This window comes from Leuciscus leuciscus (assembly GCF_965113295.1).
Source record: "Leuciscus leuciscus genome assembly, chromosome: 1".
In the NCBI taxonomy this organism is placed as follows: Eukaryota; Metazoa; Chordata; class Actinopteri; order Cypriniformes; family Leuciscidae; genus Leuciscus; species Leuciscus leuciscus.
Window position 1 is genome coordinate 28424180 of NC_138725.1, and position 991080 is coordinate 29415259.

The 991080-nt window shown below is 38.7% G+C and overlaps 24 protein-coding genes, 8 long non-coding RNA genes and 1 pseudogene across 71 annotated transcripts in view; 14 read left to right on the forward strand and 19 right to left on the reverse strand.

The window, feature by feature from the left end:
• The window catches only part of LOC309498123 (GTPase IMAP family member 8-like), a 64329-nt gene extending 31411 nt beyond the window's left edge, over positions 1–32918 (reverse strand). Inside the window, exons 1-6 of one of the 2 annotated variants that reach the window (XM_082168645.1) lie at positions 32801–32918; positions 32437–32475; positions 32309–32344; positions 19123–19845; positions 18631–18672; positions 17913–18515 (exon numbers count right to left, since the gene is read on the reverse strand). In XM_082168645.1, the coding sequence (XP_082024771.1) occupies positions 17913–18515; positions 18631–18672; positions 19123–19845; positions 32309–32344; positions 32437–32475; positions 32801–32816 (1459 nt within the window). In that variant the 5' untranslated portion in view covers positions 32817–32918. The remainder of the gene's footprint in view (positions 1–17912; positions 18516–18630; positions 18673–19122; positions 19846–32308; positions 32345–32436; positions 32476–32800) is intronic. The other variant, XM_082168646.1, reaches the window with a different exon arrangement.
• The window catches only part of LOC309497856 (uncharacterized protein), a 606947-nt gene extending 512696 nt beyond the window's left edge, over positions 1–94251 (forward strand). Inside the window, exons 1-9 of one of the 2 annotated variants that reach the window (XM_082168194.1) lie at positions 47194–47242; positions 57978–58073; positions 62522–62581; positions 62757–63326; positions 63392–63970; positions 66560–68818; positions 78251–78937; positions 91249–91275; positions 92315–94251. In XM_082168194.1, coding sequence (XP_082024320.1) covers positions 58052–58073; positions 62522–62581; positions 62757–63326; positions 63392–63970; positions 66560–68818; positions 78251–78937; positions 91249–91275; positions 92315–94026 — 5916 coding nt within the window. In that variant the 5' untranslated portion in view covers positions 47194–47242; positions 57978–58051 and the 3' untranslated portion in view covers positions 94027–94251. Of the gene's footprint in view, positions 1–47193; positions 47243–57977; positions 58074–62521; positions 62582–62756; positions 63327–63391; positions 63971–66559; positions 68819–78250; positions 78938–91248; positions 91276–92314 lie in introns of those variants that run through there. The other variant, XM_082168195.1, reaches the window with a different exon arrangement.
• On the reverse strand, positions 33123–46214 carry LOC309502842 (DNA-directed RNA polymerases I, II, and III subunit RPABC2-like). The gene is made up of 5 exons (XM_082175393.1): positions 46022–46214; positions 45671–45740; positions 38641–38771; positions 37232–37303; positions 33123–34561 (listed from the first exon to the last, which is right to left on the reverse strand). The coding sequence occupies exons 1-5, from the start codon at positions 46039–46041 to the stop codon at positions 34471–34473; spliced, it is 384 nt and encodes a 127-aa protein (XP_082031519.1). The 5' UTR covers positions 46042–46214; the 3' UTR covers positions 33123–34470.
• A 24772-nt stretch (positions 94252–119023) lies between the features above and the next one.
• On the reverse strand, positions 119024–124062 carry LOC309502503 (uncharacterized protein). Its single transcript, XM_082174888.1, has 4 exons — positions 122508–124062; positions 122194–122417; positions 119599–119758; positions 119024–119361 (listed from the first exon to the last, which is right to left on the reverse strand). Exons 1-4 carry the CDS (start codon positions 122569–122571, stop codon positions 119237–119239), a joined length of 573 nt encoding a protein of 190 aa, XP_082031014.1. The 5' UTR covers positions 122572–124062; the 3' UTR covers positions 119024–119236.
• A 4323-nt stretch (positions 124063–128385) lies between these two features.
• Positions 128386–150826, forward strand: LOC309498331 (uncharacterized protein). 2 transcript variants are annotated; one of them, XM_082169036.1, is made up of 6 exons: positions 128386–128467; positions 130789–130848; positions 131112–131669; positions 131744–132340; positions 142753–143361; positions 148775–150826. In XM_082169036.1, exons 1-6 carry the CDS (start codon positions 128443–128445, stop codon positions 149599–149601), a joined length of 2676 nt encoding a protein of 891 aa, XP_082025162.1. In that variant the 5' UTR covers positions 128386–128442; the 3' UTR covers positions 149602–150826. The 2 variants fall into 2 exon arrangements, with proteins under 2 accessions (XP_082025162.1, XP_082025161.1); XM_082169035.1 differs by having other exon boundaries at positions 128387–128467; positions 131738–132340.
• A 22165-nt stretch (positions 150827–172991) lies between these two features.
• On the forward strand, positions 172992–204114 carry LOC309498394 (GTPase IMAP family member 8-like). Its single transcript, XM_082169104.1, has 6 exons — positions 172992–173075; positions 174951–175060; positions 186421–187083; positions 190378–190419; positions 195300–195971; positions 201934–204114. The coding sequence occupies exons 2-6, from the start codon at positions 175027–175029 to the stop codon at positions 203031–203033; spliced, it is 2511 nt and encodes an 836-aa protein (XP_082025230.1). The 5' UTR covers positions 172992–173075; positions 174951–175026; the 3' UTR covers positions 203034–204114.
• Positions 182761–185881, reverse strand: LOC309503776. The gene is made up of 2 exons (XR_014207850.1): positions 183425–185881; positions 182761–183333 (listed from the first exon to the last, which is right to left on the reverse strand). It is a non-coding gene; the product is annotated as an uncharacterized lncRNA (long non-coding RNA).
• A 17321-nt stretch (positions 204115–221435) lies between the features above and the next one.
• LOC309474053 (GTPase IMAP family member 7-like) lies at positions 221436–226321 on the forward strand (the record flags this gene model as incomplete). The annotated part of the gene is made up of 2 exons (XM_082136319.1): positions 221436–221460; positions 222452–226321. The coding sequence occupies 2 exons, from the start codon at positions 221436–221438 to the stop codon at positions 223240–223242; spliced, it is 816 nt and encodes a 271-aa protein (XP_081992445.1). The 3' UTR covers positions 223243–226321.
• Positions 226322–234033: 7712 nt separating this feature from the next.
• On the forward strand, positions 234034–645090 carry LOC309503446. Its single transcript, XR_014207645.1, has 3 exons — positions 234034–234793; positions 441352–442598; positions 643999–645090. It is a non-coding gene; the product is annotated as an uncharacterized lncRNA (long non-coding RNA).
• On the forward strand, positions 237151–392349 carry LOC309503749. The gene is made up of 3 exons (XR_014207843.1): positions 237151–237545; positions 391190–391822; positions 392316–392349. It is a non-coding gene; the product is annotated as an uncharacterized lncRNA (long non-coding RNA).
• On the reverse strand, positions 246755–255482 carry LOC309502807 (GTPase IMAP family member 9-like). The gene is made up of 2 exons (XM_082175345.1): positions 254868–255482; positions 246755–247573 (listed from the first exon to the last, which is right to left on the reverse strand). Exons 1-2 carry the CDS (start codon positions 255263–255265, stop codon positions 247537–247539), a joined length of 435 nt encoding a protein of 144 aa, XP_082031471.1. The 5' UTR covers positions 255266–255482; the 3' UTR covers positions 246755–247536.
• LOC309503813 lies at positions 265219–266053 on the forward strand. Its single transcript, XR_014207879.1, has 3 exons — positions 265219–265562; positions 265746–265810; positions 265977–266053. It is a non-coding gene; the product is annotated as an uncharacterized lncRNA (long non-coding RNA).
• Positions 275395–296888, reverse strand: LOC309498178 (uncharacterized protein). Of its 2 annotated transcripts, XM_082168728.1 has the most exons (7): positions 296747–296888; positions 283207–283342; positions 282477–282577; positions 280613–282300; positions 280445–280472; positions 278081–278674; positions 275395–277008 (listed from the first exon to the last, which is right to left on the reverse strand). In XM_082168728.1, exons 2-7 carry the CDS (start codon positions 283248–283250, stop codon positions 276248–276250), a joined length of 3216 nt encoding a protein of 1071 aa, XP_082024854.1. In that variant the 5' UTR covers positions 283251–283342; positions 296747–296888; the 3' UTR covers positions 275395–276247. The 2 variants fall into 2 exon arrangements, with proteins under 2 accessions (XP_082024854.1, XP_082024855.1); XM_082168729.1 differs by lacking the exon at positions 283207–283342 and having other exon boundaries at positions 296747–296880.
• On the reverse strand, positions 308372–395203 carry LOC309503689. The gene is made up of 3 exons (XR_014207820.1): positions 395120–395203; positions 358131–359181; positions 308372–308995 (listed from the first exon to the last, which is right to left on the reverse strand). It is a non-coding gene; the product is annotated as an uncharacterized lncRNA (long non-coding RNA).
• On the forward strand, positions 309994–343909 carry LOC309503037. Of its 2 annotated transcripts, none has more exons than XR_014207474.1 (7): positions 309994–310121; positions 310222–310290; positions 310373–310445; positions 337789–337879; positions 337972–338070; positions 341381–341504; positions 343517–343909. It is a non-coding gene; the product is annotated as an uncharacterized lncRNA (long non-coding RNA). The 2 variants fall into 2 exon arrangements; XR_014207475.1 differs by having other exon boundaries at positions 309995–310121; positions 310218–310290.
• LOC309499796 (GTPase IMAP family member 8-like) lies at positions 428922–437822 on the reverse strand. The gene is made up of 5 exons (XM_082171279.1): positions 437661–437822; positions 437247–437282; positions 435829–435861; positions 430961–431548; positions 428922–430658 (listed from the first exon to the last, which is right to left on the reverse strand). Exons 1-5 carry the CDS (start codon positions 437674–437676, stop codon positions 429742–429744), a joined length of 1590 nt encoding a protein of 529 aa, XP_082027405.1. The 5' UTR covers positions 437677–437822; the 3' UTR covers positions 428922–429741.
• On the forward strand, positions 450298–481273 carry LOC309498206 (GTPase IMAP family member 8-like). The gene is made up of 5 exons (XM_082168770.1): positions 450298–450341; positions 469594–470160; positions 470231–470833; positions 474501–475721; positions 476957–481273. Exons 1-5 carry the CDS (start codon positions 450317–450319, stop codon positions 477637–477639), a joined length of 3099 nt encoding a protein of 1032 aa, XP_082024896.1. The 5' UTR covers positions 450298–450316; the 3' UTR covers positions 477640–481273.
• Positions 537530–559246, forward strand: LOC309498094 (uncharacterized protein). 2 transcript variants are annotated; one of them, XM_082168606.1, is made up of 6 exons: positions 537530–537613; positions 541242–541277; positions 545948–546048; positions 551770–553460; positions 553584–553611; positions 553950–559246. In XM_082168606.1, the coding sequence occupies exons 3-6, from the start codon at positions 545949–545951 to the stop codon at positions 555725–555727; spliced, it is 3597 nt and encodes a 1198-aa protein (XP_082024732.1). In that variant the 5' UTR covers positions 537530–537613; positions 541242–541277; position 545948; the 3' UTR covers positions 555728–559246. The 2 variants fall into 2 exon arrangements, with proteins under 2 accessions (XP_082024732.1, XP_082024733.1); XM_082168607.1 differs by having other exon boundaries at positions 553953–559246.
• Positions 558993–564606, reverse strand: LOC309503682. Its single transcript, XR_014207815.1, has 2 exons — positions 562606–564606; positions 558993–560128 (listed from the first exon to the last, which is right to left on the reverse strand). It is a non-coding gene; the product is annotated as an uncharacterized lncRNA (long non-coding RNA).
• On the reverse strand, positions 560136–562574 carry LOC309500443 (uncharacterized protein). 2 transcript variants are annotated; one of them, XM_082172068.1, is made up of 2 exons: positions 561191–562574; positions 560136–561130 (listed from the first exon to the last, which is right to left on the reverse strand). In XM_082172068.1, exons 1-2 carry the CDS (start codon positions 562143–562145, stop codon positions 560637–560639), a joined length of 1449 nt encoding a protein of 482 aa, XP_082028194.1. In that variant the 5' UTR covers positions 562146–562574; the 3' UTR covers positions 560136–560636. The 2 variants fall into 2 exon arrangements, with proteins under 2 accessions (XP_082028194.1, XP_082028193.1); XM_082172067.1 differs by having other exon boundaries at positions 561167–562574.
• Positions 567814–614608, reverse strand: LOC309498324 (uncharacterized protein). 3 transcript variants are annotated; one of them, XM_082169010.1, is made up of 6 exons: positions 614361–614608; positions 613849–613970; positions 612884–612922; positions 612246–612284; positions 610850–611527; positions 567814–572025 (listed from the first exon to the last, which is right to left on the reverse strand). In XM_082169010.1, the coding sequence occupies exons 3-6, from the start codon at positions 612885–612887 to the stop codon at positions 570011–570013; spliced, it is 2736 nt and encodes a 911-aa protein (XP_082025136.1). In that variant the 5' UTR covers positions 612888–612922; positions 613849–613970; positions 614361–614608; the 3' UTR covers positions 567814–570010. The 3 variants fall into 3 exon arrangements, with proteins under 3 accessions (XP_082025136.1, XP_082025137.1, XP_082025138.1); XM_082169011.1 differs by lacking the exon at positions 614361–614608 and having other exon boundaries at positions 613849–613987; XM_082169012.1 differs by lacking the exons at positions 612246–612284; positions 612884–612922; positions 613849–613970; positions 614361–614608 and adding an exon at positions 582703–583388 and having other exon boundaries at positions 610850–610988.
• On the reverse strand, positions 616298–660241 carry micall1b.2 (MICAL like 1b, duplicate 2). Of its 4 annotated transcripts, XM_082170041.1 has the most exons (15): positions 659614–660240; positions 658835–658883; positions 658415–658556; positions 658250–658317; positions 657926–658044; positions 657607–657787; positions 657255–657489; positions 648544–648707; positions 647391–647507; positions 646728–646854; positions 645302–645380; positions 645104–645177; positions 641816–641930; positions 641688–641734; positions 639976–641616 (listed from the first exon to the last, which is right to left on the reverse strand). In XM_082170041.1, the coding sequence occupies exons 1-15, from the start codon at positions 659754–659756 to the stop codon at positions 641498–641500; spliced, it is 1779 nt and encodes a 592-aa protein (XP_082026167.1). In that variant the 5' UTR covers positions 659757–660240; the 3' UTR covers positions 639976–641497. The 4 variants fall into 4 exon arrangements, 3 of the variants coding, with proteins under 3 accessions (XP_082026166.1, XP_082026167.1, XP_082026165.1); XM_082170040.1 differs by lacking the exon at positions 639976–641616 and adding an exon at positions 616298–616846 and having other exon boundaries at positions 657255–657787; positions 659614–660241; XM_082170039.1 differs by having other exon boundaries at positions 657255–657787.
• A 10848-nt stretch (positions 660242–671089) lies between these two features.
• On the reverse strand, positions 671090–729686 carry LOC309499953 (uncharacterized protein). Of its 7 annotated transcripts, XM_082171518.1 has the most exons (6): positions 721427–721987; positions 720002–720710; positions 681171–681465; positions 673501–674851; positions 673334–673415; positions 671090–672686 (listed from the first exon to the last, which is right to left on the reverse strand). In XM_082171518.1, the coding sequence occupies exons 3-5, from the start codon at positions 681295–681297 to the stop codon at positions 673370–673372; spliced, it is 1524 nt and encodes a 507-aa protein (XP_082027644.1). In that variant the 5' UTR covers positions 681298–681465; positions 720002–720710; positions 721427–721987; the 3' UTR covers positions 671090–672686; positions 673334–673369. The 7 variants fall into 7 exon arrangements, with proteins under 7 accessions (XP_082027644.1, XP_082027640.1, XP_082027645.1 ...); XM_082171519.1 differs by lacking the exons at positions 673334–673415; positions 673501–674851; positions 681171–681465; positions 720002–720710; positions 721427–721987 and adding exons at positions 701755–703048; positions 703109–703153; positions 719514–719960; positions 729021–729686 and having other exon boundaries at positions 671127–672686; XM_082171514.1 differs by lacking the exons at positions 673334–673415; positions 720002–720710; positions 721427–721987 and adding an exon at positions 683795–684067 and having other exon boundaries at positions 671093–672686; positions 681171–681390.
• A 26224-nt stretch (positions 729687–755910) lies between these two features.
• Positions 755911–776225, reverse strand: LOC309498916 (uncharacterized protein). Of its 4 annotated transcripts, none has more exons than XM_082169892.1 (5): positions 775878–776213; positions 769659–769692; positions 769409–769626; positions 757820–759569; positions 755911–756599 (listed from the first exon to the last, which is right to left on the reverse strand). In XM_082169892.1, the coding sequence occupies exons 3-5, from the start codon at positions 769533–769535 to the stop codon at positions 756533–756535; spliced, it is 1944 nt and encodes a 647-aa protein (XP_082026018.1). In that variant the 5' UTR covers positions 769536–769626; positions 769659–769692; positions 775878–776213; the 3' UTR covers positions 755911–756532. The 4 variants fall into 4 exon arrangements, with proteins under 4 accessions (XP_082026018.1, XP_082026019.1, XP_082026020.1 ...); XM_082169893.1 differs by adding an exon at positions 773127–773319 and having other exon boundaries at positions 769409–769692; positions 775878–776209; XM_082169894.1 differs by having other exon boundaries at positions 757820–759437; positions 769409–769692; positions 775878–776225.
• Positions 776226–777263: 1038 nt separating this feature from the next.
• LOC309498426 (uncharacterized protein) lies at positions 777264–807366 on the reverse strand. 3 transcript variants are annotated; one of them, XM_082169175.1, is made up of 3 exons: positions 807040–807366; positions 793461–795714; positions 777264–777447 (listed from the first exon to the last, which is right to left on the reverse strand). In XM_082169175.1, exons 1-3 carry the CDS (start codon positions 807095–807097, stop codon positions 777441–777443), a joined length of 2319 nt encoding a protein of 772 aa, XP_082025301.1. In that variant the 5' UTR covers positions 807098–807366; the 3' UTR covers positions 777264–777440. The 3 variants fall into 3 exon arrangements, with proteins under 3 accessions (XP_082025301.1, XP_082025300.1, XP_082025299.1); XM_082169174.1 differs by lacking the exon at positions 777264–777447 and adding an exon at positions 780808–781429 and having other exon boundaries at positions 793461–795684; positions 807040–807363; XM_082169173.1 differs by lacking the exon at positions 777264–777447 and adding an exon at positions 780808–781429 and having other exon boundaries at positions 807040–807363.
• Positions 807367–829021: 21655 nt separating this feature from the next.
• Positions 829022–870357, reverse strand: LOC309498904 (uncharacterized protein). Of its 2 annotated transcripts, XM_082169869.1 has the most exons (5): positions 870206–870357; positions 845103–845385; positions 830515–832252; positions 830348–830429; positions 829022–829722 (listed from the first exon to the last, which is right to left on the reverse strand). In XM_082169869.1, exons 2-4 carry the CDS (start codon positions 845260–845262, stop codon positions 830384–830386), a joined length of 1944 nt encoding a protein of 647 aa, XP_082025995.1. In that variant the 5' UTR covers positions 845263–845385; positions 870206–870357; the 3' UTR covers positions 829022–829722; positions 830348–830383. The 2 variants fall into 2 exon arrangements, with proteins under 2 accessions (XP_082025995.1, XP_082025994.1); XM_082169868.1 differs by lacking the exon at positions 830348–830429.
• LOC309502227 (uncharacterized protein) lies at positions 845404–865310 on the forward strand. Of its 3 annotated transcripts, XM_082174495.1 has the most exons (5): positions 845404–851466; positions 861348–862970; positions 863148–863190; positions 863287–863440; positions 863542–864316. In XM_082174495.1, the coding sequence occupies exons 2-5, from the start codon at positions 862491–862493 to the stop codon at positions 863672–863674; spliced, it is 810 nt and encodes a 269-aa protein (XP_082030621.1). In that variant the 5' UTR covers positions 845404–851466; positions 861348–862490; the 3' UTR covers positions 863675–864316. The 3 variants fall into 3 exon arrangements, 1 of the variants encoding a protein (XP_082030621.1); XR_014207206.1 differs by lacking the exons at positions 861348–862970; positions 863148–863190; positions 863287–863440 and adding an exon at positions 864425–865310 and having other exon boundaries at positions 845404–849807; positions 851385–851466; positions 863542–864378; XR_014207207.1 differs by lacking the exons at positions 861348–862970; positions 863148–863190; positions 863287–863440 and adding an exon at positions 864425–865310 and having other exon boundaries at positions 845405–851466; positions 863542–864378.
• LOC309502892 (uncharacterized protein) lies at positions 855495–859720 on the forward strand. 4 transcript variants are annotated; one of them, XM_082175484.1, is made up of 10 exons: positions 855495–855654; positions 856191–856220; positions 856309–856392; positions 856478–856531; positions 857012–857098; positions 858055–858093; positions 858245–858305; positions 858468–858565; positions 858652–858771; positions 858878–859720. In XM_082175484.1, exons 3-7 carry the CDS (start codon positions 856377–856379, stop codon positions 858271–858273), a joined length of 225 nt encoding a protein of 74 aa, XP_082031610.1. In that variant the 5' UTR covers positions 855495–855654; positions 856191–856220; positions 856309–856376; the 3' UTR covers positions 858274–858305; positions 858468–858565; positions 858652–858771; positions 858878–859720. The 4 variants fall into 4 exon arrangements, with proteins under 4 accessions (XP_082031610.1, XP_082031609.1, XP_082031607.1 ...); XM_082175481.1 differs by lacking the exon at positions 855495–855654 and adding an exon at positions 855692–856026; XM_082175483.1 differs by lacking the exon at positions 856191–856220.
• An 11903-nt stretch (positions 870358–882260) lies between the features above and the next one.
• Positions 882261–890696, reverse strand: LOC309501490 (uncharacterized protein). Its single transcript, XM_082173638.1, has 3 exons — positions 890453–890696; positions 885349–885671; positions 882261–883843 (listed from the first exon to the last, which is right to left on the reverse strand). Exons 2-3 carry the CDS (start codon positions 885404–885406, stop codon positions 882771–882773), a joined length of 1131 nt encoding a protein of 376 aa, XP_082029764.1. The 5' UTR covers positions 885407–885671; positions 890453–890696; the 3' UTR covers positions 882261–882770.
• On the forward strand, positions 885919–887849 carry LOC309503783. The gene is made up of 2 exons (XR_014207857.1): positions 885919–886228; positions 886291–887849. It is a non-coding gene; the product is annotated as an uncharacterized lncRNA (long non-coding RNA).
• A 33859-nt stretch (positions 890697–924555) lies between the features above and the next one.
• Positions 924556–942349, reverse strand: LOC309499123 (uncharacterized protein). 3 transcript variants are annotated; one of them, XR_014206155.1, is made up of 4 exons: positions 942177–942349; positions 931251–933069; positions 930334–930516; positions 924556–924976 (listed from the first exon to the last, which is right to left on the reverse strand). XR_014206155.1 is itself a non-coding variant. In XM_082170159.1 (3 exons), the coding sequence occupies exons 2-3, from the start codon at positions 933062–933064 to the stop codon at positions 924925–924927; spliced, it is 1866 nt and encodes a 621-aa protein (XP_082026285.1). In that variant the 5' UTR covers positions 933065–933069; positions 942177–942349; the 3' UTR covers positions 924556–924924. The 3 variants fall into 3 exon arrangements, 2 of the variants coding, with proteins under 2 accessions (XP_082026285.1, XP_082026286.1); XM_082170159.1 differs by lacking the exon at positions 930334–930516; XM_082170160.1 differs by lacking the exon at positions 930334–930516 and having other exon boundaries at positions 924556–924973; positions 942177–942348.
• Positions 942350–947061: 4712 nt separating this feature from the next.
• LOC309487378 (putative nuclease HARBI1) lies at positions 947062–951047 on the forward strand (annotated as a pseudogene). The gene has a single exon. The product of its transcript is annotated as a putative nuclease HARBI1 (transcript).
• An 8407-nt stretch (positions 951048–959454) lies between these two features.
• The window catches only part of LOC309498713 (uncharacterized protein), a 170939-nt gene continuing 139313 nt past the window's right edge, over positions 959455–991080 (reverse strand). For 6 of the 8 annotated variants that reach the window (XM_082169583.1, XM_082169595.1, XM_082169596.1 and 3 more), the window contains 2 exons: positions 972544–974245; positions 959455–960953 (listed from right to left, as the gene is read on the reverse strand). In XM_082169583.1, the coding sequence (XP_082025709.1) occupies positions 960860–960953; positions 972544–974245 (1796 nt within the window). In that variant the 3' untranslated portion in view covers positions 959455–960859. Of the gene's footprint in view, positions 960954–972543; positions 974246–987549; positions 987782–991080 lie in introns of those variants that run through there. The other 2 variants (XM_082169597.1, XM_082169598.1) reach the window with 2 other exon arrangements.

Below are 991080 nucleotides of genomic sequence, written 5' to 3' on the forward strand. Positions count from 1 at the left end.
GGCTGCTAAATACGCTGGACCAGTCACATTTCCTGGAACTGGACGAGCGGCAAGCTTTGGTGGAAGTCCGGCCGCAGCGGGACTTGGACACCGTCGCTTTCCTAGGCGTGCTAGGAGGATTTCGGGGCCTCTGGCTTCAACGCAATCTTCTGCCGCGAGCCACGCGGGGCGGGGCGGCGGCCGGATGAGCGAGAGCGCGGTCTCGAGCTCTGGGTTTGGCGGCGTTGAGAAGAGGAGGCGGCGGGCGGAGGCTTAGGCTGTGAGCTCTGAGCAGACGGTTTCGCACGGCCTGCTGCAGAACCGGAGCGCTTCGGGAGGAAGTGCTTCATGGCCTGGGTCGCTTTCTGCACCTCAGCGAACCTATCGGCGAAATCTTTGACCGAGGTTCCGAAGAGGCCGGCAGGGGAAAGCGACGCGTCGAGGAACGCGGTGCGTTCTGACTCAGTCATGTCAGAGAGCGTAAGCCACAGATGTCTCTCAGACACGGTAAGCGAGGCCATGCTCCGTCCAATGGCCTGTGCTGCTGACTTGGTGGCGCGAAGAGCGAAGTCTGTAGCGCTCCTCAAGTCCGGCACGCAGATTGCGTCAGGTCCTCTCTCGTCCAGCTGGCGGAGGAGATCGGCCTGGTATATCTGGAGCGTGGCCATGGTGTGCAACGCTGACGCGGCCTGCCCGGCGGCGGAGAAAGCGCGGCGGAGCAGGGCTGACGTCGTGCGGCAGGCTTTTGAGGGCAGCGTCATCTTAGCACGCCGTCCAGCAGAGGGCGGGCATAAGTGCGCTGCAATAGCCTCTTCGACCGGCAGTAGGGAGTGGTAGCCTCTGTTCTTTGCGTCGTCGACAGCGGAGAACGCCAAAGAGACAGAGGATAGTGTCCTGGCCGAAAAAGGGGAGCTCCAAGACTTAGCGACTTCTTCATGAAGCTCAGGAAGAAAAGGCGCTGGCTTGGATGCAGGTGAAACGCGCTCCCCAGGCAGGAAGTAGCCGTCCAGCCGGTTGTGAGCAGGCTGCTCAGGCGTAATCCACTCGAGGCCGAGGCTCGCCGTGGCCTGAGTGAGCACGCGCATGAGCTCCGCCTCAATGCTCGCTCTCTTTCCCGTGGAAGCACGGGCAGGGGGGGCGGGATCCTCAGAGCTCGCCCAATCCTCACTGCCTGATGCTATGAGAGAGCAGGAATCCCCCTCTCGTAGCAGCGCGTCAATCTCATCAGCGTCATCGACAGAAGCGGCGGCAGACCGCGGCCGCTGTCCGTCCGGAAGTGAAGCTGATGAAACCGGAGAAGCAGGCGGGCGCACCGGCGAGCTTTGACGGCTGAGAGAGGGCTCCAGGATTCGCTGAGCGCGGCGCTTTTTACGGCGCGGCACAACAGCAGGTGTGGGCGCAGTCTCGTTGAACAGTGCCAAGCGAGTCCTCAGAGTTGCTAATGGCAACAGCTCGCAGTGATGGCAGCCGCCATCAGCGAGCGCGAGAGCTGCATGTTCTTGACCCAGGCAGGAAGCGCAGATGACATGGCGGTCCCCGTCGCTGAGTGTGGCTTTGCACGAGCCACAAGCAGGCATCTTGAAAAAGACGCAGCTCTTTTAGACAGTGTGAGTCGCGCCGGCGAACACACACACACAGTGCAATAAAAGGATATGGGCGCTGGATAGCGCAGCAGGAAGGCGATGAAGGCGGCGCGGCCAGCAGCTTCGTCGACTCGTCCCGCTGAGGTGCTTCTTCAACAGCGCGAAGCGCCCTCATTGGGTCTGACGTCACTCTAGGTCTCGCTCGATAGGCTTAAGCAGTTGCCAGCAGACCAGCCAATAGGCGCGCGAGCTGCCTCGCCTATGTCTGTATGCTGCCGCAACGCGTTTTACATTAATACAAAATTAAAGGATAATTTTTTTGGCTTCAGTATTCTCGTGGAAAAGGATTTTCCCCTAGCGTATTCTACGCAGTACGAGAGTATCTCTCGTAAGAGAACCTGACAAGTTACAAAACAATATGACCTTTTCAGCTCATCATTAACCTGAACTTGGGAGGCCCCTTGGGAGGGCCCCTTCAGCCCAGGTAAGCCCGTGCATTAATGGGGCCTTGACTGCCCTCCACAGTGTGTATCAGTGCAATGCCAATCACAAAAAGTTACATTTTGACTGTGCTCTCTACAGATGTTCATTTACTTTTTTTGTATAAGCTGTTTTTGATTGTGGTATACAGCAACAATTTCAATTCATAACTCTTTATTATATATTTGTGTACAAGAGCAGCTTTGTATGTTACTAATTATTCAGAATATGTATAAGTCCACAAGCATTATTATTGTATGAGAGCTGCTAGTACATAATTCTAGATTTTTGTATGAATTTTGTGATTTTGCTACAGGAAAATGTTTATTCATTTTTTTGTCTGAAGGATTATATTGCTCATTGCACATAACAGGAGGATGTTGGATAGAAGTCTATTATTTTATATTAATATTTTTTATACCATGGGCTGTTTAAATACTCGATTCTGATTGGCTGGAAGGTGTGCAGTAAAACCGTTTAATGCACAGGTAGTTCCAGTCAGTTTGATTACAGTTCAAAATTAATCCGCTACTATAAACATTGGTAACCATAGTAACACAGTTACACGTGCAAGCAGAGTGAGAGATATGAAAACGTTTATTTAGGTAGGCTAAATGGATGATTTTTGCATATCGTTTAATTTGTATGGTGAATATGGCAATTTTGAGAAATGGGCCCAGGCACAAGATGAAATAGAAGACTTGGAGAAGACGTTGAATGACAAAAAGCGGCACAAAGAATTGACACCGGCAGAGCTAGCTAGATAAGATCGAAGACGACAAAGATGAGGTCAATACGAAAAAGACAACTAAATGGGCAGTTAACACTTTCAGTGACTTTTTGCGCCAAAGACAGAACAATTGTGATTTCGAGACCTACTCTGCTTCTCTTTTAAATTGCGGGAGTTTTATGCCTCTGAACAGTCTACCACTGGACGCGAATACAGTGTTGCAAGTTTGATGTGTCTCAGAGCAGGTATAAACCGTCACATTACAAAATACAACATCATAAGTGATAAAGACTTCAAGTCAAGCAATGCCGTCTTTAAATCAGTTTTAAAGCGCTACAGGAAAAATGGAAAAGACACCAGCGTTCATCATCCGCGTATTACTGAGTCTGACTTGGAGAAAATTAGAAATGCACCTGCACTCTCCCCTTTCACACCCACAGGACTTAAGAAAAGCTTGATTTGACATACAGCTGTGTTTTGCACGGAGGGGAAGAGAAGGAAACCGTAACCTATCAAAAGAGTCTTTCGTTCTCCGGCAAGATGAGAATGGGAAAGAGTACCTGACCCTGGCGCATAACCCAGAGACAAAAAACCACAAGGATCCCACTGCCTCGGATAGGGAAAATTTACGAGGATTTATGTTTGCGAGCCCCGGCAACCCACTTTGTCCCGTGGACAGCTTTAAAAAATATCTGTCAAAGTGTCCAGAAAATGCCGGAGCGTTCTATTTGCATCCGAGACGCATCCCTCTGTGCAAACTCGAGAGCACCGAAGTGTGGTTCACCAGGGAGCCGATGGGGCTCAACTACCTTGGCAATATGCTAAAAAGTATTTGTGAAGAGGTTGGTAATAGATATTTTGTTTTTGCCCATGAATTTAAACTGTGTTTATATTATTTTCCAAATCTAAATTGTATACTTTAAATTCTTGTTGTTCAGGTGGAAGGTATCTCACAAATGTACACAAACCATAGTTTGCGGAGCACTGCTGTTGGACGACTCTCTGATGCAGGATTAGAAAGTCGCCAGATCGTGACAGGCCACCGATGTGAGGCGAGTTTGCGGTCATATTGGGCCCCATCTTTGTCAGAGAGGAGGGCATGGAGTGACATACTGACATCTAGAACCTCAACAAGCAAAGCGAAGCATAATTTCACCTCCAAGCCTAAACCTGAAATAACCCTACCCTCTTCCATGTCTAACTTCACGATAAATGGAAATGTGGAGTTTAACATCAGTTAGTATAATGATGAGTAAAACAATCCCCTATCGAAATTTCCAACTGTTTGATTTTTTTTATTTTTTATTTAATTTAATGCATTTTATTAATTAAATTAAATTAACCAGTATTATTACACACTCTACATAATTCATTTAAATAAATGACATTAGTTCAAATAAAGATTGCCTTGTCGCTGTCAGTGTTGCCTGTCATTCATAAATAATTGTAATAAATCCATTAAAGAATCATTTAGTTAGCTATATGCTTAAACAACGAGGGGACTGTAGACTTTAAAGGACAAGTTCGGTATTTTACACTTAAAGCCCTGTTTACAGATCGTTTCTGATGAAATAGAACGGTTAAGATTAAAATTTGGACACATGCTGCTGTCCCGAGAATTTTAGGTTCCCTTTCGTCATCAGGGAACTCCGACGCCTCGTCGGGGGAGTTCCCCTGACGAATTGGGATCACACGTTTCACTCGTGTGTTTCTGGATGTGATCGTTTCCTGTCCTCATTTGACGGCCACGTTCATTGTTTCACATGCCTAATCAGTGTGTGAGACTACGTTCGTGGGTGGTGCATGTTCTCTCAGGAGTGCATGACCACGTCTGTACGTTGTTCGTCTCCCCTTTTTTAAAAGGCTCGAGCCGCTCAGCGTACCGTGTGCCGTCGAGCGCCAGCTGACAGCGCGGGTTGTCATGGCAACCCAGCGAGCGTCATTCGGCGCTCTAGATGCGCGATCGAGACTCGTGTACCTCTACGAGGTTGAGTCCCTTTGCTTATTCCCCATCTAGTTCCTTTTCAAAAAAGAGAACTACTTTGGCTAATAGCATTGGTGATCTGGGGGTTACAGTGCGGAACGTCTCGCCAGGTGAAAGACCCTCACGAGCTTCCCACTCCTCTAGCGCATCGCAAACATGCTGAGACTGTGTTCGTGGGTGGTTTATGCTTTCTTATGAGAGCATGACCACGTCGGCGCGTTGTTCGCCTTGCCTGAAGGCTTGAGCGTCCAGCGTGCCGTGTGTCATCGAGACGATGGCCACGTTCACTGTCTTGCATGCCTGGTTGACGGCCACGATCACTGTCTCACATGCCTAATCAGTGTGTTGAGACTGCGTTCGTGGGTGGTTCATGTTCTCTCATGAGTGCATGACCACGTCAGTACATTGTTCGTCTCCCCTTTCTCGTAAAGGTGTGCCGTCGAGGCTTTCGGATGGGATTCTGGTCTTTCTTATGAGGGACCAAGTATTTCATTCGGGGCCCCAGGGGAGGGCAGATGTCGATCGCTACGTCGGAGAGAGGGCTGTTATAGTCTGAAAATTATGCCGAGTTCCTACTATAATGGTGTGTTCTCATGCTGAAGATTCAGACTTGACAGCCACACTTTCCTGGGCTGTTCTAAAGTGCCTGGATGGGTGTGAAATTTTTTGGCAGTATGGAAGCATTTTGGTGCCAATATGGCAAGCCAAACATGCCTAAATCTGCAGAATTTTTTCCTCTCTCACTACCCCTGCACATTCAGTGCACGTGGGTAGTTCTGACTCGGAGTAGAGCTGCGCTTTATGACTGACCGTGATTAGTTACAGCGCTGGCCTTCGGTCAGATGATGTCCACATTGGTGGTCCAGAAGCGCCTTGAAAAACCAGCCTGCTCGGAGTTCGTTTCCCCCCAGCAAAAGGAAGGGAAACGACCCTGAGAGGAGCGACCCAGAGTATGTGACGTCTGCTCTTCTGGAGTGTGTGTCATCACCACTCCTTCCCCCGGAGGAGGGCCGGGGGGAGAATCCTTTGTTGAATTTTCTTGTTTCTGTTCCGCCGCCGACCAGCCGGTTGGTACCCAAAACCTCATTAAAGGAGCAGTTTCTTCCTCCTCTGGGTCATTCACGGTTGGGACTGCCAAACATGCAGTCTCTCCCGCTCGAGAGTGGGGAGCCTCTCCCCAGCTCTCAGATAGCAGTGACGCCACCTCGGTCACGCCACTCCTGTCTGCCGCTGGGCGGGAAGGCGGCGAGACCAGCAGCCGCCCTCGGGCCTTGCTCCTTGTCTCCTCCCCTTCCCTCGCCAGGCGACAGCCCGCAGCAGAACACTCTCGGGTCTTCTCTGCCATCTGTCCCCCCAGTGGAAGCAGGTAGGTGTTGTCCAAGTACACACCCAGACCCCGCTCTTGGCCGCTACAATGCCACCGGAGCCGTGTCCCTGCCTTCCACCTCGCTGCCCCTCGGCGGGTACGCCGATGGTGCGGGTGGGCTCGTGGCGGCGGTTTCTCGGAGCCTGGTTAGCGCTCCTGGGGCCGTCGCGCTGGCTCATCCGCACCATCCGGCTCGGCTATGCAATTCAAATCGACGCCCTGCTGGCGAAGGACGCGATCGAGCCGGTCCCTCCAGCCGATATGAGGTCAGGGTTCTACAACAGCCCTTACTTCATTGTACCCAAGAAAGGCGGTGGGTTACGGCCAATCCTCGATCTGCGAGTATTGAATCGGGCCCTGCACAAGCTCCCGTTCAAGATGCTCACGCAGAAATGCATTTTCGAATGCATCCGTCCCCGGGATTGGTTTGCAGCGATCGACCTGAAGGACGCGTACTTTCATGTCTCGATTCTTCCCCGACACAGACCATTTCTTCGGTTTGCTTTCGAGGGTCGAGCATATCAGTACAAGGTCCTACCCTTCGGGCTGGCCCTGTCGCCCCGTGTCTTCACGAAAGTCGCGGAGGCGGCCATTGTTCCCATGAGAGAACAAGGCGTTCGCATTCTCAACTATCTCGACGACTGGCTCATTCTGGCACACTCGCGAGATGTGTTGTGCGATCACAGGGACATGGTGCTCCGGCACCTCAGCCAAGTTGGGGCTTCAGGTCAACTGGGAGAAGAGTTCAGAGGTTATCCTGAATGGCGGGACCAGGTGTGTCAGGTGTAGCTGCAGCGCTCTTTACCTATGTGCTGTTGTCAAGTATCTTCTGCTATACCGACACCGGTCAAATCTTCAATGACTACTATTTTAATAATAGGCTTAACACAAAACTACTCTCTGCGACCGTTCTATTGACAAATCAAGCAAAAAAACATCTTGGATTCGGAAGACACGTCCTGGCCACCACCTTCTTTCAATTACATCTCTCCAACCGAACAACAAAACGCTTTAAAAGCAAAATAAAGCCACAACAAAGCTACGTGTTTCTAATAATCATCTCACTCTTGCTGTCCGGAGACATCCATCAGTGCCCCGGTCCGCTCAACAACCAAAAAGAACAAAATAGACCGTACACCACGTCCGCGCATAGCGCGAGCATCACCAGTAACAGTCAGGTACGCTCTTTATGTAATTTAAATTACATTAATGGGCAACAATCTTATCTGGATGGTTTTGTCTCTCCGATGAGCGCCGTGGAGATGGCGGTGCCTGATGGGGATGTGACGGCTGGCTGGACGGAGATCGGGGCCGGGCATGGCGTCTCGGCCTGTGCGGAGCCGCGTGCGCCACCTTCGCCGGGAACGTCATCGGCGTCGGCTTGGAGTCGGGATGGCGGCGTGTTGAGTGTTCGGGAGGCATCGGTCCGTCGGAAGCTGCCGTTTCTGTCGGGTGCTGCAGGTGGGGGCTCACCAACTCTCACGCCAAATGAACATGATGCTAATCAAATCAATAGCGAAATATCCGGAAGTCAAACTCGTCAACAAAGGAAATGGACTACAAATCCAGCTGTCATAAAAAACAGGAAGTGGAATGTTTTTCAGACTGTTAACCATTCAAAAATAATATGGGATTCAAAATCAAAACCAAATGGATTATTTGGGGGCCACCTCAATATACGAAGCCTTATATCTAAATCTGATCAAATTCAGCATATTTTAACAGAGTCAAATCTAGATTATCTTTGCTTATCAGAAACCTGGCTAAAGGCAAATTCACCATCAGCCGCAATCATGGTACCAGGCTACCAGATCTATAGACGCGATAGAGTGAAATCTAAAGGAGGCGGAGTTATGGTGTACATAAAGAACAGTATTCAGTGTGAAGAGATAAACTTGGCGAATTGTGAACTAGAATGTATTGAGCTGAAAATTATTTTATCACCACAAATGTATTTTAGCCTCATTGTAATTTACCGCCCACCCAGCTCAAATATTGATTTTTATGAAGGGTTACAAAGTATGCTGGCAAATTGCAATTTTGATAAAGAGATAATAATAATGGGGGATTTTAATATAAATTGGGAGGATAGATCAGTCAGGAAAAAACTTAAACAAATAACAGATCGTTTCGACCTCACACAGGTAATTAAGGGCCCTACAAGAGTAACCCAGTCAACCAAAACCCAGATTGACCTGGTATTCAGCAATAGACCAGAAAGGGTTACAAAGTCACTCAACATGATTACGGGACTATCTGACCACAATTTAGTACTTTTGGTGAGAAAATTAACAAAAAAGAGATTTGGTGTCTCTAATGTTAAAGACCAGGAATCATTTAGAATACCTAATAAAGATCAAGAACATTTTAAAAACACAGTGAATAATTTTAATTGGGACTCTTTGTTAACTGGAAAAGATGTCCATGAGGGAAGCAGGACACTCTCAAGTAAACTACAGTGTATTATTAAAAAATTCACTTGTAGGTATACACATAGGAAAAAGAGAAGTAGTCTCCCTTGGATTAGTGCAGATATCCTGAAGAAAATGAAAGAGCGTGACCTTGCATTGAAAAGGGCTATTAAAACAAACCTGTCACTTGATAAACATCATTTTGGTATGCTAAGGAATGCCGTAACATCCATGTTGAGAAAATCTAGGGCTAACTTTTTTCTGACCATAATTAGCGAGGCAAGGGGTAACACAAAGTTAGTATGGGACCAACTAAAAAAATTAATGGGCCAAGAATATAAAACAAGAAAACCTGTTGAACTAATGGTGGATGAAAAGCGTATTAGGAATCCAGCGCAAGTAGCTACCACATTTAATCATTATTTTGTTGACTCTGTTTCAGCCGTTGCCCAGAGCTTCCAACCTGTAAATGTTGCGGTATGTAAAACCCCATCAACAGAACCTAGTCTCGTTTTTACATGTGCCACAACAGCAAATACTGAAGTAATCATTAAAAAACTTAAATCGTTCAAAGCGAAAGATGTCCATGGAATGGACACAGTAATGCTCAAAAATCTCAGTTTATCACTTGCCAGTCCCATTACAATAATTATGAATCACTCCATATGCCAAGCAGAATTTCCAAACACATGGAAAACAGCTATTGTATCACCTATTTTTAAAACAGGAAACCCACAATTCGTCTCTAATTATAGACCGATCAGTATCCTACCTGTAATGTCTAAGGTCCTTGAGAAATGGACATCTGATCATATAAAAGACCATTTAAATAATAGCTGCTTTCATCTTCACCCACTACAGTTCGGATTTCGACCTAACCATTCAACTGAGTCAGCAAATTGCTATTTTATTGATAAAATCAAGTTATCACTTGACAGCAATAGCATTGTAGGAGCGGTCTTTCTTGACCTTAGAAAAGCATTCGATACAGTAAACCATCGTATCCTATTGGCTAAATTATCCTCTTTTAATCTCTCAGATAAGGTATTAAAATGGATAAATTCATATCTCTGTCAACGATTACAAACTGTTCGTGTTGATAATAGTCAGTCTGAGCCCCTCCCTCTGTCGACCGGCCTGCCACAAGGCTCCATATTATCCCCTGTCTTATTCTGTATGTACATTAACGATCTACCACTGGTGTGCCCGGAGGTTAACATTCAAATGTACGCGGATGACACAGTTTTGTATGTACATGGATCTTCAAAAACTGAGGGAGCTGAAAAGCTTACAAATGTGATGGTTAAAGTAACAAAATGGTTGAATGAATCATGTTTACAACTTAATATGTCAAAAACTGTGGGTATGTACTTTACAAAATCACATAAGGTAAACAAAGATGCAGATATTTTAGTGTCAGGGGAAAAAATACAAATAGTCCAAGAATACAAATATCTTGGCATTTATCTAGACACCAAACTAAATTTTAGATCACATATAAAGCAAATGTGTAAAAAAGTCCAATTTAATTTAGCTAACTTCCGATTTATTAGAAATTCAATGTCCATTCAAGCGGCCAAAACCTTCATGCACTCAATGATTCTATCTTATTTTACTTATTGTTTAACGAGCTGGTCCCAGTCTAACTCGACTACTCTGAAACCACTACAATCTCTATACAAACAGACACTCAAAGTACTTGATAAGAAACCGAAACATTTTCACCACTGCGCTATTTTATTAAAATACAATATTTTAAGCTGGGAAAATTTAATAAAGTTCACAAATTGCTGTCAGGTCTATAAAATCTTACATGGAATGGCCCCGCCACCCCTTGGCGATTTTGTTAAACTTAGAACAACTACACACAGAATCACCAGAGGAGTGTCAAGAGGTGACTGTATTATTCCACTTAGAAAAAGTGCTTTTAGTCAGTCCGCCTTCTCTGTTAGGGCTTCTCAGGAGTGGAATACCATTCCGTCATCAATCAGAGACATTAATACATATAGCCTTTTTCGATTACATCTGAAACGTTGGCTTATTAGTAATCAGACCTGTCAACACTAAAGTCTTGTTTTTGCCCGTTTGTGTTACAGTTGTGAATGTGTGTTTTTGTTTTGTGATTTAGATTTTTCATTTTTGTATAAACTTGCAATGATGTTAAAACTGATCATCTTCATATGCATCTAACAAATGGTTTAATCTGTTACACCGACAATGCATGCTACTTGCTGCTACTGCTTGTGTATATTATTAGGATGCTTTTCAGAACAAATTTTAGTGAGATTCTATATTTTTATAATTATCTTCTACTGCAGCTACGCTGTAGCAGACATATTTGTATTTACATGCAAACTCTTAAAAAATGTGTATTCTCCCTAGGGTGGCATCTGGCAACCAGGACTACAGATGAAAATTAGCCACTGGCTAACTCTGGCATGTTACAGGCATACTGTTGTTAATATGCATTGTCCTGGTAAATAAATAAAATAATAATAATAATAATAATAATAATAATAATAGAAGAGCAAACTCTGCCCCGTGCAGAGGATCTCTTATCTCGGTATGGAACTGGACTCGGTCGCCCAGACTGCGCGCCTCACGGAGGAACGCGTCCAGTCGGTGCTCAACTGCCTCAAGTCTTTTCGAGGCAGGTCAGCGGTTCCACTGAAACAATTTCAGAGGCTCCTGGGGCATATGGCAGCCGCAGTAACGCCGCTCGGTCTGTTGCATATGAGACCGCTCCAGCACTGGCTTCGCGATCGATTCCCGAGGTGGGCGTGGCAGAGCGGCACGTTCCGGGTCAAAGTCACCCCGCACTGTCGCCAAACCTTCACCCCTTGGTCGGATCCTGTGTTTCTACGGGCCGGAGTGCCCCTAGTCCAGGTTTCCAGGCATGCTGTGGTGTTCACAGATGCTTCTGCCAAGGATTGGGGGGCCACGTACAAAGGGCATGCAGTCTCGGGTCTGTGGACGGGGCCCCAGCTGCATTGGCGCATCAACTGCCTAGAGTTGCAAGCAGTACGCTTAGCCTTGTGTCGCCTCAAGGGGCTTCTCAAACACAAGCACGTACATCAACCGACAAGGTGGTCTGCGCTCCCATCGTATGTCGCGACTCGCCTCCCACCTCCTCCTATGGAGTCAGAAGCATCTGAGGTCGCTTCGTGCCGTTCATGTCCCAGGGGAGTTCAATTGTGTGGCCGACGAGCTTTCACGTCAGCCTCCCCTTCCGGGAGAATGGCGACTCCATCCCCAGGTGGTCCAGCTGATTTGGCGAATCTTCGGAGCCGCACAGGTAGACCTGTTTGCCTCTCCGGACACGACCCATTGCCAGTGGTATTACTCCCTGACCGAAGGAGCTCTCGGCACGGATGCCCTGGCACACGGCTGGCCCCGGGACTTACGCAAATATGCGTTTTCCCCAGTGAGCCTTCTTGCACAGACCCTGTGCAAGGTCAGGGAGGACGAGGAGCAGGTCCTTTTGGTGGCCCCGTATTGGCCAACCCGGACTTGGTTCCCAGAACTCATGCTCCTCGCGACAGCCCCTCCTTGGCCGATTCCTCTGAGGAAGGACCTACTTTCTCAGAGACTGGGCACTCTGTGGCACCCGCGTCCAGACCTCTGGAAACTCCATGTCTGGTCCCTGGACGGGACGCGGAGGTTCTAGATGGCCTGCCACAGGCAGTGGTGGAGCACCATCTCTTCAGCTAGAGCCCCCTCTACGAGGCGCCTCCACGCTCTGAAGTGGAACCTGTTCGTCGGCTGGCGTTCTTCCCACCGGGAGAACCCACGAACTTGCCCGATAAGAGTCGTGCTCTCCTTCCTACAACAGGGGTTGGAGCGAAGGCTGTCTCCCTCCACCCTCAAGGTGTATGTTGCCGCAATAGCCGCACATCACGATGTAGTTGAAGGTAAGTCCGTGGGGAAGCACGACCTGGTCATCAGATTCCTCAAGGGTGCTAGGAGGCTAAATCCACCTCGCGACTTGCACCCTGTTCCCTCTTGGGACTTAACCTTAGTGCTTAGAGCACTCTAAAGTCCTCCTTTTGAGCCTTTGACGACAGTTGAGCTTAATATCCTGTCCATTAAGACAGCGCTCCTGTTAGCATTGGCTTCCTTCAAGAGGGTAGGGGATCTGCAGGCTTTTTTGGTCGACGAATCGTGCCTAGAGTTCGGGCCTGGCTTTTCTCATGTTATATTGAGACCCCGGCTCGGATATGTGCCCAAGGTTCCTACCACTCCCTTTGTGGACCAGGTGGTGAACCTGCAAGCGCTGCCCCAGGAGGAGGCAGACCCAGCCCTAGCTTTTCTCTGTCCCGTCAGGGCCCTCCGGGTTTATATAGACAGAACGCAAAGCTTCAGGACCTCAGATCAGCTCTTTGTTTGTTATGGAGGCCAGCAGAAGGGGAAGGCTGTCTCCAAGCAGAGGTTAGCCCACTGGCTAGTGGATGCTATCACCAGGGCTTATGAGTCCCAGGGTGAGCCCTGCCCTCCCAGGTTGCGGGCTCACTCCACTAGGAGTGTTGCCGCTTCTTGGGCTTTGGCACAAGGCGCCTCGCTAACAGACATTTGTAGAGCTGCGGGCTGGGCGACACCGAACACGTTCGCTAGGTTTTATAGCCTGCGTGTGGAACCTGTTTCCTCCCGAGTACTTGCTACGGCCAGTAATTAGAGGGAATAGGTGTGTCGGCTTGCGACGCCATTCCGTGAGCGGATACGTGCGTCTTTTGCTCCATTGGTTGGAGCAACCAATGGCTAACCCAACAAACGGCTAACCCCGTGAGTTCCTCCATCACCCCCTCCGGTGCCAGGCATTGCGGACCGCCTGGCACCAGCTCTGCTACCTTCAGTAAGGAGTTGCTAGTAGACTGGGTGCCCTTTCCAGTGGTTCCTGCGGCGAACCATGATTGCCACGTGCAGTTCAGCCCTGTCTTCCCCTTGACAGACTCATTCTGTCGTCCCTGTTGAGTACGCCCCTCACTCCTCCGGACTGGGACTACCTTCAAGGACTGCCATATGTTTCACTACCCTACGTGGTTAGTACATGTGTGTATTTGAGGGCCTTCCTCTAGGTTGCCTCAGCTTCCGCAGCGTCCCCCCCCCTTATTATTTTCCTTGGGGTCGGGCACGCTTTCCCAGTGTTATCCAATATCCACTGATTGGGTCTTGCGGAACAGCAGTGTGATTCCCTAGCTAGCTCCCGCAAAATTTCTGGAAACTGCTGCAGGGCTGTAGCTTAGCTGGGCGCTGGAAGGGGCCAGCACCATGGCGTTTTGGTAGGGATCCCAATTCGTCAAGGGAACTCCCCCGACGAGGCGTCGGAGTTCCCTGATGACGAAAGGGAACGTCTCGGTTACGTATGGTAACCCTCGTTCCCTGAGTCCAGGGAACGGAGACGCCTCGTCCCGTCGCCATGTTGCTGTACCTTCGCGGAGGACCGGACACCGTTTGGCTCCTCAGCGAAAAGCACTATGCAATGCGTTGCTTCCGCCTTTATACCCGCGCTGGTAGGCGGGCTGCGGAATGCAAATCTTGCTTGCCAATTTCATTGGCTCGTTTTAATTCACTCGTAGGCAATTGACCTTTCGCCGGCCCCTCCCCCAAAATGGCCATTGTCCAATCACACATCATAGCAACCGTTACTATGTGAGCAGGTCCGACAAACATTAGCAAGATGGTGAAGCGTGCGCCCACGGCGTTTGTAAATCGGACACTAGATACCCCGAGAGATTGTCTGGAGGAGTTGTTCTTTCCATTCCCAAAGCCGAAAACACAACGTGAGCGATGCCTACAATGGATAAAACAGTGTGGACGGCCCCACTCCCAGTTAAATGTGTCGAACATTACGAAGCATAAATACGTCTGCTGGCTGTGGTGTCGATGGCTACTTAAAAGTTTTTTTTTTTTTTTTTTTTGATCTGAAAAACTATCCTATCTGTTACTCAAAAAAACATAATATTGTCTGAACCGCGAGTTTTATGATCTGTTGCCCCACTAATAAATATTATATAATATATGATTTCGTTTATTGTGCGTTGTCAACTTGAAGCATGAATTTGAGAAAGAAAATCATTTTTGGAAGAAAATGCACCACATACTTTTGTCAATGATATAAGTTATAGCTAAAAGATTGTAAAAGCTTTCAGTTCACCCAGCCTAATTGTAGTTAAAGTCAAATTAAGCTTGATTAATGATATACTGTGACTGATCAGATAAACTACAGCATCGAGAATATAACTCCCATGTGTTTTGCAGCATTTAAAATTTTAGTCATAGTGTGTTATGCGAAAAAACACACATAAGAAATTGTTGCTGACAGCACTTTTATTTTCAGAGAGTTTTTTCTTTCACACAAAAACACAACAGTGAGTGTCTTTCAATGCTTTTAAACACTTGTTTTCTTGTTCACAATTATGTGTATGAACACTGGTAAGCATTAGCCTCGATAGAGACGTAGATAGTAGTTGTGTCTCCTTCATTGCGTATTTTTATATTTTGAATATATCCACTGCATACTGCCTCGATCTGGAGGATATCGCGGAGGTATTGCTCCAAAAATGGTCACTGACACGCACGGGTATACCTCTTCCCGTCATGGCAATCTGTCGCGCTGGTCTTGTTTGACCATTTGTTTGTCGGACATAGCAACAGTAACTAAGGGGGGCGGGGCTCGGCGAAAGGTCAATTGGTCTCCCTAGCGTGATCCCAATTCGTCAGGGGAACTCCCCCGACGAGGCGTCTCCGTTCCCTGGACTCAGGGAACGAGGGTTACCATACGTAACCGAGACGTTTCTTTTGCTTCTCCCCCCCACCTACACAATGGCAGCCTATGGGCACTGGAACAATCATTCATAAAACGCATTAAACTTTCGTTTACAAAGACGTGAAACTCACCGAGTAGTCAGGGGTGTTCACTGATATGCTCACACAAAAATCGCTGCAAAAGATGCTTTCCAACAGGTGTTTTACCATTCGTTGTAAAACTGTGGACCTATTTTTCCAAACGTCTCACACCCGTATTCTTCCGTTGAGAGCGAAATAAACCTAAAATTCTCGGGACAGCAGCATGTGTCCAAATTTTAATCTTAACCGTTCTATTTCATCAGAAACGATCTGTAAACAGGGCTTTAAGTGTAAAATACCGAACTTGTCCTTTAAAGAAGAGACGCACACAGGTAACTCACGCACGCATCTCTCTCTCTCTCTCTCTCTCTCTGTTCCTTCTCTTTCAGTTCTCTGTCTCTCTCTTTTAATAATGAATTTAAATAAATGTGATAATTCATTCAAATAAAAGCAATCCGATGGCTCTACTTTATTTAAAGCGGACGGAGTGCTAGAACTAACGAGCCGTAACTTAAGAAAATAACCGTCATTTTTACCCATCTGTTAAAAAATTACACTGTAAACATCAGTTACAGCTGATGTAAAAAAAAGTATTCATTTACTACAAGTATGCTGCTAGTACAGTGAAGTGTTAAAATTTAAGAATCTATTTCAGATATGCTTCCTTACATAACATCACAGTGAAGAATACTGATTTTAGCTTTTAAAGTTAAGATCTCAGCAAAGTTGCAATTCCTGTTTTCTTTAATGGCTCTTCGAGCCCCAGTTTCACTCAGACTGATGGGATTAGCACACGAATGATTCACTGAGAATCTCACCTTTTGTTACCTTAACCTGTATACTCATTTACATGCTTTGTTTGAATTTGTCTCCACCCCCAAAAGTCCCTCCTCCTAAAATGCCTATAAGATAACATGTAAAGTTATGTTAGATCAGATCATGTTGGATTCCTGCAGCCATGAACAGCGGAGTTCTCAATAAAGAATAACTTCTGTTGAACGCGATCCCAACTGTCTCCTGGTCTCTGCTTCGATGAAAGAAAACTTTACAACAACAGGCACACATTTCTTTTCATGTTGGTTCTTTGCAATGTTGGGAAATATGCTGGCAAATGTAACCTTAGGCTACAATTGACTTGCCAAATCACTTCCATTTGTTTTATTAATAAAATATATTGGAAGTAAATTCTTTATGGGTCATTATAAATACTTTGCTTTAAAAGTACCAAGTTGTCACACACAAAAAAGGCACATCGTTAGCCTAATCGTTTTAACATCGCATCCCTCTGAATCGTAATCGAATCGTTAGGTGCCTACTAGAGATTCCCACTCCAAATCATCAAACCTGCTCTGGCGGCTTTTACAGTCCAGATATTAGGGCTTTGATGGTCCGTTTACGATCGAATCTCTTTATTGGCAACAGAAATGACAGTCAGAGATTTGAATATTAATTGAAATTGTGGGCATAGCCTACTCAGTAACGAATTGTGATTTCCAAAGTAACAAAGTAGATTATTTAGCTTAATTTGTACTTAAGTACAAGTAAAATTACAAATTAAAAAATAAAATATACTCAAAAAAGTACAAGTACCTGAAAAACCGACTTAATTACAGTAACGAGAGTACACTCTCAGAAAATAAAGTACATAATTGTACCTTTAGGGGTACAATGGGTTGTCACTGGGGCTGTACCCTCAAGGGTACAATATTGTACCCCTTGGCATAGGGTACATATTTGTACCCTTGTGAATTGTACCTTAAGAGACCAGGCTTGTACCTGTGGTGACAATTTTGTACCTTTATTTAACAGTACAAAAATGGACCATTCAAAAATGGTACAAAATTGGCTTTGACAGGGTACAATCATTGACTATAATGAGATTTATATATATATATATATATATATATATATATATATATATATATATATATATTACACACGCAGAATTCAAATAAAAATGTATTAAATCCTTTTCATTTTCACATTTTCCAACATTGCATTTTAAACTCAATGTCTAACTGTGACATATAAATTATCATCTGAGTAAGTGTCATTTGCCTGAAAGTCCATTTTTCATGTCCTTTCATCTCAACGCCGGTTACTTCTATGCCTGCTTCTGATATTTTCTGAAGGACCTCCTCGGTTGAAAGCCCTGTAAGAACCATGAGTAACCGTGCTATGACTTCTCCACCGATGGCCAAAAGAAAGAAAGACCGCGAACTGAACGTTCTTTTAAATTGAGATTCAAGCAGCCAATCAGGGCTGGCTCTACATAATTCGTTACTTCCACCTCTGATAGGAACAACACTTTTAGACCATGCGCCTGGTGCGCCGACCATTTTACCCATCATTAAACAAGCAAAAGTGGATTTGGCCGCTCCCCAAAACGCACTTGCGCCGTGCACTTTAGACCATGCGCTTAGATCATTAAAATATGGTCCTTAGTGTCCACATAAATTTCGTAAATATTTGAGTGCAGTAAACTAATTTTTTTATAGTACATAACTATTAGGTTTTACAGTGCACTTTTATTTACCTGATGTTGATTGAGTTTTCATCATAGATCGTCTCAGTTCCTCCATTTCATCTCTGTGTTTGTTTTTCTCTAGTTCTATTCGAGCCTGAAGGTACATGAAGGTGGTGTAGAAACTTCCTTTGTTCTCTTGTACCATGTTCTCCACATCCTGAAGTAGAGCTGGAACCTGTGAGGGGTTCTCCAGAACAAAATGATGACCTCCAAATGTCTGGACAGAAGTCTTAGTAACTGAAGTGTGTAATATATTCAGATTGCTAATCATGCTCTTCTCTTGGAATATAACAACCATGAGGTGGTTTTTGATTCTTGAACCGAATATCTTCTGGATCTCATCCATTTCTGTTTTGTGTTCATCAGTTAGTGGACCATCAGGAATAATGAGGAGGAAAACATGAACTCCAGGATCACAGAGAGACACACAGCGGAGAGTCTGACGCATCACTTCCTCCTCTGAAAGCTGATTGACAGCTGGAAGCTCCACCAGACTGATCACACGATTTTTCTTTTTTCCTCTTATATATTTTGATACAGTGGCCTTCAGTGCATCATCACTTCCACACAGCACCAAGTTCAGCTTCTGTTGTCTGGTGACACTTACAACTCCTTCAACAACAACAACAAAGTATTTTAATCGCTCTTTTTAAGATTGACATTTTATTATTCAGTTTTATTATGTAGAATCAAATGGAAACTTCATATACTCTGTTTATAAACGTACCCGTAGGCTGATTTTGCTTTGCACTTTGTCCTGTAAACCCCCCTGTAACAAAAAATAAATAAAAACAATAATAATAATTTTTCATCATCTTAAACTCATGGTACACAACAATTGAGATGATAAACACTGCAGTACAAATGTCATGATTCAGTACATAAGGCATCATTACTGAAACCTTGTTTAACTGTTGTCCAATATCTGTTGACGTGTCTCATAGGAGCATCTCTGCCCACACTAAATATTTAAATGACTGATATTTAAATGTCTTTTTATATGACATGCTTTTTCCATTATTTAAACTATGGAAAATTATAAATATAGGATCCCTACATTATACTGTATATATTATAAAGTGTAAAAACAAACAAACGTGTTTTTATACTTATCCATTAACTTGAAATATCATGTATTATCTGTCCCTGATGTTCAATAACCTGGTGTCAGAAAATAGGTTATGAATACATTGTTTAAAAAAATTAAAATAAAACTTACAATAGGATCCTTTTATTGGTATATTATGAAGAAAACGTTTTGTTTTCTTCGTCTCTGTATGAGTGTCTTGGTGTTGTTCATCATTCTTTGAATCTTCCTCTTCCTCCTCTGTTCTGAGTGAAGCAAAATATCTGCTCTGATCTTCATCCTCCATTGTTTCTTCTGCATAATCATATAGTTCACATGAGAGAAAATCTTCATTGTTTTCTCTGAGAATCTTCTCTAACTGTTGAGATATTTCAGAGAGACATTCCTCTGTTTCATGTTCAAGCTGCAGATGTCCTCCTCCACAGTCAGCATTAAACTGTTCAATGAATTCATTAGCTTTCACAGGTGCACCTTTAGCGTTGTGTCTCTCTTCATCAGTCGTGAGCACAATGGTGCGTTTAATCGCCTCTTCACTGAATTCTTCTAGCACTCGTTTGACTAGTCTCATGTCCTTCCCAGTGAAGTCATTATATTGCAGCACGAGTATGAAGGCATGAGGTCCTGGATTAGACAGAGACACACACTCTCTCACAGTCTGTGTGATCTGATGATCTGAGATGTTTGTCTGGAGCAGCTGAGGACTGTTGATGACCATCACACGTCTGTCCTTCAGTCTTCCTCCGACTCTCTCTACAACATCTGGAGGAGCTTCACTTTTAAACGCTGCTCTTCCTAATATGAAGTTTCTCACTCGACTGTTTTCTGACACACTCTTCCCCAGCAGAACAATCCTCACTGCAAAGAGTATAACCATACATTTTAGTATGCTTAATTCTCACATCACACACTCCTAACACAGCACATTCCATAAAGAGAAATCTTATCAAACATTGAACAGAGTTCAGACAGTTTCACTGCTATTATACCTGATGCTTTCATGACAAAACAAGCGTAAACATAATGTCTCATTTAGCAACAATCACTGGCGGAGCTAGGGGGTGGCCAGGTCTAAGCTTGGCTACCCCTCTCACAACTGTTGTTTCTGTCTCTTTTTTTTTGACAAAAATAGCGTTTTTTTTAAACGCTGAACCGTCTCTTTAAGACCACAAAAAACGTGAGACTTTTCAGACGCACACTCCAACTTCACCTCAGCGCCAGGCGCAAGTCAGTGCGGAAATGTGCAAGTGCCGAATGAGCTTCAGCAGAACATCAGACAGTGATATGCACATAGTAAATATAGAGTCAATCTTTCTCAACTGGTGGGTTGCAAGACCGTTTTAAGTAAGTCGAATAGTGTGCAGTCAACAACAAACGTAATTCTCTTTTTTTCTGATGCTACTTTTATTTTAGAAGATGTGTCAGTGTGTGAAAGCTTGTGACACTTCTGTCAGATGCTGAGAAAAGCGCGTTGTCCTTATTCAGTTGGCTATCTTCGGTAAGATGAGATGTTGTCAGGCCAAATGTCAGTAAAACGAACTAACTTTTCTGTCATACGGCTGACAGCCGTTGTACTGTGCTTGCGGTACGCACATCACGCGCAAATGCGGCGTGCTGTAGCCGTAGTTGTCGTCAATTGTAAGAATCAAAAAGGCTATTAAAGCTGTCAAAACTGCATGCATGTATTTGTTATATATGCGTCACATGTGTCTGGATTAAAATAATCTGCTATTTGAGATCACAGTATAAGGCACAAACTGATATCCCAGCTAGAAATGTTTTGTTCTAAAAACGTTCTGAGAACATTACCATGAAGTTCTAATAATGTTTTCAGTGGGTAGTTTTATTTTGGTTCCCAGAATGTTCTCCTAAAAAGTACACAGCAAAAACTCCAGTGATAAAAGTTCATGAGATAATTAAAGGGTTAGTTCACCCAAAAATGAAAATTCTGTCAGTAATTACTCACCCTCATGTTGTTCCAACCCCGTAATACTTTCGTTCATCTTCGGAACACAAATTAAGATATTTTTGATGAAATCTGAGAGCTGGATCACTCCTCCTGCAGGCTTCCCAGCCAGCAGAGCCATGTGGGGCCCAAATGGGTTTGACCTGGGCTATCTAACTGGGACCCAGCCAGTTTTGCACCCAGTTTCCATGTAGGCCCCACATGGGTTTGCCCAGATGAAATGAACACTGCTTAGTGTGCACACTACAGGCTGTTTAATGTAACACTTAATCAGTGTTGGAGGTAATGAGATAATTAAGTGATTGAATAATGATAGTGCATTATTGATGAACACCTGCTGTTAACAAGCAGAATCACTGAAGGAAAGAGAAACACAAGAACTACTTCCAGCCACAGCCTTGGATGAAATCAACTGAAGATAAAATACATTACATCTCTCAAGATCTGATTAAACAACTCCACAAACAGCATTACCAGCTTCACTTATTACTAACCAGACTGACTTTATTTATGTCAGACATCTACAGAAGTTCGTATTAAGAATTAAGAATTAAGAAGAGGTTTAGATGTTGATTACTTATTTGAAAGTAATAGTTTGATTTGATGTTACCATTGTGGCGATCAGTGTGTGCTTTAGTCGGGCTCTTGACTTTTTAACATTAGTTTCTCTCTGGCAGCTGTGTCTGTTTGTTATGGTGAGAACAGCAAGAAAAACTATAATCAGATGCTGTAAGCTGATTGATGATAAGAATATAATCATCATATATCGGCTTAACTCATTGATATTATGTGTGAGGTTTTTACGGGTAGTATGTTATTAATTCTTTTTTATTGTTGTGATTCTACAGCAAGAGAATAATAGAATTTAATCAGACCATCAAATGATTTTTAACACACCATTTACATATTTTGGGCTCTAGTGAGTTTTACTCGCACACAGACATCAAGAATCAGCATATGAATCTCAACAATGGTGACATGCTTCATAGTGCAATGCATTCTGAGTTGTGTTTGCTCCCAGAATGCATTGCACCATTGAAGCATGTCACCATTGTTGAGATTCATATGCTGATTCTTGATGTCTGTGTGCGAGTAAAACTCACAGGAGCCTAAAATATGTAAATGGTGTGTTAAAAATCGTTTGATGTTCTGATTAAATTCTATTATTCTCTTGCTGTAGAATCACAACAATAAAACAAAATGAATAACATACTACCCTTATAAACCTCACACATAAAATCAGTGAGTTAAGCCACTACATGACGATTATATTCTTATCATCAATCAGCTTACAGCATCTGATTATAGTTTTTCTTGCTGTTCTCACCATAACAAACAGACACAGCTGCCAGAGAAAAACTAATGTTAAAAAAGTCAAGATCCTGACTAAAGCACACACTGATCGCCACAATGGTAACATCAAATCAAACTATTACTTTCAAATAAGTAATCAACATCTAAACCTCTGTTAATTCTCAATAAGAACTTCTGTAGATGTCTGACATAAATTAAGTCAGTCTGGTTAGTAATAAGTGAAGCTGGTAATGCTGTTTGTGGAGTTGTTTAATCAGATCTTGAGATATTTAATGTATTTTATCTTCAGTTGATTTCATCCAAGGCTGTGGCTGGAAGTAGTTTCTCTTTCCTTCAGTGATTATGTTTGTTAACAGCAGGTGTTCTTCACTAATACAAAATTCAATCACTTAATTATCTCATTACCTCCAACACTGATTAAGTGTTACATTAAACAGCCTGTAGTGTGCACACTAAGCAGTGTTCATTTCATCTGGGCAAATCCATGTGGGGCCTACATGGAAACTGGGTGCAAAACTGGCTGGGTCCCAGTTAGATAGCCCAGGTCAAACCCATTTGGGCCCCACATGGCTCTGCTGGCTGGGTTATGGACACTATAACTTGCTGGCCCAGAAAATGTATTAAAGACATTGTTAATATAGTCCAAGTGACTCCAGTGGCTCAATCTTAAGTTTATAAAGCGACGAGAATACTTTTTGTGCGCAAAAACAAACAAAAATAACGACTTTATTCCACTTTTCATTTCCTTCTCTCTGGACCTCAAGTCTTTTTACGTAGTGTTTAAGCGTAGCGCATCTGTGTTTCACGTCACCACGTAGGCTCACTATTGGGCGACTCTGGTCATGTGTGATACGTGGTGACGTGAAACAGACGCGCTACGCTATTACACTACATAAAAAAAAACTTGAGGTCCAGAGAGAAGGAAATGAAAAGTGGAATAAAGTCGTTATTTTTGTTTGTTTTTGCGCACAAAAAGTATTCTCGTCGCTTTATAAACTTAAGATTGAGCCACTGGAGTCACTTGGACTATATTAACAATGTCTTTAATACATTTTCTGGGCCAGCAAGTTATAGTGTCCATAAGCCTGCAGGAGGAGTGATCTAGCACTCAGATTTCATCAAAAATATCTTAATTTGTGTTCCGAAGATGAACGAAAGTCTTACGGGGTTGGAACAACATGAGGGTGAGTAATTACTGACAGAATTTTCATTTTTGGGTGAACTAACCCTTTAAGTGATTAATTGAGCGATGAGTGACCATTATTGAAGACACCTGATGTTAACAAGCAGAATCACTGAAGGAGAAAAATCACTATTTTAGTGTGTTTGCTTTAAATTTTGTTTGGCTGTTGTATCTGAGTTATAACTGCTAGATGAACAAAGAGAAAAGATGATCAGACGTTGTTGATTATGTTTTGACATAATCATCATTTGACCTGAATCACAAAACTCATTTCGAGCCTAATCTCTGACTTAAATTTATATTGTTGATTACATCATCAAGTGATTTTACAACATAAGATCCAGAATTTTCTATTTATTTCAAAGGATTTCTTAAAAGTTGTTTGATACATTTTTTTAAAAAAAAACACTGTTTAGGCACAAACAGACATCAAGAATGAGTGTATGAATCTCATCAATGGTGACAAACTAAATATTTAATTAGGAAAAGGAAATTACTAAGACAATTCAGATCATAATTTATTCATTCCGCAATGCATGATGGGAGCCATGAATGAGTTTTGATTGGTGGCAGCCACTGCAACATGCTTTATTACTGTCACCATTGTTAAGATTCACAGGCTGAATCTTGATGACTGTGTGTCTAAATAAGATATTTTGAACAGTACTTTTAAGAAATATTTTTGGATTCTATAGAAAATGCTACAAATCATATGTTATAAAACCACCAGGCTGCTGCAATCAACACTCTTTAAACTTTAGTCATCTGTTGTAATTCGCTTTGGATAAAAGCATCTGCTAAATGACTATTTGTGAATGTATTTAGTCTTTCATGTCAAATGATGATTTACGTCAAAACATAACCAACACCACCTGATCACCTTTTCTCTTTGTTCATCTGACTGTTATAACTCGGATACAACAGCCAAACAAAATCTAAAGTTAATAGTTTAAGGGTCAAGAGCCCAACTAAAGCAAACACTGATCACCATAATGGTAACTTAAAATTAGATTTTCTCCTTCAGTGATTCTGCATGTTAACATCAGGTGTCTTCAATAATACTTAAAGGGTTAGTTCTCCCAAAAATGAAAATTATGTCATTAATGACTCACCCTCATGTCGTTCCAAGCCCGTAAGACCTCCGTTCATCTTCGCAACACAGTTTAAGATATTTTAGATTTAGTCCGAGAGCTTTCTGTTCCTCCATTGAAAGTCAATGGACGGCATACTGTCCATGTCCAGAAAGGCAATACAGACATCATCAAAGTAGTCCATGTGACATCAGTGGCTCAATCTTAAGTTTATCAATCTTAAGACGTACGTACAACACAGACGCGCTACGCAAAAACACTACATGAAATAGCTCGAGGCCCAGAGAGAAGGAAATGAATAGTGGAATAAAGTCGTTATTTTTGTTTACTTTTTGCGCACAAAAAGTATTCTCGTCGCTTGATAAACTTAAGATTGAGCCACTGATGTCACATGGACTACTTTGATGATGTCTGTACTGCCTTTCTGGACATGGACAGTATGCCGTCCATTGACTTTCAATGGAGGAACAGAAAGCTCTCTGACTAAATCTAAAATATCTTAAAATGTGTTGCGAAGATGACCGGAGGTCTTACGGGCTTGGAACGACATGAGGGTGAGTCATTAATGACATAATTTTCATTTTTGGGTGAACTAACCCTTTAATCATCAGACAATTAATAACTTATCTCATTAATTTTAACACTCTTCAGTGTTCATTTAACACTCATATTTTAACACTTTAACCCTTTGAGTGTGGAGTCAAATAAACTCCCAGGAGAGTTAATTTAACACTGGAGTTTTTGCTGTGTAGGATAACATTCTCTAAAAACATCCTCAAAATGTTAAAGTTAAAAAGTTATATCTTAGTTTACATTTAACCTTATAGAAACATTATTTGGAATGAGAAAACATCCTCAAAACATTCTTCGAACATTACATTCAAATGTTTTCTTTAAAACATTAACCAAACTTGTAGGGAATGTTAGCCAACATTCTGAGAACGTTCCCTGCTAGCTGGGATGTAATGTTTTAATGTCCAAATAAATGTGAGCACTGTGCATTTGTACTAGACGATAGGCATGGATAATTTTTACATCCAAAAAATAACTAATTTTACATTCTGGCAACAATACATTATGAAAAACATAACATTTTACATTATGTGCTGTTAACATCCGCCTTGTTCACATTCTTGCACATGAGGATTCAAAAGAGATCGAACTTTTGGTTTCCTTTTTAATTTAGGTATGATAGAACTGTTGCAATTGTTTATTTTGACAACTAATATATAAAGTTACTTTTTTTTTTGACTAACTCAGAATTGGTTGAAGAGTTCATTGACTATATAAAACGCATTGAAGGTTGAATAATCTTTGGACTACAGTAGTTATCTGCATGTTATCTCATCCATGAAGATGCAACAATGTAGAACAACACTGTAAAAAATGTCCGTAAAATTTACTTTGAAATGCTGTAAAATAGCTACATGGAAATACTGTAAATGAGAATACAATTGAACATTGTTAACTTAACAATAATATGTTGTAAATTAAATGAAACATTGTTAACTTAACAGTAATATTTTGTAAACAAGTAAATCAAATATATCTGTTAATTTTACAGTAAAACTATGATTATAAAAACATATATTTTTGTAGAAATTATCTATTTCTGTAAATTGTACAGACTAAAATTGTATATTCAATTACAGTACAGTTTAAAAGACAAGAGCATAATGTTAAAATGTAAAAACAAATATTGCATCACAATAAGTGTAATTGTCAAAATATTTGGTAACTAAATACAATTTTATGAAGTTTAGTGACAACATGTTACAATGTTTACATTGTACAATGACTGGTAGGATACAGTTTTTATTATTGCTTGACAAAAATTTCAAGATTTCAATTCCATTCTTGTGATTTGATTCCGATTTTGATTCAATATTGACTAATTTGGATACATGTTTATTTACAATTTTATTGATTTTGCTGTAAACATAGAGGGTCCAATCTGCTGGTATTATTAAAGGTTAAAAATTAAATTAAATATAATGCAGTTTTTGTTATAATAACAATTATTTAATGACATAAGAAAAATATAATAAATATGTAATATAGTGCTCAGCAAAATCTCCTCTCTAGCTATTTTTTCTATTCAATTAACATGGACATTAAATGGCTTTCCTGAGGTAAATGTAACGTTATGTGACATAATTGTTCTCCTGCTATTATATATTGACCTTTTTCCGTGGTTGAAAAACACTAATTGGTCGATATTATGTATACTTTCGGTAAGTTGTACTGCATCTTTAAATAAAAGAGTAACAGATGATCGGTTCACGTGCACTTGAACTGAGGAGGCGCTCAGCGATCTGTCACGTCACATTTACAAGCGCCAAACGTATTTTTGTCTGAATTTCGTAATAAAATTGACGGAATCTAAGAGCTGAGAATTAGTTTAATATTAAAAGTACCTCCTTGCTCCGCAATTTTTCTGTGCGTGAGAAAATGGATGTGTGGCGTGAGAGCGTGTGCAAAGTGTCAATTGCGTGAGTCTCACGCTCAATGCGTGAGAGTTGGCAGCCCTGGTATCATACTGTAAAAGGCATTGCATTGTGGGACTGATTTCTTTCGCGCTCAATTCAGTTCAAATGTGACGCGAGCAGACAGTAGCTATACAGGCGAACTTGATTTGTCAGCGGGATTCAACTGAACAGAATAATCATTCATGTTATCAAGATAAACAGTGTCTGCGAATCTGTGAGCAATTTTTAAGCTTTTGTGAGCTTCGGTTCGTGGTTCAAACAGTTGCCTGTGACGCAGCAGAAAATGGACGACGTTAATGTTAGCTGCTACATGAAGACGGATGGAAGAATTTGTCATTAAAATAATCTAACCTGCGCCTGTGACGATAAGTGGGATTTAGAGTTTGAGAAGATGGAAAACTGTTCAACTGAGTGATACGGTAAGCCAATATTTTTTTGTGTGTTCGCATTTCTGCATTGTTTCCACGTAACTTATTTGGTTTGATTTTGCGGTTTACTACCGCGGCCGCGCAAGCAATTCACTCTGTTCCGCCTGTTTACCAGTAACTTCGATATTTCATATAATAGGCAACATTTACCATGTTATTTGCATGACGTGCTTTTATATATATTTTTCGTTTCAGGCTTTGTAATCTGACGACGGTCCAGTGCTAATGTAAGTGATTTTAAGTAACTGTTAGTGTTACAGTTATAGTCTATCTATGTGTATGTATAATCTATGTGGTAAAAAATATGCTATCAAATGCTGTCAGTTCTGTGATCGTGCTTTTGTTCCTAATGTTGTTTTCAAATGTAGTATTCCTGATTGCCATGCCATGGTCCTACAACTACTCCCACAATTCAAAGAGAAGTTAGACGGTGTTATCCTTCAAGCAGATAAGTAGAGATTATTCAACAAATCTCATTAATCTGTAAAAGTTTTTATGTTTTGGTTCTGTTGATCATGGTTGTGCTGTCCTTTTTAAAAATTGTTTCAGGAATTTGCAACGCTGATGTCCAGCAATCTACATTTGCCAGAGAGTCCACGCCTTATATTTCTTGGTATGTAAACATTAAAATGGTAATTTAAACCTAAAATGAAAAGCCATAATTTACTCACCCCACTGCAAAATATGTTTTTCTTAATTAGTTTTTTTTTTTTTTTATTGTTTCCAGTCCAGATATCTAAAATTCTTATTTGAAGAAGCATTTAATAGACAAGTAAAAATTGTCTTGTTTTCTGAAAGAATAAGTCAAAATTAAGTGAGTTTAAGCTTAAAACAAGCAAAATAATATGCCAGTGCGTTTTAGCGTTCTAACCCTAATCAATTTGAATTTTTAGGTGAAAATGTAATTCATATAACTATGAATAGACAACTACATCGAACCACAGTGGAACCCACAATTGTTATTTTAATTATGAATATTATTTATTAATTCTTTTTTTTTTCATTTTTTTTTATTACATGTCAATCTCTAAGCAACCAGTGCTGGATATTACGTTTGGAAGGTCAAGGTGTGTGTGGAAAGGATCACAGCCTAACTTCATCACTGGCCTGGCAGCGCTGTTTGCCTCCTCCTATAACTTCAGCTTGCAGTACCAGGAAGAGGCTGCATGCACCCTTGAGTTTGTTCAGAGGTTAGTCATTATCATATTTTCCATTCATATAAACTAGTGCAAAATGCCCATGCAAAATCAGTTTTTGTGTGTGTTTTTAGTAATTGTTGGTTTGGTGCCCGTGAAAGAGACTGTGAACACATTGAATTCAGGGAGCAGGCTAGGTTACTACAAATGATGGCTGTGAATAAACTATAATATTCAGAAGTAAACAGTGTAGCTGACTGAGTGTTTATGTATACCACAACCTTCTAAGTGCTAGTGCAAAATGCCCGTGCAAAATCAGTTTTTGAGTGTGTTTTTAGTAATTGTTGGTTTGGTGTGTTTGAGTGTTCATTGTTACAATTACACAGCAAAAGTTCAGTGACATTTTTTATTTGTGCATGGTAGAAAGCACACAGTGAACTCCGAGAAAACGCTATGCTTGAGGAAACAGTTTGTGAATAGGCTACTACAAATGATGCCCGTGAAAGAGACTGTGAACGCATTGAATAGGATATGTTTAGTTGGTGAAAAGCATAGGCTACTATTACACAGTATTGATAACTTTAAGCGCACCAGAATGAAATAAAATATTCAGAAGTAAACAGCATAGCTGACTTACAGATTCAGTTAACATCCACAAATGAATAAGCGCGTTGATTCAGGGAGCAGTGCAAAGTGCCCGTGCAAAATCAGTTTTTGTGAGCTGATCGCCGTCAAAAAAAGTTCAGGAGATATTTCTTAGTGATGGCTGATTTCAACAGTTTCAATATGATAGCATTTTGAAAAAAAAGTGTCATGAATTTATTGCATTTTTGGGGGGAAATAATCCGTTTTTATAATAGATCTTTGAAAATCCAAATCTGGATTTGATGTTTTTATAACCTAAAGATGCTATGTGAAAGTTTGAAACAGAAAATAGTGGTTTTCATCTTGCCACTTTCTTGGTAAAGAAAACACATTTTTACTCAAATTAATCTAAATGGATTTATCACGTTCTGGGACCAAACTATAATATTCAGAAGTAAACAGTGTAGCTGACATAGTGTGTATATCAGAATGTTTATTTTTAAACCACAACCTTCTTGGGGCTTCTTTGACCGATACAACCCTCTAATGTCAGAATGTTTATTTTTAAACCACAACCTTTTAAAAATGATATATTTAACGATATCTTTAGCATTTCAGCCATCATTTGTAGTAACCTAGCCTGCTCCCTGAATTCAATGCGTTCACAGTCTCTTTCACGGGCACCAAACCAACAATTACTAAAAACACACACAAAAACTGATTTTGCACGGGCATTTTGCACTAGTTAGACTGAATTGTGACTTGTCTTGACAGTATTTATTAAGCTGACTACTGGTATGAGTAGTCAGAACACAAAAGTCTTGAGACAAAACAATGGCAGTCACATATTGTAAGATATGTCAGTGCAAGTTGTTATCAGTTAAATGATTAGTGAAAATTCTGTCATTAATTACTCTCCCTCATGTTGTTCCAAACCTGTAAGACCTTCGTTCATCTTCAGAACACAAATTAAGATATTTTTGATGAAATCTGAGAGGTTTCTGAACCACCCATAGACAGCAACGTCTTTGCAACTTTCAAGGCCCAGAAAGGTAGTAAAAACATTGTTTAAATAATCCATGCAACTACAGTGGTGCAACCTTAATATTATGAAGCGACGAGAATACTTCTTGTGCACAAAAAAACCCCAAATAACGACATTATTCAACAATCTCTTCTTTTTCACGTCATTCTCCTACGCTGTTGACGTAGTGTAAACAGTGTCAAGTCACCTTCATTTATATAGCGCTTTTAACAATATAGATTGTTTCAAAGCAGCTTTACAGTGATAATAGGAAATTACAGTAACATAGATTTTGGGGTTATTTTGCGCACAAAAAGTATTCTCGTCACTTCATAATATTTAGGTTGAATTACTGTAGTTATATGTACTATTTACCGGGGGGTTTTTTTTACCACCTTTCTGGGCTTTGACAGTTGCAATGACATTGATGTCAATGGAGGGACAGAAACCTCTCAGATTTCATCAAATATCTTCATTTGTGTTCTGAAGATGAACGAAAGTCTTGAGGGTGAGTAATAATGACATAATTTTCATTTTTGGGTGCAAACATGCATTTTAGTCTGGTAAATGTCATGTTTAACATTATCATGTAGTCGTGTATGCAATAAACATTGCAAGGCTTGCAATTATTCCATTGTTATTATTTCATTGTTTTTTTCTTCTTTCTTTTCTGCCTTTTAGACGTGTTCTTGACATCAATCCTGAACGTGGATCAAAACAAAGAAAGGATAAGTAACTTGTAACCAAGTAACCAAGTTGTGCAAAAAAAAAGAACACCACTGTAAGCCTACAGGTGTCCTCACTTCTGCGAAAACTTGCAGACTTTGAATGGGATTTCGTTTGCACTTTTATGGACTTCAAAACAGAAACAGCAATTCAGTTCCATTATAAAGCTTGGAAGAGCCAGGACATTTTTTAATAGAACTCCGACTGTATTCGTCTGAAAGAAGAATGTCGTATAGACCTAGGATGACTTGAGGGTGAGTAAATCATGTGCTAGGCTAATTACAATTTTTGGGTGAACTATTCCTTCAAGTGCTAACTGTTACCTGTTTGTTGTTAAGTGTTAAAATTGCATTTTATGTTTAAAAAATTATTTAGCCACCATGTTCACAGAAGGCAATTTTCTGATCTTTGCTTTTAACCAAAATAAATGTTTCAAAACCCAGAAAATGTTGTTTTCTTTTTCCTAGTGTGACTACTTGGTGTAATGGTGTATAACATTATTATATGTCTGCTAAGGAAAGTAAGCAGCTCAAGTTTCTCACCATGTCTTGCTTCTTTCACACTGTCTGTCTCTTTCACACATATTTATCCCAAAGTGTCAAAGTGGATGTGTGAAATGTTGGTTACATTTATGCATTTAACAGACATAATTATCCAAAGCGGAGCAAAAGCTACATGGCAATATGGTGCATACAATTGATTTAGAATGGGGGGGGGGGGGGGGGGTCCAATGATGGAACATTGTTCGTTAACCATTAATTCATATTTCACATAAATTCAGTGAAATTAAATGGGTTTTTATGTTAAAAAAACAGCAGCTGAATGTAATTCTTACTGAAGGAATGTGTTCATTAACTTTATGGCCATGTCAATGTTGCTGAAATCCATTGTTAAAAATACCAGTTTAAAATGTTAAACTTACATGCTGCTCTGTAAAGGTGATTACAGTTTTAATGTATTTTTTACAGCATTGTTCTGGCAACCAAAGTTGCCAGCATTATTCCGTAAAAACTACAGGATTTTTTTTACAGTGAAGCTATTGGAGATTTTGAGAACCAGAACCAAGCTAACTGAACAAGTTGAACTTTAGCTGTTAGTAGTGTGTGCCCTTTTATTACTATTTAATTCATTTTAATATGAGGTGGTGGGTTATAATAAAAAAATATATAAAATTCACTCAGTTTTCCATGATTCCTAATTCACTACTATCTCAATTACATTAAGCACAAATTAACTTTATTCGGTTGTGTAGGCACTAAAACAGTCCAACATTATAGTCAAATTATTTTTTATGATAAAATAATTAAGATTTCTGTGCCACCCCTTGCCTTTAAAAAAATATTACTTTTCTATTGCTGTCAAATCATTTAATGACTTACAGTTTGGGCGTCCGAAATCTGGACTATGACTTCCCACTACAAAACAAAAGAAAACAAACTGTTTGTGAATCTAGGTAAAGATGAACTGCATGACTGAAATGATTCAGAATTGTTATTCCAAAACTCACGTTTCTTCTCTCCTCTCATAGTCGAAATCCATCGTATGTCTGGAAAAGACCAAAAAACAGCACGAAATAACCACTAATAAATGCAAACACAACTATATAAAGTACAATTAGTTTAATGACAGAAAACGGCACAACAGACTACACGTTTTATGATTTTTACGTATTGAAGGCCTATATCTGTGTGTTAATATGCGTAAACCGTGTTTTGTTTTGGCCTTGCTTGCTATTAATAGCCTACCTTTAGAATAGCTAAACTTAAGTCGCAGCGTTTAATGATTAGTGAGACGCTTAGTTGCCAAGATTATATTATGATGGGTCATTAAAGACAATTTTAACATGCTAACATACTTTATTCAAACCTTACCAGAACTATAAGCCATTTTGTCAAAGCGTTGGTGATATTTTCTAAGTCGAAAGTTATGAGGAACACACCATACCGTCTATGGAACAAACATGAATGCCAATGCGGCCCCTTGTGGAGGCTTTTAAAACACATCGACAGATTCTACAGCGTAGGCCTGCTTAAAAATAACTAAATATTCGCTTATATATATATATATATATATATATATATATATATATATATATATATATATATATATATATATATATATATATTGTGGTTTGTGGCTGTCTTGAGGCTTTCAGCTGATCTGCGGTCAAATAAATATGCAATTTAAATATGCTAACATTAGGTAATAAATGACTAACGCACACTAACGCTACTATTGCACTTCCAACAAAATGTAACAGTTGGAATTCTTCTAATTCAGACACCAAATCAGAGTCAGTGAATTAAAGGAAAAATAGTAACATGACACAAACCTGTTAAGAGGCTTAATGTCTCATCTGTGTCTTACTCATAGAGGAACTCAGATAGATTTCAGTCTCTCATGAAATATCAGAAAAGAGGAAATAAAAAGACAAACCAATGTGCTTACTTTAATACGGCAGGTATTTACTATGGTAAAGATTTCAGTCCAGTTTGCCACATGAGAGTGTGTAACAGATCTTTAAGGCATGTCAGTCATTAATCCAGTTGTCACACCAGAATTACTTAAGTGTGTGTGAACAGAACCGGATTAAGCACTAAAAGGTGAATCAGCAACCGAATTCAGCTGCCATACAGAGTATTTATTGTTGCCATTATACACATAAATAAAATCCACTCATGTTGATGAACACCAAACTTGTGTGTAAAGGAATTGCTGATCTTTACTTTCCTGGTTAAATAGCGTAAACCTGTTATTGATTCACAGATGTCTATTCATGATTATAATTTCTGCAAAAGCTTCTGAATCAGCAACATGTAAGGAAGATGTAGATTTATGTTTGCTTTCTTAATGACGTAAACTGCGTGCGTACAGAATTGTGGTGTTTTATGAAACGTTTGAATGACATTCAGGCTGATCCAGCATGTGACTAATAAAAATACTATAATAAAATGAAGAACTGATGACTATGAATTTGGTCTTCTGCTTCACTCTATTTTGACCCAAAACCATAATACAAACGAGCCTGATTTCTGATTAAGATTTCCTCCTAGTGTGGATTGCCATGTTAAAATTCACAGTAAAATTAGTGAGTGTACTTAGAAGACCTCTGAAAACGGATTGCCTTAAATGTATCAAGTAAATTACCTTGTAATTTTTCAGTGCCTGTATGAGAACAGTATGATAACTTTCTATACTCATGTATCACAGTCATCAGTGTGCTGAACTTCATTCTCACATTGTGTCTCAATGTTGTCTGTGTGTCCATCAGGAGCAGAAAGATCTAATGACATTACAGTATTTTCCCAACAACAAAGATAAAAACAAAGGGCGTCATTTACTACAAAAAGTTTTAATCTCGCATGAATAAAACACAAGTGTGTGCTGCCCTCATGTGGACGAACACCAGACCTGCAGGATGAAACCAAACCTCCACTATAAACCAGAGCAGAACACACACACATGAGGAGACCTGCGCTGTGAACACTGATGAGACACACACAGATCTGCTGTCTGATCTGAGCGTGTGTGTGTGTGTGGGTCAGTCGGTGATGATGAGCTCGTCGCAGCCCCAGTCCTCATAACTGCCATCAGGAAGATACCGGCGGATGATGATGGGGATCTTCCTGCTCCTGAGGGACAGTAAAACACACACATCAATAACGCGCTTTATCAGTGTGTCTTTGTCCATACAATGAAAGTCAATGGGGTCCAATGTTCTCAATATGTGACCCGATCTGGCGAAATGAGTCGGAAGTCGCAACGTTCCATTTTAAGATATGGGCCGTTTATGTGGAAAAACAATGAAATAATATTTTTTATTTTATTTATTTTTTTGTGCTAAATTTCAAAGAACAGACATTCAAAAATAATCTCCTAAAGTTTCGTAGTCCAGATAATTAAGTAAAGGTATTTAAATGACTATTAAAGTTTACAAAGTTTTACTAAATTCGCTGGAAATGAATATTGCTTTTCTCAACTCTCATCACCTCTGAGCATTTCCCGGGCATCCCCTGAAATATCTCTGCTCTTCAAATATGGTGTTACACGTTGTATAGAACCAATCAAAAAGCTTAGAAATGTACACAAACGCTGATCATTTGTCAATAGCCGCGTTTCCACTGTCGGGCCAGGGCCGGGCCGTGCTAGTGCGTGCCAGGGCCAGTCGCGTTTCCACTGTCACTTCCGGGGCTTGATCGGGGCTTACTCGGGGCCAACGGCCAGGATTTCTGGCCCATCGAATACCTTGGGCCAGCTCGGGCTAGAGGCGTGGTCAAGGTAAAAGGCGGAGTTTATCGGTGTTAGGGAAAGTTATGGTCTGCGGCAAGATGCACATTTCACTTTTTTATATCGCGAAAATTAAACGCTGCTCGAAATGGAGAATCGCCTGTACTGGTCTGTCGAAGATACCAAAGCTCTTCTGAGCATTTGGGCAGAAGAAAGGGTACAACGTCAATTTGACGGCGTGTGCAGAAACGAGGACGTTATAAAATACATCGTTGTTGAACTTGCTAAGCTAAGCATTCAGCGAACAACGCTTCAAGTTCGGGAAAAAATTAAAAAGTTGCGGGCGCAGTACAAGGCGATTAAAACGCACAATGGACAAAGCGGTGCCCAGAGAAGGAACTTTCCATGGTTCGACTTGATGGACGGTGTGCTGGGTCACCGTCCCTCTGTTAGTGGAGAGACAAGTCGGGACACTATGGCAGCCGCGGACGGTGAGTTAATACATGCTATCTTCTTAAAATCTAAGTTTTCTAACTTCCTGCCTGAATGAACATCATAATTCCCGCTGAAATGGATGGGGTTGTATGACGTTTGATCCAGGAAGGCGTGTTAAGGGCGGGGTTTAGGGCAGCGCTGCAGGGCTAATGGCCCGGCAGTGGAAACGCAAGCCTGGTGCTTGAGGCCCGAGGCCACTGGCCCGGCTCGGCTCGCTGTTAGCCCTAGCCCGGCCCTGGCCCGACAGTGGAAACGCGGCTAATGGGAAGCCCCATTTCGACTGACCGGCACGCGATTGGTCCAGCCATCCTCCTGTCAGACTCGCGGCGCTCTGTGTAAACAAGCTAGCAGATCTCCTCAGAAAGATTAAATATTATTAATTTGAGAAATGTCGCTTTCAAAAGAGAGCAAAGTCGCCAAAAGCGTTGAACTCACTGGAGGCTTCTAACCTAAGCTCTGCTGCTGGTCATCAAGAGTGGCTAAGGCTAACGTTATAGTCAGTGATTTTTTTGGATCTGGAGACGTGTCATCCTCTGATGACAGCGACAGCCCTGTGGTATTTATCGTGTATGGATGTGAGTGAGTGCAATTATTCTGTGAGTGTATTTATCTGCAAGGAGAATCCATTACAATGTGTTTGATTTATTTTAACCCAATATTTAACTGTTGGTATCTCCGTTATGAATATGTTACACTGTTATTGTCATCTAGCCTACACAAAGATATGATTGCATAGGCTAACATTGTTTGTTCTCTGTTTCCTTGTCTCTCTGCCTCTCTCACTTTATCTCTCTCTCTCTCTCTCTCTCTCTCTCTCACACACACACACACCCTCTCTCAAGCAAAACTGTAGCACCTCTGTTCAATCTTTCTGATTTTAGTAAATGTTTGTAAAAGTGCCTTTTAAATTATTTATTCAAATAAAAACTTTAAAATAATTTGAGCTTCAGCCTGGCATAATAGCATATATTAATGTCTTTGGTCAAATTAAGCTGTACAATAAATAGTTCATCCCTTTAAATGCAATGGATTTTGAAAGATATCAACAAAAAACGGGCAAAAAACTTTAAAAGCGATTTTCTCAGGTTTTCAATTGGAAAAAGAGGGCAGACGACCATAATTCAAATGTGTATATATTTACAACCATTCAAGGTATGACTTTGACTAGGATATCAGTTGAAAGCTTATGGTCTCCTCTTTCCATTAATACCAAAATATCAGTTTTGAAATTTGGGTCACTGTGACTCATTTTGCTGGATCAGTTCACATATGACTAAACACACACACACGACATCAACATGACAGATGAGAAACACACAGACATCACCATGACAGATGATAAACACAAACGAGAAACATACACACACAGAACTGCCATGTGTGTATTATATAACACAGACATGAGCTCTCAATATGACTTTCACATTTACATGTGTTCATTTCTCAGACACTTTTCTACAACAAGCGCTTCATCCGAACAGATCCTGGAGTCAACAACAGTCGTGAGTCTGAGATAAGGGTGTGTGTGTGTGTGTGTGTGTGTGTGTGTTTGTGCGTGCTTGTGCGTGCGTGTGTCGTACTTGAGCTCCTTCATGGCGATCTGCAGCGGATCCGTCTCTCCTTCCAGCTCCACCATCACTGGCGCACACATCCTGTCACACAGGAAGTGATGTCACTGAGCACATGCTGTCACACAGGAAGTGATGTCACTGAGCACCACTGTAGCGCTAGCACAGCAAACCCAGACCTGCCAAACTTGAGCACCATCAGTGTGAGACGGGACACACACAGACACACGCCCATCTTCATAATTCTAGTTTTCTTCTAAAGTTTTTAATTTAAATCAAAGATGTCACTGCACTGACTACATTATGAGATACAGTGAAAGTCACTTTTTTTTTCACATCATTTTTCATGATTAATATTGCACTGCATAATGTGAGCTGGTCAACTAGTCTAAAATTCAGAAACCCCTAGAAAACAACACCACCACCACAGGAACATTGAGTGCACATGTGATTCATTTAAAAAAGCTACTTAATTTATCATTCCAATATCCAAATATGATCCTAAATCCCACAGAAAGAAGGGTTTATATGTGTGACGTGCAGATTTGCACATTATAAACCGGACACGCATTAGCGGAACAAACGTTAGCCAATACAAACACGTTTATAGAAAACGGTTCACAATGAATAGACAGGACCAATAATAGCAAAAAGAGTCCTTTATATTCAAAAAGAACATCAAGTACAAGTTAGCCGAGTGGTAAAAAGTGGTAAAGTGTCCATCATTTAAAAAAAAATTTTAAAAAATGGATGAATAATACAAAACGCTTTCTGACAAAAAACACAAGCAAGAACAAAATTTAAACCTAGAACGTCAATTTTCACTTTACAATAATCTTCTCTTTCTGTGTGTGCGTGCGCAGTCGTGTTTGTGTTTGTGTGAGAGAGAGCTCGGTACTTTTTAGACCCGCGCGTTTGTCGCTTATGGATGTCATACACAATACATGTAACAGAATTAGGTACTTTAGTTATTATTAAAGATCATCGGATGTAAAATTCACTTTCATATGGTGTCTGCATATAAATGTGTGTTTGCAGTGTGTGGACACAACCACCATACAGTGAAGAAAATCCATTCACTCCTCTTTTTTAATCCTCAAAAAGTATAAACACTCAATAATGAAGCCTTTGGATTTTCTGAGCAAAATATAATGTCACATTGCTCCACCCACGACCACTGACGGACTGTCCCGTATTAGCATATTTTCACCCTCAGCCAGTCGAGTTGTGGCGAGTCGACACAAGACACGTATAAAGTGCTGGCGTGGCGGACAGTAAACAAATGGCTGAGAGTGGAAATTGAGGTCAAAATGCGTACAGGTTGGCAGGTCTGCAAACCTCAGCTCTATAAACTCTTTAAAGTTTAAAGCTGTAAACTGAGGCATGTTTGTGCAGGAGGTCAGAGGTCAGAGGTCACTCACGCGATCTGCAGTGCTCGTGTCCCCAGGACTCGCGCGCGCTCGTATTTGGTCATGTACGGTGTGGTGATTCTCTTCTGATTGGCCTGCTGACCTTCACCCGCCGGCAGAATCTGGACGTTCTCCTGGTCCTCCTACACACACACACACACACACAGCGTCAACACGTCAGATGAGAAACACACACAAGACTGTCAGAAGAGACTGAAACTAATCAACTGAGAGTGAAATTATGAGCCGAGAAACTAGAGAAACAACTTTATTCTCACTACAAACACTCACGTGTGATTATGCACTGAAGAGTGAGAATCAAACAAAGTCTGAACAATAAATACTATCCTGTAGGGCTGTGCGATATATATCGTGAGATTGTTATGCGCATCTCGTCAGTAAAGCCGGTTCCTTGATTAGTAGTAAATCACCATCACCTGCTTTCAGATGAAGCGGCATTTAGGGCTGAGGAGATAATTAAGTGATTAATTTAGTGATGATTGAGCATTATTGAAGACACCTGATGTTAACAAGCAGAATCACTGAAGGAGAAAATCACAAATTGTAAGTTACCATTAAGGCGATGGGTGTTTGCTTTAGTTGGGCTCTAGACCATTATATGTTTACTTCAATATTTACTGTTGTTTTTCTGCTGTTATTGATTTATAACAGTTAAATGAACAAAGTAAAATGTAGTGTTATAGAGTTGGTTATGTTTTGACATAATCATGCTGTGATCTGAAAAGGGAAACTTATTGAGATAGTTTGGTCTAACTTGTTAGCAGCAGTTTAGTGATTCTTCAGCCTATGATTATCAGTATTTTACTTATAATTTAAAATATTTAATAAACATTGTTCTGATCAAAAGACATTCAAATAAATTCATTTAAAACACAGACATCAATAATCAGCCTGTGAATCTCAACAATGGTGACAATAATAAAGCATGTTGCAGTGGCTGCCACCAATCACAACTCATTAATGGTTCCCATCATGCATTGCGGTATGAATAAATTATGATCTGAATTGTCTATGTAATTTACTTTTCCTAATTGAATATTCTGCTCGTCACCATTGTTGAGATGCATAGACTGAAGTTTGATGTCTGTGTGTGCCTAAAATAAAGATTTTTTTTAATAAAAAAAAAAAAAATTTTAAACAACTTCTAAGAAATCCTTTATATTATATCAAAAATTCTGGCCATTTATGCAGATTCATTAACCAACAACATAAATCGAAGTCAGAAAGAAGGATTTTAATGAGTTCAGTGATCAAGTTCAAATGATGATTGTCATAATATAACCAACACCATCAGATCACTTTTTTTCTTTGTTCAACTGGTGATTATAATTCAGTTCTAAAGTTAATAATATAAGGGTCAAGAGTCCAACTAAAGCAACCATTGATCGTCATAACGGTAACTTACAATTTGAGATTTTCTCCTTCAGTGATTCTGCTTGTTAACATCAGGTGTCTTCAATAATGTTCAATCATCACTAAATTAATCACTTAATTATCTCATTAACTTAAACACTTTTGAGTGTGGACTCATACACTCCCAGGAGTGTTAATTTAACACTGGAGTTTTTGCTGTGTACAAAGAGCCGTAGTTAACTGACAAGCTGAGCCATATCGCATTAAATATCGCTGGCGATATTGATGCGATATGGCTCAGCTTGTCAGTTAACTACGGCTCTTTGTAGTAAATGCCGCTCTATCTGAAAGCAGGTGAAGGCGATTTACTACTAATCAAGGAACCGGCTTTACTGATGAGATGCGCATAACAATCTCACGATATATATCGCACAGCCCTACTATCCTGTTTTATTTAACATTAAATATTGTACTTCACTGATGTGAAAATGTCACAGTAAAATCGTAATAGTCCTAAAATATGCACTTATCAACCTTACTACTTTATGGGACTGAGATTACGAGCTAAAAAGCAACAGAAACTAATATTTTCATAACAAAATGTACATTACAGTTAACATTTGAAGCACTTATAAAACATCTCTAAAACTGCTTTTTACCATCTGAGAACCGTTGCTCGACTCAGACCTTTCCTCTCTTTTGCAGACACAGAAAGGCTCATACATGCCTTCATTACAACTAGGTTAGATTACTGTAATGCCTTGCTCTCCGTCCTTCCAGCTAAATCTCAGTATATTCAACATTCTCCTCGTGAATACATTACACCAGTGCTTTCACAGTCGCACTGGCTTCCCATAAATGTGAGAATTGATTTTAAAAACTCTTATTTTAACATATAAGACACTGCATGGGACTAAGTATCTATGTGATCTCATTAGCCCTTATACTCCATCACGATCTCTCCGTTCTGCTAACTCTCTTCTGCTACATCAGCCTTCATGTAAGCTCAAGACTATATGTGACCCGTCATGGAAACCAGGGACACAAGTCGGCAGCACAACTTTCGAGCAAAATGAGAAAGAAGCGTTTTTTTTTTTTTAAAATTGGTGATTTTCGTTTTTTTGCAGAATCTGTTAGTTGAGATCACGAAGAAGCCTCTCCATGTTTGAGATAGCAGTATTGGTATATTTAAAAGCGTACATTTTGATGTTGAAATCGGCTTGTTTTTCGGAGATTCTAGCACGCAGTAGGGGCGTGTCATTGTCGGTGTGTGTATTTCCATACTGAATAAGCCGGCGTGGCTACTTATTATGCAGCGCTCTGGCCGGCTCTATCTGATTTCAAAATTCAATGAAGATGGACGCCAATAACATTACGATGTCCAGCAATCGATTTAAATAGTAGGTTACATGGGGTTTAATTTGTCGTTTAAAGGTAGGGTAGGTAATCCTGTTCAGAAACACTTTTTTTTATACTGGGTGAAATGGTCCTTCCATCCTGATAGTAGTCAATACATTATGTGTTTAGAAAAAGGAATGAAAAAAATCAGACCTCTGTAGCAGCTGCAGGACAGTAAAAACTCTGACCAATCACTGCCATTCGGTGCGAATGTAAAGAACCAATCAGATGCCTTCATGTCTCGTGCCCGAGCCCCACTGCGCGCGCTGCCCTGCATGCACTCATCACATGTCACCGTTCCCGGAAATATTCAGCTCAAAGCACCTGCATATGCAGTCAGCGAAGGCAAACAAGCCAAAAACTACTTCCTCGGACCCTGCCCGCACTCTTGAACGACCTCCTCTGCTTCGCCCTCAACCCCGGACCTGTCCTCGAACCGACGATGCGGTACTTGTCTCCGGACTCGGAGTGTACGTTAGTCTTCATTATGAAAGTTGATGAATCTTTACACCCCTAATATGTATGGTACAGTGGTAGAGCTTTCGCCAGCCGTGTCAGAGGTTGAGAGTTTGAATCCGCCGTTGTATAGGTTTTTTTTTTTTTTTTTTTTCGTATAGTTTTTTTTCTCTCATCAAAACGATTATGTTCATCAGTGGTTGTATATCAAGCAGGGACACGCAAACGTTTGAATTATTTTGTTATTTCAACAGAACGAATCTAGTGTCCGCAACGCAACTTATTGAAGCGCGCGTCGAGTGAAGACAATGCAGTGTGTGCGCGAGCCACACGAGTAAACACTGTATCTGCGCCACTGATCGCAGCGGCAACGAGCACTTTGATCACTTGATAAAAAAAAAAACACATTTCAGCGCTAGTATCTTATTTAAAAAACGAACGAAGTGAATGCTCTGCCAGTTAACTGGAGATGTTTTATTTAGAGAATTTGTAGAATTGGTACATTCAGGGGGGAGGGGGAGACGGGGGATCTTTACAGGGGGTATGACTTATCTAAATGAGATGTAAATGGCTTATTGTCATTCCCAGAAGGGCGAGAACTTGCCAATCTTTAGAAGCAGATTTCTACCATTTCAGTTTTTTTGAGTGCCTACCTTCAAATGGCCACAACTTCTCCAAATATTATCAGATTTCCATGTGTTACACATTGTTGGAAAGCTTGAATACTACACTTTCAGAATATGTGAACAACTCAAAATGCCCCAGAACTAGTGCTGTAGCGGTGTGTCGATGACGTCGACGTCATATTTTTTGCATCGACGCTTCTTTATTTATTATTTATTTATTTTTTTGCGCCATTCCCAGAGGTACAGCTCGCCACACACACATCGCCCGCCGTGTTATTCTGCCATGTTTTCTCCCTTTCTTTCCAAACCGCGACAAACGCCAGTCTCCTTTCTCTGCAGAATGCCATAAATCCGCTCAACCAATCACAGCGCACCATTCCACGCATTGTAAACAGTAACGGTGGCGCTCTGACACCCGACATCCTAGTTTTCCTTATCTACTTTGCACTTTTTGATCAACAAACAAACAAAAAAATTAATACATTTGACGGCATTGATGAACCTGTGGTGGACTCTGCCGTAGGGAAGAAACGTAAGCCATCGAAATCTAATCATTTACGTGAGGAGATTAAGAAGATGAGGCACGCGGGAGGAAGAGAAATGCCGACTGTTGCTTGTTCTCACACGACAGCGTCAAACTTCTGTCGAATGCTGACACGTTAACCCCAGGGGATCTTTTAAAAAACTTTCAATTCTTGTACTCAAAGTCAATGAAAACCGAGCAGGACCTAAGCCATTTTACAGCTGATCGCCGTCAAAAAAGAAGGTCGCCATCGTTCAGAAGGTATTTCTTAGCGATGGCTGATTGAATGTAGCCTATGTTTAGTCCAGATTAGTATTGACCGAGTTCAGAGGCTGTCATATGTGGATCAACTTACTTTGTTGTGTATTTTCAACAGTTTCAATGTGAAAAATAACTTTTATATTGATTCAATGGATTAATTGCATAAAAAAAAAAAGGATTTATCACATTTATACTATATTATTCAGAAGTAAACATTGTAGCTGACAGTGTGTTTATGTCAGAATGTTTATTTTTAAACCACAACCTTCTAAGTGCTTCTTTTACCGATATATTTAACATATCTTTTGCATTTCTCATCCAAACAACGTCAAACTTGGCACTGCACTTACTCGTGCCCAGACAGCTGTCGAGTTTCAAATCCATAGGAGTAACGGTTCGACAGAGATATGCGAATAACAGACAGGATAAATAATTCCAATTAGTCGTTAGATTAGTCGACTAATCGATAAAATAATCGCCCGACTAATCGTTTAATTAATAATCGTTTACCCCAGCCCTACCCAGAACCGACTTGTGTCCCTACGTTCCGTGACTGGTCACATATGGGGGAAAGAGGCTTTTCATACAAAGCCCCAAAGCGATGAAATGTGCTTCCTCTTACCATCAGAAACGCACCAGCGTTGGGACACTTTAAAAAGCTGATTAAGACATTTATTTAAGGCTGTTTTTCTTTAATTAGTTGTTGTATTGCCCTCATTGTTTCTGCTTATTTTACTTTAACGCTTTGGGTTTAAGAAAAGCGCATTACATATAAAATGTATTATTATACTAACATAAAAATAAGAATAATTTATAAATATATACTCTGCTGTATTACTATTTTTTTATTAATCACAGAATTAAATGTACTATAATGTGTTGTAAATATTGTCACAATGCAATAAATAAAATTATTATAATAGCAAATTAGCCTTCATATAATTTATATTAAGGCAAAATACAACGACTTTCCCATTTCTTTCAATTTTGACATGAAATATCAGCCGGAAATCTTTACATTAACTTAGGGCTGGGCGATTTAAATCGCGATATTGTTATGCGCATCTCGTCAGTAAAGCCGGTTCCTTGATTAGTAGTAAATCGCCATCACCTGCTTTCAGATGGAGCGGCATTTACTACAAAGAGCCGTAGTTAACTGACAAGCTGAGCCATATCGCATTAATATCGCGGACGTATCGCCAGCGATATTTAATGCGATATGGCTCAGCTTGTCAGTTAACTACGGCTCTTTGTACACAGCAAAAACTCCAGTGTTAAACCCTTGACCCATATATTATTAACTTTAGATTTTGTTTGGCTGTTGTATCTGAGTTATAACTGCCAGTTGAACAAAGAAAAAAAAGTGATCTGATGGTGTTGGTTATATTATGACAATCATCATTTGAACTTGATCACTGAACTCATTAAAATCCTTCTTTCTGACTTCGAATTATGTTGTTGGTTACAGCATAGCTGTGAATCTGCATAAATAGCCAGAATTTTTTATATAATATAAAGGATTTCTTAAAAGTTTGTTTAAAAAAAAACTCATTCATTTAGGCACACACAGATGTCAAGATTCAGTCTATGCATCTCAACAATGGTGACGAGCAGAATATTCAATTAGGAAAAGTAAATTACATAGACAATTCAGATCATAATTTATTCATACCGCAATGCATGATGGGAGCCATTAATGAGTTGTGATTGGTGGCAGCCACTGCAACATGCTTTATTATTGTCACCATTGTTGAGATTCACAGGCTGATTATTGATGTCTGTGTTTTAAATGAAATTATCTGAATGTCTTTTGATCAGAACAATGTTTATTAAATATTTTGAATTATACGTAAAGTACTGATAATCACAGTCTGAAGAATCACAAAACTGCTCCTAACAAGTTAAGCCAAACTACCTCAATAAGTTTCCTTTTTCAGATCACAGCATAATTATGTCTAAACATAACCATCACTATAAGATAATATTTTACTCTGTTCATTTAACTGTTATAAATCAATAACAGCAGACAAACAACAGTAAATATTGAAGTAAACATATAATGGTCTAGAGCCCAACTAAAGCAAACACCCATCACCTTAATGGTAACTTACAATTTGTGATTTTCTCCTTCAGTGATTCTGCTTGTTAACATCAGGTGTCTTCAATAATGCTCAATCATCACTAAATTAATCACTTAATTATCTCCTCAGCCCTAAATGCCGCTTCATCTGAAAGCAGGTGATGATGATTTACTACTAATCAAGGAACCGGCTTTACTGACGAGAGGCGCATAACAATATCGCGATTTAAATCGCCCAGCCCTACATTAACTTATATGAGATTAGAATACATTAAGAGTTATATTTGTCAAGGAACACTAGTGAGAATATAGTCATAATAAAACAGACCTCACATCCTCCAGATCATCCAGAGGCTCTTCATCTTCAACATCATCAAAATCTCCGTCATCAAAACTGATCAACAACAAACAAACACAAACTGAAGTCAATAAACAAACCGACAACAGATCTCACGATGTGAACTAAACCCTAAACTAAAGATTTACTAAAGCACGATGTAGAGAGTTACGGAGTTACTCTTGTTAAAATATCGTTCACAGTTATAATGTTTAAGTTTTAAAATAGATATAAGAATACTAGAGAAATATGATCTCATCGTGTTGTTTTCACACTCACACACTTTAAACTACAGTAAACATTTAGAAACCACTGTGGCCGACGCGTTCAGAACTCACTTGTCTTCGTTGTCAGACATTATTAGTGTCTTATGTGTCGTAAAGAAGATTTAATTGTGAATTTCTCCTATATTTTCAGTGTGCTGTTGCGTCTCGCGCCTGATCACAGGACGAGTCGAAGCGTGGAATGAACTTCCGGCGGTGCGGCAGCTTTCACAGTCCGTGCAGAAACACCAGCGCCACAACACTGACCTTCCCCAAACACTTACACATGGCAATCAATCCCCCTTCAAAACGCAGCAGAAGCCTAACTTTATTTATATGACACATTTAGAAACCCTGTTTGATAGAACACTGATGCACAACTAAAGCTTCACGAAGTTTCGCAACCTTTTATTTTGAATCAGTGCTTCGAAGTGCATGTCGAACTGAAGTCACGTGATTTCAGAAATCACTAAAGTTGTAATTTCCTATAAAGTTCTTAACATTCTATCTATACGTGTTTTGCTACAAATCTGTTTGCACAGATTTTAAGAGAAAATAATTTTGAATGATGTTTACACATGGCATAGATTACACATTAAAGACAACGCTTGTAGTTTTTGCAGAACATTATATTGATTACATTGTTCTGTGTTCTCGTTGCATTTACATCTTTAACCAGCAGAAGGCCTCAGTGCGCGGAGCCTCGAGAATTTATAAAATTATATACCCTACTCTGTCGTTCTCAAATCTAGGATCTGGAAGATTTTTTTTATGTTTTTGAAAGAACATTCTTATAAAGGCTGCATTTGTTTGATAGTCAAAAACAGTAATATTGTGAAATATGATTACATTTTAAAATAGCCCTAATGTTTCTCTATTTGAATACATTTTAAAATGTGACTGCAACTTAACCGAAATTGAAAAACAATCGTTCATACTCTGAATAAATGAGAAATATTACCTCAGGCATTAAAAATATCTTTTACATGTAAAAATTAGATTGTGCTCTGTAATTAAAACATGAATGAAAGTCAATGGAAACATATGACTAGTAAAAATTCCTTTGTAGAGCTCTCTGGTTGTAATTTTTACTAGCGAGAATTAAATTGTTTTGCTCTCTAATTTAATTCTAACAAGTAAAAATACAATTATGACGAGTAACACTGGGAACATTTTAAGCTAAAATGTCTTCCCATGCTAGGATTGGTCTGGATGACTGTGACGTCACTAACCCCGCCCACCCCACACATATTTCTTCCTGCTTTGTTGAAGGAAAAGACAAACCTCGACATGCAGGTATCACTATTACTGTAAAGACACTGTTTGTGGAGCGTAATTTAATATGTAAATATGATAGCACAAAATGACGATGTTAGATTGATTAGGAGTGTAATTGTAACTGTATGAGCTGCAGAAATGGTTGGTTTCGCTTTCATGTAACCAAAACACAATCTAAGATGGTGCGTCTAGATTAGACATGTGCCGATATTCGGGTAATGCGATAAATCGCGGTAATGAATATGCACGATATTGTTATCGCGGGCACTTCAAAATACCGTGAAAAATAATAGATCTGAATTTAGATATTTAGAACGCGCATATAGCTTATTTTCCATCAACCGCTTAAACAAACACTGCGTATGCTGCGCGAAACACGTGCGCACTCTGATGTAAACAATCGCCACGTGTTTAAGCACTAAGCATGAGGCCGGTGCTCACTTCTAGTCTAATGTAAACAGTCCTCACATGGAGAAGCAGCATGGCGTAATACGTTCACACGGGGCGTCAGCGTCAACGCTTGACGGAAGGCGTGGCTGAAGTTTGGCACTGACGCCATGGTCATAGCAGCGTCAGCCAATGAAATTTAAAATGTATCCTCAGTTTGCTGCTCTTGAACAGGATGAACGTGATTGGCTGCCGCCTGCCTACTGTATTTGCATAGAGCGATCCTATTGGCTGACGCTTCCGTCTGCGGCGCTTCACTGGCGTTGCTCGCGGCAGAAGTTGAAAAATTCTCAACTTCTGCCGCGAGCAACGCCAGTGAAGCGCCGCCGACGGATCCACAATTCTTTTCGGCAACGCTTGACGTCACCCATTCAAAGTCAATGGGAAGCGTTGACGCTCACGCCCCGTGTGAACGTACCGTAAGGAGGAACGCCGCCGCCTACAGTCTATGGCCGCCGCCGATCTATCCGGATCCATCCCGCTTCTAAAAGCAGAGCTGCCAACTCGACGCATTCAGCGCGAGACTCTTCACACGCTCACGCCACACATCAGTTTTCTCACGCAGAGAAAAATCGCGAAGCAAAGAGGACACGAAGACCGTCAAACAAGACAGAGGCAGAGCAGGTTACTTTTGATATGAAACAGGAGAACAATTGTGTCACAGAACGTTACATTTAAACCATTTAATGACCAGCATCATGTTAGATGACTAAAACAAATAGATAAAGAGGAGTATTTTGCTGAATATGTGCACTGCACTTTTTTACATATTTATTATATTTTTACTTGTGTCATTACATAATTGTTATTATAATGAAAACCACATTATTACATATTTATTATATTTTTACTTGTGTCATTACATAATTGTTATTATAATGAAAACCACATTATTACATATTTATTATATTTTTACTTGTGTCATTACATAATTGTTATTATAATGAAAACCACATTATATTTGATTTAATTAGTTATTTGTAACCTTTAATAATACCAGCTGATAGGGCTCTATACACTGTAAACCCCAACACTCAAAATCATTAATTGGTTTGAGTAGGACAAACTTAAATTCAACTAATTAGTTCAGTCCAATTAACTTGTTTGAGTATTTAGCACTTTCTTTTTCTTTCAAGTTCACAGAACTGATATATTTTAACCACTCTAACTCTGCGGCCTCCCGCGGACCCACCGGTGGGTCCAATATTGCATCATCATAATCATTTTAAAAAATCTATAAGTTGTGCATCACAAACATAAATATATATGGTATTGTTTGAAAGCTTAGAACCTCAGCTTTCAGGAAAACTCCATCACTTTTGCATTTATGTTACATAGAAGAAGATAATACGGTCTAAATTCGACCCCCCCGCAACGACCCCCACTTGAAAAAATGGTATGAGCGATATTAAATTTAATATTTATATCACATAAACTCACCAAAAATAGACAAGTCATATATCAAATGAAAGCTCTCACTCTCAAGAATATCACTGTGCAGTTTATTTCACCGATCCAACACTTTACAGTAACATTATTATCAAAAGATTTACGAAAACTGAATCGATTCTTTTGAACAAGCAAACACATGAGTCATATTCCTGTTCGGATCACTTACTCTGAGTGAAGCTTTTAGCCACAAACTCTATATCAGCTCGTTCCTTAGGTTGTTTGCTTCAAAATGAGAGTATTTTCACATGTCTGTGAGCATGCATGGCCAAATGACATTGTAATATGTCAGCGATGTCCAGATGAAAACATGCGTTGCAGACAAAAATCCTTATTATCCTTAGTTTTGTTTCTTTTTGTTAGCTGCGATTTCCGATGACGTCATCACGTATTGCGTCATACGTCTGAAAAGCTGAGCTTCTAACCTATCCAGAGACACGTAGATCATGCTTCTAGGCCATTCACAGGCCGAGATATCCTTTTGGAAAGTTGAGGAGGCGGGTCTTATTTATGATTTTTTCGCGGCTGGCAAAAAATCATCGCAGATGAGTTGGCGTTGAGTTTGGGTTAGTTGGAGAGTTTGGACAGTGATTTTTCGAGTAATTGCGAGGTTTTTACAACTGGTTGGAGTGTTTTGTCTTTGGACAATGGCTTCAAGAAAGTTTTTTGTCTTGGAGGAGCAGAGTGACACTGAAACTTGCAGTGATGCCAGTTTCGATTCTGTAAGACAAGCTGCCTATAATGCTGGCGAAGATCCTGAATTTGAGTAAGTACACATTTCGAGCTTATAAACGTTGTATCTGTGTATTTCATGGACAAATGCATGCAACAATACAAATTATGCATGCAACAATACAAATTATGCATGCAACAGAAATCGAGAAATATCACTACCCATGCACGCGCTAATTCAAATTAGTATGGTTGGTATTGCTAGCATGTGCGTATTTTTTTGTGCGTCGCGTAATTGTTTTTGCATGTCTGTTGCATGCATATTTGAGATGATTTTTGCACTAATAAGCGTGCACAGGCATGCATATATTCATGCCATAGTTCAAATAAGCCTGGTAGCTTTTTGCTAAGCTTTGTGTGCTGTTTGTCGCCCAAATGTGCTAAAATAATGTTACATGCATATTTGTAGTTTTGCACGCGTTGATCATTAGTTGCTTTGATTGCATGCATGTGGGCAAGAGTTGTTCATCAATTGCAGTGATGCATGCTTGTGTGTCATGCATCCATGATACAACTGATGAACAAATGCCTGCTAAAATACAAATCTGCATGTAACATTATTTTAGCACATCTGGGCACCTGTAAAAGCACATGCATCACTTGCATTGATGCATCATGTGTGCACATATTTGTTCATCAGTTGCATTGGTGTGTGTGTCAAAAAGCAAGCTTATTTGAACTGTTATGCATATGTGCATATATATATATATATATATATATATATATATATATTTTTTTTTTTTTTTTATCTATACATGAAATGCATTCTACATGTCTCTGTTACATTCATATTTGAATCAGTGCATGCATGAGTGGTGCTCAATCATTTTTGCACATGTATTTGTCTTGTGTGGATTTACAAATATATTATATTCTTGTATCTGTTATATGCATATGTGAATTATTTTTGTGCATGTAATATTAGCATGCATTTTTGAATCGCAATGTGGATTTATAAATTACATTTATGCATTTGGCAGACGCTTTTATCCAAAGCGACTTATATTCTCACAAATTTGTTTTGCTTTGCAGTCTGGACAGTGGTGATGAATGGCAGCCAGATCTGCCATGCACCAGCAGCAAGGAGGTTGTTTGCCCACCTCACACCTCCAAGACCCCGACACCCTCTGTTGGTGATTCTGTGAGGCCACAGAGAGCTGGAACTCCCAGCAAGAAAAACAGAGGGAGGTCTCATTCTGTACGGGGGACAAAAAGGTCAGCAAGTGTGATGTCAGAGGATGGTGGCACAGAAAGGTGGAATGACTGCAGTGTGGAGGATGAAGTTCCAGCCCTACCAAATTTCCTTCCAAAAAGAAACCCAGGAGCGCAGCTTGTAATGGACAGGATCTATTCCCCTCTGCAGCTCTTTCAACTCTTCTTTACAGGCTCTGTGGTGGACACCATTGTGAAAAACACCAACACCTTTGCACAAATGAGGGCGGAGGCTGGAAAACGTTTCCTTTGGTTGCCTTTGAATGCACACGAACTGTATCAGTACATCGCACTTGTCATCTACATGGGGCTCCTCGGTGCAAAAAACATTGTCGATTATTGGTCTGGTAAAGAAATGTATCGCCTACCATTCCCAAAATCGGTCATGTCAAGGTCCAGATTTCAGGCCATTTCTTGGAACCTGCATCTTAGCAATCCTGAGGATGATCGAGACAACTCGAGAAAAGTGGGAACTGAAGCCTACGACAGACTTCACAAGATCAAGCCCCTGTACAATGACATCGTCTTGGCATGCAAAACCTATTTCCATCCAGACAGACAGCTAGCAGTGGATGAGAGGATGGTGGCTTCAAGGGCGCGAATCGGCATCAAGCAGTACATGAAAGACAAGCCGACCAAGTGGGGCTACAAACTTTTCGTGCTGGCTGATTCTGCCTGTGGTTACACATGGAACTTCTTCGTTTATGAAGGCAAATCTTCACTGCCCACTGGAAAAGGGCTCAGTTATGATTCTGTTATGCAGCTTCTGGATCTGTCACTTCTCGGCAAAGGCTACCAGCTTTTTATGGACAATTTCTATACGAGCCCATGCCTTTTTATGGACTTGCTTGCCAAGAAGACTCTGGCGTGTGGCACTATACGGACCAACCGGCGGGGCTTCCCCAAAACCAAGGCGAATGACATCAGCCGCAGAGCCCAAAGGGGAACCATTCGATGGCTTAGAGACGGGAAGCTTCTCTTTGTAAAGTGGATGGACACAAGAGAGGTGACTATGTGTTCAACAATGCACAAGGCATATGGTGGTGATGAGGTCCTCAGGCGTGTCAAGAGTCCCGAAGGTGTATGGGAAAGGCACAGAGTCCCGATTCCAGCAGCAGTGAAAGACTACAATAGACACATGGGAGGTGTGGATCTGTCAGATGCCCTCATCGGGTACTATAATGTCCTGCACAAAACGAAAAAATGGTACAAGACTTTTTTTTTTCATTTTGTTGACATTGCAGTAGTAAACTGTTTCATTCTGCACCAGCACCACTGCAAGTCCCAGAACAAAAGTCCTCTCAGCCAGAAGGAATTTAGGGAGAGGCTTGTGTCTGAGCTGGCTACACAATCCAGCACCTCAGATGCCCCGGAGCCGTCCACAGCACATGCCCCGGAGCCGTCCACAGCGCATGCCCCGGAGCCGTCCACAGCGCATGCCCCGGAGCCGTCCACAGCGCATGCCCCAGAGCCGTCCACATCAGCAGGTGAGCAATGTTGTCCGGAGTACTTTGGGTCAGATGCCGCAAGTGGGAGGAGAATTTGTGCTTTGTGCAAACTTTCAGGCCTCAAAGTAAAGACTCCATTGTACTGTACAAAGTGCAATGTACCCTTGTGCTTGGTGCCATCTAGAAACTGTTTTAGAAAATGGCACACTGATGGACACTCGTCTGCATAATGTGCAGTTCCGTCAACAATTGCAAAACTACAAGTTGTGCTTTTTTCTTTTCTTCTATAGTAACTTGTTGACTTTTTATAGTTACTGTGTGCTGTATATAGTTATTTTATATCTTAGATTTGTATATTGTGTTTTGCACTGTTTTTTGCACCTTTTCCTCTAAAACATTTAATTTATTTTCTTGGAGTTTATTATCTTTGTGTATAATAAAATACAAGAACTGCTACTTTCTGCTACTTTTCATCATTTTGTTAATATATTACATGACATGGGTTAAGTTAGGTGATAAAGTGTTTATTCTCTTGTCAAATGTAACATGGTAAAAATAGTATTTTACAGGTAATAAGCCTGTTTTTGCATAATTTGGGTTTATGGAGTAAACGTGGAGACTTCAGAGAAGACATTGCCTTTCTTCAATTAAATCTCAATAACTTTTGTTAAGAAGGTGATAGAAAGATAATTCTTTTTTTCTCTATTCACTGCCACATAGAGGATTCAAAAGAAACCTTCCACAGGGAAATACACCAAACAAGTCCTAAATTACAGACTCTCAAATAAAAACTTAAAAATAAAAAATAATCACTATCTGACTTTTTATCCTTGTTTATCATAAAATTGTGAATAAATACAATAAAATATATGACATAATCCACCACTGGGTTAAAATGTAGAGTGTTTTCTGTAAAATGAGACCATTTTTATCCATTTACTCCAATGTATGTGAGAAGGGCGCCCTTTTAAATTCAGGTATGCCCAATTCTTCTAACAATCAAAAATGGAGACTGTAAAAGTAGACTTGGAGACGCTAGTGACTCCTTTCAGTTAAATCTTAATAACTTTTGTTAAGAAGGTGATAGAAAGATAATTCTTTTTTTCTCTATTCACTGCCACATAGAGGATTCAAAAGAAACCTTCCACAGGGAAATACACCAAACAGGTCCTAAATTACAGACTCTCAAATAAAACCTTTTTTTTTTTATTAATCAATATCTGACTTTTTATCCTTGTTTATCATAGAATTGTGAATAAATACATTAAAATATATGAAATATTCCACCTCTGGGTTAAAATGTAGAGTGTTTTCTGTAAAATGAGACCATTTTTATCCATTTACTCCAATGTATGTGAGAAGGGCGCCCTTTTAAATTCAGGTATGCCCAATTCTTCTAACAATCAAAAATGGAAATGTAAAAGTAGACTTGGAGACGCTAGTGACTCCTTTCAATTAAATCTCAATAACTTTTGTTAAGAAGGTGATAGAAAGATAATTCTTTTTTTCTCTATTCACTGCCACATAGAGGATTCAAAAGAAACCTTCCACAGGGAAATACACCAAACAGGTCCTAAATTACAGACTCTCAAATAAAACCTTTATTTAAAAATCAAACAAAATCGGACTTTTTATCCTTATTTATCATACAATTGTGAATAAATACAATAAAATATATGCAATATTCCACCACTGTGTTAAAATGTAGAGTGTTTTCTGTAAAATGAGACCATTTTTATCCATTTACTCCAATGTATGTGAGAAGAGCGCCCTTTTAAATTCAGGTATGCCCAATTCTTCTAACAATCAAAAATGGAGACTGTAAAAGTAGATTTGGAGACGCTAGTGACTCCTTTCAGTTAAATCTTAATAACTTTTTTTTAGAAGGAGATATCAAAAAAAATTTTTTTACCCCTGTTTACTGCCACCTAGTGGAATCAAAAGAAACTTTCTGAAGGGACATAGAAAAAAATTTTTTTTAATTTTTTTTTTTATATATAAAAAATTTATTAAAAACTGTATCAAAAAATGACTTTTTATATGTGTTTATCATAAAATTGTGAATATATACAATATAATATATGCAATATTCCACCACTGTGTTAAAATTCAGAGTGTTTTCTGTAAAATGAGACCATTTTTATCTATTTACTCCAATGTATGTGGGTAGGACGCCCTTTTAAATTCAGGTATGCCTATTTCTCAAAAAAATCCAAAATATGTTGCAGAGCTTAAGTGGTTTAAGTAAACTGAACTGTTTCATTGTTTTGAGTTTTATGAAATTATTTATTTTAATTTAGACAAACTTGAGTTTAACTGAAACGGCTGGGATGTCTATTTCCAAGCATGCTTTGCCGATGGCACTCGAAAGGGAGAGTAAATGCTAAAATTAAGTGTAATATAATGGGTTGTGTGTGTGTGTGTGTGTGTGTGTGTGTGTGTGTGTGTGTGTGTGTGTGTGTGTGTGTGTGTGTGTGTGTGTGTGTGTGTGTGTGTGTGTGTGTGTGTGTGTGTGTGTGTGTGTGTGTGTGTGTGTGTGTGTGTGTGTGTGTAAGATTAATGTTAAATGTGAGATTTAGTAGTGATTAATGTTTTGTTATGCTAATTTAGAAGAATTTCTGTTAATGTTGGCTTTACACTGTAAAAAATAAAATCTTAAAAAAAGGGTCAATGACTGTCAGCTATGGCTGACAAACAAAAACCGTAAAAATAAAGTAAAATATCCTCATTTAAATGAAGTGCAAAAAACTTTTACAGAAATTTCCCTTAAATGTTTTACAGAAAAACACTGTTATTTTACAGCTATTTGCTGAATTATTACGATCAAACACCTTCACTGTAAAAAAAATCCCATAAAAAAACAGTCAAATGGCAAATTTATTTCATAAAACTCAAAACAATGAAACAGTTCAGTTTACTTAAAATATATCAGTTCTGTGAACTTGAAAGAAAAAGAAAGTGCTAAATACTCAAACAAGTTAATTGGACTGAACTAATTAGTTGAATTTAAGTTTGTCCTACTCAAACCAATTAATGATTTTGAGTGTTAGGGTTGCCAGTGTAGCAATGTGAGATTTTTTTTCATGAGAAAAAAATTACATGTGGGCTATCTTCTGTAACCTTCCTAATATTTATCCAAAATTAGTCAATATTGAATCAAGATTTAAATCAAATCCCAAGTATTGAATTTAAATCGTTAAATTTGTGTTAAGCGATACAAACAGTAGCCTACCAGTCATTGTACCATGTAATCATTGTAACATGTTGTCACTAAACTTAATAAAATTCAGTTTAGTTACCAAATGTTTTGACAATCACAATTACACCTTGTGATGCAAGTTATATTTTATTTTTACATCCCCCCCCCCCACAATCCATCTGTTTCTCTTAAAATATCGTGATAATACCGTATACCGTGATAAAAGCTCACTCAATTAATCGCAGCATGAAATGTGATACCTAGTCTAGATACTGTATATTTTAAGTGCAAAATGTGCAATTGTATTCAGTTGTAAACTGTAAACTGTAAAGGTACAGCGTTTATTATTGTTGCATACACTTACACTCAATAATTGTCCATGTTGCAAATTTCTCAAATGACCCTTGTTTTGTGATTTAATCAAATATGCTAAGTTATTTTGATGTCTTTGAGCAAATCATTGTAATAAGATGCTCAAATACACAGAAACACCCCAAAACAATCATTCAGTTTTGATCAGGATAGCAATTTATGTAATGTGTGTCTATTTTGAAGAAAAATAAACTCCCATACAGAATAGTTTTAAACAACGGTATATTAAAGGGATACTTCACTTTAAAATGAAAATTCTGTCATCCTTTACTCACCCTCAAGTTGTTTGAGGGTATGAATTTCTTTCTTCTGCTGAACACAAAGGAAGATATTTTGAAGAATGTCAGTAACCAAACAGTTAACTGGACCCATTGACTTCCATAGTATTTTTTTTTCCTACTATGGAAGTCAATGGCTCCAGTTAACTGTTTGGTTACTGATGTTATGGGAAAATTGATATTTTCTCTATATTTTATTTTCAATGATTTAACAAAAGAATGCCATGCGTTCTTTTGTTGTATTTTGAGTTTTGTGATGTTGATACAGCTGCAGGGTGTGTGTGTGTGGGACTTCAGAGGTGAGAGGATTCCCGGGGTCAAGGGGGGTCCCTTTTGTTCCTTGTGTTTGGGGTGGGTGACAGGAGATAGCTTTGAAAAGAACACTATAAAGAAGCTGGCCAACCCCTGCTCTGGGTCTCACTCTGCCTGCAGCTGGACTGTGGATGGACTGGGAACATTCTTGCAAGAATAAATATATTTTAAGGACAATTTGAATCATGAAGTCTCTTATGCCTGATGCTGTTTTGTTAGTTGTTTGTTTTTGCCTCAACACTGACATTCTTCAAAATATCTTCCTTTGTGTTCAGCAGAAGAAAGAAATTCATACAGGTTTGAAACAACATGAGGGTGAGTAAATGATGACAGAATTTTCATTTTTAAAAGGACAAGCTCGGTATTTTACACTTAAAGCCCTGTTTACAGATCGTTTCTGATGAAATAGAACGGTTAAGATTACATTTTGGACACATGCTGCTGTCCCGAGAATTTTAGGTTTCTTTCGCTTTCCCCTCCACCAGTAGACTGGCTGCATAGGTGCACTGGAACACTCCTTCCTAAAACTTTCGTTTACAAAGACCTGAAACTCACCGAGTGGTCAGGGGTGTTCACTGATATGCTCACATAAAAATCGCTGCAAAAGATGCTTTCCAACAGGTGTTTTACCATTCATTGTACAACTGTGGACCTATTTTTCCAAACGCCTCACACCCGTACATTCTTCTGTTGAGAGCTTGAATAATAGACACTCTAGCCCAGTTGGTGGCGATAATGCACCTTTGCAAGCAAACCACTGGCATTTCATTGTTTGCGATTAAAAAAAAAAACAAGAAGAAGAAGAAGAAAACAACCCCTGAACCCCATTTCAGTTTCCGGCGCGGAGTAATACCGTACCTCACAGCACATCCAATGCAAGTCAATGGAGTTGGACAAAAACTACGATAAAACCTGTTGGAAAGCATCTTTTGCAGCGATTTTTGTGTGAGCATATCAGTGAACAACGCTGACCACTCGGTGAGTTTCACGTCTTTGTAAACGAAAGTTTAATGTGTTTTAGGAAGGAGTGTTCGAGTGCACCTATACACCCAGTCTACTGGTGTTTGGGAAAGCGAAAGAAACCTAAAATTCTCGGGCCAGCAGCATGTGTCCAAAATTTTATCTTAACCGTTCTATTTCATCAGAAACGATCTGTAAACAGGGCTTTAAGTGTAAAATACCGAACTTGTCCTTTAAGTGAACTATCCCTTTAAAGTATTATCATATTAAAATAAATGTTGTGGTGTGCTAACATGATCTCATTAGTGTGTGTTAATGAAATAAATCATTATAATCTCTCACAGGATGATGAAGAGACAGACGTCAGGAGTCAGAGAAGATGATCCACTGAAGACTGAAGAAAGAACAGAATATCAACATGTCCAGCAGAGAAAGCAGAGGTCAGAGATTATGAATCTATGAATGATATCAATAGTTGAATCAACATCAGTCATATCAGTTAGTCATCTCTGGTTCAGATAAAAACTGATTATCTCCAACTATAAGCAGCTGGGCTCAACTCAAACAGGATCATCATATAGAAACAGAGTCAATGGTTACATTAAAAACAATCACTTGAAAAATGTGTGACCGACGAAAGTTCAAGAATACAAATAAGTTATAAGTGTTCTCCTTCAGTGAAGGAGTGTGTAGTGTAATATTGAGATCTCCTGTGAACAGCTGGTCATTGATCAGTTCTTTTAACACTGAGAACCATCCAGATGTTTGTCACTGTTTCCTTTAAGAACTGGAAGTCTGATAGCACTCATTCATTCTGTCCCAGACAGCATCATAGTGTCGACCCAGAACCGGCCCACATCTGGACCTTGTGGAAATCCTCCGGTACCAGATGTGGGCCAGATCTGGGCCGACACTATGATGCTGTCTGGGGTAGTTGGTCTCTTTGCTTTGTACAAGTTATTTATTTATCTTTGATCCGTTCAAACCTTGTCTCAATGAGCCTAGGTCCATTTGTATATTGGATGACAGCTTTTCTTATGTTAATATGATAATATAAATTGTTTATGCTGGAACATATAAACTAGTTTGGGATTGTCAGGGTCTCTTCTGGCAGTCTGGAGAATATGAGGTTTTCTCTCTGTGACACTGTGAGTTTTAGTGTAGTTTCTTTCATTGGTTTATTTTTTAGGTTAAACTGAAGTGTTTTTCTAAACATATATTTCTTTTTAAACTGTGATTTAAACTCCATTGCTGAGTTGTTATTTCTCACCTCTCATTAAATATATTTCCTGTAGTTTTGAATTGAGGGACTGTGATTGTTTTATATCTTTTAAACTCTTTCCCTGCCACCAGAGTGTTTGATCATTTTCACAAACTGTTCATGGCCCCCAGAATATTTTGTTTTATGAATATCTGAACATGCAATATATCAAAAGAAAGAACACAGCCTCTGCTTTTAAATAACAACAAAAATATTGGTTTCACTTTATTTTGATAGTCCCTTCAACACATTTGTTTGGTTGCACCTTTATGCATACCAACTCTCATTAGAGTATTAGTAGACTGGTAGCGTCAGAATAAGTACATGTAGTTGCAAAGTTTCTTATAGTCAATGTATTCTCTGTCTGAGGAGGAGTATCAGAATAAAGAGTGAGCAGATATTAAGGAGACACTCTATTAATACTCTAATGAGAGTTAGTTGATATAGGGTTGCAAACAGAATGTTCAAAGTTACCATTCAAATATAAAGTGTTACCGAAACATTTTATTCTAGCTTCATGCATTAATGCATTTTTAATCAACATTTGAATATGGGTAAGTTTAAGAAAAAGCAACATTTTGAGCAAAAAGCTGAGAAAATCTTGTTTTCATCAAAAACTGCAATGTGCGTATAGGGCTGTCGCGGTGAAGGAATTTCCCTTGCGATTATTTTGAGTGGCTCAATAGTGCGATACACAGCAAAATCCCCAGTGTTCAATTAACACTCAGGGCCCTATTTTAATGATCTGAAACGCAAGTGTCAAAGCGCAAGTAACTTTGTGGGCGGGTCTTGGCGCTGTTGCTATTTTCCCGGCGGGATAAATGACTCTTGCGCCCGACGCAAATCTAAAAGAGGTTGGTCTGAAGTAGCTTCATTATTCATAGGTGTGGTTTGGGCGTAACGTGAAATAAACCAATCAGAGCGACATCTCACATTCCCTTTAAGAGCAGGCGCGCTTGTTCTAAAGCGAATTCCTATTATAACGGCGGATTTGCCAGGCGCACGCGAGGAGCGGTTCACAGCCGAGGAGACCGACGTTCCCATCAGGGACGTTGGGGATGGAGAAACACACCCAAATTAACTTCGGTTAAACAGGCGTATGATAATTTGGGTAAATGTGTCAGCTAGATGTATGCTTTTATAATAAACTGTCTATCTATCTATCTATCTATCTATCTATCTATCTATCTATCTATTTATCTTTCGTAATAATGTATGATTTGCAAAAATGATAACTGCTGCGTCTGTGTGTAGATGAGAGAATCAAAGTGTATGCGCATTGTGCACACGCTACATTGATTAAGGCCAAGCATGCGCCCTTAAAATAGCATATTAATAACATGCGCAACGCGCCACTGACTTTAAACTGTTTAACAACAGTTTAAAGTCTAAAAATGTAAAAAAAATTCGGTTAGTGGCGCAATTGTTTTCTAAACCTGTAAAATAGCATGAGGGAACGTTTGCGCCGGAACACGCCTCCTCTTTGCGCTGAACCGCCCCGGGGAGCGCAAGTGTATTTCTTAGTTAACCGACGTGCTTCTGTGGAGGGAAAAGTCCGCTTTGCGCGGGTGCAAAATAGGAATGATACATGCGTCCGTGTACAAAGTCAATTGCGCTGGGTGCAAGATAGGGCCCTCAGTGTTTATATGAGTCCACACTCAGAGTTTTATAGTAACACTGAAGCAGTGTTAAAGGTAATGAGATAATTAAGTGATTAATTGAATGATGATTGAGCATTATTGAAGACACCTTATGTTAACAAGCAGAATCACTGAAGAAGAAAATTAAAATGCACGAGTCATCATTATGGTGATCAGTGTTTACTTTAGTTGGTCTCTTGACCCTTAATTTATTTATTATTTATTTTGTTTGGCTGCTGTAACTGAGTTATAACTGCCAGATGAACAAAGAGAAAGTGTGATCTGATGGTGTTGGTTGTGCTTTAACATAATCATTTTTTGACCTGAAACACTGAACTCATTGAGAGCCTAATCTCTGAGTTCGATTTACTTTTTTGATCATAGCAGCTCTGTCCTTGTACAGCATAACAATTTTAGCCTTTTCAAAGAAATCCAAATGATTTCTTCTTAATAGTTGTTCAGATAGCAAAAAAAGCTTTTAAAGAATTTTTCATGTAGGCACACACAGACATCAAGATTTAGTGTATTAATCTCAGTACTGGTGACAAACCGTATATTCAGATAAAGAGATCACCTCTAAACATAAGCTCATTATTTATTCATGCAGCAATGCATGATGGGAGCCATGAATGAGTTTTGATTGGTGGCACCCAGAATGCACTGCAACAATATAATTCTTTATAATTGTCACCATTGTTGAGATTCACAGGCTGATTCTTGATGTCTGTGTTTACAATTTTTTATTTTTTTTTTGTATAAGAACAATTTTTAAGAAATCATTTGGATTACATTGTAAAAGTTAAACATATTATACTTTTCAAGGACAGTGCTGCAATAATTAGTAAAGTAAATCTAACTCAGAAATTGGGCTCTTTATGAGTTCAGAGATTCAGGTCAAATGTTTGTGAAATAATGATTATGTTAAAGGAGAACTTGGTAACTTTTTTAACTTAATAAAACTGTCTAGAAATCATTTGGATGGTTAAACAACCTGTTCTGGTGATATTGGTGACTTTCCCCGCTCCCCCCAGCGTTCCCAGGCGGAAAACCAACCTTGCAACTTGCGCACTGCCGTCCCGGCAAAGTGAAATTGGAAGTCTCGTGAGAAGCGAGAACTAGAACGAGAACGAGCGCGAAACACAAATTGCTTTACGGCAATTCGACATAAACACACACGCATGTATGATGTATTACCAGATTACCCACCTCGGTAGACATAGCTCCACGCGATACAGTTGGCTTGCTCCGATCAAAACAAACGCACATGAGCAGCGGTAGAGAGGGGGAGGAGGCCGCCGCAAGTGAGTTTTTTACGACTGTGTTGTGAAATATACGCCCCCCCACAGCTGTAGGGGGAGCTCGTGGGGAAAACATGCGACAACAAAAGGGAAAATCAGCGAAGAAGTGACTAGAGTTCGCTAGAGTTACAGAGTTCTCCTTTAAAGCACAACCAACACCATCAGATCACCTTTTGTATTTGTTCGTCTGGCTGTTATAACTCAGTAAGAGCAGCCAAACTAGATTTAAAGTTAATGATTTAAGGGTCAACAGCCCAACTAAAGCAAACACTGATCACCATAATGATGACGTAACATGTTTGATTCTGCTTGTAGATGTGAAAGATATGAATAAAAGTGATATTAATTCAGCCAGCGCACATACCTGTATTTACTTCCAGTTTTCGGTCGAAGTCCATAGTAGTCTATTGTCAAGTTCACGCGCATAGGTTTAGTTACCTATGATCACGCGCGTGAACTCGACATCTACTCTGGGTTGGTAGATGCACCGGGGAACTGATTATAGCACTTAAACACAGAAAAAGTCAGATTGTCCCCTTTAAGCATTTAGAAGTAAGTTGAAGTACTTGGCTTTACAATTGTTGCTTTTTGAAAAACATGAAAAGATAAAATGAGAACCTACAGAAGCTGAAATGTGGAATTATTGAGTCATAATCAAGATCCAAATGCAAGTGTTTTATTTTCTGCAGCTGTTGTTCGCGGTTCTGCTCGCAGGAGAAAACGCAGCAAATCGATAGACCCACCCTCCAGTAAGTCTTTATATAGATGAACACTGATTAACTTTCATGAGCATATGTGATTAATATGGTCAGTTTTAGTCCCTGTGAAATGTGAAATTCAGACATTGAAAGCAGCTTCTGCTGATGTTTTTTAGTTTGGTAAAGATCTTGATATCATAACAGGTTGCTCATGTATGTGTTTCAGTGAGCAATCTGAGGATTGTTCTTCTGGGGAAGAGTGTGTCAGAAAACAGTGGAGCGGGAAACTTCTTATTAGGGCGAGCAGCGTTTGACAGTGAAGCTCCTCTAGATGTTGTAGAGAGAGTCGGAGGAAGACTGAAAGACAGACATGTGACCATCATCAACAGTCCTCAACTGCTCCAGACACACCTGTCACTCCGTCAGATCACACAGACTGTGAGAGAGTGTGTGTATCTGTCTGATCCAGGACCTCATGTGATTGTTCTGCTCCTCAAACATGAGCAATGTTCAGCAGAAGATCAAGAGTGTGTGGAGAAGGTGCTGGACTCTTTCTCTGAGCGGGTTTATCAACACATCATGGTTCTCACAACACAAGAGCCGACTGAAACCAATGACATCCTACAGAAAATCATTCAGAAATGCTTCAACAGACACTTCAGTCTTCAGAGAAGCAGCTCTTCTGATGATCTTCTGCAGACGTTTGAGGACATTGTGCAAATGAATGATGGACGGCACCTGGTTTGTGCTGAAGCTTCACAGTATTTCACAATGAAGCAACAGGCAACAGAAAGATGTGAGTGTGATGATATTTGATGTTTCTAGTGATAAATTAACAGTTTTTAAATGTTCTTCTATCAGTTTCAGAGGGAGAGAAGCTGAATCTGGTTGTGTGCGGGAGCGATGGCACATTAAAGTCCTCCATATCAGAGCTGATCCTGCAGCAGAAAGACAGAAGTTCAGACGTGGAGCTTCATGGACTTCCAGCTCTCAATCAGCTCTCAGAGGAGGAAGTGATGCGTCAGACTCTCCGCTGTGTGTCTCTCTGTGATCCTGGAGTTCATGTTTTCCTCCTCATTATTCCTGATGCTCCACTGACTGATGAAGACAAAGCAGAAATGGAGGAGATCCAGAGGATCTTCAGCTCAAGAATCAACAAACACATCATGATCCTCATAATGCAGAATTCAGATCATCAGACAGCAGAACTCAGTGAAGAAACACAGTCGGTCATTGAGAGTTTTGGAGGACGACATCATTTCTTTGGTCCCATCACACAAGTGTCCACATTGATGGAGAACATTGAGAAGATGCTGGAAGAAAACAGAGGAGAGTTTTTCTCCACAGAGTCATTTCTGGAGGCGCAGATGAAAAAACTGCTACAATTTGAAGAGATGAAAAAGAAAATTCATTCACTAGAGACACATATACTGCCACAAGGTAATGACCAGAACATCAGTTCAGTTAAAACTATGGAGCTAGAAAATTATTATTATTTTAATTAAAATTCTGCAGTAGAGTTTTATTCTATAGTGTTTTAGACATTTGTATTTGTAAACTCAAATTCAAACTTAAACATTACGATTGTTATTCAATTACTCAAATTGATCATTTTATTACAGATCTACTGCATTTTTTCTGGAAAAAATCCAAATGTTCATTTAAGATGAATATTATAATTAATTAATCAATAATATGATAATCTATAAAAAAATTAATATATCTGATGTCTGGCCGATCCCACTTACTACTGCCTTACTACTACTGCTAATCTTACTACTGTCAGAGTTAAGTATAGCTCTGTTTAGTTTCAGTTTAGTTTAGTCTTTAGTCAGTACTATGTTCCAGTTTTTCCTGTATTTTGTGTTCCCCAGTTAGTTTCCTTGGTTGTTAATTAGTTTCACACACCTGTTTCTGTTCAGTTGATTACCTCTCCTTGTATATTTAAACCCTTAAGCCCAATACTTCCTGTGTCAAGTGTACGCAGTAGGTACGGCGTAGCCTATGTATAGTTGTGTACCCTTCGCCATACCCTGACACGCACCCCCACGAAAATGTAACTACATGTCTCGACGACGCAGACCGTAAGATCTGTGATTGGTCGGCTTGGTAGCATCTCATTTCCTCCTACGCTTTTCACGGGTTGTACTTACCATCTCCTCTGATGTTCCTCTGATTCTCCTGTACACGCTGGTCCTGCCCAGCTCCAAGTCTCCTGTGTCCCTGCTGGTTTAGCTCAGCTTCAAGTCTTCTGTCTCTCCACTGGTCCCACCGAGCTCGAGGTCTCCTATGTCTCTGAGGATCTTGCCCAGCCTCCATCTTCCACCTCCTCTTACAGTTCCTCAGCCATGCCACCACTGTTTCCCTTCAAGCCCTTGACTTCTCCTCTGACGCCACTCCGCTGTGTGGATTTGCCTCAGATCTTCTGGTCTCCAACTCCGTCTAATCAAGAGGATCCCCTGGCTCCGCCTCCAGCTGCCAAACCCATCTCACCACCTCGGTTCATTGACCAGTCCGCTCCATCTTGGCTCCTCCCTCCCTCTGCTGTACCTGGGCCCAACGTCCTTACGGCTCCACAGGCTCCCTTTTCCCTCCAGCTCTACCTTGATCAGATTTTGCTCTGCCTGCATCACGATCTTCTGGGCCTTCAGCTGATCTTTGTCCCTCCACCCTTATGGCTACGTCAGGCTTCGCTTTTCTTCCGGCTCTGCCTTGGTCGTCAGTCCCACCGGCTCTGCCTCAGTCCTCTGGCACCCTGGCTCCACCTTGCTCTCTAGAGCCATCAATGTTTTGTGGTCTTATTTGCTCTTTGTCTCCTCCTGGGTCTCCACTTCCTTCGGCTTTGTCTCCGTCAGTTGTCCTCCTGCTTTCATCAGCCAAGTCTCCCCGATGCCCCCCCAAATGCTTGCACAGGCAAGGGGGTAATCTATCAGCCGGAAACTGAAGCTTCCCTGGGGGCCGCCATTGATTAGCGTCATTTTGGCGTCACTTTGACAGCGAATAACTTTACATCTGAGGTGTTTAAAGACTCCATTTGCCCATTATTTATTTCTAAAGAAACACGAAAGGGGACGTGGAGGCAAAATGACAAAATAATTAATCAGAATACTTGCTCCTGCTCCTAGCTCATGGACACCTCCTACTCACGCTCTCCGTCTCTGCAAGATTCGGAAGGGAATGATTCAAATTTCGCTTGGCATAGCAATTAGAAGACAGACGGGCTGCTCATGTCACATCTACGTCGTCAGGCTCAGTTTGAGTCTGCGCAGTACGGTCAGCCATCAGGAAGAGAGTGCTTCTAATTGACTTCACTTTTCTCCGTTGAATCGCTGTGTCCATTTCTTTTACTGTCTATGTGCACAGGTCATATACTTCCTGAACAAGTGCGCACCCGAGTCCTTGTTGCTTTCACCATTCACGCGAACCGCAGCACGGTTCAGGAGTAACCGAACTCAGAACACCTCCAGATAGTCTCGGGTTCGGTACCCCAGTGCGCACTCGGGTCCACATGACAGCGTTCACATTAGCGTTTTTTCGTGTGAACCGTCCCGCGTTTCGAACTAAACTGCCAGTGTGAAAGCACCCTTAGTTTCACACAACTGTTCAGCTGATTACCTCTCTTTGTGTATTTAAGCCCTTAGTTCTCCCCAGTGTTGAGTCTTGCATTGATGTTGCATGTTTGGTTAGTGGTTATCATTACTTTTCCTGTATTCTCCTGAGTGTCAGTTTTTTAAAGAAATTAAATAAAATTCTCCATTGTTGTGGTTACTGACCAGCATATTATAACAACAACAGGCATGGGGTAAGTTGTGCTAGAGCTTATTAAACGTTTTTAGTTATGGAACATAAAAAGGCACTACATTTTAGAGTTTGGTATAAATTTAAGAAAGAATATGTTTGACTCATCAAAATAATGAAACGTTGAAAAGTGACTCATCTTATCCCAATCCTCTGATAATCTTGTCACTTGAATGAATGAAAGACGTTTTCTTAAATTTTAGTATGATTTGTTCTGTTTTTAATTTTCAGGTTCACGTGAAAACACAGATGAATTGAGGATTGTGCTGCTGGGAAAAACTGGAGTTGGAAAAAGCGCAACAGGAAACACAATCTTAGGAAGAAAAGCGTTTACAGCTGAAACATCTCACCGATCTGTGACTAAAGAGAGTCAGAGAGAATCATCTGACATCAACGGCCGACACGTTACTGTGATCGACACTCCAGGACTGTTTGATACTGAACTGACCAATGAAGAGATCCAGAGAGAAATCAGCAACTGCATCTCCATGATCCTGCCTGGACCTCATGTGTTCATCATTGTGCTCAATTTAGGACAACGATTCACTCGAGAAGAAGCAACATCAATGAAGATCATCCAAGAGACGTTTGGTGAGAAGTATTTAATGTTCACCATGGTACTCTTCACCAGAGGTGATTATCTGAAGGACAAAACCATTGATCAGTATCTGGGAGAACCTGGATCTCCTCTGATGAACCTGATTGAAGCCTGTGGAAACAGATATCATGTGTTCAATAATAATCAGACTGGAGACCGAACACAGGTGTCTGATCTACTGGAGAAGATAGACGACATGGTGAAAGCAAACGGAAAGAGTTTCTACTCGTGTAAGGTGTTCAGACAGATGGAGAGAGAAAGACAAGAACAACAGATGAAGATCCTGATGGACAGAGTCAGAGAAACAGAAGAACTGAAGGACAAACTAGAAGAAGAGAAAGAGAGAATGAGAATGATGATGGATGAAGAACAACAGAATCAAGACAAAGAGAGAAAGAGAAGAGAAGAGGAACTCAAAAGAGAAATAAGAGAACAAGAGAAACATCAGGGAGAGATACGAGACGAGATGAGAAAAGAACGAGAGACATTTAAACATGAAATAGAGGAAACAAGACAAGAAAAAGAGAATGTGAAGAAAGAAAAAGAAAATCTACAGATCAGATTTGACACAGAAATAGACAGACTGATGAACAGAATAGAGAATGAAAGACAGAATCAAGAAACAGAAAGAAAGAGAAGAGAAGAAAAGTTGAATGCAAGAGTAGAACAATATAAAACACTAATGAAAGAGAAAGAAGAGAGTGAGGAAAAGATGCGTGAGGAGATGAAGAGAGAACGAGAGACATTTAAACATGAAATGGAGGAAATGAGACAAGAAAGGGAGAAAATAAAAACAGAAAAAGACCAATTTCAGATGGAAATAGACAGACTGATGATCAGAATAGAGAATGAAAGACAGAATCATGAAACTAAGAGAAAGATAAGAGAAGAAGAGTTTAATGAGAGAGCAGAACAATTTAAAAGAGAGAAAGAAGAACTGATGAAGAAACATGAAGAAGAGAAAGAGAGAATGAAGATGATGATGGAGGAAGAACAACAGAATCATGATGAAGAGAGAAAGAGAAGAGAAGAGGAACTCAAAACAGAAATAAGAGAACAAGAGAAACATCAGAGAGAGATACGAGACGAGATGAGAAAAGAACGAGAGACATTTAAACATGAAAATGAGGAAATAAGGCGAGAAAAAGAGAATGTGAAGAAAGAAAAAGAAAATCTACAGATCAGATTTGACACAGAAATAGACAGACTGATGAACAGAATAGAGAATGAAAGACAGAATCATGAAACAGAAAGAAAGAGAAGAGAAGAAGAGTTTAATGAGAGAGAAGAACAATATAAAACACTAATGAAAGAGAAAGAAGAACTGATGAAGAAACAAGAAGAAGAGAAAGAGAGGAATGATGAAGAGAGAAAGAGAAGAGAAGTAGAGTTTAATGAGAGAGAAAAGCAATATAAAAGAGAACTTAAAGAGAAAGAAGAGAGTGAGGAGAAGATGTGTGAGGAGTTGAAGAGAGAACGAGAGGAATGGGAGAAACAGAAACTAGAGGAAAAGATTAGAAGAGAAGAAGAGGATGAGAAAAGAAGAGAGAAAGAACAGAGAGATTGTGATGAATTTAATGAGAGACTGAAAGAAGAGAGAGAGAGAATGGCAAGAGAGAAAGAAGATCTTCAATCTAAACATGAAGCAGAAGAAAACACATTCAGAGAGAGAGAAGAACGATATAAAACACTGATAAAAGAGAGAGAAGAACGATATAAAACACTGATAAAAGAGAGAGAAGAAAAGGAGAGTGAAATGCTTGAGCCGATGAAACTGGAACGACTGCAGTGGGAAAAAGAAAAACAAGACGAGAGACAGAAAAGAGAAGAAGAAGAAAAACAGAAATCTGAACATCACCAGAAACAAAGTCCAGTTACTGATCACACAGAGAGTAAGTTGAACACTCTAAAAATAGATGTGTTAAAAACAACACACAGTATGTGGTGATGGTATTTTGACACATGTTGTGTAGATTTTTAACACACAATGTGTGTTAAAATGTAACTCTGGATAGAATAGCACTGGGTGGACGGTAGTTTGTGTTTATGAAAATAATTATAGGTATATTTTATATGGTAGCCCATTAAAAACTCTAAAATAAATAAAACAATACATAAAAAAACCTAAAAAAAACCAGCAATGCAGGTTTGAGAGGTGGTGCCCCGACAAATCTCGCGAGAATCACGACTTGCTTTACGGCACGACGTCACATACATGCAAATACACATACAACAACAAATGAAGCAGCCTCTAGGGAAGACACTAGCATGCATTTCAAACGTGAATCATAGCAGAGTCGACGAAGAAAACAAAGAAAGCGCGATGGAAGAGTGCAGAGACGGCTCTGCGTGAGTGGTATTTATGACAGTAACATTAAATGCAAGTACTCCAGAGCGACTCTAGGGGTAGCTGTTTGAGAAAAACGTAAACTGCATAGTGTGCTTTTAACATTAGTTCTCTTACGAGAGGTCTCTCGTACTTGCGTAAGATATCTTACGCTAGGGGAAAACCTCTTTTCCTCGAGATATTGAAGCCAAAAATTATCCTTAATTTTGCAATAATGTAAAACGCATTGCAGCAGCATGCAGACATGGGCGAGACAGCTCGCGCGCCCATTGGCTGCTCTGCGGCAACTGCACCAGCCTATCGATAGAGGCTCCTCATGACGTCAGAACCAACGAGTGCGCTTCGCGCCCATTACGTCATGTCCCGCCGAAATCGGGTGGGGCCAGGGCTATAAATACGGCCCAGAGAGGCTGGTTTGGTCAGTTTTTCATCTCTTCAGCGGGCCTTCGCATCGCTGGATCCTGAGAGGAAGCCGCGCCGTCTGAGTCAAGCACCCAGCGGGATTAGTGCATCTGAAGCTGCTGGTCGACATCTCGCCGCCTTCAGTCGCCGTTTCTGCTGACGCTTTCCGGCGTACATATCCTTTTCTCTTCTACTGTGTTTTGTGTATGTGTGTGTGTTCGCCGCCGCGACACACACTCTCATTGCACTAAAAGAGCCGGGCGTCTTTTTCAAGACGCCCCCCTTCCCCCCCAACCCGCAAAGCTCGCCGGTGCGCCCGCTTGCCTTGCCTGCTTGGAGGATGATACCTGCTCTCCCTCTGTTCGAGCCGCGCAAACCGCGCCGTTCACAGGGGATGTCAGGAGCGGACGGTCACGGGGCTAGCTTTCTCTCTCCCTCTGTTCGAGCCGCGCAAAATGCGCCGTTCACAGGGGAGGCTGGAAGCGGACGGTCGGGGTTAGTTTTTCTTTACGTACAAGAAAGCTACCCTGCCTCTGCGCCCCATTCACGCGTCAATCATCTCACACATTTCTCAGTTCCCTGATCAGGCGACTGGAAATATAAATATTGCAGCGCCGGCAAGCAAACGCCGAAGAAAACATGTTGACGCTATTATATGCTCGTGCATCTGAAAGCCTTTGTGTTCCCCCCTGTGGCTCAGTGGCGGAATCTTTGGTTTTTCACACGAGAGACCGGAGTTCGAATCTCGGTCTAACGGCAGATTAATTATGCCTCCAATGCTTCGCTCTGTCAGTTCCCTGAAAGGCGACTGCAGATGTGCATTTTGCAGCCAACGAGCGCGTTGTACAACCCGCTCGCCTGCACCCAAACACCGTTTCTATGGTTCCCGTGCGTCACTGGCGAAAGGAGAAAAGAGTGTTAATGTCCCGCTGCGGCCGGGCCGAATTCTATTTCTCATTCCCCTCTGAAGTTCGGGCGACTGGAAATGTCATACTGCAGTGAGCGAGCCTGTTGTAATGCACGCACCAGCATGTTGACGCTCTCTGTTTCTATGGCAACTTCTCGCTCGTTCAGTTCCAGTAAATGCGACTGTTCCAGTGTATTCTGCAGTAAACAAGTCGGCGACACAGCCCGCTTGCCTGCTCACAAACGCCGCTTTACGGCTACCCAGATAAATCCCCTAGAGTGTATTTTCTGGTGTTCCGGCCACGGCCGATGGTGTTATGAGTGTAGACAAAATGCCCACTGCCTGCCCAGTGCTCATTCCTACACAGAAACACAGGTTTCTCTGATAATATTCGTGCTATATAAAAGCCTTTGTGTCTTCCCCTGTGGCCCAGTGGCAGATTCTCAAATTTTCACGCGAGAGACCCGTGTTCGATCCCCGGGTCTACCGGCAAAAAAAAAAAAAAAATTTGCCGTCAATGCTCGCTGTCAGTTCCCTGAAAAGGCGACTGCAGATGTGTATTTTTGCAGCCAACGAGCGCGTTGTACAACCCGCTCGCCTGCACCCAAGCACCGTTTCTATGGTTTCCGTGCGTCACTACCTCCATTCTCACACATTTCTCTGGAAAATGTCAATATTGCAGTGGACGAGTCTATTGTAATACACGCACACCTGCAAACAAACGCCAGCGTGTTGACGCTCTCTGTTTCTATGGCAACTTCTCGCTCGTTCAGTTCCAGTAAATGCGACTGTTCCAGTGTATTCTGCAGTAAACAAGTCGGCGACACAGCCCGCTTGCCTGCACACAAACGCCGCTTTACGGCTACCCAGATAAATCCCATAGAATGTATTTTCTGGTGTTCCGACCACGGCCGATGGTGTTATGAGTGTAGACAAAATGCCCAGTGCTCATTCCTACACAGAAACACAGCCCGTCACACAGGGCTCGCGCACATGAAATCGACCCAGATCGATTGCGCATTAAATGTGGTAAATGTGCCCACTGCCCAGTGCCCACAAACACTACGTTCTGCATGTCTCAAGGTTTCTGTAAAACGAAACCAACATGCATTCGCTCTGCTCAGGCAGACAATGCTCTCAGTGTTGTAAATGTGCCCGCTATCCCACGCCCACATTCACACATAGACATAACAGGTCTTACGGGACTCGCCCAGCCCTCCCCCTCTCGATTGACCACCGCAGAGGAGTCGAGCGCGGGCAATCTGCCCGCTGTTATCAGCGCGCCCCCTGCCTCAAATGTCATAAGCTTATGTTGCAGCACACTGAAGCCCCTCTGTCGCTGAGCGACCAGAGCGCGCTTCGCATTCAACCCCTAGCCATTCGTGCAAATGCATGGGCAAGGCTACCCGGGGTTTCGAAGTGGGTGCTAGACATTATAGAAAGAGGCTATTCGCTACAGTTCGGTCGACGCCCGCAACGCAAAGCGGCGCGAATCGAGCTACGGTGGAAAAGGAAGTAGCACACCTACTTCGGGCCGAAATAGCGAAGTTACTGAGCAAAGGGGCTATTCTGGTACCAAAAAAAAAAAAAAAAAAGACGGGGGTCTCAGACCCATTTTAGATCTAAGACGACTAAACAAAGCACTTCTGAAACGACCGTTCAGAATGCTCACGACCAGGAAAATCCTCTCGCAAATTTGCCAAGGGGACTGGTTCATGTCAATAGATCTGAAAGACGCTTATTTTCAAATACAAATAGCGTCACGTCACAGGCGATTTTTGAGATTCGCCTTCGAGGGCCAGGCATATCAGTTCACAGTCCTGCCATTCGGCCTATCCCTGGCACCTCGCGTATTCACGATGTGCATGGATGCAGCGCTCGCACCCCTCAGGCTCCGAGGCATACGAGTGCTGAATTATTTGGACGATTGGCTGGTCCTAGCTCGATCACAGTCGGAGCTCATAGAACACAGGACCATATTACTCGATCACCTCGAGAATTTAGGTCTCACAGTCAATTGGGCAAAGAGTTCACTGTCTCCCAGTCAGAAAATATCTTTTCTGGGCACAGATCTGGACTCGCTGTCTATGACAGCACAGCTGTCGCCGCAGCGCAGACTAAGTATTCAGCGCATGACAGAGATTTTTCGCCACGGCACTTTAGTCCCGCTCAAAAAGATTCAAAGGATGCTGGGTCTCATGGCTTCAGCATCCTCAGTGCTTCAGCTGGGTCTGCTTCGCATGCGCCCGCTGCAGTATTGGTTGAAAGCGCGCGCCGCGCAGAGCTTGGACCTCCGGTCTCGCGCGCCTCAAGGTCGATCAGAAATGCGTCGCAGCTCTGAAACCTTGGACAGTGACCGACTGGTACCGGTCAGGTGTAAGCCTGGGGACTTCCTCGAGTGTAAAGTTGGTGTCTACGGTCGCCTCAACCTCGGGATGGGGAGCGCTGCTCGAGGGCAGACCGTTATTCGGCCAGTGGTCGGAACGGGAAAAGCTTCTGCATATAAACTGCCTGGAAATGATGGCAGTCGACAACGCGCTGAGGCGTTTTTTGTCCCCAGATAAAAAGACACCACGTCTTGGTCCGTTCGGACAACATGTCAGTGGTGGCTTATATAAATCACCAAGGAGGTATCAGATCCAGAATCCTTCACAGGCTGACGGAACGCCTCCTGGTCTGGGCTCAGCACAACCTGCGCTCGCTCAGGGCAGCGCATGTGCCCGGCCATCTGAATGTGGGACCAGACAGACTGTCCAGAAACAATCTGCCGACAGGAGAATGGTCTTTTCATCCACAGACAGTCAAAATGCTATGAAGGACATTTGGCAGAGCGGAAATAGACCTATTTGCGTCTCAAGAGAACGCTCATTGTCAGGAATTCTTCTCCAAGAGCAGGGATGCGCTGGCTCACGCTGGCCCCGCTGCCCGCTCTATGCGTTTCCCCCTGTCACGCTCCTACCCCAGGTGTTAGAGCGAATCAGGGAGAGCAGATGCCCAGTGCTACTCGTCGCCCCATTTTGGACAAACCAAGTCTGGTTTCCAGTCCTGATGCAGCTGACGAGTCCCGCCCCGTGGCCGATACCGGTGAGGAGGGATCTCCTCTCGCAGGCGAACGGCTCGATCTGGCATCCTCGCCCGGAGCTTTGGTCCCTACATGTGTGGGCCATCAACGGGTACCCGTTAACCTCCCAGCGGGAGTGTTAAACACGATCACGCAGGCTAGAGCTCCATCTACGAGGCGGCTCTATTCCTCAAAATGGTCTGTGTTCACTAGCTGGTGTACAGCGAGTGGCACTTCACCCTCACGCTGTGGGGTGCCAGAGGTTCTCTCCTTTTTACAAGAGCTTCTGGATAAGGGCAGAACCCCATCCACGCTCAAAGTTTATGTGGCGGCCATAGCAGCGTTCGCTGAACCGCCGCTTGGCCAGTCATTAGGAAGGAACGATCTGGTCATTCGCTTCCTTAGAGGAGCTAAGAGGCTGAACCCTCCCAGACCACCCTCAGTTCCCGTTTGGGACCTTTCCACGGTTCTGGAAGCCATGAAAGGTGCCCCATTCGAGCCAATACAGTCAATAGACCTGAAACCCTTGTCTTTCAAAACAGTGTTTCTTCTGGCTCTCGCTTCAGTGAAGCGCATAGGGGATTTGCAAGCGCTCTCAGTGAGCACGACGTGTATGGAGTTTGGGCCGAATGACTCGAGAGTCATACTCAAACCAAAGCACGGATATGTTCCTAAATCCCTCAACACACCGTTTAGGGCACAGGTTATCTCCCTGTCGGCCCTGCCGGTATCTGAGGAGGAAGGGGACGCAGGCTTCCTTTGCCCGGTCAGGGCGTTAAGAGCCTATGTGTCTCGCTCATCTGTTTTCAGACAGACGGAGCAGCTCTCTGTTTTGTTCAGCTGACGTTCTAAGGGACTAGCTGCGTCAAAACAGAGTCTATCCAGATGGATAGTTGATGCTATAGCGCTAGCTTACACATCCAAGGGCCTGCAATGCCCGATAGGTGTCAAAGCGCACTCCACAAGAGGCATGGCCTCGTCGTGGGCTTGGTCCAGTGGGATTGCCTTGCAAGATATCTGTATGGCGGCAGGCTGGGCCTCCCCGTCTACATTTATAAGGTTTATAACCTCGAGGTTCCCGCTTTGCAAGCTAGGTTGCTCTCGGTTTAATTTTTCAGTATTGCCCGCCCGATGCTATCGGCTCGGGATGCTGAAACTGCTAGAGCGTCGATCACTGATCGCCTATATACTTCTGTGGGCAGTACGTAAGTCCCCCATATTTACCAGTCCAGGCTGAGTTCGCCCTGGCTGTGTGGAACACTTGATATAACATGCTCTTATCAGAGCTCAATATTACAGGAATGATGCTATTCTAGCCCCTCTTCCCGGATTCTCTGTGAGTCCCTTGTGATTAGGCACTGTATGAGCCCCGGGCACCTGCCCTTGGGACTTTACTGTTATGTCTCAAGCACGCACGGCGTTTTACATTGTGTTCCCCTAGCGTAAGATATCTTACGCAAGTACGAGAGACCTCTCGTAAGAGAACGTACTCGGTTACTAACGTAACCTCGGTTCTCTCTAGAAGAGGGAACGAGTACTTGCGTATCTTGCCGTGCATGCGTCATGTTCTGATTCGCTTCAGCGATGAAAACTGACCAAACCAGCCTCTCTGGGCCGTATTTATAGCCCTGGCCCCACCCGATTTCGGCGGGACATGACGTAATGGGCGCGAAGCGCCCTCATTGGTTCTGACGTCATGAGGAGCCTCTATCGATAGGCTGGTGCAGTTGCCGCAGAGCAGCCAATGGGCGCGCGAGCTGTCTCGCCCATGTCTGCATGCTGCTGCAATGCGTTTTACATTATTGCAAAATTAAGGATAATTTTTGGCTTCAATATCTCGAAGAAAAGAGGTTTTCCCCTAGCGTAAGATATCTTACGCAAGTACTCGTTTCCTCTTCTAGAGAGAACCGAGGTTACGTTAGTAACCGAGTACGTTTTTCTCTGTTTACTGGAACTTTGTATTTATTTTGAGAATAACTATAGGATCTTACTAGCCGGGGTGCCAGCCCGAACCCCGCCCACAACATTTTTTGGTCGGGAAGTTCGGTCTGGACTCGATCCGTTGAGGAGTAATTATGCTCGGCTCCCAGAAGGCCGAGCCAATCAAATTGCCAGGGTGGGCTTTAATCGATGATGGACAGATGATCTGCGGTTACGTAATCACCACGGCATCAAATAGCGCTTGGGTTGAATTGGTTTTCAACAAAGATGACTGGCGCTGGAGAATTAAGATGTTTAGATTACGCTATCGCGTCTGTTATAAAAGAAAACGACAGCGCATTAATTTTAAAAGACGAACAGAGAACTGGTGGTGGGCAGATCGAGGCTTCGTGAAACAATGAAACAGTTGAAGCAAATGTGCCATATTGTGTCGAGGCTTCGAAACAATCCTACACCCGTCTCAACGAGCGACACTTGCAGGTGCTGATCTGAAACAACCTTGACGAGCCATTAAAAATGTGTTTTTTTTTATTATTGTATTTTTCTAATATGTGAAGCTTGTAACCTGTAGACTCCTCACTGTACATAATGTTATTTTGGTCATGAAAAATGAATATTAATAAAAGAAATCAAGCCACAATGTCTCACTTTTTTTTATAGATTTTTATTTAAAAATATTAATTTCTCTGCTGTGGAAGGACTTAGCCTAATTCTTTTTTTAAAGATAATTTCTACAGCCTTTGACACACTCCTCTCACAAAAACCTACGAGGTCAAGATGCGTTGATTTCACTTTTATACAGATGTGCGAGTGTATGGTCTGTTCCCGACCCTGTTATATAAACTTTGACATATCCTTTTATTGAAACAGGTGCTTTTCTGTGCTTTTACTTTCACTTTTGCCACAGAGACCCTTTTATGTCCTATAAATGTGTTGTATTTTTGATAATTCGTGCAGATTTCAGCTGATGATTCTGTTTAAAGTTATTAATAACAAATCGTGAATGAAAGAGAACTTACTGCGTTGCTCTGATTGGTTGTAGGTTTATTCAATTGAGTGCAGAGTTTTTTTTTTTTTTTCTGGTTTGGTTAAGACACGCCTTATAATCAAAGCTCTATGGAACAGTATCAAACTCACATTCTGACTAGAATATGAGTATGACGAAGTCAGGCTAGGATCTAACAGACTACAGTATCAAACAGACATCAAGAATCAGCACATGAATCTCAACAATGGTGACAAACAAAAAGCTTCATGCCGCAATGCATGCTGGGTGCCACTATAGTGCAAAATGTACATAGTAAAAAATGCACCATAGTACACCATTGTACATCCATGACTCCCAGCATGCATTGCTGTATGAAGCTTTTCGTTTGTCACCATTGTTGAGATTCATACGTGATGTCTGTGTTTAACTAGTTTCTGCTGCAGATCAAAACTTTCTGAAAACCTTTTTTTTAAGAAATTATTCTGCACGTCTCGATAGTATGATGTATTTTCAGAAGACCGTTATAACTAACAACACATAAATAAATTAAATGCACACATCCATGTGCTCAAAAAATTGATCAGAACAGTACTTGCTGATTATGACATCATCAGTTAACATCTGATCATATTTTCTCTCACCATAATAAATGTATTTGATTAAAACACAGTTAAAGCAGCCAGAGAAAAACTAAAAGAAGAGTAAAGGGTCAAGAGCTCAAATAAAGGAGCCATTAATCACGATTCTGGTGACTTCAAATAAAACATTCAATGAAACATCAACATCTAAACCTCAGCTAATTCTCAATAAGAGCTTGTCTATGTAGATTCATGATGTCTAAAACATCCAAATGTTCAAACAAACTCTTTATTAAACGTCACTGGACTCCATAAACACAAGTTAACAATACGTTTCAGTGTTCGTCCAAACACTCAGTTGTAAAAACACAGGAAGTAACTCTGGCAAATACACACCGACTACAGTCACATGTGACACATATCTGACACAAGTTGTGTATCTATAACACATTAGTGTGTACAAGGTTTCAACACACTTCTGTGTAAGAGGAATAACACATTAGTTGTGTTGTACACTGTAAAAATGAATACGCTTTACTAATAAGTTGAAGCCGGGCAGGGTTAGGTCTCCTTTTGCTATACAAGCTGAACTTAGTACAAATTTGATAGGCAATGTATAATGATGGATATAAATAAACAATTTGGATAATGATGGATAAAAATAATAAAACTAAGTGTTTATAAAGACCATTGTTTTTTTCTGAGATGCATGTATATCGAGTGCCGTGTGTTTTTATAAAGTCCCTCACAGCATCAAGGTTTGACTGAGTCTAGGAAAGTCCCAGCTTGAAATTTGCAGCAATTAGTCATAAATGAAGTCCATCTCAGATCCGTTTGTCTTTGGACACACTGAGCAGTGCTTAATCTGGTGCTGGTGTTAAACTTTGACCTTGTTGCTTGTGTTCTGGAAAATTATGCAGTGTTGCTTAGGATAAAATAATGAATTGAGAAACAGGGAACAGGGTGTGAACACTTGAAGTGGGAGAAAAACCCCAGCATTTACACTTGTATTATATTAGAGATGCATGCAGATTCAAAATAAGCAATTGAATGGTTGAGTGTTAACATTTTATTTGAAGGTCTCTTAATATGTTCTTCAGTGTCAGAAAATGTCTCTGGAAAACAGAAGCTGAATCTGGTGCTGTGTGGAAGTGATGGATCACTTACGGTCTCTGTGTCCAAACTTTTACAAGGGAAAAAGTTAAATCTTTCACATCAGGAGGCGATTAGTGAAGAGTGTGTGAAGAGAGAAGAGAGGATACATGGTCGTGTGATCAGTCTGGTGGAGCTTCCAGCTCTCAATCGACTCTCAGAGGAGGAAGTGATGCGTCAGACTCTCCGCTGTGTGTCTCTCTGTGATCCTGGAGTTCATGTTTTCCTCATCATTGTTCCTGCTGGTCCACTGACTGATGAAGACAATGCAGAAATAGAGAAGATCCAGAAGATATTCAGCTCCAGAGAACATTTCATGGTGCTCTTCACCTCAGAGCTTTCTGTTGAAGGACCCGTGACAAAGTTTGTCAAATCCAGCCCATCATCTCAGAGGTTAATCAGTCTCTGTGGTGGTCAGTACAGAGTGATGGGGTTAAAGGAACCTGAAAACTCAAGACAGATCCCAGAACTGCTGGATTATATAGAGAAGATGAAGACTGAACCATATTCACCTCAGATGTATGCGAAAGCTCAAGTGAACAGAGCTAGACATGAAACTGAGGAGAAATATAAAGAAGAACTGAAGAGACTGGAGACTGAAAATAAAGAATTACAAGCAAGGATTCAATCAGACGGTAAGTTGATGGACCTTCTTGATATGAGGAGACAGTTGGTCTCATTCACTAATAATTGCATGGATTATTTAATATTTGTACACACTGAAGAACTTCCTATGAAAAATCTCTGCCAACAAGTTCGTTCAACACATAAATTTGTTCTTAACCTTGTTCTGATGTTAGTGAATTTGGAGTATTCGAATGACCGGCTCCGGCTTGTTATGGCAAGTTCACACTGCACGATTTTCAAAGTAGTCAGGTCACTGTTCTTTTCACACTGCATGACTAGCTGGGGTAACATTCAGTTGCTGCTGTGTTCACACTGCACGATGGATCAGCGGCAGGGGTTTCACACTGCATGACTTTACAAAAGAAAGAATCGCCGACAACTTCTGTCTGGTCCGCAAACTACGTTTCACAACCAAACACACGCGTATAGTCTTCACTGAATAAATTAAACATAATTAATGTAATTAAGTAATACATAATTTTTCTTTGTTAAAGCTACAAAAGTGATGTTCTCTTTCTTTTTTGTTGTTTGATTAACATTGGTGACACACACAGCTGTGGGTATATTAGGCTGCTGTCTCTTTAAGACGAACGCATGGACCCAGTATACGCATCCGTTTTTTTTTTTTTTTTTTTGCAACACATAACCCACTGTGTTTATGAGGATACTCGCCAAGACAGGCATTTTGACATAAAATAAATTCATTGTCTGATAGGGTTGTGTACCGAAACCCGGTTCCAATAGGGAACCGATTCCGACGTAAACGGTAGTAACGAGACCGAATAAGAACGGAACTTTCGGTGCCTGACGTTTTTTACCGCCCCCTATAAAACATCTCGCGGCACGAATGATCCAATAATAAAACATCTCCAGTTAACCAGCAGAGCATTCATTTAGTTTGTTTATTAAATAAGAGACGATCTAGCGCTGAAATGTGTTTTTTAAATCAAGTGATCAAAGTGCTCGTTGCCGCTGCGATCAGTGGTGCGGATCTCTTGTGGCTCGCGCACACCGCACTGTTTTCACTCGGACGCGCGCTTCAAGCGGATCTATTTATGAGGCGCCGTCTATATGATTATGTGCGCGCGTCTCAGATGAGTATGTGCGCGGAGAGTTTGTGTGTGTGTGTGCTCGCGTCTCAGATGAGTATGTGGGCGTAGAGTTTGTGTATGTGTGTGCTCGCGTCTCAGATGAGTATGTGCGCGGAGAGTTCTGCGCGTCGTGTGTGTAGAGTTTGCGTGTGTGTGCGTGAGCGACTTTAGATGTGACGTTGTGCATTTCATATGTATTAGTTTGAGCATTCAGCAGTATAACATGTATGTGCAGTGTGCAGGCTTGGGAGGGTTACTTTAAAAATGTATTCCGTTACAGTTACAAATTACTTCATAAAAAAAGTATTCAGTAACGTAATCCAAGTACTATAATATGAAAGTAATGTAACTGATTACTTTTGGATTACTTCAAGGTCACGTATATAAATAAAGTCAAGCAAGAAGACATATTATAAAAAAAATACTAAAAACTTTTATTTATTAAGAATTTGGTCCAGTGTACAATATTTGCAAAATATACACACAGGCCTGAATATATATTTATGTAAAGGACTATACAGACATCTAGTGGCTAATGTATGGTATTACAGATTATTTTGTTTTATTTTTAACTAATTTTTAACTAAAAAATAAAAACACAACATTTAACTTTTTACACAATCTACATATTAGTTTATTTTAAAATAGGCCTACATGTTGACTAAAGCCGTGATCTTTCTTAATTTGCCTGACTGAACTTGGGGCGTTGGCAGTGGGAGTTCCCCTACGTTACCTAGACAGCGAACATCCCGTTACGTGAGAAAAGATTAAGAAAGGACATTTTGGGTACTAAAAAAGATACTCTCCCAATTTCTACAAAATAGCAGCGGAATTTCCATGAATTAAAAGTGATTTTACCCGCAGGCAGCATCGTTTCTACTAGCAGCAGAGATTCAATCTGCGTCTGAGGAGATTGTAGACAGCTGTTATTTGCACATGCACCAGCGGGTGGCACAAGTGAGTCATTACTGTCAACAGAACCAGGAACTACTGTATAATCAAGCAGCGCTTAATATAGTGTTATTATGCCAAAATACTTATTTATTTAGTTTTAAATGAAACCATTGTAATCCTGAAAGTATTCCCCCTTTTTTCAAAATGTAACTATAATCTGATTACTACATTTTGTGACGTAACTGTAACGGATTACCCAGCCAGCAGAGCCATGTGGGGCCCAAATGGGTTTGACCTGGGCTATCTAACTGGGACCCAGCCAGTTTTGCACCCAGTTTCCATGTAGGCCCCACATGGGTTTGCCCAGATGAAATGAACACTGCTTAGTGTGCACACTACAGGCTGTTTAATGTAACACTTAATCAGTGTTGGAGGTAATGAGATAATTAAGTGATTGAATAATGATTGTGCATTATTGATGAACACCTGCTGTTAACAAGCATAATCACTGAAGGAAAGAGAAACACAAGAACTACTTCCAGCCACTGCCTTGGATGAAATCAACTGAAGATAAAATACATTACATCTCTCAAGATCTGATTAAACAACTCCACAAACAGCATTATTACTAATAGAATTACTTTACTAGATTATTACTTATTACTAACCAGACTGACTTTATTTATGTCAGACATCTACAGAAGTTCTTATTGAGAATTAACAGAGGTTTAGATGTTGATTACTTATTTGAAAGTAATAGTTTGATTTGATGTTACCATTGTGGCGATCAATGTGTGCTTTAGTCGGGCTCTTGACTTTTTAACATTAGTTTCTCTCTGGCAGCTGTGTCTGTTTGTTATGGTGAGAACAGCAAGAGAAAATGTAATCAGATGCTGTAAGCTGATTGATGATAAGAATATAGTCATCATCATGTAGTGGCTTAACTCACTGATATTATGTGGGAGGTTTATACGGGTAGTATGTTATTAATTCTGTTTTATTGTTGTGATTCTACAGCAAGAGAATAATAGAATTTAATCAGAACATCAAACGATTTTTAACACACCATTTACATATTTTGGGCTCCTGTGAGTTTCACTCACACACAGACATCAAGAATCAGCATATGAATCTCAACAATGGTGACATGCTTCATAGTGCAATGCATTCTGAGTGCATCATACGAAACTTATCCATGGCTCCCAGAATGCATTGCACCATTGAAACATGTCACCATTGTTGAGATTCATATGCTGATTCTTGATGTCTGTGTGTGAGTGAAACTCACAGGAGCCTAAAATATGTAAATGGTGTGTTAAAAATCGTTTGATGTTCTGATTAAATTCTATTATTTTCTTGCTGTAGAATCACAACAATAAAACAGAATTAATAACATACTACCCGTATAAACCTCCCACATAATATCAGTGAGTTAAGCCACTACATGATGATGACTATATTCTTATCATCAATCAGCTTAAAGCATCTGATTACATTTTCTCTTGCTGTTCTCACCATAACAAACAGACACAGCTGCCAGAGAGAAACTAATGTTAAAAAGTCAAGAGCCCGACTAAAGTCGGGCCTAATTAAGTGTTACATTAAACAGCCTGTAGTGTGCACACTAAGCAGTGTTCATTTCATCTGGGCAAATCCATGTGGGGCCTACATGGAAACTGGGTGCAAAACTGGCTGGGTCCCAGTTAGATAGCCCAGGTCAAACCCATTTGGGCCCCACATGGCTCTGCTGGCTGGGTACAGTTACTGGATTTTTGTATCCTGATTACATAACGCCGTTACTCCCCAACCCTGTGTATGTGTGACTACTTAGTATATGTTTATGCAAGGGTTTCGTATGTGCGTGAATGAAGTTTGATTTAAGCCCTAGACGGCGCCTCATATCTATTCGTTCTGGTGAAGTCACAAAATATAATGGACACAAAGTGTCCCTGCTTGATATACAACCACTGATGAGCATATTCGGTTCAATTTTTTACATTTTTTTTTTACTACGAAATGCGGATTAGAACCCAAACCTCTGACACGCTTGACTAAAGTTCAAGTTCAAGTTCAACTGCCAGTGTTCCTCTTCGGGTTAGTCTAGTATTTTAATGCCAACTGCAAATCTTGCATATAGTATAATGTATATCAATATCAAGTATATTTATATGAGGCTATACTGTGTGTGTTAAATATTTCTGTCAGATATTTCTCTGTTTTGTAAAAGTCATAATATGAGAAGACAACATTTTGATCTTTACTCAAGTGTTTTCGGCTACATCAGTAGCCTTTTAAACGGCACAATTTTTTCATTTAATCAGAAAATCACACGCACACGCACACGCACACACACACACACACAACACACAGGTATTATTTTTTTGATAACGTGTGTGCAGTTTAGTTTTCTTAAGTACCGTTTCAAGAACCGTTTAAGCACCGGAACCGTTTGAAAAATACAGAGTAGGTACTGGTATCGGATAAAACCCAACCAATACCCAACCCTATGCACAACTAAAATAAAATAAAAAAGCCATTTATGCTTTCCAGATTTAGAAGGTATAGGTCTGGATAGGGTTCAATTAGAACACCTTCCGTTTATATGTTTCACAAAAATATATACCAAGATTAAGAAAAATTATATATTGAAAAATATCTGTAGATCTCTCAGTGCTGTCCGTAAATATTTTGGGCTTGACAAATATTCATTGTTGGCTCCCATTGCTAATAATCCAGATTTTAGACATACCTCCTGTATCGATGCTGGTTTTAATGAGTGGAGAGAAGCTGGTATCATAAGAATATTAGATGTTTATGCAGACAATGCTCTTAAGTCTTTTCAACAATTACAGTATGAGTTTAATATTTCTCAAGCCCACTTTTTTCGATACACAAATGAGAAGCTACCTTAGTTCTATTTGTGGCGGGGCGGTGTAATTTTTGAAACACAAGAGCAAGTTTTTATTCCCTAATAAAGTAAGTCCGACTACGCCAGGGATTAAACCCGACTACGCCAGGGATTAAACCCAGGGAAAATACTCAAACAATGAGCAGAGCACACAGGTTCGGTTCCCTCATAGAATTAGGCAAGAGACGTGAGTAATACAAAAATACAAATGTTTATTAATAGAAAGATACTTTTAAAATGTTGGACACTGAAACCCACTTTAAACTAAACAATAAGAGAAACATACAGAAACAGAAACTAAATACCGGCAGGCCTGAGGCTCCCAACGGCAGGAAGCAACATGGAATTTGATTTTACGGAGCACACTTCCACACACACACATACACATACACATACACATACACACATACACACATACACATACACATACACATACACACATACACATATACACATACACACATACACATACACACATACACACATACACACATACACACACACACATACACACATACACACATACACATACACATACACACATACACATACACACATACACATACACACATACACACACACATACACACACACATACACACATACACATACACATACACACATACACATACACATACACATACACATACACATACACATACACATACACACATACACATACACATACACATACACACATACACACATACACATACACACATACACACATACACATACACACATACACATACACATACACATACACACATACACACATACACATACACATACACATACACATACACATACACATACACATACACATACACATACACATACACACACACACACCTGTGTCACTTAATCACACAATCACACACTCAACAGTGTACACTGCACACGATAAAGGACCACCACCAGGAGGAGGAAGAGCAATCCACCCGTGGGACCCCAGCGCCTGCAAAATAAAGATATGAAACTATAACAATGTTCATAAAAATTACCAGATGGACATCAATAAAGCAAATCCTCACAACAATAAATGTCAATGACAAAAATAAAAATAAAAACCATTCAAGCGCAGAAAAGTCAATTAGTTGGTCACCTGATTAATACAAGACAATTTTAGCTCAGTGGAGGTTCACACACACACACACACACACACACACACAAATAGCATTGTACTAATAGATAGTTGATCACATGAACCAAGCAATTAACTGGCTTGATTAAATATTACACACAGTTAAATGGCTTTACAATAATAAAGATGAAAATAAAATAAAAATCAAGTTAACTTAACAAACTATACTTCCAAAAGATTAGAAGCAAGTTAACAGGAAACAAACAAAAAGAGGTTTCAAATCAAACAAAGACACAGAGGGCAGCTAGCTCCCCTACACGTGGAAGGAACCAACTAGTCCCCCACACAATCCAGGAATATGAAACGGGTCAAAGATAACGCCACGATAAGAACCAAACGAGCAGTCCCCTTCTCTTTAGTGATGATCGCGTCAGCGCGGCCGTATTAACCGCCGCCCTTTAATAGTGCGAGGACAGTAGCAACAATCACGGCATAGAACGAGAGGGAGAATCCTATAACAAACAAACGGAGATGTTACCAATCATAATACTATCCCCACTCCCAGTCATAGTAACGTATAAACACTTACCATCAGGAGATCACGCTAGATAGCACGCTTAATAGACACGGATTGGTCAGTCATGCCCACCGGTTACGCAATGGAATACAGGGAATCACGCCTATTTGATATCCGAAAAGAATGTTAACCCCACACAGCCATTTCAGCACCATATCACAAGCTCTTAACAATAAACATTACCTGTGAGGTGAACAGTCATCGGACCCACTAAGCAGCACAAAGGGCACCGCATCAAACCCAGCCAGCAGAGCCATGTGGGGCCCAAATGGGTTTGACCTGGGCTAGCTAACTGGGACCCAGCCAGTTTTGCACCCAGTTTCCATGTAGGCCCCACATGGATTTGCCCAGATGAAATGAACACTGCTTAGTGTGCACAGTACAGGCTGTTTAATGTAACACTTAATCAGTGTTGGAGGTAATGAGAAAATTAAGTGATTAAATAATGATTTTGTACAAGTGAAGAACACCTGCTGTTAACAAACATAATCACTGAAGGAAAGAGAAACTACTTCCAGCCACAGCCTTGGATGAAATCAACTGAAGATAAAATACATAAAATCTCTCAAGATCTGATTAAACAACTCCACAAACAGCATTACCAGCTTCACTTATTACTAACCAGACTGACTTTATTTCTGTCAGACGTCTTCAGAAATTCTTATTGAGAATTAAGAAGAGGTTAAGATGTTGATTATTTATTTGAAAGTAATAGTTTGATTTGATCTTACCATTGTGGCGATCAGTGTGTGCTTTAGTCGGGCTCTTGACTTTTTAACATTAGTTTTTCTCTGGCAGTTGTGTCTGTTTGTTATGGTGAGAACAGCAAGAGAAATTGTAGTCAGATGCTGTAAGCTGATTGATGATAAGAATATAATCATCATATATTGGCTTAACTCACTGATATTATGTGGGAGTTTTATACGGGTAGTATGTTATTAATTCTGTTTTATTGTTGTGATTCTAAAGCAAGGGGATAATATAATTTAATCAGAACATCAAATGATTTCAGCATATGAATCTCAACAATGGTGACATGCTTCATAGTGCAATGCATTCTGAGTGCATCATACTCCATGGCTCCCAGAATGCATTGCAGCATGAAGCATGTCACCATTGTTGAGATTCATATGCTGATTCTTGATGTCTGTGTGCGAATAAAAATTCCAAGGAGCCCAAAATATGTAAATGGTGTGTTAAAAATCGTTTGATGTTCTGATTAAATGATATTATGCCCTTGCTGTAAAATCACAACAATAAAACAGAATTAATAACATACTACCCATATAAACCTCCCATATAATATCAATGAGTTAAGCCAATATATGATGATTATATTCTTACTATCAATCAGCTTACAGCATCTGATTATATTTTCTCTTGCTGTTCTCGCCATAACAAACTGACACAGCTGCCAGAGGAAAACTAATGTTAAAAAGTCAAGAGCCTGACTAAAGCACACACTGATAGCCACAATGGTAACATCAAATAAAACTATTACTTTCAAATAAGTAATCAACATCTAAGCCTCTTCTTAATTCTTTTCTGTAGATGTCTGACAGAAATAAAGTCAGTCTGGTTAGTAATAAGTGAAGCTGGTAATGCTGTTTGTGGAGTTGTTTAATCAGATCTTGAGAGATTTAATGTATTTTATCTTCAGTTGATTTCATCCAAGGTTGTGGCTGGAAGTAGTTCTTGTGTTTCTCTTTCCTTCAGTGATTATGCTTGTTAACAGCAGGTGTTCTTCACTAATACAAAATCATTATTTAATCACTTAATTATCTCATTACCTCCAACACTGATTAAGTGTTACATTAAACAGCCTGTAGTGTGCACACTAAGCAGTGTTCATTTCATCTGGGCAAATCCATGTGGGGCCTACATGGAAACTGGGTGCAAAACTGGCTGGGTCCCAGTTAGCAAGCCCAGGTCAAACCCATTTGGGCCCCACATGGCTCTGCTGGCTGGGAAGGACAGAGACTTGCAGGTAACGTGATTGTCTTAAAAAAATACATTGCAAACAAGTAAAATGTAGAATTGAATTAAGTGAAATTTCATTAATCTTAATGTTTACAATGCTTATGCACCCCATGCACTTATTACTGTATAAATTAATACATAATATATTAATGTATAATATTACATTTTCAAACAAAACATGATTATACACACACACACACACACACATTATTTCATTAGTGTCCATGTGCATTTACTTTTAACATAATTTGATAAATTCATGACCTACATCACTTTAATCTATAAAACCTATTTATTTGGTTATTTTATTATAGTAATTAAAGTATACATGATAATGCATCGTCCAGAGGAGCCTTAATGATGAGTGAAAAGGGTTGTAGATCTCTCAAATACTGGTAAAAACTGCTTTCAAGTAGGTTGGTACACTTTCCATGTCAGGTGAATTTAAACATTTAGAAATGTTTACAGCTGAAACTTGTTTAAATTTCAAAAAGTCAAAGTTCACTACTCAAAAATATACATTACATCAGTTTTAATATATATATATTAGGGCTGTCAAAAGATTAATCGCGATTAATCGCATCCAAAATAAAAGTTTGTGTTTAAATAAGATATGTGTGTATACTGTGTATAATTATTTTGTATATATAAATACACACACATGCATGTATATATTTAAGAAATATTTGCATACATATACTGTATATATTTATAGATCATTTATATTATATATAAATATATATATATTTTTATATATAAATAACAAATTTTTCTTAAATATATACATGCGTGTGTGTATTTCTAGATACAAATTTAATTATACACAGTACACAGTAAATTCCACAGTGTTAAATCAACACTGCTCAGAGCAAATATGGTCCCACTCTACAGAGTGTTAAAGTAACACTAAAGCGGTGTTAAAGTTAATGAGATAATTAAGTGATTAATTTAGTGATGATTGAGCATTATTGAAGACACCTGATGTTAACAAGCAGAATCACTGAAGGAGAAAATCATAAATTGTAAGTTACCATTATGGTGATGGGTGTTTGCTTTAGTTGGGCTCTTGACCCTTATATGTTTACTTTAAATTTTACTGTTGTTTGTCTGCTGTTATTGATGTATAACAGTCAAATGAACAAAGTAAAAGTGTGATCTGATAGTGTTGGTTATGTTTTGACATAATCATGCTGTGATCTGAAAAATGAAACTTATTGAGATAGTTTGGTTTATCTTGTTAGCAGCTTTGTGATTTTAACAGCATATGATTATCAATACTTTACTTATAATCCAAAATATTTCATAAACATTGTTCTGATCAAAACACTTTTAAATTAATTTATTTAGAAACACAGACATCAATAATCAGCCTGTGAATCTCAACAATGGTGACAATAATAAAGCATGTTGCAGTGGCTGCCACCAATCACAACTCATTAATGGCTCCCATCATGCATTGCGGTATGCATAAATTATGATCTGAATTGTCTATTTAATTTACTTTCCCTAATTGAATATTCTGCTCGTCACCATTGTTGAGATGCATAGACTGAATCTTGACTTCTGTGTGTGCCTAAAGGAAAGATTTTTTTTGTTTTAAACAACTTTTAAGAAATCCTTTATATTATATAAAAAATTCTGGATATTTATGCAGATTCACAGTTATTTTGTAACCAACAACATAAATCGAAGTCAGAAATAAGGATCATAATGAGTTCAGTGATCAAGTTCAAATGATGAATTTCATAATATAACCAACACCATCAGATCACTTTTTTTTTCTTTGTTCATCTGGCAGTTATAACTCAGATACAACAGCCAAACTAACTCTAAAGTAAACATATAAGGGTCAAGTAGGGCTGTGCGATATATATCGTGAGATTGTTATGCGCCTCTCGTCAGTAAAGCCGGTTCCTTGATTAGTAGTAAATCACCATCACCTGCTTTCAGATGGAGCGGCATTTAGGGCTGAGGAGATAATTAAGTGATTAATTTAGTGATGATTGAGCATTATTGAAGACACCTGATGTTAACAAGCAGAATCACTGAAGGAGAAAATCTCAAATTGTAAGTTACCATTAAGGTGATGGGTGTTTGCTTTAGTTGGGCTCTAGACCATTATATGTTTACTTTAATATTTACTGTTGTTTTTCTGCTGTTGTTGATTTATAACAGGTAAAAGAACAAAGTAAAATGTTATCTTATACTGTTGATTATGTTTTAACATAATCATGCTGTGATCTGAAAAGGGAAACTTATTGAGATAGTTTGGTTTAACTTGTTAGCAGCAGTTTAGTGATTCTTCAGCCTATGATTATCAGTATTTTACTTATAATTCTATATTTAATAAACATTGTTCTGATCAAAAGACATTCAAATAAATTCATTTAAAACACAGACATCAATAATCAGTCTGTGAATCTCAACAATGGTGACAATAATAAAGCATGTTGCAGTGGCTGCCACCAATCACAACTCATTAATGGCTCCCATCATGCATTGTGGTATGAATAAATTATGATCTGAATTGTATGTAATTTACTTTTCCTAATTGAATATTCTGCTCCTCACCATTGTTGAGATGCATATACTGAATCTTGACATCTGTGTGTGCCTAAAAAAATGATTTTTTTTTTAAACAACTTTTAAGCAATCCTTTATATTATATCAAAAATCTTGGGCATTTATGCAGACTCACTAACCAACAACATAAATCGAAGTCAGAAAGAAGGATTTTAATGAGTTTAGTGATCAAGTTCAAATGATGATTGTCATAACATAACCAACACCATCAGATCACTTTTTTCTTTGTTCAACTAGTGATTATAATTCAGAAACAACAGACAAACAAAATCTAAAGTTAATAATATATGGGTCAAGAGTCCAACTAAAGCAACCATTGATCGTCATAACGGTAACTTACAATTTGAGATTTTCTCCTTCAGTGATTCTGCTTGTTAACATCAGGTGTCTTCAATAATGTTCAATCATCACTAATTAATCACTTAATTATCTCATTAACTTCAACATTAACTTCATTGAGTGTGGACTCATACACTCCCAGGAGTGTTAATTTAACACTGGAGTTTTTGCTGTGTACAAAGAGCCGTAGTTAACTGACAAGCTGAGCCATATCGCATTAATTATCGCTGGCGATACGTCCGCGATATTAATGCGATATGGCTCAGCTTGTCAGTTAACTACGGCTCTTTGTAGTAAATGCCGCTCCATCTGAAAGCAGGTGATGGCGATTTATTACTAATCAAGGAACCGGCTTTACTGATGAGATGCGCATAACAATCTCACGATATATATCGCCCAGCTCTAGGGTCAAGAGTCCAACTAAAGCAAACACCCATCACCATAACGGTGGCTTACAATTTGTGCTTTTCTCCTTCAGTGATTCTGCTTGTTAACTGCAGGTGTCTTCAATAATGTTCAATCATCACTAAATTAATCACTTAATTATCTCATTAACTTTAACACCGCTTTAGTGTTACTTTAACACTCTGTAGAGTGGGACCATATTTGCTCTGAGCAGTGTTGATTTAACACTGTGGAATTTACTGTGTACACACACATATATTATTTAAACACAAACTTTTATTTTGGATGTGATTAATCACGATTAATCTTTTGACAGCCCTAATATATATATATATATATATATATATATATATACTTTTGCATTGATTTAGCACAATGGGATTTATAAATGTCTAATAAACTGCACGTCAAGCATGTTGTCTGTCATTTCCTCTATGTTGTTCTTGTGTCTGACACAGAGAGGAGAAAATATGCTGAAACTGAAGGTGAGGGTACAGCGTCAGTACAGGGAGTCTTCATGATCCACTGAATCCCTGCTTCTTGTGTTGAGAGAGATAAAGGAGACAAATTATATACAGTAGTAGTATATATTACATGTTGTGGTATTTAGTATGATTCCCCATTAAGTCTAGTGTGATTTGTTTTTAAAAATGGCTTGCTGCTTTTAAGCATTGTTTTTAATCTCACAAATAAACTTCCATTTCCCTTTCCCATCAATCCAAAAATCAGCTGAGCTGAAACATAATATAGACAGCCTAATAGTCAACAGAAACAGAATGTCTAAAAAACTCCACCCATACGTTTTTTGTTACTCAAAAATGCAATCTAAAATAATGTTTTTTGTTTTGTTTTGTTATTGCACATTTAATGAGGAATGAAACGGATATTCTCATTTTATCACTTCCACATATCACACTCCCCAATGTTATATTTAACCCCTGTTTAGAAGCCTTTCCCTCTTATTACACAACAAAGGATAAAACTGCATTAATAGAACGGGTTTAACCATTAATAGGCTGTTCGTGGTTTGTTATGCGCTACTAACTTTATCCAATGACCTATCTTTTATCTGATAACGTCCCCTAAAACTACTAATTTAGAGAGCAATAATCAACTAGCATGCTTTAATACAAGTTAATTTGATTCAGATGTACTGATAATATACAATCGTATTCTTTAAACGTCTCACCTTTTATAAAAGTCCATCACAAACGGTCCGTTCTACCGCGCTGCTGCTACTTCCGGGAACTATTGAGAGGCTCCACGAGCCGCCATTGCTGTAAAAAAGCGTTCCATTGTTGTCAATGGAGTTGTCGCAACTCTCTCTCTATATGGCTCTGCCCGGAACTTCTCTGCAGCTGTACACCCAATAGAGTGAATGGATTTTTTCATTCTTTTTTCTCTTCATATTGTTAGGATTGTACTGTAGAACCATAACCAGCATCTAAACGAGGTAATTAATAATGAACAATCTTTGAAATCGTAGACCATAGCTTTAATACATGAATACTTGCATGATTTCAGGTGCTGATGATCAGGAGTGTTTGAGGATTGTGCTGATCGGGAGGACAGGAAATGGAAAGAGTGCAACAGGAAACACTATTCTGGGAAGAGAGGAGTTTGAGAGTGACTTAAGCTCAGATTCAGTGACGACTGCATGTAAGAAGGGAGTTGGTGAAGTTGATGGTCGATCAGTAGCTGTTGTTGATACTCCAGGACTCTTTGATACGGCACTGTCACATGATCACGTGGTGGAAGAAATAGTGAAATGTGTTTCAATGTCGTCACCTGGACCTCATGTGTTTGTCATTGTGTTGAGTCTGGGAAGATTCACTAAAGAGGAATCAGACACTTTGGATCTGATAAAGAAGATCTTTGGCCCAAAATCTGCTCAGTTCAGCATCGTTCTGTTCACTAGAGGAGACGAACTTGATGATCAATCTATAGAGGATTATGTGAAGAGAAGTAACTCTGCAGAAATGAAGAAACTGATCAGAGATTGTGGAAACAGATTCCTGGTGTTCAATAATAATAAAAAACAAGACAAAACTCAAGTGATTCAGCTGTTAAACATGATAGAAGACGTGAAAAATAGTAATGAGGGTCGATACTTCACTAACAGCATGTTTGAGGAGGCAGAGATGTCCATTAAAAAGAGAATGGAGGAAATAATGAAAGAGAGAGAAAGAGAAATTCAGAGTCAGAGAGAAGAATTACAAGCTAAATATGAGATGGACATGGAAAACATTATGAAGAGACTCGAAGAAGAGAAACAAAGAGCAGACGAGGAGAAAAAGAAAATGGAGAATCAAATCAGAGAAAAAGAGGAAAAACTCAGAAAAGAGTTTGAAGAGAAAGAAAAAATGGAAAAAAAGAAATGCGAGATTGAAAACCAGAAACGATCAGAAGAGGGAAAACAGAAAAGAGCTAAATATAAACAAAAAATAGAAGAGGTGAAGAGAGAGATTGAAAATCAGAGATCACTGTATGAAAAACAGCAAAAAGAAAGAGAAGAAGAAGATCGAAAGAGAGAAGAGAAATACAGACAAGATCAAGAAAAGATGAAAAATGAACAAGAAAGAATTATAGCAGAATTACAGATGAAGCAAGAAGAGGAAACTAAAAAGAGAGATTCAGAGGAGAAAAGGAGGAAGAAAGAAGAGGAGGAAGAGAGACAAAGATGGGAGAGAAAAATAAAAGAGGCCGGAAATGACAGAAAAGAGATTCAAGAGGAAATTAAACGACTGCAGAGAGAATGGGAGGATGAAATGAAACAACAGATGAGAGAACGAGAGGAAGATGAAAGAAAGATAAAAGAGAAGCAAGAGAAACAACTGAGAGAAAAACAAGGAGAACTGGAGAAAATAAAAAAGAGATTTGAAAGAGAGAGAGAAGAAGAAAGTCAGAAGATAGAGGACGAAAGACAGAAACAGAGAAGAGAAAGAGAAGACAAAGAGATAGAATATGAAGAAAAGAAAAGTGAAATGGAAAGACATGAACGACTGGAGCGAGAGAGAAAAGAGGAGTGGGAGAGAATAAAACGAGAAGATGATGAGAGACGAGAGGAAGAGAGAGAGAGATGGAAGAAAATTATTGAAGATCTGAAACGAGAGCGAGAAGAAGAGATCAAGAGAAGAGAAACAGAAGAGAAGGAGAGAAAAAAAAGAGAAGAGAAAGAGAGAGATGAAATTAAAAAGAAACATATAGAGGAAATAAAAATCATAAAGAAGAAATGAAGAAGCCAGAAAGCAAGCAGAAGAAATTAATGATTTCAAGAAGAGAAATGAGCAGCACGTTCAGGAGCTCAAAGAGATGCTGGAAAAACGTCAGAAACAACAGGAACTACTGGAAAAACTCTATAAACATATGCAGGCCCAGAAAGAAGAAGAAATTAAAAAGCTGCAAGATCAGAAAGAAAAAAAAAGAAAAGAGCAACAAGATCAGAAAGAAAAAGAAAGAAAAGAGCTACTACACAGCAAAATCCCCAGTGTTAAATTAACACTCCTCAGTGTTTATATGTGTCCACACTACATGGTGTTAAAAATTAACACTGAAGCAGTGTTGAAGTTAATGCAATAATTAAGTGATTAATTAAGTGATGATTGGCTATTAGTGGTGACACCTGATGATAACAAGCAGACTCACTGAAGGAAAGAGAAAAAACAATAACAGAAAAAAGAGAAACACAAGAACTACTGACTTCGAGTCATTACACATTGTTGCACTTATTATTACCAGTTTGACTTTATTTCTGTCATACATCGACAAAAGTTCTTGAGAGTCAACAGAAGTTTAGACAGTAATATTTTATGGAATTTTTCTTTTCAAGTTACCATTTTGGTGGTCAGTGTTTGCTTTAGTTGGGCTCTTGACCCTTTTCAATTTTTAATATTAGTTTTTCTCTGGTTGCTACAACTCTGTGTTTATAAAGCACATTTGTTACTGCAAGAGAAAACATGACCTGCTCACAATATGTTTTGATGGTAATGACATTATCATGTAGTGTCCTGATTCACTGATGTCATACAGTCTCTAAATCTTTGACTATATGCTTGATGTCTCGTTTTAGTATCGGTGATTGTAGCTCTGAGATTCTACAGTTTGAGATCCAACAGCAATATCAAAAATTTTGAAAATACTTTGAGCAAAGATGTTATTGTGTTTAAACGCACAGACATCAAGAATCAGCATATGAATCTCAACAATGGTGACAATAAACAAACTAGTGACAAACAGATCAACTCTGAACATCACAAAACAAGCTACTAAAGTCAGAACAAAACAATAGCAAAATAAAAGCCAACAGAAAAAAACAACGAAAATGACAGGACAATTCAGCTGCATAATTTATTCATGCTGCAATGCATGATGTGAGCCATGGATGCGTTCTGATTGGTGGCTCCCATCATGCACTGCAACATTAAGCATTTGTTTGATTGTCACCATTGTTGAGATTCATATGTAGATTCTTGATTTCTGTGTGTGATTTTACATCCTTCAGATCTTTAAAACATTGCTGGAAGTAACTACTGTAGTGAACAATTAATAAAACATGTGGATAATCAGTTTATAATGCTGGGTGACATCATTGAATCAAGTCACTAGTAATTTCATCATTGAAACTTAACCAGGGCTGCATTACCAAAAGCATCTTAAACATAACTTGATTGCAGACCAACTGCAACATATGGTCTGTACGATCAAATTAGGCTTGCAATGTTTTCAGGAAACACAGCCCATGTCATAGTTTCTCTTGCCACAACACATATGCTTTATAAGCACAGAGTTGGAGCAACCAGAAAATTACTAATGTTACAAAGTAAAGGGTCAAGAGCCCAACTAAAGCAACCACTGGTCACCATAATGGTGACATGAAACGAAACATTCCATAAAACATTACCATCTAAACTTCTGTTAAATCTAAATAAGACCGTGTGTAGATGTATGACAGAAATAAAGTCAAACTGGTAAAATAATAAGTGCAATAATGGCTCGAAGTCAGTAGTTCTTGTGTTTCTCTTTTTTCTGTTCTTGTTTCTCGTTCCTTCAGTGTGTCTGCTTGTTATCATCAGGTGTCACCACTAATGGCCAATCATCACTTAATTAATCACTTAATTATCTCATTAACTTCAACACTGCTTCAGTGTTAACTTAATTAACTCATTAACTTCAACACTGCTTCAGTGTTAATTTTTAACACCCTGTAGTGTGGACACATATAAACACTGAGGAGTGTTAATTTAACACTGGGGATTTTGCTGTGTAGAAGAAATTGAAAAACTAAAAAACAGAGATTGTGTTATTCTGTGATTTTTCAAAGCATTTTAAAATAATAATGTCATTTTCTTTCAGTCTGGCTCATGGCATCCATTATTGTGGGAATTTTTAATAGATTTATTTGATTCGCTATATGTTCAGTTATCTGCCAATGATCTATATCTGGAAATAACAGATTTGGTGTCGAGCTTTGCCTTAAGATTGAAGAACATACTTTGAATTTTACTTTGAGTAGCACATAGCTCAAGAAAGCAACCTTACATTTGTTTTTACAGTTTCTTTATGCTTTTATGTTTTTGTGTTCCTTTGTCAATAATAATAATTGAATCATTAAAGTCATTCAAATTGCTTGCTATTGATATGCTTGCTATTGTTGTTTCAGAATACTTCATGTGTTAAAGATAAGAGAATCTAATTCAAGGTTTTATGGGATGATGTTGTGATGAAGTGAACATTTTTCAATAAACTGAACATTTTGACTCTCACTTTGTCTCCCTCTTTCTGCCTTTTCATGGCTTCCTCTTCCTACAGCAACCTCTCGACTCAGAGAAGGCAAAGACAAAACCAATATTGTGGGACTATAGGTAAAGAGACACTAGGGTTTTGTTTTGTGGAGTTCAGATTAGAACAGAAACATTTACTGAGCCAGTAACTGTGATATAAATGAAAACAGATAAAAGCCCCATATCTGTACAGCAAGCAGGATCACAAAGTAACTTGTTTAGGCCTACAAACACTGCAGAACATGTAGTGGTCAGCAGAAAGGATGGCAACCTTTCACATTTCCTTTTCACATAACAGTGTTATACATGTCCTTTTATTCTGAGATAAGCAGGGGTAGGGCTAAAACCTAACCTTGTCTTTACTTAATCATGAAACCATGACTAAACATAGATTTTTCCAGAACATGAAAGTTTAAGTTTGTTTTGCTTATTTACCTAAAAAAAATACATAAAAGATTTCAAGTGCAATGAACTCAAAATCATAATTCACTAAAATACCTCTGGTGTTTCTTTGATGTGATTTGCCATGCAAGGAGTTCTGCTAGGCAACAAGATTGCAACCTGTTTGTGTGTGTGTGTGTGTGTGTGTGTGTACCAACCATACATTTGTGTTGTGGTTTATTTTATTTTATTCATTTATAATCATTTATCACTTGATTATATTTCTTTTAATCCTAAACTGTCAGAAAAAAATGTGCAAATTTTGTACCTTCAGTACAACGGCTTGTCACTGGGGCAGTACACTCAAGAGTACACCCGCTGTACCCTTTCACATGGGTACAAATCAGGACCCTTGCAGTATGTAATGTATTTATGTGAACATAAATGTGAAATGTAAAAATATTTATGTGAATGACTGCTCAGGAGAGTAAATGTTCAAATGAAGTGTTATTTTATGTGTTTTTGCACATAATGATATAGTGGAGACATGTTAGTGTTTAATGTTCTTTTGGGATTTAAAGGGTTTCTGTTGAGTTTTGTGTGTCACCATTGTGTTGAAGAGTAGAGCCTGTGCTTCAGCCCAGATAACAACATTATTTTGGCCCACATGCAGCGTAGAATGACGGCACTTGACTGGACCGCTCCTGTTTGCCAGATCTGGGCCACAAACAGGCCATAGCAATGCCACATGTCAGCCAAGAGCAAAGAAATAAACCAGAACTGGACCTTATCTGAGCCACAAAATCTGTGTATATTAAATATGGAGTCATTTCAGCCTTAATAAGCCTGTTAACAAGCAGAATCACTGAAGGAAAGAAGAGAACAGAAAAAGAGACGAGCAGAAACACAAGAACTACAACTGACTTCAGATGTCATATAGCGTATGAATCTCAATAATGGTGACAATCAAAAGTGCCATGCTGCAATGCATGCTGGTACCCAGCATAGTACAAAACTCCCAGCATGCACTGCAGCATGAATAAATGATGCAGCTGAATTGTCCTATTATTTTGTTTAATTCTAAATATGTGCTTTTATTTTTTGCTGTTTTTTTTTTTTTGTAGTGACATTTAGTAGCTTTTTTGTGATGTTCAGAGTTGATCCGATTATCTTATCGATTATCACACCTTGTTGTTGATGGGAAACATTTTATTCTCCTCAAGAGGCATTACCGCAAAACTTTCAAATTTGTATATAAAGTGATTTTGCTGACAGCAAAGCAACTTTAAAGCAAGTGCGCCATTCAGTGAACTTGAGTGGATCACCTGTAAACGTGAATGGCTCTGGAGCTGGAAGTTTAGTCATTGCCAGGGATTCTTTTAGTGCTTTCGTCTCTAGCTCATTTTCAGAGCAAGATCTTGGGAAGTTTCTTGGGAAACTTTGTCGCATGAAGGGTTATTGTGTTGCAGTGTATGCTGACATGAAAGCAAAGTGATTCTTTCTTTAGTATCTTCAATTTCAGCATTCAATCTTGATTCCTCTTCTGCATATGTCACAGGTCGGGATGGGCCAAACCAAACTACACCCACCCCTAGACCAAGAACACTTTGAGGAGCGTGCCAGAGACGAGACCAGAGACGGAGGATAAAAGTAACAATTTTATTGAGAGTAAAATAATTTATAATCCTAATCTAAAAGTCTTCTTCTCTCCCTCGTCCAGGGAGGATCCCAAGCGGGGCAAGCAGACACACCCTTCCCCACGGGCGGCGATTCCCAGTGAGGAGTGCTGGACAGGTAAGTATTGGACAGGTGAGTTCCTCACAGGTGGGTAGATGATCCAAGTTTCCTTTCCTCTTGCACGTGAGGGGAACAGTTCACAGCAGTCAATGTGTAGGTAAGTATCTTACGGTAAGTAGGTTGTCGACGTTCCTTCTCCCAGGCTGGTATCAGGTGCACGGTGGGGGGTAAATGGACAGGTGAGTTCTCCGATGAGCGGATGGTCAAAGCTTCCTCTCCTCTTTCACGTAGGGGACAGTTCACAGCAGTCGATGATGGACAGGTAAGTATCTTACGGTAGATAGATTGACCGAGCTCCTTCTTCCACGCTGGTATTAGGTTCACAGCAGTCAATAATGTGTAGGTAAGTATCTTACGGTAAGTAGGTCGACCAGGCTCCTTCTACACCAAGGGCAATTACAACGGTAAGAAGTGGACAGGTAGACTGCAGCTGGTCCTCCGTAAACACCATACGAGACTTCCCCTAGGGCAGGAGGGGGCAAGCTCAGGAGCGGTGCACAACTCTCACGAGTGTCTTGGACGGGTGAGTACTTCGCACCCTACAGATGAACTTCAGGGCTGTAGCGGACTCACGGTCACAGGTAGAATGGCTCACGTGTGTCGCAAGAAAGACAGGGACTTCACACCGTACCGATGGCTTCAGGGCTGTAGCGAACTCACGGTCACAGACCCAGCTGGGCTTTAGTCACAGACTGAACTGGGCTTTCTCTAGGACGGACAGAATCATAACTTCACACAGCAATATAATGTTCTCACAGGTGTCGTGAGGAGGACAGGAACTCCACACCGTACAGGTGGGCTTCAAAGCTGTAGTGAACTCACCGTCACAGACTGAACTGGGCTTTCTCTAGGACGGACAGAGTCGTAACTTCACGCAGCAGTATAGTGTTCTCATGGGTGTCGTGGGGAAGACAGGAACTTCACACCGTACAGGTGGGCTTCAAAGCTGTAGTGAACTCACAGTCAAAGACTGAACTGGGCTTTCTCGGTGGGCTTCAAGCTGTAGTGAACTCACAGTCACAGACTGAACTGGGCTTTCTCTGAAACAGACAGAATCATAACTTCACACAGCAATATAATGTTCTCACAGGTGTCGCGGAGAAACCAGGAACTTCACTCCATACAGGTGGGCTTCGGGGCTGCCGCACACTTACAGTCACAGACTGGGCTGGGCTTTCTCTAGGGCAGACAGAGTCAATACTTCACACAGCAATATAATGTTCTCACATGTGTCGCGGAGAAACCAGGAACTTCACTCCATACAGGTGGCCCTCAAGGCTGTAGCGAACTCACAGTCACAGACTGAGCTGGGCTTTCTCTAGGGCAGACAGAGTCAATACTTCACACAGCAATATAATGTTCTCACAGGTGTCGTGGGGAAGACAGGAACTTCACACCGTACAGGTGGGCTTCAAAGCGGTAGTGAACTCACAGTCACAGACTGAACTGGGCTTTCTCTGGAACAGACAGAATCATAACTTCACACAGCAATATAATGTTCTCACAGGTGTCGTGGGGAAGACAGGAACTTCACTCCATACAGGTGGGCTTCGGGCCTGCAGCACACTTACAGTCACAGACTGGGCTGGGCTTTCTCTAGGGCAGACAGAGTCAATACTTCATACAGCAATATAATGTTCTCACATGTGTCGTGGGGAAGACAGAAACGTCACTCCAGCTGTCCTTCCCAAGCCTTCCCGCAAATTGGACGTACTCGATCTCTCCAAGCTCTGAAGATGTACAATATACCAGCCTGCCTCTTGGGCGAGCACACGGCAGTTAAAAACAGACCTTCACACACTCACAGGAATTTCCACTCCAATATACCACACGGGGGAAGAGACGGAACGTCAATTCAAACACTGCAAATCCACTCATCAAGTATACTTAAGGCCAGCACTCACCCTGGGTCTCGGTTCACAACGCAAGGGACCGGCAGTGGGAGGAAGGAGAATTTAAACACTTCATAGGCATAAACTGGATTCGTTTCACCATCCGAACGGGAAGAGGAGATAAGAATGGCAGAGAATCAGTTTAATTCACTCAGTGATATCCATACAGTACACTCCAAGCACTTCAACCCACATCTATCTCAGTATCAAACGTGTGGTAGGAGATTCAATAATCAGTTACTTATCTTCACTCTTTCATCCAGACGATGCACTTCCCTCTTTAAATCCTCTCTCCCTCCGTCTTCACTTCCTCATACACACGACGTTCCTTTTTCCTCACAACGAGCCCTCAACGACACACTTCAGAGAACACTTCCCAACAGGAGCCAGCCACATCCAAACGAGAACAAAAGCACCACAAGCAGGAGAGGAACCACACCTGCTTTCTCTTCCTCTGACTTTTTATATTCTCATGAGCTAGCGTGGCCCCATTCAAACGCTCAGCGCAAATTACCCACACCTGCTATCAATCCGCCACTCGGTTACCATAGCGACAGGCACTCACCCTGGCTTTGGAATGGTGTTTCACTTCCCAGACCTCAACAAGGGCATTTCTCTGGCGGGGATAGTCCCGGGCTTATTTGTCACCCCGTGACATACCCCCCCGCCAACCCGTTCTAGTCCCGAGAACGGTCTCCTGACACCCAGTCCCCATACCTAGCTGGCGGCTGACCCCGATTCCCTCGTTGAGACCGTCGGGGAGGGGAGTCAGGTACTTCCGGCCGTGGTCCCAGGCCTAAACCTCTTGGGATTACTGCCCACCCTACCAGCGGGGATGTCCATGACGTGTCGGCCGGCGGATCTCTTACCACTGGCTTTGGGAAATACGGGCAAGGGCGAATCAGATTGCGATGTAGCACCCGTTCGGGGCCTACCCCTCCTTCTGGCCGCAGTGCGTATACCGGTTGGTCTGGACGGGGTTGTCGCTGAACGACGTACGGCTGAGCCTCCCATCGATCGCTCAACTTCCCTTTCCCCTGCCGGCGATTATCTCGCACCAACACCCTCTCACCGGGCAATAACGGGGCCTCTCGAGCCGTACGATCATACAACCTCTTATTCTTCACTGCCGTTTGGTTTATCCGGCCAGCGACTTGCTCGTATGCCGACTGCAGGCGTTGATGGTGATTTATCACCCAAGCAGATAGATTTCCTCCCTCTTCTTCCCCGGTGGTCCCCATAAGCATATCCATTGGGAGTCTCACATGCCTGCCAAACATTAGGTAAGTAGGGGCATAACCAGTGGTACTATGTATGCTATTATTATACGCCTGTAGCATCGCTGGAAGCCTGTCAGCCCAGTGGCCCTGCTGTTCCTCTTCCAAGGTACCCAGTAAGCCCAATAAGGTCTGATTGAACCTCTCACACCCCCCGTTCCCTTGAGGATGATAAGGGGTCGTGTGGGTCTTCTTGCATCCGTACAGGAGGCACAGTTCGCGGATCACCTTGGACTCGAAATTGGCCCCTTGATCAGAATGGAGGATTTCCGGACAACCAAACGGCTGAATTACATATCTCCAGAGGGCATTAGCGGTAGTAAGAGCAGTTTGGTCCACAGTGGGGACGGCCCAGGCGTATTTAGTAAACAGGTCAGTGATGACAAGAATGTTCTGGACCTGATCCACCGGTCGCCCCAGAGTGAGAAAATCCATGGCCACTATATGCAGAGGCGCCTTGGCCTGGATCGGGACCAACGGTGCCCGGGCCTCCTTCCTAGATTTAAACAAGATACAGCGTGGACACCTCTGGAGGTAAGCCCTGGTAGTGCCCTCCATTCCGGGCCAGTAAAAATGTCGTCTCAACAAGGCCAACGTCCTCTCTTGCCCCTGATGTCCCATCCGGCCATGATAGGCCTCCAACAGAGCTTGCCAACGCCCTTCAGGGACCACGATCTGACGGACCTCCTCTTCTCGACCGGGCTCCTGCAGTGCCCTACAAAGTACCCCTTCTTTTAGGCACAGCCTCGCCCTCTGTCCCAGCAAGCCTCGCACAACTCGAGTCTCAGCTCGACGTTCCGCCCCCTCGGGCCAAACCTCCTGTTCTACCCACGTCCGTACCTTCAGCACATCCCCATCTTCACCCTGCCACGACCTCCAACGTGATGGATCCCACCCCCAACATGGAGGAGGGTCTTCGGACTCCTGTCCCGGGGCTTCGATGACCCCCACCATCAATCCCTCATCGGACCCCGCTCCGGGAGCCTGTAGATGGCCTGCCGATCCTTCACCCGGTAGCCTAGATAATACATCAGCATTGGTGTGTTCCTTTCCTGGTCGATACTGGATCTGGTAGTCGAAATTGGCCAGTTGTGCCACCCAGCGTTGCTCTACTGCCCCCAGCTTGGCCGTTTGTAAGTGTACCAGCGGATTATTGTCTGTGACAACCTGTACCTTGGCCCCCCAAAGATAGTCTTTGAACTTTTCGCTTAGTGCCCATTTCATGGCTAACAGCTCGAGTTTGAAGGAACTATAATTTGAGTCGTTCTTTTCGGCGGGGTGTAAGCTTCGACTAGCATAAGCAATGACTCTTTCCGCTCCTTGCTGTTTCTGTGCCAGTACTGCACCCAAACCAAGCTGGCTGGCATCGGTGTATAGAATGAATGGTTGCGTGAAGTCGGCATAGGCTAGGATCGGGGCCTGCAACAGCTCTTGTTTAAGCCTCTGAAAGGCAGCTTCACAAGCTGGGTCCCATTGGATCGTCGGAGACCCTCGACCCCGGGTTCGCCCGGTGCCTCCAAGCAGTTGGTTAATCGGTTTGGCAATCTTGGAGAAGTCTTGTATGAATCGCCGGTAGTAACCCACAAAGCCCAGGAATGACCGCACTTGACGCACCGTCTGGGGTGATGCCCACTCTTGCACTGCCACCACCTTCTCTGGGTCAACCGAGATCCCCGCCGCACTGACCACATGTCCCAAGAACTTAACCTCCTTACGGAAGAGCTGACACTTGTCGGGCTGTAGCTTCAACCCGTAACGCTCAAGGGAACGGAAGACTTGCCCCAGATGTTCCAAGTGAGACTTAAAATCAGGAGAATACACGATAACATCATCCAAGTAGACGAGAGTGGTGTCCATCAACTGACTGCCCAAACAACGCTGCATCAGCCGTTGGAATGTGGCTGGAGCGTTGCAAAGCCCGAATGGCATCCGTTCCCATTCATAGAGGCCAAAGGGGGTAGTGAATGCCGTCTTCTCTCGGTCATGCTCGTCCATTTGCACCTGCCAGTAGCCGCTGGCTAGATCGAGGGTAGAATACCAGGCAGCTTGAGTGAGGCTCGTGAGGGAATCTTCGACTCGTGGTAGTGGGAAAGCATCTCTTTTAGTTACCTGATTTAACTTCCGGTAGTCCACACAGAACCTCCAGGAGCCCGTTTTCTTGCGGACCAATACTATAGGTGCGGCCCAAGGGCTGCTGCTCTCACGAATAATCCCTCTAGCAAGCATTCCCCGCAACAAGGTACGAACCTCCGGGTACAAGGTCGGGGGTACAGGTCGATAACGTTCTCGGCTCGGCGCCGCATCTCCAGTCGGAATTTGGTGTTTCACCGCATCTGTGCGGCCATAGTCCTCCTCGTGGGTGGCGAACAAGTGCTGCCAATCCTTCAAGAACTCGTGGAGTTGACCCGTTTGTTCTTCCCTCAACCCTTCGCCCCGTAAAGACTCTCCCTGCAAATGGGCCGGCAATCCTCTCCCGCTCTCCTCCACTCCTGAACTAACTCGAGCTAGGGCCACTTCAACCACCGTTGGACTCACCCGCTCAAAACTCACTTCCCCCTGCTCGTGAACCTGCTGTGGCTTCACGGATGTCACTCGGGCCAAACACTGGTGGCGGTATAGAAGCACCGGGAAGGGGTTTGCGTTCCGAACTCGGACGGGGACCCTACCCCCTCGGACGATGGTTAGTCCTCGAGCTACTTCCACCTTAGGACCCTCGTCATGGGGTTCCACCAGGACCCATTCATGTGGACGGTAACGTCGAGGGGGAAGCCTGACTCGGACCACAGCCTCGCTTTGAGCTGGAATGGACAGGGCATAGCGACAAACTATTCTTCCCACACTCTCTCGGTCATGCTGCTGTTCAGCCAGACATATCCGGCGGCAATCGGCCCTAACACGGTCCCACTCTTGGCCGGCAGAAGTTGCGGCCGCTCGTGCCGGTGCACTTCGAAACAGTTCCTCCCAACAGTCCGAGATGACATTCATTCCAATCAGTGCACGATGGGACCCCAGACACGGGTCTCGGACGACCACTACCCCCTTCTGAGGTACTAGAATTCCATGGATCTGTAAATCAGTCACCAAGTATCCCACATACGGGATGTCCAGCCCATTTGCTCCACGGAGCGTCAGCCAGGGGGCCTCTGCAGGGAGTTGGCTTCCGGAACCAAACAGCTCCTGGGCCAAACTTTCTGAAAACAGGGTCACTTGGGAACCCGTATCCAAGAGACACCGGATTTTCTGGCCATTTACCTGGACCACAACCACCGGACAACGGCCTACCAGGCAGCTCTGAGAAGATAACGAAGGAGGGGGGTCTGACAAGGGCCGCCCATGTGCATCCCACTGAAATCGAGAGCCCACCGACCGGGGAGGACGATGTTCGAACGGGCGACCCCCATCGGAGTAGGCCCGCTCTCGAGAGTGAGGAGGGTACTGGGGCCGTTCTCGACGTAGTTCTTCCCTCACAGCTTTGGATAACTCAGACATTTGCTCACGGACATCTCTCTTTAATTCCTCCCGGAGGGCCTGCTTCCAATCGGGCGCCGCCGGGGCCGGAGGAGGGTCAACAACGTTCGTAGCCAGACAGCTGGGGACACCCACATGCTCCGCCTGGTCATGCTCAAGGGCCAAAGCTTCCCGTCGGAGCTCTTCGAAAGTCAAATTCGGTTCTCTCCTCAGTTGTACCCGCAAACTCTGGCGAACTGGGCCCTCCCGTAGTCCCAGCACAAATTGGTCTCGCAACAGGACCTCTTCTCCCCCCAGGCCATGATCCTGTCTCCCCGTCAGCCCAGAATACTGCTCCCGCAGTTGTAAGGTGAATGCCCGAACGGATTGTCGAGGGCCTTGCCGAGAATTAAAGAACTTCGCCCTCAGTGCTGCCACCGGGGTGGTATCCCCATATTGCCCTGTGAGGAAGTCGAAAATCGCCTGGATTGTTGCTCGATTAGCCTCTGGTGCCGCTTGAACTTCCCTTCTTGCATCCCCTTCCAGGGAATTCAACACAAACTGGACCCTCTGTATGGCATTCAGACCCTGGAGTCCTGCCAAGTACTCTACCTGGTTTTTCCACTCCGACAGACTCACTTCAGACCCCGGGCCTCCATACCTCGGGGCCCACGGGGCACCCATGAAGATCGGCATGACAGGTGGCCGAGCCCCAGGTTCTTCCCCCTCTGCCATCACCAACTCTGGTCGCTCAACTCAAAGTGTGATCCGGCCGACTACGCCAAATTTCTGTCACAGGTCGGGATGGGCCAAACCAAACTACACCCACCCCTAGACCAAGAACACTTTGAGGAGCGTGCCAGAGACGAGACCAGAGACGGAGGATAAAAGTAACAATTTTATTGAGAGTAAAATAATTTATAATCCTAATCTAAAAGTCTTCTTCTCTCCCTCGTCCAGGGAGGATCCCAAGCGGGGCAAGCAGACACACCCTTCCCCACGGGCGGCGATTCCCAGTGAGGAGTGCTGGACAGGTAAGTATTGGACAGGTGAGTTCCTCACAGGTGGGTAGATGATCCAAGTTTCCTTTCCTCTTGCACGTGAGGGGAACAGTTCACAGCAGTCAATGTGTAGGTAAGTATCTTACGGTAAGTAGGTTGTCGACGTTCCTTCTCCCAGGCTGGTATCAGGTGCACGGTGGGGGGTAAATGGACAGGTGAGTTCTCCGATGAGCGGATGGTCAAAGCTTCCTCTCCTCTTTCACGTAGGGGACAGTTCACAGCAGTCGATGATGGACAGGTAAGTATCTTACGGTAGATAGATTGACCGAGCTCCTTCTTCCACGCTGGTATTAGGTTCACAGCAGTCAATAATGTGTAGGTAAGTATCTTACGGTAAGTAGGTCGACCAGGCTCCTTCTACACCAAGGGCAATTACAACGGTAAGAAGTGGACAGGTAGACTGCAGCTGGTCCTCCGTAAACACCATACGAGACTTCCCCTAGGGCAGGAGGGGGCAAGCTCAGGAGCGGTGCACAACTCTCACGAGTGTCTTGGACGGGTGAGTACTTCGCACCCTACAGATGAACTTCAGGGCTGTAGCGGACTCACGGTCACAGGTAGAATGGCTCACGTGTGTCGCAAGAAAGACAGGGACTTCACACCGTACCGATGGCTTCAGGGCTGTAGCGAACTCACGGTCACAGACCCAGCTGGGCTTTAGTCACAGACTGAACTGGGCTTTCTCTAGGACGGACAGAATCATAACTTCACACAGCAATATAATGTTCTCACAGGTGTCGTGAGGAGGACAGGAACTCCACACCGTACAGGTGGGCTTCAAAGCTGTAGTGAACTCACCGTCACAGACTGAACTGGGCTTTCTCTAGGACGGACAGAGTCGTAACTTCACGCAGCAGTATAGTGTTCTCATGGGTGTCGTGGGGAAGACAGGAACTTCACACCGTACAGGTGGGCTTCAAAGCTGTAGTGAACTCACAGTCAAAGACTGAACTGGGCTTTCTCGGTGGGCTTCAAGCTGTAGTGAACTCACAGTCACAGACTGAACTGGGCTTTCTCTGAAACAGACAGAATCATAACTTCACACAGCAATATAATGTTCTCACAGGTGTCGCGGAGAAACCAGGAACTTCACTCCATACAGGTGGGCTTCGGGGCTGCCGCACACTTACAGTCACAGACTGGGCTGGGCTTTCTCTAGGGCAGACAGAGTCAATACTTCACACAGCAATATAATGTTCTCACATGTGTCGCGGAGAAACCAGGAACTTCACTCCATACAGGTGGCCCTCAAGGCTGTAGCGAACTCACAGTCACAGACTGAGCTGGGCTTTCTCTAGGGCAGACAGAGTCAATACTTCACACAGCAATATAATGTTCTCACAGGTGTCGTGGGGAAGACAGGAACTTCACACCGTACAGGTGGGCTTCAAAGCGGTAGTGAACTCACAGTCACAGACTGAACTGGGCTTTCTCTGGAACAGACAGAATCATAACTTCACACAGCAATATAATGTTCTCACAGGTGTCGTGGGGAAGACAGGAACTTCACTCCATACAGGTGGGCTTCGGGGCTGCAGCACACTTACAGTCACAGACTGGGCTGGGCTTTCTCTAGGGCAGACAGAGTCAATACTTCATACAGCAATATAATGTTCTCACATGTGTCGTGGGGAAGACAGAAACGTCACTCCAGCTGTCCTTCCCAAGCCTTCCCGCAAATTGGACGTACTCGATCTCTCCAAGCTCTGAAGATGTACAATATACCAGCCTGCCTCTTGGGCGAGCACACGGCAGTTAAAAACAGACCTTCACACACTCACAGGAATTTCCACTCCAATATACCACACGGGGGAAGAGACGGAACGTCAATTCAAACACTGCAAATCCACTCATCAAGTATACTTAAGGCCAGCACTCACCCTGGGTCTCGGTTCACAACGCAAGGGACCGGCAGTGGGAGGAAGGAGAATTTAAACACTTCATAGGCATAAACTGGATTCGTTTCACCATCCGAACGGGAAGAGGAGATAAGAATGGCAGAGAATCAGTTTAATTCACTCAGTGATATCCATACAGTACACTCCAAGCACTTCAACCCACATCTATCTCAGTATCAAACGTGTGGTAGGAGATTCAATAATCAGTTACTTATCTTCACTCTTTCATCCAGACGATGCACTTCCCTCTTTAAATCCTCTCTCCCTCCGTCTTCACTTCCTCATACACACGACGTTCCTTTTTCCTCACAACGAGCCCTCAACGACACACTTCAGAGAACACTTCCCAACAGGAGCCAGCCACATCCAAACGAGAACAAAAGCACCACAAGCAGGAGAGGAACCACACCTGCTTTCTCTTCCTCTGACTTTTTATATTCTCATGAGCTAGCGTGGCCCCATTCAAACGCTCAGCGCAAATTACCCACACCTGCTATCAATCCGCCACTCGGTTACCATAGCGACAGGCACTCACCCTGGCTTTGGAATGGTGTTTCACTTCCCAGACCTCAACAAGGGCATTTCTCTGGCGGGGATAGTCCCGGGCTTATTTGTCACCCCGTGACACATACACAATATATTCAGCTTCCATAACTTCAAGATCCCTTTGCTCCTCCAGAATTTTAACCTCCTTTCTTTGAGCTGAGATTTCCTTTTCTCTCTTTAGTTCAGCACGTTTTGCAGCTAAGCGTGCTTCTCCTCTTTTTACTGACATATTACTTCCATGCTGACTATCTCTTTCAGCTCTCGACTAAGTTGATCCATAAATTGACCTGGCATCATCTCTTTGCAGTAACTGGATGAGAGTTTTTTTTACAGCTTCAGCATCAAACTGCTCAGTGCCAACTTATGTGCAACATTCTTTCAGTAGAGCAGTTATTTCACTAGTAGTAACTAAAGTGCAGCTACACAGTAAATTCCACAGTGTTAAATCAACACTGCTCAGAGCAAATATGGTCCCACTCTACAGAGTGTTAAAGTAACACTAAAGCGGTGTTAAAGTTAATGAGATAATTAAGTGATTAATTTAGTGATGATTGAGCATTATTGAAGACACCTGATGTTAACAAGCAGAATCACTGAAGGAGAAAAGCACAAATTGTAAGTTACCATTATGGTGATGGGTGTTTGCTTTAGTTGGGCTCTTGACCCTTATATGTTTACTTTAAATTTTACTGTTGTTTGTCTGCTGTTATTGATGTATAACAGTCAAATGAACAAAGTAAAAGTGTGATCTGATAGTGTTGGTTATGTTTTGACATAATCATGCTGTGATCTGAAAAATGAAACTTATTGAAATAGTTTGGTTTATCTTGTTACCAGCAGCTTTGTGATTTTAACAGCATATGATTATCAATACTTTACTTATAATCCAAAATATTTCATAAACATTGTTCTGATCAAAACACTTTCAAATTAATTTATTTAGAAACACAGAGATCAATAATCAGCCTGTGTATCTCAACAATGGTGACAATAATAAAGCATGTTGCAGTGGCAGCCACCAATCACAACTCATTAATGGCTCCCATCATGCATTGCGGTATGAATAAATTATGATCTGAATTGTCTATTTAATTTACTTTCCCTAATTGAATATTCTGCTCGTCACCATTGTTGAGATGCATAGACTGAATCTTGACGTCTGTGTGTGCATAAAGGAAAGATTTTTTTTGTTTTAAACAACTTTTAAGAAATCCTTTATATTATATAAAAAATTCTGGATATTTATGCAGATTCACAGTTATTTTGTAACCAACAACATAAATCGAAACTTTTTTTTTCTTTGTTCAACTGGCAGTTATAACTCAGATACAACAGCCAAACTAACTCTAAAGTAAACAAATAAGGGTCAAGAGTCCAACTAAAGCAAACACCCATCACCATAACGGTGGCTTACAATTTGTGCTTTTCTCCTTCAGTGATTCTGCTTGTTAACTGCAGGTGTCTTCAATAATGTTCAATCATCACTAAATTAATCACTTAATTATCTCATTAACTTTAACACCGCTTTAGTGTTACTTTAACACTCTGTAGAGTGGGACCATATTTGCTCTGAGCAGTGTTGATTTAACACTGTGGAATTTACTGTGTATCCATTCTCCTTCTTATATCTTGAGATGGGACATTCAGTGTACAAATACTCTCATATGTTTGCCTTAACTCTGCTTCACGTTTCTCTGCCGTCATCATACCATCATATCATCTAACTCTGTTATAGAGCACTCTTCTTTCAGTTTAGATTTTTATAAACTGAGCTTCAGCTTTAAAGTTAAAGTATGTGAACATAAAATTCTGTTCTCTTTTTGCCTACTCGTCACAAGCATTTTTTTCTGTTGGACGCCTTTCTCCTTCTGATCGCCTAACTTCATGCTCAACTCGTGATGATGGTTCCTGGAGTCTCGTCTTATTAACTTCGAGATCTGCATTAATTTCAAGTGTTCTTCACACTTTTTGTCTGTCTGAAATTTTTAGTTTCTAATTTGCCCTCTAATTGTGCCTTTTCCTCTTCAAGAGCTTGAATCACTTGGTCTAAGACACAACTGTCTGATCTATTTTGATCCATGTAGGTAACTTACTTTAAACCACACTATTATTCAGCTTTAAACACTGATAAATAGCTGAAAAGCCACATGGAAATTGCACAATGTCAATTATTAAACAAGTTACACACTTCTATCAACTTAGAAAATTATCAAATGCAAATATTTGTTTCAACCATTTGCACAATTTCAACTATAATAACGTTAAGGCAACCAAGAAATTAAATTTCAAGTTGAAAAGATACAATCTGACCTGCAATCTGACGAAACGTTTCAATGCGACAAAATCGTGTTGCTCACTTGAATGCCGACGTCTTCATTTCCACCAATGGCTGCAATTTTCCAACAGGGTCGACTGGAGTATGCTCTTCACATTGAAGGCTGGCAATTTTTCCGTTTTCCACAATGAACTCTTGCACTCTTCCAGGCAGGGTGAATGCATGCTTTTCACTGTAACGGCTCTTGAAGGTTTTCTTCTGATTGAATCACACTTCAGCTGATGTCTTAACCTTTAATATCTTCTGTGCATACCATACAGAAAAAAAAAAAAAAAAAAAAATTTAAATATATTTTAAAGTGTCAAAAATATATGTGGCATGTATTCCAAATACATTGAAATATATTTGCATCGTTGTTCACTTATATTTATCATATTTATCATTCAATTAATATATTCATTGAAATATATTCTGAAATATAACTAAAATATATTTATTGCCAAAAATATATTTCAAATATATTGTGAAAACATATTTCAAATATATTTATTTTGTGTATGGGTAGAACTAGCGTCACACCATCTGGTTTCAACACCACTTGAACATCGTGACACCCTTTGGGTATTGTTTGACATCTTTCAACATCTTGACATCTTTACATCATGACACCATGGAAAACTGAAACAAATAAAATTACATTAAGATGCACAATGTGTGAGTGTATTCCATAGCTTATTAAATCAGTATCAACACACAAAAAACAATAACTTGCAAATTAACGGACGAAATCCAAAAAATAGTGCCTTCTAATCTAATTCTCAATCAGACACCTCTTAGTTCGTGTACATCTCCTGATTCTGATATTCACACATCTAGCTAGATCACATGACATGTTATAACACTACACATTGTTCACCTCTAGGTGTCACTGTTATCAAATTATTGCAATACTCAAATACAATTTCCAAATGAATATTCATAAAACATTACACATTTGTAATAAACAAAATGCCTTTTCACAAATAAATATTTAGAAAGAAAATACGCCTTCATCTGTGACAGCTATAAAGTAGCCTATGTTTTTCTAAAATATGTTTTTCTAAAATATACTAGAGTATAATTATTTTAAAGTGTGTCAAAAGTTCTATTGTGAAAATAGGTAAAAGCGTGATGCTATACTTTTAATATATTTAAAGATAGCAAAACAAATTGTTAGTAGACTATATTTGCTACCAGGCTTGGGAGGGCTACTTTAAACATGTATTCCGTTACAGTTACAAATTACTTCATGAAAAAAAGTATTCAGTAACATAATCCAAGTACCACAATATGAAAAACTTCAAGGTCACATATAAATAAAGTCAAGCAAGAAGAAATATTATAAAAAATAAAATAAAACTTTTATTATTAAGAATTTAGTCCAGTGTACAATATGTGCAAAATATAAACTATTTAAGAAAATGTCATACAGCTGTAAGTAATGTTGTAGCTAAATGCTCAGTTAATATGAAACCAGAATTTACACTACAGATCTGAAACTGAACAAGCTCGGATCAAACATTTCTGTTCATGTTTGTTCTGCTTTAATTTTAATGTTTAGCATGTTGGTTAGTTTTAAAACCTATACAAACTAAGCAATCATGTCTAATTTACACAACTTGGGAACAAACAGCCCTGAATATATATTTATGTAAAGGGCTATACAGACATCTAGTGGCTACAGTATGGTATTACCTACGGTGGCCGAGAGAGCTCAACGCGCTGCAACTGAAGAAAACACATGCAAATAGAAAAACACCTGCAAATTAAGAAAACATCTTCATCAGTTTCACAACACAGGTGTGCTCCAAATACTCACAACACAACCAAATACAGAAACGCGCTGCAAAGGTTAACAACACAAACAAATCAGAAACGCGCTGCAAATAGGACAGAAATGTTTCCAGGGAAGCCAATAAGTGACGGACCCGACTGGGACGTGCTTACCATAGACAGTATAAGAAGGGTGCTTACAGAGCTGTCTACTTTAATTTAATTTAATTTATTATTTTATTTTTGTTGCAAAACATACAGAGATGACACGTTTATGACATACAACTTTGTATACAATATACAAAATGTATTTATAATATGTTCAATGTCATAAGAATAGCCTACTAATCAGAAAAGAAAATGAGCTGAAGACTAAAATAAATTAAAGAAAAAAGATAGAGAAAAAGAACATGAGGGAAATATATTAATATATACATCAGTTACATTGTACACATTCATGTCATGTTAAAATAAGTTTCATAAGAAATGTTAGAATGAAGGGTCCAAATCATAGACAGTATAAGAGGTCCAAATATGAGATGGCGCTGCGTTGTCATGGGAACATCCCAGGTGAAAATAATGAGGAAATTTCATTGTCTTTCGTTGCTCCCTTCATCAAGTCCGTTCCAAACGGCTACATAATGGCACACAAGTGCCCCGCTCCCTCCAAAGTGCCCACTTCAAGGGCTCTGCCGACTGCCCTTGAGTAACGTTAGGGCATAGGTAATGCTCATGAGCAATAAAAACGTCCCAGTCCATTACTTATTGGGTTCCCCGGAAACATTTCCGTTGTGTTCTGTCCTATTTGCAGCGCGTTTCTGTATTTGTTTGTGTTGTGAACTTTTGCAGCGCGTTTCTGTATTTGGTTGTGTTGTGAGTATTTGGAGCACACGTGTGTTCTGACACTGATGAAGATATTTTCTTAATTTTGCGGGTGGTTTTCTATTTGCATGTGTTTTCTTCAGTTGCAGCGCGTTGAGCTCTCTCGGCCACCGTATTATTACAGATTTTTTTGTAAAAAGGAAAAAATAAAAACACAACATTTAAAAAATATACACAATCCACATATTAGTTTATTTAAAATTAGGCCTACATGTTGACTAAAACCATGATCTTTCTTAATTTGCCTGACTGAACATGGGGCGTTGGCAGTGGGAGTTCCCCTACGTTACCGATACATCGAAAACCCGTTAAATGAGAAGAGTACTAAAGCGTACTTAAAACTCTCCTAATTTCTACAGATTACATCATCGCTAGAAAACCAGAGCTTCCAAAAATTATCTTGCTAGGAGAAAATTTTGATTTTCCTGATCGCGACATTTGCATTTGAAGGCCAAAAAAATGGACAACAGTAGCTTTAAAAGCATGTCATTGGGCAGTAGCATGACATATTTTATCAGATAACAGATTCACATGATGTCGCAATGAATGATCCACACTACAAAATGGAAATGCAGAATGTTTATGCTTATTGTTGACAATACACAATCATATATTCGAAACGGGAATGGGCTAGATAGGCTATCACTGTTCTCGCGATCGCACGATAAACATTTCCACAATTTTGAAACATTTTAACGAGACGGAGCATTGCATTCACTTATCTGTAAGTCGAAGAGAACAGGTAAAAGACATTCCTACTTTAGTCTTGCAAGTATCTGTTTTTGTTTTGACGTAAATTATTTGTTGTTGTTGGAATCGTGACATTTTAGCGGGTAACAGTGTGCAGTGAACTGTAACCTGTTTCCATGTGCCCTTAAACTTGAATTATCTGAATTCAAAGGTGTAAACATGAAACATGTGCAACCTATCATAATGTGTTATGAAAGCCACAAATATCTTTTACTCTTTTCTTCAGATCATTATGATATGAAAATATGACTTTTTAACTGGCCAAGTTTATTTGTATAGCACAATTCAACAGCAAGGCAATATAAAAATACAATATAAGAAAACAATTAAAAACACTTAAAAATACTTAAACAAAAACAAATAAAGCCGAATAGTAAAAGTTACAGTGCAGTGTAAGAAAATAATAATTTTTCCAATTAATAAAAGGTAGTGGCAAACAAAACTATATAAGCTAAAGGTTAGCCTTAACTTTAAATAAGTTTTCTTGGAGTTTGTTGCAGATATATGGTGCATAAAAACTGAACACTGCTTCTCTGTTTAGTTTTGACTCAGGGAGTCTGGGACAGAAAGCAGACAACCAGAAGATCAGACATGTACTTTCGTCCTTAACCATTCAGTGCTTAAACCAACATGAGTATTTTGAAATCAATTATTTTACAGACAAGAAGCCGCGTAAAGACCTCAAAAACGGAGAGATGTGATCCACTTTCTTGGTTTTAAAGACACTGTTTCTTGCAAATTATCCAGCATACAGTCAACTAAGCACAACAATAAATATACAGAACATAACACTTACATTTACAGGCAGCACAATACTCACATAAAGGAATAAAAGCAGCTTTCCCGATTGCCTATCTTGTTGTTCTAATGCAACACGATACCTAAAAACATGTGATGTGTTTAAGAATACTTCCCAGCGGGCACCTTGATGTCTAAATGACGTCAAGAAATAGGTCAAAAATGAGTCATATTGACGTCAAAGTGTCAATATCAATTTGATGTCAAGATTCTGACCTCTGCTGATGTCATTTTGCCAAACAAAAAGGTGAAATGCATGGCCGTACACTTATTACCAGCTTCACTTAAAACTAACCAGATTTACTTTATTTAATTTCCATTTTAATGAAATCATATTTTGCATTTTAAAGTCACCATGATGGTGGTTAGCGTTTGCTTTAGTTGTGCTCTTGACCCTTGCCTCTTTAATATAAAATGTTCTCTGACTGCTATAATTATGTGTTTATAAAGCACAATTGTTGTAGCTAAAAAAGCCATGAGATCAGGTGATGTTGGCTGTTTATAGTTGATGACATCATCATGCCTGAATCCCGGATCTTATTCAGAGGCTAATATTATATAGGACTTGTGTTTTTTATGTTGTATTATAATAGACTCCATTTAATTTTACAGCATGAGAGCAATGTTTATCAAATAATATGCAGGATTTTCAAAACATTTTTGTGCATTAAAGTTTTTCCTTTACATTATTACTTAGACATCAAGAAATCAGTGTATGACTCTCAACAATGGTGACAATCAATGAAATTGGGTACAACCAATCAAAACTCACCCATATCTCCCAGCATGCATTGCAGCTTTAATAAATTATGCAGCTGGAGTTGATCTGATTATCTGGATATTTTGTTTGATTGTCACCATTGTTGAGATTCATATGCTGTTTCTGTGTCTAAGTAATGCCATAGACTAGAGACTTTTGTGCACTAAATAGTTTTTAAAAAACAAGTATATTGTTTGATAAAACTGCTAGACATGCTGTAGAATCTAATGACTTCTATTATGAATAAAACAGTTTTAAAACCACAAGCCCTATATAATCAAAGTATTAGACACTGAATAAAATCAGGAATTCAGGCATGATGATGTCATCAACAATAATCAGCCAACATCATCTGATCTCATTTTGTCATGGCTTTTTTTGCTACAACAATTGTGCTTTATAAACTCACAATTATAGCAGCCAGAGAAAATTTTATATTATAGAGTCAAGGGTCAAGAGTTGAGAATTAATTAAAGAGTTGGTCAAATAATAAAATAACCAGAAATTAGTAAAGAGTGTAAGAAAAATTATAAAACCAAAAAGAAATGCATCAGTGTGATGATTGACATTTTATTCTCCAATTACGTGATGTTTATGTAAAAGTCCCGCCCCACCACGTTAGTTGCCCAGCTAACATGAGTCCAGCGGGCCAGTGGCGGACCACCGGTGGCAAAGTTGGCGGCCCACTGGCGGGCGCCGCCGGCGGATCACTGGCGTTTTGCTCATCGTTATTCCAGCGGACCACCAGCGGCAGCCGCCGCTTTCCCGACGGTGGTCCGCTATCGTGCCGCTGGTTTATAATGAGTGTTTTCTGGCGGACCACGGTCGGTCCACGGGTCATATTATGATTTTTTTTTTCCATTAGCCTACTGGATAATTATAATACTTATAATTAGATCCAATGTAGGCTAATATTAATATTTTACGAATTAAGTAATCAAAATCAAAAAGTACACAACTGCTAATAATTTTTAAATATATTCATTTTATTGGTAAGAAGACACATAACATACTCAAAATAAACACATGTAAATAAACATAAAATAACTATATAACCATTATGATAAATATTCAAAATATATTCAAAATATGTAGGCTACTTTTGTTAATATATCAGAATATCTTATTATTTTATTATTAGTATAAATAATATTGTTTATAACATTTTACTATATACCATACATAAATATATATATATATATATATATATATATATATATATATATATATATATATATATATATATATATATACACTGCTCAAAAAAATAAAGGGAACACTTTTTAATCAGAGAATAGCATCAAGTCAGTTAAACTCCTGGGATATTGATCAGGTCAGTTAAGTAACAGAGGGGGTTGGTAATCAGTTTCAGCTGCTTTAGTGTTAATGAAATTAACAGCAGGTGCACTAGATGGGCAACAGTGAGACAACCCCCAAAACAGGAATGGTTTTACAGGTGGAGGCCACTGACATTTTTTCCCTACTCATCTTTTTGGACTGTTTTTCACCAGTTTTGCATTTGGCTAGGGTCAGTGTCACTACTGGTAGCATGAGGCGATACCTGGACCCTACAGAGGTTGTGCAGGCAGTCCAGCTCCTTCAGGATGGCTCATCAATACGTGCCATTGCCAGAAGGTTTGCTGTGTCTCCCAGCACAGTCTCAAGAGCATGGAGGAGATTCTAGGAAGACAGACAGCTACTCTAGGAGAGCTGGACAGGGCCGTAGAAGGTCCTTAACCCATCAGCAGGACCGGTATCTGCTCCTTTGTGCGAGGAGGAACATGATGAGCACTGCCAGAGCCCTACAAAATGACCTCCAGCAGGCCACTGGTGTGAATGTCTCTGACCAAACAATCAGAAACAGACTTCATGAGGGTGGCCTGAGGGCCCGACGTCCTCGAGTGGGCCCTGTGCTCACTGCCCAGCACCAGGGAGTTTGATTGGCATTCACCATTGAACACCAGAATTGGCAGGTCCGCCACTGGTGCCCTGTGGTTTTCACAAATGAGAGCAGGTTCACCCTGAGCACGTGACAGACAGGAAAGGGTCTGGAGAAGCCGTGGAGAATGTTATGCTGCCTGTAACATCGTTCAGCATGACCGGTTTGGTGGTGGGTCAGTGATGGTCTGGGGAGGCATATCCATGGAGGGACGCACAGACCTCTGCAGGCTAGACAATGGCACCCTGACTGCCATTAGGTATCGGGATGAAATCCTTGGATCCATTGTCAGACCCTATGCTGGTGCAGTGCAGTGGGTCCTGGGTTCCTCCTGGTGCACAACAATGCCCGGCCTCATGTGGTGAGAGCATGCAGGCAGTTCCTGGAGGATGAAGGAATGATACCATTGAAGGGCCACTACGCTCACCTGACCTACATCCAATAGAACACCTCTGGAACATTGTGTTTCGGTCCATCTGACATCACCTGGTTGCACCTCAGACTGTCCAGGAGCTCAGTGATGCGCTGGTCCAGATCTGGGAGGAAATACCCCAGGACACCATCCGTCGTCTCCTTAGGAGCATGCCCCGACGATGTCAGGCATGCATACAAGCACGTCGGGGCCATACAAACTACTGAGTACCATTTTGAGTTGCTGCAATGAAATTTCAGCAAAATTGACAAGCCTGCTGCATCATTTTTTCACTTAGATTTCCGGGGTGTCTTTGAATTCAATCCTCTGTAGGTTGATCATTTTCATTTCCATCAAACGATGTGGCATCCTTTCGTTCATAATACATTACCCAATCCATATTAGTATAGATATCCAGCATGATATTTTTCCCCATTGAGATCTGATGTGTTTTCAAAGTGTTCCTTTAATTTTTTTGAGCAGTGTATATATACTGTATATATATATATATATATATATATATATATATATATTACATATATAATATATATTATACATAAATAATATTATTTGTCTTATTAACAGGATATATAAGATCATAAGATTATATTATAGTACATATTATTATTATATTGTTTATAACATTGTACTATACTATAAAGAAACATATATATTTATAAATAACATAAATAAATAAATATATTTATATATTAAAAACAATATATATATTTGAGCCCCTTCAGTTTTCCTGCCGTTGTTTCCTGCCCCCTTCTCTGTCAGCAGCTCCCTTCAAAAATTTTGAAACCACTTCTTGGAGGCTGCCTTCTGTTGTCTCTCTTGTAGCGGGGTTCTTTCTTATCGCTCCTGAAATCACAGAAAACTTGTCATTAGTTTTTTAGTTCATAATTAGCCTTTCTTCATATATATATAGGCCTACAGTATAGGCTACCTGTCAAAAGAAACATGTAAAAAAAAAAAACATTAAAAAAAATTAAATAAACAGGTGCCCTGTTTCAAAGTCAAAATTGTCTCAAGAGGTAAAATGTGTTTCCAGAAATGTATTTAATTATAATAACTTAATGGCTAATAATAATAACTTACTGTGAACAATGTCTTTCAGTGCTAGCTGGCTGAAAGAGATTTTCTGTCCCAAGCCTGTCCAGTTACACAGCCTGGACAGGTCATTGGAAAACATGCAGGCAAGCATCCTTCCTATGGAGTCCTTTATTGTTTTCCCCCCTTTTGGAGCCAAAAACTTCACCTGTAACATAAACTGACATAGTTATTGATCTTTGACTTCATAAGCATGAACAATATAATAGGGCCTATACACATGTACACTGTTAGACCTTACCGGGTTTTTTTACAGTAAAATACTGGCAACACTGTTGCCAGTAATTTACTGTTAATTGTGCAGTTCTTTACTGTAATCTACAGTATGTTACTGTAAAATGCACTAAAACTCGAGTTTAACTAATTTCACTTGCAGAAACCTTAAATTGACCAACTGTCATTTACATGTATTAAACTAAAATGTATAATGCATTAATAACGTGAGCAAAGTATTACTGTGAACTTATTTCATTTGAAACCACAACAAAACTTTTGTAAATAAAGAGATTTCCACTGGACCAGCAACTACACAGTCACCGCCTGTTAAATAAAGCAACATGCAGCATTTCATCAATATTTGTAGATCTTCTCCTGGACTGAAGCACAGGCTCTACTCTTCTGCACAATGGTGACCCAAAAAACGAAATTTTACAGTAAACTACTGGCAACAGTGTTGCCAGTATAAACCTGTTTCATAACTTACAGTTTATTACTGTTAAAATACATTTTGTGGGTGTGTCTTTTTATCTTACACCGTTAACCCTTTCAACCCCACAGGGAAATCCACACTACAAAGAGTAAAAAGTAACATTGAGACAGTGTTGCAGTGAGATAATTAAGGGAATATGTAAGTGATTGTTGAGCATTAGTGATGAACACCTGCTGTTAACAAGCAGAATCACTGAAGAAAAGAGAAACACAAGAACAGAAAATAGAGAAACACAATAACTACGACTGACTTCCAGCCATTACACATTATTAAACTTATTATTAACCAGTATGACTTTATTTCTGTCATACAGAAATTGTTATTGAAAATGTTTGTTTGAAGTTACCATTATAGAGGTCAGTGCTTGCTTTAGTTGGGTTGCTGATGCTAAAACATGAATTTTTCTTTTGCTGCTTGAGCTGTGTTTTTGCAAGTCACACTTGTGCGCACACAGTTTATGAATGATTGCGGTTGTAATGCTTATGATGACAAAATCATCACATTGCCTGTTCATTCACTAAGGAATTAATTCTTATTCATTCAGAGTTTTATTCTCAATCAAAAGTGTTACATTAGCACTACTGTGAAACTAAAGCAATAAATTACTATGACTCATTTTTTTTTTAACACATCATGCATAAACCAAAAAAAAAACAGAGCAACAGTGTGTTTTAGAAACACAGAGATATCACAATTTAGCACATTAATCTCAACAATGGTGGCAATATTTCTTTTCTTTTTATTATTATTCATGCAGCAGTGCATGCTGGGAGTTTTATATTATCCTGGAACCCAGCATGCATTGCGACATGAAACTTTTCACCATTGTTGAGATTCATATGCTGATTGTTGATATCTGTGTGTGTCTGAACCAAGTAGGAGTAAAATAAAATTAAATGCACTAAATGATTGTTATTTTTCAGAAGACCTGATTACAGAAATGTTGATTTCATTTTGTAGATAGACAGATTTATGCTAAATATGACATACCCATAATTTCAATTAATATATACAGGATAAATCTGAAAATCAGATAGTCCAAGATGATTGTGACATCATCACAAAAGAACAAAAACACCTGATCAACTTCCTCTTGACTTTTTCTTGCCATATCAAATGTGTTTTATAAACTCACTGTTACAGCAGTCAGAGAGAGCCAAAAAGTAAGAAGTCAAGGAACAAGAGACCAACTAAAGCAAATACTGATCTCCATCATGGTGACAACAAATTTTATTATTAACTAAATCTCTGTTAATTCTCAACAATAACTTTTGTACATGTATGAAAGAAATAATCGTAAACTGGTTTGTAAACTGGTTTCACACTCAGTATTGCTGGAAGTCAGTTGTAGTTCTTGTGTTTCTCTTTTTTCTGTTCTTGTTTCTCTGTCCTTCAGTGATTCAGCTTATCAGGTGTTCATCAGTTTCTCAATTCACTCACTTCTTTTCATTCACTCTGTCAAGTGGACTATATTAGTGAACTAATGTAGGGAATAGTGAATGAGGGTATAGGGTGTGATTGTGAAAACAGCCTCTGAATGTCGATTTTGAGCACTGTTCATTTACAGTATATTCCTGTAGGCTATTTTTGTTTTCTAGGGTATATTACTGTTTTAATGGAAAATGGTATGATACTGTCTGAATTACGGCTTTTTTTACAGCAAGGGTTAACAGTGTACAGAATCTCCATTTTGATTCATCCCAGACAAAGCTCTTAATGTTTTTATGAAGTCATCTAATATCTCTATAAACATTGTGTACACAGAAGTAGGCCTACACAAAAGACAAAACGTACTAATGCAGCATAGTTCTCAAGGTCTTTCAATCAGTAACTAATGAGATTCATGTTAAAAAATTATGTTCTTGCCAAATTACCAATTTCTCCTGAAGCTCAACACTATTAGTGAGCCGATGCTCAAGCTCCTCTAGCATCAGCCTGTTCTTCAGAGGCAGCACAGTGTCTTCTGGCAGAGCCATGTCCTCTTGCGAGCCTCTGGTCAGCTGCATCAGAAGGCTGTGGTTTACTGTGCTCTGGTACTGTAGCTCTCTGACATCCTCTGTCAGTTTCCTCAAGTGCTGAAGAATCAGTCTATGAAAATCTTAAAACATAACTTGGAGTGAATAACAAGATAAAAACCTTCACAAAAATAGAATTCAAGACACCATATATCTGTTAAAATCGCAGTTACCTTCAGACTGACGACCAGCAGGGCCCAGGGAAGATTGAGCTGTTTGGGATGAAATATAGAACATTTTGTTAAAATTTTAATTTTAAAATTACATTCAGTGTAAATGCATTTATGCCACTTAAGAGAGGCTTTAAACAGACGCTAAAGCTAAATGCTATTCATATTTTATTCAGACTTGTTTTAGCTTTAGCTGGGTAAAAAAAAAAAAAAAAGTTTAATAAAAAATAATAACATTAAATAAAAACACTACAGGAAATACAAAATTAATCCCAGCAGTTCCTGACCAGGGCTTGACATTAACCCTTGTCATGTGTGCTTGTCCTTAATTTGAACAAGTAAAAGCGATCATTCTTGTCAGAGTAACATATGTTTTGTGTTGTAACTATTTAAGTATTTATGTTTGATATTTACCCGGCCCAAGGGCATTTTTTCTTACCCTTATATAGGCCATTTTTTCCTTGATCTTATTAAATGTATGCTTCATCTGTCATTTTAAATTCTTAAATGTGATCAATAAATTCAATTACATTAATAAGACACAAGGCTATATGGCTGTTACCAATCAAATTAAATCATTTACACTGAAAATTACAACTGTATTATAATATGTTATATATTATTTATATGTTATGACATATATGTCATGTTATGAGAATGATTTGAATAATTTTTAATATACATAATGAATGTTGGAAAGAATGATACTATAAACCGCCAGTAGGGGGTGGCAAGTGACCCTCTTAATTAGCGAGTCATTGAGTCATTTGTTCAAATGGCTGATTTGTTCAGGAATGAGGCAGTTGTCTATGAATGGGTCACTGAATCTTTAACTCAACCGATTCGTTCAAATGCTGAATCATTCAGTAATGAAAACACGTGTTCCTGTGAGATGCGTTATGGTTCTGCTGTAATCTTTGTTTGGAAGGATTGTCGCAGCTGAAACAGAACAAAAAGTCAATATTGCGTCTAAAATGTAAGTGACTTAATATTTATTACTTGTTTATTGAACTGTTGTAACTTGTATGAAATCAATGCCATATTTTGACCTCAGTATGTTAACTTCAAAGTTATGCCTCTTCAAAAAAATGCTGACTAACGTTATATATTTAGCATAAAAGCGAAACAACTTGTAAGAAACTATCCTTTTCACCATTAGGCCTGTATTTTACTAAGACCACAGATAAACAGTCAGTTTTCAGTTTTCTACATAACTTGCTTCATAAGACCTCAATATATGGCCAGGAGATTCATTTTGTGCTTCAGTGTCAGTTTTTTTTTACTTGTAACGGACGCCAACGGTTGACTTGAATCTTCTACTGAAAAAAGAAAAACACCAACATTGATTGCCTGTGGGTGAGTAAATTAACAGCAATTTAAAAATTTTGGGTGAACTATTAATTTATTTAGGTATTTTCATGTGAATGTTTATATTATAACATTGCGGTTCAAATATCAATATGACATGATAATAATGCAATATTATTATTAGGTCACATTGTGCAGTATGAGTCATGATTTTCGATTAGTTTATTTTATTATATAATATTGAATAGGTAGGCTATTTAAAATAAAAGGAAAAGGAATTTACAAAGGAAATGTTTACTGTTCATTTTTTTTATTATTGTGTGGAAAAATCCCACTTAAAAAAACAGACCGCCATTACATTTTTCCTCTCGCGCACCCCCTGGTGGTAGCTCGCGTACCCCTGGGGGTGCGCGCACCACACTTTGGGAATCCCTGGTCTAGAACCGCCACTGATCATAACTCAGTCAAATTCAAACAGGTCATTTCCACTCATTTTAAATAACACACTTTTGAGAGTCAACTTTAAATCCAAATATTCAATTCATTGTGTCAAAATCTACATAATTTTGGAGATTTTACATGATGTATTCAGGTAGATTCCATAAAATAAATAAAACCTTAAAAACTACTCAAAAACATCATGTGTAAATCTTTTATTTATTTTGTATTAAATAGCACAAAACATTTTTACAGTGTACTAATCTTTACTCATCTATAAAATCTTCTATACTTGAACCATTTACATCCGTATACCTACTTCCCCACAGTGTATGTGAATTAAAGTCTCCATTTCAATGTTAAATGTGGATGACATTGTTCCTGTGTCGACAACAGAAGAGTGTTGTTCAGCTTTTGACTCCATACCATAGAAGGTGATTTCTGTAAAAGGGCCAATGATCACGGCAGTCTCTGTCAATCATAAGATCACAAGAAATTCGTCATACTTCAAAGTTCTGTGGTCCTCAAAAATAAAATGGACGATGTCTGGGAATTAAACATCCCAGGTCAAACCAAAGCAGTGACACCAGCAACAGCCCCTTCCTCAGCAGCGGATCTACAGCCACAGACTTCAGAGGCCAGAAGATCTCCACAGAGGATGATAGATGCACTTAATGATCCTGTGCACTAGAGGGCGCTCTAGTAAAACTCCTCGGATGTTGTGTTGATGTACAAAAGACGACAGAGTTCCCACACTGTTAACCCTTGCTGTAAAAAAAGCCGTAATTCAGACAGTATCATACCATTTTCCATTAAAACAGTAATATACCCTAGAAAACAAAAATAGCCTACAGGAATATACTGTAAATGAACAGTGCTCCAAATCGACACTCAGAGGCTGTTTTCCCAATCACACCCTATACCCTCATTCACTATTCCCTACATTAGTTCACTAATATAGTCCACTTGACAGAGTGAATGAAAAGAAGAGAGTGAATTGAGACACTGATGAACACCTGATAAGCAGAATCACTGAAGGACAGAGAAAAAAGAACAGAAAAAAGAGAAACACAAGAACTACAACTGACTTCCAGTAACACTGAGTGTGAAACCAGTTTACAAACCAGTTTATGATTATTTCTTTCATACATGTACAAAAGTTATTCTTGAGAATTAACAGAGATTTAGTTAATAATAAAATTTGTTGTCACCATAATGGAGATCAGTATTTGCTTTAGTTGGTCTCTTGTCCCTTGACTTCTTACCTTTCATCTCTCTCTGACTGCTGTAACAGTGAGTTTATAAAACACATTTGATATGGCAAGAAAAAGTCAAGAGGTAGTTGATCAGGTGTTTTTGTTCTTTTGTGATGATGTCACAATCATCTTGGACTATCTGATTTTCAGATTTTTCCTGTATATATTAATTGAAATTATGGGTATGTCATTTTTAGCATAAATCTGTGTATCTACAAAATGAAAGCAATGTTTCTATAATCAGGTCTTCTGAAAAATAACAATCATATAGTTCATTCAATTTTATTTTACTCCTAATTGGTTCAGACACACAGATATCCACAATCAGCATATGAATCTCAACAATGGTGAAAAGTTTCATGTCGCAATGCATGCTGGGATCCAGGATAATATAAAACTCCCAGCATGCACTGCTGCATGAATAATAAAAAATAAAAAATAAATATTGCCACCATTGTTGAGATTAATGTGCTAAATTGTGCTATCTCTGTGTTTCTAAAATATAGTGTAGCTCTGTTTTTTTTTTTGGTTTATGCATGATGTGTTAAAAAAATGAGTCATAGTAATTTATTGCTGTAGTTTCACAGTGGTGCTAATGTAACACTTTTGATCGAGGATAAAACTCTGAATGAATAAGAATTAATTCCTTAGTGAATGAACAGGCAATATGATGATTTTGTCATCATAAGCATTACAACCACAATCATTCATAAACTGTGTGTGCGCACAAATGTGACTTGCAAAAACACAGCTCAAGCAGCAAAAGAAAAATGAATGTTTTAGCATCAGCATCCCAACTAAAGCAAGCACTGATCTCTATAATGGTAACTTCAAACAAACATTTTCAATAACAATTTCTGTATGACAGAAACAAAGTCATACTGGTTAATAATAAGTGTAATAATGTGTAATGGCTGGAAGTCAGTCGTAGTTATTGTGTTTCTCTATTTTCTGTTCTTGTGTTTCTCTTTTCTTCAATGATTCTGCTTATTAACAGCAGGTGTTCATCACTAATGCTCAACAATCACTTACATATTCTCTTAATTATCTCACTGCAACACTGTCTCAGTGTTACTTTTTACTCTTTGTAGTGTGGATTTCCCTGTGGTGTTGAAAGGGTTAACAGTGTAAGATAAAAAGACACACCCACAACATGTATTTTAACAGTAATAAACTGTAAGTTATGAAACAGGTTTATACTGGCAACACTGTTGCCAGTAGTTTACTGTAAAATTTCGTTTTTTGGGTCACCATTGTGCAGAAGAGTAGAGCCTGTGCTTCAGTCCAGGAGAAGATCTACAAATATTGATGAAATGCTGCATGTTGCTTTATTTAACAGGCGGTGACTGTGTAGTTGCTGGTCCAGTGGAAATCTCTTTATTTACAAAAGTTTTGTTGTGGTTTCAAATGAAATAAGTTCACAGTAATACTTTGCTCACGTTATTAATGCATTATACATTTTAGTTTAATACATGTAAATGACAGTTGGTCAATTTAAGGTTTCTGCAAGTGAAATTAGTTAACTCGAGTTTTAGTGCATTTTACAGTAACATACTGTAGATTACAGTAAAGAACTGCACAATTAACAGTAAATTACTGGCAACAGTGTTGCCAGTATTTTACTGTAAAAAAAACCGGTAAGGTCTAACAGTGCAGTAAACAAAATGTGAGTTAACCAGGGGGGCAGGGTTTCATATTATTTTGAAGCTTCCCCGGGCACCGCCATTGATTAGCGGACCATCACCTGCTGTTAGCATCCATTGACTCCCATTCATTTTGGCATCACTTTGACAGCAAATAACTTTACATTTGAGGCGTTTAAAGACTCCATTTGTCCATTATTTATTTCTAAAGAAACACAAAAATGTATAAAAGGCCCCATTACCTTGTAGCTTCCGTTATAGCCCCGTAGAAGCAATTTTTGTAAAAATAGGCTAACGATTGCATCATAACCACGCGACTCTCTGTCGCACAGTAGAGAGATTACCGTATGGACAGGAGGAGAAGCTCGCACGCAATCGGGGGGACGTGGAGACAAAATGACAAAATAATTCATCAGAATACCTACTACAAGTTTCTCCTGCTCCTAGCTCATGGACACCTCCTACTCACACTCTCCGTCTCTGCAAGATTCGTAAGGGAATGATTTAGATTTCTCTCGGCACAGCTACTAGAAGACAGACGGGTTGCTCACGTCACATCTACGTCGTCAAGCTCAGTTTGAGTCTGCGCAGTACACTCAGACATCAGGAAGTGAGAGCTTCTAATTGATTTCACTTGTCTCCGTTGAATCCAATGGGGTCGCTGTGTCCAGTTTATATACTGTCTATGGAGTTAACAAAGCAATCGTGTCAGCGTATCATTCATGCTATAAAAGATTAAGATATAGAGGACCTCCAAGAAGATTAGTAGATTATGAAATTCAAAATATATACATTTTGAGGAACTCTTTGGATAAAGAGTGAAATGTTCAATGTTCACTGCTAATGTTTGAATATTTGATTTATATGAAAATATCCAAAGGTGGAAAGGGTTGTAATGTTTAATGTTGTGTTAATTACAAACACTAGGGGGCAGGCAAACAGGGTAAAGTGGTTCTTGATATACTGAAAAGAGGAAGATGTGAGTATATATATATATATATATATATATATATATATATATATATATATATATATATATATATATATATATTGAAATTTCATAATTTCACTCCGCTTTATTGTGCATCTATTTTGTTGCTGAAAGTCTCTAATGTCTTTGTCCTTTACATTATGCCTCATTCCCACAGGAACTGTATCTTGAACTTTTACCTGCACCTGTTGTTCAATAGAGACAGTAAAAGTTGTTTAACCTTTGTATCATGACTGACTCCTCCCGCACATACAGATTTCGTCTTGCTCTCATACAGGCAATGAGGAAAGAAACTCCCAAGAATGACTTCTAAACCTCCACATAAAGGTAACACATTTAATTATAAACACATTATTGTTTATGAATTAGACCATAGTCAGGATAGTGTTTGGATAGTTTTTGACAGAATGATGAGGCTGTGATGGACAGAAGTGGGCCTACAGTGTGTTCAATGGGTTGAACTGTTGTTTAACACTATGCCAATTTAGCTCACAAAACGTCTTTCCAAAAAACTTTCAGTAGACAACTTTTGAATTGTGAAAATGACATGAGATCTAGGAACTCTACAGTCATAAAACAAACTGTAAAGTGTTCATGTAGTGTCAGGCATAATGCGCACCCTTTAGATTTTTTATATTTATTCAAATAAATTTAAGTTTGCTATTGAAGTTAGAAACGTGTATGCCAATGGTGTATGCAACTTTAGAGACGGTCCCTAAATGTGCGAATGTCCAATGTCAAGCCAATTTTACATTTAGTCATTTAGCAGACGCTTTTATCCAAAGCAATTTACAGTTAAACTAACAATAGGAGGACAACAATTATGCAAGTGCTATGACTCTTCCTAGAATAGAATAGAATAGAATGTGTTAGTATTGATCAAGTGTTGATTTTATGCCAGTATATCACAAAACGCTCAGCATGAAACTGCGTGTTAAGTTCATATTCTGAGTCTATCTTCTTGCCTGTAGCCTATATATAGTAGCCTACAGCCTACTTCCCCAATAAGGTGCGAGTTTGGTCTTTTATATCACTGTATTAGTCTATTAAGCTACGTTAAGCGTTTTGTCCCGACGGAAGGGGAATCCTTGAGTATGAGGTATTGAGGGAAACCGATTATAATGGTAGAGAAAGCTGATGACATGTAGGCTACACAGGGAATGTAACAATGAAGTTATTGAATGAAACATAAACACAACTTTTGTGTGTTTATCATCTTTTCCGCATACTGACTCAGATAATACCTGTATTTACATCCTGTTTTCGGTCAAAGTCCACAGTAGTCGATTGTCGAGTTCACGTGCATAGGTTTAGTTACCTATGATCACGCGCGTGAACTCGACAATTGATTACTGTGGACTTCGACCGAAAACAGGATGTAAATACAGGTATGAGCGCTGGCTGAATTATTATCATTTTTATTCATATCTTTCACATCTACTGCAGTCAGATTCACCCATGTTCACTCTAAAGGAATCACTCACATGGCTGGGCACTTGTAATGACACATCAAGGATGTTAAGAGGCTAAAAGCAGGTTTAAAATTTGCCCCATTGAAGTCAACAGGGTGCAAATTTTAAAAAGAGGATAACACGGTGTAGGCAACACCGATTTTTGTCGTTGTTCTCTGTACTGACGGCACTCCAAATTGACAAAAAAATTAGCTCAATGTTAAAATTGATCGGAGTTCTCCTTTAAAGAGCGTGGTAGTAATTTGCGCCTATAGGTGGGTCCACACCGTGTGCACACTCTGTTTATTAAACACACAGCAGCACACAAACATGCCAAATATTAAAATTAAAAGGATTACAAATCAAAAGATTATTATTGTGTACATAAAGATATGGTGGAATCCGGCTTTTCCCGTAGATGATCCATTTACGCTCTGGAGATGCGTTCAGTTTTTCCACTTGCAAATTCCTCCATGTAAATAGTGAATCCGCCATGGCGCGAGCGCAACTGGCTTTTAAAGGGAATGGGAGATGAGACTCTGGTTGGTTTATTTCACATTATATCCAAAACACATCAATTACACTTTAAGAGAATATGGGCAACCCTTTTAGACCATGCTCTGGGCGCCGCGCGCCGACCATTTTTTGCAGAATTGAAGATAAAAGCTCTATATTATGCTATTTAACACAACTGTCTTAACCTGCTTTTAATGATTAAAATCATTGTTTATTTTATTTTTATGTAGTTCAGTAGAGTGGTGAAATCTCTGAATCTCATACAGGATGATGAACAGAGAGATGTCAGAAATCAGAGAATATGATGGATCACAGACAGATTCAAATGATTGCTCATGAACAATTTATCAAATAGAGTCAATAGATTTTAAATGTCATTAAGTACTTCATTTACATGCAGAATCCTCATAATTTAATATGAAACTGACCAAGTAAGAGCAGCTAAAGACATTTAACTTCATCACAGTTTCTTCATTGCATATTCATAGCATAGAAAGTCAAACATAGCTAAATTTTCTGTTTCTTCAAGACAACAAAACAGAAAACCCTAAACTGATTGTATTTTCTAAACTGTTTTCTCAGCATCTCTTTCATAATTCTGTTATAAATCATTTAAAGATGTGATACTGTGCTACTGTGATGAAAGAGTCAAATATAATGCAAGTCTTTTGTTTCATATAGGGATTGATGCCCACAGTCCTTATCGCAGGAGAAAATGGAGTAAAGAACAACCTCCTAAAAGTAAGTCTAGATGAATAGATGAACAAACACATGAAGTGGTGAAGAGAATGTAGAAATTATGGGCAGCTTGACCATTTCAAAGCAGTAGAGATCATTTCAGCCTCAAAAACACCTCCTACTGATGGATAATGTACATTTCGATCAGTGATGTTGGATTAATGTTGGATTAAGTTTAAGATCTTGGCATCATAATGTTACATATGGCATGCATATGTATGATGAGATGATTGTTAACACTGAATGTCTGATTTCTCTCTTTACAGTGACGATTGTTCTGCTGGGGAAGAGCGTGTCAGAAAACAGTCGAGTTGGAAACTTCCTGTTGGGACGAGCAGTGTTTGACAGTGAAGCTCCTCCAGATGTTGTCGAGAGAGTCGGAGGAAGACTGAAAGACAGACGTGTGATCGTCATCAACAGTCCTCAGCTGCTCCAGACAAACATCTCAGATCATCAGATCACACAGAAAGTGAGAGAGTGTGTGTATCTGTCTGATCCAGGACCTCATGTGATCGTTCTGCTCCTCAAACATGATCAGTGTTCAACAGAAGATCAAGAGTGTGTGGAGAAGGTGCTGGACTCTTTCTCTGAGCAGGTTTATCAACACACCATGGTTCTCACCACACAAGAGCCGACTGAAACCAATGACACCCTACAGAAAATTATTCAGAAATGCTTCAACAGACACTTCAGTCTTCAGGGAAGAAGATCTCCTGATGATCTTCTGCAGATGTTTGAGGAGATTGAGCAAATGAATGATGGACTGCACCTGGTTTGTGCTGAAGCTTCACAGTATTTCTCAATGAAGCAACAGGCCAAAAGACGTGAGTGTGATGATATTTGATGTTTCTAGTGATAAATTAACAGTTTTTAAATGTTCTTCTTCAATCAGTTTCAGAGGGAGAGAAGCTGAATCTGGTTGTGTGTGGGAGTGACGGCACATTAAAATCCTCCATATCAGAGCTGATCCTGCAACAGAAAGAAAGAAGATCAGACGTGGAGCTTCATGGTCGTGTGCTCAGTCTGGTGGAGCTTCCAGCTCTGTTCAACACTCGGCTCTCAGAGGAGGAAATGATGCGTCAGACTCTCCGCTGTGTGTCTCTATGTGATCCTGGAGTTCATGTTTTCCTCCTCATTATTCCCGATCCACTCAATAATGAAGACAACGCAGAAATGGAGGAGATCCAGAGGATCTTCAGCTCAAGAATCAACAAATATATCATGATCCTCATAATGCAGAATTCAGATCATCAGAAAGCAGAACTCAATGAAGAAACACAGACTGTTATTGAGAGTTTTGGAGGACGACATCATTTCTTTGGTCCCACCACACAAGTGTCCATGTTGATGGAAAACGTTGAGCAGATGCTTGAAGAAAACAGAGGAGGGTTTTTCTCCACAGAGACATTTCTGGAGGCACAGATGAAAAAACTGATGAAATATGAAGAGATGAAGAAGAAAATTAATTCACTAGAGACACTTTTACTGTCACAAGGTAATGACCTGAAAATCAGTTTATGTCTCAATCAGTGGAACTAGAAAAAATACAAAACATTCAATTTTAAATTTACAATGAAATTTTATAGCATAGTTTTACTGTATACCGGTAATAGTGTTTTATACCTTTGTATTTTTAAACAGCACTACAACAACATTAAACATTCTACATTCTAAAATAAATAAAAAATTACAAAATGTAAAATTCAAATATTCAAACATTCTGATTGTTCACAGACACGCCAAAATCAGAATCAGAATGAGCTTTATTTGCCAAGTGTGCGCAGACACACAAGGAATTTGTTGTGGTTTCCAGGAGCTCTGGGTACAAACATACACACATACATACAGATATCATCATACAGAGAATGTATCTGTTCCCCGAATTAGGAAATACAAAAACCTCCCAAACCCATTTAAGGGTAACAATTGTATTGATGTTCAACAAATAAAAAAGAGATATAATACAGATCAACAAAATGATAAAGCTAAGGTTGCTGAATACTCGATCCCTTACTTCAAAAGCACTCATGATATGATTACAGATTATAACCTATATGTGCTGTGTTTGACAGAAACCTGGCTAAAACCAGACGATTACATTACTTTAAATGAGTCCACCGCCCCAAGATTACTGTTATAAACATGAGCCTCATCTGAAAGGCAAAGGGGGAGGTGTTGCTGTAATTTATAGTAATATCTTCAGAATTACTGAGAAGTCTTGTTTTAAATATAATTATTTTGAAGTGTTGGTGCTTAATGTAACACTATCTCGTGTAAATGATAAATCACATTTGAGAATTGTGTTGGCTACTGTATACAGGCCACCAGGGCACCATACAGACTTTATCAAATAATTTGCTGATTTGCTATCAGAGTTAGTATTGGCTGCAGATAAAAGCCTAATTGTTGGTGATTTTAATATACATGTACATAACAAAAAAGATGCATTGGGATAGGCATTTAACGACATTCTTAACACTATTGGAGTTAGACAACACGTGTCAGGACCTACTCATTGTGCTGTCACGATGTTAGATTTTTCACACCACGGTTATTGTGGCCAAAAGAATTCACGATATCGATATATCGCGATATCTATAGAATCTATTTCGGGTAGTTATCAGTCAAATTCATTTTTACTTTGTTTATATAGTTTTTCTTTTTTACCCAACAAACATAAGGATACTGATAGACAAGGCACATGCATTTTTTACTTCTTGCGTACTCAATCTATGGCAAATTCTTGTGAAAGAAGACAAGCATGTGAAGTTTATCTGGTTTCAAACTGAAGCAAACCACTGTCTGAAGGTTTCCTGAAGAACTGAAAAGCTCTTAAACCTATTGTTGCACCGGCACCAATAAAGTCATGCAGATAGCAGATTTAAAAAAAAAAAAATCAAGTGCAAATGCAAATACAAAAATAAGATGAGTAAAGAAAACGGGGTTCTTAATTTTAATAATCCCCCTTTATTAATATATGAACACAGAAACCCCCTGTTAACAGTTAATGTCACGTTTCCCATTCCATGACTAGTAAAATAATAGCCGCGTCGCATCTATGACAACTCGAGATATCGCACACCACGCACGTCTCAGTTTATGGCCAGCAATATCATTGTTTAAGGACATTATGGAATTGAGATAATGTCTGTACTATGTTATGATTACACTGTACAATTAAATAATAGTTGCTGAGTCTGTGATCTGAACACTTTACCTCAGAGCGTCCGTTAACTGAATGAATTGAGAATATCACCTGAAAATCCGATAACATCAGCAATTTTCATTCAAGCAGCTGATTTCTGTAAATTAATGTAAAATTAAATGTATATTGCAGCACAGGGTGAAATCATTTACGATGGTTTGAGACAAATATGTAAATTTAATATAAAACGATGTAAATGACGCTCTGTGTCGCGGCAGGATTTTGAACATGGTCCTGAGCCGTTGCTGGGCGTCGCAGCCGCCGGTGTGTGTACACTCATAGAGAATGTGTTCGAATTTTAAAGACGTGGCGCTGCGCTTCTCGTCTGGTGTGCGACCACCTTTAAGGTGCTGTTTTCTTTGAAGCCGAAGAACTCTGTTCTTAATACTGGCGAGCTTACTTTTTTCGGGTGTGGACAGAGTGTTCCACTCTAGCTGCGCGGGCGCGGACGAGCACTACCGTCGTCTTCTTATTTGACAGGTGTCAGCGGGTGCAATACTGTCACCTGAGAGGTCAACCAGGTACTGGCGCTGGAGTATTTACGTATCATGTTATCATAAGAGTCCTATTCATTTTAAACATTGTGGTTATCGCCAATACCGGTATATTGTCACACTCTAAATTAACACGATGTCGATATTTCATGCTTTGAATATTACGATTATCGTCAACACCGGTATATTGCGACACCCCTAGTTGTAATCATACTCTATATCTAATATTATCACATGGAATCAATGTTGATGCCATTGAAATTCTGCAGCAGAGCGATGACATCTCAGATCATTATTTTGTCTTGTGTAAACTTCATTTAGCCAAGGCTGCAAAGCCGACTCTGTGTTACCAATATGTTAGACCTATCACTTCTGCCACTAAAGATTGCTTTATTAATAATATTCCTGATCAGTTTCATCATCTAAGCATCCCGGGTAACTTAGAAGAACTCGATATCGCTTTTCCAGCACTTTAGACACAGTTTCTCCATGGCGCTTAAAGAAGATTAAAGAAAATAGTCCAACGCCGTGGTACAACGAGCACACTTGGCGCCTTAAGAGAGCAGCCAGAAAAATGGAGTGCAACTGGAAGAAAACAAAACTAGAGTTTTTTTTGCATTTCATGGAAAGAGAGCTCGATTGCATACAGAGAGGCCTTAAAAGCTGCTAGATCTGCTTATTTTTCAACCCTATTAGAAGAAAATAAACAAAACCCTAGGTATTTATTTGAAACAGTGACTAAATTAACGAAAAATAAAGCTTCAACCCCAGACGTTTCCCAGCAGCACAGGAGTAATGACTTTGTGAATTTCTTTACTTACAAGATAAATAATATTAGGGAGAAAATGATAACTATGCAACCGTCTACTACAGTATCGCATCAGGAAGTGCATTGTAGTCTCCTTGAGGAAATTTTTTATTTATTCATTGCTATAGGAGAGGAAGAATTTTCTAAACTCATTAAATCATCTAAATCGACAAAAATGTATGTTAGACCCTATACTGAATACCGAATACCGAATAAACTATTAAAAGAGATGCTTCCAGAGGTCATATATCCAGACAGAAGGGTCAGACACACAGATGCAGGTAATGATAGTTTATTTTGAACAACCAGATGAGTGATCGGCAGTGCTGGTGAAGGTAAGTGGGTGAGTAGAATATCCAGACGATATAGACTTGAATGACTCAGTTCGTTTTCTTGTAGAAGGAGATCGGATGGAGACACACATGGATGAAGCAGACTCGGGAGAACACACTGGAGATGAGGAACAACGATGAAGACTTGGAGAGACAACAAGGAGACAGGTAAACAGCTTTGGAGTCCTAGAGGTAAGCACAGCGTTAGCGTCTTGATGCAAACGATACCGGACAATGACTGAGAGTGAGGCTTAAGTGCTGGAGGTAATTGCGTGCAGGTGTGTGTGATCAGTACTCAGGAGAGAGAGTGCGCTGTGATTGAGTGAGGGGGGAGTCTGGCGTGATTGTGACATTACCCCCCCCTCCACGGCCCGCTCCTGAGGGCCGTGGACCCCGACGTCGTGGTGGTCGACCTCTACCCCGGGGTGCGGGTCTCTCTGGATGAGTGGCGTGAAACTGTTCGAGCAGGTTAGGATCAAGTATATCGTCTCTAGGTACCCATGAGCGTTCCTCGGGACCGTAGCCCTCCCAGTCCACGAGATACTCTAGGAGACCACCACGGGGCCGGAAGTCCAAGATATCATGAACCTAGTAGGTGGCCCCGTCCTCTAGGATGAGTGGAAGGGGAGGTTCTGCGGCTGTGCCAGGATCTGTGGAAACAGAAACAGAGGGATGATGTGGTTTCAATAAGGAGACGTGGAAGGTAGGATGAATCCTGTACTGTGGTGGCAGTTGGAGTTGATAAGTGACAGGGTTGATCTGCTTCACGATGGTGAAGGGGCCAATGAACCTGGGACTCAGCTTTCGGCAAGGCAGACATAGTCTGATGTCCCTGGTGGACGGTCGGAGCGGCGAAGGTCGGCTGTCATTCTACGTCTACGCAGTGCCCGTTGCAGATGGTGGTGAGCTGAGTCCCAAACCCTCTCGCTCTCTCGGAACCAGTAGTCGACGGCAGGAACATCCGATGGCTCCCCAGACCAGGGGAACAATGGGGGTTGGTAACCGAGCACGCACTGGAAGGGAGTGAGTCCAGTGGTATGTTGCCGCAGGGAGTTCTGTGCGTACTCGGCCCAACCCAAGAACTGGTTCCAAGAGTTCTGGTGGCTGTGACAGAAGGTACGGAGGAAACGTCCGATCTCCTGTATCTTCCTTTCTGCTTTCCCGTTCGACTGCGGATGGTAACCAGAGGAGAGGCTGACGGTCACACCTAGGAGCGAGAAGAACACCTTCCATACTCTGGAGATGAATTGAGGCCCTCTATCTGACACAATGTCTTCGGGAATTCCGTAAACTCTGAAAATCTGGTTGAACATCAGCTCAGCAGTCTGTATGGCGGTGGGAAGTCCTTTCAGGGGAATTAGACGGCATGACTTGGATAATCTGTCGATGATTACAAGGATGCACTATGCAGGTACAGTTATCGGAAGCAGGTAAGTCAGTTATGAAATCGACTCCTAGGTGTGACATGGGTCTGTTGGGAACGGGCAGTGGGAGAAGTTTTCCAGAGGGAAGATGACGAGGGCTCTTCGAGATGGCGCAATCCTTGCAACCTCTCACGTACCTTCTGATGTCCGCTGCCATGTTAGGCCACCAGAAGCGTTCTTTTAGCAGCAAGAGGGTCTCATTGACCCCTGGGTGGCCAGTGCCCAGCGACGTGTGGGAAGTGTGGATGAGAGGAGTGCGCCGTGTCCGGGTGATGTAGAGCAAACTTGGTGGGCAACCCGGCGGAGTGTTGGTGAAGACATTGGAGGAGGGCAGGGTTTCTTCAGACTAGGTGATGGGACTTACAAAGAGGTTTTCAGGCAGGATGTTCTTGCTCTTCTGTTCTCTCTTCAGGACTATGGAGACGGGATAGAGTATCCGCTTTAATATTTTTGGAACGAGGGAGGTAGGAGATGGTAAAGCGGAAATGGGTAAAGAACAATCCCATCTGGCCTGTCGTGTATTTAATCTTTTGGCGTCTCTGAGGTACTGTAGATTCTTGTGATCTGTCAACACGACGAATGGATGTTGTGCGCCCTCCAACCAATGTCTCCACTCCTCAAGTGCCAGCTTGACGGCTAACAGCTCCCTGTTGCCGATGTCGTAATTGACTTCCGCCGGGTTGAGTTTGCGGGAGAAGAAGGTGCATGGATGGAGTCTACTTGGGTTCCCCTGCTTCTCTAAGGAAGCGGATGATGAGCTCGTTCCTTCCTATCGCACGGCTGCACGTCGGCTCAGCGAACGCTGCAATAGCCGCAACGTAAACTTTGAGCGTGGAAGCCCAAGACCTGCCCTTGTCCAACAGATCTTGAAGGAAGGAAAAGCACCCACGAAACCCCACACGTGTGTGGGTCCAGGCTCTTTGTAGCGCACCATTTGGAGAACACTGATCATTTAGACGCGTAGAGCCTTCTTGTAGAAGGAGCTCTAGACTGTGTGATCGTGACGACCCCTTTTGACAAAGCAACGGGTATCCGTTGATTATCCACGCATGCAGAGACCAGCGCTCTGGATGGGGATGCCAAATTGATCCACTGGCCTGAGAGAGAAGATCTCTCCTCACCGGGATCGGCCATGGGGCTATGTGCGACAGCCTCACCAGGGTACCAGGTTTGGTTCTCCCATCGCGGGGCTATGAGGAACACTGAGTGGCGCATTTCCCTGATCCTCTTGATTACCTGTGGTAACAGCGAGATCGGAGCGAAAGCATACAGCGGGCGGCTGGGCCAGGTTTGGGCCAGCGCGTCCTCGCTCTTTGAGAGAAATCTCGGTCAATAAGCGTTGTCTTTCGACGCAAAAAGGTCGACTTCCGCTTTGCTGAAGAGGCGCCATAGTAACTGGACTGTTTGAGGGTGCAGGGACCATTCTCCCGGGGGAATGTTGTCCCTGGACAGTCTGTCTGGGCCGACATTCCTGTGGCCCGGTATATGCGAGGCTCTCAGCGAGCGCAATGAGTGATGGGCCCACACGAGAAGGCGTTCTGTCAGTTTGCAGAGGTTTCTGGATCTGACACCGCCCTGGTGATTCACGTAGGACACCACAGACATGTTGTCCGAGCGGACTAGAACATGGTGGCCCCGTATGTGTGGGAGGAAACGCTTCAGTGCGTTTTCGACCGCTATCATCTCCAGACAGTTTATATGAAGGCATTTCTCCTGGTCTGACCACAGGCCAAAAAACGGTTTGCCTTCGAAAAGAGCGCCCCAACCCAAGTTGGAGGTGTCTGTCGAGATAACTTTCTGGTGCGAGACGGCTCCCATTGTCACTCCCCACTGGTACCAGTCAGCCGCTAACCAGGGTCTCAGTGCTGAAACGCAGCTCTGAGTCACTCTGATTCGGATGCAGCCGGACGCCCAGGCTCGGTGAGGCACTCGAGCGTTCAACCAGCGTTGCAGCGGGCGCATACGCAGTAGACCCAGCTGAAGCATAGGGTGGTCCTTATTTTTAAAGTCTCCAATTGTCATGCTCTTAACCCTTCAAATTGTTCCTTTATATAAGAAAATACAGCATGCCAATTTTTATGGCAGTAACATAATAATTACTGGTAGCTCAATAGCTTTAAACTTTCTGAGATTTTGATGATTTTTGTAAAAACAGATCATTTGAATTGGTATTGTACCTGGCTTGTAAAATTCCAAAAAAATCTCCATAAAAGCATCTAATGCATCATATATTCCTAAATATGTATTTTAGATACATATCTCAGTTTACTTATTGTAGAAACTAAATCCAAATTAATCCATCCATGACCCGGTTTAGCAGATTTACCTTTCCTGGTGGAATCAATACATATTTCTATTGATGATCACCTTGGTTATTGTTTGGGTTTAGAGCACATTTTTTGGTTTAAAAAATTACATTACGTTCCTTGAAATTGACCCGGAACTTTGGCCGAATCATGCAGATTATCAGGAGGCACAGGCAACCATACATGCAATGAAAGTAGTCAATGATCACGCCGAGAGAGGAGTGGCTCTGATTCAAGAATACAATGGCTATCTCACACACTCTGAAGAACAATTGGCGTTTCTCCTTCATGTGGTGGAAGATCACCGACGGATCTATCCAGACTGCAAAAAGTCAACACTAGCTGCTGAGCATCAGAAATGAGGGATTGTTGAAAACTTTGTGCTTTTTTTTAGATTGTTGTCATTGTTGTCATGTCAGTGTTGCTCTGATTTCAATAAAATGTAGTTCATTTGCAGCAACTTTTAATATTACTTGCATATCACAATAACGCCGCACAGCTTAACATAGGCAATCTTCCACATGATTGAGCTACCTCTAAATATCTTTTTTTGTCAACATGTTTGCATATTTCAAATTTTGAAGTTAAAAGGAACAGTTTAAGAGGTTAAGACACTAACATTTTGCAAAAAAAAATAAAAATTGGACTTGATAAGGACCACCCTACTGAAGCACTGCTGCAGCTGATGCCATACAACCCAGCATCCTCTGAAATGTTTTTAGAGGTGCGACACTGCCTTTCTGGAAAGACGCGGCCAGGCGTTGAACACGGCACGCACGCTGTGTCAACAGCCGGGCCGTCATTGCCACAGAGTCCAGTTCTATACCCAGAAAAGAAGCTGACTGACTGGGCAGTAATGAGCTCTTGGTCCAGTTGACCGTGAGACCCAGGCTTTCCAGATGGCCGAGAAGCACTGTTCTGTGAGAAATAAGTTCTTCCTCTGACTGTGCTAGAATCAGCCAATCGTCCAAATAGTTCAAAATCCGCATGCCCTGAGTCCTCAGGGGAGCGAGAGCCGTGTCCATGCACTTTGTGAATGTATGGGGTGCTAAAGACAGGCCGAACGGCAGGACGGTGTATTGATATACCTGACCGTCGAAGGCGAATCTCAAGAATGGCCTGTGACGGGGTATTATCTGAATCTGAAAGTAAGCGTCTTTCAGATAGAGGGAAATAAACCAGTCCCCCGGCGAATTTGCGCAAGGATCTGTCTGGTTGTGAGCATTTTGAACGGTCTTCTCATAAGAGCTTTGTTCAAATATCTCAGATCTAGAATCGGTCTGAGAGTTCCGTCCTTCTTGGGCACGAGGAAATAATGGCTGTAAAAGCCTGACTCGCTCAGAGAAGGCGGTACTGGTTCTATGGCCCCTTTGCACAGAAGTTTAGCTATTTCTGCACGAAGTAGGTGTGCTACTTCCCCATTCACTCTCATCTCGGTTCCTGCCCGAAAGCATGCCTTTGACATGCCTGGAATAGCTTCTCATGCTTTTGCATGTGTGTCTAGGGGCACAATGGTCTCTGGGTTCCGATCGCCGCATTCTGCGGGCTCGAGAACCTGAATCGGAGGCGCGGGCGCAGTGTGCGCGCTCTTGGTGCTCGAATACGGCAGCTCGCAGACAGTGATGGCTGGCCGTTTTACACATGATGTCCCGGTGACTTTGGACGGGGAGCATATTGTGCGAGGAACGGGGCACGAGAGCGGCACCGGGGGGAAAATGTTAGGCGCAGTAGTTCCGCATCCACGCCGGCCCGAGTACGGCCGGACTCCTGGACTGACGAGGAGGCAGAGTGGTGAGAACCGGACCATTCCTCGCTGTCAGAGACCAGGATAGAGCAGCTGTCAGCAGCGGCGTCCTCGTCCACTTCATCCGCTTCATCCCCTGAGGCGGCGGCGGCGCGGGCGGGAGCCGGCGGCTGCGCGTCCAAGAGGGGGGGCGGAGAAGGCGAGAAAGAGGCTCGAAGGAAGCGCCACAACGGTCTCCGGTGGCCTCTGGGAGCGGCGCTTCTTCCTGCGCGGCCCAGCAGAGACAGGCGGAGTGACAGCTTCGTCATTAAAAGCTTCAAGTCGAGCCCGCAGGGTCGACATTGAAAGCTCCTCGCACTCAGGGCAGCTGCCCGTAGAGAGAGCGGTGGCTGCGTCCTCTCGGCCCAGACAGAGAGCGCAGATCAGATGGCGGTCTCCGGCGGACCTCCTCCGGCGGTCTCCGCAGCGGCGAACACACACAGCAGAAAAAGGATATTGTCGCCGGATAGCTCAACAGGCACGGATGGCTGAAGGCGGCGAAGACGGCCGGCTTCCTCAGACGCTTCCCAGGCTTGCTGGTTGCTTGCTTCAACGGCGGCGGCTTCTCAAGATCCAGCGATGCAAAGAGCTTTGCTGAAGAGATGAAAATCAGAGTTCAGCCTGTTGAGCCCGTCTTTATATATGCTAAGCCACACCCATTCTGGTGGGCTGTGATGCGTAGAGGGCGCAACGTCACGCAGGGCTCACCGATAGGCTGCAGCAGTTGCCGCAGGTCAGCCAATGAGCATGCTTATACAGCCTGCTATGGTCTGCTGGCTGCCGCACTGCGTTGACAATATATACAAAATTAAGGATACATTTTTGGCTTCAGATCTCGAGAAAAGATGACTTTACCCGTAGCATAAGCAACTTACGCAATACGAGAGAACCTCTCGTAAGAGAAATAATTTTTTTAATTCTGTAAAAGTTCAATAGTGTAAACAAGATTTCATTTCATTCACATTTAATTTCATTCTGTTTGTTTTCAGTTGTGTTGAAATAGTTCTGCTCTAGATTCTGACTTCACAATAATTTACAATAATTTACTACATGTACCTCTGAAGCTTAAAGTTCAGTTGTTCATGTTTTGCTCAGTCTGTGAACAGCATCTGTGTGCATTACACAATAAACACTGAAACAGAAGCTGAACTCAGATGAAGAATGTCAACATACAACAACTTACACTATTTCTAAATGTAAAGCTTTATGTATTTTAATCTTCATTTCATATTCTTATGCCTTTGTGCGAATGACAAATAGACTTGAAGTTTCATTAGTTTCTCAACCCTGTTGCTGGAATGAAATGTTGTATTCCTCCCTCATGAAGCACACCTGATTAAACTCCTCAGCTCGTTAAATGGCAGTGTTAGATGGGGGAAACATCTAAAATCATGGAAAATTCAGAACATTTGCAACCCTTGCAAAATTATAAATGTTAAACTTTATTTGGAGGATTTGATATGAAATGTGATTTTATTTTACTGTAATATCATATGTTAACTATGGTTAACTGTTCCGTGTGTTACTTTTTTTCTTTTGTGTTATTTCTTTCTAGGCTGTGGAAGAGAAATGGAGGGAGCAAATATGTTGTTCAATCAGCATTTAAATTTGGTCCTACTGGGAAAAACAAGAGCTGGGAAGAGTGCATCAGGAAACACAATACTGGGGCGACAAGCTTTCATCTCAAAGAAAAGCTCTAAATCTTATACACAAGATGTTGCTGGTGAATCTGGAACTGTTGATGGGTTTCCAGTCACTGTTTATGACACACCAGGATTATTTAACACACACACGAGTGATGAAGAGATTCAGCAGATGATAAATGAAAAGGTTTTGCAGAAGTGTGAATCAGGTCGCTGTGTGTTTCTGCTGGTCATCAAAGCTGATAGTTTCACTGAAGAAGAGATAAAAACTGTTGAGAAGATTGAGGAGCTGCTGGGACAAAAATGCTTGGAGAAAACCTGGATTCTCTTCACCAGAGGAGACGAACTAGAGGAAGAAAACATCACTATTAAAGAGTTCATTAATCTGTCTGAACCACTGAATAAACTCGTTCAGAAATATGATCAGAGATACCATGTGTTCAACAACAAGAAAAGAGGACCTAATGGACAAGTTCAAGAGCTGCTTACAAAAATACTTAGGACATACATTGACACAATGGGTGAGTTTTTTACACCAACTAAATTGTAAATATTCGGAACTTTTGGGGAGCCCTATTTTAATTATCTGAAACGCAAGTATCAAACGCGAAATGCAAGTACTCAAAATGTATGAGTACAGTAATTCATACAATTATTTTAAAACTTTCATGTAATAACAATGTGAACACTTTTATTAGTATAAATTTAGCTTTTAAAAGCTAATCTGCTAACATTCTAATTTGTTAACATATTAGCAATAGTATGTTCTACAGAAGCACTTGCTGTATGAGCGCAATAATATAAAGGGATTATTTGCTCTCAAATCAAGCTACATGAACCACTTGATCAAGCTGCATGTCACCATGATGGTAATTAAAGCCAATATTAACAGAAATTCTTCTAAATTAGCATGACAAAACATTAATCACTACTAAATCTCACACTTAACATTAATCTTACACAAAAAACAAACAAACATTATATTACACTTAATTTTAGCATTTACTCTCCCTTTCGAGTGCCTTTGGCAAAGCATGCTGGGAAATAGACATCCCAGCCGTTTCAGTTAAACTTAAGTTTGTCTAAATTAAAATAAATAATTTCATAAAACTCAAAACAATGAAACCGTTCAGTTTACTTAAAATATATCAGTTCTGTGAACTTGAAAGAAAAAGAAAGTGCTAAATACTCATACAAGTTAATTTGACTGAACTAATTAGTTGAATTTTAGTTTGTCCTACTCAAACCAACTAATTATTTTGAGCGTTAGGATTTACAGTGTAGCTTGATCGGGTAGTAACTGGTTTGCAGCTGCCATTGATGCGACCAAGGTTACCCAGCCGATGTGTCGCATCACCTGTTGCTGGGACCAGAGCCACCGTTATAAACTGCAAGTAATAAAACAGGTATATCCTGGCAACACTGTTGCTGTCACGAGACTGCTCCAAGACACGGACGTGAGATCCAAATGCAGCTTTATTTTAAGTAATCCAGAATCAGAATCAAACACAAGCAGAGGGTCAAGCACAGGAAGGCAGTCCAAACAAACAAACAAACAAAACAGGCAGGGGTCAGAGGCAAAAGAGTAATCCAGGGAACAGGGCAATAAATCCAAAAACCAAGAGACATGAAACCAGGGAGAATGCTCGGAATTGCAGTGTGACACTAAAACAAGTCTTCACAGTGAGTGATAGGGTGAACCAGGCTTATATGGGGTGAACTAAACAAGATAATGAGACACAGGTGAATGTGATAATGAGTGCTGATGAGTCCAGGCAGAGAATTATGGGAGATGTAGTTTGTGAGTGAAACATGATAGTCTGGTGTGGAGTGCCCTCTGGTGGCTCTCAAGGGCACTCCAGCTGGTGACCATTACAGTTGCCAGTAGTTTACTGTAAAATTTAGTTTTTTTGGGTCACCATTGTGCTGAAGAGTAGAGCCTATGCTTCTAGAAACATTGATGATATGCTACATGTTGCTTTATTTAACATTTATTATTATTATTATTATTATTTAACAGGCACTGACTGTGTATTTGCTATGGAAATCTCTTTATTTTCAATATTTTTTTTAGTGATCTCAAATGAAATAAGTTCACAGTAATACTTTGCTCACATTATTAGTGCATTATAAATTTTAGTTAATACATTTAAATGACAGTTGGTCAATTTATAGTGTCTCGTAGCCAGACTGATGGCAGAAGGTCTGGACTCTATCGCAGCTTTAATTGGATCGCCCAAGAGGAAGTTTGACTGAAATGTAACGCAACCAATCACAGTTCGTTTTGTTCCCGTCATGTTAAAGTGCATGATAATATAATGTCGATATCCCTAAAATAACATACCAACATAAATCCAATAAATTATTCATTCAAGAATGTTGTGCAGGTTTACTTCAACAATGGAGCCGCGAACTTCACATACTTTTGAAAATCCAGCATTTAGTTGATCCTGGTAATCGCTCATTGTCACAGTTGTAAACACAACGGCTTTCTTCTTCCAAGAGGGGTTTTGGCATCACTGTATTTGTTTCTAGGCGGACCAATAAAGAACGTGAAACACACGTCTTCCGGACAGCTGATAGAATTCAACATCAATCAGATCGTGACTTCGAAACTCCTGAAATGTTTCTAGAAAAGTGTGCCATATGCATCAGACGTTCAGCCAACGGTCCATGGGCGTTACGATCGGAGGCTGAGTCTAGTCAATTTAAGGCAGTCGGTTTTAGCAAGTGAAATTAGTTAACTTGAGTTTTAATTTTGTGCATTTTTACAGTAACATACTGTAGATTACAGTAAAGAACTGTACAATTAACAGTAAATAACTGGCAACAGTGTTGCCAGTATTTTACTGTAAGGACACTAGCTCAAATGAAGGGGATATATTTTAATAGCTGATCATGAATATGATCACGTATCGCATACAGGTTAAATAGGCAAAAATAGATCAATTGTATATTTCAATAATTAATTACAACGAATTATATTTAATCATTAATAGATCATCAAATTGTATATATGAATAATCAATCACAACGAATTATAATTGATCATTAGTATATCAATAGTCTAGAATAGATAAATTCTCAGGATAACCTTTAATGGAATTAATTTGTTATCGAATAATCTGTTCGTCCAGCGAACGGATCGCACAATCGTTTATCAACTCTCAAGAAAAGTTATCATTTTATAGACTCTCACGAAAAGGCTATTTTTCTGGCCACGAAAAATAACTTTTCTGTTCTATAAAAACACTAGTTAAAGAATCGACAAATGTAAAGCTTGTAGCTTGGATCAAACATTTAAGGGACTTCGTAATGTGAGCAGCAGACAGAGCCAACCAAGAATATAATGGGTTTTAATAAATGAAACTACGAATACATGACTACATGTGACTACAGTTAAACACGGAAGGGGCAAACAATTTTAACGCATTAAAGGCTTGATAAAGCTAATACTTGCATAGAGTTCTCTTTGTGTTTCTGAGGAAAGAAGGCGCACGTGTCGGCCTTCCGAGCTGGGCGTGCTCTCTCGTCTCTTCTGGGGCGCGCAGAGTCGCGGGTAGTTTAAAAGTCCATTGAAAGTGAAGTTACCACAGAAATACTTCAGGCTAAGTTCAGTTCACTCGTAGGTGGAAATGAACAAAGGAGAATATGAAAAACAAAGACAAAAGACTAAAACTAAAGCTAAAAATGAAACCGAAGTGAAGAAAACTGAAGATGCAGAACTGAAGTGAGTAACTGAAGTGGGGAGAAACTGCATGTCCCGGTCTCTTAAGGAACCCAGATGTCCTGTTGCCTGGTTCGAAAATATGTGGAATAAGGGCTGCTTCCGACTAAAAGTTTTTTTCTAGTCGACTAGTAGGCTAGTTGTTCATTTAAGTCATTTGTGGACAAATTGCCCCTTTATATTAATTTAATTACTTATAGCCTACAGGATAATGAGCGTTTACGTAATATAGCCGCACTCAAGCGCACAACCGCACGCATAAAGCTTGCCACAAAGAACCGGTAAAAGTAATGATTATGAATGCGTCTAAATGTGTCTAAATACGCTGTGAATGTGCATTATACGCTGAGTTTCGGTTCATTTATGAGACGAACTCCAGTTCACTCGCCGGCGCCTCCATGTTGTGATTCTGCTATATTTAATTCTTATCTATTAAATCCAGGCAATTGGTTCATGAAACATTGATTAAAATTAAGATATAATTAATACAAAACGAAATTAAATTTAAAGAAAGGCAGCTGTTCTGTTTGAGGTCTCTGTGAAAGTTTTAAAGCAGTCTTTTAGTGCCGTTTTCAGAGCGCTCATGCACGTCCATACCCGAGAACTGACACGTTGTTTTTTCCCTCATAAATGCGAACACGAAAAATAAAATAAAATGAATATTATAATGTTTTTTTGTTGGGTCAGACAATGATTACCAAATTTCTCTCTCATATTGCTCCTCATAACCATTGAAAACGGTAAAAAAATTGGAACCAAAAGTCAAATTAAGTTTAAAAGTGGTGGATACAAAATGACTCATGAGCCCGAAATCGACGCCTATGGATGTGCTACTACTGTATTTAAGCACTGTATCACACAAGTTGCAACTTACATCTGTGTCATTCTTTTTGGCGAAATGGTCCCACACACTACTTTTCTTTGCACGCTTCATCCTGTCGTCTGCCCTGGCTCTAACCTTGAGTGTTTTAGCCTGTAGCCTTTACTTTTCGCAAACCTTGTGAGCGCGCGAACCCAAACGCTGTGACCTTGCGCCAAATGTTTTTATTGGTTTATTAAGTACAAACAGGCCAGTTATGAAAAATTGAGTGTGAGGGATTTGTTCACTTCACACAAAAAGATCTTGGAATGAGATGGCTAACTGTAGTAGCGTTTAGTCCACTGTCTATTATAGCCTAATTTAGAGATCACTTTTTTTTTTTTTTTTTTTTGACTACCGACAACTTTGATCGGTTAACGTTGATACGGTCAACCATCGGTTAACATCCCTAGTCGTAATTCAGCAGTTGATATGTACAAAAATAATGCATATTATTGTAACTTGTCGTCGAGATTCGACTCATTTGGGCCTAGACGATTACGATGACATTTTTACAAGACAGTGACACAGAGCTACATTTATATGTAGAATTATACACGTTTAGGGTTCACTTAAAACTACTAGAAACTCATAAACTAAGCTGCATGAGCAGGGGACATGGAATATGTTGTATACAATATTTAAACTCTTATATTCTGTTTTTTCGGTATAAGTCTTTGTGTGTGTGCGTTTGTGTGTGTGTGTGTGAGATGGCTTCGTAGTCCCCAGGGTTGAATCTGCGTGTGTGGAGCACACAGTGGGGGCTTGGAATTCCTTTGATGCGGCCAAAGTGAGAGAGAGGAGTATACGATTGTCTCTGGAGAGGATCGCAGAGTCGTAAATGGTGTCAGAAAACAATCTAATCCCAGCCATGTTGGCACCAGGCCAGTCATTTAGATTGCAGAGAGTCCTGATTTACATTCATGAGTTCAGAGTGTAAAAGCTTTGGATTTCAGAAGGAATGTGCATTATTTGTGTTCAGATTAAACAACCCATGATTTATCCAGACGCTACATTACTGTAAAAAAAAAAAAAGAAAGAAGCCTGGTCTAAGGTCTAACAATGTAGAGAAAAACGTTAAAAACAAAGAAAAAAAAGCAGAGGCTCAGATCTTTATTTTGATATATTGCATGTTCAGATATTCATACAACAACATTTTCTGGCAGCCATGGAAGTTTGGTGAAATTCATGAAAAATGCTGGTGCTGGCTGGCAACTTTTTTCAAAAAAATGCTGGCAGGGAGAATTAATAAAAATGAATTGCAATGAGTGTGTGTTGTGGTAATAAATGTAATAGTATAGTTTTTATTTTATTTTGTTATTTATTTTGTTTCTTTTTTATGCAATAGAAGTTGCAGAGACACTGAAGGACAGAGACACAAAAAATGCTGAACCAGACACTCTAGTCTCCAGTCTCTCATCCAGACGGATTGTTCTTCTGGGTAAAACTGGTGTTGGGAAGAGTGCAGCTGGAAACACAATACTGGGACTGGGAGATTTTGAATCTGTGATGAGAATGAATGCGGTAACCCATGAATCCTCAGATGCTTACGCCACTGTTTCAGGCAGATCTGTGTCTGTAGTTGATACTCCTGGATTCTTTGACACACAGATGGACCCTGTAGAGTTGATGACAAAGATCATGGTAAGTCTTTATTTATCCAGACCTGGACCGCACGCTTTTCTCATTGTGTTCAGAGCAGATGACAGATTCACTGATCGTGAGCAGCAGATTCCTCAGATGATTGAGATTATGTTTGGAGAAGAAGTGCTAAATTACTCCATCATTCTCTTCACTCATGGAGATCATCTAGATGGAGAGTCTGTCGAGGAACTCATTGAGGAGAACAGTGCATTAAGAGATCTAGTTGATCAGTGTGGAGGCAGATTTCACGTCTTCAACAATAGAGATGTGAATAACAGAGATCAGGTGAATGATCTACTGCAGAAGATTGACACAATGATAGAGCAGAATGGAGGAGGACACTACAGTAATCAGATGCTTGAAGATGCTGAGAGACTCAAACGACAGGAAAGAGAGCGGAGAAAGAGAGAGAAAGAGCAAAGAAAACAACAAATAGAGAAACAAATACAAAAGGAGATTGAGAGAGTGATGAAGGAGTTAGAGGAGTTAGAGGAGAGAAAACAACAAAAAAAGGAATGTGTCTGTAGTTGAAACTCCTGGATTCTTTCACACATAGAAACCAGAACAGTTTATAACAGAGATAGCGAGAAGTGTATTTAGCCTTTATTTTTAGGGGCCAAGCCCCAAAGGGGATAGCCCCTATTGTATCTGTTAGTTTTCTTCTTCTTATTTTTCCCGAATGGGAGTCAATGGCAGCCCTATCAACGGAACATAGGAAAATGATGAAATTTGGCACACTTTTAGTGATGGTAATGAATAGTAATTGGAACAATTTTTGAGTCTCTAGGATCAACTCTATAGCGCCACCACCAGTTCAAAATTTCAACATTGAAATGGTTATAACTTTTGAACCCTTTGATCTAGAAAAAAATGAATCTTAGTACACCTGAATCCACTCATCATGGTGATCGCAATCAATATCTTACATTAAGACTCCGCCCATTACAGTAGTGGCCATTTTGAAAAGTACAGTGTTCAGTTTTTTTCGCTACTCCTTCAAAATTTGTCCAATTTTGTCCAAACATATGCTCAAATGATCTTTGGACTGATCTGCACAGAAGTGAGTGGACAGATTTTTTTTATTCATCTTTGTTCTAAAGTTATGATGTCGCAAACTTAACAAGGTCGACCCAAAATTGATTCAGAAGCTATAGCTCGGACAAACTTTGATCAATCAAAACGAAAATTGGTACACTTCATCGGAGCCATGACCTGAGGTTCCATGCCAAAGTTGGGAACAGCGCCACCTACAGGTCATGAGATCTGTAAAATGGCTATTTTGGTCAACTTTTGAACAGTTTGTCAGAAAATCATAAATGTGGTATCTATGGATTCCTTGCGTCATCCCGAATCCATTGGATGAACCATGTGTCCGCCATTTAGAATTTTGTCAAAAATTGCAATATCTTTGAAACTATTTGACATATCAGCACAAAATTTGGTAGGGATGATTGACACCATGTCCTGAAAGTACCTGAGGAGATTGAACACAGCACCACCTAGTGAATAACAGAGAGCAGGAGAATGATCTACTGAAGAAGATTGACACAATGATAGAGCAGAATGGAGGAGGACACTACAGTAATCAGATGATTGAAATAACTTGAAAATAACTTGAATTTTATATTAATAGTAAGAAATTGTAATATGTAAATGAATGCTGTTGTATTTCAGTATTGGTTTTGTTTGTCCAGATATTCTGTACATTGTAATGCACTATTTGTCTTTGTGATATTCTGTAATATAATAAAACAATTTTGACTCAAATCAGTATTTCATGCATCTATTAATCTACTCGGTAATTGTTTATCTAAAAAGTACATTAACCCTCTGGGGTCTGAGCGGTTTTCTGGGCCCTGGAGGTGTTCTGACATGCTCTGACATTTGTGCTTATTTCTGTTACTTGTGACATTTTCATGGCTAAAGTCTGATTACACTGTATTTAGCACAAACTCTGCTACAATAATATATCAGCAGCATGTATGTAAAAGTTTGTAGTTTTGAGATAATGACATTTATGCGTGGTTTGTAAAAAAAAAAAAATTGTCACTGAAATAAGGCCATGAAACCCATACTGATTATTTCTTCACAAGACTTTTGAAAATTGTACCACATGGCCTAGAATATTTGCTTCAAAACTATGTGTAAATCATCCTGACTGCTCATTCAGATAAGCCAATATATTGATTTAAAATTTGTAAGACGTGTTTTGTGTAAGAAAGCTTTATGCGAGTAAATGATTGAATCATTGAATCATGAATCATTAATATGTATGTCTTTCACACCTGAGAAAGACAAAGACCCTCCCCCTAATGGCCCTATTAGGAGCGATCAGGCCCTGTCATTCTGAGCAACCTTGCACAAAGAATGAGGAGATTTAAAAAAGAATGGCTTTTAGATTGTTTGGATTTATTTACAACACAACATAATCCAAAGATAAACAACAAATGACAAAAAAAGCACATTATTGAAAACAATGATCCAAAGACAGAGACCTTTGTGCAATTCCTGAAACATAGTACATACCTTTCATTTCCAAGGTGTTTGATTTTCACTTTACCATGTTCATGTACAGAGACTCATGTGAATGTTGAAGTCAGCAGGACTCTTGCTTCTGGGCCCTGTATATATATTAAAAAAAAAGTGAACATATACTGATATCAAGAGAAACTAAAGGGATGCACGATTTTGGGAATAGACTTGATTTTTCTGGTTAAAATTTCTTTTTAAAATTCACAGAATACACACACACACACACACACACACACACACACACACACACACACACACACAAATGTTTCCAACAATATATAATGAACAGGATTGTTGTGCCTTGTAGGCATAGGCTAGCGCAGTGCTGCATAAAATAATAATAACAATAAATTAAATCTTCCAAAAGATTTCAGTAACAACTACGCTAGAGAAAAATATATTGATTACAATATAAAAACATGAAGCCTATTGTTTGGTGCGTTTTGCTTTTCAAATGCACAGCGCGCTCCAAAATATGAAATATTCAAACGCAGTGCGCGCTCCAAAATATGATACATTATGGTTACCATATTATACATATCTACGTTTGAGCAGATATCCACAAACACAGCAACGGTTCAACTGCAATGTGAAATTTATGCAACAATAACATAAACTAATAATTAAGAATTTCTTACCTTACATCTTTCTTGTCTTCAAATCGCGTTCTTCTTCTTCTGAGGTAAATCCAATGTAAGCTCACGGCGTGTCTTCCAAACTCGACGAAAAGCAGAGACTTTGGTGAAGTTTGGTGCTTTGTTTTTGAGGTAACGAGCGCGTTTGTGTGAGGCATTTGCATGTTAATCTCTTTTGCGCGCGTGGGCGTGGTCAAATTAAAAATAATGAGCAAGCGCTTGAGAAACTGGACATCTTGTTGGTTTTATACAAATTACTTAAGCAGAGAATATTTGTTTTCAGTTTGAATCCGATCATTTAAAAGTACACACTTAAATGATTATAAAGATATATGGCTCATAAATGTGTGACAAGTATAATATATTTATAGATGTGCTCAAGAAAAAAAAGTTCACCGCGACGGAGAGGCAGAAAGCACACCCTGTTTATTGTCTTTATTTTACAAAAGCACAATGTTTTGATTTGATTGTAAGTTGACACATACAAAAGTAGAAATATCACAGATTGTTTTTTCATATTTCTTTTTTCTGTATGACCATAAATGACGGAGTAATTTAAGTTTATTGTGCTACTATGTGAAGAAAATCCAGCAAAACGCGGGGGCGCGTTTGCCGACCCCAGAGGGTTAATACTGTGGTAGATTTTTCCCTAAACCTAACTAACTGGGGCATTTCCAAATCGACATCCAATTGATCTTATTACCTGAGGCGTCTCCAAATCGACACCAATACCTTTATCTGGGGCGTCTACTAATCGACACCCAATACCTTTATACTCTAGCTCTTGCGTCTTCAGTCGACAACTGGCCGAGTCTTACTCTAACTAACTTGCTTCCCTAAACTAGCTTCCTTCCTAAACTAGCTTCCTGCACAGAAATAAATAGACAAACAGACCTGCAAATGTTCTTTAAATGTGTAGCACCCGTACAACCACTCTGTGAGTTACTTACTTGAGAATGGGGGGTGCCTGGGTTCGGTGTAGTTCAGGTGGATACCACGAAGGTGCACCTAATAAGTGTCTAATGAGTTGTAAAACCTTTTGGCAATAAAATATTTAAAATAATGAGACCCAGAGATAGTTTTTAGTTTAGCAAAAAAAAAGGGGTTAATGGCCTGGTTTATTTAAATGAACGAATTTGGCAAATAGAATATACAAGTTTTTCCCAAAACAAAATATCAACGAATATACAAAATAAATAACCAAAAAATTCCCCAAATACTTAAATGATAGCCTCGTTAAATTTAGCTAGAAACCTCAATAGTTTCAATCACACTTGTTACACCAGAATAACTGATCTAAAAGTTCCCCCTCTCTTTTCTCTTTCCTAACAATTGAGAATACACAGAGAACTTTACAATAAACAAAAAACTTCGCCACAGTCCTGAAACAAGTCTTAGCAAATGCAGTGGTGGGCCCACTCACACATACACATTCACACACGTTTCAGTTTACTCACAGTACTGCTTCAAACAAAGGAAAAACACGTTGCAGGCCTGTGTTGGTCTTGCAAAACATTGAGTGCGCTGAACAAACACTTGCAACACATTGAGAGCGTGGAAATACTTCGGTCCGGATGCTCACGTGCAACGTGATTAACCAACAGATCCGCCTAAGCCCACCGTGGCTAGCTATCTCGGCTACCTCCGATCACGCTTCCGCTCCTTCTCTCCCGCTCCGTCAGACGGGTCTCCGGCTTCGTTTCTCACTCAGTCGCTCGCTCAATAACAACCCGAGTCCGCGATCCTCTTATCTGAACACCCAGTTCAGTTTCATCGGCTTTACTCACTCTTTCTAGCGTTATATTTTTCTCAAACGCGCTAGCGTCCTGTGCTCCTCCCCGGTCCAACGAGAAGAGAGAGAGGAAGAAAAAAAAACTTCCCGCACTCTCTCTCCCTGTTCCTCTTCCGGTCACGTGTATCCCTTTTCATCCCGGCAGCCAAACACTATTGACTATACAGCGTTAATACCCGTATGACGTATATGTAAATAATAACATGAAAACAATAAAGCCTTGTTTATACTTTCACCTGGCTCCGCAGCGCGAGTCTCCGCAGACTGCGCGCGCACCTCCCCAAACGGACGAGGCGTTTATACTTGACGCGCTCGCCATTGTAGGCCTACTATTCTTTGAAACGATATGGGGCGACTCGAGTAATTGTCCTCTAAACCATCAGGAATCAGCGGTGAGAAGAAGAAAGCTACACACGTGACAATGTTTATTTTAGTACATGGCCACCCATACCACACTACAAAAAGAATCGTGTAAAACCCAGTAAACCCTGAGATTATTACTCGTGACAATAAAACATAATATATGGATATGAGAATGTGTACAACATAACTAAATTAACAATCTCTTACATATTTTCTAATTTCACTAATAATAATAATAATATGTTTATTTTATATAGTGCCTTTCTGAGGACTCAAGGTCGCTTTACAATAATTACAAATACACATAACATAGAAACATGACATAGAGACGATACATATAAACTGTGAAGGATAACATAGTAGAGGTATAGTACATATAGAATCAGAACATTCAGGGGTCAGGGAAACAAGTGACAAAAAGATGTGTTTTAATGTGGGTTTTGAAGTCTTGTAGTGATGAGAGATCACTAAACATTGCATTAAGTTTCGTGAACATTTTTATTAAACATGGACCTTTATATTCATTAAAAAAAAAATTATGCTATTGTATGCTAATTTTTTAAATGTAAGCAACTCATTTAGACGTGCAAACTGGGTGCCGGTGTGGTGAGAAATTCGAGCTCGGCCAGATTCGGCTCGAAGTCGTTCATCTTTGGATGCAACGCCGCGCGCGTTGTTACAAAAAATGTTGCGCACACCGCCAGGCGAAATTGGGTCTTGCGAACCCAACGCGCACGACCGCCCACACCGCAATGACGTCGTTTTTGCCACGCGCACCTTCGCGCTCAGACATGGGCAGTATTTCAATTAAATGTATTTTAAATACGTATTTAATTACTTTAGTGTATTTTGTAATTTGTATTTTGCAGGGGTGGAAAAAATTAAATGTAGTTTGTAACAAAATATTTTGAGGGAGTGTATTTAGAGTATTTCAAATACTTAAATACTTAAGAAAAATCACCATATGCTTATCACCATAGTAAATGATTTTGCCATATTTTCAGTCTGATGTTGCCAATGGCAATGTCCAGGTTAGATGCATGAAAATCACGTGACACCCTGTAGACCAGGCTCCCTCCAAGAAGTGAATGAGTTTTGAACACAGTAGAAGAAGTGGCGCTGCTCCTCTTAAAGGGATGCTCCACTTTTTTTGGAAATAGGTTCATTTTACAACTCCCCCAGAGTTAAACAGTTGAGTTTTACCGTTTTCGAATCCATTCAGCCAATCTCCGGGTCTGGCGGTCCCACTTTTAGCATAGCTTAGCATAGATCATTGAATCGGACGAGACCATTAGCATCTCTCTCAAAAAAATGACCACAGAGTTTCTATATTTTTCCTATTAAAACTTGACTCTTCTGTAGTTACATCGTGTACTAAGACCGACGGAAAATGAAAAGTTGCGATTTTTCTAGGCTGATATGGCTAGGAACTATAAGCTCATTCCTGCGTAATAATCAAGAAACTCTGCTGCCGTACCATGAGTCCAGCAGGCGTAATGATATGACGCAGCGCCTGAAAATAGGTCTAATAGAGCTGGTAAGTCCCGCCCCTTCCGCTAACCCCACTGGACCTCTAGGTTGAAAAATCGTCAATGCAAGTGAATGGGAGAAAATAATTATTTTCTGGTCCCGTTTGAATTGTGCCATGACTGTGAACATATGTTGTCTGTGAATTTTTTAGATAATTTTTCATGTTACGAGTTTGACAGTATATTGTATGATTCTTCGGCTTGCAGTTGTGGAAAAGACATAACGAGAAAGACTACATGTCGCCTATGTGACGTCACCCCATAAAGTTGACTTACCCGTGGTTTTCGCCAACCTCAACGATTTTGTCCTCTCCCTGAAAGAAGGCGGTGAAGTGCACCAAAGACACAGCCATGTTTAGCGGGATCCGTGAGCTAGTCCGTGTGCGAGTGGTGGTGACGTTTCAAACGCGTCGAAAGCAGCGAAGAGTTGTAGTCCACAAAGTGCTCTCACACAAAGTCTAACTATGTTCACATTCATGGCACAATTCAAACGGGACCAGAAAATAATTATTTTCTCCCATTCACTTGCATTGACGATTTTTCAACCTAGAGGTCCAGTGGGGTTAGCGGAAGGGGCGGGACTTACCAGCTCTATTAGACCTATTTTCAGGCGCTGCGTCATATCATTACGCCTGCTGGACTCATGGTACGGCAGCAAAGTTTCTTGATTATCACGCAGGAATGAGAGTATAGTTCCTAGCCATATCAGCCTAGAAAATCGCAACTTTTCATTTTCCGTCGGTCTTAGTACACGATGTAACTACAGAAGAGTCAAGTTTTAAATAGGAAAAATATCGAAACTCTTTGGTCATTTTTTTGAGAGAGATGCTAATGGTCTCGTCCGATTCAATGATCTATGCTAAGCTATGCTAAAAGTGGGACCGCCAGACCCGGAGATCGGCTGAATGGATTCGAAAACGGTAAAACTCAACTGTTTAACTCTGGGGGAGCTATAAAATGAACCTATTTCCAAAAAAAGTGGAGTATCCCTTTAAGGCACGAGTAGAGTAACGGTGATAATATGGCTACGTAGCCTACATCAAACATGTTTTGCTATTAAGGGCAGCCTACCACACCATTGATGTGAACTTAGCTATACATGCCATTTACGTCAGAGGGAGCTATTTCAGGCCCTGTAGAGATTTAGTGAAATGCCCATGCTTTTTTATTTTGCTACTTCGCCATTTTGAATTTACACATTTCTCATATTTGTGTTATTGACCTTTCAGTAATAAAAAAAGAAGACTTAAGATTATTTTGGGAGTATTTTTGTATTTTCAAAATACTAATTACTTGTATTTTATTTAAATACATTTTTCACATCAGTATTTTGTATTTTATTTTGTTACATTTCATGAGCCAGTATTTGTAGTTTGTAACAAAATAGTTTTTGATGTATTTGTGCCCACCTCTGTTCGCGCTCGTGCGGACGCATCGAGTATAAACAAGGCTTAAGAATAGAGTAATAAAAGGCTTACTGTATAAAACCTCTGATAATATTATTTAGCTAAATAATATAAACTTTAATTTTAATCACCATCATGAAATAAAATCACAAATATTGATCTCCTTTTAATTATGCAAAATGAATTGATATTTCAAACTTTATAAATCAGTGCCTCCTATTATTTATTTAAAGTAAATAAACGTTTACTTTTTTAATAGTTATGGGACTCGTTTTTGAGTAAGAGAGATTAATCATAACCTACCCTGTTTCCATTACACTATAATACCTAAGTTTACCACTGGGCTACAAATGCTTTAATCAAGGCCAGGAGATCTTCCCGAGCAAGGCCGGATGATCTCAGACAAATTCCATTGAAAATCCCACCATAAAACACGGATACAACAGTTTTTTTAGAACAGACTAACATGTCACCTTCAATATGATTGGTTCAATTGGTTCAAAAGCCCCAACCTTTTTCCTCTGTCACTGGCACAAGCAAACTCTGTTTTTGTGATTACTTAACACAAGGTTTGAGAACTAGTAATCTGTCTAGTTTCACTTCCCCTATTTGTTATTTATACACACACACATACACACTCAAAGTCACAAGTTTTCCCCAAAGAGTTTGGAAACATTTAAAAGCATATGAATGTCATTCCTGCAAGAAAAACAAATGTTAGTTGATTAATTAAAATCCATCACAATACCCTTACTGAACAAAAATATATGGGAATGTTATACTGCAAAATAAATTATATTTCACACATGACTGACATTGAATGAGATTGATCATGAATGACGTCACCGCTCGCTCCGTCTCTCCCTCAATCAGTTTCAGCGTTGAGTCTTTTGAGGTGAGGAGAGCAGTTCACGGTACTTCTCATCTTTACACAACCATCAAACACACTTTATGCAGTTTGATTAAGCGACAGGCTCATTTCTGTATTGTTTTCATCGGGCACAGTGCTACTTGTGAGTCTTTTCTGGCGTCTTCCTATAAATAAGCATTTAGTACAGCAACCATGGGATATTTTTATTCATCAGAATATAAATTAATTAAACATTACTTATATAATTGTGATGCAAAAAAATTATTTATTACATGAAAGAGTTCTACATGCAGTGTGGGATAGTGAAAGTCTGTGTTAAATAAAACACACTGTTTAAATAAATGTCATAAAAATATACTTTTGATTTGATTGAAATGGGAAAACTAACAATAATGATATTATAACTGTCCAATTTTAACGCCAAATTTATTTATATAGCGTTTTATAATACAGATCTTCTCAAAGCAACTTCAAAGTAGAAACCAGAAACATAAGGTTAAAGTTTACCAGGGAACAAAAATAAATTGTGAATAAAAATTATATTAATGAGTGTAAAAAAAAATAGGAAGCAGGAAATGAGAAAACAAGAAGCATTCTTATTATTCCAGTGGAAAATAACAACATGTAAAAAAGCAAAAGGATTTATCCCAAAGCGATTTGGTAGGTTTGGTACAGTCAAATAAAGTTAAACAAAGCACATTTATTGTCATATGTGGTTTACACCATCCAATGAAAAGCTTTCACTCAAAAAAATAAAAAATAAATGTTGAACGAGCTTAATTAAATTAAGGAAAGGTTTTCCACGAAATTGAATTACATTGTTCCAACAAGATCTAATTTGTTTGATATGATTTGTTGTAATCTTGTTGTATGAACTTGAATTAATTTAGCCAAGACTTCTAAAAAAATTGTGTCATTCCTACTAGATAAAGTTTTGCCATCCCTAATAGAGAAAATCTTTTCAGGTTAACTATGTCTAATTTTGCCATGCCTACTCTAAAAAATAATGCCCTGTTAACTACACTAAATTGTGTCATGTCTAATATATCTAACAAAGCCATGTCAACAACATACATTTTTGTCCTGCCTACTAGATAAAATTGCCAACATTATAATTTTAGCTAACTTGACTCTAGTTACTTCCAATGAAAGTAAAATACTTTTGTTCAATTAAATTAAAACCACTTTTTACATAGTAACAATAAATATTACTTGTCTACGTGAGGTTAAGAAAGTCAATATGTTCAATACGTTCTGCAAACAAGGCAATAGAAACATTCACTAAGTAAAAAAAAATGACAATGTTAATAAAACATGAGCACACAAGAGAATAACATAATTTCCTTTTGTTTATTACTGTAAACATGAGATAGCAATTAAATGAGTGATAGAGACTTGATCACCTCTGCTCAGTGCAAAAATGCCAAAGCAACAAGAACATGAGTATGCTAAAGAATATAATCCAGCATTTTCTTTTGTTTATTACTGTAAACATGAGACAGCAAGCAATTAAATGAGTGATAGAGACTTGAACACCTCTGCTCACAGTGCAAAAAATGCCAATGCAACAAGAACACAATGCTAAAGAATGTAATCAAGCATTTCCTTTTGTTCCTAACTCTAAACACAAGACTGCCAGTTACATGAGTGATCAAGAAGAAAAAAAAAATCACAGTGCTCTGCTCACAGTGCAAAAATGCCAATGCAACATGCAATCAAGTATAAACCAGCATTTCCTTTTGTTCATATGGTTACATGAGAATGCCAATTAAATGAATTGAAATCCAATTGAGAAACTTAAATTCACGTCTGCTCAGAAAATGTTCAATGAAACATGAGCAATTACAAATTTAGAAAAATAAAATACTTCTGCTCAGAAAAATTCAAACATTCACATATAACTTAACCATGAACACAAAAGTAAACATCTAAGTGAAGAGTTTTGTCTTCAGCGCCTGTGCTTTTCCAGACAAATTATTGGAGTCTAGCTCCAGGATTACCTTCAGGAGCACTTCAAATGTATAACGGAGCTCTTTTGGGTAGGTAAGATTTAGAGAGTAAATCAGTCCAAGTAGCATGGCTGTAGCCATTGCTACATTACCTAAACCAGAGAGTACCTCCACACCTTCCAGCACAATGCCGACATCTTCAGGGTCATCTGTTGCCTCTGCAAATTCATGCTTTACCACATAGATTCCCATTACTGTCTTCTTGATGTCCGCCTCTGCGCTCTCAGAGTCAACATCCTTCGGGAATAAAAAATAAAGACAATTAGATTATATTACATATAAAAAAATGAAGACTTCCAGAAAATATGCTGTATACAGTATGTGACTCATATTCTAATTGGCCAATCTGTCCTGTAAAATAATCAAAGTCTCCTACACTGGATGTAGTAAATACACTGCAGTGCTTCCAGGTTCTACGTCAGAACTCCACCTCATTATTGGCTAGCTCCTTCGTCAGAATCACACACAGGCGCCATGGTGCTCACGGGAACAGCATCACCCAATGGTGAGCCGGCGTTCTGCCGTGGAAGCGCTGCAGTGTATTTACTACTTACCTTAACTCTCCCTACCAGCTTTTTAAAATAAAGTTGCCAGCCAGTGTTTTTTATAATTTTCACAAAACTTTAATGGTCTCCAAAATATTTTGTTGCATGCATTTCTGGATAAAATATTTATCAAAAGAAAGAGGCTCTGCTTTTAAACAAACCAAACCGTTTTAGGCTCTGTTCACGTCACATCTTTTGCACTTTCAAGTTCATTATTAGTGATTATTTGCTTTTGATGAAAGAGAACTCCAACTCACCAAATACTCCTTCACCAGATTATGTGGATCTTCATTCAGGTAGATGCATAGCCCCTTGAGAATGCACTCTCGCTTGGTCTGGTGCCATTCTGAGAATACAGACATAATGATACATTTTATTAAAGATTTGTTTAGTGTTGGTGATGTACATTTGCTACATTTACATAACTGCATTTACATTTGCTACATTTACATAAATTTACATAACACCCTCCTATACAATACACATCAGCCCTTATGCACTACAGAGCACTACAAAAATAGCTTGTTGTAGAAGAAAGCAATTTAGTAAAACAAATAAATAAAAACAATATAACCTGAGGCATTGGCACCATCACATCCTGAATCCTTTTATTGACTTCTCCACCCCTTTTGGTAAACACCTTTAGCAGATCATCAGAAAACCGATCCAGTTGTGACAGGAACTTGGACTGTAAAGGAACGGTTGTGATCCGACGAAATTCAGCATTTATCTAAAGACATAAGTTAGAGAGGTCTTGTTTATGGGCAATTCAGCATAGACCACAGGACAGCTCTGATAGAAAGGAAACATAAAATCACTTACCTCGCGCACTTGAAAAAGAGCAGGCCATCTGCTTTTGAAGGCTGCGACTAAAGGGGAATCATGGACAATCTCATGCCTTCTGTATGCGAAAGTCATGTCCATCATCTTCCTCACAGTTTCATCATTGTTTCTTTTATTCAGTTCAGCAAGAAGATCCACCCTCATCTTGTCCTGGCTTTCTGTTGTTTCACCTGCAGGAAATCCTGGACAGTAGTTCACTTCTGCCTTCTTAGGCTTTTTTTATCCCATAGGCAGGGCTGGACGTTCCTTCTGGTTTGTGCTTAAGGGCATTTACTGTAACTTCAGGGCATCCCAGGCTTCTCAATCTGCTCCTGTAGTTTGCAAGTTTATACTTTAAACTCATCTTCCATCCACTGTAGCCGCTGACAGAACCTTGCTCTTTAAGGCATGGATGTTTGGCTACCAATGCTTCTGCCACATCACTGAACTCGCTGTCAGATGGATATGCCTTGTAGTTAATTATTTCCTCTGCCAAAGCATCAAGGATACCTGACTTGAGTTTGGGGTCAGGAATGCAAAATTTGCCATCAGTCCTGAATGCTGAGTTGCCCTGATCCAGTTTCAATTGCACATCATAAGGGAAACGAGGTAGAATGAAAGGTGTTGGCCATAATGATGACCTTGCTGATGTGGACTCAGAAGAAGACAAAATGTCAGTGTCTGCAGATGAGTTCTCAGTATCAGCATCACAGGAGTCAGAAGAAAGAGAATGGGCAAGAGGAGTGGACTCAGCAGGCATATGGCTGAAGGAACTGGAGCTAGAGGTAAAAAAAACAACCCTGACCGTGTCTTTGTCATTGAGGTCAGAGACTGATGTCAAGTTCATAAACTCATTGAAGTCTTTATCCATATATTGAAGTCGAAATTTCTGCCCTTGGAGGCCACATTCATTTTCAATCTTTTTGGAGAGTGCATTCAGAGATGCTGGCATGCCATCACTGAAAATGAGCCTCTGTGAATTGTCATTTCCTCATATTATCCGGAGTTTGAATGATGCCATTTCATTTCTTACCTAATCTGTAAAAGACAAGACCATGTTTTAGTGTCAACCACATATATGAAACCAATTTAGTAACATAATTTAAATCTGAACAATACATAGAAAAATTACAATGTTTATAACATCATTACATGGCCACGCACAGGCCACAAAAAAGAAAATGTTTTGCAGAGCCATGGACATTTTTACACAATGATTATGTAAAGCAGGCCATAAAGTTGAACCTAACAAAAAGGGAAATCGCCCATTAGCATTGCTTGGGCAGAACGAACATGTAGTACTAGGGAAAAGTATGACTGCTGGACAACAAACCTGTCACGGTCAGGAACCGTTTCAAAGTAACCATCCTCATAGATTCAATGGAGTAAGCTGCCAAAGGATATGGATCAGGTAAATCAGCAACTTCAAGCAAGGTGATATTACATGTAGCATGTATTTAAAAGGCACGGTAGTGTTCTCTGTACCATGATGACAGCCTTTTCACGATGAAGCACAACCTTTCCTGATCCAAGCAGATTTGAAGGATCTCACAAAAGTCTGGCAGCCCACTTGTAGAGCCTTGTGCAACTATCATTCCAATTCTGAACTCAACAGCCTTACTGATCACTTTTTTGGTCAGGTGTACTTCACTTGTACTTGGATACTTCAACTTAATTCTCTCAGCAGCTGCTTGATTCAAAATATCAACTGAAACAGTTATAAAAGATGAAGATATAACAGAGGACCTCCAAATTCAGAATATATACATTTTGAGGAACTCTTTGGATACAGAGTGAAATATTCAATGTTCACTGTATTTGATATGAAAATATCCAAAGGTGGAAAGAGTTGTAATGGTTAATATTATGTTAATTACAGACACTAGAGGGCAGGCAAACAGGGTTAAGTGGTTCTTGAGGAAGTGAGTTAAGTTTTGGGCAATGCATGTGTTTATGGATGGAGAATACTGGAAGAATAAAGTGCACTATTTCTTGCATGACAATGTTTGACTGTGCTTATGATTAAAACATTATAACACCCACTAAGTCAACGCTTTTGCAACCTAAAACAAAAAAATAAAATCTGAGTTTTTTTTTTTTTACCAACATTGAATCAAGTATATGATACAGAAGCTTTTAATATGCGGTTAATACAACATGCTCAATACGAGAAAATATAAAGGTTTAATGAGAGTAATAATTACCTGAGAATTATGACGAGGGGTATCAGCATCATCTCCTCAGATCATTTTATGGAAATAATAAACATTGCTGATGATTGAAGATAGTGTGGTGAGGCTTTATAAGCGCACAACATGATGTTTAACAAAGGAGTGTGTTTTACAGAAATGAAAGGAACGTGACCAATCTTATGCACCACTATGATTCTCGGAATAAGTAAAAAAACAATATATTAGGGCTGTCACGATGTTAAATTTTTCACACCACGGTTATTGTGGGCAAAAGAATTCACGATATCGATATATCGCGATATCTATAGTTTTTTTTTTTTCAAAAGTACATTTTTACTTTGTTTAGTTTTTCTTTTTTATCTAACAAACATAAGGATACTGATAAACACAAGGCACATGCATTTTTACTTCTTGCGTACTCAATCTATGGCAAATTCTTGTGAAAGAAGACAAGCATGTGAAGTTTATCTGGTTTCAAACTGAAGCAAACCACTGTCTGAAGGTTTCCTGAAGAACTGAAAAGCTCTTAAACCTATTGTTGCACCGGCGCCAATAAAGTCATGCAGATAGCAGATTTGAATAAAAAAAATCAAGTGCAAATACAAATACAAAAATAAGATGAGTAAAGAAAACGGGGTTCTTAATTTTAATAATCACCATTTATTAAATATATGAACACAGAAACCCCCTGTTAACAGTTAATGTCACGTTTCCCATTCCATGACTAGTAAAATAATAGCCGCGTCGCATCTATGACAACTCGAGGTATCGCACACGCACGCACGTCTCAGTTTATGGCCAGCAATATCATTATGTTTAAGGACATTATGGAATTGAGATAATGTATGTACTATGTTATGATTACACTGTACAATTAAATACAATAGTTGCTGAGTCTGTGATCTGAACACTTTACCTCAGAGCATCCGTTAACTGAATGAATTGAGAAAAATCACCTGAAAATCCGATAAGCATCAGCAATTTTCATTCAAGCATATGATTTCTGTAAATTAATGTAAAATTAAATGTATATTGCAGCACAGGGTGAAATCGATGATTTGAGACAAATATAATGTAAATTTAATATAAAACGATGTAAATGGCGCTCTGTGTCGCGGCAGGATTTTGAATAAGGTCCTGAGCCGTAACTGGGCGTCGCGGCCGCCGGTGTGTGTACACTCATACAGAATGTGTTTTAATTTTAAAGACGTGGCGCTGCGCTTCTCGTCCGGTGTGCAACCACCTTTAAGGTGCTGTTTTCTTTGAAGTCGAAGAACTCTGTTCTTAATACACAGCAAAAACTCCAGTGTTAAATTAACACTCCTGGGAGTATATATGATATGAGACCACACTTGTAGAGTGTAAAGTGTTAAAATATGAGTGTTAAATTAACACTCAGGAGTGTTAAAGTTAATGAGATAATTAAGTGATTAATTGAGTGATGATTGATCATTACTGAAGACACCTGATGTTAACAAGCAGAATCACTGAAGGAGAAAATCACAAATTGTAAGTTACCATTAAGGTGATGGGTGTTTGCTTTAGTTGGGCTCTTGACCATTACATGTTTACTTTAAATTTTGCTTGTCTGCTGTTATTGATTTATAACAGTTAAATGAACAAAGAAAAAATGTGATCTGATGGTATTGGTTATGTTTTGACATAATCATGGTGATCTGAAAAACTAAACTTTTTGAGATAGTTTGGATTTGTTAATTACAGCAGCTCTGTGATTTTCAGTATTTTTCATGTAATCCAAAATATTTAATAAACATTGTTCTGATCAAAAGACTTTCAAATTAATTTATTTTTTTAGAAACACAGACATCAATAATCAGCCTGTGAATCTCAACAATGGTGACAATAATAAAGCATGTTGCAGTGGCTGCCACCAATCACAACTTATTAATGGCTCCCATCATGCATTGCGGTATGAATAAATTATGATCTCTATGTAATTTACTTTTCCTAATTGAATATTCTGCTCGTCACCATTGTTGAGATGCATAGACTGAATCTTGATGTCTTTGTGTGCCTAAAAGAAAGTTTTTTTTGTTTTTTAAACAACTTTTAAGAAGTCCTTTGTATTATATCTAAAATTCTGGATATTTATGCAGAATCACAGTTATGCTGTAACCAACAACATAAATCTAAGTCAGAAATATGAGTTCAGTGATCAAGTTCAAATGATGATTGTCATAATATAACCAACACCATCAGATCACTTTTTTTCTTTGTTCATCTGACAGTTATAACTCAGATACAACAGCCAAACAATATCTAAAGTTAATAACACAAGGGTCAAGAGCCCAACTAAAGCAAACAATAATCACCATAATGGTGGCTTACAATTTGTGATTTTCTCCTTCAGTGATTCTGCTTGTTAACATCAGGTGTCTTCAATAATGATCAATCATCACTAAATTAATCACTTGATTATCTCATTAACTTTAACACTCTTGAGTGTTAATTTAACACTCATATTTTAACACTTTACTCTCTACAAGTGTGGTCTCATATATACTCCCAGGAGTGTTAATTTAACACTGGAGTTTTTGCTGTGTACTAGCGAGCTTACTTTGTTCTGGTGTGGACAGAGTGTTTCACTATAGCTGCGTGCGCGGATGAGTACTGCGTCGTCTTCTTATTTGAGGTGTCCGCGGGTGCAATACTGACATCTGAGAGGTCAACCAGGTACTGGCGCTGTAGTATTTACGTGTCATGTTATCATAAGAGTCCTATTCATTTTAAACATTGTGGTTATCGCCAATACCGGTATATTGTCACACTCTAAATTAACACGATGTCGATATTTCACGCTTTGAATATCACGATTATCGTCAACACCAGTATATATATATATACAGGGCCTGAAATTAACACCCGACCACACGCCAAATGCGGGTGAATTCTGCAATTGGCGGGTAACACTGTCAATCTACCTGCCACACTGGCAGGTAGCCACTGAGAATCGACACTTCGCGGGGAGTTTGATTGACAGGCGATCTGGCCAATCGTAATCCGCCGAATCCGCCTTTTTTTGTCCGACAAAGCAGTCAGGAGAGTTCAACGTTGGAGGATTTGAACTTGAAAAAACGGAATTGTACTGAGTAGGCCTACTGCATCTTTCCGCAGTTAAAACTAACTACATTCCTACTTATGTTCATTCATGTTTATTTGATGCTATAAATTAACGTTAGAAGGAAGAGGTGATCGGTTCACAAGCAGCTTTAACCGAGGCACCACAGCGATCTGTCAAGACACATTACAGAGCCACAAAACGGTGTTGTCTTTATTTCTTTAAAAATGATCAAATTTTAACGTTGAGACTTTGTTTAATCTCAAAAGTAACCTGGACTGTCTTGTCTGTCAGCGTGTTGTCAGTGTCTCTGCTGCGCGATGTGTTTTCATGAGATCATGGTTTGGCATGAGCGCGGTGTAGCTTGTCGGACATAGCAACAGTAACTAAAGGGGCCGGGTCTTTGCGAAGTTTTTTTTTTTTTTTGTGCAACTTTTGTTCTTTGACATCTAAACAAAGTCAGCCATTTCATTGGATTTTAGCTAAAAAATGTGGCGGCACATTACTGGAGTAAAGAAAGCATCCGTGAAAGCAGCGCAGTTTGAGTGTTTCGGCACGTAACGTTATATGTGATTGGAGAGAAAGATGAGGCCCTTCTCTGACTACGTTTAAATGTGTGAGTTAAGTATTAAACTGTTGGTGAGATGAGATGAGATGAGATGAGATAATGCAACGCTGACATAGGCTACAGTACAATTACAGTTGCACAGATGTTGGGAGTTGGGAACCGGTGAGAAAATGTCCGGTAGCCTACCCGGTAACCTTACCAGTAATAACAATATTAATGTAGTTCTGCTTAACGGTTCCTGAACGCTGTAACTAACAGCTGCCCATCCATCAACACAGCCGCGTGTGATTTGTTTACGAGCTGATATCTGTATTCTAAGAGTTATTATTACTTGTATGGATCTCGTTAATAACTTGACAACACTTAAATGTGTATTCTTACAAGTTAAAGAACAAATGTTTGTGCAGTTCCTTTTTTTTTTACCTTTTATGAGGCCAAAAAAACAAACACTGGCTGGTAAAAAGTCACTGTGGCGGGTGGTCAAAAAAGTTAACTTCAGGCCCTGTATATATATATATATATATATATATATATATATATATATATATATATATATATATATATATATATATATATATATATACTGTCAAATACAATACATGCGATATAGTGATCAGTTAACATAATGCCACTGAAAGTTCTCTGACAGAAATTCATAATTTCACTCCCCTTTATTGTGCATCTATTTTGTTGCTGAAAGTCTCTCTTGTCTTTGTCATTTACATTATGACTCATTCCCACAGGAACTGTATCTTGAACTTTGACTTGCACCTGTTGTTCAAGAGGGACAGTAAAAGTTTTTTAACCTTTGTATCATGACTGACTCCTCCCGCACAAACAGATTTCGTCTTGTTCTCATTCAGGCAATGAGGAAAGAAATTCAGTCATCGCAAACTGCGCATGCGCCAATTTCAAAGTCCAGAATCACTGAATTCAAATTTCTTCCACCTGGAACACGAAGTGTTGAGCTCCAGAGGGTTGTTCCATAAAACAAGATTAGAATACAAGCCAGGCTTATTTTGGTTAGTCAGACTTATTGTCGGTGGATTCTGTTTCATAAAGCAAACTTAAAATAGTTCAAACCAACTCTGAGTAACCCCAGAGTGCAGTCTGGACGATGGGGCGGGGCGACACTTTTAGGCGGGGCGACACGTGTCGCTCCGCCCACACCCAATTTTATTGGTTTATAATACAGCAATCTAATTGGCGTAGACGCTTGAGGCATGAGCATGTGCATTCCTATGGTAGGAGTTTATGAATGATCTACGACGCTATTTGGCCATACTACAGAAATATTAAAGCTGCCGTCGGCAAGTCTGGCAGATTGGGTCGATTAGCCAAAATTTTGAATGTTTACAACTCTCATGCCCCTCCCCACTACCAGCGAGCACCCTCCCATCGAGGTCGTGCTCGTCAGTGCATCACTGTGCGTGTGTACCTGATTTTCTGTGAACGCGTCCGTCTCTTCAGCATCTATCAACACCATGGACTCGGAGGCAGCCCTGGCTAATCTATCCATAGATAGCAATAACCGAGGAATTGGAAGCTTGTTAGTAGATTTTCTCTCCGCCATCACGCTTCATGCGAACTTCAGGCGTGGCGTGTGCATGTGATATTAACGTGCGCGACTCTAGCATGGGCGGACTCGGCGGACTCTCTCAAGCCGACGTGGGTGACCCCGATTCGGTTCGGAAGCAGCAGTCCCTCGGTCAACCGCAGCAAGACATAGGGGATATCACTCAGCGCGAGTGAGGGGGATCTGTGGCGTGTGCACGACCTGTGATTGACAGTCAGATATCACACCCCCCTGCACTGATTGGACCTGATGAAGCGGGAGCGCTGGATTTTTGCTAAACAAATAACACGCTCCAGGTGGAGTTAGAAGCTCGGATTTTTTTCTAAAACCACCTTATTTATGTTGTTCTGTCGGATTATAGTGTCGATTACACTGAATATGATCAAAAAAATGTTGCCGACGGCAGCTTTAAGTGATGATAACCATGGGGATTTCCGATTTCAGTAGCCTAATGATCAATTGGATAATATTTTGCTGAATTTACGATTCAAGTTAGATGAAGTTTACTGTCAAAATGTATTCGTATAGCGCTCAATTCACATCGTCTCAAGCAGCTTTACAAGAAATCCTATTGTAAGCTTTAGGCTAATATTGAGCAGTTTTAGGGCTAGGCAATATCACGAAATATGTTGCTGATAAATTACTGAGATTTAGCTTTTATTTACCCTGCAGATAAGTCAGTGCCCCTTTTCGTGAGCAATGATCATGAAAGCATGAAATTACTGGCATAGCATAGGCTATCAAAGGAGAGATAATTTCTATAGGCTGATAGCTAGACAATATTTTTCCGCATGTCATGCAGGGCTCCGGAATTTTAAATCATTCGTAAATGCTTCTTCGTTTTTCCATTAGGATCAGTGAATAAACACAAACTCGGGATTTTACACAAATGATGATAATTCACTGTATTTCAGTAAAGCATCGGATAAATCCGAAAGTGTGTTTTATTTTATTTTAAAGCAAAACCACAGTGACAAACAAGACAATAATAGGCTAGCCTACCAAAAAGTATACAAGCACAAATCGATATAATATATCTGTTTTAGTAAATACATATTTATTTATTTATTTATTTATTTTCACATTTCAGCACTACACGGTTTTAATTATATTGTAGCCAACGCACAAAACCCAATGGCCTGATGTCACATTAACAGCATCGAAGTAGCCTACGGTTGACACTTATAGAAAACATGAATCTTTAAAACTATAACATAGGGATTTACAGCACCAACAGGCCCTCATTTTATTAACAAAGAAACGTGAGTTTGCCATTAAACATTTTATTTGCACTTTGTAGCCTACCAAATAATGCACACATTGGACAACATCTCGTTAAAAAAATGACAACAAAAACGGTCGTGATTTAAAAATTAAAATCAGCTGCTTTTACATTCTTACAGTGAATTATCATCCTTTGCGTAAAATCCCGAGTTTGTAAAACATCTCCTTGAAGTATTCGTTTTTAAACAATAACTTCATCCATTCTGTTTCTTAAGTACAATAAAAAATTTGTCAATAGATCTTAACTAAAATTACCATGGTAAACCGACAAGATAGACATATAGCCTACGATTAAAGTTAGCATTGAATATTTCTTTAATACGGCCAAATCATTCATAAAATCGTACTTCAAGGAATGCGCATGCTCAGACCTGAATCGTCTACACCAATAAGATTGCGGTATTATAAACCAATTAAATTGGGTGTGGGCGGAGCGACACGTGTCGCCCCGCCTAAAAGTGTCACCCCGCCCCATCGTCCAGACTGCACTCTGGGGTACTACACTTATGCTGGGAAACTAGCCTGGTCCAGGGCAGGCTAACTGTCAGGCTAAGCCTTAGCTGTTACACAGATCCTCTAACACTGACCAACAAGAACACAATGATATTACCACTGACATTACCTCTCTCATACCATTATTGGACTTTATTAACCACTATTAGTCCAAAAATAAATACACAGTATACAGAAAATCAACTTAAATAAGGCTACAATGATAAATTAGACAATATAGACCTATATATATATATATATATATATATATATATATGTACTGTATTTATAGATATAGATATATAGATAAATACAATATACTTGAACCATTTACATCCGTATACCTACGTCCCCACAGTGTTAGACCTTACCAAGTTTTTGTTACAGTAAAATACTGACAAGACTGTTGTACTGGTGTTAATTGTACAGTTATTTACTGTAAGAATGCACTAAATTAAAACTAACTTCACTTGCAGAAACCAACTGCCTTAAATTGACTATCTCTCATTTAAATGTATTAACTAAAATGTATAATGCATTAATAATGTGAGTAAAGTTTTACTGTGAACTTCTTTCATTTGAGACCACTAAAAAACTTTTATAAATAAAAAGATTTCCACTGGTCGTTTTATCTTACACTGTTAACCCTTTCAACCCCACAGGAAAATACACACTACAAAGAGTAAAAAGTAACATTGACGCTAGGGCTGGGCGATTTAAATCGCAATATTGTTATGCGCATCTCGTCAGTAAAGCCGGTTCCTTGATTAGTAGTAAATCACCATCACCTGCTTTCAGATGGAGCGGCATTTAGGGCTGATGAGATAATTAAGTGATTAATTTAGTGATGATTGAGCATTATTGAAGACACCTGATGTTAACAAGCGGAATCACTGAAGGAGAAAATCACAAATTGTAAGTTACCATTAAGGTGATGGGTGTTTGCTTTAGTTGGGCTCTTGACCATTATATGTTTACTTTAATATTTACTGTTGTTTGACTGCTGTTATTGATTTATTACAGTTATATGAACACAGTAAAATGTTATCTTATAGTGTTGGTTATGTTTTGACAATCATGCTGTGATCTGAAAAAGGAAACTTATTGAGATAGTTTGGTTTAACTTGTTAGCAGCAGTTGTGGTGACAATAATAAAGCATGTTGCAGTGGCTGCCACCAATCACAACTCATTAATGGCTCCCATCATGCATTGCGGTATGAATAAATTATGATCTGAATTGTCTATGTAATTTACTTTTCCTGACTGAATATTCTGCTCCTCACCATTGTTGAGATGCATAGACTGAATCTTGACTTCTGTGTGTGCCTAAAAGAATGATTTTATTTTTAAACAACTTTTAAGAAATCCTTTATATTATATCAAAATTCTGGGCATTTATGCAGAATCACAGTTATGCTGTAACCAACAACATAAATCGAAGTCAGAAAGTTTAAATTTACTACTAATCAAGGAACCGGCTTTACTGACAAGATGCGCATAACAATATCGCGATTTAAATCGCCCAGCCCTAATTGACGCAGTGTTGCAGTGAGATAATTAAGGGAATATGTAAGTGATTGTTGAGCATTAATGATGAACACCTGCTGTTAACAAGCAGAATCACTGAAGGAAAGAGGAACAGAAAATAGAGAAACACAAGAACTACAACTGACTTCCTTTTACACTTATCATATAAAAATTTGAAGTTGTTATTGAGATGTTATATTGAAAATGTTTGATTTGAAGTTACCATTATAGAGATCAGTGTTTGCTTTAGTTGGGATGCTGATGCTAAAACATTTGTTTTTCTATTGCTGCTTGAGATGTGTTTTTGCAAATCACACTTGTGTACACTCACAGTTTGTGAATGATTGCGGTTATGTTGATTATGATGACAAAATCATCATATAGCCTGTTCATTCACTAAGGAAGTAATTATCACTCATTCAGAGTTTATTCCTCAATCAAAACTATTCCATTAGTACTACTGTGAAACCACAGCAATTAAATTATGACTCATTTAAAAAAATAAAAAAATAAAAATCATGCATAACCAAAATTAACTGAACTACACTGTCTTGTAGAAACACAGAGATATCACAAATTAGCACATTTATCTCAACAATGGTGGCAATTTACTTTATGACTTTATGATCTTGAACTTTTACCTGTTGCTCAAGATAGACAGTAAAAGATTTTTAACCTTTGTATCATGAGTGACTCCTCCCGCACATACAGATTTAGCTTGCTCTCATACAGGCAATGAGGAAAGACACTTCCAAGAATGACTTCTAAACTTCCACATAAAGGTAACACATTTAAATATAAACACATTATTGTTTGTTATATGAATAAGACCTTAGTGAGGGAAGAGCCATATTTAGTTTTTGATATGAATGAAAAGGCTGTGATGGACAGAAGGCCTACAGTGTGTTCAATGGATTGTACTGTTGTTTAACATTATGGCAATTATTTATCTGACAAAACGTCTTTCCAAAAAACTTTCAGTAGACAAATATACAATAAAAACGTTTTGAAAGTTGTGAATTGTGAAAATGACGTGATCTAGGACCTTTATACAGTGGGTGTCTGTAAAGATGTATGTCGATTATATGACGATCCCAGAATCACTTTCATCCATGTTAAATTCAAAATGGCGTATTTCGGGTCTATGTTAATCGGTTACTGTTCGGGACAGTAACATATGACATAAGTTTAGTTTAATGATGAATTTAATTAATAACTATATGACCTGCAGTGATACTAGTGAAGTTTTGTCACAGAACAGTATCAGGAACAAATCAGTGTAAAAGGCTGTGTTCAGTGTTGAGAGCAGGGCCGTTCCCACCACTAACGTTCCCGAGGTTCAGACATCGGTATTTTTCCGAGGTGGGCTTGGCGCTACAGTTGGTGTTACACAGTGTTCGGCCATAAACCAATTACAACATTTTTTTTTTTTTTTTTGTAAGGGTAAAATCCAAACAACACGGGTATACCATATCATCCATATTAATTTTGTTAGTTTAAGTTTGATGTTTAATATAAGCAAAATTTTCATTGTACTATTTTGTTGTTGATGTGTTTTAATGAGAAAATCCAAAGACCTTTAATTTATTTTTGTTACAATGTGGGTATATGTCATCAGTCTTATTCCTTTTGTTATTGAAAGTTCTATGTCGGAACATAATCATGAGTTTGTCATTGTACTATTTTATTATTGTTGTGTTTTTACATTAAGAGTAATATTGAATCAACATTAAGCATTAACGTTAAAGATCAAATAAGCGCCAGAAATTTTAAGCATCATTGACGAATATCTTTTCTTGTAAAATATGTGGTGTATAATTGTTAACACTGGTGTTTTCACAAGTTCTAGGCCCACTCAGGCCCCCACGTGGCTACACCACTATTGTATAGCCTACGCCTAAATAAAATGTTGATAAATAACTAGAATGCGAGATTACAGCAAAATCCACAGAGTTAAAGGTTGAGGGACAAGACTGCCTTATCTTACACCCGTACCAACGCAGCGCCAGGACGCATGTGACGCATGTATCATTTTCACATCCTGCGCCATGTTGTTTAAATAGCAAATCCATTTGCGCACATCTGTGTGCCCATGGGCTGCTGGTCTGAAAACAGAAATATTAAATATGTTAAAAGTATGCTTGTTTTTAGCATATTTCTTAAAATTAAGCATATATTTATTACCAATTTACTTCTAGTGCACTTGTTAGAAATATATTAAAAGTATGCTTGTGTTTAGCCTATTTCTTAAAAGTGTAACTAAGCATATATTTATTACCAATGTACTTATAGTGCACTTTTTAGAAATATGGTAAACGTATGCTTGTTTTTAAATATATTTTTAGAAAATATACTAAAGTACAATTATTTTAAAGTGCGTTAAAAGTTGTATTGTAAAAATAGGTAAAAAACATGATGCTAATATACTTTTAATATATTAAAAGATAGTAAAATTTTTGTTAGTATATTTGCAATGTACTATTGAAAAGGGGAATATATTTCAAATACAATAAAGTATACTTTTTTTCCACTAGGGAAAGTTAGGCTGTAATTAGCCTATTTTCCTCCGTAATGGGTCCCGGATTCTCATGGCATGTTTTATATGTTTTTCTTATAATTATTCTTGAAATAATTCTTATAACTTCCTGTGTTCGCAGGTGTGATCGCCATTATCTGCGGGATTCGGGACTCTGGATTCGGGAGACACACTGCACTGTGATTTGCTCTTGAATCATGGCGACCTCAAGCCCCACAACAGAGACAAAAGGTAACTTTCTACCTTAACAATAATGAGACTAACGTTGATCGAGATAATTGTATAACAACACAGATGCATGTGTATTTTCTCCAGAGATTTCATACTGTTTTACTTTCAATTTGCTCACGTAAAGTGTTTACCTTCACATCTGAAAACATGTTTTAACTATGAAATCTTGAAGAAGCAAAATGCAATTGAAAATAATTTATATGTGATGCGATCTGGGAAAACCCGTCGGATATTGCACTGGGCCGTTTTCAGTAAATTCGAAAATAGTTTGAATGTCAGTTTTTTTGTCAAATTTTTTTTTCCATTAAATTATTATTCTATAACATCTTTTCTCTTATCTCTGAAAATATCATGGCAAAATTCCCTTGTTTAGGGAAGAAAAACAGCGATTTATAGTGTCAAGCTGAAAATACTCTCTTTCTCTATGCATTATATGCGACCATTTTCTCTAACGCCCGGCAGAGGTGAAAAAAACAAAACAATCGCCGTATATCCCATACACCTGTCCGTCTCTTCAAGGGCGTAACTTTGGGTCTACCATTGGGGGGGTTAAACTCACGGCATATTTATTAATTAATTAATTTATTGAATAATTTTCTTGGGTAACATGCTAATTTGCCGTTCCTGTATTAGAAATACATTGTGATACTTTTACTGATTTAGGCTACTTAACGTAAATGCAGCTGTTCACTTGACTATTTATGCCATAATGACACACAGTAGTTAAATTAAGTGTTTAAGCACTAGCCAGCAGTGGCAGCTTCCATTTAATTGATTTTTTTTGTGTGTGTTCAATATCTTATAAAAAAAAAAAAAAAAAAAAAGAACTTAAAGATTAATCAACTGCATCACTGTATTGGCACCTACATGCAGCAAATGTATTATGCACAATTCAACATTACACAATACAGGTCACTGACTGGAGTGCAGCTTGCACCTTTATTCTGAACAGATTTCACATATTGGTGGGCATCACCAAAACTCAGTGTTTCTCAAACTTTTTCTGCCATTCCCCACTTAGGAGGTATAAGGGTTCCAAGCCCCACCTGTCCCCAATCACCCCAACAAAATGTTAATAAACTAGGCTTTAAGTTTAACTGTTAAAATGTATTTTATTAACATCACATTTTAAAAACTTAACATCAAATAACAGCATTAAAAACTTTCAAATAGAGAAAATGAAAGTGCAATTATATTATCACTTTGCATGAAATAAGACTCAAAAGTAGATAAAAAAAAATTGTGTTTGCATTTAGCCTCTGATAACATCAAATTCAGAAACTGAGAAAGTGTGGACTAACGTTAGTTGTGCTTTGATTCATTTTGTCACTTTGCAAACTCCATGCAAAAAGAACAAAATAAAATAAAAATAATAATCTCAAATTGAGCCGGAGGTGGTAAATTCCTAATAATGTACGTATTTTTTTTTAGATATTTTAATAAGATAACGTTACCTAAAATCCAACTAACGCGATCGTTATAAAGGTGTTTGAACAACAAAACACATCCACTTGCACATATTTGACAATTGAAATATATGATATATCCTGCTATAGCTAACAAATTTGTGAAATTTTTAATAAAGAAGGAAATAAAAGCAGATCATCAGTCATTCAGCGCTATTGTGGCTGCGGTGTGACAAGCAATGAATGACGCGTCTCCATGGAAACCATAAAGTGATACTACGATCAATAACGGTCGCCTTGAAAAACTTGTAAACTTACGTGTGAAAAGGTTAAGCAAGGCTTACATTTAAATGTGTCTTTGTTTTGTTTTGAGTGTATGGTCAATAAATAAAGGAATTAAAAAGATGGGCACAAAACCTGTTTGTCGCGCCCCACTTGTCATGTCTCTATTCCCCACCAGTGGGCCGCGCCCGCACCCTTTGAGAAACGCTGAGCTAACTTAAAGCTGCCGTCGGCAACATTTTTTTGATCATATTCAGTGTAATCGACACTATAATCCGACAGAACAACATAAATAAGGTGGTTTTAGAAAAAAACCCGAGCTTCTAACTCCACCTGGAGCGTGTTATTTGTTTAGCAAAAATCCAGCGCTCCCGCTTCATCAGGTCCAATCAGCGCAGGGGGGTGTGATATCTGACTGTCAATCACAGGTCGTGCACACGCCACAGATCCCCCTCACTCGCGCTGAGTGATATCCCCTATGTCTTGCTGCGGTTGACCGAGGGACTGCTGCTTCCGAACCGAATCGGGGTCACCCACGTCGGCTTGAGAGAGTCCGCCGAGTCCGCCCATGCTAGAGTCGCGCACGTTAATATCACATGCACACGCCACGCCTGAAGTTCGCATGAAGCGTGATGGCGGAGAGAAAATCTACTAACAAGCTTCCAATTCCTCGGTTATTGCTATCTATGGATAGATTAGCCAGGGCTGCCTCCGAGTCCATGGTGTTGATAGATGCTGAAGAGACGGACGTTCACAGAAAATCAGGTACACACGCACAGTGATGCACTGACGAGCACGACCTCGATGGGAGGGTGCTCGCTGGTAGTGGGGAGGGGCATGAGAGTTGTAAACATTCAAAATTTTGGCTAATCGACCCAATCTGCCAGACTTGCCGACGGCAGCTTTAACAGCTAACTTAGCAATAGGGGTAACGTTAGCAGCTACCTCCGTTTGGTCAGGATTTTTCCTCTTTTTGGCTTGTGTCGACCAACAATGAAAAATCGTTGTCTGGCTGCCTTTCAGTGTCCTTTTTCATCTTTCCATCCGTTAGCATGCACCGTCAGCTTTCTCCTATATGGGGAGGCTGCAGACCTGGAGCCGGCTGCCGGTAGATCTACGCCCCATGGCAGTTTTACGCCCCAGGCAGTTTTACGCCCCTGCTGTTCCTGATGCGTCCAGTAGGAGGATATAGCCTACTGCTAAATAACACCATTAAATCGGCGCTCAAAACTTACACATTAATAACCGTCCCGTTCATAGACTTTGCCCAATTTTGTGTTTTTTGTTAATCTAAATATAAACGTTACAGTGTAGATCTGCACTATGGATTAAAATATCTGTAGATATTCAGTTGGGCTTCACTCAGTTTGTTTTATTCAGCCTACAGAAGACTATTTTTGTGAATTAAAAAATTAATAATGCACACAGTTGGATCAGATGACAAGTAATGATATATGACCTACTGTAGAATATTTATATATGACCTACTGTAGAATAGTTAATTGAATATTGAATATAGAATATTCACTGTATGTTTTTATAGGCCTACAGGAGACTGAGTGAAATATGTTGTTGTGAATTTATATAAAGTTACATTTAGATATTAACCATATTTAGCCCATTAGACATACAGCACTGTGTAATCATATGGATCCTCGATTAAATATCTGCTGTACTATTCACTATTGGTCGTCATACAGCTACAAAACAGTGTCCTACATAGCATTTTATGAAGACAAACGCAATTTATCCCTTTTCTAAAATTCCAAGGGCCATTTAGAAGAAAGAGACAATATTGTTGTTCACAAAAACATTATTTATCAACACCATTTATGAATTATGATGACTCCTGTAGATGACTCCCCTATGGCTTGCCACTCTTCTTTAACTGTTTTTCTATCCTCCTGTCAAAGTTCTTCTGCTCACTGATAAAAAAAAAAAAAAATGAAACATTAAACATTTTTAAAAAGGACATCCATGGTGAATTTGATCTTGTCAAATTCACACGCAGCAGGACCCACTGTTACATTTTGTATAAAATTCCTGAATCCTTAATTTTTTATCACAGTTGCTTTGGTACATTTCTCAGATCACTACTGAAATTCTCATAACTACTTTTGAACAAATTGCCAATGCTTTTTGCCAATTCATCAATTCAGGACACATTTACTGTACGAAAAAAAGTGTAATAGAAATGTATTGAAAACATGCTTGACAGTTTATGACAACTAGTCAACCATTTTGCATTTAATGACTTATGCAAGGAATAATGCAGATGTTTTGAGTATGACAATTCAACAGAGAAATAGTATAATAGGTCTATATTTTGATCAACATGACATAAAGAGTTGATAATGTAGGAAACAGCAGACAGTTGTACATTATCAATTGCATGAATGTACCGAAGCATTTGCAATTTGTATAAAATAATGAGAAATTGCTTTTATGATGTGCACAAGTGACAAGATGATGTGATTTCAGTTGTGATCTGAGAAATGCACCAAAGCAACTGAGATCAACTATAAGACTTATTGGAGACCCTGCAGAATCACTGTAGACCCCCTATAAGAGTCACAGACAAAAGAAAGTGTTACGAGAACACAAACTACCTTTTTAATTTGAGTTTTATATCTGTGGGTATTTCATAATAATTTATAAATTAAACATTAAAAAAATTTAAAAAGGACATCCATGGTGAATTTGATCTTGTCACAGAGTGTGTGAGTGTGCTGGCCAGAATGTATATCAGGTGAGTGTGGATTGCATCAATTTGCTCCTGATCTTCAAAGTACAACGGCACAGGCACTTGTTGGTGGAACACTTTTGTAAAAAGTGTCAAGACACTTTGATTTCTTTTGGCCACTGATGATGGACTGTGCAGAGAAAATTGAAAATGACATTAAAAACATTGTCTCTGTAAGTCATTTATTTACTAGAGAAGCTATTGGTTTGGAATGCAGTTAAAAAAAAGAGATGGGTGTTTATAGATTATACAAGTTTAAGTTTAGAGAGAGAGAGGGAGATTTTCATTTCCTTAAGTAGCTAAATCAAACACACACATGCATGCAAGTTAAAGAGAACTTGGTAAAGACAGAGTATGATAAATCCCACATTAAGTGCACACAGCCTACATTTTAGTCCAGATCAGTAAGCTATTTTAAGAAAAATGTATATTTAGATATGAATTAGATAGTTAGATCATCTCATTTATAAGAAACTCAAACCAGAAAGGAGTAAACAGAGTCTTTCCAGAAGAGGCCATCTCACGCAAGATAAAGACAGACAACAAAAGAAAAGTCAAAAGAAAATTAATTTTGAAAGTGAGTAGAGAAGACAAGGGGCAGCTAAACTTACACGTGGTTACTTAGCTAAGTTTAAGCCAGACAGAACATCAACCTGACCGTCCAGAACTTTTTGTCTCTCGAAATAAATTATAGGCCATCCATTGATATATAGAAATGAATTTATATCTACCTAGCTCTATCAAGCTAATCGTTTATAAATAATAAATGTTGCATCACTGCATTTTTTTTACAGTCTATGTTGCTAAACAACAATAACTTTAGCAGATTATTTAATATACCTCAATTCATGTCGCTGTACAAGCTCCCCCTACTGGACGCATCAGGAACAGCAGGGGCGTAAAACTGCCTGGGGCGTAAAACTGCCTGGGGCGTAGATCTACCGGCTCCAGGTCTGCAGCCTCCCCCTACTCGCTTTCTCCAACCATTCATCCTAGCGACCGCGCAAAATAGTGTTAACAAACTTGGTAGAGAAAGCGGGTTGGGTAATACCAAGTAGTCGGTGCGGGGGGTACATTACAGATTATTTAAAATATGATACTATCTTTCTTGCTGGCAAATGAAATTAATACTACAAAGATAGTTAACACTTTGTCTTAACACTACAAAGATAGTTTACCTTTAAAATAAACCACATAACATGTACAGTGAATGTGTATAGTGCGCATTTCGCACCAATCCTGTTTAAACTATAACGTCACGCAATTTTATAACAATCGCGCGACGTCCCGACGGTGACAGTTATTAAACCTGTTTTTCTCAAAATTCCGTTCCAGAAAATCATAGCGATCGGCCGACTTCAGATAAACATAACTTTTGCTACCAACAAGCTATGATAAAAATAAAAACAGATTTGGAAAGGGCTTGATACCAGCTTCCATATGATATCAAAATCTGTAATAGGTAAAATTTCACCATGTGGTGGGTTTTCCCAGATCGCATCACATATATATAGGCTTATGGATATTTGATGGTGTTGGCATTTGATGTTTACTTTGCTTATTAGTTAAATCCATCCTTGTAGGCTACAATGAAACCATACAGAGTGAAGAATCATCACAAACTAATGTAGGCTGTCTAATGCAAAACTAATGTAATACAGTCCGCAATAATAACACTATCAGAAATGACTAGATTAAACTAGTTCTGTGTCTAAGATATAAATGTTTTGGGGACATTAAATATCACTTTTCTTTGCAACAATATATGAATGTATCTTTGTATTCTGAATTCCACTACCATTGTATGTGACCACTGTATTGTTCAAGAGACAACAAATAAAGAGAAAAGGAATGGCTGATACTGGCGTCTTTATTCCACGTGGAACACACAGCATGGCTGCGTTCGAAACCGCATACTTCCCTATATAGTAGGGAAAAGCAGTAGGCGAGCGAAAAAGTATGTACGAATCATAAAAGAGTAGGCGAGAATTACCAGGGTGACGTACTACTTCTCGTGAGATTCGGACGTACGCATACTAATAGTGCGTTATGCCTACTTTCCTAGTAAGCTCCGCCCCTTTTTAGCGCTGCGCTCTTTGTCTTTTGTCTTCCAGTCTGCATTTTCACAGTGATCTTGTGTATTAACCCATTTGTGCCCAAATTTTTCTGAATGATTTCATGCATATAATCCTGTTAATAATAGTGTCCTATGTGAACATGTTCTGCATTTATTTTCCCCAGGTTTTTTTTTTCTTTCTTGAAAATCATATTTGAATGTGCGGCAACTATAGTTGCCGGTGGGCAAATATGTTGTATGCACCCCTTCAATGTAAAATACGAATAGGAGGAGAACATTTGGCATTTATCTCAAAATAACTGCTTTCAACAGATCAATCTTTATTCATAAACAAATTTATTATGTATAAAAGTCGAAGAACATTTGATGCAGACCCAAAAAAACTGCATCTAGCTTATAATATCTTGAATATGAAAACACAACAAACAACAAATCCATTTGCCTTAACCATTGTGCGCTGTTCAGGGTCTTTTTGACCCACATTTCTAACTTTCATTCATGGGGATAACATGGATAATTTGACATGGTTTAGTGTAAGATTTTTGCCCATCTTTTGGAAAATGCTGTTTTAAAAGTAACAAATTATCACTTTAACCAGTAGATGGCTGCAGAGCACCACTATTTGCTATTTGCTTTTTGACTAAGTGAAAGACATCTTTTCACAAGTTTTTCCAGTTGTATTCATATCTACATATAATGAAATCACAATTATAATAATAAAAGTTACTTTTTGTCAAAGTTTAGGCACTTTTTGTACTGAAAAAAAAAATCTGTTTTTCAGTAATGTTATTATGATTAGAATCAAATGAATTTGATCAATGGACAAAATTCCACAGAAACAGAAACAACATAGAACACACATAGACAGAAATGAAGTGGCACACTTTAAATTTGTAGAATTATATGAAAAACAGATGTTTGAAATAAATTATAAACTCTAAAAACTCCAACTTTTCTCTTTGTAACATCCTGATCAGGTTTGATTCTAATCATAATGTAACATTATTGAAAAAATTATTTTTTTTCAGTACAAAACCTGCCAAACTTTGACAAAAAGTAACTTTTATTGTTATAATTGTGATTCCATTAAATGTAGATATGAATCTAACTGGAAAAACTTGTGAAAAGATGTCTTTTAGTTTGAAACTTTTAGTACTTTTAGAGCTCTGCAGCCATCTACTGATTAAAGTGATTTTTTTTTTTTTTTTTTTTTTACTTTTAAAACTGCATTTTCCAAGATGTGGCCAAAAATCTTACACTAAACCATGTCAAATTATACATGTTATGTCCATGAATGAAAGTTAGAAATGTGGGTATTTTATAAGGCAAATCTTTTATTAATTTTTTTTTTCTTTTTGGAGAATTTTTCTTTTCTTTTTTTGAACATTTTGTGGAGTAAAACTGTCCAAATGTAGAGTAAAAACATTAATAAACTGAGTAAAATTACATTTGTTTAAAATATATACTGTATATTGTTACAAAATTACATTTTGTTGCCTGGGGTCTCTCAGACCCCAAACAGCCTGACTGTAAACCACAAACGAACAGCGCACAAGGGTTAAAGTTGTGGAACATAGTGCAGAACAAAGTGCAGCCATAACAGGGCATTGTGTATCAAAAAGTTAAATGAAAATAAATAAATACAAATAAATAGAATGAAGAAAAACATATATCTATATAGAGATGTCATTTAAAGGGTTAAGTTATGTTTATGCACTAAACAAGACCAATAAACTTGATTTATTAACCTATTAACACAGTATACCTCATTTTCCCATGATATATGTACTTACAAGGCATTTGCCCACCGGCAACTATAGTTGCCGCTTGGACTTTTGACTAAGTATACAAAAAACTATAGATCTCTTGTAAGATTAGTTTTGTTTGGATGATTCTAGAGACCTTCATGATTATGTAGAAATATATATGTCAACAAAAAATACTTATTAGTAACATGAAAATGACCTTTCTTTGGGAGGGTTTGCCTTCGCCATGCTTCCTGGAAGTAGGGGTAGGAAGTTGACAGCCTCATGTGACAGGGAGGAAGTGAATACCTTTTTTTTTTTTTTCTTGAAATTCTTTATTTGGTTGTTTGCTTGCATGTCATTGAGAAATAAAACATGGACAACATCTAGAAAAATATTTACAAAAGGAAAATGACAACTATGCACTGCGGCAACTATAATGAACGGCTCGTTTTAAAATCTTGACGGTAAACTGACATTTGTTAAGACATCTGCTTTAAACACTACAATCCTCATGATAAGTTTTGTTAACTTTACATTGATTAAATCTACTTCAAAAGCTAATTACTCTTGGACAGTGATCTCATTGAAATATACAGAGCGAAGTTCAAAGACAATATTTTAAAGATGGCGGCGCCCTTGTTTCTCGGGCGCATAAAGTCTATATCCACCTTATTCTGCTCTAAACAATGTGCGCCGCCATGACGATGACTCTGATTGCCTACTTCCGGTTCGTAGCAATAGAACTACTACCTGTACTAGCAGTGAGAGAATGAGTTCAGGCTCCACATGTGCTGTTATTGGTTGTTTTAACAATTCAAAGAAGATAAAAAACTTTTTAGAAACTGAGGGCTTCGAGCACAAGATAAGGAGAGAATGCCCATGTCAGGCTCCGTATCAGTTACATTAAATGCCAGAGTAGATGTTTAGAGTGGTTAGCTGCGCTAAAACTGAAGCATCCACAGAAAAAGGTGTATGTCTGTTCACACCATTTTTTTTGATGACCTCACGGATGACCATCCCAACCCGGAATTATACCTTGGATATGACAGACCAGTGGTGAAGAAGAGACATAGGCTACAATTGTACGTGTCGAAGCGACAGGTAAGCCACTTTTAATGTTGAATTGTGTAGCTGGTTAGCGATAGCACCACTTCACAGCTAACCTAGTCAGTTAGCTTACAGTTACTTCCAGTTGTTTACATTTTCACAAGCTCCACCGGCCTGCTACAAAAATATTTGTGTTATCTGTGGGCAGTCTAACCTACATTTTTATGAACAATATATGCCCATTATGTCGCTGGATAAAGTAAATGTGTTAAAAACATGGCCATTAATGGTTTATGCCTTTGTCCATTGAATGTACTTTAGGTTTAGTGCTACACTGCAAAACAATGCTTTTTTGTATTTTTGTCTTGTTTCCAGTTCAAATATCAAACATTTCTTAAATCAAGATCCATTTACTAGATGAGTAAAATGACATAAGATATTAAGTCTTGTTTTTCTGGGGAAATAAATACAAATTTTTGCTTAAAACAAGTTTGAATTCTGTTTGAATTAGCATTATTTTTCGTACCCCATTGGCAGATAATTCAGCTTTTTCTAAGCAAAAACTCACTTCATTTTTATTAAATCCCCAGGAAAACAGGACATAATATCTTATGTCATTTTACCTAGTAAATGCATCTTGATTTAAAAATGTGTAGATATTTGGACTGGAAACAAGACAAAAATACTAAGTAAGAAAAGCATTTTTTGCAGCACTGAAGGCTATCGTAGAGCTAGCTGCTGTCGTTATGTGGGCCACGTTAGCATGAGCGAGGAAGAGCTTCCATCCACATGTATCATAAGCTTTTACTGTAATGTTGTCAGTGTGAGAAACATGGACAGAAACTGTAGAGTTTAACATGTAGCCCATGTGCTCTTTTTTTACAGCAACAGCAGAAGTGACAGACCAGGAGGATGAGGGCATACCTGAGGTGCCACAACCATCATACAGCACTATTTCCACCCAGTGGGCAGATCCATCGCTTTGGGACCACAACTATGGTGAACAGCAGGGTGTTGACGAGACGGCCAATGATGCCACAACACAAACTGAAGATTTCAGCTCCTCCATGCTTCAGAGTGATGCCGATTCGTTCCTCTACACTGGAGTCTCACTGGAAACCTTCAACTCTCTTGTTTCCACCTTAGATGGATTTGCTGAAAGGGCTTTTGTTTTGTCAGTGCGTGACCAGATACTAATGACACTGATAAAATTGAATTTAAATCGTGTGCTGGGTGACCTTGGTAGGCACAGTTTCATGTGTCTCAGAGTGTTGCCAGTAAGGTTATATCATTCTGGATTGATAAAATGGAGGAGGTCTTGCGCCCTCTGATTATCTGTCTTATAAACCATTAAGACCACTATGCCAACCACATTCAAGAAGTGTTTTCCAAACACCATGGCATTGACTGCAGCGAAAGTTTGTTACATCAGCAATCACAGTGACCATATAAATGCTTTTAAAGGGTTTCTATCTAATCAAATTTGATTCGAATTGAGACAGTAGTAGACCAAGTAAAACAAAGGGAATCTTATATACTTTCTATATAAATTACAAAAAATTCTGTACAAAATATGAGGTGCCAACCTGTATTTGCATTACTGTCTCAAAACTATTGTCCTAATAAATATTGCACCTTTATTTGAGTACAAATACAAAAAGTTGTCATTGTATCCATCAAATTACAGACACAAGTATAGTTTGCAATGTGCGTTTTGACTTTTGGCTCATTGACTTAATTTAGTCAAAAAGGATAATAATGCAGATATACTTAACAGCTGTTGATTTATTTATTTGTAGGAAACCAAAGTCCACCTATTGATTGTCCCAACAGTACTTAAAACAAAACATATGATTATAAAGAGTGTTTATATTACAGTAATGGATAGCTTGCATAGTATGTGATAAATGTTGTAAAACTTAAATAATCAAATTAGACGTAGTCTATTTTTTCATTTTCATATTTTTTTTCTCAGAAAACTGTTGTTGTTGATTGTTTGATTCAATATACAATGAGGTTTGTACAACTGCCATTTGATAACATTGCGTTTGTTTCAGTGAGTGATCTGAGGATTGTCCTGGTGGGGAAGAACGCATCAGAAACCAACAGAGTGGGAAACTTCATCGTGAATAAAAATGTGTTTGGAAAGAAAACGCCACAACCTGATGTAGAGACGTTCATTCAAATAGTGGAGAGGAGAAAAATCACAGTCCACACAACTCAACTGCTCAAATCAAATCTCTCAAAATCACAAATAAAACAGAAAGTATCAGTGTTGTCTTGTCCAGAACCTCATGTGATCATACTGGTGCTGCAGCATAAGGATTTTAATGAGAAAGATAGAGAAAGATTAACTTCTGTGTTGAACTACTTTGGTGAGCAGGCGATGAAGCGCACAATGATTCTGACTACTGATGATGAGACACTCACTGAACTAACATCTGAAGAAAATGAATTTATTCAAGAAATATCTACAGAATGTGGATGTCGTCTTCAACTTCAAAATACACAAGACTCTCAATTACTTCAAAAAGTGGATGAAATAAACTCTCGTAGTGAATTTAAAGAGACACAACAGAGCTCATCGGCGGATCAAGAACTCATCAGATCAGATTCAGTCAGACCGAAAGAGAGAGCGACAGGTTTTGATAACCAGAAATTTGGAAAATATGATAACCAAAAAGAGTTGACAAATGAAAATAGTTCTCAGAAACATGACAGTAAGTATTCTACTGTAACAAATACTATCAGAAATGTTTTTATAGATAAATGTAAAAAAAGTTGGTGATTTTTAATGCCAAAACTGGCAAAGTGTCTGTAAATAATCAATAATTGTCTATCATTAATAGGTAACTAAATATGCAAGAAGTAATGCAAGATAAATGAGTAGAAATACATTAACACTTCACTTATTAACTAATGTTAACAAAATATTCAACATTATTCACAGTACTAATTGTTTACAATAGTAATCAATATTATTTTTGATAATTAATAAATACTAAATGAGATTACCCAGTCAACAATTTAATCTTACAGTGATCTCACCATGTGAGAAGAGATATCTATCAGCTGATCAGAGCAATACCAGGGGCGTAGCCAGAATTTTAGTTTTTGGGGGTCCCATCTTTAAATGAGGGGGCAACATATATAGCCAGAATTTTATATATACAGTATATATACATATACATATAATATATATATATATATATATATATATATATATATATATATATATATATATATATATATATATATATATATATATGAAGAGTTCAGAAGCAAAAGCCTCTAAGCTTAACACCTAGAAACACCTATAAATAAAACATCTTAACACCTGCACACATTTAAAACAGCATATTTACTTCACCGTTTCAGCAGAACAGACATAACAGCCTACAACATAGCGGTGTTTATTACATTTTACATGAGTCTACAAGGGCGATTATAAAGTGTCAATGATGCCATCATACTCAGTTCAGAGAATACACCAATTCAAGTTTGAAAAACAGCATGGAAAGATTTCAAAGCAAATATACAGCATAAAATTACAGCATTTTTACTTCACTGTTTCAGCAGAAAAACAAAAGGGATTACCTTTTATGTTTCAAATATTTTTATTAGAGCACATATTCACATCGTTATATTATCATACACAAGGGTATAATGTATATCCACATAGAAATGTGTGCAGTTAGGACATATCACCTCTTTTTGTTTTTAGAACATACAACAATGGTAAAAGAAGAACAGAATCAACAGATATACAGAGTACAGAAAAAAAAAAAAAAAAAAATTATAATCCCTCTTTCCCACCCTACCCAGCCTTATCCTTCCGTCTAAATACTACTTTATTATTAGAGGGAAACAATAATTTCCACTGCCAGGTGTGAGATAGTGAATGAGAGGTGACCACACTTTTTCAAAGTGTGGGAGTTTATCCATAGGGATATATTTTATTCTCTCTTGTTAGTAAGATCACTAAGCCATATCTTTGTGGTGGGTGTTTCTTTATTTTTCCAATGCATGAGAAGTAGCTTCTTTGCGATGATGAGACTATAGGACAGCAGGGGCGTCTCACCGCTACACTCCTGTGATGAAATAGGCCGTTGTGGTTCTGTGTTCTGAGAAACCTCAGGTGCCGCTTCTCTCGCTGTCGCCTCATAGTAAGCCGAAGCAGACTCAGATGTAGAAGGCACATTTTCTCCTTCTCGCTCATCTTTTCGTGCTAAAAAAAAAAAAGCATAATTGTACTTTGCACACCTGCCATTGTCACTGCATATTAATGAACTCTCACTCGAAGATGACAGCATAGCAACATTAGCATTTTGATTGGTCAATCTATCATTCCTAACAAATCAAAAAAAAATGTTTAACCAATCAGAAATCTGAAATGTAAATGAGGGGGGCCTAGGCCCACCCATGCAACTTAGCAATACATGATGATTAGAAATATCATCATCATCAAGACGCTGACATCTGATCACATTTTCTCGAACTGTTTTTACAATAACAAACAGTTCCAGCAGCCAGAAAAAACACTAGCATTAAAACATCAAGAGTCCCAACTAAAGCAAATACTGATCTCCATAATGGTGACATCAAACTAAACTATTAATTTCAATAAATCATCATCATCTAAACCTGTTAATCTCAATAAGGATATTTCATATTTCATTTTCAACCAAAATTTGACATCTGAGTGATGTTGGAGTCCACGTCTAATAGCATTTCTAGCTGGGATGATTCACATTGTGGCCTTAACATGAGCACACAGTGAGTGCTGTGCGGTTACACTTTTAGCTCAGTGTGATCATACGGAGAGTCAACGTGTTGACTGGGTCATAGTAGTGGATGTTATTGCAGTTGCTGCAGATCGAGTGTTGTATATCAAAAATGTCACCCTGTGTGTGACATCACTGATGTTATAATACGGCGTGTCACACAACAGACTTCGTCAATTCTCTTTTCGCGGCGGAGCAGATCATCTCAATCATAGCCTGATGACTTAGTTGTCTGAGCTACGAGTAGTTCGTCCTCCACGGGCCGTTGCTTAGCATTTTCAATTCTCATTTTGATCGGAATGATATCTTAGCGGTAAGGAACACGTTGTGTGTGTATGCTTAAGATCGTGTAGCTGCCTTACCTCGAGCCAAGCTTGGTAGTGGACGAGATACAGCTCAAACACTAGCACATGGAGGCCCTGCTTTGAGCATCGCTCGGCAGCGACCCATCACAGTTGTTGCGTAATATATCAGCCTTCCCTTGAGCCACTCTCAATACTTAAATATCAATATTTCTAAACATTTGATAGATTTTCAAAGTATATTCATAAGTTATTTCTTAATAAACATTGAAAACATTCTCCAAGATATGTTTAAGGAATATTTTTTTCTTTACAATCCAACCCGATCTCACGGCAATTCGTAAGAATTTTACGAGGTGGCTAATTCGTAAGAATCCGTACGATTTTTCGTAACTTGAAAATATTTTACGAGTTGCCCAATTTGTATGAATTCGTACGAATGACCTACCCCCGACCCCGCCCCTAGACCTACCCATTAGGTTTAGACGATTCGTATGAATTAGCCACCTTTTACTCACTCGTACGAATTGGTCGTGAGATATCGTTGGCATATCTGAGTTTTGTTTTTTTAAGCAGTGAAATCTTTTCAGATTTCTATACAATTCTGAATTGGTCATAGGCTAGGCACACAATACTTATTAAATAAAATAAAAGAATACCAATTCACGCCTCATTAAAACACTGACATTATCCCACGTCTGTTGAATTTAGTTTACTTGTGCAACAGTCTAGTAAAATAAATTAATACATTATGAAATGAAAACAGAAATATGATATATTATTGCCTTTTCGTTACACAAATTTGAATTGGCTAAACTTTGCCCTTAACTCTTATTATTGACGAAATTATTAATGATATATGTTTTAAGCTTTTTTTAAGATCTACTTACACCTGCTCATTTTTTTGTTGCCCCTATTTTTGTTGCAGGAATAAGGAGGAGTGGAAGTGGAAGTGGTGATCGCCCTACCAGTATGTGAATCAATTTAGTATATCAACACATGAATGCATAATTGCAGTTGTTTTGGCTAATCCTTCAAAAAACTAACAAACATCCAAACCATCTTAGATTTGTAGGATGAAAAACATTTCAAAAGATACATTTAGGCCTAAATAATTAACTGAAAATATGACAGATAACAATTTAATTTATGGGTCTGTTTGTTATACAAAGCAAGCAAGGCAATCAAAGCAAGACTTATAATGTAAATGTATTACATTAAACGCATTTAAGAGTTCAAGACTTTGCTGTCTATGTGGTGGGTGAAAGGTTGTTTTATTATGTCTATGTATCAAACAAGCATAAACCCTAGAGACCCCAAACTCGGCAGGATGTTCCAATCATGCGCCACTACAATAAGGTGATTGGCGCAGAGGTGGCGCCAATCACCTGGATTTGCTAATTCAGACAGGAGAGAGAACTAATTAGTGAAATCAGCTGACTGAGTTTATGGGTGGAATAAACATATGGCAGGACTTTTACTCTTTGGCCCCTGGATTACCCACCTCTGGATTGCCGTTTTGGGTCATAACCCATAGGGCAGGGATAGGCAACGTCAGAGTTTAGCTCCAACCCTAATTAAACACACCTGGACAAGGCAATCAATGGTTTCAGGATTACTTCAGCAGCCATGTCACCCTGTAGCCCAAGACCGGTTGCCCACTGAAGCTAAGCAGGGCTGAGCCTGGTTAGTACCTGGATGGGAGACCTCCTGAGAAAACCAGGTTGCTGCTGGAAGAGGTGTTAGTGAGGCCAGCAGGGGGCGCTCACCCTGTGGTCTGTGTGGGTCCTAATGCCCCAGTGTAGTGATGGGGACACTATACTGTCAAAGAGCACCGTCCTTCGGATGAGACGTTAAACCGAGGTCCTGACTCTCTGTGGTCATTAAAAATCCCAGGATGTCTTTCGAAAGAGTAGGGGTGTAACCCCGGTGTCCTGGCCAAATTTGCCCCTTGGCCCCTGTCCATCATGGCCTCCTAATCATCCTCATATACTGATTGGCTTCATCACTGTCTCCTCTCCACCAGTAAGCTGGTGTGTGGTGAGCGTTCTGGCGCAATATGGCTGCCGTCGCATCATCCAAGTGGGTGCTGCACATTGGTGGTGGTTGAGGAGATTCCCCCCTTCTATGTAAAGCGCTTTGAGTGTCGAGAAAAGCGCTATATAAATGTAATGAATTATTACTAGATAGATACAGGCAGGTGAGTTTTTATCAGGGCTGAAGCTAAACTCTGCAGTACAGTGGTCCTCCAGGATCGAAGTTGCCCATTCCTGCCATAGCAGCTAGAAACAATTATTATTATTATTATTGTTTTAATCCTTTGGTCAAGCCCTACAAAATGCATATCTCTATAATCTTTTTCAGCCATTTTGAATTTCTGAAAAATCTACTTTTTCAAACTCCTCCTAGGCCATTGGCCCAATATTCACCCAATTAGCCACACAGCAGCTAGCGATGGTGCTGGCACAAATTTATCAAAATATTTTTTATTAATTGAAGCGTTGCAGTTATTAGTGAATTAAACAGCCTGTTGTTGCTCGTTTTCACAAATTTACCAATATCTCATGAATGCAACGTCAAACCTTAAAGCTTAATACAAAGGACTTTTTGAGGATGCACATCACGTTGTGTCAACATCTCACCTATAAGGGGCGCGACAACAGCCAATTCTATCAGCGATTTCAACTAAAAGATGAAGGCCGTGATATTATTTTCAGTTTCCATCACTTGAATGGAAACAAATGCATAGATCTAGTTAATTTGCATAACTATAGTGTACTGACAGGATAGTTTTATAATTAGTGTACATTGAAATATGTAAAATGCAAACAGATCATTAAATGTTTAGCTTTTAAACTATAAACCAGCCATTAAAGCTCCAGTCCGTAACTTTTTTGGGTTAAAAAATATCTAAAATAAATGTTTGAGAAAGTACATAACCAGCCAGTGTTCAAAACTCTCTGCTTGCCTTAGATCGATTCAAAACGGTAATCTTGTAATAATGTTTTTAATTCCAGTGGTACTGGTGGATTTCAGCGGGAAATTCGAGCATGTCTTTGCGTCATTACGTCACTTCTGTAAACTTAGAGAAGGAGTCTCGGGCCCTGTCCCAAATGGCACACTCCGGACTTGTGGACTTCCTCAGAGTCCACACTTTGGTGACGTCATGTAGTGCAGACCTATAGGGCCCTTGGCGCGAGTCCACGAGGGCGCATTGAGAGGTATTTTTGGGACAGACTCGCTCGGCATGCCGGAAATAACGGTCTGGTTGTTGTTGGACAGAAGAAATCACATTTTTGCGCTCCGACGTCTTATCTGCATGTCCACTACACAGCCTAATTTTACAGTTCTATATTTTGATATTGTGCATATCACCTGGGCATTAGACAATAGATAAATCATGCTTATTTAAATGATGTATACAGTTGTACATAATAATACATAATGTTCCATTTGAACTAAGATTACAATTTTAAAACATAATTTAAACATATTTTTTTCAATTTACAGGTTTCAATATTCATACTATGTTTACATAGCCTATGACTCAGTAAAGCCCTGCCATTCGGTTCTATTTATTTAATGAATCATAATGCGATCGTATTATTAAACACGCTATTATTATGTTTGAGACATCAACCACTGGTCGATGACCATAATGCTTGTATAAACTGTAGGTAACAACTGGTAAAATGTACATTTAGGTCATAAAAACAGTAATATTTTCTTCTCAGCCATGTCAACAATTATCCGTGAGTGAAATCTCCTCCCATCTGTTGTCTGATTGGCCTTTCGCAAGGATTCCTGGGTAGTTAAAGTGCGTGGAGCCTGCTTCTATGCGGGCTTCGTGGAAGACCGCTTCAAGGGTACAAAGGGGGCGCTGCTGAGCACACTTCAGAGCGGTAAAATGCTGAATGGGACGGCCTACGGACTCGTAGACTCAGCGAGCACGCGCAATTCAAGTCCACGAGACCGAAAGTCCGCATGAAGTGCGCCATTTGGGACAGGGCCTCGGACTCTCGGCTAGTAGGATATATTGCGTGTGAGGATGCTGGAGGTGGAGATGTATAGCCTTTTCTCACAGCACTTGATATAATTAAACTTATTAATAAAAATACTTGGTCATAATCCGCTCCGCGTCATGCCTAACAACGCCCATAGCTGTCCTATATCCACTGTAAAACACGGCTTCACGATCGCTGGGCTTATTGCTTTAATCTGTGATTGTGAAGGACAGTATCCACACCGGCGCGGTGATTGACAGCCGCACATTCTCCTCAATACATTGTGATCATCCGCGCTCTGCCGTGTCGCAGAGCGCGACTCACGTAAAGTTGATAATTACGCAAATAACTACAATTGCAGATTTCGAACAGAGATGTAAAGTGTTAAAATATGAGTGTTAAATTAACACTCAAGAGTGTTAAAGTTAATGAGATAATTAAGTGATTTATTTAGTGATGATTGAGCATTATTGAAGACACCTGATGTTAACAAGCAGAATCACTGAAGGAGAAAATCACAAATTGTAAGTTACCATTAAGGTGATGGGTGTTTGCTTTAGTTGGGCTCTAGACCATTATATGTTTACTTTGATATTTACTGTTGTTTGTCTGCTGTTATTGATTTATAACAGGTAAATGAACAAAGTAAAATGTGATCTGATAGTGTTGATTATGTTTTGACATAATCATGCTGTGATCTGAAAAATGAAAGCTATTGAGATAGTTTAGTTTAACTTGTTAGCAGCAATTTTGTGATTCTTCAGCCTATGATTATCAGTAGCCTACTTATAATTCAAAATATTTAATAAATATTGTTCTGATCAAAAGACATTCAGATAAATTCATTTAAAACACAGACATCAATAATCAGCCTGTGAATCTCAACAATGGTGACGAGCAGAATATTCAATTAGAAAAAGTAAATTACATGGACAATTCAGATCATAATTTATTCATACCGCAATGCATGATGGGAGCCATTAATGAGTTGTGATTGGTGGCAGTCACTGCAACATGCTTTATTATTGTCACCATTGTTGAGATTCACAGGCTGACTATTGATGTCCGTGTTTTAAATGAATTTATCTAAATGTCTTTAGATCAGAACAATGTTCATTAAATATTTTGAATTATAAGTAAAGTACTGATAATCATAGGCTGAAGAGTCACAAAACTGCTGCTAACAAGTTAAACCAAACAATACATTTCCTGTTTCAGATCACCGAATGATTATGTCACAACATCACTAACACTATAAGATAACATTTTACTTTGTTCATTTAACTGTTATAAATCAATAACAGCAGACAAACAACAGTAAATATTAAAGTAAACATATAATGGTCTAGAGCCCAACTACAGCAAACACCCATCACCTTAATGGTAACTTACAATTTGTGATTTTCTCCTTCAGTGATTCTGCTTGTTAACATCAGGTGTCTTCAATAATGCTCAATCATCACTAAATTAATCACTTAATTATCTCATAAGCCCTAAATGCCGCTCCATCTGAAAGCAGGTGATGGTGATTTACTACTAATCAAGGAACCGGCTTTACTGACGAGATGCGCATAACAATATCGTGCGATATATCGCCCAGCCCTAAGTAGAAATTAAATAAAATAAAAGCTCCTGAAGAACACACTATCCCTTACATACGGATGTAAATTTTAACCTGAAATGTTTATATTTATTAAACAAAAAGCTCATTAAAGTGTTTTGTCAAATACTATAAGTAGTCCATTTACAGTCACTATAATGTTGCAGATTGTAATGATATTTTATGTTCTTGTGTATTTTTGAAGACTGAGTCTAAACTGGCTCTTCTCCCTAACTTGCATTTCAGTGTCAATACAAGCATCTAGAAAAGCAGCTCTGAATCTGGTGTTGTGTGGAAGTGATGCGGTTCTCAAGGCCTCTGTATCGAAACATTTCAGGGAAGAAAAAACACTTTCCAGATCACCTCAGACTGAGTCCAGGTCTGTGATGGAGGCTAAGACCATAGATGGTCGTCTGATCAGACTGGTGGAGTTTCCAGCTGTCCATCAGCTCTCAGAAGAGAAGTTGAACAGTGCAGCTCTTAACTGTGTGTCTCTCTGTCATCCTGGAGTTCATGTTTTCCTCCTCATTGTTCCTGATGGTCCACTGACTGATGAAGACAAAGCAGACATAGAGAAGATCCAGAAAATATTTGACTCCAGTGAACACTTTATGGTGCTTTTCACTACACGGATCACTATTAACCAACCAGTGACAAACGTAATAAAATCCAGCCCAGAATCTCAGAGGTTAATCCGTCTCTGTGGAGGTCATTACAGAGTGATGGGGTTAAATGAGCCTGAAACCTCAAGACAGATCCCAGAACTACTGTATTATATAGAGAACATGAAGACTAAACCATATTCAGCTCAGATGTATGTGAAAGCTCAAGAGAACAGAGTCAGAAGTGAAACAGAGGAGAAATTTAAAGAAGAATTGAAGAGAATGGAGAGCAATATTGGAGAGTTTCAGTTGAGGGGTGAGTGTAAAACATTGATTATAAGATGTTCTTTCCAGTCAACACTTTGATCTCACCATGTGGTCACAACATGAGCAATGTGAGTCACAGTGAGCTAAAAGTGTAACTCACAGCGCTCTCACTGTGTGCTTACACTATGATCACAATATGAGCTCATCCCAGATAGAAATGTTATTGTTCTATAAATGTTTTGAGAGCATTATGTTTTGTTCTTGTAATGTTTTATTTAGCTAATTTTATTTGTGTTACCAGAATGTTCTCATAAAGTTAAGATAACACAATAACCACTGTCCAGTGTCCACATAAACAACCACAGCTATGTAAATCTGAAATAAAGGAGGGGCACACCAACTACTTACTTAACGCTGCTAACACCTAAGTATATTTCCCAGTGTGTTGTCACAAACAATAAAAAACAGAATTAAATGTTTATATCTTTATATAAGTGGTTTGCTTTCGGTAGATCAGAAATCATAAACAGAACAAAGCATGAATATAAAAAATGAAATATACGTTGAATTAAACTAGTACAGTAAGTCAAAAGGAATATAGCAATTCTGCAAAGTAAATCTTTAGACAAAAAAAATAATGAAATGACAATAACAATAACAATAACAATAAAGAATCTTATATGATCAGATCAGGGTTGTAGATTCCTTGGGCAAGTATGGCTCACTACAATGAAAGTCAATTGTCAATGATGTTTATGATGATGTCCCAGTTCCACAATGGCTAGCAACATTGACCTTCAAAAGTGCAAATAGTCCACAAAATTACGATCCACCGAGTAAAATCCGAGTAAAAACCGAGTAAAAAATTATACTCATGGTCGTTTATTAATCCATAAGGATTAATGGATGAAAACCTTCTCTTTCCGGCAAACCTCGATATCCAAAAGGTGGAGCTTTAGGGCGTTTTTCCACTGGGTTCGTTTGCTGCGGTCCGAACCCGAGTGCGCTAGTTCCCGGCGCCCCCCGCAGCGTTGGTCTGGTTTCACACTCAATTAGTATGGCAAGCCGTTTTAACATTTAATCATTTAAACCGACTACACAGTAAATTCCCCAGTGTTAAATTAACACTGCTCAGAGCACATATGGTCCCACTCTACATGGTGTTAAAGTAACACTGAAGCAGTGTTAAAGTTAATGAGATAACTAAGTGATTAATTTAGTGATGATTGAGCATTATTGAAGACACCTGATGTTAACAAGCAGAATCACTGAAGGAGAAAATCACAAATTGTAAGTTACCTTTATGGTGATGGGTGTTTGCTTTAGTTGGGCTATTGACCCTTACTGTATATTATTAACTTTAGACTTTGTTTGTCTGCTGTTATTGATTTATAACAGTCAAATGAACAAAGAAAAAGTGTGATCTGATAGTGTTGGTTATGTTTTGACATAATCATGCTGTGATCTGAAAAATGAAACTTATTGAGATAGTTTGGTTTAACTTGTTAGCACCAGCTTTGTGATTCTACAACATATGATTATCAGCATTTTTCTTATAATCCATTATATTTAATAAACATTGTTCTGATCAAAACACTTTCAAATGTATTTATTTAGAAACACAGATATCAATAATCAGCCTGTGAATCTCAACAATGGTGACAATAATAAAGTATGTTGCAGTGGCTGCCACCAATCACAACTCATTAATGGCTCCTATCATGCATTGCGGTATGAATAAATTATGATCTGAATTGTCTATGTAATTTACTTTTCCTAATTGAATATTCTGCTCGTCACCATTGTTGAGATGCATAGACTGAATCTTTATGTCTGTGTGTGCCTAAAAGAAAGATTTAAAAAAAAAAAAAAAAACTTTTAAGAAATCCTTTGTATTATATCTAAAATTCTGGATATTTATGCAGAATCACAGTTATGCTTTAACCAACAACATAAATCAAAAACAAAGTTCAAATGATGATTGTCATAACATAACCAACACCATCAGATCACTTTTTTTCTTTGTTCATCTAGCAGTTGTCAGTCAGATACAGCAGCCAAACAAAAATTAAAGTTAATAATTTAAGGGTCAAGAGCCCAACTAAAGCAAACACCCATCGCCATAACGGTGGCTTACAATTTGAGATTTTCTCCTTCAGTGATTCTGCTTGTTAACATCAGGTGTCTTCAATAATGCTCAATCATCACTCAATTGATCACTTAATTGTCTCATTAACTTTAACACTGCTTCAGTGTTACTTTAACACCATGTAGAGTGGGACCATATGTGCTCTGAGCAGTGTTGATTTAACACTGGGGAATTTACTGTGTAGTCTCTATTTTCATGATACTAGTACTTATTTTTTAGATACTAGTATCTATTCCATTAAGTACTAGTACTTATTCATTAGCTACTAGTGCTTATTCTTTAGGTACTAGTGCCTATTCTTTAGATACTAGTTCTTATTCTTTAGGTACTAGTACTTATTCAATAGATACTAGTACTTATTCATTAGATACTAGTACTTATTCATTAGATACTAGCACCTATTAAATAGATACTAGTACTTATTCATTAGATACTAGTACTTATTCATTAGATACTAGTTCTTATTTATTAGATACTAGTACTTCTTCATTAGTTACTAGTACTTATTATTAGATACTAGTACTTATTCATTAGATACTAGTACCTATTAAATAGATACTAGTACTTATTCATTAGATACTAGTACTTATTCCAATAGTGACTAGTAACTATTCTTTTGTTACTAGTAACAAATAATTTTTTTTTGCCATTGACTTCTATGGGGATCAGTCATTCAGATATCAACTATTCAGTTCTGACTAGTATTTATTCCAATTGTGACTAGTACATATATATTAGATACTAGTAGTTATTTATTAGATACTAGTACTTATTCATTAGATACTAGTACTTATTCATTAGATACTAGTACCTATTAAATAGATACTAGTACTTATTCATTAGATACTAGTACTTATTCATTAGATACTAGTTCTTATTTATTAGATACTAGTACTTATTAATTAGATACTAGTACTTATTCAATAGATACTAGTACTTATTCATTAGATACTAGTACTTATTCATTAGATACTAGTACCTATTAATTAGATACTAGTACTTATAAATTAGCTACTAGTACTTATTGAATAGATACTAGTAACTATTTATTAGATACTAGTATTTATTCCAAATGTTACTAGTAAGATTTTGGATTTTACTAGTAAGATTTTTAATTGAACTATCCAGTGGCCGTTCTGACTAGTCATAACATAAGACGAGTAAAAAAGCAGTTGTGACTAGTAAAATAAAAAATCTTACTAGTAACATTTGGAATAAATACTAGTATCTAATAAATAGGTACTAGTATCTAATGAATAAGTACTAGTAGCTAATTTATAAGTACTAGTATCTAATTAATAGGTACTAGTATCTAATGAATAAGTACTAGTATCTAATGAATAAGTACTAGTATCTATTGAATAAGTACTAGTATCTAATGAATAAGTACTAGTATCTATTTAATCGGTACTAGTATCTATTTAATAGGTACTAGTTTCTAATGACTTAGTACTAGTGTTTATTGAATACATACTAGTATCTAGTAATAGTTACTAGTATCTAAAAAATAAGTACTAGTACCTAATAAATAACTACTAGTATCTAATATATATGTACTAGTCACAATCGGAATACATACTAGTCAGAACTGAATAGTTGATATCTGAATGACAGATCCCCATAGAAGTCAATGGCATTTTTTTTTTTTGTTACTAGTAACAAAAGAATAGTTACTAGTCACTATTGGAATAAGTACTAGTATCTAATGAATAAGTACTAGTATCTATTTAATAGGTACTAGTATCTAATGAATAAGTACTAGTATCTATTTAATAGGTACTAGTATCTAATGAATAAGTAATAGTATCTATTTAATAGGTACTAGTATCTAATGAATAAGTACTAGTATCTAATAAGAAGTACTAGTAAATAATGAATAAGTACTAGTATCTAATAAATAAGAACTAGTATCTAATGAATAAGTACTAGTATCTAATGAATAAGTACTAGTATCTAAAGAATAGGCACTAGTACCTAAAGAATAGACACTAGTAGCTAATGAATAAGTACTACTTAATGGAATAGATACTAGTATCTAAAAAATAAGTACTAGTAGCATGAAAATAGAGACTAGTCAGTTTAAATGATTAAATGTTAAAACGGCTTGCCATACTATTAGTTGTATCGAACACAGGTGCGTTTGCAGTGATCTTACGTCATCGCAAACGCACACGGAAAACGCATGGAGACAACTACGTTTATGTTCATTACATGGTGTAATTCAGCACATATCCAGGGGACGCCGTGTTTCTGCTGCTCGCAGAAGATTTTTCACTGATGCGACAGTGATACGCATGCGCGGGATACTATACTTCCTGAACAAGCGCGCACCCGAGTCCGTGTTGCTTGCACATTAACGCGAACCGCGCCACGGTTCGGGAGCAACCGAGCTCAGACCACCTCCTCCAGGTAGTCTCGGGTTCGGTACTCTAGTGCGCACCCGGGTCCGATGACAGCGTTCACATTAGCGATTTTTCATGCAAACCGTGCCCCGGTCCGCACTAAACTGCCAGTGTGAAATAGGGCTGGGCGATTTAAATCGCGATATTGTTATGCGCATCTGGTCAGTAAAGTCGGTTCCTTGATTAGTAGTAAATCACCATCACCTGCTTTCAGATGGAGCGGCATTTAGGGCTTATGAGATAATTAAGTGATTAATTTAGTGATGATTGAGCATTATTGAAGACACCTGATGTTAACAAGCAGAATCACTGAAGGAGAAAATCACAAATTGTAAGTTACCATTAAGGGGATGGGTGTTTGCTTTAGTTGGGCTCTAGACCATTATATGTTTACTTTAATATTTACTGTTGTTTGTCTGCTGTTATTGATTTATAACAGTTAAATTAACAAAGTAAAATGTTATCTTATAGTGTTGGTTATGCTTTGACATAATCATGCTGTGATCTGAAAAAGGAAACTTATTGAGTAGTTTGGTTTAACTTGTTAGCAGCAGTTTTGTGATTATTCAGCCTACGATTATCAGTACTTTACTTATAATTCAAAATATTTAATAAACATTGTTCTGATGAAAACACATTCAGATAAATTAATTTAAAACACAGAGATCAATAATCAGCCTGTGAATCTCAACAATGGTGACAATAATAAAGCATGTTGCAGTGGCTGCCACCAATCACAACTCATTAATGGCTCCCATCATGCATTGCGGTATGAATAAATTATGATCTGAATTGTCTATGCAATTTACTTTTCCTAATTGAATATTCTTCTCCTCACCATTGTTGAGATGCATAGACTGAATCTTGACATCTGTGTGTGCCTAAAAGAATGATTTTTTAAAACAACTTTTAAGAAATCCTTTATATTATATCAAAAATTCTGTCACCATTTTAAACACTTTTACTCAGGACATGCTTGCTAGCAACAAAGGATTCCATTCATTATGCTAAGATAAGCTAACGGCGACCCTGCCAAACTAAAACAATACATGCACTGGGACAAAACTGCATTTGCCCAATGCCCACCTATCTAAATGTAGGAAAGACGGTGAATAAGTCATATTTCAAAAAACGGTGGTGTGTTCCTTTAAGTCTGGAAAATCAAACATTACGTGGATCTGTAAATGTCTTACAGTATTTACTCTTTTCCAAAACCTAGTGAGAATAATTTTAAGCACCACAAAGTATGTCAGCAAAGTGAATAATCTAGATTGATAGAAAATATTCTGTTTCTATCTTTCTAATCTAAAATTATCGTTTCAGATCATAGAATCATTAATAATCCAACATCACATCTTATCTGAACCATCTGTAACTTACGCCATCCAACATTCAACATCCAATAATTTTATACTTCTACACTTTAAAGTATTTTTATTTTCTACCACTGTGATTTTCAGGTGCTGAAGGTCAATCAGATGATCTGGAGTGTTTGAGGATTGTGCTGATCGGGAAGACAGGAAATGGAAAGAGTGCAACAGGAAACACTATTCTGGGAAGAGAAGATTTTGTGAGTGAATTAAGCTCAGATTCAGTGACGACTGTTTGTGAGAAGGGAGTTGGTGAAGTTGATGGTCGATCAGTAGCTGTTGTTGATACTCCAGGACTCTTTGACACAACGCTGACAAATGATCAAGTGGTGGAAGAAATAATGAAATGTATTTCACTGTTGTCACCTGGACCTCATGTGTTTGTCATTGTGGTGAGTTTGGGAAGATTCACCAGAGAAGAAGCAGACACTGTAGATTTGATAAAGAAGATCTTTGGCCAAAAATCTGCTCAGTTCAGCATCATTCTGTTCACTAGAGGAGACGATCTGAAGAATGAGTCCATACAAGATTATGTGAAGAGAAGTAACTCTGCAGAACTGAAGAAACTGATCATAGATTGTGGAAACAGATTCCTGGTGTTCAATAACAATGAAAAACAAGACAAAACTCAAGTGATTCAACTGTTAAACATGATAGAAGAAGTGAAAAACACTAATGAGGGACGACACTTCACTAACAGCATGTTTGAGGAGGCAGAGATGTCCATTAAAAGGAGTATGAAGGAAATAATGAGAGAGAGAGAAAGAGAAATTCAGTCTCCACATGAGACATTGGCAGTCAAATATGAGAAGGAAATTCAGGGACTAATGAAGAGACTTAAGAAAGAAAAACAAAGGGCAGATAAGGAAAGAATGGAAATGAAGAATCAAATAGAAAAAGACAGAGAAGAGAGAGATCAACAGAGAAGAGAGATAGAAGAGCTTCAAAGAGAAATGTTTTATTTGAAACATGAGAATGACTCAGAAATGAGAATGACTCAGATGAAATATAAAGATGAAGTCAGAAAACGAGCAGAAGAAATGAATGATTTCAGAGACAGAAAAAATAAGTGGAAGTTGGATCTAAAGGATAAGCTGGAGGAGCAAGAAGATCTATATGAATTACAGGAAGAACAGGAAAAGGTGATGAAGAGGAATACAAATAAAATAAAGCACTGTGTCATTATTTAATACATTTAAATGCTTGGATTTAACCCTTTAAACCTCACTGCAAAATCTTCAGTTTTAAATGAACACTTGTGTGTCCACACTAAAGAGTGTTGGAGTAACACAGAAGCAGTGTTGAAGTTAATGATATAATTCAGTGATTAATTAACTGATATTGAGCATTAGTGATGAACACCTGATGTTAACAAGCAGAATCACTGAAGGACAGAGGAACAACAAGAAGATAAAAAAGAGAAACACAAGAACTACAACTGACATCAGCCACAGAAGACATTATATCTCTGAAGATCTCCGCAGAGGAGGATTAAACAACTCTAAAACAATAGCATTAACAGCTTCACTTATTACTAACCAGATTGACTTAATTTATTTGTTTATACATCTACAGAAATTCCTATTGAGATTTAACAGAGGTTTAGATGTTGTTTTGTTTTATTTCGTTACCATTATGGAGATCAGTGTTTGCTTTAGTTGGGCTCTTGACCCTTTTTCAATGTGTTTTCAAGACACATTTGTTATGGCAGAAACAAAGCCAATAAAGATGAGATCAGATGTTGTTGGTTGACAAGTGTCGACTTTGAGCGCTGTTAATTCACAGTATATTCCTGTAGGCTACTTCTTCAAAAATGACAATATCACCCAGAATGCATTTTTCTACGGTTTATTGCTGTTTTAATGGAAAACAGCATGTTACTGTTAAAATTAGGCCGTTTTTTAACAGCAATTTTTTTACAGTGTACATACTGTCTAGCCAGGCAAAGTGAGCTTTTTTTTTGGAAAACCTGGATGATTGATGGTTTCATTAAACTTTCTGCACACTAGTGACAGGTTTTGTCTCCTTCTTCATAAACAACATCTAGAAGAATGTGACTGAGCAGCTCTGGTGGTAAAAATATAGAAAAACTACTTTAAAATATTAAAAATATTAAATAACTCTGTATGTAACTGTACATCAGCAAGGCCTCTTGTTGGGTCCATGGCTGGAATTTTACTTTGCATCTTTATAAAATTGTAAATGACAATTGGCAGTATTGTTTAAATATATATATGAAATTAAACTACATATTCCCACATTCACTAAGTTTTTAGAAGTGCATGAAAAGAAAAATAGGTGTAAAAAAACAAAAAAAAAACAAAAAAAAAAACATTTGTTCATGTGAACAAAGTAACATTTCATTTTCCAAGAAACTGCTGATTTGATTTATTTTTCAATCATTATGGGTTAGTCATTGAAGCCCTAATGTTTTTTCATTCTCATAATTTTCACCAGCCATGTTTTTAATATATTTTTTACTTATTTTAAACTGTTTAACATACCAGATTTGACTTCACACGTGCCTTCAACCTGAGCATCTTTTCTATGCCTTTTCTGATCTGTAGAAGACCTTGAGAGAGAGAGAGAGAGAGAGAGAGAGAGAGAGAGAGAGAGAGAGAGAGAGAGAGAGAGAGAGAGAGATACATTTGCAAAGTGCTAAATGTCATTGCATGAAATGTCATTACTTTAAATTTATATTAGAAATAACCCTGAGCCGTCCAGTAGCAGTAGACACCACTAAAGACGCTGTAAAAATATTAGCTCAAAGGGGAAACATTAATAATAATCCATAATTACCAATTATGATTAATTATTAATATTTGGGTCAGTTAATTAGATTAACTTTGAGGTAAGCCAAATTAATATTACAATCAATTAATCAGTTCCAATGAACTCTTCGATTATTCATTTATTCCAGGAAAAAATGATCTTTCAGGGTCACTGAAAAATTATTATTTATTATCGTGTACAGCAATTAGAGCATGTAACAGGATCAAAATCGTAAAAGGGACTTTGTATGCAAACAGAGGATCAGAAATCAAATTCATAATTGTGCACAAGGATTCACTTGGAGCTGCAGTTTAGGTCCGAGGACAAGAGCTAAGAGGGCCGGATCTTGGGGTCAGTGACTTTTAAAGCATGAAGATGGCACACCCATTTGGAGGTCTAAGATCCAATAAGAAGTGTCTTCCTTTGGAGGGAAAATGTCTTTTTTTATGACCTTGTTCAAGCATGCACATTTGCAATGGGTACTTTCATTGGGTGTTTAAGAGAAGAATCTTCAAGATTCTTATAATTCTAATGTGTCACAAAGTTAGCAAAATGTAATGTAAACTAACAAATTGGGGACGCAGATTGGAGTTTATAGAGACCAAATACGCCACACATCTGATTTTGGTAAACCATAGTATGCAACAAAGTCTGAAAATCATGAGGTGGGAGAATTAGATACATGTCTACACATTTCTCAAGAGGTTATACATAGAATACATAGGTTTATCTCTCCTTCTCAGCGAGAATTAAGTGAGAGTCCCATTTTGGTTGTATAATCAAATATATATCAAAGTATATACATAATAGTACCCAATCCAGTAAATCATTCACAAAATGTTCTGGAATGTATGTTAATTTCATGTTGGTCAGTTCATTGTTAAATGAATGCAGGAGAGTTCGTTTTGCAGATTGTTTCTGTCTTTCCATGGTCTCTCTCTTGCATTTGGCCTGCATTCTTTAACACCCATAAAACCTTATCTGATTGTTGTCCGGGTAACGGAGACCGTCTTGTAGGAGGATGGGATGCAGATCCCAGAGAAGTTTGAAAGTTTTTATGGTACATGTACCAAATAAGTGTGTCTGATCTGGTCTCAGTTGTTACAACGCTTCCTGGGCCGTCTTTGGAGCTGTGTCACTACACTGAGGAGCCAAAGGCACTGTCTGTTTCACTTTACACATATTCACCACCAAGGAGAAACCTTTCGACACGCCCGTTATTCCAAACTGCAGCTACATCTGTCTCACTTCTTATGATACACAGACATCATCAATACTCGACATACAAAACACTCAATAAATAATAATAACAGAACACAAAGAATAAAAAAACACAAAGTGCTAAAAGCAAAGAAAAATAAGTTCAGCAGCACAGATAAAACCAAAACTTGAATCAAGAAACACCACAGCCTAATCTATTCATGCCACACTGCATGCTGGGTAACTTTACCAAATGCACTGTAGAAATACAGTATGATTTTCCAAGAGTGCAGTTAGGTACAAGAGAAGTCCTGTGGAATTACTGAGAAAGTCATGCAATTATTAACCAGGAATTTACTGTAATTTTAAATGTCTCGTAAAATTTTCATAAAATGTCGATTAGTAAAATGATCTTAACGTTCACTTTTATTATATGAAAGACTGAAAAATTTAAATAATTCTGTTCTGCTGTTTAAAGGTTGTGCCAGTCCCTGCGGTGAGAATACTTTCTTATCTCTGGTTAGGGATGGGCATTTAAAAATTTAATTGAATTAGTCTGAATGATGAAAACTTAATCTTAAAGTAAGATCTGGGGGTTCAAACATTCCGACACGCAAAATGATTTGCGCACGTGATTGGACAGAAAGCGAGGCTTCGTTTGTCATTGGTCACGTGATTTCTACGTGAACAAAACAAGCCTCGAAATGTGGCTTTTATGCTCGAGACAAGCTCCGACGCCTCGGTTCAAATGTCACATCACTATCTCTGGTCAGGTGCCCCTTGAGTCATGGGATCCTGTCCAACTTAAATTCCAGCTAATGTTTAAAACTTAGAGTTGAAGATTTATTTGTTCATGGTCTTGGTATTTAAGGGAAAGTGGCAGGACACTCATGTATAACGGAGTAGTATAAGCAAGTTATCTGAAGACCTTTTGATTTCTGTCTTTCACTGACTTGGCAAGTTGTATTGAAGTGGATAAATCTACACTTTTCTTCTTTCAGACGAATACAATCGAAGTTATATAAAAAAAAAATGTCCTGGCTCTTCCAAGCTTTATAATGGGAGTGCATGGGCACAAAGTCCATCAAAGTGCATCTATCCATCATAAAAGTGTCCCAAATGGCTCCGGGGGCTTATTAAAGGTCTTCTGAAGCGATGCGTTTGTGTAAGAAAAATATCCATATTTATAATGTTATAGACTAAAATAACTAGACGGCCATTCGCATCGATTTTAGAGCAAAAAACTCTTGACCATGAAGCTCAAATAATGACAAACATGGTTGCCCAGTCCTGTTTGTTTGAACCGCAAGAGGCGTCAAAGCTTCTGCAACTCATTCATACGTCATACATCATCAAGTGATGCTCTTTTGGCGTAAAGCCCAATTTATACTTCTGCGTTGAACTAACGTCATAGCTACATCATAGGCTGTGTGTAGCACGCGTACCATTCGGCGTACCCTGACGTGCAGAGGTGGGTAGTCCAGGGGTCAGAAAGTAGAAGTCCTTCCATATGTTTATTCCACCCATGAACTCAGTCAGATGATTTCTATCTCCTGCTGAAAAACTGATAATTAGCAAATCCAGGTGATTGGAACAAAATTCTGAGGAGGACTTTTACTTTCTGAACCTGGACTTTACACCTCTGAAGAGAACAGAAAAAGAGACGAGCAGAAACACAAGAACTACAACTGACTTCAGATTAGATTAGATATATACTTTATTTATCCCAAGGGAAATTCAAATATCCCAGTAGCATCCGAAAGAACATACGAAAAACATACATGCATGCTTTTAACCTATAAAAATAAAATTTTAATAAATTAACTTAACGTATAACACAGTAGCCATAAAATAAAAATAAAATGAACTTAACTTATAACATGGTAACCACAATAAACAAAAACTGTCAACAGTACAAGTTAAGATAGAGAGTGCAGAGGGAGGTAAAAATGATCAAATCAATTTGTCTATTGTCCACATTGCCCTGACTTAGAGCGGTTGTACAGTCTGATGGCCAGTGGGACGAAAGAGTTTTTAAGTCTGTTAGTGGAGCTGGGCTGGGACAGCAATCTGCCACTGAACACACTCCTCTGCCCGATGAAGGTGTTATGCAGAGGGTGGTGGGCGTTGTCCAGAATGGACAGCAGTTTGTCCAGGGTCCTTCTTTCTACCACTGTCACCAGAGAGTCCAGTTCTGAACCCACTACTGAGCCAACTCTCCTTACCAGTCTGTCCAGTCGACCAGCGTCTCTCTTCTTGCTGCTTCCTCCCCAACAAACTACAGCATAAAAGAGGACACTGGCCATCACAGACTGGTAAAACATCTGCAGTAGTTTTTTGCAGATGTTGAAGGACCCCAGCCTTCTCAGGAAATACAGACGTCTCTGCCCTTTCCTGCAGAGAGAGTCCATATTTGCTGTCCAATCCAGCTTGTCATCTAGTTGAAGCCCCAGATATTTATAGGTCCTGACCACCTCCACATCAACCCCCTCGATGGACACAGGCTGGAAATGTGGTTTCTTCCTTCTGAAGTCCACCACTATTTCCTTGGTCTTGGACGAGTTCAGCTGCAGATGATTGGTCCTGCACCACCTCACAAACTCCTAAACTAGGCTCCTATACTCCCCCTCCTGTTCATCCTTGATACAGCCAACTATCACAGTATCATCTGAGTATTTATGCATAAGGAAGAGCCCAGAGTTATACTGGAAGTCAGATGTATACAAGGTGAAGAGGACAGGAGAGAGCACAGTCCCCTGTGGTGCTCCGTTCCCAGCTAGAAATGTTTTGTTCTAAAAACGTTCTGAGAACATTACCATGAAGTTCTAATAATGTTTTCAGCGGGTAGTTTTATTTTGGTTCCCAGAATGTTCTCCTCAAACATACACAGCAAAAAAAAAAAACTCCAGTGATAAAAGTTAATGAGATAATTAAGTGAATAATTGAGTGATGAGTGAGCATTATTGAAGACACCTGATGTTAACAAGCAGAATCACTGAAGGAGAAAATCAAAATTTTAAGTCACCATTATTGTGATCCGTGTTTGTTTTAGTTGGGCTCTTGACCCTTACAATTTTAACTTTAGATTTTGTTTGGCTGTTGTAACTGAGTTATAACTCCCAGATAAACAAAGAGAAAAGGTGATCAGATGTTGTTGGTTATGTTTTGACATAATCATCATTTTACCTGAATCACAAAACTCATTTAGAGCCTAATCTCTGACTTAAATTTATATTGTTGATTACATCATGAAGTGATTCTACAACATAAGATCCAGAATTTTCTATTTATTCCAAAGAATTCCTTAAAAGTTGTTTTGATAAAAAAAAAAAAAAAAAATGTGTTTAGGCACAAACAGACATCAAGATTGAGTGTATGAATCTCAACAATGGTGACAAACGAAATATTTAATTAGGAAAAGGAAATTACTAAGACAATTCAGATAATAATTTATTCATAACGCAATGCATGATGGGAGCCATGAATGAGTTTTGATTGGTGGCACCCAGAATGCACTGCAACATGCTTTATTATTGTCACCATTGTTGAGATTCACAGGCTGAATCTTGATGTCTGTGTGTCTAAATAAAATCTTTTGAACAGAACTTTTAAGAAATATTTTGGATTCTATAGAAAATGCTACAAATCGTATGCTTTTAAGTCACCAGGCTGCTGCAATTAACAAGGAAAACCTAACTCTCTAAACATTAGTCCCCTGTTGTAAGTCGCTTTGGATAAAAGCATCTGCTAAATGACTGAGTGTGAATGAGTTTGGTGTTTCAGGTCAAATGATGATTACGTCAAAACATAACCAACACCACCTAATCACCTTTTATCTTTGTTCATCTGAGAGTTATAACTCAGATACAACAGCCAGACAAAATCTAAAGTTAGTAGATTAAGGGTCAAGAGCCCAACTAAAGCAAGCACTAATCACCATAATGGTAACTTAAAAATAGATTTTCTCCTTTGGTGATTCTGCTTGTTAACATCAGGTGTCTTCAATAATGGTCAATCATCACACAATTAATCACTTAATTATCTCATTCATTTTAACACTCTTCAGTGTTCCTTTAACACTCATATTTTAACACTTTAACCCTTTGAGTGTGGAGTCAAATAAATTCCCAGGAGAGTTAATTTAAGTTTTTGCTGTGTAGGATAACATTCTCTAAAAACATCCTCAAAATGTTACAGTTAAAAGTTATATCTTAGTTTACATTTAACCTTATAGAAACATTATTTGGAATGAGAAAACATCCTCAAAACATTCTTTGAACATTAAATTCAAATGTTTTCTTTAAAACATTAACCTAACTTGTAGGGAATGTTAGCCAACATTCTGAGAACGTTCCCTGCTAGCTGGGTTGCTGCTGACCACAGTGTCTGACATGCAGCCATTCAGTCTGACATACTGTGGTCTCTCTAGAGGTAGTCCGTAATCCATGTCACCAGGAGTGGGTCCACCCTCATCTCTGTCAGCTTGTCTCTCAACAGGAGTGGCCGGATGGTGTCGAAGGCGCTGGAGAAATTAAAAAAAGATATTCTCACAGCGCCCCTCTCCTTGTCCAGATGTGAGTAGGCCCTGTGGAGCAGATAGAGGATAGCATCCTCCATGCCCATCTTCTCCTGGTATCCAAACTGCAGTGGATCTTGTGCATGGTGAACCTGAGGTCTGAGGACATGGAGCAGCAACCTTTCGAAGGTCTTCATAATGTGTGATGTCAGTGCTACTGGTCTAAAGTCACCCGGCTCCCTGGGGTGTTTTTTCTTGGGAACCGGGATTAAACACGAGGTCTTGCAGACTCAGGTTAAAGACATGCTGGAGTGGCTCCCCCAGTTCAGCCGAACATGCTTTAAGCATCCTTGGACACACTCAGTCCGGGCCCACTGCTTTCCTTGGTCGGAGCCTCCTCAGCTCTCTGCTCACCTGATCCTTGGTAATGGTGATGGATAGGGGTGTTGAACTGTCCATATGTGTGGAGCGTGTGTGTGTGGTCCACAACCTGAGATGGTAATGGACATGGTGGTGACATTGGGGGAGGTGATGGACATGGGGATATGAAGGGTGCTGTCGCTAGTGGCGGTAGCTGGTGTATCAAATATGTTAAAAAACTGGTTAAGCTGATTTGCTCTCACAGCATCCCCATCTCTTATGATACTGCCCTTCTTCTTACAGTCTGTGATGGTTTCCATGCCATCCCAGACCTCCCTCATGTTATTACGCTGCAGCTTCTGTTCTACCTTACTTCTGTAGTCTTCCTTCGCCTCTCTCAGGTGGACCTTGAGTTCCCCCTGCTTAACCCTCTGAGGTCGGCAATCACGCTGGCGTGATTTGCTTGTTTTTTTTTTTATCAGTTCAAACGAGAGTCCAAATACTCTGTTGACTTTGATCTTACAAACCAGTTTCATACATCAATCTCTCCTGTTAACCCTCTGAGGTCTGAGCTGTTTTCTGGGCCTGGAGGTGGTCTGACATGCTCTGACATTTGTGTTTTTTTCTGTTACTAGTGACATTTTCATGGCTAAAGTCTAATTACACTGTATTCAGCACAAACTCTGCTACAATAATATATCAGCAGCATGTATGTAAAAGTTTGTAGTTTTGAGATAATGACATTTATGCGTGGTTTGTGAAAATACAAAAAAAAATTGTCACTGAAATAAGGCCATGAAACCCATACTGATTATTTCTTCACAAGACTTTTGAAAATTGTATGACGTAGCCTAGAATATTTGCTCCAAAACTATGTGAAAATCACCCTGACTGCTCATTCAGATAAGACAATATATTGATTTAAAATTTCTAAGACGTGTTTTGTGTGACAAAGCCATATTCGAAGAGGCGTGATCATCTCATGAATATGTAAGCCTTCAACACCTGAGAAAGACAAAGACACTCCCCTAACGGCCCTATTAGGAGCGATCAGGCCCTGTCATTCAGAGCAACCTTGCACAAAGAATGAGGAGATTTAAAAAAGAATGGCTTTTAGATTGTTTGGATTTATTTACAACACAACATAATCCAAAAATACACAACAAATGACAAAAGAGCACATTGAAAACAATGATCCAAAGACAGAGACCTTTGTGCCATTCCTAAAAACATTGTACATACCATTTCCAAGGTGTTTGATTTTCACTTTACCATGTTCATGTACAGAGACTCATGTGAATGTTGAAGTCAGCAGGACTCAGTTGCATCTGGTCCCTGAAGGAAAGAAAAAAGTGAACATACTGGTATCAAGAGAAACTAGGCCTGCACGATTTTGGGAATACATTTTAGAATCGCTTTTTAAAATTCACAGAATACACACACACACACACACACACACACACACACACACACACACACACACACACACACACACACACAAATGTTTCCAACAATATATAATATAAAGAACACCATATTTGTTGTGCCTTGTAGGCATAAGCTATGTGCAGTACTGCATAAAATAATTTTATTTTACAAAGCAGCCTATAAATCTTCCAAAAGATTTCAGTAACAATGCTAGAGAAAAATATATTGATTATCTTACGTTACTTCAAATGTTTCCATTCGTTATGATGATATGAAATGAGATAATAGTAAAAACATAAAGCCTAATGTTTGGTGCATTTTTCCTTTCAAACGCAATCGCGCTCCAAAATATGATACATTCAAACGCCATCGCGCTCCAAAATATTAAACATTATGGTTATACATATCTATGTTTGAGCAGATATCCACAAACAGTATTTAACAGTAAACACGGGTCTAAATAGTATAATATTCACCATATATCTAGCAACAGTTCAACTGCAATGTGAAGTTTATGCAACAATACCATAAACTAATAAGTAAGAATTTCTTACCTTACATCTTTCTTGTCTTCAAATGGCGTTCTTCTTCTTCTGATGTAAATCCAATGTAAGCTCACAGCGCGTCTTCCAAACTCGACGAAAAGCAGAGACTTGTGAAGTGTTTTGGTGTTTTGTGTTTGAGGTAACGAGGGCGTTCGCGTTGCATGTGGAGATTTGCATGTGAATCACTTTTGCGCGAGTGGGCGTGGCCGAATTAAAAGTAATTAGCAAGCGTTTGAGATACTGGACATCCTGTTGGTTTTATACAAATTACTTAAACAGAGAATATTTGTTTTCAGTTTGAATCCGATTATTTAAAAGTACACACTTAAATGTGTATAAAGGTATATGGCTCATAAATGTGTGAGAAGTATTCGCTGAGTTTTGTTTCAGTTCATAGACGTGCTCAAGAAAAAAAAATTCACCGCGACGGAGAGGCAGAACGCACACCCTGTTTATTTTCTTTATTTTACAAAAGCACAATGTTTTGATTTGATTGTAAGTGGACACATACAAAAGTAGAAATATCACAGATTCTTTTTTTATATTTCTTTTTTCTGTATAACCATAAATGACGGAGTAATTTAAGTTTATTGTACTACAATGTGAAGAAAATCCAGCAAAACGCGGGGGCGCGTTTTCCGACCTCAGAGGGTTAAGTGTGTATTATTTTTGTATATACTCACAATAAAAACAAAGTGTTGTGCTTTTTGCCAAATAAAGAAAAATAAACATGATGCGAGTTCTGCTTTCTCTCTGTCAGTGAAGTCAATTCTGAAACGCGTCCGAAAATTAACCATAACTCAGCGAATACTCAGTCAAACAGGCATACAGACACACAGGCATGAAGCTTGAATTCTCTTCTTTTAAATGAAGTATTTTTTATAAAAAAACAAATATTCTCAGTTTATGTAATCTGTAAGAAAAGAGCGAGATGTCAGTCGTTCTCATCTCATCTAATTATTTTTAATGTGACCCCGCCCACGGAGAGCGTGCGCTATTCAAACGCAAATGACAGAGGTAATCCAATCAAACCTGTGAACGCCCCCATATCAGCTCGAGAAAACACAAGTTTACTCAGATCATTACTTGTTTACACCATCTCGCAGCGCTGTGAGGAATAATAATAATGGAAAATGTACCTCAGAAGTGCGGGTATTTCGAGGAGCAAGGATCCGACTGAGCTGAGGAATACTCTAGTAAGTTTTTCAAGTGAATCGCGTTTCTGTTTGTGAATGAATGAACGGCAGAGATGCGCGCTGTTTACCACAGCTGGCAAAAAGACAGTTTAAATTTAAATCGCGTTTCTGTGTGTGAATGAATGATGATGTTATAGCATACTGTATTGCTATACTGAGATGAGTAAAAATCGACTGAAATATGTTGAAATATATAAATAATATATATATATATATATATATATATATATATATATATATATATATATTAATCTGCAAATTAACATTTATATGCCCTAATATTTCATAAAAACAACGTTACAGTCAGGCCAAATATGAAAGACAACATTTTGTTGACTAGATTTGGTTACAGTTTTTACTGCAGAATATACTGCCACATCAAATAAGCTTTTGTTTAGCAATTTCTGCTCATATGTTATATATATATATATATATATATATATATATATATATATATATATATATATATATATATATATATATATATATATATATATATATATATATATATAAAATACTATTTTTGTCAAAAATAAAGTCATCAACTAAGATGTTAGCTGTTCCAATGTTGGCTATATTCAAACTAATGAATACATATTATGATAAAATGTAGGCCTATAATCTTTTTTTTTTTACAAAGAAAGAGTACACTTGAAATACTGTTGAAATTGTAATTATTGTTGTAATTGTAACCTTTTTAATATAATAGCTAAACATTTACAAGATAGATGTAAGCAAAATCTTAAATGGTCAATATAAGTATTTTTCTAAATATATCTTTTGTCCTTGCATTGTGGCTCATTCAGTGTCACACCTGAATGAATGGCTCATTATGCAGAGTGGGTGGGACATTGTATTCTCAGGTGTAAACCACTCCTTGTTCACGCCCCCCTCGCATATTGGCTTTCCAAGCAAAACCTGTTTTACACAATTTAAATCAATGTATTGTTTTATGTGAACGATAAAGCAAGACTATTTTCACATAATTTTGAAGCCAGAACTCGAAGCGACAACATCATTAGTCAAAAGTCTTGTGGACAAATATTTAGTATGAGTTTTGTGGTCTTATTTCAGCAACTTTCATTTAAATTTTTTCCAATAACCACGCATAAACATTATTCTCTTAAAAATTCAAACATCTACATACATGATGCACACATATTATGGTAGCCCTGTTTGTGCTATATAGAGTGAATTTACACCTTTGTCATTAACATGTTTATAAATAACTGAAAAAAGCACAAATGTCAGGGCATGTCAAAACATCCCAAGGGCCCCAAAAACACCTTAGACCCCAGAGGGTTAAGCTCATTTCTGTCACCATCCTTGAATGCTTTCTTCTTCCTATTCAGGATGTCCTTGACATTACTGGTGATCCACGGCTTGTTATTGGAGAAGTAGCGTACAGTTCTAGTAAACTGTAAACAGGCAAAGTAAACTGCACTCCCTGAACATCCTGTCCGTCCTCATATATATTTAATATGCCGCAGCGGCCAACATTTCTCTGGCCGCGCCGCTCACGCTATGGAACCGGCAGGATTCAAGCGCGTCTCCCCCTGGAATTCTTAGTCGAGCCTGCCACTTATCAGCCAATCAAAAAAAGAAAGGGGCTACACAATAGCCAATCAGAAAATAGCACTATTGTATCTGGGTAAGATTTAACGCAACAACCAATGAAAAAAGAGCATATCCAGGAATTGTTCACTTGATTCTGCTACAGCATCGTCTTCCGAAGTTTCGTTCACAGAGGAAACCACCCCGAGCTCCGAGCATCACTTTGAGCACAGAGTAAGTCATGATCTCCTGTTTTAATGTTACAACAAACAACAGTGACAACTTGACTGCTGTTAGTGAATGTTTCCCAGATAATTAGCATCATTTTTTCATGAGTGTCTGTAACTTAGCCAACAGTTTTACAGCCTGTTCACTGACAACACCTGCTCAGAACAAGTAGTCTAGGCCTAGTCATATTTTCGTTATCACATGATGACTGACATAGTCACATTATAAACATCTCTCTCTCCAAATAGGCTTAATTTTATTAGCACTAAATAAATGAAAGTGTATTGCATAGTCGATGTTATACACTACAGGCCAAAAGTTTGGACACATTACTATTTTTAATGTTTTTGAAAGAAGTTTCTTCTGCTCATCAAGCCTGCATTTATTTGATCAAAAATACAGATTCTTTTTTAATATTGTGATATATTATTACAATTTAAAATAATTGGTTTTCAATTTATTATACTTTAAATGATCATTTATTTTATTTATATATTTTCAGGATCATTACTCCAGTCTTCAGTGTCACATGTGACATCCAGTCTATCACATGATCCTTTAGAAATCATTCTAATATTCTGATTTACTATGAGTGTTGCACAGACTGCTGCCTAATATATTTGATGAATAAAAGGTTAAAAAGAACTGCATTTATTCATAATAAAACAATATTTTCTAATAATATAAATCTTCTTTACTATCACTTTTCATCAATGTAACACATCCTTGCTGAATAAAAGTATTGATTTATTTCAAAAAAAGAATGAAAAAAATTACTGACCCCAAATTACTGACCAGTTATGTATATTGTTGTTACAAAAGATTTCTATTTTTAAAACATTTGCTTCTTTTTTTTTTTCTTTTTGTTTATCAAAGTATCCTAAAAAAGTATCACAGGTTATGAAAAAATATTAAGCAGCAGAACTGTTTCCAACTTTGATAATGAATCATCATATTAGAATGATTTATAAAGGATCACTGGATGTCACATGTGCCACTGAAGACTGGAGTAATGATCCTGAAAATTCAGCTTTGCATCACAGAAATAAATTATATTACAATTATTTTAAATTGTAATAATATATCACAATATTTCATTTTTTTCTGTATTTTTGATCAAATAAATGCAGGCTTGATGAGCAGAAGAAACTTCTTTCAAAAACATTAAAAATAGTAATGTGTCCAAACTTTTGGCCAGTAGTGTAGGTAACTTTATTTTTTATAATTATATCCTGGCCATGGAAAGATGTCAGGTAAAAAGCAATTAAGCATCCTCTCATTCGCCCTGAGAGGAAAGTCCCCTAAAAAGGCCAGGTTAGAGGATGCTGGCCCAGAGAAGGTAGCGAAAAGGGTATAGCCCATTAGAGGAGGAGACAGAGGAAGAGACGTGCAGGTGAAAGGCAACAAGTCCAAAAAGGCAACAAACACTTAAAATAAACTACACCAGTCATAATCTCTCTCTCTCTCTCTCTCTCTCTCTCTCTCTCTCTCTCTCTCTCTCTCTCTCTCTCTCTCTCTCTCTCTCACTCTCTCTCAAGGGGGGTCACTCTTGCCTGTCTTCAAAACTTGAGAGCCCTGATGATGGTTTTGGAGGATGGAGGAGACGACAGCTGTTCCGCAGTTGGATTAACTTTTTGTGCTCATGTTTGTTAAAACTGATTGATATAATATTGCTGGATCTCATGCTGCAGAAACGCAGGGTTTGTAATGTGAATTTATTAATGGAAAAACCCAATTGATTCAAAAGACATCAGTGATTCAGTCTATTTCATGATGATTATAAAACCATCATCACCTGATCTCATTTCACTTTAACTTTAAGATTGTATGAAAAATAAAATAAAATAAACTACAATGATGTTGAATAAACACAGCAAGGTCTTACTTATAAGTGAATCAGACTCCAGAGAGGACATTATTTATGAAACTATACTGCACCTTTATCTGCACTGGCCTACTTTTGTACATCATGCACTAATGTACAGTTAAATGTGTCTTTTTTATTCTTTCTAAATTGTTTGTTTATATTATACTCACATTTTTCTCTCTTCTTTAATTTTATTATGTGCTTCTTTTCACTTTACTATCCTACCTTACAGAAGTCATTTATTTATTTATTTAAACTATTTCTAAGCACTAATAATAATAATAATAATATAATAATAATGCATTTTATTTAATGGCGCCTTATCATAACACCCAAGGTCACCTCACAAGCAATATACAGGTCACTGCATAAGACAATACACACAACAAACAAGCCGCATATACAGATAAAGTGCATTAAAAAGACTCAATACAACATGTTATAAAAAAGCTTGTATAAAAAGATATGTCTTAAGATGCATTTTAAAAGTCAACAAGCAATCGCTATTACGAACATCAAGGGGAAGAGAGTTCCATAGGTGGGCGGCAGCATAACTGAAAGATCTGGCACCCATGGTAGTTAGTCGAATCCGAGGTACCACAAGAGAATTTGAAGATGAAGATCTGAGAGTACGTGAAGGAGTGTAAACATGGAGAAGTTGTGTAAGGTATTGGGGTGCAAGATTATGAAGTGCCTTATAAGTGAGTAGCAAGATCTTGAATTCAACTCTATACTTTACTGGAAGCCAGTGCAATTGCTGAAGAACTGGAGAAATGTGCTCAGTAGAAGGTGTTCTAGATAGAATACGAGCTGCAGAATTCTGAACCAATTGAAGCTTATGTAGCAATTTGGAGGGAACACCTGTGAGAAGAGCATTACAGTAGTCTATACGTGAAGTGACTAGTGCGTGAATGAGAACGGCAGTATTATTATTTGAAAGAAAGGGACGGAGGCGGTTAATATTACGCAAGTGGAAGTATGCAATCCGTGTGATATTATTAATTTGAGCTTCAAAGGATAGTGTGCTATCCATGATGACACCCAAACTTTTAACCTGTGAAGAAGGACAGATTGCAGTATTGTCAATGTACAAGGAAAGACTATTAGATTTAGACAAAACAGATCTAGTGCCAACAAGCAAAGCCTCAGTTTTGTTGCCATTTACCTTCAAGAAGTTAGCTGAAAGCCAATCTTTAATTTCAGCTAAACAGCTGGACAAAGATGGTGGTGGAAAAGAACCAGTGGGTTTGGCAGACAGGTAAAGTTGGGTGTCATCTGCATAACAGTGGAAATTAACACCATATTTCCTCAAAATACAACCAAGAGGGAGCATATAAATAATGAAAAGAAGCGGGCCCAAGACAGAACCCTGGGGAACACCAGTGGTGACTGTAGATGTTCTTGATCGAAAACCCTTTAATTGAATACGCTGACTGCGTCCAGATAGATATGTCCTAAACCAAGACAGAGCAGTGCCAGTAATACCAATAGAAGGTAACCTATCAAGAAGTATCTTATGTGAGACAGTATCAAAGGCAGCGCTCAAGTCTAGAAGGACAAGTATGGTTAAAAGCCCAGAGTCAGCTGCTAACAGTAGATCATTGGTTATTCTGACAAGAGCAGTCTCAGTGCTATGGTGGGGACGAAAGCCAGATTGAAATTGTTCATACAAGTTATTATTGGAAAGATGTTCATAAATTTGAATTGCTATACACTTTTCCACTACCTTAGAGATAAATGGTAAATTTGAAATTGGACGGAAATTATCAAAATTAGATGGATCACCCCCTGGTTTCTTAAGTATGGGAGTAATAATAGCAGATTTGAGATATGGAGGTACAGAACCAGAAACAAGTGAAGCATGAACAATTTTAGTAATCAATGGCGACAGGGCTGGTAAACAAGCTTTCACTAAAGGAGTTGGTAGAGGGTCTAACTGACAAGTCGAAGATTTAGATTTACCTATCAGACCCACTATCTCTGAAGTAGTTGGTAGTGTAAAGTTAGAGAAAACAGAGTGGGGAGGTGTGTGAGTGATAGACTGACAGGAGTCATTGTGAAGAGTACCAGTACATAATTGCTGATGTACATTTTCAACCTTAGAAGCAAAAAAAGTCAAAAAGCGATCACATAAGTCAGTGGAATACATATCAGATGGCAAAGAATCAGGTGGTTGCAGAATATTTTTTACCACCAAGAAAAGGGACCTGGAATTCCCATTGCTAACTCCAATTATGTTGGAGTAGTAATCAGATTTAGCCTTGGACAGTGCATTCTTATAATTTTGAATATGTTCAGCATACATTTCTTTATGAACAGTAAGGCCAGTACAACCGCTCTAACCTATGGCCTTTAGTTTTAAGTTCACGCAGTCCAGGTGTAAACCAAGGAGCTGAATGTACAAAAAAAAGTAGTACACCAAGACAAATTCCAAGTACATGTAAACCCACAGCACTGATTCTGAAAAGATGGTTAGAAATATACACTTTAAGTCTCAAAACATGAAGAACTAAGTACTTCAAAGTACAACTTATTTCCTGATGCTTATAAAGAGACAAGACGTAGGCCACTGACAGATAAAATAAAAACAGGATTATGATAGCTTTATGGTTTGTCTGATTTCTTCAAGCGTTATTTACCATGTTTACTATGGTGTGCAGTCTTTTACATCGGGTATAAATATTTCGACCTTATAGCTACGTTGATCAGAATCCACATCGGATCACAAACAGAATTAAGGCATTCAAACATGAAAGTGAGTTTTGAGGTAAATTATTTTAAAAGTCTTTAATGCTGATGTAAGCTGACAGAATTATCCGGTGCAAAACCAGGCATGCGCAGAAAGACGTCCACTCAAAGTAATCGGATCAGCTCGTTTACATAGTGTAATTTTTTGTTTGATCGGTTCATGAAAAGGTTTATTGCACCCCCTTCAATCTGACTGAAATTTTAATCGGTTTGAGCATCTTTATTCCGATTGAGGTGTTGACATGGAGCATTTTCATTCTGATTGGATTTTTAACTGGTTATAATTGGAATACAATGCTACATGTAAACGGGGCTAATGAGTTCAGTGCTTCAGGTCAACTATTGATTGTTAAAACACAACCAACACCATCAGATCACCTTTTCTCTTTGTCCATCTGGCTGTTATAACTGAATTACAGCAGCCAAACAAAATCTAAAGTTAAAAAAGTAAGGGTCAAGCCCAACTAAACTAAACACCGATCTCCACAATGGTGACCATTTTACATAAATTTTCTCCTTCTGTGATTCTGCTTGTTAATATCAGGTGTCTTCAATAATGCTTAATCATAACTCAATGAATCATTTAATTATCTCATTGCTTCAGTGTTAATTTAACACTCTATGAGTGTGGACTCATATAAACACTGAGCAGTGTTAATTTAACACTGGGGATTTTGCTGTGCACTGCCTTACAAAGAACCTGTTAATGAATAATTGTTTAAATGTTCTCTAACTCTCTTTTAGGGGGCTTTTACACTGGGCTCATTTGCTGCGGTCCGAGCACAAACGTGATTGTTCCCGGCGCCGCCCGCAGCGTTGGTCTGGTTTCACACTCAACTTGATTCTATCGAACCCTGTTGTGTTTGCGTGCATACGTCATCGCAAACGTGCACGGCGCATGATAGAAACAGAACGCGGGTAATTCTGTGCTATTATGCGCAGTTGAGTGAACAACAGGTGTACTGTAAGTGTCACAACTCTCTAATTCTCTCTGCTGCAGCAGCCAAAAGACCTGGGGCCTCATTTATAACTGTTGCGTACGCACAAAACAGGCCATGAAAGAGGTGTACGCCACTTCCGACACATAAGTCGTGATTTAAAACCATAGACATCATATAGATAGACGCCCTATCGACCACTATTGCTATGTTAGACCGGTCACAACAGTGTTTGGAATAATGGTGTTTAAAAGAACGGCGTTAGGTAACAACGTTATTTTTTCAGTAACGGGGTAATCTAACTGATTACTTTTCCTGTCGTTACAACGCCGTTAACATTACTGGATGTTAAATGCGGTGCGTTACTATGCATTTATTGAATACACTGTGTAATTCGAACGCACCACTGGCTCGCACAAGTACAGCTAGTGAGGAGGTGGGTTAATAATGAGGTAAGTGATTATGATTGGCTAAGGCAGAGTCATGTGTTTCATGGTAGCCAATCAGAGCCAGTGTCTTTACACACATGCCAGCACACGCGCCACACACACAACAGAGATTCGATGAAGCAGCAGAGATGGCGAGTGAATCCGATGAAAAGTTGGCATTTTCAAGGTGGAGATATAAGCACTACTTCAAATTCATTGTGTGTGTGTGTGTGTGTGTGTGTGAGGCGCGGACGCGATCGAACAGTGGAAACATAAAAACATACTCCGTAATTTTGTTTATACAGGACGTTCAAACTGCACAGTGTTTAAGTTACCTCTAATTAAAATTAAGGAAAACAAATATATTAATCTGAAATGTAGCAAATTAATTTTCAATTCATTCAGGTACAATTACCGAACATATCTCAAGGTCTTTTTTGTCTTTTTATTAATTTAATTAATAAACTAATTATATAAAATTATTGTCAGTGCACTACAAATAAACTGGTTCTATGCCTTTACTTTATTAATAAAACTTTTAATAAAAAGTTGAGAGAGGTTGACTTAATTTGCTAGAGTTAAATGCACTTTATATGGTGTAACTGTTTACTTTTCTTACAAAGATAATGCTTGAAGTGCAGGATAAACCTCTTGCTGTCTGTCGACGTGCAATAAATATTGAAAGTTATGCACAAACACCTGTCTGTTCTACTCATTTTAACTGACCATACAGATCATAGAATCATTAATAATCCAACATCACATGGGATCTGAACAATCTACTTATGCCATCTAACATTCAACATCCAATCATTTTATACTTCTAAGCTTTTAAGTATTTTTATTTTCTATCAACTTTATTTTCAGGTGCTGAAGGTCAATCAGATGATCTGGAGTGTTTGAGGATTGTGCTGATCGGGAAGACAGGAAATGGAAAGAGTGCAACAGGAAACACTATTCTGGGAAGAGAAGATTTTGTGAGTGAATTAAGCTCAGATTCAGTGACGACTGCATGTAAGAAGGGAGTTGGTGAAGTTGATGGTCGATCAGTAGCTGTTGTTGATACTCCAGGACTCTTTGACACGACGCTGACAAATGATCAAGTGGTGGAAGAAATAATGAAATACATTTCACTTTCATCACCTGGACCTCATGTGTTTGTCATTGTGTTGAGTTTGGGAAGATTTATCCAAGTGGAAGCAGACACTGTAGATCTGATAAAGAAGATCTTTGGTCATAAAGCTGCTCAGTTCAGCATCGTTCTGTTCACTAGAGGAGACGATCTGAAGAATGAGTCCATACAAGATTATGTGAAGAGAAGTAACTCTGCAGAACTGAAGAAACTGATCAGAGATTGTGGAAACAGATTCCTGGTGTTCAATAACAGAGAAAAACAAGACAAAACTCAAGTGATTCAACTGTTGAACATGATAGAAGAAGTGAAAAACACTAATGAGGGACGACACTTCACTAACAGCATGTTTGAGGAGGCAGAGATGTCCATTAAAAGGAGAATGGAGCAAATATTGAAAGAGAGAGAGAGAGAGAGAGAGAGAGAGAGAGAGAGAGAGAGAGAGAGAAATTCAGAGTCAACAAGAGGCAATAAAAGCCAAATATGAGAAGGAAATTCAGGGACTAATGAAGAGACTTGAGAAAGAAAAACAAAGGTCAGATAAGGAAAGAGTGGAAATGAAGAATCAAATAGAAAAAGACAGAAAAGAGAGAGAGCAACAGAAAAGAGAGATAGAAGAGCTTCAAAGAGAGAAAAGTACAATTTATTTGAAACAGAAAACTGAAGAGGAAATGAGAAAGATTAACATGAAATTTGAAGATGAAGCAAGAAAAAAAGCAGAAGAAATGAATGATTTCAGAGACAGAGAAAATCAGTGGAATTTGGATCTAAAGCATAAGCTGGAGGAGCAAGAAGATCTATACGAATTACAGGAAAAACAGTATGAATACCTGCAAGTGGACAAAAGTGAGAAGGACCTGCTGAAAAAGAGGAAGAAACGGAAAAGAAAGCACTGTGTCATTATTTAATACATTTAAATGCTTGGATTTAAATGAGACTCAAACATTATGAATCAATGCCTAACAAGTTGATGCTTTGCTTGATAAGAGATTGAAATTGTTTTCTAAATAGAAAAGGGGTGAGTAACAAGTCAAAATTTAAGTCAACACTTATAAGACTTACTTTTACATAAGACTTACTTATTTTTAATGGGCTCATTTGCATAATCCCAGTCTATTTTGTCTTGTTTTGGTGTCTAGTATACTGATATATACATATTATGTGTTGTTGTTGTGTTGTGCTCACAGCACATGGTTATTTTTTTTTCATTTCTGTTTCAAAATGAGATGAATTATTGGATTTCACATTTTTTATGAATTATTATACTAATGTAATCATCACAAAGTAATACTGATGCTTATGCAAGAAATATTCTGCCTATAACAGATATTTAAATCTGATCTTTTGAGAATTTAAGCATAATTTAGGTGTTGATTTATTTTTAGTAGTTGTAGTGACTAATCATTTTGTATGACGCTTAATGAAATATGCTAGGTTTATTTTTTAAATGATAAAGATGAATATTCCAGTCAAGTGACGTGACCAGTGATTTATCTCACCAACATTTACTACAGAGGTGGTGAATCTCCAGCCCAGGATCTCCTCAGATCAGAGGGGTTTACAGAGAGCAGATGTTGTGCCAGTTTAGTATGCAGTGGTGGCCAGTCTCCTCTCAGTGGGTTAGTGATTGAGTGACACATGAGAAGAAGAATATTAGAATATTAAATCTCCTTATCCCAACCATAACTAACAAAAACATGTATGATATTTCAGGACTAATACATTTGCCAAGGTCAACAATGACAGGCACATGAGTTTGTTCTATAATTGGCATGTGTAAAAGTATTATGATTATGTTTTCTAAAGTTGAGGTCCCGCTGCTGAATCTTCATTCCTCCCAGTGTTTCTTCGTCATCCGATCTATACATCGTTAGGAGACTGTGTCTGCTCTGGGTATTTTAACTCTCTGTTCTCTACAGTATATGCTCTATATACCTTATTGTAATGCATTATAGTATGTATTAAAGAATTTCTATTTGATTAAATATATTTTGTATGTGTTTTTGATGCTTTGCAGTCTTTTGGCAGATCGCACTGCACTGTTATATAATATGGCATAGGCCTACATTTCATACAACTGCCTACATATCACGTCCAACCAGTTTGTGGGTTATTATTACTGTAATTGGGACACAATTTTTCACATAATACACATACACACTTACAGAAACGAGGACTGTAAAAGTTATATAGAAATCGTATGAAGTTGTCTGCCTTGATCAGATCTTCCAGACAACCTGGTGAGTCTCTTCATGACTGGTTTTGTGACCCTGCACCACAAAACCAGTCACATACTGAAAGCTGAACAAATACGCTCTCCATTGATGTATGGTTTGTTAGGATAGGACAATATTTGGCCGAGATACAACTAGTTGAAAATCTGGAATTGAGAAACATTGAGAAAATCGCCTTTTAAACTTGTCCATTTATGTTCGCAATTGTGCTGCATTCACGTACAAAAATAAAATGTTTTATATATTTGTGGTAGGAAATTTACTAAATATCTTCATGGAACATGATCTTTACTTAATATCCTAACCCCTCTTTCACACCGCAAGCGTGAGCGGCGCGTCCACGCAACTACATCGTCACTGCAGCAGCAGACTCTCGCGAGTATTCACACTGGAAGTGTCACAGCAGCGGCAGCAAAACGTGTTCGGCAGACAATATAACCATTTCAAACAATGGGTAAGTTCTTTCAACATTTTTGTTTTTATACATTATAACTTGCAGAATATTTGTAATACCTGGAAGAGTTTGTTTTATCTAAAATCGTTGTTCATAGTCTACTTTACCGCCGTACGTATTTAAACATTTTGTTTTAATTCCTTTTAGAACGTGTTGTAGACAGAAGGAGAGTGATCGCACTTTACCTTTTGTTCAGAAAGTTGCGTCGAAGAATGTGGGTTCATCCGATCAACCTGCGCAGAAGACTGTTTGGTGCTTTTCACAATCTTGTCGCGGAACTCGGGATTTGCTGAGTGTGGCTTTGATGGTAAGTGGGGGTTGGCTGGTATTGACGAAATCCTGAACTGTTTGGTTGCTGACTGCTTGTGAATGGTTGGGTTGAAGTGTGGCTTTGTTGCATGGTTTGTTCTTCTGCTTCTAGATCTGAGAGGTAAGTCAGTATATTAATCTGTGCTTTTGTCTGGTTCCGGGGAAGTAGTCTTGAAAGTCTAGGTACTAAACTAAGAGCAAAGTAGTACATTTCATCTCCAGGTTTGGGAATATATGGTGACGGTGTTGTGGTTGGTTGTGTTAAAATGTCCAATAGCTGTTGCTCTGTTGCAGTTGGATCATTTGACCTCCTCCTCTTCTGTCTTGTTGGCTGAGCCTCACTAATTACAGCTTGCACTCTGGAATGGGGTGTTGGGGTATTTAACCTTTGACTGGCCAATGGTGGTGTGGAGATGTCCGATTGTGAAATAGTAGAAAGTGTTGGGGTTGAAGATCTCCGTTGAGATGGCACTGGAGAACTTGGCCTTGAGTTCTGTTAAATCTGGCTCCACATCATGTTCTGCGACAGTCATGTCCACAGGTCCATCTTCCAACTGCAGAGTGTGTCTGGAGCTACAACAAATAATAATACAAACATTTATTTACATTGTTTAGAAACACTTTGAAAGAATATATACAACACTTTGTAAAATTTAGTTTAACAATGCCTTTTTCATTTTGATTATTTGATATATCCCATTAACCTTCTGGACTGCATATGGGGAAGCAGAAAGGACATCACTTGGTCATATTTCCATTCTCTGCGGATTCCACCAGCAGAGCCACTAGGAATTTTTTTTGCTTCCTGTTTCGTGCAAAGGCATCCCTTAGCACCTTCCACCTCCTTTTACACTCATTTACTGTGGGGAAAAGAAAATGCATTGTAATGACTGCACTTTTGTCTGTTTTCTTCACAGATTCCTAGGAACTGGGGAAAGCTTTACCAGCCTTGCCCTCCAATATCGTCTTGGGACAAGCACTGTTGCTGGGAGTGTGCATTTGACTTGTAGGGCAATTGAAAGGAAAATGAAGGCAACACAGTTTCCAAAGCCAACAGAAGACATGTGGAGATTCATCGCCTCCAAATTTCGGTCTAAATGAAACTTTCCAAACTGCATTGGTGCCATTGATGGAAAACATGTCAACATAGTGGCACCTGCACATTCTGGGAGCTTGTTTTTCAATTACAAGAAGGCATTTTCTATTGTTCTGCTTGCATTGGTAGATGCAGACTACAAATTTACATTCGTCCAAGTAGGAGACTTTGGCCGAGCCAGTGATGGTGGGGTTTATCAAAACTCATATTCTAAAGTACTGAACAACGGAGAGGCCAATATACCAACTCCTGCTCGGGCGCGTTCAACACTGAGATCTTACCGTCCATATCACAGGCTGATCGGCTACATGATGATTACGCTTCTACTGGCAGGTGATGTCCATTCTAATCCGGGACCAGTTTGCGAAGGAAAGTCGCTGTTGTCGGATAGCCTACCGGAGTTTGCAAACGTTGCTGAACTACATCAAGAAAGCAACAATCTACCTGTAAGTTCAAACGCATCCCTGCAAAACGCAATATTTAATCCGAGTGACTGTACACATAAAGAACTTTTTAATAGAATGGTGGTTAAAAGGAAGTTTGAACTCTTTCAACCAGTAAATCAGACTAAAGCCTTGTGGGACAAACGACTCAAACCTAAAGGATTGCTTGGTGGACATTTGAATTTCAGAAGCATTGTGTCAAAAACTGAGCAACTTGAAGGTTTGCTGATAGACTCCAATTTAGATTTTCTTTTTATCTCAGAGTCATGGTTAACTGAATCATCACCAAGGACTGTTTTCGCTATACCTGGGTACCAAATTTTTAGGAAAGACAGAAAATTAGGGAGAGGAGGAGGAGTTCTTTTGTATGTTCGAAATCACTTTAAATGTGTAGAAGTGCATCCTAATTCCTCACAAGAACTTGAAAGCATTACTGTCTCTATTGTATTGTCCCCTCATATGTCTTTTATTGTTACAGGTATACCGACCCCCAAATTCTAAAATTATTTTTTATGACAAACTAAAATCCTTATTATGATCGCCGCTAGCGTAGCTAGCGAAAGCGGTCATATAGGGATTGTCAAAGTTTTTTTTTTTTTTTTTTTTGTCACCTTACTGAATTTTTCGTCAACGATACCAGGGACACCGAAACACCGGGGAACATGAAATTTGGTGGGCATGTAGCCCCACTAGACTTCTAAGGAAAAATTTCGTTTGGTCCCCGGGGGCCACTCCCCCCCCCGCGCTGGGCCCCCCCAAACCCCAAAAAATGCAGTTTTTCCTAAATAACTACCTGAACCGTGGCACCGAGGATGAAGACATTTTTGTGGTATGTTGGTCTACTAGACTTTTACGGAAAAATTTCATTTGGTCCCCGGGGGCCACTTCCCCCCCCCCGCGCTGGGGCCCCCGTACATTTTTCGTCAACCATACCAGGGACACCGAAACACCGGGGAAAATGAAATTTGGTGGGCATGTAGCCCCACTAGACTTCTACGGAAAAATTTCGTTTGGTCCCCGGGGGCCACTCCCCCCCCGCGCTGGGCCCCCCCAAAACCCCAAAAATGCAGTTTTTCCTAAATAACTACCTGAACCGTGGCACCGAGGATGAAGAAATTTTTATGGTATGTTGGTCTACTAGACTTTTACGGAAAAATTTCGTTTGGTCCCCGGGGGCCACTTCCCCCCCCTGCGCTGGGGCCCCCGTACATTTTTCGTCAACGATACCAGGGACACCGAAACACCGGGGAACATGAAATTTGGTGGGCATGTAGCCCCACAAGACTTCTACGGAAAAATTTTCGTTTGGTCCCCGGGGGCCACTCCAGCACCCCTCCCCCCCCCCCCCCCCCGCGCTGGGCCCCCCCAAACCCCAAAATATGCAGTTTTTCCTAAATAACTACCTGAACCGTGGCACCGAGGATGAAGAAATTTTTATGGTATGTTGCTCTTAAGGGCCCACATCAACCTAGCCCATAATCACTCATTTGTGATTTGCGCCCCTCCCATAAAAAATGAAAATGCAATATTATTCTGCTTTAATCGCCCCTATCTTCAGTGGAGATGTTCAGAACTGCACCATATTTCATGTGTATGATTAACTTCTCATCCTCTGGGGGTATCCTCTGCTACAAGTTTTGTAGAATTTCATCCATGGGGGGGTATCAAATAAATTCATTTATATGCACATTTAGTGACTGTACACTCATCGGCCTGTAGATGGTGCTGTTGAGCGAAGGGTTGCTGGTTTAGGATGATACTGTCACACACACACATGCAGGAATACAAACAAACGCAAGCATGCACACACACTGACATCCACACGCACAGACACACACCCATACACACACATACAAATCCACATGCACAGACACACACACACAAACACACACGCGCACACATGTACGCACACATACATACACGCACAGACACACACACACACACACACACACACATACACACACACACACATGCACATACTATTACTTTTTTTAGGTATATACATAAACACGCAATACAGCCAAATTACTCCATGTCATTTATTTTTGTGGAAAGCCAGTGCAGGCCTGAGCGGCGGTCATATTTTGTACCGCGATGCGGTACATCTAGTTAAAGGAAATTGGTACTAAGACTGAACTAATTGTATTAGGTGATTTTAACATAAACTGGGCTGAGAAAGCAAGCAGGAAAAAACTTTAATCTTAATCTTTTAAGTTTAATCTTGCTCAAATGATTCAAGGCCCAACTAGGATTACTCAATCATCACAAACACAAATAGATCTTATTTTTAGTAATAAGCCTGAGAGAATTACAAAATATTTTAATTTGATAACTGGCATGTCAGATCATAATCTGACCTTAATTGTTAGAAAATTGACAAAACAAAGATTCTTTTATAGACAAGAGGGTAAAAGTTATTTTAATGTTATACCCAAAACCTTAGTCGGTCCATTTGAGGATAAATTAAAGCACTTGGACTGGAATGATGTTCTGCAGTCTGATGATATAGAAAATGCATCTAATATTATGATGACCAGAGTTAGTGAGACTAAAAATGAGTTTTGCAAAAACGTCTTACATCCACGTAAAAAATATAATCTGCCATGGTTAAATGAGAATCTTTGGAAGTTAATGAAGCAAAGAGACTTAGCACTGAAGGCAACTCTTAAATCCGGACTACCACATGATAGGAGAAAATTCCAAGAATTACGAAATAAAGTAGTAAAAGATCTAAGGCAGGCTAAAGCTGATTACTTTATTAAATTAATCAATGACTCTAAGGGAAATAGTAAATTGATTTGGGAAAATATTAATAGCATTACAAAGAAGGAGCGTAAATCCGTTCAAAATTGGGTAATAAACGAACAATCAAAAGTGATAGAAGATAAAGGAGAAATAGCTACAATCTTTAATTCATTCTTTGTAGATTCAGTACAGTGTCTAGCCAGAAATTTTGGTCTAAGACCAAGAGTACTTGCATCGGCTAATAATGATTTCCCTGTTTTCACAATCAAAAATGTCTCAGAATATACAGTAATGAAAACACTTGATTGTTTGAAAGCGTCCAAGTCTAAGGATGTTTTTGATTTTGATGCAAAATTCTTGAAAAATTATAAATTAATACTATGTAAGCCTTTAACTCATTTGATAAATTTGTCAATAACAAAATCTTATTTTCCTTCACCCTGGAAGGCCACAGTAGTGACTCCAATTTTAAAAACAGGTGATAGAACTCTTACATCAAATTATAGACCCATTAGTATACTTCCAATAGTTTCTAAAATTACAGAAAAGGTTGTTTATGATCAGCTCTCTCATCTAAATGAAGGTGAATCTACCTTGCACCCGATGCAGTTTGGCTTCCGAAAGCATCACTCGACAGAAACAGCAAATTGTTTTTTTGTGGAACGAATCAAAAGTCTACTTGATAAAGGCGGTGTCGTTGGAGCTGTGTTTTTAGATTTTAAGAAGGCATTTGATACCGTTAATCACAACGTTTTATTATCGAAACTTTCTAAATTTAATTTATCCGTTAATACCATGACCTGGATGGAATCCTATTTGAATAACAGAAAACAATGTACAAGAGTGGGTGATAAGTGTTCCTCATTTGCAAACTGTATTTCAGGGGTCCCTCAAGGGTCTATTTTAGGACCTCTTTTATTTTGTATATATATATAAATGACCTCCCTCAAACATGTCCAGATGTTAACATCCAAATGTATGCTGATGACACTGTGATTTTTACCCATGCAAGATGTAAAGAACACGCTGCAGCCAAACTGACAGCTTCGATGAGTAACGTGTCGGATTGGCTGGCAAATTCATGTTTGACCCTTAATCTAAGTAAAACAGTTTGCATGTATTTTACAGCAAGGATTAATAATTCAGTTAATCCTGATATTTTAATTAACGGTGAAGTCATTACATCTGTGACACATGTTAAATATTTAGGCATCATAATTGACACAAATTTGACCTTCAAAAAACAAGTTAGTAAGGTCATCAAGACTGTTAAGTTTAATCTAAACAATTTTAAGAGTATTAGACATAATTTGTCACTGTATGCTGCAAACCTTTTTGTACACACAATGGGTCTCATTCATGAAACATTCGTAAATATGCGAGTAAATATGTGAGTGATTTGCGCGTAAAGAGACATTCCCAAAAATTCTTCTCCTGATTCACAAATACTTCGTAAACGTCAGATTTGATAGTGAAATGTGTGTGTGGGTTAATGAATTCCAATCAGTCGTAAATGGGACGCGCGTGCACGCAAATTCTTAATTACCATAAATCCCGCCCATTAAAACCGACTGACAACTATATAAGGGCATCATATTATGACACGAAACGAAGGATTTCAACATGTCTTCTCAAAAGCGAAAGAAGAAGAGAAATTTCTCAGATGCAGAAATTGAAGTTTTATTATCAGAAGTTCGTTCAAAACGCCACATTTTATTTTCAAGCGTACATAGTGGCGTATCAGGTCCTAAAAAAAGGATTTTTTAGGTAATACCTAAATGCTTTAGGTAAAAATGCTTGGCAGCATATTACAGATGCAGTTAATGGAGTTTCATCTGTTAATCGAACAGTCCCAGAAGTGAAAAGAAAATGGATCGACATGAAGCTTGACTGCAACACTTGTGACTTGCGGACTTGTAAAAAAGAAAAAGAAAAAGAATAAACAGCTTGAATATAATAAATAATAATAAAAAAAGACTTGCGGACTTGTTCCGCTTGCAGATGCTATTACTGGTTCTCGTAATAAAAGTAAAAAAGAAAAACCGTATAGTAATTACTATATATAATATTTTTTCAAAATGCTGTGTAAATATGTACCCGATTACGGTGAATTAAAAGGCAGCCTTATTAATGAGCAAAACGTTCGGATGTTAAACGCACTATTTACGCGTGGCTGGGACCAGGGGCCCGTTCTTCGTACGTCGCTAACTCAGTTTGCTGGATTTGATTGTTGGCGATTTGGCATGATCTTGGATTGTTTGGTTCTTCGACGCTCATCCTGGACTTGCTGTCATAGCAACAGGTCCGTAAACTTAAACCTGCTCGGGAGCAGGCTTGTTTCATGTTAACAGGATTAGATTGTGGCTTCATTAGCGGAGCTGATCCGGGAAGTCCAGCGCAGCGCGATAGTGCACTTTCTGAGATTTATATTTTTTCTCGTGACTCGTGAGATTGTCGTTTACATTATTAATTTGTTGGAAACGCACATTTATTTTCGACTTGTCGGAGTCGGGCTTTGACTACAGCACAAACTGTTTGCATTGCCCTAAGATTATTTGCGAGTGGCTCTTTCCTTTACACTATTGGAGATGCGGAGAACTTGATGGAAAGTGCTGTCTGTCGTGTCATTCGGAGTTTACCTGGCGCTTTTAGGTTTAAAAAACAGTTTTAGGTTTTTAAGACCCAATGTTGTAAAGCAGTTTTTTTTAAAGCAGTTTTTTTTTTTTTTTTTTTTGCTATCATAATTTTTTATGAAGATCATGCAATCATGACCATGCCGATTACAGTATGTGTCACTCAGGCTTCACTAACGTGATTGGTACCATAGACTATAGGCTTCCATAGACTGCCATCAAGGCCTCAATGAAGGGGATTATGTGAACAGAAAGGGGGTTCACAATGTAAATGTGCAGCCCAGTTACTATTGGGATTCTTAATATTCCAGATTAATAATATTATATCAAATAAAAAAAAGGCAGTTGACTAAAATCTTCCATATCACAAATGTGAAAGCAAAATGGCCAGGATCTGTGCATGACTTAAGAATTTTCAGAGTTGCATTTATGCACATTATTTGAAAGGGGTAAGGAAAGTTCCACAATTAAATATCAAGCTCACTGTATTACATACACTTATGCTGATCCTAACAGAACTGCATTTTTTCATAGGTGATTATGACATGTTCCTGCCTGCAGACAGGTGTTTATGACCCCATTCCCTGACCCAAACCAGTTACAATGCAGCTCTAGCCAGGACAAGGGCACACAATCAAATGAACTTTGGCTAACTAAAGGGAAGATTTCAGTGTCTGAAAAGTCTGAGGGTTTCACACCTGACAGGGCCTGGGACATTATTGCATGTGCCATATTACACAACATAAAAAAAAATTAAAATAAAAAAAAACACTTTTCATTATATGTTTAATAAAAGACAAATATACTTAGTTCCTTGAGTTTTATTTCAATTGTTCTTTGTAAAGAAAAGCCAGTGGTCAAGTGCCTGCAACAAGAGATATTAGACACATGCCTCATGCAATAAATAAAAAGGAAAAGTTGTCTATACACTGCCCACCTGTAGGCCTATGTCTCCTCTGTCTGTCCAGACTCTTCTGTAGGCCTTTCTGTAGATGTGGAATCCTGCAACTTATATTGCAGCCATAAAGCATACAAGTATGAATTAAGTAAACTTATTTATGCACTTGCAGGTAGGCTAGTTCCTCCATATGACAGTTATCTGAGAGGGTTTATTCACTGTCCAGTGCAATGGAAACAAATGGACATTACAAAGTCTTACTTTCTTTCCTTTGGAAAGTTAGAAAATGTCCACTTACTGCACATATTTCAGCTACCACTTTCTTGGGAACAGATACAAGTGTTGGTGTATTATGTAAAAGTGCACAAAAGAGGAAAACACAATGTCATTACAATGAACTACACTCGGGAAAAATATTTTACATTAACATAAGTTTATCAGTTTTCACTTTCACAAGTCAAAGCAATTCATCATTATTCAAGATTTAACAGTTGAAATGACTATACAGCCTTAATTTAATGCAGCAAAAATTATTTTACAGTGTAGGCTACTTCTTAAGATCTTTTCTTTTTTTTTTTCTCAGCCTTTTTCTTGGTTGCTTTTATAAACAGACAACCATTTATTTAACAGTGTCTTTTATAAAAGAGACTATAATATAATTAAAAATAACCATTATGTAGAATATTTTTGTACTTCACTTTTGTTTGTTTCCATGTTCTAGTGTGGTGACTCTGACATTACAATGAACAAAGTAATTATGCAATTATTAAAATGCAAAAATATAGGCTATTAAGTGATAAAAGACATCTAACATGGCCACTTCTAACGGATTTAAATTGTCTGCTACTTTTTGCCAGCCCTCTCTCCTGGCTTTTGCAGACTTTGAGGTGTTCCCTGGCGTTTTAATTAAACATTAAAATTCAGAATAAACTTCGACTATTAGTTCTTGCTCTGCTGAGGAGAAAAACTGAGCGCGCTCTTTGGCCACGCTGAGCAGCCAATAGCAGCGTTGCTGATCAATGTTTCTACTATCGATACATATCCCCTTTTCAACCAGCGCATGAACGCGCAATTATCTCACTAACTCAATCCAGCGATACTAATCATATCCGGCAAGTGTGTTCGAAGAACCGAGTTAGCCAGATCATGATTAGCACGATGATATCATCTTGGATGTGTCATTTGATCTCGGATGTAATAAGCAACGTACGAAGAACGAGCCCCAGGTGTAGATTTCTTTCGTACCAACTAACATTTGGGAAATACGAACATTTTAATGAATCTGAAAATTTACGCCAGAACCACTTTACACACGATTTACACAAAAATTAGTTCTGCTCGTGTTTCATGAATGAGACCCAATGATTTTTCCCCATTTGTCTTATAACAACCTGGTCAAAGGCAGGAGCGACTACGCTCAAGCCTATTTATTCACTTTATAAACAAATTTTAAAAGTATTAGACAAAAAACCTAAGGATTATCATCATTGTAATATTCTGAAAAAATATAATCTTCTCAATTTTGATAATTTCTTATTTTATTCGGATGTATGTCTAATGTTTAAAGTTATTCATGATCTTGCACCTCTTAGAGGATGCATAGTTTTATCTGGCAGTGGCAGTGCCAGTAGAACTAGAGCATCAACTAGGGGTGATTTGGTACCGTATTTTAGAAAGACAACCTTTGGTCAATCCGTCTTCTCTGTTAAAGTAGTGGAGGAGTGGTATTCAATACCCACAAACATTAGAAACTCAGGAAGTTTTGCAGTATTTAAAGCCAGCCTCAAAATTTGGCTAAAATCAGCACAAGAGTGTCACCAATGATTGCATTGTATTTTCTGTATTTGGTGTATATATCAAACCGTTTTTATCAATTTTGAATTAATGGATAATATGTATTTTTGTAAATTTATGTAGTGTATTTGTTGTTTAGTGGTTGTTGAGTTTTTTGTTTTGTCTACCTGCCCAGGGACAACAGATGCAAATTAGCTGTTAGCTAACTCTGGTGCAATTGTCTAAATTGTGCGCTGTCCCTGCCAAATAAACAAAATAAATAAATAAATAAAAAATAAAATCTTTTGGAAGAGGCATGGAAGCAAAAACTGTGTCTGTGCCAGCAGAGAACCCTTTAGCAGGATCTGGTGTTCAGGGTCCCATGCCATATACCATGGTTGCAGATGCAGCATTCCTCTTGAAGACCTACATTATGCAACCATTTCCAGGGAACAACATTCCAAGATGGAGGCGCATTTTTAATTACAGGCTGTCTCGAGCCAGGATGGTAGTTGAGTGTGCCTCTGGAATTCTTTCATCAAGATTGAGAGTACTCCATACAAGATTGAATGTCAAGCCATAAAATGCAGATTATGTGGTAATGGCAACATGCATCTTGCATAATTACCTCATGAACCCATCTCAGAACCAAAGATGGCTAGATGAGGCAGAAGAGAGGGGCAACGTGCTACCACCGGTGATAAACATGGGTGGAAACAGTGGAAGTAGAGAAGCCTATGATGTGCGTGAAAGGTTTTGCACATTTTTCTGTTCCCCGGAAGGCAGAGTGTCGTGGCAGGACCAAATGGTTTTTGGAATAGTAGCCTAGGGCCTACAATGGCAACATATACAGTGTATAAGTTTGTAAATAATGCTATTTTGGGTAATATTACAATACATGTTTTCTGTCATTTTTTTATTGTGATTGTACTGTGAATACATTTTTGCTTAATCACTTGCTCATGTTTCATTTATAATATATAAACAGACATGTAATTGGTTACATGCAAATAAAACATTAGGACATATTTATAGCTTACTTATTCAATTATAAGACATATAATAACATACGATTTTTTGGTTAATGTAAACTACAATAATCTACAGACGATCAAATCCAGACAATCACTGCTGACGATCAAATGACAGAGCATCATAAAATACCCTATACACTGTTAAATGGTATAAAAATGCAGTAAATTGTATGTTTTGATGAAAAAATAGTAGTCTAGTCAGCTTTCCTCAAAGGAAACAGATTACAGTTAAATTTAAAATTGATGACTTACCATCTGCAGAAATAGCAGAAGCAATTTCATCCCAGGCTTTTTCCTTGGAAGACAGGTCCTTGTAGTACTTGTTTTTTGGGTCATAAAGCACTTTGTTGCTTCTCAACCTCAACGATCAGCCTCATGTCATCCATTGATACAGGTTGTGTTTACGTCATCTGCCGCATGCACCTTTACTAGAGCCTATATTCATGGGTTTCATCAGGTCCCTTTCCACAGGTGTATAAAATCAAGCACCTAGATTATGAATGCAGACTGCATTGTGCTTGATTAATACACCTGTGGAAAGGGACCTGATGAAATCCATGAATAGCAGGGATGGGCAACTTCGGTCCTGGAGGGCCAATGTCCTACAGAGTTTAGCTTCAATCAAACACACCTGAACAAGCTAATCGAGGTCCTCAGGATTACTAGAAAGTTACAGGCAGGTGATGTTTTCAGGGTTGAAGCTAAACTGTGGCCCTCCAGGACCGAAGTTGCCCATCCCTGCTATATAGCATAGTGTCTGTGTATTACATAATAAACTCAAATAAACTTTATATCGTATTTTGCGATAGTTTTGTGGCTAGTTTAACTTTATTTTATTTTTATAATAATACACCATACTTTCACCCAAAACGAATAATTAAAAAGTTTAAATGGGTAAATACATATTTGTTATACTTAATTTTCTTTTCTGGCATAATTGTTAAAACACTAGACATTGGCATTGTTGTTAAAACTCTTACCATACTTATTCTGTGTATTTTAAGCACGTTTTGTGTTAAATCACATTCATTTTGTCCATCAAAAGTGTGCTTTCACTTTAATTGAGCGTGAGCAGCACAGAAAAAAATAGACCGGACATCCAAAACCCCCGCTGCACTGCTGTTCATGCGACGCTCCTGCTTGACGCTCACGCGCTGCTCCTGCTCCCGGTGTGAATGCACTCATTGATTAACATGGGTGCCGAAAAAAATACGCGCCGCTGACGCTTGCGGTGTGAAACCGGGGTATTGATTTTTGGCATAAAAGGTAAGATGTTCCCGGTAAGAGAAACACCAGAGGGAATCTGGTTCAACTTATTTATTCAAAGGGAATTTGTATACGTTGATTCACAAATGTATGTGTGGTCTATAATAAACAGAATAAACACAAATAAAACAGTTATAAGTAAAGGATACAAAGATTCAGTTAATTAATATAAATTAACATACATGGGTTAAAGGGATACTTCACCTCTGGAAAGATGAATGTCACGTGTATTTAAAATAGGTCATTTATGTAGAAGAAGTGTGAAGAAATTTTTGAATTTGGAGCTTTCTAGACTGAGAATTTTTGGCTTATGTGGATGAAAGACAACAACTCCCAGAATGCACTTGCTTCGCTGCCCTAGCTCCCAAGCCACGCCTACCGGTAAGAGAGCGCAGTTGAAAACAACAAGGTTTTCAATAGGTGAGGTGCGCCTCCCCTGGGGGGCGCCAAAGAGCCACAGGGGAGGCGCGACACGAATATTGGTAATTGTGTGTGCGACGCGAGTATTAGCTTTACAATGCGTCGTTTCCTTGTCCCAAGTCAGCAGAAGTCAGCATTAAGGGAGGAGCCCGGGAAGTCACCTCTGTGACTAAAAAAATTGGTCTGGTTACTGCTAAGTCAAACAAAACACGCTGGTTATTTGCCCACAACATAATATTTACAGTGAATAATTGTAACTTACCTTTGTGAAAATGCTTTGAACACACCATCATGTGTGGTGGAGTGTTATCGAAAGTAATCTTGGGTCGCCTTACTGCTGCTATCCATGCCATTCGTCGCCTTTTTGTCACCTCTGAAACATGGCTAGTACTATTATTTTTCCACGCTGGAAAACGATAAAAGGATATTCCGTTCTTAAGCTTTATGCCACTTCTATCGTGAGAACGACTATTGCAGTATATAACACAGCAGGTAGATGGCATCTTGAACTCTTCCCTCCATGCAATCAAGTCTGGCGCCTAATGTTTGTGCCGCGGACTCCCAAAATGCTCTGCTGGACTCCAGGGGCGATTCTAGGATTTTCATTTTAGGGGGGCTCAGCCCCCAATGAGGGTATGATGTAAAAAAAAAAAAAAAAAAAAGGTTAGTTTATGGTCTAATGCTCATTATTAAGTAGTTTCATTCATTCATCCAGTAACATGCATATGGCACGGTTTTATAATCACTGAGGTACCGAATGTGAGGTAGTTAGGGGGGTTCGGGGGCATGCTCCCCCGAGAAAATGTTGATTTCTCTGATCTACATATGTGCATTTTAAGATGTTTTGAAGGCCAAAAAAATTGGATGACAATAGCTTTAAAACCATGTGCGGGCAGCTGTTTTTTTCTCACCTCATCAGCATCACACTCTTTTTCTCTTTGTTTTTATCTTGCTCTGTCTTTTCCCCTCCTAAAGCTGAGCTTTGACTGATACAGGCTTTTAATTTTTGTCTGTCAGTGAAGAAAGTAAACATAGGGTCAACTGATAGGTTGATTTATGAATCATTTTCTCAGACAAAGCTACCAGGAAAGCTAGGTAACTAAGTCCATCTACAATGAAATATAAATTATTTATTTTATTTTTTAAGCTTTTTAGCCTTTGTAATCAACAATACGGTTGGTTATTCATCAAGTCACCCCGTGAAAATCTATTTAATTTCAAATCATTTAACTAACCAGCTAAACGTGTATTAATGTAACTGTCTATTGGCAATATGATTAATCTGTTCTATATTTATTTCTATTTATTAAAAATAACAACATGAATTATCAATTTGCCACTTCTATAAATCAAGTGCTTAAAAGAAAAGCACAAATCCCTTTACTCTACTCTTACTCTAATATATGTAGGCTATACACTTCTACTGATTCATTATTACTTAATACAAAACTATATTTATTAATACAAAACCAAATAACTCCACATGATGTTTCTCTCTCAAGGCCATCTGTGCTTTCAGACAATGATGTGTGTCTTTAATCATTTCTGTGCATGGCAGCATAATGTAATAACGAAATACAAAATAATATGTTTTAAAGTTTAAAAAGTAAATTAAAATAAATCATGATCGTTTTCTAAAGTATGTTTTCATGGGTGTTAATCGCTTCATTTTTGTTTTGTAGAAAAAAACAACTATCACACTGATAAGGGCTGAAGGTGAACGCAGCGAAACGTATTGGTATTGGAAGAGAAACCGAACCGTCCCGTGTTGCTCCCAATGCTCCAGTAACATTACATTATGTAAACTGCAATGCATAAATGACAAAGAACTGCACCGATGCAGATGTAATATCATAGCAATCTATCAATAAATGCACTCACGACACACCTCGCTCTGCTCGGCGCCCCTGCAGATTGAAAAATGCGCTAAATCCAAGCAGACTCAGATAAGGGGAGGAGCCGAAACTTGACGCAGCTTGCCGCCGTTTCAAATGAGTTTTTTTAAAGGGGACTGAAGCGATAAAAATATATTAATCAAATATTTTTTAGGGGGGCTGGGCAAAAGTTTAGGGGGGCTGAAGCCCCCCTAAAAAGGGCCTAGTGACGCCCCTGCTGGACTCCCAAAATGCTCTGCGCGGACCACTGGGAATACGTCATGATGATGACACATTAGCAATCCTTATTGAGACTCCGTGACGAGTTTGCCCTGGATTTCGAGATCGCCCAAAATGTCCGGGATTCAGCTTTTGCGTTCTACAATCTCTATTCATCATGTTTACTGTGGCGAGCAGGACGAGGCTGGCGGCCGCAGGAGAACGGTGCGAGGCCGCTGGCGTCATTACTGAGACGCGCCGGTCTCGTATCTCTGACGGAGGAGCGGGAATTTTCTTAGCAATGTTAAAACGCACATCAACCGATCACTTGTTTAACGTTCATGTAAACACTACATTCAGATTCACCGATCGGAATGAATTCAGTTAGATTGAAACAAAACGTGTGCATGTAACCAATGAATGCCGACTGTAGAGAGCAAAAGCCGAATCCCGGACATTTTGGATGATCTTGACGGCCGGACATGTCCGGGAAAAAGAGAATGGTAAACCCTACTACTCAGCTTTCTCCTACTACTCAGCTTTCTCCACAGAACAAGAGCCTGCTAGCTTAGCTTCCAAAGAAAGACGGCTGACTGTGTGTACATTCTGTGAGTGAGATCCCACCCTCTATGGGCGGGTTGAAAACATGCGGGACAGCTCCCACTACTGGCTGTAGTCTTTAGCCTCTGGCCAGAAAATCCTCTGACGACGCAAAATGACGAATTTTTTTCCAGACAAAAAATACATAAATCTCTCATCTCAGGGGGATATGAGGGTGAAAAGCATGGTAATTCGAAAATACTATAGGTTTTCTACTAATACACAGCTTAATGCTAAATCCTGAAGTATCCCTTTAACTGCGTGCTGATTATATTAACAAAATAATAAAGTAACACGTACAAGGAAAAAATAAAAGCACACCATTTAAAAATTCTACACAATCTACATATTAGTTTTATTTTAAAATAGGCCTATACATGTTGACTAAAACCATGATCTTTCTTAATTTGCCTGACTGAACTTGGGGCGTTGGCAGTGGGAGTTCCCCTATGTTAACTGGACAGCAAACATCCCGTTAAATGAGAAGAGATTAAGAAAATATTTCGGGGACTAAAAAAGCTACTCTCCTTGAACAATAATTTTTGTTTGGCTGGTTAAGGATGAGAGCTACCAGAATGGTGTGTCGTTTAGAACACAGGAATGAGTCCAGAAGTTACTTCTCAATTGATTTATTGCCATTTGCTTTCTTTCTTCATTGTCCCATTTCCTTAATGTGGCTTTACAATTGCTGCATGTTGCTGGTGTCTTCAATCAAATGAAGTTAACTTTACTGATACAAATCATTATAATAATAAGTATACATTCACATAACCATAAAGAAAATCTTTAACCAAATTAAACAAATCAACAAATCAAATTAATGATTTGAAAAAAAAAATCTAATTAATATCAATACAAAAGGTTTAAATAAACTTACAAAGTCATAGACGCAGCAAATAGTCAGCACAAAGAGAGGCACACTAGTGAGGTTGATTGGTAATTATCCTCAGGTGAAGAAAGTTCCAGGAAGTGGGCATGTCTCCCAATAGAGTGACAGGAGAGTGACTAATTGGGATTTTTAACACTCCTAATATAGGCGCTACATGTTTTTGACATTTTCTTCTTTGAAAAAAAAATAGCAGTGGAATTTCCATAAATTGAAGGTTTGTCTTTCCTTGTGGGCAGTATTGTTTCTACTATCGGCAGTGATTCGATCTGCACCCGAGGAGATTGTAGACAACTGTTATTTGTGCATGCACCAGTGGGTGGCACACATGAGTCATGACTGGAAACAGAACCATTAACTACCGTATAATCAAGCAGCGCTTAATGTACTATTATTATGCCAAAATACTGATTTATTTCGTTTTAAATTAAACCATTGTAATCCTGAAAGTATTCCCCCTTTTTCAAAATGTAACTATAATCTGATTACCACGTTTTTTGACGTAACTGTAACAAATTACAGTTACTTAATTTTTGTATCCTGATTACATAACGCCATTACATGTATTCCGTTACTCCCCAACCCTGTGTATAGCTAACACTAACATGTATGACAAAAATCAAGACTGGCGACCCCAGGGGGTTAAACATTCATAATTGTAGCAGCTGTCGCAGGGTTGGCTGTAGTAGTAAGCACACCAAGATGTAAAAACTCACAGAAAACAGTCTTTAATCCAATAATACACAATACACACACAGGACAGATCACAGGGAGCTAACACAACCAAACAAATGACGACACCAAACAAAGAATTGAGAAAACACAGGGCATATACGCATGGAGAACTAATGAGTTAATGAACAGAACAGGTGAACACTCGAGGTACATGTAGGGAAACAGAACCAAACCAAAACACCAGGAACAAAACATAATTCTGACAGCAGCGGTAACAATGTAGTCTGTTTTATTTCACTGTAAGCAGGGTGTTCAGCCAAACACTTCAAAAATGGAAGAAAACTGCAACCCAACAGAGAGCAGATCCATTTACATTCAGCAAATACAAACACCAGGAATGTTTACCCTACTTTTTTAGATCAAGGCTCATATCATGAATAGATCTAACTGGATTATTTGCAACAGCAAAAAAATTAACAGCAAAATGTGCATATTTTACCTGGATGTCTAAACACAAACTATTTATATATGACACAGCCTCTACAAACAGAGATAGTACTCTAAATGGAATGGCAGATTTTCTATTAAATGAGAAATACTACATTTACAAAGTCAAATGAAAATATTACCACAGACCTATACTGAGAAAACAAGAGACTAAAAGATGAGAACAATTAACCACTGAATACAGGAACAAACATAAAAAGAGAAAAATTCAAAGACATACAATTTATTAAACATTTAAGTAAATAAATGGATACAAGCAGGGCTTGACATTAACACCCGCCAACCCGCCAAATGCGGGTGGATTTTGCTCGTGGCGGGTAACATAAGCTATGTTTCCATCAACTTGTCAATCGAATTATCTGAAGTTCGGTAAAAAAAATCATGCGAATAAAGCTTGTGAAAGTGTGTTTCCATCAAACGGCTTTAAAGCGAATAAAAACCTGTGCGTAATGACGTCACATGCTGTTTTGCGATCAAATTGGTATATCGAATTGATTTGAGACATTTTAAGGTGTTTCCATTCATTTTCGCACTGAATCGCACAACATTCAAGCAAACATTTGCGAACAAAGTTTTGCTAGACAAAATGGATCGCGCCATCTATACAAATGTTCAATATTGCACAAGTTGTAATAGTGCAGAGTCCTGCACGGGTCCATTTTTGGAGACCCGTGCCCACGATAAATCGCACACAAGCTAAAATCATTCCATTTAAAGTGCTTTATTTTTTATCTCGCACCTCTCTCAACATCACAATAGCCTCATGAATGGGCTAATGAGCGCGAAAGTGCGCTTTGTTTTGGGCCATTCAAGTAGCCTAGGCTACCTCCAGTTCACGTGTCCTGATTATTGCCTGCTATATTTAGCTCTTATTTATTAAATCCAAGGAAAATGGTTGATTAAACATTGGTTAAAATTAAGATACAATTAATACAAAACGAAATTCACTTTAAAGAAAGTCTTTCTACAAAAACAAACTTAATAAAGTGGTCAAAATCATGTCTGCCCACTCCATTTGTCTCCCGATATTCGGGATCATCTTATCTTATTCATGCTTTTTTCACTTTTCATATAATCAACATGCAATTTTAAACAAACAAATATATATATATATATTATTTTATTTAAACATGAATATGAAACTAAATCGTTTTTTTTAATGACTGGGCTACAGCACATAGGCTTATTAGCCTGCCCTACAATCATTGAATATTATTTTGCTTGATTGACGGGTTTTTATTTAAAAGAAAGAGCGTAGCCTACACAATACTTAGGCCTACTAAAATATAATTAATATTATTTTATTGCATTTGTATTAGTTGTTTGAAGAGTAAAAAAAAAATTTTTTTTAAAAATTCGGTCGATCTTAACGCAAGTTTACAACCGGCCAGTCGGTCGGACTAAAAGGGGAAAAAAATGAATTGGGTCAGTCCTAAATTGACAGGATCGGTCGGGTAACGGCAAACAAGAATATTTTTAAGGACGCCCAAAACACATATGTGACCCTGGACCACAAAACCAGTCTTATGGGTAATTTTTTTTAAATTGAGATTTATACATCATCTGAAAGCTGAATACATAATATTTCCATTGATGTATGGTTTGTTAGGATAGGACAATATTTGGCCGAGATACAACTATTTAAAAATCTGGAATCTGAGGGTACAGAAAAATCGAAATATTGAGAAAATCGCCTTTAAAGTCATCCATTTCTATTGGCGATAGTGCTGCATCCATTCACAAAAATAAATGTTTTATATATTTAAGGTGGGAAATTTACAAAATATCTTCATGGAACATGATCTTTACTTAATATCCTAATGATTTTTGGCATAAAAGAAAAATCTATAATTCTGACCCATACAATGTTTTGTTGGCTATTGCCACAAATATACCTGTGCAACATAAGACTGGTTTTGTGATCCAGGGTCACATATTTGCGAGTGTGTAATGGCAATTTAGACATACAAATATTGCACATATTCTTCATCCGCTACCCGCCCGCAAGGAGTTCATTATCCGCCCGCATCCCCGCCTGTGCATTTTAGGAATGTCACAATCCACCCGTTTTAGCCACTTTTATGCGGGTACCCAACCCATTGCAGGACTCTAGGTGCTTATATGTGACAGCTGATAGCGACATTATTTGACTAATATGGCATTTCTTAGATTTTTGCTATAATAGCCATTTTATTTTTCTGTTAAATTAAATTCAAAAAGTATCTCGTCTCCTCGTTTGTCCACTTTGTTGACACCGGCCATGTGTGCAAACCAGACAGTATATAATGGGTGCAAACTGGGCGGAAATTAACTAAAACTTCTTCTTTTGTGGCGGGTTGTACCCATAAAATGACCTAAAACTTAATCGCAATCCATTATTTATTCGGCAAATAACGTTTCCATCAGCGTTTATCGCATAAACCGTACATCGATCAAGATAAAATCCGATGAGACCGACCGTATTTCATTTTAGTCGATATTCAAGAAATTCAATCGAATTTTACTGTTTCACTAGCATTAATGTCCTCAGTTGTATATTAAGAATGTAATGCAGTACTGTTCTGTATTGTGCATAAGCCACAGGGGGGCACTAAGGTGCAGGCTAAAGAGGACGCGTTTGTATTATTGTTTGTTTGTCCCAAATGTTTTACCGTATTAAGGCTGTCTGACCGTGAGACTGATGTGTCTGCAGCTCGTGAAATAAATATGCCGAAAACGGCTAAAGATGGCTCATCTCTATCGTCCACTCTTTTCCTCCGAATGCAACGTCAGCTGCAATAATATAGTCACATAACTCAACAGTATGGGATAAGTATTAGATTGTTTTAACTGTGTGTTGGGTGTGTGTTATACTCAGGGTTGGGGAGTAACGGAATACATGTAACGGCGTTATGTAATCAGGATACAAAAATCCAGTAACTGTAATTCGTTACAGTTACGTCAAAAAACGTAGTAATCAGATTATAGTTACATTTTGAAAAAAGGGGGAATACTTTCAGGATTACAATGGTTTAATTTAAAACTTAATAAATCAGTATTTTGGCATAATAACACTATATTAAGCGCTGCTTGATTATACAGTAGTTCCTGATTCTGTTGACAGTAATGACTCACGTGTGCCACCCGCTGGTGCATGCGCAAATAACAGCTGTCTACAATCTCCTCAGACGCTGAATGAATCACTGCTGCCAGTAGAAACGTTGCCCGCGCGACAAAAACGCTTTCAATTCATGGAAACTCCGCTGACATTTTGTTTTCAAAGAAGAAAATGCAAACAACATGGTTGTACCAAAATGTCCTTTCTTAATCTCTTCTCACTTAACGGGATGTTTGCTGCCTAGGTAACGTAGGGGAACTCCCACTGCCAACGCCCCAAGTTTAGTCAGGCAAATTAAGAAAGATCACGGCTTTAGTCAACATGTAGCCTAGGCCTATTTTCAAATAAACTAATATTTAGATTGTGTCGAAATTTTAAATGTTGTTTTTTCCTTGTACATGTTAGTTAAAAATAAAACAAAAATAATCTGTAATACCTTACAGTAGCCACTAGATGTCTGTATAGCCCTTTACATAAATATTCAGGGCTGTGTGTTCCCAAGTTGTGGAAATGAGACATGATTGCTTAGTTTTAATAGGTTTTTAGCTACAACATAGTTACTTACAGCTATAAGACATTTTCTTAAATAGTTTATATTTTGCAAATATTTTACACAGGACCAAATTCTTAATAAATAAAAGGTTTTCAAAAAAATTATATTTCTTCTTGCTTGACTTATTTATATATGTGACCTTGAAGTAATCCCCAAAAGTAATCAGATTACATTACTTTCATATTGTGGTACTTGGATTACGTTACTGAATACTTTTTTCATGAAGTAATTTGTAACTGTAACGGAATACATTTTTAAAGTAACCCTCCCAAGTCTGGTTATACTGTATGTAATGTGTCGCCATTGTTCACTCGAATGCCAAAGACGAATTTCTCCAATTGGAGACAATAAAGACTTATCTTATCTTATCTTATCTTATCTTATCTTATCTTATCTTATCTTATCTTATCCCTTACCGTTTCTAATGACTTCTTATTTTGTAACATCACATTAAATAGCTACTCCATTATTACACAGTTCTCTGGACTACTTGATTCTGATTGGTTGACATTTGCGATCTGATATTTCCTGATAATGACTGTTGTCAATACTGAAAGTTAGTGAGTACAAACTTTTTTTTACATCCAAACATTGTTTCGCATTCAGTTATATACTTTTGTACTAAAATGGCACAACGCGACTAAAATGACAGCAAATTTGACCAACAAAAAAATTATATATATTCAAATCTGGAAAACTATTTCTATATTATGGAATCTTGTTTTACCATGAAAAAAAAAGAGATAATCACAGCTTTTATCTCACAATTCTTACTTTATAACATGCAATTGCAACTTTATATCATGTAATTTTGACTTTATAACTTACAATTGCGAGTTTATATCTGAAAATTGCCAGATTATATCACAAAATTCTGAGTAAAAAAGTCAGAATTAAGAGTAAAAAAGTAACAAATACTTTCTTTATTAATTATTTAGTGGTGGAAACAAGCTTCCGTATATATGGTTTCATTATCTCATTAAAGAGTGCCAGAGTTTTCTACACAAATCACCACTGAATGAAATACGGACACAGTTGATCAAATGAGTTTTCTGTCAAATTCACTTACTTTTGGGGCGAACAACATCTGGACTGATGGACACTGCAAAACACAACAGAAAAACTGTTAGTGAATCTGGTGAACATTATTGTATGCACTATATAACTTGGACTGATTCAGAATAAAGTTACTTAATATGAATATAAAATTATATCAACAACCCCAAAACTGAAGACACACATCTTCCATGTGTGTTTACTTCGTAAGGCACATTATCTTCACTTCATTTCTTCTCTAGTTTGTGTACTACTTTAGCATACTAATTTAGCATCTACAAGCCAAACACACAGTATACACAACATTCTCTGTAATGACATTTTTTTTTTTTTTCATATTTTATTTACACATTTTCAGTTACACAAACAGTGTAAATATAGACAGAAAAAACACAAATAAAGACACATAAACTCAAATATAAATGAAATAAGTGGAATACACATTCCCTCCCTCAGAAAGAAACAAGATAGTATAGATAATATAAAAGTAAAATCAACTAAAAAAAAATAAAAAAAAAACCTGCTCAAAAATAATACAAGAACATGCTTGTTATCTCAACAAAGTGAAATACATGTACATGGCGAGAAGCACCGATAATGCATACACACCTAAATACCCACAGGGTTATAGTCTCGACAAGTACAACATAAAAGGCTGCCACATTTTATCAAAGGTCGCAGAGGTCAAACAAACGCTATGTCGAACCCTCTCTAGATGCATTAGATGAGTGATTTCTAATAACCAGGTCTTAAAAGATGGCACATTTTCATTTTTCCATAAAATTAAAATATTTCTTTTTGCAATGACCATACTATATTGTACCGTTTTTTGTTGAAGATGGGTTAGAGTAGTAAGGTGTCGGGCCCCGCCCAATATAGCAGTGTAAGGGTCTGGGGTGATATCACAACCATGAATCGTGGAGAGGCAATTGAAAATATCAGACCAGAATTCGTATAGTTTGGGGCAGAACCAGAAGAGATGACCAAGAGTGCCCTCTTCTGCTTTACATTTTGGACAGATTGGGGAAACAGAGGGATAAAAAGAGTGTAGTTTAGTGCAGGAATAATGGAGTCTATGGATTACTTTGAATTGGATGAGTTGATGTCGAGAGTTTATCGAGCAGCAGTGGATGGAGGAAAGGCAAGTATCCCAGTCATCAACACTGATTGTAATACCAAGATCTTTCTCCCAGGCTTCCTTTAGGTGTGGAGTAGGAGCAGGCTCATAAGCTGTAAAAATGTTGATAAAACGAGAGACAAGTCTCCTCGAATCAGGGGCCTGGTTTAGTAGAGCGTACAAATCTGTGGAGACAGGGAGTGACTCAAAGTTTGTTATGTTTTTGCGTGTGTAATCCCTAATCTGGAGGAAACGAAAGAAATGTGAAGGTGGGAGTGCATATTTTTCCTTCAGTTGCGTGAAGGTAGCGAAAGCTTTTTCAATGTAAAGGTCTGCTAAAGTGGCAAGACCTTTGTTCTTCCAGATCACAAAAGTGTTATCACTTAAAGAGGGGGGGAAAGTGGGGTTGTGGCAAATAGGGGTGTAAGCTGAAAAATCGGGTAGATTGTATGTTTTTTTAATTTGTTGCCAAATTCTTAGGGAGCTGGCAACTATGAACCTATAACCAGCGATAGCTGTCGGAAGTTTGTTTGTTGAAAAGAGAAGAGCGGGAAGAGAGCCCTTGGGAAGGTCCTGTTCAATTGCAAGCCATGCAGGGGTAGAATCTGTAACATTACCTGGGTGTGCATTTTGCCAATACGTCAAGGCTCTACAATTTGCGGCCCAGTAGTAGTGTTGGAAATTAGGCAGGCTAAGGCCTCCTGTCGATTTGGGTTTGGTGATGTGTTTTTTAGAAATGCGGTGTACCTTAAATCCCCAAATGAAAGAAAAGATTATGGAGTTCAAAAGCTTGAAAAATGTTTTCGGTATGAATATAGGCAAAGATTGGAAAAGATAGAGGAACCTGGGGAGAGCCATCATTTTAATTGCGTTCACGCGCCCTATCATAGATAAGGGTAACAGCCTCCAGGTTTCAATATTAGATTTAAGTTTTTCTAACATATTTAAATAGTTCAATTTATAAATTTGTTTGGGGTCTTTGGGGATAACCAATCCTAAATATTTTATTTTGTCTGTGACAATATGGAAGGGCAAGCTGTTAACAAAATTTGGGCTCAAGTTATTTTTGAGAGATAAGAATTCGCTTTTGTCCCAATTTATAGTGTAGCCAGACAGTTCACCAAATTTATTAATAAGTTCGAGTAAAGGAGGAACCGATTCTTCAGGATGGGAGAGGAACAGGACTACATCGTCCGCGTAAAGCGAAATACGGTGGTCCACTTTGCCTAGGATTAAAGGAGCAATGGAGGGGTGATTCCTTATATTGGTGGCGAGAGGTTCCATTGCCAGTGCAAAAAGTAGTGGGCTAAGCGGGCAGCCTTGACGACAGGAACGTTGCAATGAGAAAATGGGTGATTTGTCACAATTGGTGACAACCGAGGCTGTCGGGTGGGCGTATAGCATTTCGACCCAGGAGGCAAAATTATCACCCAGACCAAACTCCTTTATCACCGCCAGGATGTACTTCCATTCGACCTGGTCGAAAGCTTTTTTAGCATCAAGGGCTAGAACAGAGATTTTGGAGCTTCTATCATATCTGGCATACATTATATTCATTAGCCGTCTGACATTGAAAAAGGAAAATCTCCCTGGAATAAATCCAGTTTGGTCATGGTGGATTATGGTTGTTATACACTTGTTTAGTCTGTTGGCAAGCACTTTAGTGAACACCTTAAGGTCAGAGTTAAGGAGGGCAATAGGGCGATATGAAGCGGGGTCTAACTCATCCTTATCTTTTTTCAATATCAAGGAGATGTTGGCTGAATACAAGGTGTCAGGAAGCAGGCCAGTAGCGGTGGAGTGGTTGAACATCCGTAACATGAGAGGAGTTATTTTGTCTGAGTATGCTTTGTAAAACTCTATGTTAAAACCGTCTGGGCCAGCCGCTTTTCCATTCGGGAAGGAGCGTATTGCCCTCTCAACTTCCTCTTGAGTTATATTTGCGTTTAGGTCTGCTTGTGCTGAGGTGTTCAATTTAGGTAGATGGAGGGTATGAAGGAAGTCAGAGATTTGCGTGGCATCTGCAGTGGTTTTCGATGTGTAAAGGTCTTCATAAAATTGGCGGAAACATTTATTAATCTCTTTTGGATCTGTGGTGATAGTACCTGTTTTTGTCTTGATTTTATGGATTGTTCGTTTAGCCTGTATGCTTTTAAGCTGACGGGCTAATAATTTATCTGGTTTGTCAGCCAGTTCAAAATGTTTTTGTTTGACCTTTAACAGCATAGTGCTCACTTGGTTAGAAAGAATAGTGTTATATTTGAATTTAAGTTTCACAATCTCATTCAGTGTAGAAGGTGAGGCAGATCGTTGAAAGTCGCTTTCAAGGACTGACAACTGAGCTGTGATTTCTGACATTTCCTTCTGTCTGTCTTTTTTCAGTTTAGCCTCGTAGGCTATGATGTGGCCCCGCATAACAGCTTTGAAAGCTTCCCATAGAGTGGAATCTGTAACGTCAGATGTGTCATTATGAGATAGATAGTCTGTTATGAGGTTGGCTGTTTGTTGGCGAAAATACATATCGTTGAGTAGTAGCGGGTTGAATCGCCAGTCAAATGTGGGTTTTGTCCTGCCTAAGTCTATCTTTAGTTCTATAGGGCAGTGGTCGGAGATTAGAATGTTGTGGTATTTAGTGTAGATAATATCAGAAGTCAATTTAGCATCTGTTAGAAAATAATCAATTCTTGTGTATGATTTGTGTACATGTGAAAAAAAAGAGTAATCTCTAGCAGCGGGGTGTTGAAGCCTCCAGATATCAACAAGGTTCATAGATCTAATTAGGTTGTTTATGGTAATGGTGGACTTGGAAGGAGCAATCGGGCGTGTAGAAAGCCTATCAGTAAAACAATCCAATATATTATTGAAGTCTCCTCCTGCAATTAAGTGAGTGGTGGAAGAGTCCGGAATGAGATTAAAAACTTTTCTAAAGAAGCCAGGGTCGTCAAAATTGGGCGCGTAGATATTAAGAAATGTTACATGCCGTGACAAAATATGACCCGTTACAATGATATAGCGACCGTTTGGATCAGAGATGGTTGAAATGTGTTGAAATGGGACATTTCGGCGAAATAGTATAGCTACTCCTCTTGCTTTAGAAGAAAATGTTGACTGATAAATTTGCGACACCCAACTGCATTTTAGCCTCCATTGATCTGAATGTTTAATGTGTGTTTCCTGTAAAAAAATAATGTCCCCAGACAGAGATTTCAAGTGGGAGAAAACCTTGCCTCTCTTTAAATTGGTTCTTAAACCTCTGACATTCCAGCTTAATAAGGTTAGACTGCCACCTTGTGGCGAGGACGAAAAAGTGCTAGTAACCATGAGATAATATCAGAATAATGTGGTGTGATAACAGCAATAATGGTATCGGCACTGAATGTACGAGCAGAATAAAAGAACGAGAAAACAAAAAACAAAAACATAACAGAGGAAAAAATGGCAACAAGATGGTAACATTAATCCCACCCCACTGTCTACTTCCCCAAACGAAGCAGAACATGAATACCCCCATAAACATTGGGAAACGATTTAACACTACAAGGAAATGTCCCGTCGCCGTCGGACTAATTGTACGGTTCAATGAAATAATCATAGCATACAATTACCTTAACAGTGGGCCCTCTGAGTGGCCCCATCTACCCTCATGTCTATTTGCTTACATATAAGCTAGGGAGGGCAAAGAACAGAACTTGCTCAACGTGAGAAGACGGAAGACAGCTGGCTAGCCCGGCGTCGCGCGCGCCTCTGGAAACAGCTGTGAGAGAGCGGGAGTGTCTCAGGTCGGCTGCGCGCCGTGCGCGGTAGCAGCAGGTGTAACAAACTTGTCTATGAATGCCTCGGCATCAGTAGGTTTAAGAAATGTTTTCTGCTCGGTCCCAAACGTGAGAATCAGACGCGCAGGAAAAAGGAGACCGTGTTTTATTCCTGCCTCCCTCAGTTTCTTCTTTACGCCATCAAAGGCCCGGCGCTGCTCGGAAACTTCAGGTGGAAAATCTGGATAAATGCTGATCCGGGCTCTGTTGAATGTCAGTGGAGATTGCAGGCGGGCGAGGTTGAGTATTTTCTCCTTCTCTGGGAAGTGGTGTATTTTGGCGATCATCGTGCGCGGCCGCGCCGATGAGGGTTGTGCGCCTATCCGATGAGCTCGGTCCACTTTCAGGCCAGCGGGGAAGTTGTCGGATCCGAGAAGTTTTGGCAGGAGGTCGGCTATGAAATTAGACGGATTTCCCTTCTCAATTTTCTCTGGTAAGCCCACGATTTTGATGTTTGACCGTCTTGAGCGGCTTTCGAGGTCAGTTAATTTGCGCTTCATGGCTGTGTTGGATTCAATCAATTCCTCACAGCGGCGCTCGAGACTTGTTATGCGGGTGTCATGGTCGGTCATTGCTCCCTCAAGATCAGTAATACGTGTTGCATGGTTGGTAAGGGAGGTTTGAACGAGGTGCAGTTTTGAGTCCAGGCCATTAAATCTGGCCGTTATGTCCTCTTCCAGTTTTCCAATAGCCGCTAGGATGTTAGCCAGAGTGGGTTGTGAACTTGGGGTCTCGCTGGTGCTGGTGGTTGCGTCTGTAGTTAGCTCGGTTTGGTTGCTAGCGTCGTCGTCTTCTTCAATTAATAAAGTTGTCTTGTCTTCTTTGGCAGGAGAATCAGGGTTCATAGTTTTCCCTTTACCTTTAGGTTTGCCCATGGTTGTACTTAAAAGATGCAAGCGTGGATTTTTAGTAAAATTTTTGTGAGGGTTTGATGGAGCTCCACGAGAAAGCGTCTAATCCATGCGGTGCTCACTAGCGCCCCCCCCTCTGTAATGACATTTGATCATTCTTCTTTGGAGAAAAAAATAAAACACTGAACAACATTTCACTGATCATCTTTGTTGAATTAAAGGGATAGTTCACATAAAAAAATAAAATAAAATTACAATCCAACTGGATTTTTTTTTTGGTTGAATGTAAAAATATTAATTTGACATTTGTTGACATAAAAAAGTTAATTAAAGCCAACATAGCATTTTTTAGAGTGTAAGCGTCACGAGAGAGTGATGGCGAAGCAAGCGCCGGTGAGAATATGCTAGTCTCGCAAGAACCAAGTTTTGTTACAGCAAAGGAAAACTTCTTCTTAACCAATATTCTTTTGGTTTATAATGAAATCCTCGTTTTGTAATTCTTGTTTTTCATGACCGGTGTTTTGTTTTGCTCTTTCCACTTTGCTTCCGCGTTTGTCACTTCTCACTGGAGCTAACGCTATGCCTACGTCCCACGTTTTGAGTTTTAAATATGGATATTTTTACACAAACGCATTGCTTCGCTTTAGAAGGCCTTTATTAACCCTGTGGAGTTGTATGGATTTACTTGTATGATGGATGGATGCCCTTTTTTGGGCTTCAAAATTTCATCCTCCATTCACTGGCATTATAAAGCTTGGAAGAGCCAGGACATTTTTTTAATATAACTCCGTTTTTTATTCATCTGAATGAAGAAAGTCATATACATCTAAATCTGGACTACTTCTGGCTGCTGCAAAACACAAACTGTTAGTGAATCTGATTTTTTTTCTGTGTTCTTTGTTGATCTGGTGTGTCACAATTATTTTATTAGATACTTTAGATTTTTATTAGACACTTCACTTCACTTCACTTCAAAGTGATAGTGATATACTGTAACACTCAATGAACCAGTGTTTTCTTTTTCTTTTTAATGTATGCCTAAACTAATGACAGAATACTTTTGGTTAACACTGCACCCTTAAACTACTGAAGTGGCAGAGTTCAATTAACTTAAGTTAATTGCATAAGCTTAATCCAATGCCATTTAGTTGAATAAGGTTTACAGTCTTAATTTTGTCAAAAACAATTAAGTTAATTAAGTTCAATTATCCTAAAATGAATATTTTTACATCCATCCAACTGGATTATTTTTTTTGGTTGAATGTAAAAATATTAATTTGATATTTGTTGACACAAAAAAGTTCATTAAAGCCAAACTAGTGGCAGATCTTATTATTTTTAAATAGATTTCACAGAACAACAGATTACATGTTTAATGATATTTACAAAATGTATTCACAACTCCACTGAAATAGTTTTATGATTTTATGAGTTTGATTTGATGAGTTTAATGATTAAGAGTAACAATCATTTCTTGCGTATAATTATATTGGATTCTGATAGCATTGAAGTAACTTTTAGCATGCTACTACGCATATTTTGTTGTTAATCAAACCTCACCTTTTTTTTGCCGTTGTCTCTCCTCTTCCTCTCTCCGCCTCTCCTCTTCCTCTCTCTGTCTCCTCTTCTTTCTCTCGTCTGAATCTCTGAGCATCTTCAAGCATCTGATGACTGTAGTGTCCTCCTCCATTCTGCTCTATCATTGTGTCAATCTTCTTCAGTAGATCATTCACCTGATCTCTGTTATTCACATCTCTATTGTTGAAGAGGTGAAATCTGCCTCCACACTGCTGAACTACATCTCTTAATATACAGCTCTCCTCAATGAGTTTCTCTACAGACTCTCCTTCCAGCTGATCTCCATGAGTGAAGAGAATAATGGAGTATTTTAACACTTCTTTACTAAACAAATTCTCAATCCTGTAAGGAATGAGCAGCCCCATCCCAGTGCATCTCATATTCAGAGCAAACACAATGAGAAAAGTGTGCGGTCCAGGACTGGATAAATAAACACTTCTCCTTATTTCTGTCAGTAACTCTTCACTGCTGAAGTAAGTCAATTCAGGAGTATCAACTAGACACAGATCTGCCTGAAACAATACCTTGAGCAACTGAACATTCCGTTGTTACTGTATTCATTTTCAATGCAGATCTGAACACTTTCTCTCCCAGTATTGTGTTTCCAGTTGCACTCTTCCCAACACCACCATTACCCAGAAGAACAATCCGTCTGGATGAGAGACTGACAGCAGGAACTCCTTGCAGTGGTGTTTTTGACACTGTTGGGAAAAAAAGAAACGTCACACAATCACTTATTTTCTCTCAACATTTTTGATTTCACATAATTTACTAACTTACTTATACTTACTAATAAGCTACAGCTCATCAATCAGTGCAGTAACAGATCTACTTCATTACTGATAACTTAAGGAGACCTGATCCCTGCTGTTGCCTGGTTTCTTCAAGGTTTCTTTCTCCATTTTCCAACATCAAACAGAGCTATTATTTCCTTGCCACAGTTAATACTGGCTTGCACACTACAGTGGACTAAATATATTTTCTATAATGTATTTTGTATAAGTATTATGACATGACTTTCAATTACAAGTAAAATCTCGAACTTCTTTATGTCAGTGATGCGCAACAGTTAATAGTAATTTAGCTCGTCACTAAACAATTATTGAACAAAACCTTACTGTCATTTAGGAGTTACTGTAAATAGTGCACAAAGACAAATTATCCAAAATAGCACTCTTTAATACAAAACATATTTAGAAAACAGATCACACAACACCTTCACACAGATGAGAACGGACAACAGAACTAAGGAAACACAGGGCGTATATATATATATACAGTATATACACACATACATACAGGGGATGATGAACTGAAACAGAACAGGTGTGGGAACTAATTAATCAAAAACCATGGAAACTAACAAGGGATCTCAGGTAGGGACCAGAGAGAAAACAAAACCAAACCAGACCATAACAGAATATACACTGATTCACCACACAACACAATTTTAACTCCAAATGTAAACTATATTATCCAGCTCTAAACTGATAGTACAAACATTGACATCATACATTTCTGTAAAGCTGCTTTGATTCTGTGTCACGAGAAAAGCACAATAGAAATAAAAGTGAATTGACTATATATATGTGTATATATCACACTTTTCTCACAACAGGCACAAACTGTTAGTGAATCTGGTGAACATTATTACATGATTTTAAAATGATTAAGAATACCCTGATAGCAGACCAAAATTGAGTCAACATTGAATCACGGTTAAAACGTAACACTGATTTTTCATCAGGTCTGCACCCTGAAATAATGTTATTTCAATGATGAAAAATAGATCAAGTTCAACATAAAATCTGTATTTGTTCAACTTAAATTAAATCATTTCATTTACATTGAATCAACACTGAAACAATATCAAATCAATCTTGCTTTATGTACAGCATGATTGCCAGTATATATATATTGTGTGTATACATATATATATATATATATATATATATATATATATATATATATATATATATATATATATATATATATATACAGTATTATACTGTATTTTATTTATTTTTTAATAGAGTTGTATGTCTTATTTCTATTTGTATATTTTCTGTGATGTATTGTATGGTGAAAAAACAATTTTCCACAAAGTGAGTAATAAAGTAAAATCATGTTCTTTTTTACTTCTTTCATTCACTGGCTATGAAGGGCTGAAATTAAATGGCAAAAACATCAACTCCAAAACTGTTGATTACACAACTCCAAAAACAGCTTTTTTCAATCTTCACTAATTACAAACCAGTTTGACTTTATTTCTGTCAATCCTCATTATGTTTTATTGAAAATGTTTAATTAACCATTATGGTGATCAGTGTTTGCTTTATTTTGCCTCTTAACCTGCATAAACAGACACAAAAGCGTATTTAGTATTATTTAGAGAAACAACAACATAGGTAATTCGGCCTTCTTTATCCCCACCAGAACGTATAACAGAAAAATTAGTAGAACGCCTAGACACTATCAGCACCCCTTTAGATTTATTAATGGCCGAAGAGGAGGAAATAATTTTAAAGTATCTATTTTGAAAGCAATGCTCGTCAGCTGATTTCAAATGAGACTCTTGTATAAGGGCAAAAGAAACCTTTTTACATCTTAGATAATCTAAGCATTTGGTCCGCTTGATGGGGCTATTTAACCCATTAACGTTCCATGACAATATATGTATAGCCATAATTTAAAGAGTAATAGCTATGCAGACCAAACAGAACGAGGCGGGAGGACCAAAAAGTAGTCCCCAGGAAAGATAGTGGGCAGAAATCAGAAAATATGCAATACACACATGAATGCATATAAATACTACGCATATAAATGTCTGAATAAAACAAATTAAACTTACGTGGGCGGACTTGGGCATGGAACAGAAAAACATAAACAAGAACAGTAAAAGAACGGGGAGCAAGCAAAGAGTTAAAGGGATACTTTACCGTTTTTTCATATTAAACTATGTTATTCCCTTAACTAAGACGAGTTGATACATACCTCTCTCGTCTCAGTGCGTGCACTAAATCCCTCTGTCTTGCGGCGAAACTTTGTTAGCCCAGTTCATTTAATATGGGCCAAGCAGAGAAGCTACCAAACACCTCCACGTTTTCCCTATTTAAATACAGTTACTGAAGATATTACTGCGCCAAGTCGAAGTGCTTACAAGCACTTGCTATGGAATTCCGCCATACAAAATAGTTATCCATTTTACACGCTTAGAAAAGCGCAACGTTTTGTTTTGTGTCACCGTTCTAGGTCGAGTTACACTTCGCGAGTAACTGTATTTAAATAGGGAAAACGTGGAGGTGTTTGGTACCATACATTTAATTTTACCATAAGGTGAAACATCAGCAATGAACTTCTCTGTTCCTTTGACTGTATCACTCTTTGCTCTCAAAAAATATGTAAATATTGCACCTGAATAGTCATCAGTAAATGCCAAGATATATCTGAAACCATCTTTTGCTATCGGCTCCATAGGTCCAGCTAAGTCTGTGTGCACAAGTCCAAGGGGAACTTTTGCTTTTTCATCTGCCTCCCTGTTCCTACTCTGAACAAATTTACCCTGTGTGCACACTTCACATTTTAGATTAGACATTTCAGTTCTACCTTTGATTTTCATCCCCTTTGTAACATTTTCCAGCTTCAACACATCCTCATAATTACAGTGACCGAGAATTTCATGCCATGTGCGGATATCATAACATCCATGACATTGATCAACATCATCTGCAACAGTGCTTAAATAGAACAGTCTATCATACACCTGGATGTCAAATGTTACACCGTTCTTATGAACAAGTCTGTTCTGACCTTCTTTGAAAATGACCGTCGCTCCCTGGGACGTCGCTGCCTTGACTGAAAAGATGTCCTGTGGAAAAGATGGGACGTACAGCGCCCCCATCAACATCGTTTCCACCACTCGACCTTTGTTGTCTCTCAGGCGAACTTTGGCCGTACCTTTCCTCAAGGCGATACCGCTGGTCTTCTCTCCATCAGCCAGCTCTAGGATGTGCTTGTGTGGCTCAAAACTTTTGTCAAAGTCTTTGAACTGTGTGATGTCCCGGATGATATGCGACGTGGCTCCTGTATCAACCATGAGGCCTTTTTCCTTCACTCCGCTGACCAGAACGGCATCCACTTGGCCCACCTTAAAAGCAAAAGTGTGGTCCTCCTCATCCACCATCCGCTTCACGTTGTCCCGCTTTCTCCGTCTGCAATTCACATCCTTGTGCGTGGAACTCTTGCAAAGATGACACCACTGTCGCTGTTCTCTATGCTCGCTCGTAGCAGAGTGGCGCAGAGGAAGCGTGCTGGGCCCATAACCTGTTAAAGCTGCCATCGTAACATAAAGGGTAGAAAGCCGGCTAAAACATGACGGAGGAATAAACTCACGGAGCCATCGGGTTTCGTTTGACTGGCGTGCACACACACAGGGGCATGCAGTCATTTATTAAATTGCAACACCTGAACAGCAGTAATTAATGAACCACACCCCTTAGACTCACACCCCCTTAGACAACAGTCATAATAAGAGCACATTCAAGGTCACCAATGTTCAACAAAAATAATTCTTCGTAAATCCCAGGATCCATTGGAAAAACAACGTGATAATTAAGTGTGCAAACAAGGTACCGTTAGCTATGCCTGGAATGAATTAGCGCGCGCGATTTTCACAAGTGCACATCCGCCCGATGAATTCGACATTATACTACTATATATGTATATTTTAATTATTCGTAAATTAATATATAAGAGTATATTAGATTAATTATTATTAAAATATATTTTCAAAATAAATAAAATAAAAAATATCTATCATAATACTAATATAATAAAAATAATATTTATCATAAAACCAATTTCCAAGTAAACCATATTTTTTAATTATTATTCAATTATTATGTTTATTATATTAATATAATAATATTAATAATATATCATAAAACTACTTTCTAAGTAAAACTATACATATATTTTAATAATGATTAAATTATTATATGAATTATTATTAAAATATTTTAAAATAAAACAATATATCGGATATTAAAAAATATATAATCATAAAATTATTAAATAGCCTACATTTTATTTGGATGTATAGTAACATGTACAGTTTACATTCACACAAAATGAGTTCAACTGATTTCACCAGTGCAAAAATCATTCACTGCTTTATTACGAGTTTAAAAGAGCGCGAGCGTCATTAGTGCCCAGACGCGACGCTTTGAATTTGCGCTTATGAATAACATCGCGTCAGGAGCTGACTAGTAAAAAAGCTCTTTTTTTATGCTCAGTAGCGATCGTGTCTTTCTCTTCCACTTGATTTGTGTAGCCTATAGCATATTTAAGGTAACAATGCAATACATAATAGTAGCCTATAATATTACTGATATTAATTATATGACAATATCTGCAGTCAATATTGATTAAATGGGAGGGAAAAATCCTGCCCATACCGCAGCTGAAGAAATGATAAAAGCACTGATGTTCTTCTACTGAAGTGGTATTCTGGAACTGTGAATAAATTGAATAAAACAGCAAAATAATAACAACAACAACAACAATAACATCTTCAATAAACAAAAAAAGAGATTACCTTAGATAAAGTTTGATTAATATGTAGCCTATACAGTAGGCTACCGGTAAAAAGTCTGACCCATTACTATTTTTAATGGTTTTGAAAGAAGTTAGGCCTACTTATTATGCTCTACAAGCCTGCATTTATTTGATCAAAAATACAGAAAAAAAAAACCAAAACAGGAATATTCAGCAAGGGTGTGTTAAATATATAAAAAGTGATAGTGAAGACTTTTTTAAAACAACTTTTTAATAATCAAAAAATCCTGAAAAAAAGTATCTCAGGTTATAAAATAAATATTAAGCACCGTTTCTAACATTTGATAATAAATCAGAATATTATAAAGTTTTCTGAAAGATCACGTGACACTAAATTCAGCTTTGCATCACAGAAATATATTTTTAAGTATAGTAAAATAGAAAACCATTATTTTAAATTTTAATAATATTTCACTCACTAGGCTATATTATTTTTCTGTATTTTTGATCAAATAAATCCAAAAACATTAAAAATAGCAATGTGTGCAAACTTATGTAGCCTACTGTGTAAGTAAAAATATACTAAATTTAAAAATGACATGTTGTATAAATAAAAAGGTTAGGAATCATATTTGTTTCAAGTGTTTTTTTTTATTGGGGGTGGGGGCCTCCAACATGAATTTTGCCTAAGGCCTCCTAATGTCTATAACGGCCCTGGCTATTATGTAAGATGTAAAATTGAAAGAATGAATTAAATAAATACTGCTTTTCTGGGCCCTAATGTGCTGGAAAATAACTATTAATTAAAAAAAAATGTCTAAGGTTTCTTACATTCTTTTTTCAATTATCACCAATAATTTGTTTTATTTCTATGTTTAAGACGCAATTAAGCAAAAAAAAAAAAAGCAAAAAAAAAAAAAAAAAAAAAAGAAACGAAAAGACAGGTATTTGCTTCATACATATGTATTTGATGAACTCTTAAAGCCTATCTTCGTGAAAAAAGGTTAAATATTATTATTTTTAATGACATTCATGTGCAATGGGGAGAGTAATACAATATTTTCCTATGAACCACATCGTGTTTAACACACAAACGATAAGTTCAGTTAAATTAAGTGAAATTAACAGTTTTGTTTTGATAGTTATCTATTTTTGCCTCTTTTATCCACACTAGTTCACTTTCTGTTAATTTATTTAAGTGTAGACTAAGCTTCCATGCAGGATCTGGGTGCTTGCTGTGTGAAAAATCGATCGATAAATGAATATAGCAAAGGAAGTGCATTTAAACTCGTTTGCGCGTGCATGCGAAAGAGAGTGCGATTTGTCCGGGGAGTCGGATTTCGGTACAACACCGGCAACGGTAAATGGCAGTGAGCACAGCCCACCTATCCAAGAAGTGTCAGCTCTTATTTTGAAAAGGGCTTATTGAGGGGGCGTGACATCACATTGAAGCAATACCCCTGATTGGCTGACTACACGTGTGGATCGTAGTCACACTCTCTGCGGAAAGATAGTGCCAAAAAGATCTGTAGACGTGTGCAGAGGGATCTGTAAATGCCCTGTGATCTGCAAACGCGTGTAGAGGGATCTGTGAATGCCCTGTGATCTGCAAACGCATATTTAACACTTGCATGCTGAGCTTTGCACAGAATGTGTAAGAATGTCTTTTTACAGTGGTTTGAAAATACAAGTTAGACTGTGTTTGTTTGCAAATTGTGAGGAGGGCATTTGTAGATTTTTTAATGGGAAAAACAGCGAAACAGTTGTGCCAAAATTCTGAAAACAAATACAACACAATCTACAAACAAATAATGACCCTCATGCGCAGACAAATCACTTTGCATTCATTCAAATTCTGGTTGTCAAGTACAAGTCACTGATTTCTATTTGTGAATCATGAAGAGTCTGTTTGTGGATTTTAAATCTATTTGTAGATCGCATTTTACATTTGCGGATCATGAGGAGTTTGTTTGCAGATTTGGAATCTATTTACAGATTGTGTTTTACATTTGCAGATTATGAGGAGTTTGTTTGCAGATTTAAAATTTATTTGTAGATCTTGTTTGTGTTTACAAATTGTAATATGCATTTTTGACTCAGAGTCTCTTCATTTTCAATGATTATGGCATTATTTTGTCACAACAGCGAAACAATAGTGTCAGAATTCTGAAAACAAATGTGACACAATCTACAAACAGAACATGATCTTCACCTGCAAACAAGTCACTTTACATTCATCCAAATTCTGGTTTTCAAGTACAAGTCACTGATTTCTATTTGTGAATCAGGATGTGTTTATTTGTGGATTTTTAATCTTTTTTGTAGATCATGCTTTATATTTGTGGATCACAAAGAGTTTGTTTGAGGACTTTGTATCTATTTGTAGATCTTGTTTTACATTTGAGGATCATGAGGACTTTGTTTGCGGATTTTTAATCTATTTGTAGATTGTGCTTTGTATTTACAAGTTGTAATATCTATTTGTGACTTTTAGTCTGTCCATTTTCAATGGTTTTGGCATCAATTTACCCCCATAATGGTACTTTTGATTGTCACCATTGTTGAGATTCATACGCTGATTGTTGATGTCTGTGTGTGTCATATTAAACTGACTTTTTCGTGTTCATGTTTGTTAAAGTCTTCTAACTGACTGTTATAATATTGCTGGATCTCATGCTGCAGTAACACAGGGTTTGTGTTGTGAAAAAATATTAATGTGACAACATAATTGTTAGATTGAAATACCTCAGTGAATCAGTCTGTTTCATGATGATTATAAATCCATCAACAGGTAACCATCATCATCTGATCTCATTTCACTTTAGCTTTCTTTGCTGCTGCAAATGTGTTTAAGACACATGGGTTCAAAATACATGGGTATTTATAGGCTAAGACCACACCCATCTTGGCGGGCCATGACGTTGCGCAAGGCGAGCCTCTCATTGGCGCTGAATCTTCCCAGCTGGCATTCGACTGACCTTAAACGTTTAAATGTGGTTGAAATAATGTCAGTTTATGAAAAAACATTAATTCAACGTCAAAACAACGTTGAACACCAAATGGTTGAAATGGTGTTGTTAACTCACTATGGATTCAACATAGAAATATAAATAAAATTTGAGTTGTACGTCAAATCAACATTATTTTTACAACCATGACTTTTAAACATTTTGTTGAAATATATCAGTAGAAAAATTACGTTGTTCCAACATCCAAACAATGCTGATCAATTAACTGTTGAAAAAGTGTTGATGCATGAATAATGATACAACGTTGAAAGATCAACTCTGAATTAAACGTTTGTTAAGTAACATTAATTCAACGTCAAAACAACGTTGAACACTAAATGGTTGAAGTGGTGTTGTTAACTCACTACGGATTCAACATAGAAATAAAAATAAATTTTTGAGTTGTACGTCAAATCAACATTATTTTTTACAACCATGACTTTTAAACATTTTGTTGAAATATATCAGTAGAAAAATAACATTCCAACATCCAAACAATGCTGATCAATTAACTGTTGAAAAAGTGTTGATGCATGAATAATGATACAACGTTGAAAGATCAACTCTGAATTAAATGTTTGTTGAGTAGTGATAAAAGCGCTTTCTAACCTTACATCTTTTTCTTTTTTTCTTTTTTTTTGCATAACACATTTGTTACAATTTGCCGAAAAAAGAAATTGATCTTGTAATACAAAAATCATTTAGATACAATTCACGTTTTCATAAGGAATAAGGAATAAAAAATAAAATAAAAATAAATACACATCAGCCAATAGAGAATTGAGACGCTTTCTACATCTCCCGGCGTACTTTGAGAGCAACTCCAGTCTGATTGATCATTTTGGAATATCGTTCAATACAAGAGATTGATTGGAGGACGGCGGTTGTCCATCACACAACTGTGATTCTATTGGCTCTGACGGTTCCAGACAACACCCGATTGCGCATGCGCGCCGCGAAGTGGGTCTGTGTCGTCATCGTCAGGGAGATTCTGACCTGGACCGGTTCGGAATGAATTTGGGGGTAACAGCTCAAACGGTAAGCAAAGTTTTTAAATAAATATTGTGTGTGCCTGACTCTGGCCCATATATTAATACGTATTGTGTTAATTAATATTGTGTGTATGAGCAGAGACTAGTTTAACCGCGAACCGCCGTTGTGTGCTAGCTAACCGCCAAACGCCGTTCTCTCTCTGTGTGTGTGTGTGCGTGTGCGTGTGTGTGTGTGCAGACTATTTTAACCGCGAACCGCTGTTGTGTGCTAGGGAGTGTGTGCGCTAGTGTTAGGGATTTCTCTGTTGGTCGAACGCGGCACATTGACATACTTTCCATCCACAAATTTTAAAAATAAGTTGGAGATTTCACATTCTTCTTCCTTCTCTTTTCCAGAGATTTGGAAGAAAACGACTTGAAAGTCTCCTTCAACGGTGAGTTGTCCTCATACCTAACCCAACCATCTATTTGAATCTGAAAGTAATTTAACCCTTAAAACAAAAACAAAAATCATTTACATTTTTGTAAAATTTAAATACAAGTTGATGTGGAAGATATTATTTAAAAAATGATGAGCATGATTCTTCAAACTAACCTGATTTTTTCACATGAGCACATGTAACACATGTAAGGTTTTTTGATTTATTATGATTACAAGCAAAAATAAATAAAAAATTGCTCCACTGGCAGATTTTTCTATTTATTTTGTGAAAATTTGCATGAAACAAGTGAACATTGTCTAAATACAAGGTACTTTTTAGGTGTCTTATTTTAAGTGTATGAGATTTATTTTGAACAGAAAATAGACATTTGACTAGAAATATCATAAATATTCTTGGTAAAATTTAGTTTTTGCAGTGCATTTTTATTGGGCAAATGAAAAAACTTGGATTTTGTGGTGTAGAGCGTACTCAATGCATTATAAAAATAATAATCAATCGCTTCTTTTTTTGGCTAGAATTCCAGAAGAGAGTTCTTCAGCTCCTTGTCGAAATCAAGGATACAATTCATGTTGCCTTTCATCTGCTGGAACAAGTTATGAAGTGAAGCCAGCAAACACTGAAGAAGAGCTTGAAGCTTTAGAGAATCACTTGGAGGACAAGAATGAGGGAGCAGAACTGGTAAGTTTTACATAATTAATCTTGTAAAGTGCTGGCAAAGTTTCATTATGACAATTGGCTTGTTCACTTTGGTGATCACTACAAACTCCTCGTCCCATCATGTGCCTGCTTTGTGGAGGTCTGGACTCTACTGACCACTTTTTCTGGTTATATTTTTAATTTCTTGTTTCTTGTTCTTTTCAGAGTAAACATCTGAAGACGTTGGGAGGCGTTGATGCTGCAGACCATGTGAAGAAGTCAATGACTGCGTAAGTAACTTTATGTTCCTTTTTTGCATTAGTTTACAGTGATGTTCACTGTCATATACTGTCATGCACTCCCCCCACACACCCACTTACTCGCTCTCTGCTACATTTTCATAATGAACTTGATTGCAATATAATATTCTAATATAAATCTGTTTTACCATGGCAGAACTATGACAAATAAAATGATGGCCATAATGAGCCTCAGAGGAAGAAGTGGGAAGGTTGCCTTCATGAAGACCCGTCTCTACTAGATAATCTGTGGTGAGTTTGCTTTAACATAGTAGTTTTGTAACAGTGTTTTAAATAATTGAATATAGTAAGCAGAATAATAATTCATAAGAAAAGAAGAAATAATTTTAGTTGGAGGACTCTACAGAGCATGCTCTAATATTATATATAATACTCCATTCTGGGCTCTAGACTAACTTCTCTACTGGCAGCACTGGTTACTACCAACTGCCTTTTGTTGCTTGCCCAAGCACATGATTATCAATGACCTTGCACATTGATAAATACTAATTTATATACTTGAAACATTGGCAATTCCACAAAAGTTGATATTTGCTAAATATTTTAATTTGAGAGGTTAACGTTTGCTAATACTGATCTGTTTTTTCCCCCCTCATCAGACGCTGTCTTGAGCTCATTTGATACAACTACAACAAAAGTAGACGAATACATGGCCAAATACTTGAAATATGCACCAGAGAGGATAGGTGGTGGTAGCAGAAAGAAGTAACGAGAAGGGAAGATTTAACCAGCCGTGTTCAATGTTGCCCAATGTTTGGGCCGTTTTTCTAAGGGTTAAAGTTCGACATGTGTAAAATGATGTTGTGTGAAATGTTGGCACACTTGCAGCCATGCAATAAAGCATGTTTCTTACGTCAGTGAAATGTCTTTATTAATCTTCTTCCTGGTCTTGCTTTGACCAATTGGCTTCTTCCTAGCTGACTGTGCGTGTCCGCAAACTTAGTGTTTATGTATCTATTTCAAGGTGTTTGGTGTTATTGTTGAACACATCAATACTTTAGTGAAAACAGTTTAACAAAATAAACTATGTTGAAAAGCAGGACTTTATAGTGACGTTGAAATTTCAACGTTGATTGAATTTGCAAAATCTAAACCAAAATCAATATTGATTCAATGTTGGCGAATTCACGTTGGAATGACGTTGCTATTTCAACGTTGATTAGATTTGCAAAATCTAAACCAAAATCAATATTGATTCAATGTTGGCGAATTCACCTATGTTGAGAAACGTGATGTTGGAATGACGTTGCTATTTCAACGTTGATTAGATTGACGTTGGAATGACGTTGCTATTTCAACGTTGATTAGATTTGCAAAATCTAAACAAAATCCAACGGTTATCCAACACTGACACCTGACGTTGATTCAACGCTGACTCTACGTTAAAATGCCAGCTGGGTTAATTCATGTTTCCGATCGACAAATGCCTTGATCGTGGTTCTCTGTTCCTCTTTTAAGATTAATACGCTGTTGATATCTTCTATAACAGACGCGATGGCAGAATCTACACATGATGTTTCATAAACAACGTTTACATGATGTTTCATGATGTTTCATAAACATAAAATCAATCCAATCAACTTGTCATCAAACAATTACCGTCTACGGTCTACACTATCAGCATGAGAGGAAGCATATATTTATTCACTCAGTCAACTCACCTATCATTCCTTGACAGTTTTCAGCATCCCTCCACTCACTCTCGGCTTGTTCTTCCACAGCCAGGGATACGGGGGGAGTACTTTGGGTTCGGGCCGAATACCGAGCCCTCTCCTCAGACAGCACGCCAAATATGTATTTATTCTATCTGACTTATTTGTAAGCGTGAACTCGTGAAATCTCAATTCTCTAGCGGCAGTCATTTGAATTCAATCCAAGCGCTCATTGATGACGTGGATGATTACGTTACCATTGCTCATCTCTCCATCATCGTATAAAGCCTGCCCTGACAATTTGATTGGTCCGAACAATTTTTGTTCTGGCATAATAGCCCCTTAACGGATCGAGTCCAGACCGAACTTCCCAACCTCTGTACAACCTAAATTAGGTCTAATACAGAGAGAAATTATTCTTTAAGAATTTGTTTAATGCAGCATCCAGATGTTTATAGGTGTGTTTGGGTTGTTTTAAATAAAAAAAATATAATTAATATAACATTGAGTTGTCTGTTGTGGTGGTGATTAGATGAGATATGTGGTGATGTCACAATCATACTGCATTGTGGGACATATAGGTGCCTGAAGTGTACATTTGAAGTAGACTTGCTCCCTCGGTCAAAATCGAGGGAACAAGGGTCTGTCCATATAAACTTCCCTCATTCACTTAACGAAGTGGAACGCATTTCAAAATGGCGGCAGGGATTCCCCCAAGGGGAAGTGCTTAGGGAAGTTCGCAAGTGCGTGTCTAAAAGTGGACTGGAACGCAGCCCTAGTCAACCTCACGCCTCACAAGCGCTGTTGCCATTGGGGCCCCTTAGTGAACGTCTTGGTCCTTCTCCGGAACGACCAACCGTTTCCTTTGGGGCTCCAGCTGACGATCAGATGTCGATCGCAGCATCGGAGGGGGAGCTTCAGTCCTCTGGAGATGACGACTCGGCTGCGTTGCCCCCTTCGGGGCGTGTAGCGTTGTCCGAGACCGATCCAGAATGGGCGGCTATGCTTTCCCGGGCCGCCGAGAAGGTTGGGCTTGCGTGGAACCCTCCACCACGTCCCGAACCTTCTCGGTTGGACGATTGGTTTCTCGGGGCGGGCCGTGCTGGTTCTCAGTGCGCCGCCCCGGTACCTTTCTTTCCGGAGGTGCATGAGGAGCTTGCTAGGACGTGGAAGGCACCGTATAGTGCCCGAAGCCGTTCTAGTGGCTCCTCCCCCCTCGACGGCGGGGCAGCAAAGGGGTATGTGGATATTCCCCCAGTGGAGCGGGCCGTCGCGATGCAACTGTGTCCGGCGTCCGCTTCCTCTTGGCGGGGTAATCCACGCCTCCCGTCCAAGGCCTGTAAGTTCTCGTCCGGTCTAACGGCGAGGGCTTACAAGGCCTGTGGACCGGCTTCCGCCCTCCATGCCATGGCGCTCTTGCAGGTCCACCAGGCCCAGGCGCTCATGGACATGAACGAGGGTGGTTCTGACCCAGAGCTCCTTCGGGAGCTCCGTGTGGCAACCGACCTCGCCCTCCGGGCGACGAAGGAAACCGCACGTTCAGTCGGTCAGGCGATGTCCACCTTGGTGGTCCAGGAGCGCCACCTTTGGCTCAACCTGGCGGATATGAGGGACACCGATAAATATCGGTTCCTGGATGCCCCTCTTTCCCAGGTTGGGTTGTTCGGCGACGCGGTCGAGAGCTTTGCCCAGCAGTTCTCGGCCGCACAGAAGCAGACGGAGGCCATCCGACACATCCTGCCCCGCTGCTGCTCCCACCCGTCCGCCGGCCGCAGATCCTCCGTCTACTCGTCGCCGAGGTCGGCCTTCTGCGGCGTCCTCCGCTCCCGCTAAGCCCCAGCAGCAGCAACCATCCAGGCCTCAGCGCGGAGCAAGCCGTAGGAAGCCGACCCGTCCAGGCCGCTGCCAAACCAGGAGGCAAGCGACGGTGCAAACGACCCTGAGACGGGCAGCCCAGAGGTGGATCAAGTTGCACTTCAGGAGATGGCGAAGGCGCCACTCCTTCCCCCGGTGGAGGGCCGGGCAGAGAATCTTTTGTTTCCTTTTCTTTTTGTTCCGCCCACATTTTCAAAGAAAGAGCAATTTCTGAAACCTCTGGGCCCCAAGAGGGCGCGCTTGACAGTCGACGACGCTGCCATGCCTTGTCACTCCCGAGCCCCTCTTTCATCGCCAGCAGGCAGCAGTGGCTGTGTCCTGGATGCACTGACGCCTCCGCACACTCACTCTGCCCTTCGACGGAAGCAGGTATGTGTTGCACCACACACTCAGACCCCACTTCGGGCCGCTGTGCCGTCCGAGTCGGGTCCCTGCATTCCACCGCGCTGTCCCACCCCGGGTACGTCTGTGGTGCCCTTGGTCCCGCTTGCTCGGTCTCTGGGAGCCTGGTTAACGCTTCCTAGCCCGTCTCGCTGGCTCATCCGTACCATCAGACTCGGCTATGCGATTCAGTTCGCCCGGCGCCCCCCTGCTTTCAAGGGCATCCTGTTCACCCGTGTTCTGGCGGACAATGCCCCTGTGCTCAGGGCGGAGATCGCAGTCCTACTGGCGAAGGACGCGATCGAGCCGGTCCCTCCAGCCGATATGAAGACCGGCTTCTACAGCCCGTACTTCATTGTACCCAAGAAAGGTGGTGGGTTACGACCAATCTTGGACCTGCGCGTCCTGAACCGGTCCCTTCACAGGCTACCGTTCAAGATGCTTACGCAGAAACGCATTTTCAAATGCATCCGTCCCCAAGATTGGTTTGCAGCGATCGACCTGAAGGACGCGTACTTTCATGTCTCGATTCTCCCTCGACACAGACCGTTTCTCCGCTTTGCGTTCGAGGGACGGGCATATCAGTACAAGGTCTTACCCTTCGGGCTGGCCCTGTCGCCCCGCGTCTTCACGAAAGTCGTGCGAGCGTGGTGTTCGCATCCTCAACTACCTCGACGACTGGCTTATTCTGGCCCAGTCGAGACAGCAGTTGTGCGAACACAGGGACATGGTGCTTAGTCACCTCAGCCACCTAGGGCTTCGGGTCAACTGGGAAAAGAGCAAACTCACCCCCGGGCAGAGGATCTCTTTTCTCGGTATGGAGTTGGACTCGATCAGCATGACAGCGCGCCTCACCGAGGCCCGTGTCCAGTCAGTGTTGAACTGCGTGAGCACGCTCAGACGCAGAACAGCGGCACTACTGAAACTGTTTCAGAGGCTCCTGGGGCATATGGCATCTGCAGCCGCGGTTACGCCGCTCGGATTGCTTCATATGAGGCCGCTCCAACACTGGCTCCACGATCGAGTCCCGAGATGGGTGTGGCAGAGCGGCTCGTGCCGGGTCCAAGTGACTCCGCACACGTACAACGGGCATGCAGCTTCAGGTCTGTGGACGGGGCCTCAACTGCATTGGCACATCAACTGCCTCTAGTTGTTAGCAGTACGTCTTGCACTGAGCCGTTTCAAAACGCTGCTACTAGGCAAGCACGTACTGGTCCATACGGACAGCACTGCGACCGTTGCGTACATCAACCGTCAGGGTGGTCTACGCTCCCGCCGCATGTCACAACTCGCCCGCCATCTCCTCCTCTGGAGTCAGAAGCATCTGAGGTCGCTTCGTGCCGTGTACATTCCGGGCCTGCTCAACCGTGCAGCCGACGAGCTTTCACGGCAGCAGGTGCTACCGGGAGAATGGCGACTCCATCCCCAGGTGGTCCAGCTGATTTTCAGGCGCTTCGGGACCGCACAGGTAGATCTGTTTGCCGCCCCGGACACATCTCACTGCCAGTTGTTCTATTCCCTGACCGAGGGGACCCTCGGCACGGATGCTCTGGCACACAGCTGGCCCCGGGGCCTTCGCAAGTATGCGTTTCCCCCAGTGAGCCTTCTTGCACAGACCTTGTGCAAAGTCAGGGAGGACGAGGAGCAGGTCTTGTTAGTTGCGCCGTATTGGCCCAACCGGACCTGCTTCCCGGAACTAGTGCTCCTCGCGACAGCCCCTCCCTGGCCCATTCCTCTGAGAGAAGACCTGCTCTCTCAGAGACGGGGCACCTTATGGCACCCGCGTCCAGACCTCTGGAAACTCCATGTCTGGTCCCTGGATGGGACGCGGAGGTTCTAGGTGACCTACCCCCTGCGGTAGTTGACACCATCACTTCAGCTAGAGCCCCCTCTACGAGGCGCCTCTATGCGTTGAAGTGGAACCTGTTCGTTGACTGGTGCTCCTCTCACGAGGAGAACCCCCGATCTTGCTCGATCAGAGCCATGCTTTCCTTCCTGCAAGAAGGGCTGGAGCGAAGGCTGTCTCCCTCCACCCTTAAAGTGTATGTTGCCGCTATTGCTGCACATCACGATGCTGTTGATGGTAAGTCTTTGGGAAAGCATGACCTGATCGTCAGGTTCCTGAGGGGAGCGAGGAGACTGAATCCTCCTCGCCCACTCTCTATACCCTCTTGGGATTTGTCTCTGGTCCTTTCGGCACTTCAGAGACCACCCTTTGAGCCTCTGCAATCAGCTGAGTTAAAAATCCTGTCCTGTAAGACAGTACTCCTGGTTGCATTGGCCTCTATCAAGAGGGTAGGGGACCTGCATGCATTTTCGGTCGACGAATCGTGCCTAGAATTTGGCCCGGATAACTCTCACGTCATCCTGAGACCCCGGCCCGGATACGTGCCCAAGGTTCCTACCACTCCCTTCCGGGACCAGGTAGTGAACCTGCAAGCGCTGCCTTCGGAGGAGGCAGACCCAGCCCTGGCTTTTCTCTGTCCCGTTCGCGCTCTGCATCTGTACGTGGACAGAACGCAAAGCCTCAGGACCTCAGATCAGCTCTTCGTCTGTTACGGAGGCCAGCAGAAAGGGAAGGATGTCTCCTAGCAGAGGATGGCCCACTGGATAGTGGATGCCATCGCCTTGGCTTACGAAGCCCAAGGCGTGCCCTGCCCGCCTGGGTTGAAAGCCCACTCCACTAGGAGTGTCGCTTCTTCCTGGGCGCTGGCACACGGCGCCTCGCTGACAGACATCTGTAGAGCTGCGGGCTGGGCGACACCTAACACGTTCGCTAGGTTTTATAGCTTACGTGTTGAGCCGGTTTCTTCCTGTGTGCTCGCTTCTACTAGCCGGTAACACCGAAGTTCCCGCTCTAGTGTCGGCTTGCTGCGCCACTCCCTTCCTAGGAACGGATACGTGCGCTTTTTACTCCAGTCGAGTTCCCCATTGGCGAACCCTGTGAGTTCCTCCGCACCCCTTCGGCAGTCGGACGTTGCGGAGCGTCCGACGCCAGGCCTAGTGCTCGTATGCTTGTGTAACTTGTGCTAGGCTGGGTTCCATATGTGCGATCCCTGCGGCGATCCCATATGTGTATTCTTCCACGACCAGCTCCCTGCGGTGAGCCCGTGTCTTCCCTTGGCAGAGTCTGCTCTGCCGTCACTGTCTGGTGTGTCTCCCCCTTCGGGTGGAGCCACCCCAGTGACATTCCATATGTTGCACTGCCCCTTCGGCCAGTCCATATGTGTATTCTCCACATGTTACCTCCCTTCGGGCAGGATGTGGCTCCGCAGCGTTCTTTCCCCTGGAAAGGTACGCTTTCCCAGTGTTATTAAGAGTTCACTGTGTAATGGTTCACTGTGTAATGGTATAATGGAACAACAGTTGAACTCCCTCTACGCAGGTCTTCCGCCCCAGCAGTTGGGGGTCTGAGAGTCTTGCGTAGGGCGCTGGATGTGGCAGCAACCGTGGCGTTTTCCATGGGATCCCAATTACGTCATCACGTCGACGTTACGTCGAACGTGAGCGACTGAAAGGGAACGTCTCGGTTACTGATGTAACCCTCGTTCCCTGAGGGAGGGAACGGGAGACGTAACGTCCCGTCGCCACCGTTGCTGACCATCGCTGCATGGCCGTCACAAATCTCGGCTCCTCAGCGAAAAACAATGTGTGCGTGCGCCCGCTTCCTGTTTATACCCGCGCGGCGGGGCGGGGGCAAAAAAACTACAATTAATCAGTTTTGACTAAAAGTGGGCTACAAATAGCCAGTCTGACTACGAGCTAAATCGTGGCTACGCACAGCCTACATATATAACATGTACAATAAAGCAAACCAAACAACTTGTAATCACAGTTGACTTTGCTTACATGATGGAATATCATACATCTCACAAGTTATTTGGGAAAAAAAATACATAATTCCAGATTAAATGTTATTTGGGCTAAAAGTGGGTTACACATAGCCGGACTATATCGGGTCTATATTTAACCGAGACGTTGAAATGACGGCTATTGCTTGCTTTTTAAGTTGAAAGGCATGGATAAAACATTTCTGCAACATGTATCAAGTTCATTGATAAGTGTGCTTGCACGTGTTAATCATTTTGATACAATATTCATCCCATAGAAGAGAAGCATGTCAGCACTTCACTCCAAACACAGAAGCAAGCAACATTTTCTATGGTTTTATTTAATTTTTTTTGATATGTTTGCCAGTATTTCATAGTTTGTATGTAAAATAGAAAGATTGAACTTATTAATTAAAGTTAAAAATCGATTGTAGAATTGCAAATTTTAAATCAGGATTTTTTTAAATGTGTCTGTCCATTAGAATGGACAGTGGGTTCAAAAGCCTGTTACTGAAATCACATTCCAGTAACTGAAGTCCAGTAATGCTGATTGTAATTTCTTATATAAAAATCTATAGCCTATCACAGTACCGATACATTTTTGAAACTTTTTCATATGCAGAATATATAGTTCTTGGAGTGCTTGAACATATAGCTGATGGAAATATCTCAGATGTTGACTTTATGTGAGGTGATGAGGAAGATGGAGATGTAAGAAAAATATCCATATTTAAAACTGTATAAAGTAAAATGACTAGCTTCCGGCCAAACGAACATACGGATTTGACTTAAATCTAAAGCGTAACTTGAATATGAATATTTTTTTTACACAAACGCATCGCTTCGCTTCAGAAGGCCTTTATTTACCCCCCAGAGCCGTATGCATGGAGCACTTTTATCATGGATGGATGCACTTTTATGGGCTTTCAAAACAGAAACAACCATTCACTGCCATTATAAAGCTTGGAAGCCAGGACATTTTTTAATATAACTCAGATTGTATTCGTCTGAAAGAAGAACGATGTCATATACACCTAGGATGGCTTGAGGGTGTGTGTACTGATCTTGTGTACTGTAAAGTGAATTACAGTACAGTTACTGGAAATCAAAATACAGTAACTTGCTGGCAACCGTGCTGCCAGTAATGTACTGTTGAAATGCAAGAAAATCGTTAACAGAGAAATTGTTTCAAAAATGCACACAGGAAATTACTCTAACATGAATGCATTGATTGATTCCTAGGTTTATTTTGTTATGAATAAACAAATGTGCGATCTATAAAGCAAAAACCTTACAAATAAAGTTGAAATGTTTTAATGTTCAAGTTTTTGATCTAAAAAAAGAAAGATGCGCAGAGAAAATGACTCTAACATGACCATATTGATTGATTCTAAGATATTTAGTTTGTTACAAACAATGTGCAATCTGTAAAACAAAAACCTCAAAATTAAAGTTGAAATGGTATACTGTTGAAAAGTTTTTGACCTTGAGAAAAAGCTTTAAGTATATACTAACAATTTTTATGTGTATTATTTAATTTTATGTTGGTACATTTTTGTGAAGTACACCTGTTTTGACCTGACATCCATTGAAATGGATGTTTTTTTTTTTTTTTTTTTGTCTCATTCATAGAAGCCTCATGAGCTGGGAAAATATACTTTTATATTTTTCAGAAACTTTAAACATAATTCAGGTCTGAAGGGGTTAAGTCAACCATTTAAAATGAGCACACAAACAAAATAAGTACAATTTAAACAAAAGATGTCAAAGATGAATTAAGAACTCTTTATTTTTTATTGCTAATATTGAAGGCACCAGAACGATAACAAGCAGAATCATTGAAGGAAAGAGAGTCACAAGAACTACAACTGACTTCAGACACAGCCTTAGATGAAATCAACTGAAAAGACATTAAATCACTAGACTGACTTTATTTCTGTAATTTGTCTACAGGTCTTTTTGAGAATTAACAGAAGTTTGGATGTTGATGTTTCATTGAAAATATTTGTTTTCTGTTTACTTTAGTTACTTATTAATGACCCACCATTATTATAAAGTGTTACCGACTTGTGCTGCTTAAATAAAACCAATACAGTAAAAGTACAATAGCTGCAAACTGAGTATAAACCTCCAGTCAGTTCTCTCCTGTCCTGCCAAATAAAGGGGAAATACTAAAAGGAGAAACTCAGGAGTCGCAAACATCCATCAAACCTCAAGGAAAGAGTACAGTATCAATGTCATATTCAAGGTCATGAGAAAGGCAGATTATTCAAGAGATGTGTAAATAAATATCACGTCAAATTTAACACAATAGATGTGTTGTCATTTTAACACACAAATTGTGTCTGGTAATTACATACTCATACTCATATAATTCTAAGAATAAAGTGAGACAGACAGATGTAAAAATATTAACCATTTGATAGACGAGTACATATTACAATTTCTTACTAGTATTAATATACAATTCAAGGTACTTCCATACATCTGATGACTGTCCTCCATTCTGCTCTATCCACAGTTCTCCTGAATGAGTTCCTCTACAGACTTTCCATCTAGCAGATCTCCATGAGTGAAGAGAATGATGGAGTATTTTAACACCTCCTGACCAAACAACATCTCAATCTGCAAAGGAATCTGCTGATCCTGATCCGTGAATCTGACATCTACTATGAATACAATACGGCAATCATATACTCTTCTTTCTCTCGTCTGAGTCTCTCAGCATCTTCAAACATCTGATTACTGTAGTGTCCTCCTCCATTCTGCTCTATCATTGTGTCAATCTTCTTCAGTAGATCATTCACCTGATCTCTGTTATTCTCATCTCTATTGTTGAAGACGTGAAATCTGCCTCCACACTGACCAACTACATCTCTTAATCTACTGTTCTCCTCAATGAGTTTCTCTACAGACTCTCCTTCCAGCAGATCTCCATGAGTGAAGAGAATGATGCAGTATTTTAGCACTCCAAACAGTGTTTTAATCTGCTGAAGAATCTGCTGCTCCTGATCAGTAAATCTGTTATTCACAGGAAACACAATGAGAAAAGCGTGCGGTCCAGGACTGGATATATAAACACTTCTCCCTATCTCTGTCATTAACTCAGTTTTCAGCTCGGAGTGAAAGAACTCATCAATGCTGTCGGAAGTAAATTCAGGAGTATCAACTACAGACACAGATCTGCCTGAAACAGTGGCGTGAGCATTTGAACATTTACTGGTTACTAATTGGTTACTGGTTGATCTAATTCCCTTCTCAGACATAAACTCTTTATGTCCCAGTATTGTGTTTCCAGCTGCACTCTTCCCAACTCCACTTCTACCCAGAAGAACAATCCGTCTGGATGAGAGACTGGCAGAAGGAGTGTCTAGATCAATGTCTTTTGGTATTTCTCTTCTCATTGGATTCGGCTTCAGCATCTCTGCACCTTTTATTACATAATAAAGAAACAATATCATTACATTATACCACAACACTCACTCAATGCATTGCAATTTGTATTGTATGCAACTCTTTCCATGCCAATATTATAATTTTTTAAGATGCCATCCACCGCTAGCATTTTTGATGATTTTCATCAAACTTTCATGGCCCCCAGAATATTTTGTTATTCAGATTCAGAACGATGATCAAAATACAGATTGAGTAGATCAAGTTCATCAACACCCCTAATGCTTCACAGTCCTATAACTCGTCCTGGGTCCACATTTCATTCAGTAACTTTTTGTAAAATGTTTTGATTTATATTCTGATTAATGTTTGATGATTGCATTAGCTTCCATATACCTGATCACTGTTTCTGCCTCTTTTTCACCTGTGTTTTGATACGGAGGTTACGTAGACAGAACTACAGTTTTATTTTTGGGGTGGCGAAGGCTAATTCAGAGGGTCCACTGACCATGACAGAAAATTAGTGTATAACCCCAACCTGCCATCAAAAAATCATGTATGAATGAATCCTAATTGCTGATTACTTCACATTACCCCACATAATAGCCTACATTTCTATACTGTAAACTAAAACACTGTGACTGAACTGTGTGCATTACTAGCACACATGTAAACGTATTGAATGTTAGGCCACTGGAACTATTATTTATCTTACCCGATTGACCATCTGTTGGAGCAAAAGATCTAACGTTAACTTATACAGTAGGAGACTTTCATAAAAGTTATTGAAACCTAAAAATTATGCTTGCTTCAAACAGGGCTGCTGCTTTTGAGTGAGAATTATTCTTGCGGAGGAATAATCATAAGCTTGCAAAGCTTCAATATCGATTCATTTGGATTTATACTTGGATATATAGTACGTAAATTTATGATTATAGTACGATTACACAAGATATGACTCATTCCAGTAAACTGTACTGTGTCGTTTAACATTCCTTCTTATGTTCATCCATGTTTATTTCATGCTGTAACCGTAAAATCCAGTGAATGGCAGAAGAGTTAAAAAAGTGTTCAGAATATTTAAAATTTAGTTGGTGTAAAAAACTCACCTATTGTGTCAAAATATGGCTTAAGTATTTTTGTAAGCAGCTCTTGAACTTGTCCATTAGGTCCTCTCTTCTTGTTGTTGAACACATGGTATCTCTGATCATATTTCTGAACGAGTTTCTTCAGTGGTTCAATATCATCAATGTACTCTTTTATAGTCATGTTTTCTTCCTCCAGTTCGTCTCCTCTGGTGAAGAGAATCCAGGTTTTCTTCAAGCGCTCTTCTCCTATCAGCTTCTCAATCTTCTCCACAGTTTGTATCTCTTCTTCAGAGAAACTGTCAGCTTTGATGACCAGCAGAAACACACAGAAATCTGATTCACATTTCTGAAGAACATTTTCATTTATCATCTGCTGAATCTCTTCGTTAAATAATCCTGGTGTGTCATAAACAGTGACTGGAATCCCATCAACAGTTCCAGATTCAACAGCAACATCTCGAGTGACAGATTTGGTGCTTTTCTTTGATATGAAAGCTTCTCGTCCCAGTATTGTGTTTCCTGATGAACTTTTCCCAGATCTTGATTTTCCCAGTAGGGCTAAATTTAAATGCTGATTGAACATCATATTTGCTCCCTCCATTTCTCTTCCACAGCCTAGAAAGAAATAACACCAAAGAAAAAAGTAACACATGGAACAGTTAACCATAGTTAACATTTGATATTACAGTAAAATAAAATCACATTTCATATCAAATCCTCCAAATAAAGATTTATTATTTTGCAAGGGATGCAAATGTTCTGAATTCTCCATGATTTTAGATGTTTCCCTCATCTAACGCTACCATTAAACGAGCTGAGGAGTTTAATCAGGTGTGTTTTCGATGAAGGACAGATACAACATTACATTGATTTCAGCAACAGGGTTGGGAAACTAATGTAACTTGGAGGGCCCTATTTTAACGATCTGAAACGCAAGTAACTTTGTGGGCGGATCTCTAAAATGGGTTGGTCTGAAGTAGCTTCATTATTCATAGGTGTGGTTTGGGCTAACATGAAATAAACCAATCAGAGCGACATCTCACATTCCCTTTAAGAGCAGGCGCGCTTGTTCAATGGCGGATTGCTATTATAACGGCGGATTTGCCAGGCGCACACCAGGAGCGGTTCACATCCAAGGAGACCGACGTTCTCGTCAGGGCCGTAAAAGACAGAGAAGTGACATTGTATGGGGATGCGAGAAACCCACTCAAATTAGCTTCGGTTAAACAGGCGTATAATAATATTGGGTAAATGTGTAAGCTAGATTTATGCCTATTTTTTCACATCTTCATGGACACCACAATGATTTCCCTCGTGTGGTAATATTTTTCCATGTAATAATGTATGATTTGCAAAAATGGGAGCTGCTGCGTCTGTGTAGATGAGAGAAGCAAAGTTTATCCGCCTCCTCTTTCCACTGAACCGCTCCAGGAGCGCAAGTTCATTCCCTAATTTACCGACGTGCGTCTGTTGAGAGAAAAGTCCGCTGTGCGTTGAGTGCAAAATAGGAATGATACATGCGTCGGTCGCTGTACAAAGTAAATTGCGATGGATGCAAGATAGGGCCCTAAGTCTATTTGTCATTCACGAATAAGAATATTAAATTAAGATTAAATAAGAAATTAGTCATAAAGCTTTACATTTAGAAATAGTGTAAGTTGTTTTATGTTGACACTCTTCATCTGAGTTCAGCTTCTATTCATTGTTTAATTACTGCACACAGATGCTGTTCACAGACTGAGCAAAACATGGACAATCAAACTGAACTTTAAAATTTCTGATTTCTGTTGGCCTTGTTCTTTATTCTTATCTTCTATAAATAACATGCATTCATAAAGTAACCATTTAGAAATGTCCTGTTCATTCTACATGTCGTCACTTCTTGTCTCTCCATTATTGACTGACTTCGGTTTGAACATAAAAGGCAGAACAGTTTCTGACATGTTAGTGCTTGTCTGTGTGAGGTAATTGGAGCTGCTAACACACACACACACACACACACACACAAGCTCTTTTAGCTCCGCCCTGTGTGCCGGGAGCAGCAGCTCATTTGCATTTAAAGGGACACACATAAAACGACCTGTTTTTGCTCACCCTCAAAAAGAGGCAATTTTAACATGCTATAAAAAATAATCTGTTGGGTATTTTGAGCTAAAACTTCACATACACACTCTGAAGACATCAGAGACTTATTTTACATCTTGTAAAAAGGGACATTATACCACCCCTTTAAGGGTTAATTCTAACATATAAAAGTATGAAATGGGAAATATTTTATATAAAACATAAGCTATAATATTTTACATAATTTTGTAGAACTACCCCTGTTGGTTTATGGTTAACAGAAAAAAAGTGATAAAATTAGTCAGAAAAAGTACGACTCACCCTCAACTGCTCTGTTCCATGTACTTTGCTGGGAAAACACATTTGATTATAATTAACACCTGATAAGATGATGATATTGGCAATAATAACAGTGTATACCTCATAACTCACTCTCATAAAACTGCATATGTCTCTAATCAATCATTTAATGAACATATTTCTTCATACCTCTGTGGTAACGCTGATTACGTCACTGTCAACGGTGTACTTGAGTTTCCCCACCGCTGCACACTTGATGTCATACTCAGTTCCTGGTCTCAGATCAGTCAGAGTAACTGTGTGTTGATCCTTCAGCACAGGTTCAGATCTCCAGACTGTGTCATGCTTCGGTTTGTACAGTAATCTGAGCTCCACTGTAGCAGAACATGATGGAGGAACCTTCAGAACCACACTCTGACCTTTGACCTCTTCAGTGATTGGACAGGCTGGTGTGGATGGAGGAGTAAAGCAAACAGCTTCATCACATCCATGTTCATACAGGAAAATGCAGGAACCAGGATGATTTTCCATTTCTCTAGAGGACACAATGAACTTGGCTGGTTTACAGTCTTTGGATTTGGTCAAGTTCTTAAATATCTCCAAATTGTTCCTCAAGAACTTTATGACATTAGGAGTGAGCCAAGACTTTTGCTTTGAATCAGGGCTCCTCTGATCAGTTTCTCCTTCTGTTGAAGAATTTAGACATGCAGTTTGTTGACGAAGAAGCGCATCTGACCAGTCCAATGATGTGAACGTATAACTGACGAGATTCTTAACCTCCAGATCCATCATAATTACATCTATGTTGACTTCCACCTGTGCGCCAGTATCCTTCAGCTGTCTGAGGACTGATTTAATGATCTCAGACTCTCTTTCTTTCTCACTCAGCCATTCTGCGAGATCACTTCCTCTGAATGGAGATTTATCATGTTCTTGTAGAAGATCATTCAGTGCAGTTTCCTTCATCACATTCCCACGGATGTTTGGCAGCAGAGAGCCGAGTTTCTTCATGAGTCTCAACTTGTATGTGTAGCAGTTTTGCTTCATTTGTAGAATTTTATCATGAAATGCAGCAAACGCCAGAGCTGTAGAGTCTTCCATTAGGTCACTGCATTTCATCTCTGTTGTATTTAAACTCTCAATCACTGATTCTATGTTCATGATTAGATCCATGCTGATGTCTTTATGAAGTTTTGAAGCTCTTGAGTGAAGTTTGTCCAGAGGATAAAGCCAAACCTTCAGAGGAACTGTCAGCTCTTGGTTTTCTTTCAGCAGTTTTGGAAGATTAGTGAAAACCTTCAACGCATCTTCAAAAGAGGTCGGGTTAGACGGTAGCTGGAAGTCGCCATAAAATGTACACGTGAAATTTTTGACTGCAGTTTGCTGGCTGTGATTCACACTTAGATCAGCATTTGCACCCGCTGAAATGATGCCCTGCAGTTTCTCAAAAGCCACTTTTACTTCTCCTTTTACTGATTTTTTGTTCTCATTTGAAGAAACTTGTCTGTCAAACACAAAGCAGGCATCTGCTCCATACAGTATTGCTGTCACTACATGTGTGGCAATGTCATTATCATCGTCAGGAATATTTCCAGAAGGCAAATGATTCACGGTCAGTTCTTCAAACCTGCTAGTTGAATGATAATGAAGCGTCAGTCTCTGCTGTTTGAAAGATGTCTTGGTGTCTTTGAGATATTTTGCTGCTCCACTAACTTGGATGAGATCACCTAAAAGACTCAGTTTGAGCCCACCGTCAATATTCAGTAATTTAGATTTGTCCTGAATGGAGTCTGAAGATGTGACATGGAAATCTGTATTAATTTGTGAATGAGCAGAAATATTCTGCTGCAGCTGCTCTTTATTCCAAAGTCTGACCCCTGTAATAGGACAAATGTGAATATATTAGATGTCTAACCCCTGTAATAGGACAAATGTGAATATATTAGATTTACATTTCACATCTGAAACAAATTCCGATGTTAATTGATGAAGTTTTAGACAATGAAAGTGAAAATGTCATGTTTATTTGTAGACTGATTTGACTAAAACTCACCTGGTATTAATGCATCTTTTCTGCAGTCGTACATCATGCCGAGCTGGAAGGGTCTCCCAAGAGCTGCTGTTTCAATCACATTCATTCCCACTGATTCCATACTGAAGACAGACATCAGAAGAGGACAAATATTTAATTGAATTTATAGAAATACACTCACCTAAATGATTATTAGGAACACCTGTTCAATTTCTCAGTAATGCAATTATCTAATCAACCAATCACATGGCAGTTGCTTCAATGCATTTAGGGGTGTGGTCCTGGTCAAGACAATCTCCTAAACTCCAAACTGAATGTCAGAAGGAGAATGGGCCGACTGATTCAAGCTGATAGAAGAGCAACTTTGACTGAAATAGGTATGCAGCAAAGCATTTGTGAAGCCACAACACGCATAACCTTGAGGCGGATGGGCTACAACAGCAGAAGACCCCACCGGGTACCACTCATCTCCACTACAAATAGGAAAAAGAGGCTACAATTTGCACAAGCTCACCAAAATTGGACAGTTGAAGACTGGAAAAATGTTGCCTGGTCTGATGAGTCTCGATTTCTTTTGAGACATTTAGATGGTAGAGTCAGAATTTGGCGTAAACAGAATGAGAACATGGATCCATCATGCCTTGTTACCACTGTGCAGGCTGGTGGTGGTGTAATGGTGTGGGGGGTGTTTTATTGGCACACTTTAGGCCCCTTAGTGCCAACTGGGCATCGTTTAAATGCCATGGCCTACCTGAGCATTGTTTCTGACCATGTCCATCCCTTTATGACCACCATGTACCCATCCTCTGATGGCTACTTCCAGCAGGATAATGCACCATGTCACAAAGCACCTTGTTGAATCAATGCCACGTAGAATTAAGGCAGTTCTGAAGGCGAAAGGGGGTCAAACACAGTATTAGTATGGTGTTCCTAATAATCCTTTAGGTGAGTGTATATATATATGTATATATATGTATATATATTTATATGAAGAGTTCAGATGCAAAAGCCTCTAAGTGCCATCTGAAATTTTCTTCTAGAATGATAATTCTTATCAAGCTCATATATTTACGTTCAGTAATTTCACTTAAAAATGCAAATTTCCAATTAATTGTCATTTAAGTGAAGGGGGTAAAATCTCTGCTTGTCAGGGGGAGCTGCCATTTGACCTATCACTCAACCCCTCACCGCTAGGGGCAGCTGCCACTCGACCCGTCACCGTTAAATACACCTGCCACTCGACCAGTCACGGATATGTGCGCCTGCTTTGGGACCCGTCATGGATATATGTGCCTGCCTCAGGGACCTTACACAATATATAAGGTGTTTTTTAAACAAAATGCAGCGCAGATCCCCTGTAGCTAGCGGGCAAGAACAGTACGCACAATAGGTCAATATGCAACATTTTCTGCCACTAGAGGGTGCTACATTCCAAACAACAATAACAACGGTGTAGATTGATGACGATGTGGAGCGTGGAATGATGGGAACTGTTGTTTTTAACTTCACCATGGATGTAGCCTAAATCAGTCAGACGGGAATCGAAAAATCATGTTCATGGATGAGGTTAAGTTCTATTTTTATAAATGTTGCGTTTAATGACATGCTTTTTGTGGCGAGGGAGGCGTGGTTCAGCGCGGGAGAGAGAGAAATGAGACGAGTAAGTAGGTCAAGTGCAAATGACGAACACCTGTGTCTTATTGCAGTATTATTGGCGTAGAGAGAGAAGGAGAGAGATGGACTGAGGACTCGTACGAGAGACTAGAAAGAAAATTGGACGCAGAGAAAGAAAACCGGTGGATCCAAGCTGTTTTGTGCCGTCGCGGTTGCCACGGTGAATGCGTGTTGTGCACGACTTTTGTTTGTTTTGTTTTATTTTAATAAAGTAACTTACGAGTTCCAGTCACGCCGACCCCTGTCTTCTTCCTTCCTGACTCTTGAACCTCATCACACTTTTATTTCATTAAAATTAATTAACCGCAAGAAAAAGTAAGGTTTAATACTACATTGGTGATCATAGATGTTACTGTATGTCAAATTCATTGTTGTGATAACGCGGCACAGTTTTACGTGTTCTAAACAATTGTTGTAAAAGTACATTCGAACATACCCACATCATTTGCCAAAATACTGATTAATCTTTATGTATAACACATGCTATATTTATTTACATGGCCATTAACACCAGACGTGATAAACAATGTCAATAAACTAAACACAAACCTAAAGCAATAATACTTTCCTTACATAAACATAACTAATACCGAATGCTACATTTGGAAAATATAAAATTAAGCATGCTTTGTCGACAGAACCAGCTGCAATCGGTAAAGAATAATTGTGTTCCATAATGACAGCACGAAACAAGCTAACGTTTGTTGCTTGATAGACGCTACAACTACTTCCGCATTTGTCCAGGACTCCACGCAGTACGAGCGGAAACCGAGGGTAACGCGGGCGGATATGGCGCAATTGACTGGTGACTCCCAGCTCACCCCTGCTCACACCCCGTTTCCTTGGTTAAAATCGCAATTTTCACACGATTTAAAAATAGTTGGAAACATTTTGGATATTATAAGTAATCAACTTAACAAAATACATAACACTGACCTTGGGATTTTGGTATTTTTTAATGCAAAAACCTTACATATTGTACCTTTAACTAAATGCTTTTCACCTGCCTTACAGCTACTAAACAGGCACTCCGACTGATGCATATGATCAAATAGACAGTTAGACATGCATCCCGCGTTTAGTTCTACTTTTATTTAGCCTACCCATTTGCCACCTTACTTTATACTTTTTCCGCTGTTTTAATCCAGAGCGCGAGTCTTGACACCTACGCCTCAAGACTTCTCACTTTTAAAATCTACCAGATCTCAATTTGATGCACATGTGCAAACAGACCGTGCAATCCTGCTCTTATTTGCCATCTTATCTTACATTATATTTCTGTTTACATGTTCTAGAGAACACTCCGATTTATGCACATGTGCACACAGACAGTGCAATCCTGTTCTTATTTATCTATTTGTCATCTTATCTTATATTTTATTTGCTCTTTTTGTCCATAATGGAGTGCGCGTCACATCACCTATCAGTGCCAGCCACAACTAAGCATCGCGCCTGCCTCAAGATCTCTCTCTGTTTAAATCTACCAGACACTCCGATTGATGCACATGTGCAAACAGACAGGGCAATCCTGTTATTATTTATCTATTTGTCCAGGGCTTAATTTGAGCCGGAACACGCCGGAACATGTTCCGTCACCTCCGACGTTGGATCCGGAACCTTTTTTATTGGATCCGGCACCTCCTGTGTCACTATGGAAAATGAATTGCCTAAATTAAAAAAAATAAAATTAGCCTACTGTTTGTGTAGTGTTCAATGTTGTTATTTGTCTGTCTTTATTCCCCATTGAAGTTCTACAAAAATCTTGTGTTTTGAGATTGCTGTTATAGCCTCGATGTCAAAAATGACGTCAAATGTCGATGAAATGTCAAAAAGACAGCAAAGTTTGCTTAACTTTTTCAAATACGTCAGATCCCAAACAAGCAAAAATCGTTTCCGCTGATCAAGAATGTGGAGAAGGTGGACACAGCAGTAGTGTTGACATACTATCTCGTTATTTCGACATAATAAGGGGACATTCTCTGCATTAAGCCACATTAAGCGTTCTTATGATGGTTTTCTATGGGAGGAAATGCTTAACGTGTAGCCTAATTGCGTTCATATTCTGGGCTCATCTGATTTTCTGTACATAGCATAGCCTACTTTGTTATGATTTTAGTATCATAATGATTAATAAATGTACGCACAATTATCCGTGAACTTGATTTGAACAAATGCCTTTCAACTTGTGTGTGCAAAATTCAGAATTAAATATTTTTTCAAATATTATAATGTTATAATTTTTTTCCATTTATGCTGATTTATGAAAAGTGAACAGCACGAGATAGGATGCGCAATATGAAACGAGTGGGTCAGACATGATTTTGACCACTTAATTAATTTTTGTTTTGTAGAAAGCATTTCTTTAAAGTGAATTTCGTTTTGTATAAATTGTATCTTAATTTTAATCAATTTTTCATCAACCACTTGCCTGGATTTAGGCTAATGAATAAGAAGCAAATATATAACAATAATCATGGAGGCGCCCGCGCGATCACTTGCATTGCACGTTAACTGTAGCGCATCTCATCCTAACTTAACGAAACTCAGTGTATGCCTCACACAGACATGATAAATACATCAAATACACAAAGCTTGAAATGTCTTTAAACGAAATAATTCAAAACGAAAAGAAAAAGGCTACTCTCTGATTATGTAATCCATTATGTGCATTTCTTTCTATAGGCGCGTAACGCGCGTTCACTATATGGCGATCGTCAACTTCATCTTTGCAGCTAACACTGTCAGAAAACACTAGTTTATTAATAAAAATGAATACACTCGTCACCGGATTTACAAACGCACATCTTGCTTGTTGCACGCACACATATTATGTCGAAATAACGAGATATTATGTTGTTGAAATAACATTATCATTAATAATAGCCTAGGCTACATCTTTTAGAATATTTGATTTAATGCTGAATGTTGCGCTTGTTCAATTTAATACAATTACAACTTTAATTGTGATCATTAAAATAATTGAATATTAAATATTTAGTGGCCAAGTTTTGCGCAGCTCCCCCCGTAAATGATCTAGCACCCCCTCAGCACATGCCTTAAAAATTCTCTGGAGCCGCCCCTGCAAAGAAGCTATAGGCAGTGTACGTTTTTTTTTTTTTTTTGTTCCGTTACCTCCAACCCCAGTTTGAGTTGCCGTTATTTAAAAATAACTATTATATTTTAATTAGTTTTACAATCGAAATCTAAAGTTTTTACAAACAATAACTTGGTTTCCCTGCCCAGCAAACACAGAACGTTGGCGCAACATAGCCAACCTTCTAACAACGTTTTAACAACATGGCCAAAAGGTTGCTATAACTACGTTGTGTAGTGAAGGTTGTTACAGCGTTGTCACAATGTTGACATTAAACCACCGTTCAGGGCCATTGCTTAAGGTTGTGCCTAGGGTGTCTTGACAACCACTGGACTACATAATGTACTCGTCACTGCCCTGAAGCGGGAAAATCAGCCTTTTAAATTTCAACCATCTGTTGTTGGGATCATCATTGTGTTCTCTTATGAGAGGTTCTCTCATACTGCGTAATAGCTTATGTAATAGCTTATGTAATAGCTTCGCCGCCTGCTTCACCCGAGTCTCTCACTGCCGGCCAGCGGCCGCCGTCTGCCGCCGCTTCCGCCATAGGACACTACGAGGAAGCTGCTCTCTCCTAACGTCGTGCAGTGAGGACTGGTTGAGCTCTGCGGATCTCGCACCTTCTTCTCACCGGCCCTCTGGGAAAAGAGCCAACATTGAAGCAGAGCTCATGCGTCTGCTCGAGCAGGCCGTCGTCAGCTTCGGCCTTGAGTGGTCGACGCCCCAGGAGCCTGCACACAACCGACTGGACGGTTGTTTTCTGCAAGAGGACCGTGCTTAGCCGCCTTCGAGACCAGCGCTTTTTCTTCCTGAGCTTCATGAAGAAGTCGCTAAGTCCTGGAGCGCCCCCTTGTCAGCCAGAATGCGTACTTCCGTGTCAGCAGCATTCTCCGTAGTCGACGGTGCTAAAGACAAGGGGTACCATTCTCTACCCCCCGTGGAGGAAGCTGTAGCTGCCCATCTTTGCCCGCCCTCTGCTGGACGGCGTGCTAAGACGGCGCTACCATCCAAAGCTTGCCACACGACGTCAGATCTTCCAGGTCAACCTTCTCCATAAGATGGACAAGGAAGGACCGGAAGCTGTAAGCCTGCCGGATTTGAGGAGCGCGACGGATCTCGCCCTTCGCGCCACTAAATGACGAAAACTTTTCACCACGGCACTTTAGTCCCGCTCAAAAAGTTCCCGAAGATGCTGGGTCTCATGGCTTCAGCATCTCCAGTGCTTCAGCTGGGTCTGCTTCGCATGCGCCCGCTGCAGTTCTGGCTAAAAGCGCGAGTACCGCGTCAAGCGTGGACCTCCGGTCTCTTACGCCTCAAGGTCGATCAGAAATGCATCTCAGCTCTGAAACCTTGGACAGTGACCGACTGGTACCGGTCAGGTGCAAACCTGGGAACTTCCTCGAGTGTGAAGGTGGTGTCTACGGACGCCTCAACCTCAGGATGGGGAGCGCTGCTCGAGGGCAGACCGTTCTTCGGCCAGTGGTCAGAACGGGAAAAGCTTCTACACATGAAATGCCTGGAAATTGTTGCAGTCGACAATGCGCTGAGGCGCTTTTGTCCCCAGATTAAAGGACACCACGTCTTGGTCCGTTCGGACAACATGTCGGTGGTGGCTTATATAAATCACCAAGGAGGTATCAGATCCAGAACCCTTCACAGGCTGAGAGAACACCTCCTGATCTGGGCTCAGCACAATCTGCGCTCGCTGAGAGCAGCGCACGTGCCAGGTCACTTGAATGTAGGACCAGACAGACTGTCCAGGAACAATGTTCTGGCAGGAGAATGGTCTTTACATCCGCAGACAGTCCAACTGCTGTGGAAAACATTCGGCAGAGTGAAGGTAGACCTATTTGCGTCTCAAGAAAACACTCACTGTCCAGAGTTTTTCTCCAAGAGCAGGGATGCGCTGGCCCACGTCTGGCCCCGCTGCCCGCTCTATGCGTTTCCCCCGTCACTCTCTTACCCCAGGTATTGGAGAGAATCAGGGAAAACAGATGCTCAGTGATACTCGTGGCCCCATTCTGGACGAACCAAGCCTGGTTCCCAGTTCTGATGCAGCTGACGAAGACCGCCTCATGGCCAATACCAGTGAGGAGGGATCTCCTCTCGCAGGCCAACGGCTCGATCTGGCATCCTCGCCCGGAGCTCTGGTCCCTACATGCGTGGGCCATCAACGGGTACCCGTTAACCTCCCAGCGGGAGTGTTAAACACGATCACGCAGGCTAGAGCCCCGTCTACTAGGCGGCTCTACTCCTCGAAATGGTCTGTGTTCTCTAGCTGGTGTACAGCTCGTGACATATCACCCTCAGACTGTGGGGTGTCGGAGGTTCTCTCCTTTCTACAAGAGCTACTGGATAAGGGCAGAGCCCCATCCACGCTCAAAGTTTACGTGGCGGCCATAGCAGCGTTCGCTGAACCAATGCTTGGCCAGTCACTGAGAAGGAACGATCTGGTCATTCGCTTCCTTAGAGGAGCTAAGAGGCTGAATCCTCCCAGACCTCCCTCAGTTCCCATTTTGGACCTTTCCACGGTTCTGGAAGCCATGAAAGGTGCCCCATTCGAGCCAATTCAGTCAATAGACCTCAAACACTTATCTTTCAAGGCAGTGTTTCTTCTGGCTCTCGCTTCAGTAAAGCGTATAGGGGACTTGCAAGCGATCTCAGTGAGCGCGACGTGTATGGAGTTTGGGCCTAATGACTCAAAAGTCATACTCAAACCAAGGCACGGGTATGTTCCTAAATCCCTCAACACACCGTTTAGGGCACAGGTGATTTCCCTGTCGGCCCTGCCGGTCTCTGAAGAGGAAGGGGACGCGGGCTTCCTTTGCCCGGTCAGGGCATTAAGAACCTATGTGTCTCACTCATCTGTTTTTAGACAGACGGAGCAGCTCTTTGTTTTGTTCAACGGTCGTTCCAAGGGACTAGCTGCGTCAAAACAGAGTCTATCCAGGTGGATAGTTGATGCTATAGCGCTTGCTTATACATCTAAGGGCCTGCAATGCCCGTTAGGTGTCACTCCACGAGAGGCATGGCCTCGTCGTGGGCTTGGTCTAGTGGGATTGCCTTACAAGATATCTGTATGGCGGCAGACTGGGCTTCTCCGTCTACATTTATAAGGTTTTACAACCTAGAGGTTCCCGCTTTGCAGGCTAAGCTGCTCTCGGTCTAATAATTCAGTATTGTCTGCCCGATGCTATCGGCTCAGGATGCTGAAACTGCTAGAGCGTCGATCGCTGATCGACTATATACCTCTGTGGGCAGTGTGTAAGTCCCATAAATACTTATCAGCCCAGGCCGAGTTCGCCCTGGCTGTGTAGAACACTTGATATAATCTGCTCTTAATAGAGCACTATATTCTACAGGAATGATGCTATTCTAGCCCCTCTTCCCGGATTCTCTGTGAGTCCCTTATGATTATGCACTGTATGAGCCCCGGGCACCTGCCCTTGGGACCTTAGTGTTGAATCTCAGCACGCACGGTGTTTTACACTGTGTTCCCCTAGCGTAAGCTATTACGCAGTACGAGAGAACCTCTCGTAAGAGAACGTACTCGGTTACTAACGTAACCTCGGTTCTCTCTAGAGAGGGAACGAGTACTGCGTATCTTGCCGTGCATGCATCACGCTCTGGTTCGCTTCGGCGATTAAAAACCAGCTAGACCAGCATCCCGAGACTATATTTATAGCCCAAGGCCCCGCCCGTTTCCGCGGGATGTGACGCAGTGGGCGCGAAGCGCCCTCATTGTATCTGACGTCATGAGGGGCCTCTCTCAATAGGCTGCTGCAGTTGCCGCAGAGCAGCCAATGGCCGCGCGAGCCGTCTCACCCATGTCTGCATGCTGCCGCAACACGTTTTACAATATTACAAAATTAAGGATAATTTTTGGCTTCAATATCTCGTGGAAAAGAGTTTTTCCCTTAGTGTAAGCTATTACGCAGTACTCGTTCCCTCTCTAGAGAGAACCGAGGTTACGTTAGTAACCGAGTACGTTTTCATTCATCATCGAGCAAGGATACGTGAGTATTGCGTTTAATTTAGCCTACCTCAGCTATCAAACACAACCTACAACTTTAATTTCTAATGTGTTTAATGTATCCTCGCTTGCACTGTTTAGTTTGTAATTTGATTTTTCCGCTATTTAGTCTCATTTGTTTCTTTGCTCCTCTGGATATGTGGATGTTTCCCCGGTTACCGACCTTTATCTGCCGGCTTTCGGCTACTGCCATACAGACCCGGTTTTGTTAAATTAACACTGCTCAGTGTTCATATGTGTGCACACTACAGAGTTAAAGTGGTCTTGAAGTTAATTAGATAATTAACTGATGATTGAGCATTAATTATGAACACCTGCTGTTAACAAGCAGAATCACTGAAGGAAAGAGAAACACAAGAACTACAACTGACTTCAGACACAGCCTTAGATGAAATCAACTGAAGAGAAAAGAAGACATTAAATCTGTGAAGATCTCAGCAGAGGAGGATTAAACAACTCCACAAACAGCATTACCAGCTTCACTTATTACTAACCAGACTGACTTTATTTAATTTCTGTTTTAATTAAATCAATAGTTATATTTTAAAGTCACCATGATGGTGGTTAGCGTTTGCTTTAGTTGGACTCTTGACCCTTGACTCTTTAATGTAAATTTTTCCTGGTTGCTATAATTATGTGTGACCACTAATTAAAGACCACTTTAACTCTGTAGTGTGCACACATATGAACACTGAGCTCATTAACTGAGTGTCACTTATTGGCTTCCCCGGAAACATTTCCGTTGTGTTCTTTCCTATTTGCAGCGCGTTTCTGTATTTGTTTGTGTTGTGAACTTTTGCATCGCGTTTCTGTATTTGGTTGTGTTGTGAACTTTTGCAGCGCGTTTCTGTATTTGGTTGTGTTGTGAGTATTTGGAGCACACGTGTGCAACTGATGAAGATGTTTTCTTAATTTGCGGGTGTTTTTTCTATTTGCATGTGTTTTCTTCAGTTGCAGCGCGTTGAGCTCTCTCGGCCACCGTACATTTGGCCAAAAATATCACATTAGCCTGCGCTATGCATAGGCTACGCATTGTAGGCTAGGCTACGTCTACATTAATCCAGATACATTTGAAAACGGCGTTTTCATTTATAAACGCTCTCCGTCCACACTAGCGTTTTCGGACGTTTCAGTGTGCACAGCAAAAACTCCTGTGTTAAATTAACACTCCTGGGAGTGTATATGAGTCCACACTCAAGAGTGTAAAGTGTTAAAATATGAGTGTTAAATTAACACTCAAGAGTGTTAAAGTTAATGAGCTAATTAAGTGATTAGTTTAGTGATGATTGATCATTATTGAAGACACCTGATGTTAACAAGCAGAATCACTGAAGGAGAAAATCACAAATTGTAAGTTACCATTATGATGATGGGTGTTTGCTTTAGTCGGGCTCTTGACCCTTATACATTTACTTTAAATTTTGTTTGGCTGTTGTATCTGCCAGTTGAACAAAGAAAAAAAGTGATCTGATGGTGTTGGTTATATTATGACAATCATCATTTGAAAATGATCACTGAACTCATTAAGATCCTTATTTCTGACTTAGATTTATGTTGTTGATTACAGCATAACTGTGAATCTGCATAAATATCCAGAATTTTAGATATAATACAAAGGATTTCTTAAAAGTTGTTTTGAAAAAAAAAAAATCTTTCTTTTAGGCACACACAGATGTCAAGATTCAGTCTATGCATCTCAACAATGGTGATGAGCAGAATATTCAATTAGGAAAAGTAAATTACATAGACAATTCAGATCATAATTTATTCATACCGCAATGCATGATGGGAGCCATTAATGAGTTGTGATTGGTGGCAGACACTGCAACATGCTTTATTATTGTCACCATTGTTGAGATTCACAGGCTGATTATTGATACATATGTTTCTAAATAAATTCATTTGAAAGTCTTTTGATCAGAACAATGATTATGAAATATTTTTGGATTATATGAAAAATACTGAAAATCATGTGCTGTAAAATCACAGAGCTGCTGTAATTAACAAGGTAAGCCATCTCAATAAGTTTTGTTTTACGGATCACAACATGATTATGTCAAAACATAACCAACACCATCAGATCACATTGTCTCTTTGTTCATCTGACTGTTATAAATCAATAACAGCAGACAAGCAAAATTTAAAGTAAACATATAAGTGTCAAGAGTCCAACTAAAGCAAACACCCATCACCTTAATGGTAACTTACAATTAGTGATTTCCTCCTTCAGTGATTCTGCTTGTTAACATCAGGTGTCTTCAATAATGCTCAATCATCACTAAACTAATCACTTAATTATCTCATTAACTTTAACACTCTTGAGTGTTAATTTAACACTCATATTTTAACACTTTACACTTTTGAGTGTGGACTCATATACACTCCCAGGAGTGTTAATTTAACACTGGAGTTTTTGCTGTGTGGATGAGAAACTTTTGAAAAACGCCTGAAAATGGGTAGATGACAAATAAGGGTGAAACATCATTTTTTAAAACAAAGTTCTAAATTGCTTGAGAATTGTATGAATTTGTAAAGTTCAAATACTGTTGTTTTTGAAACTGTTAGAGGTTAGCAGATTTTTTTTCTCATTATGTAATTTATTAAGCTTTTCTCACAGCTCCAGGCAAAATATGTCCTGCGGTGTGACATGACATTACTATAAAATTCAAATATTGAAATATTATTAATTTCAAATACAAATCAGGTATGTTTCAAGTTTAACAAGTATTCTTAGAATAATCATTAAAATTATTTCAAAGCTGTTTTTCGATTATATTCTTTGCTTGTGCCATCTTTTACCACTCTCTCCAGTGGAAATATTGTGTAAAATGAGAATTTTTTTTTGAAAATGTTTATTATTTTTTTATATAGTTATATTATGCAATGTTTTCAAATGCATATAATCATTTAAGCTAGTTAACATAGTAAAAGTCGTTTAATTGTGTTTGAAGTGATGTCACACCACAGGACATCCCATCACACCACAGGACGAAATGAAACATTTATGGTGAAATTTATTGAATACTTTTGTAACAAACAAATTAATTTGCATCTCTATTTGAACATTAATGAAAATGCAACATATCAGTACAATCTTATTACTTAGTGTATGAATTTGAACTAAAAACATAGTGAACAAGACATACTGAATAATTAACATTTTGGAGGCGTCAAATCAGACCCAGTCATAAAGACCATTAATTTCTATTTTTAACTTAAAAGACTAAACAAATATCTTGTTTCTCAGGAGAAAGTCATTAAAATCATGCTAAAATAATTAAAAGCATGTTAAAATCATCAGTTCAGCTCTTTGAACAAAGATTCCAGTGAACAAGAGAAATTTTACTTCATCCTGTGCTAACCTTTCCCTGTACCTCCTTGTCCTTTCTTTGCTCATGCCTAAAACTGACTTTAAAAACAATGATCAGTGACTGTTAACATACACATACAACAAACAAATGAAGACAGATATATATTTAAGTTTAATATATGTATAATATAGGTATATTATGTATAATGAAGACAGATATATATTTATGTTTAATATATGTATAATATAGGTATATTATATTTAATATTTGCAATATTTGTTTAATATATATATAGAGACAGAGATATATTTATATTTATGTTTAATATTGCAAACATAACAGACGAGAATCTAGCTAGACATCTGACTTAATTATGTCACACTACAGGATGGGCTGTCACACCACAGGACTCTTTCACCTTTGCAGCCATTTTGAGTCATTGCTATACAAGACTGATCTTAGGCATTACAGTAACTGAATAAGTTCATTGTTTTAAACCTGAATATGATTCTTTTTTTTATTTTTTTTTTTATTTTTTTTTCTCGAACTAGATCAGTCTAGATCAGTCACACCACAGGACTATCAAAAATGGACACGTTCATGGTCTGACAGAAATTATGAAATATATCAAATTAATAAGAGATTAACACTCATCTTTTAACCTCCTTAGCACATCCAAACATCTGGGGGACTTCCTGGTAGGGGTCTTGACTAAAGAACCCCTATGGCTGTCAATGTAACTGCCAGTACAAAAATCTAATATCCTATGTCACACTGCAGGACAGCATTTGTGTTACAAAACTAAATGTACTGTAAATATTATTTTAGTACTTTCAGCATTTTGAAAACTTAAGTTAATTAAGTAAATACATACAAAATAATGCCAAGGCATTTATTAGCTGCTCCAAACATATCTGCTTTATTTTACTGATATTTACATTTGATGAGTCATAAATGTTACAGTCACACCGCAGGACATTTTGCTATTCACCTTGAAATATGAACAACACCAAATACATTTTACGTCCCAAAATCATAATATTAAAATAAAATGATGTTCTATGCCCCACTGGCATGTGTTGTTTTAGTTGAGAAATGCAGTTCAGTAAACATTTACACTTAGTTACAGAAAAAACACGCGTCACGTCATCTTGCCCAAATGCTAAATTCACCTTTACTGCGCATGTTTAAAACCCCACAAATGATCACTGATTCAGATGGAAAAATAAATAATGAAGTTATCGCGCAATTCTTCTGACAGGATAATTTTATTTAGTAAAATATCTCACCATTCACTGATGCAGTCCAGGTCGCACGCAGACACCATGTTTGGTCTAAAACGCGACTGCTCTCGTGTATTACCGCAGGGAGTAAATTCTGTCATCTTTGCAGGACTGTGATATGAAGAGTGTTCAATGTAGAATATTTTTAGCAACAGTGTGAAAGTGAATAGCACATAACAGGCACAATACTGGTATAATATCTATTGGTACAATATGCGTCACATGACTAAATTTACGTCATCGTTTTTAAATCCCTCCGGTTTCACAGTCCACACTACAACGCAAAAACGGCGTTTTCAAATGTATACGCTTTGGAGTGCGTTTTCAAAAAGCTTTGTTTCATGAATAAAAACGCCGTCTCAGTGTGGACGGAAGGCCAAAACGGAGAGAAAAAGATGCGTTTTCAAACGAAAACGTATTGTGGACATGGCCTTAGCTATGACTCGACAAAAAAGCTCTTATAGCCTACGCATGCTCTTATCCGCTCCTCAAATAAATAGCCTACATACAAAAATATCATTTAGCCTATATTTAAAATGTTTCTTAATTGAAGAAAAACACTGAACTTTTTCAAAGAACCAGTTCTTTATTTACCCTTGCAACAAATAAGCAGACGATCCAAAGTGTGGCACTTTATTTAGAGATCGCACGGCCACTGCTACACGGCCGCGGGGATGTTGCTCATTTAATATTAATGATCTATTTCATACAATCTTCTCACTTTTAAAGTCTAACTAGATTTATTAACCTCAGAGTCAACACTGAAAACATTAAATTCGATTATTGGAAACGAATTCCAGTGTGAGACATGTTCAGCAGCCGTTCTTAATTATTCTGTTATAAACCATTTGCTGTTTATATGTTTAGCATGTTTGTTAGCATGATTCTTCACTCACCTTCTCTTCTCCAAATCTCTTTCAGTTTATGTGAATTGGATAAGAGTTGAAGTTGTCTTTTTTAGACTCTTGTATAAAACTAAGACTTTGTTTCCTCATTAAAACCTTCAAATAAACTCGTGATTTATTTACGTGCTGTTCGTCTTTCACAAGCTTCAGATTCAGACTTTCACTTTCTGTAGGTCCATTGAAACTCCTCCCAGTTAAACTTACAGACATGAACAAGAATTTTAGATAATCTTAGTAGATTTGTTTGATTGGAAAGGTAACTTGATGTTGTGAAAGCGATCTGAACATATGTCAATTAAATAATGAACAGTTTATGAAATTATTTGAAAAGTGATGCTTGGTTTGCATTAATAGCTAGATTTACACGTGCAGTTTTTGAATCAATTTAGATTAGATTAGCCAATATTTAACTGGGATAACATTAAACAACAATGAGAATGTTGAGTAATATGTTTATTATATAGGCTACACAACAAAACATTAAATAAATAATTTGAAACACATGTCAAGGGCTGAGTCCCCCTGCTGGTTAATGATGGTAAATGCACAGCAAAAAAAATAAAATAAAAATAAAATAAAGAAGTAGGCTATAATCAGTATAAATCAGTATTTTATCAGTATAAAATATAAAAGCCTAGTCTTTTAATAATATGTAGCCTAGCAAAATAAGTTTGCAGCAGCATTTTATAGATAGGCCTACTTGTAGTCCACCCATTAACACTGAGCAACTTTACTCACACAATTTAAATTAATAAGTTTATTTGTGCAACCCATCGTCTTCAAACCACTTTCATGTATGGTTATTAATTTGAAGCTTTGTGAAGCAACCTGGATTAGTTATACTTAATGTGTATGTTAATGCCTTTACTCTGTAAAACGCGCTTTTTAAATGGTATCAAATTCATTTAAAAAAAATGTTCAACTTGTTTTTCACTATCAAATGCGATATGGTTGTTTGTTTGGGGAACATGGTCAGTGTCTAAGGATAATATAGGAAGTGATCATTTTCCAGTGATCTGTGAAATTCAAAGTCAAATTCAACTACAAAAATGAAATTATGGAGTAAGACTGACATATAAGAAAGCAGATTGGGAAATATTTCAAATGTTATGTGAAGAACAATTTGATAATCAGTGCTGATGATAGATATGGTAAAGTGGTGAACGGCATCTCAGTTTATCCCACTATTAAATGGTACAAGAAAGAATGTGCCATGGTGGTCAGAGGAATGTCAGAGAAAGCAATAGAGCATTTCAAATGTTAAAAAGAAAGTGAGAACCCCAGAAGTTGTTATAGATTATCAAAGGAAAACAGCTTATGTTAAAGGGGTTATTAAAAATAGAAAAAGGACTGCATGGCAAAATGTCTGCAATACATCAGGGAGGGAAACTGAAATAAATGCAGTCTGGTGTATGATAAAGAAGATGAATGGAACTGACAGCTTCAAACCAATACCTGTAATGGTAGAAAATGAAAAGGTAGTGATTGCAAATAAAGACAAGGCTACAATGTTGGCTCAAACATGTGCTAAGCTCATAGCATTGATACATTCTTAACAAGATGACAACATATTCAGAATATACAGTATATGGGAATACTTGCAAGAGAAATCAAGATTTTAATAGGTATTTGAATGACGAGTTTAATTATTTTTAATTAAAACCAGCTATTAATAACTCAAAAAATACAACACCAGGTGAAGATATGACAAGTTATAAAATCTTAAGGAAATGATCACCAAAAGCATTAAAAGCATTATTGGACTTATATAAGTATATATGGAATGAGGGTATCCTTCCTAAGCAATGGAAAACTGCAATTGTGCTCCCTCTAGCTAAGCCTGGGAAAGATGTAACAACACCTAATAGTTATAGACCCATAACTCTTACCTCTATGTAAAGTAATGGAAAAAAATATTGTGAAGTGACTGAATTTCATCTTGGAAAAAAGGGAAGTGTTTTCAGTGTTTCACGAGTTCACATGTTAAAGAAATCTGTTGTAATATTAAAATGCGTATTTGGCTTGCTGTCCGGGGGGAGGGCTCCGAGCTCGGAATTCAGCCCGACCCCAGAGTACTCCCCCCTATAAATGTATAGATCATAGGTATCTATGAGCAGACCCAGCCGAATGTGAGGTGATGGGGTGGTGGCGGGATGCTGAGAAATGAGTCATGAGACAGGAGGTTAGGGAAGGCTTTATTTATACTGGCTATTTCTTGTGCTGATTGGATGATTACCTGAACATGCTCCTCACGAACTTTGTTAGATAACACTTAATTTCACGAGTTCACATGTTAACGAAATCTGATGTAGTATTAAAATGCGTATTTGGCTTGCTGTCCGGGTGGAGATCTCCGAGCTCGGAATTGATTTTGAGCCCCTGGGACGTGTTTTGCAGTTATTAAGAACTGGTCACATGCGGAGATCCAGATGAGGCGTCTGAGGAGTGGCATTAGCGCAGGTGAGCGAGAACGACCTTTGTTAATACAGTGTACGGTTGCTTCGTTGTCGCAATGGATTTGGATGCTTTTGGTTGACCACTCTTTCCCCCATAGGGAAGCTGCGACGACGATCGGGTAGAGCTCGAAAAGGGCAGAGGAGGCTGAAGACTGGGGTGTGTCTAGGAGCTGAGGGCTAGGAGTCTGTAAACAGTTTGATATCGAGGGGGAGAGAGATAAAGTCGTCGTAAAAAAAAGTTAAGCCGTTCCACTGGTTAAGGAAATTAATCCATAATTTTAACTCGTTTTTGGACTCGTCAGAAAGGATGATCCGATCTTCTAGAGCATGAACGGATGAAGTGAGGGCAGGAAGATGCACGATAAAGTGGCGGCCCTGTGGAATAATGCGTATGGCATAATTTAGGTGGCCCAGCAGCGAGAGAAGTTCGTGTTTTGAACAATCTGTGCTGTCTGTAAAATTGGATGCGATTAAGATGATACGATCGATTTTTTCCTTAGGCAGTGAGGCCTGGAATTTTACTGAGTCCAGATTGATGCCTAGGAACTCCATGGATGTAGTTGGACCCGATGTTTTCTCCTGGGCTAACGGAATCCCTAGCTCGCAGAAAACTTTTTGCACTGTGAGGAGGTGAGCCTCGGGGATGGCGTCGTATGGTGAAATTATAAGGAAATCGTTGAGCAGATGGAGAAGATGAGGAATTGCATAATTATTGGAAAGAATCCAACATATAGCTTCAGAGAGAGTGTCATAGATTTTCGGGCTGCTTCTGCAGCCGAAAGTTAAGCGCACGGCGAAATAATACTTTTTTCCGCCAGTTTACACCGAATAAGTGCCACGAATCAGGGTGGATTGGCATTACTTTGAAAGCAGAGGAGATATCTACTTTTGCAAGCCATGAGCCTCGTCCAGCTATTTTAATCATGGTTATGGCTTGTTCAATGTCGTGATAGTTGAGAGAATATTCTTCGAGAGGGATAAGACTATTGATGCTCGGATATGGAGAATTATGGGGGGCTGAAAGGTCTATTATCAACCGCTTTTTTCCCGAGAATTTCCTGGTAGCCACGCCTATAGGGCTGATGCGAAATTTGTCGAATGATAGCCTCGAATGGGCCTATCATAAAACCGGATTCAATTTCTTTTTAAATTAGTTTATCTACTACTTCAGGCTTCACTAAGGAGGACGGAAGATTAGCGCAGATAATGTTTTGCGTGGGATGACTTTCTATGCCGGGTTTAAAGCCTTGATTGAGACCTGTCAGCAAATAATTTGTGAAGTTGACATCCGGGTGGTGTGATAATTCCTCGGCCAGGCGGAAAACATTCCCAGGAGTCGAGAGATAGTTTTTTGCATTTTTATTAACAGATTTTTTGACTGGGCATACCACGCGGGCGTGGGCACCGCCACAGTAATCACAGACGTGGAGAAAACGACAACGTTGTCTTGGGCATCTCCCTTCATTGAAGTTTCTACAAACTTGTCTGTCGGGTGCCATGTAGGTGCTCTGATCGAACAATCTTCTCTTGCGGGTCGCGGAACGTAACTTGTGGATTTTATGGCATTCTGCTCTGTGCAGGGAGGGATCGATGGATTGATTTGGGGGCATGCCGTGGTGACATGGCTTGTGGATCTGCAGATTGCGCAGGAGATGTTTCTGCACCCAAGGAAGACTCGGTTATGGAGATCAGTGTCCAACGCTCCCCAATAGGGACACTGATTCCATTGGGAAACGCAGACAGAGCATTTTGCGGAAAACAATTAATGGTAAGTATAGAAATGACTACCCCCATAAGACAACGCGAGCTCCGCTATGATAGCAAGATAATCGTTCAGCTCGTGCCGTCTATGGGGGAAAGTCGAGCATATGATTTCTGTATAGCGGCTGAAAGCAATACAGAATTCGGCCAGTGATAATGTACGTGATGTAACCCATGAATAATTCTTTAGAGTGACTGAGATATCGCCACAGTCCACTTGGCGATTGGACTCAACTGGGGGAAACAGGGACAGGAGAGAACCCAAATCTACATCTGCACCTACGAGGATTTGAGCTCTGATGTTGTTTGTCACTGGAGGAGGTTCTGCGGCAACTGCATTCGGAGGGGCTGGTTGAGGAGTGGCTGAGAAGAGAGAGAAAGGAGATCGCACTTGGAGTGGGTTAAAAGGAGGGAAAGTCGGGGCCTTGGCCGTTTGCGGAGGCATCCTCGCGCAGAGATCGGCCCCCGGGATAGATGGAGGAGGAATAGGAAGAGCATAGTGTGGAAGGGGAAGGGGAAGGAAATGCGCCGGCGATTGACCGGCTAACGGAGGCATCCTCACATTAGGGTGAGCACCTGGCGCTTGGGAAGGAGGAAAACTGAAAGAAGTAGAAAGGAAGAAAAACATTTGGGGATCGTGTGTGAAAGTGGAATTGCAGAGATCTGGAGCGTGAGGTACCACGGTGGGAGGGGCTGAGGAGAGGAGTTGACCCGGAAAAGGTTGGCGCCCTTCCGTGACTGGATCCGGGGTGCGGCCCAGGCTAGTGGAAGGTCTGCGACGACGTGGCGCGGGGGCGGGGCCCGGCACTGCGGGTGAGGAAGGTGTAGACGCTGCGGGACGAGCGATCGGGGCCCGGCGGGCCTTGCTCGTTCGAGCCGATGGGATTGGAGCTGAAACAGAAGGGTGAGAAGATTGTAAGGTGACATATAAATTAAACAATTCTGCTTTTTTCATCCTGTGGGCAAAATTTGCATCGGAATTAATTAAGGCCCCTTAACTGTCCACTTCCCTATGGGAGGGATGTTTGGGTGCACTGAAAGGTGGGAAGGTGCGGAGGAAGATGATGAGGAAGATGATGAATTCCTCGCTGGCGGTGGAGAGGGGAGTCTTCGGCATCTCGGAGTATGCGGAGAGGATCTGGAGGGCCGGCGTCCCCTGTTTGAGGATGGAGGCTCGATGTTGTTGTTGGCTGCTGGAGAGGAAAAGGTCGCTGGATCGGTGGTTTGCGATGGAGACACCTCCGTGATGAAAGACTCATCATCGGAGGGGAAGAGCTCTAACTCGGACATGACGGCACGAAGGCGGAGTCCGATGCTGAGAAATTAGTCATGAGACAGGAGGTAAGGGAAGGCTTTATTTATCCTGGCTATTTCTTGTGCTGATTGGATGATTACCTGAACATGCTCCTCCTGAACTTTGTTACATGAAACTTCATTTCAAAGTGGTTTTAGGAAAAGCAGGTTTACAGCAGATGATTTGGTATTGTTTGAAAATTTAAAGCTAAAAAAGCTTTTATAATGAAAGAATACATGATTGCAGTCTTCTTTGACATAGAAAAAGCTTATGACACCTTGATGGAGGGAAGGTTTGCTAATTAAATTGAATCAAATTGGAATCGGTGGAAAATTTTACAACTGGGTTTTAGACTTTTTATTTGAGCGCACTTTCAGGTTAAAGTTGGAGAAGAACTATCGGCTCCGTATAACATTCTGAATGGAACTCCACAGAGTAGTGCAATTAGCACAATATTGTTTAATTTAAATATGTATTTGATAGAGTTTAAAAACAGGAATATGATTAGCTCTTTATGCAGATGACGGAGCAGTGTGGAAAATAGGTCAACATATCAAAAATGTAGTGAAAGGCATACAGGAGTCTGACATTTTCAGTCTCAAAAACACAATTTTGTTATTCACAAAGAACAAAAGGACTGAACATGTAAATCTTAAGTTGTATGATAAAACATTGGAAATAATACCTGTTTTTAAATACCTTTGTTTATGGTTTGATGAAAAATTATCATGGAAAATTCATATTAGTAAAATTGAATCAAAGTGTAAAAAGATCTTAAATTGCATGAGTGTTGCTATTACTATTGTGGAGCTAGCCGTAGTGCATTCCTGCATGTATCAAGCACTGATTCTGTCTTGCTTTGATTATGAGTGCATTGTATTGTATGGTGTGTTTCGTGTGTCACCAATGTGTTGAAGAGTAGAGCCTGATCTTTAGTTCAGGATGAGCAGAGAAACACTGATGAGACACTGTGTGTTGCTTTATTTAACAGACAGTCATTGTATTGCAGGGATGTTTATTACTTTATTTAGTTGATGTTGTTTTAGTTAATTGTTTGAACACAAAATATTTGCAGTTTAATAAATACAGATAAATGCACAGTCTATCATTGTCCCTACACACTTTTATGTGTCTTTGCATTAACAACTTTTGAGTAAAACATCCTTGAGAAATTTAAGGCAATCTTTTTCCGATAATGACATTTTACAGTGTGGATATATTTTCAATGTATGAACAGCGTAAATTCTTTATTTTTTAATATATTGTAATATATTAACACAATATATGAAAACAGTATTTTTCAGTATATTTACACTATTTAATATATTGATCATAAATATATGGAAATATATTTTTGTTCAATAAGGGTACAATGACCCAAATATAATAAATTAATTTAAATGACCATAAATTGCTTTTAAGTTTAAATAATAGTCCTACAAATGTATGTGAGGATGTAACGATGATGCAGAGACTAGAAAACTAGACTTGTGGGTAACACTTTATAATAATGCTCCGTCATTAATAAGTAATTATACTGGAAGTAATGCAGGACTAATGAGTATTACCTCATGGCTACTAATGTTAACTAATCAGTAAGTAATATAGAATTGAGGACTAAGATAGTTAGTAGGTATGATATAATTAGATTATCAATAATTACTTAATGAGATTGGCATCATTAAGAACCAATAGGTTATTATGACAAATTATAAAGAATTACTAATTAATTACTAATCACAACACTAGTGTACACTCAAAAAAAAAATTGTGTCTAGACATAAGATTTATGTATTTGAATTGCATATAAAATTTCCATGCATTTGGATTACATAGTTTTAACATAAACCAATCAATAATCTGAATGTGATTCATATTTTTAAGTCATATATAAATGAAACAGATAAGATTTATGTAATTGTATTAATAAACTGAATGTGATTTATATTTGTCAGTCGTATGTAAATGAAACAGGTAAGATTTATGTAATAGTACACAGAAAAACACCCATGTTAAATTAACACTGCTCAGTGTTCATATGTGTGCACACTACAGAGTTAAAGCGGTCTTGAAGTTAATGAGATAATTAACTGATGATTGAGCATTAATTATGAACACCTGCTGTTAACAAGCAGAATCACTGAAGGAAAGAGAAACACAAGAACTACAACTGACTTCAGACACAGCCTTAGATGAAATCAACTGAAGAGAAAAGAAGACATTAAATCTGTGAAGATCTCAGCAGAGGAGGATTAAACAACTCCACAAACAGCATTACCAGCTTCACTTATTACTAACCAGACTGACTTTATTTCATTTCCGTTTGAATGAAATCAATAGTTGTATTTTAAGGTCACCATGATGGTGGTTAGCGTTTGCTTTAGTTGGGCTCTTGACCCTTGACTCTTTATTATAAAACTTTCTCTGGCTGCTATAATTATGTGTTTATAAAACACGTTTGTTGCAGCGAAAAAGCCAAGAGAAAATGAGATCAGGTGATGTTGGCTGTTTATTGATGAAGGTGTAATCATCATATTGTGGCCTGACTCACTTATCTTTTTCAGTGTCTAATGCTTTGATTATTGGGGTTATGTGATTTTGTTGTATTTATTATAGTAGCTGTGTGACCTGACAGCATTAGATCCAACAGTTAATCAAATAATATAAAGAATTTTAAAAACATTTAGTGCAATTAAACATTCTCTTCTACATTATTACTTAGACATCAAGAATCAGTGTATGACTCTCAACAATGGTGACAATCAATGAAATGCTTCATGCTGCAGTGCATGCTGGGTACCACCAATCAAAACTCACCCATATCTAAAATTAAAGCATTGTGGCATTAATCAATTATGCAGCTGGATTTTTTGTATCTTTTGTCACCATTGTTGAGATTCATATGCTGTTTCTTGATGTCTGTGTGAGTCTAAGTAATGACATAGATCAAAGGTTTTTGTGCACTAACTATAAAAAAAAAAAGTATATTGTTTGATAAACAACACTGTTAAATTTCATGCTGTAAAATCAAATGGCTTCTGTTATGAATAAAACAATATAAAAAAAAATTAAAGCTGCAAGCAGCATTTATCGGGGTTCAAGCAGTTAAGGCCTTTAAGGCCTTTAAGCACAACAGCATCAAAATACATTAAGTTTTATTTAGCAAGCATTTAACAACTGCCATCATAGATGAAAAAGTCAATTTACAGGCAGTTTACCATAGGAAATATATGGTTTTAAAGCGTTTTTACAGTTATAGCACCTTTTTGCCTCAGTCTTCTTACAGTCTTGCCTGATCTCCACCACTTTTATTAGTAGTACTCAAACTGTGCCCATATATGTGTGTCAAATTTGTTGTAAATATGTAATTTTGATAAGGAGTTTAGACAATTATATTCAGTGGCGTAACGAGCCAACACCGGGCCCTTAAGTAGGATTATCAAGGCGGGCCCCTTGATGACGCAATTGATGACATTGATGACACAATGTCCGCGAGTAGGCTACCATGAATAGGGCAGGATATGATCATACACAGTATATAAGAGATGAGATGACTAATAAAATCAGGAGTAGCCTACACTCACCAAAAAAAAACAAAAAAAACACTGGTGACAGCGCACTATAACACATTGTTAGGCCTAGGTCCAAATACATAAAAAAGATGCTCTCTTACATTATAGCGGGATTTTCCGGCCATTCCTATGTGCAACTGCAAAGTTGTCGATTAGATCAGGATTTTGCGCACGGGCCTTCTCAATTGACCCTTCGCAGGGAGTTTGATTGACAGGCGATCTGACTAATCATAATCCGCCATTTTGTCCCACAAAGCAGTCAGGAGAGTTAGTAGATTAACATTGGAGGATTTAAATTTGAAAAACAAAGTGTACTGACGTCTTAGCACTTTAAAACAACATTCTTTTTATGTTCATGCATGTTTATTTTAATGCTATAAATTAACTAGAAGGAAGAGATGATCGGTTCATGATCGGTCTGTTTAAGGAGGTCTTCTGTTCGGTGGAGTCTTTTATTTTGAAATTTATTAATTTGTGTCTTAGTTCTGGCTGCGTTCCATCCTCCTTTAAACATGCCATAGTACAGCCTCTTTTGAAGAAGAAGAACTTAGACCCTCTGGTTTTGTCTAATTTTAGACCCATTTCTAAGCTCCCTTTTATTTCAAAGGTTTTAGAAAGAGCTGTGTTAATTCAGGTCCAAGAATTTTTAAAAACAGCTGATGTTTGTGAACAGTTTCAGTCTGGTTTTAGGTCTCGTCACAGCACGGAGACTGCTCTTTTAAAAGTTTTTAATGATCTGTTCTTACACCTTGATACTGGCAACTGTGCCATTCTAATTCTGCTTGATTTGACTGCAGCCTTCGACACAGTTGATCATAAAATTCTTCTGTGGCGCTTAGAGCACTGTGTTGGCTTAAAAGGCACTGTCCTAAAGTGGTTTGAGTCGTATTTAACAGACAGATCAATTTCTTTACAAATGGGACAGTTTTCCTCCTCAGTGGTGCGGGGTACCGCAGGGGTCAGTTCTGGGTCCACTCCTATTTACCCTGTATATGCTACCATTGGGATTCATATTCAGGAAGCATGGCATCTCCTTCCACTGTTTCGCTGATGATGTGCAGGTGTATCTACCGCTAAAGGTTCCAGCTAAAGAATCTTTGCAGGCCGTGATAAACTGCATGAGCGATGTTAAGACATGGATGGACCTAAACTTTTTAAAACTGAATGAGAATAAAACGGAGGTTGTCTTGTTTGGTCGTCCAGAGTTGGTTCAGGTTCTTACCAGTTCCCTTGGCCAACTAGCACCTCACTTAAGATCCCATGCCAGGAATCTTGGAGTGATTGTCGACAGTGCTTTTAAACTGGATAAGCAGGTCAGTGCTGTGGTTAAGTCTAGCTTTTTTCAGCTTAGACTGATAGCTAAAGTCAAATCGTATCTGAGACAGGCTGACCTAGAAAAAGTTATTCATGTTTTTATCACTTCTCGCCTGGATTACTGTAATTCCTTGTATACAGGCATTGGGAAGTCTGAGCTCTATCGTCTGCAGCTTGTACAATATGCAGCAGCTCATCTCTTAAGCGCCCAGATAGCAACATTGTTTCGGCCCGGATACGGCCCACATCTGGCACTTGTGGAATACGGATCTGGCCCACATGCAGCGTGGAATGACGGCCCTTGTGTGGCCCATTCCTGTTTGCCAGATCTAGGCCAGAAGCAGGCCATAGCAATGCCACATGTCAGCCAAGAGCAAAGAAATAAACCAGAACTGGACCTTATCTGAGCCACAAAATCTGTGTATATTAAATATGGAGTCATCCCAGCCTTAATAAGCCTGTTAACAAGCAGAATCCCTGAAGGAAAGAAGAGAACAGATAAAGAGACAAGCAGAAACACAAGAACTACAACTGACTTCAGACACAGTCTTAGATGAAATCAACTGAAGAGAAAAGAAGACATTAAATCTGTGAAGATCTCAGCAGAGGAGGATTAAACAACTCCACAAACAGCATTACCAGCTTCACTTATTACTAACCAGACTGACTTTATTTCTGTCAGACGTCTACAAAAGTTTTTATTGAGATTTAACAGAGGTTTAACTCTAATGTGTTTCATTTAAAGTCACCATAAGAGTGATTAGTGTTTCCATTAGTTGGGCTCTTAACTCTTAGTATAACTTATGTCTTTTTTGGCTGCTGTGACAGTGTGTTTGTCAAACACATTTGCAGCAGCAAAGAAAGCTAAAGTGAAATGAGTTCAGGTGATGATGGTTTCCTGTTGATGATTTTATATTCATCATGAAATAACCTTTTTCACTGATGTTTTTGGAATCTAACAATTGTGTTGTTGCATTAATAATGTCACCACACAAACCCTGTGTTACTACAGAATGAGATCCAGCAATATCATAAAAAGATAGAATACTTTATCAAACATGAGCACAAAAAAGAAGTTTAATATGACACACACAGACATCAACAATCTGCGTATGAATCTCAACAATGGTGACAATCAAAAGTACTTTGCTGCAATGCATGCTGGGTACCAGCATAGTACAAAATTCCCAGAATGCACTGCAACGTGAATAAATTATGCAGCTGAATTGTCCTATAATTTTGTTTGATTCTAAATATTTGCTTTTATCTTTTGCTGTTGTTTTTGTTGTGAATTAATAGCTTTTCAGTGATGTTCTGAATTTATCTGTTTATCTAAATATTTGTGATTGTCACCATTGTTGAGATTCATACGCTGATTGTTGATATCTGTGTGTGTCAGCATAAGCTAATCTTTTGATCTGATTGTTTGTTAAAAGCTTTAAACTGATTGTTATAATATTGCTAGATCTCATTATGAAGTAACACAGGGTTTGTGATGTGACAATATTAATGGATCAACACAATTGTTAGAGTCCAAAATCATCAGTGAATCAGTCTATTTCATGATGATTATAAAATCATCAACAGGTAACCATGATCACCTGATCTCGGTTCACTTTAGCTTTCTTTGCTGCTGCAAATGTGTTTGACACACACACTGTCACAGTGGCCAAAAAAGACATAAGTTATACTAAGAGTTAAGAGCCCAACTAATGGAAACACTAGTCACTCTTATGGTGACTTCAAATGAAACACATTAGAGTTAAACCTCTGTTCATTCTCAATAAAAACTTTTGTAGACGTCTGACAGAAATAAAGTCAGTCTGGTTAGTAATAAGTGAAGCTGGTAATGCTGTTTGTGGAGTTGTTTAATCCTCCTCTGCTGAGATCTTCACAGATTTAATGTCTTCTTTTCTCTTCAGTTGATTTCATCTAAGACTGTGTCTGAAGTCAGTTGTAGTTATTGTGTTTCTGCTTGTCTCTTTTTCTGTTCTCTTCTTTCCTTCAGGGATTCTGCTTGTTAACAGGCTTATTAAGGCTGAGATGACTCCATATTTAATTAATATACACAGACTTTGTGGCTCAGATAAGGTCCAGTTCTGGTTTATTTCTTTGCTCTTGGCTGACATGTGGCATTGCTATGGCCTGCTTCTGGCCCAGATCTGGCAAACAGGAATGGGCCACACAAGGGCCGTCATTCCACGCTGCATGTGGGCCAGATCCGTATTCCACAAGTGCCAGATGTGGGCCGGATCTGGGCCGAAACAATGTTGCTATCTGGGCGGCAGGAAGAAGCGGGAGCACATTACTCCAGTTCTCTCATCGCTTCACTGGCTTCCAGTAAAGTATCGGATTGATTTTAAGGTTAGTTTATTTGTTTTTAAATGTATCAATGGGCTAGCCCCAGAGTACCTTACAGACCTTGTCAGGTTGCATAGGCCCTCCAGAGACCTCCGTTCAGCCAGCCTGATGGTCCTGGAGGTTCCTAGATCGAAACTGAGATCCAGTGGTGATCGAGCCTTTTCAGTGGCAGCTCCCACTCTCTGGAACTCACTGCCCGTAGCTGTGCGGACTGCTGGTAGCCTGTCCACTTTTAAATCATTGCTGAAGACTTATTTGTTTGAAGTAGCTTTTGGCACAGGGGAGCCGCCTTGATGAATGTGTTGTCTTCTATGTGTATCTTTTATTCTTAGTATTTTGTTACTTCATTGTTTTTATTGTATCAGTGTGTGACTAATATTTTGTGTATTTCTACTGTGAAGTACTTTGGTAGGCCTTGGCCTTGGAAATGTGCTATATAAATAAATGTGACATTGACATTGACATTGACATGTATCGTTTTGTTTTCGTCTGAATGGTTTTAGTGCCTTTTTTTCCTGACTGTCGTCAGAATGTTTTTTTGGTGCCTTTATTACTGTCTTTTTTCCTGACTGTCGGCCGGGTCGCTGTCACGGTGATAATATTAACTGGTGAGTAAGTTAAGTTCACCTATATTAGCCGAAATATTCTTTAGTTAAAACTATGAAAAATAATGGTTGTGTGTTCCTCTGCCTCTTTAACGCAAGTTAGCTCATCAGGCGGGCGGAGTCGTCGGTAACGTTAACCGAGCTAACAGCGAACTCAACGTGAAATACTGAGGTAAAGTGAGATAGACGAAACCCTTGTTAAAGTGCGGGTTTTAAACAATATTTTTACGTAGGCCTATATGATTTATTTTCAGGTTTGTGATCTGGATAATGCCATCTGCAACGATGGAGTGTGTTGGAGCCTTTTCATTGTGATAACATCAAATGGTATGTAACGTTATGGTCAACTTCACCTAAATTAGCCGAAGTAACGTTAAACTTATTTAACAGAGAAGCATTAACTTTAGTATGTGTAGATGACCACTAGCAGTGTTTTATTATGACTATTCTGTTTCATACTTTTATTTCATGTGACTTTTATTTTGACATCATGCTATCTGCAGGGGGGACTAATTTCTCCACGCTCACGCTCACGCTCGTTCAATAAAAAGACAAGAAGTCACGAGAAGGCACGTTACAAGACGATGCATGTTTAGAGTCAGAGATTGGAAAATATCACTGTAACCTTCAACTAAAGTGTTCTTTGAAGTGTTATACTACTCTGTGCTTGATTTGTTTGGCAGTAATAATTTGAGAATAATTTATGAAGTTGCTAGCTAGCTCTCCAACGTCCAAGTTAAGTTAATGGCGGCAGCCTTCCCTGGATCACCACTTTCTAGCACCCTTTGATATGCGGAGCGAGGTATGTCATTGTAATGTACTATTTCATATTAATTCATTTCATACGTTCATGTAAATGGTAATGAGATTCATTTCATGATGGCTGTTGCCTGCTATGCTGTTATCAATGTGATGCTAGCTTGCTAAAGTGCATTTGTCAAAGGATTATTTTGTATCTGGCTAAATTGCCTTTGTTATTTTCCTTTTAAGTTTTCACGGTGTTGGTGCTATGCACATTCATCTGAATTAAAGTACACCCGTATGGAAACACTCCCAAGCCTGTTTATTCCAAGTTGAAGGGCTGCTACAGTATAGCCTGGATGCCAGCCGAACTTAGCCCCGAACACAAACATTTTTGTTCTGGAAGTTCGGTCTGGACTCGCTCCGTTGAGGAGCTATTATGCCCGAACAAAAATTGTTCGGACCAATCAAATTGTCAGGGCGGGCTTTATACGATGATGGACAGATGAGCAACGTAATCATCTACGTCACCAACGAGCGCTTGGGTTGAATTCGTTAACAACAAAAGACGACAGCCGCTTGAGAATTGAGATTTCACGAGTTCACACTTACAAACAAGTCAGATAGAATAAATGCATATTTGACGTGCTGTCCGAGGAGAGGCTCCGGGCTCGGTATTCGGCCCGAACCCAAAGTACTCCCACCGTATTCCTGGCTGTGGAAGAACAGGCCCTAGAGTGAGTGGAGGGATGCTGACAACTGTCAAGGAATGTTAGGTGAGTTGACAGAGTGAATATATGTTTCATCTCATGCTGATAGGGTAGACATGGTGTTTGATGACAAGTTGATTGGATTGATTATGTGAACGTGCTCCTGCCGAACTTTGTTTATGAAACATCATGTGTAGATTCCGCCATCGCGTCTGTTATAGAAGATATCGACAGCGCTGTAGCCACAACGACATCTGCTTCTCGCGTTAAGTGATCATATGGGAAGACACATCGTCTTGTGTCCTTGCTGGTTAATAATTGCCCCACGAGGACCCATTTACCAGCGCCCATGTGACTCGTATCCCCCAACTTTACGGCCTCATGGCATTCCGCACACACACACAAACACCCTTTTGTGTATAACTGAGAATAAGAGAAATATCTGTTATTTTCCTTTATAATGTGTGTACCTTCCTATATGCACGTGTGATAGAGGTTTGGTTTGCTAGAGTATAGTTTTGAATTCTAAATGTTCATTGAAGGGAATTCCTCAGTCGTGTCTTGTTGTAACCCTAACTCAGACCATAAAACTTTACGACCCAAGCCTCAAAGGCATTCCAGAACACACACACACACACACACACACACACACACACACACACTCTGGAACTTTGGAAACAGATATTCTTCCACATAACAAGCCACTAAATGTTTGATATGTATTCCTATGTTTCTCAAAGTGTCGTCATTTGCCATAACGGAAACACTGACACCTTTATTGTGTGTTTTTTTTTTTTTTTTTTATACTTTATTTTAAAGGATTTTTCAAGTAAAAACACAGAACAAACAACACTGGCTCGGACTACACACACACACAAAGAAAAAAAAAAAAAAAAAAAAAGTACATAAAGGTATATTAATAAAAAGCTGCACAGCAGACTAGGTGCCCAGAAAGGATATGCAGCCTAGACCTTAGAGAAGTCTTTGGGGGCCGACTGAGCTGTTAACTTGTCCAAATACCCAAGAAATGGACCCCAAACAGCAGAAAAGTTTTCAATAGAATCAATCCTCAAAAGTCGAAGTCTTTCCATCTGTATGACAGAGATCATATCCATAATCCACATCTGGAAGGAAGGGGGTGAGGGTGACTTCCAGTTCTTAAGCACAAGTCTCTTAGCCACGACCATACCCAGCATTAAGGACTGTTTCAATGCACCTGAAAGGCAAGAGGTGCGCTGTGAGAGGCCGAAGATGGCAAGTTCAGCATCCGGTGGAAGAGGCTTATTGTAAGCCTTGGAGTACCAGTCAAAAATGCTTGACCAAAATCCAGACAATAAAGGGCAAAACCAAAAAGCATGAGAAGCTGTATCCTCTGCCACCTTACACCTATCACATATTGGTGAAACGGAGGGGAAAATTTTATGCAATTTAGCTTTGGTGTAATGTAAGCGGTGAATAACTTTGAACTGGATCAGTTGGTGTCTGCTATTGACTGAACAAGCATGTATCGTAGCCAAGCACCTGTCCCACGTGTCATCGGAGAGCTCAACTCCTAGATCTTCCTCCCAGGCCTCCTTAAATCTTACAGTAGGGGCTGAGAGACAACTTCCAAATAAAGAAACAAATTTAGAAATAAGACGTACAGAGCCAGGAGGATTGAAAAAAACATCGAAAAAGACATGTTTCTCTGGGAGGAGTTCAAAATTACAAATTTTGGACTTCACGTAATGTCGGACTTGTAAATAACGAAAAAAATGTGCATTAGGCAGATCAAATTTCTCTCTTAACTGATTAAAAGATGCAAACCGTCCCTCAATATAAAGATCTTTAATGGAACCCAAACCTTTTTCCCTCCAGACATGATAAGTTCTATCAGACCATGGGGGTAAAAAGGACTGATTGTAACAAATTGGCGCATGAACAGAGGTCTCCGGCAGGGCCAAAACTTTTCTCACTTGATTTAAAATTTTGACAGAATTTTTCAAAACAAAGCTTAATTTATTCAGCTCTTTGGGCTTATCCAATTTGGAGAACAGCAGTGCCGTTAAGGAGGTGCCAACAGCCAGGTTGGTCTCCATTTGTACCCACAAGGGGGACTCAGGGGTCTGATTACCCGGTACCTCCTTCAGCCAGAACATTAAAGCTATTAATGGTATATCCCGATAGTCTCCCGAAAGAAGTAATTAAATCTAAGAGAATGGGAACTGATCTCTCAGAGTTCCGCAAATATAATATTATATCGTCAGCATACAGGCTAATAAGAGCTTCCCTGCCCCCCACTTCAAGACCTGTAATATCTGTATGACGCCTTATACTTAGGGCGAGAGGCTCTATCGCAATGGCAAAAAGTGCAGGTGAGAGGGGACAACCCTGTTGCACTGAACGCTGCAAGGGAAATCTAGGCGACCTGTCTGTGTTAGTTAAAACTGAACACATTGGCCTGGCGTATATTAATCTGACCCAAGATATAAATGCCTCGCCAAAGCCAAAACGCTGTAATGACGCAAACATATAAGGCCATTCGACCTGATCAAAAGCTTTCTGCGCATCCAAGGACAGGATAGCTGCCCCATTTGCTTTTGTATGATTGGCGAATATTGTGTTGAGAAGGCGACGTACATTCGAGAAAGAGAATCTGCCAGGGATAAATCCAGTCTGGTCAGGGTGAATGATAGAGGGTAGATGTTTGTTAAGCCGAATAGCTAACGCTTTAGTAATTACTTTTCTATCAAAATTCTGAAGTGCAATTGGCCTATAGCTGGCTGGGTCAGTTTCATCCTTATTTTTCTTTAGAATAAGAGAGATATTGGCTTCGTACAATGAACTAGGCAATTTTTTTTCTTTTTTAGAACAGATTATCATTCTTAGGAGGAGCGGGGCAAGGATATCACAAAATCGTTTTAAAAATTCAGCACAGAATCCATCTGGCCCAGCCGCCTTCCCATTTGGAAATGACTTCACAGCATTGATTATCTCCTCCAAAGTAAAGTCAGAATCCAAGTCGGCCCTAGCATCGTCGTCAAGCTTAGGAATTTCAAGAGAGTCGAAAAAATCCGTTAGATCAGAATGAGTGGCTATATTATCAGAAGTATAAAGTTGATTGTAAAAATCCTTAAAGCGAGCATTAATGTCCTTGGGGTTAGTTAACAGGATTCCCTCTTTAGACTTGATGCTATAAATCGACCTGGAAGCCTGAATCCCTTTGAGCTGTCGCGCCAAGAGCCTATCAGGCTTATCCCCTGTTTCAAAGTGTCTCTGCCTCATTTTCAAGAAAAGGTTATTTATTTGACCACCAAGAATGCCGCTGTACTCATACTTAAGCTTCATTATTTTGTTATAATCGTCAGATGATTTTGACTTCTGATATGCCAATTCAAGCATAGGAAGAATAGTTTGTATCTCTAAAAGCCGCCTATCTTTTTCCTTTTTAGAAGCAGATTCATAAGAAATTATATGCCCACGTATAACCACTTTTAAAGTCTCCCAAAGAGTAGAATCTGACACCTCCCCATTATCGTTAAACTCTTTAAAATCTTTCAGCTTGACATTAATATATTCTACAAATTTACCATCAGTAAGCAGAGATGGATTAAAACGCCAGGAATAAGACCGCTTAGGAAGAGAGAAGTCAACAGACATGGTCAGGGGACTGTGATCAGATATCAATATACTGTGGTATTTGGTATCAATAACCTGCGAAATTAACTGGGAATCAACCAAAAAATAATCTATTCTACTATACGATTTGTGGACATGAGAGTAGTAAGAATAGTCCCTATCAGCAGGGTGCTGAACTCTCCAAATGTCCACCAAATTCCTGCATTTAAGCAGGTTGTTTAAAACCTGTACGGACGCAATTCCGGGGGGAGGGCGAGTGGATAGTCTATCCAAGTAAGGGTCTAAATAACAATTCAGATCTCCCCCGATTATTATATTGGAATTACTCCCATCAGGGATTAAGTCAAAAACCTTCTTGAAAAAATTAGGGTCGTCAGTGTTTGGACCATAGATGTTTAAAAAAGTCAGAGGGAACGAGTTTATGGTTCCAGATACAATAATATATCTGCCGTAAGGATCAGTGACCATAGAGGAAAGTTTAAATGGAATGCTTTTCCTAAAAAGAATGGCCACCCCACGAGCATGGGAAGTGAACGGTGATTGATAGACCTGTGATATCCAACTGCACCTTAATCTACGCTGCTCTGTCGTTTTAATATGGGTCTCTTGCAGAAAAATCACATCCGCTGATAATGATTTAAGGTGTCTAAATACTTTTTCTCTTTTTATAGCATGTCCAAGCCCCTTAACGTTCCAAGAGACCAATGTCACGTTTTTCCCCCCAATCAATGCCTTATCAGAGTGCCTAGGCATACTCAAAGAAAAAAAAATTTAATCTTAGAATGGGCATCCACCTTTGAAAACATAACATGACTAGCAGCATCTGAAGAATACATTGTAAAAGACTAACCAAAAATAAACAAGTCCGAGCCAGAAAGAACAACAACCCCCAACTTACCCCACCCGCCTTCGTGTCTACCCGAACCAGACACAAAATTCCCAGTTCCATCCAAAAAGGAGCTGCCGGGCAGTTATCAAAAAACAACACCTCCGGAGAAAAAAGAACACCTCCCCAAGGCCTCAATTATGTGATCACAAACAGAATATTGCCGCAAAAAAAATATATATATATATATATAAAAAAAATGTTTAAAAAAAAAAATAAAAAAAAAAAATAATTTTTTTTTTTTTTTTTTAATGAAAAACAAACAAACAAATAAAAAAGTGGAAATTAAAATAAACAAATGGGTAAATATCAATACATAAAATGAATTAATTAAATTAAAAAAATAATAATAAAAAATTAGAAAGGAGGTACAGAATTATTTATTTATTTTTCATCAAAAAAAAAAAGGGCTGAAAGTAGTACTAAGTTACCCCCAAAACTGAAATTAAGCATTCATAAAACCGTTAAGAGAACAAACCATATAACAGATTGGGCACGCAGCACAATCGTAATTGTTTAGTCATGAGTTTAGTTTAGTGCATTGTACGCTCACAGCGACTCATCCGCTGTGGGAGCGACTCTACTAACGTTAGCTGTCAGTCTCAAGTACGCAACAGCACAAGGAAATTGCAATCGACCATACTCGAGTCTACTCTCCGGAATTCTCACCACATTTTTCCACGAATCGCGCTGCCTTCTCCGGATCATCAAAGACTGTTGGCGGCCTCTCTCCATGCTGGTGAATCTGCAGCCTAGCCGGGTACCGCAATGTAAACTTAATTCCTTTTTTGCGCAGGGCTTGCATTACGTCCCGAAAGGCGTTCCGTTGCGACATCACCTCGGCGGTATAATCGGGAAAGATCAGCACCCTTTTACCCTTGTATTCTAATGGTTGCATTCTCCCGCGACGCAGAATCAGCTCCTTCACTTGGAAATGATGGATGCGCGCCAAGATAGTACGCGGCTTCTCACCAGCTGCAGGCTTAGGCTGGAGAGAACGATGTGCTCGATCCACTTTAACCGGGTGAGGGAAATGCTCTTCCCCGAGCAGTTGAGGAATCAGCCTGGAGACAAATTCGGTGGGTTTACCATCCTCTTCGCCCTCTTGTATCCCCACAATCTTAATGTTGTGCCTTCGAGACCGAGCCTCAAGGTCTAGAACTTTAGCGCGGAGCTGATTGTTTTGCTGAGACAGCTCTGAGTACTTGGTTTCCAACACGGTTATTCGCGCCTCAAAGTCAGTAATAGCCAACTCTTGGTTAGCCACCCGGGCCTGCAGCTCAGACTGCGATGTCACAAGTTTCTGAAAATTGAGCTCAAAAGCATCAAAACGGGCGTTTACTCCCCGCAATATGGACTCGGACATCTCTTTGCAGATCTCCTTACACATAGCGTAAGCAGTGTCCGGTAATTTCTCAGCTTTGTCGGGTGAGCTGTTAGCTTTAGCAGTAGCTGCGGTGACTTGGTCATCAGCGTTCTTAACTTTAGAGGTACTCGGCTTCGGCATTATCGAGTCACAACACGAGTTTACTTGAGGGAAAAATGTAAACACACTATAATAGCTCAAAACAGAATAAAACACGGCAAAATAATAACTTTATAGAGGCCTCAGAGAGGAGCCCTAAACAAACACGTCTATACCTCAAACATGCGCACTAGTGCTATTGTGTGTTTAATCAAGCTTTATTTGTGTGTAATGAGGCATATGAACGTAATGTTATGTGTGTCCAATATCTACCTGTAATTCTTGGTATCTGTCTGACCGTCCTGTTTTAATTCAGCCAGTCCCGCACATAGTATTACAGTAAGATGTATTGTTCCAGGTGTACAATCTTAAGAAGAAATATGAATTCTTTCTCTCATAAGACATATGGTGAAAGTAGGCGTTTTCTTCTTCACACAAAGAGAATTTTCCCGCTTCAGAAAAGACAATCTGATTCGCTGTCGTTCCAAGAGGGGGCGTAAACAGAGGTCTGATAAAACGTCAGAAGCCCCCCCATCTCTCTCTTCTCTCTCCTCCCTTCCAACTCAACTCATCCAACTTCTCTGGACCCTCTTCCTCGGCGCAGCGTTTCTCCAAGGAACATCTGAAGGAGGCCCTGGCCTTCTCCTCGGACCAACACATGTTCGAGTCGTAGCTGCCGTTCGTTGCAACTAAGATTTCCAGCCTCTCCCATCCCGGGAGACGAATCTGAACTTTTCCGGTAACGTTAAATTCAAGTGAGCCTTTACATCGTTTTTCGAAACGACCCAGAAGAAGAAGCTAGACGCAAACCAGCCGGACACGCGCACGCGCGTCCCCTTTTCAGCATCACACTGAAAGAGTACCACATCTCGCAAGTATATTGATTCCTATAAAAGCTGTTCCAGGTGTCTAGGTCTTAGGTCTGTGATTTAAGTTACCCTCTATCTTCCCTCTATATCTTTCTTTCTTTCATTCCATTTTCATTCTGATCACGCTATGTTTATGTTTTTGTTCGGTTAAATGTTTATTCGTTTGTTTGCATTTTTACGTACGTTTATGTGTGTAGTTTATATAATCTCTAGTGTGTGCCATTTTATTAATAAACCCATTTATACTTTTAACTGTCTCTGTGTTTGAAAACCCACTTTTATAAAGTCAATGAAACAAAAGATCTATAAAGCTACAAGCTCGATATTAGACTACATTCAGTAGTTTTAATTAATAAACTCAATAAAGTTTAATGTTCGCGGCCAGAACCTGAACTTTAGTGGAGTTTGTGAATACCCCTTCTTAACTGTACTGACCTTACATCTACTCGCTGGCCGAGTTAAAGGTTGGTCAGACCAGTTACAGGACGAGGTAATCTGGATAATTGATAAAATAAATGTACATGCGACTTATGAATTATGACCATGAGTCATAAATATTAATATTCCAAGATTCCCCATATTCTTGAGCTAATTCATATTTACCCAGAGGCATATTCGTTACATTTTGGTGGAGATATTTCGAGCAGTTTCAAACTTCAGTTTTGTGGGCAAATTCAGTTTCAGTTGAATGTGTATTATTGGTATTAATAATTGTAGGCTATACGCGCGTTTTGAATTGTGAGATAAGTCGCCAAGGCGAACTCACCCAGCTGATGGCGGGCACAAAGCCAGCCCAGCTCTGCTAAAACTGCAGTTCATGACATTACATCTGTCTCTGTAAAGACGAAACAAAACTCTTTGCAGTTGATACATGTAACATGATTTAAACCGACTAAATGAAGACGAAGGATCTCTTTTAGGACGAAGACGTAAATCTGATAGTTTTTCAGTCGTAATAGGCCTTATTAATACGTTAACGATAAACTCCTGGTCAGAAATTGGCCTCGCGATCCAATTTCGTAAACCTACGCAAAAATCATAAAAGTGCTATGTTGATTAATGCTTATGGGAGATGAGCAGATGATAAGTCCTGCTCACAGCTGTTCTGATGCCTGGTGTGCTCACAGCTTAAGTAAATAGATGTTCAATGCCTGTTTGCTCACAGTTTCTAGTGATTAAAACACGAAGTTTTAATACCTGTTGTTATTGTAAACCATGTATAATATGTAATTGGAGGCCAGTTTTATGAATTAAGAAAACGGATGATAATCCCTGTTCTCCTTCTTTAAACCGTCTCATGTGTATAATATATAATGTGTAAATTGGAGACCAGTTTTATGAATTAAGAAAAGATGATAATCCCTGTTCTTATTCTAAAACCGTCTCAATGTGTAATGCATAATGTGTAATTCCTGTTAGTCACATGTTGTGAAACTCGCGTCAGTCTTCCGCATGCAACAGAAGCGCAAAACACCACGTGATTCCAAAAAAAAATCTGCTGAATTACGCCACTGACCGACACTAGAGGGCAGTTCTCAAGTCTGGGGCAGTTCTCAAATTACGCGCCCCCAACCGACGTCATCCTGCGTGAGCGTCGCCTCCCACTGACGTCAGCCTGCGCGAGCGCAACTACGCCATCTCGTGGCGTTCTAAGATAATGCCTGCTTTCAATTTCTTTTTCTCTCTGCATTCATTTTTCTCTCTCAAATACTTAACTGCATTCAAGCTTAGCTTATGCTGATATTATTTGGAGTCAGACAATTCCTTTTTCTGTTTTGACGGTCACACTTTAAGTTAAGTTCGAAAAAAAAAAAAGGAAAACTTTTCGAATTAAAAACTTAGATTTGATTCACTCAGTTCATTGATAGGTCCACCTAGGAAGAAGCACGCCACCGTGTGGCGATCTTGGGTCGACTTATCAATATCTGTTTAACCCCCAGTCTGCAATTGAAGTGTCTCATTGCCACCCTTTTCGTTTGATTATTTTTATAATCAATACTGATAACTTCAATGTTATTGTAAGGATTATGGGAAGTCATTCTGAATTTCAGTTTAATTAATTTTAGTATTGATACATCACTGTCATCATTCTAATTTTCTTTCCTTCCTTATTTTTATTTTTATTTTATTTTGGACCTCTCCTTGCATGCTTGTTTGAATTTTAATTTAAACAAGTTTGCATTGTTCAAATTGTGTCTATTCAACCAGGTGGACCACTGAGAGGAAACGCGGCCCTCACCTTGGGGCACAAACCCACTGCCGGGGCCTTTTCCTCTGCCTGCGTCTCAAACCTGTGTTGTTTATTCAAATTTTATTTCATTGATAATTATTTTTCTCTTCCCTCTTTCTCCAGTCTCTCCAAAGGGGGGGGGGGTTATTCTGATAATTACAACCAATTATCGTAATTTCCTTTTTGTTGTATCATTATTTTAGTAAAGCCTTTGCCTCTGACTCCTGCATACATATTTACTCAATTTGATGAAACCAGAAAGCCTTAATTTACTTTAAGTCTAACATTTTAATCCCTCATTGTGTATCTATTGGCAGGACTCAGTCAGTGCACTGTGGTGATCCGAAAGTCATCCCTGGTGGTTTCCAGTGGGCGGGGATCATCTGTCCGGCGTTACTGACACTGCGCTCTGTCTGGTGTTGGAACCGTCGGAGGGTCTGACCGCGCCCGCTGGTTTCCGCCTGGATGACCTCTATTCACCCCAGGTAAACAAAAATTTGATAGAACCCATCCACTTATTATGAACCACAGAATACTAGCTATTCCTTCGGGGTATTTTAAGTGCTTAGACCCACCTTTCTCTCTCTAAGACACACCTTCTTTCGAGGTCCTGTCCCGATAACCCACGCATCTCCTGGCCCGATCAGGAACTCTCGCAGTGTTAATAAGGCTTAGGCCTCTTTATTTTATTTTATTTTATCTTATTTGATTTATTTTCCTTAAATAACGCTCCCCGTGTTATTGTTTGCGACATTTCATTGCAGACCAATTCACTTCCTTGTGTTGTGTTTCCCTCTGATCTTCCCTACCTTCAACCTTGTCTATTTCTCCACTCTGTTGTGATTTGTTTCTTTCATTTCACTTAGACACAGAACCTAAGAGAGACCCCAGGAAAAGCTGAATAATAGAGTGACGATCAAAGCGGGCGTCGCTAGACGACCCCCCCAGGCTACCGCCTGTCCAAATTTCTATTGTGGGTTTCATCCATACCCACGAAATTGGCTCAGCTAACTGTCGGCATCAGTTAGCCCCGAAATTCTCATAAACGGCATAGCCCGTATGAGTATAGCTCATTAACCCTAAAACAAACTTGCATTGTGTCTCTTTTTGTGTGTGCTGTGCTTCTCTCACCACAGTAAGCAGAGATGTCGAGCTAACCCAGAAGTACGACCACGAGCAGCTGGCCAAAATCTTCGGAAAATCGCACTCAACCTCGTCACCAAGGCCTGGGCCAGCGAAAGGCTCAGCCTCGATATGGAACAGAAGGCAGCCGCACTACAGCTCCAGGCCACAGAAGCCCGGAAGGACCGAGCCCACACACAGAGTCGGCTAGACCAGCTAATCTTCCTGACCGAGGAAGAGGACGAGACGGACACAACGCTACAACAGGAAGTTGAAAGACTTCAAAGAGCCCTGGACGATCTTCGTCTGCACACAGATCAAAGACAGCAGTCGGAGGAAAACACCCGGAAGGAACTCAACGAAAGGCTCCAACGGGCTGAAGCTCTCCTTGAGAGAGCAGAGACTAAAATCCATCAGCTCATTCAGCAGAGACACGATCTCGAAGACGAACTAGACATGGTTCACAGAGAACTGAGACATGCTTACAGTTTCAACCGCGACCGGGAAGGGGAAGAACATCTCACACCATTTCCCCCTTCCAGCGAGTCTGCGCCTTTCAGCCACACACCCAGAGCTGAAAAGGGGGGCGAAAGCCCACTGCACAACACCACGCCTGTCAGCCAAACACCAAGAGCTGTAAAGGGTCAGAATCCTCTCCAGACGGATTGGGCCCCCAGCAACAGCTCTCGTCCAACAAACCTCAACAAGATGGCCAGAAACATTCCTACGTTTGCCGGAGACTGCAGTGTTCATGCGTACCTTCAAGACATTGACTTTCACCTGCAAACTGTCGCCAACGCGACAGCTTGGGACAAATTGTACCTGGTAAGAATCACCTCAAGCAGAGAGGTGCGTAGTTTTCTGGATCGCCAACCACAGCCTGTCAAAGCAGATTACAAGCAACTGCGACAAGCGTTGATCCGCGAATTCTCTGACCCAGAATCAGACCAAGGGTTTATCACGGCCCTCGACGTGAAACAGGCCCGACTTGAACACCCACACTCCTATTATGACCGACTCCGACAAACGTTCTTCGGAGCAACCAACACACCAGATATGGAAGAAGATATAACCTTTAGAACTTTGTTTCTGCGGAACCTGCATAGCACCGTGAGTAAACATCTCGGCGTGCTCGTCTGCCCACGAACCATGTCTACTCGAGAACTCAGAGACTTAGCCCACAAGGCTTACACCAAGCAAAGGGCCATGGATGAAAAGACGGTAAAGACACACACAATTCACTCCGTCTCTGAGCACCGCTCAGAACCAGACAGCAGGTGGCGGCACGACTGTGACGGTGCCCGTCCAAAGCGTCGGACCGACCGCTCAGAAAGATTCTGGAACCAGCATCACCCGCCGTCCAGAACTCCAAGCCCAGACCGTCGAACCTGTAACCACTCTCTCCAGAACACTGGTGAGGCAGAGTCTTCTTACATCACAGATGAAGACAGTGCAGCCACGTCTGACACAGACACAGAAAACGAACACTGACACCTACTGCTTCAAGGTCCTGACTGACCTGCAGTTGAGTAACCAAACCAATGTCTGCGCCACATACAGACAACCCATCCACCCACCCTAACCATTGCAGTGATTACACAGCACAAACGAACTTTACCAACTACACTGCACGCCTCAGAGCCGCTAAAACGCTACCTCCGCTGTGTACAAAGAAAGTCATGCGGGCCTCTGATGAACAGACTTTTCCTATGCCACCACTTACCCCTCCACCACCCTCACAGGCCATCCGAGCTCACTGACAACCAGTGCCTCAGACAGCTGTCTGCCACCACGCACATGTTGCGTTCACAAGACTTCAATACGCATTGTGCACCTGTTGCCATCACAGCGCCACAGCTCGTAAAGCCACAAAGCACAAGGGGGGGGGGCAGGCGTAACAATGACGCCACATGTGCCAAAAAGCCATGCATGGGACATCAAAGCATGTGGCATACCAACCTCAGCGAACCAAAAAGACTGTCCTAAACCAACTAAGGACCTCCATCGCTGGAATTTTTTTTTTTCTCCTTCTCTCTCTCTCTCTCCCTATCGCCTCTAACAGGATGCAGGCCGCAGTGGTTCGCGAGAAAGCAGCCACCATCGGACCTCACCAGGTCCGATCCCGACATCGCATGGAGAGAGAACACCCCCGACTCCTGACTGCCAAGGCAGGACTCACACTCAGAGAAGTCTAGCACGGTGATGTGCATCTCCACGGTCACCGACAACGCCCTGACACTCGTTGTGCCTATTTGTTGTTCAACGAATTCCATCCCGAATTTCGTTTAACAAAAAGGGGGAATGTAGCCACAACGACATCTGCTTCTCGCGTTAAGTGATCATATGGGAAGACACATCGTCTTGTGTCCTTGCTGGTTAATAATTGCCCCACGAGGACCCATTTACCAGCGCCCATGTGACTCGTATCCCCCAACTTTACGGCCTCATGGCATTCCGCACACACACACAAACACCCTTTTGTGTATAACTGAGAATAAGAGAAATATCTGTTATTTTCCTTTATAATGTGTGTACCTTCCTATATGCACGTGTGATAGAGGTTTGGTTTGCTAGAGTATAGTTTTGAATTCTAAATGTTCATTGAAGGGAATTCCTCAGTCGTGTCTTGTTGTAACCCTAACTCAGACCATAAAACTTTACGACCCAAGCCTCAAAGGCATTCCAGAACACACACACACACACACACACACACACACACACACACACACACACACTCTGGAACTTTGGAAACAGATATTCTTCCACATAACAAGCCACTAAATGTTTGATATGTATTCCTATGTTTCTCAAAGTGTCGTCATTTGCCATAACGGAAACACTGACACCTTTATTGTGTGTTTAATCAAGCTTTATTTGTGTGTAATGAGGCATATGAACGTAATGTTATGTGTGTCCAATATCTACCTGTAATTCTTGGTATCTGTCTGACCGTCCTGTTTTAATTCAGCCAGTCCCGCACATAGTATTACAGTAAGATGTATTGTTCCAGGTGTACAATCTTAAGAAGAAATATGAATTCTTTCTCTCATAAGACATATGGTGAAAGTAGGCGTTTTCTTCTTCACACAAAGAGAATTTTCCCGCTTCAGAAAAGACAATCTGATTCGCTGTCGTTCCAAGAGGGGGCGTAAACAGAGGTCTGATAAAACGTCAGAAGCCCCCCCATCTCTCTCTTCTCTCTCCTCCCTTCCAACTCAACTCATCCAACTTCTCTGGACCCTCTTCCTCGGCGCAGCGTTTCTCCAAGGAACATCTGAAGGAGGCCCTGGCCTTCTCCTCGGACCAACACATGTTCGAGTCGTAGCTGCCGTTCGTTGCAACTAAGATTTCCAGCCTCTCCCATCCCGGGAGACGAATCTGAACTTTTCCGGTAACGTTAAATTCAAGTGAGCCTTTACATCGTTTTTCGAAACGACCCAGAAGAAGAAGCTAGACGCAAACCAGCCGGACACGCGCACGCGCGTCCCCTTTTCAGCATCACACTGAAAGAGTACCACATCTCGCAAGTATATTGATTCCTATAAAAGCTGTTCCAGGTGTCTAGGTCTTAGGTCTGTGATTTAAGTTACCCTCTATCTTCCCTCTATATCTTTCTTTCTTTCATTCCATTTTCATTCTGATCACGCTATGTTTATGTTTTTGTTCGGTTAAATGTTTATTCGTTTGTTTGCATTTTTACGTACGTTTATGTGTGTAGTTTATATAATCTCTAGTGTGTGCCATTTTATTAATAAACCCATTTATACTTTTAACTGTCTCTGTGTTTGAAAACCCACTTTTATAAAGTCAATGAAACAAAAGATCTATAAAGCTACAAGCTCGATATTAGACTACATTCAGTAGTTTTAATTAATAAACTCAATAAAGTTTAATGTTCGCGGCCAGAACCTGAACTTTAGTGGAGTTTGTGAATACCCCTTCTTAACTGTACTGACCTTACATCTACTCGCTGGCCGAGTTAAAGGTTGGTCAGACCAGTTACAGGACGAGGTAATCTGGATAATTGATAAAATAAATGTACATGCGACTTATGAATTATGACCATGAGTCATAAATATTAATATTCCAAGATTCCCCATATTCTTGAGCTAATTCATATTTACCCAGAGGCATATTCGCTACAGCGCATTCATTTTAAAAGAGGAACAGAGAACCGCGATCAAGGCATTTGTCGATCGGAAACATGAATGAAAACTTACTCCGTTGCTCTGATTGGTTGTAGGTCTATCCAATTGAGTGCACACAGCAAAAACTCCAGTGTTAAATTAACACTCCTGGGAGTGTATATGAGTCCACACTCAAAAGTGTAAAGTGTTAAAATATGAGTGTTAAATTAACACTCAAGAGTGTTAAAGTTAGTGAGATAATTAAGTGATTAGTTTAGTGATGATTGAGCATTATTGAAGACACCTGATGTTAACAAGCAGAATCACTGAAGGAGGAAATCACTAATTGTAAGTTACCATTAAGGTGATGGGTGTTTGCTTTAGTTGGGCTCTTGACCCTTATATGTGACCTGATCCAGCAAAATGAGTCACAGTGACCCAAACTTCAAAATTGAGATTTTGGTATTAATGGAAAGAGGAGACCATAAGCTTTCAACTGATATCCTAGTCAAAGTCATACCTTGAATGGTTGTAAAGATATACACATTTGAATTATGGTCGTCTGCCCTCTTTTTCCAATTGAAAACCTGAGAAAATCGCTTTTAAAGTTTTTTGCCTGTTTTTTGTTGATCTTTCAAAATCCATTGCATTTAAAGGGATGAACTATTTATTGTACAGCTTAATTTGACCAAAGACATTAATATATGCTATTATGCCAGGCTGAAGCTCAAATTATTTTAAAAAATGTATTTGAATAAATAATTTAAAAGGCACTTTTACAAACATTTACTAAAATCAGAAAGATTGAACAGAGGTGCTACAGTTTTGCTTGAGAGAGGGTGTGTGTGTGTGTGTGTGTGTGTGTCTGTGTGTGTGTGTGTGTGTGTGTGTGTGTGTGTGTGTGTGTGTGTGTGTGTGTGTGTGTGTGTGTGTGTGTGTGTGTGTGTGTGTGTGTGTGTGTGTGTGTGTGTGTGTGTGTGTGTGTGTGTGTGAGAGAGAGAGAGAGAGAGAGAGAGAGAGAGAGAGAGAGAGAGAGAGAGGCAGAGAGACAAGGAAACAGAGAACAAATAATGTTAGCCTATGCAATCATATCTTTGTGTAGGCTAGAATCTAGATGACAATAACAGTGTAACATATTCATAACGGAGATACCAACAGTTAAATATTGGGTTTAAATAAATCAAACACATTGTAATGGATTCTCCTTGCAGATAAATACACTCACAGAATAATTGCACTCATTCACATCCATACACGATAAATACCACAGGGCTGTCGCTGTCATCAGAGGATGACACGTCTCCAGATCCAAAACAATCACTGACTAGCTTTAGCCACTCTTGATGACCAGCAGCAGAGCTTAGGTTAGAAGCCTCCAGTGAGTTCAACGTTTTTGGCGACTTTTTGGCGATTTTGCTCTCTTTTGACAGCGACATTTCTCAAATTAATAATATTTAATCTTTCTGAGGAGATCTGCTAGCTTGTTTACACATAGCGCTACGAGTCTGAGGAGGATGGCTGGACCAATCGCGTGCCGGACAGTCGAAACGGGGCTTCCCATTGACAAATGATCAGCGTTTGTGTACATTTCTAAGCTTTATGATTGGTTCTATACAACGTGTAACACCATATTTGGAAAGCAGAGACGTTTGAGGGGATTCCCGGGAAATGCTCTGAGGTGACGAGAGGAGTTGAGAAAAGCAATATTCATTTCCAGCGAATTTAGTAAAGCTTTGTAAACTTTAATAGTAATTTAAATACCTTTTCTCAATTATCTGGACTACGAAACTTTAGGAGATTATTTTTGAATGTCTGTTCTTTGAAATTTAGCAATAATAATAATAAATAAAAAAATCTATTATTTCATTGTTTTTCCACATAAACGGCCCATATCTTAAAATGGAACGTTGCGACTTCCGACTCATTTCGCCAGATCGGGTCACATATGTTTACTTTAAATTTTGCTTGTCTGCTGTTATTGATTTATAACAGTCAGATGAACAAAGAGACAATGTGATCTGATGTTGTTGGTTATGTTTTGACATAATCATGTTGTGATCTGAAAAACAAAATTTATTGAGATGGCTTACCTTGTTAATTACCATTGTTGAGTAATTATTTTTCTCTTCCCTCTTTCTCCAGTCTCTCCAAAGGGGGGGGGGGGGGGGGTTATTCTGATAATTACAACCAATTATCGTAATTTCCTTTTTGTTGTATCATTATTTTAGTAAAGCCTTTGCCTCTGACTCCTGCATACATATTTACTCAATTTGATGAAACCAGAAAGCCTTAATTTACTTTAAGTCTAACATTTTAATCCCTCATTGTGTATCTATTGGCAGGACTCAGTCAGTGCACTGTGGTGATCCGAAAGTCATCCCTGGTGGTTTCCAGTGGGCGGGGATCATCTGTCCGGCGTTACTGACACTGCGCTCTGTCTGGTGTTGGAACCGTCGGAGGGTCTGACCGCGCCCGCTGGTTTCCGCCTGGATGACCTCTATTCACCCCAGGTAAACAAAAATTTGATAGAACCCATCCACTTATTATGAACCACAGAATACTAGCTATTCCTTCGGGGTATTTTAAGTGCTTAGACCCACCTTTCTCTCTCTAAGACACACCTTCTTTCGAGGTCCTGTCCCGATAACCCACGCATCTCCTGGCCCGATCAGGAACTCTCGCAGTGTTAATAAGGCTTAGGCCTCTTTATTTTATTTTATTTTATCTTATTTGATTTATTTTCCTTAAATAACGCTCCCCGTGTTATTGTTTGCGACATTTCATTGCAGACCAATTCACTTCCTTGTGTTGTGTTTCCCTCTGATCTTCCCTACCTTCAACCTTGTCTATTTCTCCACTCTGTTGTGATTTGTTTCTTTCATTTCACTTAGACACAGAACCTAAGAGAGACCCCAGGAAAAGCTGAATAATAGAGTGACGATCAAAGCGGGCGTCGCTAGACGACCCCCCCAGGCTACCGCCTGTCCAAATTTCTATTGTGGGTTTCATCCATACCCACGAAATTGGCTCAGCTAACTGTCGGCATCAGTTAGCCCCGAAATTCTCATAAACGGCATAGCCCGTATGAGTATAGCTCATTAACCCTAAAACAAACTTGCATTGTGTCTCTTTTTGTGTGTGCTGTGCTTCTCTCACCACAGTAAGCAGAGATGTCGAGCTAACCCAGAAGTACGACCACGAGCAGCTGGCCAAAATCTTCGGAAAATCGCACTCAACCTCGTCACCAAGGCCTGGGCCAGCGAAAGGCTCAGCCTCGATATGGAACAGAAGGCAGCCGCACTACAGCTCCAGGCCACAGAAGCCCGGAAGGACCGAGCCCACACACAGAGTCGGCTAGACCAGCTAATCTTCCTGACCGAGGAAGAGGACGAGACGGACACAACGCTACAACAGGAAGTTGAAAGACTTCAAAGAGCCCTGGACGATCTTCGTCTGCACACAGATCAAAGACAGCAGTCGGAGGAAAACACCCGGAAGGAACTCAACGAAAGGCTCCAACGGGCTGAAGCTCTCCTTGAGAGAGCAGAGACTAAAATCCATCAGCTCATTCAGCAGAGACACGATCTCGAAGACGAACTAGACATGGTTCACAGAGAACTGAGACATGCTTACAGTTTCAACCGCGACCGGGAAGGGGAAGAACATCTCACACCATTTCCCCCTTCCAGCGAGTCTGCGCCTTTCAGCCACACACCCAGAGCTGAAAAGGGGGGCGAAAGCCCACTGCACAACACCACGCCTGTCAGCCAAACACCAAGAGCTGTAAAGGGTCAGAATCCTCTCCAGACGGATTGGGCCCCCAGCAACAGCTCTCGTCCAACAAACCTCAACAAGATGGCCAGAAACATTCCTACGTTTGCCGGAGACTGCAGTGTTCATGCGTACCTTCAAGACATTGACTTTCACCTGCAAACTGTCGCCAACGCGACAGCTTGGGACAAATTGTACCTGGTAAGAATCACCTCAAGCAGAGAGGTGCGTAGTTTTCTGGATCGCCAACCACAGCCTGTCAAAGCAGATTACAAGCAACTGCGACAAGCGTTGATCCGCGAATTCTCTGACCCAGAATCAGACCAAGGGTTTATCACGGCCCTCGACGTGAAACAGGCCCGACTTGAACACCCACACTCCTATTATGACCGACTCCGACAAACGTTCTTCGGAGCAACCAACACACCAGATATGGAAGAAGATATAACCTTTAGAACTTTGTTTCTGCGGAACCTGCATAGCACCGTGAGTAAACATCTCGGCGTGCTCGTCTGCCCACGAACCATGTCTACTCGAGAACTCAGAGACTTAGCCCACAAGGCTTACACCAAGCAAAGGGCCATGGATGAAAAGACGGTAAAGACACACACAATTCACTCCGTCTCTGAGCACCGCTCAGAACCAGACAGCAGGTGGCGGCACGACTGTGACGGTGCCCGTCCAAAGCGTCGGACCGACCGCTCAGAAAGATTCTGGAACCAGCATCACCCGCCGTCCAGAACTCCAAGCCCAGACCGTCGAACCTGTAACCACTCTCTCCAGAACACTGGTGAGGCAGAGTCTTCTTACATCACAGATGAAGACAGTGCAGCCACGTCTGACACAGACACAGAAAACGAACACTGACACCTACTGCTTCAAGGTCCTGACTGACCTGCAGTTGAGTAACCAAACCAATGTCTGCGCCACATACAGACAACCCATCCACCCACCCTAACCATTGCAGTGATTACACAGCACAAACGAACTTTACCAACTACACTGCACGCCTCAGAGCCGCTAAAACGCTACCTCCGCTGTGTACAAAGAAAGTCATGCGGGCCTCTGATGAACAGACTTTTCCTATGCCACCACTTACCCCTCCACCACCCTCACAGGCCATCCGAGCTCACTGACAACCAGTGCCTCAGACAGCTGTCTGCCACCACGCACATGTTGCGTTCACAAGACTTCAATACGCATTGTGCACCTGTTGCCATCACAGCGCCACAGCTCGTAAAGCCACAAAGCACAAGGGGGGGGGGCAGGCGTAACAATGACGCCACATGTGCCAAAAAGCCATGCATGGGACATCAAAGCATGTGGCATACCAACCTCAGCGAACCAAAAAGACTGTCCTAAACCAACTAAGGACCTCCATCGCTGGAATTTTTTTTTTTCTCCTTCTCTCTCTCTCTCTCCCTATCGCCTCTAACAGGATGCAGGCCGCAGTGGTTCGCGAGAAAGCAGCCACCATCGGACCTCACCAGGTCCGATCCCGACATCGCATGGAGAGAGAACACCCCCGACTCCTGACTGCCAAGGCAGGACTCACACTCAGAGAAGTCTAGCACGGTGATGTGCATCTCCACGGTCACCGACAACGCCCTGACACTCGTTGTGCCTATTTGTTGTTCAACGAATTCCATCCCGAATTTCGTTTAACAAAAAGGGGGAATGTAGCCACAACGACATCTGCTTCTCGCGTTAAGTGATCATATGGGAAGACACATCGTCTTGTGTCCTTGCTGGTTAATAATTGCCCCACGAGGACCCATTTACCAGCGCCCATGTGACTCGTATCCCCCAACTTTACGGCCTCATGGCATTCCGCACACACACACAAACACCCTTTTGTGTATAACTGAGAATAAGAGAAATATCTGTTATTTTCCTTTATAATGTGTGTACCTTCCTATATGCACGTGTGATAGAGGTTTGGTTTGCTAGAGTATAGTTTTGAATTCTAAATGTTCATTGAAGGGAATTCCTCAGTCGTGTCTTGTTGTAACCCTAACTCAGACCATAAAACTTTACGACCCAAGCCTCAAAGGCATTCCAGAACACACACACACACACACACACACACACACACACACACACACACACACACACACACACACTCTGGAACTTTGGAAACAGATATTCTTCCACATAACAAGCCACTAAATGTTTGATATGTATTCCTATGTTTCTCAAAGTGTCGTCATTTGCCATAACGGAAACACTGACACCTTTATTGTGTGTTTAATCAAGCTTTATTTGTGTGTAATGAGGCATATGAACGTAATGTTATGTGTGTCCAATATCTACCTGTAATTCTTGGTATCTGTCTGACCGTCCTGTTTTAATTCAGCCAGTCCCGCACATAGTATTACAGTAAGATGTATTGTTCCAGGTGTACAATCTTAAGAAGAAATATGAATTCTTTCTCTCATAAGACATATGGTGAAAGTAGGCGTTTTCTTCTTCACACAAAGAGAATTTTCCCGCTTCAGAAAAGACAATCTGATTCGCTGTCGTTCCAAGAGGGGGCGTAAACAGAGGTCTGATAAAACGTCAGAAGCCCCCCCATCTCTCTCTTCTCTCTCCTCCCTTCCAACTCAACTCATCCAACTTCTCTGGACCCTCTTCCTCGGCGCAGCGTTTCTCCAAGGAACATCTGAAGGAGGCCCTGGCCTTCTCCTCGGACCAACACATGTTCGAGTCGTAGCTGCCGTTCGTTGCAACTAAGATTTCCAGCCTCTCCCATCCCGGGAGACGAATCTGAACTTTTCCGGTAACGTTAAATTCAAGTGAGCCTTTACATCGTTTTTCGAAACGACCCAGAAGAAGAAGCTAGACGCAAACCAGCCGGACACGCGCACGCGCGTCCCCTTTTCAGCATCACACTGAAAGAGTACCACATCTCGCAAGTATATTGATTCCTATAAAAGCTGTTCCAGGTGTCTAGGTCTTAGGTCTGTGATTTAAGTTACCCTCTATCTTCCCTCTATATCTTTCTTTCTTTCATTCCATTTTCATTCTGATCACGCTATGTTTATGTTTTTGTTCGGTTAAATGTTTATTCGTTTGTTTGCATTTTTACGTACGTTTATGTGTGTAGTTTATATAATCTCTAGTGTGTGCCATTTTATTAATAAACCCATTTATACTTTTAACTGTCTCTGTGTTTGAAAACCCACTTTTATAAAGTCAATGAAACAAAAGATCTATAAAGCTACAAGCTCGATATTAGACTACATTCAGTAGTTTTAATTAATAAACTCAATAAAGTTTAATGTTCGCGGCCAGAACCTGAACTTTAGTGGAGTTTGTGAATACCCCTTCTTAACTGTACTGACCTTACATCTACTCGCTGGCCGAGTTAAAGGTTGGTCAGACCAGTTACAGGACGAGGTAATCTGGATAATTGATAAAATAAATGTACATGCGACTTATGAATTATGACCATGAGTCATAAATATTAATATTCCAAGATTCCCCATATTCTTGAGCTAATTCATATTTACCCAGAGGCATATTCGCTACAGCGCATTCATTTTAAAAGAGGAACAGAGAACCGCGATCAAGGCATTTGTCGATCGGAAACATGAATGAAAACTTACTCCGTTGCTCTGATTGGTTGTAGGTCTATCCAATTGAGTGCACACAGCAAAAACTCCAGTGTTAAATTAACACTCCTGGGAGTGTATATGAGTCCACACTCAAAAGTGTAAAGTGTTAAAATATGAGTGTTAAATTAACACTCAAGAGTGTTAAAGTTAGTGAGATAATTAAGTGATTAGTTTAGTGATGATTGAGCATTATTGAAGACACCTGATGTTAACAAGCAGAATCACTGAAGGAGGAAATCACTAATTGTAAGTTACCATTAAGGTGATGGGTGTTTGCTTTAGTTGGGCTCTTGACCCTTATATGTGACCTGATCCAGCAAAATGAGTCACAGTGACCCAAACTTCAAAATTGAGATTTTGGTATTAATGGAAAGAGGAGACCATAAGCTTTCAACTGATATCCTAGTCAAAGTCATACCTTGAATGGTTGTAAAGATATACACATTTGAATTATGGTCGTCTGCCCTCTTTTTCCAATTGAAAACCTGAGAAAATCGCTTTTAAAGTTTTTTGCCTGTTTTTTGTTGATCTTTCAAAATCCATTGCATTTAAAGGGATTAACTATTTATTGTACAGCTTAATTTGACCAAAGACATTAATATATGCTATTATGCCAGGCTGAAGCTCAAATTATTTTAAAAAATGTATTTGAATAAATAATTTAAAAGGCACTTTTACAAACATTTACTAAAATCAGAAAGATTGAACAGAGGTGCTACAGTTTTGCTTGAGAGAGGGTGTGTGTGTGTGTGTGTGTGTGTGTCTGTCTGTCTGTGTGTGTGTGTGTGTGTGTGTGTGTGTGTGTGTGTGTGTGTGTGTGTGTGTGTGTGTGTGTGTGTGTGTGTGTGTGTGTGTGTGTGAGAGAGAGAGAGAGAGAGAGAGAGAGAGAAGAGAGAGAGAGAGAGAGAGAGGCAGAGAGACAAGGAAACAGAGAACAAATAATGTTAGCCTATGCAATCATATCTTTGTGTAGGCTAGAATCTAGATGACAATAACAGTGTAACATATTCATAACGGAGATACCAACAGTTAAATATTGGGTTTAAATAAATCAAACACATTGTAATGGATTCTCCTTGCAGATAAATACACTCACAGAATAATTGCACTCATTCACATCCATACACGATAAATACCACAGGGCTGTCGCTGTCATCAGAGGATGACACGTCTCCAGATCCAAAACAATCACTGACTAGCTTTAGCCACTCTTGATGACCAGCAGCAGAGCTTAGGTTAGAAGCCTCCAGTGAGTTCAACGTTTTTGGCGACTTTTTGGCGATTTTGCTCTCTTTTGACAGCGACATTTCTCAAATTAATAATATTTAATCTTTCTGAGGAGATCTGCTAGCTTGTTTACACATAGCGCTACGAGTCTGAGGAGGATGGCTGGACCAATCGCGTGCCGGACAGTCGAAACGGGGCTTCCCATTGACAAATGATCAGCGTTTGTGTACATTTCTAAGCTTTATGATTGGTTCTATACAACGTGTAACACCATATTTGGAAAGCAGAGACGTTTGAGGGGATTCCCGGCAATATTCATTTCCAGCGAATTTAGTAAAGCTTTGTAAACTTTAATAGTAATTTAAATACCTTTTCTCAATTATCTGGACTACGAAACTTTAGGAGATTATTTTTGAATGTCTGTTCTTTGAAATTTAGCAATAATAATAATAAATAAAAAAATCTATTATTTCATTGTTTTTCCACATAAACGGCCCATATCTTAAAATGGAACGTTGCGACTTCCGACTCATTTCGCCAGATCGGGTCACATATGTTTACTTTAAATTTTGCTTGTCTGCTGTTATTGATTTATAACAGTCAGATGAACAAAGAGACAATGTGATCTGATGTTGTTGGTTATGTTTTGACATAATCATGTTGTGATCTGAAAAACAAAATTTATTGAGATGGCTTACCTTGTTAATTACCATTGTTGAGATGCATAGACTGAATCTTGACATCTGTGTGTGCCTAAAGAAAAAAATTTTTTTTTCAAAAAAACTTTTAAGAAATCCTTTGTATTATATCTAAAATTCTGGATATTTATGCAGATTCACAGTTGTGCTGTAATCAACAACATAAATCTAAGTCAGAAAGAAGGATCTTAATGAGTTCAGTGATCATTTTCAAATGATGATTGTCATAATATAACCAACACCATCAGATCACTTTTTTCATCTTTGTTCATCTGGCAGTTATAAGATACAACAGCCAAACAAAATCTAAAGTAAATGTATAAGGGTCAAGAGCCCGACTAAAGCAAACACCCATCACCATAACGGTGGCTTACAATTTGTGATTTTCTCCTTCAGTGATTCGGCTTGTTAACATCAGGTGTCTTCAATAATGATCAATCATTACTAAATTAATCACTTAATTAGCTCATTAACTTTAACACTCTTGAGTGTTAATTTAACACTCATATTTTAACACTTTACACTCTTGAGTGTGGACTCATATACACTCCCAGGAGTGTTAATTTAACACTGGAGTTTTTGCTGTGCAGAGGCATTTTTTTTCCTGATTCGGTTGAAACACGCCCCATAATCAAAGCTCAATGGAGCAGTATCAGACTCACATTCTGACTAGAATCTGAGGATGACGACGTCAGGCTAGCTACAGTATGTTCTGTCTCCTCTTTCACAACTTTTTGGCAGATGTACAACGTAAATACTGAGTAAAACTAAGTTAAAGGGATAACGTAGTACACCTCAGGGGCGTCACTAGGCCCTTTTTAACTTCTGCCCAGCCCCCCTAAAAAATATTTGATTAATATATTTTTTATCGCTTCAGTCCCCTTTAAAAAAACTCATTTGAAACGGCGGCAAGCTGCGTCAAGTTTCGGCTCCTCCCCTTATCTGAGTCTGCTTGGATTTAGCGCATTTTTCAATCTGCAGGGGCGCCGAGCAGAGCGAGGTGTGTCGTGAGTGCATTTATTGATAGATTGCTATGATATTACATCTGCATCGGTGCAGTTCTTTGTCATTTATGCATTGCAGTTTACATAATGTAATGTTACTGGAGCATTGGGAGCAACACGGGACGGTTCGGTTTCTCTTCCAATACCAATACGTTTCGCTGCGTTCACCTTCAGCCCTTATCAGTGTGATAGTTGTTTTTTTCTACAAAACAAAAATGAAGCGATTAACACCCATGAAAACATACTTTAGAAAACGATCATGATTTATTTTAATTTACTTTTTAAACTTTAAAACATATTATTTTGTATTTCGTTATTACATTATGCTGCCATGCACAGAAATGATTAAAGACACACATCATTGTCTGAAAGCACTAGATGGCCTTGAGAGAGAAACATCATGTGGAGTTATTTGGTTTTGTATTAATAAATATAGTTTTGTATTAAGTAATAATGAATCAGTAGAAGTGTATAGCCTACATATATTAGAGTAAGAGTAGAGTAAAGGGATTTGTGCTTTTCTTTTAAGCACTTGATTTATAGAAGTGGCAAATTGATAATTCATGTTGTTATTTTTAATAAATAGAAATAAATATAGAACAGATTAATCATATTGCCAATAGACAGTTACATTAATACACGTTTAGCTGGTTAGTTAAATGATTTGAAATTAAATAGATTTTCACGGGGTGACTTGATGAATAACCAACCGTATTGTTGATTACAAAGGCTAAAAAGCTTAAAAAATAAAATAAATAATTTATATTTCATTGTAGATGGACTTAGTTACCTAGCTTTCCTGGTAGCTTTGTCTGAGAAAATGATTCATAAATCAACCTATCAGTTGACCCTATGTTTACTTTCTTCACTGACAGACAAAAATTAAAAGCCTGTATCAGTCAAAGCTCAGCTTTAGGAGGGGAAAAGACAGAGCAAGATAAAAACAAAGAGAAAAAGAGTGTGATGCTGATGAGGTGAGAAAAAAACAGCTGCCCGCACATGGTTTTAAAGCTATTGTCATCCAATTTTTTTGGCCTTCAAAACATCTTAAAATGCACATATGTAGATCAGAGAAATCAAAATTTTCTCGGGGGAGCATGCCCCCGAACCCCCCTAACTACCTCACATTCGGTACCTCAGTGATTATAAAACCGTGCCATATGCATGTTACTGGATGAATGAATGAAACTACTTAATAATGAGCATTAGACCATAAACTAACCTTTTTTTTTATTTTTTTTTTTACATCATACCCTCATTGGGGGCTGAGCCCCCCTAAAATGAAAATCCTAGAATCGCCCCTGGTACACCTTAAACAGAAAATTATGTATGTCATCATTTACTCGCCCACAACGTGTTCTAAACCTGCATGAAGTTCTTTCGTCTGAACATAAAATAAGATATTTTGAATAATGTTGGTAAATAGTGGCTGGTCCGCATGGACTTCTATAATAGAAAAAATACTTTGTATGTCTATTTAAATAATAATTTAATGGAAGTTATGAACAAGTTGAGGGTGAGTAAATGGTGACAGAATTTACAATTTTGAGTAAACTAACCCTTTATCCATTGTTTTATTTTCAAGTTTGTGGTCTGAATTATGTCGTCAGAAATGTCGGAGGTGTATTTTGGAGTCTTTTTTGTGATTGCCTTCGTAATGGTGATAACATCTACAGGTGAGTAAGATGACATCAACTAAATTAGCTGAAGTATGCATTAGTTAAGCAGGCAAACATGTTCTTTTCTGTTCTTTATTTTGAATTTGCAGCGGCCATTCCCTCCGGACTGTACATCACTGCTGACGCTCTCCACTAATACACAGAACGGGTTGACGTTGGAGGAGGAAGAGGAGAAGGAGGAGGAAAGGGTTAGCAATATACCATTATCAATATAGCAAAGTTTTGCTAACTAATATTTTTAATGTTGTTTAATTGATTAAAAACTATAAACACCATACAACATTATATCTTACCTCATCTTCACCCCACATTTTATTGTTGTTAGTAATAAGTTATGTTATTGTATTTTAGTTTTTTTCTGTAAACTACAGGTCCTTCTCAATAAATTAGCATATTGTGATAAAGTTCATTATTTTCCATAATGTAATGATAAAAATTAAACTTTCATATATTCAGTGGCGGATTTAGCAATTCGGGGGCCCAAGGCGAAGGTAGGTAGGCTATGGGCCCCTCCCCCATCCAATCTTTAAAAGAGAACAAAAGAAATATGTACCGACTGAATGGTGGATAGGCAGGTAAAGCTAATCTATGGGGAAGTAAAAGTTAGAGAGGAGAAAAAAACGTTTCCTTTAAACCCTGCATAAACTTCTTTACTCCTAAACAGAAACATGTTACAATGTTTACATGGTACAATTTCTGGTGAGCTATGTTTTTTTGTTTTTTTTTGCTTGACAAATTTCACCATTTCAATTCAATTCTTGTGATTTGATTCAATATTGACTCATTTGGGTAAATATTAGGTAATGTTTCACAAGATAGGCGTTACTTTTTCTCAAGAAAAAAAAAAAAGCCCTATTGGCTGGTATAATTTAAGGTTAAAATAAGTAATATAGTACACATATTTAGCCAAATACTCTCTATAGCTTTTTTTCTAGCCAATTAAATGGCTTTCCTGAGGTAAATGTTATGTGACGATTGTTCTCCAGCTGTTTTACCTCTTTCCGCGGTTGAAAAACACTTATTAATCAATATTATGAATGAGGAATATACATTTCGGTAAGTTATACTGTATCTTTCAACATTGTTATTTCGTGTTTATTTACTATTAGCAAGAGATGATCAGTTCACGTGCCGCTATAGGAATCTGTCACGTCACATTAAAACGGCAAAACGGTATTTATTGTTTGAATTTCGTAATAGAATTGACAGAATCTGAGAGCTGAGATTTTTTTAAATATTATGATTCATAAGTAAACTTCTCAGTTTTGCCTGTCGATCTCCGTGTCCTCTTTGCTTCACGATTTTTCTGTGCATTGGACGTTGTTGTTGCTGATCTGTATCCCCAACAGTAGCCGTAAAAAAGTGTGTCATCTTTGGCAGCGTTCCCAAATACTTATCAGAGTCTTTTCACTTTTTTCTTTTATTTGAGCCGCTTGGGTAACTTCGAAACTTAAAATTTTCGCGTTTAGACTCGTCTTGCTCGGTTTGTGTATTTCCCAGTCCTCCTGTTACTGCGTGTTGTTTATCTTTCGCGCCGCGCACCTTTACAGACTTTTTTGCTTTCCTCCCACTTCTTCCTTTTTTCAGCACCGCTTGGGTAGCTAGCTTCGCTTCATTTTTACTCTGTCTACTACTCTGTACACTCTGTCTGTCACTCTGTACACTCTGTCTGTCAATCACTTATTTTTCTCCGTCAGTTTTTTGGCACAGCAGATCACTTTCGCAGATGCGCAGTAAGTGAGATAATGGAATAGTCCAATGTAGTGAGGCGGGGGGCCCCCTCCTGTCTGCAACACTAATGATTTGATGCCATTTTTCGTAAATGGAGTTTTAGGAATATATAAATTAAAAATAAATTTAAAAAAAGCATAAGTTAATAGGGCATTTTGGGGGCCCCTAGGTAGCTCGGGGCCCAAGGCAATTGCCGACCTTTGCCTAATGGTAAAGTCCGCCCCTGCATATATTTTAGATTCATTGCACACCAACTGAAATATTTCAGGTCTTTTATTGTTTTAATACTGATGATTTTGGCATACAGCTCATGAAAACCCAAAATTCCTGTCTCAATAAATTAGCATATCATGAAAAGGTTCTCTAAACGAGCTATTAACCTAATCATCTGAATTCACTAATTAACTCTAAACACCTGCAAAAGATTCCTGAGGCTTTTAAAAACTCCCAGCCTGGTTCATTACTCAAAACCGCAATCATGGGTAAGACTGCTGACCAGAAGGCCATCATTGACACCCTCAAGCAAGAGGGTTAGACACAGAAAGAAATTTCTGAACGAATAGGCTGTTCCCAGAGTGCTGTATCAAGGCACCTCAGTGGGAAGTCTGTGGGAAGGAAAAAGTGTGGCAAAAAACGCTGCACAACGAGAAGAGGTGACCGGACCATGAGGAAGATTGTGGAGAAGGACCGATTCCAGACCTTGGGGGACCTGCGGAAGCAGTGGACTGAGTCTGGAGTAGAAACATCCAGAACCACCGTGCACAGGCGTGTGCAGGAAATGGGCTACAGGTGCCGCATTCCCAAGGTCAAGCCACTTTTGAACCAGAAACAGCGGCAGAAGCGCCTGACCTGGGCTACAGAGAAGCAGCACTGGACTGTTGCTCAGTGGTTGCTCAAATTTTGCAAGTCATTCGGAAATCAAGGTGCCAGAGTCTGGAGGAAGACTGGGGAGAAGGAAATGCCAAAATGCCTGAAGTCCAGTGTCAAGTACCCACAGTCAGTGATGGTCTGGGGTGCCATGTCAGCTGCTGGTGTTGGTCCACTGTGTTTTATCAAGGGCAGGGTCAATGCAGCTAGCTATCAGGAGATTTTGGAGCACTCCATGCTTCCATCTGCTGAAAAGCTTTATGGAGATGAAGATTTCATTCTTCAGCATGACCTGGCACCTGCTCACAGTGCCAAAACCACTGGTAAATGGTTTACTGACCATGGTATTACTGTGCTCAATTGGCCTGCCAACTCTTCTGACCTGAACCCCATAGAGGATCTGTGGGATATTGTGAAGAGAAAGTTGAGAGACGCAAGACCCAACACTCTGGATGAGCTTAAGGCCGATATCGAAGCATCCTGGGCCTCCATAACACCTCAGCAGTGCCACAGGCTGATTGCCTCCATGCCACGCCGCATTGAAGCAGTCATTTCTGCAAAAAGGATTCCCGACCAAGTATTGAGTGCATAACTGAACATAATTATTTGAAGGTTGACTTTTTTTGTATTAAAAACACTTTTCTTTTATTGGTCGGATGAAATATGCTAATTTATTGAGACAGGAATTTTGGGTTTTCATGAGCTGTATGCCAAAATCATCAGTATTAAAACAATAAAAGACCTGAAATATTTCAGTTGGTGTGCAATGAATCTAAAATATATGAAAGTTTAATTTTTATCATTACATTAGGGAAAATAATGAACTTTATCACAATATGCTAATTTATTGAGAAGGACCTGTATAACACTAAAAGGCTGCTGTGACTTTGTCTGTTTCAGGAGAGTCTGTTCTCTAAGCAAAAACATGGATGCTGACAATGAAGGGCAGAATCATCATCCAGTTACAACTGCTAACAGACGACTCTTCAGCATTAGCTGTCTATTTTGTCGAATGCAGAATCAGGTAAACCAATATATATATATATATATATATATATTTTACATTACATTACATTTACATGCATGCATTTGGAAGTCACTTTTATCCAAAGCAACTTAACATTGCATTAAGTTTAATTTAAATTATCCATTCCCTGGAAATCTAAGCTACAGGAATGTATTGAAATGCTTTAATGATTTGAATGTAATGTATTATGGGGTAATACCATCCCTGTAGGTTAGGGGTGGAAATTGGCAAAAATTTGATGATTCGATAGTATTGCGTTATTTGGGCCACAATTCAATATTATTGCGCTTCCTAACATTGCGATACAGCAAGTATTGCGATTCGATTCTGCGATATATTGCGATTCATGTCCCCCATATTATTCAAAGACATTACAAAAAATAAGACTGCTCAACTCACTTCAAATGTCACATTAAATCTGTGAACATCTTCTACACATTTACTGGAGGCTAGTGCAAAAACTTTGTCCTTGAACATTCAGGGCACAGGACCTTATTACAGAACGTAATTATATGAAGGCGTCACCACCGCATTAGCACCAAAAACATGGAGATTTTATTTTAGAGAATAATTACACAACCTATTCGATATACTATAATTCTATAATTAAATAAACTAATCGAATATCCAAAAATTGTGACTCATCCCTGCATGTAATACCTTGTTTTTTTCCCAAAATCTTCACTTACGTCTCGATTTTCGAAGGGGATTATAAACGTTTCTTCCTTGGTTCGCTTTTATTTAGGCCTATTACATTCACATTCTTTACTGTGGTAAAGTAGAAAAACGTTGTAGGACAGATAGCCTAGATTTTTACTTGCACGTCAGATTCATTTCAACACAGTTTTTGCTTGTTATTAGACATGTACGGCGCGTCAAGTTTATTTTATTTTTAGTTTCGCTCTCTTTGGCAGCGCAATTTCAAACGTAGCTTAAATGTCTTGCCCTTGTGGAAGATTAAATTCACTTTTCATACCTTTTACAACAAGTAGAAAACATGAAGATATCAGAAAATAGATCGATGGTCTCTTTCCTCCTCGTGTCATCCCTCTCGCACAGAGCGGTATGGCTTCATGTGGAATCACGTGTCTTTGTGTGGAAGTATTAAACGAAAGTTTTTTTTTTTTATATAGATTTAACTTTTCTATTATGTAAGTTTCTAATATTTACTGATATGTATTTGAATGCTTTACAGGCTTTGTGTTGCTTCTTTGACGGAATTGCTCAAATAAAGACTTTTTTGCTCGAATAAACTACATTTTTTTATTTCAATTTTCATAATAACCCCCCAACCACTGCAGGTAGTTGGTCCATTACCACCGCAGTGGTAAAAAAAACTGCCACCGTCACAGCCTTATAACCTATATACGCTGATTTCACGCAGCCGTTATTCTGAAATCGAAAGCGAGGCTCCGGTGGGAAGAAAACCGGAAGTGTCGCCTTTAATCACAGGAGAGTCGTGAATGCGATGGCGTATTGTTGTGTTTAATGATGGTGTGTCAATTCTAAAAATGTACATACATTTCTTTCATACTTTAGACTATATACAGTGAAATTCATTTATAAAGAAAATATTTTTTTTATATATAATTCAGAATGTAAAAAAAGAAGCAGGAATGAACTATATACATATCCTATATTGAATAGTAACATCCAATAGTATAAATCGCGGCAGCAGCTTTAGGTTGGTAATCCAAGGCATTGTTGTTTATCTTTACTTCCGGGGTTCTTCCCACCGGAGCCTCACTTTCGATCTCAAAATGGCGGCTGCGTGAAATCAGCGTATTGGAATACTTTGCGCTACTGTATCAATATAATTGCGTGCGCAAAATATCGCGACACTGAACAGAATCGATTTTTCCCCCACCACTACTGTAGGTGGATTCAGAATCAGATGTAGTGCTTTTATTAACGCCAAAGTACATGCAGCATCAAGTTTGAGGGTTAGGGAAAATTCTGCCAACACCGGTCTGAAAAAATTATATATTTTTCCCTGCTTGTGTTTGCAGGTTCATTCTGAGAGTCAACCCTGATGGCACCAAACACCAAAGGCACAGATCAGATGGAAATCTGGAAAGGTCCAAAGAAAAGCATCAGCCTGAAACCCTCAGTGTTTCTCATCAGAGAGGTTGTCAACTTTGACTGGCAAAATTACTGAAATGTAACAACACAACACTGACTTTGACTGTATTTTATTGTTTTAAGGCCTGTTTTGCTTTTCAGTGTGTGTACGTTTTTGCTATGCTACAGATATAAATGGTCACCAGGAGATTAATTCTATGGACTTTGGAGATGTTGCCTTTTTTTTTTTCTTCAGCTAGTGGCTCCTAAAGGTCAAGATTTGTAATTTGTACTTCTAAAACAAAATGTTCAACGATTAAAAAGAATATTATAAGGACAAATGTTTGTGAGTTATTGTGATTTTTTGGGGGGTGGGGTAAACATAAATAAAAAAAAAGAAAATTTAAATGATGAAAAAAAAATAAAAAAAAAATACTAATACTGTAAATGAAAATACGGTAATAATACTGTAAATGCAAGTACAGTAATAATACTGTAAATGCAATTACAGTAAATGGTACAGTATACTGTAAGTGAAAATACAGTAATAATACTGTAAAACATTTTACAGTAACTTACCGGCATCCAGCTGCCAGTAAGTTACTGTAAAATTTACAGCAACCTCTTTACAGTGTATGTTTTCAAATTTCCTTTGTTTTTTTGTTGTTGTCTCGATCGAACTAACGGCTTTGAAGATAAACACAATTTTTTAAAGCTCTAAATGACACTTACAAAAACCATAAGGTGAAACCTGGCATGTTTGGTATTGTTGGACTCGGCAAGGATTCAGGAGTCTTAGGAGGTCACTCCTGTGAAAAAACACTGGCTTGAAACTTCTAAGGCTCCTTCAAGGCATTGTGCCAATGACGTATACTGAGTTTTTTGAGATACACCAATGTTCTCATAGACTATCATGGCACCTTGGACAAAGACACTGCGTGCCAATTTTCAGTAGACTAACAGTTGGGTGCGCTTATAGCTATTTTCATGATTTTTTTCACTGTTATAGCGCCACCAAGTGGCCAATTGTCACGATTTTTTTCAAGTTTAGCGAAAATATCTCTTTCCGCTCACAAGTTATAACCATTTTATAGTGCCACCAAGTGGCCAATTGTCATGATTTGTTTTCACGTGACCTCAGAATGAGCTCATGAACATGTGTCCCAAGTTTTGCGAAAATATCTCTTTCCGTTCACAAGTTATAACCATTCTATAGTGCCACCAAGTGGCCAATCGTTGCGATTTTTTTCAAGTGATCTCAGATTGAGCTCAGGAAGATGTATCCCAAGTTTAGCAAAAAAATCTCTTTCCGTTCACAATTTATAACCGTTTTAGTAAAAGTGGCCTTGGTGCCATCAAATATTTTGGTTCCCCTTATCAACCGTTAATTGAAATTTTGAATTTTTTGGATGATTATTGATTGTCAGACTCCAGAGAATATTCTTGCAGTGGTTTGGTTCCGATCGGGCCAAAAACCTAGGAGAAGTTTGCAAAAATAGGTTTTTCAAAAAAATGCAATTTACTCGAAATTGGCGCCGAAGGGCGAGCAAATCGGAGATAGCCATTTTGTCCGCCTTGAGCCAAGGATTCCAACGATATAAGACACTTGATCCTGGGACAAACGGTCTAAGAGTTATGAGCGATTTTGAACTTTTGGTTGCTGTAGCGCCACCTATGGGCCATTCGGGGTCATACTCTGATAGGTTGTCCCCGAATTGAGGCCTACCATCTGGCCAGGTTTCAAGTCTCTAGGCCTTACGGTTTGGCCTGCACGATGCGTTTTACAAATCCTTACAATTACAATAGGGTTTCAGCATTTCGTGAGCTTAGAATTATAAGGTTCTATCTCCATTTTGGTCAAAATTGAGTTTTTGACATAATCTGATCCATTAGGTGTTTATTAATGCCTGTGTGGTGTTATTTTTGTAAAAAAATATTTTGTTAGTAGTTATTAATCAAATAAAAAGGTTCCATCTCTCCATTGCCAGTTGGGATGTAAAAACTTTGAAGCTCAATATCTCAGAACTACCCTAAACGGAGATAGAACCTTATAATTCTAAGCTCACGATTTCATGCTTGAACCCCTAAAAACACAAATCCTATATAATCAAAGCATTAGACACTGAACAAGATCAGCGAATCAGGCAATTACATGATGACGACTTTGTCATCATCGATAAACAGCCAACATCACCTGGGGCTCGTTCTTCGTACGTTGCTTAAAACATCCGAGATCAAATGAGACATCCAAGATGATATCATCGTGCTAATCATGATCCGGCTAATTAGGTTCTTCGAACACACTTGCCGGATATGATTAGTATCGCTGGATTGAGTTATCTGAGATAATTGCGCGTTCATGCGCTGGTTTAAAAGGGGATATGTATCGATAGTAGAAACATTGATCAGCAACGCTGCTATTGGCTGCTCAGCGTGGCCAAAGAGTGTGCACAGTTTTTCTCCTCAGCAGAGCAAGAACTAATAATCGAAGTTTATTCGGAAGTTTAATGTTAAATCAAAACGCCAGGGAACACCTCAAAGTCTGCAAAAGCCAGGAGTGAGGGCTGGCAAAAAGTAGCAGACAATTTAAATCCATTAGAAGTTTTTATCACTTATTAGCCTATATTTTTGTATTTTAATAATTGCATAATTACTTTGTTCATTGTAATGTCAGAGTCACCACACTAGAACATGGGAACAAATAAAAGTGAAGTACAAAAATATTCTACATAATGGTAATTTTTAGTTATATTATAGTCTCTTTTATAAAAGGCACTGTTAACCCTCTGAGGTCTGAGGGGTTTTTGGGGTCCTTGAGATGTTCTGACATGCCCTGACATTTGTGCTTTTTTCAGTTGCTTATAAACATATTAATGGCAAAGGTATAATTACACTCTATTTAGCACAAACAGGGCTACCATAATATGTGAGCAACATGCATGTACATGTTTGTATTTTTGAGAGAATAATGTTTATGCATGGTTATTGAAAAAACTAAAAACTAAAGTTTCTGAAATAAGGCCACAAAACACATACTAAATACGTGTAAATAAGACTTTTGACTAATTGATGTCTTTGCCTAGAATTTTTTCTTCAAAATGATGTGAAAATCATCCTGCCCTTATCATTCACATAACACAATACATTGATTTAAATCTTGTAAAACACTTTTTGTTTGTAAAGGCAATATGCGCAAGGGGCGTCAACCATTCAACAGCATCATGCATATGTAGTGATTCACACCTCAGGAGACAATGGGGCCCGCATACTTAATGAGCCATTCATTCAGGTGTGTCACCTATAGCCACAAGAAAGAATGCAAGAGCAATATATATACAGTATATATATATATATATATTCTACCAAATTGGTTCACAGTTGGAAGCATGTCAATTTTTTTTTTTTTTACAAATTTTGCTTGCAAATTGTATAATATCCAAGGAAAACATGTCTATTAATTGTGCAGTTAATTCTCATACTGTATTTTCAGTTTTGGAATATGTATCCTCTCCCCAAATATGTCAATAATAAAACACAATAAAAATTATTTAAAGAAAATGCTTATATTTACCTTTTAAAATTTGTTTACATCTACCTTGTAAATATATATTTTTTTTTATTAAAAAGGTTACAATTACAACAACAATTGAAGTGTAATCTTTCTTTGTAAAAACTAAAGTATACATTTTATCATACATATTTCAAACTTCGAATATAGCCTACATTGACAAAACATACTATATTTAACATATTAGCAAAAATTGGCAAACAAAAGCTTATTTGAGGTGGCAGATATTTTACAGTAAAAATGTGTAATCTATCCAAAACTAATCAACGAAATGTTGTCTTTCATATGTCTGTAACATAGGTCTTTCGTTTTTATTATAAGGAATATAAATGTTAATTTGCAGTTTAATACGTTGCTTATACAAATACATTTTATTTCAACATATTTCAATCGATTTTACTCAGTATAGCTAAATAGTTTGCTAAAAGCAGATCATTTATTCACACACAGAAACGCAATTCAAATTTAAACCGTCTTTTTGCGAGTTGTGGTAAACAGCGCATCTCTGCGTTCATTCATTCACACAGAAACGCGATTTACTTGAGAATGAAAAAAAAAACTTACTACATTATTCCATCCGTTGCTCCTCGAAATACCAGCACTTCTGAGGTAAGTTTTCCATTATTATTATTCCTCACAGCGCTGCGAGACAGTGTAGACGACTACACTTATCTGAATAAACTTGATGTGTTTTCTCGAGCTGATATGTGGGCGTTCACAGTTTGTATGGGATCGTCTCAGTCATTTGCGTTTGAATAGCGCGCGCTCTCCGTGGGCGGGGCCGATTATAACGTAATGAGATGAGATGAGCTCGACTGGAATCGCTCTCTTTTAATACAGATTTCACAAGATGAAGATATTTGTTTTTTATATAAATTACTTCATTTAAAAGACGAGAATTCAAGCTTCATGCCTGTGTCTTTGTATGCCTGTTTGACTGAGTATTCGCTCAGTTATTGTTCATTTTCGGACGCGTTTCAGAATGGACTTCACTGGCAGAGAGAAGGCAGAACTCGCTTCGTGTTTATTTTTCTTTATTTGGCAAAAAGCACAACACTTTGTTTTTATTGTGAGTATACACAAAAATAATACACATTTAACAGAATCGATTGATGTATGAAACTCCTATGGAAAATCAAAGTCAACAGAGTATTTATGAGTTTCTTTTACATTGACAAAAAAAAAGCGAGCTGGTATCGCCGGCGATACCGTAGACCTCAGGGGGTTAAATAAATGGTTGTCTGTTTATAAAAGCAACCAAGAAAAAGGCTGAGAAAAAAGAAAAGAAAAGATCTTAGTAGCCTACACTGTAAAATAATTTTTGCTGCATTAAATTAAGGCTGTATAGTCATTTCAACTGTTAAATCTTGAGTAATGATGAATTGCTTTGATTTGTGAAAGTGAAAACTGATAAACTTATGGTAATGTAAAAATATTTTGCCATGAGTTATTGATCACATTTTTCCAGAGTGTAGTTCATTGTAATGCCATTGTGTTTTCCTCTTTTGTGCACTTTTACATAATACACACTTGTATCTGTTCCCAAGAAAGTGGTGGCTGAAATATGTGCAGTAAGTGGACATTTTCTAACTTTCCAAAGGAAAGAAAGTATAAGACTTTGTAATGTCCATTTGTTTCCATTGCACTGGACAGTGAATAAACCCTCTCAGATAACATAGTCATATGGAGGAACTAGCCTACCTGCAAGTGCATAAATAACTTTACTTAATTTATACTTGTATGCTTTAAGGCTGCAATAAAAGTTGCAGGATTCCACATCTACAGAAAGGCCTACAGAAGAGTCTGCACAGACAGAGGAGACATAGGCCTACAGGTGGGCAGTGTATAGCCCATCCATCCATCCATCTTCTACCGCTTATCCGGGGCCGGGTCGCGGGGGCAGCAGTCTAAGCAGGGATGCCCAGACTTCCCTCTCCCTAGACACTTCCTCCAGCTCTTCCGGGGGGACACCGAAGCGTTCCCAGGCCAGCCGGGAGACATAGTCTCTCCAGCGTGTCCTAGGTCTTCCCCGGGGTCTCCTCCCGGTGGGACATGCCCGGAACACCTTCCCGGGAAGGCGTCCAGGAGGCATCCGGAAAAGATGCCCGAGCCACCTCAACTGACCCCTCTCGATGTGGAGGAGCAGCGGCTCTACTCTGAGCTCCTCCCGAGTGACCGAGCTTCTCACCCTATCTCTAAGGGATCGCCCAGCCACCCTGCGGAGAAAGCTCATTTCGGCCGCTTGTATCCGGGATCTTGTCCTTTCGGTCATGACCCACAGCTCATGACCATAGGTGAGAGTAGGAACATAGATTGACTGGTAAATCGAGAGCTTCGCCTTGCGGCTCAGCTCCTTCTTCACCACGACAGACCGGTACAGGGACCGCATTACTGCAGAAGCTGCACCGATCCGCCTGTCAATCTCCCATTCCATCCTTCCCTCACTCGTGAACAAGACCCCAAGATACTTGAACTCCTCCACTTGAGGCAGGAGCTCTCCACCAACCTGAAGCGGGCAAACCACCCTTTTCCGACTGAGAACCATGGCCTCGGACTTGGAGGTGCTGATTTTCATCCCAGCCGCTTCACACTCGGCTGCAAATCGTCCCAGTGCATGCTGGAGGTCCTGGTCTGATGAGGCCAACACGACAACATCATCCGCAAAGAGCAGAGATGAAATCGTGTGGTCCCCAAACCCGACCCCCTCCGGCCCCTGGCTGCGCCTAGAAATTCTGTCCATAAAAATTATGAACAGAACCGGCGACAAAGGGCAGCCCTGCCGGAGTCCAACACGCACCGGGAACAAGTCTGACTTACTGCTGGCAATACGAACCAAGCTCCTGCTCCAGTCGTACAGGGACCGGATAGCCCTTAGCAAAGGGCCCCGGACCCCATACTCCCGGAGCACCCTCCACAGGCCGCCGCGAGGGACACAGTCGAATGCCTTCTCCAAATCCACAAAGCACATGTAGATTGGTTGGGCAAACTCCCATGAACCCTCCAGCACCCTGTAGAGGGTATAGAGCTGGTCCAGTGTTCCACGACCGGGACGAAAACCACACTGTTCCTCCTGAATCCGAGGTTCTACTATCGGCCGGATTCTCCTCTCCAGTACCCTGGCATAGACTTTCCCAGGGAGGCTGAGAAGTGTGATCCCCCTATAGTTGGAGCACACCCTCCGATGAAAAGAGGGACCACAACCCCGGTCTGCCAGTCCAAAGGTACTGTCCCCAACCGCCACGCGATGTTGCAGAGGCGTGTCAGCCAAGACAGCCCCACAACATCCAGAGACTTGAGGTACTCAGGGCGGATCTCATCCACCCCCGGTGCCTTGCCACCGAGGAGTTTCTTGACTACCTCGGTGACTTCAGCTTGGGTGATGGACGAGTCCGCCTCCGAGCCCTCAGCCTCTGCTTCCTCAATGGAAGACGTGACGGCGGGATTGAGGAGATCCTCGAAGTATTCCTTCCACCGTCCGGTGATATCCCCAGTCGAGGTCAACAGCTGCCCACCTCCACTGTAAACAGCGTTGGTAGGGCACTGCTTCCCCCTCCTGAGGCGCCGGACGGTTTGCCAGAATCTCTTCGAGGCCGACCGATAGTCCTTCTCCATGGCCTCACCGAACTCCTCCCAGGCCCGAGTTTTTGCCTCCACAACCACCCGGGCTGCAGTCCGCTTGGCCCGTCGGTACCCATCAGCTGCCTCAGGAGTCCCACAAGCCAGCCAGGCCCGATAGGACTCCTTCTTCAGCTTGACGGCATCCCTTACTTCCGGTGTCCACCACCGGGTTCGGGGATTGCCGCCTCGACAGGCACCGGAGACCTTACGGCCACAGCTCCGAGTGGCCGCGTTGACAATGGAGGTGGAGAACATGGTCCACTCGGACTCAATATCTCCAGACTCCCTCGGGATCTGGTCGAAGCTCTGCCGGAGGTGGGAGTTGAAGATCTCTCTGACAGGAGATTCGGCCAAACGTTCCCAACAGACCCTCACAGTACGTTTGGGTCTGCCGAGTCTGTCCAGCTTCCTCCCCCGCCATCGGATCCAACTCACCACCAGGTGGTGATCAGTTGACAGCTCCGCCCCTCTCTTCACCCGAGTGTCCAAGACATACGGCCGGAGGTCGGATGAAACGACCACAAAGTCGATCATTGACCTCCGGCCTAGGGTGTCCTGGTGCCATGTGCACTGATGGACACCCTTATGCTTGAACATGGTGTTCGTTATGGACAAGCTGTAACTAGCACAGAAGTCCAATAACAGAACACCACTCGGGTTCAGATCAGGGGGGCCGTTCCTCCCAATCACGCCCCTCCAGGTGTCACTGTCGCTGCCCACGTGGGCGTTGAAGTCCCCCAGTAAAACGATGGAGTCCCCAGTCGGAGCACTTTCCAGCACCCCTCCCAGAGACTCCAAAAAGGCCGGGTACTCTGCACTGCCGTTCGGCCCGTAAGCACAAATGACAGTGAGAGACCTATCCCCGACCCGAAGGCGTAGGGAAGCGACCCTCTCGTTCACCGGGGTGAACTCCAACACATGGCGGCTGAGCTAGGGGGCTATAAGCAAACCCACACCAGCCCGCCGCCTCTCACCATGGGCAACTCCAGAGTGGTGAAGAGTCCATCCTCTCTCGAGGAGTGTGGTTCCAGAGCCCAAGCCGTGCGTAGAGGTGATCCCAACTATCTCTAGTCGGAATCTCTGAACCTCACGCACAACCTCAGGCTCCTTCCCCGCCAGAGAGGTGACATTCCATGTCCCTAGAGCTAGATTCCGCGTCCAGGGATCGGGTTGTCTAGGCCCCCGCCTTCGACTGCCGCCCGATCCACTTAGCACCGGCCCCTTACGGTCCCTCCTGCAGGTGGTGGGTCCACGGGAGGGTGGCCCCACGTCACTCCTTCGGGCTGAGCCCGGCCGGACCCCATGGGGGGAGGCCCGACCACCAGGCGCTCGCATACGAGCCCCAACCCCGGGCCTGGCTCCAGGGTGGGGCCCCGGCTGCGCCATACCGGGCGACGTCACGGTCCTCCTTTTTTTGGGCATCATAAGGGGTTTTGAACCGCTCTTAGTCTGACCCGTCGCCTAGGACCTGTTTGCCTTGGGAGACCCTACCAGGGGCATATTGCCCCAGACAACATAGCTCCTAGGTTCATTCGGGTACTCAAACCCCTCCACCACGGTAAGGTGGCAGTTCAAGGAGGGGCAGTGTATAGCCAACTTTTCCTTTTTTTTTGTTGCATGAGGCATGTGTCTAGTTGCAGGCATTTGACCACTGGCTTTTCTTTACAAAGAACAATTGAAATAAAACTCAAGGAACTAAGCATATTTGTCTTTTATTAAACATTTAATGAAAAGTGTTTTTTTTTTTTTTTTTTTTTTTTTTTTTTTTTGGCAATGTTGTGTAATATGGCACATACAACAATGTCACAGGCCCTGTCAGGTGTGCAACCCTCAGACTTTTCAGACACTGAAATCTTCCCTTTAGCCAAAGTTCTTTTCATTGTGTGCCCTTGTCCTGGAGCTGCATTGTAACTGGTTTGGGTCAGGGAATGGGGTCATAAAACACCTGTCTGCAGGCAGGAACATGTCATAATCACCTATGAAAAAATGCAGTTCTGTTAGGATGAGCATAAGTGTATGTAATACAGTGAGCTTGATATTTAATTGTGGAACTTTCCTTACCACTTTCAAATAATGTACATAAATGTGAATCTCTGAAAATTCTTAAGTCATGCACAGATCCTGGACATTTTGCTTTCACATTTGTGATATGGAAGATTTTAGTCAATTGCCTTTTTTTATTTGATATAATCTGGAATATTAAGAATCACAATAGTAACTGGGCTGCACATTTACATTGTGAACCCCCTTTCTGTTCACATAATCCCCTTAATTGAGGCCTTGATGGCAGCCTATAGTCTATGGTACCAATCACGTTAAAGGGATACTCCACTTTAAAATGAAAATTCTGTCATCATATACTCACCCTCATGTTGTTTCAATCTTTTATGAATTTCTTTCTTCTGCTGAACAGAAAGGAAGATATTTAGAAGAATATCAGTAACCAGACAGTTTATGGTGTCATTGACTTCCATAGTATATATTTTAGGGATGGGCGATATATCGCACGATATTGTTATGCGCATCTCATCAGTAAAGCCGGTTCCTTGATTAGTAGTAAATCACCATCACCTGCTTTCAGATGGAGTGGCATTTACTACAAAGAGCTGTAGTTAACTGACAAGCTGAGCCATATCGCATTAATATCGCGGACGTATCGGCAGCAATAATTAATGCGATATGGCTCAGCTTGTCAGTTAACTACGGCTCTTTGTACACAGCAAAAACTCCAGTGTTAAATTAACACTCCTGGGAGTGTATGAGTCCACACTCAAGAGTGTTTAAGGTAATGAGATAATTAAGTGATTAATTTAGTGATGATTGAGCATTATTGAAGACACCTGATGTTAACAGGCAGAATCACTGAAGGAGAAAATCACAAATTGTAAGTTACCATTGTGGTGATGGGTGTTTGCTTTAGTTGGGCTCTAGACCATTAATGTTTACTTTAGATTATGTTTGGCTGCTGTATCTGAATTATAACTGCCAGTTGAACAAAGAAAAGAGTTGTCTGATGATGTTGGCTATATTATAGCATTCATCATTTGAACTTGATCACTGAACTCATTAAGATCCTTCTTTCTGACTTCGATTTATGTTGTTGGTTAAAGCATAACTGGGAATCTCCATGAATGGCCAGAATTTTTTATATAATATAAAGGATTTCTTAAAAGTTGTTTTTAAAAAAAAATCTTTCTTTTAGGCACACTAGTGATGTTGCGTTCGTGAACGAATCGTTCTTTTTGAACGAATCCTTTAGGTGAACGAATCGTTCTCGTTCACGTAATCCATTGACTCATATTTCTCGTTCACTGAAATGTGAAATCCCTCCCTCCACAGCAGCGCGGCGCTATTAGCAGCGCATGCGCAGCTCAGTGAACCGGTGTTTTCAACCTGTTAAAGAATGAACCTCGAGCCAATAGCCTTCGAGTATGAGATGTGCCGGAGCATGTGATTTGTTGGATGTAGTGAACGAATACGCCCTTCACTGACTGTGACCGAGTTGCTTTTGAGTCTGAACGAGAGAGAGATCTTATCGTTTGTGAATGAGTTGAACGAACTGGTACATGTCGTTCATGAACGAAAATAACCAGTTGTTTGAACGATAATGATATGGCGAACCGATTGAGCTAGCTAGGTTTGTGTAGTTAGCATGTTTGCATCAAAGAAACAAATTTACACTTTACCATTGTAATGAAAACAGGTTAATAACGCAAGCTAATGGTTAAATATAACAAAGACAAATTAACATCGTCATTTTTTACTTGGTTTGAGCTAAGGGGGGTGCACTTGACTATGTTTACTTGATTTAAATTTACACTTCTCGTTACCTGCTTTTCTTATATTTTGTTTGTGTGTTTTAGTCTTAGTTTTGTGGTATTTTGCACTTTGAACAATTTACTTGACTACTTGTGTTAATTTTGTATTATCAAAAATGAATTCATTACGTTTTATTCATGTCATATGCACTTCTCTAAAAACTAAAACAAACCAAAAAAACATGACAGTATTAGTTAGGTCTCATTTGCGTAACGTCAGCAAATATCATTTCAGTTCGGGCTGTGAAGGGGCATGTATTTGGTTGGATCTACTGAACGAATATGCCTATCACTGACTGAGATCGCTCGTTTCGAGTCTGAACGAGAGAGAGAGATCTCGTTCGTGAACGAATTGAACTAACTGGTACTTTCGTTCGTGAATGAGAGTACTGGGTAGATCGGTCATTTAGCATGTGATTCAATCTCATTCAAAGCGCAGTTATGTGTGCACATATAATTGTTTATATTCATATTCAACATACAGAACATCAACGTTTAATATAATCCCAGATTTATGAATGTGTATGTCTGACTAAACAATTAAAATGTTAATTATGCAAGAAAACCTTGGTTTGGTCATCTGAACCACTTATTTAGACTTAGGCATATGTTATTAATTTAGTAAATAAGGCACACATTTTAACAAAGCCAAATCACTTTTTTTTTGTAACAAGTAAATATGTTTGTTAAGACATAGCATAAAATACACTCTTTTTCACCACCTGCTGCAGTATATATGTAATATGAAGAAATTATCACTGAACGAGTCAGTGAACAAATCTGAACAAATCATTTTGGTGAACGAACTGAAAATGAACGAGTCTCTGGAAAGAATCAAAATTTCCACCACTAAGGCACACACAGACGTCAAGATTCAGTCTATGCATCTCAACAATGGTGACGAGCAGAATATTCAATTAGGAAAAGTAAATTACAAAGACAATTCAGATCATAATTTATTCATACCGCAATGCATGATGGGAGCCATTAATGAGTTGTGATTGGTGGCAGCCACTGCAACATGCTTTATTATTGTCACCATTGTTGAGATTCACAGGCTGATTATTGATGTCTGTGTTTTAAATGAAGTAATCTGAACATCTATTTATCAGAACAATGTTTATTAAATATTTTGAATTAATAAGTAAAGTACCAATAATCATAGGCTGAAGAATCACAAAACTGCTGCTAACAAGTTAAACCAAACTATCTCAACAAGTTTCCTTTTTCAGATCACAGCATGATTATGTCAAAACATAACCAACACTATCAGATCACATTTTACTTTGTTCATTTACCTGTTATAAATCAATAACAGCAGACAAACAACAGTAAAAATTAAAGTAAACATATAATGGTCTAGAGCCCAACTAAAGCAAACACGCATCACCTTAATGGTAACTTACAATTTGTGATTTTCTCCTTCAGTGATTCTGCTTGTTAACATCAGGTATTTTCAATAATGCTCAATAGTCACTTAATTAATCACTTAATTATCTCATTAACTTTAACACTCTTGAGTGTGGACTCATATACACTCCCAGCCCCAGGAGTGTTAATTTAACACCGCTCCATCTGAAAGCAGGTGAAGGCGATTTACTACTAATCAAGGGAACCGGCTTTACTGACGAGATGCGCATAACAATATCGTGCGATATATCGCCCATCCCTAATTTTTTCCTACTATGGAAGTCAATGACACCAGAGACTGTCTGGTTACTGACATGTCCACAGTAGTCGATTGTCGAGTTCACGCGCATAGGTTTCGTACCTATGATCACGCGCGTGAACTCGACAATCGACTACTGTGGACTAACAACATCATGTTAAGAGCCTAAAAGCAGGTTTAAAACTTGCCCCATTGAAGTCAACAGGGTGCAAATTTTAAAAAGAGGATAACACGGTGTAGGCAACACCGATTTTTGTCGTTGTTCTCTGTACTGACAGCACTCCAAATGTACAAAAAAATGAGCTCAATGTTAAAATTGACCGGAGTTCTCCTTTAAAGCCCGACTCCGACAAGTCGAAAATAAATGTGCGTTTCCAACAAATTAATAATCTAAACGACAATCTCACGAGTCCCGAGAAAAAAAATATATATCTCAGAAAGTGCACTATCGCGCTGCGCTGGACTTCCCGTTATCAGCTCCACTTATGAGCCGCAGTCTAATCCTGTTTACATGAAATAAGCCTGCTCCCGAGCAGGTTTAAGCTTGCGCACCTGTTGCTATGACAGCAAGTCCAGGATGAGCGTCGAAGAACCAAACAATCCAAGATCATGCCAAATCGCCAACAATCAAATCCAGCTAACTGAGTTAACGACGTACGAAGAACGGGCCCCTGATCTCTTTTTCTCTTGGCTTTTTTGCTGTAACAAATGTGTTTTATAAACACATAATTATAGCAGCCAGAGAAAGTTTTATATTAAAGAGTCAAGGGTCAAGAGCACAACTAAAGCAAACGCTAACCACCATCATGGTGACTTTAAAATACACCTATTGTTTTCATTCAAACGGAAATGAAATAAAGTCAGTCTGGTTAGTAATAAGTGAAGCTGGTAATGCTGTTTGTGGAGTTGTTTAATCCTCCTCTGCTGAGATCTTCACAGATTTAATGTCTTCTTTTCTCTTCAGTTGATTTCATCTAAGGCTGTGTCTGAAGTCAGTTGTAGTTCTTGTGTTTCTCTTTCCTTCAGTGATTCTGCTTGTTAACAGCAGGTGTTCATAATTAATGCCCAATCATCACTTAATTATCTCATTAACTTCAACACCGCTTTATCTCTGTAGTGTGCACACATATGAACACTGAGCAGTGTTAATTTAACATGGGCGTTTTTCTGTGTACTATTACATAAATCTTACCCGTTTCATTTACATATGACTGACAAATATGAATCACATTCAGTCTATTAATACAATTACATAAATCTTATCTGTTTCATTTATGTATGACTTAAAAATATGAATCACATTCAGAGTATTGATTGGTTTATGTTAAAACTATGTAATCCAAATGGATGGAAATTTTATATGCAATTCAAATACATAAATCTTATGTTTAGACACAAAACATTTTTTGAGTGTATCTGAGACGTGAGCAGTTGTCTTTTTTTTACTCTAAATATAGTAATAAAAAGCATCACTAATAACTCAAGTGTTAGTCACTAGTAAACATCCTTTTCTCTTTAAAATAACGGTCCAGATCACTAGTAGTCCTTAAAGAGTGACTGTAACTCTTGAGTAATTATTAGTGATGCTTTTTATGACTATATTTAGAGTAAAAATGATGACTGGTTACGTTTTAGACACACTATAATGTTGTTTATAATTTAGGAACAGTTAGTTAATACACAGAAAAAACTCCAGTGTTAAATGAACTCTCCTGGGAGTTTATATGGCTCTGGACTCAAGAGTGTTAAAGTGTTAAAATACGAGTGTTAAATTAACACTCAAGAGTGTTAAAGTTAATGATATAATTAAGTGATTCATTGAGTGATGATTGACCATTATTGAAGACACCTGATGTTAACAAGCAGAATCACTAAAGGAGAAAAAGCACAATTTTAAGTCACCATTATGGAGATCAGTGTTTGCTTTAGTTGGGCTTGTGACCCTTTCACGTTGAACTTTAGTTTTTATTTGGTTGTTGTAACTAAGTTATAACTACCAGATGAACAAAGAGAAAAGTTGATCAGGTGGTGTTGGTTATGTTTTGACATCATCATCATTTGACCTGAATCGTTAAACTCATTTAGAGTCTAATCTCTGGCTTAAATGTATATTGTTAATTACAGCATCACTGTGATTCTACAGCACAAAATCCAGAATTTTCTAAATAATCCAACAGATGTTTTAAAAGTTGTTCTGATGAAGATAAAAATCTTTCTTTTAGGCACACACAGACATCAAGAATCAGTGTATGAATCTCAACAATGGTAACAAACAGAATATTCAATTAGGAAAAGGAAATTACTAAAACACTTCAGATCATAATTTATTCATACCGCAATGCATGATGGGAGCCATAAATTAGTTTTGATTGGTGGCACCCAGATTGCACTGCAACATTCTTTATTATTGTCACCATTGTTGAGATTCACAGGCTGATTATTGATTTCAAAGTCATTTGATCAGAACAACTTTTGAGGAATATTTTGGATTATATTGAAAATGCTGAAAATTGTTTGATATAGAATCACAGGGCTGCTGTACAAGGTAGTCATAACTCTCGAAATGAGATTTGAGATTCAGGTCAATTTATGATTATGTCAAAATATAACCTGATCACCTTTTCTCTTTGTTCATCTGGCAGTTATAACTCAGATACAACTGCCAAACAAAATCTAAAGTTAATGATTAAAGGGTCAAGAGCCCAACTAAAGCGGACACTGATCACCATAACGGTGTCGTAATTTTTTTTGATTTTCTCCTTTGGTGATTCTGCTTGTTAACATCAGGTGTCTTCAATAATGGTCAATCATCACTCAATGAATCACTTAATTAGCTCATTAACTTTAACACTCTTGAGTGTTAATTTAACACTCATATTTTAACACTTTAACACTCTTGAGTCTGGAGCCATATAAACTCCCAGGAGAGTTCATTTAACACTGGAGTTTTTGCTGTGTAGTTATTAATGAGGCTAATCTCATTAAGTGATTATTAATTACCTAATAATATCCTAAACTTGATATCACTTTCTGATTAATTGCTTGTTTCTATATTAGTTAATAGTAGAAGCTGAAGTGTTAATGTAGAACTACTCATTAGTCCTTCATTACTTCCTGCATAATTACTTATTAATGACGAACCATTATTATAAAGTGTTACCGACTTGTGCCAGCTTAAATAAAACCTGATAGATGATAAAACAATACAGTAAATGTACAATAGCTACAAACACAGAATAAACCTTCAGTCAGTTCTCTCCTGTCCTGCCAGATAAAGGGGAAATTAATAATAAAATAAGAAACTCAGGAGTCACAAACATCCATCAAACCTCAAGTAAAGAGTCCAGTATCAGTGTCAGATAGACAGAGGTCATGAGCAAGGCAGATTATTCAAGAGATGTGTTAGAAAATGTCACGTTGTGTCACATTTAACACAATAAAAGTGTAAGTCGTTTTAACACACAAATTGTGTCAGGTAATTATACTTAGATGTCATTTTAAAAATAAAGCGAAAGTGGCAGATGTAAAAATATTAACCGTTTAATCAATAGTCGAATACAGAATGCGTGTGCACACAAAGGCAATGTTTCAAGCTCAATGACTGGACAGACTCACTGTACTGGACATTATTCAGTTATTCACGCTTCAACCCCTAATTGATAATGCTGCTTTTGACAAAAGTTCATGAAGAGATAACAGTTAACAGAGTTTGCACTTTGAATTTAATTAAAATGTAGCAACTGACAAAATATTGTATATAAATGACTGTTATTTACACTGGCCTGTTTGTTTGAGAACATAGCAAACACTGCATACCATTCACAGTGATGGTGAGTGTCGGCACGCTCTTATAAAATGATGAGTTGAAAATCAAGAAAATATTCATAAACTCTGAACATCACAAAAAGCAACTAAAGTCACAGCAAAAACAACTGTTATATACTGAAAGATTCTGAACACACTGTAGTTACTAATGTACAGAATAGATAATGCAACATTGCTAATCTTGTGCTGCAGAACCACAAGAATAAAAAACTTCAAGTCAAGGAAAGTCAGAAATCAGATATTAAACACTTGCTGAGCTTAACAAAACTGCATAATGATATTTACATCTGATTTCTATCATGTTTTTTCCTGATGCTTCAAATAGGGCTGGGCGATATATCGCATGATATTGTTATGCGCATCTCGTCAGTAAAGCCGGTTCCTTGATTAGTAAATCACCATCACCCACAGCAAAAACTCCAGTGTTAAAGGTGCTGTATGTAGCTTTTTTACCAAAACGAATCCTTTTTTTTACTGCCTGTGTGTGAAGGGGTTGTAATCTCACATTAAAATTATCCAGTTTTCGGGTTTTGCTATTACCTCTGAAAGCAAGTATTCTTATTTTTATGTGAAGGTCCCGGGTCGGATTTACCGCCAGTGACGTCACCTTCACGCGCGCTCCCGAGCCTCTTGCCTCTCGCCTCGTCTAGCCTGACTTTGCACTCAATAGCGACGACACCCCAGTCAACATGTTGATCTCACAGTGATCTCTCCATATGACCACAATGTGAGTTCACAGTGAGCTAAAAGTGTAACCGCACTGTGCACTCACTGTGTGCTCATATTATGGACACAATTAGTAGTAAATCACCATCACCTGCTTTCAGATGAAGCGGCATTTAGGGCTGAGGAGATAATTAAGTGATTAATTTAGTGATGATTGAGCATTATTGAAGACACCTGATGTTAACAAGCAGAATCACGGAAGGAGAAAATCACAAATTGTAAGTTACCATTAAGGTGATGGGTGTTTGCTTTAGTTGGGCTCTAGACCATTATATGTTTACTTTAATATTTACTGTTGGTTGTCTGCTGTTATTGATTCATAACAGTTACATGAACAAAGTGAAATGTTATTTTATAGTGTTGGTTATGTTTTGACAATCATGCTGTGATCTGAAAAAGGAAACTTATTGAGATGGTTTGGATTAAACTGTTAGCTGCAGTTTAGTGATTCTTCAGCCTATGATTATCAATACTTTACTTATAATTCAAAATATTTAATAAACATTGTTCTGATCAAAAGACATTCAGATAAATTCATTTAAAACACAGACATCAATAATCAGCCTGTGAATCTCAACAATGGTGACAATAATAAAGCATGTTGCAGTGGCTGCCACCAATCACAACTCATTAATGGCTCCCATCATGCATTGCGGTATGAATAAATTATTATCTGAATTGTCTATGTAATTTACATTTCCTAATTGAATATTCTGCTCCTCACCATTGTTGAGATGCATAGACTGAATCTTGACGTCTGAGTGTGCCAAAAGAATGATTTTTTTTTTAACAACTTTTAAGAAATCCTTTATATTATATCAAAAATTCTGGGCATTTAACCAACAACATAAATCGAAGTCAGAAAGAAGGATTTTAATGAGTTCAGTGATCAAGTTCAAATGATGATTGTCATAATATAACCAACACCATCAGATCACTTTTTTCTTTGTTCAACTGGTGATTATAATTCAGAAACAACAGACAAACAAAATCTAAAGTTAATAATATATGGGTCTAGAGCCCAACTAAAGCAACCATTGATCGTCATAACGGTAACTTACAATTTGTGATTTTCTCCTTCAGTGATTCTGCTTGTTAACATCAGGTGTCTTCAATAATGTTCAATCATCACTAAATGAATCACTTAATTATCTCATTAACTTTAACACTCTTGAGTGTGGACTCATACACTCCCAGGAGTGTCAATTTAACACTGGAGTTTTTGCTGTGTACAAAGAGCCGTAGTTAACTGACAAGCTGAGCCATATCGCATTAATTATCGCTAGCGATAGCAATATTAATGCGATATGGCTCAGCTTGTCAGTTAACTACAGCTCTTTGTAGTAAATGCCGCTCCATCTGAAAGCAGGTGATGGCGATTTACTACTAATCAAGGAGCCGGCTTTACTGACGAGATGCGCATAACAATATCGCGATTTAAAGCGCTCAGCCCTAAGACCAAAGAGCCCAACTACAGCAAACACTGACCTCTACAATGGTGACCAAACCAAACTCTTCAAACAAACTTCAACATGTAAACCTCTTAAACATAATTTCTAAACATCGAAACTTCCCGCTATAACTGTCTAAGAATGTTAGGGGGGATAATGTTCTATCAATGTCATCACTAAACATGTTTGAAATGTTTATAGAGAGTGTTATCCTACCTTTTAGCAGAACATTCTGGTTACAAAAATAAAATTAACTACAGAAAATATTACAAGAACATAACATAATGCTCTCAAAACATTCATAGAACAATAACATTTCTAGCTGGGATGAGCTCATATTGTGGTCATAGTTTGAGCACAAAGTGAGAGCGCTGTGCGGTTACACTTTTAGAACACTGTGAACTCAGATTGCTGGCGTTGTGACCACATGGTGACATCACTGTGAGATCATAGTGTTGACTGGGACTGCAACTTATGACATGGACTTATGACTTATGCAACTTATGACATGTCTGATAACACTAAGAAACGACCGGCGCCCAGCAAAACACAGACTCCAACACAAACTCCACATATTCATAAAAATAAAATTCTGCTGAAGCTCGTAAGGCCAGACGTGAATCGGATGAACTTCGGGTAAAAAACACGGATCAACATCGGCAGGGCATTAAATCATGGAGAAACCTTATCTACAAACCTAGAATGTACATTTCCTGAAGAAAATGTGAAGTGGTGTTTGCAGTGGCAAAATTCAGCACGGTTGATAGGGTTCCATACTTATCATGGTACGAGCATGGAGCATTAGTTCAACGTCAAGCTGATAAAAGTAGCCTATTATTGTAACGTTGCAGTGGGAGTTTACCTGAGTTTCCAGCATGTTGTGGGATGCTTTGTGTGTTGCGTCTCAGTCTGGCCGGTACCCACTGCTCGCTCATAACATAATTCGAGCACGCGTAAGAGCACGCGCTTATAAACTTATTGGTTGCAATCTGAAACATCACCACTAGAGGCCACTGAAAACTACATACAGCTCCTTTAAATGAACACTCCTGGGAGTGTATATGAGTCCACACTCAAGAGTGTAAAGTGTTAAAATATGAGTGTTAAATTAAGACTCAAGAGTGTTAAAGCAACAACATGGAACTTTTCAACCTTCATAATATATTTCCAAGACCCTTGTGATGGTACATCGACTTACAATAGGTTGAATGACACGTCTGCCATAGCCTGGCGGGGTCTGTATCGCTTTTACTGGCACTATGTAACTTCATGGTTCGGGTAGCAACCAGAGCGCAAAAAGAACTACAAAATTTGACTGCTTTACGGCATACGTCACTTCCCCCACCACTTCCTCAAATTTGGACGTGAGAGGCCAACCAGCGTTTGTTTTCGGCTTTCGTGCGTATGTTTTTGTCATGGGGGCTGTTGTGTTTAGACCTGGCCACTTCATGCATTTTCTCAGATGGGATAGCTATCCGATCGTGAAAAGTCCAGGTTTAAATGCCCTCCGAAACGCATTCAAGACGGATTTGAATCCGATCCCTCAAACCACTTCAGGAGGAGACTTGAGACGCATTCCAGACGAAACTGGACAAGTGTAAATGCATATGGTTGTTGAAAGAAACCACATATGTAAATTGTACTCCTCCCAAAAATGCAAAAAAAAGAAAAAAAAAGTGTGAGAGCGTGTTATAGGCTATATGTTATATCCAGATATGACGACGCGCTGGAACACGCATCACCGCAGATGAGCAACTGCATCAAGCCAACGTGCAAACTATCGCAAATCAAAGTGAAAGTAAGTCGCAGATGCTTAACACACAATCTTCATCATTAAAAGTAAAGAAACGAAATGATCTTACCAGGCTTACTGCTCTCTCTTAAGGCGGGCATACACTGTGCGATTTTCGTCCGATTTTGAGCCGAATTCTGACTCGTGCGACTCTTTTTCGGGTCGGGCCGATTTTCAGCTTTGTCGTGCGTCGTTTGTCGTGCAGTGTTCGTGCAGTGTACAGGGGGAAACGAGAGGCGATTAACCTCTCACGACCGGCAATCGGATGGTCGGATGAATTTCTGGCATGTTAGAAATTTTGGTCGCTCCTCGTGACTATATCGCACAGTTGAAGCAGAGCTACGAACCGATCGCCCTAAACTCAGTGTTTTTCCTGCGCGAAAACAGTTTCATCTGCAGCAAAAAAAAAAAAAAGGGAGATCTTTAAGTTCTGTAGTTCAAAGCTACAAATGACTGTTGCTTCCCAGATAGCAACATTGTTTCGGCCCGGATCCGGCCCACATCTGGCACTTGTGGAATGCAGATCTGGCCCACATGCGGCGTGGAATGACGGCACTTGGGCGGACCGCTCCTGTTTGCCAGATCTGGGCCACAAGCAGGCCATAGCAATGCCACATGTCAGCCAAGAGCAAAGAAATAAACCAGAACTGGACCTTATCTGAGCCACAAAGTCTGTGTATATTAAATATGAAGTCATCTTAGCCTTAATAAGCCTGTTTACAAGCAGAATCACTGAAGGAAAGAAGAGAACAGAAAAAGAGACGAGCAGAAACACAAGAACTACAACTGACTTCAGCCACAGCCTTAGATGAAATCAACTGAAGAGAAAAGAAGACATTAAATCTGTGAAGATCTCAGCAGAGGAGGATTAAACAACTCCACAAACAGCATTACCAGCTTCACTTATTACTAACCAGACTGACTTTATTTCTGTCAGACGTCTACAGAAGTTTTTATTGAGAATTAACAGAGGTTTAACTCTAATGTGTTTCATTTAAAGTCACCATAACAGTGATTCATGTTTCCATTAGTTGGGCTCTTAACTCTGATTATATCTTGTGTCTTTTTTGGCCGCTGTGACAGTGTGTTTGTCAAACACATTTCCAGCAGCAAAGAAAGCTAAAGTAAAATAAGATCAGGTGATGATGGTTACCAGGTGATGATTTTATAGTCATCATGAATTAGCCTGTTTCACTGATGTCTTTGGAATCTAACAATTGTGTTGATCCAGTAATATTGTTACATCACAAACCCTGTGTTACTGCAGCATGAGATCCAGCAATATAATAACAATAAGTTAGAAGACTTTATCAAACATGAGCACAAAAGAATCGGTTTAATATGACACACACAGACATCAACAATCAGCGTATGAATCTCAACAATGGTGACAATCACAAATATTTAGATAAACAGATTAATTCAGAACATCACTGAAAAGCTAATAATTCATAACAAAAACAACAGCAAAAAATAAAAGCAAATATTTAGAATCAAACAAAATTATAGGACAATTCAGCTGCATAATTTATTCATGTTGCAATGCATGCTGGGAGTTTTGTACTATGCTGGTACCCTATGAGGAGTGGATAGTGCCACCTGCCACGGATATCTTACCGAAGTCGACAGTCGTGTACTTTTACGTGACAGAAGGGGTACGCCGCACCACAGACGCGTGACACCAACGCGTGACTCCAACGTCGCACCACAGCACGCCGCACCACAGACGCGTGACACCAACGTGTGACTCCAACGTCGCATCACAATAAAATAATATCTATTTTCCCCCCTAGCTTTTCTTATCTTTCCTTTGTTATCTTTCTAATCAATCATTCTTTTCTTGTATTCTGATGAAATTGAAAATATCACTGATACAAATTTTGTATTGTATACAAAGTTGTGTATGTCATTAATGTCATCTCTGAATGGTTTACAAACATAGTATTTTTTTTAAAAATAATTCACTCACTTTCTACTGGATATGAGGACTATGCAAATTATACACCATCAAAGTCACAACTTTTTGCACAATTATTAACAACAACTTTAAAGTTGAACAGATAAATTCATTAATTGTAATCTATAAACATAATATTCTGGAATGTGTCATTCTGAGTTTATACTTTTGAAGGTGGTAATAATTTTAATTTACACAGTTGACCATAATGGGCGAATACACAATATGAAACTATTCACGATATTGTTTACAGGAGAAGGTGACAAGAAAGTATTTTAATAGCCTATTATTTTCAAGAAATCAACAATGAAAAAATATAAGACAGGGAAATAGTCTTTTAGTCACAAAATGCAAAACAATGTGTAGGTTCATGTTCAAATGTTCAAAACTAGGGCTGTCAGTGTCGACTATTTTATTTATATATTTTTTGGTCATAAAGATAGATCTGAAGTGAACAATAGCCTTTATGACTTAAATACATATTACAAATGAGGCAATATAATTGGTTCAAATAAAGTAGGGTATTAAAAGTAATTAATTATTTTATTTTATTTAACAACACTATTAAAATACATGAAGAAATATATAAACAATGAACATATGTATATTATGTACAAATGCCAACAGAGGGCGCAAGAGGGCTGACGATAATTGTTACACTTTACATCAAGAGCAGTACTACGGTGACGCATAGCTGCTGCCACATACATATTATTTTTTCCCCTCAATTATGTTGTAATAACGAGATCTTGTGTCGTTTTAACGTCATCTTTTCTCGTAATAACGTGATCTTATGTCGTTAAAACAACATATTTTTCTCGTAATAACGAGATGTCGTTAAAAACGACATCTTTTTTTTGCCTTTATAAGGACATGTGTAGTCATGTACAAAATATGCCTTTATCCACATAAAATTGACAGCCATAGCGCCTTTATCACACTTCTACGTTCAAAAAGCTTAAGCAAATAACAGCCCCCAATCAGGCAAAATTAATCAATGAGGCCCTTTTTTAAAATATATTTTATATAGGCCTATAAGTTTTTTTTTTATATAATATATTATATATAGCCTAAGATTTATTTTTGTTAATAGGCTATATCTTCATTAGAGATATAATTAAACAAAAAGTAGTCAAAACACATCTAACAGAACATAGCCTAAGTTGTTTATTTTTTACAACATTGTGTTCTTATTTTGTTTAATTAACGAAATGTCAATCTTCATCTTTATAACAGAAGATACAATACAAAAATCTTCAAGATACAGCCATATAGGCTACAATCTTCACATGTATAACGGATTGTCACCTTATAAACAGTCCTTTGTGTGGTGGAATAAGCAATGCTATGTAGAAATATATGGTTACCGGTAGTATAATTTAAACTTTATTTTATTATTTTATTTGTTCATTAACTAATTATGCTAACTCAACTAATTTAATGTAAAGAGCTGGATACTAATTACTAATTAAATAATGTCAAATATTAAATGTAGGCTATTGATTAGAGTTGCCATAGACTGAAGGATTTTTCTAAACTAGTAGTAATTTATTTAAGCAATTAGGACTAATCTCACGTTTAAATTCAATCCTGGGTGTATGGCTATTCCGCGCTCAAGCGCATAAAACTTGCCGCAAAGCACCGGCAAAAGTAGGCTAATGATATAGCCTAATAAATGTGTCTGAAAAAAATAATGAAGCATTTTAATTGTTTATTAATGAACTAGTCTTTTCTAAATCAGTGTAGGCTGCCTGCAAACATATCTACATCTCCGCTGTAATGTAGCCTCTAGAGATGCGCCTTTCATACGGACAGGATCACATAATCAGATGGTATACCGTAGGCTATTTGCTTTCGATTGGATTTTTTTTCGTTGGTGGATAACATTTTTTTTTTATATATAAACTTTATATAGATAGTTATATTTCTCATGTCTGTGAGGCTTGTCTATACACTGTTTTTCGATTCATTTTTTAGACGCGCTCCAATTCACAGAGACCATGAAAGCGCGCCCTGTTCGTTTTATTTTATTTTACAAAAGCACAACGTTTTCTTGTTGTTGAGAGTTTACACAAATAAAAGTAGTTGCGACTGATGTATTATTCTTTTCTGTATGACCAGAAATGATGGAGTATTTAAGTTGTTTCCACTGTTGATAGGAAAATGCGAGTGATGGCACCGGCGCGTCCATGTCATGCAGTGCGCGCTCCACACTCCGCACAAACACGATATGCGCTTAATAATAGCGAACATTTATCTAGGTTAACGTTAGAGCGAGCGGCCATGCCAGACTGATAAGTCTTCTTCATGTTTAACAAATCAAATTCTGTTTTATTTTATTGCGCCAGTTTGAAAATGATCGACGACTGAAACACTTAGCCTATACAGATAAACGCCCAACGCTGGTGTTTTTCTTTAAACAAATTCGTTTAGTCTTTAAAATAAATATTGTTTGTGGGCTAATTAATGCCAAAATAATTTGTTTATTTTATTGGCTACTTTTATTTTTCATTTTTGTTTTGCATTGAATACCATTTAAAGGATTTGCTGTGCACCGCAATGCCATCCTCCCATAGAAAGCCACGTTAAGAGCCACCTTTATTTTCTTTATAATAAGGGTTTCTATCGGAAAACGCTTAACGCATAATTAAATGCATTGCGTTCATATTCTGGGCTCATCTGCTTTTCTGTAGGATAGTATGGTTTATTAATAAGGTGTGTAGGCTATAGCATTTGATCTTTATCACTGAAGTAGCCTATTAAGCCATTAAGCTTTTTCTTTATTATAAGGGTTTTCTATGGGAGGAAAATGCTTAGCCTAATATGCAATTAAACACAATGTTCGTATTCTGGGCTCATCTGCTATTAATAAGGTGTGTACAGAATTTGATCATTTAACATGAATGTCCGTTGGGGGCTGTTATTTCTTCAGCTTTTTGAACGTATGATAAAGACATGATTGGCTATCAATTTTATGTGGATAAAGGCATATTTTGTAGCCTACACAGTAAATTCCCCAGTGTTAAATCAACACTGCTCAGAGCACATATGGTCCCACTCTACATGGTGTTAAAGTAACACTGAAGCAGTGTTAAAGTTAATGAGATAATTAAGTGATCAACTGAGTGATGATTGAGCATTATTGAAGACACCTGATAATAACAAGCAGAATCACTGAAGGAGAAAATCTCAAATTGTAAGCCACCGTTATGGTGATGGGTGTTTTCTTTAGTTGGGCTCTTGACCCTTAAATTATTATCTTTAAATTGTGTTTGGCTGCTGTATCTGACTTACAACTGCCAGATGAACAAAGAAAAGAAGTGATCTGATGGTGTTGGTTATATTATGACAATCATCATTTGAACTTTATGTTTTTGATTTATGTTGTTGGTTACAGCATAACTGTGATTCTGCATAAATATCCAGAATTTTAGATATAATATAAAGATTTCTTGAAAATTTTTCTTCTTTTTTTTTAAATCTTTCTTTTAGGCACACACAGACATAAAGATTCAGTCTATGCATCTCAACAATGGTGACGAGCAGAATATTCAATTAGGAAAAGTAAATTACATAGACAATTCAGATCATAATTTATTCATACCGCAATGCATGATGGGAGCCATTAATGAGTTGTGATTGGTGGCAGCCACTGCAACATGCTTTATTATTGTCACCATTGTTGAGATTCACAGGCTGATTATTGATGTCTGTGTTTCTAAATAAATACATTTGAAAGTGTTTTGATCAGAACAATGTTTATTAAATATATTGGATTATAAGAAAAATGCTGATAATTATATGCTGTAGAATCACAGAACTGCTGCTAACAAATTACACCAAACTATCTCAATAAATTTCCTTTTTCAGATCACAGCATGATTATGTCAAAACATAACCAACACTATCAGATCACACTTTACTTTGTTCATTTAACTGTTAAAAATCAATAACAGCAGACAAACAAAGTCTAAAGTTAATAATATACAGTAAGGGTCAGGAGCCCAACTAAAGCAAACACCCATCACCATAACGGTGGCTTAACAATTTGTGATTTTCTCCTTCAGTGATTCTGCTTGTTATCATCAGGTGTCTTCAATAATGCTCAATCATCACTCAATTAATCACTTAATTATCTCATTAACTTTAACACTGCTTCAGTGTTACTTTAACACCATGTAGAGTGGGACCATATGTGCTCTGAGCAGTGTTAATTTAACACTGGGGAATTTACTGTGTACATGACTACACACTTGAGTGGAAAAAATTATATGTGGCAGCAATGCGTCACCGTAGTTTTTCATAAACTTCGATTTATGAATAAAGAATTTTCCAAGCAAAATGATTAAGTTGACTATCTACATAGAGGACAAAAATGTCTGTGTCAAAAAACTGTCATAAAAAAATTCAGCTTGGGAGCACAGACTTTGAACAGAAGTTTGGTATCATTTTAAATAATACCCTTGGCAGATTATGCTGAAGTAAAACAAAATAAGTAAATCCCCCCCCAAAAAGTTATATAGGTTTAAGTTTATGAAAATTAAAAAAATTAATTCTGGGAGCTATGGATAAGTTTCGTATGATGCACTATATCGCCAGCGATAATTAATGTGATATGGCTCAGCTTGTCAGTTAACTACGCTGCCGTGCAAAGGCAAAAGACCGTAACTTCGTTTTTGGTCGAAAATGAGTTATTTATATTTTTGCCACATTCAAGACCTTCTTTATCATGTGGATAATTATCTTGAATCAATTCCGTTGTTTTTTCGAGAAAATAATGATTTGTCTTAACAGTAACTTCCAAAAGCCCATGAGAAACAAAGGCAGAACACCGTAACATCAGTTACCGCTCTTTGGCTTTGTTTTGGAACGCTCAAATTGAGTTACGGTGCTCTGCCTTTGTTTAGCCGTGCGTCAATATGAAGTTACTGTGCCGGTGTTCTATCAAATAATGCTACCTACCAGACTGTACGGTGTTCTGCCTTTGTTTTACTGTCCATTAAAATTAAAATTATGGTGTAGCTTGTGTACTTTGTACAGCTGTCATCAGTCCCTCTAACTTCTGATGTCCTCAGAGCTTTGTCCTGCACAATTGCGGTCAGAACATTTAGTATGGTCTGAACCCGCGCTCCATCGACAAACGTGCGATATCGATCGCGAAGGATTATGCAGAGTTAACAGAAAAACGTTACACATTGCCGTATCAGATGAATACAACCAAGAATTAAAGCTTGGCAAACTAGCTGGCAGAGTGCCAAAACTTCGCCTTCAGCCCCGCCCTAAACGCGGTCGAGTCAACGCTGGACTAATATATCTATGGAGGTATTTTGTCATGTCAAATGTATTAATAATGCCATCAGAATGCAACCAAAGCACAGGATAGCAATAAGTAGATGGCTATAAATAATTGTAAATCATACAAAATAAATGCCATGATCACTAGATTTTATACAGGTGTTACTATAATGATTTTGTTAATAGTTATCAGCAACCAAATATTGATCATGTGGAAGTTACTGCCTTTTGCCTTGGCATGACTTCTCACTTTTTGCTGACAATACAAAGGCAGAGTACAGTAACTTTAAAATAGTGGTCAAAAGTATTTTGTTTATTAAATTATTAAAATATTTTTTTATGTATATAATTTTCATTACTAAAACATCTATTTGGCAGATTTCCAGTGTCCTACCTATAATTAATTTGGCGGGACAACTAAAAATCTTTAAAGTCATTTTTCTCAGTTCCACACTCTAGCGACTTAAGGTCTTTTGCCTTTGTAGGGCAGTACGGCTCTTTGTACACAGCAAAAACTTGTGTTAAATTAACACTCCTGGGAGTGTATATGAGTCCACACTCAAGAGTGTTGAAGTTAATGAGATAATTAAGTGATTAATTTAGTGATGATTGAACATTATTGAAGACACCTGATGTTAACAAGCAGAATCCCTGAAGGAGAAAATCACAAATTGTAAGTTACCATTGTGGTGATGGGTGTTTGCTTTAGTTGGGCTCTTGACCCTTATATGTTTATTTTTGATTTTGTTTGGCTGTTGTATCTGAGTTATAACTGCCAGATGAGCAAAGAATAAAGTGATCTGATGGTGTTGGTTATATTATGACAATCATCATTTGAACTTGATCACTGAACTCATTAAGATCCTTCTTTCTGACTTTGATTTATGTTGTTGGTTACAGCATAACTGTGAATCTGCACTGTTAGCCCTTACTGTAAAAAAAGGACAATATCATACCATTTTCCATTAAAACAGTAATATACCATAGAAAATAAAACTAGCCTACAGGAATATACTGTGAATTAACTGTGCCCAAAATCAACACTCGGAGGCTGTTTTCCCAATCACACCCTATATCCTCAATCACTATTCCCTACATTAGTTCACTAATATAGTCCACTTGAATGAAAAGAAGTGAGTGAATTGAGACACTGATGAACACCTGATAAGCAGAATCACTGAACGACAGAGAAACAAGAACAGAAAAAAAGAGAAACACAAGAACTACAACTGACTTCCAGTTTACAAACCAGTTTAAAATTATTTCTTTCATACATGTGCAAAAGTTCTTGTTGAGAATGAACAGAGATTTAGTAAATAATAAAGTTTGTTGTCACCATAATGGAGATCAGTATTTGCTTTAGTTGGTCTCTTGTCCCTTCACTTCTTACCATTTATCTCTCTCTGACTGCTGTAACAGTGAGTTTATAAAACACATTTGTTATGGCAAGAAAAAGTCAAGAGAAAAGTCATCAGGTGTTAATAGCTGATGTGATGATGTCATAATCATTCTGAGCATGTCTGATTTTCTGTTTTTACTGTTACTTCTGTATATTAGCTTTGAACTTATGGGCATTTCATATGATAATCTACAACATGCAAACCAGCAATATTTCTGTAATCAAGTTTTCTGAAGAATATTGAAACCGTATAGTGCATCAAAACATTTTTTAACTCTTGCTTGACTCAGACACACACAGACATCAACAATCATCATATGAATCTCAACAATGGTGACGATCAAAAGTTTCATGTCGCAATGCATGCTGGGTTCCGGCATAGTATAAAACTCCCAGCATGCACTTCTGCATGAATAAATATGTTATTAAAAATGTTATAAAAAATTGCCACCATTGTTGAGATTCATGTGCTAATTTGTGATATCTCTGTGTTTCTACAAGACAGTGTAGCTCTGTTAATTTTGGTTATACATGATGTGTTAAAAAATTTGTAATTTTACTTAATTGCTGTGGTTTCACAGTGGTGTTAATGTAACACTTTTATTTGGGAACTAAACTCTGAATGAGTGAAAATTACTTCCTCAGTGAGTGAACAGGCAATATGATAATGTTGTCACCATAATCAACATAACCTCATTTACCAACTGTGTGTGCACAAGTGTGACTTGCAAAAACACAGCTCAAGCAGCAAAATACATAAACTAATGCTTTAGCATCAGCAACCCAACTAAAGCAAGCACTGATCTCTATAATGGTAACTTCAAACCAAACATTTTCAATTAAACATCTCAATTACAACTTCTGTAGATGTATGACAGAAATAAAGTCATACTGGTTAATAATAAGTGTAATAATGTGTAATGGCTGGAAGTCAGTTGTAGTTCTTGTGTTTCTCTATTTTCTGTTCTAACAGCAGGTGTTCATCACTAACGCTCAACAATCACTTACATATTCACTTAATTATCTCACTGCAACACTGTGTCAATGTTACACAGTAAATTCCACAGTGTTAAATCAACACTGCTCAGAGCAAATATGGTCCCACTCTACAGAGTGTTAAAGTAACACTAAAGCGGTGTTAAAGTTAATGAGATAATTAAGTGATTAATTTAGTGATGATTGAACATTATTGAAGACACCTGCAGTTAACAAGCAGAATCACTGAAGGAGAAAAGCACAAATTGTAAGCCACCGTTATGGTGATGGGTGTTTGCTTTAGTTGGGCTCTTGACCCTTATATGTTTACTTTAGAGTTAGTTTGGCTGTTGTATCTGAGTTATAACTGCCAGATGAACAAAGAAAAAAAAAGTGATCTGATGGTGTTGGTTATATTATGAAATTCATCATTTGAACTTGATCACTGAACTCATTATGATCCTTATTTCTGGCTTCGATTTATGTTGTTGGTTACAAAATAACTGTGAATCTGCATAAATATCCAGAATTTTTTATATAATATAAAGGATTTCTTAAAAGTTGTTTAAAACAAAAAAATCTTTCCTTTAGGCACACACAGACGTCAAGATTCAGTCTATGCATCTCAACAATGGTGACGAGCAGAATATTCAATTAGGGAAAGTAAATTAAATAGACAATTCAGATCATAATTTATTCATACCGCAATGCATGATTGGAGCCATTAATGAGTTGTGATTGGTGGCAGCCACTGCAACATGCTTTATTATTGTCACCATTGTCGAGATTCACAGGCTGATTATTGATGTCTGTGTTTCTAAATAAATTAATTTGAAAGTGTTTTGATCAGAACAATGTTTATGATATATTTTGGATTATAAGTAAAGTATTGATAATCATATGCTGTTAAAATCACAAAGCTGCTGGTAACAAGATAAACCAAACTATCTCAATAAGTTTCATTTTTCAGATCACAGCATGATTATGTCAAAACATAACCAACACTATCAGATCACACTTTTACTTTGTTCATTTGACTGTTATACATCAATAACAGCAGACAAACAACAGTAAAATTTAAAGAAAACATATAAGGGTCAAGAGCCCAACTAAAGCAAACACCCATCACCATAATGCTAACTTACAATTTATGATTTTCTCCTTCAGTGATTCTGCTTGTTAACATCAGGTGTCTTCAATAATGCTCAATCATCACTAAATTAATCACTTAATTATCTCATTAACTTTAACACCGCTTTAGTGTTACTTTAACACTCTGTAGAGTGGGACCATATTTGCTCTGAGCAGTGTTGATTTAACACTGTGGAATTTACTGTGTACTTTTTACTCTTTGTAGTGTGGATTTTCCTGTGGTGTTGAAAGGGTTAACAGTGTAAGATAAAAAGACACACCTACAAAATGTATTTTAACAGTAATAAACTGTAAGTTATAAAACTGTTTTATACTGGCAACACTGTTGCCAGTATTTTACTGTAAAATCTTGTTTTTTGGGTCACCGTTGTGCAGAAGAGTAGAGCTTGTGCTTCAGTCCAGGAGAAGATCTACAAACATTGATGATATGCTGCATGTTGCTTTATTTAACAGGCAGTGACTGTGAAGTTGCTGGTCCAGTGGGAAATTTTTATGTACAAAAGTTTTTTGTGGTCTCAAATGAAAGAAGTTCATAATAATACTTTGGTCGCGTTTTATTAGTGCATTATACCTTTTAGTTAATACATTTAAATGACAGTTGGTCAATTTAAAACAGTCGGTTTCTGCAAGTGAAATTACTTTTAACTCAGTTTTTAATTTAGTGCATTTTTACTGTAGATTACAGTAAATAACTGTACAATTAACAGTAATTAACATTGTTGCCAGTATTTTACTGTAAAAAAACTCGGTAAGGTCTAACAGTGTGCATAAATGCCCATTTTTAATATAATATAAAGGATTTCTTAGAAGTTGTTTAAAAAAAAAAAAAACTTTTTTTTCGGCACACACAGATGTCAAGATTCAGTCTATGCATCTCAACAATGGTGACGAGCAGAATATTCAATTAGGAAAAGTAAATTACATAGACAATTCAGATCATAATTTATTCATAGCGCAATGCATGATGGGAGCCATTAATGAGTTGTGATTGGTGGCAGCCACTGCAACATGCTTTATTATTGTCACCATTGTTGAGATTCACAGGCTGATTATTGATGTCTGTGTTTTAAATTAATTTATCTGATTGTGTTTTGATCAGAACAATATTTATTAAATATTTTGAATTATAAGTAAAGTACTGATAATCATAGGCTGAAGAATCACAAAACTGCTGCTAACAAGTTAAACCAAACTATCTCAATAAGTTTCCTTTTTCAGATCACAGCATGATTATGTCAAAACATAACCAACACAATCAGATCACATGTTACTTTGTTCATTTAACTGTTATAAATCAATAACAGCAGACAAACAACAGTAAATTTAAAAGTAAACATATAATGGTCAAGAGCCCAACTAAAGCAAACACCCATCACCTTAATGGTAACTTACAATTTGTGATTTTCTCCTTCAGTGATTCTGCTTGTTAACATCAGGTGTCTTCAATAATGCTCAATCATCACTAAATTAATCACTTAATTATCTCATTAACTTTAACACTCTTGAGTGTTAATTTAACACTCATATTTTAACACTTTACACTTTTGAGTGTGGACTCATATACACTCCCAGCCCCAGGAGTGTTAATTTAACACCACTCCATCTGAAAGCAGGTGATGGCGATTTACTACTAATCAAGGAACCGGCTTTACTGACGAGATGCGCCTAACAATATTGTGCGATATATCGCCCAGCCCTACTCAGAATGCATTGCAGCATGAAGCATGTCACCATTGTTGAGATTCATATGCTGATTCTTGATGTCTGTGTGCAAGTACAACTTTCAGTAGTCCAACATGTGTAAATGGGGTTTTAAAAATCATTTGATGTTCTGATTAAACTGTGCTGGATCTCTTGTTGTAGAATCACAACAATAAAACAAAATGAATGACATACTACCCATACAAACCTTACACAAAATATCAGTGAGTTAAGCCACTACATGACGATGCCTATACTCTTATCATCAATCAGCTTACAGCATCTGATTGCATTTTCTCTTGCTGTTCTCGCCATAACAAACAGACACAGCTGCCAGAGAAAAACTAATGTTAAAAAGTCAAGAGCCCGACTAAATCACACACGGATCGCCATAATGGTGACATCAAACCAAACTATTACTTTCAAATAAGTAATCAACATCTAAACCTCTGTTAATTCTCAATAAGAATTTCTGAAGACGTCTGACAGAAATAAAGTCAGTCTGGTTACTAATAAGTGAAGCTGGTAATGCTGTTTGTGGAGTTGTTTAAGATCTTGAGAGATGTAATGTATTTTATCTTCAGTTGATTTCATCCAAGGCAGTGGCTGGAAGTAGGCCTAGTTCTTGTGTTTCTCTTTCCTTCAGTGATTCTGCTTGTTAACAGCGGGTGTTCATCAATAATGCACTATCATTATTCAATCACTTAATTATCTCATTACCTCCAACACTGATTCAGTGTTACATTAAACAGCCTGTACTGTGCACACTAAGCAGTGTTCATTTCATCTGGGCAAACCCATGTGGGGCCTACATGGAAACCGAGGACAAAACTGTCTGGGTCCCAGTTAGATAGCCCAGGTCAAACCCATTTGGGCCCCACATGGCTGTGCTGGCTGGGTAGCTACATAGAGGACAAAAATGTCTGTGTCAAAAAACTGTCATAAAAAAATTCAGCTTGGGAGCACAGACTTTGAACAGAAGTTTGGTATCATTTTAAATAATACCCTTGGCAGATTATGCTGAAGTAAAACAAAATAAGTAAATCCCCCCCAAAAAAGTTATATAGGTTTAAGTTTATGAAAATTATTTATGAACATTATTTTATATAAAATATATATTTTATGAAACAAGTTGAACTCTAAAACGGCTAGAAAATCAAAGCCATAAATCTAAATAGGTTGTGTTCCAAATTTGAGGTTGATATCTCAAACAAGTAATAAAAACTCAGTGAGTGTTTTAGCGCAATTTTCTGACGTCATGGGATCACAACACTAAGAGATAGTAAATGAAAGAGAAAATAAGTCGCTCGAGAATATCCAAAAAAGATTTTGAAATATGTTATTTTTAGCATTTTATATGAAGCTATGGGCTATGTTTACTCTTACCTTTATTTTTTATTCATATAAAAATACCCCAAATCGCACGAAAATAACACCGAAAACACAAATTAAATCGTGCATTTATTAGAACTAGTTTCGGTGAAGAAATGTCACTTTCGCTTTGTTTATCAAGGCTGTCCAGAATCAGGAAGTGTACACAGGATGCGTGATGCAGAAGAGGTCATGCTGAATCACGTGTGATGATTGACAGCCGTGCAGCCGAATCATATTTCTCAGAGGTCAGATCTGAAGCAAATCAAGAAGGGGAGACAAGCTCCAAGCCCCGTGCGCTGTTTGAGCTATTCAGATGGTATAATTCAGTGGAAAATGAATAGGAATTGTATTCTGTATTGGCGAAATATTTTAGTAACATATGATAATTAATCAATATTTCTCCAAATATACCACAATAGTTTTATAGGTGAAAAGGCAATATTTTTCTTATTTCCCTTCATATAAAGTTTTAATTAATTTTTGAAGCATAAAGGAAAGATTTTTGATCAATTCTTTTTTTCTAATATTATTATCTTTCAACTCGATAGCTATTATGGTTGCCGAGAAATTTGCAAAAAACAGATTTTTTTCTGGAATTTCCAGGAAATTCAAAATCTTTTCCTGGATTTTTGTTGTGCGTTCCCGAGATTAGACCTTCATGATGCCGAAAACCCGAAGTCTCTAGGTGGTCTGGTTGAGGAGTAGATAGAAGTGCAAGATTGGTGCGCACAGACAGAACAGAAATCATGAGTTAACAATCGCAATTTTGTCCGGTGGAAAATTGCGCTAAAGTAAGATTTTGTTTGGGCGCAGTACCAGACTTTCCCCACTGGATGCCAGCAAAACTCCACTGGTCACACAGTGATTAGATTTGTTATTTGCAGTTTTTCTCTCTCAATATTACAAACACACACATGCACACACATATTTTTTTATAACACGCATACCGACCATACTCTGACATCCATACCAACACACCCACACAATTATCGTTGCATAATTTATCCAATTGGCTCTATAATATGCCAAAGCAGAAAACAGGAATAAAGCGAGTATTTGCTTTATAGGCCAAACCTGAAACAATGGCACCATCTGATGGTAAAAATGTAAATTTTGAAGCCTTGCCAACAGAATGAAAGCCTTTTAAAAAAGATTGCATCATTTTAGAGTTAAACGACCCTGGGATTAAAAAATGAAAAATAGTTTTTTTTTTTTTAAAGGAAATGGCAGTGAAATAGTAAAATTCCAATAAAAATGCACCAGTGGCAAATGACCGCTCTTGTTTGCCAGATCTGGGCCACAAGCAGGCCATAGCAATGCCACATGTCAGCCAAGAGCAAAGAAATAAACCAGAACTGGACCTTATCTGAGCCACAACGTCTGTGTATATTAAATATAGAGTCATCTCATCCTTAATAAGCCTGTTAACAAGCAGAATCCCTGAAGGAAAGAAGAGAAAAAACAGAAAAAGAGACGAGCAGAAACACAAGAACTACAACTGACTTCAGACACAGTCTTAGATGAAATCAACTGAAGAGAAAAGAAGACATTAAATCTGTGACGATCTCAGCAGAGGAGGATTAAACAACTCCACAAACAGCATTACCAGCTTCACTTATTACTAACCAGACTGACTTTATTTCTGTGAGACGTCTACAGAAGTTTTTATTGAGATTTAACAGAGGTTTAACTCTAATGTGTTTCATTTAAAGTCACCATAAGAGTGACTAGTGTTTCCATTAGTTGGGCTCTTAACTCTTAGTATAACTTCTGTCTTTTTTGGCCGCTGTGACAGTGTGTTTGTTGAACACATTTGCAGCAGCAAAGAAAGCTAAAGTGAACCGCGATCAGGTGATGATGGTTACCTGTTGATGATTTTATAATCATCATGAAATAGACTGATTCACTGATGATTTTGGACTCTAACAATTGTGTTGATCCATTAATATTGTCACATCACAAACCCTGTGTTACTGCAGCATGAGATCTAGCAATATTATAACAATCAGTTTAAAGCTTTTAACAAACATGAGATCAAAAGATTAGCTTATGCTGACACACACAGATATCAACAATCAGCGTATGAATCTCAACAATGGTGACAATCACAAATATTTAGATAAACAGATAAATTCAGAACATCACTGAAAAGCTATTAATTCACAACAAAAACAACAGCAAAAGATAAAAGCAAATATTTAGAATCAAACAAAATTATAGGACAATTCAGCTGCATAATTTATTCACGTTGCAATGCATTCTGGGAATTTTGCACTATGCTGGTACCCAGCATGCATTGCAGCAAAGTACTTTTGATTGTCACCATTGTTGAGATTCATACGCTGATTGTTGATGTCTGTGTGTGTCATATTAAACTTATTTTTTGTGCTCATGTTTGATGAAGTATTTTATCTTGTTATGATATTGCTGGATCTCATTCTGCAGTAACACAGGGTTTGTGTTGTGACAATATTAATGCAACAACACAATTGTTAGATTCCAAAAACATCAGTGAAAAAGGTTATTTCATGATGAATATAAAATCATCAACAGGTAACCATCATCACCTGAACTCATTTCACTTTAGCTTTCTTTGCTGCTGCAAATGTGATGGACACACACACTGTCACAGCGGCCAAAAAAAAACACTATTCACTGTTATGGTGACTTTAAATGAAACACATTAGAGTTAAACCTCTGTTAAATCTCAATAATAACTTCTGTAGACGTCTGACAGGAATAAAGTCAGTCTGGTTAGTAATAAGTGAAGCTGGTAATGCTGTTTGTGGAGTTGTTTAATCCTCCTCTGCTGAGATCTTCACAGATTTAATGTCTTCTTTTCTCTTCAGTTGATTTCATCTAAGACTGTGTCTGAAGTCAGTTGTAGTTCTTGTGTTTCTGCTCGTCTCTTTTTCTGTTCTCTTCTTTCTTCAGTGATTCTGCTTGTTAACAGGCTTATTAAGGCTGAGATGACTCCATATTTAATATACACAGATTTTGTGGCTCAGATAAGGTCCAGTTCTGGTTTATTTCTTTGCTCTTGGCTGACATGTGGCATTGCTATGGCCTGCTTCTGGCCCAGATCTGGCAAACAGGAGTGGGCCACACAAGGGCCGTCATTCCACGCTGCATGTGGGCCAGATCCGTATTCCACAAGTGCCAGATGTGGGCCGTATCCGGGCCGAAACAATGTTGCTATCTGGGTTGAGTTTTACCGTTTTAGAATCCATTCAGCCGAACTCCGGGTCTGACGGTACCACTTTTAGCATAGCTTAGCACAGATCATTGATTCTGATGAGTCCAGTAGCATTTCTTTCAAAATGACCAAAGAGTTTCAATATTTTTCCTATTTAAAACTTGACTGTTCTGTAGTTAAACCGTGTACTAAGATCGACGGAAAATGAAAAGTTGCGATTTTCTAAGCCTATATGGCTAGGAACTACTCTCATTCCGGCGTAATAATCAAGGAACTGTGCGGCTGTACCATGAGTGCAGCAGGCATAATGATATGACGCAGCGCCTGAAAATAGGTCTAATAGGTTAGACAAACTAAGTCCCGGTCACGTTGGAAGAAGTTACCGAGCTGGGGACTATTTTCAGGTGCTGCGTCATATCATTACGCCTGCTGCACCCATGGTACGTCAGCGGTCAGCACACAGCAGCTCTATTAGCTGTGATAGTGCAATGAATTACCTCTTTAAACAAGTTACATAATGTAACTGAGATAAGACACAAAAACATAGAGTAAACTGTAAAAAAAATGCTGTTTTGACAGAATAAAAGCTGTGGTTGCTAGCATTTTATAAACTGAAATAGTTTGAAGATGACTAAGGAGATAACAAAGCAAACAGTCACGTTATAGGCTAAGCACTTGCTTCTTTCACTTCTGCTCAACTTTGTACGACAGTGAAGACGTGGAACAAAGGCAATATGACTTCATCTGTTTTCGTTATGTTCATGACATACTTTATTGACGTAGATTCGTATGGTCATTGATATACCTTTATTTTGTTGTGTTTTGTGAAACAGATTATCAAAATTCGTAGGATCAAGAAGGAAGATACTGCCAAGGGAAAAAAGGGCTCATGGAATCCGGTAGGCTATTGAGAATTTATGAAACACGTCATTGCATTCTTTACATTTAGTTATCATGAACAATTACTTTTGTATGTATCTTTTTAGAACAGCAGATTTCAAACAAACTTGTCAAGAGGTAGGCTAAGTTTAAATTTCATATTGCTATAAATTATGTAGTTTTTATTTATTTATTCATTTATTTATTTATGTATTTATTGCTTGTTTCTTGTGAGAACTAATTCTTCAAAAAATGTATAAATATTACAAATATTTTTGTTTATAAATATTAATAAATTCACAATTGTCAATTCACAACAAATTAGACAATCCAATAAAGAACCTTGACTATTTCCCTGGCTGTCAATTGTTAATGACATTTTTTTTTTTCTTTTTGTGGTCTTCGATAAAGAATCAAATCGCCATTATGTTTATCACTGAAATAAAGGACACTTTCGTTTTCTCAGAGTTTTCAATGGGCAAGCACAGAAAGCTGGGACAAGTGCACCGGAGGAGCTGAAGAGTGATGAGCAAGACCAGTTACTGGTTAATTTGGCTGAAATCATCAAAGAAGTCGGCAAAACTTTCGATAAGAACCCGCGATACAAACGGTGTGTTTGATCATATATTACATGAAAAGGGGCTATAAAAACACAGGTTTGTGAGCACTAGTGAAACTTAAAGTTGTGTATGATTTGTGCTGGTCTAATTTGAATGATTTGAAAACTTATAATACAAATATATTTTGTCATATAAATATTTTGATTTATCTAATTTTCATATTTTAGTAAACGTAATTTCTCCGTCTAGGTTAAGATCCGATATGTTCCGGCTATGTAACCCACTTCTATCCAAAATAACCTTGAATTTGGTTACATGTCGTTTTTGCCAAAATAACTAATTTTCACTGACAGCCCACATTTTGCCTTGTTTTAGCCTAGACGTCAGGGCTGTGTTTGGCTGTGTTGTGCTTTTCTTTTCTTTTTTTTTTACAACAAAAATGAACCATCAAAAAAAAAAAAAAAAAGCACTATAGGTGACTTGATTGACTTGGACTAAAACGTCTTTTATACGCAAAATTGCTTGCTTGGGAGGGATGAGAAAATTCAGCTCGATCTCATGAAAAAACTTATCTATAGCACGAATTTTATTTCTCGTAACCATTTACGGCAAAAATTGTTTTTGCGTGCATATGATATGTAGTTTTCGTGTGCATATAATACGCACTTTATGGTGCTTATAGGCTACGCACGCAGTCCACACACCCCGAATCCTACCCAAGGGGTTTACAGTGCGTCTCTTATAAGCATGCAAAAAAATATTTTTGGCTTATAAATGGCACGAGAAATTAAATTTGTGCTATAGATATGCACTTTAATGAGATCGACACTATAAGTCCGTGGCCAGGGGTAAGCCTTGATCAAAGGAAAGAAGATTTAAATGACCTGAATATTGAGTCCGTCCGTTAGTTTACATAAAAGTACCCGTTCACTTTTACCCAAGCCCGACCAAAACTAAAATTGTGCCTACACTGAAAAAAATGATACTTTGGATTGACTTAAAAAAATTTATGTAATTTGTTACAGCTAATTTTTTTAGATTTTCTCAAATTGTATTTATGATTTAGTTAAACCCATAAATTTTGATTTAATGTCAAACCAAAATTTTAATTTTTTCCAACTCAACTCAACTCAACTCAAGAGTGTTAAAGTTAATGAGATAATTAAGTGATTAATTGAGTGATGATTGACTATTATTGAAGACACCTGATGTTAACAAGCAGAATCACTGAAGGAGAAAATCTCAAATTGTAAGTTACCATTATGGTGATCAGTGTTTGCTTTAGTTGGGCTCTTGACCCTTATATGTTTACTTTAGACTTTGCTTGTCTGCTGTTATTGATTTATAACAGTCAGATCTAGGGCTGGGCGATTTAAATCGCGATATTGTTATGCGCATCTCGTCAGTAAAGCCGGTTCCTTGATTAGTAGTAAATCACCATCACCTGCTTTCAGATGAAGCGGCATTTAGGGCTGATGACATAATTAAGTGATTAATTTAGTGATGATTGCGCATTATTGAAGACACCTGATGTTAACAAGCAGAATCACTGAAGGAGAAAATCACAAATTGTAAGTTACCATTAAGGTGATGGGTGTTTGCTTTAGTTGGGGTCCAGACCATTATATGTTTACTTTAATATTAACTGTTGTTTGTCTGCTGTTATTGATTTATAACAGTTAAATGAACAAAGTAAAATGTTATCTTATAGTGTTGTTATGTTTTGACATAATCATGCTGTGATCTGAAAAATGAAACTTATTGAGGTAGTTTGGTTTAACTTGTTAGCAGCAGTTTTGTGATTCTTCAGCCTGATTATCAGTACTTTACTTATAATTCAAAATATTTAATAAACATTGTTCTGATCAAAAGACATTCAGACAAATTCATTTAAAACACAGACATCAATAATCAGCCTGTGAATCTCAACAATGGTGACAATAATAAAGCATGTTGCAGTGGCTGCCACCAATCACAACTCATTAATGGCTCCCATCATGCATTGCGGTATGAATAAATTTTGATCTGAATTGTCTATGTAATTTACTTTTCCTAATTGAATATTCTGCTCCTCACCATTGTTGAGATGCATAGACTGAATCTTGAAATCTGTGTGTGCCTAAAGGAAAGATTTTTTTTTTTTTTAAACAACTTTTCAGAAATCCTTTATATTATATCAACAATTCTGGGCATTTATGCAGATTCACAGTTATGCTGTAACCAATAACAGAAATCAAAGTCAGAAAGAAGGATTTTAATGAGCTCAATGATCAAGTTCAAATGATGATTGTTATAATATAACCAACACCATCAGATCACTTTTCTTTCTTTGTTCAACTGGCAGTTATAACTCAGATACAACAGCCAAACAAAATCTAAAGTTAATAATATATGGGTCAAGAGTCCAACTAAAGCAACCATTGATCGCCATAATGGTGGCTTACAATTTGAGATTTTCTCCTTCAGTGATTCTGCTTGTTAACATCAGGTGTCTTCAATAATGTTCAATCATCACTAAATTAATCACTTAATTATCTCATTAACTTAAACACTTTTGAGTGTGGACTCATACACTCCCAGGAGTGTTAATTTAACACTGGAGTTTTTGCTGTGTACAAAGAGCCGTAGTTAACTGACAAGCTGAGCCATATCGCATTAAATATCGCTGGCGATACGTCCGCGATATTAATGCGATTTGGCTCAGCTTGTCAGTTAACTACGGCTCTTTGTAGTAAATGCCGCTCCATCTGAAAGCAGGTGATGGTGATTTACTACTAATCAAGGAACCGGCTTTACTGACGAGATGCGCATAACAATATCGCGATTTAAATCGCCCAGCCCTAGTCAGATCCCATCCCAAAGCAAACACCCATCACCATACGGTGGCTTACAATTTGTGATTTTCTCCTTCAGTGATTCTGTTTGTTAACATCAGGTATCTTCAATAATGCTCAATCATCACTAAATTAATCACTTAATTATCTCATTAACTTTAACACTCTTGATTGTTAATTTAACACTGGAGTTTTTGCTGTGTACTTTGGGTTGAGGGAAAACATTGAGTTGGAAAAAAATTTAAATTTTGGTTTGACATTAAATCAAAATGTATGGTTTTAACTAAATCATAAATACAATTTGAGAAAATCTAAAAAAAAATGAGCTGTAACAAAATTACATCAATTGTTTTAAGTTAATCCAAAGTATCATTTTTTTCAGTGATAGAGGGCATAACACTTACTTTGAGGCAAAGTGAAAACTTTGAGGCAAAGTGAAAACAGAAGGTATAATCTGAAAATCACAATTTTCCATTGGACCAATGTAAATATATACTTTGAATGAATTGCACTGATGTTTCACTTTTTTCAGTGTACGCCACAAAATAGTTATTGCGTGCACACACTGCTTCAAGTAATTTTGATCAGTTTGTGCAGCGGCGTATGAATTAAAATGCATTTCGTGAGCTTAGAATAGATTCTATCTCCACTTTTGGTTGAAATTGAGTTTTTGACAATCTGATCCATTAGGTGTTTATTAATGCATGTGTTATTTTTGTAAAAAAATATATTTTTAGCAGTCATTAATAAAATATTGTTAAAACATAACAGTTTTGCCAGCCGGAATGTAAAAACTTTGATGCTTAATATCTCAGTCAGAACTACCTTAAACGGAGATAGAACCTTATAATTCTAAGCTCACGATTTCTCAAAAGCATTGTGAGCTAAGTTGTTCATGATCAGAGACCATTGGTGGACAACAATGTTTTGGGAAACGCAGCCCTGCCCCTGGTCTTTTCAGTGTTTGGTTAAAATAGCCTAAATGAAAAACATGGTTTTATCAGCAATATTTGTTTCATCTCAGGCTTAATGATGAGTTTGCATGTGTGGCGAATAGAGAGACCTTTTGGAAACTTGCAGATAGAGTGTTTGAAGATGGCATTACCTGGGGGAAAATTGTTACACTGATCTGGGTCGCTGCAAATGCAGTTGTAAAGGTAATTGTTTTTCTTATTTTACCATTGTGGGTCAATGACATTTCTATTTTAATGGTCAAACTTAAATCAACACTACACAGCAAAAACTCCAGTGTTAATTGAACTCTCCTGGGAGTTTATATGACTCCAGACTCAAGAGTGTTAAAGTGTTAAAATATGAGTGTTAAATTAACACTCAAGAGTGTTAAAGTTAATGAGATAATTAAGTGATTCATTGAGTGATGATTGAGCATTATTGAAGACACCTGATGTTAACAAGCAGAATCACTGAAGGAGAAAATAATTTTTTTAAGACACCGTTATGATGATCATTGTTTGCTTGAGTTGGGCTCTTTGTTACAACTTTAACATCAACATTTTATTTACATAATAATTGAACATGTTTGTAGGTTTATACTGTCTCATTTATCATTGTAGCCTTGTTTAAGTAGATTTCCTGTATACTGTATATTTATTTTTGGACGGATAGTGGTCAATAAAGTAATAAAGTAATGGTATGAGAGAATGTCATAATATCATTGTGTTCCTGATGGTCAGTGTTAGAGGATCTGTGTAACAAATCAAGCTTAGCCTATTAGCCTGCCCTGGACCAGGTTATTTTCCCAGCATAAGTTGCCAGAGTAACTGAGTTCAAAATATTTTAAGTTTGCTTTATGAATCAGAATCAACTGACAATAAGTCTGACTAACCAAAATAAGCCTGGCTTGTATTCTAATCTTGTTTTATGGAGCAACCCTCAGATGTCACTCAAATGTGTTTGTTTTTGCATGGATAGAGGCTTGGCGGTTTCTTTGATTCTGGCTTAGGAATTGTGTCTTGGATACTGGAATACATCAGTGACAACTTACTGAGATGGATCTACAATATGGGAGGATGGGTATGATTTGATAAATATGAAAATAGTTGTATTAACATAGCAAGATCATACAAATTGACAAATTAATAAGAGTCATTTGTTATTCTTTTGTTAAACAGGTTAAGCTCTGTGTCTAGTTATACAATTCAGTGAGATTGTTGTGCTTCATCCAGCCTAATTTCCCTCTACTCTGGAGTCCTTTTCAGCAATCCTGGATGGCCAAACATGCATAACACAATAACATTTAAATAAAATCTCGTCTATAAGTGGATTTGACAATGCTTTTCTTTTATTTGAGTTGCAATATTAAACCATATTTCTTGATCAGTCTGAAGACTATGCTTTATATATGGTGCTAAAACACTCAACAAAAATATACTATACCTAAATTATTGCATTGTATATTTTGAGGATGCTGCACTAATTTAACGCTTTACAGAAAATTAATTGAAATCATTTAGACATTTGAACAATAGCACATGAAGGAATTAAATATGCTGATATACTCACTGAAAAGTAATCAAGAAGCAAGAAAAAAAATAACATATTTTGTGTTTCTGTAAATATTTGTATGTAAATATTTGTATGCAAATTGTATGTAAATATTTTAACATAATGCTAAATGCATAGTTTGATCCAACATGGAGAACTTACAATGAAAACATTTGAAGAACCCCAAATGACACATGTTGAAAATGTTGGCATGAGCTTTTAACAATTTTATTGACTTTTTGATAACTTTTTCTTTTTAAATTGGATTTAATTTTTCTATTTTTTCCTATCTGCTGAATTGACCAGGGGTGTGTTTCCCGAACAATGACAATACTTGCTGCTTAACTACTATAGTACAAGCATCGTTGGAGAAATCAACTAGCTAGTCACGACTGGTCCGTGTACTTTTTGGTCATTTCATTTCCTGTTTGGAATGGAATAACGAGAAATGAAAACCAGCTCGTTTATTCGTTTTTTAGTTTAGTTTAAAAAACGAAAAATTAGATTTTGGCTCGATTTTTCATTTTTCGTTTGTAGTTTACAAATCGGTTTATGGGTTCGATATTTCATTTGCACACGTGGGCGGCGCTGAAACGCCCCTTTCATCTGATTGGTCAAAACGCTCCGCCTTCAGTAAGCTACAAGCTTTTCTTTCTGTCAGGCAGAAGTCAGTACGAGTGCGGCACGGACAAATCATAGGCTACACTATAATAAAATGATGTCTGAAACCACCACTCACTGTTAACTATGCACAATATTTGAAGCAGACTATGTTGCTGCTCACGTAATTCGTGCTGCAAGCGAACCCATTAATGTGAGCCACAGTATATGACAGATTATTTTAGCATGATATATTTCCCATTGATAAATACAGTGCAAATAGTTCCGTCTCTTTGGATAAAAGGGAAGTGGAAATAAAAATCAATAATAGGCTGAACTGTACCATGATAATATGTCCGTAACATTTACCACTCTCGTCTTTTATTTACATCAGAAGGCCGGTAGGCGTGTGTGACGTATACATAATTTTGAAAATTGAATAGAAATAAAGATTATATTTATGAATGTATGCATGTGTAGCCTCAGTTCACATGAAAAGAAAGAGACAGAAAAGAGAGAAACTGTAAGTGACCGTACATTAGTACTGACAAAATTACCAGGTTTGGGATTAATTAAATCATGTCGGTTGAAGAGCACGGCATACCTTTAAAATGTTATTAGTTTTATTATAAAACTAATACAATTTTATTACATACTGAATTGGTCGATGTTTCTCTGAGTTTTCTTTATTATGTTGGCTTGAAAAAGCTAGCATATCAGAAAAAAGGTACAAAAGCTGTCACTGTGGCGGTACCTTTTCAAAAGGTACACCTTTGTACCTAAAGAGTGCATATAAGTCCCTCAAAGTTATGTATTGGTACAAAACGTGTACATATTAGTACCTAAATGGTACATATTAGAACCCTTTTGAAGGGTACTGTCCCAGTGACAGCTTTTGTACCTTTTTTTCTGAGAGTGTATGTTTAAACATTATTATTATGTAGTATTATTATTATGAGAAATTGACTCTGCCTAGAACTTAAATGCATCACCAAACTCAGCTCAGACCTTCACACTGGTCTGACTCGCTATATCTTTTCTAACTAGTGGTCTGGTCAGACTGACTTCCCCAAAAAATCCATTGACTTGCCTGCGTTATCTGAGCAATGAAGGCAGTAATACTTAATGCTGTCCACTAGAGGGGGCGACAGGATAATACGTCTTTTCTACTCTTTCCCTGTTTGCATCAGTTTAAATGACAAATAAACACATGAATTTCATTCATAAATAGGCATTATCTGTGTATGAGAACCAGCTTTACACTTCAAGATCTATCTATCTATCTATCTATCTATCTATCTATCTATCTATCTATCTATCTATCTATCTATCTATCTATCTATCTATCTATCTATCTATCTATCTATCTATCTGTCTGTCTGTCTGTCTGTCTGTCTGTCTGTCTGTCTGTCTGTCTATCTATCTATCTATCTGTCTGTCTGTCTGTCTGTCTGTCTGTCTGTCTGTCTGTCTATCTATCTGTCTGTCTGTCTGTCTGTCTGTCTGTCTGTCTGTCGGACTATAACAAACCATCTTTTTTAAACTGTTATTTAAAACGGTGGTCTGCTATATTTCACAAAGTAAGCCCATTTGTGCGGTCGTTGGCGTTATACGAGATGGTCGACATTCTGAATATGAGCCTACTGTAAAATTAGCTGTCTTAAAAATGCGGATTGATCATTGCAGACTTATTCCAGACGGCTCCCGGTGCTATTCGCATTGGAATTGTGTAATCACAGATTATGAACAGATGTTTTACACAACAAGGATATATTCCCATTGGGTTGTTGGGTTTTCAACTTTAGACATCATTTTTTAACTTTTATAGCTACTGTACAAACTGTGTTAAACTTAGCTAACTCTAATGTAACAGTTATGGGTAGGTCATCTACGCACATGTTACGGACATATCATGGTACAGTTCAGCCTATTATTGATTTGTATTTCCACTTCCCTTTTATCCAAAGAGATATTTGAACTATTTGCACTGTATTTATCAATGGGAAATACATCATGCTAAAATAATCTGTCATATACTGTGGCTCACATTAATGGAGTCACACTTGCAAGTCGCAGCAGCACGAATAACGTGACCAGCAACATAGTCTGCTTCAAATATTGTGCGTAGTTAACAGTGAGTGGTGGTTTCAGACATTATTTTATTAAAGTGCGTTTGTACCAGAGGTGGAGATTCCAGGGGTCAGAAAGTAAAAGTCCTGCCATATGTTTATTCCACCCATGAACTCACACAGCAAAAACTCCAGTGTTAAATGAACTCTCCTGGGAGTTTATATGGCTCCAGACTCAAGAGTGTTAAAGTTAATGAGCTAATTAAGTGATTGATTGAGTGATGATTGACCATTATTGAAGACACCTGATGTTAACAAGCAGAATCACTGAAGGAGGAAATCACAATTTTAGACACCGTTATGGAGATTAGTGTTCGATTTAGTTGGGCAGTTGACCTTCAAATGATTATCTTTAGATTTCGTTTGGCTGTTGATCTGAGTTATTACAGCCAGATGAACAAAAATAAAAGTTGATCAGGTGGTGTTGGTTATATTTGAACATAATCATAATTTGATCTGAATCACTGAACTCAATTAGAGCCTAATCTCTGACTTAAATGTATATTGGTCATTACAACATCACAGTAATTCTACAGATTAAGTTCCAGATTTTTCAATATAATTCAAATTATTTGTTAAAAGTTGTTCTGATAAATAGTGGTGGGCGATACTGCAAATTTCGGTATCGATCCGATACCAAGTAAATACAGGGCCAGTATCGCCGATATCGATTCCGATACCAATACTTTTTCATTTTAAAAGCATGCACTTGAACTTGTATGCACTTTCCTGTGCTAGAGCAGTGTGTCATGATTTATGAGGTGAATGCATCATTAATATGCTAAATACGTTTTAATGACTACTAAATATTTTGTGATTTGTGCTCTCAACTCGCCTGTAATTAGTCAGTGACTTTTACAAAACTACCCTAATTATATTACTAGCCTACTACTAGCACTAGCCTACTGTTCAAAAGATTGGGGTCTGTAAGATTTTTAATTCTCTTCTGCATTTATTTGATCAAAAATACAGTAAAAACTGTAATATTACAATTTAACATAGGTTTTCTATGTCATAGTAAACTCTAATTTTTTCATGTGATCAAAGCTGAATTTTTCAGCATCATTACTCCAGTCATGATGATAATTCATTTTAATATGCTGATTTGCTGCTCAGGAAACATTTCTTATTATTATCAATGTTGAAAACAGTTTCATATTTTTGTGGAAACCATGATACATTTTATGCAGAATTATTTGATGAACAAAGTTGAAAGAACAGCATTTATGAAGTAGATTTTTTATTTATTTTTAAACAGTGTAAAACCCTTGACTGTCACTTTTGATCAATTTAATGCATCGATCCTTGTTGAATAAAAATATTAATTTAATTAAAAAAATCTTACTGACGTCAACATTTTGAACCGTTATGTACACTTTTGGTTTGTTTATTGCGAAATAACTCCCGATTGTTTCTCTGTCATCTAAGCAAGGCTTTCCCAAACGCACTGGTCCTGTGAGCTCCATAGGTGAGCTCAGTGAAGCACCATCATCGAACGCTCTCTGTGATTGATTGGTTTCGTCTTGTATCCAGATGACTGGGAGAAAAAGTTCTATCCTACACAATTATCTGCTAACATTCGCTTATTTTTCCACTTAGAAGCTTATTTTACGCACTGAATTGCGTGCTAAATTAATTAAAAATTACTGGTAAAAAACACACACATTTGGATCGATATTTTTATGTGAGGATCGATCCTTTTCGATACCACGTCAGTATCGAAGTATCGATACTTCAGGATCGATCCGCCCACCCCTACTGATAAAGAAAAAGAAAATATTTCTTTAAGGCACACACAGACATCAAGATTCAGTGTATGAATCTCAACAATGGTGACAAAAAGAATATTCAATTAGGAAAACAAGACAATTCAGATCATAATTTATTCATACTGCAATGCATGATGGGAGCCATGGATGAGTTTTGATTGGTGGCACCCAGAATGCACTGCAACATGCTTTATTATTGTCACCATTGTTGAGAATCACAGGCTGATTCTTGGTGTCAGTGTGTCCACATAATATAATTTTTCAAAGTCCTTTGATCAGAACAACATTCAAGAAATCTTTCTGATTACATTGAAAATGATTAACATGGCATAATATTAGAATCACAGGCAGCTATAATCAACAAAGTAAACTTAACTCTCTAAATGAGTTTTGCGATTCAGGTCAAATTATGATTATGTCAAAACATAACCAACACCACCTGATCAATGTTTCTCTTTGTTCATCTGAGAGTTATAACCCAGATACAACAGCCAAACAAAATCTAAAGTTATTAGTTTAAGGGTCAAGAGCCCAACTAAAGCAAACACTGATCACCATAATGGCAACTTAAAGAAGAGATTTTCTCCTTCAGTGATTCTGCTTGTTAACATCAGGTGTTTTCAATAATGCTCAATCATCACTCAAACAATCACTTAATTATCTCATTAACTTTAACACTTTTGAGTCTGGAGCCAAATAAACTCACAGGCAGAGTTGTATAGTCCAGGGGTCAGAAAGTAGAAGTCCTGCCATATGTTTATTCCACCCATGAACTCAGTCAGCTGATTTCTATCTCCTGGCTGAAAAACTGCTAATTAGCAAATTCAGGTGATTGGAACAAAATTCTGAGCAGGACTTTTACTTTCTGAACCTGGACTTTACACCTCTGAAGAGAACAGAAAAAGAGACGAGCAGAAACACAAGAACTACAACTGACTTCAGCCACAGTCTTAGATGAAATCAACTGAAGAGAAAAGAAGACATTAAATCTGTGAAGATCTCAGCAGAGGAGGATTAAACAACTCCACAAACAGCATTACCAGCTTCACTTATTACTAACCAGACTGACTTTATTTCTGTTAGAACTCCTTATTGAGATGTTTAATTTGAAGTTACCATAACAGTGATTAGCGTTTCCATTAGTTGGGCTCTTAACTCTTATATCAACAATTATGTTTTTTGTCTTATTTGGTTGCTGTGATAGTGTGTTTGTTAAACACATTTGCAGCAGCAAAGAAAGCAAAATTTAATCAGGGCAGGTGATGTTGGTAACCTGTTGATGACTTTGTAATCATAATGCCTGAATCACTGATGTAATTTGTATAATAAAATTGTTTTGTTCAATTAATATCATAAACCCTGTGTTACTGCAGAATGAGATCAAGCAGAATTACACCTATCAGTTGAAATATTTTAACAAACATGAGAATTTTTTTTTACCTATCATGTGACACACACACTTATCAACAATCAGCGTATGTGTCTCAACAATGGTGACAATCAAAAATATTCAGATAAACTGATCAATTCTGAACATTACAATAAAGCTACTAAATGTCACTAAAAAAACAACAGCAAAAAATAAAAGCAAATATTTAGAATTAAACAAAATAATAGGACAATTCAGCTGCATAATTTATTCATGTTGCAATGCATGCTGGGAGTTTTGTACTATGCTGGTACCCAGCATGCATTGCAGCAAGGTACTTTTGATATTCACCATTGTTGAGATTAATACGCTGATTATTGATGTTTGTCATAGTAGATTAAGGTTTAGTGCTCAAGTTTATAAGATTCTTCTGATATCTATAGTAGGCTACTGCTGTATCTCATGCTTCAGTAATACAGGGTTTGTGTTTTGAAAAAAATATGGATGTGTAAACAATATATTTCTGGATCTCATTCTGCAATAACTCAGGGTTTGTAATATAAAAAAAATAATGGAACACAACTGTTAGATTTGAAAAGCGTCAGTGGAGCAGGATACTTCATGATGATTATAAAACCATCAACAGGTAATCATCATCACCTGATATAATTTCACTTTAGTTTTTTTTTGCTGCTGCAAGTGTGTTTAACAAACACACTGTCACAACTGCCAGAAAACACAGAAGATATAATCAGAGTTAAGAACCCAACTAATGGAAGCACTATTCACTGTTATGGTGACTTCAAATGAAACACATTAGAGTTAAACCTCTGTTAATTCTCAATAAAACTTCTGTAGACGTCTGACAGAAATAAAGTCAGTCTGGTTAGTAATAAGTGAAGCTGGTAATGCTGTTTGTGGAGTTGTTTAATCCTCCTCTGCTGAGATCTTCACAGATTTAATGTCTTCTTTTCTCTTCAGTTGATTTCATCTGAGGCTGTGGCTGAAGTCAGTTGTAGTTCTTGTGTTTCTGCTCGTCTCTTTTTCTGTTTTCTTCTTTCCTTCAGTGATTCTGCTTGTTAACTTATTAAGGCTGAGATGACTCCATATTTAATATACACAGATTTTGTGGCTCAGATAAGGTCCAGTTCTGGTTTATTTCTTTGCTCTTGGCTGACATGTAGTCAGAGGTGTAAAGTCCAGGTTCAGAAAGTAAAAGTCCTCCTCAGTATTTTGTTCCAATCACCTGGATTTGCTAATTCAGACAGGAGAGAGAACTAATTAGTGAAATCAGCTGACTGAGTTCATGGGTGGAATAAACTATGGCAGGACTTCTACTTTCTGACCCCTGGACTATACAACTCTGCTCACAGGAGAGTTCATTTAACACTGGAGTGTTTGCTGTGTGAGTTCATGGGTGGAATAAATATATGGCAGGACTTTTACTTTCTGACCCCTGGACTCTCCACCTCTGGTTTGTACTGACTCTTATTCTGCCTGACCAGAGTTGTATAGTCCAGGGGTCAGAAAGCAGAAGTCCTGCCACAGTTTATTCCACCCATGAACTCAATCAGCTGATTTCACTAATTAGTTCTCTCTCCTGTCTGAATTAGCAAATCCAGGTGATTGGAACAAAATACTGAGGAGGACTTTTACTTTCTGAACCTGGACTTTATACCTCTGACTACATGTCAGCCAAGAGCAAAGAAATAAACCAGAACTGGACCTTATCTGAGCCACAAAATCTGTGTATATTAAATATGGAGTCGCCTTAATAAGCCTGTTAACAAGCAGAATCACTGAAGGAAAGAAGAGAACAGAAAAAGAGACGAGCAGAAACACCGAACCTACAACTGACTTCAGCCACAGCCTCAGATGAAATCCACTGAAGAGAAAAGAAGACATTAAATCTGTGAAGATCTCAGCAGAGGAGGATTAAACAACTCCACAAACAGCATTACCAGCTTCACTTATTACTAACCAGACTGACTTTATTTCTGTCAGATGTCTACAGAAGTTTTATTGAGAATTAACAGAGGTTTAACTCTAATGTGTTTCATTTGAAGTCACCATAACAGTGATCAGTGCTTCCATTATTTGGGTTCTTAACTCTGATTATGTTTTCTGGCAGTTGTGACAGTGTGTTTGTTAAACACATTTACAGCAGCAAAGAAAGCTAAAGTGAACTGAGATCAGGTGATGATGGTTTCCTGTTGATGGTTTTATAATCATCACAAAGTATCCTGCTCCACTGATGCTTTTGTTCCATTAATTTTTTATATTACAAACCCTGAGTTATTGCAGAATGAGATCCAGAAATATATTATTTACACATCCAGATTTTTTTCAAAACACAAACCCTGTATTACTTAAGCATGAGATACAGCAGTACTATAGGTATCAGTTAGAATAATTTTCTAAACTTGAGCACTAAATGTTAATCTACTATGACAAACATCAACAATCAGCGTATTAATCTCAACAATGGTGACAATCAAAAGTACCTTGCTGCAATGCATGCTGGGTACCAGCATAGTACAAAACTCCCAGCATGCATTGCAACATGAATAAATTATGCAGCTGAATTGTCCTATTATTTTGTTTAATTCTAAATATTTGCTTTTATTTTTTGCTGTTGTTTTTTTAGTGACATTAAGTAGCTTTTTTGTAATGTTCAGAATTGATCAGTTTATCTGAATATTTTTGATTGTCACCATTGTTGAGACACATACGCTGATTGTTGATAAGTGTGTGTCACATGATAGGTAAAAAAAATTAAAAATTCTAATTTTTGTTAAAATATTTCAACTGATAGGTATAATTCTGCTTGATCTCATGCTGCAGTAACACAGGGTTTATGATATAAATATATTAATTGAATAACACAATTTTTTTATACAAATTGCATCAGTGCTTCAGGCATTACGATTTCAACACCATCAACAGGTTACCAACATCACCTGCGGATTAAATTATGCTTTCTTTGCTGCTGCAAATGTGTTTGACAAACACACTGTCACAACAGCCAAAAAAGTCAAAAAACATTATTGTTAACATAAGAGTTAAGAGCCCAACTAATGGAAACGCTAATCACTGTTATGGTAACTTCAAATTAAACATCTCAATAAGGAGTTCTAACAGAAATAAAGTCAGTCTGGTTAGTAATAAGTGAAGCTGGTAATGCTGTTTGTGGAGTTGTTTAATCCTCCTCTGCTGAGATCTTCACAGATTTAATGTCTTCTTTTCTCTTCAGTTGATTTCATCTAAGACTGTGGCTGAAGTCAGTTGTAGTTCTTGTGTTTCTGCTCGTCTCTTTTTCTGTTCTCTTCAGAGGTGTAAAGTCCAGGTTCAGAAAGTAAAAGTCCTGCTCAGAATTTTGTTCCAATCACCTGAATTTGCTAATTAGCAGTTTTTCAGCCAGGAGATAGAAATCAGCTGACTGAGTTCATGGGTGGAATAAACATATGGCAGGACTTCTACTTTCTGACCCCTGGACTATACAACTCTGTGCCTGACAGAAAGAAAAGCTTGTAGCTTACTGAAGGCGGAGCGTTTTGACCAATCAGATGAAAGGGCCGTTTCAGCACCGCCCACGTGTGCAAATGAAATATTGAACCCATAAACCGATTTGTAAACCACAAACGAAAAATGAAAAATCGAGCCAAAATCTCATTTTTCGTTTTTTAAACTAAACTAAAAAACGAATAAACGAGCTGGTTTTCATTTCTCGTTATTCCATTCCAAACAGGAAATGAAATGACCAAAAAGTACACGGACCACGACTGTTTCCCGAAACCGTATTGTCGCAAAATGGTCATTGAACCACGTTGGTTCATGACGTCACACACCGCAGTAATAACTTATTTTAATGAAACTGTTTGAGATTGAATTAACGCTAAATGTTTTGCTATAAATGACAGACATGACATTTGAGGACTATTTCTAATTTTTCTCAGTTATTTAGCTTTATTTCCAGATTCAGTCATAGGCTCGTTCTTACATATAATAGTAGAGCACGTTCAATTCACTCACTTATTTTCATTCACTCTGTCAAGGGGACTATATTAGTGAACTAGGGAATAGTGAATGAGGGTATAGGGTGTGATCGGGAAAACAGCCTCTGAGTGTCGATTTTGAGCACTGTTAATTCACAGTATATTCCTGTAGGCTATTTTTGTTTTCTACTGTATATTACTGTTTTAATGGAAAATGGTATGATACTGTCTGAATTACGCCTTTTTTTACAGCAAGGGTTAACAGTGTACACTGTTAACCCTTGCTGTAAAAAAAGCCGTAATTCAGACAGTATCATACCATTTTCCATTAAAACAGTAATATACCCTAGAAAACAAAAATAGCCTACAGGAATATACTGTAAATGAACAGTGCTCCAAATCGACACTCAGAGGCTGTTTTCCCAATCACACCCTATACCCTCATTCACTATTCCCTACATTAGTTCACTAATATAGTCCACTTGACAGAGTGAATGAAAAGAAGAGAGTGAATTGAGAAACTGATGAACACCTGATAAGCAGAATCACTGAAGGACAGAGAAAAAAGAACAGAAAAAAGAGAAACACAAGAACTACAACTGACTTCCAGTAACACTGAGTGTGAAACCAGTTTACAAACCAGTTTATGATTATTTCTTTCATACATGTACAAAAGTTATTGTTGAGAATTAACAGAGATTTAGTTAATAATAAAATTTGTTGTCACCATAATGGAGATCAGTATTTGCTTTAGTTGGTCTCTTGTCCCTTGACTTCTTACCTTTCATCTCTCTCTGACTGCTGTAACAGTGAGTTTATAAAACACATTTGATATGGCAGGAGAAAGTCAAGAGGAAGTTGATCAGGTGTTTTTGTTCTTTTGTGATGATGTCACAATCATCTTGGACTATCTGATTTTCAGATTTTTCCTGTATATATTAATTGAAATTATGGATATGTCATTTTTAGCATAAATCTGTGTATCTACAAAATGAAATCAATATTTCTATAATCAGGTCTTCTGAAAAATAACAATCATATAGTTCATTCAATTTTATTTTACTCCTAATTGGTTCAGACACACAAATATCCACAATCAGCATATGAATCTCAACAATGGTGAAAAGTTTCATGTCGCAATGCATGCTGGGATCCAGGATAATATAAAACTCCCAGCATGCACTGCTGCATGAATAATAATAAAAAAAAAAAATATTGCCACCATTGTTGAGATTAATGTGCTAAATTGTGATATCTCTGTGTTTCTAAAATATAGTGTAGCTCTGTTTTTTTTTTGGTTTATGCATGATGTGTTAAAAAAATGAGTCATAGTAATTTATTGCTGTAGTTTCACAGTGGTGCTAATGTAACACTTTTGATCGAGGATAAAACTCTGAATGAATAAGAATTAATTCCTTAGTGAATGAACAGGCAATATGATGATTTTGTCATCATAAGCATTACAACCACAATCATTCATAAACTGTGTGTGCGCACAAATGTGACTTGCAAAAACACAGCTCAAGCAGCAAAAGAAAAATGAATGTTTTAGCATCAGCATCCCAACTAAAGCAAGCACTGATCTCTATAATGGTAACTTCAAACAAACATTTTCAATAACAATTTCTGTATGACAGAAACAAAGTCATACTGGTTAATAATAAGTGTAATAATGTGTAATGGCTGGAAGTCAGTCGTAGTTATTGTGTTTCTCTATTTTCTGTTCTTGTGTTTCTCTTTTCTTCAATGATTCTGCTTATTAACAGCAGGTGTTCATCACTAATGCTCAACAATCACTTACATATTCTCTTAATTATCTCACTGCAACACTGTCTCAGTGTTACTTTTTACTCTTTGTAGTGTGGATTTCCCTGTGGGGTTGAAAGGGTTAACAGTGTAAGATAAAAAGACACACCCACAAAATGTATTTTAACAGTAATAAACTGTAAGTTATGAAACAGGTTTATACTGGCAACACTGTTGCCAGTAGTTTACTGTAAAATTTCGTTTTTTGGGTCACCATTGTGCAGAAGAGTAGAGCCTGTGCTTCAGTCCAGGAGAAGATCTACAAATATTGATGAAATGCTGCATGTTGCTTTATTTAACAGGTGGTGACTGTGTAGTTGCTGGTCCAGTGGAAATCTCTTTATTTACAAAAGTTTTGTTGTGGTTTCAAATGAAATAAGTTCACAGTAATACTTTGCTCACGTTATTAATGCATTATACATTTTAGTTTAATACATGTAAATGACAGTTGGTCAATTTAAGGTTTCTGCAAGTGAAATTAGTTAACTCGAGTTTTAGTGCATTTTACAGTAACATACTGTAGATTACAGTAAAGAACTGCACAATTAACAGTAAATTACTGGCAACAGTGTTGCCAGTATTTTACTGTAAAAAAAAAACGGTAAGGTCTAACAGTGTAGTTAAAACATTAAAACGCAGCACGCCACAGGAAAAGTGTTCAAAAACAATCGCATCCACAACAAATATTTCTATTGATTGAATTGAATATAAAAAAATGTTGTAACTTTTCAGTATGATTTAATGTTTAAGTGTTTAACTCCATAATTTGAATGGCATATTTAATCTAAATGTTTATATCAGAAGTAAAACATAGTTTAAATCATTATTTTATTTATTTAAACTGCGTCAGTTTCACTAAACGGCCCAACGCGCTCGCTGGCGCGGACATAAGAAGGAATGGATATTTGCTTCAAGTGACAGGCTTGGTGAGGGAAATTATATTTGTATTATCTTTCTGTATTATGTTTAATTTTAATTCTAAATTCTAAAAGTGACCAAAAAGACATTTAACTCCAACTCACCATCGGTGTCGCCAAACTGCTCCGTCTCCAAAATGTGCGTACGCATGGGTCAGAGTTTGCGTGTAGGTGCGCATATTTTCACGTCAAGTTTTTCTTCATAAATCCCACCTTTTGCGCAGGAACTGGCGTACGCATGTTTTCAGCCCCGTTTTGTGCGTACGCAAGCTTTATAAATGAGGCCCCTGATGCGCATAACAATATCGCGATTTAAATCGCCCAGCCCTAGTACATATGTGTCTACACTACAGGGTGTTAAAAATTAACACTGAAGCAGTGTTGAAGTTAATGAGTTAATTAAGTGATTAATTAAGTGATGATTGGCCATTAGTGGTGACACCTGATGTTAATAAGCAGAATCACTGATGGAAAGAGAAAAAACAATAACAGAAAAAAGAGAAACACAAAAACTACAACTGACTTCCAGACATTACACATTGTTGCACTTATTATTAACAGTTTGACTTTATTTCTGTCATACATCTAATTCCCCGGTGTTAAAATAACACAGCTCGTGTTCATATGGGAACCACCAGCAGGGTGTTAAAAGCAGAGGTGGAGAGTCCAGGGGTCAGAAAGTAAAAGTCCTGCCATATATTTATTCCACCCATGAACTCACACAGCAAACACTCCAGTGCTAAATGAACTCTCCTGTGAGTTTATTTGGCTCCAGACTCAAGAGTGTTAAAGTTAATGAGCTAATGTGGAGTCATCTCAGCCTTAATAAGTTAACAAGCAGAATCACTGAAGGAAAGAAGAGAACAGAAAAAGAGACGAGCAGAAACACAAGAACTACAACTGACTTCAGACACAGCCTCAGATGAAATCAACTGAAGAGAAAAGAAGACATTAAATCTGTGAAGATCTCAGCAGAGGAGGATTAAACAACTCCACAAACAGCATTACCAGCTTCACTTATTACTAACCAGACTGACTTTATTTCTGTCAGACATCTACAGAAGTTTCATTGAGAATTAACAGAGGTTTAACTCTGTGTTTCATTTGAAGTCACCATAACAGTGATTAGTGCTTCCATTAGTTGGGTTCTTAACTCTGATTATATCTTTTGTATATTTTGGCTGCTGTGACAGTGTGTTTGTTAAACACATTTGTAGCAGCAAAGAAAGCTAAAGTGAAATGAGATCAGGTGATGATGGTTATCTGTTGATGGTTTTATAATCATCATTAAGTTTTCTGCTCCATTGATGCTTTTCAAATCTAACAATTATTGTTCCATTAATTTTGCACATTACAAACTCTGAGTTACTGCAGTATGAGATGCACTAGTACTATAAGAATCAGTTAGAAGCATTTTATTATAAACTTTAGCACTAAATGTCAATCTACTATGACAAACATCAATAATCAGCGTATTAATCTCAACAATGGTGACAATCAAAAGTACCTTGCTGCAATGCATGCTGGGTACCAGCATAGTACAAAACCCCCAGCATGCATTGCAACATGAATAAATTATGCAGCTGAACTGTCCTATTATTTTGTTTAATTTTAAATATTTGCTTTTATTTTTTGCTGTTGTTTTTTTAGTGACATTTAGTAGCTTTTTTGTAATGTTCAGAGTTGATCAGTTTATCTGAATATTTTTGATTGTCACCATTGGTGAGACACATACGCTGATTGTTGATAAGTGTGTGTGTCACGCTTTAGGTAAATTTTTTGTTCTCATATTTTATAAAATATTTCAACTGATAGGTATAATACTGCTTGATCTCATGCACAGGGTTTATGATATTAATATATTTATTGAACAAAACAATTTTATTTTACAAATCATATCAATGATACAGGCAATAACATTATGATTACAAAGCCATCAACAGGTGACCAACATCACCTGCCCTGACTAAATTTAGCTTTTTTTGCTGCTGCAATTGTGTTTGATAGACACACTGTCAAAGCAGTCAAAATAGACAATAAACTTAATAAGAGTTAAGAGCCCAACTAATGGAAACGCTAATCACTGTTATGGTAACTTCAAATTAAACATCTCAATAAGGAGTTCTGACAGAAATAAAGTCAGTCTGGTTAGTAATAAGTGAAGCTGGTAATGCTGTTTGTGGAGTTGTTTAATCCTCCTCTGCTGAGATCTTCACAGATTTAATGTCTTCTTTTCTCTTCAGTTGATTTCATCTAAGGCTGTGGCTGAAGTCAGTTGTAGTTCTTGTGTTTCTACTCGTCTCTTTTTCTGTTCTTTTCAGAGGTGTAAAGTCCAGGTTCAGAAAGTAAAAGTCCTGCTCAGAATTTTGTTCCAATCACCTGGATTTGCTAATTAGCAGTTTTTCAGCCAGGAGATAGAAATCAGCTGACTGAGGTCATGGGTGGAATAAACATATGGCAGGACTTCTACTTTCTGACCCCTGGACTATACAACTCTGGATTTCCCTGTGGGGTTGAAAGGGTTAACAGTGTAAGATAAAAAGACACACCCACAAAATGTATTTTAACAGTAATAAACTGTAAGTTATAAAAAAAGGTATATACTGGCAACACTGTTGCCAGTAGTTTACTGTAAAATTTTGGTTTTTGGGTCACCATTGTGCTGAAGAGTAGAGCCTGTGCTTCAGTCCAGGAGAAGATCTAGAGACATTGATGATATGCTGCATGTTGCTTTATTTAAAAGGCGGTGACTGTGTAGTTGCTGGTCCAGTGGAAGTCTCTTTATTTACAAAACTTTTGTTGTGGTTTCAAATGAAATAAGTTCACAGTAATACTTTGCTCACGTTATTAATGCATTATAAATTTTAGTTTAATACATTTAAATGACAGTTGGTCAATTTAAGGTTTCTGCAAGTGAAATTAGTTAACTCGAGTTTTAGTGCATGTTACAGTAACATACTGTAGATTACAGTAAAGAACTGTACAATTAACAGTAAATTACTGGCAACAGTGTTGCCAGTATTTTACTGTAAAAAACCCCGGTAAGGTCTACAGAGATAATTGCTTATCATGATAATACCAGATTGTCTGAGAAAATAGTTTCGTGCAAATAATGCCCAAGGCCTATCTGTTTCCATTAAAAATATAAATCAATTAAAAATACAATTCGGCAAGTGGAAAAGATTGAGAAAAACTTTCTCTGAAATGTATTTTACACTATTTGATTTATGTAGGCTATTCAAAAACAAGGCAAGGATAACTACTTGATTTGTATTAATGTAAAGTATACCGTTTTGTACCGTTTATATCATTTGCATATGATTATTCATCAACGTGATAACGTTCAGTGTTGGGGTAGTTACTCAAAAAAAGTAATTAGTTACTAGTTACTAGTTACTTCTGTAAATTGTAATGAGATTACTTTACTAGTTACTGCATTTGAAAAGTAACTTCACTACTTATTACTTTACTTTCCCATTTCTTAATTTACCCTGTAGATATGGACAAACATCATAGTCCTATCATCACTTAGCCTGTCCGCATAGTGTTTATAAATGTAGCCTAAACAAAATGGCATGTAAAACCATATGAAAGAACAATATCCATGTCTGCACAAAGAAATATGCCTCACTGTAAAATCCACAAACAACTGGATAAAGGACAAATGACCACGGTGGTAGACACATAATCAGGGCTGGACTGGGACAAAAAAAAAATCGGCCCTGGCATTTTGGCCATAATAATAATAGCACACTAATAGACATATATTGTAAAACAAATGCACTGAAAAATAAAGGAAACTTTCACAATTAGTTTTGTACTAATTTCTATACTTGAAAGAGATATAAGCACATGATCTTTTATTTTGACGGAAACTGCATCGAGCTTTTATTTTGGCGGAAAACATGGTTTACAAACGCGTCTCATTAAATTTATAGTAAATTACAGTAATCGTCAAATATGCAGATGTGGAAACAATGCGTTACTGGGTAATGGGTTCCTACACTCATGACAAAGCCTATAAGTGTTTTGAAAGTAACTGTTAGTTCTGCTTACCGCAGGCTCTACACTTTCTCATCTCTGTCCTTATCCTCCTCACTATCTTCATCATCAGCCACGGGAGCTGATGAAGGTCCTGCAGCTGCAGAAAACATTTTGACACATTTTACAGCGTCTGCTTGAAGGGCCTGTGTCTATTTTTCACGCTATTTCTCTGCACATTCCTTGCGACAAAAAACAGAAAAAGAAAAAAAGTATGAGATGTCGGCCCAAAAGGCACGTCAGCCCACTGGGAATCTCCCGGTAGTCCCGATGGCCAGTGCTTGCTGCCTGGGCATAAAGTGCATTTCACGCGAATATTTTTGTCCTTTCGAGCAATAAACTGAAAGTAATGTGAATATCGCCACTGGCCGAAACCCCCCTGTCTCCGTCTCCATTTCCCGCTCCCCTTCGCACCAGCAGCTACGTCACTCAAATCGATCTCTATGACAACGGTGCAAGCACACACACACACACACACACACACAGGCATGCACGCACCACTTAAACAGATCAGAGCTTTACACGCAGGCAAGCACGGCTTGAGTAACGCAGGAAAGCGCGTTCCTATAGTTTAGTAAAGTAATGTAGTTACCGATATTTTTTAGTGTAATGCGTTACTTTATTTCGTTACCCAAAAAAGTAATATCGTTACTGTAATCCGTTACTTTGTAACTCGTTACCCCCAACACTGATAACGTTTAAGTTATCACGTGGATGAATAATCATATGCAAATGATATGTAGATGAGGATCTGCATAGTAAAACTAGGCGTTGTAAGCTCCATATATGGTTATTTCGGGTGGAGACGCATGTACGCACAATCTTCCGCTGACTGGGATTTATAAAGTGAATTCTGCGCAGGTACTGGCGTACGCACGGTTTTATAAGTCTGAATATTTTTTTGCGTACGCCATTTTTGGCTTTTGTGCGTACGTACACTTTTAGTAAGGTTCCTACGCACAGTTTTATAAATGAGGCCCCTGGTCAGTAAAGCCGGTTCCTTGGTTAGTAGTAAATCGCCTTCACCTGCTTTCAGATGGAGCGGTATTGAGATAGTTTGGTTTAACTTGTTAGCAGCAATTTAGTGATTCTTCAGCCTATGATTATCAGTACTTTACTTATAATTCAAAATATTTAATAAACATTGTTCTGATCAAAAGACATTCAGATAAACTCATTTAAAACACAGACATCAATAATCAGCCTGTGAATCTCAACAATGGTGACAATAATAAAGCATGTTGCAGTGGCTGCCACCAATCACAACTCATTAATGGCTCCCATCATGCATTGCGGTATGAATAAATTATGATCTGAATTGTCTATGTAATTTACTTTTCCTAATTGAATATTCTGCTCGTCACCATTGTTGAGATGCATAGACTGAATCTTGACATCTGTGTGTGCCTAAAATAATGATTTTTTTTTTTTAAAACAACTTTTAAGAAATCCTTTATATTATATTAAATATTCTGGGAATTTATGCAGATTCACTAACCAACAACATAAATTGAAGTCAGAAAGAAGGATTTTAATGAGTTCAGTGATCAAGTTCAAATGATGATTGTCATAACATAATCAACACCATCAGATCACTTTTTTCTTTGTTCAACTGGTGATTATAATTCAGAAACAGACAAACAAAATCTAAAGTTAATAATATATGGGTCAAGAGCCCAACTAAAGCAACCATTGATCGTCATAACGGTAACTTACAATTTGTGATTTTCTCCTTTCTAGCCAGACCTAACATCTTGATGTAGGTCTGGCTTGTCAGGCTAGCTGTGTGGAGGATCATGAAACAGAAACTTGGTGACATACAGTTCCACTGCCTCACGTGCCACACAAGTTTCCTCGTGATTTAAGGGGAAAAGGAAGCCAAAAATCTACCCACTTGTTCCTTTAATTATGTGCAGTTCTAGTTTTAAAGGTCTTTTGGTCTCTGAAAAAAGGACAAGATGCATGTTTGTGCCTGAATTGCTGTTTCATCAGAAACAATGATGTTCAGAGATTGTGGGTGGAACATTATACTGAATTATGTGGTTGGAAATGTCTGTAAATAACGTATCTACACAGCAAAAACTCCACTCTTAAATAATATCTACTGGGAGTTTATATGGCTCCACGCTCAAGAGTGTTAAAGTTAATGAGATAATTAAGTGATTAATTGAGTGATGATTGAGCATTATTGAAGACACCTGATGTTAATAAGCAGAATCACTGAAGGAGAAAATCAAAAATGTAAGTCACCATTATGGTGTTTGCTTTAGTTTGGCTACTATAGCTGAGTTATAACAATCAGATAAACAAAGAGAATAGGAGATCTGGGTCCTGTTTCAGAAATGAGGTTAAGTGAAAATTCTGAGTATGTTAACCCTGAAATGAGGGAAGCTCTGGGTGTTCCGTTTCAGAAAGGAAGGTATGTCAAACACGTTTCTGAAAGAGAGGTAACTTATACTCAGAGTTAGTTACCATGGTAACTTACTCTGTGAACCTAACCAGTGGCCGTTCTTCGTACGTCGCTAACTCACTTAGCTGGATTTGATTGTTGGCGATTTGGCATGATCTTGGATTGTTTGTTTCTTCGACGCTCATCCTGGACTTGCTGTCATAGCAACAGGTGCGCAGTCTTAAACTTGCTTGCGAGCAGGCTTATTTCATGTTAACAGGATTAAGCACCCTACACACCGGGATGAATATCGGCGCACGTTATTCGCCAGCGTTTTTCAACGCATTTTTTGTGTTCACACCCAAGCGATTTTCGCTGATGATGAGTATGCAAATTCATTCCCTGACATTAGATGGCGCTTAATGTAAAACAGAAATACCTGTTTTTGTAGTCTTCATAAACATTAGTTAGCGACGTAGGCCTGGGGCCCGTTCTTCGTACGTTGCTTATTACATCTGAGATCAAATGACACATCCAAGATGATATCATCGTGCGAATCATGATCTGGCTAACTCGGTTCTTCGAACACACTTGCCGGATATGATTAGTATCGCTGGATTGAGTTATCTGAGAAAATTGCGCGTTCATGCGCTGGTTAAAAGGGGATATGTATCGATAGTAGAAACATTGATCAGCAACGCTGCTATTGGCTGCTCAACGTGGCCAAAGAGCGCGCACAGTTTTTCTCCTCAGCAGAGCAAACACTAATAGTCGAAGTTTATTCGGAATTTTAATGTTTAATCAAAACGCCAGGGAACACCTCAAAGTGTGCAAAAGCCAGGAGAGAGGGCTGGCAAAAAGTAGCAGACAATTTAAATCCATTAGAAGTGGCCATGTTAGATGTTTTTATCACTTATTAGCCTATATTTTTGTATTTTAATAATTGCATAATTACTTTGTTCATTGTAATGTCAGTCACCACACTAGAACATGGGAACAAATAAAAGTGAAGTACAAAAATATTCTACATAATGGTAATTTTTAGTTATATTATTGTCTCTTCTATAAAAGTCACTGTTAAATAAATGGTTGTCTGTTTATAAAAGCAACCAAGAAAAAGGCTGAGAAAAAAAGAAAAGAAAAGATCTTAGTAGCCTACACTGTAAAATAATATTTGCTGCATTAATTTAAGGCCTTATAGTCATTTCAACTGTTAAATCTTGAGTAATGATGAATTGCTTTGACTTGTGAAAGTGAAAACTGATAAAACTGAAAACTGTTAATGTAAAAAAAATTTGCCATGAGTTATTGATCACATTTTTCCCGAGTGTAGTTCATTGTAATGACATTGTGTTTTCCTCTTTTGTGCACTTTTACATAATACACCAACACTTGTATCTGTTCACAAGAAAGTGGTGGCTGAAATATGTGCAGTAAGTGGACATTTTCTAACTTTCCAAAGGAAAGAAAGTAAGACTTTGTAATGTCCATTTGTTTCCATTGCACTGGACAGTGAATAAAGCCTCTCAGATAACTGTCATATGGAGGAGCTAGCCTACCTGCAAGTGCATAAATAACTTTACTTAATTTATACTTGTATGCTTTATGGCTGCAATATAAGTTGCAGGATTCCACATCTACAGAAAGGCCTACAGAAGAGTCTGCACAGACAGAGGACACATAGGCCAGGTGGGCAGTGTATAGCCAACTTCTCCTTTTTATTTGTTGCATGTGTCTAATATCTCTTGTTGCAGGCACTTTTCTTTACAAAGAACAATTGAAATAAAACTCAAGGAACTAAGCATATTTGTCTTTTATTAAACATTTAATGAAAAGTGTTTTTTTTTTTTTTTTTTTTTGGCAATGTTGTGTAATATGGCACATGCAACAATGTCACAGGCCCTGTCAGGTGTGCAACCCTCAGACTTTTCAGACACTGAAATCTTCCCTTTAGTTAGCCAAAGTTCTTTTCATTGTGTGTCCTTGTCCTGGCTAGAGCTGCATTGTAACTGGTTTGGGTCAGGGAATGGGGTCATAAAACACCTGTCTGCAGGAACATGTCATAATCACCTATGAAAAAAATGCAGTTCTGTTAGGATCAGCATAAGTGTATGTAATACAGTGAGCTTGATATTTAATTGTGGAACTTTCCTTACCACTTTCAAATAATGTGCATAAATGTGAATCTCTGAAAATTCCTAAGTCATGCACAGATCCTGGCCATTTTGCTTTCACATTTGTGATATGGAAGATTTTAGTCAACTGCCTTTTTTATTTTATTTGATATAATATTATTAATCTGGAATATTAAAAATCCCAATAGTAACTGGGCTGCACATTTACATTGTGAACCCCCTTTCTGTTCACATAATCGCCTTCATTGAGGCTTTGATGGCAGTCTATGGTACTGTGACCGAGCGTTCAAACAGGGTTCGCCTAACACTTAGAAATAAGAAAACAATAAACGATAGCAGTGTGAACTCTTCACTCTTCTCCACTTTATTATCCAACACCTCAGATCACCAACCCTAAAAACCCGCGACACTCCAGTACCCAGTGCGCATGACACATGCCTATCTACGGCAAGCCCCGAAGGGAAAAATACATTGCATACACGCATATACAACGAGCGCCAGTACATCCAGAATTAGTGCATCATAACAGAATTCAACAAAGTCTGTTACATACGTCCCCCCCTCACAAAATAAACGTCCCTGTTTATGTTTCAGAATAATAACATCAACCGTCATAAACAACAAACAGCTGTGAACACAATGAAACACAAAACAGAGTACATAGCACATCACTGTTACTGCAACAAGCCTATTAACAGAACACACTTTTTCTCTGTTACTACAGGCTCTACAATAGAACAAATTCAAACTTGCACTCTCCCATACATATAGATACACAGTTACTTTAATACAAAACAAAATCCTTCAAATGGCCCGGAGGCCTATGAACTCTCCCAGTCCTACTCAGGTTTTGCTCAGACCCCTTAACTGAACATGGTGAGTCAGACAAAGCACTCAGATCTTTCTGGGGAGAAACACACTCCTCTCCACCAGAAACTCCTGACTCTATGGAAAGAGACTCAGGCTGTGAGTCCGAAACATTGGACAATGTCTGGTTCTGTGACACAAGAGAAACAGGCAATGTGTAAGGCCGCACCCTATTGTAATGCACGACCTGCGACCTCTCACTAGAGTCAAAAGGATCTACAATCCGGTAAGTCAGTCCCTGTTCCCCACATGAATCCATGACTTGCACTATTCTATACGACCCCTTCCAATGGGGTGCCAGTTTCATGTGGCTCTCCACCGGATTGTGGAGCCACACCATGGCACCTACACCATAGGGCTGGTGACGCAATCCAACATCATGGTACAGTTTTTGGCGGTCGTGAGCTGCCTCACTGTGCATCCGTGCACTGCTAAATGCAGAGTTCAGTTCTATCAGCAATTTGGAAACAAACTCAGCATGTGATGCTGACATCTGAGGAACAAGAGCACGGGTGGGTAACAGTACATCAGCAGGGACCCGTGCTTCCCGACCATGGGTCAAGAAGTAAGGTGTGAAACGAGTGCTGGAGTGAGTCGTTGTGTTGTAAGCAAAAGCCACATGTTTCACATAATTGTCCCATTCCCCACCATAGGTCAAAAGAGTCTTAGCCAGTTGATCAATCAGGGTCCGATTAAATCGTTCAACCATACCATCCGACTGCGGACGGTAGGGAGTGGTGCGTGTCTTTTTAATGCTCAGCAGATGGCAGAGATTCTGAACCACCTCCGCCTCAAACTGACGACCCTGGTCCGAATGCAAAGTCTCTGGAACGCCATGAATCAGAACATAGTCCTCAAACAGACAACGTGCTACTGTCTGTGCTGACTGATTAAGCAAAGCATACAGGTTGACAAATTTGGTGAAATAGTCCTCAACAACCAGCACATACCGGTTTCCTTTTGAAGTTACAGGCAGCTCTAAGATGTCCATAGCCACTCTTTCAAATGGCCGTACAGACTGGGACCCCCCCCATTGGTGCACAGAGGGCTGGAACCGGACCGCGCCGTGTCTGACACGCCTTGCACTGCTCACACCATGCTTTGATGTCCCTGTACATAGAAGGCCAGTAACAAAATTGTCTCGCCCGTTCCCACACACGCTCCGAAGAGAAATGGGCAGAAGCTGGGGCCCCATGCAGCTGCAAAAGAACATCCGATACTAGAGCAGAGGGTACAACCATTTGGACTACAGGGGCACTTGTGAGGGGACAGAAAACTGAGCGGCATAACAGTCCATCAATTATAGAAAGACGGTTGAATTCAGTCCAAAGCTTCGGTAAGCACTGAGAAGCTTCTTGAAGTTTTCTCCTGGATGGTCTTTGGGATTGCATCACCCAGCTCAACACAGTCTTAATATCAGGGTCAGCATGCTGCATTGCCCTAATGTCTGATAAGCTGTGTGACAAAACATTCATGGACGACATGCAGTCTGAATTGTCATGTGAGTTGACAGCAGTCGCATCTCCTGCCGAATCAGTGACTTCAGAGGAACATGGAATGTCATCTGTTTGATTAGAACTCACCACATTCACTTCCAGTACCTCTTTAACACTGGCCTCTGCCTCGTTAGGGCCAGGTGTCTCAGGGCGGCGAGAAAGCGCGTCCGCATTCTTATGGTTTTTCCCATCTTTGTGTACAATGACCCAATTCAATGGATCAAGCTCCAGAATCCACCTCCCTCTTCTTCCTGTTGGATCATCATCAATGGACATACGCCGAAGTGCCAAGAGTGGTCGATGGTCAGTGATAATGGTAAAGGAGGCAAGTCCAATGTAATGCTTGAATTCCCTTACTGCCCACACAATAGCCCACAGCTCACGATCAAAGGTGGACCAACGCCTTTGTGTGGAATTCAATGCCCGGCTGGCGTATGCGACCACGTGCTCAAGTCCATCTCTGTCCTGGGCAAGAACTGCACCGACGGCCAGGTTGGATGCATCAGTGTAGATTTTAAAAGGCATACTGAAGTCAGGCAATACCACTACAGGATCAGATGACAACACACTTTTCAAAAGGTTAAATGATTTGTGGCACTCAGCGTTCCACACAAAGGGCACATTTTTCCCGACGAGATGGTTTAGTGGAGCAGCAAGTTTAGAAAAATCCTTGACAAATCGTCTGTAATAGGAACACAGGCCCACAAAGGCTCTCACCTCAGAAGGAGAACGGGGAATTGGCCAGTTCAAAACTTTCTCTGTGTTCTTTGGATCAGGTTGAAGACTGGTTCGAGAAACGACATGGCCAAGAAAGACCACGTGATCTCTGGCAAGTTGACATTTGACTGGATTTAGTCTCAAACCAGCAGACTGGATTCTTGAAAACACCTCTCTCATGCTAGACAGGTGTTCTTCAAATGTTTTGTTATAAATCAAAATGTCATCGAGATATACCATGCAGATGTGCCACGGGAGCCCTCTGAGGACAAGCTCCATTAAGCGTTGAAATGTGGCGGGGGCGTTGGATAGGCCCATCGGCATGGACCGCCACTGATAGAGGCCCTGTCCCGTTGTAAAGGCCGTCTTTTCTCGGTCCTCCTCAGCAACTTCCACCTGCCAGTAACCGTTCGAAAAATCTAGCGTGCTGAACCACACTGCACCTGATAACGCATCCAATGTGTCATCAACACGGGGTAGAGGATGAGAGTCTTTAATAGTCACACTGTTTAATCGCCTGTAGTCTACACAAAAACGCCATGTGCCACACTTATTTTTCACCAAAACAACTGGTGACGCCCAGGGACTACAGCTCTCCTCAATGACTCCATCCTCTAACAGGCCAGCCACTTGTTTCTCTATCTCAGCACGTTTTTCAGGGGAAGCACGATATGCACGCTGTTTAATAGGAGTCTGCACACCACTTCTGATGTGATGTTTTACCAGTGTACATCTACTGGAATTCTGTTTGGAGGAGCTGAAGATGTCATTGTATTCCAACAGCAATGCTGAAAGCGCAGTTCTCTCAGATTCAGAAATAGGCGACTCATCCAACGACACAGGAGGCGTGACCCTGGAAAAGGTCGCTGCAGCTACGTCAACTGGAGCATGAAACAACTGAACATCTGAGTCATCAACTGTGTAAAACTCACCCAGGTGCATACCTTGTTTCAATGAAATGTCCTGTCCAGTAGGATTCAAAACCCGAGCTTTTGTCAGTCCGTTGTGAACCATGGCAACTGTGTGAGCAACCACGAGACCGGAAGACTCCGCCACATTGGGTTTCAGATAGCCAACAAAGTCACTCGCCAAATGGGCTGCGTTGGGTGTACACACTTTAACTGCCACCACTGACTCACTGAGGGGTAGCAAGTTCATAGCGGTGGCCAGTGACACGTTGCAGCACAGTGGAACAAAATCTTTGCTGGTAAGGAAAGGAACTGAGATGTCCCACAGTTGTAGCTTAGCACGGCTGAGGTCCAGTAAAGCATGGTTCTTCAACAAAAAGTCCCAGCCCAGCAACACAGTCTGTGTGGTTTCTCTTAGCACATGAAATACATGCTGCCATGACTCAGTTCTAGGGCTGGGCGATTTAAATCGCGATATTGTTATGCGCATCTCGTCAGTAAAGCCGGTTCCTTGATTAGTAGTAAATCACCATCACCTGCTTTCAGATGAAGCGGCATTTAGGGCTGAGGCGATAATTAAGTGATTAATTTAGTGATGATTGAGCATTATTGAAGACACCTGATGATAACAAGCAGAATCACTGAAGAAGAAAATCACAAATTGTAAGTTACCATTAAGGTGATGGGTGTTTGCTTTAGTTGGGCTATAGACCATTATATGTTTACTTTAATATTTACTGTTGTTTGTCTGCTGTAATTGATTTATAACAGTCAAATGAACAAAGTAAAATATTATCTTATAGTGTTGGTTATGTTTTGACATAATCATGCTGTGATCTGAAAAAGGAAACTTATTGAGATTGTTTGGTTTAACTTGTTAGCAGCAGTTTAGTGATTATTCAGCCTATGATTATCAGTACTTTACTTATAATTCAAAATATTTAATAAACATTGTTCTGATCAAAACACATTCAGATATATTCATTTAAAACAAAGGCATCAATAATCAGCCTGTGAAGCTCAACAATGGTGACAATAATAAAGCATGTTGCAGTGGCTGCCACCAATCACAACTCATTAATGGCTCCCATCATGCATTGCGGTATGAATAAATTATGATCTGAATTGTCTATGTCATTTACTTTTCCTAATTGAATATTCTGCTCCTCACCATTGTTGAGATACATTGACTGAATCTTGACATCTGTGTGTGCCTAAAATAATGATTTTCTTTTTTTTTTAACAACTTTTAAGAAATCCTTTATATTATATCAAAAATTCTGGGCATTTATGCAGATTCACTAACCAACAACATAAATCGAAGTCAGAAAGAAGGTTTTTAATGAGTTCAGTGATCAAGTTCAAATGATGATTGTCATAACATAACCAACACCATCAGATCACTTTTTTTCTTTGTTCAACTGGTGATTATAATTCAGAAACAACAGACAAACAAAATCTAAAGTTAATAATATATGGGTCAAGAGTCCAACTAAAGCAACCATTGATCGTCATAACGGTAACTTACAATTTGTGATTTTCTCCTTCAGTGATTCTGCTTGTTAACATCAGATGTCTTCAATAATGTTCAATCATCACTAAATGAATCACTTAATTATCTCATTAACTTCAACACTCTTGAGTGTGGACTCATACACTCCCAGGAGTGTTAATTTAACACTGGAGTTTTTGCTGTGTACAAAGAGCCGTAGTTAACTGACAAGCTGAGCCATATCGCATTAATTATCGCTGGCGATACATCCGCGATATTAATGCGATATGGCTCAGCTTGTCCTTTAACTACGGCTCTTTGTAGTAAATGCCGCTCCATCTGAAAGCAGGTGATGGCGATTTACTACTAATCAAGGAACCGGCTTTACTGACGAGATGCGCATAACAATATCGCGATTTAAATCGCCCAGCCCTACGTCAGTTCCCAGCTGAAATGTTACTGTGATGGTGCCGAGTGTATCTAGCATTTGTCCATTCACAGCACGGGCTGACACATAGTCCTTTTTCAATGGCCGATTGCGAAGTGTTGGAATTGACATACGGAAATCGGCACTCATGAGAGATACACTGGAACCAGAGTCCACTAAGATCTGAACCTCCACACCTTCAATTATTCCTCTCACATACGACACCAGCTCCTGGCCAGCATCCACAATCACATTGATGTTTTCTGAAATTGAGTCACCATCATCAACATTGTCCATTACAGGGCCCACTGGCAGCATAGCTGGTGTTTGGGCCGCAACATCAGCTAAAGTCCAGTTCCCGGCCCATTGCGGCGCTCCACTCCGCCAGGAGACATGAAACGCACTCCCCGCTTTCTCAAGTCATCCTCAATGCTGTTCCATCTGCGAGGACCAGGGCTAGGGCTGCGTCTTGCAGGAGACTGAGCAGAGTATGAGTCTTTATAACCACGAACATCCATACCTGATGTACGCTCATCAAAGTGTTGGAATGATTTCCTCTCAGGTGAACGGCCCCTCCGCGCACTGTTGCTCCCTGTTCATGGCATTTAGCTCTGAGCACAGGATCCAAATCAGCCAAGAAACGACGAAACTTTTCTTCTCTTTGGGCCTTGTCGCCATATTCAGGAAAAGCCTCGTCCACTAACCTGCTTATCTCCGCCGCATACACCTCCAAACTTTCCCGTGGAGCACGAGGGCGGACTGATAAACTGGCTCTGAAGAGATCCATAAACTGCCTCTGCCCGAAAGCCTCCTTTAGTCTTTCCTTTACAGCTGTATAGTCAGCCTGAACAGTTTTAGGAAGGCTGTCCCACAGAAGAAATGCCGCGTTGCTTAAACGTGTCGGCAGAATCCTCACCAGCTCATAATTAACCGACGCAGGACCATCTCCCTCTGTGAGCGCCCTGACGGCGACCTCGAACTGCTGCGCCCAGCACAGAAAGCTCTGTTTCTCGTCACCAGAGAACGGCGGCGGTAGCTCGATTTCCACGTGCCTGTTGATCTTGTCGCGGTCCCATCTCGAATAGAAATCCTCATCGTCTTTACACCACATGATGGCCGCGTTAACTCTTTTCACTGTAAACTAACTAGTTAAACACCCGCCGTAACACTGGATCACATAAACGCAAATAAATCAAAACAACACCGCTGCCACCAATGTGACCGAGCGTTCAAACAGGGTTCGCCTAACACTTAGAAATAAGAAAACAATAAACGATAGCAGTGTGAACTCTTCACTCTTCTCCACTTTATTATCCAACACCATATACAACGAGCGCCAGTACATCCAGAATTAGTGCATCATAACAGAATTCAACAAAGTCTGTTACAGTACCAATCACGTTAGTGAAGCCTGAGTGACACATACTGTAATCGGCATGGTCATGATTGCATTATCTTCATAAAAAATTATGAAAGCCTAAAAAAAAAAAAAAAAAACTGCTTTAAAAAAAACTGCTTTACACCATTGGGTCTTAAGTGGCTTGGAAATGCCACAAAAAAACCTAAAACTGTTTTTTAAACCTAAAAGCGCCAGGTAAACTCCGATTGACACGACAGACAGTACTTTCCATCAAGTTCTCCGCATCTCCAATAGTGTAAAGGAAAGAGCCACTCGCAAATAATCTTAGGGCAATGCAAACAGTTTGTGCTGTAGTTAAAGCCCGACTCCGACAAGTCGAAAAAAAATGTGCGTTTCCAACAATTTAATGATGTAAACGACAATCTCACGAGTCACGAGAAAAAAATATACATCTCAGAAAGTGCACTATCGCGCTGCGCTGGACTTCCCGTATCAGCTCCGCTTATGAGCCGCAGTCTAATCCTGTTTACATGAAATAAGCCTGCTCGCGAGCAGGTTTAAGTTTGCGCACCTGTTGCTATGACAGCAAGTCCAGGATGAGCTTCGAAGAACCAAACAATCCAAGATCTTGCCAAATCGCCAACAATCAAATCCAGCTAACTGAGTTAGCGACGTACAAAGAACGGGCCCCAGGACTTGATAAATGAACACTTCTCATGATCACACACACTCCCCGGTGTTAAAATAGTGTTAGAGTTAATGAGATAAGTGATTCATTGAGTGATTGATTGATTATTGAAGACACCTGATGATAATCACCGAAGGAAAGAGAAACACAAGAACAACAACTGACTTCCCAACACCAAACCTGTGTAATTGCTGATCTTTACTCTTCTGGTTAAACCTGTTACTGAATTACAATGTCTATTCTTGATTCTGCTTTCTGCAAAGCTTGTGAAAGAACAACAACATTTAAGGAACATGTGGATTTATGTTTGCTTTCTTTATCCTGTAAATAATGTGCAGACAACACTGTGGTGTTATATGAAATGTTTGAGGACATTCAGGATGGTCTGTCAATCAGGAAATTGGTCTGTGCCAACTTCTCTGTTTCACTTTCAAATGTATGTAGGCTACTTAACCTGAAATGATAATACAAATGAGCCAGCTTGTTAATTTTATTACACAAATATGTGAAAACTGCTGCAAATTTCTCAAGCAAGTTTTACTAAAAGCATTTGATTTTTGGGGTCTTTATTACCACAGTCAACTTTTCCTTAGTTAAAAAACATGGTTCCCTTCATCTCAGTTGCATAAAGTTTTGTCACTTTTTCTACATTATCGATACACACACAAAAATCCTGGCCTTGATTCAGTTGTTCGAAAGGTATGTTGAAAAAAGTCTCATATCTTGTCTTCCTTGACCCCGCATTGAAAATAAATGGGAAAAGTAAAATCAATGAATCCAGCATAATCTGAAAATTTCCACACCACAATGAAGGCCTGGTACTAGAGCACAGATGCAATCTGAAATGATAATACAAATTTGAAAAAAAATCATCACAAAAGCTGCTATAAGAACAGTTAGCCTCATCCAGAAAAATGAATGGATCTCTATGGTCCTCTGCTGGACAGATATGCTAATTCCCCCTTTTATTAAAGGGGTCATATAATGCCATTTTTGTACAAGCTAATATGATTCTTTAGGGTCTAAATTAAAAGTTTGTAATATACTTTAATTAAAAATTCGCATTAGTATTGTAAGAAAACACTCATTTTACCTGGTCAAACACAGCTCTGTTTTCATCACGCCGTTTCAGTGCCTGGTTCTTTAAATGATAATGAGCTTGCTCACCACGCCCTCTGTTCTGTGCTCACACCGTTTCAAAAACAATAACACCATATCCATAACGCGTTTTTTATTATAAACATGGGATTATGAATTATATTGAGATCGTCGTACATAGAAAACATGCCGTAATGTACCCTGAGTGTAAAAATAGCCGCATTCATTGTGAAGCGTGCAGCAAGCGATTTGCAAAGATTAATATAAAGATTAATAAAATGTTACACTCACTCACTTCTTCTGGAGGTGCGTCAGGAACACGAATAGTTGGTACAGATCCTTTTTTCAGGAGCAGCTTCTTAGTAAAACCAGCTTTATAACGTACTGACCCTCGTTTATAAAGCAGCCTGGTGAAATGATTCGCGCAAACATGAAAGCATTGACGTTGATCATGATTCGTGGGGAATTCCCTTCGAAAACAAACTCAGCCACTGCGTCTTCATCGGATCGGATTTAGGAACATCAGAATGACTGCTGTGTTCGTTATTACACCCAAGAAACACCACAATCGCTTAGACGCCATTCTACTCCAGCATATCAACAAAGGCGGACTACTATGACGAAGGCTGTCACAGCTCGCTCAGGGCGGGTCTTGTGTTGAAACACGGCTGTCACTCAACAATTGCGGGAGGGGCGTTGGATATTGTGACGTCATAATATCGAACGGCTTGATTTCAGAGAGGGTCAAACATATAAGGAGATTAAAACAAAACCACTGGATGGATTTTTATCATGATAGGATGGTTGTGTACAGGCACTGCCAACAGACATTTCAGTGCAATCAACTTGTAAAAGTGCATGTACCATTATATGACCCCTTTAAACATCCCAGGTCAAACCAAAGCAGTGACACCAGTAACACCACCTTCCTCAGCTCAGCAGCGGATCTACAGCCACAGACTTCAGAGGCCAGAAGATCTCCACAGAGGATGATAGATGCACTTAATGTTCCTGTGCACTAGAGGGCGCTCTAGGACAACTCCTCGGATGTTGTGTTGCTGTACAAAAGAAGACAGATGCTGCGTTCCAAACCGCATACTTCCCTACTATTTAGTATGGGAAAAAGAGTAGGCGAGCGAAAGAGTATGTACACAGTAAATTCCACAGTGTTAAATCAACACTGCTCAGAGCAAATATGGTCCCACTCTACAGAGTGTTAAAGTAACACTAAAGCGGTGTTAAAGTTAATGAGATAATTAAGTGATTAATTTAGTGATGATTGAACATTATTGAAGACACCTGCAGTTAACAAGCAGAATCACTGAAGGAGAAAAGCACAAATTGTAAGCCACCGTTATGGTGATGGGTGTTTGCTTTAGTTGGGCTCTTGACCCTTATATGTTTAATTTAGAGTTAGTTTGGCTGTTGTATCTGAGTTATAACTGCCAGTTGAACAAAGAAAAAAAAAGTGATCTGATGGTGTTGGTTATATTATGAAATTCATCATTTGAACTTGATCACTGAACTCATTATGATCCTTATTTCTGACTTCGATTTATGTTGTTGGTTACAAAATAACTGTGAATCTGCATAAATATCCAGAATTTTTTATATAATATAAAGGATTTCTTAAAAGTTGTTTAAAACAAAAAAATCTTTCCTTTAGGCACACACAGACGTCAAGATTCAGTCTATGCATCTCAACAATGGTGACGAGCAGAATATTCAATTAGGGAAAGTAAATTAAATAGACAATTCAGATCATAATTTATTCATACCGCAATGCATGATGGGAGCCATTAATGAGTTGTGATTGGTGGCAGCCACTGCAACATGCTTTATTATTGTCACCATTGTTGAGATTCACAGGCTGATTATTGATGTCTGTGTTTCTAAATAAATTAATTTGAAAGTGTTTTGATCAGAACAATGTTTATGAAATATTTTGGATTATAAGTAAAGTATTGATAATCATATGCTGTTAAAATCACAAAGCTGCTGGTAACAAGATAAACCAAACTATCTCAATAAGTTTCATTTTTCAGATCACAGCATGATTATGTCAAAACATAACCAACACTATCAGATCACACTTTTACTTTGTTCATTTGACTGTTATACATCAATAACAGCAGACAAACAACAGTAAAATTTAAAGTAAACATATAAGGGTCAAGAGCCCAACTAAAGCAAACACCCATCACCATAATGGTAACTTAGAATTTATGATTTTCTCCTTCAGTGATTCTGCTTGTTAACATCAGGTGTCTTCAATAATGCTCAATCATCACTAAATTAATCACTTAATTATCTCATTAACTTTAACACCGCTTTAGTGTTACTTTAACGCTCTGTAGAGTGGGACCATATTTGCTCTGAGCAGTGTTGATTTAACACTGTGGAATTTACTGTGTATGAATCCAAAAGAGTAGGCGAGAATTACCTGGGTGACGTACTAATTATCGCGAGATTCGGACTTAAAGTCCACATGAATTCAAAATTGACCATATTTACTTTTTTTGCCTAAATTGTTAGTTTTGTGGTGAACAATTCATCCATGCAAGTCAATCCACACAGAATTTTTTTTTGGCTTTGTAATCTTTAATCAAAATCTGAAAATGCCCCTCCCCTCTGCATTGGAGGACCTTCCCTGATGACGTATGTTTGACGGCTTGGTTTGGGAAACGCTTAACCACTCCCCTCAAACCGTTAGTCTGCTATGAGCGAGAGATGGAGAGGAGGAGCGCTAGAGTAAAACCCTGCCCTCTGTTCAATATACCTTTTCACTGGGAAATACGTCACAACACTGGAGAAAAGTCGTTTGCAACTTCCGGTTCACGCGGACTTTAAGTGCGTTCGAATATGCCTACTTTCCTACTATATAGTAGGCGAAAACAGTACGTGAAGGAAGCAGTACGTTCGAAACATCAGTATTCATAAAAGAGTAGGCGAGAAGTTCCCGGATGGCTTACTGCTTCCGCCCAGATTTTTGAGTGCTCAACCCATAGATATCATATATAAACGCTAGATGTCTTATGGCGCAGTCACTTCCGGCATCAACGTTCGGCCATCTTGTCACAGTGCTCTGTGCATTAAGGTGAATGATCAGCACGCACACAAATCCTCTTATCTCGCTGAAATCTTGACGGATTTACAAACGGTTTGGTTTCTTACAAACGTTATTAACGTGGCTATAATTCCGATAATGCTTGAACATGTATGTTATAATTTTTCATATGTATGCAGTGTATGTATGCAGTGTCATAACTACATCTCTGACGTTTATAACAAACCAAACCGTTTGAAAATCGGTAGAAAAATGAGCAAGTTATGGTTATTTAAAAGTACATGCACCATTGAAGTAGTGAGCGAGTACACTGTGGCAAGATGGCCGCCACGTGCGGACGTCGACCTCCATTGGCCAGCAGTGCGCACGAGACATCTAGCCTTTATATATGATATCTATGGTTATATCGATGGATACTCTTCTATCCCAGGAGGCCACGCGAGAGGATATGTCATAAAAAAGAAGAAGAAGGATAGGTCATACTCGAACGTGACGGAAAGGATGACGGACGAGACTCAAATGTGAGTATTACAAATCAAATGATCGCATGTGTTGAACTACTGTACAGTAAACTGTTGAATTGTTGAAGGTTAAAGACGCTATATATTTGTGATTTTGCTGTAAATCACATTTTATTATGTAGCTAACAGAGGAGCTCCAGTAAGGACACATACGTCTCCAAAGTGGATTTGCATACATTTTAAACCGTATACATCTTAAATACAATTACTAAATGTCTATTTAATATCTGGCAAGAAAATCTTCTATAAGAATTGCAGATTACTACGTCTAATAGATATGAAATAGGCATCTGAGTGATGTATGTCTGCTGTTATGTAGAACAAATCTATAAAGTAACTAAACATAAGTTATCTATTTTATTTGTCCATTACTGTTGATAAATTGAGGAACATTTATGTTGGATAAAAAGTTAAAACAACCTCAACATGTAAATGTAGTGTTGAGTTCATAAATCACAGAGGTAATGTGAATCTTGTCTGGATGTTACAGGGACAGATGAACAGATGTGTGTTTATCCGGTGGAGAGTGGCTCATGAAGCTGAATGCTGCCATCAAAGGCTTTGTGACATTACAGAAATGAATAAATATTTAAATCTTAATTTGTAGTTTTTTTAAATGATTGTAATTTCAAACAGAGCTATTACAGCACTTTTCTGATTCTTGATTTCTGTGCATTTGCTGCAGATCTTCTGTGGTGGAGCAGGACCTGCAAGGAAAGATGATGGTGGCATTTGTGGAAAAAAGCGTTTTTGTCTTCTAAATAATACTGAAATCAAATGACATTGTGCTGTTAAAATGACTGCTTTAGTGTTATGTTTGTGCATTTTTGTAGGATCTGAAACACTGTAAAACCTAACAGTAATATGTACTAAATAAAATTGAGTTCACAGCACTCAAATATTACCGAAACTTGAATGACTGAAACAGAACTCAAACTGAATGAGTTATAGAACATTTCTAGATCCCAGAATGATAATTGTATAATTAAGTGATTAATTAAGTGATGATTGAGCATTAGTGATGAGCACCTGCTGTTAACAAGCAGAATCACTGAAGGAAAGAGAAACACAAGAACTGCAAATGACTTCCAGCCACAGCAAAATCAACGGGAGATAAAAGAAGACATTAAATATCTCAAGATCTTAGCAGAGGAGGATTAAACAACTCCACGAACAGCATTACAAGCCTCACTTATTATTAACCACTTTGACTTTATTACTGCCATTCGTCTACAGAAGTTCTTATTAGAATTAACAAAGGTTTAGAAGTTGATGATTTGAGTTTCATTTAAGGTCACCATGATGGAGATCAGCGTTTGCTTTAGTTGAGCTCTTGACCCTCGACTTTAGCACGTAAGATTTTCTTTGGCTGCTATAACTGAGTGTTTATAAAACATATTTGTTATGGCACAAAAGCCTAGGAAAAGTCTGATCGGGTGTTGATGGTGAAGGATTGATGATGACAACAATCATCATTTAGTGACTTGATTCACTTATTTCATTCAGAGTCTGATCTCTGATTGAAAGGGCAACTTATTAGTTTTACTCAAAACTGTGATTCTACAGCATAAGAGCTAGCCATGTTGTGACCATCAGATAATATGAAGGATTTTACAAATAGTTGTGCACAAAAAGGTTCACAGAAAAGGTATTGCATTACTAAGACTCACACAGACATCAAGAATCAGCATATGAATCTCAACAATGGTGACCATTAAAAAATTATTCATGCAGCAATGCATGCTGGGTACTAGCATAATACAAAACTTATCCATGGCTCCCAGCATCCATTGTGGCATATATCACTTTTTTAATGGTCACCATTGTTGAGATTCATATGCTGATTCTTGATTACTGTGTAAGTCAGCATGATACCATAGAGGTTTTTAAAATCTGATTGCCACAACAATGTCTTAAGTAGTACATCACTCGTCTAATCAGAGATTAGGCTCTGGAAAAGATCAGAGAATCAAGTCACTAAATGATGATTTTGATCATTCAAACATAACCACATGCTCATATTTTCTTTTGGCATATGTGTCATAACAAATGTGTTTTATAAACACTCAGTTACAGCAGCCAGAGGAAAAACTGGTGTTATAAAGTCAAGGGTCAAGAGCCCAACTAAAGCAAACACTGATCACTATCATGGTGTCTTTTAATGAAACTCAATAAATCATTATCATCTAACCCTCTGTTCATTCTCAATAACAACTTCTGTAGACACAAGACAAAAGTCAAACTGTTTAGCAATAAGTGAAGCTGGTAATTCTGTTTGTGTAGTGGTTTAATCCTCTGCTGAGATCTTTAGAGATTTAAGCGTCTTTTATCTTGAGTTGATTTCATCTAAGGCTGTGGTTGGAAGTCAGTTGTAGTTCTTTTGTTTCTCTTTCCTTCATCGATTCTGCTCGTTAACAGCAGGTGTTAATCACTAATGCTCAATAATCACTTAATTAATCACTTAATTTCTTGACTGCAATGTATATCTACTTTTAGTAAACTCAACTGAAATAATTGCAGAGTACTCATAACTATTGGTTTTTAAAATTAAAAGAATTAAGGCAATCGGTTTCCTCAAATGTAATAAGTTAGCTTAACTTATTGAATTTGACTTTGTGTGTGACATTGTGAGCTAACAGTAACTGCAAGTGCTCTGAGTTCATTTAAAGTTTGTCATTTCACTGTTTTTACTCAATAAAGTAAAGTTTCAGCTATATAAAGTATTTAAATGCAGTGTAAAGTTTAATTGTGTATTAAGAAATATTATTGTTTTAGTGGACTCGATTAAAATAAGTTCAGAGTACTCATAACCATTGTTTTTATAAACTTAATTGAATTGAGGTAATCGGTTTCCTCAAATGAAATGAGTTACCTTAACTTGTTGGGTTTTACAGTGAATGTCAACAGTGTGGGATTCCAAATTTATTAAAAGGTTTAATTTAGGTTTACATTGAATTTAGATTATTAGCAGAGTTTTCTAGCAAAAGACTCCGGTCAGTCTTGTTTACTGAAACTCTTAATGACTCTCGGATTTTGTGTTTTAACAAGAGAGTCCTGCCAGTCCTGTACTCGGGTCTCAGCAGTTGAATAGATATGCTGAGTGAATTAGGGTGGGCAGCACACTCAGTCTAGAACAGGTTCCGAGACCTGTCTCATTTTGGTTCCTGCCCCTAAATGTATATAAACTGTAAGAGAAATACATTTAGTCAGACTTGGTGACTGCAGCTACCGACAGCTCGTGTTCTCAATAAAGAATCCTGCTGAAGAAACAACCAAGTCTCCTGGTCTTTCGATTCTAAGTTTACAACAGCAGGCTGGGGTGAGCACTGAGGACGAGGAGCCCAGAGCTGAAATCCTGGAGATGGTGCCATGGACGAGTCCCTCCATCACTCCACCAGCCCTTATGAGACCCTCCATCACTCCACCAGCCCTTATGAGACCCTCCATCACTCCTCCTGCCCTTACAAGACCCACCATCACTCCACCTGCCCTTATTGCCTCAGATTGTGAAGCACAACACATCACGCAACAACCTCAGGCAGGAAGGCACGGCTCACCTCTGGCGGTCAGCTGATTCATCAGAATAAAGCTGCATAATGGGAACCGCTGTGTTGAGACGGCAGAAGGATGTGGGGTTCAGCGCCTGTAGTCTACATACATGATTGTAGTTTGAATAAAGCTTTGTTTCATGTGTTGACTTATGCATTTGTTTATTGTGATAGTGACTTTGATTCATTCTTTTACTAATTTATTACGGTAATATTGTCAGTAAATAAAATAAAATAATTTAATTAATGCTTTATTTATTGTTTGAATGAAAATGTAGATATGTTCACTATATACACATCTAGAGTGTATTCATGCAGAGCTATTTCAAATGACATACATTACATTTTGTTTGTTTTATTGAATTATATCATTTTCAGTAAAAAGTAATATAATTAATTGGTCAGCACAAGTTGTTATTATTGTATGTTTTGGGCTGGGATAGCAATGCAATTCATTCTGGGGTAAAATTAATTTTTAATAATGATACTTACATTTTTCGAGTATAAAATCAACCGTTTTCTCCAAAGGCGAATATTCACACAGCTGCCCAACGTCTCCTTTGTGCAGACATTACAAACGCTTAGGAAAACCGTTCTAGGTAGGGCTGTCCAGTTACTGATGTTATGAGGTATATATATATGCATGTATATAATATATATATATATCATGGGTTTGCAAAGATAATATGAGATTTTATACACTGGAAAAAAGAACCTATAAGGTTGAATATCTTAATATATATTTTCTTAATTAATTATATAATACATTTAAAAAATTCAGTTAACAGAATGCGACTGAAAGTTTTCTGACAGAAATTCATAATTTCACGTTTTATTGTGAATCTATTTTGTTGCTGAAAGTCTCTCTTGTCTGTCATTTACATTATTCCCACAGGAACTGTATCTTGAACTTTGACCTGCACCTGTTGCTCAAGAGGGACAGTAAAAGTTGTTTAACCTTTGTATCATGACTGACTCCTCCCGCACACACAGATTTCATCATGTTATCATACAGGCAATGAGGAAAGAAACTTCCAAGAATGACTTCTAAACCTCCACATAAAGGTAACACATTTCATTATAAACACATTATTGTTTGTAATATGAATATGATGAACAGAAGTGGGCCTACAGTGTGTTCAATGGACTGAACTGTTGTTTAACATTATGAACAATTGTAGGTGGAGGCAGAACTGATTCAGCTGTCAATCAAGTGCAAACTATTTCTGGACTGCATGTATTCAAAAACAGAAACTGCTTTCACACCCATCTGTGAAAAAGAAATGCATCTACAGAGTTAGTTAGGAATGCAAATAACTTTAAGCAAAGGTCAGGGAGGAGAATTAAACAACAAACACTCCCACACACATAAACACGTATTATAACCCCATTGACAAACGTATTCAGGCCTAAGTGATTTAAAAAATGATTTTTGAAATGAATTGCTGTACACACTGGAACCTTCTCTAATCAGTTTAAATAATATTTTAATGTTTCTGTCTGCTGTATAGAGCAAAGAGATTAAATCTGCAAAGATTGTACATATTTTTTAATTATGTTGAATAAACATGGCAAGGTCTTAATTATGAATCAGTGAATCAGACTCAATGAGGACATTATTTATGAAATTATACTGTACCTTCATCTGCACTGGCCTACTGTTGCACATCATGCACTCATGTACTGTTAAATGTACTTTAAATTTTTTTTTTACTTTTTATATATATATTTATACTCACAGTTTTCTCTTTTCTCTATACTTTCATTATATTTGCTTCTTATTTCAAACTTTCTTTTCACTTTACTATCTTAAATTACATATGTCTATTATTCATTTATTATTATTATTATTTATACTATTTCTATCACCAGTACACTAAGGCACAATTCCATACATGTAAACCCAGAGTTCTGATTCTGAAAAGATGGTTAGAGAAATGAAAGTATATATTTTAAGACTCAAAACATGGAGAACTGGAATGCACTTCTTATTAAAGTACTACTTATTTCCTGATTATCCTGTCAATGGGGAAAGATGGTGCAAACTTATTTTTATTCTTCATCTGTTAATTCCCTCTGCTTGTCAGCAGCTTTTAATGTGTGTGCGTTCACATTAACTGTAACCTTATGATCTGTTTCTCCTCTGATGTGTTTTTGTCTTTAGTATGCGTTCAGTGGGAGTGAATATGATAAAAACAGCAGCTCTTTGGAGAGCTTTTGGAGGCCAAAACACATATATGAATAAATAATAAAAATATACCACAGTTTACTGAAAACAAGTGCATAATCTAATAAAAATTCTAACTAAGAACTAATAACACCATACAAATGTCTTTACACACCTGTGTTTAATCTCTGTCTGATCTTGATAAGCCTGTTTTTCAGAGGACTGATGACAAATGAAGAAGGAATGTGTGAAATCTGGGGCATGAAAAGATCATCCGGAATATGAGAACATATAGAAAACAAAGGCCCTGTTCACTCTGTTTCAGGGACATTGTACATGTTTAATATGAAAAATGCTTAATGTTTCTTAACTTTACCTTCTGACCACATTGATCAAAAAGTGAGTATTTCTCAGGTTTTTTTTTTTTTTTTTACCAGCACAAATGTTAAAAGGTCCTTAAATCAAGATACATTTACTTGAGAAGTAAAATTACTCAAGATCAGAAGTGCTATTTTCTGAGAAATTGATAATTGAGCTTATGATTAAAACAAGAACAATATCTGCCATTGGGCTCAGAAAAATCTGCTTAATTCAAGGGGAAAAGGAAATGTTTAGATATTTGTATTGGAAAACAAAAGAAAAGTACTTATATTTATATATTTTTTGCATTGCAAACCATGACTATGAATTTAAGACTTTTTTTGCTTCGATTGAACACCTTTTAAGGCCTTAATTTGTGAAACCATGTCTTGCTCTGGCAGATTAAAAGGTCGACTTAAAATTGCTGTTTAGTAAAATAAAGAAGAACAGGTTATGGCAATGGTTTCATAATGTGTCTGAAACTGAAATACAAACAGAGATCATCATCCCCTGGATCATATCATGTATATAAACACAGTTTATCCGTCAGAGTCTCTGAAGTGACTTTGAAAAATTTATCATGTGACACAGATTCTGAATTCGCTTCAGACTTTGATTTCATTTAGCCACTAGAAATGAAATATGTTTGATATTTTGAGCTGATTTTAAAGTTGTTGTGCATGCAGAGATGGAGAAGGAAAAACTGAAGCCACAGAAACATGTGAACGCAGATGTGTATGATATGAAGTGGACAGATGTGGAGAGTCTGAGAGTGTGACATATGTATTGACAAAAAGCTTGGCTTGATGTTATTCTTAATTTACAGGTTTTATAACTTACTATTAGATTTTACAATGAAAAAAAAAAAACATTTGTGAATGATTTAAATGAGTATATGTTTAAATTAAATAATTGAATAATAAATCATTATTAATGAATGAATGAATTAAGAAAGAATATAAATCACAACACAAATGTTTGGTTGGTCTCTTGAAGCAACACATGCATGCACATGCACACACACACACACACATTGCTACAAATAATCCTTAGATCAACACAGGACACAACAACATTGAATTAATTTAACATTGACGGAAAACATTCAGAAACATGTATTGATAATAATAAAAGATAAAATAAAATAATAAAAGTCATAGAGAAAATATGCAAGTTTGATTTATTTTTAATTCAATAAAGCAATCAGTACAAAGTCAGTACAATAGATTTCTTTCCCCCCTGCAATTTCTGATATTCATGTCAGTTGTACTAGTTGTGCAATGTTAACTCTGAAAGCTATAGCGTTTATGCAGGAGGACACATGATGACTAGAAAGGAACTTAAAGGTGGTATCAGTGATTTCAGGCCCCCCCAGAAATGATCACATTCTTCTAATCTTGTTTTGGTTTTGAGTGGTTGGTGAAATCAACTGTTTTTGTGTGCAGATCTCAGAGCCTAGGCTGCCTACAGAGACGTGTTTTTTTGACGGCATGCTTATGGGGCGGGCATCTAGCGGATCGTTAGGAAAGATTAGATGAATGTGATAATTTTTTGGGGGCCTGAAATCACTGATACCACCTTTAAGAAATGAGTGACTTCATCTGAACTGAAAATAAAAGATATCTCGTGACCTTAAAGACAGAAAACCCCTAGCATGACTCAATCCTCTAACTTGTTTAAACAAATTACCCAAAAATACTAAAGTGAATTAGAGGGAAATGCCAAGAAAAAAATATTATATTTAATGAAACTAACCAATTAGTAAACATCACAAAAGAACAACACATTTACTGTCTAAAGTGCAGGCTGGATGAGAAACACAGTAGAAATATAGAAACAGACCCTCATTAACTCAGATTAAACACACAGGAGGATTTTCACAGACTCTCAACAATCAACAATGTTTCATGAATTAATGTCTATGTTTTCCTAGCAGAAAATAATCATCTTACATTTTGTGCTGAATATTGTATTATTATTTGTATATAGACATACACCACTACAACAGCTGGACTAATTACAAAACCTGCTGCAATAGCCATCATATAAAGTGATTCTGATGCTTGGACAAAAGTGGATGAAATTCACCATTGCTCCTTCTTCTTCACTGTGTATCTTTGCTTTAGGTCTTTCTATTTCTGACCTCATTTGAGCCTCTAACTCTGCTCCAATTTTCCATATCATTCTCACAATCTTCGCATGTGTTTGTTTTTCTTGTAGTTTTCTCTCCTCTTCATCTCTCTGTCTCCTCTCTTCTTCCTTTTGTCTGAGTCTCTGAGCTTCTTCAAGCATCTGATTACTGTAGTGTCCTCCTCCATTCTGCTCTACCATTGTGTCAATCTTCTTCAGTAGATCATTCACCTGATCTCTGTTATTCACATCTCTATTGTTGAAGACGTGAAATCTGCCTCCACACTGATCAACTAGATCTCTAAATCTACAGTTCTCCTGAATGAGTTTCTCTACAGACACTCCATCTAGCTGATCTCCATGAGTGAAGAGCATGATGGAGTATTTTAACACTTCTTCACCAAACAATGTTTTAATCTGCTCAGTAATCTGCATCTCCTGCTCAGTGAACCACATATTCACATTAAACACAATGAGAAAAGCGTGCGGTCCAGGACTGGATATATAAACACTTCTGGCTATCTCTGTCATTAACTGTGCTGGGTTTATCTGTGTGTGAATGAATCCAGGAGTATCAACTACAGACACAGATCTGCCTGATACAGTGGTGTGTTTCTCTGAGGATTCATGGGTTACTGTAAACACACTCATCACAGAGTTAAACTCTCTCTGTCCCAGTATTGTGTTTCCAGCTGCACTCTTCCCAACTCCACTTTTACCCAGAAGAACAATCCGTCTGGATGAGAGACTGGAGACAGGAGTGTCCTGGATGCTGATGGGAATACTTTGTCTCTTTGACACTGTATAAAATAAAATAAAAATCCATTCATTCCATTGTCTTTATATCTATACTCATATTGTACCTACTGTACAATATGAAAAATAACTCTGTTAAAATGCCTCAGTGAACATACAGTGAACACTATCTCTGTATCCAGATAAAGGAGACAATATCACTGCTGCTTAAAAAATTTAAATTTTACAAATTTACAAAATCACCTTATTGCTACTGTAAACTACTTCCTAGCAAATGTTGTGACAAAAGAATGTATGACTGTGCAAGGAAGCTAAATGATGGCTAAAATATTTACTTAAAACTTACCGTTTCCTTTTTTCTTCTGGAAAACTTTAGCTATCAGAGATTTGACTTGGACACTCTCTCCTTTTGTCTTGTTGTTGAACACGTGGAATCTGCCCTCGTATTTCTGAGTAAGTTTCTTCAAGAATTCAGTCTCACTAATGAATTGATTTATGCTCTTATTTTCTTCTTTCAGTTCGTCTCCTCTGGTGAAGAGAATCCAAGTTTTGTCAATGTGTTTTTCTCCCAGCAGCTCCTCAATCTTCTCCACAGGTTCTTGATCTTCTTCAGTGAATCCATCTGACCGGAGAATGATGAGAAACGCACAGAGACCTGATTCACATTTCTGCAGAACATCTTCATATTTCCTCAGCTCTTCCTCACTCTCTGTATCAAATAATCCTGGTGTGTCATAAACAGTGACTGGAAACCCATCAACAGCTCCAGATTTCACAGCAACATCTCGAGTGACAGATCTGTAGCTTCTCTTTGATATGAAAGCTTCTCGTCCCAGTATTGTGTTTCCTGATGAACTTTTTCCAGTTCCTGTTTTTCCCAGGAGGACTATATTAAGATGTGTCATGTTTCTTTCCTCTATTTTTGTCCCACAACCTAGAAATAAACAACATTAACATTATGTAAGAGGGAAAAAATTATTTATGATTATTTATACTAAACATATTCCTAAACATTAATGTCAAAGACCAGTACAGTGTGTAATGTGGAAGCAAATGTGTTGTTTAAACTTCATGTTGTGATTTAAGTGTCAATTTTTTTTAATTTAAAGTTATTTTTGTAACTTCAGTTTCATGTCCAGATTTTAAGTCTGTTCTGTACAGTATAAAGCTAAACAAATTTCTCAATATTTTTTTGTCATAAACAAATGATGTCCTTAATTACCAAGTACCAAGCACATCGTCAACCTTCTTCTTCAAAGAGACCATTGTCAAAGCAAAATCACAGAAATAAACAATTTAATCTATTTCCAAAGAAATAGAAATTGATTATAGACTGTATCCATATGTGACATTAATGATCATTAAGGTCCCCTATTATGCAAAATTCACTTTTGCATGCTGTTTGGACATAAATGTGTGTTAGCAGTGTGTGTACACAACCACCCAATAGTGATAAAAATCCACTCACTCCTTTTTTATTAATCCCCATAAATCATCAACAGTGTCTCCCAACGACCTGTTTTCAGAATGCTGTTTTAGTGACGTCACTAAGCACAGGCCCCGCCCACGAGTGTTGACAGACACTGCCGTTCTAACATAGACCCGCCCTGATCGAGTTCACAGCTGCTGCACTGACGAGAATGTCTCCCAAGCGTTGTAGGTGTTGTGTGGCTGGATGTATTAATCCACAGCTCTCTCATTTACTCCTGAAATCTGAGGCAGCCGCTGAAGACGAGGTGGAATTATTTTGTTTTTAAAGAAAATGCTCCCTCAACTCTACCGAAATTTGTTTATGTACTTGCGCACTTCTTATAACTTACTGTGTTTACTCAGTTCTTACAGTGATTTTCTGGAGTAAAACTGACGCTTCATCTTTTGTGTTATGTACAATAAACTTTATTAAACTCATCAGTATATGTTTGATCATCATTCGGACCTGGTCCGAAACAGCAGACTTGTAGGCTATTAATAGTGGATACATAAGCAGATGACAAATACGTTATAACCGTAATTAAACTACTAAACTATACCTGTTTCATCTCTACAGCACTCTGACTCTGTAGGCATTATTGTCTGACTCAAAATGAACACCGTAATGGCGCTTTTCCACTGCATGGTACGGCACGGTTCGGCTCGGTACGGTTCGACTCGGCGCGGAACGGTTCGGCTCGCTTCGCTTTTCCACTGCGTGGTACGACTCGACTCGGTACGGCACGGTTCGGTTCGCTTTAGCTCGGTTGCTTTTCCATTGCAGTTAGTACCGCTTCAAACTGGGTGGGACTGATCGTTATAGTTGCCGCCTCTACTGCCATGACATCATCGTAAACGCGCCACATTTCAAACGCACAACACAGGGGATGGTGCTCTTGATTCTCGGCATGTGGATGTTTTTAAATTAAATTAAACGTTCTTATAATGGTTTATATGGAAGGAAAATTCTTAACGTGTAATTAAACGTTGCGTTCATATTCTGGGCTCATCTGATTTTTTGTACATAGCATAGCCTACTTTGTTATGATTTTAGTATCATAATGATTAATAAATGCACGCACAATTATCCGTGAACTTGATTTGAACAAATGCCTTTCAACTTGTGTGTGCAAAATTCAGAATTAAATGAATGGGCAGCAATCTTTACAAATAGAGAGTCTAGGCCTAATGTAGCCTACTGTTTTAAACTATAGCCTACTGCCATTAAAAAAGCGCATTTAGTTAATGTTATGTTATTTTTTTCCATCTGCCTATGTTGATTATGAAAAGTGAACAGCACGAGTAGAGAGACATGGAGCGAGTCAGACATAATTTTGACCACTTCATTAAGTTTTGTTTTGTAGAAAGCATTTCTTTAAAGTGAATTTCGTTTTGTATAAATTGTATCTTAATTTTAATATTTTTTTCATCAGACAATTGCCTGGATTGAATAAGATGCAAAATAGACAATTTAATCATTGAGGCGCCCGAGCGGTCACTTGCATTGTACGTTAACTGGAGCGCATCTCATCCTCAAATACACAAAGCTTGAAATGTCTTTAAACGAAATAATTCAAAACAAAAAGAAATAGGCTACTCTCTTATGTAATCCATTATGTGCATTTCTCTCTATAGGCGCGTTTACTACGAATATGGCGATCGTCAACTTCATCTTTGCCATGCACAGACACTGACAGAAAACACTATTTTATAAATAAAAATCAGTGCACGCGTTTTAATAAAATTAAAACTTTAATTGTGATCATTAAAATAGCCTAATTGAATATTAAATATTTTGTGGCCAAGTTTTGCTCATTTATTAATAGTATAGCCTATATATAGGCTAGGCCTAATTTTATTAAATTGAACAAGCCAAAATTCAGCATTCAATCAAATATTCAAAAAGACTTAATAATAATGTTATTTCAACATAATATCTCGTTATTTCGACATAATGTGTGTGCAACAAGCAAGATGTGCATTTGTAAATCCGGGGACGCGTGCACTGATTTTTATTTATAAAATAGTGTTTTCTGTCAGTGTCTGTGCATGGCAAAGATGAAGTTGACGATCGCCATATTCGTAGTAAACGCGCCTATAGAGAGAAATAACATTATTATTAAGTCTTTTTGAATATTTGATTGAATGCTGAATTTTGCGCTGTTCAATTTAATAAAATTAAAACTTTAATTGTGATCATTAAAATAATTGAATATTAAATATTTTGTGGCCAAGTTTTGCTCATTTATTAATAATAATATATATATATATATATATATACACACATGTGTGTGTGTGCCCTCAGAAACTACAGCGTTGGCTGTTGTCTACTGGCTATTTAAATCTAGCGGGTTTGTCTCGTGCATGGTCTCGTGTCGCAAATACAATGACACTGGTAGTGACGATTCTGTCTGACCAATCAGTGATCTTCAGTGTTTTCACGTCACATTTTAGTATCGGTACGGTACGCTTGGAACCTCAACAGAGGTGGTACCATTTAAAGCGAGCCGAAGCGAGCCGTACCGTACCGTATACCATGCAGTGGAAATGCGCCATAAGTGAGCCGTACCGAACCGAGCCGTACCGTACCATGCAGTGGAAAAGCGCCATAACTGAGAGTTTCTGATATTATCATCATTCCGTGAGGTGAAATTGTCCTGACAGACTGAGCGTCATGAAGCTCCGCCCCCTGTGTCGTCCAGCAGCAGCTTATTTGCATTTAAAGGGCACACACTAAAACAGCGCGTTTTTCTGAGCCCCAAAAAATGACAATTTAAACTTGCTGTAAAAAATTATCTGTTGGGTATTTTGAGCTAAAACTTCACATACACTCTCTGGGGACATCAGAGACTTATTTTACATCTTGTGAAAAGGGGCATAATAGGTCCCCTTTAAAGATTTCTATCAGAATTCCAGCTAACAGATTTTTGTTATAAGAACATTCTCCAAATATTCAGTGTTGGTTCTGGGAATATAAAAAATGTCCAGTTTTCTTGAGAGGAACGTGTTTTAAAAGGTATAATGCTCCTCAAACGTTCTTTCAACTTAATTTCGATTTAAAATTCAACATTATAGGAACGTTGATTAGTAACATTCCAAGAACATAAATATGTCCATTTTTCTTAATGTTAATAGATTGTTATTTAAAGGTTATGGTTATGGTTTCAAGCTGGTAATGCTGTTTGTGGAGTTGTTTGATCAGATCTTGAGAGAGTTAATGTCTTTTATCTTCAGTTCATCTAAGGCTGTGTCTGAATAAAGTTGTAGTTTGAGTTCTTATTTCTCTTTCTTTCAGTGCTTGCTCACAACAGGAGTTTGAATGATTGAGAGAATGTTGCAGGAACATCACACTAACCTTTCAATCACATTCTAGTAACATTCAGGAAACTGGACATTTTTATGTTCGTGGAATGTTAGAAATCAACGTTCCTAGAATGTTTAATTTTAAATCAAAATTAAGTTGAAAGAACGCTTGAGGAACATTATACCTTTTAAAACACGTTTCTCTAAAATCAAGAAAACTGGAAATTTTTTACGTTCCCAGAACCAACACTGAATATTTGGGGAGAAATCTGTTAGCTGGGATGGGATCATGGCTTCCAACTGCCACTGAAATTATTTGAGTTGCTATTCATTTTAGTGACAGTATGTGTGTATATGTGGTCTCATCTCAGTTTCATGAATCACGGCTGAATGATGAACAGTCATTTATCAAATCTATAAAGTTCTTTCAAACTGACTTACTGTGGGTGCGATCATCATCTGAACTTATGCCCACTGCAACAGAAAAGAAAACTGTTAGTGAATGGGTAGCATTAATATGTGCACTAACATACAATAAAGGGATTTAATTGGTGTGTACTATGGTCCTAAACCTAACTATCTGGGTCTTGTCCACAAATCGACGTCCCCGAACGTCTACTTTCGACGTTTAGTCTATCTGGGTCTCGTCCACAAATCGATGTCCCTATTCAATAATAGCACCTAACTAACTTGTTCCCCTGAACTAGCTTTCTTCCTAAACTACCTTCCTGCGCAGGAATAAAACAACAAACAGACTTAAGCAAATGTCTTTTAAATGCTTTAATCACGGCCAGGAGATCTTCCCGAGCAGTGCTCAGGGAATCTCAGACAAATTCCATTGAGAATCCCACCGTAAAATATGGATACAACAGTTTTTATAGAATCGAGAAAACAAATAAGACTAACATGTCACCTTCAATATGATTGGTTCAATTGGTTCAAAAGCCCCAACTTTTTCCCTCTGTCACTGGCACATGCAAACTCTGATTTTGTGATTACTTATCACAAGGTTTGAGAAGTACTCATTTGTCTATAAAGTTTCACTTCCCCTTATTTTTATTTACACACACACACACACACACACTCAAAGTTTTCCCCAAAGAGTTTGGAAACATTTAAAAGCATATTGTTCCTGCAAGAAAAACAAATGTTAGTTGATTAATTAAACTTGATTAAGTAAAATCCATCACAGTTCACACACATGCACGTGTGTGTGTGCGTGTGTGAGTGTGTGTCCAATTAATTCCCTTTATGCAAATATACAGTAAATAACTTTCAGGAAAGCACCACTTCCATGTGCATTTCATTACTTTGTCACAGAAACATCCTTTGTCACCGTCATTATAACAAAATACATTTTCTGCACATCACTTCTGCTCTAGTTTGTGTACACTGTTAACCCTTGCTGTAAAAAACTGGCAGAATTATGAGAGTAACATACCATTTATAATTAAAACCGTAACATACCATAGAAAACAATGTGTCATTTTCGATGAAAGTAGCCTACAGGAATATCCTATATTTTCTTGAAAATGACAAATACTCAGAATGCATTATTTTTTACAGTAAATTACTGTTTTAATGGAAATAGTATATGAATAGTATGATACTGTCAGAGTTTGGCTGTTTTTTTTACAGCAATGTTTAACAGGGACCTACAAATTTTTTTTTTATTCCCAAGCCTCATTTCAAATACATCATACAAAAAACACAAAAACACAACAAATCAAACAATAAAATCCTCATCTCATGTTGTAAATAATATAAAATACCAGTAAAAATGACACTGATAAATCAATCCATTAAATCAAAACTGTTAAGCTCTCACACTTTTCTGTTGTCAATCATGTACTACTTACTGTTTGGGCGAACCATATCTGGACTACGTCTTTCTGCTGGAAAACACAAATAAATTGGATCTGATCAAAATTAATGCGAGACATCATACAATTCTTGTAAAACAATCTTGCTCCGTCGGCAGTTCTTCATCCGTCATTGAACTACAGTACGAGAACGAAGCGGTGGATATTAATGTTTATAAACAAATTACTCGTAAATGTATGTGCTACTTTTAAAGGAATTAAATCTGCATTGTACAGCGATTATTGCTTCCTCGTTCGAAATGCCAAACAGTAACACGTAGGCTATTTCAGCTCCACTGATTGTGCTACATTAATCGCCGAATAGACTTTATTCTGAATCTGATATAGTCATTGAAAAAACGTTTGACATTCTAATATAGCCTACATATTTTATGGTTGATCAAACCTTACCTGCACCGTGAGCCATATTATGATCAAAACCCGACAAAAAAGAAAGTAAACTGGTGACTGGCGACGTGTAGCCTAAATGAAAGTGAAACGAATTTACTTAGTAATGTAGTGAGACGTATAGCCTATAGCCCACTGTAATTAAATTAATGTGCGTGGGGTAGTGCAGTCCAATCACAAACTTGGTGGCACCGTATAAAAGAGAGAACCTGTAGTCCAGAGCCATAGAGAGAAAGAGTTGCGACACTCCCATTAGAGTTGACGTTCGCGAACGAACCGATTCTTTTGAACGGCTCATAAACATGAACGATGGGAGCCGAGTCGCGGCTGGAGGGGAGCCGTTCTTTCTGTCGTTCTTTTTTTCCTATGCGTGTTTCACACAGATGCACACAAATTAGCTCCTCCGCGAGACAGAACAGTTATAGGGGGAGGGGCGCACCCAGCGTGTTCATTTAAAACTTGAAGGGGCTGATCTCTTATTTGCTAAATTTACTGTAGTTATAGTAGTAATAGTGGACTCACTGTACGTAGACATTTCCAATTTATTTATTCTAATTTTATCTACAGTATATGTCTAATACTTTAAATATTTTTTGTTATCTATCAAAATGTTCTTTTGTGATACTGTTCTTGTAGAAATTTTTCACTAAAAGCTGTTTTTTCACAGACATTCATTGCAGCCCACTTTGTTATTGTTCATTTAAGACTTGAAGGGGCTGATGTCCTATTTGCAAAGTTTACAGTAGTAATAATAGTGGACTGTATGTAGACATTTCCATTTTATTTATTCTAATGTTATCTACAGTATATATTTAAAACTTTAAATATGATAAAATACTTTAAATATTTTTTTTGTTTTCTATCAAAATGTTCTTGTGTGATAACAATGTTCTTGTGTGGAAGTGTTTGTAGTAAGCTGTTTTGCACAGAAATTCATTGCAGCCGGCTTTGTTTTTGATGTTTATTTGTGAGTAGGTATTGTATGAATAACATAAGTCAACGTAGCTTTACACATACACACACTTTGTACTAAAGGTAAATCCAAAATAGTGATGTCACTGTCTAAGCAGAGGGATGTTGTGCAACCCTATGGAATATAGTCCACACATGACAAATGAGGTAATAATCAATATTTCAGAATAATTCAAACTCAGATATTGGTGTGTGATATCTGAGTTTTAATTATTTGACTACAAATCTCACCTCATCATTCCTCCCTGTGATTATTTCCAGGATAAACTGAGATGCCCCCAAGCTGGCTTCTTAAAACTGACTAAATATTTAAAAAGAGCCAAAAGAGCCGTTCTTTTGAACAGCTCTTTGAAAGGAACGGATCGCCAAGATCCGGATCCCCTCAAAGAGCCATAAATCCCATCACTAACTCCCATAGACCTCCGTTGTAAATAATGGCGGCGCTTTTAACCGCCTACTTCCGGGATTTGAAGAGCGGAATAGTTCTAAACACCGTCATTTTGGCGTTGGACACCATTCACTTACATTGCTGCGCGTCGAGTTGTTCTAGAGTTAAGTTGCTGAAATATCGACCTCTTTTGAATTGTCAACTGTCTATGTTGTATCAGAGGCCCTTTGCGATGCTTATACTGGTCTTCATTTGTACATGCACAGCGTAATTATTTATATTTTATGTTGGTTGTTTCAACCAATTTTCAAGCACTGCCTGCTAGCTAGTGCGACTTCGTCAGCTGTGACAGTAAGAGTTCGGTAATGAATCACTACCACCTTTATAGCAACTTTTATTTAATTAAATTTTTTGGGATATACTAACTTTTCATTATGTTTTATTGTCTTGAGTGAAGCGGCTTGTGAGAACAATGCTGGACCTCTAGGATTGTTATGGGATCACCAGTCCTGTCTGTTTCATGGATCACCTGCCCCTGGTTTTTGTCTTTCTTGTTCACACACACCCACACAAGCACACATTTTTGTTGTCTGTCATTGTTTAATAAAAAATATTTAAGCGAACTCTGAACGGACCGCCACGGCAGACCTCTTTGCGTGATCACGAAGGTAGGCTAATGGCTGAATCAAAATTTATAAGCAAAATCACGGGAATCAATAGCCTAATACAGCCCAGTTGTGCTAAAATAAATATCATGAGACGTCCATCATCAGATGAATGATATGGAAAAGTTAAGTTAGAGCCGCTAAAGCCAGTGCTACTACCCATGCGAACATGAACACTAGCTTTTCCCTCCAAAAATATAGCCTAAAACTTATCTCCAAATGCAAAACTGACATTAACAAAATGCAATAATGCAATAACAGCTGAAAAAGTACTTGGGTGTGTGTTTTATTTTATATTTACCGTTCAATAATGCAATCGCTGCTGTCTGTCCCATAGAAGAGCATGACAGCCAGCGTATGTTTTAGAACTATTGGGGCTTACATGAACCACGTGACAGCCATAGCGGCGACATCAAAGAGTGTCGCAACTCTTTCTCTCTATGGCTCTGCTGTAGTCACTCTTGTGTGCGTGTGTTTGCCGGTTTGGTGTCGCGTCATTGGCCGTGGGACCGCCCCTCTTTCTCCTAGCGCTTCCGCTTTCAGGTAGGCACTGTTTGAACCATAGATATCTGCTAGATATCTGCTGGCCAATGGAGCTCGACATCCGCACACGGCGGCCATCTTAAGACAGGGTGCTCGCTCACTCATAACATGGTGCATGTACTTTTAAATAACCATAACTTGCTCAATTTTCTACCGATTTTCAAACGGTTTGGTTTGTTATAAACGTCAGAGATGTAGCTATTATACTGCATACATATGAATAATTATGTTCAAAATGTTTAAGCATTCAGAATTATAGCCACGTTAATAACGTTTGTAAGAAACCAAACCGTTTGTAAATCCGTCCAGATTTCAGCGAGATAAGAGGATTTGTGTGCGTGCTGCTCACTCACCTTAACCTCCTACGACCCCGTGTCCACATACGTGGACATCACATTTTTGGCTGTGTGCGGCATAATACTTAATTCTGTGTAACTGGAACATGTTTTTCACAACAGGGACACTTATACTGCCATCTGGTGGTGTCAGGAGAGAAAAAAATTTAACATAAATAATGTCAAGATGGCGGAGAACACAGGCGAAATGTCACGCAGGCACATCAGACCAAAACGTCCACAAGGTAAAAAATTTAATAACATTTCATTGTTGATTCTTGTTCAGTTATGCATAATAGTGTTGTATGATTAAAATGGCATGCACATTTGACAAACTTTTGTAACAGGAAAGATTTACTAGGCTGCTAAATTTGATGTCCACATATGTGGACAATGGGACTTAACTTCGATGAAACTGTATAAGAATGCTAGCAAAAAAAATAAAATTTGTAGTTGCACTGAGCTTCGTGACGCACATTGACTCACATTCTCGAGCACACACACACACACACACACTCGCGATCGCGTGCACACACACTCTCTCTTGCTCACTCCCGATCGCAAGCGCACACACACACACACACACACACACTCTTGCTCACTTTTTTTTTGGATTTTTTTATTTATTTTGATATAAATTTTGTTTTTCCATATCAATGTTCAGAAGTGGTGATCAGTTGACAGCTCCGCCCCTCTCTTTACCAGAGTGTCTAAGACCACAAAGTCGATCATCGGCCTCTGGCCTAGGGTGTCCTGGTGCCACCCCAGACAGCAACATAGTATCAGCCCAGATCTGGCCCAAATCTGGTTCATGTGGATTCCACACGGTCCAGATGTGGGCCGGATCTGGGCCGACACTATGTTGCTGTCTGGGACGTGCACTGATGGACACCCTTATGCTTGAACATGGTGTTCGTTATGGACAAGCTGTAACTAGCATGGAAGTCCAATGACAGAACAAAGCTCGGGTTCAGATCGCGTTCCTCCCAATCACGCCCCTCCAGGTGTCACTGTCGCTGCCCACAAGGGCGTTGAAGTCCCCAAGTAGAACGACGGAGTCCCCAGTCGGAGCACTTTCCAGCACCCCTCCAGGGTCCAGGGATCGGGTCGTCGAGGCCCCCGCCTTCGACTGCCGCCCGATCCTCTAAGCACCGGCCCCTTACGGTCCCTCCTACGGGTGGTGAGCCCACGGGAGGGCGGCCCCACATCGCTTCTTCAGGCTGAGCCCGGTTGGACCCCATGGGGGGAGGCCCGGCCCACCAGGCGCTCTCATACGATCCCCAACCCCAGGCCTGGCTCCAGGGTGGGGCCCCAGCTAAATTTTCGGATCCAACTCACCTGGGCTGAGTTGTGGGTCATGAGCTGTGGGTCATGACCGAAAGGATAAGATCCCGGATACAGGCAGCCAAAATGAGCTTTCTCCACAGGGTGGCTAGGCGATCCCTTAGAGATAGGGTGAGAAGCTCGGTCACTCAGGAGGAGCTCAGAGTAGAGCCGCTGCTCCTCCACATCATGAGGGGTCAGCTGAGGTTCCGGATGCCTCCTGGACACCTTTCCGGGAAGGTGTTCCGGGCACGTCCCACTGGGAGGAGACCCCGGGGAAGACCTAGGACATGCTGGAGGGACTATGTCTCCCGGCTGGCCTGGGAACGCCTCGGTGTCCCCCCGGAAGAGCTGGAGGAAGTGTCTAGGGAGAGGGAAGTCTGGGCATCTCTGCTTAGACTGCTGCCCCCGCGACCCGGCCCCGGATAAGCGGAAGATGTATGTATGTATGTTCAGAAGTTATACAAGAGTAACAACGAAAAATGTTCAGGCACTGGCTGTAAATAAAAGAGATTTGCACTTTGTTACACAATGGTGTATTGATTTTTTTCTGTGAATACAGACCCGGTGTCCACATATGTGGACATCATTTTTTTCAAAAAGTGCTTCATGTTCAAAGATAATATCTGGTTATTATATTTATTGGTCCCTCCTAACCCTAAAAAGCTAGAAGAAATCTAAAATGCACGCCAAACCAAAGCTCGGGTCTTAGGAGGTTAATTCACAGAGCCCTGTCCTAAGATGGCCGCCGGTGATGCCGGAAGTGACTCCGCCTTAAGACATCTAGCCTTTATATGATATCTATGGTTTGAACGAGGTGGTGAACATTGATGTGGGATTGTGTGTAAACTGTTTTATTCACTACTTCAGGATTGTTCGCGGCCGTTGGCGGCTCCGGCTCTCCTGTTGCATGCCTCTATGGCAGTCCCGTGTCTCATGATACTTTGAGGTAGCCTTATGTGTGTGCGTTGGCTGATCAGTCAGTACACAGGTAACGTTATACAATTGGTGGTAATGACGATGTGATTTATAGCTGCGGGGATCGTTTGCTGTGTGAGCCTTAAGTGGCGGCTGCTCTTCGCCTGCCTCTCTGGCATTCCCGTGCTTCGGAGGGATGTTGTGTCCCGGGTGCTCTATATGCCGAGTTTGTGAATGAAAGGTATGTGAAACGCCCACTTTGTACAGCGCTCATTATTTTATATATTGTAAGTTGCTGATGCTTTTATTCTTGGGACGAATAGATGTTCTGTGACGCCTGGTGGGCAGCGCTGACTTGACGCTGACTTGACGCTGCTGCTTTATATATAAATTAGCCCACGATCCTTATAACAAACTCTCCTTCCAACACACGTGTGAGTGCGCATGTGAGTGCGCACTGCGCAGCCTAACGTGACGCCGTTCTCCAGTATTAACCACTCCAAACGATGAGTGTCTTCCACACTATACAATCAAATTTTGCAGTATTTTCATTTATAATTGTTTGTGTGTATTGAGTGATTTGATTTGTTTATTTTGAGTGTTTGCAGTATTGTATTTACTTTGATTTTCTGTTTTCATTTTCTGTAGTATTTTCTTGTTTGTTGATCTAAATGTTTATTATTTGTGCATGGTTGAGTGAGTGTGTTGTATATTGAGACCATAAATAATTTTACACTCTTGTTACAGGAGCTGAGGCTTTGGGGCAGACCACTAGTAGGCCCGTACGTGGTGGTAGAGAGCTCGTCACAGAGTGTTGTGTGATTATTTCTTGACTTTATTGCAGTGGGTGTGCTGTTATTTGTACACGGGGTGTTGAGAGTGATATTGAAGCCTTGGGAGTGTGTCTGCCATCAAGCCTCGGCCTCCTTTGGATTAGGGTCTCTCCTGCATGTGTCTGTTGATGATTCTCAGCTTTTATATATTTAAAAGAGATTGTATTTAAATAAAAACTTTTGTATTATTGGTATCCACGTCTCTAGCCCCTCTTTGCTAATCACGTTCCTGTGTATCTTTTACCAATTCTTAGTAGTAACATCTATATTTCCCTATTAATTAGGGTGGCGTAGTCGGTCCCGCTACAGTAAATTTACGTATTTACTCTCACACACCATTCATTTTGAGACTATAAAAACACATCGATCAGTTCGTCCAGTTCACTGTTAAAGAGATTAATAATAGTCTATGTTAGATAGCAAAATGTTATAAAATATCACACAACAATAAAAAATAAAAAATAAAATTCAGAAAGATTTTAATGATTATATTTCATAACAGAGTTTAGGTTTAAATATAGTGGGCCATGTACAGTAACAAATGCAATTTTTTTTTTGTGTTCTCTGTAGTTTTTTTTAATTAAAATATTAAATTATATATTTAAATTTATTTAGATTAATGTTCAGGACACTTTTCTAATAATAAAATGTAGAGTTAATTTTCATGCATATTTTTATAAATTGTCCTGAGGACAGAAATGTTATTAATTCAGTGGAAAGACAGTTTCAATGATCTGAGGAATCTGATAAATAAATCTGTGAAGAAACTCAATGAGAAAAGATTGCAGTCCTGTGGCCAGTTGCATAAACTGTTAAGACTAGTCTTACAAGTTAGTCATCCAATTTTATTCTTTAAAACTGTTAATAACTTTTTAAAGTCAGTAACATAAAAGCGTAGATTGGTCTAATTTGACACAGAACAGTAAGACTGATTACCCCTAACTAACTTCTAGTTGATCATACTAGTTCTTAAGACACAGTCTTAACATAATGGCTATGTTTATGTAACTGGCCTCAGGACTGGATAAATGAACACTAATCATGATCACACACACTCCCCGGTGTTAAAGCAGTGTTAGAGTTAATGAGATAAGTGATTCATTGAGTGATGATTGTTTGATTACTGAAGACACCTGGGGCCTATACCATGAAGCCGGTTTAGGTGGCTAGCCAGCTATGTTTCAGTTTAGTTTGTGCCAACCCTGGGTTTTAGGCACCATGAAAGTGGTTTGGCTTTTAGCAGTGTTTATCGCCATAGTAACTTACGCTCCACGGCTAACCTGGTCCGGGGCAGGTTATGTTCCAGGTTAGAAATCTCAAACCGAAATTGGACCAATCAGCTGTGAGCAAAGGATAAAGTCACTCTGTTTCTACTCCAAATTAAACGTCAACTTCACAACTTTTACTTGCACTGATATAGCAAGACTTTTTCTTTTAGTTGTCCTCTTTCATAGACAGCTATTTTCTTCTTGCTGTGTAAATTTGTTTAAATTCTTAATATTTTTCACTCTCGTAATTTTCTGCAGAAAAGAGAAGCTTCTCTCGCGAGAAATGAATCGCAGTTTTACTCTTTCTCAGTGTGTGATTGGCTGTTCGCTACTGATGATGTCACACCTAAACTCAGGATCAAAGCCGGAGTTGACAGAGAAAGTTGATGATCAGCATCATGGTACCAACAAAGCCTGGTTGGACTGGTTTGGTTTTGTCAACTCGAAACTAATCCTGTAACCCTGAGTTTGTTCAACTATGGTACAGGCCCCTGAAGATCACTGAAGGAAAGAGAAACACAAGAACAACAGCTGACTTCCCAACACCAAACCTGTGTGTAATTGCTGATATTTACTCTTCTGGTTAAATAGTTTAAACCTGTTACTGATTCACAATGTCTATTCATGATTCTGCTTTCTGCAAAGCTTGTGAAACAACAACAACATTTAAGGAACATGTGGATTTATGTTTGCTTTCTTTATCCTGTAAATAATGTGCAGACAACACTGTGGTGTTATATGAAATGTTTGAGGACATTCGGGATGGTCTGTCAATCAGGAAATTGGTCTGTGCCAACTTCTCTTTTTCACTATCGAGTGTGTGTACTGAAATGATAATACAAATGAGCCAGATTTATACTTGTTCATGTCATTACACAAATATGTGAAAACTGCTGCAAATTTCTCAAGAAAGTTTTACTAAAAGCATTTGATTTTTGGGGTCTTTATTACCACAGTCAACTTTTCTTAGTTAAAAAACATGGTTCCCTTCATCTCAGTTGCATAAAGTTTTGTCACTTTTTCAAACATTATCTATCTATACACACACAAATCCTGGCCTTGATTCGGTTGTTCTAAAGGTATGTAAAAAAAAAAAAAACACATTCCTTGTCTTCCTCGACCCCGCATTGAAAATAAATGGGAAAAGAAAAAAAAAGAAAATCAATGAATCCACCATAATCTGAACATTTCCACACCACAATGAAGGCCTGGTACTCTCCACACACACACACACTAAAAGTGGTTCTTAGGGGTGGTCAAGGTGTTATATAGCACCACTGTCATACAAAGAAGCCCCTGAATAATTTTTTAAAGGTTCTCTAACTCTTTATTAAAAAAGAAAACAACAAAAAAGGTGCCCAACAATTACCATTAAAATTAAAATTAAAATTAAAAATTAAAAAAGAAATGGTCAATGACTGGCAGACCGTCTGCCAAACAAACAACTAAAATCAGGGTAAAATATCATCATTTGTTTAACAATGTTTTAAAAAACACTTGTATTTTATAAGAATTTCCTAGATTCATTTTGTGAAACACTCTGTATAACTCTAATGTAATTATCACTACATCGGCAACTATGGACGGAAGTTAAAAGTGGTGGGTACAAAATGACTCATGACGAAATCTGGTGGGTACGCGTCCCCCCCGTCCCCCCCGTCCCCCCCCCCCCCCCCCCCCCCCGAAATCGACGCCTATGATGATGATGTTAATTATATTATAACATTCATCATTTGAACTTGAAAAAATAGATTTTGCATGGAAATGGCATGCAGATATCACACCAAACCTTCAAACCTAAACGTGGATGACATTGTTCTTGTGTCGACAACAGAAGAGTGGGACGCTCAGTTCAACTTTTGACCCTCAACCATACAAGGTGATTTCTGTAAAAGGGCCAATGATCACAGCAGTCTCTGGCAATCGTAAGATCATAAGAAATTCGTCACACTTCAAAGTTCTGTGGTCCTCAAAAATAAAATGGATGATGGCTGGGAATTAAACATCCCAGGTCAAACCAAAGCAGTGACACCAGTAAACAAAATGTGAGTTAACACAGCAGTCGTCTCAGTGCATCATTCGTTCTATATAAAAGATGAAAATATAACAGAGGACCTCCAAGGAGATTAGTAGATTATGAAATTAAAAATATATACATTTTGAGGAACTCTTTCAATACCCAGCAGGCACAGTACGTCAATGTGATGTCAGGAAGACGTTGGACTCCAACTAATCCAACGTCAGTCAGACGTCATATTTTGGTTGAAAATGAAAGTCAAGTTGACGTCTAAACCCAACGTTTGTTTGGCGTCGAGCTCCAATGCAGACAGATGTTGAATTTTGGTTGGAATAAGCACCGCAAAAAAATGTGACATGCATGGCAGCGCATTAAATCTGTGAAGATCTCAGCAGAGGAGGAGTAAACAACTCCACAAACAGCATTACCAGCTTCACTTATTACTAACCAGACTGACTTTATTTAATGTTCGTTTGAATGAAATCAAGTTGTATTTTAAAGTCACCATGATGGTGGTTAGCGTTTGCTTTAGTTGCACTCTTGACCCTTGACTTCTTAGTATAACACTTTCACTGGCTGCTATAATTGTGTGTTTTTAAAGCACAATTGTTGTAGCAAAATAGTTTAGAGAAATTGAAATCAGGTGATATTGATGAATTCCTGATCATATTCAGTAGCCCCGTTTACATGTAGCATTGTATTCCGATTATAACCAGGTGCAAGTCCAATCAGAATGAAAATGCTCCATGTCAACACCTCAACCGGAATAAAAATGCTCAAACCGATTGAAATTTCAGTCGGATTGAAGGGGGTGGAATAAACCTTTTCATGAACCGATCAAACGAAAGATTACACCATGTAAACGAGCTGATCCGATTACTTTGAGCGTACGTCTTTCTGCGCATGCCTGGTTTGGCGCCAGATAATTCTGTCAGCTAACATAATGCCTTCTGTTTGTGATTAATCACCGTATAAGGTAGGAATATTTATACCCGATGCAAAAAAACTATGCACGCTAACCATTACTATAGTAAACATGGTAAATATGTACGATTGAAGAAATCAGACAAATCATAATCCTGTTTTTATTTTATCTTTCAGTAGCCTATGTCTCGGACTCTCTCTTTTTCTCTGACTGAAAATATAACTGTATCCTTCTGGGAGAGAGTGCTAAAGCTCCTCAGGTCATATTTTTGGTGGCATATTTGTAGAAATGAACATTCTTTCTAAATGTGATGTAAATACGTCCTGTTACTAGGCTACCAAATAAACAGAAACAGACGCGAATAAGTTTTGTGTCCTCTTTCTTTTGTAAACGTTCACAAACGTCATAAACGGTAAACCACTTTATTTCTGTGTGCAATTTTGACACAAATTAATTCATTATGATAAATGTATCGATTTTTATTGTAAACCTGTGGTAAAACATCTATTCTTGGGTTTCAAATATTCAATTAAACAACAAAAATGCCAGCAAACAGTCGCTCTTGTTTTGAGATCGATCAGGCTGTTTCCAGTGTTTCTGATCAGTTTTCTGATGAAACTTCCTTTTTTTCTTCTTTTTTTTTTTTTTTTACAATAATGATGGCCTATTTAATTATATGCTATAATGAGTGTGATATGAGTATGAGAATGAAAAACTGATGCAAATACAAAAAAAGACAATAATTAACAAAGAACAATACAATAAAATGCCACGTTTATGGCTCGCACTGGCCCGACAGTGAACGCGTCGGATGCCTACAACTAAACGCGACAATTAAGTGATGCACCATCTTGACAGGATTGAAAACGTGGAAATAATGAGCTTCCAGATCCGGCAGACAAGCTGTGTGCGCATGTCAGAAAATGACTTCGATTGAAAGCGTCAGCACATGTAAACACCAGATCGGTTTAGATAACATCCCATGTAAACAGTCAACCGGAATCCGTCAATCAGAACGATCTCAATCAGAATAGCAAAAAAGTGTGCATGTAAACGGGGCTACTGTCTAATGTTTTGTTTATAAAGGACTGTGTACTTTTAATGTTTTATAATCGAAGCTGTTTAACTTTACAACATGAGAGCAATGTTGTTTCTCAAATAATATAGAGGATTTTAAAAACATTTAGTGTATTAAACTTTTCTCTCTACATTATTACTTAGCCATCAAGAATCAGTGTATGACTCTCATCAATGGTGACAATCAATGAAATGCTTCATGCTGCAGTGCATGCTGGGTACCACCAATCAAAACTCACCCATATCTCCCAGCATGCATTGCGGCATTAATAAATTATGCAGCTGGATTTTTTGTAGCTTGTTTTATGCTCAGAGTTGATCTGATTATCTGGACATTTTGTTTGATTGTCACCACTGTTGAGATTCATATGCTGTTTCTTGATGTCTGTGTGCATCTAAATACTGGCATAGATGAAAGGTTTTTGTGCACTAAATAGTTTTTAATAACCAAGTATTTTATTAACAACATTGCTTGATATGCTGTAGAAACAAATTACTTCTGTTATGAAGATAACAATATTAAAACCTTAAGTCCTATATAATCAAAGCATTTGACACTGAATAAGATCAGGGATTCAGGCAAATACATGATGATATCATCATCATAATCAGCCAACACCACCTGATCTCATGGCTTTTTTTGCTACAACAATTGTGCTTTATAAACACACAATTACAGCAACCAAAGATAATTTTATATTAAAGAGACAAGGGTCAAGAGCACAACTAAAGCAAATGCTAACCACCATCATGGTAACTTTAAAATACAAAATATGATTTCATTAAAACGAAAATTAAATAAAGTAAATCTGGTTAGTTTTAAGTGAAGCTGGTAATAAGTGTACGGCCATGCATTTCACCTTTTTGTCTGGTTTATTCCAACCAAAATTCAACGATTGCCCAATGTTGGAGCTTGACGTCAAACAAACGTTGGGTTTAGACGTCAACCCGATTTTCATTTTCAACCAAAATCCAACGTCTGACCGAAGTTGTAGTATATATCCTGTGCCTGCTGGGTACAGAGTGAAAGGTTCAATGTTCACTTCTAATGTTTGAGTATTTGATTTATATGAAAATATCCAAAGGTGGAAAGAGTTGTATATTAAATATATTCAATATAGTGATCATTTAACATAATGCCACTGAAAGTTCTCTGACAGAAATTCATAATTTCACTCCGCTTTATTGTGCATCTGTTTTGTTGCTGAAAGTCTCTCTTGTCTTTGTCATTTACATTATGACTCATATTCCCGCAGGAACTGTATCTTGAACTTTGACCTGCACCTGTTGTTCAAGAGAGACAGTAAACGTTTTTTAACCTTTGTATCATGACTGACTCCTCCCGCACATTTCATCTTGCTCTCATACAGGCAACGAGGAAAGAAACTCCCAAGAATGACTTCTAAACCTCCACATAAAGGTAACACATTTAACTATAAACACATTATTGTTTGTTATATGAATTAGATCTTAGTCAGGATAGTACCATATTTAGTTTTTGACGGAATAATGAGGCTGTGATGGACAGAAGTGGGCCTACAGTGTGTTCAATGGATTGAAGTATTGTTTAACATCATGCTAATTATTTATCTGACAAAACGCCTTTCCAAAAAACTTTCAGTAGACAAAAATTCAATAAAAGCGTTTTGAAACTTGTGAATTGTGAAAATGACGTGATCTAGGACCTTTCAACAGTGCGTATGATGATGACGATGACGATCCCTCACAGAATCACTTTCATAGATAGTTTCACTTTCAGAAAATAGAGTTAATTTAACTCAGAGGATTTTGCTGTGTGCCCACATTTGTCCACAATTACAGAATTAAGGGCTGTAAAGTGAATACGGTTTGAGGGCTACGTAAGGGGAAAATTCAAACAACACGGGTATACTATCATCCATATTCATTTTGCTAATAAAAGTTTGATGTTTAATATAAGCAATTTTTCATTGTACTATTTTGTTGTTGATGTGTTTTTACATTAAGAGCAGGGGTGTGAAGTAACTAATTACAAATACTCACGTAACTGTAATTAAGTCGTTTTTTTCAGAAATTGTACTTTTTTGAGTAGTTTAAAAATTGTGTAATTTTACTTTTACTTGAGTACATTTTAAGTGATGTATCGGTACTTTGACTCCACTATTTTCCTTCTGTTTGTGGTCATTCCTTGTTACATGCTTGATTTTTATCCATCAACGTGATTGGATCGAGTAATCGGTCTCGTGACTTTCATCAAATCAGATTAAGCATAGAAAACTTTAATCGCCTATTCCTGCTGTTACTCATGGCTGCTGTGGAAGTGCATTCTTCAAGCATCAATTCAATCCAGATATCAGCGTCTTTCTCTAATATGACAAGGTACATTTCACATTTCTGCTTAATATGATATGTAGGCTGGGCTATCTACAGGGCCTAACATTTGGTGTGAGGTTCACGCAATACCCCCAACGTGACTAGTTCATAATGCGGTGAATTCCCGCTCACATCTACTTCTTATATCACATCTTACATAGTATGGCGCTCGAAATGTTCCATTCGGTGACGAGACTGACAAGCACGACAGATAACACACGTGTATACGTGCGTGTACGTCTCCATTTGTTTTATATGGAGACGTGCACGCAAATATCACGTCACGTAGACACGTCAATAACGTGTAGCTGTTGAACAACACAGCACAACACATCCAAAAGTGGGTATTGAGGATCAACTCCTGCATATTATACATTTTAAACACAAGGGTTATTTCAAATAATATCTAAAGAGTAGGCTACAGCACATTCACAGTTCATTTTCTTCCTCCAAGAAGAGCAATGTAGGGGAGAATGGGGTAATGTGAGACATCGGGTAAAGTGAGACACCCCCTGTATCTAGGCTATGGAACACAATTTTGGTCATTTGACCATTATGTTTTCAAGCCCCTCTCATTTCCCCTTGGCCATGAAGGAGAGGACCTCATGGTGCTGTAGTAAGCATTGTTTTTTTCACAAAAATATTTTTTTTGCATGTAAAAGTAAATTTTCTTGCTGTCAACTTAATCAACTGTTGTGCCAAAGCAAATTGATTCAGGTAGAAAAACTTATATCATACATGTTGATGAACTACCAACATATAAAACCATGTGATGATGCTAGCTGAAGATAAGCCTGAATTGCTAAGAGAGATGTGGCGGTGGGATAAAGTGAGACAAATGCTGTGGGGTAAAGTGAGACATGAGGCACAAGTTAAGTTTAGTCTTAAACATATTTTAACGTAATATTACGACATATGTTTTATTTTTAATGTCATAAACATTGTAGAAAAGCCATCAAAAAGAGAAGGGGAAGTAAAAATCAGTAGCTTGGGGTGCAGTAGCTGAGGCAAAGAGGTGGAGCACCTTCTCCCTCTCACCTTGTCCGAATGGAGCGTTTGTCCCCTCCTCGACAAAACCCCCAAGGTCTGTTTTAGGACCGAGGTCACTCCGACAGGAGCTTCGCACTCTCCCTGGGAGCCTGCTAGTGAGTAAAGTCAGCATGGGAATCTCGTCCATCTGCAACCTCACGGACACTGTCCGTTTTTGTTTTCTTCGGAGGACCTTCCTCCACCGCTTTTTCTCCAGGGGTGTCTCAAGCCCCTGGAGTCGCTTCGCCGTTTATCCAGACTGACCATTCGACAAGCATACGTTTTACCTCGGGATCAACCGAGAAGCCCCCGGACGGTGAACCGCGATGCACAGGCTCCCTATACACGGGTCTCGCTCCACTCGGGCCTGGGCTCGAGACGACACGGCCACTCATAGGGTGGGTGAGGAACCATCCGCCGGGGGCAGGGGCGGGAGGCATCTTTTCCATTACCTTGTCCGATAAGAGTGTCATCTCCCTCCTCTACAACACCCTGAGCGTCCGTGTTTGGACCGTCGTTGCTTCAGCAGGAGCGCCAGCAGGTGTACGGATCTGACTTTGACCGGAGATGACCCACCCTCCCTGGGGCTGGCCCGGGAGGTCTGCGAGCATGGAGCTCTTCTTCAAATATAAGATATTTTTGGACATTTTTATGAGGAGGAATATCCTCCAGTGTGTCTTTCACCCCTAGCTCACCCAGGATGGTGCACGCTCACCGGTATGCACGCCCTGGCACCGAGGGACTGGGTGTCCAAACCAGACCCTATTTACTGGAAGTCTCGCCCGCACAAAGTGCACTTTCTCTGGGCTGGGTCAGGCGGTTTCCCCACCCGGTCTGGTCCGTGTTCCTTGTCTAAGCGGAGCATTGCCTCCACAAAGACCCAAAGGTCCGTTTTAGGACCAACTTTGCTCCAGACGGAGCTCCAGCGGTGGCGGACAAATCCGAATCTGGCCCAGGAAGGGCCACCCTCCTTGGGCTGGACAGGGGAGGTCTGACTGCATTGAGCTTCCAAATGTATCACAATATTTTGGACATAGTTCTTTTTTTTAGGAGGAATTTCCTCCAGTGTGCCATTTACCCTTAGCACGCCAAGAGCGTTGCACCAGAAAAGAAGTGTGCGTAACGTGACGTTTCGTTGCCGTGGTAACGACTGAAAGTCTTCTGATTCATAATAATAATTATTAATAATATTCGCTGCTATGACAGACAATACATTTGAAAAGAATAAAATATCATAAATGGTTTAATAAAGTAAAGGGAACAATCTATTTAACACAGTCTCGGGCCATTCTTTAAAACTACTCCATCTATAAATGGATAGTTATATCACAAACAATTTACTGTTATTTAGACAACAAAAATCTGAAGTAATACACTACAATAAATTATAAAAGGAGGACGTTTCGTAAACTAGAAAACAACATTTACCGCTGCCCACTGTGACGTTGTTGAACCAGGGAATCCGTGTGTCCACCACGACAAATGAGCCTCATTGACTTTGTATGGGTGTTGTTTTCGTGGTGCCGACACGTAATTGTAACACATTATGTGCCACCACCACGCAAATCGGGGTTAAGGGGTCGTGTTCATTTCATGTAATTCTGTGAGATCAGGTTGTTTACGATTTACACCAGGAGCACCTGAGGCAATGGCGGAAGGCGCTAAACTTGAAGTGCTCACCCAAGTGCTGTGTGTTCGTACCATGTGTGTTATATGTGTTCGTACCATTTTATGGACTGGGAGCAGACTGACGAACGAACACCCTTACCCCGAGTAAAGGCTCGGCTACGATGTTCTGGTAAAAAAGTCCCGACGGGTGCTGAACAGGTTGTCAGATTCAGGTAAGCTAACTTACCTAACTGTTGTTTCCTATCTCTCATATCTATGTGCTTGTTAGCCTAACGTTAGATGAAGTCCGTTCTATGAATACATTTAAGATTAGTAACGAGCCGTTCACAAAATACAACGAATCTTGCGTGATTACCATTGGCCCCCTATATATCATATTTCTTATATTTCGTTTACTTTGTGATATGGACCTAAGGGTCTGAAATAAAGAATGGATGAATATTCACGATAGTACAATATATTATGGTACATTACAGTCTTACAATAGCTCACATTATTCCTGTAAGGAGGCCAGCTAGCTAACGTTATCTCTTATTCAGATATTGATATTGACCTACATAGAGTTAGGGGATTGTGTATACTGTTTCGTTTTTAATGCATCTTTCTTTTTCACACTGTTCTAAGTATGAGTGCCATCATAAATTAATTAATTCTCATTTTAAGTACTAATTTAAATCTACATTTTAAATTTAAATCTAATTTTAAAAAGTACTATTTAAATCTATTTTAAGTACTAATGTAAAAATGCTTATGGTTCTATTATTTCCTTAGATCATCGATGAGAGTCAGTGTTGCAGTGGATAACTGCAGGGCCGGAGTGGGGCCACTTTTCAGCCCGGGAGTTTCAGGCCCAAGACCGGCCCACTTTTTCCATGGTGGAATTCCAAGTTAGCACTTTTTCTAAATTGAATAAATGAAGCAACAGTTCAGCTCATACTATTGTGTAGTAGTTTGTATTAATACCATGGGTTAACAAATAATGTAGCCCAAAGGTTAAATAAAAATTCACTTAGACTTTAAGAAGCAATTGCGACTTTATTTCACACAATTCTGACTTTATATTTCGCAATTCTGACTTTATAACACGCAATTGTGACTTTATATCACACAATTCTGACTCTATATTTTGCAGTTCTGACTTTATAAGCAATTGCGACTTTATTTCACGCAGTTCTGACTTTATATCTTGCAATTCTGACTTTATATTTTGCAATTCTGACTTTATAACACGCAATTGCGACTTTATATCACACAATTCTGACTCTATATCTTGCAGTTCTGACTTTATAACACACATGCGACTTTATTTCACACAATTCTGACTTTATATCTTGCGATTCTGACTTTATAAGAAGCAATTGCGACTTTATTTCACACAATTCTGACTTTATATCTCGCAATTCTGACTCTATATCTTGCAATTCTGACTCTATATCTCGCAATTCTGACTCTATATCTCGCAATTCTGACTTTATAACACGCAATTGCGACTTTATTTCACGCAATTCTGACTTTATATTTTGCAATTCTAAGAAATAATGACAGAATTGCGAGATGTAAACTCGCAATTGTGAGATGAAAAGGTCGCAATTATCTTTTAAAATGTTTTATTCTGTGGCGGAAACACAGCTTCCATACTTCCTGGCCTCTTCCTCACATCCATCCTCCCTGACGCGTACCGTTACTGTAGGGCCGGCCCAGCTATCGGTAGGCGCCGGGGGTGCCGCGGTAGCCTACCTGAGAAAACGTTTTGGAAAAGACGGGCTATGGACCCAACCAACTCTATAGGAGGGGAGGGGAGAACTCCCTCACATGGTACAACCCATGAAGAGGCTGCGCGCTGCGGTGTCAGAATGCGGAACGTGTGTAGCCTAATGTAACTAACGTGACATTGAAATGTGAAAAAAACAAACATTTTGTGAACATTTTCGGCCCAAAAGTGAAGCGGCCCACCGGGAATTCTCCCGATTCTCCCGATTACCCACTCCGGGCCTGGACAATGGCCACATGCCCCAGACCTGTGATGTAGACACACAATGGGAGGATCCACCTGTCTCTGACCACAACTACGCTCCAAAATCTCAACTCAACCTGAAGCCACCTACATCTGAAATGGGAACACAATGCGTTGAGCCAGTGCCATAGTACATAACTCTGCTGAGAAACGACCACCTTTGTCAGCTCTACACAGGGTCGACATTGATGCATTCCACTCAGTTGCCGAGCACCTTACCAGTTCACACACCAACAGCTTTCAGCTACACACTTGGTATCAGCTCCTGATGACTCTGATGAAGCTGCGTCTTAAAGGGTTAGTTCACCCAAAAATGAAAACTCTGTCAGTAATCACTCTCCCTCATGTTGTTCCAACCCCGTAAGACCTTCGTTCATCTTCGGAAACACAAATTAAGATATTTTTGATTAAATCTGAGAGCTGTCCTCCATTCTCACTCATCCATTTTATTATTTTTCTCAATTTGTGTTCCGAAGATGAACAAAGGTCTTACGGGGTTGGAACAACATGAGGGTGAGTAATTACTGGCAGAATTTTCATTTTTGGGTGAACTAACCCTTTAATTTATTGCAGGGTGATCTTGCTGAAAGGTTTGATGTTTATCAGTCCACTGTAAACGAGATTTCGCGTTGGCTTGACATCATGGAGAAGTGTTTCAGAGAGCAGTTTCCAAACACAACATGTAGAGCTGCACAATATATCAAAATATCGCAAATGTATATATCGCAATATGCATATTTTTTTGTAGCTTTAATAAGCTTTAATCAGTTTATATAATTCATACAGTGAAAAACTAAGCAGTGTTTTACTTTTACATTTGATTATTCAGTTTCTGTTGTTAAATAGACCTAATGTAGGATTAACCTGAACCCCGTGGTTTACACTGATGTAAATAACACATCTTATATACAGTAAAACACTGATGTTCACTTTCACAAGTTGAAGGGATGTTTTCTTGTTACAAAAAGAATGTGAAACACATATGTAGGTTATATAATTTTAAATCTAATTTAAGTTAATTTTCTATACTTTAAGCATTATCGTATCGCATATCGAATATCGCATTGTTTAATGAGTTATCGCCAGAGTTGTATAGTCCAGGGGTCAGAAAGTAGAAGTCCTGCCATAGTTTATTCCACCCATGAACTCAGTCAGCTGATTTCACTAATTAGTTCTCTCTCCTGTCTGAATTAGCAAATCCAGGTGATTGGAACAAAATACTGAGGAGGACTTTTACTTTCTGAACCTGGACTTTACACCTCTGACTACATGTCAGCCAAGAGTAAAGAAATAAACCAGAACTGGACCTTATCTGAGCCACAAAATCTGTGTATATTAAATATGGAGTCATTTCAGCCTTAATAAGTTAACAAGCAGAATCACTGAAGGAAAGAAGAGAACAGAAAAAGAGACGAGCAGAAACACCGAACCTACAACTGACTTCAGCCATAGCCAGAGTTGTATAGTCCAGGGGTCAGAAAGTAGAAGTCCTGCCATATGTTTATTCCACCCATGAACTCAGACAGCTGATTTCACTAATTAGTTCTATCTCCTGTCTGAATTAGCAAATCCAGGTGACTGGAACAAAATACTGAGGAGGACTTTTACTTTCTGAACCTGGACTTTACACCTCTGAAAAGAACAGAAAAAGAGACGAGCAGAAACACAAGAACTACAATTTACTTCAGCCACAGCCTTAGATGAAATCAACTGAAGAGAAAAGAAGACGTTAAATCTGTGAAGATCTCAGCAGAGGAGGATTAAACAACTCCACAAACAGCATTACCAGCTTCACTTATTACTAACCAGACTGACTTTATTTCTGTTAGAACTCCTTATTGAGATGTTTAATTTGAAGTTACCATAACAGTGATTAGCGTTTCCATTAGTTGGGCTCTTAACTCCTATGATAACAATTATATCTTTTGTCTTTTTTGACTGCTGTGACAGTGTGTTTGTCAAACACATTTGCAGCAGCAAAGAAAGCAAAATTTTATCAGGGCAGGTGATGTTGGTAACCTGTTAATGGCGTTGAAATCATAATGCCTGAATCACTGATGTAATTTGTATAATAAAATTGTTTTGTTCAATTAATATATTAATATCATAAACCCTGTGTTACTGCAGCATGAGATCAAGCAGAATTACACCTATCAGTTGAAATATTTTAACAAACATGATAATTTTTTTATTTTACCTATCATGTGACACACACTTATCAACAATCAGCGTATGTGTCTCAACAATGGTGACAATCAAAAATATTCAGATAAACTGATCAATTCTGAACATTACAATAAAGCTACTAAATGTCACTAAAAAAACAACAGCAAAAAATAAAAGCAAATATTTAGAATTAAACAAAATAATAGGACAATTCAGCTGCATAATTTATTCATGTTGCAATGCATGCTGGGAGTTTTGTACTATGCTGGTACCCAGCATGCATTGCAGCAAGGTATTTTTGATTGTCACCATTGTTGAGATTAATACGCTGATTGTTGATGTTTGTCATAGTAGAGTAACGTTTAGTGCTCAAGTTTATAAAAAATTTCTAACTGATTCTTATAGTACTGTTGTATCTCATGCTTCAGTAATACAGGGGTTTGTGTTTTGAAAAAAAAATGTGGATGTGTAAATAATATATTTCTGGATCTCATTCTGCAATAACTCAGGGTTTGTAATATAAAAAATTAATGGAACACAATTGTTAGATTTGAAAAGCATCAACAGATAATCATCATCACCTGATATCATTTCACTTTAGGTTTTTTTGCTGCTGCAAGTGTGTTCAACAAACACACTGTCACAACTGCCAGAAAACACAGAAGATATAGTCAGAGTTAAGACCCCAACTAATGGAAGCACTGATCACTGTTATGGTGACTTCAAATGAAACACATTAGAGTTAAACCTCTGTTAATTCTCAATAAAACTTGTGTAGACGTCTGACAGAAATAAAGTCAGTCTGGTTAGTAATAAGTGAAGCTGGTAATGCTGTTTGTGGAGTTGTTTAATCCTCCTCTGCTGAGATCTTCACAGATTTAATGTCTTCTTTTCTCTTCAGTTGATTTCATCTGAGGCTGTGGCTGAAGTCAGTTGTAGTTCTTGTGTTTCTGCTCGTCTCTTTTTCTGTTCTCTTCTTTCCTTCAGTGATTCTGCTTGTTAACAGGCTTATTAAGGCTGAAATGACTCTTTATTTAATATACACAGATTTTGTGGCTCAGATAAGGTCCAGTTCTGGTTTATTTCTTTACTCTTGGCTGACATGTAGTCAGAGGTGTAAAGTCCAGGTTCAGAAAGTAAAAGTCCTCCTCAGTATTTTGTTCCAATCACCTGGATTTGCTAATTCAGACAGGAGAGAGAACTAATTAGTGAAATCAGCTGACTGAGTTCATGGGTGGAATAAACTATGGCAGGACTTCTACTTTCTGACCCCTGGACTATACAACTCTGGTTATCGCATATCGCATTTTTCTTCAATATCGTGCACTTAATAACCTCGTCCAGGCGATGAAGTAATGGCAGACAGAGGCTTCACCATTACCGATCTCCTCTATGAAAGGAAGGTGAAACTTGTCCTCCTTGTGAATCTTGTAAAACAGATCCCAGATAGCAACATTGTTTCGGCCCGGATACGGCCCACATCTGGCACTTGTGGAATACGGATCTGGCCCACATGCAGCGTGGAATGACGGCCCTTGTGTGGCCCACTCCTGTTTGCCAGATCTGGGCCAGAAGCAGGCCATAGCAATGCCACATGTCAGCCAAGAGCAAAGAAATAAACCAGAACTGGACCTTATCTGAGCCACAAAATCTGTGTATATTAAATATGGAGTCATCTCAGCCTTAATAAGCCTGTTAACAAGCAGAATCACTGAAGGAAAGAAGAGAACAGAAAAAGAGACGAGCAGAAACACAAGAACTACAACTGACTTCAGCCACAGTCTTAGATGAAATCAACTGAAGAGAAAAGAAGACATTAAATCTGTGAAGATCTCAGCAGAGGAGGATTAAACAACTCCACAAACAGCATTACCAGCTTCACTTATTACTAACCAGACTGACTTTATTTCTGTCAGACGTCTACACAAGTTATTATTGAGATTTAACAGAGGTTTAACTCTAATGTGTTTCATTTAAAGTCACCATAACAGTGAATAGTGTTTCCATTAGTTGGGCTCTTAACTCTTATTATATCTTTTGTCTTTTTTGGCCGCTGTGACAGTGTGTTTGTCAAACACATTTGCAGCAGCAAAGAAAGCTAAAGTGAAATGAGTTCAGGTGATGATAGTTACCTGTTGATGATTTTATATTCATCATGAAATAACCTTTTTCACTGATGTTTTTGGAATCTAACAATTGTGTTGTTGCATTAATATTGTCACAACACAAACCCTGTGTTACTGCAGAATGAGATCCAGCAATATCATAACAAGATAAAATACTTTATCAAACATGAGCACAAAAAAGAAGTTTAATATGACACACACAGACATCAACAATCAGCGTATGAATCTCAACAATGGTGACAATCAAAAGTACTTTGCTGCAATGCATGCTGGGTACCAGCATAGTGCAAAATTCCCAGAATGCATTGCAACGTGAATAAATTATGCAGCTGAATTGTCCTATAATTTTGTTTGATTCTAAATATTTGCTTTTATCTTTTGCTGTTGTTTTTGTTGTGAATTAATAGCTTTTCAGTGATGTTCTGAATTTATCTCTTTATCTAAATATTTGTGATTGTCACCATTGTTGAGATTCATACGCTGATTGTTGATATCTGTGTGTGTCAGCATAAGCTAACCTTTAGATCTCTTGTTTGTTAAAAGCTTTAAACTGATTGTTATAATATTGCTAGATCTCATGCTGCAGTAACACAGGGTTTGTGATGTGACAATATTAATGGATCAACACAATTGTTAGAGTCCAAAATCATCAGTGAATCAGTCTATTTCATGATGATTATAAAATCATCAACAGGAAACCATCATCACCTGATCTCGGTTCACTTTAGCTTTCTTTGCTGCTGCAAATGTGTTAAACAAACACACTGTCACAGCGGCCAAAAAAAAAAAATTATACTAAGAGTTAAGAGCCCAACTAATGGAAACACTAGTCACTCTTATGGTGACTTTAAATGAAACACATTAGAGTTAAACCTCTGTTAAATCTCAATAAAAACTTCTGTAGACGTCTGACAGGAATAAAGTCAGTCTGGTTAGTAATAAGTGAAGCTGGTAATGCTGTTTGTGGAGTTGTTTAATCCTCCTCTGCTGAGATCTTCACAGATTTAATGTCTTCTTTTCTCTTCAGTTGATTTCATCTAAGGCTGTGGCTGAAGTCAGTTGTAGTTCTTGTGTTTCTGCTTGTCTCTTTTTCTGTTCTCTTCTTTCCTTCAGTGATTCTACTTGTTAACAGGCTTATTAAGGCTGAGATGACTCCATATTTAATATACACAGATTTTGTAGCTCAGATAAGGTCCAGTTCTGGTTTATTTCTTTGCTCTTGGCTGACATGTGGCATTGCTATGGCCTGCTTCTGGCCCAGATCTGGCAAACAGGAGTGGGCCACACAAGGGCCGTCATTCCACGCTGCATGTGGGCCAGATCCGCATTCCACAAGTGCCAGATGTGGGCCGGATCCGGGCCGAAACAATGTTGCTATCTGGGATGTTACCTGTTATGAATAGTTATTTTTATAAACCTTTACAATGTGAGCAGATGTTCCCTGTTATGAATAGTTGTTTTTATAAACCTTTACAATGACCAGATTTTCCCTGTTATGAAGTTTTTTTTTATAAACCTTTACAGTGTGACCAGATTTGACCTGTCAGTCATTTATTATAAAACAATATAATGTGAGCTCTGTAGATTCCCCTTAAAACTTACTAGAATTAAGTCTTCTAGTTAGAAGGAATAAGTCATGTCAAGTTTGCAAATGAATACCATCTTGGTTTATTGCTTATGAAATTTAAATTGGTTTGCTCTCTAATTAAATTCTTACTAGTAATAATACTATTATGACGAGTAACACTGGGAACATTTTAAGCTAAAATGTCTTGCCATGCTAGGATTGGTTTGGTTGACTGTGACGTCACTAACCCCGCCCACACAGATTTCTTCCTGCTTTGTTGAAGGAAATGACAAACTCGACATGCAGGTATCAATTTAACTTTAAAGACACTGTTTGTGGAGCGTAATGTAATATGTAAATACTATACACAGCACAAAATGACCATTTTAGATTAATTAGGAGTGTAATTGTAACTGTACAATGGTTGGTTTCACTTTCATATGGAACCATATGGTGTGTCTAGATTCTGTAAATTTTAAGTGCAAAATTTGCAATTGTATTGTTGCATACAATTGGCTAAACAAATTTCTCAAATGGCTCTTTTTTTTGTTGTTAAATCAAATATGCTAAGCAGAGTTGTATAGTCCAGGGGTCAGAAAGTAGAAGTCCTGCCATATGTTTATTCCACCCATGAACTCAGTCAGCTGATTTCTATCTCCTCGCTGAAAAACTGCTAATTAGCAAATCCAAATACATGTCAGCCAAGAGTAAAGAAATAAACCAGAACTGGACCTTATCTGAGCCACAAAATCTGTGTATATTAAATATGGAGTCATCTGAGCCTTAATAAGTCTGTTAACAAGCAGAATCACTGAAGGAAAGAAGAGAACCGAAAAAGAGATGAGCTGAATCACAAGAACTACAACTGACTACAGTCTTAAGCCCTATTCGCACGGGATTAGTATTATATGGGTACCTCGTGGGATTTAGAAATCACCCAATTTTAACAAACATGAGAACAATAATTGTTTATATAGTATGACACACACACTTATAAACAATCAGCGTATGTGTCTCAACAATGGTGACAATCAAAAATATTCAGATAAACTGATCAACTCTGAACATTACAAAAAAGCTACTAAATGTCACTACAAAAACAACAGCAAAAAATAAAAGCAAATATTTAGAATTAAAATTATAGGACAATTCAGCTGCATAATTTATTCACATTGCAATGCATGCTGGGAGTTTTGTACTATGCTGGTACCCAGCATGCTTTGCAGCAAGGTACTTTTGATTGTCACCATTGTTGAGATTAATACGCTGATTATTGATACTTGTCATAGTAGATTAACGTTTAGTGCTTAAGTTTATGAAATTCTTTTAACTGATTCATAATGAATAATACTATATTGACATTTATAATACTGCTAGATCTCATACTGCAGTAACTCAGGGTTTGTGATGTGAAAATTTTAATGGAACACAATTGTTAGATCTGAAAAGCATCAGTGCATATCATTTCACATGTTTGACAAACACACTGTCACAGCAACCAAATAAGACAAAATTTATAATAAGAGTTAAGAGCCCAACTAATGGAAGCACTAATCACTCTTATGGTGACTTCAAATGAAACACATTAGAGTTAAACCTCTGTTCATTCTCAATAAAAACTTTTGTAGACATCTGACAGAAATAAAGTCAGTCTGGTTAGTAATAAGTGAAGCTGGTAATGCTGTTTGTGGAGTTGTTTAATCCTCCTCTGCTGAGATCTTCACAGATTTAATGTCTTCTTTTATCTTCAGTTGATTTCATCTGAGGCTGTGGCTGAACTTGAAGTCAGTTGTAGTTCTTGTGTTTCTGCTCGTCTCTTTTTCTGTTCTCTTCTTTCCTTCAGTGATTCTGCTTGTTAACAGGCTTATTAAGGCTGAGATGACTCCATATTTAATATACACAGATTTTGTGGCTTAGATAAGGTCCAGTTCTGGTTTATTTCTTTACTCTTGGCTGACATGTAGTCAGAGGTGTAAAGTCCAGGTTCAGAAAGTAAAAGTCCTCCTCAGTATTTTGTTCCAATCACCTGGATTTGCTAATTCAGACAGGAGAGAGAACTAATTAGTGAAATCAGCTGACTGAGTTCATGGGTGGAATAAACTATGGCAGGACTTCTACTTTCTGACCCCTGGACTATACAACTCTGCAAATGGGACACCCTAAGGCAGGGGTGTCCAAACTCAGTCCTGGAGGGCCACTGTCCTGCAGAGTTTAGCTCCAACCCCAATTAAACACACCTGAACCAGATAATCAAGGTCTGATTATCTGGTTCAGGTGTGTTTAATTGGGGTTGGAGCTAAACTCTGCAGGACAGTGGCCCTCCAGGACTGAGTTTGGACACCCCTGCCCTAAGGTCTCATGGACCTAACGGACACTAGCCTTTGTAAGTCAACAAGACCGAAAGTGCATATGAAGTGTGCCATTTGGGACAGGGCCTTCATCTCTGCGCATAGACAGGCTGTCACTCAGCGCACAGTTACTTGTTACTGCCATTGGCAAGGTAGTGTCTGTCATTAATGAGATAATTAAGTGATTAATTAAGTGATGATTGGCCATTAATGGTGACACCTGATGATAACAAGCAGACTCACTGAAGGAAAGAGAAACAAGAACAGAAAAGAGAAATAAAAACTACTGACTTTGAACCATTATTGCACTTATTATTTTACCAGTTTGACTTTATTTCTGTCATACATCTACACACGGTCTTATTTAGATTTAACAGACGTTTAGATGGTAATGTTTTATGGAATGTTTCGTTTCATGTCACCATTATGGTGATCAGTGTTTGCTTTAGTTGAGCTCTTGACCTTTATTTTTGAACATTAGTATTTCTCTGACTGCTCCAGCTCTGTTTAAAAGTATCGTTAGCTAATGTTGAGTTCAGAAAAAAAGCCGTCATTGTCTGTGCATTACCTTCCACGTCGTGCACATATCCCTCGATCCTTTTGCTGTAACCTTTCAGCAAAACAGCTGGGGAATCTTGCAGTCGTTATTTGCCCATTTTTCAACATAATTCACTGTTAATTCCGGAAGAGATGAAACGGTAGTGTACCACCTAGTAGGGCTGGGCGATTTAAATCGCGATATTGTTATGCGCATCTCGTCAGTAAAGCCGGTTCCTTGATTAGTAGTAAATCACCATCACCTGCTTTCAGATGAAGCGGAATTTAGGGCTGATGAGATAATTAAGTGATTAATTTAGTGATGATTGAGCATTATTGAAGACACCTGATGTTAACAAGCAGAATCACTGAAGGAGAAAATCACAAATTGTAAGTTACCATTAAGGTGATGGGTGTTTGCTTTAGTTGGGCTCCAGACCATTATATGTTTACTTTAATATTTACTGTTGTTTGTCTGCTATTATTAATTTATAACAGTTAAATGAACAAAGTAAAACGTTATCTTATAGTGTTGGTTATGTTTTGACATAATCATGCTGTGATCTGAAAAATTAAACTTATTGAGGTAGTTTGGTTTAAATTGTTAGCAGCAGTTTTATGATTCTTCAGCCTGATTATCAGTACTTTAGCCTACTTATAATTCAAAATATTTAATAAACATTGTTCTGATCAAAAGACATTCAAACAAATTCATTTAAAACACAGACATCAATAATCAGCCTGTGAATCTCAACAATGGTGACAATAATAAAGCATGTTGCAGTGGCTGCCACCAATCACAACTCATTAATGGCTCCCATCATGCATTGCGGTATGAATATATTATGATCTGAATTGTCTATGTAATTTACTTTTCCTAATTGAATATTCTGCTCCTCGCCATTGTTGAGATGCATAGACTGAATCTTGACATCTGTGTGTGCCTAAAAGAATGATTTTTTTTTTTTAAACAACTTTTAAGAAATCCTTTATATTATATCAACAATTCTGGGCATTTATGCAGATTCGCAGTTATGTTGTAACCAATAACATAAATCGAAGTCAGAAAGAAGGATTTTAATGAGTTCAGTGATCAAGTTCAAATGATGATTGTTAACCAACACCATCAGATCACTTTTTTTTCTTTGTTCAACTGGCAGTTATAACTCAGATACAACAGCCAAACAAAATCTAAAGTTAATTATATATGGGTCAAGAGTCCAACTAAAGCAACCATTGATCGCCATAACGGTGGCTTACAATTTGAGATTTTCTCCTTCAGTGATTCTGCTTGTTAACATCAGGTGTCTTCAATAATGTTCAATCATCACTAAATTAATCACTTAATTATCTCATTAACTTAAACACTCTTGAGTGTGGACTCATACACTCCCAGGAGTGTTAATTTAACACTGGAGTTTTTGCTGTGTACAAAGAGCCGTAGTTAACTGACAAGCTGAGCCATATCGCATTAAATATCGCTGGCGGTACGTCCGCGATATTAATGCGATTTGGCTCAGCTTGTCAGTTAACTACGGCTCTTTGTAGTAAATGCCGCTCCATCTGAAAGCAGGTGATGGTGATTTACTACTAATCAAGGAACCGGCTTTACTGACGAGATGCGCATAACAATATCGCGATTTAAATCGCCCAGCCCTACCCCCTAGCCTCGTTTTGGTTTTCAAGATGGAGGCGCGGTGAATAAGGGGAATAGAGACCAGTGGCATTGATTCGAGGCATTGATTCAATGCATTGACCAGTGCCATTCAGTGCATGGAAGGAGGGCCGCTGTCTCCTTTCCAAAGCGATTGCGCTCCCGTGGCGTCTGTCGATGCTATGCAACCATGTGCTCTCCACAACGACGAGGAAGTTTCTGTAATGGATTTCCACCACCGAAAGACGTGTGCTGTAGCTCTGCTTCTCATCGCTTCCGGTATGAGTGTGCCTGCTGCGGGCCTACATTTGAAATAATTAACTTGAGCGCGCAAAAGCAGCGATATGTGAACAGTCCCTTAAATGTTAAAAGGATGATAAGACAAATATTTCGCTTTCCTTGGACACGGCAACCTTTTCCTGAATATGACTTGACCTCAACGACAGACGTAGAATCGCAAGCGCTCAATCCATCTCTCTCAATCACTGTCTAGGCTTGTTAATTGCAAATCCACAAAACCTCATTACCAATCACCATGATAAACACAGCCTTGTTATCATTATTAACTTTTTAACATTCAATTAGGGATGGGCGATATATCGCACAATATTGTTATGTGCATCTCGTCAGTAAAGCCGGTTCCCTTGATTAGTAGTAAATCGCCATCACCTGCTTTCAGATGGAGCGGTGTTAAATTAACACTCCTGGGGCTGGGAGTGTATATGAGTCCACACTCAAGAGTGTTAAAGTTAATGAGATAATTAAGTGATTAATTAAGTGACTATTGAGCATTATTGAAAATACCTGATGTTAACAAGCAGAATCACTGAAGGAGAAAATCACAAATTGTAAGTTACCATTAAGGTGATGGGTGTTTGCTTTAGTTGGGCTCTAGACCATTATATATTTACTTTAATTTTTACTGTTGTTTGTCTGCTGTTATTGATTTATAACAGTTAAATGAACAAAGTATAATGTGATCTGATAGTGTTGGTTATGTTTTGACATAATCATGCTGTGATCTGAAAAAGGAAACTTATTCAGATAGATTGGTTTAACTTGTTAGCAGCAGTTTTGTGATTCTTCAGCCTATGATTATCAGTACTTTACTTATAATTCAAAATATTTAATAAACATTGTTTTGATAAATAGATATTCAGATTACTTCATTTAAAACACAGACATCAATAATCAGCCTGTGAATCTCAACAATGGTGACAATAATAAAGCATGTTGCAGTGGCTGCCACCAATCACAACTCATTAATGGCTCCCATCATGCATTGCGGTATGAATATATTATGATCTGAATTGTCTATGTAATTTACTTTTCCTAATTGAATATTCTGCTCATCACCATTGTTGAGATGCATAGACTGAATCTTGACGTCTGTGTGTGCCTAAACAAATACATTTTTTTTAAAAACAACTTTTAAGAAATCCTTTATATTATATCAAAAATTCTGGGCATTTATGCAGATTCACAGTTATGCTGTAACCAACAACATAAATCGAAGTCAGAAAGAAGGATCTTAATGAGTTCAGTGATCAAGTTCAAATGATGAATGTTATAATATAACCAACATCATCAGACAACTCTTTTCTTTGTTCAACTGGCAGTTACAATTCAGATACAACAACCAAACAGAATCTAAAGTAAATATAATGGTCAAGAGCCCAACTAAAGCAAACACCCATCACCACAATGGTAACTTACAATCTGTGATTTTCTCCTTCAGTGATTCTGCTTGTTAACATCAGGTGTCTTCAATAATGTTCAATCATCACTAAATTAATCACTTAATTATCTCATTAACTTAAACACTCTTGAGCGTGGACTCATACACTCCCAGGAGTGTTAATTTAACACTGGAGTTTTTGCTGTGTACAAAGAGCCGTAGTTAACTGACAAGCTGAGCCATATCGCATTAATTATTGCTGCCGATACGTCCGCGATATTAATGCGATATGGCTCAGCTTGTCAGTTAACTACGGCTCTTTGTAGTAAATGCCACTCCATCTGAAAGCAGGTGATGGCGATTTACTACTAATCAAGGAACCGGCTTTACTGTGATGAGATGCGCATAACAATATCGTGCGATATATCGCCCATCCCTACATTCAATACACAAGCACGAAATTCAAAACAAGAAGGGTATAGCCTTATGAAAAAAGAAAACACGCAAATATCACGGTTGCTGTGGTTACTTGCATTCCTCTGTGCTCGACTTTGTAAGTAGCGCTGTACTACAATATTGCGGTTATCGCAACAGCCCTAAATGTGCGTCAGCAATGCTTGTTCCTTGTGTTTCTGCTTCTTCTTCGCATGCGTTTTGATCAGGAGATTCTGTACTCTTTCAGAAGATGTGTAATAGCTCCCCCTTCTGTTTAAGAGTGAAAACATATAATTCAACACGGATAATTCCTTCTATGGCAGGAAAAAAGTTAACTGGGAAGTTTCACTTAAAAGTGTCTAACTTACAGTAGAACAAATGCCTATACTTTATTGTACTTAAAAGTGACATATTGTGCCCCTTTCCACAAGATGTAATATAAATCTATGGTGTCCCCAGAATGTGTCTGTGAAACTTCAGCTCAAAATACCCCCAGATCATTTATTATAGCTTGTCAAATTTGCCCCTTTTTGGGTGTGAGCAAAAACGCTACGTTTTTGTGTGTGTCCCTTTAAATGCAAATGAGCTGCTGCTCCCTGGGCCTGTTCAGAAGAGGCTGATCCTTTACACAAGCTTCAGACACGCCAGCAATAACAAAACATGCAAATAGTTTCACTTATCCAGAATCTCAGAAATAACCAGTAGTGAGTGCAGCCTTACGGAGAGACTCAGGAAGAGAGACTCAACTTTTAGACACACCTGGACGTTTCTGAATGGTTAGTGGATACATTTATGTAGTTGTTGTGCAGTTACACATAATTATAGCAGCCAGAGGAAATTGTATACTTAAAAACCTGACTTTCATTTTCAACCAAAATATGACGTCTAACTGACGTTTGATTAGTTGGAGTCCAACGTTTTCCTGACGTCACATTGGCATACTGTTCCTGCTGGGAAGTCTTTATATAGATGAACACTGATTAACTTAAATTAAGATATGTGATTAATTTGGTCAGTTTTAGTCCCTCCAAAACACAAATGTGAAATTCAGACCTTGAAAGCAGATGCTGATGCTGATGTTTTCCAGTTTGGTAAAGATCTTGATGTCATAACACGTTGCTCATGTATGTGTTTCAGTGAGCGATATAAGGATTGTTCTGGTGGGGAAGAGTGTGTCAGAAAACAGTCGAGTGGGAAACTTCTTATTAGGACGAGCAGCGTTTGACAGTGAAGCTCCTCCAGATGTTGTAGAGAGAGTCGGAGGAAGACTGAAGGACAGACATGTGACCATCATCAGCAGTCCTCAGCTACTCCAGACAAACATCTCAGATCATCAGATAACACAGACCGTGAGAGAGTGTGTGTCTCTGTCTGATCCAGGACCTCATGTGATCGTTCTGCTCCTCAGACATGATCAGTGTTCAACAGAAGATCAAGAGTGTGTGGAGAAGGTGCTGGACTCTTTCTCTGAGGAGGTTTATCAACACACCATGGTTCTCACCACACAAGAGCCGACTGAAACCAATGACATCCTACAGAAAATCATTCAGAAATGCTGCAACAGACACTTCAGTCTTCAGAGAAGCAGCTCTTCTGATGATCTTCTGCAGACGTTTGAGGACATTGTGCAAATGAACGATCGACGGCACCTGGTTTGTGCTGAAGGTTCACAGTGTTTCACAATGAAGCAACAGGCCAAAAGATGTGAGTGTGATGATATTTGATGTTTATAGTGATAAATGAACAGTTTTTAAATGTCTTCCTCTTCTATCAGTTTCAGAAAGAGAGAAGCTGAATCTTGTTGTGTGTGGGAGCGATGGCACATTAAAATCCTCCATATCAGAGCTGATCCTGCAGCAGAAAGACAGAAGATCAGACGTGGAGCTTCATGGTCATGTGATCAGTCTGGTGGAGCTTCCAGCTCTGTTCAACACTCGGCTCTCAGAGGAGGAAGTGATGTGTCAGACTCTCCGCTGTGTGTCTCTCTGTGATCCTGGAGTTCATGTTTTCCTCCTCATTATTCCTGATCCACTCAATAATGAAGACAAAGCCGAAATGGAGGAGATCCAGAGGATCTTCAGCTCAAGAATCAACAAACACATCATGATCCTCATAATGCAGAATTCAGAGCATCAGACAGCAGAGCTCAATGAAGAAACACAGTCTGTCATTGAGAGTTTTGGAGGACGACATAATTTCTTTGGTCCCACCACACAAGTGTCCACATTGATGGAGAACGTTGAGAAGATGCTGGAAGAAAACAGAGGAGAGTTTTTCTCCACAGAGTCATTTCTGGAGGCACAGATGAAAAAACTGATGAAATATGAAGAGATGAAGAAGAAAATTCATTCACAAGAGACACTTTTATTGTCACAAGGTAATAACCAGAAAATCAGTTCAATTCTAAAACTACAGAGCTTTTAGTTAGGATGAATATTATAATTAATTAATCAATAATATGATAATCTTTAAAAATATATATATATATCTGATGTCTGGCCGAATCCACTTATACTGCTAATCTTACTGCTGTCAGTCTTATGTTTAGTTCTGATAAGTTTCAGTTTAGTTTAGTCTTTAGTCAGTACTATGTTCCAGTTTTGCATGTATTCTGTGTTCCCCAATTAGTTTCATTGGTTGTTAATTAGTTTCACACACCTGTTTCTGTTCAGTTGAGTATCTCTTCTTGTATATTTAAACCCTTAAGCCCAATATTTCTGTGTCGAGCGTACGCAGTAGGTACGGCGTAGCCTATGAATAATTGTGTACCCTTTGCCGTACCCTGGCACGCTCCCCTCCGAAAATGTAACTGCATGTCGCGATGATGCAGACCGGAAGATCTGTGATTTGTCGGCTTGGTAGCATCGTATTTCCTCCTACGCATTTCATGGGTTGTACTTACCATCTCCTCTGACGCCTTCTCTCGTTTCTGCATTTTGGTTTAAGTCATTTCAGTAAAAGTAACTGTTTTTTAACACTAACACAATCAGCTCCAATTCCAACATGATCCACTCAGTTTCAGTCGCCATTGTTTGTAGTAGCCTAAACTCAAAACAGCGGCAAACAAACTCAACACAGAGGCGCATAGAAACCCCATCACCTCCTAGCGTTTTGGCGGTATAAGTGCAGAGTATTACTGACAGAACACAGATGTATAAATGCTCACGACTGTGTCGGCTATGTGCGCAGCCTACGATGTGGGTTTCGGCGGACACTCGGTGCAGAAGTATAAAGTCTTGCATGTTTGGTTAGTGGTTATCATTCCTTTTCCTGTATTCTCCAGAGTGTCTGTTTTTTTAAAGAAATTATATTAATTAAATTCTCTGTAATCGCGGTTACTGGCCAGCATAGCGTAAGAAAACGCAAGACCTAGATTAGATTATTTGTGGGGTTTTTTTTGCTCTTTTGTTTCCCCACCATGGACTTTTCAGGCATACAACTGCTCTGCCTGGAGCAGGAGCAATAAAGCCTGGAGGACCATACCAAAGATTTTTTAGACCTGGCGTGCCTCACAAACTTTCCAGACCACACACTATGCACGTTTTTCAGAACCAGCCTGAACAAGTGCACAAAGGCATGTCTGCCTGGGGAATTTCGTAGCGTTTGTGGAGTGGGTGCTGGTAAACTATGGGTCCCCATTCCCAGCTCCAAGTCTCCTCTGTCCCAGCTGGTTCAGCCCAGCTCCAAGTCTTCTGTGTCTCCACTGGTCCCACCGAGCTCTAAGTCTCCTGTGTCTCTGAGGATCTTCCCCAGCCTCCATCTTCCACCTCCTCTTTCAATAACAGACAGTTCCTCAGCCATGCACCCACTGTTTCCCTTCAAGCCCTTGACGTCTCCTCTGTCGCCACTCTGCTGTGTGGATTTTCCTCAGGTCTGGTCTCCAGCTCTGCCTAGTCAAGAGGATCCCTTGACTCCTTCAGCTGTACCTGGGCCCATCGTCCTTATGGCTCCACCGACTCACTTGTCCCTCCAGCTCTACTTTGATCAGAGTTTGCTCTGCTTCCATCCCGATCTTCTGGGCCTTCAGCTGTGCTTTGTCCCTCCAAAATGGCTCCGTCAGGCTCCGCTTTTCTTCTGGCTCTGCCTTGTTCCTCAGTCCTACCGGCTCCGCCTCAGTCCTCTGGTGTCTGTATTAGTGTGTGGACTCACCTGTGTGGCATGGCGGGGTGTTTAGATTATGGCTGTAGGGTGAGCATGTGGAGAAACTTTCTTTTGACCATCACCATCTTCATCATCTTCTGTTAATGCTGTCTGAGGTATCTTTGCACGGCTTATGAAATGCATCTATTAAAGTAAGTGTTGGTTCTTTCTAAGCTTGTGAAATGGAACAATAAAGACATCCCATCATGTGCAATGGTTCAGCGTGACGCGTTTTCAGTATAAACCCACATGTCTTAGCTTGCTGCGGCGTTTGGATTGGTTTTTAAGTTTATATGCCGCAATACCCTGGCTCCACCTTGGTTGCTCATTGTTGTGGCTCCTCCTTGCTCTCTAGAGCCATCAATGTTGTGTGGTCTTATTTGCTCTCTGACTCCGCCTGGGTTTCCACTTTCTTCGGCTTTGCCTCCATCAGTTGTCCCCCTGCTTTTGTCAGCCAAGTCTCCACCATGCCCCATGATTTATGTTGTTGATTACAGCATAACTGTGATTCTGCATAAATATCCAGAATTTTAGATATAATACAAAGGATTTCTTAAAAGTTGTTTTGAAAAAATAATAAAAAACTTTTGTTTAGGCACACACAGACGTCAAGATTCAGTCTATGCATCTCAACAATGGTGACGAGCAGAATATTCAATTAGGAAAAGTAAATTACATAGACAATTCAGATCATAATTTATTCATACCGCAATGCATGAAGGGAGCCATTAATGAGTTGTTGTTGGTGGCAGCCACTGCAACATGCTTTATTATTGTCACCATTGTTGAGATTCACAGGCTGATTATTGATGTATGTGTTTCTAAATAAATTCATTTGAAAGTCTTTTGATCATAACAATGTTTATTAAATATTTTGGATTATATGAAAAATACTGATAATCGTAGGCTGAAGAATCACAAAGCTGCTGCTAACAAGATAAACCAATCTATCTCAATAAGTTTAGTTTTTCGGATCACAACATGATTATGTCAAAGCATAACCAACACCATCAGATCACATTGTCTCTTTGTTCATCTGACTGTTATAAATCAATTACAGCAGACAAGCTAAATTTAAAGTAAACATATAAGGGTCAAGAGCCCAACTAAAGCAAACACTGATCACAGCAATGGTGACTTACAATTTGTGATTTTTTCCTTCAGTGATTCTGCTTTTTAACATCAGGTGTCTTCAATAATGATCAATCATCACTAAATTAATCACTTAATTATCTCATTAACTTTAACACTCTTGAGTGTTAATTTAACACTCATATTTTAACACTTTACACTCTACAAGTGTGGTCTCATATGTACTCCCAGGAGTGTTAATTTAACACTGGAGTTTTTGCTGTGTGCCCTTCGCCCTGCACCCCATCTGCCCCAGGACCCCCACCCTCCCAGTTATTGTGCGAGGATGTGCCTTTCCGAAGGGGGGTATAATGTCAGGGTTATGTTTAGTTCTGTTTGGTTTCCTCTTCAGTCAGTACTATGTTCCCATTTTGCCTGTGTTCTTTGTTCCCTAGTTAGTTTTCTTGGTTGTTAATTAGTTTCACACACCTGTTCAGTTGATTACCTCTCTTTGTGTATTTAAGCCCTTAGTTCTCCCCAGTGTTGAGTCTTGCATTGATGTGGCATGTTTGGTTAGTGGTTATCATTACTTTTCCTGTATTCTCTTGAGTGTCAGTTTTTTAAAAGAAATTATATTAAATTCTACATTGTTGTGGTTACTGACCAGCATATTAACAGGCATGGGGTAAGTTGTGCCAACGCTTATTAAACGTTTTAAGTTATGGAACATGAAAAGGCACTACATTTTAGAGTCCTCTGATAATCTTGTCACTTGAATGAATGAAGACGGTTTCTTAAATTTCAGTATGATTTGTTCTGTTTTTAATTTTCAGTTTCATGTGAAAACCCAGATGAATTGAGGATTGTTCTGCTGGGAAAAACTGGAGTTGGAAAAAGTGCAACAGGAAACACAATCTTAGGAAGAAAAGCGTTTACAGCAGAAACATCTCAAGAGTCAGTGACTAAAGAGAGTCAGAGAGAAACATCTGACATCAACGGCCGACACGTTACTGTGATCGACACTCCAGGACTGTTTGATACTGAACTGACTAATGAAGAGATCCAGAGAGAAATCAGCAACTGCATCTCCATGATCCTGCCTGGACCACATGTGTTCATCATTGTGCTCAATTTAGGACAACGATTCACTCGAGAAGAAGCAACATCAGTGAAGATTATCCAAGAGACATTTGGTGAGAAATCTTTAATGTTCACCATGGTCCTCTTCACCAGAGGAGACGATCTGAAGGACAAAACCATTGAACAGTGTTTGGGAAAACCTGGATCTCCTCTGATGAACCTGATTGAAGCGTGTGGAAACAGATATCATGTGTTCAATAATAATCAGACTGGAGACCGAACACAGGTGTCTGATCTACTGGAGAAGATAGATGACATGGTGAAAGCAAACGGAGGGAGTTTCTACTCATGTAAGAGGTTCAGACAGATGGAGAGAGAAAAACAAGAACAACAGATGAAGATCCTGATGGACAGAGTCAGAGAAAGAGAAGAGGAGATGAACAAACTAGAAGAAGAGAAAGAGAGAATGAGAATGATGATGGTGGAAGAACAACAGAATCATGACAAAGAGAGAAAGAGAAGAGAAGAGGAACTCAAAAGAGAAATAATAGAACAAGAGAAACATCAGAGAGAAATACGAGACGAGATGAGACGAGAACGAGAGGCATTTAAACATGAAATAGAGGAAATGAGACAAGAAAAGGAAAAAATTAAAACCGAAAAAGACCAAATTCAGATGGAAATAGACACACTGGTGAACAGAATAGAAAATGAAAGACAGAATCATGACAAAGAGAGAAAGAAAAGAGAAGAAGAGTTTAATGCAAGAGTAGAACAATATAAAACACTAATAAAAGAGAGAGAAGAAAAGGAGAGTGAAATGCTTGAGCAGATGAAACTGGAACGAATGCAGTGGGAAAAAGAAAAACAAGATGAGAGACAGAAAAGAGAAGAAGAGAAGAAAAAAGAAGAACAAGAAAAACTGAAATCTGAACATCACCAGAAACAAAGTCCAGTTACTGATCACACAGAGAGTAAGTTGAACTTCATAACTCAATGTAAAACATTCTGTGAAATATAAATATGTTTGTTTTCAGTGTTTAAATATTTCTGCTCTGATTCTGACTTTACAATCATCATTATAGTGTGATGCACTTTTCTGCGTCTGTAAGCTTGACACGAAACCAAAATCTGTAGCTTAAACTTAAAGATACAGACAAAAATCAACATTCAAAAATGAATGTATGATGATCTGTAACACTGGGTCTCATTCACTAACAAATGTGCGTGAACAAATCATGATTCTTCAGTCAATTTTGTTTTAAAAAGGGTTTTGGTCAGGTGTAGTTTTGACATGTTATGTTGTAGCCTGATACATCTTTTCTCTGATAGCTTCACACTCTTTGCAAAGTATGTTGATTGTTTCATGTAGTTTATAGTATAAAATGTATATTAAAAAACAAACGCGTAATGTTAGAAACACAGGACATTTGCATAGATTAATTTTTTCTCACTATGTGGAAATGACTGAAATCAAATATTTTAAAGTGTCTGTGTTATGTGCTGAATATGTGAATTTTCAAAGCTTTTTTTGGCTGCATTATAATGATTTCCTATTTCAGAATATGATCAAAGATAGTATATGTGGGCATGTTTAGAGAATCAATTTAACTATAGAAAATATAACATTTTAACTTGCTTGAATAAATTTTGCTGAACGAAATTCAAAACATCGAATCAATAAAATGATCTGATCTTCCCATAACTGAACACAGCTGAAGAAGAAAACATGACAATTAATAAATTCATTAATGACACTGAATCACTGAAGAAACTCATTCAGAAATATGATTTGAGATACCATGTGTTCAACAACAAGACAATAGGACCTCATGATCAAGTGACACTTCTGAAAGTTTTATAGAGGATCTGAAAGTCTAAAAAGCTTTTTTTGATTTGTAGGGAATGTGAACATTAAATAGCCATTAAGGAATTAGGCTTCATTCTTTGAAAATATTAAATATGTCATTAAATCTTTCCACATTAGCAGTGAAAGATAACTTAAAAACGTCGATATTAATAAAAAAATAGCTTAAAACATGTCAATTTGTATTGCTTTATCACTGGTTTAGCAGTGATACTGTCTGATTAATCTGGATACTGAATTGGTATTTACTATATGTTACTGTAACTGTATTTTATTAGTGCAGTAAAGTACATGTTGTAGTAACATAAGTGATTGTGTGATATGTTTTCTTTTTTTATACAGTGTCAATAATACAAAGAATCCTCACGAACATCAAAGACACTCCAGTCTCCGCTCTCTCATCCAGACGGATTGTTCTTCTGGGCAGTGGTGGAGTTGGGAAGAGTGCAGCTGGAAACACAGTACTGGGACAGAGAGAGTTCAGATCTGAGATCAGTGTGATGCCAGTAACCAGTGAATGTTCAGTGAAACACGCCACTGTTTCAGGCAGATCTGTGTCTGTAGTTGATACTCCTGAATTCTATCACAGACAGATGAGACGTGAAGAGTTAATGACAGAGATAGCCAGAAGTGTTTATTTATCCAGTCCTGGACCTCACGCTTTTCTCATTGTGTTCAGTGTCAGATTTGGAGGGGATGAACAGATTATTAAGAAGATTGAGATGTTGTTTGGTGAAGAAGTGTTAAAATACTCCATCATTCTCTTCACTCATGGAGATCTGCTGAGAGGAGAGGCCATAGAGACACACATTCAGGAGAGCTCAGCTTTAAGAGATCTAGTTGATCAGTGTGGAGGCAGATATCACGTCTTCAACAATAGAGACATGAGAAACAGAGATCAGGTGAATGATCTACTGAAGAAGATTGACACAATGGTAGAGCAGAATGGAGGAGGACACTACAGTAATCAGATGCTTGAAGATGATGAGAGATGTAGACAAAGGCAGATCTGTGTCTGTAGTTGATACTCCTGGGTTCTTTGACACACAGATGAGACCTGAAGAGTTAGTGACAGAGATAGCCAGAAGTGTAAATTTAGACGCACCCTAGCGGCAGCAACATTTATTTTGCAGCCAGGGTAGTCTAGCAACTCTCCGTTGGCTTTCAAGCTAAAAAAAAAAAAAAACTCATGTCAGGCCAATCACATCGTGTAGAGCCAGCCCTGATTGGCTGCTTGAATCTCAATTTAAAAGAACGTCCAGTTTGCGGTCTTTCTTTCTTTTGGCCATTGGTGGAAAAGAAGTCATAGCACGGTTACTCATGGTTCAGGGCTTTCAACTGAGGAGGTCCTTCAGAAAATATCAGAAGCAGGCATACAGTGAGGAAAATAAGTATTTGAACACCCTGCTATTTTGCAAGTTCTCCCACTTAGAAATCATGGAGGGGTCTGAAATTGTCATCGTAGGTGCATGTCCACTGTGAGAGACATAATCTAAAAAAAAAAATCCAGAAATCACAATGTATGATTTTTTAACTATTTATTTGTATGATACAGCTGCAAATAAGTATTTGAACACCTGAGAAAATCAATGTTAATATTTGGTACAGTAGCCTTTGTTTGCAATTACAGAGGTCAAACGTTTCCTGTAGTTTTTCACCAGGTTTGCACACACTGCAGGAGGGATTTTGGCCCACTCCTCCACACAGATCTTCTCTAGATCAGTCAGGTTTCTGGGCTGTCGCTGAGAAACACGGAGTTTGAGCTCCCTCCAAAGATTCTCTATTGGGTTTAGGTCTGGAGACTGGCTAGGCCACGCCAGAACCTTGATATGCTTCTTACAGAGCCACTCCTTGGTTATCCTGGCTGTGTGCTTCGGGTCATTGTCATGTTGGAAGACCCAGCCTCGACCCATCTTCAATGCTCTAACTGAGGGAAGGACGTTGTTCCCCAAAATCTCGCAATACATGGCCCCGGTCATCCTCTCCTTAATACAGTGCAGTCGCCCTGTCCCATGTGCAGAAAAACACCCCAAAGCATGATGCTACCACCCCCATGCTTCACATTAGGGATGGTGTTCTTGGGATGGTACTCATCATTCTTCTTCCTCCAAACACGTTTAGTGGAATCATGACCAAAAAGTTCTATTTTGGTCTCATCTGACCACATGACTTTCTCCCATGACTCCTCTGGATCATCCAAATGGTCATTGGCAAACTTAAGACGGGCCTTGACATGTGCTGGTTTAAGCAGGGGAACCTTCCGTGCCATGCATGATTTCAAACCATGACGTCTTAGTGTATTACCAACAGTAACCTTGGAAACGGTGGTCCCAGCTCTTTTCAGGTCATTGACCAGCTCCTCCCGTGTAGTTCTAGGCTGATTTCTCACCTTTCTTAGGATCATTGAGACCCCACGAGGTGAGATCTTGCATGGAGCCCCAGTCCGAGGGAGATTGACAGTCATGTTTAGCTTCTTCCATTTTCTAATGATTGCTCCAACAGTGGACCTTTTTTCACCAAGCTGCTTGGCAATTTCCCCGTAGCCCTTTCCAGCCTTGTGGAGGTGTACAATTTTGTCTCTAGTGTCTTTGGACAGCTCTTTGGTCTTGGCCATGTTAGTAGTTGGATTCTTACTTATTGTATGGGGTGGACAGGTGTCTTTATGCAGCTAACGACCTCAAACAGGTGCATCTAATATAGGATAATAAATGGAGTGGAGGTGGACATTTTAAAGGCAGACTAAGGCCTTGTCCACACGGACACGGGTATTTTTATAACCGTGACTTTTTTTACGCGGTTCGGCCGTTCATCCACACGGAAACGCAGTATCAGGTCACTGAAACCGAACATTTTTGAAAACCCCTGCCAGGGTGAGGATTTTCAGAAACGCTGGTTGCAGTGTTGTCGTGTAGACAGTAAAACCGGGTTTTTTGCTTCTGATTCAGGCTTCTGATTGAAGCCTGATTGAAAGCGTGTTTTTTGCGTTTTCATGTAGGCGGAGATTTCTTTTAAACCGAGCATGTGTGGACGGGATTTTTTTTTAAACGCAGGAACAAAAACTCCGGTTATAAAAATACCCGTGTCCGTGTGGACTAGGCCTAACAGGTCTTTGAGGGTCAGAATTCTAGCTGATAGACAGGCGTTCAAATACTTATTTGCAGCTGTATCATACAAATAAATAATATATTGTGATTTCTGGATTTTTTTTTTAGATTACATGCACATAGATTACATTTAGTGGACATGCACCTACGATGACAATTTCAGACCCCTCCATGATTTCCAAGTGGGAGAACTTGCAAAATAGCAGGGTATTCAAATACTTATTTTCCTCACTGTACATTGATATTTTGATTCTCCTGTCTGGGTTTATTTTGTGATTGGTTGACTGTACATCTTTTGTTTTCTTTGTTACCCTTGATCTTTGTTGCCTCTTGAATAATCTGCCTTGCTTATGACCTTTGCCTATCTGATATTGATACTGTACTATTTCCTTGAAGTTTGAAGAATGTTTGTGACTCCTGAGTTTCTTCTTTTAGTATTACACAGCAAAATCCCCAGTGTTAAATTAACACTGCTCAGTGTTTATACGAGTCCACACTCAGAGTGTTATTAGTAACACTGAAGCAGTGTTAAAGTTAATGAGATAATTAAGTGATTAATTGAGTGATGATTGAGCATTAATGAAGACACCTGATGTTAACAAGGAGAATCACTGAAGGAGAAAATTAATGTAAAATTTAAATCAGTGTTTAGTTTAGTTGGGCTCTTGACCCTTGACTTTTTAACAGCCAGATGAACAAAGAGAAAAGGGGATCTGATGTTGTTGGTTGTGTTTTAACATAATCATAAGTTGGTCTGAACCACTGAACTCATTGAGAGCATAATTTCTGAGTTAAGTTTACCGTATGGATTATAGCAGCACTGTCCTCGTAGAGCATGCCATTTTAGCCTTTTCAATGAAATCCAAATGATCAAATAAATAAAACAAAAACATCTTCTCAAAAATTATTTTATGTAGGTACACACAGACATCAACTCTGAACATAAGCTCATTATTTATTCATGCAGCAATGCATGATGGGAGCCATGAATGAGTTTTGATTGGTGGCACCCAGAATGCACTGCAACATGCTTTATTATTGTCACCATTGTTGAGATTCACAGGATGATTATTGATGTCTGTATTTGAAAAATGTGAACAACTTGTAAGAAATTATTTGGATAACATTGTAATAGTTAAAAATATTATGCTTTCTAGGCCAGTGCTGCTATAATTAACAAAAGTAAATCTAACTCAGAAATTGGGCTCTGTAAGAGTCCGGTGATTCAGGTCAAATGATTATGTTAAAATACAACCAACAGCACCTTTACTACTTGTTCGTCTGGCTGTAATAACTCAGGAATAGCAGTCAAACAAAATCTAAAGTTAATGATTTAAGGGTCAGCAGCTCAACTAAAACACACACTGATCACCATAATGGTAACATACCAATTACGGTTTTCTCCTTCAGTGATTCTGCTTGTTAATAGCAGGTGCCTTCAATAATGCTCTATCATCACTAAATTAATCACCTAATTATCTCATTAACTTTAACACTGCTTCAGTGTTACTTATTACACTCTGAGTGTGGACTCATATAAACACTGAGAGTGTTAATTTAAGGGCGCTTTCACACTGGCAGTTTAGTGCGGACCGGGGCACGGTTCGCATGAAAAATCGCTAATGTGAACGCTGTCATCGGACCCGGGTGCGCACTAGAGTACCGAACCCGAGACTACCTGGAGGAGGTGGTCTGAGCTCGGTTGCTCCCGAACCGTGGCGCGGTTCGCGTTAATGTGCAAGCAACACGGACTCGGGTGCGCGCTTGTTCAGGAAGTATAGTATCCCGCGCATGCGTATCACTGTCGATATCATTGTTTGATTGCGTTTGCGATGACGTAAGATCACTGCAAACGCACCTGGGTTCGATACAACTAATTGAGTGTGAAACCAGACCAACGCTGCGGGAGGCGCCGGGAACTAGCGCACTCGGGTTCGGACCGCAGCAAACGAACCCAGTGGAAAAACGCCCTAAGACTGGGGATTTTGCTGTAGTTGTACCTGATGACAAGCTGTAAGACCCCTAAGGAAGCGTGGGACATGCTAAAAGGTCATTTTGAGAGAGACACTCTTGCAAACAAGCTATTTCTGAAGAAAAAATACTTAAGATGTGAAATTAAGGAAGGAGAAAACATAACTGAACATTTGAAACGAATGAGGGAGTTAACTGTCCAGCCAGAGGCAATACGTGCGGTGATTGAAGTGGAGGACCAGATTGTAACACTACTGGGTATCTTGCCACCAAGCACTGGAAACTAAGTTGGACATTTTAATGCTGTAGTTTGTTCAGCAAGCATTAATAAATGAAGAACAAAAGTGAGTGTCTGCTGATGGTAACTATGGCGGTGCTATGTCCAGTGGTGCTGCGTCCGGTGGCACGTCAGCGATGTCAAAACTAGTTCCTAGTGATATGCAGGCTAACACCAAGGCATTGAGAGAAAATGAATTATCAGAATCTGATAAAAACAGCAGCTCTTTGGAGAGTTTTTGGAGGCCAAAACAAATATATGAATAAATAATACAAATATACCACAGTTTACTGAAAACAAGTGTATAATTGCATACAAATTCTAACTAAGAACTAATAACACCATACAAATGTCTTTACACACCCATGTTCTGAGTCTTGGTCTGATCTTGACAAGCCTGTTTTTCAGAGGATTGATGACACATGAAGAAGGAATGTGTGAAATCTGAGGCAAATGAAAAGATCATCCGGAATATGAGAACACATAAAAACCAAAGGCCCTGTTTCAGGGACATTGTACATGTTTAATATGAAAAATGCTTAATGTGTCTTAACTTTACCTTCTGATTTTTTTTTTTTTTTTTTACCAGCACAAATGTTAAAGGTCCTTAAATCAAGATACATTTACTTGAGAAGCCAAATTACTCAAGATAAGAAGTGCTATTTTCTGAGAAATTGATAAGTGATGATTAAAACAAGAACAATATCTGCCATTGGACTCAGAAGAATCTGCTTAATTCAAAGGGAAAAGGAAATGTTTAGATATTTGTATTGGAAAACAAAAGAAAATAACTTTATATACCAATACATAATTAAAATGTAAGTACTCTGGAAAAGAGAGTATAAAAATCGTACTCTGTTACTAACGTAACCTCGGTTCTCTCTAGAGAGGGAACGAGTACTGCTTAAGAACTTACGCTTGGGGGAAAGTCTCTTTCCGTGAGATATTGAAGCCAAAAATTATCCTTTAATTTTTATATAATGCAAAACGCGTTGCAGCAGTATACAGACATAGGCGAGGCACCTTTGAGCGCCTATTGGCTGCTCTGCGGCAACTGCAGCAGCCTATCGAGAGAGGCCCTGGTGACGCCTGGCCAATGGGGATGCTTCGCGGCCATTTGCATAGCGTCCCGCCGAAATAGGCATGGCCTAGGGCTATAAATATAGCGTCGAGAGGCTGCTTCACTGGTTTTCATCGCCGGAGCGAACCAGAGCGAACTGCAGGCACGGCAAGGATACGCAGTACTCGTTCCCTCTCTAGAGAGAACCGAGGTTACATTAGTAACCGAGTACGTTCTCTTACGAGTGGTTCTCTCGTACTGCGTAAGAACTTACACTTGGGGAACACAATGTAAAACGCCTTGCGTGCTTGAGATCCAATACCAAAGTCCCAAGGGCATGTGCCCGGGGCCCACATGGTACATGATCATCAGGGACTCACAGAGAGTCCAGGAAGAGAGGCTAAAGCATTATTCCTGAATAGGTAGCATCCCACCAGGGAGCATTATAATAATAGTGTTCCACGCAGTCAGGGCAAAGTTATTGGCCTGATCTGATGAAAAATATGGGTCTTACAGTTGCCCTCAGGGCTGTATGATCGATCCGTGAGCATCGCTCGAACAGTTTCCAGCATCTGAGCCGACCTCAGGGCAGATAGTACTGGCTTTTAGACCGACAACAGCTTAGCTTGGAAAGCGGGAACTTCTAGGTTATAAAACCTGATAAATGTAGACGGGGAGGCCCAGCCTGCTGCCATACAGATATCATGTAGAGAAATCCCACTGGACCAAGCCCACGAAGAGGCCATGCCTCTTGTGGAGTGCGCTCTGACACCTAATGGGCACTGTAGGCCCTTAGAGATGAATGCCAGCGCTATGGCATCCACTATCCATCTGGATAGGGTTTGTTTCGTTACAGCTAGCCCCTTAGAGCGTCCGTAGAACGAAACGAATAGCTGCTCTGTCTGTCTGAAGGGAGACGAGCGAGACACATAAGCTCTTAATGCCCTGAAAGGGCAGAGCAAAGCGGCGTCCTTCTCCTCCTCAGGGAACGGTAAGGCCGACAGGGAAATGACCTGGGACCTGAACGGTGTGTTGAGGGATTTAGGAACATACCCGTGTCTCGGTTTAAGCCTGACAATTGAGTCATTTGGCCCAAACTCCATACATGTCGCGCTTACTGAAAGCGCTTGTAAGTCCCCCACACGCTTAACTGAAGCGAGAGCCAAAAGAAACGCTGTCTTGAAGGACAAGTGTTTGATATCCACAGATTGGATTGGCTCAAATGGGGCACCTTTCATGGCCTCCAAGACCGTGGAAAGGTCCCATATGGGAACTGAAGGGGGTCTGGGAGGGTTTAACCTCTTCGCTCCTCTTAGGAAGCGAATGACCAGACCGTTCTTCCCGAGTGACTAGCTTAGCGTTGATTTAACAAACGCTGCTATAGCCGCCACATAGACCTTGAGCGTGGAAGGGGTTCTGCCCTTTTCCAGAAGCTCTTGTAGGAAGGAAAGAACGTTCGTCACCCCACAGTCCTGGGGTGACACGCCATGGGCTGTGCACCAGCTAGAAAACACAGACCATTTTGAGGAATAGAGCCGTCTCGTAGAGGGAGCTCTAGCCTGCGTGATTGTGTTTAGTATTCCCGAAGGGAGGTGAGCGGGTAACCATTGATGGCCCATACATGTGGGGCCCAAAGCTCCGGGCGAGGATGCCAAATCGAGCCCTTGGCCTGGGTGAGGAGGTCTCTCCTCAGAGGTATCGGCCATGGGGAAGAGCTCGCTAGTTGCATCAGAACTGGGAACCAGACCTGTTTTTTTTCAGAATGGAGCTACTAGTAGCACCGAACATCCACTTTCCCTGACCCGCTGTTACCTGAGGTATGAGCGTAATGGGGGAAAGCACGTGGGCCAGCGCGTTCCTGCTCTTGGAGAAGTATATCGGGCAGTGAGACGCAAACAGGTCTACTTTCACTTTGCCGAACTTCTTCCACAGCAATTGGACTGTCTGTGGGTGTAGGGACCATTCTCCTGTCGGAACATTGTTCCTGGACAGTCTGTCTGGTCCCAAATTCAAGTGGCCGGGCACATGAACTGCTCTCAGTGAGCGCAAATTGTGCTGGGCCCAAACCAGGAGGTGTTCCATCAGCCTGTGAAGGATTGTTGTGTTGTCCGAACGGACTAGAACGTGGTGTCCTGCTATCTGGGGATAGGAGCGCCTGAGCGCGTTGTAGACTGCCATCATTTCCAAGCAGTTGATGTGTAGGAGCTTTTCTCGTTCTGACCATAGGCCAAAGAACAGTCTGCCCTCGAGCAGCGCTCCCCATCCCGAGGTGGAGGCGTCCGTGGACACCACCTTCACACTCGAGGAAGTCCCCAGGCTTACTCCTGACCAGTACCAGTCAGTCGCCGTCCAAGGTTTCAGAGCTGAAATGCATTTCTGATCGACCTTGAGACGAAAAAGACCGGAAGTCCACGCTCGGCGCGGCACACGCGCTTGCAACCAGAACTGAAGTGGGCGCATCCGAAGGAGCCCCAGCTGAAGTACTGGTGATGCTGCGGCCATGAGACCCAGCATCCTTTGAAACTGTTTGAGCCAGTGTGCGTTGTGGCGATAACTGAGCTGTCATTGACAGCGAGTTCAGATCTGTGCCCAGAAAGGATATTTCCTGACTGGGAGACAGAGAGCTCTTCGCCCAATTGACTGTGAGACCTAATTTCTCGAGGTGCTCGAGCAAAATGGTCGTGTGTACTATGAGCTCTGTACGAGACTGAGCCAGAACTAGCCAATCGTCCAAGTAGTTCAAAACTCGCATTCCCCGAATTTTCAAGGGAGCGAGGGCCGCGTCCATGCACTTCGTGAACGTACGGGGTGCTAAAGACAGGCTGAGATCAGACTGTATACTGATATGCCTGGCCCTCGAAGGCGAATCTCAAAAATCGCCTGTGACGAGACGCTATTTGTATCTGGAAATACGCGTCTTTCAGATCTATCAACACAAACCAGTCCCCCTGGCGAACTTGCGAGAGGATTTGTCTGGTCATGATCATTCTGAACGGGCGCTTTGAAAGCGCTTTGTTCAGCCGTCTTAGATCTAAGATGGGTCTGAGACCCCCGTCTTTCTTTGGCACCAGGAAATATCTGCTGTACAGGCCCCCTTCGCTCTGAGCTAGAGATAGGGGTTCTATAGCCCCTTTGCTCAGTAGTTTAGCTATTTCGGCTCGAAGTAAATGAGCTACTTTTTGGGTGAACTAACCCTTTAACATAACTTACAGTACATACAATACATTCAGGAATGTAACGTTTACAGTACGATCTGATACTGAGGAACAACATTTCTTTTTTTCTAATACATGCAATGCAACAATCAACTACATGACTTCATTAATTTAAGTCTTTGTGCTCTATTTGAAGACATCTTTCAAGCCTTAATTTGTTTAAAGGCGAAATAAGACTTTTACATATTTTACGATACGTTTTTTTAAAATATAAAACATTTATGTTGTGCTCTATGGCATCTCTTACAATTAAAAGCCGTTAACACAAAAAAGCACAGTTTTTAAAACAGCATATATATCGATGGTGAATATAACTCTGAGAGGACAGAGCACTGTTGAATGACTTGATTTGAAATCGAATATGGGAATTCCTGTCCATGGTCATGTGCACACTAGCCTAACCTGACATCTGCAACTTTTACACCGTCCAGACTGCACTCATCCCTGACAACTGCTGAAAAAGGTTTGAATCATGAATCAGTTTTGACTGCTGAATTCTGCGTTATGTTCTGCAGCGTGTACTTCCGAGGGTTAAAGTCATCGGTAAATTCTTGATTGCTGTTTTGACAGTGTTCACCTGGACTTTTAATGGACTAATTATTGCCCTGATTTTTTATTTTTTATTTTTTTTTATCAGCATTATTTTGTTTTAAGGAGAAAAAAATGGTGCTCATCAACCTTGAATGACATGGTAATAAAATGATATCACATTATTTTGGCAGTAAAATTTTGGCCGTTTTTTTTCTTTGAGTCGGCGGGTTTTGGTGAGCTTTTGGGCTGGAAATCACCATCCCAATCTTGCAACACTGTGCACCATTACAATACTTACACAGTAAATTCCACAGTGTTAAATCAACACTGCTCAGAGCAAATATGGTCCCACTCTACAGAGTGTTAAAGTAACACTAAAGCGGTGTTAAAGTTAATGAGATAATTAAGTGATTAATTTAGTGATGATTGAACATTATTGAAGACACCTGCAGTTAACAAGCAGAATCACTGAAGGAGAAAAGCACAAATTGTAAGCCACCGTTATGGTGATGGGTGTTTGCTTTAGTTGGGCTCTTGACCCTTATATGTTTACTTTAGAGTTAGTTTGGCTGTTGTATCTGAGTTATAACTGCCAGATGAACAAAGAAAAAAAAAAAAGTGATCTGATGGTGTTGGTTATATTATGAAATTCATCATTTGAACTTGATCACTGAACTCATTATGATCCCTATTTCTGACTTCGATTTATGTTGTTGGTTACAAAATAACTGTGAATCTGCATAAATATCCAGAATTTTTTATATAATATAAAGGATTTCTTAAAAGTTGTTTAAAACAAAAAAATATTTCCTTTAGGCACACACAGACGTCAAGATTCAGTCTATGCATCTCAACAATGGTGACTAGCAGAATATTCAATTAGGGAAAGTAAATTAAATAGACAATTCAGATCATAATTTATTCATACCGCAATGCATGATGGGAGCCATTAATGAGTTGTGATTGGTGGCAGCCACTGCAACATGCTTTATTATTGTCACCATTGTTGAGATTCACAGGCTGATTATTGATGTCTGTGTTTCTAAATAAAGTAATTTGAAAGTGTTTTGATCAGAATAATGTTTATGAAATATTTTGGATTACAAGTAAAGTATTGATAATCATATGCTGTTAAAATCACAAAGCTGCTGGTAACAAGATAAACCAAACTATCTCAATAAGTTTCATTTTTCAGATCACAGCATGATTATGTCAAAACATAACCAACACTATCAGATCACACTTTTACTTTGTTCATTTGACTGTTATACATCAATAACAGCAGACAAACAACAGTAAAATTTAAAGTAAACATATAAGGGTCAAGAGCCCAACTAAAGCAAACACCCATCACCATAATGGTAACTTACAATTTATGATTTTCTCCTTCAGTGATTCTGCTTGTTAACATCAGGTGTCTTCAATAATGCTCAATCATCACTAAATTAATCACTTAATTATCTCATTAACTTTAACACCGCTTTAGTGTTACTTTAACACTCTGTAGAGTGGGACCATATTTGCTCTGAGCAGTGTTGATTTAACACTGTGGAATTTACTGTGTATAGGCAGCTATGTCTGTCACATATCTTCCGCTCCATTAAACATGTTAATGCTCAGTAGTACACAATATATGGTTCTTTAATGTATTTTGTATTGTACTAAAACGCGTTCATTTTCAATGGGCATATACACTGTAAAAAAAAGAATACATTGATTTTATTGATATCTAATTAATAAAAATGAGGCAACAGATTACAAGCAATATTATTAATTAAATTTAACAAATTAGAATTGAGTAATAATTAATCAAATGAATTCCTTTAAAGTTAACCATTTAAAATGAGTAAAATGTACAAAATATCTTTTATTGCCAACATTGAAGACACCAGGGGGTTGTTCCATAAAAGCCGCTTAGAAAAGTGGGGATTAAACTCCAAAACCGGACTTGAATGAGCCTAACAAATGAGTTGGGGCTAAAGTGGTTCCATAAAAGGTAATTGAAGCTCACGCAATCTCACTAATTAGATCCAGGTTTATCTAGTCTAGATAATTGCGTGTGCACGCGTTTCTTAAGCAGCCCTAGAGGTCGATCGTGGATCAAATCGATCCATCTGTAAATGTTCAAAAGTCATGCAAATGTATCCATTTTGCTGCTAATTTTCATATTGAACGAGCGCTGCTGCGCGCATGCGCGCCAAATAGGAGCGCAATAATTCTGACTAAAATATACATTTTGCTTGGAAAATTAATATGCGATATTTTATAACACTAGAAATATCTTCTAATTATAATAATTTATCTTTAGGATGTTGGATAAGTTGCAGTGAACTTCTAGCGAACAGAAGTACTTCAGTGAAGTAGCCTATAATTCAGGGAAGATTTTTTTTAAGAAACTAAATATATAAAGATACAAAATATAGTTTTGGGTATAGGACCTATGCTACTTAATAAAGATGGTGTATACTTATTTAGAATGCTGAGAATTACAGCTTTTAATGCAATATTTTTTGGGAGAAAGCAAGAATCCCCAGTTTTAAATGAGTAGATTTAGTTTCTAAAGTACATTATGGAGAGGATAACATTAAATTAAGAGCAAATGTATACATTTTGAAAAGATTTGTGCAACTCTAAAATCAAAGAATATTCCATAAAATAAAGGAATATATATTAGCCTACATTAACTACATTTTTATATAACCCTCCCTCCCTTTTATTTCTAGTTATTTGTTATTTTATTTATTTACTTATTTAATATTGAATATTTGATATTCAAATAATATTACTTGAATAACTATTAGGAATTATGTGTCATTATAAGAGTTTGATATAAATATGTTAATGTTAAATTTTTATTACTATTTATTTATTGTTTTTTGTCTTTTCCCCCTTAAATCATATGTAAAAGTGTCTATGTACTTTTTGGTCATTGTTCTAATCATGTGTGTTTTTAGGCTATGTGTTGGTGGGTATTATCACAAAAGAAAAAAAGTAGAAGGAAAAATAAGGAATATTTATTGGGGGAAAATATGATGTCTTTAAAGGAACTGTCAATTTGTATAATTGTGTTAAATGTGTTTGAACTGAAAGACATAATAAAGTACATTATTTATATATATATATATATATATATATATATATATATATACTAAAATATTTGTTATTTGGACATTAGATGTGCCTTATTTAGAATTTTAAACCTGTGTGTATTTTTATGATAGCAATAACTGTAAAGGGGTAATAACTATTGTAATGGGGTAAATCAAATGTACACAGTAAATTCCACAGTGTTAAATCAACACTGCTCAGAGCAAATATGGTCCCACTCTACAGAGTGTTAAAGTAACACTAAAGCGGTGTTAAAGTTAATGAGAAAATTAAGTGATTCATTTAGTGATGATTGAGCATTATTGAAGACACCTGATGTTAACAAGCAGAATCACTGAAGGAGAAAATCACAAATTGTAAGTTACCATTATGGTGATGGGTGTTTGCTTTAGTTGGGCTCTTGACCCTTATATGTTTACTTAAAATTTTACTGTTGTTTGTCTGCTGTTATTGATGTATAACAGTCAAACGAACAAAGTAAAAGTGTGATCTGATAGTGTTGGTTATGTTTTGACATAATCATGCTGTGATCTGAAAAATGAAACTTATTGAGATAGTTTGGTTTATCTTGTTACCAGCAGCTTTGTGATTTTAACAGCATATGATTATCAATACTTTACTTATAATCCAAAATATTTCATAAACATTGTTCTGATCAAAACACTTTCAAATTAATTTATTTAGAAACACAGACATCAATAATCAGCCTGTGAATCTCAACAATGGTGACAATAATAAAGCATGTTGCAGTGGCTGCCACCAATCACAACTCATTAATGGCTCCCATCATGCATTGCGGTATGAATAAATTATGATCTGAATTGTCTATTTAATTTACTTTTCCTAAATGAATATTCTGCTCGTCACCATTGTTGAGATGCATAGACTGAATCTTGATGTCTGTGTGTGCCTAAAGGAAAGATTTTTTTGTTTTAAACAACTTTTAAGAAATCCTTTATATTATATAAAAAATTCTGGATATTTATGCAGATTCACAGTTATTTTGTAACCAACAACATAAATCGAAGTCAGAAATAAGATTCATAATGAGTTCAGTGATCAAGTTCAAATGATGAATTTCATAATATAACCAACACCATCAGATCACTTTTTTTTTCTTTGTTCATCTGGCAGTTATAACTCAGATACAACAGCCAAACTAACTCTAAAGTAAACATATAAGGGTCAAGAGCCCAACTAAAGCAAACACCCATCACCATAACGGTGGCTTACAATTTGTGCTTTTCTCCTTCAGTGATTCTGCTTGTTAACTGCAGGTGTCTTCAATAATGCTCAATCATCACTCAATTAATCACTTAATTATCTCATTAACTTTAACACCGCTTTAGTGTTACTTTAACACTCTGTAGAGTGGGACCATATTTGCTCTGAGCAGTGTTGATTTAACACTGTGGAATTTACTGTGTAGGCTAATATACTGTCAATTACTAAGCTCAGATTCATCTTACCAGTTAAAATTTATACTCTGCTTTTGTAATTATTTATTTTTAATTTTGTGATTTTAACTTCTGCTTTACAAAGCTTTTTTTCATATTGTGTTCTAATGTTCTTCTAATCATAAACATGTACTACAGCTGCCAAACAAAACCAGAGAGAAATGTATTCATCAATCTTTAAAACAATCTAATTAAATCTTGGGCACAAAACATTCAGCCAGTAAAAAAACCTGTAGAACATATATTGTATTTAGGCCTATCTATCTATCTATCTATCTATCTATCTATCTATCTATCTATCTATCTATCTATCTATCTATCTATCTATCTATCTATCTATCTATCTATATAGGTCTATATTGTCTAATTTATCATTGTAGCCTTATTTAAGTTGATTTTCTGTATACTGTGTATTTATTTTTGGACTAATAGTGGTTAATAAAGTCCAATAATGGTATGAGAGAGTGTCAGTGGTAATATCATTGTGTTCCTATTGGTCAGTGTTAGAGGATCTCCCAGGTGAAAATAAAGTGTACTTGAGTGCACTAAAAAAACACTTAAATACAAGAAAGTACATTTGTAGTACATTCCTATTTTTTGTGCTAAAGAAAAGTTTAAAAATTATACACTATAAATACACTAATTAAAAGTATATTTTTACTTAAGTAGTACTTAAGTGTAATTGCAAAAGTATACTAAATAACATTGATATTTTAAATGTATTTTTAGTGCATAAGAAAAAAGATATACTATTGAAAAAATACACAGAAGTGTTCACAGAAGTACATTTTTAACACATTAAAAATAGTTCATTGTTAGTGCACTTTTAGATAGCTATTATAAGTTTAAATTAAATTGATTTTACTTAAAATATATTCAAAATGTAATAGTCAAAAATTTAATTTTCCCAAAAGTAGTATTTAAGTACACTTTATAAAAATAAACTAAATATTACTAATTCTTTAAATTAATTTTAAGTGTATAAGGTACTAGCCCAGGTGAAAAAGACATAGTATTAAATGTATTAAAAATATACTTGAAATACAAATAGTATAATACATTTGTATTACCAACATGCTTATTTGAAGTGCATAAAAAATACATTGAATTGTATTTTAATATATTTCTAAAAAGTATACTAGAAATACATTGGTAATAAATATATGCTTAATTATACTTTAAATAAATATGCTAAACACAAGCATAATTTTAATATATTTCTAACAAATGCACTACAAGTACATTGGTAATAAATATATGATTAATTATACTTTCAATAAATATGCTAAACACAGGCATACTTTTAATATATTTCTAACAAATGCACTAAAGGTACATTGGTAATAAATATATGCTTAATTATACTTTTAAGAAATATGCTAAACACAAGCATACTTTTAATATATTTCAAAAAAAAAGCACTACAAGTACATTGTTAATAAATATGCTTAGTTACATTTTTAAGAAATATGCTAACACAATCTACCATTTGTGTGAAGTTTTAGTGTATTTAAAGAAAACATACTTATGTTGCTCTTAATTAAAATACATTTGTGTAACTTGTGTAAGAACATAGCTAAATCTAAAATATTAAAATGGTTAATCTAAAATATAAAAAGCTTTTAATGTGTTTAAAGTACTTTAAACACTTAGGCCTACTGCAATATATTTGTAATATTTATCATTTTATCATTTTAATATTTTAGATTTTTTTGTATAATGTACCAACTTCTAATGTATTATAAACATTTGTCTACTATCATTAAGCATTGCAATAAGCACTTAAAATGAATGTTGTTCACTTTTACTTGTTTGTAGGCTACTTGTAAAGGGCTGTTGTCCATTACATGTTTTTACTACTGAAATTCCCACATGGATATCAACATCATATTATTTTAAATGCATAATAGATACATTTTCCAAATATGTTTAAATGTTGTCCAAAAATATGTTGTACTTGTTTGAATTTGAAAAACGCTAATAACACACGTGACTAATCCTGATTGGTTCCAGCTGTTGAACGTCTGTGATTGGTTCTGGTGTAATTATGAGCTCACACCTCACTCAGAGCTTGCTGACGGCTGTGCGTTCATTGAATGTGATTATATTTCGGCGTCGCGTCGCGTGTAGTTAGGACACGGTGTAATAATTCAGAGATAGAAGTCTAAATTCAAACTAGAGCGATCGTGTTTCTTTAGAGGACTTGGAGGAAACCACGCGATATGGATTAGGTGAGTTTTTTTGCGATTAACCTTTTCAAACGTGAAGGTTTCATTAGTCTACGATATTTCAGTTTTTATTTCTAAGATTAACGGAATTCTTAAATGTTTTGCAACTAATGAGTGATCATGACAGTAGCCTATTTAGATTTTTTTTCTAACGTTAATAGAAAAAGTAACTGTTAGTGTTGTTTTTATTTTTTCCAAGTCGAATCTCGAAGAGATGAAGATACTGTTATCAGAAGTTACTGGTAAGTTTTAGTTGCTGTTTGCATAAATAAATAGCTCACTGTTTAGTTTTTGTCCTAGTTTTTTTCCAACATTTTTTCCTAGCTTCTTAGTCTAGTCTAATTTGTGTTCATTCATGTAAAAATCTATTTAATTGTTTTTTTGGGACAGCTGCAAGTCACTTGTCATGGCTTACAATATTTTGCACTACTTCTAATTTCCTTAACTCTTTGAAGAGTTTGAGAGTTTGTGTTTCTGCACATAACTTTTTTTTTTTGCTCTCAAAGTCAAAGGGGGCTGACTAAAACAAGATTAGCATTTGTTGTACATTTTAATTATTATTCTTGTTGGCTGCGTATACTTTTTCAGTTAAACGGTTAGCCTAAATTGCCCTTTTTTGCTGTGATACAGTGACATATGTAGACTTCACAGTTGTTCAAGAGCTATTTTATTAACTCCTTTTCTTAATTAACATGTTATATTAAATGTCTACTGTTAAAATATATGAACTAAGCATTACATGCTATGTTAAAGAATTCCATTTTTACTAGGTGAAAAAGACTTACTATTAAATGTAATAAATATGTACTTAAGTATGTTTTTAGTACAAAACAAATATACTTTAATGCATTTATAATACATTTAACAGTATGTCTTTTTCACCTTTTATGTACAACAGAGGGAAATGTCAAAACATTATACACTGTAAAAAAAAAAAATTACATCCCCAAGTCAAAAATTTCTAGTGACTGATCACATCTAAATTTTTCAATTAGTCTGACGTATTATTTCTCATTGAGCCAATGTTAACAGACTATTGCAACAAGAATTGCACTTGGGCCAATTAAAAAATTTAGATGTGACCCGTCACTAGAAAATTTTGACTTGGAGAGGTTAGAATTTTTTTACAGTGTACTGTGTTGTAATAAAAAACGTCTAGGTTACGACCTCTGTTCCCTGAGAACAGGGAATGAGACACTGCATTGATGACGATATGGGGAACACCCTCCATGTAAACCGGTGTTTGAAAAGCTGTACAATCTCGGCAATAGAATTTGACTGGCGACAGCCTATAGTCACACGACTAGTAGAGAAATTGAAAAGAGAACATTGTTCCCCAATAGCATCATCGAAGCAGTGCAAGTTCCCTTTTGATAGGGAACAGTTACTTTTTTAACAGAGGTTAATTTTGCTTTAATATAAAAATAAACTCATCTTTTTCCCCTTTCATAGACACTGTGATCAAACAATTTCCAACACGTCTGAGGTGCGAGCACTGATTCGAAGGAAATGCAACAATAAGGCAAACTCAAAGACCAATCAGTAACAGTACTGTAACTGTTTGCAGCTATTAATGATTGCACTTTATTGACTAGTTAGGTTTATTGAAGTTAGTTTTTTTGTTGTTGTTTATAATACCTCTGCAGATCACTGTATTTTATGTTAATGTATTTTTTTTTACAGTTTACATATGCTGCTGTACTGATGTACACTGGGTAATACATTAAAGTTTACTAGCTTTCAAAGTGTGTGTTTTATACAATTCTTTTTTTAATGTGTGTTTTAATACACCATTAACATATTTAATTGTTTTATAAAGGTACTGTTCACAGTATTAAAACATATTTGAAATGATTTACTATATAAAAAAATGTGAGCAATACATAAATATGATTTGTATATATTATATATTCTTAAATTTTAAATAATTTAAGTGTATTTAAAATGCAATAAAGATGGGTTCAATTGTACTAAAAGGGGTAACAATAAATTAAAGCCTAAATAGTATGTTAAAAGCGTATTTTAGTTCATCTTCAGTGTTTCTCAAAATAGCACAGTTGAGTACACTAAGATGATCTTAAGTTTATATTAAGCAGTACTAAAGGTAAGCTTTTAGTATATTAAGTGCAAAATAAGTATGTCGAAAATAGAGCACTTTAAGTACATTATGGCAGTGTATTATGGAAGTGTAATAAAATGTATTTTAGTGCACTTTTTTAATCTAGGAATACATTCTAGGTATAATTTGTAAATTTAATATTATTATTATTATAATTTAAATAGTTTATTATTGTATTTAAAGATGGTTTCAATTATACTAAAACTGGTAACGAAATACATTTGTTAAAAATATGAAATAGTATATTAAAAATACACTTCAGTTTATCTTCAGTGTGTCTCAAAAAAGCACAATTGAGTACACTAAGATGATCTTAAGTTTATATTAAGCAGTACTAAAGGTAAGCTTTTAGTATATTAAGTGCAAAATAAGTGTGTCGAAAATAGAGCACTTTAAGTACATTATGGAAGTGTATTATGGAAGTGTAATAAAATGTATTTTAGTGCACTTTTTTTAATCTAGGAATACATTCTAAGTATAATTTGTATATAATTTAATATTATTATTATTATAATTTAAATAGTTTATTATTGTATTTAAAGATGATTTCAATTATACTTAAAGTGGTAACAAAATACATTTTTTAAAAATATGAAATAGTATATTAAAAATACACTTAAATTCATCTTCAGTGTGTCTCAAAAAAGCACAATTGAGTACACTAAGATGATTTTAAGTTTATATTAAGCAGTACTAAAGATGAGCTTTTAGTATATTAAGTGCAAAATAAGTGTGTCGAAAATAGAGCACTTTAAGTACATTATGAAAGTGTATTATGGAAGTGTACTAAGTGCACTTAAATAAAATGTATTTTAGTGCACTTTTTTTTCACCTGGGATCTCAAGGACCCCAAAAACACCTTAGACCCCAGAGGGTTAACTTTTTTCAGTTAAAATCAGTCAAAAATCTGTACATTTATTTATTTTTATGCAACTTTAAATGTGTAAATAAAAGATAATTCATTGCTCTGGACATTATTTTTGTAATGACAGTCATAATTTCTACATGAAACAAATTCTTCTATACCCTTTCCTCCACAACTATTTACAACATACGTTAAACATCTCAAAATCAACACAAACATTTAAATTTACAGTACATAAAATAAGAAAAAATGATGTAGACTTTTATTCAGCTGAGTGGGAGACCCTGGTGTGCTGCTGGACCGGGATGGCCACAATAGAGACCCTGGTAAGGCCTCCTGCTGGTGGGACATCATCTGGGATGGTCTCCATGGTGTTTGACTGCATATTTTCACTATCCACTAAGTTGTCTACCAACAGGTTTACAGGTCTGACTCATGGAATAAATATTGAGATACTTTATTACACTAAAGTACTTTTAATAACCACTAATACCGCATTGGGTTTTTATGATGGTTCTGCTTTTATATTACTGCATATGTTGCATTTTACTTCTGAATATTTTCAAGGTTGATACATTTAAACTATATACTTTAGTGTAGTTTAATGTAAAACAATGCATCATATGTGACCCGATCTGGCGAAATGAGTCGGAAGTCGCAACGTTCCATTTTAAGATATGGGCCGTTTATGTGGAAAAACAATGGAATAATAGATTTTTTTATTTATTATTATTATTGCTAAATTTCAAAGAACAGACATTCAAAAATAATCTCCTAAAGTTTCGTAGTCCAGATAATTGAGAAAAGGTATTTAAATGACTATTAAAGTTTACAAAGCTTTACTAAATTCACTGGAAATGAATATTGCTTTTCTCAACTCCTCTCGTCACCTCTGCATTTCCCGGGAATCCCCTCAAACGTCTCTGCTTTCCAAATATGGTGTTACACGTTGTATAGAACCAATCATAAAGCTTAGAAATGTACACAAACGCTGATCATTTGTCAATGGGAAGCCCCGTTTCGACTGACCGGCACGCGATTGGTCCAGCCATCCTCCTCAGACTCGTAGCGCTATGTGTAAACAAGCTAGCAGATCTCCTCAGAAAGATTAAATATTATTAATTTGAGAAATGTCGCTGTCAAAAGAGAGCAAAGTCGCCAAAAAGTCGCCAAAAACGTTGAACTCACTGGAGGCTTCTAACCTAAGCTCTGCTGCTGGTCATCAAGAGTGGCTAGGCTAGTCAGTGATTGTTTTGGATCTGGAGACGTGTCATCCACTGATGACAGCGACATCCCTGTGGTATTAATCGTGTATGGATGTGAGTGAGTGCAATTATTCTGTGAGTGTATTTATCTGCAAGGAGAATCCATTACAATGTGTTTGATTTATTTAAACCCAATATTTAACTGTTGGTATCTCCGTTATGAATATGTTACACTGTTATTGTCATCTTCTAGCCTACACAAAGATATGATTGCATAGGCTAACATTATTTGTTCTCTGTTTCCTTGTCTCTCTGCCTCTCTCTCTCTCTCTCTCTCTCTCTCTCTCTCTCTCTCTCACACACACACACACACACACACACACACACACACACACACACACACACACACACACACACACACACACACACACACCCCCCCTCTCTCGAGCAAAACTGTAGCACCTCTGTTCAATCTTTCTGATTTTATTAAATGTTTGTAAAAGTGCCTTTTAAATTATTTATTCAAATAAAATTTTTTAAATAATTTGAGCTTCAGCCTGGCATAATAGCATATATTAATGTCTTTGGTCAAATTAAGCTGTACAATAAATAGTTCATCCCTTTAAATGCAATGGATTTTGAAAGATATCAACAAAAAACGGGCAAAAAACTTTAAAAGCGATTTTCTCAGGTTTTCAATTGGAAAAAGAGGGCAGACGACCATAATTCAAATGTGTATATCTTTACAACCATTCAAGGTATGACTTTGACTAGGATATCAGTTGAAAGCTTATGGTCTCCTCTTTCCATTAATACCAAAATCTCAATTTTGAAGTTTGGGTCACTGTGACTCATTTTGCTGGATCAGGTCACATATTGTAAAATAACAATTTTGTAGTGTTGCTGTCCTGTCTGGAAAAATTACTTTGAGTATTAACGAAGTATGTAGTTCCTTACATACCACCACTGGTTATTTTGAAAATTAAAGTTACAAAATGTAGGCCTATTGTCACTATACAGGTCCTTCTCAATAAATTAGCATATTGTGATAAAGTTCATTATTTTCCATAATGTAATGATAAAAATTAAACTTTCATATATTTTAGATTCATTGCACACCAACTGAAATATTTCAGGTCTTTTATTGTTTTAATACTGATGATTTTGGCATACAGCTCATGAAAACCCAAAATTCCTGTCTCAATAAATTAGCATATCATGAAAAGGTTCTCTAAACGAGCTATTAACCTAATCATCTGAATTCACTAATTAACTCTAAACACCTGCAAAAGATTCCTGAGGCTTTTAAAAACTCCCAGCCTGGTTCATTACTCAAAACCGCAATCATGGGTAAGACTGCTGACCAGAATGCCATCATTGACACCCTCAAGCAAGAGGGTAAGACACAGAAAGAAATTTCTGAACGAATAGGCTGTTCCCAGAGTGCTGTATCAAGGCACCTCAGTGGGAAGTCTGTGGGAAGGAAAAGGTGTGGCGAAAAACGCTGCACAACGAGAAGAGGTGACCGGACCATGAGGAAGATTGTGGAGAAGGACCGATTCCAGACCTTGGGGGACCTGCGGAAGCAGTGGACTGAGTCTGGAGTAGAAACATCCAGAGCCACCGTGCACAGGCGTGTGCAGGAAATGGGCTACAGGTGCCGCATTCCCAAGGTCAAGCCACTTTTGAACCAGAAACAGCGGCAGAAGCGCCTGACCTGGGCTACAGAGAAGCAGCACTGGACTGTTGCTCAGTGGTTGCTCAAATTTTGCATGTCATTCGGAAATCAAGGTGCCAGAGTCTGGAGGAAGACTGGGGAGAAGGAAATGCCAAAATGCCTGAAGTCCAGTGTCAAGTACCCACAGTCAGTGATGGTCTGGGGTGCCATGTCATCTGCTGGTGTTGGTCCACTGTGTTTTATCAAGGGCAGGGTCAATGCAGCTAGCTATCAGGAGATTTTGGAGCACTCCATGCTTCCATCTGCTGAAAAGCTTTATGGAGATGAAGATTTCATTCTTCAGCATGACCTGGAACCTGCTCACAGTGCCAAAACCACTGGTAAATGGTTTACTGACCATGGTATTACTGTGCTCAATTGGCCTGCCAACTCTTCTGACCTGAACCCCATAGAGAATCTGTGGGATATTGTGAAGAGAAAGTTGAGAGACGCAAGACCCAACACTCTGGATGAGCTTAAGGCCGCTATCGAAGCATCCTGGGCCTCCATAACACCTCAGCAGTGCCACAGGCTGATTACGGCCATGCCACGCCGCATTGAAGCAGTCATTTCTGCAAAAAGGATTCCCGACCAAGTATTGAGTGCATAACTGAACATAATTATTTGAAGGTTGACTTTTTTTTGTATTAAAAACACTTTTCTTTTATTGGTCGGATGAAATATGCTAATTTATTGAGACAGGAATTTTGGGTTTTCATGAGCTGTATGCCAAAATCATCAGTATTAAAACAATAAAAGACCTGAAATATTTCAGTTGGTGTGCAATGAATCTAAAATATATGAAAGTTTAATTTTTATCATTACATTAGGGAAAATAATGAACTTTATCACAATATGCTAATTTATTGAGAAGGACCTGTATTAACAAATTGCAGCCTTCACATTGGGACACAGCTTTTGTGTTTCTCTTTCCTTCAGTGATTCTGGTTATATCGGGTGTCTTCAATAATAGAACAATCATCACTCAGTTAATGACTTAATTATCTAATTAACTGTAACACTGCTTCAGTGTTACTTTTAACACCCTACTGGTGGTTCCCATATAAACACAGCTGTGTTAATTTAACACTGGGGAATTTACTGTAAAACATAGTAAAATATATTTTTTTCAAAGTTGTAAATAAGTTCGAGTTTTAAACCCTTAAAATTCAATGTGTTTTTTTTTTGTAATTGTTTGTAAAATTTACTAGCAGTTACAGAGTGAAAAGTTTTTTCTACACCAATTTTTTATATCACTCCTTTTATCTAAATCTGAATCTAAACCTCTAAATTTAAATTTAAATCTAAATGTAATCATTTTAATTGCAGTTGGTTTTAATGGTTATAAAATAAAGCCTAAATATAACAAATATTTTATATATTTGTTTGTGGTTTGTTTCTGTATGATGCCAATACCGTACTGTGAACATGACGATATAAAAAAATCAACAAGAGGTTAACTGGCTAAGCCAGAAAGGACATGATTTACAGTAAATGATGCAGAGAAATAACAGGATGTGACACTTCAGCAGAATAACAACTACGAGCAGAGGTGTGGGAACACAGCAAAATCCCCAGTGTTAAATTAACACTCTTCAGTGTACATATGTGTATTAACACTGAAGCAGTGTTGAAGTTAATGAGATAATTAAGTTAACGCTGAAGCAGTGTTGAAGTTAATGAGATAATTAAATAAAAAGTGATTAATTGAGTGATGATTGGCCATTAGTGGTGACACCTGATGATAACAAGCAGACTCACTGAAGAAAAGAGAAACAAGAACGGAAAGAGAAACAAGAACAGAAAAGAGAAACACAAGAACTACTGACTTTGAACCATTATTGCATTTATTATTTTACCAGTTTGACTTTATTTCTGTCATACATCTACACACGGTCTTATTTAGATTTAACAGACGTTTAGATGGTAATGTTTTATGGAATGTTTCGTTTCATGTCACCATTATGGTGACCAGTGTTTGCTTTAGTTGGGCTTTTGACCCTTTCCTTTTTAACATTAATTTTCTCTGGCTGATCCAACTCTGTGTTTATATAGCACATGTGTTGAGGCAAGAGAAACTATGATTTTGGCTGTGTTTCCTGAAAATCTTGCCACAAAGCACCAGTAAATGTAGGCTATTGATAATAAATGTGTCTGAAAAAATTAACGAGGCATTTTAATTGTTTATTAATAAACTAGTGTTTTGTAAATCAGTATCGGCTGCAAACATATCTCCACTGTAAAGTGGATGCGCCTTTACAGAGAAATGCACCTTTCATACGGATTACAATCAGACAATATTTGCTTTTGACTCAATTTGACATTTTAAGCTTTATATAGGCAAGGTATACTTCTTGTGTCTGTGAGGCTATACGGGGTATTTATATAAGGGGACGGTGTGTGTGTGTGTGTGTATATATATATATATATATATATATATATATATATATATATATATATATATATATCGATTACCACATTTTGATGTCCAATGACCACGAGAGTAATGAAGAGCAGGCAGACTTACTATGTTGTTCTATTTTACTTTAAAAATGTTAAAAAATACAATAAAAAAAAAAAAAAAAAAAAAAAACTTAAATGATTTTAGCAAATGGCTGCAATATAACAAAGAGTGAAAAATGTAAGGGGGTCTGAATACTTTCCGTACCCACTATATCCATCAAGGCCTTTTGCAGCGCGAGCTCCGATCTAAACAATGTCTAGCATGCCGTCTTTCCGTGCAAAAGCTAATGTAAGCTTGGCATGACATAGTTATGCCCTCTGTCAGCGCAGACCGCCAAGCTGCTCTATTTTCCGCTATATGATGCCATCGGTCAGGGTTGATGTTAAAGACATTCATATCCCGCTTGACAACATCCTTGAAACGGAGCTTTGGTCGACCACAAAGGCGATGTCCAACAGCTAACTCCCCATGGAAGATAATCTTTGGGATACGTTCATCCGGCATACGACGCACATGGCCGATCCATCCAAGACGTCTCCTCCGGATTGCGGTGTACATGTCACTGCTGTTAGTGAGCTTCAGCACGGTGGTGTTCGGGACCCGATCCTGCCATGACAGGCCAAGGATCTGTCGTAGACAACGGAAGTGGAAAGCATTAAGCTTGTGCTCCTCCCGCCGGTATGTAGGCCACGTTTCACTTCCATATAATAAAACAGAGAGCACACAGGATTCATATACGCGCACCTTTACTTTGAGAGAAAGGTGGCTGTTGTTCCAGATACGAGACTGAAGACGCCCAAAGGTTGTTGAGGCACGACCGATCCTGGTATTCAGTTCAGCATCAAGGCTGTTGTTTGCTGTCAGAGTTGAGCCGAGATAGACAGATTTTTCGACAACCGACAGCACTGTGCCATTGATGGTGATGTGAGGGGGAGCAGGAACGTTCTGAGCCATCACCACTGTCTTACTGAGGTTTATGGTGTGTCCGAACTCTGTGCAGGCAGTGGCAAAAGAATTGCACATCTCCTGAATTTCTTGTTCAGTGTGAGCCACGAATGCAGCGTTGTCTGCGTAGAGCAACTCACTCACAAGGACGCGCTTCACCCTGGTTCTGGCCCTTAGACGAGGTCAGCAACACGCTGCAGTCTTGGGAGGATTGCACGGGCAAGGCATTTTCCTGGAAGGCTAAGGAGCGAAATACCTCGATAATTGTTGCAGTCCTGCCTGTCACCCTTGTTTTTATAAAGAGTGATGATGTTGGCATCTTTGAGTTCGCTAGGGATACATTTATTCTGCCAACAGTATCAAAACAAGCAGTGAAGCCGCCTGACCAACACTGCCCCGCCACACTTCAGCAGCTCCGCTGGAATTCCATCGCTGCCCGGTGACTTGTTATCCTTCATGGTTGCAATCGCACACTTGATTTCCATTGTTGAGATCTCCGCATCCAGCTCGTTAAAGACAGGTAGTTGTGGGACAGCAGCAGAAACAGTGTTCAAGTCGACATCCACAGGAGTGCCATACAGCAAGCTGTAATGCTCAACCCATCTACCAAGCTGGCCTGGAAGGTCGTTGATGATGGTGCCATCATTGACTCGCAAAGGTGCTGTTTTTTTTTCACTGTAGGACCCAGTGCCTCATTGATGCCGCTGTACATGCCGCGTATGTTCCCAGTACTTCCACACCGTTCTACCCTCCGACTAAGATCCTGCTCGTGGGCCTGGCGTGTGATACGCTTAACGTCATTCCTGGCCTTACGATAGTGAGGCAAGGTATACTTCTTGTGTCTGTGAGGCTATACGGGGTATTTATATAAGGGGACGGTGTGTGTGTGTGTGTGTATATATATATATATATATATATATATATATATATATATATATATCGATTACCACATTTTGATGTCCAATGACCACGAGAGTAATGAAGAGCAGGCAGACTTACTATGTTGTTCTATTTTACTTTAAAAATGTTGGATAACAAATCAAATACAATGTGTACATATTCACAGTCAAAAGATCACATAAATGTAAAGAAAATGTACATATGAAGAGTGTAGGCCTACGCAAAATAATAAACAAATAAACAATGAATTATTTCAACAGAGTTGAATTTCAAGGATACAGCTGGTCTGTGATTCGGCAGTGAAAACAATGATTACAAGAGTCCGTGTTAGTCTCTTCGAAATGTAACTTATTAGTGATGTGAAGCTGTCGTCTCAGACCCTCCGATGAATGATGAATCCTCTGCGATAATAAATGCAAGTAGACCTAGGATGTGTATTACTCGATGTATGACTCTCAAATGTGGTTATTCAAGAATCGTCACCATGGAAACTTCAGCACGAAGTTTAATACCATCCGCTGCCAATGAAGACCCCAAATATTCTCTCCTGCAGTTCACAAAGTGAAGGCGCTGCAGAAAGAGATTTTAATCGATCTTATTTTACTGCCTTTCAGGGAAGATTGCAGGACTTCAACTTTCCCTCAGGATCCAAACCGAAACAATGATCCGCGCGTGCGCTCAGCTTAAGCCACGCCTCCTCACATTCAAATCAATGACCAACATAATAGCTGCACAGCCCTTATAATAAATGAACATAAACTGAACATGGGCTTTTTTACATATATACAGTGGGTACGGAAAGTATTCAGACCCCCTTAAATTTTTCACTCTTTGTTATATTGCAGCCATTTGCTAAAATCATTTAAGTTCATTTTTTTTCCTCATTATTGTACACACAGCACCCCATATTGACAGAAAAACACAGAATTGTTGACATTTTTGCACATTTATTAAAAAAGAAAAACTGAAATATCACATGGTCCTAAGTATTCAGACCCTTTGCTCAGTATTTAGTAGAAGCACCCTTTTGATCTAATACAGCCATGAGTCTTTTGGGGAAAGATGCAACAAGTTTTTCACACCTGGATTTGGGTATCCTCTGCCATTCCTCCTTGCAGATCCTCTCCAGTTCTGTCAGGTTGGATGGTAAACATTGGTGGACAGCCATTTTCAGGTCTGTCCAGAGATGCTCAATTGGGTTTAAGTCAGGGCTCTGGCTGGGCCATTCAAGAACAGTCACGGAGTTGTTGTGAAGCCACTCCTTCGTTATTTTAGCTGTGTGTGTGTATAGGGTCATTGTCTTGTTGGAAGGTGAACCTTCGGCCCAGTCTGAGGTCCAGAGCACTCTGGAAAAGGTTTTCGTCCAGGATATCCCTGTACTTGGCCGCATTCATCTTTCCCTCGATTGCAACCAGTCGTCCTGTCCCTGCAGCTGAAAAACACCCCCACAGCATGATGTTGCCACCACCATGCTTCACTGTTGAGACTGTATTGGACAGGTGATGAGCAGTGCCTGGTTTTCTCCACACATACCGCTTAGAATTAAGGGCAAAAAGTTCTATCTTGGTCTCATCAGACCAGAGAATCTTATTTATCACCATCTTGGAGTCCTTCAGGTGTGCTTTCATGTGTCTTGCACTGAGGAGAGGCTTCCGTCGGGCCACTCTGCCATAAAGCCCGGACTGGTGGATGGCTGCAGTGATGGTTGACTTAATACAACTTTCTCCCATCTCCGTGTGAATACGTGATCTTTGGGTTCTTCTTTACCTCTCTCACCAAGGCTCTTCTCCCCCGATAGCTCAGTTTGGCCGGACGGCCAGCTCTAGGAAGGGTTCTGGTCATCCCAAACGTCTTCCATTTAAGGATTAAGGAGGCCACTGTGCTCTTAAGTGCAGCAGAAATTTTTTTGTAACCTTGGCCAGATCTGTGCCTTGCCACAATTCTGTCTCTGAGCCCTTCAGGCAGTTCCTTTGACCTCATGATTCTCATTTGCTCTGACATGCTCTGTGAGCTGTACGGTCTTATATAGACAGGTGTGTGGCTTTCCTAATCAAGTCCAATCAGTATAATCAAACACAGCTGGACTCAAATGAAGGTGTAGAACCATCTCAAGGATGATCAGAAGAAATGGACAGCACCTGAGTTAAATATATGAGTGTCACAGCAAAGGGTCTGAATACTTAGGACCATGTGATATTTCAGTTTTTCTTTTTTAATAAATGTGCAAAAATGTCAACAATTCTGTGTTTTTCTGTCAATATGGGGTGCTGTGTGTACAATAAAAAAAAAAAAAAAAAAAAAAAACTTAAATGATTTTAGCAAATGGCTGCAATATAACAAAGAGTGAAAAATGTAAGGGGGTCTGAATACTTTCCGTACCCACTATATCCATCAAGGCCTTTTGCAGCGCGAGCTCCGATCTAAACAATGTCTAGCATGCCGTCTTTCCGTGCAAAAGCTAATGTAAGCTTGGCATGACATAGTTATGCCCTCTGTCAGCGCAGACCGCCAAGCTGCTCTATTTTCCGCTATATGATGCCATCGGTCAGGGTTGATGTTAAAGACATTCATATCCCGCTTGACAACATCCTTGAAACGGAGCTTTGGTCGACCACAAAGGCGATGTCCAACAGCTAACTCCCCATGGAAGATAATCTTTGGGATACGTTCATCCGGCATACGACGCACATGGCCGATCCATCCAAGACGTCTCCTCCGGATTGCGGTGTACATGTCACTGCTGTTAGTGAGCTTCAGCACGGTGGTGTTCGGGACCCGATCCTGCCATGACAGGCCAAGGATCTGTCGTAGACAACGGAAGTGGAAAGCATTAAGCTTGTGCTCCTCCCGCCGGTATGTAGGCCACGTTTCACTTCCATATAATAAAACAGAGAGCACACAGGATTCATATACGCGCACCTTTACTTTGAGAGAAAGGTGGCTGTTGTTCCAGATACGAGACTGAAGACGCCCAAAGGTTGTTGAGGCACGACCGATCCTGGTATTCAGTTCAGCATCAAGGCTGTTGTTTGCTGTCAGAGTTGAGCCGAGATAGACAGATTTTTCGACAACCGACAGCACTGTGCCATTGATGGTGATGTGAGGGGGAGCAGGAACGTTCTGAGCCATCACCACTGTCTTACTGAGGTTTATGGTGTGTCCGAACTCTGTGCAGGCAGTGGCAAAAGAATTGCACATCTCCTGAATTTCTTGTTCAGTGTGAGCCACGAATGCAGCGTTGTCTGCGTAGAGCAACTCACTCACAAGGACGCGCTTCACCCTGGTTCTGGCCCTTAGACGAGGTCAGCAACACGCTGCAGTCTTGGGAGGATTGCACGGGCAAGGCATTTTCCTGGAAGGCTAAGGAGCGAAATACCTCGATAATTGTTGCAGTCCTGCCTGTCACCCTTGTTTTTATAAAGAGTGATGATGTTGGCATCTTTGAGTTCGCTAGGGATACATTTATTCTGCCAACAGTATCAAAACAAGCAGTGAAGCCGCCTGACCAACACTGCCCCGCCACACTTCAGCAGCTCCGCTGGAATTCCATCGCTGCCCGGTGACTTGTTATCCTTCATGGTTGCAATCGCACACTTGATTTCCATTGTTGAGATCTCCGCATCCAGCTCGTTAAAGACAGGTAGTTGTGGGACAGCAGCAGAAACAGTGTTCAAGTCGACATCCACAGGAGTGCCATACAGCAAGCTGTAATGCTCAACCCATCTACCAAGCTGGCCTGGAAGGTCGTTGATGATGGTGCCATCATTGACTCGCAAAGGTGCTGTTTTTTTTTCACTGTAGGACCCAGTGCCTCATTGATGCCGCTGTACATGCCGCGTATGTTCCCAGTACTTCCACACCGTTCTACCCTCCGACTAAGATCCTGCTCGTGGGCCTGGCGTGTGATACGCTTAACGTCATTCCTGGCCTTACGATAGTGAGCGATAGTGGAGTCGTTTCTATCTTGGAGAACACTGAGACGGGCAGCACGCTTGTCAGCAAGGGCCGGGAGCAGAATAGCAGAGCTTGCAAGGAACCAGTCCGGCTGTTTCCTACTACCAAGGCCAAAGACCTCAGATGCAGCCTCCATCATGGAACCTCTTAGCTCGGCCCAGATGTTTTCAGGAGTGTCGTCAGATCTGAAGTGAAGGCCCTCCATACACGCACAAAATCTTGCCACGTATTCATGTTTCCACATCAACTCAGTGTTTAACCCTCTGGAGACCAAGGTGTTTTTGGGGTCCTTGAGATGTTCTGACATGCTCTGACATTTGTGCTTTTTTCAGTTATTTATAAACATGTTAATGGCAAAGGTGTAAATTCACTCTATATAGCACAAACAGGGCTACCATAATATGCGAGCAACGTGTATGTAGATGTTTGTATTTTTAAGAGAATAATGTTTATGCGTGGTTATTGGAAACAATTAAAATGAAAGTTGCTGAATTAAGACCACAAAACACATATTAAATATGTGTCCACAAGACTTTTGACTAATTGATGTTGTCCCTTTGAGTTCTAGCTTCAAAATTATGTGAAAATAGTCTTGCTTTATCGTTCACAAAAAAAAAAAAAATACATTGATTTAAATGGTGTAAAACAGGTTTTGCTTGGAAAGCCAATATGCGAGGGGGAGGAGTAGTTTACACCTTAGATTACAATGTCCCACCCACTCTGCATAATGACTCTGCATAATTATCCATTCATTCAGGTGTGACACTGACTGCGCCACAATGCAAGGACAAAAGATGTATTTAGAAGAAGACTTATATTGACCATTTAAGATTTCGCTTCGCTTAAGATTATAGGCCTACATTTTATCATATGTATTCATTATTTTGAATATAGCAAATATATATATGATGTGGGCGTTCTCAGAATTTGCGTTTGAATAGCACGCGCTCTCCGGGGAGTGGTCAAATTACTTTTGAATGGCTCGTAATGAGCTCGACTGGAGTCGCTCTCTTTTTGTACAGATTACAGAAGCTGAGAATATTTGTTTTTTATATAAATTACTTCATTTAAAAGCTGCGATCTCAAGCTTTATGCCCGTGGGTCTGTTTGCCTGTTTGACTGAATTTTCGCGGAGTTATAGATCATTTTCGAACGCGTTTCAAATGGGAGTTTACTGACAGAGAGAAGGCAGAAATCGCATCATGTTAATTTTTCTTTATTTGTCAAAAAGCAAAACACTTTATTTTTATTGTGAGTATACAGAAAAAAAATAGAAACTGAACAGGATCGATTGATGTATTACACGAAAATGAAAGATCAAAATGAACAGAGCATTTAGTGTTTATTTTCATTGCTAAAAAAAAAAAAAAACGAGCAAAACGCGCGGGCGCGTTTTTGGTCCCCAGAGGGTTAACTTTGGAGTGGGCTTTGGAGTGGCACTGTGAATCTTCTTTGGAGTGAGTTTTAAAAAGCAGCGGATAAGGGCGTGGTCGGTGTCACAGTCCGCAGAGTGCATGCTCCTGTACCTCTTGACAGCGTTGAGTTGGCGCCTCCTGACAATAATGTGATCAAGTTGGTGCCAATGTTTGGACCGGGGGTGCATCCAGGTAACCTTGGATCTAATAGGTCCAGATGAAAAGGAAGACGGTAAGCATAGGTCATGAGCAGCGCACAACTCAAGGAGACGTTGGCCGTTGTCATTGATACTACCAATCCCAAAATGACCCAAGACCGGCCTCCAGGCAATGACATCCCAAACTCTGGCATTGAAGTCCCCAAGCAGAGCTAGATCATCCCCAGCCGGGACGGAATGAATGACCTCGCTAACGTGGGCATAAAAGGCGTCCTTGTCCTCAGGAGATGCATCAAGAGTGGGTGCATAGGCAGAGAGGATAGTGAGAAAGCCAGCTGAGTGTGACATCCGCAGGGACATTAGACGTGGAGAGCAAGCAGTTGGTTGAGAGACCGTGGACAGCAGGGTGTTTCGCACAGCAAAGCCGACTCCATGCATTGGATGATGGTCGTCTGGGTAACCATACCAGAAAAAGGTGTAGTTCCTCTCGCGCACCGAACCACTGCCCGGCAGCCAAGTCTCGCTTATAGCAGCAATATCCACTCTGAGGCGAGATAGTTCGCAGTCAATGATGGCTGATTTCCGAGGAGGAGCACTGTTGAGATCGGAGTGCACTCCAAGACTTCTGATGTTCCAGCCCGCCAATGTCAAAGAAGAAGAGGATGAGGAGGCAGTCGCAGAATGTCGACCTGACCGCGCCTGCCTTACACGCGTGACCTGCCGAGCAACGACAGCCCTTGAGTGCAAGGGCTCCCGATTTGCCAGTCGCTGAATATGTGTATTATATATAAACTTTATTACAGGCTCTAGGCCCAACAGCAGGACATACACCATACAAAAAAACAAAAAACAAACAAACAAAAAAATTACATAAACATATACAATACACCCTTTTTCACAAAAGTCTTAAAAGGCAGTCATACCAATGCTTCCATAGATGTGATTGATATAGGACCGAGCTACACCTGGGACTTGTGAGCCTTACTATAATATAGTTTTGTGCCTCATTAAATCGACACATAAACTTAAACATTAGGTTCCTCAAGAGGGCCTGTAAACAGCTTAGCCTCAAGTCACAAAAAAGCTTACTTGCACTGCTGCTCCTGGGCTTCTTCAGCAGTATCCTCAGACAATCATTATATGCTACCTGCAGTTTGCGCATGGTCTCCTTTTTGTAGTTGACCCATAATGGGGCTGCATACATAGGGGTACAGTAACCACGAAACAAGTGCACTTTCACATCATCAGAGCAGTAATGAAATTTCCTGACTAACATGTTTGCTTGGACATAAAACTTTCGTCTTTGTCTATACATGTCAGCACCATCTTCCATCTTCCAAGATATTTTGTACAGTTAGATACACAGAGACATTGCCCTGACAGGTAAAACATAGGGAAGTGCAGCTTCTGATCTTCCTTAGTCCTACAAACCAACACAACACTCTTCTTTGCATTGTACTGTACATCAAACTCACCCCCATACTTGGAGCATATATCCAACAACTGCTGGAACCCAACAGTACTGGGGGACATAACAACTAAATCATCTGCGTACATCAGGTGGTTTAACAGAGTGTTTCCTATTACACAACCCGTCTTACATATCCCCAACTGCTTTGAGAGGTTGTCCATGTATAAGTTAAACAGGGCAGGAGACAGAAGCAGTAGAGATTATTTAATCCAACTGATCTTAATGGTTAATCAATGAATCATTTGGTATACCTATAGATTTCTATAGATATTGATTCTATATACAGTTTCTATAGAACTTGTTTGCAATTTCCGAAATGGATAACCAAATGTAATGAATTCTTTTTAAATAAGTGATTTATAGATAATAACCACCATGATGTTCAAAGTGTGTGCACACGCATGTGTGTGTGTGTGTGTGTGTGTGTGAGAGATAAAGATACAGAGAAATTTGCCATTTGTGTAAATACTGTAAAGCAGATAGAGTATAAGGGAGAGGAAACAGTCGATGCCTGTAAAACTTCAGACTGATCAGAGACGCATCAGTAGAAGGGAGAGACGGCATTAAATACAGCATTTTACATTACAGTATGTATGCCATGTGATGCTGTAAACATGGGAGAGACATTACTGTAACTCACCCTTCATCTGTAAAGGTCCACTACAGTATATTCAGTCAGATAGTCAAAATCATTTACTGTATTCACTGCCAGCAAACTCTGTTCTAGCACAGAAGCTCATGGCTGTGCTTCATGATAACACACTGGATAGATACTATTACAAACATTATGGATTCAGTTACATAAGTTAGGTTATGCATGTGTATTCTCTAATGTGGCATAGCCTGTATTACTGTAATTAATTCAGCAACAACGGTGATTTGAAACATGTATCCTGCATTGTTTGCTGTTGAATGAACTGATTGTTAAAAGTACTAAATTGAAAGAAGATCATACTGTTGTGTTTCTGTGATTAAACTGTAGAGGCAAAAACAAGTAACTAACAAAACAGCATCAGGCATAAGAGACATCAGGATCAAATTGTTCTTAAAAGATATTTATTTCTTGCAAGAAATGGTCCCAGTCCACCCGCAGACCAGCTGCAGACGGAGTGAGACCCAGAGCAGAGGTGGGCCCGCATTTTTATAGTGTTATCTCTTTCAAAAGCTATCTCTTACAGCCCCCACTAAACAAAAGACACAGAGGAACCCCTGTGGCTCCCCTTACCCCCTAATCTTCTCACCTCTGAGTCACACACACACCCTGCAGCTGTATTAACATCATAAAATAAACTCAAAATACAGACAAATGAATGTATGGCATTCATTTGTTAAATCATTGAAAACAAATTTAAAGAAAAGATTAATTTTTCCCACAACAATTCCTCCTCTTTATCATTCTCTGATAAACTATATATAAAAATTCAGCCTTGTTTTCTAATTTTAATTAAACCCATTACGCTATTAAATCTTCAGAATAGAATCAATTCAAGTCTTTACATAAGACTAGAATTAATTCAAGTTTCTTACATCACAGTTATGCCCTTCATGTCTTATTCTCGTATACCTGATCACTCTACTTGAACTTTGAAAAAGTAAAAAGCTTGTATCAAATAAATAAGCATTTTGTCTGAAACCGGGCTAAAAATGAACAAACATTGTTATCGCATTTTCCTGGTTGAGAACCAGACCCTCAGTCATCCCAGACATAGCTCAAAGCATATAGTAAGAAAAACGTAAATGACTATAATTGCAACTTCCGTCACTCGTACCATCTGCATATTTTGTTCATCCCTAGGATAGACTGTACCCATTAATAACAAAATTATCAGAATAACACATACAATCATAACACTATGTATTTGTATATGTAGCTTTTTCAATTAATCACAACATTTTGTCAGGAAATGGTTTACTTCTAAAGCTGTATTTAATTAAAATCTATTTAATAAAATCTAACCCGAAAAGTTTTATAATTTGATCATTCGTTGTTCGAAATTATCCCTGACTTTTCCATTACATACCGTCTTTTTTCTTATCACCATACTTCACATTAATTAATAGATCTTCTACCTGAAAACACATTTTTCTTTGCACAAGTCAAATGATTAGATTTATATCAATACTAAGCCCTAATTTGATTCAATCAAATAAAATCACAAAACTTTTCTTCAACCATTAATTGGTCAACATTTTCTCCAGATATGTTGATCATCTCGTTGCCTCATGGACGTTCCATCTTCACCAATATGACACTTTGCATGCCGTAGAGAGGATTTTTCCAACGTTGGCGGGGTAGATAGTTTCTAGCACATATCATTGATCCCCCACTTTATTCTTTGCGTTGGTGTTTTGGGTTGCTGACGTTGGTTGGTGTGGTTAAGGTCAGATGCTTCGACCCAGGTCTAACACTCTTCAATCATTTTCAAATCCTTACAAGATTTTCCCTTAGATCACGATCGCACCCCCACTGGAATGAGTCATTTACTGTCTGCTGTCACCTGCTAAATGGAGACCTTAAGTGATTTTGTTAGTGACCGCTTGTCTTGTCGTCCCTTTGGTGTGACCTGTGAAATTTTCAACCTGAAACATATCACCAGATAATTTCTTGCTCATTGAATAGCACTCAGGGTTCTTGTTCCCCTAAAAAAAACATTCAACCCATGTTGCTCATGTTAACAAAACAATACAGAATCAGTTCTGTTTGGTTCAATCCGTTCTGACATCCTGCAAAATGAAAAAATGTTAAGTTATGCGCTGCGCAAGGTATGGCACCTTTCTGCCACTTTGCTCATGCCATGCGCAAAGTCTGCATCTTCTGTAAAGAAAAACAAATGTTGAGGTTATTGTCACATAGTTTTTTTTTTTTGTCTGCTGTGCTGCCACATCTGCTCCGGCGTTTCCTGTCGAAACAATTCTTGTTATTAGCACACTTAAAATACAAACAATGCACACAATTAAACCCAATGTCCTCCCAACATTTATCTTCCCACCTGTGCGATGGCTTTCAGCAAATGTGAACCCCTTAGTAAACCAGATCTGGCTGGTTAAGACAAATAAAGTTCTTCTAACCTCTCCTGGACTTTCCTGAATGCAAATGGTCCTTCTGATCCCCTGAAGAGTTGAAAGGCTCTTATCTGACCACCAGTGGGTTCCCCCTGGACTTTTACTGTCCTTACATACCGATGAGGTCAAAGCTAGATAACCTCTCAGCCTGCTGTGAAGACAGTGGGTTTAGCCCCCCCTGTGAGGCCGAAATGTCTTTGTTTGTGGCCTGAATACAAATTATCCATACTAAAAAGTTCAAAGACTCATCTGACCACTTGTTTTACTGTGCGTTCTCTTGTTCCCGCCACGAGCATATTCATCCTCCTCTTTATGCACGACACTCATCTCGTGCATAAATTTAACGTAATAAAATTCTCTTACTTTTATCAGACGCTTTTGTGACTTCCATTTCAAGGTACACATTTACATTCTTATCAGTTCTTGCTTTCCCTCGGAAATTGAACCCATGACCTTGGCGTTACAGGTGTCACACTCTAATGTTTGAGCTACAGGAAAAACTGCAATATTTGTTAATATTTATTTGGTAACATTTGTTTTGGATAAAGTTTGCTAACCCAAACGTTGTCCTTAACTAACGCATACTGTTCAAAACATGAATTAACACTCACACTCATCCCTGACTATGAACCGCTCATATTTCTTATTGATATATTTTCTCTAAAAATATTTAAATTTTAAATGACAGTTTAACCTTACATTTTCCTGTATCTTTTATCTAATGTTTTTATTTATGGCCTCTTTACCAGTTTCAAGGCATGTCTGTTCATTATTCATTTGATTTTAGAAAAGTCAGCTGGATTGTTTTTTTGGTTCATTATCTGACTGATAACAGAAAGACAGACAGAGTATCAAGCAGTCTCTCAGCAGTCCACTCAAACAGTCTCTTTCTCTCTCACTATAAGCAAATCATCTTTTCAACAGCCTCCTAGGACTGTAACTAAAATAATCATAGTCATAGTCAATCCTTAATAGTTCACAAATGTCAAAATACAAATATTTGACTCAAATTAGAACCATTACAATAATCTAAAATACATTATGCTATGATCTTTTCTAAGGTTATCTTTAGTTTAAATACTCAATTCACCTAACCTTCGTTTTTTTTCAGAAATTTCTCTTGACTCATCACAAGCTGTTCTCATCTTTAGCCACCACCATGTCTAACGATCTTCAGAAGTTCAAAATTTTCTTTGCCCATAAGGCAACCAACATCATGTTCCTTATATAAATTAATACGTCTTGTTACGGTCTCCACAACAAATAATGACAATCACCTCACGGTCTCAGTTGGCTCTTGAAAGCCTATTTCCATTAGCTCTTAAGCAATAATTTTCTTTTCTTCAGGGTGTTGTCTCCCTGGCATAGATGCAGACACGTCACAATGGAGGACAAGCCATACAATCAACGCGGTTTCTTGTGAGTGGTATAGGGGCTCACATTTTCTGGGGCAGACTGAACTTCTTACAGCTCATCTCGCCTCTCAATGATCTGCTGAAGCTGATCGCCACTCAGTCAATCAGCGCCACTCTCATATCCATCTCACATAAAAACACCTCCATCAGGAAATGCCCAGTGTTTTTGCGTGATCCTTCTGTCTTAGGTTGTCCTTTTGGCCTTAAGATCTTACCCGTCTTTGAAGTAATCACTCGTACACACTGGTAACCGCTTTTCCCCATTACAGAATCTGTGACCGTTTTCTTCAACATAATCTGTTGTTTTCTGGAGCTTAGGAAAAGGCGCATTCAAGAGTCATCAGAGCCATTCGGACTGCCTACTAGTGTTAAACATAGGGAGACGGATTAATAAACAGCAGTATTTAATCACTTAAATTCATTAATCATTTTAAAGGCAGCAACCTAGCTGCTTAGATTATACTCAGTGAATTTAGATCACAATCGTACATTCAGTGTACTGTTACTTCTGTAGCCGGAGCCATCGGCCCTGTTTTATGGTGGGGGCTAAAATGAGACAGTCACTGGTCCCAAAATAAACAAGTTCAAAACAGTATTATTTTAAAGACTTCTTTAAAGTCTTTCAGTTTTACTTTTAAAGCGTTTTAAGTACAAATTGCCCTTTGAATGGCAATGATTTCCTTTAACATCTCTGTGTCTATGATTTTCAACTGAAACACTGTGCTTTACACAGGCTCAGACAACATCTTTCAGCTGACATTGAATGAGAGAGAGACTCTTGAGGCATTCAGGACTGATACACTGCATTCTCATAAACTTTTAACTTCAGACTTTATCTACCATCTTAAGGCATCTTTTCCATAAATTACATGTATTGTAATTTAGACATTACAAATTTCCACTCAGAATGAGTCTCTGTTGCACTGAAACTGTGGCAGTTTCAGTCACAGCACATACCAAATCCAGATAAGCAAGCCTGTTTTGGCCAATTCACAATCTTATCTTTTGAACCCAAAACATCAGCTGTTAGCTCTTTTCATAGTCAACAACAAGCTTTTGTTTAATCAAATGCCTTTTTTATACATTTTACATTTTGCAACTGTTAATCCTGTAACACTGCTTCTGCTTATTTTTCTTAAAGAAATAATAATTATTCTAGTTCTTAATAACGTTTCAAATTTCATTTCAATTTGAGTTGTCAGGTTTTCAATTACCATAATTTAATACCCGACTTCAATGTTTTCTCTAGGAGTTTATCAATCTGCTTCTATGGTTCCTACTAGCTTTTGAGGCTGCGCTCTCTGCTTTGTCATACATTTTATGATTATCACTATAAATCATTCGTTAGATTTGTCTCTCTATATCATCGCATTTTACAGTCACTGAATGACTTCGCTGACCGCAATAAAACACTCTTTGTTATTCTACCTACAGTCTTATCCCTGTGGTCTTTCTAACATCTCCACCCTACTTTACACCCCTGAAGCAGAGTGTTCTTATTCATGAAATGCAAACAGAGCCCCTGATAAGTTCTCTGCATTTCCCCCCACTGTCCGCTGCAAATTCAATTACAATAGCCGAATCACAATCTTCATCATATTGACACTGATCTACTTTCTAACCCATATTAACACAGACTTTTCTTTAAATTTGTGTTAGTTTGGCACTTTCTTTGTTTGGAGCCAGTCAAAGTTGATCTTTCCAATCAGAATCAAACTTTTACAAAAACATAATCTGCAAATCTCTTTGAACTGAGAGCTTCAGAGCAGAGCTGCTTACAGCATTTGCTCTCTTTTGTATCAGGACTATTCAGTTACTCTTCATACAGTATAAAGAAATTTAGCATGTCATTAATTTCATTAACACTGGTTTGATAGCTTATTCAAATGGTTAGTATGCAGATTCAACTTAATATTATCATTATTCAGTTCCACTTATCTCTACTGTTTCACAGAAATCACAAGATTCCTCAAATCTTGTTCTCAGTCTCTAAATTACACAGACAGCTATCCTAGCCGTTTGCACCTTCAACTCTTGTTATAAAAATATGGCAATCTACTCTTAAATGGCCTTGTTTTCATAACATTAATACAATAAAGCACATCCACATCATTATTATTGGCAGAACATTAATTTTCATAAGCGACGTGGAAAATCTAAATATTCTAAGCGGGTTTCACAAAGTTTCTGATTAACTTTTAGTCATACGTGTCTAGGGAAATTATCTCCAACCCATAATTTCCTTTATAAAACAGACAATGTCCTTGTCTTTCAATGACTTAATTTCAACAAAATATCTGACTTTGTACATTATTGATTTCCCAAATCTTCGGACATAGTTGTCTTTACATCTATCTAATTGTGTTATCATCAACAACACTGATTACAAATCACGTACATATTAACATCCGGAAGCTGGGTTGAACAAGCAAGCGCTGTTGCTATACTCCCAGCATAGCTGGACCCTTTAGGTTCAAAAGACAATGGTTGTCAAAATAAACATCATTTCAATAATTATTTTATCTCTAAAATATAGAATTTTTCCCGTTCTGCTTAATGAAACATTCCTTATCTTTATATCATGTTAATCCCTGTTAATCATACTCAATGCCTTATTTTTATCTAAAACTCACTTTTCATATCATTTCAACTTAATTTGACTTAATCAGGCGTTCATAAATATGAATTTTATCTTCCCCTACATGCCAGTTTCCTCTGTATCTGTTCAATCCAACAATTCACTGTTTGTATTTTCCATCAGAAAAAACATTCTCTCTTCCCTACATGTCAGTTCCTTCTCCTATCGACTCTGTTCTCTTCTATCTGCTTCTTTTCCATCCAACAATTCACTGTTTGTTCACATTTTTACACTCATGAACAAACTACAACAACTCTTTGACTAGTAACGGATAAATTGGCACTTCAGAAAAACCCTGTACTTTTGCACAATCTCATACGCTCATCATTTACAACACTGCTCAAATCATCAGTCATAGCTTTGCTCAAAGTTTCATCAGACACACAAAAAGATTTGCAAGCAGTTTCTTCATTGCAGATAGCAGAAAGAAAATCAGTGTATGTGTTTGTGTGTGCGTCGTGTGCGTTTGTTAGTACAAATATTTTCACTTCCCCTTTGTTTAACAATCATCCGTTTCCCAATTTCTTGCATGCATTTCTGGCCGTAATTTTTCCATTTTACAGAAAACCTGGTGTAGCCTATAAAATTTTGTTCAAGCTTGCTTTGAGATGACCCCATATTGGCTGATTTCTATCTCTCCTGGATTTTCCTTCGACGCGCGTCTAATAATCTGTGAGACGTCTCTGACAGATCCGATTTTGTCACCTCAAATCGGCAAGGTTTAGCAAATATGCTTCCTGTAATTACGGTTTACTCAAAATCTTTCCGTGAGCACTTTCTAGCGCTCGATTAATTCTGGTTCACCTAATTAATCTGGTGTGGCTCTTCCGTCCACTTTTACGAGACTTTCTCAGGTTACAGAGATTTTGAGTAAACCTAATTAATCAGCTGTGGTTCTTCCGTCCACTTACTTAATCAGCTGTGGCTCTTCCGTCCACCTACTTAATCAGCTGTGGCTCTTCCGTCCACCTACTTAATCAGCTGTGGCTCTTCCGTCCACCTACGAGCTATTTTTCGGCATAAAATTGACTTGACAGGGCCCTACGCTAACTTTTTTCCAAGGAGTACATGTACTCCTAAATGAAACGTAAATGCGAGTGAAATACTCTCACTGTAGAGCCCTGCTTGTTACAATCTCTCCCTCGAAAACCTTCTCTGCCCGTACCAAAGAGATAGTTCCAGCCAACATGGTTCATTCACAGTTATATCAATTTACACCCAACAAAGAATTTAATAATTTAACTGTCTCTTACCCGAGATGCTTTTACTGCCTCCGAGTTCTTTCTGAATCCAGTGGGTTCCTCCTGGCCCTGATAGCAGTTTTGGCTCTTCTCTCTCAATTCGGCGAGGTAAGACTAAAGCCTTTTGTGCTTTAGGGTGATCAGTCCGTCAATCCGCTTTCTCAGGGCCAGAAGAAACCTCATGGATCCCACGTTTCTGACACCAACTTGTAGAGGCAAAAACAAGTAACTAACAAAACAGCATCAGGCATAAGAGACATCAGGATCAAATTGTTCTTAAAAGATATTTATTTCTTGCAAGAAATGGTCCCAGTCCACCCGCAGACCAGCTGCAGACGGAGTGAGACCCAGAGCAGAGGTGGGCCCGCATTTTTATAGTGTTATCTCTTTCAAAAGCTATCTCTTACAGCCCCCACTAAACAAAAGACACAGAGGAACCCCTGTGGCTCCCCTTACCCCCTAATCTTCTCACCTCTGAGTCACACACACACCCTGCAGCTGTATTAACATCATAAAATAAACTCAAAATACAGACAAATGAATGTATGGCATTCATTTGTTAAATCATTGAAAACAAATTTAAAGAAAAGATTAATTTTTCCCACAACAAAACCAAATGTTCTCATTACATATTACAATAATCTTGTGTTTGAAACAATGATTATGTGGGCTGAAAACATGTGCAACTGACTGAAAGCATTACATCAGGTTTTGAAAGAATGACTAGCTGTGCTACAAGTGTGATCAGTTTTGATTTTTGTACAAAGAGTTTTGAAAATGTACACCTAACTTGTGAAAATAGTACCAAAGCGAATTAAAAAAACTCTAAATGCGAATTTTTCATTTCGTGTTGCCCCATCCGCTCCTCGGCAACCAACGAGAGGAACGTCTGCACCTCGTCCACTGACCACGATTCGGCCATTTCTTTTTTTTAAGTTTATACTCTTTTTTGAAGCAAATACTTTTAAAACACGTGCTAGGAGTACTGCATTGGCTGTTGTGGCTGTTTAAATCTTGCGGGTTTAGTGTTTCTTGTCGTAAATACTAGGGCTGGGCGATATATCGCATGACATTGTTATGCGCATCTCGTCAGTAAAGCCGGTTCCTTGATTAGTAGTAAATCGCCTTCACCTGCTTTCAGATGGAGCGGCATCAGTGGCGGTTGTACATTGAATTACACCCTGGGCGAGACCCCCTTTGAGCGCCCCCCGCCCCCCCATTTGGACATAATTTTTTGCTTGTTTTAAGCAAAAACTCAATGTTAAGTCTTTCACTCAATTTTAAGATATTAAGTCTTGTTTTCTGGGGAAATAAAAAAAAAATGTATTTCCCCAGAAAACAAGACTTAATATCTTATGTCATTTTACAACTTTGTTAACGTTATGCATCTTTATTTAAAGGAACACTCCACCGTTTTTTGAAATAGGGCTTATTCATATTCTTTCATACATTTAGATAGGTGGGTAAATGCATTTTTGTCTCAGTGCATGCATTGTTTTAGTTTGACAGGGTCGGCGCTAGCTTAGCTTAGCACAATGAATGGAATACTTTGTTGCCAGCTAGCATGTCCTGAGTAAAAGTGATACAATTTTTTTTTTTTTAAACCCACGTAATTACTTCTTGTGGCCTGCGTATTCACAACGAGTACAAATAGCGATGCAGATTAACACTAGGTGATTTCTTAGGCAGAAATTGACTTGGGACTATATTATAGGGAAGCACAGGCGAAGCACGGCTACTTAGGCGAAGCACTGCTACTTGGGCGCAGAGATATCACGCAACACATGAAATCCCACGACTTCTGTCAACATACCGGTGTGCAACGAGTCAAAACACAGAAGAACAACACGCATGACCTGCACCGAGTGTCTTCGCTTTTGGATTGTTTTTTTTGAGAAGTTACAGCTACAGTTACAGCAAACATGGTAATTATCTGCGTAGCAAAAGGTGGTGAGAACAAGCAAAGGACATACAGTATATAATAAATTAGCAAAACTTGGCCACTAAATATTAAATTTTCAATTATTATAATTATCACAATTAAAGTTTTAATTTTATTAAATTGAACAAGCGCAACACTCAGCATTTAATCAAATATTCTAAAAGATGTATTATTAATAATAATGTTATTTCGACATAATATTTCGTTTTTTCGACATAATATGTGTGTGCAACAAGCAAGATGTGTATTTGTAAATCCGGTGATGCGTGCATTGATTTTTATCAATAAACTAGTGTTTTCTGACAGTGTCGACTGCAAAGATGAAGTTGACGATCGCCATATTTGTAGTGAACGCACCTAGAGAGAAATGCACATAAAGACATAATCAGAGAGTAGCCTTTTTCTTTTCGTTTTGAATGATTTCGTTTGAAGACATTTCAAGCTTTGTGTATTTGATGTATTTATCATGTCTGTGTGAGGCATACGCTGAGTTTCGTTAAGTTAGGAGGATGAGATGCGCTCCAGCTGACGTGCAATGCAAGTGACCGCGCGGGCGCCTCCATGATTAGTGTCTGTTAGATTTGCTTCTCTTACTTATTAAAAATAAGTTAATTTTAATAATAAATAAATGTATTCAAATTAAGATTCAATTTATAGAAAACGAAATTCACTTTAAAGAAAGGTTTTCTACTAAACAAAACTTAATGAAGTGGTCAAAATCATGTCTGACCCACTCCATATCCATCTCTCGATATAATGCATCCTATCTTACTCGTGCTGTTCACTTTTCATATTCAACATAGATGGAAAAAAATAACATTATAATATTTTAACAAATATGATACTAAATGAGATTATTTAATGGCTACAACAGTATAGTATGCCTATAGACTCTATTTGTACAAATTGCTGCAAATTAATTTAATTAAATGAAACCTTGTAACGAATTCACACTGTAGGGTAGACTGTGTATAGTTGAGACACCTTAAATAACTTGCGTTCGCAATCGCAGCAAGCACAAGTTGTGATTTTTGCTGTACACTTGCATATTAGTGTCAGCTGGGAAGGAAATATAGAGACCAGACCTCTTGGAACTTTAATTGAATACATAGCGTTGGTAAAGCATAGCCTACTGCAATTACATCCCTACAAATGTATTAGGCCCTACTGAAAATAAATGTATCGAATTTAAGCAAAGTAGCCTAAATGTTAAGACTGTAAGCCCTTTGCTTTTTTCGTAGTCTATAAAGGATTCTTATAGCCGACTTTGTGTTAATTTAATCTGTAGAGGATTTTTTTAACTCAAACATTAACACTGAAATAAATGAAACTAAATTATTGTAAATTTTTTGGCACACCACGACGAGTGGCGCTATGCATTGTTCTAAAGCCAGGTTTTATTCTGGCATGTTAAATTAGTGTTCGACAAACGCGGCGGCGCGTTCTTTTGAATGAAGAGCGCTTCTCGCTCGTGTGAGCGAACACACACTGGAACGTTAGGCCATGTCGTAACGAGTGAATCGTGGCCGAGTGGTTGAACTTACGTTACGATCATTTAGATGACACGGGTTCGAATCCCGAACTAACTTAGACTACTGATATTTTTATATTAGCCTATTAATGCATTTTATAGTCTATTGTTGATGCAGAGAGATTTGTCTAGTTCTAAAACATCGTTTTTTGCTTATAGCCTATTTACAAAATAAAATCACCATGCATTTCCATTTTACACCAAGGAACAAATATTATACAATGACTTTACTTCTGTAGCCTATAATAATTCCAATCGTAATTTCAAAAGCAGTTCTGTTAAAAAAAAAATATCTATATATATGACGTTTAAACGACAAACAATAAAATCAGAACCAGTATTCTGTTGCGTTCATGGTTCCAGTGGCAGTAATGCATCCACGGCTTTTCAAAATGTCACAAAGCGTTTTGAGATTGTTTTGAATGAAATATTGAAGTTTATAATTAAGTGTTTTGGCACACCATGAGGAGTGGCAAACTCTTTGTTTTGTTTTGCAAACTCAGCTAGCCTGTGGGGGGTTTGGAGAAGGCAATAGTTGCTTTATCGTGGGGGTGCAGGACAGAGGTGTTAATGTTCCGTCTTTCATATGGAGAGTGTCGGAGCCAGCCTGATGAGCAGGCAAAGGCAAAATTCTAAGGATTAATCTCAAAATCTCCAAAAGTCCATAGCCTATGTACAGTAGCCTAGGCCCTATATCTTATTAAATTTTATATTGTAGTTTTATTGATTGTATTTAAAGGTTTTCCACACACATTTTCAATTTAGCTCTTTAATTCGCGACCCACCTCGTTTTATTGTAAGGTGAATTCAGCAAGGCTGCGGCATGCTGTATCTTTGAAGGAACAAAAGCTATTTGTTACAGTTTTTTCTTCGTGATTTGTGTGGATGACACACAGCCACATATACAGTATTATCAGCTGTATGGTGTTTTTTTACGCTGAAATGCTTAATTTCGAGAAAGACCCGCGCGCGCAGTGAGGGAGACCAAACTTACAAAAATATCCAGCGCGAGAGAGGCAAAGAAAAACGCCTGTTCTTAATTATGTTGCTTTGAACTTTTTTCGTTTTGTACCGTTTTAATTTTTTAATTTATCTGCAATTTCTTTGACAATAGAAATTTAAAATGTTGCAAGAATAAGAGTCTGTGTTTCTTATTTTGCATCACAAAGGGAATAAACTATCGATGCAACCCTGTTTAAATAAATAAACTGTCCCGACACTTTATTCATACCTTGAAATGTGCGATGGGTTTTCAAACTTAATTAATTTTCTTTTACATTTTCATTGTTTATTTTTTAATTGAAAGCAATACTGTATTGAAAGTATTTTTCTGATTTGTTCGATCTGTTTTGAAAAATGTCTTCCGTTGCTATGGCCGGGTATCACTGTCAGTCATCTCAATCTCGTGAATGATTCACACACACACAAAAAAATAATTTAGCAGATTTATATTTTTACATATTCAATCAGTCTCATTTTTGTTCAAATAATGAAATATATATATATATATATATATATATATATATATATATATATATATATATATATTATAAACAGATAGGAAACTTACCTTTTAAAATGCCGCAGTTGCTGCTGTTTTGCCCTGTCACTTGCGCCACCCGCAGAGGTGTCAAAAGTATTCACATTCATTACTCAAGTAGAAGTATAGATACTAGGGTTTAAAAAGACTTCTGTAGAAGTTGAAGTATCAACTCAAGCTTTTTACTCAAGTAAAAGTATAAAAGTTCTGGTTTCAAAACTACTTAAAGTATAAAAGTAAAAGTAATGTAAGGAAAAAAATGCCATTAAGGACAAAAGCTTAGGCCGCGCCACAGGGGCCTATAGTGCACTACCCCCCTCCTCAAAAAAACACATTTCTCTAAAGGCCATATTTGACTATAATTATATTAAAATGTTGATGTTGAAAAATTTGGGATGATGCACTAGGCTACCTGTTTCAGCCGTATATATGCCCATAGAAAATTAATTTTCGAAATAAATAAGCTAAATAAGCGGAGGAATCAGGAAACTAATAGGATAATGTATTAAGGTTTTTAGTCTATATTGACCTTAACAATACGTAAATTAATTAATTCTGTAATGTTACAAATAACTAATAAAGACATGGTGGCAGTTTAACAGAGACTTAACTTTACTCCACTCATAGTGCAATGCAATAGTGCAATACTGTCTTGTTCCTTGCTTTTTGAAGAAGCCAAACACACTGCATCTTTCATTAAAGGGATATAGTTCACCCAAAAATGAAAATCATTTACTCACCCTCAAACTGTTTCAATCCTGTATGAATTTCTTTCTTCTGATGAACACAAAAGAATATATTTTGAAGAATTTCGATAACCAGACAGTGGATGGACCCCATTGACTTCCATAGTAGGAAAAAAAAAATACTATGGAAGTCAGTGGCTACCATCAACTGTCTGGTTATCGACATTCTTCAAAATATCTTCTTATGTGTTCAGCAGAAGAAAGAAACTGGTTTGAAACAACTCGAGAGTGAGTAAATGATGACAGAATTTTCATTTTTAACTAAGTGAACTAATCATTTAACAGAAATGAACTGTTGGCATATGTTTCACATCAGTACTGTCCAGTTTGTCCTGTTGGACACGACACACAGCAATACTGTCGTGTCACTTGTGACCTCTGAGCCATGTTTTCAGTTTCCTAAGAGCACTGAAACTTCTTTCAGTCCAGCTGATGAGACTGGGATGATTTGATCAACAGGCCTCTCATTTCAACAAGACCAGTCTTCAACAGACCAAGCAATGTTATTTTTTCATGTTTTATGGGGACTTTCCATAGAATGATTTTTATACTGTACAAACAAACTGTGTATTCTACCCCCCTATAGACAAACCTTACCTATTACAGAAAACTGTCTGCATTTTTACATTTTCAAAAAACAAAAGTCTGATTTATAAGCTGTTTTCGGAAAAAAAAGAAAGAACAAAAAAAGGACAAGGATTTCGAATATTGACATCTTTGTGGGGATATGTTGACCCTATAATGTAGAGTTGCGCGCACACACACACACACACACACACACACACACACACACACACACACACACACACACACACACACACACACACACACACACTCACTCTCTCTCTCTCTCTCTCTCACGCTCACACACACACACACAACACTCACACTCTCTCTCTCGCTCACTCGCTCACACACACACACACACACACACACTAACGATTATGTTAGTGTTATGTTACGATTGTCATTATATTGTAAAAACGTCTGTCCCCAAATCAATATTTGACGCGATTTGCCCCGTATTCTTGAGCACAGAACTGTTGATTTCTCCCTCGCTTACCGCATCTAGGTTTCCTTAGGACTCGGAGGAGTTTTGGCGCTTCGCACAACCAAATGTGACTACAGCCTCTCACAAGTTAGAAAGAAAACACAAAGCCAATCAGTTTAGCGATGTGTGCTCAGGAGGCGGGACTCCAGTGGCGGGAATTTTTTTTTTTTAACGACGACAAGACGGAATGAAAACAAGCCGAAATGAACTAGGAGTAACGAGGCTATTTTTAAAATGTAAGGAGTAGAAAGTACAGATAATTGCGTGAAAATGTAAGGAGTAGAAGTAAAAAGTCATCTGAAAAATAATTACTCCAGTAAAGTATAGATACCCAAAATTTCTACTTAAGTAATGTAACGAAGTATTTGTACTTCGTTACTTGACACCTCTGGCCACCCGGTATAGTCATTTCGCGAATGACTTTGAAATTCGACTGGTTTATTTTTGCTGCGGCAGTAATAGGCATTGTGGTTGATTATTTATTAAAGAATTCAATTGATAATCATAACAACAAGTAAGCCTATTTAATTCTGAATATAACAAAGAATGCTTAAACCGACTAACATCGGTTAGTAACTGCAAGTCCTGAAAATGTTTTAATTTTACGGTAAATTATTTTAATTTATTTCACTGTTATGTTTCAGTTAATAAATCTACAAACACATTAAAATAACACGAAGTAAATGACAAGTAACCTATTGACATAGCCTTTCTAAATTAAAGAAAAACTGGGCACATAATGTTAACGTGTGTCTACTTTGTTTAAATTTAATGAATTTGAATTCGTTTAACCACAATATTTATCTTGAATTTATCTGTGACCTCAGCTCAGATGACTGCCGCGGCAGATTACGTCATAAAGAGAATAAACTGACACTTTTCAAAGTCTGTGATTACAGCGCCACTCAGCGGTAAAAGGCAGCAAATACACATCCCAATTTTGCCGCCGCGGGAACGGCGGCGGTAAAAGTCTCATTCTGGTTGTCCACCATCTGTACACGAATGTAATGTTTCACAGAATTCCATCGAATGTGGAACTGAGAAATAAATGGCTAGCAGCTCTGGAGATCTGTACTTCAACGCCTCTCAACAAAATCAAACAGTATCGTGTTTGCAAAGAGCATTTTGCACCGGAGGACTAAGTTACTTTGAAAAAATGGAATATGGGCCCAGAAAGACGGTACTACGTCTGAAACATACGGCTGTCCCCATCCCATCTATTTTCAAAGCACAGGCAGAACAAAGTGCACATGTAAGTTGTCTTTTATTACTCTTCCATATGTTAATCTGTGTCTTTATTCAGTTATAAGATAGATGCTGAGAAGCTGTACTACGGTTCAAATAACGTTAGCCTCCTCTAGTATAACCTCATGTTGAATTCAACCTGTTTAGCATGAACAACCAAACTAAAAAAAAAAAAATTGCTGTTATCGTTACCTGTAAAATGAAATGACTGAGGGCTAAGTTAGCTATATTTCTCTCACCGAGTTAGCCTGGTTCTTTTGACTCAGGAGTTTTAGTATAACCACTAGAGAGGAGAAGGCTACAAGCAGTTTACTATACATGTGTCATGTTTAAAATAATCACTTACTCTGTGGACAGCTGTCCATTTGGTCTATTCGGCGTGGGCCGTTTTTTCCAGTTCACTTTATCACACCGGAAAAAAAATTGAGTACTGCCGGATGAATCAACGCTGTGAAATCCGCGGTAGCTGTGACACAACTGCGGGGACGCTCATCTTGATCTGACACGTTGAGCCTGGTTATCGATGGCAGAAACTTGTCCCACTCGCCACAGCACAGACACTATTTCAGTCGGCATATTCCCCCACATTCACACCACCAGTTCGTGTTGGCTCTCATCCTCACGTCCTCGGGCTGTTGAGCGATCGCAACCTCCTCCTGTCGTTCTATTTCCATTTATTTTCTGTAAACTCTTGTATATAGGTATGGTTCTGGCTCACACAAAATCAGCCATGTTCATCGCCATTCATGTACTGTTGGGAAAATAGCCAGGCAGCTACTATTCACACCAGTATGTTCGTGGGATTTCGTGGGATTTCATGTGTTGCGTGATATCTCTGCGCCCAAGTAGCAGTGCTTCGCCTAAGTAGCCGTGCTTCGCCTGTGCTTCCCCATAATATAGTCCCAAGTCAATATCTGCCTAAGAAATCACCTAGTGTTAATCTGCATCGCTATTTGTACTCGTTGTGAATACGCAGGCCACAAGAAGTAATTACGTGGGTTTTTATTTATTTTTTATCACTTTTACTCAGGCGTGCTAGCTGGCAACAAAGGATTCCATTCATTGTGCTAAGCTAAGCTAGCGCCGACCCTGTCAAACTAAAACAATGCATGCACTGAGACAAAAATGCATTTACCCACCTATCTAAATGTATGAAAGAATGTGAATAAGCCCTATTTCAAAAAACAGTGGAGTGTTCCTTTAAGAAATGTTTGATATTTGGACTGGAAACAAGACAAAAATACTAAGTAAGAAAAGCATTTTTGCAGTGTAATAACTGAACTTGTAACAGTTTTGTTGCAAAGCATAATATTATGGTGAAATTAGATCTCGTGTTTGAGTTAAAACCGAATTATTGTTAAGCATAGCAAAAATCATAGCAAAAAGGCTAACAAATAAGAGTTATACCCACCAATTAATATTGCCCCTTCATTCATGACATGGATACCGTAATCATACAGAGAAAACATAGTTGCATACCTTTATCTTTCGCTCGTTTCTAAATTGGACACCTGATGGCTTTGACCTTTCTTGTCCATCTCTTATTTGGCACTCGACATCGACATCGACAATCAACAGATTTCCCCTGATCCCCCCCATACCAACTGTCACTCACGAGTCACGACCAGAAGTCAAGACTAAACCAATTCACCTTTGTGGTGGTGACCAAGTAATCGTTTTGTATTACCTATTTTTATTAGCCATTCAGACCATTCAGAAAAACAAAAATGTGCAGGAAATATAGAGGCCTGTATTTATAATATTATGAATGAAATGTGCGTTATTTGGAAGAAAGTTGAGGTGTGACTGACTTAATTAACTATATGGATCCCCCCCCCCCCCCCCTTTGTCCGTTCCATTTGGGAGAGACCTGTCATCCGCGCCCGCGCCTCCGCGCCCCCTCCCCTTTCCCCTTCTCAAAAAAACAGCTTCTGTGCACTGCATCTTCTCAGCAAGCAGGGGCGCCTGCAGCTGCAGGGGGCACAAATTTGCCAATTCCCCACACAGTGAAATGATAGATAATAGAAAACCGCTTCGCGGCGCAGATTTATTTATTTTTTTCTCGTGCCGGCGGCGCCACCCCCCCAAAAATGCCGCCCCGGGCGATTGCCCGGTTCGCCCATGCCAAAAACCGCTACTGAGCGGCATTTACTACACAGAAAAAACTCCAGTGTTAAATTAACACTCAAGAGTCAATGAGATAATTAAGTGATTAATTTAGTGATGATTGAGCATTATTGAAGACACCTGATGTTAACAAGCAGAATCACTGAAGGAGAAAATCACAAATTGTAAGCCACCGTTATGGCGATCAGTGTTTGCTATAGTTGGACTCTTGACCCTTATATGTTTAATTTAGATTTTGTTTGGCTGTTGTTTCTGAATTATAATCACCAGTTGAACAAAGAAAAAAGTGATCTGATGGTGTTGGTTATATTATGACAATCATCATTTGAACTTGATCACTGAACTCATTAAAATACTTCTTTCTGACTTCAATTTATGTTGTTGGTTAATGAATCTGCATAAATGCCCAGAATTTTTTATATAATATAAAGGAATTCTTAAAAGTTGTTTAAAAAAATATTGTTCTTTTAGGCACACACAGATGTCAAGATTCAGTCTATGCATCTCAACAATGGTGAGGAGCAGAATATTCAATTAGGAAAAGTAAATTACATAGACAATTCAGATCATAATTTATTCATACCGCAATGCATGATGGGAGCCATTAATGAGTTGTGATTGGTGGCAGCCACTGCAATATTCTTTATTATTGTCACCATTGTTGAGATTCACAGGCTGATTATTGATGTCTGTGTTTCTAAATGAATTTATTTGAAAGTGTTTTGATCAGAACAATTTTTATTAAATACATTGGATTATAAGTAAAGTACTGATAATCATATGCTGTAGAAACACAAAGCTGCTGCTAACAAGCTAAACCAAACTTTAAAAAAGTTTAATTTTTCAGATCACAGCATGATTGTCGAAACATAATCAACACTATCAGATCACACTTTACTTTGTTCATTTAGCTGTTATAAATCAATAACAGCAGACAAACAACAATAAAATTTAAAGTAAACATATAAGGGTCAAGAGCCCAACTAAAGCAAACACCCAATGGTAACTTACAATTTGTGATTTTCTCCTTCAGTGATTCTGCTTGTTAACATCAGGTGTCTTCAATAATGCTCAATCATCACTAAATTAATCACTTAATTATCTCATTAACTTTAACACTCTTGAGTGTTAATTTAACACTCATATTTTAACACTTTACACTCTTGAGTGTGGACTCATATACACTCCCAGTCCCAGGAGTGTTAATTTAACACCGCTCCATCTGAAAGCAGGTGATGGCGATTTACTACTAATCAAGGAACCGGCTTTACTGACGAGATGCGCCTAACAATATTGTGCGATATATCGCCCAGCCCTACTCAGAATGCATTGCAGCATGAAGCATGTCACCATTGTTGAGATTCATATACTGATTCTTGATGTCTGTGTGCAAGTAGAACTTTCAGTAGTCCAACATGTGTAAATGGGGTTTTAAAAATCATTTGATGTTCTGATTAGACTGTGCTGGATCTCTTGCTGTAGAATCACAACAATAAAACAAAATGAATGACATACTACCCGTACAAACCTTACACAAAAATATCAGTGAGTTAAGCCACTACATGACGATGCCTATGTTCTTATCATCAATCAGCTTACAGCGTCTGATTATATTTTCTCTTGCTGTTCTCGCCATAACAAACAGACACAGCTGCCTGAGAAAAACTAATGTTAATAAGTCAAGAGCCTGACTAAAGCACACACTGATCGCCACAATGGTAACGTCAAATCAAACTATTACTTTCAAATAAGTAATCAACATCTAAACCTCTGTTAATTCTCAATAAGAATTTCTGAAGACGTCTGACAGAAATAAAGTCAGTCTGGTTACTAATATGTGAAGCTGGTAATGCTGTTTGTGGAGTTGTTTAATCCGATCTTGAGAGATGTAATGTATTTTATCTTCAGTTGATTTCATCCAAGGCAGTGGCTGGAAGTAGTTCTTGTGTTTCTCTTTCCTTCAGTGATTCTGCTTGTTAACAGCAGGTGTTCATCAATAATGCACAATCATTATTCAATCACTTAATTATCTCATTACCTCCAACACTGATTCAGTGTTACATTAAACAGCCTGTAGTGTGCACACTAAGCAGTGTTCATTTCATCTGGGCAAACCCATGTGGGGCCTACATGGAAACTGGGGGAAAAACTGGCTGGGTCCCAGTTAGATAGTCCAGGTCAAACCCATTTGGGCCCCACATGGCTGTGCTGGCTGATATATTACAAGGCTGAGGCGTACTTACACAAAAACAAACAAATTGCACAAACTTTCCATTTGCATTTGAAATTGAACTCACTTCCTTCACTCCGGTAACTGTCCATGCCGGATCTGTCATCACCATTGTTTTAAAAATTTAATCACGGAAAGCAAAACAAGGTATTAGCATGACCGCATCCAGCTAGCCAGGCCAATAGACCACTGTCTGATTGAGATGGGGGCGCATGAATGCGCGCGCAGCTTGGGGCGCTAAAATAATTGCCCATAGCTGACTAGATTTGAGCTCGCTGATTGGCTACAGTTTATTTCAAACATTCATCTTAAATCAGCAATTGGCTAAGCTGCTCCAAAGACCCGCCTCTTTGGGGCATTTCTCCAGCACCCCAGAGCTGATGACACATGCACGCAGTTGGAGGAGACGTGTTGAAAAAGCATCATATTTTTCACATATACTGGGTGCATTTAATATCTCAAACACACAAATACTGACAATTTGTATGTATGATTTTGTATTTACTTATTTATTTAATGAGTGTGGCTAAACTGCGCCCCCCAGCACCCTAGCGCCCTCTATTGGCCAGCCGCCCCTGAGATATATATATATAAAAGGGGGTATGCAGAGATAACATTTCTGATTGTTTAAATGATCAGCCCTTTGGGGCCCCATTAAAATGCGGGGCCCTAGGCAATTACCTGCCCTATTGCGACGCCTTTAGCCCCCCCCCCCCCCCAAATTATTATTATTTTTATTAGAAGACCTTTTATGAAATCCTTTGGATTACATTAAAAATGCTAAATATATGCTGTACAAGGACAGTACTGCAATAATCAATAACATAAACCACTTAGGCTCTAAAAGAGTTCAGTGATGCAGGTCTAATAATGATTATGTCAAAACACAACCAACACAACCAGATCACTTTTTCTCTTTATTCATCTGGCTGTTATAACTCAGTTACAGCAATCAAACAAAATCTAATGTTTATAATTCAGTGGACAAAAGCCAAACTAAAGCAAACACTGATCAAAATAAAGCCTAAATATAACACATATTTTGTATATTTGTTTGCGGTTTGTTTCTGTATGATGCCAAGACTGTACTGTGAATATGACGATATAGAAATCAACAAGAGGTTAACTGGCTAAGCCAGAAAGGACATGATTTCCAGTAAATGATGCAGAGAAATAACAGGATGTGACACTTCAGCAGAATAACAACTATGAGAATGTGTGGGTATACTGCAAAAAGAGATGTGTCAAAAAACAACACATGTGACTGTGTAGATAGCATTTTGACACATGTTGTGTAGATTTTAGCACACAATGTGTGTTAAAATGTAACTCTGGATAGAATAGCACTGGGTGGAGGGCAGTTTGTGTTTATGAAAAAAATTATAGGTATATTTTGTATGGTATCCCATAAAATACTCTAAAATAAATAAAGCAATACATTCAAATAAATAAATAAAATCTTAATTCATAAAAACTCAAAGATTAACGGGTGTTTTTTGGCAGCCAATCACATCATGCCTCTTTTTCAATGTCTTTTTCAAATGCTGCTTTCACTTGTTATTAATAACCAGTAGACTTGTAGTCAAGACCGCCTAAACCGAGACCAAGACACTACCAAGACCAGAGGGTATCGAGACCAAGACAAGACCAAGACCAAGACCAAGACAGAATAAGTCAAGACCAAGACCAAGTCGAGACCAAGACCGAGACCAAGTCGAGACCGGAGGGGGAAAAAAACAGACTAGTGTTGAAGCTAAGCTATAACTTGTATGAATTCAAGAACAGCAGCATACTAGGGTTCAGGGTATCATTGAAATTATACTTAATGTGTAGATGAAATCGTAACATCAAATTAAAGATGCACAATTATAAACTTGGATTAGGCCTAATGTTTAGTCAACACAACGGAGATATGCAGATGATATTTAAAAGACCATTTATTTAGTCTAACACCATCTTAAATACAATACTGTAATCAAACAACACACACACACACACACACACACACACACACACACACACACACACACACACACACACACACACACACACACACACACACACAGATATATCAAAGACACAAATTCATCTAAGCAAATGCCTGCCTATCTCTGCCGATTTCAGAGTCTCAGACTCCAAATGAATCCATTCTGCAACTTTTAAATACATAATTAAATTAAAAAAACGAAATTATAGGCTTAAGTGCAGGATCCGAAAGTTGGTTGTTTTGTCGCTATGGTTACACACACAACACACACACACACACCGTTGGCGGTGCGCTCAAAGTCATCTGTCAGTTGTGCAGTTACCCAAAATCTCCTGAATGAAGATAAAACCCATCATGTCACTGATATGTGTTTTTTAAATCAAGTGATCAAAGTGCTCGTTGCCGCTGCGATCAGTGGCGCGGATAAAGTGTTTTCTCGTGTGGCTCGCGCACACACCGCACTGTCTTCACTTGGGCGCGCGCGCGCGCTTCAATCCGTTCCGTTGCGGATAATAATGTTGCATTATCGAACGTTGTGTCGTCGTGGATATTGTAGTATTGTATTGCTAAATCCCCCGACCACTATGTCGGTCTGAGACAGCGAGACCTAGACAAGACCGAGAGGTCCGAGACCAAGACAAGACCAAGACCAAAGACCGTCAAGGCCGTGACAAGACCGAGACCACGTAAAAGTGGTCTCGAGACCGGTCTCGAGACCAAGACCGGTCTCGAGACATACATCACTAATAACCAGATTAACTTTATTTCTGTCAGACTCTACAGAAGCTCTTATTGAGAATTAACAGGTTTTGGTGTTGATGATTCATTGAATGTTTCATTTAAAGTCACCAGAATCGTGATCAGTGTCAGCTTTATTTGGGCTCTTGACCCTTGACTCTTTAACATCAGTTTTCTCTGATTGCTGTGAATATGTCTTTATTTTAACACGTTTGAAACAGCAGAAATAATCATGAGAAAAATATGCTCAGATGATAATATTATCATCATGGACATGTTATGCTCAGCATGAGTTTAATAATTGAAAGATAAGTATGTTATATGTTAAATGATTTATAAAAAGATTAGCATATTGTTATTAACTTAAAATAATTTTTTTAATACACATTTCATACTGAACTTTACAGACTATGGTATCAAACAGACCTCAAGAATCAGCGTATGAATCTCAACAATGGTGACAAACAAAAAGCTTCATGCCGCAATGCATGCTGGGTGCCACCATAGTACAAATCTCATCCATGACTCCCAGCATGCATTGCGGCATGAAGCTTTTTGTTTGTCACCATTGTTGAGATTCATACGCTGATTCTTGAGGTCTGTGTTTGACTAGTTTCTGCTGAAGATTAACATTTTCTGATTTTTATTTTTATTCTGCACTGCTGGATAGCATGATGTAGTGTCACAAGATTGTTATAACTAACAGCACATAAATTAAATGCGCACCATCCATTTACTCATAAACTTGATCAGATCAGCACTTGCTGATTATGACATCATCAAGAAACATCTGATCATATTTTCTCTCACCATAACACATGCATTTTATTAAAATACAGTTAAAGCAGCCAGAGAAACACTAAAAACTAAAAGAAGAGTAAAGGGTCAAGAGCTCAAATAAAGGAGCCATTAATCACGATTCTGGTTACTTCAAATAAAACATTCAATGAAACATCAACATCTAAACCTCAGTTAATTCTCAATAAGAGCTTGTATATGTAGATTCATGATGTCTAAAACATCCAAATGTTCAAACAAACTCTTTATTAAACGTCACTGGACTCCATAAACACAAGTTAACAATACGTTTCAGTGTTCATCCAAACACTCAGTTGTAAAAACACAGGAAGTAACTCTAGCAAATACACACCGACTACAGTCACATGTGACACATATCTGACACAAGTTGTGTAACTATAACACATTAGTGTGTAAAAGGTTTCAACACACTTCTGTGTAAGAGGAATAACACATTAGTTGTGTTAAAGGTAATACAAAATGTGTAGTCCTTATAAACACAGAGATGTGTTAAGAATCGACAGTCAAGTCGATTCTGAATTTGAAGTCAAGTCAAGTCAATTTATTTATAGAGCACAACATAAACACAACGTTTGTTGATCCACAGTGCTTTACAGACGGACAAAAGGTTAATGGAGAAAAAGTAATAATAATAATAATAAAAGAATATATATAAAAAAAAAAAAAATCCATACACAGCATCACTCAAATGCATGAGTATAAAAATGAGTCTTTAAGCTAGATTTACAAACGTTGAGTGATGGAGAGGCCCTGATATTAAAGGGTAAGCTGTTCCAAAGTTTAGGGGCAGCAATCGCGAAAACTCTGTCACCTTTGGATTTGCAACATGAACGAGGGACAGAGAAAAGAAGCTGGTTACAAGATCTTAATGACCTAGAGGTTGTATATGGCTGGATAAGGTCACAGATATAATCCGGGGCTGATTTTTGCAGTGCCTTGTATACAAAAAGAAGGACCTTAAAATCAACTCTGAATTTGATAGGGAGCCAGTGCAATGAAGCAAGAACAGGAGTAATATGCTCCCGCTTTTTTGTTCCTGTCAGCAATCTGGCTGCCACGTTTTGAACCATCTGAAGCCGACACAGGTTGTGTGTTAAATTTGACACAACATGTGTTGTCCCTGAGCACACACACTACATGTGTTAAAATCTACACAACATGTGTTGTCCCTGAGCACACACACTACATGTGTTAAAATCTACACAACGTGTCATTTTTGACATCTCTTTTTACAGGTTGTGTTGTTTTCAACTCATTTTATAAGAGCGTGCCGACACTCACCATCACTGTGAATGGTATGCAGTGTTTGCTATGTTCTCAAACAAACAGGCCAGTGGAAATACAAGTTATTTATATACAATATTATGTCAGTTGCTAAATTTTAATTAAATTCAAAGTGTAAACTCCATTAACTGTAATCTCTTCATGAACTTTTGTCCAAAGCAGCATTATCAATTAGGGGTTGAAGCGTGAATAACTGAATAATGTCCAGTACAGTGAGTCTGTCCAGTCATTGCGCTTGAAACATTGTCTTGTACTTTGTGTGCACATGCATATTTTTGCATCTGGGCCTTTCGCTTTATTTTTTTTAAATGACACAATTAGTGTGTTAAAATGACTTTCACATTTATTGTGTTAAATTTGACACAACATGTGTTGTCCCTGAGCACACTCACTACATGTGTTAAAACTGACACAACGTGTCATTTTTAACACCTCTTTTTAGGGTGATACTTTCAAATCATACTTTTGGTTTCAAAAAAATGTAGCAAGCGGAACTTATCGAAAGTGAAATTTAAATTGAGATTAATATATTAGAATAATATTACATTCATATTTTATTTTATATTTCCATAAATGCATATATATATATATATATATATATATATATATTGGTAACACTTTACAATAATGTCTCATTTGTTAACATTAGTTAATGCATTAGTTAACATGAAATAACTATGAAGTATGACATGTTTTTTTTTTTTTTTTGTATTTACCTAAAGTAAAGTAAAAAAAAAAAAAAATTCACTGTTTGGTTATGTATTGTTCACAAGTGTATTAACTAATGTTACCAGATTCTAATTACAACCCAAATTCTGCATAGATGATGTTTAAATCAAATTACACACACAAAAAAAAAAAAGAAAGAAAAGGGGGCAGTAAAACCCCACTCTAATCAGCTTTTGACACAGGCACACACAGACATCAAGAATCAGCGTATGAATCTCAGCAATGGTGACAAACAGCATATTCATATAAACATTGGGAAACAAGTGACTAAAACGTCACAAAAAAACAGCAGAAATAAAATAGCAGGAATAAGGAAATTACTAAGACAATTAAACTCATTATTTATGATGGGCCATGAATGAATTTTGATTGGTGGTACCCAGAATGCACTGCAGCATGCTTTATAACAATGTCACCATTGTTGAGATTCACAGGCTGATTCTTGATGTCTGTGTGTCTATATCAGACTTTAACCAACACTGAGTGAGGACCTCAAGCAAATTTAATCAGTGAGTACCTAAAAATATGTTTTATTTTTGTAGAAATTATAAAAGTAATATATATGTTTTATAGTAAATATATCTTTGTCTAGAGATATAATTATAATAAATACAATAATTAGTCAAAACACATCTAACAGACCATAATCTTATTTACTACAAAATTATGTGCTTATATATTTAGCTAAATGTCAATCTTCATTTTTATAACAGAAAATACAATACAACTAAATTAAGATACAGTAACTTCACATAATAACATTTTCACATGTATAACAGATTGTCACCGTAAAAACAGTCCATTGTGTTGTGGAACAAGCAATGCTGTATATAAATATATGGATAGCATTGTAATTTAAACTTTAATTTATCATTTTATTAGTTCATTAAGTAATTATGCTAACTCAACTAATTTAATGTAAAGAGCTTGATACTAATTAAATAATGTCAACTATAGTAAATTTGCTGATTAGAGTTGCATAGACTACACTAAAAAAATATATTTTTGCCTCTTGATAAATTTAATGAATTAAAAGAAGATAAAGTAACACGATTGTTTAATATTTTGTCACAACTTAATTTAATTGTGTTCAGTCAACCTAATATATTTAAAACTGAAGTTTACTTAATTTGTGTGAAAACTACATGAATCATTTTTGTTGACAACTAACTGGGCAGTGGATCTGTAGTTCCCAGCATGCTTTGCAAGGGACTGCATTAGGAGGGTAAATTTAGGGATTAAAGTGTTATTTTATGTGTTTTTCTGTAAATGGAAAGATGTTGTTAGTTAATTTTAGTGTTTAATATTCAGTTATGTTAGAAACTTAGAGGACTTTCTGTAATGGTTTTGAATTTTGTGGTTACCATTATGCAGAAGAGTGGCGGCTGTGTTTAGGATGTGGGCTCAGTCTTATGGTGTATTTACTTTAAACTTTGTGTTCAGATTGTTGGCACTTAGTATACTCTATGTGTAAATCTCACTCGCAGACCTGCACAAGTAATATTTAATATTATATTACTATGTAAAAAAAGTGTTTAATGCAATTGAACATTAGTAGTGTCTACCATTAGAAGTGACCGTAGAGTCAAATTAACTAAAATGATAATGTTGGTGATTTAAGGCAAGACAAAAACTAAACGTAGTTAACCTGACAAAACTGTATCTAGCAGGAATGACTAAAATTAATATAAATTTGTACAACAAAATTACAACAAATTATTTCAAACTAATTCGATTTTGTTGGAAAAATGTAATTCAATTTCGTGGAAAACCTTTCCTTAATTTAATTAAGTTAGTTCAACAGATAATTTTTTTGAGTGTACTGTAAAATAAGTTGGATTCAACTATATTTAATTAAGTTGAATGCAAATTAAGTAAATTAGTTGGTCCAAAACATTGCAAATTAGTTGGGCTGACACTATTAAATTAAGCTGTGCCCAACCATAGTAAATAAGTTGAATCAACCTTAATAAATTAAGTTGACCCAACGTAAGTACATTATGCAATAATGCTGAAATAAAGCAAGTTAATCATGTAGAAATCATTTCCATGTTCATTCAAAGAGGGTTTTTTGTGTAAATATTTAGACTAATTGCATGTTTATATTAATCTCTGCTTAAATATGGGTGCATGGAGGAATATAGCCTATTCCGCGCTCAAGCGCATGCATAAATCTTGCCGCAAAGCATCAGTAAATGTAGGCTATTGATAATAAATGTTTCTGAAAACATTAACGAGGCATTTTAATTGTCTATTAATAAACTAATGTTTTGTAAATCAGTTTTGGCTGCAAACATATCTCCACATATCTCCACTGTAAAGTGTATATATATATATATATATATATATATATATATATATATATATATATATATATACACATATTTCAAGGCTACCCAAATATAGTGATAAGTTAAAATCTACCTTAAATAATTAAGGTATCATTAAAACCTTTAAACAACAACCTTTACAAAAAAAATGGCTTAGCAGAGGCTGTCTCTTGATATTGTACACAGCAAAAACTTACAAAAACTTATGTAAGCAATAAGGTACGAGAGGCTGTGCTGTATCATGAATAAGTAACGGCTGAAGGGCGTTGTTAGGCACGACGCGAAGCGGACTGACCTGAAGGAAAATGCAATGTCTACTGTGAATGCAGGTAACTTTACACTCGCTTTCTAGATCTCTCACAATACTCCACTATAGCTTCAATGAACAATATCAATGAGATCACACATGTGTTTAAGTTGCTAAGAGTGGTTGTTAGCGGTGTTGTGTACTAGTGATACATAGAACCATTGGGTGAAGCGGTCATAGCTGTGTTTTATCGTGAATAAAGCACAGCCATTGACCAATAAGAATCAAGGATTGGAACTAACTGTTTTATAAATATATATAACACTTTAACATTCTTGAGTCTGGAGCCATACACTGGAGTTTTTGCTGGGAACAATATAGAGACTATATATATATTCTTTTTTTTAAGGTTGTTGTTTAAAGGTTTTAATGATACCTTATTTATTTAAGGTAGATTTTAACTTATCACGCCTTGAAACATGTATGTATGTATGTATGTATGTATGTATTTATGTATATATATATATATATATATATATATATATATATATATATATATATATATATATATATGAGGGGCCGTACAAGCCAAAATCCATTCTTCGACTCTCACACACATACATTCTCCTTGTGAATGTATGTGTGTGAGAGTAGAAATGTATGTATGTGAAAGGAGAATGTATGTGTGTGAGAGTAGAAGAATGGATTTTGGCTTGTACGGCCCCTCATATATATATATATACACACACACTCTGATAAAAATAAAGTACGTAATTGTAGTTTAGCTTTTGTACCCTTGTGACAAAACTTTTATTTCCTTTATTTCAAGGCTACTCAAATATAGTGATAAGTTAAAATCTAAGGTAAAAAAACTAAATCACAGTGATGCTGTAATCAGCAATATACACTTAAGTCAGAGATTAGACTCTAAATGAGATTTGTGATTCAGGTCAAATTATGATTATGTCAAAACATAACCAACACCACCTGATCAACTTTTCTCTTTGTTCATCTGAGAGTTATAACTCAAATACAACAGCCAAACAATATCTAATGTTAATGATATAACGGTCAAGAGCCCAACTAAAGCAAACACTGATCACCATAAAGGTGTCTTAAAAAATAGATTTTCTCCTTTGGTGATTCTGCTTGTTAACATCAGGTGTCTTCAATAATGCTCAATCATCACTCAATGAATCACTTAATGAGCTCATTAACTTTAACTTCATTAAAATGCGGGGCCCCAGGCAATTACCTGTTACCTATTGCGACGCCTTTAGCCTAAATAAAAAAAATAAAATAAACTTTTTTTTTTTTTTTTTTAGAAGAACTTTTATGAAATCCTTTGGATTACATTAAAAATGATAAATATATGATGTACAAGGACAGTACTGCTATAATCAAAAAAATAAACCTATTAGGCTCTAAATGAGTTCAGCAATTTATTCAGGTCTAATAATGATTGTCAAAAATAATAAATTTCAAGGTAAAGAGAAATATCTAAAAAATGTCTTACTTTTATTCATTGGTCTAAATACATGTTTAACTCCTTTTTAACAGGATAACATAAAGGAAGAGCTTTGGAGAACAGAGAAGGTGAGTGAAGTATCATGTTAAAATACATGCTGCACATTTAGAAACATGAAATAATTTATAAGAAGTAAATATTAAAAAATGTCTTGCTGGAACTCGTTTCTCTAATCTTTTTAAATAACATTTTAATGTTTTTACCTGGTCTACAAGTCTGAGGAAAGTCACAGAGATAAAACCTGTAAATATGCCAAGAATTTATGTAAAATGTAGAACTAATAGTAATTGTTAACATGATGATGTAAAATAAACAGGGCAAGAGCTTTATTACAGCTAAACCAGACAATATTTACAGAAAAACGATGTTAGAAAAATGAACGCGCAGTATCACATTTATGCCTCAGAACAATAGGCCAACTTAGTTTTGTTTTTCAACTCAGAGTTTAAAACAAAAAGACACTATTCAGATTAATATATTATAATAATATTACATTCATCTTTTATTTTAAATTTCTTTGTAATCAAATACAATTTCTAATTCCTTTTCATTTTTTGGCAAGTATACGGTTTAAATTAAAACATGAAAACTTGTGTGATATTCCTTTAAAATAATGTTTTATTATTATTATTATTATTATTATTATTATTATTATTAAAAAGTACATTTTACTGTGCAATTTCTTTCATATTTTCTTCAAGTTATACCAAACTTTTATTTTGACGGGTTGTAAAGAGTATCTGTGTTTTTATGATATGATGAATGAATGAGGATAGTTTTATGTTTTATCAAAATAAAATGGTGAAATGCTGATGAAGTGACTCTCATAGCAGCTCTGCGATTAAGTTCACATGTTTATGTTCTCATACAGTGATATAGTTCTAATACACCACGTTTCGCTTCGCAACACAAATGGGGTGAATTTTGGAATGAACATGTCAAAACGATGTTGATACGTATCCTCACGGATATATGTCCCATATTTGTTTATATAACCATAAAATATGTCCACCCTGCCATGGACAAATTCAAAGTAGAATAAATACATTTCCATTGCATAGTGATTATAAAATGTAGATATGCAGAAAGATAATGTGTCCCTTTCCCAACAAAACATTTTAGTTAATGGTAAAATTCTTTCCCAGATAGCAACATTGTGGCATGATGGCACTTGTGGAATGCGGATCTGGCCCACATGTAGCGTGGAATGATGGCACTTGGGTGGGCCACTCCTGTTTGCCAGATCTGGGCCACAAGCAGGCCATAGCAATGCCACATGTCAGCCAAGAGCAAAGAAATAAACCAGAACTGGACCTTATCTGAGCCACAAAGTCTCTGTATATTAAATATGGAGTCATCTCAGCCTTAATAAGCCTGTTAACAAGCAGAATCCCTGAAGGAAAGAAGAGAACAGAAAAAGAGACGAGCAGAAACACAAGAACTACAACTGACTTCAGACACAGTCTTAGATGAAATCAACTGAAGAGAAAAGAAGACATTAAATCTGTGAAGATCTCAGCAGAGGAGGATTAAACAACTCCACAAACAGCATTACCAGCTTCACTTATTACTAACCAGACTGACTTTATTTCTGTCAGACGTCTACAGAAGTTCATATTGAGAATTAACAGAGGTTTAACTCTAATGTGTTTCTGCTGAGATCTTGAGCTATTTAATGTCTTCTATTATCTTCAGTTGATTTAATCTAAGGCTGTGGCTAAAGTCAGTTGTAGTTTCTCTGTTCTTCAGTGATTCTGCTTGTTAACAGCAGGTGTTCATCATTAACCCTTTCACACATAAGTTTAAAATATTCTGGCTGACCCCCCAGCGTGAGTTTTTAAAGGTGACCGTCATTTAGAACGTGTCACTTTATGGTTTCCATGGTGACGCGTCATTGCTTGTCACGTGACACACCGCAGCAACAACAGAGCTGAATGAATGACGATCTGCTTTTATGTCATTTTTCCTTTTTTATTCAAAATATTCACAAATTTGTTAGATATGGCATGAAATATCTGATATTCCGATTGTCAAATATATGCAAGTGGAAGTGTTTTGTTGCTTAAACACCTTTATAACGATCGAGTTAGTTGAGCTTTATGCACGATGGGCTCCGCCATCTTAGTTTGTGCCGCAGACGCAGTTAAGAGAATCGGATCTGTTGGATTTACAACCTCTATGTTTACAACACGTGAATTCCTCCACTTCTCCCGAAATACATAAAAGTAAGTGGCAGGTGAACTGGGAGAAGAATAGAGTAAACTTTAAAGTTACTTTCACAATGTGTATCTGATATGAATAAAACTAATTATAATCGAAAGGATTATTATTGCCTCTTCCTTTGACATCAGTGTGTATTTTACAAACTCTAAATGTATTGTTTTTTTAGTACTTATATGTCTGAAACCTAAAATAAACATTATGTGGTTGAAAACACTGAAAAGTTGTGATATATGACAGCTCTGAGCGAGCCTGTCTCTGGCTCAGGGCCAGCCAACGCGCGAAAGCACATTTGAATTTAGCACTTGATCACGTCATGCACTGACCGTTCTAATCACACCAGTGTGATCGTACGCTCCAGGGACCAGCCTAGACTGATCACACCGGTGTGATCGTATGTGCGAAAGGGTTAATGCTCAAACATCAGTTAATTATCTCATTAACTTCAACACCGCTTTAACTCTGTAGTGTGCACACATATGAACACTGAGCAGTGTTAATTTAACATGGGTGTTTTTCTGTGTACTATTACATAAATCTTACCCGTTTCATTTACGTACGACTGACAAATATGAATCACATTCAGTTTAATAATACAATTACATAAATCTTATGTTTAATTTATATATGATTTAAAAATATGAATCACATTCAGATTATTGATTGGTTTATGTTAAAACTATGTAATCCAAATGGATGGAAATTTTATAAGCAATTAAAATACATAAATCTTATGTTTAGACTTTTTTTTTTGAGTGTTCAGAGGTGATTTGTTTGTCATTGTTGAGATTCATACACTAATTCTTGATGTCTGTATGTGCCCACCTGAAATACTTTTGAAGGATTTTTGTTGTTTGTTTTTTAATTGATTTGATCATTTGGATTTCATTGAAAAGGCTAAAAATGGCATGAGTGAGTCAGTCGGGACTAGCTTTGACAGTGGCTTTGTTCTGGAGCTGCTGTAAAGCCGAAGAAATCTCTGTTACTTTAATTTCCCATTATCACTGTAAAGCCGCTTTGGAACAATCTATATTGTTAAAGGTGCATTGCGCAACATTTCATGTTAAAAATACCCGTTTTTCTAACCCATACATGCTTAAACAATTGCCTGATGGGCTGAATGAGCCCTTCTATGATCACTGCGATTGCCTCTATAATCCTGTACAGTAAAATAAATAAGAGGGATTCGGGACGGAATCGACTGGGCGTGACGTCATGCGCGTTCACGCTCACCTGGCTATGTCTGGCAGGTTTGTGTATTCGCCGCCATTATCCGCATCAGCGAAGACAACTCAAGCGACTTTTGCAAAAGTAGAAGATGGATTCAAAGAGACTGGCTTCTAGTTCATCCCAAACCCCAACGCAAACTCCACGTAACCGCGTGCACAACTCTGGTTGCAGTTTCGCGTGTCGCCAGAAGGGGGCATAGTTCTGCAAAAACTCAGAGACTTGCGCAATGCACCTTTAAAAGCGTTATATAAATGATCTTGATTTGACATGACTTGACTTTACAAATCATGCACTATGGTAAAAAAGTGTTTTCGGGTCATAACATAATTGTGCAAGGAGCCACATGAGTCTTAGGATAATTCATAATTGTGTGTGAAAATGATTAAAAGTGCTGGCTGTTTTACTGCCTCTAGTGTTTCTTTATGTTGGAAACTGCAGTGATATGAACGTAATTTGCGTTTTGCAAAAATGTTGCCACAGGTATACGTCTTTTCAATGAGCCTGTGTTGCCTTAAACACAACACAACACAACACAACAATGAAATTTGTAGGCCTAATTTAAAATATGGGTAAAATCAAATAAAAAACAAAAACAAAAAAACACTTCAATACAGTATATTTTTTAATATTTTAAAACAGTAGCCTAGGCCAGTGGTTCCCAAACCTGTCCTGGAGGACCCCCAGCACTGCACATTTTCTTTGTCTCCCTAAACAAACACACCTGATTTAACCGTTGTGATAATGAGCTGTTGAGTTGAATAAGGTGTGTTTGATTAGGGAGACAAAGAAAACGTGCAGTGTTGGGGTGCCTTCAGGACAGGTTTGGGAACCACTGGCCTAGGCTATATTTTGCCCTACCTGGAAGCTTGTTTCCATCACAGCATAAAATATATAAAAAAATGTTAATTGCAACATTTTATCTCACAATTCTGACTAGTTTTCCTCAGAATTCTGAGTTTACATCTCACAATTTTGAGTTTATATAAAAAGTCAGAATTGTGCATACAAAAACTCGGTTTCGCATTTTTTTTGTTTACTTTTTTTTCTCCCATGACAAAAGGAACCCAGTTTCCACTTTACAGACTTTTTATATAGTGCATTAATGTCAGTGCTGCATTCAGCAGCTTTATTTCTCAAAATGTGCATCTAAGACACTTAATTAGAAACAAAGTTATCTTTTTCTTTATATTGTTATTCCCTCCGCATGGCAACAGCTTTTAATGTGTTGTAGCCTAGTTCATATAACTGCAACCTCACTGACCTGTTCTTCTCATCTGATTGTCTTTAGTATGGATTCAGTGGGAGTGACCGTGTTAAAAAAAGCAGCTTTGGGGAGATCCTTCAAGTTGGGCATGCTGTATGACTGCAGAAGAGATGCATTAATACCAGGTAACATACATATACATATACATATATATATATATATATATATATATATATATATATATATATATATATATATATATATATATACATACACACACACACACACACACACACACATATATATATATATATATATATATATACACATACACATACATATATATATATATATATATATATATATATATATATATATATATATATATATATATATATACACACATATACATATATATATACGGAGTCAGACAGTGATGGAGAGACTCAAAGAAGTGACAACATGTAGAAAAAACAGGACATTTCTGAATGGTTAGTTGATAAATTTATGTACCTTATGTGTAGTTATCTTCTAGTCATTGATTAGCATATTCTCTCTTGATAATCTATAAATTGTGTCCAGGGGGTGGGGTTTATGTAGATTTTAGGGTTGGTGATGTCACTAACCCGGGAGGAATGTCGTGTAGTCTCTACTAGCCTTTTGTTGTAGTCCTTAAAAAGTTAATTCTTTAAAAGCAAATATCTCCTTTTGCTTTGAACTTTGAGCATTGTAACTTTGCAGATGTTGTTTATGCTCAACAGCAACATTACACAATAACTAAAGTTAAAAAAGTGAAATCATAATCAACCACCCCTTTAAGGTATTTTTTTTTTTTTTTGGGTTTGTCAGGAAGAGTTCACTAAGCTAGTCACATCATAAAGTTAATGAGATAATTAAGTTATTAATTGATGATTGAGCATTATTGAAGATACCTGATGATAATCAGCAGAATCAGTGAAGGAAAGAGAAACAACCAGAACAGAAAAAAGAGAAACACAAGAACTACTGACTTCGAGTCATTACACATTATTGCACTTATTTGACCAGTTGGACTTTATTTCTGTCATACATCTAACACACGTTCTTATTTAGATTCAACAGAAGTTTAGATGGTAATGTTTTATGGAATGTTACATTTTAGGTTGCCATTATGGTGGTCAGTGTTTGCTTTAGTTGGGCTCTTGACCCTTTCCTCTTTAACATTACTTTTTCTCTGTCTGCTCCAACTCTGTGTTTATAAAGCACATGTGTTGAGGCAAGATAATCTATGGCCTGGGCTGTGTTTCCCAAAAGTGATGTAAGCCTAATATGATCGTACGGGCCATTTGTAGCAGTTTCATCTACGATCAAGTCTTAAGATGCTTTTAAGAAATGCAGCCCTGGTTGTGTTTTGATGATGAAATTAATAGTGACCTGATTCACTGATTTCACCCAGCATTATAAACTGATTATAAAAATGCTTTTTAATTGTTCACTACAGTAGTTAATTTCAGCAATGCTTTATAAATCTTGAAGTTTTGAAATCACACACAGACATCAAGAATATTCTTGATGTCTGTGTGTGATTTCAAAACTTCAAGATGAATGTCTCAACAATGGTGACAATCACACAAATGCTTCACGTTGCAGTGCATGATGGGAGCCATCAATCAGAACACATCAATGGCTCACATCATGCATTGCAGCATGAATAAATTATGCAGCTGAATTGTTCTGTAATTTTCATTAGTTTTTTTCCGGTTTGCTTTTATTTTGCTATTGTTTTGTTCTGACTTTAGTAGCTTGTTTTGTGATGCTCAGAGTAGATCTGTTTGTCACTAGTTTGTTTATTGTCACCATTGTTGAGATTCATATGCTGATTCTTGATGTCTGTGTGTTTAAAAAAGAATTCCTGTTCACAAAGTATTATCAAAATTGTTCATATTGCTGTTGGATGTCAAGCTGTAGAATCTCAGGACAAAATGAGACACCAAGCAAGCATATAGTTAAAGATTTAGGGCCCTATCTTGCACCCAGCGCAATTGACTTTGTACACCGACGCATGTTTCATTCCTATTTTGCACCCGCGCAAAGCGCGCTTTTCCCTCCACAGAAGCACGTCGCTAAACTAGGGAATGAACTTGCGCTCCCTGGGCAGTTCAGCGCAAAAAAGGAGGCGTGTTCCGGCGCAAACGTTCCCTGGTGCTATTTTACTGTTCCATAAAACAATTGCGCCACTGGCCAAAAAAAACCTAGTCTAAAGTCAGTGGCGCGTTGCGCGTTGTTCATTATGCTATTTTAAGGGCGCATGCTTGGCCATAATGTATAGAGTGCACAACGCTCATACACTGTGATTCTCTAATCTACACAGAAGCAGCAGTTTTCATTTTTGCAAATCATATTATTACAAACGATAGATAGATAGATAGATAGATAGATAGATAGATAGATAGATAGATAGATAGATAGATAGATAGATAGATAGACAATTTATTATAAATATAATAATTTATTATAAAAGCATACATCTAGCTTACACATTTACCCACATTATTATATCCCTGTTTAACCGAAGCTAATTTGGGTGTGTTTCTCCATCCCCAATGTCACTTCTCTCTCTTTTATGGCCGTGACGAGAGCGTTGGTCTCCTCGGCTGTGAACCCCTCTTGACGCGCGCCTGACAAATCCGCCGTTATAATAGCAATACGCCAAGGAAAAAGTGCGTCTGCTCTTAAAGGGAATGTGAGATGATGCTCTGATTGGTTTATTTCACGTTACGCCCAAACCACACCTATGAATAATGAAGCTACTTCAGACCAACCCCTTTTAGATTTGCGCCCGGCGCAAGAGTCATTTATCCCGCCGGGAAAATAGCAACAGCGCCGAGACCCGCCCACAAAGTTACTTGCGCTTTGCGCTTTGACACTTGCGTTTCAGATCGTTAAAATAGGGCCCTTAGACTTTGAATGACATTAGGGAATCAGGTCACTACATGATGATAATGTCATCATCAAAACATACTGTGAGCAGATCATGTTTTCTCTTGCAGTAACAAATGTGCTTTATAAACACAACATTGGAACAGTCAGAGAAAAACTAACATCAAAAAATTAAAAGGGTCAAGAGCCCAATTACTAACTGACCACAATAATGGTGACTTGAAACAAAAAATTCCATAAAACATTACCGTCTAAACTTCTGTTCAATCTGAAGAAAGTAGACGTTTAGCAGAAATAAAGTCAAACTGGTAATAATAAGTGCAACAATGTGTAATGACTCGAAGTCAGTTGTAGTTCTTGTGTTTCTCTTTTTTCAGTTATTTTTTTTTCTCTTTCCGTCAATGATTCTGCTTATTAACATCAGGTGTCACCACTAATGGCCAATCATCACTTAATTAATCACTTAATTATCTCATTACCTTCAACACTGCTTCAGTGTTAATTTTAACACCCTGTAGTGTGGACACATATTGCAATGAGGTGTTAATTTAACACTGGGGATTTTGCTTTGTATCTTTCCTGGCGTTTTTATTGCTTAATATACTTTATTTGCAATTTATTATCTATATTTATTATCTATTTTTGTCTGTCAAATTGATCTGACATTGCTATAGCTTGCACATCGCGCTAGCATTTCACTAAACAGTTCATCTGCCATCCGTGCTTGCCGTCTTTTATTCTCTTGAAAACAAGTCTATCAAACTGTGGTGAGTTGGATCAGTCAACAAACACGGTGAGTCATGTCTTCTCCTGTTATTTTCCCTTGCTCTGCCTGTCACATGTATAATATATCATTCTCTGCTACTAAATGCAGGGAGATAGTCAGGAGACTTAATCATGGATATTAAGAATGCAAGAGCTTTAGATACTTCTATAGAAGATCAGAATGTCAAGAAGAAACAAAGCTATACGAAGCTACAACGTAATTCACTCAGGCAGACAGGAAACTTCTGTGCAACAGTGGAAGCGGGCCGTCAGTTAATGATGTAGGAGCGTGAGTCACGCAACCCTTGAATCAATTTAGTAATCTCATAAACCCAGGCTTGTCTTTCTCTTGTCTTCCCCCACGTCAGTAGATTTGTGTCGGTCTACGAAGCACCACCGGGCAAAGGGCCTGTATGAATTGGTATATTCTTAGTGCCCCGACAAGCGCATTATACTCATATCTATCTTCAGACTTAAGCAGTAACAGTTCAGAATGTCATCTGTAAGACACATAGCCCACTCAAGAGCTTTGCGGTTCTCTGACCAGTTTCCAGCATGAGCCAAGAGATCGATCTGTACATAAAAAAAAATTCCCATTCAGAATGGATTTACCTGATAATTTGGGGGCTTTACTGCCACCTTAGCCGGGGAAGCTCGAGTGCCACCATGTTTATTCACTTTGGAAAGCAGCGCAACTCCGGGAGTGCCGCCATGTCTATTTACAGCGGCAACCATCGTGGTTCCGTGGGCGCCGCCATGTCTGTTTACATCCGAAGACATCTCGGTTCTGTTTTTTACTCGACGGCACTCGGCTCTGGCAACGAAACCCTGCCGTCTGCAGCCATCCTCCTAGTAGCCTCCTTCACACAAGTTTTTTGCGATTCTAGAAAGTCTTCCTCTGTTGTGAATTGATCGGAAGTCCACGCTAAAGTGCCCAGAGCCTCATGAAACATCCGGCTTAAAGGGATACTCGACTTTTTTGGGAAATAGGCTCAGTTTACAACTCCCCCAAAGTTAAACAGTTGAGTTTTACCATTTTGGAATCCATTCAGCCGAACTCCGGGTCTGGCGGTACCACTTTTAGCATAGCTTAGCATAATTAATTGAACCGGACAAGACCATTAGCATCTCTCTCAAAAAAATGAACAAAGAGTTTCGATATTTTTCCTATTTAAAACTTGACTCTTCTGTAGTTAGATCGTGTGCTAAAACCGACGGAAAATTAAAAGTTGCGATTTTCTAGGCTGATATGGCTAGGAACTATACTCTCATTCCAATTTGACTATACTCTCAGACAAGTTGATCTGCTTCATCAAAGCAGAAATGTTCTCCATGAACACCTACAATTATTGATAAAGCACAAACTTAAAGATAGTCAGGGGTCAAGATCCCAACTAAAGCAAACACTGATCTCCATGATGGTGACCTCAAACAAAACATTTTCAATAAGACATCAACATCTAAACCTCTGTTAATTCTCAATAAGAGCTTCTGTAGACGTCTGACAGAAATAAAGTCAGTCTGATTACTAATAAGTGAAGCTGGTAATGCTGTTTGTAGAGTTGTTTAATCAGATCTTGAGTGAGTTAATGTCTTTGATCTTCAGTTCATCTAAGGCTGTGTCTGAATAAAGTTGTAGTTTGTGTTCTTATTACTCTTTAGAAAGAGGATTGAAAGAATGTTTCAGGAACCATCACACTAACCTTTAAATAACATTCTAGTGGCATTAAAGAAACTGGATATTTTTATGTTCTTGGAATGTTAGAAATCAACGTTCATATAATGTTGAATTTTAAATCAAAATTAAGTTGAAAGAACATTTGAGGAACATTATACCTTTTAAAAGACGTTCCTCTAACGTCAAGAAAACTGGACATTTGTCACATTCCCAGAACCAACACTGAATATTTGGAGAACGTTCTTATAACAAAAGTCTTTTAGCTGGGTCAGGGGCTCTGTAGATACCAGCTGAAAACAAGAGAGAAAAAAAATGAAGTTCTAAACATAGTTTCTAAACATAGTTCGGAAGGAGCCTAAACATTCAGTCCTGTCAATCATCATTTTGATCCCCTTCGAGGACAGCAAGTTTGTTTATCATTAACTATTAAGACTGAATGAGCAGGAGAACATGTGAAACAAGACATAAAATATTTTTTTAGACATAAAATGTGATTCTAATAAAAATGAATTGTTGAAAGCTAATACACATTTTCCTTCTTCAGGGATCAGACCTTGGAAAATAGAGGAGATGGAGAAGAATACGGACTCTCGTTCCCAAATTAATACAAAATTCAATGTCGAAGCTTCAGACTCCATTAAGGACAAATCAAAATTACTAGATATTGACGGTGGGATGAGCCTGAGTGTTTTAGGTGGACTCATCGAGGTTAGTGGAGCAGCAAAGTATCTCAATGACACCAAGAAGTCTTTCATACAGCAGAGACTGACGCTACATTATCATTCAACCTGTGAATTTAAAGAACTGATCATTAACCATTTGCCTAGCATGCAAAATATGCCAGACAATTATAATGATACAGCTACGCATGTAGTGACAGGAGTGCTGTATGGAGCAAATGCCTATTTCATTTTTGACAGAAAAGTTTCAGTAGATGAGGACACAACCACTGTGAATGGAGATTTAAAAGTGGCCATTGAGAAACTGAAGGGTTTTTCAGTGAGTGGAAATGTTGGTCTGAAGATGAATGACAATGAGAAAAAGGCAGTCAAAAATTTCACATGTACATTTTATGGAGATTTCCTGCTAGAGTCTAACCCGACCTCTTTTGAAAAAGCGATGGAGGTTTTTGCTGATCTTCCAAAACTGCTGGAACAAAAACAAGAGCTGGCAGTTCCTCTGAGAGTTTGGCTTTATCCTCTGGACAAACTTAACTCAAGAGCTTCAAAACTTCATAAAGACATCAACATGAATCTAATCACACAGATAGAATCAGTGATTGAGAGTTTAAATACAACTGAGATGAAATGCAGTGACCTAATAGAAGACTCTCCTGCTCGGACATTTGCTGCATTTCATGATCACATTCAGCAAATGAAAAACAACTGCTGCACATACAAGTTGAGACTCGTGAAGACACTCGGCTCTCTGCTGCCAAACATCCGTGGAGACGTGATGAAGGAAACTGCACTGAATGATCTTCTACAAGAACATGATAAATCTCCATTCAGAGGAAGTGATCTTGCAGAATGGCTGAATGAGAGAAAAAGAGAGTCTGAGATCATTAAAACAATCCTCGGGCGGCTGAAGGATGCTGGTGCACAGGTAGAGCTCAATGTGGATGCTATCTGGATGGGTCTGGAATACGGAAATTTGGTGAGTTACACATTCACATCATTGGACTGTTCAGATGTGCTTCTTTCTAAACAAACTGCCTATCTGAGTTCTTCAACACAAGGAGAAACTGGTGAACACAGCCCTGGTTCAAAGCAAAAGTCTTGGCTCACTTCAGATAACAAAAAGACCATGAAGAGAAACTTGAAGATATTTGAGAATTTGATCAATTCAAAGGAAAGGTGTAAACAAGACAGATTCATTGTGTCCTCAAAGGAAATGGAGAATCATCCTGGATCCTGCATTATTCTGTACGAAAGTGAGTGTGATGAACCTGTTCGCTTTACTCCTCCATCCACACCAGCCTGTCCAATCACTGAAGAGGTTAAAGGTGACACTTTGGTTCTGAAGGTTCCTCCATCATGTCCTGCTACAGAGGAGCTCAGATTACTGTATAAACCGAAGCATGACACAGTCTGGAGATCTGAACCTGTGCTGAAGGATCAACACACAGTTACTCTGACTGATCTGAGACCAGGAACTGAGTATGACATCAAGTGTGCAGCGGTGGGGAAACTCAACTATACCGTAGACAGTGACGTAATCAGCGTTACCACAGAGGTATGATCAAATAGATTTAAATCACTATTTAAAAATATACCCGACAATGCGACAGTGTGTTTTTATAATTAACTTATCCACTATTTGCCGGTTTCACAAATCAGTATCAAATGTGTTTTTCAGAAAAGTTCAAGGAAAAGAGCAGTTACAGGTGAGACATTTACTTTTTTATTTTCTACTATGGCAGTTTTACACCTATGTTGTAAAAATAAATGCTGTAGTCATGTACATTATTTAGGCAATGGCCTTCAAAAAATGTATTTGATTGTCTCAGCAGTTTATGAAAGGCAAAAATTCAGGTGGTCATTCATATTTTATTGTTTTAATTATTATGAAATAAGGCCGAATGCAGTTTCTCCCACAGATTTGGATACAATTGGCACTGTGGTACATTAGCACAAAGTGCATTTAAAAATTAAACATTTAAGCAGATGAAATTATGTTTGATTTTTGGAGAATTTCACTGTAATAACTGTCTTCTTCTGTTAGCAGATGTAGCACACAGTGATGATGTGAGGATTGTTTTGCTGGGAAAGACGGGTGTTGGGAAAAGTGCAACGGGAAACACCATACTGAGACGAGAAGCTTTTAAATCAATCCTGACTTCACGCTCTGTGAAAGAAACAACCGATTTTAACGGAAGACATATCTCTGTGATCGACACTCCAGGCCTGTTTGATACTGGAGTTGATAATGTTGAGATCAGGAAGGAGATTGTGATGAGCATCTCAATGGCGGCACCTGGTCCACATGTGTTTCTGCTGGTGATTCAACTGGGACGATTCACTCAAGAGGACAAAGACACAGTGAAGATGATCCAGGAGACTTTTGGAGACAAATCCAGAATGTACACCATGGTTCTGTTCACCAGAGGAGATAAACTTAGAGGAAGAAGAATGGAAGATTTCATTGAAGATGATGATAGTTTAAAGAACCTCATCCAGCAGTGTGGTCAGAGAGACCATGTGTTCAATAACAACGAGACTAAAGATCAGATGCAGGTTTCTGAGCTGCTGGATAAGATTGATTGTATGGTGGCAGGAAATGGAGGGAGTTTCTACACCAATGAGATGTTCCAGCTGGTGGAGAAGAACATCAAAGAGAGACAAAAGAGAATAATAAAGGAAAAAGAAGAAGAGATCAAGAGAATAGAAGAAGTGCTGAGAGCCAAATATGAAACAGAAATAGAAGGAATGAAGAAAGATAAAGAGAGAGAAAGACAAGAGATTCAGAATGAACTGAGAAAAAGAAAAGAAGAGTTTAAAAACAGAGAAGAAAAGATCAAGAAAGAAAGAGATGAGAATGTACAAAAAGAGATGAAGAGAAAACTGGAGATGAAACAGGGAAAATTTGAAGAGGAGATTAAACAAAAAGAAAAATCTCTAGGAGAACAACAACAGGCCTTTATGAAATACATGGAAGAAAAGCATGAGGAAGAAAAACAAAACCTACAGGAACGAATTCAACGAGAAACAAGAGAACAAGCAGAGCATGAATATAATGTAAATCTTGATAGACGAGTGGCTAAAGCTTTAAAAGAAGCTGAAGAAAAACATGAAACCGAAAAGGCTCACGCTTTACAAAAAGCTGAAGAAAAACATGAAACCGAAAAGGCTCACGCTTTACAAAAAGCTGAAGAAAAACATGAAACCGAAAAGGCTCACGCTTTACAAAAAGCTGAAGAAAAACATGAAACCGAAAAGGCTCACGCTTTACAAAAAGCTGAAGAAAAACATGAAACCGAAAAGGCTCACGCTTTAAAAAAAGCTGAAGAAAGACATGAAACCGAAAAGGCTCACGCTTTAAAAAAAGCTGAAGAAAGACACAAGAAAAAAGTGGATGAAGTTTTACAAGATGCAGAAAAAAAACGCAATATATTAGTTGGTGAAGCCAATAAAGTTGCTGAAGAAAAATACAAGAAAGAAGTGGATAAAGCCTTAAAAGTTGCTGAAGAAAAATCCAGGGCTAAAGCTTTAAAAGAAGCTGAAGAAAAATTCATGACAGAAAAGGCTAAAGCTTTAAAAGAAGCTGAAGAAAAATTCAAGACAGAAAAGGCTAAAGCTTTAAAAAAAGCTGAAGAAAATCTCAAGATAGAAAAAGCTAATGCTTTAAAAGAAGCTGACAGAAAATACAAGAAAGAAAAGGCTGAAGCCGAAGCAAATGAATCATACAGATCAAAACGAGCTAGTTCCTGGAGTTACTATGTTCCTTTTTTTGGAGGAGCTGCTGGAAGTTTAGTTGGTACTCTTGAAGATATAGTGTACTGATAACAAATAATGTTATCAATGTCAAGCTCAAAATCGGAGGAGTGAATTCAGGTATATTGGGACAAAATTGTATTCAATGCAATATTACTGCATTGAAACTAATATAATACTAACAAGGGTTATTAGGATGTTTTGGTTTAGTTGGACAAAATTTCTATTTCAAAAGGTAACTACTGTCTCAATGGCTAAATACTTGTTTGAGACATAATTCCCAGATTAATGTCAGACATGATTGATTTTGGCCAGGGAACAGACTTTAATGATCTGGTATGTCAGACAGTCTGTAGACTTCTTTGGGTTCAGTGACATTTTTGTTGTATAAGGGATAATGTATATTCAGCCGGTTGTTATCGCATAATAAACCTAGACAGGAAGATCAGGACTGATGTGAAGTGAAGGGGTCTTGCATCACCCTGAAGGGGTTTATTCTGCGATAACAACCAGCTGAAGGTACATTATCCAGTTTATTACATGGCTACTTGTAAATAATTAGACAAAATATTGATTTGAGTTTAATTATTTTATTAGCTCTTTCAACACAAAGCTTCCGCAAAGACAAAGTTCCTAATTAACTGCTTTGAGCTCAGATGAATTTCAGACAAGACGAACATTTAAGGCATAATGTAAAGTCGTACACTTGCTTTTGGTAACTAAATTTTGGTCAACTATAACCAAAACTCTTAATAACGCTTGCATTTTAGAGTTCTAAAATTACATTGATCTTGGTGAGAGAATGAGCTTCTAGTGCAGTCATGATTTGTCTCAATATAAGTGAATTCTACAGGAAATAATTCAAAGAGAAACAAGCAAACGAGCAGAAAAAAGGGGGACGACATTAGAAAGAAAAAGAAAAGAAAAAAAGGAATTTTGCTAAGTATTTTAGGCATAGAAATTGTTAGAGAAGACTATGGACACATATTAGTCACTGTAAATTAGCTAATGTTTAACATTTTGAATGAGACCAGAGAAATGCTGTAGGATGGAGTCATGGGGAAGAACCTTGTCTTTTAGTGACTTGGGGGCCAACCTCTTGATGAAGATATGGGTATGATGATTAGCTTACACCAGACTACAGTTTAGTTGACAGCCAAATGGTCTCTATGGTCTTTGTTTAGGCTATCTCTGGTTATAATGGAGTCAAAATAATTCCCACAAAGTTTAAACAGACTTGTTTTTCAAAAAGACCAGACTGTTTTCCGTTCTGTTGGTTTTGTGTTTTCGCAGATCGATGTCTGTGATCTTTAAGAAATTTGCTGAGAGGTTCAAGCATTATTATACCGGCAAACAGGCCGAGAAACGGAACTGCAATCTTCAACTTCAAGATGGTTGTTCTGGAAGAACAGACTACCGAGACATTTTAAGAACAGATACAGTACACTGTAAAAAATGTGTAACACTCCCCAATCAAAAATTTCAATTGACCGATAACATCTAAATTTTTCAATTGGCCCAAGTGAAAATCTGTACATTTAATTTTAGAATTTACAGAATTTCACTTGGGCCAATTGAAAAATTTAGATGTTATCGGTCAATTGAAATTTTTGATTGTGGAGTGTTACAATTTTTTTACAGTGTACATTCTAAACTGCAAAAGATATATTAGAAACAATCTATATTACTATTGAATTTTTTTTTTTCAAACATCCATGACTGAAAAGAAACTAAGTTAGACAGACACCAACTGTTTTTAATTTTTGTTTTGGTTTTTACTAATCATGCAGTGGTGTTTTTAAATTGTATAATTGTTCTACGCAATTTAACCCAATTTAAATCAGGCCAGTAAATAGAAGGTTTTTAATCATCATGCTGCCTTGACGTCAATTTGACATCAACAAATAGTCAAGATTTTGACCACCATGTATGACATGCATGAATATGCATATTTTCATTATATTTTGTAATTATTTCCTTGTGGTTGTAAAGAGGCCCAACAAAGGTATCAATCTGACATGTTTTTTTCTGGTCCCTACATCTCAGGTCAATATCATTGACATCAAATTGACATTGACACTTTGACGTCAATATGACTTTCATTTTTGACCCATTTCGTGACGTCATTTGACATTTTGTTTGATGTCATATTGATGTTAAATTGACATCAAATGCCCACTGGGTGGAAGATGTGATCAAAATTAACATGATGTTGATTCACTGATTTGTCTATAGCTAGAAGGCCATTGTGATGCCAATCTGGCTTTGGCTTTACATGCATGCCAAAGATCTAAAGGTTCACATTTTGGCAATTGTATGCACATTCATTACGATTGATTTTCTGATTTGATCTCTATAACTGGACAAATATCATGGGCAAATGTCCTTGCAACTGTTTAATTTAGTCATTAATCTAGCTAAAGCTCTTCAGGAACAAGTAGCTAAACTCAATGAAGATGTTTTTCCCCTAATATGGAATAGTAAGAAATAGTGAGATACTATGTTAGATACTTGGAATAATTTGAAGAATTTTAGAAGTTGCAGTTTCAGGATTGTTTATCATCTTACTTCTGTACATTAGTTTACAGCTTTGTCAGATCACTTAACAGCTGTAAAACAACAGTTTGAGACACATTCCCCTGAACAGACGTCGGTATGCGGTATGACAGAAGAGACCTGTTCTTTCCTTTAAAAGGACATGTAGAAAGTATGTTTCTATACTTTCAAAGTTTGATAAGGATTATGAAAGTTTGCTTGCGCTCAATCAATTTGTGTTTGCATATATGATTAAAAGGGGGGAATGAAGGAGCTAATAATTATTTCTAGCAACCTGTGTGTGTGTAGCTTCAAGAGAGCGACCATTTGTGTTGTGGTACATCTTTTTATTCATTTATAATCATTTATCATTTAATTATACCATTGAATCATATAATCATTTTCAATAACCATTTAAAGGGTAACTAAACCCTAAAACAACTTTTTTTTAGTTAATGATCTGTTAGACTGGGGCTTTATTAATGCTGTTCATTGATTCAAGTAACTTTTTTTTGACATTTGGCTTTAAAGTGTTTTAATTCTACGATATATGGTGTAAAAACGTCTGAGTGCTCCCCTCTTTAGGTTGAACAGTGGCTACAGCAGTTGAATTTTCCTATTGGAAGTTATGGTGGCCGGTGACATCAGAGGGAACCAGCTAACCACGCCCTTGCCTACAGAGAGATGCGTCTCAGGTGCACGCCCCCTCTCCACTGGGCTCTTCCCACTTTTCCACGTTCCCCCTAAACCAGGGGTTTAGTTACCCTTTAACCATTTATGTACTCATTTAACGGATTCATTTATCGTTCATTTCACTGATACATTTATCGTTCAGTCATTTTATATTATTTTTCCATTACTGTTTGTTTAATCTTATGTTAGGTTCTGTTGTCTTCACAAGCAAGTAAGAGATCAGAGAGTGTCTCCGTTTAAAGGTTTTTAACGTAAAACGCTTGTGATATAATAACTCAAGGATTTGTGCCGGTCAGATTCAGTTTTACTGAAACAGACAAAACTAAGATTACTCAATAAACTCTGCTTATTTTACCTTCAGTTTGTCTCCTGCTTTCTGCTTCTGCTACTGGACAAAATGCATGAAAAAAACACTGATTTTGGGGGAACAAGACTTGATGTGAACTCATTTTGGGTACACAGCAAAATCCCCAGTGTTAAATTAACACTGCTCAGTGTTTATATAATACACACTCTCAGAGTGTTATAAGTAACACTGAAGCAGTGATGAGATAATGAGATAATTGTGCATCAATTAAAAAAAAGTTACACATAGCTACATAGAGGACAAAAATGTCTGTGTCAAAAAACTGTCATAAAAAATTGAAGCTTGAAGTTTGGTATCATTTTAAAGAATACCCTTGGCAGATTATTGCTGAAGTAAAACAAAATAAGAATAAGAAAAATAAGAAAAAAAAAGTTATAAAAGGTTTAAGTTTATCAAAATTATTTATGAACATTATTTTATATAAAATATATATTTTGTGAAACAAGTTGAACTCTAAAATGGCTAGAATAGCAAAGCCATAAATCTAAATATAAGTTGTGTTCCAAATTTGAGGTTGATATCTCAAAAAATGAGCTTTTGGTAATATTTTGTTTGGGCGCAGTACCAGACTTTCCCCATCGGACACCAGCAAAACTCCACTGGTGCACACAGTGATTAGAGTTGTTCTCTCTCAATATTACAAACACACACATGCACACAAACACATTTTTTTTTTTTTTTATAACACACATACCAACCACACTCTGACATCCATACCAACACACCCACACAATTATCGTTGCATAATTGATCCAATTGGCTCTATAATATGCCGAAGCAGAAAACAGGAATAAAGCAAGTATTTGCTTTATAGGCCAAACCTGAAAAAATGGCACCATCTGATAAAAAAATGGTAAAAATGTAAATTTTCAAGCCTTGTGTTATGATGATGAGGAAGGAGAACCCAGGCGCAGACAAAGTACACTAAACACAATTTATTATAGGAAAAAACAGGGAAAACAAAGCCCACGAGGGGGCAAAACAAGACAGGATTGACAAACAAGACTAGACTAAGACTGACAGAAAACTGAACAATAAACTAACAGCTAAGACAGGATCAAAACACTTCACAAGACTTCTCAACAGGTTACTCACAAATGAATCTTCACATAAAGATTGGCAATGAACCGGCACAGGACAGCAAACACAAGGGGATTAAATAGGGAACAAATAATCAGGAACACAGGTGATAATGGGTAAAGCAATAATGACAAAACGAGGATAACAAGGGGGCGGGGCTAGGGGACGAGACAACGCAAGCACATGAAACATGGGCCTGTCATGATTCTGCCGCAAGACAAGAGAAAATCAAAGACAAGAAGGCAGAATCATGACAGAACCCCTCCCCTAAGGAGCGGCTTCCAGACGCTCCCTAAGGGAACACTAAACACGTGACATGACAGACTGAGACAAGGACACAAACCAACAAAACATGACAAACAACAACAACGGCAAACATGAATAAACAATGACAGGATTGGGGTGAAAAATCAAAAACAACAAACAAGGCAGAGGAGGTGGAGACAACACAGAGTTCATAGGGGGCAGTCCAGGGTGGATGGGAGGACTGGGGGGAAACACAAAGTCCTTAGGGGGCAGTCCAGGGTGGATGGGCGGGACTGTGGTCTTGTGTGGACAGGACGATGACTGACGGCGAGGGGTCCGGGCAGACTTGGATGGGGAAACACGAGGAACAGTCTTAGGGGAAACAGACCGGGGTGAAGTGGTGACAGGGGTGTCCGGGGAAACAAACAGAGGTCGGGTGACAGCTGGTACGGGGCTGGACACATTAGCTGGGACAGGGCTGGACACATTAGCTGGGACAGGACTGGACACAGACATCCTCCAGTCAGCTGGGACAGGACTGGACACATTAGCTGGGACAGGACTGGACACATTAGCTGGGACAGGACTGGACACATCAGCTGGGACAGGACTGGACACATCAGCTGGGACAGGACTGGACACATCTGCTGGGACAGGACTGGACACATTAGCAGGAACAGTGCAAGCGGTGGCTGACTTAGGAACAGCGCTCTGAGTGGCTGGCCTCAGATCAACACTGGCTGCAGCTGACTGGGGTACGGCGCTCTCGGCAGCTGACTGGGGTACGGCGCTCACGGTGCACTTAGAATCAGTGGACTCAGGACAAGACTTGACTGACTTGACGGGGACTTCAAGAATCTGGACAAGACGTTTAAGGTATTCTGACATTGTCTCGGCAGCGACGAGGACAGGCATCTTCTGATGAGCAGAAACCGACCGCAAGACAGCTTCAGCAGCTGAATCGGCCGCTGCTCTCTCTGCAGCACTCACGACTGCAGACTCGGGAACAGCGCTTGCAGGAGCGGGCTCTGGAACAGCGCTTGCAGGAGCGGGCTCTGGAACAGCGCTTGCAGGAGCGGGCTCTGGAACAGCGCTTGCAGGAGCGGGCTCTGGAACAGCGCTTGCAGGAGCGGGCTCTGGAACAGCGCTTGGGACAGCTAGAGATGAAGAGCGAGAGGCTCCCTTTCTACTCTTCTTTCTCCTTGAACGCGAAGCCGAATCTGTAGCTGGGCTAGCGACCAGTTGGAGATGTTCAGCTGGAACCGTAACAGGAGCAGGGATGGCGTTCTCGGGCAGCGCTGACTCGGTCGAGGAAGACTCAGACGGGGAATCCCAGGAAACTCGTCTCCCTCGTTTACCATGGAGAACAATGGGAACAGAAGAGGCCTCAGGAGAAGAAGTGGAACCAGCCTTATCACCAAGGGCAACAACGGCCAGGACGCGACCCTCTGGGATCACAGGAAGCTTGGCAGAAGGTGGAGAGGACAACCACCATTGTTCCCGGAGCTCCGACTGCCACTTGAGAAGAGACACACTGTCTGCTGGGTTCAATGTTGGCCGGTTCATTCTGTTATGATGATGAGGAAGGAGAACCCAGGCGCAGACAAAGTACACTAAACACAATTTATTATAGGAAAAAACAGGGAAAACAAAGCCCACGAGGGGGCAAAACAAGACAGGATTGACAAACAAGACTAGACTAAGACTGACAGAAAACTGAACAATAAACTAACAGCTAAGACAGGATCAAAACACTTCACAAGACTTCTCAACAGGTTACTCACAAATGAATCTTCACATAAAGATTGGCAATGAACCGGCACAGGACAGCAAACACAAGGGGATTAAATAGGGAACAAATAATCAGGAACACAGGTGATAATGGGTAAAGCAATAATGACAAAACGAGGATAACAAGGGGGCGGGGCTAGGGGACGAGACAACGCAAGCACATGAAACATGGGCCTGTCATGATTCTGCCGCAAGACAAGAGAAAATCAAAGACAAGAAGGCAGAATCATGACACCTTGCCAACAGAATGAAAGCCTCTTAAAAAAGATTGCATCATTTTATAGTTAAACGGCAGAGGGATTAAAAAATGCAGTTTTAATGGGTTTCAATGGGGACATTTTTGTCCAAAAGGTGCAGAGAGGAAGTATTTTGTGTAACTAGTGCAAAATAGATTTTTTAAAGGAAATGGCGGTGAAATAGTAAATTTCCAATAAAAATACACACCCGTGCCAAAATGACCACTCCTGTTTGCCAGATCTGGGCCACAAGCAGGCCATAGCAATGCCACATGTCAGCCAAGAGCAAAGAAATAAACCAGAACTGGACCTTATCTGAGCCATAAAGACTGTGTATATTATATATAGAGTCATCTCATCCTTAATAAGCCTGTTAACAAGCAGAATCACTGAAGGAAAGAAGAGAACAGAAAAAGAGACGAGCAGAAACACAAGAACTACAACTGACTTCAGCCACAGTCTAAGATGAAATCAGCTGAAGAGAAAAGAAGACATTAAATCTGTGAAGATCTCAGCAGAGGAGGATTAAACAACTCCACAAACAGCATTACCAGCTTCACTTATTACTAACCAGACTGACTTTATTTCTGTCAGACGTCTACAGAAGTTCTTATTGAGAATTAACAGAGGTTTAATGTGTTTCATTTGAAGTCTTTTTTTGGCCGCTGTGACGGTGTGTTTGTCAAACACATTTGCAGCTGCAAAGAAAGCTAAAGTGAAATGAGATCAGGTGATGATGGTTTCCTGTTGATGGTGGTGGATGGTGTTGCGCTATTACATATCATACAATGGCTAGACTCGGAGCGTCCTTCGAAGGATGCAGCCTTCACTTTGGGACACAGCTATTCAGTTTCATCGTCGAGTCTTCGGAGGTGAGGAGAGCGGTTCACGATATTTCACATATTTACACAACCATCAAACACAATTTATACAGTTTGAATAAGTGACAGACTCATTTCTGTATTGTTTTCATCGGCACAGCGATACTTGTGCGTCTTTTCTGCCGTCTTCCTATTGAAATAAACATTTATGGGATATTTTTAATTATGGGATATTCAGAATATAAATTAATTAAACATTACATGAAAATAAAAAAAAACAAGACATGAAAATATAATTACTTATAATTGTGATGCTAAAAAATCATTTATTACATGAAAGAGCTCCACATGCAGTGTGGGATAGTGAAAGTCTGTGGTGTCACATTGTTTAAATAAATGTCATAAAAAATATACTTTTGATTTGATTGAAATGGGGAAACTAACAATAATGATATTCTAACTGTCCAATGTTAATGCCACATTTATTTATATAGTGCTTTACAATACAGATCTTCTCAAAGCAACTTCAAAATAAAAACCAAAAAAAATAAGGTTAATGTTTACCAGGGAACAAAAATAAATTGTGAATAAAAATCATCAGTTATAAGTCTGACATTCAAATGTAATTAGGAGCTTATCACAAAGAGCAGGAAATTATAAAACAAGAACCATTCCTATTATTCCAGTGAAAACAAAAACAAAAACAAAAAAACATGCTAAAAAAGCAAAAGGATTTTCCTAAAGTTTTGATATAGAGTCTGAATGCTTTCACATGAAGCCCAACAGGTTTGCTACAGTCCAATTAAGTTAAACAAAGCACATTTACTGTCATATGTATTGTTATTTACAATATGTACAATGACCTTCTAGACTATTTGGGTGGTATTAAATGTCCATGACATGTCCTCGCTCATATCAACCTCGAGGAATTTATAAAAGCTTACCATCTCCACCTCTGACCAGTCTATATAAAGTATTTGTGATGTTGTCCTTGACCTACACCTTCCTGTCAGGGTTTTACAGCCTGTCTACATTAGATTCGAGATTTGTTAAGTCAGCAACAGTAAAAATAGGCTTCATTCTAGTTCTGACATATTCAAGGCACTTTAAAGTGCTACTTTCAACAAGACAAGACAAATGGATCCAGATTGTTCGCTTTGACAGACACATCTGGTGTCAACACGGTTTTAGAAAGTTTTAGATCATATTTTCTGCAGGTATTACAGGTTTCAGCTCCACAAGTCATCAGGGACGTGGGAACTATATTGTGAGAGGGGGGGCGGGATTCTTGAGGGGGGGGGTGTGTGTGTTAGTGTAGGCCTAGTAGCCTGTGTTATGTATCCTGATTGACTTTATGATTAGTTAAACCTGTTTTGCACATGCATCCCCACAGAGTTAACCATTTCAGACAGTAGGCTACCGGACAGCCTCTGTCTCGTTCACTTCAAGTCTGTGGGCGTTACGCACAGCTCAGTGTGGCCGCTCCAATTTACCTTCAATGAAATCTATGTCAAAACGCGTCAAAAGAGGCAATGCATTTACGCAGAGCAGGGTCATAAACGCGCAGAAAACGTGGCCATGTGTGTCTGGAGTTCAGCGAGCTCCACGGACCACTCCTTCAGTCTATCCACGGAGCGCTCTAAAGTCAACAGCGCTGAATGAATGATGATCTGCTTTTATGTCATTTTTCCTTTTTTATTCAGAATATTCACAAATGTGTTAGCTATGGCATGAAATATCTGATATTCCGATTGTCAAATATATGCAAGTGGAAGTGTATTGTTGTTTAAACACCTTTATAACGATCGCGTTAGTTGAGCTGTATGCGCGATGGGCGCCGCCGTGTTAATTTGTGCCGCAGACGCAGTTCAGAGAATCGGATCTGTTGGATTTACAACACGTGTAAATTTCACATTCATCCACTTCTCCCGAAATACATAAAAGTAAGTGGCTGGTGAACTGGGAGAAGAATAGAGTAAACATTAAAGTTACTTACACAATGTGTATCTGATATGAATAAAACGTGTCGAATTATAATGGAAAGGATTATTATTACCTCCGAAAACAATACATTTAGAATTTGTAAAATACACACTGATGTCTATAGACCTACTTAGGCTATGTGAATTTATATGTCTGAAACCTAAAATAAACAGTATGTGGTTGAAAACACTGAAAAGTTGTGATATATGACAGCTCTGAGCGCGCCTGTCTCTGGCTAAATTCAACATTTGAATTTAGCAGTTGATCATGTGATGCACTGACCGTTCTGATCACACCGGTGTGAAACGCTCCAGGGACCAGCCTAGACTGATCACAACGGTGTGACCGTACGTGCGAAAGGCTTAAAAACAAGAAATTTTATGACACAAAATGTTGAAATGTAGGCTTAAATCAAACACATTTAATTCAGATTCTGTATATATAAAATGGAAACCAAAAACAACGAAAAAAACAGCTGGCTGACCCCTAGAGGGGTGGGGAAAAGGGGTGGTGGTGGGGGGGGGGCGGCCGACCCCCCCGCCCCCCCTGTTCCAACGTCTATGCAAGTCATGAATCTTTGGTGTAATCTCGTCTAAAAAAACGTCCCCCTTTCTAAAATATTGCCTCCAGTGGTACTGCCCCATTGAGAAATCGTCCCCTTGGAATTATAAGGTTCTCTCTGCGTTCTGAGCAGTTTTGAGATATTGAGCTTTAAAGTTTTTGCATTCCATTCGACTGTGTAGAAAGAACCTTTTTATTTTCTAAATAAAAAGTTCCAAAATGTACACAACTTAAAAAACAACATCACATAAAGTCAAGAAGTGGTCACAGAATAAAAATATGTGAATAACTAAATTTGGACAAAAATGTCAGATAGAACCTTATCCAAGGGGACGAAATGTTGCTTTGCATTATTTAATACGCATCTACAGCACACATGTGAAACTCAGCTCCTGGAGGATCAACATCCTGCAGAGTTTACAGGGAACTGTCTTATAATCCTGAATACCTTGATCCGCTGTTTCAGGTGTGCTTGATTGGGGTTTGAGGACAGTGGCCCTCCAGGATCTGAGTTTGAGACCCCTGATCTACAGTCTCTTTCTCTCCTTCAGCTGCTTTTCTTTCTGCTGCTGTTTTTAGTTTTACAGCTGGACGTCTTGAACATCTGAAGGCCTTTAAACTTCCGGTTAAATCTTTCCAGCAATTTATCTTCGTCCATGGTTGTATCAATGAGCTAAAATACTTCACTCGGGTGTACAAAACTAACTAAAATAATCGAAAGTGGGTCACAATAAACGTTAAAATCAGTCTTAAAAGAATATGTTGAGATTCCACAAGTTATATAAAAGAATTGCATAGAAATGCAAATTTTGCTTGAGAAAGTTTGGGTTTAACACGGCACCATCTTGACCCGCCTCCGCTTCTCTGTTCTTATTTGTGCATCCTTGTTTCCTTTCCTCACGTCTCAGCTCCACCCCTGTAGAACACTGAAACAGTTTAAGCAAATGTGTCGAGGCTTCGAAACAATCTGACACCCGTCTTCACGTTGACCCCTAGTGGTCAGAACAGTGTAAATGCAACAAAACAAAACAAACATGCATAACAACACCTTTTACAAATCTATTGCAACATTTTTGATTGAAAGTAAAATCTTTCAAATGCAATTATCTAATCATCTAATAAGATTATCAAGTGTCTATGTTCTTTTGTCAGGTTTTTGTTTGTTCTATGGATTGTTCAGCTAAACAATCTACAAATATATAAAACTGATCAGAGATCAGGTAAAACCCACAGACACTTGTTCATTTGTTCTCAGTGACTCTTCGTGATTCATGGGTTGACAGAGATCATTGCCCCCAGCGGTAAACCATTGAAATTTTTTTTTTGATTACATTGAGTAAACAAACAAACAAACAAACAAACAAAGAAACAAATATATAAAGAAACAGTGACAAACTTAAAAGTTAAATAAAAATGTGAAAATTCTTTTAGCTAAATTTAGTATTCATAAATGCCAATTTGAAGGAAAAATTGTTTTTGAATATTAAGTGAATTTGAATATTAAATACCAAAAAACAATATTGTTTAAAAAAATAAGAAATCTGCAAAGTGTGTTTAAATGTTTAGCAGATTAAGTAATATTCCTTATGATAAGATTTGTCATAAGAGAAAAAAATCAAATAATACATTTTTAAAGCACAGTTGAAAGCTGGGCATGATATGAGCCTTAATAAAGGAACAGAAATCTGACCAAAAACAAACTGAATGAGGACAACTCCAAAAAGGATAAAATGTTTCATCATGTAGACCACAAAAATGTACAAAATGAATCAATATCACAATTAAATCTGTTCACAAGATACTAATTAAAAAGGAAATATTTATAAATGAGTTTAAGCGACATTTCTTTGATTTTGTTTGTGATTAAATATTTTTGAGGAAGATTCCAGATTTTATTCCACATCAGACTATCAACACAACCATTTCAAAATTATATGATAGCAGGTCTGGAGACAATTTCCCTTTGAAACAAAGCCTGTACACGACGATTATTATTTTTAATATAGGAAAGAAAGAAACAGATATGGCCTACTTCAGTATCAGCATGATCCAACGAGTTTGGAGAGAGCAGAGGACAGGTGTTTTTAAGAAGCATTTTTAGACCAGAGGGAACAGCATCCAGAACCACAGCAAAATATAACTGGAATATATATTTTAAAATAAATTGAGAATAGATCAACATAAGTTCTTCATGGTTATACAGTGGTCTAACAAAAACGATATCATTACAAAATCAATTCATAAGAAATAAAAGACTTAGATTCATACATAATGTGCTTATTATTCCAGATAAAACACTGGATTGGAGAGAAGTTGTGTTTATAAATGTAATTCCAATAAAGAAGCATCTGGCCTCGCCTCCTTTATTTCGTGTTCCCAGAGGAGGGGTTTATGGAAATGTTAGGGTTGGTGATGTCACTAATCCGGGAGGAATGTCGTGTAGTCCCTACCAGCCGTTTGTTGTAGTCCTTAAAAATTGATTCTTTAAAAGAAAATATCTCCCTTTGTATTGAACTTTGAGCGTTGTAACTTTGCAGTTTATGCTCAAACAGCAACATTACACACTAACGTAAGTTAACAAAGTGAAATCATAATCAACCACCCCTTTAATTCAAGAAGCTAATATAGAGGCTAAAAAAAATTTTAAGAGGGAAATTGGTCGACAATTTATCTAAAATGAATCTAAAATTAAAGTGTCTTTTTTTTGGGTTTGGGAATTAAGATAATTAGGCCTTTAGGTGGGAGTTTACCATTTTCAATACATTGTAAGAAAATATTTCAAAGAAAAGGAGCAAGTTCTTCTGAAAATGTTTTATGTTCGGAATTCGGAGGTATAAGCATTTACACCAAGGGGATTTATTAAACCTGAGCTCTGTAATAGCTTGAAGGAGTTTATACATATAGAACTATCACAATGTTGTTTTTGATCTACATTTATAGATTTCAAATTAGTAAGACTATCTATAAAAACAGAGGAATAATTTTCATTAAACCCTAATTTGTAAAGAGTGCTAAAAAAAGTCGAACAGTAATCTGCAATGTCCTTTGAGTCATGTGTTAACATCCATTAATATTCAAATGGAAAATTGTATTTATGTATGACATTTTTCTACTAGAAAGAAATATGCCGAATTCTGTTCACCCTTTTCCATCTCTGTCTAGATCTAATGAAGCCCCCCTGCCCTTCTTTTATAAATATCATCTAACTGGCTTTGAAGTGTGAGTAACTCAAGATATTCATTATCTGAAAAATTAGTAAAAGCCATAATTTTTGAAATTACTGTATAATCTTTTAGCTTTAAATAATAAATAATAAGTATTTTAGCTTTAAATAATAAACTTCCTAATTTTTAAAGAAATTTACAAGCTTCAAATTTAAATGACTCCCAATTAGTGCAATAAAGCTTCCAATAAGAGTTATGGTTTGAGGAAAGAGAGGAATGTAAAGAAATATGAATATACACTGCCATACGATCTGTTAATGGAGAGGGAAGAATATTAACAGAAATATCTTCTTTATGTAAACTGCACAAAGTTAACCAGTTGTCAATATGAGACATAACGGTACATGCCTTACTATTCCATGTGAAAGAACTAATTCCAGGGAATTTCTCTCAGCAAATGTCTATTACTCCAAATTTCTGCCTAAAGGCCTTCAGTGTGGAGTTATAAGAGTTTACACTGTGAGGTGGCCACCGGTCAGGAAGAGTTGTTTAAAGTGATATTAAAATCTCCTCCTTTTATAATAAGTGAATTTGGGAATTTAGATAAACAATGTGTAAAAAAAATCTCTAAATTGTTAATTAAAGCATAATTTTCAGGTTTAGAATCGTACCCATAAAAATGTATAATTGATGATGTTTATCCATTGTAAACGTATAAATCTATATCCATTACTGTGCTAAAATTTCCAGAGAGTTGTCATGATATAAATATATATTGGCTGTGACCATGAACCCACACTCATCCACAGCTTCATCATGAAATGCCTTTGTTATGAATAAGCGACCAAATTATTATTTGAGCTGTCATGTGAAAATCACATTACGACACAATTTGATTGATTTGATTCCTTCCAAAGTTTTTCAACGTCTTCTTTTAGCTTTTTTAGTTCATCTCCTTCTGCATCTTGCAGGCGTCCATGGAGATTTCCAACTTTGTTTTCCGTTAGGCGTTCATAGAGTTGCGTTAATACCCCTTTCTGGAGCCCCAGGATTTGACAGATTTTTTCCAGAATTTCATGTTGTTTCTGATGTTCTTCCAGCTTATTTTGGAGCTCTTCTTTGCTCCCTTTTAAATTATTTGTTTCTTCTGCTTGTTTTCTGGCTTCATCTTCATGTTTCTTCTTCATGACTTTTATATCCTCTTCATGTTTAGTTTTCATTTCATCTCTCTCTTTCTCTTCTCTTTCTTTTCTCTCAGATTCTCTTCTCTTGAACGCTTCTTCTTGTTCTCGTTTCAGATATTCAATACTTTTCTCCCATCTCTTTCTCTCTTCTTCTCGTCTCTGATCATCTGCTCGTTTTCTTCTCTCCCATTCCTCTTTTCTCTCTCGTTCCAGTTGCTCATAATGTCTTTCTATTTCAGTTTTCTTGTTATTATATTCTCTCTCTTTTTCTTCTCTCTCTCTTCTCTGTTTCTCTCTCTCCTCCTTTATCTTCTTTCTTTCATCTTCTCGCTCTTTTTCAAATTTAGTTTTAAGGTTTACCTGTTCTTTGTGTTTTTCTCTCAGTTGTTCCTCGTGTCTCTCTTTTCTCTTTTTTTCTTCTTCCTCTCGTTTTCTCATCTGTTGTTTCTTTTCATCCTCCCATTCTTTCTGCTGTCGTTTAATTTCCTCTTTAGTCTCTTTTCTTTCATTTTCAGCTGCCTTTATTTTTCTCTCCCATTCGTGTCTTTCTTTCTCTTCTTGTTCAATCCTTTTTTTCTCCTCAGAATCCCTCTTTTTTATTTCCTCCTCTTGTTTTTTTTTTAACTGTGCTATAATACGTTCTTGTTCGTGTTTCATCTTTTCTTGATCTTGTCTGTATTTCTCTTCTCTCTTTCTATCTTCTTCTTCTCTGTCCTTTCTCTGTTTTTCATACAGTGATCTCTGATATTCAATCTCTCTCTTCATCTCTTCTATATTTTGACGATATTCAGCTCTTCGCTGTTTTTCCTCTTCTGATCGTTTCTGGTTTTCAATCTCTCTTTTCCTCTGTTCTGTTTTCTCTTTCTCTTCAAACTCTCTTTTGAGTTTTTCCTCTTTCTCTCTGAATTGATTCTCCATTTTCATTTTCTCCTCATCTGCTCTTTGTTTCTCTTCCTTGACCCTCTTCGTCATGATTTTCATGTCCATCTCATATTTAGTTTGTAATTCTTCTCTCTGATTCTGCATTTCTCTCTCTCTCTCTTTCATTATTTCCTCCATTCTCTTTTTAATGGACATCTCTGCCTCCTCAAACATGCTGTTAGTGAAGTATCGACCCTCATTAGTATTCTTCACTTCTTCTATCATGCTCAACAGTTGAGTAACTTGATTTTTGTCTTGTTTTTCTCTGTTATTGAAAGCCAGGAATCTGTTTCCACAATCTCTGATTATCTTCTTCAGTTCAGCAGAGTTACTTCTCTTCACATAATCCTCTATAGATTCATTCCCAAGTTCGTCTCCTCTAGTGAACAGAACGATGCTGAACTGAGCAGATTTATGACCAAAGATCTTCTTTATCAGATCTACAGTGTCTGATTCCTCCTTGGTGAATCTTAACAAACTCAACACAATGACAAACACATGAGGTCCAGGTGACGACATTGAAACACATTTCACTATTTCTTCCACCACGTGTTCATTTGACAGTGTCGTGTCAAAGAGTCCTGGAGTATCAACAACAGTTACTGATCGACCATCAACTTCACCAACTCCCTTTTCACAAACAGTCGTCACTGAATCAGTGTTTAATTTGCTCTGAAACTCTTCTCTTCCCAGAATAGTGTTTCCTGTTGCACTCTTTCCATTTCCTGTCCTCCCGATCAGCACAATCCTCAGACACTCCTGATCATCTGGTTGATTCTCAACACCTAGAAAATCCAGTAAGAATGCATTTATTAATGTCACGCACTAGGTGTGGTCGTTTTCAACCCGTAAATCATACACTGAATGTCACTGATTGTCTTTGTGGATTTTCACTGGAATAGACTGAAGTCAAAGAGGGGTTTTTGCTTTTAAAATTTTGAATTATTTTCATATTCATAAGTTCATATTCGATTACATAAAGAATTGATGAAAATATGTTCTATTGTTATTCCCAGTCAACACTTTGATCTCTCCATATGATCACAATGTGAATCACCACAGCTAGAAATATTATTGGACATGGACTCCAACATTGCTTTGACGTCAAATTTTAGTTGAAAATGAAAATTGGGTTGATGTCTAAACATTTGTTTGATGTCAGGCTCCAACGTCATTAAACAACTCCACGAATAGCATTACCAGCTTCACTACGCAGGCGCGTTTTGCTCGATTTTTTTCACATAGCAGCAAAATAGACTTAAAATACTCTGTCATTTATGGTCATACAGACTTAAGAAATATGAAAAAATAAACTGTTAAATGTCTACTTTTTGTCCACTTACAAGCGAAAAAAACATTGTGTTTTTGTAAAATAAAGAAAATAAACAGGGTGAGCTTTCTGCCTATATGTCTTGGTGAACTTTTTTTTTTGGAGCACGTCTCTAAACTTAAACAAAACTCAGCGAATACTATTCACCCAGGCATGAGCAATATATCTTTAGAATCATTCAAGTGTGTACTTTTAAATTAACTTAAATCAAATATTAAACTAAATCAAATATTCAATCAAAAGAGAGAGATGTCAGTCACTCTCATTTCAGCTTATTAAGTTTAATGTGATCCCGCCCACGGAGAGCGCGTGCTATTCAAACGCAAATGATCTGAGGCAATCCATGCAAACTGTGAATGCCCACATATCAGCTTGAGAAAACACATCAAGTTTATTAAGATCACTGTACTTGTTAACACCGTCTCGCGGCGCTGTGAGGAATAATACTATCGTAATCATATAATGGAAAATGTACCTCAGAAGTGCTGGTATTTCGAGGAGCAACGGATCCAGCTGAGCTGAGGAATACTATAGTATTTTTTTTCATTCTAAAGTGAATCGCGTTTCTGTGTGTGAATGAATGAACGGCAGAAATGCGCGCTGTTTACCACAAATCGCAAAAAGACGGTTTAAATTTGAATCGCGTGTCTGTGTGTGAATGAATGATCTGCTTTTAGCAAACTATATTGCTATACTGAGATGAGTAAAAATCGACGGAAATATGTTGAAATAAAATGTATTTGTATAAGCAACTTATTAAACTGCAAATTAACATTTATATTCCCTATAATAAAAATGATAGACATATGTTACAGACATATGAAAGACAACATTTCGTTGGCTAGTTTTGAATAGATTATAAAGTTTTTACTGTAAAATAGACTGCCACATCAAATAAGCTTTTGTTTGACAATTTTTGCTCATATGTTAAATATAGTATGTTTTTTCAAAAATAAAGTCATCAACTAATATGTTATTATAGTGTTTGTTCCAATGTAGGCTATATTCAAAGTAATGAATCCTTAACTTTGAAATATGATAAAATGTATACTTTAGTTTTTACAAAGAAATATTTTTTACAAAGAAAGATACACTTGAATTGTTGTTGTAATTGTAACCTTTTTAATAAAATAGCAAAAAATATATTTACAAGGTAGATGTAAACAAAATATTAAAAGGTAAATATAAGCCTTTTCTTTAAATAATTTGTATTGTGTTTTATTAGTGACAAATTTGGGGAGAGGATACATATTCCAAAACTTTCTGAGAATACAGTATGAGAATTAACTGCACAATTACTAGACATGTTTACCCTGGATATTATAGAATTTGCAAGCACAATTTGTGAAAAAAAAGAGATGCTTCCAATATATATATATAATATATAATATATATAACGGTACGCAAAAATCACGGTTCGGTACGTACCTCGGTTTTAAAGTTACGGTTCGGTTAATTTTCGGTACAGTAAGTGAAAGAAATGCAAACATTAAACTGCAGGTTGTTTATTACTATAAACGTTTTTTAACAATTTGTTTACACTTTTTTTTAAACACGTTTTAATAAAATATAATAAAATATATATAAAATAAAAAAAGAATAAGAAATAAAATACTGCTGCAAAGTTCACCACTAAATAAAATACTCTCAGTCTCAAACCAATATCACATAATAAAATATAATGAAAAATATAAATAAATAACTATGATTACAGTGCAGCATTACCAATCCCAGCTTGTAGGCCTGCTCATATTTAAAAAATATTTATACTGTCTATGGGCTTGTCTGCATTGGCCATGACGCTAGCTAGCGAGAGGCTGGGCTAAAGTGTGCCCAGCGTGCACAATGTTGTTGTACAGCGTGCGGTGTGTGATTTTTTTTTTTTTTATTTTTTTTTTAAATCAGCTGCAGGGCGGGCCACTTAATATGTTCGTGTGGAAACACGAAAATGTACCTATGTTCCACACACAAAATATTGCATTCGGTCACACGTGCACCGTACCGAAAGCCCTGTACCGAAACGTCTCGGTACAAATACACGTACCGTTACACACCTAATATATATGTATATGTATATTTATCTTGCATTCTTTCTTGTGGCTCAGTGACACACCTGAATGAATTGCTCATTATGTATGCAGCCCATTATTGGGGCCATTGTCTCCTCAGGTGTGAACCACTTATTATAGATGATCGTTCACGCCCCTGCGCATATTGCCTTTCCAAACAAAAAGTGTCTTACAAAATTTAAATCAATGTATTGTTTTATGTGAATGATTAGGCAGGATGATTTTCACATCATTTTGAATAAAAAACTCTAGGCAACGACATCCATTAGTCAAAAGTCTTGTGGACACATTTAGTATGTGTTTTGTGGCCTTATTTCAGAAACTTTCATTTTTAGTTTTTTCAATAACCATGCATAAACATTATTTTCTCAAAAATACAAACATGTACAAAAATGTTGCTCACATATTATGGTAGCCCTGTTTGTGCTAACTACAGGGTAATTATACCTTTGCCATTAATATGTTCATAAGCAACTGAAAAAAAATAAAAAAATGTCAGGGCATGTCAGAACATCTCAAGGAACACCTGTTCTCTAAAACACCTTAGACCCCAGAGGTTTAACAGAGGCTTAGATGTTGATGATTTGTTGAAATTAATAGTTTGGTTTGATGTCACCATTATGGTAATCAGCGTTTGCTTTAGTTTGTCAGTTTAACTCTTGATGTTTTAATGTTAGATTTTTTCTGGTTGCTGTAGCTGTTTGTTATGGCAAGAACAGTAAGAGAAGATGTGATCAGATGATGTTAGCTACTTGACGACGACAATAATGATATAATCATCATGTAGTGCTCTGTTCAGCTGATCTCTTCTAGATCGTCATGTATGATGTTAATTTTATATATCCTTGATCATAGTAATGTTTCTATAACATGACATCCAATGGTGTCTTAATAAGAAAACAAACAATGAATTAGTAATGGGCAAATTAAGCTTTGGTGAAGCACTGAACCACTGAGAAGAATTGTTTTGAAAATGGGTTCATTACTCGAAGCTTCAGCGACCTCGCCTGGAGAAGTGCCAAGGCTGCATCTAAATGATCCCAGCTAGATAGTGGACACAGCAGCTTGATGCTATGCGGTGAAGTGCCTATTCATGGATGAAGTATTTCCATGGTACTTCAGTTCAGCAGAACACACCAAGCACCTTCTGAGATATTTTTTATCGTTATTTGTAAATAATAAAGCATTTAGTCTTCAAAGAGCCTAATGATAATCATACAATTATCATTATAGACCTATAATTATAAAGTAGGCTATTGTTTTTATACAGACTCGAGACAGCTATTATATAGGCTACTGATAGTTACAGTTCTATAACTCTACTTTTAGCCTAATATTTAATAATACTATTAAAATGCCAGCGCACATATATTATCAGGAGCGATCAGAATAAAGTTTTCTCACGTCAGAACGACCTCTCTTTAGATGCTTCCATGAAAATAAATCGATACAAACCAACTAATGCCTGTCACTGAAGAGGCTACTATGAACCAAACGCAATGTTGTGCATTAAAGTTTTTATGCTTTGAGGCTGAGCGCTACAATTCAGACTCGAAACAAGGTGGTGCCAGTTGCAGTGGCAGCACTGACTGGTTTGCGTGTGGCGGTGGCACTGGGAAACACTCAGGTGATTCATTCAGAGAATGAAGCAGTTGCTGCTTCGGACGTAATATGTCACGTGATTTTTCTGTACCAAAGCAACCTTTGGGAGCAGTGCTTCAATTGGAATTGTAGTTAATGGTTTGAAGCATGTTTCAAAGCTTCAGTGTCAGACTGCCATCACTAGTCTAAAGTTGATCTTTTTATCAGAATATATACGATTTGTCACCATTGCTGAGATTAATATGCAAATTCTTGATGTTTGTGTGTGCCTACATAAAAGGTTTTTTTTTTGTTTTGTTTTGTTTTTTTGGTATCAGAACAACTATTAACCCTCTGGGGTCTGAGTGGTTTTTGGGGTCCTTGAGATGTTCTGACATGCCCTGACATTTGTGCTTTTTTCAGTTGCTTATAAACATATTAATGGCAAAGGTATAATTACACTGTATTTAGCACAAACAGGGCTACCATAATATGTGAGCAACATGCATGTACATGTTTGTATTTTTGAGAGAATAATGTTTATGCATGGTTATTGAAAAAACTAAAAACTAAAGTTTCTGAAATAAGGCCACAAAACACATACTAAATATGTGACAATAAGACTTTTGACTAATGGATGTCATTGCCTAGAGTTTTTTCTTCAAAATGATGTGAAAATCATCCTGCCCTTATCATTCACATAACACAATACATTGATTTAAATCTTGTAAAACACTTTTTGTTTGTAAAGACATTGGCCCTCATTTATCAATCTTGCGTAGAAACGGGCGTATATGTTGGCGTAAGATTATGCTTACACTCCTCTCATCGCCTGATTTATGAAGCTGTGCGTACCTTTGAAATCCAGGTGTACGCAATACCTGCCCTTGATAAATGCCGCGGCTGAAAACGATCGTCATTAGAATAACACGCCCCTATATATTCAAGTCTCCGCTTCCCCCACGCCCTCATTTTACGCCATGGACACACGGAAGACGGCAAAGAAGAGAAACTTCTTTGAGAAAGAGAAAGCGAAACCAGGGAAGTGGAAAGAAACAAAATTGATTTCTAGATTTTTATTATTAATGACACTTATTGTTATTTAGAAGAAGAATGTCGTTATTATTATTATTTGTATTATTAGGCTATTATTATTTAAAAGAAGAATGTCATTTTTATTATTTTGTCAGTCTGAATAATTTTGTTGGTCATTGAAAGCCTTTCATTACTGAAGCCAGTCCGTGCACACCTGCCGGGCCTAACCCTGGCCTAACCATCGTTTCAAAGAATAGTACAACGGCGAGCGCGTCGAGTATAAACGCCTCGTCCGTTTGGGGAGGTGCGCGCGCAGTCTGTGGAGACTCGCGCTGCGGAGCCAGGCGAAAGTATTTAACAAGGCTTGAAACGTCAGGTAAAGCGCACAGGCTCGCAACTGAAGGAATACATATGCCTACAAATCAAATGCTTTGGTAAAGTCACACAACTTAAACATTGAAGTCCATGTTGCACAAAAATAAACACTGAAGTTTATAATTAGCCTACTATGTTGTTTTTTTTTTTTTTTTTACAGTGGGTCATAATATATCATATCTTTTAGTTTGTCAGTGCGTTTTGTGGTGTTAGGAATTGTTTTTCTGCGCATTCCCGCACTCAAAACGTGCGTACACCACCTCCTGAGCTGGCGTAGGATTTGAGCGTGCCGTACGCCAACGTTCATATTGATAAATCTCAAAGTCACCGTGGTTTTGGGTGTACGCCAGGTGTACGCTGGGAATTTGGTGTACGCACTTTTGATAAATGAGGGCCAATATGCGCAACCATTCAACCGCATCATGCATATGTAGTGATTCACACCTGAGGAGACAATGGGGACAATGGCGCATACTTAATGAGCCATTCATTCAGGTGTGTCACCTATAGCCACAAGAAAGAATGCAAGAGCAATATATATATATATATATATATATATATTCTACCAAATTGGTTCACAGTTGGAAGCATTTAATTATTATTTTTTTTTTTTTCACAAATTTTGCTTGCAAATTGTATAATATCCAAGGAAAACATGTCTAGTAATTGTGCAGTTAATTCTCATACTGTATTTTCAGTTTTGGAATATGTATCCTCTCCCCAAATTTGTCAATAATAAAACACAATAAAAATTATTTAAAGAAAAGGCTTATATTTACCTTTTAAAATTTGTTTACATCTACCTTGTAAATATATTTTTTTATTAAAAAGGTTACAATTACAACAACAATTGAAGTGTAATCTTTCTTTGTAAAAACTAAAGTATACATTTTATCATACATATTTCAAAGTTAAGGATTCATTACTTCGAATATAGCCTACATTGACAAAACATACTATATTTAACATATTAGCAAAAATTGGCAAACAAAAGCTTATTTGAGGTGGCAGATATTTTACAGTAAAAATGTGTAATCTATCCAAAACTAATCAACGAAATGTTGTCTTTCATATGTCTGTAACATCGGTCTTTCGTTTTTATTATAAGGAATATAAATGTTAATTTGCAGTTTAATACATTGCTTATACAAATACATTTTATTTCAACACATTTCAGTCGATTTTTACTCAGTATAGCAAAATAGTTTGCTAAAAGCAGATCATTCATTCACAGAACCGCAATTCCTACTAGACCGATCTAATTCCTACTAGAAACGCAATTCAAATTTAAACCGTCTTTTTGCGAGTTGTGGTAAACAGCGCATCTCTGCCGTTCATTCATTCACACAGAAACGCGATTTACTTGAGAATGAAAAAAAACTTACTACAGTATTCCATCCGTTGCTCCTCGAAATACCAGCACTTCTGAGGTACGTTTTCCATTATTATTATTCCTCACAGCGCTGCGAGACAGTGTAAACAAGTGCAATGATCTGAATAAACTTGTGTTTTCTCGAGCTGATATGTGGGCGTTCACAGCTTGTATGGGATCGTCTCAGTCATTTGCGTTTGAATAGCGCGCGCTCTCCGTGGGCGGGGCCGATTAAAACGTAATGAGATGAGATGAGGTCGACTGGAATCGCTCTCTTTTAATACAGATTTCACAAGATGAGAATATTTGTTTTTTATATAAATTACTTCATTTAAAAGAAGAGAATTCAAGCTTCGTGCCTGTGTGTCTGTATGCCTGTTTGACTGAGTATTTGCTGAGTTATTGTTCATTTTCGGACGCGTTTCAGAATGGACTTCACTGGCAGAGAGAAGGTAGAACTCGCTTTGTGTTTATTTTTCTTTATTTGGCAAAAAGCACAACACTTTGTTTTTATTGTGAGTATACACAAAAATAATACACATTTAACAGAATCGATTGATGTATGAAACTCCTATGGAAAATCAAAGTCAACAGAGTATTTATGAGTTTCTTTTACACTGATAAAAAAAAAGCCAGCTGGTATCGCCGGCGATACCGCCGACCTCAGGGGGTTAAGAAGAAATCAATTGGATTTCTTTGAAAAGGCTAAAATTATTATGCTGTAATAGGACATTGCTGCTACTATCAATAAAGTAAATCCAACTCAGAGATCAGGCTCTCAATGAGTTCAGTGATTCAGGTCCAATAATGATTGTTAAAACACAACCAACACCATCAGATCACACATTCTCTTTGTTCATCTGGCTGTTATAACTCAGTTACAGCAGCCAAACAAAATCTAAAATAAAACAATTAAGGGTCAAGAGCCCAACTTAAAGGACAATTCTGGTGAAAAATGAACCTAGGGGTAATTTACACATGGTTACCGAGTCGATCGTTCCCTGGGATACGTTTTCATGAAAATCGAATGTGAAGAGTTTTATCTCTAAAAACTTATAACACTAGTATATGGGGCAGAGAGTACGTAAAAGTAAATCTCTAGTTAATACCACTAAGGCTCAAAATAGCCTCACACTAACATGGTAGCATAATGAGGGTCCCTACAAAAGTGATTTACTTTTACGTACTCTCTGCCCCATATACTAGTGTTATGAGCTAATCTGTTTTTAGAGATAAAACTCTTCATATTCGATTTTCATGAAAACGCATCCCAGGGAACAATCGACTCGGTAACCATGTGTTAACCCTCTGAGGTCGAGAAACGCGCTGACGCGTTTTGCTGGATTTTTTTCACATAGCAGCAACATAAACTTAAATTACTCCGTCATTTATGGTTATACAGAAAAGAGAAATATAAAAAAATAATCTGTGATACTTCTACTTTTGTATGTGTCCACTTACAATCAAATCAAAACATTGTGCTTTTGTAAAATAAAGAAAATAAACAGGGTGTGCGTTCTGCCTCTCCGTCGCGGTGAACTTTTTTTTCTTGAGCACGTCTATAAACTGAATCAAAACTCAGCGAATACTTCTCACACATTTATGAGCCATATACCTTTATACACATTTAAGTGTGTACTTTTAAATGATCGGATTCAAACTGAAAACAAATATTCTCTGTTTAAGTAATTTGTATAAAACCAACAGGATGTCCAGTATCTCAAATGCTTGCTAATTACTTTTTAATTCGACACGCCCACTCGCGCAAAAGAGATTCACATGCAAATCTCCACATGGGACGCGAACGCCCTCGTTACCTCAAACACAAAACACCAAAACACTTCACAAGTCTCTGCTTTTCGTCGAGTTTGGAAGACACGTCTGAGCTTACATTGGATTTACCCCCAGAAGAAGAAGAACGCGATTTGAAGACAAGAAAGATGTAAGGTAAGAAATTCTTACTTATTAGTTTATGGTATTGTTGCATAAACTTCACATTGCAGTTGAACTGTTGCTAGATATATGGTGAATATTATACTATTTAGACCCGTGTTTACTGTTAAATACTGTTTGTGGATATCTGCTCAAACATAGATATGTATAACCATAATGTTTAATATTTTGGAGCGCGATGGCGTTTGAATGTATCATATTTTGGAGCGCGCTGTGCGTTTGAATGTATCATATTTTGGAGCGCGATTGCGTTTGAAAGGAAAAATGCACCAAACATTAGGCTTTATGTTTTTACTATTATCTCATTTCATATCATCATAACGAATGGAAACATTTGAAGTAACATATGATAATCAATATATTTTTCTCTAGCGTAGTTGTTCTTGAAATCTTTTGGAAGATTTAATTTATTGTTATTATTATTTTATGCAGCACTGCGTAGCCTATGCCTACAAGGCACAACAAACCTGGTGTTCATTATATATTGTTGGAAACGTGTGTGTGTGTGTATTCTGTGAATTTTAAAAAGAAATTTTAACCAGAAAAATCTAAAATCTATTCCCAAAATCGTGCAGCCCTATAGTTTCTCTTGATATCAGTATGTTCACAGTTTTTTCTTTTTTTTTTTCTTTCAGGGACCAGATGCAACTGAGTCCTGCTGACTTCAACATTCACATGAGTCTCTGTACATGAACATGGTAAAGTGAAAATCAAACACCTTGGAAATGAAAGGTATGTACAATGTTTTTAGGAATGGCACAAAGGTCTCTGTCTTTGGATCATTGTTTTCAATGTGCTCTTTTGTCATTTGTATTTTTGGATTGTGTTGTGTTGTAAATAAATCCAAACAATCTAAAAGCCATTCTTTTTTAAATCTCCTCATTCTTTGTGCAAGGTTGCTCTGAATGACAGGGCCTGATCGCTCCTAATAGGGCAGTTAGGGGAGTGTCTTTGTCTTTCTCAGGTGTGAAAAGCTTACATATTAATGAGATGATCACGCCTCTTCGCATATGGCTTTGTCACACAAAACACGTCTTAGAAATTTTAAATCAATATATTGTCATATCTGAATGAGCAGTCAGGGTGATTTTCACATAGTTTTGGAGCAAATATTCTAGGCTACGTCATACAATTTTCAAAAGTCTTGTGAAGAAATAATCAGTATGGGTTTCATGGCCTTATTTCAGTGAGAATTTTTTTTTTGTATTTTCACAAACCACACATAAATGTCATTATCTCAAAACTACAAACTTTTACATACATGCTGCTGATATATTATTGTAGCAGAGTTTGTGCTGAATACAGTGTAATCAGACTTTAGCCATGAAAATGTCACAAGTAACAGAAAAAAACACAAATGTCAGAGCATGTCAGACCACCTCCAGGGCCCAGAAAACAGCTCAGACCTCAGAGGGTTAATTACCCCTAGGTTCATTTTTCACCGGAATTGTCCTTTAAGCAAACACAAATTTAAATTTTCTCCTTCAGTGATTCTGCTTGTTATCATCAGGTGTCTTCAATAATGGCCAATCATCACTCAATTAATCACTTAACTGCTTCAGTGTTACTTATAACACTCTTAGTGTGGACTGAGCAGTGTTAATTTAACACTGGGGATTTTGCTGTGATGACTGAATTTTGTTAGAAAGAAATGTTCTACATCCTTATGAAGATTCATAAGATAATTTACACACACACACACACACACACACACACACACACACACACACACACAAAAAAAACTCACCTTCTGTCTCTATCTTCTGCTTTAATTCTTTAATTTCATTCTCCATTCTCTTCAGACTTTCTTCATATTTCTTCTCAGTTTCATGTCTGACTCTATTCTCTCGAGCTTTCACATACATCTGAAGTGAATATGGTGCAATCTTCATTTTATCCATATAATCCAGTAGTTCTATGATCTGTCTCGAGTTTTCAGGTTCATTTAACCCAATCACTCTGTACTGATCCCCATAGAGGCTGATTAAACTCTGAGATTCTGGATTGGATTGTATGGATTTATTCACATGTTCTTCAACAGAGAGACTTGACCCAAAAATTTGAATGAAGTGATCTCTGGAGTCAAATATCTTCTGGATCATCTCTATTTCTGCTTTCTCTTGATTAGTAAGTGGAGAATTAGGAACAATGAGGAGGAAAAAATGAACTCCAGGATCAGAGAGAGACACGCAGCGGAGAGTCTCACGCATCACTTCCTCCTCTGAGAGCTGATTGAGAGCTGGAAGCTCTACCAGACTGATCACACGTCCATGAAGCTTCAAGTCTTTCTTCACACAAAGTTCACTGCTTGCTCTCTGATGTGATTGTTGTATCTTTTTCCCTTGTAAAGTTTTGACACAGAAACTTTAAGTGATTCATCACTTCCACACAGCACCAGGTTCAGCTTCTCTTTTCCAGAAAAATTCACTGACGCTGAAAAAAATATTAAGAGCCATTTCAAGTTTTGGTTCTGTACATTTCCTTAAACACACATATATGTACATGTATATCAAGTAAAGGTACTGTATACCTATACGTAAAGTAAGGTATACAGTACAGATGCAGGCAGGGTCTCATTTCACATTCAAGGACTTGTTGGATGTACATCATCCCACATATTTCAAAAGAAAATAATTGGATGCAAAATATAAAGAGTTGCTGGAATCACCATACTTTAATACATAAAGTAATACATCCTTTTCATTTAACTTTTGACCCGCAACAGTAGAATAACAACAAACAAATTTTTTTTTTTTTTGGGGGGGATTTTAGTTTAGATTAGTTTATTTGTATAGCACATTTTAAAACATTGTGAGTTGGCCAAAGTGCATTCCATTAAAAACAATATTCCAACAGCATAAATAGCCAAATATACAAAAAGGATTAAACAGCTTGACCAAGATTTTTACACCTTTTACATGACACTATTTATTTTCATTGCCATAGGTTAAAACAACAACAACAACAACAAAAATAGTTTCAATATAAATGTAAAGTTCTCGTCTTTGGGTTGCTGTTCCCCTCCTGACCAGCAGGGGGTGCTCTCCTAGAGTCTTCTATGCCATGCTCCCTCCAGGCCTACAGATGGCACTTATATTACGAGCACTGTTCTCTCCACTCCTGCAGATGACCCCAACGTCCCTAAAGGTGAGCATACACTGTGTGATGTCTGTGCGATGTCAGCAAGGTACCTACTCACACTGAACGAGTAGATCGCATGCGATGTAAAGCCAAAGCTCAGGATTTATGTGCTCACACTATACGATCCGAACGTCAAGCTGCGACTTCACTGCTCACACTATACATGTGAAATATGCGTGAATCAGCACGATAAACCCTTGTGCCAGGTTGCGCCTATGGACGATATCATGTGTCCAGAGATAGGCTATTGTCAAAACAAGCATCAGCTATCAATATCAAGATGATTTAGCATTTCCAATTTATGTATTAAATTATTATTTGTATTATTGTTATTATTACTATTATTACTAGGGAAGGCCTAGTCTATTTTTATTATTAAAGTGATAGGCTATTATAATTAAATTGCCACGCAGTAATTTCATAGCCAATCACCGCATAACCAACGTGCTGTGAGGATAATAAAATATTACATAGAAGCTTACTCCTCCTCATTAAAAATTGTCTAAAACATTTAGGTTGATTACAATGAATTATATGCATATAATTAATTATTAACAGTCTATAATATGTCTGAACACTGCAATTTGTGGAGTTGTTTAATCCTCCTCTGCTGGGATCTTCACAGATTTAATGTCTTCTTTTCTCTTCAGTTGATTTCATCGAAGACTGTGTCTGAAGTCAGTTGTAGTTCTTGTGTTTCTGCTCGTCTCTTTTTCTGTTCTCTTCTTTCCTTCAGTGATTCTGCTTGTTAACAGGCTTATTAAGGCTGGGATGACTCCATATTTAATATACACAGATTTTATGGCTCAGATAAGGTCCAGTTCTGGTTTATTTCTTTGCTCTTGGCTGACATGTGGCATTGCTATGGCCTGCTTGTGGCCCCGATCTGGCAAACAGGAGTGGGCCACCCAAGTGCCGTCATTCCACGCTGCATGTGGGCCGAAACAATGTTGCTATCTGGGAGGAGTTAGGGGTTGGCTAGTATGTTAACTATTTTACAATGGAATACCAGGAGCCTTTGTGCCAAAAGTCAAGAATTTAAAGGATATATAAACCAAATGATAGGCAGGGGCCACTTGTGCTTTTAGGGGGCACACCTTTAACATTCATCTTAACCTATTTTCAGTATTATTTCAAGTCATTTTTCACCATGTCATGAATGACTGCAATCTATAGAAAAAGCTAATAAATTATATTAGCTAAGCTAATAAAACAATTTCAATTGAAATGAACACTGTAAAAAAAAAATCTGTAGAAATTACAGTATTACTGGCAGCTGCTTGCCAGTAACTTACTGTAGATTTAAATTGATGTTATTTACTGGCAACAGTTTGTTCAAAGTTAAATGAACATTAAACATTAACAAGTCTTTATCTTTACAGAATAAAACTAAAATAACAGCCTCATGCAAAGCATTCTGGGAACCAAAATCTGAAGGAAAAAAAAACAGAAAAAGGTTGATGAAGATTTCTGGTTCCCAGAATGCTTTGCATTAGATTGTTATTTTATAGTTTTATTCTGTAAAGACAAAGACTTGTTAATGTTTAATGTTCATTTAACTTTGAACAAACTGTTGCCAGTAAATAACATCAATTTAAATCTACAGTAAGTTACTGGCAAATAGCTGCATAACTACAGCAATACTTTTACAGTGAATGTTTCATTATGTTTAATTGTAGTGTGATATAATGATCAATAACAACACATTTTTAGCATCTAAGCACATCTAGGCACTTTTTTACACCTGGCGTGGGCGATATGGCAATAATATCATATCACAATTTTTTTTCAGGAAAATCACGATTTTATCACAATTCTTTTTTCATGTTGGTTTTACTATTTTGCATGTGACTGAGCATTACAGCCAAACTAATGTCCCTATTTTAAAAACAAAGCCTTAACAAAATATAGGTAACAAAATATAAAATAAAAAAGAATGGCAGACATTTAGGTCAAAGTGGCGAAGATAAAAATCTTTGTCACTATTTTCTTTGTTATTAAAAATTAAGAACAGAGATACATATTACACATACACAACTTAATATACAAATGAAATAAACAGTGCTTTATTTTTTCAGCTATAGGTGTATTTAACAGTAGAATTGAAGAAAGTAATTAAATGAACAAATATGAAAATAAAACACAACAGACCTCAAAGTTCTCAGTCAAGAGCAGTGAATGATTTCCTCTGTTTTGTTGTTTTATTAACATTAAAGGGATAGTTCTCCCCCCAAAAAGTCATAATTTACTCTCTTAAGTTGTTTTAAACCTGAATAAGTTTCTTTCTTCTGTTGAAAATAAACGTTATTTTAAAAAAATGTGAGTAACCAAACAGTTGATGTACCCCTGTGACTTCCATAGTATATTGATGTACCCCTGTGACTTCCATAGTATATTTTTTTCCTACTATGTATGGAAGTCAATGGGGACCAGCAACTGTTTGGTTTTGGGTGAACTATCTCTTTAAGGACAAGCGGCAGCATGTTTATTATTAGGGCTACTGTCTCTTTAAGAAATGCACGCGACGCGTCTAATATACACGCATATGACAAGCAGATTTTTATAAATTTTCTCTGTTTGCTTTCACTTTAGATATAACCAACTTTGTTTATGTAAACATTGTCTGTATTTGACAGTATTAGTGCAATATAAGACTCAAAAGATAACATTTACATTTACATATTTAGCTGACGCTTTTATCCGAAGCGACTTACAATTGCTATATATGTCAGAGGTCGCACGCCTCTGGAGCAACTAGGGGTTAAGTGTCTTGCTCAGGGACACATTGGTGTCTCACAGTGGATTCGAACCCGGGTCTCTCACACCAAAGGCATGTGTCTTATCCATTGCGCCGCCACCACCACCCCTTAGTACAGTAACAGGCTTTTAGTGCATGTGCGCGTCGAGTGTACGCGCTCAGTAAAGCGCATATTTGAACAGCGCATCAGCAGCAAATGACATGTTTAACCGGCAACATGTTCCTCTGCGTTAACATTTGATGTGAATATACGTCGTGCTGCAGTGTAGCCTATATGAAGGCGCCGCAAGCTTGGTGACACGGGGGACAGCACAACACAACTTCTCCAATCTCGTCTCTTCCCCCCATGCTGAGTTCCTCACACTATCTTCTCCCCTCCAGGTCTCATTCAGTCATGCAAAACACAAAAACCTACTGTCTCCAGCTGTTTTATCAGAGGTAAAAATAAATACCTCTGGTGCGAATGGTAAAGAAGTTTCATTCCCGCAGCAGCAGAACAGTCAGAACAAAGAAAACAATGCCTGTTCTTCTGATGTGGGAGATGCCCCAATAAAGATTGTTGATAATCATTTGTCTTTATCCCCCAAACTCAGGCGTGACCACTTGGGGCATGAGAAAGGGTCCAACGAAAGCTGAATAAATATTTGGGTGCTAGATGTTTATTGTTCTTTTGTTCCACTTGGGTATTTAAAGGGAATTGGCAAACCACTCCAGGAAGCATCTGTAAACAGAACTTCCCACACTGTTGCTGTGTGTCTCTTTTGCCAGGTATGCTGACTCTTTGAAACTATTTTTGATATTGCATTTTGAATTATGTTTGTATTTTATGCTGATCAGTTATGTATTGTGTATTCTGTTTAATCATTTTAATTGATGCTTAATCCTACCTGGCAAAATTAATGTTACATCTTGATTTATTCTGAAGTATTCTGAAATCATTATTTTAGTAAATTAAGGAGGCTGATGCTACCGCAAATCTTAGTTAAGGTAGGTCAAACTAAAGGCGCATGTATGAACGGAGCAGTAGGCATGTCATCTGAAGACCTTTTGATTTCTGTCTTTCACTGGTTTAGCAAGTTGTATGGAAATGGCTAAAATAAACTACACTTTTTTTGTACAAGTGAGCAGTAGGCAACCGACTTTAGAGGTATTAGCTAACCCTACATCCTCTGAATAAAATCAGAATTAGCAAGTTTGTGTCCGTGAGAAACACGATCTGGCCGACGTGATCTCTATGCGGCATTGGGTCCATAATGAATTAATAACTGAAAGTATGGAATGTCAAGAATTATAAAAGATCTAAATGAAATCACAATTCATTTTTTGATCAGCTGTTAAGAGAGAAAATCAATAAAAACAAAGAGTCACTTAAATTTGGAGTCAGATTAAATTATTCATGGAGTCAGAATTAAAATTGGAAATCAACTGTTTAATAAATTAAAGTGATTTTTCCAGAAGCGCCCGAAAAGACATACACGCTGCATTGCCTTCGACCAAGACACCGGACACCCTCTTTGGGCCGGTGATTGGAGTGGTTTGATACAAAGGCTACATGGAATGTACATATAAATAAGATGGAGGATAAATGTAAGAAGATTTTAAATGTAATGAGGTGTATTTCAGGACGAGAATGGGGAGCTGATAGAGTGGCATTAAAAACAATTTATTCGACAATGATAAGAGCAGTATTAGATTATGGTTGGATTATTAAGGATTTAGTTCAGGATATGAAATTAAATGAGTATAGAGTTATTCCAGCAGTAATATTACCAACAACACCATTATGGATTTTACCTCAACCAAATGTAGATCTATTCTTATTGGAATCAAGACAAGATAAAGATCAGAGGATGTTGGAAGCAGAGATGACAAAATAATATATTGGTATTAAGTATGAACAATATATACAGGTTTTCACAGATTCATCTAAGGATCCACAGAAGGGACAGGTGGGGGTAGTGTATATCATTCCCAGATTGAAAGTGGCAAGAGGGGAAAGAGCGGTGCTCAGGGGTAGATCATGTCTCTGTATTTACAGGAGAGTTACTAGCAATTATGGTAGCAATTAATAAAATAAATGAAATTGGGCTAAGTAAAACTTTAATATGCTCAGATTCAATTTCAGCCTTGATGTGCCTGGAAGCTCAAAAGTCAGATACTAGACAGGATATCGTTTTGGAAATCTTACAGATATTGTTCATGATGCAACAGACAAATAAGATAGTTCAGTTTTTATGGGTTTCGGCACATACTGGAGTGTCAGGAAATAAAGCAGCAGATAAATTAGCAAAACAGGCTATGGCAAAGGAAACTATAGATATGCAAATTAGGTATAGCAAATTAAAAATCAAATCAATAATTACAAGGGAGATTAATAAAAATTGGCAATCGTATTGGGATAATGAGATAAAGGGTAGACATTTACATTTAATACAACCATTGATAGGTAGAGGAAGGAATTCAAGTGGGAGAAGGAAGGAAGACTGTACACAGCAAATACTCACTCCAGTGTTAAATTAACACTCCTGGGAGTTTATATGAGTCCACACTCAAGAGTGTAACGTGTTAAAATATGAGTGTTAAATTACATTTACATTTATTTACATTTATTCATTTAGCTGACGCTTTTTATCCAAAGCGACTTACAATTACTATATATGTCAGAGGTCGCACGCCTCTGGAGCAACTAGGGGTTAAGTGTCTTGCTCAGGGACACATTGGTGTCTCACAGTGGATTCGAACCCGGGTCTCTCACACCAAAGGCATGTGTCTTATCCATTGCGCCACACCACCACTCAAGAGTGTTAAAGTTAATGATATAATTAAGTGATTAATTGAGTGATGATTGAGCATTAGTGATGAACACCTGATGTTAACAAGCAGAATCAATGAAGTAGAAAAATCACATATTGCAAAGTGTTTGCTTTAGTTGGGCTCTTGACCCTTATATGTTTACTTTAGATTTTGCTTGTCTGCTGTTATTTATTGATAACAGTCAAATGAACAAAGAAAAGTGTGATCTGATGGTGTTGGTTATGTTTTGACATAATCATGTTGTGATCTGAAAAAACGAAAGTTATTGAGATAGTTTCGTTTAACTTGTTAATTACAGAAGCTCTGTGATTCTACAGCATATGATTTTCAGTATTTTTAATATAATTCAAAATATTTAATAAACATTGTTCTGATCAAAAGACTTTTAAATAAATGTATTTAGAAACACAGACATCAATAATCAGCCTGTGAATCTCAACAATGGTGACAATAATAAAGCATGTTGCAGTGGCTGCCACCAATCACAACTCATTAATGGCTCCCATCATGCATTGCGGTATGAATAAATTATGATCTGAATTGTCTATGTAATTTCCTTTTCCTAATTGAATATTCTGCTCGTCACCATTGTTGAGATGCATAGACTGAATCTTGACGTCTGTGTGTGCCTAAAAGAAAGATTTTTTTTTTTCAAAACAACTTTTAAGAAATTCTTTGTATTATATCAAATATCTTAGATAGAGTTATGTAGAATCCCAGTTATGCTGTAATCAACAACATAAATCTAAGTCAGAAATAAGGGTTCAAATGATGATTGTCATAATATAACCAACACCATCAGATCACTTTTTTTCTTTGTTCATCTGGCTGTTATAACTCACTAACAGCAGCTTAACAAAATCGTTACTAATATAATGGTCAATATCCCAACTAAAGCAAACACTGATCACCACAACGGTGACTCACAATTTGAGATTTTCTCCTTCAGTGATTCTGCTTGTTAACATCAGGTGTCTCCAATAATGCTCAATCATTACTCAATTAATCGCTTAATTATCTCATTAACTCTAACACTCTTGAGTGTTAATTTAACACTCATATTTTAACACTTTACACTCTTGAATGTGGACTCATATACACTCCCAGGAGTGTTAATTTAACACTGGAGTGTTTGCTGTGTATTATTTCTAGATTAAAACTGGGACATACAGTACTTAATTCAACAATGCAAATAATAGGAAAACATCCTACATGATTGTGTTGGTGTGGAATCAGAGAAACAGTGAAGCATGTACTTATTAAGTGAAATAAATATTCAGAGGAAAGAAGTAAGATAATTGAAGAATTTCAGATGAAAGGTAATCAACAATTAACTAGGGTTGTTCCGATTCCCGTACTAGTATCGGAAATGCCGCCAATACCAATAAAAATTCTGGCATCGGTATCGGCGAGTACATCTACCCATGTACCGATCCGATACCATTTTATTAAACAATACCTAGTTATGCACGCTAGCTTTGCTTAACGCTCCAAATCAGAGATCAATTCTTCTTCGCTGCTCTAAACAGTGGTTGCTTGTGGCAACACAGGAAGTTGTGCTGTTGCCACAAGCAACCACTGTTTAGAGCAGCGAAGAAGAAATGAAAACGCGTATTTTAGACTGGACCAACCAGCCAGTAAAACGGCGACATGTCTCATATGCCATACTGCAATTTCGAGGCACAAGTATTAGCAACACGGTTCATTGGACAATTTTTCCTGCCGACCAAAATTTCGTTATTTCAAATGTAGGCGCGCGGCAAGCGCATAATGTAAGAGACGCTGGCGCCCAACATCAAATGGCAAACGTAATGAAAACGGAACAAAACTGCGCTTCTCGTTATTTTGTGCTTCACGGACCATTAAACAGTTTGGAACAATGCAGCGCGATCCGATCTTGATCAAGCTACACTGTTACTACACAGCACTAAGAGATCCAGTAAAGAAAGCATTTGAATTTGCCACTTAAAGCTGTAGTCTACGATGTTGAAAATCGGTCGAGAAAGCTGGGAAGTTTTAAAAAACTCATCCCGCCCCTCCACACACACACCCCTCCCCTCTGTGCTACCTGATCCCTCCCACCGGGAAACGACCTGAACAACGTCACTCAGTCAAGCTGTGATCACCGGTAGTAAACACGCAAGATTAGCAACACATGCAATGTTCTAAACCCCCCACCACCACCACCCCCCGAAACACAAACAATAATAAATAAATAAAAGAAAAAATACTGTATTACAGCTGCCGTCTTAGCAGGGTACGTTTGGCATACGTTTCCCCTGGTCAAAAGTGCTACCTAGCGCACATTAATTGCACAATAATTATTAGTTAGTATTGCTAAGGTTTTGAGTAATTGTTATAGCAGCACACGGCGCATCTTGTTCAAATTCCGATCGGCTCGAACAGAAACCCGCTAGGCCTACTGAAATATATTCAAGCACTTCAAGAAATATAATTACTTTGACCCGTGATAGGCGATGCTAAACGGCTAACATTCCAATGCCGACCGGCAGCATGAGCATGTTGTCAGACTAATAAAAAGATATTTATGTAACACCTCACACCATAAAAGTATAAATAAATGCTTAACGTTACCTGCTCAACAAAAAGTCAGCCGTGTCAGCGTCGGAATTCAGTCCCAAATCTCCCTGAAGCTTCCTCCAACGGTCAATGGTGGACCCTATATTGATTCTACTTTGAGTCCGGCGTTCTTCACATTTTTTTTTATCTCTGCTCTTTACTCTACAGACTTTCTCTTTCTTCCAACCTTGACTGTAGGGACAAGCAGGGGCCGCTTGCTGCTGTCTGTTTGTTTTTTCTCCATTGCTGAGCTGATGCTACTTTGCTAGCTACCATAGACTGTCAGCTGCTTGCCCGCGAAATTTCATGTCGCAGGAGGGGGGCGGGGTGGGGTGCGGTGGGGTGGAGACGCGAGCGCCAGGTGGTTTCAAGTGGAGCGGGGGATTGGATGAGAGCAGTTGACCAATGTAAGCTGTCCGGCCGGACAGCTTACATTGGTCAACTTCTCTGCAGCTGTACAGCCAATAGAGTGAATGGATTTTTTTCATTCTTTTTTCTCTTCATATTGTTAGGATTTTACTGTAGAACCATAACCAGCATCTAAACGAGGTTATTAATAATGAACAATCTTTGAAATCGTAGACCATAGCTTTAAGTAATAACATCGCTGCGAGATCTAGTGAGAAGCATTCACATTTCTCCGTTATTTACGGATCAAACAGCGTGTGGAAACTAGAAACCATGGAAACCATTTTGCTTTCATGTAACGTTATGTCGGTTTTATTTTGACATTATGAATAAAATTGCTGCCCTCAAATGTTAATCTGAAATAAAATAAACCTTTGTTTATAACTACTACAATTTTACATTTCATTTTTTTATAAGGAGCTGTTTTTGTTTTATATGTCAAGTATAGCTCCATCATTGCTCAAAGTAAAAAATGATCATACTTTATGATGTTACTTTTAATAAAAAATAAAAAATAAATGTAAATCAAGGAAATTTCTTTGCCATTTCTTTCTTTTTGCTGTATTGAAAACGTACCGAAACGTGACACCAGTGTATCGTATCCAACCGAATCCTATCAATTCATACAGGGCTAGTATGAATTGCAGCTGTATAGATACACACCCAGGTATCGGATTAGTACTCGGTATCGACCGATACCCTGAGTCCAGGTATCGGAATCAGTATCGGGAAGGGAAAAGGGGTATCGGAACATCTCTACAATTAACATTAAAGATGATTCTAAACTCAGTAGAAGGGGGTATGTTAATAATACAGTTTTTAAGGCGAGACACTACAGGTGAATAGGGTAAAATTTTAAAATAATAGATATCACCATGAAACTTCCTCAGTTCATTACTTACACAAGTTCATACAAAAAATGTTTTACAAGTTTTTGAAATTTTTATGTTTAATTATGCAAATTAGGTATTATCTCATTAAATATGTGCAATTTTACATATTTTTTCAGTAGATATATCTGAAAATATGATAAAGCCAGACGCAAAATTATTTTTTCATTTTGATTACACACAAGATGACAAAAGATGTTCAGAGGGATTTCAGGATATATGCTTTCATTACCTAGGAAATCAAAATATACTGTCCATAGCCTTAAAATATCGATTTTTCGAAATTTTTTTTTATTAAAATGTCACATAAATCAGGCCAGGAATGATTTATTAACAAATCCCTCTGAACAGATCTTCAGAATACTGCTAAGTGTATAACTGGAAAGTTTGGTGTACATAGGTGCTACATAGGCTGAGATGTTTCTACTGGAGAATGACAAAAAAACGCAAAAAAATTATTTTGAGAAAACGGCAGTTAAAGATTTAAATAGCTCTAAATGAGATTTCGTCGTTAGCTTTAAATCCCCCTTTGGACATTCACGATTGGTTACTGATAGAAAGGAAATGCCCATATTTGGTTTACATAGCGTTGTGCAGGAGACTCAGAGCTTTACAACGATCCCGGACATGACAGACTTCAGTGAACAGACGGAGCTCGGCATGTCGCGATGGAATACTAACTTCCTGGTAAATTCGGGAGAAACTTACTGCCGCAAGTAAACAAAATGTAATAAAATAAACATTGTAATGTATATTTTCAGCGTTTTCTTTATAGCAGCTTGAAATAATACATATTGAAGGAGTAAACTCGGCCAAAATCTCAAAACTGACCACTGCATGAAAAATCGATGTTTTTTATTATTTTTAGTATCATTATCCCTCTCTGGAATATGATGGACTTTGGCTGTAGATGAAGGAGCTGAACACGCAGCAACATTGAAAGCATGAGCCCTGATTGTTCTGGGAGTTGTGATATATCATCTCTGATCTATTAGCATCTATGGGCATCACAGGAACTTCACTCCACTGGTTCGAGTCCCATCTCACAGGTAGGTCCTTCAGGGTCGCATTGAGAGGCAAGGTATCCAGAGAACATCAACTGACCACAGGGGTTCCCCAGGGTTCAGTTCTTGGTCCCCTCCTCTTCTCCATCTACACCACATCACTGGGACACATCATACAGGCACACGGCTTCTCCTACCACTGCTATGCTGATGACACACAGCTCTTCCTCTCATTTCAACCAGATGATCCCACAGTAGCTGCACGGATCTCAAGCTGTCTGGCGGACATCTCGACATGAATGAAGGAACATCACCTACAGCTCAACCTGGCAAAGACTGAGCTTCTCGTCCTCCCTGCCAATCCGTCTCTACAGCACAACTTCACTATCCAGCTAGAATCTTCATCAATCACACCATCAAGGTCGGTCAGAAATTTTGGAGTAACGTTTGATGACCAGCTGACCTTCACAGATCACATTTCAGAGACAGCTCGATCATGCAGGTTTGCACTGCACAACATCAGGAAGATCAGGCCTTTCCTTACTGAGCATGCAACACAACTTCTCGTCCAGGCCCTGGTCATTTCTAGGCTACTGCAATGCTCTTCTGGCCAGACTTCCATCATGTGCAACTAAACCTCTACAGATGATCCAGAATGCTGCAGCTCGTCTTGTCTTCAACGAGCCCAAGAGGGCCCACGTCACTCCTCTGTTCATCTCTCTGCACTGGCTACCTCTCGCTGCTCGCATCAAGCTCAAGGCATTGACGCTTGCTTACAGATCTATCACAGGCTCAGCTCCCTCCTACTTTCACTCACTCCTACGTGGTTCCATCACAGAAAGCCACAAAATCACTTTCCAGAATATTCTCATTCACAGTTCCATGCTGGTGGAATGCTCTCCCCACCCTCATCCGGAATGCAGAATCCCTGACAACATTCAAAAACCCATCTCTTCCGTGAGCACTTAACCTCATAAAAAAAACAAAAAAAAACTTTCCCTTTTAAAGAGCGAGATGGATTATAGGGCGATAGAAGATCCGTTAAATAGACTGGAGCTAAGCCGTTTAGGGCTTTATAAGTCAGTAGCAATACCTTATAATTAATACGGAGCTTTATAGGTAACCAATGCAGTGAAGATAAAATCGGTGTTATATGATCATATTTTCTTGATCACGTAAGAACTCTAGCGGCGGCATTTTGGACTAACTGTAGCTTGTTTATTGAGGATGCAGGACAACCAGCTAATAAAGCATTACAGTAATCCAGTCTCGAGGTCATGAATGCATGAACTAACTTTTCTGCATCAGAAACTGATAGCATATTACGTAGCTTAGCAATGTTTCTAAGGTGGAAAAAGGCTGTTTTTGTAACATATGAAATATGATTTTCAAAAGACAGGTTGCAATCGAGTATAACACCCAGGTCTTTTACTGTAGAGGATAAAGTAACAGGACATCCTATGATGTTAAAGTTGTATTGTGCGAGGTTTTGTGGGCGGTTTTTTGAACCGATAAGTATTACCTCTGCCTTGTCTGGATTTAATAAAAGAAAATTACGCGTCATACAGTCTTTTATATCTTTAACACACTTTAGCGTTTTCATCCGGCCGTGATGAAATATATATTTGAGTGTCATCAGCATAACAATGGAAACTAATTCCATGTTTCCTTATAATATTTACAAGTGGCATCATATATATTGAAAATAACAGAGGGCCCAACACAGATCCCTGCGGCACTCCATAGTTTACTGGAGTTATGGTCGATTTTTCTCCATTTAAATAGACAAAATGGTAGCGGTCAGATAGGTATGATTTGAACCAGCTTAGTGCTTGTCCTTGAACACCAGTATAATTTTGTAGTCGATCTAAGAGTAATGTATGATCTATAGTAGTGATGTAGTACTCGGGTCCGATTTCTGCTTTCTCGGACTCGTCTCGGACTCGACCCTTCAAAGACTCGGTCTTGACTCGGACTCGACCCTTCAAAGACTCGGTCTTGACTCGAACTCGGCATAGGCGGTCTCGTCCCCATCACTAGTCCACTAGAATACATACCACTAGAAAATTTTGATTTGCTCTGCATGTTCTAACTATGATTAAAAAAGTCAGGGTGGGCTTAACATGTTGATGACAGAGCAGCACTGTTGAAGCAGTTTAGAAAAATAGGCAGGGGGCTTAATTTGAGCCGGAACATGTTCCGTCACCTCCGACGTTGGATCCGGAACCTTTTTTATTGGATCCGGCACCTCCTGTGTCACTATGGAAAATTAATTGCCTAAATGAAAAAAATAAAATTACTGTTTGTGTAGTGTTCAATGTTGTTATTTTTCTGGTTAGTCTTTATTCGCCATTGAAGTTGCGATCAAGCTGTCGCAAGTTGAAGCTGTCATCAACATGTTAAGCCCACCCTGACTTTTTTAATCATAGTTAGGATATGCAGAGCAAATCAAAAGTTCTACAAAAATCTTGTGTTTGCATTTGCATTACATTGAATTGTTATTTCGACATAATATCTTGTTATTTCGACATAATAAGGGGACATTCTAATTTGCATTAAGCCACATTAAGCGTTCTTATAATGGTTTTCTATGGGAGGAAAATGCTTAAAGGTAGGGTAGGTAATCATTTTTCTAAAAAAAAAACATTCCAAATTTGTTTAAACTGTCTTTATATACCAATACATAATTAAAATGTAAGTACTCTGAAAAAGAAAATATAAAAATCGAGTGACTGTAGACCTTTTAATCTGCAATAAACACAGCTCATTATTTCCATTCACTCCACCCCCTCCCTTCTGAGCTCCTTCCAAAGCCACGCCCCCAAAACACATGAACGCGCGACGCCAAACGCTCAGGCTGGAACAAGACGCATTTATTACCTGAGACGAGTGGAGAGGAAGGAGCGCAGTACATACAGTGACATCATGTCAGAATCACATGTAATAAAATACCTAACTTTATCACTATGAATATAAACAAATAAGATTTCTTTTAGTACTCACTATCAAGCTAGCATATCGATAATGGTAAAGTTTCATTCGGTAACGAGCTATATTTATAAGGCAAAACTAAAAACAGGTTGCATTGATACACGTTTTTCCATTACCATCAGTTACACTGTGATGAAGATGAATTTCGTGTAAGATTCATAACATATACGGTGTTTTGCATGTAAGAGTTTCCATGATGAAAACATTGTTGACTCTAATGAAGACTAACGTACACTCCAAGTCCGGAGACAAGTACCGTATCGTCGGTTCGAGGACAGGTCCGGGGTTGAGGGCAAAGCAGAGGAGGTCGTTCAAGAGCGCGGGCAGGGTCCGAGGAAGTCGTTTTTGCCTTGTTTGCCTTCGCTGACTGCATATGCAGGTGCTTTGAGCTGAATATTTCCGGGAACGGTGACATGTGATGAGTGCACGCCGGGCAGCGCGCGCAGTGGGGCTCGGGGCGGGCACGAGACATGAAGGTATCTGATTGGTTCTTTACATTCGCACCGAATGGCAGTGATTGGTCAGAGTTTTTACTGTCCTGCAGCTGCTACAGAGGTCTGATTTTTTTCATTCCTTTTTCTAAACACATAATGTATTGACTACTATCAGGATGGAAGGACCATTTCACCCAGTATAAAAAAAAGTGTTTCTGAACAGGATTACCTACCCTACCTTTAACGTGTAATTGCGTTCATATTCTGGGCTCATCTGATTTTTTGTACATAGCATAGCCTACTTTGTTATGATTTTAGTATCATAATGATTAATAAATGCACGCACAATTATCCTTGAATTTTGACCACTTCATTAAGTTTTGTTTTGTAAAAAGCCTTTCTTTAAAGTGAATTTCGTTTTGTATAAATTGCATCTTAATTTTAATCAATTTTTCATCAACCAATTGCCTGGATTTAATGAATAAGAAGCAAATATAACAGACAATATAATCATGGAGGCGCCCGCGCGGTCTCTTGCATTGCACGTTAACTGTAGCGCATATCTCATCCTAACTTAACGAAACTCAGTGTATGCCTCACACAGACATGAGAAATACATCAAATACACAAAGCTTGAAATGTCTTTAAACGAAATAATTCAAAACGAAAAAAGAAAAAGGCTACTCTCTGATTATGTAATCCATTATGTGCATTTCTCTCTATAGGCGCGTTCACTACGGATAGCCTATGGCGATCGTCAACTTCATCTTTACAGCCGACACTGTCAGAAAACACTAGTTTATTAATAAAAATCATGTACGCGTCACCGGATTTACAAATGTACATCTTGCTTGTTGCACGCACACATATTATGTCGAAATAACGAGATATTATGTTGAAATAACATTATTATTAATAATAATAGCCTACATCTTTTAATAATAATTCATAATTCATAATAATTTTAATAATCATAATTGAATATTAAATATTTAGTGGCCAAGTTTTGCGCAGCTCCCCCTGTCAATGATCTAGCACCTCCTCAGCACATGCGTTAAAAATTATCTGGTGCCGCCCCTGCAGAGAAGCTACGTAAGTAATTTTTATTTTTTTGTTCCGTTACCTCCAACCCCCGTTTTGAGTCGCTCGGACTCGACTGAATTTGAAAACCAACGGACTCGGTCTCGACTCGGACTCGACCCTTCAAAGACTCGGTCTTGACTCGGACTCGACTAAATTTGAAAACCATCGGACTCGGTCTCGACTCGGACTCGACCCTTCAAAGACTCGGTCTTGACTCGGACTCGGCATAGGCGGTCTCGTCCCCATCACTAATCTATAGTATCGAACGCAGCACTAAGATCAAGTAAAACTAGTATTGAAATACAGCCTTGGTCAGAAGCTAAAAGTAAATCATTTGTGATTTTAACGAGCGCAGTTTCAGTGCTATGATGCGGTCTGAATCCAGACTGAAACTTATAATAACCCTAACGGGATATTTTGTTCGGGTGACAAATTTGTTTATTTGTTAGTCTAGCCACGGTGTTAAACTAGATGTACAAAATATGACCGCCGCTCAGGCCTGCACTGGCTTTCCACAAAAATAAATGACGTGGAGTAATTTGGCTGTATTGCGTGTTTATGTATATACCTAAAAAAAGTAATAGTATGTGCATGTCTGTCTGTGTGTGTGTGTGTGTGTGTGTGTGTGTGTGTGTGTGTGTGTGTATGTGTGTGTATTTGTGTATGTGTGTGTCTGTGTGTGTGTGTGTGTGTGTGTGTGTGTGTGTCTGTGCGTGTATGTATGTGTGCGTACATGTGTGCGCGTGTGTGTTTGTGTGTGTGTGTGTCTGTGCATGTGGATTTGTATGTGTGTGTATGGGTGTGTGTCTGTGCGTGTGGATGTCAGTGTGTGTGCATGCTTGCGTTTGTTTGTATTCCTGCATGTGTGTGTGTGACAGTATCATCCTAAACCAGCAACCCTTCGCTCAACAGCACCATCTACAGGCCGATGAGTGTACAGTCACTAAATGTGCACATAAATGAATTTATTTTATACCCCCCCATGGATGAAATTCTACAAAACTTAGCAGAGGATACCCCCAGAGGTTGTCAAGTTAATCATACACATGAAATATGGTGCAGTTCTGAACATCTCCACTGAAGATAGGGGCGATTAAAGCAGAATAATATTGCATTTTCATTTTTTATGGGAGGGGCGCAAATCACAAATGAGTGATTATGGGCTAGGTTGATGTGCCATAAAAATTTCTTCATCCTCGGTGCCACGGTTACATGCCCACCAAATTTCATGTTCCCTGGTGTTTCGGTGTCCCTGGTATGGTTGACGAAAAATTTACGGGGGCCCCAGCGCAGGGGGGGGAAGTGGCCCCCGGGGACCAAATGAAATTTTTCCGTAAAAGTCTAGTAGACCAACATACCACAAAAATTTCTTCATCCTCGGTGCCACGGTTCAGGTAGTTATTTAGGAAAAACTGCATTTTTTTGGGTTTGGGGGGGCCCAGCGCGGGGGGGGAGTGGCCCCCGAGGACCAAACGAAAATTTTCCTTAGAAGTCTAGTGGGGCTACATGCCCACCAAATTTCATGTTCCCCGGTGTTTCGGTGTCCCTGGTATCGTTGACGAAAAATTTAAGGGGGCCCCAGCGCGGGGGGGGAAGTGGCCCCCGGGGACCAAACGAAATTTTTCCGTAAAAGTCTAGTAGACCAACATACCATAAAAATTTCTTCATCCTCGGTGCCACGGTTCAGGTAGTTATTTAGGAAAAACTGCATTTTTTTGGGTTTGGGGGGGCCCAGCGCGGGGGGGGAGTGGCCCCCGGGGACCAAACGAAATTTTTCCTTAGAAGTCTAGTGGGGCTACATGCCCACCAAATTTCATGTTCCCCGGTGTTTCGGTGTCCCTGGTATCGTTGACGAAAAATTTACGGGGGCCCCAGCGCGGGGGGGGGGAAGTGGCCCCCGGGGACCAAATTACATTTTTCTGTAAAAGTCTAGTAGACCAACATACCACAAAAATGTCTTCATCCTCGGTGCCACGGTTCAGGTAGTTATTTAGGAAAAACTGCATTTTTTTGGGTTTGGGGGGGCCCAGCGCGGGGGTGGAGTGGCCCCCGGGGACCAAACGAAATTTTTCCTTAGAAGTCTAGTGGGGCTACATGCCCACCAAATTTCATGTTCCCCGGTGTTTCGGTGTCCCTGGTATCGTTGACGAAAAATTTACGGGGGCCCCAGCGCGGGGGGGGAAGTGGCCCCCACGGACCAAACGAAATTTTTCCGTAAAAGTCTAGTAGACCAACATACCATAAAAATTTCTTCATCCTCGGTGCCACGGTTCAGGTAGTTATTTAGGAAAAACTGCATTTTTTTGGGTTTGGGGGGGCCCAGCGCGGGGGGGGAGTGGCCCCCGGGGACCAAACGAAATTTTTCCTTAGAAGTCTAGTGGAGCTACATGCCCACCAAATTTCATGTTCCCCGGTGTTTCGGTGTCCCTGGTATCGTTGACGAAAAATTTAAGGGGGCCCTAGCGCGGGGGGGGAAGTGGCCCCCGGGGACCAAACGAAATTTTTCCGTAAAAGTCTAGTAGACCAACATACCATAAAAATTTCTTCATCCTCGGTGCCACGGTTCAGGTAGTTATTTAGGAAAAACTGCATTTTTTGGGGTTTGGGGGGGCCCAGCGCGGGGGGGGAGTGGCCCCCGGGGACCAAACGAAATTTTTCCTTAGAAGTCTAGTGGGGCTACATGCCCACCAAATTTCATGTTCCCCGGTGTTTCGGTGTCCCTGGTATCGTTGACGAAAAATTTAAGGGGGCCCCAGCGCGGGGGGGGGAAGTGGCCCCCAGGGACCAAACAAAATTTTTCCGTAAAAGTCTAGTAGACCAACATACCATAAAAATTTCTTCATCCTCGGTGCCACGGTTCAGGTAGTTATTTAGGAAAAACTGCATTTTTTTGGGTTTGGGGGGGCCCAGCGCGGGGGGGGAGTGGCCCCCGGGGACCAAACGAAATTTTTCCTTAGAGGTCTAGTGGGGCTACATGCCCACCAAATTTCATGTTCCCCGGTGCTTCGGTGTCCCTGGTATCGTCGACGAAAAATTCAGTAAGGTGACGGAAAAAAAAAAAAAAAAAAACTTTGACAATCCCTATATGACCGGCTAGCTACGCTAGCGGCGGTCATAATAAAAACCTTGGATTGGTTTGGTTGTTTTCTATTAGTTTGCGGAGGTGCTCAGCCCTGGCCGCTTTTAGGGCCTTTTTATAACATGACATACTGTCTTTCCACGCGATTCTAAAGACCTCTAAATTAGTTTGTTTCCATTTACGCTCTAAAATACGGGTTTCTCTCTTTAAAACACGCGTAGTATTATTGTACCATGGTGCTTTATTTTTCTCTCTGACCTTTTTTAATTTAATAGGTGCAACCACATCCAATGTTCTAGAGAGAATGGTGCTCATAGTGCTAGTTAGTTCTTCTAGTTCATCTGTTTGTTTGGGTTCAGGCAGCAGCTGAGACAGATTAGATAAGCAATTTGAGAAATTATCTATGGTGGATGGGATGATTGTTTTGCCTGGTTGATAACGCGACGCCGCATGACATATTACAGCAGTACGTAATATGCAAGTTACCATGTAGTGATCACTGACTTCATCACTTTGTGGAATGATATCTATATCGGTTGGATCGGTTCCATGTGATATAATTAAATCGAGTGTATGATTAAGACGATGTGTTGGTCCGGTGACGTTTTGCTTGACCCCAAATGAATTTAATAAATCTGTAAACGCAGCTCCTAACGCATCATTTGGATTATCTACGTGTATGTTAAAATCTCCAACAATTAGTGCTTTATCGACATTGACTAATAGGTCTGAGAGAAAATCTGCAAACTCTTTTAGGAAATCAGCGTAAGGCCCTGGCGGTCTATATACGGTAGCCAAGGCTAGAGATAATAGGGATGTTTTTCTAACATCTAAGAGCGTAACATTTAGTACAAGTACTTCAAATGAAATAAAATTATAACCCGTTTTCTGAGTAACATTTAGAATATCTCTATAAATGGTTGCAACACCGCCGCCACGACCAATCAGACGAGGCTCATGCTTATAACAGTATCCAGGAGGAGTAGACTCATTAATACCGAAATAATCATTTGGTTTAAGCCAGGTTTCAGTAAGGCAAAGTACATCGAAGCTATTATCTGTGACTATTTCATTTACAATAACTGCCTTAGGTGTGAGTGATCTAATGTTTAGAAGACCTAGCTTTAGAAATAGTTTTTGTTTACTAATAGCAACATTTTCTGTTTTAATAACAGAAGATTTTTAGATTTTTCCTAGATTTTTAGATTTTTCCTAGATCCTGCAGTAGATTTATTATTTGATCTCACTAAACGAGGAATAGACACGGTTTCTATGCAATGTTCTACACTAGTATTTATATCAGTTAAATTGGTGCAGCAGAGACTATGATTTGGACTTTTGGTTACTAGTCAAAGGGTATTTAACATTTTGGAGATGTTATCCGACAGAAGATCCGCTCCGAATCTGCTTGGGTGTAAGCCATCAGCACGGAAAAGCCTAGGACGCTCCCAAAACAGATTCCAATTATTTACAAAGAGCAGTTTCTGCTCATTGCACCATGACATTAACCATTCATTTAGCGCAAATAATCTGCTGAACTTTTCATGCCCTAATCGGTACGTGGGAAGCGGTCCTGACACAATGATCGTTGTTTCAGGCGATGTGCTGCGTACCGTATCGATCAGATTCCTGAAGTCTTTCTTCAGAATCTCCGTCTGGCGCAGCCTGATGTCGTTCACTCCCGCGTGCAGGACCACAGTTCCGACGCGCTCGTCACCGTTCAGGATCTCGGGAACGCGAGCAGCGATTTCAGAAACACGAGCACCAGGAAAGCAGTGACTGTGCACCTTACTTTTACCTAACGTAGCGTGTACGTGCCGAACGATGGAATCGCCGATGATCACAGCATCGCGTTCTGTTTCGCGTAGAGGGGAGAAGCGGTTTTGTGTGGATAACTCGAAAACCGGGAGGGTCGGAGAAAGTCTTGGTCTAAACCTGACTCGCGTCTTCCGCTGCGGAACCACCCAGGCTTCGTGGTGGCGTGTTGGAGCCGGAGTGAACGAGACCATGGCTGATCGCGACCGATGCTGAGGAACGCACGGAGTAGACGCGGTCGGAGTCAGCGGGTTAGTAATGTTAAACACTGATTTGTGTGCATCGGCGCGTGATGTTTCAAGAGCCAAACACCGGTCTCTCAGCTCGGCCTGTCTCAATAAAAGGTCGTGGATCTGTTTCTCAACAGCTTCCAGCTCAGACTGCAGTGCGTGCAGCTCAAGTGTGTCCTCACCTGCACCAAAAGGTAGACTACTTACATCTGATATATTCGCCATTTTAACAGATGGACAGTGAGTTAGCAACGAAGCTACCAGTGATGCTATCAATATTAATACTAATTTATGACTGAAGTCTTGGATATAATCCGTTTATTTTTTTTTGTGGTAGGGGTGTAGAGTAGACACACGATAGGCGAAAAAAAATGTTTGTTTGTAAGTGAGTGTGGAGAAGACGCGTTCAGCCGTGATCCACGGACGTAACCTCTAAGAGAATGCAGCGTTGGATCACTAATAGGCTTGAGACGCGTCTGCTCAACAGTCCGCGTTGTAACTATGAGGTTTTTTAGTGGTAGGGGTGTAGAGTAGATGCACGATAGGCGAAAAAAAATTTTGTTTGTAAGTGAGTGTGGAGAAGACGCGTTTAGCCGTGATCCACGGACGTAACCTTTAAGAGTATGCAGCGTTGGATCACTAATAGGCTTGAGACGCGTCTGCTCAACAGTCCGCGTTGTAACTATGAGGTTTGAGCAGTAGTGCTTCTCAGTGAGGAAAAGTAGAAAATGTTTGTTGTAAGCAAGTTTAAAGAGAAAAATCAAGAATTATAAATCAAATCGATAGAGCTCCAAAAACAACAACGCGTTCAGACAGGCATGATAATAACAGGACAAGACATTACTCACCGTGTTTGTTGAGTGTTTCTTACTCACCTGAGCTTTTATGAACTCAAAGGCGCGAAAGAAAATAAATAAAAATAGCTGAGCGCACGGGCAGCGCGTTAAAATGGTAAATGGTAAAAATCTGAGATGTTGGGTAAGCTGTATTTAGTAGTAGTATAAACAACTAGAAATTGTAGTAAATGATGGTTCAACAAGGAAATACGAGGCTAAGACGGAGCTTACAGCACCGAAGCAAACACACTCACAGCAGGCAGCGAGGCAGACAGGAGCAGTTTTATGTTTTATGAAACAACCAGGGTATATATACAAAAAAGGTTTTATACAAAGATAAACCTCATATTTCAGCCTTATCATACAGTATTACACATGTTTGGTATAATTTGAAATGTCTCAGTGTGACTGGTACAAAGCTCGCATTCCCAAATAAGTCAAACAAAATGTAATAAGGTATTTAATAGTTTAGAGATAACTGGCACACAGAGGAGGGTGGGTCTCCAAGCAAATGGCATCCTGCTCCCAAAAGGTGTAAACTCTGACAGCAAATTCCCATTGTTAGCAAATGTCAAAAAATATATATTACTGACATTTACACATTAGCTTATATTTATTAGTAGTGTTTGGGTGCACCCCCATCCTTCATGTTGACTGAGCTTTCAATGCTGTTATGGAAAGGGGTGATTGATTGGTTCCTGTCACATGACCTGCGGTGCGTTTGCGGCATTCTGAAAAGTTTAGATTTTTTTCATCTCGTTGCGCCTGGTAAAAGAATGAGCGCGTCGCTTCAATTATGAGCGCGCTTGCCGCACTCCTACATTTGAACAAACTTGAGCGCGCAAAAGACACGATATGTGAACTGCCTCTGGCGAGCTAGCTAATATCAAGCCACGTGCTACTGGTAGCACGCGAGCGACGTGTTGGAGACCCCTGCTAGAGCTCCGCTTTGTAGGCTACAACTCAATACTTTTTTGCTACTTTATAATAACTTTCTGCGGCCAGCGTTTCTGGAAATGAACGAGGGTAAACACTTTTTAAGACCTGACTAAATTAAATTTAAGACCTAGGATGAAAATCTGGCCGTTTTTAAGACTTTTTAAGGCCTTAAATTGAAAGTTCCGAATTTTAGACTTTTTAAGACTTTTTAAGACCCTGCGGAAACCCTAGAGACAGGTAGATCCAATAATGCAGTATTTATTTGGGAAAATCCGTACTCACAAACAGTCCAGGCAGGGGTCAAAACCAAAGAAGCAATCCAAAACAGGCAACAAAGCAGAACTCGGAAGTGGTGTGATAATAGACAAGGACTCCGTGACAAACACTGAAACAACCAGGGTATATACTGTATACACACAGAACTAACAATGAAACACGGAACAGCTGGGAACAATGATGACGGGGAACAGCTGAGTGCAATAAACAGTGATTGGTACAGACAAGGATTGTGGGGAATGCAGTTCATAATGTGGATGACACCGTGGGGAAGAGGACCTCTAGTGGACACCAGGAATACACAAACCAGACACTGTGACACTCTGAAAAATGGCTGAACTACGTATTTTGAGCACTTCATGCGTTGTTTTTGCCTCTTCATGATGACTCGCTTAATTTAGTCCTAATTTGTAAGTCGATTTGGATAAAAGTGTCTACTAAATGACTAAATGTAAATGTATTACCTACAGTAGATGGCGGTAATGCTCTTTTTAAGAATGCGAACCACCAATAAGCCCAAAGAAGAAGAAAGTGTTCAGTCTTGAGCCTCTGTACCCTGTACTTCCTGTGACAAGTTCTCAATTTAAGTTTGCTCTTTATTATACCTTTTGACCCTTGTGTCTATTTTGTTTCTCTGGTTTATGGAAGCTCGGCTTTCCTTGTTCATTTGTACTTTGTATTTTTTGTATTTTTTTTAAGTAAAGATTATATATATATATATATATATATTAGGGCTGGGGGAATTAACGCGTTAATCTTTGCGATTAATTTGAAATGTTTAACGCGTAAAAAAAAAATAACGCAATTGACGCAGCACTTTTTTTTTTTGCCTCGTTTTAATGATTTCCTGTTGCGTCTGCTATTAAAAAGGCCGAAATATGCCGTCCCGCCCCTCCATGTTCGGCGGTCAGGTTTCATTCTCGGGCAGCTTTCATGAGCGGGTCTTTTCCGCTCGGTATGTGCGTCGCGCTCTGTGCTCCGCGCGCACGCGCGTGTGAGTGTGTGTGTGTGTGTGTGTGTGTGGGTCGGTCGGTCGGCGCGCTCTGTGCTCCGCGCGCGCGCATGCGTGTGCGTGTGTGTGTGTGTGTGTGTGTGTGTGTGTGTGTGTGTGTCGGCTCGCTCTGTCGTTAATGGCCCAGCAGCGGCGAGCTCTCCGTTCCGTGTGTGTGTGTGTGTGTGTGTGTGTGTGTGTGTGTGTCGGCGGCTCTGTCGTTAACGGCCCAAAGGCTTCAATCATGTACTAAGCACTGGAAAAGTAAAGTCCACTCAAGTAACGTGAAATTTCTCTGTTGACTTTTGTTTGCATGCTGAGCTGGTATAGCCATGCTGGGCAACAATGGTAAAATGACCTGCTCTGATCCCATGCTCTGGTAATAATAGCTTTGTAGGACTATATTTTGTTTTAATAATTAATAAAATAATAATAATAATCTGTTAAATTGATTATGTTGATTGATTATTGAAAAAGAATAATATATTGATATATTGATGTTTAATATTTTAATATAGGGCTATTTTCTGTTCCCTTTTTTTCCTGTGTTGTTTAATTAGGTGATTCTAAGTTTAAATATTGATGATTACAAGCTTGGGGGAAGCGCAATTAATTGCAATTAATTACAGAAATTGTGCAATTAATTAGTTAATTTTTTTTAATCGATTCCCAGCCCTAATATATATATATATATATATATATTTTTTTTTTTTTTTTAAACACAAGCATCCTGGTCATTGCTCTTCTGCTCTTGGGTGCACTAGATTTATTTCCCTCGTCTTAAAGCCTCCTGTCCACTATCTAGCTGGGATCATTTAGATGCAGCCTTGGCACTTCACCAGGCGAGGGTGCTGTTACTGAAGCTTCGAGTAATGAACCCATTTTCAAAACAATTATAAGTGGTTCAGTGCTTCACCAAAGCTTCATTTGCCCATCACTACCAATTGGTTATTGGTCAATTATATGATGTTTTATTAACAAAGTACGGGAGGAGCACGTTCAGATAATTAACACGAGTGGAGAACACTCAGCAATCAACAATAAGAGGTACATATATACTGTGTATATATATATATATATACAGCAGTCTCACCTCAATCCATTCACAGTTTAGCAGCATCCCTCCACCACCCCTTCTCCACACTTCTAGTCATTAAAATTTACATACGGGGGGGAGTACTCTGGGTTCGGGCCGAACTCTGAGCTTTGAGCCCTCCCCCAGACAGCACACCAAATACACATTAAACTTTACTCACTCTAATTGTGTGTAAGTGTGAACTCGTGAAATAATAGTTTAGCAATACATTTGATTGTTCTATTTAACTCTTTAATTATATTTTACCAGTTTATATTAGGAAACTATGTCGCTCTGAGGTCCTCACGCCTTCTGTTTAAACACGGTTTCTCAGGTTCACAAGCTCATCAGTTTTGGTCATTCCATTCCCATGGAATTGCATACACTTGAATTTAACGCAACGTTTACTTCAGTAGAGGTATGGCCACTACTACAGATAAGTCAACCAACTTTATAGCTTTGGATGGGCCATGCCGTGATTTCCCACATACACTTATCTAAAGTAACATTTAATTAAAACAAAGGTAAGACACACCCAGATTTAGGTTGGTCAAACAGCACGTTTGCTGCCCTAAATAGAAATTCACTTCTTGTCTTTGCAAGCCAAGTACACTTGAATTAGTGCCAATATTAGTCGTCAGCGTCACTAATCTGACGCAAAATTTGCTGTAACATACGAATGCTTTAATCTACCTGGGAAAACAATTTCAGAGTCAGTCGGAATAAAATCAAATGTAACAATTTGTTATGTCAGGTGAATGTATCATGCCAGATTCATAATTAGTTCAAAGTTAATAAATACAAAACATCAAATGCTCTGGAATAAAGAGAAAAGATGCAAACCTGACTTTAGAAAATACATGATACAGAGTGTCTCGGCCACTCTCAGCATCACAGGCTAATTTGAGTTACAAATCACGCCTATCCTCTTGCTGCATTTCTTTATATAGACAGAAACTTCTTTCACATAGAAACATTTGCTAACAATGGGAATTTGCTGTCAGAGTTTACACCTTTTGGGAGCAGGATGCCATTTGCTTGGAGACCCACCCTCCTCTGTGTGCCAGTTATCTCTAAACTCTTAAATACCCTATTACCTTTTGTTTGACTTATTTGGGAATGAGAGCTTTGTACCAGTCGCACTGAGACATTTCAAATTATACCAAACATGTGTAATACTGTATGATAATTTTCATATTAAACCATATAGATTTTTGGGTGAATTTTGGGGATCTCAGCATGAGAGAGAAGGAATGGGGAAGAGATGTAGATTAGGATGATTCTGAGGTGAGACTTGCGTCTCGAATGATGCACAAGAGTTATTTCAAATGTTAATTCCCTTTGTTCTCTCAGACAGTTGCCCTCTCTTACAGTTTTTCCAGTCTTACAGGACATGTCCGGGAAAAAGAGGACGCATGGTCACCATAGTTAAACCTAACATAAGGGCCTCATACTATAGGTTCATGCTAACAGGTTAAGAAGGAGGTTGGACTATGATACTATTTTCTTCTAAATCTGCTATTCAACCAAAACAAACTTTGTTGCATTATTTTAATCTTGTTGCATTATTCGTTGCATTATCTTTCTTTGTTCATGTTGTCACATGAGAACATGACCATGTCGGCATGCTGGTTGACTCTTCTTTCTGCAGTTGGCCAGCCACCGCTTGTGTGTAAATGCACAGCCGTAGGCCTGATTGACACTCGCTGCTCAGCGAGTCGTGTACCATCGAGCTGCCGGATTGCAGCCCCTGTTGTCAAGGCAACCCAGCACTCACTCATCAAGACTCGAGTGCCTCAAATGAGATCCTTTCGTCTATTCTCTGATTTAGTTTCCCTCTTGGCCACCAGGAGAGGGCTATTTTTGTGAAATATAAATTTGTAAAAATGTTCAGTCTTTTTAAATGCGATGTAAACCATATTGTCCTGTGACTACAAATAAACAGAAATAGACGCGACTGAATAAGTAGCCTACTAAATTAATGTGTCTTCTTTCTTTTGTGAAATAACGTTATAATACCACTTTATTTCTGTGTGACTAATGTGCAATCTTGACACAAATTAATTATCATTAGCAATGTATCACTTATTATTGTTAAACTGTGGTAAAACATTGATACTTGCAGCGTGGTTTTGGGCTCGGTGCTACACATCCGAGGCTAGCCCGGCACGGCCCGTTTAAAGCCCTGGCTCACACTGGCATGAAAGTGGAAAAGCAACAGTTCATCACAACTCAAGATGAGAAGAATATATGCTGATATTGTCCAAAACCTCACTTTATCTAAAGCCTTTCCAAACATTTAGAGAACAGTGTAAACTGCAGCAGTGTATGATGCGACACATCACAATATCGACTAATAATAATATAATTATGATATTAATGCTTAGAATATAGAAACCGACTGATAGTCGAGCTGAATAAAAAAAGTTATGCGCATAGACTTGTCTGGAAGCTTTTTAAAATGAAAATGTATATGAATTTAGTTAAATTGTAAAAAGATAATTTGAAGCTCAAATGTGAAAACTTGTTCAAAAAGACTTTGAACAGTACCTTCATTTTTGTTTTTCTGCCTCTCTTCTGCTTTTTTATGGGGTTTGTGGTGAGAGCTCTTTTCGTTTCCTTCCTCTGCTCTGGTCTGCTCTGCTCCTACAGAAGTTCCTTTAACATCTTCATATATCACACATCTGAGATATTTTTCCTTGCTTTTCTCTTGTATCATATCAACCCTCTTGAATATTTCTGATTGCCATTCTTCATCGAGCTGCAGATGTCCTCCTCCACACTCCTCTATTAACTGATGAACAGCTGTATTCTTTTTCACCATAAACCAGTATGATCTTGCCTCATTATCAGTTGTGAGGATGATGGTACGCTTAAATGCTTCTTCACTGAATTGTTTCAGCACATATTTCACTCTTCTCATGTCCTCTTCAGTGAAGTTTTCATGCTGCAGTACGAGTATGAAGGCATGAGGTCCTGGAGCAGACAGAGACACACACTCTCTCACTGTGTGTGTGATCTGATGATCTGAGATGTTTGGATTCAGCAGATGAAGAGTGTTAATTACAGTGATATGTCTGTCCTTCAGTATTCCACTGATTATGGAACAGGGCTGCTGTGCATCTGTAGATATTTCATACTCATGCAGATCAATTTCCAGGATTGAGTTTCTAACTTGACTGTTTTTTGATCCATTCTTTCCCAGAAGAACAATCCTCAGATCACACACTGGGGGAAAAAAGAACGATAATTATAAAATCTCAAATAAGAGACTTATCTGATTTGATCAGAATGCAGACTTAATATTCTGGTTTTATAATATATATATATATATATATATATATATATATATATATATATATATATATATATATATATACATATAAATATATATATATGTTTGTTTTTTTTTTGTTTTTTTTTACACTACTGCTGAACACCACTATTTACTTTCCTTAAATCCATAATGCAACTTTGTGCTCTTGCCCCATCTGTTTTTTGTAGTGTTTTGCACTGTTGTTCACCCTGCACATGCCTAATGTTTACAGCAATAGTAATGTTTACTTAACTTACATATTCTGCAAACATACTGCACCAAACATACTAATATATTTATACAGCAAACTACCTCTCTTCTCATGAATTATTTTCCCCTCTCTATATTTTCTAATATATATTCTTTTTTGTTGTTGTTGTATTGCACAGCTGCAGAATACACATGTCTCACACTTTCAAAGTACAATTGTCACTTAAAACCACTGAATATGAACTGAGAAAAGATTTGGCTGGGCTTCACACATTGAATAGAATTAATTCACAACATAATTTCACATTACACACATTTTAGGGCTACAGACAAAAAAAAAACACACAAAAAAAACAAGAACAATGAGCCTACACTACATTTGCAAAAATACTGGAATTCTCGATAATTTTATTGACTTACTGTTTGCACGATCAGCACCTCGGGGCAACTTTTTTCCCTCTGAAAATGACAGTATCAGATCTGCTGATTAGGCTATATCATCACTGTGAGAGAACAATTATCATGTTTTTCTGTACAGATATGGAGATAATGTGATGCAGCGAAAAAAAACATTGTTGTGATTCAGATTCATAAATGAAAATAAGTATGTGCGCGTTTATATCGCTCATCCTGTTCTCTTGCATGCATTTATTAAAATAGGGTGGACTAACTCAACGAAAATCGTTGCCACTAGATCCGATTACACTAACTGTGCAGCAGCAAATTATGCATTAATCCACCTGGAGAAGATAATAGCAGATAATATTATGAAATGTAATATGTAATTTTAGTAGGGCCTACTTTTGTCTAGCCAGAACCGCTGTATCACAAAGCAGATGCATAATTTATTGTTTGTATGTTCGAGGCTGATGCATTCTTTACTTCCTGCATTGCGATACATTTTATTGCGCTACATTTCAAACATGCACTTAACAAGCATTAAATTAAAACCAGTGTGTTTTTTTTTTTTTTTTTTTTTTTTTTGACAATCGAAAGTAAGCCTATAGCAATATAATTTCGCTCCTATTTCGGTCTACATGTTCTAACTTGATTCTCACCCATCCTGGACGTTATGTCTTCGCCACGGGCAGCCGGGACTGAAATCGAAAGAGAAAGAGAAGGTTTTACGCGAGAAATATCCGTTAGAGAACACCAGTCCGTTAATGAAAGTTTACATTATTTGAATGTATTTCACTTTATACTGCAATATTGTATGCAGATCAATTATATTAATTACGTAGCTACTTTGATGATAATATTAAGAACACGTAGGGGAGACCGGGGACAGTTGCAACACTTTTTGCATTTCTCTTACTCAGAGACTATTTGGACTAGACCAACCAAATGTGTATATTAAACTTGCATCTGTAATTTACCCATACCATTTAAAGATGATATATCGTTCACAGTATTTATTTGAATTGAAGAAGTCAGATGTTGCAACTGTCCCCGACCCAGGAGACGGTTGCAACACAACCCAGGGATGGTTGCAACATGTTAAAAATACCTTAAATGTAATTAATTAACTTAAGCTTTTTGTCTCAATGAGCATAAAATTCTGAAAATATTAACTATTTTAGGCCTATAATATTATAGTAATATATATTACAATAATATTATTGTAGCCTATTATTTATTTATTTAGTCATATTTATCAAATAACAGTTATTGAGTTTTGTTTGTTTGTGTAGAACATAGGCCTACATAGATTCAGTGTGCAGGTGTTACAGATGCTATTCAATCTCTCCATATTTCAGTGTCAGACAGGAAGAATTTAACAATTTGCAATGCAACAAACTTTTATTAAACATGCAATTTATAACATGTTGCAACCGTCCCCAACCCTATCAGCCATGACAGAACATCATGTGTCTGCTAGACACACTGACTTTGACACATGCTAACCATGTCACTTAGAAGTCAACAAAACAATAATTCAAACTAAGTAAGTTTTAGTTAATTAATACAAAATGTCAGGACAGTATGACAAAAATATATCTCATGAAAAAATTTACTTTCATACCTCCAAAACAAGTTGTGTTCAATAAATGCAGCAGCAGATGTTGAATATGTCTATTGTCTTCTTGGTGGGTGGAGGGTCTAACTGTGCATGTGCAGTATGAGTGTCATCACTCTAGCTTGTTTCTGATTGGAGAAAAATGACATGTTGCAACCATCCCCATGTTGCAACTATTCCTGGTCTCCACTACTGTAGGCCATAGAGACCAAAAGAAACAACCCCATTTATATTGTCAGTTCTCCTCATCATTTACAATTACTTACAACATATGCACTTATGGGAATAAAAAAGTCTATAAAAAATTATGCTACTTTAATATTGGGATAAAACAAGGGATTACCCGATTTAATACAAGCATCAATGTAAAACTCAAAATTAGTAGCAATAACAGTGGCAAGACACTAACACAAATTACTTGAATTACGGATCTGACTTATAAAATCAGAATTAATAATGTTTCTGAGCATATGGGAGGAAAAAATAAATAAAATAAAAATAAATCATGGCCTACTCACCTTCAACATATCTGAATCTGGTTATTAATAAGTGAAGCTGGTAATGCTGTTTGTGGAGTTGTTTAATCCTCCTCTGCTGAGATCTCTACAGATTTAATGTATTCTTTTATCTTCAGTTGATTTCATCTAAGACTGTGTCTGGAAGTCATTTATAGTTCTTGTGTTTCTGCTCACCTCTTCAATTTCTTCTGTTTTTGTTTCTCTGTCCTTCAGTTATTCTGCTTGTTAAGATACAGTAGTTCACCCAAAGATTCATAAAGCAAGTCACTTTGAGAGTCAAAATAAATATACAGACAAAACATAATTAATACCTGTGGCTCCTGACGATACTTGCACTGAGGTCTTATGAAACAAAGAAATTGAAAATGATTCACAACATTATTATCTGAAATGCAGTCTTGGCAAACGGTCCTGAGCGCGTTCATGGCAGTCTGGTGTGCGAGCATTCTTTCGCATTATGAAGTGCAGCAGCTCAAACGTTGGGAATCTGTGAAAATACAATCTTCTCGATTGAGATCGCTAGTGTAGACTTGGAATTAAGCCTTTCGCCGTTATTATTTGATTCACGTGACAGCAGTTATCTTGCCAAGAAAAATCTTTATTCTTTATATGTCAGGAGAGAAACTTGAGAAGATATTGTATTCATGCCAGGTCTATGCGTTTACATATTTCTCTTAAGTAGTAGAGTAAGACTGAGCTTATATACTTAAGAGGGGCTTACAACTTCCTTGTAAGGTAGAAAAGCATGTTGTTTATGTTTAAAATTGAACAATCCACTTTCCATATTAAGAAACTGTCCCCCAGTGTATACATTAGAGTACATTTGCATCAGTGGAAAGCATTCCTTTCCTTAAAGAATATGCCAACTGTAACATCATCTTGTGTAGTTGTTGATCCAGTGAATATCTCTATTTAAAATGTTATTTTTGGTACTTGCAGATACCGATACCTGTATTATCGCTGCATTTGTCATTTTTAAATGTAATAAAATTATTAAATCATATTAGTTGGCTTAATTTGTTCAGAAATATATATTTCCTTCAGTTATTTTCATGCTTAATTAAGCCTGCTAAAAAGTTTGAGCTTTTGTTACTTTCAATGTTTGTTATATTGCTCTATAATATTTTATCTTCATTTAATAGCACAGCACATATCTAAAGCAGCTCCAGCAGAGCTCAGTGCTGAGGATTGGGTCAGTGGTACACGTTTAGATATCAGTGAAATATCACAATTCTCTATTACAATTTTGATGCTACAGCAAAACTACTCGCCTAATTAATGTGAATTTAAAACATTACTAAAGACAAGTAAGCAGTCAGTAATATAATAAGAACAAATAATAAAATTACAAATAGCACAAATAAATACAATAGAACAAAGAAAGGCGACAAATAAATACAGTGTTTTCAGGAGTTTTAGCAGTAGTTGTCAGGTACAGAAATGTGAATAAAATAATCAAATGTGAAATAACACTGCATATTCTTTACTGTATAAAATATATAGATGGATCTTTATAAAGTTACAAAAGGTATTGGTGACACTTTTTTCGATAGTCCACTTTGGGCATTCTACTAACTATAAGTAACTTTGCAGCTACATCTCAACTAACTGTCACTAGAGTATTATGGCGCTTTTCCATTACCAGTACCAGCTCAACTCAACTCGCCTCGGCTCGCTTTTCGCTCTGTTTTCCATTGCAGATAGTACCTCCACAATAGTACCTGGTCGTCATAGCGACGCCGCAGGAAACTGCCGTGACATAATCTTCTACGTGATTACTCGTTTGACCACGGCGTATTCTTCCGAGTTGCCAAAATATTTGTAATGGGTATATCACGCAATCTCTGGCCAAACTATTTAAAAATGGCGGGGTTATTCAGGATACTCCGTCTGGCGCGTGCAATGATGACGCAGTGAATAGTGACGATTCTCTATGACCAATCAGCAGTCTGCCGTGTTTTCACGTCACGTAACATTTTTTTTTTTTTTTTTTTACGTCACATTTTAGTATCGCCTCAGCTCGCTTAGAACCTCGCCGGAGGTGATTTGAAAAAAAGTACCTGGAAGCAGGTAAAGGTACACAGTGGAAAACCAAACAAAGGCGAGTCGAGTCTAGGCGAGCTGCTACTGTGTAGTGGAAAAGCGCTATTAGTAGACAGTCTGCTTAATACACATCTACAGCACACGTGTGAAACTCAGCTCCTGGGGGACCAACATCCTGCAGAGTTTAGCTTTAACTACCAGGACGTTTCTTATAATCCTGAATACCTTGATCAGCTGTTTCAGGTGTGCTTGATTGGGGTTTGAGGACAGTGGCCCTCCAGGATCTGAGTTTGAGACCCCTGATCTACAGTCTCTTTCTCTCCTTCAGCTGCTTTTCTTTCTGCTGCTGTTTTTAGTTTTACAGCTGGACGTCTTGAACATCTGAAGGCCTTTAAACTTCCTGTTGAATTTGTCCAGCTGTTTGTCCGTCTGTGCCAGGAGGTCTAGAGAGAGAGAAAGTCTTAAAGTAAAATGTGATGAAGTGAATCAGTGAGAGTGATGAGGGCCGTTTCTCACCTGTCCTCTGGATCACAGCAGACATCATCATGCCCTCCTCCTCTTCCCTGATGAAGAACACAACACATCCATCATTAACACATAATCATCATGTGACCTCACACTGCTGGGGTCAGGTGACCTCTGACCTCTGTCTGTCCAGATCCAGGCTGCTGATGATGTCATTCCTCTGCTGGATGATTGACAGCAGGTGTGACATGAGCTGATGTTCCCGCTGTCTGTCATCAGAGCTCCAGTCTTGTTCTGGACAATCACACACATTCATCAGAAACTATAAACTACAGAGACTTTATACTTACTTAATTTCATACACTGACAAAGTGATTTTCTGCCTTTTTTATTGCAGTAAAATTATCTAAACTTTCAAAAATCAAGATATATTTTAGTTTATATATAATACTATTATTTTAGTTAAGAAGTCTTTGTGGAGTGAAGCAGGACAGAGAGCCGTGGGAGTGGAGCGAAGCCAGTGAAGTGAATGTTAATGAACGACACCTGTTTGACACACCGGAAGGATGAAAGGAGGAGGGGTGACAGTGTAAGACGAAAGAGAACCAGGCCTGGAATATTTACGTTGTGCTTTATTATATTTATATGTGGCAGTCGTCCATTAGGGACTAGGGCATTTTTTGCATTACAGCATTACAGTTCATCGTTTGCAGGTTCCTGCCTCCTTCTTCCCTGAACTTTAAACTTTATTTCAATATTGTTAAATGATAAATTGATCAAAATAAGGTGAGACTGCCAGCCTAGAGAGCACAGGGACTAACAGACATGGGAGAACCAGAGTTGGAACCAGTGGACTTGGGAGCAGTGGACTTGGGACCCATAGACTTTGGACCAGTGGACTTGGGACAACCAAGCATGGGACCACTGGATTTGGGACTACTGGACTTGGAACCAGTGGACTTGGGACCACTGGATTTGGGACCAGTGGAATTGGGACAACCAAGCATGGGACCACTGCATTTGGGACTCCTGGACTTGGAACCACTGGACATGGGACCAGTGGACTTGGAAACACTGAAACAACCTAGTATGGGACCACTGGACTTGGACCGGAATTGGAACAACTAGACCACTGGGCTTGGGGCCATTGGACACCTGGATGTGTGAACACCTTTGGACTTGTGAAAACGGGCTGTTGGACCATTGGACGTGGTAAAACCAGGCTCGGGAACACTGGGACCACTGGACTTAAGAACTCAGAGTCCTGTTCCCCTCTCCTTTTCCTCCTCAGAACCTCAATGAGGAGCAAGCATGATGGAGTATTGGATGACTTTTCTGGCAAGGGAAATGATGGATGGTCAATAAGGAGGGCCTGATGGCAGCAGTCTGTGAGAGATGACCACTACAGTAATGGGCAAAATCCTTGTTGGTGTCCACCAGTACAAGTTGTGCAACATCAAGTCATGCTAGTCCAGAGCAACAGCTAGTTTTACAAAACTGAAAACTGTATTCGACATCAGTCAAATCACCTTGTCTTCAAGACAAAAAGCTGAACTGCTGGATACATATTGTGTGTGTGTGTGTGTGTGTGTGTGTGTGTGTGTGTGTGTGTGTGTGTGTGTGTGTGTGTGTGTGTGTGTGTGTGTGTGTGTGTGTGTGTGTGTGTGTGTGTGTGTGTGTGTGTGTGTGTGTGTGTGTGTGTGTGTGTGTGCGCACTAACATGTTCTTCTTATGAATCAGAATGAACCAGTCGACTAGAAGATTCTCTGAAACAAACACATCATTCATAAACAAAGGCGCCTCTGACTCCAAACACACAAGCTTCAGTCCTGCTGATCTGATGATTATTGAAGACTAGCAGTGACACATCCTTTATATTAGCTGTTGCTGTATGTTTGTCTGTTAGCATTAGCATGTGTTGTTGTGTGAGGAGATTATAGCATGTTTCTCACCATCCGTTCGTCTCCTCATCTCTCTCTCAAGCTGCACTCCTCTCTTCTCCAGCTTCAGCAAACGCTCCTCCAGCTCCCTCTGCTCCTCACACACCTCCTTCTCTGACACGAGTGTGTGCTCACCTGAACACACAATCAATCGTCCTTCAGTCAGAGAAGAACAGAGACGCAAACATCTGATGGTGAGACAGAGGAAGACTCAAACCTAAAATATTGAAAATAATCAAAAATATCAGCTGATCAATGACACTACTTTCTTTAAGAGCTGCTGTACAGCCGAATTGAACTCTGTTTGCATTACTGAATTATTTTCCTGTTACCACTATAAAGCTGCTTTGAAACAATCATAAATAAAGCTGACTTGACTTGACAATGGAGCAGATGGAATATTGTATTTGTGATCCTGTGTTGGATTTGTACATTATTAATGTGTGTTAATTTCAAAATCATTTAAGGTTTGGACATATTTCACATAGTTTTACATCTAAAAAAAAAGTGCATTAAACTGAATTAAAACACTCACGTTCACTACAGGTTTGTAACAAATCTAAAATTGCATATAAAATATAAGCTTGTGTCAATTTTGCTGCAGTCCTTGCTAAAGGTTTAGGTTTAAAAAAAAGAGAACATTAGATTTGTATATGTTTTGTAATATTACTGCACAAAAAAATAAAAATAAAAAATAAAAATAAATAAATAAATAAATAAATAAATATATATATATATATATATATATATATATATATATATATATATATATATATATATATATTACAAAAATAATCTGGTTATTAAATAAAATATAACAACATCTCAATGAATGATTTTAAATATGGTTATATAGAGAAACTGATCAGTTTGCTAACAGAAACCACAAAAGAACTGCTGAATTAAAGTATTTTTCTTATTTCTCTGTCTTGTACTGTGAGTTTGTAGTTCTACAATAATCAGTATGAAGCATCATTTACTCCAACAGCAAAACAAACACAGTTTCTGTCTCACCTTCCTCTTGATGAGCGGGAAACCGTGGGCAGAAGCTGCAGCCTGATGCATGCTGGGAACTGAAGATGAGGTTTGTGGTTTGTGTGCAACTGAAGTTTTGAAACTTAAAGAGAAAAACAACAACCCACAACCACAAACTGTGTCAGACGTCTGATCACATGATTCAGCTCACACACAATTCATTACAGAAATAACATGACTCTGAAAGGGAAGTTAATGCTGCATTACCCACTAAGCAAAATCATGTCCAAAAGACATCTTTTCAACGTCTTTGTCACAAAAGTCGGACGTTGAAAAGACGTCCACTGAGGAGCCAGAATGAAAGTTTTCATGACGTCTTTTTTTGATGTGTTCTGCACGTCCGATATCTAGACGTTCATCGAACCTTCGTACAAGGTTAAAACTAGTTCAGATGTGGCCATTGTGGACATATTTTCAGCATCATTTATGGTCTCATTTAGACATAATTACTTTGACTATTGCTGTCAGATGATCTTAGTGAGAATTAACAGAGGTTTAGATGTTGATATTTGTTTAATTTGAAGTGTCACCATTGTTGTGATCAGTGTTTGCTTTAGTTGGGCTCTTGTAGTAAACCTGCAAGTCTCAGTCTGCAGTAAACCTGTCTCACTGTCTTCTGTCTTCTGTGAAAGACATCGGCAGCAGAGAGTGACGGTCGCTGCCATCGCTCTCTGCTGCCGATGTCTTTCACAGAAGACTGCATCTGAAACACACCATTTGTATTGTGTGTGTGTGTGTGTGTGTGTGTGTGTGTGTGTGTGTGTGTGTGTGTGTGTGTGTGTGTGTGTGTGTGTGTGTGTGTGTGTGTGTGTGTGTGTGTGTGTGTGTGTGTGTGTGTGTGTGTGTGTGTGTGTGTGTGTGTGTGTGTGTGTGCGCGTGTGCGTGTGCGCGTGCGCGTGCGCGAGCGTGTGTGTGTGAGTGAGTGTGAGTGAGTGAGTGAGTGAGTGAGTGAGTGAGTGAGTGAGTGAGTGAGTGAGTGAGTGAGTGTGAGTGAGTGAGTGAGTGAGTGAGTGTGTTTTACCTGAAGCAGGAGCGGTGATACAGGCGTCCCTTCACCAAAACCCTCTGAATGAGATGAACACGTGTGTGACAGACACTACAGACACTTTTATCTGAAGATCTGATCACATCTGATGAGAACTGAGAGAATGAGAGCAGAGAGATGAATAACAGACAGACAGGGAGATGGACAGACAGACAGACAGACAGAGAGGGAGACAGACAGACAGACACACACACACAGAGGGACAGACAGACAGACAGAGAGGGAGACTGACAGACAGACACACACACAGAGGGACAGACAGACAGAGAGGGAGACAGACAGAAAGACAGACAGAAGGACAGACAGAGAGAGGGAGACTGACAGAAAGACAGACAGACGGACAGAGACAGACAGACAGACATACAGAGAGGGAGACTGACAGACAGACACACACACAGAGGGACAGACAGACAGACAGACAGAGAGGGAGACAGACAGAAAGACAGACAGAGGGACAGACAGACAGAAGGACAGAAAGAGAGAGGGAGACTGACAGAGAGACAGACAGACAGAGACAGACAGACATATAGACAGAGAGACAGACAGACAGGGACAGACAGACAGCGGGACAGACAGACAGAGGGACATAATGACAGAGAGACAGACAGACAGACAGAGACAGACAGACATATAGACAGAGAGACAGACAGACAGACAGGGACAGACAGACAGCGGGACAGACAGACAGCGGGACAGACAGACAGAGGGACAGACAGATACCTGAGTGTGAGTCTGTTCTTGTCTTCTGGTTCTGCTAAGTTCAGCCTTCACAGGAATCTTCTGACTATCTGATCAGATCCAGAGATTATCAGTCAATTTCAGCTCTACTGAATCATGATGAAGATGTGAGATCTTCATTAGTTTACAGTTTCTCATGATCCGTACCCAGAGGTTTTCCATTAAAGACACAGTAGAGCTGTGAGACGTAAGTGATGATGGACAGAAGATCCGGCTCTTCCACACACATCAGCTCATCCGGATCCAGCAGAGCAGGAATTCCCAGCTCACGCTCCGCAACCTCAAATGCCTGAAGATGAAGAGAAATAGGACAATTCTCAAGAGGGACAAATTCAACCAGAACATTCATCACAGGTACAATAATCATAGGTACAGTAAGTACAGTAAGTTTCTATGGAGCAAAAATCTGAGATCTGAGGTGGTTTATTGTCAATTCGGATAAATAAATCTTTTCCGAGTCTTTCTCTCAACAGATTCCTCGATCATCTCACATGTGAATCTTCAAACATCTTCAGCTACAGAATCTAAAGTCCAGCTGACCTCTCGCAGACGTTGTGTTTGGACAGAGAGTGTAAATCTCTGCAGAGAGAAACAAACAGTAGCTGAAGACCCATCAGGGTCTAAGTCCTCTGGGGGGACCGTGGAGGCCTCACCGACACGGTTCCCAATGCCATCCTGGCCACCTGAAGGGCCTGCTTCGCCATGGCCACCTCCTCGTCCTGCACCACCGTGGCGGCGATACCATCCTGGAGTCTCCTGTCTGTCATCTCTCTGTTCACCCTTCGGTCACAGACTCCAGGATGCCCACCCCCCCTCCCGTGTTCTGCCTTCTACGGCGCGGGTCACACCTAGCGGGAGGGGGGAGTAATGTCACATTCACCGTCTGTCATCATCCTGTTCACTACACTTCCCAGAATCCTCCTTGTCTCCACACCTGAACTCACTCCCTCAATTACTCACCTGTTCATCGTCTTCATCATCCGTGTCACCTGTCCTCACCTCGTTATAGTTCATTAGTGTCTGTATTTAGTTCTCTCTGTTCAGTCTGTCTTGGTCGGTTATTGTTTGAGCACACGCTCACTGTTTCGTGTCTTTCTTTATTAATAAACCTATGTTATTTTTGCACTTCGCTTGGCATTGTCTTCTTCCTCAACCCGGACGTTACAGTCGCCATGTCGTTGAGATGCTGTTATTTTCATCCCGACCCGGAGTCAAATTACCTTTGTTTGGCCTTCCCTGAGCGCATGCATGCACGTTATGGTAAGAGGCGTGACCTTTCCAGGCAACGTGCGCTAAGCTGCTGTCGAATCACAACGTACAGGAACCGCTGGCACAATCAGAACTCGTTACGTATTTCTGAAGGAGGGACTTCATAGAACAAGGAAGTCATCAGCCCGTTTTTATGACAGTGAAAACAGCGGTATACAGATAAGTAAATTGTGTGAAAAACACTGTTTTTTTTACACGCGAAACATGAACACATGTTATATTGCACACTGTAAACACAATCAAAGCTTAAAAAACACATGAAAAACGGGACCTTTAAAGCAGTTCCCGTCTGTCTGTTGTGTTTTATATATTTTAATGACTTCCTCACAATTATTTGGAATATCTCACTCGATGGAGAGCAGCAGTCAGAGAGCCTCTCTCGGAAATGATGATAATATAACTAAATATTATTTACTTTACCAAACAAAACAGAGAATCAAGTCGTTAATTATGAGGAATTCATGTTTTGTTATGCTAATGTTATAAATTGTAGGCCTATCTATGTATTCAATAAAGTGTAAGCTATCATGAAATCAGTAACACTTTACAATAAGGTTTCATTAGTTAAATTTGTTAACATGAACTAATAATGAACTGCACTTCTACACCATTTATTAATCTTAGTTAATATTAATTTCAGCATTTACTAAAACATTATTAAAATCAAAAATTTTATTTATTAACATTAGTTAATGCACTGAAACATGAACAAACAATTAAAAGTTGTATTATTATTATTTAAGATTAACAAATAGGCCTACACAAGTAGCCTTTAGTTTAGTTTATTTTCAGACAGACAACTTAATTTCAACAGTTGAGCAAACAAACAGCATATTTACAGCAGTCTGAAACAGGTGTAGGCTGAAGCTCTTGCTTATAATGCCTACCTTTTTAAAACATCTCATATTTTAATAAAAAAGAAAAAATAATTATTGTCTAACATCATTATAATGTTGACAAACAAATATAATCAGAATACAAAAACATTAGTATTTCCTATGCAATACCGTTGCACAATCCAAATACAACAAAAGCAGCTTGTTCATTTATCATTCTTTAAATGGTTTCATACAGTTTCAGTGCTTTATTTTAAAATAGTTTCTTTAACTTATTAAGTGTCCCACTTACGTTTAGTTCCTCATGACAGCTATTCCATAGATTTACACCTTTAACTGAAATACAATGGTAGGCTATTTTGCATTGGTCCTTACTTGGTTCTTTTTGAATATACAAGTTCCCCTTAAGTCATGTTGGCATTCTCTTTCTGTGAACAACCCTTGGATACTTTCTGGCAATTGATGATTTTTTACTTTGTACATGATCTGTAATGTTTTTAGTTCTACTAATTCTTTAAACTTTAGAGCCTTTAGTTCAATAAAAAGGGAGATTGTTGGCTCCCTTTGTTTTGCTCATGATTAGTTAATGTTAGTTAATATGAATAATAAACAAATGAACCTTATTGTTAAGTGTACTATGAAATCAAAGATATAAATTCCTTACAATTTAGTGCTGGAATTGGACTTAAAATTTCCTTTCACTAGATGTATTTCCCCAAGCTAGCTAATACACTTGCTATGGCCTGGACAAAAACGAATGACATTGTCAGACTCAGAATGCGGCTGAAATTGAGTTATACTTTTATGATTGTTAAGCATAACTCACATGCTGCCGCAACTTTTACAGTAGCATGGTAGGATAAATGTAACTTTTCCGTATTATAATGTTACCAGCGTACATGGCGCTGCAAAAAAAAAAAAAAACCTCTGCCTATTGCCACTTCACCTCTGCCAAATGCTTCCGCCAAAAAAAAAAAAAAATTAAGATTTGTTTGTATTATTATTGTTCGTGGCAATGGTGTATAAGTGTATTGTTATTTATTATAATATTCATTTTAATAATTATTATTATTTACATTTATCATAGAGGGGCACAATACATTTTGAGACAAAAGGGGCAGGGGCTTGAGCAGTGTTAAAGTTAATGAGAGAATTAAGTGAATAATTGAGTGATGATTGAGCTTTATTGAAGACACCTGATGTTAACAAACAGAATCACTGAAGAATACCGTAATTTTTTTGGGTGATCAGTGTTTGTTTTAGTTGGGTTCTTGACCCTTAAAAATCATTAACTATAGATTTTGTTTGTTTATAATAGCCAGATGAACAAATAGACAAGGTGATCTGATGATCAGGGGCCTCATTTATAACCGTTGCGTACGCACAAAACAGGCCCTGAAAGAGGCGTACGCCACTTCCGACGCATAAGTTGTGATTTATAAAAACAAACTTGACGGGAAAATGTGCGCACCTGCACACAAACTCTGACCCATGCGTACGAACGTTTTGGAGATGGAGCAGTTTGGCGACACGACACCGATGGTGAGCTGGAGTTAAGTGTCTTTTTGGTCACTTAGACAGAAAATCTAAAGAAAATTAAACATATACAGAAAGATAATACAAATATAATTTCACTCACCAAGCCTGTCACCTGAAGCAAATATCCATCCCTTCTTAAACGTCCGCGCCGTTTAGTGAAACTGATGTATAAATAAATAAATAAAATAATGATTTAAACTATATGTTTTACTTCTAATATAAACATTTAGATTAAATATGCCATTCAAATGAATGGAGTTAAACACTTAAACATGAAATCATTACTGAAGTTACAACATTTTTTATATTCAAATTCAATCAATAGAAGTATTTGTTGTGGATGCGATGTTTTTGAACACTTTTCCTGTGGCGTGCTGTGTTTTAATGTTTTAACCACAGAGATATTGCTTCTCATGATTATAGGCTACCAGATTGTCTGAGAAAAAAGTTTCGTGCAAATAATGCCCAAGGCATCTGTTTCCATTAAAAATATAAATCAATTAAAAATAAAATTCGGCCAGTGGAAAAGATTGAGAAAAACTTTCTCTGAAATGTATTTTATACACTATTTGATTTATGTATTCAAAAACAAGGCAAGGATAGACAACTACATGATTTTTATTAATGTAATGTGTCTTGTACCGTTAAACGTTATCACGTGGATGAATAATCATATGCAAATGATATGCAGATGAGAATCTGCATAGTAAAACTAGGCGTTGTAAGCTCCATATATGGTTATTTCGGGGTGGAGACGCATGTGCGCACAATCTTCCGTTGACTGGGATTTATAAAGTGAATTCTGCGCAGGTTCTGGCGTACGAACGGTTTTATAAGTATGAATATTTTTTTGCGTACGCCATTTTTGGCTTTCGGGCGCACGTACACTTTTAGTAAGGTTCCTACGCACAGTTTTATAAATGAGACCCCTGGTGATCTGTGATCTGGTCAATGAGCGATGACTCGTGGTACCATCACAGAGAGCCACAAAATCACTCTCCAGAACATTCTCATTCACTGAATGAGAGAGAGACCCTCATCTGGAATGCAGAATTACAGACAACATTCAAAAGACAACTGAAAACTCTTCTCTTCCGTGAGCACTTAAGATAACATATTTTATTTTTATTTATTTTTTAATTCCTTTTCTTTAATCCTCCCTTGTCTGGCTCATGCTACTTTGAGCAATCTCTGAACTTTGTATTTTGAGCACTTCTTGTGTTGTTTTTGTCTCTTCACAATGACTTATTTGGTTTAGTCCTCATTTTAAGTCGCTTTGGGCAAAAGCGTCTGCTAAATGACTAAATGTAAATGTATAACAAACACTTACAGCAGCCAGAGAAAAACTATCATCAAATAGTCAAGGCCAAAGAGCCCAACTAAAGCAAACATCACCCTATTACTGTTCATTTTAAACAGTTGGGTATCACAGTCTTGAATCAGTAGCTTTGTGGTAGGATGGCAATGATCCAAAATGATGGGATGCACAGCAGCCAAGTCTTGAGATCCTCTCTCTTGTCCAGCTCTGGAGAAAGTAAGTAAATGGCTACTTAGTTATACTGGTTTCCTATTTTTCTGTAGTCTGAACTCCTCTGCAAAGCTATCCTATTTTGCCCCTCTCAGGATAAGAATCTCGGCTGTACGGTACAGGGGCGTTTCCAGTATGGAAGGACATCCGGGGCTTAGCCCAGACCATTTTATGCAAATACAGGGATCAGTCGAAGAGTTTTTTTTTTTTTTTTTACAGTAACACTTTACTTTCAGACAAAGTACATCTGTGAGACTTTCCAGATACATGTATCTTAAAATATTACAACATAATATGAACTGTTGTGTATTGGTATATTACATTTTAAATCATTTGCTTCATTTTTGCTGTTTTCTCATCTTTCCTGCTATCTGCTGTTCACTCGCCACACTAACATTAGTTGAAGTCAACAACTGTGCTAGCTCCTCCCCTACCTGCTGCATATTCAACAGAGATGAAGAAACGGAGTAGCACATATTCTTTAGGCTAGATTGTTTTTAAGACCTATGTCTATTTTTACAGGCTGTATGCAGTATGTGCATAAAGCACAATGAAATAAGGCAACTTATGATTTCGAGGGTTTACATAGGCTATTGTCCGGTTTCATATTTGTCAGTCAACTTTTCAAAACACATTCGGGCTCAAAACATTCAGGGTTGAAGCCCCGGCAAAATCGGCTGACGCCACCCCTGGTATGGTAGTCATCAGCATTAGGGTTCCTGCTCTGACCTGCCTCCCCGTGAAGCATCTGTACTGTGGCCTCTAGAAGTTCCTTCCAAGTGGTGTACTGATGCACATCTGGTATGTGAGGCTCTTTATCAGGTATGGTCGTGACTCAACAGAATACCGACTTATTGAATGACACTCCTTCCCTACTGTTGCTGGCGGGGTCAGCCATTTGTCTGAGCTTTGGAGGAGAAAGTGTGGTCCATGGCTCCACCGTTTAGACTTAGCCAGCTCCTCTAGCTACTTACATCTAGCGGGGTCATTCGCAGAGTCAACATATCGCCATGAATGTTGATCAGTAAGCTCCTGAATTTCGTCCACTCGGGTGCCAACAAATACCTTAAATCGGCATGACTCAGGGCTCCTGTGACGCAGCACAAAGCTCCAATCTGGACATTGAATGCAGTCATTATGGGTGTAATTCTTGAACGGGCAACAACAAAGGAGAGATAAGGCTGACTTTGACTGTCTACTGTCATCAGGTAAGCGACAGCTCCATAGGCTTGCTTCGAAGCATCGCAGAACACATGTATCTCATGAGTAATGCTTCTCTCATCCATGGAAGGAGTTACGTACGCTCAGGGGAAGGTGATTCTCGGCAGGACTTGTAACTTTCCTTCCCAGTCTCTTCAGGCTTGTAGCAAATCCTGGGGCAGTAGGGGATCATCCCAGTCTCTGTGTTTGTCCCAAAGTGGTCTCACTAGGATTTTGGCACAGGTGGTGTACGGCAGGATTAACCCGAGGGGGTCGTACTGGTTAGCTAAGGCCCTTTAAATGTTACGCATGGTAGATGAAGATGAGGCTCGGCATACTTCTGCATCCAGTGGTGATAGTGAAGTGGATTCTTTAGATCACGCCAGCGAGACAGAAAATCATCTAAGAACGCCACGCAAATACCCACTTTGCAGAAAACCACCACCACCCGTCGTGGGAGACGTGGGAGTAAGAGGAGTCACTCAACAACAAGTTCGGAAGAGGGGGACTCGCCTAAAGACAATTTGATCTTCAATCTTACTGGTCAAGAATTACATCCACAAGAAGTAAGTCTTCTGAACAAAGGTCTAAGCTTTGTTCCAACTAAAGCTACAGATCCCTTTGTCACCAAAATTGAACTGTTTAAGTTTTTTTCGGACATTAAGATTGAAATGTTGGTACAAAAATGACAAAGTTGATCAGTTGAATGTGTACAATCACAATGGTCGTGAGAAATTCAAGCCTAAAAGTACTTTTTGTCCACCTGTGTCTATTCCATCTATTGAAACTTATTGTAGGCTAGTGGAAAGGGATGTGACTAATTTATTTGAGCAGACATCATTTAGGAACCAAAAGTCAAATTTGACACATTGTGAAAAAGAAGCTCTTGATGAACTGTGTAGGAATAAAGACATTGTCATCAAACCCTACAATAGTGAGGCTCTTCGTCAACTCAATAATACTAATTATTACCGAGTTTTGCCATCAGATCCTACGACTCGGTTTCAAAGTGAGGTCGAGAAATTTGTTCAGGAAGCACATGCTCATCAATTAATTTCTGATAAAGAGATGCAAGAGCTGTGTCCCAATGTGAAGGCTGCATCCTTTGAAGGACTGAAGACTTCAAGGATGCAGCCTATGCGTCCTTCGAAGGACGCACCATGTAGCCTTCATAGAATTTCTTAATTGCGCAACCAGGTGTTCCTGATCACCGCTCCTGGCGCCAAGCAACGGTGCGAGAGGACAGCTGCCATCCTGATAATTCATTTGATATAGCCTAAATAAGTAAACAGCTATGGAGGCAGAATTGGCTATTGTAATTTTTATGTTTTATATTTTACTGGAGGACATGTTGAGGATCATGTATTTTCGGTTTAGCCCGGTTTGAATATAAAACTGAATATTGAATATAAAAAAGTCCAGTATTTCTCGCGCTCGTCATCGGCAGCTGTCACAGTTGCCAGGAGACAAGAACAATCCTCCGTAGGCTAGACCGGTCCGAGTGCTTCAGATGCGCCCTTTGATATGGGACACAGCTGTAGTTAGCAACAATTTGTTAATATTGTGACAATAGACCTACATTTTGTTACTTTAATTTTAGTAAATGCATATTCCGTTAAGTATTCACGTACAAATGTGAAGTAACCTACTGAAGTCGTTTTTTTCCCTCACATATGATTTTACATTAAACTACACAGAAATATATAATGTAACAACCTTGAAAATATTCAGATGTAAAATGCAGTAGTAGCATAATATAAATACAAAAGTTAGACTATAATAAAAAAAACCTGACAAGGAGTTTTTCCCCTGCAGAATACATACCTCTAGTTTTACTCTTGATACTAAAAACTTGTTATTAAAAGTACTTTTTTCAGAAATTACTCTTTAAAAAAAAAAAAAAAAAACCTTATTGGCATGGCAGCCATCGATTGAGTCAGCCCTGCAAACCTGTTGGTAGACAACTTAGTGGATAGTGGAAATATGCACTCAAACACTCTGGAGACCATCCCAGATGATGTCCCACCAGCAGGAGGCCTTACCAGGGGCAGCCCATCCCGGTCCAGCGGCTCCACCAGGGTCTCCCTGCTCAGCTCAATAAAAGTCTACATAATTTTTTTCTTATTTTATATAGGCTACTGTAAATGTTTGTTGATTTTGATATGTTTAACGTATGTTGTTCATAGTTGGAAAAAGTACTTTAATGTAGCCTGTGGAACAAATGATTTCCATTTACCAATTTTATAAAAAAAAAAAAAAAAAAGAAGGTATACAAGAGTTTGTTTCATGTAGAAATTATGACTGTCAAAAAAATAAACAATGTCCAGAACAATTCATTCTCTTTTATTTACACATTTAAAGTTGCATAAAAATAATGTACAGATTTTTTCTTTCCTTTTAAAAAATAAAAGTGAAAAAAGTTAAACAAGAATATGTAGAAAAATATATATTTTTCAATCATTCTCTCAAGAAGAGAAAACAGCCTGTCCATCCTCTCCCTACTCTCCTCGCCTCTGCCTCTGGGCTGGTGCTCCTGCTGCTGGCTCCTCCTCACCGTGGGCACCCACTGCTGAACTCGGCCCTGAGGACAAACCAGGGCCAAGTTTCAGCAGTGGGTTTCCCACTCACACCCTCACCTGTCCCAGGACACAACATCAAATAGAGCTATTATTTCCTTGCCACAGTTAATACTGGCTTGCACACTACAGTGGACTAAATATATTTTCTATAATGTATTTTGTATAAGTATTATGACATGACTTTCAATTACAAGTAAAATCTCGAACTTCTTTATGTCAGTGATGCGCAACAGTTAATAGTAATTTAGCTCGTCACTAAACAATTATTGAACAAAACCTTACTGTCATTTAGGAGTTACTGTAAATAGTGCGCAAAGACAAATTATCCAAAATAGCACTCTTTAATACAAAACATATTTAGAAAACAGATCACACAGACGAGAACGGACAACAGAACTAAGGAAACAGGGCGTATATATATATATATATATATATATATATATATACAGTATATACACACATACATACAGGGGATGATGAACTGAAACAGAACAGGTCTGGGAACTAATTAATCAAAAACCATGGAAACTAACAAGGGATCTCCGGTAGGGACCAGAGAGAAAACAAAACCAAACCAGACCATAACAGAATATACACCGATTCACCACACAACACAATTTTAACTCCAAATGTAAACTATATTATCCAGCTCTAAACTGATAGTACAAACATTAACATCATACATTTCTGTAAAGCTGCTTTGATTCTGTGTCATGAGAAAAGCACAATAGAAATAAAAGTGAATTGACTATATATATGTGTATATATCACACTTTTCTCACAACAGGCACAAACTGTTAGTGAATCTGGTGAACATTATTACATGATTTTAAAATGATTAAGAATACCCTGATAGCAGACCAAAATTGAGTCAACATTGAATCACGGTTAAAACGTAACACTGATTTTTCATCAGGTCTGCACCCTGAAATAATGTTATTTCAATGATGAAAAATAGATCAAGTTCATCATAAAATCTGTATTTGTTCAACTTAAATTAAATCATTTCATTTACATTGAATCAACACTGAAACAATATCAAATCAATCTTGCTTTATGTACAGCATGATTGCCAGTATATATATATTGTGTGCATATATATATATTTTTTTTTTTTTTAAATAGAGTTGTATGTCTTATTTATATTTGTATATTGTCTGTGATGTATTGTATGGTGAAAAAACAATTTTCCACAAAGTGAGTAATAAAGTAAAATCATGTTCTTTTTTACTTCTTTCATTCACTGGCTATGAAGGGCTGAAATTAAATGGCAAAAACATCAACTCCAAAACTGTTGATTACACAACTCCAAAAACAGCTTTTTTCAATCTTCACTAATTACAAACCAGTTTGACTTTATTTCTGTCAATCCTCATTATGTTTTATTGAAAATGTTTAATTCGAAGTCACCATTATGGTGTATAGGCCTTATTGTATATAAGTGTATATATATCTATGCACCACACTGTAAAAACTAAAGGAGCCTCAAATATCCTGTCAGATACTCAAGGAACTTCAAAATGTAATTTAAGTGCCTCAAAGCTCTTTCTCCTAGGGTTACTGGAGGAGCATTGACAATCTTTGAGGTTCTTGCTGGAACTTATGGGATCCTTTAAGCACTTTGTATTTAGTTCAGAGGTTCTGGAGTCACCTTTTCATTACCATTGAGACCTCGAAGTGCTTTGGGGGAAAATAGAGGAACTTGAATGCGATAAAAGGGTTACTGGAAGATCTTTTAACATTTAAGTGGTTCCTGGAAGATCTCTTATGTTAAAGCCATCATCTGGAGGAACCCAATGGTTCAGTGAGGCGAGAATAAGGTTATTAATATCCTATTATTATTATTATTATTATTATAGGCTACTGAAGTTTGATTCAGTATACATACCCAGGTGAAAAAGACGTAGGCTACTATTACATGTATTAAAAATGTACTTGAGTGTGTTTTTAGTATAGGCCTACAATACAAATATACTTTAAGGCATTTGTAATACATTTAACAGTAGCCTACGTCTTTTCACCTGGGTAGCTTACATTTATTTAGTACCTAGGCCTATTTTATTGATTAATTTAAACCTTAAACTACAACACTAAATAATAATAATATTAATAACATGAAGAAGAAGAACAACCAGGAGGAGTTTTAAGTTAAAAGTTGTATTCTGTCACGAAACTGCTGCTCTCTCCTCTGCTGTCGTCGCTTCAGTGATCCTCGCGCTGCTCGTGCGCATCAAAGCTCAGCTGATCGACGTCACCGGGTTTGAATTGAAAGTAACGGCTCCTCTCATCAAAGCTTCCGCCGTTTGTTCGGCTCTCCGTTACAAGGTTTGTGAACTCGCCAAATAAATATAAATACAGAGTCTACTCACTATATATTCAATCACACATATATATATAAACTAAATTTATTATACAATACTACGTTTTTACAGTGTTTACCACTCGTTTATTGCACAGTATGGTATGAAGGTTTTAGCCGCGATGCTAGATACGTTGATCTAATGAACAAATGGAAATTATTTACTTATTGTCTTAGATTGATTTAGTCATTCAATTCAACATATTCTGTACAACTGTGTCTTAAAATTGCTGATATAGCCTAACTAATTTAGCTGATTCCTGCTGTCGTCATTGGCGTTTGTTATGAATAACAAAAGCAGGTTCATATAGTTTGGTCTGTTTTTGTTTAGCCTAACTTTACTTACTACAGGTGCTCTCATTCTCTCAAATACCATTTTAAAGCCATTTACTGGTCAATAAATATTTGTGAATAATCAGCTTTGTTCTTTTGTTTCCCCAGAACTGCCAGTATATTTCTAAAATAATCTGAACATTTCAGTGGCAACATTGAATTACAGTAAGTTACCTATACACCACATGCAGGTACTTTATTACTATGAACTTTCTCTGTGAAATTGTATTGTTTGACTGTGTACTTGTGTTTTTTTAATCAGTTATTCTCTGAAAATCTTCCCTCATGCTGTCAAATCTCATTCATGTTACTCAGAAAAATAATATCACAGGTTTGGCGCCAATAATGCTATGCATTTTTTCTTATATCTTTTTCATTTGCATTTGAATATAAGACATTTTAACTCTGAATTAACTTCAAGTTTAGTCTTTTTCGACAAAAAAGAGGAAAAAGCTATTATATGGCTTCAGAAGACTTACAACACAACCCATAACACATGAGTTGTGAACTCATTGATTATTTTTAGGATCTTTTCTCTGACATTTTTGGAGCTTAACCATTTTTACATAAATTGTTGCATTGAATTGAACTACACAAGTGTACATAAGAATGGTTTCATGAATGATTTACACAATTTCTTTCTGCTTGTGTTTCATGCAGTGATATTGAATAGTGACGGGTTGCATTATGCCTGAGATCTGCTTTCGGGTTCCACAGAAAGTCAAACAGGTTTGGAACGTCACAAGGCTGAGGAAATTATTTAAATTTGACAACTATCACTTTAATAACCTTATTAACAGTAAATGTTGTACTTTGCAGGGATCACGGTAAGCTGAAATACAAGTTTGAACAAGAATAAAAATCGTCCTGTAGACCCGAAAATCACTGAAGTGCCTGGACCATCCACCAGAAAAGAGGAAAAACAAATGGAAAACGAATCTGCTGTACCTTTTCACTTTTCTAACTCTTTAAGTACCTCACATGTCCCTTGTGAAGATTTTATTATTGATTGCATTTTATGTTGCAGCGAGTAAAGGTGCGGTCACATTTTTGAATTTCGTGAAATTACACAGGCAAAAAAGTCCATTGATCATTGTCAGCAATGTAGCGACGTAATGTATGAAGCACAGCTCACACAGGAGTCACTTTCAAGCAGCTTTCTGTTGGTCAAATCCAGTGAATTCCAGTAACCAACTTGGTCCCATAGTGACATTTTTGACCACAAACGAAATTGCTGATCGTGTGGATTCTTATTGAAATGACTGGAATTCTACTTCTCCATCTCTACCTCTACTTCCTCTATCTTGTTTCATGAGAATACTCAACATCCATTTATGGACCCTGTTGATTCAAGTCACACATTTAAGCTTTTCAAAAGCCATAGTGTTCATTACAGTCTCCAGTCTAACGGCATCCCAGACTTCAACACTTTATGATTCAAAATAGCTGAATAACTAATCATCAGAGATTTCTGTATAGAGATAAAGGTTAGGATCCATGTTTCCATGCATTTTGTTGAAATGTCTTTTCTTGTATAGCCTATTGCATATACTTGGTTGATTATTCATTTTGCGTATGTATTATACTATTTTTTTTGTGTATTCATTGATATTAATCTATAGTTAGCTTTTTTTCCCATGTTTATGGAAGTGTATGTATAAAAATGAATATAAAATATGTAATAAACAATTCTTATTTTGTATTTGGTTCAATTTGTTTATTATAATAGAAGTCAAAGGTAACCATAGTTACAACATGAAATTAAATATAAAAAAAAATGAAATTTGGTTCCTGGAGGCACCCAAAGTGGTTCCACACAGTGCCTTATATAAGAGTTCCTCGGGAAACTTGTGTGGTTCTTCAGAGAACCGCCCCTTTTTAAAGGGTGCCTAGAGGATCTACAGACGGTTCCGCCGGTGTGGCAAAGTGAAGAACCCCAAAAGGTTCCTCCAGGCACCTTTTATTTTTACAGTGCAGTCTGCGTACACGTCACACACCAGGATGCGCGAGCGCCCTCAGATCACTTGGACGTGGCTGTGTATAAGAGGTAAAAACGATATAAATACTGTTCGGTTTCTCACACAAACCACTCGTTTCGTGTCTTAGGCCATCAATGTGTACTTACGATGGGGAATTGTTTAATTTGGACGATGGGGAATTGTTTTAATTTGGACTCTGTGCATGCTCTTTGAGATCGTGACCATAGACCTGCATTATATGACTGACAGACAAGAACGGTTTGACCTAAAAATATCAAAATTTAAACTACTGCGGAAAAAAAGACACCTACATCTTGGATGCCCTTGAGGTAAGCTAAAACATACCAACATTTAATTTCAAAGTGAACTATCCCTTTAAGAGTGTGCATGGATCCAAAAGATCTAAATGACAACATAAAGCTTGAAGACTATCACATACCAAAACGTGAAGAAATAATGAGTGAAATGTCCGGTACCAAGTATTTCACAAAGCTTGATGCTTCACAAGGATTTTGGCAAATACGTCTGGATGAAGACAGTTCAAAGTACTGCACCTTCAGTTCACCATTTGGTAGATATTCTTTCCTCAGACCACCTTTTGGAATTGTATCTGCATCAGAAATATTTCACAGAGCGATGGAGAATATCATCGAAGGGCTTGAAGGAGTCAGAGCATATATTGATGACAACATCATTTGGGGATCTTCACTGCAAGAGCACAATAGAGGACTGACTGAAGTGTTGCAGAAAATCAAATTGAGTGGATTGAAACTCAACAAAAACAAATGTCAGTTTGGTGTGCAAGAACTTGTTTCTATAAGCTATCAAGTCAAGGAATATAGCCAGACAGCGAAACGATCAATGCCATTCTAGATATGAAAAGTCCCACTGGCAGAAAAGGTGTACAAAGAGTAAAACGTTTCTGCTTGATCCCTCTTTTGTGTTGAAGCCTGAAACGAGCTGGTCGTAACACTATAATAGTTGCAAGCTGATGATGACGTTTGGAAGCCAGTAGCATATGTGAGTAGATCCATGACTGATTCGTTTTTGCGTTTTTGGGATGGAAAAGTTTGGTCTTCCTACTTTCATGGTAGAAACAGATCATCGTCTATTTCTCTTCTTCATTCGCTTTTGAGAAGACATGTTGAAATCCTTCGTTTCGTGTCATAATATGATGCCCATATATAGTTGTCAGTTGGTTTTAATGGGCGGGATTTATGGTAATTGAGAATGAGCGTGCACGCGCGTCCCATTTACGACTGATTGGAATTCATTAACACACACTCACATTTCACTATCAAATCTGACGTTTTACGAAGTATTTGTGAATCAGGAGAAGAATTTTCGGGAATGTCTCTTTACGCGCAAATCACTCACATATTTACTCGTATATTTACGAATGTTTCATGAATGAGACCCATTGAGAATCTGGTGAAAAAGAGTGTGACACATGTTAGAAATTCAGAAGCAAGCAGCTCAAAGAACCAATGATGAGACCAGACTTACCAACACCAGCCTGGGAGAAAGTTGGAATGGATCTCTTCCATCTGAAAGGGGAAAATTATTTACTATCCTGAATCAGCCTTTCTTTCTTACTATCCGTACTTTCAGAACGAAGACATGTGAAGCATTGAAGCAGAAGCTCAACCAGCAGAAGTTCTACTATGACATATCTGTAAAACATTTGCAACCACTGATGATGGGTGATGTTGTGATAATCAGAAATGATGAGAATTGGAGCAAGAAAGCTCTGAGATCTTGTCAGGTGAAAACAGATGATGGGACACATTCTCAGAAGAAACAGACGTGAATTGTTAAAGACTGAGAAAGAGTCACAAGTCTTGAATCAAAGCAATCCTGAATCTGAGTCAAATGCATTGTCTGCAAAGGATGGACGTGACGCGTATTCAAACACAGACTGTCAAACATCAAACATCATACAGCTACACTTAGAAGATCTGCAAGACAGTGCATAAACACATTGAGTTAAGATCTAATTCTGAATGCAAAGTTAGACATGTCATAGAATAACATTGTTTACTGTTAAATGTTTTCTTTAAAGAATGGGGGATGTATTGATATCAGATTATGTTGTTACCTGAGATAACCACTAGAGGTCACTATATGGTAATGGGGGTGTTGTAATGGAAGTTGTAATGGCGTTGAAATGGAGAAGACTGGTAGAAATAAAGAGACACATGCTGCTACTGCACTGAATACTGTTTAATTAAAAAACATTAAACCAAACAAATGGTCTTACTAATTTATTTATTTGCTTTTATTTGTGCTTTTGTTGTGATTTTTTATTAGCTTGTTTTTGGGATGTTTAGAGTTGACCTGTTATTTTACTTATTGTCACCATTGTTGAGATTCATGCTGATTGTTTATGTCTAAGTTACAGTGCAAACTTCTGGAGGGGCAGGTGCTCAAAGGATAAAAGGGGGCACATGGAACTTTAAATTGCACTAAAAAAAATGCTATGTTGGCTTTAATTAATTTTTTTATGTCAACAGGTTCCACGTAATGTTGGATTTATGTAACATTATTTATTTCAATTAACTTAAGTTAATTACATAAGGTTAATCCAATGCCGTTTAGTTGAATAAGGTTAACAGTCTTAATTTTGTCCAAAACAATTAAGTTAATTAAGTAACATTATCCTAAAATTTATATTTTTACATTCAACCAAAACAAATAATCCAACTAGAAGAGGGAGATGCTCACATAAGCTGCTGCACACCAAAGCTGCAGATAGAAAACATAAGATACTGGTAAGCCTTACCAGTGTTGTGATAATTATTTTTAAGGCACTCTACCTTTTTTAAATAATTACTGTAATAATAATAATAGTAATAATAATAGTTTAAAGTATGAATAGTTTTTAATCAAATAACATAAAAAGACCAGACCCCTCGACACCCGTGAAACTTTTCTCCCTCAAACGTTAAACAGCAATAAACAACATCTCTGCATGCTCTCTTCACGTCGTCTTTAATAATAGGTAAATAAACATCAAAATCATTTCGCTGAGAATGAAACACCACTTACCAGCAGCCGCAGAGTTGAAGATATCCTCTGGTAGTGCAGAAATAAAATAAAAAAATGCTCGTGCGGCGTGAGGAATCGTCCCGGATGAGCAACATCAGAAAACAAGCCTTATGATATTTACGCTTTTAATGCAACGGTGACATAAAAATAACGTTCGATGGACCAGTGTTTTATTTTTGTGCCCAATTTATGCTTAAAAATTTGTAAAAACAGTGTTTTCGGTCAACGCACATTCTCTATAGGCCGAATAATTATAATGACATTAATATTTCTAAATAGAATAGACTACAAGTATTTTGATTTGATAAAATATATATAGAAATTAAAAGTATTTTAAGTATTAAGTAGGCTATTTTTGTCGATGCCAATCGTAAACAAGTTGGTACCTCGAATGGTTTTATGATTAAGGGCTACAATCATTGCTTTAGTAGAATTATATTGGATTCTGATATATTTTAAGAAACTTTTAGCATTTAGCTAAAACCTACATATTTGTTTGTTGATCAAATCTTACCTGTATTCTGAGCCATTTTCCGTTCACCTTGACATTTATAAACCGAAAGTAAAACGGAGGTTGACGTGACGATGAAACGAGCAGATGCAAATACTCTCCAGCGCCCCTCTGTGAATAAACGAAATATTACAAATAAAAACAGGGTCACATTCTTTATTTACAGGAACTGTGAAGTCTATTTGTAAGTCGCTTTTGATAAAAGTGTTTGCTAAATTAATAATTGTAAATTACAGCATTGCACTGTTTTCAGTCCTATAATTTTAGGGAAGAGCCTTTCAGAATCCATCTCCATGAGAATCTGAACAAATTCATAGTAGTGTTTTAGTTATTTTGGGTATGCCAAATTAAGCACATATTGCACCCAACATCAATGCACAGATTGTGCAACAGATTTGATCGGCTCAATAATCATTACTAATGTATGTGTGATCATATATTCACATTTATATGGGAACATGTATGTGCAATATATATATATACACAATAAAGGATAAAACTGTGTGAATATTACATGTAATGCTATTTTTGTCTTAAATAATTTAAATGCATTAATATATAGCCATGCATGGGCAATGCATACATTGCAGTATATTGAAAATATATATATAAGCACTAGTTTCCCATAAATGGAAATATATTATGTAATGTATTGCATTATATTTTGCACATATACTCATAAACTGAGGCTCATTTCTGTATTGTTTTCATTGGGACAGCGCTACTTGTGCATCTTTTCTGGTGTCTTTCTGAAATAAACATTAGTGCAGCAAGCCTGGAATATTTGTATTAATAAACATCCATTTATATTCTGAAAAAAAAGAGACATGAAATACACTTATAATTATGTGACGCTAAAAATTCATTTACATGATCGAGTTCTACATCCAGTGCATTGTGGGATAGTGGAAGTCTGTGGTGTCAACACTGTTTAAATAAATGTAATTGAAAGCCAAATATGCTTTTGATTCTATTGAATTTGGAAAACTAATAATAATATTCTAACTGTCCAAAGTTAAGGCCACATTCACAAGATTGTCTCAAAGCAACTTCATAGAAACCAGAAAATAAAATATTTTCTAGTGAAAAAAAGAAAGAAAAAAAAAGAAAAAAAGATTGTGGATAAAAACTATACTAAAATTATATTAATGAGTGTTAAATGCACCAGTTATAAGTCTGACATTCAAACTTTAATTAGGTAGTTTATCACAAAGAGCAGGCAATGAGAAAACAAGAAGCATTCTTATTAGTCCAGCAACATGTAAAAAAATAAAAGGATTTATCCTAAAGCGATATCAGTTTTGATATGGAGTCTGAATGCTTTCACAGGAAGTCCAACAGGTTTGGTACAGTCAAATTAAGTTAAACAAAGCACATTTCTCACCTTAAACACCAATGAAAAAAAAGAAAATGTACAATGACCTTGACTATTTGAGTGGTATTAAATGTCCATGACATTTAAACCTAGAGGAATTTGTAAAAGCTTACATCTCCACCTCCACCTCCATATGATGTGTTTGTGATGTTGTCCTTGAGCGGATCTTGCTTTTTTCCCCCCCTGGAATATCACTCTTTTCTGATGTTCAAGGATGTTATTGTTTCACCAAGTCACTGTTATAGAAACGATACACCATCTTGTCGCATTGGTGTTAACTGGCAGGTTTTACACCCTGTCTACATTGGATTCGTAGAGTCACTGACAGTAAACATAAGCTTCATTCTAGTTCTGACATATGGCAATTGTGCAACTTTCAACGACAAGACAAATGGATCCAGGGCTGCGTTTCCCAAAAGCATTGTAAGCCCTAAGTTCAGTCAGGACCACTTTAAGAATTAAACTTATTGACAATCTTTAGATTTGGCGAGAGGCTTAGGCTCTTAAGGTGCTCGAGCTGCCATACTAGACAGCTTGAGATACATCCTTGAGACACAAATCCCCCAAGCCCTTTAATAACCAAATGTTTCTTAGCATATGTTTACAGAAGGAGATACAATGACTACGTACATAGAGTTTCTATAGAGAATCGGCTGCTCTATTTTGAAGATGCTAGGAGGTGAAGGGGTGGAGGTGGGTGTAAATGTCTGTGCACAGACTGCAGAGCATTCGTTGAAAGAGCTTAAATACTATAGTTGATTAGAGTAGGTGGAGTAATAAATCAGCTGAGCGTCAGCTGATATTGTTTAGCGATCAGTGGTCTGCCTGAACGACGCTTAAATTACATTTGATCACTCAAGCTCTATTTGATCGTAGATACCATTGGTGGCAATTGTTCTATGATCAACCTAGGCTTGTGATGCTTTTGGGAAACGCAGCCAAGATTGTTCGCTTTGACGATTTCTGGTGTCAACACAGTTTTAGACCCTATTTTTTGCAGGTATTCAGCTCCACATATCATGGATCTTTGGTGTAATCTCACATTAAACAAACCTCCTAAATCACCCTTTCAAAAATTCCCATTTCCTTTCCTTTCCTTTGGGAAATGTTGCTTTGCATTATTTAATACGCATCTACAGCACACATGTGAAACTCAGCTCCTGGAGGATCAACATCCTGCAGAGTTTACAGGGAACTGTCTTATAATCCTGAATACCTTGATCAGCTGTTTCAGGTGTGCTTGATTGGGGTTTGAGGACAGTGGCCCTCCAGGATCTGAGTTTGAGACCCCTGATCTACAGTCTCTTTCTCTCCTTCAGCTGCTTTTCTTTCTGCTGCTGTTTTTAGTTTTACAGCTGGATGCTTTGAACATATGAAGGCCTTTAAACTTCCGGTTGAATTTTTCCATCTGTTTGTCCGTCTGTGCCAGGAGGTCTAGAGAGAGAAAATCTTAAAGTAAATGTGATGAAGTGAATAAGTGAGAGCAAAAGAGGATCGTTTCTCACCTGTCCTCTGGATCATAGCAGACATCATCATGTCCTCCTCCTCTTCCCTGATGAAGAACACAACACACCCATCAATAACACATCATTATCATGTGACCTCACACTGCTGGGGTCAGGTGACCTCTGACCTCAGTCTGTCCAGATCCAGGCTGCTGATGATGTCATTCCTCTGCTGGATGATTGACAGCAGGTGTGACATGAGCTGATGTTCCCGCTGTCTGTCATCAGAGCTCCAGTCTTGTTCTGGACAATCACACACACATTCATCAGAAACTAGAAACTACAGACACTTTATACGTAATTTCATACACTGAAAAATGTTACTTTATTCCAGTACAAATATCTAAACTTTCATAAATCAAGATATATTTATTTTAGGAGTGAGACCGGTGAAGCGATGTTAATGAACGACGCTTGTGTGACGACACCAGAAGGATGAAAGGAGGAGTGATGACAATATTTACGTTGTGTTTTATTATATTTATATGCCACAGTCGTCCATGAGGGGCTGCTGCTTTCGTTTTGTTGTTTGTTTATTCTGTCATTATAGTTACATTCGTAGTTAAATCTTGTTAAATGATGCATTGATCAAAATAAGGTGAGACTGCCAGGCTAGAGAGCACAGGGACTAACAGACTTGGGACCATCAGACTCGGAAACATCCAAACATAGGACCACTGGACTTGGAAACACTGGGACAACTTAGCATGGGACCACAGGAATTGGGAAAACCAGGCCACTGAACTTTGGACAACCAGACATGGGGCTGATTGTGGGACAACCAGACCACTGGACTTGGACCAGAATTGGAACAACTAGACAACTGGACTTGTGAAAACGGGCCGTTGGACCATTGGATGTGGTAAAACCAGGCTAGGGAGAACTGGGACCACTGGACTTAGGAACTCAGAGTCCTGTTCCCCTCTCCTTTTCCTCCACCATGCTTGCTCCTCATTGAGGTTATGAGAAGTACTGGGTGCCTCTTCTGGCAAGGGAACTGATGGATGGTCAATAAGGAGGGCCTGATGGCAGCAGTCTGTGAGAGATGACCACTACAGTAATGGGCAATATCCTTGCTGGTGTCCATCCAGTACAAGTTGTGCAACATCAAGTCATGCTAGTCCAGAGAAACAGCTAGTTTTACAAAACTGAAAACTGTATTCGTCATCAGTCAAATCACTTTGTCTAAAGACAAAATATGAACTGCTGGATACATATTTGTGGATGCAAGTGTAGATTTATTTAATTAATAAAAGAACAAGGAAACAGCGAAACAAGAGAAACTAAACTGAGCACACCAACATGAAAGTCATAGAAGGACAAACCCTGACAATGAACACTGGAAACACAAGGGCTTAAATACACAAGGACTAATAGACTAACAAGACACACACGAGGAACGGGAACTGAAGAAGTCCACAAACTAAAAGACTACACAACAAAAGCACAGAAAACAGACATTACATTACAGTGTCATGAATTAAGAATATTCAGATATTTGCACTGGAAAACAAGAAAATCTATTGGTGTTGATTGTCTTTTTGGAGACATTTATATGCTAGTATCATCTATTCATTTGTAGATTTGATATCAGAGATTAACCCTCTGGGGTCTGGGGGGTTTTCTGGGCCCTGGAGGTGTTCTGACATGCTCTGACATTTGTGCTTTTTTCAGTTATTTATAAACATATTAATGGCAAAGGTGTAAATTCACTCTATACAGCACAAACAGGGCTACCATAATATGTGCTCAAGATGCATGTATATTTTTGCATTTTTAAGAGAATAATGTTTATACGTGGTTATTGAAAAAAATAAAAATGAAAGTTGCTGAAATAAGACCACAAAACTCATAATAAATTTGTGTCCACAAGACTTTTGACTAATGGATGTTGTCGCTTTGAATTCTGGTTTCAAAATGATGTGAAAATCATCCTGCCTAATCGTTCAAATAAAACAATACATTGATTTAATTGAGTAAAACAGGTTTTGCTTGGAAAGCCAATATGCGAGGGGGGCGTGAACGAGGAGTGGTTTACACCTGAGAATACAATGTCCCACCCACTCTGCATAATGAGCCTTTCATTCAGGTGTGACACTGACTGAGCCAAGAATGAATGCAAGGACAAAATATATATTTAGAAGAAGACTTATATTGACCATTTAAGATTTTGCTTACATCTATCTTGTAAATATGTTTTGCTATTTTATTAAAAAGGTTACAATTACAACAATAATTACAATTTCAACAATATTTCAAGTGTACTCTTTCTTTGTAAACAAAAATAGTACTATATATATATATATATGAGCAGAAATGGCTAAACAAAAGCTTATTTGATGTGGCAGTATATTCTACAGTAAAAACTGTACCCAAATCTAGTCAACAAAATGTTGTCTTTCACATTTCGCCTGACTGTAACGTTGTTTTTATGAAATATTAGGGCATATAAATGTTAATTTGCAGTTTAATACGTTGCTTATACAAATAGCCTACATTTTATTTCAACATATTTCAGTTGAGTTTTACTCATCTCAGTATAGCAAAACAATTTGCTAAAACATCATCATTCATTCACACACAGAAACACGATTTAAATTTAAACTGTCTTTTTGCATCTGTGGTAAACAGCGCGCATCTCTGCCGTTCATTCATTCACAGAAACGCGATTCACTTGAGAAGGGAAAAAAACGTACTACAGTATTCCTCAGCTCAGTCGGATCCTTGCTCCTCGAAATACCCGCACTTCTGAGGTACATTATTATTATTCCTCACAGCGCTGCGAGACGGTGTAGACAAGCAGGCTACAATGATCTGATTAAACTTTTGTTTTCTCGAGCTGATATGGGGGCGTTCACAAGCTTGCGTGGATTGCCTCATTCATTCGCGTTTGAATAGCGCGCGCTCTCCGTGGGCGGGGTCACATTAAAAATTAGATGAGAACGACTGACATCTCGCTCTTTTCTTACAGATTACATGAACTGAGAATATTTGTTTTTTATATAAATTACTTAATTTAAAAGAAGAGAATTCAAGCTTCATGCCTGTGTGTCTGTATGTCTGTTTGACTGAGTATTCGCTGAGTTATTGTTAATTTTCGGACGCGTTTCAGAATGGACTTCACTGACAGAGAGAAGGCAGAACTCGCATCACGTTTATTTTTCTTTATTTGGCAAAAAGCACAACACTTTGTTTTTATTGTGAGTATACACAAAAATAATACACATTTAACAGAATCGATTGATGTATGAAACTTGTTTGTAATATCAAAGTCAACAGAGCAAAATTTATTTCGTTTGAACTGATAAAAAAAAAAGCGAGCCTATCGCGCCGGCGCGCTTGTCGACCTCAGGGGGTTAAAAAACATCAATACAAACATATTCACATTAAGAAATATGATTGATTCAGTTTGTCACCTGGTTTGTTGAAGAGGCACCTGAGCTCAAACTCTACATCAGTCTGCTGCTGCTCCAGACGATGCTGTCTCAACCTGAAACAAACACACACACACACACACACTATTCTTGTCAACATGATGTGTATTCATGTTATTGTTTTGACATCAAGCTGCAAAATTTGGCCTCACAAAAAACCTTACTTGTGTGTGTACTCACATATACACCAGCTCTGCATCTCTGCGCACTAACATGTTCTTCTTATGAATCAGAATGAACCAGTCGACTAGAAGATTCTCTGAAACAAACACATCATTCATAAACAAAAGCGCCTCAGATCCACTAATGAATTCCTCAGTGTTTATTTGATTAGTCACTACCACATCAAGAGTCCATGACTTTAAACTCCACTGGCAAATGGATTGAGGTTCATGATTTGTATAGTTTGTTTTTTAGATTGTTATTTAGATTTATTACATGGCTTGGCTGAATTCCAATGTAGAATGCGGTCTGTTATTTCTTGATAACAGACCTCTGCGAAGTATAACACACCATTGCCATGAAAAACAGAGCGTTGCTATGGACGCAGAACTGACTATTTTCTTTAGCGGAATCAATATAATCGTTTTTAAATCAATAAACTCCTTTTTAAATCAATATTTTGTGTCAAATTATTTATTTATTTTGTAGGTAGCCATGTAATAAGCAGGGTAATGTATAGCAAGGCGGTTGTTATAGCGAATAACAACCCCTTCAGGCTGATCCCGTTCAGCCTCGCTATACATATCCCTTACATAGTTTGTTATTTAGATTTAGATTGTTATTTTAAGCCCCTTTCACAGAGATTCCAGAAAATACACAGATAATGTGTCCTTGGATTTGTCCCGGGATCGTTTGATTTTGGTTAATTCACACTGCCAGTGATTTTCCGGAATATGTGAGTGCGTTCACACACATCCCATAAAGATCCCGTAAAGACACTTGATGTCAGGATGTGTTATAAAAAAGCCATTGTAGTCATGTACTTAATGGATTTTTTTACGCAGCGTCTTCAGTTTACTAATGATCTGCACTTTCGATCTCGAGAAACCACACTTGAGCATTTTTTTCCGGATTCGGTCGTACACTAATGCATCGCGTACCATTCCACAAAGCTGGCGAACGATCTCAGCTTCAGCGCGGATAGTAAGGAGCTCCTGGTCTCTGTTTCATTCTAGTTTGCAGACATTTTTTCGTTCTTTCTTTGTTGATGACAAACACAAACTTTCTTCTAAGAGCAACACAATACCCCTTACGGCATTGGTCCTGGCTTTTGTTCACACACTGATCCCGCCAATGTTACTATGTCCCCATCCCAGCATCAATCCTGGGACGTGTTTCTGTTCACACAGAAGGCACTCTAGCAATTTATGGCAATTTTGCGGGATCAACGCGCTGTGTGAAAGGGCCTTATGTTTGTCTATTAGCATTAATGGTATTAATATTAATACATCTGTTGTTGTATATGGAGGTTATGTGTTTCTCATCAGTTTGGCGGCTCCTCATCTCTCTCTCCAGCTCTTCTCAACTATAGTAGCTCTTACTGTATGTTTGCTTGTTAGCATTAGCGTGTGTTTTTGAGTGAGGAGGTTCAGGTGTTTCTCACCATCCGTTCGTCTCCTCATCTCTCTCTCCAGCTGCACTCCTCTCTTCTCCAGCTTCAGCAGACGCTCCTCCAGCTCCTTCTGCTCCTCACACACCTCCTTCTCTGACACGAGCGTGTCTGTGATCACCTGAACACACAATCAATCATCCTTCAGTCAGAGAACAGTTTACATCTAAAAAAAAGTGCATTAAACTGAATTAAAACACTCACGTTCACAACAGGTTTGTAACAAATCTCAATCGCATATAAAATATAAGCTAGTCAATTTTGCTGCAATCCTTGCTAAAAAGTTTAGGTAAAAAAAAAAAGATTTTAGATTTTTATATGTATTTGTAATCTTACTGCACAAAACAAAACAAATTTTTTATATATATATATATATATATATATATATATATATATATATATATATATATATATACAAATCTGGTTATTAAATAAAATGATCTCAAAAACAAATCTCAATGAAATCTCAATGAATGATTTTAAATATGATCATATAGATAAACTGATCAGTTTGCTAACTGAAACCACAAAAGAACTAAAGTCTTTTTCTTATTTCTCTGTCTTGTACTGTGAGTTTGTAGTTTGAAGTGAAGGTCTCTAATCGTCAGTATGAAGCATCATTTACTCCAACAGCAAAACAAACAGTTTCTGTCTCACCTTCCTCTTGATGAGTGGGAAACCGTGGGCAGAAGCTGCAGCCTGATGCATGCTGGGAACTGAAGATGAGGTTTGTGGTTTGTGTGCAACTGAAGTTTTGAAACTTAAAGGGTTTTGCTTGATAAAGAGAAAAACAGAGACAATCTAATGTTAACACACACACACACACACACACACACACACACACACACACACACACACACACACACACACACACACACACACACACACACACACACACACACACACACACACACACACACACACACACACACACACACACACACACACACACACACATCTCATGAAATTGCAAAGAGAAAAACAACAACCCACAACCACAAACTGTGACTCTTCAGTCTGAGCGTCAGACGTCTGATCACATGATTCAGCTCACACACAATTCATTACAGAAATAACATGACTCTGAAAGGGAAGTTAATGCTGCATCATGTTCTCTGTTTCAGATCATTAAAATGGAGATCCTGGTTCTTGGTCTGACTCAGCTCTGATCTCAACATGATTGGACAGAAAATTAGGGGAAGTTTGAGACACAATTTCTTTGATAAAGCTAACAGAATTTGAGACACTTTCTTCTTAAGAGCAAATTACTTGTTAAGTCGAGTCTCTTCTAGATCTTCTAGGAGTGTCTGTAGTGATTCAGAACCAGTGTGTTTCTCAGATAAACCTGAGCCTGAGCGTCTCTGCTAACAGCAGCAGCTCTATTCCCAGAACACAAGACTCGTCTAAACTAGCGTCTAAATATAAACAAGCTTCAGCGAGAGAAGAGCCAGTGCTGGTCAAATAAACCTGCTGGTTTGTGTCAGCTCTTCAGAAACCTCAGGTTCACAGTCTAGTTATTCATTCTGTTTTTATTCTTAGCAATTGTAATGCTATTTTGTTTATAACTATTAATTGTATTTTTATTATGTTTATCTTACCATTACTTGCATACATACATACATACTATCTTTCTTATTTGACGCACAATCTAAGTAGCTGAGCAGGTTTACATTTCATTGCAAGGTTATTCTCTATAACTGAGAATGTGAATGTTGAATCTTGTAGAATTGAGGATAAACAGACTTTTTAATGCAGTTGTATGAGGATCAGGTCACATGATGAAAGGCTGATTCAGATTTTCATTCAGTACCTCTTCATCCTTGGACTCATCCTCATTGTCCTCCAGGAAGGGGTTAAAGGTCGTGGGGCAGTGGCGGGAGTGAGCGGACTGAGTCGGAGGAAGACGATACCAGGGACCCGGATCAACAAGCTTCATCCAGGGATGATCCTTACGGACGACTCGCTGAGACGATACTGAGACAAACACATGAGACACACTGAATGCACTTCAACTGATAGTTTAAAACATCAAGCTAAACCATCACTGTAATAATGACATATTTAAGATTAAATATATAAAACCGTTATATAAAAGTTATATAAATAACTCTACTATAAGCAAATCTGTCAAACTTTAATTTGATGGGTTTTTTTTTTTTTTGTAAGTGTTTATTTAAACAAGACATTAAAAAATTGACCTCAAACTGACACGACAACATGCACTCCTCCGCAGGTCACCTTTCGGCGTAACCTACGCTCACTCTCTCCCTCTCGCCTTTCCTCTATGGCCCAGATAGCAACATTGTTTCAGCCCAGATCCGGCCCACATCTGCCACATGTGGAATGATGATATGGCCCACATGCAGGCCGCATGATGGCCCTTGGGCGGCTCACTCCTGTTTGCCAGATCTGGGCCACAAGCAGGCCATAGCAATGCCACATGTCAGCCAAGAGCAAAGAAATAAACCACAACTGGACCTTATCTGAGCCACAAAATCTGTGTATTAAATATGGAGTCATCTCAGCCTTAATAAGCCGTTTAACAAGCAGAATCACTGAAGGAAAGAAGAGAACAGAAAAAGAGACAAGCAGAAACACAAGAATTACAACTGAAATCAACTGAAGAGAAAAGAAGACATTAAATCTGTGAAGATCGCAGCAGAGGAGGATTAAACAACTCCACAAACAGCATTACCAGCTTCACTTATTACTAACCAGACTGACTTTATTCCTGTCAGACGTCTACAAAAGTTTTTATTGAGTTTTATTGAGAAAAAAAAAATCTAAACTTTTATTGACGTCTGACAGAAATAAAGTCTGTTTTCATCCTCACTTCCTCAACCCGCTCAGTTTTCAGCACTGGACACTAACAGTGCTACTGACACTCTTTGCTCCCCTCTAACAGCGGCCAATTCTCCTAATTCAACTAAAAAAATAAAAACATCATAATACAAACCCTCTCTCCTCCCTCTCTCCACTTTCGGAGGCAGACATTTCCAAACTTATCCTTTCCAATCATCCTACTACCCGTCCTCTTGATCCTATCTCCACTTACCTCAGGCCATTTCTCCTTCAATTACACCTGCACTTACTTACATTATTAACACTTCTCTTCACACTGGTACCTTTCCCACAGCATTTAAGCAAGCTCGGGTAACCCCACTACTTAAGAAACCCACTCTAAATCCAGCACTTTTAGAAAACTACAGATCGGTGTCCCTTCTTCCATTCATTGCAAAGACACTTGAGCAAGTTGTGTTTAACCAACTCTCCATGTTTCTCACACAGAACAACATCCTGGACAACAACCAGTCTGGTTTCAAAAGTGGCCACTCAACTGAGACTGCCCTGCTCTCGGTTACTGAAGCTCTGAGACTGGCAAGAGCAGCTTCCAAATCCTCAGTACTCATCCTGCTGGATCTGTCTGCTGCTTTTGACACAGTTAACCACCAGATCCTCCTGTCAACCCTCATGAAGATGGGTGTATCAGGAACTGCACTACAAGGGTTCAAGTCTTACCTCTCAGGTATATCCTTCAGGGTGTCTTGGAGGGGCGAGGTCTCTAAGACACAACTTATGGCTACTGGGGTTCCTCAGGGCTCAGTGCTGGGACCACTTCTCTTCTCCATCTACATGTTATTACTATGTCATTCAGAAACATGTCTTTTCCTATCACTGCTATGCTGATGACACACAACTCTACCTCTCATTCCAGCATGATGATCCAACGGTACCTGTTCGCATTGCATCCTGTGTAACATACATTTCTTGCTGGATGAAGAACCATCACCTTCAACTCAACATTGTTAAGACAGAGCTGCTTGTGGTCTTAGCCAACCCAACACTTCACCACAACTTCTCTATACAGCTACGTTTGTCATCCATAACTCCTTCCAGGACAGCCAGGAATCTTGGAGTTGTGATTGATGATCAGTTAAGCTTCACAGACCATATTACCACAATGGCCCAGTCCTGCAGATTTGCTTTATACAACATTAGGAAGATTAGAGCCGTCCTATCAGAGCATGCTACACAACTCCTTGTCCAAGCTCTTGTTCTCTCCAGACTGGACTATTGTAATGCTCTCTTAGCTTGCCTTCCGGCATGCACTATTAAGTCTTTGCAACTGATCCAGAATGCAGCAGCGAGGGTGGTCTTCAACAAGCCAAAGAGACGCACGCCACACCTCTCTTCATCAGTTCACACTGGCTGCCAATAGCCGCTCACATCAAATTCAAGGCACTGATGTTTGCCTACAAGACAACCACTGGATCTGCACCAATATACCTAAACTCTCTAGTTCAGAATTATGCGCCCTCCAGAAGCTTGCGTTCTGCAAGTGAACGACGCCTCGAGGTGCCATTATCCCAAAGAGGCAAGAAATCACTCTCACTGACCTTTTCCTGGACTGTTCCCAGCTGGTGGAATGACCTGCCCAACTCAATTAGAGCAGCTGACACATATTTTTCGTCAGCACATGACCAATTAGTACTAGCACTTACCTTTTCTATTCTATTTTTATTATTTTTCTGAAAAAAACCCCCCACCTTGCTATGTGTACTGTGCTAGACTAACCGAGACCTTCCACAGCACTTGTATACTGTCGCCCTCTTGCTGATCTGATTGCTTCTATTGTTCTCCTCATTTGTAAGTCGCTTTGGATAAAAGCGTATGGCAAGCCGTTTTAACATTTAATCATTTAAACCGACTAGTCTCTATTTTCATGCTACTAGTACTTATTTTTTAGATACTAGTATCTATTCCATTAAGTACTAGTACTTATTCATTAGCTACTAGTGCTTATTCTTTAGGTACTAGTGCCTATTCTTTAGATACTAGTGCTTATTCTTTAGGTACTAGTACTTATTCAATAGATACTAGTACTTATTCATTAGATACTAGTACTTATTCATTAGATACTAGTACCTATTAAATATATACTAGTACTTATTCATTAGATACTAGTACTTATTCATTAGATACTAGTTCTTATTTATTAGATACTAGTACTTATTCATTAGATACTAGTTCTTATTTATTAGATACTAGTACTTATTCATTAGATACTAGTACTTATTCATTAGATACTAGTACCTATTAAATAGATACTAGTACTTATTCATTAGATACTAGTACTTATTCCAATAGTGACTAGTAACTATTATTTTGTTACTAGTAACAAATAAAAATTTTTTTGCCATTGACTTCTATGGGGATCTCTCATTCAGATATCAACTATTCAGTTCTGACTAGTATGTATTCCAATTGTGACTAGTACATATATATTAGATACTAGTAGTTATTTATTGGGTACTAGTACTTATTTTTTAGATACTAGTACCTATTACTAGATACTAGTATGTATTCAATAAATACTAGTACTAAGTCATTAGATACTAGTACCTCTTAAATAGATACTAGTACCTATTAAATAGATACTAGTACTTATTCATTAGATACTAGTACTTATTCAATAGAAACTAGTACTTATTCATTAGATACTAGTACTTATTCATTAGATACTAGTACCTATTAATTAGATACTAGTACTTATAAATTAGCTACTAGTACTTATTCAATAGATACTAGTAACTATTTATTAGATACTAGTATTTATTCCAAATGTTACTAGTAAGATTTTTTATTTTACTAGTAAGATTTTTAATTGAACTATCCAGTGGCATTTCTGACTAGTCATAACATAAGACGAGTAAAAAAGCAGTTGTGACTAGTAAAATAAAAAATCTTACTAGTAACATTCGGAATAAATACTAGTATCTAATAAATAGGTACTAGTATCTATTGAATAATTACTAGTAGAATTACTAGTAGCTAATTTATAAGTACTAGTATCTAATAAATAGGTACTAGTATCTATTGAATAAGTACTAGTAGCTAATTTATAAGTACTAGTATCTAATTAATAGGTACTAGTATCTAATGAATAAGTACTAGTATCTAATGAATAAGTACTAGTATCTATTGAATAAGTACTAGTATCTATTGAATAAGTACTAGTATCTAATGAATAAGTACTAGTATCTAATGAATAAGTACTAGTATCTATTGACTAAGTACTAGTATCTATTGAATAAGTACTAGTATCTAATGAATAAGTACTAGTATCTAATGAATAAGTACTAGTATCTAATGAATAAGTACTAGTATCTAATGAATAAGTACTAGTATCTATTGAATAAGTACTAGTATCTAATGAATAAGTACTAGTATCTACTGAATAAGTACTATTATCTAATGAATAAGTACTAGTATCTAATGAATAAATACTAGTATCTATTGAATAAGTACTAGTATCTAATGAATAAGTACTAGTATCTATTTAATCGGTACTAGTATCTATTTAATAGGTACTAGTATCTAATGACTTAGTACTAGTGTTTATTGAATACATACTAGTATCTAGTAATAGTTACTAGTATCTAAAAAATAAGTACTAGTACCTAAAAAATAACTACTAGTATCTAATATATATGTGCTAGTCACAATTGGAATACATACTAGTCAGAACTGAATAGTTGATATCTGAATGACAGATCCCCATAGAAGTCAATGGCAAAAAAAAATATTTGTTACTAGTAAGAAAAGAATAGTTACTAGTCACTATTGGAATAAGTACTAGTATCTAATGAATAAGTACTAGTATCTATTTAATAGGTACTAGTATCTAATGAATAAGTACTAGTATCTAATAATAAGTACTAGTAACTAATGAATAAGTACTAGTATCTTATGGCAAGCCGTTTTAACATTTAATCATTTAAACCGACTAGTCTCTATTTTCATGCTACTAGTACTTATTTTTTAGATACTAGTATCTATTCCATTAAGTACTAGTACTTATTCATTAGCTACTAGTGCTTATTCTTTAGGTACTAGTGCCTATTCTTTAGATACTAGTGCTTATTCTTTAGGTACTAGTACTTATTCAATAGATACTAGTACTTATTCATTAGATACTAGTACTTATTCATTAGATACTAGTACTTATTCATTAGATACTAGTACTTATTCATTAGATACTAGTACTTATTCATTAGATACTAGTTCTTATTTATTAGATACTAGTACTTATTCTTTAGATACTAGTTCTTATTTATTAGATACTAGTACTTATTCATTAGATACTAGTACTTATTCAATAGATACTAGTACTTATTCATTAGATACTAGTACCTATTCATTAGATACTAGTACTTATTCATTAGATACTAGTTCTTATTTATTAGATACTAGTACTTATTCATTAGTTACTAGTACTTATTATTAGATACTAGTACTTATTCATTAGATACTAGTACCTATTAAATAGATACTAGTACTTATTCATTAGATACTAGTACTTATTCCAATAGTGACTAGTAACTATTCTTTTGTTACTAGTAACAAATAATTTTTTTTGCCATTGACTTCTATGGGGATCTGTCATTCAGATATCAACTATTCAGTTCTGACTAGTATGCATTCCAATTGTGACTAGTACATATATATTAGATACTAGTAGTTATTTATTAGGTACTAGTACTTATTCAATAGATACTAGTACTTATTCATTAGATACTAGTACTTATTCATTAGATACTAGTACTTATTCAGTAGATACTAGTACTTATTCATTAGATACTAGTACTTATTCAATAGATACTAGTACTTATTCAATAGATACTAGTACTTATTCATTAGATACTAGTACTTATTCATTAGATACTAGTACTTATTCATTAGATACTAGTACTTATTCAATAGATACTAGTACTTATTCATTAGATACTAGTACTTATTCATTAGATACTAGTACTTATTCATTAGATACTAGTACTTATTCAGTAGATACTAGTACTTATTTAATAGATACTAGTACTTATTCATTAGATACTAGTACTTATTCATTAGATACTAGTACCTATTAATTAGATACTAGTACTTATAAATTACATACTAGTACTTATTCAATAGATACTAGTACCTATTTATTAGATACTAGTATTTATTCCGAATGTTACTGGTAAGATTTTTTATTTTACTAGTCACAACTGCTTTTTTACTCGTCTTATGTTATGACTAGTCAGAAATGCCACTGGATAGTTCAATTAAAAATCTTACTAGTAAAATAAAAAATCTTACTAGTAACATTTGGAATAAATACTAGTATCTAATAAATAGTTACTAGTATCTATTGAATAAGTACTAGTAGCTAATTTATAAGTACTAGTATCTAATTAATAGGTACTAGTATCTAATGAATAAGTACTAGTATCTAATGAATAAGTACTAGTATCTATTGAATAAGTACTAGTATCTAATGAATAAGTACTAGTATCTATTTAATAGGTACTAGTATCTATTTAAGAGGTACTAGTATCTAATGACTTAGTACTAGTATTTATTGAATACATACTAGTATCTAGTAATAGGTACTAGTATCTAAAAAATAAGTACTAGTACCTAATAAATAACTACTAGTATCTAATATATATGTACTAGTCACAATTGGAATACATACTAGTAAGAACTGAATAGTTGATATCTGAATGACAGATCCCCATAGAAGTCAATGGCAAAAAAAAATATTTGTTACTAGTAACAAAAGAATAGTTACTAGTCACTATTGGAATAAGTACTAGTATCTAATGAATAAGTACTAGTATCTATTTAATAGGTACTAGTACCTAATGAATAAGTACTAGTATCTAATAATAAGTACTAGTAACTAATGAATAAGTACTAGTATCTAATAAATAAGAACTAGTATCTAATGAATAAGTACTAGTATCTAATGAATAAGTACTAGTATCTATTTAATAGGTACTAGTATCTAATGAATAAGTACTAGTATCTAATGAATAAGTACTAGTATCTATTGAATAAGTACTAGTACCTAAAGAATAAGCACTAGTATCTAAAGAATAGGCACTAGTACCTAAAGAATAAGCACTAGTAGCTAATGAATAAGTACTAGTACTTAATGGAATAGATACTAGTATCTAAAAAATAAGTACTAGTAGCATGAAAATAGAGACTAGTCGGTTTAAATGATTAAATGTTAAAACGGCTTGCCATAAGTATCTAATAAATAAGAACTAGTATATAATGAATAAGTACTAGTATCTAATGAATAAGTACTAGTATCTAATGAATAAGTACTAGTATCTATTGAATAAGTACTAGTATCTAATGAATAAGTACTAGTATCTAATAAATAAGAACTAGTATCTAATGAATAAGTACTAGTATCTATTGAATAAGTACTAGTATCTAATGAATAAGTACTAGTATCTAATGAATAAGTACTAGTATCTAATGAATAAGTACTAGTATCTAATGAATAAGTACTAGTATCTATTGAATAAGTACTAGTATCTAATGAATAAGTACTAGTATCTAATAAATAAGAACTAGTATCTAATGAATAAGTACTAGTATCTATTGAATAAGTACTAGTATCTAATGAATAAGTACTAGTATCTAATGAATAAGTACTAGTATCTAATGAATAAGTACTAGTATCTAATGAATAAGTACTAGTATCTATTGAATCAGTACTAGTATCTAATGAATAAGTACTAGTATCTAATAAATGAGAACTAGTATCTAATGAATAAGTACTAGTATCTATTGAATAAGTACTAGTATCTAATGAATAAGTACTAGTATCTAATGAATAAGTACTAGTATCTAATGAATAAGAACTAGTATCTAATGAATAAGTACTAGTATCTAATGAATAAGTACTAGTATCTAATGAATAAGTACTAGTATCTATTGAATAAGTACTAGTACCTAAAGAATAAGCACTAGTATCTAAAGAATAGGCACTAGTACCTAAAGAATAAGCACTAGTAGCTAATGAATAAGTACTAGTACTTAATGGAATAGATACTAGTATCTAAAAAATAAGTACTAGTGGCATGAAAATAGAGACTAGTCGGTTTAAATGATTAAATGTTAAAACGGCTTGCCATAAAAAGCGTCTGCTAAATGATTAAATGCAAATGTAAAACAAGATGCAAATAATATTCAATCACATGAATAAAAGAAACTATCAAATCAAGCTATTGTCACTGCAACAATAATGAGATTAAATAAGATTGTTTTAGTAACTATGAAGTGATATCAAAATAAAAATGCTTCTATGCAAATATTTATTTATATAGTTTTAAATTATTTAATATTAAGTGTTTCATGTTTTCGGTCCTATTCACATGAACACACACACAAAAAAGAAGAACAAACTCTGCTAATCGCTACAGGCAAAAAGTCACACAATACAACATTATTAATGAGTCATTCCCCAGTGCATGCTGAGAGTGAATGGGACTGAACAAAAAACATGTTCTCCCATTCTGAATTCAAATAAATGCATTAATCAATAATCATCACGAACAGCTACTGGAAATGAGTAAGTTGCTTTGGGTCATCCAATCAGAATGTAGAGCTGGAACTGTTGTTTATGATGTTAACAATAGTAACTTTATATAGTAACACAGGAGTGAAGATTCTAACCGTTGTCAGGGTGATGGTCCTGTGATCTGGGGGCGGGGCAAGCAGGTTGCTGAGGCTCCACCCTCTTTCTGGCAGCAGGTTTGGGAGGTTCTTGTATGTCAATTTCTGATGAGGTGGAGAGCTGTCTTTCACTCATCACGTCTCCATCCGACTCATTTCTGTCTCCGTCTGTCTCACTTCTGTCTCCATCCGTCTCACTTCTGTCTCTGTCCGTCTCACTTCTGTCTCTGTCCGTCTCTCCATCCGTCTCACTTCTGTCTCTGTCCGTCTCACTTCTGTCTCTGTCCGTCTCACTTCTGTCTCTGTTCGTCTCACTTCTGTCTCTGTTCGCCTCACTTCTGTCTCTGTTCGCCTCACTTCTGTCTCCGTCTGTCTCACATCTGTCTCTGTCCGTCTCACTTCTGTCTCTTTCTCTCTCTGCGGTTCGGTCGTGTTCAGGAACAGGTTTGCAGTGATAACTGCACTGCAGTAAACCTGTCTCACTGTCTTCTGTGAAAGACATCGGCAGCAGAGAGCGACGGCAGTGACTGCATCTGAAACACACCATGAGACGATCAGGACTATCAGTGTGTGAGTGTGTGTGTGTGAGTGAGAGAGTGTGTGTGTGTACATGTGTGTGTGTGTGTGTGTGTGTGTGTGTGTGTGTGTGTGCGCGTGTGTGTGTGTTTTACCTGAAGCAGGAGCGGTGATACAGACGTCCCTTCACCAAAACCCTCTGAATGAGATGAACACGTGTGTGACAGACACTACAGACACTTTTATCTGAAGATCTGATCACATCTGATGAGAACTGAGAGAATGAGAACAGAGAGATGAATAACAGACAGACGGACAGACAGAGAGAAAGACAGAGAGATGGACAGACAGAGAGAGAGACAGACAGAAAGACAGACAGAGGGACAGACAGAGGGAAAGACAGACAGACAGAACGACAGACAGAAGGACAGGCAGACAGAGGGACATACAGAGAGACAGACAGAGAGACAGACAGATACCTGAGTGCGAGTCTGTTCTTGTCTTCTGGTTCTGCTAAGTTCAGCCTTCACATGAATCTTCTGACTATCTGATCAGATCCAGAGATTATCAGTCAATTTCAGCTCTACTGAATCATGATGAACATGTGAGATCTTCATTAGTTTACAGTTTCTCATGATCCGTACCGAGAGGTTTTCCATTAAAGACACAGTAGAGCTGTGAGACGTAAGTGATGATGGACAGAAGATCCGGCTCTTCCACACACATCAGCTCATCCGGATCCAGCAGAGCAGGAATTCCCAGCTCACGCTCCGCAACCTCAAACGCCTGAAGATGAAGAGAAATAAAGAATATGAGAAGGACAAACTCAACCAGAACATTCATCACAGGTACAGTAATCAGAGGTTCAGTAATCACAGGTACAGTAAGTACAGTGAGCTTCTATGGAGCAAAAACCTGAGATCTGAGGTGGTTTATTGTCAATTCGGATAAATAAATCTCTTCCGAGTCTTTCTCTCAACAGATTTCTCGATCATCTCACATGTGAATCTTCAACATCTTCAGCTACAGAATCTAAAGTCCAGCTGATCTCTACAGAAACTCACCAGACGCATGTTCTCGTAGACGTTGTGTTTGGACAGAGAGTGTAAATCTCTGCAGAGAGAAACAAACAGAAGCTGAAGACCCATCATATACACACAGAACACATGTGGATATGAGAAGAAACACACAAGATGTTTCTAAACAACAGAAAACAGCTGATATGTGCATTTAAATAATCTAGAGAAAGAGTTTTAAAACTGGGGGGGGGGGGGGGGGGGTCAAATTTAATTTTTTCCAATTTACCATAGAATAACATGGTACACATATACTGTTCACATATTCATGAAAGCCCTTATATTATTATTATCAGATTATGGCACTGAACAACTACCTTATACCATTATACTTATAATTTAATGCATGTATTGTTCATTTAATAATATCTTGAACTAGTTTTGTCCAATATCTTCATTAACTGGCTAATTTATTGTCTACAGATGATCATGAATTATCATATTAAAAAGTCGCGACTCAATGAATCGGTGTTGATTCTTACAGAGTGGATCATATTAAACTCAAGATTCTTATATTAAACTCACGACTCTGTGTTGATTCTTACAGTTCTTACAGATCATATTAAACTCATTATTCTTACAGTAGATAATCTTAAACTTGTGATTCTTACAGTAGATCATATTAACTCATGATTCTTATAATAAACATCATGACTTGGCTTTGATTCTTACAGTAGATCAGATCATATTACACTCATAATTCTTACAGTGGATCACATTAAACTCATGCTTCTTACAGTAGATCATATTAAACTCATGCTTCTTACAGTATCTCGGGTCTGTGTTTATGGATGATCGCACAGAAAGCCAGTCCATCTGTGAATGAGGAGCTCATATCTGTGATCTGAACATCAGAATAACCTTCACAAACATCTCGACACCAGTCCTGGAGAGCTCTCACTGAACACATGACCGAGAAACACACTTCTGTACTTCAGTCTCTCCGGGTAAAGCATTGACGCGGGGACGCGGCTTCAGACAGAAATAGAGACACCGATCAAAAGAGGAATCATGTCTCTGTTCACCGGTCTCGGGTTTACATTCCAGCTCCGGTCCCTTCACACATCTGCAAAAACTTTTTTATAGAAGTAAACAACTCCATCAGAGATCAAACACGTTCAGGATTCGCGTTTCTGTTTTCAGTGTCGATTGCTCCGGGTTAACGGTGATTAGATCAAACTGAAGTAAATAAACATAGCCTACAGATCCAAAAACTTGCGCTGTAAATCCGAGTTATCCGACAGATGAATTCATAACATACTTCTAAAGAAACACTTCATCACAACACGTCTGAAAACAAAACAATCTACAAACACAAACACACTCCTGCTGCACGAGCCTGAAGTCCGATAAGATACATTTCCTTTCAGGTTGTGGTAGAGGCGCAACCCGAAAGGGCAGCAGTGCGCATGCGCGACACGCACACGCACACGCACACACACACACACACACGCACACACACACACACACACACACACACACACACACACACACACACACCTGGGGCCTCATGTATCAATCTTGCGTACGCACAAAAACTTTGCGTACGCCAGCTTTCACGCTCACGGTCGTATGTACTAACAGTGAAATTAACGCGAGAATGTGCGTTCATCCACGCCAATTTCATGTCTGGCGTACGTACATTTCTCATTGTTTTTGTCCGTTGGCGACTCTTACAGGCAATGAAGTGAAGTTACAAACATTACACAACGAATTTTCGTTCTACAAGTCTATCGCACCACCACCTGTGGGAAGCATTGCTATTAATTTGCAATTTATAAAATAATTGACATAATATTGTCACACGAGCATTATGGGAATATTCTATCAATTATGCAATTAAGTAAGAACATATAAAAGCATATGCAAACTGATACAACCCTTAGTCTATGGCAATGACAGCTTTGGTTTAATGTCCACCTTTATATCAGACCATTTCTTTTTATGGTCATTTAGGGTAGACGGTGTACAGTTTAGACACCTTAAATAACTTGTGTTCGCAGCAAGCACAAGTTGTGATTTTTGCTGTGCGAGCGTATTAGAGTCCTCTTTGATCGTGGGAAATTTGAACAACGGACGCATCTCCGATCCGAAGATATCGGGGAAAGTTTTTTTTTTTCCTAAGATATGATGTTCACTTCACCATGCACTCTCCACAATGAATAGCTTTTTATCCCTATATGACTGTTAAACATAACTGGTATCACCACAAACGTTATTCTGTGCCCTAAAAACGGACATATTTCATGGTACTGTGTCATGCAAGGTAATTGCAAAATCTAGAGAAATGTGCGAGGTGGCCAGCGGGGGATTGTTGAGACACATATCTACTGTACCCCCGATAGAGTTCTATTAGGAAACACACTGTTTAGTTGTTCAGTGTGATGATAACAGGTTAAACGTCGTAATTAGCCAGCATAGGACGCAAATTAAAATAAAATTAGATATTTGTGATATTTAAACTGTGTATTATTAAGAAATATTGTTAATATCTTGTTCCTGCTTTATACATTTTAACCAGTGCTAATTTAAATAAAATGAATGAATATAAATGGATGAATAAAAAAAATGTTGCCCAATTGTTATTTTCTTTATTTGTCTTTATTTTTTATTATTTACAATGAATGGTTAGTTACCTTTACATCATTAAAAATGGGTGTCTCAACTGTACCATGCACTGTCTCAACTGTACCACATATTGGTACAGTTGAGACAAAGTTGAGACAAAAAGCACCTTATTTTTATGATCTAATTGTGGAAAATATAAACTACTTGTAGGAATTATTGATTGATAATATCTTAGTCTACAAGCTAATGAAATGTCATGTGGCATGTCATGTGGAAATTCACTTCTTTTCAGTGTCTATTTTTGTGTGGAAAATCAAAACGCAAAAAGTGTCTCAACTGTACTACTCTACAGTGCGACTTTCAGATCCCACCGGCATCAGCCAAACTCTCCCACTCATATTTTTTCCTTTTGTTATTAATTCCGGAGGACAAAGTTCCAAATAATTTTTTTTTTTTTTCGTTTCTACCTCCGATAGTAGCACCTCCTCCAATTCACTTTCTGTAAAGTTTCGTTTCTTGCCGCCATTTTATTACTGTTTTCTTTTGCCAAAGTGGACTCATTACCATATTTAAATTAATTTAATTAAGGGAGGAGACTGGGTGGGGCGTTGTGCTCGTGCATGTGCGCTCAATTTTACGTTAACTGGGATGTACAAAGAGAATATGCGTGGGATCCTTCGTACGCAGAGATTCATACATCTGGTTTTTTTTTGTGCGTACGCACATTTACAGCTTTGTCCGTACGCAATGTTTTAGTATGAATTCAACGCAAGTCTTTGTACATGAGGCCCCTGATGCAGGGAGTTTTCACATAAATCACACGCCACCTGCTGGATCATATCAGATATACAGAATTTACAGAAATATTATATTAACTTAATTAACATAACAACATAGCAATGCTGAAGTCTTCGGGTTTGATTCTCAGCCAATGAATAAACTGTAATTTAAAGACTTGAATGCAGTAACAGAGATCATACAGATATACAAAGAGATTCAAACATGATTCAATGGACGGCTGTTAAAGAAAGAAATATTACAATTCAGGGGCCGTATTCACAAAGCATTTTATCTTACCACTAGGAGTACTCCTAAATCGCACTAAAAGATTTTAGCTAGGAGTTTTCTCTTAAAAGTTATTCACAACGCCTTTCAGACCTACTCTTAGTAAAGAAAAATGACAACTCCTAAACTAAGAGTGAGTCTTCGTTGCTATGGATGACGTCATTACTCATGCATGAGCTTGACTGAAGTGACCACCTTGATTGGCTGATGATTGTAACGCGGGAATGATTCCAAACACCTCCCCTACGATGTTGAGTGACAGGTGACAGGTCTGAGAATGCGTGCGCTACACAACCCAGATAGCAACATTGTTTCGGCCCGGATCCGGCCCACATCTGGCACTTGTGGAATACGGATCTGGCCCACATGCAGCGTGGAATGACGGCCCTTGTGTGGCCCACTCCTGTTTGCCAGATCTGGGCCAGAAGCAGGCCATAGCAATGCCACATGTCAGCCAAGAGCAAAGAAATAAACCAGAACTGGACCTTATCTGAGCCACAAAATCTGTGTATATTAAATATGGAGTCATCTCAGCCTTAATAAGCCTGTTAAAGCAGCGCTCAGTAAGACTGGCTGTTTTCTCGCAGGTTTCTCTCTCGAGCTCCCCCTACAGTTTCGGAGTATATATATATTATGAGAAAACTGTCGTAAACTCGTTGTCAACACTCACCCCTCCCATCTCGCTCAGGCCATGTGCATTTGTTTTCAGAGAAGCCGGCGAACAAACGGAGCCATGTCAACTGAAGTATGTATGATTCTCAGAAGAATATCATATAAATGTTGAGATAGTGTATATTTGTATAGTGTTGCCAAACGTAATCAGTAACATTATGGCGAAAAACAATACTATAAGAAATATTCCGCTATTTATTTCTATTTATAGAAATATAGTTATAGACACTTAGATTATACATTATCAAAATAAATGTTACGTTACATTCTTTTATAATTTTGACGGTGATCCGAGTTGTCCATCATAACGATTGACCACCAAACAAAGTCAAACACGTAGCCTAGTTTGTTTATTTATTTTGCAAGAATACGTGTACTATGGTATAATTGGCTATAATTTATTCGTTCATACCGTTTGGTTTGAAATTTCATAATAAGTTGTATTGCTAGCTAGCATCCTAACATGCTAGATCTGTGAACATGCAACATATAACGTTACTAATTCTGAGGCAGGCGGCAAGCTAAACTAAAGCATAATTTGAAGAATTTCATATCGATTTATAGGCGATCTCAGTAACACAAATAAAACCTGATAGAGGAATGGACAAAACACTACAGAAAACAAACACGTTTGTTTACTACTGAAAATGCTAACATCTAAGTTACAGTAGCGTACTAGTAAGCCCGTAACAGACAGCGACCATAATAAAAACCTAAACAGACAATAACAAACATCCTGAGGTCACAATTACAAGAAATACAAACATTAAACACAGTTTATTCTAAAGATACAAGTGCAACAGCAAGAAGGCCAGGTCAGCATCGGTTTTGCAGGCTTCGGTTTCTTTCAGTTCTCTCCATTCTGAAAAAGCCGGTCAGATATTAACTCTAGTCTGACTTCACGCTCGGTCAGTCTCCCGTTTCCTCTTTCTTTGGTCCTCTGACAAAGATTTCCTAGCTTTCTGCTTCTTTTTTACATGTTCAGCCATTACGAAAACTTGAAGAACTCAATATCTAGCGTTACCTTGTTCTTATAGCTAGCCGGATACTGGATGGATGAGGGCGTGTACGCGTGCAGTGCCGTAAAGCAATTCGTTACCTCGCGAGACCTGATATCACACGATACTTCCTAACACTGAGGCCGGCGGCCCGCCGGCCCAAAGTTGCAAGGGTGGTTTTGCGGCTCACAGGCACCAGGGGGGTGCGAGACGACCACCATTCAACCCGAAATCAGTAATATAACCATTGCAATGACTCCAAAGCTGTTCGGTTAAGGTAAAAAAGTTACTTAGTTCACCTTTAACAAGCAGAATCACTGAAGGAAAGAAGAGAACAGAAAAAGAGACAAGCAGAAACACAAGAACTACAACTGACTTCAGACACAGTCTTAGATGAAATCAACTGAAGAGAAAAGAAGACATTAAATCTGTGAAGATCTCAGCAGAGGAGGATTAAACAACTCCACAAACAGCATTACCAGCTTCACTTATTACTAACCAGACTGACTTTCTTTCTGTCAGACGTCTACAGAAGTTTTTAATGAGATTTAACAGAGGTTTAACTCTAATGTGTTTCATTTAAAGTCACCATAAGAGTGACTAGTGTTTCCATTAGTTGGGCTCTTAACTCTTAGTATAACTTATGTCTTTTTTGGCCGCTGTGACAGTGTGTTTGTCAAACACATTTGCAGCAGCAAAGAAAGCTAAAGTGAACCGAGATCAGGTGATGGTTACCTGTTGATGATTTTATAATCATCATGAAATAGACTGAGTCACTGATGATTTTGGACTCTAACAATTGTGTTCCATTAATATTGTCACATCACAAACCCTGTGTTACTGCAGCGTGAGATCTAGCAATATTATAACAATCAGTTTAAAGCTTTTAACAAACATGAGATCAAAAGATTAGCTTATGCTGACACACACAGATATCAACAATCAGCGTATGAATCTCAACAATGGTGACAATCACAAATATTTAGATTAACAGATTAATTCACAACATCACTGAAAAGCTATTAATTCACAACAAAAACAACAGCAAAAGATAAAAGCAAATATTTAGAATCAAACAAAATGATAGGACAATTCAGCTGCATAATTTATTCACGTTGCAATGCATTCTGGGAATTTTGCACTATGCTGGTACCCAGCATGCATTGCAGCAAAGTACTTTTGATTGTCACCATTGTTGAGATTCATACGCAGATTGTTGATGTCTGTGTGTGTCATATTAAACTTCTTTTTTGTGCTCATGTTTGATAAAGTATTTTATCTTGTTCTGATATTGCTGGATCTCATTCTGTAGTAACACAGGGTTTGTGTTGTGACAATATTAATGCAACAACACAATTGTTAGATTCCAAAAACATCAGTGAAAAAGGTTATTTCATGATGAATATAAAATCATCAACAGGAAACCATCATCACCTGAACTCATTTCACTTTAGCTTTCTTTGCTGCTGCAAATGTGTTTGACACACACACTGTCACAGCGGCCAAAAAAGACAAAAGATATAATAAGAGTTAAGAGCCCAACTAATGGAAACACTTATCACTGTTATGGTGACTTTAAATGAAACACATTAGAGTTAAACCTCTGTTAAATCTCAATAATAACTTTTGTAGACGTCTGACAGGAATAAAGTCAGTCTGGTTAGTAATAAGTGAAGCTGGTAATGCTGTTTGTGGAGTTGTTTAATCCTCCTCTGCTGAGATCTTCACAGATTTAATGTCTTCTTTTCTCTTCAGTTGATTTCATCTAAGGCTGTGGCTGAAGTCAGTTGGTTCTTGTGTTTCTGCTCGTCTCTTTTTCTGTTCTCTTCTTTCCTTCAGTGATTCTGCTTGTTAACAGGCTTATTAAGGCTGAGATGACTCCATATTTAATATACACAGATTTTATGGCTCAGATAAGGTCCAGTTCTGGTTTATTTCTTTGCTCTTGGCTGACATGTGGCATTGCTATGGCCTGCTTCTGGCCCAGATCTGGCAAACAGGAGTGGGCCACCCAAGTGCCGTCATTCCACGCTGCATGTGGGCCAGATCCGTATTCCACAAGTGCCAGATGTGGGCCGTATCCGGGCCGAAACAATGTTGCTATCTGGGAAGTAGTGCGAAGGACGGAAGATGATGAATAACTGAATAAATAGCCTAGATGAATAAAAAGTAAGGCAAAACAAATAGCCTAGTAGCCTAATGAAACATATGGATTGATGCAATATCTTTGCAACATTATTGAATTAATCTGTCACTATATGCCTCTGCCTACGTTTGCAAAGAGAAGAACATTTTAATTTGATTCACAATGAAACGTTACAATTAGTTTACATGCAATGAGTAGCCTAGTTTTGGTTGTTGTTGGTGGCGTTATTGCATCCCTAGTTATGCCTACAATGCAAAATTGTTCCCTCGCGACTGGAAGCTCCTGTAGCCGCCGCATACGCATTTCAAAACATCGCAACGTGAAATGCCACAAAAAGCGGTTTGTGAATAGGTCTTAGTGAGTTAGGAGTCCTCTCAACTTCTTTTAAGCTGTCCCAGGTTTAGGTGCTACTTTTAGGGCTAAAATGCTTCGTGAATTACTCTTAGTCAAAAAAATTAGGAGTCCTAAAGTTACGAGTGACACGCCCATTATTTTTAGGAGTTGCTCCTAAATTCGCCAGTTAGGAGCTACTTTTAGCCTTAAAATTCTTTGTGAATACGGCCCCTGACCATTGTTCAAGCTCACTTCTCATGAAAAGTGTCTTTGAGCAAAGGGATAAACTTGAAATGACAGATCATCTGAATCTATCTTAAAGAGCATGCATACAAACACGGGCATGTTTCCACACTGTGTGTGAAAATACACTCAAAAGACTGACTGTCACTGAGAAGATCAAAACACATTTAATCAGGCATGACTGTTAAAGCTCTGTGAAAACATGAACACATTTACTAAGGTCAGGCATCAGGATGAGGAAGTGAACCAGAAATAATGATGTAGACACTCCACCATTCAGTCATGTGTGATATGATCATTGTTTGGAGCTTGTCTCAATGTTTCTGATGTACTATTAATATTACTGTTATCTCAGCATCACTCAGCTGAGATCTCCAGCGAAACATCAAAGAATCTCTCATAAATGAATTAAAAAAAATGCATGATTTATTATTTCATACATGTCAAAATAATTGGAACATCAAAATATAACCAGTTTATGGTTAGTGTAGTAAAACTACACTATTTTAGCACAAAATATGAGCTTATTGGCGATTTTTTTAATATAATTATTGACAAAATTAGAATAGGCCTATAGTAAAAGTTTTTTTTTTTTTTTTTGGGTTGGCCTGGGGCCGTGCCTGAGCTACAGGACATCGTCTTTCAAAACATAACCTGCGCGAAAGAGAGAAAAAAATGAATGCGTCATTGTACCCAGCACTTCTGAAAATGCACTTCCGAATGCGTCTCTGTCCCCAGCACATTTCAAACCAAACTGACGCCCATGTGACATCGGCGAATGTCATTTTTATTTCCCGATGGCAGTTAACGAGGCAGTATCATTTTAACGGGGCAATATCGCCCGTTACCGATGTTCAGCCGATGCATCGGTGCATCCCTAACTCTCAGTGTTTAAATGAGTCCACACCAGAGTTGTATAGTCCAGGGGTCAGAAAGTAGAAGTCCTGCCATATGTTTATTCCACCCATGAACTCAGACAGCTGATTTCTATCTCCTGGCTGAAAAACTGCTAATTAGCAAATCCAGGTGATTGGAACAAAATTCTGAGCAGGACTTTTACTTTCTGAACCTGGACTTTACACCTCTGAAGAGAACAGAAAAAGAGCCGAGCAGAAACACAAGAACTAAAACTGACTTCAGCCACAGCCTCAGATGAAATCAAATGAAGAGAAAAGAAGACATTCAATCTGTGAAGATCTCAGCAGAGGAGGATTAAACAACTCCACAAACAGAATTACCAGCTTCACTTATTACTAACCAGACTGACTTTATTTCTGTTAGAACTCTTTATTGAGATATTTAATTTGAAGTCACCATAACAGTGATTAGCGTTTCCATTAGTTGGACTCTTAACTCTTAATATATTAATTGGTCTTTTTTGGCTGCTGTTACAGTGTGTTTGTCAAACACATTTGCAGCAGCAAATAATCACTGTTATGGTGACTTCAAATGAAACACATTAGAGTTAAACCTCTGTTAATTCTCAATAAGAACTTCTGTAGACGTCTGACAGAAATAAAGTCAGTCTGGTTAGTAATAAGTGAAGCTGGTAATGCTGTTTGTGGAGTTGTTTAATCCTCCTCTGCTGAGATCTTCACAGATTTAATGTCTTCTTTTCTCTTCAGTTGATTTGATCTAAGGCTGTGTCTGAAGTCAGTTGTAGTTCTTGTGTTTCTGCTCGTCTCTTTTTCTGTTCTCTTCTTTCCTTCAGTGATTCTGCTTGTTAACAGGCTTATTAAGGCTGAAATGACTCCATATTTAATATACACAGATTTTGTGGCTCAGATAAGGTCCAGTTCTGGTTTATTTGTTTACTCTTGGCTGACATGTAGTCAGAGGTGTAAAGTCCAGGTTCAGAAAGTAAAAGTCCACCTCAGTATTTTGTTCCAATCACCTGGATTTGCTAATTCAGACAGGAGATATAACTAATTAGTGAAATCAGCTGTCTGAGTTCATGGGTGGAATAAACTATGGCAGGACTTCTACTTTCTGACCCCTGGACTATACACCTCTGTTCCACACTCGCATTTTCAAAAAAAAAAAAATAAACTAAACTAGCAAACCCACTTTAAAAACTAATTAAAACTAAACTGAATTTGAAAACAAAAAGTCAAAACAAAATAAAAATAAAAACTAATGAAAAATGCAAAACTATAATAACCCTGCCGGAAACATGGATTACACTTTCACTGCTACACTGATGACACCCAGCTCTACATCAGTACTAAGCCTTCTGCTCTTCCACCCGTGCCACTTATCAACTGCCTGAAGGACATAACGCACTGATTGGACAGTAACCTTCTCAAACTCAACAAAGACAAAACAGAACTCATGGTGTTTGCCCCGCTGTCACTTCTTAAAAATGTTGATGACATCATACTGGATGTGGATGGCTTCTCAATCTCTGCATCTCAAGTACGCAACCTGGGCGTCATCATGGACTCCACTCTCTCCTTCCAACAACACATCAAAAACACTTTTACCATCTTAAGAACATCTCCAGACTCCGACAGTACCTCTCCAACTCTATAGCTGAGACCCTCATCCACTCCTTCATCACCTACCGACTTGACTATTGTAACGGTATCCTGTTCGGTCTGCCCAGCAAGGCTACTGACAGACTCCTGTATGTACAGCACTCTGCGGCTAGGATGCTCACCCACACAAAACTTGGACTTCACATTACTCCCATCCTGAAGAAGGTTCACTGGCTGCCAGTTAAGTCCCGGATCAAATATAAAATCCTCCTCCTGACATACAAATCTCTCCATGGACTTGCAACCAATACATTACTGATCTACTCCATCCCTACACTCAGTCACGGTCCCTGCGGTCCTCTGACAAGGACCTGCTCACTATCCACTGTAAACCCAGATTTTGTTTCTAATTAAACTTACACGAGTAATCATTACTTATTCTTTTATGTTTAGTAAAAACCTGCTATCATTACTAAACAACATTAGTTGTGTGCACTATTTAGCTGAAAGATTCATTGCACTAATCATGTTAAGCTGAGATAACTCGCTATGTTAAGCTTCTGTAAGGGAGGGGCGTGGCCTATTTAAACAGGTGACAGTGTGCAGAGTGCGTCATTTAAAGTTTGAACCGAAGAGTCGAACATTACCAGCTTAACTTATTACTAAACAGACTGACTTTATTTCTGTCAGACGTCTACAAAAGATCTTGTTGAGAATCAACAGAGTTGATTATTTATTGTTTCATTTGTAGTCACCATGATGGTGAAAGGTGTTGGCTTTAGTTGGGCTCTTGCCTTTGATATTTAAACATTATATTTTCTCTGGCTGCTATAACTGTGACATTTAAAAGGCACAATAGTGATAGCAAAAAGCTAAGAGTAAAATGATCAATTAACTATAACTGCCTATTGATGCTGTTATCAATAGGGATTATAAGTCACTAAAGTCAGTAGCACTTGACTTTACCTGTGATTTTACAGCAGGAAATCCAACAGAATTGTATATGAATCTCAACAATGGTGCTGAGTACCCAATAGTAAACCTATTATCCTAAACAGTGTAAATACAACATAACATGTTTAGTTTCAGCTTGTGTAAAAGGTTAGGGTTATATGTTAAAACAACTCAACATGTTTAGTTTCAGCTTGTGTAAAAGGTTAGGGTTCCATGTTAATACAACTCGACATGTTTAGTTTCTGCTTGTGTAAAAACTAAAGTGGTATAAGGCAACGGGTTTCCTCGCGATTTGCGAGTAAAGTCAACTAATTCGGGTTAAGAGTCCCTAAGTCCAGGCTCCGGACATTTGGTGATAGAGCCTTCTGTGTTGGTGCACCGTCACTCTGGAACAAGCTTCCTCTTGCCATCCGATCTCCCTCCTCTCTAATAACCTTTAAAAATCAGCTTAAAACACACCTCTTCACTGAGGCCTATGGGCTTTAGCTCCCCTGGCTTCACACATCTCTCCTCTTATCCCCCTCCCCCTTCTCTTGTTGTTTGTTAAGCGTCCTTGGGTTCTGTGAAAGGCTCTATATAAATTAAAGTTATTATTATTATTAAACACTGCTGCGGGTGAATGGACAATTGTTCTGACTTCATGAAGCCTGATGGTGTGAATGAAACATCAAACTGACTCAAACAAACTCTTTGAAATGTATATGATAGTGGATATCAAGGGTGAAACTGTTAATAATGTAGACAGACAGCAATCTCATTCAATGTCAGTCATGTGTGCAGTGAAATTTAATTTAGTTTAGCATTTAAAAGCTCTGTTGAGAAGTTTAAAACACGGTAAGCTCAAAAAGCAATCATATCAGGATACTTCATGAATTTCGGAACTAAAATGAAGAAAATGCTCTTAATTCAAGCAGAATCAGCAAAAAAAAAAAAAAAAAGACAATAATAAGATGTTGAAAAATGAGTAAAGAGTTTAATCAATATTACATGAAGCAAATACAAACATTAAGAAAAAGCGAATTAGACAGATGTGAAAGCGAATTAGACAGATCACTCTCTTTACTGACTTAATTATAGACCCCTTTTGCGCGGACGTCACAGTTACGTCACGGCGCTAGCTGGATCGAGGCAAAACAAATGGAAAACTGGAGGCGGCCAATACAAACCAGCACAGATTCGGCTACATAATAAGGAGCTTACTTTTTTTATTTTATTATTAAATGTCATCTTGTTGTGTTGTTGGGTGCAAGAATCGATGAAAAATGAGTATGCTGTATCTGGAATTTTTATTTCTAGAAAATATTCATATCATTAAAATTGCACCATAGTGTCACTCTTTACATTCATTGTCGTCTTCTTGGCGCTGGCTAGGCAGAACTGCGGATCGTACCACAAAAGTCTTTACATGACCATTCAGCACATAGTTATAGGCATCTAAATATATATAGGCCTATATGCCCTCAGTTTCTCTTTACCCTCGGTTTCTCTATCGGGTAGGTGTAGAAGTCAGGCCACTCAACCGGAGGTAACGTTAGCGTTAACGTTAATCCTGTCAGATCGTCCATTGACTGAGCATGTACGGTCATCTGGTTCCGTCCGTTAAAATGAACTTTTGCAAATAACAATCGCGGTCCTGGACAGTGAGTGACCTTGCACATTAAGACAAAATCGGATTTTCTCCAGTCATTGTTAAAAAAACAAGCTTACAAAACTTGCAAACTAGCGTTAGTGAAGCGGCCAGAGGGGTCTTTTTGCCTCCAGCTAAGCCCCGCCCACACAAATACGTCACCGTGTTTACCAACTGTAAAAGGGTCTATAAGAGCCAAAGCATCTCAAGAAAAGAAGAGAAGAAAAGAGTCCAGTTTCAAAGATACATGAAAGTATATCTAGCGTGAAAGAGAAACTAGATGTTCTAATGAAAAACAATGAAGAACGAGTTAAAAATTGATGTCAGATTCATGTCTCTATTAAAAGTGTTAAGGCCTCTTCTTCAGCTCCTGAACTTTGCCTCAAAAGGTTTTTCCAGGGTGAATTTTCTGGTGCTCTTTCAGTTCATCTCTTTCTATCATCCGTAGTAAAGGCCTTCCAGCACTGAAACACACACCGCCGTGTCTTTTCTGCTGTAATATTACGAATGAATCTTCTCCTTTGTGTGAATCTTCAAGTGTTTCTTCAGGACTGAAGCCCAATGAAACTGTTTACTGCACTTTCCTCAAAATAAGAGTAGATGTGATTTCAGAGAGAAAGCCTGAGCCACTTCTTCCCAGTGTGAACTCTCCTGTGAATCTTCAGACTTGATTTTCATGTGAAGCGTTTTTTACACTGAGGGCAGGAGAAAGATATTTTGGCTTCTGTTTTTCCTTTCTTGTTCACGTCCATCAGGTCTAAAAGAAATATTAAATCAAGTGAGATTTCAAATGAGAGACAAACTTGAAATGAAAAGTGAAGCTCAAAGTCAAGATCACTGATGAGTTCAATAGTCATTTCAACCCCATCAAATCTGGTCAACAACTGCTGTGCACAATTATGATCTATTTTAATATCATGAAGATGATTTGTGTTATAAATCACTAGTTTGGTCATGAAACTCTAGATGACGCATACTTGACATGTAATCTTTAAGCAATCACATCATTTCCAACACCTTTCTAACATTAACAGAGGAAGAATCTGGAAGCTTCTCGTCTCTGTATTCTTGATAAGCACCAGAGCAAATACAAAAACATGAACTGCTGTTAGAAAACATGAAAATACTGTTTGACGTTTTATCTTCACCATAATAAGCAGTGTCAGAAACAAAGTTGCACAGCGCTGCTGTATATTGTCAGAGAGTGATTTTGCATTGCTCTGAACAGACAAATCACATGTCAAAATCAGACAGATTTTTTTATATCACACATTCATGTTGGGTTGAACACGAGTTAATAGAAACCAATCAAACAACAAAATGTCCATTGCTCATCGTGGCTGTCAAGAAACTAATGAATGAATGAGGCATTTATATAGCGCTACTATTTACTCCTGTACACACCAAGCGCTTTACAATCACATCAGGTGTCGGCCTCATTCACAACCTGGATGATTCAACAGCAGCCACAGTGAAACAGCGCCAACTATAGGTGGAGAGGAGAGATTTGACTGTGACTAACTTACACAGAAGAGATTTTGTTTCTCAGCACATAAAGCTGAACTTCTTACCGTGATCTCAGACTGTGGTGATGTGGTTTCTGCACTGCATGGATCTTCATGTGTATCTTCAGGAGACTTTTAATAGAGAAACTCTTTCCACACTGATCACACGTGTGCGGCTTCTCTCTGCTGTGGATCCTCCTCTCATGTGTTTTCAGATTTGCTGGCTGACTGAATCTCTTGTCACAGTGTGAACACTTGTAAGGTTTTTCTCCAGTGTGAATCCTCTGGTGCAGTTTTAAACTGGCTGCTGTAATAAAAGTCTTCTCACACTCAAAGCACATGTACTCTCTCACACCAGTGTGAGTTTTCTGATGTATATGTAAACTTTGCAGCCATGAAAAACTCTTTCCACACACAGAACATGAATGTGGCTTTTCCTTCATATGAACTGTCAGGTGTGACTTCAGATGTGATGCCCTGAGAAATGTTTTGGCGCACTGATCACATGTGAACGGCTTCTCTCCGGTGTGAACTCTCATGTGACGTTTAAGGTCTCCTGATTGGCCGAATATCTTCCCACATTGATTGCATGTGAACGGCTTCTCTCCAGTGTGAACTCTCATGTGAATCCCAAGACTTTGTTTGTGTGTGAAACTCTGTCCACACTGATCACACGTGTGCGGCTTCTCTCCGCTGTGGATCTTCTCATGTGATTTCAGAGATGATGAATGAATGAATCTCTTGTCACAGTGTGAACACTTGTAAGGTTTTTCTCCAGTGTGAATTCTCTGGTGCAGTTTTAAACATTTCGCTGTAATAAAAGTCTTCTCACACTCAAAGCACATGTACTCTCTCACACCAGTATGTATTTTCTGGTGTAATTGTAAACTATACGGCAGTGAAAAACTCTTTCCACACACAGAACATGAATGTGGCTTCTCCTTCGTATGAACTGTCAGGTGTCTCTTCAGGCTTGATGACCTAAAAAATGATTTTCCACACTCATCACATGTGAACGGCTTCTCTCCAGTGTGAACTCTCATGTGTCTTTTAAGGTTTCCTGATTGGCCGAATATCTTCCCACATTGATCACATGAGAACGGCTTCTCTCCAGTGTGGATTCTCATGTGACGCTCAAGACTTCGTTTGCTTGTTAAACTCTTTCCACACTGAGTGCAGGTGAAAGATTTCTTGGCTCTTCTTTTCTTTAAAAATGTCTTTTTAGTCTTTGAGCGACTCAAATGTTTTTCTCCAGGTTTGACATGATGTTCCTCCTCCACTTCACTCAGTTCTTCACTCAGTTCTTCACTCAGTTCTTCACTCAGTTCTTCACTCTCCTCCTCCACTTCACTCAGTTCTTCACCCTCCTCCTCCACTTCACTCAGTTCTTCACTCTCATCACTCTCTTCCATTAGCTCTGAAATTAAAGAAAAAAAAGTTGAATTGCATTTCCAGTACATCTGTCACGTTTAGTGTCTGTGTTCATGTTATGTTTGCCTGTGACACCCAGTTTGCCCACGTGTCTCTGTGTTTTAATCCCTGTCTTGTTAATTAGTTATGAGTTCATTTGTCCCAGCTGTGTCTCGCTTTCCAGTCTTCTGTTCTGTGTATTTAAGCAATGTGTTTCAGTCTGTTCCTTGTCTGTTCAGTTGTCGTTGCTATATGTTTGTTTGATCTGTTCATGTTTCTTTTGATCCAGTTTGTGAATATTAGAGTTTATTTAAATAAATTCTGCTGCAATTAAGATCCTGCATTCATCCCTGCTTCAACCAACGCGTGACAACATCCAAATTCAAAGAGAGAAATATGATTATAAAGTCAAAGGACATAAACTGAGCCCTAAAATATTCCCATCATTTTGAAAAACATGTTTTTCACTTTAAAATAATGGTCCAGATCACTAGTAGTTCCTGCATAATGAATAGGTAACACTTGAGTAAATAGTAATGTATTTTATGACTATTTTCATAGTAAAAATTATGACTGATTACGTCTCAGACACACAATAATGTTCTTTATAATTTGTCAGTTAGTTAATAGTTATTAATTAACCCTTTCATGCATGAATTATGATAACCTCAGTCAGGATTTTTTTCCTATGTGTTTTTATTGCTCTTAGGGCATGAAAAACAAGAATTGATTTTTATTTTATTTTTTTACAAATTTTTCAAAGAGATCTTCAGATGTCCACTTGAGTGGACAGCATGCAGTTAAGGTTTAAACTTAAGATATACTATATTAAATAAGACAATAATCAAACAGATAAAGTATGTGAATTTAACAAACTAATCAATACAATTATATCAAATCATGTGAAAACTATAAAATATATACAAAAAATATAAATGCAAAATATTGCAAAGGCTTCATACAACTTCATACAAGTTGCACTTCGCGTTAGAGATGCGCGGATGGGCTATTATTTCATCCGCAACCGCATCACAAAACTCATCATCCGTCCGCCATCCATCCGCACCAACGTTTTTGACCAATTTTCAATATATTTTTCATTTGATTAGTTAAACCGCCCGCCACCCGCCCGAATTTAATTAAAATATTATTTTTCGTCATGTCATCCGCCCGATCCGTGGTTTATCCGCGGAGTCCGCGGCTGTAACCGCCAACCGCGCATCTCTACTTCGCGTATCTTTGATATCAGAACATGAGGATGTGATTCCATCAGAATTTTCTACAGCCTGTCAAGGTACAACTGTGGAAACCACTCAGATGCTCCCTCCATTGCACCAGAGTATGGAGATTTACCCTTATTAGCTGATAATTCTGATTATGTTCAAGATGGACATGCACATTTCTATCATAGCCCTCCTCTGAGAAAACCTAACGATACGTTTTTTTCAATCTCATCGGAAATGATCAGTGTTGGGGGTAACGCATTACAAGTAACATGCATAACGCATTCAGATTACTTTTTTGATGTTACAAGTAAAGTAATGTGTTACAAGTAACATGCATTACCTAATCAGATTACTTTTTGATCTAAAGTAATTAACTACAAGTAATGTGCATTACTTAATCCGATTACTTTTTGATTTAACGAGTAAAGAAACGCACTACAAGTAATGTGCATTACCTAATCAGATTACTTTTGATGTTATGAGTAAAGAAACGCATTACAAGTAACATGCATTACATAATCAGATTACTTTTTGATGTTATGAGTAAGGAAACGCATTACAAGTAACGTGCATTACGTAATCAGATTACTTTTTGATGTTATGAGTAAAGAAACGCATTACAAGTAACATGCATTATGTAATCAGATTACTTTTTTATGGTATGAGTAAAGAAACGCATTACAATAAATAACGTGCATTATGAAATCAGATTACTTTTTGATCTAACAAGTAAAGTAATGCATTACAAGTGTCATACATTATGTAATCACATGACTTTTTTCGATGTCAATGAAAATTACATTCTAATAATACAAATACATTTATTTACAGTAAAAAAAGTCACTGCAGATTAAGTTTTTAAGTTTTAGAAGGAGTGGGTGGATATTCCGGAGCAACTTGGCATGTCTGACTGACCCTTGGCCATCTTGGTTTGGAGGGGGGAAAAAAATCGAAACACAAAGGCTTGCTACTTGGTTGCAATTTATAGGATGATGCACCAGGGTCCAATGAGGAGGCTGATGTGCACCTTTGCCATAAAAACCCGTGCAAATTCAAGAAAATGTTTTTTTAATAGCTGTCCACTGTAGTGACCACTATGCGTGAAAGGGTTAAGCAAATCTCATTAAGTTATTATTGATTACCTAATAAGGAACAATCTCCTAAATTTTATATTACTTACTGATTAGTTAAGCTTGTTTCTTTATTAGTTAATAGTAGTAGCTGAAGTGTTAATGTAGAATCACTCATTAGTCCTTCATTACTTCCTGCATAGTTACTTATTAATGACAGAACATTATTATAAAGTGTTACCAAATATTTTTTTTGTCCTGTATCTTTAAAGCTACACTGTGTCATTTTTTTAATTTTTCAAAAAACACTTAGTTCTTTCAAAAATATATGTGCTCATTAAAGGGATACTTCAGGATTTAGCATTAAGCTTTGTATTAGTAGAAAACCTGTAGTATTTTCGAATTACCATGCTTTCCACCCTCATATCCCCCTGAGAGGAGAGATTTATGTATTTTTTGTCTGGAAAAAAATCCTCCGATGACGCAAAAATCGTCATTTTGCGTCATCGGAGGATTTTCTGGCCAGAGGCTAAAGACTACAGCCAGTAGATGGCGTTGTTCCGCATGTTTTCAACCCGCCCATAGGAGGTGGGATCTCACTCACAGAATGTACACACAGTGTCAGCCGTCTTTCTTTGGAAGCTAAGCTAGCAGGCTCTTGTTCTGTGGAGAAAGCTGAGTAAGTAGGGGTTACCATCCTCCTTTTCCCGGACTTGTCCGGCGGGCGAGATCGTCCAAAATGTACGGGATTCGGCTTTTGCTTTCTGCAGTCGCCATTCATTGTTTACATGCACACCTTTTGTTTCAATCTAACTGAATTCATTCCGATTGGTGAATTTGAATGTAGTGTTTACATGAACGTTTTACCATTGCTAAGAAAATTCCTGCTCCTCCATGAGAGATGCGAGACCGGCGTGTCTCAGTAAAGACGCCACCGGCCTCGCGCTGTTCTCCCGCGGCCGTCAGCCTCGTCCTGCTCGCCACAGTAAACAATGAATGGCGACTGTAGAACGCAAAAGCCGAATCCCGGACATTTTGGACGATCTCTAAATCCCTCGCAAACTCATCACGTAGGCTAGCTTTGTTGTTTTCAACTGCGCACTCTTACCGGTAGGCGTGGCTTCCTAAGGCAGCGAAGCAAGTGCATTCATCCACATAAGCCAAAAATACATTTTCTGGCTTTTCTCAGTCTAGAAAGCACCAAATTCAAAAATTTCTTCACATTTCTTCTACTTAAATGACCTATTTTAAATACACATTCATCTTCCCAGAGGTGAAGTATCCCTTTAATGTATATTTACTTCTTTCAAGTAATAAAGTATTCTCGTAAGTTTATAATCTGCCATTGAAAGTACATACGGGTGAGGGGTTCGAATGAAGGCAGCCATGTTGCGCCTCCATCTTGAAAATACATTCGACAAAGAGGGACATACCTGTAAATTCAAGCTTCGCCTTTCGCGTTTACACTCAGTGACACCGTGACGAATGTGAGGGGGAGATTACTCGCGACTGCCGGCAGATTTGAAAGATTGCTGATGGAGGATCACGCCTATTTTCGAGGACATGTATCAGAGTCGCCAAGGAAGCGAAAGAGAGAATTAAAACGTCAACACGACAGGCGAATCAGCAAGACCAAAGTCAATACTGGAGTAACTTTTCCAGATGGAAAGAGCTCATGAGGAGCAAATTTAAAACGGACGCCTAAGTTGCCTGCTTTCTTCTCGACAGGTAATTCAGCCTATTTGTGTAAATTCGAAGTTTTATGTTTGTGCATTACGCCAAAACGACCTCTAGTATAGCTTGCGTTACCTTTCCTCGCGTCAATGGTGAAAAAGTATTGTTTACCTTTTAAAATAAATCTGCGCTGCGACAGATCACAGGTGATGAATAGTTTTAAAGGTGCAATTTTTGCGAAGTCGAACCGGAAGCCATGTTAATCTTGGAATAATATGGCCACCGTAGGAGTTAAAGGTTGTATCAGTGATTTCAGGCTCCGAGATCTGCACACAAAAACAGTTGCTTTCACTACCACTCAAAACCAAAATAAATAATGTTCCAACCAATCACAGACAGGGGTGGGTGTTGTGAGGTTTTCGCGTGCAGCCGTCATAGGCAGCCGTGCACGAGTGCAAAACCTCACAACACCCTACCCTGTCGGTGCCTACTTTTTTTTCACAATGAATCTTGAAAAAAAAAAAAATAGCCTAGCGACGCCTTTTTTTTTTGGTTATGGCAAACCAAAATATTTTTAAGGATGGCCTGAGCAAGACTATATCGGGAACATATAAAGGGACAGCAAAATCTATTAGCAAGGGAAGGCAAAAGAAAACTATATTGTGAAGGAATGCACTAAGAAGGGCCTTCTCTCCATTTTGCCTTTTGTCTGATAACCACCCTCCCTGACCACATGTCAATGCGTGAACACGTTTACATTTAGACTATTTCAATAGATTTTTTCAGTCAGTTAAGCCAAATAATTGAGTAACAAATAGCATGCATACAGACTATTAATTTTAGAGGCTAACAAATACAGTTTGGGTAAACTCTTAATTTGAAAAATAATGAATGGATTTCCTGCCAATCAGACTTAGCACCACCCACAGGGGAAAATCAGAATATCAAGTGTTTTTTTCTGATTTCCGTGCAAGAACGGGAAAACCAAAAATCAAGTCATAATTTAGTTTTTTCGTTTTTCTAAAAAAAGGAACTGTTTTCTTGTTTTTTCGTTTTCATATGTGAAAGCAAAAACAAATGAACGAACGATACCCGGACCCATTAATTTCCAATGCACTCATTTTTGACTGTGAATAATATGAGCGTGAGTTTTTTCATGATCCTTTAATCTTTTTGAATAATGTCCATGATTTGTGTGTGTGTGTGTGTGTGTCTGTGTGTGTGTGTGTGTGTGTGTGTGTGTATGTGTGTGTGTTCACAAAGCAAATGGCCAAACTTTTATCAAGTGAAGGATTGTTTGTTTCTAATTAACTTTAGTCAGATGTATTTGTTACTGTTATCAACTGTATTCTTTTTTGTTTCTTAAAGTGACCAAAGCCTTGTCGTATAAGCGGCCCCTAAGTTATTAACTAATGATCTTTGCAACGGAAGTGAATCAATCAAACTAACTTTAGCTGGACAATAACTTTATTCTAGAGCTGCTATGAAGCAAAAACAATCTCTGTTACTTTAATTTCCTATTATCACTGTAAAGCGGCTTTTAAACAATCTATATTGTTAAAAGCGCTATATAAATGAAGGTGACTTGACTTATACCTGTTTATTTGTTTGTTTACTTATTTTCTTTTCACCCTGTATTTATCATAAAAATTATAAATATATCATTCAAAAAAGAAAAAACATATTCAGTGACCATAACTCGTTATTCAGCTAGAACAAATAATTCTAGAGAGGAGATTTTGATAAATATATGCACCACATTACATATTCATTATAATTTTCAATGTTCAATATTTGATGCATGTTTGAATAAATCAGTAAACTTTTTTTGACAGCCACCATAGAAATATTATTATGTAATTGTAAAGTTAGTATAACTTAATTATTATTTAAAAAAACATCCTTGAATGTAATTTAAGTGTAGTAAATGTCATTTTAAGTGTATTTCATGTGTAGTTTACAGCATTATTTGAGAGATTTTCTTTTCTTGAGAACATTTGCCATGTACTTTATCTGATATATACAGTATATCCAAAACAATTCATATCGAATTGTGTCAATACTCAGCAAACTATATTAAGAAATGTCAAAATGTTTGGTAACATGGTTACAAAAAAATGTGAGCCAGTTATTATGTAAAATAAAACAGCTAAAATATTTAGTTGGACCTGATGTTGACAATCAATATAACAGTTTCTCAAACCTCCCTTTACTGACCATTTGTGGTAAACTAACAAGAAAGAAAATATTCTTCTATTTCATAGTTTACCCGTTTGTCTAAAACTGAAGAAGTGCTTGAATCTTTCTAACATGAATGTTCTTCAGCATCATAAATGAATGAAGAATAAACACCAACCTCTTTGTTCTTCAGGATCTTCAGTGTGTTTCATTCTGCAGGGTTCTGGATCACTCATGTTCTCACTGTCCTCTTTAATAAACTCAGTCTTTGCAGATTTCAGCTCTTCCTGATGCTCTGTGCTCATCTTCACTTGTAGACTGATGGGAATATTCCAGAATTTATTGGAGAATTACAGTGGGAGGAGCTTCACTGATGATGAAATCCACTGTAGGAGGAGCTGAAAATCAAAGTTATCAGTTACTGAGTTTGTTTTAATACTAAATGACACATCTAAGCATTTATGTCTGTATCTCTATATAGAAACCAACAATTACTCTCAGTGTATTGACACCAATGAAATGAGCTTTAAGTGTAAATTTACAGGAGATCTGAAGACATCAGCATAATAAATGAGGTGAAAACAGGAACTATTGTCATGAAATAAAGAGTGTTCTCTTACGAGAGGTTCTCTCGTACTGCGTAAGTCTTACGCTAGGGGAAAATCTCTTTTCCGCGAGATACTGAAGCCAAAAATTATCCTTAATTTTGAAATAATGTAAAACGCGTTGCGGCAGCATGCAGACACAGGCGAGACGGCTCGCGCGCCTATTGGCTGCCCTGCGGCAACTGCAGCAGCCTATCGATAAGGCCTCTTCGCGCCCAATACGTCACGTCCCGCCAGAATGGGCGTGGCCTAGGGCTATAAATATAGCTTCGAGAGGCTAGCTCACTGGTTTTTCATCTCTTCAGCGAAGCTCTCGCATCGCTGGATCCGGAGAGAAGCCGCGCCGTCTGAAGAAGCCTTTCAGCGGGACGAGTCGACACTCTGAAGCCGCTGGCCGTGCCGCCTTCAGTCGCCTTCCTGCTGCGCTATCCGGCGTTATATCCTTTCTCTGCTACTGTGTTTTGTGTATGTGTGTGTGCTCGCCGCCGCGACACACACTCTCATTGCACTAAAAGAGCCGGGCGTCTTTTTCAAGACGCCCCTTTCCTGAGGATCACGCAGCTCTCGCGCTCGCTGACGGCGACTGCCCTCACTGCGAGCCAGTTACTGCCTATGGTGACTCTGAGGACTCACCTGGCATCCTTCTCCGAGACTGCTCCACCGCCCCCCCCCAACCCGCAAAGCTCGCCGGTTCGCCCGCTTGCCTTGCCTGCTTGGGGGATGATACCTGCTCTCCCTCTGTTCGAGCCGCGCAAACCGCGCCGTTCACAGGGGATGTCAGGAGCGGACGGTCACGGGGCTAGCTTTCTCTCTCCCTCTGTTCGAGAAAAAGAGATTTTCCCCTAGCGTAAGACTTACGCAGTACTCGTTCCCTCTATAGAGAGAACCGAGGTTACGTTAGTAACCGAGTACGTTTTCAGCAGATCTGTAAATATTGATGAGCCTCAGACTATCACCACTCAGGATCATCAGTTGATTATCTCACTTTATTCTGAGTGTTTGCTGTTAGAAACACATTATTTGAGTCAGGATACATGATAAAAGCCCATTAAACTGCTCTACTGAAACTGATGCTGTTATTTCTCTCAATATGACATGAATAAAACATCAATAATACAAAAACAAACACTAATGTCACTCATCTTCAACCACTACAGCTACATAACAATGATCTGAAACATGGTTTGATTTTATGATAACTACATTCATTGTATTAGGGTAATTAGATCTCTAACACCTAACAGTTTTTATGTGCAGAGACTGACAATCTTCAATGACAATTAGATGATTATCTTTGCTTAATGTTGCGAACAGCATCTTAGCTAGTTATATTCCTTTTGCTTCTCTGGGCAGGGCTTTTTACATGTCTCAAAAGTAACAGATAAAACTTAAATATTTATGGACAATCTTTTAGTTGAACGACGCCAGAAAAGTCCATAAAGCCAAGAAAACGGAGAAGAGGAAGACGAAAACACGCAAGGACCCATCTTCATATTACATATCAATGTTTCAGTCGCATTTATTACTTCCCCGGCACAGCAAGCTGATGGTTCTCAGACAAATGGAGAAACTGAATAAAAAAGTTAATAAACATTGTAAGAGGGTTTATGTCAGAAAGCCAATTTGAATGCCCCAATTGTGAAATATTACATTTGCAGGAGAGATTTGGATCGCTTGATCTAAGCGAGTTCACAAAAAAAGTTTGTCCTGAAAGATGGAGCAGTTCCCACTTTAAAAGCAGAAGCTGATGTTTATGGGACACAACCTGTAAGTGCGTTTTATGCTATGCCTTTGTTGATGTGTTTTCCATCACTAGTTTCTATCGTTTTATTTATGTTGTAGCAACACTGTTTCAAACACATACAAACTTTATTTTAATCCCACCAGCGATCGTTGAATGATGGTGTTGTTGGCATCAGGTAATGTTAACATTTTCTTTAATGTGGTAAAACCATGGTTAGTCTCGTGGTTCTGACGACAGATATTTGGCTACATTCGTTTTGTAGTGTGTGTGTGTGCGAGAAAGAGATCTCTGTGTGAGTGCTGATCAAATAATCCCTTCGAGGATTGTAATATTATGAGGTAAAACGATTGTATTAAATGCATGGATATTTTTGCGTGTTTTAACATAAACCGCAGTAGCATTTACAAATAACCGCATATATAAAAAGTATGAGACATCTACACAAAAACATACCTTTCTGAAACGTCCTGTAACAGCCGTTCGTGCACAAGTTCTGCTCGATTCCTCTACACTTTCTCCTCTCCAATTGATAAGGCAATTGACGCCTGTGTTTATAATATACCGGAGCACGTGCAACTGGTAACGGACGTGACGTTTCCGGACAGCGTGAACCAGAGCCGTTAAATATGTGAGTAGTATGGCAAGCCGGTTTAACATTTAATCATTTCAACCTACTAGTATCTATTGTTAAGCTACTAGTAGCCTACTTATTTTCTAGATAGTATCTATTTCATTTAGTAGCCTACTAGTACTTATTCATTAGCTACAAGTGCTTCTTCATTAGCTACTATTACTTATTCATTAGCTACTAGTGCTTATTCTTTAGGTACTAGCCTATTCTTTAGACACTAGTGCTTATTCTTTAGGTACTAGTACCTTTTTAAAGATACTAGTACGTATTCATTAGATACTAGTTATATTTATTAGATACTAGTACTTATTCATTAGATACTAGTTCTTATTTATTAGATACTAGTGCCTATTAAATTGGTACTTGTTCAATAGATACTAGTACTTAGGCTATCCGTTAGTTACTAGTATTTATTCATTAGATACTAGAACTTATTCATTAGATACTAGTACTTATTTGAATAGTGACTAGTAACTATTCTTTTGTTACTAGTAACAAATTGCATTTTTTGCCATTGACTTCTATGGGGATCTCACGAGCCTGTAGTCTGAAAAGATACATTTCCTTTCAGGTTGTGGTGGAGGAGCATATGGCAAGCCCTTTTAACATTTAACAGCTAGACTGGATATGTGTTGCAGATATCTGTAATTCAATTCTGCCTAGTCAAAAAGAAAATTTCTGATATCCGCAACTACATTCTTCCTATCCATAATTGTCATTTCAGATATCCACAAAGACATTCTTCCTAGGACAAATGACATCACTTTTGCCATTCATTTGTATGGGGTTTATCATTACAGATATCTATAATTCAGTCGCAGATATCCACTATGTGAATTACGGGTTATCTGCAACTGAATTGTAGATATCTGTAATTCTAGTTTGAGATATCTTCAATTTGATTCTGACTAGTCATAACTCCAGTTCAAGATATCTTTAATTCACCTTAATTCAATATATCTACATGTTCCTTTTCAGATATCTTAAATTAAGTTTTGACTAGGCGAAATTACATTGTAGATATCTGTATCTGGAGTTATGACTAGTCAAAATGGCGTTGTAGATATCTGTAACTGGAGTTATGACTAGTCAAAATGGTGTTGTAGATATCTCAAACTGGAGTTAGGGATAGTCATAAATTAATTGTAGATATCTATATAGATATCTTGAAATTAATTTTGATTAGAGATATCTGAAATTTGAGATATCTGTAACTTTCATTCTGCCTAGTCAAAATGTAATTACAGATATCTTGAATTAGAGTTTTGACTAGGCCAAATGACGTTGCAGATATCTCTATGCAAATTAGGCCCGCATCACACTTTAGGCGGGAGCAGAGCGTGTTGTTCAAATCATCAAATCACATAGCACCTGTTAACTTGTAATTAGCACTGATTAGCACTATGTCGGAGCAACCAGAGGGCAAAGGAGTTTTTAAAGGTGCCCTAGAACTTGAAATTTAATTTATCTTGGCATAGTTAAATAACAAGAGTTCACATGACATACAGTGAGTCTCAAACACCATTGTTTTCTCCTTCTTATTTAAATCTCATTTTTGAAAAACACCCCTGAAAAATAGGCGAATCTCCACATAACACCGACTGTGACGCAACAGTCGGGATCATTAATATGTACGCCTCCAAAAATGTGCATATGCCAGCCCATATTCAATGAAAGGCTGTGCAGAGGATGCGAGGACTTTTCATACCCTTCCCACAGAAAAGAAATGTCAACAGGCGTGGTTGATGTTTATCTATAATCGGATACCGCAACAGTTTAATTCGAAGTTGTTAGTTTGCTCTGCCCATTTCACCACGGACTGTTTTTCTAACCTGGGATAATATCAAGGCAGGCTTCTCTCAGCGTCTCATACTGACGAAGGGGGCAATTTCAACTATATTCCAGCAAGCGGTAAGTAGTGATTTACTACGGAAGTAGCGATCAACTTCACATCGTTTCTCTTAGTAAGATGAAAATAATCTTACTTAAATTGTGATTAATATATATACAGAAAATGATAAAAGAACAATCCCTTTCCAATCACCCAAGCTGTCAATCACACAGCGCAAGTTTATCTGGACACTTGCCAAAATTTGTTATGAAATGACGCTGTTACACTGCACAACGAAGCTCTTACTGTATTTATATACCTCATGTTTGCATTGGTGATTGCATTGCATTGCATTGGTGATTGCATTGCAATCATTAGTGAGAGTGTAGAAACTGCGTTGCAATGATAAGATCTTTTGTCATCAACCTCTGTCATCTGCTCAATGCTCATCACTGCAACCTTTTATGTGATGGGAATAGATCTAAATACTTAAAAAAAACTTCTTACGATTCGTTAATCCCGATAGCTGTAATAGTATAAACGTATAATAGCTGTAATAGTAAAAGTTTTCGAGAGAGTTCCACATGTAATGCCAGATATTTCATATGCAAGCATGTCAGCCAATCACAGCAGAGGGCGTTTACACTGAAGTCTCTCAGCAGACACGCCCCTTCAAACAGAGTGTTCAAATCAGAGGATGAAATCAGGCTAGGAAATATGCCTTTTATTTCTAAATTATAACAACTTTTGATCTAAAAAACATACTAACATTATAAGGGCACCCCAGGAAACATTCTAAAATAATAAAATAATCCATGCAATGGCACCTTTATTCATCTTTTTAATGCTGTTAGATACTGTTTCAAACTAAAAAAAATATTTAAAAAATAAGATCTGATCTGAACTAAGAACTTTTTTTCTCATCTAAGGAAGTTAATGTTATTGTATAGCAAGAATAGCATGCACGTTAGCATCTTTATTAAAGGGAATTAGTGTGAATCTCTTTCACGCATAAATCTTACATCAACAATAACCTACTTTATTTTAAGCATGATCATAAATATAGCATTGCAACATTTTAGATTTTTTTATTATAATATTGTATATAATGTTTTTTTTTATTTGTATATAAAAAACATTTTCTGGTGTTTTTTTTTCGATTACAGCCAACATAGAAATAAGGAAATTAACCCACTTCTTCTTTGATTATGGCGGGGAGGGGAAATTACTTATTTATGGATATCTAAAATAGAGCAACGTCATGCACAATAATTTGCACTAGTCATCATTTTTTAGACGTTTGAGATATCTTTAACTTTCATTCTGCCTAGTCAAAACTGAATTACAGATATCTGCAATTGTCATTTAAGATGTGTGACGAGTTGAATGTCGTTTTTCAATGATGTCATTGCAGATATCTGTAATTCAGTTTTGCCTAGTCAAAACTGAATTACAGATATCTCCATCTGTCGTTTCGACTAGTCACAATTACGTTACAGATATCTTGAATGACAATTCCAACTATCCAAAATGTAATTACAACTAGTCAGAAAGACATTGTTGATATCTACAATGTTAAAATCGGGATAGTCAAACTTAGCTTTTAAATGTTAAAAGGGCTTGCCGTACATGCGTGACACACACACACACACACACACACACACACACACACACACACACACACACACACACACACACACACACACACACACACACACACACACACACACGCTGGATCAGATCAGATACATACAGAATTTACAGAAATATTATATTATATTAACTTAACATAACATAGATCATTTAGCAATGCTGAAGTCCCCATGGGTGTTTGATTCTCAGCCAATGAATAAAGACTTGAATGCAGTAACAGAGATCATACAGATATACAAACAGATTCAAACATGATTCAATGGACGGCTGTTAAAGAAAGAAAAATTACAATTCTGACCATTTGTTCAAGCTCACTTCTCATGAAAAGTGTCTTTGAGCAAAGGGATAAACTTGATATGACAGATCAACCGAATCTATCTTATGCATACAAACACGGGCATGTTTCCACACTGTGTGTGAAAATACACTCAAAAGACTGACTGTCACTGAGAAGATCAAAACACATTTAATCAGGCATGACTGTTAAAGCTCTGTGAAAACATGAACACATTTACTAAGGTCAGGCATTAGGATGAGGAAGTGAGCCAGAAATAATGATGTAGACACTCCACCATTCAGTCATGTGTGATATGATCATTGTTTGGAGCTTGTCTCAATGTTTCTGATGTACTATTAATATTACTGTTATCTCAGCATCACTCAGCTGAGATCTCCAGCGAAACATCAAAGAATCTCTCATAAATTAATCACAAAATGCATGATTTATTATTTCATACATGTCAAAATAATTTCATCTATATAAAGCTATTTCATTTCATATGATGATGATGTTATTGTCCTTGTAAATGATGTTGTGAGTTGATTACTGACTTTAGTTGTGAAGGGTTGGGGTCAGAATCCCTTGTCTCTTCACTATATTAATATATATCCTTTTGAGTTTTTACTTTATTCCTATAACAAGTACTAATCAAGTTATATAATCGTTAACTATATTCACGAGTGATTCATATATGGTTTTAATCCTATTTTTGTTGTCAGCATTTCTGCTCATATATTTTTAAGTGCATTATGGTGTCTGTGACTAATCTTTATTGCCCTAGACGAGGACCTTGAGAACAGGCCCTTTGTATTGGGAAAACAGATAATGAGGGCAAGCCTGAAGGCCCATCAGATGGCTCTGTGTCTGTTTTCTGCTGACCAAGTTAAGGTTACAGGGGTCAACTTCTACGTGACTTACATGATCTAGTTCACAGTTAGTTCACAGAATTGTATTTCTTTCATGTGTATTTCTCTAGAGAATAAAGTGGACAGTATCTGTACTTCTTTCTAAGGAGGGAAGGTGTTATCAGTATGTTTTGGGTAGTCTGTCCTGATAACAATGTGCGCAGGCTCTCTACAACCTTGGTAGAACTGTTATTCTCTCTTTGTGCTTTTGTGTATGCGTTGCATGTTCTGTGCAGATCTCGGGACCCTTTTCGACGACCTCCGAGGTCAACATCGTACCTTCAGGGACTCGGACGAAAATTATCTTGATTAATGTCAATGTATACTGTCTGTCTATAAGTGTAGAATTGTTTAGACTTTATGTTCTCTTAGCCAATCAGAAGTAGCAAATATGTAATGAATGCCCTTGGAAATGGTATAATTGGTGTACAATTTTTGTGTAAGGTAGAGTTAGCTTGCGACCTCCTCGTGAGACTTTGACGCTGGCTCTACCAATTTAACTGCAAACTATTCTTCAGTAAATTTGTTCTTATTTGATTGAACTTCACGACTCCTGGTCTTCTTTCATCATATCTGGGGCCTCATTTATAACCGTTGCGTACGCACAAAACAGGCCCTGAAAGAGGCGTACGCCACTTCCGACGCATAAGTTGTGATTTATAAAAACAAACTTGACGGGAAATTGTGCACACCTGCACGCAAACTCTGACCCATGCGTACGAACGTTTTGGAGATGGAGCAGTTTGGCGACACCGATGGTGAGCTGGAGTTAAATGTCTTTTTGGTCACTTTTAGACAGAAAATCTAAAGAAAATGAAACATATAAGATAATACAAATATAATTTCACTCACCAAGCCTATCACTTGAAGCAAATATCCACCCCAAATGTCCGCACCAGCGAGCGCGATGGGCCGTTTAGTGAAACTGACGCAAATAACAGTTTAAATAAATAAAATAATGATTTAAAGGTCCCATTCCATGGATTATTTTATTATTTTATAATGTTTCCTGCACAGTAAAATCCCCAGTGTTAAATCAACACTGCTCAGAGCACATATGGCCCCACTCTACATGGTGTTAAAGTAACACTGAAGCAGTGTTAAAGTTAATGAGACAATTAAGTGATCAATTGAGTGATGATTGAGCATTAGTGATGAACACCTGTTGTTGTTAACAAGCAGAATCACTGAAGGAAAGAGAAACAGTACACAGCAAAAACTCCAGTGTTAAATTTAGGGCGCTTTCACACTGGCAGTTTAGTGCGGACCGGGGCACGGTTCGCATGAAAAATCGCTAATGTGAACGCTGTCATCGGACCCGGGTGCGCACTAGAGTACCGAACCCGAGACTACCTGGAGGAGGTGGTCTGAGCTCGGTTGCTCCCGAACCGTGGCGCGGTTCGCGTTAATGTGCAAGCAACACGGACTCGGGTGCGCGCTTGTTCAGGAAGTATAGTATCCGCGCATGCGTATCACTGTTGATATCATTGTTTCCTCACACACGACAACCATGAGTGGCAGGGGAACGTTGTGAAACACGGCGTCCCCTGGATATGTGCTGAATTACACCATGTAATGAACATAAACGTAGTTGTCTCTCACTATGTTGCGCATAATAGCACCAAAAAAACAGACAAATTACAGCTATGCTCAGTCGAGTTGTATTCTCCATGCGTTTTCCGTGTGCGTTTGCGATGACGTAAGATCACTGCAAACGCACCTGGGTTCGATACAACTAATTGAGTGTGAAACCAGACCAACGCTGCGGCGGGCGCCGGGAACTAGCGCACTCGGGTTCGGACCGCAGCAAACGAACCCAGTGGAAAAACGCCCTAACACTCCTGGGAGCAGGGCCGGCGCTCCGCACACGCACATCACGCACTGCGCGTAGGGCACCAAGTGCTTGGGGGGGCACCAAAAAATCTGGGTCGTGAAAAATCATCACAATAGGGTACTAGTATAAATAACAAATAAAATATGTCTAAAGCATGTTAATATTGGGTTTAAGTGGTCGTTCAATGAGGCGTATTATATGTTGATCCGACGAAAAGTATGTGTGTATTTAAGTGGTCCAGTGGTAGAATTTTTGCCAAGCGTGTCAGAGGTTCTGAGTTCTAATCCGCACTCATATGGTTTTTTTTTTGGTTTTTTTTTATCAAAACCGATTATGTTTTTTAGTGGTTGTATATCAGGCAGGGACACTTTTTGTGCTTTTTGTTTTCTAATTGTACCGGAGCGAATAGAGAGTCTCTCCACAACGGATTGAAACGCGCGTCTGAGTGAAGGCTGTGCGCGAGCCAGAAACAAACATAGTATCCGCGCCACTGATCGCTCGGCAACGAGCACTTTGATCAGTTGATTTAAAAAAACAACACATTTCAGCGCTAGATCGACTCTTATTTAAAAAACGAATGAAATGAATGCTCTGCTGGTTAACTGGAGATGTTTTGTTTGTTTGTATTGGTACATTCGTGCGGCGAGATGTTTCAAAAGTGGTGGGGACATGTCCTACCCGCAAATTACGCCTATGCGTATGCATGTCCAGGGGCGTCGCTATAGTAGTGCAAAAGATCCGGGGCTTTAGCCCTGCATGGCTAAAATCTTCTTTTTTTTTTTTTTTTTTTTACTTTGAAACTGCAATTAGAAGAAAAAAAACCCCCACAATCTCAGTGTTTGTATATTTTCATATTCACAGAGTTGTCAAATTATGTACAGAATTATTATATTGTGCCTGACCTTTGCACTTTGCACTTTTAACTTTCTGTGTTTACATTGTTCAGTTCCAAATCTGTGTTTTTAGTAATTGTGGTGGTATTTGGTATTTATAATTTTAACCTTTATATTATTTATTTCTTTTCATGTTTGGTGCCATTGTTAATGTAAAATTATTTATTTGCAGCAGTTATTTTGGAAGTAAAGAGAACCTAACTAAGAAATTCTGAATGGTTGTTATTCCCTTGGTGGGTGGGTGGGGGGCACCACCAAGCATTTGTGCTTAGGGCACCCAAATGGCTAGCGCCGGCCCTGCCTGGGAGTGTATATGAGTCCACACTCAAGAGTGTTAAAGTTAATGAGATAATTAAGTGATTAATTTAGTGATGATTGACCATTATTGAATACACCTGATGTTAACAAGCAGAATCACTGAAGGAGAAAATCTCAAATTGTAAGTTACCATTATGGAGATCAGTGTTTGCTTTAGTTGGACTCTTGACCCTTATATGTTTACTTTAAATTTTGTTTGGCTGTTGTATCCGAGTTATAACTGACAGATGAACAAAGAGAAGTGATCTGATGGTGTTGATTATGTTATGACAATCATCATTTGAACTTGATCACTGAACTCATTAAGACCCTTATTTCTGACTTATATTTATATTGTTGATCACAGAATAACTGTGATTCTGTATAAATATCCAGAATTGTAGATATAATACAAAGGAATTCTTAAAAGTTGTTTAGAAAAAAGAAAAAAAAGCGCACACAGACGTCAAGGTTCAGTCTATACATCTCAACAATGGTGACGAGCAGAATATTCAATTAGGAAAAGTAAATTACATAGACAATTCAGATCATAATTTATTCATACCGCAATGCATGATGGGAGCCATTAATGAGTTGTGATTGGTGGCAGCCACTGCAACATGCTTTATTATTGTCACCATTGTTGAGATTCACAGGCTGATTATTGATGTCTGTGTTTCTAAATAAATTAATTTGAAAGTCTTTTGATCAGAACAATGTTTATTAAAGGAACACTCCAACTTTTTGGGACTTTGGCTTATTCACAGTATCCCCCAGAGTTAGATAGGTCCATATATACCTTTTTCATTTCTGTGCGTTCTGTAAGTGTTATTTGACGCACCCACCGCTAGCCTAGCTTAGCACAAAGACTGGATGTAAATGGATAATGGTAGCATACTAATCCCAATAAGTGACAAAATAATGCAAACATTTTCCTATTTACATGTTGTGATCTGTATAGTCACAGCGTGTACAAATAACAAGGCTATATGAGACAGAGACCATTTTTAATCGTATAAATACTGGGAACTATATTCTCACTAAGCGTAGGAGTACAGCTAACGTTACTTGGGCGGAGTGGCTACTTGGGCGGAGTGATTAGCGCAGCACACGAGACGCCCTGTGGTGAGGAGCAGAGAGTTCGCTCAGAGTTGGAGTAATAGAGTCAGCAATTACTAGAGAGTAAATTTATAGTTTACAATCATGGGCGTTCGCTGTATTGTAAAGAGCTGCGACAATAAACAGGGGAGACCAGGTAATACTATGATGTTTCATAGAATTCCAACCAAAAACGCTGACCTGATGAATCGATGGCTACAAACACACCTGTAAACAGCATCACAAAGTATTTCGTTTGCTCTGAACATTTTACTATAGACGACTATTTTGAAAAAATGCAAGTTGCCACACGGACCATGAAACGTGTGCTAAAGGATACAGCCATCCCATCGATAATAAAGACAGGACAAATTGGATCACCTGTTGCTGCGGTAAGTGTTCTGTTATGTTTTGAGATGACTAACATTAGCCATACTGTAACAGTGCCATGCTAATGTAATGTAACCTTAGTAGTGACACTATTACGTGAATAGGGGCTCCGTGTATCCTCTTTATTGTTATTATTGTGTTGTCATGAACACACTGTATCGCTCAATAACAAATGAGCGGTGCTAAATGTAACTCTCAGGACTGTAACATTCAACTTGCTAATGAACAGCTTCCAAAGTTTGTAACTCCTCGTCTGTGTATTCTGGCTCAAAACTATATGGTTCGGGATCTTGGTTTGATACACAGTAAAATTCCTCTGACAATTCCTAAAAGTCAGCCATGATCACGAGTCACGTCTAGCTCGTTAGTCACGTTTGTTTTGTTTACGGAACCATCAACAGGGCGTCTCGTGTGCTGCGCTAATCACTCCGCCCAAGTAGCCACTCCGCCCAAGTAACGTTAGCTGTGCTCCTACGCCTAGTGAGAATATAGTTCCCAGTATTTATACGATTAAAAATGGTCTCTGTCTCATATAGCCTTGTTATTTGTACACGCTGTGACTATACAGATCACAACATGTAAATAGGAAAATGTTTGCATTATTTTGTCACTTATTGGGATTAGTATGCTACCATTATCCATTTACATCCAGTCTTTGTGCTAAGCTAGGCTAGCGGTGGGTGCGTCAAATAACACTTACAGAAGGCACAGAAATGAAAAAGGTATGTATGGATTTATCTAACTCTGGGAGATACTGTGAATAAGCTAAGGTCCCAAAAAGTCGGAGTGTTCCTTTAAGTATTTTGGATTATATGAAAAATACTGAAAATCATATGTAGAATCACAGAGCTGCTGTAATTACCAAGTTAAACCAAACTATCTCAATAAGTTTCGTTTTTTGGATTACAACATGATGTTGTAACATTATGTCTAAACATAACCAACACCATCAGATCACATTGTCTCTTTGTTCATCTGACTGTTATAAATTAATAACAGCAGACAAGCAAAAATTTAAGTAAACATCTAAGGGTCAAGAGCCCAACTAAAGCAAACACTGATCTCCATAATGGTAACTTACAATTTGTGATTTTCTCCTTCAGTGATTCTGCTTGTTAACATCAGGTGTCTTCAATAATAGTCAATCATTACTAAATGAATCACTTAATTATCTCATTAACTTTAACACTCTTGAGTGTGGACTCATATACACTCCCAGGAGAGTTCATTTAACACTGGAGTTTTTGCTGTGTACTGTTTCTCTTTCCTTCAGTGATTCTGCTTGTTAACAACAACAGGTGTTCATCACTAATGCTCAATCATCACTCAATTGATCACTTAATTGTCTCATTAACTTTAACACTGCTTCAGTGTTACTTTAACACCATGTAGAGTGGGACCATATGTGCTCTGAGCAGTGTTGATTTAACACTGGGGATTTTGGGATTTTGCTGTGCAGTTGTGTTTAGACGGGTAAAAGTTGGAAACTTGAACAAATATTTTTGTGTCAACTGTAAGGGGGTACAGTTGTCAGACCCACCAGGGGTCTGGTGCGTAACTGTGCGTAGGATCCTTACTAAAAGTGTATGTGCGCCTGAAAGCCAAAAATGGCGTACGGCAAAAAAATATTCAGACTTATAAAACCGTTCGTACGCCAGAACCTGCGCAGAATTCACTTTATAAATCCCAGTCAGCGGAAGATTGTGCGTACATCTCCACCCTGAAATAACCATATATGGAGCTTACAACGCCTAGTTTTACTATGCAGATCCTCATCTGCATATAATTTGCATATGATTATTCATCCACATGATAACGTTTAACGTACAAGACACATTACATTAATAAAAATCATGTAGCCGATCCATGCCTTGTTTTTGAATACATAAATCAAATAGTGTAAAATACATTTCAGAGAAAGTTTTCTCAATCTTTTCCACTGGCCAAATTGTATTTTTAATTGATTTATATTTTTTATGGAAACAGATAGGCCTTGGGCATTATTTGCACAAAACTATTTTACATTTACATTTACATTTAGTCATTTAGCAGACGCCTTTCTCCAAAGCGACTTACAAATTAGGACAAAATTCAGCGAGTCATCATAAAGAGGCAAAAGCAACAACAACGCTAGAAGTGCTCAAAGTACGAAGTTCAGGTATTATTCAGAGTAGCATAAGCCTGATAAGTGATGTTACAAAGGGAAAGGAAAACGAATTTCCAGATGTTACAAAGGGAAAGGAAAACAAATTTCCAAATGTTACAAAGGGAAAGGAAAACAAATTTCCAAATGTTACAAAGGGAAAGGAATTTTTTTTTATTTTTTTTTATTTTTTTATTTTTTTCTATAAGGTTAAGTGCTCACGGAAGAGATTGGTTTCCAGCTGTCTTTTGAATGTTGTCAGGGACTCTGCATTCCGGATGAGGGTGGGGAGAGCATTCCACCAGCATGGAACTGTGAATGAGAATGTTCTGGAAAGTGATTTTGTGGCTTTCTGTGATGGAACCACGAGACGTCGCTCGTTGACCGATCGTAGGTGTCTGGTAGGGATGTAGACTCGTAGGAGTGAGTGAAAGTAGGAGGGAGCTGAGCCTGTGATAGTTCTGTAAGCAAGCGTCAGTGCCTTGAACTTGATGCGAGCAGCGAGAGGTAGCCAGTGCAGAGAGATGAACAGAGGAGTGACGTGGGCCCTCTTGGGCTCGTTGAAGACAAGACGAGCTGCAGCATTCTGGATCATCTGTAGTGGTTTGGTTGCACATGCTGGAAGTCCAGCCAGAAGAGCATTGCAGTAGTCAAGCCTAGAGATGACCAGGGCCTGGGCGATGAGTTGTGTTGCATGCTCAGTTAGGAAAGGCCTGATTTTCCTGATGTTGTGCAGTGCAAACCTGCATGATCGAGCTGTCTTTGAAATGTGATCTGTGAAGGTCAGCTGGTCATCAAACGTTACTCCAAGATTTCTGACCGATCTTGATGGGGTGATTAATGATGACTCTAGCTGGATGGTGAAGTCGTGCTGTACAGACGGATTGGCAGGGAGGACGAGAAGCTCAGTCTTTGCCAGGTTGAGCTGCAGGTGATGTTCCTTCATCCATGTGGAGATGTCCGCCAGACAGCTTGAGACCCGTGCAGCTACTGTGGGATCATCTGGTTGAAAGGAGAGGAAGAGCTGCGTGTCATCAGCATAGCAGTGGTAGGAAAAACCGTGTGCCTGTATGATGTGTCCCAGTGATGTGGTGTAGATGGAGAAGAGGAGGGGACCAAGAACTGAACCCTGGGGAACCCCTGTGGTCAGTTGATGTGCTCTGGATACCTCACCTCTCCATGCGACCTTGAAGGACCTACCTGTGAGATAGGACTCAAACCAGTGGAGTGAAGTTCCTGTGATGCCCAGTGATGAGAGGGTGGACATAAGGATCTGATGATTCACCGTGTCGAAGGCGGCAGACAGATCCAGGAGAATGAGGACTGAAGATTTGGAAGCAGCTTTTGCGATCCGTAGGGCTTCTGTGACTGACAGTAATGCAGTCTCTGTTGAATGTCCTTTCTTGAAGCCAGATTGGTTGACATCCAGCTGGTTGTTTAGAGACAAGAAGGATGTTAGTTGGTTGAAGACAGCTCTTTCAAGTGTCTTCGCAATGAATGGTAGGAGAGAGATAGGTCTGTAGTTGTCTACAAGTGATGTGTTTAGCGTTGGTTTTTTGAGCAGTGGAGTAACCCGAGCCTGCTTGAATGCTGTAGGGAAGGTGCCAGTATGGAGGGATGAGTTGATGATGTGTGTGAGTGATGGTAGAAGTGTGGAAGTCTTCTTTTCTCTGATTTTCTCAGACAATCTGCTATTATCATGATAAGCAATTATCTCTGTCGTTAAAACATTAAAACACAGCACGCCACAGGAAAAGTGTTCAAAAACATTGCATCCACAACAAATATTTCTATTGATTGAAAATAAAAAAAATGTTGTAACTTCTCAGTAATGATTTCATGTTTAAGTGTTAACATTAATTTGAATGGCATATTTAATCTAAATGTTTGTATCAGAAGTAAAACATAGTTTAAAGGTCCCGTTCTTCGTGATCCCATGTTTCAAACTTTAGTTAGTGTGTAATGTTGTTGTTAGAGTATAAATAATATCTGTAAAATTATAAAGCTCAAAGTTCAATGCCAAGCGAGATATTTTATTTAACAGAAGTTGACTACACCGAACGGCTGGATTGGACTACACCCCACAGTAAATTCCCCAGTGTTAAATCAACACTGCTCAGAGCACATATGGTCCCACTCTACATGGTGTTAAAGTAACACTGAAGCAGTGTTAAAGTTAATGAGACAATTAAGTGATCAATTGAGTGATAATTGAGCATTAGTGATGAACACCTGTTGTTGTTAACAAGCAGAATCACTGAAGGAAAGAGAAACAGAACTACAACTGACTTCAGCCACAGCCTTAAATTAAATCAGATGAAGATAAAAAGACATTAAATCTGTGAAGATCTCAGCAGAGGAGGATTAAACAACTCCACAAACAGAATTACCAGCTTCACTTATTACTAACCAGACTGACTTTATTTCTGTCATATGTCTATTAGGGCTGGGCGATATATCGCATGACATTGATATGCGCCTCTCGTTAGTAAAGCCGGTTCCTTGATTAGTAGTAAATCGCCTTCACCTGCTTCTGCAGAAAATTCTGTTTGTGGAGTTGTTTAATCCTCCTCTGCTGAGATCTTCACAGTTCTCTTACGAGAGGTCTCTCGTACTGCGTTTGTACAAACGCTACGGGAAAAGGCCTCTTTTCACGAAACACTGAAGCATAAAAATTATCCTTATAATTTTGAATTATTGTAATGTGCGTTGCAGCAGCACACAGCCATAGGCGAGACGGCTCGCTCGCCATTGGCTGCTCTGCGGCAACTGCATCAGCCTATCGAGCGAGGCCTGAGGTGACGACAGGCCAATGAGGAAGCTTCGCGCCCTCTGCGCCGCGTCCCGTCGAAACGGACGTGGCCTAGCTCTATAAAGGAAGCCCTCTTTCTCTCACATTTCTCAGTTCCCTGAACAGGCAACTGGGAATGTCTTATTGCAGCAAGCGAGTGTGTTTCTTAACACGCACGCCTGCCAGCAAACACCGAAGAATACATATTGACGCTCTCTTATATGCTCAGCGCATTCAAAAGATTTCCCCCTTTGGCTCAGTGGTGGAATCATAGGCTTTTCGCACAGGAGACCGGGGCTCCATATATTTATGCCGCCAAATGCTTCGCTCTGCCAGTTCCCTGAGGGCAACTGCAGGTGTGCATTTGTGCAATCAGCGAGCGCGTAGTAACCGCTCGCCTGCAACCTAACACCGTTTCTACGGTCCCCGTGCGTCACTGGCGAAAGAAGAAAAGAGTGATTTAGTCCCGCTACGCCGGGCCGTTATCCACTCGTCACACATTCTGGCAAATATTGCAGTGAGTGAGCCTGTTGTGCTACACGCACTCCTGCAGACAAATGCCAGCGTGAATAATATTCGCGCTAGCTGAATGCCAATGTGTCTTCCCCTGTGGCCTAGTGGCAGATTCACAAGCCTTTCGTTTTCGTGTTCGAATCCCGGGTCTACCAACATTTTTTAATTATGCCGTCAAATGCTCGCTCTGTCAGTTCATGCAAACTCCCTATAATAAGACAAATCTCTGGAGGCATGCTCCAAGCACACTCTCATCTCATCCCTTTTCCCACATTTGTAGTAATGACACTATAACCAAACCGGAAATTGTAACGCGTGCGCACGCGAAACTTTCTCGTGCGCACGCAAAAAGTTTCTCGTGGGCACACGATAGTTTCTCGTGCGCACGCAATAGTTTTGCGTGCTCATGCGAAAGTCCGTATTATAATTTTTTTTGCAAAGGTCCCCTCAGGGTCTCCGTAGATAGTAGCACCTCCAAATCACTTTCTGTAAAGCTTTGTTTCTTGCAGCTTGCTTTAGCCATTTTCTTACTGCTTTCTTTTGCCAAAGTGGACTCATTGCCATATTTAAATTGATTTAATTAAGGGAGGAGACTGGGTGGGGTGTTGTGCTTGTGCTTGTGCATGTGCGCTCAATTGTACGTAAATTGGGATGTACAAAGAGAATATGCGTGGGATCCTTTGTACGCAGTGATTCATCTGTTTTTTTTTTTTTTTTTTTTGTGTTAGTATGAATGTTTTAGTATGAATTTAACGCAAGTCTTTGTACATGAGGCCCCAGGTGTTGTTTAAAGTTCAAAGTAATTGTTCTGACTTCATGAAGCCTCATGGTGTGAATAAAACCTCAAACTGACTAGAACAAACTCTTTGAAATGTATATATGATACTGGATATCAAGGGTGAAACTGTTAAAGGAGAACTTGGTAACTTTTTTAACTTAATAAAACTGTCTAGAAATCATTTGGATGGTTAAACAACCTGTTCTAGTGATATTGGTGACTTTCCCGCTCCCCCCAGCGTTCCCAGGCGGAAAACCAACCTTGCAACTTGGGGACTACCGTCCCGGCAAGATAGAAATGGGAAGTCTCATGAGAAGCGAGAATGAGAACGAGCGCGAAACACGAATTGCTTTACGGCAATTCAACATAAACACACACGCATGTATGATGTATTACCAGATTACCCACCTCGGTAGACATAGCTCCACACGATACAGTTGGCTTGCTCCGATCAAAACAAACGCACATGAGCAGCGGTAGAGAGGGGGAGGAGGCCGCCGCAAGTGAGCTTTTTACGACCGTGTTGTGACATATACGCCCCCCCCCCCACAGCTGTAGGGGGAGCTCGTGGGGAAAAAATGCGACAACAAAACGGAAAATCAGTGAAGAAGTGACTACAGTTCGCTAGAATTACCGAGTTCTCCTTTAATAATGTAGACAAACAGCAAACTCATTCAATGTCAGTCATGTGTGCAGTGAAATATAATTTAGTTAAGCATTTAAACGCTCTGTTGAGAAGTTTAAAACATGGAAAGCGCAAAAAGCAATCATATCAGGATACTTCATGAATTTCAGAACTAAAATGAAGAAATTGCTCTTAATTCAAGCAGAATCAGCAGAAAATTAAAAAAGGACAATAACAATGAGATGTTGATAAAATGAGTAAAGAGTTTAATCAATATTACATGAAGCAAATACAAACATTAAGAAAAAGTGAAAGCGAATTAGACAGATCTCTCTCTTTACTGACTTATAAAAGCCAAAGCATCTCAAGAGAAGAAGAGAAGAAAAGTGTCCAGTTTCAAAGATACATGAATGTATATCTTGCGTTTCCATGGAAGAGTAGAAGTGGAAGAGAAACTAGATGTTCTAATGAAAAACAATGAAGAACGAGTTAAAAATTAATATAAGATTCATGTCTCTATTAAAAGTGTTAAGGCCTCTTCTTCAGCTCCTGAACTTTGCCTCCAAAGGTTTTTCCAGGGTGAATTTTCTGATGCTCTTTCAGTTCATCTCTTTCTATCATCCGCAGTAAAGGCCTTCCAGCACTGAAACACACACCGCCGTGTCTTTTCTGCTGTAATATTACTAATGAATCTTCTCCTTTGTGTGAATCTTCAAGTGTTTCTTCAGGACTGATGCTCAATGAAACTGTTTACCGCACTGATCACAGTTAAATGGTCTTTCTTCAGAATGAGAGTAGATGTGATTTCAGAGCGAAAGCCTGAGCCGCTTCTTCCCAGTGTGAACTCTCCTGTGAATCTTCAGACTTGATTTTCATGTGAAGCGTTTTTTACACTGAGGGCAGGAGACAGATTTTTTGTTCACGTCCATCAGGTCTAAAAGAAACATTAAATCAAGTGAGATTTCAAATGAGAGACAAATGTGAAATGAAAAGTGAAGCTCAAAGTCAAGATCACTGATGAGTTCAATAGTCATTTTAATCTCATCAAATCTGGTCAACAACTGCTGTGCACAATTATGATCTATTTTAATATCATGAAGATGATTTGTGTTATAAATCTCTAGTTTGGTCATGAAACTCTAGATGGCGCATACTTGACATGTAATCTGTAAGCAATCACATCATTTACAACACCTTTCTAACATTAACAGAGGAAGAATCTGGAAGCTTCTCGTCTCTGTATTCTTGATAAGCACCAGAGCAAATACAAAAACATGAACTGCTGTTAGAAAACATGAAAATACTGTTTGACGTTTTATCTTCACCATAATAAGCAGTGTCAGAAACAAAGTTGCACAGCGCTGCTGTATATTGTCAGAGAGTGATTTTGCATTGCTCTGAACAGATAAATCACATGTTAAAATCAGACAGATTTTTTTTTTATATCACACATTCATGTTTGGTTGAACACGAGTTAATAGAAACCAATCAAAGAACAAAATGTCTGTTGCTCATCGTGGCTGTTAAGAAACGAATGAATGAATGAGGAATTGATATAGCGCTACTATTTACTACTGTACACACCAAGCGCTTTACAATCACATCAGGTGTCGGCCTCATTCACAACCTGGATGATTCAACAGCAGCCACAGTGAAACAGCGCCAACTATAGGTGGAGAGGAGAGATTTGACTGTGACTAACTTACACAGAAGAGATTTTGTTTCTCAGCACATAAAGATGAACTTCTTACCGTGATCTCAGACTGTGATGATGTGGTTTCTCCACTGTATGGATCTTCATGTGTATCTTCAGCTGACTTTTAATAGAGAAACTCTTTCCACACTGATCACACGTGTGCGGCTTCTCTCTGCTGTGGATCCTCCTCTCATGTGTTTTCAGATTTGCTGGCTGACTGAATCTCTTGTCACAGTGTGAACACTTGTAAGGTTTTTCTCCAGTGTGAATCCTCTGGTGCAGTTTTAAACATTGCGCTGTAATAAAAGTCTTCTCACACTCAAAGCACATGTACTCTCTCACACCAGTGTGTATTTTCTGATGTGTATGTAAACTTTGCAGCCATGAAAAACTCTTTCCACACACAGAACATGAATGTGGCTTCTCCTTCGTATGAACTGTCAGGTGTGACTTCAGGTTTGATGCCCTGAGAAATGTTTTGCCGCACTGATCACATGTGAACGGCTTCTCTCCAGTGTGGATCCTCATGTGATTTTTAAGGTGTCCTGATTGGCCGAATATCTTCCCACATTGATCACATGAGAACGGCTTCTCTCCAGTGTGAACTCTCATGTGAATCCCAAGACTTTGTTTGTGTGTGAAACTCTGTCCACACTGATCACACGTGTGCGGCTTCTCTCCGCTGTGGATCTTCTCATGTGATTTCAGAGATGATGACTGAATGAATCTCTTGTCACAGTGTGAACACTTGTAAGGTTTTTCTCCGCTGTGGATCTTCTCATGTGTTTTCAGAGATGATGATTGACTGAATCTCTTGTCACAGTGTGAACATTTGTAAGGTTTTTCTCCAGTGTGAATCCTCTGGTGCAGTTTTAAACATTTCGCTGTCATAAAAGTCTTCTCACACTCAAAGCACATGTACTCTCTCACACCAGTATGTATTTTCTGGTGTAATTGTAAACTATACGGCAGTGAAAAACACTTTTCACACACAGAACATGAATGTGGCTTCTCCTTCGTATGAACTGTCAGGTGTCTCTTCAGACTTGATAACCTAAAAAATGATTTTCCACACTCATCACATGTGAACGGCTTCTTTCCGGTGTGAACTCTCATGTGTCTTTTAAGGTGTCCTGATTGGCCGAATATCTTCCCACATTGATCACATGAGAACGGCTTCTCTCCAGTGTGGATTCTCATGTGAATCTCAAGCTTATGTTTGCTTATTAAACTCTTTCCACACTGAGTGCAGATGAAAGATTTCTTGGCTCTTCTTTTCTTTAAAAATGTCTTTTTAGTCTTTGAGCGACTCAAATGTTTTTCTCCAGATTTGACATGATGTTCCTCCTCCACTTCACTCAGTTCTTCACTCTCCTCCTCCACTTCACTCAGTTCTTCACTCTCCTCCACCACTTCACTCAGTTCTTCACTCTCCTTGCTCTCTTCCATTAGCTCTGAAATTAAAGAAAAAAGTTGAATTGCATTTCCAGTACATCTGTCACGTTTAGTGTTTGTGTTCATGTTATGTTTGCCTGTGACACCCAGTTTGCCCACGTGTCTCTCTGTTTTAATCCCTGTCTTGTTAATTAGTTATGAGTTCATTTGTCCAAGCTGTGTCTCGCTTTCCAGTCTTCTGTTCTGTGTATTTAAGCAATGTGTTTCAGTCTGTTCCTTGTCTGTTGTCGTTGCTATATGTTTGGTTGTTCTGTTCATGTTTCTTTTGATCCAGTTTGTGAGATTTAGAGTTTGTTTAAATAAATTCTGCTGCAATTAAGATCCTGCATTCTTCATCGCTTTAACCAATGCGTGACAACATCCAAATTCAAAGAGAGAAATACTATTATAAAGTCAAAGGACATAAACTGAGCCCTAAAATATTCCCATCATTTTGATGAGATTTTATAAATTAATTATGCATGTCCTGAAAATCTCCATGAATGAGGAACATAGATCTTCCAATTATTACTTTTAAAACATTATAGGCACAAATCCCATGTTTCTGTCAAGAGAACTATTAAAAATATTTGATCAATGACACAATTATCTAACGTAATAATCACACTAAACATACAGTATACAACAGTGCCATAACATTTTAATTCAAGAGCTGTTGTTTATTAGGCTACATTCAAAATAACACAGAGATCCATTTTGAAATAAAAATATTTGGTAACACTTTATAATAATGGTCCGTCATTAATAAGTAACTATGCAGGAAGTAATGAAGGACTAATGAGTAGTTCTACAAGTTAAAATGAACAATAACTGAGCGAATACTCAGTCAAACAGGCATACAAAGACACAGGCTTGAATTCTCTTCTTTTAAATGAAGTAATTTATATAAAAAACAAATATTCTCATCTTGTGAAATCTGTATTAAAAGAGAGCGATTCCAGTCGAGCTCATCTCATCTCATTACGTTATAATCGGCCCCGCCCACGGAGAGCGCGCGCTATTCAAACGCAAATGACTGAGACGATCCCATACAAACTGTGAACGCCCACATATCAGCTCGAGAAAACACATCAAGTTTATTCAGATGATAAGTGTAGTTGTCTACACTGTCTCGCAGCGCTGTGAGGAATAATAATAATGGAAAACGTACCTCAGAAGTGCTGGTATTTCGAGGAGCAACGGATGGAATACTGTAGTAAGTTTTCTTTCATTCTCAAGTAAATCGCGTTTCTGTGTGAATGAATGAACGGCAGCGATGCGCTGTTTACCACAACTGAAATGTGTTGAAATAAAATGTATTTGTATAAGCAACGTATTAAATAGCAAATTAACATTTATATTCCTTATAATAAAAACGAAAGACCGATGTTACAGACATATGAAAGACAACATTTCGTTGATTAGTTTTGGATAGATTACACATTTTTACTGTAAAATATCTGCCACCTCAAATAAGCTTTTGTTTGCCAATTTTTGCTAATATGTTAAATATAGTATGTTTTGTCAATGTAGGCTATATTCGAAGTAATGAATCCTTAACTTTGAAATATATATGATAAAATGTATACTTTAGTTTTTACAAAGAAAGATTACACTTCAATTGTTGTTGTAATTGTAACCTTTTTAATAAAAAAAATATATATTTACAAGGTAGATGTAAACAAATTTTAAAAGGTAAATATAAGCCTTTTCTTTAAATAATTTTTATTGTGTTTTATTATTGACAAATTTGGGGAGAGGATACATATTCCAAAACTGAAAATACAGTATGAGAATTAACTGCACAATTACTAGACATGTTTTCCTTGGATATTATACAATTTGCAAGCAAAATTTGTGCCAAAAAAAAAAAAAAATTGAAATGTTTCCAACTGTGAACCAATTTGGTATATATATATATATATATATATATATATATATATATATATATATATATATATATATATATATATATATATATATACATATATTGCTCTTGCATTCTTTCTTGTGGCTATAGGTGACACACCTGAATGAATGGCTCATTAAGTATGCGGGCCCCATTGTCTCCTCAGGTGTGAACCACTACATATGCATGATGCTGTTGAATGGTTGACACCCCTTGCACATATTGTCTTTACAAACAAAAAGTGTTTTACAAGATTTAAATCAATGTATTGTGTTATGTGAATGATAAGGGCAGGATGATTTTCACATCATTTTGAAGAAAAAACTCAAGGCAATGACATCAATTAGTCAAAAGTCTTATTGTCACATATTTAGTATGTGTTTTGTGGCCTTATTTCAGAAACTTTAGTTTTTAGTTTTTTCAATAACCATGCATAAACATTATTCTCTCAAAAATACAAACATGTACATGCATGTTGCTCACATATTATGGTAGCCCTGTTTGTGCTAAATAGAGTGTAATTATACCTTTGCCATTAATATGTTTATAAGCAACTGAAAAAAGCACAAATGTCAGGGCATGTCAGAACATCTCAAGGACCCCAAAAACCACTCAGACCCCAGAGGGTTAAAGTGAAAAACACTTTTTCACTTTAAAATAATGGTCCAGAATTGTAATAATTAATCAGGGATGATTCATATATATATATATATATATATATACAGGGCCTGAAGTTAACTTTTTTGACCACCAGCCACTGTGGCAGGTGGATTTAAAAATCCACCTGCCACAGTAACTTTTTACCAGCCAGTTTTTTGTTTTGTTTTTGCCTCATAAAGGTGAAAAATAGAAATCACACAAACATTGTTCTTTAACTTGTAAGAATACACATTTAAGTGCTGCATCTTTTTATTCATTGACTTGTTTTGTCACAGACATAGTCATATGTCATATTCATATATACTGACTGCTGCTAATCTGAGAGTCCACAAAAAAGGAGCAGATGCACTCCTCTTCCTCCACTGCTGCTGCATCTTTATGAGGTCTGGTCTCCTTGACATGTCCCCACTACTTTTTGACATGTCCCCACCCTCACCAGAACTGGGGCCCCCCACACCCAAGACAAAAATGGTTTGGCCACTGATCAAAATTTGATGTTGTCATTTAATTTGAAGTTCAGTACGCTCAAAATGTCCGGTCAGCACAAGTCCGGTTCTCAGAAGAGGAAAGAAAAGAGAAGAAGAAAATAGAGGTTTTCTAAACAAATATATATATTAAAAAAAAAAGCGGTGACGGTGAAGCTGGAACTAGTAAAGTCAACGTAAAGCAAGGTAAGAAACAGCGCAGCAAACGCTTACGAGCATTGTCAGGAGTTTTCCTGCATTTAAATTTTTGGGGCGGCCGAAGATTTTTGTCCCGCCAAAGCCGTCTCGATTTTTGTCCCGCCAAAGCCGTATTTGATCGGTAAGTGATGTAGAATAGAATGACTGCTGCGCCTGACAGGGCGATAACGAGCAGAGAGAGCCCCGGCCGCGCGCGCGCACTCTCACGTCTTCAAACAACACGTCGAGCGCTGTCTTGCGCTCTCTCACTCGCGCATATTAATCAAAGTCAATTGAACCGTTAAGCAGAACTAAATTAATATGAATATTACTGGTAAAGTTACCGGGTACCAGACATTTTCTCACTGGTTCCCAACTCAACATACACACGCACACACATCTGTGTAACTGTCATTGTACCATAACCAACGTACCATGTTGTACATAACAACGTACCATAACCAACGTACCATTGTACCATGTACCATAACCAACTAAAGCTTTGCTTTAATCTCATCTCATCCCATCTCACCAACAGTTTAATACTGTTACTCGCACATCCAAAACATTGTATTTTACGTCGCGGACTTAAAAAATAAATAAATAAAAAAACAGACGCAAAAAAACCCAACAACTAATGAATCACTCAATTCTCATTGGCTACCCGCCAATGTGGCAGGTAGATTGACAGTTTTACCCGCCAATTGCAAAATTCACCCGCATTTGGCGCGTGGTCGGGTGTTAATTTCAGGCCCTGTATATATATATATATATATATATATATATATATATATATATATTAGAGGTGGGCATAGATTAATTTTTTTAATCTAGATTAATCTAGATTAATTTTGAAATTAATCTAGATTAATCTAGATTAAAATGGCTCATTTGAATTCTGCCGAAGGCATTCAGAATATGTGTGCTACCCAAATAATGACTATAAAAGTAAGTCTTTGAGAACGGGTTTCTCAAGCCAGGTGGCGCATTAGACCAGGGCTGCGTTCCAGTCCACTTTTAGACACGCACTTGCGAACTTCCCTAAGCACTTCCCCTTGGGGGAATCCCTGCCGCCATTTTGAAGTGCGTTCCACTTCGTGAAGTGGACGAGGGAAGTTTATATGGACAGACCCTCGTTCCCTCGATTTTGACCGAGGGAGCGAGTCTGCTTCAAATGTACACTTCAGGCACCTATATGTCCCACAATGCAGTACGATTGTGACGTCACCACATATCTCGTCTAATCACCACCACACAGACAACTCTATGATATATTAATTATAATGTTTTAAATTTAAAACAACCCAAACACACCTATAAACATTTGGATGCTGCATTAAACAAATTATTAAAGGGAAAAAAATTTAAATAATAAATCAACTCCACAGCTGATTCCAAGTGATCAAGGGCTTAGGACGTTCTAGTTCAGCCCATTGCAGTTTCCGCCAGAAGTGGGCACTCGCAATGACGTACATCCGAGTGAACGAGACGAAGGGAAGTTAGCGAGTGAAGGGCATGACAATTTTGGACTGGAACGCAGCACAGGGGCTCATCTCCTGTTTCCAAAATGCATCACAAACTGCTTGAGAAAGCTGTTCTACTCATAGACTGTAAAAGGTTACTACTGTACTGTTACCGTCCATAGGCAACATTAGGTAGGCCTATGTTATTATCAACTACTATAGGCTATCAATTAGGGATGGGCGATATGGCCTAAAATCTATATTGTGATATACATTGCAGCCTCTTGCGATAACGATACACAGTATATTATAATAAAACCATTTCAGAACAGATTACACAGACCCATGCTAAACAACTGCTAAATGTATTTTTTTTTAAAGGGTGTATGTAGTTTTGAGAACATATATTGTGCAAAACTGTAAGTATACAACATAATTTTGCAGATAAATAAAATTTAAGTACACTAGCTGCAGAGACTTAACCCTCTGAGGTCGAGAAACGCGCCCACGCGTTTTGCTGGATTTTTTTCACATAGCAGCAACATAAACTTAAAAAAATCTGTCATTTATGGTCATATAAATAAAATAAATACATGATTATAAACTATAGAGGGTCTTCTTTTTTTTGTGTACACTCACATTAACATCAAAACCTTGTTTTTATTTTTAAATAAATAAAATAAACAGGGTGCGCTTTCAGCTCACTCTGTCTCCGCAAAAATCTTTCTGAAACAAGTCTGGAAAACTCAGCGAATACTTATCACACAACCATGAAACATGCGTCTAAAGAAAGCTTTAAATTTCTACTTTTAAATAAAACAGTTCACATTCAAAACAAATATTCTCCTGCAATGTAATCTGTATGAAACTAAAGTGAAGTACAGTTTCTCCCGTCTCATCTAATTATCTGTAATTAGTTCACGCCCTCTCGCAGAGCGCGCTATTCATAAGATAATGTGCTGAGGTGATATGCAAAATAAGGTAAACGCCCCCTGAAATGAGTTCACACCCACTCGCAGAGCGCGCTATTCATAAGATAGGTTTCTTCATCAGACTTACTGATAGTTTATCGCGTTTTGAGTATGGCACGCTTCTCCAGTAAAGACGCCCTTCAGATGATTCTGGACAGCGAGGAAGAATGCATGATACCGGGTTTTTTCCTCAGAGGAAGATTGTAACTCAGACTACGAACGGCAGCATTTTGAAGAGCGAATTCCGCCGAGGACACAATTTCGGAGTAAGTTTTACTTAAAAGTCTTTTGTCTTTTATTTTTCGTGTTCGCATTTATGAGGAAAAAACAATATTACGTGACAGTTCTCCATTTTGGACGCGAGCGCTCTGAAAGTGCACTAAAAGACTTTCAAACTTTCACAGAGACCTCAAAACAGAAACTACAAATCCTTTCTTTAAAACGAATTTCGTTTTGTATCAATTGTATCTTCATTTTAATAATTTTTTCATTAAAAAAATTTCCTGGATTTAAAGATCAAAACAAAAAACTATGTAGCCTAATAAATGTGCATTTCTCCGTTCACTAGCCTACTGCGAAGATCGCGAGTCAATAGCCTATCGTCAACTTCATCTTTGCCAGAAGTTAAATTTAAATTGCGTGTGTGAATGAATGATGATGTTTTAGCAAACTGTATTGCTATACTGAGATGAGTAAAAATGTTGAAATATGTTGAAATAAAATGTAGGCTATTTGTATAAGCAACGTATTAAACTGCAAATTAACAATATATTTCATGAAAACAATGTTACAGTCAGGCAAAATATGAAAGACAACATCTTGTTGACTAGATTTGGGTACAGTTTTTACTGTAGAATATACTGCCACGTCAAATAAGCTTTTGTTTAGCAATTTCTAAATCTATTTTTGTCAAAAATAAAGTCATCAACTAAGATGTTAGCTGTTCCAATGTTGACTATATTCAAACTAATGAATACATAGATAAAATGTAGGCCTATAATCATTTTTTTTTTTACAAAGAAAGAGTACACTTGAAATATTGTTGAAATTGTAATTATTGTTGTAATTGTAACCTTTTTAATAAAATAGCAAAACATATTTACAAGATAGATGTAAGCAAAATCTTAAATGGTCAATATAAGTCTTCTTCTAAATATATCTTTTGTCCTTGCATTGTGGCTCAGTCACTGTGCCACACCTGAGTGAATGGCTCATCATTATGCAGAGTGGGTGGGACACTGTATTCTAAGGTGTAAACCACTCCTCGTTCACGCCCCCCTCGCATATTGGCTTTCCAAGCTAAACCTGTTTTACATCAATTTAAATCAATGTATGGTTTTATGTGAACGATAAAGCAAGACTATTTTCACATAATTTTGAAGAAAAAACTCTAGGCGAGGACATCCATTAGTCAAAAGTCTTATTGACACATATTTACTATGTGTTTTGTGGCCTTATTTCAGAAATTTTAGTTTTTAGTTTTTTCAATAACCATGCATAAACATTATTCTCTCAAAAATGAAAACATGTACATGCACGTGGCTCACATATTATGGTAGCCCTGTTTGTGCTATATAGAGTGAATTTACACCTTTGCCATTAATATGTTTATATGCAACTGAAAAAAGCACAAATGTCAGGGCATGTCAGAACATCTCAAGGGCCCCAAAAACAGCCCAGACCCCAGAGGGTTAAGTAGGTCTAATGTTTATTATGGCTTGGAGCTTATGAAACCCCAAATTTAAAATGAGAATATTGTCTAACTGATGTCTTTTCAGTTAAAAAGAAACACAACAACGATTCTTAAAATCGAGATTATGTGCTACACCACTAAGATATATTGGAATGGGAATAATACGCGTGCGCTGGTATTCAGTGATATCATGTTTCGTTTTGAATTTGAGGTGGTCGAACGGATTAGTCGTGTGTTAACTTACCGAACTGTTACCCCACACACTCTGTATATAGTTTGCTGCTGCTCGTCTGACGGCTTAAACCCGAACCAAGTCCAAATAATGGATGTTGCACCGATCTTTTTCACCAGCTTTCACTTTCAGCCGTGTTTACTTAAGATGACGACGAATATGCGTTGCAGCCGGGTTTACCTCGCGGCCGCGGGTAGATTGCGTCATCATAGCTTGTGTAGTATAGAGCCATCTCCCAACCCAACTTGGAGAATAGATTAACGGCGATATTTTTTTTATCGCGCGATAAGAGTCTCGCGTTAACGCAGCACGTTAACGCCGATAACGGCCCACAACTAATATATATATATATATATATAATATATTACAGTTACATTAAAATTATTGAAGCTGAAAAATAGATCAATTGTATATATCAATAACACATCACAATGCATTATAATTTAATCATTAATATATCAACAGTCCATTCTTCAGATCAATTATCATAATAACTTTTACTGGAAATTAATGTAATTATCGAACAGTTGTTTGTCCAGTAAACGGCCGTAAGATTAACTTATCAATTTCTCAATAAAGTTATCACTTCTTATAATTCAAGGAAAGTTCATTTCTGGCCATGAAAATTACTCTCATGTCCTTATAAAATTTAGATTACTGAAATAGTAACAAATTGTAAAGCTTTGTAGCTTGGATCAAACATTTCAGGGACTTTCGTAATGTGAGCAGCAGACAGTCAATCGAGGATATAATGAATTTTAACCCTCTGGAGTCTGAGCGGTTTTCTGGGCCCTGGAGGTGTTCTGACATGCTCTGACATTTGTGCTTTTTTCAGTTATTTATAAACATGATAATGGCAAAGGTGTAAATTCACTCTATATAACACAAACAGGGCTACCATAATATGTGATCACCATGCATGTATATTTTTGAAGTTTTAAGAGAATGTTTATGCGTGGTTATTGAAAAAAATAAAAATGAAAGTTGCTGAAATAAGACCACAAAACTCATAATAAATATGTGTCAATAAGACTTTTGACTAATGGATGTTGTCGCTTCGAGTTCTGGCTTCAAAATTATGTGAAAATAGTCTTGCTTTATCGTTCACATAAAACAATACATTGATTTAAATTGATGTAAAGTCAAATATGCGAGGGGGGCGTGAACGAGGAGTGGTTTACACCTGAGAATACAATGTCCCACCCACTCTGCATGATGAGCCATGCATTCAGGTGTGACACTGACTGAGCCACAATGCAAGGACAAAAGATATATTTAGAAGAAGACTTATATTGACCATTTAAGATTTTGCTTACATCTATCTTGTAAATATGTTTTGCTATTTTATTAAAAAGGTTACAATTAAAACAATAATTACAATTTCAACAATATTTCAAGTGTACTCTTTCTTTGCAAAAAAAAAAAAAAAAGATTATAGGCCTACATTTTATCTATGTATTCATTAGTTTGAATATAGCCAACATTGGAACAGCTAACATCTTAGTTGATGACTTTATTTTTGACAAAAATAGCATATACTGTATATAGAAATTGCTAAACAAAAGCTTATTTCAGGGTTCCTGCAGGTTTCAATTAGTCAAATTTAAGAACTTTTTAAGACATTAAGACCATAAAGATTTAAATTTAAGACCTACACGACGCATTGCCAAAAAATATTCAAATCAAAGAATTAATTTTATTTCAATGAATTCAGTAATTGAAAAAGCATTAACTTAATTTACAGATAAAGCAATCACATTAGTAACCTTCCAGACCCAACAACGCGTGTCAGAGAAAAGAACAGAATCAGATATAATTTTTTTTATAGAAAATTGTACTTTGCATATTATAGGCCTACTGTAAAAAAAACATAATTAGTTGATTTTAGTTGATCATAGTTGATCAGAACTAGAGATGAAATGGCATGAACATCTCATTTAATTATTATAGTGCCAAAAATTATCACTTATCACAGAATCCTGTTAAAAAAGTACTAATACTACACAATGAAATCTATTCACCAAGTTTTATGTCGAAAAACAGCAAATAACAAATAAAATTAGCATCAATACGCACTAACATAAACATTAAAATAATACGATTAAAAATGATAGCCAGATTTTAAAAGTGTCTTGCAACATGTTATATACTAACATGTACAAGTTCAAATAAAGTTGACAAAAAAGGTTTTTATAAAAAGATAAACCTCACATATTTCAGACTTTAATTTATCTTTTTTGACTCATTCTTTTTATAAAAAATGGTTTAGTGACAAAAAACCGAGCACGTCGCTTCAGTCATAAGCGCGCTTACCGCGCGCCTTCATTTGAATGAACTTGAGCGCGAAAAAGACGCGATATGTGAACTGCCTCTTGGCGAGCGACTTCGATACTTATTGCTACTTTGTAATAACTTTCTGCGGCCAGCGTTTCTGGAAATGAACGAGGGTAAAATCTTTTTTAAGACCTGACTAAATGAAATTTAAGACCGCGGATGAAAATCTGGCTGTTTTTAAAGGGATACTTCACCGTTTTTTCATATTAAACTATGTTATTCCCTTAACTAAGACGAGTTGATACATACCTCTATCGTCTCAGTGCGTGCACTAAATCCCTCTGTCTTGCGGCGAAACTTTGTTAGCCCAGTTAATTTAATATGGGCCAAGCAGAGAAGATACCAAACACCTCCACGTTTTCCCTATTTAAATACAGTTACTCGCGAAGTGTAACTCGACCTAGGACGGTGACACAAAACAAAACGTTGCGCTTTTCTAAGCGTGTAAAATGGATAACTATTTTGTATGGCGGAATACCATAGCAAGTGCTTGTAAGCACTTCGACTTGGCGCAGTAATATCTTCACTAGAGGGAGCGGGGGCCGGTGAGAGGATTTTTCACGAGTGAAGATATTACTGCGCCAAGTCGAAGTGCCTACAAGCACATGCTATGGTATTCCGCCATACAAAATAGTTATCCATTTTACACGCTTAGAAAAGCGCAACGTTTTGTTTTGTGTCACCGTCCTAGGTCGAGTTACACTTCGCGAGTAACTGTATTTAAATAGGGAAAACGTGGAGGTGTTTGGTATCTTCTCTGCTTGGCCCATATTAAATGAACTGGGCTAACAAAGTTTCGCCGCAAGACAGAGGGATTTAGTGCACGCACTGAGACGATAGAGGTATGTATCAACTCGTCTTAGTTAAGGGAATAACATAGTTTAATATGAAAAAACGGTGAAGTATCCCTTTAAGACGTTTTAAGGCCTTAAATTTAAAGTTCAGAATTTAAGACATTTTAAGACTTTTTAAGACCCCGCGGGAACCCTGTTATTTGATGTGGCAGTATATTCTACAGTAAAAGTAAAAACTGTACCCAAATCTAGTCAACAAAATGTTGTCTTTCATATTTCGCCTGACTGTAACGTTGTTTTTATGAAATATTAGGGCATATAAATGTTAATTTGCAGTTTAATACGTTGCTTATACAAATAGCCTACATTTTATTTCAACATATTTCAGTCGATTTTTACTCATCTCAGTATAGCAATACAGTTTGCTAAAACATCATCATTCATTCACATACGCGATTTAAATTTTTAAAAAGTCTTTTTGCGAGCTGCGGTAAACAGCGCGCATCTCTGCCGTTCATTCATTCATACACAGAAACCCGATTCACGTGAGAAGGAAAAAAAACGTATTACAGTATTCCTCAGCTCGCTCCTCGATATACCCGCACTTCTGAGGTACATTTTCCATTATTATTATTCCTCACAGCGCTGCAAGACGGTGTAATGATCTGAATAAACTTGTGTTTTCTCGAGCTGAAATGGGGGCATTCACAGGTTTGCGTGGATTGCCTCAATCATTTGCGTTTGAATAGCGCGCGCTCTCCGTGGGCGGGGTCACATTACATTTGAATTAGCTGTAATGAGCTCGACTGGAATCGCTCTCTTTTAATACAGATTTCACAAGATGAGAATATTTGTTTTTTATATAAATTACTTCATTTAAAAGAAGAGAATTCAAGCTTCATGCCTGTGTGTCTGTATGTCTGTTTGACTGAGTATTCGCTGAGTTGTTCATTTTCGGACGCGTTTCAGAATGGACTTCACTGGCAGAGAAAAGGCAGAACTCGCTTCGTGTTTATTTTTCTTTATTTGGCAAAAAGCACAACACTTTGTTTTTATTGTGAGTATACACAAAAATAATACACATTTAACAGAATCGATTGATGTATGAAACTCCTATGGAAAATCAAAGTCAACAGAGTATTTATGAGTTTCTTTTACACTGATAAAAAAAAAAGCGAGCTGGTATCGCCGACGATAATGCCGACCTCAGGGGGTTAATGATTGAACTAATAATACATCAAACTACAGTTACACGCAAAGGATAAAAAAAAACAAAAACAAAACAAACAAACACGAATGAAGAGAGGTGGGAGAGTGGGAGAGAGAGTAAAAGTGGATGAGAGAGAGAGAGAGAGAGAGAGAGAGAGAGAGGGCGAGGAGATGAGAGATCACCGAGATGATCACAGTATGGCAAAATCACAGACAAGGTGAACCTTGAGAGACAACAAGGAATCAAATCACATTAAAAGTTCAATAAACTAATACTTGCAAAATGGTTCTCTTTGTGTTGCCGAGAAAAGAAGCGCCGCACGTGTCCTTTGGGAGCGGGACATTCTTCTCGTGCTTCCGGAGCAAACGGAGTTCGCGGGAAGTTTAAAGGGATAGTTTGCCCAAAAATGAAAATTCTGTCATCATTTACTCACCCTCAAGTTTTTTCAAACCTGTATAAATTTCTTTTTTCTGCTGAACACAAAAGAAGAAATTTTGAAAAATGTTGGTAACCAAACAGTTGATGGACCCCATTGACTTCCATAGATTTTTTTTTTTTTTCCTACAATGGAAGTCAATGGAGTCCCAATTAAACGTGTTTCTGAAGCAACCCTAGAGGTCGATCGTGGATCAAATCGATCCACCATCAAACAGCGTATATTTTGTGCTGTTTTATGCGTTTGTGACATGTTTTTTTCCCCCCTCAGTGTAAAACTTACATTTTACAGTTATATTATCCATCTGTAAATGTTAGAAAGTCGAGCAAATGTATCCATTTTACTGCTAATCTTCATATTGAACGAGCGCTGCTGCGCGCATGCGCGCCAAATAGGAGCGCAAAAATTCTGACTAAAATATACATTTTGCTTGGAAAATTAATATGCAATATTTTACAACACTAGAAATATCTTCTAATTATAATAATTTATCTAGGATGTTGGATAAGTTGCAGTGAACTTCTAGCGAACAGAAGTACTTCAGTGAACAAGAAGTAGCCTAATTCAGGGAAGATTTATTTTTTAAGAAATTAAATAAAGATACAAAATATAGTTTTGGGTATAGGATCTATGCTACTTAATAAAGATATAAAGATGTATACTTGTTTATAATGCTGAGAATTACAGCTTTTAATGCAATAATTTTTGGAGAAAGCAAGAATCCCCAATGAGTAGATTTAGTTTCTAAAGTACATTATGGAGAGGATAACATGAAATTAAGAGCAAATGTATACATTTTGAAAAGATACAGAGGGGGAAATAAGTATTGAACACGTCATCATTTTTCTCAGTAAATATATTTCCAAAGGTGCTATTGACATGAAATTTTCACCAGATGTTGGTAACAACCCAAGTAAGCCATACATACAAAGAAAAAAACAAAGATAAGTTCAGAAATTAAGTTATGTGTAATAATGTGAAATGACACAGAGAAAAAGTATTGAACACATGAAGAAAGGGAGGCGCAAAAAGGCATGAAAAGCCAAGACAACTGCTGAAAACTTACAGTAATTAAAAAGCAATCCAGCCCCGTCAGTGGAAATTAATAACAGCTGGTTCATTCCAAAATGATGGCCTACAAAAAGGTCTCATAAGAGTTTGATATAAATATGTGATATATATACACAGGGATGTAGTGGAGGCTAAACGCACGTAAACGCCGTTTACGCACCTCCCAAAATTTGGAAATAGCGTTTGCCCACCTCCAAAGTGCGTTTATCCACCTCTAAATTTCACGTTATTTGAGCGGACTTTGCTTTTCCAGTGCGTGATCGCCGATCGGCACATGATTCGAGCATTTGGGCCGTTACAGAGCAGAACGCGCAGCGCGCAAACATGGAGCAGAGAGCGCAACTCGCCGAGTTGAGTAAAGTTGGCAATAAATTCACAGATTCGAACTTCCCGGGTCAATAACTCGTGAGCTAAACGTTGTTACTACACAAATAACACCTCTTTTTAATCGTAGTAATGTAGACAAGCAGCTACAACCTATTTTTTCTCAAAACAAGCTTTCCCTCACAGTGGACAAAATACATTGATCTCTATGCTCAGGCGGCAGAGAGACAGATCCGAAGGGACCGTCTGCAAAGTGCAAAACCCGAAAACAGTCAATAACTTCACTGTCACACACTATAGTGTCATCAAAATAAGTTCACACATCACTGCTGTCCTGATGGTTATACTACAACACTTATTTTATATCTTTTTGCATAATTTTTATGATTATTATTTATGAAAAATATTCAATAACTGCACTGTAATTCACTGTATTGTTGCCAAATTCAGTTCGCACATCACTGCTGTCCTGATGGTTATACTACAACACTTATTTTGGAAAAAAATATATTTTTAATTTAATATACAATTGTAAATGTATAATTTTTTTTAAAAATATTAAATAACTGCACTGTAATTCAATGTATTGTTGCCAAATTCAGTTTACACATCACCGACGTCCTGATGGTTATACTACAACACCTTGGTAGTACCATCAAATGATAGCCTATAGCGATGTCATCAGGATACACATACCGGTAGGCAGTGGGCCACCTTACCGGGTGACCACGTCGTGGTCCACCAGAATTTATAGTTTACCCACCTCTTTTTTTACCACTACACCACTGTATATATATATATATATATATATATATATATATATATATATATATATATATATATATATATATATATATATATGTATATATATATATGCTCAAACATGCTCTTAAACGGCGTGCTGAAAACAGCTGTTTTTGACCACCAGGTAAAATGAGACAATACTAATGAGAATTTTTAATTAAAGTATATTACAAACTTTTATTTTAGACCCTGAAGAATCATATTAGCTTGTACAAAAATGGCATAATATGACCCCTTTAAAAAGTTTTACGTTTTTAGTTGAAGACGGTGTTGTGTAAACGGCCTCTGAGACTGTGGCTGGAAGTCAGTTGTAGTTCTTATGTTTCTCTTTTCTTCAGTGATTCTGCTTGTTAACAGCAGGTGTTCATCACTAATACCTAATCATCAGTTAATGAATCACTTAATTATTTAATTAACTTTAACACTGCTTCAGTGTTACTCCAACACTGGGGAATTTACTGTGTATTAAAAAAAATACTCTAAAACTGTGAGAAAAATCAACGAAACAAAACAAGCAGTTTTGAGGTTGCACCAAATTTGAGGTTGATATCTCAAAAATGAGCTTCCACTAGATGAAATTAATTTCCAATGCACTAATTTTTGACTGAATAATATGAGCGTGACTATTTTTTCTGGATCATTTAATCTTTTTGAATAATGTCCATGATTTGTGTGTGTGTGTTTCACAAAGCAAATGGCCAAACCTTTATCAAGTGAAGGATTGTTTGTTTCTAATTAACTTTAGTCAGATGTATTTGTAACTGTTATCAACTGTATTCTTTTTTTTTTTTTTTTAAAGTGACCAAAGCCTTGTCGTATAAGCGGCCCCTAAGTTAATAACTAATGATCTTTGCAACGGAAGTGAATAAATCAAACTAACTTTAGCTGGACAATAACTTTATTCTAGAGCTGCTATAAAGCAAAAACAATCTCTGGCACTTTAATTTCCTGTTATCACTGTAAAGTGGCTTTGAAACTATTTATATTGTTAAAAGCGCTATATAAATGAAGGTGACTTGACTTATACCTGTTTATTTATTTGTTTGGTTGTTTACTTATTTTCTTTTCACCCTGTATGTATCATAAAAAATATAAATAAATCATAAAAAAAAGAAAAAACATATTCAGTGACCATAACTCGTTATTCAGCTAGAAAAAAATTATTCTAGAGAGAATTTTGATAAATATATGCACATTACATAATCATTATAATTTTCAATGTTCAATATTTGATGCATGTTTGAATAAATCAGTACACTTTTTTTGACAGCCACCATAGAAATATGATTATGTAATTGTAAAGTTAGTATAACTTTTATTATTATTTAAAAAACATCCTTGAATGTAATTTAAGTGTTTGTATACAAATCAGTAAATTTTAACCTTCAATATTATATTAATGTAGTACAAACTGACTCCCATAGTTTACAGCATTATTTGAGAGATTTTCTTTCCTTTCGCCATGTACTTTATCTGATATATACAGTGTATCCAAAACAATTCATATCGAATCGTGTCAATACTCAGCAAACTATATTGAGAAATGTCAAAATGTTTGGTAACATGGTTGCAAAAAAATATGAGCCAGTTATAAATGTAAAATAAAACAGCTAAACTATTTAGTTGGACCTGATGTTGACAATCAATATAACAGTTTCTCAAACCTCCCTTTACTGACCATTTGTGGTAAACAAACAAGAAAGAAAATATTCTTCTATTTCATAGTTTACCCGTTTGTCTAAAACTGATGAAGTTCTTGAATCTTTCTAACATGAATGTTCTTCAGCATCATAAATGAATGAAGAATAAACACCAACCTCTTTGTTCTTCAGGATCTTCAGTGTGTTTCATTCTGCAGGGTTCTGGATCACTCATGTTCTCACTTTCCTCTTTAATAAACTCAGTCTTTGCAGATTTCAGCTCTTCCTGATGCTCTGATGCTCGTCTTCACTTGTAGCTGATGGGAATATTCCAGCATTTATTGGAGAATTACAGTAGGAGGAGCTTCACTGATGATGTGCTTGCTGTGGGAGGAGCTTCGCTGATGATGTGATTGATGTGGGAGGAGCTTCACTGATGATGAATTCCACTGTAGGAGGAGCTTCACTGATGATGTGATTGATGTGGGAGGAGCTTCACTGATGATGAATTCCACTGTGGGAGGAGCTTCACTGATGATGAATTCCACTGTAGGAGGAGCTTCACTGATGATGTGATTGATGTGGGAGGAGCTTCACTGATGATGAATTCCACTGTAGGAGGAGCTGAAAATCAAAGTTATCAGTTACTGAGTTTGTTTTAATACTAAATGACACATCTAAGCATTTACGTCTGTATCTCTATATAGAAACCAACAATTACACTCAGTCTGTTGACACCAACAAGCTTAAGTGCCAATTTACAGGAGATCTGAAGACATTAGCATAATAAATGAGGTGAAAACAGGAACTATTGTCATGAAATAAAGAGTGTTTTCAGCAGATCTGTTAATATTGATGAGCCTCAGACTATCAACACTCATTCAACAAGCCATTCAGGATCATCAGCAGATCATCTCACTTTATTCTGAGTGCTTGCTGTTAGAAACACATTATTTAAGTCAGGATAGATGATAAAAGCCCATTAAACTGCTCAATTGAAAGATGATAGTTATTTCTCTCAATATGACATGGATTAAACATCAATAATACAAAAACAAACACTAATGCCACTCATCTTCAACCACTACAGCTACATAAATATGAACTGAAACATGGTTTGATTTTATGATAACTACATTCATTGTATTAGGGTAATTAGATCTCTAACACGTAACAGTTTTTATGTGCAGAGACTGACCATCTTCAATGACAATTACATGATTATCTTTGCTTAATGTTGCGAACAGCATCTTAGCTAGTTATATTCCTTTTGCTTCTCTGTTTTATCTCGGGATGCCCATCCTGAGGTAACTAGAGAGTACGTCAGCTCCAGTCTGGATCCAGCCTCTTATGAAGACTTGAGATGCCCAACACCTGTGAAGAGACCAACTCTTGACAGGACTTCAGATGACGCCAACTCTGAATCAACGTGATCTCATGAGAATACGTGTGCATTTTTACATAAAGTGTGATTATACCACATGTACATTACGTACACATATGTATGATTATGTAATTGTAAAGTTAGTATAACTTTATTATTATTATAAACATCATTGAATGTAATTTAAGTGTTTTGTCGTGTTGGGGCAGGGCTTTTTACATGTCTCAAAAGTAAGTGAAATATTTATGGACAATCTTTTAGTTGAACGACGCCAGAAAATTCCATAAAGCCAAGAAAACGGAGAAGAGGAAGACGAAAACAAGCAAGGAGCCATCTTCATATTACATATCAATATTTTTTCAGTCACATTTATTACTTGCCCGGTACAGTGCGATGGATTCAAGATTAATACCGTTCCCAATTATCTTAAAACCATACTCAATGTTTATTGAGATAATCTTGTGGTAACTAAAGAGCCTATCCTTTAGTCATGTCCTCAAGAAGTTAGATGATCAGTCTATACAAGTTAATATTCTATTATAAAAATAATAGATTGATTACCTGTATTATAAATCTATCTTTTTTAGTACTTCTTAAACCTTTTTTGAAATATAACAACAACCTTGTTACATGCTGCCTCTTTGGCTAGGCTATATGATCAAATCAGAACACATGGTAATTATTCTTTTATCAAAAGAATGCTCACCCCTCGTGCGTTTCTTCCAGAAAGAACTTCATGATCCAGGCAGAAGAAAACTGTACTCAATAATCCAAGGTTGAGTCAGATGATTATAGTAAATGTTTTAACAAACTTTATTAAAATAATCAAATGAAAAGAAAACTTGTTACAGATTATAAATGAGTAACTAACAGATGTAAAAATAGCTAAAGCTAGCAGGCTTCTTGCGTCTAGTAACAGCTGACATACTAGATTGAGGGTAGCAAGGAAGAGCAATAAAGCTTCCTTTGTTTGCTTCTCCACTCACATTTTACAGCATAGCTCTAAGCAGACTTTCTAACAGTCTTTGATTCTAATCTTCCTCAAAAGCTCATGCATTTCTGCTTCTGATATCTCACAGAAAGTGGGTGATTTCCTGTTCTGTTGTTTAGTTCCAGAAACAGCCGTTGCGTAGGAAATGTCATTCTGATATGGGCCTCTCACTACAACAGCAAGCAGATGATACGAGTTCTCAGACAAATGTCTCCATGAATAAAGTCCATGAGTAACTGAATAAAAAAGTTAATAAACCCTCTTACAATGTTTATTAACTTTTTTATTCAGTTACTCATGGACTTTATTCATGGAGACATTTGTCTGAGAACTCGTATCATCTGCTTGCTGTTGTAGCGAGAGGAAATATTACATTTGCAGGAGAGATTTGGATCGCTTGACGCATGATTAAAACTTGCCTTGCGTTGCCCCAATGACAGGGACAGTATAAAAGGCTTTGTTCCCTGTTTCTGAGCGCCGCAATTTCAGTTGAAGACCTGCATGCTTTTCTGTTATTTTTTTCCCTTTTTTGAATTTATTGCCTTGGTATTATTCAGAATTTTTCTAAACTAAAACGAAACCATTCTGTGGTGATTCGGAAAACTGTCAAGACACGTGAAGGGTTGGGGTCAGAATCCCTTGCCTCTTCAATTTAAATTTACATATATCATTTTGAATGATTACTTTATTATTCTTATTAACAATTCAATAAACAAGTATATGCATGTTATCATAATCATTTCTATATTCATTAAATGAATCATACATATATACATATGATTTCTGTGAGTGTTTAACCAGTTTATTTTAGCCCTTTTGATAATAATTCTCCTGAGATACAGAGAGCAGCGGGAAGGTATTTGGACTCAAGTGTTGCGTATACCTTCATACATCTGCATCTATATATGTATATCTTTCTTGGTTGACTTGTATAAGTTCAAGGGTCAATTTCTAATACATAAATTTACCTGGTTTTTAATTAAGTTTACATCCTCATGTGCATTTTTCTAAGGAGTAAAGGGGGATATTATCATTCCTGCTTTCTGAGGAGTGAAATGTTTTATCAGCCTGTTATGGTGGACTGCTCTTAATGGGCTCAGGCCTTCTTCAGCCTTGAAAAGAACTGTTGTTCCTTGGTGCTGTGTGTGTGTGTTTGATACTCTCTACAGGTTCTTAACACTGTGATATATGACATATAGACACGAAGACGCTTTCCTCGGACCCTGGAAGGTCACCCTGGACATAAATCTTGGAATTGGGCACCAACTGTTTTGATTAATGATGCTATACCCACTTATCTATTAAAAATGTATTCATGTTTAGACTTAATGTTCGCTTAGCCAATCAGAAGTCAACGATGATGTCATGTATGACCTTGGTAAAGGAATTATTGGTGTGAGATTTTGTGTAAGGTAGCGTTAGCTTGCGACCTCCTCGTGAGACTTTGATGCTGGCTCTACCAATTTAACTGCAAACTATTCTTCAGTAAATTTGTACTTATTTGATTGAACTTCATGACTCCTGGTCTTCTTTCATCCTATCTGATCTCTGGGTCTAAACTGTATACCCCCTTACACAAGTTTCGAGTGATAATTCCAAGAAATATCTTTAATTTGATGAAGTTTGAATTTTGATACTTGCAAACACCCAGTGAAACGGATACAGGACTTAACTGGTAAAACCCTGAAACAACATCTAGCATCTTTAAAGTCCCTGTAAAGGCAATTCTAAAAAATAATTCTAAACACATTAGAAATGTTAGAAATGTATTGCTAAAACATATTACAAAGACTGTGAAATGTCAAATACTGAATTGTGGATTTAGACCGTTAAACAGTTTTTCACCATTGCTGTGTTCCGGATTTTTTAGGCGGGGCTAAAACGGGGGCTCGATGACTCACTGGAGCCCCTGAGCTCCTGGACACACCCCTACTTGATTAGGGCTGCAACGATTCATTGAGTTACTCGATTACAAAAATTCCTCAAGGCAAAAACTCTGCCTCGAAGCCTCGTTAAATTCCTATGACGCGCACTATACGCGCAGGGATCTGATTTCACACGGACCTTTGTTCAGTGTTCAGGAAGCACAATAGCACGTGATACATTTTGAATTTAGTTGGCGCGATGTCGGAGAGTAAAGATGTCCATAAACGGCAGAGAATGTCTAAAGTTTGGGATCGCTTCCTTTCAGCGTCGCTGAAACAAGGTAACGATTCTGTCCCCCGCTTTTTTTTTTTTAACCCAGCGCCAATATTTCCGCCCGTGCCTAAGCCTACACATTGATGTTCGCCGATTTTAATCCCATACTGTATTTGTAGTGATGTCGTGATGCGGTTTGACTAGATATGATGTTTAGCTTTGATGTTTTAAAGTAGTAAATGTATTCACGTTCAACTGCAAGAGAGTATAGCCTAAAAAAGAACCCCTTCACACACACACACACACACACACACACACACACACACACACACACACACACACACACACACACACACACACACACACACACACACACACACACACACACACACACACACACACACACACACACACACACACACACGCACACTCGTCTCTCTCAAGCGCCAGTCAGACCAATTGCGGCAATGCATCACATATGCTCAAACTTTTATGTAGCCACGCAACAATAATTTCAGCATGCATTCACTGTATACACCGGGACGTGATGGAGGAAAAAATATTGCATTGCAGTCTTTGCGAGACCTTGTTTGTCACGTCTGCCAAATAGTTACAGACAACAACAAAAAATGAAACTCCCCACCAGCCTGCTTCTCCAAATCCACTAGTACTTTTGGGGAAGACACAATCGGCTACCAAAGTAATTGAGCATAGAACATTTTCAATTAACAAAAAAATATAATACTACAAAACGTGCTAATATACTTCAACTAGCCTAAGTGAGAAACAAAATGCTGTTCTTTTTCTATTTAACAAAATGCATATTTACAATAAAACATTCCCCTTTTCAAAGCTACACTTATTTTTTTATAAATTGTATACATTGTGTACCTGTTTGGCTTGATATTTTATAGGCTATTCATTTCATTTATTTTTGTTCTCCGGTGGGTAATTTGCAGAAGGTGCAATCCTTTTTTTGTATTGTTGTATTAAGAAGACAAAACTAAGGCCAAATGGCCTTTACTATTTAAGTTTGTATTCATAGTTTTACATGTTATACATGTTTTAAAGTATAAAGTTGACTTAACTGTATTGTTAGGCTATATAATTGTTGGCACTGGCACTTATAAACACTAAATGGGTAAAAAGTACAATAAATAGGCTTAGTTTTGGAGCCAAATGTTGGAGTTGGAATAAATACCTCAGTTTTTTTTTGAGAAATAAAAGCCAAATGCTTGATTATTTTACAGCCACATCATTTTCGTTATGCATTATTTGTTTTGGTTGTTTAAAAACACACTAATTTTTTTTATCCGATTACTCGATTAATCAATCGATAAAGTGCTAGATTAATCGATTACAAAAAGAATCGATAGCTGCAGCTGATGACGCACTGGAGCCACTGAGGCTGCCCCTCCCCAATCAGTTCCCGCTCAATCGCGAGTACTATTACTACACAGCCTACAGTTTGCTAGCTAGCTATGCCTTCGTCACGGAAATGCATATTACCTGATGCGATCACTTACAAAAAAGATTAGGGTCCTTATTTAAAGGGACAATGTGTAGCTTTTTAGGTATTTTATTATCTAAAATCTATATTTTTATTCATAAATATGCCCTCAATGGTGTACAAATACCTATGCCAATGATCAGACTAATCCTCGTAAACGAAGAATTTATTATCTTTATATACATGGGACGGGTAAGTCCACGGAGGCTTCCATGTAGTTCCGCCATCTTGAAAAACTATAATAGCAGAGAGGGACAAAAAGTACTAGGCCAACGCGTTTCCACAACGCGTTTCGTTCAGAGCCAGCGTCACGTGACTGAAGCCAGCAGAAGCGGAGGAGCAGAGCAGTGAGAGGCGCTTGTCACTGCCGCAGCAAGTTTAAAAGGCTGCACTGCACGGTTATTTATACACCGTTCATTCATACATACATATGAGTCACAGGATAAGGAGTCCTCGTCGTCGAAAAAGTCCAAAATAGATCGTAAAAGGAAACGTGACCGGAGATTACAAAAACAAGGGTTACTGTCAGTGTCAGGATATCTAATGCAGGAGAAAGCTTTCAAAAGAGACCCTGAAGTTGCCTGCTTTCTTCTCGACAGGTAAGTCAATGTTACAGTCTTAATTACAAGCTTTTTTTTCATTGCTTGGTTGTGTACTTTATTATATAGACAGTAGAACATTTATAGTTAAAAGTTAAACAGGCTCTGTGATGAATAGCAGCTATTGAGTAAAGTAACGATAGAGAAGGCTCTGATGATGATGATATCTAACAATGCACGTACTTCAAAAAATATAACGAGTAAAGAAGGCATTACTACTAATTACCATAGTTAATGTTTTTGACAGTCAGTAGTTCATACTGTAACATTCTTTTTTTGTTGTTTCAAGTTTCAGTTTGTTTTAAATAACAAACATGTTCACCCGAAGAAAAACTCGAAGTGCTATTATAAGACATCCTGTCATAGCTTTTTGGTACATAACGGCTACCGTAGATGCAACGCGCATTTGAAAAAGTGAGGCGCTGGAGAGCATTATTCGTTTGAACGCTAAATACAATTTCACCACTAGATGGGAGAAATTCCTACACAATGTCCCTTTAAAGTTACGAACAACGATCATATCAACAAGAAGAGCCACCTTGATGTAGAGCTGAGGATCACAACCAACACCTTGCCTCTGTAATTACTAATTAATCTTTTTACACAGGATAGTTTTATAAACTTTCGTCGGAGACAACTGGAATTCACTGATAATCAGCTGTTACTGGTGAATGGGGCCAAGCCGACCGTATAGTGCGTTCATCCCCCGTATTGCTGACAACTATCATCGTCAGTGCATGCCCACGTGTCAACTTTCCCGCGAGTGGGCGTGGTTTCAGCGGAGCCAGCGGACACGCCCCCAGCGTTTGAGAGTAGAGACCACTGCTAATTTTTTCAAGATTTTGATAGATTATTTTATTTATTTGGCTGCTTTTTTTTATCATTTAAATGTGGCTGGGTGGCTAATAACACATTTTTCTGTGGTGTGACAAACTCAGAACGCATACTTAATTTTGACTTTACAGGGACTTTAACCTACAGGTAAGGGCTATTTATAATTGCAACAGGTTGTGGGAATGAAATTACCTGAAATACTTTAATACTGCTCTTGTTGAATCTTAACTTGTTAAGTTGAGGTTTATTTGTGTACTCTATTAAAGTCTCTTATTTCACTACACTGTGGCTGCACTTAGTGTTTTTAAAAGACTACTTTGATTGAGTATAAGTTACTGTTGCACTTTCTTTGAACTTGTGTATAAAAAACTGACATGCCTTTTATTGCAAAAAAAAAGTTTCTGGACATCAAGGTTTAAAGATATATATATATATATATATATATATATATATACAGTACCAGTCAAAAGTTTGGAAACATTACTATTTTTAATGTTTTTGGAAGAAGTCTCTTATGCTCATCAATCCTGCAGTTAAAAAAACAAAAAAAAACAGTAATATTATGAAATATTATTACAATTTAAAATAATGGTTCTCTTTTTAAATATATTTTAAAATGTAATTTATTTTTGTGATGCAAAGCTGAATTTTCATCAGCAAGTACTCCAGTCTTTGGTGTCTAATGATCCTTCAGAAATCTTTCTAATATGATGATTTAATACTCAGTTATTATCAATGATGGAAACAGTTGTGCTGTTTAGTATATATTTTTTGGAATACTTTTTTCAGGATTCATTGATGAGTAAAACGTTAACAGCATTTATTCATAAAAACAGCATTTATTCAAAATAAAAACATTTCTAACAATATAAATCGTTACCATCACCTTTTATCAATTTAACGCATCCTTGTTGAATTAAAGTACTAATTTCTTTTTTTTTTTTTTTTTTTATTGTTCCCAAACTTTTGAACGGTAGTGTATATTGTTACAAAAGATTTCTATTCTAAATAAATAGTTCTTTTTAATCCTGAAAAAAGTATCTCAGGTTATAGAAAAAATATTAAGCAGCACAACTGTTTCCAACATTGATCATAAATCATCATATTAGAAAGATTTCTGAAGGATCATAAGACACCAAAGACTGGAGTACTTGCTGATGAAAATTCAGCTTTGCATCACAAAAATAAATTACATTTTAAAGTATATTAAAAAAGAGAACCATTATTTTAAATTGTAATAATATTTCATAATATTACTGTTTTTTTGTTTTGTTTTTTTAACTGCAGGCTTGATGAGCATAAGAGACTTCTTTCAAAAACATTAAAAATAGTAATGTTTCCAAACTTTTGACTGGTACTGTATATATATATATATATATATATTTTATATATATTATTCATATAGCCTACTTTTTTTATATTCCTAGATGTATTTGTTGAACTGTTTCTTATAGGCTACAGTTACTGCTAAACTAAAGTACCATTTTCAGTTTAGTGTTACAAGTGGCTGTGGTGAAATAATATATTAGCCTACTGTCAAATGTATGCCAGATACAAATACTCTTGTTCACTGTTCATGTTTTATTAAGAGATAAGTCTGAAACACGGCATACAATAATTATATCAATTCACTCAGGACTAGTAGTAGCTATACAGCTACACACACACACCCATGCTGAGAAGAAGAAGAGTTGCTGCATTAGAGTCATAACGTGGATCTAAGCGAGTTCACACCGGATTCACAAGCTGGTCCTGAAAGATGGAGCAGTTCCCACTTTAAAAGCAGAAGCTGATGTTTATGGGTCACGACATGTAGCCTTTTGCTTTGTTGATGTGTTTTCCTTTGCCAGTTTCTATGGTTTTATGCTGTAGCAACGCAGTTTAGGCTAAAACACATACAAACTTCATTTTAATCCCACCAGCGATCGTTGAATGATGGTGTTTGTTGGCATCAGGTTACCATGGTTAGTCTCGTAATGTGCTCATGGTTCTGACGACAGATATTTGGCTACATTCGTTTTGTAGTGTGTGTGTTTGTGTGTGTGTCAGTTCGTCTGTGTGTCTGATCAAATAATCCCTTCGAGGATTGTTATATGAGGTAGAACGATTGTATGAAATGCATGTATATTTTTGCGTGTTTTAACATAAGCAGCAGTAGCATTTACATATAACCACGTTTGGAAAAAGTATGAGACATCTACTGTACACACAAAAAAAATAAACATACCTTTCTGAAACGTCCTGTAACAGCCGTTGGTGCACAAGTTCTGCTCGATTCCTCTCCACTAATATTCAAAATTCTCTAAGATTGATTCAGGCTGAAATTGATAAGGCAACATTGACGCCTGTGTTGTTTAATACACCGGAGCACGTGCAACTGGTAACGGACGTGACGTTTCCGGACGGCGTGAACCAGAACTATGGAAGTAAAATAATGCCAAATGTTTTTGAAACAAAAAAGCCGGTTGAATTGCACTAGGCTACTTGAAAAAAAAAAATGCATTGCATTAACCATGCTTGCATTTTAATGCATTTTAGGGCTTGCATTTTAATGGGCTGAAATTCAGCATGGTTGAATATTTAAGCTGTGATTATTTCTATTCAAAACATTTCAAACTGTTTAAAAAAACAACCAACAATATTCAACAGGCAATTTTTTGGTCCATTTTATTGCGCTTTGCAAATTTGCTTCCTCAAATTCATTGGTTCAAATTCGACAGAAAATTCTACGTTGACATCCAGGAACTGCAGGAAAAGCAGTAGTTTACCGAGCATACTCTCCATAGTCTACCTCACTAGCAGGGGTTGTTGACGAAGACAGAGCAACAGTTAGATATGAGAGTTGATTAAATATGAGAGTTGATCTCGCCGCCACGCGGTCACGTGGTTCACGCAGCTCTACAAATCCGCGTTGCCAAAGGGCTTGTTCGACTTCATGCAGCTCTGCGCAGAACGATCGGCGGCTGACTTGAAGCAGTGCATGCCGGTTAGAAATTTTGTCCGACTTGATACAGCGCCGACGCCACGTGACTGTGACGTATGGCATCAAAGTACCGCGAGAGCGTTTCGAGAGTAGCCGGAGAACTCAGCCAGCGCAGCTTCTCAAGAGCGGCTGCACTGGGCTGCAGGAGGGCTGATGACGACACAGCTGTTCCACGATTGGCCGGATTCACCGCATGACAACGATCACGTGTGTTTCGTGTTTATTCGAACACCTTTAGTTCCTCTAATGCTCTCAAATCAGTTTATTATAACAGTGAACACTCTTTTCATGTCGTTGTCATGTTATATTGTGTCATGTTTATCAAATTAAAACTGCTTAAAAAACGTAGACTCCACTTCATTGATAGTTGCTTATGTTGAACTTTATTCTTGTTCAAACAGACGCTGTATGAAGCAGTACATAAAGTATTGAATGAACATGTCTCATGAAATGAAACATCTGTGTATTATTTGGCAAATATTGCATTTATTTCACTGCAGCTGTGGTAAAGTATGCAAACACCACGTGAGCGGTCACTACGGGAACCAGAAAGTGTCCGACTTCACGTCTCCGTTTGCAGCTCCTCCCCGCCTGCACGCGGCTACTCTCGCCGATCGGTTACATCCAGCCGCAGCCGATGTCGAACACACCTAATGATTTTAAGCGGGACAGACAGCAGCAGCTATATTTGCAGCAATTATCGGTAATTGATGCATAATGAACATTGATTATTACGTTGAAACTTAAATTGCTTACATATAATAGCTTTTTTTTTCTGTGGAGTAGCAGAAACACAGGCAAATACGTTTTTGTGTTTAATTTAGGAGGGAAATTGGGTGCTCCCAATTTCGTAGAAATTATATATACAGTACATATTATATATACGTAGAAAACAGCAATAACCATTTACAGCAATTTTCTGTAAATATATGGAGAGACTGCATTAACGTTAACAGTGTGGTCAGTTGAAATGAAATTGAAATGAAACTGGAGATATGTGTACTAAGTGGAACTATGTAACACTATGTTAACATTACATTACTGTTAACAGGATTAATTTCCTACATGAAATGTATACACACTGTACACAGTAGGCTACACATACTGTAGCTTACTAAGTACATCGTGTGTGTTCTAATGAATGGTTTGAAACGATACTCTTTACTATACTTTCTTTACTCAGTACTCTTTCTCTCCAGTTACACACACTCCATCAGAAATCAACGTTGATAATAATCATAAATGCTTCTTGAGGATCAAATCATCATATTAGAATGATTTCTGAAGGATCATGTGACATTGAAGACTGGACCCAACAAGCAATAGCCGTCATTTCACAGCCTTGGTTAAATATAGACCCGATATAGTCCGGCTATGTGTAACCCACTTCTAGACAAAATAACATTTAATCTGGTTACATGTATTTTTTTCCGAAAATAACTTGTGATATGTATGATATTCCATCATGTAAGCAAGTCAACTGTGATTACAAGGTGTTTGGTTTCATTTCTTTGACATGTTCTATGTGTAGGCTGTGCATAGCCACGATTTAGCTCATAGTCAGACCGGCTATTTGTAGCACACTTATAGTCCAAACTGATTAACCCCTTAAACCCTAACCGTCCCGCCGGCGGGACGCCACCCCATGAAAAATATTCATAATCAAATTACTAAGCAACCACTGAATGGAACAACACAAAATAGGTATCATTTTAAAGCTTAGAATCTCAGCTTTTTAATGCATCTAATTACTTCGATCAACTTCTAATGATTGCAGAGTTATTCCACTAAATGCGAGTGTACCCGCCGTAGGCGCCACCTAGCTGCAAAATTAATAATCATAATTTTTTTTCAAAAATATTACCTGGATCAACTTAAAATAGATGTCATTTGAAAGCTTAGAGTCTGAATGTAGCCAATTTGATAAACTCCAATGTAGTGCTGAGTTATTTGCTGATAAATAGAAAAAAAATTTTTTCATAATTTATAAACTACTTTTTTGTACCACATACTGCAATATGTCAAAAACATCATACAGCTCAGATAGTCCTGTGTCATATGTCATTTGAAAGGTCTCAATGAGTAGAATACAACAAGCATAATTGTTCCAGGGTTTTTAATAAACTTGAGCAAGGTTTTTGTAAAATAACCCCTTAAAGGTCCCATGACATGCTACTTTTTGTAGGCTTTAATATAGACCTTAGTGGTCCCTAGTACTGTATCTGAAATCTCTTTCCAAAAATTCAGCCTCGGTGCAGAATTATAGCCACTACAAACCAGTCCAAGAATGAGCTTCCTTCAGACAGGCCGTTTCGGTGTCTGTAGCTTTAAATGATAATGAGGAGGAGAAAGGCGGCGCAAGGTGGAGGGTGGGCGTGGCCTTGACCATCTTGCGCAACGATACCATGCATGTTTGTTTATGTTGGATATATTGCAATGGCACGAAGACACGCAGTCGTTCAAGCATTTCAGTTTGACCCAGAATCTGATCCAGATGGAGAAGCTGCAACTCAGCAGCTCCAGCAGGACGTTTCCGAATGGTAAGTTTAAAATATTATGTTTGGATACGGTACTTTATTCGGATGGTTTACAGTTATTATCATGTAGCTAACGCTAACCTACTGTTGCCTTTTCATGAGAGATCTGTAACGTCTGTCATTTATCTTATTACAATTACATCAAGCTCTGCGATCTTGAAATGCGGTTATCGCGCGCGCCATATAACCAACAGGAAAACGGTTATCCAAATAACAAAGAAGTGTACAACACTCGCGTTACAGTGTGTGTATTCACACACATAAACTGCATAGCTCATGTGACAGCCACATTCTACGTGTAACAAGCTAGGTAACCATAAACAGTAAAGCAACACACTTATATATCATTAGTTGACTTACTTGTCCGAGGTGTGTAGCTGAGCCAAAGAGATTGATCCAGACTTTAGTTTCAGACGTTCAGCAAGCCCAGCTTTGTATTGACCCTTCAGTGTTCATTTGTACATCCAATTATTGAGCAATTATTATGCTTTGCTCGCTCAAAAGCCATTATGTCTCTCGTGGACAAACTAAAATCGCGCGTGCGCGTTCCTGTTTCCTAGCTCGTTTTCTCATGGGCGAGAAATATCCTCTGGGCGGGCAAAGCAGAGAAAGGGGAGGTAACATTTCTCCTTGTAACGTCATAAAGAGGGGATTCAAGATCAGCCTGATTGAGCCTCCATTTTCTCAAAGGCAGAGAAAGATAGGAAAAGCTCGATTTATACCGATTGAAATTTCTAGAAACTTGGGGACCATATACAGGCTAGGGGAACTCATATTAATGTTAAAAAACCTCAGAAATTGAAAATTTCATGTCATGGGACCTTTAAGAGACCCATGTGTAAACCATATATGGATGCTGCATTTTAGACACATTTCCGCTTGTAACTTCATGAAACATGCTCCAATTGTGGAAAATGACACATCATTATTTACAGCAGATGCTTACAATTAAAAAGAGTCAAAACTCAACATAATCCATCACTCAGAACTAAAGATATTCCTCATGGAGTTCTAAAACACAAAAAATCCACTGATTCACGTAGCCTAGCAAGGTAGCTTAGACTTGGCCTTTTTACTCGTATCTTCATGAAACATACGGCGATCATGAAAAATTATACATCGTTATTTACAGCAGGAGCTCACGATTACAAAGAGCCCAAACTTAATATATTCCATCAATCAGATCTAAAGATATTTCCTCATGGCGTTCTAAAACAAAAAATACCTCAGACGCGCCTATCCTAGTACTCATTTATTATAGATGTAGCACTTGTCGCGTTTTAACTCATAACTCAATGAAGCATGCATCAATTGTGGAAAATGGCACATCATTATTTACAGCAGATTGTTAAGATTAAAAAGAGCCCAAACTCGCCATAATCCATCACTCAGATCTAAAGATATTCCTTATGGCGTTCTAACACAAAAAATTCCACAGGCGGATCTATGAAGTAGCAATAGCAGTGATGCGATGTTGTTTTGATGTGACGTTTCAGCTCATAACTCAATGAAACATGCATGCATTGTGAAAAATCACACATCTTTATTGACAGCAGATTCTCACGATTACAAAGAGCCCAAACACAACATAATCCATTGCTTTGATCACGAGATATTCCTCACGAAGTGATGCAAACTTGGCTAAAAAAACAAGTCTCTCATCCTCCCGGGGTGCAAAGTGTTTTCCCGGAACCATCCGTGCTCGATTTCAAACGTGGAATAACACAAAATATGTATCATATTAAAGCTTAGAATCTCAGCTTTTTAATGCATCCAACCACTTCGATCAACTCTGAACGAGTGCTGCCCAGTCTCTCTCAACCGGAGTGTACCGCCCGCAGACGCCCCACAGACGCCACCTAGCTGCGAAAATATTAATTATCATATTTTTCCAAAATATTGCCTTGATTCAAACAAAATTGGTGTCATTTGAAAGCTTAGAGTCTGAACTTTACAGTGAATGTAGCCAATTCGAAAAACTCCTAATTACTGCTGAGTTATTTGTTGATAAATAGAATATTTTTTTTCATAATCTATAAAATTGTTTTTTGTACTATGTACTGCAATGTGTCTAAAACATCATTCATCTCATGAAACATTCAAAAATCGTTGAAAATTGCACTTCATTTTTTACTGCATATTAATACAATTAAAATGAGCCCAAAATTAACATAATCTATTGCTTTTATGACAAGATATTCTTCATGGTGAAACAATTTTAAAAATGCCCATGAGGGGGCGTCAAGGTCTCAACAAAAAGGCTATCTTTGTTCCAAATGCTTTATCCAATCACCACAAAATTGTATCCAGATGCAGCTCATATGTAGAGGGACTTCCCCAAAAAAGAATTTTCCTTCTACCTTATTTCCTTCCTGAGTTATTCCATGTCAAATAAGAAAGATATGCATTATCATTATAAAAATTATATATATTTATTTTTCTTTTATCAGCAGTTTCTCGGCAGGAGAATGTCCAAATGTAATGTAATGTATATTTTCAAAAAAATTGAAAAGTGTTCTTTCAAACGATACCTACCTTTAGAATCTCCTTGCTATAGTTTTGAAGTTATGAGTCTTTAGTTTTGTGTATGTCACTAAGAAAACTCATTTTTTGTATTGCCTTCCAAATGTGTGAGGACTTAACAAAAAGGCTCCCTTTGTTCCAAGTGCTGTAACTTTGGATTACTTTATGCTATCATCATAAAATAACGATCCAGACGCAGACCACACATAGGGGAACATCACAAAAAAAGAATTATTTTGCCACCGTATTTCCTTCCTGAATTATTGCATTTCAAATAAGAAAGATATGTAAATTATTAAAAAATAATATTAATATTTTTGTCTTTTAGCATTTTCTCAGCATTAGATTGTCCAAAAGTAATAAAAATTTATATTTTCTAAAAATATAAAAAGTTTCCTAACAAATGATATCTACCTTTTGACTCTCCTCTCTATAGTTTTGAAATGAGTCTTTACTTTTTTGTGTGTCACTCAGACAAAAAACTCCAAAAATGGCCTCAGTGTTTAAGGGGTTAAAAGTGTTTTTTGGCCAGGCAGCGCATGAGATGGTGGTGGATATCCCATCATGTTTGCATTGGTAATAATATCTACAAGGTGCAAGTGTCATTTCATGACATGGACGGTCTAGTCACTAGCTCTGAATTGGACGGTCTATGTGCAGTCTGCTCTTAGCCCACCCGGCGAAATCGAGGCAATCAGTGGTCTACGTTTAACGGCTTGGCTAGCCCTGAATTAGACCAGCGATTAGTATAGCCAAAATAGTCTTAAAATTGTTTAGATGTTTTTCGCCCACGCAGCTTCATGTTTGCTGGCACACATAACATTTGTACGCAATCTACGATATTTTTTGACTGTCTTTCATTTTAAATTAAATAAAAATGCTGTTATGATAATGAGTTATGGTACCTTTAAAAGGAACCCTGATTATTAAGACACATAGGCCTAAATATGCTACAAACGCTCTCTCCTACAAAATACATAGTTATAAATACATAAAATATTTTCGTTATTTAAAAAATCCTCAAAGTGTTTTACAGAATTTGAGCTACGAAGGCAGCCATTATTTGGCGCGCGCAGTGCATTCTGGGTCGATGACGTGTATTGGTTGCGTTCAGAGCAGAGAGAGGTGAGCTAATGGCGCTGTAAACTGTAGCTACATCCTAAACGTTAACATAATGCCACATTGTGCAGCGTTTGGTTGCAATTTCCAATCCAAAGGAAATAAGGGGAGTGATGTAAGCCTCCACTGCTTTCCAAAGGAGAAAAAATACGAAAAGAGTGGGAAGTTGCTTGTGGACGAGTACAACTCCCTAAAGACGTGGAAGTGTAACCGTCACTTCAGCCCTGATGCATTTAAGGCATTTAGTCGGCTAAAAGAGCTCACAGGTGCACACTGTTAACAAAAGCAGGGAGTCATGGGAAAAGGATTTGGAGATTGATCTTGATACTGATATCTGGTCAGATGCATTTGAATCTGTTAAGAAACTGTTTATGTGTAATAGACTTAGAGAGAGTCAGTACAGGATATTGCATAGATTGCAGCGCACTCCTCATTTTCTAAACAAGATTAACCCCCAAGTCTCTCCCCTCTGTAGGAAATGTAAGAAAGAAGTAGGGACCTACTATCATTGTATTTGGCAATGTCCCTTAATACTCAGGTATTGGAGGAATATTTCTCAGGAGCTAAGTTCAATTTTTCACAAAACAGTTAAATCAGAACCAGTCTTGTTCCTTCTGAATCTACATTTAGAGCAGCTCTCTCTATCTGCAGGGCAACTGTTGTTAATGGGTAAACTCACAATTAAGAGAGTACAGTTTTCCATAAAAGAGTGAGATAAATTTTCTGTTATTGGAAGCAATTGAATTAAAAGTAAGGAGGAGGCCATCAATTGGACTCTCTATTGATTGGTCTGTTGAAAGTGCAAGATTGGACTGTACAAAATGTCTAACCTGAAGAAAACCAAAAAAGTGGCTGTGTGGTATTTGGTATTTATTCTGAAGTTGTGAAAATGACATAAAATTACTGTTTTCAAATAAATTACCCACAAATCTTAACCCCTTTGAGTACCAAAAATTGAAAATACTTTTCCCCACACCAGGAGGAAAAGCTTTATTTTGGGTTATAGGTTGTAATGCTAATGAAAAGCCTCTCTGACCAACATGTTTAGTGATATCACGCCAAGTCTTTAAAGTGTTAAGCATGATGGGATTATTTTTAACCTCTGCCATGATTTCACCTTTGCTAATTGAAATAAGACTGATGGGGGAGAAGGGGGCACAGCACCAGGCATCAACCAGGGTTCCCTCCTGGTGGAGAAAATGATTGAGCCAGCCTGATATTATGCGTGCATGACAGGCCCAGTTATAATACAAAAAATTGGGAAGGGCTTGACCCCCTCTGTTAACGGGTAATTGTAAAGTTTTCATCTTTAATCTAGGTCTCTTTCCGTGCCATATGAAATTTGAAAGAGCTCTTTCTATACCTAAAAATGCCCTTCTAGTAATCCTAAGTGGTAGCATTTGCATTGGATATAATATTCTGGGAAGCACGTTCATCTTTATCAGGCTTAGCTGATACCCTGACGCCCAGGTAAACAAAGCCAGCACTCGACCATCTAAATGGAAAATTGACAAGGGTTGCACGGTCTCCAAAGTCACCCAGTGGCAGGGCCTCTGACTTGTCATAGTTAATTTTGTACCCTGAAATTTGACCAAATTGACATATAATTGCTACCAAAACGGGTATAGAATTCTCTGGTTTGGTGATAAACAGTAATATGTCATCAGCATAAAGTGATATTTTGTATTCAATGTCTCCTAAAGTTACACCGGACAGTCCATTGTGATTCCTAATAGTCTCAGCAAGTGGTTCGAGAGCAAGTGCAAATAAAAGCGGTGAGAGGGGACAACCCTGACGCGTACCTCTACTCAAGGGAAAAATATCAGACACCGAACCATTTACCATGACCCGGGCGGCAGGAGACCTGTATAGAAGCTTAACCCACTGAATAAAATCCGAGCCCAGCCCAAATTTATCAAGAACATCAAAAAGGTACTCCCACTCCACCCGGTCAAACGCTTTTTCAGCGTCTAATGAGACCGCCAGGACCCTCTTCTTTGTAATATGTGAAAATTGTATTATGTTTAGGAGCCTTCGAACATTAGAGACAGAATATCTATTTTTGATAAATCCAGTCTGGTCTGGTCTAACTAGGACAGGTATCATCTCCTCTAGCCTTCTAGCCAGGAGTTTTGATAATATTTTGCAATCAACACCAAGCAAACTTATTGGTCTATAAGACCTGCAACAATCAGAAGGCTTATCTTTTTTTAAAATCAAAGAGATGTGGGCCAGATTTAAAGTTGGTGGAAGCGTGCCTCTTTCAAACGATTCAGTAAACATGTTAGTCAGGGGTCCAACCACCAGCTTGATCATCTTTTTATAAAATTCAGGACCGAATCCATCCGGACCCGGGGCTTTCCCACTCTGTAGTGATTTAATGGTCTCTGTAACTTCTTGTGCTGTAATTGGTCTACATAAGTCATTTCTACAATCTTCAGTCAGAGTGGGAAGATGTATTCCATCAAGAAATCTTTTTCTCTGCTCTGAAGTGTTTTGGCATTCGGAGGAATATAGTTCTTGATAAAAATCCTTAAAAATTGTGCACATGGTTTTGGTTTCGAAATGCTCTGTGCCTTTACTATCCCTAAGCGATGGTATAACATGAGGCCCTGTCTGGCCCCTGGCTAGTCGAGCCAGGAGCCTCCCAGGTTTATTGCCAGATTCGAATAATCTATGCTTAGCAAAAAAGATGGCCGATTCTGCTTTTTGGGACAAGAGTTGGTCTAGGGCAGAGCGGGCTGCTTCTAATTTTTTAAGTATGGATAATGAGGCTGTGGTCTTGAGGTCCCTATCCAGAGCTATAATTTGTTGCTCAAGTTCTATTTGTTTTGCCAGTGTACTTTTTCTCTTTGCAGCAGTATAGGAAATTATGGCTCCCCTCAGGAAAGCCTTGCCTGTTTCCCACAGAGTAGACGCAGAGATCTCAGGTGAATCATTTGTTGAAATGAAAAGGTCCCATTGTGATTCCAAATATGTTAAAAATGCAGGGTCACTTAGAAGAGAAGTATTTAAACGCCAGTGTCTAGATAGGGGGTTATAGTAAGGTGGCATGAGTTCTATAGAGACCGATGAGTGGTCTGAGATGGCACATGGATTAATAGAGCAGACTATAGTCTTGTCTAGGGTTAACCTCGAGACAAAAAAATAATCAATTCTCGAAAAAGAGTGATGAGGGCGAGAGAAAAATGTGAAGTCTTTATCTTGTGGGTTAATTACCCTCCATGCATCAAATAAAACCAGATCTGAACAGAGCCCCTTTGTAGCTTGGGCCATTTTGGTGGGGGGTAGAGTTTTAGGTGGGCTGTGGTCCATTTCTGGGGCCAAAACGCAGTTAAAATCCCCTCCAAGTATGACATATGGAGGGCAAATTGAGGAGATGTCAGCCAATAATTTAGAATAAAACGAGCTGTCAAATGTATTGGGGGCATAGACGCTTCCTATGAGAACACGTTCTCCATACAGACACCCAGTAACAGCAACATACCTTCCTTCGGTATCTTGTATGACTTTATCAAGTGTAAATGTAAGATTTTTATGGATAAGTATTGCTACTCCTCTACTCTTTGAGTTAAATGAAGAATAATAAATTTGGCCGACCCAGTCCCGCTTTAATTTCAAGTGTTCCAGATCAGTGAGGTGGGTCTCTTGTAATAGTGCCACTTGTACCTTATCTTTTTTGAGCATGGAGAGAATTTTCCGCCGCTTCACCACATGATTAATACCTTTGACATTTAGTGTAATAACTTTTGTGTTACTCATGACGTGGACTACTTATCGGGTAGCAAGTAAGAGTGATCCATTTAGGGTAGATAAAACATAATATATATATAAAAAATATAAAAAAAGATTATAAAAAAATAAAAAAATAAAAAACACATTGCAGTTCACACTTATTGGGCAGATAAACTGTGCTGGGATAAACATGCCCATCTCCAACAGATGGGATAACGTCAGAACTCTAAGAAAACCAAGTAAACAAAAACAAAAAGCTACCCAATGGGTAGTGTTGTAAGAGCACATGCTGCTGAAGGGAGTAATCGCTTCTGGAAAACAAAACAGTTTCCATATCTCACTCCCACCCCCACAACATAAAGTTAACAAGCACATTATTATTCTGATCAATCAGATCAGCAAAAAGTTCCTGTAGCTACAAAATTATCAGTAACCGCAAATCCCTCGTATCTTAATAGAGGAAGAAACATAGTTGAACCAATTCGACTCTGAACCCATTTAAATTCTCATGCAAACTGTTTTAGTTTGCTATAATAATAGTTTTAGAATATATAGTCTTCTGTATATATATAATAAAACTTACTCAGTCCTTAGCAAACCGGCAGATGAGAATCACAGATCGGAGTCATCTTCTGACTCTATTCCAGCGTATTGAGAAAGTTTTCTGCACCTCTCCGTGTTTCAAATTTGTGTTCCGTACCGTTGTGGTTCACGGTGAGTGTAGCCGGGAATCGCATGCTGAAACGGATACCTTTGTCAATGAGGGCTTGACATACGCTATTGAAGGTGCGACGTCTCTCTCGAACCGCAGTAGACAGGTCCTGGTGAATAAGGATCTTCTTGCCTTCGTACTCCAGGTTCTGCTTCGCCTTCAGTGCTGCCATTATCCTGGGTTTGTCTCTGGAGTTGTGAAGCTTAATAATCACCGGACATGGACGCGCTCCCCGTGGACCCAAGCTGCGGTGTGCCCGGTTGATCTTAATACGGCTTTTAGTACCGGGGCTACCCTCTAAGCCGAGTACAGTCGGGAGCCAAGATTCAAAGAACTGTATAGGACGTTTCCCCTCCGTGCCCTCTTCCAGATTGAGGATACGGATATTGTCCCGCCTGCTCCGGTTCTCCATATCATCAATGCTATCTGCCATTGTCTTAATTTTCTTCTCTGCTTCGGCGACTCTTAGCTCCAGCCCGGCCACTGTGTCTTCCACGTCCGAAACTCGCTGCTCCGCCGCGGTGATACGTTTGGACTGGCTCTCCAAAGTTGAGGAGATTTTTTCTAGAGTCTCTGAGAATTTAGAGAGCTTTTCGTCCATGGCATTAGTAAAACTTTGGGTTACCTCGCGGATCAGAGTCGTGGTGTCCACAATAGGCAGAGGCCCATCGTCTTGTAATGGGGAGTCGCTAGCTGAACTAGCATTAGCAGCTGAAGTATTTGTCAACTTCCGTGACTGAATTTTCGTCTGTTTCGACATGGTTAACCACCAGCAAAGTTAATTTGTTTGTTGCCACTTATGTAGTTGCTGTTTTAAGCTAAGAGGGGTGTAGTAAGTTGCAGGAAATCTAGTTAATGTTGTGTGGGAGCGGGAGCTCAGCGAAAACACGTCCTCAGCCAGTCATGGTCACGTGCCCCCCCCCAAATAACACATTTTTAAAACATTAGTTTATATTTTAATTAGTTTTACAATCGAAATCTAAAGTTTTTACAAACAATAACTTAGTTTCCCTGGTTACGTCTGACGGTTTATTTACTAGGTGTCCTCTATCACTTTTTAATGGACACCCTGCAAATAAAAGATAGAAAGATAGAAAGTTGAAAAATATATTTAATAGCACATAAAGGAAGAACATTTGAATAGTGCATTATGGAACTACTGAAATTGTGGGATTCTCATTTCTGCATAATCTTGCCTGATGAATCCACCGTATAGTAAGTAAATTAGGGTCAAAAATTGGAGGAAAAAAAAACAATGATATGAGTATTACAAACGGAAAGAACAAGATGTTTTAAAGTGAATGTCCTGATAGAAATACTTAATAGGAAGGTAAACGAAGATTATTCACTGTAAGGTGAATCCACCCTAAAGGAACATTATAAGGAAATTAAGATTTTGACGATAAGAGAGAAAAGTATTTGGTTAGAAGTTAGAACTGGAATATTTGGGGGAAATGGAAAGACATCTGCAAACACTGCAACAGTATAGTCAGTCTTAGCAAAGTTTAAGAAGAACATTCATGGACAAATTAAATATGAATTGTGTAAGAATGTAATTTAGAAAATGGCATAGAAGCAAATCCTAGTTATGGAGACTTATTTGGTGATAATGAAACTAATATCTTGAAATTTATTAAATAATGTGAAGAATATTGAAGGATACTCTAGCATTGGCTAGAAGGAAAAATAACCAAGAGATAATGGTAATAAGATCAAATAATACATGGCTAGGAGGTAAGAGTGAGAAATGAAAAATTATATAAAACTTGGGTTATTTTTAAACATCATCCTAAATATCATGATAAAATTAAAAAATTAAAATAGACAGTATTTCTTTTTAGAGGAAAAAAAAAACGTGTGCATGTACTTGGCAGCAGAAACGAAGAGTTACAAATACATGATGATAGCATATGGAGCATGTAGGCCAATAATATTTAATGAGTCATATAAAATAGATTAGGATTATGGAAAATATTGCAGTATCTGTTATATTACAGTATTCTAATATGCAGAAAGAAGACTAGAAAGAAAAAAATGGGAGAGAAAATGGACAAGGATGGTCAATCAACTTGTAGAAGAGTGGAGAAAACATAACCATAACATTTCCATAACAAACAATAAGAAATGAAAATTAGCTCATTATAAATAATAGTAGACATATTAGTATAGGTCTTTATTGTCATTGTCACAAGTACAACGAAATTTAAAAAGTGCTCTCCAGTCGTTGCATCATTCAGTAAACAGATAAAAGCAAGTGTTAAAGGTGGTATCAGTGATTTCAGGCCCCCCAAAAAATTATCACATTCATCTAATCTTTCCTAGCGATCCGCTAGCTGACCGTCCCATAAGCATGCTGTCAAAAAAACGCGTCTCTGTAGGCAGCCTAGGCTCTGAGATCTGCACACAAAAACAATTGGTTTCACCAACCACTCAAAACCAAAACAAATAGTGTTCAAACCAATCACCGACAGGGGGAGGGTGTTGTGAGGTTTTGTGCTCATGCACGGCTGCACGCGAAGTCAGAGCTGAAGAAGAAGCTGGCTCAAAACCTCACAACACCCTCCCCCTGTCAGTGATTGGTTGGAACACTATTTGTTTTGGTTTTGAGTGGTTGGTGAAACCAATTGTTTTTGTGTGCAGATCTCAGAGGCTGCCTACAGAGACGCGTTTTTTTGACGGCATGCTTATGGGACGGTCAGCTAGCAGATCGTTAGGAAAGATTAGATGAATGTGATAAAGACAATTTTGGGCCTGAAATCACTGATACCACCTTTAATAGCAACATACATAAATGCTGTAATGTTGACCTGATTGACACTTCTGGATGCAGGCTTATCATGCAGGTGTTTGAGCAAGGACAAACAAGCTCTCATTATGATCCATGCAAGAGCACCAAATGGCCTTGACTGAATCTTGAACCCTTCCAAAGAAGGGGGCGGAAATAGCATAAGAAGTCCTATATAGTTTGTATGCCTCTTATTCAGTCACAAAATAGACTGTAAAACAAGATAGACTGTAATAGCAAGAAACGGCCGCTCTGCATCCACCAGGTCTGAGACCTTAGCTGGGGTTAGTTAAACCTTTTGGGAAATCCTGGTAAATATTATTCCTTTATTATTTTAATGATTTATAAAAAATAAATAAAATAAAAACTGTAGAACTAAAAGGACTATAATGAAGTGGGTGTTTGATATTGTAAACACGAATGTACTTATGATAAAATGTAATAATTTGATGTCATCTATAATGCCAAGTATTTATGTTGTAAGACATGTTGATTTAAGAAAACAAAATATATTATTGTAAATTAATAAATAATATTTTAATTGTATTATGTGAAAAGGTATTATGTAAGGGTTAATGCCCGACGAGGTGTCCATTGTCAGGTATTAATGGACGCCGGCGAGGCGTGAACCGTCCGACGCGCAGCGGAGGCCTCCGCCGAAGTCCATTAATACCTGACAATGGACACCTCGAAGGGCATTAACCCGCTTACACCATGGTCACTTGCCAAATAACACATTTTTAAAACATTAGTTTATATTTTAATTAGTTTTACAATCGAAATCTAAAGTTTTTACAAACAATAACTTAGTTTCCCTGGTTACGTCTGACGGTTTATTTACTAGGTGTCCTCTATCACTTTTTAATGGACACCCTGCAGCCAATCAGAATCGAGTATTCACCCAGACCATGGTATAAACTATAGTAACAAACAAATTCGGGGTTAGAAAAGATTATACCTTTTAGATTTAACTAAGGAGACGTTTAGTGTGAGAACTCCTGATAAGACGATTTAATTATTGGGTTATTTTTTGAGGATTTAAAATGTGTGTGATGCCACCAAATACTGATAACAAAGTGTGAACCTTATAATGGGGATGTAAAGATAATTTATAGTAAGAAATTACTGAAAATAATTTTGTTGTTGTTGTTTTTGCTTTTGAAATATTCTTAAATCTTTATGAATTAAATAATTCATTGGCTTCAGTGGACTTTGAACGTATACAATATATTAAGGAAATTCAAATATATGCTATGCTAATTGAAGAAAAAACTCTTGTGACTGTAGGGCATGTTAAAAGATGAACTTGTAAATTTAATTTAAAATATAAAAGTTTTAAAGATGGACATTATTAACTTGAGACATTGTTTACAAACTTTACAATGGGAACCTTATGTATAACAAGGAACAAATTAATTTATTGACTTATATAATTTACGTTTGAACCAACACTATCTCACGACCAATTTGTACGAATTCGTACGAATGATAAAAAGGTGGCTAATTCGTATAAATTCGTACAACCTCACTCGTACGAATTTGTACGATTTGTCTAAACCCACGTGATGGGTAGGTTTAGGGGCGGGGTCAGGGGTAGGTCATTCGTATGAATTCATACGAATTGGGCAATTCGTAAAATATGTACGATTTAGCAAAAATCTTACTAATTCATACGAGTGACGTCGTATGCATTCGTACGAATTAGCCACTTTGTTGAATTGTTACGAATTGGTCGTGAGATCAGGTTGGTTTGAACATATATAGTGTTCTCAGAAATTAAGGGAAACATTAGAAGAGAACATTACTCTGCATACAAAGGTTTAATTACTGGATTGTTCTGAAGTTCCGGGATTGTTAGCATCTTAAAAAAACTATAACAGCAGATAGGGACAAAAAGTACCTGTCACAGAACGCTCTACAACGCCTCCCTCTGGCATCATTCGATCCCTCTCTCCTGACTATTAGGACTTCATCTCCTTGACAGCCGGGTCTCCTTCGTATGCTCGCTTCTCACTGGAAAGGCGTTGGAGTGGGCAACTGCAAGTGGTCAGGAGGTCAGCTTTCGTCTTTTACTTATGATGTTTTTGTTGCTCACTTCAGAGAAGTATTCGAACATCCCGCGGGAGGAAAGGAGCCTGGGGAACTTCTGCTCGCTTTACGCCAGGGAAGCTCCACCGCAGCAGACTACACTCTCTCCTTCCGAACACTTGCAGCTCAAACTGGCTGGGGAGAGGAACCGCTTAAGCTTTTGTACCGTAAGGGGTTAAATACGGAGCTTCAGGGAGAGTTGGCGTGCCGTGATGATGGAAAAACCCTTAATCAGATCATGGAACTCGCCATTCGACTGGACAATCTTATTCGGGTTCGACGCACACCATTCAGATCCAGTTTTAATGAGTCTTATACCAGCCCAGAACCCGAGCCCATGCAGATCGGCTTTACTCAGCTTTCCGCCGCTGAACGAGAGAGAAGAAGACGTAACCATCTATGCATGTACTGCGGACAGGCCGGTCATCTGAGGGTTTCATGTCCAGTAAGACCCGTACCTCGAGATCCCGCTGTGGTGAGTTCCTGTTTACCCTCTCTAAATTCATTTAACGTAGAGATGTCTTTAAAGATCAATGAGAGAGATATTAAGTTACGGGCTTTCGTTGACTCGGGAGCGGCTGGGAATTTCATTGACTTAACCTTTGCCAATACTCATCACCTCTCTCTTCTCCCTTGTGAACCCCGTGTGACTGTGGCAGCGTTAGATGGCCGCCCCCTGGGGACAGGAGAGGTTCAGTTCATCACGCAATCCCTCACTCTCTGCATTGATTCGCAGCACACAGAATCCATTCAGTTTTTCACTATCAACTCGCCTCTTCATTCGGTAATTCTGGGATTCCCCTGGTTAGAGAAACATAATCCACAAATTGGTCAGAGAGGAGGATTACTCAGTGGTCACCCTTCTGTCAGAAAAACTGTATGTCTGCTGCTCCGGGTCCTGAAAGTAACTGCATGCCCACTGTCCAGGGTCCTGAAACGAGCCCTCTCTCCTGTAAGGATTTAATGGAGTTACCTACAGTCTATCATGATCTAGCCCTGGCATTCAGTGAGAAGGAGGCTTCTCATTTACCACCTCATCGGTCTGTTGACTGCGCTATCGAACTCCTGCCAGGGTCTGTACCACCGCGCGGCAGAGTTTACCCTCTTTCTCAACCTGAAACTGAGGCCATGAACTCGCACATAGAGCAACTCGCTAAGGGTTTCATCACCACTTCTACGTCTCCTGCTTCTGCCGGGTTCTTTTTTGTAAAAAAAAAGGATGGTGGTCTCCGGCCGAGCATTGACTTTCGAGGTCTAACTGTTAAAAAACGCTATCCTCTACCTCTCGTTCAAGCCGCCCTGGAGATGCTTCGTACTGCTCGATATTTCACCAAGCTTGACCTAAGGAATGCCTATAACCTAATTCGTATTCGGAAGAGTGACGAGTGGAAGACGGCCTTCTCCACCACTTTCGGTCACTATGAATACCGGGTTATGCCGTTCGGACTTTCCAACAGTCCTTCCGTGTTTCAAGCCTTTGTAAATGAGATTTTCCGGGACCTACTCAATCGGAGTGTTATTGTGTACATTGATGACATCCTGATTTTCTCTGAGACCCTCGAAGCACACATCAGCGATGTACGCACCGTCCTTCAGCATCTAATTGAGAACCAGTTATATGCTAAAATTCAGAAATGCGAATTTCACCAGACCCGAATCGCTTTCCTGGGTTACGTCATCAGTGCAGACGGAGTGGTTATGGATGACACCAAGGTCCAAGCAGTTGTTAACTGGCTTCAACCTAAATCAGTGAAAGATTTGCAGCGCTTCCTGGGCTTTGCCAATTTTTATCGCAGATTTATACGCAACTTCAGTATGACTGTGGCCCCGCTCACATCTCTGCTTCAGAAAGGTGGAGGACGTTTCCGTTGGTCTTCAGAGTGTACTTCAGCGTTCTAATGTTTGAAAGCAAAATTCACCACAGCCCCCATTCTCCGTCATCCTGATCCCGAGAAGGAATTCATTGTAGAGGTGGACGCCTCTAACACAGGTGTGGGTGCAATCCTGTCTCAACGCCACGGCAGCCCCGCTAAAATGTATCCATGTGCTTTCCATTCACGTAAGCTCAATGCAGCCGAACGCAATTATGATGTGGGCGATCGAGAACTCCTGGCTATGAAGGCAGCCTTTGAGGAGTGGAGGCATTGGTTAAAGGGTGCGCGTCAGCCTTTCATAGTTCTCACTGACCACCGAAATCTGGAATACATCAGATCACCCAAACGACTGAATGCTCGCCAGGCTCGTTGGTCTCTCTTTTTCTCCAGATTTGATTTTAAAATCACGTACCGGCCGGGCTCGAAGAACGGAAAAGCAGACGCTCTGTCTCGTCAATTCGACAGCTCCAGTGAGCCTTCTAAACCAGAATCCATCCTGCCCTCCACTCTCATCGTTGCTCCGGTACAATGGGACATCATTTCTGAAATCACTGCGGCCCAGCAAGGACATCCAGTTCCTCCTGAATGCCCAACGGATCGTCTTTTTGTCCCTCTTGAACTCCGTAACCGGGTACTCCAATGGGTTCATTGCACTCCCTGCGCAGGACACCCAGGAATTGCAGCCACCACTCAGTTGGTCTCTAATCGCTTTTGGTGGGCCACCCTACGACCCGATGTCGTGAAATTCATTCATCTATGTACCACTTGTAACACTGTCAAGTCATCTCACCTGAAACCGGCCGGACTCTTACAGCCTCTACCAGTACCACAGCGACCCTGGTCCCACATTGCCATAGATTTCGTCACGGATCTGCCGCGATCTCAAGGGTTTACTACTATCCTCTCAGTAGTCGATCGCTTCTCCAAGTCCTGCCGTTTCATCCCCTTGGTTGGTCTCCACACAGCTTTGCAAACCGCGGAGGCGCTCCTCAATCATGTGTTTCGTCTATTTGGTCTCCCCAAGGACATCATCACTGATCGAGGTCCGCAGTTTACTTCTCGTGTCTGGAGGGAACTTTGCTCCAAACTCAACATTAACATCAGCCTCACCTCTGGATACCATCCCCAGGCTAACGGGCAGGTAGAACGGTTGAACCAAGACCTCACTCGCTTTCTGCGGACTTATTGCCACCAAACTCAACAGGACTGGAGCCGCTTTCTGGTCTGGGCAGAGTATGCTCAAAACTCCCTGTTTAAGCCGGCCACAGGTTTGACTCCCTTTCAATGTGTCTTGGGGTTTCAGCCTCCTCTATTCCCGTGGACAGGAGAACCTCCTGACCTCCCAGCAGTAGACTCTTGGCTCCGTCGTAGTGAAGCAACCTGGGATGCTGCTCATGTCCATCTGCAGCGTGCCATCCGTCATTATCAACATTACGCGGATCAGAGAAGGCGTGGCGGTCCTCAGTATCGTCTCGGCCAGTGGGTGTGGCTTTCCACCCGAGACTTGCGTCTTAAGCTCCAAAGCAAAAAACTATCCCATCGGTTCATTGATCCATTTAAAATTCTGCGGCAGATCTCACCTGTCTCTTTTCGGTTGGCTCTTCCTGCTCACTACAAAATCTCACCCACTTTTCATATGTCTCTTTTCAGGGGCTCTGTCACAGAACGCTCTACAACGCCTCCCTCTGGCATCATTCGATCCCTCTCTCCTAATTATTAGGACTTCATCTCCCATCTACCCTCTCTGCACTCATCTCCATCCAGCCCTGCCTTATTCCCTGATCATCTTCAGTATTCTCACCTGTCCCTCATCATCTTCCCTTTATATGGACTGCTCACTCTTTTGTTCTTTGTGAAGTATTGATTTGCCCACCTGTCTATGCCGCACGTTCCTGTTAACTCTGAACCTAGATCTCTGACCTGGACTTTGTATTAATATCACAAACCTCCGCTGCCTGCCCTGACCCCTTGCCTGTGTTTTACTCTGATTATTGGACTGCCCTCTTACTACTCCAGCCTGAGTATATCTCTGATGTCTGCCTGAGTTTGCTTCTATTATCTGCCTGAGTTTCCTCTGATGTCTGCCTGAGTTTATGTCAGCCTACCTTGCTTTTGTTACCTGTTTAAATAACTTCTGCGAATGGATCTAACCGCCTCAGCCTCTACATCACAGTACCAGACAAACGCGTTTCCACAACGCATTTTCGTTTAGACTCAGAGCCAGCGTCACGTGACTGAAAGCAGCCGAAGCAGAGTAGTAGAGCGCGTTTGTTGAAACTGCCCCAGGAAATTTTAAAAGGCACTGTTATTTATAATGGAGGACCATACCTATGTCGAGCCATAGGAGAAAACCTCATCGCCAAAATAATCAAAAATAGAACGTAAAAGAAAACGTGACCGAAGATCTGCAAAAACGAGTGAATGTCGCGATAACTTTTTCCAGGTGGAAAGCGCTAATGCAGCAGAAAGGTTTCAGAAGAGATGCTGAAGTTGCCTGCTTTCTTCTCGACAGGTAAGTCAATGTTACAGTCTTAATTACAAGCTTTTTTTCATTGATCGGCACTAGAGAGCACAATACGTTTAAATGCAAAATACAATTTCACCACTAGATGGGAGTAAATCCTACACACAGTCCCTTTAAGAATGATGGACAAATGTCCATGTTATTGGTAAAGTTTGATGAAGTGAACAAAGTTTGTGCTACAATTATGAGAATGAAGGATAAAGAGTCAGGATAATTGCAAGAAAATGCAATTACCTGCCTCCTTGTTTATTGTAGATGCCTTTTTATTACACATATTTAGCCAATGTATTGAATATAATGCATTGCATTCAATGTTGTTATTTAATTTGTTTGTAAAAGATGGCTTATATTGTTTTAGCATAGATGTACAGTAATTGGTTATGTATGTATATGACTGTGCCAACCCATGTTGAGAGGAGCAGAAAAGTGTGATTATGTGTGTGCGCTAGAGCAGGGGTTTTCAAACTTTTTGTGTGTGTGGACCACTATTTGTAATCAAGAATTTTCGCGGACCACCTCATAATACACATAATAAAATATGTCTACACAGAGTCCTACCTGAATTAATCTGCACCTCTAAATAGGCTTATCATCACATCAGTACAACAGGCTTGTTAAAAGAAAGTTTACTGCACACAACGGCTGCCACATATTTAATTTATTTATTTACTCAAGCGCCCGAGGGCATAATCAGGTTCATTTGAACAACAGGCTTATTTCCATAGCAATGGAGTATGAAATCTATACAGAACACTGGAATATAGTCAACATTTCAAAACCTTTGGCGATTTTAGGGGATTATTAATCTTCAGAGTTTTAGTTTTACAAGTCCTCAAAAAGTACCTAGGCTTGAGTTTGTCCACTTAACAGCACATCTGGAAAACATTTCAGAAACGCGAGATCAAGAAACTAACTGGAAATTAAAATAATAACAGGCCTTATTCATTCCATTTATAAACATTTCGTTACTGCCTATGCCTCACTGTGCGTTCACACCGGACGCGAATAGCGCGTCAAATTCAAAAAGGGATCATATGTCAAATTCGCGCCTACCGCGTCTAGTGATACGCTTGACCACTTTGTATCAATTCGCGCGTCGAGAGCGAAATTGACGCGCGTAAAACAAAAGTTTGAACGCACCATCACCCCTCTTTCACACCGCAAGCGTGAGCGGCGCACGAGCGGCGCGTCCGCGCAACTACATCGTCACTGCAGCAGCAGACTCTCGCAAGTATTCACACTGGAAGCGTAGCTAAGTACAGCGTCACAGCAGCGGCTGCGTGTTCGGCAGACAATAAAACCATTTCAAACAATGACAAGTTCTTTCAACATTTTTGTTTTTATACATTATAACTTGCAGAATATTTGTAATACCTGGAAGAGTTTGTTTTATCTAAAATCGTTGTTCATGGTCTACTTTACCGCCGTACGTATTTAAACATTTTGTTTTAATTCCTTTTAGAACGTGTTGTTTTTTGGGTCATAAAGCACTTTGTGCTTCTCGACCTCCTCGTGTCATCCATTGATACAGGTTGTGTTTACATCATCTGCCGCACGCACATGTTTACTAGAGCCTATATAGCATAGTGTCTGTGTATTATATAATAAACTCAAATAAAGTTTATATATTATTTTGTGGCTAGTTTGACTTTATTTTATTTTTATAATACTACCATACTTTCACCCAAAACGAATAATAAAAAAATGTAAATGGGTAAACACATATTTGTTATACTTAATCAATATTTTCTGGCATTATTGTTAAAACACTAGACATTGGCATTGTTGTTAAAACTCTTGACATGCTGAATTCTGTGCATTTTGAGCACGTTTTATGTTAAATCACATTTATTTTGTCCATCAAAAGTGTGCTTTCACTTTAATTGAGCGTGAGCAGCACAGCAAAAATAGACTGGGCGCCGAAACCCCCGCTGCACTGCTGTTCACGCGACGCTCCTGCTTGACGCTCACGCGCTGCCCCTGCTCCCGGTGTGAATGCACTCATTGATTAACATGGACGCCGAAAAAAATACGCGCTGCTCACGCGCCACTCACGCTTGCGGTGTGAAACCGGGGTTAAAGGCTATGCGTGTGATGTGATAATGAGAACATATTTGCCTCTGCCCTTTTCTCTTCAGAGAACCTGTTGCTATCCACCGAACCAATGTTGTGGTTCTAACGGCACTGAACTTGAATGTCAAGGCCGAACACCACTAGGCTATTTTAGTAATCACACAATAACTTGACAATTTAATTAAAATGTTATATCAATATAGGCCTACATATTATTCTTTTTTTTTTTTTTTTATGGGAATTTCCTGGTAAAATTAAGGTAAAAAAAATATATTATTTTATATTTTATTTTGCCTTTCCACGGACCACCTGCAGTACCCTCACGGACCACTAGTGGTCCGCGGACCACAGTTTGGGAATAGCTGCGCTAGAGGACTCCTAGAACTTTAAATGAACTCAGCCATCTTAGTTGAGTTTACTGGAGTTCAAGGACATGAAGAGGTGGATCGCTAGCACCTGCCTGGAGAAGGATCTGGGAAACTTTGGAGGAGTGCCAACCTAACGCCTGTTGTAAACAACGGGAGTATAAAAGACTGATGAAATGACTGCCTCGTGGGAGACTGATACGCCAGTGCCCCCGATGCCTAGAAGCCCAGAGCTGAGGACAAGAAACCCCAAGCAGAAGATAAGAAGCCCAGAGCTTACTACACCTTCGATTCAAAACGTGATTTTATACTTAAACGATTAAGTTTTATTTGCCTTAATATCTTTGTTTATTATAAAAAGAAAAGTAACCAATTAAAATAAATTTAATTGATTACAAAATCTGCCTACTGAGACTTAGATTTATGATGTTGGAAGACTTTTAATGAGAACATACCACAGAGGAGTCTTCTGACCATATTGTACCTTTTGAATGCTTATGGTTTAGGTCAGATTAGACTTTCTTTACCTTACCTGAGATTAATAAATAAATAGGTAAAAGGTGTTAAGAGTACAGTACACACCATAAAACACAACATAAACACACACGCCATATGATACTGTGTATTACCCACCTCGGTAGACATAGCTCCACACGATAAAGTTGGCTGGCTCCCATAATAACAAATGCACATGAGCAGCGGTAGAAAGGGGGAGGAGGGTGCCGCAAGTGAGATTTTTTTACTAGTGTTGTGAAATATACGACCCACAGCTGTAGGGGGAGCTCGTTGAGAAAACACGCGACAACAAAAGTGAAAATCAGCGGAGAAATGGCTAGAGTTGCCTTGTTAAGTTAACACTGTTTTGTTGAAAGCTCTGTCCAAATATATATTTGTTCCCGTTGTCTGTGGTGTAGTCGGGTAGGGATCCTGTTCTGGCGTTGAGATCCCCACACATCAGCACACTTCCCTGGGCCTGGAAGTGGTTGATTTGGCTGTGGAGGGTCTCAAAGATGCTCTCGTTATAGTAAGGAGATTCAGAGGGAGGAATATACAGAGCACATACGAATATATCTTTTGTAGTTTGACTGAGCTGTTTATTGATTTTTAGCCAGATATGAGATTCTTCTTTTTTGATTAGTTGGATGTACTTTCAATTTCAAGTCTGTGCCAGATTATGATGCCCCCTGAATTTCTCCCACGTGTAACTTTTTCATGTTTTTGGGACGATATGAGTATTTCCCGATATCCTGGGGGACAGAGAGTGACCTCATCAGTTCTGCGCCACATTTCCTGTAAGATTATTATGTCTATATCTAAAACACTTTTCTTAAAATCCAAGGTTTTGATTTTACATCCAAAACTTGATGAGTTAATGCCTTGGATGTTACAGTGTTTCCAGTAAGTTACTGTAAAAAACCTTTGAAAAGTCTAACAGTGTAAAGTGTCCTATCCTGAGAGAAATAACTTGTTATCTTGATGTTTTGAGACGAGACTCCTGTTTATAGTTAGAGCCTGGCCAAAACCAACCTTGGAAATGGCTGTGTGTCGGTGTGTGTGTTAGTCTTCTTGGTTACAGGTTAAGGAACCACTGGCATTGTTGGAGATTGACTGAGTTGTTGTTTGAGACATGCTGGCATCCCAAATCGGCGACCTGGAAGGTCACGACGTGCCTGACTTCAGGGTCCGAGTGTCAGCGGCATAATCTATGGAGATATGCTTCTGTCTATCTGTATATGTGTGGAAAATTACTATGTTTATCTATTCCTTAGCCAATGAGAATCATTCAATCTGACAGAAAAAAATCTGTAAACTTTAAACTTTTAAAAAACGTTTAAATAGAAATATGATTATGTAACTGTAAAGTTAGTATAACTTTATACATTTTTTTTTTTAAACATCCTTGAATGTAATTTAAGTTGACTGTGTCAACTGGCAGGAACTCAACTTCTTGACGGTTCCTGCCTGGGTCAGTTTCAGAATTTCAGCATTGTACGCCTTAGCTTGATCTGGATCTTTAGCGAGGTACCGTTCAGTGTTCTGGAGGCTGGGCATTACCATTTCCTTTGGGGCTTGGAAATATTTGCACCTAAGCAGAGGGGTGGTGTAACATATTGGTCTTGTCAGGATCTAGTGACCCCCTTTGTTGTTCCTGAAGGGACGTACGTCAACTTGCCACAGTTTTTCAACGTTCCTGAAGAGCTCTGCCATTTGGGGAATGTTGGAGGTCAATAAAATGGTGGAGGTCAATTCTTCTTGACCTCTCTGCAGCCTTCGATACAGTCTCCCATTCCATTCTTCTCACTCGCCTCTCTGAACTCACTGGCCTCACTGGTCCTGTGTATTCCTGGTTTAAATCATATCTCACCAACAGGCAACAATACACCACTCTTAAGGGCATTTGCTCTGAACTGGTGCCAGTCTTACACGGCGTGCCACAAGGATCGGTGCTTGGCCCACTACTATTTAATATTGACATGCTACCTCTAGGTATGATCATCCGGAAACATGGATTACACTCTCACTGTGACACTGATGACACCCAGCTCTACATCAGTACTAAGCCTTCTACTCCTTATCCACTTACGCCACTTATCAACTGCCTGAAGGACATAACGCACTGACTGGACAGTAACCTTCTCAAACTCAACAAAGACAAAACAGAACTCATGGTGTTTGCCCCGCTGTCACTTCTTAAAAATGTTGATGATGTGGATGGCTGCTCAATCTTCTGCATCTCCTCAAGTACGCAACCTGGGCGTCATCATGGACTCCAATCTCTCCTTCCAACAACACATCAAAAACACTTTTACCATTTTAAGAACATCTCCAGACTCCGACAGTGCCTCTCCAACTCTGTAGCTGAGACCCTCATGCTGCACTTCATCACCTACCGACTTGACTATTGTAACGGTATCCTGTTCGGTCTGCCCAGCAAGGCTACTGACAGACTCCTGTATGTACAGCACTCTGCGGCTAGGATGCTCACCCACAAAAAACTTGGACTTCACATTTATCCCATCCTGAAGAAGGTTCACTGGCTGCCAGTTAAGTCCCGGATCAAATATAAAATCCTCCTCCTGACATACAAATCTCTCCATGGACTTGCACCCCAGTACATTACTGATCTACTCCATCCCTACACTCAGTCATGGTCCCTGCGGTCCTCTGACAAGGACCTGCTCACTGTCCCTAAGTCCAGGCTCCGGAAATTTGGTGATAGAGCCTTCTGTGTTGGTGCACCGTCACTCTGGAACAAGCTTCCTCTTGCCATCCCCTCTGCCTCCTCTCTAATAACCTTTAAAAAGCAGCTTAAAACACACCTCTTCACTGAGACCTATATGCTTTAGCTCCCCTGGCTTCACACATCTCTCCTCTTATCCCCCTCCCCCTTCTCTTGTTGTTTGTTAAGCGTCCTTGGGTTCTGTGAAAGGCTCTATATAAATTAAAGTTATTATTAAACACTGCTGCGGGTGAATGGACAATTGTTCTGACTTCATGGAGCCTGATGGTGTGAATGAAACATCAAACTGACTCAAACAAACTCTTTGAAATGTATATGATACTGGATATCAAGGGTGAAACTGTTAATAATGTAGACAGACAGCAATCTCATTCAATGTCAGTCATGTGTGCAGTGAAATTTAATTTAGTTTAGCATTTAAAAGCTCTGTTGAGAAGTTTAAAACACAGTAAGCTCAAAAAGCAATCATATCAGGATACTTCATGAATTTCAGAACTAAAATGAAGAAACTGCTCTTAATTCAAGCAGAATCAGCAGAAAATAAAAAAATGACAAAAATTAGATGTTGAAAAAATGAGTAAAGAGTTTAATCAATATTACATGAAGCAAATACAAACATTAAGAAAAAGTGAAAGCGAATTAGACAGATCTCTCTCTTTACTGAGCCAAAGCATCTCAAGAGAAGAAGAGAAGAAAAGGGTCCAGTTTCAAAGATACATGAAAGTATATCTTGCGTTTCCATGGAAGAGTAGAAGTGAAAGAGAAACTAGATGTTCTAATGAAAAACAATGAAGAACGAGTTAAAATTTATGTCGGATTCATGTCTCTATTAAAAGTGTAAAGGCCTCTTCTTCAGCTCCTGAACTTTGCCTCCAAAGGTTTTTCCAGGGTGAATTTTCTGATGCTCTTTGTTCATCTCTTTCTATCATCCGCAGTAAAGGCCTTCCAGCACTGAAACACTGTGTCTTTTCTGCTGTAATATTAGTAATTAATCTTCTCCTTTGTGTGAATATTCAGGTGTTAATTCAGGACTGATGCCCAATGAAACTGATTACCGCACTGATCACAGTTAAATGGTCTTTCTTCAGAATGAGAGTAGATGTGATTTCAGAGAGAAAGCCTGAGAAAGTGTGAACTCTCCTGTGAATCTTCAGACTTGATTTACATGTGAAGCGTTTTTTTACACTGAGGACTGGAGACAGATTTTTCGGCTTCTGTTTTTCCTTTCTTGTTCACGTCCATCAGGTCTAAAAGAAATATTAAATCAAGTGAGATTTCAAATGAGAGACAAATGTGAAATGAAAAGTGAAGCCCAAAGTCAAGATCACTGATGAGTTTAATAGTCATTTTAATCCCATCATATCTGGTCAACAACTGCTGTGCACAATTATGATCTATTTTAATATCATGAAGATGATTTGTGTTTTAAATCACTAGTTTGGTCATGAAACTCTAAATTGTGCATACTTGACATGTAATCTATAAGCAATCACATCATTTCCAATGCCTTTCTAACATTAAAGCTACACTGTGTAATTTTTTTAGTTGATTCTTAGCAAAAAACACTTCGTTCTTTCAAAAATGTATGTGCTCATTATTGTATATTTACTTCTTTCAAGTAATAAAGTATTCTCGTAAGTTTATAATCTGCCATTGAAAGTACATACGGGTGAGGGGTTCGAATACCGGTCGCCATGTTACCCCTCCATCTTGAAACTACATTAGCCAAAGAGGGACATACAAGCTTCGCCTTTCGCGCTTCTACACTCAGCGGCGCTGTGACGAATGCGAGGGGGAGATTACTCGCGACTGCCGGCAGATTTGAAATAATACGGCCACCGTAGGAGTTAAAACGCCTTTGGAATGGGAGAAGCTAGAAAGTAATATTCAGTTGGTAGTCATATACAATTTCACCGCTAGATGGGAGTAAATCCCACACAGTGTAGCTTTAACAGAGGAAAATCTGGAAGCGTATCTCGTCTCTGTATTCTTGATAAGCACCAGAGCAAATACAAAAACGTGAACTGCTGTTAGAAAACATGAAAATGTTTGAACTGTTTGACGTTTTATCTTCACCATAATAAGCAGTGTCAGAAAGAGAAAGTTGCACAGCGCTGCTGTATATTGTCAGATAGTGATTTTGCAGTGCTCTGAACAGACAAATCACATGTAAAAATCAGACAGATTTTTTTTATATCACACATTCATGTTGGGTTGAACGAGTGAATCCTCATGGCTGTTAAGAAACTAATGAATGAATGAGGCATTTATATAGCGCTACTATTTACTACTGTACAAACCAAGCGCTTTACAATCATATCAGGTGTCGGCCTCATTCACAACCTGGATGATTCAACAGCAGTAATAGTGAAACAGCGCCAACTATAGGTGGAGAGGAGAGATTTGACTGTGACTAACTTACAAAGAAGAGATTTTGTTTCTCAGCACATAAAGATGAACTTCTTACCGTGATCTCAGACTGCGGTGATGTGGTTTCTCCACTGCATGGATCTTCATGTGTATCTTCAGATGACTTTTAATAGAGAAACTCTTTCCACACTGATCACACGTGTGCGGCTTCTCTCTGCTGTGGATCTTCTCATGTGATTTCAGATTATCTAGCTGACTGAATCTCTTGTCACAGTGTGAACACTTGTAAGGTTTTTCTCCAGTGTGGATCCTCTCATGTCTTTTCAGATGTGATGAATCACTGAATCTCTTGTCACAGTGTGAACACTTGTAAGGTTTTTCTCCAGTGTGGATCCTCTCATGTGATTTCAGAGATGATGACCGACTGATTCTCTTGTCACAGTGTGAACACTTGTAAGGTTTTTCTCCAGTGTGGATCCTCTCATGTCTTTTCAGATGTATTGACTGGCTGAATCTCTTGTCACAGTGTGAACACTTGTAAGGTTTTTCTCCAGTGTGAATCCTCTGGTGCAGTTTTAATTGTTGAGCTGTAATAAAAGTCTTCTCACACTCAAAGCACATGTACTCTCTCACACCAGTATGAGTTTTCTCATGTGCATGTAAACTTTGCAGCCATAAAAAACTCTTTCCACACACAGAACATGAATGTGGCTTTTCCTTCATATGAACTGTCAGGTGTGACTTCAGGTGTGATGCCCTGAGAAATGTTTTTCCACACTGATCACATGTGAACGGCTTCTCTCCAGTGTGAATTCTCATGTGACTTTTAAGGTGTCCTGATTGGCCGAATATCTTCCCACATTGAATGCATGTGAACGGCTTCTCTCCAGTGTGAACTCTCATGTGACTCCCAAGACTTTGTTTGTGTGTGAAACTCTTTCCACACTGATCACACGTGTGCAGCTTCTCTCCGCTGTGGATCTTCTCATGTGATTTCAGAGATGATGAATGAATGAATCTCTTGTCACAGTGTGAACACTTGTAATGTTTTTCTCCGCTGTGGATCTTCTCATGTAATTTCAGAGATGATGATCGACTGAATCTCTTGTCACAGTGTGAACACATGTAAGGTTTTTCTCCAGTGTGAATTCTCTGGTGCAGTTTTAAACATTTCGCTGTCATAAAAGTCTTCTCACACTCAAAGCACATGTACTCTCTCACACCAGTGTGTATTTTCTGGTGTAATTGTAAACTATACGGCAGTGAAAAACACTTTCCACACACAGAACATGAATGTGGCTTCTCCTTCGTATGAACTGTCAGGTGTCTCTTCAGGCTTGATAACCTAAAAAATGTTTTTCCACACTCATCACATGAGAACGGCTTCTTTCCAGTGTGGATCCTCATGTGACGCTCAAGACTTTGTTTGCTTGTGAATCTCTTCTTACACTGATCACATGTGAACGGCTTCTCTCCAGTGTGGATTCTCATGTGATTCTCAAGAATACGTTTGCTTGTTAAACTCTTTCCACACTGAGTGCAGGTGAAAGATTTATTGGCTCTTCTTTTCTTTAAAAATGTCTTTTTAGTCTTTGAGCGACTCAAATGTTTTTCTCCAGATTTGACATGATGTTCCTCCTCCACTTCACTCAGTTCTTCACTCTCCTCCTCCACTTCACTCAGTTCTTCACTCTCCTCCTCCACTTCACTCAGTTCTTCACTCAGTTCTTCACTCTCCTCCACCACTTCACTCAGTTCTTCACTCTCCTCCTCCACTTCACTCAGTTCTTCACTCTCCTCCTCCACTTCACTCAGTTCTTCACTCTCATCACTCTCTTCCATTAGCTCTGAAATGAAATAAAAAAAAAAGTTTAATTGCAGAACAGTACGTCTGTCACGTTTAGTGTTTGTGTTCATGTTATGTTTGCCTGTGACACCCAGTTTGCCCACGTGTCTCTCTGTTTTAATCCGTGTCTTGTTAATTAGTTATGAGTTCATTTGTCCAAGCTGTGTCTCGCTTTCCAGTCTTCTGTTCTGTGTATTTAAGCAATGTGTTTCAGTCTGTTCCTTGTCTGTTGTCGTTGCCATGTGTTTGGTTGTTCTGTTCATGTTTCTTTTGATCCAGTTTGTGAGTATTAGAGTTTGTTTAAATAAATTCTGCTGCAATTAAGATCCTGCATTCTTCATCGCTTTAACCAATGCGTGACAACATCCAAATTCAAAGAGAGAAATATGATTATAAAGTCAAAGGTAAACTGAGCCCTAAAATATTCCCATCATTTTGATGAGATTTTATAAATTAATTATGCATGTCCTGGAAATCTCCATGAATGAGGAACATGGATCTTCCAATTATTACTTTTAAAACATTATAGGCACAAATCCCATGTTCCTGGGTCATATAATGGTACATGCATTAATAGGGTCATATAATGGTACATGCACTTTTACAAGTTGATTGTACTGAAATGTGTGTTGGCAGTGCCTGTACACAACCATCATAAAATGATAAAAATCCATGCAGTGTTTTTTTTTATAATCTTCTGACGTCACAAAATCGACGCCCCTCCCACGATTGTTGATTGACAGCAGCGTTTCAACACAGACCCTGCCCTTGCTTGTGAGCGAGCTGTCAATCATAGTCTGCATGTCATTGTTGATACGCTGGAGCAGAATGGCGTCTAAGCGATTGTGGTGTTCTGTTCTTGGGTGTAATAAAGAACACAGCAGTCATTTTGATGTTCCTAAATCCGAACCGCTGAAGACGTAGTGGCTGAGTTTGTTTTCAAAAGGAATATTCCCCACGATCAACGTCAATGCTTTCATGTTTGTGCGAATCATTTCACACATTTACACTCAGGGTACATTACGGCGTGTTTTCTATGTATGGCGTTCTCAATATAATTCATAATCCCACGTTTATAATGAACAACACTTTATGGTTATTGTGTTATTATTTCAAACGGTGTATACACAGAACAGAGGGGCGGGGTGAGCAAAGCTCATTATCATTTAAAGACACATGCACTTAAACAGCGTGCTGAAAACAGAGCTGTTTTTGACCAGGTAAAATTTGTGTTTTCTTACAATACTAATGAGAATTTTTAATTAAAAATTAATTTAATTTAATTTAATTACAAACTTTTATTTTAGACCCTGAAGAATCATATTAGCTTGTACAAAAATGGCATTATATGACCCCTTTAAAAAGTTTTACGTTTTTTGAAGATGGTATTGTGTAAACAGCCTAGGGATGGGACGATTACCGGTTTCACAATAAACCACGATAAAATGTACTGACGGTTAGTATTATCGTTCAAAATTTAATTATCATTAAAACCGTGTTTGATTATCGCGATTTTAATAACTCACTGTAAATCCTGTCCAGACAGCAACAGTGTGACGCAGCAACAGCGCGCAATGTTGTTGTTTTTTTATTCGAGAAGGAATGGCGGAAGGCAGTGACCGTGCTCTGGAGATTTTTCAGCCTTTTAAGAGGACCAAATCTGAGGTGTGGTCATATTTAGGCTTTTACAAAAGTCCTGAGTGAAACTTAATCGAGGATGTTCACTACAATAGGGGGGAAACACTTCAAATCTGCCGAGTCGTCTTGTGTGACCATCACCCACTGTTTATAGCGAACGCAAGGCAAGTGAACTTACCAAAAACTACGTCTGGGAAATAATTGGGCACAAAATGTTGTTTTGAGTTGAAATATTTTATCTCACTCACTTGAAATAAACGTGAAGCTTCCGCGAAGAAAAGTTCGCAGCAAGTGGCTTTGAGCCAAAGACGAACGAACAAGTTCAAACAAGACTATCATTGTACACTTATTACACCGATTTTTTTTTTACCACACAATTACGGGGACATATTGAATTGAGATTAATGTTTTAAATCTTACCTGTTTATAAATCCATTTTGTACAGCGTACAAAACAATCACGCAAGACGGCAAGTTGTATTTGAATGAAACGAGAGAGCGCGCGTCCGTTGTTGCGACACATGGATGTGCCCTGTGTTATAATGCGTTGCTATTGACGACGGTCATTATAAGGAAGGAAATGCCACAGAATATAATCTTGCTTAAAAAAGTGCATAGAGCTGCTTGTTTTATTTGTTGTTTGTTGATTTTCAAATATTAATCTGTTTTTAGTGTGAGCATCAGTTCTTTTTGAACACTTTCATCTCGTTTTAACAAAACCGTGATATTATTGATAATCACTATAATTTTGGTCACTATAATCGTGATATGAAATTTTCATACCGTCCCATCCCTAAAACAGCCTCTGAGGCTGTGGCTGGAAGCCAGTTGTAGTTCTTATGTTTCTCTTTTCTTCAGTGATTCTGCTTGTTAACAGCAGGTGTTCATCACTAATACTCAATCATCAGTTATTGAATCACTTAATTATCTAATTAACTTTAACTGCTTCAGTGTTACTCCAACACTGGGGAATTTACAGTGTATTAAAAAAAATACTCTAAAACTGTGAGAAAATCAATGAATCTAAACAAGCAGTTTTGAGGTTGCACCAAATTTGAGGTTGATATCTCAAAAATGAGCTTCCACTAGATGAAATGTGTCTCATTAATTTCCAATGCACTCATTTTTGACTGTGAATAATATGAGCGTGACTATTTTTTCTGGATCATTTAATCTTTTTGAATAATGTCCATGATTTTTGTGTGTCTGTGTGTGTGTGTGTGTGTGTGTGTGTGTGTGTGTGTGTGTGTGTGTGTGTGTGTGTGTGTGTGTGTGTTCACAAAGCAAATGGCCAAACCTTTATCAAGTGAAGGATTGTTTCTTTCTAATTAACTTCAGATGTATTTGTAACTGTTATCAACTGTATTCTTTTTTGTTTCTTAACCCCCTGGGGTCGGCGGTATTGACAGCGATACCAGCTCGCTTTTTTCCTTATCAGTGCAAAAGTGATTCAAAATAGTCTGTTGATTTTGATCTTTCATACTTATGTTATACATCAATCAATCCTGTTAAGTGTGTATTTTTTGTGTATACTCACAATAAAAACAAACTGTTGCGCTTTTCGACAAATAAAGAAAAAAAAACATGATGTGAGTTCTGCTTTCTCTCTGTCAGTGAATTCCATTCTGAAACGCGTCCGAAAATGAACCGTAACTTAGCGAATACTCAGTCAAACAGGCATACAGACACACAGGCATGAAGCTTGAATTCTCTTCTTTTAAATTAAGTAATTATTATAAAAAAAACAAATATTCTAAGTTTATGTAATATGTATGAAAAGAGAGAGATGTGAGTCTTTCTCATCTCAGCTCATTAAGTTTTAATGTGACCCCGCCCACGGAGCGTGTGCGCTATTCAAACGCAAATGATCTGAGGCGATCCACGCAAACCTGTGAAACGCCCACAATGAGCTGGATAACACACACCGCAAGTTCACTTTCAGACTCATGTACTTTACGACGCTGTGAGGAATAATACTATCTTAATAATAATCCTGGAAAATTTACCTCAGAAGTGCTGGAAGTTTCATTTGGAGGAGCAACGGATCCGGCTGAGGAATAGGTCAGTTCTATATTTGCTTTGTTCTAATCGCAAGTGTCTGTACACGCAAAAAGACTGTTTAAATATGAATCACATCTCTGTGTGTGCATGAATGAACGCACAGATGCGCGCTGTTGTGTAGCTACTACAGCTGGCACAAATACTGTTTAATTAGATGCAAATAGAAATATAAAACCAGTCCTAATTGAAAGAGAACAAGTTGACAAAAATATTGAATCTAATACTGGGTGAAAATATAGTATAATGAGAGATTTATAAGCTATTTTTTATAGTCCGGTCATTCTTGACCGGGAAGATCCCGGGGGTTATAGGGTTTTGAACACCACACAAGGGTTAAAAATGAATCGCGTTTTTGTGTGTCAATGAATGAACAGCTTTTACCAAACTCTATACTGAGATGAGTCAAAATCGACTTCAAAAATTGGATAGATTATAAAGTTTTTAATGTAAAACACTGCCACTTCAAATAAGCTTATAATGTTGCCAATTTCTGCTCATATGTTAAATATATGCAGGCTATATTCAAACTAATGAATCCTTAACTTTGAAATAAATATGATTAAATGTACACTTGAAATATTGTTAAAATTTTCATTGTTGTTGTAATTGTATACTTACCTTTTTAATAAAATAGCAAAAATCTATATATATACAAGGATAGATGTAAACAAAATCTTAAAGGGCACCTATTATGCCCCTTTTTGCAAGATGTAATATTGGTCTTGGGTGTCCCCAGAATGCATTTGTGAAGTTTCAGCACAAAATACCCCACAGTTCATTTATTATAACCATTTGAAAATGTCATTTTTGGGGCCTGTTTTAAAAAGAGCTGTTTTGGGGGTGTACCACCTTAAATGTAAATGAGCTGCATATCCCCGCCCTGCTGGACCCAGATGATGAAGAGAGTCCGGCACAGAAGAAACACGAATGAGAATGGACTAAACGTCTCGGAATGGTTATTTGATACATTTATGTACTTACAAAGTTTTAATCACGTCCCCAATTATGGATGTGCAACACACACACACACACACACACACACACACACACACACACACACACACACAAATACTGTGATAACGTTTGCTAAGTACAAACGATTTATTTATTTTTTTCTTAAGGGGAGGGAGATAGATGTTTATATACTGTCTATGGAGATAGAGCAGACCTTAATTTATTTACATTTGTAATTGCTGCAAAAAATGATAGCCTAACTTACGTGACATAAAACTGTCTGACGTTGTTTGTTGAGACATCCTATGATGACGACAATAAATAGCTTTAGACGCTTTTGTTGTTGAACTGGCTGACATCGATTGAAATGACTATTTGCTCAAAAATCATAAAATACACTTACTTCTGGAGGTGACGTTGGATCGCGAACTGTAGGCAACGATCCACACTTGAGGATTAACTTCCTCGTTCACTAAACAGTCAGACAATGATTCTCGTATTTAGGAAGTTTAAGAAGTGGTGCCTTTTCTTCATAAATAAAATCCATCCGCTGCGTTTTCAGTGGCTCTGATGTCAGTGAAGACTAGTATGTCCATTCTTTCATCCCACAACAGAACACCTACACTTCTTATGAGACATTACACACCGGCTGTCGTTGAAACAATGGAGGATGGTGAACAGATCACCGAGGGCGGGGTCTATGCCAAAACCAGATGTCAATCAAATCACGTCGGTGGGGCTTAGCGCAATTCTACGTCACAGTGAGGGAAATCTAGAACAGGGCGTTCTGAGACAGTGCTTATGATTTATTGAGATAGTAAAAAAAATACTGCGTGGATTTTTATCATTCTAGGGTGGTTTTGCTCACACACTGCCAACACACATTTATGTTCAAACACCATGTAAAAGTGAATTTTGCCCTTTAAAAGGACAATATAAGCCTTATTTTTATTGTGTTTTATTAGTGACACATTTGGGTAAATAAATGTGAAAATACAGTATAAGAACAATTAACTGCACAATTACTAGAAATGTTTACCTTGGATATTATAGAATTTGCAAGCACAATTTGTGAAACAACAACAACAACAACTGTGTTTCCAACTGTGAACCAATTATATATATATATATATATATACACTGTATATTGTCCTTGCATTCTTATACACTGTATATTCTGCCCTACAAAGGCAAAACGCCGTAACATCATGTTTGGTCAAAAATGAGTTAGTGTCATTTTTGTGGTATTTGAGACCTCCTTTATCATGTGAATAAATATCGTGAGTCAATTTGATTGTTTTAACGAGAAAATAAAGGGCCATGACAACCGTAACTTCCAAAACCATACGAGAAACCACAGCAGAACACCGTAACAGTTGTTACGGCTCTTTGCCTTTGTTCCAGCACGCTGAAGTTGAGTTACGGTGTTCTGACTTTGTTTAGCCTGGCATCAAGAGAGATGTTACGGTGCCGCTGTGATGTTACTGTACTCTGGCTTTGTCATACTGTCAAAGTTTGCCGCTCTTTAATCGTCACCAAACCACGTAACATACACACAATACATCTTTGGCCAGACAAACTGCTCCAAGTATGCAATCAGAAACAAAGCAAGGTGAACAAGCCATACTTAGATGGTATGCAAGCTAATAGGTTGTCATAAATGTTGTTATTTTCGTTCAGGGCGATATTTCAGATCTGTCAGTGACAGCCCGGAGCTAGCTAAATTTAATCTGTGTCACGTAACGTTAAGTTAGCGCTAACGTTGACGCTGACACTCGCCTCACATCAGACACCGAAAACCAATTATTAAATACACAGGCATCCTACCTTTTCCATGCAATCCAATATAATCCATGGAAGATGCATAATCCATAATCCATAGCAATGCACGTCATCTGCTGTATCCACAACAATCCATACGTGTTTGAGGCTTTGAGCCATATTTCCTTCTTGCAGGTGTTCATGTCAGATCTCACACAAATCCATATAGCACTAAGCTAGTTATCGCTAACGTCCGTACAAAGTAGGCTAACCTAAATGGTAAACGTAATTCCAACTTTTTTTCGGTTGACTCTGTCTATATTATCTCAGAATTAAAAAGCAGTAATCCAAGTCGAGTTCGTTGACTGTGCATCTTGAGCAGTTTGGTGGCCCTTAACCCTTTAACTGTCACCGTCATTTTAATTCAACCTCTAATAAACGCATAAAAAGAGCGCATATGTGCGTTATAGCTGGCAGCCGCATCACAAATCGAGAATCCATAATATTTTTGTTTATATATTTTTTTTTTTAAATCTGACTTTTTTTTTTTAGATAATTTAATTGGTGGGGTTTTTTTTAACTCTTGGTATAAAAACAAACTGAGCTTTCTACCAATCTTTCATTATTTTTCATGTTTATTGCTATTTCAAAATAAAGGCCTAAACACGCCTAATGAATATGAAATATTATTGTTGCAAATTGATAAATTATTGCTCCTCTGTAATTTATTAAAAAAACAAACATATTTGTATTCAATTATAATTAAATTATCTTTATTGTGAAAATATTTATTGCATTTATTCATACTGTACTGTACTGCAAAGTAACTTATCTGTTTACGTTTTACTTATCTGTTTATCTGTAACTGTCATACTGTTTAACGTTGTTAGTGTTGCCGCACTATCCTGATCATTATAGCACTAAATAGGAACAACCAAAGGTCTTCTATATAATTTAAAACACATACCATGATGACTAGACCTTGGTTAGGTGTTCTTATAATGGATGTAAGTATGGGGGACAGCAAGAAAATATTGATTATATGTCAGTTACTGCCTTTTGCCTTTGCACGACTCCTTATTTTTGGCATATGATACAAAGGCAGAGTACAGTAACAGCCAAACAAGGGTCAAAGGTCAAGTTTGAGCTCAAGATTTTTTGCATACAAACATTTCTTCATTATAGCAACTAGTTGTCAAATTTTGGGAGTCCTACCTATAATACTTTTGTCTGGACAAAACACAAACTTTAAAGTCATTTTTCTCAGTTTCACACTCTAGCGAGTTATGGTCTTTTGCCTTTGCAGGGCAGCATTGTCCTTGCATTCTTTCTTGTGGCTCAGTCTCACACCTGAATGAATGGCTCATTATGTATGCAGCCTCATTATGCGGGGCCTTTGTCTCCTCAGGTGTGAATCACACCCACCCGCATATTGCCTTTCCAAACAAAAAGTGTCTTACAGAATTTAAATCAATGTACTGTTTTATGTGAATGATTAGGGAGGATGATTTTCACATCATTTTGAAGAAATAACTCTAGGCAACAAAATGCATTATTCAGAAGTCTTATGGACACATATTTAGTATGTGTTTTGTGGCCTTATTTCAGAAACTTTCATTTTTAGTTTTTTTATTCTTTCAAAAATACAAACATGTACATGTTACTCACATATTATGGTAGCCCTGTTTGTGCTAAATAGAGTGTAATTACACCTTTGCCATTAATATGTTTATAAGCAACTAAAAAAAATCACAAATAAAATATTTAGTTGGACCTGATGTTGACAATCAATATAACAGTTTCTCAAACCTTCCTTTACTGACCATTAGGGGTGGGCGGTATGACCAAAATTCGGTTTCACGGTATGACTAATTTTATTTCACGGTAACGATATATTTCACGATATAGTTATAGTTGTTCTCGAAAAATCGACAAAAAGGGCTTTGTATAATAAATAAACCCAAATACTTTAGAAATGAAAAGTACTTCACTTTGTTTGAATTTTCTTTTTCTTTTATTTGGTAAATGATTTCTTTGGTAAACTATTTTTAATAGTTAAATATAGTAAACAAAACACTCTCATCAACTTTTAGATGAACTGCCCCCAACTTATTGATATTAAATACAACTCATAGGTGCAATTCAACTTTAAATAAAGTGTTGCTGAATAATTTTTCAATCTCATGTTATTGCTTTACTTCATCAATCAGTTTATAATATCTGAATATTTTATATTGAACTATTCTATTCATAATAAATGAGTTACTTCCTTTTAATTTGGTAGGATATTAGTAAATACTAGTTATGTTTAAATGTTTCCCCGGTACATTTTGGCCATGTCTGCTTTTAAAGGGCTTGTTTTGTTCTTTTTGTGATATCTGGCAACCCGTCACCTAAAGCTTTAATCAAGAGATGTTCAGAAGCGTCAAGTTCATAAGTGACTAGGAGAACAGCAGTATGAAAACCGAACAGCAGCTACTGTTAGTGTTGACTAAGTAAGTTAGTGTAAATTATACACACCTTGTAACTGCGTCATTATTTTACATAGCTCGGTGAACACCGACACACCGCGCTCCCTCTCTGTGCGTGTGCACGTCTTTTGCATCAGTAAAATGCGATCGGTTAATTTAAGTGACAAGTTGTAATCACGCATTGAATCGAAACAAGATTTTATCAGCTGTTTCAGTGGCCAATTGTTTGGAGTTAGAAATATATAACTCGCGCTGCATATTTAGTAATTTTGCCTCAGATACAGGATTAACATGTTATACATTTGCTTTAACAAGCAGGTTGTTCATTACCACGGCAACCGCTCTCGTGTCATACTGAATGCGAGTTTCATGTTTAAAAAGTAACTATACATAAGAGACAGAAAGATGATAACTATACATTATTTAAGGTTATTTCTATTCGTTACGATATTGATATATGAACTGTTGTTGTCAAGTAGCTTCATTCCCCGTTGCGATCGTGCACTCCTCTAAACTGTAGCCTACGGGTGCCGCACTGCTCTAGTAGACTGCTGCGCCTTTCCCCCCGAAAAATATAACTTTAACAACAACCCTTTAGAAAACGTAATTCCTTTGTGGATCCTCTTGATCTGCTTTCTCCGCTTTCTCCATGTTTCTTTGACAAATCTCAGTGTATCAGTCTCTCGCACGCTGCATGTGAGTTAACCACGCCCACTTATTTACATGTCGCGGTATCACGGAATGAAAAAATCTGTTACGGTTGACATTTTCTACCGCGGTAACGATATATACCGTCATACCGCCCAGCCCTACTGACCATTTGTGGTAAACTAACAAGAAAGAAAATATTCTTCTATTTCATAGTTTACCCGTTTGTCTAAAACTGATGAAGTTCTTGAATGTTTCTAACATGAATGTTCTTCAGCATCATAAATGAATGAAGAATAAACACCAACCTCTTTGTTCTTCAGGATCTTCAGTGTGTTTCATTCTGCAGGGTTCTGGATCACTCATGTTCTCACTGTCCTCTTTAATAAACTCAGTCTTTGCAGATTTCAGCTCTTCCTGATGCTCTGTGCTCATCTTCACTTGTAGACTGATGGGAATATTCCAGCATTTATTGGAGAATTACAGTAGGAGGAGCTTCACTGATGATGTGATTGCTGTGGGAGGGGCTTCACTGATGATGTGGTTGATGTGGGAGGAGCTTCACTGATGATGAATTCCACTGTAGGAGGAGCTGAAAATCAAAGTTATCAGTTACTGAGTTTATTTTAATACTAAATGACACATCTAAGCATTTATGCATCTATAGAAACCAACAATTACTCTCAGTCTGCTGACACCGATGAAATGAGCTTTAAGTGTCAATTTACAGGAGATCTGAAGACATCTGCATAATAAATGAGGTGATAACAGGAACTATTGTCATGAAATAAAGAGTGTTTTCAGCAGATCTGTTAATATTGATGAGCCTCAGACTATCAACACTCTTTCAACAAGCCATTCAGGATCATCAGCAGATCATCTCACTTTATTCTGAGTGTTTGCTGTTAGAAACACATTATTTGACTCAGGATATATGATCAAAGCCCATTAAACTGCTCTACTGAAAGATGATATTGTTATTTCTCTCAATATGACATGGATAAAACATCAATGATACAAAAACAAACACTAATGCCACTCATCTTCAACCACTACAGCTACATAAATATGAACTGAAACATAGTTTGATTTTATGATAACTATATTCTTTGTATTAAGGTAATTAGATCTCTAACACGTAACAGTTTTTATGTGCAGAGACTGACAATCTTCAATGACAATTACATGATTATCTTTGCTTAATGTTGCGAACAGCAGCTTAGCTAGTTATATTCCTTTTGCTTCTCTGTTTTATCTCGGGATGCCCACCCTGAGGGAACTAGAGAGTACGTCAGCTCCAGTCTGGATCCAGCCTCTTATGAAGACTTGAGATGCCCAACACCTGTGAAGAGACCAACTCTTGACAGGACTTCAGATGACGCCGACTCTGAATCAACGTGATCTCATGAGAATACGTGTGCATTTTTACATAAAGTGTGGTTATACCACATGTACATTACGTACACATATGTATGATTATGTAATTGTAAAGTTAGTATAACTTTATTATTATTATAAACATCATTGAATGTAATTTAAGTGTTTTGTCGTGTTGGGGCAGGGCTTTTTACGTGTCTCAAAAGTAACAAATAAAATTGAAATATGAATGGACAATCTTTTAGTTGAACGACGCCAGAAAAGTCCACAAAGCCAAGAAATTCTTGTATCGCAGAACAAGGCATCTAGATTTCTCTATCAAGAAATTACTGGTTGTATCATTGATTCAGTGTCATTTTGATTATGCATGTTCTGCATGGTACTGTGGATTATCAGTTAAACTTAAAAACAGTCTGCAAGTGATGCAAAATAGTGACTGCTGCCAGTACATGTTAGAGTGGAGCAGTTAAAGTTGAATCATGTTATAAATGGCTCTGCTCCCAAATATTTACACACCCTTATAAAAATGGTTCATACTCAACATAATCATAATACTAGGGCTAGTGTCCGTTCTTGTAATCAACGATGCAGCAAGAAGTTCTTTTTTTATACAGGTATAAAATTGTGGAATAGTTTGCCGCTTTCCATTAAAATGGTAAATTCCAGATGGGCTTTTAGACAACAGGTTAAGGCTTTCTTGTGGAATAGAGTAGCCAACCTTTTTATTTAGAGGTGAATTTATTATTTTATGTGATTTAAGATTTTCTGATTTTAGACATTTTTTTTTTTTAACTTTGGATGATTTGTTTTAAATGTTTTAACACCATGGACCATGTAACCTTCCTCAAAAGCTCAAGCATTTCTGCTTCTGATATCTCACAGAAAGTGGGTGATTTCCTGTTCTGTTGTTTAGTTCCAGAAACAGCCGTTGCGTAGGAAATGTCATTCTGATATGGGCCTCTCGCTACAACAGCAAGCAGATGATACGAGTTCTCAGACAAATGTCTCCATGAATAAAGTCCATGAGTAACTGAATAAAAAAGTAAATAAACATTGTAAGAGGGTTTATGTTAGAAAGCCAATTTGAATGCCCAATAGTGAAATATTACATTTGCAGGAGAGATTTGGATCATTTGACGCATGATTAAAACTGGTCTTGCGTTGCCCCAATGACAGGGACAGTATAAAAGGCTTTGTTCCCTGTTTCTGAGCGCCGCAATTTCAGTTGAAGACCTACACGCTTTTCTGTTATTTTTTCCCTTTTTTGAATTTATTGTCTTGGTATTATTCAGAATTTTTCTTAAGTAAAACGAAACCATTCTGTGGAGATTCGGAAAACTGTCAAGACAAGTCTCGAGTGATTATTCCTAGAAATATCTTTATTTTGATGAAGTTTGGATTTTGATACTAGCAAACGCCCAGTGAAACGGATCCAGGACTGAACTGGTTAAACCCTGAAACAACGTCTAGCATTTTTAACCTACAGGTAAGGGTGATTTATAATTACAACAGGTTGTGGGAATGAAATTACCTGAGATACTTGAAATATGAATATTTTCATTCTGGGTTTAATACTGCTCTTGTTGAATCTGAACTTGTTAAGTTGAGGTTTATTTGTGTACTCTATTAAAGTCTCTTATTTCACTACACTATGACTGCACTTAGTGTTTTTAAAAGACTACTTTGATTGAGTATAAGTTACTGTTGCACTTTTTTTGAACTTGTGTATAATTAAACTTTATTTTCAGACCCAGAGGGATCCATAATACAATACAAGACACATACATAGTAATACATAAAAAAAAAAGAAATACAACAAGTAAAAGAAACCTTCCACAGTGTTCAGTGTATAACATTCAGACATGTACGCCAATGGTTCCACAGTCTGGACGAAAATCTTACAGAACTTCGTCTAGGGTTAGCCAACACAGCAATTAGGTCATTTTTTGACTCAGACGCCCTACCCATAAATCTATACATTAAGTTACGTAAAACTGCAGCACAGGTAGGTACCCCAGCACTAACAAACATATGGTTTGCACTGGACTCTTAGCAGCAGCCTCATGCTGTCATTATAAGCCAAGCCACTATGAGCTTTCTAATGCTACCTTGCTTATAACGGCACCACAGATAGGCAGTGTACAATGGTGTACAGTATGTTCTAAAGAGTGAGATCTTCACAGGGACAGAGCGTATACTAAACTTACGACAACATGTTCGCTTGCACATACAGCTCACGACGCTGCCTATAAATATCCTTGTCATCAGACAGGTAATTTGCAATAATATGGCCAAGATATGTAATAGCTGTGCATACATCAAGTACAGTACCAGATAGATAAAAATCAGGAAAGTGTGAATGTCTATCTTCTCTACTTCTTATAGTCATAATTTTACTCTTTTTTGGATTATACTTTATATCAAAATCTGCACCATACTGTGTGCATAGTCTCAAAAGCTGTTGTAGGCTATACCAGCACTATATGGGCTAAAAATGACCAAGTCATCAGCGTACATAAGGTGATTAATTAGTGAGTCACCAACCCTACAACCTGTACCACAAGCATTTCAAATCATAGACAAATCATTCATATACACATTAAAGGGATAGTTCGCCCAAAAATGATATTTAAGCCATGATTTACTCACCCTCAAGCCGTTCGAGATGCATATGTCAATCTTTTTTCAGACGAACACATTTTCAGTTATTTTAGAAAATGTCTTAGATCTTTCAGTGGTTATAATGTGACACAATGGGGTCCAGCTGCATAAAGACAGAAAATGTGCATGCATCCTTCACAAAAGTAATCCATCCGGCTCCAGGGGGATAAATGAAGGCCTTCTGAGGGTAATCCGTGCGGTTTCGTCGTAAAAATGGATTCTGGCGTATGACGTAGAACGAACGTAGAGTTTTGTTTTGCTCTGCTCTCTGGCTGCGCTGTCACGTTCGTTCTACGTCACGACGCTTCCATCTCCACGAACGCGCGCCGACCGCCACCGGAAGCCAGTTATTTTCATTTATAAAGTTTTAAATATGTATATTTTTACGACAAAACCGCACGGATTACCCTCAGAAGGCCTTCGTTTATCCCCCTGGAGCCGGATGGATTACTTTTGTGAAGGATGCATGCACATTTTCTGTCTTTAAGCAGCTGGACCCCATTGCGTCACATTATAACCACTGAAAGATCTAAGACATTTTCTAAAATAACTGAAAATGTGTTCGTCTGAAAAAAGATTGACATATGCATCTCGAACGGCTTGAGGGTGAGTAAATCATGGCTTAAATATCATTTTTGGGCGAACTATCCCTTTAAAAAGAAACTGACATGCCTTTTATTGAAAAAAAAAAGTTTTCTGGTCATTAAGTTTTAAAGAGATATATATATATATATATATATATATATATATATATATATATATATATATATATATATATATATATATATATATACATATATATAGGCTATATAGCCTATTATTCATACTTTTTTATATTCCTAGATGTATTTGTTGAACTTTTTCTTATACAGTTATATTGCTAAACTAAAATAGCCTACCATTTTCAGTTTAGTGTTACATTTGTGGCTGTGGCAAAATAATATATTACTGTCAAATGTAAGATAATACAAATACTGGGTCATTCTATGAAAATGTCAATTTTTCTGTCCCTAGCCTTTACAGAAATATTACACTTAAAAAACACTTTAGGGTTACAATTTCTTTACATTTTAAAATAAAATAAATATGTTATTTGAACAATTACACCCTCTTGAGCAATCAATGTGGCAATATTTGATTTTTATTAATTATATAGAATTTCAAGCACACAGAAGTGCTCATCCCCACAGTCATGTACAGAGGGAAAATGTATACATAACTATCAAATATATATTATGTAAATGATATATATTAAAAAAAATGCAGAATAAATATTATAAAATTTATAATGAAAGTAGAGGTCCCCTGGAGTTGTGTCACTGGTGTTACCATTAAACAAAAATCTCTTATTTTGAAATAAAAATCACACTGATGACATCACTTGACTTCCTTCTTCCAATTTCCTGAATATCTATGAAGAAAAGCCCATGGTAGATCCACTGTCTCTTTTCAGTTATCAGAAATTTTCTCATTTATCTCATGATTTCATATGAAGCTTTTAGTTGAAGTCACTGGTATGACCTACTTTACTGTTAAGTAATTGTAAAAAAAAAAAACTAGAATACAAATGGATTAAACTACTTAATTTAGTTAGTATACCATGATTGACAACATGTGGTTTGTTACCTTGCAGCAGCCATTTTGTAAAATTATTTTTTCATGAAAATTGTCACTGGTGTTACTGTCACTGGTGTCACCTTTCTTATGGGTAACACCAGTAACACCAGTGACTTCCATTTATAGATAAACTTTATTGTGTCACTGGTGTTACTGTCTTTTTTTCTGTCACATTAAATGCAATGTCACATGTGGCATAGTAATAATGTTACATCCATTGTATTCTGCTACACTCAAAAGTTCAGATTTAAAGGATTGCATCATTACTTGATTTTAACTGGTTTTCAAATATGTTCATTGTTATAGCAAATAGATGGTAGCGCAGATGAACTAACCTCATTCAAGCACACTTTTAACAAACCTGATTAAAATAAATAAAACATAATCTCTTTATTTGTTGCATTATTATTATTTTTCGCTAACTCTGTCTACATGTGCTGAAAAAAATTGAAATAATATTTCATAAAAACCTTTAATATTGCCAAAAAAGTAAGGGAGCCTAACACCAGTGACAAAAAAATGGTACATGCGGTCTAAATGTACATAAATGTACAAAAAATATAAAAAAATCATTAAGCTGTAATTTATGCGTATTCATAAAGTCAAAGGATAATCTAATAATGTGGTGTAAGTTTAAATGTTAGAAAAATAAATCAATTTCAAGACATCTTGCCATACCAAAAGTGGACTTTTCTGTAGAATGACCCTACTCTAGTTCACTGTATGTATTTGTTCATGTTTTATTAAGGGATAAGTCTGAAACACGGCATGAAATAATTCTATCAATTCACTCAGGGCTAGTAGTAGCTATACAGCTGTATTACAGACACACGTGTTGAGAAGAGGAAGAGTTGCTGCATTAGAGTTATAACGGATCTAAGCGAGTTCACAAAAGCTTTTCCTGAAAGATAGAGCAGTTCCCACTTTAAAAGCAGAAGCTGTTTATGTGTCACCACATGTACGTTTTATGCTTTGGTGCTGATCAAATAATCCCTTTGAGGATTGTAATATTATGAGGTAGAACGATTGTATGAAATGCATGGATATTTCTGCGTGTTTAAACATAGCATTTACAAATAACCGCGTATAGAAAAAGTATGAGACATACACAAAAAAACATACCTCTCCGAAACGTCCTGTAACAGCCGTTCGTGCACAAGTTCTGCTCGATTCCTCTCCACTAATATTCTCTAAGTCTGATTCGGGCTGAAATTGATAAAGTAATATTGACGCATGTGTTTACAATACACCGAAGCACATGCAACTGGTAACGGCGTGACGTTTCAGGACAGCGTGAACTAGGCGGTTAGCGAATCACAACACACTGGGCCAAGCTGACCAATCAGAGCCCGTTGTGTATTTCTGAGGGAGAGGCTTCTTATAACCAGTAAATTATCAGACCGTTTTAAGAGGAGAAACAAAACGGTGCAGAATAAAAGTAGATATGAAAAATAATGCGGTTTTTTTTAACGAGGCATGAACACATGTTAGACTGCACCCCATAAACACAATCAAGCCTTCGAAAAAGCTGATCAACCATCCATTTAACAGCTGCTGAAAATACTCTATATTGTGTAAGTCTTCGAGGCTTAAAGTGCTATTTTGAACCAAAAATGGGATCAAAAAACAGTTGATGGAGAATGAGCATTGAGTTATCTGACTCTAATATAAGTAATCTGACTCCATTGAAGTTATTGTTGTTCTTTAACATATGTTTCAGTATCTAGATTGTACATTAGTAGCCTATACTTTAATATTGAGTTTGGCACAATTCTTTTCAGTTTAAGCTGTCAGATGAGACAAAACATGTTAGGACACTAGTAGATCAGTAGTGGGAACAAGTGTGTGTGTCCTGTGTAGCAAATAGCACAGATGTATGTTAGAGGTGTGAGACACATCAGTCCTCAATCTGCATAATGACGATTCCCTGCATCTGATTCACAGCATTAGCATACTGTGGTGATGAAGGCCATTGTCCCTCGTTTAATTCACATGAATACTTCTAAACTGATAACTGTCGTACTAGGGCAGTAAATATAGTTCTACCCATTTCACGTCAATGGTTCCTGTTTTCACCTCATTTTGATGCTGATGTCTTCAGATCTCCTGTAAATTGACACTTAAAGCTCATTTCACTGGTCTAAGACTAAGGGTATCTGTTGGTGACAAATATGTGGCTACATTTTTCTGTGCAAAATCCTGTGCAATCAAGCCTGTGAATGTCCTTGTAATTCGCTTCAACCTTTCCGACCTTCATGAAAGATTATTTTATGGAAGGTTCAAGTGGTGTGTGTGTGTGAGTGTGCTTTAAAACTACGTTCAGAATCGATCCAGAATAGTTGGAGAGAAAATCCCGATGCATCCGTGTGGCAGGTGGGATACAAATTTACAGGGCTTGAACCCAGACAATTAGCAGACTACGCCACGATGGGATTTACACCCAAAGAATTAGTGATTTTACTCTAGCAAGGCACTCAAGTTCGTAGATGAATTAGCCAGAGACAGTGGTCCAGTACAAAAATAGATTTTTATTTTTAAACTCAAGAAACACACAATAATTCGCTCCACAAAGTGTTTGGATTTCACAGCAAGGGAATGACCACACTTGGTGAACATGCAGCCACAGCACACTGACCACCCCAAGGGACCCACCACCGCAAGGGGCACTGCTCCCACTGGCAGCTCTCAGCACCTAGACAGAGGGCGACAGGTGAAAGTTAAACAGAAATTTTCACCCATGCAGGTTACAGTTACAGCAGAGTCCTGCACGGGTTCGGGTACCTGCAGGTGCCTGTATTTCAAGTTGATCCAATAATTTAAAATCCATATCAGTTTATTTGTGCCTGCGCCCTCCCAGGAGTCTCTCACTTTAAAAAAAATATCACAACCGCGCGCGATCTGCCTGCAGTCGTTGAGATGGATCCTGAGGAGTTGACGAAAAGAATAGCTAGTGGAGATTATTGTGAAGTTGTCGACAGGGTAGGCCTTTTGACAGCTTCGCCTGAAGTTGTCCTTGTGTTAATGGTCGTGTAATAATGTAGCAAGGTTAGATGTTATGGGAAGAAGGAGGCGGGAACCGGCGAACGTTCAACTATTTTAATAATAAAAATGAACAAAAAACGAAAAGTAAAAGATAGCAACCCCTCACGGACGACTGCTGTCACAAATAACAAAAACACAAACACAGGCCTGTCCTCTCTCGTCCTTCACTGTCATCGCTCCTACTTTTATGCTTCCGCTCCTCCGTGAGAGATACGAGACTGGTGTTGCAGTGTTGTTCATTATCAATCACGCCACCGGTCTCGCGCCGTTCTCTCACGGCCCTCGACCTCGTCCTGCTCGCCACAAATAACTTATGTATGACCTGGCGTGTGATCTGTGGCGTGTGCGCAAACTGTGATTGAGAGGCAGATTTCACACAGCCCTGCGCTGATTGGACTAGAAGAACCGGGAGCGTTGGATTTTTGCCAAACAAATAACAGGCTCTAGGTGGAGGTAGGAGGTAGGTTTTTCTAAAACCATCTGATTTATGTTGTTCTTTCGGAGCATAGTTTCGGTTTCAGTAAATATGATAAAAAAAAAATCCTGTTGCTAACAGCTGTCTGGTTCCTGTACGACCGGAACAGGAGCTTGGTTCGCATTGCCAGCAATAAGTCGGACTGTTTCCCAGTGCATGTTGAACTCTGGCAGGGCTGCCCTTTGTGGCCGGTTCTGTTCATAATTTTTATGGACAGAATTTCTAGGCGCAGCCAGGGGCCGGAGGGTGTCAGGTTTGGCAGCAGGACCCAGCCCTGGATAAGCGGAAGAAGTTGGTATGGTATGGTATGGTATGGATCAACTGGCACAGCATGTGCTACACAGGGTATCGAAGGGTAGGACTTGCCACTCAAACACCAATGGAGTTTGGTCTCCCTTCATGTCACGGCAGACAAATCTCAGAAGGGTCTTCAGAGAGCAGGCGGACCTGGAGGAACATGGCTTTTACATAACTACTTAATAGCTACAGTGTGCTCCCGGAACCTTAACAGCACTCCTAGGAATGAAGGTTCTAAGGTGGGGCCAGGTAACAGCCACTCATTTAGGTTCAGACCTCGGTACTAATAATAATAATAATAATAATAATAATAGATTTTATTTGTAATGCACTTTATATTTGGAGCAAATCTCAAAGTGCTACTGAGAGTGCTAAGTGCTCTCAAAGTGTAATGATAAGAACAGTTGAACAAAATGCAGTTCTTATTGTTGTGGGTCACCATGTGATGTGGGATATACCATTATTCCCCTGACTGTGTCAACTGGTGGGAACTCAACTTCTTGAAGGTTCCTGCCTGGGTCAGTTTCAGAATTTCAGCATTGTATGGCTTAGCTTGATTTGGATCTTTATCGAGGTACTATTCAGTGTTCTTGAGGCTGGGCATTACCATTTCCTTTGGGGCTTGGAAATATTTGCACCTAAGCAGAGGGGTGGTGTAACATATTGGTCTTGTCAGGTTCTGGTGACCTCCTTTTTGTTCCTGAAGGGACGTACATCAACTTGCCACAGTTTTTCAACATTACTGAAGAGCTCTGCCATTTGGGGAATGGTGGAGGTCAATAAACACTGCTGTGGGTGAATGGACAATTGTTCTGACTTCATGACCACCTATGCAACCACCTACTACAGTATCGCATCAGGAAGTGCATTGTAGTCTCCCTGAGGAAAAATTTGATTCATTCGTTGCTATAGGAGAGGAAGAATTTACTTAACTCGTTAAATCATCTAAATCTACAACATGTATGTTAGACCCTATACCGACTAAGCTACTGAAAGAGATGCTCCCAGAGGTCATAGATCCTATTCTTAATATCATCAATTTGTCTTTGTCTCTAGGGTACGTACCAAAAAACTTTAAGCTGGCTATGATTAAACCGCTTGTTAAAAAAAAATCGCAACTTGATCCTACAGAATTAGTCAATTACAGGCCGATCTCAAATCTACCTTATCTGTCAAAGATATTAGAAAAAAATCTTGAAAGAAATAATATCTGTGAGGATTTCCAGTCCGGATTTAGACCGTACCATAGTACCGAGACAGCTCTCATTAGGGTCACAAATGATTTACTCTTATCATCCAATCGTGGTTGTATCTCTCTATTAGTGTTACTCGATCTTAGTGCTGCATTTGACACCATTGACCACAACATTCTTTTAAATAGACTAGAAAACTATGTTGGCATTAGTGGAATTGTGCTAGCATGGTTTAAATTGTACTTATCTGACCGTTATCAGTTTGTAGCAGTAAATGAAGAGATGTCAAGTCAACTTTATTTATATAGCGCTTTTCACAATACAGATTGTATCAAAGCAGCTTCACAGTATTAAATTAAAATAATACATCAATGTTTGTTTCTAGTGTAAAAAGTCCAAGTTTGGTAATGCTGATCAATAGTATTGTTGATTGATTGATTAATTAAATTAAGTATCCCCAACTGAGCAAGCCAAAGGCAACAGTGGCAAGGAACCGAAAAACTCCATCAGGTGACCTAATGAAAAAAAAAAAAACCTTGGGAGAACCCAGGCTCAGTCGGGGACCAGTTCTCCTCTGGCGTTTATGAACTAGAGACCTGATTTAACTGTAAGATTAAAAGTATTATATGAATGGCTGGCTGAAGAGATGCTAATCTAGTTTTAAACTGGGAGACCGAGTCTGAGCAACGAACAGTATCAGGAAGGCTATTCCAGAGTTTTGGAGCTAAATATGAAAATGATGGTGTGAATGAACCATCAAACTGAATAGAACAAACTCTTTGAAATGTATATATGATAGTGGATATCAAGGGTGAAACTGTTAATAATGTAGACAGACAGCAATCTCATTCAATGTCAGTCATGTGTGCAGTGAAAAATAATTTAGTTAAGCATTTAAAAGCTCTGTTGAGAAGTTTAAAACACGGAAAGCTCAAAAACCATTCATATCAGGATACTTTATGAATTTCAGAACCAAAATGAAGAAATTGCTCTTAATTCAAGCAGAATCAGCAGAAAATTAAAAAAGGACAATAACAATGAGATGTTGATAAAATGAGTAAAGAGTTTAATCAATATTACATGAAGCAAATACAAACATTAAGAAAAAGTGAAAGGGAATTAGACAGATCTCTCTCTTTACTGACTTGAGAAGTGAAAGAGAAACTGTTCTAATGAAAAACAATGAATGAACGAGTCAAAAATGTATGTCAGATTCATGTCTCTATTAAAAGTGTTAAGGCCTCTTCTTCAGCTCCTGAACTTTGCCTCCAAAGGTTTTTCCAGGGTGAATTTTCTGATGCTCTTTCAGTTCATCTCTTTCTATCATCCGCAGTAAAGGCCTTCCAGCACTGAAACACACACGGCCGTCGGCCATGTTTTTTTCTGCTGTAATATTCTGAATGAATATTCTCCTTTGTGTGAATCTTCAAGTGTTTATTCAGGACTGATGCTCAATTAAACGTTTTACCGCACTGATCACAGTTAAATGGTCTTTCTTCAGAATGAGAAGATGTGATTTCAGAGAGAAAGCCTGAGCCGCTTCTTCCCAGTGTAAACTCTCGTGTGAATCTTCAGACTTGATTTTCATGTTAAGCGTTTTTTACACTGAGGGCAGGAGACCGATTTTTTGCCTTCTGTTTTTCCTTTCTTGTTCACGTCCATCAGGTCTGAAAGAAACATTAAATCAAGTGAGATTTCAAATGAGAGACAAATGTGAAATGAAAAGTGAAGCCCAAAGTCAAGATCACTGATGAGTTTAATAGTCATTTTAATCCCATCATACCTGGTCAACAACTGTTGTGCACAATTATGATCTATTTTAACATCATGAAGATGATTTGTGTTTTAAATCTCTAGTTTGGTCATGAAACTCTAGACTCTTTTCCAGCACTTTAGACACAGTTGCTCCGTTGCGCTTAACCCTTTCGCACGTACGATCACACCGGTGTGATCAGTCTAAGCTGGTCCCTGGAGCATACGATCACACCGGTGTGATTAGAACGATCAGTGCATGACGTGATCAACTGCTAAATTCAAATGTGCTTTCGCGCGTTGGCTGGCGCTGAGCCAGAGACAGGCACGCTCAGAGCTGTCATATATCACAACTTTTCAGTGTTTTCAACCTCATAATGTTTATTTTAGGTTCCAGACATATAAGTACTAAAAAAACAATACATTACAGTTCGTAAAATACCAGCCCGTTCTCATCCTAGGGCGTCATATATTGACGCTTTTGACATTTCGTCTACATCGAACGCACATGGCACCCTTTAGCGTCAATATGAGACGCAGATAGAAATGGGCTAGAAGGCGCCTCCTAGCGGTCTAACCCTATCCCTACACTAGACCTAAACCTACCCATAACCGAACAAAGCTCTGTGCGTCTCATATTGACGCTAAAGGGTGCCATGTGCGTTCGATGTAGACGAAATGTCAAAAGCGTCAGTATTATGACGCCCAAGGATGAGAATGCGTTGAAAATACACACTGATGTCAAAGGAAGAGGCAATAATAATCCTTTCCATTATAATTAGTTTTATTCATATCAGATACACATTGTGTAAGTAACTTTAAAGTTTACTCTATTCTTCTCCCAGTTGACCTGCCACTTACTTGTATGTATTTCGGGAGAAGTGGATGAATTAACGTGTTGTAAATCCAACAGATCCGATTCTCTGAACTACGCGTCTGCGGCACAAACTAAGATGGCGGCACCCATCGCGAATACAGCTGAACTAACGCGATCGTTATAAATGTGTTTAAACAACAAAACACTTCCACTTGCATATATTTGACAACCGGAATATCAGATATTTCATGCCATATCTAACAAATTTGTGAATATTTTGAATAAAAAACGAAAAATGACATAAAAGCAGATCATCATTCATTCAGCTCTGTTGTTGCTGCGGTGTGTCACGTGACAAGCAATGACGCGTCACCACGGAAACCATAAAGTGACACATTCTAAATAACGGTCGCCTTGAAAAACTCACGCTGGGGGGTCAGTCAGAATATTTTAAACTTACGTGTGAAAGGGTTAAAGACGATTAAAGAAAATAGTCCAACGCCGTGGTACAACGAGCACACGGAACACTCCACCGTTTTTTGAAATAGGGCTTATTCACCTTCTTTCCCACATTTAGATAGGTGGGCAAATGCATTTTTGTCTCAGTGCATGCATTGTTTTAGTTTGACAGGGTCGGCGTGAGCTTAGCTTAGCATAATGAATGGAATCCTTTGTTGCCAGCTAGCATGTCCTGAATAAAAGTGATATAAAAAAATTACAAAAAACTACCTAATTACTTCTTGTGGCCTGCGTATTCACAACAAGTACAAATAGCGATGCAGATTAACACTAGGTGATTTCCTAGGCAGATATTGACTTATATATTAAGGACTATATTAGGGGGAAGCACTGGCGAAGCACTGCTACTTGGGCATGATATCTCTGCGCCCAAGTAGCAGTGCTTCGCCTGTGCTTCCCCCTAATATAGTCCCAAGTCAAAATCTGCATAGGAAATCGCCTAGTGTTAATCTGCATCGCTATTTGTACTTGTTGTGAATACGCAGGCCACAAGAAGTATGAACTAGAGACCTGATTTAACTGTAAGATTAAAAGTATTATATGAATGCCTGGCTTAAGAGATGCTAATCTAGTTTTAAACTGGGAGACCGAGTCTGAGCAACGAACAGTATCAGGAAGGCTATTCCAGAGTTTTGGAGCTAAATATGAAAATGCTCTCCCTCCTTTGGTGGACCTAGATATCCTAGGTATGACCAAAAGCCTTGAATTTAGTGATCTTAAAGAGCGCAATGGATTATAGGGCGATAGAAGATCCGTTAAATAGACTGGAGCTAAGCCGTTTAGGGCTTTATAAGTCAGTAGCAATACCTTGTAATTAATACGGAACTTTATAGGTAACCAATGTAGTGATGATAAAATTGGTGTTATATGATCAAATTTTCTTGATCTAGTAAGAACTCTAGCGGCGGCATTTTGGACTAACTGTAGCTTGTTTATTGAGGATGCAGGACAACCAGCTAATAAAGCATTACAGTATTCTAGTCTCGAGGTCATTCATGAACTAACTTTTCTGCATCCGAAACAGATAGCATATTACGTAGCTTAGCAATGTTTCTAAGGTGGAAAAAGGCTGTTTTTGTAACATATGAAATATGATTTTCAAAAGACAGGTTGCAGTCAAGTATAACACCAAGGTCTTTTACTGTAGAGGATAAAGTAACAGGACATCCTACTATGTTAAAGTTGTATTGTGAGAGTTCTCTTACGAGAGGTCTCTCGTACTGCGTAAGATATCTTACGCTAGGGGAAAATCCTTTTCCGCGAGATATTGAAGCCAAAAATTATCCTTAATTTTGTAATAATGCAAAACGCGTTGCAGCAGCAATGCAGACATAGGCGAGACAGCTCGCGCGCCTATTGGCTGCTCTGCGGCAACTGCAGCAGCCTATCGAGCGAGGCCTGGCGTGACGTCAGACCCAATCAGGGCGCTTCGCGCCCGCTGCGTCACGTCCCGCCGAAATGGGCGTGGTCTAGGCCTATAAATATCGCTCGCAGGCAGCTATTATCTGATTTTTCATCCTTCAAGCGAAGCACACGCATCGCTGGAGCTGGATTAGAAGCCGCGCCGTCGAGAGAGAGCACCTTCAGCGGGACGAGTCACTGAAGTCGCTGGCCGCGCCGCCTTCCTGCCTTCCTGCTGCGCTTTCCGGCGCTTATATCCTTCTCTTTATTACACTGTATTTCTGTGTGTGTGTGTCTCCGCCGCGACACACATTCTAAAAGAGCTAGCGTCTTTTTAAAGATGCCTTCCTGCGGCTCGTGCAGAGCCACACTCAGCGACGGGGACCACCACGTGATCTGCGTTTCCTGCCTGGGTGAGGAACATGCAGCTCTCGCGCTCGCTGACGGCGGATGCCCTCACTGCGAGCTGATGGCAATGGCGACTCTGAGGACTCGCCTAGCTGTCTTCACCGAGACTGCTCCCCCGCCCGCCGCGGCGTCGCGCCGTAAAAAGCGCCGTGCCCAGCGGGCCCCGGAACCCTCCCTCAGCCGCCAAAGCTCGCCGGTTCGCCCGCTTGCTTCCCCGGCTTCTTCTGTTTCGCTTCCTGACGGACAGCGGCCGCCGTCTTCCGCCGCTTCCGTTGATATCGCGGATGAGGAAGCCCTGCTGGGAGAGGATGATTCCTGCTCTATCCTGGCGTCAGGCAGTGAGGATTGGGCGGGCTCTGAGGACCCCGCACCCCCTGCCCGCAAGTCGTCAGGCAAGAGAGCTTCCATTGAGACGGAACTCATGCGAGTACTCGCACAGGCCGCGGCGAGCCTCGGCCTCGAGTGGTCTTCGCCTGAGCAGCCCGCTCACAACCGGCTGGATGGATTTTTCCTGCCTGGGGAGCGCGCTTCGCCTGCGTCCAGACCGGCGCCCTTTCTTCCTGAGTTACACGAAGAAGTCGCCAAGTCCTGGAGCGCCCCCTATTCTGCTAGAGTGCGTCCTGCTGTTTCTTTGGCATTCTCCGCCGTTGACGATGCCAAGAACAAAGGATACCTCTCGCTGCCGCCGGTTGAAGAGGCGATAGCGGCCCACTTATGCCCGCCCTCCGCTGGACGGCGCGCTAAGCCGGCCCTACCCTCTAAAGCTTGCCGCACGACGTCAAGCCTGCTCCACCGCGCTTTCTCCGCCGCCGGGCAAGCTGCGTCAGCGTTGCACACCATGGCAACGCTCCAGATCTTCCAGGCCGATCTCCTCCGTAAGCTGGATGAGGAAGGACCTGACGCGATCTGCGTGCCGGACTTAAGGAGTGCCACGGACCTCGCTCTTCGTGCTACTAAGTCCGCAGCACAAGCCATTGGACGGACTATGGCTTCTCTCACCGTGTCTGAGAGACATCTCTGGCTGACGCTCTCGGAAATGGCCGAGTCTGAACGCACCGCGTTCCTCGACGCCCCGCTTTCCGCCACAGGCCTCTTTGGATCCTCCGTCAAGGATTTCGCGGAGAGATTCGCAGAGGTACAGAAAGCGTCTCAGGCTATGAAGCACTTCCTCCCGAAGCGCTCCAGCTCTGCAGCAGGCCGTGCGAAACCGTCTGCACAGAGCTCACAGCCACAGCCACCGTCCACTGCCTCCACTTCACAGCGCCGCCAGGCCAGAAGCGCGAGACCGCGCTCCCGCTCATCCGGTCGCCGCCCCGCAGGACGTGGCCCGCGACCTAGGATCACGGTGAAGCCCGAGGCCCCGAAGTCGTCCTAGCACAGCTAGGAAAACGACGGTGTTCCAGTCCCGCTGCGGCCGGACTCACACCAAAGCTATTCGCTCGTCCAGTTCCAGAAAATGTGACTGTTCCAGTGTTTTCTGCAGCCAACAAGTCGGTTCTGTCACCCGCTTGCCTGCACACAAATGCCGTTTTCACGGCTACCCAGATAAATCCCCAAAAGAGTGTATTTTCTGGTGTCCCGGCCACGGCCGATGGTGTTTCATGTGTAGTAAGAATGCCCACTGCCCAGTGCCCATCCCTACACACAAGCACAGCCTGTCACACAGGGCTCGCGCACATAAAACCGACTCAGATCGGTTGCGCTTCAAACATGGTGAACGTGCCCACTACCCAGTGCCCACTAACACCACGTTATGCATGTCTCACGGTTTCTGTAAAAACGAAACCAACGTGCACTCGCTTCACGCAAGCGAACGATGCTTTCGGTGTGATAAATGTGCCCGCTGTCCCGCGCCCACATCCACACATAGACATGACAGTTTCCACGGGAACCGCCCAGCCCTCCCCCTCGCGGTTAACCATCGCAGAGGAGTCGAGCGCGGGCAATCTGCCCGCTGTCACCAGCGCGCCCCATGCCTCAAATGTCACGAGCGACACGCTTGTGTTACAGCACACCGAAGCTTCTCCATCGCTGAGCGAGCGGAGCGCGCTTCGTATTCAACCCCTAGCTATCCATGCAGACGCATGGGCAAAGCTACCCGGGGTTTCGAAGTGGGTGCTGAACATTATAGAAAGAGGCTATTCGCTGCAGTTTCGCCGACGCCCTCGCCGCTATGTGGCGCGCGTCGAGACCACGGTAAAAACAGAAGTAGCACATCTACTTCGAGCCGAAGTGACGAAACTATTGAGCAAAGGGGCCATAGAGCCTCTCTCTCAAGATCAGAGCGAAGGAGGGCTATACAGCAGATACTTCCTGGTACCGAAAAAAGACGGGGGTCTCAGACCCATACTAGATCTAAGGCAACTGAACAAAGTGCTTGTGAAGCGACAGTTCAGGATGCTCACGACCAGGCAAATCCTTGTGCAGATTCGCCAAGGAGATTGGTTTGTGTCAATAGATCTGAAAGACGCGTATTTTCAAATACAGATAGCGTCACGTCACAGGCGATATTTGAGATTCGCCTTCGAGGGCCAGGCATATCAGTACACAGTCCTGCCGTTCGGTTTGTCCCTAGCACCCCGTACATTTACGAAGTGCATGGATGCGGCGCTCGCACCCCTCAGAATGAGAGGCATGCGAGTGCTGAACTATTTGGACGATTGGCTGATTCTAGCGCAATCTCGCGCAGTGCTCATAGAACACACGACCATTTTACTCGATCACCTCGAGGATTTGGGTCTGAGTGTCAACTGGGCGAAGAGCTCCCTGTCACCCAGTCAGAAAATATCTTTCCTGGGCACAGAACTGGACTCACTATCCATGATAGCGCGACTATCACAACAGCGCGCGGTAGACATTCGACGCACAGCGAACTCTTTTCGCTGCGGCGCGTCTGTCCCGCTCAAGAGATTTCAGAAGATGCTAGGTCTCATGGCCTCAGCATCGTCAGTGCTCCAGCTGGGTCTGCTCCGCATGCGCCCGCTGCAGTTTTGGCTGAAAGCGCGAGTCCCACGCGAAGCGTGGGCACCCGGTTTGCTTCGCCTCAGGGTCAATCAGAAATGCGTTACAGCCCTGAAACCCTGGAAAGCGAACGACTGGTACCAATCAGGTGTAAGCCTGGGGACTTCCTCGAGGGTGAAAGTGGTGTCCACGGACGCGTCCACCTCGGGATGGGGAGCGCTGCTCGAGGGCAGACCGTTCTTCGGCCAGTGGTCAGAACGGGAGAAGCTCCTGCACATAAACTGCCTCGAAATGCTGGCAGTAGACAACGCGCTGACGCGTTTTTGTCCCCAAATAAAAGGTCACCACGTCTTGGTCCGTTCGGACAACATGTCTGTGGTGTCCTACATAAATCGCCAGGGCGGCATCAGATCCGAGAAACTGTACAGGCTGGCAGAACGCCTCCTGGTATGGGCTCAGTGCAACCTGCGCTCGCTCAGAGCAGCGCACGTGCCAGGGATCTTGAATATAGGACCGGACCGACTGTCCAGGAACAATGTTCCGGCAGGCGAGTGGTCTCTACACCCACAGACAGTCCAACTGCTGTGGAAGAAATTCGGCAGAGCGGAAGTGGACCTGTTTGCGTCTCAAGAAAACGCTCACTGTCAAGAATTTTTCTCCAAGAGCAGGAGCGCGCTGGCCCATGTGTGGCCCCGCCGCCCGCTCTATGCTTTTCCCCCCGTCTCTCTCCTGCCTCAGGTGATAGAACGGATCAGGGAAGAAGGATGCTCAGTACTGCTGGTAGCACCGTTCTGGAAAAACCAACCTTGGTTCCCAGCCGTGATGCAGTTAGCAAGTACTGCCCCGTGGCCAGTACCGATGAGGAGAGATCTCCTCTCACAGGCCCGCGGCTCGATCTGGCATCCTCACCCGGAACTATGGTCCCTTCATGTCTGGGCCATCAACGGGTACATGTTGGACTCCCTAAAGGAGTATTAAACACGATCACACAGGCTAGAGCTCCGTCTACAAGACGACTCTATTCTTCGAAATGGTCAGTGTTTTCGGGCTGGTGCACAGCCCGTGGTGTGTCACCCACAAACTGTGATGTGACGGAGGTGCTTTCCTTCCTACAAGAGCTGTTGGACGGGGGCAGGGCCCCTCCACGCTCAAAGTTTATGTGGCGGCTATAGCAGCGTTCTCAGAAACAACGCTTGGTCAGTCAATAGGAAGGAACGATTTAGTCATCCGCTTCCTTAGAGGAGCTAAGAGACTGAATCCTCCCAGACCTCCCTCAGTCCCCGTATGGGACCTTTCTACGGTTCTGGAAGCCATGAAAGGTGCGCCATTTGAGCCTTTACAGTCAATCAATTTGAAACACCTGTCTTTCAAGACGGTGTTTTTGCTGGCTCTCGCTTCAGTGAAGCGCATAGGGGATCTGCACGCGCTCTCTGTGAGCGCGTCGTGCATGGAGTTTGGGCCCAATGACTCGAAAGTTATACTCAAACCTAAGCACGGTTATGTTCCAAAATCCCTCAACACACCGTTTAGGGCGCAGGTTATCTCCCTGTCAGCCCTACCGGTCCCTGATGAGGAAAGAGACGCGAGCCTCCTTTGCCCAGTCAGGGCATTACGAGCTTATGTGTCTCGCTCGTCTGTTTTCAGACAGACGGAGCAGCTCTTTGTTTCGTTTAGCGGACGTTCTAAGGGACTAGCCGCGTCGAAACAGAGCCTATCCAGATGGATAGTTGATGCTATAGCGCTGGCATACGCCTCCAAGGGCATGCAGTGCCCTTTGGGTGTCAGAGCGCACTCCACGAGAGGCATGGCCTCTTCGTGGGCCTGGTCAAGTGGGATTGCCTTGCAAGATATTTGTATGGCGGCAGGCTGGGCCTCCCCGTCTACATTTATAAGGTTTTATAACCTAGAGGTTCCCGCCCTGCAGGCCAGGCTGCTGTCGGTCTAAACTACCAGTATTATCTGACCTGATGCGATCAGCTCAGAATGCTGCGTCTGCTGAGCACAGCTCAATGTTCGACAGTATAAAGCTGGGCAAACTGTGTAAGACCCACTTTTTCCCCATCAGTTCAGGCCGTACCCCGCCCTGTCTGTATGATGAAATTCGCGTCCCATCGACGCTACTTTATGTGGAAAAGTGAGGCTGCACCCCTCCCTCTTCCCGGACTCCCTGTGAGTTCCCTGAGTGATTGTGCACTATATGTACCCCGGGCTTTCGCCCTTGGGTCTTTGGTGTCAGATCTCAGCATGCACGGCGTTTTACATTGGGTCCCCTAGCGTAAGATATCTTACGCAGTACGAGAGACCTCTCGTAAGAGAACGTACTCGGTTACTAACGTAACCTCGGTTCTCTCTAGAAGAGGGAACGAGTACTGCGTATCTTGCCGTGCATGCACACGCTCTGGTTGCTTCGATGATGAAAAACCAGATAATAGCTGCCTGCGAGCGATATTTATAGGCCTAGACCACGCCCATTTCGGCGGGACGTGACGCAGCGGGCGCGAAGCGCCCTGATTGGGTCTGACGTCACGCCAGGCCTCGCTCGATAGGCTGCTGCAGTTGCCGCAGAGCAGCCAATAGGCGCGCGAGCTGTCTCGCCTATGTCTGCATTGCTGCTGCAACGCGTTTTGCATTATTACAAAATTAAGGATAATTTTTGGCTTCAATATCTCGCGGAAAAGGATTTTCCCCTAGCGTAAGATATCTTACGCAGTACTCGTTCCCTCTTCTAGAGAGAACCGAGGTTACGTTAGTAACCGAGTACGGTTTTGTGGGCGTTTTTTTGAACCGATAAGTAGTACCTCTGTCTTGTCTGGATTTAATAAAAGAAAATTGCGCGTCATCCAATCTTTTATATCTTTAACACACTCTGTCAATTTGGATAATTTAGCGTTTTCATCTGGCCGTGATGAAATATAGATTTGAGTGTCATCAGCATAACAATGGAAACTAATTCCATGTTTCCTTATAATATTTCCAAGTGGCAGCATATATATTGAGAATAATAGAGGGCCTAACACAGATCCTTGCAGCACTCCATAGTTTACTGACGTTATGATCTTTCTCCATTTAAATACACAAAATGGTATCGGTCAGATAGGTATGATCTGAACCGGCTTAATGCTTGTCCTTGAACACCAGTATAATTTTGTAGTCGATCTAAGAGTATTGTATGATCTATAGTATCGAACGCATCACTAAGATCAAGTAAAACTAGTATTGAGATACAGCCTTGGTCAGAAGCTAAGAGTAAATCATTTGTGATTTTAACAAGCGCAGTTTCAGTGCTATGATGCGGCCTGAATCCAGACTGAAACTTTTCATAGATGTCATTTTCTTGTAAGAAAGAGCCCAGTTGGGCGGACACAACTTTTTCTAGTATTTTAGACATAAAAGGAAGATTTGAAATGGGTCTATAATTTGCTAGGTTATTTGGGTCTAATTGTGGTTTCTTAAAAACTGCCAGTTTAAATGTTCTTGGAACATGACCTAAAGATAAAGATGAGTTAATAATATCGAGAAGAGGCTCTTCCACTATAGGTAACACTTCTTTCAGTAGTTTAGTGGGTATAGGATCTAATAAACATGTTGTTGTTTTAGATGAAGTGATAAGTTTATTTAACTCTATTTGTTCTATAGTTGTAAAGCACTGTAATTGTTCTTGCGGGGTGATAATTGATGCTAAATTATAAGGCGCGATTGAGAATTGAACGTTTACAATTGTGGTTCTGATGTTTTCTATTTTCTCAGTGAAAAACAAATCATGAAATCATTAAAAAGTTACTAAACTGTAACGGAATATTTTGTTCAGGTGACATCTGTTTATTTGTTAGTCTAGCCACGGTGTTAAATAAAAACCTAGGATTGTTTTGGTTATTTTCTATTAGTTTGCGGAGATGTCTCATCGATCACAAGTTCAGTGTGGTGTACCACAAGGCTCAGTACTAGGACCGCTGCTGTTCACTCTGTGCATGCTACCCTTAGGAGATATCATTAGGAAACATGGAATTAGCTTCCACTGTTATGCCGACGATACTCAGCTGTATATTTCTTCAAAACCTAACGAAACTTACCAATTCACAAAATTAACGGAATGCATAGCTGATATAAAAAATTGGATGACTTGTAATTTCCTACTTCTAAATTCTGAAAAAACAGAGATTCGAATTATTGGACTAAAAAAACGTCCTCACGTAATAATCTAGAATACTGTCTAACACTAGATGGCTGCTCTGTTAAGTCTTCGTCGTCGGTTAGGAACCTGGGTGTGCTCTTTGATACCAATCTTTCATTTGAAAGTCACGTGTCTAGTATCTGTAAAACCGCATTTTTCCATCTTAAAAATATATCTAAATTACGCCATATGCTCTCATTGACAAATGCAGAACAATTAGTTCATGCGTTCATGACCTCAAGGCTAGATTATTGTAATGCTCTACTGGGTGGTTGCCCTGCACACTTAATAAACAAACTACAGTTAGTTCAAAACGCAGCAGCTCGAGTTCTTACCAGAACCAGGAAGTATGACCATGTTAGCCCAGTTCTGTCAAAACTGCATTAGCTCCCTATTAAACATCGCATCAATTTAAAAATATTGCTGATTACTTACAAAGCACTAAATGGTTTAGCTCCGCAGTACTTGAGCGAGCTCTTAACGCATTATAGTCCTTCACGTCTATTGCGATCTCAAAATTCCAGCCAGTTGATAATACCCAGAATATCAAAATCGACTGCTGGCGGTAGATCCTTTTCCTATTTAGAACAAAAACTCTGGAACAGTCTTCCTAACACTGTCCGGGAAGCAGACACACTCTGTTAGTTCAAAGCTAGACTAAAGACACATCTCTTTGACCTAGCATACACATAATACATTATAGACTATAGATAATTCAATGTTAGGCTGTATAGGTTAGGTCAGCTGGAACCGGGAACCGGGAACACTTCCCATAAATCCTGATGTACTTGTTACATAATGAGAAGAATGGCATCTACGCTAATTTTAGTGTCTTTGTTTATTCCGAGGTTTTCACGCAGCCTGCCGGATCCAGGCCGTATCCAGATCTGATGAAGGACCTTCGCCTGGACCCGATGTCAACACAGTGCTGAAGTGCCAACTAGTCTCTCCCTATGGAGGATCCCTTTACCACTCTACAGATAAAGCGTCGTCCGGAAAACTCAATTTGCGTATCTACCCCGAATTGAAATTATAAGAAAACACCAGTACTTTGTTTAGGCTTGGTTTGTAGGGAATTCCAAACCTGCGCACATATATTCAAACGCACATAACTATAGAACGAATTCTTAATGTGCATGTGAACGCCATCCACGTTTCTCACAGGATCGCATTTAAAGTCTGTGTAGAGAGAATGGTGTCATCTTAGCGGCCCCTAATTTAATAACAAATGATCGTTGCGACGGAAGCGAATCAATCAAAACTAACTTTAGCTGTAAAATAACTTTATTAAAGAACCGCTATAAAGCCAAAACAATCTCTGTTACCTTAAATTATACGGTTATCTCTGTAAAGCTGCTTTGAAACAATCTACATTGTTGAAAGCACTATTTAAATGAAGATGACTTGACTTGACAAAATGTATGTTGCTCATCGTGGCTGTTAAGCAACTAATGAATGAATGAGGCATTTATATAGCGATACTATTTACTACTGTACACACCAAGCACTTTTCAATCACATCAGGTGTCTGCCTCATTCACAACCTGGATGATTCAACAGCAGCCACAGTGAAACAGCGCCAACTATAGGTGGAAATATAGTGATTTGACTGTGACTAACTTACACACAAGAGATTTTGTTTCTCAGCACATAAAGATGAACTTCTTACCGTGATCTCAGACTGTGGTGATGTGGTTTCTCCACTGCATGGATCTTCATGTGTATCTTCAGGTGACTTTTAATAGAGAAACTCTTTCCACACTGATCACACGTGTGCGTCTTTTCTCTGCTGTGGATCCTCTCATGTGTTTTCAGATGTTCTGATCGACTGAATCTCTTGTCACAGTGTGAACACTTGTAAGGTTTTTCTCCAGTGTGGATCTTTTCATGTGATTTCAGAGATGATGAATCACTGAATCTCTTGTCACAGTGTGAACACTTGTAAGGTTTTTCTCCGGAGTGGATCCTCTCATGTAATTTCAGATGTGTTGACTGATTGAATCTCTTGACACAGTGTGAACACTTGTAAGGTTTTTCTCCTGTGTGAATCCTCTCATGTGTTTTCACATGTGTTGATCGACTGAATCTCTTGTCACACTGTGAACACTTGTAAGGTTTTTCTCCAGTGTGGATCCTCTCATGTAATTTCAGATGTGATGAATCACTGAATCTCTTGTCACAGTGTGAACACTTGTAAGGTTTTTCTCCGCTATGGATCCTCTCATGTGATTTCAGATGTGTTGACTGATTGAATCTCTTGTCACAGTGTGAACACTTGTAAGGTTTTTCTCCAGTGTGGATCTTCTCGTGTGATTTCAGATTAGCTGACACACTGAATCTCTTGTCACAGTGTGAACACTTGTAAGGTTTTTCTCCGCTGTGGATCCTCTCATGTGATTTCAGATGTGATGAATGACTGAATCTCTTGTCACAGTGTGAACACTTGTAAGGTTTTTCTCCGCTGTGGATCCTCTCATGTGTTTTCATAGATGATGGCTGACTGAATCTCTTGTCACAGTGTGAACACTTATAAGGTTTTTCTCCAGTGTGGATCCTCTCATGTGATTTCAGAGATGATGAATCACTAAATCTCTTGTCACAGTGTGAACACATGTAAGGTTTTTCTCCAGTGTGAATCCTCTGGTGCAGTTTTAAACATTTCGCGGTCATAAAAGTCTTCTCACACTCAAAGCACATGTACTCTCTCACACCGGTATGAGTTTTCTGATGTCTATGTAAATTTTGCTGCTGTGAAAAACTCTTTCCACACAAAGAACATGAATATGGCTTCTCCTTCGTATGAACTGTCAGGTGTGCCTTCAGGTTTGATGCCCTGAGAAATGTTTTACCGCAATTATCACATGTGAACGGCTTCTCTCCAGTGTGGATTCTAATGTGTTCTTTAAGGTGAGAAGAATTACTGAAACTATTCCCACATTGATTGCATGTGAACGGCTTCTCTCCAGTGTGGATTCTCATGTGAATCTCAAGACTTTTTTTGCATGTGAAACTCTTTCCACATTTATCACATGTAAATGGCTTTTCTCCAGTGTGAACTCTCATGTGAATCTCCCGATTGTGTTTGTATGTGAAACTCTTTCCACACTGATCACACGTGTGCGGCTTCTCTCCGCTGTGGATCCTTTCATGTGTTTTCAGATTTGATAACTGACTGAATCTCTTGTCACAGTGTGAACACTTGTAAGGTTTTTCTCCAGTGTGGATCCTCTCATGTGATTTCAGAGATGATGACTGACTGAATCTCTTGTCACAGTGTGAACATTTGTGAGGTTTTTCTCCAGTGTGAATCCTCTGGTGCAGTTTTAAACATTCCACTGTCATAAAAGTCTTCTCACACTCAAAGCACATGTACTCTCTCACACCAGTATGAATTTTCTGATGTCTATGTAAATATTTCAGCTGTGAAAAACTCTTTCCACACACAGAACATGAATGTGGTTTCTCCTCAGTATGAACTGTCAGGTGTCTCTTCAGGTGTGATGACCTAAGAAATGTTTTTCCACATTGATCACATGAGAAAGGCTTCTCTCCAGTGTGGATCCTCATGTGACGCTCAAGACTTTGTTTGGCTGTGAAACTTTTCCCACACTGATCACATGTGAACGGCTTCTCTCCAGTGTGGATTCTCATGTGAAGCTCAAGACTTTGTTTGCTTGAGACACTCTTTCCACACTGAGTGCAGGTTGTAGATTTCTTGGCTCTTCTTTTCTTTAAAAATGTATTTTTAGTCTTTGAGCGACTCAAAGGTTTTTCTCCAGGTTTGACTTGATGTTCCTCCTCCACTTCACTCAGTTCTTCACTCAGTTCTTCACTCAGTTCTTCACTCAGTTCTTCACTCAGTTCTTCACTCTCCTCCTCCACTTCACTCAGTTCTTCACTCTCATCGATCTCATCCATTAGCTCTGAAAGGAAAGAAAAAAAAAGTTGAATTACATTTCCAGTACATATGTCAAGTTTAGTGTCTGTGTTCATGTTATGTTTGCCTGTGACACCCAGTTTGCCCACGTGTCTCTGTGATTTAATCCCTGTCTTGTTAATTAGTTATGAGTTCATTTGTCCCAGCTGTGTCTCGCTTTCCAGTCTACTGTTCTGTGTATTTAAGCAATAAGTTTCAGTCTGTTCCTTGTCTGTTGTAGTTGCTATTCACCTTATTCTGCTCTAAACAATGTGCGCTCCCTTGACGACGACTCCGGTTGCCTACTTCCGGTTCGTAGCTCGACCTGTACTAGCAACGAGAGAATGAGTTCAGGCTCCACATGTGCTGTTGTTGGTTGTTTTAACAATTCAAAGAAGATTTCAAACTTTTTAGAAACTGAGTGCTTCGAGCATATAAGATAAGAATGAGAGAATGCCCATGTCCGGTTCCGTATCAGTTACATTCAATGCCAGAGAGTAAACGTTTAGAGTGGTTAGCTACATTAAAACTGAAGCATCCACCGGAAAAGGTGTATGTCTGTTCACACCATTTTGTTGACAAACGCCCCACGGATGACCATCCCAACCCGGAATTATACCTTGGATATGACAGACCAGTGGTGAAGAAGAGACGTGCAATTGTTCGTGTCGAAGTGACAGGTAAGCCACTTTTAATGTTGAATTGTGTAGCTGGTTAGCGATAGCACCACTTCACAGCTAACCTAGTTAGCTACCTCCGATTGTTACATTTTTACGAGCTCCACCGGCCTGCTACAAAAATGTTTGTATTATCTGTGGGCAGTAACCTACATTTTTATGAACAATAAGCCCATTATGAGTAAATGTGTTAAAAACATGGCCATTAGTGGTTTATGCCTTTGTCCACTGAATGCTACTGTAGGTTTAGAGCTATGAACTCCACTGAGGGCTATCGTACAGCTAGCTGCTATCGTTATGTGGGCCAGGTAGTTGTTAGCCTGAGCGAGGAAGAGCTTCCATCACCATTTATCATAAGCTTTTACTTTAATGTTGTCTGTGTGAGAAACATGGACAGAAACTGTAGAGTTTAACATGTAGCCCATGTGCTCTTTTTTTACAGCAACTGCAGAATTGACAGACCAGGAGGATGAGGGCATACCTGAGGTGCCACAACCATCATACAGCACTATTTCCACCCAGTGGGCAGATCCATCGCTTTGGGACCACAACTATGGTGAACAGCAGGGTGTTGACGAGACGGCCAATGATGCCACAACACAAACTGAAGATTTCAGCTCCTCCATGCTTCAGAGTGATGCCGATTCGTTCCTCTACACTGGAGTCTAACTTGAAACCTTCAACTCTCTTGTTTCCACCTTAGATGGATTTGCTGAAAGGGCTTTTGTTTTGTCAGTGCGTGACCAGATACTAATGACACTGATAAAATTGAAATTAAATGGTGTGTTGGGTGACCTTGGTAGGCAGTTTCATGGGTCTCAGAGTGTTGCCAGTAAGGTTATCTCATTCTGGATTGATAAAATTGAGGAGGTCTTGCGCCCTCTTATTATCTGGCTCCCAAAAGAAACCATTAAGGCCACTATGCCAAATGCATTCAAGGAGTGTTTTCCTTTTACTTATTTACTTGTGTCATTAACTGCAGCGAAAGTTTGTTACAGAAGGCGAAAAATCTTGATTCTAGAGGGGAGTCCTACAGCCATTACTACTCGCACAACACAATCAAATACCCTGTTGCTGTTGCCCCATGTGGCTTAATCATGTTTATCTCAACTGGATATGGAGGACGTGCCAGTGACAAATATATCACTATGAACTCTGGTATCTTGGACTATTTAAAGCCTGGAGACGAAGTCATGGCAGATCTACTCTTTGAAAAAAGGGTCAAATTGGTTCTTCCTGCTTTCACTAGAGGGGGTGCCCAGCTAACTGAGGAACAAGTCACAGCAACTCGAAGGATTGCAAATGTACGAAGTCATGTTGAGAGGGCAATCAGACGACTTAAAGTATACAAGATCTTGTCTCGAGTGATACCAATAAACATGACCCCCAAAATAAAAAAAAAAAAAATACTCAGAATCTGTGCAGCCCTCGCCAACTTAAGGGGTGATCTCATCCGTGAGTGATAAGTGACAACAGTGATGTTCTGAGGTTGAAGTTGCATCTGCATCTGCGCGCACACACAAACACACACCCTTTACACATCTACAAAAATTGCTCCTATATATTAATATTGACACTCACTGCCTTTTGTCATTTTTTACTGTTTATATTTACTCTTTGTATGAAAGTTTTTGTTATTCTTTGAGTTTGTGTACTATAGATTTTATCAGATTTGCATTATTGCAGGGAATTTCCTGCATTATAAATTGTAGGATTATCCTTGAACAGTCCATTTCATTAAATTAACCCAACACCGCATTCCACAGTTCGGAACGATTCCCCATCGAACCATTAGTAAGTCATAAAACACAGTCATGGTGCCGAGATGGCTAAAGGAGATGTCACCCCCCTTTCCCTTTTGTGCCTGTCTAATCTCATACCAGCGATGCCAGGACAGCAGGAAAAGATTTATCTTTGTTCCCCAAATTTAAGACCAAATGGCCAAGAAACCCTGTGGTGACCCCAATGCATAAATCAACAGCCTTATCAGGAAACGAAGGATGCTAAGGCATTCCTATGGCCCAGAATCACCACAAACCCAACCAGGGACACCTCCTTTCTGCAGCTGTAAATTCCAGAGACTTTTGCCTCCAAAACCAATAGACTGAAATTAACCCACTTGTGGGTTAATACAAACAACGGTCTCAAAATTGCTTCCAATAAGCTGAATTGATCACCAGTATTTACCTCACATATATCTTAAAGCTGCAGTCGGCAAGTCTGGCAGATTGGGTCGACTTAGCGAACATTTTTAATGTTTACAACTCTCATGCCCCTCCCCCACTACCCGCGAGCACCTCCCATCGAGGATTCATCTGCCCTTCCTCTTCTCCAGCGGGGGCGAGGTTCTTTTTTGTTGGGAAGAAGGATGGTTCTCTGCAACCTTGTATTGACTACCGAGGGCTGAACAACATCACGGTAAAGAATACTTATCCTTTGCCGTTGATGTCTTCAGCTTTAGAGAGGTTGCAGGGAGCATCAGTCTTTAAAGAATTGGACTTATGCCTATCATTTGGTTTGCATCAGGAAGGGGGATGAATGGAAAACCGCGTTCATATATGTCTACCTGGATGATATATTGATTTTTCTTCTTCTCTCCAGGAACACGTTCAACATGTCACACGAGTGCTTCAGAGGTTGCTAGAGAATGGGCTTTTTGTCAAGGCGGAGAAATGCGCGTTTCATGCACAGTCTGTTCCTTTCCTAGGTTACATCGTCTCATCTGAAGGAGTGTGTATGGATCCTGACAAGGTTAAGGCTGTGATAGATTGGCCAAGTCCAGATTCCCGTAAGGCCCTACAGAGGTTTCTGGGGTTCGCCAACTTCTATCGGTGTTTCATTCGCAACTTCAGCCAACTAGCCGCACCTCTGACCGCCTTGACCTCCCCCAGAACAACGTCGAAAGCAGCCTTCTGTAATTGAGTTTCATATTTTTAATATATAATCGTACTGCATTCCCAACGACATAAATTATACCTTCATAGAGCATTTTTAAGGAAAATACCGTCAAGGGAGAACACACACTGGAAGCGCATCATCAAGGAAAGTGTGTTTCTCACAGCACATATCCTGTGCAATAAAGCCTGTGATTCAACCTTTTGAACTTTATGAATGATTATTTTATGGAAGGTTTGAGTGGTGTGTTTGTGTGAGCATGTGTGCGTGTGTGGGTGTGAGGCACACAACGCCAGCAAATTAGCTCAAAAAGGGAAATATATAATTATGACAAGTTGTAATTGTGTATGTATAAAATAACTAGATCAGCTTTCAGAATTAATTGTAACAGAATTAATTTTACAATCAACTGATCTGTTTGTCTACCGAAACGACAGTACGATCATTTATCAACTCTTTAAGAAAGATTATTCTCCTGGCCAAGAAGAATATCCTCCTTATTCTATTAGTACTTCATCCAAGGATACGTTTACACAACAACGATATGCTTCAAACTGAAACGATTTTCCTTTCTGCATACACAGACAACACCGTTGTCAAAACGATCCCCATTCACACGGATCCACGAAAACTACTAAAAACCCTGTATTTTGCTGCCAGGCCAGTGGATGGCGATGAAACACAACAGACTCAACACGTAATACGCATGTGCATGACGCAGGGGGCCAATGTTTTGGAAAATATTGAAGCTTCCCCGGGCGCCGCCATTGATTAGCAGACCCCCACCCGCTGTTAGCATTCCATTGACTCCCATTCATTTTGGCGTCACTTTGACAGCGAATAACTTTACATCTGAGGCATTTAAAGACTCCATTTGTCCATTATTTATTTCTAAAGAAACACAAAAATGTATAAAAGGCTCCATTACCTTACGTCAGGGAATGGCAACTGGCCGCCCGCGGGCCAAAACTGGCCCGCCAGCAATATTTTCTGGCCCGCCGGATTATTTTGGTAGTCCTAAATGCTGCACAAAACTCTTCCACTACTTGAGAAAAGCCGTAGTCGCGCGGCGATTTCACCGCCGCATACTGTGTGAAACGCCCATAGGGAATCATGCGGCGCGGGATTACATTTTAAAGTATAACTGTGCGTTCACACCGGACGCGAATAGCGCGTCAAATTCGCGCCTGCCGCGTCTAGTTATACGCTTGACCACTTTGTGTCCATTCGCGCGTCAAAAGACGTTAGCGGTCAGAACTCTGGTGTACTTTGGACGGAGCGGGCGGTCTGACTGACAATAGCCCACTCGCACTCCCGACATCTTTTGACAGCGTATCCGCACTTAATTCTGACCACCTGTACACCTAGCTCTGAGGAGCTGTTTGGTACTGAAACCATTGTCAGTCAACAACATTCTTTTTTTGCAAGGATGTTTGAAATAGTTCGGCAGAAAATAGCCTACTTCATTTCGTCAGTAGGGCAATATGATTTTCGTTTATGTTGCTTAGAAATTTGAGTGATAGGCTTTGTCCTATTTAATTTATGTTATTTATATTTCTTTTTTTTTTTTTGTGGCATTTTTTTTCTCTGCTGACAGTACAATGATAAAATAGCCTACTATTTATATTGACACGAACACAATTTTTGTATAGCATTTATAATTATTATAGGCTACTTAATCTCCTCCTTTCCGTTAGAGACATTTGAATGTGAGATTATGGAAACGAGATCTAAATTTTGTGGACCCGTCAGGTCGGGAAATAAAGCGGCAGAACACCGAGTATATTTTAAGCGGTTGCTGAATAGAACCTTGTGGGAGCGGGACGGAAAAAAAAAAACAGTCCCGCGCAGACCTCCTTAAACCTTAGGTGTGTATGTGTGTGTCCCCGAATAAATAATAATAATAAAAAAAAGGAATAAAGTTCAAAAGTCGGACTGTACTGAATGAGGCATGATTGCTATTCACACCTTTATTAAAATGGCTGTAATCTGTTACCACAATAGTACTTGATCTGTTTAAAATGATTTCCTTGATATATGCATAAGGTGTTAAATTAAAAATTAAAAATTAAAAATTAAAATTTGTCTAATCCATGAATTCATTTTTTCTATTTTTGATCTGAGCACAATCAGAAAATCAGAAAACCCGTCCTTATTCGTTTTTTTCATTTCAGTTCAGGAAATAAATAATGGAAAAACAAGTCGTTTTTCATCTTTTTATTTTTGGTTTTAATTTGAAAAAAAAAAAAGATTGAATGAATGATCCACGGACGGTGACGGACACATCATATTCCACAATTATAGGCCTATATAAGAGTATTTAATTTGTATCCATAGGCCTACTCCGTGTAGCTGGCCCGCCATCTACTGGCTAAAAAAAATATTGGCCTGCGGCCAAAGTTACTTGCCGACCCCTGCCTTACGTAGTATCCTACGTTATGGCCCCGTAGATGCAGTTTTTGTAAACCATTTTTTCATCATAACCATCATAACCACGCGACTCTCTGTCGCACAGAGAAATTACCGTATGGACAGGAGGAGAAGCTTGCGGGCAATCGCGGGGCATGGAGGCAAAATGACAAAATAATTTATCAGAATACTTAGCAAAAGTTTCTCCTGCTCCTATAGTTCATGGACACTTCCTACTCACACTCTCCATCTCTGCAAGTTTCAGAAGGGAATGATTCAGATTTCTCTTGGTACAGCTACTAGAAGACAGATGGGTTGCTCACGTCACGTCTACGTCGTCAAGCTCAGTTTGAGTACACTCAACCATCAGGAAGTGAGAGCTTCTAATTGACTTCACTTTTCTCCGTTGAATCCAATGGGGTCGCTGTGTCCAGTTTATATACTGTCTATGGCATGACGTCATTGTATTCAGAGACCGTACACAGAGACCGTTTTCACAAACTTGCACTTTGAAAACGGTTTTCAAAAGTTAGCATTTCCAGGCACCCCAAATGGCCAAAACACTTAAAGTTTTACGTTTTTAGTTGAAAACGGTGTTGTGTAAACAGCCTCTGAGGCTGTGGCTGAAGGTCAGTTGTAGTTCTTGTGTTTCTCTTTTCTTCAGTGATTCTGCTGAAGTGATTCATCAGGTGTTCATCACTAATACTCAATCATCAGTTAATTTGTCACCTAATTATCTAATTAACAAAATTAACGTTCGTGCACTGCTTCAGTGTTACTCCAACACTGAAAAATAAATAAATAAATAAATAAATTATGAAAAATGCAACAACAAAAAAATACTATTTCAAAATGTTTAGATAAAATATGGGTAACACCTCAGTATGGGGAATACATTCACTATTAACTACAACTTTTGCACAACAATAAGGTGAAGGGTTGGGGTCAAAATCCCTAGCCTCTTCACTATATCAATATCCTTTTGAGTTTTATATTAATCCTATTTTGTGTACTAATCAAATCATAATGTGATCCATATGTAGTTTTAATCCTATTTTGCTGTCAGCAGTTCTGATTATATATTGCTATACTTTTAAGACATGACTAAGTGTGACTAATTTTTATGGCCCTGGGCCGGGTTTCCCGATAACGATGTATCTTAGCTCTTAAGAGCGCTTTCTACGTGCAAGGTTACGAACGCTCGCAGCAATTCCACGAGCGTTTCCCAAAAGTGCACTTAACATGAACGCGCGAGAACGCGTTTTACGTGCTACTTAAGAGTCGCTGTCCATTCGCGAAGTGCTGAAATACAACCTTATATGGAATCGTATTCTGAACGTTTAGCCTTAATTATTAGGTTTAACCTAATAATCATCATCTGTGGATTAGCAATCAAGACAAGTCTAAAGTCTACATTCAGGCAGAGATAGCCTACTGACAAAATGTATGAACAAAAAGACAAACAAGAAAAGATACCTTTCAAAAAAGATTAAATTAATGTAGGCCTAATTTTAGAGGCGAAACAAAGATGTTATTTTTAACAGATTTAAAGGACACCATACAAATAAGGAAAAACAAAACATCTGGGTGGACATTGCAAACTAACTGCAACCCGGGGTGTTCAAAGATCAAGGAAGGAGGTCCGCAAGAAATGCCCAATACATGGCTGGTTTTCGTGCACGTCAGCAAGTCATTGACCGATTTTTTTATTTATTATTCATCCATATTTTGCCCAGTCTTTGAAGTATATTTCCCACATTGCTTCGTTCTTTTATGATTTTATTTTGTTCATTAATTTAATTTAGATGTGTATTTTTTCTTCCCTTTTTTATTATTTAATTTATACATTCATTAAAAAAAAAAGTACAATAAAGTGTACAATAAAAAAGTACAATCAAAACCTTATATTTGTACTCACTTTGCAGCGTAATCTGTTAAATCTAGATAAAAGTGTAATCTGCCGGTTGTCCTGCAGGTGTCCTCTTAAATCTGTCTTCTTACGATGAACTTGGGGATGTACGATTACTCCAGAGCACTCGTAGTTCTACGAAGATTTTCAAGTGCTACTTAAGCTACGATGCTTTTGGGAAACAGACCGTAATATTAAGATCAGTCGTACGATCGTTTTTACGATCAACTTAGGCTTACGATGCTTTTGGGAAACGCAGCCCTGGATGAGGATCTTGAGAACAGGTTCTTTGTATTGGGGAACACAGCTAATTATTAATGGAAGACAGAATGCCTGAAGACTTATTAGTTGGTTCTGTGTTTTCCTCTGTTGAACAAATTAATATTACAGGGGTCAACCTCTATGTGACTTACCAACGCATTCTCATGATCTGGTTCATTCACAGAATTGTATTTATTTCATGTGTCTTTCTCTAGAGAATAAAGTGGATATTATCTGCACTTCTTCTGAGGAGGGAAGGTGTTATCAGTATGTTTTGGGCAATCCGTCCTGATAACAATGAGCTCAGGCTCTCTACAACCTTGGTAGAACTGTTATTTTCTTTGTGCTTTTGTGTATGCGTTGCATGTTCTGTGCAGGTCTCGTGGTATGTAGATCTCGGGACCCTTCTGACGACCCCCAAGGTCATCATGGGATCAACTTGGACTCGGATGACAAATTATCTTGAATAATGTCAATGTACCCTGCTGTCTATCTATGAGTGTATAATTGTTTAGACTTTATGTTCTCTTAGCTCATCAGAAGTGAATGTTTATGCAATGCATGTCCTTGGAACTGGTGTAAGATTTCTGTGTAAGGTAGAGTTAGCTTGCGACCTCCTCGTGAGACTTTGATGCTGGCTCTACCAATATAACTGCAAACTATTCTTCAGTAAATTTTTACTTATTTGATTGAACCTCACGACTCCTGGTCTTCTTTCATCATATCTGGTCCTGGGTCTTACAAAGATCATGCAGAATATGGCATTAATATGTGGTTTATAAGTACTGATAAACAGTCAATATCCTAGTAATATGCATGCTAATAGACAACTAGTTAAAAGTGAGAGCCCTAAAATAAAGTGTTACCAAAATATGTATTTTCAACAAAAAAACTACAAAAAAACTCTAAAACTGTGAGAAAATCAATGAATCTAAACAAGCAGTTTTGAGGTTGCGCCAAATTTGAGATTGATATTTCAAAAATGAGCTTCCACTAGATGAAATGTGTCTCAATTGTCTTCAATGTACTCATTTTTGACTGCGAATAATACGAGCTTGACTATTTTTCTAATCTTTTGACTAATCTTTTTTAATAATGTCCATGATTTGTGTGTGTCTGTGTGTGTGTGTGTTCACAAAGCAAATGGCCAAACCTTTATCAAGTGAAGGATTGTTTGTTTCTAATTAACTTTAGTCAGATGTATTTGTAACTGTTATCAACTGTATTCTTTTTTGTTTCTTAAAGTGACCAAAGCCTTGTCGTATAAGCGGCCCCTAAGTTAATAACTAATGATCTTTGCAACGGAAGTGAATCAATCAAAACTTACTTTAGCTGGACAATAACTTTATTCTAGAGATGCTATAAAGCAAAAACAATCTCTGGCACTTTAATTTCATATTATCACTGTAAAGCGGCTTTGAAACGATCTATATTGTTAAAAGCGCTATATAAATGAAGGTGACTTGACTTATACCTGTTTATTTGTTTGGTTGGTTGTTTACTTATTTTCTTTTCACCCTGTATGTATCATAAAAATTATAAATAAATCATACAAAAACGAAAAACCATATTCAACTCATTGTTCAGCAAGAAAAAATAATTCTAGAGAGGAGCATTTTGATAAATATATGCACCACATTACATATTCATTATAATTTTCAATGTTCAATATTTGATGCATGTTTGAATAAATCAGTAAACTTTTTTGACAGCCACCATAGAAATATGATTATGTAATTGTAAAGTTAGTATAACTTTATTATTATTTAAAAAAAACATCCCTGAATGTAATTTAAAGGTGAACTAAGTAACTTTTGTACCTTAACTGAACAGCTTTGGAGTCATTGGAATGGTTATACTTATTTCGGGTTGAATGGTAGTCGTCTCGCACCCCCCTGGTGCCCGTGAGCGGAAAATCTGCACTTGCAACTTTGAGCCGCGTCAAGAAGTATCGCGTGATATCCGGTCTCGCGATGTAAACAATTGCTTTACGACCAAAAGAAATCTGCTAAAATGCTGTCATTATTGCGCTCCCTCACGCTGTTCGAACCCGAATGAAGAAGACGTTTTAAAGAATGTCCCATCTGCTTTGATGTCGTTGATCTATAGCCTCTGGTGTCTGAGAATCAACAACGAGTTTTTACAACAGTGTTGTCAAATACCTTTTCCGAAGCTGTGGGGGGAGCTCTAGAGAGAAACCTGCGAGCAAAAAGCGAGAATACAGCGAAGAAATCCTGAAACTACTGAGCCCTGCTTTAAGTGTAGTAAATGTAATTCTAAGTGTATTTCATGTGTGGTTTACAGCATTATTTGAGAGATTTTCTTTCCTTGAGAACATTTGCCATGTACTTCATCTGATATATACTAGCCTGGCTAACGTCAGACCAAGTCTCATTTGAGACTTGTTCTGGGAACTACGTGTTCATTTTCTCGTATTTGAGGCGTGGTTTACGAATGCCCAGATCCGTTTATTGGGCGCTATGAATGTCTATCAAATGTGCCTGTACGTAGCTCATAGCCAATCGCTTCAATTATACCAGATGACGTATGTAGAGCGGCAGAAATTCAACGAGGAAAAAGACGATGGGTCAAAGATTTATTTGTACACGATGGCGTTTAGCGAATATTACCGTTTGTGCAAGATAAACATGAGGGTAGAAGGTAACGTCGAGTCTGATATAAACAAACTGCTTCGGTGTCGTCATCGTCTTGCTGCTCCCTCCCCGTTCTGTGATTGGTTCCCTTTTTCAGGGGAAAATCTTGTCCATGGTGTCCAGACTGCCTAGCAGCGTGAATAAAATCGCGCTGCGAGCAAGGCAGTATGGGGAAACCCAGGCTAGATATATACAGTATATCCAAAACAATCGATATCGAATCGTGGCAATACTCAGCAAACTATATTGAGAAATGTCAAAATGTTTGGTAACATGGTTGCAAAAAAATGTGAGCCAGTTATAAATGTAAAATAAAACAGCTAAAATATTTAGTTGGACCTGATGTTGACAATCAATATAACAGTTTCTCAAACCTTCCTTTACTGACCATTTGTGGTAAACAAACAAGAAAGAAAATATTCTTCTATTTCATAGTTTACCCGTTTGTCTAAAACTGATGAAGTTCTTGAATGTTTCTAACATGAATGTTCTTCAGCATCATGAATGAATGAAGAATAAACACCAACCTCTTTGTTCTTCAGGATCTTCAGTGTGTTTCATTCTGCAGGGTTCTGGATCACTCATGTTCTCACTGTCCTCTTTAATAAACTCAGTCTTTACAGATTTCAGCTCTTCTTGATGCTTTGCTGCTCGTCTTCACTTGTAGCTGATGGGAATATTCCAGCATTTATATGAGAATTACAGTAGGAGGAGCTTCACTGATGATGTGATTGCTGTGGGAGGAGCTTCACTGATGATGTGATTGCTTTGGGAGGAGCTTGATGATGAATTCCACTTTAGGAGGAGCTGAAAATCAAAGTTATCAGTTACTGAGTTTGTTTTAATACTAAATGACACATCTAAGCATGTATGTCTGTATCTCTGTTGAGATACAGACCTGTTGTTGACAGACCCCAGTCTGTTGACACCAACAAGCTTAAGTGCTTAAGTTCGTTTCAGAGCCGTAGAGAGAGAGAGTTGCAACAACGGAAGTTCGAAATGCTTACTTGTCACGTGATTCGCGTAGATCTCAGATAGTTCCAGGAAGTGCTTCAGCGCCAATTCAAATCGATGGAGTTAGAGAGCAGAACTTTGATTTTTGGTAGTTTGTAGTAAATAAATTAATTGATTTACAATATGTAAATAATACACTGACATGTGAATGTAGTATGTGTTTGTAGTTACAGTAATGTTATTTTTAAAAGATAAAAATCTGCTAGTATTTAATGTTTATAGTGGTCAACCAGCGTTGCCTGCCGTTTGTTAACATATTTCTGGCTAATGTTACCTTGGTTAAAGACCGTGTTGCAGTTGTTTTGAAGTATTTCAAGTATTTTATTTAGGTTCGCGTTTAAAGCATAGACTGTAAAAAATAGGTTTAAAGTCTGTGTAGAGAGAATGGTGTCGTCTTAGCGGCCCCTAATTTAATAACAAATGATCATTCCAACGGAAGCGAATCAATGAACATTTAGCTGGAAAATAACTTTATTAAAGAACCGCTATAAAGCCAAAACAATCTCTGTTACCATAAATTATACGGTGTATCTCTGTAAAGCTGCTTTGATACAATCTACATTGTTAAAAGCACTAACGTATATAAATGAAGATGACTTGACTTGACTATTTTTTGTTCTTAAACTAGAATGTTATTTAAAGGTATCACGTAATGTTCACTATGGTTTCACAAGGACAGAGACTTGCAGGTAACAGTTGATTGTCTTAAATCCATTGCAAACAAGTAAAATGTAGAATTTATTAAATGAAATTTCATTAATCTTAATGTTTACAATGCTTATGCACCCCATGCACTTATTACTGTATAAATGAATACATAATATATTAATGTATAATATTACATTTTCAAACAAAACATGATTATACACACACACACATTATTTCATTAGTGTCCATGTGCATTATTTACTTTTAACATAATTTGATAAATTCATGACCTACATTTCTTTAATCTATAAAATCTATTTATTTGGTTATTTTATTATAGTAATTACATTATACATGATAAATAATGCATCATCCAGAGGAGCCTTAATAATGAGTGAAAAGGGTTGTAGATCTCTCAAATACTGGTAAAAACTGCTTTCAAGTATGGGTAGGTTGGTACACTTTCCATGTCAGGTGAATTTAAAGAAAGAAAATATGAAAATTTTTAGTTCTTTAAACGTCTTACCTTTTATAAAAGTCCATCACAAACGGTCTGTTCTACCCATAGACTGTAAGGTTCTACCGCGCTGCTGCTACTTCCGGGAACTATTGAAAGGCTCCATTGCTGTAAAAAAAGCTTTCCATTGTAGTCAATGGAGTTGTCGCAACTCTCTCTCTCTCTATGGCTCTGGTTCGTTTGTGCCCCGCTCTCCCCTACATATAGTAGCCAACAAATACCCTCAGTCTGCTGACACAGATGAAATGAGCTTTAAGTGCCAATTTACAGGAGATCTGAAGACATCAGCATAATAAATGAGGTGAAAACAGGAACTATTGTCATGAAATAAAGAGTGTTTTCAGCAGATCTGTTAATATTGATGAGCCTCAGACTATCAACACTCTTTCAACAAGCCATTCAGGATCATCAGCAGATCATCTCACTTTATTCTGAGTGTTTGCTGTTAGAAACACATTATTTGACTCAGGATAGATGATAAAAGCCTATAAAACTGCTCTACTGAAAGATGATATTGTTATTTCTCTCAATATGACATGGATAAAACATCAATGATACAAAAACAATTTAGATGATTATCTTTGCTAAATGTTGCAAACAGCAGCTTAGCTAATTATATTCCTTTTGCTTCTCTGTTTGCTTCTTTCGTTCTCTCAATCTTTTAGTTGAACGATGCCAGAAAAGTCCATAAAGCCAATAAAACGGAGAAGAGGAAGGACCCATCTTCAAATTACATAGCAATGTTTTCAGTCACATTTATTACTTCCCCGGCATGGCAAGCAGATGATACGAGTTCTCAGACAAATGGAGAAACTGAATAAAAAAGTGAATAAATATTGTAAGAGGGTTTATGTCAGAAAGCCAATTTGAATGCCCCAATTGTGAAATATTACATTTGCAGGAGAGATTTGGATCGCTTGACGGATGATTAAAACTGGCCTTGCGTTGCTCCAATGACAGGGAGAGTATAAAAGGCTTTGTTCCCTGTTTCTGAGCGCCGCAATTTCGGTTGAAGACCTACACACTTTTCTGTTATTTTTTCCCTTTTTTAAATTTATTGTCTTGGTATTATTCTGAATTTTTCTTAACTAAAACGAAACCATTCTGTGGTGATTCGGAAAACTGTCGAGACAAGTCTTGAGTGATTATTCCTAGAAATATCTTTATTTTGATGAAGTTTGGATTTTGATACTAGCAAACGCCCAGTGAAACGGATCCAGGACTGAACTGGTTAAACCCTGAAACAACGTCTAGCATCTTTAACCTACAGGTAAGGGCTATTTATAATTACAACAGGTTGTGGAAATGAAATTACCTGAGATACTTGAAATATGTATATTTTCATTCTGGGTTTAATACTGCTCTTGTTGAATCTGAACTTGTTAAGTTGAGGTTTATTTGTGTACTCTATTAAAGTCTCTTATTTCACTACACTGTGGCTGCACTTAGTGTTTTTAAAGGACTACTTAGATTCAGCATAAGTTACTGTTGCACTTTTTTGTACTTTTGTATCGGTTTCTGGACATTAAGTTTATATATTGTTATGGAATATACAGTTATTTTATTATAATTATGCCCTTTGATATGCATTACTTATGTGTCGTAGTAAACCACAATTGTAGCAGATTGTAGAACAAAATTATGTACTATTAAATGTTATGAGTCAAAAGCTGAATTAATAATGTAGTCCACAATTCAGAATGAAATTAGAAGAAAGGTTAGAATTTAACCTTAATGGGGAAAAGACAGTTTGAAAAGAGCGCTGATAAGAAACTGGGATAGGGAGATAGATCCTGACAGAGACTAGACTCAAAATAGCTAAAGAAAAGAGGGATGGTTAAAGACAGGAAAACAGAATAATATGAAACAATCATATTTTAAGTATGTTATGAATTTAAGAGAAGAATAGTGAGAGAAATGTAAAAATAATAAAACCATTAAACATCAGAAATAAAGAGACTAAAGAGAATGCTGGAAACAATAAAAAAGTCAGTGAGCAATAAAGCTCTTAAACTCAGAGATATCTGAGAACTAGGAGAGCGTAGAAGCAAAGCAGAGAAAGGATGATAGAAGGGGACCTTTGACTTCTGTTAGGAGAGGAATCCAGTCGGACAGCCGGAGTTCAGGAACCCAAAGAAAATTTATTGGAGCCATAGTTAACAGATGCAGCCAGAAAACAGATAGGATCAAAATGGTTAAGAGAAGACCACAACGCTTATACAGATCGTATAATTAAAACATCTAAAAATGTGAATTTGAGTTGAGAAGCTATAACATTGATTAAGTTGGTAGCTATAACAAAAGCTAAAAGCTATTGACAATGTGAGAAGTTTAACAGGAACAGAGGAGAAATATTCGCAATGAAAGGAGATTATCTAATCTAACACTATTAAGTATATGGTTATCAATAGAAGATGAAATACCTATAACAGATAGAATACGGTAACTAAGAGAAGTAGGTCGGAGAATCACAAAGTTGATAACTTAGTAACGATCCTGAATACTGTAACTAAAAAACAAATAGAGGAAACTATAGCTGAGTATGATTTAATGTCTCAGCATGTGAGAATAGTGAGGAAAACAGAATAAATTAAGATAGAAACAAAAATGAATCCTTTGATAGCACAAAGTGTCAAGATGAATGAAGAAAGGACATATAATATTTGTTTTCAAGCGAAACAGAGAGATGGAAATAAGTTTAGTATACTTACAAAGCTTAGTATACTTTAAATTCCCTGTTGTCACTGTAAAGACGCTTTGGAACAATCTAAATTGTTAAAAGTGCTATATAAATGAAAATGACTTGACTGAAAACAGAAGAATAACCTGGCAGAACATAATGCAGGAATTTGTAAGGATGAAAATTAAAATAGTATAGAAAAGACAAGTTAGATTTCATATGATAAATGGGGAAAGATAATCCCAGAGCAAAGAAGTCAGGTGATGAGTAAAATAGAAAACTCGAAAATAAAAAGATGTAAACAGAATAAAACATCATAAGAAAAGAAACACAGCTCGATGAAAAAAAAGAACAATAGATAAAAAGAAGGAAAGGATACTTTGAATTTTAAAGATATGGTATTAAAGATAAGATTAAAGATAACATAATCTAATGGTATAATAATCATTAAAAAAGATGGAAACGCCTTTGCAACAGAGCCAATGCAATTTACAGATAATGTTTTTATTAAGACAAGAAAAGTGAATGAGTAGGAGAGAAATTCAGCATTAAAATGATAAAAGGTGCAGACAATTTACATCCAGGAAGAGATTTAAAGATTAAAAGTAAATATTGAACAAGAATAAAAATGAATATGGAGTAAAATTATAGAATTAAAAGAGGAATTACTATGAGCTTTACAAGAAAATTCCTTATATGGAAAATATAAAAAGATTGTGGTGTAAAGACTATTAGTAATTAGTGAAGAATATGCTCATAAAAACTCAGTGAGATACATAAACTAACACGATAATATCCAATTAATATCATGGATACAGAAGGATTAAATAAGACAATACAGGAGTTATTTGAACAAGGAGTTAAGGAAGATTACTTCTGCAATAACAAACAGTCCTGTACAATAAATACCAAAAATATATGAAACTTTTAGATAAGTAACAAATAAAGCATTAAACAGAGTAACAAAGTCAGATAGGCGTTATGGTATTAATGCGGTTGAACAATTGTGGGAAGGTTAATTTCTCTTTGGCTAATGGCTTTTGGTCAATTCCATTAGCAGAGGTTAGTCAAGAAATGATTTCTTTAACTGTAAAAAACAAACATTACATATATCAGAGATTACCAAAGGGAAGTTTATATTGATGATAAATGGAAAAAAGAGCATATTGAAACCGTAAAAAAAAAAGGTTTTAAGTTGAGGAATTATTTCCGCTTGCTGAGGCTGGATTAAAAAATAATATATATGCGAGTCAATATATACAATATATAAAAGTGAAGTAATGGCAGATATGGTTAATTTAGGATCTTAGGTATCTGTAGGGAACGAAAGAATTAAGCAATCCATGAGAGAGTGAATAGCAGATCTAAAAACCCCAGAGAGTTAGAAAGATACAAAAAGTAAAGGGGCTTATGAATTATATGAGAGATATAATTCCTGAATTTAGTCAGAAAGATAGACTAATGCATGCTACAATAAAAGGCAATAAATTGTGTTGTAATGAATAGGCAGAAAAAACACTTCAAGAGTGAAAAAAGTAATTTTAAGCTCTTAGAAGGAAGAGATGAGGAGAAGGCTCTAGAGATGGATCTATAGATATAGATTTAACTGGTTATCAATTAATAGCAAGGAATAAGAAGAGCAATATACCAATATGTTTAATATGTTTAAGCTAAGAAAATCCAGAAAATTAATTTCTTTCTGTAGAGAAGAAAGTAGCAGATATTAGCAAAAGATATGCAGAATTACCAGGTCTTGCAAATAAAAATAAATTAAATAATAGGCTAATTGCAATGTGATCTCATGAGAATACGTGTGTATTTTTACGTAAAGTGTAGTTCTACCACGTACATTTATTTACGTTATATACACACAGAAACGTATAATACTGACGTATTTACAGCACTAAAACGTATAAAATGCACGTAAATGACAGCACAAAAACGTAATTTATTTACGTATTAAACAACTTTACCGACGTACAAATTTGAACGTATTCCTATTTAACTTATGCATATTCAAATCGTGACATTAATGTTTTGACTCTATTGCATTCAATTGTCTTATCAATTACATTTTCAGTCGCATTTATTAGTTTAACGTTACTCATATAATAACGTTAGGCTACTCATAAACATATATATATATATATATATATATATATATATATATATATATGTATATATATATATATATATATATATATTTAAGTTCAGTAATTTCACTTATATGACAATTAATAGGTAATCTTCATTGCCATTTAAGTGAAATTATTGAACTTAAATATACGAGCTTGATAAAAATGATCATTCTATAAGAAAATTTCAGATGGCATTTAGAGGCTTTTGCATCTGAACTCTTCATATATATATAAAGGGTTGATAAATATACAGTATGGTAGAAAATGAGCTTTGGAGTAAGAAAAAGGTGATTTCAGTGGAATGAGAAAGGAAGGAAGGTAGAATTACCTTAAAGGAAAATACATTGTATCTTACCAACAATGTAAAATAACTAATTAAAGACCAAGAAGAAAAAAGAAAGAAAGAGTATCAATTATTTCTAACATGCTTTTTTATTTAAAAAGAGTGAAATGATATAAAGAGTTTCTTACCTATATTTGTGATAACTGGGTTAAAGATCCTAGAATGGAACCGAACAAACTCATTCTAGTGTGTGTGTGTGTGTGTGTTTGTTTGTGTGTGTGTGTGTGTGTGTGTGTGTGTGTGTGTGTGTGTGTGTGTGTGTGTGTGTGTGTGTGTGTGTGTGTGTGTGTGTGTGTGTGTGTGTGTGTGTGTGTGTGTGTGTGTGTGTGTGTGTGTGTGTGTGTGTGTGTGTGTGTGTGAGGGAGAGACAGCAAGAATGCAGATTTACGGGGTAATAAAACTACTGATAACGTGTCTCTGGATGGAGCAAAGTTAAAGGGATAGTTCACCCAAAAATGAAAATGCTGTCATCATTTACTCTTCCTCAAGTTGTTCCAAACCTGTATGACTTTCTTTCTTCTGCTGAACACAAAAGAAGATATTTTGAAGAAAGTTGGTAACCAAACGACTGGTGGACCCCATTGACTTCCGTAGTAGGAAAAAAAAAATACTATGGAAGTCAATGGGGACCATGTTTAATTACCAACCTTCTTTAAACTATCTTCTTTTGTGTTCAGCAGAAGGAAGAAAGTCATACAGGTTTGGAACAACTTGAGGAAGAGTAAATGATGACAGCATTTTCATTTTTGGGTGAACTATCCCTTTAAAGAGAATAAAATAAGCAAAGTTGAACGTGAATCAAAGTGTTTAATAACGTGTTCTATTATACAAAGCTAAATATAAAATGAGACTGTATATTGCAGAGCAAGTAAATGAGGCTATAAACAAATAATGTAAATTTTGGCAATGGCTTGGATATCTAACACTGCAAGTATACAAATTAAGAAAACCCTTGACAGAAGGGGAATATGTGTTGGAGGATTTTTAGAAGGGGAATAAAGCCTAATTTAAAGAGAAAAATCTTCTAACACAATAAACAAGAACATGGCATCTTAAGAACTTGTAACTTCATAAGCAAATACTGAAGAGTGTTTAAGAAGGAGCCGAATGATTAATGACTAAGAGATGTCTTACAGAGAGCTCAACTTTATGTAATATCTTTCAGGAGATAGAGTCTGAATTGAGATGTTGGGCTAACAGAGGTGTCCCAGAATAACACAGTGACAAGAGAAAGGCTTGTTTAAGTCAAGTGTTGTGGTAACATTGATAAACATAGCAGTAGTCATGGTGGTATTCTGGGTTGTAGTCGAATTTTTAATAAGAATTTGACTACAATAAATCAAGACACTGTGGAAAAAAAAAAGGTGAGACGTAGATCCTGGCTACAAAAAGGATGCAACCTTTGTGATAGACAAAGAGATTGATTGATTCAGAACAATTGATTTAGAACCCAATGAAACATTAAATAATAAAAAAAAAATGCAAATGTAAGAAAAGTTTGCAAGTAGCATACAAGAGAAAAATATACGTTATATGAAACTTTGCAGAAATTAAGAAATTCAATTCCTAGTTTAAAATGGGATAGTGAATCCAATAAAAAGCTGAAGTAACTTTAGGAGGTGAAAAGTATTCAGTAAAGAAAAAGTTTTAAGTTAGTATTAAAACCGATACATTTTGGGAAAAATGTCTAGATGACAATCATAATGGGTGTGCTAAATGAAATACAATTGGAAATTACATTATGTAGTAGTAAAATATTAAGAGAATTAAGCAATCAAGTTAAAAATCAAACTTGAAAAGCTTGAGAGATGAACTGGATAGGCTGTACATGTGTGTGAAATTGGAAATGTGACAATAAAAAACAAATACAAAGATGAATGTTTAAGGCTAACATTTTTAGATGAAAATGAAATTAAGACTCAAATACTGAGAGATAACAGAGAATAATACAATAACTGATAAGATGAAAATACAGTTTAGACTGTGTGATGTGCTGGAAGATGTGGCAATGCACAAGTATGGGGAAATCATTCCAATCAAAATCAAGGGTCTGATAAAAGGCTCATAATTAGGGCATTATAGTAAGAGTACAGTAAATAATACAGAATGGATAAAAAATTATCCTATACCTCCAGTCTTGATAAGATGAAGTAAAAACGGTGAAGTAATAATTGCCTGGGAAATTTCTAAAGAAATTCCAGAGTAATATATAAGACAAAAGATCTGCCATAACAAGCATATAAAATGACATGGTATTTTATTGATAATTTGGCAGAGGATAAGGAATTGTTCAATTTGAATAAAATTCCTTGAATAAAAAACATCAAAAATGAATAGAAAGAATGTAAAATGGTGAGCCAGAGAAAATTAGGAGTACTGTATAAAGCAACGTGTGTCTAATCACATAGACTTGAGATACCAGCACATCTCAACATGACATACCCCATTCTTTTTTAAATCTCCTCATTCTTTGTGCAAGGCTGCTCATAATGGCAGGGACTGATAGCTCATAATAGGGCCATTAGGGGAGGGTCTTTGTCTTTCTCAGGTGTGAAAGCCATACATATTCAGGATGTGTTTACGCCTCTTCGCATAAAGCTTTCTCATACAAAACACGTCTTACAAATTTTAAATCAATATATTGTCTAATCTGAATGAGTTGTCAGGATGATTTTCACATAGTTTTGAAGCAAATATTCTAGGCTACGTGATACAATTTTCAAAAGTCTTGTGAAGAAATAATCAGTATGGGTTTCATGACCTTATTTCAGTGACAATTTTATTTTAATTTTTTTCACAAACCACACATAAATGTCATTATCTCAAAACTACAAACTTTTACATACATGCTGCTGATATATTATTGTAGCAGAGTTTGTGCTAAATACCGTGTAATCAGACTTTAGCCATAACAATGTCACAAGTAACAGAAATAAGCACAAATGTCAGAGCATGTCAGAACACCTCCAGGGCCCAGAAAACACCTCAGACCCCAGAGGGTTAACAATGTTACTAAGCCTGATTGTCATCCTCTTCCTTGTATGGAGGATTGTGTTGACCGTGTGGGGTCAGCAGCTTTTGTGATAAAGTTAGACCTCCTTAAAGGCTATTGCCAGGTGCCATTAACTCCACAAGTCAGGGAAATTAGTGCGTTTGTCACTGCTGAAGCATTTTTACAGTACTCTGTAATGCCTTTTCGGGTACGCAATGTGCCCGCTACCTTTCAGCAAGGCGTACTTGGACGACATAGTTGTTCACTCCGCAACATGGGAAGAGCACATTAATCAGCTACACTGTAAAAAATAAAATCGTAAAAAAACGGTCAATGACTGTCAGCTGCGGCTGCCAAACAAAAACCGTAAAAATAAAGTAAAATATCCTAATTTAAATGAAGTGCAAAAAACTTTTACAGAAATTTTCCTTAAATGATTTACAGAAAAACACTGTTATTTTACAGCTATTTCCTGAATTATTACGATCAAACACCTTCATTGAAAAAAAAATCCCATAAAATAACAGTAAAATGACTGTCAGCAACGACTGCCATACAAAAACCGTAACATTAATGTAAAATATCCTAATTTTAAATAAGTGCAAAATACTTTTACAGAAATCTTCATTAATCTTTTTTAACTGAAACACACAGTTATTTCACATTTATTTTCTGATTTTTTTTACTGAAAAACACACAGTTAATTACATGCAAGATTTGCTGTGACTATACGTCACTGCATCAGCAACTACACAGTTACTGTCTGTTAAATAAAACAATATGCAGCATATCATCAGTGTTTCTCTGCTCATCCTGGACTGAAGCTCAGGCTCTACTCTTCAACACAACGGTGACACATGAAACACACCATACAGAAACACTTTAAACCCCAAAAGAAACATTAAACACTACCAAATCTCTCAGGATCTCAGCATCTTGACTTATTACAATCCAGACTTTATGTCTTTCATACTAACATTCTTATTGAGAATTAACAGAGGTTTAGAAGTTGAAGTTTTATTGAAAAGAATAAAGTTTGATGTCACCATGATGGAGATCAGTGTTTGCTTTAGTTGGGCTCTTGAACTTTTAGTGTTTAACTTTCATGTTTCTCTGGCTGCTTTAACTTTGTGTCTCTGATGCATATTTGTAATTGTAGCAATCCAAGAGAAACTCAGATCAGAAAATGTTGGTCACTTTTTAGTGATATTAGTCATCATGTAGTGTCCTGCTTTATTATTACCACCTAAAGTGAAATATCTGATTTTAAGTCGTTAAATATTAGTTGTTCAATTTGCACGACAAAACCGCTAAACCTGCAGTTCTGTGATACTCAGATTTTATGATGTCATTATACAGAAAATGTTTTGACAGGATCATATAGACTCACTCAGACATCAAGAATCAGCGTATGAATCACAACAATGGTGACAATGAAAACAAATCTGAATTACTATAAAGTCACAAAAAGGCTTTGTTGGTTGTCACCATTGTTGAGATTCATATGTTGATTCTTGATGTCTCTATACTACTAAAAAAATGAACCAGCTCAAAACTTTTTCTGTACAGTATATATCTTTTTTTTTTTTTTTTTTGATTGTTATAATACAGATGTCACAATACATCAAGGGTTATGTGAAGAATTACGACATTAATTATAGACTTTGTATAAAGCTAAATTCCATCTACATATTATCTAATCTAAGCTAATATATTCAGAGATTTGACTGACACATCAGTGAATCAGATCATCATATGGTGACTATAACATCATCAATGAATGACCAAGATCATCTGATATCTTTTCCAGCATTTATTGCTATAACAAACATGTATCAAACACACAGTTAAAGCAGCCAGAGAAAAACAAAAGCTATAAACTCAAGGGTCATGAGCCCAACTAAAGCAGACACTGATCTCAATCATGGTGACATCAAATTTATTTTAAAGTTTTTTACACTTTATTTAAATGAGCATATTTTACTTTAATTTTAGGGTTTTTGTTTGGCAGCCGCAGCTGCCAGTCATTTGACCCTTTTTTTAACGATTTTTTTACAATGAAGGTATATGATCGTGATTATTCAGGAAATACCTGTAAAATAACAGTGTTTCTCTTACGAGAGGTTCTCTCGTACTTGCGTAAGTATCTTACGCTAAGGGAAAACCTCTTTTCCTCGAGATATTGAAGCCAAAAATTATCCTTAATTTTGCAATAATGTAAAATGCATTGCAGCAGCATGCAGACATGGGCGAGACAGCTCGCGCGCCCATAGGCTGCTCTGCGGCAACTGCACCAGCCTATCGATAGAGGCCCCTCATGACGTCAGGACCAATGAGGGCGCTTCGCGCCCAATACGTCATGTCCCGCCGAAAGCGGGTGGGGCTAGGGCTATAAATACGGCCCAGAGAGGCTGGTTTGGTCAGTTTTTCATCTCTTCAGCGAGCTACACATCGCTGGATCCTGAGAGGAAGCCGCGCTGTCTGAATCAAGCACCCAGCGGGATTTATCTGCATCTGAAGCTGCCGGTCGACAACTCGCCGCCTTCAGTCGCCGTTCCTGCTGACGCTTTCCGGCGTACCTATATCCTTTTATTGCTGTGTGTGTGTTCGCCGCTGCGACACGCACACTTATTCCTAAAAGAGCGCGAAGCGTCTTTTTCAAGATGCCTCGTTCTTCCTGCGGCTCATGCCGAGCTCCACTCAGCGACGGGGACCACCACGTCATCTGTGTTTCCTGCCTGGGTGAGGATCACGCAGCTATCGCGCTCGCCGAGGGCGGCTGCCCTCACTGCGAGCTAATGTCTATGGTGACTCTGCGGACTCGCCGGGCATTTTTTCTTCAAGCTGCGTCTTCGCCCGCCGGGCTGCCGCGCCGTAAAAAGCGCCGCGCTCAGCGGGTTCCTGAACCTCCTCCATCCCGCGAAAGCTCGCCGATGCGCCCGCTAGCTTCGCCGCCTGCTTCACCCGAGTCTCTCACCGCCGGTCAGCGGTCGCCGTCTGCCGCCACTTCCGCTTCCGCCATTGAGGATTACGGGGAAGCCGTAAGGGTGGAGGACGACAGTTGCTCTATCCTAGCGTCGGGCAGTGAGGACTGGTCGAGCTCCGCGGACCTCGCACCATCTTCTCACCCGCCCTCTGGGAAGAGAGCCAGCATTGAGGCGGAGCTTATGCGTCTGCTCGAGCAGGCCGTCGAGAGCCTCGGCCTTGAGTGGTCGACGCCCCAGCAGCCTGCACCCAACCGCCTGGACGGCTGTTTTCTGCAAAGGGACCGTACTTCGCAGCCTTCAAGACCAGCCCCCTTCCTTCCTGAGCTTCATGAAGAGGTCGCTAAGTCTTGGGGCGCTCCCTTTTCAGCTAGAGTGCGTGCTCCCGTTTCCGCAGCATTCTCCGTGGTCGACGGTGCTAAGGAAAAAGGGTACCACTCTCTTCCTCCCGTCGAGGAAGCGGTAGCCGCCCATCTTTGCCCGCCCTCTGCTGGACGGCGTGCTAAGACGGCGTTGCCATCAAAATCTGTTTCGGCGCTTCACTCAATGGCCATACTCCAGGCTTTCCAGGCCAACCTTCTCCGAAAAATGGACGAGGAAGGACCGGAAGCTGTGAGCCTACCGGATTTAAGGAGCGCGACCATGGGGCGGAACATGGCTTCTCTCACCGTTGCTGAGAGACACCTGTGGTTAACGCTCTCGGAGATGTCGGACAAGCTTCGGACTCGGAGCGCTCTGCGTTTCTCGACGCCCCCGTCTCCCCCGCTGGCCTCTTCGGATCGTCTGTCAAGAACTTCGCAGACAGATTCGCCGAGGTTCAGAAAACATCGCAGGCCATGAAACATTTCCTGCCCAAGCGCTCAAGCTCCGCAGCAGGTCGCTCTAAACAGCCGTCTGCTCGCAGCTCCCAGCCGCAACCCTCAGCTGCCGCCGCCCCGCAGCGCCGACAGACCAGGGATCAGAGACCGCGCTCCCGCTCCGCCGGCCGCCGCCCCCCGCCGCGTGGGCCACGGCCAAAGATTGAGGTAAAGCCCGAGGCCTCTAAGTCTTCCTAGCCAGTCTACGGAAGCGACGGTGTTCAAGTCCCGCTGCGGCCGGACTTCCACCGAAAATTTTCGCTTGCTCAGTTCCAGTAATTGCGACTGTTCCAGCGTATTCGGCAGTAAACAAGTTGGCAGCACAGCCCGCTTGCCTGCACACAAACGCCGTTTTTACGGCGACCCAGATAAATCCCAAAAAGAGTGTATTTTCTGGTATTCCGGCCACGGCCGATGGTGTTATGAGTGTAGTAAAAATGCCCACTGCCCAGTGCCCATTCCTACACACAGACACGGCCCGCCACACACGGCCCGCACGAATAAAATCGACTCATGTCGGTTGTGCAACAAATGTAGTGATTGTGCCCATGTCCCAGTGCCCACAAACACTACATGCTACATGTCTCACGGTTTCTGTAAAAACGAAACCAACACACATACAGTCTGCACAAACAGACGGTGTTTTCAGTGTTTTGGAGGGGCCCGTTATCCCGCGCCCTCATTCGCTCACAGACATATTAAACCCCACGGGGCTCACCACGCTCGCTCTCTCTCAGCACACCGCTGCAGAAGAACTGAGTGCGGGCAGGCTGCCCGCTGTGATCAGCGCGCCCCCAGTCTCACACGCTGCAAACGCGGCGCTCATGCTACAGCACACCGTTGCTCTCCGCTCGCCACTAGATCGCGACCAGAGCCCAGATATCATTCTACCCCTAGCCACTCATGCGAAAGCATGGGCAGAGTTGCCCGGGGTATCGGATTGGGTGCTGAACATTATAGAAAGAGGCTATTCGCTACAGTTCGGTCGACGCCCGCAACGCAAAGCGGCGCGAATCGATACTACGGTAAAGAAGGAAGTAGCACACCTACTTCGAGCCGAAATAGCGAAGTTACTGAGCAAAGGGGCTATAGAACCCCTATCACAAGCTCAGAGCGAAGGGGGCATGTACAGCAGATATTTTCTGGTACCCAAAAAAGACGGGGGTCTCAGACCCATTTTAGATCTAAGACGACTAAACAAAGCACTTCTGAAACGACGGTTCAGAATGCTCACGACCAAGAAAATCCTCTCGCAAATTTGCCAAGGGGACTGGTTCATGTCGATAGATCTGAAAGACGCTTATTTTCAAATACAAATAGCGTCACGTCACAGGCGATTTTTGAGATTCGCCTTCGAGGGCCAGGCATATCAGTACACAGTCCTGCCATTTGGCCTATCCCTGGCACCTCGCGTATTCACGATGTGCATGGATGCAGCGCTCGCACCCCTCAGGCTCCGAGGCATACGAGTGCTGAATTATTTGGACGATTGGCTGGTTCTAGCTCGATCACAGTCGGAGCTCATAGAACACAGGACCATATTACTCGATCACCTCGAGAATTTAGGTCTCACAGTCAACTGGGCAAAGAGTTCACTGTCTCCCAGTCAGAAAATATATTTTCTGGGCACAAATCTGGACTCGCTGTCTATGACAGCACAGCTGTCGTCGCAGCGCAGACTAAGTATTCAGCGCATGACGGAGATTTTTCGCCACGGCGTTTTAGTCCCGCTCAAAAAGTTTCAAAGGATGCTGGGTCTCATGGCTTCAGCATCCTCAGTGCTTCAGCTGGGTCTGCTTCGCATGTACCCGCTGCAGTATTGGTTGAAAGCGCGCGCGCCGCGCAGAGCTTGGACCTCCGGTCTCGCGCGCCTCAAGGTCGATCAGAAATGCGTCGCAGCTCTGAAACCTTGGACAGTGACCGACTGGTACCGGTCAGGTGTAAGCCTGGGGACTTCCTCGAGTGTGAAGGTGGTGTCTACGGACGCCTCAACCTCGGGATGGGGAGCGCTGCTCGAGGGCAGACCGCTATTCGGCCAGTGGTCGGAACGGGAAAAGCTTCTGCATATAAACTGCCTGGAAGTGATGGCAGTTGACAACGCGCTGAGGCGCTTTTGTCCCCAGATAAAAAGACACCACGTCTTGGTCCGTTCGGACAACATGTCAGTGGTGGCTTATATAAATCACCAAGGAGGTATCAGATCCAGAATCCTTCACAGGCTGGCGGAACGCCTCCTGGTCTGGGCTCAGCACAATCTGCGCTCGCTCAGGGCAGCGCATGTGCCCGGCCATCTGAATGTGGGACCAGACAGACTGTCCAGAAACAATCTGCCGACAGGAGAATGGTCTTTGCATCCACAGACAGTCAAAATGCTATGGAGGACATTTGGCAGAGCGGAAATAGACCTTTTTGCGTCTCAAGAGAACGCTCATTGTCAGGAATTCTTCTCCAAGAGCAGGGATGCGCTGGCTCACGTCTGGCCCCGCTGCCCGCTCTATGCGTTTCCCCCTGTCACGCTCCTACCCCAGGTGTTAGAGCGAATCAGGGAGAGCGGATGCCCAGTGCTACTCGTCGCCCCATTTTGGACAAACCAAGTCTGGTTTCCAGTCCTGATGCAGCTGACGAGTACCGCCCCGTGGCCGATACCAGTGAGGAGGGATCTCCTCTCGCAGGCGAACGGCTCGATCTGGCATCCTCACCCGGAGCTTTGGTCCCTACATGTGTGGGCCATCAACGGGTACCCGTTAACCTCCCAGCGGGAGGTCACGCAGGCTAGAGCTCCATCTACGAGGCGGCTCTATTCCTCAAAATGGTCTGTGTTCACTAGCTGGTGTGCAGCGAGTGGCACTTCACCCTCACGCTGAGGGGTGCCGGAGGTTCTCTCCTTTTTACAAGAGCTTCTGGATAAGGGCAGAACCCCATCCACGCTCAAAGTTTATGTGGCGGCCATAGCAGCGTTCGCTGAACCACCGCTTGGCCAGTCATTAGGAAAGAACGATCTGGTCATTCGCTTCCTTAGAGGAGCTAAGAGGCTGAACCCTCCCAGACCACCCTCAGTTCCCGTTTGGGACCTTTCTACGGTTCTGGAAGCCATGAAAGGTGCCCCATTCGAGCCAATACAGTCAATAGACCTGAAACTCTTGTCTTTCAAAACAGTGTTTCTTCTGGCTCTCGCTTCAGTGAAGCGCATAGAGGATTTGCAAGCGCTCTCAGTGAGCGCGACGTGTATGGAGTTTGGGCCAAATGACTCGAGAGTCATACTCAAACCAAAGCACGGATATGTTCCTAAATCCCTTAACACACCGTTTAGGGCACAGGTTATCTCCCTGTCGGCCCTGCCGGTATCTGAAGAGGAAGGGGACGCAGGCTTCCTTTGCCCGGTCAGGGCGCTAATCTGTGTCTCGCTCATCTGTTTTCAGACAGACGGAGCAGCTCTTTGTTTTGTTCAGCGGACGTTCTAAGGGACTAACTGCGTCAAAACAGAGTCTATCCAGATGGATAGTTGATGCTATAGCGCTAGCTTACACATCCAAGGGCCTACAATGCCCAATAGGTGTCAAAGCGCACTCCACAAGAGGCATGGCCTTGTCGTGGGCTTGGTCCAGTGGGATTGCCTTGCAAGATATCTGTATGGCGGCAGGCTGGGCCTCCCCGTCTACATTTATAAGGTTTTATAACCTCGAGGTTCCCGCTTTACAAGCTAGGTTGCTCTCGGTTTAATTTTTCAGCATTGCCCGCCCGATCCTATCGGCTCAGGATGCTGAAACCGCAAGAGCGTCGATCACTGATCGTGTGTATACTTCTGTGGGCAGTGCGTAAGTCCCCCATGTTTATCAGTCCAGGCTGTGTTCGCCCTGGCTGTGTGGAACACTTAATATAATATGCTCCTATCAGAGCTCTATATGACAGGAATGATGCTATTCTAGCCCCTCTTCCCGGATTCTCTGTGAGTCCCTTGTGATTAGGCACTGTATGAGCCCCGGGCACTTGCCCGTGGGACTTTAGTGTTATGTCTCAAGCACGCACGGCGTTTTACACTGTGTTCCCCTAGCGTAAGATACTTATGCAAGTACGAGAGAACCTCTCGTAAGAGAACTCTCGTAAGAGAGCACTAGAACGAGTACTTGCGTATCTTGCCGTGCATGCGTCATGTTCTGATTCGCTTCAGCGATGAAAAAACTGACCAAACCAGCCTCTCTGGGCCGTATTTATAGCCCTAGCCCCACCCGCTTTCGGCGGGACATGACGTATTGGGCGCGAAGCGCCCTCATTGGTCCTGACGTCATGAGGGGCCTCTATCGATAGGCTGGTGCAGTTGCCGCAGAGCAGCCTATGGGCGCGCAAGCTGTCTCGCCCATGTCTGCATGCTGCTGCAATGCGTTTTACATTATTGCTAAATTAAGGATAATTTTTGGCTTCAATATCTCGAGGAAAAGAGGTTTTCCCCTAGCGTAAGATACTTACGCAAGTACTCGTTCCCTCTTCTAGAGAGAACCGAGGTTCCGTTAGTAACCGAGTACGTTTTCAGTTTATTTAATTTAGGATGTTTTACAGTTTTTTGGGGAGCTGACAGTCATTTGACCATTTTATCATTTAATTGTTTTGTTTCTGTTAAATTACAGATTATATTTGTAATTTTACATACATTTTTATGTAATTTAAGAAAACAGAAAAAATACTGTATGAAAAATACAATCAATTTTCTGTATAAAAAATGTGAATCACTGTAATTTGTCATTAATGTCACAATACCAAAAATAACAGCTGAATTTTTATTTTACAGATATTATTTGTAATTTTACAGTGTTTTGAGTACAATTTAAAATTAAAGAAAATGATCGTCAAAAAATCACAGTTATTTTCTGTAAAATTAGGATTTTTTTTACAGTGTAAAACAAGTATTTCATAGGCTGGCTGAGGCAAACTTAACAGCTAAATGTGAATTGGCTAAAGCAACAGAAGTTTATCTGTGGAAAATTGTGGGTGATGGCAAGGTAAAGCCAGTAAATGGCAAAATTGAGGCTATCACGTCATTTCCAGTTCCTTCTATTCGTCGCAAACTGCAACGGTTCTTGGGAATGGCAGGGTATTACCACAGTTTTTGTAAAAACTTTTCTGCTGTAGCTGCCCCACTCACTGACCTGCTGAGTCCAAAAATTGGGTTTAAGGGGTCACCGGAATGCCAGCATGTCATCGAGTCCCTTAAAACTCTCCTGATGCAGGCACCTGTCCTAGCTGCCCCAGCGTACGGTTGTGCTTTTAAACTGGCTTTTGATACTAGTGATGTGGAAGCAGCTGTTTTGTTGCAGGTTGGGCCCGATAGCGTTGACCATCCGGTGTGCTACTTCTCTAAAAAGTTTCAAAAACAAAGTCGTATTCAATGATTGAAAAAGAAGTGCTCGTCTTAATTTTGGCCCTTAATAATTTTGAAGTTTATATTGGCTCTTCTTCTTTCCGGTTACTGTTTATAGGGACCACAACCCTCTCATTTTTATTCATCAAATGCGCAATTCTAATCAGCGTCTAATAAGATGGGATTTGTTTGGCCAAGCATTTAACTTGTAGATAAAACACGTAGCTGTTAAAGGGATAGTTCACCCAAAAATGAAAATTCTGTCATCATTTACTCACCCTCAAGTTGTTCCAAACCTGTACGAGTTTCTTTGTTCTGCTGAACACAAAGGAAGATATTTGTAAGAATGTTTGTAACCAAACAGATCTCGGTCCCCATTGACTACCATAGTATATTTCTTTCCTACTATGGAAGTCAGTGGGGACTGAGATCTGTTTGGTTACAAACATTCTTACAAATATCTTCCTTTGTGTTCCAATAGCCCAATAGGTCTCCTTCAGCTTTACGGCATCCCTTACTTCCGGTGTCCACCACTGGGTTCAGGGATTGCTGCCTCGACAGGGACAGGAGACCTTACGGCCACATCTCCGAGTGGCTGCGTCAACAATGGAGGTGGAGAACATGGTCCACTTGGACTCCATATCTCCAGTCTCCCTCGGCATCCGGTCGAAGCTCCACCGGAGGTGGAAGTTAAAGATCTCTCTGATAGGGGGTTCGGTCAAACGTTCCCAACAGACATTCACAGTACGTTTGGGTCTGCCGAGTCTGTCCAGCATCCTCCCCTGCCATCGGATCCAACTTACCACCAGGTGGTGATCAGTTGACAGCTCTGCCCCTCTCTTCACCCGAGTGTCCAAGACATACTGACGTAGGTCAGACGTAGGTTCATCTGACGTAGGTCAGATGAAACGACCACAAAGTCGATCATTGACCTCCGGCCTAGGGTGTCCTGGTGCCATGTGCACTGATACGAACATGGTGTTCGTTATGTAACTAGCACAGAAGTCCAATAACAGAACACCACTCAGGTTCAGATTAGGGGGGCCGTTCCTCCCAATCACGCCCCTCCAGGTGTCACTGTCACTGTCACTGCCCACGTGGGCGTTGAAGTCCCCCAGTAGAACGACGGAGTTACCGGTTGGAGCACTTTCCAGCACCCCTCCCAGGGACCCGAAGAAGGCCAGGTACTCTACACTGCCATTTGGCCCATAGGCGCACATGACAGTGAATAGACCTATCCCCGACCCGAAGGCGCAGGGAAGCGACCCTCTCGTTCACCGGGGTGAACTCCAACACATGGTGGCTGAGCTGGGGGGCTATAAGCAAGCCCACACCAGCCCGCCGCCTCTCACCATGGGTAATTCCAGAGTGGTAAATAGTCCATCACCTCTCAAGGAGTGTGGTTCCAGAGCCCAAGCCGTTCATGGAGGTGATCCCAACTATCTGTAGTCGGTACCTCTCAACCTCCTGCACAATCTAAGGCTCCTTCCCCGCCAGAGAGGTGACGTTAAATCTTCCTTAGTTTCCTATTGGCTGAGCTGGGGAAGTCAGGCTATAAAGCGGAAGGATGCTGCTCTTTAGCTTGTTAAACGCCATCTCATCATGTTTACATTTTATTCTTAGTTTGTGACTTTAGTTAGGAGCGGGGAGTCTCAGCTTGAATTTATTAGTTGAGTTCCCCGTCTTTTTGTTTTTGTTTTTTTGGTGGGTCCATTAGCATTTTTTGCAGGGAAAGTAAAAATCTGAACCAGAATAAACCTGTAGAAAATCTCCTTTGTGTTGAGCCTTGCACATATCAAGACCTACTTCTTTTGCTATAAAATAAAGTTTTGATACAAGTTTTGTTATGGGGAAAAATTAAATAATATTAAAACTAGGAAGTTCACTTGGCCCACCCTACATCTCAAAGCTAGAGCCGGGCCTGGGGCCTCATGTATCAATCTTGCATACTCACAAAAACTTTGCATACGCTTTCATGCTCACGGTCGGATGTACTAACAGTGAAATTAACGTGAGAATGTGTGTTCCTCCATGCCAATTTCATGTCTGGCGTACGTACATTTCTCATTCTTTTTGTCCATTGGCGACTCTTACAGGCAATGAAGTGAAGTTGCAAACATTACACAACGAATTGTTCTATAAGTCTATCGCACCACTACCTGTGGGAAGCATTGCTATTAATTTGCAATTTATAAAATAATTGACATATATTGTCACATGAGCCTTATGGGAATATTCTATCAATTATGCAATTAAGTAAGAACATATAAAAGCATATGCAAACTGATACAACCCTTAGGCTTTAGCCTTATTAGAGGACATTGCTAATGACAGAATCCGAAGAGAACGAGTTTTTAGGGACCACAATGATTTTCTGGCCCAGGATGAGGACTGCCAAACTCTCCCACTTATATTTTTTCCTTTTGTTATTAATTCCGGAGGACAAAGTTCCAACTAAAATATTTTTCTCTCATTTCTACCTCTGACAGTAGCACCTCCAAATCACTTTCTGTAAAGTTTTGTTTCTTGCCGCTTGCTTTAGCCATTTTCTTACTGCTTTCTTTTGCCAAAGTGAACTCATTACCATATTTAAAATGATTTAATTAAGGGAGGGTTTGTGCGTATGCAAATTTACAGCTTTGTCCGTATGCAATGGTGTGAATGAAAGCCTCATGGTGTGAATGAAACCTCAAACTGACTAGAACAAACTCTTTGAAATGTATATATGATACTGGATATCAAGGGTGAAACTGTTAATTATGTAGACAGACAGCAATCTCATTCAATGCCAGTCATGTGTGCAGTGAAAAATAATTTAGTTAAGCATTTAAACGCTCTGTTGAGAAGTTTAAAACATGGAAAGCTCAAAAAGCAATCATATCAGGATACTTCATGAATTTCAGAACTTAAATGAAGAAATTGCTCTTGATTCAAGCAGAATCAGCAGAAAATTAAAAAAAGGACAATAACAATGAGATGTTGATAAAAAGAGGAAATAGTTTAATCAATATTACATGAAGCAAATACAAACATTAAGAAAAAGTGAAAGCGAATTAGACAGATCTCTCTCTTTACTGACTTATAAGAGCCAAAGCATCTCAAGAGAAGAAGAGTAGAAAAGAGTCCAGTTTCAAAGATACATGAAAGTATATCTTGCGTTTCCATGGAAGAGTAGAAGTGGAAGAGAAACTAGATGTTGTAATGAAAAACAATGAAGAACGAGTTAAAAATATATATCAGATTCATGTCTCTATTAAAAGTGTTAAGGCCTCTTCTTCAGCTCCTGAACTTTGCCTCCAAAGGTTTTTCCAGAGTGAATTTTCTGATGCTCTTTCAGTTCACCTCTTTCTATCATCCGCAGTAAAGGCCTTCCTGCACTGAAACACACCGCTGTGTCTTTTCTGCTGTAATATTACGAATGAATATTCTCCTTTGTGTGAATCTTCAAGTGTTTCTTCAGGACTGATGCTCAATGAAACTGTTTACCGCACTGATCACAGTTCAATGGTCTTTCTTCAGAATGAGAGTAGATGTGATTTCAGAGCGAAAGCCTGAGCCGCATCTTCCCAGTGTGAACTCTCATGTGAATCTTCAGACTTGATTTTCATGTGAAGCGTTTTTTACACTGAGGGCAGGAGACTTTTTTGGCTTTTGTTTTTCCTTTCTTGTTCACGTCCATCAGGTCTAAAAGAAACATTAAATCAAGTGAGATTTCAAATGAGAGACAAATGTGAAATGAAAAGTGAAGCTCAAAGTCAAGATCACTGATGAGTTTAATAGTCATTTTAATCCCATCATATCTGGTCAACAACTGCTGTGCATAATTATGATCTATTTTAATATCATGAAGATAATTTGTGTTATAAATCACTAGTTTGGTCATGGAACTCTAGATCTGTAAGCAATCACATCATTTCCAACACCTTTCTAACATTAACAGAGGAATAATCTGGAAGCTTCTCGTCTCTGTATTCTTGATAAGCACCAGAGCAACTACAAAAACATGAACTAGTTAGAAAACATGAAAATACTGTTTGACGTTTTATCTTCACCATAATAAGCAGTGTCAGAAAGAGAAAGTTGCACAGCGCTGCTATGTATATTGTCAGAGAGTGATTTTGCGTTCTGAACAGATAAATCACATGTCAAAATCAGATGGATTTTTTTATATCACACATTTATGTTGGGTTGAACACGAGTTAATAGAAACCAATCAAACAACAAACTGTCTGTTGCTCATCGTGGCTGTTAAGAAACTAATGAATGAATGAGGCATTTATATAGTGCTACTATTTACTACTGTACACACCAAGCGCTTTACAATCACATCAGGTGTCGGCCTCATTCACAACCTGGATGATTCAACAGCAGCCACAGTGAAACAGCGCCAACTATAGGTGGAGAGGAGAGATTTGACTGTGACTAACTTACACAGAAGAGATTTTGTTTCTCAGCACATAAAGATGAACTACTTACTGTGATCTCAGACTGCGGTGATGTGGTTTCTCCACTGTATGGATCTTCAGGTGTAGCTTCAGGAGACTTTTAATAGAGAAACTCTTTCCACACTGATCACACGTGTGCAGCTTCTCTCTGCTGTGGATCCTCTCATGTGATTTCAGATTTGCTGGCTGACTGAATCTCTTGTCACAGTGTGAACACTTGTAAGGTTTTTCTCCAGTGTGGATCCTCTCATGTGATTTCAGATGTGATGAATCACTGAATCTCTTGTCACAGTGTGAACACTTGTAAGGTTTTTCTCCAGTGTGGATCCTCTCATGTGATTTCAGAGATGATGACCGACTGATTCTCTTGTCGCAGTGTGAACACTTGTAAGGTTTTTCTCCAGTGTGGATCCTCTCATGTCTTTTCAGATGTATTGACTGGCTGAATCTCTTGTCACAGTGTGAACACTTGTAAGGTTTTTCTCCAGTGTGAATCCTCTGGTGCAGTTTTAATTGTTGAGCTGTAGTAAAAGTCTTCTCACACTCAAAGCACATGTACTCTCTCACACCAGTATGAGTTTTCTCATGTGCATGTAAAGTTTGCAGCCATGAAAAACTCTTTCCACACACAGAACATGAAAATGGCTTCTCCTTCGTATGAACTGTCAGGTGTGACTTCAGGTGTGATGCCCGGGCAAATGTTTTGCCGCAATGATCACATGTGAACGGCTTCTCTCCAGTGTGAACTCTCATGTGACGTTTAAGGTCTCCTGATTGGGCGAATATCTTCCCACATTGATCACATGAGAACGGCTTCTCTCCAGTGTGAAATCTCATGTGAATCCCAAGACTTTGTTTGTATGTGAAACTCTGTCCACACTGATCACACGTGTGCAGCTTCTCTCCGCTGTGGATCTTCTCATGTGATTTCAGAGATGATGACAGACTGAATCTCTTGTCACAGTGTGAACACTTGTAAGGTTTTTCTCCACTGTGGATCTTCTCATGTAATTTCAGAGTTGATGATCGACTGAATCTCTTGTCACAGTGTGAACACTTGTAAGGTTTTTCTCCAGTGTGAATTCTCTGGTGCAGTTTTAAACATTTCGCTGTCATAAAAGTCTTCTCACACTCAAAGCACATGTACTCTCTCACACCAGTGTGTATTTTCTGGTGTAATTGTAAACTATACGGCAGTGAAAAACACTTTCCACACACAGAACATGAATGTGGCTTCTCCTTCGTATGAACTGTCAGGTGTCTCTTCAGGCTTGATAACCTAAAAAATGTTTTTCCACACTCATCACATGAGAACGGCTTCTTTCCAGTGTGGATCCTCATGTGACGCTCAAGACTTTGTTTGCTTGTGAATCTCTTCTTACACTGATCACATGTGAACGGCTTCTCTCCAGTGTGGATTCTCATGTGATTCTCAAGAATACGTTTGCTTGTTAAACTCTTTCCACACTGAGTGCAGGTGAAAGATTTATTGGCTCTTCTTTTCTTTAAAAATGTCTTTTTAGTCTTTGAGCGACTCAAATGTTTTTCTCCAGATTTGACATGATGTTCCTCCTCCACTTCACGCAGTTCTTCACTCTCCTCCACCACTTCACTCAGTTCTTCACTCTCCTCCTCCACTTCACTCAGTTCTTCACTCTCCTCCTCCACTTCACTCAGTTCTTCACTCTCCTCCTCCACTTCACGCAGTTCTTCACTCTCCTCCTCCACTTCACTCAGTTCTTCACTCTCATCACTCTCTTCCATTAGCTCTGAAATGAAAGAAAAAAAAAGTTTAATTGCAGAACAGTACGTCTGTCACGTTTAGTGTCTGTGTTCATGTTATGTTTGCCTGTGACACCCAGTTTGCCCACGTGTCTCTGTGTTTTAATCCCTGTCTTGTTAATTAGTTATGAGTTCATTTGTCCCAGCTGTGTCTTGGTTTCCAGTCTTCTGTTCTGTGTATTTAAGCAATGTGTTTCAGTCTGTTCCTTGTCTGTTGTCGTTGCCATATGTTTGGTTGTTCTGTTCATGTTTCTTTTGATCCAGTTTGTGAGTATTAGAGTTTGTTTAAATAAATTCTGCTGCAATTAAGATCCTGCATTCTTCATCGCTTTAACCAATGCGTGACAACATCCAAATTCAAAGAGAGAAATATGATTATAAAGTCAAAGGTAAACTGAGCCCTAAAATATTCCCATCATTTTGATGAGATTTTATAAATTAATTATGCATGCCCTGAAAATCTCCATGAATGAGGAACATGGATCTTCCAATTATTACTTTTAAAACATTATAGGCACAAATCCCATGTTTCTGGGTCATATAATGGTACATGCATTAATAGGGTCATATAATGGTACATGCACTTTTACAAGTTGATTGTACTGAAATGTGTGTTGGCAGTGCCTGTACACAACCCAGTAGCGGTTTTAGGCACGGGCGAACCGGGCAATCGCCCGGGGCGGCATTTTTGGGGGGGCGGCACCAAGCGGGAAGGAAGTCGACCGGAAGTTGAAGCCGGCCGCGTGCCACCATCTTGTAGCAGAACTTCACCTGCTGTTAGCATCCCATTGACTCCCATTCATTTTGGCGTCACTTTGACAGCGAATAACTTCACATCTGAGGCGTTTAAAGACTCCATTTGTCCATTATTTATTTCTAAAGAAACACGACAATGTATAAAATGCTCCATTACCTTGTAGCTTATGTTATGGCCCCGTAGAAGCAGTTTTTGTAAAAGTAGGCTAACGATTGCGTCATAACCATGCGACTCTCTGTCACACAGTAGAGAGATTACCGTATGGACAGGAGGAGAAGCTCGCGGGCAATCGGGGGGACGTGGAGGCAAAATGACAAAATAATTAATCAGAATACTTAGCAAAAGTTACTCCTGCTCCAAGCTCATGGACAGCTCCTACTCACTCTCTCCGTCTCTGCAAGTTTCGGAAGGGAATGATTCAGATTTCTCTCGGCACAGCTACTAGAAGACAGACGGGTTGCTCACGTGGTGCGTGTAACGCTTTGCTCGGTTTGAGTCTGCGCGTCAGGAAAGGAAGTGCTAAGAAATCGCTAAAAATGGGCTTCACTTGTCTCAATTGAGATCCAATGAGATGACTCTGTCCACTTCTTATACTGTCTATGGGCGGCACCGCCGGCACGAGCAGAAAAAAAATACAAATCTGCGCCGCGAAGCGGTTTTCTATTATCTATCATTTCACTGTGTGGGGAATTGCCAAATTTGCGCCCCTGCTTGCTGAGAAGATGCCGTGCACAGAAGCTGTTTGTTTGAGAAGGGGAAAGGGGAGGGGGCGCGGAGGCGCGGGCGCGGATGACAGTTCACCTCTGGGTCTCTCCCAAATGGAACGGACAAGGGGGGGGATCCATATAGTAATCGAAGTTATCAGTCACACCTCGACTTTCTTCCAGATAACACACATTTCATTCATAATATTATAAATACGGGGCTCTATATTTCCTGCACATTTTTGTTTTTCTGAATGGTCTGAATGGCTAATAAAAATAGGTAATACAAAACGATTACTTGGTCACCACCACCAAGGTGAATTGGTTTAGTCTTGACTTCTGGTCGTGACTCGTGAGCGTGAGTGACAGTTATGGGGGGATCAGGGGAAATCTATTGATTGTCGATGTCGAGAGCCAAATAAGAGATGGACAAGAAAGTTCAAAGCCATCAGGTGCCCAATTTAGAAACGAGCGAAAGATAAAGGTATGCAACTATGTTTACTCTATATGATTACGGTATCCATGTCATGAATGAAGGGGCAATATTAATTGGTGGGTATAACTCTTATTTGTTAGCCTTTTTTCTATGATTCTTGCTATGCTTAAAGGAGAAGTTCACTTTTGAAAAAACTTTTGCTGATTATTTACTCACCCCCATGTCATCCAAGATGTCCATGTCTTTCTTTCTTCAGTCGAAAAGAAATTAAGGTTTTTGATGAAAACATTCCAGGATTTTTCCACATATTATGGATTCCATTGGGCCCCAAACGGTTCAAGGTCCAAATGACAGTTTCATTGCCGCTTCAAAGGGCTTTAAACGATACCAGACGATGAATAAGGGTCTTATTTAGCGAAACGATCGGTCATTTCAAAAATAAATAAAAAAGTTTAAGTTTTATAAGCACAAATGTTCGCCTTGCTCTGTTCTGTGATGCGCGTTCGTGACGTCACGTAATACGCAATTACGTTGAAAAGGTCAAGTTTGATGTGTTTACAAATGTGCGGAAGGAGGACCATATAAACATTTTCAAATGTGTTTGTGTCAGTTTATCGTTTAAAATGCCCATTTCGTGTGCGCATCCTGAGTGTTTTAATATTAAAAAGCCAAAAAGAACATTTTCTTCAATTTTTCAAGCGTGACCTTTTCAACGTAATTGCGTATTACTTGACGTCACGAACGCGCATCACAGAACAGAGCAAGGCGAACATTTGTGCTTATAAAACGTAAACTTTTATTTTTATTTTTGAAATGACCGATCGTTTCGCTAGATAAGACCCTTATTCATCGTCTGGTATCGTTTAAAGCCCTTTGAAGCGGCAATGAAACTGTCATTTGGACCTTGAACCGTTTGGGTCCCAATGGAATCCATAATATGTGAAAAAATCCTGGAATGTTTTCATCAAAAACCTTAATTTCTTTTCGACTGAAGAAAGAAAGACATGGACATCTTGGATGACATGGGGGTGAGTAAATAATCAGCAAAAGTTTTTTTAAAAGTGAACTTCTCCTTTAACAATAATTCGTTTTTAACTCAAACACAAGATCTAATTTCACCATAATATTGTTCTTTGCAACAAAACTGTTGCAAGTTCAGTTATTACACTGCAAAAATGCTTTTCTTACTTAGTATTTTTGTCTTGTTTCCAGTCCAAATATCAAACATTTCTTAAATAAACATGCATAACGTTATTTTACTAAAGTAGTAAAATTACATAAGATATTAAGCCTTGTTTTCTGGGGAAATAAATAAAAATTGAGTTTTTGCTTAAAACAAGCAAAACATTATCTGCCAATGGGGTAACAAAAATATTGGGAGGGGGGCGGGGGGGGCGCTCGAAAGGGGTCTCGCCCAGGGTGTAATTCAATGTAGAACCGCCACTGACACAACCATCATAAAATGATAAAAATCCATCCAGTGTTTTTTTTATAATCTTCTGACGTCACAAAATCGACGCCCCTCCCACGATTGTTGATTGACAGCAGCGTTTCAACACAGACCCTGCCCTTGCTTGTGAGCGAGCTGTCAATCATAGTCTGCATGTCATTGTTGATACTCTGGAGCAGAATGGCGTCTAAGCGATTGTGGTGTTCTGTTCTTGGGTGTAATAAAGAACACAGCAGTCATTTTGATGTTCCTAAATCCAAACCGCTGAAGACGTAGTGGCTGAGTTTGTTTTCAAAAGGAATATTCCCCACGATCAACGTCAATGCTTTCATGTTTGTGCAAATCATTTCACACATTTACACTCAGGGTACATTACGGCGTGTTTTCTATGTATGGCGTTCTCAATATAATTCATAATCCCACGTTTATAATTAACAACACTTTATGGTTATTGTGTTATTATTTCAAACGGTGTATACACAGAACAGAGGGGCGGGGTGAGCAAAGCTCATTATCATTTAAAGACACATGCACTTAAACAGCGTGCTGAAAACAGAGCTGTTTTTGACCAGGTAAAATTTGTGTTTTCTTACAATACTAATGAGAATTTTTAATTAAAAATTAATTTAATTTAATTTAATTTAATTACAAACTTTTATTTTAGACCCTGAAGAATCATATTAGCTTGTACAAAAATGGCATTATATGACCCCTTTAAAAAGTTTTACGTTTTTAGTTGAAGATGGTATTGTGTAAACAGCCTCTGAGGCTGTGGCTGGAAGTCAGTTGTAGTTCTTATGTTTCTCTTTTCTTCAGTGATTCTGCTTGTTAACAGCAGGTGTTCATCACTAATACTCAATCATCAGTTATTGAATCACTTAATTATCTAATTAACTTTAACACTGCTTCAGTGTTACCCCTCATGTGGTGTTCGGGTCATTTTGACCCGGAGAGAATTTTCTTTTACCCCAAAATACTAGTTAATGTTATCGCTTTGGACTTAAACTTAGTGACTCTATTCACAGATGGTATAACTACTTCTCAAATGTTTTTTGACAATTTTCTTACTTTTTTAGGGGGGATTTTGTCACCTTGTTACACTTGTGGTCTTCCCGGTCAAAAATGACCGGACTACAAAAAATTGCTTATAAATCACTTGTTATGCAATATTATCACCCAATTTTGGATTCAATCTTTTTGTCAACTTGTTCTCTTTCAAATAGGACTGTTTTTTTTTTATTTCTATTTGCATCTGATTAATCATAGGCCTCATTTATTTGACAGTAGGCATCTCATTTTTTTAGTTAAAAAAACATTATTTTTGAATAATTTTGGAAATTTTAAATAAAATCTGAAGAAAATTGGCACTGTTGATCACACTAGTCTACTTTAATATTTCACCAGGATTTTTGTTTTGAAAAACTTTTATTTTGTACAAAATGGCACATTGTCACACTTGTGGTCTTCCCGGTCGACCGGCCTACAAATAATTGTTTATAAATCACTCTTTATGCAATATTATCACCCAGTATTGGACTCAATCTTTTTGTCCACTTGTTCTCTTTCAATTAGGACTGGTTTTATATTTCTATTTGCATCTGATTAATTGTAGGCCTCGTTTATTTGAGAGTAGCAATCCTTGAGAAAACAATCCATGCTTTTATTAGTTCACGCTTGGACTACTGCAACGCCCTCTACATCGGGTTAAATCAGGCCTCTCTGCACCGTCTACAGCTTGTGCAGAATGCAGCAGCCCGGCTTCTTACCAACACCCGTAAACATGACCACATCACTCCTGTCCTGTACTCTCTCCACTGGCTCCCGGTCGAGTTCAGAATCCAGTTTAAGATCCTACTGTTTGTTTTCTGCTCCATCCATGGCCTTGCACCTCTCTATCTGTGTAACATGCTAACCCCTTACCAGCCCAGCAGAGCCCTGCGCTCCTCTGAACAACATCTGCTGGTGGTCCCACGGTCCAGGTGCAAAAAGTGGGGTGATCGTGCCTTTGCGGTAGCGGGGCCAAAACTCTGGAACGCTCTGCCCCTGGAATTACGCTCCATCATGGACCTGCCCCTGTTCAAGGCCAGGCTGAAGCACCATCTCTTTAGATTAGCCTTTGACACCTGATGGACAACTGATTAGCATAATGATTTTATAGATGTGTTGTATTTAATTTTATTGTATTATTTTGTATTTCACTCATTTATTTTTTGCCTTTATTTTTGTCTCTGTCCAGCTCTTTGATCAACTTTGGTTGTTGTAAAGCGCTTTACAAATAAAAAATTGATTGATTGATTGAGTAGGCATCTAAATTTTTGAGTAGCCTAAAAAAAAAATTTTTTTTTGAATAATTTTGGAAAAATTAAATAAAATCTAATGAAAATTGGCACTGTTGATCACACTAGTCTACTTTTTAATTTTTCACCAGGAATTTTGTTTTGAAAAACTTTTATTTTGTACAATATGGCACAGAGTTACACTTGTGGTGTTCCACTGGGCCATTGTGGGCCATTGTTTCAATGGGCCATTGAAAGTGAATGGGAGAGACCAATGCAAACAATGAATGGAATAACACAAAATAGGTATCATTTTAAAGCTTATTAATTTATAAGCCAATATGCTTTTTAATGCATCTAATCACTTTGATCAACTCCTAACGAGAGCTGAGTTATCACTCTAAAACAGAGTGTACCCCCCGCAGGCGCCACCTAGCTGTGAAATAAATAATCATAATATTTTTCAAAACTATTACCTTGATCAACTTAAAATAGGTGTCATTTGAAAGCTTAGAGTCTGAAATTTACAATGAATGTAGCCAATTTGATAAACTCCTAAGTAGTGCTGAGTTATTTGCTGATAAATAAAAAAAAAATCATAATTTATAAACTCAGGGTTTATACAGAGATTCTTAAATTGAATTTACTACCTTTTTACCACCTATTTTACTACCATCACAATATTTTTACTACCAACACGGCTTCAAACTTCAACTGTAGCAGTGTTAAGTGTTAAGTAAAGTGACAAGTAAAGACATGAAATATCTTTCCAAAATGAATTAATAACATATTAAATCACAATTTAATGAGGCAATTATAACTTAATTTCAACACTGGGAGGGAGAGATAGAGAACCAGAGAGACTTAAACCTCTGTCTTTGGGTCCGACTCAAAATAAAAATAAATTCATGGAAGTTTAGTAAGGAAATAGGCCTGCACACGTAAGTTACCCTAATTGAAAACCATATAGACCAGGGGTGTCCAAACTTTTTTTAGTGAGGGCCAAATACAGAAAAATAAACAAAGGGCCGGGCCACAAACTAGAGGTGACATATTGACACAATACTGTATTTTTACAACCTGGCTATAAAACGCTATAAATCCATCCATATTTTTTTCCAAAACGCTATAAATCCATCCATATTTTTTCCCAAAACGCTATAAATCCATCCATATTTTTTTCCAAAACGCTATAAATCCATCCATATTTTTTTTCAAAACGCTATTAATCCATCCAGATTTTTTTTCAAAACGCTATAAATCCATCCAGATTTTTTTCCAAAACGCTATAAATCCATCCAGATTTTTTTCCAAAACGCTATTAATCCATCCAGATATTTTTTTCAAAACGCTATAAATCCATCCAGATTTTTTTTCAAAAGCTATAAATCCATATTTTTCCCCAAAAATTGTCTTTTTAAAAAGTATTTTATTTCGTGTTTGCATTTGAGGAAAAAAACATGTTATGTAGCCTAACCGTTCGTTCTCCATTAAAGATGCTTTTAAAACTTTCACAGAGACATCAAACAGAATGTCGAATTTCGAAACGAATTTCGTTTTGTATAAATTTTATCTTAATTTTAATCCATGTTTCATTATTTTGTATAATCACAACATGTTCAGACATGAACCGAAACTCAGCGTATAGGTAGCCTAGGCTACTCGCCTCACACAGACCTAAACAAATTAGAAATATCCTATATCTATTATCTACAGAAAGCTTGAAATTTCTACTTTTAAACAGAACCATTCAAAACTAAATAAAAGTAGGCTATAGGCTAATCCGTAAGAAATGCATTTTTCTCCGGCGCGTTCACTACTGCGAAGATCGCGAGTCAGTGTCAACTTCATCTTTGCAGCTGACACAGAAACACTTGTTTATTAATAAACAATTAAAATGTCATACTTTTTTTTTTACAGCGTTTAGGTGCCGTTTATATGAACGCGTCACCACTGCGAGAGAGAGAGAGAGAGAGAGAGAGAGAGAGAGAGAGAGACACACACACACACACACGCAAGGTCTCTCCCTCTCTGCCGTGCGCTCGCTACACGGTTTGCATGCGCACTTTTGGTCGCTCGCTCGCTCGCTCTAGATTCGCAGGAGATTTTAACTAATTTCCAGGCATCATAACATTACAAAAAGCAATTGTAATATTTTTTTATTACTATTTTGGTATGATGAACATTCACCCGCCAGTGTGGCGGATAGCCTTTTGAGATTTACTCGCCAAACGGAAAATCTAACCGCACTTGGCGCTTGGCGGGTGTTAATTTCACCACTTTTTACTGGCCTTAATTTGGCATAATTTAATTTACTACCTTTTACTACCTTTTACAACCCCGCGGAAACCCTGTAAACTACTTTTTTGTACTACATTCAGCAATATGTCAAATACATCATACAGCTCAGATAGTCCTGTGTCATATGTCATTTGAAAGGTCTCAATGAGTAGAATACAGCAAGATTAATTGTTTCAGGCTTTTTACTAAACTTGAGCGAGGTTTTTGTAAAAGAAGCCCTTCAAGAGACCCATGTGTAAACCATACATGGATGATGGAATTTTAGACACATTTCCGCTCGTAACTTCATGAAACATGCTCCGATTGTGGAAAATGACACATCATTATTTACAGCAAATGATTACCAAACTCCAAACTCAACATAATCCATCACTCAGAACTAAAGATATTCCTCATGGAGTTCTAACACAAAAAATACTACAGACACACAGACTCACATAGCCAAGCAACGTAGCTTAGACTTGGCCTTTTTTACTCGTATCTTCATGAAACATACATCATCGATCATGACACGTCATTATCTTCAGTAGACTCTCACAATTAAAAAGAGCCCAAACTCAATATAATCCATCACTCAGATCTAAAGATATTCCAAATGGAGTTGTAACACACAAACCCCCACAGGCGCTCACAGAGCCTTGACTATAGATGTAGCCTAGCACTTATGTCGTGTTTTAACTCATAACTCAAAGAAGCATGTATAAATTGTGGAAAATGGCACATCATTATTTACATGAGATTGTTAAGATTAAAAAGAGCCCAAACTCACCATAATCCATCACATGCACATATGTGTACATAAACAATGAACATGCTCCTGAAAACTTTTCAATCTCTCCCATTCACTTTCAATGGCCCATTGAAACAATGGCCCTCAATGGCCCAGTGGAACACCATAAGTGTAACTCTGTGCCATTTTGTACAAAATAAAAGTTTTTCAAAACAAAATTCCTGGTGAAAAATTAAAGTAGACTAGTGTGATCAACAGTACTAATTTTCTTCAGATTTTATTTAATATTTCCAAATTATTCAAAAATAATGTTTTTTTTACTCAAAAAATGAGATCCCTACTGTCAAATTAATGAGGCCTACGATTAACCCTCAGATAGTCCTCGGTCACTTCTGACCGAATAATTTTCTGTTTTGAATTTTTAAAAAAAATCACAGCTTCATCGGAAGGTTATGATACTTGATGACTTTTATGGCATTAGGTATGTGAATAAAAAAAAAATTGAGGTCATGATCCGAGCATGCTAAGTGGTCGTAAAAAAATTTGTCACAATTTTGGTCTTCACTCAAACACTCATGGTCTTCGGTCAAAAATGACCGACCCATAGGAAATGAATGGGAAATTTACAAAAACACAAAAATTATCTGAATTTTTGTCTGTACAATCTACAAATCGGCCACAATTCTAAAAAAAAGTACACTGCAGTAAAGGGGTGACACTCTACAACATCAAGAGTGCAAAAAATCCCACCCACACACACACACATACAAACACACTTTTATACACATACACACCAATAAATTCAGATTACAATAAATCTGTTTAGAATTTTTAAAAATCACAGCTTCATCGGAATGTTACGAAACTTGGTGACTTTTCTGGCATTAAGTATGTGAACACACAAAAAAATTGAGTTCATGATCCGAGCATGCTAAGTGGTCGTAAAAAAATTAGTCACAATTTTGGTCTTCGGTCAAAAATGACCCCCATATGAAATGAATGGGAAATTGACAATTTTTTTTATTATTTTACATAAAGTTTTGTAATTGAATGAATTGCATTTTTTGTTACAAATTCTGTAAAAAAAAAAAAGTAAATGTGTCCATAAACAGCTGGGGAATTCACATGCCTGTCCATAGAGAGCTGTACATGCCATCTAGTGGTTACACCATGGTTCTACGCTTTTTCTCTATACTGTAACCAGATGGTGCTAATTTTCTTCAAAAAATATTTTTTTTCTGAAGGCCTAGACTCTATATTAAACTAAAATACTGCACTAATATATATATTTTTTATTATATATATATATTATTTTTTATGGCAAAAATAGACCATAAATATTGCATAAATACGAATAAATTCAATCAAATTGTCTCAAAATACTTAATTAAAAAGAATAAATATTATAGAACAAAAATAAATTGCATTGTTTTTAACATGGGATGGAGAAAGTTTCATTTTTAGGTGTCCGGTCACTTCTGACCGGGAAGGCCCTGAGTGTGACTGCTAAACGAAGACCATCTGAGGGTTAATTAGATGCAAATAGAAATATAAAACCAGTCCTAATTGAAAGAGAACAAGTTGACAAAAATATTGAATCTAATATTGGGTGAAAATATAGTATAATGAGAGATTTATAAGCTATTTTTTATAGTCCGGTCATTCTTGACCGGGAAGATCCCGGGGGTTATAGGGTTTTGAACACCACACAAGGGTTAAAAATGAATCGCGTTTTTGTGTGTCAATGAATGAACAGCTTTTACCAAACTCTATACTGAGATGAGTCAAAATCGACTTCAAAAATTGGATAGATTATAAAGTTTTTAATGTAAAACACTGCCACTTCAAATAAGCTTATAATGTTGCCAATTTCTGCTCATATGTTAAATATATACAGGCTATATTCAAACTAATGAATCCTTAACTTTGAAATAAATATGATTAAATGTACACTTGAAATATTGTTAAAATTTTAATTGTTGTTGTAATTGTATACTTACCTTTTTAATAAAATAGCAAAAATCTATATATATACAAGGATAGATGTAAACAAAATCTTAAAGGGCACCAATTATGCCCCTTTTTACAAGATGTAATATTGGTCTTGGGTGTCCCCAGAATGCATTTGTGAAGTTTCAGCACAAAATACCCCACAGTTAATTTATTATAACCATTTGAAAATGTCATTTTTGGGGCCTGTTTTAAAAAGAGCTGTTTTGGGGGTGTACCACCTTAAATGTAAATGAGCTGCATATCCCCGCCCTGCTGGACCCAGATGATGAAGAGAGTCCGGCACAGAAGAAACACGAATGAGAATGGACTAAACGTCTCGGAATGGTTATTTGATACATTTATGTACTTACAAAGTTTTAATCGCGTCCCCAATTATGGATGTGCAACACACACACACACACACACACACACACACACACACACACACACACACACACACACACACACACACACACACACACACAAATACTGTGATAACGTTTGCTAAGTACAAACGATTTATTTATTTTTTTCTTAAGGGGAGGGAGATAGATGTTTATATACTGTCTATAGAGATAGAGCAGACCATAATTTATTTACATTTGTAATTGCTGCAAAAAATGATAGCCTACGTGACATAAAACTGTCTGACGTTGTTTGTTGAGACATCTATGACGACGACGACAATAAATAGCTTTAGACGCATTTGTTGTTGAACTGGCTGACATCGATTGAAATGACTATTTGCTCAAAAATCATACAATACACTTACTTCTGGAGGTGACGTTGGATCGCGAACTGTAGGCAACGATCCACACTTGAGGATTAACTTCCTCGTTCACTAAACAGTCAGACAATGATTCTCGTATTTAGGAAGTTTAAGAAGTGGTGCCTTTTCTTCATAAATAAAATCCATCCGCTGCGTTTTCAGTGGCTCTGATGTCAGTGAAGACTAGTATGTCCATTCTTTCATCCCACAACAGAACACCTACACTTCTTATGAGACATTACACACCGGCTGTCGTTGAAACAATGGAGGATGGTGAACAGATCACCGAGGGCGGGGTCTATGCCAAAACCAGATGTCAATCAAATCACGTCGGTGGGGCTTAGCGCAATTCTACGTCACAGTGAGGGAAATCTAGAACAGGGCGTTCTGAGACAGTGCTTATGATTTATTGAGATAGTAAAAAAAACTACTGGGTGGATTTTTAGCATTCTAGGGTGGTTTTGCTCACACACTGCCAACACACATTTATGTTCAAACACCATGTAAAAGTGAATTTTGCATAATAGGTGCCCTTTAAAAGGTCAATATAAGCCTTATTTTTATTGTGTTTTATTAGTGACACATTTGGGTAAATAAATGTGAAAATACAGTATAAGAACAATTAACTGCACAATTACTAGAAATGTTTACCTTGGATATTATAGAATTTGCAAGCACAATTTGTGAAACAACAACAACTGTGTTTCCAACTGTGAACCAATTTTATATATATATATATACACTGTATATTGTCCTTGCATTCTTTATTGTGGCTCAGTCACACACCTGAATGAATGGCTCATTATGTATGCAGCCTCATTATGCAGGGCCTTTGTCTCCTCAGGTGTGAATCACACCCACCCGCATATTGCCTTTCAAAACAAAAAGTGTCTTACAGAATTTAAATCAATGTATTGTTTTATGTGAATGATTAGGGAGGATGATTTTCACATCATTTTGAAGAAATAACTCTAGGCGACAAAATGCATTATTCAGAAGTCTTATGGACACATATTTAGTATGTGTTTTGTGGCCTTATTTCAGAAACTTTCATTTTTAGTTTTTTCAATAACCATGCATAAACATTATTCTTTCAAAAATACAAACATGTACATACATGTTACTCACATATTATGGTAGCCCTGTTTGTGCTAAATAGAGTGTAATTATACCTTTGCCATTAATATGTTTATAAGCAACTAAAAAAAAGCACAAATAAAATATTTAATTGGACCTGATGTTGACAATCAATATAACAGTTTCTCAAACCTTCCTTTACTGACCATTTGTGGTAAACTAACAAGAAAGAAAATATTCTTATATGTAATAGTTTACCCGTTTGTCTAAAACTGATGAAGTTCTTGAATGTTTCTAACATGAATGTTCTTCAGCATCATGAATGAATAAAGAATAAACACCAACCTCTTTGTTCTTCAGGATCTTCAGTGTGTATCATTCTGCAGGGTTCTGGATCACTCATGTTCTCACTGTCCTCTTTAATAAACTCAGTCTTTACAGATTTCAGCTCTTCCTGATGCTCTGTGATCGTCTTCAATTGTGGCTGATGGGAATATTCCAGCATTTATTGGAGAATTACAGTAGGAGGAGCTTCACTGATGATGTGATTGCTGTGGGAGGGGCTTCACTGATGATGTGGTTGATGTGGGAGGAGCTTCACTGATGATGAATTCCACTGTAGGAGGAGCTGAAAATCAAAGTTATCAGTTACTGAGTTTATTTTAATACTAACTGTACGTTCACACCGCCGCCGGCGAGAGCGGCAAAATTCGCTCTAGCCGCCCTGCCACCGACGCCGTAGAAAGATTCAGGGACGCTCTGACGTAGATTAGAATGCGTGATTTTTTCCTCTCAGGCGGAGGACTTCTACATTCCGATTGGTTGCCGCCGAACCGCGTCATAGCTTATTACCATAAAGTTGACTTGATTTCAACTCTTCTCGCCGCTCTCGCCGTCCAAGACGCGCCGCGCCGCCCTCGCCGGAGCTCGCCGCCGGCTCTCATTGAAAATGAATGGCTTCCGGCCACTTTGACGCTCTCGCCGCCGGCGGTGTGAATGCACAGTAAATGACACATCTAAGCATTTATGCATCTATAGAAACCAACAATTACTATAGATTCTCTACTATAAATTACAATTGCTATAGATTCTCAAATAGCTTACCTGATCTATCTCAGCTGCTCAGTGAACCCAAACAAATGGATGAACTAGAGGAAATGACTAGCACTATGAGCACCATTTTCTCTAGTACATTAGACATCGTTGCACCAATTAGATTAAAAAAGGTTAGAGAGAAAACTAAAGCGCCATGGTATAACAGTGCTACGCATGTTATCAAGAGAGAAACTCGAAATTTAGAGCGTAAATGGAAACAAACTAATTTAGAGGTCTTTAGAATCGCGTGGAAAGACAGTATGTCACATTATAAAAAGGCCCTAAAAGCAGCCAGGGCTGAGCACCTCCGCAAACTAATAGAAAATAACCAAAGTAATCCAAGGTTTTTATTTAACACCGTGGCTAGACTAACAAATAAACAGACATCACCTGAGCAAAATATACCGTTACAGTTCAGTAGTAATGATTTCATGAACTTCTTCACTGAGAAAATAGAAAGCATCAGAAACACAATTGTAAATGTACAATCTTTAATGGTGTCTTATGATTCAGCCTCAATTATCGCCCCTCAAGAACAACTACGCCGCTTTACAACTATAGGACAGGAAGAGCTAAATAAACTTATCATTGCATCTAAACCAACAACATGTTTATTAGACCCAATACCCACTAAACTACTGAAAGAAGTGTTACCTGTAGTGGAAGAGCCTCTTCTCAATATTATTAACTCGTCTTTATCTTTAGGTCATGTTCCAAGAACATTTAAACTGGCAGTTATAAAACCTCTCATTAAGAAACCACAATTAGATCATAATAACCTAGCAAATTATAGACCCATTTCAAACCTACCATTTATGTCTAAAATACTAGAAAAAGTGGTGTCCGCTCAATTGTGCTCTTTCTTGCAAGAAAATGATGTCTATGAAAAATTTCAGTCAGGATTCAGACCGCATCATAGCACTGAAACTGCGCTTGTTAAAATCACAAATGATTTACTTTTAGCTTCTGACCAAGGCTGTATCTCAATACTAGTTTTACTTGATCTTAGTGCTGCGTTCGACACTATAGATCACAAAATACTCTTAGATCGACTACAAAACTACACTGGTGTTCATGGACAGGCATTAAGCTGGTTTAGATCGTACTTATCAGACCGCTACCATTTTGTCTGTTTAAATGGGGAAAAATCGAAGATAACGTCAGTAAACTATGGAGTGCCGCAAGGATCTGTGTTAGTCCCTCTGCTATTCTCAATATTCATGCTGCCGCTTGGTAATATTATAAGAAAACATGGAATTAATTTCCACTGTTATGCTGATGACACTCAATTATATATTTCATCACGACCGGATGAAAACAATAAATTATCAGAGTGTGTTAAAGATATAAAATACTGGATGACGTGTAATTTTCTGCTATTAAATTCAGATAAAACGGAGGTATTACTTATGGGTCCAAAAAACTGCCCACAAAACCTCTTACAATGCAACTTCAATTTAGAAGGATGTCCTGTTACTTTATCCACTACAGTAAAAGACCTGGGAGTTATACTAGATCGCAACTTGTCTTTCGAAAATCATATTTCATATGTTACAAGAACAGCCTTTTTCCACCTTAGAAACATTGCTAAGCTACGTAATATGCTATCTGTCTCTGATGCTGAAAAGTTAGTTCATGCATTCATGACCTCGAGACTAGATTACTGTAATGCTTTATTAGCTGGTTGTCCTGCATCCTCAATAAACAAGCTACAGTTAGTCGAAAATGCAGCTGCTAGAGTTCTTACTAAGTCAAGAAAATATGATCATATAACACCAATTCTATCATCTCTACACTGGTTACCTATTAAGTTCCGTATCAATTACAAAGTATTACTAATGACCTATAAAGCCCTAAATGGTTTAGCTCCTGGGTATTTAACGGAACTTCTATCGCCCTACAATCCATCGCGCTCTTTAAGATCACTAAATTCGAGGCTTCTGGTCATTCCTAGGATATCTAAGACCACTAAAGGAGGGAGGGCATTTTCACATTTAGCTCCTAAACTCTGGAATGGCCTTCCTGATATTGTTCGAGGCTCAGATTCGCTGTCCCAGTTTAAAACTAGATTAAAGACGCATCTCTTTAGCCAAGCATTCACATAATACTTACCTTTTATACTACAGTTGAATCAGATTGAATGCATTAATATTAGGAACAGCAGCTACGCTAATTATTTCCCATCCGCTTTTCTGTTGTTATCTCGGGACGCTAGTCCCGAGGTAAATAGAGTTCGTCAGCTCCAGTTTGTATCCAGCCTCTCATGGAAACTTCAGATGCCCCAACACCCATGCAGAGACGACTCCACGCCCGTGAGGAGACGACTCCACGCCGGCGATATGTTATGCCCTAAATTAATGCATGATTAACTAAATGTATTTTTCTATGTACATTTCTGAAATGCACTTTCTGTAAAGCTGCTTTGAGACAATATGTATTGTGAAAAGCGCTATACAAATAAATTTGAATTGAATTGAATTGAATTACTCTCAGTCTGCTGACACCAATGAAATGAGCTTTAAGTGTCAATTTACAGGAGATCTGAAGACATCTGCATAATAAATGAGGTGATAACAGGAACTATTGTCATGAAATAAAGAGTGTTTTCAGCAGATCTGTTAATATTGATGAGCCTCAGACTATCAACACTCTTTCAACAAGCCATTCAGGATCATCAGCAGATCATCTCACTTTATTCTGAGTGCTTGCTGTTAGAAACACATTATTTAAGTCAGGATAGATGATCAAAGCCCATTAAACTGCTCAATTGAAAGATGATAGTTATTTCTCTCAATATGACATGGATTAAACATCAATAATACAAAAACAAACACTAATGCCACTCATCTTCAACCACTACAGCTACATAAATATGAACTGAAACATGGTTTGATTTTATGATAACTACATTCATTGTATTAAGGTAATTAGATCTCTAACACGTAACAGTTTTTATGTGCAGAGACTGACAATCTTCAATGACAATTAGATGATTATCTTTGCTTAATGTTGCGAACAGCAGCTTAGCTAGTTATATTCCTTTTGCTTCTCTGTTTTATCTCGGGATGCCCATCCTGAGGTAACTAGAGAGTACGTCAGCTCCAGTCTGGATCCAGCCTCTTATGAAGACTTGAGATGCCCAACACCTGTGAAGAGACCAACTCTTGACAGGACTTCAGATGACGCCAACTCTGAATCAACGTGATCTCATGAGAATACGTGTGCATTTTTACACAAAGTGTGGTTATACCACATGTACATTACGTACACATATGTATGATTATGTAATTGTAAAGTTAGTATAACTTTATTATTATTATAAACATCATTGAATGTAATTTAAGTGTTTTGTCGTGTTGGGGCAGGGCTTTTTACATGTCTCAAAAGTAACAAATAAAATTGAAATATTAATGGACAATCTTTTAGTTGAACGACGCCAGAAAAGTCCATAAAGCCAAGAAATTCTTGTATCGCAGAACAAGGCATCTAGATTTCTCTATCAAGAAATTACTGGTTGTATCATTGATTCAGTGTCATTTTGATTATGCATGTTCTGCATGGTACTGTGGATTATCAGTTAAACTTAAAAACAGTCTGCAAGTGATGCAAAATAGTGACTGCTGCCAGTACATGTTAGAGTGGAGCAGTTAAAGTTGAATCATGTTATAAATGGCTCTGCTCCCAAATATTTACACACCCTTATAAAAATGGTTCATACTCAACATAATCATAATACTACACTCTAAGAAATATCTGTTTATTAACAGTTGTATCACTGTATATTTTTACAGAAATTGTCCATAGAACGTCATTTACGGGTGTATTTCTGTTTATTTACGTTTCGAATTGCATTATGGGACTTTAATCTCTGCTGCAACTGCCAACTGCCGTGGCCAGAGACGAACGATTTAAGTAGAACGTCTATTAACGAATTTGCAACGTCTCCCTTTCAGTGGTAAGTAATTTTTGTGAAAAATGTACATTATCCAAGTGACTGTTTTATTTGCAGTAGTTTTAAATGTTATATTGTCTGGGTTAATCGTGTGTAATGTTAGGCTATACCATTTTGAATTTCCGTTGGCTATTGTTAACTTTAACGTTAGCTTCGTGAGCTGCAGTTATGAACCAGCGCTTGGTTAGGGAGATTAAAGAGCTGTGTTTTCTCAGAAGATTTAAAACTGACCAGGTTTGAGTGAGTTGTTTTTTGTAATATTAGGTCAGAGCCAATTATCATCCCTTATTTGGTCATGTCCCGCTTCTCCATTCTTTGTGGGTCTGTTAATTTACGGAACTATTGTCAGTATTTTTATTTGGAGCGGGAGATTTTGACTCCTGTTTGAAAAAAAAAAAACACCGCGTCTCCTCTGTATGTGAACAAGCTGGCTGTGAACGCGCAAAAGCTTCATCTCCAGCTCCACTTTGCGTGTAAAAGGTAATTTTGAAATGTCATAGAAGTTAACACTAGTGTTTTCTTGGTATTGTAAGCTGCAAACGTTAACTGTTAAATGTTCGGTCGTGGTTAAGACAGTGTTAGGCTAGTGCGACATCAGTGGTGTCTTTTTGGGGGCTGAACGTTAAATGAAGGCTCTCTTTTAACGTAAGTTAATCCTGGGCCATTTTGAGTGAGCGAAAACCCTAACTTAATCCAACATTCACGTTTGTTAGGTTAAATTAACTTGCTTGCTGCAGGCAGGTCTGCCATATGTGTGTGTGGCTGTTTACACAAGTTTACTTTAATATTTTACTACTAAATCCTAATCATGGCAAACTATATATCGTTGGAAAGGTCTAAGTATTAGACTCAAGAATACATATTTGTTGATGATTTTGCAGAAAAATATATGTTGGAAGAGTAATGGATTAATATATGACAAGAGTGCGTATTAAAAAATCTGTATCATTACAAGAGTTTTCACCTTTGTAACAAAACGTCAACAACTAGCCTACACTTTTAATCATTCAAACTTTGATTTTCATGCTCAAAGTTCATAAAAAAAACATTGATTCTAGTATTTAGCCAAAAATATTCAGAAAATATTATACATATAGAGATTATCTACCTACCCCTATGCTGTAAGTTATACATTATTGCAAAACAAAATAGATTTAGCATGAGACTGCTTCAATTACGGCATGATGTCCATAACTTGTAGTTTAGCTCAGATAAAGTTGTAAATAGCTGTTAACAAGAGGGAACAAAGTTGAAAATAGGTGAAAATTGTAAAGTTTAGATTGTAAAAAGTTTTGTAAAATGTTTGTGGTTTAGTTTTGATAGTTTTCTTTTTTGATTCATTGTCTTATTTGTTCCAAATGAATTTTTTATAGAAATGTAACATTTATTAGTATAAAAGCAATCAAACAAATAGTAAAAGAAAGTGAACAGTTACAACAATGGAGAGACAGTTCTGTATGAGACGAGGACGGTGTCTGTGTGTCGGCGTTGCACTGCTGTTGTAGAGTAACGTTATGTGAATGGAAACATCAAACTAATGCACATTAAACTTACATTGTGTATGTACTTTTTGTTTTCAGATAAACTACTGTGAGTGCCAACGGATGACTCCCTAAAAGCCCCGCAGTCTTGCTTGCCAATCTGTGCACCTCCTTTCTACCGGTACTTCTATGATTTTTTTTTTTTTTGTAGATTTTTTTTAAGAACTACTAGTGCCAACAGTTGAACAGATGAAATCCTTAAAAGCCATGCAGCCCTTTTACACCTCTTTGCTATTGAGACATTTATGAGATCAAGATGAGATTTCTCATTGACTTGCTCTCATGATGTTTCATTGTGGTATCTGTGAGTTTATCAGTGCCTCAGTTTCAGACTATGTAAAGCACGTCAGGACCCATAGAAACATTAGCCGGGCAATTTTTCCTTGTGGTTTTCCAGACTGTGGAAGAAGCTTTTCCTCTTACAATTCTTTAAATGTGCACTTGTCCAGAATTCACAGTGAAGGGAGAAAGCAGTCTTTTAATCGTCATATATCTGTGCAGTTAAAGTGTTCTTGGGAGTTTTGTGGCAAAGAGTGTGGAAGCATAAAATGTCTTGTATCCCACCTTAAGTGTCACTTGCAAGAGGGTCTTGAAGTGACATGTCCTTACAGTGGATGTGCAAAGACTTTCAAAGTCAGATCCTCTTTTACATCTCATTTATCAAGATGTCACAAGCACTGTGATGTTACACATATTGCTCAAAGACATATCAGTGAGACAACAGAGTATGCACCTGCTGATTCTGATAATGGGCAGCCAGACATTGATAGTGAAGTCCAAACAGTGCAGCAAGATAGAGACTCTCTCCCAGGGTCAACCCAGGATGGATACACTGAAAACATGGCTCTTTTTTTCCTTGGCTTACAGGCAAAGTATCTTGTCCCTGCATCTACAGTCTCAGAGATTGCAAGTGAAATGAGAGTACTTCAGGATATGCAGCATGAGTTTACTATGGATTTGTTTTCAGAGGGTCTCCAGGAATATGGTGTGCCTGATGAGGCATTACAAAATATAGGGAAACGTGTTTATGAGCAAAGTCCTATGCAGGCCACACTACATGCGAGTAGTGGCACCTTAACCACACACCACAAAAGACTTCAGTATTACAGGAAAGTTTTTAACTTGGTAGAACCAGCACATATAACATTAGGTCATGATTACAAAGGCAAGACAAAACATTATCATTATGTTCCCATTTTAGAAAGCTTAAAAGCTGTTTTGAGCAATGAAAGTGTGCGGCATCACTGCATGAAAAGTGGGATTTTCGACAGTTACCGGCGCTGTAGATTGTCGTGGAAGTTCAGGTTTACGACTGCAAACGGCAATTTACAGGCAACACTGCAAACTGTCGGAAATTGTCGGAAATTGACGTGGGACTTGCTTGCCCCGTGACCCCCCTCCCTCTAATGCTTTAACATGTAAATGAGACTGCTGTGAGCTTTACAAATGCAAATGAGGGTAGCAGGGGGAGTTTTATCCCAGGTGACTAAAAGGTATTAACTTAATTCAAAAAAAAATACAATACAATACAATATTTATTTATAACGCACAATTAAAAACAGCCAAGGCTGACCAGAGTGCTGTACAGGGCAATAGATAAAATGCAGGGCAGAAACAGGACAAAAAAAAAAAAAAAAATACTAAAATAAAAAAAAGGCAATAGTTGTATCATAGTCAAGGGGTATTAAAAGCAAGAGAAAATAAATAAGTTTTCAAGGATGTTTTGAAGATGGAAATTGAGGGAGCTAGTCTGATATAGAGGGGTAGACTGTTCCAAAGTTTTGGGCCTGCAGTCGCAAAAGTGCAGTCGCCTCGTTTTTTAAGTCTGGATCTGGGCACGATAAGAAGACAGTGATCACTGGATCTCAAAGTACGAGATGGAGTGTACGGGCAGAGGAGATTGGTCAGATATTGGGGGGCCGGTTTGTTAAGAGCTTAGCTTTATACACAAATAGTAAAATTTTTAAATCAATCCTGAATGTGACAGGTAGCCAGTGGAGTTTGAATAGCGCTACCACTTTTGGAGCAATGCACAACATGTTGCAGAAATTTTTACTGCCCTTTTTGTGATAGCAGTATTATTAAACAGACAAAATGGGACAAATTGAATAACCACATTAAAATCCACTTTAAAAGGCTGTTGTTCATAAAGGAACATCTGGACTTACAGTGTACAGTGGCAATATATATTATTTTACATTTATCCATTTGTCAGATGCTTTTATCCAAAGATAGATGGGACATTCTACCAGAAACGTACATTATCTGTCCTTGAATTGTTACAGTGAATAAAAAAGTATTTCATCCAAAAATTTCTAAAACTGGCTCATAGTTGATTTCTGTGAGTTGTTCTGTAAAGGAATATGTCATTCATTAGGTTCTCAGATATTTTTTTCTTTATTAAAAACACTTTTGAAAATTACAAATCCTGTCCATGCCCTTGTCCTCAGCCAAATTGGAGCTACAGCTTTCATAGTTTTGTTATGCTACAAACTGTTATTTAAAAAAAAAAAACTCATCAATAACAAGTTTAAGCTGTTATCATTCACATCAACTGATCAAAAACATAAAATTATATATAAATTCTACAAATAAATTCTATTTTACAACTGTCCCCATGTTTTGGTCAGTCCTGTCACGTTTACATAAAACTCTACATAAAATGTGTGAAATACACCTTTAAGGGTATCACTCAGAGGAAGTGACATCATTTGACCCAGGTGAAGCTTACATTGATTAAGGCTGAATTGTTTCATTGAATTGTATGATTTTAAGCTTGTTTTTGTATGTTTTTTTTAGGAAGACGAGCTAAAGGGTCAGGCCCTGTCACGGTTAAACATTACAGAAAATAATGAAAATGTTTTAAATCCAAAACATGTCTAAAAAGGTTATTGAAATTCCTTGCTTGCATGTTAACAGTTTTTATGCTAGCATGCTAGCAGGCTGAGTAATGGCAGTTTACAATGGCCAACCGTCAGGCCCTGTCACATTCCTGTGTGACACGGCCTTACAAATTAATGTTATTGTTCTTTTTTATTACATTTATTGCATATGTTGTGTATTTAACGCATGCAATAGTAAAATGAAGGCCAAGGTGCTTGATTTTTATACAACTGTGGCCATGGAAGTGATTTAAACACCTAAATTCAATTATTTGGAGGGCTGTCCCAATACTTTTGGCAATATTATGTATGTCCTTGGCTGAATTTTACCATAGTCTAATATTACTTTAACATTAAAATTATAATAATAATTTAAAAAAGAAATGCCAATCAAAACTTAAATAAAGAACACAAAACATAACTTTTTCTGCATCATCAAAATCCATAAAGTCAGTCCTGTCACAGTACCGTCAGTCCTGTCACGCCATGGTCAGTCCTGTCACACAGGAAATTATGATAAAAGTGTACTATTTGAGGAAATATTAATTAATTAATCTCTTTAACTGTGTAGATGAAGGTGGGGGTATATATCCACTACTATGTTTTTATAAAAATCTCCTATGTAAAGGTAGTTATTTTACAACTATATGAGTGCCTGCGGGTATTCTGTGATTTTGTGTACTACAGTTGACCGAAAAGTTACTTATATTTCTTAAAGGAATTATAAAACCATGTTAGATACAATCAGGGACATGTGATCAATAAGAAAATGCTATCTGTATCAAAGAAATTCATTAGGAAACCATTCTAACATATACAAATTTGTCTGTGACAGGGCCTGACATTTTAGGGGTGAAATGCGTATAAAAATGTATTTTATTTAATCATAAAAACATGCTGAGATGGGATGATATGTGTTTCTCATAGTTTAACATGTCCTCCATATGTCTCAACGTTCAGATTTAAGAAAAATATATTTTTTTCCCCAAGATTTTTTAAAGTGGAAATGTACGTTTCTGGTAGAATGTCCCAGATGGTTTTCTGCATGATTTAGACAAAATATTAAATTATCTTCATTAATGTCTAAAGGTTACACAAACAATCCACACTGAAACTTAAGCTAACAAAACACAAACAATTATATATTCCTGTATTCTCACAGTAAACTGCCATGCAGGCTAGAATTGAGAAACATTATTGGATAAATCTTATAATTTACATTTCTCTGGGCCAATCGGAATCTTAGCACTTTTTCTCTTGGCCAATCATAATCTTGAAGCACACACAGCGTCAACAACAGCTGAGCTCGCCATTTGCCTGGCTACCGTGCGAGTCTAATGGAAACTCACGCATGAATTTTCCTGCATTGAACTTGTTTTAGCGCCTGCCAAAGTGAATTTTTGTCCCGCCAAAGTCTTATTTGATCGGTGAGTAATGTAAGTTAGATGAACGGCTGCGTTTGTGACGGGGCGCATGTTTTAACTAAAAGAACGACCAGAGAGAGAGAGAGAGCCGGTCGCGCGCGCGCACTCTCTGTGTAAACAACTTCTCGTTAGCTTTTGGCGCTTTTTTTTTTTTTTTTTAAAGTTAGCTTGCTGCTCATGGTTCATGTTCAGTGTCCATGTTATTTTAGCTGTAACGTTACACGAGAGATTATGTCAATTTGGGATACTAAACTGCACGTAAACCGATAGCAGCATGGCATAGAGTTCTGAGTCTGACTGGCTAACTTAGCTCTTTGCTAACTAAGTTAGCTTGTCCATATAGCAGCTTGCTACGGGGTTCACAGATGATGCAAGGTGGGTTTAAAGGTGAATTGTCTAATTTATAAATGTGCGTCGTGAATGTGACACCTAATGTAACAACGTTACCAGGCAGAGGAGAAGGACGATGAGGTGATTAGATGAAATATAAAATCGGTTGATACAAATTGGGCCTGAAATTTTATACAAACATTTTGCAGTATTATTGGATTCGGATGAGAATATCAGGGGTAATCGTTTTCTCTTCATTTATAATTGCAGTTTAAAAATTAAATTCTTTAACTTTATATATTTTATTTTACATTACCTCTGTATAAGCGTCAAGATATAACGTTACCCCCTTCAATAATGTACGAAGGAAGCTGCAGCCCATTGAGGACACCAGCATGTTGCACAATACTGGTGAGTACTGATGACAACTTAAACATAATATTGTGTTGTGTACAACATAAGTCACAGGCTTATTCATGTGTTTTATCTAATAAAGATTGTGCCATGTCTAGCCAAGTGGAGCGTCCTGGCAGTGAAATGTCCACTCCTGGTAAGTACTTTTCCCCCTGCACAAAACATTGCTCTGCACAAAGTCACACTCCATTCAAGACAAGTAGTTTTTTACTGCTTGTGAATAATCTATTTTAAATATATACAGTGCTGGTCAGAGTTATTTAAGCTGCTTAATTAAGAGTGAGAACCTACTCATCTTGAATGGACAAAAAAAGCGAATGTTTTTGTCTCATCTTTCCATAGAACATTTGAAAAGTAACTGACACTGGAACTTCAAACGGGCCGTGTTCTATGGTCAGAGTCTGGTGGTCCCTCTGCCCGTTAGAAGTTCCAGTAGTGTCAGTTACTTTTCAAATGTTCTATGGAAAGATGAGACAAAAACATTCGCTTTTTTTGTCCATTCAAGATGAGTAGGTTCTTCTCACTCTTAATTAAGCATAGTAATGACTCCAGTATTTCATTATTAAATTAGGATAGGCAACATGACCGTACTTACTGGCTGACTCATGTGTTTCAGACTCTAAGTCAAACTTTGAATGTCTTGTGGAAGCCTTCTCTGACCCGGAGAAATGTGCAGCCAGATTTCAGCGCAAGGAAATTTCCAGTGAGTATTCACTTTATCTGTTGCCCCAACCTTTATTTCTTTTTTCAGTGGAAAATAAATTTAGTTTTGAGGATTAACATTTCAGTATTTTTCTACAGAGATTGGACTTTAATGGCAACCAACAATCCCAATGTTCAAAGAAGGTTCAAATGTCTGTAATGCCAGCAGACTAGCACAAGACAAACAATTGTTTAAAAAATACATAAATGTGTATATATAATTTTATAAAATGACAGATGGTTTTGCTAGATAAGAACCTGATTTCTCGACTGGGATTGTGTAGAGACTCTGAAGCTGCATTGAGACGGACATTTGAACCGTCTTGGAACATTGAGATCTTTGGTTGCCATTAAAGTATATGCCATTAAATATGGAAATGTTTTCCTTAAACTTAATTTCTTTTCCACTGAGGAAAGACAGACATGGATATCTTGTCACTCAGTGTGAGTAAATTATCAGGAAATTTTCATTTTGAGGTGAACTAATCCTTTAAGGCTGATTTATACTTTTGCGTCAGACCGAAGCCCGAGCCTCTATGCTATAGGCTACACTGTTTCATTTATACTTCTGCATTGTTGTCCCTGTTGACGCACAATTACACATGCAGAAAGAAGCCTGTGAAACCCGAGGGAGGCGTTCTAGACCAATCACAGCGCTTCCGTCCACGTAAAATTGACGCATTGTTACATTTTGGGAGAGGTGCACGTCAGGGTGTGCTAAAGGGTACGCTATGTACACAGCCTACTCTGTAGCTACAGCGGGAGGTCGACGCATAACTATAAATTGGTCTTTACTTACTGCTTGAGAATCAAGTTTGGTAACAGTTTATTTTATTGGCTTAATGACATGTTTCAGACAGTCTTGCTTAGAAGAGCAGAGTGTGGCAATTCTTACCTTTTTGTTTGATTTCAATAATTGTACATTTTTGAATAATCTTTGTTTTTTTCGCCCTTAAGATGCTAGCGCACCTCTGAGCAAAGACCTGTTGACACCCAGTAAGTATTCATCTCATCGGTCACTTTTGTATTTTGTCAGGCCTTGTGAAATGTAAGAATATTCAGTTTTTCATGATTTCATCATAAAGCAAGAGGTCATGGGAGTGATGGCTATTATTTGTTTAATAATTGTAAATCATGTAATTTACAGGAAGCAGTATGCCATCTTCTCAACTCTGAGACAAATTGTGGGCGCTACGAACTGGAGCAAGGTAAAAAAAATTAAAGAATCTTACATTCTTTTATTTTTTTACTTTCATAAAAACTTACAAACATTTTAAAGGTAAGATTCAAAGAATATGCTTTCATTCTCTTGTATAAGAAAATAGATCCGTTATAGTTTACGATCTTAATCATACATTTTGTTTCCATAGAGTAACCTCGCCTCATAACGAGGGCGTAACCTCACATTTACTCAGAGCTATGTCTGCAAGTCCAGATTTTCATGACGCTGATCATGACGACATTATAAGTAACTTTGACTATTTTCTCCTTGTTTTATTTTACTGTGACTTGCGTTGTTTTTATTCATATCACTCTCATTTAATTGTTTTCCAGCTGCCTGTAAGACGTACTACGAGACAGTACGCAGGAGCTTCAGGTACAAACAACCAGATCTGGCACTGCAGGCCGAAGCTGTGAGGGAGTTCAGCTCGGAGTCGAGCGAGAAGAAAGAGGGTAAGATTTTTAGTCAATGTGACTATTTTCAAGTGCATTAATAGATGTTTTGTGTCCATACACAGTGCATCACAGTACTGATTGTCTGTATTGGTTGTTTTTACAGCTGCTAGAAGCGAGACGGTGTGCTAGGTGAGGATGACGTGGGCATTTGGAAGTGCGCCACCATAGATCTGATGTCCCATGAAGTTCAACCACCAGCCAGGAGCTCACAGAGCTCTGTGCTACGCTGCAGTCGAGATTAGAGGCGACTCCTAAATACAGGGCAACGCACCACAGACGTTTTCAAAGTGGATCGAATTCAGAGAGAACGCCGCTAGTCACCTACAGCTCCGAAGATGAAAACAGACACTGAGCTTCCAATTTGTTGTGTGTGCAGATGATCTATGCTTTGTACATAGGTGTATATTGTTTTGTGTTTGTGCTAATAATAAAGCTCTTTCTTTGAATAAACAGCATGTCCCTGGCAAATTTTCCTTTCCTTTATAAATTCATGTCCTTGATGGTAATAATAGTGTAGTCCATAGGTTAACAATGACATGAATATACCACAGAATAGCATATTATGAATATAAAAAAATAATTTATGTATCATCATTTATATGAATATTATAATTTTTTGAATTTATAATGAGCGAGGGTGACCAATAGTAACAGATCTGCCAACCAATCACGAGTGATTTTTCTTGTTTAAACCACGTGGGTTCAACCAATAGTGAGTGAGGAAATTCAAGCCTTTCTCTGGCGGGAGCTGCTATTCATATGGTAATTAGAGCCATTCACACCTCCGGCGCGAGCGCTCTGCATACGTCATGGTTCGTTTCCGACAATATTCGGCACAGACGAACGCGACGTTCACAGGCTGTAAATTGTCGTTAACTGCCGAAAATTAGGGAGATTTACGGCCGTTTACGGGGTCGGAAATCCCAATTTTCATGCAGTGCATCAAATTCTAAATCCTATTCATGCTGACAATAGCAAACTATGTGATATTGGAGATGGCTGTGTCTCTAAATCCAATTAATTGTTTGCATCTGATCCGCATGCTCTTCAGATCATGTTGTTTCAAGATGCTTTTGAAGTCGCTAACCCTCTAGGGTCTGCTAGGCAAAAACACAAAGTTCTCGCTGTGTATTACACTTTGGGTAATGTCTATGCACACAACCGATCCACTGTTGACTCAATACAGCTTGTACTTCTTTGTCTGGAGAAGAACTGTAAGCTGTTTGGATCTGAGAGAGTTTTTGATATTTTGATGTCAGACTTGCGTGACCTGGAGTCAACAGGCATTTGCATTGAAGGTAAGACCTTCAGAGGCAGTATTGCATGTGTCATTGGAGACAATCTTGGGTCCCACTATCTTGGAGGATTTACGGAAAATTTCAGCTGTGCAGAATATTTTTGTAGGTACTGTCACATTAGAAAAGAGGATTTTCAAAGAAATCCTCTTTCTACAGCCACAGAGAGAACGCCAGCTAGTTATAGGGAATCATTGATGGAGTTGGAAAATAACCCAGATATGCAAATGCACAAAGGCATCAAGTCAAACAGTGTTTTGAACAAACTGACACATTTCCATGTTTGTGCACCGGGACTTCCACCCTGCCTTGCCAATGATTTATTTGAGGGCATAGTTGACTATGATTTGGCCATGTACTTGCAGTTCCTAGTAAAAACAAGGAAGTGGTTCAGTTACGATGTACTTAACAGCAGAATTGTTAATTTTACAGGAGAGAGTCAGAACAAGGCTAATGTTCTGCGTAACAATGGGACAAAACTTGGGGGGCATGCTGCTCAAAATTGGTGGCTTCTTCGTTTCTTGCCAGTACTGTTACATGACAGGATCAGAGACCTTATGGATGAAGTTTGGCAACTCATACTGCTACTTAGGCAGGTGGTTGAGCTTGTATGTGCTCCCGCACTGTCAGAATCACAGGTTGCCTACATGAAGGTCCTCACTGAAGAGTACATAGAAACAAGGCTTCTCCTCTTCCCACTTAAAAGCTTAGACCCAAACATCATTACCTTTTACATTATGCAGATCTCACATTACAGTTTGGGCCATTAATTCGCACATGGACGATGAGATTTGAAAGTAAGCACAGCTATTTGAAGAGGTGTATTCGGGCAAGTAAGAACTTCAGAAACATCACAAAATCCCTTTCAGAGAGACATCAGTTGTTGCAGGCCTACCAAAGCAGAGGAAATGTGTTCTCCCCTGAGTTAATCATGTCTGACTGTACAAGGTTTTACCCAGAGTTGTATGATACTCAGATTAAGGGTGCATTGAAAGCATTCAATGTCACATCATCAAATGCGGTAGTGACAGACAGAATTACTGTACGTGGCACATGCTATGCAAATGACATGCTTGTCATTTTGAGCTGTAATATTGGAGAGTTAATTCTCGGGCTGATTGCATGCATTGTAGTGAAAGAACAAAAGACTGTACTTCTTGTGCTTAGACAGAAAAAAGCAAGTCTTGATCCAGGTCTTGGTGTTTTTGAAGTAGAGAGTGAGGGTGGTATTTTTATTTGCAAAGGACTTGATGAGCTTCTTGATTACATTCCACTCAGACACTACAGCAGAGGTGGCAGACTGCTGGTTGCTCTTAAACACAGTCCACCATGGAGTCTGTAAGGGAGAAGATCAGAAGCACATGGCATTCACTGGAAGAAACTACTATCAGAAAGTTGACAGATGTTGGAGTCACAAATCTGGAAGACTGCACATTTTTAAGTGTAGCAGACTTGGATGGGATTTTATCATCTATACAGTCCAGGCGGCTGATCAGTGCATTTTCCTCAGGTATGTTATGGGCTTGATCAGACATTGAACAGTACACTAATTTCTTTAATTTAGTTAACTTCAAATAAGCTTTATTGCCATGATCAATCAGAAACCTATATTTTGCAGCTAATACTACACACAGAAAATACCCACATAAATATGGCAGTATCTGAGGATGAGGGGGGGTGCATAAACTTGGGATACATTATTTCATTTTTCAAAGAAAATCAATCTCTCTCTCTCTCACAAGAAAGGCTGCTCGATTATGGCAAAAATCATAATCAGAATTATATTGGTCAATAATGACATCATGATGATTTAACATTACTCAAAGATTACGGAAACATGAATTTATTGAACTTTTTAACAGTGGATTTCCTTGATCTTTAAATATAATTTAATTGAAAACAAAAAAAGCTACAATTATCTTGTTTTCATAATCGTGATTGAAAATACAACTTTACAATTGTATTAATCACCCAGCCCTACTTACAAGTGACAGTTTGTTTGCTATTGTTCACCTTTTGGAGTCCACTTTTTATTTGTTTTTTCTCCCCAAGTGTCTCAGAGCACCTTGGATGTGTCCTGTACTCCCAACCTTTGTAGTGTTACCAAGAATCTGATGGAGATGCCAACTGTGACACATCCAGAGATGTTTCAAATCCCATGGCAGAAGTTTCCAGTTACAATGATGAATGCGCTGAAGGAGAAGAGGAGGCCACTACCAAAAGATAGAAGACACATGATCAGGATCATCATGGAAGACTTGATGGCTAAAGACACCAGACCAGGCAGAAGCAAGCTGAAACAAGTTGTACCCTGATACCCTGATTCCTTTTTGGATAAATCTGGCACAAATGTAGTGGGTCAAGGTTTTGCCTCCCTTGTTATGCAAATGGAGAATCGAGTCGAGAACATCAGGCGACAATATGCTTTCGGCACATCCAATGAACGGAGACCAAAGAAGAAATGCAAATCATCTGACCGTATACGGCTGTCGTCAGTGGCAACCCGAGTCCCCAAATGACTTTGACAACGAGGAAAAAAAGAAAAAGCTGCAAGACGCCTTTAAAGAAAATGTTTTACCTGAGAGCGACATTAAAAGATTAATGGCTGAAACATACTGCGCCCAGCGCATCACTCTGAATACCGAAGACAATGTACTCAAACTCATGGAAGAATGGCCATACCTGTTTGAAGCCACCTGTCTGCTTGACCACACAGAGAAATTGCTGGGATTTTCTGTTCAAACCAAACTTATGAACCAAATTGAGGAGAAGGGCAAGACCATCATGGAGTTTCTTGTGAGCAAGGGAATCAGAGGAGTTACTACAGATCCAATAAAACTCCTCCAGGGCCTGATGGAGTACTTTGCGGAGGAGCCAAAGGTGCTGCTGCTAAACGAAGAAGTAAGCACACAGCATAAACTCATAATTTTATTGGAATTTGGTTTAGTAGGAAGGCAAGGTAGTGACGCACTGATACAAATGTTACCACTGCCAATACAGAGTCCTGAGCATTGCAGGGAAATTCCACAGAAAAACAACATTTTGTGATTCAGATATGTCTGTCTTCACCTCTTACAGGATGCTTTAGCAGAACTGCCAAGCAACCCGTGCATCATAGTTGGTAAGGATATTCATGTCTGCTCTTAAATATTTGAAAGTGCTGTATATTTGTTTCATTGAATGAAAAATGTATTGTCGTTATTTACATGTTTTGCAGATGAAGGAAGATACAAAATATCAGCGGATGAAGTCACAGTAAACCACATCATCAGCAGTTCTCTGGTTGCTGTCAGCTATGTGTTCAGCCTCTTCTACGTGCTGAACATCATGTACCCCAAGGGAGCAGCCCTGACTCTGGAATTTATCCAGAGGTAGGCCTATGTTTTGACAAAGTTCTTTGTCCATTTTATAGTATATTTAGTTTTGCAATGCCATGCCAAAGTGATATGATACATTTTTTGTGTTGTCACAGGAGCCTGCTGGGTATCAATCCAGAACGAGGGTCTAAAGCAGAAAAAAAGGGCACGAAACAGTACAACATTCCACCAAAACTACTTCGATTCCTGTCGGATCTGAGTGACTTCCAGAATCCTTGGAAGATTTAAAGGTCGTTACACAAACTCCTTTGTTACTCACACTGTCTTATTCTGTTGAAATCTTGTACATTTGGCACAACTCTGTAAACTCAGTAGATGTTAGGTCTGGCAACTCACCATAGACGCGGTTCAATCCGAGGGGTGGGATTAACGGCTGTCTTTCAAATTCCCTCTGCACGCAATAGGACTGTGCTTCAACCAACCAGAGTGTTTCCCAACAGCGGAGCTTAGCTGATAGATTCAACTTTTGCCTATCTGGCCGGCAAAACGACGAACACATCTTCCTTTTTTTAAGAATGACTTAAGTGCCGTTCTTTGCTCTTTTCTCAAAGAAAAACTAAACTCCAAGTCCTCCAGAGTCGCGGCCAAAGCCGATTCGAAAGACTGTTCTCCAGCAACAGCCGCCATTCTTTGTTTTCAAGTCGCAGCAGGTAACCGTCGCAACTCTGTCGTCATATGTTAAGGAGAACTCCGGTCAAACTTGACCGGTGCACTTGTCATTAGGCCTGTCGCGATAGTCGATGAGTCAATTAACTTTAAGTTGGCTTGAGAAAGCCGGACCAGAGAGTTTGAAAAAGTTAAAAGTAGTTAGAAGTTTGAAGTAGTATGAAGTTTAAAGTAGTTTAAATTTTGATTGATAAATTAGTTAGATAGGAAGAAAAAATATTAGTTAGAGAGAAAAAGAAAGATATATTAGTTAGAAAGAAAGATTAGTTAAAAAGATAGATTAAAAGAAAGATTAGTTAGAAAGAAAGACAGATTAGTTAGAAAGCAAGAAAGAAAGAAAGATTAGGTAGAAAGAAAGAATGAAAGAAAAAAGAAAGTAAGATTAGTTAGAAAGAAAGACAGATTAGTTAGAAAGCAAGCAAGAAAGCAAAAAAGAAAGAAAGAAAGAAAGAAAGAAAGAAAGAAAGAAAGAAAGAAAGAAAGAAAGAAAGAAAAGATTAGGTAGAAAGAAAGAAAGAAAGAAAGAAAGAAAGAAAGAAAGAAAGAAAGAAAGAAAGAAAGAAAGAAAGAAAAAGAAAGAAAGAAAAAGAAAGAAAGAAAAAGAATGGTGGATTAGTTAGAAAGAAAGAAAGAAAGAAAGAAAGAAAGAAAGAAAGAAAGAAAAGAATGGTAGATTAGTTAGAAAGAAAGAAAGAAAGAAAGAAAGAAAGAAAGAAAGAAAGAAAGAAAGAAAGAAAGAAAGAAAGAAAGAGAATGGTGGATTAGTAAGAAAGAAAGAAAGAAAGAAAGAAAGAAAGAAAGAAAGAAAGACTAATTAGTTAGAAAGAAAGACAGATTAGTTAGAAAGCAAGAAAGAAAGAAAGAATGAAAGAAAAAAGAAAGTAAGATTAGTTAGAAAGCAAGCAAGAAAGCAAGAAAGCAAGAAAGAAAGAAAGAGAATGCTGGATTAGTTAGAAAGAAAGAAAGAAAGAAAGAAAGAAAGAAAGAAAGAAAGAAAGAAAGAAAGAAAGACTGATTAGTTAGAATGAAAGAAATAAAGACTAATTAGTTAGAAAGAAAGAAAGAAAGAAAGAAAGAAAGAAAGAAAGAAAGATTAGGTAGAAAGAAAGAATGAAAGAAAAAAGAAAGTAAGATTAGTTAGAAAGCAAGCAAGAAAGCAAGAAAGAAAGAAAGAAAAGATTAGGTAGAAAGAAAGAAAGAAAAAGATTAGGTAGAAAGAAAGAAAGAAAAAGATTAGGTAGAAAGAAAGAAAGAAAGAAAGAAAGAAAGAAAGAAAGAAAGAAAGAAAGAAAGAAAGAAAGAAAGAAAGAAAAAGAATGGTAGATTAGTTAGAAAGAAAGAAAGAAAGAAAGAAAGAAAGAAAGAAAGAAAGAAAGAAAGAAAGAAAGGAGAATGGTGGATTAGTTAGAAAGAAAGAAAGAAAGAAAGAAAGAAAGAAAGAAAGAAAGACTGATTAGTTAGAAGGAAGGAAGGAAGGAAGGAAGGAAGGAAGGAAGGAAGGAAGGAAGGAAGGAAGGAAGGAAAGAATGGTGGATTAGTTAGAAAGAAAGAAAGAAAGAAAGAAAGAAAGAAAGAAAGAAAGAAAGAAAGAAAGAAAGGAAAGAATGGTGGATTAGTTAGAAAGAAAGAAAGAAAGAAAGAAAGAAAGAAAGAAAGAAAGAAAGAAAGAAAGAAAGGAGAATGGTGGATTAGTTAGAAAGAAAGAAAGAAAGAAAGAAAGAAAGAAAGAAAGAAAGAAAGAAAGAAAGAAAGAAAGACTGATTAGTTAGAAGGAAGGAAGGAAGGAAGGAAGGAAGGAAGGAAGGAAGGAAGGAAGGAAGGAAGGAAGGAAGGAAGGAAAGAATGGTGGATTAGTTAGAAAGAAAGAAAGAAAGAAAGAAAGAAAGAAAGAAAGAAAGAAAGAAAGAAAGAAAGAAAGAAAGGAAAGAATGGTGGATTAGTTAGAAAGAAAGAAAGAAAGAAAGAAAGAAAGAAAGAAAGAAAGAAAGAAAGAAAGAAAGAGACTGATTAGTTAGAATGAAAGAAATAAAGACTAATTAGTTAGGTTTTACTAATTACTAATTAGACGCTTCTATCTCCACGAACGCGCGCCGACCGCCACCGGAAGCCAGTTATTTTCGTTTATAAAGTTTTAAATATGTATATTTTTACGACAAAACCGCACGGATTACCCTCAGAAGGCCTTCGTTTATCCCCCTGGAGCCGGATGGATTACTTTTGTGAAGGATGCATGCACATTTTCTGTCTTTAAGCAGCTGGACCCCATTGCGTCACATTATAACCACTGAAAGATCTAAGACATTTTCTAAAATAACTGAAAATGTGTTCGTCTGAAAAAAGATTGACATATGCATCTCGAACGGCTTGAGGGTGAGTAAATCATGGCTTAAATATCATTTTTGGGCGAACTATCCCTTTAAAAAGAAACTGACATGCCTTTTATTGAAAACAAAAAGTTTTCTGGTCATTAAGTTTTAAAGATATATATATATATATATATATATATATATATATATATATATATATATATATATATATATATATATAAATAGGCTATATAGCCTATTATTCATACTTTTTTATATTCCTAGATGTATTTGTTGAACTTTTTCTTATACAGTTATATTGCTAAACTAAAATAGCCTACCATTTTCAGTTTAGTGTTACATTTGTGGCTGTGGCAAATTAATATATTACTGTCAAATGTAAGATAATACAAATACTGGGTCATTCTATGAAAATGTCAATTTTTCTGTCCCTAGCCTTTACAGAAATATTACACTTAAAAAACACTTTAGGGTTACAATTTCTTTACATTTTAAAATAAAACAATATGTTATTTGAACAATTACACCCTCTTGAGCCATCAATGTGGCAATATTTGATTTTTATTAATTATATAGAATTTCAAGCACACAGAAGTGCTCATCCCCACAGTCATGTACAGAGGGAAAATGTATACATAACTATCAAATATATATTATGTAAATGATATATATTAAAAAAAATGCAGAATAAATATTATAAAATTTATAATGAAAGTAGAGGTCCCCTGGAGTTGTGTCACTGGTGTTACCATTAAACAAAAATCTCTTATTTTGAAATAAAAATCACACTGATGACATCACTTGACTTCCTTCTTCCAATTTCCTGAATATCTATGAAGAAAAGCCAATGGTAGATCCACTGTCTCTTTTCAGTTATCAGAAATCTTCTCATTTATCTCATGATTTCATATGAAGCTTTTAGTTGAAGTCACTGGTATGACCTACTTTACTGTTAGGTAATTGTAAAAAAAAAAACTAGAATACAAATGGATTAAACTACTTAATTTAGTTAGTATACCATGATTGACAACATGTGGTTTGTTACCTTGCAGCAGCCATTTTGTAAAATTATTTTTTCATGAAAATTGTCACTGGTGTTACTGTCACTGGTGTCACCTTTCTTATGGGTAACACCAGTAACACCAGTGACTTCCAATTATAGATAAACTTTATTGTGTCACTGGTGTTACTGTCTTTTTTTCTGTCACATTAAATGCAATGTCACATGTGACATAGTAATAATGTTACATCTATTGTATTCTGCTACACTCAAAAGTTAAGATTTAAAGGATTGCATCATTACTTGATTTTAACTGGTTTTCAAATATTTTCATTGTTATAGCAAATAGATGGTAGCGCAGATGAACTAACCTCATTCAAGCACACTTTTAACAAACCTGATTAAAATAAATAAAACATAATCTCTTTATTTGTTGCATTATTATTATTTTTCGCTAACTCTGTCTACATGTGCTGAAAAAAATTGAAATAATATTTCATAAAAACCTTTAATATTGGCAAAAAAGTAAGGTAGCCTAACACCAGTGACAAAAAAATGGTACATGCGGTCTAAATGTACATAAATGTACAAAAAATATAAAAAAATCATTAAGCTGTAATTTATGCGTATTCATAAAGTCAAAGGATAATCTAATAATGTGTTGTAAGTTTAAATGTTAGAAAAATAAATCAATTTTAAGACATCTTGCCATACCAAAAGTGGACTTTTCTGTAGAATGACCCTACTCTAGTTCACTGTATGTATTTGTTCATGTTTTATTAAGGGATAAGTCTGAAACCCTACTCTAACTCATTTACTCATTAGTAAATTTACTCATAGAGTATTATGAGTTCCTCACTAACTCATAATACTCATTTTAACTATAGACCGATCTCAAACTGTATAGACCGATCTCAAATCTTCCTTTCATAGGCAAGATCATAGAAAAAGTTGTCTTCAATCAGCTGAACAAATTCTTAAGCTCGAATGGATACTTTGACAATTTTCAATCTGGTTTCCGACCGCACCACAGCACAAAGAAAGACAGCGCTCATAAAGATAATAAACGATATTCGCTTAAATACTGATTCAGGAAAATTATCAGTGCTGGTACTACTCGACCTCAGTGCTGCATTTGACACTGTCGATCATAACATACTTCTGGACAGGCTGGAAAACTGGGTGGGGCTTTCTGGGATAGTCCTAAAATGGTTCAGGTCATACTTAGATGGGAGAGGTTATTATGTGAGTATAGGAGACCATAAGTCTGAGTGGACATCCATGACATGCGGAGTCCCTCAAGGCTCAATTCTTGCGCCACTCCTGTTCAACCTGTATATGCTCCCAATGAGCCAAATAATGAGAAAGAACCAAATTGCTTACCACAGCTATGCAGACGACACACAGATCTACTTAGCCCTATCGCCTAACGATTACAGCCCAATTGACTCCCTGTGCCAATGCATTGATGAAGTCAACAGTTGGATGTGCCAAAACTTTCTTCAGTTAAACAAAGATAAAACTGAAGTCATTGCATTTGGAAACAAAGATGAAGTTCTCAAGGTGAACGCATACCCTCACTCCAGGGGTCAAACAACTAAAAATCAAGTCAGGAATCTTGGTGTGACACTAGAGTCAGAGCTTAGTTTCAGTAGTCATGTCAAAGCAATAACTAAATCAGCATACTATCATCTGAAAAATATTGCAAGAATTAGATGCTTTGTTTCCAGACAAGACTTAGAGAAACTTGTGCATGCTTTCATCACCAGCAGGGTGGATTATTGTAATGGACTCCTCACTGGCCTTCCCAAAAAGACCATCAGACAGTTGCAGCTCATACAGAACGCTGCCGCCAGGATTCTGAGCAGAACCAGAAAATATGAACATATCACACCAGTCCTCAGGTCTTTACACTGGCTCCCAGTTAGATTTAGGATTGATTTTAAAGTATTATTACTGGTATATAAATCATTCAATGGCCTAGGACCACAATACATTGCAGGTATGCTCACTGAATATAAACCCAACAGATCACTCAGATCATTAGGAACATATCAGCTAGAAATACCAAGGGTTCACTCTAAACATGGCGAGTCTGCTTTTAGCTATTATGCCAGCCGCAGCTGGAACCAGCTTCCAGAAGAGATCAGATGTGCTCCTACAGTGGTCACATTCAAATCCAGACTCAAAACACTTTTGTTTAGCTATGCATTTACTGAATGAGCACTGTGCCGCTGTTCGTCCGACTGTACTGTACTGTATTTCATTTTATTTTTCTAAACTGTTTTAATTATTCTTATTTATTTTTATTATTTTTATTTCTTCTATGTAAAGCACTTTGAATTGCCATTGTGTATGAAATGTGCTATATAAATAAACTTGCCTTGCCTTGCCTTGCCTTGAAACACGGCATGAAATAATTCTATCAATTCACTCAGGGCTAGTAGTAGCTATACAGCTGTATTACAGACACACGTGTTGAGAAGAGGAAGAGTTGCTGCATTAGAGTCATAACGGATCTAAGCGAGTTCACAAAAGCTTGTCTGAAAGATAGAGCAGTTCCCACTTTAAAAGCAGAAGCTGTTTATGTGTCACCACATGTACGTTTTATGCTTTGGTGCTGATCAAATAATCCCTTCGAGGATTGTAATATTATGAGGTAGAACGATTGTATGAAATGCATGGATATTTCTGCGTGTTTAAACATAGCATTTAAAAATAACCGCGTATAGAAAAAGTATGAGACTACACAAAAAAAAAACATACCTTCCTGAAACGTCCTGTAACAGCCGTTCGTGCACAAGTTCTGCTCGATTCCTCTCCACTAATATTCTCTGATTCGGGCTGAAATTGATAAGGCAATATTGACGCCTGTGTTTACAATACACCGAAGCACATGCAACTGGTAACGGCGTGACGTTTCCGGACAGCGTGAACTAGGCGGTTAGCGTGCGAATCACAACACACTGGGCCAAGCTGACCAATCAGAGCCCGTTGTGTATTTCTGAGGGAGAGGCTTCTTATAACCAGTAAATCATCAGACCGTTTTAGAAGGAGAAACAAAACGGTGCAGAATAAAAGTAGATATGAAAAATAATGCGTTTTTTTTTTTTTTAACGAGGCATGAACACATGTTAGACTGCACCCCATAAACGCAATCAAGCCTTCGAAAAAGCTGATCAACCATCCATTTAACAGCTGCTGAAAATACTCTTTATTGTGTAAGTCTTGGAGGCTTACAGTGCTATTTTGAACCAATAATGGGATCAAAAAACAGTTGAGAGAGAATGAGCATTTAGTTATCTGACTCTAATATAAGAAATCTGACTCCATTGAAGTTATTGTTGTTCTTTAACAAATGTTTCAGTAGGCTATCTAGATTGTACATTAGTATACTTTAATATTAAGTTCAGCACAATTCTGTTCAGTTCATAAGATGTCAGATGAGACAAAACATGTTAGAACACACTAGTAGATCAAGGGAACAAGTGTGTGTGTCCTGTGTAGCAAATGGCACAGATGTGTATTTAGAGGTGTAAGAGACACATCAGTCCTCAATCTGCATAATGACGATTCCCTGCATCTGATTCACAACATTAGCATACTGTGGTGAATGTGATGCAGGCCATTATTGTCCCTCGTTTAATTCACATGTATATTTCTAAACTGATAACTGTCGTACTAGGGCAGTAAAGTTCTACCCATTTCACGTCAATAGTTCCTGTTTTCACCTCATTTATTATGCTGATGTCTTCAGATCTCCTGTAAATTGACACTTAAAGCTCATTTCACTGGTCTAAGACTAAGGGTATCTGTTGGTGACAAATATGTGGCAACGTTTTTCTGTGCAAAATTCTGTGCAATCAAGCCTGTGAATGTCCTTGTAATTCGTTTCAACCTTTCCGACCTTCATGAAAGATTATTTTATGGAAGGTTCAAGTGGTGTGTGTGTGTGAGTCTGTGGTTAAAAACTACGTTCAGAATCGATCCAGAATAGTTGGAGAGAAAATCCCGATGTGTGGCAGGTGGGATACAAATTTACAGGGCTTGAACCCAGACAATTAGCAGACTACGCCCCGATGGGATTTACACCCAAATAATTTGTGATTTTATTCTAGCAAGGCACTCAAGTTCGTAGATGGATTAGCCAGAGACAGTGGTCCAGTACAAAAATAGATTTTTATTTTTAAACTCAAGAAACACTCACACAATAATTCGCTCCACAAAGTGTTTGGATTTCACAGCAAGGGAATGACCACACTTGGTGAACACGCAGCCACAGCACACCCCAAGGGACCCACCACCGCAAGGGGCACTGCTCCCACTGGCAGCTCTCAGCACCTAGACAGAGGGCGACAGGTGAAAGTTAAACTCAAATTTTCACCCACGCAGGTTACAGTTACAGCAGAGTCCTGCATGGGTTCGGGTACCTGCGGGTGCCTGTATTTCAAGTTGATCCAATAATTTAAAATCCATATCAGTTTATTTGTGCCTGCGCCCTCTCGCCGAGTCTCTCACTTTAAAAAAATTATCACAACCGTGCGCGATCTGCCTGCAGTCGTTGAGATGGATCCTGAGGAGTTGACGAAAAGAATAGCTAGTGGAGATTATTGTGAAGTTGTCGACAGGGATGGCCTTTTGACAGCTTCGGCTGAAGTTGTCCTTGTGTTAATGGTCGTGTAATAATGTAGCAAGGTTAGATGTTATGGGAAGAAGGAGGCGGGAACCTGTGGCGTGTGTGCAAACTGTGATTGAGAGGCAGATTTCACACGGCCCTGCGCTGATTGGACTAGAAGAACCGGGAGCGTTGGATTTTTGCCAAACAAATAACAGGCTCTAGGTGGAGGTAGAAGCGCAGGTTTTTTCTAAAACCATCTGATTTATGTTGTTCTGTCGGAGCATAGTTTCGGTTTCAGTAAATATGCTAAAAAAAAAATCTTGCCGAAAGCAGCTTTAAGTACCCTGACCAACAAGACGAACAGAAACTTGTGACCGACATTTTTGAATTAGCAGCTAAAAACGATGGACGCGATCAGGGGCGGCGCTAGGGCTGGGCTAAGGGGGCTTAAGCCCCGAATAATTTGTTACCTTGTCTTCCTCATAGAGCAAAACAATTAATCAGAAAAACAAATGTGAATAAGATTAGCCTACAGCAGCCGCGATTACCTAATCATGAAAAGTGCATATTACAGTTTTATTTATTTTTCCCTTTGCGTTAAAGGTACTTTGCGACGTGCGTTTGCAGCATTGAGCATTGTAGCCAATCACAGACATGTCTGATGAACGCATCGGCCAATCAGAGGCGTTTTAAATGAGTTGCTGTGCTGAAGATGTATTTTGCGCGAGCTCACAGAGTTCTACACTTTCGCAAACCTGCATTATTATTGGCAATAAACTTAAGATGCAAATAAGAGATTCACTGCAATGTATTTTATATTCTTGATGCTGCTCTGATGCACTCCATTACGCACCGCTCTGTTTGTTAGGATGACTAAAAGTTCAGCGGTCTAGCTCATAGATATCATATATTAAGGCTAGATGTCTCGTGCGCGCTGCTGGCCAATGGAGGTCGACGTCCGCACGTGGCGGCCATCTTGCCACAGTGTGCTCGCTCACTACTTTAATGGTGCATGTACTTTTAAATAACCATAACTTGCTCAGAAGCCGGCTGGTCATCCGGACATCTGATCTTACAATGGTTTACACTTGGGTCTTTTACCTTTTTCTCATCACTTGGTGTCCAATTAGCTTTAACATAGTTATCTTTTTTCTTTTTGCTCCTCCTCGTCACTTCACCACGATTAGAAACACCTGCATCAAAGCCTTATTCCCATTGGCGGCCGTCCTGGCGCATGCGCTTTTTTAAATATGACTTCATATATGTTTTTTTGGGTACTTTTCAACTCTTGTCCTCGCACAACCTTTAACCCAGTTTTTATCCTGTCCTCACACAACCCCTCTTCCCAGTTTTTATCCTCACATGCTCTGTTGACCTGTTCTCTGTGCTTCCCATCATCTTCTTTTGACATGTTTTTCCTGTCTCCCATCCTTTTGTCCTCTCATACTCCTAGGCCTTTTCACTGAAATTACAGTATTTATTTGAGCCCATGTATAGGACAGATGACATTTTCCAATAGTAGCAGCTCTGGAGACGCATCTTCAGAACGGGGTAAGACTCGGTGTGCAAAAGGTCACATCATACACTATGCAAACATTGAGATGTGTATATATACTGTATATATTACCATCAGGTACTGAAATGATGTTCATATTGATTATTCATTTAAATTAATTAACCGCAATACAAAGTGCTTTAATATGTAACAATAAAATTTGATTACACTACCTAAAACAAAGTAAAAGTCAAAAAAAAAAAAAAAAAAAAAAAAACCTTTTAAAGTAGAATATAAAGTCAATCTGACATTAACTTGTTATACAATATAATGTTGATGATCTATTATGGGACATGACCGAAAAATGAAGTGATAGTGATGTAGTATGATGATATATACCGGTCACAAATAATATTTAATCATGTAGCAGATGCAGACGTGTAATTCCCTGCAGGAAACACTTATTTGCAATGCTATGACAACACATTCATGATCTGCCATCTGCTATTATTGCTGTACAGAGGAAAAAGGAAGAGAGACAGCACCTCGAAGCTGGTGCAGTATTTGGAAAGGGCAGATGAGAGGTTCCAGCAAAGAAATGGATGATGCCTTGCGGCGGGACATGAGAGCGGACACACTTTCTCTGCCAGGACTCACGGGGCGCATGATGGCTGTAATGGAGGCTCAAGAGCAAAAATGATTGCAAATAAATAACCAAAAGTATTTTTGTTTGTTTCTTTTCTTTTAACAGGCAAATATTGTATATGGTTTGTGTGTGATTTTCATGCGATTTTATGTATTTTCATACGATTAAAGAATGTGTACATTAAATATATGCATATAAAGTGCTATATATAGCCTAACATATTTCAAAATCATTATTTGACTAAAAGCCACATTAGATCGTGATTGTAAGTTAATAATAATCAAATAAAAAATGATGGTGGTTTAAAGTGATTGAGTAAAAGTGTAATATTAATCTTTTCAATTGTTATGTAGCTTGATGCTAATTATAGCTCTAATCCACCTGTCGTGCAGGAGCTATATCTATATCCATAGCCTTTCCGACTGAAATAGTCTCGCAGATAGTCCTCTGGTGCAATACTGGAATGTGACTGCCATCAACTGCGCCGACACTCTGGAACTCTCCAACGATTATTAAAGAAAGTGGCCATTTCTAACAACTTGTCAGCATTAGGAAATCTCCTGTGGACGGGAAGATGACTGTGTTGCAGAATTCCTGAACACAATTAAACACAGTGCTGAGGCCTACTCCAAAAAGATGGCTGATTGTCTTGTATTCACCACCCGTGGCCAGTTTCCAGATGGCAATTGCAACACGTTTTCGGATTGGGACACACAAACGGTAGGGAATATATAATCTTTTAAGACAATTGTTACATGTTTGTCTCTTATTAAGTAATAGAAAATTGTTTGCCACCACAACACCCATCACTGAATGATATTGCTCTGTTTAGAGTCTGAGCGAGAGTGAGATCTCGTTGGTACATTTTGTTTGTGAATGAAATGAATGAGAGAGTACCGGGTAGGTCGTCATTTAGCATGTGAGTCAATCTCATTCAGCAATCAGCAGATGCAAAGTGCAGTTATAGGTACTGTGCACATACGATTGTTTATATATTCATACTAAACATAGAACATAACTCAACGTTTAACATAATCCTAGATTTATGAATGTGTAAATGTCTGACCAAACAATTAAAATGTTAATTATGCAAGAAAACCTTTGTGCTTTGGTCATCTGATTCTGAACCACTAATTTTTACTTATTTTATTAATTTAATGAGTAAATTAGAAACACATTTTAACCTCTTACACTCCTAGACCATTTTTGGGGATTTCCGCCTGAACTTTCCTACCGAAATTGAAAAGCCTCCCATTTTGGTGTCATTTTACAGGAAACCCTTAGCAGTTTCATAAAACAGTGCTAAAAGTGATAAACATTTAAGTATATGTTGTCTGAGCTGTAATAAAACCAAAAAACAATAGGCGCTTTTTAATTTTTTTATTTTAAATTCATTTTTGAAAGTGTGTAACTCAGGCCCTGTGGGGTCTAGCAACATGCAGACAATTATGGCTGTTTCCTCTAGATGCCAGCAAACACTGGAAACAATTATTTTTTAGATACTAAAAAATGAAAAAGATGTGCATATTAATCTGAAGGGAGGAATATTACCTTTTTTATGTAATTTCCACCTACCCAAATCTAAACTCTGCTCATACCCATATACAGTGGTATATATGCAATATTCCAGTGTAATTTTACAGAAAACACTTTGAAATTATATAAAACACTGCTGAATGTGATAAATATTATAGTATATGGTGTCTGTGATATAAACAAAAAGAAAAAAATAGGCCCTTATGATTTTGATCATTTTATTCTTTCAGAAGATACAAAACTTATCATTTTAGTCAAGTCAAGTCATCTTCATTTATATAGCGCTTTTAACAATGTAGATTGTTTCAAAGCAGCTTTACAGAGATAAACGTATAATTTATGGTAACAGATTGTTTTGGCTTTATAGCGGTTCTTTAGTAAAGTTATTTTCCAGCTAAGGTTAGTTATGATTGATTCGCTTCCGTCGCAACAATCATTTGTTATTAAATTAGGGGCCGCTAAGACGACACAATTATCTCTACACAGGCTTTAAACGCGGACCTGTGAGAAACGCTGATGGCGTTCACATGCGCATTAAGAATTGGTTCTATAGTTATGTGCGTTTGAATATATGTGCGCAGGTTTGGAATTCCCTACAAACCAAGCCTAAAGAAAGTACTGGTGTTTCCTTATAGTTTTGATACAGAATTTAATGTTATTTTATTAAGTCGGGGTAGATACGCGAATTGAGTTTCCCGACAACGCTTTATCTGTAGAGTGGTAAAGGGATCCTCCATAGGGAGAGACTAGTTGGCACTTCAGCACTGCATTGTCATCGGGTCCAGGCGAAGGTCCTTCATCAGATCTGGATACGGCCTGGATCCGGCAGGCTGCGGGAAGACCTCGGGATAAACAAAGACACTAAAATTAGCGTAGATGCCATTCTTCTTATGATGTAACGAGTACATCAGGATTTATGGGAAGTGTTCCCGGTTCCAGCTGACCTAATCTATGCAGCCTAACATTGAATTATAGAAGTCTATAATATATTATGTGAATGCTAGGTCAAAGAGATGTGTCTTTAGTCTAGCTTTGAACTGACAGAGTGTGTCTGCTTCCCGGACAATGTTAGGAAGACTGTTCCAGAGTTTTTGTTCTAAATAGGAGAAGGATCTACCGCCAGCAGTCGATTTTGATATTCTAGGTATTATCAACTGGCCGGAATTTTGAGATCGCAATAGACGTGAAGGACTATAATGCGTTAAGAGCTCGCTCAAGCACTGCGGAGCTAAACCATTTAGTGCTTTGTACATCATCAGCAATATTTTAAAATTGATGCGATGTTTAATAGGGAGCCAGTGCAGTTTTGACAGAACCGGGCTAATATGATCATACTTCCTGGTTCTGGTAAGAACTCGAGCTGCTGCGTTTTGAACTAGCTGTAGTTTGTTTATTAAGCGTGCAGGGCAACCACACAGTAGAGCATTACAATAATCTAGCCTTGAGGTCATGAACGCATGAACTAATTGTTCCGCATTTGTCAATGAGAGCATATGACGTAATTTAGATATATTTTTAAGATGGAAAAATGCAGTTTTACAGATACTGGACACGTGACTTTCAAATGAAAGATTGGTATCAAAGAGCACACCCAGGTTCCTAACCGACGACGAAGACTTAACAGAGCAGCCATCAAGTGTTAGACAGTTTTCTAGGTTATTACGTGAGGAAGTTTTTTGTCCAATAATTAGAAACTCTGTTTTTTCAGAATTTAGAAGTAGGAAATTACGAGTCATCCAATTTTTTATATCCGCTATGCATTCCGTTAATTTTGTGAATTGGTAAGTTTCGTTAGGTTTTGAAGAAATATAGAGCTGAGTATCGTCGGCATAACAGTGAAAGCTAATGCCATGTTTCCTAATGATATCTCCTAATGGTAGCATGTACAGAGTGAACAGCAGCGGTCCTAGTACTGAGCCTTGTGGTACGCCATACTGAACTTGTGATCGATGAGACATCTCTTAATTTACTGCTACAAACTGATAACGGTCAGATAAGTATGATTTAAACCATGCTAGTGCAATTCCACTAATGCCAACATAATTTTCGAGTCCATTTAAAAGAATGTTGTGGTCGATAGTATCAAATGCAGCACTAAGATCGAGTAACACTAATAGAGAGACACAACCACGATAGGATGATAAGAGCAAATCATTTGTGACTCTAACGAGAGCAGTCTCGGTACTATGGTACGGTCTAAATCCTGACTGAAAATCCTCGCAGATATCATTTCTTTCAAGAAAGGAACACAGTTGTGAAGATACTGCTTTTTCTAATATCTTTGACAGAAAAGGTAGATTCAAGATCGGCCTGTAATTGACTAATTCTGAAGGATCAAGTTGCGTTTTTTTAACAAGCTGTTTAATCATAGCCAGCTTAAAGGTTTTTGGTACGTATCCTAGAGACAAAGATGAATTAATGATATTAAGAAGAGGATCTATGACCTCTGGAAGTATTTCTTTCAGTAGCTTAGTCGGTATAGGGTCTAACATACATGTTGTAGATTTAGATGATTTAACGAGTTTAGTAAATTCTTGCTCTCCTATAGCAACGAATGAATCAAATTTTTCCTCCGGGAGACTACAATGCACTGCCTGATGCGATACTGTAGTAGACGGTTGCATAGTTATAATTTTCTCCCTGATATTATCAATCTTATAAGTGAAGAAGTTCATAAAGTCATCACTGCTGTGTTGCTTGGAAACTTCGGTGCTTGAAGCTTTCTTTTTCGTTAGATTAGCCACCGTTTCAAATAAATACCTAGGATTATTTTTATTTTCTTCTAATAGGTTTGAAAAATAAGCAGATCTAGCAGCTTTTAAGGCCTCTCTGTAAGCAATCGAGCTCTCTTTCCATGAAATGCGAAATACCTCTAGTTTTGTTTTCTTCCAGTTGCGCTCCATAATTTTACAAATGATTTGCCTAAAATCTGTGGTCTATTACAATCTAGAACAGGATCCTCATCCTCCAGATTTATATCTGGGCATCAGTTTTGTCACCTGTGTTGTGCATCACCTCAACATCACCAGCTGGCCTCCTGGAGATCTGATGCCAGCTGTGCCAACAGTGCCAATCTTCAATCTTCAACAGAACCTGAATCAAAGAAATAACTGTTTATACATAGTTTCTGCACTGTAATAATATCCATTTCACAATATCAAAATGTAGATTTACTGAAATGACCATTTTATTCAACTTATGCAAAGCTGGAAACTATTGCGCAATCATACTTTCCATATCCAAAACGTTTGACATTTATTTTCAAATAATAGTTTATCAGATTGGTTTCTGCACTGTAATAATATCCATTTCACAATATCAAAATGTAGATTTACTGAAATGACCATTTTATTCAACTTATGCAAAGTTGGAAACTATTGCACAATCATACTTTCCATATCCAAAACGTTTGACATTTATTTTCAAATAATAGTTTATCAGATTGGTTGCTGTGCTTTCACATTTCTAACTAACAATAACTTTATCAAAATATGTATATAAACATTGTAAATGCTGAAAAACCACAAGGTTACGTACCCAAAAGCACAGTGCGTCTTGAGAGTGCGCATTCAAAACTTCTCCAAATCCTCCATTTAGAAACCAGTTTATGGCGTTATTTTTATGTCAAAAGTTATGAGCGTGTAAGACATGCTCACGAGCACATTATGTTATTTCACACGCGCAAAAATGAACCTTCAGCTGGCATGATAAAAGTACTCGCGCACAAATTCAACAACCGAGAGGTGTACAGGTAGCTGCAAGCGAGCGCCTGGCATACTCTCATAACGACCTGCGTTTGGTTGATCTACGACGACGCCCTGCTTCACTCCTCAATTTGGTAGAACACATTGTAAATGTATTGTGGAAAAAACGATGAGAAAAAAAAAAGATGGGAATAGTAAATAAAATGATATTGGACGTATAAGAATGAATGAAATGTAAAATGTTTTGTTAACAGTCGCGGTGTGCGTAACTAGGCAACCATGTTCAAGTTCACGTTGCATGACGTCATCGAAGTATGTCCAGAGCCCGTCTACGGAGAGCCTTGGCACTTCCTATTAGCCCCATTGTATCGATCTTGGTTGTAGTTCCTTTAGAATTCCACTGGAGGTGATCGCGGGCGAGTGCAGACTGAATGGGTGTCTATGGGGCTGGACGGCAAAATTTGTCTCTTTCACCCAATTGCCGTTGAGAAATCTCAGATTTTATTGTAGGTTTTGCAAGTTCAACATGGGTTATAGGTCGAAAATTGAATGAATGAGTACTTATGTCCTTTCGATTTCTTACAGGTTGAGTTGTTGTTGCCCATAACACGCTAGCATTGCACGCTAATGAACGCTGATTGGTCAGTGAAGGACTGATTACGACCAGAGATACCGCTTGATGGCATCGTGGCATCCGAAGCGGGACCAGAAACAAACAAAACAAAAACTCTTCTAGCACGTGTATTTACCTGTGTCAGCTGTGTTGTCGATGCCTCGAGAGAAAAGAAAGTGCCGAGCGCGAAAGCACCAAAGCGACTGAAGGATTGCCGTCAAGCAGTATCTCTGGTCGTACGATGTGTATGACGTCATTGACATTTTAAAAGACTTTTTAAAGCAAATAAGTGACTCTAAAAAATCTAACACCCAGCAATGTGTAATTTCTTTGCATCTCCTTTCGAATACAACATTCAAATTACTAGACAAAAAATTATATCCTGAGAAAAGTGGATTTTGATGGTTTAGCGTCATAGACCTCCATTCATTCTGCACTCGCCTGCGAGCGCCCCCGCATGGACAGAGACGTGTTACTGCAGCCAGTCCAGAAACCGGAAGTAACCAGAGAGTGCCAATTCTCTTCCTATTAGACATTCTCTGGTATGTCCCAGAACGTGCATACTCTCTTGCTACACACTCAAAGGTACACAAAAAAAGTACATAATTTTAGGTCGTAGTATAAGTAGGCGAATTGGGACTCAGCATTGAACTCGCGTCGTTTATGAAAGGTCCGTCTCTGATATGTGACGCGAGCTTAGTTCTGGTTAGATATATATACTAAATACTTGCCTTAGCAGTAGCACAAAGTAAGGCCTGTACAGATGGCTTGGAGATTTAGGGCCCTATTTTAACGATCTGAAATGCAAGTGTCAAGCGCAAAGCGCAAGTAACTTTGTGGGCGGGTCTTGGGCGCTGTTGCTATTTTCCCGCCGGGATAAATGACTCTTGCGCCCGGCGCAAATCTAAAAGGGGTTGGTCTGAAGTAGCTTCATTATTCATAGGTGTGGTTTGGGCGTAACGTGAAATAAACCAATCAGAGCATCATCTCACATTCCCTTTAAGAGCAGGCGCGCTTGTTCTAAAGCGGATTCCTATTATAACGGCGGATTTGCCAGGCGCACGCCAGGAGTGGTTCACAGCCAAGGAGACCGACGTTCTCGTCAGGGACGTTGGGGATGGAGAAACACACCCAAACTAACTTCGGTTAAACAGGCGTATGATAATTTGGGTAAATGTGTAAGCTAGATGTATGCTTTTATAATAATCTATCTATCTATCTATCTATCTATCTATCTATCTATCTATCTATCATAATAATGTATGATTTGCAAAAATGATAACTGCTGCGTGTGTGTGCAGATAAGAGAATCAAAGTGTATGCGCATTGTGCACACGCTACATTGATTATGGCCAAGCATGCGCCCTTAAAATAGCATTTGAATAACATGCGCAACGCACCACTGACTTTAAACTTTTTTTTTTTCTCGGTCAGTGGCGGAATTGTTTTCTAAACCTGTAAAATAGCATGAGGGAACGTTTGCGCCGGAACACGCCTCTTCTTTGTGCTGAACCGTCCCGGGGAGCGCAAGTGTATTTCTTAGTTAACCGACGTGCGTCTCTGGAGGGAAAAGTTCGCTTTGCTTTGCGCGGGTGCAAAATAGGAATGATACATGCGTCGGTGTACAAAGTCAATTGCGCTGGGTGCAAGATAGGGCCCTCAGTGTCTTGCGCTCAGAGCGCGTCTCCTCTCAGTTCATTCGAAAAGGTTTTTCTTACCAACGAAATCTCACAGAAACGTGAAAATGGTCTCATTTGAAAGATAACATCATAAGCTAAAAGGTGATATAGATTATGTGGCTGTTTGCGGCTGACTGAAGCCGACATCAGAGCAGGAATGTGATACTTTTATCCGTCATCTCTGTTTGATTTTATTTCACTGCGCGATTCTTTTGAAGATATTTCGGTCTATGATTGTCTCACAATGTAATAAACATCGTCAAATTCCTTAGAATGAGAGCTTTCTTGTGATATATGACTTGACTGTTTTGTGAAATATATAAAAAATTAATATTTGTAGAAAGATTTCTTCACAATCATAAAGCGGAAATTTTTGCCTGGGACCAATGCATTTTAAGCTAATATTTCATTCGATATATATCATAAAAACGAAAGTGATGGTATTCTTTGTAAAGCTTAGATTCTAATCTTTCAAATGATACCATGAATTGTGTAATACCATATAAGGAAGCTTATAAAAAGAACGTACAAACATCATAAAGATTTTATTTAATAAAGCCAAATCATTTTTTTTTTTTGTTACAAGTAAGTAGTTTGTTGACTTAAGACACTATTTTTCACCACCTGTGGGCGTATTTATGTAATATGAAGAAATTGTCAACAAATTGTGAACGAATCAATGAACGAATCATTTTGGTGAACGAACTGAAAGTGAACGAATCTCTGAAAAGAATCATTAGAATTTGAAAGAATTTCCAGCACTAGTACACACATTCTTCCGTCATGGTTCGGCACGGTTAGCCAAGTGTGCTGAGAGTTCAGGGCCGAGAATGGTTTGTAATTGTGCCGTGCCGTACCAGGCTCAAGTGGAAACACAACTGGAACCTTTTCCGAAGGTGGAAAAGCAGCTTTTGTTGCTCATCACATAAAGATGAACTACTTATCATGATCTCAGACTGTGGTGATGTTGTTTCTCCACTGTATGGATCTTCATGTGTATCTTCAGGTGACTTTTAAAAGAGAAAGTCTTTCCACACTGATCACACGTGTGCGGCTTCTCTGCTGTGGATCCTCTCATGTGCTTTCAGAGATGATGACTGACTGAATCTCTTGTCACAGTGTGAACACTTGTAAGGTTTTTCTCCAGTGTGGATCTTCTCATGCGTTTTCAGAGATGTTGATCGACTGAATCTCTTGTCACAGTGTGAACACTTGTAAGGTTTTTCTCCAGTGTGGATCCTCTCATGTGTTTTCAGAGATAATAATCGACTGAATCTCTTGTCACAGTGTGAACACTTGTAAGGTTTTTCTCCAGTGTGAATCCTCTGGTGCAGTTTTAAACATTGCGCTGTAGTAAAAGTCTTATCACACTCAAAGCACATGTACTCTCTCACACCAGTGTGAGTTTTCTGATGTGTATGTAAAGATGGCAGCAGTGAAAAACTCTTTCCACACACAGAACATGAATGTGGCTTCTCCTTCGTATGAACTGTCAGGTGTGCCTTCAGGCTTGATGCCTGAAGAAATGTTTTCCCGCATTGATCACATGAGAACGGCTTCTCTCCAGTGTGGATCCTCATGTGACTTTTAAGGTGTGCTGATTGACCGAAACTATTCCCACATTGATTGCATACATATGGCTTCTCTCCTGTATGAATTCTCATGTGACTTTCAAGGTATGTTGATCGGCCGAATAACTTTCCACACTGATCACATGTGAACGGCTTCTCTCCAGTGTGAACTCTCATGTGACGCTCAAGACTATGTTTGGCTGTGTAGCTCTTTCCACACTGAGTGCAGGTGAAAGATTTATTGGCTCTTCTTTTCTTTAAAAATGTCTTTTTAGTCTTTGAGCGACTCAAATGTTTTTCTCCAGATTTGACATGATGTTCCTCCTCCACTTCACTCAGTTCTTCACTCAGTTCTTCACCCTCCTCCTTCACTTCACTCAGTTCTTCTCTCTCCTCCTCCACTTCACTCAGTTCTTCTCTCTCCTCCTTCACTTCACTCAGTTCTTCACCCTCCTCCTTCACTTCACTCAGTTCTTCACCCTCCTCCTTCACTTCACTCAGTTCTTCTCTCTCCTCCTCCACTTCGCTCTCTTCCATCGGGTCTGGCATTAAAGAAATATTAAATCTTTTAAAATCAAAATAATTCAAAGAGAGAAATATGGAGTGAGTGGAGATAAAAATTATGCCAGATTTAACAGACAACTGCTATAAAATATTACAATAATTTAAGACCTTTTATAAATTAATTAAACATCCCTGAAACTTTCCATAAATGAGGTACTCTGATCTTCCAGTTATTATTTTAACATTATAGGCACAAATCCCATGTTTCTGTAGTGAGAACTATTAAATATAGTTGATCAGACAATCATCTAACATGAAATGAACATTAAAATACACAATACTACCGTATTTTGACACCAACTTTTAGATTGATATATAATTATGTTAAAAACTACTAAAAGGTGTTAATTATTATAGGCCGTTCACACTAAACTTCTCCTTCCATTGACTTCACATGCATGTGGGACACAAGAAACACAAGATCAAGTGAATTTCACTGCGAGAAGAACACAAATGTTTGCAGTAAAGCGGAGTAGATTGTAAATTTGTACATTTTGGAATGATTATTGTTTGTTATACATGTTTGTAAAAATACACATAAAATTCAGGTCAAATTGTTACAAATTGTAAAGCATAAATAAAATAAATATGAAATAAAACATATCAATGTTAACAATCAATATGAAACCGTCCCTTTAATCATCATTCGTTTAAAAAAAACCCCACAAAAACAGAAACTTTAGGAACCATTTCACAGTTGAATTGTTTATCTAATAAGGGGCTGTTTACACCTGGCTACTTCATGCGTTTTCTCAGATCGGATAGCTATCTGATTTATCAAAACGAATCCATTTACACCTGGTCACATAAATGTGTTTTTGCGAAACGGATTTAAATCCGATCTTCAATTCTCGCGCTATATGCAGATTTAATGGAGTGCGTGTCACCGAAAGCAACAGATATGAGCTGCATTTTATTGATCATCAGCTAAAATTTCAAAATCAAAGACCGCAATAAGAGAGAGCGGCAACACCCGGTAAGATCATTGGTTTCTCTACTTTAAATGATGATGATTGTGTGTTAAGTGTCTGCGACTTACTTTCACTTTGATTTGCGATAGTTTGCACGTTGGCTTAATGAATTGATGCTCAGCTTCTCATCTGCGGTGATGCGTGTTCCAGAAGCGTCGTCATATCTGGCTATAACATGACATATAGCCTATAACACGCTCTCACACGTTTATTTTTTAGCATTTTTGGGAGGAGTACAATTTACATATGTGGTTTCAACAACCAGATGCGTTTACACTTGTCCAGTTTCGTCTGGAATGCGGCCCAGACCACCTCCTGAAGTGGTTTGAGCGATCGGATTCAAATCCGTCTCGAATGCGTTTCGGAGGGCATTTACACCTGGTCTTTTCACGATCGGATATGTATCCGATCTAAGAAAACGCATGAAGTGGCCAGGTGTAAACGGCCCCTAAAAGTGATGAAGTGCTTGAATGTTCTTCAGCATCATGAGTAAAGGAAGAATAAACACCAACCTCTTTGTTCTTCAGGATCTTCAGTGTGTTTCATTCTGCAGGGTTCTGGATCACTCATGTTCTCACTGTCCTCTTTAATAAACTCAGTCTTTGCAGATTTCAGCTCTTCCTGATGCTAGCTTCACTGATGATGACTTACAGTGCGAGGGGCTTCACTGATGATGTGACTGCTGTGGGAGGAGCTTCACTGATGATGAATTACAGTGCGAGGGGCTTCACTGATGATGTGACTGCTGTGGGAGGAGCTTCACTGATGATGAATTACAGTGGGAGGGGCTTCACTGATGATGTGACTGCTGTCGGAGGAGCTGATCTGCCAAAATCTAAAATATATAAATCATGGAGTTGGTTTATTTTTTGTTCATCTTCATATTAAACATCATTGTTTTCAGTCGCATTTATTACTTCCCCGGCACGGCAAGCAGATGATACGAGTTCTCAGACAAATTGAGAAACTGAATAAAAAAAAGTTAATAAACATTAAGAGGGTTTATGTCAGAAAGCCAATTTGAATGCCCCAATTGTGAAATATTACATTTGCAGGAGAGATTTGGATCACTTGACGCAGGAGAGATTTGGATCACTTGACGCATGATTAAAACTGGTCTTGCGTTGCTCCAATGACAGCATTCTCACATTTGGCTCCAAAACTCTGGAATAGTCTTCCTGATACTGTTCTCAGACTCGCTCTCCCAGTTTAAAACTAGATTAAAGTCGCATCTCTTCAGCCAGGCATTCATATAATCCTACAGTTCAAACTACAATCCGGCCTCTAGCTAATAAATGCCAGAGGAGAACTGGCCCCCGACTGAGCCTGGGTTCTCCCAAGGTTTTTTTTTTCTCCATTAGGTCACCTGATGGAGTTTTAGGACACCATTAGGTCACTTGATGGAGTTTTAGGACACCATTAGGTCACTTGATGGAGTTTTAGGACACCATTAGGTCACTTGATGAAGTTTTTCGGTTCCTTGCCACTGTTGCCTTTGGCTTGCTCAGTTGGGGATATTTAATTTAATTTTATCAATCAATAAATTCCTCTTGAAACAAACTTTGTTGTATTATTTTAATTTAATACTGTGAAGCTGCTTTGATACAATCTGTATTGTGAAAAGCGCTATACAAATAAACTTGACTTGACTTGACTTGACAGGGACAGTATAAAAGGCTTTGTTCCCTGTTTCTGAGCGCCACAATTTCGGTTGAAGACCTACACACTTTTCTGTTATTTTTTCCCTTTTTTGAATTTATTGTCTTGGTATTATTCCGATTTTTTCTTAACTAAAACGAAACCATTCTGTGGTGATTCAGAAAACTGTCAAGACAAGTCTCGAGTGATTATTCCTAGAAATATCTTTATTTTGATGAAGTTTGGATTTTGATACTAGCAAACGCCCAGTGAAACGGATCCAGGACTGAACTGGTTAAACCCTGAAACAACGTCTAGCATCTTTAACCTACAGGTAAGGGCAATTTATAATTGCAACAGGTTGTGGGAATGAAATTACCTGAGATACTTGAAATATGAATATTTTCATTCTGGGTTTAATACTGCACTTAGTGTTTTTAAAAGACTACTTTGAGTATAAGTTAAGCCCCGTTCACACTGAAGGGGTGTATTGGAATCCACTGCTGCTTCAATGTGTATGTAATGAGTGATTATAATCAAGGTATTAATCAATATTTTTCTCTTTCTAAATATCTAATGAGTTGAATAACTTCTCTGGAGATTTTACTTTGTTATAGAAGTTACCAGTGTGATTACTGAAATGTTATTTTCATGTGTTCTTTAATGTCTGTATTTGATATCTGAATGCAGTAACATTGCTTGCCTATTTATCCCAGCTTCCAGAAATTAAATAGGGACTTGTTTTGTGTTTGAGAAAGGTCTTCAACATGTTAAAACACATAGGAGTCATTAAAGTCTATAGTTTAAGGGACCATTTGTCATTTAAAGCCTTTACTTTCCATTTAGAATAAAGTGTCCTATCCTGAGAGAAATAACTTGTTATCTTGATGTTTTGAGACGAGACTCATGTTTATAGTTAGAGCCTGGCCAAATCCAACCTTGGATTTGGTGTGTGTCAGTGTGTGTGTGTTAGTCTTCTTGGTTACAGGTTAAGGAACCACTGGCATTGTTGGAGATTGACTGAGTTGTTGTTCGGGACATACTGGCACCCAGCAACACAAATCCCCAACCTGGAAGGTCACGACGTGCCTAACTTCAGGGTCCGAGTGTCAGCGGTATAATCTATGGAGATATGCTTCTGTCTATCTGTATATGTGTGGAAAATTAGGCTACTGTTTATCTATTTCTTAGCCAATGAGAATCATTCAACATGTAAGCAATGACGTAGCTTAGACCTTGGAAATTGTATAACTGCTGTGATCTTTGTTACTGTAAGCGAGGTGGCCTACAAACTCCTGTGTGAGTCTTGAAGCTGAACTTCTGCTGATGAAACTGCAAACTATCTTCAGTAAAACTTTTCTTCAATTTTTTATAATTCTGACTCCGGGTCTTCTTTCAAACATCTAGTCCTTGGGTCCTAAACCGTTTACCCCTAACAACACTTCACTATTATAGAGCAGCAAAGGAAACCATTCCACAACGTGCATGTTTTGAAAACATTTTCTATGCTACTAGTTTCAAGTATATATTTAGAATAACCTAAATAACTGCATCAAGCAGAGGGGCGTGTTTTACTAATAATTTGTTTATTTTTGCACAAGGCACTACATCATTTTAATTATTTTGGTGTTATCAGAATACATAACACTTTAAAATCAACACAAATATTCACTCTAAACTGAAGAGGGCTGTTGCTGCTATTTTTTACTGAAAAAATCACTGCAAAAATGATCGACAAAATACAAAAATAAATTGTATTACTAACTTATTTTATTACATGGCTTGGTTGAATTCCAATGTAGAATGCGGTGTGTTATTTCTTGATTACAGACCGCTGTGCGGAGTATAACACACCGTTGCCATGAAAAACAGAGCGTTGCTATGGACTCACAGGATTCTAACCGTAGAGACGGAGCGTATTATTTTCTTTAGCGGAAGCAATACAATCGGGTTTAAATCAATAAACTCCCTGTTAAATCAATATTTTGTGTCCTTCACTCCTATTGGTTGTCGCTCCCGAAAGTCGCTCTTCATTTGCATAAAGTTGAACAGATCTCAACTTTATCCGGTTGCTGTCGCGCGTGTCGCCGGAAATCGCCCGCTCCCCATTGAAATGATTGGTATTGCGTCGCTTTGTCGCTTGTAGTGTGAATGGGGCTTTACTGTTGCACTTACTTTTGTATAAAAAACTGACATGGCTTTTATAAAAATAAAAAAATATATGTTTCTGGACATCAAGATAATATATATATATATATTTTTTTTTTATATATATTATTCATATATACTTTTTTATATTCCTAGATGTTTTTGTTGAACTGTTTATTTTCTTATACAGTTATATTGCTAAACTAAAGTACCATTTTCAGTTTAGTTTTACGTTTGTGGCGAAATAATATATTACTGTCAAATGTAGGCCTATGCCAGATAATACAAATACTCTAGTTCACTGTTCATGTTTTATTAAGGGATAGTCTGAAACACGGCATAAAATAATTATATCAATTCACTCAGGGCTAGTAGTAGCTTTACAGCTGTATATACAGACACTCACCCATGTTGAGAAGAGGAAGAGTTGCTGCATTAGTCATAACGTGGATCTAAGCGAGTTCACACCGGATTCACAAAAGTTTGTCCTGAAAGATGGAGCAGTTCCCACTTTAAAAGCAGAAGCTGATGTTTATGGACCACAACATGCAAGTGCGTTTTATGCTTTGCATTTGTGGATTGTAATTATATGGTAGAACGATTGTATGAAATGCATGGATAGTTTTTCCATCACTATTTTCTATCGTTTTATTGATGTTGTAGCAACGCTGTTTCAAACACATACAAACTTAATTTTAATCCCACCAGCGATCGCTAAATGATGGTGTTGTTGGCATCAGGTAATGTTGACATTTTCTTTACTGTGGTAAAACCATGGTTAGTCTCGTAATGTGCTCATGGTTCTGACAACAGATATTTCGCTCGTTTTGTAGAGTGTGTGTGTATGTGAGTGCTGATCAAATAATCCCTTCGAGGATTGTAATTATATGGTAGAACGATTGTATGAAATGCATGGATAGTTTTGCGTGTTTTAAACAGCAGTAGCATTTGGGTGGGAGACATATAAGCCTGAAAAAAGTTTTTATTTTTTACTTCAAATATTAGGCATAAAAAATATTGAGTTGTGTTGTACTGACTCTTGCATTTCCCACAATATATGTGGTCTTTTATATTTTGAATTTGAAATTGGATTTATTCACCAATTTGTTGCATTCGTGCCTAAAATTGTCATATGGTGTGACATAAAAGTTATTCTATATAAAATGAAAATGGGATATACTCTCCCTAAGTAACTAACTTCAACATAAATTGTTTTCATTTCTATCTTAAGATTTAACATTTCTTTTGTGCAGATTCATTAGATTTTGTATTGTTTTTCTAAATCATCATGCAAAGTAAGTCATCTCTCCTCAGCCTTTCCAGATATTTTAGATTAATTATGTTAAACCCGGTTATAAATCTATGAAAATGCTTGTGACTCTTGCTGATACTATTTCTCTTGTGTTTCGTTGACTTTTTTATGATTTATAATTAAGAAAGTATTTTTACAGGCACAATTCTGAATGTCACACCAAAGTGTCACGCTATATGATGAACTGCACCACTCCACAATTTGTCAATTATTTATACTTTGCTGATATATATTGTCATATTAGTAAGGTCACACATATCCCGGACAGTCACACCACATGACAATTTTGATGTTTAAATAAAATTTTGAAGTAGAGGTCTTTATACACCAACTACAGCAATGGTATGCTGTAATAATATCTTGTCAGAGGAACAACATGAAGATATATATTTTTAAAAAATACCCATTTTTATTAGGTTATGACATCATGGACGGGTAGAATTGCATATGTCTCCCACCCATTTACAAATAACCGCGTATAGAAAAATGATGAGACATCTACACAGACACACACACACCTCTCTGAAACGTCCTGTAACAGCCGTTCGTGAACAAGTTCTGCTCGATTCCTCTCCAATTGATAAGGCAATACGCCTGTGTTTAGGCTTGTTGGAGATGAGCAAAATCTGCACAGAACCGATCACCGGTGATCAGCGCGAGATGCATTCTTCTTCTTCTTTCTGGAGTTTATTTGGCGGTTGGCACACAACGAAATGGTGCATTACCGCCACCAACTGGTATGGAGTGTGGATCTGAATGACTACTAATTTTATTCCAAACAAAATAAAACAAAACCGAATCAACAAAACAAACCAAAATCAACAAAATAAAACACGATAAAAAAAAATAAAAATAAAAAAAAAGACTCAAATCCTCTCAATTATATTGATTATTCTAAGATAATGAAAAACTATTCCATAGCACTTATCTCTTACATTTTTTCTAAGAATTTCTAAATCAAAATTTATTCTTTTCGTTCTAAAGTTTTGGATCATTTCCCACCTTTTTCCCTCATATTTCTTACAGTGTACCATGACGTGTTCTATTGTCTCTTGTTGCCGACAATATTCACATCTGCCAGTGTTAAATAAAGAGCTGTTTAATCCTGTGTGCCCAAATCTAAGTCTAGATATAATTGTCTCTTCTCTCTTTTTCCTTCCTGCACATCTCATTTCTCCCCCTCTCCTCTGAATTTTGTAAAACCACCGTCCTTTCCTCTCTTCCTACCATTGCTTTTGCAACCTTTTCTTCAACCTATGTTTAATAATGCTCTTTATTTCCATCTCACTGATGTTAACTGCCACATCAACATATTCTCTTTTTGTGACCTCCTTTGCAGCCTTATCTGCCATTTCATTTCCTATGATTCCATTATGTGCTGGCACCCACAAAAATATAACTGCAATGCCCATCATTTGAATTCTATATAATGTTTGTTGTATTTCTATCAAAATATCTGCTCTGCTGTCTGAGTGGCTGTTCTGTAAGCTTGATGAAGTTGAATCCACAATAAATTGCTTTCAGTGTTGTTCTGTCAGCTCCACAATCACTTCCCGCCAAACACCTCATAACATTTAAAACCTTCCTACATTTGTCCATTACCTTCTGGATATGTACACCCCATGTTATTCTTTCATCAAATCATAACCCCAAAAACTTAAAGTGTTTCACTCTTTCCAATCTTTGATGATACAAATTTAATTTTACCTCAGTACCAATTATTTTCTTTGTAAACAACATTATCTTTGTCTTATCTACTGATAATTGAAACCCCCATTTATATGACCACTCCTCTATTTTCATAATAGCTTCCTGTAGCTTTTTTACAATAAATTTCAGATTTCTTCCCCTCTTCCAAATCGCCCCGTCATCCGCGAAAATCCCGTCCCATTCTCTATTTCCTTGAAAACATCATTTATTAATATGGAGAATAATAAAGGACTTATTATACTCCCTTGAGGTGTTCCATTCTCAACAATATATTTCCTTTAATAAATCTTCCCTATTCTAACTTGTATTAATCTTCCTTGTAAAAAGTCCTTAATCCATTTATATATTCGTCCTTTGATTCCTAATTTACACATTAACAATACTTCTCTCCACATCATATCGTAAGCCTTCTCTATGTCAAAGAAGACAGCCACTACACATTTTTTTTTGTTTACTTGTGCTTTTCTAATTTCATGCTCTAAACTTACAGCTGGATCCATTGTATTTCTTCCTAAAGCCACTTTGATATTTGGCTATATATCCTTTCTTTTCCATATAATACATTAACCTTTCATTTATAATTTTCTCCAATTTTTTTTTTTGCATATGTTGGATGTCAAAGCGATTGGTCTATAATTGCCCGGATTTGTACAGTTTTTTCCTGGTTTTCGTATTGGCACTACTACAGCCTCCTTCCAGCTCTGTGGCAGTTTCCCATCCTCCCACACTTTATTATAGTTCCAGTAACACATCCTTTGACTTTTCACTGAACTGGTTTATCATTATATTACAAATCTGATCAATTCCTGGTGCTGACATCTTATTTTTCTGGAGAGCACGTTTTAGTTCTATCATTGTAAATGATTTATCCTGTAGGTCATTCGAATTTTCCTCTAGCTGTAATTCTTCATTCTCCCTTACTGTAGTTTCCCTCCCTCTTTTTCCCTCTTCACTAATATTATTTGAACTGTGAACTTTTACAAAAGTTTTAGCCAGCATCTCTGCTTTCTCATTATCTCTCACTGCTGTTTTTTCTCCTTCATTTAAAACAGGGTATCTATATTCTCTTTTTATCCCATTCATTATTTTTATCATCCCCTAAACTTTACCAATTTCTGTCTCCCTTCCAAACAAAATTTCCTCCAATATTCTTTCTTTGCATTTTTTATGACTCTCCTTACATTTGCTTGTAACATTTTGTTTTCAATACGATTCTGAAAACAGTGATTAAATGTAGGGTAGGCAGGAATTGTCTAAAAAACTTCTTTTCCAAATTTGTTTAAACTTTATTTATATATCAATACATAATTAAAATGTAAGTACTCTGAAAAAGAAAGTATACAAATCGAGTGTCAGTAGACCTCTCACGACTGTTTTAAAGACAGCTCATTATTTCCATTCACTCCACCTCCTCCCTTCTGGGCTCCTTCCAAAGCCACGCCCCCAAAACACATGAACGCGCGACTCCAACCGCTGAACTGGAAGATGCATTATTTACCTGAGACGAGCGGAGAGGAAGGAGCACAGTGCATGTAGTGACATCATGTCAGAATCAAATGTAATAAAAAAAATATAACTTTATCATTATGAATATAAACAAATAAGATGTATTTTAGTACTCACTATCAAGCTAGCATATTGATATTGGTAAAGTTTAAAATATATATATTTTTGATTCGCTAACGAGCTAGTTATATCTATAAGGCAAAGCTAAAAACAGGTTGCATTGATACACGTTTTTCCATTACCATCAGTTACACTGTGATGAAGATGAATTTCGTGTAAGATTCATAACATATATGGTGTTCTGCATGTAAGAGTTTCCATAATGAAAGAATTGTTGACTCTGATGACTACACTCCAGAGACAAGTACCGCATCGTCAGCTCGAGGACAGGTCCGGGGTCGAGGGCGAAGCAGAGGAGGTCGTGCAAGAGGCCGTGCAACTAGGGTCCGAGGATATTGACACGCGTTTTATTTCTTTGTTTATCCAAAGACTTTTTGTTCAGTACCTTTTCTAGTACTGTCTTCCTTTTTTGCCTTGTTTGTCTTCGCTAACTGCATATGCCGGTAATGTGAATTTTGATTGCTCTTTCTCTGCCATTGTTTTGCTATTCCTAGGTTCCGTGCCTCTTGAATTCCTCAAATCAAACGGGTGCGCGCAAGTGGGCAGATCCTGTGTGGCAAAAGGGTGGTTGCCATGGTTGCGAGAGAGTGACAGTCGCCTAAGCCAATCCTTTGTTTCGTCCCGAATGGAAATAATGAGCTGTGTTTAATGCAGATTAAACGGTCTACAGTCACTCGATTTTGATACTCTTTTTTTTCAGAGTACTTACATTTTAATTATGTATTGATATATATAGAAAGTTTAAACAAATTAGGAAAAAAGTTTTTTATAAAATTCCTACCTACCCTACCTTTAACACTTTAAAAGTTTTATTTCGAAATTGTATCGCTCTTTTACATTCCTTTGTCCACCATGGTACAATCTTACTTTTGCACTTACCTGCTCTCTTCTTTACTGACTTCTCTGCAGCCTCTAGAACAACGAATCATTCAAATGATCAACATCTTTATTTCTATCAATTTTTTTCCATTTCTTGATCACCAATATTCCTAAATTTATCCTAATCAGCACTATTGAATGACCATTTCTGCAATCCTGTTGTATCATATTCCTCTAGACTCAAGCCTACTACAATAGGATAATGGTCACTTCCTACTGTTTTTCCTGAAACTACTTCCCATGTGCAAATGCCTGCTAATGAATCAGACACTAACGTAAGATCTATTGCTGATTCTGTACCACTTCCATCATTTAAACACACTAAATTTGTCATCTCCGTTATCTCCTCAATCACCATTCCATCGGTATCATTACAGTTATCCCATAAGGTGCTATGGGCATTAAAATCCCCACAGCAAATCACATTCCCTACTAACTGTATCTTCATTTCATCCAGCAACTCTAATGACATCTTATTACATGGATTATAAAAGTTAACAACTTTGATATTTCCTTCTGCAGTCCATACTTCAATTATTAAATATTCCAACTCTTTTCCTTTCCCCAAAACTCTATATTGCATTCCTTGTTTTATAAATATTATACATCCTCCTCCACTACCCTCCCCTCTGTCTCTACGGATGCTATCATATCCTTTAATAACAAACTCTATATCTGATGTAAGCCATGTCTCTTGATCACATATGATTTCTGGTTTATTTTTAAAATCTTTAATAAATCCCTTAAACTTCTGACCAATCGATATTAAGCTTCTTGCATTCCATTGTACAATAGTCAAGTCAAGTCAAGTTTATTTGTATAGCGCTTTTCACAATACAGATTGTATCAAAGCAGCTTCACAGTATTAAATTAAAATAATACAACAAAGTTTGTTTCAAGAGGAATTTATTGATTGATAAAATTAGATTAAATATCCCCAAAATACAGAGTTGGGGGACTCGAGTCACATGACTTGACTTGAGTCGGACTTAAGTCGCAAATTTTAGGACTTGAGACTTGCTTGACAAATATTTATAAAAGACTTGACTTGACTTTGACTTTATATTCATGACTTGAGAATTGACTCGGACTTGAGTTAAATGACTCGAAATAACTTGTATTCTGTTTAATAAATATGATTTTGAACACACCGCAACCTAACCACGTGACGCAGCAGGCAAGCAGAGAGTGCTAACAGGCTTGTTCGACTTGGAACTGGCGCTGCACAGACTAGGAGTGAAACGGTACATGTATTCATATTGAACCGAAATGGTACGGGCGTCACGGTTGGTGCATGAATTTACACGGTATAAAAATAAATAATACTCACGTGCAAATTAATGAATGTAATGCGGAACTACTGTTAGATACGCAGGTTCTTAACGGTCACCTAATCTGTCCTGCCTTAGCTCTGTGTGTCACATGCCTGTCCTGTCTTGTGCTGCACATGGGTGTTTTGTTGTTTTGGGCCATGTGCTCCGGTCTATTGTCTAGCCCCTCCCATCTTGTTATCTGATTATTGGTTTATTTGTTCCACCTGTCTGCCTCGTTACCCTCCTTGTTTGTTCCCCTATTTAGCCTCCCTGTGTTTGTAGTCCTGTGCTGGTTTGTTTGTCTGAGTTTCTCGTTCCTGGAGTTCCTGAGTTTTGAGTTTTGAGTTTTGTACCTTGTCTGCATGTCACTAATAAATTTCCTCTGCATCTGTATCCTTGTCTCATGTAAACTATTTCGTGACAGAACGAACCAGCCAAGAAATGTGGATACAGCGGAGTGAGATTTTTCCTCAGGGAGAGGATAAGGGATCTTCTATTTCCTTGTTGGAATACTTCGCCAGGTGCGCTCAAAGGACTTTGGAGGAGGAGAGGACCACGGCTGACGACAGTCAGCTGAAAGGAGAGCCTTCACCGCTGATCCCGAAACGGAGGAGAGGGAAGAACCCCTCCGTGACCGTTCCGGTGGTCCCAGTTCCGGTGGTCCCAGTTCCAGTGGTCCCAGTTCCGGTGGTCACGAAACGGAGGAGGAGAAGGAAGGCTTCCTCCATGCCTGTTCCGGTGGTCCCGAGTCCGGTGGTCCCAGTTCCGGTGGTCCCAGTTCCGGTGGTCCCAGTTCCGGTGGTCCCAGTTCCGGTGGTCCCGAAACGGAGGAGGAGAAGGTAGACTTCCTCCATGCCTGTTCCGGTGGTCCCGAGTCCGGTGGTCCCAGTTCCGGTGGTCCTGAGTCCGGTGGTCCCAGTTCCGGTGGTCCCAGAACTCCCTATCATCAGTCCTGCCATGGCCAGGAGGGCCGTGCATCTCTTCTATGCTATAGTGGTACTGCATGCGTGGAGGAGACACAGCACGTCTGCCGAGCCTGTGTCTTCGGACAAGATGGCCCAGCCCGAGACTGTTCACGTCACATCTGCCCAGCCAGAGACTGTTCATGTCACGTCTGCCCAGCTAGAGACTGTTCACGTCACGTCTGCCGATCCAGAGACTGTTCCTGAGCCTATGTCTTCGGACAAGATGGCCGCCGCCGCCGAGCCTGTTCACGTCATGCCTGCCGAGCCTGGGTCTTCGGACAAGATGGCCGCCGCCGAGCCTGTTCACGTCATGCCTGCCGAGCCTGGGTCTTCGGACAAGATGGCCGCCGCCGAGCCTGTTCACGTCACGCCTGCCGAGCCTGTGTCTTTGGACAAGATGGCCGCCGCCGAGCCTGTTCACGTCACGCCTGCCGAGCCTGTGTCTTCGGACAAGATGGCCGCCGCCGAGCCTGTTCAGCTCACGCCTGCCGAGCCTGTGCCCCCTGACAAGATGGCCGCCGTCGAGCCTGTGTCGGTTCCTGAGCCTGAGCCGGTGGTGTCTGAGCCTGAGCCGTTGGTGCCAGTTCCAGTTCCAGTGCCTGAGCCGGTGGTGCCAGTTCCAGTGCCAGTTCCAGTGGTGCCAGTTCCAGTCCCTGAGCTGGTGGTGCCAGTTCCAGTCCCTGAGCCGGTGGGGCCAGTTCCGGTGGTGCCAGTTCCTGTTCCTGAGCCGGTGGTGCCAGTTCCTGTTCCTGAGCCGGTGGTGCCAGTTCCTGTTCCTGAGTCGGTGGTGCCAGTTCCTGTTCCTGAGTCGGTGGTGCCAGTTCCTGTTCCTGAGCCGGTGGTGCCAGTTCCTGTTCCTGAGCCGGTGGTGTCAGTTCCTGTTCCTGAGCCGGTGGTGTCGGTTCCTGTTCCTGAGCCGGTGGTGTCTGTTCTTGAGCCGGTGGTGTCTGTTCCAGCACCGTGGCCGCCCGAGGGGTCGTCTCCGCCAGCACCGTGGCCGCCCGAGGGGTCGTCTCCGCCAGCACCGTGGCCGCCCGAGGGGTCGTCTCCGCCAGCACCATGGCCGCCCGACGGGTCGTCTCCGCCATGGCCGCCCGACGGGTCGTCTCCGCCCTGGCCGCCCGACGGGTCGTCTCCGCCCTGGCCGCCCGAGGGGAAGTCTCCACCCTGGCCGCCAGATGGACTGACATTTCCGCCCTGGCCTCCCGAACTGTCCATTTCCCCTGCCCCACCCTGGTCTGTCTGTCCCGCCCTGGTCTTATGGAGCGTCTGGTAGCCGCTCCGTAGGGAGGGGGTAATGCAGGGCTGGACTGGGACAGAAAATCGGCCCTGGCATTTTGGCCCAGACTGGCCCACTATATATGATCATAAACACCACCCATCTTTGCATGCCCTTGAATATGTTTTTGTTCAACTCCTATTCATTAAAACCACTAATGCCATGTAATGAGTGAGTATAAACGAGTGAGAGTTAACAGATGAAAAAAGTACAAAATTGTAATTTATTGCATTGGCATAGCAATACCAGTGTTTTTCACAGGAATTTTGGTAAAACTGTGGTGGGTGGACCTCAGTCTTTCTAGGGGGGGTTGGGGGCATGCTCCCCCTAAGAAAATTGTGCATTTTAATGTTAAATTCATCAATCTGGTGCAGTTTGAGGGTTCAAAATTAAAAGCTCCAACCCATATTCAGTGTGCAAATATAACAAAGAAAAAATCAAACCTCTTTTAGTAACAGTGTCTGTCTATATTACACTACTACATAATAATAGTTATAATATTAATCTCATGACAGTAGCCTAATAGCCATATATTGTAAAACAAATGCACTGAAAAATAAAGAAAACTTTCATAATTAGTTTTATACTAATTTCTAAACTTGAAAGAGATAAGCACATGATCTTTTATTTTGACGGAAACTGTATCAAGCTTTTATTTTGGCGGAAAACATGGATAAAAACGCGTCTCTTTAAACTTCTAGTAAATTTAAGTAATCGTCAACTATGCAGATGTGGAAATAATGCGTAACTGGGTAATGGGTTCCTACACTCATAGCCAAAGTGTTTTGAAAGTAGTTCTGCTTACCGCGCGCAGACTCTACACTTTCTCATCTCTCTCCTGATCCTCCTCACTATCCGCATCAGCCACTGGAGCTGATGAAGGTCTTGCTGCTGCAGAAAACATATATATTTTGACACATTTTACAGCGTCTGCTATTTCTATTACACGCTATTTATCTGCACATTCCTTGCGTTTCTTCTCCATCTCTCAGACTATTTTGACAGATACACACTTGACACTGCACGCTCACTCAAAGCCCAAAAGGGGGAGGTTTTTAAAGCTGTGATTGGGCCAGCCAAGTGTCAATCAAGAAAACAACCAATGGGGCGCTGATCTACGCGTTTCATGGGCCGGTCTGTCAGTGGAAAAAAAACTAACGCTTACTTTTTTTTTTACCAATGCATTACACTGGCACTAACCCAGCGCCGTCAATTAAACAAAACAAAACGAATGGGCCGCCGATGTACGAATTGTATGGGCCGTAAAAAAAAAAAAAAAAAAAAAAAAAAAAAATGTATGAGATGTATCAGCCCAAAAAGCACGTCGGCCCACCGGGCATTTGCCCGGTATGCCAGATTACCAGTCCAGCCCTGGGGTAATGTCACATGCCTGTCTTGTGCTGCACATGGGTGTTTTGTTGTTTTGGGCCATGTGCTCCGGTCTATTGTCTAGCCCCTCCCATCTTGTTATCTGATTATTGGTTTATTTGTTCCACCTGTCTGCCTCGTTACCCTCCTTGTTTGTTCCCCTATTTAGCCTCCCTGTGTTTGTAGTCCTGTGCTGGTTCGTTTGTCTGAGTTTCTCGTTCCTGGAGTTCCTGAGTTTTGAGTTTTGAGTTTTGTACCTTGTCTGCATGTCACTAATAAATTTCCTCTGCATTTGTATCCTCGTCTCATGTAAACTATTTCGTGACACTGTGGCTATAATGAACAGGCTGCGAGTGCGATGTCAAGATTGCAATGCTGAAATATGTTGCGATGTCAAGATTGCAATGCTGAAATATGGTGTGTGTGTGTGTGTGTGTGAGAGAGAGAGAGGCGTGGGCGCGATCGAACAGTGGAAACATAAAAACATACTCTGTCATTTAGTTCATAGTACAGGACATCATTCAAACTGCAAAGTGTTTACTTATATTTGTGTACACTCGCAATAAAACACAATCTTGTGCTTTTGTCAAACTGTAAACTTTTTTTTTTGTGCAATCGTACACTGTCTAATAATTGGTCTTCAGTGTTAGACTTTGAGTGAAAAGCCTATGGATAGTTTTTGGGGATGCACATAAAAGATTGTATACACCTTCAAACACACAAATAAAAAAAAATTCATACAGACTTGCGAACCCAACCATGCATCCACAAATAAACAAAACAAACAAAAAATTAATAAAAACCTCGAACTTGCAAGTACAACCATGCACATGCAAACAAACAATACACTCTTCACTCATACAGATGCACACACATTAATCTCTCTCTCTCTCTCTCTCTCTCTCTCTCTCTTTCTCTCTCTCTCACTTGAGGATATATATGTTCATGTTCCATAAAGGGGATGCTTGTTTGAAACCATTATACTTGCATTGATTAATACTTTTTAATGGTCTTCTGCAATGTTTGAGGCATATTTAGGTACAGCAGCTGTTTCAATATTTTACATGCTTTTATGTTGGCCTAATTTCAGTTACATTTTAGGCAATGTAGTTTTACATTTTATTTATTTATTTATTTTTAGATTTTTATTGTATTAACAACTCAGCTGTATGTGGAGTCCTTTTGAGTAGAAATGCATATTGCAATTTTTTTTGTTGCAAATAAAAATCCCATAGTCCGTAACTACTACAGTTTTAACTTATTTTAATATATAAATTCAGTTAAATCGTCAAACATTTGTATGAATTGCCAGTGACTTGCTTAACCCAAGCTACGACTTGACTTGAATTGCTTGACATAAAGCAGTGACTTGACTTGACTTGACTTGGTTTTCACAAAATTGACTTGGACTTGCTTGAGACTTGAAGGTTAAGACTTGAGACTTACTTGTGACTTGCACATGTGTGACTTACTCCCACCTCTGCCAAAATATCCCCAACTGAGCAAGCCAAAGGCAACAGTGGCAAGGAACCGAAAAAACTCCATCAAGTGACCTAATGGTGTCCTAAAACTCCATCAGGTGACCTAATGGAGAAAAAAAACCTTGGGAGAACCCAGGCTCAGTCGGGGGCCAGTTCTCCTCTGGCATTTATGAGCTAGAGGACGGATTGTAGTTTGATCTGTAGGATTATATGAATGCCTGGCTGAAGAGATGCGACTTTAATCTAGTTTTAAACTGGGAGAGCGAGTCTGAGCAACGAACAGTATCAGGAAGACTATTCCAGAGTTTTGGAGCCAAATGTGAAAATGCTCTCCCTCCTTTGGTGGTTCTGGATATCCTAGGTATGACCAAAAGCCTTGAATTTAGTGATCTTAAAGAGCGCGATGGATTATAGGGTGATAGAAGATCCGTTAAATAGACTGGAGCTAAGCCATTTAGGGCTTTATAAGTCAGTAGCAATACCTTGTAATTAATACGGAACTTTATAGGTAACCAATGCAGTGATGATAAAATCGGTGTTATATGATCATATTTTCTTGATCTCGTAAGAACTCTAGCGGCGGCATTTTGGACTAACTGTAGCTTGTTTATTGAGGATGCAGGACAACCAGCTAATAAAGCATTACAGTAATCCAGTCTCGAGGTCATGAATGCATGAACTAACTTTTCTGCATCAGAAACTGATAGCATAATACGTAGCTTAGCAATGTTTCTAAGGTGGAAAAAAAGCTGTTTTTGTAACATATGAAATATGATTTTCAAAAGACAGGTTGCAATCGAGTATAACACCCAGGTCTTTTACTGTAGAGGATAAAGTAACAGGACATCCTATGATGTTAAAGTTGTATTGTGCGAGGTTTTGTGGGCGGTTTTTTGAACCGATAAGTATTACCTCTGTCTTGTCTGGATTTAATAAAAGAAAATTACGCGTCATCCAATCTTTTATATCTTTAACACACTCTGTCAATTTGGAAAATTTAGCGTTTTCATCCGGCCGTGATGAAATATATATTTGAGTGTCATCAGCATAACAATGGAAACTAATTCCATGTTTCCTTATAATATTTCCAAGTGGCATCATATATATGGAAAATAACAGAGGGCCTAATACAGATCCCTGCGGCACTCCATAGTTTACTGGAGTTATGATCGATTTTTCTCCATTTAAATAGACAAAATGGTAGCGGTCAGATAGGTATGATTTGAACCAGCTTAGTGCTTGTCCTTGAACATAGGGCTGTGCGATATAGCTAAAAAAATTATCACGATATAATGTTTCATATCGTTCGGTATCGATAATTATTGACATTTTTTTAGAACCTTTTTTTTTTAATACAAGTAGAAAAGTTTGAATCTAAACCAGTGTTTTTTTATTTTATTTATCCACATTAAGGCAAACAACTAATTATTTTAGTTTAAACAGTCAAAAATAAAATGTAAAAAAAAAAAAAAACTTCTTTATGTCTTATATTAAGATAAAAAAGTAAGTGTTAAAGAAACTCTTGAACTTAAAATGTTATAAAATGTGTGCAAAGTGCAGCAATGTAAAAGTGTAAACGTAGAAGAATCAAGGCAAACTTTGAGGTAGATCAACATCTGTAATAAGTAGGGGTGTAACGGTTCACCAAATTCACGGTTCCTTACGACACAGTGGTGTCACGGTTAGGTACATATTGAGATCCAGCAAAAAGAAAGAAATGCCAAAGAAATTTCCTTGATTTAAAAAAAAAATATATATTATTAAAAAGAAGTTATTTTTAAATAAGTCTGAGTTTTCCCTACATCTTGAAACGTTTACTTTTATAAATGGGGGTAATATATTTGAAGGATGAACAAATGTGTTTTAGTCATCACATTAAAAATAACATTTAAATATGATAATATTTGAGTTTTGAAGTGCTGGGAAAAGATGTGTGATGTACTTGAAAGCATTTTACTATTCCTGCCAAACATGGTTACTGTGAGTGTTACTACAGTACATTAAATCCATATACAATGAATGTTGCTGATCTATGGACTTAAAGATAACTAGTTTTGAATTTGAATTTGAATTTATTGAAGGATAGCCTCTTGAGATGCAACATCTCATTTTCAAGAGGGTCCTATAAACACAAATACAGAATACAAAAACAAAACATAAAAAAAAAAAAAAAAAAAAGAAAGAAAGAAAGAAAAATAACAACATTACAAATACACATAAACTCATTCATACACAACACATTCATACACAACACATTCATACACAGATTCTCTCCCCAACATACACCTACATCCACCTACCTATCCCATTCACCAAAATATAAATATATATATTTTAAATAAACAAAATGCGCAAAAAAATTTAGGTTAACTTAAAATTTAAAACATAAACAGGTTGTTTGAAAATATAAAAGTAGGGATGATCTGAAAAAACTAAAAGAAGTTATAGATCTCAAAGAAAGAGGAAGATTATTCCAGTCACTTGGCGCTTTATATTGGAACGTTCTACGTCCAACTTCTTTATATATTCTGGGTACAACGAAAAAGGGGTATTGCATGTGTCTGAGTGAATATGCAGACCTGCCTGGAATTAAATACTGTTTTAAATAGGAGGGACAGTTAAAAATAAACACATTTGAAAATAAACTGCATCCAGTGGAGTTGCCTTCTTGATTTAAGCTGCAACCAGTTAAGTGATTCATACATTAAACAATGATGAGTTCTATAAGGACACCTCAAAACAAATCTACAAAACGAGTTCATTACAACATTAAGGGGCATAAGATTGGTGTCAGTGGTATTCTGATAAACAATGTCAGCATAATCAATAATAGGCAGTATCATCTGAGAAATTATTCTTTTTCTGACAGGAAGAGTGAAACAATTAACAGAACGATAAAGTGAATTAAGACAGCCATATGATCTTTTAATAATAAACTCAATATGTATTTTAAATGAGAGTTCAGGTTCAATCCAGAGTCCGAGATATTTAAATGAATCAACCTTCTCAAGAAGGGTCCCGTTAACAAACTTAATTTGTAACTCCGAGGAGTAAACATGACTATATCGAGTTCCGAACAACATACAGCATGATTTCTTCCTATTCAATATAAGTTTATTACTATGAAGCCATTTTTGTACCCGGTTGAAGTCAGACTGTAAGGAATTCTGAATTTGAGATAAATCAGAGTTAGAGGTGTAAATAACAGTGTCATCAGCATAAAGATGAACAGAAGAATTAGAGCATATTTGTGGTAAGTCATTAATGAAAATAGTAAAAAGAAGTGGTCCTAACGTTGATCCTTGTGGAACACCCTTATCCACAAGTAAATAGTCAGACTGGCACCCATGAAAAACAACACACTGTCGTCTACCATGAAGATAGGAATTAAACCAAATCATAGCATTTTGACTCAAACCAATAGAATAAAGCTTATCAAGGAGAAGATAGTGATCGACCAAATCAAAAGCCTTAGTAAGATCAAGAAAAATTGCACCTGTAAATTGGGACTTATCAAAGGATGACAACACATCATTCGTGAACTTTAGTAAAGCTGTTGAAGTAGAAAAATTCGGTCTAAATACAGATTGTGATGGAGATAAAATATTGAATTGACTTATATACTTTGATAATTGATTGAAAACAAGTTTCTCAAAAATGTTTGCAGTAGTACAAATAATAGAAATTTGACGAAAATTGTTAATATCAGATCTATCACCATCTTTGAAAAGAGGAGTAACTCTTGCACATTTCCATATGGAAGGGAATGCACAAGTAGATAAAGATAAGTTAAATAAGTCTGCAAGAGGATACATTAATACATGAGCAGCAAGTTTCACAAATTTTACTTCTAGACCATCCGGACCAGCTTTACTGTTTTCTTTTAGCTCACCAATTGCATGAAAAACATCATTTGGAGAGATTTTAATAAAAGAAAAAGAATTATTAGTATTAATTAAGTTCGAAGTACCAGACATCTCATAGGGATTAAAGTGGTAGAGATCCCCAATGGAAGAAAAATGCTGATTAAAAGACTTAGAGATAAGTACTGGATCTGAAACAACTTCATTATTTAATTTTATAAGATTTATAGGGCTTTTTTTTGTTTTATTAAGAATGTGATTCAAATGATTCCAAAACTGTCTTGAATTATGAAAATCTTGAGATAAACTATCTTTATAGTAATTAGATTTAGCGTTTCTTGTTTGTGTCTTACATAAGTTCCTAAGGTACCTGTAATTTTCCCAATCAAAAGAATCTTTTGAGGAGCGATATTTGGCCCAAGCTTTTTCCCTTTGTTTAAAAAGACTTACTAGATTAGAGCTGATCCAGGGTAAATGCCTGCCTTTAACTCTACTAATTTTCATGGGAGCATGTTTATCAATTACATTCATAATTTCTGAGTAAAAAAAAGTCCATGCATCCTCCACATAAGGAATTAACTGAAATCTCTCCCACCTAATTGCAATTAGATCCCGAATAAAACAATTAACATTAAAGTTCTTACTTTAGCTTGGAATTTTAATTTTCCACACACAAAATATAACAGAATGATCGCTTAAGCAGTCTGACATTACACCCGATTGAACTATTCTTTCAGGATGTGTAACTAAAATCCAGTCCAACAATGATGAAGATCGATAATCCACTCTAGTAGGTTCATTAATTAACTGAGTGAGATTTACACTACTAATTAAATTTCTATCCATAGAAGAGGAGCGATCAAGCCAGTTCCTATTGAAATCACCCAATATAATCATTTCATTATGCCTCTCAAGAGAGTTAATAGTTGCCAAAATACATTTAATAGAGTCGCTTGTAGAAGATGGAGGCCTATATATGTTACCAATTGTTAAATGCTTATTATCATGAAATGTAATATTAATAAAAAGACTTTCAAAATTAACTGGTTCTTCCTTCGGAATAACACACTCAGAGACTAGGTTTGCAGCAACATAAGTGGCCACCCCACCACCTCTAGAGGCCCTGTCAGATCTATACAGCACAAAATGATCAATTTCAACACTTTCATCAGTAATTTTACTGTGTAACCATGTTTCTGAAATAGTAATGATATTAGGTTTATATTGAGTAACCCAGGCTCTAAGTTCATCAATTTTTGATGCAAGGCTCCTAATATTAAGGTGAATTACTCTCAAACCTTTAGTTACCTCTATTGTATTTCAGGAAATTATAATAGCAACATGTCAGACAAGAAAGAGTTGGATGAAAGCAGGTGAAAGAGAAACAACCAAACAACAGACAAGCACAAATATTATTCCTTTCACACACCATAACCACAAACCAACAATGAAAACACACACAAAACAATAAAGGATGATAAATGCAAACAAATACAAATACAAAAACAAAAACAAAAATAGGCTGCATAATAAAACAACTTACAGCTCAGCCCGCTATGCTCAAAAGAAGAGGCAAAGAAAGAAAATTTAAACAATTTTATAACAGCAGTGGCTACTCAGGTAGTATACTAGTTTATAGTTAGCAACAAACAAAACAGAGCTGTAGCAACAGTAAGTTAGGCTCGAAACAAATTAACAGAATATCTTTAGCCAAAAACAAAGTAGGCTAATGTCACTACAAATACATAGACTATAGTTACTCCCAGTAGTAGTCCACACAGCTATCGCCTCTAAGCAGCTAAATTGGTGAAATAACTAGATTTAGGAAAGAAAAGATCGTATTGATCAATAATGTTATGCTACATTTAGCTTCGGATATCAAGGAGAGTCAGTAGAGAAATCCTTGAGGAATACTTCAACTTCTTCGGGAGATTGGAAAAGGTTTACCTTACCATCCTGGATCACTTTCAACGTACATGGGAAAATCAGTGAGTATTTGAAGTCCAGATCCCGCAGCTTTTTCTTTACCAGGTCAAACTGCCGACGTTTCGCGGTAAGAGCAGCACTGAAGTCAGGGTAGATATAAATCCGTGATCCATTGTACACAAGCTCGTTTTTATCCCTTGCAAGTTTCAGAATCTTTAGCTTGTCCTGGAAATGAAGAAATTTAACCAGGATTGGCCTTGGTCTGGTGGAGTTTGACTTAACAGAGAAAGGAGTACGATGACACCATTCAATGCATGGAGCAGTAAGGAAATTCTTCCCGCCTAGGAGCTGCGGTATCAGGCGAGTCATGAAGCTGTAGATATCACTGCCCTCTGATTTCTCAGGTACAGCTATAAATCGAAGGTTAGAAGCACGGCTGCGATTCTCAGCAGCTTCAGTACGATCCATCAGGTAGGAGTTTTCCTTTTCAAGCGTTTTAACTCGTTGTATCAGATCCCTCACATCATCTTCATTAGAACTCACTCTCTGCTCAAGTTCTGTCACATGTTCACCGAGTGTAGCAACAGAGCCTTCAATTTTCTGTATGCTCTGATTTATAGTATCCAGTTTCAGGTCCAGATGAGAAATCATCTCAGTTTTAATTTGCTGCATCCCTTCCCAAATTGTTTGGAGGGAGATTGAATCCTGCGTCATTATATGTTGTCTCTGCTACTTGCGTAGAGGTGAGTGGAAAAATTGTTCAGCTGGTATTTTAGAGAGACTTCAGATACCTTAATTTTTGTCCACAAATAAAAGTAGAAAGGATGTCTCACATGAACCTTAGATGATAAAAGTTTGAGCAAGCAGGCTTCAGCTTCTTAAGCACACTCACACCATGGCAGCCATTTTGAAAAAGTTCTTACAACGTCACATTCATTCAGTTCATTCATGGCACAATGTTTCTCCTGGTTTCCACGTCAGCGCAGTTTGATCCGTTAATAACGGAGAAATTTGAATGTTTCTCACTCGATCTCACGCTGATGTTATTACTTCAGTGGCGAATTCAAATGCTTTCTTTACTGGATCTCTTAGCGCTGTGTAGTAACAGTGTCGCTTGAGTTTCGTTCCGCTTTCATTCCGCTTGCCATTTGATGTCGGGCGACGTTATGGTGGTCGCGCGTGCATTTGAATGAAAATATTGAGCGCTATATCGGAAAATTTTTATATCGTTACCGACAATGGTGTACCGTCGATAAATACCGATACCGTTTTATCGCCCAGCCCTACTTGAACACCAGTATAATTTTGTAGTCGATCTAAGAGTAATGTATGATCTATAGTATCGAACGCAGCACTAAGATCAAGTAAAACTAGTATTGAGATACAGCCTTGGTCAGAAGCTAAAAGTAAATCATTTGTGATTTTAACGAGCGCAGTTTCAGTGCTATGATGCGGTCTGAATCCAGACTGAAACTTTTCATAGATATCATTTTGTTGCAAGAAAGAGCCCAGTTGAGCAGACACCACTTTTTCTAATATTTTAGACATAAATGGAAGATTTGAAATGGGTCTATAATTTGCTAGATTATTATGATCTAATTGTGGTTTCTTAATGAGAGGTTTTATAACTGCCAGTTTAAATGTTCTTGGAACATGACCTAAAGATAAAGACGAGTTAATAATATTGAGGAGAGGCTCCTCCACTACAGGTAACACTTCTTTCAGTAGTTTAGTTGGTATAGGATCTAATAAACATGTTGTTGTTTTAGATGAAGTGATAAGTTTATTTAACTCTTTTTGTTCTATAGTTGTAAAGCACTGTAATTGTTCTTGCGGGGTGATAATTGAAGCTGAATTATAAGGCGCGAATGAAGATTGAACGTTTACAATTGTGGTTCTGATGCTTTCTATTTTCTCAGTGAAGAAGTTCATGAAATCATTACTACTGAACTGTAATGGGATATTTTGTTCGGGTGACGTCTGTTTATTTGTTAGTCTAGCCACGGTGTTAAATAAAAACCTTGGATTGTTTTGGTTGTTTTCTATTAGTTTGCGGAGGTGCTCAGCCCTGGCCGCTTTTAGGGCCTTTTTATAACGTGACATACTGTCTTTCCACGCGATTCTAAAGACCTCTAAATTAGTTTGTTTCCATTTACGCTCTAAAATATGGGTTTCTCTCTGACAATAGTCAGCTTGTCTTATCACCTGGTCCTCCCACTTTCCCATCTGCTTCAAGACTTGTTTTGATATGCTCCCAAGACACTTCTTTTATACCCAAAAACTTCTCAGCTCCCTTAACTATGATTTTAATTTTCTCTGTTTTTTGTCTAACTTGATCAGTACAATTGATCACATATGCCACAAACAAAATAATCGTATCTACTGTCAGTTCTGTATTTGTTTTCTCTGTTTGACCTGCATCTATTCTTGACTCCTGCATATCATTGTCAGTATCAACCCTTCCCCTTTGTCCTTGTACTTTCTTCACTGCTTCTGCATAACTTATGTTGTTAACTGTTTTAACCTGCTGTATTTCTACAGTCCTCTTCCTAACTTCACATCCTCTTATGTTACCCTGTGTTGGCCACCACAATTACAACATTTATCCAGCACATTGTCCTTACATTCTTCTACTCTACGCTCACCTCCACATTTGGGACACCTCTGCTTCCCTTTGCAAACTGCAGCTATATGCCCATACCTCTGGCATTTGTAAAGTGCCAAAGCGGGGAGGAATATAGGGCCTAACTGGAAAGCTCATGCATCCTACTCTCACCCTTTCTGGAAGTAAGGACTCCTGAAACTTCAGAAGAACAGATAAGCTATCAACCCTTTTACCATTTATTGTTCTCAACAGTCTCTTTATTCTACTCACCTCGCCTTCACTAATACTGCGCTTGAGTTTCTCCAAGTCTTCCTCCAAAGGAATCCCTGTTATCACTCCCCTTGTTACTCTATTCTCACCCAAAACCTTTCTCTCACTAATAATTTTCTTACATACACTTTCAATTTGCAAGGCTTTATTTTTCTGTTCCTCTGTTTTGCTTGTTATCAACAAGCTTCCATCTCTCAAAATCTTTGCCATTTCCACATCTCCTAGCTTCTTTTTTAATTCCCTAGACACCGCTATCGGACTTAAAGGGATACTCCACTTTTTTTGGAAATAGGCTCATTTTACAACTCCCCCAGAGTTAAACAGTTGAGTTGTACCGTTATTGAATCCATTCAGCCGATCTCCGGTTCTGGCGATACCACTTGGACAAGTGGACAAGACCATTAGCATTTCTCTCAAAAAAATGACCAAAGGGGGGCGTCACGTGACCCAGAGTGAGATGGCTGCCTGAGATCTTTTCTCCGCTCAAATTTTCAAAAATTTACATTTCTCTCCTCCGATTTCTCATTTTATTTCGACAAACGGATTTTAATTATGTCAGACACACCTTCTGATAAAGAATTTCCTATCTCTGGCTCGACGTGCTCACAGAAGGCTAAAGAAAAAGATAAGAAAAAGCCTACTCACCACACGCCTTCGGCTGATGCTAACGTTAATGCAGCCGAATCTCCCCTGGATATGTCGCTGATTTTAGCAGAAATAAAGGCCAACGGTTCACGCCTCGATGGAATTACTAGCCGTCTAGAGGGGATAGCCAATTCTGTGTCTTGCCTTCAGAATTCATTCGCTGCCCTCACCGAGAGAGTTACGGGCGCTGAAACTCGCTTGGATGAAGCCGAACGAAGGATTTCGTCTGTCGAAGATTCGGCGGCATCTACTGATGGGCAACTTTCCAGCTTGAAGGTGATCAGTTGCAGACAAAGATAGACGATCTTGAAACCAGAGGCCGTCGCAAGAATCTGAAAATAGTAGGCCTGCCAGAGAAAGCAGAGGGCTCTGGTCCACTCCCAGCGTTCCTGCGAGACATGAGCCCTAAGATGCTGCCTGCTGATTTCCCTGCACTGGACATCGAGAGGGCCCACAGATCTCCCACCTTCGCACCCAACAATCCGAATTCAGCTCCGAGAAGTATTTTAGTTCGGTTTCTACAGTTCACTGATAAAGAAGAAATTTTAAAAGTGGCCCTTAAGAAGACTGTTACTCACAATGGCTCAGAGCTTCGATTCTAATCGGATTTGTCAGCTGGCCTGCTGCAGAAACGCTGTGAATTCGCGACCGTGGGTAAAGCCCTGGCCGCCCGCGGTCTGTATCGGGGATTCGCCTATCCGGCCAGACTCAGGTGTCTGCACAACGGAAAGATTAAACTGTTCAATGATCCGAAGTCAGCCAAGGATTTCCTGGACTCTCTGGACGATTAACTTCGACTTTCGTCTGAGATCTGCACTCTGATTTTCGGAGGGGAAAGTGAAACTGACGATTCCATTGGACATAGAACGGTACAATATACCCTTGTTAGTTTGTAAGGTTTTAAATATCTCATAGCCTATATGTGGCTGGTATGAAAGGGTAGTTATTTATTTTTTATTTCAAATGTTTATTTGTTTATTTCAATAATGATTATTATCCCAATGGTTTCATCTAATACTGTTTTATGTTTGTATTACACTCGTTAGTGGAGCGGGCCGTGACGGGGCCGTATAACTTGGTGGTATTATGCTATCAGCTGTTTCATGGCTTCTTGTGTTATTTTGTAATTTCTTGATATCATCTGTGCCTCATCGTTTGGGGATGGGGTCCTGGGGGGAGGGCTCATCGGGTTTGTTTCATGTTTTACTTGTGGTACTCTTATGTTTATATTTGGTATCTCACACTGACATAATTTGCTGTATAATTTTGCATGTTATTTTTATGGCTCTACAATTTTCTGTATGCAGAACGCTCTTAAATTGGTAACTTGGAACGTTAAGGGCATAGGTAATGTAATTAAAAGGAAGAAAATTTGATCATTCCTTAAAGGGACACTTCACCCATTTGCATTAAGCTTTGCATTGTTAGAAACCCAGTCATACTATTGAATGGTCGTGCAACACTCTCTCATTTTCCCCTGAGACGGGAGAAATCCGTTATTTACCTCTTACACTTCCTCCTACAATGACGCAAAAATCGTCATTTTGCGTCATTGTAGGAGGAAGTGTAAGAGGGGGGGATTTCTGTTGAGACTACAGACACTCGTTCCTCATCTTTCCCAGGGGGCGGGACCCGCTCACGCTACAGACCTATTACAGATCAGTGGGTGGGACTTTACTCTCTGAAACTGAAAGCAATATCCTCCATCTTGTTTGAAGCTAAGCTAACAGGCGCTGTGGAGACAGATGTAAAGTTATGACAATAGCGGAGGAGAGTGCTCAATATGATATAGAAGAAGAGGATTTCGGAAGTCTGATGCTTGAATCAGGTGTTTGTGGCTACCTTTACAAGCCGCATTATAGCGAAGAGCAGCCGAGGCAGAAGACCTGCCTGCCGCGGACGAGGAGCCCGGACTGGCTCAGGTTAGGGCGGACTGGTGGCGCCGGTGATCTCACTATGCAACTATGAACCGCTACGAACACAGAGATAGAGTCCGTCTGTGGCAAAGAATTTCAACGAGGACAATTTCTCCTGGACGAAATCTCTGAATCAGACGAGGACACAGACGTTTGTGTTGTGAACTATCCTAGTTTCGCACCGCATATGTTCTGACTGAACATCCAGGTACCATGCAATAATTCACCTTTTCGAAAGAAATACAAACGAGGAGTAATGCACTAATGAGTTTGCCAACTAACTAGACATTTTGTGTGAATGTGAAATTAATTTCAAACTCTGGTGGTAGCTAGACTTGTAGACGGAAGAGTGATTTCTCTTATAGGCAGATATGCGCTTTCTGGATTAGTGGGAGTGGCTTGCGGAGCTGTGCAATGTGGTGCATTGTGGGAGTTGTTGTCTTTCATACAAATGCATCCTGAAGTTATTTTTTGTCTTTTCTCGGTCACAAAGGCACCAAATTCAAAATTTCTTTTACATTTCGACTACATACAGTGAGGAAAATAAGTATTTGAGCACCCTGCTATTTTGCAAGTTCTCCCACTTAGAAATCATGGAGGGGTCTGAAATTGTCATCGTAGGTGCATGTCCACTGTGAGAGACAATCGAAAAAAAAAAATCCAGAAATCACAATGTATGATTATTTAACTATTTATTTGTATGATACAGCTGCAAATAAGTATTTGAACACCTGAGAAAATCAATGTTAATATTTGGTACAGTAGCCTTTGTTTGCAATTACAGAGGTCAAACGTTTCCTGTAGTTTTTCACCAGGTTTGCACACACTGCAGGAGGGATTTTGGCCCACTCCTCCACACAGATCTTCTCTAGATCAGTCAGGTTTCTGGGCTGTCACTGAGAAACACGGAGTTTGAGCTCCCTCCAAAGATTCTCTATTGGGTTTAGGTCTGGAGACTGGCTAGGCCACGCCAGAACCTTGATATGCTTCTTACAGAGCCACTCCTTGGTTATCCTGGCTGTGTGCTTCGGGTCATTAAGACCCAGCCTCGACCCATCTTCAATGCTCTAACTGAGGGAAGGAGGTTGTTCCCCAAAATCTTGCAATACATGGCCCCGGTCATCCTCTCCTTAATAAAGTGCAGTCGCCCTGTCCCATGTGCAGAAAACACCCTTAAAGCATGATGCTACCACCCCCATGCTTCACAGTAGGGATGGTGTTCTTGGGATGGTACTCATCATTCTTTTTCCTCCAAACACGATTAGTGGAATTATGACCAAAAAGTTATATTTTGGTCTCATCTGACCACATGACTTTCTCCCATGACTCCTCTGGATCATCCAAATGGTCATTGGCAAACTTAAGACGGGCCTTGACATGTGCTGGTTTAAGCAGGGGAACCTTCCATGCCATGCATGATTTCAAACCATGACGTCTTAGTGTATTACCAACAGTAACCTTGGAAACGGTGGTCCCAGCTCTTTTCAGGTCATTGACCAGCTCCTCCCGTGTAGTTCTGGGCTGATTTCTCACCTTTCTTAGGATCATTGAGACCCCACCCGAGGTGAGATCTTGCATGGAGCCCCAGTCCGAGGGAGATTGACAGTCATGTTTAGCTTCTTCCATTTTCTAATGATTGCTCCAACAGTGGACCTTTTTTCACCAAGCTGCTTGGCAATTTCCCCGTAGCCCTTTCCAGCCTTGTGGAGGTGTACAATTTTGTCTCTAGTGTCTTTGGACAGCTCTTTGGTCTTGGCCATGTTAGTAGTTGGATTCTTACTGATTGTATGGGGTGGACAGGTGTCTTTATGCAGCTAACGACCTCAAACAGGTGCATCTAATTTAGGATAATAAATGGAGTGGAGGTGGACATTTTAAAGGCAGACTAACAGGTCTTTGAGGGTCAGAATTCTAGCTGATAGACAGGTGTTCAAATACTTATTTGCAGCTGTATCATACAAATAAATAGTTAAAAAAATCATATATTGTGATTTCTGGATTTTTTTTTTTAGATTGTCTCTCACAGTGGACATGCACCTACGATGACAATTTCAGACCCCTCCATGATTTCCAAGTGGGAGAACTTGCAAAATAGCAGGGTGTTCAAATACTTATTTCCCTCACTGTATATGACCCACTTTAAATAAAAAAACAATGTTCAAATGGGTGAAATGCCCCTTTAAAAAAGAACAAATATCTATCGCGCTACTACAGGAAACTCACTTATCTGATATAGAACATATTAAGTTGAAAAGAGATTGGGTTGGTCAGATTTATTTTTCCTCTTTCACGTCAAATAGTAGGGGCACTGCCATTCTTATTCATAAAAATATCCCATTCATTCTCGAGCATGCAGATTACGATTCGGAAGGAAGATTTGTGTTGATTTCTGGCTTAATTCATGGAAGACATATCACTGTAGGAAATGTATATGCTCCAAATACAGATTGCCCTAACTTTATGTCATATGCAGTCCTAAAATTTAATCAGCATTGCACGAACATTGGTTTTTTTGGAGGTGACTTCAATTGTGCACTTGATGGAAATTTAGATAAATCATCACCCCGGGTCTCAATTTGTTGTAAATCTTCACATACCTTGCGCAATACTTGTAAGAACCTTGGCCTGGTGGACATTTGGAGAGAGCTGCATCCTAGAGACAAAGATTATACTTTCTACTCTCATTCTCATAACTCTTATTCAAGACTTGATTATTTTTTCATACCATCTGAATGTATACATCGTGTGAGTTCTTGTCATGTTGGCCCTATTGTGTTATCTGATCATGGCCCTGTTTATTTAGTGATTGATATTAGTATATCAATCCAGAAGTCAACCTACTGGAAATTGAATACTTAATTCTTAAGTAATACTAACTTTCACACTTTTTTTAAACAGAAGATAATTCAGTATTGGCAGGACAATCAGAATTCGCCAGTTTCCCCTGCGATGAAATGGGATGCTGCCAAAACCACAATGCGAGGCCACTTTATTGCTTATGCTTCTCTGATGAATAAATCGAGTTCACACGCATTGGTTTAGTACCTATGATCACGCGCGTGAACTCGTCAATCGATTACTATGGACTTCGACCGAAAACAGGATGTAAATACAGGTATGAGCCCTGGCTGAATAAACATAATTTTTATCCATATCTTTCACATCTACTGCAGTCAGATTGACCCGCATTCACTCTGAAGGAATCACTCACATTGGCTGTGCACTTGTAATGGCACATCAAGGATGTTAAGAGGCTAAAAGCAGGTTTAAAACTGGCCCCATTGAAGTCAACAGGGTGCAAATTTTAAAAAGAGGATAACACGGTGTTGGCAACACCGATTTTTGTCATTGTTCTCTGTATTGACAGCACTCCAAGTTTACAAAAAAATTAGCTCAATGTTAAAATTGACCGGAGTTCTCCTCTAAGTTGTTTAGAATGCTTGATTTGATATGAATTAATGATTTAGTTAGTTTTACTGCAATGCTTACCTGAATAAATTAAATCTGGTGAGACTGAACACGGTGGTCGGTGGAAAATGGTCCATCTTCTGATTGGTTCATTTGCTGTGTAATAAATATTAGACATAATGCATAAGGTCACTTATTTTATATAAAGTTAGCACATGTATTGTATGCTAACAGTTACCTAAGTTAGCCTGCACATCACTGGCTCAAGAGCACTTATGACATATTGCTAATCATTTCAGCAAACTTTCAAATCCACTACTACGACTACATTTTATACGTAACGTTAATCAAATTAATAAAGAGTAGATGATTTTTAAAACACCCTTACAGATAACATTTTGTGTATTGTAACGTTAAATCGAGTAACGTTAGCACTAAGTTACAATCTAGGTGCGGTCACGTTTACCATTGCTTGGCGAAATTTTGCGTGTAAAATCCATTTATTAATAAATGTCTCTTCATTATCTGGAATTTCGTGTGAAAGTGGAAAAAAATTATGCCGATTTTGAATCGGGGTTTCCACGCAAATTCGCAGCATCAACATAAAGCTGCTTGGTTTAGCCTTGCTTCAGCTAACTTTAACGTTAACTTACACTATTGACAATAGAGTTTTTTGCCCGCAAAATCTCGTCGTAACCTAGCTTTTAAACCAGTATTAAAATAACAGTAGAAGGAAATATTGTTTTTTTGTAAATGAACATGAGTAAAAAAATATAAAAATATAATTCAAGTAAAGTACAGCGAGCTTACCTCAAGAACCTTGAGCATCACCGGCGTGATTCGGCGCGAATCATCTCCTCCCTGGTAAAGAGGTGGTTTTCTATGGCGTCAAATGGTGGACAAAACAGCGCAAGCGCATAAACACAGCGCGCAAGTGAATTACAACAGTGTGAGCAACGTGACAAAGCTCGCACGTAAAATGTAAACATGCAGAACTCTCAACTCACAAACTGGAGGACAAAAAATATGATTGTGCGCACAAATTAACAAGTCGCAAGCAGAAATAACAGCCGCGGGTCCTGACAGGTTCTACACGCTCGAGTTCTTTTCTACACGCGCGCGCAGATTTGAACACACGCTCGAGTTTTTTTCTACACGCGCGCGCAGATTTGAACACACGCTCGAGTTCTTTTCTACACGCGCGCAGCTGAAATCTTTACGCACACGAGTCAGTTTTAACACTTTAAGGGGCGGGGCTCAGACCTTCCTGTTAACAAATGCCATATCGCAGCTTCTCTGAAAATCTTTTGATTGGTTGCTATGCCGTGAATGATGTCCTCCTGTTGTTGGCTCTCTCCGAACGAAGACACTCAAAACAGAAAGCGGAAACTCTCTAAAATGTATTCTGACATTGATCCTATATGTGACTGTTGTCGTCATGCTCCTGCAACCCTGGCACATATGTTTTGGTTCTGCCCAACCCTACATGGATATTGGACTGATATATATTTGAGACAATGTCAGAGGTAGGGGAGACCGGGGACAGTTGCAACATGTCATTTTTCTCCAATCAGAAACAAGCTAGAGTGATGACACTCATACTGTACATGCACAGTTAGACCCTCCACCCACCAAGAAGACAGTAGACATATTCAACATCTGCTGCTGCATTTATTGAACAAAACTTGTTTTGGAGGTATGAAAGTAAATTTTTTCATGAGATATATTTTTGTCATACTGTCCTGAAATTTTGTATGAATTAATCAAAACTTACTTCGTTTGAATTATTGTTTTTTTGACTTCTAAGTGACATGGTTAGCATGTGTCAAAGTCAGTGTGTCTACCAGGCGTATGATGTTCTGTCATGGCTGATAGGGTCGGGGACGGTTGCAACATGTTATAAATTGCATGTTTAATAAAAGTTTGTTGCATTGCAAATTGTTCAATTCTTCCTGTCTGACACTGAAATATGGAGAGATTGAATAGCATCTGTAACACCTGCACACTGAATCTATGTAGGCCTATGTTCTACACATGAACAAACAAAACTCAATAACTGTTATTTGATAAATATGACTAAATAAATAAATAATAGGCTACAATAATATTATTGAAATAAATAATACTATAATATTATAGTAGGCCTAAAACAGTTAATATTTTCAGAATTTTTTGCTCATTGAGACAAAAAGCTTAAGTTAATTAATGAAATTTAAGGTATTTTTAACATGTTGCAACCACGGTACAAGGCAGATTTTGTGGCCTTTGTGACCCTCCTGGCCAGACATCAGATTTTACTGCATTGGAAATCATCTGTCTCGCCTACTCACTCTTTGTGGATTAAAGACGTTTTTCACTGTATTAAACTGGAGAAAATCAGATACTCACTGAAGGGCTCTCTCAAGAACTTTTACAAAATGTGGGGTTCTCTCCTTGCATTATGGAAACATACACTCCCTGCATACTGGAAAATAGTTAATTGTACTTTCTTCTAGTGTGTTAGTGCTCCTGTACTAATACTTATAATTGATTGTGTTGTTTAAAAATTTACACTTTTTCTCTACATATGTTAAATTGTTCAACTGTGTTCTGGAATGGTTGGAATTTTGTAATATGTGGAGAAATTTATAAATAAAGTGAGAAAAAAAAAACAGAAAGCGGGATGACAGACCTTAAGAAGTTTTTTATGTTTTCTTTCAAAGTTATACACATGTGTTTATATGTTAAATGTATCGTTTAGGTAGAATTAACACAAAATTGTTCATTTACAAATGCTTGATTTTTTTATGTGTTTTTTGTTTTTGACACAAGGATCTCTTTTGACCTGATTCGAAGTTTGTAAGCGATTTAAATATTTAGGACATTTTTACATAATTGACTTGTGTAACTTATATAGGTAAGGTAACACAGACAACTCTTGATGTTATAAACTAAAAATAGCTAGACACATTTTTTTTTTCGTGTAAGTAATTAATAAATGTATTAAATATATTAACATTTTCCTTTATGTCAGTTGTTTTCTCACAACATGCTACTTCTTGCTTAATAGCGATATAAGAGTCACATGACCTCAGCATTTGCAGGAACCAAATTTTCAATAATTTTATCAGAAATGTGGCCCACTCACAGCTCCTTCCCTTATAGTCCAGTCATTTTATGAAAAAAGGTTGAACAAATTGCAACAGAAGCAAACTCAACTGATTTTGTATCCTCAATATGTCCTGAGTAAGGGAAAAAAGCCCAGAAGAATCCTCTTAGGGGAAAGTTTCGAAAAAGACCCAAATATAGCCTATTCATACGCCTATTACTTCTTTTTCTTACGTGAATAGGGTAAAAAAATTTACCTTTAGATATCACCATGAAAATTATTGTTGAGTTGATTACTTGCATCAAGACAAACAAAAAATGTATTACAAGTTTTTGAAATTGTTTGTTACCATGGACAAACAGTGCATAATCTAATTATGTATGTGCTAAGTTTCATAAATACCAAAACAGAACTAAACATTGGGTATAGCTAGGCGAAAATATCTTGAATCTTGTTGACATATAACAGTAAAATACTTAATGTTAAATATGGAACTCATTTAGGCTACCCATGAGCATTAATACATAGAGGCAGGAAGAAGTACTTTAGAAACCAGCCTTTATTAATTTTTAAGAGATTGGGTTTGAGGCTGGGTCAGTGGGACAAGTGTGTATGGGATGAGTGTCTTCGTTCGGAGAGAGCCAACAACAGCCAATCGCAACAGGAGGACATCATTCACGGCATAGCAACCAATCAAAAGATTTTCAGAGAAGCTGCGATATGGCATTTGTTAACAGGAAGGTCTGAGCCCCGCCCCTTAAAGTGTTAAAACTGACTCGTGTGCGTAAAGATTTCAGCTGCGCGCGTGTAGAAAAGAACTCGAGCGTGTGTTCAAATCTGCGCGCGCGTGTAGAAAAGAACTCGAGCGTGTGTTCAAATCTGCGCGCGCGTGTAGAAAAGAACTCGAGCGTGTAGAACCTGTCAGGACTCGCGGCTGTTATTTCTGCTTGCGACTTGTTAATTTGTGCGCACAATCATATTTTTTGTCCTCCAGTTTGTGAGTTGAGAGTTCTGCGTGTTTACATTTTACGTGCGAGCTTTGTCACGTTGCTCACACTGTTGTAATTCACTTGCGCGCTGTGTTTATGCGCTTGCGCTGTTTTGTCCACCATTTGACGCCATAGTTTTCACGAACAGTTTTGACGCGAGGGGTAGTCGATAATGAAGTGATAATGTATACATGTTTTATTTTCAACAATATAGTAAAAACAAAATAGTTGCTGACTAGTTGTCATGGTCACAAAAGACAGAAGCAATGTTGCAAGTAAAAACTCAGAATGTTTATTAATGATGGTAGAAATAGAAGTCCGGTAGTGGATGAGCAGCTGATGACACAGGGACTGGATGATCAGCGAAGTGTCCATGAAGTGAAGTGATGTAGACGTGACGACCCAAGTGAAGACCAAATCCAAGTGAACAAGAGACAGGAACGGGAACACGAACAGGAACAGGATCACACGCGGGAGACATCAAACAACGTTCTGACAATGAGAGAAAAGTGCGGTGAGGTTTTAAAGGTGCATGAATGAGTTGCAGCTGGAGCGCTGAATGAGATCAGCTGGATCGCTGATCAAGCGGAATGAGCGGTAACGCCCACTCTCACACACCCAGACACACAAAACAACAGTTACACGAGACACGAAGGAAACAATGAATCTATGAACCGTGACACTAGTGTCGTTAACAGACTTTCATCTACTAACGTTACTGAACTGACTGGAACTGGATTATGTTCACTCAAAAGTCACCTTATTGGTTGGTTCAGTTCGACTAGCTAATTAAAATAACGGTCGCGTTATAAAAAATAACACATTAAAGTGTGTAAGCACATCAGTCTACTCATATTGTGTTAAATGCTTTGAGTAAATACCCAAGTTGTGTAAACTTTAAACTACACATTGATATGTGTAAAATAGATACTTTTTTAATACACAGTTTTAGTTAATATTGACACAAAATGTGTAAATTAGAGTGTTACACATAATTTGTGTAATTTTTCTACACATTCCTTCTAAGAGTGCATGCTGGTACCATGATAAGTATAGAACCCTATCAACTGTGCCGAATTTTGCCACTGCAAGCACCACTTCACATTTTCTTCAGGAAATGTACATTCTAGGTTTGTAGATAAGGTTTCTCCATGATTCAAATGCCCTGCCGATGTTGAGCCGTGTTTTTTCACCCGAAGTTCATCCGATTCACGTCTAGCCTTACGAGCTTCAGCAGAAAAAACTTTTTTTGTTTGTTTTTTATTAATATGTGGAGTTTGTGTTGGAGTCTGTGTTGTACGACACAGGTAGTTTCTTAGTGTTATCAGACATGTCATAAGTTGCATAAGTCATAAGTCCATAAGTTGCAGTGTCGTCGCTGTTGAGTGCAAAGTCAGTAGATGAGGCTAGAGGCTCGGGAGCGCACATGCAGGTCACGTCACTGGATTTCACGGTAAATCTGACCCAGGACCTTCACATAAAAATAAGAATTTGCTTTCCGAGGTAATAGCAAAACCCGCAAAGTGGATCATTTTAATGTGAGATTACAACTCCTTCACACACAGGCAATAAAAAAGATTCATTTTATTAGAAAAGTTACATACAGCACCTTTAATGGAAATTAATGTAATTATCAAACAGTTGTTTGTCCAGCAAACGGCCGTAAGATTAACCCATCAATTTATCAACAAAAATTATATATTTCTTATAATTCGAAGAAGGCTATTTTTTGGCCACGAAAATCACCTTCCTGTTCTTATAACATTTAGGTTACTGAAATAGTAACAAATTGTAAAGCTTTGTAGCTTTAGATCGTAACGCTTCAGAGACTTTAAAATGTTGAGCAAACAGAAGCAATTAGGGATATATGTTTTTTTAATAAATGAAACTACAAATACATATGACTAGTTACATGGAATACATGTATATACAGAGTACAACCAGAAAACAATACAAGACAACGAATAACGAATGAGAGAGAGAGGATGAGAGAGAGATTGAAAAAAAAAAATCTCAGGATGGAAATTTTAGACAGTTAACTCTGAGAGACCAATACCTTAAATCGCCCTGCAAACAGGGAATAGACAACCTTAAAACAGCATTTAGAGTTCGATAAAAGTAGTTAGTGATGTGACATTTGAACCGAGGCGTTGGAGCTTGTGTCGAGAAAAAATGGGCGTGCCAGATGAAGCCGCGATTCGAGGCTTGTGTTGTTAACGTGAAAATCACGTGACTGATGACAAACGAGGCCTCGGTTTGTGTGGATACGTCATCGGTTCGGTCTGAGTGTCGCTTCTGGATAAAAGGCGGTTCGAAACTCGCGCCACCTTGTGGGTGTTGTCAGCAGTAGTAGAAGCAGTTGTAGTAGTGTCAGAGAGTTAGAGAACTATCATTGTAATTGTCGTTATTGTGTCATATATGTGTTAGGGCTGTATATTATTACATTATCAGGTTAGAATAGTTATAGTATATTGTTATTATTAATTATAGTAGGCTTAGCTATATTATAGTCTTGTTATATTAATTAGATAAGATTATTTGGATTGCTCTGGATTCTTTTATTTGGATTGTCCTTTTGGATTTGTTTGCTTTTTGTGACTCTTCCTTTTTCCTGGTAATGGAGCCAGCAAGAAAGAGGAAATCCTCCCCTGTATATTGGGCTCAACAGAAGCATCAGTATCCTCATTTATACCAGCTGGCACTGCCATTTTTAAAATAAGTGTGTTACCCCAACACACTTGAAATAATTCTGTTTCTCAATAAAAATCGATTGTAATCCTTCCTTCCAGACTATTCTGTTGCAGTTTACTTTATTACACTCCCTCCAACATAAGCACTGCACTCAACACAGTGTCACTGTTGTTGTTCATACTGTCACTATCCAAACAATTAATGAATATTTAATTAACTGTGTGTGTGACTCTGCACAAGTAAATTCAGACAGAGAAAGATACATATTTTATATTATACACAGTGGACAAATGTCTGCTCATGTCTTTTTATTATTGCAAATGAAAGGTTACATACATCAAAAGCGAGTACAAAATAAATAAATAAATAAATAAATGCATGTTTTTATTTAAATACAAATATTTTTCTAAAATATATATATTTTTCTAAAAAATATATTGTGTATAAAATCGGGGTGTCCATGTATAAAAAGCGAGCTCCTTGACAAAAAAGCCAATAGACATATTATACTGTTTATTACTGTTTTTCCAATCAGATGAAACCTAATTCATGATGATTACTGCCAGAGAATTTAATGACAGTGTAATTGAAGGTTAGAATGTCAAATCATTTAACATTTGATTCCATGTATAAAATGGTGTGATTTATAAATGTAACCTCTAAAATGATTCAGAATGTCACTTGTGTAAGCCAGTGACACTGGTTCAGAATGAATGAATTTGTCTGCTATTTCTTTGCACAGTAGCTAGGTGTCACTAGTGAGCAATGCTGAATGAAGCTTTGAGTAATGAACCTTTGGCTGAAGCAATGGGCTGCGAGGTATCAGTGGTTCAGGAAGCCTCATTTTGCCATCACTAAAAGTAGTACTTGCATGTGGTCTTGTGTGGAGCTGAGGACAAAACGTGCGTGTGTCCGTTTGAGCGCAGCTGGGCGTTCTACTCTTGCTTCCGGAGCAAACGGAGTTCGCGGGAAGTTTAAAGAGTCTACTTAAAGTTAAAGTTGCCGACTACGTTCACTTCACTGAACGTAGGAAAAGTCTGAAAACGAAAATAAAGACAAAGATTAAAGAAAAGAAAAACGGAGAAACTCGGAGTTGTGGAACCGGGAACCTCTCACTGACGAAGTGCACGGAGAAACTTTCTGGGTCAGTCTCTTATCGAGAGTCTTAGTTTGCGCCCACTTTGCGTACGTGGACCAATCACCTTCAGAGATTTCAGAGCGGGAGGATTTCCTTTGTCCTGTCAGGACGGTTCATCTGCATAAGTTATGACGGCGTTTAGAATTGGTCATTTCTACCCAGAAAGATTGTACATACAGAATAATACAATTTACTGTAATCTCCTATATATGAGTGGCTCAGTCAAACTGAGACGGTTAAAGGGATACCAAGGACGGCAAGAAAAGGAGGTGGGAATACGAAGTTATATTAGTATACATGAATAGGAGCATTTATAGTTCACTCTTTCAACTAGAAAATCATAAACTATATGAACTGGGAAACACACAAAAGTATATTGTATACATATAACATGCTTATATTCTAAGTTAATGTTCAAAGTTTGTGTATGCGTGTGCGTAAAGGTGCAGGGAGAGTTCGTAATCTCTCTGGAGCTGGCAAACATGACTCGCGTGGAATGTCTGCTTTTCCTGGGTAAACTCAGCAGGCCCATAAAAGGTGTCAGGGGGTAATTTGGCCTAGACTTTCTGGCGTTTCAGACCATAGTTAAAAGCTTTAGTAATCTTAGCAAAGAATGTATTTAGAAGGAATGAATGAAAGAGTCATGATTCTTGTCCATCCGTTACAGTTTATTTGCTCAAACTGGTGTTACTGAGCTTTCTTGTGTATCAGCCCTGGGACTTGGAGACGGCAGTTCTCTCAGTCTCTCCCCACCGTTTATTTGTTACACCCCTTTCACCCCTAGATCTTTTTTAAAAAGGGTACGTAACAATGGTTAGTCATTATTTTCACTTAATTTGACCAATGTTCTAAACACGGCATCGATCCCGGCATAAATCCCGGGTCGTGTTTGCGTTCACAATCAAACGAACCCGGGTCAAATCCCGGGTCACTTTATCCGTGTACTTTCCGGAATCTCTGTGTGAAACGCAAACATGACCCGGGATTTATGCCGGGATCGATGCTGTGTTGGGGACCAAGAAACATTGCCGTGTTCATCCCGGAACGCGCGCTGTGTGAACAAAAGCCGTAATAATGCCGTGTCGTAGTGATGACGCTGAAGGCACTCTGGCAATTTGCCGACAGTTTCCCGGGCTCAAAGCGCTGTGTGAAAGGGGCTATGTGTGAATGAAACATCAAACTGAGTCAAACAAACTCTTTAAAATGTAAATATAATGGATATCAAGGGTGAAACTGTAAATAATGTAGACAGACAGCAATCTCATTCAATTTCAGTCATGTGTGCAGTGAAATAGAATTTAGTTAAGCATTTAAAAGCTCTGTTGAGAAGTTTAAAACACCGTAAGCTCAAAAAGCATTCATATCAGGATACTTCATGAATTTCATAACTAAAATGAAGAAATTGCTCTTAATTCAAGCAGAATCAGCAAAAAATTATAAAAGGACAATAACAATGAGATGTTGATAAAATTAGTAAAGAGTTTAATCAATATTACATGAAGCAAATACAAACATTAAGTGAAAGCGAATTAGACAGATCTCTCTCTTTACTGACTTATAAGAGCCAAAGCATCTCAAGAGAAGAAAAGAGTCCAGTTTCAAAGATACTATACTATACAAAGAAAGTATATCTTGCGTTTCCATGGAAGAGTAGAAGTGAAAGTGAAACTACATGCTCTAATGAAAAACAATGAAGAACGAGTTAAAAATTAATATAAGATTCATGTCTCTATTAAAAGTGTTAAGGCCTCTTCTTCAGCTCCTGAACTTTGCCTCCAAAGGTTTTTACAGGGTGAATTTTCTGATGCTCTTTCAGTTCATCTCTTTCTATCATGCGTAGTAAAGAAAGTCCTGCACTGAAACACACCGCCGTTCTTTTCTGCTGAAGGAAACATAAAATCAAGTGAGATTTCAAATGAGAGACAAACTTGAAATGAAAAGTGAAGCCCAAAGTCAAGATCAATGATGAGTTCAATAGTCATTTTAATCCCATCATATCTGGTCAACAACTGCTGTGCATAATTATTCACAGACGAACACATTTTCAGTTATTTTAGAAAATGTCTTCGATCTTTCAGTGGTTATAATGTGAAGCAATGGGGTCCACCTTCTTCAAGTCCCAAAATGTGCATGCATCCTTCACAAAAGTAATCCATCCGGCTCCAGGGGGATAAACAAAGTCCTTCTAAGGGTAATCCGTGCGGTTTTGTCGTAAAAATATACATATTTAAAACTTTATAAACGAAAATAACTGGCTTCCGGTAGCGGTTGACGCGCGTTCACGGAGATGGATGCTGGTGTATGACGTAGGACGTAGCGTAGGAAGCGTTGTGACGTAGAACGAACGTGACAGCGCAGCCAGAGAGCAGAGCAAAACAAAACTCTACATTCGTTCTTCGTCACGATGCTTCCTACGCTACGTCTTACGTCATACACCAGCATCCAATTCCGTGAACACACAAACACGACACACAAACACGACCCACAGATAGACGCCCACCAGTATTGTACAGACAGTGCGCCAGTATCAAGTTCTCTGCTTAGACTGCTGCCCCCGCGACCCGGCCCCAGATAAGCAGAAGAAGATGGTATGGTATGGTACAAAATAAATGCCATGATCACTAGATTTTATACAGGTTTTACTATAATGATTTTTTTAATGGTGATCACCAACCAACCAGGATCACGCCTATTTTCGAGGACATGTAGCAGAGTCGCCAAGGAAGCAAAAGAGATAATTAAAGCATCAACGCGACAGGCAAATCAGCAAGACCAAAGTCAATATAGGAGTAACTTTTCCCAGATGGAAAGAGCTCATGAGGAGCAAAGATTTTAAAACGGACGCCGAAGTTGCCTGCTTTCTTCTCAACAGGTAATTCAGCCTGTGTAAATTCGAAGTTTTATAGTTGCTTGTCTAACCATAGCATAGTTGTGCATAACGCCAGAACGACCTCTAGTATAACGTGCGTTACTTTTCCTTGCGTCAATGGTGAAAAAGTATTGTTTACCTTGTAACAAATCTGTGCTGCGACGGATCACAGGTGATAGTTTTAAAGGAGCAATTGGACGGAGTCGAACTGGAAACCATGTTAATCTTGGAATAATACGGCCACCGTAGGAGTTAAAAAGGCCTCGAAATTGAAAAGAACAGAAACTAATATTCACTGGGTAGTCATATACAATTTCATCGCTAGATGGGGGAAAATATCGCACAGTGTAACTTTAAAGGAGAACTCCGGTCAATTTTAACATTAACATCCTGTTTTCGGTCGAAGGCCATAGTAATCGATTGTCGAGTTCACGCGCGTGATCATAGGTAACTAAACCTACGCGCGTGAACTCGACAATCGATTACTATGGACTTCGACCGAAAACAGGATGTAAATACAGGTATGAGCGCTGGCTGAAATAACATAATTTTTATCCATATCTTTCACATCTACTGCAGTCAGATTCACCCGCGTTCACTCTGAAGGAATCACTCACATGGCTGTGCACTTGTAATGACACATCAAGGATGTTAAGAAGCTAAAATCAGGTTTAAAACTTGCCCTATTGAAGTCAACAGGGTGCAAATTTTAAAAAGAGGATAACATGGTGTAGGCAACACCGATTTTTGCCGTTGTTCTCTGTATTGACAGCACTCCAAATTTACAAACAAATTAGCTCAATGTTAAAATTGACCGGAGTTCTCCTTTAAAGTTACTGTACTCTGCCTTTCTATTGTCAGCAAAAAAGTGAGAAGTCATGCCAAGGCAAAAGGCAGTTACTTCCACATTATCAATATTTGATTTTATCACCATTAACAAAATCATTAAAGACCATTCTAAATAGATCTGTAAAAGACCGCTGTATAAAATCCAGTGATCATGGCATTTATTTTGTATGATAAACAATTACTTATAGCCAGTGCTTAATTTGTAAAGTGTGTGCAACAAGCAAGAAGATGTGCATTTGTAGATCCGTTGACGTGTGTATTGATTTTTATTAATAAACAAGTGTTTTCTCTGACAGTGTCGACTCGGCTGCAAAGATGAAATTGATGATCGCCATCTCCGTGTGAACGCGCCTATAGAGAGAAATGCACATAAATAGGCCTAATGGATTACATAATAAGAGAGTAGCCTTTTTCTTTTTTCGTTAGGATAAGATGCACTCCTGTTCACGAGCAATGCAAGTGACCGCGCGGGCGCCTCCATGATGGTCTGTTATATTTGCTTCTTATTCATTAAATCCAGGCAATTGGTTGATGACAAATTTATTAAAATTAAGATACAATTTATACAAAAACGAAATTCACTTTAAAGAAAGGCTTTCTAAAAAAGAAAACTTGATGAAGTGGTCAAAATCATGTCTGACCCACTCCAGGTCTCATATTGCGCATCCTATCTTACTCGGTCTTGCTGTTCACTTTTCATAAATCAACATAAATGGAAAAAAAATCAAATAAATAACATTATAATATTTTAACAAATATGAAACTAAATGCGCTTTTTTAATGGCTACAACAGTATATTAGGCCTACATACTCTATTTGTAGGCTACAAATTGCTGCACATTCATTTAATTCTGAATTCTAAATTTTGCACACACAAGTTGAAAGGCATTTGTTCAAATCAAGTTCACGTATAATTGTGCGTGCATTTATTAATCATTATGATACTAAAAACAAAGTAGGCTATGCTATGTAGCCTATAAAATCAGATGAGCCCAGAATATGAACGCAATTACATGTTAAGCATTTTCCTCCCGAAAACCATTATAAGAACGTTTAATGTGGCTTAATGCAGATAAGATTGTCCCCTTATTTTGTCGAAATAACAAGATACTATGTCGATACTAGGCTACTGCTGTGTCCACCGTGGTCTCCACATTCTTGATCAGCTGAAACGATTTTTGCTTGTTTGGGATCTGACTGGCCAGCGTATTTGAAAAAGTTAAGCAAACTTTTTTGTCTTTTTGACATTTTTCCCCTGAGTGAAACAATCGAGGCTAACAGCAATCTCAACTAGTAGGCTACAACAAGTCATGTGTCACAAACATTGAACACTAGGTTACACAAACAGTAATTTTATTTTTTTCATTTAGGCAATTAATTTTCCTTGGTGACACAGGAGGTGCCGGATCCAATAAAAAAGGTTCCGAATCCAACGCCGGAGGTGACAGAACATGTTCCGGCTCAAATTAAGCCCTGCTTATAGCCATCCTGCTATCCTGTGCTTTGGTTGCATTCTAAAGGCATTATTAATACATTAGACATGACAACATAGCTCCAATCTATCTTCAATTGGAACCGAGTGACGTGCTAAGCACGCGTTCAAAATGATCATGATATAAAACAGATCCTTGCGCACGTGGTGGATCTGAAAGACGCATACTTTCACATTCAGATAGCCCTCATCACAGGCGCTTCCTGAGATTCGTGTTCAAATGTGTTGTGCTCCTCACATTCACGGTCATGAAAAACAGTCCTTTTTGAGCCTATCAGTGGTGAGCACGTTCTGGACTACCTCGACGACTAATGCATTTATAGCACAACATTCTGTGTTCTGCGTCTTTTCATTATGCGGTGGTTTCAGCTGTCTACCCTATTATTGTGCTTGTGCACTTCGCTCGTCCCGCGTATTTATTCCGGATGCTGTTATAGGTATAACTAGGGCTGGGCGATTTAAATCGCGATATTGTTATGCGCATCTCGTCAGTAAAGCCGGTTCCTTGATTAGTAGTAAATCGCCATCACCTGCTTTCAGATGAAGCGGCATTTACTACAAAGAGCCGTAGTTAACTGACAAGCTGAGCCATATCGCATTAATATCGCGGACGTATCGCCAGCGATATTTAATGCGATATGGCTCAGCTTGTCAGTTAACTACGGCTCTTTGTACACAGCAAAAACTCCAGTGTTAAATTAACACTCCTGGGAGTGTATGAGTCCACACTCAAGTGTGTTTAAGTTAATGAGATAATTAAGTGATTAATTTAGTGATGATTGAACATTATTGAAGACACCTGATGTTAACAAGCAGAATCACTGAAGGAGAAAATCTAAAATTGTAAGCCACCGTTATGGCGATCAATGGTTGCTTTAGTTGGACTCTTGACCCATATATTATTAAATTTAGATTTTGTTTGGCTGTTGTATCTGAGTTATAACTGCCAGTTGAACAAAGAAAAAAAAGTGATCTGAAGGTGTTGGTTATATTATAACAATCATCATTTGAACTTGATCACTGAACTCATTAAAATCCTTCTTTCTGACTTCGATTTATGTTATTGGTTACAGCATAACTGTGAATTTGCATAAATGCTCAGAATAGTTAATATAATATAAAGCATTTCTTAAAAGTTGTTTAAAAATAAAATAAATCAATCTTTTAGGCACACACAGATGTCAAGCTTCAGTCTATGCATCTCAACAATGGTGAGGAGCAGAATATTCAATTAGGAAAAGTAAATTACATAGACAATCCAGATCATAATTTATTCATACCGCAATGCATGATGGGAGCCATTAATGAGTTGTGATTGGTGGCAGCCACTGCAACATGCTTTATTATTGTCACCATTGTTGAGATTCACAGGCTGATTATTGATGTCTGTGTTTTAAATAAATTTGTCTCGATGTCTTTTGATCAGAACACTGTTTATTAAATATTTTGAATAAGTACTAATAATCAGGCTGAAGAATTACAAAACTGCTGCTAACAAGTTAAATCAAACTACCTCAATAAGTTTCATTTTTCAGATCACAGCATGATTATGTCAAAACATAACCAAAACTGTAAGATAACATTTCATTTTTGTTCATTTAACTGTTATAAATCAATAACAGCAGAGAAACAACAGTAAATATTAAAGTAAACACATAATGGTCTAGAGCCCAACTAAAGCAAACACCCATCACCTTAATGGTAACTTACAATTTGAGATTTTCTCCTTCAGTGATTCTGCTTGTTAACATCAGGTGTCTTCAATAATGCTCAATCATCACTAAATTAATCACTTAATTATCTCCTCAGCCCTAAATGCCGCTTCATCTGAAAGCAGGTGATGGTGATTTACTACTAATCAAGGAACCGGCTTTACTGACGAGATGCGCATAACAATATCGCGATTTAAATCGCCCAGCCCTAGGTATAACCCGCTTGTAAGAGCTGGTCTGATGTTGTATGCACCAGTACACTTGTAGCTTCATTATAAACACTGCCTGTGATTATATTAGTCCCGCGCCGACTCTACCATGTTTAGGGCGATGCTGAAGGCGCCGGCGAAGTTAAACCCATGGGTGTTTCAAACAGGTCCGGTACCCGAACTGGGTGAGGCGGGGCTTTAGTTTTTAGTTGTATTCATCTTCTACAGCATGACCACGTTTGTGCAGGACAAAGCTCTGGGAACATCAGAAGTTACAGGGACTGATGGAAGCTGTACAAAGTAGGCAACACTGTAATTTAAATTTTGATTGACAGTAAAACAAAGGCAGAACAATGTACAATCTGATAAGTAGCATTATTTGATAGAACACCGGCACAGTAACTTCATATTGACATGCGTACCGTAACTGAATTTGAGCGTTCCAAAACAAAGCCTACTGCTCTTTGGTGGTATTACTGTTATAGTGTTCTACCTTGGTTTCTCTTGGGCTTTTGGAAGTTACTGTTAAGACAACCAATTAATTTCTCGAAAAAAACAAACAAACAAAAAAAAACAGAATTGACTCAATTTTTATCCACATCATAAAGGATGTATTTTTATCCACATCATAAAGGATGTATTGAACGTGGAAAAATATTAATAACTAATTTTCAACCAAAATGAAGTTACGGTCTTTTGTCTTTGCACGGCAGTTGTACACACCAAGCACTTTACAATCACATCAGGTGTCGGCCTCATTCACAACCAGGGGTGCGTTTCCCGAAAGCATCGTTAGCCAACTATGGTCGCAAGTTCCCTCGTTACCAATAGAGTTCAATGGACATTGTGATAAACTTGCGACCATAGTTGGCCAACGATGCTTTCAATACAAACGCACCCCTGGATGATTCAACAGCAGCCACAGTGAAACAGCGCCAACTATAGGTGGAGATAGAGTGATTTGACTTTGACTAACTTACACAGAAGAGATTTTGTTTCTCGGCACATAAAAATGAACTACTTACCGTGATCTCAGACTGTGATGATGTGGTTTCTGCACTGTATGGATCTTCATGTGTATCTTCAGGAGACATTTAATAGAGAAACTCTTCCCGCACTGATCACACGTGTGCGGCTTCTCTCTGCTCTGGATCCTCTCATGTGATTTCAGAGATGATGAATCACTGAATCTCTTGTCACAGTGTGAACACTTGTAAGGTTTTTCTCCAGTGTGGATCCTCTCATGTGTTTTCAGAGATGATAAATCACTGAATCTCTTGTCACAGTGTGAACACTTGTAAGGTTTTTCTCCAGTGTGGATCCTCTCATGTGTTTTCAGATTTGATGGATCACTGAATCTCTTGTCACAGTGTGAACACTTGTAAGGTTTTTCTCCGCTGTGGATCCTCTCATGTGCTTTCAGATTTGATAACTGACTGAATCTCTTGTCACAGTGTGAACACTTGTAAGGTTTTTCTCCAGTGTGGATCCTCTGGTGCAGTTTTAAACATTTCGCTGTCATAAAAGTCTTCTCACACTCACAGCACACGTACTCTCTCAAACCAGTATGAGTTTTCTGATGTGTATGTAAAGATTGCTGGTGTGAAAAACTCTTTCCACACACAGAACATGAATATGGCTTCTCCTCAGTATGAACTGTCAGGTGTGCCTTCTGGTGTGATGCCTGGGCAAATGCTTTGCCGCAATGATCACATGTGAACGGCTTCTCTCCAGTGTGAACCCGCATGTGAATCTCAAGACTTTGTTTGGTTGTGAAACTATTCCCACATTGATCACATGTAAATGGCTTTTCTCCTGTGTGAACTCTCATGTGAATCTCCCGATTCTGTTTGTGTTTGAAACTCTTCCCGCACTGATCACACGTGTGCGACTTCTTTCCGCTGTGGATCCTCTCATGTGTTTTCAGATTTGATAACTGACTGAATCTCTTGTCACAGTGTGAACACTTGTAAGGTTTTTCTCCAGTGTGGATCCTCTCATGTGTTTTCAGATTTGATAACTGACTGAATCTCTTGTCACAGTGTGAACACTTGTAAGGGTTTTCTACAGTGTGGATCCTCAAATGTATTTTCAGATGTGATGATTGACTGAATCTCTTGTCACAGTGTGAACACTTGTAAGGTTTTTCTCCAGTGTGGATCCTCTCATGTGTTTTCTGAGATGATGGCTGACTGAATCTCTTGTTACAGTGTGAACACTTGTAAGGTTTTTCTCCAGTGTGGATCCTCTGGTGCTGTTTTAAACATTGCGCTGTAATAAAAGTCTTCTCACACTCAAAGCACATGTACTCTCTCACAGTCACACCAGTATGAGTTTTCTGATGTGTATGTAAAGAGCTCAGCTGTGAAAAACTCTTTCCACACACAGAACATGAATGTGGCTTCTCCTTAGTATGAACTGTCAGGTGTCTCTTCAGGTTTGATGACCCAATAAATGTTTTTCCACACTGATCACATGAGAACGGCTTCTCTCCAGTGTGGATTAACATATGAATCTCAAGACTTTGTTTGGTTGTGAAACTCTTCCCAGGTTTGACATGATGTTCCTCCTCCACTTCACTCAGTTCTTCTCTCTCCTCCTTCATTTCACTCAGTTCTTCACTCTCCTCCTTCACTTCTCTCAGTTCTTCTCTCTCCTCCTTCACTTCACTCAGTTCTTCACTCTCCTCCTTCACTTCACTCATTACTTCACCCTCCACTTCACTCAGTTCTTCACTCTCCTCCTTCACTTCACTCATTACTTCACCTTCCACTTCACTCAGTTCTTCACTCTCCTCCTTCACTTCACTCATTTTTTCACTCTCCTCGTTTTCTTCCATCAGGTCTGAAATGAAAAAAAAGTTTAATTGCATCAGTACATGTGTCACGTTTAGTGTCTGTGTTCATGTTATGTTTGCCTGTGAGACCCAGTTTGCCCACGTTTTTCTGTGATTTAATCCCTAGCTGTGTCCCAGTGTGAAGGCTGCATTGACAAAGGCTAAAGTGACGCCAAATGCACCCTTCGTTTCCCCGTGAAAGGAAGGTTACATAAAAGGATCCTTGGTGGCCTAACAATGCACCGCTGTGTTAATATTTTTCTTAAGTACCCTTTTCTGCTTTATTAGAGCAATTCTGGAGAAAATGGGTCTGCTGGGGAAGGCAACTCCCATACAGGCCGAAAAAAAAGAAAAGTTACATTACGTTACTCTTTGTTGCATTTGTTCTCCAAACTGCTTGCCCTATGTCAGATCTCTGAGATACTGGAGCCGTAATTGCAAGTGTCCTGGGACAGGTGAGGATGTGAGTGGGAAACCCACTACTGAAACTTGGCAGTGGTTTGTCCTCATGGATGAGGTGTTGGGACAGAGCCACTCCACCAACCCCCCTGTCCTCATTTCCTCAATCCCTGAGGACACACCAGGGCTGAGTTTAGCAGTGTGTGACCAAGAAGAGGAGGAGCCAGCCGCACCAGCATCAGCACCAGCAGGAGCACCACGAAGAAGGCGAGACAGAGAGGACGAGTTTTTGACGAGCACAAGAGAGTAGGGAGAGGATGGACAGGCTGTTTTCTCTTCTTGAAAGAATGATTGAGAATTTTTTTATAATAATAAAAAAATAATAATTGATACTATTGACCACAACATTCTTTTAAATCAGTGGTTCTCAACCTCTCCTGCAGGGACCCCCTGACAGGCCATGTTTCTGTTTTAACCCTGAAATGGCACACCTGATTCAAATAATTAAAGGCTTAATGAGTAGTTGACTAATTGATTAATTGACTAATTCCTACTCTTCCTACTCTAATAACTACTCATTAATTGAATCAGGTGTGCCATTTCAGGGTTAAAACAGAAACATGGCCTGTCAGGGGGTCCCTGCAGGAGAGGTTGAGAACCACTGCTTTAAATAGACTCGAAAATTATGTTGGCATTAGTGGAAATGCACTAGCATGGTTTAAATCATACTTAGCCTATCTGACCGTTATCAGTTTGTAGCAGTAAATGAAGAGATGTCTCATCGATCACAAGTTCAGTATGGTGTACCACAAGGCTCAGTACTAGGACCACTGCTGTTCACTCTGTACATGCTACCATTAGGAGATATCATTAGGAAACATGGCATTAGTTTTCACTGTTATGCTGACGATACTCAGCTCTATATTTCTTCATGCCCAGATGAAACTTACCAATTCACTAAATTAACAGAATGCATAGCTGATATAAAAAATTGGATGACTACCGTATTTTCCGGACTATAAGTCGCACTTTTTTTCATAGTTTGGCTGGTCCTGCGACTTATAATCAGGTGCGACTTATATATAAAAATTAATTCAGACTGAGATGAACCAAGAGAAAACATTACCGTCTACAGCCGCGAGAGGGCGCTCTAGTTGGCGGAGTTGTTCAGAAGCGACACCAAGGGAGGAAGATGATGTTTTGGAATGAGATTGCGGGAGCTTGGTGAACTTGTTTACTGGTAAATTTCTTGTTGGACTCGCTGGCTTATGTTAATTTAGCCTATTCAAGCCTCCCAGGTATATGTTCTTTTTTGCTATTGTGTAGCTGAATAACTGTTAATGTGTTGCGTTAACACACCGAACACCTATTCAGCCTGTTGTTCTGTGTGCTGCTGTGTAACGTTAGTTGAATAACTTGCCTTTCCTGATAAAAATGTCTGTTCTTGGTCTTTGATTTTGTGAAATAAATTTCTAAATAAATGCGACTTATAGTCCAGTGCGACTTATATATGTTTTTTTCCTCTTCATGACGCATTTTTTGACTGATGCGACTCCGGAGCGACTTATAGTCCGAAAAATACGGTAGTAATTTCCTACTACTTAACTCTGAAAATTCTAATTATTGAACAAAAAAAACTTCCTCACGTAATAATCTAGAATACTGTCTAACACTTGATGGCTGCTCTGTTAAGTCTTCGTCGTCGGTTAGGAACCTGGGTGTGCTCTTTGATACCAATCTTTCATTTGAAAGTCACGTGTCTAGTATCTGTAAAACTGCATTTTTCCATCTTAAAAATATATCCAAATTATTTTTATTTATTTATTTATTTATTTGATAGGGACAATGCACATTAATGAACATCTGCATTGAAACAACAAAAACAGACGTAAACATGCCAGATTATAGCCACAGGGCTAATTTACATCCGTAGTCCCTATTTTTTACGTCATATGCTCTCATTGACAAATGCAGAACAATTAGTTCATGCCCTCATGACCTCAAGGCTAGATTATTGTAATGCTCTACTGGGTGGTTGTCCTGCACGCTTAATAAACAAACTACAGCTAGTTCAAAACGCAGCAGCTCGAGTTCTTACCAGAACCAGGAAGTATGACCATATTAGCCCGGTTCTGTCAACACTGCACTGGCTCCCTATTAAACATCGCATCAATTTTAAAATATTGCTGATCACTTACAAAGCACTAAATGGTTTAGCTCTGCAGTACTTGAGCGAGCTCTTAATGCTTTATAGTCCTTCACGTCTATTGCAATCTCAAAATTCCAGCCAGTTGATAATACCTAGAATATCTAAATCGACTGCTGGATTTAGGTAGATCCTTTTCCTATTTAGCGCCAAAACAGTCTTCCTACCATTGTCCGGGAAGCAGACACACTCTAAGTTCAAAGCCAGATTAAAGACACATCTCTTTGACCTAGCATACACATAACACATTATAGACTTTAATAATTCAATGTTAGGCTGCATATATTAGGTCAGCCAGAACCGGGAACACTTCCCATAAATCCTGATATGTACTAGGGCTGTGCGATATATATCGTGAGATTGTTATGCGCATCTCGTCAGTAAAGCCGGTTCCTTGATTAGTAGTAAATCACCATCACCTGCTTTCAGATGGAGCGGCATTTAGGGCTGAGGAGATAATTAAGTGATTAATTTAGTGATGATTGAGCATTATTGAAGACACCTGATGTTAACAAGCAGAATCACAGAAGAAGAAAATCACAAATTGTAAGTTACCATTAAGGTGATGGGTATTTGCTTTAGTTGGGCTCTAGACCATTATTTGTTTACTTTAATATTTACTGTTGTTTGTCTGCTGTTATTGATTTATAACAGTTAAATGAACAAAGTAAAATGTTATCTTATAGTGTTGGTTATGTTTTGGCATAATCATGCTGTGATCTGAAAAAGGAAACTTATTGAGATAGTTTGGTTTTATTTGTTAGCAGCAGTTTAGTGATTCTTCAGCCTGATTATCAGTACTTTACTTATAATTCAAAATATTTAATAAACATTGTTCTGATCAAAAGACATTCAGATAAATTCATTTAAAACCCAGACATCAATAATCAGCCTGTGAATCTCAACAATGGTGACAATAATAAAGCATGTTGCAGTGGCTGCCACCAATCACAACTCATTAATGGCTCCCATCATGCATTGCGGTATGAATAAATTATGATCTGAATTGTCTATGTAATTTACTTTTCCTAATTGAATATTCTGCTCCTCACCATTGTTGAGATGCATAGACTGAATCTTGAAATCTGTGTGTGCCTAAAAGAATGAATTTTTTTTTTTTTTAAGCAACTTTTAAGAAATCCTTTATATTATATCAAAAATTCTGGCCATTTATGCAGATTCATTAACCAACAACATAAATCGAAGTCAGAAAGAAGGATTTTAATGAGTTCAGTGATCAAGTTCAAATGATGATTGTCATAACATAACCAACACCATTAGATCACTTTTTTCTTTGTTCAACTGGTGATTATAATTCAGAAACAACAGACAAACAAAATCTAAAGTTAATAATATATGGGTCAAGAGTCCAACTAAAGCAACCATTGATCGTCATAACGGTAACTTACAATTTGAGATTTTCTCCTTCAGTGATTCTGCTTGTTAACATCAGGTGTCTTCAATAATGTTCAATCATCACTAAATTAATCACTTAATTATCTCATTAACTTAAACACTCTTGAGTGTGGACTCATACACTCCCAGGAGTGTTAATTTAACACTGGAGTTTTTGCTGTGTACAAAGAGCCGTAGTTAACTGACAAGCTGAGCCATATCGCATTAATTATCGCTGGCGATACGTCCGCGATATTAATGCGATATGGCTCAGCTTGTCAGTTAACTACGGCTCTTTGTAGTAAATGCCGCTCCATCTGAAAGCAGGTGATGGTGATTTACTACTAATCAAGGAACCGGCTTTACTGACGAGATGCGCATAACAATCTCACGATATATATCGCACAGCCCTAATATGTACTCGTTACATCATAAGAAGAATGGCATCTACGCTAATTTTAGTGTCTTTGTTTATCCCAAGGTTTTCCTGCAGCCTGCCGGATCCAGGCCGTATCCAGATCTGACGAAGGCCCTTCGCCTGGACCCGATGACAACGCAGTGCTGAAGTGCCAACTAGTCTCTCCCTATGGAGGATCCCTTTACCACTCTACAGATCAGCGTTTCTCACAGGTTCAAGTTTAAAGTTTGTGTAGAGAGAATGGTGTCGTCTTAGTGGCCACTAATTTAAAGGAGCATTTCACCCATGGGAACATTGATCTTTATTGAAAGTGGGTCATATATGTAGTCGAAATGTAAAATAAATTTTGAATTTGGTGCCTTCTTGACCGAGGAAAGAAAGAAAGTAACTTCAGGACGCATTTGTATGAAAGACAACAACTCCCACAATGCACCACATTGCACAGCTGCGCAAGCCACTCCCACTAATCCAGAACAGCATATGAATCACTCATCCGTCTATAAGGCTAGCTACCACCGGAGCTTGAAATTCATTTCACACAAAATGTCTAACGTTAGTTAGTTGGCGAACTCATTAGTGAATTACTCCTCATTTGTATTTCTTTCGAAGTGGTGAATTATTGCATGGTAACGTTACCGGGATGTTCAGTCAGATGCGGTGCGAAACTAGGATAGTTCACAACACAAACGTCCGTGTCCTCGTCTGATTCAGAGATTTCGTCCAGGAGAAATTGGCATCGTTGAAATTCTTTGCCGCACACGGACTCTATCTCTGTGTTCGTAGTTGCATAGTGAGCTCACCGGCGCCACCAGTCCGCCCTAACTCGAGCCAGTCCGGGCTCCTCGTCCGCGGCAGGCAGGTCTTCTGCCTCGGCTGCTCTTCGCTATAATCCGGCTTGTAAAGGTAGCCACAAACACCTGATTCGACCATCAGACTTCCGAAATCCTCTTCTTCTACATCTTATTGAGTAACGTTACCCTCCGCTATTGTCATATCTTCACAGCTGGCTCCACAGTGCCTGTTAGCTTAGCTTCCAAACAAGATGGAGGATATTGCTTTTAGTTTCAGAAAGTGACGTCCCACCCACTGATCTGTAATAGGCCTGTAGCGTGAGCGGGTCCCGCCCCCTGGAATAATGAGGAGCTTGTGTTTGTAGTCTCTACACTTTTCAATGAAATGTGACTTCCTGCTTATTATGACGCAAAATGATGATTTTTACGTCATAATAAGCAGGAAGTAAAACACTTAAATCCTTATTTCTCCCATCTCAGGGAAAAATTTATGAAAAATCCACGTTTATTATAATATATGACTGGGTTTCTAACAATACAAAGCTTAATGCAAATGGGTGAAGTGTCCCTTTAATAACAAATGATCGTTGCGACGGAAGGGAATAAATAAACAATAACTTTAACTGGAATATAACTTTATTAAAGAGCCGCTATAAAGCCTTAAATTATACGTCTATCTCTGCAAAGCTGCTTTGAAACAATCTACATTGTTAAAAGCGCTATATAAATGAAGATGACTTGACTTGAGTTGTATGCAACATACTCAGATTTAACAGATTTATTTTTTTGGCTTATTATCAAAACAAAGTATAGTCACAAAGTTATTATTACCAGAGCATGTGATCAGAGCAGGTCATTTTACCATTGTTGCCCATCATGGCTATACCAGCTCAGCAAACAGAAGTCAACTACTGAGTAATTTCACTAGCCTGGGTGCCAGCCCGAACCCCGCCCACAACATTTTTTGGTCGGGAAGTTCGGTCTGGACTCGCTCCGTTGAGGAGCTATTATGCCCGAACAAAAATTGTTCGGACCAATCAAATTGTCATGGCGGGCTTTATACGATGATGGACAGATGAGCAACGGTAACGTAATCATCCACGTCACCAAAGAGCGCTTGATTTGAATTAGTTTACAACAAAGACGACTGCTGCTGGAGAATTGAGATTTCACGAGTTCACATTTACAAATAAGTCAGATAGAATAAATGCGTATATAAGATTTCACACAAATAAGTCGATAGAATAAATGCGTATATAAGATTTCACACAAATAAGTCAATAGAATAAATGCGTATATGACGTGCTGTCCGAGGAGAGGGCTGTGGGCTCGGTAGCCATACTCCCCCGTATTCCTGGTTGTGAGAGAACAAGACAAGAGTGAGGATTCGGGGTGGTGGAGGGATGCTGAAAAACTGTCAAGGAGTGTTAGGTAAGTTGACAGAGTGAATATGCTTCCTCATGCTGATAGATAGGGTAACGTTAGACATGGTATTGTTTGATGACAAGTTGATATTAGATTGATTATTTGTACGTGCTCCTCCCGAACTTTGTTTATGAAACATCATGTGTAGATTCCGCCATCGCGTCTGTTATAGAAGATATCCACAGCGCATTCATTTTAAAAGTAGAACAGAGAGCCGCGACATTTTGTTGGTTGAAAATATGAATGAAGAACATGCATCATTTACTCCGTTGCTCTGATTGGTTGTAGGTCTATCCAATTGAGTGCAGAGTTTATTTTTTTCCTGGTTCGGTTGAGACACGCCCCATAATCAAATCTCTATGGAGCAGTATCAGACTCTAGGGTTGTGCCGATGGACGATATCATCGTCCATCGTGATGGCTGACCGACATCACGATGGAGAGCCACCATCGTGATTTGTCTTCGGTTGCGCGCCTGAACGGCCAAATAAACATTTCAAAATGCCAAGCCGAGTATTCCCGTTGCGTAAACACAGTAGATGTAAGTAGCTGATGATCGTCATCAAAACGAGACAAAAAAAGGTGCTGCATCAATTGCCTTATTTTTTTTTTAATGCGTTAAACATATCAAATTAATCACAAAGATTAGCACGTTAATTCCCCCAGCCCTAATATATATATATATATATATATATATATATACACATAGCATATAGCCTAGCCTATAGGTCTATTTATGAAGAGATCAGATGCAAAAGCCTCTAAGTGCCATCTGAAATTTTCTTCTAGAATGAGAATGAGAATTTTTATCAAGCTTGTATAATTATCATTTACGTGAAATTACAACTACTACTAATAATCATTTATATAAGAGTGATTATCAGAGTGGAATATCTTTATTTTGATGAAGTTTGGATTTTGATTCTAGCAAACGCCCAGTGAAATGGATCCAGGACTGAACTGGTTAAACCCTGAAACAACGTCTAGCATCTTTAACCTACAGGTAAGGGCTATTTATAATTGCAACAGTTTGTGGGAATGAAATTACCTGAGTTACTTGAAATATGTATATTTTCATTCTGGGTTTAATACTGCTCTTGTTGAATCTCAACAATGGTTTATTTGTGTACTCTATTAAAGTCTCTTATTTCACTACACTGTGGCTGCACTTAGTGTTTTTAAAGGACTATTTAGATTGAGTATAAGTTACTGTTGCACTTTTTCTGTACTTTGGTATTTAAAAACTGACATGCAGAAAAACTTTTATTTAACAAAATTGTTTCTAGACATTAAGTTTTAAAGAGATATGTTTTTATATACTTTTGTATATTCCTAGATTTATTTGTTGCACTGTTTCTTATAGGCTACAGTTATTGCAAAACTAAAGTACCATTTTCAGTTTAGTGTTACAAGTGGCTGTGGCGAAATAATATATTACTGTCAAATGCCAGATAATACCAATACTCTAGTTCACTGTATGAATTTGTTCATGTTTTATTAAGGGATAAGTCTGAAACATAAAATAACTACCAATTCACTCAGGGCTAGTAGTAGCTATACAGCTGTATACAGACACACACCCATGTTGAGAAGAGGAAGAGTTGCTGCATTAGAGTCATAACGTGGATCTAAGCGAGTTCACACCGGATTCACAAAAAAAGTTTGTCCTGAAAGATGGAGCAGTTCCCACTTTAAAAGCAGAAGCTGATGTTTATGGGTCACAACACGTTTTATGATTTGCCTTTGTTGATGTGTTTTCCATCACTAGCTATTGTTTTATTTATGTTGGAGCAACGCTGTTTCAAACACATACAAACTTCATTTTAATCCCACCAGCGATCGTTGAATGATGGTGTTGTTGGCATCAGGTAATGTTAACATTTTCTTTACTGTGGTAAAACCATGGTTAGTCTCGTGTGCTCATGGTTCCAACGACAGATTTGGCTAAATTCGTTTTGTAGAGTGTGAGTGTGAGTGTGCGTGTGTGTGAGAGAGAGAGAGAGAGAGAGAGAGAGAGAGAGAGAGAGAGAGAGAGAGAGAGAGAGAGAGAGAGAGAGAGAGAGAGAGAGAGAAAACACATGTGTGTGAGTGCTTATCAAATAATGCCTCCGAGGATTGTAATATGAGGTAGAACGATTGTATGAAATGCATGGATATTTTTGCGTGTTAAAACATAAATATCAGTAGCATTTAGCTTGCTCAATGCTAGCTATGTCAATGTTGCCTTTGGCTTGCTCAGTTGGGGATATTTTGGGGATATTTAATTTTATTCTATCAATCAATAAATTCCACTAGAAACAAACCTTGTTGTATTATTTTATTTTAATTTAATACTGTGAAGCTGCTTTGATACAATCTGTATTGTGAAAAGCGTTATACAAATATACTTTATTTGATTTGATTTGATTTACAAATAACCGCGCATAGAAAAAGTATGAGACATCTACACACACACACACACACACACACAAAAAAAACATACCTCTCTGAAACGTCCTGTAACAGCCGTTGGTGCACAAGTTCTGCTCGATTCCTAATATACTCTAAGTCTGATTCGGGGTGAAATTGATAAGGCAATATTGCCTGTGTTTACAATACACCGGAGCACATGCAACTTCTTCTTCGCTGATGTTTAACGGCGGTTCGCGGTTGGCATCCAACATTAATGGTGCATTTCCGCCACCTACTGTACTGGAGTGTGGGCCGGAGATAAATAACTAAACCACAAAAAAAAAAAAAAAAACTTCCATAGAAGAAATAACTCCTAATAATAATAATAATAATTATATCCTTTCTGCCAATCTTGTTTCCTTTAAAAATCGAAATAACAGTGTACTCATATCATTTAAAGTCCCTGTAAAGGCAATTCTAAAAAAAAAATCTAAACACATTATGTTAGAAATGTATTGCTAAATCATATTACAAAGACTGTGAACTGTGAAGTACTGAATTGTGGAGTTAGACCAAACAGTTTTTCACCGTTGCTGTGTTCCGGTTTTTTTGGGCGGGGCTAAAAGGGGGGCTCGATGACGCACTGTGCTGCGTTCCAGTCATAAGGCTTGTTTGAGATGAGCAAAATCTGCGCAGAACCGATCACCGGTGATCAGCGCGAGATGCATGCCGGTTAGAAATGTGTCCGAGTGCGGACCGCCTGGCTCTGGCCCTGTCCCAAATGGCACACTCCGGACTTGTGGACTTCCTCAGAGTCCACACTTTGGTGACGTCATGTAGTGCAGACCTATAGGGCCCTTGGCGCGAGTCCACGAGGGCGCATTGAGAGGTATTTTTGGGACAGACTCGCTCGGCATGCCGGAAATAACGGTCTGGTTGTTGTTGGACAGGAGAAATCACATTTTTGCGCTCCGACGTCTTATCTGCATGTCCACTACACAGCCTAATTTTACAGTTCTATATTTTGATATTATGCATATCACCTGGGCATTAGACAATAGATAAATCATGCTTATTTAAATGATGTATACAGTTGTACATAATAATACATAATGTTCCATTTGAACTAAGATTACAATTTTAAAACATAATTTAAACATATTTTTTTCAATTTACAGGTTTCAATATTCATACTATGTTTACATATGACTCAGTAAAGCCCTGCCATTCGGTTCTATTTATTTAATGAATCATAATGCGATCGTATTATTAAACACGCTATTATCATGTTTGAGACATCAACCACTGGTCGATGACCATAATGTTTGTATAAACTGTAGGTAACAACTGGTAAAATGTACATTTAGGTCATAAAAACAGTAATATTTTCTTCACAGCCATGTCAACAATTATCCGTGAGTGAAATCTCCTCCCATCTGTTGTCTGATTGGCCTTTCGCAAGGATTCCTGGGTAGTTAAAGTGCGTGGAGCCTGCATCTATGCGGGCTTCGTGGAAGACCGCTTCAAGGGTACAAAGGGGGCGCTGCTGAGCACACTTCAGAGCGGTAAAATGCTGAATGGGACGGCCTACGGACTCGTAGACTCAGCGAGCACGCGCAATTCAAGTCCACGAGACCGAAAGTCCGCATGAAGTGCGCCATTTGGGACAGGGCCTCTGATGTCATGCTGACGTATGTCAAAAATCTCTCGCGAGCGCAAGGCGCACCTGTCGGATTCTGCAGTCGAGCGCAGTTGCTCTCCACCGACTGCGCTGATCAAAAGCACGATGGGAAACGACTTGCTGACGACACAGCTTAATGCTCATTGGTTTAAACAACTGTGATGTATTGTTCTCTTTTAAAATGTTTGATTTTAAAACTCTAATATCAGGTTTTATGTGTATATGTTATGTGTGAATATTCCCAAACTATCTGACAGTGCGATCTCTTTGGGTTATGCAATTTAATTTTTATAAAAAAAAGAAAATAAATAAAAACACATGTCTGTATTAAAGAAAAAAAATATTGATAAACATGTATTTGGAATGGAATTAAATAACAAGTACTTTGGGTGTCTTGTTCATTTTATTTATTTTCATATAAAAGCAACAGAACTTGAATTACATCCAGTTTATTAGCAACACTGCACGAGCATGAATCCCGCGATATCCATCTTTGATCTCGCAATGGTCAGATCCACTACGAGAAGAGAGATCTGTCCGGCTTGCCTGCGCTTTTTTCACTCCTCCTCTCACTGCAGCCGCCTACTCTCGCCTACATTTCAGGCGAGGCAAGGCGCATCTCAAACAAGCCTATAGACTGTAAAAAAATATGGACGTAGTGTCCGTGACGTCACCCGTAGGTTTCTGAAGAGCATTTTTGAAGCCTAAAGTGGGCGGAGCCGGCCGTCGCCATCTTGGCCTTGCGTCACTCCCGGATAACAGAAAATAGGCAAACAGGCGGGGCGTGAGTGGAGCTAAGAAGCCTGGCCATAGATATGAGCCTGGCTATCTGAAATCACCTAGCTCGACGTGATCGAGTTAGCTGATGATGTAAAGCCAATTAAAAGTTCCTATTTTTGCCCTTCGAAATATTATAATAGTTAAAAGACATGGCTACAAGTGAGACTGTGTATTACTTCGAGAGTGTTTGTGCGTGACAGTGATTTATGTGCATAACGTTACATGTCAGTCACTCTTTCATGGTCCGTCAGCGCGGCATCGCTCAAGTTCGTAGAGAGCTTATTCAGTCCATTTTAAATTCTGATTTTGGCCGCCTCTCAAATTGGTTAAACCGTTAAACCATAGATATATTGCCTTTGAAGTGCAAGTAAATGCGCTAGAAAATCCGCGCTCATTCATGTGCATTTAATGCACGGACGGAGAAAGCGCCGACGCCTGCATGATTTCATCTGACAGTACATAAGCATATTATAATCCATCTGTTCCATGATAGCAGAATGAACGAGCCTTTATTGACGTTTTAAATTTGAGAACCCCAAAAAGCAAAGAAATTGTCAGACATCCATCCATGTTCACAGAGGAAAACAACTGAAATACAGCGCTGGTTGTTCTCTCAAACGATAACGACGGAATCCAAAGACGTGGGCTTTGTACCCAAGTATTAAATTTTATGAAATAATCCCGAAAAAAAGCACAAACACTGCAGAGAAGGCAAGTTCAGCAGCTAACATTTGCTGAGGTGAAGTGACGGCTAGTAACAGCAGACAAACGGCTAGCATTGACAGAGGCAATCCATCTGTCACTCAAGTGGCCACACCCTTAAATTTAAATATTAATCAACTAAACGGACGAGTTATAAAAAAATTCACCCCCCTCACAGTTGTTATGAAGGGCAAAATTAGCTGTATAGACCAAAGCCACATAGAGATCCAGGCTGTAAACATGTTTTTTTCTGCTGTAAAGTTGGCAATTTTAACATGAGGGAGATACAGATTTGACTCACTTCTGCAGCCAGGCCAAGCGGCCAGTTAATGAATTGCAGTTTAACTCACTTCCGTGTTGGTTTCAAGAGAGAGACGGGGAGGTTGCCGCTTGGTTCCAGTCCACTTTTAGACACGCACTTGCAAACTTCCCTAAGCACTTCCCCTTGGGGGAATCCGTGCTACCATTTTGAAGTGCGTTCCACTTCGTGAAGTGGACGAGGGAAGTTTATATGGACAGACCCTCGCTCCCTCGATTTTGACCGAGGGAGCGAGTCTGCTTCAAATGTACACTTCAGGCACCTATATGTCCCACAATGCAGTATGATTGTGACGTCAACACATATCTCGTCTAATCACAACCACAACAGACAACTTTATGATATATTAGTTATATATTTTTTTTATTTAAAACAACCCAAACATGCCTATACATTTGGATGCTGCATTAAACAAATTCTTAAAGGGAAAAAAATGTAAATAATAAATAAACTCCACAGCTGATTCCAAGTGATCAAGGGCTTAGGACGTTCCAATTCAGCCCATTGCAGTTTCCGCCAGTAGTGGGCACTCGCAATGACGTACATCCGAGTGAACGAGACGGAGGGAAGTTAGCGAGTGAAGGGCATGAGAATTTTGGACTGGAACGCAGCACTGGAGCCCCTGGACACGCCCCTACTTGATGACGCACTGGAGCCCATTCACATCAGTTTGCAACTCAATCGCGAGTTACTGTCAGTAGCCTACTAGTTACTACATCGTACAGTTTGCTAGCTAGCTATGCCTTCGTCGCGGAAATGCGTATTACCTGGATGCGATCACGTACAAAACAGATCGGTGTCCTTATTTAAATTTCCGAAAAACTATCATATCAACAAGAGGTGGATTAATTTTGTGAAGAGCCACCTTGATGGAGAGCTGAGGATCACCGCCAAAACCCACCTCTGTAGTGATAATTTTACATGGGATAGTTTTATAAACTTTAGTCAGAGACAACTGGGATTCATTCACTGATAATCCGCTGTTACTGGTGAATGTGGCCGAACCGACTATCTCCCGCCTCGGCCTTCATCCTCCCGTCGCGCTGACAACTGGTGCCATCGTCGGCAGTGCGTGCCCACCAATGAGTGTAAGTTGCCTTGTGTGCTTATGTTATAATTATAGTAGGTAGTCCAGGCTCGAACATGTATGGCTTTGTAAAACAAATTAAGCTGCTAGGAGCATCCTTTCCGGCTGTAGCGGTGACAGTTGAGTGTGGCGACTGCAGCGAGCTTTCCCGCGAGTGGGCGTGGTTTCAGCGCAGCCAGCGGACACGCCCCCCAGCGTTTGAGAGCAGAGACTACTGCTCATTTTTTCAAGATTTTGATCGCTTATTTTATGTACTTGCCGGCTTTTTTATCATTCAAATTTGGCTGGGTGGCTAATAACACATTTTTCTGTGGTGTGACAAACTCAGAACACATACTTAATTTTGACTTTACAGGGACATTAATGGTTTCCCCAACAATTCTTTAAAGTCCCCATGAAATAAAAATTTACCCTATTTACTTTGTTAGCGCATATTACTAGTCTTGTGGTGAACAATTAATCTGTGCAAGTAAATATAATATATTCAATTTTTTTTTTACCATGGTAATCTTTAAAGCAGGGCTCAGTAGTTTCGGGATTTCTTCGCTGTATTCTCGCTTTTTGCTCGCAGGTTTCTCTCTAGAGCTCCCCCCACAGCTTCGGAATAGATATTTGACAACACTGTAGTAAAATCTTGGCGATTCTCAGACACCTGGGCCCGGTTTTTCAAAAGGTTTAATCCGGATAAAATTGATCCGGATTTAGTAATCCTTTTTTTTGCGATCTGTGATCACGTAATCCATCTTACTTTTGAGCCAGTTTTTCAAAGCAACATCGGACTGGATCAATCTGATCCGGATAGGAACTTTTCAGGATCACCAAATCTGGATAACCAGTGCTCAAACAGGATAGGAAATCACAATGTAGAACTATAGATATGTAAAGAGCAACAAGTAGAATAGCCAGTGTGGGGTCAATATAAGTTTATTTTTATTTGAAATGAAAACACACACATTTAAAAAAAACTAAAAACAAGAAAAACCCCACCCCATCCTCTTCCAGCAGTCCGCTCATCTGAGACCTACAACACAAACACTGTACATTGAGGATATTTATAACAAGTTTCAAATATAGATGTATTGAATTAAAAAAAAAAAGACTTAAAGGTCCCATGACATGAAATTTCCACTTTCTGAGGTTTTTTAACATTAATATGAGTTCCCCTATAGCCTGTATATGGTCCCAAAGTTTCTAGAAATTTTAATCGGTGTAAATCGAGCTTTTGCTATTTTTCTCTGCCTTTGAGAAAATGGAAGCTCAACCGGGCTGATCTTGAATCTCCTCCTTATGACGTTATAAGGAGAAATGTTACCTCCCCTTTCTCTGCTTTGCCCGCCCAGAGAATATTTCTCGCCCATGAGAAAATGAGCTAGGAAGTAGAACGCGCGCGCGCGATTTTAGTTTGTCCACGAGAGATATCATGGCTTTTGAGCGAGCGAAGCATAATAATTGCTCAATAATTGGATGTACAAATGAACATCGAATGGTCAATACAGAGCTGGGCTTGCTGAACGTCGGACAAGTAAGTCAACAAATTATATATAAGTGTGTTGCTTTACTGTTTATGGTTACCTAGCTTGTTACACGTAGAATGTGGCTGTCACATTAGCTATGCAGTTTCTTGCGCTAATGTAAAGGTAGACAGCATCAAGTTACACACACTGTAACGCGAGTGTTGTACATTTCTTTGTTAACGTTATTTGGATAACCGTTTTCCTGTTGGTTATATGGCGCGCGCGATATCTGCATTTCAAGATCGCAGAGCTTGATGTAATTGTAATAAGATAAATTACAGACATTACAGATCTCTCATGAAAAGGCAACAGTAGGTTCGCGTTAGCTACATGATAATAACTGTAAACCATCCGAATAAAGTACCGTATCCAGACATAATATTTTAAACTAACCATTCGGAAACGTCCTGCTGGAGCCGCTGAGTTGCAACTTCTTCATCCGTTGCTTCTCCATCTGGGTCAGATTCTGGGTCAACCTGAAATGCTTGAATGACTGCGTGTCTTCGTGCCATTGCAATATATCCAACATAAACAAACATGCACACCACGGTACCATTGCGCAAGATGGTCAAGACCACACCCACCCTCCACCTTGCGCCGCCTTTCTCCTCCTCATTAGTATTTAAAGCTACAGACACCGAAACGGCCCGTCTGAAGGAAGCTCATTCTGGGACTGGCTGAATTTTTGGAAAGAGATTTTAGATACAGTACTAAGGACCACTAAGGTCTATATTAAAGCCTACAAAAAGTAGCATGTCATGGGACCTTTAATGTCAAATACTCCACAACAATTTCAGACTTCCTCATCTGATGTGGAGAGACCAGCTTGTCTGAGCGTAGCCTTTAGGAGGCGGATCTCAAGTCTGGCCTTGGTTTGCTGCAGTTTGGTCAGAGTCAGTTGTTCCTCTGCCCTTTTAGTCTCTTTTTGCAGAAGTGCCTTGTAATCATCATCTTTGTTTGATGAAGGGCGCTTCAAGCCTTTCCTCTGAGATCCTGTGGCAACTACCACTGGCTCAACCAATGAGGATCCAGCTTCTTCCTCAGGAACAGAGCTGAGATTCAATATAAATACGCTCTCTGGATCAGCCTCAGGAGGAACTGGCAGATTCCCCTCATCCTCCTCCTCAATCGAAGGCTCGCCATCCCTTGAATACCATGGAGAGCTTGCGACTTCTCACCTCCAATGTCGAGGACCACATCTGTGTAATCTCCCCTCTTAAATGGCTTGTTGCCTGTTTGTGGGTTTTTGGCTTCAGCAGGGTCCTTTGTTGCACTGGCCTTAAGATTCTTCCACCGCAATTTGATTTGGTCTGTGGTCCTCCTCTGGCCAGACCCTATGGCATTCACATTTTCTGTGATTGAAATCCAAACATCATTTTTCTTTTTGTTGGTATCCTTAGCAGAATTAAAACTTCCCACTATTGTTCCATAATGGCACCGAACACCCTCTAGTAGTGCATTGGTTTCAGCAGCAGTGAAGTTACAGCTTCTTGAGTCCATGGTTCCGTTGCTTTACTATAGTGAACATTGTTCATCAATTATAGGCCTTGGGTCCAATTGCCTCAATTGAACACAAGCCAAAACTAATCAGTTGTAATAGGTGTGTTTGAAAAGACCAACTACACAGCCATATAAATCAGCCTTTCTCAGAGGATTCACAGAGAGACAGTGAAATGGCAGGTGTTGTCCGGTTTTGCTTTGGGAAGGCTGATATAGAGTACCTTGTGAACCTTCTCAGGCCAAAACTTCAACACAGAACCCAAAGGAGTCACGGTCTGTCTGTGGAAGACCAGATCCTCATTGCTCTCCGATTTTATGCATGTGGGACTTTCTATCAAGTTGTTGGTGACTATATGGGAGTGGTGAAATCAGCTGTGTGTGATGTGGTGAGAGATGTGTCAATCGCACTGGCCAGCCTGGTCAATGAATTTGTTTCTTTTCCAAAGGACAACCAGATTGCCCAGGCCAAGCGCAGCTTTTTTCTTTTGGGGAATATGCCCAATACTATTGGAGCAATCGACTGCACACATGTGCATATACAAGCACCTCGTGAGAATGAATGGGAGTTTATAAACAGAAAGGGGAGGCACAGCATCAATGTCCAACTTGTGTGTGATGCTGACCTCATCATCACCAACTGCGTTGTCAAGTGGCCTGAGTCTGTCACGCATCCTGAGGGATGAGTTATGGTATATAGCATGCGCTCTATATAGAGACCTCCAAACCAACCGACCGGATGACATAATAGGAGACAGTGCCTACCCACTCCTACCATGGCTGATGACTCCTTTTCTAACAGCAAATACACCGGCGCAGGCACGCTTCAACACTGCTCATTGCAGAGCAAGATGTGCAATTGAGCGTTTAAATGGAGTTCTTAAGAGGCGCTTTGCATGCCTTAACTACCTGAGAGCGGAACCACAGAAAGCATGCAACATAACCCTTGCCTGTATTGTCCTGCACAACATCGCTACTAAGCGCAATGTCCCTCTCTGTGCTGACAATGATACACCTAAACCCCTTGGAGACCCTAACCAACCTCCTGCATTCTGCCAGAACGAGCAAACAGGACGTGCAACAAGGGACGCAATAGTTAGACACTATTTCTGATTTGGATTTGTTTTGGATTTCAAAAATCAGTGATTGCCATTCTTTGCATTTTTTTGGTTATTCTGTAATCATTGCATGAATCACTAATAAATATTCTAAAAACAAAAATATTTTCGATTGTGATAAATATATATATCAATTAGTGACAGAATAAAATGTATTGTTTTTAGTCAATTTTGACAGCTGTTTGGGGAATTATTTTATGAGGCCAAACTCTTTCTTCTTTGCTGTAGGCCTATACTGAAAGGCTGAATACGTTAAAGCCTACCTAATCACTGTAGCCTGATGGATGAACAAATAAAATTTTTGTAAAATCTTGTAAGATACTGCATGATCCAAATATAGTATTATTTGATACATTTTTAAAGTTTTCATTACATTTTGGGCATGAAATCCACGCTGAATCCACCCTTCTGATGGGATCAGTTTAATCCAGATTTTTTGGATCAAAGTGATCCAAATCCTACAAAAAAGTTCTGAAAAACCCAAACTAAAGGTGTTGGAGCTACATTAGTTTGCTTTCAGTAGTGGTAATTTTGTTAATTGATTTGTTTACTATTATAATTTTGCTCACATTAGTAATATATATTTTGGTAATATTCTTTTGTTGTTTGTTTAGTTAATTGTTTTATTTATATGTTTAGTCTTTATTTTTTGGTTAGTTTACTAACTACAATGTTTGATTTAGACACCTGAGGGCAGTAGTGGGCACAGGTAAAGGTGAATATAGGTAGGAAGTGGGAGGTGATCTGTAGCACCTGGGTGATGGGCATATGTTTTTTTACCAGCGTGAGAGATGATGTATTGTTTTGCTCAGTTGGAAAAATAAATCAGCCACAACTTTGAATTAGCCTGGAATTGGACTCATTTCTTGCCTGCGTGCATCACCTGCCCAGGGTGCTATAAAGGTTGTCGTTTGAAGTTTGATTTAAGGTTTTTTTTTTTTTTTTTTTTTTTTGACAAACGGCCACTACAAAAGGTTTGATCCGGATCAAAACCAAGATTGGATTACGTGATCTAATCCGATTATGTAATCCGTTTTTTCTTTTGAAAAACCCATTTTCAAGATTTGATCCAATCCGTTTTCCAAAATCCTAGTGGATTACTTTTGAAAAACCGGGCCCTGGGCCCTGGGCCCAGTTTTTCAAAAGTAATCCAGTGGGATTTCGGATCACGGATTGGATCAAATCTTGGAAATGGGTTTTTCAAAAGCAAAAGAGGGATTCTGAACTAAGATCAGATCATGTAATCCGATCTTAAATTTGATCTGGATCAAACCTGCCCTTTGGGTTTTTCAGAACTTTGAACTCGGTTTGGGATCTATTTGATCCAAAAAAACAGGATTATCCTGATCCCATCAGAAGGGTGGATTCAGTTGTGATTTTTCGAACCAAATAAAACCAGAGAGTTTTTTTTTTTAAGTGAATGATCACAAAATCAATGTTTACTGATGATATACATTTCTTCATATTTGAAGCATATATGAAGCATGTCACATCTAATGAGATATGGTAAAACAACAAAATCTACAATTTAACATTATAACAAAATAAGGAAATTAAAATGTTTCTGTTTATTACAGTGTTTCTGTTTCTTAAAATTAAAATAAACAATGGTTATTTGTGGCCACCGGTATTTTGCCAACTGTTGTTCTTTGCTAAGCCAGTAGGCTACACTGTTGGTTCCATTTAAGGCTCTAGTAAACAGGATTTGGTGATCCTGAAAAGTTCCTATCCGGATCAGATTGATCCAATCCGATGTTGCTTTGAAAAACTGGCTCAAAAGTAAGATGGATTACGTGATCACGGATTGCAAAAAAAAGGATTACTAAATCCGGATCAATTTTATCCGGATTAAACCTTTTGAAAAACCGGGCCCAGAGGCTAGTAAATCAACGACCTCAAAGCAGATGGGACAATCTTTAAAACGTCGTCTTCATTCGGGTTCGGAAAGCATGAGGGAGCGCAATAATGACAGCATTTTAGCAGATTTCTTTTGGCCGTAAAGCAATTGTTTACATCGCGAGACCTGATATCACGCGAGACTTCCTGACGCGGTGGCCGCCGGCCCGCCGGCTCAAAGTTGCAAGTGCGGATTCTCCGCTCACGGGCACCAGGGGGGTGCGAAACGACCACCATTCAACCCGAAATAAGTAATAGAACCATTCCAATGACTCCGAAGCTATTCAGTTAAGGTAAAAAAGTTACTTAGTTCACCTTTAATCAAAATCTGAAAAGTTACTTCCGGGTCTGGAATGGCGTCTTTTTCTGATGACGCGGGTTTGACAGCTTGGTTTGAAAACGCTTAACCATTCCCCTCAAACCGTTAGTCTGCTATGAGCAGAGATGGAGAGGAGGAGCGCTAGAGTAAAACCCTGCCCTCTGTTCAATATTCTGTTTCACTTGGAAATATGTCATAACACTGGAGAAAAGTCGTTTGCAACTTCCGGTTCACGGGGACTTGTGAAAGGTGAACTACTTTTTTACCATAACCGAACAGCTTCGGAGTCATTGGAATAGTTATATGACTTTTTTCGGGTTGAATGGTGGTCGTCTCGCACCCCTCGAGCGCCTGTGAGCGGAAAAACCACCCTTGCAACTTTGGGCCGGCGGGCCACCGGCCTCAGCGTCAGGAAGTATCGCGTGATATCAGGTCTCGCGATGTAACGAATTGCTTTACGGCACTGCACATACACACAATAGACCAGGGGTCTCCAACACGTCGCTCGCGAGCTACCAGTAGCTCGTGGCCTGATTGAAGGTAGCTCGCCAAGACGTACTTTTCATCCAATCAGAGTCAGGCAATATAGACGGGTGTCCCACCCCTCCAGTGCAAATTAAGTATTTATTTGACATGCTGTGAGATAATTTTTTTATATGTTTTTGATTTATGAACATACAGATGTAATTACACTAGCCTACAACAGAATAACAAAACAAAAAAAAACTATCGACATATAGATGCAACGTCAATGTTTCAATTTAGTAAGTCATCATGCTTATAATTTGAGAAAAAAAAACTATTAGCTTGAGAACGTTGCATCAGAAAGAATGAGTAAAGACATCAGTCAAGCAAAGAAAAGGAAAAAAACATACTATTTTCATGAAGAATGGGAAAGTGAGTTTTTATTTACAAATGTAGGCGAAAGATGTGTGTGCCTAATTTGCGGCGCTAGCATTAACATAGAGCGTTCACGGGAACTTTGCACGAGACTTTCCTGTGGGTAGCGGGCTGCGGACTGAAAAGGTAAAACAGCTCAAAGCAACACTACAAAAACAGCAATCTTGATTCACCAAACCGTTAAAAAGAGGAAATGCTGTTACGGAGGCGTCATTTAAAGTGGCGCGCATCTTAACAAAACACAAGAAACCATTCACCGATGGCGCCATGGTAAAGGACGCGATGACAGTAGTGGCCGAAACTTTATTCAAGAACCACAAAAGCAAGGCGGAAATTATGTCTGCTATCGCTGATGTCCAGCTCAGTGCCAACACCGTGGCAAGGAGAGTTTGCTTCAGATGCGATCGGACAATTAGAACATGGAAAGATGTACGTGGTTTTCACTTCAGTGCGACGAATCGGTGGACTTGAGTGATACAGCTCAGTTGGCTGTTTTCATTCGGATGGTTTTTGTTGATTTTTCCTCCAAAGAGGAGTTTTTGACATTGCTGAAAACTACGACCAGAGTCGTCGACATCTACAACGTTTTCAAGACGTATTGCGTGGAAAAACGCGTGCCCCTTGAAAAGCTGGTATCAGTGACTACGTTTACATGCAGCCAATATCCGGGTTATGGTCGGGTTAGGGTCACTATTTGGGTTTCTAAAACATTCGGAATAACCCGTTTACATGCGTGAGCAGAGAGAGTTACAAGAATGGAATTTGTAATCAATTGGCAATATCCCGATGTAAACGGCGACGCACGGTTAGCGTCTGGACGTACGGACAACCTTAAGACGCAATATGCGTCATTTCCGATTCTTCTTCCTGTATCCAAAGACAACAACAACAGCAGCAGCACGCGGATAATGGATAGTTCGGGGCAGATAGCGATCGCCTTTGTTTGCGCTTTCCTCCTCGCTCCAAAAGTCTGGTGCTGTGCTGCGTCTCGCCATGTTTACCTCTATTTCTTGTTTACTTCCGGTATACTGCACGCGGGTTTCTGTATGCGCTGTCCCTACTCAAAAGACCAAGATTCCTTGCGAATAGAACATGCGCAGAACACACAAATCAATGTTCCTTTTGATGGGGATATGCCGATACGCGTTTACATGACCAAATATTCGGGTTAGAAAAGGGGTACCCCAGGGTTTCATATCCGGGTTTTTAAAAACCGGGATATGAGCATATGGGTCATTCCAGAATTGGAGGACATTTCATGTCCCACCTATGAAATTTCAAATAATCTATGTATAATATACAAAAAAATGAGTCACTGTGTAAAAAACACTTGTCCTGAAACTAAATAGACTTGAAGATTTTTTTTTTCCTAAATATTAATGAAAATAAAAAAAAGTCTATAGTACCCACTTAAATGCCATTTTTCTCTTGTCCCACCTTCTAGATGACCAAATTGAATGTTAAATATAACTGTTAAAATACATTTAAATATCCCTTTTTTTGCATGATTTTGTTTATATATGCCTCTTTTAATTGTTAAAGCATTTTTTAAATTGATATAAATATTTTAAATAATAGAAATGTTGCAATAAAGTTATGTCCCCAACATCGTGCAACCCTGTTACCGAAATATTTAGACTGGCAGAAGAAGAAGAAAAAAAAACAGTGAGTGACATGATACACAGGAAATAACATCACTAAGCAGTTTGCCACCAGAATGGGTAGAACAAAGGTATATTCTCTCTTTGATTTTTCATGTTATTATACAATTTTTAGCCTTGATTGAATGTGTCACTCTAACAAATGCAACCCTGTTACACTTATTATCAGAATAAGACAAATTCATTTGAAGGTTTTCTTCTTCTTTTTTACATAAGTAAGTTTGTCCTAAAGACAACAGTTAGAGCTAGCTAAACAGCAAGTTTCTATTCATGAGAAAAAGCTAACATTAGCATTAATTTGCACCATAATTAGAGTAACAGGGTTGAATCTCCTTCAGTCCACTCATAAGGGACAATCTATTATCAATAGTTCATGTGACCGGTCTTCATTTAATTTACAAACTAAATATTTAGCATCTTAATTAATAAAAATCAATATTAGAAGAATAAATTAATGAAATATTTAGTGCTGGGAAAAAATTAATCGCGAGTAATCGCATCCAAAATAAAAGTTTGTGTTTGCATAATATATGTATGTGTACTGTGTATAATTATTTTGTATATATAAATACACACATATGCATGTATTTATTTAATAAATATTTGCATGTATATACTGTATATACATTTATACATAATTTATATTATATATAAATATAAATAATTTATATATAAATAAATAAAAATCTTAAATATATACATGCATATATATTTATATATACATATATAAAATAATTATACACAGTACACACATATATATTATGCAAAACACAAACTTTTATTTTGGATGCGATTAATCGCGATTAATTTTTTCCCAGCACTAAAAATTTTAAAAGAATAATTCCAGAATACAAAATAATGAAAGAAATATAACAAATGATAATAACAAAAGGAGAGAATTTGAGTGAAATATTAACAAATATTAACAAATATAACACCCATTACATTAAGCTAAATAATTAATATAATTTTGATTATAATTTAGCATACATTTCATGTTATTAATGTATTACCCTGTAACTTTTCGCAACCCTGTTACTTAAATTTCAACCCTGTTACCGTATAATTTTTATTAAAATAATAATAAATTACCTTTTTTAGCTTACAGGGGCTTGAGCTATTGTCATTACCGTAGTTTGAAGGATTATATGCATTATGCATTTTAGCAAATACTTGAAAATATATGCTGAAATCAGTCAAATAAAACATGTCAAAAGTAAAAAATTTGGCAAAGATGGAACTCAAAAGTTACTGAAATGAATTTAAATCAATTTAAATCAAGTGATATCTAAAATTAAATATTTATATAGAGTGATTGTGACTTTCTATACCTAATGGCAGGAAATTATATTTAAAAAAATCAATAAATATACTTTTTTCGGGTTCCTGAGTATTGGTAACAGGGTTGCATCCAGCACAAAAAAAAAAAAAAAAAAGTGTGCCTTTGATACCTGAGCTGGACGAATCAAATTATTTAATGGTATATTGCCTGTTTTTATGAAATACATAATAAAAAATAGTAAAATAAAGGGCCAATTTTTCCAAATTATGGATGCCTAAATGTCCTCCAATTCTGGAATGACCCATATCTGGGTTTTTGCCGGTGTTTACATGGCCGTGCACGACCGGGTTATTGCTAATATCCCGGTTTTGAACGGGTTATTGGCTGCATGTAAACGTAGTCTATGACAACAGACGGAGCACCAGCCATGATAGGGCGCCACTCTGGATTTATTGCGCATTGCAAGAACGACCCAAATTTTCCTGCATTTCTGAACTATCACTGTATCATTCATCAGCAGGCAATCTGCAGTAAGGTTATGTGCTTTGATCATGTCATGACACCGGTTGTTAAGATTATTAACTCAATTTGCGCAAAGTCCAAACAACACAGATGTTTCAAAGTGTTTCTTGATGAACTTTCTGCAGAGTATGGTGATCTCTTATTTCACACAGAAGTCAGATGGTTGAGTAGGGGAAAGGTACTTCACCGCTTTATTTCCTTGCTGAGTGAAATTAAAGCTTTTATGGAAGCAAGGGGGAAGACACCAACCTGATGCTGGGTGGCTGCTTGATCTTGCATTCTTGACGGATGTGACAGAGAAACTCAATCAGCTCAATCTTCAGTTACAAGGTAAAGACAAATCCTTATGTGACATGATCAGTGCTGTGAAGGCTTTTAAAGCAAAATGGTCATTTCACGTTCATCAATTGAAAAACAACAGATTGCAGCACTTCCCTTCAGTGTTGAAGATGTTAGAAAGCCACGCAGATGCTACTGAAGTTTTTGATGTACACAAGTATTGTGACCTCCTGTCCAGGCTTGGGCAGGAATTTGAGGGACGGTTCAGTGATTTTGAAAAACTTGAGCCATGTGTGGCATTTGTTGCCAACCCTTTTATGGAGATGGACATTGAAAACATTTCAAAGCAGATAGCTGAACTCTTCAATGTCAGTGCTTTAGAGATGGAGATGGAAGTTATTAATCTCCAAAATAATATCCATTTAAAATCTCAGCGACATTTACCACATTTCTGGAGTCTGGTAGACTCAGGAGTCTACAAGAACATTCACCAAGCTGCACTCAAAGCATCTGCTTTATTTGGATCTACATACCTTTGTGAAGCAGCATTTTCTGATATGAATGTGATCAAATGTAAATTCAGAACAAGACTGACAGATCAACATTTGAATGATTGCATAAGAGTGAACCTAAGTGCATACACACCAGCATATACCTCTCTTGTGGAAACAATGCAGTGTCAGTCAGCTCATTAAATGTAAGAAAATGTGAATGCACATCATATGTGTCCCTTCATGAACTTTTATTATTTATACTCTTATTTAGCATACATTTTAGTTCAGAATGAAGACCAGCATAAACATTTGAAATTGTTCTGCTGTTTGTTTCCCAGTTTAATTTACTTTGAACATGACTTTTATTAATGCATACCATAACATGAACCATATAGTTATGTGTAGCCAACAAAATCTGATTCTGTTCGGTAAATTTAAAGAATGAAATGAGTTTACAAAAACTCAGATGTATTTCAGGCATTTTTGCTGAGAGTTATAATGATGAACTATAAACAACTGGTATGTTTAGCCAACAACTTCTCTGATACTGTTCTGTAAATTTAAAGAGTTAAATGAGTTTTCAAAAACTCAGGTGTAGTATTTTTTGCTCAATTTAGAGTTAAGATGCACTATAATTATGTAACTGTTATTTGTTGACAACTATAGGATAATTAGCAAAAGTACTGTTTGAACTTAACTGTTTTTTTTTTCTTTCACTCTGACATTAAAAGGTGATGTATAATAGAGCCCTGCACGGGCCTCAAATCTAGGCCCGAGCCCGGCCCTGGCCCAAGATGCTCAGGCCCTAGCCCGACCCGTGTTCGACAGCTCATCAGAATTATCAGCCCGAGTCTGACCCGAGCCCGTTTTTTTTTCACAGCGGCAGACTGACATTAAAATATGTCCGTTTTGTTAGTTATGTTTCTTTTCTTTTCATTTCTTTATTAAGTTAATTTAGACAAATGTTTGGAGCATTAAAAAAAAAAAAAAAAGAAAAAAAAAGACGACCAAGCAAGCCGAGCCAACAGCGAGTAAAACATGTTTGATCAATTTAGCCTCTCAAATCAATGCTAATACTTTACTTAGCTACAATAAAATCCATAGATATAAAACACTTCAAACATATCACACAGACAGTTAGGCTACTTAGTTTAATATTTATTTATTAAACCACAGTAAGTAATTTTTATAAAATATACATTTAAATATAAATATACAAATAAATATAAATATTTATTTGTATATTTACATTACAAATAAATATTTTTATTTATAAAAGTATTTTTATAAAATATACATTTTTTTTATAAAAAAAGATATTTTTTTATTAAATTAGGGAGGGAGGGAGGGACACTGGTTCAGAATGAATTAATTTGTGTCACTAGAGAGCAATGCTGAATGAAGCTTCGAGTAATGAACCTTTGGCTGAAGCAATGGGCTGTGAGGGCTCAGTGGTTCAGGAAGCCTCATTTTGACATTACTAGTCAAGGGTCAAGAGTCCAACTAAAGCAAACGCTAACCACCATCATGGTGACTTTAACATACACCTATTGACTTCATTAAAACGGAAATGAAATAAAGTCAGTCTGGTTAGTAATAAGTGAAGCTGGTAATGCTGTTTTTTAATTTTCTGCTGATTCTGCTTGAATTAAGGGCAATTTCTTCATTTTAGGCCTTTTAAGCCTCATGGTGTGAATGAAACCTCAAACTGACTAGAACAAACTCTTTGAAATGTATATATGATACTGGATATCAAGGGTGAAACCAACGGTTAATAATGTAGACAGACAGCAATCTCATTCAATGCCAGTCATGTGTGCAGTGAAATATAATTTTTGGTTTTTGGGTGAAATGCTCATTTTCACTCAATCTCCTGTTAATCTTGAGTACCTATAGAGTAGTATTGCATCCTTCATATCTCCAAAAAGTCTTTAGTTTTATTATATTTATAAAAGAAAGATAGGCTGTACCGAGTCTTTCCGGAAAAAAAACGAGCGGCTGGAGGCGGGCCGTGTGGGCGGAGCTAAAGCTGTGCTAACGCGCCGTGAGCTGTGCTAACGTGAGCAGTTTACTCACCGCCTGGTTCCAATGCACAACCGTGAACCTTTATCATTGTGGCTCGATCCTTAAGCTTTAGACAATCTGCAAATCCGTCGATCTGGGCTTTGTTTATAAAACAATCATCGTCGAAATGCAGGGAACAAACAGTCCCCGTCCCCCCTCCCCCTTAAGCATTTAAAAGCTCTGTTGAGAAGTTTAAAACCTGGAAAGCTCTAAAAGCAATCCATATCAGGATGCTTCATGAATTTCAGAACTAAAATGAAGAAAATTAAAAAAGGACAATGACAATGAAATGTTGATAAAATGAGTAAAGAGTTTTATCAATATTACAAGAAGCAAATACAAACATTAAGAAAAAGTGAAAGCGATTTAGACAGATCTCTCTCTTTACTGACTTATAAGAGCATCTCAAGAGAAGAAGAGAAGAAAAGAGTCCAGTTTCAAAGATACATGAACGTATATCTTGCGTTTCCATGGAAGAGTAGAAGTGAAAGAGAAACTATGTTCTAATGAAAAACAATGAATGAACTTTGGACTGATGCCCAATGAAACTGATTACCGCACTGATCACAGTTAAATGGTCTTTCTTCAGAATGAGTAGATGTGATTTCAGAGAGAAAGCCTGAGCCGCTTCTTCCCATTGCGAACTCTCCTGTGAATCTTCAGACTTGATTTTCATGTGAAGCGTTTTTTACACTGAGGGCAGGAGACTTTTTTTGGCTTTTGTTTTTCCTTTCTTGTTCACGTCCATCAGGCCTAAAAGAAACATTAAATCAAGAGAGATTTTAAATGAGAGACAAACTTGAAATGAAAAGTGAAGCTCAAAGTCAAGATCACTGATGAGTTCAATAGTCATTTTAATCCCATCATATCTGGTCAACAACTGCTGTGCACGATTATGATCTATTTTAATATCATGAAGATAATTTGTGTTATAAATCACTAGTTTGGTCATGGAACTCTAGATCTGTAAGCAATCACATCATTTCCAACATCTTTCTAACATAAACAGAGGAAGAATCTGGAAGCTTCTCGTCTCTGTATTCTTGATAAGCACCAGAGCAAATACAAAAACATGAACTGCTGTTAGAAAACATAAAAATACTGTTTGACGTTTTATCTTTACCATAATAAGCAGTGTCAGAAAGAGAAAGTTGCACAGCACTGCTGTGTATATTGCTTTATTTCTGCTTGTTTTGACATAAGCACCACCTACTGCCAGAGAGTGATTTTGCAGTGCTCTGAACAGACAAATCACATCACAATCAGACAGATTTTATTTATATCACACATTCATGTTGGGTTGAACACGAGTTAATAGAAACCAATCAAACAACAAAATGTCCGTTGCTCATCGTGGCTGTTAAGAAACTAATGAATGAATGAGGCATTTATATAGCTTTTACTATGTACTACACTGCCATGCAAAGGCAAAATACGGTAACGTTGCTTTTGGTCAAAAATTAGTTATTGATATTTTTGGCACATTCAAGACTCCTTTGTAATGTGGATAAGAAGATTGAGTCAATTCCGTTGTTTTTTCAGAGAAAATAATGGGTTGTCTTAATATTAAAGTGTTAGTTCACCCAAAAATGAAAATTCTGTCAGTAATTACTCACCCTCATGTTGTTCCAACCGCGTAAGACCTTCGTTCATCTTCGGAACACAAATTAAGATATTTTTGATGAAATCTGGATCACTTCTCCAGGCTGCTAGGTGACCGAAACTTAGTTATTAAAGAGATCGTTAATATAGTCCAAGTGACTACAGTGGCTCAATCTTAAGTATATCAAGCGACGAGAATACTTTTTGTGCGCAAAAACAAACAAAAATAACGACTTTATTCCGTATTCATTTCCTTCTCTCTGGGCCTCGAGTTGTTTCACGTATACTACAGCGCGTTTTCTGTGTTACACGTCACCACGTAGGCTCACTATTGGCTGACGCTGGTCATGTGTGTGATGCGTGATGACGTGTAACACAGACGCGCTGCGCAAAAACACTACATGAACCAAATAGAGGCCCAGAGAGAAGGAAATGAATAGTGGAAAAAAGTCGTTATTTTTGTTTGTTTTTGCGCACAAAAAGTATTATCGTCGCTTGATATACTTAAGATTGAGCCAGCAAGGTGGGCCAGCAAGTTTCGGTCACCTAGCAGCCTATGGAGAAGGGATCCAGCACTCAGATTTCATCAAAAATATCTTAATTTGTGTTCCGAAGATGAGCGAAGGTCTTGGAACAACATGAGGGTGAGTAATTACTGACAGAATTTTCATTTTTGGGTGAACTAACCCTTTAACTTCCAAAAACCCATGAGAAACCAAGGCAGAACTTTGGCTTTGTTTTGGAACGCTCAAATAGAATTACGGTACTCTGCCTTTGTTTAGCCGCGTGTCAATATGAAGTTACTGTGACGGTGTTCTATCACATATTGCTACCTTACCAGATTGTATGGTTTTCTGCCTTTGTTTTACTGTCAATTAAAATTGAAATTATGGTGTAGCCTGTGTTGCCTACTTTGTACAGCTTCCATTAGTCCCTGTATCTTCTGATGTCCCCAGAGCTTTGTCCTGCACAAACGCGGTCATGCCATAGAAGATGAATACAACAAAGAACTAAAGCCCCGCCTCACCCAGTTCGGGTACCTGACCTGGTTGAAACACTCATGCATCTAGCTGGCAGATTGCCAAAACTTCGCCGGCTCCTTCAGCACCGCCCTAAACATGGTCGTGCCGACGCAGGAATAATATATCACAGGGAATGTCAATAATGAAGCAACAAGTATACTTGTGCATACAACATCAGACCAGCTGTTACAAACGGGTTAAACCCATCACAGCGCCCGGAATAAATCCGCGGGACGAGCGAAGTGCACAAGTACAATAATAGGGTAGACAGCTGAAACCACCGCATAATGAAAAGACGCAGAACACAGAAGGTTGTGCTATAAATGCATTAGTCGTCGAGGTAGTCCAGAACGTGCTCACCACTGATAGTCTCAAAAAGCACTGTTTTTCGTGACCGTGAACGTGAGGAGCGCGACATATTAAAGGGATACTCCACTTTTTTTGGAAATAGGCTCATTTTACAACTCCCCCAGAGTTAAACAGTTGAGTTTTACCGTTTTCGAATCCATTCAGCCGAGTTTCTGATATTTAGAAGAATATCAGTAACCAGACAGTTTCTGGTCTCATTGACTTTCATAGTAGGAAAAAAAATATACTATGGAAGTCAATGAGACCAGAAACTGTCTGGTTACTGATATTCTTCTAAATATCAGAAACTTGGCTGAATGGACTCGAAAACGGTAAAACTCAACTGTTTAACTCTGGGGGAAAAATGAGCCTATTTCCAAAAATAGTGGAGTATCCCTTTAAAACACGAATCTCAGGAAGCGCTTGTGATGAGGGCTAGCTAAATGTAAAAGTATCTTTCAGATTTACCACTATAAACCAGGTCGAATGTGCATGATATTCTGTTTTATCGTGATCATTTTGAAAGTGCGCTTAGCAAGTCTTATGCCACTCGGTACCAATTGAAGATAGCCCACTGCAGAGTACTGTAATTCAAAATAAATGCCCCTTCCTTGAACTGCCATCTTACCGTGGTGGAGGAGTTTTAGTACCCGAATGACCCTAGGAGCTATGTTGTCCGGGGCTATATGCACCTGGTAGGGTCTCCCAAGGAAAACAGGTCCTAGGTGATGGGTCAGACTAAGAGCAGTACAAAAACCCTTATGATGGAAATAAGATTGAGGACCGTGACGTGGCCCGGCATGGCGCAGCCGGGACCCCCCCCTGGAGCAAGGCCCTCCCGTGGGCTCACCACTTGCAGGAGGGACCGTAAGGGACCGGTGCTTAGAGGATCGGGCGGCAGTTTAAGGCGGGGGCCTTGACGACCCAATCCCTGGACACTAGCTCTAGGGATGTGGAATGTCACCTCGCTGGCAGGGAAGGAGCCTGAGATTATGCGTGAGGTTGAGCGGTGCCGACTAGAGATAGTTGGGATCACCTCCATGTACGGCTTGGGCTCTAGAACCACACTCCTGGAGAGAGGATGGACTCTTTACCACTCTGAAGTTGCCCATGGTGAGAGGTGGCGGGCTGGTGTGGGTGATCTTATAGCCCCCCAGCTCATCCACCATGTGTTGGAGTTCACCCCGGTGAATGAGAGGGTTGCTTTTCTGCGCCTTCGGGTCGGGATAGGTCTCTCACTGTCGTCTGCACCTACGGGCCAAACGGCAGTGTAGAGTACCCGGCCTTCTTGGGGTCCCTGGGATGGGTGCTGGAAAGTGCTCAAACTGGGGACTCTGTCGTTCTACTGGGGGACTTCAACATCCACGTGGGCAGCAACAGTGACACCTGGAGGGACATGATTGGGAGGAACCAATTGAACCCAAGCGGTGTTCTGTTATTGGACTTCTGTGCTAGTTACAGCTTGTCCATAACAAACACCATGTTCAAGCATAAGGGTGTCCATCAGTGCACGTGGCACCAGGACACCCTAGACCGGAGGTCGATGATTGACTTTGTGGTCGTTTCATCTGGCCTCCGGCCGTATGGCTTGGACACTTAGGTTAAGAGAGGGGCGGAGCTGTCAACCGATCACCACCTGGTGGTGAGTTGGATCCGATGGCCGGGGAGGAAGCTGGACAGACTCGGCAGACCCAAACGTACTATGAGGGTCTGTTGGGAACGTTTGGCAGAGTCCCCTGTCAGAGAGATTTTCAACTTCCACCTCTGGCGGAGCTTCAATCGAATCCCGAGGGAGTCTGGAGATATTGAGTCCGAGTGGACCATGTTCTCCACCTCCATTGTCGACGCGGCCACTTGGAGTTGTGGCCGTAAGGTGTACGGTGCCTGTCGAGGTGGTAATCCCCGAACCCGGTGGTGGACACCGGAAGTAAGGGATGCCGTCAAACTGAAGAAGAAGTCCTATCGAGCCTGGCTGGCTTTTGGGACTCCTGAGGCAGCTGACAAGCGGCCGAAATGAGCTTTCTCCGCAGGGTGGCTGGGCGATCCCTTAGAGAAAGGGTGAGAAACTTGGTCACTTGGGAGGAGCTCAGAGTAGAACTGCTGCTCCTCCACATCGAGAGGGGTCAGCTGAAGTGGCACGGGCATCTGTTCTGGATGCCTCCTGGACGCCTTCCCGGGAAGGTGTTCAGAGCGCGTCCCACTGGGAGGAGAGCCTGGGGAAGACCTAGGACACGCTGGAGGGACTATGTCTCCCGGCTGGCCTGGGAAAGTCTCGATGTCCCCCCAGATAAGATCTGGAGGAAGTGTCTAGGGAGAGGGAAGTCTGGCCATCTCTGCTTATACTGCTGCCCCCGCGACCCTGCCCCGGATAAGCGGAAGAAGATGGTATGGTACAGTACAAAATAAATGCCATGATTTTTTTTAATGGTGATCACCAACCAAATATTGATAATGTGGAAGTTACTCCCTTTTGCCTTGCCATGACTTCTCACATTTTGCTGACAATACAAAGGCAGAGTACAGTAACTCTAAAATAGAGGTCAAAAGTGTTATACTGTTATACTGCCCTACAAAGGCAAAAGACCTTAACTCGCTAGAGTGTGGAAGTGAGAAAAATGACTAAAGATTTTTAGTTGTCCCGCCAAATTAATTATAGGTAGGACACTGGAAATCTGCCAATTTGATGTTTTAGTAATGACAATTATCTACAATAAAAAATCTTGAGCTCAAACTAGGGCTGGGAAAAAAATCGATTTGATTTAAAAATCGAGTTGGTAGGTCAAATCGATTCATATTTTCAAAAAATCGATTTTTTTGATTTTTTTCCTCCCCCTCTTCAGTATAGCGTACAATACATACATTTTGCATTCGTCAAATCTTCCTTCAGGGTTTCCCTAACATGCTCCCTGGCGCAGCCCTCGATGCTTCACGACATCACGACAAAAAGACTAGCATATATAATTTTTTAACGGTCCTCCACGGCGACGGCGCGCGAGGTAGAGACTGTGTGTGTTCGCGAGTGAGTGAGCGAGTGTGTGTGCGCGAGAGTGAGTGAGTGTGTATGTGCGAGTGAGTGTGTGTGTGTGTGTGTGTATGTGCGAGTGTGTGTGTGTGTAGGCTATATGTGCGAGTGAATGAGTGTGTGAGACGGCTCGCGATGACTGGTCGGAAAACAACGTGTAGTCTGACATGTTTCTTGTCCACGACATGACAAGATTTTTAGGAGTCAAAATCGTGTAATCTGACACAGTGACTATCGTAACAGACAAAAGAATCGTGTAATCTGAACCAGGCATAAGAGTTACCTGAGGATTTTTTGTTGATTTATTAGCTCAATCCAAATACAGTATAAATAATTTAGATGTTTAACAATCTTTGTTGCACGCACAGTGACTTTTCAGTTAGAGAAAGGGTTTGCCTTTGCAATTTTTGTTTATGTTGATGCACAAAAATTAAATACAATAAATATATATTTTTAAAATATATTTACAGGTCGCAGTTATTTCGTTTTAAATGGGGGGAAAAATCGAATCGAATCGTAAATCGAGTTTTTTATAAAAAAAAAATCGCAGATTTTTTTAGGGGAAAAAAAATCGCCCAGCTCTAGCTCAAACTTGACTTTTGACCACTATTTTTAAAGTTACTGTACTAGAGATGCACCGATTACAATTTTCTAGGCCGATTCCGATTTCCGATTTTTTATTGAGTTTGACCTGCCGATACCGATTTTAGCCGATTCCGATAAAATAATTTCTAACCACTTTACAGCACACACAAATATTTATTTTCTATCTTTTCTTTAACCCTTTCACGCGTAAGTTTAAAATATTCTAACTGACACCCCCACCCCCCACCCCCAGAGTGAGTTTTTTCATTCGAGGCGAACGTTCCCTTTAATGTTTCCATGGCGACGCGTCACGCGATACACGGCAGCCACAATAATACTGCATGACAGATGTGTCGCTTTTATTTCGCTTTTCCTTTTTTATTCAAAATATTCACAAACTTGCTTACCATGTCATCAACTAGCCTATCTGTTATTCCGATTCTCAAATACGTGTAAGTGAGTGTGTTTGGTCGTTTAAAAACCTTTATAAATAATCTTGATCTATAACATAGATGGGCGTCGGATTTACAGCACGTGAATTCATCAGTTTCTCCCGAAATAAATGCAAGAAAGTGGCCGGTGAACTGAGAAGAATAGAGTAAACTTATAGTTAAGTTACTTCCACTATGTTTGTCTGATATGAATAACACATGTCCGCAAATTATATTTGAATAGATTGTTATTGCTGCTTCCACAGACATCAGTGTGTATTTTACAAACTCCAAATGTATTGTTTTACTCGTGCTTATGTGTATTTAAATATCTGAAACCTAAAATAAACATTATGAGGTTGAAAACACTGCTTAGTTGTGATATATGACAGCGCTGATGCGTCCGACTCTGGCTCAGCGCCAACTAATGCGCGAGAGCACAGTTTGAATCTGGCAGTTATGCGACGTCACTGAACATCCTAAATGTGGCACCGTAACATTACTCAGGGCAGGGGCACATAAATAAAAATACCATATATGAGACCGTACCGCTCAAAAGGTTAATCATGCGGCGCCCGAGTGCATTTGACCGGCATAAAATCGGCATATGTCAGACTGACCGGCCGGTCGCCGGTCATGGCCGATCATGTGAAAATCGGCCAATTCCGGTCACCAGCCGATCAATCGGTGCATCTTTATACTGTACTCTGCCTTTGTGTATTGTCAGCAAAAAGTGAGAAGCCAAGGCAAAAGGCAGTAGCCTAACTTTCACATTATCAATATTTGGTTGCTTATCACCATTACGTGTGATTTTGATGTGTGACAATAATGATTTTGTTCATTATAGACCATTATATATAGACCTGTAAAAGACCTGTGATAATAGCTCCAGTCTATCTTCCATTGGAACCGAGTGACGTGCTAAGCACGCGTTCAAAATTATTACGATATAAAACAGATCCTCGCGCACATTCGACCCGGGGACTGGTCTATATCGGTGAATCTGAAAGACGCATACTTTCACATTCAGATAGCCCTCATCACAGGCGCTTCCTGAGATTCATGTTCAAATGTGTTGTGCTCCTCACATTCACGAAAAACAGTGCTTTTTGAGACTATCAGTGGGGAGCGCATTCTGGACTACCTCGACAACTAATGCATTTATAGCACAACATTCTGTGTTCTGCGTCTTTTCATTATGCGGTGGTTTCAGCTGTCTACCCCATTATTGTGCTTGTGCACGTCGCTCGTCCCGCATATTTATTCTGGACACTCTGATAGGTATAACCCGCTTGTAACAGCTGGTCTGATGTTGTATGCACCAGTACACTTGTTGCTTCATTATAAACACTGCCTGTGATTATATTATTCCCGCGCCAACTCGACCGTGTTTAGGGCGGTGCTGAAGGAGCCGGCTAAGTTTTGGCACTCTGCCAGCTAGATGCATGAGTGTTTCAACCAGGTCCGGTACCCGAACTGGGTGAGGTGGGGCTTTAGTTCTTTGTTGTATTCATCTGCTACAGCATGACCGCGTTTGTGCAGGACAAAGCATCAGAAGTTACAGGGACTGATGGAAGTAGTACAAAGTAGGCTACACCGTAATTTCAATTTTAATTGACAGTAAAACAAAGGCAGAACAATGTAAAATCTGATAGGTAGCATTATTTGATAGAACACCGGCACAGTAACTTCATATTGATGCGTGGTTAAACAAAGCACAGTCACTGCCTTGCCTAACATTAGGTGCGATGTTTGTGGACCGCGTTTCGAGCTTCCACCCTGCCCATCTCTCCCCCCTGCATACCTGTGCCAGCTCCAGGTCGATCTACCACGCCGGAGACGCCGGAGAAGGCGCGGCAAACGCAGAGGCATCGCTGTACGACTCAGATCGGCCCTCTTGCCATTTCGCGATCCGCAGCTCGCCTTGCTTCGACGGGGATCGGAGTTTTTTTCTGCTGGCCAGTCTTCCCTGGATGGCCCTCTTCGATTATTTGATATTTTAAATTACTTTTTTGCCTCTCAAACCCTGGATTTCTTGTGTGTTACTGAGACTTGGACAAAGCCCGGCGAGTTATCTCCATTTTTGGAACTAGTGCCTCGCGGCTGTCACTTCTTAAACTCCCCGCGTTTGTCTGGCCACGGTGGAGGTCTTGCTACTGTTTTTAAAAACACTCTTCACTGTTGATCTCTACCTACCGGCTCCTACCACAGTTTTGAGGTGCAATTGTTACAATTAGTCTTCGTTAACCCCATTGCCATAGCTCTAATTTATCGTCCTCCTCAGCAAAATAAGGCCTTTCTAAGTGAGCTTGCTGCACTAATGGGTGATCTAGTTATCAAACATGACCAAATATTACTGCTGGGTGATTTCAACATTCATGTTTGCTGTGCTTCCAAACCATATTCAGCTGAATTTCTAAATATGATTGAGTCTTTTGACTTTACTCAGTGGGTTTCTGGTCCAACACATATCCATGGCCACACCCTTGATTTGATTTTAACCCATGGTTTCTCGATTTCAAATATAGAAATCAACAGCGCATTTTTCTCTGACCACATGCCTGTACTTTTTACTGTTCCTCTCACTGGACGCACACTTAAAAATCCATCACTTGCACGTTTAACTCGTTGTCTTACCCAACGCTCTAGTGAAGATTTTTCCACAGCCTATCTCTACGTAACTGCCTGGAATCTGTCTCTACCCTGCATAACCTGGATGCTGATGCACATCTTAATCTTTTTAATTCCACCTGCGCAGATATCATGAATTCTATTGCGCCTTTGAGGTACAAAAATCATAAGCCTGCACCAGTGCCCTGGCACACTGACACTACACGTACCCTTAGATGGGTATGTAGACAGGCGGAGCGCCAATGGAAAAAGGACCATCTGCAGGTTTCGTATGAAATCATGAAAAATGCCTATAATAATAATAATAATAATAATAATTCGTTACATTTATCTAGCGCTTTTTCAGAGACCTCAAAGCGCTTTACATAGATGGGGGAATCTCCTCAACCACCACCAATGTGCAGCATCCACTTGGATGATGCGACGACAGCCATATTGCGCCAGAACGCCCACCACACACCAGCTTACTGGTGGAGAGGAGACAGTGATGAAGTCAATCAGTATATGGGGATGATTAGGAGGCCATGATGGACAGGGGCCAAGGGGCAAATTTGGCCAGGATGCCGGGGTTACACCCCTACTCTTTTTCGAAGGACATCCTGGGATTTTTAATGACCACAGAGAGTCAGAACCTCGGTTTAACGTCTCATCCGAAGGACGGTGCTCTTTTGGCAGTATAGTGTCCCCGTCACTACACTGGGGCATTAGGACCCACACAGACCACAAGGTGAGCACCCCCTGCAGGCCTCACTAACACCTCTTCCAGCAGCAACCTGTTTTTTCTCAGGAGGTCTCCCATCCAGCTACTAACCAGGCTCAGCCCTGCTTAGCTTCAGTGGGCAACCAGTCTTGGGCTACAGGGTGATATGGCTGCTGGCTATAAGGTGTTTCAGAAAGCTGCAAAGTCTGCAAAATGCAAACATTTTTCTGAACTTATTTCTAATAATTGCCGTAAACCTCAAGTTCTCTTTGCTACTATTAACTCTGTTTTAAATCCCTCAGTGCATCCCATCTTAGAGCCCTCTACTGCTCTCTGTGACAATTTTGAAAAGTTATTTGTTGATAAGATCACAATTTTAAGATCTCAATTGTCTAATGATGTTCCATTATGTTCTTCCATCTGGTCTGAGTTTGAGCCGATTGATCTGGACACATGTAATGAAATTGTTGGTCACTTAAAACCCACTATTTGTCCACAGGATATTATTCCACCTTCTTTCCTTAGGCAAATTATGGACACAGTTGGACCTGGCCTGTTACTTTTAATTAACAAATGCCTGTCAACTGGTTCCTTCCCTAACAGTCTGAAAGTTGCTGTGGTGACGCCATATCTTAAAAAAACTAATCTCGATCCTTCCACTCTTTCTAACTATCGTCCTATTTCTAATCTACCTTTTATTTCGAAGATCCTTGAGAGAGTTGTACTGATTCAACTACAATCATACTTATCCGCAAATTCTCTCCATGAAACATTTCAATCTGGTTTTAAAACTCTACACAGTACTGAATCTGCTCTTTTAAGAGTGTCAAGTGATATTTTCACTGAAACTGACTCTGGGAAATCAATGGCCTTAGTCTTATTTAGATTTGAGTTCTGCATTTGACTTAGTTGACCATGAGGTCCTGTTGCGACGTCTGGAGACATCCGTGGGCTTTCGAGGCGTTGTCTTGCAGTGGTTCCACTCTTATCTGACCAACAGATGTTTTAGTGTCCATATTGGTCATCAATCCTCCACTAGTGTACCTCTGAACTGCAGAGTCCCACAGGGATCAATCCTCGGCCCCATATTGTTTATTCTGTATCTGTTACCTCTGGCTTCCATCTTTAATAAATATGAAGTATCCTTCCATTTGTATGCCGACGATACTCAGATTTATTTTCCTTTAAAACATAATGATAAAAATGGTCTACAACCCTTGTTTGCCTGTTAAAGTGATCTTAAACTTTGGCTTTCAAGTAACTTTCTAAACCTAAACGAAAATAAAACTGAAATAATTATCTTCGGGCCCAAGGAAAACTGTGTGTTTGATGTTGACCGTGGTTCTCTCGCACCGTATGAACCCCACTGCGCAAGAAATCTGGGCTTTCTGTTTGACCACAACTTAAAATTTGTTGTGAGCGGGATTTGAGTGAACGCCTTCTTACCGTTGAGCATGTTGGGGGAGAGGTACGATTTTCGAACAAACATCGAATATTATTTTTGCTTATAATGCCAATCCTTAATATTTGGTGTTTTAAATGCCTGTTTGAGGTCTCTGTGAACGTTTTAAAGCAGTATTTTAGTGCCGCTTTCAGAGCGGCACTGTCACGTCCGTAACATTGTTTTTTCCTCATAAATGCGAAAACGAAAAATAACATAAAATAAATATTTTATGTTCTGTGGAGAGCCAACCCTTCTTCATTCGGTGGGTACTATTGCTTTTGGTTTGCGCAGTGTAATTCATAGAATTACTAAAAAATATTTTGGCACCAAAAAGTTTGAGATTTTTTTTGTCACGTCCATCACGCATGTGTATTTCCCTCATATTAAATATAAAACGCATGCGTAGACTGATATGTTTCTAATGTCTGGACTCCTTTATTAAGGGAGTATGGATAAACAGACGTTTACAATATATTGGTATTAAATGCATTTTCTGAGAATTTATATTTCAAGTTTTGACTGCAAATGTCACGTCCATAACGCTGGAATTGCCCTTACCGTGATCTCAGACTGTGGTGATGTGGTTTCTCCACTGTATGGATCTTCATGTGTACATTCAGGTGACTTTTAATAGAGAAACTCTTTCCACATTGATCACACGTGTGTGGCTTCTCTCCGCTGTGGATCTTCTCATGTGATTTCAGATGTTGTGACTGACTGAATCTCTTGTCACAGTGTGAACACTTGTGAGGTTTTTCTCCGCTGTGGATCCTCTCATGTGTTTTCAGATGTGATGACTGACTGAATCTCTTCTCACAGTGTGAACACTTGTAAGGTTTTTCTCCGCTGTGGATCCTCTCATGTAATTGCAGATGTGATGATCGACTGAATCTCTTGTCACAGTGTGAACACTTGTAAGGTTTTTCTCCAGTGTGGATCCTCTGGTGCAGTTTTAAACATTTCGCTGTCATAAAAGTCTTCTCACACTCAAAGCACATGTACTCTCTCACACCAGTATGTATTTTTTGATGTGTATATAAAGATTGCTGGTGTGAAAAACTCTTTCCACACACAGAACATGAATGTGGCTTCTCCTTCGTATGAACCGTCTGGTGTGACTTCAGGTGTGATGCCCGGGGAAATGCTTTGCCACAATGATCACATGTGAATGGCTTCTCTCCAGTGTGAACTCTCATGTGACTTTTAAGGTGTGTTGATCGGCTGAATATCTTCCCACATTGATGGCATGAGTGCGGCTTCTCTCCAGTGTGGATTCTCATGTGAATCCCAAGACTTTGTTTGATTGTGAAACTCTTCCCACATTGATCACATGTAAATGGCTTTTCTCCTGTGTGAACTCTCATGTGAATCTCCCGATTGTGTTTGTATCTGAAACTCTTTCCACACTGATCACACGTGTGCGGCTTCTCTCCAGTGTGGATCCTCTCATGTGTTTTCAGATTTGATGACTGACTGAATCTCTTGTCACAGTGTGAACACTTGTAAGGGTTTTCTCCAGTGTGGATCCTCTCATGTGTTTTCAGATGAGATGACTGACTGAATCTCTTTTCACAGTGTGAACACTTGTAAGGTTTTTCTCTGCTGTGGATCTTCTCATGTGTTTTCAGATGAGATGACTGACTGAATCTGTTATCACAGTGTGAACACTTGTAAGGTTTTTCTCCAGAGTGAATTCTCTGGTGCAGTTTTAAACAATTTGCTGTCATAAAAGTCTTCTCACACTCAAAGCACATGTACTCTCTCACACCAGTGTGTATTTTCTGATGTAATTGTAAACTATACGGCAGTGAAAAACTCTTTCCACACACAGAACATGAATGTGGCTTCTCCTTCGCATGAACTGTCAAGTGTCTCTTCAGGGCTGTTGCCCTACGAAATGTTTTTCCACACTGAACACAAGTGAACGGCTTCTCTCCAGTGTGAACTCTCATGTGACGCTCAAGTCTTTGTTTGGCTGTGAATCTCTTCCCACACTGATTACATGAGAACGGCTTCTCTCCGGTGTGGATTCTCAAGTGAATCTCAAGACTATGTTTGGTTGTGAAACTCTTTCCACACTGAGTGCAGGTGGAAGATTTATTGGCTCTTCTTTTCTTTAAAAATGTCTTTTTAGTCTTGGAGCGACTCAAAGGTTTGTCTCCAGGTTTGACATGATGTTCCTCCTCCACTTCACTCATTTTTTCACTCTCCTCCTCCACTTCACTCAGTTCTTCACTCTCCTCGCTCTCTTCCATCAGATCTGAAATGAAAAAAATAAATAAAATCACTACATGTGTCACATTTAGTGTTTGTGTTCATGTTATGTTTGCCTGTGACACCCAGTTTGCCCACGAGTTTCTGTGATTTAATCCCTAGCTGTGTCCCAATGTGAAGGCTGCATCCTCCAAAGGCCGTATTTGAAGGCTGATTGATGAAGACTAAAGCGACGCCAAATGCACCCTTCGTTTCCCCGTGAAAGGAAGGACACATAAAAGGATTCTTAGCGGCCTATCCTACCCCATAAGTCATTGCGCGCCGGTGACAACAGCATTTTTGTAAAAAAATCAAATAAAATAAGACAGCCGAGAGTTAGGTGGTGGATGGCAAATTCCCATTTAAATGCATGTATTATGTTTTCATTTTCATTAACAAATAACTAGCGAAACCACAGTTAAAAACCACACGTTTTTTTCTTTCTTATAAACTTCATCTTAACTCCATCGTCACCATTGCGTGGCTTCATTTGTCAGGTGGTTTGAGCAGGGACGGATTATGGCGATGATGTGCCCTGGGCACCAATGTCTCAAAGGTCCCCTTCACCAATTTTTTGGGCAACAGTGTTGCACCTGTATGCACAGGCGCCGCAATAGGGCAGGCAAGCCATGCAGGCATTTTAAGGGGGCCCCCGAGGGCTGATCATTTAAACAATCAGAAATGTTAATATAAAGACGCAGCAACATCTCTGCATCCCCCTTAATGGGGCCCCTCTCTCGTTACGCTCGTTATGCTTTTACCTTTTTCAAACTGGTGCAGCGCTTAATATGTTATATCTGTATTTTGTTCTTAAATTTGTTTTGTATTTTGTAAGAATTTAATAAAGCTTTATTAAAAAAAAAAAAAAAAAAAACTGGTGCAGCGCTTACTCGCGGTAGGTAGAAAATGCATGATTTGATTTGTTAAACATGAAAAGGACTTATCCGTCTGGCATGGCAGCTCGCTCTAACTTTAACCTAGATAAATGCATATCCAAAGTGTTTGTGCGGAGTGTGCAGCACGCACTGCATGGCAGGCGTCGGCGCGAACACTTGCATTTTCCTATCAACAGTGGAAACAACTTGAAATACTCAATCGTTTCTGGTCATATAGCCTACAGAAAGTAATAATGCATCAGTCGCAAGTAGCTACTTTTATTTTTGTAAACTCACAATAGCAAGAAAACGTTGTGCTTTTGTAAAATAAAATAAAACAAACAGGGCGCACTTCATGGTCTCCGTGGCGTGAACTGGAGCGCGTCTCAAAAAATGAACTGAAACACAGTGTAGGCTATAGCCTCACAGACATGATGAATATTTCTATATAAAGCTTGAAATGTCCACTTTAAAACGAAAAAATTCGAATCGAAAGCAAATACCGATTGATTAGGTTGATATGATATGAAAGGTGCATTTCTCTCTAAAGGCGCATCCAATTTACAGCGGAGATATAGATATGTTTGCAGCCGACACTGATTTAGAAATATATTTTTTTTATTATTAAACAATAAAAATGACTGTTTTTTTTTTTTCTCAGACATATTATCATTAGCCTTTTGCGGGAAGATTTATTTATGCGCTTGAGCGCGGAATATGCCTCCATGCACTCAGTATTTAAGCAGAAATTAATATTAACGTGAGATTAGTCGACTAATTGCTTAAATGAATGACTACTAGTCGACTAGAAAAATTCTATTCTTGAAACTTGGTTGTGGTTTTAAACTCATTTTTGTTTTGGTTTTTGAGTGACCAGTAGGCCTGTGCGTTAATCCGTGCCTGGGTTTGAGGCAAAATTTGTGCCAATATTAGTTTGAAGGGGACCTATTATGCAAAATTCACTTTTGCATGAATGTGTATCAGTGCGTGTACACAACCACCCAATAGTGATAAAAATCCACTCACTCCTTTTTTATTAATCCCCATAAATCATCAACAGTGTCTCCCAACGACCTGTTTTCAGAATGCGGCTTTAGTGACGTCACTAAAGCCACAGGCCCCGCCCACGAGTGTTGACAGACACTGCCGTTCTAACATAGATCCGCCCTGATCGAGTTCACAGCTGCTGCACTGACGAGAATGTCTCCCAAGCGTTGTAGGTGTTGTGTGGCTGGATGTATTAATCCACATAGCTCTCTCTATTTACTCCCGAAATCTGAGGCAGCCGCTGAAGACGAGGTGGAATTATTTTTGTTTTCAAAGAAAATGCTCCCTCAATTCAACCGAAATTTGTTTATGTACTTGCGCACTTCTTATAACTTACTGTTTACTCAGCTCTTACGGTGATTTTCTAGAGTAAAACTGATGCTTCATCTTTTGTGTGATGTACAATAAACTTTATTAAACATCAGTATATGTTTGATTATCATTCGGACCTGGTCCGAAACAGCAGACTTGTAGGCTATTAATAATGGATACACACAGCAGATGACAAATACGGTTATAACCATAAATAAAATACTAAACTATACCTGTTTCATCTCTATACAGCACTCTGACTCTGTAGGCATTATTGTCCAACTTCGGGTCGAAATGAACACCGTTACTGAGAGTTTCTGATATTATCATCATTCCATGAGATGAAATTGTCCTGAGAGACTGAGCGCTAGCTCGTGAGGCTCCGCCCCCTGTGTCGTCCAGCAGCAGCTCATTTGCATTTAAAGGGCACACACTAAAACAGCGCGTTTTTCTGAGCCCCAAAAAATGACAATTTAAACATGCTGTAAAAAATGATCTGTTGGATATTTTGAGCTAAAACTTCACATACACACTCAGGGAACACCAGAGACTTATTTTACATCTTGTGAAAAGGGGCATAATAGGTCCCTTTTTATTGTTTAATTGTTTCAGGGCGCAAGGAGCAGACAGCTAAATTTATTAAATTGCAATTAAAACTGCAGTCCGGAGTTTTTCCTCTTTGTAAAATCTGCTGAAACATCTCTGTTCGAAATCTGCAATTGTAGTTATTCGCGGAATTATCAACTTTGCGTGAGTTGTGCTTCGACACGGCACCAATGTTAATCCAATGTTTTGAGGAGAATGTCCGGCTGTCAATCACCGCGCCGGTGTGGATCCTGTCATTCGCAATCACAGATTATACTTTTTGGAAGTATGACCAACATAATAATTTTTACCGGAAAATGTGATCTGAACAAGTAATTAACATCCACTTTTGTTCTGACCAACTAAGGGGAAAAAAGCATTGCAGTAAATCGCACTGATTAAATCAAACGATCGCTTATCATATCAAACGGTGCAAATTATACTTTGTTCTCAAATTGTTAATGTTAACAACATCAGCATTGCGTGACTACATTTAATGCCCTTCCGTTATTTATCCTTGTTTTCGTGTGGGCCAGACGGTTGCAGTATCTTTTTTTCTGTAGCCACTAGGAAGTCCAAAGTCTTTTGCATTTTACTACGGGGGAATCTCCAGTTGGTGATCGTCGTTTGAACCTTTCTGGATCCGCCATCAAATATATAAGTTTAATCATATTTCATATGTTACAAGAACAGCCTTTTTCCACCTTAGAAACATTGCTAAGCTACGTAATATGCTATCAGTTTCTGATGCAGAAAAGTTAGTTCATGCATTCATGACCTCGAGACTAGATTACTGTAATGCTTTATTAGCCGGTTGTCCTGCATCCTCAATAAACAAGTTACAGTTAGTCCAAAATGCAGCCGCTAGAGTTCTTACTAGATCAAGAAAATATGATCATATAACACCAATTTTATCATCACTATATTGGTTACCTATAAAGTCCCGTATTAATTACAAGGTATTGCTACTGACTTATAAAGCCCTAAACGGCTTAGCTCCAGTCTATTTAACGGATCTTCTATCGCCCTATAATCCATCGCGCTCTTTAAGGTCACTAAATTCGAGGCTTTTGGTCATACCTAGGATATCCAGATCCACCAAAGGAGGGAGAGCATTTTCACATTTAGCTCCAAAACTCTGGAATAGTCTTCCGGATACTGTTCGTTGCTCAGACTCGCTCTCCCAGTTTAAAACTAGATTAAAGACGCATCTCTTCAGCCAGACATTCATATAATACTTTTAATCTTACAGTTAAATCCGGTCTCTAGTTCATAAACGCCAGAGGAGAACTGGCCCCCGACTGAGCCCGGGTTCTCCCAAGGTTTTTTTTTTCTCCATTAGGTCACCTGACGGAGTTTTTCGGTTCCTTGCCACTGTTGCCTTTGGCTTGCTCAGTTGGGGATATTTGGGGATATTTAATTTAACTAATCAATCAACGATACTATTGATCAGCATTACCAAACATGGACGTTCCATTAGAAACAAACATTGATGTATTGTTTTAATTTATTACTGTGAAGCTGCTTTGATACAACCTATGTTGTGAAAAGCGCTATATAAATAAACTTGACTTGACTTTAATTATATCAAATGCTGTGAGAAAAGGCTATAAATCTCCACCTCCAAGGTCTTCACACGCAATATAACCTGCTAGCCGAGACTCCTTTACTCCTTTACGTGTACAGATGTGACGTAATGAACCAAATTTGAGTTTCGAAAAATATGATTTCTGAAGTATTTTGTATGCATGTCCTGATGCGTCATATTTTGCCATGTTAACAATGACCGCTGTGTTATTATTTTGCATAAATACCCTTTTCTGCTTTTTTAGTGTAATTCTGGAGAAAATGGGTCTGCTGGGGAAGGTAACTCCCATACAGGCCAAAAATAAATAAATAATACAAAGTAAGAAAGTTAATACACACATCTTTGCTGAAATGTATTGTGCAGTTGTTGTTAACAAGCCATTGTTAATTTGCTCTGCCTTAGGATTGCAAGTGTCCTGGGACAGGTGAGGGTGTGAGTGGGAAACCCACTACTGAAACTTGGCAGTGGTTTGTCTTCATGGATGAGGTGTTGGGACAGAGCCACTCCATTCATTGCCTCAATGCCTGAGGACACACCAGGGCCAGGTTCAGCAGTGTGTGACCAAGAAGAGGAGGAGCCAGCCGCACCAGCATCAGCACCAGCAGGAGCACCACGAAGGCGGCGAGACAGAGAGGACGAGTTTTTGGACTTGCTTAGAGAAGACATGGGACTGCAGAAGGAGGCAGAGGCGAGGAGAGCACAGGAGAGTAGGGAGAGGATGGACATGCTGTTTTCTCTTCTTAAAAGAATGACTGATATATATATATATATACAGCGGGGGAAATAAGTATTGAACACGTCACCATTTTTCTCAGTAAATATATTTCCAAAGGTGCTATTGACATGACAATTTCACCAGATGTTGGTAACAACCCAAGGAATCAGTACATACAAAGAAACCAAAACAAATAAGCTCAGAAATTAAGTTATGTGTAATAATGTGAAATGACACAGGGAGAAAGTATTGAACAAGGGAGATGCAAAAAGGCATGAAAAGCCAAGACAACAGCTGAAAACTATTAGTAATTAAAAAGCAATCCAGCCCCCTGTCAGTGGAAATTAATAACAGCTGTTTCAGTCCCAACGGATGGCCTACAAAAAGGTCCCATTGCCAAGGTGTCACACAAGACACATCTCATGATGGGTAAAAGCAAAGAGCTGTCTCAAGACCTTCGCAACCTAATTGTTCCCACACATAATGATGGCATTGGTTATAGGCGCCATTCTAAGCTTCTGAATGTTCCAGTGAGCACTTTACCATAATACGGAAGTGGAAAGACAATCATTTCACCATAAATTGCCTCGACCAGTGCTCCTCGCAAGATTTCTGACAGAAGAGTGAAAAGAATAATCAGAAGATTTGTCCAAGAAAGATCCAAGGATCACTTGTGGAGAGCTTCAAAAAGACCTGCAGACAGCAGGTACTGTGTTCTCAAAGAAAACAGTAAGTAATGCACTCCACCGCCATGGCCTGTATGCACGCTCACCACGCAAGACTCCATTACTGAAAAAAAAAGCATGTTGAAGCTCATTTAAAGTTTGATGCACAACATTTGGAAAAGCCAGGGAAATATTGGGAGAATTTAGTGTGGTCACATGAGAGCAAAATTGAATTGTTTGGATGCCATAATACACCATGTTTGGAGGAGAAATTACCCTATTACCCTAAAAACGCCATACACTTTGGTGTTGGCTCTTGGACAACTCTTCTGATTATTCTTTTCACTCCTCTGTCAGAAATCTTGCGAGGAGCACTGGTCGAGGCAAATTTATGGTGAAATGATTGTCTTTCCACTTCCGTATTATGGCCCCAAAAGTGCTCACTGGACCATTCAGAAGCTTAGAATGGCACCTATAACCAATGCCATCATTATGTGTTGCAACAATTAGGTTGCGAAGGTCTTGAGACAGCTCTTTGCTTTTACCCATCATGAGATGTGTCTTGTGTGACACCTTGGCAATGGGACCTTTTTGTAGGCCATCATTTGGGACTGAAACAGCTGTTATTAATTTCCACTGACAGGGGGCTGGATTGCTTTTTAATTACTAATAGTTTTAAGCTGTTGTCTTGGCTTTTCATGCCTTTTTGCGCCTCCCTTTCTTCATGTGTTCAATACTTTTTCCCTGTGTCATTTCACATTATTACACATAACTTAATTTTTGAGCTTATTTGTTTTGGTTTCTTTGTATGTACTGATTCCTTGGGATGTTACCAACATCTGGTGAAAATTTCATGTCAATAGCAAAAAGAAAAATGGTGACGTGTTCAATACTTATTTCCCCCGCTGTATGTATGTATATATGTATATATATATATATACATATATGCCTCTAAGTGCCATCTGATATTTTCTTGTAGAATGAGAATTTTTTTTATCAAGCTTGTATATTTAAGTTGAGTAATTTCACTTAAATGGCAATGAAAATTAGACTACCTATTAATTATCATTTAGTGAATAAGTGAAATGACTACTACTAACAATAAAAATAATTAATATAAGAGAGAATTATCAAAAAGAGTGAAATATCTTTATTTTGATGAAGTTTGGATTTTAATACTAGCAAACGCCCAGTGAAACAGATCCAGGACTGAACTGGTTAAACCCTGAAACAACGTCTAGCATTCTTTAACCTACAGGTAAGGGCAATTTATAATTGCAACAGGTTGTGGGAATGAAATTACCTGAGATACTTGAAATATGAATATTTTCATTCTGGGTTTAATACTGCTCTTGTTGAATCTTAACTTGTTAAGTTGAGGTTTATTTGTGTACTCTATTAAAGTCTCTTATTTCACTACACTGTGACTGCACTTAGTGTTTTTAAAGGACTACTTAGATTGAGTATAAGTTACTGTTGCACTTTTGTTGTACTTTTGTATAAAAAACTGACATGCAGAAAAACTTTTATTTAACAAAATTGTTTCCATTAAGTTTTAATGAGATATGATTTTATATTATTCATATATACTTTTGTATATTCCTAGATTTATTTGTTGCACTGTTTCTTATACAGTTATTGCAAAACCTAAGTATCATTTTCAGTTTAGTGTTATGTTTGTGGCAAAATATCTTACTGTCAAATGTATGCCAGATAATACCAATACTCTAGTTCACTGTATTTGTTCATGTTTTATTAAGGGATAAGTCTGAAACACGGCATGAAATAATTATATGATTCACTCAGGGCTAGTAGTAGCTATACAGCTGTATACAGACACATGTTGAGAAGAGGAAGAGTTGCTGCATTAGTCATAACGTGGATCAAAGCGAGTTCACACCGGATTCACAAAAAAAGTCTGTCCTGAAAGATGGAGCAGTTCCCACTTTAAAAGCAGAAGCTGATGATTATGGGTCACAACAACACGTTTTATGCGTTGCCTTTGTTGATGTGTTTTCCATCCCTATATCGTTTTATTTATGTTGTGGGTCAATATCACTGTAGGGTGCCTTTTGGTGTCCTGAACATAAATAACAAATTTTCCATTATAACTTAACATACAAATGACTATGAAAGGGTGTGTTATATAAGGCTACGTTTTTTTATTCATAGCAGAAGCGTTATTTGGCTCTTTAGATACATTTTCAAGATTTTCTATAGTTTTGTATAAGAGGATGTATGTTATTTTGCTATGTCCCAGGCACTGCTCATCAAATTTGAATGAGAGTAAAATAGTCAAATCATTTTTATTTTTTATTTATTTTTTCCTATTAATATTTTGTTTAATAAGATGTTACTCAAATTGAGTGTATTGATCAGTTTATAATAAAAACAATATTTTTATTTAATAAAAAAGAAGAGTTTGTCCATGTCCCTTAAATGGTTGTCCACCCTGTCGTATTGCGGAATCTGCACCTTTAAGAATAGGCCACCCCCATTAGTGACATCAGGACAACAGATTTTTGTATCTCTTCAGTGGCGGGAAATTCAACTGCTGAGGTGAGTAGCTGCTGATTTTACAACTAACAAATTTTCTTCATATGAGTTTGCTTACTTGTTTTGCCAAAGCTTAACATGTCCACCCTGTCGGCATAAAATATACTGGAAGTGATTCAAATACAATAATTTCAAAATATGTACGTTTAAATATACCAAATTCTCTTCAACAACCAGACTAACTATTTACCTAGTCACAGTTTGTTGTAAGCTAATATGCTAATTGAAGCTCAAAATGTCCACCCTGTCGTTGTTCCAAAATGTCCACCCTGTCGGACACTTAGACTCGATAGGGTGGACATACACATGACAGGGTGGACATAGCATTCATTTGTAGTTAATATTGCAATTTATAGAAATGTTATATTACATTTTATGGAAACATATAATATAATATAACAAGATAATATTTTGTTATATAAAAAAACATAAAATCATTGCTGTTCTCAGGACATGCCTCTGAGTGCGGCAGAAATTGCGGCAGAAAGTGCACGGCAATACAGAAAACGCCGTGATGCAAACCGTGAACAAAGAGATGCGTACCTTAAGAAAGAAAGGGATAGATGGAGGAAAGATAGAGATACAGGGAAGAAGAAAGTTATTAATGACCTCACCGAGAGAGGAAAACATTTACAAAGGAAAAAATGGAAGGAGGCAAAGAAAGCTGCCAGAGCTAAAGCCAGGAAAATAGTGGAGTTGCAGACTCCAACTCCAGAACCACTGGAGCTGGACTGTCCACCACAGCTAGGTCCCTCAAGGTTAGTATAAATGTAGTATGGAAATAATATAAAGGAAACATAACTCTTAGCCAAATAATGTATTAATTATAGTCACCTAATACCTATTATATAGCTTCCCTGGTTATAGTTGAATAATTTAGTTAGGGATGAAATAGGCCTAATCAACAGTGATTGGCCTAAAAACCTAACAGTAATTTATGTATTCTAGGCAACACATTCAAGGAAAAAGGATTCGAGAAAGAAGAAAGAAGAAAATTATGAAAGAAATGAAAGAGTTGAAAGCAAAACTGGCAAAGGAGAAGAGAAAAGGAGAAAAATACAAAAAGAGGTACCAGAGGATGAAGAGACAAGAACCCTCAGTGTCTCCTCACTCAAAAGTCAGGGAATTGGTAAGAGGCCAAAAAGTTAGGTCACCCATTAAGAGAGCCCTGCTATTTCACACCACCCTGGTTGAGAACATCAGGCAAAAATACAGAAACGCAAAAACTGAAAGAGAAAGACAACTGATTGCCAGGGTGACTTCTGGAAGTGTTTTAAAAAAGTACAAACTCCAGAAGTACACACAAATGGCATTTGGCTACTCCAAAAAAAGAAATGCAACCCTCAGTGTGGATATTTGTGCAACCGTGAAGAGAAAAGAAAGTGGTGCTGCTCTGGAGATCAAGAGGAAAGTGAGGTCTTTTTATCTCTGTGACGATGTTAGCTGTATGACACCAGGCTGCAAACAAACAATCACACGACAAAAGAAAAAAATGCAAAAAAGATTACTCACAGACACACTGAAAAATCTACACAGAAAATTTTTGTCTGAGGAGCATGGCCAACTGTCATACAGCACGTTTTGCCGGTTTAGGCCATTTTGGGTTGTTACACCCACAGAGGCTGACCGCAACACGTGTTTGTGCAAAACACATGAGAACACACAACTCATGGCAAATGTCCTCCACAGTCGTGGTATATTGTCTACCAAAAGTATAGAAGATATGGCAGATTCAATTGTGTGTGCTTCAAAGAGAAAGGCATGTGCTTACAGTGAGTGTAGGGAGTGCCTCCTCAATGCATATCAAACCATTAAACAACCTGGGGAAGCAGAGGTTTGTGTAGCCCAATGGACTACAGAAAGGATCCATAGAGAAGACAAATCCTCTATGATTACAGTCAAAAGAGATCTCGTAACAACCGAGTCTGACCTGGTTAGCCAATTTCAAGAAAGGCTCAGCAGATTTAAGCAACACATCTTCAACATCAGATGGCAATACACAGCCTACAGGCAAATCAGGGAGACCCTAAAAGCAGATGAGTGCATGCTGCACATTGATTTTAGTGAAAATTACTTGTGCAAATACAGCCAAGAAATTCAAGCAGTCCACTTTGGAGGATCGCACCAACAGGCAACTCTCCATACAGGGGTACTTTACACTGCTGAAGACCAGGCACCTCTCGCCTTCTGCTCCATTTCTCCAAGTCGACGACATGACCCTACAGCTATTTGGGCCCACCTTGACCCAGTACTTGGTATGATAAGGCAAAGGTTCCCTGAAGTTAAAAAACTTCACTTCTTCAGTGACGGGCCAGCCACTCAATATCGGCAGAAAGGGAATTTCTACCTACTTTCCACAGAACCATATAAACTAGGGTTTGAAAATATCAACTGGAATTACTTTGAGGCAGGACACGGCAAGGGGGCACCAGATGGTGTTGGTGGAGCACTGAAGAGATCAGCAGACAGAGCCATCAAACATGGAGAGGACATCCCAAATGCCTTAATCCTGTATGAAAGACTGAAATCAAACAACTCTTCAGTGGAGTTATTTTACATCAGTGAAGATGATGTTGAATCAAAGCCAGAGGTAAGAAAATAAATGTACACCTTACTTTTTTACAATTACCAATGTATATATACATGTACTTATGCATACGTATCTGCTGAAAGAAAATTCAGAGTATGTATACATACAAAATTAATAGTGGATAAAATGAACAGAGCCAGGATTCAAAGTATTGGTTGTAGAACAGCTTAGATGGTATATACATCATACATACAACATTATTGTTAAAAGTATTATGTCATTGAATTCTCAAGTTCATACCATCTCTCTTCTCATCACACATCAGATACCTGCCATTGCTCCAATAAAAGGAACAATGAGGATGCATCAGGTGCTAAGTGTTTCACCAGGCAAACTGAAATACCGGGACATCACATGTCTCTGCAAGAGAGAGGCAGGTATGTTGGATTGTCCCTGTTACCAGTTAATGGAGGCAACTGTAAGTAAAGAACATAACCATGCCCCTGCATTTGATGGCACAACTGAAACCAGATGGCGTCCACAATTCATTGAGGCGAAACACATTGGAGAATGGTGTGTGGTGAATTATGAAGATGAAGCCTATCCTGGCATTATCGTTAAAGTGGAGGAGCACAACATTATGGTTAAGTGCATGCACCGGAATGGGATAAATAAATTCTTCTGGCCTAGTCCCAGAGAAGATATTACCTGGTATGCAGACCAACAGATTCTCTGTCTGATTACAGAGCCACAAGCTCTCAATAAACGCTCTGTACAGATAGACAAGGCTTCATGGAGGTATATCGAAGAGCAGTTTAGATGAGCGGAGTTTAGATGAACAGGAATCTGTTCTTTAAAATGACTTATTGCTTGTGTTATTGTTTGTTAATGTATAGCCAGATTTCTTTTCAGAAGTGTGTTTCTCTGTTATGTGGTGTTTACATTAGGTTTTTAGTTAATGTAAAACCCAATAGAACCACTCTGGAATACATTCAGGCAAGGGTCAACTGAAAGATCGAATCGTGTTCTGAACACAAATGTATAATTCTTTTTCTAAATATCAGTTTGGGGCAAGTTGTTCCTCGTGTTGTAAATGTTACAAATTGACAGAATTTATTTACTACAATATTTCTTGACCACAAATAAAAAACTAATTTTTACATTTAATGTACTTGCTTTTTCATGTTTTGTTATTATAATTTTCCTTATGTTTACATTTTGCTGAAAAGACGGGCTGGTTTTTTAACTCCCTGCCTGTTTCATCTCAACCAGAGAGGTCATCCTAAATTCTCGGTTATATCAATGTGATTGAGAATGTAATTATATATTTATTTTTTTAAGCTGAATAAATGTTTCATTGTCATATTTTGTCATGCTTTTTGTGTTCTGCTTTATGTGTCCACTCCGTCGTGTGCTTGTCCACCCTGTCGTGGGCTCGTCCACCCTGTCATCTTGGCATTTTTAAATAATATTTAAAATAATAATTTAATCATACCTATATAATTCATTGTGCTAGGTGTGGGGGCAATAACATGCAAACAAAAAACTGCGTCCAAATAATCAAATATTTCTCCAAATAAGAAAAAATACATGTGCGAATTGTATGAGTTTCTTTAAAAACACATGGTTTACATAAAATCTTTTATGTATTTATAATTTGAAAGCAAACAAATAACCCTGTTTAGGAAAGGGACATCATACCTTTCAGAAAGTATCATTTGTATCTTAATAGTGCAATGAAAACATATTTAACAGTAATTTATATGTCCACGACAGGGTGGACATATCTATGCTTTATGCTCTAAAAAAATGGCCCATAATTAAAAAAAAAAAATTGTGGGAGCTCAGATAATATATTTATTATAGTATTTGAGTGCCTACTATTATGACATGACATAAAGCGAATGGTAAATTAAAATCAAAATGTGTGAGTATTGTGAGGGTTGAAAGGCACTCTATGGTGATATTGACCCTTGTAGCAACGCTGTTTCAAACACATTCAAACTTAATTTTAATCCCACGTTTAATGATGGTGTTTGTAATGTTACGTTAAATATATAATATCTATGTAAACATTTTCTTTACTGTGGTAAAACCATGGTTAGTCTCGTAATGTGCTCATGGTTCTGACGACAGATATTTGGCTACATTCGTTTTGTGGTGTGTGTGTGTGTGTGTGTGTGTGTGTGTGTGTGTGTGTGTGTGTGTGTGTGTGTGTGTGTGTGTGCGTGCGTGTGTGTGTGCGAGAAAGAGAGAGTGTGTGTGCAAGTGCTAATCAAATAATCCCTTCGAGGATTGTTATATTATGAGATAGAACGATTGTATGAAATGCATGGATATTTTTGCGTGTTTTAACATAAACAGCAGTAGCATTAAATAACCGCGTATAGAAAAAAGTAACTTATGAGACATGATCTACAGGAAGAAAAAAAACATACCTCTCACGTCCTGTAACAGCCGTTCGTGCACAAGCTCTGCTCGATTCCTCTCCACTATTCTCTAAGTCTGATTCGAGCTGAAATTGATAAAGTACTATTGACGCCTGTGTTTACAATACACCGAAGCACATGGAACTGGTAACGGACGTGACGTTTCCGGACAGCGTGAACTAGGCGGTTATAGTGATGGCCGGTTCGTGAACGAATCGTTCTTTTGAACCGGTTCTTTTTAGTGAACTGGTCGAACCAGCCTACACTAAATCGGACTGAATCGTTCGAAACACCCAGCAAACACAAAAACGTTGCAAAAACGTTTTTTTCACGTCGTGAAAAAGTTGTCACAACGTTTTTATCCTACGTATTTAATACGACAGATGTCGGGTTTTTTAAACGTTATAAATACGTATTTTCACAACATTGATGAAAGTTTTTTGAACGTTATAAATACGTATTTTCACACCATTGATGAAAGCTTTTTTTTAACGTTGCTTCGACAATATGCGTCATGTTCAACATTTTCAAAATGTCAATATCACGTCTTATGTGGTACTTTTTTTCCTATTGGTTTTTACCACGTTCACCCGAAAAATTCACTGAAAGAACGTGTTAATCACTAAAACCTGAGATGTTTCCACCCTTGGATGTGGCCTGTAAGCGTTTGTAGCAGCAGCCGTTCTGCAACTGCTGCCACGTCCGTCTTCAAAGAATCCAGTGTGAAGAGTAATCGATCCAGTGGGCTATAAACTCATCTTTAACACAATTCTTTCTGGGACCCGTTAAAAACATTGAAAAATCACTGGACACAAAACATAAAAGTTAAGCAAATTCTTTAGAATTTATTGATTAATAACACAATATGATTGATATATGATTAATGATTTTAATTAATGAGTGCATTTCTGTAATATATTACTTATTCTAGAATAAATAATGATACAATCTATTATATATATATATATATATATATATATATATATATATATATATATTATATATATAACATTTATGATTATGATCAGTTGTACAGCTTCATATTTTTGTGGAAACTATGATACAGTTTTCAGTATTCTTTGAATAGAACTTTCAAAAGAGCAGCATTTATTTGAAACATAATTTTTTTAAACAATTTAAAAGTTTTTACTGCGACTTTTGATCAAATTAATCTATCTTTTCTGTATAAACATTTTTTCAAAACAATAAATCTTTAAAATATTGAAAATGTTTATAAAACAGAACAATGGCCAATTATAACCACATTAGAAAACATTAAAGGGATAGTTCACACAAAAATGTAAATTCTGTCATTAATTACTTGCCCTCATGTCGCTCCAAACCCATAAGACTTTTGTGGAGAACACAAATGAAGATATTTTTAACAGATGCCTTATGTGTGCATACAATTACATCTTTATTCACAAATTATGTATCTCCAACGCATGTTGCTCCATGAGATCGCTGGCTCTCTCGCCAACACAACACTGATGAATCGTGGTGCTCCGTGAACACGTGTCAGAGATGTATATTTTGTGAATAAAGATGCAATGGGTTTTTTTGCACACACACAGCATTCCTCAGCATTCCACACAGCATGAACCTCAACTCACTTCATAAAGTTGAGGTTAAACCACTGGAATCATATTGATTATTGTTATAATGTCTTTACTACCTTTCTGAAGCTTGAAAGTTGTAGTTGCATAAACTGTGAAATGGAGGGACAGAAAGCTCTCAGATTTCATTTAAAAGATCTACATTTGTGTTTCAAAGATGAACGAAAGTCTTACAGGTTTGCAACGACATGAAGGTGAGTGATGAAAATGTTTGGTTAAATTTGACGCATTAGGTAAATCAGTTCCTCAGGGGCACCAGTAGATCTCTTCCTGATCTCTGATCTTCTGCTCCTTCCACCATCCCAATCCCGGATTATTGAGCCACGACAGAAGTTTCCACTTTGAATGCTTTAGCCAGGCTGTTTTTTTCTCCAGCATCTAAAGTGAGAAAGAAATCAATAACCAAAATGTAAATGTAAAAAAACAATGGTTGTCCAAAATGTGAAGTATACACTTGAGTTTTCCCTCTACATACTTGTGGAAGATTTCAGTCATAGATAAATTGTAAATGTTTGCTTGATTAGACATTACCTGTCTAGAGATGTTATGTTTATGCTGAAATATAATATTGGTTTGTGTTTTAAAATCACCTATCACATGTCATTTTGTAGCGTACTGTCTCGTATGATTAAAGTTTTGTGCTTCAGAACTTCTGATAACATAGTGAGTTTTTAGGGAGCGAATGTTTCAGTGCACTGTAAGGATTTTGTGATAAAGACGGCCCTTAATACCGCTTATTCATGATGCATACTTTGTACAGGTAAGCAGATGAAGACAGAACAAATTATTTACAACAAAATAATATTGTTTGTCTTCTCCCCTTTACAGTATTGTTTGCCATCTAGTCTTGTGGCCAGTTGCATAAGTCTTGTCTTGTGGCCAGTTGTTTGCCATCTAGTCTTGTGGCCAGTTTAACCACTGACCACTGAGCTAGAGACCTAAGTGATATGCACCCAGAGTTTAGCACCTTGATTAGCTTGTTCAGGTTGGAGTGCTGGACTAGGTTGGAGTAAAGCTCTGTATGTAAGTGGACCTTGAGAGACAATGTTGAGATCTCCTGCAGTATATTCTGAACTTACAACACTGGGACACTGGAACACTGAGACCAAAGTTCTGCAGAGTTTCTGGTGATCCTTGATCAGCTGCTCAGGTCTGCTTAATTGGGTTTGGAGCTAAACTCTGTGATCTGGGGCCAGTTGCATAAACATAGCCATTTTGTTAAGACTGTGTCTTAAGAACTAGTATGATCAACTAGAAGTTAGTTAGGGGTAATCAGTCATACTGTTTGGTGTCAAATTAGACCAATCTACGTTTTTATGTTACTGACTTTAAAAAGTTATTAACAGTTTTAAAGAATAAAACTGGATGACTAACTTGTAAGACTAGTCTTAACAGTTTATGCAACTGGCCACAAGACTAGATGGCAAACAATACTGTAAAGGGGAGAAGACAAACAATATTATTTTGTTGTAAATAATTTGTTCTGACTTCATCTGCTTACCTGTACAAAGTATGCATCTAACCTAACCTATATAAATAAACTTGCCTTGCCTTGCCTTGCCTAACGCCGCCTTCACACTGGCAGTTGAAATCAGGTCCGATACGGCTACGAAACGACCGGAAGTCATTCATTTCCTATGGAGATTCGCAGACCGCATGCGAATGGGTGCGAACCGGGTCCGAACGAGTGCGGTGCGAAAAAAATCGTGTCCGTTGGTCATCCGGATGCGTTCAAAAAATTGAACTCTTGCGAAAGGCTACGGACGGTTCCTATCCGACAATTCCAGCGGAAGTTAGCGTTGCTATGGTACTGATAAACAAACCTGAATTCTCAACTTTTAATAAAATAAATAATGATTTTCTAACGATAAGTTGTCATGTCATTTTTTTATTTTCATGATTTTCTAACGTTATTAGGGCAGTT

Bases quoted from the DNA above. Each gene is read 5' to 3' on its own strand.
- LOC309502842 (XM_082175393.1), bottom strand. From the start codon at position 46,041: ATGTCTGACAACGAAGACAA. The intron at 45,741-46,021 runs GTGAGTTCTGAA...GTTGTTGATCAG, and splicing joins ATGTCTGACAACGAAGACAA to TTTTGATGACGGAGATTTTG. The intron at 34,562-37,231 runs GTACGACACACG...ACTGTCCCTCAG, and splicing joins ATCGCCATGAAGGAGCTCAA to GAGCAGGAAGATCCCCATCA.
- LOC309502503 (XM_082174888.1), bottom strand. From the start codon at position 122,571: ATGTTCTATATTTCATCCCAAACAGCTCAATCTTCCCTGGGCCCTGCT. The intron at 119,759-122,193 runs GTAATTTGGCAA...TTTATGTTACAG, and splicing joins TTGAGCTTCAGGAGAAATTG to GTGAAGTTTTTGGCTCCAAA. The intron at 119,362-119,598 runs GTAAGTTATTAT...CTGTGATTTCAG, and splicing joins ACTGAAAGACATTGTTCACA to GAGCGATAAGAAAGAACCCC.
- LOC309498331 (XM_082169035.1), top strand. From the start codon at position 128,443: ATGACTTCTAAACCTCCACATAAAG. The intron at 131,670-131,737 runs GTGAGTGTGATG...TTCTTCAATCAG, and splicing joins GAAGCAACAGGCCAAAAGAC to TTTCAGAGGGAGAGAAGCTG. The intron at 132,341-142,752 runs GTAATGACCTGA...ATTTCTTTCTAG, and splicing joins GACACTTTTACTGTCACAAG to GCTGTGGAAGAGAAATGGAG.
- LOC309498394 (XM_082169104.1), top strand. From the start codon at position 175,027: ATGGCGACCTCAAGCCCCACAACAGAGACAAAAG. The intron at 187,084-190,377 runs GTAAGTATTCTA...TTTTTGTTGCAG, and splicing joins TAGTTCTCAGAAACATGACA to GAATAAGGAGGAGTGGAAGT. The intron at 195,972-201,933 runs GTGAGTGTAAAA...TGTGATTTTCAG, and splicing joins TGGAGAGTTTCAGTTGAGGG to GTGCTGAAGGTCAATCAGAT.
- LOC309502807 (XM_082175345.1), bottom strand. From the start codon at position 255,265: ATGAGATGCACTGGGATGGGGCTGCTCATTCCTTACAGGATTGAGAAT. The intron at 247,574-254,867 runs GTGAGGTTTGAT...TGTGTTTTGCAG, and splicing joins GAGACAACGGCAAAAAAAAG to TGTCCATCAGTCCAGATGTT.
- LOC309498178 (XM_082168728.1), bottom strand. From the start codon at position 283,250: ATGGTGGTCATAAAGGGATGGACATGGTCAGAAACAATGCTCAG. The intron at 280,473-280,612 runs GTATGAAGAAAT...GTGTTTTCCCAG, and splicing joins TAATCAGCGTTACCACAGAG to CAAAGTACATGGAACAGAGC. The intron at 278,675-280,444 runs GTGAGTCGTACT...ATTTCTTTCTAG, and splicing joins ATGGAACAGAGCAGTTGAGG to GCTGTGGAAGAGAAATGGAG.
- LOC309499796 (XM_082171279.1), bottom strand. The intron at 435,862-437,246 runs GTAAGTAGTACA...TTTCTGTTGCAG, and splicing joins AGATATGGTTCGCCCAAACA to TGGGCATAAGTTCAGATGAT. The intron at 430,659-430,960 runs GTAAGTTTTAAG...TATTTTATACAG, and splicing joins CCAGAAGAAAAAAGGAAACG to TGTCAAAGAGACAAAGTATT.
- LOC309498206 (XM_082168770.1), top strand. From the start codon at position 450,317: ATGACTTCTAAACCTCCACATAAAG. The intron at 470,161-470,230 runs GTGAGTGTGATG...CTCTTCTATCAG, and splicing joins GAAGCAACAGGCCAAAAGAT to TTTCAGAAAGAGAGAAGCTG. The intron at 475,722-476,956 runs GTAAGTTGAACT...TTTTTTATACAG, and splicing joins AGTTACTGATCACACAGAGA to TGTCAATAATACAAAGAATC.
- LOC309498094 (XM_082168606.1), top strand. From the start codon at position 545,949: ATGGATTCAGTGGGAGTGACCGTGTTAAAAAAAGCAGCTTTGGGGAGA. The intron at 546,049-551,769 runs GTAACATACATA...TTCCTTCTTCAG, and splicing joins AAGAGATGCATTAATACCAG to GGATCAGACCTTGGAAAATA. The intron at 553,461-553,583 runs GTATGATCAAAT...TGTGTTTTTCAG, and splicing joins TAATCAGCGTTACCACAGAG to AAAAGTTCAAGGAAAAGAGC.
- LOC309500443 (XM_082172067.1), bottom strand. From the start codon at position 562,145: ATGAACCGGCCAACATTGAACCCAGCAGACAGTGTGTCTCTTCTCAAG. The intron at 561,131-561,166 runs GTCCTGTCCCAG...GTCCTGTCCCAG, and splicing joins TGTCCCAGCTGATGTGTCCA to CTAATGTGTCCAGTCCTGTC.
- LOC309498324 (XM_082169010.1), bottom strand. The intron at 611,528-612,245 runs GTAAGTCAATAA...TTTTTCCCCCAG, and splicing joins AGGTGCTGATCGTGCAAACA to TGTGTGATCTGAGGATTGTT. The intron at 572,026-610,849 runs GTACTGTTCAAA...TGGATTTTCTAG, and splicing joins GCAGAAAAACAAAAATGAAG to GTGTTGAGAATCAACCAGAT.
- micall1b.2 (XM_082170040.1), bottom strand. From the start codon at position 659,756: ATGTGTTCAGTGAGAGCTCTCCAGGACTGGTGTCGAGATGTTTGTGAA. The intron at 658,318-658,414 runs GTACGGATCATG...GGATCTGATCAG, and splicing joins CTTTAATGGAAAACCTCTCG to ATAGTCAGAAGATTCATGTG. The intron at 658,045-658,249 runs GTATCTGTCTGT...TCATTCTCTCAG, and splicing joins AAGAACAGACTCGCACTCAG to TTCTCATCAGATGTGATCAG.
- LOC309499953 (XM_082171514.1), bottom strand. From the start codon at position 681,297: ATGAGCACAGAGCATCAGGAAGAGCTGAAATCTGCAAAGACTGAGTTT. The intron at 674,852-681,170 runs GTTGGTGTTTAT...CTTTAATTTCAG, and splicing joins AGATCCTGAAGAACAAAGAG to AGCTAATGGAAGAGAGTGAT. The intron at 672,687-673,500 runs GTAAGAAGTTCA...TATTTCTTTTAG, and splicing joins CACCACAGTCTGAGATCACG to ACCTGATGGACGTGAACAAG.
- LOC309498916 (XM_082169892.1), bottom strand. From the start codon at position 769,535: ATGAGCACAGAGCATCAGGAAGAGCTGAAATCTGCAAAGACTGAGTTT. The intron at 759,570-769,408 runs GTTGGTGTTTAT...ATTTCATTTCAG, and splicing joins AGATCCTGAAGAACAAAGAG to AGCTAATGGAAGAGAGTGAT. The intron at 756,600-757,819 runs GTAAGAAGTTCA...TATTTCTTTTAG, and splicing joins CACCGCAGTCTGAGATCACG to ACCTGATGGACGTGAACAAG.
- LOC309498426 (XM_082169173.1), bottom strand. From the start codon at position 807,097: ATGAGTGATCCAGAACCCTGCAGAATGAAACACACTGAAGATCCTGAA. The intron at 795,715-807,039 runs GTTGGTGTTTAT...CTTTCCTTTCAG, and splicing joins AGATCCTGAAGAACAAAGAG to AGCTAATGGATGAGATCGAT. The intron at 781,430-793,460 runs GTAAGAAGTTCA...TGTTTCTTTCAG, and splicing joins CACCACAGTCTGAGATCACG to ACCTGATGGACGTGAACAAG.
- LOC309498904 (XM_082169868.1), bottom strand. From the start codon at position 845,262: ATGCTGGAATATTCCCATCAGCCACAATTGAAGACGATCACAGAGCAT. The intron at 832,253-845,102 runs GTTGGTGTTTAT...CTTTCATTTCAG, and splicing joins AGATCCTGAAGAACAAAGAG to AGCTAATGGAAGAGAGTGAT. The intron at 829,723-830,514 runs GTAAGTAGTTCA...TGTTTCTTTTAG, and splicing joins CACCGCAGTCTGAGATCACA to ACCTGATGGACGTGAACAAG.
- LOC309502892 (XM_082175481.1), top strand. The intron at 856,393-856,477 runs GTGAGTACTGAT...TATCTAATAAAG, and splicing joins CAGCATGTTGCACAATACTG to ATTGTGCCATGTCTAGCCAA. The intron at 858,094-858,244 runs GTAAGTATTCAT...TGTAATTTACAG, and splicing joins CAAAGACCTGTTGACACCCA to GAAGCAGTATGCCATCTTCT.
- LOC309502227 (XM_082174495.1), top strand. From the start codon at position 862,491: ATGCTTTCGGCACATCCAATGAACGGAGACCAAAGAAGAAATGCAAAT. The intron at 863,191-863,286 runs GTAAGGATATTC...CATGTTTTGCAG, and splicing joins CAACCCGTGCATCATAGTTG to ATGAAGGAAGATACAAAATA. The intron at 863,441-863,541 runs GTAGGCCTATGT...GTGTTGTCACAG, and splicing joins ACTCTGGAATTTATCCAGAG to GAGCCTGCTGGGTATCAATC.
- LOC309501490 (XM_082173638.1), bottom strand. From the start codon at position 885,406: ATGAGTGATCCAGAACCCTGCAGAATGAAACACACTGAAGATCCTGAA. The intron at 883,844-885,348 runs GTTGGTGTTTAT...CTTTAATGCCAG, and splicing joins AGATCCTGAAGAACAAAGAG to ACCCGATGGAAGAGAGCGAA.
- LOC309499123 (XM_082170159.1), bottom strand. From the start codon at position 933,064: ATGGAAGAAAACGAGGAGAGTGAAAAAATGAGTGAAGTGAAGGAGGAG. The intron at 924,977-931,250 runs GTAAGTAGTTCA...TGTTTCCTTCAG, and splicing joins CATCACAGTCTGAGATCACG to CAGAAAAGAACGGCGGTGTG.